This window comes from Zalophus californianus, chromosome 1 (assembly GCF_009762305.2).
Source record: "Zalophus californianus isolate mZalCal1 chromosome 1, mZalCal1.pri.v2, whole genome shotgun sequence".
Lineage (NCBI taxonomy): Eukaryota > Metazoa > Chordata > Mammalia > Carnivora > Otariidae > Zalophus > Zalophus californianus.
In genome coordinates, this window is record NC_045595.1 from 73324394 (window position 1) to 74477826 (window position 1153433).

General features: G+C 37.8%; 1 protein-coding gene and 1 pseudogene across 15 annotated transcripts; both read right to left on the reverse strand.

Moving 5' to 3' along the window:
* Positions 1-108694: 108694 nt before the first annotated feature.
* Positions 108695-939460, reverse strand: RBMS3 (RNA binding motif single stranded interacting protein 3). 15 transcript variants are annotated; one of them, XM_027584288.2, is made up of 15 exons: positions 939305-939460; positions 699467-699621; positions 638686-638744; positions 550634-550725; positions 391808-391965; positions 369953-370032; positions 266521-266627; positions 239420-239466; positions 227583-227679; positions 225180-225230; positions 173750-173860; positions 165796-165843; positions 125813-125893; positions 122991-123118; positions 108695-115176 (listed from the first exon to the last, which is right to left on the reverse strand). In XM_027584288.2, the coding sequence occupies exons 1-15, from the start codon at positions 939428-939430 to the stop codon at positions 115170-115172; spliced, it is 1347 nt and encodes a 448-aa protein (XP_027440089.1). In that variant the 5' UTR covers positions 939431-939460; the 3' UTR covers positions 108695-115169. The 15 variants fall into 15 exon arrangements, with proteins under 15 accessions (XP_027440089.1, XP_027440088.1, XP_027440096.1 ...); XM_027584287.2 differs by having other exon boundaries at positions 699467-699624; XM_027584295.2 differs by lacking the exon at positions 939305-939460 and adding an exon at positions 848851-849536.
* LOC113919147 lies at positions 805614-805714 on the reverse strand (annotated as a pseudogene).
* Positions 939461-1153433: the final 213973 nt, after the last annotated feature.

Below are 1153433 nucleotides of genomic sequence, written 5' to 3' on the forward strand. Positions count from 1 at the left end.
CATTGCTATGTGATCCTGTGATATCAAAGGAACTTCTTTTTAATCCTACACAGCAGAATTTTGAGGAGTGAATTCAGCCAGGTGTTCTCCATCTTCCTTGTTTGTCTCCAAGCATAATAAAATCCCATGCTTCATTCTAGCCAAAAAGCATCACCATAGCCCATGAAAACACCTAACTACAGTGGTCCCATAGTTGGTTATTGGTACTCACAAAAATAATAACACAGATTTATAACTGCAAAAACATTCCTAAAGCTCTAGATCCAGTCTCATCTGATTGGTTATTTATTTATTTATTTATTTATTTATTTAACAAATATTTATTTTTATGCTTGACTATGTTCAGGCTTGTGGGTCATATTAAGTGTTTTCAGCCAAAGAATAATGGAAATCTATCACAGGGTCTGAAGTAGGGATGGTTCAAGGAGTGTGAAATGGTGTAATTACGTGGGTTATAGAGAAAAGACTGGAAAAGGGAGTGGTTCTCTAAGGGTGGGTCCCCAGCTAATTGGTATTTAGATAGGGCTTTCAGTATAGTACTAAAGTCACTGGAGTGTGGCAAGAGTGGTGATTGTAGATTTCAGGTGAACATCCTTTCGTCCTTTTTTACCAACATAATTGTCTTTGTTTTGGGTTGGGAATAATGCAAAACCTTAAAATTGATCAAAGAATGCTTTCTTTCAGTTTTTTTTTTTTTTTGAATGGTAACCTCCCCCCCCCAAAAAAAAATTCCTGTGGGGGGGAAAAATCCAAAGAATTGTTCCCACCTGACACTGCATTATTATAACAAAATCAGGAAAATCTATAGTATTTAACTGAAAGATTTTATTAGGAAAAAATGTCTTTGGAAAAGTGTCTCAAAACAATCATCAGGACTATTATGAGCATATTCTTGATTTAACTTATTGCATTAAAATGTCTTCAATATGTATTGGTTTAAGAGCTACTTCAAATGCAACATAATATAGGACATGGTCATGAGCTCTGGAGGCAAATAGACTTTGGTTCAGATTGCAGATAGGCTATGTGTTGTTAGTTGGGGAACTTTGGGCAAACTACTTAACCACTCTATGCTTCCAGTTGTGATTGTGATGATAGAGAGTGTTGTAGTTTTTTAATTGTGAAATAAGCACTTGGCATAGAATATAATGATAGTTCAATAAATAGTAGTTCTCCCCCACTATTCATTTAAAAATGACCCTAAACCACATGGTACTGTTTCCTTCCATGAATGGCTTCTTAATGCTGCGTTAGTGTGGTGTCACAGGTAGGATTGCCCAAGAGCAGAACTAAGGTAGAGGTTCAGGAGCAGGGTATTTATTAAGGATCAACACCTATGAATGGCCAGGGCAGAAGGAGGATAGGGAAGAGGGTGAAATTGAACTGTAATGAAGGTGGGGTAGAGATTGAACCAGGCAAGAAACTCAACAATAAATATTACCTACCACAGTTGTCCTGTGGTCAAAATGGCTAGACCGTTTTACCCCAGTATCACTAAGTCATTGAATGTCCTAGAAATTGTGTGATCTTGGGTAAGGCAGCTATACCCCAGTATCACTAAGTCATCGAATGTCCTAGAAATTGTGTGACCTTGGGTAAGGCACCTGTACCCCAGTATCACTAAGTCTGGGAATGTTCTACAAGTTGTGTGACCTTGGGTAAGGCAGCTGTACCCCAGTATCACCAAGTCTGGGAATGTCCTAGAAATTGTGTGACCTTGGGTAAGGTGGCTCTACCCCAGTATCACTAAGTCTGGGAATGTCCTAGAAATTGTGTGACCTTGGGTAAGGCGACTGTATCCCAGTATCACCAAGTCTGGGAATGTCCTAGAAATTGTGTGACCTTGGGTAAGGCGGCTGTACCCCAGGATCACTAAGTCTGGGAATGTCCTAGAAATTGTGTGACCTTGGATAAGGCAGCTGTCTGCAACAGAGCTAGGCCCCGTAGTTTGAAATTAGCTAGAGTCTTCTGCTTAGTGTGTTCTCTTCAGTTGGAAAGCAACCTTCCTTGAAGTGAGGCATGGTCCATGCATCTCCATGTCCACCACCTGTGGTTTCAAATCATGCCTTTACTATTTGCTACTTAAGTAACTTACGATGATAATAATAATAATAGCCAATTTCTAGTAAGTTTTACTGTGTTGCAGGCAATATTTCCAAGTGTTTTAATATCTCTCACATTCACAACCCTGGGAGATAGGTACTATCAGTATTCCCATTCCCAAAATTCTGCTGTGCCTCAGAGGAAGCTGAGGCACAGAAGAGTTAAGTCACTTGCCATGAGGTCACATAAAAAATGGCAGAATCAGATTTCAAATTCATTTAATTTTACTTTATAACTTGCAATCAGTTATAGGTCTCTAAATCTAGTTGCCTTATCTGTAAAATAAAATTGATATTGAGGATTAAATAAGATGATTAATGCAAAGCATCATCTGAATTAGAAGCTTTAAGGCATGCAGTCTCAAGAGGATATTGCCACCAGAGGAGAAAAAAAATTGGTTCTTGGGGGACATTTAATCTTGTTTTTGATATTCGGTGAAAAACATTCAGTTTTTCACCATTATGTTAGTTAGCTATGTATTTTTCAGTTACGAATTCTGTATCTTTATGTTTTGTGGTCTATTCAGATATTCTCTTTCTTCTTGAGTCAGTTTTGGTAGTTTGTGTTTTTTTCTCTGAATATGGCCATTCATCTAAGCTATTTAATTTGTTAGCCTATCATTGTTTGTAGTATTCCTTTGTAATCCCTTTAACTTCTGTAAAATCAATAATAATGCTCAGGATATATTTCATTCTTAATTTTAGTAGTTTGGGTCCTTTTTTTTTTTTTTTTTTGGTCAATGTAGCTGAAGTTTTGCCAATTTGGTCCAGGTTTTTTTTTAAAAAAAACGATTTTTGGTTTCATTGAATTTGATCATTGATATCCTATTCTTTATTTCATTAAATTCCACTGTAATCCTTACTATTTCCTTCTTCTTGTTTGCTTGGGTTTCCTTTGCTCTGTTTTTATTTTAAGGTGAAAGTTTAGGTTACTAATTTGAGAGGACTGGACAACTCCTCTTCACCCCGCCCCCCAACTTCTTCTTCCTCCTCCTCTACTCCTTGTCCTTCCCTCTCCCTTTCCCTTTCCCCTTCTTCCTTTTCTCCTTCTCCTCCTCTTTTCTTCTTCTTCTTTTCTTCTTCTTCTTCTTCTTCTTCCTCTTCCTCTTCCTCTTCTTCTTCGTCTTCTTCTTCTTCTTCTTCTTCTTCTTCATCTTCTTCTTCTTCTTCCTCTTCTTCTTCATTTTTAATATAGGCGTTTTCACATATAATTATCCTTCTAAGCACTGCTTTAGCGGCATCTTATATATTTTGGTATGTTGTATTTAATTTTCATTCACCTCAAAGTATTTTCTAATTTTCCTTGTAATATTTTCTGACCCATTAGTTACTTAAGAGTATGGTTTAAAAAAAAAGTATGGTTTAATTTCCACATACTCATAAATTTCCCCAATTTTTTTCTGTTACTGATTTTTAATTTCAATCTGCTATGACTGGAAAAGAAATGCATAATTTCAAAGTCTATAAAATTATTGAGACTTCTATTATGGCCAACCGTATATTCTACACAGGAGAATGTTCATATGCATGGGAAAGAAGTAGTATTCTGCTATTGTGGGTAGAGTGTTCTACATATGTCTATTGGGTTCTAGTGTTGTCATGTCTTCTATTTCTGTATTGATCTCCCTTCAATTCTGTCAGTTTTTGTTTCATGTTTTTGGGGGCTCCCTTATTAGGTGCTTATGTGTTTCTAATTGTTGTCTTTCTAATAGAGTGACCCTTCTGGCATTATTAAATGTTCTTTCTATCTAGTAATAATTTTTGCCTTAAAGTTTATTTGCCTGATTTTATTATAGCTACTCCAATTCTCTTTTGGATATTGTTTGCATGATACATCATTTTTTCATTCTTTTATTTATTTATTTTTTTAACTTATCTGTGTCTTTGAATCCAAAGTGTGTTTCCTGTAGACAGTGCATAGCATGTTTTTTCATTGTTTTGTTTTGATTTTAATCCATTCTGCAATCTGTGCCTTTTGATTGGAGTATTTAAGGTTTACATTTGCCATTTTGCTATTTATTTTCTCTATGCTTTATATCTTTTTTCTCCCTTTTTTTTTTTTTTTCCAGTTTCTGTCTTCTGTTCAATTAAATAGCTTCATAGTTACCCTGGAGATCGCAATGAGCACCTTATAAAAATTTAGTTTGAACTAATACTAACAATTTCAATAGTATACAAAAATTTTTCTCAAATACATTTTCATTTCTTTTCCTTGTGCTATTATTGCCATACAAATAATACATTTAGGCCCATTGACACAGTTTTATAATTATTGCCTTATTTAGTTGTTTATTAAATAAAATAGGAGAATCAAAAAGTTACCATGTTGTCTTTTATATCTACCTATATATTTACCTTTACTTGTGTTCTTTTTTCACTGGTGTTGATTCAAATCACTATCTAGTGTCTTTTTATCTAAATCTGAAAATCTTCCCTTAATATTTTTTATAGGGCATGTCTACGTGATGAATACTTTGTTTTTATTGATTTGAGAATGTGTTAATTTCTTCTTTCTTTATCTGAGGGAGAGTTTTGCTGGATATAGAATTCTTGGTTGACAGCCTTTTTCTTTCAATACTTTGAATATGTCTCCCATTGCATTTTTGTGTCCTTGATTTCTGATGAAAAGTCAATTATTAATCTTATTGAAGATCCCTTGTATGCAATGCATTGCTTCTCCCTTGTTGCTTTTAAGATTCTCTCTTTCTTCCTGGCTTACAATAGTTTATTATAATCCTTCTAGATGTCAGTCTCCTTCAGTTTATCTTACTGCATATTCATTGGGCATCTTGCTTGTACAGATGAATGTTTCTCATCAAATTTGGAGATTTTCAGTCATTCTATCTCTAAATGCTCTTTCTGTTCCTTTCTTTCTCTCTTCATCTTATAGGACTCATATTTTGCACATATTGGTATGCTTGTTGGTGTCCTACATGTCTCTTAGGCTCTGTTTATTTTTATTTGTTCTTTTTTTTTCCTTATGTTCTTAAATGAGCTCTGGATATTATTTACCTTACAGATCCCTTTGTCTAGTCCAACTTTGTGGAGTTTTGCATCATACATACACATTTAGGTATTCAGCCACAGACATAAGGAAACCACTGTTGCCAACTTCTGGAGTTCTTTTTCTGCATAATTCACTCTCTTATGAACTCTGTCCCCAAAATTTTAATTGCCTTAATTTTTGTTAAACTCTGATTTCTGCCTCTTCAGTTCAGTGAGACTTGTGTGCTGTATTTGGGTTCACCGTTTCCTTCACCATTTTCCAGAAAGTATCTCTAATCACAGAGCCAAGATAATCATTGGTTTCACATTGTTTCTTTACTTTATTCAGGAATCACAGTCTGTATTGCCTATTTGCCAATATCTGAAAAACAGATTTGCCTTCTTCCCTCACCCGTGTATTTTCTAGTTATTTATGGTGACAGACAAAGTTCGGTATCAGTTAGCTCCCCAGGGCTAAAAGTGGAAGTCTAAGTCTCTTTTGGAATACTGTCTCATGCTTGCTAAGTCATTAAAGCTCATGGCCCCTTCTTTCCAATTTATAGGAAGATGGTCTCCTTCTGCTGGGGTGGGTTACTATAATAAAACAATTCTAAGAAAATTAATAATCAGCAAGTGTTAAAGTTTTATTTCAAATTTGCTGCAAAAGAATAGATTCTAAGCATACAAAGTAAAATTTCTCATTTGTACAGAAAATGAAAGAGATTGAAAAAAATGTCTAGTTAAACATTTTAAAACTTCTGACTAATAGTTTACTGTGCAGATCGGTAACTAACCCCCTAGAAGAAATCTTAATCTCATTAAACACTATCTAACTAATTATTAACTAACTGTAACTAATTATTTCCCAGAAGAAGATAGTAAATCATATTAGTTCACATACTTCTACCTACTTCAGGTTGAGAACAATTTTTCTTTCTTAATTATAACATTTAATCCTCACCTTCTTAAAACCAGTGTCCTAACTGTGGGAAAGAAAATAAAGCCTGAGGCAAACAGCTGTGATAGCTCCCATTTCCACTACTAAATCAAGTCAGTGGTCATCCCAAACCTCAAAATTTCAGGGCTTATACTCTGCTCTGCTGAATCTCAGAGAGAGGATGGCCAAATTATGCCATGTCTCCAGTTAAGACCCACTCTGGTAAATTGGAAGCAGATGAGACATGGCAATTTCAGTGCTGGCTGCCTCTGCCTTCTAGCTTCAATTAGAGAAAAAGCTCATTTCCATCTGTTGGTTCCCTACCTGTCTCAGATGCAAAGGTCCAACTCCACTTCGGGAGGGAATAGAGCATTCATGTGTTAATTCAGCTTTTTAGGTTTGAACATCATTTCCTTTCTTGCTCTTCCTTGGAGACTAGATACAGATAAAGGTGAAGGAGGAAAAGAAAAGGAAAATAACCTCAGAACACGTAAGTGATAGAAATTAAGCTTCAAGCAACTGCATAATCACTGTCTTAAAAAACCTGAGTTATTCTAACTCAGTTTTAATATTTCTTGTCACTAACTAAAGCATTTTTCAAATTGCTTCCTTGGTTAATTGGTTTAATAAATTTATGTCCATTAAGTAATGGGCAAAAAGAATGGGTCTATTTGTCCTTAATCTAAAGGGGAATACATCAGATATATGGAATTAGTTTCTGCCTTCTATGTTTTGTGAGAACAGAAATAGCAGAAATGTTTCTATTCTGCTAACTGTGAAGTGGAAAGTTCCCCAGTCTAGTCTGTTCATCACAGGTAAGGCCAACTGCCTGATGGAGATCATTAGTGAAAGCATCCTCTAGCTAACTATTCAAAGTATCTGGCACAAGATAACTAGCTGCTGCAGAACTTACTTTGCAGGCTCAACAAGCAAGAAAATAGTTAAACTCCTCATTCCCAAACCACAAATCTGTCATAAATTTGCACCATTACAAAAAGGTTTCTCACACTCAGCACTATTGACACTTCTAGCAGGATAAGTCTTTGTTACGGAGGAAGGGGACTATTCTGTGCCTCGTAGGATGTTTAGCAGCATCTGTAGCCTCTATCCACTATACAGTCAGTAGAAACCCACCCCCTTTAAATGTGACAATCAAAATGTCTCCAGAAATTGCCATTTGTCCCCTAAGGGGAGCAAAATTGCCTCCATTTGGAAAGAACGTTTCTATGCCAAGAGGATAATCAAATTTATGGGTTTAAATTATGTTTACTTTTTTTCTCCCTGTATTAGTCTGCTAGGGCTGCCGTAACAAAATACCACAGAGTAGATGGTTTCAACAAAAAATATTAATTTCTCATAGCCCTGGAGGTTAAAAGACTGAAGTGAAGGTGATGGTAGGCTTATTTCTTCTAAAGTCTCTATCCTTGGTTTGCAGGTAGACACATTTTTGCTGTGTCCTCACTTGGCCTTTGTGCACCAGTATTTCTGGTGTTTCTCTGTGTCCTAATCTCCTATTCTTATAAAGACACCAGTTATATTAGATTAGGGCCCATGCTAACCACTTTATTTTAACTAAATTATCTCTTTAAAGGTCCTACCTACAAATATAGTCACATTCTGAGATCCTGAGAGTTAGAGTTTCAACATATGAATTTGCGGAGTTGGGGGCACATTTCAGCCCACATCACACCCCTACACTGAGCAATCAAGTATTGTTTGAGTATGCCAGTAGCAAGCAATTCAATTTCTGAAAAAGAATAGGAAAATAGTTTGAGAAAGCTAGTATCATATGCTTTGCTTTCTCAGCCCACCTCCAACCCCTCTACCCCTGTGGTACTAATGAATGTTTCATTATTTCAACTCATTTTAATTATAGACCAGATTTTTCACATTGATTGTGGCAGAATCAGTGTGAGACTTGATTATCCAAAGGTATTTGCTCATGCTAAATTCTTCAAATATATTCTTTTTCTTGCAGTTCATACTGGTGAAATAGGAACATTCATTTTCACAAATATTTATAGCAGTTTTGGAATATCAATAAAAATATCAGGAGGTTGGGTTTGATTATGATGAAATTCTTGAATTTTACTTTTAGAATTTTATTTTAAAAATCCCAACCGACTCTCCTTTAGGCAAAAGACTTTCTTATGTTAATTTTTCAATACATCACAGATTATCTCTTTACTACATAGGTTAATTTAAAAAGGTATAATGCTCTTTAGATCATTTAATATTTTTCTGTGTTTTGTAGCATTTTGCAAAGCAAAGTTGCAAAGCAAAGTTAAAGGTGAAGTGTTAGGTTATGAATTCAATCGGTTGTGGAAATTTTAAAAAGTTGATGACCATTTGGTTATTGTTGTTCTGACTTCTATCTGGAGGCTCCAGGTGAACTGAAAATTGAAGGTTTTTTTTTTAAGTGACATTTTGAAATACAATATAAATTGATTGCAAAGGGGCACCCAAATCATTTTCCCATCTTAACAGAAATCCCGAAATGGCAAAGGCCTTAAAAACAACAAATAAATGTAAGATCTCTTAATGAGAAATTTTTTAAAAAACTTATACATGGAAAAATATGTTTTTGAATTGCAATTTCTGATAATTATAGAATTATGATTAATTTTATAATTTTCTAATAATTTTCTCTAATATAGTAGAGATTTAAATTTTTTCTTCTTTATACTTTTCTCTGTTTACTCTTTTCAATAATAACAATGTATTAATTTTGCAATCAGGAAAAAAATTATCCTCCAAAATGCTTGTCATAGCTCTGGTGGTTTGGCTTGCTATTTATTTATTTATAAAAGTATAATTAACATAGAGTGTTATATCAATTTCAGGTGTACAATAAAATGATTCAACGGTTCTGTACATCACCCAGTTCTCATCACAATAAGTGTACTTTAATCCCCTTTATCTATTTTTACCCATCCCTCACCCATTTCTCTCTGGCAGCCACCAGTTTGTACTCTACAGTTAACAGAGTCTTCTTTTGTCTATTTTTTTTCTTTTTTGTTGTTGTTGTTTTGTTTCTTAAATTCCTCCTATGAGCGAAATCATATGGTATTTGTCTTTCTCTGTCTGGCTTATTTCACTTAGCACTATATCCTCTAGGTCCATCCATGTTGTTGCAAATGGCAAGATTTTATGACTAGGTAATATGCCATTACATATATATATATATATATATATATATATATATATATATATATACACACATATGCCATATCTTCTTTCTTCATTTATCTATGAATGGAGACTTAGGTTGCTTCCTTTTTTTGGCTTTTGTAAATAATGTTGCAATTAATAAATGTAGGGACGCATCTATCTTTGAATTTGTGTTTTCATTTTCATTTCTAAATACCTCGTAATGGAATTACTGTACAATATGGCAAATCTATTTTTAAATTTTTCAAGAACTTCCACACTATTTTTACGATGGATTGGCTTTTAACAAGAATATTATTCTCCTTTTAGTATGCCCCAGTCTACTCCAGAGTGTGACTAGCCAATAATTACATTTCTCTGCTTTCTTCTAGCTAGAATTCCAGTCTTTAGGTTCAACCAATCAGACTCACTTCCATGGGATTTGGAACACAAAAGTAGAGCAGATACAGAGTTGAAATGATTTTTTTTTTCTGTAGCAGCATTAAGATTCAATTTCTTCATGGGTGCCAAGAGGCAAGGTATTTTTCCCAGGAGATACCTAGTAGACATGACATAGCTCTAGAGACATGGCAGGGCTTCCTGATCCCTGGGATCTGATCAAATTGCTTTGTCTTTGGAGCTCACATTTCCATTAGTGACTTCCTGATGGAGGTTAGAGTACAGTTCCTGTAGTGAAGTAATTCCACAGTGTTGCATTGAAAGGTATCCACGGCACAGCTCAAGACCCAAGCCCCTCTACCAATTTTTTATTCACCTAATCCTCTTTCTGCTTAATGTAGCTAGAGAGGCCTATGTTTTTTTCAACTGAATCCCAACATACCCAAAGTTGCAAAATACCACTTAAAACAACCAGTTTATAACTTCTTGTTAGGTTGCTATTTCATTAAATAAACTATACTGAAAAGAGAAAAAATATATATAAGTTCCTATTTTTTAACTCAAAAAGCTAATAATCTGACTGTCTTCTAAGTAGCTAAAGTGCAAATGATGATATATATTTGCAGTTAAAATAAGCCAAATTCTGACTATAGTTATCAAGAAGTCTGCACTAGCATAAGTGGTATGGAAGATCAATATTTAGGGATTTTCATGGTTGGAAGTGAGGATAGGGATCAGAAGTTAGAAAGGAAAATAACAGAATTTAGCTGATTGAATGCGTCTAAGCAGTAAAAAGTTAAGGGAGCAAAGATGAATTGAATCTTGCACTTTGAAAGACAGGGAGAATATTGATTCCATGAAGAGAATGAGAAATAGAGACATGCATCGGTGTTTGAGATGAAGATTATAAGTCTGCATTTAACATATTAATGAAAGTCCAGCTTCTGTTAAAGAGAACAGATTTTTTCATTAGGGTGGTAAAAGGAGTTGAGCCAATTAGAAATATCAACCAAAAGACTTACCATGTGGGGTGCCTGGCTGGCTAAGTCAGTGGAGCATGTGACTCTTGATCTTGGGGTTATGAGTTCAAGCCCCACATTGGGTATAGAGATAACTTAAAAATAAAATCTTAAAAAAGAAATGAAAGACTTACCATGCAACTTCTCACTTAAAGAAAAGAGATGAGACCGATAACCAGAATTCTAGGAAAAGAAAGGAGGGGAAGAAGTCACAGAGCAGCACATCAAACAAAAGCATATACTAAAGCATGGAATAGATCAAACAGAGGGCAAGCAAGTGAGGTAGGAAAGGGGGTGATCTTTTTTTTGTACAAAGATATTGGTGGTTTGGTCCAGGCTGAAGGCCTTAAGGAGGCTGGAAATGGACAAGGTGCTGGTAAAAATATCTTGGAGGAAATCCAGGCAAACTATTGACCAAGCAGGGCTGGGTTATTAGCTGTTAAGGTTACAGATTTAGCCTTTGGGGTCATTCTCATTGAAGTGATAGTTGACATCACTGATGGTGAGACACAGAGAGAGAAAAGTACACCCTCAAATTAATGGGGTATAGTAGAAAAATCAGTGAGTGAGACTTAACAGGAGGATTCTGGTAGATAAAAAGACAAACAGAAAAACACTATTGACTGCACGAAGTGAGGTAGAATGGCAAATGGCTGAAGGTGGTTGACAACATCGAATACTGTTGGAAGGTTGAAGATGAGACTGTCAAATGATGATTGGACATTGGTAACTGAAAGGTCATTGACCACTAGTGACTTTCAAAGAGAAAATTTGAAATTTTGTACAAACAATGCTTGCATAGAAGAAAAAAGCTAAGGGATTGAGGAGGTCACAGATGGTATTAAGAGAGTCTATTTTGGGCTTCCAGCTTAATCAGCAGGCAGAGATCAAAAGTCCAAGCTATTCTAGTTCATATTTTTTGGCAACTGATGCCCTGGACTCCTTCATTTTCCTGCAACACTTTTTTTTTTTTTGTATTAGAATAATTGATTTCACCTTTCTCTTAGTTGAAAGGTAAAACCAATGCATTTTAAAATAACATCTGATCTATTGAACCTGAACATGGAAGGAGATGGAAGACACAAGGAATACCATTCCTGCCAAGGTGATGAAATAGCTGGGATCTTTCAGGACTTCTAGGGCACAAGTCACGAGATACAAGAACCGAAAAGGGGAGAACATGAGGGTGTCTTCCAGGAATAGCAGAGTTAAGAGCAAGTTTAGAGTATCAGGTTGATTTTTCTCATAAAGCCTCTATTTTCCCATCCAATAGTATAAGTTTTCATGGTAGTGAGGAATTAGAAAGATGGAGTTGGCAAGAGATTGTAAATTTGGGGGTCAGGGAAGAGTTTAGTCTCCCTTATAACCATGTCTACAGTGCCCATTTGGAGGCTGGCCAAGGACATACATTATCCCAGTTTCCACAGGCTCCCTCTGGGCAACAGAAAATCAGACAATTCTAAGATGATATAAGCCAGGCTAGTCTCTGTCTTATGTTAGATTGCCAGGGAAACACAGTACCTGGGCAATGGGTAATGCAAAGGAAGTCCTTTAATAGGTAATGTTGGGAAGTGAAGGTCAAAACAAAAATTTATGTCTATTATGTATGTATAATATATGTGCATAAGCAGGTGTATGTGTCTCTGTACATGTATGTGGACATGTTCAGCTTAAAGGATTCTTCCTCTGAATCTCCACAAGACTAATACACTTCTCACCACCGCATCAGCCCAAATGTCACCTCCTCAGAACATTTATCATTTCTGAATTTTTTTATTCATTCTTATTTATTTATTTATTTATTAAAGATTTTATTTATTTATTCGAGAGAGAGAGAGAGTACTAGAGAGAGCAAGCACAAGTCGGGGGCAGAGGGAGGGGGAGAAGCAGGCTCCCCACTGCGCAGGGAGTCTGAGGTGGAGCTCAATCCCAGGACACTGGGATCATGACCTGAGCTGAAAGCAGACGCTTAACTGACTGAGCCACCCAGGTTCCCCTTCATTCTTTTTTTATTTGAAGTGTCTTTCTGGGGCACCTGGGTGGCTCAGTCTGTTGAGTGACTGACTCTTGATCTCAGCTCAGGTCTTGACCTCAGGGTCATGAGTTCAAGCCCTGTAATGGGCTCCACACTGGGTGTGGAGCTTACTTTTAAAAATTAATTAATTAAATAGTGTCTTTCTTTCTGTGTTCCCAGTGCCCCTGACAGTGTCTGGAACATAATAAGCAGTCAGTAAATGTTAAATGAGTTTGGACTATGGGATTATGCTGGGGCGAGTTAAGGAAATAGTCCTTCTATTGTGGAAGAGAATGGGATATATTATAGATGAAAAACAACACACTGAGAATGAAAGAAAGGAACCGTAGGTGCCTGATACCTGATATTTGAGGACAAGAGTGCTGGGTTAGCTTTAGAAGAAAGAAGTAAACTTATTCAGCCAGAAGAACTGATGAGGAGGCGGGTGAAAATAGAGATTAGATGAAGTCTGAGGTGGAGGGAGTGACATACTGGAGAAGTTCTAAGAAAGAGGGAAGTTGAACATTTCAAAAAATATTTTTGCTGTAACACCTTGCTTTTTCTAGTTTGTATTTCCTTCCCTCAGGAAAGAAGCTCTGTAGTAATTGGTGTTGATTTTCATAAATAAAAGTAGCAAATGCTCTTGGGTCTGCTCTCTCTTTTCCTCTCTCCTCTATGCCCAAGTAGCCCAGAAACCTGATTGCTGTCTTTGGTCCAAGCTTTGTAAAAGGGTTCTCACCAGCCACCTTCCTGGAATGGAATTAAGAAATGTCTCTGCTTGTTGGTCTGTTCCACAGCTCACTGACTGTGTAAAGACCCATTAAACACCACCAATAGCACCTGGAGGTTGGTCTTCACTTGCTTGGGGTTGCCAAACTGCAAGGGACTATGTCTACCTTGATCATGGGAAAGACTATCTCTTCATACAACCATCACCTTTAAAGAATCCTAAGTCCCTATACAAGTAAACAAAAATTTGTAGGGAATCTTACAGTTTCCCCAAACCTAGTGACAGTGGAAAACCATTATCAAAAAGGGCAAGGGAAAGAAGTTTTGAGACCACAGAAAGAGTATGGACTGAATATGTGGATCCCCTCAAATATATGTGTTGAAACCTTGTCCTTAATGTGATGGCCTTTTGAGGTGGAGCCTCATGATTAAGTCATAAGGTTAGAGATCTCATGAATGGGATTGATGTCCTTTAAAAGAGACTCTAGACAGCTTCCTACCCCCTTCAGTCATGTGAGGATGCAGTGGAAAAATGGTTGTCTATGAACCAGGAAACAGGATGGCATCAGACATGGAATCTGCCAGTGCCTTGAACTTGGAATCCCCAGCTTCCAGAGCTGTGAGAAATAAATTTCTGTTGTTTTTAGGCCACTCAGTCTATGGTGTATCGTTATAGTGGCCCTGATGGATGAAGACAGGCTGTGACCTTTAGTAGAAAACCCCAGTCACTCTACTACAACACGGAGGAATACACACCCCGACACTCCGATTTTCTGCTGTGGTCTGCATACCCAATAAGGAAACAGAAGTCAAGGGAGTTACCAGGTGCACACCATTCAGGTCAGCCTCCCTGGGCAAGTGTCAAGATGGGGAATGCTTTTGAAAAGTAATATTAAACAATGGTCTTTGTGCCTCACGTTTATTAGCAACTCTGCATGAAAATAAGAAGAAGACAGGAATATATTTTACTTTTGGAACTCCTAGTATGATAAACCATGTTTAAAATTAAGGCTAAAAATAAAACCTAAATCTTTAAAAATGGAAATTTTCTTTCTGTTTGTAAACATGAACCATGGCCATGGAAGTGATTCTCTGACTAGCAGACAATTAGTGTGGAAAATAAGTAGTCACACGCTGTGTTGAATACAGGTTTGCTCCATTCTGTCAACCTGGACCAACATCTGGTTTCTGCCATGCTTCCCTGCCTGATTTTTCCCCTTCAACAAGTCTGAGTTACTCTTTATTCCACCACTTCTCTTTTCTTGAAATTCTACTTCCCATTCAAGATTCAGCACAAATTTCTCCCATGTATTTTCACAATGACAATGTTATGAATTTTGTTTATGATCAACCAAGGAAGAATAAGATTCTGCATCTGTATATGTAAGGCATTGTTTGATGTAGTTCTCCTTGCCAGCTAAGAATCCAAGCAAATAGTCTAATCCAGTGACCTGTAGCATCTGCATCACCTGGGAGTTGGTTAGAGAGCAAATTCATAGGTTCTACTTGCAGTGATTGTAGGAAAGGTTTGATAATGATTTGCAGAGATCAGTTTTCACATCACTTAGTTCTAGAGGACATTTTCAACTGAGAGACTATTTTCTTTTCTTTCTTTCCCCACAATTTAAGATCTACTCTCAAAATTTACTGCCCAGGATGCAGTTCAGTGACTAGATCAGCGGTTTCAATACAGCTTGCCCTGGCCATGGATAAAATCAGTCTGGCTTCTTCTTGTTATTGCTTTCCAATTTGATCATAGCCCTAATAGACAAAGAGAGTACCCACAGATCCGTAGAATATTAGAGTTGGAAGGGCTAATAGAACTTCCACTGAGGATTCTGAAACATAATCATGCAAAAGGATTTTGCCAAAATTACTTAGTGTGAACACACAAAAACACTATCCATCATAATTAAGATAGTCCTCATAACAGGCCTATTATGTGAATACTATTAGTCTATGCACGTCACAGATAAACACAAAGAGGTTAAGTAACTTAACCAAAACACACAGCGAGTAAAGTGGTTTAGGTGACATATAAGCCTTGGGAGTCTACTGTAAGTTTCTAGCCTTAACCATTGTGCTCTTCCCAAGAGGCAGGTTCCAGCTTTATTTTCACTATTGCTCCTGAATTTTCTAACCACTGACGTCAAAATAATTAATAATCTATATTCACTTACTGAAGCCACCACTTTAGCTGAAGTTCTGCCCAATGCTGAGCAGAACAAAGCAACTTGTGTGGTTAATCTGAGAAAAGTCATTATGCACAGTAGCTTTCAAGGGTAAAAGAATCAAGGTGGGAAGTTCCCTAAGGAGAGAGGACTGAGAATACAATATGGTGTTTCCATACATGTTGAGTCCAAAAAATTGATAAACAGCAGACAGATGTCAAAGGTGACATTATCATGAGTGACTTTGTGAAACACTGGCTATAGATGATGCTTATGTGTTGATGTTTGATGTTCAGTTGGATGTTTAAGTGTTGACATTTGACATAAAATAGAGGAACAGTGGCATTGTCCTTCTTCTACATGGATTACTACTCAGCCTTGGCACCTCAGATGTTTTAAGATGTCATCCTCAGCAGTTTGGAGCAATCTGGAGATGGCAAACTTTGTATGGGCATCATTGGGATCCAGGGGCATCCCAGTGGGCGCTGGAAATCTTGGAAGTGATATGGTAGCCTTAAGTGAAGAGCAACATGGCAGGTACCATGTTTTTTTATGGACTCAGTTGGGATACTTGATGAGGACTCGTGGATATTTTGGGATACTACTTTCAAGTATCAGTAAGGGTTCAGTCAAGAAAATAGAGTGACTCTATGCATTCCAGACATAACAGATTTAATATAGAATCAGAGATTCATGTGGTAGTTAGGAGAGTGACAGTCAGCAAAGCTACTATGAAAGCACAGGGGAGATATCAAAGAAACTGATAGTGAAAACCTCAGGCTGAAGCACCACATTTGGTAATTCTTCAACATTTTTCTAGATGCTGCTGTAACTCTTGAGAATCACCGAGAAGTTCCCACCATTTGCTTTAGCTGAAAAACGGGTCATCTTCTGGAGCTTACCAGGAGGCTGCTGTGAAACGCATCTCCCTACACATCTGGCTATACCACCTTCCAGAAAATAATGGCTTCGGCTTTGCTTCCACTTTTCAAATCAAACAGGTGTCCCTTTTACTGGCAAATACCAACCTGGAACCATAAGTTGAAGAGAATTCTGGGAAATACAGTTCCTACCCTTAGAGAATAGTGGTGATGGTACCAAATTAATAAGAGATAATCTAATTTAGTCTTGGAATTGCAATAGCAACAAGACTTAACAAACTAATTTATTACTGTTAATACAATGCCAATTCTAAAATATCTGGAAGAAGCCAAAGATTGCATATATAGAAGAACAAACTTTAAAAAAAAAAAAAAGACAAACTGGTCTTGTTCTTACCTAGCAATGATAACAGTATAGGTGAGTAGAGTAAAAGGTTTATAAGTAGGAAAACAATCAAAGATAATTTTGAAATTGATCAGCATTTTAGAGAAAGAAACAGCATGCAAATCCAAAAAGACCACCAAGGACTAGGCATTAGGTTGATTATGCAAAACACAAATCAAAATTTAACTTTAACTTTTAAAGTGTGCATGAAATCAAAGCATACAGTTAGACTGAATAGATAACAAAGGAAATAAAAAACAAACTCTTAAATGCATTGACCAAACAATTATTTGAAAGTCACCATGTGATGAGAATAAATTACATTTCTCCGAGTTTTGGCTGGATACTGAAAAGAGCAGGTTATTTCAGGAAACAGATTCCGGGTTTAAAAACACTATTTCTCAGAACCAAGAAAGGAATACTTAATTTGGGGGCTATATGTTTTGAATTATAAGTTTTAGAAATGAATTCCGATGTGAGTGGGGGAAAATCCATATTCTAAACCACTACTATTGTTGGTATTGTTCTCATCGCAGTGCATAATTATATTATCTATATTTAATCTTTTCTCACTCTATATCTCCACTTTGATTTCTGTTGCAAACTAATTCTGCCCTCTGTACCAAGCTAAGATCTCAGATGGATGTCTATTATTTTCTTCTAATAAGCCAAATATGTTATTTCATGGGCAAAATAGCTTTGGAAACAGCTTCCCTTGGGGGAAAAAAAAAATACCGAAAGCATCCAACAATGTTGCATCACCTCCCTGTGTATGCAAGTGATCAAAGAGAAGGGTTCTTATTTCTTTCAATCAATAGATCTTTAACATGTGGGTTTGGGAAACATCCTCCTAATGAATAATGTAAGAAAATATTCAAAATTAGATATTAGAAAACAGCTAAGACTTTTAGAATTCTTTCCATGTACTGGGCAGTATTCTATAAGCCTTCATGTTGACTGACATAACCCCTTTGGCCTCCTTTTGTGATCAGGGCTGTTATTATTATTCCCATTCACAGATTAGAAAACTGAAGCACAGAAGACTTACACGCTCAGAGTTACAGAAGTGGTGTGTAGAAGAGCCATGATGCACACCCAAGTATTTGAATTCCACGGACGCAAAGTCACCCATGATTCTACTGTGCTTCTCAAAAAGAAATGAAGCAAATGTTGTCAAGAGATAGGAAAGTGACATACTTTAGTTATACAACGTAAAATAGAGGAATTATTTTAACTTTCCCAACTACTTAGAGTTTTACATTTTGCCTTTAGGTTCATGATTTTTTTAATTATTTTTTTTAATTTTTGCCTATGAATGTCTGATTGGTTGTTTCTGCACGATTTGTTGAAAAGGCTCTTCTTCCTCCAATTAAGTTTCCCATTTTCACTTAAAAATTGGTTGTACATTTTTGTTTGGGCCTATTTATGGGTTCTCTATTCTGTTCTATTGATCTATGGGTCTATTCCTACACCAATTCCACAGGTCTTGATTATGATAGCTGTACAGTAAGTCAACATGAGGTAGAGTGATTCCTCCCACTGCATTCCTCTTTGTCAAGATTCTTTTAGGTATTCTAGGGCCCATGCCTTTCTATATAAATTTTATAATAACTGTAACCAACTCTTGCTAGGATTTGGAAGGAATTATACTAAGCCTATAGGTCAGTTTGGAGAACTGACATCTTTAATATGTTGAACTTACAGTCCATGAACACAGTTTGTTCTCTTCCTTAATTTTACAGCATTTTGTAATTTTCAGCATACAGAATGTGGACTTTTTTTTAAGTGTATACCTAAGTATTAGAATGATTTTAATCATATGTTTTAATTTCAACTTCTGCATTTCATTCTTAGTATATAGAAGGATTAATTTTTGTGTGTTGATGTATTTGGCAAGTTTGATGAATGCACTTATTAGTTCTGTTTTGGGGGGTTGTAGATTTCTTGGAATTTCCTATGTAGATCAAATCATCTGCAAGTAGAGATAAATTTACTTCTTCCTTTTCAATCTTTATGCCTTTTAAAATTTTTCTTTCCTTATTGCCATGGAAAGAACTTCCAATGCTATATCTAATAAATGGTGTGAGCAGATATCATTGCCTGGTTCCTGTGCTTAGAAGAAAGCATTCAGTCTTTCACTATTAAAAATGATGTTAACTGTAGGGTTTTGTGGATACTTTCTGTCAAACTGAGGTAATTTCCTCCCTTCTTAACTTACTGAGAGTTTTTATCATGAGTGGATGTGATTTTGTCACATGCTTTTTATGCACCAATTGATATGATTATATGATTCTTCTTCTTAGCCTGTACATTGATTGATTTTCAAATGTTGAGCCAGTTTTGATGCCTGGAATAAATCCCACTTGACAATGGTGTATAATTCTTATTCATTATTGCACTTAGGGGGTATAGCTCAGGGGAAGAGCATTTGATTGCATTATTGGATTCAGTTTGTTAATTTTTTTAAAAGATTTTATTTGTTTATTTGACAGAGAGAGACACAGCGAGAGAGGATATACAAGCAGGAGGAGTGGGAGAGGGAGAAGAAGGCTTCCTGTGGAGCACGGAGCCCAATGTGGGGCTCAGTCCCAGGACCCTGGGATCATGACCTAAGCTGAAGGCAGATGCTTAACGATTGAGCCACCCAGGTGCCCCTCAGTTTGTTAACTTTTTGTTGAGAATTTTTAAAGTCTAAGTTCTTGAAATACATTAGTCTGCAATCGTCTCTGTACTTTATTTGTCTGGTTTTGGTGTTAGCATAATAATGGCCTCACAAAATGAATTGGGAAGTGTTTCCTCCTATTTTCTGGAGGAGATTTTGTAAAATTGTTATTAGTGCTCTTTAAAATGTTTTGTAGATTCTCCAATGAAACCATCTGTGTGGGTCTGGAAATTTTTGGAGAGAGAAGATTATGTATTATTTTTTTCCCAGCTTTATTGAGATAGAATTGACTATGTCTGGATTTTTAATTGAGGGATTTGATATAAATGTAAGCATGAATATAGAGTGTGATACATGATTAGCAACTTTTGCCAGTAAGTTGGGATAACACATGTCAGTGCTCCACCCCTTTTATTTTGGACCACCTTAACCATTTCTGCTTGGCAGCCTGTCTTCCAATGGCCAATACCTGCATTTTTGTTGGAGAACTGCTGAAAATCCACTTGCCTCACATGCAAGGCTGATAGGAAGGGCTGAGAATTTACATCTCCTCTCCGCCAGAAGTCCTGGACCAGTGACTGACAGGTCTAGGGATAAAAATTCACCAGATAAAACTGAAGATTGCGCTTTGTATCATTTCCAGAGTTTCTCCTCATTATTAAGCTCCAGTTGTCCGTGTGGGAGCCGGCTTTATAACATACCCTTTGCTGTCTTCTTCCCTTCTCTGTATCTCTTTTTCCCTCACCTATCCATATTACTTGTAATCCTGATAAAATGCTTATGCTCAAATCTTTGCCCCAGAGTCTGTTTTGGGGGAAGCCCTTCATAAGATATTAAAATACCATAGATGAATGTTTTATGCATATAGAACATGATGATTGCAAATTAACACTATAAATTGAGAATCCGGAATTATTATAGGGAAAAACTATGGAATTTACATTTATATCTTATATTTAGGCCTTAGTTGCTTGTGTGTGTGTGTATTATGCAAAAATGACCATTCTATGAGATGCATTAAAAGTAAATTTAGTGGAAACCGTGTGCCATTTCAAACCCCATTTAAATGGAATAGCATTCCTGGGCTCCAGCTATTCTCTTGGCTGCCTGTTGGAACTTTTGTGCAGGTCCTAGAATGGAAATTTACTGAACATTAAACTAAAATTTCTCCCTAACCTTTTCACTCCTTAAATCACATAGGAAAACCAAAAGCACTACAAAAGTACTAAGAAGGAGCACTAGCGGAAAGGCAAAGGGGACTACTGTTTAAAAAGTATGAGGTGTTTTTTGGTTTTCTTTTTGGTTTTGCAATCCCGTTACATGAATTACAGGCTGGGAATTTTGTATGCAACTTGGTTATTTCCCATTATGGAAAACAGAAAATTATATACTGTAAGTAAAAACATGGATAAAAATGAAAAATCTTTGGGTACTTCCTGCCTGAGTATCCTTATATGCAAGGCAATCATGGGGTTCTTGCTGGAATAGTGTGGATTATAAAAAGTTGGGTCAAGGAGGTGGGTGGTAGCTGCAGTTTTTGGAGCTAATGAGATCATTCTTGTGGAGATGCCCATGACTAGAATGGGTTAACATTGCAAAAAGCTGATCATCTGAAGGGTCAATGCTGAGAGGGCAAAAATAAGAATGAAAGCAAAGGAAAAGAGACTTTTGGAACAAGTTGAGAAGATGAGCAGCATAAGCAAAGGAAATATGGGGCTTGGAGCAGTGCCTGAGCCTATGCTGCAAGAGGCTATAATGGTTTTACCTAGAAATGCCTCTAGACTCGATACTGGGTGGGGATGTAGCGGTGAATGTCGATGAACTTCCGGAACACTTTGAAATGCATGGAAAACTCCATAAATACAAACCCCTTTCCTCTTACCACCCAGACCTACAGCTGATTAACTGCAAAGCTTAAACCGTATGCTTTCAGATCACTCCATCCTCTTGCAACCTGTACTTTTGTTCTCAAGAATCTTTTGGTTTCTCATCTTTTTTTTTCCCCCCTTCAAGGCAGAATTTTTATCTTCAATATAAGTACATTTTTTTATTTGTATAGAACTTAAAGTTCACAAGTGATTTTAAATGTATTAACTAAATGATCCTCACTATAGCTCTATGAAGTAAGTACAATGGATTCTCGTTACTACTATAAAACAGGTTAAAGAAAGGTAAACTGTTAAGGAAAGTCATTTAAACATGCAGATGTCCCTAGAAATCAGTAGCTATATAATACTTCAGAAAGAAAAGAATACTGGACAGATACTTATTGAAGTGCATGGGGGATAGGAAGGTGCTGGGAAGCTGATTGTGAACTTTATAATTTGCCTAGGACCATCAATTGAGTGAAATCTAGTGCCTGAAGGCAGAACCATGCTCAAAACTCCAACACTTTCATTGTGTACTGCTCAAGAATTCCCCAAACATCTCTCCAGATTCCCTGCTCATGCCATCTGAAGTTCTGAAGAAGAGGAAGGAAAAAAATGTTCTCCCCCTTAAATGTCTGTAGTATCTGGGTCAGGATGATTTGGCTTTGTGTTTAATTCAATTACTATAGAAGGTTTGTTTGCTTTCTCCACCTAGTGGCCAGGAAAAGAAGATTTTAATCTCTGTGGAGATTGAAAAATGGCAGGAAAGAAAGGGCACAGAACACAGTAACAGCAGCTGTGATTTGTTAAGTATTTGTGCAGATACTGTACCAAGTATTTTATATACATTACCAAAGCCCATATCCGGGAGACAAAAATTGTCATTCCCGTCATCCCCATCTTCCTGAGGCAAAGAGAAGCTAAGTCACATGGCTAAACTATTTAACTTGCCCAAGGTCACATAGTTTGCACTTCGCATGGTCAGACTTTTAACCCAAGGGTGTGACTCCAAAGCCAGAGCTCTACTTCATTAATGCATTTGCCTCTAGAACACATGGATGCTAGACATTCTGATTCTTTTTTGTAATCAAGTCATATGACATATGCGAGTCATCAATCTTAGCAATAAAGCCAATAGAGTAAGAAGAGGACATAAAACTGAGCACCGAGGAATTCTGACCTGTGTGTGTGTGTGTGTGTGTGTGTGTGCGCGTGTGTGTATGTGTGTTTATCTAAGGTGCGGGGTCTTGTTCTTTATTTCAAAAGTACACTTTGTCAATTTTCATGATCAATTATAGTATTTGTACCTTTTTCTTTTGTCTCCCAAACAAAACACCTTAAAATAGAGTACATTTCAAACCAGTAAAGCACATAATGGAGGCCTAACAGATTCCACAGAAACCTCAACAAATAAGGGGGTTGGGTGTGCAGAATGGAACTATAAAATATGCAGCTCATAGACTGACGAGAATGAGAGAGTACTCGTGACAGATGGGTGGCCAGTGTTCCCCACCTCAAAAGAAACAGAGTTTAAAAAAATTCTACATATCCATATCTATATATCTGATCTCTCTATCTCTACCTATTATCTCTCTATCATCTATCTATCTACCTATCTTCTGTTCCTAGATTGTTCAAGATTCATATCAGATATGCAGATACAAAGCAAAATGATAAGATTCATTTGGGGGTGGTTGCTTCAAGTACAGGAGAGAAAGATGAGATAGATTTCATCTGTTCAAATCATGGACAAAAACCTCTATTTTTTCTTAATGCAGTATGGGGCATGTAATCCATTCTGTGAGGAAGTAGGGAGATAAAGGGGAACCAGCTTTTCTCTTGATCCAGGTAACACTTTATTGATTTGTTTGATAGCTTCTGAAATGAATGAATGAATGAATGAATGAATGAATGGAATGAATGACCTAAGATATATTAAACTAAAATCCTGAAATGCACTTACTCCTTTCCTGGAAATCTTCCTGGCCTCACCTTTCTCATTTGGCTGGTGTTTGATACAGAGAAATGGGGTTTCTTGTGGCGAAGACTTTTCCTTCATGAATTAGGCAGATCTGACTTTTTCATCTTAAGGTCAATGGTCCTCAAAGTGTGGTAGATGATCAACATCAGCATCCTCTGGAATTCTGGTAGATAGGAGAATTTCTCAACCCCTTTCCCCCATCAGATCTATCAAATCAAAAACTCTGGAGGTGAAGCCCAGCAATCTGTGTTTTAACAAGCTTCCAGATGATTCTGATGCCCACTAAAGTTTAAGAATCACTGCATTTTAGGCAGTGATGTCATCTTCCAATGTGAGGGACAAAGTCTATCAACCACAGATGACATAAAGGAATGCATTACTCTCCCAGTATTTTAAGTAATCCAGACATCAGATGCAATCCTGCATACGGAAAACCACAAATGGACTGTGATTAACTTTCCACCACCATGTGCAGGGTAGAATGGGTGCTCAAATGAAAATTAAATTGAGTGGGAGAAAAATAAAATATTGCTTCTTGCACATCTAATTTTGTAGATTGAGATCGTACTTGCCACACTGTATTGCCACTCCTATTTATTGGTCATTAAATCTGCTGAGCCCCGTACTTGTCATTAAATCATGGCAAATCCTGTCTTGCTACTGCAAAACAAAACAACAAAACAATGTATGAATCTGATGGTGAGTAAGTGACCTGATCATTAGGAATGCATATCGTGCTGACATAAATGCTGATATTTCATTAAAAAAACACATCCGACCTTCAACTACAAATCTTTCCTGGGCTTTCATTTTAAATATAACAACATGTCCCCTCTTCCTAATCCTAGGTCTTACTGACGTTTTCCTTAGTCTGGAGAAGATACCATCATTTCCCTTTGTGATTTTTCCATGTCAATGCATTTAGAAAAATGCAATAAAATATTAAGATACTAATTTGATGACATGGACAGAAGTAACCTCCCTTCCCCCAAACCTCAACCATCCAAAGATATAGCCTTGGCCAAGTTTTTTGAAAACTCCCAAGGAACTCACTCATGGGAAGTGCTTCTCATCATAAAAATGACAATAACAAGTCACAATTTTTTGTTGTGTTTTGCAACACCTAAAGTTTCCCCTTATTTTTTTCCCTCAGTTAATCACACTAAAGCCCTGTATCATCATTCACATTTTACAAATGAGAAACCTGTGATTTGAAGAACTTGTTAAAGTAGCTTCTCTAAGATTGAAAAGTTAATGGGACAGAGCCAAGCAAACCCTCCTTAGAGAAACCTGGTTTCCATGACTATGTCCTATTCTTCACAGGTTGAGTACTTGGACTATCACTCTAAGTGTTCCAGTTACCTACTCCTGCATAACAAGCCACCCAAACCTAGGGAGGTAAAACAGCCACCATTACTTATTAGTATTATTTCTCATGTTTCTATAAGTGGATTGGGCTCAGATAGAAGGTTCTTACACAGGGTCTCTTGTTGGTCACACAATGACTGGTGTTGGAGTCATCTTCAGAGCTTCTTTATTTACATGTCTTCACTTCAGTTGAAAAAATACAAATAGATGGAGGCCAGAATAGCTGGAACTTCCCAGACATTTCTCTATATTTCTATAACTCTCTCTATGGTCTCCCCATGTGGTCTGTCACACATGCGGCTTCAGCAGCCAGATTTCTTCCAGAATAGTTCCATGCTCCAAATGTGCATGTCTCAGAGAGAAAGTGAGCTAGGCAGACCTAGAATCACCTTTTATAATCTAACTTCTGAAGTCACCAAGTGTCATTTCCTCTATCTTTTGTTTGTGAGAGACATGTCGATAATGCCAGCTCCTATTCAAGGGGAGGAGAATTCACTCCACTTCTTGATGGGAAGAATGTCAAATATTTTACAGACAAATAAAAGCACCATAACACATAATTGGACCAAGTAAAAGCAGCTATAAAGACTTGTCCCTCCATTAAAAAGAAAAAAAAAAAAGGAATTTGAGAGTGTATCTACTTGGATCCTAGCCTAAAGTAAAAATGTTCTCCAAATTTCTACAAGTGTTTTGAGCTAATTTGTGGTTATTCTCTTCATTTTTCCACAGATATTGGAAATCCCTCTTCCTCTTACCTCTCCTAGACCAAAATTATAAAAATGACAAGCAATTATGAGACTCTAGACCAAGATTTTCTTAAAATGGTAGCTATGGGAAAAAAGCAATTATAATATTTCCCATGTGTGAGAGTAAGCTCTGAATAAATCCATACTGCACGAAATCATTGCTTAAGACATTACATAAATCATTTATAACCTTAGATCCTTTTCTGACCCAAATCAGTCAGGTTATTACCCTCCTCCTTCCCCCAAAGAGACTCCACCTTTATTCTTTGGAGCAGTTGAAGTAGAGATGTGCTGGAGTTGAGACATGTAGGAAAACAGAGAATAGACATGGAACATAAGACTAACCACATGAGGAGTGAGTGTCTATTTGCTAGGCATATGCCACTCCAATCCCACTTAGGCAGGAGTTGGTAGTATCTTCTGGAAAAAGAGAAAGACCCCTGAGTAAAGACCTTCAGACTGACCTTTGTGTGTCTCTGAGTCAAAAGCTGGTCCAAATCAATTACCTTGTTTTAAAGACCATGTCTGCACACAGTGCTTCCAAATAGCTTTTTAGTGCCTGGCTCTTAAGTAAGAATGACTGTCAACCATTTGAAGAAAGTCTTTGACAAAGGAGAAAGAATCCCAAGCAAACAGAAATGGAGAACTATAGATAATCCTGAGCTCAGATCTGCTATGTACTAGGCAGCTTTCAAAGTGCTATCAAGGCTATGTGACTCTGACTTCTGCAGTAAGCTTGAAAGTGGCCATCATCTCAACCCCATCTATCAAGAAGGAGACTGAGGCACAGAGTGACTTTCTCACAGTCACCCAGCCAAGGTCATTAGAGAGGGGACTTACAGCCCCTTCCCCCAGTGCTCTGTGAATTTTGCTTTATGGCTCTATCCCATGTCCACCTCTCCCTTTCTAATTTTCTTGCCGTGGTTGTATTTTTGAAATAATTAATACATTATGTAGTGTCCTGTTTCCTAATTGCCTATGCAGAACAACTCAGTTCTTCATCACGTCTGCATACAATGTTGGGATTCAAGAGTGTATTTAGAGTTTAATTAGTTATTCTATCGCAATAAAATAACTTACGTCATTTTACTTCTTTAACTGATCCAGGCTGGAAAAGAAACCATTTTCTCAGCTGTCCAGGGAAATCTGGCCATGAGGTTTTATTTAATTAACCTTGCCCATTATATGCAGATTAAACCTTCCACTTTTCTAAGAGAATAACAAAAAGAGTTCTCTTGGGGATTAGTGAAGCTAGGTAAAGGTCTTTAATTGCTCCAGTGGTAAAGCAGGTGACTTTTTCTTCCCTCAAAGAAAATAGATCTTGTTCTTCACTGGTTGATGGGAAAAAAATAAAAGGAGAGAAAAAAAAAAATCTTTGTGGCTGGAAGTAGCATTTTAGTTTAGCAGCAAGCAGATGTCTCTCTTCTGAATAATCTCAGGGACCAAGAAAAGAAGGATCCCCCTGTAGGAAGTAATTAAAACTTGGCAGTAGGGATATAGGCAGACTTTTTAAACTCTAAACCAGAATTATGGGCCAAATCTCTTGGATATGACTTGAGACAGAGGTTAAGATTCCCTGTAAGTTGTAGCGGTCAATACTGCACTTGAATCTCCCTGGAATTATTGAGAAAAGATCTATGTTTGTCTTCAAGAAATGTTGATTGTTTTATTGACCCTAAGGAACAATCATTTCAGTTATGATTATTTTAAATCATATATGTAAGCTCAATTCTCTTTACCACCTTAAAGGTCAGGGAGAAGAAGCACCTTCCAGTCTAGCAGGACATGGTATATGATTGTCTCCCAACAGCACCAAGGTTGAAATAAAACCTTAGGAGTTCAACCCAGAAAAACAAAATTCTTATGTTTCTGTAGCACTTTCAAATTTGCCAAGTGTTTTGTCACTATTACCTTGATTAATCATCAAAAGAATCTCCTGAGCTCAATCTAGAACAACCCTAAATTAAGTCAGTATCAATGAAGAAAACTTTGAACTGGTTATAGCATTGCCAGTGAAATATAGGGAAAAAAAGATACTCATTTAAATTTGAATTGGTGGTTAACTAATAAGTGCTTTTTTAAATAAGTATGTCCCATGTAATATTTGGGACATATCTATAGTAAAAATGTTTTGTATTTGTTGCTGAAATTCAATTTTAATCAGGGTTTCTCTATTGATCTGGCAGCCTTAAGCTACAACAAATGAACAAATGTGATAAATATATTTTAAAAAGGAAAGAAAATATTTGCTCAGTATGCCTTTAGTAGAATGTCCCTTCTTCTTTCCTAAGTAGTGTGATTAAGATCAAAAGCTGGGCATGGTCTGGACCTAGCCAATCAAAGGGTTTCATCATCCTGGCCTGAGTGATTACTCAGTGATAAACACATGACCCAAGCTGAACCAAATGGAGAATCCCCTCTACCCCTAAGACTTTTGATGAAATTTGATGAGATGACATTTTCTTTGTCTCTCATTGGATTGCTAAATGTCAGAATAATGTGAGGTTTTGTTTTGTTTTTTTTTTTTTTGATTGATGTATAATTAATGGAAGCAGTCTGAGAGTCCATCGGTAGATGAATGGATAAAGATATGGTATGTATACATGGAATATTACTCAGCCACAAAAAAGAATGAGACGTTGCCATTTGCAACAACATGGATGGACCTAGAAGGTATTATGCTAATTGAAATAAGTCAGACAGAGAAAGACAAATATCTTATGATTTCACTGATAGGTGAGATCTAAATAACAAAACAAATGAGCAAAGAAGCCAAAAATCAGACTCCTAAATAGAGAACAAACTGGTGGTTGCCAGAGGGGACATGAGTTGGAGGAAAGGACAACATAAATTTAGAACTGCTTTGGGGGTTTCTGAAAATAAAGCCAGCTCAAAGAAAAGGAGATAAAGCAGAAAAACAGTGCTCTTGTGAAGTTATTTGAGCCTCTCGTTCCAGCTAGACTTAAACCCAAGTATACCTCCTAGGTGTTTAGGTTGGGATTTTGTCACTTGAAGCTACAAGATTTTTTTTTTTTTAAGATTTATTTATTTATTTTAGAGAGAGAGGGAGAGATCATGAGCAGGGGCGGGGTGGGGAGGAGTGTGTCAGAGGGAGAGAGTTCTCAAGCAGACTGTTTGCTGGGTGTGGAGCCCATTGCGGTGCTCAATCTCGCAACCCTGAGATTAAGACCTGAGCCGAAATCAAGAGTTCCACACTTAAACAACTGAGCACCCAGGCGCCCTACAGCCACAAGATTTCTGATTCACATTCTGAGCTATGTCAGTTCCTTCCTAAGTTGCGCATTAAATCAGACCTTCCTGACATTCAGGCTTATACATGCAGGCTTTCCTGCCTTTTTCTGACTTTTGCCTCCATCCCTCAGTCCTGGGGACAGACAGTAAACTACTCAGAATGGGATGCCCCAGAAGTGTGAGCTTTTCTGAGGCAGAAATTTGGATATGATGGATATGAGCTCTTTTCAAACCAAACTAGCTGCGTGACCTCTATACAGTTCCCAAATTATTCAGACAGGTCAACAATTTTTTTCTGTAAAGGGCCAGATAGTAAATATTCTCAGCTTTGTAGGCTGTATGATCTATGTTGTGATAAATCAACACCGTTCTTGTAGTGTGAGAGCAGCAAGGACAATAAATGTTCCAATACAAGTTTATTTACTAAAACAGGCAATGACCCGGATGTGGCAGTAGCCACAGTTTGCTGACCCCTGACTAAGAGCAGTGTCAAAGGTCAGATAGGTATACTCAGATGATCAAAAAATTCCCATTGTAATCACTCAGCCACTTCTGAGAGACAAGTGAGAGTTTTAGATTTTTCTGTTTATCTCCTGGGCCATGTACAGAGATAGGCACAGCCCCAGATAGGCCAGTTTATATATCTTCTTAGTTTTTGCTTTTGGGATGTGTGGACTTTTATCCAAGTTTATATAAGAAATATATTTTTATGTACATTTAAGTGACAAAATGCCCCATTTAAAACAATTATTTCCCAGCATGGGTCTTTGAAGATATTGCCTAGACATTGACTTTTCTAAGGCTTTCTTGTACTATTTTTATTTAATGTTTATCCTATATTGTTTATTCTTGATTGTTCTTCAAGACTGCTTATTATTTTGATTTATAACAATTTTCTGGCTATCCATTGCTTTGTAACAAACCACTCTGAACTCAATGAGTCAAAACAATAACAATCACTATTTTGCTCATCAATCTTTAATTTGGGTAGGGCAGTGTGGAGGTCTGTGCGGCATTAGGTGAAGTGTTTTGACTAGAAATTGGGGAATCCATTCCCAAGATAGCTGACAAGTTGATGCTAGCTGTCAGACTAAAGGGATGGGGTTTTAGTACTTCTCTAATTTGGCCTCCCCGTGTGGCATGGGCTTCCTCATACTATTGCAACTGAGTTCTAAATCTCACTCCAAGAAAATGGGACAGATGGAAACTCTTTCACATTCTATAAGCTATCATCTCTGCCTCATTCTATTCGTTGAGACTGACACAAAGACTCACTTAATTCAAGATAAGGGAATATAGACTCTAACCTTCTTTTGGTGAAATGGCAAAACTATGGAAGTGTGGGTAGGATCAGAAACATTACAGAAATATTTTCTAAAGGGAAAACATTAATTTTACTAGAATTTGAACAAATGTTTCATTTTAATATTTTAACAAAATAGTATGGTGGCATGGCACAAACAAAAGAGAAAACAGCCAAAAATATGTAAAATAAATATAATAAAGTGGAAGAAATGTGTATGGAAATGAAAGATCTAAACTTTAAAAACATAGATTTAAAATACGCACAACAATAAAACAAAAATTTAAAGCTTATGCTATCCTAACCATACACACATTCTTCAGCAAAACTTTAAAAGTCAGAAGTGTATTTTATAGCATTGGACATCTTCTTTCTAGCTTTTCCACAGAAATAGAGATTGCTTATGCCAGTCAATCTCACACTTGAAAAAAAAGTTTAAACACAGAGAAATAAATATTCTACTTAATTTGCAGAAAATAACATCAGTCACAAACAACAATATAAACAACAAATAGTACTGGGGGTACGAGCATCTTTAAATATATTATCCCAGGGGCGCCTGGGTGGCTCAGTCGTTAAGCGTCTGCCTTCGGCTCAGGTGATGATTCCAGGGTCCTGAGATCGAGCCCCGCATTGGGCTTCCTGCTCGGCAGGAAGCCTGCTTCTCCCTCTCCCACTCCCCCTGCTTGTGTTCTTTCTCTCACTGTCTCTCTCTCTGTCAAATAAATAAATAAAATTATAAAAAATAAATATATTATCCCATAGACAAGGGAGGTTATTTTGTGGATGAAGAAATAATTCATTCAACAACCATTTATTGTATGACTACTTTGTAATGAGTGCTAGGAGTAGAAACACAGAGGACAAGATGAGCCTCTGATGAATACAGTTCAAGAGTAAAATAGGCAAGTGGAAAACAATTACAATGCAATGTGGAAAAATATTAAAGTAGAGAGTGGTGTAAAAAATATGAAATCAAGTCCAAAGGAAACTAGGAAGGTTTCCCACAGGAAGTAGTGTCTAAATTGAGTCCCGGGGTAATGGGAGCTAGCCAGGAATGGATGGGAGAATGATACACAGAGAATAGCATGCACAAAGGTGAGAGACAAAAGATAATGTGCAACAATAAAGAGGACAAAAACAGTGTGATATAGCTCTGGTTATGTGCCAATGATGTGGGACCCATGCAAGGTTGTGACAACTGATGCAATTGATAATGTCCAGTCATGAAGGGTCTCATTTGCCGTGCTCAAAACTTTAAAAAATTGGAATCATCAAAACTATCTTTTTAAGCACTATCATGATGATATGGCCATATCTAAATTTGTGGCAGCACTGGGCCAATGAGTAGCAAAGGCCAGAAATGAGAGCCTGTAGTAAGGCAGTAATACTGGTGGCCAATTCAGTGTCATTTATGGGAAAGAGATGACCAATTTTGGTGTATGATGTGGAGAATAAAAGAGAGTGACAAAGATTTGTAAATTTTAGTCCCATGTTCTATATACCTAAATACAATGCCTCAAACAAGAGTAGGCTGGAAGTTAATTGTGGACAAAATGCTGCTGTATCTGAAATCATAACTGCAGTTTTAAAACACCCTGTAGAAAACTGTAGCCTAAAGTAACACAAAGGTTGGAATATTTTAAGAATGGTGCTTTTTTTGTCACCTGTCTAGCTACAGCCAGGGTATGAGTTTCCTAGAGCTGCTATAACAAAGTACCACAAACTGGGTTTAAACAACAGAAACTTATTCTCTCACAGTTCTGGAAGCTAGAAGTCCAATGAAATCAAATTGTCCAGAGGGTTGATTTCTTCTGGAGAGTCTGAGGGAGAATCCGTTCCAGGCCTCTATTCTGGCTTCTGGTTGCCAGCCTTGGGGTTTCTAAGTTTATAAACACATCACTTCCACTTGCCTCTGTCTACCCAGGGTGTTCTTCCCCATATTTTCTCTGTTTTCACATGGCATCCTCCTTTCTGTGTGCCTCTGTGTCCAAATTTAAAAGGACACTAGTCATTAGACACCGTAATCCACCATGATTTCATCTCAAGTTGATTACATCTGCAAAGATCCTTTTTCCAAATAAGATCATAATCATAGGTTTCTGGTGGAGACGAATTATTTGGGGGGTACACTACTCAGCCCAGTCCAGGCAAGAAAAATTGTTTTGGTATCAAGATGTCTTATCTCTGCAGAAGCTGCACAAAGATCTTTTACAACCCATTTATCCCTCTGGTGCAGACAAATGAAAGCTTCCTAGTCTATCATTGTAGTAGATGGCATTAATTACCTCACTTATTTCCTCCATGACTTTGTATTTCTTCCCACTAAAGAGGTGGTTTAGTTTTTCTCCTCAGGACTTTGGATATGGACAAACAGAATATTTGTTTTGGCTGGTAGAATATTGTGGAAGTGACAGTGTCTAAGTTTTGAGCCTAGGAGTTAAGAGTTCTTATACATTTCTGCTTGTTCCCTGTTGCTTCTGCCATCATGATAAGAGCATGCCAAGGCTTATTATTGCTTTTAGAAAGGGAGTAGAAGCATGCGATAAAGAGCTGAGATGAGCCCAACCAAGTTCTACCTAGATCTGCCCACCCACAGATGACCCCAAATGATCCACAGATCCGTAGATATAAATGGTTGTTGTTTGCGGCAGTCACTAGTTGATACAGCCCTTCTAACGATATTCATAACAATAACATATGTTTACACAATATATTTTTTCTATGAATGCCATCGATTTATAGTTGAAAGAGGATATGTAAGAAATCAGGAGGAACCCAATAATAATGCAAACATAATTAACATTTATTGAAGGTTTATCCTATGTCAGATGCTTTGCTGAGCACTTTACATGAGTCATTACAGCAAGCTTATGAAGCAGGTTGAATAGAAACAAATAAAGGAAATGTTGGATTCATGTTTTTACCTGCTTTCAACAGCTTAACAAAGAGCTCGCTCATCAAAAGAACAGAGGGTGAGTTGGGCAGGCTTCTCTTTTCTAAGAAGGTCACCTTCCTGACCAAGAGGCTCCATGTCATGCACACCCCTTTTCTGTTGATATGTGGAGCATTGTGGGGGCAGAGCCCTTGCAGTGGAGCACTCACTATGGATCGTCCAACCCAGGGTCCACACACAAAGAAATTTGTGCTCTGTTGTAACAAATGGCATGGTGTTAATGGTATGTGTGTGCCCATGCCTACTTTCTCAATAGAAGAACTGTTGCTATCCCATTTTATAGATGAGGAAATTGAGGCTCAGATAGTTTAAGTCAATATCACATCACTACATCACTACAAGGGCTGGAATTTGAACCTAGGTCTCTCTGACTCTGAAGCCTGTGCTCCCAATTACTATTCCATTCTCCTTCTCCCTGTGAATAACTGTTGGCTTTGCCTTTTATGTAAGGTTCGGTAGCCTATCGGCACTCCACCTACCAGTCCCTCAGCCATCTCCATAGCCAACCACCCATACCCCAACCTCCACCTCCAACCTCCACTCCAGCTATCCTGGCCGAATAGAGCATGTCATCTCCAGAAAGCCCTGCCAATATTGTGGTTTCATAATCAAAACAAATGATCTATACAGTTTTAAGCCATTAAGTTTCGGGGTGATTTTTTATGCATCGATAGCAAATGGAATATCAGCTTTTCCTTGTTTATTTTAGCATCACCCAACACAACTAATATTGTAGGATTAAAATTCCAGGAATAATATTGGCAATAAAAACTGAGCATTGGAAAATTTGAATTTTGTTTTCTCCAATTGTATTACTTGTTTTGTTTGTTTGTTTGTTTGTCTGTTTGATGGTTTGGTTAATTGGTTCATTTTTGTCTTGTACTTTGGGGAAAATTACAAAATAAAAATTGGTTACATTCTCCTAAACTTCTGCATTAGCTTGGGCACATTTTTCTGAGTTTTCAAAATCTACTCATTAAAATAAAGATTGTTTTTCTTGAAACTTATAAAGAGCCAAACCATTACTATTTGAAATGTCAAGAACACATGAACAATAAATAGGTCCTCTTTCTTAGCAAACATTGGAAGTCTTAATTACCTGAGTTAATTAGCAGATTTCAACTCTAAACCAAGAGAAGAAGCTAAGTAGGTTTTCATCACTGAGACACTAAAAAGGTGTGATAGACTGAGCCAGCTGTATTTTGCAAGCTGTTGCAAATAGTCACATATTTTTGATGTGGCATAGTCTCAATGCCTATTGCACAGCATTACTTCTTTTAACTGAAAATATTCCCAAATGTCTAATTTTATTTTTATAAATATTCCTATCATTCATAAAATAAATAATTCTACACACTTTCTTATTAAATTTCAGTTTTGCTGTATTATTTAAAATAGAAAAGTTGTTTCCAAACAATTCTAAAATGTAACACATGGAAACTAACCTTTATTATGTAACTATTATGCAGCAGGAAATGTACATATATCACTTCTTTCCATACCTTCCCAAATCCTATAAGAATGTGATCATAATCTTGCCTTACATAGGAGATAAAGGAAGCTCATAGATACTATCTGTTCTAGCCTCACCAAACTTATAAGTGAAGAGAGAAAAGGATTCTTACTCAGGTTTTCTTGTTTAAGATGCCACTTTCTTTTCTCAGGACCCTGTGCCCTTCAACTTGCATTCCGTCCTGAACTTTCTTCAGTGAGAAGCAAATAAATAAATATTCTTTATGCCTCTTTTTTTCTGATTTATTATCCCACTATTAAGGCTATAAAATGTTCAGATATTAAAATTTCACTACCATAATTTGTATCTTGTTCTCTCATGTAGAAATGCAAAGTTGGAAGGAATCCTAAAGGCCATCTCTTCAAATTTTTTGAGCTAAGGAAAGAGCTCTGCATCACTCTCTATAAGTGGTTGGCTCCTTCTGCTTTGAACATTCCAAATTCTATTTTCAAGGTGTCTAGTGCATTTGGAAGGCTGCTTAGAAAATGTTTCCTCATACTGGTCTGCATGTGCCTTCTGTATTTTTTTTCTCATGGTTCTTGCTTTCTGGAATTAGCTTAGACTGATATCTGCCTGATTTCTTCTATAGCACGAAATAGAAATGTAAGAACAACTCAAGACTCAGACGAAACAAATTTCATTAATTTTGCTATCATTATCTTTCTTTCCAAAATCACTGTCTTGGTTTCTCTACTTTCCATGATCTAGTCAAAGCCAACCTCCCAGGCTTATCTCTTGCTCATCTTTTGACCAATACTTGAGGTCATTCACTATTTCCCAAACATGGCTTACATATTTTGGCCTTTCTCTTACCTCTTTTAGCAGTGTGTTTTCTATTATTCCATACCCTGCCTGACAGAATTATGCCCACAAATCAAAAAATCTTTTAAAACTCCTACTTATCCATTGAGATTATCTGTGTCCCATTAAGCGAAATGATTTTTCCTCTTGTTTAAACGTCCATAGAATTTGTATTCATTTTAAGGAACATAAAATGATCAACATTTTGTAAACAACTATGTGTTCTTCACTTAAATCCACTGACAACAGACTAACAATAGAAACACTATCTCGCAATGCTTGACACGGAGCCTTGCACTTAAAAGAGTACTTGCCAGAGGGCGCCAGGGTGACTCAGTCCGTTTGAGAGTCTGACTTGATCTCAGCTCAGGTCTGAATCTCAGGGTTGTGAGTTCCAGCCCCACACTGGGCTCTATGCAGAAGTGGAGCTTACTTAAAAAAAAAAAAAAAAAAAAGAGTACTCAGCAAATATGTAATTGATGGACTTTGCTGATGTAAGTTCACTGAAATTTAAAAACAAAAACAAAAATATGCTTTAATCAAGAAGGAAAAGAGCTGTAGCAGATTATCACTCTCCAGTTAGATTTTTTGCTATTGTTAAATTAGCTGGTTGTGCTGGTTACTTTTTTTTTTTTAATTTTATTATGTTATGTTAATCACCATACATTACATCATTAGTTTTTGATGTAGTGTTCCATGATTCATTGTTGGCCTATAACACCCAGTGCTCCATTCAGTACGTGCCCTCTTTAATATCCATCACCGGGCTAACCCGTCCCCCCTCCCCCCTCCCCTCTAGCTGGTTGTGCTGGTTACTTTCTAATCATTCCCCTAATGCCTAACGCACATCCACTCTCCATCCTTCTCTGCCTTGCCCAATGGCTTCTCCACGGTGTCCACCCTCACTGGTTCTAGTAATACTGTCTTTTACCCTTTTTCCTTCAATTCTAGTGGTGACAATAGCCTTCATTAAGAGAATTACATCATTGCTTTATTTTTTTATTTTTTATACTGTAGCCCACACTTTTGAAGGTAGTCTTTTCATTAATGTTTTTTATTTGAACCATTTGAATGATGTTTGAACAATGATTGATATGTTAATTAAGTTAGTAAATTTGGGGGGGGAAGACATCTTTTCTACTACAGAGAAAAGTGCCAGAAAAATCACCCCATGTTAAGGCATGGGATTTTTTTCCCCTTACAAGAAGATACCTAAGCCCCTCAGAAGTGCTAAAGCCCCATGAAGATAATTATCTAAAGATAGGCCCAGGACATTTCCTAGGGCAAATTAATGGTCAGCAACAGGGAAGTTACAATGGTGAAATCTCCCAACCTCCATCTCAAGACAATCTATAAACAAGGTCTGTAATATGTCAAAGAGGAAGGCTTCAATTAGTGGCAATCCAATTCAATTGTTTGAGAAAGAGAGGAGCATGATTTGTGGGTATAAAAACATCGAAGGAGGAGATTCTGGAGCCTGCATTGAACAGAGGGTGGGCTGAGGGAAAACAGCAGGCAGGGACAGAAGTGAGATCTGTACCAGAATAAAGTAACCAAATCAGTAACTTACATCCTGAGTGCGTCATGTTGACATATTTTTTCCTAATGGCCCAGAAGTACCAAGGCCAGTGGGCGAAGCCAAGCATGTCCTACCATTTCCACAAGTAGTTTCTGACACCCAGAAATAGGGAAAATAGGCACATGGAGAATGGCATCCACAGCAGTGCCTGTCTTTCATACCCTTGAGCCCTTGGAGATGCCCTGCCTCAACAAGTATATTACCCTAGAGAGGACATACCTAATTCACTCCCTTATTCAATTTTATGTCCATTCAGATGACCACAGGAAGGTGTTGTTTCAGACTTTAACTCATCATCATTTCCGTGCCAGTCCCTGGAGAAGGGCACATTTGGGTCCATTATGCCAGGAACAGAAGAATAGTTCCATTTGTTGCAGAAGGAAAGTATAAACTAAAAACTGTTTATTAAGTAACTGCCATTAGAAGTAACTGAATCCAATCCCTTGCTGTGTCTACATATAGTATTTCTTAAATACCCATTTCATTAGGAGTAAGACTGGAGCGTCCCCAGATGTCTTATACTCAAAGTCTCCTCCTCTTTTTTGAACTGATTTCCTTCAGTTCCAAAATCACCATTCTGTATATCTAGATCTCTTCCTAAGGAAATTTCAGATTTGAGAAGGAAGAGTGAACTCTTAAAAAAATCATGAAATCGTAAACTTCAGCATTCCTCATAGGTCTTAAACTTATTTCATGAATCTGTTAGGTTACTCTTTTCCATATTTTCTCCTAATAATAGAGTTGGCAACATTTTTTTTTTCTGGAAGATTTGAGGGGGTTCCCATAGGAGGAACTGAGGGCATCTGGGACCCTCAAGAGAGTAGATGGGATTAACAGTTTTCGTCCTTATTCTCAAGAATTATGCCATTGTCATTGTGCCATTTTTTGAAATAGAGTCTGCATTATTTCCTGAAGGAAGTTGCATAACATCAGCAAACATCCTGCTGAAAGTCTGTTTGTACAGTACCATTTGTTTGAACTTTTTGATAAATTAGGGAAGAATATTTAAATTCAGAAAAGGAAGCTATAATTCCACTTCACTGCAGTCCCTATAATTTCTACTAGAAACAGCCTCTCCCTTTGCTGGAATGGATGACCGTAGAGATTCTGTAATCTGCTTTGGGCACCGTTGCATGGTATCTCTTTCTGATCACTGAGTGGGAAGTGCCAGCCCTGGGCTTCGGGATCACACAGAGAATTGAAGAGTTTCCTTCTTGAAACCAAGTTGGAGGGAGAGCCACTAATACCTGGATACCTCGTGAGAAATAAAAGCCAAGGGAAAAGGCTTGGACTGCCCTCTACTCTTTGTCTTCCCACAATTTCCATCTCACTGTGATTAAAGGAAACAAAGCACAGTCTGGAAGCATCCTATCTGGCAACTGCTAACTGCTACATCTTTCAGGAGAACGCGGAGAACGCTTTGTACAGGAGAAGCCATAACCTGTCTCAGTTTACAAATCCCATGAGGTTGTTAGCAGTTAGTCACTCCATGCGGAATTGAATCTTACTGCAGCGGGGTGAAGAAGCAACCACAAGCCTTATGCAGACAGTAGCAATTATCTCCAGCCCACAGGAGCTTTGGAGGTGTCCCCATCAGCTGGTGGAAGCCTCCAGGGTTGCTTTGAGGTTCTCTTCTCCACTCCAACTCTAAGACTGACATTTCCAGCTTTTTCTCCGTTTGTGTTGAACTTTCATGTCCTCTGCTCTCAAAGGGACCATAGTTGACCAAGAACTATTCATAGCAAGTGGGTTGTGCAAGAGGCACAAGCACATCACACCAGATCATTTTCAGTCCCTAAAAGAAAGACATATTCTCACGATGTAAACTGTGAACACATCTAAATCTACCTCTCATAATGAGGGCCTATTTTAAGATGTATAGTTAGCATTTACTCATTAGCATAAATAAACATAGCTCTATGTAAATCAACATGGGTTCGCATACATAAGCTCTATCAGAGCTCCTCTTTTAAAGCCTGGCTTAGAGATTTACTCATTGCAAAACCTTGCATCCCGATGAAATTCAGAATTGAGAGACTGTGCTTAAAACTCAGAAATATATTCTTTCTAATAAAAAAGGACTAGCCAGTTAATTCCAAACTTGGCGAGTGTGAACTTGTCTAGTATTTCCCAGATCCGTCTATTTTCATTAATTCTTGATATGGTATTACCTGGGCCAGGATTTAAAGAAAAAAAGCAAGTATGAAGGTATAAAATGATCTTTCTTGGTGGTTTCTAACTGCCTAATCTCTGAGATAAAGCTTTTAAGAACCCAGGTTCTTGGGTCAAGGTCAAATTTTGTAAATTCACATAGTAGGCAGCAGCCTATATGATATGATTATAGGAAACCAAAAGCCTTCCCTCTTCTCGGGATGTAAGCTATTTCCCTAACAATATTGCCACATTACTCCATTGGACATGTTTATTTCAAGCATTTTATCCTGGAAGGTTTTATATACAAGAAATTATCACTTGGGAGAAATGAGGGATGTGAAAGAATAATATATATATATTATGATATATATATCATAAATTTTCATATATATATATATATGTATATGAAAGAGATGTAAAGAAAAAATCTAAAATTTGGGGAGCAGTCAGGAAACAACCTGAGGTTAAAGAGAGATTTGGTCATGGTTTAGGTCAAAATAGAATTTAAAAATGATTCAGAGGTGCTAAAAACATAATCTGTTTCTAGTTTTGCTTAAGATTCATTCTTACTTGGGTTCTTAATTAAAACCAGCAAAGGGATAATGTTGTTATTTCTCCAGGGTCTACACTAACAAAGAGACAGTTCTGATGCTCTGCCTAGGGGAATACAAAACTTAGAGATTCTCTATGGAATTGTTTCCACGGTTCCTTCCGGGAAAGACAGAGCTGGGGTCCTGGTATCAGATAATAGGCTTACAATGTCTCATTTAGTGGTCACCCTGTGACAGAGACTCTCCTTGACCAAACTTTTGTCAGGTTCTTCTGACTCTATTTTCAACTAAGATTCATCCTGTCCTTGGCCGGTCCAGCACAAAGAATCCCCATCTTTGATATCTGATCACCCTTGATACTTGATTAAGTTCTTTATTACACCCCCAACTTCTGCCTTTGATTTCCAAATACATGGCCTGTCTTTCACAAGAATCATGTTAGGTCAGGGGCACCTGGGTGGCTCAGTTGGTTGGGTGTCTGCCTTTGACTCAGGTCACTATCCCCAAGGCCCGGCAGAGTCCCATGTCTGGCTCCCCGCTCAGGGGGGAGTCTGCTTCTCCCTTTACCCCTAACCCCACTCATGCTCTCTCTCTCTCAAATAAATAAATAAAAACTTAAAAAAAATATTAGGTCAGTTTAGCAAGAATCCTCCTAACCCTTGACATCTTCTCTTAGTAATTTTCAATCCCTTGACTGCTTATCGTACTTCTTGGCTATAAATACCCAGCTGTCTTTGTTGCATTGAGACTTGGACCCTCTTTCTCCCCTATTGCCATACCCCATCACAATGGTCTTAAATAAAATCTTCCTTACATTTTAACGAGTGTCAGTGATTTGTAACACTTGAATCAAGTATCTCAGCAAATAACAGAAATCAGCATGAAAGGTAAATAAACTAAAATTTAGGGTGACGACACAGGACTGTCAAAGTAACCCTCTTCCCCTATCAAACTCTGTGCCCTCTGTCATCCTTTAAAAAGAACAGCATTTCCCTGAGATTTACCATTTGGAGCATGTTCATCTATGCAGGAGTTTTATAGTGTACTATTTTATTTTAATAGCCAAAATTGACTATTAAAACAAAGTAGCACATTAAGATCATTGCTGCACTGCTGGGGAAAAACAAAGAAGAAAAAAGAAAAAGAAAAACATCTTCTGACCATTGGCACAAAGTAGGTCAACCTAGTAACGGAAGCCATGACAGAGCAAAAGCAGAATATCTTTGCTTACATTTAGGAATAACATGTGAAAAGGGTAGTCTTCTAAAGCAAACATCAAGAAACGGAGAGCTCTAGTTCCATCAGGTAAATTCCAACTAAGTATTCACACTTAGAACTGACATACCTAGAGCTGCTTAGAGGGAAAGAAGACATGAGGGAAAGGTTAAAAATAAGACAAACAAACATAAAACTCTCCGTTGCTTATTCTATTATTAGATCTGATTTCAGGAAAAACTTTCAGTTATCAACTTTGATTCTGTGGTCCACCATCCTGACTTGAATCCTCCAAAAGTGATTGTTCTATGAGGCACAAACCACTCAACTGAGCAGAAAAGCCAACCCCTTTTCACAAGTTTCTAAGTTTTGGTACCTGAAGACAACTAGACCTCCTTCCGTGCACTCCCAAACTCACCAGCCTTAATCTACTGGCCACTGAGCAGGACCTCCACCCCTTTCCTCACCTCACTGGTGTATTTAGAGGGCAAAGGGGAAGAGTTTGCCTTAAGAGGGTTCTCTTCCCACCCCCACGGAAATCCCAGACAAAATTCTCATTTCATCAGGGAAGAATCTATTTTTTCAAGTCTGAAATACCACTGTAAAGGAATCTGGAGCTCTAGTTCCTGACCCGAGATCTACTAATAGCTAGCTATTCCACATTTAAAGTACTTATGTACTTTGATATGCCAATTCCCCTTCTAAGAATGTATCCCTCAAATATTTTCTCACATGGACAAAATGCCATTTGGGCAAAGATATTAAATGCTACATTGTAGCAACAGCAAGAGTTTTGAAACAATACAAATTTCTGGCAATATGGGACCAGCCAAATTTATTTTGGTACACCCACATATTGAAATATTTGGCAGACAAATAATAAGTAATTCTATATACAAGAAATATTGTTAAGTGGGAAAACTAAAGTGTCAAAGAGAAAATATGTTAGAGTCTCTTATGTTTATGTTATGTAATTATCTCCTAGGGGAAAAAAAAACATAAGAAATCTATAATGGTTCTTGCTCAGGGGTTAATTTAATAACCTAATTAATAATAACCTAAAAAAAGGTTAATTTTTATGTTTCAAACTTAATATGTTTTGAAGACTCCATATTATTCATTACTTATTCAGAAATATAATAAAACATAAAACAAAGTAAAATAATTATAATATTACTTAAAAATTACTATAGGAAAAGATAACACCCCATTTGTTTTCTGAATTCTGAATAATTTTAGCCCCATGTGCACACAAAAAAATTATAGACCAATCTCATGAATGAATATATTAGATTTTATTATTTGCAGTTGCTGATATTTCACTGGTTTTGAGCTACAAAAATAGGAATTTCATGTGGTTCCACCTAATGGATTAAAAATTCTAAATAAAATTTTAGCACATAGAATTCATAAATATATAAAATAGATAATATCCTCTAGTGAAGTAGAATTTTCAATAGGACGGCAAAAATAATTCGATACTCCCAAATCTATAAATCAAATGAGAAACCCATATGATCAAATAAAAATAAATTAAAATACCTTTAATAAAATTTAACAGCCAATTTTTAAAAAACAAAAAAAGAAAATAAGGTAAGAAGAAAACTGTATTTTATAAAAGCTATTTAGGTAAAAGCAAAAAGACCAAAAAAAGTAATATCATTTAAATTAGGATCAGGAACTAGATAGGTATGTTCTTGTCTCCCATTAATATTCATCATTGTCTTAGAAGATCTAAGAAAAGAAGAATATTAAGTAGCCCGTATTAACACTGGAAAAATTATATTTTTTGTTAAAGATACCAGTATATATCAAAAACCTCAAGAGACTCCAGTAAGATAAATGACTTAGAATCAATAAGAGAATGCCTAATGTAAGGTAAATATTTAAAAACCAACTAACAAGTGTCTAGAAATTAAAATGGGAAAATATGTCATCATGATAGGAACACAAGAAAAGCAAAACATGTAGGAATAAATTTAATAAAACTGGAACAAGACATATATAATGAAAAATATAAAATATTCTCAATAAATAAATATATTTAGTTAGAAGTTAATTATAAATTTAATATATTATATTTTAATTAAATTTTATATATTATAAATATATTCCTAAAAGCAAAACATTTAGGAACAAATGTAACAAGGATGGAACAGGACATGTAATGAAAAATATAAAATATTATTATAGGATATAGAGGTTCTGAAAAATGGGAATATATTTCAGATTTTTGAAGGGCAAAAAATGTCAAAAATATGTCCTAAGAGTGTCAAACTTTCATAATTAATATACAAGCATAATACAATTGCAATTAGAATCCCAGCAGGTTATTGTTAATTAGAAAAATAATTTTTAAATTTATATAGAATGAAGGCCCAGGAATAGTGAAGGAAAGAATTCAAAATAATTGTGATAGGAAATTTGCTATGTCGACTGTCAGAATGTAGGACAAAACTACTGTAATCAAAGTAACATATTAGTAAGGTAAAACTGAATAAACTACAAAAATATAAAGTAATAGAAAAGATCAAAAAGGGATTCTAGTCATTTAATATATATTAAAAGTGGTATTCCAATTAACTGGGAAAATAATGTTTAATAATAAGTGCTGACATACCAGGCAATGCATCTAGGACAATAATAGTTGGTCCTCTATTGTATCCTATATACAAAATAAATCTCAGTTGAATTAAATAATTGAATATATAAAAAATCATGTAATCAACTTTTAGAAGAAAATCAACGTAGCAACTCTCATACAGAGGAGATCATTTTAAATAAGACAAGAAATCCAGAAGTGATATTAAAGTATATAATACATGTTATAGGCATAAAATATTTAAGTCTTTTGTGCAACGAGGGAGATATTATTTTTAAAAATCAGTAAACAAATAAAATAAATTGGGGCAAACGTGCTATATAGAAGAACATATAAATGACTCTTTAAAATGGACAAGAGTCAAATGATCCAATGGGAAAATGGGCAAAGTATGGCAACATCTATTAAAATATCACCTATGAGTTTATTTCTTAAAATAAGTAAAAGAAAATAATTAGCATTTTAATGAAACAAGTATTTGTCTCTTTTTATCCTTAATTGGCCATTTGAATCATGTTTGGTTACCATTCCTGGACTCTGATGGCTTTGAGTGGTTAAGTTACTGAGGGTGCTTTGTGTATATTAGTATTCCTTGGAAAAGTAAATATTCCAAGAGCTAAGAGTCTTTGTGAATGGCCTGCTACCCTTTCTGCCCTTCAAAATGCTTTCTTGCCATTGATACCCAGAAAAGATTGTATCAGGCAAAAACACTTGGCCCCAAATGGACTTAATTTCATGGAGAAGAATCAAGTTTTGGGGTTTCTTGATCTGTATTTATTCTAACGAATACGGTTTTCCCTCGTGTGACTGTAGAAAAGATGTTTAATCAAGTGACCAAAAATAAACTTGCCCTTCACAACATGAAGGCAAAATGGCAGACAAGGAATAAGAGATGGTTGTACTGGGTGCCTGGGTGGCTCAGTTGGTTAAGCGACTGCCTTCGGCTCAGGTCATGATCCTGGAGCCCCGGGATCGAGTCCCACATCGGGCTCCCTGTTCAGTGGGGAGTCCGCTTCTCCCTCTGACCCTCCTCCCTCTCATGCTATCTCTCATTCTCTCTCTCTCAAATAAATAAAATCTTAAAAAAAAAAAGAGAGATCGTTGTACTGAAGGAGTTACCTACTTTGGTAATAAGAGCAGAGGACTTTGGAGTTAAGAAGATTTATGTTTTAATACAACATTTACCACTTACACATCGGGTGACCTTGACAGAGTTACTTCATATCTCTAAATGTTGGTTTCTTCAATTATATAAATGAGAAGATTGCTACTCCTTCATAGGATTGTTGTAAGGATTACATGAGATAATGTATGCAAATCTCTTAGCAGGAAGATTAGCTGAAGTCAAAAGGCTGTTATTTATTGATTACTACCACCACTACTATTGGTCCAGAAGTTGTTGCTCTAGTCGTCCCTGTTGTTACTATCTAGTGTATTTTAATAAATGTGCATTTATTTTATACCATATAGTCATTTTTATGTTATATAAATCTGAATATAAATTATAAATTTTATGTATAAATTTATATATTTCTACAATTTAATAACTTTAATAGGCAAATCATATTACTATATAAACAAAATTAATTATAACAATGTACTACTTATTATAATATAAAATACATTATACACATACTATAAACACACCGAATACATGTATCTCATATTTATATGAAACACAGAGACTCCTTGCCCTAGTTTCCTTTTTGTCTGCCAGAGTCATTGTCTCGGCTCACATACTGCTGCTGGCTCTCTATTTTTCACACACACATTTGAATTAAGAAAACAAGAAAAAAGAAACAGAAAGAAAGAGAGAGAGGGAGGGGACCATTGGTATATTGATGTCATTGTCTATCCTAAAGCCGGCCTGTCCCACTCAGCCTTGACAAGCTGTCAGGGCAGGACACTGGCAGGACAAAATGTGATACGTGCAGGCTGACTGTTCCAGTATTCACGTCAGCTGGAATCCTGGGTTGGCCAGACCATTTAGGAGCTGCAGGAACCAGCGTTTGGCACCAGTGCATCCTGGGCCTGGTCAGGGCAGGAGTGAGAGAATGATGACAGTAGCATTTAGCCAACAGTTCCTATTTTGAAAAAGCAGAGGGAGGTCCTGCAGGTTTGGCTCATTTTCCAATTTGGGAAAAAAATTTTTTTTTTTTTTTTTTTTTTTTTGGTGTGGAATTGAGTGAGGTAATCTCGGTAGAACTAAATCTCCAAAAATAAAAATAGAAGAAAGATCAGGATTTCATTTTTATTCTTGGTAGCAAAACATCATTCAGGGTAATGATCTATCCACCAGATCAAACTATAGTGCTTCATAGTTCAGAACCATTTTTATGTACATCATCAACTGCCTTTATGGGACTTCCCAGCATCCTAATAATGAAAGATCACAAGAAAGTTCCTGCAATAGCCATTTATCTGTTTGGTACAACTGTCTATGCTAGAAGTTAAGCTGAGACAGAGCTGAGCCTGTGTGGATGCATAACCCAAATAATACTTGGGAGAGATAGCATAGAGAAAGTTAGTCGGATGACATTTTGTCCCAGAAGGAATCATTTTTAATATTATATTGAAGTTACATTTTAACTGGTCTAGTCAATGATCAGGACCCTGAGGATACAACTGGGAAGCAATTATTTTTATTTTGTTTTGTTTTCAAACAAACAAAACAAACAAACTGCCCCTTTCAAGCTACTCTGTGAACTCATGTTTTCCAAACCCTATAGTAGGGGGCTGGCTGAATTTCATGAGCTGTTCCAGTGATTCTCTCATATTAATTTCATTTTTAAGACATTAAAAATTCCAATGTCCCCTCATGTCCCAAAGTTGCAATTTCTTACTCAATTTAAAACTTCTCCACCCTAGTCCAAACTAGGCCTCAGACTAGAAAGTGGGTCTCAACTTCCTAGCTTGTTCCTCTGTTCTTCTTTCCCATATTATGCCACTTCTGGATCCTTCGGTGGTTGGCAGGTTGGACGAAGGCGAGATAAGGGACAGATGTATCTTACTTGTGAAGCACCCTTTACAATCTAGTGCCTTCTGAGAAAAGTCAGTGTCCTAAAACAAACCCTGTTTCTTTTGTAAAGCACTTTTGTGGGTTCTTATAAGCACTTATAACTTGCAGAACCTTCCATTTATAGTAGCCTTTTCTTTTTTTTAATATTTTATTTATTTCTTTATTTGAGAGAGCGAGAACAAGAGATGGAGAGAGAGCACATGAGAGGGGGGAGGGTCAGAGGGAGAAGCAGACTCCCCGCCGAGCAGGGAGCCCGATGTGGGACTCGATGTGGGACTCGATCCTGGGACTCCAGGACCATGACCTGAGCCGAAGGCAGTCGCTTAACCAACTGAGCCACCCAGGCGCCCCTACAGTAGCCTTTTCAACATAACTACTTAACACGGTCCCTCACCCCAGCCACTGACTTCCTGTGGCCCACATCTGGCCTTCGGGAAGCAAACACACCTCCCTGACCCATCAAACTTTGGAAGTACAAGCCCTTCCCAGGGCACTCCTGCCTCTTCATTCCACAGCTCAGGAAAACACTCTATTTGTCCTCTCAGATTGAGATATTTTAGTCATAAGGTACCAGCGGTTCTATTGCACAATTTCTAGGAAATATATGTCAGGTTATCTGAGCGGTTCTTTCAAAGTCCCTGATCACTTATGATCAGGGTGAACACCTCTCCTCTACAACATTGTCTCTCTCTAAAGAACTCTTCTACTTTCCTCAAATCTCTATTGAATTCTTAGCCTTTTCCTACTTATTGGGAGAACTAATATTGGTATATCTCTTTAAAAATACAGCTTTATTAAGGTGTATTTTATATACAGTAAAATGTGCCCATTTGAAGGGTATAGGAACCAACCCGGTAACCACCACCATAGTCAGAGGCGTAGAATATTTTCACACTTGAAAAAGTTCCTTCATGTGGCACCTGGGTGACTTGGTTAAGCATCTGCCTTCAGCTCAGGTCATGATCTCAGGGTCCTAGGATTGAGTCCCAGATTGGGCTCTCTGCTAGGTGGGGAGTGTGCGTCTCCCTCTCCCTCTGCCCCTCCCCCTGCTGGTGATTGCCATCTCTCTCTCTCTCTCTTTCACAAATAAATAAAATCTTTAAAAAAAAAAAAAAAGGAAAGAAACACAAGCTCCTTCATGACTCTTGTCAGTTAAACTCCAACACCCTTATCCCCATCCCCTAGCCCCAGGCAACCGCTAATCTGCATCTGTGTCATTATTGATTAGTTTTTACCTATTCTAGAACCATATACCTGGAATCATAAGACATATATTATTTTGTGTCTGTTTTCTTTCCCTTCACACAATGTTTCCATGAGCTTTTTGTCTTCTTGCATTTTTCAGGAGTTTGTTCATTTTTTATTATTGAGTAGTGATCCATTTATGGATATACTATCATTTGTTTATCCACTCACATGTTGACAGATATTTGAGTTATTTTCAGTTTTTAGCTATTATGAATAAAGCTATTGTAAACATTTGTATACAAGTCTTTGTATGGACATATTTTTTTTTCTTTTGGATAAATAACTAGAAGAGGAATTACTGGGCCATAGGGTAAATGTATGTTTAACTTTTAAATAAATGGCCAACTTTCCAAATACTGGCATAAATGACTTCTGACTTCCCCAGTGGACAAGTTCTACAGATATGATCTTGTACTTCACTTTATAATGTGGGGTTGCTTCACTCCTATTATTCTTAGTCTGGGGCCCTTAATGGATACTGTGAAACAACAGGAACATTCATATTTAACTAACATATAAAATACTCAATTTAACATTTTTCCCTTAAACTACCAGACTGAAATATTTGAGAGGGCAAGAATCATGCCTTATTTATTCTTTGTCCCTCCAGGTACAGTGTCTGGTCATATGGTAGTACCATAGAAAAGATCAATTGAACCAAAATTTAGTAGTTTTAAATGAACTAAATACTGCCTGAATACTACAAATAGAGTTATTTTAGTTATTCCTTTGGTTATCTAAAATTTAATGATTTAATCTTGAGGTTCACAAAATCCATAAACCCATGTGAAAAATGGCACTGCTATGTATCAACCATTTCCTCCCTGGTTGGCTGTAAGAAGTCTTTTTAGTTCCCAAGTAGAATAAAATAATAAGGCAAAGGGGAAAAAGAAGAAGAGTCATCAAATGTACATTTATTATTATTTTTTTCTATCTTCTGGACGTCTGAGGCTGCACCTTGAATTGGAACATGTATGAGAATTGGCATGCGGCCATTTTCCTCCCAGGCTATAATTTCAGAAAGCTTTGTCTGGGAAGATATGACCTTTCAGCCACTTCAAAAGCATCTCCTACCTCACAGCTGGGCTGTCGGAGCTTACTGGGACTATGGCAGTGCACTCAGTTAGAAAGAGGACTTCTAAATGGTATCTCATGGTGTCACTCCAGGCTTGTGTGGGTGACCTCTGTGGCGAGAGGGAGAATTGTGGCTACACAGGAGTCCAAAGTAAAGTCATGAGGCTGGAAATGAACAGAAAAATAAAAACGAGAATACCACTATGTTTTAATGGAGAGTGTTTTGTGAATAATAAGCAGGGAGTTCTGAATATACCTGGAAGAGTCAAGGGGCTGCAGGCTAGTCCGGGCTGTTTCTCAAGTCTTGCCTTGCAGTTCTCTGATATCCAAAGAGCACTTAAGTTTCTCAAAGATCAGGGCAGAGAAAGATGGCAGAGGAGCAGGAGACCTGGATTTCTTCTGGTCCCAGGAATTCAGCTGGATAGGGATCAAACCATTCTGAACACCCAGAACTCAACAGGAGATCAAAGAAAAGAATGGCAACAACTGAACAGAAAAGCGACCACATTCTGGAAGTCTCCACTGGACAAAATGACAAGATGGAAAAAACCACCTCAACAAAAAGAACAAGAGGTAGTACCGACTGTGAGGGACCTACTCAATATGGACATTAGTACAATGTCAGACTTAGAGTTCAGAATCATGACTTTAAAGATCCTAGCTGGGCTTGAAAAAAGCATGGAAGTTATTAGAGAAACTCTTTCTGGAGGAATAAAGAACTAAAATCCAACCAAGTTGAAATCAAAAAGGCTATTAATGAGATGCAATAAAAAATGGAGGCACTAACTGCTAGGATAAATGAGGCAGAAGAGAGAATCAGTGATATAGAAGACCAAATGATGGAAAATAAAGAAGCTGAGAAAAAGAGAGATAAACAACTACTGGATCACGAGGGCAGAATTCAAGAGATAAGCGATACCATAAGATGAAACAACATTAGAATAATTGGGATCCCAGAAGAAGAAGAAAGAGAGAGAGGGGCAGAAGGTATATTGGAGCAAATTATAGCAGAGAACTTCCTTAATGTGGGGAAGGAAACAGGCATCAAAATCCAGGAGGTACAGAGAACCCCTCTCAAAATCAATAAAAATAGGTCAAAACCCCGACATCTAATAGTAAAACTTACGAGTCTCAGAGACAAAGAGAAAATCTTGAAAGCAGTTCGGGAGAAGAGATATGTAACCTATAATGGTAGAAACATTAGATTGGCAACAGACCTATCCACAGAGACCTGGCAGGCCAGAAAGGACTGGCAAGATATCTTCAGAGCACTAAACGAGAAAAATATGCAGCCAATAATACTATATCCAGCTAGGCTGTCATTGAACAGAAGGAGAGATAAAAAGCTTCCAGGACAAACAAAAACTAAAGGAATTTGCAAACACGAAACCAGCCCTACAAGTAATATTGAAAAGGGGCCTCTAAGCAAAAAGAGAGTCTAAAAGCAGCATAGACAAGAAAGGAACACAGACAATAGACAGTCACAGTCACCTTACAGGCAATACAATGGCACTAAATTCATATCTTTCAGTAGTAACCCTGAAGGAAAATGGACTAAATGCTTCAAGGAAAAAGACACAGGCTATCAGATTGGATTAAAAAACAAGACCCATCAATATGCTGTCTGCAAGAGACTCATTTTAGACCCAAAGACACCCCCAGATTGAAAATGAGGGGGTGGAAGAAAATTTACTATGCTAATGGACACCAAAAGAAAGCTGAGGTGGCAATCCTTATATCAGACAAATTAGATTTTAAACCAAAGACTGTAATAAGAGCTGAGGAAGGACACTGTATCCTACTTAAAGGGTCTATCCAACAAGAAGATCTAACAATTGTAAATATCTATGCCCCTAACATGGGAGCAGCCAATTATATAAGGCAATTAATAACAAAAGCAAAGAAACACATTGACAACAATACCATAATAGTGGGGGACTTTAACACCCTCCTCACTGAAATGGACAGATCATCTAAGCAAAAGATCAACAAGGAAATAAACACTTTAAATGACACACTGGACCAAATGGACTTCACAGACATATTCAGAACATTCCATCCCAAAGCAACAGAATACACATTCTTCTCTAGTGCCCATGGAACATTCTCCAGAATAGATCACATCCTAGGTCGCAAATCAGGTCTTAACTGGTACCAAAAGATTGGGATCATTCCCTGCCTATTTTCAGACCACAATGCTTTGAAACTAGAACTCAATCACAAGAGGAAAGTCGGAAAGAACTTAAAAACATGGAGGCTAAAGAGCATCCTACTAAAGAATGAATGGGTCAACCAGGAAATTAAAGAAGAATTACAAAAAATCATGGAAACCAATGAAAATGAAAACACAACTGTTCAAAATCTCTGGGATGCAGGAAAGGCAGTCCTGAGAGGAAAGTATATAGCAATACAAGCCTTTCTCAAGAAACAAGAAAGGTCTCAAATACACAACCTAACCCTACACCTAAAGGAGCTGGAGAAAGAACAGCAAATAAAGCCTAAACCCAGCAGGAGAAGAGAAATAATAAAGACCAGAGCAGAAATCAATGAAATAGAAACCAAAAGAACAGTAGAACCGATCAACGAAACTAGGAGCTGGTTCTTTGAAAGAATTAACAAGATTGATAAACCCCAGGCCAGACTTATCAAAAAGAAAAGAGAAATGACCCAAATCAACAAAATCATGAATAAAAGAGGAAAGATCACAACCGACACCAAAGAAATACAAACAATGATAAGAACATGTTATGAGCAACTCTATGCCAGCAAATTAGATAACCTGGAAGAAATGGATGCATTCCTAGAGATGTATCAACTACCAAAACTGAACCAGGAAGAAATAGAAAACCTGAACAGACCTATAACCACTAAGGAAATTGGAGCAGTCATCAAAAATCTCCCAACAAACAAAAGCCCAGGGCCAGATGGCTTCCCAGGGGAATTCTACCAAACATTTAAAGAAGAATTAATACCTATTCTTCTGAAACTGTTCCAAAAAATAGAAATGGAAAGAAAACTTCCAAACTCGTTTTATGAGGCCACCATTACCTTGATCCCCAAACCAGACAAAGACCCCATCAAAAAGGAGAATTACAGACCAATATCCTTGATGAACATGGATGCAAAAATTCTCACCAAAATACTAGCCAATAGGATCCAACAGTACATTAAAAGGATTATTCACCACGACCAAGTGGGATTTATCCCTGGGCTGCAAGGTTGGTTTAACATCCACAAATCAATCAATGTGATACAATACATTAACAAAAGAAGGAACAAGAATCATATGATCCTCTCAATAGATGCAGAAAAAGCATTTGACAAAGTACAGCATCCTTTCTTAATCAAAACTCTTCAGAGTATAGGGATAGTGGGTTCATACCTCAATATCATAAAAGCCATCTATGAAAAACCTACAGCGAATATCATTCTCAATGGGGAAAAACTGAGAGCTTTCCCCCTAAGGTCAGGAACGTGGCAGGGATGTCCACTGCTATTCAACATAGTATTAGAAGTCCTAGCCACCGCAATCAGACAACAAAAAGAAATCAAAGGCATCCGAATTGGCAAAGAAGAATTCAAACTCTCACTGTTTGCAGATGATATGATACTGTATGTGGAAAACCCAAAAGACTCCACCCCAAAACTGCTAGAACTCATACAGGAATCGAGTCAAGTAGCAGGCTATAAAATCAATGCACAGAAATCAGTGGCATTCCTATACACCAACAACAAGACAGAAGAGAGAGAAATTAAGGAGTCGATCCCGTTTACAATTGCATCCAAAATCATAAGATACCTAGGAATAAATCTAACCAAAGAGGCAAAGGATCTGTACTCAGGAAACTATAAAATACTCATGAAAGAAATTGAGGAAGACACAAAGAAATAGAAAAATATTCCATGCTCATGGATTGGAAGAACAAATATTGTGAAGATGTCAGTGCTACCTACAGCAATCTACACATTCAATGCAATCCCCATCAAAATATCATCCACTTTTTCCAAAGAAATGGAGCAAATAATCTTATAATTTGTATGGAAACAGAAAAGACCCTGAATAGCCAGAGGAATGTTGAAAAAGAAAAGCAAACCTGGCGGCATCACAATTCCGGACTTCCAGCTCTGTTACAAAGCTGTCATCATCAAGACATTATGGTACTGGCACAAAAACAGACACATAGATCAATGGAACAGAATAGAGAGCCCAGAAATGGACCCTCAACTCTATGGTCAACTCATCTTTGACAAAGCAGGAAAGAATGTCCAATGGAAAAAAGACAGTCTCTTCAACAAATGGTGTTGGGAAAATTGGACAGCCACATGCAGAAGAATGAAACTGCGCCATTTCCTTACACCACACACAAAAATAGACTCCAAATGGTTGAAAGACCTAAATGGGAAACAGGAGTCCATCAAAATCCTAAAGGAGAACACAGCCGCAGCAACTTCCTAGAAACATTCCCAAAGGCAAGGGAAGCAAGGGCAAAAATGAACTATTGGGACTTCATCAAGATAAAAAGCTTTTGCACAGCAAAAGAAACAGTCCACAAAACCAAAAGACAACCAACAGAATGGGAGAAGATATTTGCAAATGACATATCAGATAAAGGGCTAGTATCCAAAATCTATAAAGAACTTAACAAACTCAGCACCCAAAGAACAAATGATCCAATCAAGAAATGTGCAGAAGACATGAACAGACATTTTTCCAAAGAAAACATCTAAATGGCTAACAGACACATGAAAAAGTGCTCAACATCACTCGGCCCAGGGAAATCCAAATCAAAACCTCAATGAGATACCACCTCACACCCGTCAGAATGGCTAAACTTAACAAATCAGGAAACTGACAGATGTTGGTGGGGATGTGGAAAAAGGGGAACCCTCCTACACTGTTGGTGGGAGTACAAGCTGGTGCAACCCCTCTGGAAAACAGTATGGAGGTTCCTCAAAAAGTTGAAAATAGAGCTACCATACGATCCAGCAATTGCACTACTGGGTATTTACCCCAAAGATACAAATGTAGGGATCCGAAGGGGTACGTGCACCCCAATGTTTATAACAGCAATGTCTACAATAGCCAAACTGTGGAAAGAGCCAAGACGTCCATTGACAGATGAATGGATAAAGAAGAGGTGGTATAAATCATGGAACACTGCACCAAAAACTAATGATGTAATATATGGTGATTAACATAACAATAAAAAATTAAAAAAAAAGAAGATGTGGTATATATATCCAATGGAATATTATGCAGCCATCAAAAGGAATAAGATCTTGCCATTTGCAACGACGTGGATGGAACTGGAGGGTGTTATGCTGAGCGAAATAAGTCAATCAGAGAAAGACATGTATCGTATGGCCTCACTGATATGAGGAATTCTTAATTTCAGGAAACAAACTGAGGGTTGCTGGAGTGGGGGGGGAAGATGGGGTAGCTGGGTGATAGACATTGGGGAGGGTATGTGGTATGGTGAGTGCTGTGAATTGTGCAAGACTGTTGAATCACAGATCTGTACCTCTAAAACAAATAATGCAATAAATGTTAAGAAAAATAAAAGAAGATAGCAGGAGGGGAAGAATGAAGGGGAGGAAATCGGAGGTGGAGATGAACCATGAGAGACGATGGACTCTGAAAAACAAACTGAGGGTTCTAGAGGGGAGGAGGGTGGGGGGATGGGTTAGCCTGGTGATGGGTATTAAAAAGGGCACGTTCTGCATGGAGCACTGGGTGTTATGCACAAACAATGAATCATGGAACACTACATCAAAACTAATGATGTAATGTATGGTGATTAACATAATAAAAATAAAATAATAATCAAACATAAATAAAAAAAATTTTCTCAAAGATCATTGGTATCCTTAGGAATACATCCTTTTTTCTTTTTAATTTTAAGAGAGAGAGAGAGAAGTACATGTGTGCATATGGGGGGGGATGGGCAGAGGGAGAGGGAGAGAGAGAATCTCAAGCCAACTCTACTCCCAGCATGGAGCCCCAAGCAGGGTTCAATCTCACAACCCTGAGATCGCGACCTGAGTTGAAATCAAGAGTGGGATGCTTAACCAACTGAGTCACCCAGGTGCCCCAGGTCTTTATTGTTTTTCCTGTTTACCTTGCCTTGTTCTTTCTTCTCTGATTATTTTCCATCCACCCTTCTACTTCATCACTTCGGCTTTAGCATGGAGTTACTGGAGAGACCGGAAGTCTTACCACAATGTGATCTGTTCAAATGAGCCATTCTTTATCTTTTTTGACAGTCCCAGTCAAATAAAGCTATTTGGCATTCTATCACATGTGACTTTGATGGGTAAAAAAACAAGGGATACCTTTATCTTACAAATGTGGATGGAGGATCCAGACCATGGATATAACTGTCTGAAGTCCCCTGGGAGAAACGCTGGGAGGTTATATTACTCTACTCAGGTTTCTGGATTTCCAGATGTATGGCCAATTTAACATATGTCCTTACAAAGATTTGTACAAATTTCATTCCGTGGGCTGCAAGGAAAATTGGCTAATATGTTAATAGGGGAAAAAAAAAAAGAAAGCTTAATTTTTTACCTTCCACCATACTCTACAGTCTAGAAGTTTAAAAGAATTAGGGGTCAAACACCTAAACTGTCTTGAAAATAATAAAATATAGGTTTATAGCTGACCTCAGGGTGGAGAGGAGGAAGTAAAATTAAAAGCAAAGGAAATAAGCACAAAGAAAAAGGCAGATTAGGTAAGACTATGAACCACTGTAAAAACTTCTCTGCCTAAAAGACTGTGAGGAATTGTAGGAAGCTGGTAAGAAAGAATATGGTAAATGTTAATGTACTAAAATGGCAGGGTATCATGTTTAATTTTAAACAGCAAGTTGCATATAGTATCATTGCTTTCTGTAAAAATTGCATGTGTGTGTGTGTGTGTGTGTGTGTGTGTGTGTGTGTGTGTGTGTGTGTGTGTTACCAGTGATATAAACCATCTATATCATGGACTTTTGTATGTTAATTCAGTCAGGTAATTGCAACTTCTTCTAATTTATATATTCATACATAAGATTCTATAATAAATTTAAATTGATAAAATGATTTTGATTGATTTAACAAAATTTTAATTTGGCCAATGTGTTTTCAGATTTTCATTACTACAGTGAAGTTCTTCAGAACATTTTCTTCACACCTATCCTGAGCACTTCCATAGGATAAATTTCTAGAAATGGAATTGCTTGTCATAAACTTAAGCACATTGTAAAAAGCTTCCCGTGTACTCCTTAAACAATCTCCACCATTACTGAACCAGATTATCCTCCCAATTACAAACTGTAATTCTCCAAGACTCTACCATTATCAATACAAGATATTTTCTCATTTTATTTTAAATTTTAATTTTCTTTTATGAAGGCAGAGATGCCTATTTTAATTTGGTGTTTTAAATGTATTTCTTTTGGGGGCGCCTGGCTGGCTCAGTCAGTAGAGTATGCGACTCTTTATCTCAGCGTTATAAGTTCGAGTCCCATGAGCCTCATGTTGGGTATAGAGATTACTTAAAAATAAAATCTTTTTAAAAAAGTATTTCTTTTTGATCTGTGTATCTGTTAAGGATTATATTTGGCTTCATTTAAAAAGACTATCCATCATACAGTGCCTTTAGTAAAAAAAAAAAATCTTTTATTTTTCTTATATAAAAAGAAGTCCACATCTAGGCTCCTTTCTTTCCATTCATCTATCCTTAGCTCAGAGCTTTTGATCTCTTGCTTACTTCCCTATTGTCACGAATGTCTGTCCCATCTCCAGCATTAGGAAAGTGCTCCAGGTATGAAGAGGGAAAAGGACAAAAGCAAAAGCTTGTGCCTGCTGAGTTTGCTCCATTTTCCTTGAGACCACTCCTCCAACCGCCCCCCTATGTACCCCCCAACCCCCCCACCACACCCCTCCAGCTTCCCCCCACCAACCTGTGACCTCCACTCATTTCCTATTGGTCAGAGCTATGGCACTTGGCAACCCTTGTCTGAAAAGGAGGATAGGAATTAAAACTAGAAGTATATTTCACCCGCAAAATAAATCAATAAGATCAAGTTTCTCATGATGAAGGACAGAACAATGGATATTGGATAGCCACCAGCAATATTGGCCACATTTTCAAAGTGTTTTTGCATATCAAAGATGGTTAACTTTTGTCTTTTGTTTTTAAATGTTATTTATTGTTTCATCAATATATATTTGTCAATATTTAGACATTTGCTTTTCATTTATTTTTACTATTGCTATCAAATTTTTAAATCTTTTCATTTACAGATTTTTCCCCCTTTCCTGCTGTGTCATTCTCTGTGTCGATATGATCCTATTGTTCACCACATTACTGGTTTTCCCCACCTCCAAGTAGGATTGTGCCTTCTGTTACTCTTGAGTGATGCCTGTGACTATTTCCGCTCAGTAAGTTGTGAGTGGAAGTGTGTTTGAATATCAAATATATGCATATCTATTTTCTCCATTGTAATCTTTACTTATGTATTCAGTCATGATCCACCTAGTTATAATAGGTTAGATTGTGTGACAATAACAAATAATCCCCAGCTTTAGGGGTTTAAATTCACAGAGGTTGGGCGCCTGGGTGGCTCAGTTGTTAAGCGTCTGCCTTCGGCTCAGGTCATGATCCCAGGGTCCTGGGATCGAGTCCCACATCCGGCTTCCTGCTCAGCGGGAGGCCTGCTTCCCCCTCTCCCACTCCCTCTGCTTGTGTTCCTGCTCTCGCTATCTCTCTCTCTCTATCAAATAAATAAATAAAATCTTAAAAAAAATAAAAAAATAAAAAAAATAAATTCACAGAGGTTTATTCTCCCTCAGAATCAATGTTTAAGGTGGGGGTTGATTGGGGCTTCTACTCCATCAGATTGTTCACTGGCTCAATCCCTTCAGCGTTCAGTGACTCAAAGCCCTTCCCTGGTCATTTCACACACCACAGCAAGTAACATGGATGTACTTACGGTCTTCGGGAGGTAGGGAAACACAGTTCTAGCATACCCTAAAGATGGAGTAGAGTTGCCAGAAGTTAGCAAGTAAAAATACAGGCCACCCAGTTGAATATTATTTTCATACAAATCAATAATTTTTAGTTTAAGTATGTCTCCATGCAATATTTCAGACATATTGATATTTTTGAAAAAATTCACTGTTTTAACTGAAATTCAAGTTTAACTGGATGTTCTTGGTTTTATCTGGAAACCCTAGCAGAGAATTAGAAACATTTAGTAAAGAGCACTAATGACTATCGCCTCCCTTTCTCGCCAGAAATTAGAGATGGGGTATTGTGCTTTTCTCCTCTGTTTCAAGTTTCTAAGCATCCCAATATGCTTTCGATTGCTATTACATGTTTTAATTTGTCAGTCATATTCTTGTAGCAATTATAACCATGAAGCTTTTTTTGAAAAGATTTTATTTGTTTATTTGACAGACAGAGACACAGCGAGAGAGGGAACATAAGCAGGGGGAGCGGGAGAGGGGGAAGCAGGCTTCCCGCTGAGCAGGGAGCCCGATGCGGGACTCGATCCCAGGATCCTGGGATCATGACCTGAGCCGAAGACAGACGCTTAACGACTGAGTCACACAGGCGCCCCAACCATGAACTTTTTTAACTCCAGTTTTTTCCTTTTTGTGTTAGGGTTTCATCAGTATAGTATCTACTGACTTTTGATGAGCATACCGATTGGAGATTTTTCTCATTTTTCTAATTTTTCTTACAGTACTTCCCTATAACAGTAATAAATTTGCTTTGACTCCTTATCTTCATTAATTAATTGTAATTAATTAAATTATGTATTAATTTAAACAGAGTTTTTTTTTTTTTAATGTTTGGCCTTTTCTTCTGTTCATTTTTACAGAAAGAGATTTTTTTCCCCAGCATTGGGATTAGAGATGAATTTTATAAAAGGTGATAGCTGATGTGGACCATTTGTTCAGTCTTTCAGTAAAGATGGAGGAAGAAAGGAAAATTTATTTTTGCTGGACTTTGCTTTGGTTCAACAGCCAGAATGCCGAGGAAGGGAGTGGGAGAGGTATTTTTGCTTTCATTTGTTTGTTTGACTTGTTTTGGCTTAGCGTAGGGAATTTGGTTTCTCTGCAGAAAACTTTTCTTTGTGTGTCGGCAGCCTGGAGGCAGGCAGGCAGGGCAACCCCCTTTTCCTGGCCTGATGCTTTTTGCTGGAGGCAGCCTTGGCACACCTCTGTTGGCATCCTATGCAAATACAGAGCATGTGCCATTCCAGGTCCCAACTTCCTCGAGCCTTGGGGCACTTGCAGCCAGTCCCCAGCAGTTGATGAGATTGAAATGTGCCTCATTCCTCCTCCTGCTCATACTAAGCACACTTGCTTTCAATTAGGGAAGACGATGTCGCTTGTGCCTAAAGAGTCTTCTGATTCCTTATCATCCGCCAGCAGCATGGTGGGACATCCATAGTTTTTTCTTTCAAATTAGTGTCCTTTGGATCAGAAGTGGATTGGGGGATCACCAATCTCCATCGTTAGCCAGAGATGCATTGTTGCAGAACAAAGATATCACTGGAAACAAGTGAGGAGGCTCAGGACAGGCTGCCCCAGAGTGCTCCACTTTGATGTGTGGATTATTTTGAGCTGAAGATGATCGGGCCCAAGGAGTTTTTTGCCTCTCCTTTAACTGCCTAAAATTTGGAGAGCCTAGTCCAGGCAGAGAACTATCACTAGAGATCACTACAGAGAGAATCCTCTAGGCGTGGTAAACTGGGGTTTGCTGGCCTGCTCAGTCTGTTCCATTTTCTCTCTGTGCCCCTTTGTCTCTGAGTGGCATGACGAGCATTTGTTTACCAAGCATTGGCTCTACCCATCTTCCTGTGAATTCTTTTCTTCCCCTTTGAACTTCTAGACCCCTGACCCCCTTCTCCTCAGCTCAGGAAAAACCTTAATTGCCTGATGGACTGTCTGGGAGTTTCCTGTCTTTGGAGTCCCCACCTCCTGTCTTTGGAGTTCCAGCACATATGAAATTAAATTTGTCTTCCCCTGGTTAATCTGTCTTATAGCAGTCTGATTAGACCAGCCAAAGAACCCAGAAGGGAAGAAAGGGAAATTTTTCCTCACCTACACGTGAAAAGGAAGAAAACTGTGTTTATCAATACTTCCCTTGGGGAGAGAATATTGGTCACCAGAAATGTGGCAAAAATACCAATATAGCTACACAGAGACAGATGGATACAGCAGGAAAGAAAAACTATATATGGTCAGGAGGAACACTTTGACAAGCTGCTTGAAGTGTGAAGCCCAAAAGGAACCTCCTAATATAACAGCAGATTTATTATTGAACAGTATCCGGCAGGGAGGAGGCTGGGGGTTATTAACTGCTGAGTGGGATGTGAGCATTGGAAGTTGGAGGAGACCAAGATGCCACTTTGGTCCTGATTAGCCCTCCCCTGCCAAGGCAACACCTCATATTAATAAATGCTTATCAGATATTAAAGAATAGGGGGTTAACGGGGCACCAAATTACCAGCCTGTCCAATGTTATCATGGATGTTGGTCTGGTCCTGATCTGTGTTTTTTTATTATAGAAATTCCTTGAGGTTTGTGCCTTGTGGCAGGGACCACTTTTCTAAATTTCAGGGCTGATAGAATACCTCCTCTCTTCCATTTTTATATTCACTTGAACTTTCCAGTGTAGATCTAGAGATTTAATCAAATGATTTTACGGGTTGCCATACTATTGGACTATTTGGATCTATCTCTCCACAAGCTTTAAAAATCTTGGCTTTCATATATAAACCTTGACATGCATTTCTGACCCCAAAATGAATTTGTCTGCCAAACTGTTTAAGTTATATATATTTTTTTATGGCATGTTGATGTAACTGAAAAGTTTCATACAGGTTGTCAGCATTGTAGGCAGAAGTTCTGAGCATAGCCTGACTTTGATGTTCCCTAGGATTTTTGTGCTTCCCCACAAAGGTTTAAAATCACCCAAACTTGTCTGTTAGAAATGTAGGGTGTAGGGGGACAAATCAAAGAATAAACAAATCAAAGAATAAACCACAATGAATCCTAGTACCAGTATTTTATTTTGTGATACTACATATAATACTTGGATAACTCCCTCATTCTTTATCAGCTCAAATTTCTAGGTTGCAAAGTTGTCACACCCATACCTACCTTACAGTATCCTTATGAGGATTACTCAGTACCTGACACAGAGTAAGTCTCTATAAGTGGAAACTATCATTCTTATCAGAATTTTCATGTGATGGTATGATTTTGGTCAGTTTTTACATCATCGGGTGCACAAAAAGCCACCAAGAAAGAACTAATGCTATATGACAATGGTGACAACAACACAAAAATTGATCGGAATGGATCAGTGACAGTGACATGATTAATACAAATGCTGGAGATTTTCCATCGGGAAGCCCCTTACACACTTCACCAATTTTCAAATCAAATAAACCAAACCATGTTCAAATTCTCCTAGATATTTGCAGATACCCAAGAATCACTCAGTTTGAATTTTTGTCAGAGCTATTACTTCTCAGAACTGCACTCAGAATAGCTTCCTCCACGATTACATCCCGCCTTTAAAATCCTGACATTCTTCTGTCATGTTGACCCTATCCGCCATTCTCCGCAGGATCATCTCTTGCCCTGTGGGGGGGCATGCTCTGCTTTGGGTGCCCTGAGGCCCAGTAGGCTCAGCCTCACCACCCCTTCCTAGGCAGCCTGTCCCCCATGGTGCTGAATGGCAGCTTCACCCTGCCTACTTCCCTGCTTGAAAGAGACGGCTGCTTCTTTCACATCTGAGGGCTCACATAATGAGAAGCACTGATTCAACCCAGTGGGAGGATTCAAAGACCAGCCTGAGAGGGAGGTCAATGAAATAGAACGCAGGAGCCTTCTGGCTTCATCTAACCTTCTTTCAAAAATCAGGGGCAAGTTTCTTCCTACTAGAAGCAGTGTGATTGAGGTGATACTTTTAGATATGATAAGTTTGTCTTTTGAATGATAACACATCAAAAGGTCATTGTTGAAGGTTTCCTAAAACAGGAAGGTTTGTGTGTGGGTGACAGAAGGATAATGAAAGAAATTCCTATTCCAGTAAAAGTTAAAAGAGAAATATGACTAATAGAGTCTTTAAGAAGTTATTCAACTGCTCTCACCAATATTTTTAACATTGAAGTTCTGAAATCATCAGATTATTAGCACCTCTTGGGAGTGAGTTATGCCTCGGGAAGTTCAATTAAGAGACAAGCCCTTTGGATATATTTAGAATTTATTACAAACACATATACATATATTAAGTGTCAAATACAAAATAAAACAAGCTCTCAGATTTAACGTATTATGAAAATGTATGCTACTTCTGGAGAAAACGAATTAAAACTCACCTACACACACACACACACACACACACACGCACGCACACACGCACGCAGCCATTTGGGAGTTTGAATCCAGTGCCTTTCATTTGACATTAAGTCTTTAATTGATGTGCTTCTTTATCATACCCTCAAACTGCTCTTTTCGCAGCATTCCTTAGCTGTGGCGGAATGCAATCACCTTATACCCAATCATAGAATCCAGAAATGTAGGAAATGGGTCCAGAGTCCAAGTCATCACTGCCTTTTCCAAACAGTCAGTCATCAGCGCCTGAACACATTACAGATTCAATCACCCTGTCCTGCCTTTGACATTGTTCAGTCTGTCTCAGCCTTTGCTTGGATGACCAATAGAACCCTAACTGACCACCTTGCTGTCAGTTTTGTTTCCTCCAAGTTCCACATCATTTACACATGACAACCAGTCACTTTTCTATTTTTTTTAAAGATTTTATTTATTTATTTGAGAAAAAGAGCAGGAGCAGGGGAGCAGAGGGAGAGGGAGAAGCAGGCCCCCTGCTGAGCAGGGAGCCCGACGTGGGGCTCGATCCCAGGACCCTAGGATCATGACCTGAGCCAAAGGCAGACGCTTAACGACTGAGTCACCCAGGTGCCCCACCAGTCACTTTTCTAAAGCAAAACGTGGTCAAGCCTTTCCTCAGCCGTAAGCACTTATATACCTTCTAGATGGTGAATAGAGATGAAAAACTGCCCAGGTTGGCACAACTCAATTTGGCCTCTCTTGGCATATTCATCTCGATTCGTATTACCACATCCTTGTACTACTTACATTACGCTCCATGTTAAATTACGTTCATGCATTTTATTCTCACATGGATCGTGCTTACCAAGATCTTAAGTTTAAGTCCAACTCATCTGACAATGTGAAGTAATGTCTTCAGCAGAAGTTCTTCTCAGATGTCTCCAGACTGGGCTAGGAGGCTTTCTAATTTCTATGTCCTCCAAGAACACTATATGCTTTGACAGAACTATCTATATATTTTCATTGCTAGACTCAAGAACAAGACTGATGTTTTGTTCCTCTTCAAATTCCTGAGTCCAATGCCTGCCTGGCACATTGAAGGACATTAGTAGCTTAGGGCTTTGTACCAGCTGGTCTCTCTGCCTTCAACAATTTCCCCCAAATAAGTGCAATGGCTAACTTGCTCACTTCCTTCGTATCTTTGCTTAAATGGTATCTCCTCAATTAGGCTAACCTTGACAGAGAGAAAGAGGAAGACTGCAAGCATAGTTGTAATTTAACCATAAAACTGACAAATATAAGCCAAAAAGAAAACTATTATGTAATCTCATTTATAAGTGTATGTATCTTTAAAAGGAGTAAACAAAATTCAACAACCGGAAAAAGAACGATTCATTCTGAACTCAGAAATGCAAGATGTATTTATTACTTAAAACTTAATAATCTGATGTATAACCACATAGTAAAATTTTAAAAATATAATTGTCTTCATAGATGTCAGAAAAGGCAGTCATTTAAATTTAACTCCAGTTCCATATAAAGATAATTAACAAACTAGGAAGAGAAGGATATTTATTAACTTGATGAAGATATTGGCAAATCAATGGGCAATATACCTGAAGTTAAAAACTGGAGATATTTCCATTAAAACCAGAATCAGGGAAGAGATGTGTAATATCATTAATATTTTCAATGTTTTTCCAGCAACTGTAACCAAAACCATATCATCAGTCTATTCACACTTTCTATTTCTCTTTGATGCAGTGTTGGTAAGTTATATGTCTCAAGGAATTTGTCATTTTCTTTAGGTTTTCCAGTTTCTTGGCATATAATTGTTCAAAATACTCTCTTCTAATCTTTTTTATTTCTGAGGCATCTGCTGTGGTGTCTCATCTTTCTCTCTTTGTTGTTGTTTGTTTTTGTTTTTATTTATTCTAGTTAAGAGTTCATTGCTTTTGTTCATTTTTCAAAAGACCAAATTTTAGTTTTATCAATATTTTCTATCACAAATTCTAAATTTCTTCTAGAAAAAAGTTTTTTTTTTTAATTAGAATGGCTATGTTTAAAAAATAAAATCATAAGGATTGGTATTAAGCAGGATTTGCCTGCTAAAGTATAACATAAAGTTTTTTTTTTTAAGACTTTATTTTGGGAAGCCATTTTTAGGTTCACAACAACATTGAAGGGAAGGCATAGACATTTCCCATATGCTTCCTGCCCCCACACATGCACAGCCTCCCCCATTATCAGCATCCCCACAGAGTGGTACATTTGTTACAACTGATGAACCTCCATTTACACATTACTATCACCCAAAGTTCACAGCCTCCATTAGGGTTCACTCTTGGTGTTGTACATTCTACGTGTTTGGGCAAATGTATGATGACATACGTCCATCATTATAGCATCATAAAGTGTTTTCACTGCTCTCTGTGCTTTAACCATTTATCCCTTCTTCTGCCCCCAACTTTTCGCAACCAACAATATTTTAGCTGTTTCCATAGTTTACCATGAAGTTTTAATAATGAAATGTCTTAAGCATTTAGAGGCAGATCCCTGAAACAAAGCATGTCACTTAGATATAGATTCTAATGCATATTAGAGTTTAATACACAGTGAGATACACAATCAGTGGGAAAGAGGAGAATTATTTAATCATTATTTTTCAGAACGTTGACTCTATGTTCATAAAAAAATAAAATAGTAGAAGTTGACAATAACGACAAAATTTAAGTTCTCATCTTGCATCAAAGTGAACTCCAAGGTAAAAAAGAGCGAAGTATTTAAATTCAATCATAAAATATATAATGCACATGTGTTATTTAATCTCCATAGGAGAAAAAATAGTCAACTTAAAGACAATATAAGAAATAAAAAATGAAATTATCTTTTGATTTGAATATTAAAAGTAAATAACTTCTACTTATCTAAGAAAACATAAAGAAAATTAAAAAAAATAAAAAGCAAATATTTATAGCAACTATGTCAAAGAAATCATTAATATCATTCATATAGGAAGAGCTCACACCAAACATGAATATATGGCAAATTAAAATAAAAACAATTTGCAAATAGCACTGTGTAACTGCCAATAAAATACAGAAACTGTTTAATCTCAGTGGTGGTCAAAAAAATCCAAATTAAAATACACTGTTTGCGGGGCGCCTGGGTGGCTATTGGTTAAGCGACTGCCTTCGGCTCAGGTCATGATCCTGGAGTCCTGGGATCGAGTCCCACATCGGGCTCCCTGCTCAGCCGGGGAGTCTGCTTCTCCATCTGACCCTCCCCCCTCTTGTGCTCTCTCTCTCATTCTCTCTCTCTCTCTCTCTCTCAAATAAATAAATAAAATCTTTTTAAAAATAAATAAATAAATAAAATACAATGTTTGCTTATTAAATTAGTAAAGACATTCTAAAATGCAGCATCAGTAGACCTTTATTGAGATATGCATTCTTATATCTAACTAGGAGTAGAAAATTGTATCCTTTTTTTGAAAATCAATTAAAATATCCCTACCCTATGACTTATTAAGTTTCTTATTAGGAATTTGCCCTTGGGAAAAAAAACTGACATAAAGAGAGATTTGTTCATTGCTTACAACATTTAGCAACAACTATGGGGAAACAGCTAAGAAAATTACGGTAGATCCATATAATGTAATACTCTATGAAAAGGTCGCAAATTCAAAATAAGCAGAGGCCACTCATGTAAATGAGTGAAGCAGGCAGATGAAAAAAACTCTACTGACAAGCCAATACCCAGTCTCAATTAGATGCTACCACTTGGCTGCAAGTATCAGTTAGAGGATGTAGGCTCCTTTTTCTAGAATTTCCTAGTTTTCTAGAACAACTGGAAAGCTAGATTATATACTGTTAAACTGCTCACTTTTAAATTATCAGGCACTCATTTAAACATGTGTCTATAAACAAAGCAAGTCCACTGACTCAATGTAATAAGTGGAAAATTGTTTTGTTCTCGATTCCATAGTCATTAAAATTAACTTTCATGAGACTCTTGTTTTCAAAACAAGAGGTAATGTCTACAATATAATGTTAAACAGGAGATCAATAAATGGAAGACTGAAAACTGCCTGTAGACAAGAATGAATAGTGTTTATTTGTGTCCATCTTGCCTGCCCAGCACCTAGCATAGTGTCTGGTACAAACTAGGAAGCCACTAAACAAACATTCAAATGGTTGTTGTCAAATGAGAACACGAAGGCAACTGTAAATTAAAAAAATGTATAAATTGAGTGATAGAATATATATCAAAATGCCAACGTTGACTGCTTCTTTTTTTCATTATCTGGTTTTGGAACCAGTACAAGAAAGGAAAAGTACAGATTCATTCTACTCATTAATGTTTCATTCATTTATTTCATAAATATTTATTGGGGTCCAGTATTTGCTAGGAACCATTTTAGATAATGGAGATATAGAAGTGGAAAAAAAAAACAACTAAAATAAATTCCTGCTTTATGGAACTTGCATTCTAATTGGGAAAGGCTTGTAATAAACAATATAAATAAGTAAACTGTATAATATATTATATGCCAAGTGATAAGAAGTAAGAAATAAGTTTTCTAAAATTTGTGTGCAAGACTTGCTTTCATCAGGTATGGTAAGACATGCAGACCCGGGAATGATTGTCATGAAGAAGTAAGTTTATACTCACACATCCCTGGAAAAGGGAGGCATAGCATGTCATTCTGGGCCACATGGGGGAGCACCAAGGGCAGTCGGGAGACCGAAGGAACCAGAAGGCAGAGGCCACAGCCTTTATAGAGGTGTCTGTGGGAAAAGCAAAGCAGGGCAGGATAGACAGTGTAAGCCTGGCTAGTCTGAATAATTCCTGTGGGTTTTGGGGCATAGATGCTTTCTCTGGTTGTCTGGGATCCGATCCAGGTTGATTCAGGGCAGGAGAAATACTAGCTTCATAAGCAAGAGTTTGATGAAGGTGATGGTTTGGAGGTGTGGGTTCTGGATCAGTTAGTTTATACATGGAAGACATGTTTGGGTGTGTGCTTTGTTTTCTCTCAGAATTGCCTGGATCCCGGAGAGGAAGTCTCACCCCTAGTCAGTGCTATCACAAATGCCAGAGCATCAAAAATACAGAAAATTTTTAAAAACGTAGTTAGTAAAGAAAAATATAGCAAAGAGAGGGAGTAGAGAACACTGAGTGGATATGTTGCAATTTTATTTATTTATTTATTTATTTATTTATTTATTTATTTATTTTCCTTTACATTTTTATTGTTATGTTAATCACCATACATTACATCATTAGTTTGTGCTGTAGTGCAATATTAGATAGGAATGGCCCGTGGGTGTCAGTGAGAAAATGAGGCATTGAGTGAATTTGAAGTTGGTGAAGGAGTGTGTGCCTGAAGGCAGACCCTTCTAAGCAGAACGGATAGCAAATGCAAAGGTGCTCGGGTGAGAATGTGGCTGATGGGTCTAGGACTAGTAGGGAGGCCAGAATGACTGGAATGAAAAAAGTGCATGAGCACAGTAAAAGAAAATGAAGTCAGAGATACTTGGGATGAGACACAGAGGGGAGGGGATGAGCTGCTCTATAGACCCTTGCAGCATTGTAAGGATTTTGACTTATAGCTAACTGAATCCAAGACTGAACTTATATGTAGTAAATAATGGCCAGGTATGACTCATCCCAAGAATACAAAGAGGGGTTAAAAATAGAAAATACATTACCTAATTTACCATATAGTAGGCTAAAAATTTTTAAAAATGAGACTCATTTGATTCAGAAAAAGCACTTGATAAATTTTAGGACTTAAGGTTTCTTTAAAAACTGTTTTTAAGATTTATTTATTTATTTGAGAGACAGAGAAAGAGTGTATGTGAGTGGGGGCGAGGAGCAGAAGGAGAGAATCTTCAAGCAGATTCCCTGCTGAGCGCAGAGCCCCACATGAGTCTCAATCCCAGGACCCACGAGATCATGGCCTGAGCTGAGACCAAGAGTCAAACGCCCAACCAACTAAGCCATGCAGGTGCCCCGAGACTTAAAAAAAAAAATCTTAACCTGTTTAAGATTAGAATGGAATCCCTTTACTTCACAAAGATCAAAGATCATGTACCAATTGTTTATAGCATACATAACTCTTAGCAGAAGACCTTAAGTACATTTAAGGTCTGAGAATGAGATCTTTAAGACTGAGAATGAGATCAGTATGCCCACCAACACTATTAATGCTTAACATGGTTCTGAAAGTCCTGGCCAATAGTACAAGGAGAGAAAAAGAAACAAGAGTGGTAAGATTTGGCACAAAAGAAATAAAGTTGTCATTATTTATAAAAATATTATCTGCCTTAAAACAAAAAAATAAGAATTCTTCTATTGTTAAATCTAATAGGAAAGTTTAGCAAGTTGTCATGTTTACACAAAATTTAAATAAAAACTAAGTAAGCAACACTTACATAGAGAAAAATTTAAACATCTAATAAAGCACATAAAACACAATTGGAGTCACTGAGGCGGACAGTCCTCAGCCTTAGATAAGAGAACTTAATATTGTAAGAACTTCAGTTATACTTATATTAACCTACAAATTCTACTCAATACCATTCAACATTTATTTCTATTTTTCAGAAACTTAATAAATTCACTCTAAAATTTACTCGTAAGAATAGATATCCACGGGTGCCTGGGTGGCTCAGTTGGTTAAGCGACTGCCTTCGGCTCAGGTCATGATCCCGGAGTCCCGGGATCGAGTCCCACATTGGGCTCCCGGCTCAGCGGGGAGCCTGCTTCTCCCTCTGACCTTCTCCCCTCTCATGCTGTTTCTCTCTCTCTCTCTCTCAAATAAATAAATAAAATCTTTAAAAAAAAAAAAGAATAGATATCCACTAATCACTAAGTTAATCTTAAATGTAAAAGAGAAAAGAGAAATAAATAGAAAGGCAGATATGTATAAATGTGGAAATTTAATATAAGATAAAGATGGCACCACCAAACCAACGAGGAAAGTGTAGATTACTTGGGAAATCTTTCTCAATGTCAGAATAAAATGAAACTTTTCCCCACATTTCATTCATTTGCCTGACTTAGCTCATTTTTTTTTTAAAGATTGTATTTATTTATCTTTTGAGAGACAGAGAGCGAGTCGGGGAGCGAGGGGCAGAGGAAGAAGCAGACTCTCCACTGAGCAGGGAGCCTAATGCGGGACTCCATCCCAGGACCCTGGGATCATGACCTGAGCCAAAGGCAGATGCTTAACAACTGAGCCACACAGGCACCTGAGGTATTTCATTTTTGATGAATGCTCTCTTCCCAATGCTGCAGTGATAACGGAACCCATATGCCAACATAGAGTCTCTATCAACCTGAATCCTTGAGTGACTACCATGAGCATAGCCCATATGCTGAGACCTAGGTTGTATCTTTAGTATGTGTGAGAAATGAATTTTTGTTATATTAAGCCACTGTTGCTGCAACGGAAGCTGGTCTATAATAATACAATATCCCAAGGAATTTTTTTATATACATTCATAAGGGGATTTATATAAGGATTTTCCTTTTAGGGTTATTGATAGTCATGGGAAGCTGGAAGAAATCTGAGTCTCCATCTTTGGGAGAATGGGAAAATGTGGTAGATACACGGCCCCCCTCCAGCCCAAGCACTAAATAGCAATGAAAAACAATGAATAATAGATATGCACAGAAACATGAATGGATGTTATTAGAGAAGTGCTGAGTTCAAAAAGAAGAAAAAAAATGAGATCTATAACCAATACACAATTTGCATAACTTAGAAATACAGTAACACAAAACTATCAATACACAGTTAGGAAGAACACATATGAACAGAAAGATATACATTTAAAGATTCGGAATCATTACCAAAGGTAGAGAAGGGAAATAGAATGAGACTGGGTTATGAGGATTAGAAAGAAAAAGTAAAAAAAAAAAAAAAAAGAAAGAAAGAAGAAAGAAAGAAAGAAAGAAAGAAAGAAAGAAAGAAAGAAAGAAAGAAAGAAAGAAACAAGAAAGGGGAAGTCCATGGACTAATGTTAACAATGTGACTCAAACTGACAATAATCACTAACTTAACTCTGAACCCAGGATTTGAAAAAGGAAAAAAACTGTGATAAGTCACATTCTTACTGTCTTTCCGCATCCACCCCCAAATACAATGAAAGACAAATCATAAAATCAGATGATCACTTGGCATGATGAATAACTTTGACTGGGCTAAGGATGCCCACATAGCTGGTAAAACATTATTTCTGGTTATATCTGCAAGGGTTTTTCTGGACTGAGTAAAGATCACCCTCACCCATGTGTGCGAGCATCATCCAGTCCATTGAGAACCCAGATAGAACAAAAAGGCAAAAGAAGGGCAAATTTACTCTCTTCCCCTGGTTTGGGACATTAGAACTCCCGGGTCTTGGGCCTTCAGACTGTGACTGGGAATTACACCATCAGCAACCCCAACACCCACACCAGTGGCTTTTCTGCGCCTCCGGCTTGCAGACAGCGGACTGTGGGATTTCTCATCCTCCATAATTGCATGAGCCAAATTTCTTGTAATAAATCTCTTTCTATATATCTGTTTATATCCTATTGGTTCCATTTCCCTGGAAAGCCCTGACTAATGAACTTGGTTAACATGAAATTAATAATAGTAGATGGAGTAGAAGTTCGGTATATAGGAAAATAAATTTTTAAAAAGAAAGCCATTGATTCCCTTTAGTGGCAAAAATATATGTTCACCACTCTTAAAAGTCAGCACTTTCTCACAATATTTTATGATTCTCATCTAGAACCACCCAGGAATGCACTTTTTCGATATACATTCTAAAGGTACTTTCGCCTATGGACTCTGGTAGATGGGATTGTTTGGAGCTATTCAATCCCCTCCCCACCCATCACCACCATTTCCATGAGAGGCATGTTCTCCACTTTTTGACTTTGGACTTGGACATGTAATTTTCTTCAGCCAATAGGATGCCAGCAAACATGACACAATCAAAAGCACAAAACTTGCTTGCATGATTGGGCCTGTTCTCTCACATCTGCACATTTATCATGAGAGATGGTTCCCCTATGTGGCTGCTATCCTCTCAGCTGGGCCCCAAAATGAATACAAATGGAGCAGGCTGAAGCAAGTGGTGGGAAGGAGCCAAGGCCAGCTACATCCTTAGCTTGAAATAGACCTGCACGGTCAAGCCCAGTGTAAATCAGCAAAACCCCCACCAACGAGCAGATGCATGTCTTGTTTTCAGCCATTGAATTAGTTTCTTATATGGCAATAAGAAACTGATACAGAAACTGACAGCAATTGGCGCTTAATGATGATACTGTATTTCCCCTGATTTGAATTCACATCTTTCGCCCTTCAGTTCAGAGTATGAGTCCCCAAACTGAATTCCTTTCAGAAAAAAAAACCAAGAGCTTCCATCCACATTTAGGAATCAACTCTTAGAATTAACTAATTTCTCTCATGGTTAAATAATCTTAGGGTCCTCCACAAGGAAAACCTTCATAATTGCACAATCCTGTATTATATCATTTTGTATCCTCTCCTAGCATCACATAATTTTCCTTTTTTGCATATTTAATGTTTTATAATTATTTAGTTAAGTAGTTATAAGATTTCTTTTTTTATCCCTCTGTAATTCAAAAGCCTAACACAGTCCATGTCTTAGTGTAGGTGCTCAATAAATAAACGTTGACTCTGGGAATGACTCCTTAGCATTGCTCACGGGCTCTTTGAGGCCAGCCCCAAACCTGTGACAATATAGAACTTCCATGTCCCTCCCAAGAAATCTTATAGATATGACAGTATCCTCTGACATACACCAAGCTTCGTGCTGCCAACCCCTAGATTAAACCACATGGTGACACCTCAGAGAAGACAAGGGGCCCAAAGACAGAAGTCCAAGCTCAAGTTCAAAGTTCTTTCACTTAAGAGCTGCACGACCTTGAACAAATCACTACCCCACTCTACATCTGTTTTCTCAACTGTAAATTACAAATGTTGAAGGACTCAATAGCATTTCTCCACAGGCATCCCTTGTTTCGTCTGCCCTGAACAGGATTCCTTCTGAGAGTAACACCGGTCTTATTCGGCAAGCTCTTCTCTCTGCTACAGCCATCTGATTCTCCCGGGAGTGGCAGCTATTCTTACTCCTCTCACTTGCCACCCCCAACTGTATCGAAGCCTTTCCTCTCCTTCTTTTTTTAAAATTAGAAATTAAAGGGGCGCCTGGGTGGTGCAGTCAGTTAAGCACCTGACTCTTGGTTTCCACTCAGGTCGTGATCTGTGGGTCATGAGATCGAGACCCACATCCATCACCTCACTCAGCGTGGAGTCTGCTTGAGATTCTTTCCCCTTCCCACTCCTTTCCTCTCTGTTCCTCCCCCTACTCACATGTGAGTGCAAGCTCTCTCCTCTCTAAAATAAATAAATAAATAAATAAACAATAAATCAAACCTTTGAAAAAATTAAAGACAACATTAGTCCACACAGCTTGAGCAGTGGCTTAAAAGGAGAGAGAATGAAACTGGAACTCAAAGAAAAGCAAAAATGAGAGGCAGAGGGGAAGTCCTGTTGGCACTCAAGTTCTTAGTTCCAGATGTTTCTGAGGTCAGTGGCATCCTTTCTCAGCCTGCAGCTTGGTTTTTAAACCAAATACATCCCTCCCTTTGAGCTTAAGCCATATAAAATTGACTTTCATTCACTTGGAATCAAAATAATACAGGTCTTAAACAAGACTTCCAGGTTTCTAGATTCCCCACCCCTAAAAACTCTATGAAAGGAACTGAGCCATAGACAATTCTCAGCATACACAAGACATTTTGAAAGAGACAAATAAGCCTATGTCTGGTAAAATTACTATTAAAAAAATGGATCTTTGGTCTCCGACTAGAACAGCAGAGAATGAAAACACTTTCTAAACCCTAAAGTACTTTATACTTTAAAGGATAATCATTCTTTGGTTTACCTAGCAGTTATAGCCAATCACCAAAATGCAATTTTTTCCTAGTGCTATTAAGTTATTCTTTATAATTGATAAGGCAGGCTGTGGTATAACCCACCTGGACATAAGAAAGGGAAAAGTCTCTCCCTAAAACAAATCTCAGTTTCTGGGTGGGAGGGTGGGTGCTGACATGATCAGGCTGAGAGCTGAGACAAAATACCAATGAAGTTTTTGTAAAGGAAGCACTCCAGACTGTTGCTTGAATGCCTGACGCTCTCTTCAGACTTTAGGTAATAGTTCTAGAAATTTGGGGGAGTCATGCTTTGAAATCAGGGGTGAAGTGTTTCTTTCTCTTCTAAATCCACAGCCATTCTTTTCTCTACCAAAGGGCAGATTTTATGTCTTCCTGAAACGCAAGAATATTCTAGGCCAGATTGACTATACTTCTGGAAACTGGCTTTTCCAGATACAAATTAGCTCATAAAGAACCTTATCATTCTCCATAGTCTCAATTCACATGACAGCCTGAGGATGCATCCTGAAAGTTCAGATTTCCAATGTGTCTTTATGTTTGTTGTACTTTTCGATTTAGACAGTGCCTTTTCCCAGCCCCACCAGTGAAACAGCTAAAATCTGCTATAGTAATAATTTGAAGTTTTTTTTTCATGCTATTTGTCATGTATAGTATTCACTGCCAACAATAATTAGGCCTCACAATTTCTTCCCCAGAATTTCAAAACTCAGGAAAAACATTCATCATCTAGCACTTAATAAGTAGATAGCACCTAATTAGTTTTAGTATCTTGAATGCTTTAGAAAAAAAGCAGCTTATTAGTCGGAATTTCTAAACATTTAATAAGCCTTACTATACCCTTGTGAGTGCTGTAAACATTTTAACATTTTACAACGTCTAGCCGAGAGATCCGGAGTTACTTACCGCACCACTAGACAGTAAGTTAGTAAGGCTAGGAGTGATTTCAAGAACTCTCATGTTCAGTCCATTGTCTTCACTGCAGAATTCCATAGAATTCCTTTTAATGGTGGACAGAGTAACAGGACACAATCCCTAGATTGTGATGGGATCAGGTGCTTGATGCCGTGCCTTTTATCTCATGTGCCTGTCCCGGTTCCCTAATCATTACAATGGAAAATATTGACAATCCAAGGTAGAGATGTGTCTATTCTCTATGTGGAAGCATCAGGACTGAATTAGAAATTCTTTTTTTTTTTTTCAAGAAATTCTGTTAATAAACATTACTGGCAGAATACCTTAGCCTAATTAGCAAGACAAACTCCTACAGCTTTAAAGTGGGTGCAGATCTGGGAAAGCTTTCAACATTTCTACACGGGTCTGCAAGGTTTGGGGTTACAGAAGGCTGAATCTTTCTGAGGGTGTTTCCCAGTTATAATGACAGACTGACATGTTCAGAGCTCACCTTTCTAGTCAGATATTTCATTGCAGTTTCATGAGCTTTCAGGCCTAAAGTTCCCTCGAGGCAAAATGAAGCTGCACCACAGCCACAGACCAAGCCAGGAGACTTAGCTTCAAACACCATCCAAACACCTCGAGTTTTGAAGACAAGTTTAGAGGGAAGGAGGAAAATCAAGTGGTTAGCCTTTTTTTTTTTTTCCTGTTTTGTCGATTAACACTTTTTGTCCTTTTCCTAGAGAATCATTCAATGGGGACCCTACAACCAAGTGAAATCAGCCAATTTCTACATACTGAAAAATCACACCAAATCTGCTCTCCAATTATTTATTTGACTTCAGGTTTTTTTTTCCATGTATTATAGAATATTTCAGATTAATAATATAATGCAGTCACTAGGTAAACCCAAAAGAAAATGCAAATGCAGTTCAAGTCCTCTGTGTATTCCTACTGCATCACCTCCCCAACACTTTTCTCAGAGGAATAATTACTGTATTGAAATTGGCATTTTATCATTTCTTGGCACTTGTTACATGAGATTCATCCATATAGATATGTACTTCATTAATTTCACAGCAGTACTGCATTCCCCTGCATGGAATGGAATTCCACACCATAATTTATTTATCCATTGTCCTAGTGATGGACATCACCACTCTTCTCATTAAGAGTCATTAAGAACAATGCTGCCAAATGCATAGGTGTACACATCTGCTCATACATAACAGGAAGAGTTACTTTAGGGTATATAACTTCTAATGGATTGTTGTCTTGTAGGTCACGCATGTCTGCAACTTCACTAGATTCTGATACACTCCCCCAAAAGTTTATATCAGTGCAACTTTTTAATAAACTGAGAATCATCAAGGTTTTTAATTTTGCCAGTACCTATGAAATGGAGCAAACTTTCACAGGTTTAATGGCCCCAGTCTTCCCTTTTTTATGAATAACTTTTCACATTTTTTTCCATGTTTCTCTTCTTTTTATTGATTTGAAGCAGTATTTAAATATTTTGGGGGGTGCCTGGGTGGCTCAGTCATTGTCTGCCTTTGGCTCAGGTCATGATCTCAGGGTCCTGGGATCGAGCCCCGCATTGGGCTCCCTGCTCCGCGGGAAGTCTTCTTCTCCCTCTCCCACTCCCCCTGCTTGAGTTCCTGCTCTCTCTCTCTCTCTCTCTCTCTGTCAAATAAATAAATAAAATCTTTAAAAAATATATTTTGGATACTAAAAATATATAGTCCAGTTTGGAACATGAATATGGAGGGCTTTAATAAGGAAAGTGCCCCCCAAGTGTACTTAACTGAATGTCTAATGTGTTTTTACGCAGTGAAAATAATAATTTATTCTTTGAGGATGTAGAGATAAGTTTGTGATAGATATATAGAAAAATGAAAAGCCAATAAATAGACACTGAAAAAGGAAAAAGGAAAAGCTTGAGGAATGCCTGGGTGGCTCAGTCAGTTAAGTGTCTGCCTTCAGCTCAGGTCATGATCTCCGGGTCCTGGGATGGAGCCCTGCGTTGGGCTCCCTGCTCACTGGGGAGCCTGCTTCTCTCTCTTTCATATAAGTAAATAAAATCTTAAAAAAAGAAAAAGGAAAAGCTTGAACAAGAAAATAAATATAATCAGTGTACCTTTTGAAGATCGATTTTGAATATTTACAGAGCAATAATAATGTCAGTACCATTACCGATTTAACAAAAAAGAATGGCAAAATTTTATGTCAGGTAGAAGGTTTGTGTGGAATATAACGGAACTTAATCTTCCTTTTCCATAGTACAGAGTGAGTAGATAACATAAAATTTTAAAAATCAAGAAAAAAATTTAAAAATAAAAAAATAACAGTACAAGCATGTCATTTATTTTTTTTTAAGATTTGCTTTATTTGAGAGAGAGAACACACGAATGGGAATAAGGGTAGAGGGAGAGGGACAAGCAGACACCCTGCTGAGCGTGGAGTTTGTGTCAATCCCAGGACCTTGAGATCATGACCTGAGGTGAAATCAGACTCTTAACTCACTGAGCCGCCCAGGTGTCCCCAAGCATATCATTTAGAAATATGAAGAAAAACAACTGAATAAATCCCCAAACTACTTGAAAAGCATTTGCTTCTTTTTATGACTTTGATAAAAATTAAAATTAACTTAAAATACTGTAAGTAATAAGCACACATAAAAATAATATAGGACGCCATGGAAATGGTGTTTGTATTGGGGCAATGAAATTATAAATGATATTTATATTCTGTTTAATGCTTTTCTGAGTTTTCCAAAGTTTCTAAAATACACATATATATTCCTTTCTTCGTGGAAAATCAGTGCTATTAATTTTTAGGACTAAAAAGACATGTGGTTGGCCTTTGAACAACGTAGGGGTTAGATATTTGACTCTGCACAGTCAAATATCTGCATAGAACTTTTGACTCCCCCAAAACTGAGCTGCTAATAGCCTACTCATAGGCTGAAAGCCTATGAAAGCCTGAAAGCCTACCTCATAAACAGCTGATTAACACATATCTAGTACATTATAAGTATTATATACTGTATTCTTACCAATGAAGTAAGATAGGGGAAAGAAAATGTATTAAAATCATAAGGAAGAGAAAATACATTTCTAGTACTGTATTATAAAAAAAAAAAAATCCACGTGTAAGTGGACCCGCCCAGTTCAAACATGTGTTATTCAAGGGTCAACTGTAATTATGAAGAACAAGCTCACCCTACAAAGGACTTCCCAACAAGACTGGGAAGGAAAGGAGAGTAGATTACAAGCAGAGAACAATCAGGAGGCCATTGGAACTGTGCATGCCAGAAGCCACAAGGGTCTGAACGAGAGAGTCTCCGTGGTTATGTTAAAGAGGTCAAATTAACATGGCTTGGTGAGAGACTGGATGTGGAAATAAGGTTGGAGGAGAAAGCTTTGAGAGTCTTGAGACAAACTGAAGGTTGCTGTAGGGGAGGGTGTTGAGGGGATGGGGTAACAGGGTGACGGACATTAAGGAGGGCACGTGATGTAATGAGCACTGGGTGTTATATGAGACTGATAAATCACTGACGTCTACCTCTGAAACCAATAATACAGTATATGTTAATTGAAGTTAAATAAAAAAATAAATAAAGTTTCTGGTTTGGGGGCATTGGGTCCCATTCACTGAGATAGGGAAGTGTGGGTGGAACAAGACGAGTTTCATTCTGGAGATATCCAATCCTTTATTACACTGTGACAATCCTGATAATCTGACTGCCGTAACCAACAACGCAGTTCTCAGTGGTCTAACACAACCTTGTTCCTCTTTCCAGAAAAACGTGGTGTGAATGTTCCAAGCTGGGGGACCTGGTGCCACTACCATCTTCCAATGGCAGAGAAGAGAAAGAGCTCAGGAAATCGCACAGGGTATCACCGGGACCAGAAATGGAAGTGACCTGTGTCAATTCTACCCAGACTCCACGGGCCATAAGTCTGTCATGTGGCCCCACATAACTGTAGGGAAGGCTCGCAGAGATGTGCCCAGTAAAATACAAAAAGGAAAGTAACCGGCCTTTTTTTTTTTTAAGATTTATTATTTATTTGACAGAGAGAGACACACAAGCAGAAGGGAGGAGCAGAGGGAGAGGGAGAAGCAGGCTTCCCGCGGAGCAGGGAGCCCGACGCGGGGTTCCATCCCAGGACCCTGGGACCATGACCTGAGCCGAAGGGAGACCCTTAAGTGACTGAGCCACCCAGAAGCCCGGAGAAAGCAAGAGTTTTGGCGGACGGGTAGCATTGTCTCCACTCTGGACACGTGGGTGGGAAAATTCAGGAGACAGAAAGATGAGGCTGCATGTCCGAAGTCTGAACCAGAGAAAAGACTACGAAATTATCATTATATAAATAGTTGTTGGAGTCGGAGCAGGAGATTTAGGGGACATATAGATTGAGAAGGAAGCACTAAGAAGGAGGAGACTCAAGAGAATGTGTAAGTGTGGGCGAGGAAGAGAGAAAATGGTCAAAGAGATGGAATTCAACAAGATGAACCACCACGGGAGGGAAGAAAGGAAGTCAATGATGCCAGACTTTATAGCTGGGCAAGTCCAACAAGGGCGGGACTGCTTCTCTTGACCTTGGTGATCAGGAAGTCAGCAGTTACTTTGCCACAAGCAGCTTCAGTAGAAGCTTGTAGACGGAAAGCCATAATTGGGGGTGGAGGAAATGGGAAGTAAGGAAGTACAGATAACAAATGTCTCTTTTGATTCCTTAAATGCTTTGAAGGGAAGGAGAGAGAAGGCAATGAGAGAAGGGATGCAGAGGGGGTGGGGAACACCATATTTTTATTCAGCAACTATTTCATTTCCTATTCTTATTAGTCAGAAATCCTTAATTGTCAAATTGATTCTGATCTATGTGACCACACTCTGTTGCTATAATTCCAATGCAAAAGAATACACTGCTTTACTCAGACCGAATGTCCATGCCAAGAGCTTTGAATGATCAACTGCAACTTATCACTCCTCCTTACTATTTAAGTGGAAGTGGAGCCCCCCGCTTTGAGAATCCATGTTTCCCATTAAGTTGCTCCGACATGTGGCAGTCATGAATTCTCATAATTAAATTCGGTAGGGGGAGGATTTAGGCTTTGTAGAGGACCTAAAATAATCCAGGATTGGGCGAGATTAGAATAAGGAAGGCATGATATTGTGGTTAAGGGACCCACAGGAAAAGTTACCTTTGCTCACAAAATAACTCATGCTGTGTGGAATGTCTATTGAGTTACATATGTAAATGACTTAGTAACTGCTATCCAGAGTCCTAGGTAAGGTGGGTGGGTAGTTTAGGCCTCTGGATGCCCACCCAGCTGTAAAGCTACATTAACTCTTAGGAGACAGTTGTTAGGGACAAGCTCACATTATTATCCCAAGTGATTGTGGAAACAATTATTAAAATTGGAGCATGGCTTAAACAGTGGAGAAGTATTGGCTTTTATCCCCATGTTAGAGTTCATCATTCTGAACACCTGAAAGGCATCCCTTGCTAAGTCTAAGAAGTCAGAGTCTGGAAACCTGATGCCTTTGTTAACTTTCAATTTTTTTCTCCCAGCATCACCACTGCAGAAGTCCTTTGTCACAAGCTGGAACACACACTTAATACTCCTCAGTAGCCTAACAAGAAGGAACAGGGGGAGGGAAATCACATTTTCACATGAGAAATTATGATCAGCTGTGATCCCTGCCAGCCCATGAATTTCAAATGGCGCTCCATTTTCAAATGCACTATTTCAGCCCTCATCAGCCAGTAGAAAGCAGCCATGGGGGTTATACTTCACACGCACTGTGGCTTATTGAACACTCACAGGAGCCTGCAAGTGAGCTTTCAGCTCATAAAATTTGCCCCTCAGAGTACAAAAAGAGTACAAGTAAATCTGTCTTTCCAGGCCTAGCATTTGAAGGAAACGAAAGGGCGGCTTGCAAGCATTCAATTGTCAGAGACTCAGGGCAAAGCCTGGATTTTCAGTAGATGGTAAATGGGGGCATCATCTTCGCTGAACAAGGCAGAGATTTCTCAGCACACCGTCAGGTTGGAAGTGAATGGATATGCATAACTGCTAAGAACTAGAGAAACATCTGGAGAGACAGGGCCTTGCTTCCTTGTAGCAGTCTTTGGAAATTAGAACCTATGACAATTCCACAGAACCCACAATTCCAAATACTTGTCCCAGTTGAATCCCAACAGGCAGGATTGTAGGTGGACTCTGTCATGGGGTTCCTGTAGCAAACAGTTTTCCATCAGCTAATTTCTAAATAAATAACCTTATGGAAGTACAGATATAAATGTAAGATTACTCCTCTGTTTTCCTATTTCTCTCCCGTCTGGAGGGTAAAATGTCAGAAAAGGATAGAGTCACATTAGTGTCTTTACTATAAATCCTACCTTATTGAAAAATCAATAATGCCCATTTGTTGATCTTAAAAACCTAGCCTTGGTACAAAAATATAAAACCTACAAGTAGCTGCCCTAGATTATTGAGTCTATGTACCCAGGCCCTCAAGCACGATTGCTGGATTGTAGTCTATGGTGCCCTCTGGTGGAAGGAAATCAATATCATGTCCCCTAATTCTTAAAAGTGTTTTAAAAGTCTACATTCAGTTCATGCAACCCTGTGCTATGATTTGAAAGACTGCCGGGAGGTGGAAAGCCAACGGTTTTTCATTTTTTTGTGTTTTTTTTTTTCCTTAATGGCCAGAAAATCTCTAACTTTTAAATAGTCTTTTCCTTTTCTATCTTAATTTGTCTAGAATTTAAGACTTTCACAGATAGACTTTTGAGATGCTCTCCCTTTTTTTTATTCTATTAAATGAATTCCCATAATTTCTAATGCCAAAATTTGAAAAGTAATCTTTGACACGTTAGTCTTATGACTTCTTTGGTGCTTGAACCAAATAATCTAAAATTTTCTATCCATGAAAGTAATGCCTACTTAAATGGAACCATAGGAAAGGATGATGTACCATCAAGCAAACAAAACAATGACAACAACAAAGAATGATCTATCAAGGTTTGCAACCATGATCTACAACACATTTACCCACTTTCACAATGATTATAGGTTAAAGCAGTGTTAATACATAGTTCTTTCTCTCTCTTCCTTCCTTCCTTCCTTCCTTCCTTCCTTCCTTCCTTCCTTCCTTCCTTCCTTCCTTCCTTCCTTCCTTTCTTCCTTCCTTCCTTCCTTTTTCCTTCCTTCCTTTCTTCTTTCTTTCTTTCTTTCTTTCTTTCTTTCTTTCTTTCTTTTTTCTTTCTTTCTTTCTTTCTTTCCTTCTTCTTTCTTTTTCTGGAAAAAAGACATAATTTAGAAAAATAGAATATTAATTTCTTCACCAAAAGTCAACCATTCCTCTTTATAGAATGACACCTCTGAAACACAGCTGAAAAAACATACTCCTTTATGCTTCCCAGCTTAAGAGAAAATTATCTACTTTCAAAAATCTTTGAACCTGATCAGAAGGGATTCAATGGAATATGACATCCTGAATTACCTCAGAAATGCAAAGTGTGCCTTTGAGAGTGTGATAATAATAAAGGAGTTTGGCCAAACACACTTGGAAACACTTGAAGTCAATAGTACAAAAAATTATTGCCTCCAAAACCAAAAGTGTTAATAAAAAAAATGCACTGATTGAGGGGAAAGTCAAAACTTGTCATAAAGCTCTGGACAAATAACTTGAGTCTCAGAGAAGGAAAGTATCTTGGGCAAGCTTTCTCTGTAGACAGTGAGCTGTGGGATACAGCACCCAGGTGTGATAATAAAGCCTGAGCACTCCCCAAGCTGCTGGCATTTCTGTCAATAAGACCACAGGTTGAGTTATCTCTGAATAGGCAGGTGGGCATGGACCTCTGCCTCAAGTGATGTGCATGCCCACAGACATGCCTCTCCACCTCCATTGCTCATTTCATGGTGCACATGCATGAAAAGACAATCATATTTCCAACCAATATGAGAGTGTTTTGCAATAGTGTAACATGATGCTGAGAAGTCTGAGGATATGGGCTCACCACTGAACAAGGTATTGATTTTACCTTGTTTATAAACCCACCCTTCCAGGTAACCAGCATGCCAATGGTCACACAAGATCTTATGCCTCTAAACTTCCCAATTTTACAACTGGTTCTGCTTTTATGCATTCTATTCTCACCCAGGAACACTTTGATTTTATTGCTGGTCTCAATTTTCTCCAGAAAAAAAAAAAAACAGTCTTATCATATGGTCATGAAAATCCAGTCTCCATAATGGATGATCAGTGTAATTTCATTCAGTAAGTTAGCCTTTGGTTTTGTATCCATTTATTCATTGACTTGCATATTCAAAAATTATTTATGGGGACACTTCCAGTTTCCCTTAGGATAATGCTGTCTTATATGACTTTTTCTACCTTACCTCTAAAATCCATAGAGATCATCCAGAAAAGGAAAAAATATATATATATACACATATATACATATCCCATGTCTACAACATCACAGGAGGTAAAAGAAAATTAGAATCTTCAATTTACATATAAGAAACTTGGGAGCCCGTGCTGGGGCAAAGAGTCGAGCAGATACTACAAAGAAAAGAAGGTGCAGTGGGGTCCTAACGGTGGTGGGGCAAGGTAACGTCCGACTCTTGGTCTCTGTCTCTCTCTCTTCCTGTTTGTCTCTCTCTCAGGTCATTCTGGGGAAGCCAGCTGCCATGCTGTGAGGACTCAAGCTGTCCAGTGAAGAAGCATACCCAGACAGGAACTGAGGCCTCCAGCTAACGTTCCAGAGGGAGAGAAATTTCCTGCCACCAGCTACCGTAATGAGCTTGGAAGAGGATCCTCCCACTGCAATGAAGCCTGCAGTTAACCCAGTTAAGCTGCTCTTGAATTCCTGACCCACAGGAACTGTAATATAATAAGTGTTTGCTGTTGTAAGCCATTGAGTTTGGCTACCTTGTTATACAGAAACAGGTAACTAATATATAGTGGATCAAATGGAAAGGATCTGAGAGTGCGTACAAATTACAAAGGGTCCGTCTGGGCAAAGCACTGCATACGGGAGAGAGCTATCTACACATAGGGAGAGACTTCTCTTGGAAGCACGATGAAGAAGGGAAAGAAGGAAACAAGGTTATAAATTAAAGGTCTTATAGAAAGAAAGGAGAATTACAAAATCTACTATTTGGTCTACAAAATTTAAATAATGTCCTTTGGCTCCCACATATTACCCATTCAGCACTCAAGACATTTATTCCATTTTCCCTTCCTTCTTTTTTGAGTGTGTTAGATCAACTTCATCAGAACAAATAACAATTATGTGCTGTTCTTCCATCCTTGTTCCCACTGTGTTTTAATTTTTTAAGAAAATTCGATTGTGGCAAAACATGCATAAAATAAAATTTACCCTCTATCCATTTTAAGTGTATAGTTCAGTAATATTAAATACATTTGTAATGTTGTACAACCATCAGCACCATTCATATCCATACTCTTTTCATTGTGTAAAACTGAAATCTACATCCATTAAGCAATAATCCTCCATTTCGCACTCTCAGCCCCTAGAAACCACAGATCTACTTTCTGTCTCTACAATTTTGACTACTCTAAGTACATTATGTAAGTGAAATCATATAATATTTGTCTTTTTGTGACTGGCTTATTTCACTTAGCATAATGCCTTAAAGTTTTATCCATGTTACAACATGTGTCAGAATTTCCTTCCTTTTCTGAATAATATTCCATTGCATGTACTGACCACATTTTGTTTCTCCATTCATTTGTTGATGGACACTTGGATTGCTTCCATGTTTTAGCTCTTGTGAATAATACTGCTATGAACATGGGTATACACCTTTGATATTCCACTTTATAATTATTTTGGGCACATACTCAGAAATGGATTTCTGGATCGGATGATAATTTTATCTCAATTTTTTGAGAAAACACCATACTGTCTTCAGAGTGGCCACACCATTTTACATCCCCACCAACAGTGCACCAGGGTTCATTTCTCTACGTCTTTGCCAACATTTGTTATTTTGTTTTTGTTTTTTTTATAGTAGTCATCCTAATGGGTGTGAGGTTATATCTCATTATAGTTTTGATTTTCATTTCCTTAATTAGTGATGTTGAATATGTTTTCACCCGCTTATTGGCCATTTGTATATCTTCTTTGGAGAAATGTCTGTTCATGTCCTTTCCATTTTTAATCACGTTTGTTTTGTTGGTGGTGAGTTTTAGAAGTTTTCTGTATATTTTAGATACTTATTCCTCACCAGATAAATAATTTGCAAATATTTTCTCCCATTCTGTGGATTACCTTTTTACTATGTTGATAGTGTCTTTGCACAAAATTAAAAAATTTTTACAATGTCAGATTTATCTATTTTATCTTTTGTTGCCCATGTGATGGCAAAAGGGAATAGCAAAATCTTGATAAAGAATGTTTTAAGAAGGGGTGCCTGGGTGGCTCAGATGGTTAAGCGTCTGCCTTCGGCTCAGGTCATGATCCCAGGATCCTGGGATCGAGCCGCACATCGGGCTCCTGGCTCAGCAAGGAGCCTGCTTCTCCCTCTCCCTCTGCCTCTCTCCCTGCTCATGCTTTCTCTTCTCTCTCTCTGTATCTCTGTGTCTCAAATGAATAAATAAAATCCTTTAAAAAGAAAAAGAATGTTTTAAGCAAACTTACCTACTATGTAAAGAAGGAAATTATGCTAAAGTCTATACACTCAAAAAGAACCCAGCCAGTGATTGCATCGGACTCTTTAATAGGTTAAATGGAACCAGAGGAATAAGTGAGATGCTCTGATTGAAGGGTGATAATTCTAAATGTAGCTGCAAATGCATAGAATAAGTTTAAATGTTCATTGAATGGAGCTATGAAGTTCATATATCAGATTCTTCTGGTATACCTCCTACCCCCATCCTCTCAACCTCACATCTGACTCCAGCTGTGTCTTTAGCATAGTTCCAAATGAAATTCAACTCTCTTGCTCTGCTAGCAACTCATCCCAAATATGTATTGCACGTATTTTGCTTTCTGCCCAAGATTTCTCTGGTTGGTATGTGTGGAGGTACAGAGGAGTTAACAACACCCTAGAACAAACTTCAACCAATGGGATATAGGAGCTGAGAAATGTTTCTCCTCAGAGGTCCTCTACTGGAAAATTATAAAAATTCTTTTAAATGCTCCTCAGAATGTCTGGTTAGATGAAGTTGCCCATGGAGATTATCAACTCAATAGCACACTCTTTATTTCCTTCTTTATTGTACTTTTACTGGGCCTTAACTCCTGATTCCTAGAATCCGGCTTCAAATAAACTACCTGTAAGAGTTTGCTACAGACTTGGTTTTGGGATGGGGGCAGGGACCTAGACTAGGATAATCATCTTTCAAAAAGTCCCACCCTTCCTTAGTATCCAAAATATATAAAGAATGTATAAAATTCAACACCCAAAAAACAAATAATCCAATTAAAAATGGGCAGAAGACATGAATAGACATTTTTCCAAAGAAGACATATGGGTGGCCAAAAGACATGAAAAGATGCTCAACATCACTTTTCATCAGGGAAATGCAAATCAAAAATATAATGAGATATCACCTCACACCTGTCAGAATGGCTAAAGTCAATAACACAGGAAACAACAGGTGTGGCCAGAATGTGGAGTAAGATGAACATTTGTGCGCTGTTGGTGGGAATGCAAACTGGTGCTGCCACTCTGAAAAACAGTATGGAAGTTCCTCAAAAAGTTATAAATAGAACTACGCTCCATCCAGTAATTGCTCTACTAGGTATTTGCCCAAAGAATACAAAAATACCAGTTCAAAGGGATACATGCACCCTGATGTTTATAGCAACATTACCTACAATAGCCAAAATATGGAAACAGCCCAAGTGTCCATCAACTGATGAATGGGTAAAGAAGATGTGATACACACACACACACACACACACACACACACACACACACATACACACACACACAAGGCTATTACTCAGCCATAAAAAAAGGATGAAATCTTGTCATTTGCAATGACATGGATGGAAGCTAGGAAGTGTTATGCTAAGTGAAATAAGTCAGTCAGAAAGAGATAAATACCATATGATTTCACTCATATGTAAAATGTAAGAAAAACAAATGAACAAAGGGGAAAAAAGAGAGAAAGAGACAAACCAAAAAACAGACCCTTAATTCTAGAGAACAAACCATAGGGGTGGTGCTTGGGGGGATGGATTAAATAGATGATGGGGATTAAGGAGTGCACTCACTGCGTTGAGCACTGGATGTTGTTGAAATTGTTGAATCACTATACTGTACACATAAAGTAATATTACACTGTATGTTAACTAATTGGAATTTAAATAAAAACTTAGAAAAAAAAGTCCCACCCTTCCTTGTAAGTGGTGGAGGAGAACTTCATTTGCTTTACTCTAGCAGTAGCTCTACCTAAAACCTCTTATGCTACTTTTTGTTTTTCTTCTTAATTATCAGCCTGTGACAAGCCATCCTGTGTCACTGAGCTTCAATACATGCAATTCCCCTTTTTGAGTAGTAACTCTTACACAAGTATGCATAAAAGAATTGTTTATGGAGATTCATAACCAATGTGTGGTCCCAGATCCCATCCCAAAATTATGGTGTTAGAATTTCCTATGGTCATCATAATGCTCATCCATGATCCATGACCATTGGTCTAGACAGCCCAATCTACTCTTCTATCTTTGCCCTCCACCGTCTCCATTCATTCTTAAATTTATTAACCTTGAGCTGCACACTAGGCATTGTGCTAGAAACTGGGGATAAGACAATGAATAGGAATAGGTCCATTTGGTGGTCCTAAACTCACCCTGATTATAACTGCTTCCAAGAAGCCCTTTCTGACTACTTCTACCAGCATCAGTTTTAACATTGCATTTCCATGCCCATAATTAAGAAAATAATTTGATTCTCCTCCAATAACTTGGACTCACATTGATGCAGAACTTACTCCACTGTACTGAAATGGTTTACAATTCTGTTTCTTCTAATCCACTATGAGCTGACCAAGGCCAGGGATTTTATTCATTATTGTGACCTCTTCAATCATGTTGCAAACAAGAGAAGGATAGGAAGGGAGGAAGGGAGCTAGAGAGGAAAGCAGATAGACCATCATGAATGTTTCAGACATCATCCTTAACCTTGGCCTCCTGCAGCATGCTTTAATTCAGATGCAAATCATATATATATGTTGGGCACTCTCGTATTTAATTCTCCCAACAGTCTTGACATTATACATATGATCGTTTCCATTTTAAAGATAAATAACCAGTGTTCAAATCGGTGAAGTATTTTGCTCAAGGTCATACTTCTAGTAAGTAGAGTATCTGGGATCTGAACCCAAAGCTCTCAATGAGAAAAAGACCCAGAGTTTTTCTGAACTCTCATCCATGACCGCCAGTGTGTGTACATATACGTATGTGTAGGCTTCCCACTCCATAGAAACTCCTCAAAGGCAGAAATAATATTTGTTTCATTACTTCAGTAAAAGAGTCAGTGTTCAACAAAGTTACCAACAGGAGAGGAATAAATTCTTCAAGAGACTGTTCATCTCTTTCTTTTGATTTTTGGCATTAAATGTCTCTGTAGTCCTGCTAGAAATTTTCCATCAAGGTTATTCTCCAAGTTCTTGTGGATGACTTTGAAATTTAAATTTTCCCATCATCTTCCAGAAGGAAGGCTGAGGTTAAAAAGGCATATTTCGTTTTTCTCCTTTTCCCCACGGCCTTCAGTGTCTCCCTTTTCTTGCCATTATCCTTCCCCTTGTCTGTGATCTATCTGAAAAAATGTTTTACTTGTATCTTCAGCTGGCTCTCTTCCTCCCATTTCTCAGTGCTTTAGGTTTCTAAAGCTGCATTTTCCCTGTGGAACTTATGCCAAATATAATTGCCCTGCACTGTTTGGGAAAGGCTTAGATTTGTTTCACAGGTTGTTTCTTTAGCCTTAATAAGTACAGACACTTATTAGCTGGCCACAATTTCATTCTCCCCTCTGTGGGTTGTATTTCCTTGCTCGTTAATGTGTAAATCATATATTTCTCTAACTACATACTGGTGCTTTTTCCTTTCTGCTCAGAGCTCGAAAATTAGTGAAGGGCTGGAACTCTGATAGAAATGTCTACAATGGTTTCTTCACACACACTTGGGGATGCTACTGGCACAGAGTAAATTTAACTTCAATGTGTGTATGTTTGTGTGCAGTTGGCTGCTTTGAATGTTCAGTTTGTCTCTGATTCGAGATTAAGAACCTGCCAGCGAGAGAGTAAGGAAAAAACATAGCTCAAGAACCTTAGACTTGCGAACTCAAAACTATAAATTCAAATGAACTAATCAAGTATTCTGTAAACCCTATAATAATTTTTCCATTTCTCGTTAATTTCACTTATCTCACGTCTCCTTATAATCTCTCTCAGATATTGCCAATCTTCGTGTTTGTAGTAAAAAGCTGGATGTAGTTTCTATTTGATCATAAATGTATTTGATTTGAATTGACTGATAGCAATTATTTGAAGCAGTTTGTGTGTAGGGAAACCTTATATATAAGGCTGATTATAATTAGGGTTATTCTGAAATTCTTCTCATGAAGGAGAACCCAAAATACATTGTGTCTTCCTGCCCTAGCGCCCCAAGGTATAGTCCTGGGATCAGCAGCATTGACATCAGTCTCAGGCCACCCCAGCCCATCCCCCCCATCTGGATGTACTGAACCATAATGGGTATATTTTGGATGTACTGAATCATAATGGGTATGTTTCACACTTATCAAGATCTCCTGGTGATTCCTGGTCTTCAGAGTCTCTCAGTCCTGGTGCTTCCCCAGCTGGAACCCAGCCAATGGGAAAGCAGAGACAAGCCTTTCTTGTTATTCACAAGTGGAATTCCTGACCCACATGACTGTGATCAATGAACATAATAAAATGGCTGTCTTAAGTTACTAATTTTAAGGTAGTTTCTCTCACAGCAGTATAATCAAGCCACTTTCTGTCATCTGTGTTTCTACCCGTTTTCCCAGAGCCCAGAGTTCTATGAAGTATATTATGCTCCAAAGTAATTGCTAAAAATACATAGAATTTTGATTCTGAGTCAGAGCTTAAATTGTACTGAGTCCAAAGTTCCCACAGTTGACTGATTTCCACAGGGTTATAGTTGCATAACATCAATACTATTCTTATTATTTTCTTTCAATTCTTTTTACTACTTAGACTTATCCTAAGTGATACTAGTCATGAGATCAGAATTTTGATACTTACTTTGTTTTTCTAATATTACAAATATTCACAAATATAAAAATAAAAACACACTTATCTGTGTATCACCAGGTAACATGTTGCTTACTACCAGTGTTCCTTGTGTCCCAGTTTGGAAAATAATGGTCTGATAGAAACCTTCTATGGGACAGACAACTCCCTATGGCCATAGTCTAATCATGTTCTTGGCTCTTCATTTCTGAGCTCAAAGAAGGGAAATGATTCCATGGTTTTGTCAGTGTCTTCTTTTTCTTTTGGACGTCTCTCAAAAAGCACTTGTTGACGTTTACACTTTGTCCAAATTTCTGCATTTTACTCATTTTATTTCTACTGACTAAATTCTATACCTTGTCCACCTGCAATTTGAGAATCCACTGGTGATGATGACTGCTCCCTGGACTCTTGTCTTTACAAAACTTGTCCCTGCCAAAACCCAGTAAGAAGTGACAAGCAGAACTCTTTTCTATATATATAAACAATGAAAGCAGTTACATAATATGTCAAAAATATAAAAAATGATGTTGCAATACAGGGCTACTCACAGTGTGGTCTGGGGACATGTATCAGGTGATGAGCTGTTGATTATGACCAGGAGATAAGTACAAAACCTGAGAATCAACATGTAAATCTTTTATAGTAATATGACAGTAATTTAGTATCAGCTGAATTTAGTAATAATTAAAAGTTTAGAATTTGCATTTTGTGTGTCATTTTTATTTTACTTTTTCAAGTTATGTCTTTCTTGTGTTTTATAAAAGTATTGGTTTGCAACAGACTAGAATTTTTTTTTTTTTAGAGAGAGAGAATGAAGGGGTGTAGGGGAGGGGCAGAGGGAGAGAATCTCAAGCACGCTCCACACCCAGCATGGAATCTGCAATGGGGCTTGATCTCACACCCCTGAGATCATGATCTGAGCAGAAATCATTGAAGGCTTAACTGACTGAGCCTCCCAGGTGCCCCTAGAATTTTTTTTAAACCAAAAAACTGGTTCTTTACCACAGATACTCTAAGGAACGCTTGCATGAAGAACTAAATAGAATAGGAAATGGTCTTTTAGGTAGAACTCAGAAAACTATAATAGATTTTTTAAAATAATATAATGTATGGATATTCTAAAACAAGTGCAAAGAAGGATATACACCATCACATATCTATATTCTAGCATTTGTTGTCGTTGAGTGGTGGGGCATGACCAAAAAATGCATATCACAGCCACAAAGTTATTACAAAAGGAAGTGGAACTATTCTTTTTCCTATTCTTGACTCTCCCCCTCTTTGCTCTCTACTCAAAACTCTGTCAGAATTTCAGCACTTCTAAATGCAAACACCACAGTCTCTCAACAACTTTTACAAATTGCTTCTGACTGAATTCATTTTATTAGGGAGCTTTCAATTAAATCCAGTGTTGCTGGAACATAATATTTTTAAACCTTTAGGCAAAGCATAATGAGGCTTAAAACAGAGCTAGAAACACGTTTTGCCATGCTTTGATACTAGATTACCTAAATTTCTGCTTAACAAATGCAATAAAAGATAGTTACTGCCAAGAGGCTCTTGTCTGCCTTCAATAATCTCCAAAGTGGTTCTCATAGATCAAATGGTCAGACATGGAAACATACTCACTCATAACTGATATTCCACTATGTAGCCATTGCCAATATGATGTAATGTAGCTGAAGGAATGATGGAATTTGGTGCCAAATTTAAAGTCTGAGTTTGAATATGAATTCATCTGCTGCTTCTACCTTCATGATTGTTTTGAGAATTAGATATTAGGTATGTAAGAGCCTGAAGACAGATTTTATTTCATTTATAGGGTTTCAAAGTAATCCATAAAATCTTGTTTAAAAAATTATAAATGGACATTAATGGGGGAAACAAATCTTCATTTTACATGCTACTCCATTAATTAGGAAACTATTTTCCAATGAATATGCTACTCCATCGTATTAAGATCAGCTTGTGGTTGAGATACATGGATAGCATTCCTAGTTTAAGGATAAATTTCTGAAAAAAATAAGATTTCCCCTCTCAAAGTTGCTAGTCAGCCCGTTTGCAATCTGGCTTCTATACCAACACACCACAGCAGTGTTCACTTGTATTGTTCTATCTCTTGAGACTCATTTCTCTCTTATTTTCTGTGATTTTTTTGTGTTTCTCCATCTAACTACAATTTCTTCTCGGCCTCTTTTATTGGTTCCTTTTACTATACTCAGATTTAAGTGTTGAGTGACCATTCTTCTTTCTTTGGCCCAGTGTGGGTTCATTATTCATTCTTTCCCTGAGCCTTATTCAATCTCATGCTATTAGATACCAACTCTAGCCTAATGACTTACTCTTTTCTATCTTCAACTCCAATATCTTCTATCAGTTTTGGGCTATGTATGGTACTGTCCACTAATTTGCTTACCTAGATGCCCCAACAAGAGTTCCAACTCAAAATCTGCTACACTGATCTCATTAACTATTGCCACAAAACCTCTTTCTCTTCCACTGATTCCTTAGTCTCAGTTTTTAGAACCATTATACCCCCAGTATCCTAATCAGAACCTGGAGAATCTTAACCAATTCTCATCCATTGAGTCACTGACTCCTTCTAACTTTATATCTTTATTCATCACTATTTTGTACAATAACAATAACAAATTAAGAAAAACACAGAAAATCTCGGTTGTCTCCCACAACAAGCATTTATTGTCATTCCTATGGGTGTGCAGAGTGACTATGGTTCTCTGATTTAGGCTGGACTTAGTGGGGAGGCTCTCCTTCAGCCTGCAAGGCAGCTGGGCCTGGCTGCAGGCCAAGAGTGAGAGTCAGGCATGCTCCACATGTTTCTCATCCACCTGGACCTAGAAGCTGCCAACAGTATGTTTCGTGGTGACAAAAGAAGCTCAAGAATGCACAGACACATTTCAAACCTCTGTTGATAACAAGTTCACTAATATCCCATTGGCCAAAGGAAATTACATGGCCAAGACCAAAGTCCAAGGGTGGGAAATATACATTGTTTCTAGTGCAAAGCACAATGTCACATGTGTAATTCCCAAACAGAGGGAGCACAAAGTTAGGAAGCAATGACCCAAGCTACCACACATGTTAAATATTTCTGCACCTCTATTCTTTGTCCTCCTTCTAAAGAGCATCCTTATTTCATTACCAACCATGCCCGCTCAGATGACCTCTTCTCTGTTCTCCCACCTACTCAAGCCCATCCTCTACAATGCAGCCAGAGAACTCAGTAGAAAACACAAATCGGACCATGTAACATCCCCTCAATACTTCAGCAGCTCCCCATTGCTTACCACATAAAATCTAAGCCCTTCAGCAATGCTCACCGTGGGGTTCTCCAGTGCACAGTCCTGCTCTCCTCTCCACTCTCCTCTCCCCCCACCCTCTCTTGACTCTACACTTGAGGGATAGCTCCCTGTGTACTGCTGTTCCACAGGTTTACATGTTCTTCTGCTATGGCTCACATCATTCATCTAAAATCTTTTTTTTTAAAGATTTTATTTATTTATCTGAGAGGGAGAGTGCAAGCATGAGTGGAGGAAGTGGGGGAAGGGAGGAGTAGGGTGGGGAGGAGCGGAGGGAAAGGGAGAAGCAGGCTCCCTGCTGAGTGCAGAGCCTGACCTGGGGCTTGATCCAAGGACCCTGAGATCATGACCTGAGCCGAAGGCAGATCCTTAACTGACTGAGCCACCCAGGTGCTCCCTCACTTGGCAAATTCTTATTTGTCCTTTAAGATATACCTCAGACATCACTTCTGTAGCAAGTGTTTGGATTCCCTCAGACTGGCTTAGTGCTCTATCATAGCCTTTACGCAAAGTTTTAGTTCAATGGGTCGATCCAAAGTCATCACTTTTTTTTCCACCAACAAGGATCCTCATCATACCCCTCAAGAAAATCTAGGGATACTATTTTGGGAGTCTGAACGTCAGTGGGAAAAACCATACTTCTTTATTTTTACTAATATCCAGCAGAAATGTAACATTTCCTTCAATTACGATTATAAGTAACAAACCACAATACTGTCAGGAGTACTGTGTCAACAACAGAAGTTATAAATAATTTCATACCCCCACACAAAAATTGTTGCAGACAATTCAAAATTCCAGGAATCATTAAACATGTCACACAATCTTATTTATGGCATTTAATGAAAGGGTTCTTACATGACTGTAGCAATTTTTTTTTCATTTAAAATTTGATAATTTTGGGGTGCCTGGGTGGCTCATTCGTTAAGTGTCTGCCTTCAGCTCAGGTCATGGTCCTGGGGTCCTGAGATCGAACCCCGCATCGGGCTCCCTGCTCGGCGGGAAGCCAGCTTCTCCCTCCCCCACTCCCCCTGCTTGTGTTCCCTCTCTCACTGTGTCTCTCTCTGTCAAATAAATAAATAAAATCTTAAAAAAATAAAATAAAATTTGATAAATTTTTTCAAGTACACCTTTCTTTTCCTTCTGAATTTTTTTGCCTCTAAAAACATTTTCTGAGAGGGCATTACCAAATGCTAAAGAGGTCCCTGGTACTCATAAAATTAAAAACACTAAATAACGTTTCTCTCTTGGCAATTTGACCATTTAATTGCAGAGGACCAGAGAATTCAAAACCTAGATGAGTATTTTTTTTTTTTTTGTCACAAATATTCAGCTCTTTCTTACTCTTTAAAATTTTTCATTAGTGGGGGGCTGGAGCAAGATTGCGGAGGAGTAGAAGACCTGGATTTCGTCTGGTCTCAGGAATTCAGCTGAATGGGGATCAAACCATTCTGAACACCTACGAACTCAACAGGAGATCGAAGAAAAGAATAGCAACAACTCTCTGAACAGAAAAGCGACAACTTTCTGGAAGGTAGGACGTGCGGAGAAGTGAATCCGAGGCGATATTCGGGAGAATAGACGGCGGGGGAGGGGGCCTTGGTCCGTTGCTTCTGGCAAGTGCTAGAGCCGCGGAGCACAAAATCGGAACTTTCAGAAGTCGGCTCCGCTGAGGGACGTCGCTCCAGTGGCTAAGCGGGGGGTGGAACCCTCGCGGGACAGTGTGGTCTCAGGACCCTTGGGGTCACAGAAAGACTGGGGGTGCCTGAATGCAGCAGAGCTCCCAGGTATCGGAGCGGGGAAGCCGGCTGCAGAGATGGAGCCAAGGCGCGGGCTCTCAGCTCGGGGTTGCCATAAACCGTGATTGGCGACACAGTCAGGCCACTGCTCATCCAGCAGGGACCCAACAAGCAGCAGATCCAGGGAGACTCCCCTTCCTCCCCCGGGAGGAGCGGCGCGGGAGCGCACCGCAGGGATCTGCTGGGTTTGGAGACTCCACACGGGGTCGGGTGCCAGAGATAGAAACACCTGGTCACAGGCCAGGTGAGCGCGGAGTGCGGCCGGAGACCGGGGAGACGGGAGTGACTGCTTTTCTCTGGGGGCACACTGAGGAGCGGGGCCTCGGGTTCTCGGCTCCTACGGGGGGAGATTGGGAGGCTGCCATTTTCACTCTCGTCCTCCAAAGCTGTACGGAAAGCTTGCAGGGAACAAAAGCTCCTGAGAGCAAACCCGAGCAGATTACATAGCCCAGACCGACAAGGGTAGGGCAATTCCGCCTCTGGCAAAGACATTTGAGAACCATGGCAACAGGCCCCTCCCCCAGAAGATCAGCAAGAACAGACAGCCAAGACCAAGTTTACCGATCAATGAGAACAGCAGAACTACAGAGCTAGGGGAATACTGCAGATAGAATTCATGGCTTTTTCCCCATGATTATTTAGTCTTTCAAAGTTAATTTTTTTAACTTTTTAAAAAAATTTTTCCTTTTTCCCTCTTTCAACCATCTTATCAAACCCTTTTTTGAAAAAACATTTTTATTTTTCATTTTTAGAGTCATATTCTATCCCTTCATAGTAGTTACCCTTATTTTTGGCATATATATATGTTGTTCTCTCTTTAAAATTTTGAGATACAGTTTCTTCTAACAGATCAAAATATACCCTAAATCACTAATGTGTGGCTTTGTTCTACTCTCCTGCCTGATCACATTCTCTCCCCCCTTTTTTTTCTTTTCTTTCTTTCTTCATTCTTTTTTAAATTCTCTTCTTTCTTTCTTCAAAAAACTTCTTATCAATTCCTTTTATAAAATTTTTTATAATTTTCATCTTTATACTCATATTCCATTCCTTCATCGTATTGACCTTTATTTTGTACATATATAAGTCTTTCTTTCTTTAAAATTTTGGGATGCACTTTCTTCTAACAGACCAAAATACACCCAAAATCTAGTGTGTGGCCCCGATCTATGCACCAGCCTGATCATATTTGATCATTTTCTGTTTTTTGTTCTGTTTTTGTTTATTTTATTCATTTTCTTTTTCTTCTTTTTCTCTTTTTTTTTTTTCTTTCTTTCCCTTTCTTTTCCCCTGGTGCCAGGTCTTTTCTGATTGGTTTAGAGTATATTTTCTGGGGACGTTGTTACCCTGTTAGCATTTTGTTCTCTCATTCATCTATTCTCCTCTGGACAAAATGACAAGACAGAAAAAATCACCTCAACAGAAAGAACAAGAGGTGGTACTGTCTGCCAGGGACCTACTCGATATGGACATTAGTACGATGTCGAACCTAGAGTTCAGAATCATGATTTTAAAGATAGTAGCTGGGCTTGAAAAAAGCATGGAAGTTATTAGAGAAACCCTTTCTGGAGAAATAAAAGAACTAAAATCTAACCAAGTCAAAATCAAAAAGGCTATTAATGAGGTGCAATAAAAAATGGGGGTACTAACTGCTAGGATAAATGAGGCAGAAGAGAGAATCAGTGATATAGAAGACCAAATGATGGAAAATAAAGAAGCTGAGAAAAAGAGAGATAAACAACTACTGGATCACGAGGGCAGAATTCAAGAGATAAGCGATACCATAAGATGAAACAACATTAGAATAATTGGGATCCCAGAAGAAGGAGAAAGAGAGAGAGGGGCAGAAGGTATATTGGAACAAATAATAGCAGAGAACTTCCCTAATGTGGGGAAGGAAACAGGCATCAAAATCCAGGAGGCACAGAGAACCCCCCCTCAAAATCAATAAAAATAGGTCAATACCCCGACATCTAAGAGTAAAACTTACGAGTCTCAGAGACAAAGAGAAAAATCCTGAAAGCAGCTCGGGAGAAGAGATATGTAACCTATAATGGTAGAAACATTACATTGGCAACAGACGTATCCACAGAGACCTGGCAGGCCAAAAAGGACTGGCATGATATCTTCAGAGCACTAAATGAGAAAAATATGCAGCCAAGAATACTATATCCAGCTAGGCTGTCATTGAAAATAGAAGGAGAGATAAAAAGCTTCCAGGACAAACAAAAACTAAAGGAATTTGCAAACATGAAACCGGCCCTCCAAGAAATATTGAAAGGGGTCCTCTAAGCAAAGAGAGAGCCTAAAAGCAGCATAGACCAAAAAGGAACACAGAAAATAGACAGTAACAGTCCACTTACAGGCAATACAATGGCACTGAATTCATATCCTTCAATAGTTACCCTGAAGGTAAATGGGCTAAATGCCCCAATCAAAAGACACAAGCTATCAGATTGGATTAAAAAACAAGACCCATCAATATGCTGTCTGCAAGAGACTCATTTTAGACCCAAGACAACCCCAGATTGAAAGTGAGGGGGTGGAAAACCATTTACCATGCTAATGGACATCAAAAGAAAGCTGGGATGGAAATCCTTATATCAGACAAATTAGATTTTAAACCAAAGACTGTAATAAGAGATGAGGAAGGAAACTATATCCTACTTAAAGGGTCTATCCCACAAGAAGATCTAACAATTGTAAATATCTATGCCCCGAACATGGGAGCAGCCAATTATATAAGGCAATTAATAACAAAAACAAAGAAATACATTGACAAGAATACAATAATAGTGGGGGACTTTAACACCCTCCTCACTGAAATGGACAGATCATCTAAGCAAAAGATCAACAAGGAAATAAAGACTATAAATGAAACGCTGGACCAAATGGACTTCACAGACATATTCAGAACATTCCATCCCAAAGCAACAGAATACACATTCTTCTCTAGTGCGCATGGAACATTCTCCAGAATAGATCACATCCTAGGTCACAATTCAGGTCTCAACCAGTACCAAAAGATTGGGATCATTCCCTGCCTATTTTCAGACCACAATGCTTTGAAACTAGAACCCAATCACAAGAGGAAAGTTGGAAAGAACTCAAATACATGGAGGCTAAAGAGCATCCTACTAAAGAACTTCTCAAAGTCAACACCCAAAGAACAAATAATCCAATCAAGAAATGGGCAGAAGACTTGAACAGACATTTTTCCAAAGAAGACATCCAAATGGCCAACAGACATATGAAAAAGTGCTCAACATCGCTCGGCATCAGGGAAATCCAAATCAATACCTCAATGAGATACCACCGCACACCAGTCAGAATGGCTAAAATTAACAAGTCAGGAAACGACAGATGTTGGCGGGGATGCGGAGAAAGGGGAACCCCCCTACACTGTTGGTGGGAATGCAAGCTGGTGCAACCACTCTGGAAAACAGTATGGAGCTTCCTCAAAAAGTTGAAAATAAAGCTATCATACGATCCAGCAATTGCACTACTGGGTATTTACCCCAAAGAGACAAATGTAGGTATCCGAAGGGATTCGTGCACCCTGATGTCTATAGCAGGAATGTCCACACTTATTATGCAGCCTTCAAAAGGAATGAGATCTTGCCTTTTGCAACAATGTGGATGGAACGGGAGGGTGTTATGCTGAGTGAAATAAGTCAATCAGAGAAAGACAGGTATCATATGACCTCAGTGATAGGAAGAATTCTTAATCTTAGGAAACAAACTGAGGGTTGCTGGAGTGGGCATGGGGTGGGAGGGATGGGGTGGCTGGGTGATTGACATTGGGGAGGGTATGTGCTATGGTGAGCGCTGTGAATTGTGCAAGACTGTTGAATCACAGATCTGTACCTCTGAAACAAATAATAGAATATATGTTAAAAAAAAAAAAAAGAAGAAGAAGAAGAAGAAGCTAGCAGGAGGGGAAGAACCAAGGGGAGAAATCGGAGGGGGAGATGAACCATGAGAGACGATGTACTCTGAAAAACAAACTGAGGGTTCTAGAGGGGAGGGGGTGGGGGGATGTGTTAGCCTGGTGATGGATACTTAGGAGGGCACATTCTGCGTGGAGCACTGGGTGTTATGCACAAACAATGAATCATGGAACACTACATCAAAAACTAATGATGTAATGTATGGTGATTAACAGAGCAATAAAAAAATTTAAAGAATTAAAAATTTTCATTAGTGTTTATTTTATGTAGGGATTTTTTTTTTTGAAGAGGTAACATATTCACAAAATAAAACTGCAGAAGATAAAAGGGTATAGGGTGAAAAATCTTTAAAAACTAGTTTTCTCCTGTAGAATAAACCAGTGATGAGTTTCTTGTGAATACTTTCAGAAGCATTCTCTCCCTGTGGGTTGGGGTGTGGCTGTGGGTGTGGGTGTGTACGAATGCAAAAGGAAAATAATAAACACATATCAAAACACATGCACATACACACAGATTTTCCTTTTTGCCACTCAACTTGTGGCATACCACACATTGCTCTGTATCTTCTTTTATTTACTAAATAATAACCATCCCTCATTAGTTTAAAATTACTGTCCTAAGTAAGATCAAAATATGAACTCCTTCACATTCAATTTTACCTGTTTGCTTTAGAGAAAATAAAATTGTCATCAAAATGAAATAAAGCAAAAAAACTAAGTATAGCTCACCATACACCATCTCGTCTTATTTTTTCCTTTTTGAACCTGAAATCTTCAATGGGAGTCTGAGTGCAATGGCCAATAAATGTAAGCAGCTTAAAGTAAATAACAGGAGGCAATGTTCTGGGTATTGCTTAGGTAAGCTGACTTATTTTTACCTAAGGAGTTTAAAATTCAGCTTCTCAAATGTAAATTGCTCATCATTGTTCAATACCATGGTTTATCATATTTTTCTGGTCTTATTAATGAAAACCATGGGTGGATTTTAGTACGACTATTTAAGGAAATTTAATTTAATGTTTAAAATGGTGCAATTGAAAATAATACAGTGAGAGTGCTCATAATAGAAGTGAAAGAAATTATACGGAATTGCCTGGTATAATCCAAAATCTTAAATTGCATATAAAAAAGTAAAGGGTCAGAAAAAATAAATTTCTCTGCTGTGAAGTGTATGGTAGGTATTTATTTTCTTCCATAAGTCAGTTTGCATTTTCTGAATTCTTTATAATAATTACAAACAATCAGAATATTTAGAAAAAAAAAACATTTAAATGAATCAACAAAAATCCAAATTGAGAATGCCAAAGATGCAAAGACAGAAAGGTAACCAACCAGAGAAAATATAAATAGGAGTTTTATGAAATAACTAAATACAGGCAGAAGTAAAAGGAAGCAAATAGAAAACTCATTCAAAAAGCAGAGGTGTTTGTAACAGCTGAGACTGGATCCAGCTCCCTAAACGAGACCGTGAGAAGTATCAACAGAGAAGACACGGTGTTTCAGCTGGGTGTGGCAGTAGGCAAGCAAGCAGCCCCTCGTAGACCCAGGTGTAACACAGGGCCAGGTGTGAGGACCACAGGGAACAGAACTCAGGACTGCTGCGGACAGATTTTTAACCAAGTAAGGTATACCTACCGCCAAGCTTCAATAAAATAACAGTATCCAATGCTTGCTGAGTACTTACCATGTACCAGTCATATTTTTAAATGGTTAACTCATTTAACCTTCATAAAACCCATATGAGATGGGTAGTATTATTTTACTCATCTTACAGATGAGAAAAGCCAGGTTTTCAAAACTTCATCATGGAGATCTGAGGTTCAAAAGTAGGTCATGTGACCTGAAAGCCTGTGCTTTCAACTGCAGGCTCTGCCTCCGTTACAGTGGTGGAGAGGGCCGTGGGGAGAGGGGATTCTCACTCACTAGACAACAGCCTGTTTTTATTACTCAGTGTTTTTAGGTCATTTCCTAGTTAGAAGGGTAGTAGCCATCTTGTTAATGAATATGGATGGCTGTGTGTGAAGATGATTAAGTAGAAGCTTATTTTAGTTGGTCACACTGTATAAGACAAATTTACAATATCAGAAAAGGGAATGCCTAAAAATGTCAAGTCTTAGAGGGGAAAATATTTCTCAAATGTCAGGTATGAGTCCTCGGTTATAGCAGGGACTAGAGTAGAGAGCTGGATAGAGTGTGCCCCAATTACAGTTGGAAAGTACCTTCAGGGGTCAATAGACTTCCGGTTTTTGCTTGACTTTCCCTGCCATGATGACTCCCAATCAGTAGTTAGATGTAGAAAGAAAATCATCTCAAGACGGGCCATTCCCATCAGAAATACTGGCCTAGGTCTTCCCACACCAGTCCTGCCCACAGGAGATGGCTGACTTCCACACCCACGCAAAACAATGGCGAACAGGACAGTATGACAGTATCTTCTTCCCTCTGTGTGTATCCCTGTGTCTAAAAGCCCCTCTTATAAAGACACCAGTCATATTGGATTTAGCATTTACCCTAACCCAGTAGGACATCATCTTAACTCGATTGTATCAAAGATGCTATTTCTCAGTAAGGTCCCATTCACACGTTCTGGGGGAGAGGACTTGAATATATCTTTTTGGGGTTGGAGTGGGGCATCATTCAACCCATTATACCACGTAAATCCTCTAATAAGATTCAGTTAAGCATTCAGAATGTGTTATTAAAGACCATGTGAGAGTGTGGCCCCCTGGAGATGCAGATATAATGGGATTCGCATCTTCTTGAACGCTTCTCCTCCTGGAACCCCACCAGGGAAGATGGAGGAGAATCTCGATAAAGTGTCTTTTGTCCTTCATGGTGCTGGCTGGGGGGACAGAAATAAAAGCCTCTGCCAAAAATTCCACCAGACCCATCTCCCCGTGGGAGAAAACAATAAAGAATAAACAAAGAAACAAACCAAAAGCTTTTTTTTTTTTTTTATCCTAGTGGGTAAAGCAAGGGAGCAGCTCCTGGAATGGGCTCCTCCATATATATATATATTTTAGGGGGGGAGGGGCTCCTCCATTTAAATGACCTCAGCCTCTGAATTCCCAGCCTTGTAGAGCAGGAAGGGCATGCTAGCCTTGTCTTGACTGCTGTTTGTGTTTGTTTTGATGCAAAGAGGCCAAATTAGGAGACTTCTGTTGGCCCAGGAGATCTTCCCAGAAGAAGTGACATGAGGCATGCTTGCTCACTCACCTTTCTTCCTTCTTTGCCCTATCCTCTGTGGTGGTGGAACCAAGATGTTACCTGTATGAAGGAAAGGTTCAGAATGATATTCTCTGGGCTGGGGCTAGAGCATAGGGCTGAACACCAAGCTTTTCGAGATGGTCCTCCTCAGTATCTTTAGACTCCTTCTTCTTTAGAGACTGGTGTTTTTTACGGAGGAGAGGGTCCAAATGGCATAGGTAAGGCAGCCCTCTATTGCTCTCCTGGCTGAAGCCCCTCCCTTACCCTGGTCAGATAGCTATTAGAACAAGCCCCTGGCAAACAGCAGAGGAAGCCACGGGTCCTAGGATGTCCCCTGTGGTACATGCTGGAGTTGTACCAGCATTCGGCTGATGTGTTGTGGGCACCCTGGAGAACTGTACAATGGGGACATCATAGTGAGCCTGGCAAGGCCCTCTGCCACACAGTAAGGTGTTTCAGAGATCTCTGGCATATACTAGCCTAAACTTTCCTGAGACTAAACCATACCAACTAGTCAGAGCCACCACAGCTTGCCACCACCAACCCCACTTAGCTTACTTTCACCTCTGTTACCATGTGGAACCCTGGCTCAAGGAGAGCCCAACCAACTACTTTCCTTCTCCATGAAGAGGTTCCTCGGAGCCTTCCCTGATTACCAAAGCTGCACAGAGATGGATATCACACAACACATGCGGCAAAGGCTCTGGAATCATACGTAATGCTGAGTTCTACAACTATCCCTCTCCACTTCATGTGTTAGCAGCCAAAAGGTAGCGAGGTTCTTGAGCTTCAGCGGCATGGCCATTCATCCTTGGACTTTGCCTTCTTATTAGTCTTTTTAAATGACACTCACAAAAGTTTCTAGAAGGCCAGACTTTCCCCAGAGGCCTGGAGGAGTTCATGGAAAGGGACGTTCCCTTTTCAGAGGATCTGGCAAGCAAGTAGTGTCATGTCTGAGGTTCCCGGCCCTTCTCTGGAACATGAAGTATCTGAAACTAACCAGTGTCCACCCACCCTTTCCAAGTCAGCTTCCACCAGCTGGGCTGCAGCCCCTTGATCGTTGCTCCCTGTCTCTAAACCCCAAACTGCTATAAGGGAGCCTACCCTCAGGTACTACATTGTGGTCTCAGTTGTCCCAATCATGTCATCATCCAGACCTGTGTCAGTGAGCATGTGGACCAGAGCAACCCTCAGCCCTCTTGTGTCCCTTGGAAATATATTCCCATTAGCATCCTTCTGATTGAGGCAAATAGGAGTATCTTATAGAAGGAGTGTGAGGAAGTGACTGCCTAGTCCTGCACATGCAGCTGACAGCTTGGTACAGCTAACTCAGGTTTCCTGAGAAACTGGAGAAGGGTTTAGCAGAAACAAACATCAACGTTAGCACCACAGTGATCCTCTACCCAATCTATGGGTTCTATTCCTTGTCTTAATTTTTGTCTTAAGTCTTTTCCCCCTATTTATGAGCTCCTCACTTTATTTATTTTTATTTTTTAAAAAAGATTTTTTGAGAGAGAGAAAGAGAGTGCAAGTGGGGAGAAGGGCAGAGGCGGAGGGAAAGAGAGAATCTCAAGCAGATTCCATGTCAAGCATGGAACCTGATGTGGGGCTCGATGGGGGGCCCTATGGGGGACTCAATGGATGGCTCGATCTCATGACCCTGAGATCAGGAACTGAGCTGAAACTAAGAGTGAGACACTCAGCCAACTGTTCCAGCCAGGCGCCCTGAGCTCTTCACTTTATAAAAACAGCTCTGATACCAAACATAAGTACCTTTGGGCCCTACTCGGAGCCCTTGATGCCTGAGTGAGAAGTTCCTTTAAAGTGGTGCCAGGGTAGCGGTTGGTTAAGTGTCCAACTCTTAGTTTCAGCTCAGGTTGTAATCTCAGGGTCGTGATATCGAGCCCAGCATTGGGCTCCAAGTTCAGCACGGAGTCTGCTTGAGATTCTTTCTCCTTCCCCTTCTACCCCTTCGGCTTGTGCTCTCTCTCTCTCAAAATAATAAATAAATCCTTTAAAAAAATGTTCCCTTAGAGATGCCTTTCTATATTCTTGTCTCTTTCACTGTGACTTTGTCAAAAATGACCAGTCCATGATAGCGGAACTTTAGGAATTGTCCCCAAGGCTTGGGGAAGATGGGATCTTCTTAGTGTCCATCCTCTGAGTCTTTCGAGAAGAGCTGATGATGAAATCAACTTGGGATTTTATACCCCTCTTCCTTGCATCCCCTATCCTCAAACCCAGTACCTAATCGGAAAGGCTGCCTGCCTCTGTGCTTCTTTGTCCTCCAAATCTAAACTAACTTTACGGGAATGGACCAGAAAACATTTTAGCAAAGATCGCCACAAAAATCTCTTGAGGGGAACAGAAGGAATGAATTTTTTTTTTTTCTAAGCCATCAGGGCTCTTCCTCTCAGCCTCTGAACCTGGGAAAGTACCTGGATTCCTTCCTATCTTAGGTGAAGACAGGAGACTTCAGTGAGGCCAACAGAGAAACAAGTATGGAGTTGAGGTGGCAATCTTTTCAAATGGCAGCATCTCTGGTAGATAGAGGAAGAGTGATCACTGCTGATCAGGATTACGTGTGTGGGTGGGGGGAGTCATTTTAAACCTTCTACAGAACAACAGCTTCCACAGAGTAATCTCTTATTTTATATGACACATAAACCCATTTTAACGGAAAGCTCCCTGGTGGCTCAGAAGCTGGGAGGTGCCTGACTGAGGGTGGAGAGGGTAGAAGGCTGCAGATGGGAAGCTTGAAGCCTGTGGCTGGCCTGTTTGTGTGTTCAGCTTGGCTCTAGGCATGGGTCTCTGAGGGTAATGGGTCTGTTGTCTTGGGAGGGATGGAGCTCTACCTTGGACTGAATGACACTTACAGGGTGACTCTTTTCTACTCCTGTCCTATTGTGAAGTGATGGAGACTGGGCTGTGCTGCAAATAAATCATTCTGTTGTTGCTGTTAAAAAACAAGCAAACACAAAACCCAGAGAAAAGGTATGCATTTTGATAGATAAAGAAGTTGAATTTTAGAGAAGGGAAAACATGTTTAGCAAAGAGTATGCCTGAATTGAGGATCCAAGATCTTTTCACTGCTTGTCCAGCACTTTCTCCAATATTTTGTGATCTACATATAAGAAGAAAATTATATCAGTCAAAGGTCAGATAATAGAAAAATTATTTTGGATCAATAATGTATCCTTTCAAGTCACATCAGTGGATCCAGCACTACATAAAAGGCAAATCTTTGGCTTCGTATTTAGCAGATTCTGAGCTTGGATCCCATCCACATCATGAAAACATGGCCAAGTCTTATAACTTTTCAAAGCCCCAGTCCCCTCATGTTTAAACTGTGACAGCACCTGCACATTCCTGCTTGGTTGTGAAAAGATCAGTGGTAATAAATAAGAGATGCTCCTAATGAAGGATAGTTGGAAGAAAGGCAGGCAGGGACAAGGGGCCCCCACCCTAAGAGGAAACCACCCTTAAAAGAATTTTACACCACTCTGGAAGGAGCCCTCCACCCTTTCCCACCTGGTAGATAGATGACAAAAACCTGAATGGGTGACAGGCTCAGGGAGGGTTAATCAGATTAAAACAGCCCACCAGCAAACCCATAAAAACCCTTAGACTTAGAAACTCCGGTGGCAACGCTCTCGGGTTCCCTCCCTGTTCGTTCAGAGCTTTGTACTATTGCTCAAAAAACTTTGCTTTTGCTTTGCTGCCCACCACTCTTCCTCCAGTCTACCTCTTTATTCTTCCAAGCAGCATGACCAAGAAGCACGGGCACCAAAGGAAATAAAATCCTTCAACACTACTAGAATTATGAACAGCTCAGGATGGCAGATTCCAGTCTCCTTGATGTCAAGTGTTAAATGGCCCAGATGATTTGGGGAAAGGGCAACAGTGAAATGTCCAGCCACTTTGCCGAGGGGCCAAATTAGGGGAGAGGCAACAGCAAGGGAGTTGGAAGACCCACCACATGTGTGGATGGGAGGAGACATGACTGCATTCAGATTAGGAAGTTTTCCATCTACTTTGCATCAAGCCATGGGAAGGTTAAACATATTGATCACAAACTTCCCTGATCTTATTTCATGCTAAAATGTTGTCATAAACCAGAGCCTACTAGAATATGACATCCCCGTAGACAAGAACCATGTCTACTCTATTTATCATTAAAATATTTATGGAATGTTCATGTGCCAGGCACTGTTAAATGAATGAGTAAATGAAAAGTTATGCCTATCTATTTTGTAGATACATCCTTTCTTTCCAGAACAAATCACAGAGATGATTGAAACAGCAAGTTATTTCTGGGATGGAAAATGTGAATTGCGTTGGGTTTCTGTGACCTAAGTGATTAGAACAAACATTGAATGCCCTCTACAGAACCGACAAAAATCTCAGGCCAAGTGAGATAAACATTTGAAAAAAACATTGAAAACAAAATTATCTCCCACATTGGCATTTCCCAAAGTCATTGCAGAAGAGGAAATCTTAGAACTCGGGGGTTGAGATTTTGGATCTCTTTTTTAATTTATTATTTATTTATTTATTTTTAGAGAGTGCATGAGCGGTGGGGTGGGCAGAGAGAGAGGTAGAGAGATCTCAAGCAGACTCTGTGCTGAGGGCAGAGCCCGATGTGGGGCTTGATCCCACAACTGTGAAATCATGACTTGAGCCGAAAACAAGAGTCCCAGTTTCAACTGACTGAGCCACCCAGGCGACCCTGGATCTGTTTTTAAAAGAACACTCTAGCGCTTCCTGGATGTAGGTCCATGGTTAAGTCTCTTAACTTTCCAACCCTCATCTGGAAAATGGAGGTAGTGGTAGCAACTACCTCAGAGCAATCTTGTGAGTGTTGTATGGCCTCAAGTATGGGGCGTGTCTGGCACAGTTTCTGGCACATAGTGAAGGCCCAGTGATGGTGACTCCTGGCTCCTAGAGCCATACCTCGTATCACGGGTTCTGTTCAGGAATGCAGAATCTGGGATGTGGGTTTGGAATCCACTGAAGACTAATTCTCCAGCGCCACCTGGTGACCACTTTATCAGGATAGTAGCCTGCAACCTCCTAAGGGCAGGAGAAAGCTCCTGACAGTAGGCTACTCCCTCTGTTGTTCAGTATTTAAATGAAAAGACAGCCTTTGATACATGGGAGACTTTTTCATTATTATTGTAAATGACACTCATTTACCAAAATTCGAAAAATAACCAAATCTTCTGAGATTATGTTTGAGCTATATTACTTTTCACTTTACTAACTTTGGAAAGCAACGAAAAGAGTTACTTTTCTCAGTATCCTTTTAAAAATAAAAGCATTATTAATTGTGAATTTTACTGGGACTGTTGAGAGTTGGAGAAGCACTCACTTCTCAGAATAAATTATGAAACAGTAAATATACATAGATATGAGGTCAAGAAATCACGGTTATTTGATATACAAGGGACACCATTATAAATGTAGCTTGTTTCTTCACTCTCTGGTCTTTTTTCTCTTATCTTTATGCCTTGAAACTAGGGATTCTTCAGCAGAAGCCTATGGATATGTTTCAGGCAGTTCCCAAGCGTCCTGCAATTTGAAGCGAAAATTTTGTGCATATGGGTAGTGGTGCTGGTATTATCTTCTTAAAAGTCTGTAATACCTGAAAAACAATCAAACAGCAAAAAAGAACCATTGCTCTAAAAAGAACTCTGATGGAACTTGAGTAAAGTTAATTTCAAGGTCTTCACTCCATTCTTATTTTCTTAAACTCTCCAATAATTCCATTTTTCTAGGTTTCTCTTCCAGCTTCTTCTGCCGAGAAGTACAACATGAACTGCTACTCATATGGGGAAAAGGGATATATACAATACATTCACAGGGCCTGACACTGGTTGGTTAGCTTTTTCTATTTCTCCTGGGTGCTTATAGTATAAAGCATGAAGATGTCACATGGGAAATGATGTCGATACAATAGTAGCCTTCATGTACGTTATCATGCAAGTTATACTACAGGTCATGGAACAGAAGGGTTCACAGGTCAAATAAAGATGCTGAAAGCAAGGACTTATTAATCTTTTAAAAACCCATAGCAAGAAAGAAGGTGAAAGCCATGGGGTAGGTTAACTCATACAGGGTAGTGTTCAAGAGGAATAGAAGGGCCACACGGCTAAAAGCTCTTCAGTGTTCATATATCCTTCATATATAGCATCCTTCTCCACTGATGGTGTGATACAGAGATCAGAGCTGAAATGTGAGCAAGACCGGCCACAGAAGGAAGAAGTGAAACATGTTCCTTCTGAGAGAAGCAAGGGCAGGTAATTGAAATTCACTGATTAGCCTGATAAGTTGCTATTGGTGCCAAAGGGTGACCAAATTAAGACCTCAAAAATATTGAGTGCCTCATATTTCTTATGTATATTTAGCATATCATGAATACATGGTGCTTCATGTATATTTAGTGCATCATAAATATATAGTGTTTTCTTCATCTTTCCATTTCTATTTTTGTTCAGACTGACATGCTCTACTTATTTTATGACTTAAAGTTTACTTTCTTTGCTATGCTTAACACATTGTATGACTTTCATTTATCTCCTTTGTTTTCCTGTCTTCTATAGAATTAAATATTGACTAACAACAGCAAATATGTATTGTAGCACAGAATACTTGTGGCCCTCGAAGAGGAGCTCCCAGTTAGTTTAGATGATCCTGCACCAGAGAAATATAGTTTCTGCTCTTTGCTTACCACGGTCCTCCATAGCTTGAGGAAGGAACCTTTCTGATTTTGGCTGACCTGGGTTTTAATCCTTACAGGGTCAAGGTGTCAAAAGAAATTTTTTACATAAAACTCTTATCTCCTGGTCTTTGCAAAAGATATGGGAAGTAGTTGGTAGATGCTAAGCATGTTTGGAGATAGGAACTGGACTATCTCTGAAGCATAAAGAGTAGGAAGCATGTGTGAGGTTAGGAAGACCTACAGGGTCTCTAATTGGGGGTTTTCTCAACCCCTTGCATGAATAGAATGCTCTCTCCTCTCCTAGTTTTTGTTACCAGGGATGGTATGCTGCTGCTATTGCTGCTGCTTCCTCTTTTTCCTCTCCTCCTGCTCCTCCTCCTCCTCCTCCTTCTTCTTTCTTCTTCTTCTTCTTCTTCTCCTATTTTGAAGCATCCTGAAGGAAGCCAGCAGTATACCCAATTAAATATAGAGACTGCTCCCTCCCACCGGTCCCTCCTTCAACCCATCTCTGGAGCAGTGAAGAAAAACACAACAGCCTACTTGACTGATTTTATTTTCATTTTTTATTGAAAGCTTCATCAAAGAAAACAGAAGTTTAAACCTAACATCCACTGATCTACAGAAAGCCCAAGGAACGGGGGAAATGGTAGCTAATTTGACTGTGGTACAGATGAAAAATTAAAAATAAAACCAGAAACACTATAGAGTTACAGAACTTTCCATGACAGAGACAGCAGTACAAAATGCTCTTAAATAAAGTTCAAATTTGAATGATGTTTCAAAGTTCCATGAAGTCAAATATGGCCTAAAACAAGGGTTTTAAAAGAAGCTGTGTCCCACTTTTTTTTAATTTAAAGAAACTAGAATTTCATAGCAAGTACACTTTTACATTTATTTTTTGAAAATTAAGATTCCAATTATATTCCTCTTCTTTTTAAATAAATAGAAGCATTAATTTCCAGAATGGAGAAAACTTTTTCAAGTGTCTCTTTGAAATAGTTTTTATAGTGCCTGAAAAGTATGAAATAACTCATTTTTTCATATATGAGGAAATAACATACTTTGGGGAAGAGGACAGAGCATCTTTCATAAGAATCTAAGACCAGAGGGTTTAAAACACAAAGCATAACACTAAAGTTACACTTTGGACACTACTTAAATTTGAAATGATCAGAAAAAATCCACTGGAGTGTCAAGGTCATTCACCCTTATTACTGTGATGCAAAATTTAAAAAAATAAATAAATAACAAAACAATGCATTTTTTTTTTTTTGCCAAAGATTTAAGATAGGGATAAGAGTATATATTTAACCAAGAGATGTTATTATATTCTCATAACTCAATTTTGAGTTGACCTTTTCTTCTGGTTAAAATTTCAATAGTGAACGAAACCAAAAGAGCTTTCTTTTGAGGGAAGCCAAATACTTTGCTGCAATTTTTTTTCGGTTTGTATTTGCAAGAATACAGCCAACTCTCAATTATTTGCAGTGAATGGGAAAGGGACGTTATGGATAGTAAAAGTCCATGGTATATAATGCACTGACTGTTTTACTAATGATTTTAAACTCCTTCGGTAAATCGAGACTTAACAAAGAAACAGACTGATTTGAATTTGATTTCCAAATGTTTCTTTTTCACCCTCAGGGTTAAATGCTAATAAAAGGAAATAGAGCCCAAGACCTAAGAGTTGAAAAAAGAAGACAAAACAAATCTACCAAGTAAATAGCCCTTCAAAACTTGAGAGTGATTGTATTTCTGCAAGACTCAGTCATTGGGGAAGTTACTAACTGCACTGAATAAAATGGAAGAAAAGTGTGACTCCGTGGCCCAGAGGTTCTTCCCTCAGACTCCAAGCTTGATCTCACCTCTGCTCCAGCTTTAAAGCTTCCTGAGTGGAAGAAGCGTTTCTTAAAATATTATTTTCCCTTTCAGAAATACAAAGAAATGAGTATTGAGAAGCGATCTGTCCTTTTTTCATGTGACAGGGAGCATATGTATTAGGGTATAAAATGAAAGAGAAAAGAAACCACCAATATGGGGTGAGCTTCCCTGCACCGGATGAGAAAAGATCTTTGGGGCCACTCAGGGATCTTATATTTAGCTTTGTATTTTCCTGAACTCTGTGCAGTCCACAAAGGACAGGCATGACCAAGAACACTCAGATTAAGGGACCAATTTCATATTTAAGAATATTGGGTAAGAAATGTTAAATTTGAGTTAGACTCAACTGTCTTCCGATGCCACGGTGGATGTCATTTGTAACAAATTGATTCATTAATGAAATCCCATTATCACTCTGTCACAGGAAGGGGGTAGTATACAGAATCAATGAGCCTGTTTAAATTCTGTCAGTCCCTCAGATTGGAGTGAGATGCTGTCAGTCTCAGTGAGCTCAAAATTTTGAAGGATGCCAGGCACAGTAACACAAAAAACCAAAATCTCATCCTTCACTCCCTACCGTGGACAAGATAATGTGAATCAAGTCTCTATGACATGTTTAAACTTTGTTATGAAGTATGATTCCTCAAATGTGCTCAACGTTGTTTATACACATACATAAATATTCCCCTTCATTAGATTTTATATCATCTAAAAACATTAATCACTGTAACCCACTTAAGAATTTCTCCCTGCTTATCAGCTCATCTGCAGTGGTTCGTGCACGCAAAGTAAGAATGAGACTTGAGTTGTCAAATGTATTTTTAGTTTCCTATTAACATTATAATCTGTCTAGACAGTCCACTGAAACTTCGGAATCATGAAGACTGCAAAAGTGCTACTCAAATCAAATCTCACTCTTCATTAATGGGGATTTCAGGCCACCATAAAAGATACATAGGTATATATTAGACATCGCAAATATTCAAATAATTTTTTTTTAGGAAAAAAAAGCTATTCTTTTTTTGTCACACATGAATTGAAATGATTTTCACACCGTTTTGCAAGGGGTCGATGTATTCTGCAGGGACAATGACCTTCCTGCTCCACCCAGGCTTTTTCTGCTCTCAGCCTTCCATCTCTAACACGAGTGCTTTTAATACCATGTAGTTTTTCACTGGAATGTGTGGAAGTGAGTCTTATATGCTATCAACTGTGGCAGATCTGTTAAAGTCACAGGAAGAAATTGATTCAAGTGAAGCATGGAGACAACATCTGAATGATTGAAATTTATCAAGGAAACAGCCAAACTGAAGTCAGGGAGAGGATTTTTTGTTGTTTTGTTGTTGTTTTGTTTTTAAGAATTTTATGTCACTTGCAACAATCAAGGCGTGCCAGTCTTCAAGGACAGTCACCAGCACCTGCTAGCATTACCTTTAGCTTACCTAGGGTCCAAGACATCTTCAGAACACATGACCATGCATTGAGTCACTATGCATAATTTGTCTTCCCTGACAAAACCTTATCATTATTAAAAGAAAACCCACTCCTCCACTGACCATGTAACTAGAGTTTGGAGAAGATAACATTTATCCCATTTGGATTGTGGCTTTGGTTTGTTTCCTGATGTTTAGAAGCCTTGGCAGTTAAAGTCAAAAGGAAAAAATGGAAATATCTGAATAAATATTTGGAAATCTGAGCCAGAATACTTAAAAAAAAAAAAAGAGCCCTAAATAGGATTAGAATCACCATAATATTAGTTGCTGATTAAATCAGGATTCTGATGTCTGCATATATTGAACACACATTTTGGTTTGTTTTATTCTTCATACAATGTAATGCTGCTTACCTGTTGATGCTTTTTGTTTATTCCCCCAGACTTGACTCTTAAAAACAATCATTAGGTAAGATGACAGATGCAAATTTGAACATGTGTCATTTTTCCTTCTTTTTTTTTTCTTTTTGGTTTGAAATAAGATATTTTCTAGAATGGCATGATATAAAAAATCCAAACACAAAACACACGTGGACACATAAAATGACAGGTAATTTCCTTGTGCCTGAAGTGGCTTAAAAAAATTGAGATCATTGAAATTTCATAGTTGAAAAAAATGTTTCTGAATGTATAAATAAAGCAGTAGTTTTGAATAGAAACAGGAAGTTACCTAGGCACATTCATCAGCCACATGGTAGCTACCTCTTAGCCTCATTGTTGATTGCGTAAATGAGACTTTCTTTGTATCACATTAAGGTTTGTTTTGTGTGTGTTTTTTTTTTTACAGAAACAAAAGAAAGCATGTTGGTTTCATAGTCAAATGAATTATGCCCAGGATAATCCTTATTTATACAAAGAGTTCAGAGACTGAAAAAGAGAAACGAAAAGCACAGTTCCTATACACGTTCCTTAAACCCCCTGAAACTCAGGGGCCTGCTTCTCAAAGATAAAACTTAAGTGCCACCCGTGAAATACATGAGAAGCTTGAAGGACGGAACAGAAGAAAGTACACATCTAGGATTCTCTCTAGAGCATGGAAAACCATTAAGGATGGGTGTCAACAGATGGAATTTCTCTGTAGCAGCACATGCTACATTTTCTTGGATCCATTTGTGCCTCTGATTTGGCTGCAAAGATAGGGAGCCACTTTCTAGACTTGAGTTTCCAATTCATGGGGTTTCAAATAAGAGAACCGGGCTCATTTCTGTTAACAGGTCACAAATCGTTGAATATTGACAATTTCAGAACAGCCAAACTCATTACTGATATTGACCTAATGGGATTATGATTTGCCTTTTAAGTTTTTTTTAGTTTTTAAAAGCCTACCTTTTTTTTTTTTTTTTTTACAGTGCACTTAATGCATTTCCCTCTTCCTTCTGGACTAAGACAGGTTCCCCCGACTTAGTTTGTGAAAAGACTTTCACCTATCTAATTCCAATGATCCCTTCAGAAAGCAACTCTGTGCATAATTCAACCAAGTTCCATCGGTCTTAATTTCAGGTAAAACTATACAGGTTGAACATGGATTCCATGAGTCAAATATGCAGAGATGTTTGTTAAGTCAATCTAATTCATTTTAGACAAAGTTTTGCATCATTCTCAATGCGAATATATCTCCTTTGGCTTTAAAGATTGAGCAAACCTAATTCTTTTGGTTCTTATCGATATAAATCATATAATTTCTTGATTGTCAACTAGCATTTTAAAAGCTTACCTAACTTCCACTAACAGAATCTTCAATCTGATTGGTCCTACTTGTCTCAGAGTTAAACTGAAACAAAAAGGTCTATTTTTGTCCTTCTTCCGACAACACCAGGGTATGAGAATACAATGACAGGAGGCAAAAGGTGGCTGTTCATGGCAGATGAACAAACACTGAGGTGAGAAGACAAAACCTAGAGGCGTTGGACTTGAGAAGGAAGACTATTGTTACAAATACAATGAGACCTTTTCAGGAGACCACTCATCACTTAACAGAATATCTAAGCCTTTTTTTGACAAGTGACCTTTCAGACCAGTTCGGGAAGGACCTTTAGTTCAAAGTTCACAGAAAGGAATTTCAACCTGTTAAGCAAGTGTCTCAACTTATTGGTGGCCATCAATACAGGTGTCACTATTCAAGAGAGCTAGTAAGGAACCAGAAAAGCTCACGGAATGAATAGAAAGCCGTTTGGCTCTGTCAGTTGGTATCCAGAACTCTTCATGCTGAAACTGCTGAACACAGCAGGTGCGAGCTATCAACAAATGCACATTAGCAAGAAAACAAAAACAGAAACAGAAACAAAAACAAAAACAAAAAACACCTTTTGTTTTGCTCTGTTTTGCAGTATATAAAACACCAGTGGAAGGTAGTTTAAACAAACAACAAAGTAAGAACTGGTCCGGCCATGTAGGTCAAATAAAATTCTTAAAAAGAAAGGAGAAGAAAAGGAAAACAACCTCTATCTTCTGGACTGCAATAGGGTGCCACTTCATCTTTGGTATAAAATAGGCCATCCATAGGCTGAATTTGATCACAACTAGGAAAGACTACAGAAATTGTCAACAATTTCTCTATCTATTGCTTTTTTTTTTTTTGCACTTTTTGACCATAAGCTCCTATCTACTTAAGTTTTTTTTTTAATGCTCTTAAGCTAGGTTTTGCAATGTGACAAGCAAAGCTGACTAAAAACTTTGTAAAGCTCATAAAAAAGACTGCAGATAAAAAGCACTAATGCTTTTGCTAGCGATCACGCTTCGTAAATAAAAAAATCTGCATTCTGCCCCCAAACACGCATTATTTCTAATGCAGTTGTTTTTAAACCAACATTAATAACTTTACCGTAAAATGTTTTAGCCTTCTAGAATGATTCAACACTTAAGACAAAGTTCATGAAAAGTCCCAGCATTTTCCCAATTCTTGCAGTTGCCATGGTTTCTTTTATCAACAAATTTTCTTCAAATGAAGAAAAAACATTTTCTTTTAAACTGTACAGTTTTTTTTTTCACCCTAAAAACTCATAGTCTTAAACTTCTGTACCAGTTAAAGCCGGCACAATATTTCAATTCTTTCTTGAATTTTTTTTAACAAGACGTTGACAGCTTGCCTCGAGAGCCTTTGACGTCCTTAAAATTAAGGCAATTAAGATTCAAGATAAACCTTACCTAAGTATTTCTAAGAAAAAAATAAAATAAAAAACAACCCACTAGATTTAAACAAAAGGGGGAAAAGAAAGAGTAGCTTAATTACTGAGGAAGACAATTTGTTTCCATTTCTGCTTTGCCCACCTCTTGACATCTGATTTTCTGTTAAAAAAAAAAAAAATCTGTCTACATCTTCTGGTAAATTCTGAAGTCAAATGTTCTTCCAAATATAATGTCAACTTTCTGTGTTTTGTTTTGTTGTTGGTTTTTGTTTGTTTGTTTCCTCTTCTGGGATTTTTTCTTTAAAAAAAAACGATGGCGAAAGTAAACTGTCAGACCACATGAAGGAACCATTTGCACAGCACATAAAAACACTTTGTTTTCACTGGGTATAGTAGAAAATTAAAAAAAAAAAAGCATTCCATCGACGCCTGTGCAAACTGGAAGCCAACTTCCTGTTCAATGAAGTTTCTTCGTTCAAGGCAAAGTTTCAGACGGACATTCTTCAGTCTTGTTTATGGTCTGTGGAAACAATCGAGTATGAGTGGTCATTATATGAAAGCAACTTTGAAATCACCTCATATGCTCTTTTCCAGTGAGGTCTCTTTAAAAGATACCAAGCTGTTTCAATATCTAGAAAATTGTACAAGTTTTAAATCCTGCCACTTTCATACAATTATATATTTGAGCCAGAGAGTTTGTTCACATTAAGTATCAAGGCTAATAGAACAAGAATATTTTTTGGTCTAAAGTAATAAATACTACAACATATTTGAGCCGGAGAGTTTGTTCACATTAAAGGTCAAGGCTAATAGATCAAGAATATCTTTCAATTTAAAGTAGTAAATATGACAAAAATACCCAGACAAGTAATACTCCCTATGTGCACGGAACCTATTTTTCAATGTCTGGCTTATGTTTTAGGTACCCCCAGAAATTCTGTCCTTTCAAAACTCCTGTGGGATTCATCACTAATTCAGTCAACAAATGTGCCCATCCCTACTATGTACCCAAGACACAGCAATGGTTGGTGTGTTACCCTGTGGTATTCACCAAGTATAATCACATAAGCCTTATTTGGCCCAATAAAGTAGTAAGAGAGTTAAGAGGGAATGGGTTTTGTTCACTTTCCCTCATCCCCTCTTCTTCCTTATTTACCCATCTCATCAAGATTTTTAATTCTTGAGAACAGGCACTATATTCTACTACTTTTTACTCTCCATGAATCTGGCAGATGGTATGCACGTAATAGGTGTTTCACTAGACAAATGCAGACAAATGACGTTTTTACTTATGCCACTTGGCCTAGCCTAGCCCAAATAATGTCTTCTCCTTCTGCCCCATCTACAATTGCTGGACTGAGCTTCTAGTGGGTTGACTTCCACGCTTAGCTCTTCCATCCACAGACTAGAATTTTGTTAAATAATTTCAGGGATGTGCTATAAAAACCGATTTTTGAAACTACAGGTCAATTTATTTATTTTAAAAGATTTTATTTATTTGAAAAGTAGGGGGAGCAGCAGGCAGAGGGATAAGCAGGCTCCCCACTGAGCAAGGAGCCAGACCCGGGACTTGACGCCAGGACCCTGGGATCATGACCTCAGCCAAAGGCAGACGCTTAACCAACTGAGCCACCTAGGCACCCCTACAGGTCAGTTTAGATGAAGCTCACTTCTCTCAGTGCTTTGCAGGTTCTTCTGACGCCCAGTTGCTTAATTTACTAAAGAGGACTCAGGGTTGCTGAGGTTGTACAGGTTGTTCACTGCACAAGATGCATGACTGAGTTTGTGGGGGCTAAATTCTCACCCAAAGTCTGGTGCAGGGCTGCATCTGCTCTGAGCAAGTGGGCTTTATTCAAATTTACAAAATGCCCTTAAGGATGTTTTAAGGTATATAACAGGTAGGCTGGGATGATCCAGAGAAGTTCTTTTTCCTAATTTGGAAACAGCACTCATACGAATTCACTATGTCTCTTAGAAGCCTGATAAACTTGTTCTTAGAATCATGTAAGAAAAGCAACTAGTTGATAGTTGATATTTCCATTTTTAACCAATAGTTTAAGTTTCTAGGAATACATAGTTTGTGTGTGTTATGTGAAAAAGTGGGGCTTCTTTTAAGAAGAGATGCAATTAAAAATTTCATACCATCAGCAACAATTAGGGAAACTTTATTAGTAGTAGTCATGGGAACCATGGTATATATGTGATCTCTATTCCTTTGCAAAATACAGATTTACTCCATGAATTTCTTAAAAATCGCCCTTGTTGTGGGAACAAAACTTTTCTCTTTGTTCGGTTTTGTGTTTTTGTTTTTTGATCTGTTCTTTGCTCCCACTCCCATCTTCCACCTGGTCTTGTTATTCATTTAGCAGAAAATGCCTAATACACCGTGAATCTCTGGAACAGCTGCTCCATGAACGGTGTCTTAGTCAATGGGCTACCCTGACATACAACACCCACACTGCTCAGGTATGTCACATGCACTGGTCTTGAGGCATCCATATTTATGAGCTAGGCTACAACTACTTTCAAGCTCTAACCTTACCAAATGTTTCCAAGGGCCCTCTCCCATCAAGTGGTCTCATTGTTACATGACAACAAGTGGGGAGCAATGAATGGCTGTCCTTTGCCTTTTCTTGGTTGCTAGCTGAAGTTGGAAGGGACAAGGTGTTGCTATTTAATAGAACTGAATTCACTCCTATCCACCTTCTCTGTCCTAGATGAGATGTGAAAGTGCACATTTACATAATGCTTCTGTATTGCCCTGAAACTTCTCATCCTCCCCTCCAGTCCCCAAAGAAAGCAGAGTGGATAGATTAGGAAGTAGCAAACCACAGGCTTAGAATTCCAGACTTTTAGAAGTGGAAAGACATCTTTGGAATCATCTAAGGATGCAATGTCCCCCAGTGTCATTCCTGACAGATTAGCTTCATGTGATGCCGTGTGAAAAGAGGGATTCTGTGGTCCAGAGTTTGGGGGAAACTGCACATTATGCTCCCACTCCTGCACTACCCATAGGTAAACTAAACATATAGGAAGGGCACCAACCAAGAAGGGTATCAATATAAAAACAAACTTATTTAAAGAACGTAATCTTTTCAATTAGTATCAAAATAATTATCCTGTTGACAGTGAACATTTTGTTACAGTTCTTTAGTAATTTAATATGTTTGAAAAAACTCTCAGAATTCCCAAGTAGGAAGTCCAGCCTACAGGACATGCTAATCTTTCAGGAAGTGAAATGTTTGATTTATCTGGCTCTCTAGGAGGTCCGGCTATTAGCATTTTAATAGCTTTGAAGAGAACTGCAATTAAGAAAGCATTTCACTTAGGTTAGAGGGTGTTTGCCTAAACTCCTTGGGACCCCCAATCCTCCACCTCAACTCCAGGGAATGGTGGTAAATCCTCCCCCAGCACTAAAACCGAGTTTACACTCTTGGGAGAACACTGATCTAATCTCTTGCTCTAAAGAAGAGGAAAAGGAGGCTCCAAAGGGCTGAGTGACAACTAGTAGGTGGCAATCAGAATTTAACTTTGCTTGAAGACTTGTACTTTTCAAGCCCTTGTCATTTTTAAGATTTTTACGATTTCTTAAATAGCACAAAGAAAAACTGCTAACTTGGGCAGGAACTGGAATTTCCACAGAACTTCTCAAAACAAACCACAGGTATCCTATCTGTCTTTGCAGATAAGAGCCCCGAAATTCCCTTTTGCATGAGTAGCCTCTTTTAACAAGGAAAAAAAATCATGAATACAAAATGTGAAGACCTGTTTTTTAGCTTGGAAAGTGGCATTTGGAATAGTAAAATATTTGCTGCTATAGATCCCAAATATAACCTTTCGATTCATATATGCACATCATTTCTACTTCTCAAACTTTGATCCTGCAACGTTCTGTTGTGATGTCTGTGATTTTCTTCAAAATATCTTTAGTATAGACATTATGGTGCTAAATCTAAGTGTGACGAGTTAAGCTCCTTTTCCAGGGCACTCAGCTACCCTCGTCCAAATTTCACGCCCCACAGGAGGTCAGCTACCATTTAATGAGAAAGGCCAGAGGTTTGCACAAGTACTTTAAATTGTCCGTATCTCAATTAGCATAATGATCATCAGAAACGGGTTGCCTAAAGAAAGTAGTGGCATGTTAATTAGCATAATGATGCTGGACATCAGCTGCCATTTGTGAAATTTGGACTATTCAAGATCACTTGGATAGGCTAAAATATTTTAGAGATCCTCTCCACTGTAGGTGAAAGACACAGTTAGAATGTATGGACGTTTGTAGCCTTATAACTTTAGGGATACTGCTTGTGGCTTGATCTCAAAACAATTTATTAATTTATTTGTGCCTGCTTTCTTATGAATGCTTCCCTGACAAATGTCTCTGTGGGAACTCTTGCGTCCCTCAAACTTTTCCCAGGGATGGTTATATAAGAACCCAGGTGTCTACATGAACCACATACTTAGCTCAGTTCCCAGGGTCTTCTTAAATGGTTCTGTAGACTCTCATGCCTTACCATGACACAGATCAGCTGCCCTTGGCTGAAACTGATAAAACCTTGGATAAAGCCACACTCATTTCTTCCTTTTAGAAAATTTCAGAATAGATTGTTATCCATCAGTGTATTTGACCTAGAATACTATTTTTGTTTTCATGCAATATATTATTGTTCTCTTTTCAAGTCAAAAAAGCTCCCGGCACTTAGGGACAACATGTCAGAGAGAGTAAGTTGAGAATATAAACAGGACCTGTTAACAATTTTCTCCAGATTTGAAGAAGTGTACACGAGGCCATGCAAGTGGTGTTCACATGGCACACGTTTGAAATGTCCCATGTTCCAATGTGCTTTCATCTCTGGCATGTTGCCACAAACTGGCCCTGTGGAACATCCTGTAACATACATTCCTGAATAAGTGCAAAGGAAAATTCCTCCCAATGAGGAAATCCCTCGCCATAATGCTTACCACTGTGGGGACACACGGGGAGCGTTTCCTTCTTTGATACCCTATCATCTGTGGAAAGGCCCAAGTTATCAGCCATAGGAATCTGAGGTTCAAGGCATGTAACCATGTGACCACGGTGGTGGTGGTGGGAGGTAGTTTTAAAATGTTTAAACACTTAAAGCTTTCTGTGGTCAGACTCAGACTTCCTAGTATAGTTCAAGGAATAAAGCTTCTTTGAATTGACTTATTAAAGGATAATTAAATCCCTTATCTTTCTCTATAGATCAGGCCCTCCCTGGTTTTATCTTATCTGCCCCTGTTAGTAGCATCAATAACTCGGGGGTTCTGTTTGGAATTGTAAAGCCCGTTTTCCTTTTTCCTCTTACTTCAATCTACCCTTCCTGCCCTTACCCCCCACCCTCTACCCCATTGCACTTTCCACCATCTTACTTCAGACCTTTGTTCCCTATTGTCTGAATTCTTGCAATCATTGGACTGTTTCCATTGCTTTCAAATCCACTGTTTACCTCAGCTGGAGGATCATTTGTAGAACAAAGGAAGTGCTGTCCAAGCACCTCACTATGACATCTGATGTTAGAATCTGGGTCCAACCTGCTTTTTTACACTATTGTGCTATTCTGAATCCCCTTCTCAGAGAAGCAGTCTGAGCTTTCCCACCCCTGGACTTTGGCCAAGCTGTTACTCCCCCTGGAACACTCCTTGACTCTGTGTAAGAGCCAGTTCCAGTTGCCACAACCTCCACCAAAGCTGACCCAGTCGAGAAAAATTAAAAGCATTCTCCTATTACTATAGTATTCTTTAAAAGAGCCCTGTTCATTTTCTCCCTTGCAGTAGACACATCATGTCTATGTGTACGTCCAAGTCCCGTACTAGATTGTAAACTCTGGAGGGCAGGGATCCTGTCTCCCAGCAGAGAAACTGGCCTGATGCTGGATGCTCTAAAGTGTGGAAGTGGGGAGGGAGGCTGTCACTGGAATCTGGGAGAGGCAGACATGTCCTCTACAGGTCAGGCAGGGCATCCTCTTTCCCAGCGCATCATACAATGGTCGTGAAAGGTAGGGACAACCTGAGAAAGAAGAGAGCATCCCATTGTGGGCTCTAAGTGGGGGCAGCTGAAGCTGATTGAATCAGGCAGGGAAAAGAGAATGTTACAGATAGTCGCAAGAAGGGGGGCATTTGTATCCTGAAAGCCATTCTTGAAACACATCCTTCCACACCCAGACTCCACTGGTTAGTGGAGTCCTTGAAATATAACCCAATTGCTGGCATACCTTCCCTTAATGCCTTCCTTTAGTGGCTCTCTTCACATAGAACTGAGAATGATTCCTGTATACAAAGCCAAGTATCCAAGGACCAAAGGCTCTATAAAAACTGCCTGTTTGACTCTGTCTCCTACATCCACACCCCCCCGCCCCCCCGCCGACTCTTTCACTACACTCTAGCCACAGGTCCCCATTCTAGACCTTTGGTCTTCCTGTTTTTTCTGCCTAGATTGGTTTTTCTCTCCAAATCTCTCCAAGATTAGCTTGTAATTATTATCTTTCAGATCCAGGCCTCTGTGAGAGGCCTTGCCTGATACCAAATCTTAGGTATTTATGCTGTCATTTTCTACCACAAGAATGTTTTTTACATATTGGCGTTGGCTTTGCAATTTCGTTTTTTTTTTTTTTTTATTGTTTGCTGATTGGTCCACTGACTGTGAGTCTACTCCTAGCAGGAAGTAAACTCCAAGAGAGTAGGAAAGGCGCCTGCCTCCTTCATTGTTCTTTTCCTGGCATCTGGAATTCTGGGGGTCACGTAGTAGGCACTATATCAATAATTGTTGACTGGGGGGATGAAAGCATCTCTTTTACTTATCCAGACATCATTGAACTGTTAGCAAGAAGGGTCTAGGATCACTCACTTCCTCATTATGCTCTGAAACAGCAAAAGCCAGCTTCACCTACTCACCAAGTGGTTCTGGCAAATACAGCAGCTCTCAATTCCCACCCGTGTCTCTCACCGTGCTTCCCACAACCAGTCTCTGCTCCTTTCTCACACATTACCCTCTGATCAGACTGAAAAAATTCTAGTATGCTGGGAACAGAGTACCAGAGACTACCATATTGTTCCGTGTGTGTGAAAGTGATTCACATAGGTGAATTAAAAATACAAACAAGAAACAAAACCAAAAACACAAAATGGTTTATTTTTATGGATCTTTCCTGAAAGCTGTTATGTGAAAGTAATAATAATAATAACATTTTTATTATTATAAAGGTTAAGTCATGTGGTCAGCACATTTAATTTGGAAGACTACCTTTAGAAGCTAAGCTACTTAGAGGAGACTCCATTACCATGATTAATCTTTCAGCAACAAACAAATCTCTAAATATGTATTGAGGTTAAAGAGGAATGATTAAGAAATGGGAGCAACACTCAGCAGACTAGGAAAGATCTCTCCGGAATTCTCTATTCACTGGGGCTTTGATTGCTACCTACAGATTAGAATAGTTTGCAGGACAAGACATCCGTATATAGACTGAATTTTTGTTAATTACCTTGGCTTCAAAACCTCACAAATTTTAGTCTACATAATTACTCAACACAAAGCCAACAGTACTTTATAAGTGATTTAAAGATTTGCAAGAGTAATTCTGATACATGATTGTCGCTTTGTCATTTAATTCCTAAATAAGACTCCACATTGTTTTAGATTTTATAGCACCCTTTTTCATGAATTACTTTACTGGGTGTTCAAGGTATCCCTGCAAAGGGAGTGATACTGTCTTCATTTAAGAATTCATGCAGGCTTACTATCCAGTTTCAAGTGGGAATACTGGAGTTTTTTCCAAAAATATGTATAGTAGTTTTTTTTTTTTTTTTTAATGCCCCCTTCTGTATTTAAGGCTTAAGTGAAATTTTACATTAACTCTGGGCATGGCCATATGACTTACTTTGGCCTCTGGGGCAGTAGTAAATGTGTCCAAGTGGACTGAAAAGTGCTTCATTTGGGCTTCTTCTCTTCCTGCTCTCTGAATTCTGGGACTTCCATGTGAATAAGCTGATGCAGGATCAGAAACACATAATCCGATTGCTTCCATCATATTCAACCAACAGACAACTAACACCCAGAAGCAGAGCCGCAAAAATGACCATCAGCTGTCCGCAGGTGCTTGAGCAATTCTAGTCAAGACCAGAAGAACCATCCACCTGAGGTCAGCTTAAGTTGCCGGCCCACGAACTAAATAAATAGACCCATGAACTAAATAAATGCTTGTCACTAAGTTTGGGATGGTCTGTACTGCAGCAAACGCTAACAGATGCAACATGAGAGAACGGTGACAAGATGGTCGATCTTGAGGAAAAGAGCTTAGTGTAGCCCGAACTTACTTAGACTGTTGGTAAGAATATGCAGGTGCATGTTCGTTGGATGTGTCCACTGCTATCTGTTGCTGCTGACCACTGGTGTCCTGGGATGAAGGTGCCACTGTCTGGGGAGAGGTATCAGCAACAACACCCTAAGGAGGCAAATAAGAACACAAAAGCCTTACTGGCTTTAGCAAAGGGCCTTCTTCCAGATGGACTATAGAGAATACCCCTCTTCTTTTTGGCTTGAGTAGAGTTGCACTCGGCCAAATGAAGCTACAGGAAGTACCCCAGGGAAAACCAGAGAGCACATTTGGATAAAGGCTGAGGAATTCACTTCAATGTGTCACCAAGAGGCCTTGCCTTCAGAAACCTCTACTGTAGTCGAATGGTCAGAAAATCACTTTCGCCAAACTTAGAACTTTTAAACCATGGTTGCGTATAGCCACACTAAATAATAATTTATTAATCAAAAGCTCATGCAGGATTCCTATAAAAACTTGTATATTCAAATATTTCCCTGGGGTAGAGTACCGTGTCGTGTCATGTCTCTTTGACTTGGCAAAACAATGGACCTAAAAAGAAAAGAAAGGAAAGAAAAGAAAAGAATACATAAAAGCTTGGAATTCTTTTAAAGGCATATTGTTAGGTAGGTTTTCCCTTCAGCAATTTCGTTTGTTTGGGTTTGTTTTGTTTTCTACAACATGAACTAGAATTCATTTCGAGGTTTCAGAAAACAGACATCTTTAATCTTGATTTGCTACTTCTCTCACCCTCTCATTTCTCACAGATACCAACAAGGATGCCAACAAGGAGTTGATCATCATTAGGGATAGATGTTTGCTTCTGAGAAAGGCACAGGTGGTGTTATCTGGCAGGTGGGAGGCCTAGAGAAGGTATCTCTCTGAATATGTTCTCTTGGTTTTACTCATAGCCTTGGACTCCTACAGTGATGTCAGGTTTCAAACATTTTGGTCAACTCTCTATCCCTAACTAAACTGTTCTTCAGAATCCAAAAATTCTCCCTATATTCTCCCTAATTCTCCCACCAGCATTTACGTGTGCGGATATTGGTGAATTTTCAATGAGTGTTTTACATAGAAAAGAGATCGGTGCTTTCTCTATACGCACAAATTCAAAGCAATCTATTAAAGTGTACCTCCATTTTTCTTAGTGAAAGACTTTTATTTATTTATTTACTTTTTGTAATCGTTATGCCCAATGTGGGGCCTGAACTCACGACCCTGAGATCAAGAGCTGCATACTCCACCTACTGAGCCAGCCAGGTGCCCCAACCCAAAGGACTTCTTTTGATCTATAGACTTCTTCTTTAACTATAATTAGACTGTTTCTAATAAGTCACAGTGTCAAATGTGCCCCATTATTTTATAGTCATCAAAACGCTCAAATTCTGTAGGTAAGCATATCCATATGTCAGTATAGACAAAGAAGAATGCAAATATGTGGTAGAGATCTATGCTAAAAGTGCCTAGAATGTCTAGATTCATTAACTGATGATCTAGATGCTTTTTGATGGTCAAATACAGCAACAAACAAACAAACAAAACCAAAAAAAAAAAAAACACATCTATTTTAAACACATAGTCTTGAAATTCTGAAAAGCCAATTCAAACCTGATTAATACTGACATATTCTCTGGGGCCCACAGGTCTAGAGCACATAAAAGATTTAAAACTGGACCTCCTTGGCTTCCTAAATTACATGATGGTATTCTCTTAAAATTCTGTTTTTCCCAAACCTTGGTACGAGCAAACATCTGGCATATACCAAAACAAACACTGTGTAGGATCCAATTTATTCTGTGAAGATTTCCCCAATCTCTGTAGTTGTAGAGATTGAGCAAGTCATGGTAGCCTTCTATGTGGAGTGGTGCCAGCACCCTAGTTGCTGGCCAACTCATGGACTAGCAATAGCATGGACTCCAGAGGAGTCCCTGCTGTTGGGAAGAAATGCACTGTGACCATAATGGCAAATGCCATCAGGAGAAGGGGAGGAGGGGCAAGAGACAACAATAGCTAGGACTAGACAGAAATATACACATCTAAGTGTTTTACCACTATCTACATAGCTCTATGCTCTCTTCCTTTCTATGTAGCTTGCTGGCTCTGTCCAGTAAAGTAATGTGTACAGGGGATGGGTTCAGCCCAATGGAAAGAGGGAAGGAAAGGAACAAAGTTTCTATTAAAGACAAAATGTCTTCATCATTTGAGGTACCCACAGCCATAAGAGGGTGCAAATAAATCGGAATCTGGGGATGGGACCCAGGCATAAATATTTTTTAAATCTCTCTAAATAATTGCAGAAAATAATATACAGAAAATTTGAGAACCAGTGCACTAATGTGATCATAGATCCCCAAGGGATCTTGTTAAAATGCAAATTCTGATTCAGTAAGTCTGGGTGGTGTCTCAGACTTTGCATTTCTAACAAGCTTCCAGTGATGCTGCTGATGACGCTGGCCCAGGGACACTCTTTTGAGTAACAAGGCACTAGCAAACTCATTTTTGCTGGTTTAGTGGCAAACATTTTTTCCTGCCCTATTCATGAGTATTTGTGGTTAACCTTTAATGGGGTAGTGATCTGGTCTCTGATCTTTTAAGTATTAAAACAATACTCCCCTCTTACCTCTACAGCAAACTGATTTATTTCGTGGGCAAAGCACAACATAGGCATGTTGGTGCACTTTCATATAGTGAACTTGCAATGTCAAATTTTAGAGTGGCACAAAACCACACATAAAGATTGCTTGGGTTATGGGGGCCCACAGTACATGCGGCTGAGATTTGTCATCCCTACCTCTTTCTATAAGACAGGGACAGACTTACTTCAATAGAAACAGCTGTCGGAGGCACAGGCGTGTACTGGGGAAGGTAGGTCCCTTGCATAGGCGCGGCAGCAGTCATATACTAGAGAGAACCAAAGAAAAATGCAGGTGAACTTGAGATTGCAATCAGCGAGGAAAGTAGGTATCACATGAAACTGCTTTAAATGTGTAGCCCACAGCCAGTGCGTTATTACACTCTATGTCCACCAACAACGGGGCAGTTCCTATCAGCAGAGAATGGGCTTGGCTTACTGAGTCAGCATGAGCAGCAGCCTACTACCTCCACTGTACCGGTGCAGTATCGTCCCCCTTCCCTCACTCTGTCTTTGTAGCCGTTCTATCTTAGATTCCCACCATGGCAGTTTCATGTCTAAAACATACATTCCATAAGGGCAGGGAGGATGTCTGTCTTTTTTTCCTTCTCATTTTATTGCTAGCACCTATCACACAGTAGGCTCTCAACGAATCATTTGTTGAATGAATGAATCATCAGATTGTTAGCGATCATTTCTTTTCTAACTAAAAAAAGAAAAAAGAAAAATACAGGAATAACGCAAGCGATGCACATGTAGCAGTATTCAGAGTTGGCGCATGTTCTCATTTTGTCATTCTCCTATCACTTTTTTAGGAGCAAAAGAAATAGTATTACAGATAATGACAAAGTCTCCTTTGTGCCCTCCCCCCCCCCCTTTCCACGCTCATGTCACTGGCAGTATTTTTCTTTTCAACTCCTTTAATTCTCTAAATGTTCTTCATCTGGATGGACAATGAAACCGTCAAACCATTTTTCACTAAGTTGTAGTTTTCAGTAAACCATGCGTTGGGAGTAATAACCTGCGGTTTTGCATTGCAGAAAGGGAGCCCCAGGAAAATTACTTGCTCACCCACATAAGCCAAATTCCATATTCCCATGTCTAATGCCTATCTCCCCACGCAAATTCAACATTCTACTCTTTGAGAATAGAATTTTCTGTGGAATCAGCTGTATTCCTGAGCTTCTAAACTTGACCAACATCACAAAATGTCAGAACCAGTATCATCTAGTGAAGACAAATTTTCCCCATTCACGAAGGTTAGAGACATGATTTTGATGGAAAACTGCAAGCCTCTGCTACTTTATTCTTCTAAATTTGCTAAGTTCAAATACAAATGCCAAGCATCAATATGCAAAACCTAAATTACTATGTTTTGTGTATCCTGGTCCTTTCAGTGTGCAAGCGACGTAATGGTTCTGAATCAAGGGGAATATCTGAATGGAGATGAGCTCATCAGTTGTTCAGTTGTTGGTGTTGTTGGTCCGTATTCATGGAGAATGACAGCAAGTAAGCAGCTCTGGAATAAATGTATTTCCATCCTAAACTAAAAACTGTCTTACTGTATCTACTTGCTAAAAATAGAGATAGGCTTAATGAAACAACCCTAAATCAAACAAACCAAACTGTTGTCTATTGTCCACATGTAGCAACTAATAACTGGGTAACACTAATGACAACTAAATTCAATTCCAATCTATATTAAAAAAAAAACAAACAAAACAAAATAAAAAAAAACAACAAAAAAACTTGTCACTTGGACTAAGAGCAACTATTTGAATGGCCTGGAGATATTACTAATTTCAGTTTACACTTAAAAATTACCAGAGATTTCTATGTATTATCTCCTGTGTTCTCACAGCAGCCATCAATTTTCTACTGAAATTGTCCAGACTGTCATCTCCTTAAAGGCACGGGCCAAACTCTTCATGTCTCTGTATCTTCCAACACACCATGCCATGCCTGATACTCAATAAATAATTGTTCAATGGCTGAAGAAAAACTTGCAAGAAGAAAGCCTTCCATTTCCAGTTACAAATCTTGCACTCCTTTAGCTGTTAATAATTCTGAGCTCACTGTAGATAGTAATTTCATCACCCCTATAGTTCATTTGTATAACCTTTAAACATATACTTTAGCCAACTCTGCTCATTATTGTCCTTGTGTCTTAAAGCAGACATAAGTACTCAGGTATCTGATTGCTATCAATTTTTCAAATAAGTATAGAACCCGGGAGTCACCTTTCAGCAAATATATTCCACATCTAGAACTCTATGGCAGGTGTCTGCCTTGCTAACAAAACTGCTCTAGGAGGTATTTTGGGGATAACAGTTCAGATAGGTGTTTTGCTTATATTATATAGGTTATTAAAATCCTTTAACTGAGCATTTTCTATAATGTATTATTTTTGAATGGTAGCTCAGCTGAGAAAAGAGCTGTGTTCTAGTGCATTCTGGCAAATGCTGCAGAATGTATCTTCTTTTGTGATATTGACATACAATAAAAACTGAGAAGTCAAGTTTTATAGCAGCCTATTTAAAGATGATTAAGGGGTGCCTGGGTGGCTCAGTCGTTAAGCGTCGGCCTTCGGCTCAGGTCATGATCCCCGGGTCCTGGGATCGAGCCCCGCATCTGGCTCCCTGCTCCACGGGAAACCTGCTTCTCCCTCTCCCACTCCCCCTGCTTGTGTTCTCTCTCTCACTGTGTCTCTGTCAAATAAATAAATAAAATCTTCAAAAAAAAAAAAGATGATTAAGCCACCATTCCTTCCTTCCCTCCTTCCTTCCTTCCCTCCTTCCTTCCTTCCTTCCTTCCTTCCTTCTGGTAGCATCTACTAATTTTGCTTAGAACTAGTTGCTGGAGGGGAGGCGGGTCGGGGGATGGGGTGGCTGGGTGATGGACACTGGGAAGGGTATGTGTTGTTGTGAGCGCTGGGTGTTGTGTGAGACTGATGAATCACAGACCGGTACCCCTGAAACAAATAATACATTATATGTTAATTAAAAAAAAAAAAGAATAGTGCTCTAAGGAACATACTATGGAAAATGCTTCTCTAATTGAATCTTGAAAGCCTTAGTAGATTTTTAGCAAGGGGGAATATATTTTTGCCAACTATGAATTTATGTAAGCCCAGAGCTGATTCTATTGGGGCTCATGTTCTACTTTCTGGTCATGGTTTTCCAAGACTTATAATGTACTAGTAAAAGAATACATTGATTTGAGTATTTTCTATTCCAAAGTTAGTAATTCCAAACTTTGCAACTGGGTCTAATAAGTGAGAGTGTATCCTTTGCCTGAGAATATGATACCACTGGTACTTACCTATAGGACACTACTTTGATCTGTCTGCATCCCTCAGGAGCCATTTCTGTGAGTTTTAAGTAGGGGCATGGCCTGGGTCACTCAGAGCAACACTCACTAGTTCTCTAGTTCACTAGTTCACCAACCTCCCTGGCCAAACTAGAGTTCTCAGACAGTGTAGTTAATGAAAAGCATTTTATGTGATTCTTAGCTAATTTTCTTCAAATAACTCTGACTTAATTCAAACCCTCATCTGTGTTTTGTCCAGTAGAACTGAATCAGCATATTTTCACAACTTCCAAGACATTCAGCCCAGACTGAACTGCTTATGGCACAAATTCATACTCCTCTTTAGAACAATGCCGTGAGCTAGGAAGGACGGCTCACCCATTTTACAGATTGAGATAAGATCCCGTGTAATAGGAATAAACTTCTGTTCTTCTGACCCATGACTGAGGATACTTTTCAGTCTACTTCTTTATCTTTGAAATTAAGTAAATAAGGTCTTAAGACTTTCCTTTAGATTGTTTCCATCTAATAAAGATGTCAAGATGGTTGTTGTTGTTGCTGTTAATGGGCTGGAAAAACTGGAGATCCATTTAAGAAACATGGAATGATATATGCCTTTGGATAATATTTTTATTGCCATTTCATTTCCATGCATTTCTTAAATTTTACTTCAATACTCACAATACCTAAATTTCTTCCAGGAAGACTACCCTATATGCTTAACTTGTTTTACAATTTAACTTACTCTTCTGCTACTCCTCTGAACAGAACCAAGAGAGATTTTATAGTATTAATGACATCAACTCAGTTTAGTGTGCTGTATCTTTTAATGAAAAAATATATATATATTTCTTTTTTTTCCCCCCTCACAGAAAAGATAATAGAGCTTGAGAACATTGAAAATTAGGGATAGGCTTATTTTAAACAAGTCAATACTGTGGAGCTTTATGCCCCATAAGACTATTATTTCTGGATAAACTTTTGCAATAAAATTCTGCAGTAGTAGACACATATATTCTAGGGTGAAGCCTCCAGAAGTGACAGCTTTGTAAAACTCGGAGCAAATGCTTACAGGAAATGGCTCCAGCTATGGATAAGATCAACTCCCAGCTTTAGGTAATTGGTGACAAATAACTCTGAACTTTCTCGGCAAGCACAGTTTGATTTCCTTAAGAGCACAGATAAACTACAGTCAGACTTAATAATCCAGGCTGCACAAACACTGTTTAGATCTGGATGCCTCAGAGACTTCTTTTATTTTATCCAGCTAACAAATGACAAAAGACTAAGAGAATGCCCTGTGATATAAAAATCTGCCCTTTCGGCTTGATAAATTCTGGTGGATTACTTATTAAAACCATATCAAGAATGGATGTATATTCTTTAAGCTAATTTCTTTTATAGGTATGTCTCAAAGGCTAGAAAATATCTGCCACCATTCTTTCATGAGTGCAAATTATTTTGCATTTTTTTGATACAACGGCTGATGAGAACCACATTGTGGTGAGATGATATGGATAAAAGGAGCGTCCATACAATATTTCCTTGTTGGTAGCAACCCAAGGTTTAGGCATGAATGGAGAACTTTTATGGTTTTGGTAAACAGCTTGATTATTTTTACATATTCTAAAAGCACTGGATTTTCACATGTAAGTTCGAAGGAGACCTGAATAGCCATTTTCAAACCCACAGAATAAATTCCAGACTCCATCACTTGTTCCAAGAAGTCTAGACGCTGCATCACCAAGATAGTTACACAAAGACAGAAAAAAAATGGTGAAATTGGAGAGGAATTGTGTTTTTGCCTATTTAAGTCAGGACAAACTGTTTCTGTTACTGTGGAATCATTGATTATTTCAGAGGAAACAAAACTCCACATTTTTACTTCTGGATTTACTTTCTCTTCCCCCACCAAAGCAAAACAAATATGTTTTATATATTTCCTGTGAGGAAATTTTCATTTAATAATTTGTAGAGCAAGGGAGTAGCAAGGAATTTCCTACATTTGAATTTTTGAAATTTCCTCAAATAATTTATCAAACTTGCTCATTTGGAGTTGTCACTATACTGCTTAGATTTTAAAATTGGTGCTTCTAGTCCTTGCTATAAAATTCTTCAAGCTGCTTAACAAATTCCAGAAAGGGGAGTTGTCCAGGTACTATCAAACCTGGTAAGTCAATAAGGATACAAGAAAGTTGCAAAAATGCACCTCAGAAAGGAAGTTGAGCAGAAGAAAGCAGCATCATGGAAGATGATGCCAACAGAATGCAGTGTGAATTACTTTCAAGGCCATCCACTGTAAAGTTTCTTCCAACAAAGGAAACTTAAGGGAACAGCCTGGGTTGGGTGAGTGGCTGAGGGAGAGGCATGGTGTTACCTCAGATAGAGGTACTTTGTGGTGTGTAGATTTGTAAAATTCTGTCATTTTAGAGATGGGGAGTAATACCTGGACCCAGGATGGCAAACTGGTATCATTTCACATGCTTGCTTTGACTAAGCAGTAATTGCTGCCTGGAATGAAATTCTAAGGTCTCTAAGTCTCCATACCACTCAATGAATGACAGACCATCCACAGAGAGGAGAAAAGCCGGAGAGATTCTCCTTGAAAGGAAAGTGTCCACTAGGCTGGACTCCTATATGGGTCCCCACTATACATTCTTCCTATAGTCTTTCTACTTCTGCCAATAGAATGTTGGAGAATGAAGTGGATCCTCATCCAGAATAATAGTAATGAATGCTTTCATGATGTTTTGTGCTAGTATTACTTTATAAAGTAGGTACTAACAGAAATAACAAAATAGACAGTTGTGAAAAAATGAAATAATTATCCCTGAAGAGTAGGTGGAGGTGAATACAGATAGTAGCATACCCTTCACTTACTAGGAGTAAAAACACTAAAGGAGGAAAGATAGCCAGTAGATGGCTTGATAAAAACTGAAGCCCAGAATTCTTAGGAGTATGTAATTATAATATTCACCCAATTCCCTAGAGTAGTACCAAACATAATCCACAGAGAGGTGTGCATTAAATTATTAAACAAAAAATACACATTTGGTCAACACTGTGTTCTGGGGTGGCACCATTTTTTGGCAACACATAGCAAGGAGAGTAACAAGGAAGAGTCTTGGAAGTTGTTCTCAGATTGGAAATTTATGAAATCTCACCCCCTGTGCAACAGGGAGAAGTAGTCATTCCCATATAATCACAGGCTAAGGAGGCCTTCAGTTTTGCAGAGAAAGGAATTTTCATGAATGTATTGGAAAAATCCAAAGCCTGCTAGGTTCAAGCTTGTGCACAGATCCCTGTGGTAGTAATAAAAATAAGATAATACCATGGGAAGGTAGCTGATTGAGAAACCTGTGTCTAAAATTTGAACTTCAAACAACTCTATATAGGCATCATGAATTCCTTCCACCCTCTCAAGTTTTCTAAAAAAATATTTGCTTGGGCACCTGGGTGGCTCAGTCATTAAGCATCTGCCTTTGGCTCAGGTCATGATCCCAGGGTCCTGGCATCGAGTCCCGCATCGGGCTCCCTGCTCGGCGGGAAGCCTGCTTCTCCCTCTCCCACTCCCCCTGCTTGTGTTCCTGCTCTCGCTATCTCTCTCTCTCTGTCAAATAAATAGATAAAATCTTTAAAAAAAATAAAAAATAAAAAAAATTTGCTTTATTTCTTGATTGACTGATTTAAAAAACAATTATTAGAATTAATAAGGGAGTTTAGCAAGGTTGCTGGATATAAAGCTAATAAAAACCTAGTTCTATATATCAACAGCAGACAATTAAAAATGAAATTTAAAATAATACTATATTGATGGCATCAAAAAAATAAAACACCTAGAAATAACTTTGAGAAAAGGCATAAAAACTTCTATACTGAAAATTAGAAAGCATTGATGACAGGAATTAAATAAGATCTAAATAATGAGGAGATATACCACATACATGGATTAAAAGACTCAATATTGTTAAAATGTTAATTCTCCTGAAAAGAATCGATAAATTCAATGTAATTCCAGTTGAATTCCAAGCACATTTTCTGGTAGAAGTCAACAAATTCACTTTAAAATTTATATGGAAAGGCAAGAGACCCAGAATAGCCAAGAAAAGTTTGGGGAAAAAAAAAGTTGAAGAATGCATACTACTAGACACCAAGATTTCCTAAAAAGTCATGGCAATTAAGATATTGTGGTATTGTTTCAAGGAGAGAAAGAGTGTCACCATAATTCAATGTAGGCAAGAATGATCTTTTAAAATAAATGATACTGGATAAGCTGGGTATCTCTCTATAGGAAAAATGATCCCAGATCCTTACCTCATACTATACAGTACCTCATAGTGTACAATATTAGAGATAGATCATAGGTATAAATATGAAAGTTATTTTAATATAGTTTTCTAAAGGAAAGAGGAGAAAGCCTTCATGAAATTGAGAATAGCAATGATTTCTTAAACATGACTGAAAAATAATAATAAAAGAAAATATCGATAGTTGGGCTTCATTAAAACTAAGAACTGCCAATTATCAGAAAACAAAGAAAAGATATTTACAGTACATATATCTGATAAAGCTTATACACAGAATGTATATTTTTTAAAAAGATCCACAGTCAGTAAGAAGACTGAACACTGAATTTTTTAAAATGAGCCTGCATGAACTATTAATACACATAATAACTTACATGAATCTCCAGGGAATTATGGTGAGCAAGAAAAAAGAATTCTAAAAGATCATATAGTGTGATTCCATGTATATAACATTTTTTTTTATGATAAAATTTTAGAAGTGGAGAAGAAATTAGTGGTTGTCAAGGATTAGACATGGGGGTAGGGGACTAATAGGGAGGCATGTATAGGTATAAAAGTGGAACAGAAGGATTCTTGTGATACTGAAACTGTTCAATATCTTAACTGTGGTGGTAGCTAAAAAAGTTATATAGGTAAAAATTGTATAGTAAATACACACACACAAACAAGTATAAGTAAAGCTGAGGACACTTGAATGAAATTTGTAGATTATATCAATGTCAATATCCTGCTTGTGATATTACACTATAGTGTTGTAAAATATTACCATTGGGGGACATTGAGGCAATTGTACAAGGGATGTCTGTCTATATGACTTCTTACAACTGCATGTGAATCTCCAAAATCTCAATAAAAAGTTCAGTTAAAAAACAAAACAACAAAAATCATGTATATATAGTCATTCAGACACTTCAGGAAAGAGAATATCTAAATTCCAAATGGCCAGTATGCACATGAACACATAACCTCACTCACGGGTCATCAAGAAAATGCAAATTAAAAATATTATGATATAACACTATAGTCTGACCAGCATGGCAAAAATGAAAAAGACTGACAATACCAAATGTTAAGAGAATGTAGACAACTAGAGCTCCCATACACTGTTAGTAGGAGTATAAATTGGTACATCCACTCTGTAAAACTGTTTGGCAGAACATTTACAGAATCCATGAATGAGCAATCCCACTCCTAGGTATGTGCACAGTAGAAATTCTTTCAAATGTACACCAAGAGATATGTGTCAAATATTTAGAGCAGCATTATTTATAATGGCTCCAAGCTAGAAATAACCTAAATGTCCCTCGACAGTAGAATAAATAAATTGTAATATATTTATATTGTATGATATAAACAATGAAAAAAGAATCCTTGCTCTACAAATATGGATGAATCTCCATATATATATATATAAACACAGATATAATGTTGAATTTTTAAAAAAGACCAACATAAAAAGCTTTATACTGTACAATTTTATTTACTTAAAACTCAAAAACAATAAAAACAAATCTGTGTTGATAGAGGTCAGGGTTGTGGGTATTTTTATGGAGATAATAAAAGGGCATGGATGCAAAAGAGGCTTCTGTAATAACAGGACCTTTTATAACTTGGTCTAGGTGATAGACACATGAGTATCCACCACCACACTTTCTAAAACTTACTGAGCTATAAACTTATGAATTGTACATTCTTCTGTACATACTTTATATTCTATAAAGGAGTTTACAGTAAAGAAAAAAGGACCAACAGAGAAAAGGAAAGGTGGACCTTAGGGGAGAGCAGGGCCAACCTATCCATTTAAACAGGCTAGATTGAATGGATTCGGACACAACCTTGGGAGATTTGTAAGGTACCTACGTTCTTTTGTCATTATTTTTATTTTTTGAGGCAAGATGTGAGGTGCAAGTGAGAGGCAGTAGGTTTGGGAGAAGGTATGACATGCATGTCTTGGAGAGTGAGAGCGAATGGACCAGGGATATGCAGTAAGCTTTCTGGGCAGTGCTGCAGGCCCATTTAAGTTGTGTGCTCATAAAATTACTGTGAAACTTGGCAGCCTGGGTGGCAGGCTTTATTCTTGCCACATTCAGCTGTTCAAAGGAATGGAGCAGACCGAGAATTGCAAGCAGGAACAAAGTTTTACCAGGAGGAAAAGTGAACAGGGGAGGTGAGGACACATGAAAGGGAGTGACTGCAGTGTTCTAGTATAGGATCTAAACTAGGCATGGATGTGAGCAAATGAAGGAGAAAACTGATACCGACAAAGTGGCAGGCAATAAGCAGGTAGGCAGGCTTAATGGTGTCAAAGAATTGTAGCAGTAAGGGTCATTAAAGTAGTTGTAGAAGGACGGAGGTGGTAGTCAGAGAATGGCCAGTTTGAATTTGAGTTATTTTTAAAATTGAGATTTGGAGTTGGTGCAGTGATTGCTATTAACAAATTCTAGGATAAGGTAGAAAAAAAAGATCAGCAGAAGTGAGGAACTCGGGAAATGAGAGACCTAGGTGCTCTTTATGAAATTCCAATGATAGATATATAGTCTTAATTCACTTACTAGCAACATCCAATACAATTTTACTGAGCCCCTTTCATGTGCCAAGTTTTAAGTGAGCATATGTGATAGTGTTGAAACATGGATTGGGCAACAGGATGTAACAGAACCTAGGAGAAACAAATTTTGCTACTGCCCCACTGGGTGTTCTGGATAGTTTATTCCTATTTTCTGATCTTAGGTATATGAAGCTATTTAATTTTATGTATTGTTCATTGTTGCCAATCTTACATTTACCACAGTACCTGGGAACAGAGAGGCAAATGAAATCCTTGCAAGTTCATCTTTTGTATTGTTACTACTTTTCTTTTGTTAGTCTTTGCATTTTGCATTTGAAGGTTTATGCCTTCTTTGTTGTTTAACATTCTCTACTGTTCTTGCATATTAGTATAATTTATTGATGGCAAAGAATTAAAAGTCTCTGTAAAGTGGTGACCTTTTCAAATGAGAGAGGCTACTGAGGTCAAATCAATCTCTGAATTAGAAAGTTTCAGAAAGAATTCACTTAACAAATGATCTGACTGACCTATTATCTAGATGTTCTTTCATAAACTTATAGGAACACATAGCCCAAACAACTAATGTCCTCAGCTTCTTCAGACTCATTTAATCTTTTCTTAAGGAAACCAGGTTTTTAAATTTTTTTAAGTATTTAATTTTTTTTTTTTTTTTTTTTTTTTTTTTTACTTTGGCAATGAAAGAACCGAAGGACTTTGTCAAGAAGGTAGACAAGTGAACTAAGAAGTCCTCAATGGAAACTCTGTTGTTTTCTGTTTAAGCCTATGACTAAAGCCTTAATTTGAGCTAAGTAAAGACACTTCAGCTGAAGGAAGGGAACTGATCCAGGGTGCCACACACACTGTAAATTCCTTTTGCACATTTCCTCTCAACCATCTCAGGCCCACACATTGTGAATGCCAGTCATCCCAGTGAACCAGAGTAGACACAACAACAGGTAATGTTGAGGGTGCCCCACAATATCCTTTGAAAGAATCCAGTCTCTACAAGAGTCAATAAACATGTTCTTTTTTGATATGTTTGTTTTTCAGTGAAAAGACCTTCAGAGAAGAAGCTTGACCTATTCGACTCATTAGAATATTCATATTAGAGTTTGAACCATACGGGTGGGGAGCAAATGAAGGAGAACAAGGAGGAAGGGGAAAGAAAGGAAAAGATGGATCAACATTCTAAATAAGGAGGAAAGAAGAGAAATCAACAAGGAACTGGGCATATAGCTATTTGAGAAAAATATTTCTAGGAACTGTTCATATTTAGGGAAAAAACAAAGATTTACATGGCACTGCTTTACCTCTATAAGCATATTTAACTTTGGTAATACAAAAACATAATGGAGGAGTTTCTGCCTGGCTATAGATGTTACCATTATTTCCTCCAGGGATCAGAAGCATTCAAAGAAAAGAACCAAATGCAAAAGATAGGAAGATTGGAGGGAAATAGACCTTCCGGTGCCAGAGTCAAGACTGCACTCCTGGCCACAGGAAATGGAGAACAGTTTGTTTGATGACAGCTGTCAAACAGTGGAGAGATGGAGACTGTTATCTTGCAGTAAATTTCAACCTACTTGCACTGAGTTCTTAGAATCCTGGTGAGCTCTAATGTCTCACTTACACTTGGCTTTACCCAATTCGGCCTGCTCACAGTGATGAGTCCTCTTTTCATAACTTCCTTCCTCTGTGCCTTTTGCTTTCCGCTGTGTTCTAACCTCTTTCCATCCACTCATGACACCCATCCTAAACCCGTTTCTCAAACCGAGTCCTGATGCTAAACTCCTATAGGAAGCCTCGTTTCCGTCCCTAATTTGGAAGTGACCACTCTCTCCTCTGACATCTGAGTGCTCTTTATCTGTACTTCTGCTACAGCTGAAAGCTCCAAGAGGCACTATGCCTGATTCATTATGGTTGGCACCTAATAGGCAATTATTGAATGAATGCATGAATGGATGGATGAATGCAAAAATGGATGAAAAATTCGGCACTCTGGGTGAAAAACTCGAACTGTACCACCCCCAGGGTTATGTACGATTGTTCAGGGAAGAGCACAGAAATCCTCGTCCTCTGTTTTCATCTTGATGCCTGTGATGATTTGTTTTATGTGTCAACTTGACTGGCCTAAGGGATGCCCCGGTAGCTGGGAAAACTGTATTTCTGAGGGTGTCTGGGAGGAGTTTCTCCAGAAACCTTTCATATTTGAATTGGTAGTCTAAGGAAGGAAGATAGCCTTCACCAGTGTGGGTGGGTATCAGTCAATTCCCTCAGGGCCTGAATAGAGTAAAAAAAAAAAAAAAAGTAGAGGAAGGGCAAATGTTCTCTTACTTTTCTTGAGCTGAGGCATCCTGCCTTCAAACATGGGAGCTTCTCGCTTCTGTGGCTTTTCAACTCAGAGACTTACACCAGTGGTCCCCTGGTTCTCAGGCCTCAGACTGGGAGTTTACACCATTGGCTCCCTGATCAGATTTGGACTGAATTATACCAGCTTTCCTGGTTCTTCAGCTTGCAGACAGGGACTTCTTGGCCTCTAAAATCATGTAAGCCAATTCTTATAATAAGTTTCCTTTTTATCTATTTATCTATGTATTCTATTTATCTGTATCTATCATCTATCTATCTATCTATCTATCTATCTATCTATCTATCTATCATCTATCATCTCTTACTAGTTCTGTTTCTGTACAGAACCCTAAGACAATGCCTATGACATAAATGAATTAGTAGATAAAATTTGCTTATAGTGTGTCTTCAAGTTTGGCATTTCTTTGTAAGTGCATTATGGCATGAAAGAAGGCTGATGAAATTTATCATAAAGGGTAGAGAGGAGACTTTTCTAAGACACACCAAAATTCTTTAATAGAAAATACCCAATATTGGGGGAGACTTGATTCGAGCCTTCCTATACTGGAAACCCCAAATTGTAAGAAAAGGCCAGATTCACTCAGGAATTTGACACTGCAAGTACGCGTCAAGCCTGAGTGAGAACATCTCACCTGATTAAGCGGGAAAACCACTGGATTTCTCAGGGAGAACACAAGAAACTCAGGGAGGATATGGTCAGCATGCTTGTGAACATAAGGGCAAATGAGTGAAATCTTTTCATTGGAATAGGCTGAAAGGTAAATATTTGAAATTAACGGTGGTAGTGAGGGTGCTGGCAAAAGAACAGGTAAAATGATACACAATGTTTTCTCGGCTGGACAGGGAAAGAAATGGAATAGGGAAAGTTGACAGATGCAGCAAAAAAGGAGATATGCAAGAATAAAATGCTGATAAACAAGTATGAGGGTTTTAAGATTTCAGAGGGGCAGCCATCATGGCTAGGTCCATAATGTGCCTTTGACATGGGAGGCTGGAATTGCATTAGGTGACGGTCACTAGATCATCAAGGAGGTGAAGGGATGTAGACACCATGGTAATAATGAGGCAGGAGTTGGAGGCAAGAGGAGACTAGTGACAAAAGACCACACTGAATGTGGGGGTTGGCAAGGAGATCAATGAATGATCGCAAAAAGAAGAGGAAAAGGGTAACATCCCGGGGCAATGTCATTAAAAGAAGGAATTGGCACACTACGTACAAGAGGCAATAGTGATGTAAAAGACTGCTGACCCCTCCTTCCAGCTCTGTTGGTCACAGGAGAAAGTGAAGTCTGTATCCAAGAGGGTGACTGAGGAAGAACATATTCTCAGGACAACAATTTTAGGTGAGACATGAAGAAGGAATAATTTTTTATGAGGAGCATGAGGATGTAGAGGAATTTATCTTTGTGTTTTACAAAGTGCTTTCAGAAAGACACAGAGGAAAAGATAGCATAGGAAGTCAGCAGTAACTGGGTGATCCATTGGGCAAGCAGTATGGAGTATCTTGACGATAAAGACTGCATGAAGGCGGAAGCCCCAGCCGATTGAATTAGGATGGTGATTCCAGAGACCAGAGAGAGAAGCCTGTTGGCATTTGCTCACCTCCCGGTTCCAGCCAGGCCAGGTGAGATCTCAGATGGTTTCACAGCCTGATACATGAATGCCTGTAAGTCATGCTAAAACTATTACTTGTTGGATACATAGTCTTTCTTCTTTTTTTCCCACCTGTTCATTACTAGAGGCCATTCACTCTAGAGAGAGAAGTTTGAATTCAAGTTCAATCTAAGCCTATGCAAATGTTCCCTGTACAGGACTGCACAAAATGAATGAATCTTGAAAATGCCTTTCAGAAACCACCATTGGGTATTATTACTCTTGACTCACAAGTGCTATCACAATTTCTTAATGGACAGGGAGAAGGGATGCCTATAATAACTCTCCTTATCATTGGTGTTGATCAGAAAAGCTTCTCTGAAAGATAGCCAAACCTTCCATCCATGAAATAATCTAGTAGCAAAACTGAAGCACTTTTCTTTGGGTTTTGTTTCTTGTTCTTTGTTTTTGCTGTTGTTATTATTTTGAGTATATTGATTACTAAGTGTTGGGGCAATATCAACACATTAATGCAGTATTTCTGGTGCTCTCTAATTTAACACATAAGAAATATCCTCATTTTATGAATGCATTGTTTTACTTCCTGGCATCTAGATGTTTGACAATAAGCCGATTTGGGGGTTGATTCATAGTTTACCATATCAGTTTGAAGAGCATCTAAAAAATAAATGACTCTAACACTAGGCCTCAAATTTAGCAAATTAAGGATAAAGATAATGATGTTTATGGTAAATACGTATGTATTCACAAAAAAAAAGTGGAAACCTCATTTTTTGGGACAGTTGTTGATACACATTGCAAAAGGATTACTCAATTTGAGCATGAGTATAAGACTACATAAAGATTATTTTTAAAAAATAATCATTACCGATTTAACAATATGGATTTAGAAATAACTTTCCATTTGATTTTCAAGCAACATGAAAGAAAGTTAAAGTCCCTGTAGAATAATAACAAACAATAAAACTAGGAAAATATGTCTACGTTGTTTAGCATGATGGTTAAGAAAGACCTAAGCTTGTATCTATAAATCTCCGTTTTCTTGTAAAATAGGCCCAAACACTTATGCTTTAAAGGTTTCTTGGAAATATTAATGAAATAATGCATACAAGACCCTTAGCACAGGCCTGGGTACCTAATAAGAACCTAATAGGTAGGAACTGTCACTATTATTGGTTTTATTTTGTTGGTATTATCATTATGACAAGACAAAACCTTCATTATCTTAATACTTCGGATCAGAAATAAGCTTAGGCAGGAAATGCTCATTTATTTTCTCATAGAAATTACATTGAGACACCTGGGGTGGGCATAGGGCCCTAAAGGCACGGGTGACAGGCATTTACCCTACATGAAAAGATAGTTATAAAGAGGCGAAATGGGAGGAACTTACATTTCGGGAGAAAATGTAAGAGAAAGAGAAAAAGGGAGAGCCAGAGGAAACACGGTGGGGGTGGCTGTGGGGATGGGGTGGTGGTGGGGAGAGATGTCCATGAGCAGAATGAGCCTAAGGATATAGAGGGGTAGAGTGGGTGAAATCCCACCATGGGGAGGTGGTGAAAGGGCATTTCAAGCACAGGGATGCATCTTTACAATCAATTTGAGATTGTTTAAATGTCCATCATGTGTCCATTATTGAGCATGCCCAAGAGTTCATTAATGTTATTCTGAGTAGGATTTTTATGTGAAAACTGGAAAGGGGATAAACTCACATCTGAATTAACACAATGAAGAATAGAGAGAGCAGAGAGAGGTGCCTATAATACCCTAGAAAAGTTTACCTATTTCAGAAAGCTGTGGACTTCCGAAGGGTATGGAATTGGGGGTTCCAGTCAATTTTATCTGGTTTCAAAATATTGGGGGACCCAGTGACATTTGGGTAACATTCTTAAACAAAGAAGATAAAATTGGGTATGGTCAACTCGGAAGGGCTGAAAAGTTACCCTAAATCTTAATATTTTTTCATCCACTGGAAAAATAAGAAATAAAGGGTTTGATCATGGACAGAAGCATGTAAGAAGCAGTTCCAACAGGGAATAAAACTAATGGATATAAAAACTAAATAAACAAAAGGACCAGAAGTAAGACAATAGAGGAAGTAAGGCAACCAAAGTCACAAAGAAAGAAAAATCAATATAGATATCACACTATTCTTAATTTTTATGTCCTGATTTTCCTTGGCTTGGTCCCACTTAGTTCATCTGTTCTTGACTTCTTTATCCTAGAAAACTTAAGTTTCTATTTAGAGCCTGGGGACATTCCTTCACTAACTCGAAGGCTACCATGGACACTATTTTCCTAGAACATTAACTACAGATGTTTCTACAGTTTGGGGGACTGTTTTCTCTTTCCTTTGACCAAAGGAATTGTGTTTCCCACATACCATTCAAAAATATTTATGAGAGGCAACTATGTTTAACCAGTGTCCTCCTTTATGAATTTCATGCCCACTTACAGAAAATAAAAATATGGGGGTCTGAATTTCTTAAAAATGACCCTTAATTCTTATCTAAAAGGATATTTACAAAACAAGAAGAGAACTTGAAAAGAGAGATCAATGAGTAAACTGTGACTCAAGATCACAAGTTATAATAAACACAGATTCTAGAGAAAGGACACGAAACAATGACATGAAGGAAGGTGTAGTCATCATTTTTTTCTTACTCAGCAGCCACCTCCCCTTCTCAATAGGAACCTGGATTTCCTTCAAGAATCCTTATGTTCCCCTTTCCCAAACATGGAGCTTGAATGCAGTTAACTCCACAGTAGTGGAGTGGATGAGGGTAAACTTTCAGAGTCAGTGAGACTACAGAAGATGTTTACTGGAGCTTCCAGGAATGAGAAACTTGTGTGTGTGTGTGTGCGTGCGTGCGTGTGTGTGTAGATTTCTAGAAATGACTTTTGCTCTTTGCTGGCAGAGGATAGTATGAGTATACGGGGTCATCACTGGGACAGCCACTCTGCTACCAGGACAGCGGAGCAGGACTGGGTATGTCAGATGTGAGGCTGTGGAATGTAGATGACGTGCAGCTATGCAGAAAGGAAATAGGTCTTTAGTGACATCATTTGAGCCATTAAATTAAACCATTGTGATCCGAATGTTTAAATATTCCTGTGGTTGGGGAGGCCATATGAGTTTAAACGAAGAAATTAGGCAAAAGAGAAAATGAGTTTAAAAAAACTCACAACATTATCAGCTTGGATAGGACTGGCCCAAACCATAGCAGGCCTGAGTAACAGGCCTCTGTGTTATGCCTGTTAGGCATTTTATCCTCTCTCATACTGTCCATAAAAGTTACTGATGGAAACTTCTCTGACATTGATAGTTGGCTGTCTCTTTTAAACATTTACCCAAATTCAGTTTGCCTAATTAAATATTTTTCATTACTATTTACAGCATCTCAAGACCATTTCCTAGATAGGAGATTCTAGTTAGCAGAATTTTCTGAGATCTCTGAGTAAACTCTTACAGAAAATGGCTGCCACTATTCCACATCTGCCTTGCAGCTTAATGTGGAAACAAGCTGTCACAGTGCCTGACATTCCAGTACTGGGGCTAAATGTTAACACATTCAGAAATTAGTACTTTACTGTATAACAGGCCCTCAGGAAGGAGGTGAGGAAATCCTGAGAAACAGGCTCAGGTCAGTTTTGACAAAAGAAAGAACTGTAAGATTACTCTAGTTGATTGAATAGGCCCCAGAGATAATAAAGTTCTGAAACAGTTCTTAGAAAAGCCAAGGAGAAGAGAATATAAAATGGAGCATGATTGTAATAAAGGATACCAAATGGTCCCAAACTATCACTTTATTTGTATCTCTGCAAATGCCATTAAATACTAGAGCTGTTATATCCTGGTACCATTTCTGCTATCCTATCACCCGGCTTTCCTACCTGACTGGATTCCTCACACCTTTCCAGTGTTACTAAAGTTTGGGTTTCTCTAGCTACCACTCATCCAACTCATTTGTTCAGTTAATCTGGGGAGACTGACTTTCCTAAACTAAATCTTATATAGTGCTTGTGACCCAGGTATCTTATTTCTATCAGATGCCTTGTATAATTTCTGAACTCTAATGTTAAACTTAACACATTATTTTTTTTTTTGTTTTTAAGTATTTATTTTAATTTCAGTTAGTTGAGTATTTATTAGTTTCAGGTGTACAGCAGAGCAACTCAGCACTTCCATACATCATCCTGTGCTCATCAGCACAAGTGCACTCCTTCATCCCCATCACCTATTTCACCAACAACTCTCCCCCCTACCCCTTTCTCGTAACCATCAGTTTATTCTCTATAGTTAAGGGTCTGTTTCTTGGTTTGCCTTTCTTTTTTTCCCCTTTGCTTATTTTTTTGTTTGTTTCTTACTTATTTCCCTCAGCATTAGCATTACTTTATAGCTCTATCCATGTCATTGGAAATGGGAGGATTTCATTCTTTTTTATGACTGAATAATATTCCATTGTATATGTATACCACATCTTCTTTATCCATTCATCAATTGATGGACACTTGGGCTGCTTCCATATCTTGGCTTTTGTAAATAATGCTGCTATAAACATCAGGGTGCATGTATCCCTTTGAATTAGCGCTTTTGTATTCTTTAGATAAATACTCAGTAGTGCAATTACTGGATCATAGGGTACTTCCATACATATTTTTGAGGCACTTCCATACAATTTTCCACAGTGGCTGCACCAGGTGCATTCCCACCAACTGTGCAACAGGGTTCCCCTTTCTCCACATCCTCACCAACACCTGTTGTTTCTTATGTTGTTGACTTTAGCCATTCTGACAGGTGTAAGGTGATAGCTCATTTCTGATTTGCATTACTTTGATGCTGAGTGATGCTGAGCATCTTTTCATGTGTCTGTTGGCCATGTCAAAAGGTTATTTTAAATATCAAATGTTACATAGGAGTGGAGCAAAGCTGGATGTAACCAGGTCTTCTTTAATAAGCACTGCAAGAAAAGCCTTCACTGTGGATTCCTTTGATTCAGGATCTTTCAAATTCTATTCCATAAAAGGAGTGTTCCAAGGATTTTTGACAGGTGTTCCACATACAAAGTTCTCTCTGAGTAAACGAGTTTCAAAAATGAGGGAATAAACCAAGCTGCGTAGTTTTGTTTATCAAGGGGGTGAGGGTCCTTTTCTCTCTTTTCCTCCTTCCTTCTTTACATCCACCCTTTCTTCCCCTGCAGGACTTCTCAGTGTTTAATGGGCAAATATTTATTCTGAATCTGTAAGCATCTCTAGGAAGACTAATGCAGTTTGCTACGTTTCCCAAATGTGCTGGACCTTAGAACTTTTCTTTTTTTTTCTTAAGTACATTAACATTTCATGAGACTGAGGTACATTCTCAAGGACCCTGTTTTTTAAGCTTGACTTTACATTGGAATCACCTGGGCAGCTTTAAACAAAATACTGGTGACCTAGGTCCCACCTACAGATAACCTGATCTAATGAGCCTGGAGCATAGCCTGGGTGGTTGGATATTTAAAGCTCCCCCGGTGATTCTAATATGCCACAAAATTTAAAATCTGTTACTCTGGGAGTTGTTTGGGAAGTTATGCTTAAATATGTTCCATAAGGAATTCTATATTTCACATAATGACTAAAAGATTAATAAAGTTTAAGTGATACATTCAAATTCTGTACTCTGTATTTCTATCATTCTTCCTTGGAGTTTTATCTTGCATTAAGAACAGGAAAGTAAAACAGAGACATAGATATGTGTGTGTGAGTGTGTGTATGTGTATGTATATACATATATGTATACGTGTGTGTGTGTGTGTGTGTGTGTGTGTGTGTGTGTGTGTGTGTGTGTGTGTGTGTGTGTGTGTGTGTATCCCCAAAGGAATTGTAAAAAAATTGTAAAGACATGGGATGTAGGTAAAAAATGTTCTTCCCAATTGTACACAGGATTCTTTCTGCAGCACTGGCAAAAAGAGGGGGTAGGGTTCATGGACACGAGGAGAGAAAAGTACAACTGTCCTCATTAGCAATGAGTCACATTGAGTCTGTAGACAACGAAGGTCATCCTGGGTGTGAAACTGGGAACTCAGCTGAAAGCTCTGTTTCTACTTTTTCATATTTTAGAAATACAAACAGTAGGGGTGCCTGGGTGGCTCAGTCGTTAAGCGTCTGCCTTCGGCTCAGGTCATGATCCCAGGGTCCTGGGATCGAGCCCCGCATCGGGCTCCCTGCTCCGCGGGAGGCCTGCTTCTCCCTCTCCCTCTCCCCCTGCTTGTGTTCCCTCTCTCGCTGTGTCTCTGTCAAATAAATAAATAAAATCTTAAAAAAAAATAAAGAAATACAAACAGTAAATAATCAGGATTAGATGCTGCCAGTTACAAAAAGAGCCTTAGTATCCAAGTACAGTGTAATCATTTTAGCTGTATTTGACACCAGTGGGAAATAAAAAGGGCCAATTTAGTCACTGTTCTAATTACTAGAGGCTCAAAGGAATGTTCTAGAGAGGCAGATGGTTGTTGACATGGTATGATTACTTCTATATATTTATATATATTGCATATGAGTCTTGGTTCTTTTAAAATAGAACTTTAACATTACTAAGACCTCCCTGAGGTAACCACATAACTAACATGGGTAACCATGCCATAGTGAATGTGCACACCATGCAAATATGCTGATTCATTTGATTTCATTTTCCAGGACTTCCTAAATCTATCATTATAGGCCATGAATCCAGATAGTTTGAGTAGACTGCATAAATTCACATAGGGATTTCTCTGATTCTCCCCAAAGAGTCACTGTACTCATATTCCAAGTCAAATTTTGTTGGTTTAAAAAAAAAATTTACGCCAAAGGAAGGAAATTGTACAAGACAACAACAATGTATAATAGAATTCTGGGAGGAAGAAAAGAGTATGAATAATGATGACAATTAACATTCTTTTTTTATTCCACCATCAGTTTTGTTCCTTCCATTGTCTTAATTAGTCCACCCTTACCCCCTTCACCTGCCTGTGATTGGCTGACTGGCTTGGAGCAGTTCTCAATCTTGAGTGAAAATCATGATCACCTGGACGACTTATAAGAGATGATGATAGTGGGCCTAAGTGTTGTGTTTCTTTTCTTTTCTTTTTTTAAGATTTTATTTATTTATTTGAGAGAGAGAATGAGAGATAGAGAGCACAAGAGGGAAGAGGGTCGGAGGGAGAAGCAGACTCCCCGCTGAGCAGGGAGCCCGATGTGGGACTCGATCCCGGGACTCCAGGATCATGACCTGAGCCGAAGGCAGTCGCTTAACCAACTGAGCCACCCAGGCGCCCTAAGTGTTGTGTTTCTAACAAGTTTTTAGGAGGTGCTGATGCTACTAGTCTAGGGCCACATCTTGAGAACCAACGGCAGAGAACCGAAAATGTGAAGTCGTAAACCTAGAATCCTAGAAAGTGAGTAAAATGAAGTCTCCATTATGACTATTCTAATTTCCCATCAAGCTCACACAGTCTCAGCTGCCTTTTCAGCTCCGGAGAGGACCCAGAAAGCGCACTGAGGGCCTGGGATCTAAATACTGATATTCCTCAAAGCTATATTCATCCCGGCACTGTGTGCTGCCTGCCCAGCATGGGCAGGGTGGGGTGGGGTACTTGTGCTGTGCTGTCAGGTTCTCATGTCTTCTCCTCCTGTGTGGCCACTGAGTGGGCTACAGTGAGAAAAAGTGGTGACAGGAGCTCACTGCAGAAGTGAACACAAAAACTGCACTTTCCATGCTTTAACAAGAACTCTTTGGTTGTATTACTTACGTTAAGACTGTTTTAAACATATAAATTAGGGGGCGCCTGGGTGGCTCAGTGGGTTAAGCGACTGCCTTCGGCTCAGGTCATGATCCTGGAGTCCCGGGATCGAGTCCCACATCAGGCTCCCTGCTCAGCGGGGAGTCTGCTTCTCCCTCTGACCCTCTTCCCCCTCGTGCTCTCTATCTCTCATTCTCTCTCTCTCAAATAAAGAAATAAAATCTTTAAAAAAAAACATATAAATTAGTGATTACAGAAAAAGTCCTATGAGGTTGATGTTCTTTGTTGTGGCTGAGTGGTTGCATTCCACTCTTGATGAGCTTCCCAAGGAAAGGTATTTTAGAAACTAGGCCTTATACACACTTATGCGCTTTAACATCGCATGGAATTAGTTCTTCAAATGAACTTGAAGCCTTAAATGGCTTGGGTGATAAGTACAAATGCCAGTGGTGGGAGTTTTAATGCAAACAGACACCTTATACTATCAGCTGGGGCAAAATAATCCAATTGAGTTTAGGGGATTAAAAAAATCCTCAAATCTTGCCTAAACTAGCCAAGTTCAAGGCCATCAATCAAACATAGTTTCCTAAAGGAACGAAAATAACAGGGGAGTTTTATCTGCATGAATGCTAAAAGAATAATAATAAAAAATAAACTCAAACAGAAAGGCTGCTTATTTTATACTTAAAGCCAGTTTCATAGCGAGAAAAATCAAGAGGAAAAACATCTCTTTGAGAGTAAGGAATTCAAGAAACTAAAATCCACAGACAGGAACAATCAAAGAGAAGTTTTCAAAAGACAAATTGATATTTTATCCCTATGAACACTGTTAATCTTCAAGAATTTTCAATGTCATTTAGAAAACATTAGTTAAGTTCCTTATGGACTGCCAGGATAAATTAGGACAAAACACAGTGAGAAAGAGAGACAGGGAGAGAGCAGCAACTTTCCTGCTAGACGAAAAGGTGCCTTGTTTGATCATGGCTGAAAATCCTATTTAAGGGAAACCAGGCTTATGTCCACTGGCTGGCTGCGTTTCTTAAGTAAGCTCTTAATATAATAGTGCATCACTAATGGATTGGGCATGGTGCTTTTCCATTGCATTAATGAAAAAGAGCTAAAGGTCATTACGTGTCCTGATTACCAGTCACAATGAATATGGGGCACCTGGATGCATGTGTTTTAAACAATATACAAAAGGTATGACACAGGCCATTGAAGAATTAACACACACACACACACACACACACACACACACACACACACACAAATTAGGCAAAGATGCTATGTCACTGGGACCACTGTGTTTGCAGTGGTGTACATGTGAAGGGCCTAGGCAACAAAAAGGGTATGAAAGTACTTCCAGAAGGTGACTCTGGGGAATCAATTATAATGATGTTAGTAAGATAAATGAATATGATGGTTATCTAGGGAAGACAATTAACAAAATGAAATCTTCGAGATAAGCAGCATTGCTGAAGGGCAGTCATATTTCTAACAGACACTTTGTGGGTTTCCACCAACATTTTTAAATTGTTTCATGAAGACTCCTTTCCCGATAATTCCATTTCCTCCAAATTTTTTCACTTTTTCTTCCACCTTCTTATTCATGAGATTTTCCTATCCCATTCAGAAAGCTCTCTGCATTTAGTTGTTCATTCAAATTTCCAAAATTCTTGGGAGTTCTGTTTTCCTTTTACTATTTTAATTTTTTTTTGAAGTTCAGGTTAGGATTATATAGGTGTGTCTACCAAATCAGCATTCTTACATGTGGGCATCATTTATTCAACCAACAAATATTTATTAAACACCTACTCAGATGGTGCTGGGTAACAGGGAAATAAGGTAAATATAAGTAGTCCCTGCTTTGAAGGAGTTTACAGTCTTCACTCTAGAGGGAAAGAAATATAATTAAATGGAAAATGATGATTCAGTGTGTTAAATGTTATGATGAAGATACTCTGAGGAACCTAAAAGAATAAGAAAAATGCCATCTCTAAGACGAGATAGAAAAATGAAGACTTCCAAGAAAAAAAAAAAAGAAAGCATCTGAGACAATCCCTGGAAAACAAGCCCAAACTAGCAAATTGAAGAGTAGAGGGAAAAACATTAGACATCTAGACAGAGCATCTAGACAGAGGGACAGCTCATAGTTATATTTCCACTTAGGCAAAGACCCTGGAAGCTTGGCCCATCCTGCAAATTGAAAGCAATTATGCCTGGAGCACAGAAAGAGTGAGAGATGAGTGTGGAGAAGTAGACATGGGGATCATGAAGGACCTTGTAGCAGGGACTAAGGACTGAGGAGGAAGTTTTGAAGGCTGTGGAAGGACTTGAAACAGTTTTAGAAAGATGACACTGGTGGTTGTTGAGAGAAGGGATTGCGGTGGGTTAAGGCTTGAATCAGCAAGACCAGTCAGATGGATGCCATGCTGATCCTGTCAAGGGATGACAGTTAATTAGAGTAACTCTCTGGGGGGGGGGGGGGAAATTGTCCTAAATTTTAGGCCTATTAGAGAAAATTCAGGCCTCTGACTAGCTTAGTATTGCCTTCACATTTGGTCTTTCAAATTTATTTGGAGTAAAAGTCAACACTGAAGTCTGTCCTTGAGGGTGAGACCTTATTTAAAGACTTTTATTTTCATCAAAAATTTGAGCTTTAGTACAACCAGGCAAAATGGGACTAGCACAGTTCTCGAACTCCAAAGCTCCAGGGACTTGCAGTCTCAAGATGGGGTGGACAGGTGGCGAGGAATATACTATACTGTCGGGGGGAGTACAACAGGTGTTAACAGAGGACTTTGAATTTTCAAACTGAAGTGACATCACATCTGGCTGTGAAAATTGGGAAGAGATTCATGGCAGAGACATTGTTAAAGACGAGTAAGATTTGACCAGCAGAAACTGCAGAGAAGAAGAAGTAGAAAGTCAGCACAGGCCAAGCAAGAAAGAGACTGCTCACAGCCAAACACATCCTACAAATAACTGTGACCAGTGAAAGAAAAGAATTATGGAGGGACACGGTAGGACAAGCAGTTGGAAGAGTAGCTTGAGGATTATACCGTGGCAGTCTCCAACACAGGGCTGATGAGTCCTTCTTAACTCTTGCACCCTTTGAGTTGTGCCTCATGACTAAGAATATTATACATACGGAGTCTCCACTCATTTATTTAATTATAGCTCAGCTTGCTCCCAAAAAGGATTTAAGGCAGCTTCCAAAATTGTACAAAATGTTGTAGTATCAAATGAGTGAGAAAAATGAGACGAAGGGAAAAAAGTAAGATGAAGTCAGCAAGGCCATTAAAATTCATCAGAGTTAGTTAGCGACGAATTACACGATACTGTGTCCATTAGGGAAGAAAATAAATCAGATGCATAGAAGAATAATTCCCAATACGGAGGTGAGAGAGACATTTCTCCCACGGGTCAGAAAAGAGCAGATACTGTGTAGTTTAAGGAGCAAAAGCTCTAAAGTAAGCAAAGTAAGTTTCCAAGGGCTATTATTATAGTGTCCTTCAAATGGAAGTGAATGGCGCTGTGCCATTGCATACTTGAGAAAAAGCTATTTTTCAGGGGTACAGTGGGACACAGAATTCCAGGTAAGACAGCTTCTTAATCCAAGGCTATAATTTAGAATAACTAAGGAGAATGGATATATGGCATATTATCCAAATATTCCTCCAAAAATCTTATTTTCCTTTAGCCAAGGTTCTGAAAGGTATGAGCATTAGTGACTCTGGCACTGTACTTCCTGACAAGGACTTGGAATGTGGCTTTCTTTGCTGTTGGTAACATACAAGTCCCAATGCTGAACTTGGCATGGGATAGACAGTGTCAAATTGAAGAAGCTAAGAAGAATTTAAGAAAACCCACTCACTCCACCCAAAATAAACCTCCCACTATTTGGAAGTTAGCTGCAGGAAAGATAAGATTCTTCTCAGAAAAAATTTAGGTTTGCACTCACACAGAGAACAGTGAGCAATCACCACTATGGTTTTACAATATGATGCAGTTTTAACACCCACGTCCCTGTAGAGTCATCTCTGTAAGCCACCCATAGCTTTGAGTAGTGTCACATTTCTGGTATGTACTGATTTGCAAGTTTGAGTGTTGCTATTAGAAAAGTTGATGTTAGATTCAGAGATCTAATCTGTACACTCTCCCTGGCAGTAAAAGAATAGAGCAGGGATAGTTATTTACTAAGTAACTCCCAATTGTTATATGAAGATCGCATCCTTACAGATCAAGTTAAAGTAAAAAAATGTTAATCTCAAAGTTTATTCAGGCATTTGTGTGAAGGCTAAATAAGAAAGGCCAGGTATTGACTTTTCAATAATAAAATTAGAAGGTAACAAGGACCCAACCTGGATTGGGGTAATAGAATGAGATGGGATTCAGATGGAGAGCAGATCCAAAGTATATTGTGAAATTAAAAAAAAAAAAAAAAAAAAGGAAAGCTGCATGTGGGGAAGAGTGAGCCAGAACGTCTCTGAACTTTGAAGCACAATATCTTGGCAAGAAAAATGACTTGACAATTTGTAAGAGATTTTCTATTCTACTCAAGCTCAGTTGAGTATTAAATCATATGGTTCTCACCCAAAAGGAAGAGCTGTATATAATCCAAGCCACTGTCAAAGAACATAACAATCCTGAACTCATAGATACACTTCATGTTGACAATCTTATCTTAGAGAAATAATACTGAAAGTGGTTTGCTTGAACCGTAGGGAAGTCTGTGGGAGAGAGCAGACTGGGAGGAAAGAGTATGAGTCTTGAATTGTGAATATGAAGTCTGGGCTTCAGTGGGCCAGCCCAGGGCGGTGGAAGGGGTAGGGGGACATTTGGGAGGTATCTAGAATCAGGGCCATGGAATTCAAGGGATGGCATGAGCAACTGAGACTTGGAGGCCGTCTGCGTGATGGTTGAAGCTGACGAAGCAGATGACTTCACTGAGGAAGAGAACAAAGGAAAGCAAAGTACCCTAAGACCAGTCCTCTGGAAAGCAAGATGGAAAGAATCTACATCTTTTGTTTTTGTTTGAGCGAGGGAAATGCCATCAATAGAGAAGTATATGTTGAAGAAGGTGTATGTGGGATCACTGCTGTAAGAACATCAGAGGTTAAGACGTGAAAACAAGAACACAGAAGGAAGGGTTAACATTGACAAAGAAAAGGCCATGACTTGACAAAATACAAAAGGCTAGGAAGAAAACATTTGTGGGAGATCAGATCAAATATGGTATTCATCTTCTTATAAAGGAGGAGGTAGCCATCTTCTGAGCATAAATGGCAAGACTTGTGTATGGAACTTGGGAAGGCTGAAAAGTTTAAAACAGCTGAGGGAGCATAAATATGAGGAGGGGATCCAGCTGATCTTGTAAAGAATCATTTTTGTAGAGGACACAGAAACTTCCTTACTGGATGGTTGTGACGATCAAATGTAACCAATCAGTCCACACAGAGTACTTAGCACAGCATCTTGAACATAAGGTATTCTTTGTGTACAGAGATTCATTTTTGCATTAGCAGTACTTTCCATACACACTCAATGCTTATGATAAATAAAACACACTTTGACCTATCTCATGTTTGTACTGACCTTTTATCAAGGCCATTGAATGTTCCGCTATATTTTTATCAGGCAACATTCTAATTGGCCTTTAGATAAGGAAAGAATTTATGGAAATCTTTCAAATGATCTTTAATTAGCTAGGAGCTATTAGCAAGGTCATAGTATTCCCAATTAAACGATTTTTAAGAATTATCAACAATTATCAGACAAGAACATTTGATGACTGGGGGATAAAGGACAGAGGGAGGCAAGGGCATTTTGCAAACCCAAAAACAATTAAACACCTCCCTTTTCTGTCTAATGTGAGTGACTACTGCATCATAACCAATGTTAACTCTAGCCTTGCTTTGTTCCTCTCACTTAGTAGACAATACTTACTAAGATACCCAAACATTCAGTTGCCCCTCCCCCCACTTCCTGGCAGCACCCAATGCAGAATAAACTATCACTTCCTGAAGCCCTTCCCAAAGTCCTACTATACAAGTTTGAATCCTGTAAGTCCCTCCCAATTCCCTCTTCTGAGATGTTCTATGGTTCACCTGCAACTTCTCCCTCATTTTTCAAGCTAGTAAATCTAATTTTATTTGACTATAGTTGGTTTCTGGTCTTCTCTGGCTAGTAGGCTTTAATCTTCCAGAACAAATGTCTCAAAAACCTCAATGATTTTTTTGTTTTTAAACCAACTCCACATATTTGACTTGCTAAAGTAACTGCTCAATTATGAATGAAATTCCCATTTCCTGAATCTGGAGTCCTGTGCTTTCCCAGATCTGAGTCTCTTGGGCAGAATGCTGGATGCAGAGCAGGCACATAAAGTAATTAAATTTATGCCTTATAGGGGCCTGCAATCCATTACCCTGAATCCAACATGATTCTGCTGCCAGCTGAAATATGTCCATTGCATGTAAATTAAAGGGCACCATTGGTTTAAAATCTTTTCCACTTTTTGTTTTTCATTTTTAAGGAAACTTGATGGGAAACTTGATTATTGTTTTTGATATGTAGTATCTAGGTCAGATAGCTGATGGTTTTGCAATCAATATTGTATCAAAGCTAAATCACAGTGAGTGCACCAAAGTGCACAGTTCAGACAAGTAAAAAAGAAGAACTGGCCTGATAAGAAGTAATATACTGTTCGTGATATATTCCACATTATCAAAATGAATAAAAGTTAGTGGTAGAAAAGAAGGATGTATAAGCAGCATTTTGGGTGGCAAGTGGACTTTGAAAAATTATCACCATGATTTTGGTAGGAATAAATATTTTGTGATCTGCAACTTGGGAAAACAGATTGTCTCCAAAAGCAGAAGATTTTATTTTAAATGTACATTTTAAAGGTGTACATATATGCACACATATATATACACATAATTGTGTGTGTGTGTATATATATATATATACACATATATAAAACTCATGGAATTAGACTTAATATCCACATGTAATTAAAGTACATTATATATGATCCTAATTTCAAACATATTTTATCAATTCCATAAACCACAAGAGACTAGAAGTCTCCCATTAAAGAAACTGAGAAGATTTTAGGCTGTTCCAAGTGCTGCATGCCAGGGACATGATATATCATTTGAAATATGATTTCAATATGGGCAATGTTAAAAGCAGTGGTCAACTGATTGTGAAGATGCACCATCTGGTAGGTGGATGATGAATTCACATAAAAAATTAAGACTGACTTGAGGCTACAGAATTGCTCAAAAATTCGGTGCCACCTTTATCAAAGAAATAGGTTTCTTTTAATTCTACCATAAACGCCATAGTGTTGAGATATAAAAATAGAAGTGGGGAAAATTTCAGAGATCACCGATGCTACCACTGCATGATCTAATCATGACAATCATCATTATTATCATCTGTATACTAATACACTCCTGTTTTCTTGGTCTATAAATATCTCTCCAATACTAGATATGTGGAAAGACTGTGCTTGTTAACATTTTAGTCAATGATACAAGCTGCAAAGCAACATTTCAAAAAGCTTAGAAAAAAATTAAAAACACATATGATAATTAGGTAATGCGCTCTCGTTTAGCTTCACACGCATATTTAGGACTCAAAATTATAACGGTGGTTCAATTTTGTCACCTTTCCCACTTTACATTATGAATATTATTTTCTCATGTTGTTAAAAAAGGTTTACATTTTATTTGTTAATTCAACTAATAATATTATCATAGTTCAGACAATAGGGAAGATATAAAGTCAACTCCTTTAATAGTTCTTCTATTGTTAGATACTGGGCTTGGGAACTCTATTTTAAAATAGCATTGGTTCAGTCAATCTCTTACGGCAAATGTAAGGTTAGTGACGCTTCAAAAAGTCCAACACACTTCCCTGAATGCAGGGAAAGGAAAAGAAAAGGAAGCCTCAGTTACTTAATATCTATTATGACTTAGGCATGTACTAAGTACTTTGGATAGGTCATCTCAGTCCTCACATAAGTACACACAGAGAGGTGCTAATGCACTCTCTGTACTTAAGGAGGGGAAAAGTAAGCTTTGGAAAATTTGAGTAAAATTTATTGGGAAATAATTATTAACTAGTTGGACCAGGAATCCCATACACCTTCTTGACTCTGAAAGCCATTTCTAATTACGATACCGTCCTTTTTCCTATTCCGAGTCGCACGTGTGTGAATAAATGAAATCTGCCTGCTGGCCAATTGTTAGAGCAGATCAACATATCATCACAATCATCTTTCATTTTATCTTGCCACAGAGACTTTATAGCACACAAACTTCCCTGAGTCTGTTAGCATTTTTTTCATTTATGCTTTTTACCATAAACATGAGAGCTTTTGTATTTCCAAGTCAAATCTGTGAAGGGTGTAAATAATTAAGCACTATATTAAAAAGCACAATTAAAAACACCTGCAAATCAATGAAGAGTCAAAAGCAATCAAGAGAGCATGCCACTGGGAACGTTTGCAATGTACTGCATCTGACTCGAACTGTCCTGATAGCCAGGGCCAAAAGGGAAATAGATTAAGTTATGTACTTTAGAATGTCAGTTAAAAAGAAAGATACCTGCTCATCTGGAGAGAGGTACTTGCCGAGGCACTGAACTCAAGCAGCAATTCCTCATCGGCTTCTTTAAGGGAACATTGGGTAAAATAATGGACAATTACTTCCACTGTAGTGTCTCTAGAAAGCTAGTGATGTGGTTTAAGTGTCTGTGTCATGTGTCACCCTTCTAAGAAAGAAGAGGTTAAAACATTACATTTTAACTCTGAGAAAGCATTTCTATGGGGATGTACAATCATACGGTTCAGGTATTTTGCTTTCTGATAAACTAATTTAACAGAGTCTAGAGAAATGTTGGCATGTCTGTCAGGCCGTGTCCCTCCAGGATCAGATGTCTCCAGGCTGCCTCTGGCAAGTGCTGCGTGATAGTCAAGTCAGGGTTGGCTTCTCTGGCAGGAACCTCCCGTGACTACTTCCTGCCGTTGATTAAAAAGGGAACCATGTGCTTTCAGGACCAGACGTGCTGATTCCCGCACATGCAGTTAGCTTCCTTTGGTATCGATCCTCGTCTTGAAAATGCTCTCTTCCTCTGCCGCCATCACTCAGGTACTGCTCTTGGGGATGGTTGGGGTACCAAGTAACACTATGTCGCTGATGCTGTGAAATGCCCTAGGCCCATTGCTGCCACTCACTGAGGAGGATTCTGCTGTAAAGAGACAGCATTTCGGATGCTGCCTCTCCACGTCTTGTGTGTGCTGCTTCACCCAGGGAAATTCGCTCTGACCCTGCCATAGAAGGGCAGTACTATCTGCAGCCCCCCCAGGCCTGCCTATTGCGGTGTTAAGTCCTTAGACGAAACCAGGAAAGCTTGCCTTCACCTGGAGTGCGAAGCACTATACAGTACTCAGACACGTGGTCACCCAGGGGGACACAGACTAGCTAGCTAGTACTGACAAATCAAGAATGACTTCAGTGGACGCCAATCAACCACAAGGGCCGTGAGACTACCAGCCTAGGTGGTGTGACAAAGACGTAAAATATGTTTTTACTACAAATCCGTTTGGATGACCTCTTACCTTTTCTATAGATCTCTAAAAGCACAGAATTCTAAAAGTCATCAAGAGGATATTAAACAGAATATATATTTAATTTTCCTGGTTGATAATCCCCCATTGCTGGTCCATACAAATAAGTCCCAGGAAACCCAGAGATGATGAGCATGTGAGAAATTAAAAAAAAAAACAAACGGTGCTCAGAGTTTTAATATTCAGTACCACAAAAAATTATGCTGTACACATTAAAATATTAAGCAATGGCTCTCTGTGTCTTTATCTCAGCCTCTCCCACCTCTGCCTTTCTGATATTCTGTATGCCTTTCATGAAATAAAAAAAAAACACAAAAATGCCAACTTTAAAATGGAATGTACTTCATGCTTATTTTGAGGTCAGTATAGTATTTAACTTGGAATACTTGTGAAATGAATTGATTAGAGCAGGGGTGGGCAACCTATATAACCCATAGGCTAAATCCAGCTTGTTGCCATTTTTATAAATAAAGCTTTATTGGGATATAGCCATACTTATCCATTTATACACGGTCTGTGGCTGTTTTCACCCCGAAGGCAGAGTTGAGTCATTATGATACACTCTATGGCCGTCAAAGCCTAAAATATTTACAGTATGGACTTTTACAGAAAAAACTTGCTGGATTAGAAGATAAGACAAAAATTCTGCATCCTTCTATCCCAACTCCCTCCATACGCACTCCCCCCCAAAATTGGGCTAAATTAGTGATGTTTATATATCAGAGCAGTCGATTGACTTAAACTCCCTTTATTTATCGGTTACTTGACTAAAGCAATAAAACATTGTGGCCCCACAGGAAAAGTGTTTAAGGCTTTATTTTTGTAATGTACTGAACAATATAAATGCACTAGCAGGAACACAATAACAGCATGCACATGCCTATTTGTCAAATGCTCAAAGTCTGTTCTGCAAACTGCTTTTATGATATCTGTCGCATGCTGTGTTATATAAGTCATTACAGTCCTGTGCTCTGTTGTTAGATTCCATGTTCTTTGAAGGAAATGGGTACATCTCTATTCTATACCATCTAGTCTTTGTTCCTTAGAGCACTCTAGGAGCTCATAAATATTAGTTGAACGAGTGAATAATAAGTAGAACAAAGTCTCCCTTATTAGAATTTATTGAAAAGAAACAATTAGTATATTTAAACAAATGCAATTTTGTATTTAAAATAGATGCACAATATTTGAGCAAAGAAATGAGACCGATTTTCATGCATGGCTTGTAGGAACACATAACTCTGTGTCAGGTCTTTTACAGCAAATGCAATTTAATGGCTAATTGTTGCTAATTGGAGGTACTAATGGACCTAATTTTTAATTAAGAGATGGAAATCATTTGTAATTAGCTCATGGTATCCATGAAAACAAATTTTATTTAGAGTTTGAAAAATGGTTTTGTTCTTTGATATAGCTCAAATACGTCCCTGTCCCCAATTATGAGCTAGGTTTATGAAGTGATTCCCATTCAAGAAGAGGCAGTATACAGGTAGGCTTCAACCAAATCTTTGGTAGAGCATGACCAATTCCAAATTAATGCAAAGCATTAATTTCTAATGCAAACTGATGTTACTGACTAGCAAAGACAATGTGCAGCAAAAACTGTACACGATTTTAGTAGTGAATTTGGTCTTAATCCAGGCAAGTACCCCTGTGAAGGACTTCATTCTTATAGCATGACTCCCTGGCTAGAAATCTGACACTTAAGTTCATATTTGAACAAACTGAGTGTAACTCTATTGTGATTTACATATGCCTTTTCTGTGAAACCTCATTGTGAAGTTGCCCTGATAACGTTGACTACTTTCAACCTATTTTAGCTGGTGTGTAGAAAAGATATGACAGAAAAATGCATATATGTTCCAGAAGTTCTACGGATTCCTATCAGTGAATTTTTTTTGGCTCCTTTTTATTTTTCTCATTTTTCCCCAAACACAGGTTCAAATTTTGAACTCTAAGGTTTTTTGAAAAGAAGAATGAATTTTGGTTCTACTTTGGTTTCCTGTCCATAGTAGTCTTTTGCCTGATTTCTTGATGATGCCCTTCAGGGAAAGTCAGTTCAGAGCTCAGAGCTGAATCTGACAACAAATTATCAGTAGTTTTCCTTTGTTCCTCATAAAATCCAACTGTGAATAGAAAAAAAAGCGCCATGTTTTTTTCATTCAGATTTGCCTAAAATGGGAGGATCTTTTTAAAAAGTTATAATTGTTAGGGAAAAGAAACACTAAAAAGAGAACAGGCTCCTGTGATTTGGCATGCAAATATATAGGGCAGTTCCAGCCTCTGTCTTCTGGCCTTGAAATAAGCTGGATGAGGTGTAGCAGAGACTTTGACAAGGAGAGATGAGTCCTGTGAAATAAATCTAGGACTACATTTCCCAAGCTGTAGCCACTTTTTTCGGACATCGCCACTCTTGCCTCACCTGTATTCTTCCTGAATTATTATTTTTTTTTAAAATGTATTCACATTTTAACTATTTACCTTAAGCCTTTCCTAAGCAAAGTATCCCTTAAGCTATGTGTTTGATGAGCTTATTCTATGTTATTCAAATTCACACTGAAGTAACTATACAGTTGCTAGAGTGAAAAAAACAAGTTTGATCCCCTCTACTCCTAAAATCATTGGAAGTATCATGGTGATACACAAATCACGCCCTGAAAAACACTGAGCTGATACAGGTTTCTGCCCTTTAATTAGATCTATATTCCAAGTGTTCTGGAAAGAACTTCATTTTTAAAAATTCTTAGAGGAAGTCTTTAGTGTCTTTGTCATATGTTCCAGAAATATGTTCTATCAGTTCTATCAGTGATTGGCTGACATTTTATTAGTGTCAAAAAACAAATAAAACAAAATCAGACTTACAAAAATACCCACTTAAGCAGCGGTCTCTTACATTCATATTGCTTGATTTCTTTAACCTCTGTCACCTTCACCTCAAGTCCACCTTTGACCACCCGCTTTCATGACTTTGACTTTGCTAAGAAATGCTTCATTATCCATAATCTTTTTTTTAAGATTTTATTTATTCATTTGAGACACAGAGATACAGAGAGAGAGAGAGCATGAGCATGGGGAGAGGCAGAGGGAGAGGGAGAAGCAGGCTCCCTGCTGAGCCAGGAGCTCGACGTGGGGCTCGATCCCAGGATCCCGCGATCATGACCAGAGCCGAAGGCAGACGTTCAACCATCTGAGCCACCTGGGCGCCCCCATTATCCATAATCTTAAACCCAAGTTTTCTCTTCTGACCACTTTGTATATCTCATCGAGACCTCTGTTCTCTGTAGTCCATGTTTCTCCCTCTCTCCCATCCCTATGGCCCGCTTTTCTCTTTCTGTTGATCTGGAAACTATGGTTTGTCACTCAATCACTCTCTTGCCAATACTGTCAGCACATATTGGCCTTTTTCTCACTCTAGTCAGTAAAACCTTAGCCCTGGGTTAATCCACCTGCCTGCCTTCTTGGCTACTGATCACTACAGCAGAAAATCAAACATCCTCACAGATTGGCATCACAAAAATCCATAATCTTTAGCTTCTAATGGACCTCCAGTACTGCCCTTCAAACTTTCTACATATTGGTAGTTGGCTTTCCTACTCCACAGTTTTCCAAATCTCTGTTCTCCTTAAATCCTTTCCCATGCCATTTCCCACCTGTTCTCAGAAGATGCTACTAAACACTTCACATAAAAACAAATAGTATTTATCTCATAAATATACTTTACTATCCTATTCCTACACTTACAGACTTATAGGCACTTATATCAAGCCTTCCTCCTATCTTCCCACATTCCCACAAGAGATGTCTGCCTTCCTCAATGACCTAGTTATATCACTCATGCCCTTCATGAGTTACATCTTCAAACTTTAGAATACTTTCCTGGCTTTTTTCTGTCATGACCAAATATTTCCCATCTAAAAACATCTAAAAAAAATCAGAACATCAATCAATTCCATTCTCCATTTGTTTTTAGTTCTACCTTGTCTACTCTTCCTCAAGGCCAAATCTGTTAGGTTTCTGGCACTTGCGGCATCTACTTCCATACAGGACATTCACTGTCTCTACACTTCCCATCAAATTGACCAGTGACCCATATGTAACTAAATCCAATGGAAGGACTCGTCTTACTGGAGACTCCTCTCTTGAAATACGTTCTTGCTTTGGCTTCATTTGAAACCTCATAATCTTGGTTTTCCTTCTATGTCTATAGTTGTCTTTCCCAATCTTTATTTTGGGCTCCTTTTTCTGCCTATATGTTCAAGGATCTGGCTACTTCTCTTCATTCTAAGAACATTCTCTGGGTGACATGACTTAATTCCATGGTGATAACGCTAAAATTCATCTCTAGCTAGTAGTTGTCTTCTAAGTTCCAGACACACACATCTGAATATTTATTGATTATTTCCATTTGGATGCCTCATAGACATCCAAAGCTCAACACGTATAATACTGAACTTGGTCTCTTTTCCACCAAACTTGATCCTCTGTCCTCTGGTTCAGATCTCAGCAAATGATGCCTCAGGCCACTGATTTGCCAGGACCTTAAGGAACTTCCTCTAACTCTTCTCTATCCTTCTATTCTGACAGCCAGTCAGTTAATACGTCCTAAGTTTGTCAATACTGTGTTCTCATTTCCATAGCTTGAACAAATGCCCACTTCACTTTGTGCTTGTGTTCTTGAGTTCTGGCCCCCTTTTCTAATTTAATGTCTCTTCAACACATTTACTACACTGTATCCAGGGTGGTCTGTCATGTCAGTCTCCAACTTAAAACCTTCTACTGTTTACTGCCATCAGGACAGACCTCAAGTAATCATATCTGTTGATTTTGCGCCAGCTTATTTCTCTGGCCTTATTTTCTCCACTCCCCATCTCTTTTTATATGTCTCTATGCCACTGGACCATTCATACTGCCCTGAATTTGCTATGTCCTGATACCCATGAGCCTTTGTATATGCTGCCATCTTGGTCTGAAACTTTCCTTCTCCAACTTATTTTTTACTTGATTAATCCCCATGTCTCCTTATGTCTCCATTTAGAGGTTTCTTCCACTTTTTCTGACTTCTCTACTGTATGTTGATTTTTTTTCTTTTTGCCATCATAGCACCTTGTAACAAGAATAGTCATATATAGACTCTATAAATAGACATATATATATACACATTTTTTATGTATATACATATATAGCTACATATATATACATATATGTATATACATGTGTGTGTATATATATGTGTGTGTGTGTGTGTGTGTATATATATATATATATATATATATATATATAGCTGTTGCTAATAACACTTGAGCACTTATTTTATGCCAGGATCTGTTCTAAGTGGGCTGTATATCTTTTTTTAAATATATTATTTATCTATTTTATTTTAGACAGAAAGAGAGAGAGTGTGGGAGCACATGTGAGTTGGGGGAGGGGCAGAGGGAGAGGGCGAGAGAGTCTTAAGCAGGTTCTACACCCAGTGCGGAGCCCAACTCTGGGCTTGATCTCACAACCCTGAGAATTTTGACCTGAGCTAAAACCAAGAGTCAGATGTTTAACCAACTGAGTCACCCAGGTGCCCCATGGGCTAATATATCTTAACACCTCTAATACTCACAACAACTTTATGAGGTAATTATTATTATTTCCTCAGATAAGTAATATAAGCTACAGAGAAATTAAGTAAATTTCCCAAGTTTCTACAACTAATGACATAAGTAGATTCTGAATTTAGGCACCTTATTGAAGAATTTACAAACTTCAACATCACATATTTGTCTACATAGAAATACTTTTGATACTGTGTCATAATCACCTGTTTGTACCTGAATTCCTAATTCAACCCTAGGTTCTTAGAAGGAAGTGGTGCCCCTAACACCAACACAGAGATGACCACATAGTATGCTTCTGATAAATATTATTTGAGTAAAAAAAAGAACAAAGTGACCTGTGACTCAAAGACGAAAGAGTCTTTGCCTAAAATCAGCTTTACCCTGACCTAGTCTCAGTGTCTGTATTGTGACATTGCATCCCAAGAATGCCAAGTGACTTGCTACCATCTAATCACCCCATATATCTTTATCTCCAAGAGTTTACAATCCTGTCCCATTCCCCTCATGTACTTTACCCAGTCTTGTCCAACTGCTAACGTCCTATTCATTCCTCCAAATCCCCCTCAGAATTCACTTTATTCCTGATCTTCTTTTTAGATTCTAGATTCTTCTTTTTAGATCCTAGATTTTAGTTCCTTCATACTTTATACATTTAAACATCACAAACAATGATGACTACAGTAATAACAACATTAAATGATACCATGATATTTTTTCACCCTTGGTCTATTTTCTATTCATCTTTGTGTCCCAAGTACTTATGTGTAGTGCCTAGCACTCAGAAGGTGTTCAATAAATGTTTGATGGGTTGATTGAATGATATTAGGTTGGGTTTGTCTCTGTAGAGTACCAAACAGACATCTTGAACTCAGGTGCATTATGGCAGTTTAGTCAGCTCTGATACTGGCGAAGAATTGATTATTATTTGAGGTGTCCAATAGGGGCATGTTGGGAAATATGAGAAGAAACTGTTATAACACTTTTGCCCATTTTACTTTCCTGATTTGATCAAGGGTTGGGCAAAGGATACACTATTTTTCAGAAGTCATTCAAGTTGTGCCCACCAGGACAGTTAACACACTTTTGGAAGGTAAGTAGTCTATTTTCATTTAGCTGTAGACCAAAGATGCCAAAGACGTCCATGCAAATTCATAATATGTCAAACCACCAATCCAGAAAGGGGGAAGGGACTGTGACACTCCCAACCTGCCTCCATCTTATTTTTTCTGTTACTTCTATATTAATCCCTTCTTTTGTACTCTACAGCTGGGATATTGGCACTTTTTTTATTCCAGTGATATCATACCTGGCTTTTCTAACTACACTATGTGATTCTTATTTTTTGTTCCTTAAGCACACACAAAATTGCTGGATTAAGTTTCTTCAAGCACTACTTTGATCAAGTCATTTCTCTGTTGAAGAACTTTCAGTGGTACCTGTCTGTCTATGGAATTAGGTGGGAGCTCCAGGCAGCGAGATGTCCTGCCTCAATTGATTTGTGTAAGAGCCTACCTCTGGCTGATATCTAGCAAATGCTCTTGATGTTTCCTTGTTGTTCTTGTTCTTTTGGTTCTTGAAAGTGAAATCATACAACCTAGTTGAAGGCAAGTTCCAGTTTGTGTCTTTCGCTATGATTAATATTGGTGAATTATCAAGAGTGGAAGCCACATATTAAACAAAGTTAAGACTGTATGCACTGAATAAAGGATCTTCCCTTCCCAGGCATCCCATATCCTAAATGAAATAGGCACATTAAGATACGACCGGTAATATACTTCGGGAAAGATAAGTGATACTTTAATTAATGACAACTTGTAGAGATCTTCAAGAGGACCAAAGTCACTTCACAGCTGAAAGCTAACTGATTGTTTCCCAACTGAACTTTTAAGATGAGTATTCAGCCATGAGCATAATTAAACAAGTCCACAAGACATGAGAAACAGATTACCCTTCAGATGCTGGGTCAGGCAAACCAGGTGGTCAAGAACACAGTGTTCTCTGCTTGAAAACCACCGTTCAGTTGCCAGACTTTACTGCCCCTTGGGCTCTTTCATTCTATTTCTGGCCTTTGTCTCTTGCTCTGTCACACCAATGCCCTTCTTGGTTTAGATTTTATGTCCTCATCATCTAACACATCAAAGGATCAAAGAGTTCAAAGCTCCTCAGGCTGCCAGTATTTTATTTAGTTTAAAAAGTCAACAAGAATGAAAAATTGTGCCCATTTTCCTCTTTGCAAGAAAACAAAATTCAAAATTAAGGTGAAAGCACAGAGGATCTGTGCCGTTCAAAATAAAAACCAACCTCTTCACATATATATACCCCTTACAAAGTGAACCACTGAATTTTATGAAACAATTTAAACATTGCTAATTAAAATCTTCATGATGCTAATGCATTCTCAAATCAATCTCTGCCACTTTGTTGTACAAATGGAACATTGGCAGCTTCTCTTTCAATATCCATAATACCATTTGTGGAACAAATTTGAACTTTTGATTCATTCAACAAACAATTATATCAAGCACCTACTATGTGTCAGACACTATGCTGGGTGCAGAGCAAGCAAAATGGAATGACTTTCTGATTTCAAAAGAATTCTGGTCTCTAAAGCAGTGCTTCTCAAACTATTTTCTTATTAATCTGTGCCCTCTTTTGATAAACATAAATATCCTTCTCCCACTTCCCAGAAATTCTGATGGATCCTTCTCACAGTGAGAATCACTGATACACAGAACATAGACTCTATTTTCTGTGTATTCTTCACAGACCAAATATCTTTGAGCTTTCACTTTTTATTTAAAAAAACAACATACTTATTTTCCATACACAAAACTGGGTTGGAATATTAAAGATACTTTTTTGAACCACATATGGTACCCCGCTGTCAATCCCAGAACTGAAATTCAAATTCCTGTACCCAGCCCTATTGAGAATCACTGCTTTAAAGAGTTTTGGAGAAAACCAGGCAACCTCCATCTTTCCCCTCCAATCAAATCTTAAAGGAATTAGAATTTTCCTACCTGACACAACAGCTGGTGGAGTATCATAATCCTGTCTTGGGACTGAATCTTTGAATGAAAAGAGCATGAGAAAGAATGCAATGAAGTACAAAAGAAAATAAAATAGAATCTTAGCTCTAAAACGTGGAAGTGCCCACTGTATGTCATATGGTTGCCTAAGCCCCCTGCCTTCAAACACTCAAGGCACTATGACCCCTAGTTGACAGTTGATACAATGGTCCCCCAGTACTGCCACATGGTACATGTTGGGAGGCCCCCGTGAGACCTGCTGGAGCAATACAGTCTATCTTAGGACGCTGGCATCTTCCTCAATCTGTCATCATTTTTGGCCCCTACATGGGGGAATCACTGTGAAATTTTTACTCTCTCTGGCTGACGCACATGTTCTAAAAGGCAGCCCATCTGGAAGCGGCCCAGAGCACAACGTGAAACGAAATTCTGGAGAACAAAAGAAAGAACTAAAATTTTAAAAGAGATAAATGAAAAATTTCCATATTCCCACACTCTATGGAGACTGATACAGTTTTGAAACTAGAATTTCATTAGTAATCACTCAGGCCTGGCTCTCGTCTCAGTGGCTGTTGGACAAGGCCAAGGAGCTTTGTGGGCTGGAATGGTGAGAGCAGAGATAAATAGAACAGAATCTACTCAACAGATGATTGCTGTCTTTTTTCAAAGTGTCACAGCCTTGAAGTGGCAAATAGTAGAGAAAGGTTAATTTTAACTACATGGCATCCATTTCCAAATTACAGGTTATGTGAAACCAAATACATCTGCTTTCTAAAAAGATGAAACTTTGGCTTAATATAATTCCTTTAGCCAAGGATCTTAAAAAGTAAAGTGGGACATGGCCTATGGCCCAAGGCCCCCCTTCTAAAAATGGAAAGTTCTCATCCAGCGCCAACTCCCCTTAGAGGGGCAAACTGTGTAAAAGGGACCAGATATTGCTCACATTCAAATAAAATGCCAAAACATGATTAAATAGATGCTCTTCTATGACCCTTATTCTAGTCACGTGACCATTGTTCATTCCATTTTAAAAACAAAACCTCAAACTTCATTTACCCACCTCCTTGATAACTGAATTTGGACTATCACAAATTTCTCCATTTAATCTCCTTGCCCCAAAAGGACGATGTTAATCCCTCTCTCATGAGCAAATGGCATGTGAGAAGACAGATTAAAACTTGGACATTGCAAGGCACTTTGACCAGCAAAACCCAACATGGATCAAAGATTCAAATGCAAATAAACCTTGGATATGAGTTATTTTGTGTCTCAAAACAGGTATGTGAATGTGAGTTAATTATAATCCCCAAATCTAGAATAAGTAGAATCAATTTTAAAGGACCTTCAAATATTTTATTAATAGTGGTAGTATTTCCTAGTACCTTTTAAAAAACTTCAATCACATATTACTACAAATCAAAAAAAAGTTGATTTTATGACCATGTCACTAGTCATTTCCCAAGAATACATTTATAACATTTAAAAATAAATCATAAAAGTAAATCATGCTCATTGTTGAATACTTGCAGAATGTAGAAAAGTATAATGATTAAAATAGAAATTATCTCTAATCTCATCATCTGGAAATAACCACACTTATTTTGTATTTCTTACAGCCTTATTTAATATTTTTTTCATAGTTGATACTATATTTCCACACGTGCAAATTTACATCCTGCTGTTTTGATTTAAGATCATAAATAATCCTTTTCCTATTTTAAACTCTTATAACTTCATGCTGCCTCACATTCTGGTTTATGAATGGATTATGATTTATTTGATCATTCTTGTTTATTAGACATTATAAAGAACACAGCGTGGGATATTTCTGAGGTCTAAAGGCTTTTCTATTATTTTAGAATATTTCTATAGAATAGCTTCTCAAAACTATAACTGTGCAGTGAGTTGGCAGAGCTGTTTTGAAGGGTCTTGACTGCCCACCTTGAAATTCAACTGACATTTTTACAAATTTAGATTTCTATCATCACACTGTCAGTGATTGAGAATGTTTATTTCCTCACACCTTCATCAGCAATATGTTTTATTTTGATGACTTCATTTAATGGGTTATGTGTGTATGTCCATATAAGTAGTTGATTAATTTGCTGTTTCCTTAATTACTTTTTTCATATGTTTTTTGGTATCCTGTTGCTCCTTTATTACCTATCTGTTCATGTTCTTCGTCATTTTATCTACTGGGGCTTTTGTACTCTGTTGCTAATGTATCTTAATTCATAATCCATTTTTTAAACCACAAAAGCTTGATATTTGCAAATAAACTTTCATAATACTAGACTTTCACTTAATGCCTACTTATTTATTGTTTATAAGACTACTATCAAAGTTCATTTATCTTACACTAAGACTAAACAAATTTTTAAAAACTATTTCCTTTTACCTATATTTTCTTTCTTGTATCTGACCATTTTTAATTAATTGATATTTTCCTGAAAGTGTACTCATTACCATGTATGAATTTATAATACTAGGTCCTAATCCTGAGTCCACTTAACATCCTACATTGCTTTTTATCACTGTCAATCTTAATACTCACATTCATAGCTAATACTTGAGGAAAGACAGTCTCTAGGCAAAATGAATAGTTCAGGATTTTCACCTGATACCGTTAGAATTTTATAGCGACAAAAATGGAATGATGTGACTGAAAAATGTAGAGAACCATGGTGAACAAATGGACTACAATTAGAAGATTATCTTTGTGCGTGGCTATGGTTACACCATGGGACTCCAATGATGTCACAAATCACCAGTGGATTCGAGAGTACAAACAGAACTGTAGATAAGGAGCCTGCAGAACAAAAACTTTTTATTTCTTTGAACAGATTCTGGTGACATTGTAAGCCACTGGTGACCACCAACTGAACAAATGAAAAGGAGATAAGAAACTTGTAAAACAAGATTGTCATGCAATTTGGAGGTTCTCATAACACAGTAAAATCCCCAGTGGTTTCTGCTAAAGCTTACAGTGGAGTGATAAGAAATTATGGATAACAGTGCTTTGGTTCTATAGAGGGAATCCTGTGACCAAAAAAAAAAAAAAAAAAAAAAAAGAAAAATGAAAAAGAAAAAAAAGAAAATAAACAAAAGCAGAAAAGCTAGAAAATTCTTCAAGGTCAGCAGAGTCCTGGGATAAAATTATACCGCTTCCTTACAATTCATTTCTCCTAAGGCCTACAGATTCTGTCCAGCTTAAAAATGGGCAAAGAATTCAACAATAAACATTTGAGGTGACAAATGGTAGACAAAGGTTAGTCAAACTACATGGTACCCATTTTAAAATTTAAGAGTTCTGGGGGATCAAATATATTTAATTTTATGACGATAAAAAAGAGGCTTTGGCTTAATATACTTCTTGATCCCAGGGATCTCAGAAAGAAAAGTGGGACATGACCTGTGGCCTCAGGTCCGCTTTCTAGAAATGGGAAATTCTAATGTGGCTCCAACCCCCATCAACCCTGATCCGTGCCTACTGGATTATTCACTGGACCTCTCTCTGGGACCTGCCCTTGGGACCTATCTGTTTCTGGCATTGAGGTTCCTGTCTTCATCTAGAGTTGTCACTGCTCACACCTTGTCTTGCAGAGTTTCTGGGAGCTTAGACATCTGAAAGCCCCTGAGAAGTTACAGGTAGGAGAGAAACATGGTCAGATAATTTTAGATTGACTGGCTGTGGCAACATGGTAGAAAATGGACTGAAGCAAGCTAAGGGCAGTTAGGAGACTATTGCAATAAATCAAATGAGGCCCGGGGTAGAGACTCTAGAAATGTGGAGGAAGGGATGTATTTGACAAATGTCTATGGGACAGAACTGGTGATCTTCAATAGTTGCATCTGGTGGTGAGGGAAAAGGAAAGAGTGGAGATTGAGTCCTAAGTGTAGCATTTGACTGCCTGGGCAAATGGTCATGGGATTAGCTGGAGAAGAAATAAGGAGCAGAAACACATAAGAGGAAGAGGGTCCGTGGAAAGGAAGTTGGGGGAAACTCATGAGGTTAATTTGGGTTGTACTGCCTTTGAAATGTTGGAAGGAGATTTACATGGAGCTATTTAGCAAGTTGTTGGTTAAGTGATTGCAAAAATCTAAGATGAGGTTAGCATTGAGGACTCAGATTTAGGGGTCTTCAGCATTTCTAGAAGGTAGAGTTCAAAACCATGAAAGTGGATGAGGTTGCTTAAAGAAATCTTATATGAATGAGAAGTTAAAAATGAAACCCTGGCTCCGCAGCCTGTAGAAGCAAAGAAGAAGCAATGGCCAGAGACATCAGAGGAGAACCAGGAAAACCTTGGGCAGGAGTCACAAACTGAGAGCACTCAGGACAAGCTGGGTCTGATATTCAAATACAGGGAGATTGCCCATTAAAATGCAAATACTTCGCTTAGCTTCAAAAATTGGAAGGTGAGGCCACCTTGGGTCAGTATGCCCAGGTAGCAATAGCTGTCTGGAGTTCAGCCAGGGCTGTCCTCCTTAGACATGGCTGCCAAAGTACCCCCTGTCCCTATGACGGATTCATCCCACACTCAGGCAGAGCTGTTACTATTATTGCATGAAAATATCTCTCATTTAAAATATAATCTCCAATATCATGTGTATTAATATTGCATGACTATGTTTGTGACATGATAAATGTAGACCAAATTTGATCTATTTCCAGGGCATTTTGCTTGACCTTTGTCAGCTTTATTCATTAATGTGACTTAGCCGGCTTCTCTGGACTTTTGGGTTGACCATCCTGCAAGAGTTAGAACTAAGGAAATAGAAACTTGAAAGAAATAAGTTATGCCAAATGAAACAGAGTGGGCCGGAGACTTGTACTATGGCCTTGATAATGTTCTACATCCTTTCTGGAGACCTGGACTGAATGGCCACATGGTGAAGCCACTTGAGGTAGAGGGATAAAGACGGCTCATTTGATAAGCACCTAGCGGGTGTCGCACACTCTTTTAGGTATGTTACATATATCATTCCATTTAACACAACACCACTGGGATGTACGTATTACTTTCCCCCTTAGTAAAAGAGGAAATCAAAGTTCAGAGAGGAGGTTAAGTAACCTAACACACATAGCTAGTAAGGGACAGAGCCCAGCTTTGAACTCAAGCTTAATTCTAACGCCCACTGTTCTTCCCATGATACCAAGCCACCGTCCCAGCAATAGATAAAGCAATGGAAAAGATTCAGTAAGGTGGAGAAATTTGATTAAAAGAATCCATTTCAACTGCATAATAGCCACTACACATGGCAATCAAAAATTCAGATAAAAGGAATCTATGATGGCACATCAAAGTGTAAGAGTGACAGTTTGAGGAAAAAAATTATAGCCATATTGTGGACACCACTAAACAGCAACAAAGTAACAGTGTTCTCTCTCTGGCTTTCCAGGACCTTATGTAATTTTAACCCTTGGCAAAACATCGATTTACACAAAGCTTATGATGTGCCTAAGCATTATTTAGTATAAATGTGAAGCAGGAAAAGAATGAAAAAAAATTAGAAGAAATTTGGTGTTAAAAATAAGCCACCTGCTTAAAACTCTCTAAGAAAGGGAGGGAGTATATATCATTATTTAGTAATTTGGCTATTATTAGCTGGGTAAAAATTATGATCTCATATAAATGTGTTCTTCTTGAAAATGCTCAAATACTAATCATAATATATGTTACTGAATCAGCAACTATTGTAATTCTGATTTTATTCTACATATTTTAGCTTATTTTTCAATTCTCTAAAGGATTCAGTCATATTCTTAATTAACTTAGCTCTTGTATTTTTTTCTAGTTGGCAAATCTGAATTTCAGCCACTTAGCTGGTTTTGCTTTTGATTCAACTAAGTAGGATTTATCAAGTGTTTCTTTCTATACTTTGTATTATAAGTCACTCTTTTCTCAGAGTCTAGATTGTTGTTCAAAACAGTAAGATTGCATTATTTCACTTGTTCAGAATTTATCATCTTTTAAGGAGAGAATGGCTGATATGAAGGGAAATCAACACTGTGGACACGAGAAACTTCAATTTCTCCCAATGAACTTGGGAACTGCTTTGTTAGTAAATGAGCAAAGTGACTAAATGTTTATGGAAATTACATGACTATGTTTGTGACATGAATAAATACAGACCAGATTTGATGATATAGTTCCAGGGTTTATTAGTCATAGTCAAGGTTGGCCCCTGACTTGTGAATGACCTGAGAATGACATATTAGCTGAAATGGGTAAGCATCTGGGAAAAGAAAACCAGGCTCAGATGTATTATGTTACAAGGTCTAGATTTAAAGGTGCATACATAAAGACACTTTTCCATACATATTCCTAAAAATTATCTCCCTGATGAAAATTAGCTGTACCACAGTGTAGAGTTAAATGTAGTCTTAGATATGACTTGAAAGTCTAGGTCAGAGACCTAAGAAATTATTTGATCCAGCCCCTGCCTTCAGACAGGTAAGGTATCATCAACTGTTTTTTTATAACTTCAGCAACTGAGGTCTTCAGGTAGGTACTTTGTGTTAATAAAACTAAATCTCTTTATTGAAACAATGTGACTCTTTCTATTAGGCAGATGGATTTTCTTCCTATTTAGAGCAGACTTTTGTGGCCTCAGTGGACATGTCAGAAACTTCTTATATTCCAAAAAGCCTATGAGTCAATACATTTATGTGGCAAGCAAGCCACTGCTTTAAGGTAAAATTTCTGATATAGAGCTAGTGTCCATAGCGTACTTAGATATTTGGAGATGATGCCAGCATACCTGTGAAGAATCACAGAAGTGCTGACTAGGAGACATATAGGCTTAAAGTCATAGAGGCGGATAGTCAAAGGGCCCCCATATAGCATCACACTCAGTACTCAACCAGACAGAGAGGGAAACAGACTGGAAGAGACTATTTTCCCAAAGACAGAGTGAAAGAACAGTGCTCTGTGCAAGATTTGAGTTTAGTACTCCCAAATCCTAGTCCAGTGCTCTTTCTGTAATAATTAAGCTGTCTCACTCAGAAAAATGATTTTTTAAAAATTTTTACATCTTTAAAAACGACAAAATTATCTGCACTAACATTTGTAAAAAAAGAAAAAAAAAAAACCTGTTACCATAGTGTCACATGAAAGACTGGCTTTGATTTTGATGTTTTTCATTGTTATCTATACTGATGATGAACAAAATCGTAGTATTCCAGGTTGTATTAGACATTTGCCCTCTTAACCATTTGGGGAATTGTCTTTGAATAGACTTTTAAAAATAAAATAAAATTCTGTTAATGATGCCAAATGGTTGCTATAAATCAATGTTGTAATAAGCATTTTTATATACTTTTGTTCCCTAAGGAAAAATAATGGCTTATCAAAAATACCTATCAAAAAACATCAAGTACACTAGATTCCTTTCTTTTTTCAACAACATCTGTCTACATATTCAAAACAAAGATGAAAAGAACTGGATTATGTCAGGTTCTCAATTACTTTTTGTTGATTTAAACATTGAAAGTAAATAACAAGCTCTATGTATTAGTCAGAGTCAAGGTTGGCCCCCGACTTGTGAATGACCTGGGAATGATACATTAGCTGAAGTGGGTAAGCATGTGGGGAAAAGAAAACCAGGCTCAGATGTATTATGTTACAAGTTCTAGATTTGCAGGTGCATACATAAAGACACCTTTCCACAAACAGATATTATACCTGGTACATTGTGTCATTTGAACAAGAAGTAACTCAAATTTAAATGCAATACAGTGGAAACTTCAGCCTTGTCAATGTGAATAAATGTGCCCCAATATGGAATATGCATGTACAATGCAGCTTATTCACACTGGAACCTGAGACATGTGTTAGTCAACGGCACAGGGCCAGCTTTGCTATTAATGCCAGTAGAAACAGAGAGCATCGCATCTTACTGAAGCAGTCCAAGAAAACAAAGCAAAACCAACTCTTCAACTCACCGTTCCTGTTGTGCCCAATGAAAGATGATTCATCTGTTGTGTCAGGGGACCCATCATGTTTGCTGGCTGCATTGACATAGGATGGTCCATTGTTGGCGTAATCACAGCACCCTATAAGCACACACAATGTCCATCTGAAAACAGGTTCCACAAGGAAGGAAACTTTTAAAAACAATAAACACAGTGAACTATTTTAACATCAAATGTGTTTATTTTTTAATGAAAAAGCTAAGTTCAACCATGTATGATTTTTTACATCCACCCATGCCATTTTGTGCTTATCTAAATAGAGAGCATTAATGACTTCCTTTTCCTCTGATGTGATTTATCTATGTTGTGTCTAAAATGCTTATCATTTATAATTCCAATATTCAATATAGAATGCATTCCAAGATATCATATATATATATATATATATCCTCTTTCATTGTTCTAAATACAAACTTCTCTAACTGAAAAATACTAACACTATGGAAATTATCTAGTTTTTCTCAATATTGAATAAGATTTTTTGGCTTATGCCTTAATCCATGATTTATATGGATAATTATTGATCATCTCAATACAATCTACCACCAGAGGAAGAATGGTGGCCCAGGTGAGTTTCTTGACTGGATCTTTTTGAAGGACAGAGTAAAATCTAATATAAATGATATAAAAATCAGATTTACTATTTTCTATGTTTTTTCCTCCTAATCTTTTGACCTACTTTCTTTCTATCTGTGCTTTTGAACAAGACAGAATACTGAACTCTGTTAAATGCTGGTCAAATGCAACACTGCTAAAATATTACCAAAAAAAAAAAAAAAGCCAAGTTTTCATCAGGTGTTAAGAAAGACCTACTTCTAGAATATGCTCTTTGATTTATTGTAACTGTTGGGAATGGAAAAAGTAATAGGCATTTTAAAAAAACTTCTGTTCATGTACAAAGTTTCACATAGCTAGTGAAGCAAAGGGCAAGCGCTTCCTTTTCCTCTCTCCTACTTATTCTACCTTAATTGAGTAGCTGAGAGAATGGAACAATTTTTTTTTAATTGAAAAGCTAGGGTTGGATAGAATCTTTGAGATTATTGAAATTTCAGTGCTTTATTGTAAAGTTGATCATACACGTAGAAGCTCATGATATCACAACTCATTTAAATACCCACTGGTAATAAAATGATGATGTATCTGAATGCTATTTTTGTCTGTAAACATTTTTCTCACTGTGTGACTTTTTCCCCATATACATGAACATTTTGAAGAAATAAAACTAGGACAGATTCATGTAGATGGCAGGATCTCAGCACCCAAACTACCCATAAGCAAATGTTTCTTGGAATGTTTTGCTCAGGATGATCGATTCCTTTGGTATTATCCAAATCTGATTTCCTGACTATCTGTTAAAAAAAAAGAAGATCAGGCTTTCATTCATCCTTCCTTGTGGGCTCCTCCTCATTAGTATGGAGGGAGAATAAAAATTGAGTCAAATATTTGGAAATGCTTGATTTTCAGAGCGAACGTTGTTTGCAAGGATATTTGTGCTTTTGGGCTAGAATCAATCAGAAAAAAAAAATATATGTTATTTTAAAGGTCTGAGGCTTATATATATACATAGCTGTGCATTTGTGTTGTTTTAATTTCTTGATGTGTCCATGAATTGTCATTCATCAGTATACTTCTTGAATCAGAAACATGATAAGCTTTTACCTAATTATAATTCAGAGACATACCACTTTCTTTTCCTGCTGCCTGAATTTCTTTAAACAAAACCACCTTAATTTTTTCCTTTAAAAAAAAAACAGCTTCTGTCCTTTATTTCTGGTATTTGTTGTACCAGACCAACAGTAAACACTTTAAAAAGAACTGGGTCCTTCTTAAAGCACTTAAGGATAAACTACAGAAAAATCTCAGAGTTAAGACGAAGTCCTGAAGCATTTTTTTTTTTTTCAACCAAGAAGTGGCACTTTCACAACATTCTAATCCTTAGCAGGTGCAAGACTTCAATACTGTTCTTGAACTTGAAACTTAGACTACCTTCTTAGAGTATTGCCCCTGGAAATCCCAACAGCTAAACTGTCACAACCCCGAAACCCTCCTATTGTAATCAACCTGCTCTAGCTACATAAAGGATTGCTCGTCATAAATCAGAGATAAAGACCAAATTGTGTTTGGTAGAAAAAACTTTCTTCTCAGTGCCCTAGAGGTGACCTCATTCTCCAGTGGTGCAAGAGGTAGACTTCAGTCTTTGTTTGGGAGGCAATATGCAAATGAGATATGTGAGCATATGACAGATGAATCAAAATCCATGCATGATAAGAATAGAAGGACTGAATGCCAGCATTTGGAATTAATTTAGGAAGGATTCTTTGGTCTCTTTACAGAATCCTTTCTCAGAAAGTGTTTGGGGACTCATTTGATTACAGATGACACAGAGGGAGTGCTGCTTCTGTGGATAAACCAGAAACTGACAATCAAAGGGAAGAGTAGGAAGGGGGTTGTCATAATTTGGAATTGTAAATAGCAGCAGTAGGCATAAAGTGGAAAACAATGAAGGGAAACATTCCTTTCTGTTCACCAGACCACTTACTGCAAATAAATGAACAATAAAATAAGGATTCTTGGGGGAAGACAGAGCCACTGTCTCTGCCTCTTCATGTTCAATGAAGAAAGAATTCCCGCAAATTATTAAGAACATAAATTCCTTAATAGTTTCAAGGCATGAGAGAAATTTACAATCAGTGAGTAAATTGGAAGTTGTAGACAGGAAACCCCCAGAGAGGCACATCTTCTTGAGGATACTTGATCGAGGACAGACAACTTAGAGAGTTTGAAGTGCAGGTTATCTACATCAAAGACTGGTGTTTGTCAGCCACCTTGCTCATCAAAGATTAATTCTCCTCTGTGTTGTGTAGGACATTAAAAAACAAAACAAAACAAAACAAGGAAGAGAGAAAAGAAAAAAAAAAGAAAAAAGGAAAAAAATAAACCTGTGATTCTTAAGGCAAAACTAGTGCCCCCAACCATAACTGTGCCTAATTAAATATACTGTCACATCTATTCCTATTCAATGCATTTAAGCCATAGATTGAAGAGTGTTTTGTGACAGATGTTGCCAACACATTAAGGGTAATTTCGTTTACTCCAAATGTATAGAATGTGCTGTCTGAAAAAGTTCACTTGGCAAATGGTAAAGCAAGAGGAAACAGATTTTTCATTTTAGCATCTCCGGATGTCTGGGTTTGTTCAATATTTAAGCTGCAGAGAAAAATACTGAAACATGCTGTAATTCCACTAAAAAACACAATGACCAAACAGCTGATGGGAATGTCTGGTCTATTTTAGCCACTGACTCTGCAAAAACAAAGCTGTTAACACTCGAGAGATATGGGGTGGATCTGGTCACCCTAGTTCTGAAATAAACAATTTCAACAGTAATTTGGACAAAATTTCCAAAGATCATTGATGTAGAGTAAACATATCTGAACTGAAGTCAAAAAAGCTCCTGTGTTGGGGCGCCTGGGTGGCTCAGTTGGTTAAGCGACTGCCTTCGGCTCAGGTCATGATCCTGGAGTCCCGGGATCGAGTCCCGCATCAGGCTCCCTGCTCAGCGGGGAGTCTGCTTCTCCTCTGACCCTCCTCCCTCTCGTGCTCTCTATCTCTCATTCTCTCTCTCTCAAATAAATAAAATAAAAAATCTTTAAAAAAAAAAAACTTTAAAAAAAAAAAAAAAAAAAAAAAAAAAAAGCTCCTGTGTTATTAGCCTCCTACCAGTATTTTAAAGAAATTTTAAGTCTTGGAGAGTTCATCAGTATTTTATTTTTCCAATTGAAATGAGGATCGTTGGCAAATCAGGGGAAACATGTAGAAGTTCTCTCCTACCAAGAGCACACATGGTGGGCTGAGAACCTATATTAAGGCCAGGACATGGACTACAATGAGAAGAATTGCCTGTACAAATATTCCTGTGAGTGTGAGTATTTTAGACCAGTGTCACTTCAAGTACTACCTGTGGACCAGCAGCAGTGGCGGACCAAGAATTGGAATTTGCGTCCCTGAGCTTTGGGTCTCGAAATCTGTGTTTCCACAAGCTCTCCACTTGATTCTGGTGTCCTCTGAAGTGTGATAAGAGTGCTTTTGCCTATAAACTGCTCTTGTATAGGCCAATGTCACAGATACAGTGCCTTAGATACAAAAACTTGGTTTTATCTTATTTATACCATGTCTCCATTATGTTTTAAACCAGGCTGGTGATGGGGCATGATTAGAGCAATAATCACATTATATCTCGTTTAAAAATTCAAAAAGGTCAAGCCTGCATTTTTGATCAGCTGAAATGGGGTGATCGTCTGAATAATTCAGGCCTAAGCCTGATGACCTGACATGCTTCCATTTGACCAGTGTGGCTTATGCTGTAGCATATTTGAGAATCCCTCCTATTTGGAATCTCAGTAAGGCTTAAATGTGAAATCATAAGAATGTAAAAGGTACGAAAATTATTTGGATAATGCAAGTGGAAAAAAAAAGAAATATCACTCTCTTTTTTCCTTTTCTCATATCTAGATGCCTCAGGTCAAAATGTTTGTGGCCCATACTAAACTCTTTTCCTACAGTGACTTATGTAGAACTACAGGACTTTTTCACAGTAATCATTCAACACAACTTAAAAAAAAAAAAAACACAGTTTAAAATCATCGATCTTTGTTCTCATCTGTATGTTTTCTGCTTCTCTGTCAGTTTTTAAGATTTCTAGAATAAATGTCTAGTTGAGCTTGTGTACACCAGACTATTTTTAGCACATGTAAAACAGGGCAAAGAATGATAGGAGCTCACAAGGAAGCTAGTTAGTGTCAATGATTTTCCCATAGCAACAATGATTTCATAATAGAAATGGCATAAAGGTGTATCGTTTAACTTGGGGAAGCGCTACCGAAACGCAATGTCCTGCAATGTTAATGTGCAACATTCCTGTAGTATACGTAGAGATGTTTAATTTTTTTCATTTGTTGATGTTGGCATGTTTTTTGTTGTTCTTTCTTTCTTTCTTTCTTTCTTTCTTTCTTTCTTTCTTTCTTTCTTTCTTCTTTCTTTCTTTCTTTCTTTCTTTCTTTCTTTCTTTCTTTCTTTCTTTCTTTCTTCTTCTTTCTTTCTCTCTCTCTCTCTCTCTCTCTCTCTCTCTTTCTTTCTTTTTGAAGGCAGCTGCTTGGCATGGTTTAAGAAAGGCTGCCATGGGGAGAGAAAAAAAAGGGAGCCAGAGAGGCCTCCATCCTTCCATATACTCATTAATCCTCAACTATCTTGATAAATTTTCAACCAACTTAGAGGAGGCAGTCTGGCTTTTTAAACAATTATGTTTGAAATCCAAAAAGCTGTGGCAAAGCTGGTAGATAAGACTTCAACTGTGAAAGCATTTGCAGATAACCTCTGACAAACATTGGAGGGAGGGAAGGATGATGAATAACCATAGTTAAGCCAGAAGTCACACTGCCCCAGGACCCCATTTTAGCACTGAATCCCTTCCTTTTCATAATTATTCTCTCTCAAGATTTTCTACCCATGAAGGCAAAGGTCATATTGACATACATGTTGTAATCCCTATAAATAGGAATTGCATACAGGAGGTACTCAAAACAGTTTTTGTGAATTAATTTTATATATCAGCACCACTAATTATTCAGTTGAGTTAAAAATGGCTAACATTTAAAAAAAATTTTAAATGGCTAACATTTACTAATATTTTTTTATATAGATTGTTCATACTAAAGGGCCTACATTATGTCTGCTGGTTCACCACTATCTACTTATCACACTACAGTATGAGGCATATAATACATGCTTCATAAATATTGGTTAGAAGAATGATAAAAGAGTAAAACTCTAAATCAAAAGGTACTTAGAAACACTACCTCGAGATTTCCAGTCAAAATGGAACAACCCAAAGATTTCAAGAAAACTTGTTCTCACAAGGGGCAACTCAGTTGTGTTTTTTTTTTCCTTGTGGAAGTGATTCTTTTTAAATGTAAATTCAGTTAATTAACATATAGTGTATTACTAGTTTCAGAGGTAGAGTTCAATGATTTATCAGTCTTACATAATACCCAGTGCCCATGTGCCCTCTTTAATGTCCATCACCCAATTATTCCATCCCCCACCCCCCCTCCAGCAACCCTCTGTTTGTTTTCTATGATTAAGAGTCTCTTATGGTTTGTCTCCCTCTCTGATTTTGTCTTATTTCTCCCTCCCTTCTCCTATGCTCCTCTGTTTTGTTTATTAAATTCCACATATGAGTGAAATCATATGATAATTGTCTTTCTCTGACTGACTTATTTCACTTAGCATAATACCCTCTAGTTCCATCCACAGCAAGATTTCATTTTTTGATGGCTGAGTAATATTTCACTACACACACACACACACACACACACACACACACACCCCACATCTTCTTTATCCATTCCTCTGTCAATGGACATCCGGGCTCTTTCCATAGTTTGGCTATTTGGACATTGCTGCTATTAACATTGGGGTGCAGGTGGGGTGGCTCAGTTTTAAAACCATGGCTTGCCTCACAGATACATGCATGTGTTAGTGTCATCAACTGCCATATCCTTAAAGATGAGATCTGAAATTTACTTGATATAGAAGTTTCTACTAATGCCATCTAAGCATATTTATGGTAATCATTAAAATAAAAAGTATTTGTGTATGTGAATATGCCAGTGGTTCTCAACCAAGGGCAAATTTGCATTGTCTGGAAAGGACATTTGGCAATGTCCAGAGACATTTTTGGTTGTCTCCTTGGGGGAGGTATGCTACTGATACTTAGTGGGTAGAGAGGCCATTGACCTTACGGAACATCCTACAACACACAGGACAGTTCCCCACAGCAAAGAATTATCCAGCCGAAAACATCATTAGTGTTGATGTTCAGAAACTCTGGTATGTATATGTGTGTATATATATAAGCGCCATTTATATAAATGAGAAGTTTTGAAACTGCAATAATTAGAAAATGATAGAGTATTCATCCACTCTCTGCTACCTACAACTAACAGGAAATTTTAGATTTTATGCTGAGACTTTACTAATGATATAAAACTATTTCTTAAAGATCAGACATCTGAATCAATTGCCCAAATCTTATAAATTACCAATGAAAGGAGGTATTCCATATTCAATGGCTATATGATTATTTTTTAGTTCAAATTTATGTTATTATTTACTTTGGAAATATGGCTAACAAGAGCTGAGTTTCTCTTTCCTACGTTAGACAGATTCAGTTCAATTGGCATAATATTTGTACTGCTATGTAGAAATGTATAGCTGTGGGCTCAGGGTATGATGTTTGGAAGTAGGGCATTTTACATTGCTCTATGGTCAATTTAAAAGAGTTGTGTACATAGTTTTCCTAATGAGAGAATGTCTGTTAGCTATAAAAAGAGAGTGAGTTTTTTCCCACTCTTAAATATTCTTAATTTTGTGTTGCTTTTTGATTCAGTTACCCTTAATTGGAAGTGTTTTTTTTTTTCTCAAATATGTAGTATTAAAAGACACCAAGAACCAAATTAGTTTTAACAATTGAGTCTCCTTTAAAGGAATCCCAATTATATACCATGCCTATTCAACTGTGAATAATGGTTTCAATTATTGGTTAAGTACCTATTTATACAATAGTGTCATTCTGAATGAGAACATAAATATGTCACATTGAAGTATTTCTTACCAAAGCAGGTATATAGATAATTAGAATTCTCAACAATGCTTTATTGAATCCTTTAGAGTTTTGTGCTTAAAACTAAAGAAATTTGTTCATCAGTGACTTTTGATGTTTTAAACGAGCTTCTTTAGAATTCTAATAGAGCAAGATGGCTTTTAAAAATGCTACATTATTGAGAGAGAGTTGAAAATTTGAAGACTTTGGGCCCCCATGTCAAGTGGTTTTGTTGGCTGAATGTGAAATAGAACAACTAGTTCTTTAATTATTGAAGATTTACACCTGGTTAAAATTATAAAAGGAATTTCATAATGCAGATGGGTTATCATATTCTTTTCCTTTCAGATGTCTACTTAAAGAGATCACAGTTGCTGAGCCAATGGAAACGTTAAGTGTTTATCAAAGGATCCCAGGGCTTCTTAGGTGAATTTCTTATAGTTTTAGCAACAAAGTGTGAATTGGCATTCATCAACCTTCCATTCCAATCATGTGATCAATGTGGGGCTCTCAGCTATGGGGCATCTACCACACACAAACATGTATGCCACACAAATCCATGGGATGTGGCATAGACGATATGACAGAATCACACTATCTTTGTGGAAAAACAAATGGCACAACCTAAGTCTTTTGTCTTCACTGTTCAGGGCTCCTGTGGTATATGCCTTCCAAAAGAGTTTAAAGAGATTTGAGAAGGGGCACCTGGGTGACACAGTCAGTTAAGTGGCTGACTCCTGGTTTCAGTTCAGGTTGTGATCTCAGGGTCGTGAGATCGAGCCCCACGTTGGGTTCTGTGCTCAGCACAAAGTCTACTTAAGACTCTCCCTCCCTCTGCCCCTCCCCCTGTGCCCTCTCCAAATAAATAAATAAATAAATCTTAAAAAAAAAGAGATTTGAGGGAAAAAAACAAAAAAAATTAAAGACCATGAAGCTATCATATTTACTAATGAGTGAGTTAATCATAATGTATGTCACCATCTTTATTACTTTTTTAAAATACAAGAAACCTCCCAATATCTACTCACCAAATATAATATATAATAGAAAATTATATTAGAGATATGGAGAACAACTCTTAGCCATTTTCCTATCTTAACAATGATAACCAAAAACATATGCATATCCCTTTAAAGATGAGAAGTGACGGGGCGCCTGGGTGACTCAGTCGTTAAGCGTCTGCCTTCGGCTCAGGTCATGATCTCAAGGTCCTGGGATCGAGCCCCGCATCGGGCTCCCTGCTCAGCGGGAAGCCTGCTTCTCCCTCTCCCACTCCCCCTGCTTATGTTCCCTCTCTCGCTGTGTCTCTCTCTGTCAAATAAATAAATAAAATCTTTAAAAAAATAAAGATGAGAAGTGATTTTCCTTATTTTTTGTTCTACAGGTGCTACAAGGGAAATCATGTTAAACCACCTTTTCTACCAAAGTACAGCCTAGATCACTTTTTAATACCTGAATTAGCATCTTAAAATATTATTTCATAGTAGAAATGTCACATGTTTAGGACATTGGTACTGCTCAGCCAATGGCTGTTATAAGTTAGTGAGAGGAGTGAAAGGGTAAATAGGACAATTCAGTGATGAGACCAGAATATTTTCCATTCCTGCTTGTGGAGGAGATAATGTGGAAACAGAGCAGCGGGAAAATTCTCATGGGTGACCCTTCGGTACAGCCATCAGGCTTGATGGCTGTATAGAAGCCATTGAGATGGAATGAACAGTAGGGTCACCCACGACAATGTGCACGCTGCTCTGTTTCCACATTATCTCAGCCCAAATGAAGGATCATATAGGTAGGTCTGAGATGACCTTTTTGCCATAGTACACATGCTCTGTAAAGATCATGGGGTTTCCAATTTCCATTTCCTGTCTAATTCCCTAAGACTCTCTCCATGAAGCCTCTCCTCCCACCACACTGAACTACTCATCCGCCCCTGACCCATCTTGCTTGTTCACCCTTGGTGTCTTTGCCAGGAGTTCTGGGCACTGACAGCAGGTTGGCAGGTGTACTCTAAGATTTTTATCTAGGGAACATCTCCTGTGTCTGACCCAGGTTGTTGGCCATTCATTCCTCTCTTCTCTCAACAATTGGCACAGGCCTTGATCATGATCATACTTTATTTCTCCTCTGGATTCTTTTTACTGTGCTATTCACGATGCTTTATTTATTTTCTAATGGTGCCAAAGCCTAGCACAGTGTCTATCATGAAACAGGTTGTGATGGTGCCGAATGATTAAAAGAGTGAATGGCGCTTGCTTATCAGCCAGGGTTCCCATGACTTTAAATGTATGCAAAACAATAAGAGCTACTCTATGCTCAGAATGGACTAGACGATTTAGTTGAAATAACCGAAGCACTCTCTTGATTGGACAACTGGATGGTCTTAAAAGTCCATCCATCCAATTGCTCTGCTTTCCTTTAAAAGTGCCCCTGTCTCTGAAAACAAACTGAGGGTTCTGGAGGGGAAGAGCGTGGGGGGATGGGTTAGCCTGGTGATGGGTATTAAAGAGGGCACATTCTGCGTGGAGCGCTGGGTGTTATGCACAAACAATGAATCATGGAACACTACATCAAAAACTAATGATGTAATGTATGGTGATTAACATAACAATAAAAAATTTTAAAAAAGAAATTAATGAAATAGGAAACAATATACAATAAAGACAGTTAACAACAACAACAACAACAACAACAACAACAAAGTGCCCCTGTCTGATTACTGCCAGCTAGACGTTCTTGTCATTTAGTATGAGAATCCCCAGGTTCTAAGAGCCATGCACTATCCAGGGAACGTTGATGTTGGGGAGTTCACCACGATTTCCATCCTATGGAAGAATTATATGCACCTGATTCAATGCTGCAAAGTTTCTTTTATATATCACAGCCAAGGCACACTGCCACAAATGCACTGTAAGCTTTTTTATTAGGATTTTCCTGTGCCACAAACTGTTTTTAATAGCCATTTATCTGCCCAAGTTCCTTGTCAGATCTTGTCATGTGATAAGACAAAAAATGTTTTGTTCACTTGTACACCAATCACTTTGTATACCTCCAAATAGATTTTTAACACACAGAGTTTAAAATGCACATCAGAAACAGTATACCAGGCCAGTGTTCTTCCAAATGATAAAGCAAATAGGGTTCCCAGCAGATGTCTGAATATTTATGGGCAGGATCTTTAGTCTGGTAAAATGTTTATCTTGTTTTAACTAGCATTCAGGACTGTGAGCTGTCATAAAGCTTCTCATTAAAATCTTCTCTGTACTGATAAATAGGCCAAAAAAACCAAAAAAAAAAAAAAAAAAAAGAAAGAAAAAGCCGATCGCAAATCATTTTCAAGGTCTTACAGGATCCTGTTGGTGAGTGGGCCCGGGGAAATCATTTCTCCAAACCACAGGAGTGATCAAGAGGAAAAGCTGCCTGTTATCCTACTTAGGGCCATTGTTTATAGTGGAAATTGCCTAAAAATGTCACAAAGCACCTTGATTCTGGCCGTTACTAGGAGAATAGCTATTCCTTGTCCTGCAATTTGCTACCACATGTACTTTATTTTGTGGTCCCTCAGAGGACATTTCTGGGCCATTTGTTTTCCCCTTTAAGACATTTTTAGGAATTTGCCTGGTTAGGGCTGGCAACACAACCAGACCTAAGGATATGAATATAAAGTCACAACCCTGTTAAGAAACTGACCCCCTTTAAAGTACCCTTGCTATTACTACTATCATCACTGATGTGTCTCCAACTCAGTATGTATCCTGCGTTTTGTAATACAGTTCTGAGACAAAATATGCCCTACTGGAATGGCCACATCTTAAGGTAAAAATTCACATATTAGCATCCAACCGAGATATAGTCTAAGGCCTGCAAGATGTTAGCTAATATACATAACGTTGTCCAGTAGAAGAGATAAAAGACAGCTCTGTCTGTTTTCTTCAGTGTCCTATTTCTTCTAGAATCTGTGCCAGGAACGTAGTTACGTCTTTTATTCCACTTAGATTTTATGGCCACTTCTCCTAAACAGTCATACCATATTTGTAATTTTGGATTTTTCTACTAGATGACTTCTGCTAATTAAAAGCACCTGCAAAATACTGGTCCTAAACTTTCTAGTACATTTTTCCTCAAAGTGTAGTCTGGGACCAGACAGTATTATCTAGGAGTTTAATGCAGACTCTCAGGTCTGGCCCCAACCCCACTGAATCAGAGTCTGCATTTCAGTAAGATCCCAGGTGAGTCATAGTCATGGGCAAGTTTGAGAAGCTTTGCTCTTTTTTTTTTTTTTTCTGTCATACCGTTAAATTTTCTATTGTGTTGCTTCTGAAGAGACTCTTGGTTTCTTAATCATTTTGTTAAATCCCTCAAATAATCTTAGCAGCCTTAATATGTCTCCTTGTTCTAACCACAAACAGCCAATAATATTTAGTTCATTTCCTCAATAGTCTCCATAGGGCTTCTCCTTTTATCCACAAAATCTCTGTACCAAAAAAAAAAAATTCTTTTCATTTCCTATGACATATTTTCATGGCAACGCTCAAATTGAAACCTCCATTCTTTCCAAATAATATCTTCTGCCTAACCAATGAGTTTGGAATGGCTATTACAGTCGAGTGTTAAAAGAGATGCTATGTGCCTTGTAAAGTATAGTCAACATCTAAATATTTTTGTTAACTCTATATACATGCCATAAATATACGGTGTTAATCAGGTGTTAGACGTAAAATTCCAAAATATTGTTACTAGCCAGGCCCTGATGGAATTGACAAAAAATGCAGGTTAGTTTAAAATCAAAGTTTTCCAAAATAGTTAATAATTAACGTTTTTAAACGCTCTTTGTTGTCTTGCCCCTTTTCCCCTAAATCCCTGAACCTGGATTTCCAACAGCTGACTAAATCTAGACTCTCAGACATCTCACTACAACCATGTACCATTCTGAATATTTTCTCTTTTTCTAGAAGAAATGTTCTTAATCCTCTGTTTGATTCTTGAAATAACCAGGTCCTCCTTGCCTTTTCCTCCCTCGTCATGCATAACAAACCAGTAGTCAAGTCTTGTCACTGCTATATCATAAATGTCTCCAAGTTGTCTGTTTCTTCCTTTCAAGCGCTCCCTGCCTGGGTTGAATGCTTCAACCATGTCTCATTGAGATTAGTCCAATGACTTCCCCGGGTATACTTCCCTCACTCATGGCTTGCTGAAGACATTTATTTTTTAATACTCTCTCCACATGTTCTTAGCTCCCCACAAAGTGAATCCTGCTTTTTCAACCTAGAATTGGGAAAAACAAAACCAAACAACAACAACAACAAAAAAAACCCTACATTTCTCAGACTCCCTTGCTGTTACATATAGACATGTGACTTCTGCTCATTAGAAGCACCTTCGAAGGACTTAGATTTGTAAGATAGTCTGGAATGAGAAGGGGGCAGAAGGCATGTGGCAGCCATTTTGCTGGCCAGGTGGTGGCAGGAGCAACATGATTCCACGGTTCATAGGAATGCTGGCCCTTTTTCTTCACCAGAGCAGAGCAGTGTGGTCTGGGGGTTAACAGAGGTAGCACCACCCCCTTTGGTCATAGAACAGGAGATCTAGAAGTTTATTGTCTGCCAATAGCCAGCATTTATTCACTATCAGATTAATCTATTGTCTAGATATCTCTCTCTCTTTTTTAAAGATTTTATTTGTCAGAGAGAGAGAGCACAAGCAGGGGGAGTGGCAGGCCGAGGGAGAAGCAGGCTCCCCACTAAGCAGGGAGCCTGAGGCTCCCAGGGTCCTAGGATCATGACCTGAGCTGAAGGCAGATACTTAACTGACTGAGCCACTCAGGCGCCCTAGATTTCTCTTTTTATAGCAATTTTAGGAGATAAAAATATATGCTAATTTCATTGTTTTAAATTTATTTTTACAGGTAGATGGGGTGAGAAACTGATCTCATTCTATTGAAAATAGTTCACTAATGATTTTATTATTTTCTTCTGCTCCTTGAAGGGAAACGAACAGGACTCTATGCCTACTAAGTGGTATTCAAATTTTGAAGTGTTTGTCATCCTATGGACTTAATGATATACCATTTTTATATTCGCTTTCAAAACTTCTGTAAAAAAGAATGTGGGGCTGCAAACACATTAAACTGTTGCAAAATGCTTTTCCTGAACTTTCAGTGACCCGCTGAAATTATACTATTGTATTCAAGTTATTCAAGTGAAAAATATTCAGAACCAGTTTCTTCTCTTTACTTTTCCCTCCCACCCTTTTCTCCTAGCCCTCCCTTGCTTTCCTCATTGGTTATATGTGCAATAGGCGGGGAAATGAATGTTCAGCAAAATCGGCCGATTTGACTAGCATCCGAGGTTTTCAACACATACTTTTTGCTTTATTTCACGCAAGAGCAAGCCTGAAGCCATCTGCCTGCCAACAACTATGTCCTTCATCCCGATTGTGGAGACAGAACCCCCACCTCATCAGTAAAAGGCAATCTTCAAAGGGACATTGTTTTTGCTTGTTCCCGTTGTGACAGATGTTTTACATCATCTACCTCCACACGCTAGCTCATCTGTAAGGGACTGCCCACTCTCTGCAGCCAGCTGTGGAAATAGATCCAGTGTCATCTGTGGCAACACTCATTCCATTCTCCTGACCTCACCGAAGACCACATCCAAGAGGAGGAAAAACAAACAACCCTGATAACTTCCTTGCAAACATTTCCAGGGCAAATTGCTTCAGACAGGAGCTCTTTACAAAGTATGTAACAAAAGAGAGGCAAGCTTATTTGAAACACTCAAATGTCACCAAGCTGGCCAGTCGGGGTAATCCCCAGATTAAGGAATCATGAAGCAATAGCATCTGTGGGCATGATTCAGCTGAAAACATCTGGTTAACTCAGAACCACTTCAATTAGCTGGAGTACGCGTTTGTCAATCATTTCGTTTCTTTTGATTGTATAAAGTTCCCACGAGGAAATGTTTACACCGCCAATTCCTCCAACTCTTTGAAATACTCTGAAGGGTCTCTAACACATTTCTTAAATGCAGTGACAGTTAACTTGAACTGCTCTGTGGTGAAATTATACCCTGATATTAGAATATATTTTAGGAATAGAAACTAAGAAGTCTATCTTGGTTTGCTTGAAACTGAAGAAGTAAAACTTTTAATGCTAAGAATTACATCACTTTCTAATACTGAGGAGGCTGCTTAAATTACAGTATATATGTCAAAGTGTCTGCAATGGGAGAGCCTTCGTAACTTTCTAAGATATTTGGTGTGTTTCGAGTTTAGGATAAGGAATATTCATTCATTCATTCATTCATTCATTCATTCATTCACTAATACTTACTAAGCACCTATTATGCTTTGCCCTGAAAGAACCTAGAGTTCAATAGTTAAATAACTTTTATGAGATATGTTTTTTTAAAAAAACTGGGCTTAAAAATATAATGTGGAAAAAGTGATCAAAGATGTTAAAATTTCCCAAAGCAGTAAACATCACTGGTGATACCACGTCAATTTCTATTTCATTTAGTGTAAAATTTTGGCTGGCAGACTGCTAACACTCAACTCCTGGAGTCCTAGGTGGGGCCCATGACTTGTAATAAGTGAAGGCATTATCTAGATTGATCAAGCGTGGATGTTTTGCGGCAGCAGGAAGTCAGTAGGCCCCCAGGGCAAGGCCTGAGATCAAGCAGTAGGTTGAAGAACAGAATGTTAAGAAGGAAATAGTTCTGAAACGTGAGGGAGAATTGAAAACTAGACACACGTTAGATTGTGTCTAAAAATGATTCAGGGCGCCTGGGTGGCTCAGTTGGTTAAGCAACTGCCTTCGGCTCAGGTCATGATCCTGGAGTTCCGGGATCGAGTCCCGCATCGGGCTCCCTGCTGAGCAGGGAGTCTGCTTCTCCCTCTGACCCTCCCCCCTCTCATGTACTCTCTCTATCTCATTCTCTCTCTCAAATAAATAAATAAAATATTTAAAAAAAATGATTCAGTTGTTACCTTAGTTATCAGGATCAAAAATCCCTTTATAGGCCCAGAGTCCTGAAGTCTCAAGGGATGGACGGTTCATGTCTGAAGAAGGGCTGGTGGTAATTACAGACGTGTTCATCTCTGTTGTCAATCCCAGCTCAGTTATGGAGAGAGCTTCTGCTCTCCTCAGCTCTTTCATTAATGCCCGTTGTCAAACCCCCTGTTAACTGGTGGTATTTTGTTATCATCCTCCCAAGAATTTTACCTGCACCCAGAAACAACCATTCCATTGATAGCTTTTAATACTTGCATGGCAATAGGATAGCAAACAGCTAAACCACGCATGTTCAGTAGCTACCTATTCTGACTATAGTGGATATTTTGTTAGATTAAAAAAAAAGAAATAGAGTTACAATTCCATGGTTTCCTCACAGGATAGACCTAACAAATATTAATATCCACTGTTCTTGGTATAAGGTCTAACTTATATGTATTTTTATTTTTTAAAGTTTATGTATTTAAGTAATCTCTACACTCAACGTGGGCCTCGAACTCTCAACGCCAGGATCAAGAGTCACATACTCTTCCGACTGAACCATCCAGGCACCCCAGGCCTAACTTTTAAAAAACTGATTTTGACAGTGCATAAAGTTCAAACTTCCTTAATAAAAACAATGAAACTTCATTAGTGTGTATAGTTTCTGTGATTTTTAAAACCATTTCTTTTACATACATTCGTTGGGGAACATTATAAATCAGGAAATCAATTATGAAAGTTAAAAATAAGAATTGGGGCACCCGGGTGGCTCGGTTGGTTAAGCGTCTGACTCTTGATTTCAGCTCAGGTCATAATCTCAGTTTCCTGGGATTGAGCCCTGCGTGGGGCTCTGTCCTCAGCATGGAGTCTGTTTGCCCCCTTCCTTTCCCTCTGCCTGCATGCACTCCCTTTCTCTCTCAAATAAATAAATAAAATCTTTTAAAAAAAATAGAACTTGTACTCCAAGAATACCGTATAAGAAATCATGACTTCACCCATACTACTTGGTATGGCTACACTGTAAACTCAGATGGATAAAATGATCTTCTAAAATATTTTTGGGATGGGGAGCCTGGGTGGCTCAGTTGGTTAAACGTCTGCTTATAGCTGTGGTCATAATCCCAGAGTCCTGGGATCAAGCCCTGCATCGGGCTCCTTGCTCAGCTGGGAGCCTGCTTCTCCCTCTGCCTACCGCTCCCCCTGTTTGTGCTCGCTCTCTCGCAAATAAATAAATAAAATTCTTAAAATATTTTTGGGACAAATGTAGTATGCAAGAAGGTAGTGTGCAAGAATTTCAGAAAGGAATTCCAGAAAAGACAGAGAACTGTTTTTGATTTGTTGAAAACAACAACAAAACAAAACAATGCATTTGGCATTCTTTTAATCCCTAAATTGTAAAGAACAGTAATCATATTTGTCAATTTACACCACAAAATTTTCTTTTTTTTTTTAAAAGATTTTATTTATTTATTTGAGAGGGAGAGAATGAGAGACAGAGAGCACAAGAGGGAAGAGGGTCAGAGGGAGAGGCAGACTCCCTGCCGAGCAGGGAGCCCGATGCGGGACTTGATCCTGGGACTCCAGGATCATGACCTGAGCCGAAGGCAGTCGCTTAACCAACTGAGCCACCCAGGCGCCCCAGCACCACAAAATTTTCAAAAGCCAACATATAAATGAGTTTCCTCAGACAGGAGTGAGAAATAAACAAGTCCTTTTCAAATGCCAAAACTTATAAGAAAAGGTAAATGACAGTCCAAAAAATTTTTTTGTCTCCTTTATCTGTTGATCTGGTTTGAGTTTAACCCAGGTGGTGGTTTATTTTTGACAGGTCAATGGGGACTTTGCTTCTTCTTATCACCATGCTTGACCTAATTCATGAATCAGACTTCCAGAGGTGGTGAACATTTTTCACATAGGTATGTCAAAAAAAAAAAAAAAAAAAAAGGAAAAATTAGAGAGGTCAATAGTGGATAATGGAATACCCAGGCTTTCTGAGGAATTCTGGGGCTAACGCTCTAAAATCCTAACAAATCAACCAAATTTAGCCATGATTTTATCCTTAGAATCTGGGAGTGGGGAGAAGCAGGGAAATCATTGAGTGGAAAATGTAGAAACAAAATTTGTGAATGTGGCAGCATTAAAGTTGATGATCTACAGAGCTTAAAGAAGCAGGTGCAGCTATCTTGAGCAATGACTCTAGCAGGGAGATGTAGCCCGGAGCTACCTAGAATTCCTGGCACCTGGACTCAGGTGGGATTCCCTGCACCTGCTTCCTAGAGGCATCCAACGTATTAAAATAAAATTGCATCAAAAATCTGCTTATTTCGATTTTAACTCCTAGGAGACAGGGAATTACAGTAACGATGTAAAGGGACAGTTGAAAAATTATAACTGGGATGAGCACCTGTCGCAATTATTAATTCCACAAGCTGCATTAAGCAGGTGTTACATTCTCCTCTGCAGGAAGTAGCTGCAGTAGTTTGCAGGAAGGAAATCAGAGATTCTGCAGTTCTGACAGCTGCACTTGTCCTGGCTGAAAGCTTCATTCCTCCTTTTTCTTCTCTGACAAATTCTGTCTTCCTCTGATCCTTTATTTTACCTACTCCTGATTTCTTGGAAGGGAGGCTGCAATCCCCCATGCAAATCCAATACTGATTGTATCTCCCAGCAGGAGTGGACTAGTACCATCTTTCTGTTTCCCTTTTAGTGAGTCAGAAGGTCAATGAAACCCATTGAATTTGTTTGCAAAATATTAAAATATCTGTGTTTGGCAAATTATTCTCAATGCTATTACATTCATGTAGGATTTTAAGCAAAACCTCCTAGGTAGTTTAAAAACTTAATTTAAAAAAAAACCTTAAGGGGCGCCTGGGTGGCTCAGTTGGTTAAACGTCTGCCTTGGGCTCAGGTCATGATCTCAGGGTCCTGGGATCGAGTCCTGCATCTGCTCCCTGCTCAGTGGGGAGTCTGCTTCTCCCTCTGCCCTTCCCCCTGCTCGTGCTCACACTCTCTCTCTCTCAAATAAAAAAAATGATATCTTTTAAAAAACCTTAAAAAAGTAGGAAATAGTCCACTTTTTTAATAATTTTTTCCGTGGATCACTGCATCAAAAACTGGTGATGTATGGTGACTAACATAACACAATAAAATAAAATTTAAAAAACACAAAATATAAAAAAATAATAATCATTTTTTTCTTATTTTTTAAAACATGAGCCTATATGAAAGAGGAAATAAGGGATTATCTTTTTTGGTTTTATTCTTTAGTGATTATTATTTTTACTAATTAGATACTATCTAATGTAAGTAAATGACAAAACATTACTTTAGAAGAAACTGCTCAATTTGGGTTTAATACAGAATCCCTTGATCTTTTTGAATTAATATGTGGTGTTTTGAATCAAGTAAGAGTCTGGTCTTCAAAACAAAATTAAATCAAAATTATTATATAATGCTCAAATTACTTGCATGCCTCAATAATAAATTATCTTATGTGTGGAAACATTATAAAGGATTTTAGCATATAGTTTCAGACAATGCTCTAGTTACCATAGGCTTCAAGAAAATACAATGACACATTTTTTTTGTATTGTGCTTTCATGGAATATTCTCATACTTATTCATTATGTGAGTAATCTAAGCTACCTGTTTTGAAATGTAAAAAGAGTCATTAAATTGATAACCTGAAATATCTCTACAATATTTATAATATTAATATGGGCCCCTTTCTAATGATTATGCAGATTAAAAAGAAGGTATATTTACCTAAGGCATATCATCCAGCATTATATCGTTTGGAGACAAAAAGAATTAAATTATGATACTATTTGGATGAATGTGCCTGTCAGAATCAAAGCTTTTAAGTGGATCATATGAACTCCTTTCCACTTAAAATATAATGATGGGGTTGCTAAAAGATTAAAAATATCTTACTTCTTACGATAATCTAATCAGCATTAATGGCCATAGATAACTTACTAATATTTGTATTCTATGTACACAAGGATACAATCATAATTTTTTTATTAATCTGTCAACTTGATTTACTCTGGGTTAAATTATGTAACCTGAAATATCAAAATTTAATGAAGAATCAAGCCAGATATAATGAAATGGAATTGGTGCTAACTGGATTAAAACATACCTGTCCCAGCTCTGCCACCAACTTGTGTGATATTAGAAAAGTCAATTAACCTCTCTGAGCCCCACTGTCCTCAACCATAAAAACATTACTGTGTAATATTCAGGTTTATCTTTTGTGAGAGCATATGTAACATTACAGAGAGCCTCATAAGAAGACAGAGCAAAGGAGGACTTCCATGTAACCTGAGCAAGCAAGGCATTATTGCAGAGATAGAAAACTATAACTCCAAAGACCAATGCACCTGCTTACTGATGCCTGGAATTCTCTAGAAAGTTAACAGACTTTTCATTACATAGTAATGAAAAAAAATGCACATACTCAACCCCACTGACAACCTCATCCACACTAAGATACTAATGACCAGAGAGACTTCTTCAGAAGAGGTTTTGAGAGAAGCATATTCTATTCTATTAGTTCAGTTGGATTGGAAAGTTCTTTTCTATTTCCCACAGTCCTTCTCCAGGCTCCCACCAAAACACACACACACACACACACACACACACATACACACACACACACACACACACACACCCTCATTCTCAGTCAGGGTCCATCGATAAATGCAACCAGATTCCTGTGAACCTTTCCTTAGTAGAATTTATGACCAGTTTATTTTCATATTCCCCTTTATATACTTAGTTGGTTTATTTCTTTCTTCCCCAATATACTATAGGTTCCATGAGCGCAACACTACACCTATTTACTCCACACTGTATGCCTGAACATGAAACACAACATACAGTGCCTGCCACAGAGAGGGTTCTCTATAAATATTGTTTAAATAAAAAAACAAAAGAGGGAAAGAATGAGCTTTTGGAGTATCTAAGCATCCTGAAGAAAGAGCATTAAGGGAAGGTGGGAGAGGATGTTGGAAATAAAGGCTGAAAATTCCCAAAGACAAGTTGTGCTTCCTGGCATAACTTTTTATCAAAATCTGGCCTGGAATATTTAACATGTTTTTTTAAACATCTTCTTCATTATTTTATTAATTTTTCCTACTCCTGGAATGTAAGTTCCATAATGGAAGGAACCTATTCTATGTTCAGTTTTGTATTCCCAGAATGGTAGCTGGCACATGGCAGGTCAGATGGCAAACATCTGATAAATGTTTGCTGAATGAATGAATAAATGAATTAATAAGTGACGCTGGTTTCATTTTTGCAATAAGTTTACTGCTAAGCAATCTGATATTTTTAGTGTTACAGAAAGGAAAGACTGGATAAGGGATATCTACTCTTTCATTGCTATCATTCTTCCAAGGTACAGGCAACAGAAGTATTCTTGATTCTACAGGAACTCTTCCAGAAGTTAATTACATACATAATAATTATAATTTAAAGCTCTTGAACTTCTCTTTGGAGGATTCTTAAATCTTTTGAGATTAATAAAATTTAAAATACCTGTTTCCCTAAGGAATCTCCTTAATATTCAAATGCACATGTATTATTATATAAATATAACCTACATGTTTCTGATTCGTTCATACCTGTAGTGTCCTATCACAATTTTGGTTAGACTTATGTGATAAAGAGAAGCCCACTTTAGGACAAACATGCTTTTCTTGAACAACCAATAAGTAAGTTTTCTAATAAAAGCCATATAAGGAATATCCAATAACTCTCAGTTCAAAATCATGATTTTTGAGAAAGTTTAATTATTCAAAATGAAAAAAAAAACCAGTATGTGTCCTTTAATGGATATTCACTGGAGTTTATTAAGTTTAACAAAATCAAGAAGAGAAGATACACCTTAAATAAAACTATGGTGAGATTTAGTAATTGTCAAATGAACCTAATCTGTATAAGACCAAAAAGTAAATGGAGAGAGAAGGAAGGAAAGAAAGATAAATCAGAGAGTAGAGGAATATAAGTAAAAAAAAAAGGACTTTTCCTCTTGCATAATTTTGACTCCGCTAGAAAATCAATGCTGTAACAATTTATTTCATTTCCTAGAACAGTTGTAAGAAGAAATTGTGCTGGCCAGAACATTTCTCATCATATGCCTGGCCATGTGTAATGGAAATGGACATGATCAAATGACTAGACCATTCTGATTTACGTGGGATTGTCTACATAACTTCGCAAGCAAGGGTGATTGCTGCTAACAGGGCAGCCTTGTTGAACCATGGCAAATCAGAATCATTAAATACTGGGAACATATTCTAGTCCATCGCAAGAGAAAAAAACTGAAGCTATGTGCTCCTGCATTAGAAGTTTGTTTCAGGTGCAGAATTAAGAGAGTCTTTTGCTTTGTTGTTATTGCTGTTGTTAGAATCACAAAAGAAAAACTTGACAAATTCTTGGGTACTGGTTCAGATGTCAGTAATTAGATGGTGTAGATCAATGGTTTATATTTGAAACATCAATCCTGTTGTATTACAGATAATATTCCCCTAAAGGGCCCTCTTGCAGATTGGCTGCCAATGCATCAAAAGCCTCATCAATTTCAATGAGCCTTATTTTTAGAAAAAGACATGAAGGAAAGTTAAATCTTTGAGCCTGCAATCCAATCTGTGAACACTTGTCTAGAATATGGACATACTGGTAGGGTTTCTTAAGAAACTTACTTTAAACTTTCTGTTCTTTTAAAACATCAAATATGAAGGGGAGAAAACCCTGAGGAACAGCATGTATAAAATCTTCAGGGCATGGGAAAACCCCACAGAAAATAATGTGTTCTTGAGTAATTTAGCTCTCAGATTCCCTCCATGTAGCCTTCTCAAGGGGGCCATTTGAGACACTGGAATCCCTGAGTCACTCTGAACTCATATTTTTATGATCAGTAAAAGTGGTTCTTATTACCTGCATCAACCATAACATTAGAGAAAAATACAGTGGAAAACCTCCAGTGCCAAGGATGGGATAATCCAGCAAAGCCTAAAATAATCTATTCTTGTCAATAAGCAAAAGAAATAAAAAGCATTGCAGGATGACCAAAAGCCCACCCTATCCAACAAATGGTGGGAACCATCTGGTGGTAATAGTTTATAGACTTCCTATATTCACAGTGACTAACAATAAGATGAAAAAAATCTAAATATACACAGGCCTCTTTGGATGTTCCTATGGGCTTGACAAAATTGCTGATTGCTTCCTTGGTTTGTACCAGGTAGGGGGGTTGCTGTTGTGCTTTTCAAATTTTGTTGCTCTTCTTCACACTGGATTGGTGGCTATAGAGGAAAGGTGATTTTGTGAAAAGAATCTTCCCTAAATGTTATGCAGAATTGAAATGAAACAGTTTTGCATGAATATATATGGACAATTTTTCAAACCTTTATATCAACCTCTAAACTTTAGTGGGAATTAGATTAAATGACCTCTATGATTTCTTTGAATTTAAAGTATCTATCTCTATTTTCCAATTTATTACTATAGTCAGTTCCCTAAATGGAAACATCAGGTGCATAGCTCTGGTTGATTCAAAAAGGCATATGTAATATAATACATAATTAGCCTTAAAATTATAGGTGTAAGCAAAAGTATAATTAGGTTGCTAAATAATCTTGCTTGCAAGGGGCATAAGCAAGCACTTGATATAGCGTACATAAGATTAGTACACTTAATATAATGTCATCTTATGCATATTATTTCCTATTCCTAAGTTTAAGAGCTATTGCATAGATCAAGCATGGTAATTACGAGTTAAAAGTAAGTGGATTGCTAGAAGCCTATTTATTCTCTCCAATGGGAATGAATGACTCTGAGGTCTATCACTGCCACTGCTGTATGCAAAACTGTATTTCAAGTTACATATTGAAAATCTATCTGGCTCCACAAATTCAACATGTGCAAAAGAAATTCCATGCACCTGATACTGAACTTATTCCTTCTCTTACACATACTAATTCAGTTTAAGGATATTACCTTCTACCCAGCCTTCGAGGCTACAATCTGTTAGAGTCAGATTTGGCCCATGCATCCTTCATAACCTTTCTCTTCCTCTTCCTCAATTTTTTCCATTTCATCTCCTTCATGCCTTTCATTCTTTCTCCTCTTATTCTAACTTATACCAGGTATCTTAACAGAGTTCAGACTTTTTTTTTTTTTTTTGGTATCGTATAAATGCAACTTTGAACATCCTCATATAAACATATATTTGTATTATATGTATAGGTCAGTGTTTTGGCTAAATAATATCTACAGTGGAGATCAGCACATGTGGACAGAAATATGTACATGGTACCCATCCATGCATATATACATACATACATGCATCAGTCCATGCAATGTAAAATATAAACTATTCCTTGAAATAAATTCCATATATGTATTTCAGAAAGTTAAAAATAATTTTGGAGAATGACATTAGAATCTAAGGATTTATACATGTACCATGTAACACAAACTTAGCATCATGATAACTTGCAGTATTGATTAAAAATACTTGAGATACAAGACTAAAGAGATAAAAAGCTTTATAGGAAAATAAGGATTGATTTTTAATACACACCATTGTTATGCAGGACTGGTTCTAATGTGCATTGATTAAAAACTCTTTAAGGATAACTCTTTGATAAAAGGTCTCTCTTCTGTAGAGACGTTTTAAGATTATTGTTCAGAACTCAAGGTGATAATTAGGCTGATTTCCTCTGTACTAAATGAGAATTAAAAAAAAAAAAACAAGAACACAATATTCTTTAGAACATGGTTAAGGATCAATCCTCTTTCTTGAAAAATGCTTTAAGGTTTCCCAGCTTGTTCCTAGGTTCCATGTTGGGCAATGAAATTATACTTATGTTAAGTGATGTAAAAAGGGACAAGCACCATGTGAATTTTTTTAAAAAGTATTATACATAAGCAGTGTGATGTCAAATGAGATCCTTGCACGTCCTCACTGCCAAATTCAGCAGGAAGGTAAAATTTCTCTTCTCTGCTGATGATATGGTTCTGCCAGCTGAATGTGTTGAGTAATTCCTGTAAGATATAATGGCTTGATATTTGCTATATCTGAAACCAAATCACCAATTTATGCGGATATTATTTAAAATTTTCATAGTCCATACCAAATGGTTCTATTTTATTGGCTCAGTTTACTAACAGTGAGTACATTTTACACCTGATTCATCTTGGCAACAGATGAGGCTCTAGCACTGCTAACAATCATGAATACTTCATGAGCCATTGAGTGATGATGGCCAGTTAGTCTCACACCTATCACCAATATTTTAGATGAAATTTGCCCCTCAAACACTCCCAAGGCACAGAATGACAGGCTTTCCATTGAGTATCTGTTCAGGCTCTTCTGAAAGACATTCTTGAGTCTTCTGGCACAAACTTCAGGCAATCTTGCAACCCCCTTCATTAAAGAGGTACAATAGCCTCTATCTGGATGATACTGTAGGTCAGATGGATAATATTCATAAAACCTTGGCTGGGACTAGGAAATTTAAAAGGCCAAATAAGCTTAATGCTAACCATTGGATTTACTAAGTGGCATTGTCATATCAAGCTAGGTCATGAGAAACTTACATATCCAAAGAATATTAACTTAGCTACACTAGACATTTCATTACAAAATTGAAAGTTAACATGTTTGTTTTTTTGCTGAGAGTTAAGAAAAGAAATCACAAGAGAAAAAATATCTCTCTGTATGTATAACTGCTATCTAAGACATTAGGAATGGAAATTTTTTTCCCCTAGGATATAGCAACAACAACAAAAATCCTCTCCTGACCATCTGCTGCTTCCTTCTATCAGAGAATGAAAAATATAACACATTTTTTTTTCTTTGTAACCATTCTGGCCTGGGCTTCTGAAAACTCAAGACAAAATTTCAATATTCCATTGTAGTAAACTACCCATTGACAGTCTAAGCTGTTAATAAATTTATCTCCTCTGCTCTGTGACATTTGTTCCTTCTTCCTTAATTTAACTGTCTTTTTGAGTATTCCATTGTAGTAAACTACCCATTGACAGTCTAAGCTTTTAATAAATTTATTTCCTCTGCTCTGTGACATTAGTTCCTTCTTCCTTAATTTAACTGTCTTTTTGAGTGTGTCTTTAGTCATAAGGAATCTCAGCTTCTTTCTAAGACTGGGCAAGGTGCAAATCCTTATTACCCATTCTCCTAGGGCCTGAAGGGGGTGTAGATCTCTTTTTTATTCAAATGAATATCAATATTAAAAAAAGAAAGAATGCTGGTAGAAAATTAGGTCACACAGGAAATAGAAGAATTGAACTTGTTCAGATCTCAAACTGTGCAAGTTTCTAAATTTGTTCTTTTATTCGATCTATGGAAAGTGTTTTCCTACATCATCGTAAAACAAGGGTTACTGCTTATCTAACAAGTAGATCTGATTTTTCATATTTTTAACAAGGAAAAGAAGACAGAGAAGAGACAGGCAAGAATAATGTTCACTACTTTTGCCTGTATTGATCAACCATGGATAATAATAGCATAAACATATTATAAGCACTGCATTCTGGAGCTTCATAAGGAATGTTCAAGAGCTTACCAACCCTTTTCAGACTTCCCAAAAAGTTGGTGAGAGCAGAGATGAGGAAACACATGTACCTGGTAAAAAACAGTTGCTTCAGCTTATTTAAGCAAATTGGCAACTAAAAAGCGATTAGAATTCTACATTATGAGTGCAAAAGAAATGTTCTTCAGTTGTTTCAACCTTACTGATTGTCAATGACAAGATTTAATGATCAAATATACAAAACCAAAATTGACGTCAGCATGACTTTCCCTTAAATGTTGTTCAAAGAAGATGCACACTTTTGCCTTCCTTAGAAACCTTTGTCGGCATCCTTGTCTAACAGCACCTGTATGCTTGCAGTGTCTCAAGGTTTGCCAATGCAGAAATAGCCTATGAATAGTAGCCTATCGACAAGTATTTATTTAGTACCTATTCTGTGCAAGGGACAAAGTAAAAAGGGAGAGATATTGTGAATTATATGTAATACAGTCTCAAATATTAAAATTATACTCTAGTTGGCAAGGAAGAATTAGTCCTATGCCTCAGGATAAGATATCTTATCTATCTATATCTATCTATTTATCTATCTATGTATTAATCATCTATTCATCTATCAGTCCACCCATACATCTATTTAACTGCTTATGTGAATATAACCTGATTAATTTGTGGGGTTTTTTTGTATGATTAACAAATTATCTCTTAAAGTTATTCCTAAAGAGGAAATTTTAAAATTTCCTCTTCTAAGATGATATTATTGGAAAATGCCTTCCAAAGTGATTCCATTGCAGTAAAAAAAAAAAAAAAAAAAAAAAAAGTGTCACATAGACATATAAGAGGGTTCTGGTATTTTTTCTTAAAGTGTCAGCTCTCTTACTTTATTGTTTGACTAGATTAACAATGAAGGATTTGATAACAGTCAAGTGATGAGACACTAAGCATTCTTGGGGCTCTCAGAGGATGGGGACCCCATTTCCAGCTGGAGTGCTCAGGGAACTGGGCTTATGTCAACCCAGTGTAGTGATTGTAATGATTCTTTTATGACACCCAAGTGATGTTAAAAACCCAGAAATGAACCCACAACGATATGGTCAATTAATCTTTGACAAAGCAGGAAAGAATATCCAGTGGAAAAAGACAGTCTCTTCAATAAATAGTGTTGAGAAAACTGGACAGCCACATGCAGAAGAATGAAACTGGACCACTTTCTTACACCAAACACAAAAATAAATTCAAAATGGATTAAAGACCTAAATGTGAGATCTGAAACCATAAAAATTCTAGAAAAGAACACGGACAGTAACCTCTTTCACATCGGCCATAGCAACTTCTTTCTAGATATGTCTCCTGAAGCAAGGGAAACAAAAGCAAAAATAAGCTATCGGCCCTTCATCAAAATAAGAAGCTTCTGCACAGCGAAGGAAACAATCAACAAAACTAAAAGGCAATCTACAAAGGGGAGAAGATATTTGCAAACGACATACCTGATAAAGGGTTGGTATCCAAAAATATATAAAGAATTTATAAAATGCAACACCCCCAGAATGAATATTCCAATTAAAAATGGACAGAAGACATGAAAACACATTTCTCTGAAGAAGACATACAGATGGCCAAAAGACACATGAAAAGATGCTCAACATAACTTATTATCAGGGAAATACAAATCAAAAGTATAATAAGATATCACCTCACACCTGTCTGAATGGCTCAAATCAACAACACAAGAAAGAACAAGTGTTGGTGAGGATGTGGAGAAAGGGGAACCCTCTTGCATTGTTGGTAGGAATGCAAACTGGTGCAGCCACACTGGAAGATATAATGGACATTCCTCAGAAAGTTAAAAATAGAGCTACCCTATGATCTAGCAACTAAACTACTAGGTATTTACCCAAAGAATACAAAAATGTGAATTCCAAGGTATATACATGCACCCTAATGCTTACAGCAGCATTATCCACAATAGCCAAATTACGGAAACAGACTTAAGTGTCCATAGAGTGATGAATGGATAAAGAAAAAAAATCTATATACAATGGACTATAGCTCAGCCATAAAAAAGAATAAAATCTTGTCATTTGCAACAACATGGATGGAGGTAGAGAGTATAATGCGAAGTGAAATAAGTCAGAGAGAGAAATACAATATGATTTCACTCATATGTGGAATTTAAGAATCAAAACAAATAAACAAAGGGAAAAAAAAGAGAAGAGAGACAGGCCAATCAAGAAACAGACTTAAATCTAGAGAACAAATTGCTGGTTACCAGAGGGAGGTGTGTGGCGGATGGGTGAAATAGGTGATGGGGATTCAGGAGTGTACTTGTTGTGCTGAGCACCAGGTGATGTATGGTATTGAATCACTATATTGTACACCTGAAACTAATATTACACTGTATGTTAATCAAGTGGAACTTAAATAAAGACCCAAAAAAGAGGGAAAAAAGTGCCCTGAATATTTCACCTCAATTCTGAGTGGAGAGATTGCGAAGGAGTACGTTGGAAGTTAGATGTGGGCAGTTCTCTAGAAGATGCCATGTTGAATGGGGGGGGTGGGCAACAGCTCTAATTCATCATTAAGTGACACCTTCTGTGTCATACTATTGAAGGGCACACAGATGCCATGCTTGTGACAGGAGCATCATTAGAGGAACCAGGTTACCTATACCTTGCCCTCTCAGATGCTCACCAGACGTAATGCATGATATATACACCAAAGACCTGGCTGAAAGCTAGTGTCTGCTTTGCTTAGAACACCCATCCCGCCTGACGTCCAACACTTGTCTGCCTGAAAAGCTCCCTTATTCTTCAAAACCAAGTTCAGGAGTTACCTCCTCTGAGAAGCCTGTCCTTATTTTCTACTCCCTGACACAAAGAATAACTCCCTCCCTTCCTTTAACTATTTCTATACTTTGCACATGCTTTCATTGCCACCCACAGCTGAATATATTACAAATATATTATCAAAATCCTATCTGACAGGATTTTGATCAAGGGGGAAGCAATTTTATTAAAACAGGGATGCAAAATGTAAATTTCAGCCCTACCTTTGGTAAAGATTCCTCTTAAGCAGGAGAAGAAAAAAAGTTTGAGGGCAATTTACTGGAATTTGTGTTAGTATTTTGAAAAATATTACTGTAAACTGTGTAATTTTTGACATTTGTTACCAAAGTAATTTTTTCCAAAGTATACCAGATTAGATCATATACATATATGTAATATATATTACCAACCCCAACTCTGGCACATTCTAATTGGTTGCCTAACAAAATCCAAGCTCATCAACACTGTTAATCATGATCCTGAATTATAAACATAGCACTGTGGTAGAAATAACTAGCTTCTTACGTTCCAGCTAAGGTTAACCTTTAAAGCAAAATAGTGTCCCAATAACATTCTGAGAGGCAAGAAATAATGATTAATATCTTTTGATATTTAAAAGTACTCTCAGTATTTTAACCCATTCATTACCATTTTTTAATGAATATCTACATATTTTACATAACTGCTAAGGTTTTAAGTATGAATGGACATTTTATTCCAATGTATTATGAAAGAACAAATAGTTCCATAGACGATCTGTGATCTTATTCTCAAACCTTCAGTGATTTTGTAAGCAGTTTCTGTTGCCCTGGCAACATTTATAAAATAAATGATTTACCCTATCTCTATATGATTGTGTTGCCCTGGTAACTTGCTGTTACCTAGTCTGACATGGATTTTATTTTAGCTGTGTGCTTGCTTTCTCTAGAAATAATCCATAGAAAATAAGCCTTCACCAAATTAGATACTTAACATTGTGTTTCCATTTAATTATACTTAATATGCTAAATAGCTAAGGATGTAACGTTGTCAGCATTCTTACAAAGGAACTGGGAAATTCTGTTTTCCTGATGATGCAGCGATGAAGAAATTCTAAGTCCTATTTAAGGACACATTGGGGTCATGCACGATTGAAACTTTTTTTCTTAGCGGCTGTGTGAGTCTCATGTTCAGAAGGCTGTGCCCGCAGTTCTAAAAAAGTAATACATTATTCCACAAACTATTCTTTCCTTTTAAAGGCCTATAGTAAAATAATAGAAAACCACATGCCAAAAGGCAGGTCACAAGCACACATTTGGATTTCAAAAGATTCTGGATTCATCAGTTATTCTAGTCACTCCTGTGCATAGGAGGCAGGGATATTGGATATCAGGCAATGTTCTCTCCAAGAAGCTTTCAGAAGCTCTACTTGAAAGATGACCATTACCTCCAAAATTATTTCTATGGATAGAAAATGACTTGATGTACAGAGGCTTTGTATAATGACATTTTCATAATGCAAAAAAATTAAAAATTTTTTCCATTCATGATTGATTCATCCATTACTTCACTGGAAATTATGACTTTTTAATATACCTCAGTGACATAATTTAGTCTTTCTCCAATGTAAACCTAAACTCTAGATAATAGCACTGGGACCATAAAGCTAATAAAAGATCTGTAGCAAAATGTGCCAGACTGACAAATAAAAAGTTGTTCTTCAATAGACTACAATTTACCTTTCCAATCAAATCTTTCCCTTATTCCCTTATACAAACCCTTCACTTAATGCAGGCTATCTGCCTCTTAGCCCTTTGGAATAACTTGAGACTCACCCCCTAATATTTTTCTGTGTTATTTTCACCTGAAATGCCCTCTTTCTTTTCCTTTAACCTTATAAACACCACCCATCCTTTAAATTTATGTCTTTGTTCCTCCCTGTCCTTACCTGTCATTTTCAGTGCTGTATAATTGCTAACCTTAATACCTTTTCTGCTGATTTTAATTTAAATTCAATTAGCCAACATATAGTACATCATTAGTTTTGATATAATGTTCAATGATTCATCTGTTACGTATAACACCCAGAACCTCCTACATTGTTGGTGGGAATGCAAGCTGGTACAGCCACTCTGGAAAACAGTATGGAGGTTCCTCAGGAAGTTAAAAATAGAGCTACCCTATGACTCTGCTGCAGATTTTTAATTATATCATCCTAAGTATATAAAACATATCCACAATTAGATTGTATGCTTTAGGATGGATTATTTCTTCTTCTCCTCCCTCATTTCCAAAAATACCTAAAAGAATATTCTGTACATGTTTAATGCTTAAGAATATTTTTTCCTACATTATATGTTAAAAAAAAAAGAGAAGACAGTAGGAAGGGAAAAATGAAGGGGGGGAAATCGGAGGGGGAGACAAACCATGAGAGACTATGGACTCTGAGAAACAAACTGAGAGTTCTAGAGGGGAGGGTGGTGAGGGGATGGGTTAGCCTGATGATGGGTATTAAAGAAGGCACGTTCTGCATGGAGCACTGGGTGTTATACGCAAACAATGAATCATGCAACTCTACAACAAAAACTAATGATGTAATGTATGGTGATTAACATAACAATAAAATTTAAGAAATGTAAAAAAAAAAGAATATTTGTTCCTATTTGTTGATTTTTTCTCATTGTATTCAGGGTTCTCAATCTCCTAAAACACAGAGTCAATGAATGGTACATCTAGGGCCCAGTAAAAGAAAAACTTAGCCAAGTGAGCATTCAGTATTCAAGTATTTCTCAAATTTCACCACAATGAGGGTCATGTAAAAACTCCATATAGTCTTAAAAATTGCAAGTTATTGATCTGCAACATGGTAATGTCTGAAAATTTATTACACCATTGGTGACTGATTATTTTTAATTTGTACAATATTTAATTTAATATATATATGTCCTAAAACATCAACAACCGGTCATGGAATAACTAACAATGTCAATTTGATTAAGACCATGCCATTTCAAAATACAATTGTTTTGATCATTTAGCAACTAAACTGTCAACTATGTAACAATCTGAAAGAGCACTTCATGATTATTCATGATGTTCATAAGCCTTAATGCAATATAGTTTTAGTCTCCTGAGAACATCTCTGATAGGAGTAATAAATTATTTTATTAACTGGTTTGGTGGAATAAATCTGTCTCTTCCCCAAATCCAAGGTATTTTCTCATTTGACTTCCTTTAAATCTTTAAAAGTAGCTATAATGATACTTAAAATTGTTCCAGAATTTAGAGAAACAGAATCCTTCCAAATTATTTTTATAAAGCCCTTATAATTCTGATATTCAAATCAGACAAAAATTTACACCTATAAGATTATAACACTTAACAATTTCATTAATAAAGACTGATGCCAAAATAATAAATAAAATGTTCATAAATAGAATTGAGAAGTATGGTTCTAAGACGGCTTCATCATGACCAAAAGGAGTTTATTGTAGAATGGTTCTACCTTAAGAAATATTTACTGAAATTAGTTAAATAAAATTAATTACAAATACATTAATAAAGTGAAATTGATAAAATAATTTTAAAAACAATATTTTCTCAAAAGAACTTTGATTAAATTCAATATTTACATTAAAAAAACAAACACTTCATAGTGGCGTTCTCATTAAGATAAAGAATCAATCAAAGAATATACTGCAATACAATTGGGTGAAAATAGGATTGTGAAATATAAATAATTGAAATGAGGTGGGAAATGAAATTATTTTGATGGCTTGGGAAACCCGAGAATCAATGAAATTGCCTACTGTAAATAACAGAAAAATTCAGAAAAATGGTTGGCTATAAAATCATTTCATATATGGGGCAGACGAACCTTCTTAAAGGTGGGAAACTCTGCAAAGCACCTTACCATAAACACAAGGGAATAAAAAACCTGCTAGATTAAAAGAGACTTAAAGGACACAATAACCAGATATAATGTGTGGTCATTAATTGTTTCCTTATTCGAGTAATCTAGTTTTAATAAAGGCATTATTTTATTGTTGAGAAAATTTAATTAGGGAAGATAAAAATTCATTGTCACGGGAAAGCGTAAATTATTAACTGAAAATTGTACTTTAAGAATAGCATGCATTGTGTGATCTCTTTTAGTGAAAGATAACACATACATGAATATGTGTGTGTATGTGTATGTATAGATTAGATGAATAAGGAGATACAAATATTGATACAGAGGTCTGAAAAGATATATTATTAAATATCAACTGGAATAATCTCTGGGTAAGAGAAAATTGGTGTTTTGATATTCTATAAAACAGAATATTTCATTCATTCATATGTTCTAAGTTTCAACAATGCTTTTGAATAACTAAAAGATGTTTTTAATTTAAAATTCTAATATTAGTATGCAAAAATGGATTATTTTTCTATACATCAAAGTGGCCAAAGAGAAAATATCATTAAAATTTTAATAAGTATAATAACAAAAATATTAAAATGCCAAATAAAACATTTGAGAAATGTACAGAGCATATATGGAGGAAAATTTACGTCTCTATTAAGGGACTCAAAAGACATAAAATAATTCTTGATTAAACAGTATGTTACTGGGCAGAGGAAGATGGCGGAGGAGTAGGAGACCTGGGTTTTTTCTGGTCTCAGGAATTCGGATGAATAGGGATCAAACCATTCTGAACACCAACAAACTCAACAGGAGATCGAAGAGAAGAGTAGCAACAACTCCCTGAACAGAGAAGCGACCACTTTCTGGAAGGTAGGACCTGCGGAGAAGTGAATCCGAGGCGATATTCGGGAGGATAGACGGCGGGGAAGGGGCCTCCGTCGGGTGCTTCTGGCACGTGCTAGAGCCGCAGAGCACAAAATCGGACCTTTTAGAAGCCGGCTCCGCTGAGGGATGTCACTCCAGTGGCTAAGCGGGGGTGGAACCCTCGCAGGACAGTGTGGTCTCAGGAGCCTCAGGGTCACAGAAAAACCGGGGGTGCCTGAGTGCGGCAGAGCTCCCGGGTATGGAGCGGGGAAGCTGGCTGCAGAGACGGAGCCGAGGCGCGGGCTCTCAGCTCGGGGTTGCCATAAACCAGGATCCGCAGCCCAGTCGGGCCACTGCTCCTCCAGCAGGGACCCAACAAGCCGCAGATCCGGGGAGACTCCCCTTCCTCCCCGGGGAGGAGTGGCGCGGGAGCGCACTGCAGGGATCTGCTGTGTTTAGAGACTCCACACGGGGTCCGGAGCCAGAGAGAAACGTTCGGTCACAGGCCGGGTAATCATGGAGTGCGGCCAGAGACCGGGGAGACGGGAGTGACTGCTTTTCTCTGGGGGCGCACTGAGGAGAGGGGCCCCGAGTTCTCAGCTCCTCCGGGTGGAGATTGGGAGGCCACCATTTTCACCCTGGTCCTCCAAAGCTGTACCAAGAGCTCGCAGGGAACAAAAGCTCCTGAGAGCAAACCCGAGGAGATTGCTTAGCCCGGACCGACAAGGGCGGGGCAATTCCACCTCCAGCAAAGATATTTGGGAACCACGTAAACAGGCCCCTCCCCCAGAATATCAGCACAAACAGCCAGCAAGCCAAGACCAACTTTACTGATCAAGGAGAACGGGAGAACTCCAGAGCTAGGGGAACACTGCACATAGAATTCATGGCTTTTTTTACCATGATTCATTAGTTTTGCAAAGTTAATTTTTTACCTGTTTTTTTTTTAATTTTTCTTTTCTCCTTTTTCAACCAACATCTTATCAATCCCTTTTTAAAAAAACATTTTTTATTTTTCATTTTTAGAGTCATATTCTATCCCTTCATAGTAGTTACCCTTATTTTTGGCATATATATGTATAAGTTGTTCTCTCTTTAAAATTTTGAGATACAGTTTCTTCTAACAGATCAAAATATACCCTAAATCACTAGTGTATGGCTTTGTTCTAGTCTCCTGCAGGATCACATTCTCTCCCTTTTTTTTCTTTTTTCTTAAATCTTCTTTCTTTTTTCAAACAACTTCTAATCTTATCAATTCTTTTATAAAATCTTTTATAATTTTCATCTTTACAATCATCTTCCATCCCTTCATTGTATCAACCCTTATTTTGTACATATATAAGTCTTTCTTCCTTTAAAATTTTAGCAGGCACTTTTTTCTAACAGACCAAAATAGGCCCCAAATCTAGTGTGTGGCACTGATCTATGCACTAGCCTGATCATATTTGATCATATTCTGTTTTTTTTGTATTGTTCTGTTTTTGTTTTTATCTTTTTCTTTTTGTTTTTTTTTTTTCTCTTTCTTTTTTCTTTCTTTCCCTTTCTTTTCCCCTGGTTTCAGGTCTTTTCTGATTTGTATAGAGTATATTTGCTGGGGACGTTGTTAACCTGTTAGCATTTTGTTCTTTCATTCATCTATTCTCCTCTGGACAAAATAACAAGACGAAAAAAATCACCTCAGCAAAAAGAACAAGAGGTAGTACCGTCAGCCAGGGACCTACTCAATACAGACATTAGTACGTTGTCGGACCTTGAGTTCAGAATCATGACTTCAAAGATACTAGCAGAGCTTGAAAAAAGCATGGAAGTTATTAGAGAAACCCTTTCTGGAGAAATAAAGAACTAAAATCTAACCAAGTCGAAATCAAAAACGCTATTAATGAGGTGCAATAAAAAATGGGGGCACTAACTGCTAGGATAAATGAGGCAGAAGAGAGAATCAGCGATATAGAAGACCAAATGATGGAAAATAAAGAGGCTGAGAAAAAGAGAGAGAAACAACTACAGGATCACGAGGGCAGAATTTGAGAGATAAGCGATACAATAAGACAAAACAACATTAGAATAATTGGGATCCGAAGAAGAAGAAAGACAGAGAGGGGCAGAAGGTATACTGGAGCAAATAATAGCAGAGAACTTCCCTAATGTGGGGAAGGAAACAGGCATCAAAATCCAGGAGGCACAGAGAACCCCACCCAAATCAATAAAAATAGGTCAACACCCCGACATCTAATAGTAAAACTTACGAGTCTCAGAGACAAAGAGAAAATCCTGAAAGCAGCTGGGGAGAAGAGACAGGTAACCTACAATGGTAGAAATATTAGAAAGGCAACAGACCTATCCACAGAGACCTGGCAGGCCAGAAAGGACTGGCATGATATCTTCGGAGCACTAAACGAGAAAAATATGCAGCCAAGAATACTATATCCAGCTAGGCTCTTATTGAAAATAGAAGGAGAGATAAAAAGTTTCCAGGACAAACAAAAACTAAAGGAATTTCCAAACACGAAACCAGCCCTCCAAGAAATATTGAAAGGGGTCCTCTAAGGAAAGAGAGAGCCTAAAAGCAGCATAGATCAGAAAGGAACACAGACAATATACAGTCAGAGTCACCTTACTGGCAATACAATGGCACTAAATTCATATCTTTCAATAGTTACCCTGAAGGAAAATGGGCTAAATGCCCCAATCAAAAGACACAGGCTATCAGATTGGATTAAAAAACAAGACCGATTAATATGCTGTCTGCTAGAGACTCATTTTAGACCAAAAGACATCCCCAGATTGAAAGTGAGGGGGTGGAAACCATTTACCATGCTAATGGCACCAAAAGAAAGCTGGGGTGGCAATCCTTATATCAGACAAATTAGATTTTAAAACAAAGAGTGTAAGAAGAGATGAAGAAGGACACTATATCCTACTTAAAGAGTCTATCCAACAAGAAGATCTCACAATTGTAAATATCTATGGCCCTAACATGGGAGCAGCCAATTATATAAGGCAATTAATAACAAAAGCAAAGAAACACATTGACAACAATACAATAATAGTGGGGGACTTTAACACCCCCCTGACTGAAATGGACAGATCATCTAAGCAAAACAGCAACAAGGAAATAAAAACTTTAAATGACACACTGGACCAAATGGATTTCACAGGTATATTCAGAACATTCCATCCCAAAGCAACGGAATACACATTCTTCTCTAGTGCCCATGGAACATTCTTCAGAATTGATCACATCCTAGGTCACAAATCAGGTCTCAACCGGTACCAAATGATTGGGATTATTTGCTGCATATTTTCAGACCATAATGCTTTGAAACTAGAACTCAGTCACAAGAGGAAAGTCGGAAAGAACTCAAATACATGGAGGCTAAAGAGCATCCTACTAAAGAAAGAATGGGTCAACCAGGAAATTAAAGAAGAATTAAAAAAATTCATGGAAACCAATGCAAATGAAAACACAACTGTTCAAAATCTTTGGAATACAGCAAAGGCAGTCCTGAGAGGAAAGTATATAGCAATACAAGCCTTTCTCAGGAAACAAGAAAGGTCTCAAATACACAACCTAACCCTCTACCTAAAGGAGCTGGAGAAAGAACAACAAATAAAGCCTAAACCCAGCAGGAGAAGAGAAATAATAAAGATCAGAAGAGAAATCAATGAAATAGAAACCAAAATAACAGTAGAACAGATCAACGAAACTAGGAGCTGGTTCTTTGAAAGAATTAACAAGATTGATAAACCCCTGGCCAGATGTATCAAAAAGAAAAGAGAAAGGACCCAAATCAACAAAATCATGAATGAAAGATGAGAGATCACAACCAACACCAAAGAAATACAAACAATTATAAGAACATATTATGAGCAACTCTATGCCAGCAAATTAGATAACCTGGAAGAAATGGGTGCATTCCTAGAGATGTATCAACTACCAAAATTGAATCAGGAAGAAATAGAAAACCTGAACAGACCTATAACCACTAAGGAAATTGAAGCAGTCATCAAGAATCTCCCAAGAAACAAAAGCCCAGGGCCAGATAGCTTCCCAGGGGAATTCTATCAGACATTTAAAGAAGAATTAATACCTCTTCTCCTGAAACTGTTCCAAAAAATAGAAATGGAAGGAAAACTTCCAAACTCATTTTATGAGGCCACCATACCATGATCCCCAAACCAGACAGAGACCCCATCAAAAAGTAGAATTACAGAACAATATCCTTGATGAACATGGATGCAAAAATTCTCACCAAAATACTAGCCAACAGGATCCAACAGTACATTAAAAGGATTATTCACCATGACCAAAGGGGATTTATCCCTGGGCTGCAATGTTGATTCAACATCTGCAAATCAATTAACGCGATACAATACATTAACAAAAGAAAGAACAAGAGCCATATGATCCTCTCAATAGATGCAGAAAAAGCATTTGACAAAGTACAGCATCCTTTCTTGATCAAAACTCTTCAGAGTATAGGGATAGAGGGTACCTACCTCAATATCATAAAAGCCATCTATGAAAAACCTACAGCGAATATCATTCTCAATGGGGAAAAGCTGAGAACTTTTTCCCTAAGTCAGGAACGGGCAGGGATGTCCACTATCACCACTGTTATTCAACATAGTATTAGAAGTCCTAGCCACAGCAATCAGGCAACAAAAAGAAATCAAAGGCATCCAAATCGGCAAAGAAGAATTCAAACTCTCACTGTTTGCAGATGATATGATACTGTATGTGGAAAACCCAAAAGACTCCACCCCAAAACTGCTAGAACTCATACAGGAATTCAGTCAAGTAGTAGGATATAAAATCAATGCACACAAATCATTGGCATTCCTATACACCAACAACGAAACAGAAGAGACAAATCAAGGAGTCGATCCCATTTACAATTGCACCCAAAACCATAAGATACATAGGAATAAATTTAACCAAAGAGGCAAAGGATCTGTACTCAGAAAACTATAAAATACTCATGAAAGAAATTGAAGGAGACACAAAGAAATGGAAAAACATTCCATGTTCATGGATTGGAAGAACAAACATTGTGAAGATGTCAATGCTACCTAGAGCAATCTACACATTCAATGCAATCCCCATCAAAATACCATCCACCTTTTTCAAAGAAATCTAACAAATAATCCTAAAATTTGTATGGAACCAGAAGAGACCCCGAATAGCCAGAGGAATGTTGAAAAAGCAAAGCAAAGCTGGCGGCATCACAATTCCGGACTTCCAGCTCTATTACAAAGCTGTCATCATCAAGACAGTATGGTACTGGCACAAAAATAGACACATCGATCAATAGAACAGAATAGAGAGTCCAGAAATGGACCCTCAACTCTCTGGTCAACTAATCTTTGCCAAAGCAGGAAAGAATGTTCAATGGAAAAAAGACAGTCTATTCAACAAATGGTGTTGGGAAAATTGGACAGCCACATGCAGAAGAATGAAACCGGACCATTTCTTTACACCGCACACAAAAATAGACTCAAAATGGTTGAAAGACCTAAACGTGAGACAGGAGTCCATCAAAATCCTAAAGGAGAACACAGGCCGCAACCTCTTCAACCTCAGCTGCAGCAATTTCTTCCTGGAAACATCGCCAAAGGCAAGGGAAGCAAGGGCAAAAATGAACTAGTGGGACTTTATCAAGATAAAAATCTTTTGCACAGCAAAGGAAACAGTCCAAAAAACCAAAAGACAGCTGACAGAATGGGAGAAGATATTTGCAAATGACATATCACATAAAGGGCTAGTATCCAAAATCTATAAAGAACTTATCAAATTCAACACCCAAAGAACACATAATCCAACCAAGAAATGGGCAGAAGACATGAACAAACATTTTTCCAAAGAAGACATCCAAATGGCCAACAGACACATGAAAAAGTGCTCAACATCGCTCGGCATCCGGGAAATCCAAATCAAAACCTCAATGAGATACCACCTCACACCCATCAGAATGGCTAAAATTAACAAGTCAGGAAACGACAGATGTTGGCGGGGATGTGGAGAAAGGGGAACCCTCCTACACTGTTGGTGGAATGCAAGCTGCTGCAACCCCTCTGTAAAACAGTATGGAGGTTCCTCAAACAGTTGAAAATAGAGCAACCATATGATCCAGCAATTGCACTACTGGGTATTTACCACAAAGATACAAATGTAGGGATCCGAAGGGGTACGTGTACCCCAATGTTTATAGCAGCAATGTCCACAATAGCGAAACTGTGGACAGAGCCAAGATGTCCATCAACAGATGAATGGATAAAGAAGGAGTGGTATATATACACAATGGAATATTATGCAGCCATCAAAAGGAATGAGATCTTGCCATTTGCAATGACATGGATGGAACTGGAGGGTGTTATGCTGAATGAAATAAGTCAATCAGAGAAAGACATGTATCATATGACCTCACTGATATGAGGAATTCTTAATCTCAGGAAACAAAATGAGTGTTGTGGAGGGGTGGGTGGTGGGAGGGATGGGCTCGCTGGGTGATAGGCATTGGGGAGGGTATGTGATATGGTGAGCGCTGTGAATTGTGCAAGACTGTTGAATCACAGATGTGTACCTCTGAAACAAATAGTGCGACATATGTTAAGAAAAAAGAAAAAGAAGAAGATAGCAGGAGGGGAAGAATGAAGGGGAGTAAGTCAGAGGGGGAGATGAACCATGAGAGACGATGGACTCTGAAAAACAAACTGAGGGTTCTAGAGGGGGGTTGGGGGGATGGGTTAGCCTGGTGATGGGTATTAAAGAGGGCACATTCTGCGTGGAGCACTGGGTGTTATGCACAAACAATGAATCATGGAATACTACATCAAAAACCAATGATGTAATGTATGGTGATTAACATAACAATAAAAAATTTAAAAAAATCACAGAAGGGAGGGGGGTGGGGGGATGGGTTAGCCGGTGATGGGTATTAAAGAGAGCACGTACTGAATGGAGCACTGGGTGTTATACGCAAACAATGAATCATGGAACACTACATCGAAAACTAATGATGTAATATATGGTGATTAACATAACATAATAAAAAATTATTAAAAAAAACTGTATGTTACTAAACAAAATGAGTCAAAGAAGAAAGTGAAAGAGAAGTAAAAAAAAATCTTGAGACCAGTGCAAATGGAAATATAGCATTCCAAAACTTAGGAAATGCAACAAAAGTAATTTAAAAGGGAAGTTCATGAAGATAAATGCCTACACTAAGAAAAAAGAAAGAGCTCAAATAAACAACTTAACCTTGAGCCACAAGGAAGTAGAAAAAGAATAAATAAAGCCCACAGTTTGTAGAAGGAAAAAAAATAAGAAAATCAGAGTAGAAATAAATGAAATAGAAACTAAAAAACAACAGAAAAGATCAATGAAGTAAGATCTGGTTTTTTGAACAGATAAGCAAAATAGACAAACCTTTAGCTAGACTAATCAAGAAAAAAAAAAACAGAGAGAGGATTCAAACAAAATTAGAAATGAAAGGGAAAGATTACAATTGATACCACACAAATACAAAGGATCATATGATCAATTACGCACACAAAAAATTGGACAACCTAAAAGAAATGATAAATTCCTAGAAACATTCAACCTATGAAGATTGAATCATCAAGAAATAGAAATTTGAATGACCAGTTACTAGTAAGGAGATTGGATCAGTAATCAAAAGCCTCCCGACAAACAAAAGTCCAGGACCACATGACTTCATCAGTGAATTCTACCACAGATTAAAGAAGAATTAATACCAATCTTTCCTAAACTCTTCCAAAAACGAGAAGATGAAAGAGTACTTCCAAACTTATTTTACAAGGCCAGTATTACCCTGATATGACAGCAGGCAAGGACACTACAAGAAAAGGAAATATAGACCATATCCTTGATGAACACAGATTCAAAAATTCCTAACAAAGTCTTAGCCAAATCTAACAATGTATTAAAAGGATCATACACCATGATCAAGTGGGATTTATTTCAGAGATGCAAATACAAGGATGGTTCAACATTTTCAAATTAATCAATGTGATACATCACATTAACAAAATAGGTATCAAAATCAGAGGATCATCTCAACAAATGCAGAAAACGTATTTGATAAAATTTATCATCCAGTCATGATAAAACCTCTCAACAAACTAGGTATAGAGGAAATGCACCTCAACGTAATAAAGGCCATATATAAGAAAGCCACAGCTAACATTATACTTAACAGTGAAAAGCTTTCAGGAATAAGAAAAGAATGCTCACTCTCATCACTTTTATTCAACATAGTACTGAAAGTCCTAGCTAGAGCAATTAGGCAATAAAAAGAAATAAAAGGCATCCAAATTAGAAAGGAAGATGTAAAACTCTCTATTTGCTGATGGCTTGATATATATATAAACTCTAAAGACTCTACCAAAAACCGTTAGGACTAATAAACAAATTCAGTAAGTTTCAGTATACAAAATCAATATATAAAAAACAGTTGCATTTCTATACACTAACAACAAACTATCAGAAAGAGAAATTAAGAAAGCAATTCCATTTACAACTTCATCAAAAATAATAATTTCACCTAGGAGTAAATTTAACCAGGGATGAAATAAATTGAAGAAGACACAAATAAATGGTATGTTATTCCATGATCATGAACTGGAAGAATTAATATTGTTAAAAGGCCCATACTACTGAAAGAAATCTACAGATTCAATGCAATCCCTATCAAAATTCCAAAAGCATTTTTTATAGAAATAGAGGGAATAATCCTAAAATTTGTACGGAACCACAAAGGACCCTGAATAGCCAAAGCAATCTTGACCAAAAAGAATAAAGCTGTAGACATATACTTCCTTATTTCAAACTATATTACAAAACTATAGTAATTAAAACAGTATGGAATTGGCATAAAAAGAGATGCACAGACCAAGAGAGCAGATTAGAGAACCCAGAAATAAACCCATCACTATATGGTCAATTAATTTACAACAAAGTTGTCAAGAATATACAACGGGGAATAGTCTTCAATAAATAATGTTACAAAAACTGGATAGCCACATGCAACAAAAATGAAACTGCATCTCTATCTTATACCATACACAAAAATCAACACAAATTAGATTAAGACTTGAACAGAAGACCTGAAACTGTAAAACTCTTAGAAAAAAACATAAGGGGTAAGCTCCCTCACCTTGGTCTTGGAAATGACTTTTTGGATTTGACACCAAAATAGAGGCACAAAAGCAAAAATAAACAGTAGGATTCCATCAAACTAAAAAGCTTCTGCACAAAAAAGGAAAACATCAACAAAATGAAAAGGCAATTTATAGAATGGGGAAAAATATTTACAAATCATATATCTGATAAAGGGTTAATATCCAAAATATGTAAAGAACTCATACAACTCAGTAGTGAAAAACCAAACAATCTGATTTTTAAAATGGGAAGAACAACTGAATGGGTATTTTTCCATGGAAGAATACAAATGCCCAGCAGGCACATGAGAAGGTGCTCAACATCTCTAATCATCAGGGAAATGAAAATCAAAACATAATGAGATATCACTTCATTCCTGTCAGAATGACCGTTATGGAAAAGACAAGAGATAACAAGTGTTAGCGAGAATGTAGTGAAAGGAAGCCCTTGTGCCCTGTTGATGGGAAAGTAAATTGATGCAGCTATTATGGAAAACAGTATGAAGATTACTCAAAAAATAAAAATTAGAACTGCATATGATCCAGGAATCCCACTTATGGTATATATTCAAGGAAATGAAAGCAGGATCCTAAAGAGATATCTGCACTCCCATGTTCATTACAGTATTGCACAACATCTTGCACAACAAGAGCCAAGATATGGAAACAACCCAAGTGTCTGTCTATGGACGAAGGGTAAAGTTGTTATATACATACAATGGAATATTATTCATCCATAAGAAGGAAGGAAATCCTGCCATTTGTGACAACATGGATGTAACTTGAGGGCATTATACTAAGTGGAATAAGGCTGGCAGTGAAAGACAAATATTGCACGGTATCACTTATGTGAAATCTAAAAGGAATAAATACAGCAATCAATCAAACAACCCAAACTCAGAAACACAGAATAGAAAAGTAGTGTTTGCCAGGGTTTGGGGGTGGGGGCGGGATTTGGGGAAAATAGGGAGAGGTTGGTAAAAGAATACAAACTTCCAGCTATAAGATGAATAAAGTCTGAGGATCTAAGTAAATCATGATGACTATAGGTAATAACACTGGAGTATATAATTGAAATTTGCTGAGAGAATGAAACTCAAATGTTCTCTCTCTAACACACACGCGCACACACACACACACACACACACACACAAAAGATAATGGATATGGTAATTACCTAGACAGTGAGAGTCCTTCCATAATGTATATATGTATCAAATCACAACAACACTCACTTTATGTGTCTCACAATTTTATTTGTCAATTTTACCTCAATAAAGCTAGGGGAGAAAGTAAAAAAATATTGAGTAAATGGAAGGACTTATTTTTTTTTTAGAAAAATTCATTGTACATGTATCATATTTTTATATTTCCCATTAGTTAATATATAAATTCAAAGTGATCTCTATCAATATTAAAGTGGACTTCTTTAACTTGACAAACTGCTACTAAAATTAATTTGGAAATATAAAATAGCTAGAAAAATTCTTGAGAAACAACAACAAAAATAATGTTGGGGATTAAGTCCTGTCAGATATATATGGTATTATGAAGTGATAATTAAAATACTAGAGTAATGGTCAAAAAGTAGATCAACAGAACAGAATTGACTCCAGAAATATACCAAAGATATAAAGAGAGTTATTGTATGATTAAAATTGAAATAAAATTTTACATCAGTGGAGAAAATATAGATGATTTATACAGCAAAAGTTGTTAGGACAATTGGTTGCCCATTTGGGGAAAACACTTGGACCAAAATCTCATACCATATTGCAAAATAAACTCCAAAAGTAACAAAACTTGAAAATAAAACTTACTATAAACACAATAATAAGATCTATGGTGATACAATGTTTTATGTCAATTTTATCTCAATTTAAAAAAAGTTATTAAACTCAAAAACACCAAAGTAACAAAAAAAAAACAGTAAACAACGACATAGGGTGTTTTATTATTTATTTTTAACCTATAGTGTTTTAAATCTTTTTTTTTTAAGATTTTATTTATTTATTTGACAGAGAGAGACACAGTGAGAGAGGGAACACAAGCAGGGGGAGTGAGAGAGGGAGAAGCAGGCTCCCTGCAGAGCATGGAGCCCAATGTGGGGCTCGATCCCAGGACCCTGGGAACATGACCTGAGCCGAAAGTAGACGCTTAACGACTGAGCCACCTAGGCGACCCTTAAATCTTTTTTTTAATAAGGTATTTCACATGGGAGTCCAGATGCTCTAAAGCAGGGGATGGCAAAACACAGCCTATAAACCAAATGTGGCCCTCACCTGTTTCTGGAAATAAAGTTTCTTGAAACTCAGCCATGCCAAGTCATTTATGTACTGTCTATGGCTGCTTTCACTCTCCAACCACAGCACTCCCTAGGTGTGAGAGAGACCATACAGCTCACAAAACTGACAATATTTATGCTTGGATCTTTACAGAAAAAGTTTGATGATCCTTGCTCTAAAGGGAAAAACTGGTAAATACTAAACACATAATACTAAATACTAAAGTCCTGCATGATGAACACCAAAACATTAAATTAAAAGGAAACAGAAAACATCTAAATTGTCTATGACAATGTTAACTAATTGCAATAACAGCTTTTAAAAAATAGGAGATCAACACCCCAAAAGAGAAATGAGCAAATCACATGTACTTGGAGCTCCGGGGGGGCGGGGGGGGGGATTAGTCAACAAACATGAAAAGCAACTCAACTCTTCTAGGACTCAGAGAAATAATAGTAAAACATCAGCAAAATACCGTTCACTATTTATCATATTAACAAAATATTTGAAACTTAAGAATGCCCAGTGTTAATTGAGGCCATGGAGAAATAGACACTCTCACTTGAAGTACAATTGACAGTAATATATATCAAATCTTAAAACACACATACTTTTTGTACCAGCAATTTATCCTACAGATATTTTCTCACAAGTGCTCAATATTACAGTCTTGACTTTATGAGCAAGTACTAGAAGCAACTTAAAGAACTGTGACTAGGAAATTTGTTAAATGCCTTTTGGTGCATTTATATAACGGCATATTGTGAAGTGTTAAAAAATATGACATAGATCTATATGTGATTCATGCAATGACATACAGTACATTCTTATTATTGAGAAAAAGTAAGTCAAGCAGCAATACAATATTTGTAGAGTGATCTTGTATAGACGTTAAAAATACATATACATTTACACACAAGTACATACAGACTTCCATATGCATAAAAAACTGACTGGATGTGACATAAAAATTTATTTACTAGGTTTATTTCTGGAGAGTAGAATTGGTAAGTGAAGGGGTCCTAAGTGGAAAGTCCCTTATGCTCTATGCAGTTAGGAATTATGAGCCTTGGGTTTCATTGTTTAATGGGTTTTTTTAGATTATTGAAAACTCATTGTAGAACTCTGAAGTTATATTTAACAATGGAAAGCCAGCACTATTTTTTTTTTTACAGTAGTCAAGGTCTAAGAGGCTTTCTGTGTAAATGGTTTTGTTCATATTCACTTTACCCCAGCAGTATATTTAAAAGGAGGTAAGGCTCTAAAGAAGATGCTCCTGTTAAGGTTATTCTCACTCATTTGAATTATCTTCCAGTAGAAATAGTATAAATATGTTAGAGTCGCTGTCATTTCGTTTTTGCTATGTAGTTAAAAAAAGATTTGGCCTGTAGATATATATTTACCAGGTTAACTCCTTTGATAGCCAAAGCATTTTGACTTTATTACTTTGCTAATGAAACTATGAGATTTGGGATTTTTGCTCAGCTCAAGTGTTGGAGTAAAAGGATAATATCTGAAAAACCTTGCTTTCTGAACAGAATTCAAATGATTTCAATATTCTTTCCACATTAGGTGATGGGTTTTTACAGAAAATACACCTATAAATTTGTAGCATACAACCTCTAAAACTAAGCCTCTAGGCCTTGTCTGTTTCCTGATAAGGAATGACCAAATCAAATGTTCTGGAGATTTCTTGAACAGCCTTGTTGTAGAGGGGGAGTTTATATTTACTCTTTAGCTATCTACTTAAAGTTTATTAATCATAAATGTCATAATTTAACCATGCATGGCAACAAACCATCCAATGATTCAATAGGGCATCTTCCATTTCTTAGACTACTGTAATTAGATAACTGATTTGTAATTAAGTAAAAATGAAAGCTGACCTTTCTCCTTGAGATAATATAATGCTAACCATATGAAAAACAGAAGATTTATGATTCAAATGAGCCTAAATTCAATTTAAGGGAATAGGACTATGCTTCTTCTTGGGAACTATCATCTTTTTGCCTTGTCAGCACAGATTTAACAAAATACCCAATGTATTGCAACACAGGAATTACAATTGTGCATTCATATAAGATCCCAGTGTAACATGATGCTATGCAGAGTAGATATTTGGTGCAATCCATCATCTATTAAAATTCTGTCAGTGTGATGGGGAATTTCAAAGTACATTACAGAAGTCTGCATTGAGAAGCTGCAATGAATAACTGATTGCACTGACAAAAGTCAGCATTTTTGCTTCCTCACAGCAAAAAGTGAGTTCCTAAAGTCATCTAACAGTGCTCTCTCCTTGGTGTCTATTCAGGGGAACAGTGACAAAGTGTGAACAGAAATGTTCTTGCTGCTCTAAGTGGGGTTTGACAACTTTCCAGGGGACCTGATAAGGTCTCACAGTCCACTAACTGACAGAGAACTGTTTTCTTGCACAAACACCAGGATGATAGTTATAATGCAGTCAAGGAGAATTTATCCCCTCTTCCTTAAAAGTGAAAAGCCTCAGGGTGCTTGGGTGGCTCAGTCGGTTAAGTGTGGGATTCTTGATTTCGGCTCAGGTCATGATCTCAGGGTGGTGAGATGGAGTGTCGTGTGGGGCTCCGTACTGGGTGTGTAGCCTGCTTAAGATTCCTCTCTCTCTCCCTCTCTCCCTCCCCCTCACCACCCTTTCTCCCTCTATTTAAAAAAAAAAAAAGAGTGAAAAGCCTCTCAGAATCTTTTTCTAAGTCTACGAAGTATAATACAACACAACTCAAAATTAAATCTCTAAAGAAACAAACTTAAATGGCACACTTCACCTTTATGCTTACTATTTCTGTTCTCTCGTCCCTTGCCTACTTCTTTTCCTTCTTCCCATCATTTCATTTCTCTCTTGCTAATCCTTACCTGTCTTCTCCCTCCACTCCCATTTTAACCATTCATCTACCCTGGAAAAGACCAGAGGCACAGTGTTCTACTTTAAGACTTTTCTGAAGTCTCTTTGGATACAAGCCCGGTTGAAATCTTGGAGTCCTTTGAGTCAGGCCTGAAAGAGAACCTGAAGGGCTTCCAGCTCCAGTGTAGGAGTCAGTGTGCATTCACAGTGATGGGGGAGAAACATGTTTACACTTTGAGCTTATACATGAGATTTTCTCAGAATGGCGGGAGAGAAAACATGAGAGAGAGAACAGTTGTAAGCAAATCAGAATTATGGGCAATGTATTCAAGATATGTAGATAGTGTACACCTTGAATTTATTTCTAAAGTAGGTTCCAGTTACTAACATAAAGAAGGTACCCAGTAGGCCTTTTTTTCCTGGCTTAGGTACTGAATGGTTTAGTAAGTAAATGAAAAATGTACCAGTCTAAGCAATTTGTCTTATTTATAGCCATAGGGCTATCTCCAAAAACTCATTAGCAAAGTAAGTTAAATAAATAGTACGAATGTGGTAGAAATAGGTGATTATTGCTTATTCTCAACTTTCTTCTATACCAACTCTCATGTTATATAATTGGGCTAATCTCAAGTATAATGTTCAGTGTACTCATATAACTAAGTAATAATAATAGTAATTTGCTGAGTGTTTGCTATTTGCCATACTAAATTTTAGGAGCTTTAATACCTTATTTCTTTTAATGAAAAAAGTGCATAATTATTTAGGCATTAGTATGTCTATATTACAGATGAGGAAACGGTGACTCAGAAAGTTTGATTGCCCAGAGTTGCATAACAGAAAGGTTTCCTATCTCAAAGAGCCTAACCAACAACTCATGCCATTAATCATCACGTCATTCATTCATTCTTCTCAGATCCAGATATTTGTTTTATCTGTCTTAGATTGCTTAAGTATTTTTGTATTTTAACATTTATTATTTATTTTGTATTTATTAATCGTACAGTGAGTAATTTAACTCCCATTTTGATGATGAAATTAAGACTGGTTGGGTAAGGTTATTTATGCAATATAGACAACTAGCAAGACTGTTTCAGGGAAAAGATTGATGGCACAAACTCTGTTTCCATGACACTGTTTAGCCTATTATTCCATGTTAAAGACAACAAAGTGGTGGGTGGCCCAGGCACTCCTTTTTCCAGGAATCTGCCCTAGCCACAAATATTGTATTTTAAACCAAGTAACCTAAACTCAAACATGATGCACTGTCTAGTCACAGGAAGTGAGTGATATCAGTGAGCAGTAGCCATAGCAAGGAATATCCAAGGGGATAAATTAAAATACACACACACACACACACACACACACACACACATACACACATGCACAGAGCTATTGCTGGAGAAAGATGTATGAGAAATAACACATCCAAAAATGGGGCTGAAGCCATGCTGGAGTGGAGGAGGAGAGGAAGAAAAATTTTGCTAATGTCCTGAGTGACAGCTGAAGTAAAGATACATAGAAACATCTTCCCTTCTGCTCGCAGTTCTAGAAGTACTGGTAGAATCTTACATATTTTGACATCTGGGAAAATATTTGGATTTTTGCAGATGTGCATTCCCTTTGGCCACAATGAGATGATCTGTCACCTCAGTGTGAGGCCTAAGCTATCATTAGTGCCCTGTATATGAAGATATTATTTTTTATAAGGTAGTTTTTCCCTTCTAGAAAGTCTCCACTTTAGAACTTGGCCGAACTTCTCTTTCCCTGTGTCAGCTCAGTCTGTGCTATATATTGGCTTGGCAGTGTATATTGTATTTTATCTCATGACTTGGATATGAAAGTGTAGCCTGGATTCATTGTATGTTGATATGATTTATAGAACATAGACCAGAGGAACTCAGGAAGCCTCCAAGTTGTGTAAATAAGAGTAAATAGAGGAATTTGAAAAATATGGTCTAAAGTTCTGCATACTAAGCTATATATATTTTATTCTTTAAATAAAAAACAATCAAAACATTAAGAGCAATGAGGAATGCTCCTTCTTTTTTTAAAAAATGGACAAAACTCAAATATGAAAACCAGGTGTTATGATCCTTTGACTCCAAGAAATGGATGCCTCTGAATTTAGTTCCCTGCTCTTTAATGTGTGCTAACTTACTGATATTTAGCTTTTAAATGGGTTAAAATGTAGCATTGCTTTTTCCCTGTACAACTAATACATTCTATTGTAAGAAGGATAATGTCAATAATAATGTATAGCATGTCATACTTTAAAAACTGTTTTCACATATGCTCTCATTTGATCCTCCCAATAGTCCCATTAATATAGTGACAGAAAAGGAAACAAAGGCACAGATGTGAGCATGCTCAGGAGAGTATTCCACAGACCTCGTCACATGACTTTCTGTCCAGTTCTCCACCCCCCCTACTTCCCATTCTCATGAATATATATTGCTATTGAAATCACTCGATCTTATACTTCTACAGAGCTAGAAAACCTGGAAAACCTAGACAAAGATAAATAGAATCATTAGCCTTCAGTCTAGATTCTAATGAAATATGTAATATTTTCCCTTGGGATTTAAATAATATTGTGCCACAAAATGGGAAATATAGCAAGTAGAAAATAGAGTTTGAATATTTTTAGAAGAGATTTTCCACTAAAGAAAAAAAAAGAATGGCTCTAGTTATTTAACCTAAAAAAAAAGTATCTAGCAACCTTGCTTTCTATCTATATATATCTTCATCTATTAGTACACAACTATCTTCATGCTTCAAATATATTGCTTTGAGTCAATGCTTGGGCATGATACTAAAAATTGCCCCCAAAGCACATCCAACTGCATCCAAAGAGAAAAGCATTACAGAAGAAGTAAAACAGACTTTCTCCCTATAAATGGATTAAATTGTCCAGAGTTCAGAATTCCTGCATGAAGTAGCAATTTCCCATTCATAACAAATGGTAGACATCAGCTTAGGAGGTTGACTGCTATTTCCTCCAAAGTTTGTTCTCTCTCTGTCTCATCGCTTTCTCTCTCATCTCTCTCTTTCTCTTTCTTTCACCTCTCTCTCTTTCTCTCTAACTTTACCATCTATCTATTGTACATGCTTTTGTAGAATTTCAGGAACAGCTTTTCGTCTGGAAAATATGGCTGCCTGAAAGAGGTATGGAATATAACAAAAGCTTTACCCCAAGCTTCTATGCATTACAAAAGCTTGCACTTGGATAATAGAAATATTTAGCCTCAGGTGACTGAGAACACTTACTGTTGGTTGCATAACGTATGGCGGATGAGGCATCCATGAAGTACTCTGGACCTATGCATCAAACAGCATTTATTAGCACAAAGCAATCACAGAGAGAACTTGGTTCTTGCGTTCAGTGGAGTCACACTAGGTCATAAGAAAGTGGAGTCCATCTGACTTTATAGCTAATTAGTGCTCAGAACTAAGGATAGAAAGGAAATTCTTGGACCTGGTTAATTTGGTCCCCGAAATATGGTAAAATGTAAGCAAATTCCTACTTCACTGGTGCTGGCTGCAGTGCCCACATGGGCCAGGCTGGGCCTTGGAGCATAATTTGAGGTTGGTGTCAGAGGCGAGAGCCTTAGGCTAGTCCTCAGGGACCTGCTACTTAGAGGTCAACTCCCAGGGTAGAAGTAAGTAACGAAGAGTTGACAGCTAAGACTTCCTCTTTTTCTGTCATTGTTTCTAATTTCAAATTCTCAAGTGATCCCATCTTGGAAATAAGTCCAAGTGGTCAAAGTTGGAGGAGAATTAAAGAGATCAATCAGAAATTTGGGGAATGATTTGGGCTAAACTCAAGTTAAGCAAGTTTTGTGATTTTTTTCTTTCATGGTAATCGGTATGGCAAATAAAAATGAGAATTTGAGCCAACCAACTGTTCAGAAATGTGCCTTGTCAGCCAAATGAGAAAGTCAGCTTGTAAGGGCTGATTTCACATAGAGAACCCTGAACACTTTTTTCAATACGCTCACACTAACAAAATCGCCAATGAACTTTAGGTTAAAAAAGAAAGCGGTGAAAGGCGAGAATCAACAACAGAGGAAATTGCTCTGATTCCTTTTTTGAAAAAAAAGGACTAGAGTTAAGTTCCACTTATTTGAAAGGCGAGAATCAACAACAGAGGAAATTGCTCTGATTCCTTTTTTGAAAAAAAAGGAGCTAGAGTTAAGTTCCACTTATGAGCCCTCCCAAGTGAAATCACTTTTCTGTGGATATTTTATTCATGTCACCAAAGTGCTCTACACTGGGGCTCACTGGGTGGTCTTGGCTGAAACATAGGCCTGGATTTTTTTAAAAATGCGTAAAACACACACACACACACACACACACACACACACACACACACCACACACACAAAAACCCCCAAACACACATTACAACCAGGCAGGCCTGCAGGAAGAACAAAAAACGGAACAGCACCTGCACATAGCCTCATGGGTCCCAAGAAAAGGCAATTAAGAAATCATCCATTCTGAGACCCTCAAATGCAATTCACATGAAATTCTATTCAGTTCACCCACCGACATGTATCAAGAACCTAAGTGCAGAAAAAGAATGAAAATGATCTGCTTCAGGGGGAATCATTTAAGGAAAAATGTATATAGTCTCAAGTTTGATGCTCTGACAGCTGGGACATCCTGAAATGAATTATGTAATGGTTGAATAAGGTGAAACTTCACTGAATTAGTAGCAGTCAGCAACATTACAGTTTTACCCATCGTAAAACACCCACCCCACCATCTGCAAAATACAGAGAAACACATGCATGCACGCACGTACACTCTCTCTCACTTTTTCTCTCACCAAAGTTGGGAAAAGTGACACTAGGCACCCTCTATATGTAGCGTCTATAGGCACTGTCTAATTAGAATTAGAAGAATTGTCTGAAGAACAATATGAGGTAGAGAGAAGCATGGAGTAATAGCACATTCGATAACTCAAAGGCATAAGACAAGGAGTATTTTTTGAGGGAGAAGTATGACTATTTTAATCCACCTGTGTACTTAGAATTGACTGGCTACAACATCTGCGTTAGGACACACATTGAGTCTTGGCTTTTTTTGTTTTTCAACATGTGGAACCCGTGAGGTCTCTTTTGACCTCTTTGGGACTGAGAATGAAGTAAGAGCAGGAAGCAGGAATAACATTTTACCACTTTGAGAGTCCTCCCTATTTCTTGGGGAAAATGATTTAACATCTGTCCATGTAACCGACATGGACACACAGGAAAACTGTGACAAAATGAGAAGACAATGATAAAATATCCTGGAGTGAGTGAGGGGAATGCCCGACGTGTGCTTGTAGAGAAGACACAACAGGGAACGTGACAACCCAAATAACCGACAACCACCAAAGTAGGTTCTCAGTGGCAAGAAGGCTGCACAAATTAATGTTGGCTGGAAAGGAGCATAATCATAAAAACTCAGCCGGAAGAATGAAGAACACAGTGGACTTTAGTACTCAGTCAAATAGATGCAAACAAGCCCTTCACAGTGTGGGCTAAAACTTGAGTATTATTACATGAAGATGTGACTGATGTGTTTGAGGATAATTAAAAAACATTCTATCGTGTCCCTTTTGCCTCAAGATAGTCTATCATTGGCCAGAAAGACCTCTCCTCAGGTGCAGGTAAATCGGACATACCTGGTATGTGGAGACAGGGGAAGCAGCAATGAATGGCGTGATAGATGTCTGTGGAATCATGCGGTTGGTTGCAATACTGTACGGTGAAGAATAAAATCTGCAAACAGAAAACAAATAAAGAAGATTCATGAAGCTGCTGCATGCCTGGCTGCTAATCAAATGCTACCAAGCACCTCTGGGAAAGACAGAGTCCACCCTCGTGTTTTTCCACCAACGGTGAACAGGAGCATCCAGGAGATTTAGCATTTGATGCCACTAAGAGAAATAAATCGTTCTGAACAAAATGACAACTTTGAGTCATCTTATAAAATTGGCTGCACAAAATCTCTTATGCCAGGTGAGTGTAATAGGATGTTTAACCAACTGGGGGAGAAAAGCCATGAGCATTATTTTTTTATTCGTTTTTCTTTTCTTTTCTTTTTTTTTTAGGCAATGCTAAAGCTCTTTGAGGGAAAGGCAAAATGATAGCACCAAGCTTTATAAAGGTGGCCAATGTTATGTGTACACAAATTGCACTTATCTCTTCATTTAAGAGAATAGGGTCAGCTCCTAGAGAGTTTCTATATGATTTGTGCTAGGCAGAAGTCCGTGGACTCATGCGGAAACCAAGCTAAATATTTTCTTCCTGAAAAGAGGAGGAAGTGGATAATTTGTGATTTGTGTCTAGCTGGGGATAAGAGTATTTTCTGGATTCAATCAAGGAGATTCTAGAGCTCTGTGATATATACTCCTGTAGACTCAGTGAAAAGCACTAAGTTTTTGAGTCTTTCAGAGCCCTTCGTCGAACAATTATAAAATGATACTGGGCAAGATCAGGGTTTCACAAATCAGATCTTTCTACAGATCTTTCAAAGGGCAGCTTCTAGGTACTTAAATCAGTGACACAGCCATCTCTGCTCACACTATACCTTATAGAGTTCACAAGCTACCTAATGCTCAAATTTGTCAGATTTTCAAATCATGTTTCTTCCTTCCTATCTCACTGGTAAGTGAAAGGCCAGAGGGGCCAGCCACAGAATGGAAAAAAAACAGGTTGCCTTTGATGAATTGCTTCACTGATGTGAGGATAGATTGGGAAAATGGGTTTCAGTGGTAACAAAATCATAATTTCACTTTGCTGTACTCTTAGCAAAAATCAACTACTACTTTTGATTTTTTTTTTTAATAGCATCACTGAAGTTGGAGTTTTGGGGTCAAAAACACCCCTCAGAGGTCACTGATATTTTGAATAGAGACTCTCATAGGTTACCATTCTAAAGAAGCATTCTACAAAGACTTCACCTGAATGTAGGAGAGCTAGATTTCAAGGTTTCCAGGATTCAATGAGGGGAATTCTTTAATCTTAGAGTCTGAAAAGTCTTCAAGCAAGGATTGGGGTCTATAGTCTTAAATTTACTTTATCTAGCTCTCAACAAGGATTATAAGGTCACACTCTTTTGGTTAAAAAATTGCAGCTGAAAGAGTTACTCTGTTACACATTACATCCTTCAGACCTCTAAGTTTACAGCTGTGCAGTTTAAAAGAAATGATATTGACTGCATACATATTAGAATGGCAAAAAAAAAGAAAAGAAAAAAAAAAAAAAGAAGACAATTCTAGTGCTGGCAAGGATTCAGAGAAAGTGGGCTTCTCATTTGTTGCTGGTGAAAATGCAGAATGGTATAGTCATTTTAGAAAACAGGTTGCCAATTCCTTATGAACTTAAACACACACATATCTTATAACGCAACAATCTCAGTGGTTGATATGAACTCAAGATAAATGAAACCTTAAGTTTATACAAAAAAACTTAAAGCAAATGTTTATAGAAGCTTGACTGATTGGACTTGCCAAAAATGGGAAACAAGCCAAATATCCTTCAACTACATTGATAAACAAACTGTGGTACATCCGTACAGAACACTACTAAGCAGTAAGGAAAGAACTACCAATACATTCAACATGATGAAACTTAAGTGAACTACGCAAAATGAAAGAAGTCAGGCTCAAAAGACTCTATATTTTATAATTCCATTTATATCACAACATGAAATATGCAAAACTATTAAGAAAGAAACTATACAGATCAGTGGAGGTTGAAGGCTGAGTTTGGGGGATGGAACCGACTATAACGATGCATGACGGAATTTTGGGAAGTGATGTAACTGTTCTGTCTTGTCTGGTGGTTCTATGACTGTGTGCTTGTCAGAACCCACAGGTTTGGACACTATAAAGAGTAAATATACTCTATGTAGATTATACCTAATAAACCCAACTTCTAAACAAAATCAATTACTGTGTAAGCAAACATCCATCTTTTCACTTAAAAAGAATTATCGATCATTTACTATGTGAACCAAAGATGGGTAAGATTTTAAAACATTACATAGTAGAGTGTCTCTCTTGAGCCACTTAAATTTTATCTTATCTGTACATTAATCAGCCTAAAATCTTCCAATGGCTTTTCATTGCAATGAAAACAAAATTTTCATTCCTGGTATTGGCTAGCACAAACAGGCTACCACCTACCTCTCTAGTATTTTCTCCTACTCCTCTAAATCAGCCAGCCAGGTTCCAGCCACATTGATCTTCTTCTGTTGCATGATTCTGTCATTCTCACTTCTGTCTTGGGCCACTAAACCTTAATTCTCTCTACCTACAATGCTTATTTCCACAAATCTCCCTAAGGCTACTTCTTTCTCATTATTGGTCTCACTCATTTATCTTTTCTTCAAAGAGGTCTGTAGCTAAAGTAGCAACCATCATCTCCACCCCATTTGCTCTCTATTCTTCTCCTGTGATTTATTTTTTTTCATCTTTCTTATCACCATCAAAAGTAGTGATTTTCAAAAATTTTTTATGTATGTTATAGACTGAATGTTCATGTCCCTCCAAAATGCGTATGTTGAACTCCTTTCAATGTGTCAGTATTTAGAGATGGAACCTCTCTGGAAGAAATTAAGGTTAAATGAGATCAACAGGGTGGGGCCCCGATCTGATAGAATTAGTGTCCTTATAAGAAGGGACACTAGAGAACTTGCTCTCCGAAAGGCTGGGTGAGGACATAGTGAGAAAGCAGTCATCTACCAGCCAGGAAGAGAGTCCTCACCAGAAACTGAGTTAGCCAGACCTTGATCTTAGACTTCTAGCCTCCAGAACTGTGAGAAAAATAACTTTTGTTGTTTAAAACCATCTGAACAATGGTATTTTGTTATGGTGGTGGAGCTGACTAATACAAGGTACTACTGACTACCTTCTCACTCTGGATGTCAGCTTTGACAAAATTGAGGACACACTGGCTTTGTTGCCTAGAATAGAGCCTAGGACATAATAGATACTTAAGAACCATAGGTTGAATGAGTGAATGAATGAATGCAAAGAAGCTTAGGGAAATAAGTAGTGATTTCATTATAGGACGGCCAATGCCAAGATGGTGGGAGCATAGAAGATGGGTTCCTGAGCCAGTAGAAAGCTGATGGGTGAGAACCCAAAGAGAGGCCAACATTACATGTTAGTAAATGTTCAGTGGAAGCTTAACCAACGCTTGCTTTCTAAGCATGCAACAGTACTAGCAACTACGGAAAAGAGTCCTTTCTACAAAAATCATGATTTGCACTTAAAAATCCCCTTTAGATCTTATCCTTGACAGATCTTATTTATGAGGAAGTGAACAAAAAGACTTATTTGGGGCTCATAATGACCCCATTCCACCACAGCTATTCCATGATCACTCCACAAACAGTCTTTCTTATTCACTACGTGGTGGTTTAACTTCTCTTAGAAATCCAGTTGCAGCCTCTCCCATCAATGGAGTGAATCATGCACTTGATTCTTGAGCATGGTTTGTTTACTTTGCAAAATGTACCAACTGAAGTATTAAAAGTGAAGGCAACGAGGACTGGATTGACAGGCAGAGTTTACAGGGAATTTTATGGGGAAAATGGAGAAGAAACATAAAGAAACCAGCCAACTAAACTGATACTTACAAAGGGAACACTTGGGGGAAAATTTAATGCATTTTTTTCTATTTGCTTTAATCCTATCCAGCACACAAGAATGATATTTCATTCTTACCAGCAAGTTCCAATACTGCCAGTCAAGTCAGAGAGTTATTTAGAATGGACAATGTACTGGGAAGAAGAGACTCAGCACACCATCTTGATCCCCTAATTCTGGTGGTCTGAAATAAGCTCTTCCCAAATCCTAACATAAACTGGATGAATTTACAGGGAAACCCTTGCTTAAACCATGACAAGAAAGGCTACTATTGCATCTGAGGCATAGAGGTACCATATCTAAAGAAAATGCATCAGGCCAGGCTCTACGAGAGAGAACTGTAGGATGAGTTTCCCAATCCCTCCAGTTCTTAGTCCCTGCCATGTATCTGTTAGGATTTAAAAACACTCCCACATGGCCATGACGTTAAAAAACAAAACAAAACAAAACAAAAACAAAAAACAAAAAAAGAACATCCAAATGGATGCTTTAGGCATAGGTATTATTGGGGAACAGGAAACAGAAAATTGACAAAACATTTTAGCCATAGTAACAAAGCTTAGGTAATCCTAAATATGTGACTTTATGTTTTTATATCTCATAATATATGTATTATGCCTTGAAAATGCTATTATAGAAAACTGGGAATGAATTCTTAAACCATTTTCCTGGGAATAGTTTATTCTTTTAAGACACACACGCATACACACACACACACACACACATATTTTTTTTTTGCTAAAATTCACATAGCATTATGTGCATGATAAGTGTTCCTTTTATAATTTGTCCAGTGGTCCTAAACTAGAAGTGATTTTGCTCCTCAGGGAACATTTGGTGACAGGATCTGGAGATATTTTCGGTCGTCACAACTGTGTGTGTGGGCTGTTACTGGCATCTAGTGGATAGAGGTCTGGGATTTTGCTAAACATTCTACAACACAGGGCAGCTCCCACACGAAAAATGATCTGGTCCAACATGTCATAGTGTTGAAGATGAGAAACCTTGCCTTAGGAATATGAACTAGTTGCTTCTGGAGAGATTTCATTTGAACAAAACACCAAATGCCACAGTGCCTAAGAGAGTTAACTTAGTATGATCTATCTATAGAACTCTAAGCTGGCCTTTGAAAAACTTAATATTTTTAAGGAATGCAAAGAGTTACTTGGTTCTCTGGCACTTAAAGCAGGTGGGCTCCAGAAGTTCAGAATATGCAAGTCTAGGTCACTAATAGGACATGACTTCTCCTGCAGGAAAGTCATCTTCAGGGGATTTGGCAGTCAGTAGTAATATGGTGAAATCTTATTTCACTGACAATAAAAATAACATGAATATATCAATAACCCCAGGGTAGAATGTTTTTTTATTGAAGATAACCACACAAAATCCTATTTGCTCACTGAAATCAACAGCCCTGGCTCGTCTTTCATGCCCACAGGCAATATTGTTAGAGACAGAACCACGAACACTATCCTCAGGGTAACACAATAGCACAAGATTAATAAGTTATTGGTCATTTTTATTGTAATACCACCATATCCTTCACATTAGATTCATTTCCTAGTGTAATAAGATAAGGTTTCTGTAACACTTAATATCAAATGCCCATATACAACAGCTGGCAAACCAGTGCTATAGAAAACATTTTTTTCCATGACCCTCCCAAGAAAATACATTTTATTCAAATAAAACAATCCAAGAGGCTTTTACACAGCAGCTCTTACTGAAAAGGGCACTGGAAAGATGAGATTTTGAATATGGGGAGTGATTATTTCCCACCTCCCACACTCATATTTGAAAGTGATAGAATTTCATATTGGACTGCTAAAAAAGCAATAGGACAGTAGTAATAACAAATTGTAGACTTATGCCAGATGGTTCTGAAAGAAGAATAGGCATTTTTATTCCTGTAAGTTAGCCTAGAGTAAAAAGTACTAAGGTTTCATTTTTCCATTGTGATCCAGACATTTCTTCACTATAAACTTCAAAGCCTTAGATAGATGTGACATTGAAATAATTTTCTTGAAAGCAATAATTTGGATAGATTCAAGCAGATGACAGAACTGACATTTTCTACCGTCTCAGTTCAAACAGGATAGATTCACCATGGTTGGTATTTATAAATGTTTGTTCTTCATTAGCTAAAGTTGAGCTCAGTTTGGGAGTATTTATTTCAATTTCATGTTGCTGTATTAATGCAGAGGTTATGGAATTCTGAACATATTTAACTTTTGACACAATTTAAGCTACTAGCTACAACCCAGCCACATACTCAGAAAACCCTGGGGCTTAGTACACTTATGGGAAACCACAGGGTCATAAAATATGTTCTTTAGCTACGATGTGGGGCATCTCTAAGAGGAAACGTTCATGTCAGTGCTCCATCAATAAGTCTTCCTAATCCCTCATTAGAACACAAATGCCTCGTCTTTGTGGTCCTGCGATATTAATTTTCTTTTCTTTTTGAAAAGAATATAAAAATATAAACAGTGAAAAATAAGTCCCCCTCTTTTCCCTACTTTGCAGTTCTTGGTTGGCCCTCCTCAGTGAACTACTGTCCTCATTTCTTTTGTATTCTTTCAGAAAGATTTTATACAAATAAAAGTTAATATATACATAGATCTCATAGTACTTTGTGCTTTTACCACAATATTATTTGCACTGTATCTCATATTAGAATTGTGTGCATGTTCATTGTCTCTGATATAATATAAAATTTTTCCTTTTCAAATTTGCAACACCAAAATGATTTTAAACAGTGCAATAGATATATATTCAAAAGAAAAAAATGTTGAATTGAACTTAGTGAGCATTAAGCAATGTTGAAGAGTATTAACTGGATTACAGTGAGTTACAACTGTATCTTTGGATACTGATTGTTCTATGTAAAATGACACCAGTTTCTTTCCTATAGCAATAAACATTTCTCACTCTGTTAGGTTATTGCTGCCTGAGTTAGGGTGCCTGCTAGATCAAATACAGCAATGTGAACAGGGAGTAGCATACTCTATTCTAGACAATCATGTTAGATCCCTTAATATGCTGAGTAAGTTTTCTAAATCAGCTTCCACACCTCCAAGATGCATGTGTTAATGCTAACCCAAGGGACAGTAAGTATGTTGAGAAAATATTTGTGGTTATCTTGACATCTTACAGGTTTATAAATTATTGTTCTAGTATTCCATATTATTAAAATGTTACTATACAAGACAATAAAACCAAAGATGAACACATTTTTAAAATCATCTATATGAAGAAGTATCAAATGATTAAGATTAATTCACTACAATCTTCCTATTCTTTCCATTTGATTATATAGAATTTCTATCTTCTTGTTACCAACAACACAATGGACAATCTGAGCCTTCTAAAACTCCATTCTTAACTCAAGATGTGATAAATTCATGGGCAGTTTGGACACTGTGGGTGAAACTGGAGGCTATATACGTAAAGAGAATCAGATTAAAGTGTTATATGGGAACAGAGTAAATTGATGCTGAGAAGAGGAATGGTTTCTCTAATGGCAATTTGTTGGGGCCAAGAAGATATCATTGGTTACATTTCCTATTTCAGATTTAACATTTATAATACTGAGTTAAACAGTCTATAAAGATGAATAAAGCATGGAACCTGCCTTCACTGAGTTAATAGCCCAGCAGGGAAATAAATATGGTGTCAATAGCTACATGGCAAATAGACTGTCAAATGTATCATGGTACCTTGAAATACAGTGCAACAATAATATCAATATTTACACTGACGATCACATTGTATTGTACAGAGTTCCTTAACTCCTTACAGAGTCTTACTCTCATTTCCATTTCCAGAGGAGCAAATTAAAGCACAAACAACTCACCCATGCCTGGTGAATAACAGAATTTGGATGTATATATTGGCAGGCTGATTCTGGAGTATGCCCTCTTAACTACTGCTTATACTGTTTCTCTTATGAATGACTGTGTAACTAGCTCTGCCTGGAATCACTTGACTGTGTCCTTTAAAGGAGAGCAGTATTTTTTAAAAAATATAGAAAGAAGGAAAGAGAGAGAGAAGAAGAAAGGAAGGAAGAAAATCACTACTCTCTTGGGGCAGAGAGAATTCCATAAGCAACAAGACACAGAAGTGTAAAGTTGCATGGGATGTTCTAAGAAGGTTCATAGAAGGTTCATATGATTTTCAGGAACCAAGTCATGAAGGGTTGTTGTTGTTGTTTATTATTATTATTATTATTAGGGTATGTGTGTGTGTGTGTGTGCATGCCATTCTTAGAAGTCTTGAGTTTTGTTCTGTAGTTAGGAAAGTCTACCTAACACTTTAAACCAGACAGGGAGATGATTACTGTGATTACATTTTATGTATGTTTATATATAGAATATATAATATAATATACATATATATATAGAATATATGTATTCAAAAAACAATGTGAAAACATTTTAGAGGAGAGCCGTATTAGAGACAGGTAAAAGGTTAGTCCAGGTAAGAGAGGTGATTGAATAAACTCAACCAGCGGCAAGGACCAAGAGCTGGGGTGAAGATGTAGTTCAGAGATAGACTGAATAAGTTTTAATGACCAATTTTATCATTAAGAATGTTATAAAAGAGAAGAACCCAGAGATCTGGAGTTTATGGCCTAAATGGCTTTAGCGTGAATTATTGAAAAAAAAAGAAGCAAATTTCATATTTGATTTTCATTTGAATTTGTTTGGTTTGTATTAGGAAACATTGATGAAGTTAAAGATCTCAGTTTGGGACAAAGATATCTAAGAGCAATACCTAATAAGCAGTTAGAAACATAGGTAAAACAAAAATAACCAACCAGCCAAAGAATAATTATTGTGCCCTGCATCTACTTATGAACTCCAAGTGTCAGCTCACGAGTCTTTACGTTCCCAAAGCAAGAGGAATGGATGAGATCAACCAGGAAAAAGACAAAACCTGAGAAAGATTAGTATAAGTGGGCGAAAGAGGAGGAATCAGAAGAAACCAAGTGAGTAGGAAGAGTACAGAGCAAGGAGGATCAGCAGGGAATGGAGTTGTGGGATCCAAGAGATGAGAAATTTCCAAAAAGGTATAAATGGCAACAATAACAACTCAAAGGAGGCAAGATGTCAAGTGGTGTAAGAACTAAAAGGGTGTCCATTATAATGGATACATTTGGAGATCACTGGGAATATTAACAAAGGAAATTCCAGTCAAGTCTGAAACCAGACTTCATAATTTAATAGGCTTCATTAGAAAAGAATATGGGAAGACTGTGTACAGACAACTGAAGTTGTTTAGCAGTGAAGAGAAGGCTAAAATAGTATAGTCACTAGAAGTGATGTCATTGGCATGAAAATTGTTTTGCTTCTACCCTCTTGACAGGTGGAAGAGACTTGAGCATTTCTATAGGCTGAAAGGAATATTCAGTGGACAAGAAGGTCTTGAAGAGAGGCACTGGTCGATGGCATACAGTTCTTTATCAGTGAGAGTAGATCAGATAAGATCAAGAAGATGGGTATCCTCAGCATCTTAACGAAAATGTGTTTCATGAGGGAACTATTCATTGTCACAAACATTTAAGTGGGCAGTGAAAAAGGATGAACCATTTTTGCAACTCTTTAGAGTATAACACTGTTAATATAAGGTGCAGATAAAGACACGTCATAGAGAGGGTGATTTAAGGTGTACAGATGGACTTGCAGCCAATCTCAATGTGGCATATGGGCAGTGAGCTGAAATGTGAGGTGAGGGCATGCAGAGGGAGAAATGTTCGCTGTGTTCCATGCGGTCCTCACAGCCTCTAACATGGCATTAACCCAAAGTTCCCTTTTGGTGGCTCAGATTAGGAACCAAAATCTCTTTTTACTTTCTCTTTAGGTTTGTGATAAATCAGGAAGAATATTTGGAAAATTATGTCTTTAGAGAAGTCAGTCAGATTTTAGATTATGCATCGGAAAGACGACTGCCTAAAGCAATGCATAAGAAGGCATCATTCTCTCACTGCAGTCCAGGCCTAGATCACTGCTGCATTTCTAATCCTTCACATAGAGTCTACCCAAGACTCTAGAAGAAGGAATTTATAATAGATATATAGATAAATATTACAGATGAATACATATATAATATACAGTATGCAAAATATTAGCACTTATTGAAGCTACTTAGTGAACATATACGTATTCATTCAATTATTACTTCTATTTTCCATTTATGTATATACATTTCCAATTGTAACTACATGTATATTTACATGTATTTGGCTCTGCTCCCAAGCACCTTAAGTTACAAATATAAAGTACTTGGTACATAGTATGTGTTCAATACATGCTATTCCCTTCCATTATAACACCTACTTTCTGTCACTATCACTTAGCATATGATGCCTTGTTTCATATCTTTTGAGTTAATTATTTTATTTCCCCAACTATACAATGTGATTCTTGAAGATTTTCTTCTCCATTTCTTTCCTTCTTTTTACCCAGCAAGATTATAGTGCCTTGTTGGAAATAGGAACATCCTTACTGGATAAATCCTTAATTTTTGCTCTTGGAGAGAAGTTTTAATCAGCAAGGGAGAAAGGACTAGACTCCTTCCCTAGCCTACCATCCATGTTTACTCTTTTATGGAAGGGTAGACTATGAGTTCCTTGAAGGCAAAGATCTTGTCTCATATAATGTTTTTTAAATCTGTAGAGCATAGCAAAGTGCTTGGCAGACTCGTTGGATGTTTTCTGAATGAATGAATAAATCACTGCCTAAATGAATAACTCTAAGAATAGGAGATATTTAAATATTTCCACTATCCCACAGATTTTCATTAGAGGCAGCTGACAAAATAGAAAATAGAGTTTGCATCTTTTTATCCTCTACATTGATCTTAAATGAGGTCTTCATTCTGATTAATTCTTTAATGAGACTGTAAGACAGAAAACTGAAAGCCATGGAGAAATCCAAGATGGAAGGCTATGAAAATAAAATAACCTGTCAATTGCAGGACAGTCGAAGCAAAGAGAAGGGATTGGAAACTGAGAAGAAAGTTTCAACCAAAGATGTTCAGAATCACAGAATTTTTGAGAGGTCAGGTCATGTAGTTTAAGTCTTGTTCCTCAAAGGAAGAATCCTAGGCTATTCTTACTTATTCTAAGGAAGAAGCTATAAATTTCCAGATGATTAGTTAAATGGAGAGTGAGGGGTGTCTGGGTGGTTCAGTCAGTTAAGCATCTGACTCTTGATTTCGATTCAGGTCATGATCTCAGGGTTGTGAGATTGAGCCCTACATTGGGCTCTGTGCTGGGCAAGGAGCATGCTTAAGATTCTCTCCTCCCCCCTCTTTGCCCCTTCCCCCCGCAAAAATAAAAATAAATAAATAAATAAAATAGTGAAGACACAATCACCAAGTTTCTAACTTGACTCTGTCCATTGCCTTCCTGATAGCCAGAAGAAAACAGCAAAAGCATTATTCATGTTGACATGAACTGAGAAAACACTAAAATCATTGAAAGCTAAACTCTAGAGTTATCAGCAGGGCAACACTCTGATCCCAGAGACACGCAGATACATCTTCCAGCCTAGCCCTATCTCCCTATGCTCCCTCTTCACATCCCATTCCTTACTCTTTCTAAGGGAGAAAGAGAGCATGAGGGAGGGAGACTTAATGCGGGTAGAAAACATGAGGGAATAGAGGACATGGAAGATGCTATGAGGTCAGAGTCATATACGGGGAGAAAAAAAATACAATGGTGAGAAATGTTTGGTTTAAAGTTTTTGTTTAAGGATTTAAAACAAAAGAAAGACATTTTTGAACATTTTTCTTCAGTACTGATTCCAGAGATCAAAGATACCTTAGCAATTAAAATAGAGAAAATGTAGTCTACTTACCCATTCTGTATGGCGGCTGTGGGGTCATAGGTCAGAGCCATGCCAGCCTGTATACAGGGAGGAAAGAGGAGAAAACAAATCTTAACACTTTTATCTTGGTGCCCAAAATATTCAGTACATACAAATACTTTTATCTTTACTTTCCATGATTTAAGTTTATTTTATCCTACACATTTTTCCACCCTTACTGCCAAGACTAGCATTTTTACTACCCACACATCAGAATCCACCAGTGAGTTAGGAGTTTATATTATATATCCAGACAAACCAAGGAACAATGCAGTTTGGATGATTTCCATTTCTACTTCATAAACCATCTGCTGTCTAATCTGGTATCCTTATAATTTCTCAATATTGTCAAGAGCACCTATTATAAGTCTTATGACTAAAAAAAAACAAGAATAAATCCTGTGGTCAGGATAAAAATAAAAGCTACTTAAAATGCATTCGACCTTTCAGAAGAAAATGTTAATAAATATTTATTTTAAAATAGATCGTATGCCTCAGGGTATGCAGATAATGAGTCACAGAGTGCTTGTCCAATATTTTGCTAGTACCTGTCCTACTAAGAGTGGTAGTAAGGCAAGGTCATTTACACATAATGGAAATTCTAGGTCTTGTAACTAATAAGGAGGTGGGTCTGTTCTGTTTCTTAAAATAAAATCATCTTTGAAAAACTAAACTTCTGTAACAGACAGTAGTTCCAGAAAAGAATAATAAACTTCATGATTGTTAATTCACAGCCTATCTTCTCCTTCATACACATCATCACATTTGATCCTCACAACAACCCTATGAAGTAGGCAGGAGAAACAGTTCCTCCATTTTGTAGATGAAGACACTGAAGCTTGGAGAGGTCAAGTGACTTGCTCAAGGTCCACATTTGGAGGCAGAATCAGATTCCAGCCCACATCTTCTGAGGCTCCCTTCCACCACCTATGACACTAACCTAGGGTCTGCATGAGACCTGATGATCATCTCCAGCAATGTGGGAGAATTTTCTCTGTGGGTGTATGGGCGTACCACCTTTTGTTTCCAACACTGTCAGTCTGGTTACTGCTTGTGAGTAGAAACAGAATGTAGAATGAAACTCAAAACTGACTAGGTTGTCATCAGGTTAGATATTTTTCTTTCTTTTTTGAAATTCAAAAGTGAATTAGACTGACGTCAATTTCCTGGCTTCGATAGTGCACTATGATTATGTTAAGATATAACAATTGGAGAAATGGGGTGAAGGGTACACAGGGCCTCCTTGTACATTTCTCTTGCAATTTCCCATGAATCAATAACTATTTCAAAAGAAAAAGAAGAAAATGAATTAGCTTTGAGGACTTTTGTAGAAGACAAGAAATATCATGAAAACTTCAGAGAAAAGAAAAAGGAGATCTTGTGTTTTGAGTTTCAGTGTAGGTGAAGGTAGTTTTCCTGTTGGGATCATTGAATTCCTCACCTTTCACACATAACTGAAATGGAAATTCTCAGGCTTTCCAAGATAGGGCCTGAAGTCCAGTATGCCCTGCTATATTCAAGCTTAGATTACATGCATTATTTTTCCCAAACAGTTTTAAAATTGTTATTAAGATTGGTATAAAGAACAAAAGTGTAGAGCCATATATGAATGGGATTGGCATACTGGGAGCATACATAAACTGGAAGGGAGTTTGCAAGCAAAGTTGAGACGACTGTCAGAAGTTAGTAGACGTACACTGAAAATACATTTAATGATAACTGCATCTCACTCGTGTTAAAGAAATATGCAACTGATAATATGACAAGCTGGGGGATTGGAAAATGAGAAGCAAATGTAGTAGTGCCAAAGCACAAAAGAGATCCTGGGGTGCCTGGTGGGCACAGTCAGTTAAGCGTCCAACTCTTGGTTTTGGCTCTGGTTATGATTGGGCCCCTGAGTGGGGCTCAGGCTCATTATGGAGTCTGCTTGAGATTCTCTCCCCTCTCCCTCTCATGCTCTCTCTCAAGTAAATAAATCTTTAAAACACAGACATACAGACACACACACACACACACACACACACACACACACACACACACACACACACACAAAGAGATTCTAAGTCTAAATTCTTCCCAAGAAGGAGCCTCTGCCATGTGACCGATGGGAGGCTGGCTCTAGGCTGAAGACTCCCCAGAATCGACCTGTCCAGGGTACGGCTCATAATCCATCGTTATGGCTGGCTACTGGAGAGGGCAGTTGTAAAAGTTGTCCATTGGGGATGAGATTTCTGTCTTACAAGATGTCACACCAGAGGCAGAAGAAAAAAGATGGGCTTTATACTCAATAGAATTATTGTTTGTTTTTGAGAGATTTAGGAAGAAGTCATACCTTCAGCCTCCTAACCACTGCAGATTGTTTAAATCCGAGAGGACTTATAGGAAGCCTTTCCTAATCAACCTTATGTTTTCTTCTTTTCCTTGCACTTATGTTTCAATAGTGCTCAGAGATCAATGCTATTTAGCCTTTCTTGAATTATCAATTGTCTTGAACATTCTCTTCTTATGCCATGTTTATTTGTTCTGGCAACTTTAAGTAAGGATTTTTTTTTCTCTCACATTTTACTTTAATTCCTTATGGATTATAGATAACAAATCACATCAGCTCTAGCTAGCAACATAATAATTATCAATAAACTCTACCTTTTTGTTGAATATGCATGTGATAATCAGAAAGCCTAAATTTGCTTCTTCCCACATCTTTTTCTTTTTAAAGATTTTTATTTATTTATTTGAGAGAGAGAATGAGATAGAGAGAACATGAGAGGGGAGAGGGTCAGAGGGAGAAGCAGACTCCCCGCTGAGCAGGGAGCCCGATGCAGGACTTGATCCCGGGACTCCAGGATCACGACCTGAGCCGAAGGCAGTCATTTAACCAACTGAGCCACCCAGGCGCCCACTTCTTCCCACATCTTAAACCTCTATTTCATCTTTCAGAAGATGGAAAAGAACTAAATAGATGGCAATATGGTTTTGTGGAAAGAATATATGTTTTGGACCTGGGTTCAAGTCTTATCGCTGTTCCATTCTAGCAGTGTGACTTTGGGCAAATTATTTAACCTGTTTGAACCTCAGTTTCCTCAACGGTTAAATGATTTAGTAATACCTACCTCATTTGATTGTTGTGAAATTTAAATGAGATTACATTTGTAAAGCGCCCAGCACAGTGCCTGGAGACAAGACACATACATAAATATTATAATACAAAGCAACGTGTGGTAAGTGCCATATGAGTAGTATAGATGAGGTGTGAAGAGAGAGGCTGGGGATGATCAGGGAAGCCATGTGGAGGACATACAGATGAGTGGAAACTTGAAAGATGATTAGGATTTCCATAGATGGAGATGAGAGATAGAGGCCAACTCAGACAAAAAGGAATAGTATGGAAAAGATATAGAAATAAAAAGGGCAAGGTGAGTGATTCACTTGCAGTAGAACATTGTGGTGAGGGGGCAGTGGGAATTAAGACTCAAAAGAAAAGGGGGCAGAACGTTTGATTGCCTGGCTCCTCTGGGGGAGCCTCTGAACATTTTTTGAGCAGGGAAATTATACAATCAAAGAGGGATTGGACAACAAGAAACAGCATGAGCCCCCTGGAAAACAGAGGGTCAATCCAGAGCGATGAGCAACTGGAGTAGGCACTTGGGGACAGGAAGGTGGAGAGAATCTAAGATGAGATTGTCACTGCAAAAGGGTAGGAAATTGAACACATGATCACCTACTTCATGATTTTTGCCTAGAGACAGTCCTGCCTCATGAGTACCTTTGGCAAGAGGAGACAAGAGATTAGTTTCAGGTCATATGCATTTGTAACATTATGGGTAACAAAACAAGGCATGTGTTTAAACAAAGAGTTGTTTGAACTTAACCCACTGGCTGAATATTGTAGCCACAATAAGTAGTACTTGCTCCACCTGGTTTTCATGTTCATGTGTAACAGCTTGTTGAGTTATAATTCTAATATAAGTCTTAATGTAGATTTTGCATTCAATTTCCTTTTGTTTCTTTCACAAAGGTAAAAAAGAAAATCAATTTTGCTGCACTGTCTAGCCACCTTTATACTAAGTGAGAACCATGAAATCATCATTATGTAATTACTAAATTTTATGGCATGTTTACAAACTCCAGAGTCACACAAAAAGTAAAATAACTTGGAACAAAACAAAAATGTCACACCACATATGTAGGAAAGTGATGTTTAATCCTGTCTCTCTCCCTTCAAAAGAGCTTATTAGATTCACAAATACTTTCCATTTTTCAAGTTTACCTTATTTGAGTATTGAAGCATTTGCAATTTAAAACAAAAGGGGGCATTTTTGTCATTTTCCTGCAGCAGCTAAGTTTTTGCTTAGTATTTCAGCCATAATAAGGTATTTCTAGTCCTCCCAGACAGAATCTATACTATAAGAGCTAAATATTTGAGAAGAAATTTAAAATACAGTTTACTGGAGTAAGTATCTAATTATTTTCATAGATACAGGGATTTCACTGAGACACATCCGTTTGTCTTAGGAGCTAGATATTTGATATTCATAAAATTAAATAATTATTAATAGGTTAAATGAAGAGGTAACAATCATGAAAGTACTGCTTAAAATGTGCTAGGTGGGGGGTAGGCATTAGGCATTAACGCTTCAGAAAGATCTTCTGGACTGGAATGCTTGGTCTTATTGGAGGAGCCGAGCATCATTGACTATAACAAAGCCAAAGAGAAGATAGGCTGATGGAATTGATTTTATCATTTTTGAAACTATTTTTGTACTGTCATGTAAATGTGGACCAAAGAGTTTGAGGCAATAAACTTTATACAGACAGATCTACACTGTAATTCCTGGGAAATTGAGACACCGATGTTTTAGTATAACATTTCTCTTTTTTCTAACTTCTGCCTTGTCAGATGATGCATCATAATTGTATGAGTAAAAATGAATAATCACAAGAATTTCCAATTTTCTACAACCAGATTTAAGGCAACACTTTAGTACATACAGAGTAAATATTATATATTTCAGTAAGTCTTGTGTACTGAATTAGCACAAGATGAGTTCAGGAAACCAAAGAAGAAAAGGATAATCTAATTTTCTGGATATTATCTTGAAAGAGTTTATTTCTTGCAACCAATTTTAACAATATTTATAACAGTTAGTAGGTTACAGTTAAAAACCCTATAAATAAAATAAGGTGACTTTAGAGGTGATATGGATAAAAGGGCTTGAAAATTATAATGTGTTATAAATGTTTAGGTCCTGCCACTGTAGCGAAAACTCACTTAACTTTGTTTATATTTATTTCCCAGTATTTCTCTTTAGAAAACATGTCCTTTAGTGAAGAAATCCTGACACAAAATTATGTGTAAGATAGGGGCCAAAAAATAAAAATTTTAAAAATTAAAAAAAAAAAATCTCTGACTAGAAATAGAACAAGAAAATAATTTCAACAATGTTAAATGTCAAAATATTAGTGTTATAACTGTAAATGATTTTTTTCCTTTCATATATTTTTCCTGACTTTCTTAAGTTGTGTATAGTTAGAATTACTTTTAAAATCCCTTTAATTTAAAGAAGCACATTATAGCTTCTATGACTTGTTTTTAATTTTTAAATTCAGGAGGAAAAACAAAAGGCATATCATTTGTAAAAGTAATAGAGATGAGAGGCCTGATTCAGGAGTAAGCTTGCAAATGTCAGGAAGCATTGAGCTTTGCTAGGTCAGTAGAGTACAGAAGATCTGGGATGGAATGAAAATTGCTACAGCCAGAAGGATCGATGTGAGAATGGGCAGGAGGTTATGAATAAATCCTGAAAATTTGGAGTTAATGATATAGTGATTCTAGTGATGGAAACTAGGAAGAATTCATAAATCCAAATGGCCATACTGGCTGAGAAACTTAGGATTTCATACGTGATAGCAGAAGTGTGGATACCAACAATAGCCAAACTGTGGGAAGAGCCAAGATGTCCATCAACAGATGAATGGTTAAAGAAGATGTGGTATATATATACAATGGAATATTATGCAGCCATCCAAAGGAATGAGATCTTGCTATTTGCAATGACGTGGATGGAACTGGAGGGTGTTGTGCTGAGCGAAATAAGTCAATCAGAGAAAGACATGTATCATATGACCTCACTGATATGAGGAATTCTTAATCTCAGGAAAAAAACTGAGGGTTGCTGGAGTGGTGAGGGGTGGGAGGGAGGGGGTGGCTGGGTGATAAACATTGGGGAGGGTATATGCTATGGTGAGCGCTGTGAATTGTGCAAGACTGTTGAATCACAGATCTGTACCTCTGAAACAAATAATACAATATATGTTAAAAAAAGAAGAAGAAGCTAGCAGGAGGGAAGAATGAAGGGGGAAAATTGGAGGGGGAGACGAACCATGAAAAGACTATGACTCTGAGAAACAAACTGAGGGTTCTAGAGGGGAGGAGGGTGGGGGGATGGGTTAGCACGGTGATGGGTATTAAAGAGGGCACGTTCTGCATGGAGCACTGGGTGTTATATACAAATAATGAATCATGGAACACTACATCAAAAACTAATGATATAATGTATGGTGATTAACATAATAATAAAAAATTAAAAAAAAAAAGTGTGGATACCCAAGATCTTCAGAGGAACCAGAAAACTTGCCAGAAAACCATAAAGTGATCAATACCAAGCAAGGTTTTTAAGAAAGGATTTTAAACTTCTTTCCTGTTTAAAAAAAGGAACTAATTCTAGGAAACAATATGTTCAGGGCAAATTTGCAGGCAGGGTATCATAGCACTTGGTGAAAGGGGATGTGAGAAAATGGGGGTATTGATAGGGTTTTGCCAGCAATGTCTCTGGTGTGGTCAGGTGATAACTGAAGGTGTGTTTCCCCAGGCAGAGGCAGTCAACTATATAAAGCAGGTGTCTGCTCTCACCTGCTCAAGGGATGTTCCCCAGGTTATGTGCAGCCAGTCCCTCTCCGAAAGAGAAGATGAGGGACAAATGAGACTGTCAATGAGGACATTGCCAAAGTCTACCAAAGGGAGATTATACTGCCTGGTCCTGGGACTAAACAGAAATGTCCTGTTAATAGTTCCGTTAAAATATGCCCACCAACCTGTGCAATAGCTCATACTACATTCCTTATTTTCATAACTTCTAAATCTAAGGAAGATATTTATTTCAAATCATATTTGATTAGTTTGCATCATTTGACAAGTGATCTTCTTCTTCTTTCAACATTCCTTTCCCTTGGGTTCCCTGTGAGCCTAGTTTTCTTCTGACCTCAGAGAGCAATTTCTCCTTTGATGTTACTTGCTCCCCCTGCCTTTGAGATGCCTGCCGGGCCCAGGTTTGCCTTCCTCTTCTCTCCTTCTGTACTGTGATGACATTCCCTTTCCAATCACAGTTATTATTTATGTCTCAGTGATTCCTGAATCTTGGTTTCAAACTCAAGTATCTATACTAGAGTCCCCACACTTACTGCGAAGTTAAATTAGTAAATTGAATGTATGGTCAGTGTCTTTTTTCAAGTTATCATTTCTGGTTTGTGTGTTTACTAATATCCTTTGGCAGAGATACCCTTCCCTGCCTCTGCTTGCAACTCTCTTCCCATCCATCAGCCACACCACTGTGCAGTGAGGATTGCTCTTGTGATATAGAAAATGTCTCAGTCCTTGCTTGGTGAGTAGAGAGGGTGGAAGGGTTGGGATTGCTGAGAGACCTTCCTGATGCAGCCCGGAAGCCAGTGTACCTGAACTAAATCAGGAGCAAGAGCCTAGGAGAAATTAGAGGTAGCCAGAAAACCTGGAGGACCCTCTTAACCAAGTTATTGACTCAGAGTGCAGAGAAGATTGTGAAAAGTCATCTTGACATCTTCAGAGGTTTGTCAGAAATCAAGAAATGGAATGCAGGGGATTTATTACTTAAAAAAATAGCAAAGACAGGCAGAGAATAGAGAAAATTTACCTCTCTGTGTTTGGGGAAACAACATCAAGGGGAGTCAGGCTCTTGTTTATAAACTATGTCATCATAGTATTTGTCCTGTTTGGCTCTTACTAAAGCATTCTAGTCAGGCAGAGAATTTCTCCCTTATATAGCAATAAAGAAGGACAAGATAAAAAGATGCAGACAGAATTAAGGCTGGATGGCCGAGAAAGCTGATGGCTGCACAAAGAAATCATTGTCAAAAGGGAAACAGAAGGAAAGGTATGATGTGGCTGGTTAAAGTTTACAAAGCTCTAGTGTGAGTTTGTCATTAAAACCAAAGTTAAATTAAACTTTGATTGATCATCATAAAAGAGGCAAGAGAACATTATCATATTTTATGTAGGCACTTCTGCTTTTTTCTCAATCTGAATGACTAACTTCAAAGACTCCAAGACATTGTGTGTGTGTGTGTGTGTGCGCGCGCGCGCACGCGTGTGTGTGTGTTTCACATCTTGCTGTCTGTGAAATTGGGGCTTGCATGATAATTGATGGCATGTGAGTTTGGAAACTTTCTCCTCTTTTCAGTGATATTTAGAATAATATTTCATCCTTAATTGATGGTATCATAGAGTCAATGATGTAGTGCATATACTATTAAACCCCACCATAACACAGTAAGTAAGGTGAAAAATATAAAATGCTGAGGTTGCTACCAGAGTGAGCCTGTGCAACTGGATAGGTGGGAGTTCCAGGTATCTGACTAAGTTGATCCATATTCTCCCAGGTCCCAGGTGCAGTTTGATGCTACGTGGAGGTTGTAAGCTGCGGCTTAATTATTGATGGGAACAATTTTGAGTCTCATGGCAGGCTGAGATTGTCAGGACAGTGCCAACAACTCGAGAAATCTCTCAGTTGGTTGATGCCCCACTTAGTTGCCAGGGAATTAGAGAACATGGAGATCAACTATCAGCCTTTCTCCTTATAATTCTTGATATAATCTTCCCATCCTTCAGCACTTCCTAAAGCCCATACCCCAGCCTCTTGCCCAAGAACATAAGTATGTTTTCCCATCCTCTTTTTTGAGAAGGGAGACTAGGCAGATGACTGGAGCTCATCATCAAATGCCACATATCCAAAATTACACCATCACAGGAATTTACAAGATTTGCTTTTTATCTTTAGTGATCATAGATTAGAAAATATGGACCCAGCAGCTTTAAAATAAGAACACTTAATTGAGTAAGAAAGTTTCCATGTTAAACTACTGAGCATTCAAGTTCTTGTGCCAGTGGGAAGACTTTTTGAGATTATGAGTGTCATTCACCTTGAGCCTGCTGTCTAAATTGCCAGTAAAGCACATGAAATAAATAAGAGTACATTTGGTGGGCTGGCGAACAAATTCAACTGCAAGTGCTGTAATGCATTGTAACAGCTCTTTTTAAGACCACATATGTAAAGACTCTTCTTCAGTTCAAGGTTAAAAGAACTATTTGCAGAACCTGGCAATGTTGTTAGAGACATCTTAATTTTTTCCAAGGTCCCATTAAAGAAAATAATTGGACAATTAAGTGCCAAGCATCGTGATATACCCAAAGGAAATTGTGAACTATATAGATGATTTTTCTACCTTTATGGAATATGTTCAAAGATAACATGAATCTACGTCCTTTTACAGCTAAGTTTTGAAATAATTCTTTAGATGTATTATTTTCCTTAAAGTATTTTTTATTTCTAATGGTTCATTGGGGCAATACTTCAATTCCATATCTCTGAAACATAAATTTTCTAATGTTCAGTATTGTAAAATTAAATTGCAGTCAATATGGCTCCAAAGCTAATAGAAATTATGTATTTCTGGGCCTTGTCAGGTTCTTCTTATACTTAATAAGAAGGATGTTGACTGGTGACTGTTCAAAGAGTTTGTGAGCTGGGTGCACTATTCCAAACAGAGCCAGTTGAAAGTAAGAGGGCCACATGGTTAAGTTGCATCTTGTCTTCCTCACTGCTAAGAATGTCTCAAAGCATGTTCTGTACAGCAACACTGGTAACAGCTAGTGATAGTGAAATGTTTTCATAAACTCAACAAAATATTCTGTTCAGAGTATTCTTTATAAATGATGACCATAGGAATAATCTCTTCTTTCCAGATTTTATGCAGCTTGTTTGCTATTACTTCCATAGCCATTTATGTGCTTTTTTTTTTAAAGATTTTATTTATTTATTTGAGAGAGAGAGAATGAGAGATAGAGAGCACGAGAGGCAAGAGGGTCAGAGGGAGAAGCAGACTCCCCGTCAAGCAGGGAGCCCAATGTGGGAATCGATCCCGGGACTCCAGGATCATGACCTGAGCTGAAGGCAGTCGCTTAACCAACCGAGCCACCCAGGTGCCCATTTATGTGCTTTTTAACATCAAATATTTACCATATAAATGGGAAACATTTGGGTTTCTAAAGTAAAGGGTCAATATAGCTTTCTCCTCATCTGGAGATAGGTGGATAAGTAAGAATGTTATAAGTGATAATAGAAATAATTCAGTGTATTAGGTTGATGACTAGGCTAAGGAAGATATTCAAATCTTTACATGGGGTCAAATGTTTAATGATCTTTACGAAGTGATTACAAGCCACTCGTTATTCATAGACGCATTAAATTCACAAAAATAGGATCAGAGCTTTTTCCAAATTCCTTAAAATTTTACACTTTTTGGTTGGGTAGAGTAAAAACTATTGTCTTTAAATCCTTAACAATTGACAACTGACTCTAACACAACTCTTCAAATAAAGACCATTAAGTAAAGACAATTGGCTGCAGTCACTTTTGACACCCATGCACATTGCTTTTTACATCAGTGGAAGAGATATAGACTTAACCAGTAACTGGCTCTCACTCAATAACAATAATCATAAAACAAGATACAATTGATTCTTGTTATTAGCAGCAATTATATTCTATAAAGTCATCATGAACACTGAATTATGAATACAACTCATTGTCTATAGAGGAAATACAGGGTTAGGTTTCTATAAGCCTCTGGTCACAAACATTTTCACCAAGTAATTAATATACTACTTTGTTTTTTTTTTTGTGTGTTTCTGTCTAAAGACACCTTATTTAATATACATTTTTGATTCATCAACAATGAACTCAAAGCCAACAGCCCTATAAGTCATGCTTGAACAAAGCTAATCTCCATTTTTTTTCATATTGTCTCTATTAGTCATATCATAGATTTCTTGCACTTAGAAACACTAGATATTACTTCAGCACTACACTTGGGGGCCATTTTAAACAGTGAAATCACCAATGAAAAGCACAAACATGCAAAAAATGTGCCCCTAACTAAAGCAAGAAAAGGACACTTGTTAACAGGGTAAGAGTTGACACAAGAAGGCACAGCTTCTCTCGTTCAACTTCATCTGGGACTGTGAATGCTTGGTGACTCAAACTTTTTTTAAGTTTATTAATTGAATTTCAGTATAGTTAATATATAGCTTTATATTAGTTTCAGGTGTAATATAGTGATTCAACAATTCTATACATTACTCAGTGCTCATCTTTAATCCCCAGTTGACTCAAACTTCTTACTGCTCTGCACAAATGACCATGAAAGCACCATGAGTATTAATTCCAGATTACAAATAAGTTTTAGCAAGTAGGTAAATTTGCAATATGAGTCCCATGAATAATGATAATCAATTGTATCTTTTTAAAAAATATATTTATTTGAGGGGGAGGAGAGTAGGGGGAGGGGAAGAGGGAGAAGGAGTGAAAGCATTTTAAGCAGGCTCCATGCCCAGTGCAGAGACCAACAAGGGGCTCAATCTCATGATCCTGAGATCATGATCTGAGCCAAAACCAAGAGTTGGATGTTCAACTGACTGAGACACCCAGGTGCCCCTCAACTGTATCTTTTTTCAAATGACAATTTCATGAGTCTGAGTCCTTCAGTAAACAAAAGGAAATTTTATAAATGGCATTAGTACTACTATTTATAAGGATTCTAAAAATTCCTTACACAAAAGAATTTGGTAACATCACTCTTGAAATAGATTAGAATATGGAAGGTTAATGATTATTGACATTCAGCACTCTGGAGCCATAGAATATACAAGAAAATTCCTATTTCCCAATTCTTTGTTAAATCCAATAAGTCACCAGTTGTGGCACTGGGACGCTTCTTCTGTCAGAGATAACTGCTTTGAAGGATACTAGAAAGTACTTGAGCATAAGGAGTACTTTTCATAGCCACAGAGTTGTACAAGCACCTTCTGTATCCAAAATTAATTGCCATTATTTGCCAGAATAGGTAGGTAAATAATTCATTTTCCTTCTCTTTAAAAACACCAGCTATGTAATTCATCAATTCTCAATAGTGGCTCAATCTTTTCCTTGGTATCTAGCAATAGTCCATGTTTTCTTTCTTTTTTTCTCCATCCAAGTCCCTCTCTCCTTGCCAGCTCTTGGCTTTGATGATTACATGACCTTCCAGAGAAAAGTGGCTAGAAATGTGAACACCACCCAACGTTTCAGTGCTACCTAATGCTTGGAATGCAGATGATGATTTGGAATGTGATCTTTTAAAAACTTTAATAAAATGTGGGTCAAAGTGAAAATAAATTAATTTCTACTTGTTTTATAGTATATTTTATTAAATCAGTCAAAAATTCAGCAGGAGAAATGATCTTGGTAGCAGATTTCCTTTCAAATAGATGTTGAATCATTAAAAATAATCCCCATTTGGAAAATAAATAGACATGACATGAAATTGGAAACCAAGGACATAAGCATTTGAGTCATAAGAAACACATAGCAAAGCTGGCTTTCAGATTAACAAACTCTGAGTTGTGTTTATGATATTATGAGAGTTGTAATAATAGTTAATACTGGAGTGATTATAGTTTTCCAGGAACTGTGCTCAGTGCTTTACCCTCACTGCCTCATTTAATCCTTCCAATCACTAAATATGCCCTTTTAGCCATTCTCATTCTACTGATGAGGAAACTGAAAAACTTGCCCAAGGTTTGTCAGTCAGCTCAAAGTCTGTGGATTTGTGATTGAAACGCTCGAGTTTGCCCCCTAACCACCAAAAGTAGACTATCTACTGATAAAATATGAAGAACAGCAAACAATACTGAGCACATCACAGATGGTGACACACCCAATTCCTTAAAATTCAAAAAGAATTATTATTCTCACTAGGTGCATTAGAGAAGGATGCAAGATTTACTCTATCACACCCAAACTCTAATTGCTCCTCTAAATATTATTCTCTCTGTGCCACTCCATGCCCAAGGGCATAGGGGCCTCTACTGGACAAGGAACGAGGTGGGGCTTTTCAACTCGGGGGTGATTTTTCTGGTTTGTAAATGCATATAAATCAGTTTCTCAGTTACCTACCCCGAAAAACAAACACACAATTAATCAAACAGTTAATGGTTAGTAACAAGACAAGTGTGCACTGACATTCTTGTGGCTGCTACTTTTGTTATTTTTATTATTTTTTTTGTTGGCTTTCATTTTCTTTCACTGTGCTATAGTAGTATGGAGATAGTCACAGTCAGTGATTGCACTTGTGCGATACTAAATTATATCCTACCCTTCATTTAATTGCCTACTTTACAGACCGAGAAGATCTTTGCCATTTTAGGTTCCCAAGGGGTGAGGGAATCTGTCTGTAGGTTTATGTCATGTCCATTATGTCCAGTCTGGCTCCTCACACATACGGTACACTCAGTAAGTGCTCATTGACTGACTGGATGCTTTTTGTTTAAACTGCTTCATAATTTTCAAAAATCTATTTCAAACAGAATTCTTCTCTTAGAAAGATTATTTCTACAAAAAGTAGTCATATATTGAGAAAGTGAGAAATCGAATAGGAAACACAAGGAGATAGAGGGGTTCTCACTGTGTCTGAACATTTCTAATATACAATCAGGGCAAGGGGCATTCCTTGCACCTCATTATGTCCTGGGGACACAGCATAAAGTTATCAGTCATGGAAGAAGCAAAGGCTTTATGACAAGAAGAGTACTGGGGATTATGGTGATGGAGACACAGTTGAAATTCAGAATTATGATGCCAATTCTGTGTGTACTCACTTTCTTTCAGAAAAATAAAAACAAAAGCAAACATAAAAATTAAGACATAGCCCTCAAAGGAAACATTTATCTTGAGTGGGAAAATAGGATGTCCTATTTTGTTATTGAGTATGGCTATCTATCTACTCAGAAATCTAAAAAGGCATCTTTGTCTCAATCAGAAATGGATTTAGTCAGAATGAATAATTACTCCTAATACCTTGAGGCACTATAAGGAGGAAGCTGGATGTTTGGAATCAAGTTTATCAACTTTGCCTGCACTTGGCTATGGACTTCGTCACAGTATGAGAAATTCCATTCTCCCACATGACCTTTGCAGGCTTTCATTCACTTACTGGCACTGAAGAGAATTTTTATTAATAGTAGCTGTGAATGGACAAGAGTTATAAAACTTTACAGCACAGGGAAAGTTTTCATCCATCACTGAAAACAAGTTCATTGCAGGTCTGAAAATAGACAACGTATTATCTGGGTTGTAGGTTGTAACAGATCACTTAGGTTAAGTTGGCTGTGATAAAACTGATAACCTTAGCTCTCAACTCACTAACAGTGGATTTTGTGGGTGCCTTAATGATACCTAATGTAAGGAAATTAAAATATATTCTGTCAGTTTATTCCACCTCTTAAAGGTTTTCAAACGCACATGTCCAGGTAGAGCTACAGCATTTCACTACAGTAAGGAAGACAATTTACATCTGGTTTGTGTGAATGGTACTAGGAAGTGCATGTACTGTATCCCTATACCCAAAGGCTTACGTCTTAGGCAAATAGAAATGCACTCAAATATATGCGCTCGTGATATAATATATCATCATGTCTCATCTAAAACTTATTCCTTACTCGGGAATAGTATTCCTTAGCCTTCCTAGAATGCATCCTAAAAAAGCTTACTGGATTTTCTCTCCAACATAAACTTGTAAACTATTCCTGGGAACCTGAGGGCTGATTGTTAACAATATTATTTTAGGACCCTTAGTTCATCTCCATATGTAGACTGTGAAGACAATCTCATTAAATGTTTTGTTTCCACAGTAAGGAAAGTATCTTCAGAGCATCGCATAGAGAGAACATATTTGTTATTGCTTATTGTTTTGAAGTTGACTTTAGCAGAGAACTGTAAATCATAAAAGCAAGAAACACCATTTTATTGCTTTTAGTTTTTATAATACAATCTTCGCATTTCTTCACTAGATGTTTGAATACTTTGTTGGGCTGCTTCTTGTTCAATTGCCCTGTCTCTTGTTTGTATCCATAGCCAAAATACTATTTCTTGGAAGTACATTTCCCGAAGCAATTGTTATCAATGACATTTACTGCCTCAATTACTATAGGGCTTGGAAAGATCTTATGGAAGCTAGACTAGAGTTTTGAAGCCAGTGAGAAATAGTTTGTTTCTGATATTTGCACTATTTAAGGATAATGTCCCAGGATGAAAACTTGGGGAAATATCACCATCGTCTCTGAATTGACACTCAGCATTTACTTATATTTGAAAATTCTGAAGGAAATCCACCGACTAGTCACAACAAATGTCAACATAAAGTAACTTCAAGGTCTGAGTGACTCTAATCATTGTAGTAGAAACATCCACCTTTTGATTTAAGCCATTCATCTTTACAACATAGTTGAATGTTTTTGATCAGCTGTGCAAAATATTTGGGTACCAAACAAATTTAGTGGCTTTTTGGTAGTCATTGGAAAAGCATTCTTTGGAAATACAGGAAGAAGTATCAGGAGTTCTTCTTCATGTTCCTGATTTATATATAGATGTGTGTGTAATTATACAAATTATTGAAATTATATATATGTGTTTATTTGTTTTTAATTTTTTCATTTAAGTAGAGTTGACATACAATGTTGTATTAGTTTCAGGTGTACAAAATAGTAATTTGACAAGTCTATATCTTATGCCACACTCACACATGTAGCTCCCATCTGTCACCATACAACCCTATTACAATACTGTTGACTACATTCTTTATGCCATAGCATTTTATTCCTGTGATTCCTGATATATTTTTGATTCCTGATTCCTGATTCTATTCCTGATTCCAGACCAGTCATTTGGGAGAGCACTAACAAGATCAACTTGGGAAACATTTTGCCTGAAGTAAAGAATATGGCTCAGCTGCAAGGGGATATCTAGCCAGTGCATTTCTTGATAAGTCATAGTGATGATAAAGTGAGACCATTTCTCAAGTAGGGGTGACGTTAAAACATTGCATCACCATTACGGCAGAAGCATTGGCCACTCAGAATGTAAATGCTGGAGTAGGATCCTGGGAAACTCCTGCTGTGCCAGCTAGCACCCCATTCTTGTGAGATCATAAGAGGTCCTGCAGGAGGCATCATAGTGGAAGGGGTGGAGGGGTTGCACTGATGGATTAGTGCCAGCAGTTATTTATGTAATGAAACAAATATGTCTTACTATTTTAACAAGCACACTGGCTTTTCTAATATATGGAAGTTGAATATGAGCCCTAAGCTTGGCTCAAATATCTCTAGGACAGTGGTTCTCAAAGTGTGGACTAAGGACACCTCCGGGTTCCTGAGATACATTTAGGAGATCCATACATCCTCCCTTTTCCAATGACATGTCTATGTGGAGTTAAGATTTTCTTCAAATGATTAAACCAAACAGAATATTGCAACAGGTTGAATGCTGATGCAGATATGCAAATCTGGTCATCTTTTATTAAGTCAGGCATTAAAGTGATTTGCAAAAATGTAAAAGAGTACTATTCTCAAAAAAAAATGTCTTTGAAAGATACAATATTTCCTATAAAAATATAAGGATTTTGTTAACATGGGATGGGTTTATTGTTTTTTGATGAACTAATAAATAATTTTTAAGAGTATACAGAGATACTGAGACCGAAGAGTTTCTGAATTGCTACATTAAGTAAAATGATGAGAACCACAGAGCACTGGGAAAGAGAGGCCTAATAGCCCCAATCTCTGATCGTTTGGCTTAGAGTTTTGGTTGTCACTTAAGAGATTAGTTAATAACTTTAAAATATCCCTGTGTATTTCACTTATGCAAAAACATGTCCAGCAGCATATATTTGTATTTCATGTAAAGAAATACATTTCACTAACTATGCTAAAACAACTGTTATCAAAATGCCCTCAGGAGAAACAAGCTTTACATAATAAATTAAATTTTATTAGCTTATCAATTGTGAATGCTTTAGGTACTTCCAAGATAGTTAAACAGTTCAGGAGAAATCCATTTCACATTATTATTTTTTTTTTTTTTACCTGATGTTAGAGGCAGAGAAAACATGAGCCTCATTCTGTGCTATTATCCCAAATGCTGAAGCATCAGAATTGAAATTATCATCTTACATTTTATCAGGCAACAGTGATTGAAATATTTACCATTATTTTATACAACAAAAAACCACCCAAAAAGCAAAAAATAAAACAAAACAAAATAAAAAACGAAAACCAACAAGCATGCAAACAAGTAAAAACACCCAAAATGATCTTCTTATAACATTGGGATGCCAAAGAGCTACAAAGAATATGGAAAACAAGCAGGAGCAAGATGGCAGGGGAGTAGGAGACCTAAATTTCGTCTGGTCCCAGGAATTCAGCTAGATAGGGAACAAACCATTCTGAATACCTACGAACTCAACAGGAGATCGAAGAAAAGAATAGCAGCAACTCTCTGAGCAGAAAAGCGACCACTTTCTGGAAGGTGGACATGCGGAGAAGTGAATCCAAGGCATTATTTGAGAAGAGAGACCTGGAGGGAGGGGGCCTCCATCAGCTGCTACTGGCATTTGATAGAGCAGCGGAGCACAAAATCGGAAATTTTAGAAGTCAGCTCCGCTGAGAGACTTCGCTCCAGTGGCTAAGGGAGGCGGGGGGGTTTGGAACCCTTGCAGGACAGTGTGGTCTCGGGACGCTCAGGGTCACAGGAAGACAGGGGGTGCCTGAGTGTGTCAGAGCTCCCAGGTATCAGAGTGGGAAAGCCGGCTGCAGAGATGGAGCCAAGGAGTGGGCTCTCAGCTCGGGGTTGCCATAATCTGTGATCCGCAGCACAGTTGGGCCACTGCTCTTCCAGCAGGGACCCAACAAGCAGCAGATCCAGGGAGACTCCCCTTCCTCCCCTGGGAGGAGTGGTGCAGGAGCGCACTGCAGGGATCTGCTGGGTTTGGAGACTCCAAACAGGGTCCTGTGCTGGAGATAGAAATGCTCAGTCATAGGCCAGGTGAGCACGGAGTGCTGCCGGAGACTGGGGAGATGTGAGTGATTGACTGCTTTTCTTTGGGGGATCACTGAGGAGTGGGGCCCCAAGTTCTCGGCTCCTCCGGGGTGGAGATTGGGAGGCCACCATTTTCACTCTCATCCTCCAAAGCCATAGGAAAGCTTTCAGGGAACAAAAGCACCGGAGAGCAAACCCAAGCAGATTACTTACCCCGGACCCGGCAAGGGCAGGGCAATTCCACCTCAGACAAAGACATTTGGCAACCACAGCAACAGGCCCCTCCCCCAGAAGATCAGCAAGAACAGCCAGCCAGACCAAGTTTACTGATCAAAAAGAATGGCAGAACTCCAGCGCTAGGGGAATACTGCACATAGAATTCATGGCTTTTTTTCCCACTACTTCCTTAATCTTTCAAAGTTAATTTTTTTAATTATTTTTGAATTTTTCTTTTTCCCTTTTACAACCAACATCTTATCAATCCCTTTTTTAAAAATCTTTCTTATTTTTCATTTTTAGAGTCATATTCTATCCCTTCATAGTAGCTGACCTTATTTTTGGTATATATATATATATATAAGTTGTACTCTCTTTAAAATTTTGGGATACAGTTTCGTCTAATAGACCAAAATATACCCTAAATCTCTAGTGTATGGCTTTGTTCTAGTCTCCTGCCTGATCACATTCTCTCCCTTTTTTTTTTTGAATTCCTCTTTTCTTTTTTCAACCAACATCTTATCAATTCCTTTTATAAAATCCTTTATATTTTTCATCTTTACAATCATATTCCATCCCTTCATAATATTTACCCTTATTTTTGTACATATATAAGATTATCTTGCTTGAAAATTTTGGGAGGCAGTTTCTTCTAACAGACTAAAATATACCCAAAATCTAGTGTGTGGCACTGATCTATTCACCAGCCTGATCATATCTGATCATATTCTGTTTTTTGTTTGTTTGTTTTTATCTTTTTTTTGACCTTTTTTTTTCCTCTTTTTTCTTTCTTTCCCTTTCTTTTCCCATCATTTCAGGTCTCTTCTGATTTGTTTAGTGAATATTTTTCTCGGGTCGTTGTTACCCTGTTAGCATTTTGTTCTCTCATTCATCTATTCTCCCCTGGACAAAATGACAAGATGGAAAAAATCACCTGAAAAAAAGAACAAGAGGCAATACCGACTGCCAGGGACCTAATCAATATGGGCTTTAGTAAGATGTCAAAATTAGAGTACAGAATGATGATTTCAAAGATACTAGCTGGGCTTAAAAAAATCTTGGAAGATATTAGAGAAACCCTCTCTGGAGAAATAAAAGAACTAAAATCTAACCAAGTCAAAATCAAAAAGGCTATTAATGAGGTGCAATAAAAAATGGAGACTCTAAATGCTAGGATAAATAAGGCAGAAGAGAGAATTAGTGATATAGAAGACCAAATGATGGAAAAAAAGAAGCTGAGAAAAAGAATGAGAAACAACTACTGGATCACGAGGGCAGAATTCGAGAGATAAGGGATACCATAAGACAAAACAATATTAGAATAATTGGGATCCCAGAAAAAGAAGAAAAAGAGAGAGGGGCAGAAGGTATATTGGAGCAAATTATAGCAGAGAACGTCCCTAATTTGGGGAGGGAAAGAGGCATCAAAATCCAGGAGGCACAGAGAACCCCCCTCAATATCAATAAAAATAGGTCACCACTCCGACTTCTAATAGTAAAACCTATGAGTCTCAGAGACAAAGAGAAAATCCTGAAAGCAGCTCGGAAGAAGAGATCTGTAACCTACCATGGTAGAAACATTAGATTGGCAACAGCCCTATCCACAGAGACCTGGCAGGCCAGAAAGGACTGGCATGATATATTCAGAGCACTAAATGAGAAAAATAAGCAGCCAAGAATACTACATCCAGCTGGCTGTCATTGAAAATAGAAGGAGAAACAAAAGCTTCCAGCACAAACAAAAACTAAAGGAATTTACAAACACAAAACCAGCCCTAAAGAAATATTGAAAGGGGTCCTCTAATCAAAGACAGAGTCTAAAAGTAACATAGACCAGACAGGAATACAGACAATATACAGTAACAGTCACCTTACAGGCAATACAATGGCACTAAATTCATATCTTTCAATAATTACCCTGAATGTAAATGGGCTAAATGCCCCAATCAAAACACACAGGGTATCAGATTGGATAAAAAAACAAGACCCATCGCTGTGCTGTCTGCAAAAGACTCATTTTAGACCAAAGACAACCCAAGATTGAAAGTGAGGGGATGGAAAATCACTTACCATGCTAATGGACACCAAAAGAAAGCTGGGGTGGCAATCCTTATATCAGACAAATTAGATTTTAAGCCAAAGACTGTAATAAGAGAGCAGGAAGGACACTATATCCTACTTAAAGGGTCTATCCAACAAGAAGATCTAACAATTGTAAATATCTATGCCCCTAACACAGGAGCAGCCAGTTATATAGGCCAATTAATAACAAAAGCAAAGAAACACATTGATAGCAATACAATAATAGTAGAGGACTTTAACACCCCCCTCATTGAAATGGACAGATCATCTAAGCAAAAGAACAACAAGGAAATAAAGACATTAAATGACACACTGGACCAAATGGACTTCACAGGTATATTCAGAATATTCCACCCCAAAACAACGGAATACACACTCTTCTCTAGTGCCCATGGAACATTCTCCAGAATAGATCACATCCTAGGTCGCAAATCAGGTCTTAACTTGTACCAAAAGACTGGGATCATTCCCAGCATATTTTCAGACCACAATGCTTTGAAACTAGAACTCAATCACAAGAGGAAAGTCAGAAAGAACTCAAATACATGGAGGCCGAAGAGCATCCTACTAAAGAATGAATGGGTCAACCAGGAAATTAAAGAAGAATTAAAAAAAATTCATGGAAACCAATGAAAATGAAAACACAACTGTTCAAAATCTTTGGGATGCAGCAAAGGCAGTCCTGAGAGGAAAGTATATAGCAATACAAGCCTTTCTCAAGAAACAAGAAAGGTCTCAAATACACAACCTAACACTACACCTAAAGGAGCAGGAGAAAGAAGAGCAAACAAAGCCTTAACCCAGCAGGAGAAGAGAAATAATAAAGATCAGAGCAGAAATCAATGAAATAGAAACCAAAAGAACAGTAGAACAGATCAATGAAACTAGGAGCTGGTTCCTGGAAAGAATTAATAAGATTGATAAACCCCTGGCCAGACTTATCAAAAAGAAAAGAGAAAGAACCCAAATAAATAAAATCATGAATGAAAGAGGAAAGATCACAACCAACACCAAAGAAATACAAACAATTATAAGAACCTATTATGAGCAACTCTATACCAGCAAATTAGATAACCTGGAAGAAATGGATGCAGTCCTAGAGATGTATAAACTACCACAACTGAAACAGGAAGAAATAGAAAACCTGAACAGACCTATAACCACTAAGGAAATTGAAGCAGTAATGAAAAATCTCCCAACAAACAAGAGCCCAGGGCCAGATGGCTTCCCAGGGGAATTCTACCAAATATTTAAAGCATTAATACCTATTCTTCTGAAACTGTTCCAAAATATAGAAATGGAAAGAAAACTTCCAAACTCATTTTATGAGGCCACCATTACCTTGATCACAAAACCAGACAAAGACTCCATCAAAAAGGAAAACTACACACCAATATCCCTGATGAACACGGATGCCAAAATTCTCACCAAAATACTAGCCAATAGGATCCAACAGTACATTAAAAGGATTATACACCACGACCAAGTGGGATTTATCCCTGGGCTGCTAGGTTGGTTCAACATCTGCGAATCGATCCACGTGATACAACACATTAATAAAAGAAAGAATAAGAACCATATGATCCTCTCAATAGATGCAGAGAAAGCATTTGACAAAGTACAGCATTCTTTCTTGATCAAAACTCTTCAGAGTATAGGCATAGAGGGTACATACCTCAATATCATAAAAGCCATCTATGAAAAACCCTCAGCGAATATCATTCTCAATGGGGAAAATCTGAGAGCTTTCCCCCTAAGGTCAGAAACACAGCAGGGATGTCCACTATCACCACTGATATTCAACATAGTATTAGAAGTCCTAGCCACAGCAATCAGACAACAAAAAGAAATCAAAGGCATCCGAATTGGCAAAGAGAAGTCAAACTCCCACTCTTTTCAGATGATATGATACTTTGTGTGGAAAACCCAAAAGACTGTACCCCAAAACTGCTAGAACTCATACAGGAATTCAGGAAAGTGGCAGGATATAAAATCAATGCACAGAAATCAGTGGCATTCCTATAGTCCAACAACAAGACAGAAGAGAGAGAAATTAAGGAGTCGATCCCATTTACAACTGCACCCAAAATCATAAGATACCTAGGAATAAATCTAACCAAAGAGGCAAAGAATCTGTACTCAGAAAACTATAAAATACTTATGAAAGATATTGAGGAAGACAATGGAGAAGAAAGAAAAGAAAGAAATGGAGAAACATTCCATGCTCATGGACTGGAAGAACAAATATTGTGAAATTGCAATGCAACCTAGAGCAATCTACACATTCAATGCAATCCCCATCAAAATACCATCCACCTTTTTCAAAGAAATGGAACAAATAATCCTAAAATTTGTATGGAACCAGAAAAGACCCCGAATAGCCAGAGGAATGTTGAAAAAGAAAAGTAAAGCTGGCGGCATCACAATTCCGGACTTCCAGCTCTATTACAAAGCTGTCATCATCAAGACAGTATGGTACTGGCACAAAAACAGAAACATAGATCAATGGAACAGAATAGAGAGCCTAGAAATGGACCCTCAACTCCATGGTCAACTAGTCTTTGACAAAGCAGGAAAGAATGTCCAATGGAAAAAAGACAGTCTCTTCAACAAATGGTGTTGGGAAAATTGGACAGCCCCATACAGAAGAATGAAACTGGACCATTTCCTTACACCACACACAAAAATAGACTCAAAATGGTTGAAAGACCTCAATGTGAAATAGGAGTCCTTCAAAATCCTAAAGGAGAACACAGGCAGCAACATCTTCGACCTCAGCTGCAGCAACTTCTTCCTAGAAAATCGCCAAAGGCAAGGGAAACAAGGGCAAAAATGAACTACTGGGAATTCATCAAGATAAAAGCTTTTGCACAGCAAAAGAAACAGTCAATGAAACCAAAAGAGAACCGACATTATGGGAGAAGATATTCCCAAATGACGTATCAGATAAAGGGCATATCCAAAATCTATAAAGAACTTATCAAACTCAACACCCAAAGAACACATGATCCAATCAAGAAATGGGCAGAAGACATGAACAGACATCTTTCCAAAGAAGACATCCAAATAGCTAACAGACAGATGAAAAAGTGCTCAAAATCTTTCGGCATCAGGGAAATCTAAATCAAAACCGCAATGAGATACCACCTCGCACCACTCAGAATTGCTAAAATTAGCAAGGCAGGAAATGACAGATGTTGGCAGGGATGCAGAGAAAGGGGAACCCTCCTAAACTGTTGGTGGGAATGCAAGCTGGTGCAGCCACTCTGGAAAACAGTACGGAGGTTCCTCAAAAAGTTGAAAATAGAGCTACCATATGACCCAGCAATTGCACTACTGGGTATTTACCCCAAAGATACAAGTGTAGGGATCCGAAGGGGTACGTGCCCCCTGATGTTTATAGCAGCAATGTCCACAATAGTCAAACTATAGAAAGAGCCAAGATGTCCATCGACAGAAGAATGAAGAAGATGTGGTATACACACACACACACACACACACACACACACACACACACACACACACACAATGGAATATTATGCAGCCATCAAAAGGAGTGCAATCTTGCCATTTGCAACGATGTGGATGGAACTGGAGGGTATTATGCTGAGCGAAATAAGTCAATCAGAGAACATGTATAATATGATATCACTGATATAAGGAATTCTTAATATCAGGAAACAAACTGAGGGTTGCTGGAGTGGTGGGGGTGGGAGGGATGGGGTGGCTGGGTGATAGACATTGGGGAGGTTATATGCTATGGTGAGCACTATGAATTGTGTAAGACTGTTGAATCACAGACCTGTACCTCTGAAACAAATAATACATTATATGTTAGAAAAGAAAAAATAAAGAAGATAGCTGGAAGGGAAGAATGAAGGGGAGGAATCGTAGGGGAAGTTGAACTATGAGAGACTATGGACTCTGAGAAACAAACTGAGGGTTCTAGAGGGGAGGGGGCGGGGGGATGGGTTAGCCTGGTGATGGGTATTAAAGAGGGCATGTACTGAATGGAGCATTGGATGTTATATGCAAAACAAGGAATCATGGAACACTACATCAAAAACTAATGATGTATTGTATAGTGATTAACATAACAAAATAAAGGTGATTTGTTTGCTTTCTAAAAAAAGAGAAAAAAAAAGAAAATGGAAAATAAGACCATCCATCAGAAATTGACTTCAAGGGAAGATCCATGTCTCAGTCTTAACACTGGATGAAAGAAGGACAGAGAGAAAATCTCTCCCAAGAATCGGACCCATAGTCCTTGCTTTGGTTAGAGTTTCAATTCATGCAGTCAGTGTGGTCAAAGACCTTAAACAGAGAATGTAGGTAGTTTACCCAGGTGACTAACAGGAGCAAATGCAAATTGTCTTGTAATAATGCCATTGATTAGAAGAGGAGAACCAATTTCAGAAGTGTTAAAATGTGGAAAAACAACAACAAAAACATGTGTCTTAGAAACAATGAAATACAGTAATTAGAATTTCCTGGTATATAAAAATTAATTAAATATTGCTTACATAGGAATAATTTGCTTTATGCCATACTTTATCAATGATGTTAACATAATTTACTCTAGCAAGCACAATGCAAGGGGAAATAGAAGCAAAAATATATATTATGATGGGCACAGAAAGTTATGCAACATTCAGAATGTCTACTCTAAGACCACAGTCAAGGTGTAAAAATTAATATGCTTATCTCAAAACCCAGATATCTGACAAGCATATTTTTAGTGCACACCACTTCTTTTCCTAGTTTCTTTCCTCTGAATGTGTCTACATACTTGGAATACATTTTTATGGGTCACAGATAAATTTGCCCTTGATTTTCACAGTTCAACAGGAAAATATAGAACTCTTAAAAAGCAATTTCTGAAAATAGAGATTAGGAATATACGTTTAAAACCTATATTTAAACTACAAGGTGCTCTGTGTACTAAACTTGACTCCACAATGCTTCTGTGGCAATAGTACACATGGTCTTTACCATGATCTCAACCTAAAGCCCTAGATTTGTATGTGGCAGCTCTAAGTCTACATTTCTCTTATGTCTATTGGTTTGGTTCCTAAGAAATGTAGATTCAAGGGCTGTGTCTTGCTCAAGCTGGCATCCCTTTTGTGGGTGTGATAATTCAGGTTCTCAAGGGGACAGGAACTGAGGTTTTGGTCTTCACTGTGAAGTCATCTAATTGACCATCAAGGTTCTTGGTGATGGTCTATGATCCAGAAATCTCTCTCACAAGCAAGCATTTGACCCAATAGAATTTTAAGATCAAATGAGTCTTTCTAGACTCCAGATGTTTGGAATGGGATGGATGTCATAATGAGTGTTCTCAGAAATCAGCTGTCTTCTGGGGGCAATGGGCCTAACTGCTGATCACTAACCCTTACCTAAAAACACAAGGGTCATTCCCTTTCCTCTTCTTTTTTTGAACATAACACAGATAGCCTTTCTAAATTGAAGTTTTCAAACTTTCCTTTTCATTAGTTTCAAGTGTTCAGTGGCGATTCTCTTTTTCATGTCTTAAAAAAATGAGTTACAGATTATACAATACTTGAACATAACTATACAATTTAAGAGGGGTTTTGGGACCTGCGTGGAAATACTCAAAACAGACAACAGTGTTAGAAACTAAAAAATGGCTAAAGGTTTTGCTGAGGAAAACCCCACCCTCTTTTCCTTCCTTACAACTGTTAATGATGCAACAAGTGGGATGCCTCTTAAATGAGAAATGGATGAAGTAGGTGCTTTGAATAGAAATAGGAAATAAAGCTCTTCTGTTGAAATTAAGGCCTTGGTACAAAATAACGTTTATTCAAGTCATTCAAGCAACTCCATTCCATTTCACAAAGAATAAAAAGACCCCTTAGAAGCCCAGACACCTTTTCCTTGCCTTCTTACAACAAAAATAACCAAAAGGAATTCATTCCCAAGTGTCATTGGATGCATAAGCTTGCTTTTCTACTCTCTTGTGTTAAGAGGGTAAATGGATAATTAACTGCTCAGTGCTTTTCTTTTTGTTGTGAAAAACGAAACCCTGTGTATGTGAACTTTTCTCCCTTTTTCTCGACCAACAGAAAATGTCATTTTTATATTGTTTTATACATATATAAAATACATATCAACACATTTATGCACAAATGGGAAAATGCATAAATACACATATTATGCGCAAGTAGAATATCTCAATGGGAGAATAAAATAAATCTAAATTTGTGTTTTTTCCCAAACACATTCAACTCTCACTATTGATTTCACTGAAAATATTTCTTGGCTACTATACAATTATGGATCAATTGTTTGTGGATAATTCTTTCAGTGAGTGGATATTGGGTTAAGGCTTGGTTAAAGACAGAGGACTTACTGTAGTACAGAACTGAGGTCAATTTTGAAGTCCTACACTCCTCCTCAAGTAATTTTATCCTGAGCACATTAATATAGGCCTACTCATTTGCCCCCTTTGAAGCCATGTGATTTTCTACAGGACCCGATTTCATCAGGGTCCCAAATGTCTGTCTTGCCACCATTCTGAGGGATATCTATATTTCTGAGCAAAAGTCAGTCAGGACTCACCTCTCCTTCCCTGGGCCAAGGCCTTCCATTCTGGGTGTATTTGCTTTGATTCTGTCGCTTCTTTTGTCCTCCATCAGCGAATTTGCACAGTAAAGGCTCACTAGGGGCTGGGAAGATAAAAAACCAGTTCTACATTAGCAAATCCCCCTTAAAAACAAGTGATTATTTGAGTCACAGTAGTGCTTTGTAATGCCTATCTTTTGAAGTCTTGCTTCTGGAGAGATATTTGGCCCCCTCTTAGTCTCAGTTATGTTGGCTGCTATTCTAACTGGACTTCAAAAAAGTACTGCCAGACCACAAAAGAGAACAAAAAATATTGTTGAAAAAATGATCACTTGAAGCAGAATGTGAACTTGCCTTAAAAGTAAAGAGGGGAATGTTGACTCCTTCCAGTTATATTAATGCTAAAAACCAGACAATGGGTCCAAAATGGAGTCACTTATGCTAAGCTCCATGTCACCAAACCAAGACATAACTTAATTACAGTTTTGGCTCTCCTAGAAATGGAATTTTAAACCAGCCAATCAGGAGTCACCTGATCAGGGGCACCTGGATGGCTCAGTCGTTAAGCGTTTGCCTTCGGCTCAGGTCATGATTCCAAGGTCCTGGGATCAAGGCCCGCATCAGGCTCCCTGCTGCACGGGAAGCCTGCTTCTCCCTCTCCCACTCCCCCTGCTTGTGTTCCCTCTCTCGCTGTCTCTCTCTCTCTGTCAAATAAATAAAAATTTTTAAAAAAATTATAAAAAAAGGAGTCACCTGATCAGCACTAGTGAGGTAATTTATCTGATGACTCCTGCCATCCCCTAAAGAAAAGTGATCTTGCCACAACCAATCCACTTTTTGCCACTATAACTTTCTTGTTCCTGCTCCCTTCTGCTATAGAAGCCTCCCATTTGCAGAGGTCCTCAGAGCTCCTCTCTACCTGCTTGAGGAGAGGCTGTCTGATTCACAAATCCTTGAATAAAGTCAGTAAGATCTTTAAAAAGTACTCTGTTGAATTTTGCTTTTTCACATTAGAAATATATTCATAACCAGTATTTGTGTGTAGATAAATATTTCCCCCTCAAATTAACTATGTTTTCACAGTAGAAACTGTAGGATTCTATTTTGGAAAGAGATCCTTAGGAGCTACCTTCTAAAAAGGGAACCATTTTGCTAATTACAACCAAATCAGTTTTTTTTTCTCATTAATCTCTGTAATTTCAAAACGGCTAGAAGCTGATTGTCCATTGAACCCCCTTCACTCCAATTTCCCAGTGAAATCTAGTCAGTATCCCAGGGAGAACAATTATTTGAATATCAAATGAGCCCACATGATAAAATATAGTCAAAGGATATGGCTCTTAACAAATGAATCCTGGACTCGGGGAAATGTGGTGGTGTGACTTATTTGATAATCTTTTAAAACACAACAGGGAGAAACTTATTCTTTGAGAATTGATGCCCCTTCCACATCCCTACAAGACTAGAAAAATTGCTGCTTGTTACTATAACAAATGTGTTTAAAAATGAATAAAAAGAAAGCCATATTGGTCTAAAAATCTTGATCAATGAATTAACATGGCTGGGAGGATTTTTTTGCTAGTTTATTTGCTTGGATAAAACAAATACTAATTTGTAAGTTTATGATCTGAAAACTAAAATGGACCCCTTCCTCCCCTACCCCCTGGGAAAATGTGTTCTTCTAAAGATTAATTGTATTAATGGTTGAAGGGGAGCAGAATATACCCCTGAAGAATATGCCTCTTTGGCATAAGGATTAATTTAGGCTCATTATTTTTAAGAAACAACAGATAGAGGAAAAGCTCTGAAAACTGACTGGAAGTTACCCTTTTGTAAGAGACATTTATATTTATAAGGGAAATCTCTATTTGTAATAGTTTCCCCCTCTTTGTATCTGGAAGAAAAGAATACTCTAAATCTCAAGAAACTCTTATCAGTGGAGAAGCAAGGACTTAAGTCTATGCAACAACCTTACCTTTGTTTACTGTGCTTTTCCTGGTAATCTCCCACAACCGGCCTCCCTGCCCCCTCCCCAGCACCTTCTTTTGTCTTTAGCTGAAGGTGGTATTTAAGATGGTGACTTCAGCCATTTCAGGGAGTTACTAGGTTTTCCTGGATATCTCCACACAAGAGGCATATATGTTATTAAACTTCTTTTTGTTTTTTTCTCCTGTTAATATGGCTTTATGGGGGGGAGGGGAGTCCCAGCCAAGAACCTAGAAAGGTAGAAGGAAAATTATTCTTCCTCCCCTGCATGATCTTAATTCTTTATTTTTTTTTTTAAAGATTTTATTTATTTATTTATTTGACAGAGAGAGACACAGCGAGAGAGGGCACACAAGCAGGGGGAGTGGGAGAGGGAGAAGCAGGCTTCCCACTGAGCAGGGAGCCCAATGCAGGGCTCGATCCCAGGACCCTGGGATCATGACCTGAGCTGAAGGCAGACGCTTAACGACTGAGCCACCCAGGCGCCCCACAATCTTAATTCTTTATCCCTCCTTGTATCTTTGCCTTTTGCCATGTAGTATTGTTGAGCCCTCTGAATCTTGGTCTGATTCCATGTGAATTGCTCTAGCCAATAAAATGTTAGCAAATGAGACACAAGCAGAAGACTAAAATGTTTTTAAGCATTGAGTTTTGCTTCTTTTGCTTCTCTGCATAACCACATGAATATGCTCAACCTGGCCTGCTGAAGGATGAGATACAAGTGTAGATGAGTTATCCCTATCATCAGAGCCAAGGCCACTACCTGGACATGTGAGTGAGCTCAACTAAAATCAGCAGAGATACACAGATAGCATGCAGTTGACCCCAGACCAGGTGAGGTCAGTAAAGATGATTCCACAAATATGTAAGCTAAGTAAATCTTTATTGTTTCATATCACTAAATTTTGCAATTGACATGCAACATCATAATCTTAATAGATAACTGATATCATTTTCCCCAACACCCATTCCTCCCCATTTCCACTCCAGCTAGCTTGTTTGCATTTACTAATCTGGATAAAGAAAAAAAAAAAGATTATGGAATTCATGAGACTTCCAGTTGCCTCCAAAATCAATAGTGGAAAAAGAAATGAGTGTGTATCCACAAATAAATATTTGAAAATCATTTGGCTTTAAGTGGCAGTAGTATTTACTCAATCCTTTTAGTTTACTCTTTATTAGCAGCAGCATTCTATTAACCAATATTGAAGGAAAACTGACTCAAACAGACAGAAGGTCAGAATTGGGCAAAATTAAAAATAAATTGTCTTGCCTGCCTATAGAGGATGCATTGCGGGGCTGGAATATGTAACTCATCCTGGCACATAACTCAACCAATGTCATTCCTCATGGAGCACAAGTGCTTCCCAACTGTCTGCTTTTGGGAGCCTCCAACTTCAGTGACTTTGGTGAAGCCACAGAAATCACACAAAGGAAAGGCTGAATCATGAAGTGTCTGCAGACAGTTGCTGCCATGACACTGAAGTAGTCTAAATTCTTTCTCCAGATGAACTGAAAGGATAAATGCAATCAAGGATCCTAAAACTCTATGCTAAAGAAAATTTCCTGTGAGACTCCAAAAGCATATATAAATATGTGCTTATAGTGAGGAATGATTATATATATCATATATATCATTATACGTGTACAATCATTCCTCACTATAGGATATTTTCTCTCTTGATATTTTAAAAATTCAAGGTATATTCACTCATTCAAATGGGATGGTCATGCTGACATGTGAGTTTATAACTGACAATAGTACAAATTTCCCACAAAAAGCAAATAAATCTAGAAATACCTTAAATTTCCTGCTTAAAAAAAATGCAGATTCTGCCTTTTATTCTTCTTGGGATAATAACTTCCATGAGTCATACTTTCTACTGTCTGAGGCAGGATTCTCTTTATTGTCTCCTAAAATGGATTCTTTTAGAGTATATAATATACTGATTCTAAGAGTCTAGAATATGATGACTTCTCTTGAGGTCATTCATGTTTCTGTAGGCTTTGTCACTTCGTTTGGGTGCATTTCAGTGTTTAGCAGTCTGTTTCCTGGCTCCCTGACTTACTAACTACAAGACATCAGACACCTTAAAAAATTTTTTTTAATATTTCTGTGACTCATTTTCCTCACGTATGAGATGAGGATAATAACGTTACCTACCTCAGGCAGCTGTTGTGAAGATTAAATAAATTCATGTGTGAAAAGGGTTTAAAACAGTGTACGGTACATAAACGATTATTAAATCCACATTAGCTACAACTATCACTATTCCTTAGTATCTTTATTAGCCACTGTCCATGTATCAGCTATGAAACCTAGATACTTAGCAGAGTCAGAGTTCAGAGTGTTTAATCAATGAGGCTTATTGTTCCTCAGCTCTGTCCCACTCTAACTCCATGGTTGGTTTGGCCACAGAACTTGCAACTGACTGCCCTCCAAGAACAGTGAAAAGATTTGCTCATTGAGAGGATCCATGTTTCCAAGATGGTTCTTGCTAACTGCAGCTTGTCAGTGGACCATCTGGCCAGCTTCCCCTCCTGAGTCCTCACCAAAGTTCGACTTCCAATATCCCCTGAGTATGATACAAGTCATGTTTTCTTATGTATGTTAACATTCCATTGCCTACACTGAATGCTCCCTGTTCCTTTATCTGCTGTGGTTTTAAAAAAATTATTCTTACTACTATTTTTTGTTACTCAGTTGCTAGAGATCTATCGGCTGTTTAAATCCATCAAATCTGTATTTTACTACTAGGATAAGTCCTGTGCTGTTTACATATTATGGGCAAGCAAAAATCGCCACCCCAAAATGTGTCTCTTTGGCATGTATATACCCACACATATATTTAAAGACCTTCTTGGTGAACCCTTGTAAACTATGGAATTAGGGGAACAGCATTGGCAGGAAAAGAAAAGGCTCTGAACAAATTATTAACCTTAGGATTTCTCCTACCTACTGGCATAGAGAAATTTTATAGAAGTCTCTTTAAAACAAATATTACCAAATAACAATATTTTAGCTTGCCAAGGATCAATTATACATAGACGATGAGAGTCTGGGTTGTAAACCTACCTTGAAATTTTTCATTATTGAAAAGAGAACTTTCAAAACAATATTTTTAACACTAAGGGAAACTTAAAAAGCCACCTCAACTGAGATGTCTTTGTGAGTTGTGTTTTATAGTGTCTTAGAGGCTTCAAATCCTACCCTGGTATTCGAAGATCTTCATAAGCTGTTAGACTATGGATGTTGGTAATGACCTATTTATATTTATTGATATTACTATGTTGAAACATCCTTATTACCTTCTTGATTTGAAGATGATTATGATGGGGCACAAATTTTTTATTAAATGAGTAAAAAAATGAAATCCCAGAAACAAATTTTCAAATTTGTTTAAATTAAAAATTAAAAAAGGATGGAATATCCATAATATTGTCCTTGAATTTAGGCATGCAATTCTGATTTTTAGTCTCCTGGGGAGGTTGGGGGATGGATTTCATTGAGAGTGTAAGAGAAAACAGTCAACTAGATGAATTAAGATTTATATAATCTTCTAGGTCTCAGGTGATTTCTAAATATCTAAAGATAAAATCCAAACTCCGCTATTAGAAGAGAAGAATTTGTTCCCTTGATCCTGTCTTTTGCCAGACTCCTCCCACCCCTGTGGCCTACAGTCTCCTCACCTCTATATGCCTTTCCCCATGCCTGGAATTTCCTCTCCCAGCTTCCCCACCCCCTCCCCCTCCCCCCGCATACACACCCTCCATCTGGCAAACTACTAATCAGCCTTCAGAAAGCAGCTCAAATGCCATGTTCTTCAGAAAGCCTTCCTTGACTCTACTTTATCTCACTTCAGAGAGAAATTACCTAGTGCTTACTTGGCAGACTTTCCTAGGTTGAATGCTGTTTCTGTTTGTGTTAAGTCTTTTAACAGTAGCAATTAATTTCCAGGCTTGAGTTTCAAAGTATTGTAGCAAAGGTCAGGGTGAAGTTTTTATATGCACATGTGCATGTGTACACATGTGTGTGTGCATATTGTTAACAGCTTTTTGCACATAGGTTTACATAATACTTGAAAGTGATGCTATTCAAAGTGTGGTCCAAGGACCAGCAGCAATAGGATCAGTACTTGGGAGCATATTAGAAATGCAGAATCTGGGCCTTTCCCTAGATCTACCCAATCAAAATCTGCATTTGAACCAGATCTTCAGGTGATTCCTGGGCACACATCAGTTTGAGAAGCACTGATTTGATTGTGCCTGGCTTTTTAACAGAGGAAGAAGGAATACATCTTAGATGTTAAACATGAATCCTCTGAATAATGAGATGATTTCAGTAGCACAGAAATATTATATTGTCTACAATTTCCTTATTGCAGTATTATGCTACCAATTAATTTTTAGTCTCTTTTCACAGTAGTTAAAATACAGACTAAATGAAGAAGAGGCCTTTGAGGAAGTGAGTTGCAGTTATAAGCCACAGATTGTAATGTGCTGGAAGACATTATGATCTATCATGAAAATGGAGAGTATTTAAAATATAATTATAAAAATGCATGGTGATAAAGTTGCACGGTAATTACGAAGGAGTAATTACTGTTTGTTTGCTTGTGGAGTATTTCTAGTCTTCCAAACTTTGTATTAAACATGAAACATCCAATGCGTGAACCGATAAGATAATCTTAGGGCTTACAGGATTTGTTATTTTAAACAAACAAAACAACACCACATATTTTACCTAGCAAAATTAATGTAAATTTTTCAAAATTTTTATTTGAAACTTAACATACCTTATTCTTCTCTTCCCTTCTAGTTTGGTGGCTTTCTTGAAAGTTGTGCTTGGATTCCTTTCTCTTTCTTTTTTGTGTATCTATTTACAGGTTTTTGATTGTGGCTACCATGAGATTCATTTATAACATCTTATGCATATAGTAGTCTATGTTAGGTTGATGGTCACTTAAGTTTGAACCCATACTAAAAGTACTAAATTTTTACTCCCCACAGCCATGTTTTAGATATATGATGTCATACTTTAAATCCTTTTATTTTGTGAATCCCTTGGCTGATTTTTGTAGATATAATTGATTTTATTGCTTTTGGGTTTTCACCACACTGGTTTTATAAGTGATTAATCTATTGCTTTTATTATATGTTTGCATTTACCTGTGAAATTCGTTCTGTTCATAATTTTCTTATTCCTGATTATGGCCTTTTTTTTTTCCACTAAATTTCTTTAAGATTTCTTGTAAGCGTGGTTTAGTGGTGAAAGGCACATGAAACATTCTCCAGAACAGACAACACATTAGGCCACAAGACAAGTCTCAATAAATTCAAAAAGACTGCAATCATATCATGCATCCTTTCCAGCCACAGCAGTGTGAAACTAGAAATCAATCACAAGAAAAAAATCTGAAAGAACACGAATATATAGAAGCTAAATAACATGCTACTAAACAATGAATGGTCAACAAAGAAATCAAAGAGGAAATTACAAAATACATAGAAACAAATGAAAATGAAAACACACTGCTCCAAGATCTTTGGGACTCAGCAAAATTGGTTCTAAGATGGGAGTATATAGCAATACAGACCTACCTCAAGAAGCAAGAAAAATCTCAAACAACCTAACCTCATACCTAAGGGAGCTAGAAAAAGAACAAACAAAGCACAAAGCCAATAGAAGGAAGGGAATAATAAAGATGAGTGCAGAAATAAATGATATCGAGACTAGAAAACCAATAGAACAAATCAGTGAAACCAAGAGCTGGGAAAACACAAACAAACAACAGAAACTTAACATGGCTTCGGTTTTATGATTCACTAAGAATGTTTACTAAACATTATATTGTACAAGTAGATATTGACATACCTTTTAGCTTCTGTATATTAATAGCAGAATTCCTGCTGTCCCTTAGAGAAGTGAACATTTTCAATTTTTAGCATTCAATTTATTTAAAATTTTCAGGTATTGGATTGTGGTGACGGTCTTTTAAAATATCTCTTATTACCATAACTTACAGGTCTGGCGATTTAAACACTAAATTTAAAAATTCCTCCCCTCAGATAGATTGTAAATTTTACTTCAAGAAACAAAAAGGGAACGGTGGGAGAAGCGTAGCAGAAAAAGATAAGCTAATGACAAGAGAAGCAGTTTACTGGAGGTGGGCTTATAAAATCTGGCACTGAGTAGAAGAATGAGATAAAATAATTAAAAAGAAAGAATTCCAAGAACTAAGTTAAAATATAAAATTTTAATCTGGAAACTACCTTTTTTTTTTCAATGTGTGGACACGGATCCATTTTCAATTAAAAAACCAAACCAAAACAAAACGGAACTATTCGTGTGGTATTCAGGGTGCCTTGTACATTGAAAAGCTGTTTCCTACTAAAGAATTAAAAAAAAAAAGATACTAAGGGGCGCCTGGGTGGCTCAGTTGGTTAAGCGTCTGCCTTCGGCTCAGGTCATGATCCCGGGGTCCTGGGATCGAGCCCCATGTCAGGCTCCCTGCTCAGGGAGGGAAGTGGTCACAGTCTAGAGGAGGAGAAAGACAAGCAAAAGGAAACCTCTAGCAGCTTGCAGTGGATACTATAATAGGAATATGGATAGGTAATTTGAAAGCATAAAATACATACCAATCTCTAGCACTATACACACAGAGTGTAAATCACATCCAATACCATAGAATTTTAAGAAAGTCACAGGTCACAGGCATGACTCCCCCCATGCCAACTGCCAGATCATGAATGAGCACATGAAGGACTAATACCAAGTGTTATCTAGTCTGGCTAAAAACAGGCTTTTATGAAATGTTTAGCAAATGAAAATATGAATGAATGAGATGGACACAATGACAGGATTTAGTTGAAATACTTTTAGAACACCTGAGGCCATATAGATCTTAAATTGAAAACTGGCAGCTTTCCAACAATAAATACGAACTTAGAGCATTTGCCTTAATTCTCCACAATCCTTCAGCTTCCTGCTGTCTTACACCTGACCGGCAACCCTCATTTCCTTCCAGATACAAACAGCATCATTAGTCTGTAATGATTTGGAATAAAGAATAATGATGTAAAAATGATAGATGTGTCTTTCGAAATAACTCTCTGTTGGGCGCCTGGGTGGCTCAGTTGGTTAAGCATCTGACTCTTGATTTCAGCTCAGGTCATGATCTCAGGGTTGTGAGATTGAGCCCCATGTCAGTTCTGAGCTGGAGCTTAAGATGCCTTCTCTCCCTCTCCCTTTGCCCCTCCCTGTGCACGCATGTTCAATCTCTCTCTCTCTCAAATAAATAAAATAAATAAATAAATAACTGTCAAAACCCATGTCCTTAATTTTCATGACTAATTTCAAAATACTTGCTGTTACATCTAGGAAAGTTTCACAGTGTCCTCTGATTAGTCTGCAAAAGATTTGTTACTTTCTCTCTCCCACATATGCTCTATACATGATAGACTTTATGTGCATATATGTATGTATGTATCTCTAACTCTGTACATATTTATATACCTCTATCTAAATCATCTTTCTGCATGTAGAGTGAGCAAATCCCAAACTTAAACTACAATTTATTTGGCAAACATTAAGTTTACAACACAGTATTATTATATTTTGGAGTTAGAAAGCCTTTTACCTATGAGAAAGTGGACTATTTGGTTATATTTCCTTTTGACTTCTAGCATCTTGTTTACCATTTAATTATGTTTTGTGGACTGTAATAAGTTAGTTGTAGTTATTTGGATAGTTCCTAGTTGCAATAGACTTCTATCCTGGAAGGCATATAGCCTCTGTCATCTGATCTTAAAATTTATTTAATCCAAACCTTTTAGTTTGCCAAAAAGGAAAATAAAAGTTTAATGAATTGTCAGCTATGTTGTGGTAGCTGGTGGCAAAGTCACACCCAGAATCATGTTCTCTGGATTTCTAACCAAACATTCTCTGACTGCTTAGTTTCTACCTTCCTTACTATCAGAGGTAAAAAAAAAGGAAATGAGTTTCAAGCAGTTCTTACGATTGGCTTTATGATTTGGGGATGGAGCAAAAAGATTGAATATTCATTAAGATATGATTACAGTGGTTCTCTACCCACAGGCTAGAGTTACAACTGAACACTAGGCAACCAATAAGATCTCCTAAGATGATTTACACTACCATTCTAATAGCAATTTGTTTTAACAGAATAAACAAATCACATGGGTTATATTTACAAGTGTCAGACACATCTTTATTCCTATCACTTAGGCCAAAATGAGCACAGAAATATAAACCAAAAAGGTAGAAATAAATAAAAAGTTAATAAAACTTAAGTGAAGTGTGATTTGCAGGTACATTCCCAATTTTATCCCTCAGTAATGGATTAATGCTTATATTTAGTTTCAAATATAATTCTCTACAATGCAGAACAGCCTTACAGAAGAGGAAAATGCCCCACAGTGATAATAAAAGCAGAGAATAGCTGTTTGCCTAGACATAAGACAGAGGAAATCATTTTTTGATAAGTTATATTATGGCCTAAGTAATTATCTCAAGTTCACCTCTCTGTTTTATGTATTAGAATACCGTCTTTTTCTGTGTTTATAACAATTCTTTGCTAATTCTTTTCATATAGGAAGCGATTATTTTTAGAAGAAAAACCAAGCCCCATAAGGGGAATAAATTAGATGAGAAAGTTAATGTTTCATGTAGATGGGACACAGAGCATATATTTGAAGGTTAAATTTGGTTCATTTTATAAGGAATATGACTAAACCATTATCTGTGCTTAATGAACACAATGGTTTGACACGAAGGAAGTGGAATGTATCAGCACTTCCAAAAAAGCATCAATTTGCTTACTTACAACTGACTTACATACCCAATTACCAACTGGGGAGACTCCTGTAGTTGGAAGACAAACCATTAAAGGGAAAGGTTTCCAAGATAAAGAGGCTTTAAAAATAAGAGAATCTTATTTATTGACCAAGAGGGGCCATATCTGGTCTTGCCTCATATTTCCATATTTCCACGGCACTGTAATTGACTCTGATAGAGCTCTTTGCATACTGTATGTAATATTATTATATACTCAATGTAACAATGCACTTTTAGAAAGAGGTACAAAGAAGAAAAAATATAGCTCTAATCTTATAGTGCAGAAACCCCTTTGATATTTAAAATGAATAAACACATTAATAGAAGAAACATAAAGTAGTAAATTCAAACTATACAAAGGTTAAAAATAAAAAAGCACAAGACTTCAACTCCCCCACTCCTTTTTTCTTTTTTTTAATAATTCCTTCCAGGAAAGCGCATAAATATATATCTACTAATCCACTTGGTCTAGCTGTTTTTGTTTTGTTTTGTTTTGTTTTCAATTCCAAACGGGGCACTATTGCTCAACATGTTGGTTTTGCTGTTTGGGTACCTTAATTATGCATGAAGAGATTTCCATATTAGCACATACCACCCTTCTGAAATGCTGCTCGGTATTATAACATAATTATCATGCACCATAATTTATAAATGTCCCATCAATAGGGGACCAGCTAAATCTCATTAAATTTCCATAATGCATTTCCATGTTCTTTCCACTATTATGAGAATTTAATTTGATTGAAGTCAGGAGCTGGGTCTATTCACCTTTGCCTATCATCCACCCCAGTGGCCTCACAAAGAGTCTGAGGATAATACACATTTCATTATCTGTTGATCAAATTATTAAATAAATGCAGACAGACAAAATAACTTCTTAAAATTCCTCACATTATGAAATTTTAAAGGATTGAACAGTGAGGACACAACATTTTCCTCTTTTAAGAGAGCACAGAGTCCCAACACTTCCATATTTAAATATAACCAGCCAGCCTACTGGAAAAAGAAAAAACAAAAACAAAAACACAAGAAAGAATTCCAAGTGTTAATCCCAGGTGTAATTCCAGTTTTGTGTGATCTCAGGTCAACTGCCCTAGGAAAAAACAAATGGAAGGAAAAAGGTAGGAAGGAATCTGATAATGAAAAAACATCAGGATTCTTCCCAGTATCCACTTACAATCCCCCACCAAGGAAGAAAACACTTATGCACCCCCAAATTGAACTCAAACTCAGGTCAAGAAAACACCTCAATTTTCTACATGCTGTTCCTAAACATATATTTTCTGTGCTACAGACGGAGAGAATTCCCAAATGCAATGAACTGCGTTAACAGAAGTAAATGTAATCCAGTTTCAAAGTAAAAGCTGTATATTACACTGTAGGTTATCAGTTAACAAGGCTAGAAGGCATCAGCTGGGGCAAAAACCTCACCTTCAGTAGGTGAAGGATTTACAGCAGAAATGGCCTGGGACTGAGCTTCTTCTAAGGAGTCAGGCAAGGTACTGAAATTGTGATAATTTCAAGAGTGCTTTCATGTAGACTGAATCACTTACTAATCAATATTAAATAAATTTAATCCAGATATAAGAAACTGAGCTTTTCAAAAAGGTGTTAAGGACCGCACGTGCTGTAAACATCTATGGATAAGTCAGTCTAGGGAGTCGTAAAAAAATAAATACATAATGTGGCAGCCCCACCTCTGGAGGAGTTTAGCGCAAAAGCAATGCCTACAAATGGCTCTATAGTAGAATATCCATTTGTCCTTGTGATAGAAACAAAGGGATAAAACTGCTTAGGATGAGACTACCCCAGGGAAAAGTGGGGGTAACTGTCCTAAAATCATTTTTCTTTGATGGGACCAATTATTTTATTGGGATTGAACATGAAAGATACTTTATATGAATTGTTTATAGATCTTTCAAAAGTGCAATCTTTACCATGTCCATTGCCCACATGTCCACCTATTGATAAAGTCCAAGCTCTCTAGCACAAAACACCATCTAACTTCATGACCTAAATATACACATCTCCATTTCCACTCACAGGACTGCTCCAAAAAATGGTTGAGACCTTTCACATATTCCCAGACTTTCTCAGTCTTCACAGATGGCTGTCTTTACCCTCCCCCCTTCCTAGATCATCTATGATCTAATCTTATTTCTTGTTAGTACTTTCCTGAAAGAGAATGCTGCTAGTCGGCCCCAAGTCCTACCAAATTTGCAGCTCTGCCTATGTATTACCTTTATCAGAACAACAAAAAAACAGATAGACAAAATATTCTCTGGGAAGCAGAGCGGGAATAAAGGCTGCAAACAGTCAGGAAGTCTTATTTTTTCTCCCCAACATAACTGGTATGTTTATTCATAACCACTCCAGTGTCTGCGCTTGCTACCTCTAGATCCTTAAATTAAATGGAATCAAGAATTTTTTTATTATTAAATAGGTGGAATTCACTGTAATTTTGGATTGTTATCACAATAGACATCAAAATGGAAATGCAGTATACTGCTTAAAATTTCATATGTATATGCACACAGGATGTTTGTTGGGTTTGTTCCTCTAATATTATTGGACCTTCCCAATTTCTTTAACAATGGCACAGTTACATATATACACATATGAATTTGAGAGAATTTGCAGCATCACCCAAATGCTCTGATAAAACAATTTCTTCATTGACCTGTTTTTCAATGTGAAACACACACATACGCATGTTCCTTTAATGGCAGGGGTAAAGTGATTCCAGGAGGTGTGTGTGTGTGCGTGCGCGTGTGTGTGTGTGCGTGCTTATATGTAAAAGATTATTTTTAAAAAGAAGAGATTGGAATATATTTCTCATCTATTTAGATCTGTGTTATTAGAGAAAAGAATATTGAATATCTCTAAAAGGCTGCAAATATATTAACCATCACAAAAATACTTCTGGGATTTTTTGATCAAATAAAAATGGTTCCAATTACACTCCCAGGAGTACATTCCATCACTCACAATTTGAAATTGAAAAATGTCCTAGAATCGTAGTATTTCTTTCCCTTAATCACCACTTAGGTTTTAGATTGTCCTCATACGTTTCTGAGCCTGACTTATCAATGACATAAAACCCTCAAAATTTGTCTAAACAAAACAAAACAAAAACCCAAACTGCTCAATCATCCCTATATGCCTATTTTCATTTATTTATTTATTTAAAAAATAATTCTCTTTATGAAAATTTTCAAACACATTCATAAGTAGAGAAAATAGTATCATGAATCCCCATATTCCCTTCACCCAGTGTCAATAATTATAATAATTATTCATAGTATACCAATATGGTTTTATCTAACATTCCTTTCCCCTTCTTCTTCTTTTCTTTTTTTTGGCAGGGGGCGCAAAGTGTTTTTAGGCAATTCACAGAATATATGAAGTCTTTTATATAAAAGCCCAAGATAATATTTTAGGTCCCGGGACTTTCCTTGGACTTCCTTGTTGGACTTTCTAAAAGTTCAATAGTCGTTTTTGGAACCTATCCCTGATCAAATCTAAAGCCAATTATAACTATATGCATAAGTTTCAAATAAAATAGATACCTCCAAGCTGTTATTAAATATGAGTTACAACAGAGTAAGGCAGCACTGGAACAATGAATGCTAAATGGCATAGTCCATAAAACATAAACATTTGAACAAAGTGATTATGGCATATTGGATGAAGATGTTGTGAATGCATTCCTGACGGCTTGTCCGTGTGCCCTGGCTATCTGCTGGGTAGACCTCACATAGCTGTCTCTGGAGGGAAGGACTTCTGTGAGATGTCCTTCTCTCTCTTCTTGAATATCATCAGCAATTGAGAAATAATACTTTTGGCCCCTTCATCACAGACATAGGGAGGCATCAAGGAAGAAGGGGAACAAAGAGTGGGTTCTGTTCTGTATAGAGAACAGGTGTCCTGGAACTCTACAAAACATGAGGGGGAAAGCCACATCCCACTGTGTGGATTTACAGTGTTTTATTTAAAACAGAAAACTGAAGTGGTCCAGATTTATCCCATTTACTGGACTTAACAGAATTACTAGTCTGACTGCTCATGAGAAAAAGAATTTTAAATGAGTCACTGATATCTCACTTTACTAGCATTATGGTACTGGTCCAAGACTTAATATAGAAAATTATAGATCCTGGCCCTGGGTAATTTTAATCTCTGCCCATAATAACAGGCCATCAGCTGCCAAAAGCAAGGGCTTTGTGTGCTGAAATTGGAACTCTGACCCTGAGATACAAAATCATAACTAGTAAGCACAAAGAAAGATTTTGAACTTGCAGGAGTTATGTATCAATAAACACAAATCAGACTATCTCTCCACACAATGTGTATCTTGTACAACATTGTATCTTAGATCAGGGAAGGTAAGACCCCTTGCTCAATATAAACTATTTTATTAGACACGATTGAAAAGATAAAAGGCAGGTTTAATTCATCATCTTAAATGGCTTCATCCATTTATCTCTCCAAAACAGGCTTTCCCCAAGATTGTGTCAGGTAAGAACTTCCCTGAAATGACAAATGTATTTCCCCTATGCTGCTTGTTATCATGCATGTCATACGATATGGCCTCTTGTATCTCTCATTTTTTCCTGGGTTCTATATCAGATGGGCATGGAAGTGGTAGACTACAAACACACTACTTAATTGACTCAAAATTCCAACCTAGGGGGAAAAAAGGACATAGTTCTTTTTAAAATAAGAAAGCTACATGAGCCTATTATAAGTAAAGGCTACTCCTTCTTCCTGACTGATCGATTCATTTGAACCCTGGAAGAATCCTCAATTGAAAATAAGTTTTCTGTTTCTGATTCTATAGTAAAATTTACTTGCCTGTATTGATAAGTCTATTTTTTATAAAGGCTATCAAATGTTTCCTTAGAGGGCATTTATGAACTTCTGAAGTAAGCTCTAAACTTTCTTATAACAGGGCACAGGAAGGGAAAGATACTGATTCATTCCATTACTGAATTGCATTCATAACAAATTCAGAAATAAATACAATCCTAAATTAATATTGTTATGTTATTTGAAAGGCCAGAAAATTTGCATATAAACGACAGCCAGTCAGACATCTAAGAGGCATACCAAACGTTACAGGTCCAGGGTGTAACCCTTGATCTCCCATAAACAACACAAGTTCTTTCCCCAGCCATCTTCATTTCAAGTACTGTATCATCCATCCAACTGTTCAAACCATAAGTCTAAGAGGCTTCCTTTCTTTACCTCCATATCCTTACATATCTTTGATTCCACTTTCAAAATATATCCCAATCTTTCCATTTCTGTCCGTCTCTCAACCAGCTAATTTGTTCAAAATTATTACATGTCTTTCTGGGACTCTGCAAATGCCACTATGGTTGATTTTCCATGAACTAGTCAATGAGCTTTCTAAAGCAAAAATCAGGTCGTGTCCCTCTCCTGCTTCTGAAAACCTCCAAGAGTTTCTCATCAAACTTAGGGGAAAAAAATTCAACTCTTTTCATAGGCAAAGGTCCCTACTTACACATTTCTAACCACTCTGTTTATTCTTCACTCTGCTCTTAATTACATGGGAAAGAGTCCAGGTAGCTCTCCCTTAGGGATTTGGATTCGCAATTCTGCCAGGAAGAGTCTTCCCCTCAAATGTTTGTGTCATTGAAACCTCAGCTGAAATGCTGCTTCTTCAGAGAGGCCACTCCTGACCATAAAAAAATGAAATATTCACCAGGTTTTACCATATCTTCCTGTTTTAGTATATCCATAGGTATTATCATATCGGAATTAGATAGTTCATTTATATTTGCTTGTTTATTGACTGTTTCCCCCTTCCCTGTCCCAGAATCCAAACGCTACCAAAGCAAAGAACTTGCCTATTTTGTTAGTTGTTTATCTACAGCCTTGAGAATACAGTGGACTCTTTTTTTTTTAATTTTTTAAAGTTTTTATTTTAATTCCAGTGAATTAACATACAGTGTAATATTAGATTCAGGTGTACAATACAGTGCTTCAACATTGCCATACAACAGCTGGTGCTCATCATAACAAGTGCCCTCCTTTTATTTTTAAAGATTTTATTTATTTATTTGACAGAGAGAGACACAGCGAGAGAGGGAACACAAGCAGGGGGAGTGGGAGAGGGAGAAGCAGGCTTCCTGCGGAGCAGGGAGCCAAATGCTGGGCTCAATCCCAGGACTCTGGGATCATGACCTGAGCTGAAGGCAGTCGCTTAACGACTGGGCCACCCAGGGCGCCCCAACAAGTGCCCTCCTTAATCCCCATCACCTATTTAACCCATCCCCCCACTCATCTCCCATCTGGTAACCAACAGTTTGTTCTCTCTAATAAAGAGTCTGTTTCTTTTTCTTTCTTTTTTTTTCTTACTATGTTATGTTAATCACCATACATTACATCACTAGTTTTTTCTCTTTATTTTTTCTTATTTTTTATTGTTATGTTAATCACCATACATTACATCATTAGTTTTTGATGTAGGGTTCCATGATTCATTGTTTGTGCATAACACCCAGTACTCCACACAGAATGTGCCCTCTTTAATACCCATCACCAGGCTAACCCATCCCCCCACCCTCCTCCCCTCTAGAGCCCTCAGTTTGTTTTTCAGAGTCCATCGTCTCTCATGGTTCCTCTCCCCCTCTGACTGACTCCCCTTCATTCTTCCCCTCCTGCTATCTTCTTCTTTTTCTTTTTTCTTAACATATGTTGCATTATTTGTTTCAGAGGTACAGATCTATGATTCAACAGTCTTGCACAATTCACAGTGCTCACCATAGCACATACCCTACCCACTGACTATCATCCAGCCACCCCATCCCACCCACCCGCCACCACTCCAGCAACCCTCAGTTTGTTTCCTGAGATTAAGAATTCCTCATATCAGCGAGGTCATATGATACATGTCTTTCTCTGATTGACTTATTTCACTCAGCATAACACCCTCCAGTTCCATCCATGTCGTTGCAAATGACAAGATCTCATTCCTTTTGATGGCTGCATAATATTCCATTGGGTATATATACCACCTCTTCTTTATCCATTCATCTGTTGATGGACATCGTGGCTCCTTCCGCACTTTCGCTATTGGGGACATTGCTGCTATAAAAGTTGGGGTGCATGTACCCCTTCGAATCCCTACATTTGTATCTTTGCGGTAAATACCCAGTAGTGCAATTGCTGGATCATACGGTAGCTCTATTTTCAACTGTTTGAGGAACCTCCATACTGTTTTCCAGAGGGGTTGCAGCAGCTTGCATTCCCACGAACAGTGTAGGAGGGTTCCCCGTTCTCCGCATCCCCGCCAACATCTGTCAGTTTCCTGACTTGTTAATTTTAGCCATTCCGACGGGTGTGAGGTGATATCTCATTGAGGTTTTGATCTGGATTTCCCTGATGCCGAGCGATGTTGGGCACTTTTTCATGTGTCTGTTGGCCATTTGGATGTCTTCTTTGGAAAAATGTCTGTTCATGTCTTCTGCCCATTTCTTGATTGGATTATTTGTTCCTTGGGTGTTGAGTTTGATAAGTTTTTTTAGATTTTGGACACTAGCCCTTTATCTGATAGGTCATTTGCAAATATTTTCTCCCATTCTGTCGATTGTCTTTTGGTTTTGTGGACTGTTTCTTTTGCTGTGCAAAAGCTTTTATCTTGATGAAATCCCACTAGTTCTTTTTTGCCCTTGCTTCCCTTGCCTTTGGCGATGTTTCTAGGAAGAAGTTGCTGCGGCCGAGGTCGAAGAGGTTGCTGCCTGTGTTCTCCTTTAGGATTTTGATGGACTCCTGGCTCATGTTTAGGTCTTTCAACCATTTGGAGTCTATTTTTGTGTGTGGTGTAAGGAAATGGTCCAGTTTCATTCTTCTGCATGTGGCTGTCCAATTTTCCCAACACCATTTGTTGAAGAGACTGTCTTTTTTCCATTGGACATTCTTTCCTGCTTTGGCAAAGATTAGTTGACCGTAGAGTTGAGGGTCCATTTCTGGACTCTCTATTCTGTTCCATTGATTGATGTGTCTGTTTTTGTGCCAGGACCATACCTTCTTGATGATGACAGCTTTGTAATAGAGCTGGAAGTCCGGAATTGTGATGCCGCCAACTTTGCTTTGCTTTTTCAACATTCCTCTGGCTATTTGGGGTCTCTTCTGGTTCCATACAAATTTTAGGATTATTTGTTAGATTTCTTTGAAAAAGGTGGATGGTATTTTGATGGGGATTGCATTGAATGTGTAGATTGCTCTAGGTAGCATTGACATCTTCACAATGTTTGTTCTTCCAATCCATGAGCGTGGACCGTTTTTCCATTTCTTTGTGTCTTCTTCAATTTCTTTCATGAGTATTTTAAAGTTTTCTGAGTACAGATTCTTTGGCTTTTTGGTTAGATTTATTTCTAGGTATCTTATGGTTTTGAGTGCAATTGTAAATGGGATCGACTCCTTGATTTGTCTCTCTTCTGGCTTGTTGGTGTATAGGAATGCCACTGATTTCTGTGCATTGATTTTATATCCTGCTACTTTACTGAATTCCTTTATGAGTTCTAGCACTTTTGGGGTGGAGTCTTTTGGGAACTCCACATACATTATCATATCTTCTGCAAAGACTGAGAGTTTGATTTCCTCTTTGCCGATTTGGATGCCTTTGATTTCTTTTTGTTGTCTGATTGCTGTGGCTCGGACTTCTAATACTATGTTGAATAGCAGTGGTGAGAGTGGACATCCCTGCCACATTCCTGACCTTAGGGGAAAACTTCTCAAGTTTTCCCCATTGAGAATGATATTCGCTGTAGGTTTTTCATAGATGGCTTTTATGATATTGAGGTATGTACCCTCTATCCCTATACTCTGAAGAGTTTTGATCAAGAAAGGATGCTGTACTTTTCAAATGCTTTCTCTGCATCTATTGAGAGGATCATATGATTCTTGTTCCTTCTTTTGTTAATGTATTCTATCACGTTGATTGATTTGCGGATGTTGAACCAACCTTGCAGCCCAGGGATAAATCCCACTTGGTCGTGGTGAATAATTCTTTTAATGTACTGTTGGATCCTGTTGGCTAGTATTTTGGTGAGAATTTTTGCATCCACGTTCATCAAGGATATTGTTCTGTAATTCTCCTTTTTGATGGGGTCTCTGTCTGGTTTGGGGATCAAGGTAATGGTGGCCTCATAAAGCTAGTTTGGAAGTTTTCCTTCCATTTCTGTTTTTTGGAACAGTTTCAGGAGAAGAGATATTAATTCCTCTTTAAATGTCTGATAGAATTCCCCTGGGAAGCCATCTGGCCCTGGGCTTTTGTTTCTTGGGAGATTTTTGATGACTGCTTCAATTTTCTTAGTGGTATAGGTCTGTTCAGGTTTTCTATTTCTTCCTGGTTCAATTTTGGTTGTTGATACATCTCTAGGAATGCACCCATTTCTTCCAGGTTATCTAATTTGCTGGCATAGAGTTGCTCATAATAGGTTCTTATAATTGTTTGTATTTCTTTGGTGTTGGTTGTGATCTCTCCTCTTTCATTCATGATTTTGTTGATTTGGGTCCTTTCTCTTTTCTTTTTGATAAGTCTGGCCAGGGGTTTATCCATCTTGTTAATTCTTTCAAAGAACCAGGTTCTAGTTTCGTTAATCTGTTCTACTGTTCTCTTGGTTTCTATTTCATTGATTTCTCTTAGGATCTTTATTATTTCTCTTCTCCTGCTGTGTTTAGGCTTTATTTGCTGTTCTTTCTCTAGCTCCTTTAGGTGTAGGGTTAGGTTGTGTATTTGAGACCATTCTTGTTTCTTGAGAATGGCTTGTATTGCTATATACTTTCCTCTCAGGACTGCCTTTGCTGCATCCCAAAGATTTTGAACAGTTGTGTTTTCATTTTCATTGGTTTCCATGAATTTTTTTAATTCTTCTTTAATTTCCTGGTTGACCCATTCATTCTTTAGTAGGATGCTCTTTAGCCTCCATGTATTTGAGTTCTTTCTGAATTTCCTCTTGTGACTGAGTTCTAGTTTCAAAGCATTGTGGTCTGAAAATATGCAAGGAATAATCCCAAACTTTTGGTACCGGTTGAGACCTGATTTGTGACCTAGGATGTGATCTATTCTGGAGAATGTTCCATGGGCACTAGAGAAGAATGTGTATTCCGTTGCTTTGGGATGCAATGTTCTGAATATGTCTGTGAAGTCCATTTGGTTCAATGTGTCATTTAAAGTCTTTATTTCCTTGTTGATCTTTTGCTTAGATGATCTGTCCATTTTAGTCGGGGGTGTTAAAGTCCCCCACTATTATGGTATTGTTGTCAATGTGTTTCTTCGCTTTTGTTATTAATTGCCTTATAAAATGGGCTGCTCCCATGTTAGGGGCATAGATATTCACAATTGTTAGATCTTCTTGTGGGATAGACCCTTTAAGTGGGATATAGTGTCCTTCTTCATCTCTTATTACAGTCTTTGTTTTAAAATCTAATTTGTCTGATATAAGGATTGCCACCCCAGCTTTCTTTTGGTGTCCATTAGCATGGTAAATGGTTTTCCACCCCCTTACTTTCAATCTGGGGGTGTCTTGGGTCTAAAATGAGTCTCTTGCAGACAGCTTATTGATGGGTCTTGTTTCTTAATCCAATCTGATAGCCTGTGTCTTTTGTTCGGGGCATTTAGCCCATTTACATTCAGGGTAACTATTGAAAGGTGTGAATTTAGTGCCATTGTATTGCCTGTAGGAGACTGTTACTGTATATTGTCTGTGCTCCTTTCTGATCTATGCTGCTTTTAGGCTCTCTCTTTGCTTAGAGGACCCCTTTCAATATTTCTTGGAGGGCTGGGTTCGTGTTTGCAAATTCCTTTAGTTTTTGTTTGTCCTGGAAGCTTTTTAACTCTCCTGCAATTTTCAATGACAGCCTAGTTGGATATAGTATTCTTGGCTGCAGATTTTTCTCGTTTAGTGCTCTGAGGATCTCACGCCAGTCCTTTCTGGCCTGCCAGGTCTCTGTGGATAGGTCTGTTGCCAATCTAATGTTTCTACCATTGTAGGTTACATATCTCTTCTCCCGAGCTGCTTTCAGGATTTTCTCTTTGTCTCTGAGACTCGTAAGTTTTACTATTAGATGTCGGGGTGTTGACCTATTTTTATTGATTTTGAGAGGGGTTCTCTGTGCCTCCTGGATTTTGATGCCTGTTTCCTTCCTCACATTAGGGAAGTTCTCTGCTATTATTTGCTCCAGTATACTTTCTGACCCTCTCTCTCTTTCTTCTTCTGGGATCCCAATTATTCTAATGTTGTTTCATCTTATCGTATCGCTTATCTCTCGAATTCTGCCCTCGTAATCCTGTAGTTGTTTCTCTCTTTTTCTCAGCCTCTTTATTTTCCATAATTTGGTCTTCTATATCGCTGATTCTCTCTTCTGCCTCATTTATCCTAGCAGTTAGTGCCCCCATTTTTGATAGCACCTCATTTTAGCCTTTTTGATTTTGACTTGGTTAGATTTTAGTTCTTTTATTTCCCCAGAAAGGGTTTCTCTAATAACTTCCACGCTTTTTTCAAGCCCAGCTCCTATCTTTAAAGTCATGATTCTGAACTGTAGGTCCGACATCATACTAATGTCCGTATTGAGTAGGTCCCTGGCAGACGGTACTACCTCTTGTTCTTTTTGCTGAGGTGATTTTTTTCATCTTGTCATTTTGTCCAGAGGAGAATAGATGAATGAGAGAACAAAATGCTAACAGGTTAACAATGTTCCCAGCAAATATACTCTATACAAATCAGAGAAGACCTGAAACCAGGGGAAAAGAAAGGGAAAGAAAGAAAAAAGAAAGAGGGAAAAAAAAACCCAGAAAAAGTAAAAGTTAAAAACAAAAACAGAACAATACAAAAAAAAACAGAATATGATCATATATGATCAGGCTAGTGCATAGATCAGTGCCACACACTAGATTTTGGGCATATTTTGGTCTGTTAGAAAAAAGTGCCTCCTAAGATTTTAAAGGAAGAAAGACATATGTGTACAAAATAAGGGTTGATACAATGTAGGGATGGAAGAGGATTGTAAAGATAAAAATTATAAAAGATTTTATAAAAGGAATTGATATGATAAGACGTTGTTTGAAAAAAGAAAGAAGAAAATTTTTAAAAAAAAGGGAAAAAAAAGGGAGAGACTGTGATCAGGCAGGAGACTAGAACAAAGCCATACACGAGTGATTTAGGGTATATTTTGATCTGTTAGAAGAAACTGTATCTCAAAATTTTAAAGAGAGAACAACTTATATATATATATGCCTAAAATAAGGGTAACTACTATGAAGGGATAAAATACGACTCTAAAAATGAAAAATAAAAAATGTTTTTTTAAAAAAGGGATTGATAAGATGTTGGTTGAAAAAGGGAAAAAGAACAATTAAAAAATACGGTTAAAAAATTAACTTTGAAAAACTAATGAATCATAGTAAAAAAAGCCATGAATTCTATGTGCAGTATTCCCCTAGCGCTGGAGTTCTCCCGTTCTCCTTGATCGGTAAACTTGGTCTTGGCTTGCTGGCTGTTCGTGCTGATCTTCTGGGGGAGGGGCCTGTTGCCGTGGTTCCCAAATGTCTTTGCCTGAGGCGGAATTGCCCCGTCCTTGTCAGTCCGGGCTAAGCAAGCTCCTCGGGTTTGCTCTCAGGAGCTTTTGTTCCCTGCAAGCTCTTGGTACAGCTTTGGAGGACCAGGGTGAAAATGGTGGCCTCCCAATCTCCACCCGGAGGAGCTGAGAACTCGGGGCCCCTCTCCTCAGTGCGCTTCCAGAGAAAAGCAGTCACTCCCGTCTCCCCGGTCTCCGGTCGCACTCCGTGCTCACCCGGCCTGTGACTGAGCGTTTCTATCTCTGGCACCCGACCCCGTGTGGAGTCTCCAAAATGAGCAGATCCCTGCAGTGCGCTCCCGCGCTGCTCCTCCTGGGGCAGGAAGGGGAGTCTCCCCGGATCTGTGGCTTGTTGGGTCCCTGCTGGAGGAGCAGTGGCCCGACTGGGCCGCGGATCACAGTTTATGGCAACCCCGAGCTGAGAGCCCACGCCTCGGCTCCATCTCTGCAGCCGGCTTCCCCGCTCCGATACCTGGGAGCTCTGCCGCACTCAGGCACCCCCGGTCTTTCTGTGACCCCGAGGGTCCTGAGACCACACTGTCCCATGAGGGTTCCACCCCCCGCTTAGCCACTGGAGCGACGTCCCTCTGCGGAGCCGACTTCTAAAAGTTCTTGATTTTGTGCTCCGCTGCTCTAGCATGTGCCAGAAGCGGCCGACGGAGACCCCTCCCCCGCCGTCTATCCTCCCGAATATCGCCTCGGATTCACTTCTCCGCACACCCTGCCTTCCAGTAAGTGGTCGCTTCACTGTTCAGAGAGTTGTTGCTACTCTCTTCTTTGATCTCCTGTTGAGTTCGTAGGTGTTCAGAATTGTTTGATCCCTATTCAGCTGAATTCCTGAGACAGACAAAATCCAGGTCTCCTACTCCTCCGCCATCTTGCTCCGCCCCCTCACATCATTAGTTTTTGATGTAGTGTTCCATGATTCATTATTTGCTTATAACACCCAGGGCTCCATACAGAACATGCCCTCTTTAATACCCATCACCAGGCTAACCTAATAAATACTTGCTGAGTGAGTGATTAATGATTGTATATATCTGCCACAAATGGAAAAATCAATATTTTATTAGCTTACAACTGCTACAATGAATCAAGAAATCTTAACACCATTACATTAAAAGCACACATATATAGGCATTTAATTGGTTAAATCAATTGATAGATAAAATAAAGAGGGGGAAAAATGTATAGTAAAAACAAAGTCAGGGTGTACTACATGGTGGTCCTTACAACATTTCATTTATTTCTTCCAACCATCTCATGAGGTGAACCCATTTTACAATGGAAGAAACAGAGGTTTAAAGACTTTTAAAAGCTTGCCTAAAGTCATAGAGTTAGTAATGGATCCTTAACTATAAACTGTACTAACTCTAACATAATCATACAATAATGAAATCAAAGGCAATCACTAACATTTGTTGAGCTTTTCTAATTATGTGCCAGGCATCTTGCTAAGCATTTTGGATGCTGTGAGAAAGACCATGCCTACAAATATTCATATTCCCAAGATTCCAACGTTACCAAGTCTCTCTGGCCTATAAACTAAGAAACATGACATGTGTCACTTCTGAGCCAAACCTCCAAGGATGGTGTGCCTTTCTCATTTCTGATCCTGTGTCATCACACCTTTGGATGTCATGTGTCATAGAGTCACTCACGCTCTCTGAGTAACTGTGTGCAACAGAGCTCTCAACAATCTAACTTTACAACATGAACAGGGCATATCCCTTTTTGGGAGTTAAGCCACTGATATTTGAAAATGTATTTAGTACCATTATATAATACATCCTATTTGGACCAATTCAGATACAATATCTCATTCCATTCCAAAAACCATTCAATGAAGTACAGTGATTTATCTTAATTTTACAGATTATATAAACAAGTCTCAGTGACAAAGAAGTCACTCAAAATCACATAATTAGTAAGTGGACAGAAATGCCAGGCTATCTGAATCCCAAGTCTGAACCTTCCAGTGAGGACTGTACTCAGACCCATTAGTGGAAATTGTTTCTTCAGAGGAAATGACTTAAAATAATTGAATAGTAATGTTAATCATATTGCCTTATACTATATAACCTCCTAGAGAAAGTTTAGGTTAAAAAATAACTAAAAGTCTTACTGTCTTACCAAGAAATATGACCAGATTACTCATTAGCTAATGGCAACATTTCTGTTCCCTATGTCCCCTACATCTTACACACAACACTCTAATAACTGATTGGGAGACTTTATTGACTAGTCCAGTCATAATTGCTTTATAATTTGTAACTCCTTCATTGCTCTCCATTTTATCTGAAATCATGGATTGTGCAAATTCCCTTGGGAACCAATTATAGGCAAAGCAATGCAAAGAGCCTTCTCAGCCTATCGCAGCAAAAATGGTCAGTTATTTTACAGTTAGGATAATATTTACATAAGCAAGGAATTTGTACCACATCTATTTTCATTCTTCCTGATATAGACAGAATTCTACCAAGTGCTACATTTTCTGCTCTTGGTAGAATGAACCAAAAGGAAGAATGAAGCCAAGTGTTTTAGCCAGTATTTTTCCCCACTCCTCAGAGGTATAAATTAACTTTCTGTGGACAGCCTAATTGAGACCAATCTTTAACATTTGGTTCTTTCTACTCTAAGATGAATAAGATAAACAATAGGAGATGCAATTCATTTTTCACTAATGAAAGAATAAAACAAAACCCTAGTCAATGTCCATGGGTTTGATAAGTTATTTTTATGTTATAGCAAAAGGATTTTAGTTATAGATTGTGAACAATGAAATATACATCAGTAACTATTGGAATAAATACATAAAAGCTAAATATATAGTTATGAATAGTATTTTAATAACTTCAATGTTTTAAGATCATACCTATGCTGGTAACATAAAAGTCACTGGAGGCCTGCACTGTTTACGTTCATGACCCTGTGTTCTTAAATTTTAAGCTAAATTTAATATTACTTTCATATAAAGAGATGGGGTTAAGTTCTACAAGTACAAAGTTCAAGAACAACTTGTTCTGAAATGGGCAGCATACTTTGTTCTGAATGTATTTACATTCATATAACAAAGACAGGGATGCCTTTGGGTTGACAGAAGTCATAGATCGTTTCTTGTACATAGCGTAGAAGCCTATCTGCTTTGGCAGAAGGGTTGAACTTAAATGTGAATTCCACGTACCATTCAATCCAAGTGCTAAGCACTACTGTGGGTGCTTGATTCTAGAGGAAATCTCTAATGGCACAGAATATAGAAAGAAATGGGAGTAAAAAGGGTGTCTTAGATTCCTGTTGCTGCTATAAAAAAATTCCCACAAACTCAGCAGTTTAAAACACTACAAAATTATTCTCTTCCATTCTGGAGTCAGACCTCTAAAATCGAGGTGTCCACAGAGCTGTGTTCTTTCTGGAGGCTTCATGGAAGCATGTTTCCTTGTCTTTTCAGCTTCTAGAAGCATCTGTATTCCTTGGCTTATAGTCCTTCCCTTACATCATTCCAATCTCTTGCTTCTATTCTCTCATTTCCTGACGCTAACTCTGAACCTCCTGTCTCCCTCTTCTAAGGACTCTTGTGATTACATTGAGCCCATGAGAAAAATCCAGGATAATCTCCCCATTTTAGATGTTTAATTTAGTCACATCTGCAAAGTCCCTTTACCATGGAAGGTAATATATTTATAGTTTCTGTGGATTGTGATAGATATGTCTGGGGTGCTTTTATTTAGCCTACCAGAGAAGGAAAGAAATGAAAAAAAAAAAAGGCAAAAAAGATGAAGGGCTTGCAAGTATTGATATGATGATTAATAATAATGATGATAATAGTAACAATTATTGTTATTTATTCATTCAGCAAGTATCTAGTTGAGCCATTAAATTATATCAAAGGTGTTCTGGTAGATGGTAGACATACTTTAAAATAGAGAACCTAAATTAGCTCCATTGGTCATATAACCAAATGCTTATGGCCTGTCTATATTTGGATGTTCAGAGTTAATATTAAGAAATAAGTCATATTCTGAACAAAACTTCAATGCCAAGTCTTAAAAGAGGTTTTGTTTATTCAGTTCCTTCAAAATGCAAAAAAAAAAAAAAAAAAAAAATTTAAATTAGATTTGGTCCCAGGATGTACTCAATGATGACCTCACATGGACAGAAAAAGACTAATTCAAAATAATCTGTTCAAAAAGTTTTAACTAAGGAATATTTTGTTACTGTGAAAAGATGCAAAATATTGCAAAGAATGAGTCAAAGGTAAAAGTACGACTGAAGGTCTAAGAACAGCCATTCTAAGAGAACATTTTCTCCTTATGGGGATCTTCACTTTCTGCATTCATTGGCAAAAATAAGAAAAGAAGACACTAAGTAGTTGGATGAAAAAGACAAGTAATTACTAAGGTCTTCTCTTCTATGCCTCAGGGAAAATTAGAGTTGGATTTCAGATTATGTCTCTTTTTCCTAACAAGAAAATGGACACACTTAAGACAGTAGAACAAATTTTGGCTCAGGACAATTTCCTGAATTATTATAATTTTGGAATTCATCTATTTTGATACATTACTCCAATTACAGAAACCATAATTTCTTGATGATTTTTTCAAAACCACAGAGTAGTCTTAAAAGATTTCTATATTGAAATGCATTATATTGGGCATTTCCAGTAACTGGAGACAGAGAAAAGGAATGCTTAGTTAACGTTACTACTAGAATAGAAGATCCCCAAATATTAAAAACTATGGGGGAGGGGCATAATCTATAAAATTTGGACAGTACTGAAATTTCAAATCCTCCAATTAAGGAAGGTCTATCAAAAATTGTGAATGCATTGAAATGCATGGAAATATATGAGGCATAAAACAAATCAAGCCTGACTCTGGTCAATATGCAGAGAGTGTTCTTATAAGAAAAGGAAACCTCAAAACAATACAAATATTCATTTGCAGAGTAGTTTCTATCAATAAAGCACATTTAGTAAAATGGAACATATACAGCTACAAAAATAAAATATGTCTATCCTCCGTTAGCAGTTCTCACAGTGTGGTCTGTAATTCAGAGATCTTTCAAAGAGTTCACAAGGTCAAAACTACCTCATAATAAAACTAAGATGTCATTAGTATCTTCCCACTTTTTCTTAATCTTCATTCTCAACAGCACAGTGCAGATGTTTTAGGGGCTACATGCTGTGTGATATGGCAGAAGCAGAAGCAGATATAAAAATTCCCCCGATGTTTATAGCAGCAATGTCCACAATAGCCAAACTATGGAAAGAGCCAAGGTGTCCATCAATAGATGAATGGATAAAGATGTGGTATATATATATATATATATATATATACATATACACACACACACACACACACACACACACACACACACACACACACACTATGGAATATTATGCAGCCATCAAAAGGAATGAAATCTTGCCATTTGCAACGACGTGGATGGAACTGGAGGGTATTATGCTGAGCGAAATAAGTCAATCAGAGAAAGACATGTATCATATGATCTCACTGATATGAGGAATTCTTAATCTCAGGAAACAAACTGAGGGTTGCTGGAGTGGTGGGGGGTGGGAGGGATGGGGTGGCTGGGTGATAGACATTGGGTAGGGTATGTACTATGGTGAGAGCTGTAAATTGTGTAAGACTGTTGAATCACAGACCTGTACCTCTGAAACAAATAATACATTATATGTTAAAAAAAAAGAAGATAGTAGGAAGGGAAGAATGAACGGGGGAAATCAGAGGGGGAGACGAACCATGAGAGACTATGGACTCTGAGAAACAAACTGAGGATTCTAGAGGGGAAGGGGGTGGGGGGATGGGTTAGCCCAGTGATGGGTATTAAAGAGTTCACGTACTGAATGGAGCACTGGGTGTTATAGGCAAACAATGAATCATGGAACACTACATCAAAAACTAATGATGTAACGTATGGTGATTAACATAACAATAAAATTTAAAAAAATGCAGCTGTGCTTTATTAGATCAAATATTAAAGAGATTTTCAAAGATGTAAAACAATTCCATCCTCACAGATTTTTTTTGTTTGAAACACTAACCTAGGCCAATACACTATTTCCCAACAGAGAACTCACACCTGTTTTTTCTCTTACAGCATCATATATAGAAATACAGTTATATAAGAGGAAGAGAAAGGGAGAAGGATATAAATAAGAGAAACCATGCGTGAATGCAAAAGAATGGAAGTTATCACAAAGAAGTGAAAGTATTCCTACATAATTTTAAAGTATATGAAATAGTAACAGATAATTGGTATAAATGTCATAGATGAAATTATTACAGTAATATTATATGGTAAAATCTTTGAAGGTATTCTTTTTATATTACTTTTCTTTGTATTCATCTATATAACAATTATTTTAGCATTTTGAATAATTTTTGGTAATTATTGATTATTTTCTAAGTAGGGTTCCATGGTGTAATAGTTAGCACTCTGGACTCTGATTATTTTCTAGTGTTTGCAAAATACAGGACACAAAGAAGAAATCTATACCTCCATTGCCAAGACCTATGATTGTTATCATTTTGTTATATTCCATCTGAGAATGATCCAATTATAATCAAATTATTTATGAAATAAAAATGAGTTTATTTTTATTATTTTTTAGGTTACATTGTATTAAAATTTTCAATGTTATTCCAATTATATCTTAAAATGTCTCCTCATTAATAATTTGGAGAAGTGTACCCCTATGAAACTTTATGAGTTTGGCATTATTTTCAGAATAATAACCTAAAAGGGGTTCTACTACTAATTGGAAGGGGGTTCCAATTTTTTTTAAGTGAAGCTGGGACAATTCAAGTGGAATATTGGCAGCAGATGTTGGTGGCTGTGGCTCTAAGACCACAGAAGCTTTCCTGACTCTGAGAGCCACTGCAGGGAGGCCTTGTAACAGAGAATAAATGATTAGGCCAAATGTCACTGCTGTCAGAAAATTCTTTGGGGAGTGACAGAAACCTCTCAGAAATTTAGAAATCTTCCCTGCACCACACAGGAAGAAAGCCATCTGTGCATTTCAGCATCAGGGGCCAGGTAAAATACTTAGTGGCTGTCACCAAATTAATGGCTACAGATGAAGAACTTGGACTACCTGGAAAGAGGTATTAACAAATCTACTCATTACACTTGACATTGTAGTGCTGGAATGAAGGATAATTATTCAATTTAGTAAGACCTTACCCTTTAATGAAGAGGACTCACAAAGGATAATTCCAATAAAAGCTGTCCCCCTGGCAGCCAATATAAGAATGTTCATTAACATAAACTAGTGAATTTCAAACACTTTTCTCATCTTTGATTATACCTATATTCTGAGAGCTACCTAGTGGGAACCCAATCTCACAGAATTTATGAACCTTGTTTTTTCAGAATGTTATACCAATCAAAAATATTCTAGTTGACAATAGAAATACAAACTTGAGACTAAAAGATAATTGTATCTGTATTCAATCCTTCTGGTTAATTGATTTAATTACTGCATAAAACCAAGAATAATAATTGTCAATTTGAACTAAGAAATAATTCACTATACCAGATGCAGCAGATATTCAGCATTTAAAATCTTCCAATGTTAAGGTGCATTAAAATGGCTTAGTTAGATAAATATATGGGTTTATGGCATAAAATAAATAAAAATGCTTCAAAAATGTTAAGCAGGAAATTTGCAACGTAATATGTTTCTTATTCTTATCAATTAGACTTCTTTTAACGTTTTCCACTTTAATACTTACGTTTGAAATATCCTGTTCAAGTGGGCCCCAAATCAATAAAATATTGAAGAATGTGTTATTACTTAAGAGTCAAGTGGGCTCAGATTGGGAATATTCCCTGCATATTTTCAGACCACAATGCTTTGAAACTAGAACTCAGTCACAAGAGGAAAGTCGGAAAGAACTCAAATACATGGAGGCTAAAGAGCATCCTACTAAAGAATGAATGGGTCAACCAGGAAATTAAAGAAGAATTAAAAAAATTCATGGAAACCAATGAAAATGAAAACACAACTGTTCAAAATCCTTGGGATGCAGCAAAGACAGTCCTGAGAAGAAAGTATATAGCAATTCAAGCCTTTCTCAGGAAACAAGAAAGGTCTCAAATACACAACCTAACCCTACACCTAAAGGAGCTAGAGAAAAAACAGCAAAGAAAGCCTAAACCCAGCAGGAGAAGAGAAATAATAAAGATCAGAGCAGAAATCAATGAAATCGAAACCAAAAGAACAGTAGAACAGATCAATGAAACTAGAAGCTGGTTCTTGGAAAGAATTAATAAGATTGATAAACCCCTGGCCAGACATCAAAAAGAAAAGAGAAAGGACCCAAATCAACAAAATCATGAATGAAAGAGGAGAGATCACAACCAACACCAAAGAAATACAAACAATTATAAGAACCTATTATGAGCAACTCTATGCCAGCAAATTAGATAACCTGGAAGAAATGGATGCATTCCTAGAGATGTATCAACTACCAAATTGAACCAGGAAGAAAAAGAAAACCTGAACAGACCTATAACCACTAAGGAAATTGAAGCAGTCATCAAAAATCTCCCAACAAACAAAAGCCCAGGGCCAGATGGCTTCCCAGGGGAATTCTACCAAACATTTAAAGAAGAATTAATACCTATTCTCCTGAAACTGTTCCAAAAAGCAGAAATGGAAGGAAAACTTCCACACTCATTTTATGAGGCCACCATTACCTTGATCCCCAAACCAGACAAAGACCCCATCAAAAAGGAGAATTAGAGACCAATACCCTTGATGAACGTGGATGCAAAAATTCTCACCAAAATACTAGCCAATAGGATCCAACAGTACATTAAAAGGATTATTCACCATGACCAAGTGGGATTTATCCCTGGGCTGCAAGGTTGGTTCAACATCCGCAAATCAATCAACGTGATAGAATACATTAACAAAAGAAGGAACAAGAATCATATGATCCTCTCAATAGATGCAGAGAAAGCATTTGACAAAGTACAGCATCCTTTCTTGATCAAAACTCTTCAGAGTATAGGGATAGAGGGTACCTACCTCAATATCATAAAAGCCATCTATGAAAAACCTACAGCGAATATCATTCTCAATGGGGAAAATCTTAGAGCTTTCCCCCTAAGGTCAGGAAAGCGGCAGGGATGTCCACTATCACCACTGCTATTCAACATAGTATTAGAAGTCCGAGCCACAGCAATCAGACAACAAAAAGAAATCAAAGGCATCCAAATCGGCAAAGAGGAAGTCTAACTCTCACTCTATGCAGATGATATGATACTTTATGTGGAAAATCCAAAAGACTCCACCCCAAAACCACTAGAACTCATACAGGAATTCAGTAAAGTGGCAGGATATAAAATCAATGCACAGAAATCAGTGGCCTTCGTATACACCAACAACAAGACAGAAGAGAGACAAATGAAGGAGTCGATCCCATTTACAATTGCACCCAAAACCATAAGATACCTAGGAATAAATCTAACCAAAGAGGCAAAGGATCTGTACTCAGAAAAGTATAAAATACTCATGAAAGAAATTGAGGAAGACGCAAAGAAATGGAAAAATGGTCCACGCTCATGGATTGGAAGAACAAACATTGTGAAGATGTCAATGCTACCTAGAGCAATCCACACATTCAATGCAATCCCCATCAAAATACCATCCACCTTTTTCAAAGAAATCTAACAAATAATCCTAAAATTTGTATGGAACCAGAAGAGACCCCAAATAGCCAGAGGAATGTTGAAAAAGAAAAGCAAAGCTGGCGGCATCACAATTCCGGACTTCCAGCTCTATTACAAAGCTGTCATCATCAAGAAGGTATGGTCCTGGCACAAAAACAGACACATCGATCAATGGAACAGAATAGAGAGCCCAGAAATGGACCCTCAACTCTACGGTCAACTCATCTTTGACAAAGCAGGAAAGAATGTCCAATGGAAAAAAGACAGTCTCTTCAACAAATGGTGTTGGGAAAATTGGACAGCCAAATGCAGAAGACTGAAACTGGACCATTTCCTTATACCACACACAAAAATAGACTCCAAATGGTTGAAAGACCTAAACATGAGCCAGGAGTCCATCAAAATCCTAAAGGAGAACACAGGCAGCAACCTCTTCGACCTCGGCCGCAGCAACTTCTTCCTAGAAACATCGCCAAAGGCAAGGGAAGCAAGGGCAAAAAAGAACTAGTGGGATTTCATCAAGATAAAAAGCTTTTGCACAGCAAAAGAAACAGTCCACAAAACCAAAAGACAACCGACAGAATGGGAGAAGATATTTGCAAATGACATATCAGATAAAGGGCTACTATCCAAAATCTATAAAGAACTTATCAAACTCAACACCCAAGGAACAAATAATCCAATCAAGAAATGGGCAGAAGACATGAACAGACATATTTCCAAACAAGACATCCAAATGGCCAACAGACACATGAAAAAGTGCTCAACATCGCTCGGCATCAGGGAAATCCAAATCAAAACCTCAATGAGTTACCACCTCACACCAGTCAGAATGGCTAGAATTAACAAGTCAGGAAACGACAGATGTTGGTGGGGATGCAGAGAAAGGGGAACCCTCCTACACTGTTGGTGGGAACGCAAGCTGGTGCAGCCCCTCTGGAAAACAGTATGGAGGTTCCTCAAACAGTTGAAAATAGAGTTACGATACGATCCAGCAATTGCACTACTGGGTACTTACCCCAAAGATACAAATGTAAGGATTCGAAGGGGTACATGCACCCCAATGTTTATAACAGCAATGTCCACAGTAGCCAAACTGTGGAAAGAGCCAAGATGTCCATCGACAGATGAATGGATAAAGAAGAGGTGGTATATATACACAATGGAATATTATGCAGCCATCAAAAGGAATGAGATCTTGCCATTTGCAATGACATGGATGGAACTGGAGGGTTTTATGCTGAGTGAAATAGGTCAACCAGAGAAAGACATGTATCATACGACCTCACTGATATGAGGAATTCTTAATCTCAGGAAACAAACTGAGGGTTGCTGGAGTGGTGGCAGGTGGGAGGGATGGGGTGGCTGGGTGATAGACATTGGGGAGGGTGTGTGCTATGGTGAGCGCTGTGAATTGTGCAAGACTGTTGAATCACAGATCTGTACCCCTGAAACAAATAATGCAATATATGTTAAGAAAAAAAAAAAGAAGATAGCAGGCAGGGAACAATGAAGGGGGTGGATATCGGAGGGGGAGATGAACCATGAGAGATGATGGACTCTGAAAAACAAACTGAGCGTTCTAGAGGGCAGGCGGTGGGGGGATGGGTTAGCCTGGTGATGGGTATTAAAGCGGGCACGTTCTGTGTGGAGAACTGGGTATTATGCACAAACAGTGAATCATGGAACACTACATTAAAAACTAATGATGTAATGTATGGTGATTAACATAACAATAAAAAATTTAAAAAATAAAAAAAATTAAAAGGGAAAAATGAGGTAAAAAAAAGATTCAAGTGGGCTCAGCATAATCAAAATGTTATTGATGGATAATGGATAAATTTGTAGTAGAAAGAATTAGTTTTCTTTTTACAGAGTAGCCATTTCAATATTCAAGTATTTAGAATGAAAGATTAGACTGAGGGCTATCAAAAGCCTACTTACATAAGCTTAGAAAATGGTAATCTGGCACCTCTCACTCATCCATGGGAAGCAATGCCTTCATCAAAGCTCTATAGCATTTTCCTGTGTTTATAACTAGAAAGACCTCTTGCAAAATGAAGGAATGCAAGAGAACATCATTTAAAGGAAAATGGCAAAAGGAAAAAGAAAAATTAAAAAAAAAAAAAAAAAAGGAAACTGGATGGTTCACCAGACAAAGCCAGCAGGAACATATGGCCATTGAGACACAAAAGCAATGAGTCACGTCACATTCCTCAGTCACAAAGATACTAATTTGTTCTTTGGGGTCTCAGGTCACTATCATCATGGCTTTAGATTTCATGCTTTCTTAAAAGTAAATGTTTGTTGTTTTGCTGGCAGAAGATCCAGAGATAATTCTGATGACAAAGAAATTAAATAGCTATTTCTATCTTGTCCTCTATCATGACCTCATAAAGTGTGGAAGCAGAACTCTACATTATACCAATTTTATTTTCCTTCTTGAAACAAAGATACCATTCATTAGTGGGATTAATTAAATGAAAGAGCAGCTACTGCTAGACCAGGGGAGGGGGTACAACTTTTCATCCAAGTTCATTCAGATATTGATTCATATCTTTATGTAAGAAGAACCCAAGGCTAAAAAGCTTGGAAAGTTTGACAAGCTTTGGTGAATAAAATAATAATCAGGGTTTAATGTTCCAAATGTATACCAATTATAATGAAAGCATGAAAAAGAAAGCAAGGAAAATAAACACAAACACCCAAGACATAATACATATAATCCTCAATAAAACCACAGTAACTACTAGGAGTTAAGATATATTAATAAACAACAATAGAAAAAGTTAATGAAAATATTACTCTATGCTCACTAGGCTATAGCTTCCATCCAACAGATTCATAATCACTATAATTGTGGAGAAGAATCATTAGATTCTTCTAATCTTCTAGAACTATCATTAGAGTGTCACGACGAAAATTTACTAAAGCTTTTGACATTAATGATGATTGGCTCAATCTTCCAGTGTAATGGAAACCATCATTTGAGGGAGGACGCCATTGTTTAAGGGTTAGGCATCAAGGCAAAGACTAGACTTGAAAGTTCATTTCTCTTGCTTCTGCACTCACTCAATGGCAAAGACATCTGAAGTTAGTGGGAAGACAAAGACCAGGCAACTTTTTGAGATCAGAACGTGTAGGCTAGTTCTTCATCTTATACGTAAGTTAATATAATTAGAGTTTAACAGATTTACTACCTGGCCATCAGTTTGGTGTAAAAGAAAGAATTTGCATTAGACAAAAATATGTCACATGTTCTCTCTCTCTCTTTCCCTCTCTCTCTCTCAACTTATTGACAGTACTTATTGAACACTTCTACATGCCAAGCATGGTGTTAAAGGCATAATGTGCCTTATATCATTTTGTCTTTACCAACATTTTATGAGGAATATTTTATTATTAGCTCCATTGTACAGCTGAGACTCCAAACTTTTAGAGACAGGTTACACAGGCTCTTGTGTTTAGCAGGAGTAAGGTCATGCTTATAACCCAGGTCTGTCTGCCTCCAGAGGCTGAGTGTTTTATCAATCTGCTAAATTTCTTTACAGTGGAGCCTATCAATAAATTTCATACCTAAGATACTACTTTGGTTGTTGTCACCAGTTTCAATTTTAACATTATTTTAAGAGTAAAGATAAATATTTCATTACTATATTCCTCCATTCTTCTATTAGTCCCTGCTTTACCATTTTGAAAAACTATATTCACTGAATTATTTTAAAGTGAGGTCTCATAAGATCATTAGTATGAGTACTAATAAAGGAAAAAAGAGTAGTGGATGAGTGGTGGAGATGGAAGACGTTTGAGGGCAATCAATTATTCTAAGTGGTATTTGCCCCATTTTACAGATAGGGAAACTAAAGATAGGAGCTATTAATTAATCTGCCTATACTTATTGGTAAATACAGAAGTAAAGATCCTAAGCTTATTTCAAATCTAGTAACGCTTGCTCTACTCCACAAAACAGATTAAATAGTGAGTCTGTAAGTCTACAAGAAAAAAAAAGATGACATTTTCATTTCACTTATTTAACATGGTACTGAATAGAGAAACAACTCCTTCAATAAATCTATGTTCGTGGATGATATTAATTTCCACCCCATAATTTCTGGTGTAGAAAGTGACAGAAAAACACACAGGAATATTACAGAAAACAAAAAGGAAAAGTGGACCATACATAAAATAAGCCATTTAAAATCATATTCAATTTATAATCACAGACCAAAATTTGAACTTAAAAAATGGATTTTTTTCCTATCAAGATACTTTACACTTCAACTGAAGAGTATTAAAAGATAACTGTTAATAACATCCCCAGATTTAGATACCAAACCATTCATTCTGTTAAAAATGTATTGAGTATCCATTAGGAATTAAAAAAAAAAAAAAAAAGCTTTCTGGATGTGTTAGGAATACACAGGTGATCACGACAGACATGGCCCCTGGCCTAGTAGAGATTATAATCTAAATGGTAAGAAACACATAGAATAATTAATTACACAAATTTTCATTTTGTTGAAATTGTGGTATGTGTCAAAAAGGGCTCCACAGTGCTAATGAAATCACGTGGTCTGAGAACCCTCAGAAAGGCTTCCATGAGGATAGGCGTTTGACCTGAGCTCTGAAGTCTGAGCAGAAATTAAGAGGACAAAGAAAAGGGAAAGAGGGTTTTAGACAGCATGTGGAAAGCTATGATGAGGAAAGAAACACTGGACGTTAGAAGGGAAGGAAAATGACCAACATGATTGAATGATGGAAAGTGAGGTAGGAAGTGGTGAGAAGAAGCTAGATTTCATAGACACTTCTAGATTCTGGTAAGGATTTTGGTGTTACAACCAAATATTTGGAAACCCTTTAAAGATTTTTAAGTATTTAAGTATTGAGGAACCAGAATGATATTTGCTTTCAAAACATTTGTCTGGCTCTAGTGGGGGAAAATAAATTAAGGGCAACTAGAGAAAAAGTTGGAGAGGAAGGAGGAAAGTAATTTCTATTTTAATTTGAGCTGGGAAGTCCCTCTGAAATATCTAAGAGGAGATATTAAATAAGCTATACACATTTGGAGCTCAAAACTGGACTAGAGATAAAAAATGTGAGAGTCCTATGTGGGCCTTACTGTAGATTCAGTTGTTTAAAGACAGAGTATATGATAAGAAAAAAGCAAGGTTTTAAGGTTTATTTTGAGGGTGTCATTATTTATAGGATGATAAAATAAGAGAAGCCACATGAGTGTGGTTACAGAAACCTAGGAATGAAGGAGGAAATGGATAACAGGTTTGGATGCCCGTAAGAAGTTAAGTAAAATGAAAACCAGAAAGTGGGCAATGAATTTAGTGGCATAAGATCATTGGTGACACTCACAGGAGATATCACAGTGGACTGATGGTGGTGGGCAGACAGACAAGATGGCTGACACATGTATAGAAGAGTCTTAACGACTCTCAAGAAGGTATGAAGGGGAGACGAACCATGAGAGACTAAGGACTCTGAGAAACAAACTGAGGGTTCTAGAGGGGAGGAGGGTGGGGGGATGGGTTAGCCTGGTGATGGGTATTAAAGAGGTCACATACTGAATGGAGCACTGGGTGTTATATGCAAACAATGAATCATGGAACACTACATCAAAAACTAATGATGAAATGTATGGTGATAAACATAACATAATAAATAAAAAAAAGAAGGTATGCTATAAGTAGATAAAGGAGAGAGAGACAAGGGATGTATTTGTATTGTTCTGCTTTTTTTTTTTTAATCTCTTTTTTCTTTTTTTTTTTGAGAGAGAGAGAGAGAGAAAGAATGCAAATAGGGGCGGGGTGGGGGAGAAGCAAAGGGAGAGGGAGGGAGACAGAATCTTAAGCAGGCTCCACGCTCAGCATGGAGCCCTACATGGGGCTTTATCTCACAACCTTGAGATTATGACGGGAGTCCAAATTGAGAGTCAGACACTTAGCTGACTGAGCCACCCAGGCACCCCTGCTTTGTATTTAATTGGAGAAAATTGGTCTTATGTGGATGTTGATCAGAAAGATCCAAAATAGAGAGAGAGATAGCATAAAGTTACAGGTGATAAAAAGGATATTCATTAATGAAATTTACAAAAAATAGGAGAAGGTAGATTCCAAGAACAAGGAAAACAGAATCAGGAGGAGAGACACCTCTTTAGTTGTAACAGGAGGGAAGGAGACAATGCTGTGTTCTGAAGATAGATTTGTAACTTGGATAGTGGCAGGTTGAGGGAGTTCCCATTGAATGACTGCCACCTGCTAAATTAAATGAAAGCAAATGTCATCTGCTGAGTGTCTGGAGAAGAATGGTGGCGGCAGTTTCAGAAGGGTGAAGGTAATTTGCAACAGCCATTCAGAATTGGAGAATGAATTGACCAGTGAACCTAGTAAGATTTTTGAGAAATCCAGAGACACAGCTGAGGTTGGTGATTGTAGTGTAGCAATCCAATTTTCTCTTGTGATTTTCTTTGTCTATGGTTTATGTGGAGACACAAAGAAAGCAGGCAGTTGAGTACATCTGAGGTCAGGATTTAATCAGATGACAAATCAAAGCTAGTGGATGGGACAAAGGAAAGGGAGGGTGGTCAATGGACTGGACATGCCCAAGAGGCTGGAGAAAGGTCATTAATTGAACAACCATGCTTGGAACGTAGAAGGTTATGGGGTAAGAGTAGGATGTTGAGTTCTTGATTTTGGAAGAACACTTTCATGAGGTTGTATGGTCTTGAGTTTAACTCTGAGAGTAAATGGTTGAAGAGAAATTGAAAAGGATGTTACTGCAGATAATGAGGTAAAGAAATTGAGAGGCCAAAAGGAAAAATTGAGAGGCCATGCTCTGAAGCAGTCATCACATCAATTCAATACAGTATGGTCCAATATGATAAATGGTTGTTGAAAACACTTAAGATGATGGCAGAAACTGGGTTAGAAATGAAAAATTATCCAGATGCCAAAAATCTTCAGTGACAGAGCAAATTATCCAGAGGCCAGTAGATGGTAAGTAGAGAGAGTTGTCTTGACAGCTTTCATGAGCCGCAAAAAAGAAGCAGTGTTTACGAATTGGAGAAGGAGCAATAATCCAGAAACCAAAAAAGAGCATGGAAGCTACTATCCCAGTGAGAACAAACTGAACTCAGTAAGGCTGGACATAAAGTAGTATCTTTGGGGGAGAGGCTGAATTTTCATAGTACCGGTAGGGTGGTAGCAGAAACTCTCTGAGTGAAGGCTGAGGATATAAAGTCTTCGGTGATTGTGAAGCAGTGGATGCAGGGATTGATATAAAATACAGAACACAGGGGCGCCTGGGTGGCTCAGTTGTTAAGCGTCTGCCTTCGGCTCAGGTCATGATCCCAGGGTCCTGAGATCGAGCCCCGCATCGGGCTCCCTGCTCCGCGGGAAGCCTGCTTCTCCCTCTCCCACTCCCCCTGCTTGTGTTCCCTCTCTCGCTGTCTCTCTCTCTGTGTCAAATAAATAAATAAAATCTTTAAAAAAAAATAAAATACAGAACACAGTCCTATAGAATAATAGATAAGAGAGGGTGTACAACATGGGAAGGGGGGCAGGAAATAAATGCTACACTTCAGGTATTGACCACTTCAAGAATAAGACTTTAGGGAAGGCCTCCAGGAAAATGGCAGCACATGGCTTAAAATCTGAAATTCCTGATCTAGTGGGCTTTTAAGTGGCACCAGAAAGTTCAGTCTTGGAATTCTGGAACAAAAGAATCTTAACTAATGAGCTAGTGGCTCACCATCCCCACCACAGCTGACTTGGGATAACGTTTATCATACACGAAATACTACCTCCTACCTTAATTTGTTAATTTGTTAACTTAGGTGAGGGTTTACTCTCAAGGTAAAAGAAAAAAATGTATTCACACTCTTTAAAAACTCTGTATCGATCTACCCCCTAGAAAAGCAAGAGGAAATAATCAAGCATCTTTGGTAATCTGGAACTTATATAAAATTTTGAAGCGAAGTAATTCCTTTAATAGATTTACTACACATTTTGTTATTTCTCAGTAAAAGTATTTGAAGGATTTAGTCTATGTTCCATGTCAGCAAGTTTTTAGTCAATTATAATTATTAATTACCAACTGTATTAACCTAAGATTATTCATATATTTAATTTATATTCCTTTTCTATGGTTTGAAATTGCCTGTGTGAAAGATCTTATTGTACATGTATCTTGAATTATGGATCATGTAAAAATACTTTTGAGATATAAATCCAGAATTTTCAGAGCTTAAAAAGAATTAGCACATTATTTTTTCCTCTACTTTCCCTTTGTATTCAAGAAAACTGAGGTACAGAGAGGTTCCATCATGAGGGATGGTGTCCAAGTAACTTTAAGAAGAAGAAAAGTGGGACTGAAATCCACACCCTTAAAAAAACAACAACAACAACAAAAGCACACCCTTAATTTCTGCTCATTGCCCATATGGAGGATTTCATCAGCATATTGTGAACAAACAGACATATCTTGCCCTCTACCATTTCATTTTTCATTCAACTTTGGCTCCATTCAACCTGTAAATAAAGATTAAAAGTAGAAAGCCTATGGTGGCCATGGTTTAGTTTCCTTCTATACGAAGGTTGTTTAAAATGCACTCAGTAAATTCTCTGGCAGTCAAAAGCTTTCACAGAAGATCTGCGTTATTTTAAGAATGGTGTTTTTTTCAACAATCTCTGAAGAACTAGATACTTAAACATTTATTGGTACAAGGTCATTGCTTTAGTGAAATAGCTTTAAGTTAACATAAATCAACTTAGCACCTCACACTGTATATCCCTACTCTAAGGAAGGACAGAGAAATCTGAAGTTGAAGGTCAATTTAACTCTTGCTTCTCTACACTTATTGAGGTAATATTCCAGTTCCCTGCACCTCTATTTTATGTTGGGTGTTTAAGATCAAATGGTGTTGCAAACATTGCTGGAAATGAATACACAAGTGGCAAAGAGACTGAAATGCAATGTGTTAGCTAAACAAGTTGCTTTTGTATTTGATGTGTTCACTAGAAATAAAAATGAAAGAGTCCAAAAGCCATAATTTTCAGTTAAGTACTAAAATTCTCATCAAGAGAAATTCTCCAGGGGGCTTTTGGGACCTGTGTGTATATTACACACACAACTACTCTATGTATTTAATTTTGTCAAAGCTTTATGAACAAAGTTGTCTATTGACCACAATCAAGAGGAATTGTGTTTTGAAGTATCTTTCTTTTGTTTTTCAGTGCTGGTAACAGCCTGCCCTGTACCTTCACTTCCATTACTTGTACTTTGTTGAGTTTATTTGTGGGTTAATTGTTAAAAGCATCTCGAATCATCAAAGAGCTGAAGATGGAATTAAAGGGGTTGTCTGCTTGATATCTGCCCTAGAAAAAAAGTTTTTCTACGCAAAAACTAAAATGCTCCATTCTTGAATTAAACCTTTGCCCTTTGTTTCATGAGCACCACTTCATTTAGTCAAATTGTTTAAACTTGAAAGTTTTAATACAGAAAAATAATCCTTTTTAAGTTGCCCCCAGCAAAACTTTCTCAAAAATGCCTCGAGAGAGAAGAAAGAAGGAGAGAAAAAAGATTGTCACCCGCTAAAAATACCTGCAGTATATAATTAGTTGATCTGCATATATAAATGTAGCCCAAAGGAAGAGCTTGGGCTTGCTAACAAAATAGATTTCTACTTAACTGAAATAAGGAGGCTTCACAAGCAGTTCAAAAATGAAGCAACATTCTTTTTTGATTAATTCCCTTAACTAAAACAGTGAAGTGGGACAAAGAGAGAGACAGGAAACCTCATGTTAATTCCGCGAGTTCTAACCAGATACACTAGTGATCTGAGCTTGGGAGAAATGGGGCTGGAATGCTGTGTGAATTGCAAATCTCTCTTAGCAGAGTCTCCTTCGTGTTTCCAGTTTGTCCTCTGCTATGAGTCCTTTGGAAACAATTCTCACACATTCTTTTTTTCTTTCTTTTTCTTCCTTCCTTCCTTTCTTCCTTTTCTTTCTTTCTCTCTCTCTCTTTCCTTTCTTTCTTTTTCTTTCTCTCTCTCTCTCTCTCTCTCTCTCTCTTTCTTTCTTTTCTTTCTTTCTTTCGAGTATAGCTGACACACAATGTTACATTAATTTCAGGTGTACAACTTAGTGATTTGACAAGTTTACACCTATGCCATGTTCACCAGAAGTGTAGTTGCCATCTGTCCTGATACATCACTATTACGGTATCATTGAAATTTTAAAGGCTGATATCGAAATGAGGGACACAATGGGATTTTTTTTTTGAAATCTGTTCTAAGTTGCTTTAAACACAGCTGCTTTGCCAAACTATAAGGTTTCATCAGCATCAACTCTAAGCAGATGATAAATATAACAAAAAAAAGTAGCAGCCTCAATGTTTGCTTAAAATGGCTTCTTTTTATTCCCTACTGTCTCCACTCCCACTCTGCTTTGGCGATCTTCACAATATTCCAAAATATAGTGAAGATAAAAAGGAGACTGTTGTGTTGGCAGCTCTGGAGAAGTGAGAAGGCAGATTTGAGTCAGATGGCAAGGGGAGAAGAAATTCCACCTGAGAGATGGGAAACATTGATTTTATCTTAGCAGGATGCTCAGCAAGTTGTGCATTAAAGAAATGCAAAGAAAAACCAAATGAGCACTGTGGACTAAGAAACTTGGTTGCTAACAGTAGGTTGATGCCAAAGACACACAGCATCTCTTGACCCTTCTTTCCACTATGTGGGTTATTACTGAACAGACAATTATGTTTAGGATGGGGAGAAAAACAAATGCTTAAGCATGTAAATTGATTGCTGAGAACGCAAATATTTCCATTCTGCTTTGCTAAGGTCATTAAACACACACACAGGGAAAAAAAAAGCTACCCTTTCATAAATTAATTTTTCTCCTCTAGACTGTGCAGTTTCCAGTCCAACATCTGTTACCTTTGTTAGTCTGTGATCTGCCAGAGATTGTTCTTTTTACAAGGCCTGTCTAGAGAAATGTGAAATTTATAACTTTAACTCTTTGTTATATAATTTTTAAGTCTATATTTCTTATTTAAGGAACGAGGTCATGTTAGGGACAATGCTGGCAATCTATTGGAAGGAAAGATGTAATTCTGTCCCCTTGTATCACGTATCACTTAGGGCTTGGGAAAGAATAATAGAAGACAATGTGCTTAATGTATTTTTTTCTGTGTTATGAGTTACTTAATGCCAAACATCTTTGAGAAGAGTAAGCATGCATGTTAACCTAGCACCACATATAAGAGGTCTCACTGAATAATGATGTCAAATGATGTTATTATGTTAAAACAAAATAAATAATAATTATAATACAAAAGGGGCAAGGGGCAAGGAAAGAACCTTCAGGAGAGAGGGGTCTATAGGATAGCAGCAAGTCAAAGCTCCTTGGGGTATGAGGACAGTGAAATTTTACATGACTGGAAAGTGATTTCTGGAAGAATATGGCTAATAGATTTGGGCTGGCAGCTGAACTGTTCAGAACTATTCAGAATTGAACTACTCCTAAAAAGTCGAGGGTAAAAGCAAGGGGAAAGGAAAGAAATGACTCACAGTTTCTGGATGCTGTGAGGTTACCATCAAGCAAAGCATTTATGATGATCCGAAAGATTCAACAGAGACACAACCTGGTTATTCCATTTCCATATGCCTTTTCCTATCATCTTTTGGGTCTGTTTCTTCCAGCCTGCCAGCTTGCTGACTAACTTATAGCTTACCTGGGGAACAAGCTGAGTTTGGATTCATTCATTATTTTTTAGGTAATACATTTTGTTCCAACTATGTGCAAGGTGCGGTTTGATATCCAAATAATGTATCACCTGTGGCTCTGGTTATAAAAAATTTACGCCAGTTATTCTAAAAGAAGTAACACAGTATGGCATTGAGAGAAAGCCTCTGAATGTAAGTCAGAATCGAGAGTCCCAGCCTGGACTCAGCCACACAGGAGACATGTGATCTGGAGAACGTTTCAACCTTCCAGGGTGTGCGCATGCAAATTTACAAAATAAAGGGGAAAGATGAGATAAAAAGGTGAAAAACCTGAAGATTCAAAACTTCTATGATTCTGGAATATTTACTCAAGAGATGTATTTGCAAGAGAAAGCAAGACATTCATTATGAAAAGAAAGCCATTGACTGCAGACTGAGAATATTCCTGACAGTCCTGTGGCCTTGAAAAAAATCACTGATTCCACAGATTACATTAGCTCTGTTGTTTTCACTGCAAATGGTTCTGCTGACCCTGACTGATGGCAGTTCAAATTAAAGTACACGTACAAGAATCTTCAAAGGGAAGCCCAGTAGACCTCCAATATTTGTGACATTATGGAAGATTCTCTAGCACTCAAGGAAGGAGAACCAGGTTCTAGCTCTCATGACCACATAACAAAAGTATGATTTGAGGTGAGACACTTAACCTATCATGAAGAAACACAATTCTTTACTTGTTGGAATACAGGTGACTATACTAGAAGTCTATTCTAATTCCAAACTCTGATTCTCACATCACTCAACTTCCCCCTTGCTTCTCTTTACAGTTTTGTTACAACCAAATGATTTGGCGAAGATGAGTAGGTTGGTTTGGTATGCCTGAAGAACATGTTGTTTCATTACACTTTAACATTTACCACTTTTCTTCCCCCAACTTCGAATCCTTACGACTGTCTCTATTGAACTGCAGAGAAAAAGAAATCTCAGTGAAGTGAAGTCATTGCATACTCAGATAAATATCAGAGTAAGTACAAGTGAGCCACACAATGGGCAACATGGAAGTGTCCCAAGGAGAAATATACCAACTTCTTCCTGTTCTATTGTAATAACTTCACACCAATATCAGGATCAGAAAATCTACCCCTGGTTGAAGTTGATAACTCTGTATCCATTACTGATGCTGAAAGCTGAAATGGGGGCAAACTTGGAAATTAGTTTACAATTTTGTATGCTTATATAACAAATTCAAAAACCCCAGCTCAGAAACAGGACAAAAGAATTCTAGTTTAAAGAAGAGAATGCTATGCTTGCTTTTATAGTTATATCTACTGATTCCTGATGAACCAAGAAAGTGAAAATTCACATCAAAGAATATGTGATTAATTTTACACAGAACATTTTTTATTATCACTTAGGCTTTTCTGAAATTCAATTATGGTAGTAAACCTAACACACTTGCATTATTTTCCATTTCCTTACCCTGTTCATTCTCGTATCAATACATTTCCACAACACCTGCTATTCTTATAATCTATTCTGAGAATAAGGTATCAGTAGAATATCTTTAAACATTCTTTTTTTTGAATGGCTGCCCATTTTGATCTGTTCTCATTGTTTGTCAGGGATGTAATTGGTAGCACTCCTCAAGCAGTGATTCAAATTAGAGATAAATGGAAAGGTCAGAATGAGATAGTTTGTTTATTTATATTATTACTTGCCAAGGAAGTAGGCCATTGAAATTTGGGTGTTTCATCCTAATGACAAGGAACAAAATGAAATACATGAAGTATAAATGAATTGAAGGCCCCTTTGAGGGCTCACATTAGAAGGTCTGGCTGTGTTTCCTCAGACCTCGCTTGCCATTAAAACTCACGGGAGTTATGCCATTGTATGTAACAATGCTACACACTCACACTCACCCTTGCCATTTCTGTTCTGACTTATCTTGTCATTACCACTTCAAAATAACTCTATGTGTGTATCTTTTTTCTACAAGACATTCCACATTAATTTAAACTGAGAGGTTTGTATATATTTTAAATATACATATATTTCAATCACATTTAGTTATCTGCCAAAAATAATCAAAGGAAGTGTGTTTATAAAGATGTACCATAATACCCTGCGTCTTTTAACTGATGTCATTTTCTTTTATATTCTAAAATTTTATCTAAATATTTTATTTTTCTTTCTTTTTAAAAAATTAACATATAATGTATTATTTGTTTCAGGGGTACAGGTCTGTGATTCATCAGTCTTACACAATTCACAGCACTCACCATAGCACATACTCTCCCCAATAAATAATTTTAATTATTTTCTTTTCAGGTCAATTTACCTTAGCAATATTTCAGAGTCAGTTGGTCTTAACATTTACTCGCCCACCTGTTGAAGGCAGCAATTCAGAAATTATAGGGTAAAAGCCCGTGGCATACCAGAGACAATTTGATAAAGCACTGGGAAATTTTAAGAATAAAACAAGAGTGGCGTAGACCTGTCTTCTAAATGTAATGATAGGGATAGTTTGTGGGGGTAAAAAAATAGAATCTATGTTCAGCATTTCCCTCCACTTGAGGTTTTCAAAGGACAATTTTCATGAACCTTCACTGGTATAAGGTTTTCTGTCAAACGCAAGGGTACACTGGTTTCACCATGAGTTTCTTCCATGTATATACTTTTACTTAGTTTAATCTTTGATTTATTTCATAATATCTCATTCAAAATTAATAAACTGTTTTAACTTCTGATTTCTTAGGTAGGCTAGTCAACTACTTCAGATATAGTGGTAAAACCTCATATACACAGTTTTTTCATTGTTCTGGCTATAAGCATACATATAAAGAAACTAACACTTTTAAATCAGACCATTTTTTAAATAAAATACATATCTCAAACATATTTCTTGGAAGCTGAAAAATCCTCCTTCTCCTACTTGCTAAATTTTCAAGATACGGTGTTTCTCAAGGAATAGAAATTTTGCCTCCGAAGGAACTGGAATAAATCACTTTATTAGAAGTTATAAGCATCTTGGGAAGAGAATGAGTCCTAGCATCGTATTTTTCTTAACAAACACCCCCGAATAATTAATATATTCTGGTATTATCATAAAAGGAAGAGAAAGAGAAAAGAGAGTAAAGAGAAAGAAATATGAGTTTGCCTCTCTCTGTGTTTTTAGGTAGATTTTAAGTAATATCTTTTTATCACTGAACAGACAAGAGCAAAGAACTTCGTTCTCAAGGATACTGTGGCAAGTTTATTTAATCACTCTTCGTCCCACTCATGCATTCATTCATCCTGCCAGTCACTCACTCCCTTATTCATCGATCCATTCTTTCAGGAGAGGAGGCTGCATCTTTTCTCTTGAAGAAAATGTCATGCTGCTACAGCATAGTTTTGATTGCAAACAATTTCAATCTCTGATTGGGGCCAGCGCTTCATGAGCAGATTTTTCTGATTCCTATAACCCTGCTCCAATAGCTTGGGGACAGTTGGGCAATACTTTTTTTTTTTTGTTTCCATAAACAATTTTACCCAGAACATCACAGCAAATCCTAATAATGATGTGCAGAGAGGCAATGAGTAAGCTGAGGAAAAAGGGCTGGCCCAGGAGTCAGGAGACCTTTGGTTCAGTCCCTCTCCATTAATTCAAAGTCTTCAGATACTCAGACGCCAAAGTAGAGTCCATAATGGTTTCTTCTGGAACCCCTTTGGTTTGTTTGCCTCTTCCCTAAAGTACTGTCTTCTTCTGGAATGAGCTATAGCTAAAGAATAGTGACATTTAGAGATATAGCAGCACACTTTCTGTAGAACAAGTGAAAGAAACAAGGTCCGTTTCAAAAATGTTTTATCTGGAAGTCATATGGGAGCATTATAGAAATGTGTCATTGATTTAGGTGGGTTTCCTAAGAGCAGAGCAAGTGGGTGCTCTTAAGTGAAACCTGTAAGGAAATGAGGAAAGCAGGATAGAGCAGGGGGAGAAGCTAAGCAAGGATGCTCTCCCAGGTGTGAGTCTAGCCTCAGCCTTATCCCTTGGGGAGCTAAGAAGCAGATATGGTACTATCAAGTGATCCCTCTTTGTAGTAAGAGGGCTGGTCTTTTGTAACTTATGTCAGTCATTCATTTGCTGTTGACTGCCCCTGGAAGAGAATAATCTCCAAGGAACTTCTAGTCAAGCTAGTTCCTTGCTGTTAAAAAGTAATTCTAGGGCATTCTAAAGTTGCTTCTTTTTAAATAAAATCAATACGGGGCGCCTGGGTGGCTCAGTTGGTTAAGCGACTGCCCTCGGCTCAGGTCATGATCCTGGAGTCCCGGGATCGAGTCCCACATCGGGCTCCCTCTCAGCAGGGAGTCTGCTTCTCCCTCTGACCCTCTTCCCTCTCATGCTCTCTGTCTCTCATTCTCTCTCTCTCAAAATAAATAAATAAAATCTTAAAAAAAAATAAATAAAATCAATACAGAAATGTTTTTAAATTTGAAAAAACCTTGATTTTGGATATGAAATGGAAGTTTCCCTTCTTTTTCCATTTCTGGCATATCTAAAATTATAGAAATGAAAGCAATGTTTTAACATCATATTCTAAAACTTTTTAAGTAACTCTCTGAACTCTCATAAATTCAAATTCAATGCGGCATACAATGACAGATACTTTCACCCATGATATATGCAGTCTCTTATAAAAGAAAAAAATACTCATTTACTGACTAAGGTAAAAGTAAAGATTAGTTGAAATAATGAATATCTTCAAAGTAAAATATATTAACAAATTGACTATTCCTTTAATTCATGAAGTCTTTTTTGAGTAAGTTAAAGTAGGAAGAATGGATTATGATGTCTCTTTTTGACGTTTTGTGCTAATTGATTTCATTAATTTTAAGAGTACTGGTCCTTATTTTAGCACAGTTTGTTAATGTCTTTACTGATGGGGTATGATACAAATCTTTGCTTAGAACTATACAATTGTGATTTATAATACCTAATATTCAGTTAATTATTAATACAATGTTAAACTTAATTTTCATTTTATTTTTTAAGATTTATTTATTTATTTTTTAGAGAGAGATCATGTGTGAGCGATGGAGGGGCAGAGGGAAAGAATCCCAAGCAGACTCCCTGCTGGGAGGGAAGCCTCACAAGGGGATAGATCTCAGGACCCTGAGATCATGACCTGAGCTGAAACTAAGAGTCAAATGCTTAACCGACTGAGCCATCCAGGGCCCCAAACTTCAATTCCTTTTTAAAAGAAATAGTTAAATTACTAATGACTTAATAATTATTTTGGATAAGGCTTTTACTATTTTTTGTTGATAGCAGAAGTCATTTGAATCAATTTTGAAAATGTAATTGCCATGTTTTATTTTCATGGTGATTCTAAATAATGCAATTATTAAAATATCATAAATATTTTAAAAATAATAGTAATTCTAGAGTAACCAACAGGCTCTATTAAGATTTCATTAGGTCCTCTTACAGTCCATTATAGGGGTAATAAAAAATATTATAGAAAAAAATTATTCCTAGCTGATATGTGAGTTCTCTAGCTTGCTTTGATAAGGATGACCCCTTAGCATCAACATCAACAAAAAACTCTTGAGGCCAATCCTGTGCCTAATTTGCACAGTAAGTCCAGCATTTAGCAGAGTGTGATGCTAAGTGGACAACCTGGGAAATGATTTTACTCCTCCAGATACCATTTCTTCTTTTATAAAATATAAAACTCCTCCTAAGCTCCCTCTAATTTATCCATTAAATCAAGTTGGCTTAAAGATCTCAAATTGGCCTCTGAGGATGAAAATTCTGATGAAGTTTGAAAACACAGAATGAACTTACAGGGTTGTAAATCTAATGCAAAATTTGGAAGTACAAATAGCAAACTTGAGAAAGGCTCCTTTGGCAAGATGATGTGAAGGTACTGGAAGCACAATCCATTTTCTCTTATCTTTTATCCTGAGCTAAATGAGGTGTCTATTTCCATTACTAAGCTTTCTCTTAAAATATAATCCAAAGAAATATAAACTTAACACTTCATTAATTTTTAGCCAATTGGAAGATAGTAAACTAAGACATTCTTCATTGCTCTAGTCTTCAAATTACTTTATTATTCTTTGTTTGTTTGTTTGTTTTTATTGAAGTAGAGTTGAACACAGTTGAAGCGAAGTTGTAATGCAATGTTACATTAGTTTCAGGTGTACAACATAGTGATTTGATAACTCTTTACATTCTGCTCTGCTCATCACAAGTGTAGCTACCATGGAGTCACCATGCTATTACACGGCTATGACTCTACTAATTGACTTTATTCCCTATGCTGTACCTTTCATCCTAGTAACCTATTTATTTTATAACTGGAAGCCTCCACCTCCCTGCCCTCTGGTAACCACTCATTTGTTCTCTGTATTTATAGGTCTGATTCTGCTTTTTTTATTTATTTGTTTTGGGGTTTTTTTTAGATCCTACATATAAGTGAAATCATATGGCATTTGTTTCTTTCTCTGACTGACTTATTTCACTTAGCATTATACCCTCTAGGTCCATCCATGTTGTTGCAAATGACAAGATTTCTCTTTTTTTTGAAGATTTTATTTATTTATTTGAGAGAGAGTGAGAGTGAGTGAACATATGCAGCAGGGGAGCATCAGAGGGAGAGGGAGAAGCAAGTTCCCCGCTGAGCAAGGAGCCCGATGCAGGGCTTGATTCCAGGACCCGGGGATCATGACCTGAGCCGAAGGCAGACACTTAACCGACTGAGCCAGCCAGGTGCCCCGCAAATAACAAGATTTCATTCTTTTTTTTTAATTTTTTAATTTATTTATTAGAGAGAGAAAGAACTAGAGAGAGCACAAGAGGGAAGGGGGTCAGAGGGAGAAGCAGACTCCCTGCTGAGCAGGGAGCCCGATGTGGGACTCGATCCCGGGACTCCAGGATCATGACCTGAGCCGAAGGCAGTCGCTTAACCAACTGAGCCACCCAGGCGCCCCGACAAGATTTCATTCTTTTCCTCATTCTTTTTTTATGGCTGGGTAATATTCCATGTTATATATATTATGTATATAATATATATTGTATAATATATGTGTGTGTGTGTGTGTGTGTGTGTGTGTGTATATATATATCTTTCACATCTTCTTTATCCTTTCATCTACCAATGGACACTGGGTTGTTCCATACCTTGGCAATTGTGAATAATGCTGCAATAGATATGGAGATGCATATATCTTTTTGAATTAGTGTTTTTGTTTGTTGTTTCTTTTTGGTAAATACCCAGCAATGGAATTACTAGATTGTATTGTATTTCTATTTCTTTTCCAAGCACTTTTTAAATTAAGCTGCATCATCACTCATTTTTGCTTTTTACATAGATATTAACTAGTTAAAAACTTACCTTCCAAAATCATATAGTATTAGTTCAAATCCCAGCTCTACCACCTACTATACCTGCAAGACATTAGGCCATGTACTTAACTGTTCTAGGATTAAGCACTATTATTAACTTATAGATAAAATTAAGAATAGCATCCATTTCAAGGAATTCTGAGGATTAAATAAAGACTGCTTAGAAGTACTATGTCTCTTGCACATAGTAAACATCAAACATTTCTTCTTTTACATGTTTTTACTCTTATATCTGTTATTATGATGCTCTTGGAATTTTTAAAAGCTAAATGCTTTTCTTGCATCTTGTTATCAGTCAGTTTGGTCATTAAAACCCCAACTGCTTGTCAGTGCTATATATTGATGGTATCAACCTCAGAGATTAGATGGCTATAAGGAATTTTAGTTATTTAGATATTTTAATTTGCAATAATATTAATTAAAATGATGGTTGTAATTTTAATCATCATAAGCCATGAGTCTACTAAAGTCATTGTTCCTCTTAACATTTCATTGGTCTTCCTGTCCAATTACTGTATATACTATATCTTTGGCTTGAAAAGTTCTTGCTATGTATCTCTACAAGGCTAAATCCAGCTCATCTTGCCATGCCACATCAAATATAATTCTTTCACGAAAACTTCTCTGCCATTCCCTCTAACAGGCTCTCTCCCTCATTTCATAAATAACTCTCATGTCATTTTTTTACTTTTAACTTTGTATAGTCTAGTTAGGTACTGTATTAATTTTCTCTTGGTATAGCAAATTCCCACAAGTATGGTAGCTTAAAACAACACAAATTTATTATCTTATAGTTCTGTAGGTTAGAAGTCTGACATGGGTCTCACTGGGTTCCAAATCAGGTTGTCAGCAGGGCTGTATTCTTTTCTGGAGGCTCTAAGAGAGAACACGACTCTGTCTGTTTTGCTTTCTAGAGACTCACATTCTTTGGCTTATATCCCCATTCCTTCATTGTCAAAACCAGCAACAGTGGGTCAAGTCCTTCTCATAGCACTCCACTCTGATCTTTTCTTTTGCCTTCCCCTTCTACCTTTAGGAACCCTTGTAATTGCTTTGAACTAATACAGATAATCCAGGATAATCCGCCTATTTAAGGTCAGCTGATTAGCAACTTTAACTTTCCTTTGTCACTTAACATAATATCTTCATAGCTTCTGGGGACATTTTTGGGGGGCCTACCAGAGTCATAAACAGAAGAGATATATCCTTATAATTATTAAATTTGTAATCTAGTTGGGTGAGAGAGAGATACAGGTAAGGTGAGTAAACAACTAGCCAAAAGAATGACTATAAGTAATGATGATACTTGTAAAAGAAATAAGCCAGATAAACTGTGAAGACGTTAAAAGTGAGGGTGTATAGATAGGCAGGGTAGCTATCACTAAAGAGGTGACATTAAAAAATGAGATAAAAAAGAGATGATTGGTGTTCATGTGAATAGCACACAAGGTAAAAACAGTAAAGGCTGAGAAATGGGAATGAAGAATAGCTTTCCAGACTATAAGCATTATACTACAAAGTTCAAAAGGCAAAAAGAGAAGTTGGCTTATTTGATGAACCACAGAGAGCCCACAGAGTTGTAGTACAATGGGCTTGGGGGAGGGCAGAAGGTGATAATCTTGGAATAGTGACCAGGGTCATATCACTTTGATAAGAACCTGGCTTTTATTGGAGAGGCCATGGAAAGTTGGTAACAGATTTAAAACAAAGAGTTATTGTTATTATTGTGTACTTTTAAGAAGATCTGACTCTTTTGTGAAGACTAGATTGGAAAGAGCCAAGAATGGGAGTGGGATGATGATGGAGACATCTATAAAAGTCAAGCCATTAATGGTTAACTTTTTTTTTTTTTAGTAGAAAATACCAAGTATTATCAAGGTTGTGGAGGAACTAGAACCCTCATACGCTACTAGGAATGTGACTAGGTCAACTGACCACTACTGGTAGAAGACTGCTTGGCAATATCTACTAAAGCTGAGCATGTGCATATTCTATGACCAAGCAATTCTACTCCTAGGTATAACAGAAATAATTTCCAGTAGAAATGAGTACATGTGTTCACCTAAAGATATGTTCTAGAACCGTGCTATCCAATATGGTAGCCACTATTCACATGGGATTATTTAAATTTAAATTAATTAAAATTAGCTAAAATTAAAAGTTTTTAGCCACATTTCAAGAGTTCAATAGCCAAAGGTAGCTAGTGGCTACTATATTAGACAGTGCAGATATAGAACATTTCTATCATTGTAGGAAGTTCTATTGGACTGTGCGGTATGCTAGAATGTTCACAGTGGCATTGTTAGTAATGGGCAAAAGTTGGAAACTACCTACATGTGTGTCAACATTAAAATGGAAAAATAAATTGTGACATGTTCACACAAAAAGATACTATGCAACAATGATAATGAATAATCTATATCTACAGGGAATAGTATGGGTGAATCTTATAAATATTTTTGGGTAAAATGTCAGACATAAAAGAGTACAGACTATAAGATCCCACTTATATAATGCACGAAAAAGATAAAGCTCATCTATTGTGTTAATTTTAGGACAGTGGTTATCATTAGTGGGTGCAAAGGTGGTGACTAGGAGAGATCATGAGGGGTCATTTGGAGGACTGGTAACATGTTGCTTCTTGCGGGTATTGCTTGCAATGCCTGTATTCAGTTTGTGAAAATTTATCAAGCTATTTATTTACAATATGCAGTTTTCTATAGATGTATTATGCTTTAAATTAACCCTAACATAATTTTAATGTGAATTAAAAATGTAAATATTAATTTCTTCTTTATTGCTAGAAAGGGTAAGGTATTTAATTTCTTGATTTAAGCAAGAAAACACAATGGATTCCTCCAGGTACCACACTTTACTAAGCTGTTCTTTTTCACTTTTTCAAATAGGGCATGAAAGGTGTCTAGGTGACACTGGAGGATTTGAGAGTATTTCTTACCACCAACCCCACCATCCCACACCAGAAGACACCTCTAGTGAAATACGGCAGCCATGACACCATCACAGATAGACAGGAAGGGTGGTATCAATGGAGGCCCACTAAGGTAGCACAGTTTGCCCAATGTCACATAGCAAATCAGTAATGGGAAATCCAATCCAATCCATATCTTTTCTATGCAGTCTCTCCAGTATATTACCTCACCTTTCTACTCTGAGTTTTTGGCCCCAAAGCCAATAATTTATGGCATAGATTGCCATTGGATACAATGAAAAATGTAGACACATCAAATAGAGAGTGGAGTGTGGAGAAACTCAATCTAAAGCCAAAATTAATCGAAGTGTCTCAGGATCTGACATTGCTAGAAGAAACATTACTGTGACTCTCAATTTATTCCACCAAGAAAGTGCAGTGTAATATGTTTTAATGCACTTTCTGTAGGTCTGCAATGCAAGTTTGATTTGTTTTTCCCAGAAGCAATTTACTTTTAAATTCCAAAGCCTAAGACGTCATTGAAGAATGTTTTGGACTACTTAATCATGGGATTAAACTGAGAAACTGGCAAGAATAGTTTGTTTAAAATTAGGCATTCACTAGTCTGAAGGAAAGGAGGAATCAAACTCTCAAATACTTGCAGTCACATACTCAGACTTAGGAAGTGGCAAATGGCACAGAATGCTCTGATGAATGACGTGTGTCTGAGCAAATGTGCAGAAGAGAAGAGCACCTACTGGCCTGATAAAATGCACACAAGAAAGCCTTAAGCCCAGTGATTTAAGGATTATCTCCCTTGTGTAGTTTGTAAAATGACAGTCATATATTTGGGTTTGAATTAATGACTCATGAATTAAAATGTAATGGGGAAATAATGTTCCCTAGAAGCCAAGTAACAGTTGAATTTTGAGAAGAACAGCCAGGCATAGTCCACTCTCAATTACTTATTCCAGGTTTCTATTTCCTAAGGACAATAAAAAGGGATACACTTTCCACCAAAAGTCCGATGTGTCCTGAAGCAAAGGGAAAGGGGAAAAAAAAGCAAGAACTTCATGATAAATGAAAACATCCCTAGTTATTTTTGATTCTCTGGTTCTGATATCAAAATCTCAGACTGAGACTTAGTTGTTAGCCTACTTTTCAGTGTCTCTAAATTATAAAATGTTCTTATTGTTCAGACTTTCTCTTGAAATCGTTCTCTACTTTCCAGAGAATAATTCTGTAGGAAGCTGTCCTGATATTCTGGCTCTACTATATATACTATATATATATATAGTATACATGTATATATATACTATATATATATAGTATACATGTATATATATACTATATATATATTAGTTGTAGTCTCTAATATGTAGTTTGCTTATCATGTAATAATGAAAACATGAGTTAGTTGAAAGCAGAAATGGTGCTTAAATTTATGTGCGTGGTTTATAAGTCTCTGTTTGTTAGCTTTGCTTTATGTACTTGGGCACTGAGTAACTGTTGTCCTGGCATGTGTTGGGGTCAATGTAAACAACACTGATTACTTTCCAATAGCTCTGCAGACCATTTCTAAGTATAGAAACAAACCCGAAAAACAGATTGAAATAACCAGAGCTTACACAAGAATTCATGGTTATGAACTAAAAATACAAATACAACATTCTAGGACAACTAAAAATAGTAAAAGTTATAGAAAATGAATCAATAAACTTTTCATAGTCTAATCAAAATTTTAGAAAAATAAGAGAAAACTCAAGTTGTGCCTAGATGCTTGTATTCCATGAAAGCTTTCTCTGAAAACACCTACCCATCTATCCATCAAAAGAAGCAATAAACTTGACTGTTTAGATAATGGATTTTATTTTGGTAGAAAAACCATAAGGGAATAGATAAACATACACTTTGCATTTGTATTTCTATAGGAAGCCAATCTATGCTAATCATAAAGCACCACGAGTCTAGGCACCGGATGTCCCTGGAAGAGGAATGAAGAATCTCATAAGAGAATTAGTTGAAGGGAGAGTTACTCTTTATTGCTTATTCTCTCATACTCTTGGAATTTTGTCGTATCACATCACATTGATTATTCTAGAAAGTCACCTTCCACTCTCTATCCAGTGGTAGGTTATCTGAATTATAGGCAGAGAACCCAAAATGATATAATCTTGCTGATCAAAACCTAATTGGTGATAGAAAGAGTCTTAGGTAAAAAGAGAAAATTTGTATTCTGTTTTTATGAATAACTAAATCTTGAATAAATGCTATCTTTTCAATTAGCTGGTTTGAACACAAGAGGAAACATAAATTTAGTTAGGCAAAAATAAAATGGGACTTGATTGAACCACTGCAAAAATTATCATGGAATTTATTAAAGTTCTATTGCAGGAAAGGCCTGTGTTCTTCAGCCAGAAAGGATTCAAATTTCTATGTTTAAAAATAAAGCTTTTGTGTTCTGATAACGCAACAAATAAATATACAAATCATAGTGTTTAAATTAGCCATTTTCATTACCTAATACTTAACATTAACCTTTACTTAAAATATGAGGAGTAGGGAAAAAGAATCTGATTCTTTGAATCTGTCCAGATTCACCCAGAGAAGTTCACTGATCTCAGCTGTCCCTGATTTTCATCTACTAGCACATGTCTTTTGAGCTGCTAACCTAGACACACAGTCTGGTAAGTATTCTGAATACCAACGCAGTACAGTTGAGAATCTTTTGCACATATACACAGGGAAAAAAGTTGAAGAATGATCATGGCAGCATTGCTGACAACAGTGGAAAACTGCAAACAAATACCCATCATTAAAAGACAAGATAAACAATTTTACATTGCATGTTAAATGAATGAATGAGATCCACATGTACAAATACAAATCTCAAAACCTTGATGTTCGATTAAAAAAAGAATGCCAAAATATATTTTGATGCTATTCAAAAATTTAAAAAAACATGCTGGCTAATACTACATATCGAGTTGACCAATTCTGGCCTGGGGCCCAAATCTGGGCTGACACCTCTTTGTGAGATAAAGTTTTATTGGAACAGGGTTACCTCCAATCGTTTACACTTTGTCTATGGGAAGAGGTGAGAAGGTACAACAGATAATTTTTAGCCCCCAAAGCCTAAAATACTTAGTATTGAGCCTTTAAATAAGAGTTTGCTAACTCCTGCTCTCCATGCCTCTAGGGATGTGGTGAAGGGAAACAATCTGTGAGGGCAGGGTACTCACTACTTCAGGAGAGAGGACAGTTGCCCCTGGAGAAGGAGACAGGGCTAGAACACTTGATGTTTGACTGAACACTGTCAATCCAGGAAGAGAGTACAAATCTCTGATATCTTTTTTATCTTGTTGGGTGACAATGGAATGCATTTTCTTTTTTATTTTACTAAAATTTCTTGCTTTGGGAAAATTATGTTTCAGATTACATAAAACAATCTTAATTTAAACTCCACTATGTCACATTCTCGTTATATAGGTTTTTGATAGTAAAATCAAAACTCATGCTTTTGAGAAAGGCAAAGGTAGCTACTATGGAGAAAATACTATTTTTTGAAAGGCTAAATTAAAAACAACTAATTGAGGCTTACTCAGCATGAGGGAAAATAAGGGAGCCTATCATGTTTTCAGAGGATGTCAAGTAAATAAAAGGCATACTGATAATTATTTTACTAATCATATCTGATGTCTGAAGAAATTAATCAATATTTATGGAATGGCTGATTGATTGCAGCATAATAAATAGTGATTTGCTTATCCCAACACAATCTTTGTAAAGAAAATCAAACAAGTTGAATTTTATTCACACTTTTCAAAACATCTATGTTTACAGATTGTCATCATCAACAACAAAACTCTTGTAAGTGCATGGTTGATATCAAAATGCAAGTCTGGATCACTGAGAAATTCTAGCAGCAGCATTTAAGTGGTATCTAAGGTCAACTAGAAAAATAAAAAAATTAGTAAGAGAAAACTCACAGAAAAAAGGCAGATGTGAACAAAAGATATGAAAAAAAACTCACAGTTAGGAAAAAATTAAAATGAGGATTATATTTTACCCATTAAGTGAGCACAACTTTTAAATTGGTAATTTAAGGAAGGGATAGAAAAATCCTACTGTATGTAGTTGGTGGAGGAGAAGATTCATATAACTTCTCTGGGAGGTAATTTAGTAGTTACTGACTTAAGTTTTTCATGAAAAATAACGGAACTTGAAACTTAAATGAGGTTTTCATTATAGGACAGTAGAACATCCAATATGAGAATGATTAATTATATATCTTTCTCACTCTTCATATCCATTTACATATCTCTATATAGGTAAACCTGAATCAGAAGGTTGCTAAAACGATGCACCTAGTATTAAGGAAAACTTTCTGTAAAAAGATCTAATCTGACACTGAGTACGACATACATCAGGTGTGCAATAAATCTTCACTACATGGACGAATAGAGGAATGGGTAGATGGGTGTGTGGGTCGTTCAATAACATATTGGCACTAAGAGCAGCACTGAAGTAGACTACTGAATCTACAATGATTCCATTTCTTTTCAAAAATTATTTCAATTAGTTTATACTCTTTCCCCATTGGCCCATATAGATATACTTCTCACCAGGAATATCATCTTCCAAATTGGAAGACGACATTGTATTAATAAACCCACTTTTCTATATTAAGTATGCTGACCAAAAGCATTTCCTGTTCCTGATGTTTTCTTTCCCAAATGCATAGTGACTTCTACTTTCAGATTCAATCAAGAGTAATATAAATTTAAGAGAACACCCAGTTGCTAAATTCAATTTGTGTCTTTCAAAATATGTCTTTTCAAAATTTAGAAATGCAACACATTTTAATTAAAAAATAAAGAGTAATAAAAGATTAACTAACAAAACAGAGATATTTGATATCTGCTTTATTTTCCATTTATCAGTTTTTTAATCTGTATATCTATTTAGGTGCCAACTGGGGCCGAACATGACTTATGTACTCTATGTCAACTATTATGGCTCATAAAAGTTTTTTGTGCATAAAAATGACTTTTTTAAATGTTCATCTTTTGGTAAAAAATAAAAAGCACTGTAAATTATGAGCATTTGTAATAATATCTTTGTATTAAATTGTTTCCAATCACTGCAAGAACCTTTGATTTCTGGGTTTGGCTGTGTTAAACTTCAACAAAGCAAACAACCGTCAAAGGAATGCTTAGAGGTTGTGCCAATTAACAAAAATATGTTGATTTTATATCCAAGTGATAATCACAGCAGAGGCTCGCTGAAATGTTCACCAACATCTGTGTTCTCTTTCTCCTGGGCATACAAACAGATTACATTTCCCTGCTCGTCTGTGTTTAAAAGATTGGGTCATATGATGGATTTCTGTCCAAAGAAATGTGTGAGGGAGGATGCACATGGCTTGCTACTCAGACAATCTTCCATGCTCTCTCTATTCCTTTGCCTGCTAACTGGAAAGAAGTGGATCCAGAGGAGGACTCAGAGGCCCTAAAAATGACCACGCTATATGATAGAAAAGGCCTGGATTCCTGAATGTGGGCACATACCCCATACCCTGACCATATGGGCCATGACATGGTTAAACATTCACTTTTACTGAGTTATGGCAGGGAACCAACAATAGCCACAGCAATGCTAATGCATGCTATCTCATTTAATGCTCTCAACTCTCTGTCTTTAATTTTAATTCTAACCCTATTATAACCAAGAACAAACTCAGGCTTTGAGGGATTAAATTAATTGCCTTCAGGTTCTCGCCAGATGTCACTTAAGTCTGTACTTGTAAACATCACAGTGTATTGTTTCCAAGGAGAAATGTGGAGGATAAGAGGAAGAAAAAGAAGATATGCTTCTGGTTTGGAGTGTTTAACACTGCAAAGAGCCTACAAATAATGGTAGTTGCAGGGTACCTGAAGCAGGTGATTTTAGGGCTTGGGTATGGGTGAGAAAGAGAATGCAAGTAGGAGGCTTTGGAACTGAGAATTACCCCATGTGACCAGACGGATGGTTGTTCCTGCATCTAAAGTAAAGTGATGTGACAATGAAATCTGCCCTAAGCTTGTGCTGCAGTCGGGGAAGGGAGAGCACAACCCTCCACCCCCCCCACCCTGCTGCCAGCAAATGGCGAGGGAGATGGGAAATGCACATGAACAGGTTTCTCATCAACTGTGACTGGATGATGTTTTACGCCAATGCAGAAGTTGACTGAGATACTACTTCTCGTGCTGTCTTTCCAAACATCAGTTCTCACAAAGAAAAAAATATATATATATATATTCTGGGAGCATGCAAATAGTAAGAGCAATGAAAAAAAAGACAAAGAGCTTTTAGGGTCATGAATAACACTGGACCAAACTCTCAAGTGCACCCAGTCCCAAGAAGTTATTTTAATCTGGTTCATTTGGGAAGCATCAAAGCTTAAGTGTTCTTTTGGAAGGAATTTCTAATGATGGGAAGATCCTGAAACGTTCATCTCTATGTTCATGTGTAAAATAAGGAATATCTCTGAAACTATTCCACTTTTAAATTTCCTATCAACTGAAGAGACAAATGAGCATATCTGTCTATATGTTAGATGCATTTACTCTATGACCCTGTAATTCAAGTCATCAAAATAGAAAAAAAATATATCATCATGTTTCTGTAAAGATATTCTTTGAAGTATTGTTTCCACTTTTAGGGGTGTTAAAGGATTCAAATGATATGATACATATAAATAACGTGGGCTTTCAATAAATGGAAGTTTTTAAAATATAAATTTTTAGGGGCGCCTGGGTGGCTGAGTCGTTAAGCATCTGCCTTCGGCTCAGGTCATGATCCCAGGGTCCTGGAATCGAGCCCGGCATCGGGCTCCCTGCTTGGCGGGAAGCCTGCTTCTCTCTCTCCCCCTCCCCCTGCTTGTGTTCCCTCTCTTGCTGTGTCTCTCTTCGTCAAATAAATAAAATCTTAAAATAAAATAAAATAAAATAAAATAAAATAAAATAAAATAAAATAAAAATTTTTATTGTTTTCATTAGGGTAAAAATAGAGATGGTTAAGTAAATTATAGTGTATCCATGCAACTGAATACTATGAAACTATTCAAAAGAATGAGTTGGATCTATATTACATATTGTCAGTCAAATTTCACATTGCCAAAAATACTTATGATGAATTTCTATTCATAGTGTTTAATTTGGCATAGAAAAATGGTTGGACATATAGTTTACTCCATATACTTTTGAGTATTTTAATTTCTTACAGTGAGAATTATATAAATGAAAGATAATTTTTAAAACTATAATGTTAAAATTTTTTAAACTATAACATTAGAACTGCCTTGTTTCCAAGACCCTAAGCTCATCTTGCCTTAACTAGGCATACCTAATTTCCAAACAGCCACTTGGGTTTTTCAAGAAATACTCATTTTGAGGCCTTATTTTCTGCACGAAGGAGCACATAACAAAGAACTGAGTATTAATATCTGTCTTCCTAAACTAACATTAGTTATTTCTAAGTTCTTATAGTTCACTAGAAGCTGCTCCACAAAATATGGAAAACAAGATATCAACTCTGAATCTCTCTATAGCACAACATGGTTTTCAGAGGGACCAATGCTTTCTAGAAAGTCCTAACTCATGCAATTTTTGGGCTGTTGTACCAAGAATCCTATAAAAATACTATTTTTAATAACATGAATAAAGTTTTTCAGAGTTAGTTGTAACATATTCACTACATTTTAAATTAGGCATCTAGTTCTCAGGCATAATATAAATATATATTAAGCTTAAAGAATGGCTTTAGTAAATTTATCCTAAGCAAATAATAGCATTATTCATAGTATTGAAAACTAGAAACACTACTAATGTCCAATAAGAGGGAATTAGTTAGATATTATGGCAAATGAAACCATCAAGTGACATATTAATATGTAAAGGAGTTCATGATATACTACCTCAAGAAAATAGCAGGTGCTACAATACATAGCATATAAAACCATTTATATATCTCTATATATGCATATGTCTGTACATATGGGAAAAACATTCATTATCAAAGAAACGAACTTGGAAAAATATACACACAAAAAATAAGTAATATGTTTCAATAGGGAGAATTTGTTTTATTACTTAGGTGTATTTGGTTTCTAAAATAAATAATTAACATGCTATAAAAATCAAAAGTAATAAAAAATAAGTCTTTGTATGTCATGAATCTGTAGTTTGGGAGGAAAAAAAGCTTTCAAGAATGGTAAGAGAAATATTGTTTTGCTTACTTTAATTTTTATTAGTCTTATCTGAGAATAAAAAGTTATAAACACACACACACATACATATATAAATGGGTGTTTTTATGTTTATCTGAAATTTCACCTGGAAGACTTGTGAAATGCCAAACAGTTGCAAACTAGTTTGAATATTTCAACCATTTACTTAAATAGAAATAACCTACTATGACATATAAATATCTAATGCTTCCTGGGAAACACAAAGAAAGTCTAGAATAAGCTTAATATTAAGTCAGGAATAAAAGAATTATAACTGAGATACAGAGAACGTTACAGCAAAAGAGATCACCTATCTCTAATTAGACCTTGCTTACCATGCCTCTTGACTTATCCATCCAAATCACCTTGCCAAGATTACTATCTTTCTAAGGAAACATTGAGTTAATTATCATCAGGATTAAAAGAATCATTTCTGTTAACTAAGTGTACACTATAATCCAGGAACTATGCTATCTCTTTACATAGCATAGTAAAGATGTAAAGAGATCTCTTTACATCTTTAACCATAATGGCTTATTGACTCTTTTAAAGAAATTTAAAATGATATTTCCTGGGTAAGAACACAAGCAAATCCCATAATACATTATGTTAATATAAAATGAAATAAAACAAAATCTGAAAATGTCTAATCAATGAAAGAAACACTGAAGAACCAACATGGAGGCGGTAACAGGGATGGAATCATTATTTTAAACAGATGTTGCCTATGCACTTTTTCTCCCTCCAAAATTCCTGAGATGAATGTTCTTTTCTTCATTTACTAGAAAGCATTTCAGCTTAGCATTGTTGTTTTCACAGGAAATAGCAGTCCATTGTATTAATCATCACAGTCATCAAACCTGAAAGAGGACTGTCCAGAAAGTGGACGCTCTCCCAATCCCTCAAAATTTGTGACAAGTTAGGAACACTCTGGGAAAAACAAAAGATGTCAGCTATGAAATAAGCTGCTTCCCATTGCCTTTTATTAAAAACAAAACAAAACAAAACAAAACCTTAATCAATCACATATGAGATAAACTTTTAACTTGAGAAGTGAAAATTGGCCATAAGTACTGACATAAAGACCCATTACTAGTAATAAATCAACGCTTTATTGTCTTATCCTAGAATAAAAAGTTATGCACACACATGCACAGACAAATGTTAAGCACCTATAACAAACACACACACACACATACACACACACACACAGTGTGTCTATGTAGATAAATGAAACAAATCTAACATCTAGGTATTTTTAAAAGTTATTCTTATTATTGATTTTTATTATTATTACTGATACAATAATAAGAAGAATGCAAAAATAGTGGCGCCTGGGTGGCTCAGGCATTAAACGTCTGCCTTCGGCTCAGGTCATGATCCCAGAGTCCTGGGATTGAGCCTGCATTGGGCTCCCTGCTCAGCAGGAAGCCTGCTTCTCCCTTTCCCACTCCCCCTGCTTGTGTTCCCTTTCTCACTGTGTCTCTCTTTGTCAAGTAAATACATAAAATCTTAAAAAAAAAAGAATGCTAAAATAACGAGAATAAATTTCTATAATGCCAAAGACCAAATCTATATTTAAAAAAAGAATTTAAATATGTAGTTCAATACTTTCTAAAACTGTACATTTAATATTGTTTTATCTACCTTTCAAACACTGATTCCTCTGCCCATTTCCAAATTGGGGAAAAGAAGAAAACTCATTATATTTAGTGTGTAGAAATGGAAATTTAAAGATTTCTGATACATCATCACCATCATCATATGCTTATCTTTTTGTGGTGAAAACAAGAAAATTATCATGTGAAAAAAATAGCTTAACTTATACCCCATGACCCAAAAATATAATGATAAAATTAAGTTAGTAAATTTCTGAATAGTAACTGAATTTTTTTAAAAAAGGATTTTTAGGGGCACCTGGGTAGTGCAGTCGGTTGAGCATCTGATTCTTGGTTTGACTCAGGTCAGCATCTCAGGGTCATGATCTTAGGGTCTTGAGATTGAGTCCTGCCCCCCAAACCCCCCCACCCCCACCTCAAGCTCCAGGCTCAGTGGGGAGTCTGCTTGAGATTCTCTCTCTCCCTCTCCCTCTGCCCCTCCCTGCCTCCCTCCCTCCCCTGTTCCTAAGCATGTGCATTCTCTCTCTCTCTCTCTTTAAAGTAAATAAAATATATATAAAAGGATTTTTAAGTAAATTTCTCATTTCTTTCATTGTTTCACCAACAAAGTTTTGGCTTTTCTTTTCATTCTTTTCTTTCTTTTTCTTTTCTTTCTTCCTTTCTTTCTTTCTTTCTTTCTTTCTTTCTTTCTTTCTTTCTTTCTTTCTTTCTTTCTTTCTTTCTTTCTTTCTTTTCTTTCTTTCTTTCTTTCTTTCTTTCTTTCTTTCTTTCTTTCTTTCTTTTCTTTCTTTCTTTCTTTCTTTCTTTCTTTCTTTCTTTCTTTCTTTCTTTCTTTCTCTCTCTTTTTCTTTCTTTCTTTCTTTCTGTATTATTCTCAACTTTTGAAGTCTGAGATAGTGACAAACAACTATTTTCTGACCCTTAAGTTTTATTTTATTTTCTCCATTGACTATTAGGAAATAAAAGTAAATCAGTAAATAAAAGTAAGTCACTAATTAGGTCTTTGAATCACTCCACAGTTAAGGAAAACTAAGAGGGAATCCAATTTAGGTTCTTTTCTCTCACTCTAACAAATCACATTTGAGATCAACATTTCCTCATGACCATTTAATTAATGTCCTTGATTGAACAGAATTCAGCAGGAATTCTTAATATACCTTTTAAATAGAGTCCTAACTTCATTAAAATAGCAGAATTGCTATTGTCATTTACCAATCCTTCCTGTTCTCAGACTTTTTATATTCTTTTCTCCCTTTACGATTTAATTCTTCTCAAAATGGCAGAACAGGGCTAAGTGACAGTCAAGCGGGTAATAGGATAAGCCACACTGTGATGTCTTATTATAAGAATTGGGGTCGATCAGATATTAACTTATTTAACCCATTCTTATAGTGATGTGGGATTAGGGGATCAGTCTTATATACTTGGGTGTTTTATTGAATAGCTGGTCGAGAGACCTGCTCTGGATATTGTGAAAAATTCTTCCCTGCAGGGGGGAAATGAATGTGTTACACCATAACTTCAGTAATGCATTCTACTTTACCGTCTGTGTTTCAAATTGCAAAATCCTTTGGCATTTTCCTTTTCATTTGTCACTTGGCTTTAGAAGGCAAGAGATTTCCTGAAGCACATTCCACTGCACGGTTGACAATATCAATTCTACATTAGATACATTAGCAGGCAAAAAGAAAAGAGAGAAGAAACCAAATTGGGTATAAATAATTAAATTTGTAAAAGGTCAGTGAGCAAGTAGCAGGAAGGAGGAAGGCTGAGGAAGTTATGGGGCTTTGATGCTCAGCCACAGAGGTATTAAAATATGAATATTATCTGCTGACATAGCTAACAAAAATAATGAACAACAAAAATGGCCCGACTTGCCACTGAAGATCCTGGAGCTTGGTGATAACCAAGTGATGACTTGTTATTTGTGTTTTAAAGGGGAAAAAAAAGTTAAGTGACACAAACCATGCATTTCTATGCTCTACAGGAAAGCCGTATTGGAACATCTAAACCATCCACAGTGTAAAATAAAATCAACGTGGTATGTGGGTTATAACAGCTTTGACTCAAATTTTAGTGGTACTAATTTGGAAAAACTGCATTTGGTTTTACATAAACAAAAACCGAATATTAGAATTAAAATGTAGGGGAGAGGAAAAAAAGGAATAGAATTTGAAAACGGGAAACTATTATTTTTCCCATTGCCAAAACTAATATATTTAGATAGCTCATGCGCACACGTTCGTGTGCGTACATTCACACAGTATTTTATTTCTACAGTGAGACTGAGCTACAGCTGGGGATCGACGACTGTTTGCTTCACATCAACAACATGCTGTGGACCATCTTTCCAAGCTGTCACATTGCCATTTCTTTCTTTCTTTTTTTTTTTTTACCTCTACTTGTCGGCATACTACTTCATTATACATTGTAAATTTTAAAAAAACATTTAAAAGTCACTTTTTTTATTGAGAGACATCTTAGCTGCATTGCCAGGTTTTTATATTGCTAACAATGTTGCAGTAATGTCTTTGTACAAATACAAATATCTGTATGCATATATGCTATTATTTCTGTGGGACAGAGCCCTATACATAAGATTGTAGGGTCAATAGGTTGTACATGTTTTAACTTTTAATACACAGTGCAAAATCACCTTCCAATAAGATTTTATGTCTGGCAGAGATCATATAAAATATTTTATTTCATTTAATTTTGTTTATTAGTGTATTAGCATCCCTGCTTCATTCTGGAAAGGATTTGGGAAAGCTTAGAAGCTAGATTTATGCAGAGTAGAAAAAGACAGTGGCTTAGTTAGTGAGGCAGTGACATTTTTGTCATGTTGCGTTATGAAAAAGTAGTCTTGATGCTGACAGTTTTATGTTTTTACTATTTTATCACAGGTGCTTGTAGGTTCCCCCCCAACACACACACACCCTTTGGACACTCTACAACACTACCCTCTTAAGGAAGTAAAACATGCCATTTATTTCTCTGCCTCTAAAGGTTTTCCTGCTTAATTGTCCAACTGCAAATTAAAGCATATATTTTCACACACACCCAATCTACAGCTTAATAATGCATATAGTCAAAATTGATGAATTTTGACATTTGAAAATTAATACAGATGTTCAAGACTCAGATATGTACAAAATTGGAAAAAAAAAAAACACTTTAATTGCATTGCAAAAGAATCCAAACACTTTATGCAAAATCAACTGCAAATACTTAACTTGTAAAAAGTAATAGGATTAAAAAGCATAGCTCCTCGATCAACATTCAGGACTTGTTATAGAATGATCAGTAAGTGCTAAAACAGACAGAATTCATGATGTACCTGAATAAAGTGAGAGAGAATACACCATGGTCCAGAAATCTGACATTACCTTGTAATAATTATTAACAACCCATGATAGACCAGGCTGGATTCTATAAACAGACCCAGTGAAGAAACTGAAGCTATTATGATTTCTCTAGTCTTTCTTGCTCCTTAAAATGTCACATTTATTTGTGGACTCTGTGTTAAGTCTTTGACTGAGGGTGAGAATTACTGAAGCAGGTTAAAAATCAGGCTGTCTTCCTTCATTATCCACGAAAGCTCTGCCAGCTGGTATGGTCAATGGGAAATGAAAAATAATCCTAAATTTGCTGGATAACTCTTCCACAAAATATCAGACATTCTAAAACAGACTTTTGGATTATCTTTCACATTAGCCTACCTGCAACTATGTTCTTTTTCATCGACTTAGATTATCAAGAAGAGAACATGTGGATGGAGGGTTTCGTCATCTGCCTGGTTTGAAACACTTGTACAGGGACAAGGTGATATCAAAATGACAGGAAATAAATGAAAAAATGAATTCTGCTCTTTTAAAATATGGTGCTCTTTCTTTCCTTGGGTTCTTTGTTAGAGGGTTCTGATTCTGTCTGTGAATTTCCAATTCTCTGTCTGAGAAGAGATATATGGCACATGGATCAAAGCTCTGGTTTTTAAAAATATATTATACTCTGGAATAAAAAAGAATGGGCTACTTCTCAAAGTCATTCCTACTCCTCATACATTTAGAAGACAAATTAGTGCTGAAAACAGGTATTGGAGGGCAGTTAAAGTGAGAGGGAGAGAACTTTCATCCAACTTTGAATACTTGTGAGGGAATAATAATCTCTTTGTATTTGCCCATTGTTAATGTACTTAGAAATCCAACAATCCAGTCACAGAACACATAGTACATAAAAAGGATTTAACACTACTAGTAGCTTCAGAATAGAGAATTAAGCTGATTCAGTATATATCCCTGGGAATTTCAGCAGAATCAGCAACACCACACACACACACACACACACACACACACGAACACCACACACCTACCCCCCACCAAACACCAGACACACAAAGACCACACACACACGCCCCACACACACATCACACATATACTACACACACAAATCACACACGCACACAACCATGCACACACCACACAAACACCACACACATAAACACCACACACACACACACACACACACACACACACACACACACACCTACCACACACAGGTACATGCACAGTGGTCTTTGCCAAGAGAGCACTGTACACTGTAGTAAGATATGTTATTAATTAGACTAGATAAAGGAACTAGCATATTAATTTGTATATTAGAAGAAGACCATCACAGATTCATTTTGTCATTTCTTTAAGGCATAAAGAAACCTGATTTTCATTCCATGGTCTGAAAGAGAACAAACTGGCTTTTTGACAGGGAAGAAATCAGAAATAGAGAACTTCCATGAAAAAAAATGGCCTATCTCTAGTTTCTAGAAATAAATGTTAAGAAAAAGAATCATTATTAAAAACATAAAACTCAGAGTGTTAGAAGTACAGCCTTTGTATCCAAAGTTTTACTGTTTCTTAAGAGTAATAAAACAGTAGAACTGAATCTCAATTATTGGCATATGGTTTATTTAATTTGGAGAGTTTCTGTGATCGATCTTAAAACACATATAGCTTTCTATTTTACCATTAACTAAGCTCTGGGTTATCTTTGAATTACTTGGCATGCATTCAAAAAACATTAACCCAAATAGAATATAAGTCTATATTCTGCAAAACTAATTATAAATCATTTGGGCCTGTTTTTCTCTGTTAATTTCCCTGATCAAGTAAAAAACAGATTCTAAGCCAATGGCTTCCAGATTGCTATCTACGTATGTATCTTTTCTGTCAGAATTCTACTCTCAATTAGTTTTACATCAAACGTGAACACCACTAAATCTTTTTGAAAAGAAAAGACACATAAAAAAGTTGTAGTCTTGGGGCGCCTGGGTGGCTCAGTCAGTTAAACATCCGACTCTTAATTTTGGCTCAGGTCATGATCTCGGGGTAGTGAGACTAAGCCCCACACAGGGCTCTGTGCTGAGCTTCTCTCTCCCTCTTCCTCCATCCCTCCCCCTGCTCCTGCATTCGAGCTCTCTCTTTAAAATAAATAAATAAATAAATAAATAAATAAATAAATAAATAAAATCTTAAAAAAAAAAAAAAACTGTAGTCTTGCTTCTCTTTGAGAGCAGTGATAAAAAGACCAAGGTTTCTCAAATCTAACATAAAGTAATTTACATGCAACCTGGTGGTCCAGGGCAAATGAATTAACCAGGCATGAATTTCCTTATCGGTGATGATAGATTTGGGTTACTTGGTCCTTCATGATTCTTATATGCTTCTGTAAAGAAAATCAGAAGTAGCTTAGAAAAAAATGCATATAAAGATAAAATAACTTACTGTTCACTCTTTATGTGTAAAAATACTGGCAAGTTAAGCAAGTTAAATGTGATTCTACTTTTAATATTACTCATTTGATAATATTACAAAAATTACCATTTCTTGAAAATATACCATGCCAGCAACTGACTCTCAAATGGCTTAAAAACATGTTCTTTGTTCTTTACTTGCAATTTCTCTGTAGTTTGAGATTGTCATATATATATATGTATGTATATGTGTCATATATATATGACAATTCTGGATCTATTTTAAGAAACACTACAGGCAATCAGTTTGCAAACCGTAAAGACTACATTAAGGTGATAGATGTTCCTATCAGTTGTAGGTTTCATCTTCAACACAATTTTGCCCACAAAATTCCTCTCAATAGAAACCATTCACATACTACCATGATGAGAAGTGGGTAGAAGCAGTGTACTCTATGCTGCCATTAAAGATAATACTTTCTATTCATCCAGTACTTTTGAGTTTTTTTTGTGAAGCATCTTCACAGCCATTATATGATTTCCATCTTAAAAACAAAATAAAACAAAAGCAACATAAAGCAAACACCCAGGAAGTTGAGATTAAGAGCCACAGTCTTTCAGTTATGGTATATACAACACAAATGAACCACAGTGGGTTCTCAAAATTATTTGGGTACTGAGCTCCATTGCTGTTTTAATGTAAAATATGTTGAAGTTTTGGTTTTTTATTTGGCTTGAAATATATAATGCTATCCTTTATTAGTGTACTTATTAGTTTATGCCATTTTTTCAATAGTAAGACTGTAACACCCCATTTATTTATTTTGGTTATAGGTGAGGTGGGGGGAAAGGATTGAACAGCTGAGCAAATAAACAGTGGGATGTTAAGTGGATAGCTCCAGAGCATTTTTCCTCTGACAAAAGGGTCCCAGGGACTGGGAAAGTTTGACAAATCCCGTATTGGATTAAAATATTGTGATGTGGAAAACATGTATGTTCCCCCAGTGTAATTTCTATAAAGTAAGTGTCAACTAGCCATCATTAAAACATTTTTTTAATCTAACTCTACTTTTACTAAAAAATAGGCAATATTGAATATACACAAATTGTTCTGGCTCCTCAGAAAATAATATTGCAGAGTCTTAAGATTGTATTATTATGATTACTTACTAATATAAAACTATGTATTATAGCATACTTGTGGTTTATAACCCTTGAGATCTGATGATCTCATGCTATAGAGACTTTTTTTTCAAATAAATAGGAATAGTGATGATTACCAAATATTGAGATAAAGTCTTCTGTAGAAAATATAAATTATTTTATTTTTTGATTCTATATTATTGAAACTTTATTTGCCACTCTTAGAGGGAGATAGGTTTTTGTATTTTGTTTTGTTTCGTTTTTAATAAAAAATATTATAGAAAGTGTTGGGGAAGAAAAGTTCTCCTAGCCTTCTTGATTCTTTGGCTGGTCTAATAATCAAATCAACATAGGATGACAATTTAACAAGAGAAAAACAAATTAATTATGTATGCATGGGCCCCTTAAGAATATGAAAACCAAAGACAAGTCTGGCATTGAGGCTTCTATGTCATCCTGAGCTAAGAAATAGGTAGGGATCTGGGGCTTCAAAGGGGATGAGGGTATTTCACAGGACAGTAAGAAAAGCAGATTATTTGGTGATTAGATGTTTGCCCTGCCATACAGGTAGGTCATTCAGGTAAAAGTTATCTCTAACAATAGTTCTCTCCTGAGTCAGGCCCCTACCTAAGTTCTTCTGTTTATTTATTCTTTTCTTTTTTTAAAGATTTATTTATTTATCTGGGGGGGTGCAGAGAGGAAGGGAGAGAAAGAATCTCAAGCAGACTCCCCATAGAGCAGAGCCCGAGGTGAGGCTGGATCTCACAACCCTGAGATCATGACCTGAGTTGAAATCAAGAGTCGGTTGCTTAACCGTATGAGCCACCCAGGCAACCCCCTTATCTAGGTTCTTTTAGGTATTTAAGGGAGAAATAAGTTTTTCTTGAATCTGCTGGGTTTTGATTGCCTTCAGTTGAAAATAATCCACATGCCAAAGTGGCATATTTGGGGATCACGTATTCTGTTCCCCCTCAAAAGCAAGTTCCTTGAAAGGGAAGCCTCAACACAGTGTCTTTAACTGCTAAACTCTGATTCTGTCCCTTCCTTTCCTTTTCTTAACATTTCTAGGCTTAACACATAACCAGATGGATAGGGAGGGAAAAAATGCTATAATGGCGAAAAATATTATCCCTTCCTCCAAAACCATTCAGATCATCAGTTAACAGAGTTCAAAAGGATAGGCAGTGACTAAAACTGGAGATTTTTTCCTGCACTGCATGGGATGAGCTCACATTGATTAATTTTTGAGAAGTCAAAACTCATTAGTATTCTCTGTGTTGGCTTTGATTCCTAGATGTCATTCAGTATACCTGGTGCCATTTATTATGTGATGTGAGCAGAGGGAGCTAAAAGGGACATGCAGTGACTACAAATCTTGTTAAAACTGTTCATGAGGAACACAGGCTGTGGGATAAAAGTATTAAACTATCCTGGATAACACTGTCCACATATTCGGTGATGTAACCAGAGCTCTCCATGGGCCCATTGGCATGGAGATGCTGTTCCACCTTCCTTGTAGAGGTAAAGGGACAGAAGCAGCTAGTTACAAACCACAGACAGTAACAAAATTCCAGGGTCAGCTTTCTAACAATTTTTATTTTGGTTTCCATCAATGTAAATTTCATATGTAAATGAGTGTAGCTCATTTTAATGAAGTGTATACTTTAAATATATTAAAATGAATTATTCAAGGACACAGCAGGAAAGCAACAGATGTACCCATCTGAGGGGGTCATGCTTAGTTTCACTTGATGAATGTTTGTTTTGTTGCTTTGAAAAATTAATGCAATGAAATATTTAAAATGAATAAGGAGGTTTTAAATTGACTTGGAGAAAAAGAGTTCTTTCCTTTTGATTTTTTTTTGATATGCCATTGGCACTAAGTAGGATAGTATTAACATAGTTTGTCTTGATTTGCTAGGAAAGTTGCAGGGAATATTTATTAAGTGTAGATGTATGAGTACCCATTGTACATTTAAAGACAAAGTTTGAAATGTGGAAAATTCAGGCATATCCTGTCACTCAAATAACTCAAAAAAGTAAGCCTTGACAGTTTGAAAACTGGTTATTTGGTTGAGAAAGATAGAGGATTATAAGATATTTGAATGGCTTCAACCATCTGTGCTTAAAATTTCTTCAGTGATCTTCTAATCTTGGAACATAGTTTAGCATTAAGTCAACTCCATTTATAGATAGTTGAAAGGCATTCACCATTATTTCCTTAATGGGGATTGGCTGCTCTCATAGGTAAATCAATGGCATTTCTTAGGGGAAAAAAATGCCTGTGAAATATTTGCAAAAGACTTAAAGAAGCTAGAGAAAAAGAAAATAACAGGGTCCCCAGCTTTAAGGATCATACCATCCAACGTGATTAAAAAAGAAAAACAAAACAGACGATACACATCATTACAATTGATGTCTTAACAAAAACCTGTGTAACAAATTATGGTTTCAAAGACCCAGATGATGAACTACTCAACTGCATAGAGGCACAAAGAATTCCACTGTTGCAGTAATATTTGGCAGTACTTATTTGACAGCTCTCAGTTAGTATAGCACAGACACCAGTTTGCATCTCTATGTCATTTGTTCTGCTTAATTTTAAATAAGCTAAGGTGAGGGCTCTATAAAACTAAGCCTTTTTAAGTTTCTCTTAATGGTTTAGTAAAAAAGTATACCATGTAGGCAGCAAGTAAATGTTAGCATATCTCAAATTTCAGGGAACTACTTCATGTTCCATGTTGGTATATGTTATGGGATTTTTGTTGGCAATGTGATAAGAGACAAAATTGATTTCTGGACAATCTTAACACCCCTTCCTTCCTTCCTTCCTTCCTTCTTCCCTCCTCTCCCCCCCCCCTTTCTTTTTCTTGTTGTACCTCCAAATGAGATGCAAAATCTAAAATACTACTTAGATTCCTCATACACCTGTCTGCACAAATAACCAGATTTATTTTGAAAATTTTCATTTGCACCAAATGTTGTCTCTCTCCCAGCAATAAACACCCTGTTTGACATCTCTCTTTTTAGAAACAAATATTCTGCCTAACACCTTGCAGAAGATTTAAGCAGCATGAACTATATAGCCCTGGAATTTTAGACTTTCTTCACCTTTTCAACAATCCATTTAGGCAACCAGTCAAATTGGATGGAGATAAAGCATGGCACAATAGAAACATTTACTTTAGGGTCAAAAGATTTTACTCATATTCTCGCTGTATGGCCTTAGCCAAGTCACTGTAACTTTTATGGATTTTCTTCCGTCAATAGTAAGGTGTTTGGTAGTATTGTACTAGATGATTGTGCCCTAAAGAATAAAATCCAAACTCGTCAATGTGCACACTTCATCACATCTGACCCCCATCCTGCCTCTCCAATTTCATCTGCAATTTTCCCACCACAGATATTCAATGCTCCAGCCTTGTTAAAATTTCCCCCACTTGCTAATTTCACATGCCATTTCATAATTTCATGTTCCCTCCTAATGGACTCATCTTCTCCAGTCTTTCCCCCTTAAGTTAAAAAAACGTTTGCTTACCATTTTAGAGCCAGTTATATGTGAAGACTTCCTAAGCTTTCCATAGTGCATTGGTAATCTTTCTCTCTTTTATTATCATGGTCTATCTGTTCATGTAAATTTCCCACCCTTGTGCAACTGACTAGCACAGGGACTGTGTTTTATTCAAATGAAGCTGGTATATAGTAGGTGCTAAATGTAATTTAATTATTTTCTATAGAACTCTATTAACTTCTATCGAATTAATTACTTGGTGACACAGTGGATCAGCCCAATATCCTTTCCTGCTAATAATACATAGAATGCAGAATTATAATGAACCTTCACAGGTCACCTCCCTGTCTCCCTGACGTCCTCCCCCCACCCTTCCAGTTTTTAAAGGAGAGAGATGAGTCCAAGAGACTTTAAGAACTATAAACAAAATTATATAACTTCCTAATGATGTATCATGGATTAGAATCTAATTCCACTACCATTTCTATATTAATTAATTCAATAAACATTCATTAAGCTTATACTGGTTATACAGTTTTAGGTTAGAGATATAACAGCAAATAAAATGAAAAGTTTTCTTGATCTCATAGAGTTGATGCTCTAGCGCAGGGAGATGGGAACTAATTAGTAACAAATCAACCAGAGATGCAATTATATGATGACAATGATAGAAGAAAAAAATAAGACTATTTTATCTTGCCTGTCAAGTATGCAGTTAGCCAGAAAAATACAACAATATATTTTAAATGAGTGCTCAGCCTTAAGGTTTACAGAGATGGAGCATGCCTCTGATGTGCTTCCAAGATAGAGTATGAATTTCATGGGGATCCAAGCTCCCACCTTCTGTGAGAGCTCACACACTCATTTATCTTCTTCTTTTTCCGCCTACCAGGAAATCCTGGATTGTTGACAAGCACTTACAATCATGGCAAAAGACAGAATACTAGCAACTGTTATTTTGTTCACTACCCTCCTTCTGCCCTTTTTTCATGCCGACCAGACAACAGCTCAAATGATGGAAGAGGCAAGGAGAGAAATATTCTCTGTGTTAACACACATGCAGTCTGGAGAATCCAATGGGGCCTAATAATAACAGAATTAAAAATGTCAACAAACCACCTACAGCCTCAAATGAATAGTATTCACGAGCTGAGAATGGGAAACATAGAGTTATGCTGGCATAACATATATGCTTTTTAAAGGGCGTCCTTTGAGAAAGCACATGAATTTAGTAGATTTTTTTTTCTTCCTCCCCTTTAGCAATGTTGTTTTGCTCTACGCCTTGCTCATTATCACATGTGGGTGGCTGCATACCAGGCACATGGCCACGTGCACACACACATAATGAATCTTCTAAACTAAAGGGTTTCAGGGCAGTCAAAGAATCGCTTTAGGAACAGGCAGTGCTTCCTGGGCTCATGACTCACTTGTAGTCTCAAATTGTTACAAAGTCTTGTGCTGCAAATCCATTTACATCTATGACTCAAGGCCCAGATCATGTGGTTTTAAGATGCTCTGCCATGGAAAGGGCCAAGGGACAGCTGAGAGGAGTTACCTAGGTAGGAGCAGTCTAACAACAACAGCCGAGGGTTCAATGGGATTCTACAGTCACTGCGAAGGATCAAAGAATGACCACCCATCTTTGACCCAGGCTGCAAGTCACATTAGTCAAGCTCAGAGAATTCAATGAGCTCATGGTTCTCAACTAATTATCGGTTGGATTGAAAAGAGTTGACTCTCTTCTTTACAAATTGGCTAAAGAGAGTTGGAGTTGACTGCCTTTTTAATGAGCCAAAATGACTTTTTTTTTTGTACTTAAAAATAGAATACATTTCTAAAGTAAGATAAGGCATCATTATCCATCTTAAATGAGAGAAGATGCAGCTTAGAGAAATGAATGCCATTTACAATTACTTTCTTAGAAACTGAACATGTGACATGCTCTTTTGTTATTCAGTCATTAATGATTAATTCAACACTTATTAAATGAACACCAGTTATTTGCCAATAATCATTCAGATTATTAGTATGCAGCAGTGAAAAAAAAAAAAAAAACAACTGACAAAGAGTCTTGCCTCTCCCCACCCCCTCCCAGCAAAAACTAACATTCTATACTAAATTAAATAACTCATGGGGTTTATTTTTTTTACTTTTGCTTCCAGGAAGCTCAGTTATAGTTCATTTCAAATTTTGACTTAAATATCATTTCCATGCTTTAAAGAAAGCTTAATATCCCTCCTTACTATTATGACTCTTTAATATGCTTTTCTTTGGTGCCATTTATCCATATATTCTATTTTCTATATTCTAAGTGAAGTCAAATATGTTTTTGTTAAATTTGGAAGTTAATGGGGTATAATGATAATTTAACTAAAGAGCAAATGGTCAAGGAGAAAATGTATTTTTGCTTCCTCTTTTCCTGTTTCATTCGGCCAAACTGATTCTGGTGTCAAATCTTAGCTGGTATCAAATCCTGGCCTGGCCACTTATTATGTGTTTGAGGCAAATGCTTTAGATTCTCTGAAATTCAGTGCTCAATTAGAAATGACAGAAATTAAGATGCAGATTTTTGCAGGGACAAAATGTAATGTTCCACAAGCATTTCAAAAAGTGCTTGGCATAATTAGTTTTTTATAGATGTTAGTTCTGTTTCCTTCAACCTTTCTCTATTTTATTTTAGTGAGCAATAGTTCCTACCAAAGGGGGATGGGAAACATGCAATGATGCTCACAGACAGGAAGCCAAAGTGGGTTTCCTACCCCAAGAGACCTATTATAGCCTTTGGGTAAGCTGAAGATAATATATGAAGATAAGATAAAATAAACTTACAATATATTGTGTCCCTATACCCACCATTTAAAGCAGTAGCTCACCTGTGCTTCTCCATAATCATGAAGACACTATTTAATTGGTCTTAAGCTAAGCGTATATTGCATATATGTTGTATTCATTGACCACTTACAATGAACCAGCAGCCATGAGTTTTACATGACTATAGCTCATTGGATTCTCAGGAAACCTCTGGAGTAGACATTATTATTCCTATGGCGCAAAGAAGCTACTTTGCCCAAGGTCACGCAGCTGGATGTGTGGTGGCACCATGATCTGAACCTGTGGTTGAATGTCAGTACCTACTTTCTTAGTCACTAACTAGTACCACATAAAACCAAGGCAACATTACTGAGACTGTGCTTGTTCAAACTCTGGACAATATGTTGCCTGTTTGGGTTGGTTTCCAATTAAAGCAGAAGAAACACCAAGTACAGATACAGCCATGTTCAAATTCATGCAAGCCTTCCTCAAAGCTCGAACCAGCCCTTCATTTGGAAGTGAGCATAAACTTCCCACAGAGGTCCATTTTGTCCCTTGTCAGGGAATCCTTGCTTAAGAGTGGGTGCCAGAGTTACAGACCAAAAGTCCGCAGATGAGGTTCTTTAGGGTTGCCAGACACATTTTGGTAAAATGGATCCTGTTTCAGATAAATGTTTAAGACACACCCATTGACAGAACACCCATAACTCTGGTCTTACCACCCTAAGGAGTAGTTGGGGAGTGTATGTACTATTTATTTATTATCAGTTTCTAGAGAGTTCTTCCACACATGGCACTTTATCATCATCCTTGGAGATGACAAATTATTGAGAGGCCATGTATTTTCCCCTTGATCACCCTTCACTCAACCAAAATAAGACAAAATAATTAGTTTCTTTAATCCTTTCACATATATTCCCCCACCGTTTAAAAATGCAAATGTTTTCTCCAGGTAATTCTTTTTCAATTTTTTAAAAGATCATCTTTAAGGGATTTAAGAAATAATCTGCCTTCCATGTGGCAGAGAAGCTTTTCTCAGAGACAATTTTGCAGGTAGCATGAGATTCCCTCGGAGAATGTCATAGATTATGACAGAGGGTTCAAGTGAGCACCTGGTGTCAGCATTGGGCTTTATTTAGCACAGTGCCTGGTGCAGACAGGGGACTCCAGAAAGCATTTGCTGGACTAGTGAGAGAAGTATATACACCCATGTGTCTGGAGAAAGGGGAAGAAAAAAGTCAGTCCTCGACATCACCGGGCCAGCTGACATTGTCCTCCCTTATTTCTGATCTACATGTGTTGTAAATCAGCAGAGCAATGAAGCCAATGCTGAAGCATAGTCACTTTTATTAACTGTGTTCCCAACAAATGAGGCACTTTCATCTCTGCCATGGAAGTAAAGTGCCTCCATGGTGGTTTGATGACCACAAAACAAACAAGCAAACAAAAACAGTGAATGAGGGGGTCTCTGATGCTAACAGGCCCTTCTCTGTATCATATCAAAGATAAGCTCCAGGCCTCAATCTTAACAGGAGATTTAAGTTTTTACTGAGCACCTGCCATATGCAGGTGTTTTACTGGTTCTTTCTATGATTCTTTTATTTAATCTCCAGCAGGTGTCTATACTAACTCCCAATCAAAAATATACATGAGACTCTTTGGCTACTTTGAAAGCATTTTCCATTTTTTTCCTTCCTTAATAGATGATAATGCCATCTATTTGCATCTATAATGTTCAATAAAACTGTAATATTACTTACCTCATTAATCAGAGAGTCACCTGAGATTCATTCTGAGCACCTTCATTTCGCCAAAAACTAATATGCAATCCCCCACCAGGTCCTGCCTCTTCTACCTCCAAAATGTAATTGTAAATGTAATTAATAATATGTAAATATAATTTGGGATATGTCTGTATCCACTGCCCCCCAGGTCACCATTAGCTCTTTCCTGTGCACAGCAGCAGCCTCTAATGGTCACCCTGTTTCCACTTGTTTGTCTAGAATCCAGTTACAACGCATGAACCAGCACAACCTTTTTAAAGATATAAATTGTACTATGTCACTCTCCTGCTTAAACTTCCCAGTGCACTTAGAATCCAATCCTGATCATTAACAAGGTTCCAAGGCTCAAAGATCTGACCCAGCCCCAAGGACATAGCCCTGTTCCCTTTCTCCCCGTGTGCCAGTGGATCAATGACCTTCAACTGCTCAAACACCTCCTGTCTGTCTCAGGGACTTTGCACATGAGTTGTTTATGCCTGTAATGCTCCCTCCCTCCCTCCCACTCTTGGCCTGTCCAAGTCCATTTGAGGTCTCAAATTAAATAATCAACTCTAGAAAGCCTTTTTTGATAACTAAAATCAATCAGCTATCTTATTCTCTCTCACTGTGTTCTGTTCTTTTCCTTTATAGAATTACTTAAATGAATAATTATACATTGGGGAGCTATTTGATTACTGACTACCTCCCATCCAGATATTGACCTTCATGAGTTCCGGGACCGTAACTATGTTGTTCACCACCATGTTTCTAGGGCCCTGAACTGCACCTGAATGAAGTCCAGCATAGACAGTGAGTTTCACTCAAGTGATTTCTCTAAATACTACCTTCCTTTTTGTTTTTTAATTGTCTTGCCTACTTTAGAAAATAATTCAGGCTGCTAAGAAGGATAGCTAGTTCCCACTCCAAAAATCTTAATGGCAGAATTTAGGATGTGCTGAAGCAAAGTGGACATAAATAAATAAAGTGACATCTATTTGTGAGGAGGAGAAGGATAAATATTATTACTATACCAAATATTTATTGAGTGCTTATTTAATAAATATGGCTCTTTATTAAGGGCTTTAGATATATATCCTCATTTAACTTAATAATCCCATGAGGTAGGTGCTATTATTGTTCTCATTTTATGGATGAGGAAACTGAGTCATGAAGAGGTTACAATTGCCCAACATCACATGGTCGTAGGTCGTAGAGCTGGGATTCTGATCCAGGCAGCCTGGTTCCAGAGTTTAGTTCATGTTGCTTTTCTTCCAGAATAGCCAAAAATATGTGCATATGGTAGCAGAAGACAAGGTTGGGAAACTTGGTTAGTGTCAGGTGCGAAGCAAAAGCATGCAGGACCCTACATTTCAAATGAAGGACTTCATATGGAGTATGAGGAACAGTAAGTCATATATGTGACTGAAGCATAGTTTGGGGTACTCATTTTTTGATAACTGGAATTGAGGCTGAGAAAATAAATGCTAATCATGGACTGAAGCTGGGAACTCAGGTTTGAATATTCAATCACTTTTCTTTTTTCTTTAATCCTCTGTCATTTTTTGAAAGACTTTATTTATTTATTTGAGAAAGAGAGAATGAGAGAGAGCATGAGAGGAAAGAGGGTCAGAGGGAGAAGCAGACTCCCTGCTGAGCAGGGAGCCCTATGTGGGACTCGATCCTGAGACTCCAGGATCATGACCTGAGCCGAAGGCATTCGCTTAACCAACTGAGCCACCCAGGCACCCATTCCTCTGTCATTTTTAAACCGAGAATACCAGGGGCCCAAAAGAGAAGTCAGAGCCTATATGATAAACAACTCTTGGATTAAAAGGTAGAGCTCATTGATGTTTCTGGTCAACTGAATACATTTAATAAACTACAATAGGATTTAAGACATATTTGAGATTAAGATTTATCATTATCTTTAAAAAAGAACATCTGGTCATTTTAGAGAAAAAAAATAAATTGGTAACGATTAAGTGTAGGCATAAACATTATATGCTAGTGCCAATTCAAGTTTCCTGTTCATGTACCCAAGGTATTGTGATATAAATACAAAATGCATTTTCCTATCTGTCACTGCTTTGTCAGTGGAAATCTTTATTGGGATACACACAAGTAAGCTTTTAGTGGGCACCACCATGGTATCTTAGGATAGGAAGAGCTTCTGTCTCTGTTCTCCTAACTGAACAGATGGAGTTTCAGACAAGAGTAGAGTTCCAGCCACTTCATGATGGGTTCAACTGTGCCATCTCTAAGGTAAGGAAATTCTCCACTCTGAATGATAAATAGTAAAATTTACTCCTTATACACTGGGCTTAGCCCAAAGCCATCTTCTAAATATTGGGTTTTCTAGGAGGAAAAAACAAAACAAAGCAAAACAAAACAAAACAAAACAACTACGAGCAGTTATTTGGATAATGATGTCAGCTAAAGTACACTGCCGTTTGTTCTTTTTTTTTTTTTAATGGCATTCTGAAACTCCAAAGATGATAGATAAGAGGCTTTTAAGCATCATTCCAACATCTTTGGTCAGTCACTTTCATTTTGTAACATGAATTTCTGTTAAAACAGCAATACATAAAAAATAGAATTGACTTCAAGGCTTTAAGATGAGAAATGGAAATGAAATTCTACTAGGGTATCATTTACATAACAGCCTTCTTTGAAAGAAATCATGTTATTCACCTATTCACCCCACTTGTGTATGAGAGGCTTTTTAAAAAATAAATAAATAAAAGGACTTCTAAAGGCAGGATTTCTTACGAGATTTCACAAACACGCTGGTACAGAGGAATAATGTGCACATTCTAACAGGGGCTGGGGTGTGAGGATTTGCTCTGATTTCCTTGCCTGTCTCCAACCAGGTCCAAGACTCAGGGCATGGGAGGAACCAAAGCAAACCAAACAGAAAGGGTCTGTGGAGGGCAAGGTTTCAGGGACATTACCAAAAAGAATTAAAAGCTTTGAAAAGTAAATGGAAATCAAATTTGTATTTCAAAGATGCAATTTGGGAAATTTCACTCAATATCAAAGTAAAAATGTTTTACTATTTAGGCTATAAAATATCTCTGTATTTTCAGCTTCAAGATCTCTGTAACTAACTCAAAAAGCAAGAAAATGGGGCAGGCATAAAAAAAACAGTCCTTTTGAAAATTAAGTAATTCTCCTGAATGCTTAATCTCTTCCTGTAGAACACTTGGTAAATCACAATACCAGAGAAACAGGGGAGGAGGGAACATCAAACCTGGGTCCTTTTGGAGAATCACCTACATCTGTGTGGGCTCATTCCCAACAGCAAACTTTGAGAGCTTTGATATTCAATGGAAAATCATCAAGGCAAGATTTTCTAATGACTATACAAGGAGCATGGGTTACGGATTACTCATGAATGAATCATGCTCTTTGGAAAGTCATAGAGCCAAAATCCACACAATACATTAATACTTCCCATGTACACTAAGGTAAACTATGTAATGGACTCCTCATGGTGGCCTACCCTACTTTACAAAGACCCTTCGTAAAATTAAGTAGCACAACGCATGTGTTTTCCTTCTTTAAATATGAGACTTAACCTTTATAGCACAAGTATGTTTTGTTTTGATACAAAGTTTCAACTTTCATATATGGCTCTTCTTCAGTCATTTTGTTTTCATAATGAATTCTTTAAATTGTACTTGAAATACTGGGCAAGAAATATTTTCTCTATAACAATTCAGAAGAGAGTTATTCATTTCAGTAAAAATGTGTTCACAAAGAAAACAGAAAACGATCTTGACATAGTTGTTTTTTCTTAGCTAGATCACCTGTAAATATTCAAAGAGTTATAAGGTATTGTAACGTCTTTTGCCTTTAAGATTTTGTGTTGGGAGAGACAGAAAACAGGTAGCCTTGGTTACCAAGGGGCAGTGACTTAGGTCCTACTTTCTAGGGTAACCAGAAGCCATTCTGGAACATGTGACTATAATTTGAAGTTGGTGCCAGATGACGTCATAGTTTTCTTCTGATAACAAGCTCTCAAAGGTGAAAGTCTCCTCTTGAAAACAGTGGGTTTGTCTCATTTAAAATTATAAATGAACAAATCATAAAATGACCATGTATTTTTGAGGAGTAGGTAAAAAATAAATTCTAAAATTAGTGTGAAAAAATAGATAAGCAAAAACAAACAAAACACATATGCACACATACCCAGGTGTATTATTAAAAAGAAGAGAAATGTTAGGGTGGTGGGGGGCGCATAGTGCTTCCATATTAAAACATCATAGAAAATACTCATTATTAACATTGTAAGTTATCATATGATTTGGCAGGTAGATGAATGAAAACAATTGAAGTAGCAAGGAAATTTAAAAATATCACATGGTAATTTAGTAGATGAAAAATGTAGCATTTGAATTCAATGAGAAAAAATGTATTATTCAATACATGGTGTTGGAACAGCTGCCTAACCATAAGGAAGTAAAGAAAAATAAAGCTGGTTTCTCCATCTTACAATTTATGTTAAAATAAATTCTAGATGATTTTAAGTTTAGAGTCTTAAAAATTAGTAGAGAAAAAAATAACATTTACTATTTTTCAGTGAGCCATTATATAAAAAACTATAAATATCTTTTTAAAAAACCTGATATGCTCCCCCCCCAAAAAAAACCATGAATGAAGGCAAAAGATAAGTGACTGACAAACACCAACTTTCTTTAATGCAATAAAGTACCTACAAGTCAAGAAAAAGGCCACTAGTCCAGTTGAAAAATGGACAAATGATATGAATGGAGTTTAAAAAAAGGAAATACTGAAGCTCTAAAGACATGAAGACATGTTCAACTTCAGTTCACATTTCTCTTATTGCTATTATGATTAAAATATGGTAAATCTTCACCTGTTATATTACCTAGGAAAAGGATTCATAGCCATTGTACTGGCCAGTGTCAGGAGATGACTTCTTATAACGTCTGGTGTAAGTGTGACTTGGGACACAAATAGGAGGAGCAATCTGACAGAATTTATCAAAATTCAATAAACAAGCATGTATTATTTTACCTAGCAAGTCCACTTGACATATTTTTCCTGTAATATGTCTGCAGGTATATGGAAATAGGCACAAACATCAATTTTCATTTTTGTGCTATTTCTAATAGAAAAGGATTGGAAACAACACAGATATCCATAAGTAAGGAACTTTGACCATTTTTATAAAAAAGTATTCCACCTCTATAAAATGGAATACTATAGAGCCATCAAAAATAGTAAGATAGTTTTCCTTGTACTGTTAAGAACGAACTCCAAGGTACATTGTTAAGTGAAAAAAATCAAGGTTTAGAAGAGAGTATATACTTGCCACCATTGGAGTAAAAACATAAATGTCTGTTTGAGATTCAGGAATTGCCTCTGGAAATACAGGAAATGCAACACACGTTCTTCTAGGGAGGAAACTAGAGGGGCTGTACCACAGATACAGGAGAGGAACTACTTTTCACTATGAAGCTTTTGCATTTTGTAACTATTCGTACATATTACCAACTCAAAGTATAAAATAAACCAAGTGTACATTAGAAGAAGAATTTGTCACAATTAAGTTTTAAATTTCTCAGGAAAATAAATGGCTTAATATTTTAAAATACTGTTACATACAAGACAGCAAGCAAGTCAAGGATCAGATGATGATTACTTGAACTATTAGATAAAATTCAGGATCCACTCCTAATTAATGGTACCACCATTTTAAAAAGACACTGATTTGACATTAAAAATTGGTACTTTGTCATATTCAGTTTCCAGAAACTCATCATAACCCAAATGCTCTTCAACTGGAGAATAAACAAAATGAAGTACAACAATTCAATGAAATACTACCTGGCAACAAAAAATAATGACTTGATGATACAATCAACAACATGTATGCATTTTAAATGCCTTATCCTCAGTGAAGGAAGGCAGATTCCGACTATACACTCCATGATTTCATTTAGGGAACATTCTGCAAAAGGCAAAACTATAGGAATAGGAAACAGAGTTGTGGTTTCCAATGATGAAGGGTAAAAGGGAGGGTTCCACAGCAAAGAGGTAGCACAAGAGAGTTTTAGGAACTATTCTAGATCTGGATAGAGTTCCTAATAATATAGCATTTACATTTTGTAGAAAGGTGGCAAAATAATTTTAAAGTAGATCTGGAAAACAGAAAAAACAATAGCTAAAAATAAAATAATAATAACTTGAAAGTAATATCTAGAGCAGGGACTAATACTGTGAGATAAAATATTTTATAATGACTGGATAAATGGTGTGACCCTTCTGTAGAGCAAGCACTCATACCACAGGTAATCAAACTAGCTAGTATAGAAAAAAGGTGATGTTAAGTAGTGTGAAAGAAATGGATTAATTTCTAAGGGCTGTTGAGATATCTGATTAAAATCAATTTAGATACTTATTTGATATCAAATATGCTAATGAGTTAAATGTAGGGAAAAAGGAAAAGATACATTAGGGAATATTAATGAAATCTCTTACATTTAAAGATAAGACACAGCAGAAGAGATTATTTCATAAAAAATATTATTTTTAAAAATGGAAGTAAAAGTTAAACAGTAAACTAGGAAAAAACTTGTGGGAGAATGTTATAGACAAATGCTTAATATCCTTAATATAGAAAGCACTTCGTTACAATAGGATTATATCAAATTCATTTTTTTTTTTAAAGCTAATTGGATAGAACTTACACCAAGTAGTTAAAATCAAACCCAACCAGACTAAAGCAGCTCCACCTAGTGCTATTCAATTCAAAGGGCTCACTGGGATCTGGTCTGGTCATCTCCACCTGATTTTAACCAGTACAACTTAGGTCTGATGAATTTAAACTCAAGCGTATTAGTTGAAATTTTTATAGTATCAAGGAATTTCTATAAGCATCAACTCGGTTTTGCTTGGAGCAGATCTTCCAATCTTATCTTTTGATCTCAATAAAGCTGGCACTCCTCTAGAATATTTCTTGATCCCTCTCTTCTAGGTAACATTGATAATTCCCTCCTTTTACTCCCAGTCCCTGGTCTCTTTATGACACCTCTTCACCTTTGTGTTTAGCCCTGAAAACATACTTCTATGTTTACTTTACACTCAAATTAAAAATACTTGCTTAATGCATGAAGAAATAAAACCCCAAATGTCTACCAGTGTAAAGGATATTGAATTACCACAAGGTAAACTAGGCTCTAAAGTATATGATCTCTTTTTTGTGCCTTCAATCATTGAACTATATGGATTTTCTACCATGCCATTAAGATTTTATTTTATTTTTTTAGTCTTAATCTAGGATTGCTGGAATTGTTTTCACCTCAGTAGATATTACTTTCTTTCATGACTGAGATTTGCAGCCCCTTTGTAACCACAGGAGGAATTCTTTTCAGTTGTTTGAATTAGGTACCTGTGATAATTGCTTTTGTAAGTGGTACTTTTCAGCCTAAAAAACAGTAGCAATAGCAACACATTTTCTCTCCAGTACCTCAGGAACACAAGGAATAAAAAACACGATCAGGTTTCACTTAGTTTCCATGGCTCCTTTGGTCCCTCCAATGAAAAGATATTACATAGAAGGAGGAATAAAAAAAGTTTGTAATTCTTCTCATTGAGGCTTTTTAGTAATGCGCCTTTTCTTCTGGACCCAGATCTCAAAATTCATATACAACTCAAAACAGAAAAAAAAAAAAAAAATTCTACAGCTTAGTTTTTGAAGAAAGATTGCTTCTCTAAGGGAAGTTTCTATAAATAGGTTACCTTTTCTTTATAACAAAAGAACCACTCATCAAACACTAATATAAAAACCAAGTGCATTGTTTGCTGAAATTGATGGCCAAATATTTCCACTCTTCTAAAAACTAGACTGAGTATTAAAGTAAGCAAGTGAATCTCAAGGAACAAGGCACTGAATAGACTAAAGGAATGAAACATTTAACCCAGTACAGAATATTAATACTCATTCTATTTTGCAAATAAGGAAGAAACTTGCTCCTCCAAGTTGGGGAATGGAGGGAAAAACATGACTAGCTAGGGGAAGAGCTACTGGATTTCTTGCTGATCTCTTCTCCTGTAATATTGCCCCCCTCCATCCAAGAAAAATAGAAAAGACATGATTTAGTATAATTAAATAAATAAATAAGTGCAACCTAAATAAATAAATTTATTTAATCCATAGGGACCTCACAACTATAGTACAGAAAGGAACTATGATTATCTCCATTTTACCAATGAGGAAATTGAACTACAGAGGCGTTAAGTAATTCACCCAAAGTCAAACATCTAGTAAGTGGCAGAACTAAATCCTGGGATCAATCAGCCCACTTACAATGTCTGAGTCTGAGCAACCTACTTGAATTCCATAAGTCTCAGCCTCCTCATCTATAAAATGTAGCAGTATATTTTCCCTAAGGGCACTTTGAGGGTGAAATAGAAAACTATGTAATATGTTAAGCACCATTTTGGCATATAATAATCTCCCCTTTTCTCTCCACACTAAAAATGTTCATTGATAAAATGTGGGGACAGGGGAGCAGAGATTTTCTGGCTCTCACTCTATCTTTTGTTCCCTCCAGCTTTATAGAAATGTATTTGACATATAATGTTGTATAAGTTTAAGGTATACAAGGTGTTGATTTGATACACATATTGAGAATTTGATACATATACATTGCAAAATGATTACCATCATAGCATTAGCTAACACCTCTTTTAACTCTATCTTTTAGGAGATTTTGGTGTCAAAAAGTGAAATTGAAGTCATCACATATAAAGAAGAACAAGAGAAATATTCTACAGGCAGACAAAAAGCAGAAAGACAAATATGCACGAAACTGGAACTGCTTAAATCCTGAAGTTAAAACAGTAAACTCAAAGACAGAATTATCTTCTCTGCAGAAGCCAAAATAGTGTGAAATAATTCTACTGAATCCAGGATGGATACTTCTTTGTGCCAAACCTGACTAAGGCAGTAAGAGATTAACAACGTAAACAAAACAGCCTGATGAAAATTTTGTGTATGAATGGATGACAAAGGTCAAGGGGAAAAGCTCTCGGTGCTATTGATAAAGGACTTCATTAAGCCCTCAGGGAAAACAGGTATAAATATTTATTTGAACAACAATTCAAATCAATGTAAAGGTTAACGAATCCATTCCTTTGATGGCACGGGCACCCAGTCCCCAAGCATGACAAGGACACAACCTGCAGGAAGCTTTAGAAAAAGATAATTTTTTTAAAAAAACTAGAACAGTTTTCTCAAATGATTTGAAGTTGAAAAAAGTATCTCATTGCTAGCGGTAGAATTAATTGTAACAACCAACAAGATGCTTGGTGTTCCAACACATTTTATATTCTTTTTGTTTCTTTTAATTTCCACAGGCCATTACTTTTTTTTGTTTTGTTTTGTTTGTTTGTTTTTAATTCTGGAGAAGGAGCAATGGAAGATAGGAGGTAGAATGGAAAGAGAATTTAATCCTTATGAGAAAGAAAAGGATTCTTGTGCTTTTGAACACTGTCTTCCATTCCAAAGAAAGCTTTTGAGATTTAAATATTTTAAAATTTACAGAAAGGAAATTATTAAAAAATATTTCTATATGGAATCATCATAGTTGACGGTTTCTGTATTCACTTTACAAGCATTTACTAATCGAATGCCTTATTAAGAGAGAATTAGGACAGTATTAAGAAATCACACTGGAATAATGAGCTCAACTTTTTTTTTTTTTAATTCAATTCAGCGTGTCTATATTAAGCATCTCCTATGTTCAAATGCCAGGCATTAGAAGAGACACAGGGATTTAAAAAAAAAAAAAAAAGCATAATTCTGCCATCCAGTGGGATAAGGTAAGTATACAGCAATTGCCATAAGAGACTACGTATCACAAATGGACACCCACTGTAGGAGAAAACAATTTAATGTGATGCCCTGAGAGTTAAGAGCAGGGGTGGGAGGGTGGGTAGGGAGATTAGAAATTAGGAAAAGCTGCATGAAAAATGTTGTATTTATTTTTGAGCAGGATTTCTTGGGGAAATGAAGGTAGAAAAGGGGAATTCTAGGCCCTATGAACTGGAGGTATAAAGATATACCAAGAAATCATTATAAGAGGTCTGTGATTATACATGTTTTTACAGTTGTTTTACCTAAAGTAAAGACCCTCTGTATCAACATGGCCATCTTGGTCCTACCAGAAGTGTGACAAGTATTTATGAATCTGGGAGTCACCAGAACAAATTTCAGGTTAAGTATTTATCTGTTGCTATACTATATTCTTTCTAATCATCCCAGAAAACGGTTGAGTTCCAACCTGGATATTTTTAGTTAATTGGACACCATTCTAGATCAAAATATGGCAGCTGTCAGCAAATGGTTTGAGATTGGAGGGTGGTCTTTACCTAGTGAAAATGGAGGTTTACCTTATTTGGTCCATGTACCAGATAATGCCCATTGATGATTGTATTTCATAGACTTCTACAGTTAAATTATATTTCCAGCCTAGAGGGTAAATGTTGATGAATTAATTCTCAGGATGCTAATAGATGCTACTAATAGTGGGGATATCTACCACTTCCAGCCAGAACTTCTGTAGAGCTGTACAGAAGTTAATTCAGGTAACACTTTTGTAAAGGAGGCACTATAAACATCAAATGGAAACATTGGGTTCCATGAGGAACCTGACTAGAGCCTAAATAACTTGCCCAAGTTCAACGGGGAAAGAGACAGAGCCAAACTCAAACTCAAACCAAGATCTATCTGCCTCCAAAGGAAAAGATGGAATTCTCGATGGTATATTTAATGCAAAGCAAGAAGAGTGTCCCAGCCATGAGGCTCTCATAGAAAGCACAGCATAAGCTGGGTGGATGTTGCTCTTTAACATTATATAAATGCAGCAAAGATGAAAAGCACTTCCCTTGAGATGAGAGAAATGAAGAGGTTGTCAAGGGATGCAAACAAATATTAAATTATGTCTTTTCAAAACAAATTACAGGATAAATTTTATCTAAATTTTTTTCATCTACTACATGGATTTGGTGGGTTAAAAATAATAATGAGTTATGAAGGATGACTAGAGAATGCTTTCCTTTTTTTTTAATTATATTTTATTTTTTAAAGATTTTATTTATTTATTTATTTATTTATTTGAGACAAAGCGAGAGCAAGCAAGCATGAGTAGGGGGAGAGGGAGCGGGAGCAGCAGAGTCCCCACTGAGCGGGGAGCCTGATGTGGGGCTTAATCCCAGGACCCCCGGATAATGACCTGAGCCAAAGGCAGACGCCTCACTGACTGAGCTACCCAGGTGCCTCAGAGGATGCTTTTCTAAGATCTTTCATATTAGGTTAAGAGAGGCAATAAGCTTAAGGAAATCATGATTTTTGGACTGCACAGAGAAATTACCATTTCTAAATAAAATTAAGATTTTATGTAAACATTAATCATAAACAGTGTTCAGTTAATTACATGTTAGTATTTACAATATTATAATAACTGTTATTATATTAGTGTTATTATTTATTACACCTAGCAAACCTGAAAACCTTTATTTGAGATGCATCCCACACTGTGACTAGAACTCTATGGTGCAGTCCAGCTATAAGATGAGTACTGTAGGAAATTAGCAGTGACCAAAGAAGTGACACAGAATTGCTCTTATTTTTATTTTTTTCCTAGAGAGCGCATGCACACATGTGCCAGAGGATAAGGAGGGGCAAAGGGAGAGGGAGAGAGAAAATCTTAAGCAGGCTCCATGCCCAGTGCTGAGCCCATGTCAGGCTCCATCTCATGACCCTGAAATCATGACCTGAGCCAAAATCAAGAGTCAGGCACTTAACTGACTGAGCCACCCAGTGCCCCCAGAATAGCTCTTATAAGAACTCCCATGTCATATCTGCGTTTAACCCTGTGGCTCATAGATCCTAGTTTTCCTAACTCTTCCTACAGGCTCACATGCCAGTCACAAATTACAGTCCCATTCCCACAATCTCACATAACACACATACTGCATATATATATATATATATATATATATATATATATATATATATATATATAAATACGGTTGCAATAAAACATTCACATGTTCTGTCAAACTATATTCTATATAGTATTTGCTAATAAAATGATAATGTAAATGTTCAGAAGAATAACCACTGTTTCTGTACTTGAAAAAACAAAACAAACATTCACTCTAGTTTAAGGTATCTGCATGCTTGTTTTCAAAAAACAGTAGCGTAACTCATATGATAGTACTTTTTTTAATCCCTCCACTTAAAATAACTTTCTAGAACACATCTAGGTTTTCAAAATAAGATCAGAAAGATGAGAGGATATTTTAAACTTCATCTTTACCCTGGTTATCTTCCTTAATTCTTCTAATTCTGAGAGGATAAAAGGGCTTGATTCTGAAATTCTGCTCTGTATCAGTGGCATTCGAAGTTATTGCGTTTGTTGGTTTGACTGTTTTTGTCCCAGAAACTTTTTACTTAAAATTACTGAAGACCCCAAAGAGCTTCTGTTTACACAGGTTATAGCTAATGATATTTACCATCTTTAAAATTTATTTTAAAATAGCAATAATAAACCTATCATATGATAAGTGACATATTTTTATTTAAAAAATTCAAAAACAAAATAAATAAAGACAAGAATGGCCTTGTTTCAGATTTTTGCAAATCCTTGAAATTTCAGGTTTAGTATGAGACAGCTGGACCCTCATTATCTGCTTCTGCATTCAATCTGCTGCCATATCACACATCATGTAGCTTCTGGGAAACTCTACTCAACATTCATGAGAGAATCAGAGTGAAAAAGGCAAATGATGTGTCAGTATTATGAAAATATTTTGATCTTGTAGACCACCGGAAAGGATCTCAGGAAGCCCATAGGTCTCTGGACCACAATTTGGCTCAAACAAACCATACCATCTTAAAGTGACTGCACATAAAATAGGTTAGTTTCAGTATTTGGCTTTAATGTATTTATATTTTAAGAACTATTGTATTAAGACGCCATTATCTTATATATTGGTACAGTTTTGATTCTTTTGAATGGACCTTTATCAAGACATATTGTGATTAGTAAAATCATGTTAACAACCGGTGGTCTACTTACTCACAGGACATACGATTGCAATTCTGTCTACCCTTGCAAATGTCTTATCAGTAGGCAAACTGTCTATGCTTTTTCCAGAGAAGTCTGTTACTTATCAATACTTCTACCTTACTTAGAGTGTGTCTAGTGTGTCTATCTTCCAGAAAGTCTGGGAAGCTTTGGAGATAGTGTAGGTCACACTCTGGTGTTCTTACCAGGAGCAAAAGAACTGGGGTGTAGATACCCCAACACCAGTCAAGCATTGTTTAAACACTGCCTAACCAGAAGACTGTAAATTCCTAGGCACTTCTGATTCTCATTGCACATAGGAAATTGGCTCCTGGAACCAGAAGGCAGTCCACCTAGAAAGAGAGGGGGGTGCTGGCTGAAGGACATTCAGTAAGCACCCTGGGAGTGCTAACACCTGCTCTAATAACAAACAACTAGAAATCAACTTAAATTGTTGACTCTATTTACTTTAAGTCATTTCAGTGATTCAATTAGTGCAACTGTTTAATAAAACTTCTGGTCCAAAATAAGTCCCCCTCTCAGTTCAAGAAAAAAAGGCTGTTTTCACATTTACAGCTTCCTAATCTTGCTGCAAGTTTGCAATACACCTTTGGGGAGAAATGCATTTTTGTTAATTCGCTGAAAGTTTTTTTTTTTTAATGGTTTAAACAATAAGAATTATCTATATATTTTTGTTAACCCATAATAAGAATCCGTTACTTCCCTGGATTTTTACTTGTGTCTCACAACTAAGTTTTCATATGGGACTCAACCATTAACAGCTTCAGGATACTTTTTATTTTGGGGGACAATGAGTTGGAGTAGAAGCACCATCTATGCTTTAGATATAATCATCTAAAACTTACAGCTGACATCAGCTATATAACCTCTATATCTCCTCTAAGCCCTAATAATCTTTCAATAACAGGAACTTTCGAAAGCAAGTATTAAGGCTGAGACCTAAGAGATACACATTTGCATGAATTTAGATTTACAACTGATATATTTTTTTCTGGCATATTTTATGGAACCAGATGGTTTGAATTAATATTTGATTTCTTTGGGTCAAAAGTAATGTGCTCTGAGATCTAAGCACCCACCCCCAAAAACTCTTTTAAGATGTCCAACAGTCTTTCATTCTAATATATCCTATGAGAAGGTAAAAAGAAACTGTAAAGTCAAAATAATTAACAAGATGTTTTTTTTTTCTGTTTAACATAAAAGCAGCCCAAATGATACAAAGAAGATTAAAAATAGGAGAAACTAAGAAAGTCCTCCATAGGCTGTTCAGCGATGTGATTTAGAAATGGTGTGGATGATACTCAGTTTAAACAAGTTCTGTATTAGTGTGGTAGCTTTCTGTTGTTGCTAACAAGTTAACAAAATCTTAGGAGGCATAAAACAAAACAAATTGATGATTTTACAGTTCTGTAGGTCGGAAGTACTACACAGATCCCACTGGACTAAAATCATGATGTCAACAAGGCTGAGTTCCTCTACGGAAGCTTTAGGGGAGAATCCAATTCCTTGCCTTTTTCAGCTTCCAGAGGCTGCCCACATTCCTCCATTTTCAAGGCCAGCAATGCCAGGCCAAGTCCTTCTCATATTGTATCACTCTGAACTCTTCTACCCCTCCCTTCCACTTTTTTTTTTAAGACTTTATTTACTTATTTGAGAGAGGGAGAGAGAGACAGAGAGAGTACAAGCAGGGGGAGGGGCAGAGGGAGTAGACTCCCCACTAAGTAGGGAGCCTGATGTGGGACTTGATCCCAGGACCCCCGCAGAAGGCAGAAGCTTAATCAACCTGAGCCACCCAGGCACCCCGCTCCCTTCCACTTTTAAGGACACTTGTAATTACATGGGGCTCACCTAGATAATCCAGAATAATTTCCCTACTTTAAGGTCAGTTTACCAGCAAGCTTAATTCCAAATGCAGCCTTAATTCTTCTTTGCCACAGAACCTAACATATTAACAGGTACTGGGGAGTAAACAGGTATTTGGGGAGAGGGAGCATTATTCTATATCCCGCAAGCAGTTATTTACTTATTTAACAAATAATTATCTGTGAGAGGCATTGGTTAGACACTTGAAACATAAACAGCAAGGTGCACTCCTTGCATTGAGAGAGTTTATAGACTAATGGTTTAAGGGTAAAGGGAAAGATAAATATCAAAGTCCTTTTTTAGAAAAATGTATAATCTAATGGGATGACTGTGCCTTTGAAATTTAAAAAGACTAAAAAGAAGATCATAAGCATACCAATTTCCCATGAAGGATTATTTTTTCTGTACCGACAAATAACTAAAATAATAGTAAACAAATTGATTCATCATTCAAAGGCTTAAAAAGGTAAGAAATCAGAGGCAACAGTTTTAAGATAAACAAATGATGGCTTGTTTAGAGCTTGCCTAATGAGTGTTTTCATTTATATTCTTCTTAAAATATTTTCTTAAATTTTGCAGACTTTTCATTCTAAAAATTAGATCATAAATAATGAGTTATGTGCATGGTAGGCTTCTTGATGGTTACTGGAACAGAGTGGCAAGTATTTAATTCAAGATACTGTCCATTTATCCAAAATTTGGTTAAAACGTGTTTTTTCCATAAATCCTATTAAATGAGATTCTAGATTTAGAAATGCACTTAATTATTCAGAGCTTGGTTTCTGTGGCTTGCATCTTAATTGGCCTTAGGCCACTCGACCCTTTTTGCTTGCTAATAAAACTCACTGGAACAGACACTAAAATGGTTTAACTACTCATTAGTGGTACTGACAGAAGGCAAAGCCCAACATCATCTTAGAAATAAAATTAAGGTTTTATAATTTATTTTGTAAGTTTTTACTGTGAAATCGTCAATGCAGAAAGTTTTGAAGACCTGAATGGATTATTTTAGAAAGAATAGATGGAGATGATCTGTGACTTTGGAGATAGATGATAGAAAACCTCTTTATCCTTCCTCTCTATTCCATGAAATTACAATTGCTTTAAAAAAAAAAAATCAGATTCTGGAGCCAGGTGGCAACTTCAGACAAATTCTGCTACTACTTATTGGTGCTTATACATAATTACAGAAAATATGTGGCCAGTAAAACATGTTGACCATATCATATTGATTAAATGCCACAGATTTTCTAAATACTATATTATAGTATTTAGAACTAGTACTTCCTCTAGGCAGGGGAAAGCAAAATTATGCCAAAGGGACAAAGGCATAGAATAAGAGCTCTTTTTCTTTTCTGTATATTCTCAAGATATATATATTTTTTTAATGTGAAGAAGAACAAAAAGAAAAAGAGTGCCAAAGGACAGCACGGTTAACAGTGCCTAACTAGATCCAGTGGCAGGAAGTTCAGACCAACACCTAACTTCAATATAAGTTAGGCAGGACCATTTGCTATGTCAGAACACAGAATTCCTCATTGCACTGTCCAAAAAATGAGTTCTTTAAAAAAATAACATTTAGAGTGCCAGGATGACACCTTGAAAAGCAGTCTTGGGGGGAAAAAAAGGCTTTTCAAGAAATAACTAGACTCTTTCTCAAAGTAAGTTTCCTTTTCTTGTGAATATTTAGTGTTCTCCCTGCATATGTAGCTATACACATGTGTTGCAGAATCTTTGCTAACTATTAAGAAAAGATCTGAAGATTTATCTCAATGTTTTCCTCCAAGTTTGTTGATGCACAGGAGTTGGGTATCAACCATATACCCTCAGGAAGTTCACTGAACAAATACAAGTAGAAGGGTTATTCAAGTCAAGGGAGGGCACATCAACTCCAAAGAACATTTGCTAAGAATCTGCACTGAGTTGAGCAATAGCTCTTGAAGCAGGAAAAATGGAAAAACAAAAACAAACCCAAAAACAAAGCCTGGTTTAGAAAACTCAGAATCGAACCAAATAAGTAAACAAAAAATTACCTCAGCACTGCTTACACTTTCCCACCTGCTCCTGCAAAGATTAGAACTTCAGAGAAAATCAAGTGAAGTATAAGATAGAGTAAGGAAATCTCCAGTGTTGCTGAAAATGTCCAACATTCTAATCCAAAGTCTCCAATTGTCCAGCTAAAGATCATCTCCATTTCTCTTAAGCCAAATGCAGCCATTCCCACTTAGGACCTCATTATCAACATCCCCCACTCCACATTCATCCAGGACCAACATCTCATAAGTCCCTTTCTCTGTGGCCCTAATTTTCTATGCTTGCATCCCACCTTCACTTTGCTGCTGGCATTATGACTATTCCCTAGTTTTCCCCTCCCTCCCCAATTTCAACGACCATCTACCTCTTTATGTCCTCAGTTGTTCCAAGGTCAGCCATGTCACTGGTGGCATGTTTGTCCTTATCTTCTTCCATACTTCTCTTGCTAAATTTAAACCCTGGCTACCATGTGTCTACTATCACTAATATTCATCTTCATCCTCCCAAATATGTGGTTCATAAGTGCGGCTGTCAAAAAAAAAGTCACAAAAACAATATATTTGGTCTATGCAATTCACTTCACCATTTTAGCTGGGTCTGTTTTCCTCTATGGTCAGAAGTCTTAAATCAAAACATAGTTCCCCATCATAATTCTGGGAACACCCATCTTAATTTGAGTTTCCCCAAATCAGAGCTTGGGACAAGGTAATTTAATTGGGAGCTGATGCCAGGAAGCAGATATTATAGAAAGGGAAAAGAAAGGCAGGGGAGAAGGAAAAGCCAATAAAAAGTGCCTCACTGAGCTTGTTTTACCACTGGACAATCCCCTAAGGAATCTTGTAGACTGTGACTCAGAATTGTCTCTCCAAAGAATGAGAGGCTCAATTTTATCCACTGAATTCAATAACCCGTTAGTTGAGGGTTGTTCCAAGAAGTGATAACTCTCCCAAAGTTTGCAGAAAACCTTTGCTGTGTTGGGTGAGCTTTTATATATTTTGCCCCGAGGTAGGAAAGTGGAGCAATTCAGTAGATGCTCCAGATGGATGCTTCCAGGATGAACAGAGATTGCCCACTTCATCTGCAGCTGTAATCAGGTAGGAGGCGGGGATGTAGCATAAGGCACACAACCCGTTCCAATCATTTCTAACCTCCTGAAGATGATCCCCTGTACCCTCCCTGTCAGGCTTCTCATTTTCCAGATTTAGAAATTTAATCATCTTTGTCTCCTTTCTCCCCCTTTCTAATCAGTAACCAACTCATACTTTCACAGTATCAACTGTGGCTCCATAGAAAGGTTGAGAAATGATTGACCTAGTTCATGTCCATAGGATTCATACAGATTCTAAGACTCTATTGACTATGAAATTGCCAGGCTACTCTGTGAAGTTCACTAATAATATCCCAACAGTGTTTCATTATGAAGAAACTATGTATTTGGTACCTTGAAATAATTAAGAAGGCATCACTAACATTAAAAATGAGAGGCTTCACAGAAAGTAGCTCCTAAATATTGCAAAAACCCTCTTATTAATGAGAAATCTAAACTGATGCTCAGTTGGGGATTGTAGTATTTACAAAGTTTCTTATGCAAACGATGTTCTAGTTTCCCAAAGATGAAAAACTCAGAGTTAGGCAATGCTTCAATCAAGTAAAACCATAAAAAAATATATTTTTGCTAAGCTGTATACCATAACACTTTTGTATTTGTCGCCTTATACTCAACTACTACATTTGTTACATTTGTGGACTTAATAGACAGCTATCGCTGAGGAAACACTGATTGTGAGGGACTGCAACAGTGTCCACTGATACAAATTTGTATACTATTGCCAAACATTCAGAATTTTGTACCATGTCTTTAATTAAATGTAAATGTCATTTAAGTACATTGTTGATATTTTACTCTGGAAAGTTTAAAGGTAAACAAACAACATTTCTTTTCATGTTCTCTAAAGAAGTACCAGACTTAAATATTTTTCCTCACATACTCACAAGAAATATGTATGTATATACCCATAATCATACACATTTTTATTTTCATAAACACACAATAGAAAGATTGTGTGTCAAAGCATCAATAAGGCACACAGTTTTATTTTATTTATTAGAAAAGTATGATTCCTCTATCACTCACTTAGTTGTCTACATTTCTGTTGATCACAGATTTGTTAAAATTAAAAACATCTCAAAATATGGTGAGGTCTCTCCCTACCCTTCCCTACTTTTTTTGAAGTTCAACTGGGATTAGATATAATTACCTCAAGAGTAAGAAAATCATACTAAAAGTGGGTTATTCCATTTTCTTCTGGAAAGACTGCTCCATTGATAGGAAAATGTGTATACAGGCACATGTCTAGTTTGAGAGCAAAACGTGATTTATTTTTCTACAAACTAGCCTGCGTGATCCGTTCATCAATAAATGTCCTTACATGTGGAAGCCTTTTCTACGTGGTGCATCACTCTGCTCCAGGGGCTCTTTGGAAGTGAACCTTTCAAGTTCATGCCCTACAGATCCCTGAAGTGTCTGGGAACTTACCCTTTGCTTTTGCCAGAGGTTTGAAAATGAAATGCTTTGGGGCTGCACAACATTGCTGTGCAATTCATTATGGGACAAAGAAATGTCTGGGGTTAGGCAGGCAAGCAACTAATGATCCTTCATTTTGTCCAGAAAACATCAAGATCGATATGTAGGACATGCAACATTTATGGAACACTGTGTTTTCTTTTCCCTCTAGGGGAGGGAGAAAATACTAGATGATTGCTTCCTGTAGATGGCTACATGATTGACGCTGGCCTCTCCTTCCCACCTGCTAGTAGTAACATAGCTGCCTGATCCCATACCATATATACCAGAATTCAAATAATTTTATTTTTTTGGCATGTATATTTAGCCTCATTGATCCAGGTAACCAAAATCTGGGGACAACGTTATAATCCAAAGTGAACAGAACTAGTTCTGGAGGCTCTAATACACATTAACGATCCATTATGTATTCATTAAAATTAGATCTTTCACGAACAAAAAGGAGGAGTCCAGAGAAAGCATGAACCAAAAGAAGAAATCTACAAAGTTTCCTTCCAACTCACATAATCTGTCAGCAGGAATCAAGATTAAATACTATCATGAATTATATTTAGTGAAAAAATTGTTGCTAGACTAACAAATCAAAATGGAAGCAGCAACATAAATGTCAATGTTACATGTCCTTGCAAATATCCTTAACTATAATGTTTTTTTTTAATTTGAAATTCAGATCAATGTCAAAGCTTTGGGTTGATTTAGATGTTTTTTCTTATTCTTATATAGAAATGACACAGTATGGGATTTGGAACCTAGATGATCATCTCAGGGAAATAATTAACTTTGCAACTCCTTTAAGAGAAATCATTTGTCAAAAGTGACAGAAACCAAAATGGCACTATATTTGCCCAGTGACACGTGCACATTTCCCCCAAGTCATCCCTAAATGGAGAAGTAAAGAATGCAAATTGGGTACTAATTGTTCTCTACTTGCTTAGCGTAAGATAAAAGCCGGGGTCTACTATAAGAAGATGATTGACTTAACATGCAATCTTTTCTACAGCTTTCTTAGGGCCTTAGAATCTCAGGTCATTATTGGATCATTGTGGGGCCATCAATCACACGACCTTAAAGCATTATATTGAAACCATCAATGTGAGTTCCAGAAAACTGCAAACTGAATTCAAAGATGCCGAATCTTGATAATGTAGAACACTGAGATTTTTATAATTTTTTTGAATCCTATTTTAGTTGTAGGGGGGTCAGATCAATTATAGTTGCTTTTAATTAGTATACCCACAAGCAAGGACAGTCTCTCTAAAGCTACATTAGGATTGAAAAAGTTAGAAAATTGGTGATTTTTTTTTGAAAATATCAGAGGAATCATTTTCAATTTGATATCAAGGCCTATAGTGACATCCCACCTGCAGTCTTCAAGTTGGAATAGAGAATTGGATTAAGATACGAGTTTTTGAAAATAACATTTCAATCATCTACAATAAAGAAGCAGTGAGGACCAATAAGGGCAAACAGCATACACTCATATTTGATCATACCCATTCTGACTTTGTTAATCAACTCAATGAGGGCATTTTACTGCTGGACTTACCAAAATACCCACATTTTGCATTACATCCTATTTTATTCCATATAAAACTTAAAGATGAAATATCTTCTGTTAACATTTGACTCTGTTTGATTTGCATTGCATAAATAAGCAAATTCAAGTAATAATGATGATCAATATCATGTATTTAGTTCTATTACATTGAGTACAAATCTCAGAAGCATAAACTTATATCTCTTAAGAGTTTATAACTGAGCATAATTATTTTGCTTCTTGGGTTCCCATGAGATAAAAGTGAGAAACTCATAACCAGGTTCTTGCTATTCACAATGTTTCCATTGGGTGTAGCTATGATATTAGACAGGTTGATATCACAGTCTGTGTATTCAGGAAGAATGCCCAGACATTTGGGGATTTGTAGTGACTTTCTTTGTCTTTAGCATTAAATTGTATTAGTCAGCTATGTTCTATGGCGAAAACCAAATAGTACAGCTTCAAATCAATCAAGTCAAGAAGGATTTCAATGTCTTATTCTGAAAATGAAGAAACCTAAAAAAAAAACCTGAGATGTATTATAACTTTAATCAACAATAATTTCTACATAATTTGCTCATTCTTAATTTTTTTTTATGTAACCATCTAATTCACACCTAGGTTGAATGCCTTCTAGATAGACAGGCATCCGTTGGATCAAATGGGACAAATAAGGGGAGAATCCTCTAATAATGCTACCCCTTTATTCAATGATAGGTCTGAGCAGAGTGTCTTAAAGCGTCTTTTATGCTAAAAGAAAAAAAAATAAGTATTTCTCCTAAAATTCAAGGGCAGCTTACATGCTGAGATGAAAACTGCTAACTCTTTTCTTAACAACACCATATGTCTCCAATTGGATCATAATGCAGTCGGTTCTCAAGGGAACGTTATGCATGGAAGCTAACCAAATCGAGACACAGGCGTCAATGTGTGTGCACTCTCTGATTAACCAGGAGATGCTACTTTGGATTTTCCAGATCATCTAAATGAGTGTCTGAAGGGCCTTTCTCCTTTCCCAACACCTCTCCAAATGAACCGAGTCCTAAAAGGACCCTGACCCTTCTACAATATTTCTCTTTTTGTTCAGATTTCCTCTTCTATGTAGCCTCAATACATTTTAAGGAACTGAAATATTTAACCCCTGAACTCTCTAACCACGTGTTTTAAATAGCAGACACATTACATAGCAAACACTATAGAAGTCCAGCTTAAAAAAATCAAAAGGAAAATGTAAGACTGAAGAAGTCATATTTGTCCCCTGAGAAGCTCCAAAAATGAAAGAGCAATCAATAAACAAATATGGATTAGTCAGACATTTCTTTATCCACTCATTATAATTCTTCCTTTTTAGCACTTCGTTCAATCTTGAGTATTTTTATGCATGAGTAAGATATATTTTTAAATCTACTCACTTAATATTAAACACTTGCCATATATACTGCTACCAGATTAATAGCAAGTTGAGGCATTGCAGCTTAAGTCCAGACACATGTGATATATTCAATTCTTTATGTTGAATGTAGTTTTTAATAGCAGAAAGTTATATCATCTTATGATGTGTATAAAAGTTTAAGGACTTTGCCTTGGGAAATGTGAAATGGGACAGTCAAGATTGGTGCTTCTCAAACTATCTCTGATGAGTGGACAGTTTACAAAAAAAAAATCAATATGTCAGTGACATATTTTTTTAAAAATACGAAATTATGCATTCAGATTTCATGGCAATGTCAAATTGCTATGAAATTTCTAAATGCAAAAACAAACAAACAAACAAACAAAAACCCAAAAAACATTTCTAAATGCTTCCTCTCATGCTCTGTCCCCTTCTTGTGATGGACTGATAAGACATGGTTGGAAACTGGCATCAATCAGTGTACTTCACTGTGACTATCACTGTTTAGATAGATACATTATAAAATAGAAACAGGAGTCATGAACTTCCTTCACTTGAAGTGCATTTTAAACTATTCTTTGTTGTTTCTCTTCCAATTCACTTCAGAAAATCAGCAGCAGAGAGTCAAAAGAAAGGCCAAAGAAGAATCACCAAGAAGCTTTTGGTAGTTTTGAGAAAGATAAGTTGCTACTTATTATTTAAAAACACACAATTACAAAAGTAACTTTTTCATTCCCAGTGACCAACCAAGGGCTTTACCGTGTACTCATTTTAATAATAGCAATCAGCTTAGACACAAATGAATGATTATTTAATGGTATTTCTTACCTGGGATGCCTGGTGGTGTTTTCAGATATTTTCCATTAAAATGTTGAATTACCACTTCACATTTTTCAGTAGACTCCATTCTGGAAAAAGAGGTAAACAGGGGATCATATACTTTCCTAAGGTTGTGTATATTCAGGAAAAGTAAATAAAAATGAAAACGAAAATAGGAAAGCCATGGAAAAGCTTGATTTGAGAATTCTACAAGACTTGTCAACTGTTGCCATGACCACCATGATCAAAATATCACAAACTCACCATTGCTTAGAGCAGGTATTTATTTACTGCATTGAAAGTTGCCTGTGTGGACGGCTCTATGCTGATTCCTCTCCTAGAAGTCATACTGAGACATTGTCTTACTTAATCCACAAAACACTGTCTAGCATTTGAAAGTGCTCCATAAATATCTGTTGCATGTCTGAATTAGCAAACCTGAAAGATAGGTCTTGTTGCCCTTTACATCGAAGGCTCTGAGGCTTACACAGACGAACGACCTTGGCAATGAGTGGCAGAGTTGAGATTTTAACTAAGGCTTGTCTAACACCAAAGCCGAACTATAACTACTAAGCTATTGTGCTGAGGGACTCCACAAAACAAGCTGAGGAGATGTGCTGTTATTTCCACTTTGTGCAGTCTAATGTGATGATTAATATAGTAGTGTTGTCACAAACACCTTGACATTTTTATTGAAAACCCACTGGGTGAAGGTACAAAAGAGAATTATTTGGGGTCCCAAATGTGAGCAGAGAACATAAACATAAACCTCAACTCCTGAACTTTCTTCACTTTGAATTTTGGAAATCCTCTCTTTTTTCATACTAGATATCCATATTCCTAAACTAGGTTTCTTGGGTCAAATTTTGGCAACTTACTTGCAAGCTAATGAATGAACATTTTGAACTATACCATCATAATGTCAACATTGGTAGTGTTGCCCTATCCTAAGTAGACTAGTATTGGCAACATTTTCTAAATAATTAACTATACCAGGGCTTTATTTTATAACATTGGATGGGGAAGATAAAAATTAAAGGGCTGATTCTGATTAAAGGAAATTAAGTCCCCCAAACAGTACACTAGAGGCAAATACAAATTTAAAAAACAGCTCACACACATATTAAAGAATGTGGATGAAATGTGTGAAGTTTGTCTAAAAGGCAAAGTATAATTTTGGATTTTCTGCTGTGTTATTAATATGAGCTTTCTTGGAATGGAGCCTTTTAACTCAAGTTATAAAACTTCCCTACACCTAAATCTTAAGTGTGTTTTCAGGAGCCTATTACATGCACAGGAAGTAAGATAAGGGAAAATATGTAAACAAACACCAAATAAGTTACACATTTATTACAGCTACAGGAATTCAAATGTGAGAGGAATTCCAGGAACCAGGGAATCACTGAGAAGTGGGCACAGGAGGCCATAAGGGCCCTTAGAGAAGTCATTAGGGCAGGGAGCTGACCAGGCCCTGTGTCCTTTTAGAGGGGCTGAGGTGAGCAGAACACTGTGCCTGTGTGGGAGATTCAAGGGGGTTTGGGGTACTCTTGAAGATAAGCTGAGAGATGCAGACAAGGGCACCTGAATTATCAGGTTAAGAAATTCTAGATGGTATCAGGAGCATGTTCCAATGGGGGAGCTGTCATTATTTTCTGAGTCAATATTTTTTTAAAAAGGGTCTTTTCTGATGTATATTCCTATGAGGCATGGGATGGAGGCACATCTTTCTGTATAAAGACACATATAAATGGCAAATCTCTACCTACCAAGCAAAATTGACTTCCCTGGCATGAGACCAGTGCAGAAGGACAGAGCCACAGACAGAATAAGTCTGTACTTGGTTCAAAACTCTGCTGGCACCATCTTGAAATTCTTAATGATTTTCTAATAAGGGTCCTGCATTTTTATCTTTCACTGGGTCCCACAAATTATATCACTGGTCCTGCTATGGCAAGAAAGTGCAGGAAACCAATAGGTTATTATTCATTTATCAAATGGCCCAGTGGATCCACATAGGTGTTATTTTGAAAAACATGTAAAGAATGAATCAATTTTATATCCAAATGTGGGGGGAAAAAACAACTAAACCTCTTTAAGCTTAATAACATACAATTTTAATAAATAAAAATAAAAACAAAGAGAGCATTTTGTTCACTGCTTAATCACAAGTCCCTCCAACTCAGAAGATATTTGGGCTAGAAAGGCAAGATGAATCTTTCTCCATTCCAAATATTTAGGAATAGCTAAGTACAATTTTCCTAACTCCTTCAAGTTTTTCTTTCCATGGAATCCTTTACAGTAAATCTTCCAACCTGTTATTATTATTATTATTATTATTATTTTGAAGTAGGAAACTTGCATTTCTAGGAACAAAAGAATTCTAATTCTGTTCTCTGTCTTCCCACAGGATCTACTATCTATTGTCTCTTAGGGACAATAACCTTCCCTCCTATCAGAGACATGAATGGGAGAGGAAATGTAAGCCCTTAATTACTACAGATGTCACTTTCTGGAATTTTTATTCCAGGAGAGCTACAGAATGAAAAGCTTATGCCCCAGAGCCCCCCTCCTTGTTCAATCTCTCTCTGGATACTCATCTAGATAAAAGGCAGTTAAGAATCTAAAGCTTGCTTGCAAGAGTCCTACAAATCAAATCCTTTCTCTTTGTCTTAAAATGACATGGAATTTTAAATGAAGACTAAAACTAGACTGGGGTGTGTGTGTGTGCGCGTGCACGTGTTTGTTGATTCTATATGTGTTTTAGGAAATACAGAAGAAGCTAAAGTAGAAAATCAAGTGGCTCACCAACTCTACCCACCTAAACTATTTTTGCTCTGGATTGAAAGCCTCAAATCTTCCCTCTTGGATTCTAAGTATGATCATCTTTTCTTAAGACTATTTTACATCCATATCAAGCTGGATGGGGGCTGTTTCTAGGAACACAAAGACAGCGGCATAGATTGTTCACTTTGGCTTCATTCAGATTTAACTAAGTGAATGTCTGCATTGAGCCTTTAGAGACTCTCCTCTCTGAAAGAATAAGTGTAATAAAAGTCTGTTTTCTGTAGCTGCCGGTGCTTAGCGTCAAACCATGTTATGCTGCACCACCCAGCAGTGACAATTTCATTTTAATACACGGGGCACATTTTAACAAGGCAAAGCAGTCCCAGCAAAGACAGTGATATAGGAGCCACCAAGGGAAAGGCTCAGGGTTCCTCATTTATTTTATGTGGAAACTGAACAAAAGTGAGACTGGAGCTCTGGTGGGGCGGGGTGGGGGGGGAGACTGCATGTGAATAGCCACCTTAGGAAGAATGTGCACATTCTCTTCTCAAGTTTCACAATTAACTGCTTTGAAATGCCAGCTCAAGCTATCTGCAATCTGGCCCACGCTTCAGTTGAAACTGATACTAGCATTATCAAATGAGTCTGAAAAGGCGGCATGCCAGACAAAGCTGCCTTTACATGTCCCTTTCAGAGGGGCCACTGAATCACTACAACCACATCTATTCTTCCAGGCGGTACCTGAACCCCCTTGAGTACCTCGGGACAGCTCGCGTGCCAGGCCAACCATTCACCCGAAGATACATTAATTAGGTTCTTACAAGGCTCCAATCATTGTATAAAGCTTCAGGGTTTTCTGTTAGGTCTGATGTTTAAATATAAATACACATTAAAGGTCCCATTTGACATTCTTTCTTGTCTCAGGGCCTAGGAACCTGGCTTCAGTCATTCAAAACAAACCACAGAATTGTGATTTAAAAATTTTTTTTTTTTTTTTTTTTTACACCAGTTACTAAGGGGAGCCGGTTTCACAGCCAATACAATTCCCACAGGCAAGTTACATCAGAGGAGAGTTTGATCCAATATTAGTAGAATGTTCTGGGTCAGACTTGACACACAGATGTGGAAAAGGATTTTGCAAAACTATCTGCAGCCCCCATCTCAGCTCAATAAAGAATCTCTCAGTTTATGATCTTAAAGGAATAAGCATTATTAACCATATATTTAAAACAAATCCACCCTGCCACTTATTTTGATTAATTAGAGGTTTCCGCTATTGTGAAATTTTTGTGGTTTTGCAATCACAGGCTCTGTACAAATTATTGGCAACTTAGAATATCCAACATTGCAAGCCAGTCTTCCACCTAAATCCAGTTAGAGTTACGCAAAGGGACAACATTAATAGATTTTTAAAAGTACTAAAATGTGCACTCCTTCTGAGATTTCAAAAATAAATTCCATCATTCACTTCTTATTCTATTGTAATGGAAAGCACAGCGGTCGAGTCCCAGGAACAAAGATGAGTAAATGAGTTGAATTTTCTTCTGAGTTTTTAACATTTGTTTTCTATCTGCCAGGTGCTTGACATTCTTAGGATATAACAAGTATCATAAAGGCCAAATAATGAAGCAGAGCTGCCTCTCTGCCACCCTCCTTTGCCAAAACCCAGACATTTGGGTGGTGTCTTACTCGGCATTACAACACATTCCTCTTTAGGAAACGAAACTGTGGACAATATTTAACCAATTAAAACCCACTCCAGAGTTTTAGAATCACATAATTTCAGGACTAGAAATAGCCCCAGATATCAACTTCTAAATTGTACAGAAGAAACTAACACTAGTTGCCTTCCCTAGAGACTAGTTAGTGGATGAACCTGGAATAGAACCTTTGTCTCTTACCTATAAGAGATGGAGTTCCATTGCTGGCCTCCCATCATACTTCCTAATTTCCTGTACTCTGTCTACTTTAATGTGTTCTGATGCTGGATGGATCATGCACCCTCCATTCTAGTTCAATCTCTGTTAACTGGAGCAGCTATTCTAAAAAATGGAGATACACCATAGCACTTATTTCACATAGCATAATACCCTCTAGTTCCATCCAAACACATTCATCTGATGTGATTAGAAGGGTACTTCACCTCTATGGTATTCTTTCCAAAAACTTTTACATCATATGAATCCTATCATGAGAAAAACATCAGACAAACCTAACTCTGGAGACATTCCCCAGGATACCTGGCTAGTGCTACTCAGGAAAAACAAGGAAAGCCTGAGAAATTGTCACAAACTATAACAGACTGATGAGACACGACAACTAAATATACAAATGGCACCCTGGTTTGGATTCCAGAGCAGAAAAAGCATATCAGCGGAAAAAACTGGTGAAATCCAAATAAAGTCTGGAGTTTAGTTAATAGTAATGTATCAATATCAGTTTCTTAATTTTGACATATACACCATCGTGATGTAAAATATTAACAAATGACGTGGTGTGTATGGGAACTCTTTATTACCTTTGTAACGTTTCCGCTAAATTAAACTTACTCCAAAATAAAATGTTTATTTAAAAATGACTGTACATTAAAATGATCAGGAAACTATTTTTAAAAATACCAATGTCTGGGCCCCAGCGCATGAGATTCTAATTTAACTACTTTGGCATGAAGTCCAGGCACATATTTTTCAAAGCTACCCAGGTGATTTCAGTGTGCAGCCAGGATTGAAAATCACTGTTTTGGAGCTATTTGTCACATGTCCCAAACTAGAAATCATGGGCTGAATCCAGCCTTCAGGTAGAAAGTTTTGTTTGGACTATAAAGAAGTTTTAGAGAATCTGAAATGGCTGTCAGCATTTAAAGACTGGGAGACTTCACATGAAAATTTGGATTCCTGATGATGTGGTCTGATCCATGTTTTCTGCATGGCAACTATGGTACAATAAAAATAAATTTAGTCTTTGTCCCTGGTTTCTGACACAGAACTCCTAAAACCCATGGTATTTCCTGAGTGAAAGGAATGTCCTTCGTTACTTATAATAAGGTCTTTTGGGCCACACCTGAGTTTATGTTAATGAGGTGGCTCAAAGGGACCCCTAGAGAGATTCAGAATGGGGCTGATCACCACAAAGACCAAATGATTGGAAGGTTGGAGGCTTCAGCTCCACCCACCACCTCTGGGGATGGGAAAGGGGCTGAAGATAGAGCTCAATCACCAATGGCCAGTAAATAAATCAACTATGCCTATGCAATAAAACCTCCATAACAACCACTAAACAAAAGAGTTCAGAGAGCTTCCAGGTTGGTGAACACACTGATTTGCAGATTTGCCAGGAGGGTGGCATGCCCAGGGAAGACAGAGAAGCTCTGAGCCACTCCTTTTACCCTATATCTTGCCCTTTACATCTCTTTTGGCCATTCCTGAGTTGTATCCTTCATAATATACTAGTAAACAAAAGTAAATTGTTTTCATGAGTTCTGTGGATTGTTCTAGTGAATCAGCAAATCAGACGGGGTCCAGGAATGGTGGGAACAGTCTTGTGGGGGGACTGAGCCCTTAAACCTGTGAGGTCTGACAATAATCCTACATAGTTAGTGTTAGAATTGAATTGAATAGTTGGACACTCAGTTGGTGTCATAACTGGAGAACTGATGTAGAAAAACAACATGTATTTATTGTTAGAAAACCTCACACATTTGGTTTTAGAAGTGATGTCATCATAGCAACCATGACCTGAAGTTGAACAGTTGCTTTCTTTAAACAGAACCAGTTTGTCATCATCCCTACCATCCTTTATCAATTGCCAATGCTAAGGTAAAGTTGCAGATACTTAGTTATCATTAACCTTGCACTATTTTTTCTTTCCTTTTTTTTTTTTTATCAGTAAAGTCAAGGGGAAGGGAAAATAAGTCAATTTACCCATGTGTTTTCTGTTTACCCCTCTATATGCTTCAAAGAAGTGATCCATCTATGAACTGTGTCCTCCTAGCTCTTTTATCTGATGGCTTTTCATTGGGTTCAGCCACTGGGGGCCTGGTAGGAGTAAAGAGAAGTCTGACCAGTTCCTCCTTCTTCTCTCTTGGCTTTGGCACCCCCTCTCTGGCTGGGATTCCATCCCTCCCTGTCTCCAGCTGTTCCAGGCAGCTGCCCCCTTCCGTGGCTCTAGGTCTCACTAGTTCTGGGAGCACTCTTCCACCTGCCTTCAGCTGTCTCAGGGCAGCAAAAGCTTCCTTCTGCTGGTCATCTCTGGGTATCTCAGCATCCTTGGTCAGTTCCCTTCACTCTACCCACACTTTTTGTAAATCCTGCTTTACTCTAGTCTCTTCAGTTAAATCGTGTGGGGTGAAATTCTGTTTGCAGCCAGAATGCTGATGGCTCTGCCATAAAACTATCAACGCTGAAGGAACAAAATTATCCTGGAGGCTGTGTGTTTGAAGAAAAAGGCAAGGAAAAAAAAAAAAAGGTTTCTTTTACACCAGTCTGGGAACTACTTGTCTCTTAGATTATCTGCCTACCACCAGTTGACATCATAACCTAAATCTGTCCTTTAACCATAGATTAACGTTTTCAAAAGGAGTTTCGGTGAAGAAATGGAAGAAAATTAAATTAAAAACATTAAAATTGAGATAAAGGAGGAATAGATAAGTATAGTATGTTCAGATCTAGAAAAATCCTACCATTAAATGCCACTGGAATTCATTATCACTTTTAATCAATCTCTTTGAGCTACAGGCACATTTGATTCCTAGATATTATTATCTGTTACATCTCTTTTCTTTCCTCTATAAAATAGAAACTTTGCCTTTTTCTGGTTCCCAAACATGCCAAACTTGGCCCCATCTTAGATCTCTGATTGCATTTTCCCCTTTGCCAGGATTCCCTATCCAACCCCACCAAGAGACTCTCTTGTTCCTTCTTAACATCTGTGTCTCAGACTAAATGCTCTCTCTTCCGAGAACTTTCCTGTCCCTGACTTCTAGCCTCTCATTCTGCCAAACTCTCTATTGTACTCCTGTTTTATTTTGCCTTTATAGCCCTTTAATTATTTTATATGGATTATCTGATATTATTTGCTATCTTCTTACTTGTTTGGTTACATTTTTTTTGTCTCCCCAGTCTAGTAGAATGTCAGATATTTTTCTCCTGCATACCCCTCTGAATTAATATCTAGAACAATTACTGGCATATTATAGTGCCCAAGACATATTTATTGGATGAAATGAATGAATGAATAAATACATTATACATATCAGAAAAAGAGGCTCAGAGAGTTTATGTACCTGTCCAAGAACACAGATAAGAGGTGCAGAAGTTAAGATGCAAGCTATGTTATTTCTGACCCAGAAAGCCATTGTTCATAACCACACAGAGTGAGTGGATGGGATGATCCAACTCACAGAAAGTTGAGAATATAGGAAAGATACCAGACTTTCTGGACAAAGATAAAAAGACTCACACTTCTGAATCCAGATGACATTTCCCAGTATTTCTTCTTTATTGGTGGGAAGCAGACAACCTACCTAACATCCTCACAACCTTCAGATGGTCCAAGAGTCCCCATCACGGTTTGTGCTTACAGCCAGTACAGGGCAAAGACATCTTATAGGCCCTGAGCCCACTTAACGGTTACCGTTTCCAACCTTGAGGTAACAAAGTTCTCCAATTTCAGTTTTTCATGAGTAAATATTCAGAACTCTCCTCTCATCCTACAGAGGATGATCCTTGGGATCCAGTCATTTCAATGTTATAATGATAAAAACAATGTTATATGTTTCCCTCCTTCTCTAAGTTTTTAAAAAGCCATGTATAGAGCAAGAATTGAGTCCAGGACATTTCAAAATTATAGATTATTTGATGCAATTTAATCCATTTGTTTGATTGGTTGACTGGTTGGTTCTTTGCTTGGTTGGTTGGTGTGGGTCTCAAAACCCTGGGCTCCAAATATATGGAAAAGAAAGTAGAATGTTCTGCCATATCTCTAGTCATGATCATGACTTACTGATGGTGGAAGAAAGGAACGCTGCGCAGAAACAGATCAAGATAAATGAAGAAACACATAAAACAAGAACAAAGATCCGGAAGCTGAAGGATGGACCAGGAGTTTACTCTCCAGTAGATCACATCTGCTGGCAATTGGCTGAGGAATTAAGATTACCAAACAGAGTAACAGCTTTTATTCTCTTCAGTCTCAGCAAAAAACTGTAACCTGTCTCTGTGCAAACATAGCTGCAATCTGGAGATGACTAATCACTAAATTTACACTTGGAGATTTTCTTTGTTCACATTTGATTTCCTAGTTCCATGTAGGTTTGAGGTAGAAATGGCAAAACATTGCCAAAACAGCAAGGTGGGGGGTGGATTTTCAACACAAATATAGACTCCATCAGATCAAGAGATATGATCGAAACACATTCCAAACAATGACAATTCGGTAAGTGTGATGATCATTTTAAAGGGGCATATATTTGCCTGCAAAGGAAGCATTGGCATTTGCCTTATAATTTTTTTTAATTCCTGTATTTTCATTATGCTGATCCTGAGTCAGAGTTTCATTATATTTCAGGAGGGGAGAAGATAGGGAGCAAGAAATATCAGGAGGTAGAAGGTAAATCAATAGTATTTTAAAGATATTCAACACTAATTAAAGAAAATACAAAAAGAGTATTTTTCACCTACTATTTATACTGATTTTTAATAATCAGGCTGATATTTATCTGCCTATAACCACAATTATTATTTTTTTACTTAGCAAAAAGAAAGAACTGAAACTCTTTAATTGTAAAACATGTTCATTTAGTAGACAGAGACAGAAGACAGGGCTGCCCATATGTTAAAAGTCATTCAAACAAAATTCCATGAGAATCAAATTAAGAGTATTGAAGAGGGGTGAAAAATACTACAAAATACAAAGGTCTCTGTGCTCAGCGGTCTCTCACGCTCTTTAGCTCACCAGGGGACAGTAAATGCATTTCTTAAAGAGGTTCTATGTTCCCAGATGTTGAAGCTGGATTAATTGTGAATGTTTACCTTCCCCATCTCTTCTGCACTTTGGGTCATTCTTTACTGGCCTCACATAACACTCTTTCAATGTGATTTTTGTTAGACAAACGGTCTCATGTTTCTGGGAATGGGAAATGGATAACATGAACACACAGTCATGTGCATCCAGCCTCAGGCTGATTTATGCTCTGATCCTCACCCTGGAAGGCAAGGTAGTCTGTTGGCACCCACTAGCTTTGCAGTAGTGGGTTTGACTTGACTAACTGTCAGCATTCCCACCATAAACTTCTGTTTTTAGAGGCTTATGACTTGGCTATAAAATGCTGCCTAGAGGGCGGTGGATCTTACAAATTGTTTTAAGTTATAAGAGAGTAAAAAAAAAACATAAAAATAAAATAAAATGTCTGTAATTTCAGACATATCTGGTGCTTCTGGAATTTGAAAAGCCGGTAATTGTGCTGTCTGTGCACCCTCCTGGCATTCAAATCTATGCTTTGAAGTTCAATGTTTTAAATATAAAATGAAGATACTACCTTTACTTTGAAGAGATGGTTATCAAAGGAGATTAATGTAAAAGCTTGCAAGTAAAATAATAATGGGGGGTGTCTTTCTAGTTAAAGAATTTTGGGATATCTTACATATGAATCAAGGACCATATCTGGTGATTAGAAGTGACCAATGGTAATATTTAAAATGAAACTTGCCAGGGTATCTGGGTGGCTCAGTTGGTAAAGTGACTGATTCTTGGTTTTGGTTCAGGTCATGATCTCATGGTCTTGAGATTGAGCCCTGTGCTCAGTGTGGAGTCTGCTTGAGATTCTCTCCTTCTCCCTCTGCCCCTCACACTGCTCATGCTCTATTTCTCTCAAATAAAATAAATAATAAAAATCTTTAAAATGAAGCCTGATAAATTTATTCAGGTTACATGAATTGAGAGAGTCATAAATTCAAGAGATAGATTCAATTTACCAGGCACAATTACAGGCCGACAGTTCTCCCAATCAAATAAACATTTTCTTTTTTTTTTTAAGATTTTTTATTTATTTATTTGACAGAGAGAGAGACAGTGAGAGAGGGAACACAAGCAGGGGGAGTGGGGGAGGGAGAAGCAGGCTTCCAGTTAAGCAGGGAGCCCCAATGCGGGGCTCGATCCCAGGACCCCGGGATCATGACCTGAGCCGAAGGCAGTAAGCATATTTTTTTTAATAATGCCTGTATCACTGTGAAGTTTTAGAGGAAGAAATAATTTGTAAATCAGTAATAGTTGAGCTGATGTGACTATAGTTTCCTCTAAAACCCCAGTTCACCCATCTCAGAATTGGCTTATCATTACCATCAAATGCTACCATCCTGCACAGTTATAGTCAAAAACAAACAAAAACAAAACACTTGAAGTGATTTCATTTGTTCATCATCAAAAATTTACTGAAGATCAATAATGTGTCAGACAACATTCTAGGTGCTAGGACAGACATGAAGAAGAACAAGACATGGTCCCTACACTTGAAGAACAGGATGGGAGATGGATTCATGACCAGTTCATTTGACAAAAGGGGTACAGTGTGATTGAGGTGTCAACAGGAATCAGCTCCAACAGGAAAAATTTCTAAGAATGGAACACAACAATTTGAAATTTTACAGGCCTTCCAGATGATTTGAGAATCAGTCCTAATGGCTCTAAGTAATGCTTTTCAGGGTTTAGAGAGATGAGAGTCACCAAAAGTGCTTGATAAAGCACAGATTGCTGCACCTCATCTACCCCCCACCATTGCTGATTCAGTAAGTCTGGGATAGGGTCCCAAAACTACATTTCTAACAATTTCCCAAACAATGCTGATGTTTCTGTCCTGGAAACTACACTTTGAGAACCACTGTCCCAAGGCATCCATTGTATGTAATCCATTAACTTTTCTCACTAGCTGCCCACTATCCTGGGAAGAAGGGAGAAAATTGTCACTCAAGTTATCTCTGTTTTGTGGTTCAGAGGGATAGCTCTAAATGAGAAAGGCTGAACAACAGGAAAAGGGTGATATCTAAAAAGAAGGAAAACTGTGTAAAAGTGAATTTGTGAATGATCGAGTTTGTTAAGGTAGTAGCCACAGTGGTTTGAGAAAATGCAGAGCAAATGTCCAAGGCTGCATTCAGAGCAGGCATAAAAGAATAATTTAAAATTCCCACTCTTCCTCAGCTCCTAAAGAAAAAAAGAACTAAAGGATTTACTCTTCCATGAAATCACATACTGTGATTATAGTGTTGCCTCTTACAATGTGCATTACTTTGTTCTGCACCAAGAAGAATATTCTTGATTTTAAGCAAACTGAAAGTGTATAGAGAAGACAGAAGTGAGAGAAATGAACAGCCCAATCTCTGTGTTATAAGCTGAATTGTGCCTCCACCACAACAAATTCCTATGTTGAAGTCCTTCATAATGTGAGCATATATGGAGACAGGGCCTCGAATGGGTGGGTCCTCATCCAATCTGACTGATGTCCTTTACTTTTCTTTTTTTAAGATTTTTATTTATTTATTTGAGACAGAGAGGGCACAAGGGTGGGGTGAAGCAGAGGGAAAGAGAGAAACAGACTCCCTGCTGAGCAGTGAGCCCAACAGCGTGGGGCTTGATCTGAAGCCCCTGGGATCGCGACCTGAGCCAAAGGCAGATGCTTAACTGACTGAGCCACCCAGGTACCCCTGATGTCCTTTAATTTTTTTTTTTAATTTAAGTATTTATTTAAATAATCTCTATACCCAATATAGGGCTCGAAATCATGACCCTGAGATCAAGAGTCACATGCTCTTCTGACTGAGCCAGCCAGGTGCCCCATGACTGATATCCTTTTAAAAAGAAGAGAATAAGACACCATATGAAGGCCATGTGAAGATACAGGGAAAACAAGGTCATCTACAAGACAAGGAGAGAAGCCTCAGAGGAAACCAAACCTACTGAGACCATGATCTTAGACTTATAGCTTCCAGAACTGTGAGAAAATAAATTTTCGTCATTTAACCCACCCAGTCTGTGGTATTCTGTTACGTCAGCCCTAGAGAATTACTATACTCTGTATCAAAAGCCCTTTGCTTGGGAAAAAAAAAAAAAAAAAAAGATCACCATAGATCTTAGAAAATGTTTTCTCTTGATAAAGTTGAAATATGTTCATTTCTAAGCAGGAATACAAATGAAGGAGAAACTCATTTGTTAGAGAGAGTTTTTTGGGGGACAAGAAGTGGGAGAAGGACCAGAAGGATGTGCATGCTGTGCCTTTCAGCGAATTCCCATACTGGCCAGACCTCCCACAGTACCTTAGACACTATCGAACAATGAGGACATTGGCAAAATTCAGAGCCCTGGGTGATGTGATTAGCTCTGTCTTGCCCGTGCAAAGGAGTAGTTACCAATCATCTGAAAAAGTGAATGCCTCAAGTATATGTTCAAGTCAGGGAAAGTTTCTTCATTCTGCTTATTTCTCTTCAACTCATCATGCATCTTGTATATGTCTACCAGTCTACTAGAAAAAGGTGGGGATATGAATTTTTTTTATTTTTTATTGTTATGTTAATCACCATACATTACATCATTAGTTTTTGATGTAGTGTTCCATGATTCATTGTTTGTGCATAACACCCAGTGCTCCACACAGAACGTGCCCTCTTTAATACCCATCAACAGGCTAACCCATCCCCCCACCCCCTCCCCTCTAGAACCCTCAGTTTGTTTTTCAGAGTCCATCGTCTCTCATGGTTCCTCGCCCCCTCCGACTTACTCCCCTTCATTCTTCCCCTCCTGCTATCTTCTTCTTTTTCTTTTTTCTTAACATATGTTGCATTATTTGTTTCAGAGGTACAGATCTATGATTCAACAGTCTTGCACAATTCACAGCGCTCACCATAGCACATACCCTACCCACTGTCTATCACCCAGCGACCCCATCCCTCCCACCCCCCACCACTCCAGCAACCCTAAGTTTGTTTCCTGAGATTAAGAATTCCTCATATCAGTGAGGTCATATGATACATGTCTTTCTCTGATTGATGTATTTCACTCAGCATAACACCCTCCAGTTCCATCCACATCGTTGCAAATGGCAAGATCTCATTCCTTTTGATGGCTGCATAATATTCCATTGGGTATATGTACCACATCTTCTTTATCCATTCATCTGTCAATGGATATCTTGGCTCTTTCTGCACTTTGGCTATTGGGGACATTGCTGCTATAAACGTTGGGGTGCATGTACCCCTTCAAAACCCTACATTTGTATCTTTGGGGTAAGTACCCAGTAGTGCAATTGCTGGATCGTATGGTAGCTCTATTTTCAACTGTTTGAGGAACGTCCATACTGTTTTTCAGAGGGGCGGCATCAGCTTGTATTCCCACCAACAGTGTAGGAGGGTTCCCCTTTATCCACATCCCTGCCAACATCTGTCAGTTTCCTGACTTGTTAATTTTAGCCGTTCTGACTGGTGTGAGGTGGTATCTCATTGAGGTTTTGATCTGGATTTCCCTGATGCCGAGCGATGTTGAGGACTTTTTCACGTGTCTGTTGGCCATTTGGATGTCTTCTTTGGAAAAATGTCTGTTCATGTCTTCTGCCCATTTCTTGATTGGATTATTTGTTCTTTGGGTGTTGAGTTTGATAAGTTCTTTATAGATTTTGGATACTAGCCCTTTATCTGATATATCATTTGCAAATATTTTCTCCAATTCTGTCGGTCGTCTTTTGGTTTTGTGGACTGTTTCTTTTGCTCTGCAAAAGCTTTTTATCTTGATGAAATCCCACTAGTTCATTTTTGCCCTTGCTTCCCTTGCCTTTGGCGATGTTTCTAGGAAGAAGTTGCTCTGGCTGAGGTCGAACAGGTTGCTGCCTGTGTGCTCCTTTAGGATTTTGATGGACTACTGTCTCACATTTAGGTCTTTCAACAATTTGGAGTCTATTTTTGTGTGTGGTGTAAAGAAATGGTCCAGTTTCATCCTTCTGCATGTGGCTGTCCAATTTTCCCAACACCATTTGTTGAGGAGACTGTCTTTTTTCCACTGGACATTCTTTCCTGCTTTGTCAAAGATTAGTTGACCATAGAGTTGAGGGTCCATTTCTGGGCTCTCTCTTCGGTTCCATTGATCAATGTGTCTGTTTTTGTGCCAGTGCCATACTGTCTTGATGATGACAGCTTTGTAATAGAGCTGGAAGTCCGGAATTGTGATGCCGCCAGCTTTGCTTTGCTTTCTCAACATTCCTCTGGCTATTCGGGGTCTCTTCTGGTTCCATACAAATTTTAGGATTATTTGTTAGATTTCTTTGAAAAAGGTGGATGGTATTTTGATGGGGATTGCATTGAATGTGCAGATTGCTCTAGGTAGCATTGACATCTTCACAATGTCTGTTCTTCCAATCCATGAGCATGGAAAGATTTTCCATTTCTTTGGGTCTTCTTCAAATTCTTTCATGAGTATTTTATAGTTTTCTGAGTACAGATCCTTTGCCTCTTTGGTTAAATTTATTCCTATGTATCTTATGGTTTGGGGTGCAATTGTAAATGGGATCGACTCCTTGATTTGTCTCTCTTCTGGCTTGTTGTTGGTGTATAGGAATGCCACTGATTTCTGTGCATTGATTTCATATCCTGCTACTTTACTGAAATCCTGTATGAGTTCTAGCAGATTTGGGGTGGAGTCTTTTGGGTTCTCCACATACAGTATCATATCATCTGCAAAGAGTGAGAGTTTGACTTCTTCTTTGCTGATTTGGATGCCTTTGATTTCTTCTTCTTGTCTGATTGCTGTGGCTAGGACTTCTCATACTATGTTGAATAGCAGTGGTGATAGTGGACATCCCTGCCGCATTCCTGACCTTAGGGGAAAAGCTCTCAGCTTTTCCCCATTGAAAATGATATTCGCTGTAGGTTTTTCATAGATGGCTTTTATGATATTGAGGTATGTACCCTCTATCCCTATACTCTGAAGAGTTTTGATCAAGAAAGGATGCTGTACTTTGTCAAATGCTTTTTCTGCATCTATTGAGAGGATCATATGTTTCTTGTGCTTTCTTTTGTTAATGTATTGTATCACTTTGATTGATTTGTGGATGTTGAACCAACCTTGCAGCCCAGGGATGAATCCCACTTGGTCATGGTGAATAATCCTTTTAATGTACTGTTGGATCCTATTGGCTAGTATTTTGGTGAGAATTTTTGCATCCATGTTCATTAAGGATATTGGTCTATAATTCTCCTTTTTGATGGGGTCTTTGTCTGGTTTGGGGATCAAGGTAATGGTGACCTCATAAAATGAGTTTGGAAGTTTTCCTTCCATTTCTATTTTTTGGAACAGTTTCAGGAGAAGAGGTATTAATTCTTCTTTAAATGTCTGATAGAATTCCCCTGGGAAGCCATCTGGCCCTGGGCTTTTGTTTCTTGGGAGATTCTTGATGACTGCTTCAATTTCCTTAGTGGTTATAGGTCTGTTCAGGTTTTCTATTTCTTCCTGGTTCAGTTTTGGTAGTTGATACATCTCTAGGAATGCACCCATTTCTTCCAGGTTATCTAATTTGCTGGCATAGAGTTGCTCATAATATGTTCTTAGAATTGTTTGTATTTCTTTGGTGTTGGTTGTGATCTCTCCTCTTTCATTCATGATTTTGTTGATTTGGGTCCTTTCTCTTTTATTTTTGATAAGTCCGGCCAGGGGATTATCCATCTTGTTAATTCTTTCAAAGAACCAGCTCCTAGTTTCATTGATCTGTTCTACTGTTATTTTGGTTTCTATTTCATTGATTTCTCTTCTGATCTTTATTATTTCTCTTCTCCTGCTGGGTTTAGGCTTTCTTTGCTGTTCTTTCTCTAGCTCCTTTAGGTAGAGGGTTAGGTTGTGTATTTGAGACCTTTCTTGTTTCTTGAGAAAGGCTTGTATTGCTATATACTTTCCTCTCAGGACTGCCTTTCCTGTATTCCAAAGATTTTGAACAGTTGTGTTTTCATTTGCATTGGTTTCCATGAATTTTTTTAATTCTTCTTTAATTTCCTGGTTGACCCATTCATTCTTTAGTAGGATGCTCTTTAGCTTCCATGTATTTGAGTTCTTTCCGACTTTCCTCTTGTGACTGAGTTCTAGTTTCAAAGCATTGTGCTCTGAGAATATGCAGGGAATAATCCCAATCTTTTGGTACTGGTTGAGACCAATTTGTGACCTAGGATGTGATCAATTCTGGAGAATGTCCCATGGGCACTAGAGAAGAATGTGTATTCCAGTGCTTTGGGATGGAATGTTCTGAATATGTCTGTGAAGTCCATTTGGTCCAGTGTTTCATTTAAAGTCTTTTTTTCCTTGTTGATCTTTTGCTTAGATGATCTGTGCATTCCAGTGAGGGGGGTGTTAAAAGTCCCCCACTATTATTGTATTGTTGTCAATGTGTTTCTTTGCTTTTGTTATTAATTGACTTATATAATTGGCTGCTCTCATGTTAAGGGCATAGATATTTACAACTGTTAGATCTTCTTGTTGGATAGACCCTTTAAGGAAGATATAGTGTCCTTCTTCATCTCTTATTACAGTCTTTGTTTTAAAATCTAATTTGACTGATATAAAGATTGCCACCCCAGCTTTCTTTTGGTGTCCATTAGCATGGTAAATCGTTTTCCACCCCCTCACTTTCAATCTGGGGGTGTCTTTGGGTCTAAAATGAGTCTCTTGCAGACAGCATATTGACGGGTCTTGTTTTTTAATCAAACCTGATAGCCTGTGTCTTTTGTTTGGGGCATTTAGCCTGTTTCCATTCAGGGTAACTACTGAAAGATATGAATTTAGTGCCATTGTATTGCCTGTAAGGTGACTGTGACTGTATATTGTCTGTGTTCCTCTCTGATCTATGCTGCTTTTAGGCTCTCTCTTTGCTTAGAGGACCCCTTTCAATATTTCTTGGAGGGCTGCTTTCGTGTTTACAAATTCCTTTAGTTTTTGTTTGTCTTGGAAGCTTTTTATCTCTCCTTCTATTTTCAATGACAGCCTAGCTGGATATAGTATTCTTGGCTGCATATTTTCCTCGTTTAGTGCTCTGAGGATCTCATGCCAGTCCTTTCTGGCCTGCCAGGTCTCTGTGGATAGGTCTGTTGCCAATCTAATGTTTCTACCATTGTAGGTTACATATCTCTTCTCCCGAGCTGCTTTCAGGATTTTCTCTTTGTCTCTGAGACTCATATGTTTTACTATTAGATGTCAGGGTGTTGACCTATTTTTATTGATTTTTGAGAGGGGTTCTCTGTGCTTCCTGGATTTTGATGTCTCTTTCCTTCCCCACATTAGGAAAGTTCTCTGCTATAATTTGCTCCAAAGTACTTTCTGCCCCTCTCTCTCTTTCTTCTTCTGGGATCCCAATTATTTTAATGTTGTTCGCCTTATCATATCGCTTATCTCTTGAATTCTGCCCTTGTGATCCTGTAGTTGTTTCTCTCTTTTTCTCAGCCCCTTTATTTTCCATCATTTGGTCTTCTATATCACTGACTCTCTCTTCTGCCTCATTTATCCTAGCAGTTAGTGCCCCCATTTTTGATTGCACCTCATGAATAGCCTTTTTGATTTCGACTTGGTTAGATTTTAGTTATTTTGTTTCCCCAGAAAGGGTTTCTCTAATAACCTCCACACTTTTTTCAAGCCCAGCTCATATCTTTAAAGTCGTGATTCTGAACTCTAGGTCCGACATCGTACTAATGTCCGTATTGAGTAGGTCCCTGGCTGACGGTACTACCTCTTGTTCTTTTTGCTGAGGTGATTTTTTTCATCGTGTCATTTTGTCCAGAGGAGAATAGATGAATGAGAGAACAAAATGCTAACAGGTTAACAACGTCCCCAGCAAATATACTCTATACAAATCAGAAAAGACCTGAAACCAGGGGAAAAGAAATGGAAAGAAAGAAAAAAGAAAGGGGGGAAAAAAAAGAAAAAGAAAAAGATAAAAACAAACAAAAACAGAACAAAACAAAACAAAACAAAAAACAGAATATGATCAAATATCATCAGGCTAGTACATAGATCAGTGCCACACACTAGATTTTGGGTGTATTTTGGTCTGTTAGAAGAAAGTGCCTCCTAAAATTTTAAAGGAAGAAAGACTTATATATGTACAAAATAAGGGTTGATACAATGGAGGGATGGAAGATGACTGTAAAGATGAAAATTATAAAAGGTTTTGTAAATGGAATTGATAAGAAGTTGTTTGAAAGATGAAAGAAGAAGATTTAAAAAAAAAGAAAAGTAAAGAAAAAAACGGGAGAGACTGTGATCAGGCAGGAGACTAGAACAAAGCCATACACTAGTGATTTAGGGTATATTTTGATCTATTAGAAGAAACTGTATCTCAAAATTTTAAAGAGAGAACAACTTATATATATATGCTAAAAATAAGGGTAACTACTATGAAGGGATAAAATATGACTCTAAAAGTGAAAAATAAAAAAATGTTTTTTTAGAAAAGGGATTGATAAGATGTTGGTTGAAAAAGGGAAAAAGAAAAATTCAAAAAAAAAACCCAAAAAACAGTTAAAAAAATTAACTTTGGAAAACTAATGAATCATGGTAAAAAAGCCATGAATTCTATGTGCAGTATTCCCGTAGCGCAGGAGTTCTCCCGTTCTCCTTGATCGGTAAAACTTGATCTTGGCTTGCTGGCTGTTCCTGCTGATCTTCTGGGGGAGGGGCCTGTTGCCATGGTTCCCAAATGTCTTTGCCTGAGGCGGATTTGTCCCGCCCTTGTCGGTCTGGGCTAAGCAAGCTGCTCGGGTTTGCTCTCAGGAGCTTTTGTTTCCTCCAAGCTCTCGGTACAGCTTTGGAGGACCAGGGTGAAAATGGTGGCCTCCCACTCTCTGCCAGGAGGAGCTGAGAACTTGGGGCCCCGCTCCTCATTGCGCCCCCAGAGAAAAGCAGTCAATCACTCCCATCTCCCTAGTCTCCGGCTGCACTCCGTACTCACCCGGCCTGTGACCGAGCGTTTCTATCTCTGGCACCTGACCCCATGTGGAGTCTCCAAACCCAGCAGATCCCTGCAGTGCGTTCCCGTGCCGCTCCACCTTGGGGAGGAAGGGGAGTCTCCCCGGCTCTGCTGCTTGTTGGGTCCCTGCTGCAGGCGCAGTGGCCTGACTGGGCCGCGGATCACGGTTTATGGCAACCCCGAGCTGAGAGCCTGCGCCTCGGCTCCGTCTCTGCAGCCGGCTTCCTCGCTCCGATACCTGGGAGTTCTGCCGCATTCAGGCACCTCCAGTCTTTCTGTGACCCCGAGGGTCCTGAGTCCACACTGTCTCGCGAGGTTTCCACCTCCCGCTTAGCCACTGCAGCGACTTCCCTCAGTGGAACTGACTTCTAAAAGTTCCAATTTTGTGCTCCGCTGCTCTAGCACTTGCCAGAAGCGGCCGATGGAGACCCCCTCCCCCGCCGTCTATCCTCCCGAATATCGCCTCGGATTCACTTCTCCGCACGTCCTATCTTCCAGTAAGTGGTCGCTTCTCTGTTCAGAGAGTTGTTGCTATTCTCTTCTTCGATCTCCTGTTGAGTTCATAGGTGTTCAGAATGATTTGATTCCTATTCAGCTGAATTCCTGAGACCAGACGAAATCCAGGTCTCCTACTCCTCCGCCATCTTGCTCCGCCCCACCCCCCCACCCCCCCGCGGATATGAATTTTAAGACATGGTCCATGACTTGTAGGAAGTCAAGTTAGAGATTGGTATGTATGTATGTATTTAGAGAGACAGAGAGAGGGAAAGTGAGCCCAGGAGGGGCAGAGGGAGACGGAGAATCCCAAGCAGGCTCCATGCTCAGCACAGAGCCCAACACGGGGCTTGATCTCAAGACCCTGAGATCATGACCCAAGCTAAAGTCAAGAGTCAGATGTCTAACTGAATGGGCCACCCAGGCGCCCCTACAATTTGCTATCTTTCTTTTTTATTTTTTAAGATTTTTTATTTATTTATTTGACAGACAGATAGAAGCCCTAGTAGGCAGAGAGGCAGGCAGAGGGAGAAGCAGGCTCCCCGCTGAGCAGGGAGCCCGATGTGGCACTCGATCCCAGGACCCTGGGACCATGACCTGAGCCAAAGGCAGCCGCTTAACTGACTGAGCCACCCAGGCGCCCCAATTTGCTGTCTTTCAAAGTGGGTTAATAAAAGTTGGTTTGGAATGGTTTCCAGGTAATGGCAGGGTTTATTATCAATGGACACACCTGTCTGCAAAGGGCTGACTTCCCAATGACTCTAGCATTCATTCACTCATCCATGTTAAGTCAGCTGGAGACACATAAACACACCAAGCCATGGAGACACGGCTTTTACTCTCGTTCTTTGTTGTTGAGCAGTTTCTTTTTCTCTGTGGTTTCTTTTGCTTTGTTTTTCATGAAAGCACAGCAGGTACAACCATTTTAACTCCGTTTCTGGCTGAGATCTTCCTTTGTAAACATCCCTTAAAGTTAAGATGAAAACTACTTTTCCTTTTCTGAGAATGAAAAAAGTGTAATTTGCTTTTTTCTGTTCTGCGTAAAACATCAAAACCACATAGCCAGGGCCTCTTAAATGCAAATACCCTCCTAATCCCCCCACTTATATTTCTGGGTTCCTTGGGACTTCCCAACAATTCTTGTTTCTCGAAATTTTTCTTCTCTTCCTTTTCTTGACTGAGAAATTCTATCGTCTCATTCTTTGGAAATCAATGCAAAAACATTTGGATGCTTTGTGCACCACATGGGCTCTTCAGCTTTGGGGTATTGGGCATTTATTACCATTAGCAGAAATTGGCAGCATCTGATTTTGCTAATCTACAGGCATAGAGAGAATTGGGAACTGGGTATGCATATCATTATGACCTGAGACACATATAACCATTCTTTGTACATACAGATTTTAGCAAGCACAACATATTTATAATTACATTGGAATTCTTTGGATTGAAGCAAAGATAGAGAGTCGGTTTGAAAAGCTACTTTTTTTGCAGGGAGAGGCTAAAATAGTCTATTGCTTTGGGCCCTAGTTCTAGAAAGGAATGGAATTAAAAGGGAATAAGGAGGAAACATAAGTAATACATGTACATGTACATAGCAAGTGTTTTACCTGGCAAAGCCAACGCCTCTGCTGACTCCATTAGCATCTCTTAGTATTCTTGTGGAAATGACGTGTCCGAAGGGTTTCAGCATATTTTCAAGTTCCTGCTCATCCATAGAAATGGGGAGATTTGAGATGTATAGGTTTGTTGGGTCTTGCTCTTGTTGCTAAGGGAAGGAAAGAAACAAATGCATTAGGTTCTGAATATTGAAAAACCTACTGCACAAATGGATAGACTTTTGCTTGAACTGCAGCATGGATTCCCAACTTCAACATACTCCTGAACATTCTTTTACTAAGGGCAATACTTCTTCTCAACGAATTCCCTTCTTGCTGAGTGTTTCTCATAGAAACAATGTAATAAATGAAAAGCAAGCTTTCTGCCCAGCCTCCTTAGGAAAGAAAAATAAACTTTTTTTAAAAAAAGGATTTTATTTATTTATTTGAGAGAGAGAGAGAGAAAAAAACAGCATGAGAGGGAAGAGGGTCAGAGGGAGAAACAGGCTCTCCGCTGAGCCGGGAACTCGATGTGGGATTCCATCCCAGGACTCTGGGATCATGACCTGAGCCGAAGGCAGTCGCTTAACCAACTGAGCCACCCAGGCACCCAGAAAAATAAACTTTTATTGCAAGTGAACTAAGGAAACATGTGTATTCTTTTCCATTACCACTAACTACTGCTTCTACTCTCACTGCTCCAATTACCATCACTACTAGTTACAAACGTTGCATTTAGTGAGCACTCATTATAGGGTTAAGCATGTTTTACACAGTTAACATGCATTATTTTATTCAATATTCCTAATAAATAGAATTGTTATCATTTTACAGAAGACAAAACTGATCCCTAACTTGTCCAAGTTATAGTGTTCATAAGTATCAAAGCCAGGGCTCAACTCTGGGGCTATCACCAAAGTCTGTGGGGTATCACATAAGTCCATAGGCTTCACTGTCCTGCTCTACTACCTTCCACTTGACAAAAAGGCTGGGGGGAGGATGGGAACCACATCGGCCTCAGCATCACTGTGGAATTTGCTAAAAATGCAAATTCTCAGGCCTTACCCCAGAACCACTGAATCAGAAACTTGAGGGTGAGACAAGCAATCTGTGTTTTGACCAGCCCTCCAGGTGATTCTGATGACTGGGCAAGTTTGGGAACTGTTATCCTATACATACATGTTGATGTTTGAGTGAGATTATGATGTCTATCATTTTCTAATCCAATAGCAATAGTGCTAAGTACATTTCCTTAATAGAATGGGAACCGAAACAATCACTAGCATTATCTCTATGTCCATGAATGTTCTCTCTTTCACACAATGAATTAGGGTTGGGACTTAGCTGTCTGTATGTATCAAGATAAAACTGCCATAAACCTGACATATTAGCCATTAAGATCAAAATATATCATATATTTAACTGCACCTTTATATTTTAACCAAAACAACAACCTTAACTTCAAGGATAATCAAGATTAGATTGGAAAAAGAAATTCTGGAATCTATAGGAAATGACATTATGGGACAGTGAAACATCTTTTGTAAAGATATCTCATATTCTGTAGAAAATTTGAGGTTTTAGGACAATGAAAAAAATACAAGCAAGATTCCAAATATTATTTCAAGACAAAAAATAATTTTGGTATGAAACTATTGTTTTTAACAGTTCTAAATACTCAGATTGGTCATAATATTTTTATTAAGCTTTGAGATTAATAAGATGTATTATTACATTAAATTTTTTAACAGTTTAGTTTAGTTTATCACCATGGAAAATGGTAAAAATAAACATATAATCATTCAGAAAAAGACAACACAGCTTTAGTGTTTAGGAACAGTGTAAGTGTAGAAACTGTGTAACTGTAGTTAGTTTCTCTCCCCCTCTCTAACACACACACACACACACACACACACACACACACACACACACACTGCTAAAAAAATGGCATGATCCTAGAGCAGAAACAGAGATAATATTATCCATTATCCTTTCCTAAGTGGTCACGTTCATGTTTTTGTTTTTGTTCTATTTGTGTGTTTGTTTGTTTGTCTTTTGCTGGGGTAATGAGAAGAAAAAAAGAAAAGAAAAAGTGGTGTTTCAGAGACATAATAAAATGAATCTTATATACATACAACTTTAAAAAAATTTTAAATATATTTTAGGGAGAGACAGAGAGAGCATGAGTGGGAGGGGCCATGGGAGAGGGAGAGAGAATTTGAGGCAGACTGAGCACAAGCTGGATGTGGGGCTCGATCTCACACCACTGAGATCAGGACCTGAGCCAACACCAAGAGTCAGACAAAATGCACTGCGCCACTGAGGAGCCCCTATATAACTATTATACTATTTTACTACCCATCATTTAATTTTAATCTTTACATCACTCCAAAAGTAGCTTGGCAAATATCAATATATTCATTGGATAATGAGGAAATGGAGCCATGAAGATGTATCATCTTGCCCAAGGACAATCAGATAATTAGTGACAGGATTGGAATTAGATTTGGTGACCATGTTTCCTATCTTCTAGCTCAGTGTGCTTCTCACCAGCCCAATGTTTCCCAAGCTTCAATCACCTGCATATCACCTGAGAAATTTTTGCCAGCCACGTACAACTTTTTGTTTACTGAAAAGCTTTCTTTAAATCAACATACCTTTGTCCTTAAATAAGTTTATTTAAAAAGTAACTTTCTGTTGCTACCAAACCAAAAAGCTGGTATTACTTGGCATAAATAGGTTACTTACCGTAAGAACAAGAAACAACAAATCAGTGTTATTAAATTATAGCTAGGTACCGTTTTGACTCTCATGGTTGACTTTTTCTCAGTTACAAACGAGATTCATAATTAAGAGAGGTGTGAGAAGCTCACTAGCACCAGATGGAGGCTTTTTTTTTCTTTCTTTTCTGGGAATAATCGGAATTGAGACAGAATTAGGAAAAGAATCATTTTCTTACAATGAATTTCTGGATCCTACACACCTAGATCTACTTAAGTTTCATGAGAGATACATGTCCCAAGGATTGGGAGTTCCTGCACTAACCCCAGACTTCTCAGAGAGGAGCGGCAACAGAAGGCAGTCCCCTGAATGGGTTGGAATTTGCCCAGCATTCTACCCCCTTTGTCCTCGATCAGGCTAACTAACCACAACCAGCCAACCCACTATCCCAGCGTACTGTACAGATCTTTTCATTTTCTCTAGGTAGTAATGAGTTAGTTTATCCTGATTCAAATCCGTTTCCAAATTCTCCAACTGTAGAATTCATTGCAGCTTCTCAAAATGATGTGTGATCAACACACAAAGCTTAGTACATAAGGGAGTGCCCAGTAAGCTATTTTCTGAATCCAAATTCAAACAAGGCCAACTCCTTAATCTGTATTCACAGACACATGATAGCACTGGATGGTGTGATTCCTTAATTTATATTCACAGAAAAAGTAAAGCATTGGGTAGTGTTATTTGTTAAGTAATTCCATCCTTTGAAATGTGGTAGCAGTCTTGAATATATCTGTTGACTTGACATAGAATGAACTTTAAAAGAATACATACATTTATTTTTTATACAATTATACATTCATATTTTTACTTTTAATGTTATCTATGTATCAGGTTTATGTAAATTGATGGCCACTTTCAAAAGGTGCTTTGGCACTATGAATCAAAGAGCACTTCCCTGTTAACTTTTCAGAAAAAAAGTCTCATGTGAGAATTGCAATCTAAAAGAACTTTAAAACTTTTTTAACTTAAATTTTCATGATGATTTAGCTCCAGAATGGACCTTAAGGGACATCTTCTTCAATCTGATCATTTAATAAATGGGGGAAAAGGCGCCTGGGTGGCTCAGTTGGTTAAACGACTGCCTTCGGCTCAGGTCATGATCCCGGAGTCCCGGGATCGAGTCCCACATCAAGCTCCCTGCTCAGCAAAGGAGCCTGCTTCTCCCTCTGACCCTCCCCCCTCTCATGTACTCTCTCTCTCTCTCTCAAATAAATAAATAAATAAATCTTTAAAAAAATGGGGGAGAAAAGAGGTTAAAGGAGTAGTTATGGCTTGCTCAAGTCCACAGGCTTGAAACAGAACTCATGTCCTTTTCACGTGGTCCAATGTCCTTACCAATTCATGACACTGCCTTTTCTCTTAAGAAACAATGAAGAGCAGACAGCAGGTTGTAGTTCAAAGGAATGTTAGCCCAGATGACAATAAATATCTCTGAATTCTTTGTTTTATTCAGTTTTGTTTATTCATCAATTAGCTTTAGCTACCGAGCTAAGGCTATGAAAAAAGAAAAAAAGAAAGAAAGAAAAAAGAAAAAAATTTCCTGGCCTTGGTCAGCATTTTACACACTCACTGAATGAATACTCTGCAATGTATACTCATTTGTAAAAGTATATGACTACAATTCATACATCACATTACATTGAATTGACCAGGTCACTGTAAGTAACTCCCCAATTTTGGTCTGTTTCTACATCTTTTTCTACAGGGATTTCTTGATCTATTATTTAGTTTTGTCACAAGATTGTGAAACAGTAAAGTGTCCTCTCCGTTATTAATGAAAGCAGAGTCCTGTTATTTCACTCAAGAATATGTAAACAACTTTTTTTCTGAACTGACTTCCATTTTCTTGGAATTTTTTGTATATGCAAATTGCCAAAATAAGACTTATTGGCACTCATTTGCTTTTTGACAGTTTAACACAACTTCAGAGTTTCAGAGCATTTCAAGGTGGCTAAGCAAATGAATCCCAGTTGGAGGACAATAATGGTTGCCTGCAAGATCCAAGGTTACGTCTGTTGGGGAACGTCACGGAGAAGAAAAGATGTGATCATTGGTTGATCCATTAGCTGCACCTGAGCAATTGGAGGCTCCTCACCTCCTCCCCTGTCCTTGGAATGTGGGCTCCCCTTGCTTTCCCCATTCCCAGAAGCTGCTGCAAGGACACAGCCTTGGGATAATGATGTGGTGATGAGACTGTCTGGATGGTATACATGACTGAACCCAGTTAAGACTTCTATAGAAACCTTTAAGATTTGGCAATGAGATCTACTCATTTCACTGCTGCCTAAGACAAGCCTTATATATAAGTTCCTTTTATTCCTTAAACCTGTCACCTACCCTGGAGTGGCGGCCTGTTTCTTCCGTCTCTCGCTGCCCTCTGAGTACTGGGGCCAGTTTCAGATTACACCTGAGAAACTCCAGAGGAGCTTGCAAAACAACAGAGTCTGGGCTGTGTTTTTTGAATATGCATTATGGCCATTATATATACATGAGTCTGAAAGAGGTAGTGGAAGGCTTCAAAACTTGATTTGGTAACACTCAGTCTTGCCAAAACTACATTTAAATATTCAGGAAATAGTTATTAGCATTAGAGACTTTAGAGCAATGTTTATCAATCTATACCTGGGGGGAGACCACTTTTATTCTCAATCTGTCATGTACAAATATTTGTAAAATACAATAAAAATAACTCAATGGAAAGTAAAATTAAGTTAAAAGATGTGCAAAATAAAGTTGCATTTTTTTTATTATTACATTTGACAGACCAAAATTATGTTTGGCTTAAATGTTATGTTGATGTGAAATTGTTATATAAAGCTTTAAATCCTTACTCTCAATTTCTGTTACTTATTTCATTGGGAACAGTACCATTGGGTGAACCAAACTTTATGTAACACTGTTTTAGGGGACTATATTCCTATTTTTTTCATCATAATATAATGTTCTATGGTTATTAGTTTTTTTCTTACTTTATATACTATCAAGTCCTTTTTTTATCACAAAATTGTGTGTAACCAATTTACAGTCATTTTTGAACTATGAGTCAAAACTGTCTGAGATGAATTATCTGAAGCAGGGGTGACAAAACATCCAGAAATATCCTGAGGAAGTCTGAAATAATTCTAAAGCAAACATGTGACTATAATATTTTAAAAACAAGTGAGAGGGATGTTCATACAGACTGAAGATAATATTATTATTACCTTACATAGAGCAGAGTTTTACAGTATTCCAATGCTTCAGCGTCATTTTATTTCAGGTGGCCCTGAAAGGGTCACCTGAGGTAGGGAAGGCAAAAGTTATTACCTCCACTCTACAAATAAGAAAACTGGTTCTGATATCTTGAAAGGGTTGCCAGGGTCACATGGCCAGTAAGCAAATGAACCACATCATAAGAGAGAGTTTTTGGCTCTCGATCTGGTCCCCTTTCTCCTATACTACACCAACTCTGGGGATGGTCTATAAATATTGCAATTCAATGGGTCTCACCTGGAAAAAGGAAAATCAATGGGGAGACAGAGGAGCAATTGTTTTTTAATGGAATAGTCCATTTTAAGTGTTGTCGCAATGTAAAAGTTAATAATAATAAAAACTGTTTTCTCTCACCCTGAAAACGGAAGCAAGGAGTCAGAGATTCTCATGTAATAATAACTGGCCTCCAGCCATCAAAGGATTTGGAACTAGTTTACAACTGACTTGGTATAAAGTTGCCCTTCCTGTCTAGTAACATTCTCAGCATGTTCAGGGCATAGCTATCCAAGTTATGACTCCGCTAGATAAGTAATACCTGGAGGAAGCCTCCCGTCCTGGCCATATTTGCTTCAGTATCAAAATGTGTCTGACGGTTATTTTCTATGCCAACCAAACTGTGCCTCGTGGGGCACAGAGGATTAATCACACATTATTCTGGATGTATCTGGGAGGGTGTTTTCTCAGAGTTTGAGATTTGAATCTGTTGATCAAGTAAAGCAGGTTGCCCTGCTAATGTGGGTGGGTATCATCCACTCAGTTGAACACCTGAATAAAACGAAAAGACTGATTGCCTCAGTTAAGAGAGTATTCCTCCCACCTGCTAGCCTTCCAACTGTGATATATATGCCTTTAGGCTCAAATGGACATTTTGGTTCTTCCTGGGTCTCAAGCCTGGTGGCCTACACACAGGAACTACACCATTAGCTCTCCAGCTTAATGACTGCAGATCTTGCGGCTTGTCAGCCTCCATCATCATGTGAGCAGATTCCAATAAATAAATACATAGGAAGGAGCAAGATGGCGGAGGAGTAGGAGCCCTAAGTTTCATATGGTCCCAGGAATTCAGCTAGATAGCTATCAAATCATTCTGAACACCTGCAAACTCAACAGGAGATCAAAGAAAAGAATAGCAGCAACTCTGAACAGAAAAGCAACCACTTTCTGGAAGGTAGGATGTGAGGAGAAGTAAATCCGAGGCGATATTCGGAGGATAGATGGCAGGAGAGGGGGTCTCCGTCGGCCGCTTCTGGCAAGTGATAGAGCCACGGAGCACAAAATCGGAACTTTTAGAAGCCGGCTCCGCTGAGGGACGTCACTCCAGTGGCTAAGCGGGGGGTGGGACCCTCATGGGACAGTGTGGTCTCAGGACCCTGGGGTCACAGAAAGACTGGGGGTGCCTGAGTGCACCAGAGCTCCCAGGTATCGGAGCGGGGAAGCCGGCTGCAGAGATGGACCCGAGGCGCGGGCTCTCAGCTCGGGGTTGCCATAAACCGTGATCCGCGGCCCAGTTGGGCCACTGCTCCTGCAGCAGGGACCCAACAAGCGGCAGATCGGGGAAGACTCCCCTTCCTCCTCTGGGAGGAGCGGCACAGGAGAGCACTGCAGGGATCTGCTGGGTTTGGAGACTCCACACGGGGTCGGGTGCCAGAGACAGAAGCGCTCAGTCACAGTCCGGGTGAGCACGGAGTGCGGCCGGAGACCAGGGAGACGGGAGTGATTGACTGCTTTTCTCTGGGGGCGCACTGAGGAGTGGGGACCCGAGTCTCGGCTCCTCCAGGGGGAGATTGGGAGGCCACCATTTTCACCCTGGTCCTCCAAAGCTGTACCGAGAGCTTGCAGGGAACAAAAGCTCCCGAGACCAAACCCGAGCAGATAACCTAGCCCAGACCGGCAAGGACGGGGCAATTCCACCTCCGGCAAAGACATTTGGGAACCAAGGAAATAGGTCCCTCCCCCAGAAGATCAGCAAGAACAGCCAGCCAAGACCAAGTTTACCGATCAATGAGAACCGGCAGAACTCCAGCACTCGGGGAGTACTGCACATAGAATTCATGGCTTTTGTCCCCCTGATTCTTTAGTCTTTCAAAGTTAGTTTTTTTAATTTTCTTTTTCTTTTCTTTGAATTTTTCTTTTTCCCTTTTTCAACCAACATCTTATCAATCCCCTTTTTATTTTATTTTATTTTATTTATTTTTTATTCCAGAATCTTTATTAAGGTAGCATGATGGTCCTGGGCAACCAGCCTGGACCTTGAATCCCCTTTTTAAAAATCTTTTTTATTTTTCATTTTTAGAGTCATATTCTATCCCTTCATATTAGTTAACCTTATTTTTGGTATATATATATGTATATATATATATATATATATATGTTGTTCTCTCTTTAAAATTTTGGGATCCAGTTTCTTCTGACAGACCAAAATATACCCTAAATCTCTTTGTTCTACTCTCCTGCAGATCACATTCTCTCCCCCACTTTTTTTAATTCCTGTTCTTTCTTTTTTGAACCAACTTCTTACCGTATCAATTCCTTTTATAAAATCTCTTATAATTTTCATCTTTACAGTCATATTCCATCCCTTCATCATATTTACCCTTATTTTTATACATATATAAGCTTTTCTTTCTTTAAAATTTTGGGAGGCTGTTTGTTCTAACACACCAAAATACACCCAAAATCTAGTGTGTGGCACTGATCTATTCACCAGCCTGATCATATTTGATCATATTCTTTTTTCTTTTATCATTTTCAATTTTTTTTCTTTCTTTTCTTTCTTTCCCTTTCTTTTCCCCCGATTTCAGGTCTCTTCTGATTTTTTAGTGTATATTTTTCTGGGGTCGTTGTTACCCTGTAAGCGTTTAGTTCTCTCATTCATCTATTTTCCTCTGGACAAAATGACAAGACAGAAAAAAATCACCTCAAAAAAAGGAACAAGAGGCAGTACCGACTGCCAGGGACCTAATCAATATGGACATTAGTAAGATGTCAGAACTAGAGTTCAGAATCATGATTTTAAAGATACTAGCTGGGCTTGAAAAAAGCAAGGAAGATATTAGAGAAAACCTTTTTGAGAAATAAAAGAACTAAAATCTAACCAAGTCGATATCAAAAAGGCTACTAATGAGGTGCAATCAAATATGGAGGCTCTAACTGCTAGGAAAAAATGAGACAGAAGACAGAATTAGTGATATAGAAGACCAAATGATGGAAAATAAAGAAGCTGAGAAAAAGAGACATAAACAACTACTGGATCATGAGGGCAAAATTCGAGAGATAAGTGATACCATAAGACAAAACAATATTATGATAATTGGAATCCCAGAAGAAGGAGAAAGAGAGAGAGGCATAGAAGGTATATTGGAGCAAATTATAGCAGAGGACTTCCCTAATGTGGGGAAGGAAACAGGCATCAAAATCCAGGAGGCACAGAGAACCGCCCTCAAAATCAATAAAAGTAGGTCAAAACCCCGACATCTAATAGTAAAACATATGAGTCTTGGAGACAAAGAGAAAATCCTGAAAGCAGCTCGGGACAAGAGATCTGTAACCTACCATGGTAGAAACATTAGATTGGCAACAGACCTATCTGCAGAGACCTGGCATGCCAGAAAGGATTGGCATGATATATTCAGAGCACTAAATGAGAAAAATATGCAGCCAAGAATACTATATCCAGCTAGGCTGTCATTGAAAATAGAAGGAGAAATAAAAAGCTTCCAGGACAAACAAAAATTAAGGAATTTGCAAACACAAAACCAGCCCTACAAGAAATATTGAAAGGGGTCCTATATGCAAAGAGAGAGCCTAAAAGTAACATAGAACAGAAAGGAACACAGACAGTATAATGTAAAGGTCACCTTAAAGGCAAAACAATGGCACTAAATTCATATCTTTCAATAGTTACCCTGAATGTAAAAGGGCTAAATGCCCCAATCAAAAGACACAGGCTATGAGAATGGATAAAAAAACAAGACCCATCGATATGCTGTCCACAAAAAACTCATTTTAGACCCAAAGACATCTCCAGATTAGAAAGTGAGGGGGTGGAAAACCATTTACCATGCTAATGGACACCAAAAGAAAGCTGGGGTGGCAATCCTTGTATCAGACAAATTAGATTTTAAACCAAAGACTATAATAAGACATGAGGAAGGACACCATATCCTACATAAAGGGTCTATCCAACAAGAAGATCCAGCAATTGTAAATATCTATGCCCCTAACATGGGAGCAGCCAATTATATAAGCCAATTAGTAACAAAAGCAAAGAAACACATTGACAACAATACAATAATAGTAGGGGACTTTAACACCCCCCTCACTGAAATGGACAGATCATCTAAGCAAAAGATCAACAAGGAAATAAAGACGTTAAATGACACACTGGACCAAAAGGACTTCACAGACATATTCAGAATATTCCATCCCAAAGCAATGGAATACACATTCTTCTCTAGTGCCCATGGAACATTCTCCAGAATTGATCACATCCTAGGTCACAAATCAGGTCTCAACCACTATCAAAGATTGGGATCATTCCCAGCATACTTTCAGATCAAAATGCTTTGAAACTAGAACTCAGTCACAAGAGGAAAGTTGGAAAGAACTCAAATACATGGAGGCTAAAGAGCATCCTACTAAAGAATGAATGGGTCAACCAGGAAATTAAAGAAGAATTAAAAAAATTCATGGAAACCAATGCAAATGAAAACACAACTGTTCAAAATCTTTGGGATGCAGCAAAGGCAGTCCTGAGAGGAAAGTATATAACAATACAAGCCTTTCTCAAGAAACAAGAAAGGTCTCAAATACACAGCCTAACCCTACACCTAAAGGAGCTCGAGAGAGAACAGCAAAAAAGCCTAAACCCAGCAGGTGAAGAGAAATAATAAAGATCAGAACAGAAATCAATGAAATAGAAACCAAAAGAACAGTAAAACAGATCAATGAAACTAGGAGCTGGTTCTTTGAAAGAATTAAGAAGATTGATAAACCCCTGGCCAGACTTATCAAAAAGAAAAGAGAAAGGACCCAAATCAACAAAATCATGAATGAAAGAGGAGAGATCACAACCAACACCAAGGAAATACAAACAATTATAGGAACATATTATGAGCAACTCTATGCCAGCAAATTAGATAATCTGGAAGAAATGGATGCATTCCTAGAGATGTATCAACTACCACAACTGAAACAGGAAGAAATAGAAAACCTGAACATACCTATAAGCACTAAGGAAATTGAAGCAGTCACCAAAAATCTCCCAACAGACAAGAGCACAGGGCCAGATGTCTTCCCAGGGGAATTCTACCAAACATTTCAAAGAGAATTAACACCTATTCTTCTGGAACTATTCCACAAAATAGAAATGGAAGGAAAACTTCCAAACTCATTTTATGAGGCCACCATTACCTTGATTCCAAAACCAGACAAAGACCCCATCAAAAGGAGAATTACAGACCAATATCCCTGATGAACACGGATGTAAAAATTCTCACCAAAATACCAGCCAATACGAGCCAACAGTGCATTAAAAGGATTATTCACCACGACCAAGTGGGATATATTCCTGGGCTGCAAGTTTGGTTCAACATCCACAAATCAATGAATGTGATATAATACATTAATAAATGAAAGAACAAGAACCATATGATCCTCTCAATAGATGCAGAAAAAGCATTTGACAAATACAGCATCCTTTCTTGATCAAAACTCTTCAGAGTATAGGGATAGAGGGTACATACCTCAATATCGTAAAAGCCATCTATGAAAAACCACAGCAAATATCATTCTCAATGGGGAAAAGCTGAGAGCTTCTCCCCTAAGGTCAGGAACTCGGCAGGGATGTCCACTATCATCACTGCTATTCAACATAGTATTAGATGTCCTAGCCACAGCAATTAGACAACAAAAAGAAATAAAAGGCATCTGAATTGGCAAAGAAGTCAAACTCTCACTCTTTGCAGATGATATGATGCTTTATGTGGAAAACCCAAAAGACTCCACCCCAAAACTGCTAGAACTCATACAGTATTCAGTAAAGTGGCAGGATATAAAATCAATGCACAGAAATCAGTGGCATTCCTATACACCAACAATAAAACAGAAGAAAGAGAAATTAAGGAGTCATCCCATTTACAATTGCACCCAAAACCATAAGATACCTAGGAATAAATCTAACCAAAGAGGCAAAGAATCTGTACTCAGAAAAGTATAAAATACTCATGAAAGAAATTGAGGAAGATACAAAGAAATAGAAAAACGTTCCATGCTCATGGATTGGAAGAACAAATATTGTGAAGATATCAATGCTACCTAGAGCAATCTACACATTCAATGCAATCCCTATCAAAATACCATCCACTTTTTTCAAAGAAATGGAATAACCCTAAAATTTGTATGGAACCAGAAAAGACCCCGAATAGCCAGAGGAATGTTGAAAAGAAAAGCAAAGCTGGCGGCATCACAATTCTGGACTTGAAGCTCTGTTACAAAGATGTCATCATCAAGACAGTATGGTACCGGCACGAAAACAGAAACATAGATCAATGGAACAGAATAGAGAGCCCAGAAATGGACCCTCAACTCTATGGTCAACTAATCTTCAACAAAGCAGGAAAAAATGTCCAATGGAAAAAAGGCAATCTCTTCAACAAATAGTGTTGGGGAAATTGGACAGCCACATGCAGAAGAATGAAATGGGACCATTTCCTTACACCACACACAAAAATAGACTCAAAATGGTTGAAAGACCTAACTGTGAGATAGGAGTCCATCAAGGGCGCCTGGGTGGCTCAGTTGGTTAAGCGACTGCCTTCGGCTCAGGTCATGATCCTGGAGTCCCAGGATCGAGTCCCACATCGGGCTCCCTGCTCAGCAGGGAGTCTGCTTCTCCCTCTGACCCTCTTCCCTCTCATGCTCTCTATCTCTCATTCTCTCTCAAATAAATAAATAAAATCTTAAAAAAAAAAAAAGGAGTCCATCAAAATCCTAAAGGAGAACATAGGCGGCAACCTCTTCGACCTCAGCCGCAGCAATTTCTTCCAGGAAACTTCGCCAAAGGCAAGGGAAGCAAGGGCAAAAATGAACTACTGGGACTTCATCAAGATTAAAAGCTTTTGCACAGCAAAAGAAACAGTCTACAAAACCAAAAGACAACTGACAGAATGGGAGAAGATATTTGCAAATGACATATCACATAAAGGGCTAGTATCCAAAGTCTATAAAGAACTTATCAAACTCAACACCTAAAGAACAAATAATCCAATCAAGAAATGGGCAGAAGACATGAGCAGACATTTTTCCAAGGAAGACATCCAAATGGCCAACAGACACATGAAAAAGTGCTCAACATCGCTTGGCATCAGGGAAATCCAAATCAAAACCTCAATGAGTTACCACCTCATATGGCTAAAATTAATAAGTCAGGAAATGACAGATGTTGGTGGGGATGTGGAGAAGGGGAACCCCCCTACACTGTTGGTGGGAATGCAAGCTGGTACTGCTACTCTGGAAAACAGTATGGAGGTTCCTCAAAAAGTTGAAAATAGAGCTACCCTATGACCCAGCATTTGCACTAGTGGGTATTTACCCCAAAGATACAAATGTAGTGATCCGAAGGGGTACGTGCACCCTGATGTTTATAGCAGCAATGTCCACAATAGCCAAACTATGGAAAGAGCCAAGATGTCCATCAACAGATGAATGGATAAAGAAGAGGTGGTATATATACACAATGGAATATTATGCAGCCATCAAAAGGAATGAGATCTTGCCATTTGCAACGATGTGGTTGGAACTGGAGGGTATTATGCTGAGCGAAGTAAGTCAATCAGAGAAAGACATGTATCATATGACCTCACTGATACGAGGAATTCTTAATCTCAGGAAACAAACTTAGGGTTGCTGGATTGGTGGGGGGTGGGAGGGATGGGGTGGCTGGGTGATAGACATCGGGGAGGGTATGGGCTATGGTGAATGCTGTGAATTGTGCAAGACTGTTGACTCACAGACCTGTACCTCTGAAACAAATAATGCATTATATGTTAAAAAAAAGAAAAGAAGATAGCAGGAAGGGAAAAATGAAGGTGGGGGAGATTGGAGGGGGAGACGAACCATGAGAGTCTATGGACTCTGAGAAACAAACTGAGGGTTCTAGAGGGGAGGGGGGTGGGGGGATGGGTTAGCCTGGTGATGGGTATTAAAGGGCACTAACTGAATGGAGCACTGGGTGTTATACGCAAACAATGAATCAGGGAACACTATATCAAAACTAATGATGTAATGTATGGTGATTAACATAACATAATAAAATTAAAATAAATAAATAAATATCTCCTATTGGTTCTATTATTTTGGGGAACTCTAATTCATACAATGTGTTAATTTTGCCAAATCGGTATTGCTATGAAAAACTCAGGACCCATGATCAGCTCCGATCTTCATACCTGGATATCCGCATTCCTTAGGCACAGAGCCATGGCCTTTGACTAGGGAAAGAGAGAGGCACTGCCTTTCCCAAAGATACATGCTCTAGAATCATACATCCGAGGTAGCAGTTATAGAGCAAAGGGAAAAGTATAGAAGGACTGCCAAGAAGGAGGCTTTCACCTCCACGTGATGCCTAAGAAATATGTCCTCTGTCCTGTTCGATAAGGACTGAAGGGGACTGCCCTATGTTTTTAATCGTCTTCTCCCTCCCCTAAGAGAAAAAGGGTGATTTCTCTTCCCCTAGTTTCACATGGTGATCAAGTGAGAGAAGGGTGATATGTATCAGTTTTTCCTCCCAAGGCACCAATAAGAACAATTTCTATAAGGAACACATTTAATTATGTGGAAGCATTTAATTATTTCACATTTAATGCAAGCAAAGTGCTGGCAATGGGAGTTCACATCCTCAAGTTCAATTAGAGGGCTTAATTCTAGATAACAAACTTGGCAGAGGCCTGAATGTGAGACTCTGCCCAGTGCTCAGGACAACCTGCACCACTGGTCATTTGAGCGATTCTTTAAGGGTTTTATTTCTAGGTCAATCGAGCAGCCTCGGAGTTGAGGTGAGCAGTGAATGATTCAATGATCCTCTCAAGGCTTTATGACTGAATTTGAATTACCTGTGTTCCTGGGACAGGTGGCCAGATTGGATTCCTGGCTTTCCTTGACTTCTCCCTCCACATGCACCTCATGAACTCGACCTCAGTATCGCCCATTATCAGCCCTGACGTGATGGTTTCTCCTGTGAGAAAATGCTAAATTAACATTTTACAATATTGAGATCTCTCTATAGTTTTATTGTAATATATTACTATATACAAATATGTATGGTTTTAGTACTCTGGGTCCTGACAATCAAAAATGAGAACAGGAAACCAAACTATAGAGAACTACTCAATATTGTAAATAAATGACTCCACAATTTCTCAGAGTCTAATCCGCCTCTCGGAAGGGGCTCTCCAGGGATGTCTATTTTATCGGCCTGTTGTGAACTCTGGGGTAGAAAGTTGTTGCCTGATTTGTTGATAATGACTATGATCCTCTTTCAAACAACTGGAAGTATGGAAATGGCATGAATATCACCATAAGTTTACTATGTTACCCTATTAATTTCTTCTAGAATATCCACCACAAAACATATAAATAGAGAGCAGCACAAAGCATTTTGTATCTTCTGCCTAGGATATGTCAGCTTAGAAATTTGTGGAGGCTCACACGCATATGTGGTATACACACAAATGTAGCTCAGAGATGTAAAGATGCTAGGGATGTAGAGTTCGACTCGAGGGCAACCATTCTCATTGTATTCCATGTAGAGGACACCCCCAGAGCGGAACACAAGTGGTACCTCTTGGAATGTGCCACAGAGCTCATGTGCCTAACACTGTGTCTTACAAAATTAGGGAAGCCTGATAAAATAAGGACACCCTGTTAAATATGAATTTCTGATAAACAACAAATAATATTTTAGTATAAGTATTCCCATATACTGCATGGGCCATACTTATACTAAAATATCCATTGCTACAAGGGATTAGCATCACTATCATATAATTTATTCGCTGTCAGATAGGATTCATATTCTTACTATTTTAAGGTATGATATTAACTAATATTTATTTTAAGCTTACTATGTGCCAAGGACTGTGCTTTCAATTCATTATGGTTTTATTCTTTGAAGCATCCCTTGGCGTAGATATGGCTCATGTCCTCACTTTACATGTGAGAAAGCTGAGGTTATAAGAAGCTATGCAATTGTCCAAGATCACAGAGCTATTAGAAAAACCAACTAGAAATCAAATTCCAGTCTATTTGAATCAGAAGCATGAGATTTCAACTTAAAAGCAGTGTATTATGGCTGACTCACCTTTCTCTGAGAGATCAAGGCAAAGGAGCCACTTTGGATGGATCCCTACAGGTGTTCACTGTGTAAACCTATTTAGCAGCTCAATTTATTTTCTAAGAATGGAAATCACTTAGTCATACTGAGGAAATGAGTAAGCAAGAGAAGACCAAAGTTAAGTCTTGCTGGCAAGTTACTAAGAAAAACTAATTAACTGGCTAGTTTCCTTCTTACCTCTATTACACAAGGATAAATTTTTAAAAATGTATGTTTAATATACAGAAAGTGAAAAACTGCATCTTTGTATACAAAATGTTGCTGTTGTGTTGTTGTTTTGCTGGAATCTACTTTTATTTTTAAATTGTCCAATGTCAGTTTCGCAGAAAACTGGCTTTGTAAAACCATGCACAATTCACATGTTATAGAGGAAGAGGAAGCTGTCAGCTCTACATGGGTCCTTTTTTTTTTTTTCTAAGGAAATTCAGCTGTACATTTAAATCTTGTCAGTCTAAGTGAAGGATGCCATATCCTAGGCTTATTTAATCATAGTCTTTTCCAAAAAGCCTGAACATTTGGTGGCCTATGATCCTTAACATCATCAACTGGGAGAAAAGCTGTGTATGCCTGTATTTCACAATAAAAAACTAATTTATCAATGCAGAAATGGGGGAGGATAAAGAGGGGTAAGGTGGGGAGGAGTTGCTGCTGTCTTGCTTCCATTCCCTATGTTAACATTGTGACCTCGGTAGCAAAGAAGAGGTGCAACAGTGGGTTGAAGGAGTCCAAATGAGATTAACCACTTGCATTCAAAAAGAGTCACTTCTATCATCATTGCCAGCACTTCTTTGGCCCATCTGTTAAGCAGAATGCTCTTAAAACTCATCAGGGAGAAAGAGTAAGTGTAGTCTTAATGTGACTCAACAATGAATTAAGCAATTTCACCAAGACTGCTTAGAAGATCAATGGAAAGCGAATGAATAGATCTCAGTTTTCTGCTCTATCTACAAGAGACCTATTGCCCAGTTGACCAGCCCACCTGAAGAACTGGAGGGACTAAGGGTCACGATACCCACTTGACTCAACATCACTTTGTTGACTCACTTATCCTGGCTCCAGGAACTTTATTAAATGGATTATCCACTTATTTTTGACATCACTGCTACTGACCATTCACTCACTCACTCATTAAACATTTAATCTTCTAGTATATGCCAGTGGCTGAGCTAAATCCTGAGGACACAGACATGAGAGGACGTGATCCTTGCCTGCCTTAGAGAGTGCAGCCCTGTGAATAGCTTACAACTAAATTTCAATAATAAAAAGCTATTTCTCATTAACTAACACATTAGTCCAGCCAAGAATGTAAACACCTGCCCTCTATACTCTTATAGCTTATAATTTGAAATTCTATTTTCCTCCAAATGGTATCAGACAATCTAAATGATTTCTAAATTGTGTCTCACCTACATGATAAACATGAAAATTCTTGAAATATAAGAACTATACACACACATTCACATACACATACATCCATCTCAACAAAAATAACTTTAGTCAGGGCGCCTGGGTGGCCCAGTCATTAAGTGTCTGTCTTCGGCTCGGATCATGGTCCCCGGGTCCTGGGATCGAGCCCCACATCGGGCTCCCTGCTCCCAGGGAAACTGCTTCTCCCTCTCTCTCTCCCCCTGCTTGTGTTCCCTCTCTTGCTGTATCTCTCTCTGTCAAATAAATAAAATCTTTAAAAAAAATAACTTTAGCCATAAACCTCCAGAAAACTGGGTAAAAATAATCTGTGGGCAGAGAGTGACATAGTGGCACTGACATTAACTACTTCTATGACAGTAACTAGTAATTGACATTTCTCAGCCAATTTCCTGAACTGTACAATGAAAATAATAATATGAATGACCCCAGAGGGTTCTTGTGATAATTTAATGACACATTCCACTAAAAATTTAGTATAGTGCCAGGTACATAGGGGAAACTCAGTAACTCATTATTCTTTCTATAATTATTATTAAATTAAAAAATAAAGAAATTTAGGACATTGCAGGAGGACAGTTACTAACTAAATGTAAATCATGTTTACAAAAGAACAATTATTGCTATTTAGAATCTGTCCCTCTGCATTCCTCACAGGTGCAAATTTACTAGACACTACATTAAATTATGTGGAGGTGGGCATATTCAACCGATGATTAGATCCTTAAAATGTGACTACTATATCAGCAAGAGAATCTAGAAATATATCATGGTGGGGGGAGGGGGAACAGAACAATGTTCCTATCATTTATGAGCTAAAAAGATTAATGATTTATTACCGGGTTCATTAATCAAAACCATACAGCTTTTTTTCTTTTTTTTTTCTTAAGGAGCAATTCCACTGTTCAAGTCAATTAGCCCACCAAAGCTATTACACCAAAGAAGCTGCAATGTTATTCAGACTTTCCTGGGAGTATTTAGAGTATAAAATAAATGCTATTATTCAGAAGATACCAAATTGCTAAGCTTCTTAAATTCATACAATTGGGAACCTGCAGTACATTAAAATACTGAAACTCATTAAGAGTCTTTTTTCCCCCAGCTTTAGAGCCATTGGCTTTCTCAGCACAGTTAAGAACAATAAAACGCTCCCAGCTTCCAAGAAAAGAGTGGCTTGCGCTCCGTCAGCCCCACTTCAATGAATCACTGAGGCAGAACTGGTGCCCAACCTTTGAGACAACAGCAGCTTCTACTGGATTACCCTAATACCCGAAGAGGACTGCAAAATTAGCTAACATGCTACCTTAAGAGGAGAGAAAAGGGTGGCTAGCTTATACCCGTCATTTATCTTTACCTTGTTAGAACTCTATTCAAAACATTTGAGCATAAATATACAAAATGTTCATAATGATTTAACTCATAAAATATAATAAGAATCAATGCCTTTATAAGTGAATGACTAAATAAATGAGGGCCCCTTTAAGTAGAATGGAAACAGATAAACGTGGAAGGAATGTTGGAATTGCAAAATCACCTCTTAGCAGCCATAGTAATGATAATTGATTTATGTAAGAATGACCAGTGTATTGACCAATGGCAGTCCAACAATGTGAGTGAAGGTTTGATGAAAAATAAGAAATGAAAAAAAAAGAGAAATAAGAAATGTACATAATCTCAAAGAGTTTCCCCCTAACCTCAAAGACTTCCCCAGCTCCCACAAATATCTATTAATATCTATCAAATATCTATTAATCAGGAGGGAAACAGTAACTTTTCCACGGAGATACCTAGTAGCCTAAATGATCAAAGTAGCATCATCAGCATGGGACAAGTTAACACCATGGGACTCCCCACCTGATGCACCAGAAGGACACCATAGCACTGTGGCATTCCTTGCAACCAGGCATACCCTGAATCTACCCATTGGAAAACATCAGACAGACCCAAGTTGAGGGACATTCTATACAATAAATGGCCTGTAATCTTCAATGATGAAGATGAAGAAAGACTGAGGAACTACTGTACATTAAAGACACTAAACAGGCAGGACAAGTAAATGTAACAATGGATCCTCAATCCCACCCCTGTAAAATGTCTGTTTATTATAAAGGACATTAGTGAGAATTGACTAAGGTCTGTTGATGAGACATTTCTAGTGTATCAATGTTAACTTCCCGATTTTGATCATTTTACTGTGTATGAATGTCCTTGTTATTAGGAAATACAACAAAGTATTTATGGATGATGGGGTCACGTCTTAACTTTCAAATATTTTTGAATAATAAGAATACTATGTACATACTTATAGAGAAAATGATAAAGTAAATGTGAGAGATGTTTAATATGTGGAAAAATTGGAATGAGAGGCATTATACTATTTCTGCAACTTTTTGTAAGCTTGAAATTACTTGCACATAGAAGTTAAAACAAATGCAAAAATAAAATAAACAAGCTATTACCCTCAATGGCTAAAATTGCCCCCCAAATAAATATTACCTTAAGTACTTCACTTTATTAAAGAAACATAAGGCAGCGCACATTCTTTGTCTTGCTCAAACTTTCCTCCCTCGAGAAAGAAAGACCAAAAACCATGGAATTCAGCATCTGTGTCTCTTAATACAATCTGATTCCCAAACTCAACACCACCTTGGACACTGCCCATTTGTTTGGCTCATTTGTATATTCTTAGCTCATGGTCTCTGCTAAGAGTTTTAGTGATATTTCTGCTCAGGTGTTTGGACAGAGAGAATAAAGGTGGAGATTCAAACTGGATCCCAGGAATCTAGAAACAATAGTACATAAAAGGAGAGTGAGATAAATTCACTCTAAATGTAGACATAATTCTTTTCCAACACTACCATGACCCCGACAGATTTTCTCCTCATTATGTAGCCTAGATATGTACTATTGGAATCATTTCCTCCTTCATATACACACAGCCAATGCTTTTGAGAGTAACTTGTAACTTCGTACACAATATGGTCAATATTTTGAATAATGCATAGATTAGTGAGGCTTAAATGAGAAATTTTGCTCCCAGGGGACACTTGGCAAAAACTGGAAACATTTTTATTTGTCACAACTGTGGTGAGGGGGCTGCTCTTGCTATCTCACAATGTACAGAAAAGCCCCCTACAAGAAAGAAATATCTGTGAAAGAAAGTATCTGTCAGACCAAGGCTGAGACCCCTGCTATTAAGTCCTTTAAACAAAAAAAGTAAAATAAACACACACACACACACACACACACACACACACACACACACACACACACACTGCTATTACATATTAATCACTCTATAATATGTTGTTATATATTATATGTTTTATATAAATACACATAATAGACTTCCACTGTTGGCTTGGTTATTTTTATTAAAAAGAACTCAAATATATGCAAATGCTTAATTAATGAGGTATAATGCCTCTGTTTATAGCTCATATGCAACTACTAAACCAAATGCACTTTAAAATTGCATAAAAGCAAAGTTGCATAACCGATACAATTTAATTAAAACATTAATTTAATATCATGGATGATGTCGTTTTGGCAAATCTAAACTCTCGCTTGCAATGTGAATATGCTATTGACTGCTGCAGCATCAAATATTTTTGAAATTCATGGGCTATATTCTTTTCGCCCTGTGACATTCTGATTCTGCCACCACTTTTCTGTATTTGAATTATTATAAAACCTTCACCCCTGGGCTTAGCTTGCCAGGCTAACTGCCTTCATATGGCTTGAAAGCATCATTTACCGATTACGTCTGCCTGGTTCCTTCCTCATTAACCCCAGACAATGACAGCGGGCCTCCTTGGCACTATGTGATTATAGACATAAATACAGACACAGGCAATGACATCAGCTGGTCAGCCAGATGATCTCCAATATGCTTTCATAACCTTTTAAACTTAGTCATAGAATGGAAATCCCCAAATTTGCAAATCCTCATAGGGAACTCATGACTCCTTAAGAATCACTTCCACAGACTCTGGTGAGAAAGACGCCAATAAAATGAAAAACCACCAGGGATTTCTGCGGCTGATCTGGTTTCAGATCCAGAAGTCATTACTTGCATATTAGCTACAGAGAAGCATATAGAGACATTTACACACACACACTGTAGTTCTGGACCAGTGAGTTCACTTCCTTAAGACTTTGCCTCCTCATCATCTCAAAGAAGGACACTACGACCACAGAGTGACGGTGAGGATTACATGGACACTTTACAGATGTTAGTATCTTTTTTAAAGATTTTATTTATTTATTTGAGAGAGAGAGAGAGAGCAGGAGCAAAGGGGAGAAGCAGACTCCCTACTGAGCAGAGAGCCTGATGTGGGGCTCGATCCCAGGACCCCGGGATCATGTCCTGAGCTGAAGCCAGACTCTTAACCCACTGAGCCATCTGGGCACCCCTACAGATGTTAGTATTATAGGTGTTAACATCTGTATCTACTCCTCCGCTGAAGCTGCTGTACACATTCACTGGGTGCCTGGCTACATTTTCTTCTCAAGCAAATGAGAAACAAAATAAAATCAAGCACTTGAGGGGACACGTTAACTGCATCAATTTGAGAGGCTTATGTTAAGGGAAGCATTAAATCAAAATATATCTATTTATAGATAAGGGTATTTATTAGCTATTCTGTGACAACTACCTTATTTAGCATAGAGCAAGTCAGAAATCAAAGAAGACAGGTAGAAAGAAATCACGGCTTCTTTTTACGTTTTTCTCCATTTCTGTTTTCTTGTGAACTTTTTAAAAAAGTGCTGGATTAAGACTTGCCAAGGTTAAACGTGGTAAAATGTACACAGAGAAAGGGTTGATGAAAAATTAACTGAAATAAAAAACAATACAAAATTCATAAACTTCAAAACATTTTCCAGGCAGGTGGAAAGGCTGAGTTCCTCAGGCAGGAAAGAGCTTTCTCTGCACAAGGTAAAGAAAACGAGCCGGTATGGGTGGGACACAGTGAGGAGGTTGTGGCATGAAATGACTTTGGAAAGGTATACAGGGGCCGGGAACTGGGATGATATTCTTCCGTGTAGTGGGAAAGCACCGAAGAAGTGAAGTGGAGAAAAACATGATCTGATTTGTTGAAAAAAATAAACCTGGAAGGGAATGGAGAGCTAAGAAATGAGGTATGGTTCCCATTAGCTGGGAAGCTGTCCCAGTAGGTCACAAGAGTGATTATGGGTACAGCAGTGGAGATAACAGTAGAGAAAAGTGGTTTCAAAAAATCTGTTTTTCAGGTCGAGTCTACATATTTTGGATGGCTGGGATGTGAGGAATTTGAGAAAGGAAGATTCAAGGATTATCTCAGAGTTTCGACATTTGCATCTTCACCTGCATGAGTACTATTTATTGTGCTGGAAGACATGGAGAACCAAATTTGAAGAGAGAAATCTAGAACTGTCTCTTGGATACCTTAAGTTTGATATATCCACTTAGTTTCAAGAGTGGTGATGACGTATAAACACTCAGAAAACATGGAATATCCTAAATTCAGTTATATAAACTAGTATGGCCAAAGACATTTATAGAACTAAGAAGACAGGAAACATACTTTCTTTGCAAGCAAAGGAATGCACACATTGGATCATAAAATACTACTTTAGAATCCAAGGCATCTGAATGATAACTATGCCCAAGATTTTCTCAGAGGACAGAGAAGATTTGCCCAAGGTCCCAAATCAAGTTTGTAGCTGGAAATTAGATTCTCCCAGCTGTTAATTCAATATGTCTGTCTTTATGAAAATTTTCTAGGCTCTTATAAGGAATACTTTCACAATGCACAGGTTCCCTTCAGGTTATTTGGCTGTAGAACTTTGCAGTCAAATTATGGCTTGTGGATCAGCAACACTTGGCAGTTAGAAATGGGGACTCTGAGGTGCTACCCCAGATCTGTTAAATCAGATCTGCATTTTAACAAGATCTGCAGGTGATTCATGTGTACAGAAGAGTTTGAGAAGCACTGTTTTAGAAGCTAAATCACTCTTGGATTTAGGGAGGATTATTTAGCAAACCTCTAGATTCACATAGTAAAATGAGGAGAAACACTGACATTGTTCTTACTCAAATGATCATCTAGCTTACTCTAATATTCAGTGAGGAAGGCCACCATTAAAAACAACAAAGTATGTGCACCTGAACTGACTTGGGAATGTATCCAAGGTACATTGCTGATTCTTTTTTTTTTTTCTTTTTCCTTTATTTAACAGAGCTAGTTGAAGAAACAGTATGCAGGGCAGGATTATAAGCGATGCTCTATGCTCATAGTTTTCCCCAGCACATCTCCTTGGTCCATCTGATTACAACACACCCAACTGGACATTCACAGGCACCACTGCCAGACCCATGCCAAGCAGGTACTGAGGGTCTCTCCACTCTGCCTTTTCCAAAGCTGCAGAAAGCCGTTCAACACACAGGCACAGCCCCAGGGACACGATTGTCAACACCCCAGGGACAAATTCCAACCAGTGGGGTATGGAAATTGAACAATAAATGTTCCAGCCCTCTCACCTGATGGGCATTCTACATGGTTCCTCAGAGGTTCCCCAGCAAAAATGAGCTCTGATCACCAAAATCTGCTTACTAGAACATGCTTTTGGGACTTTTCTCCCATCCCCATCTCATCTTCCCCACTCCTTTACTTCTATTTTCCTGGATCATTTCCCAAATAAACTAAAGGCACTCAAATCCTTGTCCCTCTCTGGGGGGAAGAAAACGAATGCTATGTTTAAAGTGCATACAAGGAGCGCCTGGGTGGCTCAGTGGGTTAAGAGTCTGGCTTCAGCTCAGGACATGATCCCGGGGTCCTGGGATTGAGCCCCGCATCGGGATCCCTGCTCGGCGGGGAGCCTGCTTCTCCCTCTCCCACTCCCCCTGCTTGTGTTCCCTCTCTCACTGTGTCTCTCTCTGTCAAATACATAAACAAAATCTTTTAAAAAATAAAGTGCATACAACATAGATATGTGTAGACACAAGTATATAGACAAATGCATGTCTGGGCTTGGGGAAAGATGGGAGACTTAAATAGAAAAATGATGATGCCTGTCTCTGTGGGCGAATTTACAAGAGGCTTTCACTCCAGACATTGCTGTATTATCGTGATTACTATTATTTTACATCAGGTGTTATTTTCATAAACTTTAAAAAAAGGGAAAAATTGAAAACATCAGGAAAGGGGATCTTTTAAACCCTGTACTAAAGACAGGGTAACAATTCCAATGCATACAAAATTATATCCTAAGAGCTGTGGTTTATGATTGTCCCTCTGTGGCTTTCTTTTCCCAAGTGTATCTAACTGATAATGATTATGGGTTCTTCCAAAAAGAGTGGTTCTTCATAATTTTTATGAATCTTATACCCTGAAAAATACAAAGTGCCTATGGCAAATTTCAAAATCAAGGATCCAGAAAAGCCACAGGGTATAATGAAGAGATCTAATCAGGTTATTATCAACTTACCATTCAGCTAAATCATTTTTCACCTCTCCTCCTTCACTCTGAAATCTGCGCTATAATGCCAATTCTCAAGGTTATTGTTCATGAGGTGAGTGAAAGAATTGTTAAGAGTTCAAGCCTCACATTTTTGTGCACTCTTAATGGGTCAACGGCCTCATTACCATATACACTCAAGAATGGTGATAACTTTTACAGAAATATGAAAAGATTTTTTAAAAAATCAGCAATTTAGGGGCACCCGGGTGGCTCAGTCAGTTGAGCATCCGACTCTTGATTTCTGCTCAGGTTGTGATCTCAGGGAACTGAGATTGAGTCCCGCCTCAGGCTCTGCACTCAGCAGGGAGTCTGTTTCTCTCCGCCCCTCCTTCCACCTGCCCCTCCCCCCTCTCTCAAATAAATAAATAAATAAATCTTTTTTAAAAAATCAGCAGTTCAGTAGTTCTAATTTAAAAGATACCAACCCACGGGGCTCCTGGGTGGCTCAGTCATTAAGCGTCTGCCTTCGCTCAGGTCATGATCCCAGGGTCCTGGGATCGAGCCCCACATCGGGCTCTCTGCTCAGCGGGAAGCCTGCTTCTCCCTCTCCCACTCCCCCTGCTTGTGTTCCCTCTCTCGCTGTGTCTCTCTCTGTCAAATAAATAAACAAAATCTTTAAAAAATAAAAAAATAAAAGACACCAACCCATACAGATACAAATAGCTGGAACTCATGATCTTGTCATAATTTTCTTTTCTTTTCTTTTTTTAATGATTTTACTTTTAAGTAATCTTTACACTGAACATGGGGCTCAAACTCACAACCCTGAGATCAAGAGTTGACTTGCTCCACTGACTGAGCCAGTCAGGTGTCCCTCCCTTTGCCATAGTTTTCATTTTAATGCCAGGAATTTAAAATTCAAACTTGAGGAATACTTAGGGTGGGGAGGAGGGCAGAAAACAAAGGAGAGGGGAGAATGTGATTATTACAGAAATGAACTCATAAGCTTCATATAATGCATGGCTAAGGAAAAGAATATTGACTGGAAGTGAAGAACAAGTGTTTGGCAAAATCGAAACAAAACTAAATCTATACTAATATCAAAAGAACAGTGTGAATAATGAGCTTTCAGTAACAATACTAAGGATGACTACACTTTATTAAGCTGTTCCTATGTGTTGAGCGCTCTGCCTTGTGTTAGCTTTCACAGTGGGTATTATTGTCATCACTATTTTGCAGATGAAAAAAATGGACACTATGAGTGGACAAAGGACTGATCTACAAGCACACAGCTACCAGAGTTAAGATTCAAACCAGGCCTGTGACTCCAGAGCCAAAGCTCCAAAAAGATGCCAGACTACCACCAATAACATAATGTGTGCCAGCCCAAAATACCCAAAAACATGGGCATTAAAATCAACTGCTATGGCGGAAATAAAAAGAAAAAAAAGAGGTACGTGTAAGATAAATACATTGATCATAACTTCTTTACTTACAACACCAGCGATAAACATGATTTACCAAGAGAGAAACAGATTAGAATATACTGATCCAGGTTCTATTAACAAAACTTGAGCAAACCAGAAGCTACTAGGACGCGTGGGACAAAGAAATTAATACAAAGGAAACGTGTCTGTCCTGTTGGCCTGCTACCATCAGATAGAGTAGTATTCAAAAGCAAAACTAGAAACAACTAAATATCCTACAAAATGAGAAAGTTTAATTTACTGTATTTCCATAAAAGGGGTCCCCCTTTTCTTGTGGTTATTAAAAGTGATTCTCACAGAAAGGTTTGAGGAAAGAAAATAGCAACATCATAAAGTCCTATGGAGAAAGCAGGCAAAAAAAAAAAAAAAAAATGTGTTAGGGTTAGGGAGAGGGAGAACCTTAAGAAGGCTCCACACATGGACCTAGAGGGTATTATGCTAAGTCAGTCAGAGAAAAACAATTATTGTATGATTTCACTCATATGTGAATTTAAGAAACAAAACAGAGGAGCATAGGGGAATTTGCACAGAAACATTTGCACAGAAAAGAACCAGAAGAAAATAACAAGTTTTTAATAATGGTTATCTCTGAGTGGTGGCATCCAGAATACACTCTGTTTTTCCTTCTTCCTTATCTATGGCTTAGAATTTTTTAATATAGAAAGGATAAGATTTGTCACATTACCAAAATAACAAACTTAATATAAATTCAGAGCTGAATTTCTCTTTTGTTTGTTTTTAGAAAGCCATGGATAAGTCGTCTGCTTTTCAATAACAGTGCAAGAAGCAAATATGTTGGCCCAGTTATCTCTGTCCAGATATCTTCATTCTAGTAGTTGTGTCAGTATATCTAGAGGCTATATTTCCAGAAGTAGAATAACTACATTTAAGGGAATACAAATTAGTATGTTTTAGGTGATCCTCCAAGTTTGTGCCAATTTATACCTCTGCCAACAGTATACAAAAGTTCCATTTCCTCATACATCTACTATAATCAGTGTGACCCATCTTTTTAATCTTTGCCAACTTATTTGCTCAATTTAGGGGCCACTTATGCCTTCTGTTCTTAGAATCATTGAAATTCAAACAATATATTTCAAGATCCTTATTTTTATGTATGTATGTATGTAATATATGTATGTATTTATTTTATTTCCTAGGAATTATAAGCCAGAACAAAAGATGAAAAAGCATCAAAGGGTAATCAGACTGGTTTGGGATTTGTGCAGGGCTAATGAGCTTGCATTGAAGAAATGTGCACAAATATGACAAGACATCTGATGCAGTAAATTGAACAATTCCTTCATCGAACACTTACAATGCCCCAGCAGGTAGCATACCTGCAAAAGAAATGATTTGTTACTAGAGAACTGAGCTCACGGTTTCACCTGTTGACCTAAAGACTGGTTTTTCACTTCTTAGTTACCAAGTCCGTGAAATGAGGCCAATGACAGAAAGAGCCACTCAATGGGCAATGATGATTAAGGTAGTTTCACACGGAACATACAAGGGAATTCTCCAAGGGAAGCCAGTGTCAACACAATTCACTATTGAAATGTGTCTTGGTCACATGATTGGAAGAGAATGAGCACTGATTTCAGGAAAGGAACAGCAGGTACGGGTATAATTTTAGGAAGACCTACTTGGCTTAGCTGTAGGTAGAAACTTTCAAAAAGTGTGGAAAGGTAGAGTTGTAAAAAGACACCGTATGGTATACAGAGAAAACAACACAGGAGTAAACTTGCAAACACTCATTTTACTACTTGACCAGTTGCTGATTCTCTCTGAATTTCATTTGTCTCAGCCATAAATGAAGCTCATTCTACCGATAGCATAGGACTGCTAGGCAAAACAGGTGAGGACGTTTATGAAATGCCCAGCAAAGTGTTTGACATATATGGGCAGCTCACCCAGCTCCTGGATTTCAGTTTCATTAAGGAAATAAATTCTTGCCTGGAGGACATGATTTTACAATTCACAAAGGACAGGGAAATCACCTGTTATTATATTATATTTTAAGAAAAACCAGAGTTTCGAACAAAACCACTAATTGGGCAGATGTGGTGGTGGCGGGGGGGGGGGGGGAGGGACACAGAAGAATGGAATAATCTTCAAGAAGTTATTACTCTTATTTTTCTTCCAAAAAATTAAAACAATTCTCTATTATCTATGTGGTGAAATGACACAAGATCCCCTTGTGCTTTGTAACACAGAAAATATACAGAGAACTACCTAAATGATCGGACTTAGGCCAAGGAAGAAAGATTTGCCTCAAGTCTGTAACTTCTGCTATATTTTTTATCACGGGCTAAGCTACAAAAAGAGCCCATTCAATGTTGCCCGTGTTTCTTCAGAGCTATTACTTGAGAGTTTGCGTGCATGTGTGCATGCAAGCACATGCTGACATATCTAAACTTACTTTCTACAACCTAATCCTACCTGACACGGTAAAAGGGAAAAAGAAATAATAAAGTAACTTACGAAATATACTTCATCTTTGTGCTTTGAGGAAGAGAGCCGAATATTCACTCTAACCTAAATCTTGTGTCCCCGCCCCTACGTGCAATCCCTATGAGGTTATCTTACCAAATCTCATGAGTTGAAATTTCAACTGTAAGTCATACCTCCAGTTCTGTCCTTTCCTTTCATCTCCAGACTCACATACCCAACTGCCTACTCAACATTTCCACTTGTATGTCTCACAGGCCTGTCCTCCCACTCCAACTCACTCCTTCCCGGCCCTTCCCATCTTATAATGAATGGTAACTCTTCAGAGGCTCAGGTCACAAAACTTCAAGTCATCCTTGACTCTTCCTCCTTTTATCTTTTTCAATCTGTCACTGAATCCTGTTAATTCTACCTTCAAAATTATTCAGAATTCAATGGCTTCTTCCTACCTCTCTGCTGCCCACTGGTCCAGTCCACTGTGGTCTCCGCGCTGGGTTACGACAATAGCCTCCTAACTGGTCTCCCTGCCTCCACCCTAGCCCACCTAGAGTCCCATCTCAACTGAGCAGATCAGAAGATTGAGCAATCCTTGCAAAACTGTACATTTGGTCATGTCACTTCCCTGCTCAAAATCTCAATGGTTTCCATCTCACTCAGAATAAAAGCCAATGTCCATAAAAAGACCTACAAGCCCAGCCTACTCTGTTTCCTCTGCGTTATGCTTACTCTGCCTTAGCCACTCAGGCTTCCCTGCTATTCCTCAAACATCCCAGGCATTTTTCTGCCTAAGGCCGTCTATACTTGATGTTTCCTCTGCTTAGAGTCATCTTTTCCCAGAATATTGCATAGTTCTCTCCCTTAGCTCCTTCAGATTTTTGTAAAAATGTCACCTTCTCAGAGAGGCCACCCCTTACTACTTTATTTAGAAATTGCGCACAGATAGCTTTACCCACTTCCTTTCCATGCCTTCTTTGTCTCTAGAACAATATCACTTACCATATTTTTTCTTATTTTGTTACATTTTTTTCCCACGAGAGCACAAGCTTCATGGAGTAGGATATTTGTTTGCTTTATTCATTCATGTGGTCCCAGCTCCTTTAAAAGATCCTGGCACACAGTAGGTGCTCCATAAATATTTTTTGAGAGAAAGAATTGATTTTTAACAAAGTTTTGGGGCTGCTTTCACTACTCTAAAGACAGTGAACGTGCTTTGAAGAAGTGAGGATACTGTATATGATATGCATTAGGTAGGGAGCCTTTTTTTACTCATGTTTGTTCTAGCACATTTAAAGAGAATGTGAAGTGGAGAGGCAGGGACTAGAGAATTTTCCTATGTCAGAAAATAAACAAGATACAAGTATGATGATATTCTCACTTTTCTGATGGTATATGTCTCTGGCAGAGTCAGCCCTTTTTGTAGAAAGGAACCAATGTAGGATGTGGCCAGCTAGGTACGTGGCATACTCATAGAATCAGGAAAAAAATAATAGTAATTTCCTCTAGGGACTAGGCTGCCTATAGGTTTCCATCAGACTTCTTTGACTCTAGGAATGATATACCAAGGAGCCTAGGAGAATAGCACATTATACCTTACATTTCTCTTCAGTGTGAAGCACCTTATTGTAACATCTTTTGAGGGTTTTAATTATCCTTATATGGGGTCAGAAGGTCGACACTCAGAACCAGGAGAGGGTGAAAAGATTCTACCAAGGCCTGGATGTGAACATTAATGAAAGGGAGAAAAGGAGAAGAAATGCCATGCAATTGATAATTTTTCTAAAGATTTTTTCTAAAGATTTTACAAGAAATATGTAACCTGTGGCACAAAGGAATTTGCTTGAATCACAATATTTAATAAAAGCTCAATACTCAATATTATCTAATAGATATTTGTAATAGCAGTCTTTCACTAGGAAGGTCATAAGTTTTACTGTTGCCAAAATCACATCCTCACGGAAGAGTTAGGGATGACTCTAAATCTCCCTTTGTAAAAACAGAAAATAGCCCTCTCTTAGATAATGAGCCACAAAAAACAAATTAAAGGGGCAGTTTCTGATCCTCTAAGCTGTAGGCTTTACCGTGAGGGGAAAAAATATTCTATCACAGTTAAGCACATACAGAGGAGAAAAGGACAGCAAAGCAACCACCCAAGGATACAGTGACTCTTATTTTCAAGCCACCCAAAGATATAGGAACTTTTAACCCTTTTAATAATTATGCTAGTATTTACTTTTACATTGGTAAATACTCTAGTTGGTTTGCCTTAATACTTTCCTTTTCTTCAGTTACTAGAGTTGAACCACACAATCACAAAAGACAAGAGTGAATCTTTATTTTAAACCTGTCCAAAATTTACAATCATCCATCCTATTTATTAGACTAAGAGTAAGGCATTCCAAAGGTTACAGCCTGTATATGGAGCCGTGGGAAAAGGGTGACCCTTGGAGGAGAGAACTGGATTCTGGCCTGGCTTTTGCCACGTGCTCATTCTGAGACCTTGGGTAAGTCATTTGACACCTTTTGGCTCTGAAGTTTCTGCATCTGCTTGAAATGGTTGGATTAGGTGGTCTCTAAGGTCCCTTCCAGTTCCAAATTCCATGACTGTATTCATCAGGCAACCTCTTGGGCCATGCTTCAGACTCCTTCAAAACCAGGAACGCAACACACTTATTCACATTCGGGCCAAATTCACAGACCCAAAACGTCAAAACTCTCTTCTCAGATATATTCAGGACAGCTCAGAGAGCCAACAAATGTGGAGAAAATCATTTCCAGGAAAGTCTAAGGGATGCCTTTGACAATCAGCCAAAATTACATGTCCAATTGTTAGAGGTGGGGGTCATGAATCTAATCCAGCTCCAATAAATAGGAAGATGACACTAAGCTTTGGACAGGGTTATAATGAGGATTAGGTCTTTTCAGAACTGGCTGCTATCCGAGCTAATATGTTGAAAAGAATGACCCAATACTTGGGAACGGTCATGGAAAAGCTTAGGGCTTAAGGTCTTTGTGTATTTAACTGTATCAATTGGGTTAAATATACTGAATACAACATTTTGGGGAAAAAGAATTGGAAATACAAAGGGGAAATAATCATTTGTATATTTTAGAATACTTTAAAAACTTTATATAAAATATATATAATAATCACTATAACAATGAAAAGTTCTTTTAGGTCATGTTAATAGGCAAATATATGCCTCAAATCCTGCTTTTTCAGATACCACTTTATGTTGACCCACGCATTTTTGAAAATAACATTTTATTATTTTCAAGGCAGAGATAAGGCAAAATATTTTCCTTAGAAGAAGTAAATCCCTTTTATTTTAGAATGTCCTCAGGTTAAGAATGTTAGCAGCTCATGGATAAATTCATTAGAGCAAATTATAATAAACCACCTGCTAGAACTCATATTGTTTGCTTCCCTTCCCACAAGAAAATAAATACCATGAAAACAGATACAATGTCTATTTTCTTTACTATTTTATATTCAATGCCTGGCACAGTGTCTAACACCTAGTAGGTTCTCAACTTTTTTTTTTGATGAAATAATGTCCCTTTGCATATATTATAATGGTTATATAAACAATCGTTCATATTGATAAATAGAGAAATTAAAGCATTCCCATAAGGCATATCACTACATTCAGTGCCAAGTAATAAAACACAGGCAAGGGGCAGCCTGATACTTCTTAGAAGGCTTCAAAGGGAATAGTAACTCCTTAAACTCAATCTGAAGTTCTAAAAAAAAAGGAGTGACACTCAGAGTCTGACAGTTAAACTGGATGAAAAGACTTCACTAAAATGAAATGGATTATGATTTTCCATCTCTGAGCTAACACACTATGTTTTCACTTTAAGCTGATTTTATTCCTTTTGGTGACGCAGAGTGGTCATCCATGACTGCTCAGTATTTTGGAAAGAGTGTGGATGCCACAGTCAGGCTATCTGACCCTAAATAGTATGTACGCTATTTTCTATTGTGTGACTTTTGGTGACCTACTTAGACTTTCTGAGCCTTAGCTTTTCACAGGTTTAATGTGAGCTTCTTCACAAGACTTGTGGAGAAATGAAGAGAAAATATATTTGAGGCACTGGTATAGTGCCCAGCCAAAAAATATATGCAGTCAAGTGCAGCTCTTATTATCATACCATTATTTATTACTGAATAGGGAAGAAAGGGCATGTTTAAATTTAGCTTTCCTAATGAATATCTCCCTTTGATGAGAAAAAAAATAAAGGCCAAATAAATTTGTAAGGTCTGAGTCCTTTTTATTCACAAGTCTGAAAAGGCAAAGAAATAAAACTTCCAATAGCAGATAGGTGAAATTTAAACATCAAAATAGCTTAAAGGGTTGATTCATTGAAAATTTTCATATATCTAACACACAACTTGGAATAGGTAATGTCAATTTCTCACATGACTCATCTCCTTCCATTTTACTTGCAATTGCTAAGGAAATTATGAATGCAATCTGAGAAATAGCAACATATTTTTCCCCAAGTGTCTTTTAACTATCCCTTCACTCAATTGACTCCACATTCATTCAACCGCCTTTTAGTCTTCTTTGTGACAGATAAAATACCAAAAATATGACTTTTATGCAAGATACTACTTTATCTTTATGATTATATACGATTTTAGCCTTTCTAGAGAAAGAATCAAATGTAAATATAGTCTTTTTTTTTCAATTATCCACAGGCAGTTTATTTAAAAGTTATATTTTTAAATGTGCATTATATAAGGCATTTGTATTCAAATGTAAGAAAAAAAGTACTTAGGAAAAACATAAATGATTCTAGATAACTCATTGTTTTAGTTTTTCTTGGCCACCACTGCCCTCCACTGCAGATAACTGAATTGGCAGCATCAGTGAATACTGATAATGAAGACAATAATTCTTTAAAATATTAAATCAAGAGGGTAGAGATTTTTCTTAAAGGCAAAAATTCACAGGACTGTGCACATAACTCAAAAACTGCAAAAAACAAAACAAACAAAAACTTGTGCATACACTAAAGCCAATATACCTGTCCCCAAACAGAATATAGTCTTTTGATTTTCTCCAATTCTATCAGGAACTGATACCTGATTGCAGAGGTAAAGATTCAGGCTCTGGGGCCCTTCCTTCAAGTCATTCACATAACCTTCCTATCATTTTAATATTAGCTGTGAAATTGCTTGAATTGCTAATAAGACTTACCAAATACAAAACAGGATTACAGTCCTATAATATCACTGGCTATTGTAACTGCAAATAATCCAGTAAAGAATTCTGAATGTGTCTGGTTGCTTGTGTACTGCAGGTTAGGTCCCTTGGGAAACCAATGCTGAGATGGAGTGCCAAGAGCATCGTGTATATTAAGGAGAGGTTCTGGGATTGTTACCTGTAAAATGGAATGCAAAGCAGCAGGAGTGGACAGAGGGAGAAATCGAGCTATGTTGCAGGCCTGACCTCTGCTGGACCCAATGGAAGCTCCAGAGCTACAATGGCCCCTAGGTGTCTGAGTTGGGCCAAGATGGCCAGGCATTAATACCACAACACTGATCAGCCCTTGGATGTGGTCCACCCCAAGAAAGGCATGGCCTTGCACCACAAGGCTCTCTGCACCTAAGTAGAACCCTGTCAGGAGCTGACACCTGAAGGCTGCCCATCAACAGCCCTCCCAGTGGTTCTTCACTGAAGGGGCATTTGGGTGGCATGTCCAGTGTCACCACATCCTCTAATACTCCCAAGGCTAGTTAACTCTCTTATTATGATTACTGAAAGATAGATTTAGAAGAAACAACTGTAGGGACCCCACCCATAAGTCTCTGCTTTCCATCAGAGGTGAGTGGCTTGGATCCATCCATGCCCCCCCATTGATAGAACAGTGGCCACTGCTAGAATCACCCCAACCCCCTAAGACTTCTCTTGACATCTCAGTGGGATATCAAATCCAGATAATGACAATGAGGAAGAAATTAAATTTGCACAGTTTTTAATATGTTAGCAAGGAAAATTATTCATTTCCCATACGATCTAACTGCAACTCTGTAGGGATTACACTATTATTTTTTTTTTCTCTAATAGCACACCTGTTGCAGTCAACAATTTGAGGAAATTCTTAATATTCTTGCCTACATTTAGAACCAAAAATAGCCATGCCTCTGAAGTGGTGGCTACTTTATTTCTCAAGACTTAGGTCAATGACTATTTAATAACATAATCAGCAGGCTTCCCAACTTTCCATTTGATATTTAAATGAAAAGTAGAGATAATCAGTACTGAAGGTCATCTTCAATCTATCCTCTCGCCTCTTGAATTCCAAAGAAAGGTCGCTTTGGAACTTGACCTCCTTCTTGTATAAAGTACCATCTAAGAGTGTCAAGTGTTAAAGAATTAAAAACAAAAGCAACATACATTGCTGTCAATCAGGAGGGGCTTTGTTCTGCTCTTTATTGCAAAAGGCATGATGCTCTCTGAATGGAAGGAGCAATCAGCCTATGTCAAGCCTGCCACCAGGAATATTTGACACTGTCACACTAGAGGGCCATCCCACAGGCTGGGCCAATCACTTGATGTTCAATGGAACTTAACAATAAAACACAGCACAATTAAAGTGTCCACTGGAAGCATCACAGTACATAACTATAAGCAGTTCTGTATTTTGTAGGCTTTCTAAAATGAAAAACCTTGACCTGTCTTTTCTCAAATGGGCTTACTGGCACTTGACAGTCTTTCCATTGCTACCCTTGTTTGGCAAGAAACACAGTAAGGAATTGTCCCAGTGCAGAGAGAAATGGCAGGGGACCAAAAAATAAAAGTGTCTTTGATTTCTGTAAACATGAATTGTGTCTAGTTTGGCCTTATGTGAGTTTGAAGAATAGACAAGGAAAAAGCAAGGCATACTTTTTCATATGGGAAAAACAGGGAAAAAAAGTCAGGTTTTTTTTTCCCAAAAGACTGATTTAGTGGTTTTTCTTGTGAGATGTTTCTTTTGTTTTTATGGTGAAGACAGTGATAATTAACCCATCGCTATACTTTGAAAAATCATTTTAACGCTGGACTGTATTTCCAAAACAAACAGGTCCAGAAAAGATGGCTCTTTGGTTAAAAAAAAAATGTGGTAATGTCATTATTAATCTCTGATACTACATCTAAATGTTTTAGCTATGAGAATGAATGTGTTTGTTGAACTCAACAAAATCTACATAGGCACAATAGTAAATTCTAGCTTATTTCACACAACTTACTTAATTTCTTGCAATAATAACCTTTAAAAGAGAAACTATACAGGTATTGTCATAATTTGTTTAAAATATCTGTGGTAAAACTTTATATTTTATGGTTATTTGGGGACAGAAATATTAATACAGAACAACATTTTCCAGATATGAAAAAGCTGCCTTTCATGAAAGACATCAGTTTCAAGCAGTTCCTTCATGTTTCCTGGATTTTTCAACAATATAAAGGCAGAGACAATTCATATACTCTGCCCCACTTGAGTTTTAAAAGTATGCAATGTATTGGGGTGCCCAGGTGGCTCAGTTGTTAAGTGTCTGCCTTCGGCTCAGGTCATGATCCCAGGGTCCTAAAATCGAGGCCCGCATCGGGCTCCCTGCTCCGCAGGAGGCCTGCTTCTCCCTCTCCCACTCCCCCTGCTTGTGGTCTCCCTCTCTGTCAAATAAATAAATAAAATCTTTAAAAAAAAAGTATGCAACATATCTCTCACCATTTGTTTGCCATCTTAAAGGGATGCAGTGGTGACTACTCTGAGATCTCAGAATTATTTCAAGAACAGATAAATAGCAAACCATCTGATCCAAGAAAATGGATACTAGGTAACTCCAGGATCTCAGTTCTCCTAACAGGGTAATTTGGAAAGGCAATAATGAAAATGTCCTATACACAGAGCTTTCAGGGAAAAATACATGAGCCACCGTGGTTTTGCTAAGGCAACCTTCTGTTAGATACAGAGCATTTAAATAATGGTGATTGACTTTGTGAGCATCCTTTCTGTTCATGGCTCCATCCCTGAAGATCTGAAAGTGTTTCAAGATCTCACTGGTTGTTCTGCATGAAGAGCTTCTTGTGGGAGAGTGTAGTGGGGTGCATGTTTTCCTGTTGTGTGAGTCCTGTCAAATCCTGAGTCTAAGCTTCACTCAGGCATCCTTGGAGATGTCTTTTGGAGACAGCTCTTCCTTTCACCAGTGCTGCTTGTGAGATAAACAATGAAGCATGGCAACTGAGCCTGCTCAGACCTGGAAGTCTTTACTATGTGTCACTCTTGGTTAATATCATGACAATATCATAGCGCTCTTTCCAGAACAGAGCAAGTCAGGATTATGGATGCTTCCATATTTTCAGAGTCCTTACTAGAGGTGGGGGAAACATAAGTATCAATGCAGAAAAAGAGAACACTGGTGTTATGCTATAGAAAGCAAGTAATTATAAATGTCGGGACCAGAACATTTCTGTGAGAGAGATTTTCATGACAGTTTTAGGCATACTGAGGATTTGTTAAGTTTATGATTTTTCTTCCTGACATCAAGTGGCAGAATTCTCACAATCAGTGGCATATGCTTCTTTTGTACCAGGGACCAATTATTCTGTCACAACAGACTGGAAGCCTTCAGCAGGTGACATCATGTCCTTGGAGCTTCAGTGGCTGACAATTGTTAGAACCAGCTTGATGTGAATGACAGTCGTGAAAGGGAAGGTAGAGCCCTTGCTGGTCCACCTGCCGCTTTGTTGAAGGATGAGGAAAATCTCAGCCAGTACCCCTTACTCTCTTGTTTTCAGGCAGTAAACAACCCTGAAATTAGCATAATTCCTTTTGTGAATAGTAACATAAACTGTGTGGAGTTAGTACCCTCCTAATTCTCAAATATGAATATCAACACCACTTCCTGAATCTCAGTCTGTCCTCACTGCAACCTTGTGATGTGATTATGCTGATAATGCTTCTCTGTGAATTAAGGTTTGCACAGGCTTGATTCAAGGTGGGTAATGACTGAAGAAAATGAAAAGAGTAAAACAAACGAACTATAATCATTCATGACAAGAAAAAATAAATTCTGGTAAACTTTTATATTAAATAAATCCCATTTTTCAATAATTATCATGTCCAATTTCATACAGTGTCACTCTGTGCTTAAGTGCTACACTTAAACACTCTCTAAGGCTCTAGAGGGACTTCTCTGACTCTGGCCCCAAAGAAAACAAAGAGCTCCTACAAGATGTGATTCTTCAGGTTACAAGAGTGAAAAGGGAGACAAAAGTGAATTTCATTTGCATAATGTACCTCTTTTAAGGACCATGTCCTGATCCAAAGGAAAAGTGGGGGGCACTTACCTCTTATACTTGTTTTCTGCATGAAAATGACTTTCTAAGCTTCATGCAAAATACTAGATTTAAATGATTTATACATGAATCCAGCTGCTAAGAAATCTTTCAACCCCTTACCCTTTAGTGTAATGGGAATGCCATTCACTCTGGACATGACTGAAGAAGCTATTTCTTCCTTTGGTGAGTCAAATGCCCTTTCTAGTTGAAACCTATTGTCTTGTAACAAACACAAGGGAACTGACACCAAGAATCATGTCCCCTTGGAAAAAAAAAAAACATGGGGTCACCTCTAAATTAAGCCAGTGGTCATGTGACAAGAGTCTTGCTAACTTTATACATTTAGAATTAAGATCAAACATGGTCAAGCAATGGCTAAAGCTAATGAACGTCATGTTGGCCTCTTTTATGAAAACAAAAATTCATCTTTATCAGTAAACACTGCTAACTCTTGGGTGGAGACAGAGTACTGGAATGTCCGTGTTTTAGTTTTATTTTTTCTTGTCAAAAATCTAAAGTCCCCACAGGGCGCCTGGGTGGCTCAGATGGTTAAGCATCTGCCTTTGGCTCAGGTCATGATCCCAGGGTCCTGGGATCGAGTCCCGAATCGGGCTCCCTGCTCCTTGGGAGCCTGTTTCTCCCTCTGCTTCTCTCTCTCTCTCTGTCTCTCATGAATAAATAAATAAAATCTTTTTAAAAAAATCTAAAGTCCCCACAGAGATCTAACATTTCTTATTAATTATTTCATTCAGAAAGCTTGCAATCAACACAGCAATTTGGAGAGTAATCTTGGAGTTTTTAAATAATGGTAACGCGGCTGTGGTGCCAAGGAAGAAAAAAAAATTACTGATCTAAAATTGGTTGAATCTTCACTAGGTGCCAGCCACTTTCCATGTGTTTTCTGAAAATAATCGTGTAAAATAGGCATTATTACTGCCATTTTATAAATATATGTACATACTATTTTAATTCGATGGGGGGAACTCAATGCAAAGGTGGGTAAAAGTGTGTAAAAACCATTGGATATAGCAAACAGCTTGAAGGGATCAGATGTCACATACTTCTTAATGGATACTATTTAAGAGGAGGCATTTGAATATAACCTGGGAAGTGTTATGGGTAGGATGTGTGCTAATATTTCTGCAGCGCCAAGAAACCAACAAGCAGCTGGTTTAAAGTTCTACCCTGGTAGTGCCATGTTATAGCAAAGTGTTCTTCATCACTCCATTTCTAACAAGTCCATCATTGGGAAATAGGTAAAAACTCACATTATTAGGTTAGATGTGGAAGATTGAGAGTCAAAAGTCCAGATGCCCAGTCTTATTCTGAAAGGTCTGTGCAAACTTTAAATGTTCACTTAATCTTTACCTCTGTTTCAATGTATAAGATAAAAAATGAAATGAAATGAAATGCATGTGTATGTCGCAGGAAAAGACTGGCACATATAGAACTTTTTATTGAATCAGTGTTCCCAGTATAGAAATACAGATGCATTGTGGCCTTGCATGGGGAAGGCAGTACAACTCGGTGAAGTAAGTGGACTTTGGGAGCAAACTACCTGAGTTCAGGCTGTGTTTCTTTAACGCCCTCGTTCTACGCTGCAGAACTGTAGTTCAACCATGCTTTTGACTTAGTGTTGTTAAATGTAAATGAGGATGATGATAATAAACATGTACAACCAAAGGGGTTGTTTTGAGAGTTAAATCTAGTCCTGACATACTTATAAACATTAGTCATAATTAACCTCCCTAGGCTCTTCATCAGTCTTTCTAGCCTTCATGTGTGCTACTCAGCAATCCATTCTCTGAGTTGCAGTGAGTGGGGTATTGTTTATTTTTTTGTTTGTTTGCTTTTAAGGGAGTAACATTCCGTACTTAAAACTTTTAACTTTGAACAGAAAACTTTTTAACTGTTCTTCATCACCTTAAGAATTAATTTCAAAAGGTTTATGTAGGTTAATAAGGCCCTTTGAGTCCTGCCCTTGACTTAGCTCTACAACTTCTTCACCCTTCTCTACAGCAAAATGGTCCCTATTCCCAGCATGCATGCGCACACACACACACATAGACACATAATCTTCCCCAGATTGCTTACAGTGTCCCAATTTGCCTTGTTTTTTTTTTTCTTCTTCCCCTTCTTTCTCTTTTGAATCTCTCAACCTTCCTGAAGAATATTCCCTCCTTCCAGAATTCCTTCTCTTTCTTCCCCTGGCTAATTACACCTTTGTTTCACTTTTCGTGGAACAAATTTCTAAAATATCAAGTTATGATTCCCTCCTCTGTGCCTACTTGTAACTTACTATAGCATTTACCATACATAAAGTTCTATAATTACCAATTATCTCCCCTGTCTAACCTCCTAAACTCTAAGATCCTTGAGAACAATTATAATTTGCTATTCATAGCTAAACTTCTAGAGCCAGCCAACCAAGTATCTGTACAATGAAAAAATTTGGGAACATGGGCCCTGTGAGGGATGTAGGAAACATGTATTCCAGAGAAATTCTGGAGCCTCACCAGGTCTTGCACATGACCTGCCTTACTGAAAGGACTTCAGACACAACACAGTTTGGTATTGATTCAACAACAATGGTATAGGATGAGAAATCAACCCTACTGTTGCTGTCCTCACTAAGAAATCACTCCCTCGCTTATCACAGCAAAAAACCTCTACATTTTGATGTTTCACTGTTAACACATCTATAATAGACCTCAGGGCAGATACTGAAAAGTTAGAAAAAAACTGTCCCTTGGATCAAAGGGCTTTGAGGGAAGAAAGGATATCCAGAGACCACACAGTCTGGTAGTGTGACTTTATTTAGGATTTGGCTAAAATAGCCTAGACTGAATTTCTATCTTAGGAGGTCTCTTAGAAAGCAGAATAAATATAAGTACTAGGGTGTCTATTCGTTTTGTCTAAGTACTCACGCCCTTGTTCAGTCTCACAGGAAGTAAGATAAAATACTGAGCCATGCTCATCCTTTATACAAGTGTTATTTGAAGTACTATACTATCCAAGGATCAGCAGCAATGGTTCACCTGGGCATTTGTTAGGAATGTAGAATCTCAGGTCCTGCCTCAGATCTATAGAATCATATATAATCAGAAGGAGGTCTTATGCACGGGTAGTGTAGATATACATGCAGTGTTGTTTGTATTATAATCGCCATACATTTCCTTATTTGCAATATAGCAATATGTATCTGAAAGTGTAATCTGTCTATACCTTATGGAGAAGTTGTTCATTATAATATGATGATATTATGAAGGCATTAAGATAACGTTTATTGAGAACTTTTTTGATATATACCTATATATACTATACATACCAATATATACCTATTTCTACTTAAACCACAGTACCAGCTGAAAAAAGACTACAGGAGTCTACATATATCTTAATCTCTGCTTTTTTTGTGGGTATGTGCAAACAGAACAAAAGCTGGAAGGACAAAGTCAATAATGATTACCTTTGGGTTATTTATAGTTATTTTCATTTTCATATTTGCACATTCTAAATGTTAGCCATTAGAATCTGCCTATGCATTGGAATCAAAAGTTACTTACAGAAAAATTCTTTGGATGTGCTAAAGGTTCTTCATTGGGGCAGTATTTTCAAAACAAACAGCTGGAAATAAGTCAATTGTCCATCTCTTTGGAACTGATTTATTAAACTATGATATATTCACAAAATGGAAATTTATGCATTTGACAAAAATGAATGGAGGATGTTTACATATGCTGTTATAAAGGGAGCACCAGGATACATTGTTATGTGAAGAAAGCTAGATGGAGAAAACTATGAATAGTATGCTATCATTTATCTTAAAAAAAAAAAATGGGGACAGAGTATAAATACACACACATGTTTTTGCTTATATTAAAAAAAGTATAAGCTGTAATTAAAACATATTTATGTGTGGAGAAGGAAGAAATGGGGTGGAGAAGAGAGGAATACAAATAAGACTTATTGGAATATACTATGTTTTATAAATTTTACTTTGGAACCATATTAATATTTTACACAATTACAATAAAAATTAAATAAGCAGTCACAAAGAATTGAAAGTAAAGCAAAACAAACAATCCCAAGGATGACACAGTTAGTATCATAAGCACACAGAGAAGAACTATCCAAAGGGCTTTTAAAAGACAATAATTTGGCTGTAAATCTCAACTGTGATATACCTTATGGGAAATAAAAAAGAACTGCAAAATTATTGTAAACTTTCAGTATCATATTGTGTGTGGTAAGACCTTATTGTTATTCTAAGATTCATTTTACAAATGACTAAGAAGCTGATAGTCTCCTTAAAAACCAAGATTTTTGTATAAAGAAAAGCGATATAGACACAAGCTCAAAGGTTAAATAAGAAACCAATGGTCCTGAATTTGAATTGGAAATGTATTTATGAAATCAAAATGTATTTTACCTTGGGGGGAAAAAAAATCCTGTTCTGTCCATTAAAAATGCCTAGAAACAATGACCAAACCAAAAGAAGTGAGCACATGCTATACCCAGATTTTGGATTTTAATCACCATTTCCCACTTAAAACAAAACAAAACAAACAAACCAAAACAAAAAACAAAAAACAAAAACAGCAAAACAGAGCTTGAAAAATTAGCGGACTCTAGTGCTGAAATAGGAAAAATGAAAAATCAGTTTGTCATATCTTGCCCAACCTGAAAGCAAAGAAGCCAAGAACACCAGGACTGTGTCAAAAAGATTGCTATGACCTGAATTGTGTCCTCTCAAAATTCATAAACTGGAGCCCCAATCCCCAATGTGAGATTGGAGATGGGGCAATTGGGAGAAAATTAGTTTCAGCTGAGGTCACGAGGGTGGGGCCTTTCGGATGAGATTAGTGTCCTTCTAAAAAAAGACACCAGAGAGCTTGTATTTCTTTCTTCTCTTCTCCGTGAGAATGTAGCAAGAAAGATGATCTTCTGCAAGTCAGGAAGAGGGCTCTGATCAGAAACCAACCTGCTAGCATCCAGATCTCAGACTTTCTGCCTCCAAAACTATGAGAAATCAGTTTGCTGTTTAAGCCACCCAATCCATGGTATTTTGTTATGGTAGCCTGAACAGACTAAAATAATAACTGAGAAGCCAAAAGAAGAGGTTTCCAATAACCTCCTCAAGGGAGACAATTTAAGTGTCATAATACTTCAATGGGTTAAAAAACGGCAAATATATTTATTTCCATGAATTCATAATGATCTTCAAAACAAGATAAAACAAAACATAACAAAAGGAACTTCAACTGGTCACCTTTCCAAAATGTTAGGGAAGCAAATTACTATATTTGACTACAAAAGGAGAGAATTAAGCATGTATCCTGCCTTTCCTACACAAACTATATTAAAGAGTCACTGACTACTTGAAAAGTGGCAATATCTTTTTATACAATTATCCCATCTAATAAATGAGAAAGGAATAACAGAATTAGATTAATTAATAACAGAAGGGATCAATGGATCTCGGCAATAATCATCAAAGGCTGTGGCATTATACACACATACAAAATGAGACAACCAGACATTACATCCCTTCTGATGGAAGTGCATGCCACTACTAATAAAGTAATCTTTCCAAACCTCAACTCTACTTATCAATTCACAAGAATCACAGGGTCTTAGGAGCACATAAAATGGACACCATGGGGATGCTATTCCAAAATTCATACCGTAGCAAACTCTACAGGACATGTAACTTGGTTTTTCATATACGTAAAAACAACAAAAACAACAAACCAAAAAACCAAAAAGTTCCAGAGTGGGGGGGTTGGGGGGAAAGAGATGAAGAGAAGACCTATAAATGAAACAAGTTTTAAGAGACATTTCATCTAATCACATGTGTAGACATTATTTGGATCCTGATTAAAAAAAAAAACAACTATTTGAAACTTTTAAGAGAAAATCTGAACATTGAACATTTAATGATATTAGTGGACAATTAATTTAAGCTTTAATGTTGGCATTAGGGCTATTTTTAAAAGGCTTTTATATTTTAAAGACACGTGCAGAAATATTTACAGATGTTATAATTACAATTTGCTTCAGAATGATCTGGAAGGAAAAGAAGTGAGTGGAATTATAAATGAAAGAAGATTGGCTATGAGTAAATACTAATTGGATGATGGGAGCAAAGGTCTCCATTACACTACACTTTCTACCTTTCTAATGTCTAACATTTTTATTAGAAAAATGGAAAACACTTAAAAACCAATAGAAAGGTGGCACATGGATCTACAACTTACAGATTTGAAATGGCTAATAGACATATTTTTAAAAGATTAATATCAGTATACAAAAAATGTGTACATTAAAATAGGAACTTATTTTTCATGTATAAGAAAAAAATAAATAAAAAAGAGAAAGTTTTGAAAATGAGATTCTGTGTTATTTGATCACTAGTCTAAGATATGAAAACAAAACCAAATCTCAGGTTTTTTATGATACACTTGCCTTAGCAAACTGCTTCTGAATGAAGATGTAAAGGCCTCATTAGGATTGGAATAATGAGTATCTGGAATACAGTTTAGAGCAAATGTCCATGCTGTCATAAACCTTAGTCCTTAAAGAATCACCTAGATCCCTCTCTAGGGTCTACTTTTTAAGTGTTACCTTATATAATTGCCAGTTTTAAATCAAATTTGTTGAAAGTGATATATTTTTCTCTTTGTCGTTTCATGAGGAGTGATGTGATTCTGAAGCCTTATAAGATAATATAATGAAGAGAAATGTGAACAATCCATACTATGGTAACAGAGAGAGGGAGAGAGAGAGAACAGAAACAGAGAGAGAGGGAGAGGTTTAAACAATTCTGAATCCTTCGTCTTTCCTCTGAGAGCTAACAGAGTAGAGACAACACAGCCACAGATCCCGTGACCAATGGAGATTCAAAGAATCACATTCATTCTTGTGAACGATGGAGCTGTTTTATTGGTTTGTTCATCTATAGGTATGTCAAGGTCATTTCATTACATTATATCAGGTTCCATCTCATTATATACTGTATCTTGAAAGTCCAACACCACCATTCTTACTATCCCTAAGCTAAATATAGCAGCATTTGTAGATAGACTTTTTATAATATTCCTTAATATGGTGATGTTAATTCTATGAATTTTTCTTGCAACAAAAATGTACAATTACATTCAAACTATCAAAACAATAATTAAGAGTAGGCTCTCCGTTTTTCATAAAATGCCCCCTCCTTAATAAATATTAGATATAGCAGAGCCCATAGGGAGTTCTTCTAAAATTTTTAATATTTTGAAAAAAGTGAATGGGAAAACTTGAGAGATGGTAATAGAAAATGATTATACTTATTTTTCCTTCATGTTTTGTAGACATACACAAATTCTCTTCATGCTCACACGAAACAGTTTTTCACTGAAGCCCACATCTTAACCAACCAACCATAAAAATAGGCACATTTGGATAAGTAAACGATGAAAAAAAAAAGAGTACTGAGGAGAAGTCACGTTTTCTCCAACTATTATAACTTTCCATTTACCAAATTCATGACAATGTCTGTTATATCCTGGCTATAGAATTTACATGAAAAAAAGTCCGGTTTACACCACTTTCAGACACAAACTGTTCCAGTTTTATTATTCCAATAAAAGCAACAGATTGTTGATTCTCTATTTTCCTCTCTCACCAGGGATTACATTTTGCCAAGGTTGCATTTGCTGTGTATGTAGAATTCTATGCATTACTCAGAACTTTCTGGACACTTATAAAACTGAAGCCCTGTGGCTATAAATAGAAAAACAGGAGTCTGAAGAAGGAACATTAATTTCCTAGGAATGTAGGCACAGCCACAAGCCTGTCCCTTCAGGGAGCCCACATAAAATGAAGCACCAGGTATGAAGAATTCTGTGTTGCTTTTCCTCCTTTTATCAAGACCAAGGTGTACATGGAACATGTCAGAGGAATAACAATTATCAGCAATATAACAAAAGGACAAAAGCTGGTAGAATCTGCAAATGAATGCACTACTGAGCAGATCAGGTAGCAGAGTAGTTCTCTAAGTTTTTGTATAATAAGTTCCATTCTTTGTGAAGCAGAATAATAGATTAAAATAAACTCTGCCCTGGCAGTTCATGGATAACATATTGATATGCAAAGTAGTTCTGATGGGTAGATAAAAGAATGCAAAGAAAGGGAACCAGGGTGAAGTTCTGGTCATGTTCCCCTCAAATTTCAGAGAGATCAACAAGCAAGGGGGGGAGGGCCGGGGGGGGGGGTGAAAGTGATAAAGATGCCTATACGGTGGGCTCAGTAAGAAGCAAATGTGCAAGGACTGATGGGGAAGATGTCTATAATTCCATAGGCACTTGATAGCTTTTCTTTACCAAAACTATGTATGTTTCTACATTAAATTTCAATATAAACCCATTATATCCTCAAGATTATATATGTAAGAAGATTCTCCCTAATAAGTCCCCAAACGCATACCATTGTTACTGTACAAGTAATTGAAACATGTGCTATTGGTGACCATTTACACGCACTTGGCCTTTCCACCACAGGGGACACAGGCACTGTATTTCTTTATGGAAAGACTTCTCTGGCTGGCCAGAGCTATCCTGCCCCCTCTAGCAATCTAGAAGTGTTGGAAAACTAACAAACCACTATGGGCGACCATGAACTAGTGACTGGCAAGGGTTAATTTATAAATACCCTAGTTCCTTTGCCCCTTGGATGTGATAACTCCGAGGTGTGTGTCCTGCTTTGGTTCGTAGAGTTGCCTTACTGGGACTGAGCTCCAATCACCTACAGTGGTAGCTGGCTTAATAAGGTACTCTTCCTTGTCATACTCCCCCACTCTGCTATTGGTATTTCCTTCATGCCCCAAATAAACTACTTGTTCTTGAATGTTTATCTCAGTATCTGCTCCTTGGGAAGCTTGAGTTAATGCAGTAAATATCGCCAACCCTCAAGTATTATAAATGAGGTGATTTTATAATCACCTACCTTCCCATCTTCTTATGGCCTCTGTTCAGGAAGGAGAGGTCAGCAGTCATGCGTGATGCAGTGTGGGTGATATAACAAAAGATCTCTCCTTCCCAGTTCTTATATAGTATGTAGCATTGCTTCTTAAGGGCCTTTTCAGCAATGAAACTTAATTGTTGAGTTGTTTAAATGGTCCTGATTAGTTAGCTTGCCATGATGATGGTAGGTATCATTCATCGAGCACTTACTATGTTCTACTCTGTTTACTAGGTGCATTTATTTTGCCTGTGAGACAGGTACTATTATAGTCCTCATTTTTTAAGATGACAAAGCTGAGAGCCTAACCCACACAAAGCCATGCAGTGAGTATGGGCCAGAGCTAGGCTGTGGAGACGGGACTCCTTGAGTTGGATGTCTGTAAGCTTCCATAACCAAGTGTCCTCATCCATCATTGCTGCACATCTAGACCCTAAGGGAGTTGTTTAACAGAGGACAGAGAGAATTTTTTAAATGTCAGTGCCTAGGGAATCTTTAAAGCAAGTAGTAGGAAAGAATATTGAAATCCTAGAGAATGGTCTTGGTTTAGGGGACACAGAGCAGCTAGTGACCCCTGGGAACTCCCATTTGTCCCATCGTCAACTTGCTGCTCAGTCTGACCAGCCCACTCAAAAGAGGGATGATGGAAAAGAAATAGAAAATCAAATTGAAAATTAGTAAAACTTTTGCTGCAAGAACTGGTTTATATTTTTGGGTAAAATTATGTTTGGGATTGTTTGTGAAACTAAATTAAGCAAGAGTTGGCAATATATACAAAGCAGAGTTTGTTCTCCAGTGCTGCCTACGTACAATTTCCTAACAATAAAAAGAAAATTCATTATCTGTCAGTAAAAGTTAGTGGTTTCATAACTTCCTGGAAAGACTTTGATATTTTGCTATTAATTTTTCACATGAAACTGTTACCTGAGGACTGCCTGAGAGTCCACTTAAAATTTTGCAGGGGGGAAGAAAGGAGAAGGCAAGAAACGGAATCCAGCAGAATAAAAACTCTTGGAGAGAGGCGCTAACATCTTGAGTCAAAATAATGATGCATAAGCTCTAAATATGAGTGAAATGTCCCCTCCTTAATAAACATTAGGATTCACATAATTTACACTGCATTCTAAGAAGTTAGGAGAGAACTTACACTTATGGAATGCCTACTATATGTCCAGCTAAGTGCCCACATTATTTCATTTAACCTGATGGAATCAAATAAAGTCATTATGACTAACTTTTTTTTTTAATAAGGTAAAGGTCACATAGCTAAGACCTGAAGCCATGCTATTTTGTCTTCTGCCAATTTGTATTATTTACTCTTCTGATATTCAACTCTTGCACAGCTAGAGTAAGAATTCATCCTGTACAAGTCATGAGATCCTAACATGAACAAATCCTACTTTGGTAGTAGGAATAGTAAAACTCAAAAAGGAAGCTGGAATCTTCAGTGTCCTTTGAGCCCAGGTATTGTTTCAAACAGAAACCACTGCCAAACTCGCTCTTCGAATGAAAGGATGTGTGACCAGGCAGTGGAAATCGCAGGGGGCACTGGGAAGTTCTCCAAGGCCTGAAATAGCAGTGATCAGCAGTAGGCACACACTTGGGTTATGATTAATCACACCAGGAAAGCTTCTCCCTATACTCTGTGCCTAACAATTGTTACATGAATATAAAGTCATCTGCTTTATTTTCTTTTCATTGTTTTGTATGCATCTTTTTCACTTTGCTAGATGTTTAATTCAGGGGGATGGGGTGGGCAGGAACAGTGGTTTCTGTTGTTTGCTTGCTTTAACACTTCCTCCTCTGTAGCCACAACATCTAGGATGGTGACTTCCATAGAGGAGTTTGAAATACAACTGAACTCTAACCTTAAGCAAATCTTGCTGGTATAACCTAGAAATTCAGAAATCACCTATTTAAAAACACAAGCAGGAAAGTACGGTGGCCACTTGACTCTATATACAGATTTCCAGATGAATTTTTAGCCTTTGTTAATTTAATTAACCCAGAACAGAGTACTTTGAGATAGTTCTGCAATAATAACTTTTTATTAAGATTAACTAAGTCAGCTCTATAAAATGATTTTAAAGCAGATTTTTTATCTCATGGATTAACAGTGGTTAACAGAGATTTCTCCTTCCATTATTCCCTTTCCTTGTCTCCCCCAAACTGCATATATACTATAATGGTATTTAAATGCAACCTAATCATAGATGAAGGACCAAGGGCTCAACCATTTGGCGTATTATAATAAAGTGACTAAAAGTTCTTTTTTGAGCTAATTACTCTACGAAATGCTTTTGAAATAAAATGTGATTAAAATTTGCTGTGAAGTCCACCTCTAATAATTTCAACATCTCATGTCAAACAGATAACATTTGTACTCATTTCTAGAGAGCGACACACAGACAGGCATCCTCCATTAAGGCGTTCCTAGGTATATGTGTACATGCAGTTAGTAAATATCATTCCCTCAGGCATCACATCACCTTAAAATATTCTTCTAAATATCCAGAGAAAGTTATAATCATGAATCTCAGATCATATATTAGTCTGAATTTACCTTATACAGCATAAAACATCACAAACATGCATTCTTAATGTATGTTTTCTGGTGAGCAGATGTCTTTAATTCATTCTAAATTTGGGGGAGAGAAAGAAAAGAAGGGCCTTGTATCTTTATGAGATACCAGAATGTTGGTTTGTCATAGAGGAAAGCATCTCATCAGAAGATCACTTTAGTCTCAAGATGATTTTGTGGAAGTGTTTTAGTCATTAAGAAGAATGAATTACAGTATGTGCCTTTGGAAATACACATGTGAATCATGATATCTAGTCAGTGACTTAAACTATATTGAATGAAGTGATCTTATAAAGCATCCTTCCATGTCAAAACACAAATGAGCACAATACACTTTTTATAAAGCAAATGTAAGTGCTGCACCTGAACACTAATCACATCCTAAAAAAGAGAGAGCATAATTACTCTCACTGTTATACTATATTGCCTTTTTTTGTAAAAGACCCATCCTTACATTCAAACTCTTTGGAGTTATCAGTATATCGGTTACTGAGATGCAGAAGCAATATAGATTACTTGCATTTGCATGTGATTTGCAATAATGTTATTGGGTGGTCTATGGAGAGGATCAGAGAAATGATACTATCATACACCACCCTCTCTCCTCTATTTCACCATTGACATGAGGCCTGAGAAAAGGCTGTGGATCACATTGAAAAATATCTAAGAAATGATAGGAGAGGAATATAAATAGTAACTGATTAGGCTACCAAATAAGTTCTCTAGAGTAGAGGTTAAAAGAATATCTTGAGATTATTCTGGTCCATTTCTCCTGTTCTGCTGTTCCATTTTTAATGTCAACAATTCAGGACACTCAAGCATATTCACATTCAACTCATTAAAGTTTTGAATGCTTACTGTTACACCTCATTGCAAATAAGGCCCCAGACAATGACTATTGGCAAATAGTCCCAAAAACTAAAAACGGTGGCTTTTAAAGTTGTGGCAAGTGAGGCTGAATGATTAGATATGCAAGATAAAGTTAAAATGGGACATATGGCATTTTAAAGAATATAATGAAGGGTCACACAATGTTTTATTGTTTTTGTTTTGTTTTGTTTTGTTTTAATTTATCTGATCACTACCAGCATTTGAGGACTATCCACAGAAACTGCTAGGAGAAAATCCACATTGCTTTATGTTGGAGAGAAAGACAGTTTCTATAGATAAAAACATGCCATTTACTTTCAACAAGTGTCTTTTCCATTAGATTTAACTCTAGGGCAGAAGTACAAGTCTCTGCAGAAAAACCAGAGCAAAAATAAAAGTTTAACCTAGCGCTTATACTGCTTCCATGACAGATGAAAAGAGATTCAATAAATCACAAGTGTCAAGAATTAAGCCATCTTGTTTGGTTTTGTTTTTTCCTTTGGGGTATTTCTGTGGGACTTCTTGACTTTTCTTCTTCAGATGAGTGGAAATGAAGAATCCACTAAACAAATGATTGTTTATCCTATCCTAAAGAGCCACTTGATTGGTATTGCCGGAAACCCACAGACAAGTCATGAAGAGAGAAGTAACAAGAGCACGTGCTATTATTTCTTAATAGAAGAGCAGACAGAGAGGTCATTTCTGAGCCATAGTTTGGGTCAGTCTCATCATGAGAAAGTTATACCTCAGATCAACGGCAGGTATTTTGGGAGGTGGTACAGAGTCTGGACCATTTGATCCATTTCCTTCTTGGTGCTTTCATGGCACAGAACACTCTATGAATACAAGAGAAAACTTCTGCTCTGCAAAATACTTAGAGGAACTTATACCTCAAGATGAATGCTTTCTTCTCCTACATTTTGATGGAAGTGTCAATATAAGACTGTGAGATCAAAATATGATTGGCATATTTGTGTAATATCTCTTCTTGCTTGCAGTTCTGTACAGGGAAGCTTGCCTTTCAAACCACAAGATAACAGAACTCCCTCTGGTAAATTAACTTTCCTGGTACAAAAACCTGCACACATATATAAGCCTTGCTAAACATTGCCAGTTGGAGAATATAAAAACCTTTTAAAATAGACGCTAATTATGAAATAAAAAGAAATTCCTATTCTTTTGGATTGAGACACAGAAGAGATTTTTAGTTTAATAAGCTATCGTGACAGAAAAAATATCTAGAAGGACGCTTTTCTAGTCAGTGTTCACACGTTAAAATGAGTCCAACTGTACAAACTAGCGAGAAGGCAGAAAAGTAAATGTAGGGATTTAAGAGCAGGGGACAAAGGTCAAACTGTTCAGAAAAACAAAAATAGAAAATTGGTACTGAGTGTTTGGGATGGCATGGAAATACTGGTATAGAAAGTACAGAACTGAAAAGAGGACTTCGGGCTTCTCAGGTTTCTTATCAGAATAGCACTAACTAATGGCAATTACTTTCAAAAGTCTATTGGTGATGTGAACACAGACATTACTTAGCACTTGAATATTCTCAAAACTAAACCACGACAATATATAACCAATTTCAAAAATAGCAAAAACAAAACAAAACAAAAAGATTCCTAGGAGGTGAAAAATTAGAATCAGTTATACAAGTAAAATTGAAACAAAACAAAACATATTTATGCCATTTTACTTTCTCTCTATCATCTTTATTGGCATCTTATAAATATTATTTATAGTATTCCATGTGTTGTAAGAGACATAAAGGATAAAATTCACCCCCCTAAAATGCACTGGAATATCAGGATCTTAAGCAACGTGCCCCACTCCCAGATGGGGGAACAGTGACTAGATTATCAAAGAAACAGTCATTTCCTAGTACTTCCCTTTCAAGAGATTCTCCTCATGATGTAAAACGTGACTGCAATGACAAAGATTGCTCTGTAATAAAAGTTATTTTCTGTCTCTTTCCTGGTTTAATAACCCAGAAACTAAAATCATTTGCCTACTACTTCCTCACAAGGTAAAAATTCAAGTTAATCAGTACATATAAACAAACCTCATTGAGGGCTCCATTTTGCCCAGTTTAGGATAAAATGCTGCTTCCCTGGTAAAATTCCCCTAATGAAATGTAAAACTTCCAAACCATCAACTCTTGTCATGTGAGTAAAATTAACCCCCTGAGAATATCTACTGCTTTGTTTTCCTATTAGCCCCATTTAAAAATATTTAAAATGTACGGGTCAAAAATTAAGCTTAAGGCTACATTTTCTCATAAGGTAATCTGCGTATTTTAAAAAACATTTTAAGGGAAAAGAATGCTAAATCATTTCCATCTAAATCCTTCTCCATAGGCCTGGAGAACACAGAAGCAATGACAGGGACAAGATGTAGAGCCTCTTAAAATTACACATTCTGTTTTATTTGAAGGCAAGAAGAATATCCAATGGGCATTCTAATAAGTAAGTTTAAATTCCTAAAAATTCCCTTAAAAAAAACCCAACACATTACTTTGACCAAATTCACAAACTGTAAGGGAGACAGGAAACCAATATAATTAAAACACAAAGATTAGCTTATGAGTTTTGGTACAGAGTTCATAGATAACATAGTTGTAAGGCTGTCCCATGCAAGGGCTGGATCATGATCTCTCCCCTTCACAAATTCTCCCACTGATTTCCCTTTTAACGGCAAATACCTCTGTAAATCTCCATCAAGAAACATCCGGTGACTTTTTGTTCCTGACTTGACCATCTCCATTTATCAAAAAGGAACACTTTTAAGATCTCAAACTAAAGTTTAACCTTAAAGTGTGGGAAACTAGACTCTTCTGGAAAGATGTCAATGGGAATGTGTGCAAGCCTTTAAAGGCATTACAATTTGGGGACAGGAAAGCACCCCCTTGTTTGTCCTCTTCTAAACTAACAAAAGACCTTTTATCCACAGGAATGTATTATGCCCTTCACCTTGCAATACGAATTTTAGGGAGCAACTGAAGAAGCAAAGGGTCCCTTTATCCTCAAGAAAATAGGGAAATGAGACTAATGCACATGAAATCATTGGAAGACTATTCATTAATTGAGAATGCGGTACTGCCCAAGTATAATAGGAAGTAGGAGAAGAGAAGAAAACAAGTGAAGGCTGAAGAATCAAAGAGAAAGATGACCCTTGCTCTGGGAAAGCGCTATACAATTAGGGTGGAGCTGAGTGAAAACAAAATCCATTTGAATATTCCATAAAACTGACATTCTATCTACTCCATAAAATTTCCTCAGGTACCATTAAATAATAATGTGATTGTTGTCTTTTCTGTCAAAAGATTAAAACACCCATAATCTGGAGTTATTCTAATATGTGGATCTATCACTCTGCATTCCGCCTACTTGACTTCAGTTCATGGGGCTAATAATCCTTTCAAAGCTAGTTGTCACCACAATTACATAGGCAGCATATCTTCTGATTCTCTCTCACAACTTATTTCTAGCAGACCACAACTGTAAAAATATTGGTGTTTTCCCAGCAGCCTACAGACTGGGAATGTAACATTTGATGGCCTCGAATGTTTTTCCTCAAATCGATGCTTTTTACATATAATGTTTTACATTTAACGAGAAGAAACATTTTCCCATGTGCGCCAACACAGCATACCTCCAAAGCTTTTGTGTCTAATTATCAGTTGTTGTTTATCATTTATTTAACAAAAAATAATTAGCTCCATGTCTGTATAATGAAGTAAAATGGGGATTACACTGAGATGTCTCATGTCAAAAATGCAACAGACATTCTTTACTGCAGTGCTGAACTAAATGTCTTTATGTTGGAGGAAAAAGAAATCCTAGAGATAACAATGTTCAAATGCCTCGATGACTTTGTCAAAACTAACTAAATAACATAATACATGTTGCCTATGACTGAACTCTTTGAAGATTCTATCCTTTTGATTATTTGCAGATGATCAGATGGCTTTAAATATCAGGTCACAAGATGGATTCTGAAGGGACCAGATTAAAGAGAAAGCTAGCTGTTCCGGGGACTTAGAAAAATCCCTTTATGTTTGGTGGCTTTTAAAATCACTTCCACTATCTGAAACTATGTTCTCAATTGACACAATTTACAAGATTCTGCATAAAGGTGTAAGTGAGACCTGAAAAGGTAAGGAAAAAAAAAACGGACTCAAAGAGCAGCCACGCATAAAGAAAATTCACAAAATACGCTGCATTTTAAAATGCATGACCTCATTCTTTCCTGGCACTAGTATGAATGCAAAACAAAACCAATGATATATATATTATATATATATATAATATATATACAATCTATATATCAGTATATATTGTGTAGACACCTCACCAGTACCTGCCATTTTTTGTCAGAGAAAGAAAGATGATGGCCCCTACTAAGGATAGCAGGCCTCTTGGCCTTAAATGAAAGAATGAATTTGTTTCCCCAATGCCCCAAAATATTGTTGCACACAGACATTGCAGGGAAAAACAATAAACAATAAACATTAAAAATTAAGTTGTTTAAAGTGACACCCTATTATTTTGGAGTTCGTGTATACTGAGAAGGCTGTGTAAAATAAAAGGAATGCATGGGTACAAAGGTAACAATCATTGGTTCTTTTTATTTTCTTTCCTTCCTTGAAAATTCATTTTTACTTAAAATATTAGAACTATTCATGATATTTGATCCAACAATGGATATACCAGCCTCTTCACAGAATCATGGAACTTGCAAAGATGGAATGAAGTAGTTCTTGATATAGAGGGAGTCCAGGAGATGATCTTTTCATTGGGAGGCACACACATAGTTAGATTAAATGTGCTTTTTCAAGGAATAGAGATATAGTCAAGACAAGTCAAGAACAAGTGAGAGCTAAGGAAAAAAAAAATCTCTTCTGTCTGCCCAAGTAGGCAGAGAAAGCCTTGGGATGGGAACCTTCCAGAATATGTACTAAATGCCAGTTTGCATTCGCTTGTCAGTTCCGCCTGTCTGAGGTCAAATGTGCTTGCTACCACCTTCAAATGAAGCTCTGGACAGTGACAGCGATGCCCTACAATTCCAAGTTGGGCCCTCCCTCTAAGCCCCTTTGGAAGGAATGTCGGTAAAGTATATTGGAGGAACACCCACATTCCAAGCCTTCCTGATCAATCCAGTGGGATGATGCTGGTGATGGTAGTGATGCAGACAGTGGCGGTGAGGTGGAGTAACTGTGAGGGAGTGCCCATTGAAGGCTTCCAGGAAAGGTCCCTGGAGTTCCTATCAAAGTGAAGCTGCAGTCAAGACCTAGGTATGTCCTGTAATTATGCATACGAGCTTTGAAAGAAAGCTCCTTAAACAAACATAAATATTTCTTGGCCATTATGCCTGCTTATTCAAAATCAAGTCCTATGGTTGATGCCCATTGTTTTTGCGAATGATTTCTTTCTTAACATATACATATATATATACCTCTTGACATATCTATTTATGAACCTGTCCATCTCCACAGCTAAGTGGGGGGGGGGGGGGTGACAGCCAGCACTTACCTACTGGTGTCAAGTAGTGGCTAAAGAACAATTGCAACTAATACGTTTTTTTTCTTTTAAAGAATAAAAAAAAAAAACCTCATTTATGCTTGAATGGATTGGAATGGGCTTAAATAGAGGTTAAGCAGTGGCCTGAGTATTTTATCGAATGTATCGTTGAAAAAAACAAAAACCCTTATCAGAAGTTTTAAAACTCCTCACTATAAAAAATGCTCATCAGAATCTGTTGTGACCACTGAAAGATATAAGAAGTTATATAGATACACACACATTCACAATAAAAGGAAAACTGATGTCTAGAAAATACAATATGCAAAATAAACCTAAGAGAATCCTATTTGGGTTTACCAAGAACAGACAGTAAGAAAATACAGAAGTGTTACTCCATAAAGTACACAAGACCAGCCTCCTCACCTTACACTGTGTGTGTGTCTGTGTGTAAAATGAACTTTGAATTTTAACTGTTTGAATTTTGGTCCACAGCTGTATGTATCTAAATAAAATTAAAAAATATATTCTGTGATATCAGAAGCAATGCAGGATAATGACATTTGAATTTGGGATAATATGTAACATTTAAAAATTGATAGCCTATGATAAAAGAAATAGAAGGGTGCAAACATATGTGAAATATATATATAATATCCCAGAACTTATGAGAAAAACTTTTGCTTAAAGTGCCTTTCTCTAGCAAACAAAAAACTAATACCACAACGCATTCCACGAAAAATAGTTATTCTATCACTCTCCAGATGTAATTCTCTTTCTTAATTTTTTTAAAAATTTGTTTAATTTTTATTTTTTTAATATTTTATTTATTTGACAGAGAGAGGGTACAAGTAGGGGGAGTAGCAGAGGGAGAGGGAGAATCAGGCTTCCTGCTGAGCAGGGAGCCCGATGCGGGGCTCCGTCCCAGGACCCTGGGATCATGACCTGATCCGAAGGCAGATGCTTAACAGACTGAGCCCCAGATATAATTCTATACAGAGTAAAATAAATCCACTAGAAGTGTGATCTTTTACCATCCACAGTTAGTTTCATTGATTCTATAAATGCTACAATCACACAGTAAAATTTCTTATATAGCTACCTAGAGAAATGCATGTATATACTTCATTTTACAGAACTGTATGTTTCTGGCTAATCTCACCTATTTTAAAACATTAAAGTGCATTATAATACGGCATTTGAAATTCTTTGGTGTCATGAGTAACAGAGAAATGCATCAAAAGTCAAAATTTAAATATTAGGACTCATCTTCTAGGAATGAGTATGGCCCTTACTTTATTTTTGAGTTTTAACTGATGGACTGACCCCCCAGCACAGCCCCATACTATTAAAATTGCTGTCCAGGATGGCAGTAAGTGTATCCTCGGATGTACTAAGAAAATTCTCTGTAATGCAGTGTTCAAAATAGAGAAAGGACCCTACTTTTAACAAGTCGTGTGACTAATTAATTGGCTTCTCATAAGAATATACGTTGTGTCTCCTGTTTATTACACTATTCACACCTTGTCTGGAACAAGCAGTTGTCTTCCCGGAGAGCCACATAAATCTAGACAGGAACAAACTGCCTCAATATACAATTGACACCCAAACTGTCAAGCCAGCAGCTCTGGTGACAGTCATTTTATAAAACTGCTTAGTCATTCCTGTCTAGCCCTGTGATGCCCAAGTATCCCCTGCTGAGAAGCCGTATCATGAAATGTTAATTTGGCTCTTAAAGATAATGTGCTTTTAAAAAGTGTTAAGAAGGAAAAGTTGAGCGGGACTCAGACTGTCTCTGTTCCCAGGTTCTGAAAATGCACTCCCAGAAATATTTTCTGTAGCCTTAGGAGCAGCAACATTCCCTGGTAATCCTGATGAAATAACAATTTTCTCCCGTTAGGGAGATGGGGCATGTGTGGGGGCGGGGGTGGGGTGTGGGGGTGGGGTGTGAGTGGGTGTGTGGGTGTGTGGGGGTGGGGGTGTGTCTCCCCCCCCCCCCGGGTATTTCTGGTTAGGAGTTAATGTGAGACTTGGTAAGAAAACATACCCTACAGGCATATGTCCTTAAACTTCACACTTCGCTAAAGTTGTTCCTTTAGCTTTGCTCGCCTCGGAGTCCTCCCCCACCACTTCTTCCCTGCTGCTCCTGTTCAATTTGGCAGCACATTTAGGGATGCCATCTTTATGAGACCTGCCATGTGAAATAAACTCACACTCTATTCTCAGCATCCTCCTTTCTCTTGTCGATCCCCCTTGGAAAAATGTGATAACCTCTGTTTTCGAAAATACTACTGACTTGTGTGTGTATTTGCTTTGAAAATTGAGTCTTTGAAAATGATCCTGAGCCAAGCAACTCACACTTGGGGAACACTGCGGTGAAGAGACGGATCACACAGTGGCTATGAGGAACAAAACAGATCGTCTTGACATCTACTGAAGTGTTATAAATACAGCTGGCTAGTAAAAAGATAAAAGCGAAGCTTGAGTCTTCACCCCACCATCCTGCCCCCACATGCTAAGAATAATCTTGACTGACCCAGTATCTCTTTGCTTCTTAGAGAAAAGCAGTAAAGTTGAACTGGGTGTTATTAGCCCACAGCAGCAGTGACTCAAATATTTAACTACTTAGACTTTTATACTTGTAAAATTTTACACTTGTAAAATTGAGTAATTCCTGGAGTGTATCAGCCTTAAGGCAAATAGTGACACATTTTCATTCTCAGAATGACAGAATACATCAGTCTCTATCTCTTCCTGTCCCTCTCTTTTTCTCTTGTCTCTTTTATTCTTTTCCCCCCGCTGCCTTGAAGTTTTAAATCCCATTTAGACATCCCTTTTGCGGGTAGGGCTGTTGCAAAGGAACACTCATCATTTTAATAAGATACAAATATGAACTAGGACAGAAACATTTCAGAGTGGTACTCAGCATCCTTCCACCCCTTTTCAGTTGCCTGGTTCAATCTAGAAGTGTTTTTGGACGACTACATGGAATAGTTCCGGAGCTCACTTAAATGTAGTATTTACAAGGATGACATGCCTGTTCTTACTCTCCAGCTCCAGCTTCTACCTGTAGCAGACATCACTAAGCAATTGTGGTACTTTCCCACTCAGTACAGACATAGCCTCGGGATCCTTCTTGACACAGCACTCCCAGCAACCATCAGCCATTATCCATGATCTAGAGCTGGTTTAAAAAATAGCCTCTAATTGTCTTCTTGCATCTGGCCATCCTTCCTTAAGATCTCTAAACATGGAGGAAGTTGCAGATCAATCAGCATGAGTCTCTTTACTTTTATTGGAGGTGGTCTTGAGGAAAGCTGGTTAACTTCCATTCCATATATCCTTGCTTTCTTCTACTAATTGTGCTGAAGCATGAGAAAATTTAGCTAAGTGCAGGGTATGGACCGTGGCAATTAGACTGAGTAGCATGTCATTTTCATTAACTAAGAGAGCAGAGAGAAGATAAATATGTCAGCCCCCATAGTTACCATGTGAAGTCCTAGGGGAATCTTATTATTAAATTAAGAAAAGTATCAGGTCTAGCAGTATGTATACATCCATTCAGACATATGTACACTCATTAATTTTAGTGTGATGGCAATGCTCTCTATTTGGATAGGGCTCTGGGTTACACAGGTGGATATATCTGACAAAGCTCATGGAATGGTATACTTAAGATTCATGTATTTCATTGCCTGGAAGTTTCATCCCAAAAGGAAAAAAAAAAAAAAAGTATTGAAGTCTCGTTAATGATATGTATGTTGAGTGTTTAGAAGTGAAACACACTGATGTCTGCAACTGATGTCTTATTAAAAAAAATATGATGAATTGATGAATGGATAAAGCAAAAGGTGTGTAATAAAGCAAGTCCAGTGAAAGATTAATGGTAGAATCTAGAGAGTGAATTCACTGTAAACTTCGTTCCATTTTCTGCACGTGTGAAAATGCTCATAATAAAGTGTTGGGGAAAACTACAATATACTCCTAATCTTGTTGTGAAATACTTTCTAATCTTTTCAATATGGTCTCTTCTCGACCTTCAGTTATGGAGTTTGTCTGCCAGTCTTTGGGTCACTTTTTGAATTATTTACACTGATGTGGGTGTTATCTAGTATCCTTGGGATGAGGTGAGCTTAGGGTCCTCCTACTCTGGCCATATTCCCAGCCTCCCACCAAATTTGCATTTCTGACAAGCTTTCAGGTGATGTTGATGCTGTATGTGATCATAGGACCATTTGGAGCAATGCTTGTCCAACCTTTCAGATACAAGCAAGCACAACTAAAAGGTTGTTGTAAGGTTCAGGAAATAACAGAAGATAACCATAAATCATCTGTCCAGCTTTTAAAGATATCCAGAAATGTGACTTCATCAGATGAAGCAATAATCAGTCAGTGGTTTATGGTTTCTACTGAGGGTTGGATCTCAATAAAATTAAGAGCTAGGCCCCCAGACTCCACATGCTGTACTCTTTTCCTGTTGAGGTAATATAAACTTCTTCCCCCTTGAGGAGCCCCATAACCTGTAGCCCTCTCCCCCAAAAAGTCAATCAAACTTTTTAAAGGAAATTATCGGCTAACTCATTCCCTTTTCATAGTTGTATTACCTCATGGGGGGCAGAATATTTTGTTTCCTCATCAAAGCAATAGCATTTTAATCATGGAAATTACGGCATCAGTCCCTGAGATAATGGGAAGCAGTTACAGAGTAGGGGAACAAGTAGCCTTTCCGAGTCCCTTGACATCACAAGTGGGTGGCCCCTCCCTACAAGGAAGCCCAACCCTGCTTTCGTCATCTGGAGATTTTTACTGATGCAACTCAAGTCAATTTTCATTTGTGCTATAATCACTGGAGACAAAGAATCTCAGCTGGTTATTTATCTCACCTGTATCACAAATGGTAGAGTACTAAATCTCCCCTCTGACTTTTCTTCTCCAAGCAAAATCCTATCAGCGTCCTTAGTGTTTGGTATAAGTCTGCTTCCTAACCCCTAATAATACTATAAATCTCCTTTAAATTCTCTCAAAATTGAGTGCACGTAAGTACTTGAAAGCCAAGTCCCTATGTGAAATATTTTTTTTAAACCTGTCTTTACCTCTCTCCCACCATCCCCAATCCAATAGAATATTTTCTATCAACCAAAGTTGCAATGAATCATGTGTTGACAGGGGTTGAAAAATGGGAAAAAAAACAAAACAAAAACCAAAACCCTTAATACCAGCCTGACCAGAACTGAGCATAGGGGAAGGATTGTTGCCAGGGTCTTGCATAGACTAATCTTAGCCCTATGGGTGCTTTTAAATAAATAAGGTGATAGTAGCTAGCATTTCTATTTATGGTTCACATATAACTTACTCATAGCTTTGGGTAGGTTATTTACTTAATTCCTGCAAAAATGTTGTAAAGAAATTGAGATTTCAGAGTTTTCGTATTCTAACTGGGGTCACAGTGCTGGTGTGTGACTGGTTTCCAGGTAGCTTTGCCATACACACGTTTACTGCAAACATTTTCACCACAGATATTTTTGTCACATAACTATTTGGCTATAAGATAATTTTGCTGTAAGTGATAAAATAACTGGTTGATAGTTTGATTTCATTTCTTCATTGACAAATCAACTACCTTTGGAAGAGTGAAGGTATTGAAGCTACTAGTTGTCAGTATGGTTTTATTTTTCCATTGAAAAAATTCCCATTTTTATATTATATAAATCTTATACAGTGACAATCATGTGTGGTGGTCTTAAAATAGTAGGTGATAACAACTATGTATATCACCTTGACAGAAAATATTGTGATAAAGCTTACTGGAAGCGTGAAATAAGAGAGTGAAAAGCTAGACTGCATACTATGCTGTATTAGATAATGACATGACAGTGACACAGTTACATTACCATGAGACCAAATGTTACAATGATACAAAGCTTAGTTACAAAGGCATTACATAATTAGCATTTCGCCCGCTGTTTCCGTAGATCTTTGGGAATATGACGATATGCCAAGAACAGTGTGGAAGGCTTTCCTAATGCAATACAAAGCTCAGTTACCAAGACTCCTCCCAGTATTTGGAAAACTGATATCTCTCTCAATGAAGGAAGGGATTAATAATTAATTTTATTAGTATTTTCTTTTATGTTTTATTATGTCCTTTTTAATGTCCTTCTTTTATTTTTCATTATTTTATCTTTGATGGCAAAATTACCTTATGGCAATTTCATTAATGTTTTTTAACATTTCATTATGTCCTTTGATAATATCCCTCTCTTATTTTTTATTATTTTATCTTTGATGACAAAATTGCCTTACAGCCAGTTAGTTATGCAGCCAAAACGCTTGAGGCAAAGATGTCTATGGCAAAGATGTTCCAGAAAACAACAACAAAACAGATGTGGTGAGACAGAGCAGTAGTTCAAGTCTGGCCCAAGCCCCACTCTGAGGCTTTTCCTATTACATTTCACTAACCCCCAAAGTATAACAACTCCTTAGATTATCCTCCGTTCTTACAGCTAGTTTTCAAGAAAACTGCCCCAGATTGCATGTGGAAAAAGTGCACGTTTTCTGGAAAACGCAATTAAATAAAGAATTTTAAAAAAATGGGAAGCTAAGGGTATCTATAAAAAAGAAACAAAACAAAACTGGGAAAACACTGTAACTCCAGACAACAGATGTTGATGCATATCTGCCAAATACAGTGAAATCTGGAATGAGAAGTAGAATACATACTCCTGAAAACAAGTCACAGATATGGTGGACAGGCTTTAGGAAAATCACACCAAACAAAAATACTCAAAGGTGTAATTGAACATTTCTAAAATAATAATAATAATAACTTTCCTAAACATAAATCAAAATGGAATACCACATTTTAGTAAAAAATTGATACAAAACAAATGATAGCAATTGGATTTCAGGGATAAGAAAAGAACTTTTGAGACATCCATCCTGAAAAAGAAATTTAGCCATCAGGTAGAAAATCAGTATTACTTCAGCAACACTAACACCAGAAAATAAAACAAAACAAAAACAAAGCAAGCAAAAACAAAACAAAACAAAACACCAAAAAACTGCAGGGCAATGAGGTTTGAAGAGGGGGAAATGACTCACAAATTTTATACCCAGTATAGTTATCAATCATGTATAATGTGAAAAAAAAAAATAGAGATTCTGAAATATGCACACATTGGACCATAACACTCATGATGGTTTCTCTATAAACTACTAGTTTATGAAATACAGAAAATGTGATATAAATACAAATGAGAATTCAAGAACTGTATAGTCATTATATAGAATGTTCGAAAATGAATACTGATTTCATTTGAATGCAGAACTAAAACTGAATACTTTTGATTATAATGACTTTATAACAAAAGGTAAATATTATGAAGTTGGATGTAAAAACAATAATATAAATAACTGAATTTGGAAACTGGAGAAGAGAGGTAATGGGAGGAAAAGTAAGTTTGCCATTTTCTTTATTTTTAATAACTGTTTAAGTTATAGATGGATCTATATTATTTAATTTTTAAAAGTAACCTGTAGAAGAACTAAAAAAAGACTAAATCCCTCTCAAATAACCAGAACAAGCAAAAATAACAACAAATACAACAGCAAAATACATAATAATATAAAATAAATAAAACAAAGTAGGCATTTAAAAACAGGATACATAAGCATAAAGACATTCATGTAAAAATTGAGATGTTCTACTGAAAAACAGCATCCTGGAGTAGGACTTCACTAAATAGTACTCAATGAAAGGAGTTCCATTTATAACAGAGGCAGGAGGAGACATGACTTCAGGCCTGAATTTTAGGGCTATCATAATGAAGTACCACACACTGTGTGACTTAATAGAAATTTATCATCTTTCGGTTATGGAGGCTAGAAGTACAAGATCAAGGTGTCAGCAGGGTTGGTTCTTTCTGGGGGCAGTGAGTGGGAATCTGTTCCCCAACTCTGCCCTAACTCTAGCAGTTTGTGGGCAATCTTTGGCATGACTTGGGGTGCAGAAGTATCACCCCAATCTCTGCCTCTCTCTTTTATTTTTTTTTTAGCCTTTTGATTTTTTTTCCAACTTGAGCAAGCTTCAATTTTTAAATTTAGTTTTCTGACTCTGTGCTTGTGCCGTCAACATTTTCACAATTTTGTGCTCCTCAATGTGGAAAGCATGCTTGATCCTGTCACAGACACACTTAGCACACATGGAACCACCAAAGGCCCTGTTGATAGAGTTTTCTTCATTTTATTTTTATATTTTAAAGATTTATTTATTTATTTTAGAGAGAGTGAGAGAGAGAGAGAGAGCGAGAACACAAGCGGGAGGGACAGACTGAAAGGGAGAGAGAAACTCAAGCAGACTCCGTGCCAATGTGGAGTCTGATACAGGGCTTGATCCCAGGACCCTGAGATCACAACCTGAGCCAAAACCAATAGTTGGGCATTCAGCTGACTGAGCCATCCAGGCGCCCCAGCTTTTTGTCATTTTAGACAACCTCAGAGGAATTTTAGGTCTCATGGCACAAACTCCTGGGCACATGCCACATGTGGATTTTGCTGCTTCCCCAGACTTTCTGGTCTAAAGGTAAACAATTCTGTCACCAGGGGTTTCCGATAACCTGGCTTTGTTAGAGGACAGCCTATTGTAGGACAGCCTATGGCCATATGTCAAATGCTGGACCATTCTGAATGCCACTAGACAATGTCCCCAGAAGAAGGAAAAGAAAACTTCTGCCTTTATTTTCATATGGTGTTTTCCCTATATGTGTGTCTGTCTCCAAATCTCCTCTTTCTATAAAGACATCAGTCATACTGGATTAGGGGGTCTATCCTATTCCAGTATGACATCACCCTAACCTAATTACATCTGATATAATCCTATTCCCAAATACGGTCACAATCTGGGGTACTGGGGAACTTAGATTTCAACAAATGAATTTTGAGGGTACACAATTCAACCCACAATAAGGTCCCTTTCTGCTTCTTATGCAGTTGGCAATATATTAAATATTATTTGCTGTGTATGAAAAGTTTTTGGTCATCACCAGAGACCAATCAACAATTACAAAGTGTGACTTCATGGTCACTCTGTGTTAAAAAGATCAGAAATTGGCACAACAAAACAAAAATACCCTGCCAAATGGCAGCTTTATGTAACACACTGTAATTTGAAGCTTGGCAAAGAACACCAAGGCAGAACGTCTTCAGAAATACAGCTAGGCATGATTCTATGAAAGGGTACTTGCCAGTGGAGTCAAAGTTCAACAATGCTATATGGATACTGATGTGTTCAGTCAGCTCCAATAAGAAGCTAGTCCTTCTTCCTTTGGATGGGTGGTTTCAAAAATAAAAACAAAGACACTAGTGCTGAGTGTGGGAAGGAAATTAAAAAGGAGGAAGAAAGTGGAATGAGAGAAGAATCTAGAATCATGCCAAAGCTTAACAAATCACCCACGGAGCCCTCATAATGGTCTGGGAGTCATTAATCTAATACTCCAGTGAGATCTCTGTTCTCAAACTGTTAATTTTTATCTACTGCCTGCTTTGGACTCCCATTTTAGTAGGTCCCAAGGGAAATTACAAAGACAGTAAAAGTGGTCCTGAATTTCTTTTATTTTGCTGAGCTTAGCAACATTGACTACTAGGGTCAGTCGCTATAGTGACTCTAGGGTGAGAACACTAGGTTTATTCCCAACAAGCAACATGAGATTGGACAAGGCACTTAGATAGATGGCTTTCTGCGACCCAATTTTGTCCACAGTACAATGAGGCAACTCATGTGAGGCTCAAAGACAAGGGGTGAAAAAAAAGGATATGGATAATGTCTTAGGTTGGTGTCGCCAGGAGCAGGGCCTAAGAGAGAGAGAGATCCAAGTGCATATGGCTTACCGAGGGGCGATTCAAGGAAAAGGGAAGCATGGGAGAGAATCATGAAGCACTGAGCAAAGATGTGGACTCAGGTGAAGTCCAGCCTTGGTCTCTTCCATGGAGGGCTCTGCAGCATATTCCCCACTGTAGGCTTGAGACAAGGGATATGGCCTTTCATACTTCCGTATCAAGCGATCACCGCAGCAGTCTCCCCCAGAATGTGTGAGACAACTCCTTTCAGCCTAAGGAAATTCTCAGGAGAACAGGGTAGTTGTAAGCCAGTAGCAACCAATACTCTAGCAACTAGGGTTGAGTGACTAACCTGGCAGAGAGGAAGCAGATGGGGCACAGCAGTACCCCAGTAGTACTCCAAACAGCGAGGGATTTAATGCCCCAACACCACTTCCTGCTACCACATTGCCTCCATTTTATAATGAACTTATTTTCTTTCCAAACTTCAGTTCCATAACTGAAGAATATTTGAAAAAAAAAAACACAGGTAGAATGCCAAGGATCACTTAGGCTCTGACATTCTGACTTCTAACTGATTGTTTTACGATGTGGCCTCATTCTTGTGCAGGTCATTTGTCCCCTTTCTTTTGGCTTCATTGCATATTCCTCTGTATCCCAGGTGCTGAGACCCTGAAAACTACATTTCCTGGATTTCCCAGCTGACTTCCGGTTGGGTCTGCCAACGCCAAGAGCAAGCGGGAGGCTGGAAGATAGGAAGAAGGAAAGCGCTTTCTGTCTTGTGGCCTCTGTAGGGGTCACCAGCATCAGTGGCCAGCTATAGTTTCCAACGACCTTCAGCAGCTCCCAGTTAGCGGCTAGCCCCGGCACTATTGCCTGAAATGGCAGGGCCAGCCTGGGCCAGCAGGTACATCTGGCTGCTCTCACAGGGGGACTGGTGGCAGTTTCAACAGTAGCAGAGTCTTGCAGCAGAGCTACAGGTAAGTGTTACCTGTTAACACCCCGTCCTCAGTCTTGTTTGGCCAGCTAGAGGGGTGATAGCAGTTTGTTGCTATTACTAATCTGTGAGTTACTTTATCCTCCTTTCTTCCCGCAGTTCTAAGTTTTGTTTTTGTTTGTTTGTTTGTTGTTTTGTTTTTAAACTAATTTTTTTGGCAAAGAATTCCTGGGTTAAAGATTCTTAGTCTGAAATACCTAGAGTAATTTTTTTTTCTGTCTGAATGTTGATTGATATGATATCAAACACTATGGTTTATAATGAGAATGACATCAGAGACACTGAATAGGTGGCTAATTGCGTAGCTCAGAAATAATAAAGGAGGTGTCTTGTGGGGCATCTGCTACCCTGATTCTGGTAGGTTACTCTTTGTCCTATTTCCCGAGTTGAAATTGATTGAATTTCCTGAGTTGAAATTTCCCGAGTTGAAATTCCCTTTCCTTGAAATACGGGACTTAAAAAGAACACTTCTTTTATTTTGTGTTACAGTTTTTCATGAATATGATTTGCTATCCTTAGTGGATTGCTGAAGGTTTTATATTTAATTTGTACATTTTCACCTTTTATCCTACAAATTTAAATGGACAAATAGAAGTGTACAGAATTCTGCAGATAAAAGCGAAACCAAAGACCAGAGAAAGACCCTGTTAAAGCTGCAGATATGCATCGATAATGGTAATGCGTGCTAGTAGAGTGTTGCTGCAGAAGAGTTTTCTTCAGAGTCTCGCCAGTTAGTATCTTCAGCATAATTTCTTCTATGACAGAAAGTGTGTATTTTGCATCTTTGCCTTACACCATAACACATAATGTATCATATAAAATATCGGCTCTATGCATATTTACTAGAATAGCATCAATCATCATTTCTCAACTATTTGCGTCAAATCACCTCGAAGCCTTGTTAAAAAAAAAATTATCTTGAGTGATTGGGCCCCACTCTCAGAGTTTCTGATTCAGAAGTCTGAATTTACATTTCAAACAAGTTCACAAGTAATACTGATGTTGGTCTAGGGACCACATGTTCAGAACCTACAGGATAGATTATAAAATCTCTGATAGTTAAATAAGACCAATTGATGGATTCTTAGCAAAGAAAAATAGGTATTTCCCAACCTATATCAGTGTCAACCTGATAATAGGTAGAGAGCTCTATTTTTTAAAAGGATACTCCATCACATACCAAAAGCCAGACCTCATTCATTCATCACCAATGTTTTCCACCTGTTACCTTTCCAATTTCTTTGGGAGTGAGGGAACAAGCACATTATTCCCCAGGTTTTTTGAGGCAGAAAAAAGATTTGGTTAAATATTAACTTACACATCCAGATAATTTCAACAACTGGCTTACTGAGTACAAAGATAGGGCAGCAAAACTTTTTTCATTCTTATTTGCCCTGTTCAGTGCCAGTGGGATAATCCCTGATTTTAGTAGATTATTAAATTGAACAGATCAGTAGGGCTTAAGTAAATGATTGAACTGCAAAGCAAAAGAATGTTTTGAGGGCTAATAATTAATATTTATGATGGTCTAATTCCTACTTGTACAATAACACTAAATACTATTTCTATACAAAGTAAATTTGAGAAAAAAATATGTTCTTTCGGCAGGTTTATATAGCTATTAATAAAAAAAGTTATGAAATGAATGCTAGTGAGGCAAATGACATATGTTCAATTATATTAATATTCAACTAATAGAGAGAATGATTAAAAGATAGTACTGGCTTTACATAATCACACTCAATTATGTGACATTCCTTTCCATGCAAGTATAAAAAAGAGTCACCTTTTTCTCTATTCCACCTATTTGCCACGCAAGATTCTAGAACCCCAAGACACACATTTCTACTGACATAGTGAAAATGTTCAAGAGACTTGTGAAAATATAAAATGCAATAAATATGCATATATTCATTCAGTAAACAAAGGCTGAACACCCCCTAGGTGCCAGGGATGATTCTGTGCCCTGGGCATATAGCCGTGACAATCCCAAAAATCCCTTCCCTTAGTGAACTTTCACTCTACTGGGTAGAAATAAACAATCAAAAAAGTGAATTACTTAATATAGTGTAAGCACTATGAGGAAAAATAATGTGGAGATGAGGACAGGAAGTACTGGGAAAAGGGTGATATAATTTTCAAGGGGGTATTCAAGGAATTCCTTTTGAGAAGGTGACATTTGAACAAACATTTTAAAGAGATAAGGAAGCAAAAATTTGGGAGAATACCAATCCAGGAAAAGGAAACGCCATGTGCACAGGCTCTGATACCTGAATATGCCTCTGGAGCTCACCAAACAGCAGAGAACCCAGAGTGAATGTAACAGAGTAAGTAAGGGAAAGGGTAGGAGAGATGAGGAGAGTGTGAACTAGAGACTAATCGACGAAGGCCTTGTCGATTAGTCTGAAGTCTGGCTTTTACTCTGAGTGAGATGTGGAGCCATTGAAGGGAATCTTATTAAACATTAGATATGAACTGGTACTTTCAGATAATGGCACTGGTATTTAATTAAGATTAGAAACTTTATCTGTACCACACAGTTGGAAACTTTCATATAGAATCCCGACCACAGTACCAGATATGAGTAAATAATTAATAATTTTTTTTTCCCTTGGGGCTCCTGGGTGGGTCAGTCGTTAAGCGTCTGCCTTTGGCTCGGGTCGTGATCCCGAGGTCCTGGGATCGAGCCCCGCATCGGGCTCCCTGCTCCGTGGGAAGCCTGCTTCTCCCTCTCCCACTCCCCCTGCTTGTGTTCCCTCTCTGGCTGTGTCTCTGTCAAATAAATAAATAAAATCTTTAAAAATAATACTTTTTTTCTTTTTGGAGCATATAAAACGTTTGAAATGAAAAAGATCAAACTGTTTTTAACCGGTGACCAACAAGTTGTCCTCAAAATGAAATGGGTTCTGAGTAAGTTATAAAACCCCAAAGAGAAACAGAGAACTTAGTGCTTACTTATTTAGAGCAACTGTTTATCCTACCATCAGTTCTGTTTGCATAGAAGAGGCTATTATCAGAATGTTTATGTTCATGATATCATTCCTGACAAACTGACTATTTTAAGCTGGGAGGGACAGGAATTGGGAAGGAGAGAAGGAAAAAGACTCCTAAATTATTGAAATATTTCTTTGGTGTAAAATGTTAGAATCATTGAATCTACCTAACGCTGAAATATGTAAACTATTTTACTTTCAAAATATAATAATGTCTTATAAGAAAAAAATGACAGAATTCAATTATGACACGAGTCACTCATATATAATGGGTTGTATTTTCCTCTGAGGCTATGTAGAATTTATTTGTTCTTCAGTGGTCTCGGGTTAATAAGATCTCAATAAAAATAGCAAAGAAAAGTTTTGATCCACCCAGCCTTCCACATGCAGAGTAACTAGGTAAATATTTATCTCCTGGCATTTATCTTACCAGAAATCTGGTAAGAACTGGTTTCTAGGAGAACAGAAATGCCTTATTCTGGTTATGAGGGTCTTCACCAGTTACTCTATGCATTTCTTTAGCTGGTATTACCCAGAGAACCAGGTTATTTTCACTAAGCATTATTCTTCACCATTACTTCTACTCCTCTTACTCATCCTTGGGCTTTAAATACTATTCCTTTCTTTTTCCTCTAGCCAGCTTAAATAAGCACTTTCCTTTCCTTCTCTCTTTTTTTCTCCCCCAACGGATTCTTGCATTATGCAGAAATCCACAATGATTGTAAATGTGGCCCCTATGAGCTCTTTCCTATTTGGTGTTCAGAAATAGACCCCATTAACCTAGAAGTGTGCGAAACTATGCTTCAATCCATATATACAACTGGGTTTCCATTAACAGGGTTAATATTCAAAGAATTTAAGTACCTTCTAACGTCTAGGGCTCCAAAGAAAGAAGCTATTTTCTTTTTATTTAAACCTATTATCAAGTTGATGTTTGGTTAAGTGAGACTTTCTTGATTCTGTCCTATTTCCCTGAATAATGCTTTATCATCCCTATTCCATTGGGTTGATCTAACATATTTAAAAAGAACCACTGTCTCAACTTTGGAGAACAATGACAAGTCATATAGATATATACAGGCTAAGAGTAACCTTGATGAACAGATGTACTTGGCATCCAATTCCCTTAAATATCACATTTCTGGATGCAAACTAGAGACATTATCCTCTTCCTGTCTTAAACGTAATGAAACTCCTTGTCGAAGTGAGTACTAGAAAATTTCACCATTTTCAAGGTGTTCATTCTCACTTATACATCAACCCAATTGCAGTATTTAGTAGAAAACTTTTAACAGATATTATTTTAAAAATTTTATCAAAATTAGGAAATTGAAGCACAGAAATTATCCAGTTGAGTAATTAATCTATTCATTCATCCAAAATATTAATTGAGCTCCTGCTCCTACAGCTACTGGAGAACTCGCACTGGTAACACCAATACTCGCACTTGTTGGGAAACCAACAAAGACTTGCTTTCAAGGAACATACGAGCTAACCAAAACTTATTAATCTTTTTATCTGATATATTTTTTTAAAAAAGAAATAACCTATGGATATCACTGATCATGACAGATTTTGAGGAGCTTCCCACTGATGCCTGGTGTGGTCAGACTATTCACTTGAGTTGTTATAGTATAGATCTCCTTTTATTTCCAAAAACTGCCTCTTGCCTCTGGTGACTAACTGACTCCTCAATGCTATTGTACTATTCCAGACTCCTTAAAAGAACTTTTTGTCCCTTTTGGCAGGAAGTCATCACATTATTAGGAAAATCAGAAAAAAAGCTTCACTAAAGGCCACAAATATGGCTTCATGGCCACTTTAATAATCAAAACTATAGAAAATTGTTCTGTCTTCATATGACCCAAAATGTCATTACTGATAATCCAGAGTAGAAGTCTTCATTATGTAAAAAACAAACAAACAAACAAAAACAACAACAAAAAAACCCACAAAAACTTACTTACAATTGTTAGATATGTTAACATTGCTACTAAGGAATTTTTAGGAGTTACTGGTCATTTGTTCATTTCAAAGGATATGACAGGAATTAAATATCTCTCTCATGAAATGTTCATGGGGGTGATTTAAAACACTAAGTCTTTTTTTGTTTATTACATTGTAAGTCACAGGGGGAAAGGGTGGAGAGACAACATTAATTCAAGACACATTTTTTGAGTTCCTACTCTATGAGAGGCATTGTATGACCTGGGCTGTTACAGAAAATGAGGCACAGCTTTTGTCTCCAAAGAACTACCCATCAGGCAGGAACCTCTGCCTCCAAGGACTTCACCGTCTTCCATCTTGGTAAATAACAAACTTATACTAATATAAACCCCAGACATTTATTAAAACTAGCTCAGATTTATATTCACAACTAAAGATATTCTCAGAAGGACCAGATGTTTTATATCATTTATATTAACAAATAAAATATAAAGATGGTGCCCTAGCAGTACAAACTTTCTATGAACAATCCATTGGTGGATTACCTCCCTCTTATTTCTGTATCTTTTATTCCTAGTTTCCCATGGAGAGAAAATTTCTGGAGGGGCAGTTAAATAGAAGGGAGATGAATCACATGGGCAGAATTCAAAGATAACAATTATTAGGAGATGGGCACAGCCAACAAATAATTAGTATGCTCAGAAAACTTTGGGGCATGAAGCATCCACTTCTGATCCCCATTTCCCCATAGTGGTGGAATTTTGTGTGTTTGCAGTTTGCATTGACAGCTTGGCTCAGTCATTAACTTTGGGCAATTTAGGAATGCCTACTTGTTTTTCACTGTCAATTTTTTACCACAAAAATCTGAGTATCCTCTACGGTATACATTTGAAATGGGCTGGTTAATACATATACAGCATTGGGTGCCTGGGTGGCTCAGATGGTTAAGCGTCTGCCTCTGGCTCAGGTCATGATCCCAGGGTCCTGGGATCGAGTCCCGCATTGGGCTCCCTGCTCCTTGGGGGCCTGCTTCTCTCTCTATCTCTCTGTCTCTCACGAATAAATAAATAAAAATCTTTAAAAAAATACATATATGGCATTGACTATTTTTCTAGAAAAAATAAAACATTTATTTATTGTCAGTTTATTTTCACATTCCCTTCTTTCCAGGGCTTAGAAATAGGTAATATAAATTGGCACTTTCACTGAAAACACTAGATGTCAAAGTGTGTAAATAGGTTCCTTCAATGCTTTCAATCCTGAAAGTGTCATGACTTCATAAATTTTCAGAGATATATATATGTATATATATAATATTTATAAATATATGACTAATTATAATCACACTCATTACATACCTTTTTTTCTCCAGTCTGAAAATATGTGCACTGAGGGTGCACAGTAGCTTTGGTACATTGTGATAAGAAGTAGGGGCTGCAATTTTGGTAAGGTGGCTGCCAAGGGTTCTAACCTATGGGAGCTTCCTCCACCACCTCTCTGACTTATAAGCATTGTACCATTCCTTATGGACATTTAGCAGAAGGACAGATGCAAGGACAACAAAGGGAAGAGTGGGACTCCAACCCTGCATCTTCAAAACCCAGCTCCAGGCCATTGGCAACCGTAGCCAAAACCTTAACTCAGCCGTAAAACTCCATTAACATAAAGATAGTTTTACTCCAAAGGAGGAGAAAAATAAAGCAATATTTAGAAGATGATCAACAAAAATTAAAGGATTCAAAATCTGAATAATATAGAATTCTTACCATGACATACATGAAGCAGGAAATGTATGTATGGGGAAAATATAGATGATATTAACGGAAACAATAGTGACCTAAATTAAGTAATCTAGCAGGAATCCCAAGACACTGCTTTGAAAAAGAGATGCAACAAGCTTTACCAGAAACACAAGCCAAAAAAAGGCTAGACAATTTAAGAGCCAATTATTGTCTTCCGTTTAAATTTCTACTTTTTTCTTCAGCATAGTAAAGAAATAATGACAGAACAATCATAGCAGATAGAAGCTCAAAGAGATCATGTTAAAAACAAACAGCAAATAAATCAGAATATCAAAAAGTCTCATTAATATTGAAGCATATCAACCTTATGTCATTAGCCCTTAAGACCACATTCCTAGGCCATAGCAATTATAGACTTAATTAACCTTTGACAAAGCTTCTGTTTAATAATTTATGAAAATACAAAGCTTCAAGATATTAAAATGTAAACACAGGACAAGAAATATTCTGTAACGGTTTTCTATCCAAAGGCAGTAGAGTGTTGTGACTAAGAGCTCAATGAACAGATGACCCAGATTTGAAACCTTGGGCACACCACACTCAGACACAAAGCATAGTACAGGACACAAAACATGACATGAATGAAATTTTGGATCATTTCTTTTGTTCCTTAGACATCTGGTTCAATATCATGTCTTGGATCATAATCACTTATGGAAGCTTTTCAGATATTTTGTATCATGAAGAACTCTTTCTCATCACCTGCCATGAATCAAATCACCACATTCAATAGATAAACAACTGATAACCCAAGACTTACATAGGGATATAACTATAAAGTTTAGCTCCTTTATATTCAAAGTATGTTCCATGGACCAGCAAAACTAATATAATCTAGAAACTTTAAGAAATGCAGAATATCAGGCTCCATGACAGACCTACAGTACCAGAATCTCCATACTAACATGATATTCAGGAGACTGCTATGCCCGCAGCATTTAAGGATTGTTTTAAACCATTTTTCTTTGTAAGAAGATGCTTGTCTTCTCTGTGACTTATCAAATGCTTTTGGCTTGCCATGAATTGTCATAAACTCTTCACAATCATCATCTGATTGATCTTCATGACATAATTAGTTCTATTTCTGTTATTGTCTTCTTTTTACAGAAGAGGAAATGGAATTTCAGAATTAACTTGCTGAGAATCACAGACAAGAGTTAGTGTGTTTCGGATTCAAGTCTGGGCAGTCTGGCTATAGAGCTCTTAGCCATTATACTCCACTGTATAGATAGAGATAACTATTATAGGGTACTTTTTGTCACCTATTTACATTTTAGTATCTTAAAGCTTTCCATTTTCATGGATTCTCTTTTAAAAGAGTTTATTTATTTGACAGAGAGAGACACAGTGAGAGAAGGAATGCAAGCAAGGGGAGTGGGAGAGGGAGAAGCAGGCTTCCTGCTGAGCAGGGAGCCTGATGTGGGGCTCGATGTGGGGCTTGATCCCAGGACCCTGGGATCATGACCTGAGCCAGAGGCAGATGCTTAATGACTGAGCCACCCAGGCGCCGCCCATTTTCATGGATTTTTGAACAGAGGTTCTGTCAAAGATTAAATAAGCCTATGTTCTTCATAGATTGCCAATTCTCATGACAAGCACAAGCTTGGGTAGATATGTATGAATCTTTTCCATTATCATTTATCAACCATTAACAGTCACACCTTATAAAATGTTGTGCTAAAAGATGTAGATCATTTGTATTGTTTTGTGTGCATTGATTAGTATTGACATCCTACACTAATCAAAGTCACTATGTAATTTCACAATACTTAATCATTTTATTTTTACATTACACATCACTCCAAAGGAAATGCTGCCCCCATAACAGTTTCAGAATCAAAAACTAAAAAAAAACATATTTTTGGATTTGTACCCAGGAATCAAAAATTTCCACCAGGAGCCATAGCTAAGGAAATCATAGACAGTAACAGGCTACGTTAGTCACTGTCAAGTCTTACAGACAACAAAGGTATTCAAACTTAAACACTCTGAACACTCAGTGGAGAAGAAATCTCCTTTCAAAGCAGTAACATGGGAATGATGTATTTAGTATATGGAAGGAACAGAAAGATTAAAAGTAAACAAAACAAAGCCTTCAAAATATTGTACAAAATGTTTACCAGAAAACCAAGAAACTAGCATGCTACCTACAGAGATGCAACAGAGTGAAGGGAATAGCAAAGTCTATCTTCAGTGTCTTAGGTTAAAGAAATCAACCATATATCTAACAGATGATAAAATGTAAGGACAAATGTATGAAACATGTCAGGCTTGGCAGTGACTACTGGCTGATCAAAATGATTTTCTCTTCCTGGGGCAAACTTGACTCCACTTCCCAGCCTGTCTTGTGTGGCAGCGTGACTGAGTTCTAGCCAAGGGAATGGGAGCCAAAATGGTGTGTGTTACTTCCACACTTGGCTCATAGTGATCCTCCATATGTAATTCACTGCATTCTTAGCCCATTTGCCAGCTAACGGGGAGGCCCAGAGCATGAGGGAGCCATAGCATGGAAGAGGCATGGTTTTCTGAATTATTATATGAAATGTCACTCACAAACTAAGAGTATCTGAGAAAGAAATGCACTGCTATTGGGTTAAGATAATAATGTCAGGTACGTTTCAATAGTTAGTCTACCCTAATGAACATACTAGGGAGGGTGAGAGGCTGGTGGTAAAAAGATAGTTTGATTAGAACATAAGAATGGGTTGTGAGCCAGGTCCTTAGGTAGATGGTTAAAAAGTTATTTCCGATCCACAACTGCTCACCCTTCTCCAACAGACAAAATTTCACAAACTCACATAGTGAGGTTTTTGCTCTCTTCCAGATTGCATTGCATACAGAGTCTATAGTATCATGCAGACAATCTCTCAGCATTCCCAATGCCCCTTCACAGTTCACCACAGGAGACAGTCATGAAGAAATAATTTCAGCTTCTTCCTCCCTCGTTCCCTCTTTATAACTCCCTGCAGACAGGGAGCTAAATGGTCCAACTCTCTTTCCATGAAAGCTCACATGATTCAAGTGCTATTAGTATTCATAAGCCATCGTTCTTCCACCCAGCAAGAAACACTTAACCAAATGACCTCATTAATCTTCACATGCACCATGATCCTTGATCTTTTGGAGGCGGAAAAACAAATGCTTTTATCCCTATTTCACAGATGAAGACACTGAGGGAGAAAGAGTGTGAGGGAAAGGCTACAGAATAAAACAAGAGGGCTGCAGTTTAAATGCCACATGAAGAAAAGTATATGGATCTAGAGGCAGCACCCTAATCTTCTGAGGCTGCAAGGTCCATGAGGCCAGGTTTTGGTGAGTACCACCTTAAAAAATAGTTGCTAATGTTCACATATCACACACACACACACACACACACACACGTGTGCACACATGCGTGCACACACACACACATAGACATACACATACACACACCCCAATCTGTGTTTTGGCTTTTCTTGAAAATCAGAAGTTGTGGTCATATGTAGCCCATGTTCCCACATCTCAGGACACCTTACAGCTGTACATAAGTAGTGGTGTTCCCCTATTCTCCAGGATACACTCTCTAATTTGCTACAGTGTCCATGTAAAAACCTTGTGGCCAATAATCATGGTGGACCCTGAAGGCATATGAGCTTGTGGCTCTATATTTACTATGTCACTAAAGAGTTAGAAAACTAGATTCTTCCATCACCAAATTCTTCCCTTACTATGCCCCAGTTTTGTCACTTTAAAAATGGGTTTAGGGTGCCTGGGTGGCTCAGTCGGTTAAGCATCTGCCTTCGGCTCAGGTCGTGATCCCAGGGTCCTGGGATTGAGTCTGGCATCTGGCTCCCTGCTCAGCGGGGAATCTGTTTCTCCCTCTCCCTCTGCCCCCTCCCCAGGTCATGCTCGTTCTCTCTCTCGCTCTCAATAAGTAAATCTTTAGGGAAAAAATGGCTTTAAAACAATCAGAATTGGGATTATACACAGTGCCTTTTCTGTCGATCTTTCCTATCCTTTCTTTTCAACCTTGTGTCTACACTGGCAGCTGTTAAAAAGTGGGGCGGGGCAGAGGTACCAGCTAAGTGGCACCTGCACACTGACACACTGCCAGTCTCCCTTCTTGCAGGAAGACAATGTGGGGAGGAAGGCCACTCAGGAGGGATGCAAAACACTATATCCCTATGAATTCTTGAGCACAGAACAGTAAATATGGCTGAATGAGTAAATTATAACAAGGTTTATGAAGACACTAAAAATGTGGCTTTACAAAGCTGACCTTGAAGTTGAGGACTGAAAAATTTCTGTCCCGTGGAAAACGTTAGACCTTCCCAAGCATGGTACTGTGGTCAAGAATCTGGACTGGTGACAAAGTCATGAAAAGGAGAACCGTGACTAAAGTAGAGATATATAATGGTGTTTGCCAACAGTGGTTTAAGATGTAGCTGTGGGGCTTTTTGGTGAAAAAGTATTCCCCCAACAGATATGGGCCAATACCACAATGAAAGTGTTACTAGCGTGAAGGATGATTCTGTTAATTAAGGTTTGTGCACAAAGACTCTTATTACCGAGAAGCCCATAAATACATATCTTCTTCCTGGTCCTGGCTTAGAATCTTTTAGCTGGATGTAAACAATATTAATCCTGAAATTACTGCGTCTCTGGCTTAGGTAGTTAAACACACTTCAGACATGGCTGCCTTCAGCTCTATATCATCCTTTAGATTTTAAACAGAATTGTGCATCTCCGATGATGATGATGATGATGATGATGATAAGGATAAAAAAGGAGAAGTCATAGTAGTTGTAACTTAATATTTTCCAGGTTTTACATTAAAATTTGCTATTCAATACCTGTAGCCCTCAAAATAACCATGCAATGTACACATACTTATCCCAATTATTCAGTCAAGTACATGCCACTCGAAAACTTTAAGTAGCTTATCTGAGATCTCATAGGTAATGGGCAAGACATCTGGAATTAAGCACTAGGTTTGTATGGACCTAAAGCTTTGCCATAACGCCATTACCACAAAGATTTCTAAGCAAACATTAACAAGTAAAGTAATTCTTTATGAGGACTTTTCTTTTTATTTTTCTGGGTACTAAATCTTTTCCAACTAGTATCTCCAAATATTTGATATCTTAATCCACTCCTTCATCTGGAATTTGACTTTAGAAGGTGATTTCTGGTCCACATGTCCGTCTACATAAATCCTGCTGCTATCCATTTCTTTGCTTCTACAAATTCTCTCTCCTTTTTTTTTTAAAGGTTTTATTTATTTGAGAGAGAGAGAAAGTGAGAGAGAGAGAGCACAAGCAAGGAGGCAGAGGGGGAGGCAGACTCCCCGCTGATCAGGGAGCCCGACGTTGGACTTGATCCCAGGACTCTGGGATCATGACCTGAGCCAAAGGCAGATGCTTAACTGACTGAGCCACCCAGGCACCCTCTCTTCTAACTTTCATGTATGTTCAGTCCAAAGAGAATAAAACAGGCTCTGAATTTTAGAGGTCAGCCTCTAGGAGCAGAAAATTAATACTATGAAGTCTGCATTTCCTTAGAGTTCACAAATTCACAAGAAAACATGTGGTTTGGTAAGGAGATTCCCTTGGAACCTCTGAGATTTAGAAGGCTTCTGTCTTAAAACAGACCTGAAAAATATTTGAGAAACAAAATTCCAAATATTGTGCCTATTCAAACACCATGAATCACCTTTTTCATGAGTTGATCCAGACGCTTCCCTAAGGGACTTTCTTTGGGAAATCTTTATTTTGTCTTTTATTCTACATATATGAGCAATAAAATTCTGCCACAGCCTCTTAATGATCTCTTCCTCAATTAAATATCAGGCATATAATTGTAAGGTTACTGGTAGGAATCCTAAAACCACTGACTTGTGATTACATATTAAATGGTTGAAGGTAGGCATAGAAATTTAAAATTTTGTTGGTTTTCTTATCTAATCCTCATTGTTTATCTGGGTTACATACATTTTGATGAGCACCCTGGTGATATCTTAAATAACTTCCATTTATATGGGTTTTTGTTTCTCTCTCTTCATCTCCCAACTCCCTACAAGAATATGAGGTTGTGGAAAAATTTAAAAGTTTCAGTAGAACATTTTTATTAACACAAGATTCCTATTTGTGAAAAACAGGATGGCATGGCAACTGAGGGAATTATGACAGCATTCATCTTTATGTGTTTCTGACATTTTAGGAAGATGTTGGGAATTTGGCAAAACATTGAAATTTCTACACTTTTCAATTGTTTGGAATCAAAGACATCTTCTGACTACTGTTATCATCAAAAAGGGGGGATTTTCTACTGTCTCCAGAATTTTATGGCCAGTGAGTATCTAAACTAAAGGAGGAGAATATAGTTACTTATTTGTGTATGTTTGGATAGGAGTGTACTAGAGTAAGATTTTTTTTAATTTTTTAATTTAAATTGAATTTAATTAACATATACTATATTATTAGCTTCAGAGGTACAGTTTAGTGATTCATCAGTTGCATACAACATCCAGTGCTCATTACTTCAAGTGCCCTCCTTAATGCCCATCACCCAGTTACCCCATCACCCTACCCACCTCCTTCCAGCAACCCTCAGTTTGTTTCCTAGAGTTAAGAATCTCTTATGATTTGCCTTCCTCTCTGTTTTTGTCTTTTTATTTTTCCTTCCCTTCCCTATTTCATCTGTTTTGTGAAATCTTGCCATTTGCAACGACATGGATGGAACTAGAGGGTATTATGCTAAGCGAAATAAGTCAGAGAAAGACAAATACCATATGATTTTACTCCTATGTGGAATTGAAGGTAAGTTTTTAAGTTGGCTTAAAAAATAGATAAAAATTATCATTTACTTTTGAAAAATCTGTAATAAGTACTCTAAGTGGAATTATACTGCTTATTTCTAGAATGTATTCAAAATCCTGATATGAGACATGGTAACTTGTATGTAGAACTGAATTGAATGAGATTTTGCTGTATTACCAGTGACCCCTCCTGTCATTACTAAGTAGTCAGTAGGCTTTATATCACTGCAGTCCCGGGTGAAAAATATGCTGAAATCCTATTTAGGATAGTGCAAAATATTACTACTTTAGGACTAACAGTGCTTAAAATTAACCAACTTTCAACCAAAATTTGTATATATCTTCGCATGTGTGCACTTGTATGTGTGTGTTTTATTACTTTTGATAGCTAATATACATCAAAGTGAATTTTTTGCTTAATTTGTTTTTTCACATAGGTGAAACTTCATCTCTATATTTATCATGACATGTGACTTTAGTAAAGTTTTCTTTAGTTGTGCCAAAATCTACTTTTTCACATTTAAAGAATAATAATCACATTCAACACCCCTAGTTCCCACCCCACAATAAAGCAAACTGTTTTCTTTAAAAAATGTATTGAGTATAGTTTGAATTTCCCCAAATTTTTAATTGCAAAAATGAAAGACTCATAATATATATGGTAGCACATCCACTGTGCCTTACGTGGATCAGTCTTCTCAAGCTAAATGGAGGCCTAAGAAAGAGCCCTATTCTGATCTCCATACCCTGGAACCAGTAGTCTCTAAAGGCAGTGGAAGCATTTGTTTTTGTGCCAAAGAGCTGGTTATTAAGTGAGTCTTATAGCTTTTCATTTGACAGCTTGATAGCCTATTGGTTTGATACTGTAATAAATTGATTTGATTTTTTAAAAGGCAATATCAAAAGAAATCAACAACTGAGGTAGTTGGGATTTATCCTGGAGTATAGAACCGTATCAAGACTTCAGGTTCTATAAAATAAATTGCATTTATACCCTGGTGAATAAACTACCATTTCTAAACACAACATGATGTTTAATAAATTTCTGAAATGAAGTTAAGACCACTAGATTTATTGAAGGATTAGAAAATCTCACAAGAGTATAGTTTTAATAAAATGGACACTTCTAGCTAACATACCTGAAAGACAACTTTTGTGCTGCCTTTTAATAACTTAAGCAGTTTCTTACTCAGTAATTAAATTGTCTTGTCTAATTCGATTCATTTGTCCACTGGGCAAATACCTTGTCAAACCCCACATATAATTGACACTTTGTCTGCCATAATGGAACTCTCATTTCAAGTAGAAAAAGCAAGGGTGTGGTTGACATACTTGGGTTGCAAGTATTGGCTAGACCTCTCATAGAAAAAATTCAAATACACTAACTTTTCTGGGTGTTTGCTCTTTGCTAAATGAGAAGATATTCTTTTTTTTTTTTTATCTTTTAGACAATGTCTTCAAAATAAAATCAGCATGCATGTAAGGATGCTAAACTAAATACAATGTAAAGCCCTCTCCTCGGAGTAATCTCTGAAATGCTTATGTGCCCGTCTTGCCTACCACAACCCCATTTCTGAGGGGAATGACCAAGGGGAATCATCTTTTCTGTCTAGGAATGCTGGTCTTGTGCCACGTGACTCTACCACCCTGATCACAGAGGTCTATGCTAGAGTTCAAGCTAGAGTCTGTGGCATCCACGGACATAATCGTGGGTTTAGTGAGAGACCACCCAGAGGATTTCCACATTGGATACTGACTGATACACTCAGAAATTTATCTTTTATTTATTTATTTATTTATTTATTTATTTTTAAGCAATTTATCTTTTAGGAGTATAGGAATACTCACAAAAAGATGGTCAAAACTTGCTTCTGGGAGGAAGAAAATATGGTGAGTAGACTTATCCATGTTTCATGAATGACAATGTGCCATTGCCACCTATCCAGTTGTTTCATAAACATTTCAGACTGGGATGTTACTTATACTTGAATTTAAAAAATAATTAAAAATAAATAAAAATGATTAGCTTCTGACATAAACAAACAGAAAAAAAACAAACCAAACCAAACCAAAAATAAATAAATAAATAAAAACACTTCAGGGGTACCCGGGTGGCTCAGTCAGTTAAGCATTTGCCTTTGGCTCAGGTCATGATCTTGGGGTCCCAGGATCCAGCCCCACATTGGGCTCCCTGCTCAGCAGGAGTCTGCTCCTCCCTCTCCCTCTGACCCTCCCCTCAACTCCTGTCCTCGCTCGATCTGCTGTCTCTCTCTTTCTCTATCAAATAAATAATCTTTCAAAAAAAAAAAAAAAGAAAGAAAGAAACCACTTCAGACTGGGAATCTCTGAGATCCATAATGACTTGCAGCTGCCAAAAATATTCATTATGCTTCCTCAGTTCCCACATACGCTTATAATAGACACTCATCACTCCTGACAATACTTTTTTTCTTATAACTTGTAAGAACCCAAGTAATATACACTTTCACAGGCCACAAATCATATATTTACTTTACTCACTTACCTTGCCCAGCTAGCTAAACTAATGCTAAGAATGTGCTTGTATGAGTTTAAATTGTCACCTGTTAGAATTTGATGATACAGTTGGTGATGTAATGATAAATTCACATGACATTTGCACAACCCTGAATGGGAGAAGCCACATGGCAAGATTTCCTAGACTTCAGGAGAGAAATTGTCTTAATGATGGTCAGGGGTGGAGGGAGACATGTCTGAACATTTACTGCCATGTGAAGAGAATGTCTATTCAAAAAGTAAATAAAATATAGGGAGCAAGATGGCGGAGTAGTAGGAGACCTGGATTTCGTCTGGTCTCAGGAATTCAGCTGGATAGGGATCAAACCATTCTGAACACCTGTGAACTCAACAGCAGATTGAAGAAAAGAATAGCAACAACTCTCTGAAGAGAAAAGCGACCACTTTCTGGAAGGTAGGACATGCAGAGAAGTGAATCCGAGGCGATATTCGGGAGGATAGACAGCGGGGGAGTGGGCCTCCTTTGGCTGCTTCTAGCAAGTGATAGAGCAGCAGAGCACAAAATTGAAACTTTTAGAAGTCGGCTCCGCTGAGGGACGTCGCTCCAGTGGCTAAGCGGGGGGTGGAAGCCTCGTGGGACATTGTGGTCTCGGGACCCTCGGGGTCACAGGAAGACCGGGGGTGCCTGAGTAAGACAGAGCTCTCAGGTATCAGAGCAGGGAAGCCGGCTGCAGAGACGGAGCCGAGGCACGGGCTCTCAGCTCGGGATTGCCATAAACTGTGATCTGCGGCCCAGTCGGGCCACGGCTCCTCCAGTAGGGACCCAACAAGCGGCAGATCCCGGGAGACTCCCCTTCCTCCCCGGGGAGGAGCGGCGCAGGAGCGCACTGCAGGGATCTGCTGGGTTTGGAGACTCCACATCTCAAACAGAGATAGAAATGCTCGGTCACAGGCAGGGTGAGCACGGAGTGCGGCCGGAGACTGGGAAGACAGGAGTCATTGACTGCTTTTCTCTGGGGGCGCACTGAGGAGTGGGGCCCCGAGTTCTCAGCACCTCTGGGGTGGAGACTGGGAGGCCGCCATTTTCACTCTCGTCCTCCACAGCTGTACGGAAATCTTGCAGGTAACAAAAGCTCCCGAGAGCAAACCTGAGCAGATTACTTAGCCCGGACCGGCAAGGGCGGGGCAATTCCGCCTCCGGCAAAGACCTTTGGGAACCACGGCAACAAGCCCCTCCCCCAGAAGGTCAGCATGAACAGCCAGCCAAGACCAAGTTTACCGATCAATGAGAATGGCAGAACACCAGCACTAGGGGAATACTGCACATAGAATTCATGGCTTTTTTACCATGATTCATTAGTTTTTCCAAATTAATTTTTTTAACTTTTTTTTAATTTTTCTTTTTCCCTTTTTCAAACATCTTATCAATCCCTTTAAAAATTTTTTTTATTTTCCATTTTAGAGTCATATTCTATCCCTTCATAGTAGTTACCCTTATTTTTGGCATATATATATCTATATATATATATATATAGATATATATATCTGTTGTTCTCTCTTTAAAATTTTGAGATACAAGTTCTTTTAACAGATCAAAATATATCCTAAATCTCTAGTGTATGCCTTTGTTCTAGTCTCCTGCCCGATCACATTCTCTCCCTTTTTTTTTCCTTTTTTTTTAAATCCTCTTCCTTCTTTTTTCAACCAACTTCTTACCTTATCAATTCCTTTTATAAAATTTCTTATAATTTTCATCTTTACAGTCATATTCCATCCCTTCATCATATCAACTCTTATTTTTGTACATATATATTTTTCTTTCTTTGAAATTTAGGAGGCACTTTCTTCTAACACACCAAAATATACCCAAAATCTAGTGTGTGGCACTGATCTATGCACCAGCCTGATCATATTTGATCATATTGTTTTTTGTTGTTGTTGTTGTTGTTTTGTTCTATTTTTGTTTGATTTTATCTTTTTCTTTTTTCTTTCTTTCCCTTTCTTTTTCCCCAGGTTCAGGTCTTTTCTGATTGGTTTAGAGTATATTTTCTGGGGACGTTGTTAACCTGTTAGCATTTTGTCCTCTCATTCATTTATTCTCCTCTGGACAAAATGACAAGATGGAAAAAATCACCAAACAGAAAGAACAAGAGGTAGTATTGACTGCCAGGGACCTACTCAGTATGGACATTAGTATGATGTCGGACCTAGAGTTCAGAATCATGATTTTAAAGACACAAGCTGGGCTTGAAAAAAGCATGGAAGTTATTAGAGAAACCCTTTCTGGAGAAATAAAAAACTAAAATCTAACCAAGTTGAAATCAAAAAGGCTACTAAAGAGGTGCAATCAAAAATGGGGGCACTAACCGCTAGGATAAATGAGGCAGAAGAGAGAATCAGTGATATAGAAGACCAAATGATAGAAAATAAAGAAGCTGAGAAAAAGAGAGATAAACAACTACTGGATCACAAGGGCAGGATTCGAGAGATAAGCAATACCATAAGATGAAACAACATTAGAATAATTGAGATCCCAGGAGAAGAAGAAAGAGAGGGTCAGAAAGTATACTGGAGTAAATTATAGCAGAGAACTTCCCTAATGTGGGGAAGGAAACAGGCATCAAAATCCAGGATGCACAGAGAACCCCCCTCAAATACAATAAAAATAGGTCAACACCCCAACATCTAATAGTAAAATTTACGAGTCTCAAGAGACAAAAAGAAAATCCTGAAAGCAGCTCGGGACAAGAGATCTGTAACCTACCATAGTAGAAATATTAGATAGGCAAAAGACCTATCCACAGAGACCTGGCAGGCCAGAAAGGACTGGCATGATATATTCAGAGCACTAAACGAGAAAAATAAGCAGCCAAGAACACTATACCCAGCTAGGCTGTCATTGAAAATAGAAGGAGAGATAAAAAGCTTCCAGGAAAAACAAAAACTAAAGGAAATGGCAAAAATGAAACCAGCCCTACAAGAAATATTGAAAGGGGTCCTCTAAGCAAAGAGAGAGCCTAAAAGCAACATAGACCAGAAAGGAACACAGACAATATACAGAAACAGTCAACTTATAGGCGATACAATGGCACTAAATTAATATCCTTCAATAGTTACCCTGAATGTAAATGGGCTAAATGCCCCAATCAAAACACACAGGGTATCAGATTGGATTAAAAAACAAGATCCATCAATATGCTGTCTGCAAGAGACTCCTTTTAGATCCAAGACACCCCCAGATTGAAAGCGAGGGGGTGGAAAACAATTTACCATGCTAATGGACACCAAAAGAAAGCTGGGGTGGCAATCCTAATATCAGACAAATTAGATTTTAAACCAAAGACTAATAAGAGAAGAGGAAGGAAACTATATCCTACTTAACAGCTCTATCAAACAAGAAGATCTAACAATTGTAAATATCTACGCCACTAACAAGGGAGCAGCCAATTATATAAGGCAATTAATAACAAAAGCAAAGAAACACATTGACAACAATACAATAATAGTGGGGGACTTTAACACCCCCCTCACTGAAATGGACAGATCATCTAAGCAAAAGATCAACAAGGAAATAAAGACTTTAAATGACACACTGGACCAAATGGACTTCACAGACATATTCAGAATATTCCATCCCAAAGCAATGGAATACACATTGTTCTCTAGTGCCCATGGAACATTCTCCAGAATAGATCACATCCTAGGTCACAAATCAGGTCTCAACCGGTACCAAAGATTGGGATCATTCCCTGCATATTTTCAGACCACAATGCTTTAAAACTAGAACTCAATCACAAGAGGAAAGTTGGAAAGAACTCAAATACATGGAGGCTAAAGAGCATCCTACTAAAGAATGAATGGGTCAAACAAGAAATTAAAGAAGAATTAAAAAAAAATCATGGAAACCAATGAAAATGAAAACACAACTGTTCAAAATCTTTGGGATGCAGGAAAGGCAGCCCTAAGAGGAAAGTATATAGCAATACAAGCCTTTCTCAAGAAACAAGAAAGGTCTCAAATACACAGCCTAACCCTACACCTAAAGGAGCTAGAGAAAAACAGCAAAAAAGCCTAAACCCAGCAGGAGAAGAGAAATAATAAAGATCAGAGCAGAAATCAATGAAATAGAAACCAAAAGAACAGTAGAACAGATCAATGAAAGTAGAAGCTGGTTCCTTGAAAGAATTAATAAGATTGATAAACGCCTGGCCAGACTTATCATAAAGAAAAAAGAAATGAGGGCGCCTGGGTGGCTCAGTTGGTTAAGCGACTGCCTTCGGCTCAGGTCATGATCCTGGAGTCCCGGGATCGAGTCCCACGTCGGGCTCCCTGCTCGGCAAGGAGTCTGCTTCTCCCTCTGACCCTCTTCCCTCTCGTGCTCTCTATCTCTCACTCCCTCTCTCAAATAAATAAATAAAATCTTAAAAAAAAAAAGAGAAATGACCCAAATCAACAAAATCATGAATGAAAGAGGAGAGATCACAACCAACACCAAGGAAATACAAACAATTATAAGTACATATTATGAGCAACTCTATGCCAGCAAATTAGATAACCTGGAAGAAATGGATGCATTCCTAAAGATGTATCAACTACCAAAACTGAACCAGGAAGAAATAAAAAACCTGAACAGACCTATAACCACTAAGGAAATTGAAGCAGTCTTCAATAATCTCCCAACAAACAAAAGCCCAGGGCCAGATGGCTTCCCAGGGGAATTCTACCAAACATTTAAGGAAGAATTAATACCTATTCTTCTAGAACTGTTCCAAAAAATAGAAATGGAAGGGAAACTTCCAAACTCATTTTATGAGGCCACCATTACCTTGATTCCAAAACCAGACAAAGACCCCATCAAAAAGGAGAATTACAGACCAATATCCTTGATAAACATGGTTGCAAAAATTCTCACCAAAATACTAGCCAATAGGATCCAACAGTACATTAAAAAGATTATTCACCACGACCAAGTGGGATTTATCCGTGGGCTGCAAGGTTGGTTCAACACCTGCAAATCAATCAACATGATACAATACATTAACAAAAGAAAGAACAAAAAAACATATGATCCTCTCAATCGATGCAGAAAAAGCATTTGACAAACTACAGCATCCTTTCTTGATCAAAACTCTTCAGAGTATAGGGGTAGAGGGTATATACCTCAATATCATAAAAGCCATCTATGAAAAACCCACAGCCTATATCATTCTGAATGGGGAAAAAGTGAGACCTTTCCCCCTAAGGTCAGGAATGCAGCAGGGATGTCCACTCTCACCACTGCTATTCAACATAGTATTAGAAGTCCTAGCCACAGCAATCAGACAACAAAAAGAAATCAATGGCATCCAAATCGGCAAAGAAGAAGTCAAACTCTCACTCTTTGCAGATGATATGATACTTTATGTGGAAAGCCCAAAAGACTCCACCCCAAAACCGCTAGAACTCATACAGGAATTCAGTAAAATGGCAGGATATAAAATCAATGCACAGAAATCAGTGGCATTCCTATACACCAACAACAAGACAGAAGAAAAAGAAATTAAGGAGTTGATCCCATTTACAATTGCACCCAAAACCATATGATACCTAGGAATAAATCTAACCAAAGAGGCAAAGGATCTGTACTCAGAAAACTATAAAATATTCATGAAAAAAATTGAGGAAGACACAAAGAAACAGAAAAACGTTCCATGCTTATGGATTGGAAGAACAAATAATGTGAAGATGTCAATGCTACCTACAGCAATCTACACATTCAATGCAATCCCTCAAAATACCATCAACTTTTTTAAAGAAATGGAACAAATAACTCTAAAATTTGTATGGAACCAGAAAAGACCCCGAATAGCCAGAGGAATGTTGAAAAGAAAAGCAAAGCTGGCAGCATCACAATTCCGGACTTCCAGCTCTTTTACAAAGCTGTCATCATTAAGACAGTATGGTACTGGCACAAAAACAGACACATAGATCAATGGAACAGAATAGAGAGCCCAGAAATGGACCCTCAACTCTATGGTCAACTACTCTTTGACAAAGCAGGAAGGAATGTCCAATGGAAAAAAGACAGTCTCTTCAACAAATAGGGAAATTTGGACAGCCACATGCAGAAGAATGAAACGGGACCATTTCCTTACACTACACACAAAAATAGACTCAAAATGGTTGAAAGACCTAAATGTGAGACAGGAGTCCATCAAAATCCTAAAGGAGAACACAGGCAGCAACCTGTTCGACCTCAGCCACAGCAACTTCTTCCTAGAAACATTGCCAAAGGCAAGGGACACAAGGGCAAAAATGAACTAGTGGGACTTCATCAAGATAAAAAGCTTTTGTACAGAAAAAGAAACAGTCCAGAAAAGGAAAAGACAACCGACAGAATGGGAGAAGATATTTGCAAATGACATATCAGATAAAGGGCTAGTATCCACAATCTATAAAGAACTTATCAAACTCAACTCCCAAAGAAGAAATGATCCAATCAAGAAATGGGCAGAAGATATGAACAGACTTTATTTCAAGGAAGACATCCAAATGGCCAACAGACACATGAAAAAGTGCTCAACATCGCTCGTCCTCAGGGAAATATAAACCAAAACTTCAATGAGATACCACCTCACACCAGTCAGAATGGCTAAAATTAACAAGTCAAGAAACGACAGATGTTGGTGGGATGTGGAGAAAGGGGAACCCCCCTACACTGTTGGTGGGAATGCAAGCCGGTACAGCCACTCTGGAACAGTATGGAGGTTCCTCAAAAAGTTGAAAATAGAGCTTCCCTATGACCCAGCAATTGCACTACTGGGTATTTTCCCCAAAGATACAAATGTAGAGACCTGAAGGGGTACGTGCACCCCAATATTTATAGCAGCAATGTCCACAATAGCCAAACTATGGAAAGAGCCAAGATGTCCATCAACAGATGAATGGATAAAGACGATGTGGTATATATATATATATATATATATATATATACAACGGAATATTATGGAGTCATCAAAAGGAATGAAATCTTGCCATGTGGATGGAACTGGAGGGTATTATGCTGAGCGAAATAAGTCAATCAGAGAAAGACATGTATCATATGACCTCACTCATATGAGGAATTCTTAATCTCTGGAAACAAACTGAGGGTTGCTGGAGTGGTGGGGGTGTGGGAGGGATGGGGTTGCTGGGTGATAGACATTGGGGAGGGTATGTGCTATGGTGAGCGCTGTGAATTGTGCAAGACTGTTGAATCACAGATCTGTACCTCTGAAACAAATAATGCAATATATGTTAAGAAAAAGAAAAGAAGAAAATAGCAGGAGGGGAAGAATGAAGGGGGTGAAGTCAGAGGGGGAGATGAACCATGAGAGACTATGGACTTGAAGAACAAACTGAGGGTTCTAGGTGGGGGGATGGGTTAGCCTGGTGATGGGTATTAAATAGGGCACGTTCTGCATGGAGCCCTGGATGTTATGCACAATGAATCATGGAACACTACATCAAAAACTAAGGATGTAACGGGTTGATTAACATAACAAAAAATTTAAAAAAATGTAAATAAAATATAAATTAAAAATTAATTAAAAGTAAAAAAAATAACATGGCAACATGTAGTGTTTATAAGAAGGGAAGGAGTGAATGAGTGTGTAACAAACTAACAGATCTTGAGAGCCTTGGACCAAAGAAGTTATGTTTATTAAAAATCACAGTTATTTCGAAGCTGGAAATGAGGACAATGTCATCATGTAAGTTCGACCAAACTGCCTTCTATATCTCAAAACAGGTGGTTAATTTGCATTGGTTCATCATAGGGGATTTTCCTAACGTTGGGAAGAATGAGACAGTTTGTTCTTTTGTATTGGGTATTTCCGTGACATGAACTAGGTCAAATGCAATTGAAAAATAAGAATGATGTAAGGATTACATTGTGGGGTTCGCTGAGATTCTTCCGACCATGTATTGAAGTGACTAGGAATAAGCTTTCTTACAAGTTTATTTCTTCAAGCTTATTTTACAAGAAAAAAAGTAGACATTTTGAGATATTTAGGGAAATGCTAAGAAAGCTACAAAATTGCTTTCCTTTACTGCAAGATGATTTAGAAGCTTCAAGAACCTACGCCAGTCAGAGGTTATAGACCTAATGGGGCTATGAGATAACAAATGTTGTTTTAAGCTACTAAGTATTGGGGTAACTTGCTATGGGGCAGTAGATTGCTAATATGGGGGTGGCAGATCTTCATTGCAAATGCAGCAAGTGGGCAAAATTGAATGATGAGTCCAAGTTCTCAAAATAATTGATAGGTAGGAGTGCATTCTAGTTATAGAGAAAGCACATGCACAGCATGCTCTGGGAATTGCAGTGGGTTAAATATTGCTGCGTGCATGGCATTTGTGGAGAGTGGTAGCAGATAGGACAGTAAAAAAGCAGCAGGACATTCACAAGAGATCTGAGGGTTTTAAAAATATATTTAACAACTCATATATTTTAAGGGTAATCAGTTAAAAAATATGGCAATAATTCAGTTTAAAAAATTATTTACCTATATCCAAGTGCTATGAAATCACCAAATCTTAACCTTTAGGTTTGTCAAAGCGTGTTTTTGAAATAGGTTACCTCCTGCTCTGAATACACAGCCTGAGAAAAGTATAATATACACCCAATCACCCGGAGTTCTTGAAAATTCTATGCTTTTAAAGGCACTAGCAAGTAACACAACTTGTTTTATTTTGTGCATTTGTGCACTAAATTATTCCAGCACATTTGGTTTTCCTGAAGTTCTTTTTCCCTGTGACTGTCTCATGGGAAAACTTTGAACCTTAGACAAGTTTTTTTTTGGAGTTTGGTGTGTGCCAGCTTTTAAGCAGAACAAGCAGGGGTATCTACAGAGAGCTAGGATACTTCTTGGCAAGGGTCAGCACAGCCTCATGGACATTCAGGTTCTAGCATTTTGATAGAAAAGAGAGGAAGGATCCTTTAGAACCTGATATTTGCCCCCCACCCCCAAATCCTACACATGTACATATACACATTCAGAAGGAGGATGATAAGTACAAAAGATAGCTCACTTGCCCCAAAGTGTCTCTACTTAACCAGAACCAAGTAGGAGATTCCAAATAGAATATCTACTTTAAAAGACACACTTAACTCTCCTCCCTTCCTTCCCTCTGACAATATCATTAAGACAGAATTGTAGGAACAGGGGAAGAGAAGGGGAAGGGAAAGGGAAGTGGAAGGGAAGGGAAGGGAAGGGAAGGGAAAGGCAAAGGAAGGGCAAGGAACGGCCAAGAGAAGGGCAAGGGAAGGTCAAGGGAAGGGCAGGGAAGGGCACAGAATTAAAAAGAAGGGAAGAGAAAGCTGTAATCGGGAAGGAAAAAGGAGGAAGAGAAATAAGCCCTTGCCTGGTATGGTGGAGATGTGGTTTTATATGAAGAGAAAACGGAATAATTGCTAAGAAACTTTAACCAGGAGTTAGAAGTGGACATATTTTTGTAGGAGTCATTAGGTGACATGTTAAGAGCAGTGAAATAAAAAGAACTGTCAAGTGGCTGTTTGCCCTGTTCCTTTTAAAGAATTTAATACAACAAACATTTGAATGATTTCATTTAATTTCAATAAGAATTCATGATGTGGTGTAATTACAAGTGTGGACCTTCCAAGAGTCAGCCACTTTCACTGACTTTGCTGGTTCTGGTATTGAGCCTGGGACTGTATGGCCACAATTGCTCTCAGCCTCTGAGTCAATGTAGATACTCTCTTTTGCAAGTTTATCAAGTATTTAAGGAAGTGCTACCCACCAGTACTTTCTGCCATGACAGAAATATTCTACACCTGCCGTGTCCAATCTGGAAGCCACTACTTCCATGTAGCTATTGAGCACCTGAAATGCAATTAGTGCAACTAAGAAACTGAATTTTAATTAATTAGTTAATTAATTAACTTAAATTTCACTTTAAACGGGTACATGTGGCAAATAGTTACTCTATTGGACAGTACCAATTTAAGGAAACCTCATTCAGGGCGTCAGGATTCTGTTACCAGTGTAGAATATCACTGCATGCCCAACAAGATTGCATAGGTAGGGCTTTGCAAGAATTTCCAAATTTTAGGCCATGACAAAGGATCATGTAAATAGACAATATAAATTTAAAAGACTATATTATGTTTAGAGGAAGGTTTGGATAATGGCCAATAATAATTCACCCAAATTGCCAATTCTTTTAATATTATCAAAGCCATTGAACAATGCCAATATGGGAGGTATGCCATCCATGTTGCAGAACCCCAAAATATCCCCCTTGGAAATTTTTAATTGTATAAGAAAGAAAAATGATCACAAGCCTAAAGTAGACTGCCTCCAAACTAAAACATGTTATGTTAATTGACTTTTTAAAAAGAGAGACCAAATCAGAGGTGATAGGAAACAAAGAGTATTAAAAATGATACACTAAAATGGAAGATCCCCTATATCGGATCAAAATTTGGAATCATTGTCTCATCGCGATTTAACTAAAGTTCAGTCGATAGAACTCTTTGTACAGAAACTAACTTGATCGAGGGCAGGCTGATAATTCACATAAGGCAATAATGGAATTTATTATTGTTATTTATATAAAGACCCTTTTGTCCTGGGACATTCCTTGGACAGTATCAGACACCCTGGCAAAGAATGAATGAGACACAAAGCTGAACTTTCACAAAGCTCAACTCATTCAGCAGGTATTAATTTGAACAGAAGAATCAACAATGAATGTATACTGATTTGCAGGTCACAATCACTTTCGTAATTCAAGATCTAGGGTTTAAAGCAGAGAAAAGAGGGCCACATTTGCAAATACCTAGAGGTTTCATTGCTCAGATAAGCTCTTAATATGCAGTCTCCTTTGTGCATCTCCTGCATCCCTGAATCATTTTAACTCGTATTGAGAAATAGCCTTGAGAAATGTAAGAACTGATGTTCTTTTTATTTCTACCAATTATCTCCTAAGAGATGCTGGAATCATTACAAGTCATCGTTATAACATAATTTTTTTCTTTTCTCATTTTGATTCTGTAGGAAGTGAGCTGTGGTTAAGCATCATTTCTGTGGGGATTAGCCTACGTGGCCATAATTTCCCATAAATGTTTTTGCATTCTCAGATGAAAGTTGTTCAATAAGGCGACATCCTACTGACATGTTTAAACATAATTTCTATTTGGTAAACATTTCAATTAGTGACCAAGAGAATACATTTCATCTGGATTGAAACACACATTCTAACCCACGGAAGAATTGATGGAAATGCCAGCATGAACTACTCTTAGGTGGTACTCTTTCTACTTTCATCTGCACTTGAGAGTCAAACAACTATAGAGGTTGCAATAAGAGGCTTATATTGGGTGATAGTCCAAAACTAGAGTCTATTTATAGTTTAACTGAACTCCTCAGATCAGCTCATATCAATAGTTTTTGCGGAATCTGAAACTAGAACAAATGAGGGGACAACATAATTAGAAGTGCAACGGTGACTCGGAAATCTGACTGCGTGCCCCGTCCCAGACTTGCCAGACTCCAGGTTCACTGACGCTAGGCCCAAATCTACCAGCAGCAGGGAGGCACACCCAGCAGGGAGATGCAAGGAGGCGGGGAGGCACACCCAGATGATGTAGCCCCTCAGGGTGTGTCACTCCCACAATCACAGGAATAAAAACAATTTTAGGTTCACAAAAAAAATTTCAGCTGAGAGAGTGCAAACTGTGGTTGAAACCTGTTCAAGATTACAACACAACCATTTAACACAGCACTCACATTTCCTCTTTTTTACAGCCTTCCAGCTAATGTGTTATGAGTGCTGGAGGCTATTTGGGAAGTCTATTTATCCCGGATAACTTTGGGCAAAATTACTATATTATAAACCGACTGGTGACTGGAACTCCCCTCTATTAGATTCAAATATTTAGATTCCAACTGACCAAGTAGTGATTATGCAAAGTTGGAGGAATTTTCCAAACATAGGACTAGAAGAAAAGAGACCCGGTGCTGGTATAATGATTTTTCAGAGACACCTCAATTTTGGCCTGTCAGAAACCAATGCACTTGAAAAACATTTTGATTTATAGAAATAATATGAAATTATCCTAAATGGAGGTTTTCAGAGAAAGAGTATGGCAGGGTATTAATTAACATGGAGGCACAAGTTCTCCTGTTCACTGGTTATACTTTTCTTTTTCCTCCTTTTTTCCCCCAGTCTTCACATTCCTTGTTAAAATTGCGATTATTGAAATAATGCATGATTGATATTGCCTAGAGCTTGACATTCAGTGCCACTGACAGACTATCTGCTGTCTTTTTTCGCTTGCTCTTTTTCTCTACAAAACCTCTTTCTAAAATTGCCTACCACAATAGAGAAATGACATGCAAAACAGTTCGCAAAAACAAAAAACAACACAAAACAAAAAACCACGAAAAACGGTGATTTCCTTGTAGAAAAATGACTTTTTCATTTACCCCACCCCACTGATGGCATAGCATTCCTTAATTTGTTCCTGCACCAGAAAATAAGCAAATCGATCCACGCATTCACCCCTCTTCTGCTGCTGCATTGTGAAAGGAAGGTCACAGGTTGTCAAACTTAGAACTTGAAGGTGAACTAAGAACATCTTAGCAATGAAGGGACAGGTAGAAAGGAGCAGGAAAAAAAAAAAAAAAAGCCTGAAGAACCTACTTTGGGGGAAGTCAACAAAGAAATCACACCACTATGAGGCTCACAAAACCCATGCAGACCAAAAACCTTGTTCCTAAAAGCTCCCCATGTGTGGCTGCTAATGTACAGGAAATGTGATTAGCTGCCTGAGAAAGGCTTAGAATTACTCTCATTCTGACTAGATTACTGGGTAATTAGATTGGTAGCACTCTTCCCTGACTGTGGCTGTCAGATTAAATCTGGCTGGTTCTCTTCAGATAACTGTCATGCCTCACAATAACAAACAGAGGCTGACACAGTGAGGGTTTTTTAAATGTTCAGAGAAGCAAAGTTTTATTCAAATTGTCATTATATTTAATTAAGAGAATGCTACCAGACGAAGCCTGGCCAGACAGGCTTAATCTGTGCTGGTAAATGGAAATCACCAGGCTTGTCCAACCACCTCTGGGATCTACTGATGGAAAAAGCAGCCTTGAATTATCCAGAGAATGAAGCCCGTGTTTCAGTTTTAATGCTCTGAGTCTCTGGTCCTTTACGGTTCAAATGAAGTTAAACAAGGTACGTTGAGCACCTTCTCGGAGCAGTGGCTGAACCTCTGAAGCTCTTCTCCTTCCCCTCCACTGACAGGAACACACACCCTTTATACTGTAAAAGTTGTCTCCCCCAGTTATGCCTCGGAACCAGACAGAAGAGAATGAGAAGGAAGAAACCAACAGGAGAAAGCACAGAGGTCCCAAGTTCTTACAGAGTTCCTTCCCTCAGTCTTATCCGGCTGTCCCTGGTGACTCCATTTTATCTGTCAGGGAAGCAAGGTTGGGAGCCATGTTTCCCCACATGGGACACTCTGCCTCTGGCAGGAGATGGAAGGAGGGGAAAAGGATGTGATGATTTTAGGGGGTACACATGAAAGCATATATTTTTATTATATTTACATGTGGTAAATATTAGTGATTTTCCATCAATAATAGAAAATTTCCTTTTAAATGAAACTTTAAAAAATAAACACAGGAGCTCAATTTAAGGAAAATTAGCATGCAGATATCGCAACAATTGCAAATGTCAAAAAGACTGAAGGTTGAGAAACACAGATGAAAATCAGGGTGAGCCTGTCACAGTTTGCAGGTCCAACAAATGAAAGCAGTTATTGTTTTTAATAAGGGAAATTGGAGTTATTTATCTCATTGAAATATGCTCAAGAAATATCAGTTCCCTTTGCCTGGGACTTGTCACATCTCCCTGTTTTTTGGGTCCATTTTACTTGGAAGAAGGGCAGCTCTAGGAGGGATCCCTTGGCTTCTAAAGTTTAATATGCATCTTCAAGGCCCCCAGAGGAACCATACAAATTTCAGTAGCCTTCATCCCTCTTAGATACCATCAACTTTAGCTTTCCTTCTCTGTATACTCCTCACCCCAGGCAACGTCCCTGACAGCAGTAGGTGCTCACTAAATGTCACTCCAGTGAATGTGACAAGTTAAGAAGTAAAAAAAATAATCTTTAGAAGATTCAAATACTCATGTAATATACAAGAAAAAAATAGCCATTTTTTTCAATCTCAATAAAATATAAGCAAAAACATTAAAAGTCACTGCCATTATTTTTGGCAAAAAGAATGTGCCTATTGTTTACAGAGTATTTAATTTACGATTAGAAGTGATAATTGGCACAAACTTTCTGGAAGGACTTTAGCAATACATAATAAACGTGTATTAAACACATAAAAATATACCATTTTGTTCAGCAATTCCAATTCTAAAAATTGATTCTAGGGGAAAATCATGAATATGCACAAATATTTAGTTAAAAGAACAAGCAGTGAAACTTTCTTAAAATATCAATGATTTCAAAACAGCTAATCCAACAATACAATATTATTTAAATGAAGTATGATGCTTCCTTATAAATGGAAAAGCATGTGACCACTGGAAATAATGTTTTGGAAGTACATTTAATAACAGAGAAAATTATTTAGTTTATATAAATTTTAGCAATTTGATTATAATGCCATACATAGAGGAGGATCCATTTTTGTATTTTTTGTTTAAACAAAGAAAAATGAAAAGTTACCAAAATGATAGTTCCTCTAGCCTTCGATGTAAGAATTTAGATGATATTTGTTTCCTTCTGAATGCTTTTATTTTTCCGGAAGTTTCTATTATGAACAAATACTAATCATAGTTAATGTAGTTTGTAAAATTGGTTACAGATTATGCTAAGCCCTTTACACGCATTAACTCGTGTAATCCTCACAAAAGTCTTATGGAATAAAAAGCATCATTATCCCTATTTACAGATGGATAAACATGCTGCAGAGAGGGAAAATAACACTCAAGGTGACACAGGGGTAAGGGGTAGAAGTGGCCTTCAAACTCACTTTATCCGACAACAGAAACTGCCAGTTTGGGGCTAAATAAAATACTGCTTTATAAGTATTTTCTTTAAATAGGGAAAAAGTTATCTTTAAAAGAAGGAAAAGAAGGCACGAATCACTGTATGATTGATAGCAACAAGAACTGTACAGATGAATATAAAATCATTAATATTTTCCCCAACTTTGAACCAGTGGACTCTATGCATCATCCAATAGTTCGGTGTAAATTATTTTATGTAGAACACGGGGATTTGGTTGTATTTATGATTGACTGACCAATAAAGTTCTTTCTAAAATGTTAACTAGTAGCATAGTTAAAATGAGTATTAGATTTGGCTTAATTTCTATCAAATTTAGAACGTTTTTGTTGAAAAACACCTGAAGATTATCTTTATTTTCCCAGAGTTTAATCACTGTTTCCCCATTGTTCTATAGGAAAACAACAAAATGAGATATGCATCCTACTTTTAATCTCAATGTGCAGAGATAAACTCCCTCCCTTTTGCCATTCATTCTTTCTTTTTTTTTTAAGATTTTATTTATTTGACAGAGAAACACAGTGACAGGCAAGGGGAGTGGGAGAGGGAGAAGCAGGCTTCCCACAGAGCGGGAAGCCCGATGTGGGGCTCAATCCCAGGACCCCGGGATCAGGACCTGAGCCAAAGCAGATGCTTAACGATTGAGCCACCCAGGCGCCCCTTACCATTCATTCTTTAGGTCTTTCTCATGTTGTGTGTGTGCACGCATGTTCGCCGCCAAAATGCCAACTACGTGGGACTACCCAAATCTTCTAGGTTTCTGGTGTCACTCTTATATTTGGGAGATAACTGAAATGGCTACATATTTGCATCTATTACGCTGTGTCATTCTGATTTGCCGATGATCTTTTCTCTCTGCTCACATCAATGTGTCTGTGGACGTACCAGTCAGTGCCTTTTCTCGTCAGTCCTCCAGAGCATGCGCACTGAAGGTTAGGGCATGGGAGGGGATTACACGGTGGTTCAGGACTGCACCCTACAGAAAAGAGTTTAACTTTTAATAGTGAACATCCCTGGCCCTCTGCGCCTTGGCTATCCTTACCATCTGTAATAGCTCATTGAAGAGTTAATCATTTGGCTCTATAGTCTGAATCTCTTGTTCAGTCTCCTTTTCTTTCCCACTTAAACATACCTATCCTTGCCCTAAGGGATACCCAGGGAACTAAAATTCCTGCCACTTTCCTGCAATCTTTTCGATTTTGCTTTGTCTCATGCTGGTCCTCCTCTCAAGCAGACACTAGGCCTTCCCAATTACATCCAGGTATTTTCCTAAACGAAAAGAGGACATCTGAGGCCAGCTTTTATAATGATACTTTTATTTCTTCTGTGATGCATTCTGATTATACTGTCTATATAGTTTTATATTCTATTTTCGTGTCATTAAATATTTTATTGTGAATATTTCCTTATTACAAATTCTTTAGAAGCAGAATATAATAAATAAAATTTGACCTTACAGATTTAATAGTGAGATGTTTCCAAAGTTTGCAGAATGATAAGAATCACCAGGGTTATTTATTCCAGAAACTTCCACATGGATATTTTTATTGGGTAGGTCTGGGATAGAATCTAGTATTCTGTACTTTCTAAAAAAGTGTCTCCAGATTATCTTGCCTGTATATGGCCATTTCCTTTCTCTTATATATGAAGGTCATTTCCAACTTTTTGAAAACTAGATAAATAATATTAAAATCTGTAGCCTCATGCAGAGGTAAGCTAAATCTCTTAGAAATTTGGCTGAGGTTCACCATCTAAGCATGTCCAAAATGCCACCCACGCCTCTTTCCCCAAGTTGGACTATTTCTTACCGTAGCATATTTGCATCTTTATAAGTCAACTGGAGTAATTAACTTGAAAGGAAATCTGCAAGGCTTCAAAATAAAAGACAATGAAGGAAGCTTTTAACTCATGTTGCGATTCATATATTTTTTTTAGCAGACACAGGAATCTGAAAGTGTTTTCAAATTTCTCAAATTAAAAAAAAGTGTCTTTTATTTTACACTGATATACATTAAGAAAATTTCTAAGTTTAAAGTAATATCTGGTAAACAACAAATTTTGGATTAATTTGCAAAATGAGACACAAACAACCAGTCTACGCCAATTTGGCTCCACTTCAACCTAATTTGGTAATGTCTAAACAACAGTACATTTTTAACCATTTCCTACCATATTTTAAGTCAAGAATTGTCTAGGACGAAATTTTAGAATAGGAGAAACTAGAATATATTGGCCTGTCTCTTTCTGTGCAGATCCTAGCAGACTTCAAATGCTTTACAAATCATTCACTTAAAAGGCAATTGAATATTTAAGGATTGATGCTATCTTTTAGTAGATCCAGGATGAGGCAAGAATTGGGAATTACACTCCAGTAGTGACTATGAGACACTCATCAACAGCTTCTGAGATGTGCTGGATAAGAAAGATGATGACAGATAAACTTTCAAGTAATTTTGCAGCTGTGAAAGAAAGTCTTATAGGCCACATGATCCAGGGAGATTAAATGAAATTCTCAGGATAATATCAGAGTATCAAAAGTTATGAGTTACAGCTTTGGTAGATTAATGATTCTAAATATATATATCCATCACCTACTATAAGATAGACTCATAATCTATTGTTGGATTGAATGGTCTTACTCATGATCTTGTCCTGGCAAGTTTTCCAAGAGAGTTACAACAGGCAGAAAATTACTACTATGAAACTCATCAGCATGTTGTTTACAGTCATATCAAACTTGTGCTTAGACTCTGATCTCTTTTTGTCTGGTGGGAGTTGAGGGCGGCTACTTTATCTTATTGTGCTTTCCAAGAACATGTCCAAACTGCTTAGCATACCCACATGTCCCAGTAAAATAAACCTAATTCTCTTAGAAAAGGTTTCCTTCCACAGCCATGATTCCTCTGAATGGTATGAACATTCAAGAAAAGACAGATAGGGGCACATGGGTGGCTCAGTCAGTTAAGAGTTTGCCTTCGGTTTACGTCATGATCCCAGGGTCCTGGGATCAAGCCCTGCATCGGGCTCCCTGCTCAGCAGGGAGTCTGCTTCTCCCTCTCCCTCTGCCTGCCGCTCCCCCTGCTTGTGTGCTCTCTCTCTCTCTGTCAAATAAATAAATAAAATCTTAAAAAAGAAAAAGAAAAGATGGATAATTGTGTTTTATGTTTTTGTTTTGCTAGTGACAAAGCACAAAGAAGATGGCCTCTAACTACCCATCAGTGGCTTCTTAGGGGCCTTTAAATACTTCTGGTATTTAAACTAAATAAATGAATGTGGTGTTGTTAGGGAAGTGTTGTTGTTGTCATTGTTATTGTTGTTGCTGTTTTTCATTGCTGTTAAAGCTATTACTTCCATTTTATGAAGAGAGAAATGGTCTGCTGCAACGCCCATGCTGTTATGAGGGCACTAAAAGTTTTTTAAGTGTATTCCAGTAATAAACACTCCATAATGAAGAAATGAGAAACGTAAAAGAGAATACTAAACTCCGTGCTTTTAGTCTAAGATCCTTTGTGCTTCCTATTTCTACAGGAGGAGCTCTTCCTCAACTTGCCTGATGATAGGAACTACCTGTCATACCTGTTAGTAGTGCAGAACCTTGGGCAACACGCAGGCCTTACTGAATAGAATCTCCGAGGGAAGAATCTTGAAGATTTACATTTTTTACTAAGCACATATCTCTTACAACCAGGCCATTTTAAAAACACTGAATTATAGAAAACACTGGAATTCTGAAAAGGTCGCATTTGAGAAAGTCATCATGAGAAAGAATCCTTTCATTTCTCCCAACCAAACATTAACAAAATTAACTTGATTGTTGTGTCTTTTGGGGGCAGTGCTGGGCAGAGGATATCAACTGAGGTTCCAGGAGGGTTTTAAGTTTCTGCCCCTGAAAACCTAAAATCACCAAGAAATCCAACAAGCACGGAGCTCCTGCTTGCCGCCTTCATTTGCACAGGAACCAACAGGAAATTGCAGTCCCCAGGGATGTCAATCTGGCATCTCTTTGGATCAGCAAATTAAGCAGAAATAAACCCACAAATGAGCAACATGAAAAAAAATCAAAAGTGCTGCTTCCTGCTGAAACAAACTTTGAGTGGCATCATTGAAATGAAAGGCCAGGATGCTCTGATGGGAGAAAGTTTCTCCAGCTTTATTAGGAGCTTCCACACTGCTAACAGCCTGGGACTGAAATTAGAAAGGGTTGCATTTCACATGTACATGACATGTTGCCTGATGATTTCTTGAAATGACCCACTTGCTACTTCACATAACTTGGACAAACAGTTGCCTGCTATTTCTATACTGATAAATCTTTTATGCTTGGTTCAGCCAGTTACTTTACTCATTAAAGAAAATAAAAGCTAATTAAAATGGGGATCCATATACCTATTCAGAAAATCACCTTCTCTGGCAGAAAGACTGAAGTAACTGTGCATTCATTTACCTCATGAGGTCCTGCTGTGCAAATACATTTAAACCAGAGGTGACACTCACATTTTAAGTATTTCCAACACAAATGCTCACACAAAATATCTTTGCAGCTAATACCCTACTTGCCAACCAGAAGCCTATTAAATGCTTCAAATTTCATTTCCGAGGGGAAAACTTGTTGGGTATTCTATAATCCAAAAGCCAAAACAAAACAAGACAAAATAACAATGAAATTCTAAACTCTGTCTCACTCCTTAACACTCCAACCCCTCACACACACAGTAATAGTTGTACTGACAGAGCATTCATTTGCTAGTCTTGGTGAGTTTGATTTCCTTTCGGAAAATTTTTATTTGCACTTTACAACTATCATTAACTTCAAAGGATACTGACAGTTCTCAAGTTATTAAGTTAAAAGGCAGCCAACTTTCAGCTGGAGTCATTGCAAATTAATTCTGTCTTACAAGGCCACACTGGGTCATTTCCTGAGCTGATGGTAATAAATAGCCCTTATTCTAATATAAAAACAAGTGAGTGTAGTAATGCTTTTCTGATTAAAATGCTCCAAAGTGGGCAGGACCTAGACTCAGTGTAAAAAACAGGTAATTTTACACCAGGCATGGTAGAAACTGCGATTTATCTATATGGTATATTCTTTCTTCTTAACTGACGGGGGGGGGGGGGGGAGGGTGGTAAGGAACACCTGATTTTTTTCATGGCAGCAATAAACCTTCCTAAACACTTGCATTTCCCAGCATCCTTTGCAGCTAGGGTGGCCAAATGACACTGTTTGACCAATGAGGACCCAACAAGTTATGAGATTTTTTTTTTTTTGGAGAGTTTTTCTTTCTAGCTATAGGCATTGTCTTTTCCTTGTTTTCTTCTTTTTCTTTTTCCTGTCTGGAGCACAGACAGGGGGCTTTGAGACACAAGATCTTGCAGACACAAGATACTGCAGAAGAAACCTGAGATGTATAGTTGATTAGAATTATACCTTAAAACAGCCACACTTTAAAAGCTACTAAACCTAAGCTTTAAGAAGATAGGAAACATATGTGTCTTATTTTATATGTATCCCTAATGCCTAGAACATGGCTGACACAAAGCCAAATGCTTAGAAATATTTGTTGAGTGAATGAACACATTAATTAATGAATACATTAATTAACTAATTAATGAATGAATGTGGCTGTAGTGAAGTGAGAGAGGGGAAAGTAAAAGATGAGGGTCAGAGTGATATGAGGAACTCTTCAAGTCAGCCCTTACAGAAGATTGCAAGGACATCAGCCTTCACCCTGAGTAAGACAGGGATCCACTGCATGGCTTTTTTCAGGAGAGGGCCATGATCTGACCCAAGAGTTTTCAGGGAGCTGTCTGTCATCTGTATTGGGGAAGAGATGGAAGAAGGCAGGACAAGAAGCAGAGGGAACAACCAAGGAAGCACACCAATCCAGGTCAAATATGATGCTGGCTCATGCCAGAATTTTCCCTGTGCAGAGAGTGAGAAGTAGTTAGATTCTTGAATATATTTTGAAGTTAGGAACATGAGGATTCCTAATGGATTGGTGTGGATTGTGGGGGCTGGGGTGGGGACAAGAGGAATCAAGCTATCTCCAGAGTTCTAGGTTCAGGCAACTAGAAGAATGTAGCTGCTATCAGTTGAGATGGAGGAGGCTACAGAAAGAGCAGGTGTGTAGAGGGAGATCAGGGGTTCTGCACTGACATTCTGAACCTGAAAATTCTAATAGGCACCCAAGTACAGATGTCAAATAGGTAGTGGTATCTAAAAGAGTGAAATTTGAGAGGAAGGATCAATATGGAAATATAATTATTGGGAATCAGGGGCATAGATATTTGAAATTGTGAACCTGGGTTAGATATCAGTACAATAGTTAGTGCAGGAACCTCGGAGGATTCTTAAATGTTAAAACCATGGAACCAACAGATGACTGGTAAATTTTGTCTGGCAGTGGTTTATAAGATTATCTAAAGAGTCTAACCCAGAAGTAGAAATTCTGGTGAGAATTCTCCTGCAGTAATCCAGGCAGGAGTGGAAGAAGACCAGAACTAAGGTGCTATAGCAAGATGGGGCTCAAGGTGCAAATATAAGTGACAAACTGAATATTGAGCAAGGGGAAGGAAATGATGATGTCTTGGGAGAATCCTTTTTTTTTTTTTTTAACCTAAATGAAGAGGTTGTATTAGAAAAGGTTATTTTCTTGGTTGGGGTTACCCCAGAAACAGACTTCAAGACAAGGATTTAAGTATAAGTCAATTATCTGTGAGGTGACACTAGGAAACACCTAGAGGAGGTAGGGGTAGTAAGTCAGGGAAGAAGAGGAAGTCAATAAAGAGTGTGTTATCAACTAAGTCACTACTGTGGGAAACTGGGAAGCTCTGAGACTTGGTGTAGAACTCATCCCCGAGAACCAGCTTACAAAGGGGCACCTATTTATTTACCTGTTCCCCATTGACAGGTGGCTGAGGGCTACTGTTTCCAGAGAAAGAGCCTGCAGATAGAGTGCCAGGTGTTTGCAGAAAGCTGTCTTCAGTGTATAGAGGCATGAATGGGGCACCAAGAGCATCTGCTGGCTTACTACACTGTAGAAAAAGAAGGGACATTTGGTTTATGAAAACAGTCAATGATCTCTTTTCTAGATGAGAAATGTGTCCATATTAACACAGGCAACTGCACATAATAAATTTCTGCATATTAAAGCAATTCCAATAGTGGACAAAGTACCATAATGCCCAAATGCCCAAAAGTAAAAATCCACCTCAAAGAGAAGCAGCATCAAGGAAAGAATACATCTTTCTCCCTCTTTAGTACACCCATCATGCCTAGTGCAAAGCTGTAATACTATTGGTGACCAATAACTCCCTATTTGATCATTTAATTTTAATTATCCTGTTGATATAAACACCTTCCTTTGTCAGAGGCAGCAATACCACAGGTATTAAAACATTGCTATAAAATTTCTTCATGAGACACTAGCAGATTAGTTGTCTCCATATTGCCCAATGCTCTCAGAAAAAGTGAAATTATTGAGATTATTTAAATGAAGGCTTTGCATACCCAGAACTATTAATATTCAGCCTATGTGGGATTTAGAAACCGTGTGTCCAATCTCGATCCAGCCAGGAAATCAGCCAAGAGTACAAGTTGGATTTTTTTTTTTTTTTTTTGGTCTGATTACAGCAATGAGGCAGGGGAGTCTGGCTGTTCATCTGTGGGATAATGTCTCTCGCCATACTCCTGGGAACTCGAGAAGATAAAGAATTCTTCCTCTGTTTGCACTCTGGATAGGGGTCTATATGGCTCAAGGATGTTTTCAGGTCAGAACCAGGTTTCTGCCATTAGCCAAACTACCAACTGCTCAAGAAAAAACAATTTGGGAAAAACACATGTCCTTCGGTCATTTACAACATGGAACAGATATAGCAAGATGGTATCCAGATGCCCAAGATAGCAAACTTGTATTTAGCACTAATTTTGATTTTGGATTCCAAAATACAACACACCAAAAAGGAAATGGCAATATTATATTACATAAAAATAATGTGGTATGCCACAATCCTTCTCCCATCTCATAATGCTCTTGTTGTACAAGGGTTAATTTAAAAGCAGATGGCGAAATACACAGTTTAAGTTGGATGAATGACAAAAACAAAACCCATCTAAATTCTAACACTGTTATCTAGAGAAGACATTGAAAATGCCTTATGCTTACTCTATGTATTTTCCTGTTATTCTGCTTTTTTCCCTTTTACAAATAACTCCCCTGATAAGGTTATCTGCAGGTTAAACAGAGAACTGGAGTCAAGGTGTATTTCTAAATCTGACCACAAGTTCCAAGTAGAAAGCTGATTTTTTTATTTATTCCATCTTGAATGTCCGAAATTTTCAGAGGCTATCCAGAAATTTCACTTTTTCCTGGGTATAGCTACATGGGGTAAAAGCAGCTGTTATGGTCTGAATGTCTGTGGCCCCTTGTCAAATGCGTCTGTTGAAACTCAATGCCTGATGTGACAGGATGAGGCGATGAGGATTTTAGGAGGTACTTCAGTCATGAAGGTGGATCTTCGTGAACAAGATTAGTGCCTTTATGATAGAGACCCCGCGGGGTTCCCAAGCAGCTTCCCCAGTGTGAGGACAGTGAGAAGGTCCTGTCTGTGACCCAGGAAGAGAACCCTCACCAGAATGGGACCATGCTGGTGCCTTGGTATTGGGCTTTCTAGCCTATAGAACTGTGAGAAATAAACGTCTATTGTTTATAAGATACTCAGTCCGTGATATTTTGTTATAGTAGTCCAAAGGGACGAAGACAATAGCTATGGATAAAAGAGTTTGAATTTGAAAAAAGAAGCAGAAGCAAAGATCATGCTTCAGCGGGAGGAGTACGGTGAAAACCTATAACTTATTTCCCTGGAACACCCTCAAATATGATTTATAGAAATACAGTACACAATTTGTTTGGGGATCTTTACAAAATTGCTTTTAGCACACAATAACTCTCATTGGAATAAAAATGAAAACAGATGCCATTTATTCAGAAGAAAATAAAAAGTGTCATTAGAAACTGTATAAGGTGTTGGGAAATAAGCAGAAAAGGAATACGCACAGCCTTGCTCTTGTACTGCCCAGAGAAAAACCTCTTAAATTCAATGTGGGGAAGAATGCACATAAACATCCATTCTTTGCTTGTTAAGTTTTATACATTCATAAATCTCATTTCAGAGAAGTTACCTTACAATGTCTTTAAAACGTGCAAAGATCCACTTAGTCATTCCCCCCCGGCTTTTGTATAGAAAAATGCTATTTACAACACTGAGCATTTTCAAAGCCACCACAAAATCCTCTTCCTAATTATCACCAAAAACACTAGCTGCACTAAACAAGGGAAGAAGAGAATTCCCAAATCCCAAGGTACTCAAGTGCCCAAGTGTTTAGCAGCTCTTAGTTTTGAAATGATAGAATTTGAAAACTTTCTAGTACATCAACTTAAAAAAAAAGAAAAAAAGAAAAAGAAAAGGAAAAAAAAACCTTGTCATTATCAACCAATAAATCTTAAATAACTATAAGCATATTCAGATGGAAAAGCTCTCTTACTATTTCTTGTAGTCTCTCTTTCCACCGAGACCATTAAAGAAGTTGGCAAATGCGGAAACAAAAACTTAATGTAGAACAAAAATAATTCCATGAAAAAAAAATTTTTTTTCTTATACTGGTTATGTAAATGGTCACTAGTTTTGGGAAAGTTGTTAATTCTTTGGATCCTCAGCGCCTATATTCGTGCAAAACTTGGTTGATGTGGAATCTCACTCTACTTTACTGGAATCGCATTGGGAAAAATCTTGTCAAAGCACATGCCCAGGCTCTGAACTGAGGTGGCTTTACAGAGATATCCAGCACACACCAGTCTACACAAGATTAAGAAAGCATCTTAACTAATTGCTATTCCTTTGCAAGGAGGTGGAATGAACAAACTTTCCTTCCCACCCATTTGCTCTTTCAGGTGGTGCGTGCATGCGCATGCATGCGTCTGTTATTCTTCTTTGTGGCTGGGAAGTTTTGGAGGGGGGCAGTGGGAATGTTGATTTGGGGAGGGAGGCGAGTCAGAGGATAATTGCTTCTTGCTTACCGTTTGCCCAGAGTAAAGAAGTTTTAAAAAAGTTAACTTTGCCTCTCCTCCCCTTTACTGTTTAATTTGCACAAATCATTAGCAAGTGAAAGGTGCTCTGTAAACAGAACAAAATAGGTTTTCAGATAGACAAATAGTGATTTACAAGGACTAGCGAAGAAAACATGCTTAGACTGGCTATTCATTGCAGAAGATCTCATTATAAATGAATCAATAATCTATTAATGATACTAGACATGTGTGATTATTTTGCTTATGGTCAATTTTTGTTCTAGTGGGATTCTGGTTTGTGACCTATGGTGTATCAACATGCCTTCCTCAAAGAAAATAGTAACATTCTAAAACTATCAAAAAAAAAAAAAAAGAATCTCTACTTGGCATTTCTACAAATGTTAATCACAATCTTACATGGGAATTGAGTCTCTTATTTCCTTTGGGACTGAGCCATCAGGTCAGTCAATAATGTTTACTATTTATGATGCTTTATCTGATGCAACCCTAATAACAAGGAGAAACAGAAGAAATGGTAGTACCAAAATTTTGTGTCTGGAGACAGAAAATGTGCACAAATAGAACTTGGCAAGGTTATTATGCATCTTTTTATCATCCTGCAATGGAAAGCTGTTAAAAAGGAGGACCTTAAGGAATGCTCTGGTTTTTACATGATCATACATGTTTATTTTAAAATAACTTATTATTTATTATCTCTACAGTAATAGGTATAGCGCAACTGGTATAGAGAGGGAAAAGTTTCTGACTTTCTGAGGCAGTCCTTCTCTCAATCAATGCCAACTTAACACTTTAAAAAATACTCAATTTTCTGAGCACTGGAGAATATTGGGTCCTGAGATCAGGATAAAACTGAATTTTTTTTTTTTCTGCCCTATGAGTAGTGTTAGGGAACTCTGGAAGAAGAGTAAAATGATAGTTTTTGGAATGAAGCCTAAACCAAGGAAACTTCCTTTCCAATCATTTTGCTGCCCAGCATTTTTGTAAAAGCACTACTGTCCTCCGGTATTTAAAAAAAAAAAAAAATTGCCTGAGCATAAGAATCATCAAGAGTGATAATTAGAAGTATAGATTTCTAAGCCTTGATCATGAGGATTTGGATTCAATGGGCCTGGGAGGGGTTCAAGAATCACATTTCTAACCATAAATGTAGGTGATGGTATACATATGATTAAGCCAGTTGCTTTGTTCTATTGGTGTGATTCAGAAAGAATTCAGTAGTATTCTCTGAATAGCTCATTTCCTCTCTCTTCCTTTTTCCCTCCTATTGTTACTAATTTCCATGACAGTCAACAAGAATTTAATGAATGCCCTATGCATGACAGGCACTGCACTAGGCACTGGGGCGACTGACAGCAAATTTGTACCCAGCTGTTCCTTCTGGACTGCTCTTGCCTGTTACTGGAATGATAAAAATTTATAACACCATAAAATGCAGCAAATCAATGGTGATAAACTCAATTTCTCTAAAACTCTCCCAATTTGAACAGTAGCTGTTAAGAACTTTAACAAGAGCATTCACCAGCTTGTCTATCCTAAGAGACAGAAGGGAAAACAAATCTAAGATGGCATTCAGTGGAAGCCCTACTCTACATTGTGTAAAAGGGGCTAGAACCTGTTTCTTGTTCCATGGGAAATGAGATGCTTTTTCCGGATGCATCAGAAGTGTGCAAGGTTAAGAGGTAACAGAAATCAAAAAGAAAAAGAAAAATACCAAGGGTCACCAGTGACCCCCAAGTTTCAGTCACCCCCTGGGAGCAGTCATATGTTGCTTTTAGCTTCTGCCTTCCTATCTCTGTTTCATAAAATGAGAAATGATGATTTCCTGTGACCCACTATGAATTTAATACAGAATTAACACCAGGAACAATAATGTTCATCCTTTGATTTGAATTTTCAAAACCTGTACTGGAGATGGAAGTCTTACTAACACTTACACTGGAAGATACATGTTAGTCTAAAATAGACAACAGCTTTAACAGGTCAACTGCATTTTAAGCCATGATTTAGTCTTTGAATTAACATTTGTTTAAAAGTTGGACTGAAAGGGGTATAGGAGAAAGAATAAAACCAATTCTTTGACTTACTACTGATTCACTATTTGACGTTAGACAAAATCCAAATTCTCGTTAGGAGGAATAAAAAAAGAGTTGACAACACAGTCATGGATGGGTTCTCTGTTAAGTAATATATTAAAAACAAAGCTATCTGAAGGTGCCCATCATATTCAAAAGTAACCCATTCATTTTTAAGATATAACGACTTTACCAATTTTAGCAGTCTCCATCTGGAAACATCACATATAAAATGTTCAAATGCAGAGAAAATACCAATTTAAACTGAGCTTTGTTTCACAAAAAAATTTAAGAAAATATATTTTTGTGCAATGATTTAGGGCAAGAAGATTTGTTTGTATTTATTATCCCCGGTAATCCTTTAAGACAAGTGTTACAGATGAGGAGACTGAGTCTCAGAGGAGTTAAATCATTTGACCTAATTAAAATAGCTAGTCAGTAGAGGAATATGAACTGAGTTCTGTCTACCTCTGTAATCTATGTACTTTCCACTCTGAATTTTTTCAAGCCTTTAAAGTAGAAAGAAGATTGCTCTCATCATTAAGGTGTGAATTACTTATTTCATCAATTCTAAAATGCACATTTTACCCACGTTTTAATGGCTCTGAAATTAGCGTGCTCCTTAAAGGAGCTGTCAGCTAGGTATAATCAGGATGAAGTCATCATTGCCTACACATGAGCCTCAAAACACTCCGTGTGGGTGACGTAAAAGAAAATATCAGAGACATCAGTAGAACATCCTTCTAGGTAATGCTACATAATCAACACTCTTGATGGCACACAGGAACCTTCTGTGTGAGTAAGACGTGGAGTATGACAATCTCAGTCATAAAGTTATTAAGAATCAGATTCTGATTGTGAAAAACTGTTTAGAATTACTGAAAGAGTTTAATTTGCTTATATTTTCCTTTTTTATGAATGTATACAAATATATTTTATTTGTTAATAAATTTTAAATATTATACTTTTAAACATTATGATTAAATAAGTCCAAAAGACCTATATGAGAATATTCTATGTTATAAGATCCTGCTGTCATCTTAAAATGTAATGTTTTTTTTCTTTCCTTGTGTTATAGACACTAATAATTTATATTAAATTAGATTAAATACATTAACTAGACCCTTCAAATCCTTTAAATACAGAAGGTTTAGGGAAAGATGTTCGTGCACTTGTTTAAGCTCTTGGTTACCTTCTGACGGTTGGGGTATGGCAAGCACCAACTCTCTAGAGAGACCACATAGCCTCTCTCAAGTTCACTGTCACCGAGATCCATCATGAAAGGTAGGTGGAGAAACTAGTCTAAGGAGAGAATCACTGACATACCCAGTTCCATGTGAGGAAAGCCTCTATTCCCTCCCTTTCTCTAGGGGAAAAAGTTCCAAATGCATTGACATTAACTGGACTTCAGCCCATTTTTCATCATTGTTTTGACAAAAACATGGACTCATGTAACAGCTGAGGCAGCCTCTCCATTTTGCTGATGAGTATTAATTAACCAACTCCAGCTGAGCTATGCTGGGAGTTCCCTCTCATAAAATATCCATTATTCCCTCAACATCCTTCTGAAGCAAGGGTTACTTCCAGGTTCTGCCCTGTTTCTGAACTCTGCTATGTGAGAACCAATGGTGAGTAAGACACAATTCCTAACCAGAGTAAACTTACAGTCTACAGGAGGATATGGATAAGTAAACAGGTAATCACGTGAATAAGTAAATGAGGGAAAGGATTATCTGGAGGTGAACATACAAGAGCGCATAGGAGAGACAATAATGGGTGCCCCAGAATGCTTTCTCTGGCTCCAGGGTTTAATCCCTTAATCTCAACACTATACCCTTGGCTCTATTTGCTGTATTACACTTGGTGATATTTACTAAACATTGGCATTTACATCCAAATCTACTGATATTGTAGATCCTTTGTGTTTTTTACTCCTCATACTGATGTTACTATTACCATGTTTATATAGTCCCACCTTATTGCTCAATGATTAGCAAAGGAGAATGGTCAAAACACCATTTACACTCAGGCAATCTGCTTGGCCACCACTCTGGATAAATATTTTCTAACGTTTTAGATGTAGGTCATCTGCAACAACTCATCCTGAAATTTTATCGTCCATGGGCTAGAACAGCTGATACTGATGTCTGGAATTAAGAGAGTTTGATCACTTTTTGTTAAAATTTATAGGCTTCTACTTTTAAGCAAAGTTTCTGACTTTTATGTATTCTTCTATGCTTTCTACACGTGCATTCTTTCTCATTGGAATCACATGTTAATTTTTGATAAGGGGGTGGACCAAATGTTAGTCTTCCCATTTTACCAATGACCTTGAAACTCAGAGAGATTATCTGACTTGTCCAAGATCCAATAACTAGCTAATGGCAGAGCTGTTCAGCCTAGTTTACAATGTAGCACATCAAGATATTCAGCTTTGTTTCCAGATCAAGAAAGTTGCCCCTGAGCCACTCTTTCCTCTTATAATCAAATATCCATATGAATAATCAAAGGTCTATGTAAGCACTCAATAAACACATGCTATTATATTTTAAAGGACTTTTTGTTATTGTTTATCACCCAAATCTGTAATTAAGTGAATATTCTGGAACTGTTCTTTTCCTAATGACTTCGGGGAGGCATAGATCCCCAAGATGACTGTCTTATATATCAACAAATGAACTGATTTGATGACCTTCTTAACACCTGGACAGCATATTTGCCATCCTGGAAGAGTTTACGCTTTGTCAGTTAAGCAGGGATTATTGGCCATAGATCACAGAAAACTGTCAAAGCTGATGAATGGTGGATCTACAGAGGCTTCAAGAAGAAAAGATGTCTTGTTGTATCAAATTGCCTTCCCCAAGGATCAAAGGTTTTGCTTACACTTGTTTTAAGTTGGTCCCATGGTTCCATGGGGTCTTGTTACACAAACTTCACAGAAATGTACACAAAACAATACAACAACAACAAAAACCAACTGTGTTTAGTAATGCCACAGTTTGTCTTAGATGCTGAGAATGTTAAATAATTTGTAGTCAATATTCAAAGCCAAGGGAAAACCTGATAGAATCAAGAAATATAACCCCTTCCCTCAAAAAATATCATACACTGAACATTCTTCAGGAATCAAAAGAATATGTTTGTATGTATTTATGCTTATATATGAGCTCTTTTTATTCTTTTAAGTTTTTTAATGAAAATAAGAAACAAAAATTAGAAAAATTATGAACAAAAATAGAGTGTCACTCTTTGGGGCTATCAGGTTCTTATATTGTCCTTTATTCTTATGCTCCTCCTCTTCCCAGTAATCAGAGAAAGAGTTCAGAAGATAATACTGAAACCCAAGAAGAGCAAAGGAAAGAAAATCTGGTTAATCAAAGGCTAATGGATGTCTATAAGCCCTACTTTCAGGATTTCAAAAGTAGGATACCCAAAAGTGAATTTTCAGTATTTTCAGGATTTCTAACCCAAATGTAAAGGGAATGGCAAAGGTCTTTAACTCTGTATAGCCTCACTTTGTACCACTAAAATTTTTAATTTTAATTTAGAGAGGACTAGATTTCTATATCAGTGACCTAGGGAATAAAACTGTGAATAAGCTCTGCTTATAGTACTATTTGAAAAGAATTTAAAAATGCTTTCTGGAAACTATTACCTGAAATGATTACTACACACATTGTGGCTGAAGTTTAATTGTAGCTCATCACACACACTTAGTTGAACATGTCTGTAAGTCACTTGGGGTATACTCTGGAAGCTTTTTTTAAAATGTGGGGTCATAGAGAACCAAGTTAGACACTCATGTATCTATTTTTTTCAGGTTCTCTTTCCCCAGAGACTAGCCCCATAAAAACAAAGACATTATCTGTCTTGTTCACCCAATCACCAATACCTACATGGTTCCTAAATCATAATAAATATTTATAGAAAGAAAAAATGAATATGTTTATTGATTTTTCCATAGACTATCAGAGCTAGAAGAGTTTAGAGGTCATCAGGTTCTTTTACATCATAAATGAAGAACTATGGTCTAATAAATGAAAAATATAAACCCAAAACTTGTTTATTTCATCTCTAGAAACTTGGCATGGTCCCTGGCACAAGATAGGTTTGTTCTATAAATGTATGTAGCTTTTACTATGGGAAAGCCAAGGCTAGATAAGGCATTCCAATTTCAAGATTTGAGCTGACTCTGTAAAGTATGTTTTCCATTTTTCACAGGTATGTGATATCTTTTCAGTCAGGATTTCCTCCACTATCTGAGAGATTTTCTTTCTTTCTTTTAAAAATGGTATCACATTTATTTTTTTACTGCCACAACAAAGTAGAATGCTCAAACCAGGCATCCAAACCAAATATGATTCCAATCCAGAACTTGATACTAAGTTGTGTGGAGACTTTTCTGATAGGTTATAATTTATTCTTCCCAACTAATGTAAGTAAAACTCTAGTCACTTTAATTGAAGAGTTTAATAAAAAATACTATAGATACATCACTTACTTTTTGTGTTTATCATTCTATTAATGACATAAGAGCCATCAAATTGCTCAGTTCATGACAGTCAAGAGAACATGGGTCCAAACCTATGCTGCCCACAGATCCCTAAGGATCCTTCTGAAATGGATACAATTGTCTAAAGTTCAACATTTATAACTACTGTATGAGTACCTACAGATTTATGTTTCTATCCCACCTTCCCCATGTTTTTGGGTTAGATAGGAGTTTAAATTTCTACTTCACCATTTATTATATCAATTACATTCAAATAAGTACAATTAGCATGTTCTCTTTCATGCAGTAGAAGCATAAAGAAGCAGTCATTTAGAACAGAGACATGAATAAATAACCCCAGAAGACTTACCAAAATAAGGAACAGAGTTTCAAGGATGCAATATTGGCTTAATTCCCATATGGGCCTGCATTTTCCAGCAGTCCATAACAGCTATGGGTCCCCTGCATATGTGTGAGGGGCATGCTTAAAAATAAGCAATATTATATTTCTTGGACTTTAATTAATATATTCAGATATTAAAATAATTGATATGTGTGTTTTACCACAGTTTAAAAAAAATAATAAAATAAATGGTTCACCACAGTATTTCAATTGTGAGTAAAGCCACCCAATTTAATTCCCTAAAATAATGACCTTTTTAAAAAGAGTAAACCAGTAATTTACTTTAAATTACTGAAAAAGGCAATCCAAATAGCCAGGGACTGGTTCTCAGGATGACTTGTTAACAAACATCTCTAAGAAAAAAGTTAATTAAGCACCCTCTCTTCCTCTAAATGAAAGTCCTTGAAAGAATGCCAAAGATAACTTAGAAATTTGTCAAAGATAAAATTTTAATTAAGCCACATTGTTTTAAATGCAGATATGGAAATCAAGTAGGCAAAGATAAGATACTTATAAATATTTTGTTGTTAATTAATTTTTCACAGCATTTAGACTGTAGAGAGTCCACCTCAGTTAAACAACAATGACCTATGTCACATGAGCTTTATCAGAAATTATTTTAGCTATGATTTAAGTTGACTGGCGAGTGATAGCTGGCCACTGAAAAGTGAGACACAAGAGGCAAATTCAAACACGTGAAAGAGATCACCAATGCAGAAGGTGAAGACTTTTTCAAAAATCATGCAAAGAAGTTATTGGAAAACAGTCAATAACATGGAATATGTAACCCAGAATGTATGAAAAAATGTGTTTTAGTACCCTAGATATATTAGTAAGGGGCATGTACATAGATGTCAATAAAAATAAGAATGATGGCATGCATATTTATCTACTACAGGGCCCAGTTTAGAAGACAAAATCTCGTGGTGGCCAAACAAGTTGTTAAATTCACTCTTGCCGGTTGTATTCTCAAATTTTTCCATTTGTTTTCTGGAACTGTTAAATTTCTCCTCACCATTAATCACCCTTATTATTACTTACAGCAAAATTTTTTCTGGGTTTAAAGCATTTGTAAGTTTGCTTTCCTAGTGCCAATTTTCATCTTCTAAGAACAAGCGTTCATGGACTTTTAGTAAATACAACTCAACATTCCACAGTTCCTTGGGAGCTTGAAATATTCAACAGCTAATACTTACGAAGGCAAGAATAAACAGCCTTGTGTGCAAAAACACTTCACTGTATCAGAACGTACCACATTCAATAATATAAGTTGGGTGTAACATAGATCCTATCCAACAGCATTTGTTACAGGTAGGATCAAAAGTTCAACTTTGCTTAATTATAATATAGTCCAGGAGCAAAAATTCCTTATTAACAAATCCTTCATCATGGAAATTTTGGACTGTTCAACTGAATTAAGTGAGTTGCATTTTATAACTGGTGGAGGTTAATTAAAGCAATGTGTCCATTGTATGGATGAAAACACTGAGGCCTGGTGAGATAAGAGACTAGCCCAAGGTCAGGAGAAAGCAGATTCCTTCTCTATCTACTGCTTTCTCCACTGCCATATTGCCCACTTGGTCTTTATAAAGATCTCCCAACTGCATACCTCTAATCATACTAGCAGAGGCACAAAAGAAATAAGCGACATGGTCCTCACCATTAAAAAGCTACAATACCATGTCTATCATTGTGATTTTAAGCAATCTACAACTATTCTTAATCCTAATAAGTACATCATAGCTTATTAAAGGACTTTCTCTTTTTTTCCTATTTTCTTTCTTTCTTTCTTTCTTTCTTTCTTTCTTTCTTTCTTTCTTTCTTTCTTTCTTTCTTTTCTTTCTTTTTTGCTGAAAACCTTTTGTTTTCAGACTTTCTCTTCCCTATCATTTTTTTAAAGATTTTTTTAAAGTAATCCCTGCACCCGATGTGGGGCTCAAACTCATAACACCAAGATCAAGAGTGACATGTTCTACTGACTGACCAGCCAGGCAGCCCTCCTTATTATTTTCTAAGTATAATGAAAAAAATTTATTTACATGTGCATTTTCCTTCTCACATACTTTCCCACACACTTTACAAGAAGATCTTAAAAAATGTTTTCTCTTCATAATTCTTTCCCTACTTAATTTTGTTTAGGCTTGAAAGTAATCACTACTCCTTCTAGCAGACACTACTTCAAGTTAATTTTTGTTGTTGTTGTCATGTTCCTGCTGGATAGAAAGGGAAAAAAAAGCAAATTAAAGCAGCATCCAGCTGCTTGTCATAGACTGCAATGGCAGGCATTTGCTAAAATTATTGTGGTATTTAAAAATGCTTGTTGAGTTACCTAACATTTCTAATAGAAATCCCTAGAAATCAAAATATTTTTGGTAATATTGTGCATTGCAGGGAAAGAAGCCTTTATTTTTCTGTCTAAAAGTTGACTATTTTGGGCACAGTATCTTGGACATCTCATCATTATGCCACCAATCCCTGGTCACCAAAGACTAGGCCTACTAAGAAATAAGAGGATGTAGAAATTTGGGTTTGACTCTGTACTATTTTCAAAAATATATTTAATTTACTAAATAGCTAATAGATTCATATGTTTCAAAACATCAAGAAGTATTAAATGTTCTGTGTAGAGCCTCCCATCCCTGTCTCCCATTTCCCATTACCAAATAGGTGACCAATGTAATTACAAACAAAAACTTGTGAAGATGTTTACAGGATCATACAAGAAAATCCAAGTATGATCTCCCGGCTTTTTATAACGTAAAAAATGGCTTGCACTATTAAAGTAATGGCTATATATGCACACATATACATACACACACACCCCCTTATGACTACCTGGGATAAGACGATAATAAAGCATTATCGGTAAACCAGAAACCTCTGTACTCTTTTCTAGTTATTACCCTCCACCTACACGTATAGCACCTATTCTGACTTTCACCACCATAGCTTAGTTTTAACAGTTTTTGAGCTTTATGTAAGCAAGATCATAGTCCACATTCTTTTTGTGTCTGACATCTTCTATAACTTAACATACATGATCTCATTTTAATGATTAAATCATCTCTGTAATATTGACAATAGCATCACCATTTTATTTATTTTTATTTTTAAGCTTTTATTTATTTATTTATTTATTTATTTATTTATTTATTTATTTATTTGAGAGAGAGAGCACGCATGCAAGTGGGAGGAGGAGTACAGGAGGAGGGAGAGGGATGGGAAGAGATTCTCAAGCAGACTCCACGCTGATCACAGAGTGGGTGCAGGGGCTCCATCTCATGACACTGAGATCATGACCCGAGCAGAAACCAAGAGTTGGACGCATAACTTAATGAGCCACCCAGGCGCCCCTATCATCCACATTTTATAAATCACAAAAACGAATTTCAACAAGGTTGAGAGATGGGCTGTTTCACTAGTGTTGGATCTGGATCTCTCTAACATTAAGCCTATGCTCTTGAGGGCAATATAGTTTTGCAGGAACATTCTTTCCATTCTAATCTTTCAATTTTTGGAATGATTACCAGTGAGTGACCTTGATGTAGTCTTCCCTGCCTTCTTATATTCCTTCTTTCAGCCACCTATCCATCTTTCTACCCATTTAGTGCCCCCACCCCCTCTGCTATGTATTGCAGTGAGAATGAAAATGACTTTTACTCTTGACAAATCTGCAGGGATCCATCCAGGAGTTAATATTTTTTAAAAAATAGTCTTCCTGAAACTTCTCCACCTGTATATTTTCTCCATTTATCATTAAGCTTGGATTTTGAATGGTAAACTTAGGTTTTTTGTTTGGGTTTGGTTTCATTTGGTCTGGTCTTTTGGCTTTACTACTGCACATTCTAAATTTTAAATATTGTCTCTTCTACATAATTGTTTCTAATTATTCTAATTATTAAATAAACTTGGCCAATTAATTATAAAATCTAATCTATTTATTTCCCCAGGAATATAAAGTACAAATATACTGATTTAAAAAATCTCAAGGGCAACAGCATATAAGCTGATTTTGGAATGGGGGAGAGGCATCATCAGGCAGAAGGCTGGAGTACGAATGCACAGCTGCAGCACATCAGGGAGGGGCCAGTTACCGAAGAGCACCAGGACACATGTTGGGGTCTAGTACCTTGATTTTGGTGGTGGCCTCACAGTTGTATACACCTGTCAGAATGACTGATTTGTATATTTTCAATGGATGCAATTTGCTGTTCATAAATTATACCTCAATAAAGTTGACTTCCAATAAGAAAACTGGAAGAGAAGAGAACTGGCTCTATTTTTCTACACCTCCTCTCCCCCTTACCACCTTTTCTCTTTGCACTGTCTTGTCTCCTTGTCATATTAACACGAGAGGAACCTCAGCTCCAACTGCTCAGTCTCCCTCTCCTCAGCCAAAGTTGCTTTGGGTCCCTACACCCTAAATCTGAAATCCATGGAGCAACTACTTAATGGCCCATTTTGAAAATTATTGTTATCTCCCATCATTCTATAGCTTTTAACATTAAAGCAAGTGCAATGTAAAGACATGAGACAGGCTTTTCATCTATATGAGGAATTGATAAAAGAAAATAAAAATTGATTGTAGTTCTATGAGCTTGCCACTTCCTGTTGACTAACTCTGGGTCACTCAGGAAATAAAATCTCAGAATGACAGGACTCTATGTTGCTAAAGATGGTAATGAGCCATATGTCATCAATATACCTGATTTACACCAATGTCTCAGGTTTTGGATAAAGTTTGTTAATACCTTCATGTGTGATCCAATATTAAACACTTGAACAATCACTCTGGGGCTCAGTTTTCTCACTTATAAATGAAGATTGGGAATAAATTATCTATCATGTCTTTTACAGTGATAAAAAAAATCTTTAAAAAATGCTGTGACCCCAAAACATAGGTTGTATGTTATACAATTCCAGGTTGTATGAGCTGACATTCTGTTCATCCAACATAATATTTGGTGCAGGAAAGTTAATATATTACATTTATTCTAAAAATGTCAATCAAATGTATTAATTTAAAGCTACTTTAATTTTATATTTTTATATTTGGACATTGTTAATCCAAATGTGTGCACACTATGTACACTTCATGACAAACCAGAAATGTATAATTTACTTAATATTTTCATTTCTGCTTCCCTTAGACATAGCAGATACATTATCAGAAACATAAAATTTGATTTAAACTATATCCTGTCCCGCTGAATTATGTCAATGATATGTATGAAAAGCCATCTATGTGACATATGATTTTTTGGTTTGGTTTAAATAGTAGTTTTTGTTGTTGTTGTTGTTGTTCACCATGGTCCAGGTCTTTCATATAGGTAACCACATTTAATCTTTAAAAAATTTCTGTGCCATACATTTTATTATTATCCTCACTTCACAGTCCAGAAAGTGAAGCTCATGGAGGCTCTTAAGGTCTCAAGATCACAGACTTCAGACTTTGAAGCAAAGTGGTTTAATTCCAGGATCTGAGCAGCTCTCATCTTCCACAGCTGTTTGAAAAATCTACCTTTAATTGCTATTGATTTCCATTATCAGGTAGGAAAATCCAGTCATGGAATATGATTGTGGCAATTGTCTCTAATCAGAACCATTTATCAAAAGGTGGAAGGAAAATCTGGACTGGGAAAGAAGGTGGCAAAACTGATTCAGTTCAAGTTCAAGTCAGTTATTAATGTACAATGTCATTGGGTACAATTATTAAATTTTCCTGAGCTTCAGTTTTGTCTTTAAATTGAGATTATCAGACAATTAGATCTCTAAAGTACACATCTTCTCACAGAATTAGCAACTTCCCATTTGACCTAATAATTTATGTGGGGAAATAATTTTGTCTGAGTATAGTGATATTCTGCCACAGTCTTATAGAATATTCATTCATATAAATGCATTTTTATTATTCAGAAAATAAGATCCCTTTGAAATGGATCTATATCAAAGCCTCATTCATAGTTATTTTCTCAGAGCTGTAGCAAAAATTTGGCTGATATACTTTTGCTGATATCCAGTATAGACATTTAAATTATTCCATCTTCTCAGAAATAAGGCATGAGCATAACCATGGGGCATTTCCCAACAGATAAACAAATAACAAATATCTTGAGGGGGTTTCAACTGACCCAGTCTAATTAACAGGGAATTTAATTATTGCTGACCAGAATTTGCTATATAATCTGAGGGGCCTGGTGCAAAATGAATTTGAGGGGCCACTTGTTCAAATATTGTTAAGTTTTTCAAGATGGAGACACAGGTAGTAATCATGCATGGGGTGCTACTGAGCATGGGGCCTTGTGTGATTACACACATCTCACACCCAGGTAGTGGGTGTTGGTGCTAACAAGGTGAGAAGCGGAGAACATGAAATTGACTTGACTCAAAATCCCTCTCAATTGCAATAACAATGTTATAAAACTAATCTGATCACTTTACTACACAATTTTATTTTTAAAGATTTATTTATTTATTTATTTATTTATTTATTTAGTATTTATTTTGGAAAGAGAGAGAGTGAGAGAAGGTGAGTGGAGGGAGGGAAGAGAGAGAATCCCAAACAGACTCCATGCTGAGTGTGGAGCCAACTCGGAGCCTGATCCCACAACCCTGAGATCATGACTCCTGCCAAAATCAAGAGTTACATGCTCAACCAACTGAGCCACCCAAGTGTCCCTTACTCTACAATTTTAAAATAATATATTAAGATTGTATAAGTTGTTTGCAATATTTATTTTAAATTTCAGTGAAGTTGTATGTTTGGAATGTAATTCTTCATGTCAGCTTTGGTGTATAATATGTGACTACTGGTCAAAAAATTAAAAGCAATCACATGCTACCCATTAAAGCAATTTTTTTGAACTCCACTGTAGCTTCTGACATTTGGGTCTCTTTCATAGTTTTTTTTTTTTTTTTCCCCTAAAGATTAGGTCCTAAAGAGTCTTCAAAACAACTCCCTTACATGATAGCTTTGGTATCTTGGTAAAAAGAAAAATGTGGCAAAAATTTTGTTGTCTATTTTGTCATTAACTACTAATATTTTTAATGCAAATGCCCATGCACCCACCTCTATGCATTTATCCTGTAGATAAAGTTTTAGAAGAGCAAAATCATATACAAATTTGCTATTATAGTATTATTATTATAGCACAGAATTAGAAAAAATACTAATATATATCAATAGAGGACTCATAGATTAATTACGGTATATCCATGATATACAGTGATTACAAACAAAATCTCCATATATACTAACATGACAATGTGTCCAAGATATATGCCAAAATAATTTGCAGACTAGTATATACAGGTATACATTTTGTAAGTATGAAAAAAATATATGCACTTATCTAATTACACACTTTTGATTTAAATAGACACCATGTTATTAGTCATAATAACAAAAAAAACCAATAGTTAATTTTACATGCTTCTTCAATAAGATAGGTGCTCTTCTAAGCTTAAAATATCTGTTAATCCTCATAGCAACACTATGACGTAGGTATTATAACCAGTCTCATATTACAAAGGAGGAAATGAGGAAGTTAAGGAGTAGACAGGGTCAGTGACATGTTTAAGGTCACACAGCTGGTATGTGAGGCCCAGGAATTAGACTCCAGACCTTGCACTCCTAACCCCTGAACTATACTATGTCTCAGGTGTGCACACTGGGGAAGGTACACCTGTGTTTGGATATACACAGAAAATGTCTGGATATATGCATGGGACCTGTCAACAGCGATTATCCCTGGGGAAGGATGAGGAATGAGGGCTTCCTTTATGTTTCATAACTAGTGGAACTTTTTTTTTATATTGAAAATACACTCCCTAAAAATATTTTTAATGTGCAGTACGTGCAAAACTTCTGGTTTTCTGCCCTGAAGCCTCAACTACAGAAATTTAAAAGTTGCCTATGAGAGTTCCTGCCCTCCAGTTTTAGCCATTGAAAGATTAACTTGAATTACAAACTGATAAAGATTCTGTGATTTACTCAATACTTGGGTTCTTCTGGTACCTAAGATTGACTTTTTACTGCTTTGTAGAGGATGCAATTTCATAAAATACACATCAAACTCATCCAAATAGCCAGTCATTTAGCTGTCTGTTTGGTGTACTTATGCATTCTGTCATGTACTGTGAGCAAAACACAGCCGAATTTGATCAGGCTCCTGTTTATAATTTAAGACAGGGACCTCTAAATGACTCCTTTTTGGTATGTTTCTGAAAAGGTCAGGCACCAACATGTTTTACCAAATAAAACTCAGGTTTGAAGAATATGCCTTCTAAACTGATTTTTACTACCTGGGCTACAATAAGTTTTACAGGCCTTCTTTGTTAAATTGCCCTGACAATTTCCATTTTCAGTGGCTTCAATCATATTAACAGAAGGTAAAGTTCACAAATAGTAAAATATGTCACTGCACTGTGTTTGGATTTTCAGAAATAGATCACAAAACTGACAAACCCACAAGACATAATGTTTGGCATTCCAATTCATGTTTGGTTGGCATATCTCATTTGGGGCAGGACAAGATGCCCTACCACAAACGGAAATATCTCATTACTCAGGAAATAAAACATGTTTGCACCAAAGACTTGACAACTCCCATTAAATATATCAAAAGAATGATGGAACTTTTTTCCTCAAGAAAAACAGAAAGGTCGAGGATGTGGGGTAGAAAATATGTATGTAGAAACATTTGTTCTTGTATAGTTTAAAAAATATATATGTAGAATTCCACCAGAATGCATGAATCTTTCACTGAATAATTTCTCCTTCCAAAATATGATGCCCTGTGCTATCCACGGCTGTGCTCAGCAAGAGTAGGGGCAGGTAACATTTTCTAGGAAATTAAAATAAGGCCAAATGTTTGGGGAAGTTCATTAGTAGACTGACAGTCTATTATTTATTTTATGAGTCACTATATATTTCTTGAGCCTTTATAGGCTAGACATGGGGCTAATACCATGGAGAGACCAGAAGAAAAGAGCCCATCATTTGACAAGATAATTATAGGAGGCTGGGAAGTCTCAAGGAAGGGACATCTAAGTGAACATGAGTGGAGACACTGTTCCTCAAAGTAGTCCTGAAAGAGGTGTTATCTCCATAGAGATCTGAAAAACAGTTGTGCATTACTTCACCAAGGAGGGTAAGCATGGGTGGGGAGAACAAATCTTATACATAAGCCTGGACTTCAAAAAGAACATGACAAATTGTGGTGACTGCTATATAAAATTTATTTCTTGTGGGCATTTAGCCTTATATTACTCTGCCCCTATTCTTTAGTTGATGTTTTATGCATTAATCTGTCATATTCACTCTAGACTGTACATGTATTAATGATAGGGTCCACATGTGGATAGGGTCCATTATCTGCTTTCATCAGTTAATATTCCATACCCACCTTGGTGGTTGTACTCAGATAAAGTAAATAAATCCTCTAGAAAATATTTAAAATAAAGTGTTAAAAATAACTTCTTTTAGAATAGGCTTTGATTCAAAGCAAATTTGAATTTTTAAAATTAACATGTCTACTTATGAGGAAAAAAAGACAAATTTTTTATAGCTGCAAACATGCAAACAGATGGTCAAGTAAAGAGAAAAGCTCCACGTGTAGCTCCAAGCAAATATGCGCTAATAATTCTTGGGCATATATATGGGTTTGAGAACAATTTGTTTACCTTTTTTGTGCTTAGGTCCTTTTATATCTGATTTGAAAAAAAGCTTTGCACATCCTGATGGTGACATACACACATCTTATTTCATTATCAGAATTACCATGGCTTAATAAAAACTTTAAAAGAGAACACTTCCTTTTATGAATCTCACTCATTCAGCCACCCATTAGCTCAACAAATACTTACTCATCATCTACTTTGTGCCAGGTTTTCACTAGGCACAGGAGCAATAGTAGGCTCCGTGTCTTCCAGGGTCTGTAAAAGTGAGATGTGAGGGGCGCCTGATTGGCTCAGTCGTAAAGCGGCTGCCTTTGGCTCAGGTCGTGATTCCGGGGTCCTGGGATGGAGCCCCGCATTGGGCTCCTTGTTCAGTGGGAAATCTGCTTCTCCTTCTGCCCCTCCTCCCCCCACTCCTGTGTGCTCTTGCTCGCTCTCTCTCTCTGATGAAAAAATAAAATCTTTAAAAAACAGTGAGATGTGAAATGTTGATGGGTACTGGTATGGTTTGCCAATGGTTATAATGGTTGTTAACATACTGAAACACTTCCAAACCTCTTGGAAGACAGTTGCAGACTGAACCACCACACCTCATCCCTGCAAAGTGTCACCCAGACTACTAAAACCTGGTACAGATAAAAGTGCATCTGGGAGTCCCTCTCTAGCTCTTTGATTGGGGTCTGGACTTACTGTGCAGTGACAATGCCATTCTTGCAATTCAATATTGTGACTGTCACCCTTGCATACAACCCTAGTCAACCATCCAGTGCAGTCTGACAACTAGGGCTACATCACAAAATGTTTACTACTGTCTGAGAAGAGATAAGAAACAAAATGCAGAGTAAACATGTAGAAAGAGCAATTTGACAGACTAGTTTTATGTCTGTTAAAACTAATAATAATAACTAATAAATAGGGCTTACATTTTATATGTTTTTGCTTTTATTTCATTTTTCAGACAATTCATTTTTCACATATATTACAAAAGCAGCAGTGCAGAGCAGATTGGAAACAAAGACAACGGGTCCTGAAACATACAGTCTGAGATGCAAGTACTCTGTTAACCCAACACTCTGTAGTGAATGCTGCATACAAAGAATATGAATGACAGTGCTTGAGTGGCTCAGTTGGTTAAGCGTCTGCCTTCTGCTCAGGTCGTGATCCCAGGGTCCTTGGATCGAGCCCCACATCGGGCTCCCTACTCACTGGGGAGCCTGCTTCTCTCTCTGCCCCCTCCACCCTCCCCCGCTCTCTCACTTTCTCTCTCAAAAATAAATAAATAAATAAAAATACTTTAAAAAAAAAGAATATGGATGAAACCTACAAAGAATACATAAAGCGAGCATTCTATTAGCATATGAGAAGACTCCTGGCTGCTTTCTAACATTCTCCCCAACCCAAGCAAGAAACCAGGAAGAGAGACATATATACACACAAAATATGCCATTAAGCACACTGAAATTCTGCTTTGACTCAGGGAACATTTGGAGCTCTTGCCCTTCAGTTCTTCCGGTTAAAGCATCAATTAAGCAGTGCTTCCTTAAGCAGCTCTGGTGAATGTATTCAGCTGCCTGTTCTTGCCTTGTTCACATTCTTCTCTTAGCCTCAGCAGCTTCAAGCAGTTTATATGTATATATACATAAAAAAGTGTACCCAACTTAGTTGAGTAATGTGCCTAAGTGGAAGAATACATTCCTACCATCCAAACAATAGCATAACAGAAGCAAAACACCAGCCCCAAAGGGATTAGCTTGGGAAGTTTTCTGCAAAATTATATAGTTCTGACTTCAAGCAGCATAAAACTCAGAGACAATGAAACTAAAAATGTAAATAGAAATGTATCCTGCCTTATTTATTTGACTGGAAAGACTGAAATTTGATTTTCAATGGGAGTACTATATTAAACTTATTAAAATATCCCCACAAAAATTAGAACAATTCCTAAAAAATACCTCTGTCTGGATGGTGGTTTCATGGGTCTATACAAATCCTTAGGTGGTAGAGGTAAATGGTGAATGATTTAGAAATAATATGATATGATGTCTAGGATATGTTCTAGTGGTGCAAGGAAATTGAGAAAGGGCTTGGATGAAACGAGATTGACAGTAAGTAAAAGCTGAACTTAGGTAATAGATGTGTGGAAGCTCCCTATGCTAGGTATACCATTTTCTCTGCTTTTGGTATGTTTTAAAATATTCTATTATAAAGGTAAAAAATGCAAATGTATATGCCTACTTTTATCAACAAAGCTTATTTTTCCATAAAATCAGTAGCAAGATATCAATATTATATATGAATAATAAACTAAAACTATAAGTAAATTATTTGAAACAATTACTGTTAAAATTTCAGTTTTCATATGATGTGATTGGTAACTTCAGGTAAAGATATAATGTGGAAAACATGAGTCAGACATGGGTTTTCTAAAAGTGAAGTAAAAAAAGGTAGAATGCTTAAATTTTCTAAATGTTTGGAAAAAAATTTCAAACTCCAGTAAATAAAAAAGGGCAATCCATTTTTGCCAATTGTAGAGCAAACAGAAGGGGACTTCAAAATTAAATTAGATTACAAATGGAATGATTTAGCATTTACATCTTTCTACTCATAAATATAGAAAATTTGTTCTTTCTTTTACTAATGTATCACATTGATTGATCTGCAGATGTTGAACCAACCTTACAGCCCAGGAATAAATCCCACTTGGTCGTGGTGAATAATTCTTTTAAGGTACTGTTGGATCCTATTGGTTAGTATTTTTGTGAGAATTTTTGCATCCATGTTCATCAAGGAGATTGGTCTGTACTACTTCTTTTCTTTATGGGATCTTTGTCTGGTTTTGGGATCAATGGTGGCCTCATAAAACGAGTTTGGAAGTTTCCTTCCATTTCTATTTTTTGGAACAGTTTCAGAAGAATAGGTATTAATTTTTCTTTAAATGTTTGATAGAATTCCCCTGGGAAGCCATCTGGCCCTGGGCTCTTGTCTGTTGGGAGATTTTTGATTACTGCTTCAATTTCCTTAGTGGTTATAGGTCTGTTCAGGTTTTCTATTTCTTCCTGGTTCAATTTTGGTAGTTGATACATCTCTAGGAATGCATCTATTTCTTCCAGGTTAACTAATTTGCTGGCATAGAGTTGCTCATAATATGTTCTTATAATTGTTTGTATTTCTTTGGTATCGGTTGTGATCTCTCCTCTTTCATTCATGATTTTATTTATTTGGGTCCTTTCTCTTTTCTTTTTGATAACTAGTTCTTTCAAAGAACCAGCTCCTAGTTTTGTTGATCTGTTCTACTGTTCTTTTGGTTTCTATTTCATTGATTTCTGTTCTGATTTTTATTATTTCTCTTCTCCTGCTGGGTTTAGGCTTTCTTTGCTGTTCTTTCTCCAGCTCCTTTAGGTGTAGGGTTAGGTTGTGTATTTGAGACCTTTCTTGTTTCTTGAGAAAGGCTTGTATTGCTATATACTTTCCTCTCAGGATTGCTTTTGCTGTATCCCAAAGATTTTGAACAGTTGTGTTTTCATTTTCATTGGTTTCCATGAATTTTTTTAATTCTTCTTTAATTTCCTGGTTGATCCATTCATTCTTTAGTAGGATGCTCTTTAGCCTCCACGTATTTGAGTTCTTTCTGACTTTCCTCTTGAGATTGAGTTCTAGTTTCAAAGCACTGTGGTCTGAAAATATGCAGGGAATAATCTCAATCTTTTGGTACTGGTTGAGACCTGATTTGTGACCTAGGATGTGATCTATTTTGGAGAATGTTCCATGGGCACTAGAGAAGAATGTGTATTCTGTTGCTTTGGGATGGAATGTTCTGAATATATCTGTGAAGTCCATTTGGTCCAGTGTGTCATTTAAAGCCTTTATTTCCTTGTTGACCTTGTGCTTAGATGATCTGTCCATTTCAGTGAGGGGGGTATTAAAGTCCCCTACTATTATTGTATTGTTGTTGATGTGTTTCTTTGCTTTTGTTATTAATTGGCTTATATAAGTGGCTGCTCCCATGTTAGGGGCATAGATATTTACAATTTTTAGATCTTCTTGTTGTATAGACCCTTTAAGTAGGATACACTGTCCTTCCTCATGGGATTGGGGAATCTGATATAAGGATTGCCACCTCAGCTTTCTTTTGGTGTCCATTAGCATGATAAATCATTTTCCACCCACTCACTTTCAATCTGGAGGTGTCTTTGGGTCTAAAATGAGTCTCTTGCAGACTAGCATATTGATGGGTATTGTTTTTTATCCAATCTGATAACCTTTGCCTTTTGATTGGGGCATTTAGCCCAAATGATCTTCTCAATAGATGCAGAAAAAGCATTTGACAAAGTACAGCATTGTTTCTTGATCAAAACTCTTCAGAGTATAGGGATAGAGGGTACATACCTCAATATCATAAAAGCCATCTATGAAAAACCCACAGCCTATATCATTCTCAATGGGGAAAAACTGAGAGCTTTCCCCCTAAGGTCAGGAACGCGGCAGGGATGGCCACTATCACCACTGCTATACAGCATAGTACTAGAAGTCCTAGCCAAAGCAATCAGACAACAAAAAGAAATCAAAGGCATCCAAATCAGCAGAGAAGAAGCCAAACTCTCACTCTTTGCAGATGATATGACACTTTATGTGGAAAACCCAAAAGACTCCACCCCAAAACTGCTAGAATTCATACAGGAATTCAGTAAAGTGGCAGGATATAAAATCAATGCACAGAAATCAGTGGCATTCCTATAGGCCAACAACAAGACAGAAGAAAGAGAAATTAAGGAGTCAATCCCATTTACAATTACACCCAAAAACATAAGATACCTAGGAATAAATCTCACCAAAGAGGCAAAGAATCTGTACTCAGAAAACTATAAAATACTCATGAAAGAAACTGAGGAAGACACAAAGAAATGGAAAAATGTTCCATGCTCATGGAATGGAAGAACAAACATTGTGAAGATGTCAATGCTACCTAGAGCAATCTACACATTCAATGCAATCCCTATCAAAATACCATCCACTTTTTTCAAAGAAATGGAAAAAATAATCCTAAAATTTGTATGGGATAGAAAAGACCCCGAATAGCCAGAGGAATGTTGAAAAAGCAAAGCAAAGCTGGTGGCATCACAATTCCGGACTTCAAGCTCCATTACAAAGCTGTCATCATCAAGACAGTATGCTACTGGCACAAAAACAGACACATAGATCAATGGAACAGAATAGAGAGCCCAGAAATGGACCCTCAACTCTTCCACAAAGCAGGAAAGAATATCCAATGGAAAAAAGACAGTCTCTTCAACAAATGCTGTTGGGAAAATTGTACAGCCACATGCAGAAGAATGAAACGGGACCATTTCCTTACACCACATACAAAAATAGACTCAAAATGGTTGAAAGACCTAACTGTGAGACAGGAGTCCATCAAAATCCTAAAGGAGAACACAGGCAGCAATCTCTTTGACTTTAGCCACAGCAACTTCTTCCTAGAAACATCACCAAAGGCAAGGGAAGCAAGGGCAAAAATGAACTATTGGGACTTCATCAAGATAAAAAGCTTTTGCACAGCCAAAGAAACAGTCCACAAAACCAAAAGACAACCAACAGAATGGGAGAAGATATTTGCAAATGACATATCAGATAAAGAGCTAGTATCCAAAATCTACAAAGAACTTATCAAACTCAACTCCCAAAGAAGAAATGATCCAATCAAGAAATGGGCAGAAGACATGAACAAACATTTTTCCAAAGAAGACATCCAAATGGCCAACAGACACATGAAAAAGTGCTCAACATCACTCGGCATCAGGGAAATCCAAATCAAAACCTCAATGAGATACCACTGCACACCACTCAGAATGGCTAAAATTAACAAGTCAGGAAATGACAGATGTTGGCAGGGACGTGGAAAAAGGGGAACCCTCCTACACTGTTGGTGGGAATGCAAGCTGGTGCAGCCATTCTGGAAAACAGTATGGAGGTTCCTTAAAAAGTTGAAAATAAAGCTTCCCTATGACCTAACAATTGCACTACTGGGTATTTACCCCAAAGATACAAATGTAGTGATCTGAAGGGGTACGTGCAGCCCAATGTTTATAGCAGCAATGTCCACAATAGCCAAACTATGGAAAGAGCCAAGATGTCCATCGTCAGATGAATGGATAAAGAAGATGTGATATATATATATACAATGGAATATTATGCAGCCATCAAAAGGAATGAAATCTTGCCATTTGCAACGATTTGGATGGAACTGGAGGGTATTACGCTAAATGAAATAAGTCAATCAGAGAAAGATATGTATCATATGATCTCACTGATATGAGGAATTCTTAATCTCAGGAAACAAACTGAGGGTTGCTGGAGTGGTGGGGGTGGGAGGGATGCAGTGGTTGGGTGCTAGACATTGGGGAGGGTATGTGCTATGGTGAGCGCTGTCAATTGTGTAGAACTATTGAATCACAGACCTGTACCTCTGAAACAAATAATACATTATATGTTAAAAAAAGAAGATAGTAGGAAGGGAAAAATGAAGGGGAGGAAATCGGAAGGGGAGATGAACCATGAGAGACTATGGACCCTGAGAAACAAACTGAGGGTTCTAGAGTGGAAGGGGTGGGGGGTAGGGGGTGGGTTAGCCTGGCGATGGGTATTAAAGAGGACACGTATTGAATGGAGCACTGGGTGTTATACACAAACAATGATTCATGGAATACTACATCAAAAACTAATGATATAATGTGATTAACATAACATAATAAAATAAAAAAATGTCAGAGAGAAAAAAAATAAATCAAAATTTTGTTGTTAAATTGACAAAATAAATTTATAGTATCTTGGAAACATATCCAATACAGCAATTCTGGAATCCCAAACAGATGTTTGCCATTTTCTAACACATCTTAGCACAAAGACTTTAGTAGTTCATTTATGTGGAGTCAAGCTGTGAAAATTTTTTCTTCTCTTTCAGATTATTTTATTAATTTATCTTGTATGATATGTCTCTTGCTTGACTTGCATGGTATAGAAAAGTTGTGTTTCCTTTGAAAGATTCTGCTCAAGTTAATACAGTGGAGATTTTTCTTCTCCAATTTAAAGAAAATATAGTACATTGACGGATATAATTTTTTCGCCTCATGTATTTTTCTTAAACATTGGAACTAGCAACATTTGTCTGCAAGTGAGCTCTAAAGATGAAAGAATGAATAAACAAATAGAAAAGGAATAGTACAGAAAAATTCAGAAACAGATGTGAATGTTTAATCTGGCTGATGGTTTTTCTCATGTCCACTTATGCCTGGTTGTGATTTTAGATTGCATACATAAAATACAGTCATATGTTCTGCTCATAAAATCAACCCTAGTTATTATAAAAAAAATTACACATGGCAGCTTTTCATAGATGCTTTGTACTTCAAGAGTCTAAAGACAGATTCCTGTGATATGAGCAAACCATGTCTAACTCCAGCCCTGATGCAAGATTCTACGTGTTACTGAAATCCCTTGGGTTCTAGGAAGATTTATGTCGATGTCCAGAAAAGTTCAACATACTTAAATGCCCTGGAGAACAAAATCTTTGGTGTGCAAATGACCCGGCCAGGATGTCTGTCAGCTTGTAAGCTACGTCCTGATCCACACCCATTTGCCTACACCTTCTTGTGAATCAGGTCCCAACAATATGGTCTTTAACCATCAACTACATGACCATCCAAGAGGAGTTAGAACACCACTGAGTTCATTTGGAACAAAAACTAGCAGTGAGAGCATCCCTGTTCTAATTTATCATTATACAACCCAAAGATGGCAGAGAAAGATAACCGTAACCTTGTAGTACTGGTGCATGATTCAGCAAAATTTCTACTCACCTAAGAAAGGCTGAACCTTATAAACTTTTCACCAGAGCTGATGTCTTAACTCCTAAGACACCAACGCACTGCCAAGCAGCAAAAAAGAAACCTGTCTTGTTTTATATATTAACAACACCAGAAAGAGGGGCAAACAGCAAGACCATATAACAAAACTAAACTGCAAAGCAGACCAGGTCCTAACTAGTTATTAAAAAATCTTTGGAACTGCAATGAGCATGTTAACAGTCTTAACATGGAAGGATGTGTATCATCAGCACCTGTACAATGGACATTGTACATTATGCCCACCCATTAACATAGAATAGGGAGAATATTGAAAAAGGGTCAGAAAGCTGCACTGTTTTTTCCCCTGTAGAATCCAAACTGTCAAGACCAAGCCTAATAGACACTCATGTGTTATTCTCACTAGTTTATCAATTTGTGAGTCCATGTTAGATTATCTCCCATTTCTACTTTCTCCAAAATCTTCTTGGATAATTCTTGTTATTTGTACCCAATCTCAACTCAATTTCCTATTCTACAAGGGTCTGCCATGACTTACATTGAAGTACACAGGTGGCTCCTCAATCCACACTATAATCTGGAATTATCGGTCTTAAGAGTAACATAGAGCTTTTATGAATTCATTTCATTTAGAATTTTGGAAAATACAAAAGAACTTCCATAAAATTACACAATATTATTCCATGGATGGAAATGTACAACAATCTAGCAATGGAGTCTTGCCTGTGTTTAAACACAGCATCCTTAAGCTAGTGCACTGACCTTTTTACAATCAGGTCAGGTTAATGTCATCAACAATTAAACATTTGTAGTACTTTTCACTTTTTTCTTCAGCTTAAAAATTTATACTCCGCACAGGTATTCCTTTTAATTTACAACTTGGTTTTCAAATAGCATTTTAAAGAAGGAAAAGTAAATGAGGATAAACAATTTATAAAAAAAAATAAGAATATAATTACACTAAAATATTTAGAGAAGAGATAGAACCATAATCTTCAATGCAAATTACAAAAACCAGCCATGGGAAAGTTGTAGTGTACGCACTGAGGGAAAGGACCTCAGATTCAAGTCATTAATGTGAAAAGAAAGTCTTTATATAAAGGTTTATATTTGCTTTATTTGGAGAGAGTATTTCAGCCTTGTCAATATGCCAAAAGATATCTGAAAGCACTTGAGTTTTAATTTATCATTATTTTCAATCCTTTTTAAAAGACATGTTGGTAAACAAATGACAATCAGATTTTGACTCTTCTAGGAGTCTACCCTTCAAGGAAAACTAATGATCTCTAACTAGTGAGACAGATCTTAAAAAATAAAGAAACAGAGGTCTTTCCTGGGAAAATTCTAACACTCATAACAAAGTATCCAGAAAGAAGCTTAATTATATATGATTTCAGGATTCTAATGGAAGAAATTTTTAGTGATCAAAATTTATTATTTGTACCCATTTGCAGGTACAGCAGCACAGTAAGTATTTTAATCAGTTAGTTTCTGCTTTTCAGCAGACTTAATTGTTCAGCTTCTGCAAGAGAATTAACTTGCTTGGAGTCATCCAACAAAAATCTGAGAGCCCACCATGAGAAGAACCTTAAGGTAAGTATGGACATGAATCAGGCCTGGACTCTGGCCCCAAGGAGAACATGGTCATAGGGCTACACTGAAAAATGAAGTGCTGAAGAGGCCTGAACTGTGATAGAAATTCAAAATAATGATAAATTATTATTGTTAAGTATGACATGTCATTAAACATATTGAATGTTAATTTGTTTTCAATACATAAACATATAATTTATTGCCACTTAATATGGTGAAATATCATAGATAGATAAATATTAGATAGGTAGATGGATAGATACTATTTTATTGCCAGCTACAATCAGAAAAATAATTGAGGACAACAAAAGCAAGTGGGATTTTAGAACTGCAGTGGTGACATCATGATGACCTGACATTATCACATTATCATTCTAAAGTAGGGTTTATCAACCTCAGCACTATTGATATTTTGAACCAAATAATTCCTTATATGTGTGTGTATGGCAGGGGAGGGGGTTTTCCATGCATTGTAGGATGCTTAGCAGACTTCCTGGCCTATACCTACTCACTAAACACTAGTAACAACCCCTACCACAGACATGACACCCAAAAATGTTTCTAGAAATTGCAGTTGAGAGCCACTGTTCTAAAGCATCTTTCAAATGTGAGTTTAGATACCACTTCCTCCAAGAAAGGATTCCTGAGCATCCCAGATAAAATATATTTTGTTTCCACTAGGTGCTCCTGAATGTATACCTCTAGATAACTGTTCTTATTTACTTATATGTACCTCTCTATATACTGTGTTTACTTTCATCTGAACTTGTGTTTTATTCACTATTGGTTCTCCACATGTAAGGTACCCTATGCATATTTGAGCAACTTAATGAAGGAAAAAAGGTACGTAGCTGAACTACCCAATGGAGGGAGGAGGGGCTGTTTCATGTATCATAGGCCGCCAGTAGATGCCAGTAGCATCCCTCCCGCCCCCAGTAATGACAGCTAAAAATGTTTACCCAGTGGTTCCTATGGGGATAAAAATTGCCTCTGGTTAAGAACGACTGCTCTAAAAGATTGTACAGAGAAAAGGCAAGTATTTAGTGAAACTCCGCTTTATTAAAGAGAAAAATAAATTTTGCAATACTTTCATTATCCTACCCAATGAAAATAATTCAGATACAGTAATGGTTTTGGAGTCAGATATGAGATGGGATCCCGACATCCAGTGGTTGTATGACTTCAATTAGGTTAAATTTTTTGAGCTTCAGTTTTTTCATTTGCAAACCTGGGAAAATGATAACCACTATAGACAGTTCTTTCAGTCAACAAATATTTATTATTACCTGCTACCTGCTGGACAGATACTGTACTTGGCTCAAAAGGAATACAATAGTGGCAAGAACTATTATAGTCTTTGCACTTACGAATTTTCTACTCTAGAGTAGGAAAGGGATAGTATCCAATCGCCTACCACATAAAATTTAAGTTACAAATTGTGAACAAAGATTCTATGAAGTTATATAAGATTCTATAAGAACGTATAGAAAAAGCAGATGACCTAGACTGGGATGTCATTAAGATTTCCCTGAGGAAATCTTGGGGACACTTGAATTGTGGCTTGAGGGATATATGAAAGCTAACTTAGTAAGGAGGGCAGGAAAAGAGTGGCAAGATTAAATGAGGGAACGTGTAAAAGCACATAGCACAAGGCTGGCCTGATGTTCAGTAGAAAATTAATGAATACAAGCAACGGATTATAAATAATAAACACCATCACTGACAAAATTAACAGGAATAGGAAATTAAGCAAAGTGGCATCTGATTTAATATCTTTCTTACAACTAAATGCTATTCCAAATTCATTTTACAGAATTCCAAACTGAGATAATGTTGTTATGATGATACTAATATTGTTAAAATAAAATGGTCTTTTTGGAGAATAGAATATTCGTGCCTTGATCATCTTCACTTTCTGGGTATACAATTTCCCATTGTATTGTATAGTATGGCTAAATTCTTCAGTTAGGAAACAACACGGATTAGCACATAGTCCAGTTAATAAAGCCCTACTATTCCACAGTGCTAACAGTCCCTTTGAGAACTCAGCCATGAGTTACACAAATCATTTGGCTGGGAATGGAGCATTTACCATATGTATGAGTTACCAATTTCCTGGACATTATCAGCCATTAGCTGGTTTCCTGTGTCCCAGCAAATGCTGAGGTAAGTCTTGATTGCCAAGACTGCACATTTCAAACATTAATCCATAGACCATTTCCTCCATCTAAGATATAATAACACTCTATCTGTAGTTTTGTCAAATACATATGAGAAAAGGCCAGAAAGTTCAAGCGAAGGGAAATGTCTGAAAAAGAAAAGCCAACAGTGTACTAGTGTAATTATGCGGATGAAACTCTTCATTAAAATTTTGGGAATTTGGTTGGCTACACCATGTAGCCATGGAACAGAACGAGTTACTAGGAAGCTCCCACACAGCATATGGGCTTCCTTACAAAATGTGTCCAGATGCATAATCATTGTCCTTCCCTTCCTTACCAGTCTACAAGTGTTGCTCTTTGACTAACTAGAATTCCCAAGATGGAGAAGGGATACACCTCATACATCTTAACACTGCTCAAAATGTCCCTGCTTATGATCACCCCCCTAAGGGACGTCGCCACTATCTCTCCCTCTATTTTATCTTGGTGACATCAAGGCTTTAAAAAAAAATTGAAAAGGGCACCACCAGACAAAAAATACTGACAGTCTGAATTAAACAAGTGACCAGAGCATTATTACTTTTCACTTAGTATTTGATTTTTTTTTAAAGATTTTATTTATTTACTTGAGAGAGAGAATGAGAGAGAGAGAGCACATGAGAAGGGGGAGGGTGAGAGGGAGAAACAGACTCCCCACTGAGCAGGGAGCCCGATGCGGGACTCCATCCTGGGACTCCAGGATCATGACCTGAGCAGAAGGCAGTCACTTAACCAACTGAGCCACCCAGGCGCCCTCACTGTTAGTATTTGAATTACTGACTTCTTTAATGTACAGGATACCACTACTAATTTATTTACAATTAGAAATTATTTGCACAGTGAAACATTTGAACACTATAATAAGGAGATAGTCTGTTTTTAATATTGCGAGCATTACTGACAACATGTTATTAAGGTAAAGAATTGTCCTTTAATTTTGAGCATACATATTTGACCTTGGCATATCATTTCATTACTCTGAATACTTTTGGAATCTCTTTATGTTCCCTTCTAGCTCAAAAATCTGTTTCCAAATAGAGACTTTCCAATGAGTTTCAAACTTTGATAAATGAATTTACCATTTATCAAATTATGTCATTCATTTAATCTTAGACACTCCTTTAGAACTTAATAGTCTACTGACTACATTACAGGGGGAGGGCCCCCAATTTCATAATTTCAAACATGTCATATATACTTTTATCATGTGGAATCACTATATAGAATTATTTGCCTTTCGTGGTTAAATTTTGTCAGCAAACATCAGAATGACATTTTCTAGGTAATATATACTTAAAAAAACATAGCATGTGCAAAACTAATCTTCATATGTTTATATACATTTACATATTTACACATATTTGTTTTATGTGATATATATAACTGTGGCAAATACATATATATGTTATATTAATTACATCATGCTATTAGGGCAAGCTCAATTGTTACAATGAGTCCCTAATTAAAGAAGATAAATTTCATTTACATTTGATCAAGAGGGTCCTCATCATTATTCATGCTCTGACAATCCATTAGCCAGGACATGTTCTCTGAATAATCAGCTAGGTGAATTTTTCACACATAACATTTGTTATATATTTTTTGTTAGATGTTGTCATTTTTTATTACAAAGTAGCCAGTGTTTATTCTAGAGAAGTGGAAAACACAGATGTGCTTACTGAAGAAAACGAAACTCACTGTACTTCTGTATATAGAAATAACTGTGGATAAGATTTTAGTTTATTTCCTTTTTTTTGTTTTTCTATGCAAAACAGCTTAAAAAGGAAAACATAGAGTAACATTAATTACCATTTTGTACCCGGCTTTCCAGTTGATACTGTACTATAACCATTTTTCTCTTAAGATTAAATATGCTTCAAAAAATATCATTTTAGTGGATGCATTGTATGGATTCACCATAACCTATCAAAGTACTACTCTATAAAACCTATGTCTACCAGGATTATTCTTTCCTATTTGATATCATTCAAATTTTTCACATTTAAAATTAATGCTTAATTGGACTTATACTGCATGTTTGATTTTTTTAAAGGTAACTTTCTAGAAAGAAATTTATAATTTAAATTCAACAAAGTAATTTCTAGAAAAGCCAAAAAAATTCACATTTCAACAATTTGTAACTTTGCCAAAATAGTATATTTTTGTTTTAATCAGTATAAATTTCATAGTAACAATGATATCTTTTGTTTATATTTCTTTACTTACTAGCAATATTTATGATGATTTATAATGTTATTGGCCATGGGTATTTCTTCATCTGTAGCTTGTCTGCTTATGTATTATCTTATGTATTATATTTGGGTTTTAGTATATTAGTATATTTACTAAGTGAGGTAATCACCATAAAATCACCATACACACGCACACACACACACACACACACACACACGAAGATCAGCCTTTTGTACTTCCAACTAGACAGTCTTTCTGTGGTTTCATTCCAAAGTCTGAATATACAATTTTATGGTCATACCTTCAAATGTCAGTAAGCATTACTCCATTGTCTTCTGATTTTTAACACTACAGTAAATATATGAAGAGAGCTGGGGAGCCTGGGTGGCTGTCAGTTGAGGGTCTGACTCTTGGTTTCGGCTCAGATCATAATCTCAGGGTCGTGAGATGGAGCCCCACTCAGTGGGGTGTCTGCTTGAGTTTCTCTCCCTCTCCCTCTGTCCCTCCCCCTGCTTTCTCTCTCTCTCTAAAATAAATAAATCTTTAAAAATATATATATATGAAGAGAGCTAATTTTTATTTTCTTTTCAGTTAACCAATTCTTTTTTTCCTGTTCCATGGATATTTATACATTTTTATTTTTAATTTTAGCTGTTTAAATTATGCCAAAATATCTGTAAATGTATGTCTTTTCTTTTTGCTTGAAATTTGGTCAAACCTTTCAATTTCCATAAAGAACATATCAGCTCTTCAAAGGTGGCTTCGGTTTATATTTTTGGTTATTGCTTCTATTTCAGCTACCCTTATTTCTCCTTCTGAATGATATATCAATTGTTATGTTGGATCTTCACCCTAGCCTCCATGTGTATCATATTCTCTCTCATCATCTTTATAATTTGACCTTTTTTAAATTCCCTGCATGTTGAAAGAGCTTCACTAATCAGTTCTCAAGACACTGATTTGATTTTCTACGGTGTCAGTTCTGCCCCTAAGTACCAACAATATGGTATTTAGTTCTGTTACTGTATTATTTTTTCTTTGTAATATTTCTTCAGTTTACTTGATTTATTTTTCTTCTTATCTTGATGTCTCTGGATTTTTTCTTGCTGAATTTGCTCAAATTGGTTCCCTCCTGTCGATTTGAGTTCTTTCCCAGCATCCTCGCATCCTCTAGAGAAGCTAATCACAAACACATGCCTATCTCAGAGATATTGCAGGTTTCATTTCAGACAACTGCAACAAAGTGAATATTGAAATAAAGCAAGTCAACTGAATTTTTTGGTTTCCCAGCACATATAAAAGGTATATTTACACTATTCTGTAATCTATTTAGTGTGCAATAGCATTGGCCTAAAAAAGTAATGTACACACCTTAGTTAGAAAGTACTTTGTTACTAGGGTGCCTGGGTAGCTAAGTTGGTTTAAGTGGCCAACTCTTGATTTCTGCTCAGGTCATCATCCCAGGGTCCTGGGACTGGGTACTGGAATTGAACCCCACATCCGGCTCCACCCTCAGCAGAGAGTCTGCTTCAGGATTCTCTTTCTCCCTCTTTCCCTCCCCCTGCTTGCTCATTCTCTCTCTTTCCCAAATAAATAAATAAATCTTTTTTTTTAAGTATTTTATTACTAAAAAATGTAACCATTATCTGAGTTTTCAGCAAGTCGTAATCTTCACTGGTGGAGGGTCTTGCCTCAATGTTGATGTCTGTGGAGTGATCGGGGTGGTGGTTGCTAAAGGTTAGGGTGGCTGTGGCAATTTCTTAAAATAACACAAAAAACAAGGTTTGCTGCATCAATTGACTCCTCCTTTCATTAACAATTTTTCTGTAGCATGTGATGCTGTTTGCCAGCATTTCACCCACAACAGAACTTGTGTCAAAATTGGAAGCAATCCTCTTGAACCCTGCCACTGCTTTATCAATTAATTCTGTGTGTTATTCTAACTCTTTTGTTGTCATTTCAAGGAACCACATTCTTTGCTCATCCATAAAAAGCAACTCTTCATCCGTTTGAGTTTGATGATGAGATTGCAGCAATGCAGTCCCATCTTCAGGCTTCACTTCTAATTCTGCTTCTCTTGCTGTTTCCACATCTGCAGTGACTTCTCCACTGAAATCTCAAGCCCTTCAAAGTTATCCGGGGGGTGGGAATCAGTAAATCAGTACTTCAGTAAATCAGTACTTTATTTTCTGGGAGTTTAGAATACGTGGAAATATTTGTATGCTGTATCTAGTCGAAAGTCTTCTCTAACGGAATAAACTCTTACCTTACTTGATATTGTATCCTTAAAAAGTGGAAATATTCCCTACATAAACATTTGATTAGGGTTGCTTCTGAAGCCAGATCCCTAGAGATAAGTATGTGAGTGTTTGCTTGTATCCCCAACAACATGCCATTCTTCTTATGGAATGTAAATTAATTTTGGAGTGATAATGATTTCAGCAATGTCTACCAGAATTTACCTTTGAATTAGAAAATATCTTAATCTAAATTTTACTTTGCATTGGGCTTATCAAGCAGTTCTGTTCATTTACCTTAAATGTGAACACCAGGGAAGACAGTTTATGTTTGACATGTGAATATTGTTCCCAAATAGATCCTAAGAATTTAAAACATTCATCAGTGCAAGAAAAAAGGCTAAAGTTATTGACTAATATAAGAAAACGAGTCTTTAGTATAGCTTCATCTAAAAGTTTATTTCCTTATTGAAACGTGCAAAATTGCCTAAGTCACTTTTCCAGAAATGTCAAAAAAAAAAAAAGAATTTCAATAGGAAAAGGAAGTCTATATTTGTTTTGAATTTGACCATTTTTCTGAAGTTCAATATTCTTTTTGTTTGGAATACTTTTTAATATGGAGAAGGGGTAGATTTGCTTGCATAGGTTGGGATGTCAGCTCCCACTGATTTGGCCAGGAGACTCTGAGTTTCATGGTGTGGTTGAATAATTCAAGTAGTGGGTAAAATGTGTGTCCTGGAAATGGTGAGAAAAGACAATCAAGCTGAATATGATGCCTAGCTCATTCACAGCACTCAGATTTCTATTTTTTTTCCTCCAGTGTATTGCATTTGTGAATAGTTCCCATAAGTGGCTAAGTGATACGAATCATAATGTAATAAATACAGAATGCACAGAAAACCAGAGGTCACAAAGGCCTACCATTCAATTTTATTATTGTTTAACTTTAGGCTCCACTTTCAAACAAAAGGCAGGCATGCTATGGAGCTATAAAATATTTTTGTACTTATGGAGTAATTGCATCAAAAAATCATGGCTCTTTGTGATAAGTAAAATATCCATTTTGTGGATGTATATATGCATATACAATGTATACCATTTATTTAAGGCTTCTAAAATGTAGGAGTTATTGATCTTCATTTTCAAATCCCTGATGTATGTTTTCTTAAGAAACAAAGATGTCCATCTTATCCCATTACCACTGCCACCACCACCACCACCACCACCACTCCCATTAATAGTTGAAATGATTATTTTGAGCCACTTTTGGTGTGCTCAGGGATTAAGTCCTCCCAGAACTGGTTAGGAGTGAGTTAAAGAAATATCCCTTAGCAAAAGTTAGTTTACAATCACAACACTTTATCAGAGTTGAATTGTTACAATAACCTATACCATTCATTCATTCAACAAAGATTTATTAAGTTCCTACTATGTAAATCAGGAACTCTAACAGATTCTGAAGCCCACTGTACAAATGATTTTGTCAATCTGCTGTTTTCATTTTCAAAATCAGGGAGAGATATCACAACATGGCCCAATATAATGCCCCTCACCCATAGAGCCTCAACAGCAATAATTTGGCACTCATCCATGGACAAAAGTGCTTTTGTGGGATCTGTGATATCCAGCACCATACACCATGGGACTCAGAAGGTGTCACATACCCAGGTATCAGGAAATAGGCATATAGACCTTGGTCCCAGCTTTGGACACTGCAGTGGCTTATGAACTTGTTCCAGGCCCCCTCAGCTGTGGTCTGGGAGCCCCTAGAGAACGCTGTCTTAGATAATCACCTATAGATGAGAGAGCCCTTGTAGAAGTCCAGTTTACCAGGGGAAATTTTCTAGCACACCACTGAAGCAAAAAAAAAAAAAAAAAAAAAAAAAAAAAAAATATATATATATATATATATATATATATATATATATATAAAATGTATTTTGGATGCACTGGAGAGGGCAAGAGCAACAGTTTGACTTTACCCATGTCACCCTTCCACCAAAGTGGGACAGTTCAGTGCTGAGAAAGACCATATTAGCTGGTGATTTCACCCAAGACAGAACGTGAGAGTGCATGAGTGAGTACCCATCTTCTCTAGCTGTGTGGGATGCCCACTTCTCTCTTGCCCCATCTAGAGTATCAAGTCACTGGAGTGTGAGACGAGGCTGGGAGAGTGGCAGATCAGATTTTCAAAGGGCATTAAAGGGACAAAGGTCCTACAAACTACACTGTGGATTCCAACAAGAAATAAGCCTATAAGGTACTGGGGATACCTCACCTGTTAACCCCTAAACTATCCCACAAGTCCTGTGCCCTAGCACTCTGAGCACCTCATTCACACACAGACACACCCCACACCCTGTGTGTGTTCCTGATGGTGGTAAGAATGAGTTTAGATAGCTAGTGAGCACACACAGAAAGCCAATCTAAATCTGTAGGCCAGGAAGATACCACAAATTGAGTTTTACCTCCACCCTTGAGAAAGCAAAAGAGAGGCTGTCAGCACCTAATTTGGTGTGTTGTAGGATCCAGAGAAGGCATACAAGCTTAAGAATTCCACCACAAGAGGGAGCAAGAAGCACGGAGCAGGCATATTTGGAGAAAGTCTAAGAAAGCCTCAGAATCCTTAGCAAGGCTAATGAAAGGTATTTCCTTTCTCAAATGAGTCAGTAAAGATTAGAGGAGATGACTACTACTTCAAATTTAAGGAACATAAAAATAATGGAAACATGACACCACAAAAGAATTGCAATAGTCTTCCAGTATTCAACTCCAAAGATATGAAGATCTGCAATTTATCTTATAATTCAAAATAGCTGTTTTAAAGAAGCTCAATGAGCTGAAACAAAACACAGAAAGACAATTCAACAAAATTAGGAAAACAATACATGAACAAAATGAGAAGTTTGACAAAGAGATAGAAATCATTAAACACAAACAAAGCAGAAATTCTGGACGTGAGAAATGCAAGGAATGAAATGAAAAAAAAAAATGGAATAGAGAACATCAAGAGCAGAATGGATCAAGTAGAAGAAAGAATATATAAAGTAGAAGATGGTACCTTTGAAATTATCCAGTCAAAAGAGAACAACAAAAATAATAAACAAATATATAAAAATAGAGGTGAGGGAGCATGGATGAATAATAGGAGACCATCAAATAAATAATCTGCAAATTATTGGAGTTCCAGAAGGAGAAGAAAGAAAGAAAGGGGCAGAGAGCTTATTTAAAGAAAACTGACTGAAACCTTCCCAAATCTGAGAGATTTGGATATGCGAGTTCACAAAGCTCATAGGTTCCCAAATAAATGTAATTTAAAGTGATCTTCTCTAGGGGTGCCTGGGTGGCTCATTTGGTTAAGTGTCCGACTCTTGATTTCAGCTCAGGACATGATCTTAGGGTTATGAGATTGAGCCCAGCATCAGGCTCCATGCTCAACACAGAGGGCTTGAGAATCTCTCTCCTTCTGCTCCTCCCCCTGCTCATGCTCCCTCTCTCTCTCTCTCTCTCAAAATAAAAAATAAAAAAATAAAGTGATCTTCTCTAACACATTATAATGAAACTGTCAAAAATCAAAGACAAAGAGAATCTTAAAACAGGTAGAAAAAAGAAGCTTGTAACTTATAGGGGAATCACCACAATTTTATCAATGGATTTCTCAGCAGAAACCTTAGAGGCCCAGAGAAAGTGAGATAATATATTTAAAACACTGCGGATGGGGAGGGGGGCAGGGACAAAAACCAAAAACAAAGAAAACAGGCCAACCAAGAATATTTTTTATGATAAAATTGTCTTTCAGAAATTAGGGAGATATAAAATCTTTCCCAGGCAACATAAGGCTGAGCCAGTTCATCACCACTAAACCTGCCTTATAAGAAATGCTAAAAGGAGTTATTCAAGCTGAAATGAAAGGACACCGATTAGTAACATAAAAGCATATGAAAATATAGAAGACACTGGTAAAGGTAAGTATACAGTCAAATTCAGAATACTCTAATATTGTAATATGGTGGTATGTTAACCACTTAACTCTAGTATAAAGTTAAAGAACAAAATAATTTAAAATAATTATAATATATATATAATAATTTGTTAGTGAATACACAGTATTAAAAGAGGTAAATTGTGACATCAAAAACATAAAAGGAGGGAAGTAAAAGAGTTTTTTTATGCAGTCAAAGTTAAGTTGTTATCAGTATAAAATAAACTGTCATATCTATAAGATGTTTTATGCACACTTCATGATAACCACAAAACAAAGAACTATAGTAGAAACACAAAAGATAAAGAGAAGGGAATCAAGGTGTACCACTAAAGATAATCATTGATTCACAAAGAAAGGCACCAAGAGGGGAAGAAAGGAACGTGGGAAATACACAACAGCCAGGAAACAATTAAGATAACTTCAGTAGGTTCTTAACTATCAATAATTACTGTAAATGTAAATGGATTAAATTCTCCAAACAAAAGGCTTAGCAGGGCTGAATGGATTAAAATCAAGACCCAGCTATTTGCTGCCTATAAGAGATTCACTTCAGTTCTAAGGACACACATAAGCTCAAAATGAAATGATGAAAAAAGATAGTCAATGCAAGTGGAAATAAAAAGTGAGCAGGGAGAGCTAATTTTATATAAGACAAAATAAAGTTTAAAACAAAAATGGTAACAAGAGACAACAAAGGTCATTGTATAATGTTAAAGGCATCAATTCATCAAGAGGATATAACAATCATGAATAGATATGTACTCAAGTTGGAGCACCTAAATATATTAAGCAAATACTAACAGATCTGAAGGGAGACTAGATACAAAACAATAATAGTAGAGGACTTCATTATCCCATTTTCAACAATGGATAGATCATCTGGATAGAAAATCAATAAAGAAACTTTGGATTTAAACTATACCTTAGATCAAATGGACCTAACAGACATATACAGAATATTCTATCCAACAGCAGCAGTGTACATATTGTTCTCAAGAATGCACAGAACATTCTCCAGGATAGATCATATGATGGGTCACAAAATACATTGAAGCAAATTTAACAAGACTGAAATCATACCAAGTACCTTTCCCAACCACAAGGTTACGAACACAAAAACCAGTAACAGGAGGAAAACTGGAAAATTCACAAGCATGTGAAAATTAAACAACATACCAAAACTTATTGGATGGAGCAAAAGCAGTTCTAAGAGACAAGTTTATAGTGATAAACGAATGTGTTAAGAAAAAGAACCTCAAATAAGCAACCTAACTTTACACCTCAGGGAACTAGAAAAAGTAAAACAAAATTATCCCAGAGTCAATACAAGTAAAGAAATAAAAAGAATAGAGCAGATAGATGAAATAGAGATCAGAAGTACAACAGAAAATATCAACAATACTATAAGCTAGGTTTTTGAAAATATAAAGAAAATTGACAAACCTTTAGCTAGACTAAGAAAAAAAGACAAGACTCAAATAATTAAAATCAGAAATGAAAGAGGGAGGGTACATCACACTTGATAACCCAAAAACACAAAAGATCATAAGATACTACTGTGAACAATTATATGCCAATAAATTGGATAACCTGGAATAAGTAGATAAATTCCTAGAAACAAACAACCTGCCAAGACTGAATACTAAAAAAATAGAAAATATGAACAGACCAATGGTAAAGGAAACTGAATCAGTAATCAAATACCTCACAACACAGAAACGCCCAGGGCCAGATGGTTCCCCTGGTGAATTCTATCAAACATTTAAAGAATTAATACCAATCTTTTTCAACTCTTCCAAAAATTTAAAGAGGAGGGGACACTTCTGAATTCATTTTACTAAAGCAGCATTACCCTGATATGAAGCCCAATAAGAATTCTGCAAGTAGAAGAAAACTATTGGCCAGTAACCCTGATAAATATGGATGCAAAAGTTCTCAATAAAATACTAGCGAATCAAATTGAACAGCACATTAAAAGAATTATACACCATAATCTGGTGTATATAAGGTGTATACACCTTACCTCTGGTATGTAAGAATTGTTCAACACACACAATCAGTAACTGTGATACACCAAATTCATGGAATGAAAGATAAAAATCACATTGTCTTTCAATAGATGCAGAGAAAGCATTTGGGAAAACACAACATCCTTTCATAATATAGTCCCTAAACAACATGGATATAGAAGGAATATTCCTCAACATAATAAAGGCCATAAATGACAAGCTCACAGTTAATATCATACTCAATGGTGAAATGCTGAAAACGTTTCCTCTAAGATCAGGAACAAGACAAGAATGCCAAGTCTCACAGCTTTTATTCAAAATAATACTGGAATTTCTGTATTATAATAATAATAATGTATAATACTACTGTAATTAGGCAAGAAAAAGAAATAAAAGGCATGTAAGGTGGAAAAGAAATAAGTAAAACTGTCTCTGTTTACAGATAATATAAAATATGATCTTATAAAGAGACAATCTTAAGACTCCACTGAAAAACTATTCAAACTAATAAACAGTTTCAGTAAAGTTGTAGGATACAAAATCAACATACAGAAATTAGCTTTTCTATACACTAACAATGAGTTTTCTGAAAAATAAATAAGGGAAACAATTTCATTCAGAGTAGCATCAAAAAGAATAAAATACTTAGTAATAAATTTAACCCAAAGATGAAAGATCTATGGACACTAAAAATTACAACTTTGATGAAAGAAATTGAAGCAAACCCAAATAAATAAAAAAGGTTTCCCATGTTCAAAAACTGACATAATTAATGTTGTTAAAATATCCATACTACCCAAAGCCACCAATAAATTCAATGCAATCCCCATCAAAATTTCAATGGTAATTTTCACAAAAATAGTAAAAAACAATCCAAGAATCATATGGAGCCACATAAGACACTGAATAGTCAAAATAATCTTGAGAAAGAAAAACAAATCTGTAGGAATCACTCTTTCTGATTTTAACTATATTACAAAGTTATGATTATCAAATAGTATAGTATTGGCATCAAAATAAATGCATAAAACAGTGAAATAGAATCTAGAGCTCACAAATAAAGCCTAGCATTTACAGTCTGATAATCTTTAACAAGGAGCCAAGAATATTCATTGGAGAAAATATCATCTCTTCAATGAATGGTGTTGGGAATGTTGGGTAATCACATGCAGAAGAATGAAATTGGGCTCCTATATTATATCACTCACAAAAACTAACTTGAAATGGATTAAAGACTTAAACATAAATCTAGAAACCATAAAACTCCTAGAAGAAAATATAAGGAAAAGCTCCTTGGCTCTGGTCTTGGCAACAATTTTTTTAATATGACACCAAAAGCACTAGGAACAAAAGCAAAAAGAAATAGGTGGGACTACATCAAACTGAAAAAGCTTCCACACCACAAAAGAAACAACAAAATGAAAAGGCAATCTATAGAATGGGATAGATGGGTTGCAAATGTCATCTATCTAAAAAGGGGTTAATATCCAAAATATATAAGCACTTCCTGTGACTCAATAGCAAAAGAAATTTAAAAAATGGATAGAAGAACTGAATAAACATGTTTGTCCAAAGAGAACATTAAAATGGCCATCAGGTACATGAAAAGATGCTTGCATCACTAATTATCAGGAAAATGTAAATCAAAACCTCCATGAAATATTACCTCACACGTTAAAATGACTATCATCAAAAAGACAAGAGATAACAAGTGTTGGCGAGGATGTGAAGAAAAGGGAGTTCTTGTGCACTGTTGGTAGGAATGTAAATTGGTACAGCCACTATAGAAAACAGTATGGAAGTTCCTCAAAATATTAAAAAAATAGAACTATGATCCTGAAATCCCACTTCTGGGTATACATCCAAAGGAAATGAAGACAGGATGGCAAAGAAATATATATATTTATATATATATATAAATATAAATGTTTATATATACAACATAATATTCTTCAGCTGTGAGAAGAAAGGAAATCCTGCCATTTGTGACAACATGGACAGAACTTGAGGGCATTTTGCTAGGTAAAATAAGTCAGATGGAGAAAAACAAACACTGTGATATCATTTATATGTGGAATATTAAAAAGCTGAATTCACAGAAACACAGTATAATGGTTTTCAGGGGCTGGAGGCTGAGGGAAATGAGGAAATGTTTGTCAAAGGATACAAAATACCAGTTATAAGATGAGTAAATTCTGGGAATCTAATGTACAACATGGTGACTATAGTTAATAATACTGCACTATATACTTGAAAATTTCTCAGAAGGTAGATCTTAAATGTTCTCACCACAAAAAAAGAAGTGGTAATTATGTGAGGTGATCGTGGTGTGAACTAATCCTACTGTGATAATCATTTTGCAATATATTAAGTGTATCAAACCATCATATTGTATACCTTAAAATGACACAATAGTTTATGTCAATTATATCTCAATAAAGCTGGGGGACAAAAAAGAAATCAAATATCCAACACCACTAAAAAGACTAGAGAGAAGCATTTGCAGTTTTACCATTTTCCTGCATAGAACAAGGCTTTGGAACCCAATCGACTTGGTTCAAATCTAGCATCACTGTTGGCTACTATTGTGAACTTAGGTCATCCCTTGTTTCTTCACCTGTAAAATGGGAATAATGATATCTACCTCACAGGTAGATCCTAATAAGGATTAAATGGTATAATAACTATAAACACTTAACTTGTTTATTAGCATGAAGCAGGTAGAGGGTATTATTCTAAGTGAAATAAATCAGGCAGAGAAAGACAAATACCATATGATTTCACTTATATGTAAAATCAAACAGACAAACAAAGAAAACAGCAGACTCAAAAAAACAAAGAATAAACTGATGACTGCCAGAGTGGAAGGGGCTAGAAGAATGGATAAAATGGGTGAAGGGCAGTGTGAGGTACAGGCTTCCAATTATGGAAAGAATAAGCCATGGGGTTGAAAGGTACAGCATGGGGAATATAGTCAATGGTATTGTAATAGTGTTGTATGGTGATAGAGGGTAGTTACATGTGGGGTGAGCATAGCATAACATAAAGAGTTGTCCAAAAAAAAAAAAAAAAAAAAGAGTTGCCAAATCACTATACTGTACACCTGAAGCTAGTATAGCATTATATGTCAACTATACTCCTATTAAAAGAAAAAGAACTGTAATTTCCTTTACCCCATATAGCCTGTTGTCTGTTTCCTTGCCTCCTTTAGAATAGATGCAGTTAAGGAACTTGAGGAGAGTCCCACAGCATACCAGTGGTAAATGCAGAAACAAGGTAGATCACATGCCTCGGTACTTAGCAGATTTCTCCATGCTAGGATGTTAAACTACTAAAAATAAATATTTAACATAATTCTAACACTACGATTCATACAATAATTTTCTTTAAGGCACACAACAAAAAGCATACAGAAAGCATTCAGAGTTGGCCCCACAATATTTTCACATGGTAGGATAATGGTAAGACACTCCTGGCCCTTTTCTTACTTGTTCACTTACATAATACTCCCAGATGAGAGGAGTAAGGATTTACCTGACTGGTGAGTTTAAGAGCAAGAACTCAGTAAGGATGACTCATTTGCTCCCTCCCTTCTTGCGATCCAGCAGACAACACATTCACTATCTTCTTCTAGGTCTAGTGATACATACAACACACCTTTAGACCTTTTCAGGGAGGCCCATACTTCTCTGGCATTTGCTGTGACTGGATGGCTAAATCTAAATTTGGCATCCAATATTTAAAGACTCATTTTCCTCATAAACCTAAGCCATATTTTCCTAATACGGTACTACCAGTAATTGAATCAATAGTTTTGTTTTGTTTTGTTGTCTTAATTTGATGTTCTTTTATTTTGTTCAATGGGATCAGAATCTACACGGGACAAAGCGATGCTTTGAATTAGGTCCCTTCAGTTCACAACAATGGTGACCGGAGACAGGATCTTTTCCTTCCAACTTTAAGAACAAATGATTAAAGCCATGAATGGAGATTGTTCATTATTACTTCTTAACAGTATATCAAGAAACGAGCCACTGATTGAGATGAGCCTGTGGACACATTCTTTTCAGAAAGGTAGATTGAAAGAGTTGGTATGTCTTGCAAATTGAAGAGAATTTGTGGTCCACAGACATCCTGCAGTAAAAAAGTATCTGGACACCTGGTAGAGACCTCGATTTACAACACAAATTAAGGTAAAATTTTTCATTGATTTGTGTTTTTGTCAAATGCTAGGAAAGCAGGAAATTCAATTAGAGCACATACTCACCATTTCACCCAAGAGAACATAGTGGAGTCCCTGCAAAAGCACAGGGTAGCATCCACAACCTGATTATGTAAATCATTTTGTAGAAGCTAATACAAATATTTAACTTCGGAGGATTCTGCTTCAAAAACTTCAAATAATTAACAAATAGGATTAAGATCAACTCTGACAATTTAAATATTGGGTTTTGTATCCCTGCATTCAGCATTAGGATTAAAAAAATAAAAAGGAGGCAAGTTGTCATAGCTAACCAAGCAGACACTCACAAATATTTTACAGACTTGTGAAAGACCAACCACTATTTCTTTTACTGACAACTTCAAAAATCTCCATCATGAGGAAACTAATACTTGGTGTTCGTGAGAGATGTTCTTCTGTTGGAAATGTCTTTCACAAGAGCATGTGGCACAAAGATTCATTTTGGAAATGACACAGAGCAAGGTTTTCATTACATGGCATCAGTCATCCAAGAGTAATGAACTGTGTTAAAACCAACATTGGACTGCCATTCTTTGGAATTACAGTTATTTAAAGAACATTTCATAACAGTGGTGTAGGATATCTTGTCATGGATGTAAAGAGATCATCTCTTTAGATCCAACAGTACAACAGAACAACACAATTTGAAGAAGTTAACTACTAGAAGAAAATATTTACTGACTCAATTAGAATTTGGTTCATATGAAAACATATCTTCTGAGAAATGCACCATTATGATAGATTGAAACCAGAGAACTCCCACAAAAAATAAAGGAGGACGTGATGGTGGTGTATCCATCTCTTCCATTATTAAGAAGAAGGTGTGGGATAGAGATGATAACAAAGCCCAGACGTGTTAGCTCACTAAAAAGTCTGCTCTATTTTGAATTACTGTAGAAAATTTTTTCATAACAATCTCTTGTTATGAGATTATACTGTAATTTACTCTCCTCATTTCTTTTTGATCTCTGTTCAAATATTATCTCATCAGAGAGACTCTCTCTGACCACTCTATCTAAATTGCATCTCAGCCCAAAATTCAACCACCATCCTCATCTCCTATATATTTAGTATCTTAACCACTTTTACTTGTCTTAGAGCCATTTCTTACTAATATATTGTATCTCTGTGTTTATTTTCTGCCTTCCACCAGAAGAATGTAATCTTCATAAAACTGGTTTAATGCTATGTCTTTAGCATGTAGAGCAATCTTGATACATAGTAGGCGTTCAACACAAATGTGTTGAAAAACTAAGAGATTTCTACCTAAATGTTAGGCTATACCCCTTATCCCTCTGAGAAACATTTTTTGATATGGACAAATGATAGTACATAGGCTTCTCTGATCCTTTGATTTTGCTGAAAACAAAACAAAACAAAAACACTCGGACATTATTTTTAGGATATTAGCATTCCCAGACAGAACTTGCCCATCATTATATTAAGTATTGATTGAGTTTCCCACCCAGTCTCAGGAGTATCACCTCTATTGCCTACTGAACTTGCCTTTGAACAATGCCTCTCTCCTTCTTACATAAGAGCCTTTGAGAAGCTTCCTTGTTTGGCTGAATTACCAGTAGGCCTGACCCCACTGTAGTGACCCATGGACATCAAGTAACCTGCTTACTCTCATATACCTAGGGATGGTAAAAGCAGAGACTATTAATAGGGCCTTAGATGATAGGAGTCTGGCTGATGAAGTCCGGCATATGCCCGTGCATTCAGAAGAGCTGCTTTGGTTGATAACAAGCCACATCATGAGACTAGTGGTTAAACTTTAAAAAATTTTTCAAGTATATTCTATAAAGTTGGCCTTCCTTCATTAACTAAAATTCTTCTACTAGACTATAAACATTAGGGTTATGTACTAACCACTAGGGTAAGGTATTTTTAAATTAAGTTTATACATATACATATTTGAATTTACAGAATTAATTTTCCTCTATTCATTGATTTTTCATTTTTTATCTCTTCTGATCTTGAGGGGAAAAAATCATTCATTTTTATTTTTTTTCCTTAAAGAGAACTACTCTTCAGATCATTGATTTATGGAAGAGAATTCCTTTCCTCTGGTCCCAATCTGGTTCTCTGCCATAGTTGTCATGGCATTTTTGTACTATCCCTGATGTGCTTGACATTCTCTTGGACACTTGGTCTCTTTTGAATTGTTTAACTTCTATTTATTCATATCCCACAGTGAGGGGAATCACCTTTGGTGATTGGAATAGCATCACTAATAGTAGACTGAAAAAGCCTTTTGTAAGGGCCCTGAAGAGCAGGTGACTTTTGTGGACTTTTCATCTAGAAAGAGATGTGCTCTTTTTACTTGTGTTTAGAATTGACAGATAGAAAATAAGAAAGAGACCTGCTAAATGTGAGATAAATCAAGGCTTGGCTATTAATAATTGCTAACATCCAATATGTAGAGCCATTCCAAAACCACCAAATTTACATTCAGGAAAACTGTTTCTAAAGCTCTACAGCCTTTCAGTGAGGCCTCAGTGAGGCCATGGGGAATAATGGGCAAGAAAGTCCTCTCTAGAAGGCAGACAGGGATTATATGACTGGTTAACCCATGAACTTACTGCACTGACAAAGCTAGAATTCTATTGCTGCCCCCAGGATTTGGTATGTACTGGCAACTGGTGATTTCTGCTTGTTTCCCATTCTCTCTGTTCCTGAACGGTGGTCTTCCTTTAGTTTCATGTATTCTATTTTTTCTCTACTGTTCTGTACTGTGGGAGTTGGGACATATAACTCATATTTTTTTTTTTTTTTGATAACTCATCTTTTAAGCTTATGAGTGCTAAGCCATGAGGAACAGCCATGTCTGAGCCTGTCGGGGATGATGGCATCACCAGATGTGATCATAGGATAAGGCTTTGAGGTAGGCCCCTTTGGGGAAGGATGAATGCATGCCACCCAAAATGTATAAATGGGAAGAATGGTGTAATGAGTGTTGGACAGCCAAACAGATTAACTATTCTTAATTTTCTTTACTGGAGGGAGCTAAATTATTCATAATCCCAGACTCTTTTGCAGCTAAGGAGGAAACCATATGACTCAGTTTGGACCATTATGATGTAAACACTTGGGTCTAAGTTAGTATTCTGGGAAAGTTTTTAAAAGGACAGAATCAGCCAGAATGATCCATCAGCTTCAGCTGCAGCTTCAAGTCCCTTTGTCCTTTTGTTTTTCCTGGCTAAGATGGCGATATCGTAACTAGGCTTTAGAAACAACATAAATGTACAGACGAAAGCCACCCATAGAAAATGGCAGAGATGCCTTGATCCTCGAGAGCATGCATGCCAAAGCATTTGCCCTTCACTGCCTATCCACAGCCTTCTTACTAATAAGAAAATAAACACCTACAAGGTGAAGCTATTCTTAGTTGTTTTTCCTCAGCTCTTTTCTTTTTATGCTTACAGAGACACATTCCTTAGCCAATGATTTTCTTCTAAATACTTTGAGGTTGGCAAGAACAATAATAACCAATATTCTTAATCCAGAGCAATCCAGTAGCAATCCCAGGAGACAGGCTAAATGTAAATATTCAGAATAAGAGAGAAGTTTTTTTCAACTTGATTCTCCAACACCTAGCACAGTAGGTAATAAAAATATTTGTTGATATCATGTATTATATTTCTCAAGAGACTGTTTCATAATGACATACCACTAAAGCAAATGTTAGAATTTATAGAAAGTTCAGTAACAAATTTGAATTTAATGAATGACAACATTCATTGAATAATTAACATTTATTGAATTCTTAGTATAATCTAAGCACCATGCTAAATTCTTTGTGTATTTTTTTTAAATTAATTCTGACAGACGCCCTTAGTCCCATAACCTGAATATTATTATTAGAGAGTTTAAGAGATATTTAAATAACTTAGCCAAGGCCACACATCCAGGTGGTATCAGAGCCAAAATTCAAGGCCAAGTTTCTCTCTCTCCAAACCTATGCTCTTAACCACTCTGTATTACTAAAATATTCTAAATCTGCTCTCCTCAAAGAAACATTTCCTTTGATCCCTAAAAATCAGATCCCTGTCTTTTTGACAGAGCAGCAAGTATACAGAAAATGTTAGTCTGTGTTAATGGTTATACATTATTAATCAATTACCACTTACTGGATGATTTATTGTTTGATTCCTTTTAGTTGACAAATCAGTTGAATTTTTCATATGCACACATTGGAATAAGTTAGCTAGAGCGATTCCCTTGGAGAGCTTCATGTTCATTTCAGGTTGCTATTGGGAACCTAGATTATTTGTCACATTTTTGCTTTAAAATCCTGGAATCTTTAAAATGTAGCGCCACAACCTGCATTGTAGGATATTGATAAGAACAAGGGTGCAGGAGGCGATTCAGTAGATACTTAAATGGTAAAAAATATAGTGCAAGTTTCACACACCCTGCAGACTGCAGGTTTATATGATAATAAATTATAGTTATTACCAGGACAAAGGGAAAAAAAGGCCACGAAATCCAATAGCTCAGTGAGAAATCTGCTAATACAGGTGGTCAAGCTTGCTCCATTTCATCGTCAAAGGGAGGCTATTTATTTGCTTCTGGGTAGTTAAATTACAGAGCCATTTACTGCTGAAAGTTTTCTAGTATGCAGATGCGGATCTAAAGCTCTGGGCTTTAGATTCAAAGTCTGTGAGGAAAAAAGAGGAATAAGAATTTACTCCACAGACAGCATAATTGATAAGGTAGAAATCTTTCAGCAACTCCAGAAATAAAATAAGTGCCTTTAAACATTTCAGTTGGAATCTGCTTACATTGTACATTGTGCAGTGTTGGGCGTGGGCTAAGGATAAAAATGCTGGCTATAATGAATAACAGTTTTTAGACGCTCTTTAAAATATATTCATTTTGGGCGCCTGGGTGGCTCAGTTGGTTAAGCGACGGCCTTCGGCTCAGGTCATGATCCTGGAGTCCCAGGATCGAGTCCCACATCGGGATCCCTGCTCAGCAGGGAGTCTGCTTCTCCCTCTGACCCTCTTCCCTCTCGTGCTATCTCTCATTCTCTCTCTCTCAAATAAATAAATAAAATCTTAAAAAAATAAATAAAATATATTCATTTTGATAGCCTCCTATTTAGGTGAGAGGTCAGTGATTGGTGCACATGTGTACGTGTGTGTGTGTGTGTGTGTGTGTGTGTGTGTGTACACGAGACAGAGTGAGATGGACAGAGTTTCCTTGTGTACCAGAACGCTCAGAAACAGAGAAAAAACAGTCATAATGGTTCCTCAGTAGTTATAAAATCAATGCCGACTTTCTTTGCCTGTTGTGCAAGATGATAGTGATTTTAACCCAACGAGTAAAACTACACATGTATTATTTTTTTCTCAGAACATTTGAAACAGTGGAGATTGCACACCCTGTGTTATTTCTAAACTGCCACAACCTAGCAATTTCTAAAACTTGTTAGTCCATCAATAAAATAAATCAAAGATATTCCAATAATAATTTTTCATAAGCATTTTTTTAAAGATTTTATTTATTTATTTGAGAGAGAGAGAGAATGAGAGAGAGAAAGCATGAGAGGGAAGAGGGTCAGACGGAGAAGCAGACTCCCTGCTGAGCAGGAAGCCCGATGTGGGACTCGATCCCGGGACTCCAGGATCATGACCTGAGCCGAAGGCAGTCGCTTAACCAACTGAGCCACCCAGGCGCCCTTCATAAGCATTTTTATGATGATTTTCTTGTCAGTTGCCTTTAAGTCCAATTTCAAGTTTTATGCTTTGCATATACTGAGCAACTATATTTTACCACTTGTTTCCTGGGTATAAGTGCTTGCTTAAGTTGCCAGGTAACTTGACTCTTTTGCCAAGTGACCTTTAAACTAAGACATGTACGTAATTAATTACAAATATTAACTTCATCCCTCTTAGTTCATGACCAAATTCGAAGCTTCCAGGCACAGTCTTGATGAGGAATACATTACACAGCTGAAAGAATTCAAATTCTAATTTATATAGCCTTGAAAAACAACTAATGTATCATAAAGGGCAATGAGTTCACCAAAGTAATCTTTGTGGGAAATGACCCACAACCAAAGAGTAACAGATACGAGTGGTATCAGCTTGCTAAAAGACATCGGAAGATGAAGAAAACCAAATGTCCCACCTCTGGTTATCTCAGGTTGAAACTGAAAAATATTATCAGGGAATGTTTGCAACCATAACAAAATCCAAAGGACTGAAAATTTGATGACTTGGTCATTATATCACTCAGTTCTTAGGGTATTCGAATAGTTAAGGGTAAAGGTATACATGAAGATGGCCCAAATACATTAGGTCTGAATTTCAAGATCTGTTCACTCCTCTATCTAACTTTTGAGACTCCAGAGACAAATAAATGCAGTGATAGTAATCATAAAATTATTTAAAAATATATTTGCAAAATGATCAACTTAAAGCAGATATGTATCAAGCATCTATATGCTGTAAATGATTTTCTTGAACTTTTTATTTTGAAATAATCATAGATTTACATCAAGTTGCCAAAAGAGTATAGAGAGATCCCATGCACCTTCACCCAGTCTCCTCAAAATTTATATCTTACATAATTAGAATAAAATATCAAAACCAGGAAGTTGATATTGATCTGCATGTATGGTTCTACACCATTTCATCACATGTGTAGATTCTTGTAATACCACTGCAATCAGAATTCAAAACTATTTAAAATGCTCTTATTTATTTTCTTGAATATAAAAATGCATTATGATTTCAGATAGAAAGCTCCAGACTACTTGTTCTACATAACAACAAATGAGTATTGAAAGTTATTAATATCAAGGTGATTATCACCTAGTAAAACTATATATAAAGGCCAAAGTGAAATTCTAGCAATACAATGTGTGCTTTGGTTAAACTCATTTCCCTGCAAAAAATCAGAAAACGTCATTATTCAGCCATCCGCTACCTCCAACATGAGAGTGAAGTTTTTTAGCACAGTTACCAATGACAACTTACTGAGAATCATACTACTCCCAAACAGTTTACTGCTGAAAGCCCTAGACACACACAGACACACACACACCTTTTTCAGGCAAAACAGAGCACTTCACAAGTGCTCTTAAAGCGTAATGAGTTCACCATAACAAAAGAGCATATTAATAAATACACACAAAGAAACAATGAAATAAACCAGCCAGGTTCTTCCAAGCCAAAGCTATTATAAGGTTTCTTGTCTTCCCTAACAAGTAAATATAATTCAAATCTTGCAAACTCCAATTCTGATTCAGCTCACAGTAATGGAGAAATATATTATCACAAAAGAAAAAAAAATCTAAACCCCAGTCTTACCTTGGCCATCTGTGCCTGCACGCCATTTGCCTTGAGAGATGCTACCGCCTTCTGTGCAGCTGCAGGGCTGTCAAAATCTACAAAACCGTAACCTGTGAAAACACAAAAGCCCTTGTTAGTACCGCATCTCCATCCGACCAGTGTAAGGTGTGTTTGCAGTCAGCCTGGCATTCATAACTCTTGGAGTAACCATGAAGGCTCTCAACCGATTGGCCTTAACATGTCAGGAAAGATACCACAGCATCATTAAACATAAAATTGTAATTCTCTTATTTTCTGGAGATGGCTTTGGAGATTGGGTATGTAGTCGGTGATCTGATTTGGATGAGTAAGGTAATACACTATTTAACCAGGTTCCTCTTTCTTCAGTAAATTTGCTGCAACCATGAGGAGAGCAAAACGCTGAAAAATATAGAAAAGTCTATGTCTATAGTGAATTTTCAAAACCACCAAAAAGTTGATGTTACTAAAAGCCTTGATAGAACTTAAACTTATCACCAGCAACCTCAGCAGGGCCTGGAACACAGTACACATCTGATATACAAATGCATGTTGACCATGTGAATGAATAAAGGTTGTGAATGAGAGTTAGGGTCTGAACCTAGTTCTCGTTGATACCTAAGCCCATGCTAATGCACCACAGGACCTTGTCTCACTCAATGATAATGTCTAAGAAAAATTATTTGAACTCTCAAGTGATATGTGATAGAGTAATTAAATAGGTAACTATTCAAAGCTTCTTTTAAAAATAACAAAAGTAGACCCATGTCACCTGTTACTTGAGTATAATCTGAAAAAGGCACACCAGGAGTTCTCTATCCTTGTGCCTGTGTGAGTGTGTATACAGCGTAAGGCTAGAAAATTGCTAGAATCCATGAAGCAGAATCGGTGGAAGGGGGATTCGGCAGGCCCATAAACTAGATGATCTTAGTCCAGGGTTTAGCCTCACTGTAATGTCAGCTGCCAAGAATATTTCAAAATAAAAAAGCTCAAGAATGAATACGAGGGCAGCTTTGTGTGGCATGTCTAAAAAGCCCATCATAGATATCCTCTCCCCATCTGTCAGGCAGGGATCTACTCTGCACTCTCATCCTTATTCCTCAGAAGTTTGGAGGCGAGCTACCAAAGCAAACCTACTAACCATGCTCTGTGACCCACCCCCTGTAACCAAAGAAGAGAGCAAGGGAATTCAATTACCAAGTTGTTTCTTTTAATTAACTTTTTAATTTTCTCCCTTCGAGTCCCTTCTTTTTCTCTCTCCCAGCATGTTATCCTAAAATGAACTTGTTACACAGCAGTGTACCATAAAATGCTCTTGAAAAGCTGGGCAGAGAAGCTGTGAGGTTTGTGTTTCTCATACAAAGGGAAGCCTCCTCTGTAAGTCCCGCTAATTCTTCTCTTCCCACAAAATTCAAACTATGTAATAGGAGTATTACCACCCACTAAGATGAGTCAGGGGAAATAAAAGCAGAAAGAGAAAGGGGGAAAAAGAACAAAATAAGTCAAGATGTAGAGTCAGAGGGAACAGAAAATAAAACTAAAATGGAGACATTATCTCCTTTGTACCACATACTGTGCTGGGTGGTTGACATGCTGATCCCTGGGGAAATGATGATGTCAGGTCTTATTGGCCTCAGGCCTGCCCCTTCATGGATATGTGAAGAAACAGAGCTTCAAGCAAGGTGGCACAACTAGCCCCTAAATTGCAAGCTGCTTAATTCACAGGTCCAGGATTTGAAGTAAAGTCCTCATAAGCCCTTTCCAAATGCACCACACAACAAACTACTTTATAACCCCACTTTGCAAACTCTTTTGAGTAGATCCTGAAGCCCACCAGGGAGAGGACACAGTTCTCGAAAATTCCTTGATTTTGAAGTAAGGACATAGAATAAAACAGTTCCACAAACGGATTCAATGCAGTTCACTCAGTCAGTACATTTATTAATGGGGTGGTTGAATTCTCAGTAGAACTGGCTAAGTGAGGTTTGCCAAGGTGTCCCCTCCCGCCTCATGCTTTGGTCAATCTTCCTCATCCATTCACACGCTCATTCTTTCATTCACTAAAGAAATTCTATTTCAGGCAACTTTGCCAGGCACATGGTATATAGGAGTTAAAAGGGATAGTCCTAGGCGGAGCAAGATGGCGGAGGAGTAGGAGACCTGGATTTCATCCAGTCTCAGGAATTCACCTAGATAGCTATCAAACCATTCTGAACACCTACGAACTCAACAGGAGATCGAAGAAAAGAATAGCAGCAACTATCTGAACAGAGAAGCGACCACTTACTGGAAGGTAGGACATGCAGAGAAGTGAATCCGAGGCGATATTCGGGAGGATAGACGGCGGGGGAGGGGGCCTCTATCCACCGCTTCTGGCAAGTGATAGAGCCGCGGAGCACAAAATCGGAACTTTTACAAGTCGGCTCCGCGGAGGGACGTCGCTCCAGTGGCTAAGCGGGGGGTGGAATCCTCGCAGGACAGTGTGGTCTCAGGACCCTCGGGGTCACAGGAAGACCGGGGGTGCCTGAGTGCAGCAGAGCTCCCAGGTATCCGAGCGGGGAAGCCGGCTGCAGAGACGGAGCCATAAACCGTGATCCGCGGCCCAGGAGGGCCACTGCACCTGCAGCAGGGACCCAACAAGCGGCAGATCCAGGGAAACACCCCCTCCTCCCCCGGGGAGGAGCGGCGCGGGAGCGCACCGCAGGGACCTGCTGGGTTTGGGGACGCCACACGGGGTCAGGTGCCAGAGATAGAAACGCTCAGTCACAGGCCGGGTGAGCACGGAGTGCGGCCAGAGACTGGGGAGATGAGAGTGACTGCATTTCTCTGGGGGCTCACTGAGGAGTGGGGCCCCGAGGTCTCGGCTCCTCCGGGGCAGAGATTGGGAGGCAGCCATTTTCACTCTCGTCCTCCAAAGCTGTACAGAAAGCTTGCAGGGAACAAAAGCTCCCGAGAGCAAACCCGAGCAGATTACATAGCCCAGACCGGCAAGGGCGGGGTAATTCCGCCTCCGGCAAAGACATTTGGGAACCATGGCAACAGGCCCCTCCCCCAGAATATCAGCAGGAAGAGCCAGCAAGCCAAGACCAAGTTTACCGATCAATGAGAATGGCAGAACTACAGAGCTAGGGGAATACTGCACATAGAATCCATGGCTTTTTTACCAAGATTCTTTAGTCTTTCAAAGTTAATTTTTTTAACTGTCTTTTTTTTGAATTTTTCTTTTTCCCTTTTTCAACCAACATCTTATCAATCCCTTTTTTAAAAAAAAATTATTTTCATTATTAGAGACATATTCTATACTGTCATAGTAGTTACACTTATTTTTGGCATAGATATATAAGTTGTTCTCTCTTTAAAATTTTGAGATACAGTTTCTTCTGACAGATCAAAATATACCCTAAATCTCTAGGTATGGCTTTGTTCTAGTCTCCTGCCTGATCACATTCTCTCCCCCTTTTTTTTCCTTTTTTTTTAAATCCTCTTCTTTCTTTTTTCAAACAACTTCTTATCAATTCCTTTTATCAATTTTTTTATAATTTTCATCTTTACATTCATAGTCCATCCCTTCATCATAACAACCCTTATTTTTGTACAAGTTTTTCTTTCTTTAAAATTTGGGGAAGCACTTTCTTCTAAAGGACCAAAATACACCCAAAATCTAGTGTGTGGCACTGATCTATGCAACAGGTTGATCATATTTGATCATACTTTGTTTTTTTTTTGTTTTGTTCTGTTTTTGTTTGTTTTTATCTTTATCTTTTTCTTTTTTTTTTCTTTTTCTTTTTTCTTTCTTTCCCTTTCTTTTCCCACTATTTTAGGTCTTTTCTGATTTGTTTAGAGTATATTTTCTAGGGACGTTGTTACCCTGTTAGCATTTTGTTCTCTCATCCATCTATTCTCCTCTGGACAAAATGACAAGATGGAAAAAGTCACCTCAACAGAAAGAACAAGAGGTACTACCGACTGCCAGGAACATACTCAATACGGACATTAGTACGATGTCGAACCTAGAGTTCAGAATCATGATTTTATTATTATTTTTTATTTTTCTTATTTTTTTATTTTTTATTTTTTCAGAATCATGATTTTAAAGATACTAGCTGGGCTTGAAAAAAGCATAGAAGTTATTAGAGAAATTCTTTCTGGAGAAATAAAAGAACTAAAATCTAACCAAGTGGAAATCAAAAAGCCTATTAATGAGGTGCTATCAAAAATGGGGGCACTAACTGCTAGGATAAATGAGGCAGAAGAGAGAATCCGCGATATAGAAGACCAAATGATGGAAAATAAAGAAGCTGAGAAAAAGAGAGATAAACAACTACTGGATTACGAGGGCAGAATTCGAGAGATAAGAGAGACCGTAAGACGAAACAACATTAGAATAATTGGGATCCCAGAAGAAGAAGAAAGAGAGAGGGGCAGAAGGTATATTGGAGCACATAATAGCATAGAACTTTCCTAATTTGGGGAAGGAAACACAGGCATCAGAATCCAGGAGGCACAGAAATCCCCTCTCAAAATCAATAAAAATAGGTCAACACCCCAACATCTAATAGTAAAACTCACGAGTCTCGGAGAAAAATCCTGAAAGAGGCTCAGGAGAAGAGATATGTAACCTATACTGGTAGAAACATTAGATTGGCAACTGACCTATCCACAGAGACCTGGCAGGCCAGAAAGGACTGGCATGATATCTTCAGAGCACTAAACAAGAAAAATCTGCAGCCAAGAATACTATATCCAGCTAGGCTGTCATTGAAAATAGGAGAGATAAAGTTTCCAGGACAAACAAAAACTAAAGGAATTTGCAAACACGAAACCAGCCCTACAAGAAATATTGAAAGGAGTCCTCTAAGCAAAGAGAGAGCCTAAAAGCAACATAGATCAGAAAGGAAAATGGACAATATGCAGTAACAGTCACCTTACGGGCAATACAATGGCACTAAATTCATATTTTTCAATAGTTACCCCGAAAGTAAATGGGCTAAATGCCCCAATCAAAAGACACAGGCTATCAGATTGGATTAAAGAACAAGACCCATCAATATGCTGTCTGAAAGAGAATCATTTTAGACCCAAAGACACACCCAGATTGAAAGCGAGGGGGTGGAAAACCATTTACCATGTTAATGGACACCAAAAGAAAGCTGGGGTGGCAATCCTTATATCAGACAAATTAGATTTTAAACCAAAGACTGTAATAAGAGATGAGGAAGAACACTATATCCTACTCAAGGGTCTATACAACAAGAAGACCTCAAAATGTAAATATCTATGCCCCTAACATGGGAGCAGCCAATTATACAAGGCAATTAATAACAAAAGCAAAGATACACATTGACAACAATACAAAAATAGTAGGGGACTTTAACACCCCCCTCACTGAAATGGACAGATCATCTAAGCAAAAGATCAACAAGGAAATAAAGACGTTAAATGACACACTGGACCAAAGGGACTTCACAGATATATTCAGAACATTCCATCCCAAAGCAACGGAATACACATTCTTCTCGAGTGCCCATGGAACATTCTCCAGAATTGATCACATCCTAGGTCACAAATCAGGTCTCAACCGCTACCAAAAGATTGAGATTATTCCCTGCATATTTTCAGACCACAATGCTTTGAAAGTAGAACTCAATCACAAGAGGAAAGTCAGAAAAAATTCAAATACATGGAGGCTAAAGAGCATCCTACTAAAGAATGAATGGGTTAACCAGGAAATTAAAGAAGAATTAAAACAAATTCATGGAAACCAATGAAAATGAAAACACAACTGTTCAAAATCTTTGGGATGCAGCAAAGGCAGTCCTGAGAGGAAAGTATATAGCAATACAAGCCTTTCTCAAGAAACAAGAAAGGTCTCAAATACACAACCTAACACTAGACCTAAAGGAGCAGGAGAAAGAAGAGCAAACAAAGCCTTAACCCAGCAGGAGAAGAGAAATAATAAAGATCAGAGCAGAAATCAAAGAAATAGAAACCAAAAGAACAGTAGAACAGATCAACGATACTAGGAGCTGGTTCTTTGAAAGAATTAACAAGATTGATAAACTCCTGGCCAGGCTTATCAAAAAGAAAAGAGAAAGGACCCAAATCAACAAAATCATGAATGAAAGAGGAGAGATCACAACCAACACCAAAGAAATACAAACAATTCTAAGAACATATTATGAGCAACTCTATGCCAGCAAATTAGATAACCTGGAAGAAATGGATGCATTCCTAGAGATGTATGAACTACCAAAACTGAACCAGGAAGAAATAGAAAACCTGAACATACCTATAAACACTAGGGAAATTGAAGCAGTCATCAATAATCTCCCAAAAAACAAAAGCCCAGGGCCAGATGGCTTCCCAGGGGAATTCTACCAAACCTTTAAAGAAGAATTAATTCCTATTCTTCTGGAACTGTTCCAAAAAACAGAAATGGAAGGAAAACTTCCAAACTCGTTTTATGAGGGCACCATTACCTTGTTCCCCAAACCAGACAAAGACCCCAACAAAAAGGAGAATTACAGACCAATATCCTTGATGAACACGGTTGCAAAAATTCTCACCAAAATACCAGCCAATAGGATCCAACAGTACATTAAAAGGATTATTCACCACAACCAAGTGGGATTTATCCGTGGGCTGCACGGTTGGTTCAACAAATGCAAAACAATCAACGTGATACAATACATTAACAAAAGAAAGAACAAGAATCATATGATTCTCTCAGTAGATGCAGAAAAAGCATTTGACAAAGTACAGCATCCTTTCTTGATCAAAACTCTTCAGAGTATAGGGATAGAGGGTACATACCTCAATATCATAAAAGCCATCTATGAAAAACCTACAGCAAATGTCATTCTCAATGGGGAAAACTGAGAGCTTTCACCCTAAGGTCAGGAATGCCATTGGGATGTCCACTATCACCACTGCTATTCAACATAGTATTAGAAGTCCTAGCCACAGCAATCAGACAACAAAAAGAAATCAAAGGCATCCAAATCAGCAGAGAAGAAGCCAAACTCTCACTCTGCAGATGATATGATACTTTATGTGGAAAACCCAAAAGACTCCACCACAAAACTGCTAAAACTCATACAGGAATTCAGTAAAGTGGCAGGATATAAAATCAATGCACAGAAATCAGTGGCATTCCTATAGGCCAACAACAAGACAGAAGAAAGAGAAATTAAGGAGTCGATCCCATTTACAATTGCACCCAAAACCATAAGATACCTAGGAATAAATCTAACCAAAGAGGCAAAGAATCTGTACTCAGAAAACTTAAAATACTTATGAAAGAAATTGAGGAAGACACAAAGAAATGGAAAAATGTTCCATGCTCATGGATTGGAAGAACAAATATTGTGAAGATGTCAATGCAACCTAGAGCAATCTACACATTCAATGCAATCCCCATCAAAATACCATCCACTTTTTTCAAAGAAATGGAACAAATAATCCTAAATTTGTATAGAACCAGAAAAGACCCCGCATAGCCAGAGGAATGTTGAAAAAGAAAAGCAAAGCTGGCAGCATCACAGTTCCAGACTTCAAGCTCTATTACAAAGCTGCTTTCATCAAGACAGTATGGTACTGGCACAAAAACAGACACATCAATCAATGGAACAGAATAGAGAGCCCAGAAATGGACCCTCAACTCTATGGTCAACTCATTTTCGACAAAGCAGGAAAGAATGTCCAGTGGAAAAAAGACAGTCTCTTCAACAAATGGTGTTGGGAAAATTGGACAACCACATGCAGAAGAATGAAATGGGACCATTGCCTAACACCACACACAAAAATAGACTCAAAATGGTTGAAAGACCTAAACGTGAGCCAGGAGTCCATCAAAATCCTAAAGGAGAACACAGGCAGCAACCTCTTCGACCTCAGCCACAGCAATTTCTTCCTAGAAACTTCGCCAAAGGTAAGGGAAGCAAGGGCAAAAATGAACTAGTGGGACTTCATCAAGATAAAAAGCTTTTGCACAGCAAAAGAAACAGTCAACAAAACCAAAAGACAACCGACAGAATGGGAGAAGATATTTGCAAATGACATATCAGATAAAGGGCTAGTATCCAAAATCTATAAAGAACTTATCAAACTCAACTCCCAAAGGAAAAATCATCCAATCAGAAATGGGCAGAAGATACGAACAGACATTTTTCCAAAGAAGACATCCAAATGGCCAACAGATATATGAAAAAGTGCTCAACCTCCCTCGGCATCATGGAAATCCAAATCAAAACCTCAATGCGATATCACCTCACACCAGTCAGAATGGCTAAACTTAACAAATCAGGAAACTGACAGATGTTGGTGGGGATGCAGAGAAAGGGAAACCCTCCTACACTGTTGGTGGGAATGTAAGGTGGTACAACCACTGTGGAAAACAGTATGGAGGTTCCTCAAAAAGTTGAAAATAGAGCTACCGTACGACCCAGCAATTGCACTACTGGTTATTTACCCCAAAGATACAAATGTAGGGATCCAAAGGGGTATGTGCACCCCGATATTTATAGCAGCAATATCCAGAATAGGCAAACTGTGGAAAGGGCCAAGATGTCCATCGACAGATGAATGGATAAAGAAGAAGTGGTATATATATACAATGGAATATTATGCAGCCATCAAAAGGAATAAAATCTTGGCTTTTGCAACGTCGTGGATGGAACTGGAGGGTGTTATGGTGAGTGAAATAAGTCAATCAGAGAAAGACATGTATCATATGACCTCACTGATATGAGGAATTCTTAAATCAGGAAACAAACTGAGGTTGCTGGAGGGGGGCAGTGGGAGGGATGGGGTGGCTGGGTGATAGACATTGGGGAGGGTATGTGCTATGGTGAGCGCTGTGAATTGTGCAAGACTGTTGAATCACAGATCTGTACCTCTGAAACAAATAATGCAATATATGTTAAGAAAAAAAAAAAAGAAGAAGGTAGCAGGAGGGGAAGAATGAAGGGGGGGAAATCGGAGGGGAAATGAACCATGGTAGATGATGGACTGTGAAGAACAAACTGAAGGTTCTAGAGGGGAGGGGGGTGGTGGGATGGGTTAGCCTGGTGATGGGTAATAAAGAGTGCACGTTCTGCATGGAGCACTGCATGTTTTGCACAAACAATGAATCATGGAACACTACATCAAAAACTAATGATGTAATGTATGGTGATTAACATAACAATATAAATTTTTAAAAAAATGAATAGTCCTGGTTCACCTGGGTGGCTCAGTCAGTTAACTGTCTGCCTTCGGCTCACGTCATGATCACAGGGTCCTGGGATCGAGCCCCACATCAGGCTCCCTGCTCTCAGGGAAACTGCTTCTCCCTCTCCTCTCTGCTTGTGCTCTCTCTTTCTCTCTCTCTCAAATAAATAAAATCCTAGAAAAGAATAGTCCCACTTCCCACACTTATGCGTTTTTAGAGTTGAGTTGAGAGATGGACATAAAACAAATAACCATATAAATGAATCTATAATTAGGTCCTTGAAAGAAAACAAAAGCATGTAATATAGAATCTAACAATGGAGTGCTCATTATTGAAAGTTAAGGAAGCAGTGGCATGAAATGATTTGAATTTCTTAAAATATCCCTCCAAATGGCTTCCGCAGAAGATTGAATGGTTGTGGAGAAGGTGGGCAGCAAGACTGGAATCAGGAGAAGATTTAGGGGCTATTACAACAATCTGGACAAATGGTGGCTGGTGATAAAATGGAGGGGATGAAGTGGATGATTTGAATTATATTTTAGAGGCAGAATTAGTAGGACTTGATGATTGATTGACTGGCTTGGGAGTAAGGGAGATACAGACAACAAGGCTTACAACTGATTTTTCAGCAGAAGCCACAGGGTGGGTGGAGATGTGATTTACTGAAGTGGGGAGCCTGAAGGAGGATCCAACATGGGAGAGGGAAAATTAAAATATCAGTTGAGTCAGAAATGCCTGTGAGACATCTAAGTAAAAATGTCAAGGAGCAGTTGGATATATTAGGCTGGTGATCAGAAAAGAGGCTAGGGTTGGAAATATAAATGAGGAGGTCAACAACATAAAGATGTGATTTACAGAGACGGAAATAGACAAAAATGCCTAGTGTAAGTAGAAACCAAGGGCCCAGGTTCGGAGCTTGAACAACTTCAGCATTTAGGTGACAGGTAATAACAGGAGATTGCAAAGGAGGCTCCAGGAGAATCAGAGAGGAAGAGGGACTAAAAAGGGAATAGGATGTCTCAAAGCCAAGGGAAGAAGGTGTTCCAAGAAAGAAAGAGAAATCAACAGTCACGTGCCATGGACAGTGTGAGCAAGATGAGAGATGCAAACGTCCAGTGTGCTTAGGAACTTGGGTGTCATGATCATGATTTGCTTCAGGCAAGTGGTGGGGATTGAAGCCTGCTTGACTAGTTGAAGAGTGAGAGAAAGAGGAGGAGATTGAGAGAGTGTTCGCAGTTCTTGCTGTTATCTGACTGGGAAGAATTAAGAGACAGGTCCGCTAGAGGGGTAATAGGAGGTCAAATGAGTTGTTTTGCTTTGTTTTAAGATAGGAGATGCCACAGTTTTTAACCTTAGCTGTACACTAGAATCACCTGGGGAGCTTAAAAAAGAAATACCAGTGTCCATTTCTCACCCCCAGGAAAGTAAATCAGTATCTTTAGTAACGTGCCCAGGTGTTTACACACACGTACATACACAACTGTGCGCATGTGTGTGTGTGTGTGTGTGTGTGAGAGAGAGAGAGTGTATACGTGTACATGTATGTTCCTCAGCTGATTTCAATGGGAAGCCAGGGAACTACAGAGGATTCATTCAAGTTATTCAACAAATGTTTATTTGTTGCACCCACTATGGGACTGTTCTTGGCAATTTCAAATAGGGATAGGAATGATCAAGCAGAAAGCAAGAGATCAAAACTTCAGGAGGGCAAGGGGATAATTTATAGAATAATGTTCCTAAAAAGTGAAGGAGTGAGAGAATCTGGAACACATATGAAGTGTTGCCCTTACTAAAAGAGGGATCATTCCCTTAGCTCATTTCAACTTGATGGCAGAAAAAGAAAAATGATCACTCTTGGTTAATGAGTGTTATTTATTTGTATGTACCCAGTTATTGGGACTGTACTTAACACATAGCCTGTGCTTAATAAATATTTGTCAAAATTAATTAAAAGTATGTTTAAAAGGTGCTACTACTTCACAGACTAGAGTGGGAATTAACTGATTAAAATGTCTATTAATATATTTTGACTATAAAGAACAATATAAATGCCAAACGGTCCCCGTCTGGCTCTGCCATGCTGCCACCCAGCCAGGCGGCCCCCGATTTCAGGACTGCCTCTGTTCCAACATGGCTTCTTCTCTGGCTCCCTCCCTTTCCTTCAACCCCCACACATTACACAGGATATTACAAAATCACAATGCTGATCTCCAGGGCTGAACTTCAGTCCAAACAGAAGAAATCTCTGTGAGGGAATGAGACACCTGAGCTTTCTCTGAATCAGGGACGGAACAGATGAACTTTGAAGAGTGTATTTCTAGAGCCATCAGGCCAGCAAGGAGAGGGGTGCCTCGGTACAAAATATCTCTTCTACAGAAGACTCCACCGCAACAGGGGTGCTCAGATCCCCTGACACAAAGTTACAAATAAAGAATAAGCCACCAGATATGAAATATTTCACCAAGCTATGTGTTTTCCATCCATATTTCACGAATTAAAATGAAAGTGCAGAGGTAAAAATGTCTCAAGCGGTCCCGAAAAACACTCTGATTGTAGAAATGCATGTTGCATTCCTGAGTTTTATGTGACGGTATACACTACATGCAACCAGGAGAACAAAACAAAACACAAAGCCACTCTGAAAGAATAATGATGCATTTATTACCGAATAAAGTGACTTCAATTTGGTTTCAATTTGCTTTCCTTAATGAGAGAGAATCAAGTCTGGGTACAGGAACCTCTGTACCTACATCTGGAGAGGGGCAGGGTAGGGAGATTAATTAGTTCAGCTCCAGCTAATAATGCTTTATGGTCACTGCTAAAATCCTCCTTAAAACACTGGTGAAGGGAAACCGTCGCAAACATGAGCCCAAGTGGCTGGACGCACACCAGTCTCACTCCCTCAATTACATAATTAAGCTTGGCAGCAGGTTCAAATGAATTAAACCTGAATGTCACTGTTTTCTCCACACACCCCTGTCCTTGTTTTTCTTCCTTGTCAGGGGGAGAAAGCCAGCGGTTCTGCAATTAGCGGGAAGCAGAGCAGTGAGAAAGAACCAACTCCACGCTAATTAGGTCATTCGCCAAATGCACTCACTCCATTGGCAGATATAATCAATGCTTTCCTGAAATGCCTTAAACTTGGTGTGTTAATTTAAAGTTTTGTTATTTTTATTGCACCACAAGCATGGTGACTTTATAGAAAAAATACACACACACACACACACACACACACACACACTTAGAAATTGTAACCAAGTTCTACAAACAATGGATTGGCCCAGAGGGTTGCATTTGTAGGCAACTTTTCTGCGACCTTGGCCATTCAACTGGACCACTGTGTGACAATCCATTTGCATTTTGTTAAAAGTCTCTTTGCCACCTTCACCAGCCTATTTTGTACTTCTCTGTTGCTGCTCGCTTTTCAAATTTTCTATTTAAACTGCTTACCCGTTTACCAACATTGGGATTTCTACGGGGGGCAGCAGGGAGATATTAAAACCAGAACTCCTAGTTCGGATTTGTGGTGGCATCTACTCAGTGGGGGGAGACTTGCTCTCAGAGTGAACTGTACACTAAATCTCATAACATTTACATTGCTCTTCTTCTTCAGAATGGCTGTCATAAGCCCACTTGAAACACAGGTGGCTTGATGTAACACCCAACTTCTTTCAAAGACGATCCAGCTGTGAGTCAAATGCGATTTTTAAACAGAATAAGTGAACACTTTGTCTGGGAATTACACGTTCAACTGAAATTCTACTCATATTGAATCGTTGAAGATGTTTAAGAATTGCCCTCCCATCAATCCCTCCTCCTTCTGTTTCATTTTAATGATATTCTGTGGCTCTCATCTGAGCACAGAGCAGAAAACCAGAGCTTGAGGGAGGGAAGGTGACCTGGCAGAAGGGAGGAGTGGTTTGCAGGCTTCCTACAGGTATGGTGGAGTCCAGGCTGCCTCCTTGCTTGCATTTCGGCTAATTTCTCTCGCATCCCGAAAACGTTGAGTGATTGCTGATTGTCTTTTTCTTATTATTGCATTTGCTAATTCTCCACATTATGTGATCAAAGAAGGTGGTTGCAGGTAGCACCGATAAATTCTTCACTACTTGTATATTTATAAAACCAAACTAACCAGAAACCCCAGTCATTACTTCAGGATCTTCTTTGCGGTGATTAGTATAATGAAGCAAGGGTACTACAGAGAAACCAGAATAGCCATACAGCCCAACTTAGATGTGTGAAAAATAAAGGCAAAAGATAAATCCTGCTAGAATGCAAAAGCTAGCACAAGAATGCTTATTTTGAGTGAAAGAAAATTTAAGCCATTAAAATCTGAAATCACCTATGCTTTGAAACATCTTCAGAAAGTATTTTGGAATGATTTTATCCAGAAAAAAAAAAAAAAAAGACAAGCATGTGTACTTTCTCTGCAAAGGGCTACGCCCTCAGATGCTTAGCAAATAGAGGTAAATAAGAAGGGTAACAACGTCCTATATACAGTAAACAGAGTATTTCACTAGATTCCCCTGATGTTTAAACTTAATTACCCAAACAATCTGATATTCTGGTGCCAGAAACACTAAAATGAGACATCAGTTTTTGGAGTAGGATTTACCCATTAGGAGGAATGCTTTTAAATCATGATGTGGCTTTCCTATTATTTCATTTACTGAACATCTACTATGTGCAAGAAAGATAGCTCACTAGATGCTGCAGGGAAAACTAAGACTCTAATATAGTCCCTCCTGTCAGGCAATTTAATGGTCTAGTAGGGTAGATAAGGAAATTTAAATACAATAGAGTCTTTTTTTAAATATTTTATTTATTTATGTGAGAGAGAGAGAGCATGGGACACAGTGAGAAAGAGAGAGAGAGCACAAGCAAGGGGAGAGGCAGTGAGAGAAGCAGACTCCCCATCAAGCAGACAGCCTGACTCGGGACTCCATCCCAGGACCCTGGGAGCATGACCTGAGCCGCAGGCAGACACTTAACCGACTGAGCCACCCAGGAGCCCAATAGAGAGTCTTCTAACACATAGGGGGTTACATTAGGTGAGCATATGCAAAAGGCCATGTTTTCCTTTGGTATAGTACACATGGTTTTGTGTATACAGTTCTGCTAATCAGAGATGAACGCCTGATTCAACATGCACAAACCCTTTCGATGTGTGGCATGATGGTAAAATTATTCATGTTTTAAATTTATGTTTGTATGTATTCTTCTGTCTCTCTGTTTACCAGTTTTTGTGCACAGCAGAAATGAATTAAGTTATATACAAAGTATGGAGAGGAATCAGCGCCACATAAAAAAGTGAAAGGAAAATGCTAGTATTTCAACATGGCAAATATTTCTTCCAGGCGGGGGCAAAGTCAATACATTTTGTACAAACGACAAAAGGAAGCACTAGGAAAAGAAATTAGGTCCCATATGGCATTTCCCGGCAGAACAGAACAATTACAAAGACAGACAAATTTAGGGAGCAAAGTACTTAGTAGTATGCCACTTGAAAATGGGACACTATCTCATTCCATTTATGTTGCACAGAAAGTCTTATTAAACCAAACACAAATTCAAATCCCCAAACTCACTTCCTTACTCACCCCGTTCAATTGATTTTTAAATGAGAGAAATTGCTTCTTTATACTGAGTAAAGTCAAAATTAAGATCAGGATCATCATTTATGGGCTTAGAGAGATCACTATGCTTTATTAAGATTAAAGAAACTCACTGATTTGCCAAGGTCTTTGACGAGACCAACCATTATTTTATTATAATATTGCAGAGATTAAGGGAGCAGTCTGCTTGGCTGTAAATGGGCAGATTAACCTCTGTGAATCATCGCGCAAAGCCTTCCTTTGCTAACAGGCAGTGTTCAAGAATACAAAAAAATGTATGTCTTGTGTGAACATTTGGTCCTATGTGTCTCTGCCATCAACAGCAGAGGGAGGTACAAACATGAAATGCTGTGTGGCTCCAGGAGCCAGCCAGGATACTGATAAAATAATTCCATTGAGTTTGTAACTATGATGGAAGCAAGCTGTAACTGAACACTCTAATTATATCTCTACAATCGCAGTGCACAGTAGGGTAGGAAGAACTAGCTATGATTTCATTCCGGAGTGCCCATCCTGCCCTCCCTCTCCTTGCTCTGGTCTTATAGACTTGGGGAATTGTAGATGATTCATCCCTTAGAAGAGCAGAGATGATGGTCTCAGTGTGTGAGAATGCATGGAAGGAGAGTCCCATGCCTCCACCCCCAGCCCCCAGGTGCTTTAATGCACAGTGACACTCAATGGCTCTAGCTAATGGCCTAGGAAGCATGTGTGTAGTCTTTCACATCCTTCTAGAGCAGAGACATCCCCTGGCCCATGGCCATTCATCTTTAGAGGATGGATATTGTAGCAGAACAAGGCAACCACCCAGAGGGATGCATTAAGTAGCTCAGTGCAAAAAGGAAGGAAGAGGAGGTGAATCCTACGTAAGGTCGACTCTTTTTAAGAAGGCTGTATTATCTGTGAGTCTCTGTTTTTGCTATACTCTACATTCTAGATCTTCCCTCCACTGTCTTGTCACTTCAACTCAATTTCTGCCCAAAGCCCGGTATTCCTTTAAACTTTTAAATTTCCTGGGAAAGGCTCCATGCATGATTTCCTCCTTCTAAACCTTTGACAAAACTCACTTTGAAACCCTCAGGAAGCTTCTGTTTAATAAAAGTCACACGTTTTCTATTTTAAACCCATATTTTACTGGATGCAGTCTTCAGTCATGTGTTTGTAGGCCTTATTCCAAGTATTTTAAATAAATGTCCAAAAGTACTGTCCCTAGCACTATGAAAAATGGTGTCTTTTACATCCTATTAGATCCCAAATTACTTCTTTTCATCCCACCTGATATAACAAATATGATTCTAGTTCTGTATTCAAATTTTAAAAATAAAGAAAATTATGTGTACATATAGGTAATTGAGAGTAACAGAATGCGTGGGGTAAAAAAATAAAAAATAAAAATCAAGCCAAACAAAACAGTATTCACTGAAATAAATGTAAGTTCCTTTCTACTTAGACCTTAGCACTGTGGTTCACTTTCCCAAGAAACTCTCCTATGATTCCTTCTGATGTTCTAACTTAAAAAAGCAACCAAAAGTTAATCTTGAGCTCTACTGTTGCATGCATTAGAAGCACTTAGGGACTTACAGAGTGATAAAAATTATTCCTGCTATCAGGGGTGCCTGGGGGGTTCAGTCGGTTAAGCGTCTGCCTTTGGCTCAGGTCATGATCCCAGGGTCCTGGGATCAAGCCCTGTGGCAGGCTCCCTGCTCAGTGGGGAGTCTGCTTCTCCCTCTTCCTCTGCCCCTCCCCCTGCTTGTGCTCTCTCGCAAATAAATAAATAAAATCTTAAAAAAATTATTCCTGCTATCAAAAAACATGAAATGAAAAACATTGTATTTAAGATTTTATAAATGGCTCCCCAACTGTCCATTTTCCCCCTAAAAATAAATTGTAGTGTTGTTTTCTTCTAATTTTAAAAGTTATACAATTTTATTAAGGAAATTTCAGTCAATATGGAGGGAAATTAACCAAGGCGCCATGGCTCAAAAATAAACTGTTCATTTTTTGTTTTTTATTTTTAACCCAAATAGTATCAGATTATGCAGTTTTATAATCTGCCTTTTTCTCTTAATAAGGCATGTGGCTACCTTTCCTGATCAATAAATATGGATTGCTATAATCTTGTTAATCTACTATTTTCAACATCCAATTGCCTAGCTTTTTTTTTTTTTGATGTAGTGTTCCATGATTCATTGTTTGCGTATAACACCCAGTGCTCCATTCAGTACGTGCCCTCTTTAATACCCATCACCAGGGTAACCCATCCCCCCACCCCCTCCCTTCTAGAACCCTCCGTTTGTTTCTCAGGGTCCATAGTCTCTCATGGTTCGTCTCCCCCTCTGATTTCCCCCCCTTCATTTTTCCCTTCGTGCTTTTTTTTTTTTAACATATAATGTATTATTTGTTTCAGAGATACAGGTCTGTGATTCAACAGTCTTACACAATTCACAGCGCTCACCATAGCACATACCCTCCTCAATGTCTATCACCCAGCCACCCCATCCCTCCCACCCCCCACCACTCCAGCAACCCTCAGTTTGTTTCCTGAGATTAAGAATTCCTCATATCAGTGAGATCATATGATACATGTATTTCTCTGATTGACTTATTTTGCTCAGCATAATGCCTTGTTTTTTCTTAAAGATTTCTGAGCTCTACGTTTTGCCTTAGCCAATTGATTTGCAAGACTGATCTTATTCCAACATTTTGAAAGATTTTTAAAATTAATAAAATAGGAATAAGCAATACTCTTAAAGTCTCCTAGACTTTAGAGAGTGATTTTTTTTTTCTGAGGTTTTGTTTCTTTGAAAGATACTTCAAAGACCCTAACGCATGCAAACCAAAGATCTCGGAAGCCAGTTAAATCAAATTCAAATAATGCCCTCCTGAAATACAGGAGTTTGGAGGCCCATTTTCCTTCTCATTGCAATTAGGTTGGACCCATCTCAGAGGAATTTTGGAAACATATTGGGACCTTGAGACACAATTTCAGATCTGTGATTCAGAAAGAATGCCAAGAATTTCAATAGTCATGTCATTATACTCATGATTGCACATTTATTTTGAAGTTGAAAGTGAGATATTTTTCCTCAACAATGAAAGACACGTTTTCTCCAAGGAAATTTTACTATAGTATGGAAATTGGTATGCGAGCTGATGGTACCAACTCTTCTGTGTCCCTTTAATAGCTGGTGATCCATGGCTTGCAACTTAGGTCTTCTCTCTAATAGGCAGAACTTGTTTGATGAGTCTTGGTTGCCTAAAGACAATGGGATTTCAATGATCCTAGGATATGCTAGTTAAGATGTCGTTTAGAGAACTGTGACCTGGGTGGTTAAGTACAATGTCCTAACTAAGGTCAGGACCTGGATCACTAGAGAAATGGCTCTGTAAGCAGAGATCAGAGGGGCCTCCTCAGAGAGGTTTTCTACTTTCTTACTCTCTGGTCCGTGGACCAGCAGCAATGGCATCACTTGAGAATTTGCAGAAATTCAGAGTTTCTTGCCCACTGTGGGGTACCTGGGTGGCTCAGTTGGTTGAGCAGCTGACTCTTGATTTCAGGTCAGGTCATAATCTCAGGGTCGTGAGATGGAGCCCCACATGGGCTCTGCACTCAGCAGGGAGTTTGCTTGAGATTCTCTCCCTCTTCCTCTACCCCTCCCCCTGCTCGTGCTCTCCCTCCTACTCCTCCTCTCTCTCTCAAATAAGTAAATAAATCTTAAAAAAAAAAAAAAAAGAATCTCTTGCCCATCGTGGATCTACTCAGTCACGCTCTACACTTTGACAAGATCTCCAGATGATTGTACGCACATTAAAGACTGAGACACTCTGGTCTGCAACAAGCCACTCATCAGGTCTGGACTGCACCTACTATCCTTATAAAATTGCAGGGGAAATGGGGATCTTCAACGTCATCTCATGCAACCTCTATCAGGGCCCCGAATAGTCCCTGTGCCAAGTGCTCTTCAGGCTCCACTGGAGAGTGCTGATGTTGAGAAATACACAGTCCCCAAAGTGGCTCACACTAGACAAGTGTATTTAATGGAAAACTGTTCGGTGTGGTTGAAGGACAAAGATGCTGGCCTCATATACAGTCTGGATTCAAGTCTTTGCTCTGCTGTTTGATAGCAATGACTCCAAAGGCACAGAACACTAAACCAAAATTGAGGGTAATAATAATATTACCTTAATTATATTTTGGCTCTGGGCACTGAATGAATTAAAATGCCTTCAAAGCTCCTGGCCTAGTGCCTACGGCACCCTCTCTCTCCAACTCCCTCACCTTCTTAGACTGTGCTAAAATCTGGCATCCTGATGGAATCCACTTGCCTAAACTGCATTTTAAGCGACAAGCCAGGCAAGTGTATTCCTTCTCCATCTCTGTGTTTTTAAAGACAGCAATCTTTCCCCTGCTGCTGTTTGCAAAATTAATACTTGGAAATGCAGGATCGGGGCTATTTTTATATAATAGCCAATTTCAGAATAAGTACCTGTCCTCCCTCTCTCTCTCCTTTATGTTTGTCCTTCAGAGATATACCTAATTCTGTTTAGTTACAAAGTTCAAATTGGCCCTACATTAATATATCCCCTTAAAAAAGGCAATGTTCATTTGAGGAAGCAGGTAACTAATGTGAAGAGTGATTATACAATAAATGTATTATGCAAATTCCAGTGAACGTTTTATGCACACAGGATAAAGAATCAAATTAAAGTCTCATAACCCTTGGAAAATTAGAGTTAGCAAGCACAGAGGTTGGTTTGTCCTTGAACACAAAAACTGCTAAGAGCAGACATCCCCCCATCATTTCCACAAGACTGAACCATTTCTGAAGGTTTCAGATTAAAATAAGAAATCCCCTAGGAGTCATAAAAATCAGCTATTTTTACAGAAATAATTTAGAGTTGCAATTTTAAAGTGTTATGAGTTGGAAGGAATTGGTGAACTTCTGTGTCATATTTTGAAAAGCTAATATTCCAGGAAATCGGCCAGTTGAGAACACGAAAAATTGCATAGGGAGAGGGTATGTGGGAAGGGGGAGAAAAGTCTTCTCAAGAATCAGCACAGGAGGGCTGATTTACAGAGCTTTCCCCCATAAAAACCCGAGAGTGGCATTATGCAATAGACCGCTATGCTCCTTCGATTTCCCTTCACTCAAGGTAATAATGGGACATAATAGCTGCCTTCCTATTACACTGTCGTGTCCACTTCTTTGTGGTATGCCAACACAGATTCTACCAGCGGCCTCTCTACAGAGAAATAATGGACCATTAAGAAGGAAAATGCAGAAGGTCTGTATAGCATTTCCCTACTAGAGAACAGAGAAACCATCGCAAGCATTTCACTCAATCAATAAGCAAGTACAGGTGTGAAGAAGGTAGGTCGAAAACCCATTTTGCCCCCAATTTTTACACATGGAGCCAGGATGGGGGCTCCAGTGCCAAGAACATTCCATTCATTCATCAACCCCTGGAAATCAATGCTGTTTCCTGTTCATCCTTTTTGGGAACCAGGCAGGATGTAAATATGAAAATAGTGCTATTGATTTAACAAGTGCTCAGTGAGGTCCTTTTATGAGTTCTGAGGTAGGTGCTTCGGGGGGGGGGAGAAAAAGACAAATGAGACGCAGATTCTCTCCTAAGGGAATATGCAAGCTGCAAGGAGAAACAGTCAGCTTAACACCCAGATGCTCATTAAAGGCTGTATCTGCTATGCTTGTCACAAGTACAAAAACCCAGAGCACATAAAACAATGGTGGAAGGAAAGCTTATGTCTGACTAGGGAAGAGATGATGGAGAAGGGAAATTTGAGCTTTTTTTTTTTAAATGTTCTTTTCTTTTTTTTCTTATTTTATAACTTTTTAATCAACTTTATTGAAATATAATTTATACATAATAAATGCCCATTACAGTGTTTACTGTTTGATGAATTTTGCAAATATAGTTACTCAATCAAGATATGGAATACTTTCATCATAACAATCAAGATATGGAATACTTTCATCTCCCCCTCCCCCAACCCCGCCTAGAGCCCCTCATTGCCCCTTTAGAGTCATCACCCTTCCCTGCAGCCTCTAGGCCCTGGACACCACTGATCTGCTTCCTGATGAATTTTATGGATGAATCCATCTTTTCTAGAATCTCACACAAATGGAATCATTTTTTTCTCTTTTTTCCTCTATTTTTGTTTTTGCTTAGCGTGATGATGAGGGGGAAATGGCATCCTAGTTTCAGCAATGATTTAGGGACAAGTAAATAAACTGTGAGTTCAAGAACTTAACAAGGGCATCTAATAAGAGACTAAAGAGGAGCAATTTATAAGGAGTTGCATGAAACAATACAAGACAGATAACATGACCTGACCATATGTTATGAAGAACTTTTGAACAATTTTACATCAAAGCTCGTGATATCCCCCTGCTCCCTCCCTGCACTTTGGCTACATTGCCTCAGGACTGTTGCACCTGCTGTTCCCTCATACTGAGATAACTGATCATCTCCCAGACTATACGGAAGCTGGATTCTTTCTTCCCTCTGTTAGCCTCTATCATCACATGCTGTTAATGTCTTCCATTGTACCAGGCACAATCTGTAGGTTACTTCATTTGCTTATAAGATGATTGTGTTTTCTCCCAACAGACTTTCAGGGCCAAGATAATAGAGAACAGAATGATTTTGCTCATAACTGGACAGTACAGCAGGACTTGTGACACTTTATGGCTCATATTAGCCACTGGAAGACTGAGTGAATAAATGAGTGAATGAATGAGTGAATGAATGGATGAGTATATGCAAAACAAAAACCTCTGCTTTTATTCAGTCCCATGCAAAACTTTAGGCATCAGAAGTCACAAAAAGAACTCTTTTGACAAACAATTTTTCACCTCTCTTCTAAAATGCCCTTTTATTATAAAATTACATAATTTAAGGAGCAACAAGGACTCTTGTCAATTTGCCATACCAACCGTAAAATCGAGACATTGACGTGATCTGTGTTCATGCACTTTTGGGGGACAACAAGACAAAGTATTTAACTTCCAGAGAGACCTGGAAGATGCTGGATGTCAAGGTTACCATAACTAAAAACTAGTAATTGTTATTTTAATAAGGCAGGATTCTGTTTTCTAAATATGTCAGATGTGTACCGAAAACAAGGATGGCAAGTGTTTGGGTGTTAACGCTTCGGCTGTTTTTAAGGAATTGGAGTTTTATGCTACAGGATTTTAAGGTGAGGTTAGCACACAATGGTTTTCAGATCAGTAAGTGACTTTGTGTCAAGGGCCTGCTGGTTGCTTGTCTAGTTTATTGTGACTTAACAAAAGGGCCCAGGAACAATATTGCTCAGCAGAAGAAAAAAAAAATAGGTGAGCTGATGGCTCATCCAGAAGGGACAGAAAAATACCAAGATCAACAATGTTCACAAAGAAGTGCCCTCTAGAGAATGCCAGAACTCCGCAGAGCAACAGGATAATTGTAAAAGTAGCAAAATCACTGTTTTCAAGTCATACTTTTAGAAACTTAACCTTGGAAGTTTTTCAAACACACAAAGATTCACAAGCTGTGGCACAAGACAGTATTTTTTTTTCTTTCTGACACAGTAATACCACACTAATAACTCATTTTCTACACACTCCTGAAAGCACTCCTTTCACTTTGCCCTAGGGTCTCTTAGCCATTTAACAAATACTGCATACAAGAAAATAAATGTTTTGGAACGTAATTTAACTTTCCTTCCCCAAACAGCTGGTGAGAGGAGAATAAATTTCCCTCTTCTTCACTTTTTATATTAGTTTCTTCTGCTGATGAACAGGAAGCTTGGAATTCCTTCTGGGGTTGAAATACACATAAAAAAAAGAAGAAAGAAAAGAAAAGAAAAGAAAAAAAAGAAAGAAAGAAAGAAAGAAAGAAAGAAAGAAAGAAAGAAAGAAAGGGAAAGAAAGAAAGAAAGAAAGAAAGAAAGAAAGAAAGAAAGAAAGAAAGAAAGAAAGAAAGAAAGAAAGAAAAAGAAAGAAAGAAAGAGAAAGAAAGAAAAAGAAAGAAAGGAAGGAAAGAAGGAAGGAAGGAAGGAAGGAAGGAAGAAAGGAAGGAAGAAAGAAAGAAGAAAGAAAGAAAGAAAGAAAGAAAGAAAGAAAGAAAGAAAAGAAAGAAAGAAAGAAAGAAAGAAAGAAAGAAAGAAAGAAAGAAAGAAAGAAAGAAAGAAAGAAAGAAAGAAAGAAAGAAAGAAAGAAAGAAAGAAAGATTGGCCTAAGAGTTTGCTTTCTGTCCTCATGAAGAAGGAAGGGATGAAAATAATAATAACAACAACAACAATAATAATAATGACTCAGGGAAAATCCTGCTATCCAAAGCATCCTCTTCTAAGGAGAGGATGAAAAGCAGCATAGTTTCAGTAACATCAGACATTTTGAGATTGATTTTTTTAAAGATATTCTTTTCTTGGAAATGATAAAGGTGACTTGTATTTAGACCCAGACTGATGGCATTGTCTTTCCAGAAGCTGACTGTCTTAAGCTGACACATCATTACAACAGGATGATCTCCATCCCTAAAAAATAAGGTGGGGCTGGAGAGTAGTATTCCAGCATTTTTCCTGACAACTTTCTGCAAGGTGCTTTAAACATTCTGGTTTAAAGTACACAAAACACTCTATTGTCCAAAATATCAACATAAAAATTTACATAATCCTAGAAACCAAAGCAACATATTCTGTGCTATGCACTGTTTTTTGTGGTTTTTTTTTACATTTTATCTCATTGAGATCTCATAATATCTTTTTTTTAAAGATTTATTTATTTACTTATTTGAGAGAGCGAGCATGAGAGAGAGAGAGAGAGTACATGAGACAGGGGAGGGTCAGAGGGAGAAGCAGGCTTCTCGCTGAGCAGGGAGCCCAATGCAGAAGTTGATCCCGGGACTCCAGGATCATGACCTGAGCCGAAGGCTGTCGCTTAACCAACTGAGCCACCTAGGCGCCCCACGATCTCATAATATCTTAATAAGTTAGGGACTATTACTCCAATTTGGAATATGAGGCAGCCTAGTCTCAGCTGAAATTTTCTCAGTGTAACATAGCATGAACTGTGTAAGCAATCTGAAGTTATGCAGCTGGGCTTCAGTGTTATATATTATATTATATATATGTATGTATATATGTATATGTATATATGTATATATATTATATATATATTAAAAAACAACAACCACACAGTCAGGCAATTTCTAAGAAAAGTGCTCCACTTGTATACATAACATAGAAAAGGAATCTTTTAAAATATCTATTGGTCCCAGAGTCTAAAAGAGAAAGTGGAGTAGTATTATCCCTCAATAAATATTAATTGAATAAATGAGTGAAAATACGATATTAAAACATTCTGTTGTGTAATCAGGGCTGGAGGTTCCGCTTGTGTTAATGAGGAGCAAGATATAAGAATTTCTATACTGCTCTATCCTGGCTGAGGGTTCAGATAGGCATTGGTTTGCTCCTGGGTTCTCACCCCCTACAAGACTGTCTGGGATGTAACAGATGCTCAAGAAATATTGGTTGAATAAACAAATTAATGAATGGCCTTTAAAAGGGTAAAAGAAAGACCCAGGATTGTTACCAGTCGAGGAATGCTCTTAGGAACAGGAGAGAGGAGAGATTATGAACAGAAAAGGCAGTCCTCTACAATGATCTGCTTCTCTAGAGGTTTCTCTATCATCTCAAAGGTCAGGATCACAAGAGACCTGGTCCTGCACTATCTCTCTTGGATCAAACCATGAAATCAACAACCGTATAAACCCTTTGACTTTGTTTCTCCTGTCTCTTTCCCCCCCCTCCCCCAAAGGGTATGGTTATGTTTATTAAAGGAAGATAGTAATGTTTTTAAAGTGTTCTGATTTTTTAAAACATAGCATTCCATATGAAAATACTTGTTTTTCATCATCTCATTATGAAGGAAATGTTTGCCCTCATCAAGACATTTCAAAAACGTAGTTTAGGGGCGCCTGGTGGCTTAGTTGGTTAGCATCTGCCTTTGGCTCAGGTCATGATCCCAGGGTCCAGAGATTGAGCCCCGCATCGGGCTCCCTTGCTCGGCAGGGAGTCTGCTTCTCCCTCTCCCACTCCCCCTGCTTGTGTTCCTGCTCTCTCTGTGTCTCTCTCTGTCAAATAAAAAAAAAAAAATCTTAAAAAGAAAAGTAGTTTATATAATAAAATGATCATCTTTAATTCCAGCCACCCTTTGGTGTCCTTCTCTTTCAAAATCACAACATCTTTTAATTCTATTATATGTTCCTGAACACACTATTTTGGGGCACTTGTTACACATGCAGTGTTGGAGGACAGAATTTTGTAATCCTCACATGAAAGTAACAGATTTAAATTCTATTAATGATTTTTCCCTTGTTTCAGAGACTTTTGTTTCCACTTTTCGTCTTTGGTGACGTATGTATGTACGTGTGCTGGGAAGCTTGCTGTTTGTATATGAAAACATCCCATACTATTGTCATTGTGAAGTTACCAAGTATTTCCAAATATTTTTGCATATTTTTATATAGCTCATACAGTTGTAAAGTAAGTGGTCATAAGAAATCCTATGATCTAAGGTAGAAATGGGATGGAAGGTGGCCATTACAGTAGGAAAAAAAAAAGAATCTTTGGCAGAGAAAATAATTAATTACAAAATTCCAGATGGGCTCTTATTTTTGGCATACAATATTTGTTTGGAAATACAGTGTCATCAACTTTCAGAAAGCAGGAAACTCCATCTGGTATTTGTATATTTCTGTGAGAGGGTGCTTGGATTCTTTCTTTGTCAGTTTTCACCCATATTGAACGAAATTCTCACTCTTGGTTAAATGTGAATAATGATCATGTAGATATACAGTCATCTATGGAAAGTGATTTAAGTTTTTTTGAAGGCTGAAATAAACAAGAAACTGGTGAATTAATACTGGGCTGAGCTCTGACCATGTAAAATAAAATACTTTTATACATCACCGAGTACCTTGCTCCCAGTAGGCACTTTTAAAGTATGTTGAGTTGGATGCTTAGGGAATGGAAGTTTAAGTACATATAAATAAAGATGCTAATGGCTAGGGTGCTTGGGTGGCTCAGTCATTAAGCATCTGCTTTCGGCTCAGGTCATGATCCCGGGGTCCTGGGATTGAGCCCCGCATCGGGCTCCCTGCTCCACGGGAAGCCTGCTTCTCCCTCTCCCACTCCCACTGCTTGTGTTCCCTCTTTCGCTGTGTCTCTCTCTGTCAAATAAAAAAATAAAATCTTTAAAAAAAAAAGATGTTAATGGCTTTAGTGAAGGAAACCCTTAGTTTATGTTCATGACAGGGAAATATAAATAAATAAGTATTCAATACGTGTGATTCATTGATTCATTGGTTTCATTCATTCATTCAGTAAATGTCAAAGAGTAGCTGATGCAACTGTGTGGACTATTTATTCTGTAGAATAGTGATGCATGTTCTGCACTGTTCCGCGGACAAATAAGTTTGGAAAATACTGGAATAAGTAATATTTAAAATGCAAATGTAAATCATCAATTTTTAATGAATGATAGAAAATGTAGTTAAAGCTTCCATGGTATGATGACAGAAGAATTCACAGATGGCCCTTGGCTCAATAGAATGGGGACTTTGTAGGAGCTACACCAAGGATACAACATTTGAATGAGGTCTTCTGGGGAAACTATTTTCCTTTTTCTCACTATAAGATGAATGTTGGGACGCCTGGGTGGCTCAGTCAGTTAAGCATCAGCCTTCGGCTCAAGTCATGATCCCAGGGTCCTGGGATTGAGTCCTGCCTCGGGCTCCCTGCTCTGCGGGGAACCTGCTTCTCTCTCTGCCTCTGCCTCTCTCTCTCTCTGTCTCTCATGAATAAATAAATAAAATCTTTAAAAAAATATATAAGATGAATGCATGTTTGTATGGAAAATACAGAAAATTATACAGATGAAAATTTAAAAAAATGATTAAGGACATAGTTTAGAGATAATCAGTATAACTATTTTGGGATTTCCTGATTGCCTTTATTTGACATCTCTCTCTTTTTAACTGAATTTCTTTATATAGTTAAAGAACATGGTACATAAAATTTTACGTGGTGACTAATCTGTGCAGCATTACAATATTAGGATTTTTCTATAGCATTATATAATCTTCAAAAATATTATTTCAGTGACTACAACTATGTAATCATTCCAGTGCAGTTGAGCATTTCTGGTATTTTCCTTCCCAAATTTTAGTTATTATAAAACAGTGGTTCTGATTGTGTGGTTCCCAGACTAGCTACATCACCAGTATCACTTAGGGACTTCTTAGACGTGAAAATTATCGGGACCTACCCCAGACCTCCTGAATCAAAAACTCCATGAGAAGAGCCCAGCAAATAAATAATTTTGTTGGTTATACTTTTACATCGGTCTTTGCATGTAGTTGGCATGATCAATTATTTTTAATTCCATACACAGTTCATTTCAGTTTGTAAAAATTTACACTATTGTACTCTCAGAATCTAACATGTTAGACACACGGTAGGAGCTTATATTTGTTAAACAAATGAATTAAATGGCAGTTCCTCTAAATTTGCTTCACCATCCTTTGGAATTTTGAGATGTCAACAATTCTATGGTGCCAAATTAATACCAATCCCTTTAGAGATAACCTGGATCTTTCTTCCTAGATGCTTGTCAGTCTTTTCCTTTATAATTAAAAAAATATATTATCAGGATATGTGTCTCATTCTCCTTTAAATGATTTTTGCCTCGATCATGGCGGACTCCTGCCATTTGCATTTCTAGTTTCCCTCCCTCCTTTTCTGTCAAACCCCCAGATTTGGACAAAGGTTCTTCACTTGTGTCTTTAATTATCACTTTTGTTCCACATTATCAAGTTTCCTTCCAGAACACTTATAATTCTTAATTGTATCTCTTTCATTTGTCCTGGATATCTTTCATTTCCTTTAATATCACTTTTTTGTGTTCTTCTTTGTGCTGGTAGGAGCTGTGTGTGTGTGTGTGTGTGTGTGTGTGTGTGTGTGTGTGTGTGTGTGGAGTGTGTGTTTGTGTGAAGGGCTTGACTCCAATGTGATTTTAGTGTTTTTAATTATTGTTCTTGCCTCCATGCAGTCATCCTTTATCTCGCCGAGCTCCCATTTCATCCCAGCTTGCTGCCTTGGCCTCACATCCTGTCTTCTTCATCTCATCCTGTCCCTTCATCTCAGCTTATTCTATTTTGTGGCTTTCTTTTCCTGTTTACCAAAGGCCATGTCTTCTTAAATCAGATTAAGTATGACAAATAGTCTTCTAAATTTTTTCTGGTTCCTGTTACAAATAAGTGTTCCAAGATCTGCTCTTCCTCTTGCCTTCACGATATTATTCCCTTTCATCCTGCCATGGGTTGGCCTTTGTAGGTTACATTTTTTTCCCTACTTACCCAAAACAAGGAGAAAATGACCCAGATCTTGCATTTATAAAGAGAGTTAGTGAATTTCCCATGGCTCACAATTATTCTTAAAATGACTGGGTTAAAATCCCAATCAGATCTCTAAGGCAGATCTCTAAAGACAGCTGGACAATCCCAGTGTCTAAAAGTTTGTGTGGATGTTCTGGGCAGAGGTCAGCACTTTCCACCTTTCTGCTGTTCATGGAGTCTCTGAACCGAGCAAACACAGTAAAATCTGCAGTTTCCTGCAACTTTTCTCCTATGTCTTCCTTTCAATCTTCCTATAGATAGTATCTTCCTTATGGGAACTAGACCTCCAGCCAGAGCTCGGGCTCAGTAGCCTTTCCTACATCTTTGAATTGTGATTGTTGCTTGTGTATAGAAAGAATAAGGTTGGCAGAAATGGTCACCATGCCTTGGGTACCTTCAAAAGCAATAGCCATACAGGTAGCCTGGTTTTGGTCTTCCTATAAATCCCATTTGTTGGATCTGTATGCCATTTCAGGTTCTTGGGAATGTTCTGTTTCATTATGCTGATCCCTCTCAGTGTATATTTGCACAGATAGAAGATTTATTAACCCAGAACATATCTCTAAAAGGTTGACTATAGGAGACACTTTATGCAACAGCACTATTTTCGGCTTTCCTAGAAGTATACTTCAGGACAAGTATTTATATGAAAGCCATTTATTAAGGAAATGCTCCTAGAACAACCTGTTTTGGAGTTACAGAAGTGGACAGCAGAGAAAAACCCAAGCGAGGGTATGATTTTAGACAAAGTTTCATGAAGGATAGCTTTAGCCTAAACTTTGCAGTGGAACAGTGAATGTAAATCACACCTCAGAGTTGTCCCAACCCAAGCAAGTGAATGGGGCTTTCATATTCTGGCAGCAGAGGGTCATTGGGTAAGAGTCACTGGTGGGCAAAGGCGTGGCACTTGCTCTCTGTACTATAAGCAAAGTAGCACTAGCAGCCTGAGGGCCATCCCAGGAAAAAAAGTCACAGATACTAGCAGTTGGGAATACCATCCCTCTGGGGAGAGATGTGGGAACAGATGAAAGCCAAGGGAGGTGCCTGGGTGGCTCAGTCAGTTGAGCATCCGCCTTCGGCTCAGTTCATGATCCCAGCATCCTGGGATCTAGCCCCATATCAGGCTCCTGCTCAGTGGGGAGCCTGCTCTGCCCCTTCCCCCTGCTCATGCCCCTGTGTGTGTGTGTTGTGTGTGTGTGTGTGTGTGTGTGTGTGTTTAAAATTAAAAAAAAAAAAAAAAGGCCAAGGGGACCTGACAGTGTCCTGCCTAAACACCTTCCTTATTTCTGTTTGCTCCCTTACCTACACCCCACTCCACACCTCCAGGGGCATGGAACGCTAATTATACCAAAGCAAAGGTTATTAAGTCTTGCCTCAAACCATCAACTAACAGTGCACTGATTGAAGGATGGTTCTGAGGTATAATTTTGTCCTTTGAAAGCAGAAGACCTATTTACCTGGTTGTAAGCTTATTCTTTATTTAAGTTTATGGTAGCTGACAGACTACTGATTGTGGCAGAATAATGAAACTCACACTTCGAAATCCCTAAAGTAACTAATCACTTTCAATATGTCTTCAAATTAAAACATGTTTTCACAAATGATACATTTCAAATGGAATCTGGCTTAATGTTCTTATTTTTTATCAAGCACGTGATTTAGCTATAATAGCTAGTGTGTAAGAATTAGTATACTACATTAGTTCTGAGAAAGATTTTAGAAAATATGTCTTGTCCTTTTAAACAGAGCATATTTTTAGAGTAGTGACTCATCCATAAGTATGACATTTAAGTGATACAGTAACAGCAGCCTGGTGTCCTGCCATATGCCTGAATGAAGACAAGGACTAAATGCAACGCAAGAAAGGAGGAGTGGAGGAGAGGGAGGTAATCCCTCCCTAGACTGGGAATAACAGTGTTAAAAATGCAGAGTGGCATCCCAAAGCCCTTGATTTCTCATAGAAATGGGAATGTTCCAATTAGCTCAGTAAATGAATGCAAAATATTTCAAAGTATTTTAGTTCCTCCTGATCGCTAAATAACCAGACAACTTGGCCTGTGTATTGTTCCATTTGGGTTTGCAATTCCGGGTTTGGATTTTGCTTCTCTGTTTGTAGATAGAGGGAGAAAAAAAAAAAAAAAAACATAAGAAGACAGAGCTGATCCACTGTCTTTTTAAGAACTGAGATGAAAAGTCATTTAGAGAGTCTATCCAGTCTCCTTTGTGGAATGTCACTTGGTGAAGAACTTAATTGTTTTATACATAGTGTTGATGCATTGACCTGTAATCACCAAATGCTATACCCTATTCACAACCAGACTGGGAAGTCAGGACCAAGGATTGGTAGGAATTCAGCTCTGATTCATCCGTCTTGACCAAAGTAGGCTCTCAATTCATATTTGTTGGATAGATGGATAATTTTAAATAGATCATGATCCTTAATAGACCCAGACCTAACACCTTGCTACGTGATTACATATTCATGAATTATGAAGAAACGAAGGAAAGAACAAAAAATGAAAGACTAGCTTAATAAATTTTCCTTGAACTAGTGTAGTATCTTTCTAACTAGATGCGAGTCTCCTATCTCTCCAACCAATCTCTTCATGGTAATGCAATGACTTTTTCTGAAGTACTAACCTAATTATGGTATTCTTCTGCTCAAAACTACCTTTAACTTACAGATGAATCCAAACTCTTTAATATGGAGGCCAAGTTCCCAGAATACCTGACTGGAAATTATCTTTTCCATCACCTCTTTATCTCCTATAAGCCACCATACCAGATGACTCATGGTTCCTTATATCTGTAATTACTTCTACATCCCCTTTTCTTTGCTGTTACTTTTCTTTTGGCTCAAAATTCCCCGATCATCTTTTTCCCTTGTATAAATTTTACTCACCTTGCAAAGCCTAGCCTAAAACCCTCCTCCTCTCTGATTCTTTCCCTCCTACACAGTTAGAAATGATGATTCCTGTCTCGGCTCTACCACACCACTAAAGCCACGTTTTATTATGTGGCCACTCATTTATAGGACTGTGCCTCATGTCCACTGAGGCAGAGATTGAGTAGTATCATTGTTATGCCTGCTCCTTACTTTGATATGAGCCAGTACTGACTGCTACTATTTACTGGATTGATTTACTGAGTTCAGAATTTTAAAATTTATACTATGATTTGATAATGATTTCCAGGAAAACCTGGAAACAAGCCAAAAGCCATTGGTGAAGCAATTTATAGTACAGCGACTCACTGGAATCTTGTGTTCCTATTTTTCTTTAAGATTTTATTTATTTGACAGAGAGAGAGAGATTGAGAGCAGAAGCAGGGGGAGCAGCAGAGAGAGGGAGAGGGAGAAGCAGACTCCCCACTGAGCAGGGAGTCTTTTACGGGGCTCGATCCCAGGACCCTGGGATCCTGACCTCAGCCTAAGGCAGCCGCTTAACCAACTGAGCCACCAAGGCACCCCTCTTGTGTTTCTATTAAAATTATAATTGTGAAAGTTCCTAGCCACATGAAGATGTTTATGATGTAACACTAAGTTAAACAAAAGAGATAATGAAAAACATATACCTACCACAAATATGCCTATGGAAAACACACTGGCACATTAAGAAGGATGATAAAGCAATTAAAAAAAAAATACAGCTGATATCTTAGCATGGAATAATGACATGTATATTTAAAATCTCCTTTGTTTTTCCTATAATGCTATTTATGTCATAGAAATGAAAACAAAAATCTTACAATGAGCTAGGCTTGGAAGAAGGTTACAATAATTATAAAACGTTCAAACATTACTAACTCACCAACTCAAGAGATTGTGTGTACACTGTAATGGGATGACAAGCTGAAACATCAAAATTCACATGGTGGATTTTTCAGGCGATATGGAGGCAAGTGCCTGGAGGGAATGCTATTTTTCATTGTGACCAGTTAATTTGATATTATAAGAAAATTGCTTTACATTGTTTTCCATCTGAGCATGGAAGATCTATATTGAAGCAAATTAAAACACTGGTGACAAATGAAATACTAATTTATATATGTACACATGATAGTTGTAGTAGAGGGTCACTAGATGACCCCTTCAGAACTGAGAGGCTTATTCTCCTGACCGTTGATGGTGTTGGTGGCTGTCAGCTGCCAGATGAGTCACTTTCTGGGCAGTACCCTTGGCCCAAAAGAATCACCTGGCCCAAGGTCATGCACTCCCCCCCCAACCACCCCCCTTCCTGCCACCAAGAGCTACAGCTTACATTTAAAGACCCCTCTGTGTGAAGGGATGTAGAAAGGCCTGGTCCCCTCTCCCCAAACTGAGACAATCTGGAAAAGCCATTCCAACTCTAGAACTTCCCATGAGATCAAGGCGTTGGCAAGGTCTCAGGAAAACCCAACTACTTCTGCTTGTTTCTCCTTCCTTCACTCCCTACTACTGTTGATCCCAAGGGCACTTCCCAGTGAACTTCTGCCTACAAATCTCCACCTAATTGCCTCTTTCCAGAAAACTGTACCTAAGACAGCTTTTATAATTCTGCCTAAAATCTAAAACATTGGAAATAATCAGATATAGGAAAAAATGGGTTCCGGGAGATATTCTTTGGTAATCTGTAAATAAAAGCAATGTTGTGGGGTTTTTTATTATTTTTTTTTACATTTCCTAAGAACTTATGTGTGAAGGCACAGTGAGTGCCCAGCATTTTACAGATATCAATGTATTCAATATTCCTAATAACCCTATGAGGCTGAGACTGTTCCCTCATTAGTCTTATTTGCAGGAAAAACCTGAGCCCTAGAGCAGTGAGTTCACCTGCCTAAGGTTACACAGCTAGCTAGTGGTAGAACAAGGCTGGGAACTCGGGGACATGGAATTGCATTGAGCTTCTATCCCATGCCGTCCCTCCATAGAGGGTAGTGCCCTAAGAAACAACAAGCAAAGAGAACACATAAATTTCACGTTCCCATTTGGTATCATGGCCACCTAGCAATAAACAAGCCTCTTCAGTTCTGAGGTATTGAGCATTAGTGATTTTTTTTTTCCTTTCCTTTTCTTCAGACCCTATCCAGTAAAAATTGTGAGGAAGAAATGATTCAAAGAGAAACCATTAGAATAACACTACTGCTATTCACTTTTTGCTTAGAGATGGCGATTCTTGCCTCTCATCACCAACTAACTTCTTTCTCATCGTGCTTTAAAGAGAAAATGATTCCTGTGCACGCTTCAGGGATTGCAAAAATCAGGTGAAAAGAAGACGAGGCCATTCTCAAAGTCACACTGCAGGGAAGACTCTAGAATACAAAGACTTTTTTAAAAATATGTCCCTTTTTTGTAGATGCATGCTCTGACTATGGAGGCCTAGTCAAAAAGGGCGAGTGTAGCAATTTAGATCTTAAAACAAACCTCTTGAGACTTTGGAATAATAACTACAGCTTCCAAAAAGGGCAGGAATGTGAAACATTGAGATAACACGGTCCCAAGGACAGAAGTATGTTTTCCTTGTGATGTTCTGACCAGACTTGTCCGCTAACCCTAGCAAGAGTAAACATTCCTTTCCCCCCTCAAAGCCATGTTGTGCTGTGTCACGATTTTCGTTTTCAATTTCAATATTGAGAATGCCATCAATTAGCCCCTGAAATACAATTACAATCTGGCATCCAAGGATAGCAGCAAATTTGTCATGTAGTGTTTCGGTTTCTTTTAAGCATTTATGGGCTTGGACTTTTTTTTTTTTTTAATTTGGAGGTATTGCAAATATATCTTTTTTAAAACAAATAACATTTGGGTCAGCAGGTACTGAGTCTATAGTAGTGAATCGGAACCAAAAGTTTTCTTTCTTTTCCAGGAGCAAGGAGCTTATTTTCAATTATGTATATCTTTCCAGATGTCTGGGATGAGAATTCCCTATTTCCTATTCATATTTACTAAATGTTTCTAAGAACGAGGTCTGTATACTTCTTCAGATTTAAATTGTTGGATTATTTTTTTAGTTTTTCACAAAGTAAAAGGTGTTTTTCTTTCTCTTCCAACTTGTCTCATGTTAGCCCTGTCACGATTCAACCGGGTATATCCTCTGCAAAGAAAACACACCACTTCTGAATTATTGAATTCACAACAAACGTGCAAGGTAAAAACTTAAATACGATTAAGCCTGGTTATTTTCTTTCTCTGTATAGTATCTTGATAATTTTTTTATCAACTTCCCCGCTGACAACTACCAGTTTGTTCTCGTATTTAAGAGTATTTTTGTCTTGTCCGTTTGTCTTGCCAATTCTTTTTTAGATCCCACATATAAGTGAAATCATATGATATTTCCCTTTCTCTGTCTTATTTCATTTAATACCCTTTAGGTCCATCTACCTTGTTGCAAATTGCAGGATGTCACTCTTTTTATGGTTGAGTCATATTCTCTTTACCCATATCTATGTCTGTCGATATATATCACATCTTTATTCATCTACCAATGGACACTTGAGCTGCTTCCATATCTTGTCTATTGCAAATGATGATGCAATAAACACCACAGGGGTGCATATATCTTTTCAAATTAAAGTTTCGTTTTCCTTGGGTAGTGGAATTATGGGTCATATGGTATTCCTATTTTTAATTTTTTTGAGGAACCTCCATACTGCTTTCCACAATGGCTGCACCAGTTTGCATTCCCACCAACAGTGCACGAGGGTTCCATTTTCTCCACATCCTTGTCAACACTTGTTGTTTCTTGTGGTTTTGATACTAGCCATTCTGCCTGGCATGAGGTGATATGACCATTGTGGTTTTGATTTGCATCTCCCAGACGACTAGTGATATCTTCATGGTTTTTAAGGTATCTATCCAAAATTTCCAGAAGCTTCAGATTTATTAATCTGACAAGATCTCCCATTCTTATAGTTGGAAGTATAAGCTCATGAATATATTATGGGGAATTTGCCATCTACTTTTATTGGGCATATATTATCACTCTCTTGACAAATTTACCTACAATCCACAACCCTCATTCTTCTAAGTTTTCTGATCATCTTCATAGCATATCATGTGTCAATCTAAAATTAAGTCGTTTTTTTAATAAGGTAAGATTAGAGATGATGGACAAACCTTGAGAGATTTACGTTCCAACCAAAGTGTGATCAGCAGGATGATGTCAGTTTCAACTCTATTCTCCGGCTTTCTTATCTCCAATGTAATATTTACACTTTTTGCCCCTGATGTACCCTTTTACTTTCCCTATGCCTGCCCATTCCAAGTTTAGTTCAGATTCCATCTCCCACATGCCACTCCCAGGTAGGAGAGCTTGTTCCTTCTTTAAATGCACATAGCACTTCCAGACCTCTCTACTGCCAGGTAATCACTCTCCTCCCTTTACTGATGTACAAGTACCATAGGGTGAATGAAACGAAGACCTTTAGTGATCACCTATCATCCATGAGCTATCCTCAAGTCCGTTCCCCTGCAGTCAGACTGACGCCATGTGACCTGTTCTGGCCAATAGGCTATGAGCAGCAGTGATATATATATATATTGCTTTTAGGCCAAAGAAGATAAAGTGCCAGTGAAACCTTCCTATTTTTTTCCCACCTTGGCTGCTGTCACCTTGGAAGACATTTGCTGAAATGTGTAGGGTTTCCACACAAAATATAAGGCTCCTGTTTAAACTCAAATTTCAGAAAAATAGCAAACAACTCTCAATATAAGCATGTCCCAAATATTGTATGGGATATGCTTATACTAAAAATTAGTATTATACAAAATTATTATGCTATTATACTATACTACTACTTACTGTACACCAGTATTGTAGTATAATGCTATATAAAAATGTTATACATTATATGCTAAATTACTATATTACTATGCTATTTGCATATTGAAAATAATATGATTATTATTATACTATTTTTTTAAAATACTGAACTTCAGATGGAAATCAAATACTTTTTTAGTATAAATACATGCCAAGTATTTCATGGATATACTTATACTAAAAAGAGTATCTACCTGAAATTTAAATTTATTTTTTAATTTTTTTAAAGATTTTATTTATTTATTTGAGAGAGAGAGAGAGAGAGTGATAGAGCACAAGCAGGGGAAGCAGCAGAGGGAGAAGGAGGCTCCCCATGTAGGGCTCAATCCCAGGACCCTGGGACCATGAACCTAGCCAAAGGCAGACACTCAACTGACTGAGCCACCCAGGCGCCCCTGAAATTTAAATTTAACTGAGCATTCTCTATTTTATATGTTAACTCTGGCAACCTGATGAAATGTAACATCACAAAGTGGAGGGAACCTCAATCTCTGACTTACTAGGTGAAAGAGGTCTGCTGATCTGCCTCAGACCATGTTGGTGAAAAATACATGTTCCCTGAGCCCAATTTCACTGAGATTAGGGATTTAAATGTTACTGCTACAAAGGCTAGACTCTTCTGACTAATACAGCACTAGGGAACATAAAGTTTGAAAGGGGGTGTGAGACTAGATGTTTGAGAGCTCAATCGGCAGGGTAGATGTTTTGATTTTACACTGATGGGACTGGGAAGCAGTAGATATTGAGGGTGTTGGAACCACCAGAGCTGATAGATTCTTTTTACATTTGATTGCTATCTGCACGTGGGAAGGTGGTGGGTGTATGTGGGGGGTGTGTGTGTGTGTGAATAAGACAGACCAAACAAGCACAAGGTAAGCAATACTAGATGGCTACTTTGGAAGCTGACAGATGACACTTGACAATGAGTTTGTAGATGCCTGGTGGGTCTTCTGGTTTGATACAATTTCCTTTTTCTTATAGAAGAAAGAACTTTATAAGAACTCCTCTTTTTTTCCTTCATTAACTTTTTATGGCTGGATTTTTTTTGAGAAAAAATTCAATCCACAAACAAGCTTATCTAGCAACCATGAGTAAAGTGGGACCTGGTTCTACTTCTAGCAGATCTGTATGAACTGTTCTCTGCAAGGGTTCAGACTCAAACCCATGGCAAGTGGTTTCTTAAAAATATCTGGTAGTTTTGGGGCGTCTGGGTGGCTCAGTCATTAAGCGTCTGCCGTCGGCACAGGTCATGATCCCAGGGTCCTGGGATCGAGCCCCACATTGGGCTCCCTGCTCCGTGGGAAGCCTGCTTCTCCCTCTCCCACTCCCCCTGCTTGTGTTCCCTCTCTTGCTGTGTCTCTCTCTGTCAAATAAATAAATAAAATCTTAAAAAAAAATCTGGTAGTTTTTATTCTTGTTTTTAATTTGGTCATTTTGTGTCTTGCATTTGTGGCCACTGAAACTCTGCATTAAGAAGAAAAACTCAACTATAATTATACTTTTGATCAGCTCTATATTTTTCTCTTTCTTTGCTAATGGAATTTATACTATGAAGGGATGGTACTGTTTATGTTCCAAATGTTGTTGCAAATGACTCATGGGAGAGGAATGACAGACCAGCTGCTAAGAATCTTGTTGAAAATGAGCAGCAAGTTATTACCTATATTGCGCTGATCAATAATGAAACAAAAACTGTCACCCATGGTAACTGAATGGTTTTCTGAATGGTATTTACGATGAAGAGGGGCAAATTCTGTGCAAAATTTAAAGGGGGCAGGACATTAATAAAGATAAAACTTCATAAAGCATTGACATCTAAACAAAGGACAATTTGTTGTTACTGGAAGATATTTTCTAAGATTTTTAGATATAGGCAGCACCTCCGGAAATTATAAACTTTTTAAAAAGATTTTATTTATTTATTTGAGACAGAGAAAGAGTGCATGAGTGGGGGGACGGGCAAAGGGAGAGGGAGAAGCAGACTCCCCGCTGAGCAGAGATTCCCAATGCGGGGCTCCATCCCAGGACCCTGGGATCATGACCTGAGCTGAAGGCAGACGCTTAATTGACTGAGCCACCCAAGCACTCCCAAAATTATAAACGTGTTGTCATCAATTAGCTCCGATTCAGGTAGGAAAGAGGTGTCAAAGCCTCCTAGGACACCCTCAGTTCCATGGTTCAAAGAGTCTACTGCAGTGAAAGAAACATCTATTTCTTGTTACCTAAGCAGAGCCTTGCCTGTATCCCCGCCTGATGCATTTCTGAACTAGCAAACAACATCCGCCTGGAAGTGAGAGCCATTGTGCTACTGTGCCCAGATACATGTTTACATTTTGTTAAAAAGTTAGTTCAGGTTCTCACAAAACCACTTTCTCTTCCGGTACCAGAATAAAATTCCAGTTTCTTGTAAAGTAAGCACATCAGGTTATTTGTTTGAGTGACTGATTGAGATATACATGAGAAGTTGTACAGGGCGAACTGTTTTTCGTTTATTGCCTCTTTACCATTTTGGGGGCACGTTTATCTTCTAACTTAGTATCAGACAGCCGTGGAGACTATACAGCAGGTGCAGTGAGGCAGCGAGGTGAGCTGATCAGTTCACAACCTACATGGGTTCAAATCCTAGCTCTCTCACGTACTAGCAATGCACCCTCTGGCAGCATACTTGACCTTTCTGTGCCTCGTCCTCTTCTGTAAAATGAATGATAGTGAATAATAAGAGTACTTTTCAGGATTGACATGAGATCAGATGAGCTTCTATAATCATGTATATGTCACCAAAGGGTTCCAGCAACATGCTAAGCACTAAATAAAGCCTTTTCTAAAAGTTGCTACTGTTTTTTTGCCAGTGTGTTTTATTCTGGTAGCATTTGTTGCTAAGTATGGGACAAAGCTTTCCTTAGGAAAACTGACATTTTAGGACAGACAGAATAGAATGATAAAAAAGTGTTCATAATGAGAATATAATTTTACAGTTTAAATAGAAAAACAAGAGAGGGCCACGGATCTAGGGATTTGGACAGCCTTCTAAGCTTGCTCTCTATTCCTGAAAAACTTAACTCATAAGCTATTTTACAGTATTTGTGAAATACATCCTTTTCCAAGGAAGACACAAAACATCTTCATTGGCAGTGGTCATAATGGTGTCCAGAGACAAGAAGAAGTTTTCGTTGGTGGTGGTATTTTTTCAGACAAGCTAAGAGAAGCCTAGGTTATAATGTTAAATATAGCAAGCTACTCATTTATACTCATTTATAAGCGCATAGTTATGGATATGTTGAAACCAGAGCTGCAACGCCTATTTCTTTGAGGTTCTGAGAGTTTGAATCTCCCGTGTAAAAACTAAATTGATGGCATTAGTGTATTGACAAGGATACACAATATTTTAAAATTCTATTGGAAGTATCTGCTCCATTGTAATTGCATAAACTTTTTAGTATTACACATTTTTTTCCAAAGTGAAACACTTTTGCTGCTTTTTAATCTGATCACGAAAGCAACACACTATATGAAAAACATCAGAGTATTAAGAAAATGAAATTACTTCTTTTTTTTGAAAATGAAATTACTCCTAATCTTATAATTTAAAGATAGCATCAAATCCAGAATCATATCATACTTAATGTTTTATAGTTTCTTTCTTTTCCAATTAACAAGGTATTATGGATATTATACCATGTCAGTACATAGAGACACATGGTATCATTTTGGTGGTTATGTAGTATCTCATTGTATGAACAAACCATAACAAAGGAATTTTTAGGGCAAATTTCTCCATTTATTTCCTATTGGAAGGCTTTTTAATGTGTTGCCCCTTTGTTGCTATCATTAAATATCCTGGTAGACAATATCATCTTTATAGATTTTTTCCAAATATTCCCTTAGGATAAATTACCAGAAGTGAGAACTTAGTGTCAAAGGCCAGACACGTTCACAAAGTCTTTTGATATGGCCTCAAAATCGCCCACCCAAACAGTCGTATCAGTTGACAAACCTTCCCCAGCGTGTATAATCAGAGGCCGGCAAACTACAGCCATGGGTCAAATACCACCCACTGCCTGTTTCTGTAAATAAAATTTTACTGGAATACAGTCATACCCATCAGTATAGACCACAACTTGGGCCCTTTATAGAAAACGTTTGCCAACCACTGATATAAACCCTTGTCTTTTCATGATGGGCTATCATGAAACACACACAGATACATACACACACACTCATATATACAGAGTTTTCCTCCTTTTTTGAATACAAAAATTATCTCTTCAGCGAGATTTCTAGTAACTGGAGAGCACTGTAAATCTTACACAAAATCAGAAAAACTTGCCTTAATCTCTTTGTTTTCTAGACAGATGACTGAAATTCAGGGAGTATGACTGAGGTAAGTAATGTGATATAATTACTGCTGTAATCGTATCAGGTGCTTGGACTCTCACTCAGTGATCTTTCTACTACATCCAAATGGTTCAAAAAGAAAGGAAGGAAGGAAGGAAGGAAGGAAAGAGAAGAGAAAAAAGGGGGGAAAAAACCTTATGAAATAAAAACTATCCAAGGGAGTTTTTCTACTAAAAAGCCAAATTTATCAGATTTTTCAAGAGAGCATGGACCAACTCTATTTCATAATTAGTGAAAGAAAATTCTAAAAAATTTCCAGTGAATTAATAAATGATCTCTAAGATCTTATTGTTTCTCTATTTCTCTCTATTTTCTTTCCAGTACTTTCTCTACTTTCCATGACCTTATGTGATTTTAAGCTCTGGCAAAAATAATACTGAATTAATGATCTTTAACCTCCTGCCTTTTACAATCTGGTTGGAATATTAAGTTACAGTGTAAGACAGCATTTCATTGATTTTTTTTTTCTTCCTCCCTGGTACAATGTGTTAGGGCCACAATGGTACCTTGGCTGATAATTCTCTTTGCATATAAAAAATATATTACTTATAAAAAGTATTTGCTGTTTCCATAATGATCATCAAAAATAAGCTATTAAATATCAATAGGATGATGAACGGTTATTTGATATTTTTTACTCTTATAAAAGTTATTTGATATCTTTCCAGTCCCTTTAAAAGTTATCTCAATAATTATAACTCACTTGTTTTAATGATTATGTATATTTTCTATTTTAAAAGAGTATTATGACTTTTCTAGAGCATAGAGAAGAGTCTGAAAAATCATGAAGTGTATCTTACAGCTTCTTTAAAACTCAGATTATAGAAAACATCCTAAGTAGTGCATTGGAACATTTACTGTGACAAGGCAGAGAATTAACTAAGTGATTTGGGGTCCCTTTACTTATATGGTAAATATAAAGTGTCATATCACCTGTGAGTTTTTTCCATTTTTCCAAAAAAAAAATCTAAACTATGCAAATATTGTGGTTTTTGTTAGACGCCTTTTCTTCAGATTTTATTTTCTGGTGTTACCTCCAGTTAAGTTGAGAAAATGTAAGCCTTTGTCCAGTATGTGTAGCAGGATTTGGGTTTATCTTTGAATAGTAACACTCACCTCTAATCCAGAACCTGACAAACAGGTCTCTCAGAGATCAAGGAGAAATATGATTTCCAATCTGTTTATTGCCCTCCCCCCATGTAGCTGGCTCTCCCCTCTGCCCACATTCAGGAGACTCTCCCTCATTCAAAGAGGGGACACTGTCCAGAGGATTCTTTCACACAGTGAACATACTGAAGCATTATCATTTCCCTTAAACTTAAATCATTTTAAAATATTTTTATTGCTTTTGAAAACTTTTATGGACTATTAAATTTTATCTCTACCAAGGATAGTGAACAGTATTTTATAGATTACTTAAGAGATTCTCTGATCTTTTACAAAAAGCAAGAAAAGAAGCTAGTCTTTGACATAAATGCCCCTGGGGGAATGCTAAAATAAGAGGAATGGAGAATTATTCAAACTTTACAAACTGTCAGACAACCTAGAAATGGCTCAACACTTATTAGAGGGAACCGGGTAGTTAACAGGGAGAAAACTGTCATTCCTCTTGCCATTTAAAAACTGGAGGTGTTAATTCCTGATTTGGGGCAAAGAATACCACCTACTTGTTAGAATAAGTGACAGGCAGTTTGGTACATGAGACTGCTCTTTTGGAGAGAGATCTGAGCTTTGAATACATTTTCGGGAGTTTTTCACATAGAATTGGTACTTAGAGCCATATTTTATATTCATTTATATTCATTTAGTGCTTAACAGTGTGCAATTTAGGCCCATCCACCTAAGGCAGTTAGAGGTGACACCGAGGGTAAACTTAGTTAGGCCATGTTCATGTCCCTGAAAGCCACACAATGGCTATGCAGTTTTCTGTCTATTTCTCAGCTCATTTCCCTGAGATCATGTGCAAGCACAGGCAACTGAGTGAAGATGAGTTGCAAGCATTTGCATGAGAGTAATGCAATTTGGCAGCGTAGGGAAATACGTCTGCGAAACTTCACAGATTGTGAAGAAATTGATCCCTATGTCAAATGGAGATGAGCCTAGGGCTACATCTCTGCTTCTTCTGAAAGAAATATTATGGGTATGCACCGAAGTTTTCTGCTCCCGGGCATCAGCCCAGACCCGTGGCCACATATCAGTAGCACCACTCAGAGTATTGGCATGAAGAGGTAAATCCACCCTGCCAGAGTACAATTCCGGGTCACAGTTCTGCTTGCTAATTTAGGCCAGTAACTTAACTTCTCTGGCCTTAGTTTTCTCAGTGGGTAATTACTTTATCGGTGTTATAAATCTGGGTCAGAACTACACTGAAATCATGCATAGAAAACCTTGCTCCCAGAGTGCAACACAGACTAAGAGCACAGGTAAATGTTAGCTAGGAGAACTGAGGGGAGCATTCTAGATACAACTCAGTATGTCACAAAAACAGAAAGACTAGGTGCCGCTACTGACTGGTGACAAACAAATGTTGTAGTCTTATACAGTGAAGTCAAATGACAAGAAGTAAATTACCTGCCTAATGGAAGCTTCAATAAGCTTAACCAAACTAAAGAAAAAGAATTCTGTAGTCATAGATTCCAGGGAAAGTATAAGATTTAGGTTTTCTTTCCAATTTGTATACAGGAAGCACTTATTCTGGTTTCAAGTCACTTTATCTTTAAGGAATAGATGGAATATAAAACTAGCCCCTTTACAATATAAATGTCTGTGGACAAAGCAAGATGTAAGCGTGATTTAGTGGAGATGAAAACTAAAACCTAAAGGTAGCTAATTGTTCATTTAAACCACTTTAGGGGCAGTTTTAAAGTGTCTTTCATTTTCACCGTGAATGAAACCTAAAGAAAGGGGTAGATTATTTAGTAGTGGCATCTAGCTGAGACCCACAGAAGAATGTGTGAATGATGAGTGTTGCTAAGCCTTTGAGCAACCCTACAGGGAAGATGATGAAAGTTTCCTTCCCTAAAACTCTTTGAAGGAATAAACAATTACTTCTTGTGAATAATTCCTAAGTAAACTTGGAGGGAAAGAAAGCTGTGATTTTCTTTTAGTGACTTAACTGAATATTCAAAGATTTGAGAATTTTAATGACTTTGAACTTTGTGCACGTGAGGCACTCCCAATGTCTTGTCAGTCTTTAATAACTCTCGGAGAAAATAGAAAAACATTTCACCCTTTCAGAACACAGTGAAAACCAGCAATTAAGTCAAATGGAGCTCCAAGGAACTAAAGACAAGGCACAGAGTTCATGTATAAAAACCAACCCAGGTACTTGATACCTAGACGACCAGATTCTATTTATTCTTATTTTACTCACAGTTAAAATTAGCTTGGTTATCTGATTTTCAAATTCCTGAGCACATTAGACGTAACAAATTAAAAGGGGTCTAAGGAAGTCACTGGGCTGGTACAAGGAACAGTGTGACTCACAATTCCAAATGCACAGGAGGTTGAGGCTACTTGTGTAGGACAAACGTCCTCAGGGCCACAAAGAGCTCCAGAGTTAACATTGCTTTAAAGCAGAATAAAGTTTAATACTCTAAATTGCTAAAAGAGTTATTTTTATGTGGCATGTTTACCTTCAAAAGGCAAGAAAGGGTATAATCCAATCTGAGAAAGATTTTCCTTATGAATAGGTACTTTTATTTTTTGGAAACAATAGTATGTTTTGTTTCAAAAGGGTAAATCCTCAGCTTTGAAAACCCACATATCCATTATAACTCATTTCTCCAAGTCCCACGTAACTGTGGTATTGGCTGCCAAGTAGAACTACCTGAATCCAGACTTCAGTTATAATTTCTGTGATTATTCCATTCATTCATTTGTGTATCTTTTTTTTTTTAAGATTTACTTATTTATCTGAGAGAGAGAGAGAGAGAGAGAGAGAGAGAGAAAGCGCAAGTGTGCCAGGTGGGGAAGGGGCAGAGGGAGAGAATCTTTGAGCAGACTCCCTGCTGAGCAGGAAGCCTCACGCAGTGCTCCATCCCACAACCCATGAGATCATGACCTGAGCCAAAACCAAGAGTCGGACGCCCAACCAACTGAGCCACCCAGGTGCTCCATTTATTTGTATATCTATTCCTCTAGTATATAATCAAAAATTTCCCAGTGGGAAAGTAAGCATAAAATATGAAGGAAACATTATCTTCATCTTTAGCATCAATGTCTGAAACAGTACTGTGATGATCTTAGGTATTTTAAATTATTTTCTCATGCAATCTCAATAATCATGCAATTTAGCATTCTAATGTTATAGAAAACAAACAAACAAAAACCTTGATAGGTCACAGAGGTCACAGAACCTAACCAAGGATACACACCTGGGTATGAATCCAGGTTGGCTTGACATAGCACTGCCTGCCTCCCAGACAGCATATGCCTTCACTGACCACAAGGACTAAGTCAACCCAAGTGAACCACTTGCTGTTTTATAATAAGACAGCATTTATAAAGTTAATTCTGAAAAAAATCCAAAGCCTGCAATTTGGAAACATGAATCTACCCATAGTACTGTTTTTAAGGACCAGACAAATCCAAACTCACTAGCTTCTAAGCAACTCTTACTAAATAAATTAAGAACATATCTTTTAGAATTTTCTGCCAGGAAAAACTTTGGCCTCTCCTGAGGAACTTCCTCAGGTATAATAAAGATAAAGATGTTTCTTATTGGTGTCCCCCCCTTTTTTGGGGGGTGATCAGGAAGCTGAGCATTCAATAACAGTATATATTTCCTTCAACTTTCTGTCAGGGTCTTGGTTTTCTATTTCTAGTTCCAGTTTTATTGTATTTATTGTAAAGCCTATGCTTTTGTAAGTCACCTCAAGTCTTCTGTGGGAAAATCCAGGTCTAATAAGTCATGCAAAGACTAATACAATTTATAATGTGTTTATGTGTGTGATGGCAACATAAATGCTTCAGTATTTAGTTGATTATCTGTACATCACATTTATCTTTATTCATGTTCCTGGAGTAAAATCCAATGTAAGCCTATAGTACCTTTTTTATGATATGTGACAAACTGCCCAACACGAATCATGAATTACATTTAGGGCTAAACATTTACATTAGGTTAACATGATGGGTACAGGACTATTTTTCTATGTATCACGGAGTTATCTGCTCTCTGATATCAAATGTTATAAAACATGGGTGCACACATACACAAACACACACATGCACACAGACATGCAGACACACACACCAAATAGAAAGACTGAAAACCTTGCCAGTGTGATGTATTAATGTCAGCCATGACTTAAAATGTGAGGACGACATGAAAAAGGATTCAAACATTGTATAACAGGCAGAATTTGTTTTCATGAGGGCTCCTAAGTGATTCTCATGAAGATGGCACAAGAGTTTCTTGAAACAACTTTTATCAAGCAGTTTCAATTAAGGCATTTGGGTGACTTCTTAGAGTTCATGTATTTGCCAGCATATATGGATTTTACATTGCTGTTGCCAAGGGGGCAGGTTTGGAAATTAGAATGTCCTTCTATTAAAAATAAAAAGAGTATTTCATTTAGTAAAGAGACTTTGGAGCCAAAGTTAGGACCCTAACAAACCATTTCAAATTTCACTCTAAAAACAGATCAGTGGTCATTCTGCTAATACAATAGGTTTTCAAATTGGGAAAAAGAGAAATCATTTGCAAAGGTTATAAATGGAGCAGCAATTCAGTGATAAATAACTTAGATGCTTCATCTTTTTACTAGAAAAGCTGTCTTTTAGCTACATTCTCCATGTGCTAGTTTTATCTTTCTTACCTCTTATCCCATTCCCCCTCAGCAAAAGATCTAGAAATACCTCTTCTTATTAATACACCAATCAAAATCTATCTGGAAAAATATATTTGGAAATTTAGGAAAGCTACCATTCCTTTGTGTTTCCAAGACAGGAAGGACACATTATAGCAAGTATGAAATAATAATTATTATTTTCCCTTTCCCCACCTTATAATAAATAGTATTACAGACAACATGTTTGGGTTCCCCTAAAATTCATATGTCAAATCCCTAACTCCCAATGGGATGGTTTTAGGAAGTAGGGCCTTTGGGAGGTAATTAGTGTTATGTGCGGGCATGAGGGTGGAGCCCCATGACGGGAGTTAGTGTCCTTACAAGAAGAGAAAGAGATGAGCTAGGTCTCTCTGTCACGTGAGGATGAACCAGAAGACAGCTGCCTAACAAACCAGGAGGAGAGCCCTCCCCAGACAACAAAACTGCCTGCACCCTGATCTCAGGTTTCCCGGCTTCCAGACACATGAGAAAGAAATGTTTGTTGTTTAAACCACCCAGTCTATGGTATTTTTGTTATAGCAACCCAAACTGACAAGGACAAATACCCTCTCCAGAACCTACAGGTGGTGAAAGTATTAGTACACTATCTTGAACGTCATTTTAAACTGCATCTCTGAGCTACACTGACCAACATTTTAGGTCCAGCCCAACCCTCCCATGTTCTGGTTATCACCTGCATTCAGGGGAGAAACTGCCTTTGTCATCCTAAGTGGTAAGAGAGACAGGCACAGAATGTGACAATTCATTTTCTCTATTTACAATTTAGGGTGGCGTCACCATGAAATAATTAATTGAGCTGCCCAGAGAACAAATAAATCACACACTCAATATGCTGCTTGGAATTTGCAGCTCATTTCTGCAATGCTACTGTGCAGCACAGCTAATGTATGAGGTTGGAAAGCTCTTCTGACATGTCCCCAAGTCTTCTGAAGCTCTCATAAGGGTATGGTGGTAAAATATGACAGAGATCGTGGCCCAGTTACAATAGCATATGTTCCAAATCCATAGCCATCAGAGGAGAACACATAACTACAACGAAACCAATACAAGTGCTGCCCATGATGAGGAAGATAAAGAGGAACAATCTTGAGAATCACTCAGCAATACCGTAAATGAGTGCTTGGCTCCTACTGGGTGTGTGTGGACCATGCATGCCTCCCAAGAGATTCTTGGCATTGCCTTTATCAGATATTCTCTCTTTGGGAAAGTAACACAAATCGGAAAGACATTTGAGACTACCTATACCATGCTAACTTTCCAGGTCTTTCTATTTCCCCTTGTTTACAAGTGCAGACATCATTCCTTGGCAGGGTTATATATGTCTAGCTAATTCTGTAAAGATTCAAAGCTTCAGATGAGAATTAAAGAGGCATAAGATTAGTATACTTCAGGGACTCTTTGTTACTATTTGTAATGCCTATTTGTTACTTATATAATCAAATATTACTGTCACATAAAACCAACAGACTATGTATAGACCATAAGTAGATCAAGTCCCTAGTAAGAGTGAAATAACTCCAATAGAATCCTTGCTTGAATTTTAAATCAGCCCATGACATGAGTCATGCCATCGAAACCCAATGTACTGAAATACTTCTTGATCAGTTGCAATTCAACTGCTATTTATTAGCAATAAAAAGAGCAATGACATCAACCATTGATCTCATACTTAAATGCCTTATTGACAGGCATCTATTTCACGGGTCTCACAAATTCCTTATGATAGAGTATCAAGGGCAAGTTTGTGGAAGGGACTATGATGTAGACTAGGTTTTGTCACACCCCAGCTCTGAGGACTTCAGATCTGAGGAAACTCCGCTATCCTAAACCTTCAGAGATCTCCAGAGAGTAGAAAAAGTTAGTCAGAAGAACTGCATACCCAAAGGGCAAAATAAACTTAACTGGAGATGACAATTAGCTCCTTTTTAACCATAGTCAAAGAATTTTAACAGTGGCATGTAATGAAAAACTTGTTTTTTAAAGATTTTATTTATTTATTTGACAGAGAGAGAGACAGCGAGAGAGGGAACACAAGTAGGGGGAGAGGGAGAGGGAGAAGCAGGCTCCCCGCCAAGCAGGGAGCCCGATGCGGGGCTCGATCCCGGGACCCTGGGATCATGACCTGAGCCGAAGGCAGATACTTAACGACTGAGCCACCCAGGCGTCCCTGTAATGAAAAACTTTTAATGCAAGTGACCTTATGATTCATCAAATGAGATTACAGAAGGACACCCTTTCAATCTCACACAAATTGTCAAGATCAAAACAATCATTAAGTGGCATTTGTAAAATCACCATCTCTAACACACAAATATCTTTGCTATATAAAGATGATGTGTTTTATCGCTTTAATTCAGAATTGCTCTGAAAAACCCTATGGAAAGTCATCAAAAACATATGAACCCCTTTGTCTGACAATGGAATGTCCTTAATAGAGAACCACTAGGTAAATTATCTTATAAGTTGTGTGTTAAGTTACCTCATTATTTGCAGCCAGTTTCATTCATAGGCATAAAATTCATCTTTGATATTTAGTTTGGTGGTTACCATAAAAGCAGCTGCTAACATAAATGATCATATTGACTGGAGTTTTATTTTCTCAATTTGTACTGGGCTTCCTTTTCTTCAAATACTTTTATTTAATCAGTAATCCCTCTCATCAAAGAACTTTTAACTAATTATTGTTTTACAGTTATAATTCTTCACCAAGTTTGCTTGATGACATATACTATGAGTGGATAATATATCAGCTATGCTGTCAAAAGCTGTGGAACCATACTCAAAGGTTGATGGATAATCAAGGTTTATTTAAAGTATAATTAATTTGTCACCATCTAGAAGATTTGAAATACATTCTTCTCAATTCCCACTGCTAAATATCTTCATGATCCTAGAGGTTAAACTAATTCCAGCAAAATCTATAAATCTGAAATTGGTCATTTTAAATCTCTTAATGCTAACTTGAGGTGCAGAGAATCTCTACAAAAACTTTTCTCACATTCAGCATATGTGGTTTATCTCCCACCTATGACATGTCTATGAGAAAGACATTTTTGTCTTTCCCTATTAGAGAATATGCATTTGTATATAATTACAGAATGAAATACTTCTTTAAAGAATGAAGTAAACTTGTGGCCTCATTTCACTTAACCAAGGCAAATGTGAAAGAAAAGCTATTTCTTAGTTTTGGAGGCACAGGTATCCAGTCAGATTTTCCTGTCTGCAAAAACTTCAGATGTCTTTTATTTATTTACGTATTTAAGAGGGGGAGGGGTAGAGAGAAAGGAGGAGAATCTTTCTTCCTTTTTTCTTTTTTTAAATTCTATCTATTCACCTGACACAGAGAGAGAGAGAGCATAAGCTGGGGGAGCAGCAGACAGAGGGAAAAGCGGGCTCCTTGCGGAACAGGGAGCCTGATGCGGGACTCAATCCCAGGACCCTGAGATCATGACCTGAGCCGAAGGCAGACACCCAACTGACTGAGCCACCCAGGCACCTGGAGGGAGAGAATCTTAAGCAGACTCCCCACTGAGCTTAGAGCCCCATCTCAGAACCCTGAGATTATGGCCATAGCCGAAGTCAAGAGCCGAAACTTAACTGACGGAGCCACCCAGGCGTCCCAGATTTCTTGTTTAAGGATAACTGACTGAGTTTCAAAGTCAAATGCGCTTGGTGGTGAAGGCGTGCTTAGGATGTTGCTGGAACATAACCTTTGTCCTAAAACTACTGAAAAGAAAGAAAACTATGCCTTTCAGAAACATTTGCTGCATCTACAGGTGGCGGGTGATATTAAGTGAAGATGAAGCATAACATAGTAGGATAAATAGGGAACTAAACTCTAAACACGAAGTTCGAAGAACATCAGCCTGACCTCATTTCTTAATTCGAGCCCTGGTGTTTAATTACTCTTGCATTTACATTTCCATAAGTAAAATGAACATAAAAATATAACACATTTAGGAGCGATTTAAGGAATGACCCACAATGTTGATCAAGAAACACTTGGTTAAAAACTTGCTAGGCTTTTTAATCTCAGGACATTTAATGCTCGGCAAAACGAATAGATTAGAAACAGATTTTCTTAATCTCCATAGCAAGAACTGAGCAGATGTATAAACTCCAAAAGGGGCATTTAATATATAATAGTAGTTAAAAATAACTGTATTAAAATGAAACTGACATGAGGATATCTGATCTAACCATATGGGCCGAAATGCTTCTGGCTTGTGATGACTTGATGATTGATTGGCATAAAACACAACCATTTAAAAACTCAAAATAAGAAAAAGGCACCTGAGAGAAAGTAATCACCAGAAGCCTTTGAGGTAGTGAGTTTTTTTTAATGAAACCTAAATAGAAATCCTAAAATTCAGAGAGTAAACTTGTATAGGTATCCAGTGGCATAATTCATGCAATTATTTTATAGGATCCATGTTACCCTGATTTCATCACTGCACAGTGAGGACTAGAGGCCATGCACATATATGTTTTATGCTTTTCCTGTGAAAGTGATTTTGATGTGCTTTGCAGTATCAATTTATATTAATTTCTTAGAGAATCAGGCCTCATACTTATTTCCTAACAGCTGGGAACTTTCTCATTCAAATTTGATGAAAATAGGTACAAGAAGTTGAAGGGGCTCCAATGTTGGGAAGCAGGAAGTCTAGACCCTCATTCATTCAGTTCCCTCTGACTTAGGATGGCAGCTAAGGCATCTCTATTGGACCCTGGTAGTTTAAGGGATTTTTGTCCTAAAAGAACCTGGATAATAATAGATCCATGGAACCAGATGTTTGTGATACACACACACACACACACACACACACACACACACACACACGGTCTTTCAGTCTAATTCTCATTTTGTAGATAAGGAAAATGAAAGCTAAAAGTTAGCACTTCAAAGCCATAAATCCAATTATCACTAATGAGAGATGAGAGAGAGGGAAAGAACTAACATTTTATTGAGTACCTGCGGTAACAGAAGGTACCGTGCTAATTCCAGCCTCCTAAGACTCAGAATGGCGTTCTTTCCGTTCTTCCCAAGAACAGAGTAAACAGATTGAAGACCAAAATAGTTAGTGACCAGGCTTCCAGAAGAATGTACAAGTAATGGAAAAAGAGGGAAAATACTGGGGAATTGCTACGTGACCAAAACCAGTTGAATGGGCTCTCCGAATGAGCTAGCCAAGTGTAGTTCAGACTCTAGTGCTCTAAATTCTATTTTTGTTCTTCAAGTTTGTGTTCACATTAGATAAATGTTGAGAGGGTGGAGGATTAGCATCATATTCATTACCAGGACAACATCCTGCACTGGCAACCGAACTGCCTTTCCTTGCTGCCTCAGCAAGAACACCTGAGATGCTAAACACCAAGGGAAGGCGCTTATTAGCAACAAAAACATCAGAGAGCCACTCCGGAGGACATGTGGAACATCAGCTGTCTTATTCTATAAATATCCTCGCTACAAAATTCCACTCTGAAACAGATCACAAGGTTTTCTTTTCAAATTACATTGTTTATGTCTCTTCATAAATGAAGTGGAAAATAGAACAAATGAGGAACAAAGACGTCTCCCTTTGTGCAAGCACAAAGGTGGGCAGTGGTCACTGTGCAACTCTGTAGTTGAAATAAACTGAAATGAACACAATCCGGGCAAAGCTCATGCTGGAAGCCAGTCTTGTGCAGTATTAGAACAGCTGAGAGCTTCTCCAATTTTAATGTGTATACAATCACCTAGGGATCTTGTTAAAATGCAGATTCTGACTCTGCAGATTAGGTTTGGGACTGAGATTTTGTATTTCTGGAAGCCCCAGGTGATGCTGATGTTGCTGTTTTGTAGACAATGCTTTGAGTAATGAGAGAGGGGACAAGGTAATGGCCACAAAATATGTAATACCCCCAATGGGATGGCGTGGTTAAATTTTCTTAATTTTTTAATTCTCAAAATTTAAACTTCGAGTTCTACAAGCAGTAAGTAACCCTAGGAAAAGTAAACTATTAAGCTTCAGAGAGTAAAAAACATTCTGATCCAACCATTTAGACTCATTTTTGGACCAACAAGACATTTTTATTTCAGGATTATGGACACACTCATTTACATCAGATCATTAGAGAATTTCATAAAGTATTTTCCAAAATCATCTGTGTTTAGCCAAACTATATCCATTATCAATTTTCTATGCATAGCATCAACATATTTTAATTTTAACTTTACTGAAATTATTTTCTCGATTCAGTTATTTTCCATGCAAATTTTATAAATTATATTTTTTTATTCCATAACAAGTTTTATTACTGTGAATTCTCTTTTGTAGTTATTACTTCAACACAGCCAACTTTTAGGGGTGAAAATTTATAATTTTGAATTTGTTCTACATTATTTGATTCTTCTGGAAAGATTATGATGTGCTGTTTTAGCTTTTGTCAGAATCATTTGTGTTGATTAATGTCTACACAAATATTTATTATAAATTGTATAAAAGAGAGCTTGCATTTATTTTGCAGAACAAATGGCTTAAGAAGGGAAAGGCACCGGATCTGGGTACACAGTTGGGTTATCTTGGAATTTATGAACTCTGAAGAAAGGAGGATCTTGAGATTAAAAAAAAAAAAGGAAAGAAAAGAAAATATGTTTCAAGAGTATATAAGGCAAGGGAAGCTTTTCAGAGGGTAAGGAAATATCAGATGCAAATAAAATACGTTGTAATGAAAAAGAATTTTACTTACACTCCAACAAACAAATCATCTGCCCTACCTAGAGTGTCAGGAACTGAAATCAATCCTCCACCCATCTAGTAGATTATGTAATGGTTCTTTTCAGATGTGTCCTTTTCTTTCCCAATAATTACCCATCTGCATTTGTGAAGGGTTCATGGAATTCTATAAACACTGCCATGGATCCCATTTTCTCACAAAATCTCATAACTTCACACTGACATTATTTGTCATTGTGCTTCTAGTCCATAAAAATCAAATAAATAAATAAATAAATCTATTTAAATTTCCTTTTTTTTTTCTTTGATGAAATGCATTTAGGGCACCTGGGTGGCTCAGTTGGTTAAGCGACTGCCTTCGGCTCAGGTCATGATCCTAGAGTCTCGGGATCAAGTCTCACATCGGGGCTCCCTGCTCAGCGGGGAGTCTGCTTCTCCCTCTCACCCTCTTCCCTCTCGTGCTCTCTATCTCTCATTCTCTCTCTTGCAAATAAATAATAAATAAAATCTTAAAAAAAAAAGAAATGCATTTAGGGAATTCATCTTTAGACCTTACCGAGACAGCCACACATGTAGTGATCATGATGTTTAACTAATGTCTCCCATTAAAATGGCTTATATGAGCGCTTGGAAAATGGATCAGTATATGTTGTATTTTAAATTAAAAAAATGAAAATGTCTATGGAATGTGTACTACACTCTGTATATATTCCTGACTCCTGTTTATGCTCTCTTCATAACAGAAAGTTCTTTCTTGGATTCACATTAATAAGGCAGTTAAAATGATCAAATGATCAAATGCACTTTCATGGCTTCTTGGCATTTTCAAAAAAAATTAAATTTGTGAGTTAATAAAAGATTACATATATGCAAATTAGTGGTCATCTGTTTCCTCCTTTCTTCCTAAAATTTCACATCTCTCCATTCCTTTTCACTTACACAGTCATAACTTACATTTGAGTTATTTCTAGCAGTTAACAGTCATTATTTGGAAGACTAGATCCTTGTCAGAGAAAGGGATAAGTCATGATATGGCTTCAGAGTTTTCTATCACAGAGCACACATATACTGGTCTAAGGAAGTGGGTTAGATCAATCAATAAAGTCTCATGAACTTACGTTTTTCCACTGTCATCGTCAATTCTAAAATATGGGTAGCAGATTAATGCCAGATTCTATTTTGTATTTTCTCAAAACCCATATGAGGGCAAATGACTACTCTACCACCAAAACTCTTTCTACAGAGCAATCTCCAAAGTTGTCAGACATTTTCAGTATGATATTCTATCATAGGGTGGTTTTGCATCTCTAAACCACAAAATCGCTTGAACTGGAAAACAAATTCTGGAGTGAGCACAAATGCTTATGAAAATTAAAAGTATAAGATGATAATGAAAATGCCACTGATAATGTTCCTTGAGGTCTGGGGAAGTCTAAGTGACCAACCTCTTAATATCATAAATACTTGAATAATGTGTGTTCCTGTTGGTATAAATTTTTGTAAGTTTTTGGAGATAGACTACCATATCTGCCACTTAAAAGAAAGATATATGTGAAATTTATTTGCATTTTTGAAAGTTTCAGAAATGGTTAATATTTCTTACTTATCCTGATTTGTTTATACTTCTTTGCAGTAATGATGGTGAGACAAACACCAGTGCCTGAACATTTGAGAAAAGAAAGAAGAAAAGAAAGAAAGAAAAGAAGAAAGAAAGAAAGAAAGAAAGAAAGAAAGAAAGAAAGAAGAAAGAAGAAAGAAAGAAAGAAAGAAAGAAAGAAAGAAAGAAAGAAAGAAAGAAAGAAAGAAAGAAAGAAAGAAAAAGAAAGAAAGAAAGAAAGAAAGAAGAAAGAAAGAAAAAGAAAAACACAGAAAATGTAACAGGAAGATCATACTTGATATTTTTACGTGGGAGTTCTAGTTATAAATCAGAGAATGTTTTTATATTAAATCAAAATAATGTCAACAATTGTTATTTCTTTGAGTGACATTTTGCCAAATAAGACCCAATAGTTAAGAAAGGTAGTAAAAGCCTAGGATTTCTGGTTGGATGGGTTTATGCAATGAAAAATGTAGAGCAGACTTTTAACTGAAACTGTGATATTCCTCATACTGAACACCAATCCCCAAGTTACTTGGGTGGTATGGACTGGATGGGCAAAATTTCAGACCTAAATTTTCAGACCTAAATTTTCAGACCTGCAAATATCTGAGTGCAGGCCAAGTGTTCCCTGAGTCTGCCACTTAATTTACCCATGTCAGCACAAGGCACTAGAGCTGAAAACAGTGCTCTAAATCCTACTTTAGGACTTGTTTAAACGGCCTTCAATAGTTTTGTACCAACCACAGTAACACATGATTCAAGTGTCAATAATAGGGAGAAGGTTGATTGCTTCGACCCTCCCTGAGCTCAAGGAACATTATCAAATGGCATTTTCATGATCATTTTACAATTTTAATTTTCACCAGCATTTTATACTTACTCCAGAATTTCTTTCCCACTCAAATTAGGAGTGCGGTTAATGGAAGTAGAGAGTGTGATTGTGCCTTTTAGTACTGCAGCTTTGGTGTTACTCAGCAGAGTGTCCACTGAAGTAGCTGCTCTCCATCTTTTTTACTCTCCTACCAATACCATATGAGGAACAATGATGTCACTCACTGGATCACCCAGCATTTAAATCCTCCAGGTCATCAGCGACAGCTCTCCCTCTGCTCCACAGGTCAAAAAAATCCCCTGCACTTCTCTACAAATGTGGATCTTAAAATATACTAACCAATACATTAAATGAGTAACACACACACACACACACACACACACACACACACACACACACACACACACACACTATTCCATGTCAGACATCACATGTTAAGAGGCACCTGACAACATAGAGCCCGTTAGTAAAATAGTAATCATCACTGTTGAAAAACCTGGAAACCAGGCAAGGGGAGGAATGGTAGAAAAACCTACTTAGCATGAACAGAGATAAGAGAGAGGAATAAAGGGAGGAGACAGCTAGGAGGGAATGGAAGAGAGAGAATGAGAGAGAGAGAAAAGGAGAAGGGAGGAATGGAATGGGACAGGGAAGATGTTAGCTACCTTCGAACATCAGAAAGGTCATTTTAGATGTATTCAGTTTGCTCTAAAGAAAAAAAAAAAGTGGGCGCCTGGGTGGCTCAGTTGGTTAAGCGACTGCCTTCGGCTCAGGTCATGATCCTGGAGTCCCGGGATCGAGTCCCACATCGGGCTCCCTGCTCGGCAGGGAGTCTGCTTCTCCCTCTGACCCCTCTTCCCTCTCGTGCTTTCTATCTCTCATTCTCTCTCTCTCTCTCAAATAAATAAATAAAATCTTTAAAAAAAAAAAAAAAAAAAAAAAAAAGAAAAAAAAAAGATCTAAGAGTGGAAATTATGAGAAGGCAAAGTTCAGCTATCTAACCAGTCTCGCCAAAGTGACATTGCTACTGTTAAAAGTATTTAAAAAGAGACTGGAAAACCTGTCTCAAGACTGGTTAGAAGATGCCTTTGTACTTGTGGATCTGGACCAGATCACTGTTTTTCAAACTTTAATTTGCACATGAAATACACATGAAACCTGCAGAGTCCTTCCAAAAGGTCTGGGGTGTAGCCTAAGATTGAGTATTTCTAACAAGCTCCCAGGTGATGCCCACGCCACTCTTCTGTGGAACATTCTCTGAGTAGTGAGGGACCAGATGATCCTTGAGGTGCCTTCCCACTGTAAATATGAGCATTTCCTCAGCCAGGTAGTAAAATAGAGAAAATCCAAAGTCAAGAGTTAGCTACACTGCATGCTCAAATTTCATTGATAAAATAACTAAACCATCTGTCTTTTAGCGGTGGAAAATAGCTGGAAAACAACACTTGAGAGATAATAGCATAAGCACTGGGATAATGATACTAAAATGCCCTCAAAGAAAATTGGCAGCAGTTCCTGATTCGTACCCAGCATAGACAAGTGTGAGGAGCTTGCAACCGAACGTAACAGCTAATACTGAAATTGGACCCTGCCAGCTAATAGCATGTTCACACAAGCCAGCGTTTAGGGGACAAAGATTGAAGATTGAAGAACTCCTCGATGAGACAAGGATCAGGATATGTTGTATCACTGAGCCATAGTGAGAGTGGAATTACACACCAATACACTGAGCTGTTCTGTCTTCCTTTTGACCTTTGGACTCAAGCAAACCCAAGAAGGAAAGAGAATTAGCATTTTGGTTGCATCTCATGCTACTTTTAATCAGCTGCAAGATTTTGCTGCCCTTGAGAACACTGTTCCCTATTCTGTGCGAACAGCTTGAGCAGAGGCCAGCTGAAAGGCTCTCACTCGGTCAACAGGAAGTGGACGCGGACAAAAGGTCCAAGTTTAGGAATGCCTCTCTGGATTTTATTTTGATATAGAGCCTAAACTCAGTACTTGTGGCCAGAGCCAGAATAAAAATGTGCTCACAGGGTAACTGGGGCCTTTTAAAAAATATTTTTTAAAGTCACAGTCTCCATAACACATACACAGAAACCCAACTACAGAATGCGAGAGAGGAATATGAATTTGTTAATGAAAGGTCCTTGTTAGTTACATTTAAAATACGTTTATTACTGTTTTACTCACTGAAAGAAATTCATTCTTCAGATACTTCCTTCTACTCTGTGTGGTCAAAAGAGGTCATCCTGAAGAATTTAAAGGGAACCACTCACATCTTGTAGTCCCAGATGTTTTGTGAAATCAGTGTCCAGCATGTACATTTTAAAGGAGCGTCACCACTCCTTAGACATTTTAAGAGCAGGTGCATTTCCTTCATCTCTGCTTGTCGTTGTAATGTACTGAGGTTCATGTTGTAAGGTACTGAGCTTCACTGAAACCTTCGCAAGTTTTGTAGCTAGACAGACACACGTTCAAATCCTCTTTCTGCCACTTCTTGGGTGTGGCACCCTAGCCTGAGTTCCTGGGTTTTGGAACTGGACATGTAACAGTTGAAAAAGAATAGGTAACAAAAAAGGATACGAAATAAATGCATTGGAGAATTTTATCAGAATACTCTTAAGGTTGTTGTGGGCGTTAAAGGGGATCATGTGATTCAAACTTCTTAAATACAGTAAGCTGCCAATGGTAGATGGATCATAGAAAGTCACTGTTTTAAGATTATCTGCCTCATTAAAGCTGACTTTCTAGGAATGAAACTGATTCTGTTCCCAAGAATGTGGGATGGTTTTATTACAATGTCATTTCCCTCAGCAACACTGGAGTTGTTAAAAAAGATATCTCTGGGTGTTTAGCCCTATGAATATCACCTTCCCAAAAAGCCCCCCAAAACACTGTGATGGAAATGAAAAAGTATAGAATTGGACCGTCAGACTATGGGAAATGAGACTGTTGAAACACGAAAAGAGAAAAGGAAGGAAAACAGTTTGGAAAAACAAACAAAACCAAGTGGCTATAAAAGTTGAAGAATCTAAGTGACTGCTAGATAATACTAAAATCAGGAAATCCATCTCTTCATGTGAGTATTTAATGAGCACCCTGCACTAGATGCTCAGGGCAAGGACCTCAAGAGGCAGCAGAGCACGGTGGTTAAGAGAATGGACATTGGGGCTGGACAGACTAGATCTGAATATAGGCTCTGCCACTTACTTCTTATGCGATGTTGGGGAAGTTACTTGCCTCAGTTTCTCCAACAAAAAAGTGGGGATATTAGTTTTGCTTACTTTTCGGGGCTTTTGTGAGGATTAAAAAAAATTACTTCACGAATGATACACACAACAGTTCTGGTACATAATAGGTGCTATGAGCAGGGACTACATACACCCAGCACTATTCTAACATCCCTAATGCCACAAAAGAGGAGAGGCACTAAGGCAGGGCACAGGAGTTATGAATTCAGACGACACCTCATGTTACGCTGGTCCATTATCTGTTGGCCTACAGAACCATTCATCTGCTCCAGTGCATTTCCCAGGCTCCAGTGCCAAATGGATTCCAGGAGGCTTAGTCAATGGGAGGCACTGAAAGAAGAGTAAAGGCCTGAAGAAGAAAAGACAATATATTTCTTTCTCCTACAGTGTCTCCCCGTGATCCCAGCTCCCACCAGACAGCCCGTCTGTGGTTCCTGCTTTCACTGGATGGCCCTAGCTTCTGGGTGATGGAAACCCTACCTCCTTCAGCCTCCCCTAGACCTAAGATGCTAGCAGCTATCTATAACCCTGCCTCCTCCCTCCATCCTTCCAGACCTCCATGTGCTAGCAGTTCCCTGCTGTCCTAACCTCTGGGTTGCCAGTCTAGGCTGTGTTTAGCTTCTTGGCTGTTCCATCTCTATGCAAATAATCCTTCTGTAGGTACTGCCTAGAGGCATTTATGTTTTCCTAACTGGACCTTGATTTTATAGCATGTCAAGTCTTGTGAAATGGGTAAGACTGGGTTATGCTAAATGGAGATAAAGACATTCCAAACTGACTACTTGCCCAAACTAGATTAAATAACTCATGATCTTAAGATTTCAACAAAGAGGTCAACAGGAGTTATATTTTGGTAGATATATAAGAAGGCAGGAGCCTTCTGTCTGCAGGTTGTTAAAAGATTCTGGAGCTAGCCTCTCTGGACTCAAATTCTGATTCTGTCACTTCCGATTGTAGCTTCTCTTATGTGGATTCTGGCTCTGTGTTTTACTGACTGTGTGCCTCTCCTGGACTCAGTTTCCTCATCTGAAAAATGGGAATAATGATAGCATTAATGTTACAGGGTGGATACATGAATTAATATACATCAAGAGCTCGGCACAAAGCAAGTGTTCCACATTTTATTGATTCCATCAAAAGATAGCAAAGAAATTTGTCAACACAAATTTACATAACACGAACTCAATTTTCTGGCACCTCAGTTCAATAAGGAAGCTTCAAACCATTAAGAGTGAGATTGTTCAGAGGGATGCAAACTTGATGAAGGCTGGAGCTCTGACTATACAGATTTCTGTTGTATTCCCAGCACCCAGCATATGCAAGGCTCAGGGTAGGAGCCCACTAGGAGGAAGTAAATGAGCAGATATCCAGGAGTTATGTTTTACTAACTTCCAAATTGGGAAAGACCAATTAAAACTTGAATTTTGAGATACAAACAAATTGTTAAGTAACAAGAAACAATAAGAAGGAAATATACTAAGAAATATCAGAAAAGCATAGGTTCACAATACCTATGAACTAAGCACTATTTAGTTTCTGAGGCTACTGCAGTGAACAATTTGGGCATCATGAAGCTTTATGCTAGTTGCAAAGACAAAAAAAATTGATATATGCTATTTAAAACAATTTTAAATATTTAGTACAAGAAAGGATGAAATAAAATAAAATAGAACGTCAATGTTACAAAAACAATAATATAGTGGGGTAAGAGTGAGAAAGTGACAGGGTGTTATTTTAGATCATACTGTCATGGGAGGGCCTCTTAAAGAAATGACACTCAAGCAGAGACCTGAACACAGTCAGGAGTGACCCCATAGCCTCTCTGGGGAAAGTACATTACAGGCAGATGAAACAGTTAATATTAGTTTTGCTATGAACCTTGACCTTAGCAGGTAATACATTGTGATTCCTTCTAAATTTAGGTGTCTATGACATAAGAGTCTTTAACTTCACTAAATAGAATTAAATACCAATGAGTTATAATGCAAATCCATAAGGTAATGGTACATGTATCTTTGAAATCACAAAGAAATCAGCACTTTTAGTGTTTTGCTGAGAAATAGCAATAAAGCATAATACACCCTTTATATTAATCCGTGCATAGTACATATGCATTCTCTGATCTGGAAGAACTAACCCTCCCAAAAGTATTCGCCAAATGAAACTACTTCCACCAACATAAAGATAAACTCTCATTTTTCTCAGTTTAGGTTAGCTACGTTTGTTTTGTATAAATCTTGTACAACTTTTATTCAGCCTTCTGTGCTGATTGTATTTATTTGCCTTCTTGGAAATACCTTCTGCAAGATAAAACAGACAAAATTCAGAATTTCCCTAAGTCTAGAAAATCAGTACTGTCCAATGGAAATATAGTACATGCCACAAACGTAATTTAAAATTTTCTATGGGGCGCCTGGGTGGCTCAGTTGGTTAAGTGTCTGCCTTCAGCTCAGGTCATGATCCCAGAGTCCCAGGATCCAGCCCCACTTCAGGCTCCCCCCTCAGCAGGGACTCTGCTTCTCCTTCTGCGCCCCCCCCAACTCGTGCGCGCACTCTCTCTCTCTCTCAAGTAAATAAATAAAATCTGAAAATAAATAAAGAAATAATAAATAAATAAATAAATAAATAAAAGTTTCTAGCAGCCACATTAAGAACTGTAAAAGAGGTGAAATTAGTTTTAATATATTTTGTTTAACCCACCTATCCAAAATGTCATCATTTTAACATGTAGTTAATATTAAAATTGTTAATGAGATGGCTTACATAATTTTTTAGTACTAGGTCTTCAAAACCTGGTGTGTATTTTTACACTCACATTCCAATTGGACTAAGCGCATCTCAAGTGCACAGTAGCTACACGTGGTTGTGGCTACTTCACTAGGTCTAGATCATTAGAATCAAAGTACCTAATATTGGGACTAAGGAGGCTAAATGTAGCAAATTAAAAAAAAACAGGTTGGTTAAGTTTAAAGTTCAGGTAAACAATAAATAATAGTTATATGGGACACATTTATAATAAAAAACTCTTATATTAAGCATACTTATACTAAAAATGTGTTTGTTCATTTGAAGTTCAAATTTAATTGGAGCTCCTATGATTTATCTAGAAACTCTAATCAGAAGCAAAAGGTAAAAGTTTTTGGCCACACACTCACTAAATCACAGAAAAAGTTACCATGAAATACCAAATAATGACAATACCTTACAATGTCAGTGTAAAACTTTTAAAATATCAATACAGCAGTGTAAATGTATTGTGGGGGGGGGGATGAGGTGCAAGTTTGAGATTTCAGCAGTAAAAGCTACCCCCCTAAAGCCACCCTAACTGATCTAGTTGACAGAAAGTGTGAAAGCAAAGGAAGACATTTGCAGATAGAAATCAAAGAGCCACAAAACAATCAGCCTGACAAACCATATTTGAGCTCTGGTGGACCTCTGAGATTCACAGTCTCATCTGAGGAGAATGACATAGTTGTGGGTGGTTTTCAAACTGTGGCCCACACCAAAGGGGTGACAGAAGGGTTTGAGGGGCTGGAAAGAAAGAGGCATATAGACTCTTCATCAAAACTTCAAATAATGGTGCTTCACTTGTTATTTGTTTCAGATATATGTTCATCTAATAGGTTATTTTATTAAACGGAAAGGTTTAAAAATCCATAACTTTTTTTTAAAGATTTTATTTATTTACTTATTTGACAGAGACAGCGAGAGAGGGAACAGAAGCAGGGAGAGAGGGAGAGGGAGAAGCAGGCTTCCCGCTGAGCAGGGAGCCCGATGCGGGGCTCGATCCCAGGACCCTGGGATCATGACCTGAGCCGAAAGCAGAAGCTTAACAACTGAGCCACTCAGGTGCCCCTAAAAATCCATAACTTCTAAGAACATCCCTACTTTCATAATTCTAAAGCAGCACATAGGTTAAGCACGTATATATGCTCTCAAAGTATTTATGTGGCACAAACATAGTAACAATAGTGTTAATAGCAAATTAAAGAAAAAAATTCTCATCATTCTACTACCCACTCAAATTACAATATTTTCATTTTTGTTGTCGCCTTCCAGCCATTTTCCTTGTGCATAGAAAGTATAATCATTGCAGAAATGCATTTATTCTCATTTTTTTCCTTAATATTATGAGAATTTTCCCAAGATGCAACATAGTCCTTGCTGTGATTACTGCGTACTAGTATTCCGTTCAATAAAAATATTTTTAAATTTCCTTTTGGGGTGGTTGCTGGCCGGTATCCACTTTTGACTTTCAAATCTATGTTTCCAACCTGGATATATTCTAATCCCAGATGTGTATTTTTGTCGAGTTGCCACCTTCACTGTGTCACCAGACCTCTCAAATGCAACAGTTCTAAATGCAAACCCGTGGTGCCTTTCTAGTATCATTTTTCTCTTTGCCCGTTCTATTTCTAAATGAATGTGCCAAGACAGTTGTCCAGGCCAGAAGCCTGGAAGTTATTCTAGGCTCTCTGTTCCCTACCTTTCTATCCTCCACCCATCCTCGTCATCACCTGACTCTGTCAATCTGACCTCACACTTAGTGAATCTCTTAAATCTTCTTCATTCACATAGCCCCTCCCCAATTCTGCCCTCATAATTTCTCCTGTATAGTTCTACCGGTGACTTTCTTCTCTTGGATTAGGTTCCAAGCCTAGATTAGTTCCCAGGAGTGTAAAGGCCAAGGTAAAATATCTATGGGCCTTGAAACACATGAACAAATTGCTTTTCAGAAGAGCTGTAACAACTGACATTGCAACTATCAATGGAAGGTATGACAATTTTCTTGCAATGCTGCCAGTTCAGCCTACTATTTTTTCTGGGGCGGGGGGAGACACAGAAATATATGTAATGCATATGTAAGGCAATTACTCCCTTCCCATCTCTCTGCCTTGGTCCCCCAGCAGCCTTGCTCACATAGGTATCCCTATCATTTTCAGTTTGTTGTGTTTTTTTGTTTGTTTTGGTTGTTGTGTGTGTGTGTGTGTGTGTGTGTGTGTGTGTGTGTGTGTGTGTGTGTGAACATCACCATAAAATCTTTATGGGGGAACTGAATACCTTATTTGTTAAGACACAATTAAAACGTCATCGTTCTCACCTTGTAACACACAGTGCATAAGTGGACCCCTGCCTTCAGCAAATTACAAACTGTGAATAAACTTGCCAAATCTTACCAATTTTGAAAGACGAACAAAAAAGTGGTGAAGTGTGTTGACAAGATGAAAATGGTCACTTAAACTTCAGACATTTCCTGCCAAGGTGAAGGGAGAGCTGCTAATTTACCCTGAAAACTATAAATGTTTTCATATTCCCTTCTGTTACAGGATGCATCTTTAATAATGGCCTTCTTTTACTATGGAAGAGGTCAGGAAGAAATATCCACACACATTTATTAACAATGGAAACTTTCTATATTTTTCCTAAGGCATTTTCATTATTTGTATGTGTTCATGCATGGAATTGGCTACTTCATAGCCTAAAACAAGAAATGGACACAGCAGTTTGATATCTAGGAGATCATGACATCATCCCAATACTATCATGACAACTTGTAAAATAGTTGTTCTATTTTGAAAATTCAAGAGACAACTCATTTCTTTTTTTTTTTAAGATTTTATTTATTTATTTGGAGAGAGAGAGAGCACAAGAGGGGGGAGGGTCAGATGGAGAAGCAGACTCCCCGCTGAGCAGGGAGCCCGATGTGGGACTCGATCTTGGGACTCCAGGATCATGACCTGAGCCGAAGGCAGTTGCTCAACCAACTGAGCCACCCAGGCGCCCAAGAGACAACTCATTTCTAAGTGGCTATGGGACTGCATAGGAAAACTGGATATTGGTTTAGTATTGCTCCAAAATGAACTGTGATCAATCAGAGTCCTTGAAAATGATGGTGGTGTCAGTTACACCCAATGGTCTGTGCCCAGTATGGTGTCAGATGCATAATAGTCATCAGATATACACTTGTGGATGCATTAATGAAAGCCCTGCATTCAGAAAGAGTAAAGAGGCAAGGACTATTTTTTTAAAAATGTAGACACTGCAATGTACTCTTACTAATGTACAACAGGCTTTTTACCTGCCCTTTTAGTTAGTCCCAGATGTTCTACAATTCACAGTTTTGTAAAAGCTACAAGATTGGATCTTTATTTAAAAAAAAACTAGGGCATGTAGTGTAAGATTCAATGTTTTCACTTAGAACTTTGCTCATTGTATGTGTCAATATCCCCTTGACATTTCTTATTCCATTTTTGTCTTTTAGTAGATTTTGGAACTGTGTTGACTTCTGTGTAACCTCTTCTCTTAATACAACTAGTCTCTGCAAGAATATGAAATCAATATATAAATTTAAGAAGTACATGTGTCAGTAAATTGGGTTTTTTTTTTTCAATATCTACTGAACACTAATAATGACCAAATTGCTAACCCAATGTCTTCCCTGCAGTCTTGAATCTTTAAGGTATTGATACCATTAACTATTCCTTTTTAGAAATGCTACTGTTTTAGCTTTAATGACATTGCACCCTGTCCATTCCTCTGGGTTTTTCTGCTTGCCCTTAAACACTTCCTCTCCTTAGTCTTCTGCTATGTGCCATCCCATATCCCCTCCTTCAGGGATTTAATCAGCTGCTGTGGTTTAGATGACCCTGACCCTCATATCATCATCTCCTAACCGTTAGGTCCATTTATACCAACTTACCAATTTTTTTTTACAGGATGTCCCAGTGGTATACCAAAGTCAGTATAATCTGAGTCAAATGTACTGTTTTGTCCATAAAACTGATTTGCCTTTGTTCCCCATCTCAGTTAGAACCACCATCAGTGACCCAGTTGCGGAAGTCAGAAACTATAGTCTTCCGTGATCCCTCCCCTCCCCCAGCCTGCCTCATCTTATTGGTCCCCAGGTCTTCCCGAATCTCATCTTTAACCATGTGTCTCCACTTTACTTTTTCTGCTCCAAAGCCCTTTGTCCATGTCCTCTTAAATTCTCACACAGACAACTGTGATATCCACTTTGACAGAACTTTCTTCCTACCAGCGCTCTATTTTATTAATGGTTGGCAATGTGCCCAGCTGTGAAAACTACAATTTCCAGCCTCACCTGAGTATCATGAACCCATGATCATGTTACAGTTTAGGGCCAATGACATTTAAGTGGAAAACTCTTGAACAAGAACACACTCAACTGCCACTTGTCTTCCTCCCCTTAGCCTCCTTGAATTCTTCCTGTCTGAAATGAAAATGTAATGTTAAGGGGGGTGGGGGGCAGCCATCTGCAACCACAGGTGGAAGAAGGCATGAAGATAAAAGGCACACACCAAGGATAGGTGAGTTCTAAGTCTCTAAATGACGGGGCTGTCATATTGGCTCTGGATTAACCACCTCCCTTCCGTCTCTGTATGCTACAGGGAAAAATAGTTCAAGTCACTGTTCAGCCATTTTTAGTTGTTATACTAGCAGAGGAATGCAGGGTAAAGGATCCACCTGCATCTAGCTTTCTTCTTCCTCTGGCATTCCCAATTTACTTCGCTAGAACTGACTTTTCAAAACGTGGCTCTGATCACATTATTCTCATCTGCCTGTGAATCTCTCCTTGGTTCCCATGGGCTTTGTAATATGCTCTTTACTCTAGATTTTATTCAAGAAACCTCACAATAAGACCTGAGCTTGCATTTCAGGTTATATCAATTACCGTTCCCATACAAGCAAGCCCTGTACTTTATAGCCATCAGAAAATGCCATGCAAGTCTGTCTACAGCTTCCTGCCACTGCCATGCCCTTTCCTCTTCTAGATGGACCTTTCTTCGCCACCTCTGCTACATAAAGTTCCATTCATCCTTTCGAGTTCAGTTCAAATATCACCTCCTCCCTGAAACATGCCACTGGGCATCCTCCAAACTTAACAGTTCAGAGCATACATTTTGGAACCACATGGATGGAGGCTTTGTGGGTTAGAGACTGAATGATCTTGAGAACTGCCTGGGTATCCTCAGCTGTGAAATGCTAATGACATTAACACCTATCTCACATACTTGTTGGAAGGATTAAATGAGTTAAGACATGTCGAGTCATTAGAAGAAAATCTGACATGCATAAAGTGCTCACTGGTCATTAGGTAATAATATTAACTACAAAGCTCATATTATCTTTTGTTATATATATATATATATGTGAAAATATAGTTTTAGTTTATATATATAGTTTAGTTTATATATGTAAATCTATATAGTACTATATATAAAAGCAATAGTATATATTAAAGCAAATATATATTTATATATAACATTATATATGTTGACCCCATCATTTAGAGACTTAGGACTCACCTATCCTTGCTGTGTGCCTATTCCCTATTTCTTATCCCAGTGCCAAGCATGGAGTCTATCAAAGGTAGATATCTGACAAATGTTAGATCAAATCAAAATTAGACTGAACAAGTAGTATGTGTAAATTCCATTCAATGGTAAATGTCAGGTGACTAAAGTTCATTTTAATGTGTTGTATATGTTAAATTAGAGGACAATTACTAACCCCTATCAAATCCAAAGACTTCTTAGAAAGAAAATCACTGAGATAGTGGAGCAACCACCTCTACAAAAATCTGAGTGGCTTTAGGTTGGTGTAGAATAATATTAATCACAGCAACAAAGCCCCAGCTTGCATGACTTCCCATGAAGTAGATAAGATATACGGAAAACATTTTTAGAGGAACACAGAATTGCGTCTATTGCTACTCTCTCAAACACAGTTTCTAATTCAAAGAACAATCCTGACTTTTAAAAGTGTGTAATAATCGCTTCCTCCCTATTGTGTGCGTTCCAATGCTATCACGTGCTGCCCATTCTTGCCTGTTTCATTTATTCATTTAGCACCTCCCAACATGGCAGGCACCATGCTAGGCATCAGAAATACATAGACGAATGAGATCCTACAGGCTGGGGAAGATAGCTGAGGACATGTAATACCTTAGAGCAATGACTACATTCTCTCTCTCCAGGTAAAGAGCAGGATGGTGTCAAAGAAAGTTATTTGTGTTGAATTTTGACGCCATGTCCAGCATTTTATTCTTCTCAGATATGGAAAAACCAGGCAAGAAGAAAGTGTGGAATGAAATTAGGAAAGGAAGAAAGCATTTTTATATGCTTGACTGTGACCCAGCAATATTTTATTCAAAATAGAAGGCAACAGAAAGGATAAAATGTGTGGTGTCTCACAAAGAGAAGTTTTATAGAAACCCTGCATACTTCTCTCACAAACTCTGCCTCCTCCCCTCAAAAGAAATTTAAAATATATATATATATTTTTTACTAAATAATATATATTACTAAATATATATATTTACTTATATATATATAAAAGAACTAAAGAAATCCTGGCAGAGTAATTAATGAATGACAGGTCAGTCACCCATGTGAAAAAAATAAAATGTGGCAAGAAATCATGGCTTTGTCGAGAATTTTGAGGTTTTTAGACTGGAAGCAATTTGTACAATGACTATTTTGACCATACAACTTCCTAATCTCAGTTCCCATAAAGTCTGGGTGGGGGCCAACTGGAATGGTTCGTCTCAGCCGCACAGATATCATCCACAAAGGAAATAAAAGGATTTTAAACACTGGAGTCATTTCCTTTGGTTCTCAGCTCTTTGAGGGGGGAAAAAAAATCCTTTCGGTCAGTGATATCTCCAGCTCAATTCCTGCAGTCTCGCTTAGAAAAATAACAAAATCTGTTCCCTGAAACACTTTCCAATCAGACAAGTACAGGTTTCAACTCAAAGCATTTAAGTCCAATAAAAGACTTTGCTTTGCCAGAGGGTTCTAGGAAGACTAACACCTTTTAAGGTTCAGACTGCTCTCTAATGAGTTACATAAAAATCTGCAACCAGTGTAAATGTCAAATGTGAAAGGATGTGTTCAGGAGAGAGACCTGTATAATCAAATCTCGAGCCACTCCTTTGGAACTGCTGCTAAGGGGTCTCGCTGAAAATAATGGGGCCCATTTATGACACGCAGCACAAATGGTAATAGCAAGTTACCTCTCAAGTGGAACCTTAGCAGCTTTGGAATGGTTACCTGAATGTGTTGAGAGCAGAAAAGCAGCACTTTCCAAATATATCCTCCAGCTAAGGACTTTTGGAACTGCTGCAAAGATTATAAAGAAAAGATGGATTGTCAGAATACTCCTCTGCATATATATATATATATATATATATATATATATATATATACACACATATATACATATTCTAAATGCTAAAGTTGGAAGCCCAGCACACAGTATTGTTGACATGCCACAGAATTTGAAATACTAGACAGTCTTTGTCCAAGATTGATCTACAAGGAACAGGAAGGATTCTAGCTCTCCCCACCACTGCTTTTGTCTTGTTTACTTTGTTCTCATTTTTATTTTTCCCTGCAAGTTCCTCGGTATTAATTCTCAAGCCTTCGGTCAGTTTCTTAGTGAAAAGGGAACTCAAAAGCAGCCCGGATCAAGTATCAAGAGGAAAAAGTAAATAAATGGAATTATATTTACATCTTGAGATCAAATCTTAAAGTTTCAAGACGATTTAGGTTACTTAGTCCAGGACTATTTGTGGAGAGTCTTACAGATTTCATTTATTACACTGAAGAAGGATTCATGCAGTATTCACAGTCTCCAAATAATAATTTAATTCACACTGCAATGTCAGGTGAATCAAAATTCTCTTATTGCACTCACCACATACTACATCTAAAGAGTAAGTTCCTTTTTTGAAACCATTTTCAAATGCTCATATCCAAAACTTAGAAATATGTGATATATTTCTTTACTATCCAACATAGTATAATAATAGTAGAGCAATTCTCTAATTCTTAAATAATACTAAGGATTATCTGTGGAGAGACAGAGAAGACGACCTTTCCATGGTACAGATTTTCCCATTTTCTTCTCTCTCTTGCCTTTTATTTTTAATAAAACCGAATGAATCATTAGAAATTAAAGGAAAAGGGAGGCCTTTGCTAAATGTATCAGAAACATTTAGGAATGCTTCTGAAACCCAAAAATGAAAAATATTACTACCATAACATAAGAATTTTAATTGCAGATAAATTTAAACCAAATGTTACTGGAAAAGCTTGCCTTTTACCTTCCAACTTTTGCTCTCTAAGGAATTCCAAACTCAGGGGCACAGTGTCAGCAAAGTGACTCTGAACATGAACAGACACGAAATTTCTGTTTTCAGTTAGTCTTGTTACACATGTGTTTTTAGTCTTTCCTAAGACACAGTGGGACCCCTCAACTTTTAAGTCATAATATGAAAATCCCATTTTGTTATTATTCTTATAAATGGTGAATGATTGAGCAATATTCTCCAAGTAAAGGCAAACTGGGTGTTATTCTTTATAGATGATGGTCCTATGAGGAGGGCCCATAATTTCCATTATTTATGCTTACCAATTCAAACTCTTTTTCCAGGTTTCCCTTTATAACCAGCAGTGGACATGGGCAAAGTGTTGGGCTAAATATAGGGGTGAAGTCTTGACATGGGATAGTCTGTAGACCAAACACAGGGACTCACAGAGGCACAACTCTCAGTAAAAACTGTTCTCCACAAACGCTATTAACTTAATATTAAAGTCATACAAAACACCCAAGCACAAAACTAGTTTTGCTGTCATCTGTTCACACACAACAATGAATTATTTGAATCACTGTTACATTTGAGAGTGAAACTTATTTTTAGAAACCAACTTTTGACTTGAATCAAGTCCCTCCATCTCCATTGAAAGATTTTCTCCTTTGTCATTAACCAAAAGGAAACTCAATTTTTTTTCCTGATAAAATGTTTATAAAATAAATCCTGGCACAACATGGGAGCTCAGTGCCTTGTGGTTTTAAACAACACCAAGAGAAATGCATGGTGTCTGCTAATAATTTTGCAGGAAAGAAGAATACGGAGCATATTCTGGGGTGAAGGAGGATGAATTGAGTAAAAACCCAAAGGTGGTATAAGCATGGTGTGTTAGGAGAGTAAAGTGCCTGGCCTGCTTAGGTTAAAGGTGAATGTTGAAACAGAATGAACATACTGTGAGTTGATCCGTATTATGCAGGTCCTTTAAACCCATACTGAGGAATTCAGACTCGATAAAGAATGGAATAACAAGTCACAGGTTTTCAGCAGGTAAGGGACATGATTAAAGCACTGTTTAAAAAAGGCAAATGAATCTGCCCAAGTACCGAGTCCAGATGTTCTTAACAAGAACTTGTGCTTACTGCAGCTACATGACAAATGGCTACAATTTTGTCCCAGTTTCTAATCACAACCAAAATCATACACATGATAACTTCTTGGTACTACATCCATGTATTGAGAACCTAAGATGTGGTTAAGCCATTTGTTTTATTCTCCCAGACATTCACTGGATAACTATTTCACATTTCAAGCATGTGCTAAGGACAAGTGAATGAGAAATGAACAAGATACAGTCTTTATTAATTTATTTTTTTTCTGAAGAAGTATATAACTCTTGTTCTTGATAGGCCCATGGTCAAAGAAAAATTACTGATTATACCCAGTTTGTTAAGTGCTGGCTGGACTTTTCGGAGAGCAAAGAGTTTTCTTAAGGGATACAGAGAAAGCATCTTTGAGTCAGCTTGGGCAGGGGTGAGTGGGGAAAGGAAAGCTTTGAAGACTTAGTGCTCATCAGCTGAGTCTTGCAAGTCAAGGAAGAGTAGAGAAACAGCATAGGAGAGGGATGACGTATGAAAGGTCAAGCGGCCAGGCTTCAGGACAAAGCAAACCTGAATTTCTATTCTGTATTTGCTATTTTCTAGTTGTGGGGACTTGGACAACTTCCTTGCCTCTCACCTCTATAAAATGGAGACATAATTATAACAATTTGAAAAACACTGCCATAATGTTTATAAAGCTCCTAGCATAACTTCTGTACATAGTAAGTGCTCAATAAATACCAGACTTTATTATTAAATGGGGGGGGGGCATGGTGGGTGACGTTTCAAGCAAAGGGAATAGGTACCTCGATGCTTTTACACATGGCGTGTAAACAGGTATGGCTGGACATGTAGTAAGAGATGAGAACTGACCAGGGCCATGAGTGTGGCCATGTGAGTTGCTCATTGTACAATTCCAGTTGTGCTAGTCACAGGGACTACAATGTGAATGTTCCAGCAGTCCCAGAATGGCACAGGGCTCACATTATCCAAGACGCGCTATAGCCTTTGTGTTAGAGAGTAGAGGACAAGCCAGATCATAAAAGGCCTTATATTCTGTGATGAGTAATTCAAAATTTATCATTTCTGACATCTCATTCCAAATGATAGAGACCCCCAAATTTACACATATAATTGGATTTTAATGAAGATATACATCTTTAAATTTTCTCATTATTGAATAAATGAGTGTTTTCTTCTTTTGCATTTCAGTACAGTTAAATTATGCTGACACTGCTCATTATCACTGTTTTTCCAGACAGTACAATTATTTCTTTAAATATAATGGAAATTCAAAAATCAATATATCACCATACAAAGAATCCTTGTAGTCTATAATCACCGTCTCATGATTCCTTCAAGTCCTTAGCCTTCTGAATGCAGTTTTTATAGAATTGTGTTCAGATATTAAATACAATTTTGTAATTTGCTTTCTTTTTTCCATCTTTTAATGGGTTAACCAAGAAATACTGACTAGCCCTTATTATGTGCTAGGTATTGGTTTTGCAGATATAATAAAATATGTTTACTCTTTCAAGAAAGTCACAGTCCAGAGGAGAAGACATAAATGTCAACCAATAATAACACCTCTCAAGCAAGAATATCTTCAGTAATCATCATACATCATGTTTTGACCTAGTTATTAGCAAAACATACATAGATTTTCCATTTTTCTTTTTCCCAATTAACATCATACTAGTTTTTCATGCTGTTTCAAAGTCTTAATAATTATCTTTCTAAATTGTTGTAAAACACTCCATTGCTCTAACCAGAGTTCTGTCATTCCCCATTTTTGCATATTTAGGTTATTTCTGAGCTTCAGTGATATAATGCAAAGACTGCATTAATGTCTCTAGCTTTTCTACACTTAAAATATCATTTATTTGAAAAAAATATGATTAAGTTTATTTGCTCAAAGGGTCGGGAAGTTTAGTGACTCTTGAAATGTAGTCATAAAAAAATACTTCTGCTTTTAAACAAATCTCATTAAAAAAAGGCATCTCCACTGCCCCTCTAAATTAATTCTTTTTCCTGCTTGACTTCTCATGGACAAACGATCAATAATTTCACCAATTATCAATAATTTCCTCTTTGTTCGGGTTGATGTTTTATGGATTAAAAAATCCTAAGTTTCTGTGCGCTCTAAGTGAGCTTCTGCTTCCTGGACCAAGGACACGGTTAAGTCTTAATGACGCACACATTACCCGGGAGGTCATTTTTTTCCCTGCTGGCTGGGATAGCTCCGACGTATGTGTGACCTGGACAAAACATCAGTCTGGTTTCTGGCTAAAGAGAGGGAAGCATTTCCTCTCTAGACTTAAGAGACCAAGTTTGTATTTCTGGAGTGGATCTGAAGGTTATATCCTCTGTGTTTCCACATGTGTGCAGTTAGCTAATGAGGGCTGGGAATTCTGAACACAACCATCTACAAATTGTTTAGAGAACAAAGCCCAAATGAAACCATTTGCCGCACAGAGCTTCAGGTAATGCTTTACCTCTTGAGTTAAATCTAAATGAGAAAGCCTTTACATGCCTTTCCCATTGTTTGTCCAAAAAATTCAAGGAACTGGCAACGTCAAAGTGAGCTGGTTACTATGTAGCAACACGGATGCCAAGCCATATAGGATGTTATAGTTTCCGATGCATAAGGAATTCATAGATGCCTACTGGTAATAATCTTCACATTGACAAGAAACCCAACAAAACACACCCATTCCCTGCCTAACAATCACTTAATTTTGATTATAAATATAAAATGGCTACCTTGCTGTTATACTATACTTCCCACAAAAATTCCATCAACAAAAACAGACTACATGCAAATGATGGTGTTGGAGAAGTAAAATAATTCTCTCAATGGTCCCATTAATGGGGACCTAGTTAGAAGATCAGTATCTGGAAGTAGAACATTGGGCCTGAGACACATAACTCTCAAGAATCAGGCAAGGAAGAAGTGGAGTTACAGTCCAAACATTCTAACAATTCAGACTCCAAACGTGGGCAAGGGATTCTAGAGTGAAGTCAAGGGAATAAAGCATGGGCCTAAATAGAGTTGTTCACCAAACTAAACACAGATGCTTAAAGTTTCTTTAAAACATAAGGGAATGAGAGACCAGGCAGCCTTTGGGTTGGAATTAGAAGCGGTAAGGCAACTTGAGACAATAGGAAACTCTGTGGCTGGGGGAAGATCCTTTTGAGAAAAACCAGATTGAAAAAGGAAAAACTGACACAGGCATTTATGTGTTTTGAGGCAAGGATTGGTTTATGGATAAATTCAAAACATTCAAAGTTTTTTGATCAAACTTATCAAATAAGAAATTAGTTGTTTGTCCCTGGGTTCATCCATCAAGGAGATAATGACATCAAACCACTGTCCACAGCTAAGTGCATACTATTTAAAGGAAACAGGGGAGCCTGGGCAAGTAATTGGGATAGAGTGGCCTCTTCAGAGGTCTTAATCTTATCCTCATAAGCAAACACGGGAGGCAAGCCAAACAGAACTTAAATAAGATGAAAGAGAGCATTTGCTGTGAAATTCTACCACACAGGCCCTTTAAGAAAGCACATGCCTCATTCTGAATCTGAGAGGAAGGGAAATTATCAACCGCACTTTGTCCTCTTACCGCCATCCATAATCCTATGATATTTTCCCACTTAAAAATGATTAAACTGTCGCTCACTTTAAAGTTAACCCAGGTAGAAGGCTAGACGTTTGTCAATAGAACTTAAGTGCAAAATTGCAGTGAACAGAAAACCATTCTCAAAAAAAACAATATATGGAATGAACTAAAATGATCAAATATTTTCAAAAGGTGCCTATGCTTTCAAGGCACTATCTGCACGCTCTTTTATAGCCACAGTTAGTGAGTGACAGGACAGAGCGAGAACCCCCAGTCAATGCTGTTTACCGTGGTATGGAACAGGGTGGCTAAAAGCTGCTGCAAGTTTTTTGTTTTTTTTTTTCAAACCATCCGCCTTCACACAAAATGAAAACATTGTCCTTGTGTCTGCCTGTCATTAATAACATCCAGGACCATTTACTGCTAGTCTTACTTATGGGGATTATTTTAAGGAAGGAAGAGCAAATAACAGAGGGTTAGGCTTTGACCAACTTCTCCAGGTTTGCTTCCTCATCAGTTAAACAGGGATAGAGAATAATTCTTGGAGTTACTTGATAGCCGTTCAACAAGGTGTAGGCTACTGGAAGTTGAAGGCGTGCATGCCTTCAGGGGCCAAGCAGGTAGGCAAGTGAGTGAAGTGGGCTGGTTTTAAGAAAATTAACGGTGATTTAGCCTCCACTAAAAAGGAATCACATCTAAATACTTTGCTTGCAGTGTTGTAGCCAAAACAACATTCCTTTGTTAGACAAATTTTCCCTTTTGATGAATGACAGGAATGTTCTAAGAGATTACAGACTCCAATGTGCTCAACCACTATTTGAACCAAGGCTGAGTTGCACAGCATATTAGTATAAATATATCTCCTGCCCCCATAACCACTGCTTACCATGTTTCTGAGGACTCTCCAGCTCCTCATCAACTCATTCCCCAACTCAATGTGTTAAGCGGGTCTTCTCTTCTGGGCAAACAAACCGAAGACACCATTCCTGACCCTTACTATTGGGATTCACTTCTTTGTTTTTTTCTTTTTTTTCTTTTTTTTCTTTTGTCCTTATCCTTTAGTGTGTTTCTTTGGTTCACTGGTTGATTGGTTGGGCACTAGGTTAATGGAAAATAGGTTGAAGAGTTTACTTCCTACGCTTAAGGGAATTCAGATGGGAAAGATTAAACTGGTGGCAAATGCTGATAGGCCTGATAGCCTTTGATGCTACCAAAGACTTCAGTCTAACAGAGGTACTAAAAGTCTTCCTGCCCAAACAGATAAACCATCCTCTGGTTTGCCATGTGCCTGATGCTTCTACCAGTTCATGTACCATGCCATGCCGGCTTTTTCTTATTGTCTACCGAAGTTCCCTTGTAAACTGAAATCATCTTCTCTGGAAAGTTATACTCTATACACCTTTTAAAAAAAATGTCCTTAACAAGAACAGAGTCAAAGGATCGGCTCTAGACTAGTAACTGGGGGAAGACAGAGAGAGAGAAAAGATAGGCTGAACTGGACAACATAGGAAATGAATAGGATATTTGGTTGTATTAATAGTCCATATTATTAGGACATAAGTGGTGGAAATACAATGATGCAAAGTAGAAATGTTAAATTCTTAGCCAGATTTCAAACATATACACAGTTTATCAATGCTTGAACAAACTTTTATTTGATAATTCATGTGCAACGTTGACTCATTATGACTTGTCTTATATTATCCTCTCACAATAGAGAAAAAGACACAAAGAACCTGACCACTACCTAAGGCAGAACAACTTCCCCAGGACTTCTTTGGTTTATGTAACACAGCGATGCTTAGTTACACACAACCATAGGGATTTCACTTCAAGCATCTTTTAATAAAATTACATTTTATTAAACTCAAACTTTAAGGGAAATCTTTAGATAATGATTTTTAAAATTCTCTTAGGATATAAGTATTTCATATATAGTTTGCCTGTCTCCCTCTCTCTCACACACACACAGACATACTGACATATGCATGTACTTATATGTAACATACCCATGTACTTATATTTGTATAACAAATACAAATTAAATATATTAATATATAATAACTTATGAATGTACATCTATTTCACCTGGAGTTATTCTAATTTGGTTCAAAAACAATGGTTGGAAATTGAGATAGACTGGGGAAAATTCCACTTTTCATATGGGAATTTTTGGCTTCTTTTGTTTGTTTGTTCTTATTGTTAGAGAGGGAGAGGGGGAAAGAGAGAGAGAGAGGAGGAGCAAAGGGAGAGAGAGAATCCCAAGCAGGCTCCACACCCAGTGCAGAGCCCAACACCGGGCTCAATTTCCTGACCCTGAGATCATGACCTGAGCCGAAATTATGAGATGGGCACTTAACCAAATGAGTCACCCACGTACCCCGGGAATTTTTGGCTTCTTAAGTTTTTATTTAGTCATGAGAATATATTTGCAAACCATGTACCTGATAAAAAGTTAATATCCCTAATATATAACAAACTCATATAGTTCAATAGCAGAAACAAATAAACAAACAACCCTATTAAAAATGGGCAGAGGATCTGAATAGACATTTTTCCAAAGAAGACATACAAATGGTCAAAGGTATATGAAAAGATGCTCAGCATTACTAACCGTTACAGAAATACCAGTCAAAACCACAGTGAGATATCACCTCACACCCGTCAAAACGGTTATATTAAAAAGGTAAGATATAACAAATGCTGGTGATGATATGGGGAAAAAAAGGAACCCCTATATGTTGTTGGTGGGAATTTAATTAATATAGCCATTATGAAAAATAGTGCAAAGTTTTTTCAAAAACTAAAAATAGAACTATTGTATGATCCAGCAATCCCTCTTCTGGGTATACATCCAAAGGTAATGAAATCAATACATCAAAAAGACACATGCTCCCCCATGTTTTCTGCAGCATTATTCACAGTAGCCAAAACGTGAAAAATACTTAAGTATATGTTGACAGATGAATAAAGAAATTGCAGTATATGTATATAATGGAATATTATTCAGCTTTAAAAAAGAAGAGATCTTGCCATTCATAACAACATGGATGAATCTGGAGGACATTATGCTGAATGAAATAGGCCAGCCACACAAAGAAAAAAACAAAACAAAGCAAAAACAACAAACAACAAACAACTGCATGATCTAACTTATATGTGGAATCTAAAAAAGCTAAATATTTAGGAGCAGAGAGCAGAAAGGTGATTATCAGGGACAAAACGCTGGGGAAAATGGGAAGATGTTTATCTAGTACAAAGTGGCTCCTATGTAGAAGGAATGTGTCTAGGGATCTAGTCTACAGCAGGATGATTATTGTTGATACAGCACTGAATACTGGCAATTTTCTAAGAGTAGTTTTCAGGTGATCTCACCACACATACACAAAATTACTTTGTGGGGAGATGATATGTTAATTAGCTTGACACAGTAATTGGTTAACTATGTATATGTATGTCAAATCATCATAATGTCAAATGAATATACACAAATTTTATTAAAAAATAAAATTTAAAAAGAAGGTTTCCTCTAGTCAAATCAGTCTCAAATTCATCACCTGCTTCTCTATGAAAATATATAGTATTAGTCATAATTTCTTTAAATCGTATATATGAAATTAAAGATTTTCTGATCCTTTACCCCTTCTTATTCAAAAATACCTCATGAAATCCCTTGAGAAACTTTTTAACCATAGTGTTTTAATAGTATTTTTTTTAAATGAGCCTCTAACTTCACCTCACATAATTCTCTTTTTCAGAAAAATATTTTTTCTTTCATTCATTCCTTCAATGATACAGCATACTTCCTTCCCACTTCAATTATCTATTGTAACAGAAGTACCCCAAAGACATAAATTCCAAGGTACCTTAGAGTATATTTCTCTCGGAATTTTACCACGTGATTTCAGTACAGTCTCAAATGTGGTTATTTTCCACATCATCCTTATACTCAAAGCCCAGTGTGTTCTTTAACACTGCTTCCCTAAAATCTTTTGTTTTAGCTCCTGTTTTTTCCATAGTAGACAAGCCCTGAGAATGTGAACAGCTGTGATTTCTGCATCATCTTATTATTTCTTCTTGAGAGAAGTTGTATCTTTATAAGTGTCATAGAGAAGGTGCTCCAAAGATGCTTTATGAACACAGGTTTCTTCCAACTCAAGGCTGATGTAAACTGAATGATCAATAGGTCTGTCTGGATGTCTACTAATTAAAATGAGCTGCCCTTTTCTTAAGAGAAATAATACAAATTAAATGCAGACCTTAGTATTTCTCTCTTATTCCACAAAACAGGGATGAAATCAGACCAATATTTAAAATGATCATATGAAATAAAGACCTTGTATCACCAACATTTTATGGACATTCGAGCTAACTTAGAGTCACTTGCAGAACCATAATAAATGATACATTCATCTCTCAAATTCAATTTATGTTCTTATAGTTTTGGGAGCTTTTAGCCATATGCACAAGTTTTCCTCTTTCATACTCCAGGGGTCTCATTTCTTTACTAAAGGACAGAAAAAAAAATAACTATTTTAATAGCAACATGCATAACCAATGAGTCAATAAGAACAACGACAAATATCAAATCAAATGACTTTAAACTAAAATAACCATACTTTAAACTAAATATACCTTCACTGTGATTTCAAAACTAAGGAAACAAGAATCTTTAGCCCTTCTTTTTATTTTTTTTTTCTTTTTACCTTTGAACTTGTAAAGCATTATGGAGTGAAAAACATAACAAAGGGTGAACAAAGAAGCATTTTTTTTTTCCAGAAGCTATTCGACTCAATTAGAATGAATTCCACCCCCTGCTACTGTGAAAGAACATGTTTGTCCTCAAAGACATAAGGTTTATAGGCCTTGAAAAATCCTGAGGGCTATCAAATAGCCAACACCAAAATGTATGAAAAAAACATCCTTTAAGTACTCACACTTTTTGCTATTAACAAACCAGGCTCAATAAATATGGGTCAATTCATAAAATACACATTCCGTGAACACTTAAAATATACTCAGAATTGCATTAAACTATGTAAGATATGTAGGAGCTCTAGACAATCTGGTTCCTATGAGAAAAAAAATCCAAGTCCAAGGCCATAGAAAAATTTACCTGATGTATATACCAGATACATTACAAACATGGTTCCATGTAATTCTGAAAACACTTTTTTCATCGTAGATATAAATAACCTCATTTGACAACTGAGGAAATGGATGTTTAGAAATGTTATGTAACTTGTCCAAGAGAACTAAAATTATTACTTAGCGATTTTCTTGGTATAGACTTCACTTGGAAAATCCCTCAAGAACTAAATGGGGTTTCTTTAGAAAAATCTACATGTTTTAAAATCCTATATTTGAAAGGATATTTATTTATATGGTATTACAAGTTTACTTTTTTTTAACAAACTGGACACAAACGTATATCATATCTGTCCACTACATATTATTATAATTTGCATGTTATTTAAAATATATTACCATATTGGATTTTCCATATATTTATGAAATTACTGATGAGTGAAAATAGGTAACTTCACACAAGTAAAAGGGATAATTCCACTCTCATAAAATATTCTCAGTTAAAATGTTTACTTTTAAAGAATAACTCTAAGAAGCATGTGTATATGTATGTCTTTGGTACCCCTGGTGTTTTTACAGACCTGTAGAACATACACCTGGCCATGTTCCTTCCTTCCATTGATGTGGCATCAAAAGCTCCCAGAGAGAAAGATAAAGCCTCTGGAATCTAAGTAACCACCCTGAACTGTCCTAGTTCTTCATAGCAATAGAAGATAAGTCCCATCAGAATCCTGAGGAGTTTTATAAACTAGATTATAATCACAAAAGCAAGAGTGATAAGATAGCATAAGATCTTTGACTCCAGATGATGGTCAAAGGTGGTAGTTATTGTAAAATGTTTTTTGTTTTTGTTTTTTGAGAGAGAGAGGGAGAGGAGTCAGAGGGGAGGGGTAGAGGGAGAGAGAAAATTTTAAGCAGGCTCCACACCCAGTGTGGAGCCCAACATGGGTTTTAATCCCACAACCCTGAGATCATGACCTGAGCAGAAATCAAGAGTCAGATGCTCAGCTGACTGAGTCACCCAGGGGCCCCTGTAAAGTGTTTAAGTAGGATGGGAAAAGTCTGGTGAAAACTTCTTGAGAAGGTGAATTTAGGAAGAAATAATTGACATAGACTAGTAGAGATAAGAAGAGAGAGCATTTTATGTATATTAACAAAAGCCAAATTTTAAAAATAGGGAATTGAAACACAGAAGCAGGAAAGCAAGCAGAATATCTGAATAAAAGGATTTCTGTTAAGTTAGAAAATATGATTAGTAAAAGTCATGTTCAGATTATGGGAGGAGACAATATTACTGTACCATTTTATTTTTAAGCCATTTTAAACTCCACAAAAATTATTTAAAAATTTTTTCCAGTAAAATAATTTCTGCATGGGGCACCTGGCTGGCTCAGTTGTTAAGCGTCTGCCTTCGGCTCAGGTCATGATCCCAGGGTCCTGGGATCGAGCCCCGCATCGGGCTCCCTGCTCGGCGGGAAGCCTGCTTCTCCCTCCCCCACTCCCCCTGCTTGTGCTCCTGTTCTTGCTATCTCTCTCTCTCTGTCAAATAATTAATTAATTAATTAATTAATAATTTCTGCATGTGCAAAGAGAAAGGTGGGTTATAGTATTAAATGATGCCAAATATAATTTTATACTTAAAACAGCAGTGTTACCTACTATATTTAATATCTATGGATAGTTCTACTTTTCCCTAGTCGGTATATATTGAAAATGATCACAAGCAAACGCTGAGTAAATATATAGCTATAAAAGAGTTTTAAAGAAACCTGTGTAGTTGTATGACTACCAAAACATGTTATAAGTACATATTTTGCTTTACATTATTTCAAAGACTTCTCAAAGTTAACAAAGAATAATAATAAAAATAAAAATAAAATAATAATAGGGACTCTTGGGTGGCTCAGTTAAGTGTCGGACTCTTGATTTTGGCTCAGGTCATGGTCTCAGGGTCCTCAGATCGAGCTCCACACTGGCCATGGAGGCTGCTTAAGATTCTTTCACTCCCTCTCCCTTTACCCTCCACCTGCTTGTGCTCAATCTCTCTCTCAAAACAAAAACAAAAACAAAAAAAAACTTTAAAACAATTATTATTTTTAAAGAACCCTCTAAGATATTTAATATGCTGGATTGGAAATAACAGGATTGGAAGGATTATTTTTAACAGGAGAAAACATGCTTAGTTGTAGTTGTCTACACAAGCTAGAGATAACAAATGGAGACCATTTACCTTTAAAGAATTTATTCTTTCTGAACTCTGGCTGTAACACTGTAAAAACTGGTGTTTTTTTCAAAAGATGTCCAGGATGAAAATGCTATGTAAAAGGCACCTAGAGGATAATTCTAAGTAAGTTTATATACTGACTGAAGTTAGCAAAGTTCCTATTCAAACTAACCTCTTCTGAAATGAAAACAAAAGTCAATATCGATACCAAATGAAGCAAATATATGTTTATATATTGACTACCTGTGATTAGTGGTAAAATTAACACTGGAATAGATTAAACTTCACAAAAGAAGTTCAGGGGAATATCACACACTTCATTTTCCAAAGGGAAATGCGGTTGTCCAAATAGAGATGTTTTGGGCTTTTTTTTTAAACCTAATCCCATTATTTGAAAATTGAATAAATGTGTTTTTCAAGTCATTTTGCTTCATGGGCTTCTTGCTCAATAGACTGTGAGCCCACCTGGGGGAGGTGCCTATTCCCCTCAAAATGTAATTCCTCAGACTCATAAATTTCACAGAACATTTATTTTAGTTTGCACTGATTTGGGGAAGTAACAGGTACTAGAAATGAGGCTTTCCATGGTGTTTCGTTTCCTTACCTACTTTGTTTCTATGTGGACAAGCCCAGGGTAGGTATGTTATTTTCTGGAATCCAAATAGTTCCATTTACACATATACACTCCACCCAGGTAGGGGCTACCTCATACCCTACAATGATTTTACATAAAAATATGGCAACATATAATATCTACCCCTTCCTCTATGTTTCATTGGATTTAATATAGAAATCCATACATCCCTCATTTGCTATATAAATACTCCCTGTCAGTAAGGAAGAAAATTAAATGGTAAAGAAATTGAACACTTCCAAAGCTGTCCAAGTATATGGCCTCATATCTAGTTACCTAAAATACTTCAAAAAAAAAATGTGTGGGGTGCCTGGGTTGGTTCAGTCTGTTGGGCCTGATTCTTGATTTGGGCTCAGGTCATGATCTCGGAGTTGTGGGGTCGAGTCCCTCATTGGGCTCTGCACTCAGCAGATTTGGGATTCTTTCCCTCTACCCCTACCTCAACCTGTGCACTCTCTCTCTCTAAAAATGAATAAATAAATCTTTTAAAAAATGTGTGACATGGCCATGAATCTAGAACTGCCAAATGGATTCATTCACACCCCACCTTGAAACAATCTAGGAGGGTTCTATCCCCCTCTATAAAATTAGTAGAGCATGCAGAATTATTTTTCTTACAGAAGAAATAACAATTTGTGACTTCATTTAATAAAGAATGAATGATATCCTCCATGGATGATTTCAGATCTTTTGAGATACTTGTCTTCAACTTTGATTTTAAGGGCCCAATGAAATGTTAAAGGCAACATAAGCTTCCATAAGTATAATTCAACCAGCTTGTGACAACAAAGGCAAAAGGAAGTATTTCAAACTCTTAGAAGTTGGTATGCTTGGCACACGCTAACTATGCTTATATCCTATGGCTATTAGGCATGGAAACTTTCTATGGAATATCCATTACTCATTCCCTCTGCTCTAAACACATAGCCTGTCGGAAAAATGGTGTGGGGAGGGGTACAGAGGAAGCCAAACTTAAAAAGCAGGAAAAGGCAGAGACAAGTAAATTCATTGAAGATTTACACCACGTTTTCAATGGCTTCTTTCATTTAATTTTCCCTGACTTTTTAAATTAGTAAATATACTGGACCCAGAGGGAAACATATGGAGAAAAGCAGGAAAACAAACAAACAAAAAAACAAAGCAGTGCAAATCTCTGTGTCTTGTACAATAGCCCTTATTTGGTCTTTGCATTTGCGTATCTGAATGAACTGTGGTCTGCTTTTCATTAATCTCCATCTGGAGCTGTTGCCTGCTTTGTTCAGCAATTTCTGGTCATTTTGGCCTGACGGTGACTGTTTTGTTTTATGTTGCCATATTTTACAGAATGAAAACTGCCACAGCCACCACCCAAGAAAGAACAATCTTGAAGACGAGAGGTTATGTTGAAGGAGCTCTCCATGACCCCTTCCAGAACAGAGAGTGAGTGTGTTTCTCTGGGCCTGCCTACTGTGGAGAACTTCAGGGTGTGAGTGGGATACAAGGAGGGAACAAAAGCCTTTCTTTCAGATGCTAAGTTAGGGTAAGAGCCTAAGGTTGGGCTAATATATCAAGGTTCATTTTGAGGCTTTTTCTTTTCATCTTCAAGGAGACTAGTGAATGTACTTCCTCACACCCCACTAAATACAAACTTGCATGTAATATACTGCATGTGCAACAGCTCATGAAAAATTGAATTCATATCATATCCTTAAAAACAAAAATAAATAAATCCTGTCTTCCTAAGATTTGGTTTTAATTGCACAGCCGGAGTCTGGAGGCGAAGTTGCAAATGGTTCAGAAGCAAGTGTCTCAGAGAAGACCAAATCCAATTTGCATTCTCTAATGACAAGCTCGTGATTTTGTTTGAAAAAGCCACGTCACCCTTTCCATTCCCTTCCTTAAGAAATCCACGGTCAAGAAGAACTCAATTTCTGCCGATTATTTAAAAAAGCAAAACATAATATTCTCTCCCAATTGATTACCATTTTCATCTGACATTATTTTACAAGAAACAAAGAAATGTATAGTCATAGGCTCCTCATAGTTCATAAAAAGAACCACCAAAACATAAATATAATAAATATAAGTGAAACCAGATCATTTTTCCAAGAACTGGTTTTGTTTTTGTTTTTGTTTTGTTTTGTTTGTTTGTTTTGTCTGAAAAGACAACAGATTTGGAGAAATGTAAAGTTAATAATAATCTAGCACCCATATTCTCACCCCCTTGACATATTTTTTTGTTTAATATTGCCAGTATTTTATACCACAGCTGACACCAGGTGTTGTTGAATGTTATCCATGCAGAACTCACTTACTCATCAAATCAGGCCATATTATTACTATTATTATTATTATTTTACAGATGGGGAAACTGAGGCACCCAGGAATGTTGAGTCATTTACCACAGATCACACAGCTTACTTAGTGGAGAGGCAGTGTTCAAACCAGGCAGTCTGGCTTTACCACAGATATAACTGTAAGCCATACTTACTCTCAAATATTTACCTAGTTCTGTATTTATTTTACACATGATTTTATATTCCTCTATATTCATTTAACTTCCTATAATAAACATGTTCATCATCTGACATAGTTTAGTATTCTTTCCTGTCATTGCAATGGCCGTGTCAGTTGTATATGCTCCATAAGCTAGAATTGGGAGGTTGCCTATACTTGTGTCCAATACAGAGAATGAAAGAGTGCTCAGCGTGTGCCTATTTACACATCCTTTAAACATTTGTTTGAATAAAATATTTGGGACAACGTTCTCAGTGTGATTACTAGAGTCAATAATATGCCTTTTATTGCTCTCTCCACACTGACTTTATAAGAAGTCTCTACTAATTTAGGATGATGCCAACAAAGATGGGTGACCAGATAGACAGGAACCAGCATTGGATGGCCTGCGTGAAATAATGTTTGCTACCTGAGTGGATATAAACTATCACTGCAAATTACTTTAATACGCATGTTTCCAGTTGTTTCTTGACTCACCCGGAAGACACTGCTCCTTCGCAGTCCTTTTAAGTGTTTGTTGGTTTTTGTATTTTGTTTTTCCTTTCTAACATCTCTCCCAATGGATCTATAAGTGCGGAGTTCTCCTTGCTCCTAAATCCATCTGGTTTTGCTCCTACTTAAAATCTCCAATTTAGAATCTTTCATCATAAAATCTTACAACCAGTGAATCTTCATTTTCACTATTGTCTATAGACCCCCAGGTATCATTGCTCTTAGCTCTCTACAAATACCTTCTGGATCAGTTACTTTCCCCAATACTATTCTGCTTCAGTTCCTGGCTATTTCAATAAATACTTAGATGGTTGTTTCAATGTCTTATTTTATCAGTTCCTTGAACTCCTCAATGATGTCACATCTTCCTTCCAACCTTAGAAACGCACTCCCCTGGTTATCATTGACAACTATAAACAATTTTCCATAAATATAATTGCTGCCTCTTCCCAACTGCATGTCATTTGTACTGGTAACCATTTCAAGGGCCATTTTTTTCTGAAAAGAATATTCTATATAGGATTCAGAATATCATTAAAATAATATTTTCCCTCAAACATGAAAGTGACAGTAATACCTTTCTGATCATGAGTGCTTACTTTCCTAAAAGGATACCCACCTCCATGTATTTGAGGAAGATTATGATTCAGAATCACTACTGTTAATCCACAGGCTCCAAATGTTGAAAAGGTGGAGGCTTTTATTTGTGTGTGTAGGATGACCACATGTTCACTCCACCTTCTTTATACTGCCCTCAAGGCAAAAGGTCTAATAGCCCTCGGGCTTCCCATAAGGTCATCTTTAGCTACTCTTCTATTAAATGCTTTCCCCAGGAGGTTCCAGGGTCCCTTTCTTCCTCCCTTCCTTCCTCTCTCCCTTTCCTCCATCTTTCCCTCCCTCTTTCATCTCCTTCTGTATTTATCAGTGCTTATTACGAGACTAGTAGTCTCCAAACCACTTTTTAAATCCATATTACAATGAATAAAAATATTTTGTATTAGCAAACCCAAAATTCATTTGTATGTTTAAAACATACGCATTTGTAAAATTACACTAATATGTTCTAAAATCACACACAGGAGGTTGATATAAAAACAGAGATATGTTCTAATATTTTCTTCTAGCATCCCCAACAGATAGTCAAGCATTCCCCTGCAATACCTCACTTCGAAGGCAGTCTTTCTAGGTTACATAGGTCCTGTCTTCATTGAGTTTAAGTCTTTTTGGAGAGAGAGAGAGAATTAAATAAACTATCACAAGAAAATGTGGATAGGAGTGTTAGGAGTTTCTTCTATTCTAGCTACGTGGATCTGCTCAATTACATCCTAAAATTCTTTCTCCCAGACCTTTCCCAAGCTCATCCATTCTGACTTGCCTTTATAAACTTCATTCCCCCAAAAGAAATCTTCATCTTCTCCTCTCACAGTGTTTTGTGCGTATCTCTATTATGGATATCTATGTTACACTTTCACATGTATTAGGCCAATAACACTGATCCCAGTAAACATGTTAGGATTAGTTTCTTGGTTTTCTCTTTGGTTTTCTTTTCAAAATGAACAATTAAATGACAGGAACCTGTCTTCTTATTTTTTGGCTTGTAGTACCTAAATACCTAGTGCATTTGTGAGATTTTAGGAGACGTGCAATGTTTTGTTTTGTTTTGTTTTGTTTTTTATTGCTGAATAGAACCTGACTACCATTACCCAAGTAGGCTACGATATATTTTCAGTATATGAGTGTCTGTTCCTAAAACATATGCACATTATATCTGTATGTGAAATAGGAGCAGTATTTAGAATGATGTTGGCTCTACCATACTTCTTGATGTCAGTATTACAAAAAAGGCTGGATTACAGGAACAACAAATAACATATGTTACAAGAAGCATTCCAATTTTCTAGTAAGAACTGAGTCATGCAAGAGAGACCATACAGATTTCACAAATAATATATAACGCAACCCTTAAAAGAGTATGGGATTCCCAGACATGAAGAAACATGAGTCACAGATATAGTCACATAACTTCAGAAATGTTTCCAGGGGGAAGCAAACAAACAAAAAAAAAAGACTTAATAAGATACCAACTCAGATCCCGAGAGATGCTAACAGCAGAAGCTTAGACAGAATGGGCCCATCCATAAATTAATTCCTAGTCAACCCATGTTGCAAAAGCTTTAAAGAACAGATAAATTAAAACGTGCTTTGCATGGGGAACTTTTCCCCAGAGTTCCTCATTTTTATATAGGAAATCAATTTGCATCACTGATGATATCATTCAAATCAGACAACCCAAAGTTGTTAAGAGGTAATTTAGTTTTACGCTGAAGCAATTTGATACTTGTTCTGATTTGTGATTTTCATTTTGTTTGTTAATGAAAAAAATTAATGAACAATGTTACTAGAAATACAACTCATCAAAGCCTCAGCATTATTAAAGAGGTTTGCCATATACTGTACATCGTGATCATTGTGCAGTTGGTGCCTGGACCTCTGCCTTGGAGGAGCCATCAATCCAGCAAGAATCCATGGTACAGATGCCCTTACACATACCTTTGCACTGATTTGTGTTTTTGTCCAGAATTGCCTTTGTGGATACAATTTTTCCATACCTGAAAGAGAGAGAGAGAGGGAAAAATCCATGTTATTATAGCCCAATGAAGACGCTTAAAATATCTTAATGAACATTGGTACACACACAGTTGAGCAGGAATAAACCAAGAAAATAAGCTCTGCACTCCCATTTCACACCTGGATGATCACTTTTCACCAGTTCTTCTTTATAACTCGAGAATGAGCTTCCCTACATAATCACTGGGTTGAGCCTTCAAAAATAGACCTGTCAGGCTGTCATAGGTGGCTGAAAGGGGGTTGCGTGTGATTGTGATCAAAGTAAATCATACTGTGGATTGCTGGAGAAAAGCACAGACCTTGGCGCCAGGGATAAACAGGGCTTACATCCAGCTCTGGCGCTGACCTAGTGTTGCAATGCTGAGCAGTTTAACACAACTTCTCCAAAACTATTTTTTTCATCTGTAAAAAATGAGAATTGTAGTAATTCCCTTTCAGCATTTGGGAGAGGGTTAAATTGAAATATTAAGATTTCCTAGCAGTGCTCCTAAGATAAATAGGATTTTTTTTTTGCTATTAAATACATACTGTAAGTTAATTGAGGATAAGGACTGAGTTTTGTATTCTCAGTGCCTGCCACCATATGTAATAGGAACCCAATAAATGTTTGCTATAAATAAATGAACGATACAAGTAATCCAATGGTACTTCATCTACATTAAAGTTTCTACCATAAACACATATAAGTTATATTCATTATTTTATCATCTCTTGCAAAAGACCTAGTCTAGGTTTTGTTTTTTAAAAGATGGGTAATATGGAGAATGAAAATCTCTTTAAGCCTGTTTCCTAAGGTATAAATGATAGGACTGAAGAAGATAATTTCTAAAACCCTGTCCTTCTTTAGGATTCCATGAAGGATGCTCCTGAATCATCATAACATGGAGAAATTATAATGCAAATTTAAGTGCCAAGTTTACTAAGAACTCATACTTATGTTCGAGATTTCAGCCATGTTACAACATGTTTGGCAAGTTTTCTTTTAATTCTGTGTTCCTAACCAAGTGTGAGTATATATGACAAATAGTAAATATTCCATGTCAGAATAAACTAGGTTCCCTATCACCACTGTTTCTTTTGCATTTACAATACCCTCTTATTATATCTTCAATTCTTTGGAGCATTTTGGTGATCATTTATTAATATTCTAGTGTTGATAATGTCATTGTGCTAGAAATGCCTTCGCCTCTTTTCTTCCCCCCCCCCAGATGTTTATGGCTTGTTTTTGTTTTTTGGCAAAATTCATGATAAAGATTCTCAGTAAAATAAAAATTAAGATTGCCACTGTAGATTTTTTGTAAGTGTACTTCATTGGGTTGACAATCTTAATTTGTTTTTTTTGTTTGTTTGTTTGTTTGTTTTTGAGAGAGAGAGAGAGCACCCCTGGGCCAGGGTGGGGAGGGGCAGAGGGAGAGGGAGAAAGAAAATCTCAAGTAGACTTCATGCCCAGCACAGAGCCCCAACAACAAGCTTGATCTCATGACCCTAAGATCATGAACTTGAGCCAAAATCAAGAGTCAGACACTCAACTGACTGAGCCATCCAGGTACCTCTTAGATGGTTTGACCAAGGATGGACTGAGGGTCCTCTAGAAATTCATGGAATTAATGTCATTATGAAAATAATAGCACCAATAGCTATGAAAATCATTATGAGTTGACCTATCAATAGATCACAATAGGAACTAGAATATTTGTATCTACTTAGATGAAGGGGTCTGAGATAATTCCCACGAGTCACCTACATGCCCCTTACTAAAGTCAGCCAGAACTGAGATGAAGCTATCCAAAACTGAATTGAGTAGATTTTGCCAGCATAATCCTGACATTTCAGCTGCTTGCATGCCTGGTACCACTGCATTTTCCACACCTTTATAACTATAACTCTATAGTTAAATAAATCAGAGAGAGCTAGGGCTGAAAGTGTCTACTATCATTTTGCAAATGTAGAAAATGTAATCTAAGAGATCACTAACTTGATCAAAATCACATAATTTGTGAAAGTTACAGGAGGGACTGGAATATGGGATTTTTAAGACTGGTACAGTGCTTAACCATTATACCAACTGCCTCCAAAACAGAGAAGCTACACATATTAACTCTTCTACTTTAAAGATTTATTTATTTATTTATTTGAGAAAGCGAGAATGAGAGAGAGAAAGAGTACATGAGATGGGGGAGGGTTAGAGGGAGAAGCAGGCTCCTCGCTGAGCAGGGAGCCCAATGTGGGACTCAATCCCGGGACTCCAGGATCATGACCTGAGTCAAAGGCAGTCACTTAACCAACTGAGCCACCCAGATGCCTGTCAACTCTTCCACTTTAATCAATCTTCATGTCTTTGGGAATTCAGGTATTCAACTCCAGGGCAATATAGTATAGTGGTGAAAAGAATACGCTATGACAAAAACTGTCATGACTCAAATCTTGATTCAGCCTGGGTATATTTGATTGGCTAAGTAAGCCTTATGTGTCTTTTGTATCATCTCACCATCTATAATTACATAAATCCATTTATTTAAATATTCATTTAGACTATTATCTATTTAAAATTATATACATCTACGTACAAATATATAAAATGATAATAATCTCTACCTCATAAGGTTGTTTTGAGGGTTAAGTGGGGTTTACTGCGATGATAACAGTGGCCGGCATAGAATAAGTGCTCATTAAATATTAGCTCTTTTTGTGATTATTTCCTTCCTGTTATCTGCTATATAAAAATGTCTCTAGTCCTTGGCATTCTCTGAGGTGGTTAAGAAGTGGAAGGGGGTAAAGTCCTGTCCCAAAGGACAGTTTAAAACATTAATACTTAGACTGTCTAAATCTTCCACTAAGAAATTTGGAAGGATAATTTACATTTACCATTTATATTGTTATTTTTAATGGTAGGGATTAGATTAACTATGTTGTCACTGTACTTAACCATACAAATACCCATAGGTTCAAAGCTTTTGTTTGTTTGTTTGTTAGGTACTACTGAAATGTCTATTACCTCATGCCTATTTTTAAACAAGCCCACTTCCTCCAAAATTTGTCACCCCCCAATGTCCCCGTTCCAACAAACACATACAGACTCTCCTTCAAGCTTTATTTCATCCCAAGAGTTTCTCTTTTATGGAAAGAACCAGTAAAATACTATCATATTTGCACAGTCTCTTCAGTCTACAGTGGTTTAAAGTATCTGTAACTGTACCTTTTTTTTAAGATTTATTTATTTTAGAGAGAGAGAGAAAACGTGAGCATAGGGAAGGGCAGAGGAAGAGGGAGAGAGAGAGAATCTCAAGGAGACTCCACACTGAGTGCAGATTTCCCCACACAGGGCTGGATCATGCAACCCTGAGATCATGACCTGAGCCAAAATCAAGAGTTGGTCGCCCAACTGACTGAGCCACCCAGCCGCCCCTCTAAAATTGTACCTATTAATGACAGTAATGTTTGCTAGATTTGGGCTATTCAGGCAAGTAAACATTTGCAAGACTATATGTATCTTAGTGTAGAAAACAAAAAGGGAGAAGAAAGGGAACATTTGCTGAAATTTTTTTTTCCACACAAAGCACTATTCAATACAGTGTGGGAGAAGTAAAAACTAGAGGAAGAAAAAGAATTTAGAACATTTATAACCATCTAACATCAGGCACACAAACCCTTAAGACAAAAATCCTTCTTAATTGCTTTCTAAAGCTACTCTTGAAAATTTTATATATAAGTACCTTCCAAATTAAAATTTAGCTCTCTTTTAAAGAGGAAACTAAAAATTACTGTATCTCATAGTGAATTACATCTCCCAATGGGACTTTTAGCCTATGATGTGCCAATATTACTAGGATGTCTTTCTTTTCCTTCACTGAATGTAGTATATGTAAAAAAAGAAATAGCTGTCATTTTATTACGGCCAAAAAAAAAAAAAAAAAAAGGAAAGGAAGGAAATGCTTTCTTATGGAAAGCATTTGTAAATATTTTGGCAAGCAACTTTATTCTAAAACGAAATATTATGTCCCAGGAAGCATTATAATGCTACTATGAGTGGAAAATCACTCATCACATACACACACACACACCAAAAAGTAAATTATGCTATTTCTTGATTTCCCTATTCCTAATTACACTCAGGGAGGGCTTTCCAATAGTGCCCAATCACGAAACAATGGAACACAACTGAGAGTACCTGACGTAGCCACTAGTGTGACTAGAGTTAAAAAAATTTAATTCTTTGGCTCAGTTACAGTATTTTGCACTAACAATTATTTCACAAAGCTGTGATATGCTTTAAACAACAAGAGAAGGTATTTAATGGGCCATTGGTTCCAGTTCATGTTTGAACTCTCCCAGTGACAAACAGGTACTTTCTGCATGACTGGTGCTGTATTCTCCATGCTCTGCAAAGTCAACATCTGATGGAGGTAAATAAAGGTTAGGCTTTTTTTTTTTTTTTTTTTTAAAGATCCAAACCACCATAAACAGAAAAGCCACCTACGTCATCTACCTGTGAAGAATTATATCAAATCTTTCTTCCTGATGTTTTGTCAAAGTATCCTAATGGACTAGAGTAAAAACTACTATACAGGCTAACGACACATTTTTATACATTCTGAAGAAAAAATACTTCTGAGGCAAAGGTATTTCCAAACATAAGTTATCTCACTTCTTCACTCTTCCTTTCTTTGGGTTTAGAGCAAGACTGTAAGTATTCATAAAGTTTTTCTTTATGACACCCATGAGTAGAAAGCAAAATCTGAAAATGGTCGCAAAATATGCGATCAGATTATTTCAGGATGATGCCTGGAAACAGACACCTGAGCACTCGTGCCATGTGCTTCTGGCTCCAGAAGCTTCCAGACAAATCCAATTCACTTTTCCATGCTTTCATTTCATACAGCCAGAAGAGATACAGGATTATCCACAGTCAACTTCCTCCAGGATGGGTTCAACTTCTCAGGGGAAACAAATAAATGAAGTGAACACATTTAGTATCCTGATTCTTACATTCAGCACCTTCTCTAAGCCAATGTGAGAAACCCCTAATTCACATTGCTAAGATGGTTTTAGGCATAAAAATATGCGACTCCACATAATACCTGCATATTCACCAGCTATCCAGAGGGCCAGTGCATTCTCCAAATGCGGCCAGGTCCCAAATAACATTTTCTTTCCACTCTAAGAGCACTCTGTAAAACAGTAGCCAATCTGTAATAACTACCCAATTATTATATTTTATGTTTTAATAACTGAGTTTTATATAGTTATGTGTTGTCTATTAACTGACTTTTACCCTAGCTTGTCAGCTCAAGTTTTACATTTAATTTTTTAAAGAACAGCCAATTCTTTCTGGCATTTATTCTTATTCTTTAACAGCATCTGGGTCAAACTGTTTGTTGATACACTTGATTATTCCACATACAAGCTTAATTTGAACAAATGGCATCTTTTATTTTCCAAAGTTGAAAAGAAAATAGAACTATTATGGGTCTACTCATCATGCATTATGAAGACATCAAATTGGTGGGATCTTTCTATAAAGAATTTATTTTTAAATCCTTTTGCTGAATCACCCACTGTGTATATTAATTCAAAAAATACAGGCAAAGACTGAAAATAGAGTCTCCGCAGTCAATTAACTCCCAGCTAACTCATTTTTCACATGCCTTCTGTATTGATACCAGACTCAAAAAAGGTACTGCATTTATTTAACGAGTGAAACATTATCCTTTCAGCAAATGTGGCTGTTTGCCTACTTCTAGATGGCTCATTCATTCTTTGGCATTTTAGGATGTTAATGGAATATAGCTATGGCTTTAGGGATCCAGTAGGAATGTGGTGGGGCCATTCCTTCGATTGGCCACATCAGCCAGGTTTCATCTACAAGTCCACAGCTCAGTAATATCCTGAAGCATTAACAAGTTTAATCTACCACTGAGTGGCCAAAGCCAGCAATAACTGGTGGGCTGAACTATGTCCCCTCAAAATTCATGTGTTGAAGTCTTAACCACCAGTACCTCAGAATGTAATCCATATTCAGAAAGACAGCCTTTAGATAATTAAGGCAAAACAAGGTCAGATGGGAGGGCCTAATTCTAACATGACTGGTGTCCTTATAGATTAGGACAAAGATAGGCACAAAGGAGAGACCACGTGAGGACACTGAGGTAAGACAGCCATTTGTGAGCCAAGGAGAGAGGCCTCAAAAGAAACACCAACATCTGGATCTCATACTTCTCACCTCCAGAACTGTGAGAAAATAAATTTTGTCATTTAAGCCACCCAGTGTGTAATATTTTGTGATGGCAGCCCTAGCAAACTAATACAATAACATCTATCCAAGACCTGGTAAGCTTTGGAAAAAGGAAGAGAAGTGAGACTATCCAGACCACTGTCCTCCTTTTAATGCTTTGCTCAATGATTTCACAGTTGGTACCTCCAAGCCCTAACCTATCACCCCCAAACTCTTTGTCATCCAACACCTGTGTGGATGACAGAAGCCAAGAAGTATCCCAGCATCACCCAGAAGAGGCAACTAATAATCTAGAACCTGGTTCTTAGCCTTGTGGTCTGGACATTCTTTCCCTCCCTTGCCCACCCCAGAGATAGTCAAACTCTTGAATCATGGATCCACACCAAGTTAATTTCACAAGTCCATTGCACAAACTAAAATGCCATTTATTAACTTACAACTTGAGAATAACACATTACAAAGAACACAAAATAAGAGTTTCCAGTTGGGAGAATTGAAGAAAACTTCTCAGAAGAGGAAGTGTTTGAAGAAAGGGCAACATTTTGGCAATCAGAAGCTTTTTATTCTTCTGAGGAATAATAAAAACAATTCCTCCAAAAAAGTTTATTTTTTACACCAGTGTGTTATTTAGCAAATTACTATTTTCACAAATAGTCTCACCAAAATTCTACGGCTATAACATTACATTTACAATCTGACCAACCCTCAGACAATGGTCCTCAAAGGCTAATGTGCACCAGAGTCTCTCGGAGGAGCTTATTAACACACAAATCGCGGGGCCCTACTTCCAGAAATACTGATTCAGTAGGTAGAAGGTGGGTCTGAAGAATTTGCATTTCTAACAAGATCCCAGGTAACACCACTACAGCTAGATAGTGTTTTGAGAACCACCACTTCAAGAGAATAACACACCAACAGCAAAGCACATGTGGTTAGATATTTGCAAGACTCCAGAGACTAAGGGAGCTTTCTGCAGACATGGAAAACTACTTTCAAAACTGCAAACAATATTTGCCTTTGATCAAATGATATTCCATGTTGAAAAGGCAGACTATAATTTTTTGTCAGAGTTTTTGCTTAATATAGCCAATATAATGACTACTTAAAACCCAAGTAGATCTGGTTTGGAATTTTTTCAGGTACTTTTTAGAAAGAAAGTCCAGTGAAAACACATGGGCCATGTCTATGTTAACTCTCTTCCTTCACTTAAAATAACTGGTGGTTAATTAGTGGTTTGATTGAATTAGAGTGCTAATACAGTGAGAAAACTGGCAAGCAGATGATTAGAACCGGTTAGTGCTTTTGTTGGTCCTTTAATTAGAAATGGGTATAAACCTGGAGCAGATATACCAGACCAAAGATGAATACTTTCAAATTCTAAAATAAAACAAAACAAAATCATTAAGCCGCTGGTTCTTGGAGTTGGTAACCCGTGGACTATACTTTAGATTATATATTTTGGTTACATAGTTAAGGTACATACCCTACCTTCTTAGTGAAAGCTTGTGAGAAAGGGGTTTCCATGCAAACACGATTGAAATCACATCTTTTGTGTACTTTCTGCAACTGATCATAGCACATTTCAGCTTGTTTAACATTCTTTAACATTTGGTCTGCTAATGTGGAAAGAAAATGGCTTTTGTTCAATTAATATGGACTTGAATCCCAATTCCACCATCCCTATGATGTGGGACAAATTACTCAATGCCTCGGCACCCCAGTTTTCCTGATCTGTAGGATCTGCTTTTAGAAATGGCTGTAGGATGAAATAAAACAGTGTGTGTTAAAACTCCTACTATGATGTGTGGCATGTTGAAATTCCTTCTGTTCTCTTACTAAATCCTGCCTTATGCTTTGTTGCCTATATATTTAATTTATGGTATAAAAATGATTACTTGGATAAAATTTCTCTTGTTTTGTTTTTAAGTAAACTACACCACATGTGGGGCTCGAACTCAGGACCCTGTGATCAAAAGTCGAATACTCTACTGACTAAGCCAGCCAGCTGCCCTTGACTTTGATAGAGCCAGCAAAACCCACTTAGGAAGTACGTGCCTTAGCACTCATATGGCTTCTCATTTATACTCCGAGTCAATTCACAATTTCTTCTTCACTTGCTCAGTCTCCTCCTGGCAATCCCTAATGACTTGTTCAGCCTGTTCTCCAGACTCAGCCATGTCAATGCTGCCCGCGCCCCCACCCCCCGCCATCTTCCCAAAGACTTTTACCTTCTAACTTTGCACCAGCATCTACTGGTTTAGTTCAGAACCCCAGACCTACCCATTTTCTAGTTTCTCCTTCCCGGGCCATCAGCTAATGAGTCATTGTACTTAGTCTACTACCCCTTGACCTGGCATTCCTTGGTTTTCACTGCTGTCAGTTCCTGGTTTACTCATGCATACTTGACTGTGAACAGTACTCTACTTCCTGTGCCATTTTGTTTTCAAGAACCCAATCCTGTACTACCAAGTCTCAAGGTCTTTTCTGTAAGTGGTTTTTAGATTCGAGAGATTTTAAATACCTCTTTTATCAGAAGCAAAGTCATCTTGTCAAGAATTCATGGGTCTCCCCTTTAAAACCGCTCTAATCACCATTCCGATGTGTTTTATTTAGTTGACACTTTTATAGCACTTTCTATGGGCCAGAACTTGTTCTCAGCTTTCTAAATACATCCACTCTTGTCAATCATCACAATAACCCCGTGTGTTAGGCTCTATCACTAGCTATAGTCTACAAATAAGGACACTGAGAGACTTAAGTAACTTCCCCCAGCTCACATGACCAGGAAGTAGCAAAAGCAGAATCCAGTCCCAGGCAGGCTGACCTCAGAGCACATGGTCTGCCAAAACTTCAGTATGCTGTCTCTCAGCCCTAGCTCCTCCTGCCACTGTCCTCTCTCAAAAAGAGAGTCACCACTCCTCCTTTTCTCTCCTTCAAGTCCCATTCATCGCTGCCACAACTGTCTCTCCCCTTGTTTCCCTATATATCACCTATGTTTTTCTGAAACTTAACCTTTTTCCTGGTGCCAGGGCTCCTTCCCCTCTGCCTGCCCTTGCACACCTGCAGACCCTCTCCTTCTACACACTATCATCTCTTTGCATTCCCTGCCAGTCTTTTCTGAAATGATTGCTCTGCCCAGGCTACTTCTTTATTTTCATTATCTATTTTTTACTTAACTCCTAAATACTGGCTTTTATCTATTGGAATAGAACTTTGAAAATTAACTAGTAACTTCTTAAGAAATAAAATAATCTGTTATCAACATCCTTGACTTCTCACTATCATTTAACCCTCTTTTTTGGGGGGGGGTGATCAGTTAGCCCTCTTACAAACCTTCCTCTTGAAACATTCTTTTCTAGGGTCCCATGCATTACACTGACCTGGTTCTTATCTTCCTACATTGCAGACAAATATTCCTTTATCTCCTTCACTCACCCCTTCTCCTCCTCCAGGTTCCTAAAAGTGGGTGTACCTCAAGTTTAATCTTCAACCCACTTGTGTTTGGGTGCTACAGTATCCACTCCACTGGTAATTCTCAAAAATAGCATGCATCAGAATCATCCATACGGCTTCTTATAACTCTAAGCCCCAGCCTCAGAGTTTCCTATTCAGCTTGTCTGGAATTGTCTGGGATTAGGCACAAGAATTTGAATGTCTAACGAGTTCATGGGTGAGGCTGAATTGCTGGTCCAAGGGCTACATTATGAGAACCATTACATTAGAAATATCTTTTGTTACCATGCTTTGAACTCCCATTTTTTTGTGTGTCACACTGACATTTCCCTCTCTGGATCTCCCTTTACCCTGAAACCTCAGTCCAGAATCTCCAATTAGAATTATTTGATATTTCCCCTTGGGTGTTGAATGGTCCTCTCATATGGCACAGCAAAGCTGAACTCATATATTCTGTTTTCTTCCTTCTCTGAAAACATTTCTAGGGAAGAAGAAAGTAGCAAAATGTTCACAGGGTGGAGATTACAGTGAACTGGAGAGCTCCAGCCCCAGTTGAAGGGGCATCTGCTTTTCATCTGCAGCCATTGTTATCATGAAGGAATATGATCCCAATGATGCCAAGATTTCTGATTTTTTTGAAAAGAAATCTTTATTTTTTAGCAAAATTTCCTGATTTTTCAAAGTTTAAGGCTTAGGGTTTTGTAAAACAATGTGAAAACTAAATAAAACAGCTCTTGGACATAGAGTGAACCTGAGGACTATCACTTTGTGATGTTGGCACTGATGTCTTCCAGCCTCTGATTCTCTGTCTAAATAACATAGGCCCTTCAGGGGCACCTGGGTGGCTCAGTCGGTTAAGCGTCTGCCTTTAGCTCAGGTTTGATCCCAGAGTTCTGGGATCGAGCCTCATGTCGGGTTCTCTGCTCATCTGGAAACCTGCTTTTCTGCCTGCCACTCCACCTACTTGTGTACTTTCTCTCTCTGTGTGTCAAATAAATAAATAAATCTTTAAAAAAACAAACAAACAAACAAACATAGGCCCTTCAAGGGTAAACTACCTTTTCTGACTTTCTTGTCCACCAGCTATTTCTCCCAAATCTGAATAGTTGTGCTCACAGCCTGCATAAAATCACCTGGTATTAATATTATTATTATCATGGATGCCTGGGTGGCTCAGTTGGTTAAGCGACTGCCTTCGGCTCAGGTCATGATCCTGGAGTCCCCGGATCGAGTCCCACATCGGGCTCCCTGCTCAGCAGGGAGTCTACTTCTCCCTCTGACCCTCTTCCCTCTCGTGCTCTCTATCTCTCACTCTCTCTCTCTCAAATAAACAAATAAAATCTTTAAAAATATATTATTATTATCATTGTTATTGTTTTATTGTTTTGTGATATTATCTGCTTATTCTCTAGGGGATTGTCTCTTCAACCAGACCTGGATTTTTCAGAGGTCCAGATAATGTTCTATGCTTCTCTGATCATCCTCCAAAATATCTAGTATAGACCTTGGTGAATAATCATCCTCTCTGAAAATCTGTTGATTTTTAAGTTACCTTTATGGACCTGCCAATGTTTTCTATATCAGAAACACTGGACTACATTTATATACAAACACATATATACATGCTATAAACTGAACACTTGCTACATGCCAGTCACTACACAGAGTAAATTAGATATTTTATTCCAAATTATAACTCCTTAAGAAGTTGATATTATTATTCTCATTTTTTAAAGATGAAAAAAAGAAGTTAGCTGTATTGTTATTTGTCCAAGTTGACAGCTATTGAATTATACTGATTACATTCAAACTCAGGTGTATTTGGCTACAAAATCCTTACTCTTTCTTTGATACCACACTGTCATCAATACATAATGAACAAGCCTGGATAAAAGTCAGTCCTCTGGCCCACCAAAGGGCCACAAAAACACTTAAGTCTTTTGCAGATGTTGGACATAATTAAGCCCCTAAAAGGCAGAGGAATGACCAACCTTCACTGGAAATAGTATAGCCAGACATTCATCCTTGATTGTTAGAACTCACTTCTAAAGAAACTTATTTCTTAAAGAAGCTTGTGACTTCACAACATATAGCACATTCTAGTAGAACTGTAAATCTAACATCAACTGAATGGATAATGAAAAACGTAGCTTTGCAGCAGAATTTGCATTTGCTATTTGGGGGAAGATATCAAACCTCAGATTCTGAAAATCCTGACATCATCTATGGCCTCAATAGTATTAAGAAAAAACTATATCAAATGTATAGTATATGTAACCATTTCGAGGGCCATATTTCAGAAGCAGTGGCATTGAGCTGAGGAGTGCACACTCTTGGTTTCCACCGTATCCCCTGTTACCAAAGTGCATAATCAGGTTCTCAGAAAAGTTTTGTGATGGTGCTGATTGCTGTTAAAATAGTAATTCACAGAGCGCCTGGGTAGCTCAGTTGATTAAGCATTTTTGGCTCAGTTCGTGATCTCACGGGGTATGAGATCAAGCCCTGCCTCGGGCTTCATGTGCAGCACGGTGTCTGCTTGAGATTCTCTCTCTCTCCTTCTCCCTCTGCCTCTACCCCAGCTCATGCTCATGTGCTCTCTCTCTAAATAAATAAATAAAATCTTTAAAATAGTAATCCCCAATCCTGCCATGGTCACTTAGCTTCATACGAATTTCCTCCTAGATTTTCTGTGCCGCTACCCTCATCCTCCTCATCTTAGCTCATATGACATCTTTCTTATGCCTTTTCTCTCTTCCCCAAGCAGCTAATTTCAATGTTGGTTATAATCCAACAGACGTTGAGTTTATCTCTATTAGCCAGGGCATAGTATCATCAATGGTATCAATGACAAAAATGCAATATGCATTGTATAGTTCTGTATTATAACTTTTCCTGTCCTTATGTTGAGGATGAGTTATTCAAGGGTAGGGATTAGGTCTTATTCATTTTATATCCCTGGCCTTACATACAGAACTCACTCAATAAGTGTTTAGTAGATGGATGAATAAATGAGTTGATACTCTATATCTTACCCCTAACATCAGACAAGACAATCACATGGCAATGAGGGTCAAGTGTATCTAGGCAGAGATATATCTCCCACTTTGCAACACAGCAAAGTGTATATCCTACGGATGATGGTACATCCCTTTTTATATCTTATATTCGGCACATTCACTGCATCTCATTCAAAAAGAGAGTGAGCTATAACATCACTCAGGAGCCAAACTAAGACATAGCTTTAAAATCTTTACTGTAAAGTGTTTTATGGCATTATATTATTTTAAATCTACAAAGAGACTCAAGGAAGAAAGTGAGGTAAAATACCGAAAGACAAATTTCATATAGGATTGGAGCTGCTCTAAGCTTTTTAATGGATACACAGTTTTTACTATTGGTATGAGGAAGAGCCTAATGCAAGGAACTCAATGACATTTCCCAGGGAGGTTTGTCTGTAAAAGAATGATAGTCTTGAGCTGTCTGTGGAATCTTTCTGAGCTTCATCACATTTAAAAATGCATCTCTGTGATTAAGTAATACAAGACTGGCACTGCTTCATTAAAAAAAAAAAAAGATCAGAACTCACAATGGGAAATAATAGACTAAACCATATAATGTAGAAAGAAGCAGTCCCATGAAGGGAATTTTTTTTTTTTAAAGCTCACACAGACAAAAAGCAGAAAAGATGAGAATCAAGCCCAACTTTAATTTAAAGTAATTCTCTTATCCTTGATTGTAAACACTTACAAAACAAAGTGGATAAGAACACATTTTTTTTTTTTTTTGTCAACACATCAATCTCTACATTAAATTGTGAGAGGTATACTGGATAAAGCTGCTCTGTGTCACCCCAAAGGATCCAGTCCTTGGATCAATAGCAGGATGCCCACTGTCCAGTGGATATTCAAATAATTTATAATAACATAAATCAATGGTGAAGTCCAATTACCTATGTGATGATTATTTGCTTTATATATTCTCGGTATTATCCATAGTACTTTTTAAAGTATGTGTAAAATACATACAACTATCACACCAGGTGGGTGGGAAGACAATAAAAGAAGGCACGTTAAGCACTCTGGCTTAATGAAAAGCTTATAGTAGATACTCAAACAGTAGTTGCTGGGGAAATGATCAACCTTTCAATTATTTAATGGTCAGAAAATTCAGGTTGAGTTTATAATGACATTCCAAAAAGCATAATTAATAAATTGCACAGATTACAAAATTTGTTTAACTTGGTGACTTCTGGTTCATTTGCCTTAACCCTGCCCACTATTACTGCAGGTACACACAGACATACATTCCTGAGTGCATTCCTTTCATTCCACTGGGGAAAAGTTTTGCATGAAAAAGAACACACCTATGACACTTGAGAAGGTCATGGGCTAAAAGGAAAATGTAAGAAAAATTCAGCTGTTCCCCACAAGTGCTATGGTTACAGATGTGCATTACACAGCAGGAATTCACCTAGATGCATCTATACAGACAAGATAGAACATATTCTGCTCAGGAGGAGGCGTCTTGTTCACTTGTCTTAAAAGTTAACCACTGGTAAGCCAAAGTAAAAGTTGATACGTTTAGATGGCATATATTTTTCATATGCATGAGAGCATAATTGGTTCTGCTTTTCTTAACACTAAATGTAATGAAAAACTACATTTCATGCCCATAAAATTAAAATTCTATTAATAGTCTTTAGCCCACTCCTCACCTGAGTACTGACATTTTAATAAGTTGATTATTTTCTCCATTATAGAGGTAATATATCTCATAAAGTCAGATTTGGAAAATGTAGGAAAAAATAGGAAGATGAAATTATTCATATCACCACCACACAAACACTTACTATGTTGGTTAATTTCCTTTTCTACATATGTTTGTTCTTATTTATGTGTTTCAGATAGTCATACCACGTACATAATCTTGTATCCAGTACTAAGGCTTTTAAGGACTTTCTATATGACTTTTAAGAATAAGCAATGCCAAAATCAATGTATTTAACACAAAAATCCTTTCACTACTGTTAGAAAATGTTAACAGTGTAAGCCACACACAGATAAGCAGGTATGAAAAAAGTAGTGATCCTCACTGGGTGGTTTGTAAAGTACATACTTAAAAGGGAATCTTTATTATCACTAACTCAGCAATTAATTAACTCATTAGCTTATTTCTTAATTAGTTAAGAAATTATTAAGAATAAGTTATTGGGTGCCTGGGTGGCTCAGATGGTTAAGCGTCTGCCTTCGGCTCAGGTCATGATCCCAGGGTCCTGGGATCGGGTCCCGCATCGGGCTCCCTGCTCCTTGGGAGCCTGCTTCTCCCTCTGCCTCTCTCTCTCTCTCTCTCTCTGTCTGTCTCTCATGAATAAATAAATCAAATCTTTAAAAAAAAAAAAAAAGAATAAGTTATTAAGTACCAAAGACTATCCTCAGGAATGTAAAGGTGACAGCTCATGTACTGCATTTCTATTCTCGTTTTTGTTTCAAGTATATATATATCATCAGTCCACTATATGTTGGCATAACAAGCAACTTTCAAAGACTAAAGGTGGGGGCAGCTGACACCTACCAATGTATGTGTCTGTTGCCTGTTTTAGAATTAATATTGCTACAAGTATCTTTGGAGCTAACATTCATTGTTTCCTCTTAGAAATTACATGGTTCTCAAAAAACAACATGAGAAAGCATTGAGATCTGTATGTTTGTGTGTCTCTGTGTATGTGTGCTTGTAGAGAGGTCTCTTCCTACAGCCTCAACAGTGGGGTCACTAAAAAAGATTTAATCTTATTTGGGAAATAAGTAGTATTTCTATTTAAGGTTGTTGATACACTGAGATAATTCATTCACTGTACATAGGTGACGTTTCTTCGAAATACTCGGAGGAATCTTTGACACTATGAAACTTCAACTTCCTATTATATGGCAGTATAATAGGATTTTAAAGAATTTGCCACCAAATTGCATTTTAAAAAACAAACAGACATTTTAAAAACTTAAGATATGCATCACTATCATTTATCATATTGTACTCAAAAAGTAAAAGCGGTGGTTAGTCATGGATTTTTTTATTTTTAGATTTTAGTGTATATATCCAAACCCTGTCTTGTTTTATTTGCATCATAATTTATTATAATTCAGGATACTGAATTTATTAGAACTCAAATTAAAAATAATGGATATGTTTATTTTAATTGCAATTACATATTATATAAAATTGTATATATCATTAAATTATATATGAATTTAGGTAAATATATTAATAAGTATACAAATGAATATTGAATATGGGAAAGATTATTTATTACACATGTAAAAGATGTAAAACTTTAGATGAATACACATCATATGCTTAAGAAATTAATTATTAGTTTTAATTGTGAAATATCTTGCTTGCCTCTCTCTAACCCCATTTCCTACACTTCTCTCCATAGATAATCATTACCCTATTTTCTGTAATAAAATATCCCTTGCTTTTCTCTATTGTTTTATCATACATATATGATAGATATTGTTTAGGTTTGTTCAGGTTAGAACTTTACTTGAATGAATCGTAGTTTACATAGTTTACTGCAACTTGCTTGTTTTCACTTAATATTTTATTTTATTTTATTTTTCTCATTTTAAATCATGAATTCAACCATGTTGATGCAAGGGACTGCAATTCTTTTATTTTCACTGTGTTATGGTATTCCTTTGAATAAATAATTCATCATTTCTTTACAGTGGTCCTTTTTTCACTTAGTTTGATCCACACACATCTCTTTATTTTTCCCATTATAAACGTTGTTATTACTAGTTTCATATCTATTTACTAGTGCAAATGTGCAAGAGTTTTGCGAGGCTCTATGTTCAGGAGGGCAGTGGAGGAGGCATGCAGAACATGTGTTGTTTCTCAAAGTGGTGGATCACCAGCAGAATACTAGGTTCTTCACAACCTTTCCAACGTTTAATGTTGCAGACTTCTATAACATTTCCTAAACAACTGAGAATAAAATACCATCATCCTTTGTAAGATTTCCAAGTTTTACAGGTTAGTAAACAATGCGTTAATGAAACTTGATGGGTAAATGTAAATTAGGCAAAGTCACCAGGCATACCTTTCTGCTATTTCTGAGAATCAATACACTGTAACTTCATTGAGTTGAGAGCTAGTTCCAATATATGGTCTGATTTTTTAGAAAAGGTAAATGTTGGTAATATTATGTCCTGTTATGTCTCTATAATTTACCATGCTTTGAAGCAAAATGTTGAAACTGTATATGTATGTGTAACTTTAAATATATACAGGCAAGAATAGCAGCTGAAAAATAACATTATCTAGAGAACACCCATGTTTCCAAATACTTGTTCCTTACAAGGTTCTGTCTCCACAAGATTTCAGTCAACTTGAGGCAATTTACATTAGGTCTGGAGAAGACTCTTCTAGCCCAGAAAACTGACTCCATACAAAATAAACTAGTTAAATAAATAATTATTGAAATAATTCAAATAATCAGCCTTTAACAGTCAAAATGAAACTATGATTCCTGCTGTTGCCATAGAGACAAAATTAAGAGCTAAAATAAATGTTTCTCTTAATTCGAGTCATTTCTGATATACGACATAAGAAATCATAGTACTGTCTATACTGGAAAGCCCAAAAACCCAAGTCCTACAGAGTTACTGTATTGTACTGAGTCCTCAGGATCAGCCACTTAACTTATTCCAGATTAGGATACATCCCATGATGTTTTCCCAAGTGTAATGTCTATATAAAAAGTTGAGGCTTTAGGGAGGTAACATATGGGTATTGTGTATGGTTATCTAAACAAGCTTAAGTTCTATCAAGCCACAAGCCTTCTGGGGGATCTGCCACCACAAAATTCGGAGAACGTGAAGATCTTCTGGTTTACCCTTCCTTGACAAAGGATGGAAAATTTCAAGAACATCAACAATGTAGCATGTGGACGGCTGGCAGACTCATAAATTCATTGTAAAACCACAAAAGCAACCCAATTTATGGAATCTATCATGACCCTGAGATCACTGCCACTGTTGTATATACTTCTGTATTATACATATATGACACCACATTAACGTGGAGAAAAAAAAACAGCTGAAAGGACTAATAGCATTCTTTGAGAGGTTAAAGTTTACTTAAAAGGCAAAGAAGTTAAACTTTATTTATCCTCTACCCTGATAAAAGTCCTAATAAACTGTCAGTTCCTTAAGTTAATAGTAGCCTATCTGTACATGTTTTCTGAAGCCCAATTCTTCCACCTACAAAAGATGTTACATGTTTACTTCTCATGTTTTCTGAACTTGCTCTTCAAAGTGCAGTCTACAGAGCCACAGAAGAGTCATCACCTTGAGCTTCCTACAAATGCAGAATTTGAAGCCCTACCACAGACCTCCTGATTTAGAATCTACTTTTTAGCAAATCCGCAGGAATTTCATATGCACACTGCTGCCATAAACCCACTGTTTTATGACACATAGACACACAGAAGGCATGCAATTCCGTGCATTTTTGCTGAACCTAAGAGCTAGAAGAAATTAACTTTGTATTAAGAGTCAAGATAGGGGCGCCTGGGTGGCGCAGTGGTTAAGCATCTGCCTTCTGCTCAGGTCATGATCCCGGGGTCCTGGGATCGAGCCCCGCATTGGGCTCCCTGCTCAGTGGGAAGCCTGCTTCTCCCTCTCCCACTCCCCCTGCTTGTGTTCCTGCTCTCACTATCACTCTCTCTCTCTGTCAAATAAACAAATAAAATCTTAAAAAAAAAAAAGAGTCAAGATAACTTTCAAGTTAATAAGACTCTGTATTTGCCAAAGTTGATTAGCTGAAAGATAGGTTGGAACTTTACGGGAGGCTCCTATTTTCTTCTCCTCTTGCAAGAATTTGTTTAGCTTTCAGCTAATACGTTCTCATGGTCTATCATTAATACATGCAGACAGTGCACAGTATGCCAGAATTTGAGTAAAAGGCACTTTGGTCTCATCTAGGGAATTCTGTAAAATATGCAAGAGAAAGAAAAGCCTGGCTTAGAGAATGTGAGAACTCTTCAGAAATTTAATTATACGTTTTCACTTGGCCTAAAATGTCCCTATAGCCTTTGGTCAAACAATTTCAGAGTTATCTAGTGGAAATGGGATATGTGTTATCGAGTCTAAATCAATGCCAGTCTTATGTAAATAAAGATTCTGGGACACAGAGCCAAATTTCCCTGGCACCCTGTATTAGTACCAGTAAATACAATGGTAATAAAACAATTAAGCGAATATTCAAACTGCACAGAGAGTTAAAATTACAGTGCAATTATTACCTAAATCACAGATTAAGAAAAAAAAATAAGACCAACCGTGTCTACATATAAACAGAGCTTAATTTGTTATTGTGTTGCGCTCCATGTGTGTGCCTTATGCCTGACAAGCCGTTCAGCCTCCTGCTTTCTTAAGTAGGTTTTACTGTTAAATTATGGCTAGAATTAACCAACATGCCAGTACACCATGATATTAATCTCCCAAGTATTCAATCACTTAACAATAGCATCATTATTCTAGAAAACTCTGCTTATTCACTGTTTGTTCATGTTTTCAGATGTTTCATTAAGAGCAATTTTATTTCAGTAGAATTCAAAAGCTGTGCAAATGCATAATCTAAAAAAAATAGTCTTAAATATTTAATCTTCCAAAAGGAGGCCAAAAAAAAAAAAAAAAGATAAAACAATGACTAGGTCAATGAAATCAAAACAATTATCTAAAATTAAAGTATTCTGAAGAGTTCATGGAAGGGGCACTTGAAAGGAGAATGTGAAGTGTAGGAGGCTGACCTCTGCTTTTCAAGAGAAATCACCAACTTGCAGGTATGTGTTCTGTCAGCTGCCATAATTCAGCTGTAGTTGCAATAATAGTGTTGTGTCTCCTTCTTGTGACATATCTGTAGTCCTTAATTGGCATTGGTGTGCAGAAATGAGTATAATCGCTGTATCAGAAATGGCCTTCTCTTCAGACTACTGATTTTTATAGTTCATTAAAAGTATTTCTCAAGAGGCATTCATATTGAATTCTGACTTCCAGAATGACCACAAAGGAACAGTAAGAGGCAGTGAGTGAGGTCCTGTGGTGAAGTCACGCTGATTCTTGAATTATATCCAAAAGTCGTGAGCCCAGTGTTTCCAGGACCTGCTGCTTACACAGCTGTTTAGATGGCCCAGGGCAAACCAAAATGACCAAATCTTTTTCTCCTAGGCAATTCCACCATAATATGCCCAGACCCAAATTGATACGGAATTTAAGAAATAAAACAAAGCATATATGTAAACCACCCTTCAAGTGATTTCAAAATCTGAATGGCTGAAAGAATTCTTAGGGAAACTTAACTTTAAAGAGTCAGTAATATGAACTAGTTGCTTTGGAATAAATACTCTGAATAGCAATGACTTCTGTCTTTGAAAATGTATTTTTTTAGGACCTTACATAAAATATTTCAGTTAAAGAGATTTTTTTTTTGGTCATATAGATACCTGAGCCTATAAATACAAAGTGTATGTTTCTGAAAGGCCTTCAGGCTCAGGGGGCTCACTAAATATGCGAGGAAAAACAAAGTTTCCGAGGAAATGCACATTCCCCTCTATTTTGATTCCAAATCATCAAGCTGTTTAAAAAGATAAATGGAGACCACCCAATAGGCCAAAAATAATAGAAGCCATTTCTCTGGTGGAACATGTTAATTATTTATTATTAATTATTTAAGTGTTACAGTGTTCCCGTCTCTAAGTATACACTTGTACATTAGAAACAGTCATTACAATGTATTGCCTAACTACTAATGCTCAAGCTTTATACCAAGAAGCCGGCGTGGTTAACACCAACAAATCCCTTTGCTGACATTTATGTCTTTTCTTCACGTGACCTTGGCTGTGGCTTTTCAGAAGGTAGGAAAAAGAAATAGCCAGATTTACATTTTTCACTCCCTATCTTTAAAACCCTTTGTGTTATCTTCATTGATCTTGTAGAGAAATGAAATGGCACTAGATAGGTAAATGAAAGTGTTTATCATCATCGTATTAATCTATGTATTTTATAACTACATATCTGGCTTCTTCTATTATTGTCCTGGGAATACAGAGATGAATCAGATGTGAATTCTGTCCCCGAAGTGCTTACTGGCTAAAGCAGGATCACAGACATGAAAATAAATCAGTCCAATATGGTGTTGGTGGTACCACGTGGCTAAGACCAAAGTACACAAAATGATGTATCATAAGGCAACAAGGCAGACATGGGTACCTCTATTCTGGGAGTTAGGGATGGGTTGGGGATGAACTGAGGGAGATGAGTGTCTTAGGCTTTCCAGAGGAAGTGGCACTTAAGCTGAATCTGAGATGTGTATATTCATTTTTTTACCTGATGAACAACATTCCACCTGTGATGTTCATCAAGAGCCTGTGGATCAGTCATAAAGAACTGGTGGTACCCATTAAGGGTGCCATAGAAGATACACACACACACAATAAAGTCTCAGGCCAGGGTCCTGGCATTTAAATTGCTTCTAGTTCTGCTGAGGGGTAACCATGGCTTCAACAATTCATTGGAAAGCCTAGTCAAGCTGATAATCTGGTCTCCTTCAAACTCAAGAGAGGCTGGCGGTGCTGGGACACAGAGGAGAGTGACCTTCAGCGTGAACTCTACCATCTTGAGCAAATACTACTTCTGACAGTCTTGAACCCAAACAAACACCCTGCAGTTGCCCATTCACCCACCTTAGAAGGGCATTTAGAGACCATCCATTGTTTCTCACCCCCTCAGGGCTTCACCTCTTACCTCCCATCCTCTCTGGCTATAACCACAGACTTACTCAGTTTTCTTCATCTTTTTATATTTCTTTATATTTTAGAAACCCTTAGAGCCCTGGGTAGTGGTTAGGCTGATCTCCTCCTCAACTGTGGTCCATTTTCACACAAGTTATTTAAGAGCTGTAAGTGTCCAAGAAGCAATAAGATCACTACAGATTTTGAGGGCCTCAAAGACTCAATTATACATTATGTAGAAAATGTTTCACTGGTCAATGAGGAGATCAGGCTGGCTGTCAATTCTGAAATGTACTTGGACATGTGGAATGTAAAGTGGGGCAGCATCCTGTCACCTAAGAATACATAAGGCAACAGGAAACACTCTATTTACTTTGTTTGTCTTATGGTTCAAAACATGGTGTAAGGCAGTGTGTAAATAAAAGACCATTTTGGGGGATAGGTTAGGGAACAAAAGAGGATGAACTACATAGAGTCCTCAGTGCCAACCACAGGATTTCTAAGTAACGAGGGTGCCCACTCTACCCACATTGCCCTGGACTACCACTAAGTGTTCCAGTCCTTGTGACCTAGAGCCCTTGTGTGAATGAAGAACATTTCTACTTCCACATTGGTGTTTAACTAACCATGGACATATGATCTTGGAATTCTGCTATTTTGACAAGTGGGTGTGTAATCTTTTTTTTTTAATATTTTATTCATTTATTTGTCAGAGAGAGAGCACAAACAGGGGGAGTGGCAGGCAGAGGCAGAGGAAGAAGCAGGCTCCCTGCTGAGCAAGGAGCCTGATATGGGACTGGATCCCAGGACCCTGGGATCACGACCTGAGCTGAAGGCAGCAGGTTAACCGACTGAGCCACCCAGGCATCCCGTGGGTGTGTAATCTTTGGATAACCAAAGGACCCCAAGAGAATCATGCTAACAAGACTAGGCACTGCTGGAAAGGGTGCAATGGTGAGATTCTAGGCCTGGCAAGAAACAGAACCTGTCTATGAACAGTGGTTGAAGAACCACACCTGTGGCTCTGAATTTCAGCATATTAACCCCAACCATCTCAAAAGCTAGATTCATGCACATTTAAGCTCAATGTGTGAAAGGCTTTCCCAGCAGGGCAGGGCTGTGGAGAAGTGGCATATTCACCAGTTTGCTTTGCCAGTCTCAAGTTATATTGATACAGGTACATAGGCTAGATGGCTTTTTATCTGAACATGGATAATGCCCAAACATTTACCTAAAAGCAGGTTAAATAGTAACACATGTGCGCTTGGTACCACATAGACACTCTGTAGACACATATCACCTAAATATCACTCTGTCATGGAGGCCCTTCTCTGAGGTTACTCCCTTCTCCAGCTTAAATCAAATCCTTGAACATGAACTCTCAGAATACTCTGTGTTTTTCTTCCCATTCTCAACAACTTAGCTGTGGTAGCAATCTCTGATTATACATTTTGGCACAGCATCACCAACAGCTTTATTGCTACTGCTAAAAGAGGAGAAGCAGGGGTGAAGTAGGTGTTGTATCCATTCTTTTTATTTTATTTTTATACTTTTTTATTGTTATGTTAATCACCATACATTACATCATTAGTTTTGGATGTAGTGTTCCATGATTCATTGTTTGTGCATAACACCCAGTGCTCCACGCAGAATGTGCCCTCTTTAATACCCATCACCAGGCTAACCCATCCCCCCACCCCCCTCCCCTCTAGAACTCTGTTTGTTTTTCAGAGTCCATCGTCTCTCATGGCTTTTCTCCCCCTCCGATTTACTCCCCTTCATTCTTCCCCTCCTGCTATCTTCTTCCTTTTTTTTTTTTTTAACATATAATGTATTATTTGTTTCAGAGGTACAGGTCTGTGATCAACAGTCTTGCACAATTCACAGCACTCACCACAGCACATACCCTCCCCAAAGTCCATCACCCAGCCACCCCATCCCTCCCACCCCCCACCACTCCAGCAACCCTCTGTTTCCTGAGATTAAGAAGTCCTCATATCAGTGAGGTCATATGATACATGTCTTTCTCTGATTGACTTACTTCACTCAGCATAGGTGTTGTATCCATTCTAAGGGCCGGGTGACATTGGGAAAAGCAGAACAAGAGGCATTATTCCAGCAATGTCATCGAAGAAGCAATCCAGAAAAGTGAGCTACAGCAGATATATGGCTGAAGCCAGGCAAGTGCCAAAAACTGGGTATAGGCTGCCCAGAAAGCTTAATGAATGGGCAACAGAAATGAATGAGAATAGGATATGCCATCCAATTAGGAGGCGAGGTATGATAGTGTAAGAGCACAAAAGTAGCCAGAGTTTTATTTGAAATTAACAACAAGATTAAAGGAATAAATAGCATCGTTTGAAGACAACCTCTCTCAAAAGGAGGCACACAACCGGAAGTTGCTGTTAAAATACCACTGAGAAAGGATCTGTAGAGAAATAGGATTTAACTGAACAAATGAAGCTGTACTTCAGAAATCAGATTAACAGTGGTAATTAGGACAGAATCTTCCTTGAGTGTAATTCTTTACATTTTATCATGCCCTTTAGTCACCCAGTCTCATCATGCGTTATTACTCCATTTTCAAGAGAAAGAAAGAGAGACTCGGAATATTAATTTGCCCAAACTTCACAAGGCTAATACATGGCAGATTTGAACTACAAAGTGTAGACTCTAGTTTTATATTTAAGCTTCCTGTTGTTGCAACCCCAAATACTAAGGTTCCACAAATATTTCACAGAGTAGAGCACCATTTCCTACTTCTATATACATATCTCAAAAGCTCCTCCTACACATATAACAGAGATGTATGCCTTCCAAATCCTTGTGTACCAAAGCTTCTTTTTGTAATTGTTAGAGCTTGCTAACACTTTTGGAATTGTGTGAAACTAGGGACCCATTTTGTTGTTATTCTTATTGCTGTTACTGTGTGCATAACAGAAGTGTCCCGGAGAGAGGAACTATGGCATGGGAAGGCTGCCGAAGATCTGGAAAGGTAAAGCCAAGTGACGTTTTGGATTTCAGGAAGGAAGATGAGAAGACAGTAAAGAGAAAGGAATGGGTGTGTTGTGAAGCCTACCTCTCCGAAGGCAGAGACAGCTTTCGAGGGTAGGGGCATCCCAGAAAACCGCAAGCATACTATACATGAAAGTGTTCTCAAAAGGGACCTTCAGCTAATTCTCAGGTAAAACAAGGAGCCCATGAAAGGAAGAAGAGAGACCTGAATGTTACAGAGAAACAACAGCAACACAATGAGGAAATCAAGGCAGGAAATCTGCTTGAAACTTCAGGTGTCCATTGGAAATGGTCAATATTTTACACAATTTCTGGTCTAGTTTGCATTCGGGTTCTCTGTTAGGGAAACAACTTTGGACTGGAGAAGTTAGAAAAACTGATGCTGAGATCATAAAAGAAAACTGAGAACACTGAGGATAAGTTCTCTCTCTCAGATGAATTAAGGACTTGACAGCACAGAGAATAAAATGGAATAACCACGGTTAAGAGAGATATTTAAAGTGAAGCCAGGAGGAAATTGAGGAGGTGGGGTTTATGCACATCTTCTATCTCAAATTCTTGGAATTTTTGCTGAACTCAGCTAAAAGCCAAGGCATCTGCTATATGGACATAAACGGATTTTCTGCCTAACATTACCCTTGCAAACAATCACATACAGATTAATGGAACTGTAGCTATACCAGCACCAATCACCTTTTCAAGCAACTTACGCAAATTTCCTCTTTCCGCTATAAAAATTCTAACCTCCTTTGTCTCTCTGGACCACACTTTTGATTATTGTCAAATCTGTGTCTCCCGGAGTGCAATCCCTAGAATCCCAAATAAACGCACATGTTTTATTTTGCAGCTTGCAGTTTTGTCTTTCACTGGTTGACAGGACCATGCAGGGACCACGTGTTCGGAAACTAAGGTGTGGGTCAGGCGCTCTCAGAGATTAACCAGTATAAATGAGTTAACTCCTAGGAATCAGATACTGCTTCTGTAATTCCTTCTAGAGTTTATGTCTCTAACCCTGACTTCCCCTTCAAGCACTATTCCCAATTCACCAACTGTCTCCAATGTGGGGTGTGAGTAGAAATTATTAAAACTTTCTATTTGTATGTAATTTGACTTAAAAATATAAAAGAAATTAAGCATTACTAACTAAATTAATCATCATCAAACATTTACCATGTAGATGGACACCCAGGTCCTCACTCTGCTTTTATGTAAGTTAGTCACGTGTCACCTAGGGCAGTGGTGACCTCAGATTGGGCTCCACAGATCAGCAGTGGCAGAACCCAGGGGCTTATTAAAAAAGCAATTCATATTAAAATTGTGATGTAGTTTACCCCACACCAGATGCTCTGAATCAGAATCTGGACAAGGGGTAGGAAGGAAATGGGAATATAACCATCTTTTTAACAAACCATCCAGGTGATTATAAAGCATACATTCAAAAAACATTTATTTAAGGCATACGAAGTCTCCTGTGGGGATATATCGGTGGTATTTTATTTATTGTGATTCACATTAGGAAATCATTTTAATCTGGGATTCAGTATTTACACAAACACATATCTGTAGATGCAGATACACAGATATGTACACACACCTGCAAATAAAACTTTCATGAAACAATACTTATGGTTACTATGTGTAAAAGACCCTGACATGTTGTATTTTATTCTATTCTAATTTTTACCCACCAGACTGATCTCAGCACCCCCTGATTCTAATTGACAATTGAAAAATCCTATTCTCTTGTGTATATTCAGAAAAGACTTTGGGACAGTAAACCGTCTTCTACCAATAGTATATTGATTTTATTTAGCCTGGAGAAAAGACCCAAAGGCTCTGACAATTACCTTGTTACATTTGCAAGGCTGTTATCCTAAAGAAGAATTAGTTTTGCTCTGTATAGCAAAATGTATTTTGACTTGTTATAAGAAAATACCTCGTAAACAATTAGAGTTTATCAACAGTGACATGACATCTATCAAGACACAGCGAGATCATCTCATTAGAAATGCTCAAGCTAAGCTTGTGGACCACTTGACCCTTTGGTTTCAGATGGAATTCAAGCTTTAGAAAATCCTTTTCACTTAATGCGTTTTAATGCCCACTCGAACCCTGTGATTCCATGGTTCTTTCAATTCTGGATTCTTGCTTCGCGTTAGCACATTTCTGATCTAAATTTTCTATTGCACTTACTCAAAGGGCCTGTATGACAGAAACACACCTAAAGCAGAAATGGCTGAAGTTAGAAATGGTGCACTTAGCCGTTAGCACACTGCTATGATTATTTCCTTCCCTTTGTCTCCCCATTCAGCTCTACGGTCCTCATGGCCTGGATCTTTGCTCTAATCACTTTTTATTCCCAGCACCTATCACAGCAGCTTAAACATAGCTAGCAATTAGTAGAAATTTGCTGAATTAGTTAAATACTGAATGAATGAACCTCTTTCATGATAAGCACCTGTGCCCAGGAAGTAGCGGGCAGTTTATAAGAATATAATTTGCCTTTATGGCATCCTAAACAGGTGGATAACAAATAATGCTATTCTTTACTTTTTTTAGATGAATGTTGTATGCTCATGTAATTGTTCAACTGGTAGTAGGACAAAAAGAGAATACAAATCAAGTCTTCAAATTTTAGACAAGCTCTGCCCAACGGCACTCCTGATGAGAAGCCCTCTCCTCGCTAATAGTATTGCATGATATGGTATGCTATTAAACTGTACAAGCATGTGGGCAGGGATGGTGGTGAAGTTTAAGCCAAGCAAGCCAGCCTTGTCAACTTACTTCCTAAAGATAATGAAGAAAAGATGATGTGTGGTTCTCAATGGACCTTGGGAAATGCCCTGCACATAACAGGCTATGAATAACTCACTGACCAGAGGGAACACATGACTTGTGAGTTCTAGCTACACATCCCAGCAGCCTCTTCGACAGAGTCACAATAACCTAGCCAAGGTAACAGCCTCAGAACATGGTGCTTAGATCACTGTCACATCATTTACTTCACCACCCAGGCTCTCTCACTTCCTGATGTCGTTGAGAGATTAATTAATTGCAGAGAAAACTCTTAGGGAAATTGAATAAAAGAAGACATAGTCCTAACTCTTTGTAAAAAGTTATAAAATATGCTATGCTTCTCTTGAGAGTATGGTCCTAGTATTCATCCTATGGAAACTTTTTCTATCCAAGTACTCAAAAAAGATAGATAGTCTGCAATACTAAATGCATATGTTTTTTGAAAAACAACTTAAGGGGCATCTGGATGGCTCAGTCAGTTGAGCGTCCAACTCTTGATTTCGGCTCAGGGTCATGAGATCTGTGCACTTCGCGGCCCACCTCAGCAGAGAGTCTATTTGAAAGACTCTCTCCCTCTCTCCCTCTCCCTGCTCACTCTCTCTCTCTCTCTTGCTCTCTCTCTCTCTCTCAAATAAATAAATTATTATTAAAAAAAAAAAGTAAAACAACTTAAATAACAGGTCTTTTTCTCTTTGTCCTGCCAAAATTCTTAGTGGGTCTCTTATTATTTCTACATAATTATTTCTATATAATTTAAAGGCTTAACCATGAATAACCATGAACCATATGTGTATAGATATTCAATACAGAGATAAACAGTTTATCTCTAGCTATGTACTGATTTCAGCACTATCTTTCCTTCAAAAATCTTCCCCACCTTGTGTGACTGTTCTTGTACCCATTCAATTTATGTGGCAAATATAGTGGTAAATACAATATAGTCCTTGTTTGCAAGGAGTTCACAGTCTAGTTGGAGGGGAGGACAACAATTTAAAGATGTAATTGTGGGGGCCTGGGTGGCTCAGTCGGTTAAGCGTCTACCTGCAGCTCACGTCATGATCCTGGGGTCTTGGGGTTGACTCCTGCATTGGGCTCCCTGCTCAGTGGGCTGCCTGCTTCTCCCTCTGCCTCTGCCCTTCACCCCACTTGCATTCTCTCTCACTTGCTCTGCTCTCTCTCAAATAAATAAATAAATAAATAAATAAATAAATAAATAAATAAACATCTTTAATAAAAAAAGATGTAATACATTGTGGATTGATTATATAAGGACTAAGTATAGGATCCTATTTGAAAAATTCAGAAAGCCCTCTGGTCTAATGTGTAAGGAATCAGGAAGGGCTTCCTAGACAAACTGGCATGTAGACTGGTGCCTGACCAGGTGTATAGGGGTTACCTAGGTAGGAGAGTGATGGGGAGGGGAGAGTATTCCAGGCAGATGTGGCAGCAGGTATAAAAGCCTGGAGGCAAAAGATGACAGGGCAATTGTAGTGACGTGAGGTAAGTTTACTGATGCTGAAATAGTGCAAAGTGAGAGATGCTAAGAGGTAAGGTTGGAGAAGGAAATGGAGAACCTGGTTGATCCTGAGTGGTCTTTATGACATGCAAGGACTGTGGGACTACGGGAAGGGCTCTGGGCTTAGAGGTGACATTGTCTGGATCACATAATTTGAAGCTGATTCTAGTTGCAATGTGGAGTACAGATTGAAGAGCCTTTGTTAAAGGCACAGGGAACAATCAAGGGGTCTGTTCAGTAAAAGACAGCAGGATCCTAGTGAAGGCATTAGTCGGGAGGATGAAGGGCAGAGGATGGACAGAGGAGAAATCCAGGAGGTAGACAGAACAGGGTTTGGCAACTGATCAGATGTGGAGGTGGAGAAAGACAAAGAGTTAAGCATGGTTCCCAGATTACTGATTTGAGTGAGTCAAATCTACCTCTATGCCAACCCATGCCATATGCTGTACACATTAGTGAACCTGGCTGCAATGTGGCTCTGTGTGTGCACTGTGATGGCCCATTCGTAATGCTGTTCAGGCTTTTCTTTCTGCCTCATCATAACGCAAAGATATTATGCATTATGATACTATGATCTCTAAAGATACTTTCTAGGTCTACTCATGCTGACTACATTTTTATCACACTATTTTATGTCGACCACTCTCATAAGAAAGTTGTTTATATACTTGTATTCTTTTTTCTTGTAATAACTTTTAAGATCTACTCTCTTAGCAAGTTTCAAATATGCAACACAGTATTAGTAACTTTAGTCAACATGCTGCATATTACATCCCTGTGATTTATTTATTTTATAGCTGGAAGTTTGTGCCTTTTGGCCCCCTTCATCCATTTCACCAATATAGACTAGTTTAATTCCTGTGCTATGCCTTCCTTCACCCCTGTATTTTTAGGGCTATGGCAGGACGTATGCCTTGCCATGTATTTCTCAGATCACTTTCCACACACAAACACTTGGTTCTTTAATTGAAAATATCCATTTAGAGATGCAAGAGTTTAAATTTTTTTCTGAGTGTTTTCAAATACTTATGCACGCACACATACTTGAATAATGTCTTGGAAGTACAATACCCATTTTTTTCTATTAGAAAAAATTCTATTACTGTGAAAATGGTCATTACTTTCCTATGAATCTTAATGAATGCATCCTTCTGGTACTGTTCATAATCCCACATAAGATGAATAAAAAGATGCATGTACTATATCCAGTGGTACATAGTGGATTGGATAAATTGCACAGGGAAGTTCCCCAGAGTGAATTAGCATCAATAATACATGCATATCTATATTCTATTCTGAGTCAAGCTCATTGCTGCTACTGAAAATCCATTGTGCTGATATTTGTGCTCAGGATGTGCCTTTATGCATTCAATACTTTACTTTTAGTTAATATTGCATTAACTTCTATATTAGAGTAAATTACATGGGGTGTGGAGTACCTTCTGGAAAACGCATTTTTTTAAAAATTGTCTCATTTTTCTTTTCTGAATTAAACACTCAAGATAAATAAGAAGTGCTTTGGATGTCACATAATTTTAAAATAAGATCTACTTCAAATACAAATTTCCTACTCACTACTTCTAAAATACTCTACAGAAACTAATTTTTCTAATTCTACACCCCACCACACTCCCAATTTGGACTAAACAAAATGGTGACTATCATATTAAACATTAGTGATATGTATATAGCCGATCCTCATTATTTACAGATTCTGTATTTGTGACTGTGCCTACTCACTAAAATTTATTTGGGACCTCCAAATCAATTCTCACAGTGGTTTTGTGGTCATTTGTGGATATGTGCCATGAGGTGAAAATTCTGAGTTGCCTGATATGCATGTTCTCAGCTGAAGATGAACAAAGCAATGCTCTGCCTTCTTGTTTCAGCTATCATACCAGAAACAAGTGTCCTTTTGGCAGTCTATTTAGTATCACATTTTTCACTTTTTTGGTTTGTTTTTTTTTTTTTTTTTTTTTTGAATAGCACTGAAGTGCTCTCTAGTGTTCCTAAGTGCAAGAAGGTTACAATGTGCTGCTAAAATAAAATTGGAAACCAGGCTTGAAAATCCCCCCATGCAGACAAAACCATTTGAGCCATGTAAGCAAAACTAAAACTAGCTTATTTCATGAAAATAAGTATAACGTAGGTTATTTCTTGTAAATGCCTCTGACAATCATAAAAGAAACTTAAGTCATCTCCCTAAAATGGTGTAAGATAATCCCTTTCAACCAATCTCCTACCATCTGGAAATCCCCACTGTAAGAACCAATCATTGTAAAGGTTAAACAACTTCCTCATTTTCACTTTATAAGCCATCCTATAATGTCATGCTTCTGAGCTTCATGTCAGTTTTGAATTTGCAAGCTCCCAGTTCGTGAACTGTTCTTATATGCACAATCAACTCTTACTGATTTGGTGGTTTAATTTTGCTATTTCCAGATTCTTGGCAATGTCTCATAGAGAGAATGTGTGTTGAATAACCTTTGTTCAGGCATGAGTTAGAAGGTTGTTGGCCATGAGTTCAATGTTAATGAATTATATTATATATTAAATAGGTGTCTTTTTTAAGATTTTATTTATTTATTTGAGAGAGAGAGAGAGCACAAGATGGGGTAGGGTCAGAGGGAGAAGCATACTCCCCGCTGAGTAGGGAGCCCGATGCGGGACTCGGTCCTGGAACTCCAGGATCATGACCTGAGCTGAAGGCAGTTGCTTAACCAACTGAGCCACCCCGGAGCCCTAAATAGGTGTCTTTAAACAGAAGCACACATAAACCAAGGTTATGTATCGATAGGTTGATGAATATGTTGTGATCAGAGTTTCACAGAAACCTAACTCTATTAGGCACAATGGTTCAATTTTTGCTAATTCAGACTTTATGGAAATAACAACTACAAATAACAAGAATCAACAGAACTTTCATATTTGGAAACTAAAAAAAAATTCTTGCTGTAAATGGTGATAATTTCATTTCACAGTATAATTTTGTTACTGAAATTTTAAAAAAATACCTACAAATAGAGAAAAGAAAGAGCTCTCCCTTCAGAATGCTCCCTTCAGAATCTAGCAGAAGAGATGAATAGGTACACATGAACTAGAACACAGGGTGGTAAATGTGATAATCAACATAGAAATAAGGTAAAGTGGGAATATAGATGCATGTTGTGGCAAATGATTTTGTGATACTTGGAGAAAGAATATGGAATGGATGATGCAATGTATATGAGCCGGTTTCTTAGGGATGAGTGGGAGTTGAACAGATAGATTAGGAAGGCGATGGAGTAAATGAAGGCTCAAACACAAATTATCCAACTATGACTTCACGAACAAAAATGCCAAATGCCAATGCGCTATTTTGACAACTGAAATGGCTCTCTAAATAAGAAATGCAATCCTATCTACTAATATGAAATTCTTTTTGAGTGAAATATTTATTCATTAAACTAGTAACAGATTTCTCCTTTATATGATATACATGAGCTTGCTTTGTCTGTGAACCACACAGTCCTGAGGGCTGTGGTGCCTGGTGAATTTCAACAATAAATGTTTCTTGAATAAAAGGCCAAATAGTAAAAGAATGTCAGTGGACCTGATCAAAAACAAAAACAGGGGACGCCTGGGTGGCTCAGTCCATTAAGCGTCTGCCTTCGGCTCAGGTCATGATCCCAGGGTCCTGGGATCGAGTCCCACATCGGGCTCCCTGCTCAGCAGGGAGGCTGCTTCTCCCTCTCCGTCTCTCTCTTTCTCTCTCTCTCTCTCTCTCTGACAAATAAATAAATAAAATCTTAAAAAGAAGAGAAAAAGAAAAAAATATTTCACAGTTGCAGTATAACCTTGGAACTACGTCCTATTCTATTGACTTCATCTACATTAAGTGATAGACATATGCCTCATATGCCTCATTCCAGAAAGTGATCAAATATTAGGAATAAAAGACAGGTTTCATAGAAAGTATCCTGTTGGTACTTGTCCTCTGTGGTGAGGCGGGAATCCCAGCAATTAAACACAATGGAGTCCTTGTTCCTCTGTGCCAATATTTTTAATAGATCCACCATTGTAGTATACTTCAACTTTCCCCGGGAGAAATTACAGGCATCCTTTGAAAGATGCTGAGAATTACCCGATGGCTATGTTCAAATCGCCAGACTTCGTTTTGAACCATTCTGAATAGCTCTCCATGTTCCAGGGAATCAACATGGAGGGCGCAGTGCTGAAAACTGCATTCTGGTGTCTGTTAGAGAACAGTGGGAAAATGATCTTGCCAGAGTCCCTTCTCCCCACTCCCACTGCAACAAAAGAAGAAGGATGAGTGCTTTCCAAAGATGCTGTGCCCAACTCCTGCTAACTCAGTTTAAATTCATCAGCAGCTGCAGCGAACTTGCAGATGGTGCCAGACCCCAGTAGGGGAACACCTACAGGGAGACGGGGCCTCTTGAAAAGCTGTGCTGTCTCCTGTCCAATAGCCTAACATCAAACTATTCTCAAGGTCCAGAAGTTCTGGCAGAAGTATAGAGTTAAAAAGCCTAAGGAAAGGATTTTTTTTTTTCCACTTTGGTTAACACAGAGAATATTTAGTAAGACCCCGCTCACCCATTGCTAATGTTATTATACTCATTGATTATGATTGTATCTCTCAGGCCAGTTTCTCTTCCCTCCTACCTCCCCACCTCCCCACCCCAGTTTCCTCTTGACAAGTTTGCTCACCAGGCCCCTCAGTCTTACCAATTTTCACAAAGGACAGCACCAAATAGATGCCAGCAGGGCCAAAGGCAGATGCCAGGAGGCTGTCACTTCTTTGCCCCTGGCTTGTGTGGAAGGCCAACAGCTCCTGTTGATTCTGCTCTCTTCCAGCCAGCCCCCAGTGAAAGCATGCTCTGGCCAGTGACCCCACCGAGACAGCCCCTGCTGCCAAGGGTTCTTTCAGCTTTCAGTGGTCTAGAAGCATCCTGCTCCAGCCATACACCAGAGCTCAGGACCCAGGCAGGACAACCTGCTGGAGACCACCCTTGCCAGACCAAAGCCCATCATGAGGCGAGAAGGGAACAGAGCCAGAAAGAGCCTCAAGGGTTCAGTTGCTAACTGGGTTGGAGGATCTGGCACCAGAGTCATGGCCCCAGGCATGCTGCTCAGATTCGCTGCAATAACCAGCTGCTTGTCTGGCTGCTTGTTGCCAAATAGCAATCTTGGCGTCTAGCCATTGAGCTGGCACTGTGATGGAAATGCTACAGCTCAACAGTTTTCACCAGGCTGTGCCAGCCTAGAGATACAGAGTACTTCCCTGCCTAAAATCCATTCCAATGGTATCTACTTCCCGTGGAAGACTTCCATCTGAGTTTTCCTTGCCTGAGTGGAGGAATAGCATTCCAGAAAAAAATGGCTGAAAAGTAAATGCTACATACTAAAATTTTTCTCCCAAATGGGTTCACACAGCAAAACATTTGCGATTAGGTAAATGTGGTGTCCCTGAAACAGTTGCCCTTATCCCTGAGGCTTCTGTCTTAGTGAGCAAGAGAAGCAGTAGGGATTCAAAGAGCTTTCAGTGTAAACTCCATGAATACATAGATTTTCTCCCATTTATAAACATATTAATAGCAGATTATATGTATTGAGTTGCTGTCTATCCAGGAATCCTTAAAAATGTATACAGGCATACCCTGGAGACATTGCAGGTTTGGTCCCAGACCACTGCAATAAAGTGACTATCACAAGAAAGTGAGTCAAGTGGAGTTTTTGGTGTCCCAGTGCATATAAAAGTTATGTTTGTACCATACGGTAGTGTATTAAGTGTGCAATAGCATTATGTCTAAAAAACAATGTACATACCTTAAGTAAAAAATACTTGATTGCTAAAAAATGCTACCCATCAACTGAACTTTTAGCAAGACATAATCTTTTTGCTGGTGGAGTTTCTTGCCTTGATGTTGACGGCTGCAGACTGATCAGGGTGGTGGTTGCTGAAGGCTGGGGTGGCTGTGGCAATTTCTTAAAATAAGGCAACAATGAAGTTTGCTGCAACAGTTGACTCTTCCTTTCATGAACAATTTTTCTGTAGCACATGGTGCCGTTTGATAGCATTTTACCCACAGTAGAACTCCTTTCAAAATTGGGAGTCACTGGTCTCAAACTATGCTGCTGTATGCTGAATGTATGTACTATTCTAAATCCCTTATTGTCATTTCAACAATCTTCACAGCATCTTCATCAGTAGATTCCAACTCAAGAAACCACTTTTTTGTTCATTTATAAGAAGCAACCTCTCATCCACCCAAGTTTTATCATGAGAATTGCAGCCACTCATCCCATCTTCAAGCCCCACTTCTAATTCTAATTCCCTTGCTATTTCCACCACATCTGCAGGTACTTCCCCCACTGAAGTCTTGAACGCTCAAAGTCATCCATGAGGGTTGGAATCAATTTCTTCCAAACTCCTGTTAATACTGATATCTTTGCCTCTTCCCATGAATCACAAATGTTCTTAATGACACTGAGAATGGTGAATCCTTTACAGAAGGTTTTCAATTTACTTTGCCCAGATCTTTCAGAGGAATTGCTATCTATGGCACCTATTGTCTTACAAAATATATTTCTTGAATAATAACACTTGAACATCAAAATTCCTCCTTGATCCACAGGCTGCAGAATGGATGTCATGTTAGCAGGCATTTTTTTTTTTTTTAAGATTTATTTATTTATTTCAGAGGGAGAAAGAGAGAGTGGGGAGAGGGGCTACAGGAGGGGAAGAGAGAAACTCTAAGCAGACTCCATGCTGAGCATGGAGCCCAATCCAGGGCTCAATTCCACAACCCCAAAATCATGACTTGAGCTGAAACCAAGAGTCAGATGCCTAACTGTGTCACCCAGGCAACCCATTGTATTTAAACAACATTATCTCACTGTACATCTCCATCAGAGCTCTTTGGTGACCAATGAATTGTCAATGAGCAGTGTTCTTTTGAAAGAAATTTTTTTTTTCTGAGCAGTAGATCTCAACAGTGGGCTTAAAATATTCAGCAAACCATGTTGTAAACAGATGTGCTGTCATCCAGGCTTTGTTGTTCCATTTACAGGCAGAGTAGATTTAGTGTCATTCTTAAAGGCACTAGGATTTTCACAATGGTCAATGAGCACTAGTTTTAACTTAAAGTCAGTCATTAGCCCCTAAGAGAGTCAGCCTGTCCTTTCAAAGTTTGAAGCTAGTCATTGACTTCTCTCCAGCTATAAAAGTCTTAGATGCCATCTTCTTCCAAAAGAAAGCTCTGTCATCGACACTGGAAATCTATTATCTAATGTAGCCACCTTCATGAATTATCTTAGCTAGATCTTCTGGATAACTTGCTGTGACTTCTATATCAGCACTTGCTGCTTCACCTTGCACATTTATGTTGTGGAGATGGCTTATTTCCTTACACCTCATAAAACAATCTCTGCTAGCCTCAAATTTTTCTTCTACAGCTTCCTCACCTCTCTCAGCCTTCACAGAATTGAAGAGAGTGAGGGTCTTGCTCTAGATTAGGCTTTGGCTTAAGGGACAGTGCTGTGGCTGGTTTGATCTTCTATCTAGACCACTAAGGCTTTCTCCAGGTCAGCAATAGGCTATTTTGCTTTCTTGTCATTTGTGTGTTCACTGGAGTAGCACTTTTAATTTTCTTCTAGAACTTTCCTTTGCATTCACAAGTTGGCTAACGATTTGGTGCAAGAGACCTACCTCAGCTTTCAAGCTGCTTTCCTCACTAAGCTGAAGCTGAATCACTGCTAGCTTTGGTTTAAAGTGAGAGACAAGTGATTCTTCCTCTCACTTGAGCACTTGCAGGCCATTGTAGGGTTATCAACTACACTAATTTCAATATCGATGTGTCTCAGGGATTGGAGAGGCTCAAGGAAAGGGAAAGAAAGAGGGGAATGACCAGTGGGTGGAGCAGTCAGAACACATACAACGTTTAACCACTAAATTCGATGCCTTATATGGGTGTGGTTTGGGTACCCCAAAAGAATTACAAAAGTAACATCAAAGATTACCAATCACAGATCGCCAGGGGTGCCTGGGTGGCTCAGTCATTAAGTGTCTGCCTTCAGCTCAGGTCATCATCCCAGGGTCCTGGAATTTAGCCCCACATCCAGCTCCCAGCTCAGTGGGGAGCCTGCTTCTCCTTCTGCCTGCTGCTCCCTCCGCCCCCACACTTGTGCTGTCTCACTCTCTTAACTAATAAATACATAAATAAAATCTTTAAAAAAAAATCACAGATCGCCAAACAAATATAATAATGAAAGAGTTTGAAATGTTTCAAAACTACCAGAATGTGACACAGAGACACAAAATGAGCAAATGCTGTTGGAAAAATGATGCTGATAGATTTGCTTGATGCCGGGTTGCCACAAACCTGCAATTTGCAAAAAACACAGTATCTGGAAAGCACAATAAAGTGAAGCACAATAAAACGAGGTGAACCTGTACCAATGTTTAAAAACATTTTCATGCCATGTAAACTTCATCCAGAAAAAAAGTGCATTCAAGCATACTTTCAATATTTTACATACATTTTGGCAGCTCCTTAGAACCTTATAAGAACCCAGCTTTAACTTTAGATTTCTTCTGTTTAATATAAAATACTTGATTTGAGCTACTCACTCAAGAAGGGCCAATATATTTTTCTCTCCACTTCACTGCATGATTACTACCTGTTTTTGTACACTATAATCTAGATCCTCATTTGAAAAATCAAGCAAACAAAGGTCAAGTAATTTGGTGGGACATAAATGATGACTAATTCTTTTGGCTCAATAGCTGAAACTGTTTCTTCTCTACAGCTCTCCTGGACTGATTTCAATTTTTGCTCAAAATATATGCAACAACACTTGAAGTTTACTCAACCATCGTGTTACTAATACTGGCTGATGGGCACTCTCAGTGTCAGAAAAACTTAATTGTTCATTATGTTGATATTTGGAATCACAGAGCTCCCTTTTTCCAGTTGTTTTAAGAAATCTTATCTCTGGTATAGAATTTATAGAAATTGTTGATTCCAGAGCACAGAGTAAACCATATGATGATGTCCATAATTAGAGCCATGTCAAGGGCTCTAAAAGTAGGAGGCAGCTATTAAGCCACTGGCCTATCTAATGTTACTTTCCTTCCATTGCTCCAGATTGCAAGAAAGCACATCTATGCTTTGTTTAAGACTGACCCACATACCCTCGAGGGTTGTTGTCCATGACATATACAACAGAGAGGTAAATAAGTTGAGATTCACCTAGGAGGGACACTTCCCATTAGGGAGATAAATATTGTGCGTATCACAGTCAACAGCTATTAGCACCTTACAGAGGAAAATCCATGCATCTGTCTGATGCCATGTATAAATGTATAATTTGACATCCTGTAAACATAAACACACCTGGATACAGAAAACATCTCCTCTGAAAAGCTCATGGTCCGATTGGTCTTTGTTGGCCCAAAATATCTCTCATAACACTCACTATGCAGTTAATGGTTTTATTTGTTTTTTTTTTTTTTCCTTTCTCAGGGTAAACAAAGGGGATCAAGCAAATTGTACTATTGACTTAGGAGTTACACCTTGATTTGGTCACACCATTCATGTAGGATGTGCTGCAACAACATGACTAGTCTTTTGTCTGTTCACTCTTTCCTGATGTCCTTTACTGTTTGTGGGTTTTTCGGGTTTTTTTCTTTTGGCTTTTTTTTGTTGTTGTTTTAAGTCCAAAGAGGGGAGCTGCCACTGATTTTTGAAAGTACCTAAGACAATATGCTATAAGAATGTCTTTCTTGTTTCACCTTCTTCACCATCTACACCTCTCCAACTGTCTGGCTCAGCATTTTGCAGTTACAAAAAGTTTGGTCTTATAGTTTTAATATTCAAAGGGGTATTAAAACAAATTAGTTATTCCGAAGTTTGATTTCTATAGGATGCAGTTTCTTCCCATTCTGTCTTAAGGAGTGAAAATTAGAAGAGTTTGAGATGGAAGAAGTATTCACAGGGCCTCTGGAAATTTGTTCCAACACTTAACAATTCATGCCACAAATTCTTACTGGGCATCTGACATGTGTCAGGCATCGAGCTAAATGTTGGGGAAACAATGGTGAAGACACCATTCGTGCTCTCAAGGAAATTACAGTCTCCTAATATAAAATGTTAATAAGCATATAGACACTTGTCTATATGCTTATAAGGTGTGTGTTTGTGTGTGGTATGTGGTGATGTCTACTAGCTATAGAACTTGCTTTGGAAAACTAGACACTTTTCCAATTTGCCCCACTATTTTTGGTATATTTTGGTATATTAAGTACATGTTTTCCTTATCCCTTCTTAATTTGATTATTTTTTTTTGCATTTGTTTTCTATTTATCACCATGGTTTAGGCATAGGGCATCTATCTTTCATCAGGTTCTAAAATACCTCTATGAACAAAGCATCAGGAACAAAAGATGAGTAATATATTTGCAGCAACTTCACTGTTTTAATAATTAGTATTAACACCAAGCAGTTCTTTGCACAAAGGCAACATAGGATTCTGAATTTAGGTGAAACCACTGTCACTAAAATCCAGGTAAAATTGAATGTCATACTTGAAAAGACAAATCTACTTACTCAGTAAAGACCGATTAATGCTTTGGTGCATAGTGTTCATTAGCAGAAAGCAGGGCTCTCAGAAAAATGGAAATCAAACACTTGTATGTTTTGTAACAGAAGGAGTCTGGAAGGTCATAAAGCCAGAGGGGCAACTGAGGCTCAGGCAGATAAAGGGACTTGTCATGCCATGGAGCTCTTGGGTGACAGAACTACAAAGAGACTTCAGGTCTCCCAATTCCCAGCCACTGCACTAGTGGCCAATTCTTAGCAGTGTTTACCTGGACCACATGCATTCCCAACCATTCCTTATTGGCCAGTTGGGAGCTCTGAGTAGGGGGTAAGCACCCATGAGCTGAGAATCCCCTGCCTTGGGTATTCTAGGCAGACTAAGCTTGTTACAGCTGGTTTCCTTCTTGGTCCTACCTTAGAGGCTGGAGTTCTTCAGCTTCTCTCACTTTGCCCAGAAACCCTCAAATGAGTGAAATAACATGAACTATGCTGCTAGCATTTCTGTCAACACAGGGATGTGGAACTGGAATTCTATAATGACTGTGGTAAAAATGAAACGGGGCAAGTCAGAAACCCGAGTCCTGTGTGGTATTGCACTGACTGTGGCATCTCAAACTGACCCACTGGTGCCAAAAAACAAGCGAGTGTGATGTAAGAGTATAGTCAAAAGAAATTTTTGCCATAAAACACTATTTCTGAGCTATGTTGAGATAAAGTTTAACTTTCTTTATTTTTTAAGATTTTATTTGAGAGAGAGACAGAGAGAAAGAAAGAGAGAGCACGAGCAGTGGGAGAGACAGAGGGAGAAGCAGGCTTCCCGCTGAGCAGGGAGACCAACGCAGGACTCGATCGCAGGACTCGATCCCAGGACCCTGGGATCATGACCTGAGCCGAAGGCAGACGCTTAACTGACTGAGCCACCAGGCGCCCCAAAGCTTAACTTTCTTGCCTTACACTAAGACGATGGCCCTTTTAGTATTAAAATGAACTTTTGGGAAAAAAAAATGTGCTAGGGACAATAAATTTATGCTATTAGATCTATGTGCTAGTAAATAATGGGAAATAAGCATTTTGTTTAGTATCATTCATTGCTTAATAAAATTAAAAGTTAGTAATACCTTGTTGGACATCCTTTTCTTGTTATGTAACTGCCTTCCTAAATCTGAAAGTCTGGGAATTATTATACGATTCTACTTGGAACGCTTGGCATTTACACAGACAGTGAGCAATGGGAGGGATAAAACTATATCAAAGGGCATTTATATCACACTGATAATCAGGAAATAGTGACTTCCATCTAAAACACAGTTTCATACTTTCAGACATTTTATCATAATTTGTCTGAAGAGTTGTTCATGCTTTCTTTAAAAAAGGAGAAAGTTCATTAACGCAAATAAAACACATTTTGCCGAGGCGTTTCCCTCCAAACTAGACGCTCAACATTACTGAAGTAGCTATTAAGCAAAGTGCTACACCAGCTGAATATTATAGGTATCTTGTTTTGGCAGAAGTTTCCAAGTCATTAATTGATTTTTCTGTAGTGGCTCAGGAAGTCATTCCTCCATGCCCACAGACAGGCATTTCTGAGACTGGAGTTTGCAATATGGTTTGGTGTCACCAAGAAATGGCAGTGGAAGTAATTCCACCCCCCCACCCCCCACCCACTTGCTCTCTACATCCCTAGGGATTGATGTACTGAAGTTCTAGGCCAAGTTTTGATAAAATGGGTCTGGTTCTACAACACATGTGTTTATTCCAATAGAGAACCAAGTAAAGAGGGAGAAAGTAGGCTCTACTGCCTGGATCCGAGTTACCCATCCAGCCACTTGTAGGATAGGCCCGTAGTTACACATAGCTTCAGATGACCTTACCTCTCTGTGCTTTACTTGCCTTTGCTGCAGAAGAGAATAAGAGTAGCTCATTGGAAATGGAAGGGGCTGATCATTAAATGAAATACCTACAGAGAGGATTTTGCCTTGCCTGGAACTGAGGGGTTCCCAGGATGTGGGACTTCCGTGCTGAAGCTGCGAAAGTCCTGGAAAAGCCACAAACAGCTGGTCACGCTACCTGACAGGTGCTTGCAACAATATCTGGTACAGAACACCCACAAAAATGTCCGCTGTCACTATAAATGTTGCTCTTTTCACTGGAATTCAAATACGCCATGAATATGAATGCATTCATCTTCCCCAGAATTAGCCTGAAGTTGTAACCTAATAAATACAATCCTTTTGCTTTAGAGTTAGAGAAAACAGAGCCACATACAGAAGCAGAGAAGCAAGAGCTGACTATTTATGTCAAGGCCCACAGCAAATCACTTTCCGCTCACACTAAATGATCCTGACATGAAAGCATTCCCAGGAAATATGCTTCCTTTCTCTCTCTCAGAGGTGTTGTTCATTATTAGTGCAAGATGACCCCCCCTTTCAGATTTTGAAATTGGGGAAGCCTTTTATCATTCTCTGATAACCTCATTTCTAGTTCTTACTTGAACTGCTTACGGCCTCTGTCTGGTTTGTGGTCATGAAAGTATCATAAGGACACTTTATCCAACAAAGCATGCAGGTAATTGTAGCGATCACAGAGTTCACTGTGTGACTATGGCATGGTTCTGTGTTGAGACATGCAGATCATCTATAGATTACGCCTCTGGCTCGCTCTGTAATGCCGAAGCATGAATCAGTGACACAGGTCAGTTCTTTATCTTAAACTTGTTTGCTTTCCCAAGATTCCTGTACAAGAATCGGCAAGGCTCAATTTTGCAGGTAACGAATCAATGTCAGGCTCAATGCCTTTGAAAACTCTGGTGCAGAGGGCAGCTATTAACCAACCGCCAAGGTCTGGGTCCTGGGCAATGAAGACAATTGTGTTTACATAGATAAAAGTCTAGAAGTAAGGAATCTCAAGAACACCAGAACTAGGGGGGGAGAAAAACCACACTTGGGATAGTATGTTTGATATACAAAATTTTAGTACAGAGCTAGAAACTGTTTGAACAAAACGACCACCAGCTTCACACAGAATGTCCACATTGGGAGCAAATTAATTTCAGTTTATATTGGGGAAAATTCTCCCATGCATAGTACTCACTGGGTGCTTATTCCATACCAGGCTTTATTTTAATGCTTTCTGGGTATTAACTCAAATTTCTTAGCAACCCTAAAAGGGAGGTTACCATTGTTATACCCATTTTACAGAAAGAGAAACTGAGGAACAGAGGAATATTATAACTTGTCCAAAGACACATACCTGATAAATGACAGATCTGAGGGACACCTGGGTGGCTCAGTCAGTTAAGCATCCACCTTCGGCTCAGGTCATGATCCCAGGGTCCTAGGATCGAGTCCCGTATCAGGTTTATTATAACTTGTCCAAAGACACATACCTAATAAATGACAGATCTGAGGGACACCTGGGTGGCTCAGTCAGTTAAGCATCTGCCTTCGGCTCAGGTCATGATCCCAGGGTCCTAGGATTGAGTCCCGTATCAGGTTCCTTGCTCAGCAGGGAGCCTACTTCTCCCTCTGCCTGCCTCTTCCCCTGCTTCTGCGTTCTCTCTCTCTCTGGCAAATAAATAAATAAAATCTTTAAAAAAAATGACAGATTTGAGATTTGAAGCTTGAGTGGTCCTTATTATGATATAAAGAGAATAAGGCTACTTATACAGAGAACCAAAATAACAGGTTTTCTGTATTTCCTGAGAAAGAAGTCAACCTACATCAAGTTTGACATGAAAGAATATTTATGAGAAGAAGGTTTCAGTAATTGATATTATTTAAGCATCTGTCTCCCTGATTCGAAATTTAGTGTAGCTATTTAAATAAATAGAGGTTGCCAGTAAATAAAAAAGAATGTCTAAAATTTAATGGAAGCACTGAGGAAATACTTTCTAAATATATACTTTGTAAGAAAATTTAGTTGATAAGAACTGATTCAAGCTAAGCCAAATTCAACTTGGTGATTCAGCAATAAAGTGTAAGTGATATCAGAATACCATTAACATATACACATTGATCGAGACTGTCAAATATGTTTTAAACCACTTTATTATATTCAAGAGCTAAAATGCCTGGCATCAATTTGATTTGAAAACTTCCATTTTATTTTTTTAAAGCATACCATTAGGCCATATTTATGCACTAAAACTCTAAGTGTTTTAAAATTTGTTTTGAACTATATTTTAATTTTCCTCTTTTAAATAGAGCCTAAATGGTTTATATTTATCCTGATGTTGTGAATTTTTATAGGATAAATGCATCACTAAACAATGAATAGCAATGATAATACAAAATATTATAAGATAACACAAGGGTTCACTGTTACATAGAGACAGTAAGAGGGATAATATAAAAACTGAAATATGTGTTTTGTTTATATAGACTCTAAAATTACAGGTGAGCTCCACTTAATTTAGTCCTTATACAAATTTAGTCCTTATACATATAAATGTGAATGACAATAAGGATTTTTTCCATTGTATAAGTGAATAATAATAACTAGCATTTATTAAGTATCAGTCACTCATAGGCTCAGATGGGCTAAATGACTTGACCACACTTTCACAACTAGTAAGAGATTAAATAGAACTCACAACTGACTCAAAATTCTCTGTTACTCTCATGGTATGATGCTGCCTCCTTGCCTTCTTAAGTAGGGTGATTTCAAATTGTGAATTTCGCAGCACATGATTATATTTTTTAAAACCTTTTGGGATGATGAAAATATTTTACATTTTGATTGTCATGGTACATAGGTACACGTATTTGTCAACACTCATCAAATCCTACACTTAAAATTAATGTATTTAGGGCGCCTGGGTGGCTCAGTCGGTTAAGCGACTGCCTTCGGCTCAGGTCATGCTCCTGGAGTCCCGGGATCGAGTCCCGCATCGGGCTCCCTGCTCGGTGAGGAGCCTGCTTCTCCCTGTGACCCTCTTCCCTCTCGTGCTATCTCTCATTCTCGCTCCCTCAAATAAATAAATCTTAAAAAAAAAAATTAATGTATTTAGTGTTACTTCTCAATAATGTTTATTGAAAAACTAAAAACACAATTCTATTTAGAAAAATTTTAGGGGCATGTTTATTGTGTAAGATACTTGTTCATTAAGAGACACCATGGTGTTAGAGATATAATGAATATGATAACAGATAAAAAGTAGAGCAGAAAGGTTTTTTTCCGTTCAAATTTTCTAAGAATAAATTGTAACGATTACTTATTTGCAATCATATGATTATATTATGATTAAATTACATATACAGATCATACTCTTGTCAATTTTCGGATGACAAGCTGTCATTTTTAAAATGTGACAAATACACAGATATGCTTTGTGTGTTTTTTCAAGAGTCTCCAATTTTGTGCCCCCAGAAGTCATTGGCTGCAAAGAGAAATCTGCAGAAGGACTCCAGAGCCAAAAAGAATTTCCGCAAACACCATTCAGTGAGCCCAGATTACTTTGCATTAGGTATGGAATTAGCAGTTAGTGCACACTGTGGTCTGTTTGACAGCTGAAACCTGGTGGCTGAGGCAAGAATAAATGGTTATTTCCTGTCTCAGCAGCACTACTGAGTGAGTAAGCAAAGTATTGATCCTTATTTGGTTCCTGAAATGAATGGGACTCAAGCTATCCCAAGGCTTCCCTCCAAAACCCTCCTTGGGATCCAGACAATAAGAGTTTGTAATTTGAAACCTTTCTTCTTTCACTCTGGTGGAACAATTTGGAATGCAGGGTCTGAGGGAAACCCTGCTTCCTATGTCTCCCACCATGAACTTAAAGTCTACCCCAGAACAAGTTTCGTGATATAAATCCAGTATAGTCATTTTTATATTACTGATGAATTCAGGATTTCTTCTGTTACTAAATAGTTATCATTTCCACTTAAATACCTGGAACTGTGCTAGGCACAGGGGGTACAAAAATGAACAAGATAAATGTACTGTCCTCAAAAGCTTGTAGTTAAGGAAAATGGGAGGGAGGGGAGAGAAAGAGAGAGACAGACAGAATAAACCAGAAAATCAGTGAAAAATAGTGTTAGGAAAGATAGACTATTTAGGTATGGTTTGGGCACAAAGGAGAGACAGGCATTTGCACTTGGAAGGATTATCAGGTAATGACCCTGAAGAAATGCCTACCAAATAGATTTCAGTTTTCACTCCCCTACAAAGCCCACCCTGGTCAACCTTGCCAATGACCTTGATGTTGCCAAACCCAAATGTCATTTCTCTGTTTGTACATTTTTTAACTTCTCAATAGTATGTAATCAACATCCTTGATCATTCTGCCTTCCTGAGATACTTTCTTCCCCCAGCTTCTTTCCCCCCCGCCCACCCCCACCCCCCCGACCTCTCCTTTCCTGGTTTTCCTTGGTCTCATTGCTTGTTCCTTTATAAACTCTTTTCTTGGCTTCTGTCCTTCTCAGAATCTCAGAACATTGAGTTGTGAGACCACTTCTCTTACTGTGTACATACCCTATATATGAATCATGTTTAAGAGGGGAACTATTAAACCAAATTCCTTAATTTAAACCCTGGACTTGCCAATTACCAGCTGTGTAACACTGAGAAAGTCACTTAAGTTCTTCGTGTCATTGGTTTTTCACCTATAAAACAGGGGTTGCCCATGAGGTACAAATGAGTTAACACATGTAATATTAAATGAGTTAACACGTGTAATATTTACAGGTAACCTACTTAGAATAATGTTCAGCACATATTGGGCACTATATTGTTAACATTGGTGTATGTTTTAATGGCACTTATAATGCTTATGACTCCCAGTCTATATTTTTTACTCTAACCTCTGCTTTGGAAACTAGTCATATATCAAACTGCCAACTAGTATCTCATTTTTGATGTCTAATGGAATCTCAAAAATAAGACTGAGAAGAACTCTTCATTTTCATCCACCCAAAATTGCTCCTTCCACAATCCTCCCCACTTTATGAAATGGTCCTATACTTTTTCTAGATGCTAAAGCCAAAAACTGACAAATGATTAGGAATTATTCTTAATTTCTCTTTCCCTAAACATCCTGCCACATCAGTAACTTCTAGCATCAGTAACTTCCATCAAAATCATCTCCAAAATATATCCTGAATCCATCACATCTAATCTCCACCACGATGATCCTACTCCAAGTCATCATCGTTTCCTGCTTGGACTTCCACAATGACCTCCTTGCTCATTTGCTTGTCTCTTCTCTCATATGTCCCTAAAATCCATTCTTTATAGAGTAGCCAGAATAAATTTTCTAAGTGAAATTAATAAATTAGGATAAAAATCCAACCTCCATACTCTGGCTCATAAAACCTTACTGGTTTGGCCCTGGTGCACCTTTTTTGCTTCATCTCTTCCTACCCCTACCTCCCCTTACTCATTGTTCTGTTGCTATCGTGACCTTTATGTTCCTTGAATACACCAAGCTCATTTCCACCTTTGGACTTTTGTACAAGCTTACATCTGCCTGTGATCCCCTTCCTTCTGAATATCATATGCCTGGCTCCTTCTTGAAATTGAGATCTCATCTCAAAGAGGTCACCCAGTCTATAATAATCTGCCAGTCATTACTTACAACCTCCTTTTCATGGTATTTCAACCTTCTTTTCATGGCATATTCTGATGTTTTCTTTAACTATTCATTTATTGATGTATTATGTCTCTCCATGAGAATGTAAGCTCTATGCCAAGACTTAACCAGTCCTTAAGGTATCTGCAGTGCTTGGCACATAGATGACATTCAACAAATACCTTTGAATAAATGAGTGCTTGGCACATAGATGACATTCAACAAATACCTTTGAATAAATGAGTAAATAAACAATGCCAGTAGTGAAGCAGAAGAGGTGTTGGATATCATAAATACCAAGCAATTGAAATCTATGTACTTTGGCAACTATTTCTTAGTTGGGGAAAGGAGTGACTCCAAGGGTTTTTTGTTTGTTTGTTTTCATATTTAATCTGGATGACTGGGTGAATGGTGGTGCCATTCACAGAGAAAGAGAACACTGAAGAAGGAACAAGTCTAAGAATGATCCCTTTGTGGACAATGAGTCTGATAGTTCTTGGGATACAAATTTGGAATCTTTCAGTAATAATGAGAATGGGATCTAGGTCTAAGAGAAGACTCCATGGGCTGCAGATGTAGATTTAATAATTATCAGAATAGCTGAGGTTATTTAAGTAGACTTTGTGAAGCAGGAAGAGAGGAGGTCCAAACTCTGAAAAACAGCAAAATATTCAAGAGGAAGACAGATAAAGAGAAGTTGGAAAGAAGAATCTCCAAATGGTAAGAGGAGACCCAACGAAGAAGAGTATGATAGCCCAGGAAGAACATTTCAAGAATAAAAGAGGTAAGCAGGGTTAAGTAACACAGAGATCAAATAAGATAAGGACTAAAAAATCAGCCATATTTGGCAATTAGAATATCACTGAGCAAACCGAAAACCAAGATGCTGTCTAAGCTTGCAAAGAGTCCTGCCCTTGAGCCTCAAGTCCCTCATAACTTCAGAAACTCAGCAAGATACCTGCCTGGAATTCTACTTCTCTCTGAGCTCCAGGCCATTAGTTGGCACATTCAGAGAGAGTTAATCACACCCTTCCCCATCCCCAGCTTTTTTGTGCGACTACCAACACTGTAACTTATGTTAACTTGTGCTCTCAATGGTTTCATTTTTATTTTTCTCTTCTCTGTTTCTAGGAAGAAGTATTAGATATCAGCAATTTAAATAAATAGGTTTTGGAAAAATCATGGACATTCAACAGAATCTTCTTCATCCAAAGGAATAAAAACAATAATAAAAGAATGGTCAATGAATCAGTAGGACAATAATTTCCAGGATGCCCCCCGAACACTGGAGGATTATTTTTTTTATGATTCACTAGATATGTTCACTAGACCATAGTCAGCAAGAAAAATATAAGTATATAGAAGCTTAATAACATGAATCAAAATAGGAAGAGTTCCTTGCTCAATCATTAATTAAATGCAAATGTTATCAAAAATGGAATGTTAAAGAAATGTTTGACTTAATAAAAATTGTGTGAAAAAGGAAAGCGCGTTCCCTCCAAGGACATTCTTTAAAGTGCTTTAAGAGCCCTGTTTCGAGGGCTTGATTTTCCATGCATAAATCTAAAAAATCCCATTTTTAAATGGAAAATCCAATTCACCCCAAAATTATCTTAATAAAATTTATTTTTAAGCCTTCTGCTTAACTGAAAACAAATTGGTAGCTCCTAAGAAGTTTCTAGATTCTATGCAAGTAAGAGTAAAGGAAGTTAAAACAGATGATTAAATTATATTTTTATTAGCATGAGCATGATTCACTTGAGGAGTTCCCAAATTTTGCTACATATTAGAATTACCTGAGCAGACTTTTAAAAATCTTAGTATCTAAGCTGACCCCACATGTGTTAAATCAGAATCCCTGGGGATCCAGACATTAATATTTTTTAAATTTCCTCAAGGGATTCTCATGGGCATCCATGAATGTGAGAACTCTTGCGACTTATTCCACCCTCATTCTCATTAAATGAATGTTTTAGTGGTTATGCATAAGAGCTTTGAAGTCAGAGCTGGGTTTGAATGCTGGTGGCTGTGTAAACTTGGACAACAAGGCCCCTAACCTTTCTGAGCCTCAGTTTATTCAACTATTACTCACTAATTATTGTTCTCACTTCATAAGGCTATTTTTTAAAAGATTTATTTATTTATTTAAAAGAGAAAGAGAAAGTACATGCACATGTGAGGTGGGGGTAAGGAGAGGGAGAGAATCTCAAGCAAGTTCAATGGCAGATGTGGGGCTCAGTCTCACAACCCATGAGATCATAACCTGAGCCAAAACCAAGAGTTGGATGCTTAACTGACTGAGCCAACCCCGTGTCCCCATAAGGCCATTTTAAGCATTAAATGAGGTAATATAAAAACTTAGAATATGTGTTATGTAATACACAATAAACGTTGCTAATATATATAAACATAATGATTCATTTTTAATGATAATTATCAATAATTACAAACCAAATACTATGTCTGGTCTATAATTCATAGTTGGCAAATATAATTGTACATAAATCTGACTACATGTAATCAAGTGTCAGATCTATGCTGACTCAATGAATTCAGACATCTAGTTTGGACCATAAAGGCACTCTCTCATTTAAATTACACAAAGGAGGGTTCAAAGATCCTCAAATTCACTTCCTATTCACACCTGCCTCTGTACAGATTTATGACACCTCAAAAGCAGCTGTGTAATTTGAGTCTGACTTTCAGGAGAAAGCTACTAATAAATTTCCTTGGGTCTTATTAGAGGGAACTTTTAAATCTTCATTGACACGGTAGGAAAGAACTAAAAAAAAAATTTCCAGTCACATTTTTCTTTTTTTTTCATTTGCTCCGTTACTCTGGAGTGCATGATGACTTGTTTTCCTTTAGTTGTATCTGAACAGTTTGACAGATTACTGTGACAAGGTTACTTTTAAATTGATAAAAGGTTTGATTGTGTCTGTGCATTTGTCAAAACTGTCTGACACCATGTATAATGGACTCTGCACTCAGAGCCCAGATGACACTTGAGTCTGTTCTAACTATTCAGCGTTCTGCACACACCGTCAGGAGACATCCAACAGGGTTGGGCGAAAGTCAGGGACATTAGCTTGGGCAGACCCTCAGCTCTGGAGCTCAAACATTCCTACTTTGTTCTGGCTTTTCATTCGGGGCATTTCTCCTCCCTTGTTAAATGCTAAAGTGACATTCACAGCTTCATTTTAAAGGGAGCAATGCTAGGGTATTATAGCTTAGCAAAGAGAACATTTACAGAGAAAAATGGAGGGCAGGACAGCAGACTGGTGATGATTGGAAATATGTGTGCACCTAGCCAAGAGTTTCCCTCCTTTCCCTTCATTCTGCTTCAGGTAGCCTTAGCAGTAACTGCACGCTCATTTTGTAACAGAAGAACAATTCACTCTGTACCTGCACAGTGTTGTCATCAATGCCCGATTAATCATATGGAAGTGGGGCAATATAAGGCCAGAGCTTTCTCAGAGCAATGTATTAGTTAAAATTAGTAGAAATTCTTGAGGTTGGTTAGATAAAAGTTATTGTAGATGTAGAAAATATAAATACATCATGATTTTTGTTTTCAATTTTAAATTCTATTATGTTAAATATGTGGTTTTATTTTTTAGAGCAATTTCAGTGTGTTTCAAGGGCATGTTTACAATCATATGAGAGAAGTTACCAATTTTTTTTGAGAGAGGAAATATAGTTTTACATGTAAAAAATGATTACACCACCCAAATTTTATTTGGTCCAAAAGTTGCAATGTTCTCTCTTTCTCTCCTCAAGTCGAATCTGTCTTTCCCCACATTGATCTCCTCCTCCTGAGATAAGCATAAAGAGTATATAATCCAAGCATTCCACCCATGATCTCCAACAGATAACCCATCCCATGAATATAACTGTAAAATTAATAGAATTTTCACTATATTTGCCTTTAGTGCTCTTAATAACGCAGTTCTTGAATGTTTAATAGTATACTGATGACCCATCCATGAGTATATAAGAAAAAGAGATTAATTAAAAATCACTGATTTGGGTCTTCTGTGCTACTTCACTGTTTCCTTCAGAGTTCATTTGATTAATTGTCTCTCAAGTCTTTGTTTTTTAAAGGAAAAATAGATGCATATTAAAAAAAAGACATCTTTCATCACACATAACTGTTCTACCAACACAATTATTAATGCTTACACCTTCTTCTCGAAATTATTCTTCTTTTAGCTTGCTTTTCAACTATTCCTACCCTGATTGTCCCCTGATCTTACAAGATGCCTTCTTTCCACTCCGCAGTTGGAATTTTTTGAAACAAAAATCTGACTAGTTCACCTTCCTGTTTGGGACAAGCCAATGTTTTCCTCCATTGCTCTTAATATAAAACACATTTCCCAACATGATCCACAAGGAAATCACCTTATCCCATATTTCCAGCTCATTTTGCCCCATACTCTACCTCTCTGTCTCTCCTATAACCACACTGGCTTTCCTTCAGCCCCATGTTCTTGCCATGCTCCCTCCAGTCATTTGTTCTACACACATGCAGCTCTTTCTGCCTGGAATGCTTTTACCTTCCTTCCCCATTTAGTAAAACCTATTCTTCCTTCTGACCTTACCTCACTTGTCACTTCCTCAGAGATTCCTTTGCTCATTGCCCTAACTAGAACAGATCCCATGTGATAAACACTCTTGGTTCCATGTTCCTCTCTTTTTTGAATTTATAGTTGTATTGTTTTTGTTTTGTTTTGTTTTTTTAGAGAGGGGGAGGGGCCAAAGGAGAGGGAGACAGGGAGGGAGAGAAGCAAACTCCCCGCTGAGCATGGAGCCCAATGCAGGGCTCTATCCTACAACCCTGAGATCATGACCTGAGCCAAAATCAAGAGTCAGATGCTTAACCGACTGAGCCACCCCAGGTGCCCCTAGTTGCAATTTCACATCAAATTATGAGATTATTTCATTAATGTCTATTTTCCCTAGTAAAATATAAGCTCTGCTAAAGCAAGGCCTTTGTCTAAATTTACTCACCACTGAATCTTCAGCACTATATCTGGCATGTAGCATAGGTGCTCTGTACATATTTCTTGATTGAGACAATAAAATTCCTTGAGCTTTCTGAAGATAAAGACATTACAAAGTCTTTAACTATAGTATCTCCATAAGACAGACAATGTGATGTACTCATTCAAAACATGACTGGAGAGGTTTCCCATAGAGTGAAATCATTTTTTTAGTCCCATCTTCTTTTGATTTTACTTGTGATCTGTACACAGAAGTTCTGATGATGAATGTGAATGGAATCCCTTAATTAGAATCTGCTCTCAGATTATACATTGAGAAATAATGTAATTTCTTTTCTTTAATAATACCATTTTCTTGCTGTTCATTAGTATTAATATGGATTACTGTACTCTAATACCAGATAATTCAATATATCTATGCTTATCTTTGGTATATCTCTGTTTTTTCTATTATTTTATTAGTATGGATATTAGCAAATACTGCATTTCCTATGATTTAAGGAAATACTAACTCTAAAATACCTATAATCTCATTGAAATAAACATGAAAAATCAATCTTGATGGCAACATCATTTAAACCTACAAATATTACATTTGTAGGTAAGATGATTTTAAAGTGTTGGATGACTAATAGGAATATAAAATGATTTAAATCCTTATTAATTGTAATGACCAATACAAGAGACCAACTCTATAAGAGAGGAAGCATGGGTTTAAAAGTGCCCCGCATCGGTCTCTTACCACAGGAATCACCATACATCAGGACTTACCGATAGAGCTGAACCAACTCAGGCTGTGGCCCTGACAACACTGGGAAAGGGGGTTGGGGAAAGATAAAAAAGTATCCAAAAGCGGGTTTTACCACTAAATAATAAGGAGGGTCTCAATGAAATATTAGAATTTTGGGGTAAAAGAGGCTTAAAGGATTATCAAGTTAAACCCATTATTTCATACATGGGGGAAACCAAGGTTAGGGTGAAAACAAGTCATTGGTCTAAGGCCACACACCCAGTTGATGACAGAGCCAGGACCCAAAACCAGATATCTTAGTGCACAGCTACTCCCACTGCATTATGTGGCTTGATCACAGCGGTACTCCAAAATTCTCTAAGAAACATAATCTGAGCAATAAACCTAAGATCCAGACCACTTCAGTAACTGAAGAACCCACAAAAATGTTTATAATAACAATAGCATGGGCCCGATCTTATTAGCGAGCAAAAACTAATATGAACAAGTAACCAGTACCCTCTAAATTTCTCAGATGCACGCAAGGAACATTAACAGAACTTCTTCCCTCAAAAATAATGTCTCTGATACACTCTGGTCTCCCACCCACACAGACCTACTTTCCAGGAGGAGGAGCAAGATGGCAGAGGAGTAGGAGACCTGGATTTCGTCTGGTCCCAGGAATTCAGCAAATAGGGATCAAACCATTCTGAACACCCACGAACTCAACAGGAGATCGAAGAAAAGAATAGCAGCAACTCTCTGAACAGAAAAGCAACCACTTTCTGGAAGGTAGGACGTGTGGAGAAGTGAATCCGAGGGGATATTCGGGAAGATAGAGGGCGGGAGGAGGGGGCCTCCGTCGGCCGATTCTGGCAAGTGATAGAGCTGCGGAGCACAAAATCGGAACTTTTAGAAGCCGGCTCCGCTGAGGGACATCACTCCAGTGGCTAAGCTGGGGGTGGAAGCCTCACGGGACAGTGTGGTCTCAGGACCCTTGGGGTCACAGAAAGACCGGGGGTGCCTGAGTGCGCCAGAGCTCCCAGGTATCGGAGCGGGGAAGCCGGCTGCAGAGACGGAGCCGAGGCGCGGGCTCTCAGCTCGGGGTTGCCATAAACCATGATCTGCAGCACAGTTGGGCCACTGCTCCTCCAGCAGGGACCCAACAAGCGGCAGATCCAGGGAGACTCCCCTTCCTCCCCCGGGAGGAGCTGAACGGGAGCGCACCGCAGGGACCTGCTTGGTTCGGAGACTCCACATGGGGTCGGGTGCCAGAGATAGAAACTCTCGGTCACAGGCCACGTGAGCATGGAGTATGGCCAGAGACTGGGGACACGGCAGTGACTAACTGCTTTTCTCTGGGGGCTCACTGAGGAGCGGTGCCCCGAGTTCTCGGCTCCTCCAGGGCAGAGATTTGGGGGGTCGCCATCTTCACTCTCGTCCTCCAAAGCTGTACGGAAAGCTTGCAGGGAACAAAAGCTCCTGAGAGCAAACCCGAGCAGATTACATAGCCCAGACCGGCAAGGGCGGGGCAAATCCGCCTCCGGCAAAGACACTTGGGAACCATGGCAACAGGCCCCTCCCCCAGAAGATCAGCAAGAACAGCCAGCCAAGACCAAGTTTACCGATCAATGAGAACAGGAGAACTCCAGCGCTAGAGGAATACTGCACATAGAATTCGTGGCTTTTTTCCCATGATTCTTTAGTCTTTCAAAGTTAATTTTTAAATTTTTTTTTTACTTTTTCCCTTTTTCAACCAACATCTTATCAATCCCTTTTTAAAAAATCTTTTTTATTTTTCATTTTTAGAGTCATATTCTATCCCTTCCTAGTAGTAAACCTTATTTTTGATATGTATATATATAAGTTGTTCTCTCTTTAAAATTTGGGGATACAGTTTCTTTTAACAGACCAAAATATACCCTAAATCTCTAGTGTATGGCTTTGTTCTAGTCTGCCTGATCACATTCTCTCCTTTTTTTTTTCATTCCTCTTCTTTCTTTTTTCAACCAACTTCTTATCAATTCCTTTTATAAAATCTTTTATAATTTTCATCTTTATACTCATATTCCATCCCTTCATTATATTTACCCTTATTTTTGTACATATATAAGTTTTGATTTCTTTAAAATTTTGGGAGGCACTTTCTTCTGACAGACCAAAATATGCCCAAAATCTAGTGTGTGGCACTGATCTATGCACCAGCCTGATCATATTCTTTTTTTTTTTAATCTTTTTTATAGATCTTTAAGAAGATATAGAAAATATCTTTTTCTTTCTTTCCCTTTCCCCCACCCCCCTGGTTTCAGGGCTCTTCAAATTTGTTTAGTGTATATTTTTCTGGGGTCGTTTTTACCCTGTTACCATTTTGTTCTCTTATTCATCTATTGTCCTCTGGACAAAATGACAGGACGGAAAAAAATCACCTCAAAAAAAAAGAACAAGGGGCAGTACCGACCACCAGGGATGTCGGAATTAGAGTTCAGAATGACGATTTCAAAGGTAGTAGCTGGGCTTGAAAAAAGGATGGAAGATATTAGAGAAACCCTCTCTGGAGAAATAAAAGAATTAAAATCTAACCAAGTGAAAATCAAAAAGGGTATTAATGAGGTGCAATAAAAAATGGAGGCTCTAACTACTATGATAAATGAGGCAGAGGAGAGAATTAGTGATATAGAAGACCAAATGATGGAAAATAAAGAAGCTGAGAAAAAGAGAGATAAACAACTACTGGATCATGAGGGCAGAATTCGAGAAATAAGCGATACCATAAACGAAACAACATTAGAATAATTGGGATCCCAGAAGAAGTAAGAGAGAGAGGGGCAGAAGGTATATTGGAGCAAATTATAACAGAGAACTTCCCTAATGTGGGGAAGGAAACAGGCATCAAAATCCAGGAGGCACAGAGAACCCCTCTCAAAATCAATAAAAATAGGTCAACACCCCGACATCTAATAGTAAAATTTACGAATCTCAGAGACAAAAAGAAGATCCTGAAAGCAGCTTGGGAGAAGAGATCTGTAACGAACAACAGTAGAAATATTAGATTGGCAACAGACCTATCCACAGAGACCTGGCAGGCCAGAAAGGACTGGCATGATATATTCAGGGCACTAAATGAGAAAAATATGCAGCCAAGAATACTATATCCAGCTAGGCTGTCATTGAAAATAGAAGGAGAGATAAAAAGCATCCAGGACAAACAAAAACTAAAGGAATTTGCAAACACAAAACCAGCCCTCCAAGAAATTGAAAGGGGTCCTCTAAGCAAACAGAGAGCCTAAAAGCAGCATAGATCAGAAAGGAACACAGACAATATACAGTAACAGTCACCTTACAAGCAAAACAATGGCACTAAATTCATATCTTTCAGTAGTTACTCTGAATGTAAATGGGCTAAATGCCCCAATCAAAAGACACAGGCTATCAGATTGGATTAAAAAACAAGACCCAAGGATATGCTGTCTGCCAGAGATTCATTTTAGACCCAAAGACACCCCCAGATTGAAAGTGAGGGGGTGGAAAACATTTTACCATGCTAATGGACACCAAAAGAAAGCTGGGGTGGCAATCCTTATATCAGACAAATTAGATTTTAAAACAAAGACTGTAATAAGAGATGAGGAAGGACACTATATCCTACTTAAAGGGTCTATCCAACAAGAAGATCTAACAATTGTAAATATCTATGCCCCTAACATGGGAGCTGCCAATTAATAACAAAAGCAAAGAAACACATCGACAACAATATAATAATAGTGGGGGACTTTAACACCCCCCTGACTGAAATGGACAGATCATCTAAGCAAAAGATCAACAAGGAAATAAAGACTTTAAGTGACACACTGGACCAGATGGACTTCACAGATATATTCAGAACATTCCATCCCAAAGCAAGAAAACACATTCTTCTCTAGTGCCCATGAAACATTCTCCAGAAGAGATCACATCCTAGGTCACAAATCAGGTCTCAACTGGTACCAAAAGATTGGGATCATTCCCTGCATATTTTCAGACCACAGTGCTTTGAAACTAGAACTCAATCACAAGAGGAAAGTCAGAAAGAACTCAAATACATGGAGGCTAAAGAGCATTCTACTAATGAATGAATGGGTCAATCAGGAAATTAAAGAAGAATTTTAAAAAATTCATGGAAACTAATGAAAATGAAAACACAACTGTTCAAAATCTTTGAGATACAGCAAAGGCAGTCCTAAGAGGAAAGTATATAGCAATAGAAGCCTTTCTCAAGAAACAAGAAAGGACTCAAATACACAACCTCACCCTACACTTGAAGGAGCTGGAGAAAGAACAGCAAATAAAGCCTAAACCTAGCAGGAGAAGAGAAATAATAAAGATCAGAGCAGAAATCAATGAACTAGAAACCAAAAGAACAGTAGAACAGATCAACGAAACTAGGAGCTGGTTCTTTGAAAGAATTAACAAGATTGATAAACCCCTGGCCAGACTTATCAAAAAGAAAAGAGAAAGGACCCAAATCAACAAAATCATGAATGAAAGAGGAGAGATCACAACCAACACCAAAGAAATACAAACAATTCTAAGAACATATTATGAGCAACTCTATGTCAGCAAATTAGATAACCTGGAAGAAATGGATGCATTCCTAGAGATGTATCAACTACCAAAACTGAACCAGGAAGAAATAGAAAACCTGAACAGACCTATAACCACTAAGGAAATTGAAGCAGTCATCAAAAATCTCCCAACAAAAAAGAGCCCAGGGCCAGACGGCTTCTTCTACCAAACATTTAAAGAAGAATTAATACCTGTTCTTCTGAAACTGTTCCAAAAAATAGAAATGGGAGGAAAACTTCCAAACTCGTTTTATGAGGGCACCATTACCTTGTTCCCAAAACCAGACAAAGACCCCAACAAAAAGGAGAATTACAGACCAATATCCTTGATGAAATTCTCACCAAAATACTAGCCAACAGGATCCAACAGTACATTAAAAGGATTATTCACCATGACCAAGTGGGATTTATCCTTGGGCTGCAAGGCTGGTTCAACATCTGCAAATCAATCAACGTGATACAATACATTAATAAAAGAAAGAACAAGAATCATATGATCCTCTCAATCGATGCAGAAAAAGCATTTGACAAACTACAGCATCCTTTCTTGATCAAAACTCTTCAGAGTATACGGATAGAGGGTACATACCTCAATATCATAAAAGCCATCTATGAAAACCCCACAGTCTATATCATTCTCAATGGGGAAAAGCTGAGAGCTTCCCCCTAAGGTCAGGAACGCGGCAGGGATGTCCACTATCACCACTGCTATTCAACATAGTATTAGAAGTCCTAGCCACAGCAGTCAGACAACAGAAAGAAATAAAAGGCATCTGAATTGGCAAAGAAGAAATCAAACTCTCACTCTTTTAGATGATATGATACTTTATGTGGAAAACCAGAAAGACTCCACCCCAAAACTGCTAGAACTCTTACAGGAATTCAGTAAAGTGGCAGGATATAAAATCAATGCACAGAAATCAGTCACATTCCTATAGGCCAACAACAAGACAGAAGAAAGAGAAATTAAGGAGTCGATCCCATTTACAATGGCACCCAAAACCATAAGGTACCTAGGAATAAATCTAACCAAAGAGGCAAAGAATCTGTACTCAGAAAACTATAGAATACTCATGAAAGAAATTGAGGAAGGCACAAAGAAATGGAAAAACGTTCCATGCTCATGGATTGGAAGAAGAAATACTGTGAAGATGTCAATGCTACCTAGAGCAATCTACACATTCAATGCAATCCCAATCAAAATACCAACCACTTTTTTCAAAGAAATGGAACAAATAATCCTAAAATTTGTATGGAACCAGAAAAGACCCCAAATAGCCAGAGGAATGTTGATAAAAGCAAAGCTGGTGGCATCACAATTCCGGACTTCAAGCTCTATTACAAAGCTGTAATCCTAAGATAAAATTTAAAATGCCCTTACTTCTAGAGCTTGCTGGGTCCTGTAATGGAAATACTCCCACCATGGCTGATTTCAAGCCACTGAGTCTAGAACACACCACAGATGGAATTCTTGAATATTTAACAGTTGATCCTAATACACCAGTCAGAGGCAGCTCTCACACCACTGGTAGTACAGGGACACCTAGAAATGATCAAAGTCAACTCACTCTTTTAGAAGAGGAAACTGAGGCTCAAAGAGAGTAAATTATTTGCCTCAAAATCACACACAGTGGCTGAGTGGGTTTTAATGCACAAGATTCTACCTCAACTACCTTTATAAACTATCTTCATAAATTTTATGAAGTAAAATTCACAAACTTTAGAAATAGTCAGTGGTTTCCGTATTATTGAAGAGAGAAGTGCTCCTTCTCCAAAACCAGCAGCAACTATACCAGAGACCCTGTTAGAAATGAATATTCATGGTCTCCACCCCAGGCCTGGTGAATCATTATCTCTTGGGTCCAGAAATCTGTGCTTCAACAAGGTCTCTGAGTGTTATAGAGCAAAGAGAAAATATCTTCCTTAAGACAATCAATATTTTTTATAAGTGAGATTCTAATATGAGTCAGAGACAATAGCTACCCTTTTTCCTATCAGCATCCATTAAGAGATACTTCTCCTGAAGCTTTTAACATAAAGTCCACAATCTTTCACATTTTTAAAAGTCCTTACTTTTCAAAATAGTTTAGGTTTTTCTAACAACAACAGGAAAAAGTTGAGTTATTTACTTTCCAAGTCCAACCCCAACCTTTCCCGACCAAAACCTAACATATTTATATGTCTTAGCCCTGGCACATTCCTTTTGTTTAAATAACTGCTTTTAAGTAAATATTTATTTTTCCAAGTCTTGCCCTAACTCCTTCACAAATCAAGTAGTCAATGGCAACAGCCCCCCTCCCCAACCACTGTAATCCACATATAATCACATATATTGCTTTGTCAATTGATTATAGAGTTATGCATTTGGGTTTTGGTTTATCAGTCACTTCCTGGTGTTTTGATATTTGTTCCCAATCTTAAAATCCAGAACAAAGACAAATAAATACTCTTCACTTTGTTTTCCTCTTTCAATATTTTAGAGGTTGGAAAATTTACAAAATAAATATCCTTTCAACCTTCTTGTGAAAGCATTGCAAAAGAGAAGAAGAAAAATTGAGTAATTGTTTCCCCAAATTTAAAAATACCCAGCTAAGGCATAATTCAAATGACAAATAGCTGTACTGATATTACTTTAAAAATAATCAGACAGCAATCTAAGAATACAGGTCCATGGGTCTTAATTCATTATCCATTATTAATTTCATTTGGAGGGCAAAGCTAAATATGTTTATTCTATTTGCACAGAAATAAGAGAGTCAATAACCTAAGTGTTGGTAGATAAGAGATTAACAAAAACATTTCCGAAGGGTGTTTCATCACTACCACATTTCCTCACAAATCCAAAATACTTGCTGAGTATGGTTCTTGGCCTTGGTGGGAAATAGCTTCACTGGAGGTGGAAGGAGATGTTTTCAAGGAAAGCAGATTATTAGTTTTATAATTCCCCAATTACCTGGTCCTGGATGAACTTCTATTTACCAAGAACTGGCCAGAAAAACTTGGCAACACGGGAGGTCACCATCCTGAAACCTACCACTTCGAAGTTTTTGAGATTCCCTTCGCTAACACTTCTCCAAAAAAAGCAGCTATCTTTATGAGATTCATCACTGATTCTGCCAGCCACATTGGGTTTGAAGACCCAACTAATGTTTGCTCATCGTCCTTCTGGTCAATACCTGCATATCTGCCCGTAGTCCCAGGTAGGCCCCCCAAACAAAAAGTCCACAAACCCCATTCGCTAACTTAAGCTGGACTTAGATCTCAAACTTGAGTCCCATTTAGCAGAGTTTTTCTCACAAGGCACCAATAAAGGGGTATACCGAGGGCAAACCCAAGTCCTGTGTGGCTGGAGTGCACAGAGGGCAACGTGGGGGTGAGGAACGGGGGAGCAGAGGGGCACTTACGGTTGGCACAGCTTGATTAGGTCCTGGTCAGTGGTGCCTGGTGGAAGGCCTCGGATGTACAGGTTGGTTTTACTCAACTGTTCCCCGCTGCTGTTGCTGGTGCTGTTTGTGCTGGGGCTGGGAGGAGCCATGGGGTGGGGAGCTGGTGCATAGGACTGCTGGAAACAGAAAAGGCTGTTACTGCAAAAACAAAGCCAGCACGCATTCACAGGCCAGCAGCGCAACGCACCTCGAAAGCAAGGCAAGCTTCCCGGCCTCTCTGAACCACACATGCACACACATCTTTATATCCCCACCCTGCGTACTTCTGAGAACATCACTTGCTCCCCCTACCCCGGACCTGCATTTGGATTGGTGTACACTGGCCGTAAGTGGGACAAAAAGAAGTTTGCAGGTGCTCCCAGCAGTGGTGTATGGCTTCTGAGCTAGTCCGCTGGGATTTTCCATAGGCCTGTAAAGTAGCACGGTACCTCCCTCCCTGTTAGAACCATAGTTCATTCACTCTTAGCACCAAAGCCCTGCTCCTAGTTCGCTTCAGCAGCCACACATCTTTGCCTTTGTCTCTACTCCTTGTTCCCTCGTTCTCTCCAGCAAAACAAAACACGGAATGACACACTTCCTCCTATTATTGTCTTCACCATCACTCTCCAACATAATTCCTGATGCACAGAAATCACTGTATAAATAGTGAACCTATGAATGATTGACTGGATGGATGAATCTATCTTACCTCTTTCTCCCACTCCCAAATCTGCTTCTTCATGGTGAATGCCCTTTGTTTGTAATACAGAGCCACAAATCTCTCACTACAGTCAAGATTCCCTTTCAATTATTCTAGGGTCTCCATCTAGGTAGCACTCCAACTTGGAGGGGATAATTCTTTGTTGTGGGGCCCTTCATGATCATTCCATTGTACATCCTCCATTGTTCATTGCAGGATGGTAACAGCATTCTTGTCCTTTACCCATCAGATTCTAGTAGCACCCATCGTCCAGCTGTGACAACCAAAAATGTCTCTGCACACTGTCAAGTGTCCCCTGAAGGGGGAGTGGGGATCTCCCCCAGTAGAGAACTACTGCTCTAACCTGTCAAACTATTTTATAAGAAAATAAAAAGATAGAATGACCCCCAGCAACTTGAGGGTCTTTATAACTATATATGCCAGAATTAGTAGATATATTACTCATTATACATTATTTCTTTGTCCCATAGGCAAATCTTCAGAAGTTCTAAAATTACACTATCTGGGTTTGCGTCCTGCTGTGCTCTTACCGGCTGTGTGACCTTTGGATGGTGTCTTAACCTCTCGGAGACTCAACATTCTCATTAATATGAGGAGGATAAAAATAGTACTCTCAATAGTATGTCACAGGGTGTCTATGAAAACTCAATGAGCTAATGTAAACAAAATGATTCCTGGAAATTAGTAAGTTAATAAATGTTAGCAATAACAAAAATGTAAGAATAATATCAATATTAATGATAATGATGATAATATTTGTAGTTCTTACTTGTCTTGCCAGTGATATTAGTCTATATAACTATCCCAGATATACTCAATCATAACCTACAATGTTACCTAAAGGCACAATGAACACATTTATCAAAATTCCAGTGGGGAAAGTTTTAGCCATGTTTTAACCTGAAGACACGTTAGCTGTTTTATCAGGAGTGGGAGATATGAACTTACCAAACAGCAAGTAGGTGCTTAATAAATACTTAGGCTATACTGTGTACAATAAATAACTGAATGAATGCAACACTTAGCCCACAGCAAGAAGAGGCCAAGTTTTAGCAGTATCCAGCCTTGTTTCTTGTTATAATAGTCTATTTTATACCTTCCAGAATTATCAGATTTGCCCCAGTCAATATTTCCAAACGGCTATAGGACAATGCCTCTTAGACACAGTATGCCAAATGAAACTCATAATCTCTGCTTTCTCATCTCCCAATTCTCCACCCCAGCCACCCAGCACAACGACCCCATTTCTTTTCGTGTTGCTGACATTCATCAACCCCTGTGCTAGAAGCCTCGGTATTAGCTTCATCTCTTCCTTAATTCTAAATCTCAAAATAAAGTCAGCTACCAAAATCTCTGAGGGGTTGATAGAAGCTTCCATGTCTCTGAATTCCCACTGCTTCCAAGGTCAGGGTCTGGTCCACCTTGCAGATGCACCAGATCTACCATCTGAAACCTTTTTCCTCTTGCTCTCCTCTTAGGGAGGAAAGTGAGGGAGAGCATAAGACAGAGTGACCACATGCAAACACAAACTAGTCAAGACTGTCCTGGGCAGTTTCTTTAAGGAATGGGGAGGGGGAGGACAACAGACATGACAGGAGCAAAACCCAGAGCCTCCTCCTTTGAAATAAACATTTCCTCAACCATTTCTTAGGTATTACCTCATTTGTTACCAACATTTATAATGTGGAATTTTACGACAAATTACACAGGAGAATACTTTCTGTCCCCAATGTTTGAACAAAATGAAATACATCCATTGCCTTTTGGAATTTAATATCTGCATAAAGCAGCATGAAGTTCTTGGGCTTGCATGAAAAACTATTCCTCCTTGATCTACGAATTCTGTTTCAGGGCGCCTGAGTGGCTCAGTCAGTTAAGCATCCGACTCTTGATTTCTGCTCAGGTCATGATCTCAGGGTTGTGAGATTGAGCCCCAGGTAGTACTCCATGCTTAGCCCAGAGTCTGCTTGTCCTTCCCCTCTGCTTCATCCCCCTCCCCTGCCCCACGTGTGCATGCTCTCTCTCTCTCAAATAAATAAAATCTTAAAAAAAGAAAAAATTCTGTTTTGCTCCTTGCACGCCCCATGACACTTAAGCTCTATCTCTTTACAAGTCCTGAACTTAGTAGGTGTTCAACACATCCTTGCTAAAGTAGCATCCTGGTCTCTGTATCTCCCAATGGGACAGATTATTTCTTTTATTTCCATTAGGTACTTTATTTTTTTTAAATTTCCCAGGGCTTTGTAAAAGCTGTTTGTTACTACTTTCACCTCCCCTCTCTCCAAATTCTTTGAATTCCATTCTGTACTCAGGCTTCTTTGAAAATGAGGCTTTGTTTAAAACAGTTTTTCCTACTGCATAACTTTTAAAACTACCAGGAAGCCAAAAAAAAAAAAAAGTCTTCAGCTTTATGTATCATAGATCTGATGGACCAGCACAGACTGAGTCCTTGATTGATCAAATAAGAAAGCATCCTCTACAGGATGTTCAATGTGTGTTTACTTACTTCTCCCCCACCACCCTCCAAGGGTCTTTGCAAGCATTTCCACAGCCAGAATACCATTTAGTAAATTGCATGGTGCCTAAATATGCCCTCCAAAGTGCCCGATGTATTCACTAGGATAAAATAAATAAATAAACAAAACAGTCAAAAGCACGTCGAAGTTGTGAGAACCATAGGGAAATTGTATGCATGGAAATGCAGTATGTAATTTATAAATAGAGATAATAGCACCAGGCTGTTGTGGAGAAATGATGTATTTCAAAAGCCGGTTGAAAAAAAATACACAGTCAAAAGTGGTTTTCCATATCATATTCTTGTTTGTGAGTTCTAGAAGTTCTGCGGAAAGAGGTAGACTTTTCCAGTGTTACTAAGCCAAATCAACACACAGATTTTAAGACCCAGTGCCCATCTCTCCCTAAATTACATTTATCCTTTGATGATATACTGAATGATTCGGGTAGCGGTCTGCATTGTAAATCATTCTTTGGTGTTAAGAATTATAAATCCCCCCCCCCAACTTTCCAAACATATATCCTTTCATCAACAAAACATTGGCAGAAGGTTCCCGGAATGTCTGACAAATGCAAAGGCCTAAATGAATTAATTGGTGAAAAGCAAAAAGCAATGTTGTATGCCCTGGTGCCAAAGACAAATGACCAAACTACAGCATCTCAAAAAAAAAAAAAAAAAAAAAGGAGCAATCATCTTTAGAGGTTAATGGGTCACAGCAACCACTTTCCTAATTAAAAGTGGCTCTGATTCCTTTCTCAATTCTTTTGTCTTTAGATGGAGTTGGGATTTTATCATCGATTAGCTTTTAAAGCATTTTGAGGCACTAAGGAAGACATTTTAAAATGTTAGTAAAAAAAAGAATTTATTTTCCCTCAGATAAAACTGACTTTGCTATATTGCTCAAAGTCACATTTTATAAATCGTATTTAGGAGCAGTGACTTACAGAGGGGGTTACTGAGCATTGTAATGCTGCACTATGGCAGGGCAGGGAGTTGCTATGAATTTGCAGTGTCAGCTTGGCTAAAACCAGTCAAAAGGGCACATTTTCAGAAGAGGGTCTTCAGATCGCACTCAACTGAAGGAGCGAGATCGCATTTCTCCTGAACCTGCACATGCTTGGCAAGTACGCAGATTTCCCTCAAATGTTTATTCAGAGTGGCGTGGCTGGGAGGGTCTGTTAGGTGTCACAGGATGGGGGTGAAAGCCCTCCGAACCACATGTTGGGGCTGCCCCATTAGTGGATCAGTACCAGTGTCCTCTTTGGGAAATTAAATAAAATGTCTTGACATGCATTTTGGAAGATAATGATTCTAATAATCACAGGTAGCATTGGTGGTGTGCTTCCTAAGCATTTTATGTAACAGCCCAATGAGGCAAATAATACTCTTCTCATTCACAAATGGGAAAACGGAAGGGCAAAACGGGCAGATGACCTTCTGAAGGTCACGCAGCCGGAGCCCCAACTTGTACCTAGGAAGGTGGACTCCAGAAGACACGCAGTCCCCCCTCCACACTCTAGAACGTCATGTACTAATGACATGGGCACCAAAAACATAAACGGCTTTCCGACCGTGAACTCTGGAGGATGACACTGAGGCTCTGGTGCATCCAAGTACAAGGAGGAGACAAAGTAGGGTGAGGATAAACAGCAGACAGCCAAAATGGGGGTTAATAATAAGCCTTTTCCTCTATCGGAATTTAAATGAAGTCCATTTTAAAACTTAATTTCAAAGGGCAAGTGACCATCAGAAGCAAACTTGTTATGAGCTTTTCCAAATAATGTCAAACAAGTGGGTTCATTTGTCAAGATTCATGGTGTGTTATTTGATAACAGGAAAATGAACTGGCTTGTAGATCATCCTAAACAGCTGATTCATTTAGTGTGCTTTGTTAATATGCCTCATTTTTCAAGTTTGAAAAGTGAATCACCTGGGTCCTCCTACATTCTTATAAAATGTTTGATTTGTGTGTGTAGGTCTGGAGGGAGGTTCATTGTGTTTTTAACCCCTAAGTATTTTGGAGGATTTACCAATTTATAGATATGAAAGATATGACTTATAGTTTTGTTTGTTTTTCCTCTTTTTGCGTTTTAGCAGAAAGCAGTTGATATATCCAATAAGTGCTGCTCACATATCAATAGGGTAGAGCAAATCATTAAAAACCATCTTTCGTACAGTATCAAACCTATTAGATGAAAAAAAAAGCAGGGCTGTAATACACACCTACTAGCTAGCTCCTTTTAAACCGGAGTTCTCAAACTTGTCACTATTGATATTTTGGACAAGATAATCCTTTGTTGTGGGCGGCTGCCCTGTGCACTGAAGGACAGCACCCCTGTCCTTTACTACTAGATGACAGGTGCACTACCCTCCCCCCAAGTTGTGGTCAGCAAAAATATTTCCAGATATTTTCAAATGCTCCTACTTGATAATCACTGCCTTTAACAGATCCAACCCCTCTCCTTGAAGAACTAATACCAATACAGTACCCCTCATGGAATAATAATAGTAACTCAATGGCCAAAAACCCATTTCATTGAAAACCCCCCCCACCCACCAAAGTTCAACTTCTTACCCCCAAGTAGATATGGTATTCACCTCCCTGTGCCTCTACACTCCGTAACTAAGACGTTGGTATGCCAAATATCATCTGCAGCAGACTAGGTTTGAAACATACTTCTTCCTCTTATTGAAAACATAACTCTTTTACAAAGAGAATTTTAAATATTTTTTGCATGCAATTCCCCTTGGCTGGGAATCACACGGCTTCGATGCCAAAGTGCAGTCAATTCTATTCCCGGCATCTGGTTGCTGGCAGGATCCTGAAGCAGTTGGTCTGGTGGTTTTTTGGAGTAGCCTTGGACTCCATCACACAGCAGTCTGTTCTGCTGATGGTCTCCCCAATTTGTTTTTATTCATCTCCAGTGCAATAGAATTTGTACTCTTTTATCCACTCAAGGGTAAAGCCCTGGATAAAGTCTCCCATGGGACTGACATGCCAAGTCTTTTACTATCCAAAAATGAATACAAATCACATTCCTGTCTTAAATCATACATTATTTAGCCTGCACGTACACATGCAATCCATTGCTCGGTGGATAACACTGCTGCAAGCTATTGAATTCCTTTCCCAGACAGTATAATTTCCACATAACCTTGCTTCTGCAGACCACTCCTCTAGTGTGAACACAACATGAACAAGTAGACATGGCAAGAACTGTAGCAGTCACTGGAGTGCCTATAATAGCTTCGAATGAGGGTGTGTACAAATATTGTCCATGCAAGCAAGAATAAATGCAGCTAAATGAATGTCTAAGGCAAGATGTGCGATTTTAGCCATGGTTGCATGAACCACATATATGCTAGCTTTGCAATTTTATGCTAGGCAATTGTCTCTCCATTATCTAGAATACGACTGTAGAAAACAATTGTTTCAATTACACCTTTTATAATAGAGTTTGGTGAAAACCTGCACCACTTCTCTTTTCCTACCCACAGATCAGATACGGAAATGAGCAATAAAGGATAAGACTCCTCACAAAAGGCAATCACTTGCACATTCTCTGTCAATGGTCTTGGTAACAGCCACTGTCAACAGTGGTAACCTGGTGTTTAAGAGCTCCACATTGCCCTCTGGGAATCCTGCTCGACCACTAACTAGGCACTTAAACCTCTAGTCACGAGTAAAATAGGAATTGCGATGATCTCACCTCATAAGACTGCTGTGAGGCTTTAGTATAAAAATTACATATAAAGTATTTAGCACAGTTCCTGGCAGAGTCAATACTCAATAAATACTTGTTGATCTTATTATTTTCGTCAGCATCATCGTGATGCAGATCCTTAAAAGAAACACTACTCTCTCAATCCCAGTTGGAGTATGTACCTTTAAAGGAGAGCCACAAGAGTCAATTGTTTATTTTTTTAAGCATGGGAGCCACTATTCTTGGGATGAAACTCTGTCACTAGAACTGTGGTTTGTCATTTTCATCAAGAATCAAAAAGTAATAACTGAGCACTGATGAAACAATCATTGTGGATTGAATGACTAATTAGTTTCAAGGTACTTACAAATCACTAGTGAGGTTTTATTAAAATTCTGTTAGGATGAGATTCACTTTTTCAGTAAATATTAGTTTTTAAAAACCTCAGCAGATTGCATAATCACACATTGCTCTGTGCTATTTACAAATAGGATTAATCTAAAGTCATTGAATTCCATTCAGAGGTTTGGATATTAAATGACATTTTAAAATTCATGGTACTTGGAAACACAAATAAACTAGTTATTGTTCCTTTCAAGGACCTATAATAAACTATTTCCTTTAACAAATTTACAAGCTAGAGAAGAGCGTCTGCTATAAGTGATGGCAATGGCCTTTTATAAAGATTGCTCAGTTCTCCAAATGCCGATGACATCTGGCCTTTGCTCCCATCCATCTTTCAATTTGGCCAACTCTTGATCTCTTTAAGGAAAAATAAGCAAAATTAAAATACATTTCAAAATTTGAGGAACTTAGGGCTTTCATTTAAAGTTCAAGTCTACACTTACAAAATAACCCCAACAGCTCATGATTCCAATATTAATAAGGATTGAGTCCTCATGCAAAGAAAAAAAAAAAAAGAGCCATGATTGGTACCCAAGGTAGAGATTACAATGTCATCTATGCTACAAACAGTAATTGTTAGAATTCCCCAGAAATATCAAAAGTGACTATAATCCCAGGATGGGACCTCTGTTCTATTTGTCCCGGGTATATCTCAGAGATCAACTCAAATACTTGCTTTTGTAGTGGGCTAGAATCTCTGGGAAAGACTGAAAACCCAGAACAGGTCACCATAACTGCTCTGGGAGAGCCAACGGTCAGCATCTCAATTCCAAATGCAATCAGAGATAAAGATGAGATCTTACAAAGAGTCAAACAATTACACTTGAGTCACATTCTTATACCTTATAAGATATGTTTATTTTATTATTTTTAGTTTTTTCCCCATAATCTCTATTTTGACTCTTTTCCTATTTTTTTAATATTCTATGTTTCCTAATCCAATAATCTGTTTCCCTAAAACTACAATCAGTAATATTATCAACAATTAGTTACCCTAGCTTTATTATGTATGCCATCCTAAATAGAATGAAGACCAGTAGATGCAGCTTACAGGGTACCACTATAAGATATGTTGCCCTAGTACCCTATTGCAACTAAATGAACACTTTCAAAGTTTTCTTCTTTAGCCATGAAAACAAATTTAATGAGCCATTTCCACTGCACTGACTAATTTCCACATTAACCAATCATATTCCTGACTTGGTTACTAGTAGCTAACGGGTGATAGAAATGAAGCATTTTGGGGGCACCTGGGTGGCTCAGATGGTTAAGCATCTGCCTTCGGCTCGGGTCATGATCCCAGGGTTCTGGGATCGAGTCCCGCATCGGGCTCCCTGCTAGGCGGAGGGCCTGCTTCTCCCTCTGCCTCTGCCTCTCTCTCTCTCTCTGACTCTCATGAATAAATAAATAAAAACATTAAAAAAAAACTTTAAAAAAAAAGAAATGAAGCATTTTGTTTCAAGTCGTGTATAACAAAAATTACTACCAATAATAGAAGGCAAATCAGAACACCAAATGGTTTTAAGACTTTTTTGATACACTAAATGATTCAGTCCAATTAGATAAGAATTTACTTTTTCTGAAAGTAAATCTATGTTGACTTAGGAGCAATGCAATAATAATAATAGCATGAAGAACAAGTGCAGTAAAATGTGATTTTTTTTATCGAGGCTTTCATTCCACATCCATAATGTCTCTCCAGCCCCTATCTAACCCTGACTTGCTCTATTTCCCAGTGCTTGTCCACCTCTCTTGCCACACCACGGTGACATCTGAATTTATACCTTATTTTGTCTTCCTTCCTTTACTTAGAATGTCTGTGCTGCATTCTTATGTCTTTTTCTAGGGTGACTCTAAAGTGTATCTTACAAACTGGGGTACTTTTAAGAGCAAAAGAGGGAGTCATTGATAATTATATCGGGACACAAGGTATAAATGGAGACTGTCCAAAGAAACTTGGAACATATGGCATCCTATGATTATTTTCTATTTGTCTAAATCTCGCGCATTCCTCTAGAGTCACCTAAAGTTTCACCCCATATCATAGCATTATCCTTTTATTACTTTAGACCTATTTCATTTATCCCTCTTTTTTGGTTTCTAGTAATTAAATATTCACAAAAGGTTATAAAATAATTAATAAGAGTAGCAATGATTAATATTCATTGAACATACACTATATGCCAGGCATTGTTCTAAGAATTTTATATTGATTTATTTAGATGATCTCAGGACTTTGGGAGGTAGCTATTATTACTACCCCCATAACGAAGATGAGAATACAGAGATTTGAAGAGTTTAAATGACTCTTTGAGGCTGTTCAGTTACTCTGTGACAAATTCAGAACCTGAAGTGAGGTAGTTTTCACTCCAGTTAATTCCAGATTTAATTCTAAATATGTGCAGTCCAAGATGGTAGCCACTAGTTATATGTAGCTATTTAAATTTAAATATAATTGATGTAAATAATTAATTAAAATTAAAAAGTTCAGTTCCTCAGTCACACTAGCCCTGTTTCAAATGTTCAAAACCACATGCCTACTAACTGCTACATTGGACGGGAAGACATAGAACATTTGCACCATCACATAAAGTTCTACTGAACAGAACTGATGTAGACCATTCTTACAGATACAAGGTATCATCTCTCCAGATTATACTACACAACTGCAGTACCTAATGTGCTGAGCAAAATAATGGTCACAATCTCTATGCTGTTACCCATAGGGTTTTTTTAAGCGCAATTAATCTCCTTTCAGTAGAGACCATATTTAAGTTTTTTTCTCCTTCAGGAGTGGGTCTAGATTTTGGCATATAAAATCTCTCTTCCAACTGATACCTCCCTTAGCCAAAAGTGGAAATTATTAAAAGCTATATCCAGAGAGTAAAATATAATCTGTAAGAAACACAAGATGTATTTTATTTGTTTTTAACCAAAACCAAAGTTTCATCTGTATTTTAAAATTTCTTAATATCAAGAAAAAAGAGCAACAGAGATAAACTGCTGGTACAGAATAAATGTCTCTGTCTTTGGCAGGCAAGCTTCTGGGCCAAGGAAGCTCTGCATTTTCAGTACATCATCTACTTTACCTGCATATCCCAAAAGAAGGGCACCCTTACTCCCCACCTATTATATGCTATTCTACCAATCTTACTTCCCTCTAAACTGAACCAAGGAAAGAAAGGAGAATGCTTTCTTACAGTGAACTACAGAGGCAAGTCAGCAAATTCATAATAACCTATATTCCATGACATAAAATAGTTATGTTGTTTTATTAGCCAATTCATTCATATTTTATTGATGTAGCAAAATTAAATGCAAACAGAACCTATGCTTCAAAAGTGCTAAATCTAAGAAATTTGGACTATAAAACACAATAATTTCCTCAAGAAGACAATGTTGGAACACAGATCAAAAATGCAACAGCAATTAATACATGCAAAATAATTGCTTCATTATAAAAACTGGAAGGAGCACTTGCGCAGATAATTTTCTATGAATGTATTTTCAACATTTATTGTGTTTTGGGCCATGAGATGATAACTATGAGAATAAATTAATGCTCAAGTTCAACAAAAAGTGATCTGATAATAAAATTTTGTATTATTAACATCTTTATTAAATTTTTTAAATCAGAAACTTATATTTTTACCTTGAAACTTTTATTTCTCATATTTGTAAACCTGTATGAAGTCTCCTATTTTCAGTATACTTTAAGTCAATCTGCCTTGTAACTTAAAGAATATTCAAAATAGTATAGACACATCTAATTTGTTCTAAGATTACTGGATATACTTTTTGCCCAGTGATATTCTCCATAATCAAGGCAACAAACTATCTCTAATATGACAGTACTGCTTTTCCTTTTCCAAATTATTCCTGTTCTTTTTAAACAAGAGACTGACACTTCAGAGACTGGCAAATAAAGGGCATTTGCTTCTGATTGGTAGACTCTCCAAAGGCTCAAGAAGAAGGATATATTATTATTATCATTGTTATTATTATTGCATAGTACTAAGAGCATAAATGCTGAAGCCACACCACCCAAGTTCAAATTCTGCTTTACCACTTATTGTCTGTATGGCCTTGGGCAAATTACCTAAATTCTTCTGCCTCAGTCTCCTCATCTGTGAAACTGGGGATAATAACTACCTTCAAAGATTGTTAGACATTTCAAATGAATGATTATGTATAAAGCAATGAGAATAAAGCCAGGAACACAATAAACCCTCTATGGGTGCTTGCTATTATTATTACATAAATCCTAAAGCATTTTACAATACCCATTGTTATCATGAGCAATAATGTTCCTTTGAGTAAGAGGAATATTGGTTGGTCTATTGAATGATCTAACAAACTCTGGTTTGCCTAGTGTAAAATCTTACAATCCAAAGTCCACTGATGCTTATTCAACTGAAATTCTCTAGATTAGAAATCAAGATATGTCATTCTTCAATAGACTTTAGGCTCAGTTAGTGCTATTTTAGCTACTAATACTGATTGCCTTCAGATAAACTGATGAGAAGACTGTTAGAAGAATTTTTTAAGATAAATATAAACTTTCACAAGGGAAGTCATTCTTAGAATACATAAATTCTAGGAAAATATCTACAAATTGTGGAAGTACTCATTAAAATAAGATATATCTTATTGCCAGTGGAAAAAGCTTAGATCAGTTAAATAACACACTAACTACCAAATGTCCATGCACTTAACTGAAAGGACTTTTATATGCAGAAAATACGCTGTATTAATTCCATAGCTTCTAACTCTAAAAATAATTAGGTTTTTAAAAATTGTTGCCCTGCAAGGATATTTTGTAGGTAAACAATTACTTAAACTATTTATTTCAGTTTAATTATCTCCCTAATTTCTAGTAAGTTGTAGGATATGTGCCCTAGGGTAACTGTAACAGTCTATAGTATAAAAATTGAATAGTCATACATTTATACATTTCAAAGTGCTTATGACACATCTCCAATATTCCAGAAAATTATTTTATTTCACTTTTTTTCAGTTTGGAGGAGTCTATGTCTACTTCAGCAAACAGAGATAAAAGCTTTTTCAAAGGTATAATTACTAAAAGAGTTTTCCAAGAGTGACCATTCCCTTGCCTCCTCAAGAGAAGCCTCAGAGTTTGCTCTATTCAGTAGAAAGCAAATTGGTTGGAGAGGGGGATCAAAACAGAAAACTGAGAATTACTGCTACTATTCCAGTTCTGTGAGGAAACCACAAAAACAAAAGTTCCGATATGTAACTTTGCTGATTTCTGAAATGTAAATACTCCTACAGGGTGGGTTTTAACCTACTAAGAGTCAAACAACTAGCTCACAAAATTTCTGAGAATTTAGTAACCAGCTCTCACATGCAGTACCAGCCACTTCTGGCACCCCATTATATCGGAAAATGGAAGTGACCATAGTTGAAATGCTATTTAATGGCCCAATATCCTAGAAGACATAAACAAAGGAAAGAGTTTATATGCCTGAGTAGGAAGGAACCTAGGAATACCCTATGAAAACTGAATATGAATTTCTTGGTATCTCTGTCTCAGCTGCTAGGCCCAGAGGACACCATGAGAGAGTACGTGGGTGGAATGTGCAAACCGATTTAGGAAATCTCCATGATCTAGTGGAGGAACGGTACAGGAAACAGAAGAACTTCCTGAAGAAAGATGGGACTCAAAGAGAACCTTTGTGTCCATTAGCCAACAGAAAAAGAAAAGTCACCCAAAAGAAAGTAACTCTATGTTGTCATTCCTTGAGGACAAACACTTAGGGTCTACTTTAAACTCTTTGAGGGCAGAACATTAACACCATGGATTTGATCACATCTTAAGTAGAATCAAAACAGAGGCAACCAAACATAAAAAACTAAACTATGACAGCATCCATCATTAAAGCAAAAAGTATAGCATGAACTACTAGAGTGATAAGAAAAGCTGCCTCCTTGAAATCATAGTATCAATAGTTTTATAAGCATTGTTTAATTTAGGAAATGGGTTAATTAACCACTTGAGGAGTTAAATATTTTACCAAGCTAACTTTACATATTAAATTTTACATATATCTGTGACAAAACACATATGTATCCCATCACCCTTTCTACTTATAGCCAATATCAGACAGAACCCCAAATTTTGGCTGATAATGGGTAAACAACTTGTTCAAGTTTACAAAATCTGTACAGTGTAGCAAAGGCTAGACTTATAGCTCCTTATCGATTTGCAAATGGAGCAAATGTTTTTTTTTTGTTTGTTTGTTTCTATACATAGACTTCCTAAACCTGCTGGCTTTAAGAATTTCCATCCAGAATTTTGACTTGAAGGAGGGATCTAATTAAAGGAGAGCTATATTATACCAAAGAAAGATGAAAACCTTCTAATTTTCAGATAACCAATACAAATTTAATCCATACTACAACATGTGTAAAACAGAACTTAGAATTCATCATGTAAATTCGACAGTAACATAAAACTAAATATCATTATGAGAAAATATTTTAAAAGATAAAATATCCAGTGACAATTACTCCTTAAAGTCCTAAAGAAACAAAATTAGAGAAACAGCGGAGGCAGTTGACAGTAGCAGAGAGTTCTCAGTACGTATAACTGCAGGATAGGAAACAAAGGAAAGAGAAATAGAGAAATTTGATATGCACCAAAATGTGGTCTATATTTACATCTATTAAAGTATAAGAGAACAGGGGTGCCTGGGTGGCTCAGTCAGTTAAGCATGTGACTCTCGACTTCGGCTCAGGTCATGATTTCAGGGCCGTGAGACCAAGCCCCACGTCAGACTCTTCACACAGTGGAGATTCTCTCTCACTTCTCCTCTACCCCTCCCCACTGCTCTCTTTTTCTCTCTCAAACAAACAAACAATAAAGTACAAGAGAACACAATGCCTCTGTTCAATGCTAATTCTTAAGAGATGTCTGTCTCTTTTATTGTAACCTATGCTCTTCATAATAAGTAAAGAACAACATAGTTTACTACTCAGAGTGATTATTTTAAGTATAGGAATAGAGAGAGTTGCAAAATGGTCAGATTTTATAATCAGTGTTCTCAGAGGTAATAAATGAAATTAATTTGCTTTCTTTTTCTTGTGGTTTCCAGAAATCAGTAATACTAGAGATAAAAACAAAATGAGAAAAGAGACTAATAACATAGAACTTTCTTTACCAGAGTGGTGACTTTTACTCAAATGAATTATGGCCTATCAGTAAACTCATATTTAAGACATTGTTTTTGGCATGGGGATATTATTTATCCAGTGAAAACAGGCATCTGCTGGTGTTATGCTCTGATTGCAACCGAGGAAGGTAAAGATTCCCAAGACATAGACTATATCACAGTGGCAGAACTCCTTCTTAATAGCCAATATTCCAATGTAGGCACAAAGAAGCATGAGATTCTAGCACAGCTACTTCTGCACGAAGCACTGTTTGGAGGATTATAATATTCTAAAACGTTGACTGTCCACACACTCTGAGGTTGGCTAAGCTATGTGCAAAGGCACATTTCCTTTTATTTATTGGATTCCACTAGCCATTAATTTCAATCAGCACCAAGTCTTCTGGCAAAGCCAGTTAACGTCATATATTAGCAATTTGAGACAGACAAACATACATCTTTAATCTCGGTCACTGTTTCTATTGTGGACACAACTTTCAATCCTATGTGAAGACAAAGATAATGACCCCCTCCCCCCCAAAAAAACACATGTTTTGCACTTGCTTTCTCTTGATTAGAAGGATGAAAATGGCACAAGTCAATGCGTTCCATTTACTTTGAGCTACTTACCTCACCCTGGCAGGTCATATAAAGACATCACTTGTTTATGAACTGAATGAAAATAAAGATTATGTTTGTAGCTGATATGTCAAATTCTTGTGACCAATCAATATCCCTATATCTTATCCCTACCTGATCTTACAGATTATTTGTTATTGAAGACACAGAGAAATTGGGAAAATTAAAAATTATCCCTGACCTTCCAAGTTTATTCATGATACACACTTAAATTTCGGTGGTTGGTCTTCCTGTGAACTAGAACACATCTTATTATATATTCTCTTATAAAACTGAAAAAAATATTTAGCATTTGTTTTGCTGGCAATGGAGTATTGATAGCTGACAGTCAATTCCTCTCCATTGGCAGTAATTCAAGATCCTTTGTGTACTTCTGAAAATAGCTTTCTGAATGAAACTAGTTATAATTCCTGAAACTCTCCAAATAGAACAATGTTACATATCTACATTTTCCTGACTTTGGTATATAGTCTACTGTGATTTGGATTTGAACCATACATCTCTGACTTAAACCAGTTTCCAAGTTCTACTTGTATTTCTCAAATTTGATGCTATGCAGAAAATGTAACATTTTTATTTTTAATCAATTAATTAACTAACTAATTAGTTAATTTTTAGAGTGGGGAGGGGCAGAGGGAGAGAGAGAATCTTAAGCAGGCTCCATGCCCAGCGCAGAGCCTGACTTGGAGCTCAGTCTCACGACCTTGAGATCATGACCTGAGCTGAAATTAAGAGTCGGACGCTTAACCGACTGAGCCATCTAGGCGTCCCATATTTTTCAACTGAAGTATAATTGATACCATGTTACATTAGTTTTTGGGTATAAGAATCATTCTTTTTGGCTGGAATTTGTGTGTAGGATATTAGGGAATACGGATGTATTCCACTAATATATAAGCCACTAATATACATTCCTTCATTATAATACTTAGAGAATTAGAATATTATAAAGTAGAGCCAAATGATTGAAGATAAAAAGTCTGAACACCATGAAAGTTGAAAGCAACCAGATGCTTTCTTAGTCTGTTGGGGCTGCAGTAACAAAGTATACCACAGACTGGGTGGCTTATAAACAACAGATCTTTATTTAGCACAGTTTTGAAGGCTGGAAGTCTGAGACTAGGGGGCCAGCATGGTCAGGTAAGGGTATTCTCTTCCAGCTCCCAGATTTCTCATTGTATCTTCACATGATGGAAGGGACAAGGGAACCCTGTGGGGTCTCTTTTATAACAACACTGATCTTCTTCATAAGGGCTCCACTCTTATGATCTGAGCATCTCCCAAAGCACCCCCTCCCAATACTATCACGTTGGGCATTAGGATTTCAACACACGCTCAGGGAACACAAACATTCAGACTGCATCAGATGCCGAAGTCCAAAATGATTAGCATGGGGCCATACATGGCTGAAGGTTAAGATTATGTACTTTGTGAAAATTAACATCTGCCCCCCCCAACATAGGGACAGATCCAGGTTTTGCAGTGCCTAAAACTTATACAGTTTGAGAGACTCATTAAAAAAAAGAATAAAATTTATAAATATAAAATTAGTTACAAAAGCGAATATTTACTTAGAATGAAAAAAGAAGTTGTGAGAAGTCACCAATTTTAAAAGCTGATAACAGAAACATCAAAAAATGCTAGAAATAACAATATTAACTCCCTGACACACTTCAAAATAATTTTCCCTCTTTTTTTTTGTCTGCATACTCTCTGATTGTCTCATCATATGGCAGTAGTTTCATAATATTTTCTATAAAGAGAATAAAAAGATAATTCTGTGGTCCTCTAACGCTTGATAGAAATGCATTTTTTTTTTTATTGATAGCTTAGAACAGTTTTCTTTTCAGCTTTACAGCTCATTAATGGTAATGGTTTCCAAATTGTTAGAATGGTAAATTTGGGGACTAAATATTGGGAAGAATTTTGCTTAGACCTGTCCTTTGGCTTCAGATCTTACAAATTTTTTTCCGTTCTACTTCCCATATACTTCCAGTGTTGGGCACCAGAGGCCACACACCTATCACAATAGGACCTAGTGGCAGCATGTCCCTGCCACAATGCCCAGGACATCAGTAGTGTGGGCAGTCTAGAAACCATTCTTATCACAGAACAGCTAGTGATGACCAAATGCGTATCTCGTCAAATCCAGGCTAAATGCCTCTCCCATCACCACCTGACAAAGGGGAAAGTGCAATGGGGAAGCTGGAGTGGAGAAAGACGAGGGTCTTAAAATATCTTTCTTTTGCAAAATTTCCAAACCCATATCACCATGTGAACACATTGCTAGGCAATGGAGGAATGTGGTTTTGGTCGGGGGTAAAGTTATACCACTTGGATGATGCATCATTGGCCGTTTTTAAGGAGAAGGATACAAAATTAAGACACAAGATTAGATAGAGAGTCACTGAAAAGCTGGGGAAATGGTGGGGTCTTAAAGCTTAAATTTCATCAGCTTCTAGACAACCCTGTGGCCACTGACTCCTCAGCCAACCTTTCCAGCCACCCGTCCGTCTCTGCCAATAGGTGATCTCCCATATTCACAGGTAAGTACCTTGTGTGATCATTTGCACCTATGCCTTCCCACTTGCTCTTCTTTCTGCCTCCTTTTAGCCCATGTCCTCTGATGTCTTTTTCTGGGCACTTTTCCTGATGGCTCACTGTGCTGAAGAGCACCATCAAGTGTTGCCCCAGGTCATGGCATGAACATGTCACAGTACATTATGCCTTGAATGTTCAACTTGAATTTAGCAGTCATTATTCACAGATCAACTGTGTATTGGTGACTTAACATCTGGATACATCTGTTTTTTATTTTCATGGCTCTGTCTCATTCAGGCACCAAGTTCTGCTTATGCTTCCTTCTCAGTGTCTCACACATCTGTGTTTTCCATTCATTTCGCTGTTACTATTCTTGTCTGGGAGCACTTCACTTCACATATGGATTAATGTAACCGTCTCCAAATTGTGTTTCCTGTTCCCAAGCTCCAAATACTCTAGTCTATCCTGCATGCAGCCTTAGATTTATCTTCCTAAAACAAAAATTAATTTTCACACTTCATCCCCATTTAAAAAAAAAAAAAAGGAAAATCTTGAAATGCTCTTCATAGTCTAAAGATCACCTTCCTTAGACTGACACTCAAGGGCTCTGGAGCATTTTCACAAAATCTCCTTGAACATTAGCACACAAAAATATAAATTCTTATCTCCAAATGTTCATAACTTTTACTGTTTTATGTTTGCAAACTATTCAAATTTATTTCTGCAAATTTAAAATAATGTGATGCTTTTTGCTAAAAAGGAAAATTATTGTTCTGTGCACATGTGAGTACCTATTAAATATCATTTCCAAATTGCCAGTTTCTACAGTTTGCTTGCTTTTCACCAAAAATTCCAGCACAACTGGGCACTTATGAGGGCCCTGTTGAGTAATACCATCTCAAAGGGCAGAAATATATTTGCATAATTTACATTTACAAAAGATGAGAGTTATGCACATCTTCATTAAGCAGGAGAATGCTCCGGTGTGACGCTTACATCTAAATGGTCTGGGGATTGTTCTTCTCAGCATTCATCAGCCATCCCCTCATTTTATTCTATTAGGAGGGAAGGAAGAACAATGCAGACTGATCAATGTGCCAGTGAGTTTTATGGCTGTATTTTAGAATGACCTATATTAAAGGAGTTAGGCAAACGTAAGAGAAATTTACTACTCACAGGATAATGGCTCTCTGCAGCGGAAGGGTGTACCAAACATGGCATATTCTTGCTTTATTTACACCCCAATGCTTGACTGATCATCTTTCTCATATTTTGCTTTACTTTTGAAAGCACGGATTCTCTTGCCTTATTGATCTCTTTATACCCTTATCATTTTTCCCCTGAGTTATTTGGCATGATGACATGGTGCGTCGCCAAGGCTGATTTAACATCATCTCCCAAGTATGCAGCACTGAACTCAGAGTCGAATATTTTAAAGCTGAAACATGTAACACATCTGTCAGGCAATGGTACAGATACAGTCACTTGTCAGAACTAATGAATGAGGTAATCCAGAGTACGGATAAATAGCAGGAAGATGGAAGATGCTAGAAACGATGTTTCGCCAAAAAAGCATTTCTGAGTAATTAAATTATCTGAGGAAGAATGAGGTTTCTTTGTTTTTAGTTCTAACTCGTTTTTTTCTCCCACAAAAAGACCTTGGTGGTAATACCTAGAGAATAAAAAGTGCAGTGAGAAGCAGATTCAGCTACTCACACGTCAGTGGAAAGAGTGGGTGGTCCTTCGACTGTGGTCTTCTCTCATGGGAAGGATATATTTTTCTCTAATATTTTGTAAGACTTGCTTAACCAGGTAGTTCCTCTTTACTTGATTACAGTCCAATCTTTGTTTATTTTTGCAAAAACCTCATTATCGGATATGACCAGTCACAGGATAAATCCAGAAAGCGCAGAGATGGTTCAATGATTAGGAATGGACACAGGTTGCCAGTCAAAAGTACCTCATCTTAAAATTTTAAAAGAATTCTCTACAAAGAGAAAAGAATATCCCAAAATTGGTTCTTTATACAGGGTGCATATAAGTACATTTCCAAAGAGAGAAAGGCATGAAAGTATAGTTGTGTCGAGGTGTGCATAATTACAGAAGAGAGGTTACAGCAACAGCCTAGAAAGAGAAAAGTTAGGTGAAGGGAAGGAAGTTGGAAAAGGACCATGTCCCTGATGCAGACATTGATTATTTTCATGGGAAGGAAGTACCTGACTTTACACAGGATCTCCTCAGTAATTTATAACTTGGGATGCAGCACTTTCAACACTGATTTAAGTTCTGTGGATGCCCCTTGCACACTCAATTCTCTTCATCTGGAAGCAGAGTTGAAAATCCAACACTGAGGATCCAAGGTAAAGATAACCTGGAAATCCTACTAAGTACCATCTCAATAAAAGTTATCACTAATGTCATTGAATTCTGCATTTATCTAGAATCCCATTGTACTGCTATTCCTACTACCACTTTTGATATCGCAAATGATACCAGTATGACTATATATAACTCAAACTCTACTTATAAATATTTGAGTTTGTAAATCTTTATTAAGATATGAACACAGGGGTGGTGCCTGGGTAACGCATTCGGTTAAGCATCTGCCTTTGGCTCAGGTCATGATCCCAGGGTCCTGGGATCGTGCCCCACGTGGGGTTCTACACTCAGTGGGGAGTCCGCTTCTCCCCCTGCCCCTCCCCCCACTTGTGCTCTCTTTCTCTCTCTCTCTCTCCCTCTCTCAAATAAATAAAATCTTTAAAAAGAAAATATGAACACACTTTTTAGTCTGCTACTCTTTTTAAGACTCTACTGGATTTCTCCCGATTTTTCAGCTGCAACTCATTCTCCAACAAGGGGAGAGAAATTCTGTCAATGTTCCAATAGGGCCACCGATCCTTTTTCGTGCAATCTAACCTAATAGTGGTATTTGAGAATGTTCTAATAAAGGCATTTGGCAAAAAAGGACTCTACTGCATCCTGATGCATGCTGTTGCACTATATGGTATGCCCTCCTCCTGGTTCCCCAGTAGCAAAACCTATTTATTCTGACTCAAATTTCACCTCCTCTGAGAAACCTTTATCACAGGCAGATTTATCTCCTCCCTGCTCAAGGCTCTAGGGGACATTTTCCTCATGCCTCTGCTGATGATAAATATTTTGTGCAATATTTCATCCTTCAGTAGCTATTTCCACCCTGGCATGCTGGAGAGCTGAGGACAGGGTGTGCAAAGAGGCACCCCCTCTGACCCTCGGCACTTACATATATACTTAGGATAAATCTTTCAGTTGGTACTTAATCATTCTCTGGATGTTGAGTTTTGCCATAAACATCTTGTCAACAATGATTATTCTCGGGAGATCCAGGGATAATCCAGAAATCTAACCCCTAATTATATTCTTAGTTTTATTAGGTAAATGTATGTTGCATTACGTGCTTGGGAAAACATGGCAACTTGAGGAGAGGTTATACTTGCCTTTCTGCTCATGAGGTCCTGTAGTAAGAACAGAGAAAGGGAGCTATGGAAAATACATCTCATTTCCTCTTCTTCTGTAGCTCTCTGACAAATACCTGCTAGCCTGCTGCTTATAGACACAACCATAGCATTTTGGGCAACTCCAAAAGAAGAAAGCATAATGGCTTATGGAGATACATTTGCTCATCACTGGCTAAGGAGTATATACTCAATTTTTTTCAAACATAGGGCACTCATATATGTCTATCAAAACTAAGGCAAGTGAATTTCATATTTTAGGTCTCCAATATATGCATAAAGTGAATTTTGCCTATTACAGAAAGACAGAAGTAAAGAGTGATCATAAGATTTTTGCAAATGCATGTAAATAAAGGCCTTTTCTGTTGCAAACTAAATTTATATATATTTGAATTAAAGATTTATTTGCCTATCAACTTTGAGACTTACATTTTTTAAATCTTGATGTTGATAATGGTATTGAATAATTGGTACAATGTAGTTTTCCAACTATGGTACATAATTTATTTCTTACTATCACTTTCTTTGATGGATATGGAGCATGCAGATGCACTTCTTTTTGCTTCAGATCAGATTTGTGTGTGTGTTTGAAACAATAAAAATTCCAATCAATTCAGTTGCTATTTGCGAATGGTGGTGGAAAAGATCCATTCTTTGCTGGAAAAGAAATGTATTTGCAGCAAATAGCCACCAACTTTAGTAGAGAAAATTATTTGCACACTGAACAGGGAAACTGCCAAAGAGAAGAACAGAGCATCTGCTGTGGACAAGGGTATAATTATCTTGCTCATCCAAACACCGTTGGGCATAAAAGTTTTACTCTCTCTCTGGCAAGATGCTCTGCTCAGACTTTTAACAAAACACTATTAGCAAATAATAACCAGTTTGGAAGTCCTGTCAATAACAACAGTACGTCTTCTGGACCTTTTCCTGAAAAATGGAAAACAGGTTCTGATCTGATAGAATGATGAACCATTTACATGCCAAAATGATCAAAAGCCTCAGTCTCATCCTGTTGTAAACCTCTGACATACCTGCATACATTGTTTGCCTCAGACCTGAGAATTTTTCAAAAGAAGAAATTCTCTTTCCTTCTGGTTCTAGAAAATAATTTATTGTACATTCCTATGAACTACTTTCTGACCCTTAGTGTTTTCTTTCTATGTATGTTGAGGTAATCATTACTTTTATGTCACCTTATCTTCATTTAGTAAGAACTATGAGTGGATCTTTCTGGTAGACCAGATGGATGAAAGAAGTCTGTTTCTGATGAACAGATATCATTATCAAAGGACAGCTGCTCCTCAAATGCTGTTGTTGCCACTTCCAACTTTCCCCTGGGGATTTCAACATGAGATGCGCAAGAGACTTGAATCTACTCCTACCACCATCAAAGAAATGGAGGTTGGACTTCCACTTCCAATTGCTTACATGAACTTGTTGTGTTGTCTTCTTTTAAAAAAGAAGGAGGGGATAGGAATCATGAAGCTATTTCCAATAAATGCCCTTAATAGGCAGGCCTGCTAAAACAGCACCATGCCACTGTCTTTTCAAAACCTTCCAGCAGCTATCAGCAACAGCTGATAAGCTCCAGCTAATTTGAAATCGTGTGTTCTCTCCTGAGAAGACCAGACCACACACACAGAATGGAAAAACACGCAGTGAATACCACAATTTCCCAAACGGTGGGCTGGTCATGTTCTGTCTTCTGTGCTTAAAAAATAATGTATCATTTTATTGAGAATAAAAGTTTTACCCCCTATTTGAACTTTAGTCTTAACATTTTACTCTTTGGGAGCAGAGGGGAGTAGATATCAAATATTGAAGTCAAGAGAAGAAGCAGAAGTGACAACTTCCTCCAAGTTTGGTGGTACCAGACAGTGGCATAAATTCATCCACCTGGGTGTTTTGAGGACATATTCCCACATGAGACTCCAAGAAGGAAAGTGTCACAGAACTGACAGATGGGCTTCCTGAGCCTAATGGAGCTTTTAGGCAATTTGCATACTAGCTGTCAGTGACACAGGTGTGTGTCAAGGACTTAAGAGAGGCCAAGAGAAACCTTATAGAGGATATAGATTCATGACCAATCCATGCTTGCATCTGTTTGTTCATGCTGATAGGTGATATTTGTCAGGAAGTCTGCAGTTTAATGGCAGCACTGTTTTTATGGTTTGTCGTCTGAGTTACAGTCTGCAGCAGTTCAGTGTAGGTTCAAGCTAGAACAATTTTCATCCCAATAAAAGATTAATACTGAAGTCTTGCTCTTTCTGTTGGTGAATCACACCCAAAATAGCTTTCACATGCATTCAATTTGTACTACATATACATTAAAAATATTGGCTCGTTTCTGGACTTATGGCTAAAGATTTAAATATTGAAATGTTGAGAGTTGCCTGGCTCTATCACAATCTCACTATCTGAAATAAAGAAACAGGGGCTGCCAAAGCCAATGTAAACATTCCTCCTGCTCATCTTATTCTGGAAAGTTCCACCTGTCCCCTAGTTCTACAGCCCACCTATGGCTGCGCACTGAATATTGAACCTAATTAATTAATTGAAGTAGCATCACATTATGTGTCAAATGTATCATGTCCTTGCAACTTGCTTTTTTGACCTTGAACACATAAATTATCTGCCACTTTGGGAGGCAGCCACATTGGTAGCTCCAAATAAACCACAGCTTCTATAATCTACCCTCTATTGCAGTGTCTTCCCACATTAGCTCTAAGCTTGGCCCAAAGACTTGTTTTGACTGACAGATATACACAAGTAAGCAACAAGCAGATGTTGATGAGCACTTGCACATTGGGGTTTATTCTCTTGAGATATTCCTTTTTGGAACCCAGCCACCATGCTGTAAGGAAATAATCCCAACAGAATAATATTTATCCAGATAAGCTTTAGGACAATCATTTGTACCCAATGTAAGGTTGTGCTAAGGATTAGGGCTGAAACATGTGCTATTTCATCACAGAAATATCCTGTAGGACAGAGAGGCCACATGGATAGACTCTAGTGGATGAGACCCCATAGGGAGAAAGAGGCCATGAGGAGAACTGAGCTGCCCCCACAGAGCTCTCAGATAAATGGAGCTGGACAAGTGACCCCACCCAGTACCATGCAGAGCAGATGGTCTGAGAAATCAATTCAGAGAACCATGACGTTATTCAATAAGCCAATAGTTTAATAAGTAAACAACAAATCATGATTATTTTAGCCACTATGTTATCTATTGCTACTTGTTATACAGAAATAGGTGAAGTAATCACTTTAAAAAATCCAACCATTTGGGGCACCTGGACGGCCCAGTCGGTTAAGGGTCCGACTCTTGATTTCGGCTCAGGTCATGATTTCAGGGTTGTGAGATCAAGCCCTGTGTCAGGCTCTGCTGGACGTGGAGCCTGCTTGAGATTCTCTCTCTCTCTCCCTCTGCCTCTGCTCCTCCCTCAACCCCACATTCTCTCTGTCTCCCTTTCTAAAAATTAAATAAATAAATAAATAAATGCAACTATTTTCTGAGATACTGATGGACAGCTAACTAACTTGTGTGACATTTAATCTGTCAAAGGCTGTTTTCTCATTTATAATATGAGCAAGTTGAACCAGATGACCTTGAGGTTCCTTCCAATTCTGAGATTCTATTTCATTCTGTACCGGGATTAGAATAAAGGTTGGTAGTGATCTGACTGCAACAATAAACTAATTATGTGACATTACAACCTTAAAAGAAAGGGATTTTAGTTGGCATCCATGTTCTAATATAAACCTACTGGATTAAAAAAACAAAAACAAAAATACTTTCTTTGTAGAAAAGGCTTCTAGCTCAGCCTCATCATAGCTGAGCATTTTGATGGAGATTTTTCAACTCTGTATTGTGTATATTCTGAAGAAGAATAAGAAAAAACCCACAATTGTTTAGTATACTGATTACACAATATAATGAGAAGGCTGCTTTTCAAAAGAGCTAGGATCTGCTGCTATAAGTTCATTCCATGATTCAGAAAGAAAAGAAATAAAAATGTAATGTATTATGATGACATCAGAGAGCCAGACATCTGTACCTATTTATACATATAATACTGTTAAGGTTACAGGGTAATTTAAATACCATTATCAAATGTTTATTCTGTAAATTAAGTACCAAGAATAAAGTTATGCTTGCTTCTTAAGCCTGAGAGATTTTTTTTCCCTAAACCATCACTTTTACAGTACTTATGGTATGGCACACACTGTTCCAAACATTTTAGAGATGAGAAAACAGAGGTATAGAGAGATTAAACGCATAATTGGTGTGTAGCTGTTCTTACAATACAGGCAAGCTGGCTCCAGACTCTGTATTCTTTATCATAACCACACCATTTTGAACTGATATGGGAAATAAATCCAGGATCTTCTTGTTATTTGAACCAAATTCTGACCAGGTGAGCTAATTACTATGATGGTTATATTTAAAACAGTTAAGGAACATCTGGGTGGCTCAGTCAGTTAAAGCATCCAACACTTGGTTTCGGCTCAGGTCATGATTGTTGTGGGATCAAGCCCTGCTTTGGACTCCACACTCAGCATGGAGTCTGTTTGTCTCTCTCCCTCTGTTCCTCACCCCACCCACTGTTCTCTCTCTCTTTCTCTCTCTCAAATAAATAAATAAATAAAGAAATAAATAAATAAATAAATATCTTCTTAAAAAAAAGAGTTGAAAAATTATATCAGAAACTCTGTAGGGGGGCACCTGGGCGGCTCAGCCAGTTAAGCGGCTGCCTTTGGCTCAGGTCTTGATTCCAGCGTCCTGGGATCGAGCCCCGCATTGGGCTCCCTGCTCATTGGGAAGCCTGCTTCTCCCTCTGCCTGCCACTTCCCCTGCTTGTGCTCTTTCTCCCTCTGTCAAATAAATAAATAAAATATCTTACAAAAAGAAACTGTAGGGATAGGAAGGTTATCACTAAGAGAAAAATCAAAGACCAACTTAAGTCAAAACAGATCTGTAACTGCAATACTCACTAAACAGAAATATTTCATTTACTCAGCTTTCAAAAAGTCACCTAGAAGAACTGCTTTCCTTTAAGTCCTGCAGTGTTTCTTCTTTCCATTACTAATGTGAATTATCCTATTATTACCCAAGTCAGAATATTTACACACATACACACACAATCCCAAAAACCTAACTGCATGATGTTGATTTGTCCAGATTGGCTTTGGGTAACACTGATCTATATTCACTGCAAGGAAGGCTATGCTGAGAGTTGGGACCGAAATGAGTCATTTTAAACACAGAAGTCAGTGAGATGCTCAAGTCTAACTCAAGCATCTCTTAGGGTAAAGAGGGAGAAGTTGTAGGAATGTTTATGTGCCTGGCTGAATGGTTGGACCCTAAAAGCATCTTCTTAGATTCATTGACTCTACATAACTTAATCATATTCAGATAAGTATATTGTATCCACCTACATTAAGATTCTTCAACTCTGCATATTTCAATCAAATTATAAGTATACTGTATCTGTCTATCCTAAGATCCTTTGACTATGCAGATTTTAATCAAATTAGGATGAATATATTGATAAGCAAAATTGCCCCTAACATTCAGCCACAGAATACAGTGACAAAAGATCCTGGAAACTGCTGAGGTTTGCAAACATGCTTCCTCAAGGTCATGTGAGGAACTTGGGCAGAAGTTATTTAACATCTCTGAGCCTCAGTTTTTAAGCATGAAAACTGAGGGTAACTATTGTACTAACCTTCCTAGCACTGTTGCAATGATTGAGTGAATTGAGTGGCTGCAAACCACTTAAAAAGGTTCCTAGTATCAAGCAAGCAGACCATAATTGTCAGTCACTGTTCTCATTCGTACTGTACTTGTCTATAAATTTATTATTGAACTGCATTAAAATCTATGTTGGTCCTACAAAGTGTACCAGACAGCTTCTGCATGTGAGAGCTTCAAGACCCTGTGCATAAGATCAGCATGTGTTTACGTTTCATCAATATGATTTTGAATGGTGGTCAAACTCAGAACATTAAGTCCTTTCTTTCTTGGCAATAGAAACCTGGCTACAGATAAAGGACTATAATATGGACAGCAAATATGATTTTTATATTAAAAAATTCTGCCCATTTTAGCTATAGCTCCCCTACTTAAATGAAAAGAAGTGGAGTTTCAAAGGACTAGAATGACATTTTGCTATTTCTAACTGAAAGTACACAGTCAACAAAAAGTTATGATGTTGACTAAAACAAAATTATTAAACTATAAAAGTGTGTGTGGGTGTGTGTGTACACACAGATAGGATTTTTCTCAACACAGTTAAGGATTCAGTTAAGTGCTAAAAACAATAGTTTCGAATGCCAAGCCCAGTTTTGGCTCATGATATGTGTACTATAAATATTTGCCGAAATATTGAATGACAAGGCAAAGGGGTAGAATTTAACAAATCATGTGTAAGGAATGTTTGGCTTGACTACTCTGGGGGAATTGTGATGTGATTTAATGAGCCAGACCACCTTTCATTAGGACACAGAAAGGGGCTTGGACCGTCATTTAAGGAGTATAGTTGTTTGAAAAGAATACATTGCTCTGTGTCAGTTTTAAAGATTACAATCACAGCTTTTAGTGCAGATTTCATTTTTAATAATCTCCTTAAAAATCACTAAAAATATCACCCCATCATGTAATTTGTTTCTTTCTCACTGATGGCACTCCTACTGTTTAAAACTAATTGCTTTTTTTTTTAATTTTTTTATTGTTATGTTAATCACCATATATTACATAATTTGTTTTGGTGTAGTGTTCCATGATTCATTGTTTGTTCATAACACCCAGTGCTCCATGCAGAATGTGCCCTCTTTAATACCCATCACCAGGCTAACCCATCCCCCTACCCTCCTCCCCTCTAGAAACCTCAGTTTGTTTTTCAGAGTCCATCATCTCTCCTGGTTTGTCTTCCCCTCTGACTTACTCCCCTTCATTGCTTTTTTACATTATCTTAAGGTCAGGCTCAACAGAATGAATTTGAAGATAGCATAACTGTGATGCACAACTGTTTAACACACCAAGAGCAGATCACAATGCTGAATGATGGTCCCCTTCAGAAAGGCACCTAAGATATCTGCTTTAATTTGCCTTGAGGCAAACATCAGAATGACTGACAGTGTAACTTGAAGGTTTGTTTAAACATAGTCTGGGTGGTTTTTGCATCTCTCTGGAAGACAGTCTAGAAATTATTTTTTTTATTTTTTTCTCAACAACTAGGATATACAACGGGAGAAAATTTGTGTGTGTTCAGTTGGAGTTTTTGTGGTGATATTCAAAGACTATTTTAATCTATCTAATACAACTCTTTCAAGATGGCCAATAAGTTCAAAAGTTCGTTGGGCAATATCTTCATCTTTTCCCAACAGAGGCAAGTCAGAAAGTCAAAACAACAGTCTATTATCCAAATAAATCACTAGATCACCAGGTACACCTTGAATGATTGCAAATAGAGCCAAAATGGCTGAATTTTCCCCACTATTGCAGGTGACAAATGAAGAAAACACTTGAACAAGAGCCATACAATTTACAGGTCGAGTTAAGCAAGATGTGTTTCAGCAAGTGTGTGTGTGTGTGTGTGTGTGTGTGACTCATTCCTCAAATGAGTACATACTCCCTCTGTTCCCACTTTACCCAAGAAACATTATGACCACATGTGTGGCAAAAGGTACTTACAATATATCATAGAACAATGATGCTTACTACAAAAATAATGTATCCTGCCTGATTTGCCATAAAATTAATTTTACAAAGTAGACAAGAATATTTATGGATTTGGAAGTGTGGGTTGGAAAAACTTTTCTTTTCTTAAAGTCATTCAAGAATGAGGAATTCTTAAAAGCATGACCTGGCTAATAAATTTTCTGTGATTTTTTTCTTTTTTAACATAGGCACAGGACCATGCATGGAGTCCAGAAGTTAACATCCAAGGGCATAAACAATGCTTTGGCTCTCTGCAGTATCCGTCTTCTCTCAGAAAGTTTTGACAATCTTTAATTCTTAGAAACAGCATGGAGTCTTCCAAATAACTTATTCATGAAGAACGCTGACTTTCCCATAAGATCTAACTTCCTTTTGAGAATAACTTTCTAAAATCCATGAAAACTTGCATTTTGGTTCTAGAATTTAAAACACATTCTCAAAACATAAACCACAGGCACAAAATGACTAAGCACAATCATTTACCCATGGTTATTGTAACTTGTAACTCTAGATAAATGTTCCTTCCATTTCTATTTTTATTATCATTCATTAACATTCAGAGTGGGTATGGGAACTGTCTAGCATTATAACCATCCCACAGTCAAACACCTACCCAAGACCCAATATTTAACAACTTGTACAGTTACATTTTTGTTGCCAACTTTTGGGCATATTTTTTTTTTTCACTACAGGTACTGGGACAGAAGAGGAAGCTAAGGTATCCATTTTCCAGGTACTTTGTCATCTTCAGAACAGATCTATTTGTAACTCAATACACATACTCTGTTAGCAAAGCAAATTGCAGATTTATCATTCAGGGTTGGCCTGACAACTCATCATCACTATACCACCCAGAGCACTTGGGACTTTTTTTTTTTTTTTTTTTTTTGGTGCAAACTCCTCACCTCTAGCTCTCTGCTTCCCTGGAAGCCCAAGGGAGAAGGAGAACCTCAGCCTTGCATTTAGAAACTGCCTTAGCCACGGGAGATCACCTTGAGGCTGGGAATCATTGGAGGCAAGAGACTCGCCCCCCACCTTCCTCCATTTCCAAATCAGATCCCGTCCAAAGTGCCTCCCACTCCTACTGCCAACCCCTCCCACCCCTTCAAAACAAGCTAACACACCATCCTAGGGGAGCCTGGGATGTGTCACCTCCACTGGATTTCCCTGGGAGTCACCTCTGCCCCCATCTCTCCAGGGCTGGGCGAGACACACTGGTCTCCCACCTCTCCCCAGTCAAGTGCCTTCACCCAGTGCTGGTTTTATAACCAAATGGGGACATTTTTCCTTATAAATAAAGGTAGTTTGCACCAAAAAAAAAGGGAGGCACAGGGGTGGAGGGATCACTGAAAGTCCAGAGCTACCCAAGCAGTGATGTCCTTCCTTACAGTAGCTATTTAAAAAATGTCACTACTCTGAAAATGGTGCTGCAATTAAGTAACAGCTCTGCAAAAATATACCCTATAAACCCTCAGCTAAAATATGCTCTTCACTCATTTATATAAGTGGGGCCTAATGGAGACCACTTTATTTTATTTTAAAGATTAATTGAATGATTTTTAGAGAGAGAGAGTGCGTGCGAGTGGGAGGAAGGGCAGAGGGAGAGAGAGAATCCTCAAGCAGATGCCCCACTGAGCACGGAGCCCGATGCAGGACTCAAATTGTGAAATCATGACCTGAGCCAAAACCAAGAGCTGGATGCCCAACAGACTGAGCCATTCAGGAGCCCGTAACGGGGCCCCTTTTAGATGGTAGGGTGTACATGTGACAACTGTCTACTAAATAGTAAAAAGAAAATACTATCGAAGTAACAATAGAAGCACAGAATTTCAGCAAATATCTAATATGTTCCCACTTTATTTTATAAACGGGGAAAAGAATGTCCAAGAGGTAAAATCACCATCCCCAAAACAAATAACAAAGCACTCAAAATCAGTGCTACTCAAAGTACCGTCTGTGCCCTGGTGTCGATGTGACGAGTCCGCAACAAGGTCAATTGCAGAAATTGGGAATAAGAATTTAAACATGTTCAGTCCAGTCTGACGTTGTTGCAACATCCAACTGTCTGGTTTTATACTATACAAAAGTTATCGGTCTGTGATGGATTGGAAATAAACAAAAACTTGATCTTCGTCTTGGATTGGTTGAGAAGCACCACTGGAAATCGGCCCTCCAACCCCAGGGTACTGGTCTCCTAGCTATACCTTCATGTCCTTCACCCTGATCCAATCTGTGATGCTATTGTGTGATCCAGTTAGGGAGAATGTTACATCAGACACAGATTTTTGTCAGTAGCAAAGGGACATAAGATTTCAAATTTCTATTACCAAGAAGTTTCATATGGAAGGGAGAAATGACTGAGCAGTTTGGGAAATACACAGCACTATCTCTGGGACAAATTTATAGACCTTAACATTTCTTGATTATTATTTTCCCAGATTAAAAGCAGGGGTAAGAATTTGTTTCTCTGCTAATAAAGGTCTCTCGTTTCATATCTGGGATCAGATTTTAACACTGATGGGAAAGGGGAAAACTAAAAATGACTGTGTTTCCTCAATTTCAGTTGTAATTCCTTGTTGCATCTACTTCCTCCCCTTTCCCAAGAATTTACACTGACCCTCCCACTGCCTTAAACCAGAATTTTCAACAACTCTGAAATATCCTTCCAGAAATCCCATTGCTTCTTCAAGTCTGCCCTTCCCTTTGAGCCCCACAATGACTTGGGCCTAAGGTTGGAGGTGCAGTCCTTACACATCCTAGCTCAGGTAACCAGGGCATTGGGAAAATGGTAAAGTTGGCATGGCCAGACATCTTCCTGCCAAAATAAGGAAATATATCCAAATACAGCTGTAATTCTTAGAACTATACGAAAGTAGGAAATATATTCCTGTTTCTTTTTATCTCTGACTTGGCAATCTTTTACTCAACTTGAGAACAGGTCATATCTGAATGACTTGTGACTAACAGCTCAACCCCCTCTCCCTTTTATTCTCCTGGCTTTTAAGCTATCCTCTTACACTTTTCTTCATTGCTCCAGGGCCTTGTACAAATTAAATGCTCAGTAAATAAACAGCATTTGGCTCTTGTATGATCTCATAGTGTCTTTTGTCTCCCTGTGTTTGGACCCGCTGAGTTACTTTGTGCAAATAAACTCTGGTTTATCACCATAGCCCTCCGTCTGAACTCTTTATGGACCCAGCTTGAATATTCTCTGGTGTAAAGTTCTGGGCCACAAACTGAAAACTGTATACAGAGGTCTGTCCCTCCTCTTGGGAAAAAAAAAAAAATCTGGGCGCCTGGGTGGCTCAGTCGTTAAGCGTCTGTCTTCGGCTCAGGTCGTGATCTCAGGGTCCTGGGATCGAGCCTCGCATTGGGCTCCCCGCTCAGCAGGAAGCCTGCTTCTCTCTCTCCCCCTGCTTGTGTTCCCTCTCTCACTGTGTCTCTCTCTGTCAAATAAATAAATAAAATCTTTTAAAAAAATGTTAAAAAAAAAACTAATCCCAGTCCTAAATCTGTAAAGAGGCTACATGTTGGAGTCAGTACAAGGTATATAGGGGGTCTCTCCAAAACCTTCTGCTCTCTTACTAATTGTAATTCTATGCGAGAATACTTTGAAATCAAAGTGAAAATCATTTACAAGATCTCTCTGAGAAGATCAATTATTGCTAACTCACTGCCATCACCATTAGAAAACAAAAAAAGATAGTCGGAGCGCATCTCAAAACTACTATATAAAGTTACTCACATTTTTGGTTGTGTTGTAAAAACCTACAGCACTGCTTAATGTGTTCATTCAAGGAACATTTACTGAACACAAACTCTCCGCAGGGAATATAAAAACAAGACACAATCTCTTGAAAAATTCTGACTGATTTCAAGGATGGGTGATTGAGCTGTTTGTATTTGGCTTAAGACATGGTTCTGTGGAGTCTTCGGTATGACCTTGAATTCTCCCTTAGCTCTTACATATAAGCTCCCTCTTTATTCATTAGAGTAGTTTTTCCTACATCCCTGACTCTTATGACCCAAGGGCCATAGTGTTTACTATTTTTTTTCACATATACACCCATATATATCAATATATTACTAAGGGCTTCTATTTTTTTAATTTATTTTTTTTCTTTTTTTGCCATTATCAGTGTAAAAGTCAGCACTGTAAACAACAGTGGAAGTAGCAATTGTCCACACATCTCAACAACCAACACGCAGCAGCAGTGTCTGTGTTGTTATCTAAATTACAGGATCGGCAGCTTTGCTAACATTCTTGATGTTTAAAATGTTTACTTTGGGCTAACTTGTTCAAAGCCATCTTTCTTTAATTTGAGGCAAATTCCCTTTTCCAATTTTAAAAAATTAAACATCATACCAAGACCACAAGATAGAAAAGAGGTGTAGCAGCTGTGTGAACACTGACATGGATACATCCTCAGCACTGAGGTTTTTCGCTGAAGAAAGCGTCTCTGTTTAATGAGGTTTAAGGAAAATTAAATCAAAGTTCATTTGATGTATAAGCAGCATTTGAAAGGAAGGCAGACTTCTATCCCTAATCTTCATTTAGAACTTCCCACTGATGTCATTCTACACATCTATGCTTCCTTAAGATACTAAAGTCATTATCACTATTTAAATTAAAAGCCACATAGTCTTGCCATACCTTTTCCTCTTAAAACATGCTCGGGCTTGGGGGTGAGGAGCAATATGGCAGAGGAGTAGGAGACCTAAATTTCATCTGGTCCCAGGAATTCAGCAAATAGGGATCAAACCATTCTGAACACCTATGAACTCAACAGGAGATCGAAGAAAAGAATAGCAACAACTCTCTGAACAGAAAAGCGACCACTTTCCGGAAGGTAGGACGTGTGAAGAAGGGAATCTGAGGTGATATTTGGGAAGATAGATGGCGGGGGAGGGGGCCTCCATCAGCCACTACTGGCAAGTGATAGAGCAGCAGAGCACAAAATCAGAAATTTTAGAAGTCGGCTCGGCTGAGGGACATCGCTCCAGCACAACAACAGACACATAGATCACTGGAACAGAATAGAGAGCCCAGAAATGGACCCTCAACTCTATGGTCAACTAATCTTTGACAAAGCAGGAAAGAATGTCCAGTGGGAAAAAAGACAGCCTCTTCAACAAATGGTGTTGGCAAAATTGGACAGCCCCATGCAGAAGAATGAAACGGGACCATTTCCTTACACCACACACAAAAATAGACTCAAAATGGTTGAAAGACCTAAATGGGAGATAGGAGTCCTTCAAAATCCTAAAGGAGAACACAGGCAGCAACCTCTTCGACCTCAGCTGCAGCAATTTCTTCCTAGAAACATCGCCAAAGGCAAGGGAAGCAAGGGCAAAAATGAACTACTGGGACTTCATCAAGATTAAAAGCTTTTGCACAGCAAAAGAAACAGTCAACAAAACCAAAAGACAACTGACAGAATGGGAGAAGATACTTGCAAATGACATATCAGATAAAGGGCTAGTATCCAAAATCTATAAAGAACTTACCAAACTCAACACCCAAAGAACAAATGATCCAATCAAGAAATGGGCAGAAGACATGAACAAACATTTTTCCAAAGAAGACATCCAAATGGCCAACAGACACATGAAAAAGTGCTCAACATCATTTGGCATCAGGGAAATCCAAATCCAAACCTCAATGAGATACCACCTCACACCCGTCAGAATGGCTAAATTTAACAAGTCAGGAAACGACAGATGTTGGCGAGGATGCGGAGAAAGGGAAACCCTCCTACACTGTTGGTGGGAAGGCAAGCTGGTGCAGCCACTCTGGAAAACAGTATGGAGGTTCCTCAAAAAGTTGAAAATAGAGCTACCGTATGACCCAGCAATTGCACTACTGGGTATTTACCCCAAAGATACAAATGTAGTGATCTGAAGGGGTACGTGCACCCTGATGTTTATAGCAGCAATGTCCACAATAGCTGAACTATGGAAAGAGCCAAGATGTCCATCGACAGATGAATGGATAAAGAAGATGTGGTGTGTGTGTGTGTGTGTGTGTGTGTGTGTGTGTGTGTGTGTGTGTATAATGGAATATTATGCAGCCATCAAAAGGAATGAAATCTTGCCATTTGCAATGATGTGGTTGGAACTGGAGGGTATTATGCTGAGCGAAGTAAGTCAATCAGAGAAAGACATGTATCATATGACCTCACTGATATGAGGAATTCTTAATCTCAGGAAACAAACTGAAGGTTGCTGGAGTGGTGGGGGGTGGTAGGGATGGGATGGCTGGGTGATAGACTTTGGAGAGGGTATGTGCTATGGTGAGCACTGTGAATTGTGTAAGACTGTTGAATCACAGAACCTGTACCTCTGAAACAAATAATACATTATATGCTAAAAATGAAAGAAGAAGAAGATAGCAGTAAGGGAAAAATGAAGGGGGGCAGGAATCAGAGGGGGAGACGAACCATGAGAGACTATGGACTCTGAAAAACAAACTGAGGGTTCTAGAGGGGAGGGGTGTGGGGGGATGGGTTAGCCTGGTGATGGGTATTAAAGACGGCACGTACTGAATGGAGCACTGGGTGTTATATGCAAACAATGAATCATGGAACACTACATCAAAAACTAATGATGTAATGTATGGTGATTAACATAACATAAAAAAAATGCTCGGGGTTTAAATATGCAGTAAGTAGTAAACAAAACGATACTCCTTCCTGAAGCTCTGCACAAATGAGGGTATCAAATATCTCCTTAGGGATGAAAAGGCGCATTGTTCTGAAACTCTCCACCCTTCTGACAAATTTTAGACTGAATATGCAAAGACTATCAACATAAGAGGCCCTAGGTAGATTTCATGCTTCTTTCGGAGAGATACACATAATAGTTTATACCTTCATTTTATCAATGATTTGATGGGATCTTACCAAAGTATATTTGTATCATGTTAAATGATGGAACATAGCATTCTTAATAATTCTAATTAATTGGGCTGTTTTTGACAACGAGTGATAGCTGTTTCTGGAAGCTTTTATTTATTTATATCCAATACAGTCTATTTATAATAGACTTTATTTTTAGAGCATTTTGGTTCACAGCAAAACTGAGCAGAAAGTACAGATAATTCCCACATACCTCCTGCTCCTACACACCCACAGTCTCCGCCACTATCAGCATCCTGCACCACAGTGGTACATTTCTTACAATCAATGAACTGACACTGACATGTCATTGTGTCCTAAAGCCCATAGTCTACATTTGAGTTCACTCTTGGTGTTCTATGTTTGGATTTTGACAAATGTATAATGATGTATATCTACTAGTGTAGCATCATACAGAATAGTTTCACTGCCCTAAGGCTCTGCTGTATTCCACCTACGTCCCTGTGTTCCATCTGTGTTCACCCCTTCCTCCTTACTGGAAACCACTGATCTTTTTACTGTCTTCTTAGTTTTCCGTTTCCAAAATGTCATATAGTTGGAATCATATAATATAACTGGCTTATCAGCTTGGCTTCTTTCACTTGTTAATATGCATTGACTTTTCCTCCATGTGTTTTCATGGCTTGATAACTAATGTCTTCTTAACACTGAATAATATTCCATTGTCTGGATGTATCACAGTGTATTTATTCATTCACCTACCAAAAGACATCTTCATTGCTTCCAAGCTTTGGAAATTATGAATAAAGCTGCTACAAACATTTGTGTATTTCATTTGTTCACTTACTTGTTTGTTTAGCTTTATTTTTTTTTTAATTAGCCTTCCATTATAGATCCTGTCATTTTTCTTGGCAGTGCCTTATTGAGATTTCAGTTTCCTTAACTGTAATTCATGAAGTGCTTAAAACACGGGGAACATTTACCTTCCACCGCATTTAAAGAAATGGCAAACTGTTAGAACTAATGAACAAATTAACATACAAAAAGCTGTTGCATTTCTATATACTCACAAGGAAATACCTGAAAGAGGAATAAAGAAAACAGTTCAATTTACAATCACATTGAAAACAATAAAATACTTAGGGATGAATTTAACCAAGGACATGAAAGACCTGTACACTAAATTTAACCAAGGAGGTGAAAGAGCTGTACACTGAAAGCTATGATATTGATGACAAAAACTAAAGACAAAAAATGGAAAGATATTCCATGTTCATGGGTTGGAAGAAATAATATTCTTAAAATGTCCATGCTACCCCAAAAGATCTGCAGATTCATTACAATCCCTATTAAAATTACAAAGGTGTGTTTAACAGGAATAAAAAAAAAATCATATAATTTGTGTGTAACCATGAAAGACCCTGAATAGCCAAGGCAATCTTGAGAAAGAACAAAGCTGAAGGCATCACTTTCATGATTTCAAACTATACTTTAAGCTATAGTAATCAAAACAGTATGGTACCAAAATCAAAACAGAGACACAGACAATGAAACAAAATAGAATCAAGATCCCAGAAATAAACCCATCCATGTACAGTCAATTAATATTTGACAAGGGAGCCAAGAGTAATCAATGGGGAAAAGATAGTCTTTTCAAGAAATGGTGCTAGGCTACTGGGTATTTACCACAAAGATACAAATGTAGGGATCCGAAGGGGTACGTGCACCCCAATGTTTATAGCAGCAATGTCCACAATAGCCAAACTGTGGAAAGAGCCAAGACGTCCATCAACAGATGAATGGAGAAGATGTGGTATATATACACAATGGAATATTATGCAGCCATCAAAAGGAATGAGATCTTGCCATTTGCAATGACGTGGATGGAACTGGAGGGTGTTATGCTGAGTGAAATAAGTCAATCAGAGAAAGACATGTATCATATGACCTCACTGATATGAGGAATTCTTAATCTCAGGGAACAAACTGAGTGTTGCTGGAATGGTGGAGGGTGGGAGGGATGGGGTGGCTGGGTGATAGACACTGGGGAGGGTATGTGCTATGGTGAGCGCTGTGAATTGTGCAAGACTGTTGAATCACAGATCTGTACTTCTGAAACAAATAATGCAACATATGTTAAGAAAAAAGAAAAAGAAGAAGAAGATAGCAGGAGGGGAAGAATGAAGGGGAATAAGTCGGAGGGGGAGACGAACCATGAGAGACGACGGACTCTGAAAAACAAACTGAGGGTTCTAGAGGGGAGGGGGGTGGGGGGATGGGTTGGCCTGGTGATGGGTATTAAAGAGGGCACGTTCTGCGTGGAGTACTGGGTGTTATTCACAAACAATGAATCATGGAACACTACATCAAAAACTAATGATGTAATGTATGGTGATTAACATAACAATAAAAAATTAAAAAATTAAAAAAAAGAAATGGTGCTAGGAAACTAATCAAATGAAAAAGAATGAAATCAGCCTGTATCTTGCACCATGCACAAAAAATTAACCCAAAATGGATTTAAGACTTAAACGTAAGACCTAAAACCCTAAAACTTCTAGAAGAAAACATGGGGAAAATGTTCCTTGATTTTGGTCTTGGAAACAATTTTTTGGATATGACACCAGAACAAGCAACAAAAGGAAAAATAAACAAGTGGACCAGTTCAAACTAAAAAGTTTCTACAGAGAAAAGGAAAGGAAAAAAGTCAACAAAATGAAGATGAAGAAACAACCTAAGGAATGGGAGAAAATATTTTTAAATCACATATCAGAAAAGGGTTAATAACCAAAATATATAAGGAACTCATATAACTCAATAGAAAAAAATAAATAACCTGATTAAAAATGGGTAAAGAACCTGACTGCACATTTTTTCCAAGGACATGCAAATGGCTCTCAAGAACATGAAAAGGTACTTAACATCACTAATCATCAAAAGATTACAAATCAAAACTACACGGACGCCTGGGTGGCTCAGTCAGTTAAGCCTCTGCCTTCTGCTCAGGTCATGATCCCGGAGTCCTGGGATCGAGTTCCACATCGGGCTCCCTGCTCAGTGGGGCGTCTGCTTCTCCCTCTCCCTCTGCTCCTTCCCAGCTCATGCTCGCTCTGTCTCGCTCACTCTCTCAAATAAATAAATAAAATATTAAAAAAAAATCAAAACTACAATGAAATATCACCTCACACCTGTTAGAATAATTATCATCAAAAAAAATAAGAAAACTGGGGCTCCTGCGTGGCTCAGTCAGTTAAGCATCTGACTCTTGATTTTGGCTCAGGTCATGATCTCAGGATTGTGAGATCAAGCCCCATATCACCTCAGGCTCTGCAGTCAGCAGGGAGTCTGCTCATGCTCCCTCTCTCTCAAATAAATAAATAAATCTTTTTTTAAAAAAAGAAGAAGAAATAACAAGTGTTGGTGAGGATGTGGAGAAAAGGGAACTCTTTGCACTGCTCGTGGGAATGTAAATTGTTGTAACCACTATGGAAAACATTATGGAGATTCCTCATAAAATTGAAAACAAAACTACCATATGATCCAGCGATTCCACTTCTGAGTATATATATCTGAAGGAAATTAAATCAAACTATATCACAAATCACTATATCAAAGAGATGTCTACATTTCTATAATCATTGTAGCATTATTCACAATAAAAAGATATGGAGGGGCGCCTGGGTGGCTCAGTTGGTTAAGCGACTGCCTTTGGCTTGGGTCATGATCCTGGAGTCCCGGGATCGAGTTCCGCATTGGGCTCCCTGCTCAGCGGGGAGTCTGCTTCTCCCTCTGACCCTACCCCCTCTCATGTGCTCTCTCTCTCTCATTCTCTCTCTCAAATAAATAAATAAAACCTTAAAAAAAAAAGACATGGATACAACCTGAGTGTTCATCAGCAAATGTATAAAGAAAATACATATATACATACATATATATATACACATATACTTATACATGATGGGATATACTTAAATATAATGCAACAACATGGATGAATCTTGAAGTCATCATGTTAAGGAAAGTAAGTCAGGCAGAGAAAGACAAACACTATATGATCTCACTTATCTGAGGAATCTTTAAAAAGCCAAACTCGCAGAAATAGCACAGAATGCCAGGGACTAGGGGGTCACGGGAATGAGGAGATATTTGTCAAAGAGTACCAACTTCCAGTCTTAAAATGAATAAGTTCTGGGGATCTAATATTCAGCATGGTAACTATAGTCAAAGATAATGTATTATATGCCCAAAACTTGCTAGGAAAGAACTTAAGTGCTCTCACAATATATACTCCCCCAATAATTATGTGAGGTGATGTTAACCAACCTTATTGTGGTAAAGACATCACAATATATGTGTATCAAATCATCACATTGTGCACCTTAAAGCTCCACTATATTAAATGTCATTTATATCTCAATAAAGCTGGGGGAGACAGAGAGAGAGAGAGCATGCAGAAACCTTTTACACAAGTATTGGAAAGCTGGATAAGGAAATTTACCCTGCCTTGTATTATCCTCTATTTCTTCTAGGATCCCTTCTTGGTTTTGATGATGATGATGATGATGATGATGATGATGATGATGTTAGTCACCACAGAGTACATCATTAGTTTTTGATGTAGTGTTCCATGATTCATTGTTTGCGTATAACACCCAGTGCTCCATGCAATATGTGCCCTCAATACCCATCACCGGGCTAGTTTGTTTTTACTCTGGTGTCTTCACCCAGGTTCTCTACCAATCTCTATTCAGCTGTTATGGTAATTCCTTACACCTGGAACTGATTCCCTTCTAACTCTTCCTCTAATTTTCTGCGGTCCCTTCCAGCATGGGTGATTGTAGGGCCATAGAAGCTCCTCCTCCCATCCTCCCCATCTGCTCCTGCTCCTCTGACTACCCTCTCTTGTATTTTTAAATCTCTCCCTTTTCCTTCATTAGCTCCTGGCAACATGCTTGGGTATCTCCAGGGTGCAACACCCTTCAGTGGTTCCTGCTTTCCTCCCAAGGTTCTGTTCTCATCTTCTCTTCCCTTGGCTATTGAGTTTTGTTGAAGAGTCATCCATATGTGTTTCTTCCACTCCCTCAACTTCCCTCTCCCTCCTCAAACTCCTCTCATCTGAGTTGTGCCATAACCATTCTAGGAACCCTTACAGGACCTTTGAGGTCTCTAATCAACCAATCCAATGGAATGCCATCTTCCCCAAATTGAGGAAGCAGTTGCACTCTATCATTTGACATTCTTAAACTACATTCCAGGCTTTGAGCATTCCTTTCTCCTGCCTTCCAAACACAATGTGTTCGACTGCCCAGCCCTGCCCTTTTGGGATGCCACTTCCTCTGCTCCCCCACCTCCAAACAGTCCAGAAGGCATACCTCAGAGGCTCCAAACTCAGTTTTCTTTAATAGTTCTCTCCCTCCCTTTGGTAAAGTTTTAGCCACTGTGCTTAACAGAATGATTCCCAATATCAAATCCAGAGCACAGCCATATGTCCTGGTACTTGTTAGTTGTGCTACTGAAATAAACAGAAGTTAACTCATTATCTTCCTCAGGAATGCCTAGAGGGGGAAATGAGACCACTCCCAGTCAACTGAACTCAAATCTGAGTTTGCTCTGTTCTACCCTGCATTACTACAGCAGTTAAGATCAAGAGGTGTAACTGTATCTCGCTTTCATTCCCTCCTTTTATTTGCACTGCTTCTTCTCTGAGAGCAATACTGATGAAATCAATACCTCATCCAAAACCTTCAGTGGTCTCTGACTACACAACAAATTGCATAGGTCTTCTTTACTATAGTATTCACTTACTCTCTGAACTTTCTAGTACACTACTCTTCTATTTCTAGTCCATACTCCATGCAAAGGAATCTACTTATTCTCCCTTAGAAATGTCATGATCATCCTCATATTTCTCACCATCATCCCCACTATTTCCTCCCCCCCCGTTAAGCTTGCACATATTCACCAAGATCCATCTTAAATGAGAAAATGCCATATGAATGGAGAAAAGTTCCCTTGTTTGGCTGAGCAAATATGGTCTCTCAACCTGTTGAGCCCTACACACACTCATTCCATTTAGGGCTGTTTATCACGTTCCACCTTGTCTAAAATTAAGTAACGTACTTCTCCCACTTGCCATTCAATCATAAACTCTTTTATGGCAAGTATTTCGCTTTGGGTTGCTTTTTTCTGATTTTCTTTCTTAATTTTTGGTGGCTAAATATACATAACATAAAACTTGCCATTTTAACCATTTTTAAGCGTACAACTTATTAGCCTTAAGTACACTCACATTGTAATGCAACCATTAGCAAACACCATTCATCCCAGAACTTTTTCATCATTGCAAGTAGGTGCTCCATACCCATTATACAATAAATCCTCATTCCCCTTCCTGCCAGCCCCTGGTAAGCAGTATCCTACTTTCTGTCTCTATAAATTTGATTACTGTAGTTACCTTATATAAATAGAATCATATGATATTTGTTTATGTCTGTTTTATTTCACTGACCATAATATCTTCAAGATTCATCAATGTTGTAGCTTGTATCAGAATTCCTGTGGCATTAAGCACAGTGCTTTGAGCTTAGTTGATAGCACATAAGTATTCCTTGAATTGAATTCAACTATTTGTCTCAGAATTAAATAAAGACATCATTTGATTGTCTTAGTAGGTTTATCAAGCTTTTCTCCATAGAAGGGATGGAAAATAGACATGAAAAATTTTTATTTATTGCTGTAGCTGAATGTTCTGCTTGGTGCAACAACATTTCTGCTGCTGAATTCACAAAACTTCTGCTATACTTTTGCTCTATTTCTTTGAAACCTGAATATAACAACCTACATAGGGTTCAACCCCACAGACTCTTTCATAACCTATCCAACCGGACCAAATATATATATTTCTTCACTCTCCTCTTGGGTCATGTGGCAAACACCAAAACACAATTGGTTAGCTGACTCAGCCACCATTCTTCATTCTACTTCTCTCCCTGCCTAGCAGCCTTGTAGCTAGGAGCGGCTTTGGGACCGTTCTGGCCAAAACAGCATAATTGGAAATTGGCTGTCTGAGTATTTAGGAAAAACTTAACTTTTCTAATCAAGGTAATAGACGCAGCTGGCACACATATTTGGATTTTGTTCCTTTCCCTCTGGCTTTAGTGAGGCTTTGACCATGGGCAGGATGCAGGATATTGATGTAATCAGGGAACGATGCCTGGAGTTTCTGCAGCTATTTTGTGATCATGTGGCTAAGGCCAACATACTATGGGTGTCTGAAACTTTTGAGCAGCTACTCACTCCTAGAGTGCTTCTCTTAGCCTTCTTTTTATAAAAGATAAATAAGCCTGAATTTGTAAAGCCTCTGATAGATAGATTTTCTTTTACTTGCATCTAAGAGCATTTATTTCTTAGTCAAGATGCTCAGTTAAATTGTACGCAAGCACACAAATGCAAGGAATTGATTTTTGTTAAAACCACCTTCAAATTCAAGTGCTTTAGCACCAAACTATTACTGATCTGAGCCTATGAGATGGAAACATATGTAAATGTGTGTGCGCATATTTATATGTATACCTAAATGTATACCTAATTCGTGTGTGTGTGTGTGTGTGTGTGTGTGTGTGTGTGTGTGTGTATAACATGCATATATACCTATAAATATGTGGGTATAGAGAGAGAGAAGGTAGGACTACAGCTGTTTGAGATTTGGGCTTTGTCTCTTTATTTGTTCCAAGTGATTATGGCCCTGTAATTTAAGAAAGGAAGTTAATATTTTTGAGGACAAAGAAAGAGCCTGATATAGGAAGAAATGATTTTCCAACACTGGCGTTCAGCCAAGGAACACTGCCCGGCACTGGCAGCCTGGGAGCACAGGGAACGGAAACGCCTTTCTGAAGAGTGCTACAAAGTGATTCACACTCTTCAACAAACATTTCCCAGATGTACAGCAGAAAGTCGTCACAAAAACACCAAAACCCTCCTCTTCAAAGCTGAGTTTCAAGGGCCTAAATCACACTCTCTCCTTTATAAGTGTCCTCCTGCGTGTCGACACACCATAAAAAATAGACTGGTTCAGAGTCACAGTTCTTGGTTTTATTTGTGCCACATAAACATTCCTCAGGTCACTTGACACTTGCAGTACATGGCATTCTTGGGAGACGGGGGTCTTTTAAACACCTATTTTACCACATACCTGTCTTGACAGCATTTCCAGAAGTCCTACTCACAAACTGTCATGATGGGCAACGGCCATGTGTTCCAGCTGGAATTCTGCCAATGGGGAAGATCTGAGAAAGATCTTTTCGTCTCTAATTCAGAAGACTTTTCAAATTAAAAATAATAATAAATAATAATAATAATAATTCTAGCTTTTGCCAACCCAAGATCTGGTTATTATCAGTTTAAAGCTTATTTTATTTACTCTGATAGCTGGTACATGGTTCTAGGGAGTGCAGTTGATGAGGCAGTGCTCACTGGACCTCACTGGGCTACTTCTTGAGGACTAGCAAGGTGAAGGAGAGGGATTTGCCTCACTCGTTCGTGAACTCCTACACACAAATTGTGTCCATTCTGCTTCCTAACCAGAAAGAGCTCGTGGAAGACCATATTGGGGTTGAAGAGTAAACCCCCCAAAACTGAAATTAAGGAAATAACATTTCTGATTAAAATAACAACACTAATAGCAAATTGGACAGCATGCCAGTCATTGTAGGGGTTGTTTTTCCCGTGTAATCTCATTCCATCCCAAGAATCCTCTGAGTCGGTATTGTCATTACCCCCATTTGATGGATGAGGAGTCTTTGGTTCCGGGAGGTTGGCTTCCGATGCTTACCCTGCTAGTAAGTGGTAGACAAGGGATTTAAACTCAGGTCCATTTGTGTCTAAAGACTTTCTACTCTCACTAACAGTGCTCAGAGTAGCTAGGTATATAATTTCCCCCAAGGCCAAGGGGAAATTTAAAAACAGTCTCTCCCACATCCTTCCTTCCTCACCGCAGTTTGAGCACTTGGTCATCATGGAAGCATTTTGACTATTTATTCTGTCACTGATCCCACAGCAAGACCCTGTAGCTATGGGATCGCCTGCTTCCAGCTCTCATGTGGCAAAAGTGGAGAAAAGCTTGGAAGAAAAGATCTGTAAGAGGTGGTTGAGAGCAGAAGGAGGGTAGTGGATGTGGAGGAAGGAGAGGAAAAGGGGGACAAGTAAGGAGAAGAGCTTGGAGTGTGGCCATGTTAGGTGATCTCTTGTTTCTCTTGAAGACTAAAGTCAGCACTACTCCCTCATTCCAAACTAGCCAAGGGCAACAATTGCACTGCACATAGAGAGTATAAATGGAAAAAGTTGGGGAGAACCATTCAACCCAGTTACCATTTAAGACCAAGGCCAATATTTTGGTAGCATCCCCACAAATTGAAATTTGCTCCAATTTACTCTTAGTGACATACTAAGAAAAGATATAATCAGTCTTTTAAAATGAATACATTCAACTGTAGACCTTGGGAAATGTTACTGAAGAGCGCTATACTATGAGCACTTAAGTAGACGTTTGGGACCATATAACCAAAAGCTCAGTAAGTGGGTACTGTGCATACAACACACAAACTCATAACATGCCAAGTCATTCCAGCAACTGTGTATATAAACATGCAGTTAAAAAGCATCAGTTAGTTAACTCTGTAGTCCTCCCCTTATGAAGTGATTTGAAGTGCATATTGAATTTGTGTTCCTAACACATATGGGGCACAGACATTTGAAAATGAACTTTGCACAATTTCATTATTAAACACTCAGCAGGCTTCAAAGACAACTGCATTTCATTAATAATAAATAATAAAAAATGAAAACGCAGTAAAATATTAACATATCAAACACCTCTGTAATGCTATTTTTATGCACAAAACATCTTACCTTCCCAAGAGACTAAGTCCCTGCCTGATTGTAAGTTAGGCATTTAGTAAAGAAAATAAACTCAGAAGAGTCAAGAAGTCTCAACTGTTACACTAAATGGTAACCTAGTGCTCCCTTATTTTTTTTTTAATGTCTTATTTGGAACTACAGTAATTCCAAACACACACAAAAAAATTGCAAAAATAGTACAAAGAATATCCAAAAATACCCCTACCCTTTCCTCAGATTTATCTGTTACATTTTTTCCCTATTTGCTTTTAATTTGTTGTTCTGTCTCTATCTGTCCATCCATTTATCTATCTTAAAACATTTGGGGGGGGGGGAGCGCTAATAGCATTTTCCTTACAGTATAGGAGCCCATAACAGTACATTTCATTGTCATCTTTAGTCTCCTTTAACATGGGACATTTCTTCAGTCTTTTACTTTCTTTTTTTTTCTTTTTTCATAACATTGACAATTTCGAAAGAGTTGTTTTGTTTTGTTTTAAAAATGATCTTTATCTTAGCTTCTTTTGATGTCTCCTTGTGATTAAATACAGGTTATAGTTTACTCCTGGCTGGAACATATGTGATATACTTTCCTCTTCAGGATACCACATCCACAGGTACCTGATGTCCACTTCCCCCTCATTGGTGATACTGATCATCCAGTCAAAGTGTTGGCTGATTTTTCATTGTATAGTGACTATTTTTTTTAGCTTCCGAGTAATGATCTATGAAAAATCATAGTCACTCATCAAAATTTCCTCCCTAGATTTAGCATCTATTGATGCTTCTTTACTTTGATCTCAGTATGATGGTTTTCTCATTCCAGCTTCCCTTCATATTGACCCCATTACTTGTCTCATTATTTATGTAGAGAAAACAACAACAACAACAGTCAAGGAATCATTTAGCAGGAATTTGATCATAGACAAGTCACTGATCTCTGAATCTAGGTTTTAACGTTAAAATAATTTCAATGATATTTTTTTAGAAAGTGCAAATAATGGCACACGAATGTACATTTGAAAGAAGTATGTTTTATAAAAGTATAAGGTGTTATTAAATATAAGCATGCACTTAAGTGTTCATACTTGTCACAACAGTAATGGGAAATGTCCCAGTGCTTTCCAGTTTTAAGAGAACTTTAACATAAATTAAGTTATTTTCACCTAATGAGAAGGCTGAGAATTAGGTAAAATGGATAATACCCCATTTTACAGATGAGGATTTGATCCTAGTGTTCCTTGTTCTTTCTGACTCAATGTTTTTCCAATATCCTACGTGCCTTTATATAAATACATATCACACACACACACACACTCTCTCTCTCTCTCTCTCTCTCTCTCTCTCTCTCTCTCTCTCTCACCCCACTTAGGTGAGCATTCATGTATTTATTGCCAATATTTAAGCTAATAACTAACTCCAGAAGGTTGGCATGGCCCAGTTCCAATGGTGGCTAGGGAAAATTATTGGAGAATGTGATAGCAATAGAGAGGAGTGTGGTCCCATGATAACTGGCTCCTCTTGCTTTTCACATTTGGATTAGAAAATGGCATTCAGGATTTGAAAGTATTGTGCATTCTTCTTTACAGATGGACGCCCAGCCAAACATACAACTGAACAGAGTAATATTAGAAGATGGGAGGTGGGACTGAGGGAAGAGGTAGGAGGCACAGTGTGTAAATTTAAAAAGGGTGATCTGAAGAGACTTCATTAAAAAGGTAACATCTGAACAAAACCTTAAAGGGGGTGCAGTTCTCCAGGGGAAGAGTCTTTCAGACAGAAGGAATAGATGGTGCAAAAGAACTGAAGCAAGGCCATGTCTGAGGATCAGCACGGAGCCCCCTGTGTCTGGAGCAAGGTGGACCAACCAGAAAAGTAACAGATGCTGTCAAAGAGACAAGGGGTGGGGACCTGATCATGGAGGGCCATGGGGCCATGTAGGCAATCATTAAAGGGCTTGGGCCATGGAAGTCACATGATCTGACTTATCCTTTAATAGAATCAGTAGCATTGATGTTTTTGTTCTATGTGGTAAGCCTGGTTTTGCTAAATATGATAATATTAACTGAGTTTCTAGGTAACTCATCATCCATCAGTCCTTCTTATTTTCTCCTTATCCTGATGTTTTTCTATTCCATAATTAATTTAATCACTTTGTGTGTGTGTGTCCATGCATGTGTTTGTATGCATGTGTAAAATTTGAAATATATACTTCTTAAGTCATCTCTACCTGAATTCTTCAATTCTTCAACTTTCTCTATTATTTCAACCTTAATAATTTCAAAATACCATTCCTTTTCCTTACTACATTATACTGTATTTATTTATACATTGGTGTTATATCCTGGATCATGAGTTCCTTGAGGGTAGTCCCATGCACCTTTTAATTCTCAGAATCCAATATTTCTGGGTCACAGACTAGGTCTTTAAAATGTTGAGTGAGTAACTACACATAGACATAAGATATACCTGTACATATGTTCACACAGTATATCGTATTATAAGCCATGGAAAAGATTCTGTTCTGCCAGAAGTTAAATAAAAATATATCAACATTACAAAAAAAAATTCAACCAGATTGTTTTGAGAATTGTCACAGAAAAGTGCTAAATATTAAATCAAGTTTCAGGTTTTATAAAAAGGAAGGAAATTTTTCAATGAAATATTTTGAAAGGTTCACCTCTTCTGAGGCAGTATTAGAATGCAAAGCGACAGAGAGCTTAATATATCCCCTTGTACATATTCTCACATAAATATATATACTGGAAGTTTACAATTCAGTCTCATGATAAAAAAAAAATGGCTCATATCCTTGGGGTTCTGTGACATCATTTTATGCCCATCTGAATACTGACTTTCAAAGATGTAGCTTCACCTTTGTGGTGTCATTTTCACACATCAACCAGTAAAAGTCTACGCATTGTCAAAGAAATCTGTGGAAATAATGGCTCCTTCAGAAAAGGGCAGTTGGTTGGGTGTGGGTGGGGTGGGGTAGTCAGCAGGGTGAATTAGACCCTTCGCTTTGGAACAACAATTATAGTCTGGAATAAGAGAAAGCTCCTTTATGGTTTCTCAGCAGACACTGTGCCATTTTGCAACGGTGTGAGAGTCAACTGTAGTCGAGTGATGCCTGGCATAACCTCTTTCCACCTGAGTAAAGGTCAAGGCAGATTCTCTTCTGTGACCTTCGCCATCACAGAGGTGCAATAGAGACTGATCAATCACATTGAGGAAACTAACATCTCTATGTAACTTTACCCTCACCGTGGTGTCATGGTTTGTTGTTTGCAATATTTTGTTATCTGTAATTTTAATAAATAACTCAGAAGAATATCATCTACTAGGCAAGATTTAAAAGCTTTAAGGAGGATACATTATTAAATACCATGAGTAGTAAATATGATTGACTAAATCACATATAACTTATTCATAAATTTACTTTACAAATAGTTTGTAAATATTTATTGACTGACTCCTATAATCCAGGCACTGACATCAGAGCTGGAATACAATGATGAATGAGACAAAATCTACTTTCATGACTGATACTTTCCAAGTACATGAAATAGAGAATTAACCAAAACAAGGTAATTTCAGGTATGGTAATTCACATTTCCATTTGATTATGTTTTATAGACCACCTAATCTTTTATTTTTTTTCTATATTTTCTTAATTGAATCCCATTTATAACAGTTGTAACTCACTTATTATGCTAAACATTAGTCTCATAGCTACTCTTCTCATTTAATCGTCAGTGAGTTACAGCATGCTGTTACTTTATATTTCTGTAGATAGTTTTTATAAAAAAATAATTTTCAAGATGTATATATATATTATACCTATATAGCCTATATTACATATAAAATATATTATATACTTGATATATATTTCTCCTCTTTTCTTCATATTATTCCCTTATTTCAAATAGGTCTTTCACAAAACAAAATTTCATAAAGGAGGGTCTCTCTTTCACAATTCCAGAAACAACAGACTCTGACAGTCTGAGACTCATCAGTCCCTGAACATTTCTTCTCTAAGGGTCCTCGAGCACCCAATCTTGTCCATCCCCCTTTACAGCTAAGGAGGCAGTGACTGCAAAGTTGAAGTGACCATCTTTTACCAAGGACCTGATCCATACCACTCCCTCCCGCAACCTTTCCCATAGAACATCCCCAGATACAACTTGGGTCACCCACCAACATCAGAGTTAAACAGCATTCCCAGAGCAGTCCTATGGCCGTAGTGAAGAAGGTAGCAATGGCAACTAGCTTTTGTGATTGTGTCTCTCCCCATCAACTCTCATCAATCACAACCTCAGACCACCGTTCTCTCCACCCTTGTTCTAGTTCAATTCCTTTTAGTTAAGTCACAGGCAGGTTTTGCCCAAATTTTGCTTGCTCAGAATATTTTCTTTGACTTTTTTTTCCATATTCTTTACAGTTGTCCAAGCTGAGTAGTTGCATCCCTTTTCTTTCAAGGCCATCTTTCATTTATTCTCTTCTTTTTCTCATGATTTCTTCCAATCTTTCAGTAGATCACCTGTCTTTGCCATGCTTGTATTGGATAATAATATTCCATCATTTATCCCCAAAGAAGTTTTAATAAATATTATGAGGCTGGGTGGTGTGATAGAAGCTCAGATGGTTAATCAGGAGGTTTAGGAGATTCTGATTTAAAAGAATTTCAACAGAGATTTTTACTGTAGTAACTTTCAGAACCTACGCCATACTAATGTACTCTGTGACTCTCCAAAAAGGTTGCATACACTGTATTTTATACATTCAAATGCAGGCCTTTTTTTTCCTACGAAAACATCTTTGATATGGAGATGCTTACATTAATTGAAGCATAGTTTAACTGGCGGCAATTTTTCTTGGCGGTACATTAAAAAATGGTCTATATTACAATCAATAGTATCTTAGATTTAATAAAATACATTACCAGACAGTGTCTGCCAAAGCTTATTTGACTGTAAGACTTTTTTTCATCATAAAATATTTCTTTAAATATGTGGCAATAGAACATATTTTGGGAAATATTGTGCAAAAACCGTATTTCCCAAATCTATTTATTTTAGAAGAGTGACATTCCATCCTGAATTTGGAAATCCCCAAGTTATCAACCAAGGCAGGGGAGGTGGGGTCAAAGGGATTTTTGCAACCTTCAATTTTTAAAAGAAGTTTTAAAGTTTCCATAGCTTTATTACTCATTCAGAACAGAATCTGATGTAAAGCCATGCAAACATCAATCCAAACTTTAGTTTTCAGCAGGGGTGGTACCAAGTGACCTTTTTTTGGTAGGATTCCTTTAAAATCTTTCAATCTCTAAGAACACTCCCAGTGCCCAATAAGACCTACCAAAGCGGGCGCCTGGGTGGTTCAGCTGGTTGGGCGACTGCCTTTGGCTCAGGTCGTGATCCCGGAGTCCCGGGATCGAGTCCCGCATCCTGCTGAGCAGGGAGCCCGCTTCTCCCTCTGACCCTCCCTCCTCTCATGTGCTCTCTCTCATTCTCTCTCTCAAATAAATAAATAAAAGCTTAAAAAAAAAAAAAAAAAGACCTACCAAAGCCATCACAAGCACACCACCTCAGTAAAGAGAGTGTGACGGGCATTTTCTATAGCAATTCTCTACTCCCTTCTTCCATGACTAGCAGCTTCCAACTCCCATCCTCACCTCCATGAGGCAGTTCTGGAGGCCTTCATGGTAAGGACTCAACCTTCCCATGGCGTGGCCCCCAAACAGCAGGAAACCAAACCAAACCCCAACCTTCATTCAGTGGACAGGAGTGGAGGCTGCAACCATGCAAAAAGGTGGGGAATTATTGCTCTTGTTTTATTCAGAGCCCACTTTTCCAGTCCTAGCCAGTGTCTGTCACTGTAGAGAATTTTAGAACCAAGAAAGACACATTTGCTAAGCCTCTTTAACACCACCCAATCGATGCAAAATTCAGATATTGACTAGACTAAAGATGTTGAATCAGATGGTGAGGGGGACCTGCAATGCCTGGTAATCCGACCATGGAGGCAGAATGCACTTAAAGAGTGCCCAGTCCATAAATGAATTATGCCTGAGGATGTTTGGAGGACTGTGCACATCCCTCAGCAGTGCAGTCAAGAGGACAAAGCACTCATTCAGGGACTTAAACACAGTGCACAGACAGCAAATGCAGAGCCAAGTGCAGCTCTGTAGCTGAAGAGTCACCTTACCCCCATTATTTGTTTCTTATTAAATGTGTAAACTTATCAGAGATTGGAATCACTTACAGCAACCTCAAAAGTAGGCTGTTTTAACACAAAAATTAAAAAGCCAAGCTAATGGCAAAGAAGGGAAATGAGAACCCATGGCTAGGGAATATATCTGGGAAATCAGAGGAGAATGACAGACCGTGAAAGCTGGATCTTTTTGCACATTTTAATTTTTTTTCTCATCTAGAGGGAGAGTCAAAGTGATTCCGCTGTTATCACTTCACTATTTTTCCTGAGGTAGGAGAGTTCTCCCAAAGGATTCAATTAAATGACACTTTTAAGTTAATAATAATAATAACAATCAAGAGAGGACTTCACTTTTAGTTAAGTGCTATCTTCTCTACCCAAACCCTCTCAAATGCTCAGAACAGCACAGCGGGGAAACTGCCTCCTGGCGAGTCTGCATTAAAGAGAGGGAGACATGGGGCGCCTGGGTGGCTCAGTTGGTTAAGCGACTGCCTTCAGCTCAGGTCATGATCCTGGAGTCCCAGGATCGAGTCCCACATCGGGCTCCCTGCTCGGCGGGGGGTCTGCTTCTCCCTCTGACCCTCTTCCCTTTCATGCTCTCTGTCTCTCATTCTCTCTCTCTCAAATAAATAAATAAATAAAAATCTTAAAAAAAAGAAATTTAAAAAAAGAAATAAAAATAAAGAGAGGGAGACATCCAGTCGGCAAGCTCTTTCTGTACCAACAAAGTGATATCTTGTTGCAGCAGAAAACTGTTGCCACCCCACAGATTGGGGAGGGGCAGGGGACACAAAATGGTGAATTCTCTAGTTACAGTATTTCTTTAACTGGCCTTCCTGGAAAGTAAACCAGGGTTAAATACTGCAGTAATGAAAAAGACAAATAATCAAATCTAAGCTCAAATATTTGTTACTAATTCGACAAATATTTATTGTGCACCTGCCAGGTGCCATGCACTCTTCTAGGTGCTAGAAATCCAGGAATGAACAAAGCACGTGAGTTTGTTCCTTCTTGAAGCTTACAGTCTACTGTTAAGAGTCAGATAATAAGCTATCTGCCTACCTACCTAACAGAATAAGGCATATGGAAAGCTAGGAGTAGAAAGAAAGGTGATAAATGTGTATTAAGAATATATATATATTCTTATATATTCTTTATACACATATGTATACATATATACATGATATGTATATATGTATGCAAATACTGTATAGTTTGGTTATAGAAGTCCTCTCCAATGGGATGACATTCCATTAGAGGCCTGAAGGAATAAGCAACAAGTCACTAGGGGTGTGGTGGCAAGAGAGTGGGGCTGGGGTCCTTTTAGCGCAAGGAGTAAGTAAGAAGATGGTGTGGCCAGGGTATATTAATTAAGAAAGAAGAAGGCAAAGCAGAAAAGTAGGAGGATATCATAGATGTTTATTTTGTTTAGATTTTATTTATTTATTTGAGAGAGAGAGAGAGAGAGCAGGAGTAGGGGGAGGAGCAAGAGGGAGAGGAAGAAGCAGATTCCCCACTGAACAGGGAATCTGAGACAGGGTGCTCGAACCCAGGACCCTGGGATCACGACCTGAGCCGAAGGCAGAAAGTGAACCAACTGAGCCACCCAGGCGCCCTGACCTCATAGATGTTTATAAAAATTTCTGCTTTTACTTTGAAAGAGATGAGAAACTTTAAGAAGGTTTAAAGCAGAAAAATGACATGAACCGATATATAGCTTTAAAGGTTTACTCTGGTTGCAGGGTAGAGAGCGGGCCACAGGGAAATAGGGATATAAACAGAGTTATTAGTTTAAAAGGTATTATAATATAGGCAAGGGATTACGTTGGTTTCAACTGGGGTTACAGAAGTAGAAGTGGTGAGGTGAGGAATGGTTAAGGAGAGCCACTGATATTTGCTGATTAATTCTGTATGATAAGTGAGGGGGTAAAAAAGGAGGAATCAACGTTCTACCTGAGTCAACTAGAAAGAGTTTCTCTTCGTTGAGATTGCAAGGACTAAAGGCAAAGGAAGTCTGAGGGGGAAATAATGACTTGTTCTGCACATTTTAACTTTGGAACACCTATTTAGTATCTAAAATGAAAATGATGGTTTTTAGTTTCCTTACAAAGTCTGGCGTTTAGTTGAGAGGTCAAGCTTAGCAATATAAATTTGGGAATGAGCAAGATACAGCTGATATTTAAAGATGTGAATTTTGATGAGTTCAATAAGGAAGTGAGTAGGGGTAAATACCCCCAAAGATTCCAGAATTGAGCTCTGGAGTCCGCCAAGATTGAAATAAGGGAAACCAGCCAGGGCAATCAAGGAGAGGTAGCCAGAAAGAACCGCACCTCACAATCCTAATTTTAAGAAAGAAAAGTTGACCGAGTGTGTCAAATGTTGCCAAGAATTAAAAAAATGAGAAATGGGAATGGTCCTTCAGTCCAGGCAACAGGAGATCATTGGTGGCACTGACAAGAAGGGTTTTACTGGAGTGTTAGAGATGGAAACATGATGCGGGTCTCTTCAAGAGAGCAGACAGAGGGCAAATGGCAACAGTGAGTAGAGGCTTATCTGGTAGGCAGTTTTGCTTTTAAATGGGGCAGAGATTAGGCAGTCCCTGAAAAGGAAATGGAGTCAAGAGCCTTCCTTCTTTTTTTTCCACTTAGGATGAGAAACATTACAGCATGTTTGTACGCTGACCGGACTAACTCCATTGGAAGATATTGTGGTGGCAGCATTTTTAAAGTTTTCTTGTGTTGGCTTCAGTTTTCAGTGAAAGAGCAAGCAAAGTTATCAGCTGGGTAAATACTGAGGAGGAGAGAGGAGAGACAATGCACAAACTGGTCCTCCAGGGGAGCGGGAGAAGGAATAGCCCAGGGATATCAAATCAGTTCTGTGGTGGCACTAAAGGCTCGTGTGAGGGGAATGGTCATGTGTGTAAAGTGAGACCAGTCAGCATGGTAGAGTACCTTTTCTCCAGCCAGTTTCAGGTGTGTGCATGCAGGTCGTGAGAGAGAGAGAGACGGATAAAACCAGGATTAAGATTTTACTAGAGTAGTTCAAAGGAAGGAAAGTGGGACAAGGAAGTTTATGTAAGTATGCAAAAGACTAGGAATAGTTTTCCATGAAAGCAAAGCGGAGCGTGGATGGATGTGGGGGACATGAGGAGAATGAACAACAAAGAAAAGATGAAAAACGCCAATGACTCATAGGTCCTAATGAGATTAAAAAAAAAAAAAAAAAAGTGTTGGAATCAGAATACCCAAGTTGTGAGCTGGAAAACAAGAAGAAGGGATCCAAGAGAAGGACCCCTGAAATTGGGATTGGAGGGTTTTAGTAACTGGTGATGACAAGGTCCAGGATAAGGCCATGGGATGAGTGGCTGAGGTAGAATAAAGCATTTTGGAAAAGAGGGCAAGGGACTGAGAGGCCAGGTACTAAAATCATCAAGACGGGCGCCTGGGTGGCTCAGTCAGTTAAGCGTCTGCCTTCGGCTCAGGTCGTGATCCCAGGGTCCTGGGATGGAGCCCCATGTTGGGCTCAGCAGGGGAGCCTGCTTCTCCTTCTCCTGCTCCCCCTGCTTATGCTTTCTCTCTCTGTCAAATAAATAAATAAAATCATAAAATCATAAAATAAAATCAAATCAAGACTATGGTAGGTTTCATAAGGGATCCAGTGAATGACCAGGAAATGAAGGGCAGTAACTGAAGTATGGGGAGGTAGTGGGGGATAATGGTTTGAAGACCTGTGAGACTCAAAAATGGGGTTTCCACAGAGGAAGAAGAGAGAGTGATCTGAAAATGACAGCAAGGAAACCCTCACCCCTCCCCCAGCACCATTTGGGTGTGCTCCCCAATTTGAAGTGGTTTTAGTGGAAGCAATGTCTTCTGGGATATTCAAGTTTGAATTTGAGTGAGAAAGTGAAAGAAAGAGTTCAAGAAAAGTTTGAGGATAAAAGCGATATTGTATATGACTCTGTGAGCTCCAAAGGACACCACTAGCTAGGGTCTGAGTGTTAACCCGTCTTGGGTGGCGGCTTGTGGTAATGGGATTAGCCCTGAAGTTCTGCCGGGCATTGAAAACAACTGTGGTCATTTTAACATGTGTTCAGGGATAGCATACCACAAAAAAAAAAAAAAAAAAAAGAAGAAGAAGAATCCAGTTTATTTTTCTCCATAAAGAGCATGTCTTCCGATTACAGTCTTTCTGGTTGGCAAACACTATATACCATCAGTCCAATGCTGATCTAACCACTCACTTAAGAGTATTTATTATTTAGACTTTAACGCTTTCCCTTCCTGTCACACGCAAGAGGCAGGAAGCAGAGTGTCAGAGCTGGGAAGTTTGTTCTGCAACACATTTCTTTTCTTTTTCTTTCTTTCTTTTTTTTTTAACCTCAGGAGTTGTAAGATCATTTTTCTCTGCTTCAAGAGCACCGACTTGGACAGCTGGAATTGTGGTGACAAGGAACGTACGCTAATACTTTTTCATTTAACCAGAACAAGGTAATGTGAGCCAACTAGAAAGCGTTTCTCTCCTCCCTGCATACAACACGGAGGAATGTCAGAGGCCCCTAGGAGTAAGGACGCTTCTGCCGAGTGGCCGAGGGAGGAAGGAAACTGCCTATTGGTTTTCCAGCTCTAAACCTCTGGAATGCTCAAATATCTTTTCAGACTTTCTCATTTAGACTCCAGACACCAACACAGACTCGCACTTGCTATATTCATAGGGTGAAAGCATCAAATTATCATCACTGGTCGCAAAAGTTCTCTCCCCATTTCATGACACAGGTAGTTCAATAAAAAGTTCTGGACCAGAAAGCAGTAGCTGTGAGCTTCTTTCTCTTCCCTACCCTCCTTCAAATCCTCTCAGATCTTATTTAATATGTCTGGAATCTTTCTGGCTTATCTATTTTGGTGGATGTGTTTTTACTTTTCAAGCAAAGTTAGAATTCCATCTTCACATGTAGATTCTTATCCATTATAATTTCATAGTCACCAACCACCTCTAGGTAACAGTTTACTTCAAAATTTCGTAGGTATAATAATCTTTATTATGTAGTTAACATGTATTAGTTGTTCACTGTGGGCTAAGTAACGTGCATTGTCTTATTCAATCTTTACAGTAAGTCTGAAAGGTAAGTAGTAACATTGCCCACATTTTACAGTTGAAGAAAATGAAACATTAAAAACTTACGTCCCCAGGATCATATGGTTAGTAAGTAGCACAGCCAAGATTTGAACTTGGGTGGTCTTGATTGCTGATCACACGTACTCTTAGCCACTACAGTACACTGCCAGATACTGGGTTAGGCACTAGATAGTAAAGTTGAGTAAGACAACTAACCTAAAGGAGCACATAGTGCAGTATGGAATTAGATATTTTATCCTAACAATATCACCCTACCCTTGACTCTTAAGTGCATACCTCCACATAACAGTTTGAGTCTGAATCACAATAAATTTAACTAGTCGTCTGCATTGATTTTTAAAACATGCTTGTAGGCTGAGAGGAACCCTTCTTGGCAAATCAATTTATACATGTCATAGAAGAAAGATTGTGTTACAGAAATAACTTTCTACAGCTTTTTCCCCATCTTCAAGGGGTAAGTAGCATCAGCCAACATTGATAGCCAAAGATGTGCATCCAGAATCAGAAGCAAAATAGAGCAGGACAGTGGACGCATTGTAGCTCTTTCCACACAGAACCGCAAGCTGTGAGGTGAGCCTGAGCTTTTCTCAGAAAAGGAATACTTGCACCTTTCAAACCTTATTGAGACACAAAAAACTAAAACTAAAACACAAATTTACTTTATTCTGGAACAAAAATGTTAACAACTATCTTGGCAAAGGTTACCATCCCATTATAAGTAGCATCCTAAAAATAAAACACATTGTTATTTTGAAAGAATATATCATTTATGACATTTTAGCCCTGGAGACTGCTCATGAAAGGTGTGGGTATAAGTGAAGATACGCTTCACTAAGCCATTCCTTTGGACAATTACAGCTTATAACCCTACATAAGAGGACAGATTTTCTCATTTTGTTTTGTTTTCTCATCAGCTGGGTCACTAAATGATGTGTTGGGTGAGTATGTATGTATAGGTTTTTTTGTTGTTGTTGTTAATCAATCACAGATTTTTTTAGCCTAATTAAATAGGGTTAGTAAAAGACATAGTAGAAAAATAACAAAAAAATTCAGAATTCTTTCTATCTAGACTATTAAAATTGTACAAATATTTTTATGGTAGTTTGTTTAAATGGTGGTAGTACAGAAAGGGGGTATAGATGGGGAAAAAAATCCTAAATTACCACACTATATAGAGTCTACAGTAAAATTAGAGAGGTATGTTAGTAGATCACACTGTAATTTAAGTATTACCCTCTCAAGTCAAAACAATGTTTTGTCTCCAGAACCTCGATGAATACAATAGTCATCCAATAAATGCTGTTTGAATTTTAGCGCTCCCAAGAGTTAATAGGAGAAATTTTAACACTGCAGAGAATTCCTTTTCATATAACTTCTCTTCCACCGTAAGCAATGGGTGAACTTCTTAAGTGAGGTAATTTATATAAAAACGCAAATGACAGTTTGCAACCTTGAAGATGCAGGAAGTAGTGTTAAGGAAGAAATCAATAAAATACAAATTCACACTTTTACACATACATGACTATATGTGAGACGATTCATGTCATTGTGTGCCACAGAGCAATTGCTTCTGTATTTCCATCTACTGACCACGGCACAAACGTCTCAAGGCAAATGTCTGTCTTCTATCAGAATAAGTTGGTGGTTTATTTGAAAAGAAATTTTTAATGTTTTGACTAAGACAACATGAAAACTAAATGCCTTCCAAAAATTCCACATTTTCCTTCTGTGTGTGTGTTGTTTGTGGAAGCATCTGGACTTTGTGTGTATCATAAGCCTTCAGAATATCTTTATCAGGGCTCCAATTTCATTCAAAACTGCAAGGAAATACTCATGTAGTAGCAATATTCACTTACGAGTTTTTATCCAAAAATTTTTTTTCTGATTCTCCAAAAGGAAGAAAGAAAGAAAAAGAAAGAAATCTTTTTCTCCATTAGGCTATGGACACTGTTTTGTTTTTTTCAAAAAAGGGAGAGGAATCTGGTCTCACAGCCAACACAGAATACCAAACACATGAGATGACTTAATAACAACAACTAAGACAAAAATGGACACATCACTCCCACCCAGGTACCACATGTCTGATATGCGGCCCAAAGACCATCAACTGCTGAGGAACAAGATACATCTTTCCAGTTAGAACAAGTAGGGGGATATAATTTAAGGGTTACCATACTGGATGAAAAGATAAAGATTTCGGGGCACCTGGGTAGCACAGTCAGTTAAGTGTCCGACTCCTGGCTTCGGCTCAGGTCATGATCTCAGGGTCCTGGGATTGAGCCCTGCATTAGGCTCCGCACTCAGCATGGAGTCTGCTTGAGATTCTCTCTCTCCCTCTCCCTCTGCTGGGCCCCACTGGTGCTCTCTCTCCCTCTCAAATAAATAAATAAATAAATCTTTAAAAAAAAAAAAAAGATGAAAATTTCTGGACAATGTGCTGCTGGCATTGATTTTCTACATAAAGTTAAGAACAACATTTTATACTATTTTCAAAATAGCTCACATCCCTGTCCCCAACCCCATGGAGGTGATCTTGTAGGAATCCGACCAAACCTTGTAATCAATCCCATTTCTCCAGACTGGTAGGTTGTGGCTAGAAGGCTCAGTTATTGTCTTCATCGAGAGAAAGGCAGCATATACCACTGGTCCGATGCATACCATGTTCAAATCATCTAGACCACTTGACCAGAGATAAAGTTGTTAAGTATTTACACTTAAACAAACTTGCTCTTCTCGCAGGCTCACAATGTCCAGAGGTGTCGCAGGATGGTTGCAGGAAGGTGACAATCATACTATGGAACCCAAACTACTCCTTAGCATGTCAAGAGAGAGCAGGAGGTCATATGACCTCTTCCCCTTATGGACCTTTCTCTCACATTTCCTTCCTTACAAACCCAAGAAGCAAGAAAGACATAAAACAAGCTTCCACAAGGCAAATTACAAACGACACTGGTGCACATGATGTATCATGTGGAATATCAAGAGACACAGGAAAGGAGATTTGCTACCTTATTTCTTCTCTTGCAGCCCAGCATATGGTTCAGAGCTGTGCTTTTTGAACGATCTGAGGTGAAGGACCATCTTTCTCCCAATTCATCATGGACTGGTGTGTGGTCCTACAGTTCATGGCTCATACACAGTTCATGTCCCATGCAATTCCACCCGACTTTCACAACGCTCAAACTGGCCTCCAGTTTGTTCAACAAGACATGACCACTGACATGACACACTTGTTCTCCATTTCTGTATTTACTCCATACCGGTGAGAAGCAATTTACAAACTGGCATCACGCTGTGTCGAGGGTGGGATTTGGATCCCACTACCCCAACTTAATCTTAGCTCCATTGTGTGTGACATGGGCAATTTACTTCAGCCTTCTGTGCCTCAGTTTCCTCATCTCTGAAATGGTGCCAACTCATTCAATGGTGCCAACTCATTAAAATGAGTTAAAATATGCAAAGCAACTATAACAACTAGAACAATACTAAGCACAGAATAACTACTATATATTAAATTTTATTTTTCTTATGCCACTTTAAGCCATAACCCAGCTATCTTTGCAACCTATATACCGCAAACTGTGTAGGGCAACCCGTAACAGAGAGAAAATATCAGCATTCCTTGCCACTTGTCAGAATAAACCACATTTATGATGAACTAGCATGTTTTCTAAAGTGTAGGTACAAGATACTGTTAAAAATCAATTGTACATACACACACACACACACAGGTTTCTTTCCCCTACTAAAAACCCAGTTGATTACCACTATTCCTCATTCTGAGACCTGGCTGAAAGGCCCTGAGTGATATTATATTCACTACTCATTTGAGGCCTCTTTCCAAGTATGTACAGTCCCAGCCCTTGGCTCTTCTTTCAGGTCCTCAGACCTTTTTGCTCTTTCTCTTTAAGGGAAATACCCTCCTCTGGGTCTCTGTAAAACTAATTCCTTCTATGTCTCCTGGTCTCAGATGAAAACTCATCTCTTCAGAGCATCCTCTCTCGACTTTACACTATGGTAAGTCTCTCTCATTTTGAAATTATTTGTTTATGTGTGGTTTGGCTACCTCAATATAGATCAAACAATGCCAATGATCTCTACTACTAAATTGTATATTCAGCATGATACCTGGCACGTAGTAAATATTCAATAAATACTTGTTGAATCAACTTGTTTTCAATGAATACTTATTGAATGAAGTACATTTCTCTATAACCCAAAATAAAATCTAATAAAGTCCTTTTGAACATTTTTCCATGCTACTCTTTTCTCCACCTTCAAAAACTTCATTCTCTGATTCAGCCATTCGTTCAGCATTTACTGGATTACAGGTGCCTATCGGTACACTTAGGTGCAAGGGGATAGAATGAGACACTGTGTCACAGCTTTTAAGGACTGTACAAAGAAATGATGAACACATACCCTTATAAAATATGCTGTATGCTATTGTGAGGGCCCATGTCTGTGTAGGTGTGTGTGTGTGATATTCAGGAAAAACAGAGGAAAACACACAGAACAGCATAAGGAATTTTAGCATGGTGGATTCAAAGAGGGCTATAAATTTGAGATTGGCCTTGAAGGGAAGTCTCTAGGCACACAAGATAGTGGTGATACTCTGGAGGTAAGAAATAGCTGAGACAACAAAGCTGTTTTAAAGAAATTGTAAAATCAAATGAGAGATCTTATTCTAAATCCCAACTGAGCTAATTTGGAAAATAAATTTTACATATTCCTACATGAATCTATTTTGATTTTGCACATTTTCTCTTTTTGTTTTAATTTTGATGTCATACTTAAGGGTTAAAAATGAGATTAGAAAAAATCATTTTAAGAGTTTCAATTAAATTCTGTCTTTGCAAAGACAGAATCTGCAACCAAATCAGATCTGCAAGTAAATAGAATGTATAGTGGGAGAAAACTTACTTATGTTCAAAATAATCATCTGAACATATGCATTTGCATGTTTATTGTCTTTACTTGTAACAGCGAACACTTCTTGCCTAACCAGTAAAGTATAAATAGTACTTTACAGCTGAGGATTGATACACTTTTCAAAATGTGGTATATATACACAATGGAATATTATGCAGCCATCAAAAGGAATGAGATCTTGCCATTTGCAACGACGTGGATGGAACTGGAGGGTGTTATGCTGAGTGAAATAAGTCAATCAGAGAAAGACATGTATCACATGACCTCACTGATATGAGGAATTCTTAATCTCAGGAAACAAACTGAGTGTTACTGGAGTGGTGGGGGGTGGGAGGGATGGGGTGGCTGGGTGATAGACATTGGGGAGGGTATGTGCTACGGTGAGCGCTGTGAATTGTGCAAGACTGTTGAATCACAGATCTGTACTTCTGAAACAAATAATGCAACATATTTTAAGAAAAAAGAAAAAGAAGAAGATAACAGGAGAGGAAGAAAAGGGGAGTATGTCAGAGGGGGAGACGAACCATGAGAGATGATGGACTCTGAAAAACAAACTGAGGGTTCTAGAGGGGAGGCGGGTAGGGGGATGGGTTAGCCTGGTGATGGGTATTGAGGAGGGCACGTTCTGCATGGAGCACTGGGTGTTATGAACAAACAATGAATCATGGAACACTGCATCAAAAACTAATGATGTAATATATGGTGATTAACATAACAATAAAAAAATTAAAAAAAAATTATCTCATCAACATTATCTCATTTAATCCTCACAATACCCCTGTGAGAAAAATAGACAGGTATTTTAATCTCTATTTCATAGACATGTCAGCTAAGAGAGAAATGTTAAGGGGCTTGTCTAAGGCTGCAAAGCTAGTTAGAGGCAGATCAGAGTTGAAATCTCAGTGTTCTTTCCTTTACAACTTTTGGCTTTCTCTGGCAACCAATGCCCCAAAAGGAAAATCAGGACTTCTGTGTACTGAGGTTATAATACTTGAAATGCAATCACTCTGTAAAACACTGATCAAAAATACATATAACAAGAGTCAATTTTAATGTAGTAAGTTACTTGCTGAAAGACCAGACTTTAAATAATCTGATACCACATTTAGGACTACCTCCACTCTTTTGCTGATGATTAGAGTGAAGCCTTTAACACATATGATCCTGAAACGAACACCTAACTCAGTGGAGGGGACGTACATCAGTTTGCCCAGTACTTGTCTTGGTGGAGTTGACTGTGGTATGGGCAGGGGGATGACCACCCTGGCTACAGAGATTAGTCGTAAGGTGAACACACATGCTCCAAGCCAGGTCAGTTAAATTTCTCCCTGGGGCCTTTACTGGAATACTGGGAAAGAGTCCCTCTCCAGTTGGGCTATGAGCACTTCCGACGATTATACAATCCTGAAGCTGGGCGGTCAACATGGCGGTGAGGGAAAGAATCGCTAAGAAAGTAAATACAGGTGAGCCATGTAGGAAGCCGTGTAACAGGAGGAAAAGGGTACCCACAGAAAGATGGAAAGCAAAAATAAATCGTAGTTTTGCCTAGCCACATAGTTTTCAACTTTGCATCCATATTAGTATCACTGGAGAGTCTTAAAAACTCCCAGTGTCCAGGCTTCAGCCCAGACCAGTGAAATCATAACCTTTGGTTCTATTCATGTTCACATTCACGGCATGTTCAGCACATCTGACCAGCAGCGGTGCCCTGAGGTCCTTTGGCTTTGGCAGAGGTCTGCTGCTAGAGCAGGAGCTGTTCATTAACCACCAAGAAATGAAGGCACTGAGAGAGAAGTCAGTGGAGAATTGGTAAACAGACTGATTTTAGCAAATAGGGTGTAGTGTGTAGCAATAGGGCGTCCATCTGCATTTAACACATTGTGCCTTTTTAACTGCTCCTGTGAAACCTTCAAAATTACCACGCTGCTGCAGTTTTATGTGTGGGTGGGAGTAAGGGCAACTGAAGTGGTGAGTGGGAAGCCAGTTTCAAGCTGCCAATACCCCATCACAGATGCAGAGTGAGGAAGAAATGTGCACATGACTGTATAGTATTTTTGCCATACAGATCTAATACATATAGGTAACTTCAAGAGCATAGATAATAGCAAAACAGTACAATGAAGTGGTGAATCGTGAGTATTGCCTTTTTTTACGTAATTCATTTAATTACAGGTTTCTACGATGCAATTTTTAATAATGACTGTGTTTAAAAACCAGCTTGCGAAATTCCTGGAAAATTTTAAAATCTGCTTCTCACAAGCAGGTTGGAGTTATCTGTAGGATACCACCTTCTACAACTTAACAGATGTATTCTCATTAGAAAACAAGTCACCTTTACCAAAGGGCTATTTTTGCAGACTGTGAATGACCCACCTTCACAATTAGGTATCTGTTCTTGCTAACCTCTGCTATTTTGGATTGGTTGTTACACTCAGAGGGAGGGAAATCAAATTGGTTAGAGTTCTGGGACTCATACATTCTCCCTTCCCTGCAAACCCACGGTGTCCCACTCCGCCACAGCAGTAGACACCATTTCCCAGCAAATGTGCGCAGCATTCTTGGTTTCTTTGCCTCAGTGCCTTGCGTCCAACGCTCTAATGCTGACCACCCACCCATACGCAGAATTTTTAAGGCTTCCACATTCACTAGGCAAGAAACTAATATGCCATTTGATTTGCATCATTGTGCCTCCAGCGCCAAACATTCCACAGTCATTTTTAATGCTAAAAAGGCTTTGATTACTTCTGAGAACACTGCCCACCCCTATTCTACCCTTTTCAAACAGCAAAGCCTAGAATTTCATTTCCTGCAAACAGGCACTCAGAAACCAGCTAGATGAATATCAGAAGTGCATTCCCCTAAATGACGAGCCCGCTTTCCAAAAGGATCCCTCAAGGCTCAATTACTTGCCACTTCTTTGCTTGGTTTCATATGTTAGCATTCCTTCCCAGTCTCTAGCGCAAATCATAAGGACCTCAACCACTGATAACAGTCTGCAAAGAGAGAAAGTGATCATTACCATTTCTTTAACCAACACCAAGGGTTTCCTTCCCACAAGTTCTGGGGGCCAAGTCTGACTCTTGTTTCCCTTTTACATCTTTTAGTTAATTGCTTCAATTTGTTCCATTTCCATTCACTTTCTTTGAGTAAATCACAATTATTCATCACATATGTGCAGCCAGGAGGTTAGGGAGAACACCCAGCTGGTATTATTGGGAAGCCAGAATTTCTTTTAGGGGGAGGATTATTCTTGGCATTACCCAACATTATCCCCCTTCTGTTTACCCACCAGTTTCAGAAGCTGCTTCTACCCAGAGTAAGTGTGCTGAGAACTCATTGGATTGCATATGATCAGTGGGTTCTGGAAGCAAACTGCCAGAAGGAATTCAAGATTAACACACAAGGGGGCCATGACATCACCAGCACATGCATGTGGCTTCCAGATAGGAGTTCTCATATGAGAAACCCCATGCACCAATCCAGAAAGTAATTCCAAGCATACTGCGCTATGAAATTAAAAATTCAGAGACAGTTTTGCATGCCAATGCATTAGTATTGTTCCCGCTAATTTTTAAAATTTATATTTAGGTTTACTAACGTATAAACATGAAATAGGAAGAGCTACCATAGTTGAGCACCTACTATATTCCAGGCACTGTTCTAATGGCTTCAAGTGCATTCTTTTTTTTCCTCATTGCGACATCACAATAAAGCTGTGAGGTAGGTCCTGTAATCATTTCTATTTCATAGATGGGTAAACTCGAAGACAAATCTGTTTTGTCTTTGGTGGTTTTTTGTTTTGTTTTTGTTTTTGTTTTTGTTTTTTGCAATGGTAATTCTGGGTAAACATCTCAACTAATGGTTTCTGTTTTCCATCCCAGAAGAAAGATGGGCTTGGTCTCTCAGAATCATTGAGTATTAGAGGAACAACAGTAAAACTGAGAGTGAGACACAGAAATCCCATACTTGAAAAACACTGCAATTAAAGAAAAAAGCAAACAGAATTATTTCATTGCTTATCAGTTCATGGAGACATCAGGAATTTGGGCTCCCAACAAAGACATTTTTAATTTTATTTTCTTACAATAGTTTCCAACTTAAATTTCTGAAATGTTCCTATTTGATTGTCCATGAGATATTGTCTTCTTTGTCAGAAGGAGGAAATAATGCTACTTTAGCTAATTTATCTTATTACAAACAAATGCAACCAAGAATTAACAACGTTCTTTCAAAAAGAAATATATTTAATCTTTTCTCTCAAAATGAAGGCAATGTTTTGGTAAACTTTCACAATTAACTATTTAATACATTTGCATTTGCATGCTAGTGGTAGTCATTGGAAGGTTATATGTGCTTCAATGCCCCCCCCTGTTGCCTTACTGTATAATTTTTGGCAATGTTTTTAATTTTATGATCTAGAATAGTGATCTTTGAATCCCTAGCACGTAAGAGAACACTGACACGTTTGTTACTTACAACCAGTTCAAAGGATTAATAAATGAGGAAGAAGGAATCTTTTAAAGGTGATGAGGCTATGAAAAAGTAATTCAAAATGACCTTTTTGTACTTAGAACTGATCTAAACATCGCCTGGTTCTGCAAGCTCTGGATTAGTCAAATTTGCTGGTCTGATGGCCTCTCCCTTCCAGAGTATTACCTTCATCTTCATTCTAGACCTTTCCTACAAGAACTAGATTAAATGTAAAGCCTACCTTGAATCCACCATGACAAAATTATTTGTGCCACCCCCTTTCACACTCACACACACACACATACAACATACTCTCAGATGCACTCACACACATTTGCGTGCACACTCACATGAACAGCTAATAATATCACTGTCATGATATTATTTGTGCATGCTATCACTCAGTTCCCTGAAAGCACGTATTTGCTCACTCGATAAAGCGTGTGTGTGTGTGTGTGTGTCGCCAGTGTAATTTTACAGATAGAGATTTAAATCTCATGTTGATGAATAAACTTGCCTGGCCCATCACATACGTACACATTTCTGCTCTCTCAACACCAGGGATTGCCCCAACCCTTTGGAAAAAACAATCCAATATCTGTTTCCATTTCAAAGATGAACTATTGAAACTACTCACCTGTACCTGCCTTTCCTCCCCGCCCACAACTCCAAGTAAAGCCTCCCAATCCTCAAATACTAAGTATGTTGAAAAGATTCTTAGGTTGGTTGACAGGAACACAGGCAGAGGTGAACCATTGTATCAGAGAAGAGCGTTCCCACTCCACATACAAAACACTGGCATTTTCTCAAAGAACTCTAAGGACACAGCGTCAGGGGAATGCCGACCTAGCTCATTGCCGGAGCTCTGAGCAGAAAAACAAAAACACAAAAATGGTATCAGCAATCATGGCATTCAGACATTTTTATACCTCTCTTTTAAAATGTCAGCTTCCCCTGACAGCTGGATCCAGCCACTGGAGGTAAGAAATGTTTCTATTTGTGAATCCCTCCAGCCTCTGCCATGTAGGATGGCTTCAAACAGTCATCAGTAAACAGCATTCTCATCACTCTAGCCCAGACTGAATTCTAATCAAGGTCTTTTAAATGCCATTGAACAAATCTATATACTATGGATTGTTTCTTGTATGCCTCTGGCCAAATGCTATTCACTGGGTCATTTATTATTTTTAGAAAACCAAACAATCCACACTAATAGTATAAATTATAGCACATCTAGAAGCAGGGTCCAGGCATCCTTGGTGATTTAATAATAGAACTGAAAGACGCTTTTAATTATTCCTCCTCTGGTGATTTATTAGACAGTCTGAATCTAGGACTCGCATGAGTGGAAGAGTCAGGTTTATATCACCATTAACCAATAGGAAGGATCTGATCTGAATATGCTTAAAAGCCAAGTACTAAAATTCAAGGGGCATGCCTAGTTGAGTCCAAAGAGAACTGAAATATGTAAGTTAAAAGTCCAATAGATTATCAAAAGCAACATATCTACTAAAAGACAGGACTCGTAAAATCGGTTATCAAACCTGAAAATGAACGTCCAATAGGAACAGCACTTTTGATAAGTGTTCATGTAAATTTTAACTTAAGACATGAGTTGCAGGGTCAATTATGACTGTACACAAAACAGGTGCATAGGCTCAACGAAACCCAGTTGAAATCCACAAGTGATATCATAATCTACTTGCCCTCTCTTGAGAAAAGTCCACCAGGAAGGCAATAGAGGAAAGAGCAGACTAGTTTGGCTTCTCAAGTTCTTTATATCTGTAGACAAGTCAATTTTAAAAAGACTTCCCAGAACCACATGTCATGAGGCTTGTCTATCCATCATCCCTGAATGTATGAAAGGAAAACCACAGAGTCGTTTCTCTGGGCTATTTGTTAGAGAGACATAATTTTAGGCTTCAAGAAAATGACATCTGAAAGAAAAGCTGGTGCCTGCATTGTATCTGCAGATTAATTAAGCCAGAGCCTTGGAGGTTTGGAATTGAAATTTCAGACAGAGCTGCTTTTTTATTGAGAAAAGTTATCTCTATAAATCAGGGTTGAAATTGGGAAGTGTGCTAGGAAGGACTGACTTTATGATCCTCACTGTCACCATTTGGGGATTGTTTTACTGGACAGAAAGAAGAACTTCAGCTACATTTGTTCTCAGGTCCAATAATCCATTCCATACTACTTCCCCATATTTGTCTCTCTTTCTTGCCACTGAGCTCCGGACTTGGGGGCTCTCTTCCACCAACTGTCCTTAGTTTCCCTCTTTCCTTGATGTTCCCCAGCCATCACCAAGGAAATTTCAACAGTTCCCTTAATTAACCCAACTTTATTTTCTTTATTGCTCCCTCTCCCCTCCCCACCTTCAATGGGTACGTGTATATGTGCACATATAGGTCTGTGTGTGTGTGCACGGGTGTGTGCTTGTGAGTGTCTATTAAGGAGAGATGATAAGGGTTAGGGACAGTGGCTTAGAACATTTGTGAGATTGAAAAAAAAAAAAAAACTAATCCAAATTGGAGATGTCACAGATTCAAGAAATTTAAAACAGTTTTTGCACTTTTCCCTGCTGTATTTACACTTAAAATGAAGCTTTTGCATTTATGAACAACATCTCTTAAACTTCCATTTTTCAGTAGTGATGTGGAAGGATAGCTGAGACTGAACCTTTCAGAATTCAGGAATTCATTCCACAAATATTTATTAAGCACCTATGAAGTGACAGGCAATGTACTAGTCATTGAGGATAAAGTGATAACACATTTGCTCCCCAGTCATAACTCCAAAGAAGATAGATCAACCTGCTCTACTGTTTGCTTTCCATATTTCAGTAATGACAGTTCCATCCCTCTGGGTGATCAGTCCAAGTACCAATAAAACAATTTGCTAGTCCACAGAGTTGAACCAATGTCACTGCACCCCCTCCATACATGGACCTTGGTGGTCTTTTTCACCAAACGATACAGTGTTAGACTCCTTTCGAGCTTTTAATGGCAAGGTAGTTCAATCTGAAACTTCTCTCTCTCAATTGAAAGTTAACTAAATTGATGGCACATAAACATCCTAAATCTATATAGAAAGAGACATTTTGAGGTGAAACAGGTGAAGAGGATTAGGAGTGCACTTATTTTAATGAGCGCCAAGTAACGTATGGAGGTGTTGGATCATTATATGGTACACCGGAAATGAACATAGCACTGTATGTTAATTACACTGGAATTAAAATTTAAAAAAAATAAATTAAGTTTAAAAAGAGACATTTTGCAATTCTCTGACTAATACAGAGTTTAAGGAGCTAGTTATAGTTTCAAAGAATTGCATGCACAAAGTAGTGTCTGTGTCCAAAAGATGTAACACTGAGTCCCTTATTTTCATCAAACTTGACATCTTGATCATTATTTTATGGATTTTCAAACATATCATCCTCAATATTTCCTTTCAGTTCTTGACTTAGAACAGAGGAAGAAAGCATTATAAAATAAAGTACACTATTATCCTTCCTGATGAGTAATAATCTAGTAGAGAAAGTGCATGACTTTTTTTTTTCTCACTTCACCAAAACATTTGATTAAGAATGGAGGACTATTGTTTGCCTTTAAAAGAAAAATAACCATATCTGTTCTTCTAAGAGCAATATACATTCTTTATAAGTAAAAAAAAAAAAAAGAAAAACATAGGAATTCAGAAAGAAACAAAAGGCAATTATATTCCTATCAAGCAATTTTTTTAAGTTTTTTTAAAAAATTGTGTACACTTTAAGTTTTCCCATGCTTTGTTTGTTGGTAAATTAAATGGCATTTTTTCTGGAGTACAAAAATAACATGTGTTAATAAGAGAAGATTTGCAATATAGGAAATTTTATAATAAAATAAATAAATTGGGGCACCTGGGTGGCTCAGTCTGTTAAGTATCTAAGTCTTGGTTTCAGCTCAGGTCATGATCTCTAGGTCATGGGCTTGAGCCCTGCGCTGGGCTCCTTGCTCAGAGCGGAGTCTGCTTGAGATTCTCTCCCTCTGCCCCTCCCCCACTAGAGCTCGCTCTCTCTCTCTCTCAAATAGATGAAATCTTTTTAAAAAATTAATTATCTCATTCTAGCTGCGCTAATATTTTGATGCGCTGCCCTTCCACATCACTTTAAATGTTGCTCTCTTGTCTTTGTTTCTGTCCCTCCCTGTCTCTCTCTCTTACACACACACATACACACACATACATGTTGTATATTGCTTTCTTAACATATCACAATTGTTTCTCAGATTATTAAATGGTTTTCTTGAACCTAAATTTTAGTGGAGATATAATATTTCATCATATAGATGTAAAATAAGAGAATGCTTATATATTATTAAAATTATTTTTCTATTGTAATTATTGATCAGATGAATATTGGTTTTTCTTTAAATTTATATTATAAGTTTATTCATAAAATGAAATACCACATCAAATTTTTTAAGCATGATGAAGACTCCCCATAAGGATCATACATTCAACTCAGGAAAAATTTTTATACAATTTTCACCACAGAATATATACAAATGTATAGTCTTTATCTCTTTTAGATTTTTCATGTGCTCCCAAGTACCATTTTGTTTTCTATATAACATTTCCTCCGCTATTAAATATCCAGGTTGCCAATTAACCTTTACAGCTGTTTTGATTACTTGACCAGGGATCAAAATGCTTTTCTACTAAAGACTTTCATTTTTATTTTTAAAGTTGTAGATAAAAAAAATAATGGTAAAGATATCATCAAAAAGTGACACAGCTCAGCTACATAAAAGATAGCAGAATGCAGGGGGATGAGTCTAATTTTATTTGTTAAAATACTTGGTTTCCTATGGGGTGTTTAGAAAATTTTTGTCCCCCAAAATACCAAATTTCCTCTAGTTTGGTTCAGAAAAAATCTGGAGGCATCTTTCATTACAACCCTAAGGGTTTTTTTTTTTTTGTCTGTTTTTTTTAGTATGTCTCAAATAGATCAATATAGATCTATGTGGTCAGGTAATGTCTTCATGGCACTGATAAATAAAATTGTCACCTAGGTAACCTTATTTTTAAATGATTTTTTATATTAAAATAAATAAACCTAACTTCCTACATTTTTACAGAGTGAGTTCTTTATCTGTCCCAAATTTAGACACAGACTACAATGCAGAATATTCTTAAGGTTGAACCAGCTGGTTCACCTCTTATTTCATATCTTTTTTACTAAAATTACAATCTGATAAGAACACATCCACGGCTTACAAAAATTAAGGAGATAACTTTCAAGAACTGGAGAAAAGTCTATGGAAATGATGGGTTCAAGAAGTTTAGAAATAAAATACAGGGAACTAGTGAGTAGGAAAAGGAGCAGCTAACTCTGGTGCTGTTTTTGTTTGTCTTGGGCTCCCATTCAGGAACAGACAAAAACAGTAGATAGTCCATATATTTAAAGACAGACATGAAGAAGCAAGTTTTGAAAGGAAGTCCATGGCATTAGACATGACATCCTGTGGAGAAATGAAGGAATGGCGGAGAGAGATAGGCAGGAAATACAATATCTTTTCTAAGAGTATGGGAAGAGCATATAAAGAGACTTAACACAAAGAAATACTATGACTTTTTGTTTCTTTCTTTTTTTTTTTTTTGCTTTAGGTATAATATTATTTCTCTAATTTTAGCCCAGAATTATTTTTGAAGATCTAGATGTTTATCACCACTTGTAAGTATTGTGTTTTTTTTCTTTTGACACAGAAAAGGCGATTAACCCATTCTAATAATATTTGAATGGTGGGAAAATGCTCTATTATGTTAAATTTCTAAACTGAATGCCAATTTCTTAAAATTTTTAAAGCAACATATATAACAATATACCTTTCCTAAAGCTTTTTGATGTTTTTTAAAAAAATACAAAACAAAACAGAGCTTAATAGTAGGTTTACATGTTACTGTTTTCTGAAGCCTCCTCACAAATATTGTTCCATTTGGTGTGGCCAAAGCCTTTTCCAAAATCTCTCTGCTTGAAAATTGTAATTTAATGCAATTATTTCCATACATATAAATAGGCTCCATTAGATGATCTTGATATTGGTATTAATGGAAGCTGGAGTCAGATTCTAATACAAAATATCAAAAAGTATTTTATGTGATCTTCCATTTTAGCCCTTGTGAAGTCTATTTTCATTAATTAGGTCTTATCTTTTCACTGAGCTCTTAGAAATTGAGAATAAGTAGGACCATGTAGAGCTATTGCAATCTAAACTCCACAAATTATTTTAGGCATCAGTGACTCCATGAACTCATTATGCTGGCAAAACTTTGGCGGAAGGAATAGGTCGACAATCCCAATACTTCAAGCTACAGGAAAATGGAAAAAGCATAAAAGGAATATGCACCTGAAGCTTAGAAAGCCTGCGTACAGAGAAGTTTAATTTATTATTCTAATGACTTTCACAGCATGAGACTCTCACCAGGAGACACACGTCTGTGCATATAATAAGGCTGCAGAGATTGGGCTATTCCTGAAGGACTCTCATGGCTGTTTCCAAAGCATCCTTTTGGAGATGGGAAAATATAAAGTATGTGAAAAAGGCTCAGGATAGATACTATCCATGCTGTTTTGCTGCTAGCTACCTTCACATATATTCCCCAGAAATGAAGCCAATTTTAGCCAGCCAGCTCCACTTAAAATATTTAGGTTGTTTTCAGTAAATGCTTATTCATATTTTGCTCTTGCAGCATGAGAAATCCTAGAAATGACTGAAAGGGCTGCTGAGTTACAATATATAACTAGGTCTGCAGCAAACAGGTCCCTCAGAGTTTGCCCTTGTCTATTTCTTCATGCTTTTCCGTATCCTACTTCTTCTCCAGATTATTGCCAATGTTTCTATGAGACTGAAAATGTTTATGGACAAATACGCATCAATCTATTTTTAATATAATAACGTGATCAATATATATGCCTTGTTTTTCGGGGTTTTTTTTCATTCAATGATATATCTGAGATTTTTCACTGCCATATACGCAGCTGCATCACATTTAACCAGTCCCCTCCACTTTGGACATTCAGTGGTTTCCAGCATGTCTGCAATCCCTGCATGTACATCATTTTGTACATGTGCACATAAATCCTAGAAGAAATGCTGGGCCTAAGATACAAAAATTTAAGTTTTTGATGGATATTTCCAAATGATAATCCAAAAAAGTTTTTCTGATTAAGATTTAATAGTATGTGAGAGTAACCATGTCTACCCATCATTGCCCACATTACGTGATATAGATCTTAAATTTTTTATCCAATTGATAACAATGAAAAAAGATTTCTCACTGTCATTTTTAATTGGAACTTAAATTAACTTTGTGGTAGTATGTGAATAGTTTCATTAAATAGTAGCCTCCATCATTCTCCTTACATTTTGATGTTTTATAATCCCCGGGTTAGAGAACTTCTATAGAGATTATATTTCATTGTTATCAGGTCTTATTAATGTCTTGTGATTATTTGGAATGGAGTGGTCTACAAAGCAGGCAAACCCACATAAATTACAGTCTATTTCTAATTCTTCCCAGGCTTATTTCTGAACCAATGCATTATAAATTAAATGTACTGTATCCCACTCCTTCTGAATTAAGTAGTAAATTGTCTCAGGGATTATAATGAAGCACTCCCCAGATTAAGGCCAGACCATGAGGACAGGTCAAGTTCGACCAGAAGGGGCAAGGGGGTAAGGACATAAATCATAATTGGATGCAGAAGTCATTATCAGATTTTTGGAACAGACTTGTATCCAGGCCAGGACAGCTTTAAGAGCAGGTGAGAGAGAGGGCAAGTTCTATGTGACTCAAAATGTAAAAGCAAAGAAACCATTTATTTATGGCTTTGCACATAGTAGGATCTCAAAAAATATTGATGATGGGATTGACACCCCAAACAGGGCTCTACCCAAAGGGCTAAAGATATAATAGAGTTGCTCCTTAACTGGGAGTAGATTCTAAAGTCAGTATTATAGCTCAGGTAGAATCAAAATTACATTTAAAAATACCTTAGCCCATTTGGGCAGTACAGTGTACATGGTTTAATATAGAAAGTAAGCGGCAGCATTTTGGAAGTAACCATACAGGTTAAAATTATGACTATACACACTGTATTTTTTTCCCTTTTGAAACATGGAATTTATATGTAAACACTCATGTATAAGATCTTGTAAATCCTACACTCAATGTAAAACCAGCTTTTTAAATAAATTTTCAAACCAAATAACACTCAACATTTCTTAAATATATTCTCATCTGGTCTTCCCAGCAGCGTGATACAGTAAGTGCTATGATTAGCTCCCTATTTACAGGAGATAAAGATGGAGTCTCTTGTCACATTGGAGGTCTTAGGTGTCTAAACACATGTATACACACACACACACACACACACACACACACACATCTTTCCTAATAAACATTATTCATTATGTAAACTTCAGACAGATCAACGTGAGTATAAACAGCTTACCAAGTTTTTAAAGAGTCATCATCTTTGAGAAAAGTTGAATCACTTAACAATTACAGGGGCCATGTTATTTTCATATGTACATGAAGCAACCATAGTCAGGACAACCCTGCATACTTATTTAGTAGAATAAAAGTCACAATGGTCACATTTTGACTGGTCTTGACAGGTAGAAGAAGGTTAACCAAGCTTTCTGAAACTAAAAGATACTATTATTTCTTCAGAGGGTTCACAGGCCCAATATACTGCCTTAAGAAAATATTCTCTTGAAGGATTATTATGATCTAGTTGCTTGACAGCTGGGTGCCACAGAATTTGCCACTAGGACAATAAATTCTAGAGTAAAAGTACGTTGCCATCACTACTTAATGGAGAGGGTTATGAAACCATAGCACATGGCAGTCATTCAAAAGAAAGAGACAATGCAACAGAGCTGAGAGAAACTGTCAGTGTGAGACCTATTTCTCAAGAATAATCTTGAAACACCGTTACATGTCTGTATTCAACAGTCCTTCTCTTGTGAATTCAACTTTCACTGGTCTTACTGCATCAGGACTTTTCTCTGCATGATAGACCTACCATGTAGCCAACTAGTGGACCTTACTAAAGCAAAATTATGATCACAGTTCTTTCTAGTGACTTCTGCCTTTATGAGGTTCACATGCAGTTTGAGAACAGTAAAATTAACTTATCATGATAGAAATTGTCTCAGGGCTTGTTGAAGGGTAAGAGTGGGGATCATTAGTGGGAAGGGTGGAAATGGGAAATTTGTGGAAGTTTAGAACTGTTCTATGTCTTGATTGGAGTGGTAGTTATGAGTATCTTTGGAGAGTTATTTATCAAAAGTCACTGAACTATAGACTTAAGATCTGTGCTTTCTGTTTAATATAAATTATCCTTCAATATCATTTCCATCAAGCTTTTTTTCTTTGGGGAAAAAAAAAGGGAATTGCCATTTATCTAAAGCCTCCCCCTTGATTTTAGAAACAAGACCAAATGTTGCTATAATGAGTAATGATTTTTTTCTGGGATATGACAAATAGGCAACCAAGTTTGCTAATTAGACAAGTGCGATCAGTGATGGCCAGAGCGTCTTTCTTTTTTGTTTTTGCTTTATGTTTTTTTTCCCTGTGCAAATTTTCCCATAAGAGTTACCTTGTTGGCTAAAAGAGTGAGTGGGGTGTTAGGAAGCTCCAAGTTAGTAAGAAATTCTAAAATGCATTGATGACAAATGTGAATGAAGCAGTAGGCCTAATGAAATCTGTGTTAGAAAAACAGAGAGTTATTTTTCTGTTTTGCCTTTCCTTAACCAAACTTCATCTTTTTGAAGTTTATTATGAAGGTTGTGTATTAGGGAGGCATAAAAAAGAGCTCTTATGGAGGCAAAATTTTACTTTAATTCAATTAAGAAAAAAACAAACAATGATTATGTATACCCCTATTACATGCTAGGGATTGTTATGTCACTGGGTATAAAAAAGTAGGCAAGATCAGCATGGCTCTTTATTCAGAAAACGTGCAGTCTGGCAGTAGCCCATGCCATTAAGTGAATAATGACAACACAGTCGAAGAACGAGATAGAGCCCTTGTGGATGACAGTATAGGCTCTGGAACCAAACTGCCTGGTTCAAATCCTGGTTTGCACTCACCAGTTGTATAATTTTGGACAAGTTGCTTAAAATGCCTTGTACCTCCAGTATCTATCTGAAACTGGAATGGATAGAAAGAGTCTACTTCATAAAGTTTTGTAAGTTAAGTAAGGTAATATATTTAAAGTTCTTAGAATGCAGTCTGACATAGAGTGAGTGCTTTGTAAGTAACAGGGAGACATGTGGCTGCCAAAGGAAAGTGTAATTGGCCAACACTGGCATTGACTAAATAAGCACCATCTAGACAAGTGTACTTCCTCTTGGTCAGTGTCCCCTCTGCCAGGTATCCTGACATTGGCAATGATTGCATCATAACTGCAGAGCCAGATGCTGTCAAGTGTAGCATTATCTACCTCTTTTTGTGTTAACTCTATAGAAGTCTCTGACAACTTGACTCTCTGTGTAGTTGGTATATGTATCAACTAGATACATACATACATACATACATACATATATACATACAAATACAGAGACAGAGACAAAGCAGAGACAGAGAGACAAAGACAAAGAGACAAAGATTGTGTGATCATGAAAAACAAGGATATAAATAGTCTGCTTGAGAGTCATATTTCATACCATAAATGAACAAAATTTTATTATGGCATGAATATTTGTGGGCATAAAATACTGTGGAAATTAACATAGATGTGTTACAGTCTACACACCTATGTAGAATGAAATAGAACAAGCAAATGTTCAAATGTGTGGGTGTTTCCTAATTCTTTTTTTTCCTAATTCTACAGTCTGATTAATAACATCAAGAAAACTGGAAAATGACAATGATTAATCAATAAATTGTAAGAGTAATTTTAAGAAGAATCCTATAAGAAAATTTGCCACTAAGTAAAAATCAGTAACACAAACAAAACAAAGAAACAAAAAGCAAATGAAACTCCCACTCACTTTTACTGGAGACTAGAATTGCTGGCAATGCATCTGGATCTAAGATTAATTAGTGTCAGGTAATGTGATTTCAAATGCCAGAGTCCAGATGAAGAAATCATCTATTTCTAAAGGATTTTGGTTCACACCTAAAATAATATTGCATGTATCTATCAATTAGATTTTGCTAATAAGAAACTGCATATGTATTAAATTTTAAGTGTTGATCTCTCTTTTTTCTGGTTTATAATTTTATCCCACAGAAGTCTACGTGCCCTTTGGTAGAAACTTCCAAGCAATAATTAATTATGTTTTCTTAAAACACTACTGGCTGCTTTGAGTTTCTTAAATTGTGATATATTAGAATCCCATTAGCAAAATAATCAAGAGAAAAATACATAACTCTATTTGATTTGCTATACAGAAATTCCATGATGAATAATTAAAACATTCCCACCAGGACTTCTGGTTTCAGATGGCAGAATGAAGCATGATTTCAAAATCTCCCTTCCCTCAAACCTAATTATAGTAAGCAAAGCAAAACAGAAATGCCCAGCTGCATTCAAGCAAAGAGAGAAGCTGATGGCCATTTAAGAAATAAATGCTTCTATATTTCTATACTTCTTAGTATATAAGAAGGTACATAGTTTAATTCCAATATTGATATTAAAATAATCTCAATAATAGAAATACCTACTTCCTTTATACCAATACACACACACACACACACACACACACACACACACACACAGAGTCAGATGCCATCATCACTGTTAATAGGAAAACAGGAATCAGTCACATTTTAATCAAGAATATAACAATAATGTACTATAATTTTATACTGCTTTCTAGGTACTAGATCATATAATCAGATAACAGAAAGATAAAGTTATAAAAACAATATCAGGGATATCAGGGAACAGATTTATCATTAATCTTAGGAGATGTGATTATGCCTCAAGCAAACCTAAGACTATCAATTTTTAAAATATATTAGGAACACTAAGATAATTCTGTAAGGGGGTAATACATAAAATTCTTATTTAAATGTAGAAAATATATACATATATATTTTAAAGATTTTATTTATTTACTTGACAAAGTAAGAGAGAGCACAAGCAGGGGGAGCAGGAGCAGGAGAAGTAGGCTCGCCCCCAAGCAGGGAGCCTGATGTGGAGCTCGATCCCAGGACCCTGGGATCATGACCTGAGCTAAAGACAGATGCTTAACCGACTGAGCCACCCAGGCACCCCTAAATGTAGAAAATATAGAAAATATATTAAGAAAGAAAACAATTTCCAAAACTAAGCAAAAATATAAAATATTTGGTATGAATCTGAAAAAAATTCATATCACTTATATGCAGAAAATTTAAAACTCTATTATATACCATAGCATATTTTGATGAATGAATAGATATGCCAAGCACTATAAAAGTGAAAACATGACAGTATTGAAAGGTCAAATTGTCCAAAGTTAAATCTATAAGTACAATGTAGTCTCAGTTAAAATATCCATAAAATAATGTGTATATGTGTGTGAAAATGAACAAAATGTGCATCTAAAAAAAGACAAAAAGGCTTGAAGAAAATTTTTGAAAATGAAGATTAAAGACAGAAGAATAACCCTCAAGGTACATAACTACTTACAAAATTATAATTATTAAAATTGTTTTTGAAGCAAGAAGAAATGGATTTATATGGAATAAAATTAGAAAAATTCAGAAATACAACCAAAACATAGGGAAATTAAATCCATGATACAATTACATTTCAAATCACTGAAGAAACAAGAATTATGCAATCATTAGTGCTGGGACTTCAAGCCCAGCTGATTGGATTTTTTATATTATATATATTTTTCAAAATTACATATTTGCACAAGTATATGTATACATATTATACATATTGATGTGTGTGTACCTATATGTGTGTGTATTTTCTCTCTTACCCTTAAATATAAAAGTACCTGCAAAAAGTCTTGAAGGAAATCTAGCTAAATTTATTTACAATCTTTTAGTGGGAGAGCTCTTTTAAGTAGATCTAAAAACCTAAAAGGCTCAAAAGAAAAAAAAAAAAAAACATTAGATTTTACTACACAAACATTATGAACTTCTGTTTGGCAAAAATGTCACAAAATCAGAATGTATAAAACAAATCGGAAGAGTATATACAATGCTATACAGATACAGATGTTATTTCCTTAATTTACAAAGAACTCAAGAAGGTCAGTAAAAAGACATATATTCGAAAATTTTTAAAAAATATATAAAGAGGGGCGCCTGGGTGGCTCAGTCGTTAAGCGTCTGCCTTCGGCTCAGGTCATGATCCCGGGGTCCTGGGATCGAGTCCCACATCGGGCTCCCTGCTCCGCGGGAAGCCTGCTTCTCCCTCTCCCACTCCACCTGCTTGCGTTCCCTCTCTCGCTATGTCTCTCTGTCAAATAAATAAATAAAATCTTAAAAAAAGAAAAAAAAAATATATATAAAGAACAGTAAGTTTCTGGAAAAAAATACACACATGATGGATAACTGTAATTTGATCTTCTTCATAACGAAAGAAATATATAACAAGAAAAATGAGATCACATATTTCATAGTTCAGATTTGTAAAATATCTGGAAGTTCAGCAGTCAAAGTTCTAGAGAGGTTATGAGAAAACACAGACTCAAATACTAGTTAAACTATAAATGTGTACATCATTTCTTATGAGCAAGTTGGCTATATCTCCAAATATCACAGAAAACTCAGGGTTCTTTTGATCCTGGATTAAAACTCTTAGTTATTTATCTTAGGTTCACAGTGGATTATGGACCATCTTTTGTTCCTCTTTATATTTCATAATATTAAACAGAAAACACACTAGTTAATATGATGTTTGAAGTTCTTTTTCCAAATAATCAATTATCATCCAGAAGAAACTAAACCACTCCACATGTGTGATATTCAGGTTCATCTTAGACAACCACTTTGTCCTAGAGCAGACCATAAGCTTTGTCCCAGAATGGGAGCATTTTAGTTCTACCCATCTTTATGGTCCCTGGACCATCTACTACAGGGCCTTGCATCTATAAGATGCTCAGGGCAGTTTTGTCAAATGAAGACATTTTAAGATTGAATTAACTTTTCATTTATTTTATATGGGATAAATTAATTGAAATTTACCTATAGAATTTTCTGTTGCGTGTACATGAATCCAGACCTAGAAACATTTGTAAATAACTTTGTCATCTCTAAAATGAACCAATTCTAACTCAATTGATGGTTCAACTTGCAAAAGTAAAACAAATAATCAACTGTGTTAACTGATAAGAATAGTCATCTCTAATTCTTACCACAGTTTTATAATGACATTTATTTTTAAATCCCTTTACTTTTAAAAATGTTTAAAATGGGGGCACCTGGGTTGCTCAGTGGGTTAAGTGTCTGCCTTCGGCTCAGGTCATGATCCCAGGGTCCTGGGATCGAGCCCCGCATCAGGCTCTCTGCTCAGTGGGGAGCCTACTTCTCCCTCTCCTGCTTCCCCTGCTTGTGCTCTCTCTCTCTCTCTCTGTCAAATAAATAAAATCTTTTTTAAAATGTTTAAAATGAACAGCTAGACTCATAGAAATAAATAGGTATTAACTGGGTAGATTCACAAAAAGAAAATGGAATATTAAGAAGTAATGAAGGCTATCAGAATTTGAATCATTTAACAGTATGTTAAATTTGATTCCTTTAACTGAAGTACCAAGATAAAATGTATAGCAGAGAGCTAAGTAAGTTGTAAGGCACAACAGGCAATAGCATTTGCAAAATGTGAGAGTAGGATGAGAGAAAGCTGGCCAGCTGGTCTTAATTATACATTGAAGGTTACAAAATAGTGCAGGCCAGGGAAACAGACATGGAAGAAGAACCTGTGGAAAAGATGGGTTTGGACAAAGTTGTTCTGTGCTTCCCCTAAACTTAAGTGAAGAGAGAGTAGCTTTGGGGGGTGCCTGGGTGGCTCAGATGGTTAAGCGTCTGCCTTCGGCTCAGGTCATGATCCCAGGGTCCTGGGATCGAGTCCCGCATTGGGCTCCCTGCTCGGCGGGAAGCCTGCTTCTCCCTCTGCCTCTGCCTCTCTCTCTCTCTCTCTCTCTCTGACTCTCATGAATAAATAAATAAATAAAACATTAAAAAAAGAGAGAGAGAGAGTAGCTTTGGAAGTACTCCTCATGAGCTTGGTGTTCTCCCTTTGAGATAGGAGGGCCAAATGGACTGTGTTTGGTCCCTATTCAGGAAATGTAGAGGACCAAATGTGCAGCTGATGAGCTACTTTGGACATAAAGTGAGAGCGTGGGTACACTGAGATTGACCCATACACTGACTTTGTTGGGATCCAAAAGTGAGTGTCTTCCATGGACAAGATGGGGGTTACAGAGGAGATGGAACCAGAGCCAGGCTGAAGCCTATGTATCTCCTGACCAGGAGAACCGCTGGGAGGCTAATGAGACTCCTACAAAGAGAATTTACAGACTGCACCTCCTGGGGGCAAAGGACAGAAAAGACAGCTGGAGAAAAATGTATATTCAATGTCACAGTGATGCTTTTAAACATTCACAGTAGAGGCCTCTGAAGATGCTGAGAAAGTTCCGACATAAGAAAGAGAGTTGGTAAGAGTATGCAAGGCCATCTCAAGACAGAGGTCAAGTGAGAATGCCCCTGCCTTTCTCACCTCTCCTCTTCCCCATCCCTCACTTTGACAGGAGAGCAGGGTCAGTCAGAAATGAGAGTCCAGGGGCACCTGGGTGGCTCAGTCGGTTAAGCGTCTGCCTTCAGCTCAGGTCATGATCCCAGGGTCCTGGGATCGAGTCCCACAGCAGGCTCCCTTCTCAGCAGAAGCCTGCTTCTCTCTCTCTCTCTCTCTCTCTCCACACCCCCTCGGTCCCTCCCCACTGCTCGTTCTCTCTCTCTCAAATAAATAAAATCTTAAAAAAAGAAAGAAAGAAATGAGCGTCCATAGGCTGAGGGAGGAGATAAACTGCTGGAGGGGAAAAAGACAGAAAGGACCGCCATGTTTCCCTCTCTATTGTCAGGAGTGCATTCTTTTGTAGACTTGAGCTGGAGGAAGGGACACAATTGAATGTTAATGTACATTTTGATTAAAGATGGATTATTGGATGAGAACTGCACATTCTCATTTCTGAAGCCAGCCTCAGTTTGCTATTTAAAGTTGACCCTGAATCCCTGTGACCTCAATTAGGAGGAAATTGGAGCTCAGAGAGTTTAAAATTTTTGGTTTTTGCCAACTGCTACTTAACTTATTAATGAAAAGCCAAGACTATAAGCTATATGTCCTTTATGATATTGTACCCCTTTTTAAAAATAAAGAGTGATTTGATTTGACATTTTTTTTTCTAGAGGAGTGGAGTCAAGAGTGAAAAGTTCCCACGGCCTTAGGTCTACCACAAATATGCAGTGCTATAATAAAGCCTGTTGATGAACTGCATAAATTAACTTTCATTTTCTGGAGACAGTAAATGCAGTGTTTTGTCTGACTATATGCACCAGGAACAATGTTGCATTTTATAGTATTCCTTTTATGCATAACCCCACTTGCATATTATTAATATTTCTTGACTAGATTGAAAGTCTTGGAAATGATTTTGCCTGAAATGTTCAATATTCCCTTTGGGAAATTAGTTTCAGCCTTAATTAGCCTAACTGACAAGGCAACCAAAAGACTTTAAATGAGAGGAAAACAAGAAAACTGTAGGAAAAACTGTATTTACAAAGAGACTCAGTGTATTGCAATTATGGACAAATCTGGAACTCTCACATATTACTCTTTACTTCATTACACTGCATGTATATAGTCAACCTTATTCAGTACAGTTGTTTTTTCCTAAAATGTTTTGAGTAAGTTATTGTTATGATTGTTAACCTAAACGTTTTCAAGGCCAGCATCATCTTAAATAAATGCTTCTTTGCTTCACATGGCTAGAAATGTATCATAAAAGTTTGCATTTCTCTCCTTCTTGAGGGTGGCTATCACAATGGGTTTTGTTTGGAGAAATAAACAGAAAATTTAATTCTGTTCCCTGTACTCCTCCCAAAGTAAACCGTTTGAATTGTAATTCCATCCATGCTCCCTTCAGACTTGGTTCATGAATTTCAGAGGTAAAATCTTTGTCATAACCTTGGGAACTGTGTGGAATCCACGTAATTTACTATTTCCTGCGATTCGTCAAAATGCCATTCTTCCCAAGAGGCCATTTTTTCCCTATCATGAACACACACACACACACACCCCACACACACATACATCCTATAGATAATAACTTTAATTATCAAGAATATACAAAATAGACTATAATTTAAAAGAATTACAAGTCTGTTTAGTTTTATTAAATTAAAACAAACAGGTTCCTAACCTACCCATTCTCCTATCAGTTTTAGTTTGCATCCTGCATGCAACAAATGGAACCTATGTATTAAGTATCTAAAATTTACAGGCCTAGAATGAATGCAGTTACATACCCATATCTGTCACTTGAAGGGCATTAACTTGCATTAAACTTGAAAGTGCTAGAAAGTTAACTTATGCTTCATAAAAAAGAAAAAAATTCTCAAAGAATTTCAGATCTCATTTTTAAAAAGAAAATGAAGGAAATTGCAGGAATTGGCATGATGTTTCTGGCTTTCCCATTTTCCATCTCTCTCATCAGCCTCCAGAGTCCTCATATTTCCTTTTGGGCACCAAAAGAATTCCCAACATTCTTGATGAAACTCCTTTTTCATGTAGCTGGAGGCTTTAACTGAAAAATCCACCACTAGGCTTTATAGAACACAAAGAGAAGGAAAGCCTGAAATATGGCAAGAACTTTTATTTCTCATATATTCTTAGTTAGAATGTTACAGTCAACAGCTTTTGAGATGTTATGTTTGCAGGCCAAAGGAATGCTTTTATGTAATATTTTCTTTATGCACTAAGAGCACCAACTCTACAATATCAAACATTAGCTTTTCTAGAAGCTAAGGAAAATTTTAACTAAGTTGTTTATACAGAAAGACCTGAAAATATGTTCCTGCCAATGCTCATTAATAATCCTCAAACTGACCTATCCAAGGTAATTCAGATGTTCTACAAGATTTAATTGCCTTCACTAGAGTTCACAAGACATCAGAAACGGTCAACAAAACCAAAGCATAAACTGGAAACAAAACGTCACGGTCTTATCTTTTTGCCATATTCAAAAGCATCATTTGGATGCTTCAGCACACACACAAATATTGAGCCCTACTATGTTGTAGGTCCTCTGCTGGTGTTTTTTTATGTTGCGTTCCCTTAAAGTAGCAGCAAGCAAGTAAATGCACGGTCCTTTGGACTGAGAGTTCATTTATATTAATATGGGCAAATCCAGGTATGCACACATTTCTTTTTCTTAAATATGGCTGCACCCATAATCCCAGTCAGCAAATTTGCAAAATCAACCTAGATACGAGGCTGAAAGACTCACAGAAAAACCATCAATATAAATGTAACTCGTAGTTTTTAACTGTGTACTATCCTTCTGATAAAAGAATGACACAATCTTAACCTATCTTCACTTTTCCAGCCTCTGTTTCAAAAAGCTGGCTTCCCCTGGCTAGATATACAGTCTGGGGCTATGACCAACCCATTTTTCTAATTAGTCTGAAACATTTTTCTTACTCCAAATTAATCATTTTAACTATGCCATCAACATCTGTGTCAGGACTTCAATCAAACCTCTTTCCTTAATGGTCTCCCCTGTCCACGAATTGTCAGCCTGTCCCTTAAAACATCAGACTCACACAGAAGTCTGACAACATGCATTTTCAAGGAGACTCTAGTAGGTTGAATTAGAGCATGATGAGCTTTACATTTGGACGAGAAAACCACATGCAAGTCAAGTAAAACACACAGATGAAAAGAGCTGTGTCCTGTGAAAAGGCTTCCTATGGAGGGAGGCATTTGATGTCTTTCAGAGGAATCCCCATAAAAGCAATAGGAGAAATCAAGGTTTTAGGTAAAGCAGAACCAAAGACCAAGGGGAAAAAAAAAAGCAAAAAAGAAATAGTGGGAGAAGAAAATATCCCTCTTCCTTCAAAAATGTTAGAATATAAGATTTTCTGTTACCAAACCTTCCTTCACTCAAGAAAATTTAAATTTATCGCATTTCTGTGACAGAAGTAGATAAAACCATGAGTTTTCAAGAGACAATTTATTCATTCTCAGTCTTTCTGTTCCTCTCACAAGGAAAATCATAGACAGGACTGTCAGGTAGAATTCATTGAACAAAGCATGCAAATTGCAGCCCCTTGGTTCATGGGATCATTTAAAATAATAAAGGAAGTCCAGATGAATGAGGAGACCCCAGGCAATAGCTCACTTCCACCATAACTACAAGTTGGCCTTGAAGGAAAATAGTAGAGCAGTAATTTAACTTCAGGGTCTTTAACAAGACAAATATTGCTGCCATCACAGTTGGCTAAGTGGTGTTTGCAGGATGGTTGAAATTCGACATTTGATAATTAACAATCATACTGCCCTTTGAGAGAAGACTTGCCGGAGTTAAAGCTCCTGCAGACAAATCTGCAGGTGCTGAGCCAGGAGGTAAGAGAAAACAGCCACTGGGGTGTCTGTGTTTTCTGGAGAAGTCCTTCAAGGACAGATTGGAAAATAACCTATTTTATTTATTTCCTCTGTGATTGAATGTTGACAAATTTAAATTATCCTTTTTGGGAGGAGAGAAAGGGAAACACATACATGAAAATCGTTGGTTTAAGCTACTTCCAGAAAAGCAACAATCACCATCTCAATTCCATACCCTGTGGTTTAGGTGCCAAATACTGGCAGCATGCACAAAAGAGAAACGTTACCTTTCTAATGTGTAGCCTGGTTGCACATAATAGCTAATTGATTTTGGACTGCATTTAAGACATTAGCCTCAACAAAGGGAATACCATTTATAGACACAATAGTCTTTATGAAACTAAAAATAGTAGCTATGATTGGGAACCTGCTCTCTACCAGCAATTCCCAAAAGGAAATTCAGAACTGCTGAACTGAAACAGAACCAAGGACAATTTTAATTTGCCCCTGTTTAGTTAAGGGAAATGTAAGTTTTTAGGACCCGGTGTCTTATATTTTCTAGGAATCAAACGATTGCTATTGTGTGAGAAAGCTCTACAGACCACAGTGTACTGTGATAGTATTCAAAACTATTTAGCACTCCATGGGGCCTAACACAGTACCTGGTCTCCAGCATGCCTTCAGAAATAATGGATGGATAAAAATGATAAGAAAAGGCTTATCCAAGAAACTAAACACAAGGGTGTTTGGTTTCTTTGCTTGAATGGAAGGACACAAGAAAGGAAAGAAGAAAGAGAAGGAAGGGGGAAAAGAAGGGAAAGAGGGAAGGACAGAAAGAAGAGGCACAGAAAGAGAGGAAGGAAGAGAGAAAATGTGATTTCTTCCAACTGAGATCAGTATTGGCAATGATAGACTTGGGAGAGACCTGGGTTCAAATCCCAGCTTTGCCACCCATCATTGTATGACCTTAGGCAAGTACCTTAACTGCACACTTCCCCATGCCCTAAGCTGTGAAATGGGAGCACAGCCTATGTATGGTTGCAGCCAGTTCTGAGTAAGCACATCATTGTAGTAAAGAACAACAATGATGGAGGGCGCCTGGGTGGCTCAGTTGGTTGGGAGACTGCCTTCGGCTCAGGTCATGATCCTGAAATCATAACCTCTATTGGACTCATGCATATTCTCTCTTAAGTTGTTTTTACATGTTGCTTTATCAGATTAAAAAAATGGATTCCAGCATATTAATGAATCTAGTTACATCTACAGATACAAACTTCTCACCATTTCAGAAACTGTTCTCCTACTGAACAGGAACTACATGAGAAACCAGTTCCCTAATAGCCCAACTTTTAAAATAGCTCAAACATAATACATAACATTTATCTGATTAAAATTTTAGTCTCCCCTTTAACGCAAGCCAGTAAATCAATTTTTCCATCAGTAAATTAGCCCAACAAAACGTGTTGCTGGCTTTTCCATACTTTCTTCATCTTACAAACTTAGCTTATTACATTAGAATTTTACAGTGAAAGGGGCTTAAGGGGACCTTCTCCAACTCATCCTCAAATGCATAAATTATTTCTACAATGTATGAAAACTGCATGATTAAATCACAATTTACAAATCTTAACATACACTTATATTTGCAATTGGTCAAAATAAGAGTAAAGCATAAGGTTCAAGGTTATCATATTTTTGACAACTATGGAAATAGATTCCTCACACACTTGGTAATATCCCAGGCATACAGCTAATCAATCCCTTGTGTTTTTGTGATATAAGTCATAAGTTAGCCAATTATTTTGCTGTGATCTGAAGATACACTTTATAAGATACTTTGTTTTTTTTTCAATGACTCCCAACTTTCAAATAGAAATGAGACAGAAACACAGGTTAACACACAACAATGGGTAAGGCACAAGGAAATTAATTTTTTTTGCATATTCCAAATCCAAAAATAAATCATCTAAAAACATACTAACACCAGTAAAAGATTCACCACTTTCCATCCATTGGAAACTGCTTCCAAAGTTGATTTTATAATGGTCAGCTTCTTACTATACTTATAAGTGGTAGAGAGAACTAAGTCTCAAATCCCCATGGATAAGCCACTAAGTCAGCTGGTGAAAAAACCAAGTATCTGGGCGCCTGGGTGGCTCAGTTGGTTAAGCGACTGCCTTCGGCTCAGGTCATGATCCTGGAGTCCAGGGATCGAGTCCCGCATCGGGCTCCCTGCTCAGCGGGGAGTCTGCTTCTCCTTCTGACCCTCTTCCCTCTCGTGCTATCTCTCATTCTCTCTCTCTCAAATAAATAAATAAAATTAAAAAAAAAAAGAAAAAACCAAGTATCTATTTTCTGTACACATTTGAAGCCCCCATTCTTAGAAATGACTCACAATTCAGTACGGTCTATTCTCAATTTATTACTGTGAGAACGCATCTCCCTATCCCAATCAAAAATTGCTACTACTTTCAGACTTCCTGAGAGTCACCAGCTATCCCAATTACAGTCCCCAAAATGCTGTCTTGCCAAACACATGATGTTTTATGAAGATTAAACAAGAAGGGTGAAGTTACACAGACAAGAGAGGGAAAAAAAAATGCCTCTTTGGTTTTAATCCAATTAAACGAAATCCAATTAGCAGTGTTTGGCGTGGTCCCTAAAATGAAGACCTGAGTTCTACATTCTCAGAATGAAAATGGCTATAGTTTACTTCCTTCTTTGAGGGTAATAATTATTTTAGATGGTGGGAGTTGGAAAACAATAATTCTATATACACTAAATAGGTAGGGGCCCATACAGAATTATAAACTACTTAAGATGAATGTATTCTGCTAGTTAGTTAAGGGTAGTAACAGGAGGGGAAGCCAGGCAAAGCTTGCATGGTCTAGGGCCATAACAGAGGTGGGGTCATTTCTGCAACATGCTAGTGTCTGATGGATTCCTAAAGAACTGAGCAAGCTCGGGCAAGTCACCCCACTTCCCTGAACTTGGCCAAACCGGGTATTTATTACATGGCTTACTAAATATAAAAGAGTGGGGATAAAGAGGGATAATAGAATAGAAATACTTAGAAAAAAGTAAAAATGTTTTACTTGAGATTGTAGGGTGGTATGGAAAAAGAGTATGGATTTTAGAATTAATATAGACCTGCATTCAAACACTCCAATGAGTGAAAATGGGCAACATAACTTAATTTCCTTGAATCTCTTTCTCTGTAAAAAGGGTAATAATATCTACTTCAAACAACTGTTGAGGGGCACCTGGGTGGCTCAGTCATTAAGCGTCTGTCTTCAGCTCAGGTCATGATCCCAGGGTCCTGGGATCAAGCCTGGCATCGGGGTCCCTGCTCAGAAGGAAGCCTGCTTCTCCCTCTCCCACTCCCCCGGCTTGTGTTCCCTCTCTCGCTGTGTCTCTCTCCGTCAAATAAATAAATAAAATCTTAAAAAAAAAAGAACTCTTGAAAACTAAATGAGAGAACATATGAAACATTTTGATTCTTCGATTTTTTTTTTAAGATTTTATTTCTTTATTTGACACAAGACAGCGAGGGAGGGAACACAAGCAGGGGGAGTGGGAAAGGGAGAAGCAGGTTTCCCGCTGAGCAGGGAGCCCGATGTGGGGCTCGACCCCAGGACCCTGAGATCATGACCTGAGCCAAAGGCAGTCGCTTAACCAACTGAGGCACCCAGGCGCCCCTCTTCGATATTTCTTAACATCACTTTTATGAACTTACTAGTTCTAAACTTAATTACATATATCATAAATGGAATATTTTACTGCTTATTTACTTCATACATGCCTGTGTATAAAAGCACTATTTATTTATTTATTTCCCTCTAATGAGCCAAAGGACTATTGCCATTGGTTAGCTCTTCTATTCACTGAAAGGGTCGCATGGTGCTTATGGCAATGATATCTCACAGGTGGCAAACTAAGAAGACATAGAAGAATATGATTAAATTTTTAAAAATATGATTAAAAACATCAAAGAAAGATAGCTTTTTATCTGTTCAAAAAGGATTCATCTTATTCTATTTCTTAAAAAGATATATATATATATGAGATGATCAAAAACACAAAATGTATTTTATTTGCTATTATTTCTGTTATGCCACTAAAACACTGATACAATTTTGTTAAACCAAAAAACAAAGCAAAGCAAGGTGAAAAACAGAACACATGGAGGAAATAGAGACATATGACCATCTCCTAAAAAGGAGACTTGGTGTTAGGAGATTTTGTGACAAGACCAGCTTTGACTTTGATATGATGGGTTTGGGCGAAAAGTACTCCTGTCTTCTAAGGACGCTTGACTTTTGAACAGAAGAAAAGAATTGGCATTTCGCCAAACCTCACTAATATGAACTTGGAATTAATGCTATGAAGAATATGAAGAAGAGGCAGATTTTGAGACACAGTAAACTTTCAATTGATTTGGGCCACGAGAGAAGGTATTCCCTCCATTCTCAAAATTGCCCTTTAAGTCAAGAGAGAATTTTAATACATGATGTTGAAAAAAGACTTGAACAAATCTCATTCTGTCATAAGACAGCATTCCAGTGGTGATGCACCGCAATCAAAAAAAAAAAAAAAAAAAAAAGGAAAATACTTTAGAAAAATTAGTGAAGGGAAAACAGTCTTCATGGGCTTGAGGCTTGTACATGAGGCTCCTTAGTTAAAACAATGCCACCTTTGGTTTCATTATCTGCTTCTGCTGTCTAGAAATTCTTAGCAATTTTTTTAAATGTTCTTTTTAAGATTTTATTTATTTATTTGAGGGAGAGAGAATGAGAGATAGAGAGCACGAGAGGGAAGAGGGTCAAAGGGAGAAGCAGACTCCCTGCTGAGCAGGGAGCCCGATCTGGGACTCGATCCAGGACTCCAGGATCATGACCTGAGCCGAAGGCAGTCGCTTAACCAACTGAGCCACCCAGGCGCCCAATTCTTAGCAATTTTTGAACAAGACTCCTCACATTATCATTTTGCACTGCACCTTCAAATTATGTAACCAGTCCCCGGGGAAGACAGACAAACTTGGTTAAATCTGTCCCTACATGTGGTTGATGTTCCTCTGAGGATTGGGCCCATCACTTGGAGAATGTTGCTTTGACAGAAGGAAATCTGTGAGTAGATTTTTCCTTAGTGAAAATGCAAGATATAATGTTTATGTCCATCTCTGTCTCATCTTTCTGCACCATCTCTTGCCTTGATGGTCATTTTCTTGGGTGCTCTAATTTTCTTTTTCCCTGCAAGCAACAAAAGGTACTCTCCCCTTCCCAGAGCGTCATCTGAAACCAGAGCTCTGTACTATTTTGTGACTCTAAGTCAACAGTTCATCTCTTCTCAAGGCATTTTTACTTCAGGACTTCCTCTAATTTATTCATTTTTCTCCCTCTCTGTAAAAGGAATTTCTGGCATCTCTGATTTGTCATGAACATATTATCTTAGATAGAGGCTCTTGCTAGAATTCTTAGAACTGCAGTTGGGAGGCAACTGTTTATTTAATACCACTGCCCCACCACCACCACCACTAGAAAGATGTGACTTTCCTGACAACATTACCCTGTTCTTAAAAAAAAAAAAAAAAGATAAGGTTTACTTGAGGCCTATCTATTTCATAGGGCTGCTAGTAGGAGTTAAATAACAGCCATGAGGCTCTCTCCTCTCCCACTGCTTAATAATCATGATTAATGACTATGCAGCATAGTCCTCTCCAGCCATTTTTGGACAACCAAAAATCAGAAATGCAAATCAGAAATTCTGCATCTGTCAGGACCTGCAGCCACTTCCAGGCACTCACATCACACAGGAAACACTGACAGAGAGAACAAGTGGTCTCTTATTAGGCACACTCCAAAGCGCTTGCCCCCAAGATTTTTCCATTTGCAAATGCCATTTGTCTTAGTCTTTCTTCAGCCAGACAAGGATAACGACATGAATTTAGTGTCGGTGAAAAGGGACCCTAGCTCTAGAGCTTGAGGGACGATGTCTCCCTACTTATCTCCGGAGGAATTATGGCAGGGGGTCTAGAGAAAGCAGGCTGCCCCAACTAACTCATCCCTTTCCACATTCCTGCCTGGGAGGGATCGTAGGCAGGGAGAGAAGAGGAGTGAAAGGATTGCAAGGAGCCCTCCAGCCTACAATGGCTGACCCCTCAGTGGGGCGTGTCAACAAAGATGCCAATTAGTAATAAGTGTGGCAGAGACAAACAGGGGAGGCAACCGTTTGAAATTAGCAAGGAAAACACCCTCCAAGAGTCATATCAAAATCGATGATGCTAGTCTACTGATCCACAAAGGCGTGACAAAGTTGGCTCTGAACTACCCTGGATGTGCAGACTCACGGCTGATATAGTGGTTATTTAATAACTATGTATTTAAAAGGCATTAACTCTGCAAAAAACAAAAAAATCTAAGGTACATATGTTTTAGGGAGGGAGGGAGGGAGGAAGGAAGGAAAAAAAGAAGGAAGGAAGGAGGGGAGGAAGGATATATATTGGACCAGTATAAGCTACATAAATAGACCAGCAACTTTTAAATATTAATGTGCATCAGAAGTAGCTTGTGAGCTTTAAAAACACGGGCGGCCAGGCCCCACCCACAGAGTTTCTGATTCTGTAGGTCCAAGGAGGAGTCTGAGAATTTGCTTTTCTAACAAGTTCCAGATAATGCTGAACCTACTGGTCCGGGTATTACACTCGAACAAACACTACCTTAAACCTTTCTCAGAGAGACTCTACTCTACGGTGCACTGAGGACACAGTGTTGGGCTGATAGCAAGCCCATGACTTTTTTTGTGCCTCAGTTGACATCAATCTGTAAAGTACGAAACATTTTATTTGCTTTTATATAATTCGCAGACGAGGTATAGAATGTATTCTGAGACTCATGATATTTAAGATGTTGGATTGATATTCCATATTTTATCTGGCACATAAAAAGGAATGCAAATCGAAGACAAAACAGATGTGAAGCTTATTCAAAAAAGCTTGAAGAAGGCCAAACATTAGTGAGAGGTAAGAGCACAGACCAAAGCAGGTGGGTTTTTTGTTTGTTTGTTTGTTTGTTCCCAGCTCCTTCCATCGTTAACTGTCCTTAGGTCTTAGGCCTATTCCTGAATAGTGTGGGGACTCAGTTTTCTCATCTCAAAAATGGGGAGGCCAGAATAAAAGACCTCATTCTAATCTAGGTTATCAGGTAATCAGTGGATTTGTTCGTTTTTCAAATAGCTAATTCTTTCCTAAAACACAATGATCAGATACTATGTTTTTTTAAAGACTTTATTTATTTATTTGACAGAGAGAGATACAGTGAGAGAGGGAACACAAGCAGGGGGAGTGGGAGAGGGAGAAGCAGGCTTCCCGCAGAGCAGGGAGCCCGATGCGGGGCTCGATCCCAGGACCCTGGGACCATGACCTGAGCCGAAGGCAGACGCTTAACGACTGAGCCACCCAGGCACCCCGATCAGATACTATGTTGTACCATAAATGTAATTTAGAAAAGATCAAGCTTGCAAAATGTGTCCCTTCAATATGATCCTGGGAACACTAAGCACTGGTAGAGATTAGCGGTGTTGTGAGGTTGCTTTGCACTTGTGCCTTAGGTTTTAAGGTGGTTTTACCATTACATCAGCCCTCGGTTCTGTGCAGCTACATCTAACATCAGAACACACAGAAATCTACAACATAATTTTCTCTGGCATAGTCCTAAGACTGTGGATCACTCAGGCCACACAGCGACCACTTCTCTAATAGGAAAAACAGTTTTGATCGGCTGGGAGAATTTTTCCACATTTTTTATGAGCTATTTCTAGGACGATATGCTAGACTGCTAGACGTTAAAACTGTGATAGCAATGTTTTCATTAAGTTATACACATCTCTGTAAATGTCCATCCACTTTAGAATTGTAAGCATGTTACAATAAAAGTATAACCATAGCACTTCTCAAAAACACAGTTTCAGATTTTCCAAAGCTATGCTTTAACACAACAAATAGTATTAGAAAGCTAGGAAAAGGAAGAAGGTACGTGGATCCTGATCTTAATTTCTTTCTAATTATTTAAATCTGGATTTGGCCAAAAGGATCATGATCGTGCCACTTTTTCCTCTCCTAAGCGTGAACACAGAGGCAAAGTAGACAGCCTCAGGCCTGGGTTTGAATATCTTTGCTAGTATTTATCGGCCTGCCAGTATCGATCTGAGCTTACCTTTGGAAATCTGCTAAGCTTTCTGAGCTTCAGTTTCCTCATCATAGAGGGACTAATAACTTCCTTACAGGATTCAATGGGAGGATGTATATAAAGTCACTTCCGTGATGTCCGACGCATGGCAGTTGATTAATAAATTATGAGAGTGGTTATATTTCTAAGACTGGCTCAGCCTTCCTAGAAGGCAGTCCTCTGGTCTGGTACTAAAGTCCCCGCCATCCAGGATGGCTCATCCTTCGGGCTGTGCACACAACCTCACAGCCTGGCTTGCCTTTCCTCGTGTAAAACTACGTAAGAAAAATCAGTATTGGTGTGTGTCAGCAGACCATGATGGCCCATTTCATTTGGATACTTGTATTAGAGCTTTATATGAAGGTTGACTTTTGATAAGTACGGTGCCTTGCTAACAAACCCAAGTGCTATATTGTATTTTGGATCAGAACGCATCCTTGAGCAGAATAGATTGTACGTGCACACAAACGTATATCGACTCCGAAGCCTGGGAAAATTAACAGAAAGCCCGTTTCAAACTGTGCTTACCACACAAAACATGAAGAAAATGTCAAAATATTTTTTCTTACTTGTTTGAGCACTATTTTTAGTTGGTTTTTGAATAGAGAACGCATATTTGTTAAAGACGCTGAATTCATTCCAGATGGAGGCTTCACTATGAAGTTATGGGATGCAAAAGATCTGGTTTTCCTTTGTTAAGAAAAACCAGAAAGGCCGATCAGCTGAAAAATCAAGGTTAGCCAAGTCCAGGCCTAAGAACCTCCGTGAATATTTTACAATAAGTTTTAATACATTTAGAACAGAGCTCCCTTCAAAAATAAAACAGAATAAAAAAAAAAAAAACCAAAGGGAAGGCAAGAGGAGGCCAGGAGGCAGGGAGGGATGCGTTGAGAGTTAAGGAGGGAAGAGGGGTAGGGAGAGGGAGGAAGACAGAGAGGGGGTGAAGAGGAGAGGGGGGGAAGGAAGGTTAGGAAGGAGTGAGGGGGCAGGAGGGAGAAAGGGAGAAGGGAAGGAGGGAGAGGGAGAGGTCTTCACAAATTTCACAAATGTAGTTTTTGGTCTCTTTTTACTCCATTTAAACCCTTCCCCGTGAAAATGCATCTCCCTGGGGAGCCCTCGGTTGGGTGGCTGCACGGCTCTGGCTTTGGAATGCTCACACTTCAGACGTGACAGACGTTGTACAATGAATGGGCAGTCCCAGAGTTACGAGTTTCTCCCACATACCAAATACATTAAGTAGCGGTGGAGTGCTTGGAAGAGCTTTGGCACGGGGCCACTCTGTAACAGGAACTTGCTTGGCAAAGAGCTGCTTTAAGTACATTTGCTGTGTGCATATTTGTAGCGATTTCATTCCCTTTTAGCCCCTTGAAACTGACATGGGTGGGCTGGTGTTTTGAGGATGTCCACCACTGAACAAAATGCAAAAGCCAGACCTTCTAGAATTTGCCACAGGGGGTCTGTCCACAATAGTTGCTAATTCTCCCCCTGCTCATGCCAACACGCATTATATGGGTCTATACCACATGCGCTTCTCCTCTGTGGTGAGCTGAGACTTAAAATATCTTAGCATTATCACTGGAGATTAAATCAAAACCAGGGAGGAGGTAAATATCGTCTGCTCTATCACAAAACTGGCAGAATCAGGTATGTTAGGCTTTTGCAGGACGAATGGAAGCACCTACAACACTGATCAGGTAGTCTAATTGTAGCAGTTAACCATTAAAAAAATGTCAAATATAACTGAGAAGCAGATTTATTTTCCAGTTTGTTAACAGCAGAAAAGGCAGACCTACAGTCAGGAGGATAATGCTTGCTATTAAAACGTAACTGATGAATGCTACAAAAAGAGTATTTGTCATCAAACAATACTTGCATTGTAAAACAATTCCAACCTATGCATGAAAGATTCCCAACGCTAGTACAGCATTCAATTTGATACTGGAGTTTTATCATATTATTTCATGCGAAGAAGAATTATATACTCAATCTGTCTGACAGCTTTGCATATAAAGAACAGTTTCTGCATGACAAATGTGGTGAGCTTATTGAGTTACCAATATACTGCCAAGCCATATTGTCTCAGCGACAGCAGACTCAAAATGTTTTCAAATGATTTTTTAAAAGGGCAATGCGGGAAAGCTCGAACAACCACATGTTCTGACTTTAATAAAAGTCACAACTGCAGGAACATTTACCTTATATCTAATTAGAACAAATCATCCCTAAGCCTCATTGAGCCCATATTTAGTCTGTCACAGACTTTTATTTTTTGAGGTAGTTGGAAATATTAGTTTTTGATTTATCATCTGCTTCCTCACAGCTGCAGAAAACAACAACAAAAGCAAAACACAATTAACGTGGATTTAAAAACAGACCACTTTTTCTTTCTTAAAAATATAGACACATGAGCGTCCTTACAAACTTTCTTTTATGATGGGTAGAAACAAAGTGCTAAATAAGGCAAAAGGTTACTTTAAGAAAATATTTAATCAAAACTAGGAATAGAAAATAATTCCAAGCAGACTAGCCTCCTAATTTTCTCATATGCTTGAAGACATCATTACTTCCAATCATGGAATGAATGAGAACGACTAAATTATATTTGCATTGCAAACAGGAACTGTGAAAGGCTTGGTTCATATCATGCTAATAAAAACAAGAAGATATGCAACAACTAGAATTCTCCTATCCGTATTATTAATGAGGACACTGGGAAGGAGTACATGCTAGGCGTCCGTTTTTGACATATTTGTTCTTATTTTCATTCCCACAATAACTCTCTAATATAGTCCCATTGCACAGATGAGGAAAATAAGACACAGAAGTGTGCAACTTGCTCAAGGTCATGGGGCTAGATACAAATCCAGGTCTTTCTGATGAAGCACTAAGCTCTTGACTGCCCTTTTATCATATTTCCTTGCTCCACTGGATTGGGGGTGGTTTTCCTCACATAAATTAAAACTAAATAAGGTTGTCAGGCTATCCTATGAAGAGCTGTCAGTTATGGCAAAGATCATAGCCTAGTTTCACCAAAATAACAAAGGCCACTGAGCCCCTCTGTTCTTATTCGACAGCTATGCAATGGAGACACGACTTAGGTGCATCACTCTTGGTTGAATATTTCAAGACTCATGCACCCCATTTACAGGGGAAAGTGCCAACAGAGGACAGGGGACTATTGCTAAATTGCCTTAAATGTAGCTTCATTACAAATTTAAGAGTTAAATTTTCCAATGGATTCAAAGTAGTTTTCTTTTGTTTTGATTGCCCTCTCTCCAATATGGTCGGTCTAGAGTTAAAAAAGCATGAGTGCATGAGAGCATGGAGCATAATTTTTTTTTAATGTATATTTTCTATGGAGCCCCATGACTTCTTTAGGTCATTAACCCCACACTGAATGTTACAGGTGCTGACACTGTGTTCTATCGCCATAGCTTCCTAATTGGGCAGACAACCTTAAGAGAGTCCTGAATGCCCATGGCCACTGACTATCTCACCTTCGGTCATAAGACTAAAGGAAATAATCTACCAGGTAGTGTCATTCCGTGACAGGGGCACACAACTGATTTAAAGATACACTAAATAACAGTTTGGGAGTTTGCCAAGACTGTTTTCCTTCTTTTCTCTCAGACACAAAAGTAGTATATGCAAATATTACTATACACATAGATTATATCCTCACATACATAAACACATCTTTTAAAGATTTTATTTATTTATTTTGAGAGAGAGAGAGAGCATGTGAGCATGAGTGGGGGTAGGGGCAGAGAGAGAAGGAGAGAGACTCTCAAGCGGACTCCAGGCTGAGCATGGAGCCCAATGTGGGGCTCAATTCCACAACGCTGAGATCATGGCCCAGCCCAAAATTAAGAACTGGACATTTAACCAACTGAGCCACCCAGACACTGCCACGTATACTAATTTAAGAGGATAACAACCAAATGGGGAAAAAAAAAAAAAGCACATGGTCACTGAGTAAAAAGTTATGTTCTCCTATTACTAAAATGTTTCAATATTTATTTCTTGTTACTGAAAATTTTCCATGTTTTAGAGAGTAGTTGAGAAAATAATAGTAAGTAAAATCATATGCTAGTCTACAAGGGTATGAAGTCATTGTAAAACAATGTCTTTATTTAATTATACTTTGAATTCTCATTTCAAAATCAGCCTGCTAATGATTGCAGAGACATGCAACATAAATACAACATCCTTATTTATTTTTCAGTGTTATCAATTATGTATTTGGAAAATAGGATTTTGTACTCACAAGAAATAGGGTATCAGATTTGTCTCATCATTGTTTTATTTATTCAATATTAATTGGAAAAAAACATTTATGGAGAATCAATTGTGTGCAGGGCATATGTACAAAGAGAGCACATAACTGGATGTTTCAGATATTCACTTAAAACATTTAGAACTGAAGAAGACATTGCCACCACAATGAGTGTGCTTTTAATTTCAGTCATAGCTTCTGGAACATTCAGGACCAGGCAAGTTGTCCTTGGTGCCCCTAGGCTAATTAGACATTACTTTCAGGTCAGCTTTCATTCTTGGAAAGATATTCACCTCTAAAATAAAGTATGTTTCTCAGTTAAGATGCCTAAGTATTTGAGAAATATTCCTAAATACTTGAGAAGCACACACACAGAACAGACTAGAAAACATGTTTCATTTGTGGATAAAGACCAAAGGGAAAGAGCAAAAGGAGTTGCGAGGATGATCATGACTGGTTCTTGTTTTGTCCCCAAATGTATCACTTCCTTTCTACCTTGCCATTGGTCCTTGCTTATTCTGATACTTACTGCTATGGGATAAAAATTTTATTGAACTTAAAAGAGACAAATCAGACAATGTTTTGGGAGCTGAGTTGAATAAACTGAAACAAAAGTGGCTAATCAAAGCGAACTGACCATAAGTACTTTACCACAAACATAGATGTGCGTAAGTCCTTTTATCAGTAAGAAGGCAGCAAGCAAACCACTGGACAGCTCTGGAAAAGAAGACACCACACAAGTTGCTTGTCAGGGGCTCTGATAACCAGGTATCCCCCCAAAGAATTCACAGTCCAGTTTGAGAAACAGACAAATTCTGTGATTGGAGGCAAGAGGCAATACATAACAGATGCTCTAATGGATGAACAAGCTGATTTCAGAAGGAACACAAGAGAGATGTAGCACTTGAGGAAAACACCAAAAAAAAAAAAAAAAAAAGAGACATTTGGGGTTTGACTACCAAGTAAACTTTGCCGTTTCAAGTGACTCAAAGCAGTATTTTGGAAAAGCCCCTTACAGTCTTGGAACAAAACTTGTGATTTCCAAGAGCGGATGAGATGTTTATCCTGGGAAAAGTTCTATGGAAAGAGGTTAGTTAACCACATGAGGCTAAGGAGTCTGACTGCCACATTCGAGGCAGATCACAGAACAAGCACTGGTGTCTTGAGTTTGGCTCCCTACAAGCGAAGTCCTAGATGAGGATGGGCAAGATTTATTAAAGAAGAGTTCCTGGGATAAACTGGTAAGGACCTTGGTTGGGGTGGTGGAGGGCGGGGGGGGGGGGGGCGGGGTGGAAGGAGCAGCATAACAGGAATGGGGTAAAAGCCAAGCAGGAGTAGTTTTTCTAGTGAAGTGCTATAGAGGGTAGCTTCAGTTTGATCCCACTAGGGAACTAGAGGCTGCAAGCTGCACGTTAGAGTTTATCCCAACCTAAGACAAAAGAGCTGGGCTTTCATACACACCAGAGAGGACATGAACTCTTAGGGACCTCAGCTTTCCAGCAGCCCAAGAGCAATCCTCTGAAGAAAGTCCCAAGTTCTTTGCCAGCACAAGCAAAGAATCCAGAGGCTGGGTATTAGGAGCTCAGAAATGGTCAAAGAAAGTCAAGGAGGTAACAGTGCCAACAATGGGTAGTGCACAGACTGATGAAAAATGGGTGAGGATGCTCCTCATCTAATCACCATCCCCCATTTTTTTTCTGGGTCAATTCTTGGACCACACTCTCCTAGGACAGGTCCAGCCAATGCCCTCATCCCCACACTAGCAAAAACATGCCAAGATAGCCCTCAAATCAAAGCATTAATCTAATGCTACAATTAGAGCACGTAGGAAGGGAAGAACACCACTGGCGGTGAAATCCATATGTCTGCAAAGCAATTTTATCCCAGTGGCACAAGCAATTCAATCACCACCCTGGTGCTGCAGATTTAATAGCTTAATTTTCTATGGACTGACAACGTCCATCCTAACAAGCCCCTTGCAGAATGCCTCAGGACAAGGCTGCACAACACATCATTTGGTGCTGTGTGCTTACATAATTATTCCTCCTCTAGAAGCATTTCACGGGGTGGTCAGGGAAGAATGAGTTAGCATGGGGAACTTAGGCACTGCTTCAATATTTAGAGAACATAAGGTATTATTATAGGATTAATAAGCAAGGCTAGTTCAGCAATAGGGAAGGCTGCCAAGGGAGGCTGTGGAATTGCTATCACTGGAGATAATGAAGGCTGAGAATAGATACCCACCCAGAATGGATTTTATAGACAATAAAAATCCATCCCACTATTCTAGAACAGGGGATGCACTAGCTGTTTCACTGTAGGACTCTTCCAGCCCAAATGATTTCATAAATTAGATGAAGCAGTTTAGCTTAAAATATTACTTATTAAGTATTACTTATTCCAAAGTGTATCCAGTACATGGGTGGTTGAATGCAGAAGCTATTGAGTGACAAACATAATTGGAATTACAAACCACACTGGCACCTATAAACAAACGCCCACTCTGAAAACAGGACAATGAGAATCCAGGAAGGCAGATTTTTACAGTGGAGAAATAGGGACCAAAATACCACATAGCGGTATACTTGAACTTCAGGTATTCAGGGCCCAAATAAGCAACAGTTCTAAGTGTTGAGTTGGTGCTTTGTTCAGACGCTGCTTAATGTCTATGGTGTGGAGACTTTGAGCGCTGAATGCCTAGTCTATTAGACGTCACTGAGGATGATGTGAATGTCACAAAGATTAGAATAGTTGCATAGGATGAATCGTTCTAGAAGTTGGAGGAATGAATACATTTTTAAAGTATCCTGTGAATGTGACAAAGGGTTCAAATTTTCTGATTCAATCATGATTTCTTTAGGTCAAGAACAACATTTTGAAATTTCCATGAGGGAGTAGAGGACCAGTTCATCAATCAGATGCTGGGTCTGTGCTTAATTAAGCATTATGCTTGCTCAAGGAATGGCACACTGAAACACTTAATTTTCTTTGGATTAGTGAATTGAGACAATGATAAATCTGCCTAGTCAATACTGTGCAGTGGCCTATGCACATACGCAGGGCAGAGGATAAGAGATTTCTCTAAACCTTGTCCAGTTTTCTACGATGCTAGTCTATGAATCAACTCTTAATATATTATTTCTTTTGGTTTCTTTTTTTTCTTTTCATTTCATTCTAAGTCTTTTTATAAATTCGTGGGGAATTAATTCATGGCTTTCACTGGATATACATTGGACACATACTGACTATAGAATCAGCCATGATTTTTAAATTTCAGATTCTGATATTAGAACAACACCAATTAAATTACTGGGACCTCTGAGGCACCTGCCCATCCAAATTTTAATTATACCATGAGCTCGGGAGAATTGTATATACATCTTAAAGCCCTTATGCTTACATTTGTATGTGGTTCATGAAGATGTGGGTATGCCAAAGACCTAAAACCAGAAAGGGTTCTTTTCTCTTAAAAATCTGGAGAAATTTTAATTGAATTATATATAGAAAATATATATAATATGTTGTGGAATTAGAAACCAAAAACACCTGGGGTGCCTGTGTGGCTCCATCCTTAAGCATCTGCCTTCGGCTCAGGTCATGATACCGGGGTCCTGGGATCGAGCCCCGCATCAGGCTCCCTGCTCCGTGGGAAGCCTGCTTCTCCCTCTCCCACTCCCCCTGCTTGTGTTCCCTCTCTCGCTGTGTCTCTCTCTGTCAAATAAATAAAATCTAAAAAAAAAAAAGAAAGAAAGAAAGAAGAAAGAAAGAAAGAAAGAAAGAAAGAAAGAAAGAAAGAAAGAAAGAAAGAAAGAAAGAAAGAAAGAAAGAGAAAGAAAGAAAGGAAGAAAGGAAGAAAGAGAAAAAACCAAAAACACCCATGTTACCTATATACTGGCAGTGAATTTACTTTTCTGAATAATGTAATAACATTGATTTGAATTTCAGAAAATTGATAAAATCATAATCTAGTATACATTTAATAAAGATACCCAGAATGCTCACCTCTAGCTGAAAATTAGTATTTTGTGATCTAAACGGTCGTACATTTTTAAAAAAACATTTATTAAGTGTCTATTACATGCAAAACCCTATATTAGGAACTAATGACACAGTAGTGAGTTGAAGACTATCCTCAGCTTGATGGGGCTTTTGTATTAGTGAGGAATGAAGACTAATGAAATAATCATATAAAGAAATGTGAACTTGAAATTGTGACAAGGAAGCAGTGCTTTGAGCACCTACACAGGAGGATCTGACCCAGGCAAGGAGGCCAGGGAAGGGGTGGGTGAAGAAAGGAGGGCTGAATTGAGATTAGAAAGATAAACAGAAGCTAATGTAGTGAGGAAAGGAGAGAGTACTTTTTAGGCCATGGGGCATTAGCTGCCAACAAACTTACCCAGAGGCTGGGGAAAATAAGGACATATTCCAGAGTTTTTAAGTCATTAACTATTATTATGTGATCTGTGGAAAGCAACAGATCAACACTAATTCTGGGATGAATTGGGTGGTGGGGAATGGTACAATTTAAAAGGAATTATATAATACTAAATATACATATATTTATATTTAGTAACTACATATATATATATGTTGTTTAACCTTGTGTAAGCTTTATTTTTTCACTTTAGCTTATACACATTTATGATGAACAGAGATCTAGCACTTCTAACAAATAATCACTACTTCATGGTTCTTAAAGACTTCATTTCAACCTTCAGTCATGCCCACTGTCACATACTCCTAGTTTCGGTGGAAAATTTGCTCATTTCTTAAATCCAATGGACAATAGCCAAAGATTTTATAGTAGGACTAAACCATTTGAATGTGCTGCATTGTTTGAATGGAGGGGCACTCTTTGAAAAGAGTTGAAGGGCACTGCATTGTATAGGGCCATTAGCAAGACATACTGATGTTATAATAGACTAAACCAGAGTAGGTCCCACTAAGTTAGCACACTGCTAAATGATACCATTTTCTTCTCTTCTTTGGTCATGAATAATCATTTATTGATAAAAGAAGAAGGAAAACACTCAACAAGTAAGATGCAGGGACTGATATTGCATTCTCTTATCCTCTAAAAAGCACTCCAAAGTGATGAATAACAGTTCCCTAGTGCTAATTGGTTCTGCTTCTCTGGAGAACCCTGGCTAATACAGGATGAATTCACTCAGGAGTAACATGACCCAAACTGCCTTGTAGAAAGATAAATTTGGTGTCAATGAGGACGTTAGACCCAAAAGGAAAGCCTGGAATTCAGAGTGACTTCTTGGAAGAATACTATAATCTCAGTAATAGATCATGAGGGCTTAATCTACAGCTATGTGCAAAATTAATAAAGTTGGGATGGAAAGGTAATTCAGGAATAGAATTGTCACATCTCATGGTACTACCCAGGTGGCCCAGGTAAATGAATAAAAGCAGACTCCACGGGTTTCAAGAGCACAGAAGAGAAATGTAGTAATACTTAAGGGCATAAGAGCTCAGGCAAACCCGTAATGGAGTTTTGATGCCTTAATGAAGGTAAACATTCTATTAAAATATATGAAGTTGCCAATATCCAAGGGTTTTGTTGTTGTTGTTGTTGTTGTTCATGAAAATGATAATTTTACATGGTTCAAACCATAAGCAACTATGTGTTGTGTGTATATGTGAGAAGGACACCCATGGGTTTGGACCAATATACCCAGTTGTGCGAATTCTTTGTACATTTTTTAACACTTAATATGTCAGTAGTTTTCTTTCACCTGAAACTTACTTTGACTTCTGAGGATGACATTACTATATTTAATTTTTTGGATAAATAATATATTAACATGTTTTTTAAATTTAGTAAATACAAAAAGATATGGCAATGAAATCTCTTCTCACTATTCCTCAGTCTACCCGTCCCCTGACACCCATGAGCAACTCCCTGTGTTTCCTATACAAATTTCTTTGTGTGTTTACTAGTTATAATAAACAAGCAAAAAATAGAATCTTATTCACCCACCCTCCATGCACACACCACTTTTTTTTTTTCCACGAACGGAAATATAAAGTACAAATTGTTCTGCCCTTTGCTTTTTTCTACCTAATAAAATGTCTTGGAGATGTTTCCAAATTAATACATAGTGTGCTTCCCAATTATTGTCTATAGCTGCATAGTGTTCCGTTATATGGACATGCCATAGTTTAGTCAACATGTCCCTACTGATGAACATTTGAGTTGTTCACAAACTGCTGTTATTAAAAGCAATGCTGCAATCCATAATTATTGGCACATATCCTTTCAACTGTGTGCAAAGGATCTGCATGTGTGGGATAAATCCTCATAAGTTGGGATCCAGTTTTCATAACAGAAAAGAAATAAAAGTAGAAGAAAAATAATAACAGAGACTTTTCAAAAAAAAAAGGAAAGGAAAAGAAGGAAATAATGTGAAAAAGGCAGGCAGGCAGACTAGGAAAGGGTAAAAGAAGGAAGGAATGAGAAGTGAGGAAAAGGGGAGGAGAAAAGAATTAAGAGAGGGAAAAGCTCTTGACCTCTGCAAGATGGTGTGAGGGAAGTGATTAACCCGTAGTGCAGGGGTGGGAGGCATCAGGAGAGGGCACGTGGGAAAGGCAGGGAGCTCCACAATGCTGGCAGAACATCACAAGGAAGTGACTCTTCCTGTCCAAACAATCCTACCCACTACAGCAACACAGGAGAGATAAGTTCCGAGGCTAAAAATACAGCACATGGAGGCAGACATCTCTGAACAGAGCCCAGGATGTGGCCATTCCAGGTTATCTAGCAAGTGAGCCACAGAGGGAAGCCATGAGTCTTGAAAAAGAACCAACTACGTATAAAGACCTGGTGCTTGAGGCAAACGTAAACCTTATCAGTCAAAACCATGCATCATCTATGAATAGTTGTAAGGCCTTAACTATAAGAAGCTCACAAGAGCCCTGCAAATTGAAAAGGGACAGACAAGGGATCCAAGAAAGAAGAATCCAGACCAGATCAAAATGCTGTGCCTCCCTGCTGTGCCACAGTGACTGATGGTTCCAACGCGGTCCCTCCTGAGGGAAACGAAAGGTGGAAGTCAGTGTTCATAAAGTTCATTTAAGTCCACCACATAGTAGAATCCATGTTACTCCCACTCCAGTGAGTTTCTTTGCCCTCTTAATAAAGTCCAGAGTTGAAAATAAAAACAAAAATAAAAAAAAATAAAATCTCTGAGTCTTGTGAAAGATAGTGATTTATCTTGCAGTGAATTTATTCCCACATGGAGTGGGCGAATCCAAGGAAACAGACCCCATTTCAGAGCCCTGTTTGAACAAGGGTAATACCTGACTGGGTGTGCCATTTTACTGGCTTCACTAGTGCTTTCCAAAAAATGCCTACAACTGCATAATGTCTGAAGAAGCTTCTTTTATGCCTGAAATTGTTGCTATGCTTAAATGCAAGTCATGGGGGAAATGATAAAAAGGGTGTGAAAGTCATTAAGAGATATTAAATAGGTGATTTTAAAAATTTCATCTAGAACGTATACACCTGAGAAGAACACATTTCAGAAGAGGAGAGAGAAAGAAAGGAGCCAAGAACACAACAGACATGTTACATATGGCCTCTGACTTTTGTTTCTTTCAACTGTTAATTTCACCCGATCTACTGGAGCTAAACATGAATTTTAGGTCATGTTTATGTAGATCAGATACTACACTTGATCTGAGCCAAAAGGCCAAGAAGTGATTAGGTCATATAAAGATGAGGATCATGTAAATAATGCAGAAGACTGAAATCTCAGCATTTCCCACCTTCCACTTACCCTAGTCACAAGTTGACAGTTATCAACACTGCTTTGTCCCCAAATTCAAAAGATTAAAGGAAAAATATGAGCTAGTGGATAGCTTTGGTTTTTGGTCTGTTTTTTGGTTTGTTTTGTTTTTTACTACGATAGAGATAATTCAGCAAGTGTAAATTCTATTGTGTTATGTGCTCCTGTTACAAAAATCAACTTTATATGAGAAAAATAGACTGAAGTATATTTCAATTTTCATTTGGAAAAAATAATTTAGATACAAACGAGACTTCTATACTCATGGTAATCACTGATGGATGTAGGACATCTGATATCAGGGCAGCACCCTCAGATTCTACAAGTGACATTCTGTCTGAGCCTCGTTCTTTCTTGACTTGCTCTTGACATTAACAGCACCAACTTCTGCTCAGTTCCAAAGGATGAGCCTAGAATATGATGTTCTCCATGGCGATGCCAAGTCCAGTTCTTGTCACACTGTATGCACTCAGCTAACATCTATTAGGCAAATAAATGACTTCTAGCAAGAAGCATCAGAAACATAATTTTCAAACAATGGGCTGCTCCAGAGTTCTAAGCATCCCCACAAATTCTCTACACTATCCATTTAATGGCAAAGGGGTGCTACTGTATTGAAGTAAGTGGCTAAAGAGCTTATGGCAATCATTTATAAACCCTCTCTGTGGTTTGGGGTTTAAGTACCTTCTAATGCTCACAGAAATTAACCCCAAGGAGCTATCTACAAATCTTTTGCATATAGTGGGGTTTCCTTACATGACATATTTCCTAAAATAGAAAAACCAGTAGCTGGAGTGTGGCCATTGTTTCTTCCACATATGAAAAATGATTAGCATGGCAACTGACTTGATCTAAACTAGGTAGTTTAAGAGAACTGTAGTCAAGAATAGCAAGACTAAGATTTTCTATTCATAAAGTGAACTCCTTCTATTCACCAGTTCTACTTGAATGTTAAAGAATGAACCTTTTAATCATGTCTATGCCATGTGGAGTCTTACATTGGGTAATAAAGGTTCCAGAATATTACTGCTTTTTAAAGCATCCAATGTGATTATAGCTTAATTAGAATTCATATATTTTTATGTAAATAAAGAAAACTTCTGAGTAAATTAAAAGCAAAGAAATAGAAAACATTTCCACTAGATTAGAAACATTTTAACTTCTCGTATCCTTAGTGCTTTGTATGATGTCTGGTTCTTGGTACGGATACAGTAAATGCTGGTTGACCCAAAAAAGGAAAGAGGTAGGAAAAAAGGAAAGGAAGGAAGTAGAAAAGAAGAGAAAAGAACTCTTTACAGGGGGGGTATCCTGCAGAAAATTCTAGAAAACTCTAACCATAGTGCCTGGAGATACCACTGTTAATTATTTTTCCACTTTCTTATCATGTGTTCCTGGGCTGTCTTGTCATTATAGCCACTATTGGAATCTTTTATAATGTCTAATTTCTAAAAATCCCTAAAATGCAAATAAAATAATGTAGTAAGCAGTTTTTCTTCTTAAAAGGAAAACACTTAGAACCACTACATGCTACTGAGTAAAGGGGCATAGCAGTCAGAAGAGAAGGGACAAATGACAGGCTCCAGTTCCTAAGCTGAACACCTCTAGCCAGCTTGGTGGCTTTAACCTTCGTAAGTGTATAAATGGCTTTCATTTTGAGTCATGTAACTGATTATTTATATCCACGATGGAGCGCCAGTTAAAAGGCAGGAAGCATATGGAGCACTGATGTTGAAATACAATTTGCGTTCATCTTACATAATACATCAAGATGACTCTAGCATTTCATAGTCAACTGTAAGAAGAAAAAAACATGCACGTTGACATATTTCCAATTTGGGTCTTCACATATAAGGGATAAAAAGCTGTATTCACCAGCAACATGCAACAATTAGAGAAAGCTCACAACCTGAAATTCATACCTTATTTCATCACTTAGAAACAACTTCTAGAAATTATAAAATTCAGCCACACAAAACACACTGTAATCAGAAATCTTCCTGTGGTCAAATTATTATTATATCTTTTATATTTTTCCATATACATTTCTCAAAAATTTAACTTTGAGGTAAATTACAGGTTTATCATTTGTTAAAAGGGAAAGAGTAAAAATTTGTCTTGCTATTTCATTTTATTATACACCAGATAATAATGTAAAAATAATTATTTTAATCCCTAAGGAAGTTCTTAGGATCATATATTTCAATGAAAAAGGGCTACTATATTATAAAAAATTGGGGAACATTTGTCTGGTACAATAAAATACTTGATGCAAAGGGAGTATTTGGAGGCTATTTAGGTTGTAAATGAAGGAAAAACTCTAGAGAATTCTGTCTTCAGATTCCTGCCCCATGACATGAATAGGAGATCATTTGTTTCCTAAATTGGCTAAGTCTTTTAAATCTTAACTCAATCATTTCCTTAAAACTTTCTGTTACTGCAGCTCAGAAGACAAAGCTCAAAGACTTTCCCAAGATCTTGGAAATAAAAACAATGGAGACAAGATCCATATCCCATCCTCTCTGACTTCAAAGTCTATTCCTTTCAATATGCCACATTCTATTTACCTCACCTTTCTGGGAAAGGGTATTTTAATCTGGCATTTCAGTATCTCTTAGTAGCTTTCCATTAAAAAAAAAACTGTATTTATTCAAACTCTTAATTCATAACTAAAAACAATATCCTTTCTCCAATGCATTTCCGACAACTCCCAAGTTGCCTGAATAGCAAAGCCATGACATTGCTAATAAGTAGCTAACATAAAATAGAAAATCAACCTGCTTGCAAATGCTTCTTGTAAAAATATTTGTCTGTAAGTGAATAAAATTCCCTCTGATTATTATCTCCAGGGATCAAGCATCTCCAAGTGATGCATGGTCTATCTGCAAATTTTTCTCTGTGATAGCATAAATGTCTCCATTTATGCACCTTAGAATGTTTCTAAGGAAGATTATCCAGTTTATTAAACAATGAACGGCTCCTTTCACCTTTGGAGAGAACTTTTTTTTTTTTTTATGAAATTCCCTGAGACCATTTGCAAGGAGTTTGGTTTTTAAGAGTTAAAATAAAACCAGGCATTCTGAACCTCTCAGAGAATTCAATTTATAAAATCCTCCTATTTTGTAGAACCTCTGCCCCTTCCCATCCAGTCAATTGTGTTCTCACCGAAAAGTAACCCTGCATCTTATGTAAAGGTGATCTAGATAGACGACTGGCTGTCTCACATGAGGAAGCACAATCCATGGACTTAGAGGAAAGGTCTTGATGAAATAAGTCAGTTGCTTCCTTTTACATAGTAGGGACAGAAAGTTCAGAAAGCTCAGAGAGGCTGACTGACTTGAGTAAAATCTCAAAGACTATTCTGGTCAATACCAGGTTTAAAACCTGAAATCTGAGGCTCCAGAATCTCAAAACAGATTCTTTTTTTAATTTTTACCATGTGCTTGCCAGAATATTCGTGCAGGAAGGTCAAGCAGAAAGGGTTTTATGGGGAGAGGGCGTTAACTGGCCGAGTCATCACCTGCCCTACCTCCCTGACAGCACCTCTGCCTCTTCATACATAGTGGAAAACTAGTATAAGTCAAAGGAAAATTGGTCATAAGAACTAGTAAGCAGGGCTGAGCAGGCTCCCAGAACTCAAGAGGGAAAATACAATTGAAATGAGACAAAGAAGAAGATATTCTCTTAGCGGTTGGTATATGAATTCCATTCAGGGAGACAGGCCTGCCTTTACTTTGAAGGTCATTCCCCAAACCCACATCGAATGCTCCCAACGAAGCAAGGGAAGGGTTTTGTGGCTGTGTCATGGAGTCACCATAATGCCCGAATGCTAGGGATGGGCAGGGTGAATCCTCCCTTAACCTACACCCCTTTGTTTCAAATTATAGTGTCATATGCTCAGCTTAGCTTCTTTTGGGATCTGGCCTCTGGCTTTACCCTTAACTTCCATACCTACAACCTACACCTCAGCTCCCTTCAAGCTATGCTGAAATATTTGTCATGACTCAAATACCTGGTGCTGGTTCATGTCTCCTTGACTTTTTACAGGTTACAATGCTGTCTCATTGCTTCTTTAACTAGCAATCCCACCTGTTCTTCAAAATTCAGTCTAAATATGGGTTCCTCCAGGGGATTTTCCCTGAATCTGATTTTTGATGCCCTTATGCTCTCCCAGCATTCTGTTCATGCTTCTATTATAGCACTGATAAAAATGTAATGTAATCATTGATTTGCATATTTATTACTTACTATAAGCCTCTGGAGGTCTGGGATCTTGTCTCACTCAACTTTGTATCCCTGGCACGTAGCACACTACCTGGCCCACAGTTCACACTCGATAAATGATAAATATGTGAATAAAATAATGACATGCCAATAGACAGAAGTTATCCTATGCTTGCCTACATTGGTTGTGACTTTGGGCAAATCACAAATGCTATCTGATCACCCAAAGGTAATCGCTCAGAAGTAATTGTTAATCAGTGTCAGGGGACAACATATTTCATGGAAAGGAGCTCCTGGATTTGATGAGTTAAAACAATGAGGACCTTGCAGTTTGAGGGCTTTAAAAAAGTGAGATATCAGCCGGCTGATACATAAGGTCATCCACTTTTCTTATGCAATATGTGTCTACTACGAATGCTTACAGTACCCAGGGTAGGACCTGTGGCACTTCTGTGTGACATCATTTCAACTCACAACTGATGCCCAAGGGAGCTTAGTTCTTATATTCCTAGTTCACAAGATTCCTGACCACCTATTTTAAAAACCTAAGAAAAAGCTCAATTAAGCCATGAGTGATCATTTTAAGCTGGGTACTGCATAAAATGCAAACTTTTCTCTGAAACATAGTAAAGATACCAAATTGTTATGAATGTCACCAATGCCTGGTTTTTCTAGTTGGATTGACAGGAACAGAAGAAAAAAACAGGAAATTAATACCAAAGACTTTCAGGACAATACTAAAGTGTTTAACAGGATCCCACATGGGGTAATTTGATCTCTCCCATTATTATCTTGTATGAACCTACAAATCAGAACAGGAAGAGGAATTCTTGAAAAAAAATAACTAAGATGAAATTAGATATTGTATTCATCACTGTAATTCAACTATAAAGAAGTTAAACCTGCCCTGTAAACTCCAGATAAAAGGCTCATAACTCATTTCCACTGGAGGGTAATAAGACAAGCTGTTCTTTCCATAAGTGGATGGAACAAGTGTAGTCTTGTAAGAAGAAAACTGAAGGTGAGTAAAACATTCTTCTGTTACCTCTGGAAGATGAACTATGTAGTTTAAGTGATGTGACATCACTGTATTCTTTGACCTTTTATAGTCAGGAGGGAGAAGTATTCCTTCTCAAATCTTCAGACTGCAAATATATAATCCCTTTCGCATTGTATAATTTGTTACATTTCTTAATTATCATGTCTAGTTACCTTTATTTTCATGTATCTGTGTGTGTATTTTAGATATTTATTGATTCTTGTCTTTTCTTTGCAAATAATAATAGCTTATATATGTTTTGCCTCTGTGGCTTCTGAATGGTTGTAAATTCATTATCCATTCCTTAGCCTGTCACGCTAAGGATAGATTGAGTGAGACTTTCACTATAGAAGAGTTAAAGCTCATTGGTTCAGATAAAGACTAAAACCAGAGAAAGATACCAAACAAAACTCATCATGCTACTACAGATCTCCTAAAGAATATCCCATTCAGGGCACATAATGAAATATAAGGATAAAAAATTTTTAAATTTCTTTCATCAGATTGTGCTTGCTTTCTGAATATGTCATTGTTCAGACCTATCATAGCTTAGTTTTGTTAAGCTGAAAACAAATTAGCAACCCACATAAACCTTTTAGACAAGAATAAATGTCACAGTACTCAAACTCGATAGGTTTTCCTTTAGATCTATCATATTTTGATCTAGGACTTTTTCGTATTGGACTGAGTTTCTTCTGAACTCTTTTTACCTCTAAAAAACATCTGGGGAAAAAAAAGAGTGAATTTCAAAGAATAAACTAAATCTGGTCATGAGTAAGGGAATGATAAAAGTGTAAAACTGCACACCAAATTAGTCTTAGACAAATTTTATTTTGGTATGTCAATATATCCAGTATTTATTATTCATATTCGGATCACTAAAATTTCTACGGATGAGTAATAATGGTATTAGTATTTTTCACTCATTCAACATATGTCTCTTGAGTCCATAGAAATTAAAGTTTAAACCACATGGCCACTTACGCAAGCCTCATTTCCAAGAAGCAGATGGTTCAGAATAGAAGATTTTAAAAGTTCACCATAACTGTTAAATAGTGTAGCTCAAAATACAGTGGTCAGTAAAATACAGCCCAGAGGCTGGCTACCTATTTTTATAAATGTAATTTTATCAGGATACAGCTGTGGCCATTTGTTTAGGCATTATCTATGGCTGCTTTTACATTACAAGAGCAGAGTTGAGAGCAGTAGAAAGTCTACATCCATCACATCCAAAATTTTATCTAGTCCTTTACAGAAAAGTTGACCCCTGGTGAAGGTGATTATAACGACCACAACAAGTTCAGATGAAATGACAAGACAGTGCATAAGAGGATTACCTCCTTCTTTACCAGGGAGGTATCATTTGAGATGAGCCTTGAATTAGGGTGAGGATTTTGACCAACAGAATCACTGCAAGTAGCAATCTCAATAAAAGAGTCAGGTGAAAGACATACACAAAAGATACATAGTTAAAATATCAATATATAATGCAAGCAAAAAAAATCAATATATAGTTGTACAGTTTGGTTAGATGAGGAGCTACAGGTAGTAAATTCTAATGGAAGTCATCTTTCTGTATCCAGCTCATTCACACGAGCGCAGACATACCAGGCGTTTATGGCTAAAGTCAGTGGTCATGGCACCTTTCCTGAGGGGAGGTCACCAGTTCTTAAATAGTGTGAATATCACTCCTGGTTGTACATATCAAAACCTATAAGATGCAGGGAGCAGAGTATTCAAAGAAAAATCTATAGTTCAAAATCAATGTGTGATAAATAACATAAAAGATACAGCGTTCAGCTCAATAAGCTAGAAAAAGAACATCAAAACAAACCCAAAGGACCCTCATACATTGTGGGAAAGTAAACTGATAGAAATTTATCAATGATGGTGCCAGAGGTTGGGGGGAGGGGAGTGCATTTACGCTGATCCATAGGAACGTAAGTGTCCCTTTGACTCAGCAATTCTACTCTCAAAATTGGATTCCATGGACATGCTCCTACACGTGGAGCAAAATATAGTGACCAGTGTGTTCACTGCAATGTTTGTATAATCAAAATTGGAAACAATCTTTTTGTTCACCAAGTTCAATGCCTAACAGTACCTCATGATTCTAATATACTGTAAAGTTGAGGAAATAATTATGTAGATCCACATGCTCTTACAAAAGAAACAGATACTGATAATTTCGTAGGGAAATTAAGTTATTGAGCAATATCTATAGCCTTACCACAATTTTCTTAAAAATTATACTTTTGGGGCACCTGGGTGGCTCAGTTGGTTAAGTGGCCAAGTCTTGATTTCAGCTCAGGTCATAATCTCAGGGTCATGAGATCGAGCCCAGCATCAGGCTCTGAGCTGGGTGTGGAGACTGCTTGGGATTCTCTCTCTCCCTCTCCCTCTACCCCTCCTACCCCCTGCTCATGCTTTCTCTCTCTTTAAAAAAAATACACACACACACACACACACACACACACACGCTTTTGGGGGAACCTGGGTGGCTCAATCAGTTAAGCATCAGACTTTTGGTTTCAGCTCAGGTAATGATCTCAGGGTCATGAGATCAAGCCTCATATGGAGCTCCACTCAGCTTTGGAGTCTGCTCGTCTGTCTCCCTCCCCCTCTGCCCCTCCCCTGCTCTCTCTCAAATAAATAAATAAAATCTCTTAAAAATTATATTTTTGTATATATGTGTAACTAAATGTGTGTGTGTGCATATGAAAGGAAGAAAGAAATATGATGATGAAGTTTAGAAGTATATAACAAAGTGTTAAGAATGGTTGACCATAAACAATGCAAAATAGCGAAAGCAATCTTGAGTGAAAAGAAGAAAGCTGGAGGCATCACAGTACCTGATTTCAAAATATACTGCAAAGCTATGGTAACTAAAACACCATTGTTCTGTCATAAAAGCAGACATATAGATGGATGGCACAAAATTGAAAGCCCAGAAATAAATTTACCCATTTATGGTCAACTGATCTTTGACAAAAGTACCAAGAACACACAATGGAGAAAGGATAGTCTCTTCAATAAATGGTGCTGGGGAAAATGTAAAATAGATCCTTATACCTCACAAGATATACACAAATCAAAAATGGACTGAAAACTTAAATTTAAGTTCTGAAAATTATGCTACTAGTAGAAAATATAGGGAAAAACTTCTTGACATTGTTCTGGGAAAAGATTTGTTTTGGATATAATCCCAAAAGCATATGCACAAACACAAAAGTAGAAAAGTGGATTGCATCAAACTTTTAACTTTTGCACAGCAAAGAAAGCAACAGAGTGAAGGGGCAACTTACAGAATGGGAGAAACTGTTTGCAAATCACATATCTGATAAGGGGTTAATATCCAAAATATATAAGAAACTCGAGTAGCTCAAATAGCAAGTAACTTTATTAAAAAATAGGCAAAGCACCTGAATAGATATTTATCAAAAGAAGACATGCATATGACCAAAAGATATATGAAAAATACTCAACATTATTAATCATCAGAGAAAGGCAAATCAAAACCACAGTGAGATATCACCTCAAGATAACCAGTAGTGGTGAGGATGTGGATAAGAGGGAACTCTTGTACATTGTTGGTAGGAATGCAAATTAGTATAGCCTTTATTGAAAACATATAGAGGTTCCTGAAAAAATTAAAAATAGAACTCCCCTATGATCCAGCAATCCCATTTCTGGGTATATATCCAATCAATCAATCAATCAATCAATTTGGTATTTTTTTATAATTTTTCTATTTGAGTATAGTTGACACATAATGTTGCATTAGTTTCAGGTGTACAACATAGGGATTTCACATCTCTATACATATAAGCTATGCTTTGCTCACCACGAGTGCAGATATCATCTGTCACCATACAACACTATCACAATATTGCCAATTATATTCCCTATGCTGTACCTTTTATTCTCATGACTTATTCATTCCATGTGCACTCCCATGTCCATTGCAGAATTATTCACAATAACCATGATACGACTAAGTGACCATAGACAGATGAATGGACAAAGAAAATATGGTATATGTATATATACATATGTATATATACATATATGTATATATACATATGTGTATATACATATATGTATATATACATACATACAATAAAATATTATTCAGACTTACAAAAGAAGGGAATTCTGTCATTTGCAACAACATGGATGAAGCTGGAGGACATTATGCCAAGTGAAATAAGCCAAATACTTATTTGAAAGATAAGAAAGATCATTATATGATCTCACCTATATGTGGAACCTAAAAAAGTCAAATTCCTAGAAGCAAAAGTAGAATGGTGGTTTCCAGGGCTGGGAAGGGGCGGGAGGGGGGAGTGGAATAAGAAAATACTGGTCAAAGAGTATAAAGTTTTGATTATGCAGGATGGATAAATTCTGGAGATCTCATGTACAGCATGGTGATGACAGTTAATACTGTATTGTATACTTAAAATTTGTTGGGAATAAATATTAAACTGTTCTCACCACACACACACACACACACACACACACACACACACACACAATTATAACTATGTGAGGTGGTGGATATGTTAATTAGCTTGATTGTGGTAATCATTTCATAATGTATATGTGTATCAAAATATCATTTTGTACACTGCAAATAAAAACTTTTGTCAATTATAGTTCAACAGGCTGGGGGTAAAAAGAGTGGTTGAACTTTGGGTAGTAGAATTGGAGTGAGGAGCATTTTGACATTTTATTCTATATATTTCTTTTTTTTTAATTTCATTTTATTATGTTACGTTAATCACCATACATTACATCATTAGTTTTTGATGTAGTGTTCCATGATTCATTGTTTGCGTATAACACCCAGTGCTCCATTCAATACGTGCCCTCTTTAATACCCATCACCAGGCTAACCCCTCCTCCCACCCCCCTCCCCTCTAGAACCCTCATTATATATTTCTGTTTGATTTCTTTTCAACCAGGATATTACTCTTAAGTAAGACAGACAAACAACACTATGAAGAACATCCGTGAACATAAACCTCTCTAGATAGAGGATAATTAGATGAAAGCTTATGAACCCTTTAAGGTTATCAGTAAATAATGCCTTATTGTTTTTCAATAGTATCAACAGAGTCTAATTTATATGTTTTCTTGTTCAAGTCAAATTTCAAGTTCCATTCCAGCAAGAGCTATGATTAGATCAGGAATGGCCATGCTCCTCGGCCTCAAACCTTCGGACTATAAATATCCAAGCTTTCTCTTTGTGATTGCAGGCATTCAGAATTTTTCCTAATCCTGGATTCCCCAAAGTCCAATGAGATAAATGAGGATTTATCTCAAATGAGGATCCAGTGAATGCTCTTTTGGCATATTCCTTACTGATTTCATATGCTAGCTATTAGCATCACTTTACCACGCAAAGCATATGCCTTTTATTTTCAGTGGCACTTTAGGAAAGAGCAACTCTAATTCAGAAAAATTCATGTTTGATACATGAAGTTAGGTATAAAATAATTCCTCCAGTTCATAAAAATCATTTTGAGATAAAGCTTGAGATGTGAATTCAAAGTTGAGGTCCCTGACAAGCAGCTCCCCGGCAGTCTTTGAAGATACCGAGTCTGGTTCCCCCCACCCCTATGAAGCTTGGGGAGAAAGCAGAATACAGTGCTGAAACACAAGGTGGCTATAACTAAACCAGGGTCCAGACTCTGCTCTCCTGACTCTTAAGTAACAACAGCTTTCTCCTCCCGATACCTTTCATGAACCTCATCCTGTACCATAGTGCTGGAAATCATGGACCCCGGAGCCCCATTAACTCCGTAAGTCTCCTCCCTTCTGGCTCTGTGATCTTAAAAAAGCTACTTAAACACTCTGTATCTCAATCTCCTCATTTGTAAAATGAGGATATTAAAAGGATAGTAAACCCTTGTCATATCTTTTTAAATAGGATCTAAATACTCAATCCCATAAAATATGAGAATGGATTATTATGAGATTAATGAAATGACCAGAGTCAGCTGGCTGGCTGAGAATTCCAAGGATCCCAGAGACAACTGCCACTTATACTATATCTGAATCTGCAGGGTACAGGGTCATGGGATTTTGCCACAAAGTTACTATGAGGACTCAGTTAATATGTAAAATATCTAGAACAGAGTCTGGCATAAAGTCGACCATCTATATAATGGTGGCTGTTATCACTCTGACTGCTTCTGTCTCTACTGCGACCACAACACGCCACTGTTGCACCACTACAAAATGGTTAAAGCCAAAGGTAGAGAATTTGCCAATGACCAAGCAGCTAGAGGATAATAAGAAGTAACAGCAAGGCGATTTCCACATATTTGTTCGAGGGTAATCCCTTTAGGTTGTACTGACTACTCTCTACTCATTGTGAATTTTCCCTTTGCCAGAAGCTGTCAACAAATAAACCCTGGGAGGGAACAGGCCCAAAACGTGAGGCTGGCATTCAAAAGAGGTTGGACTTATATTAAGCATGCTGTCCATCTCTAAATCTATCACCTGCTTGGGACACACTGCTCACTCTAAAGGCAAAAGCTTTGTCCAGCAGGCATCATGCCATTTTAGCAAAATATCATCAACCTGAAGTTTATGTACCATAAGCTATAGAATATTATTCCTATGAAGGAGCTTTAGGATTCCTGAGGGGAGAAAAGTATTGCATGTGGCTAGCAAATTTGAGCAGTGGCAGTGGTTCACTTCATCCTTATTAATGCCATGACATTTAACGTGACACTGTTGAAAGTAAATCATGTCATCCCAGACACCCGTGACCTGTTCCTCAACCTTTCTTGTTCAAGGCAGGAGTCCCAGACTGGAATTTGGAAAAGCCGGCCACCCAGAGCTTTCATGCCCATGGACATGAAAATGAGTCTTGGCAAATCTAGCTGTTGTGGAATTAACTTCATTTCTCTACTGGACGTGGTAGCTTCATAATACAATGGCAGAAAGAGAAAGACATCAGGGCTGAGGGCAGTAAGGGTTTATACGTGTTTCCTACTTCTGTCTTGTTGTGCACTAAACAAGACCAGATGTTTCAACAAAGAAATGAAACCAAAGTCACACTGTGTTTGATTTGTGGGACCACCCTTACTTGAAATGCCAGCTCATCATTCCAAGGTTTGAAAACTGATGTGCATGACAAGCGAGATAAGAAATGTTGAACATTCCTTCAAAAAAGTAATTAATTATACGACCCACAGATGGTAAGAAAATGCCTTCCAGGTCGGCATTGAGAAATGCAGAGATTATTTGCCAAAGGGTTAGAACCAGGGCAGATTCTCGCATCCCTCCCATGCCTCTGTCCTGAAACCATGGGGAGGGTGAGAATGGCACTGAAGGAACGGTGAGGTTAAGGGGAAAAGCAGAACCAAACCCACGAGAGCCAAGAGACAGAGTGAACAGATCAAAGGCAAGGGATTTGGGGATTATCTGGAGTGTCCATGGTTCCCAGGGAATAGCAGTTCGGCAAAAGGTCAATACAGGGAGTCACAGCAATGCACGTTTAATTTATGGGAATTCAACTCTGTGCTTGTAGATGTGCTGACTTGGGGGAAAGATAAAGAGAGGGAAGGGAAAGGGAGAAGAGGGAGAGAAAAGGGGGAAAGAGAGAGAGAGAGACGGAGGGACAGAAATAGAGACATGCTGATACACAGGGAAAGAGATGGAAAAGACAGACACACACAAACGCAGACAGAGTTAGAGAAGAAGAAAAAGAAAACAATGAGAAAAACTAGTGATTTAAATTTGTAGTCACTTACTATGGTCATCATTATTCCACTGATGAATTTATAACAGAGGGTGAGCTCTAGTCAATTCTAGATTTTCAAACTGTTGAAATCCAAATTTGCCTTTCCCTGCTCATTCCTAGTTAATTTATGTCTCTGTGTCCGTGAACCTCTTGCTAAGCTCAGAGTAGTTCAAGTGCTTAAAAATAAAGCACATATTCCAAAAAAAAAAAAAAGTAGTTTGTTGTGGGTTTTTCTTTTTTCTCTCTTTTGACTCCTAAATACAAGTTAATTATCTTATGTTCAACCAAGGAAATAGCATGCTGGAGAGGAAAAAAAATAATAATAACTGGTTTGGATTTTAAATTCCTGATAATCGCTTTATAATTAAGAATGTTAACGGTGGAGGTATTATTTTGCAGAAGACTATATGGTCACAAAGTTTGGGAAGTGGTGGGTTCATTAAATTTAAACAAGTTTCCTACCTTCAGATTTTCTTAAACCTGTAAATGTTTAACATAGGCATTGGGTTATCTACAATGTAGACACACAATGCAGCTTTTCCCAAACTGACTTGATCAGAGAGTCATTCCTTTCTCAAAATACACCTCACAGCACAATGCATCCTAGAACTTTAGAAATCTTGCAACCAATTCAAGCCCTCCCATTTCTCCTATTCATGTCTTCTGCTAGCCAAGTGTATATGCCATCAGCAAGCAAATCTCCCAAATGTAGGTTTTATTGCAGTCTGTCCATGCTTATTACTCTATAGTGGTTTCCTGTTGTCTACAACTGTGATACTCAAACTTTCCCCAAACATTTGGATTAAATGGCCACCCCAGGCATGCATGCCATATTTATTTTCTGGCTTCACATATCTCCTGGCACGATACCGAATTCCTTTGGTGGTTTGTCTATCATGATAGGAGACACACATTTGGAATATCAAGTACTTCTTCCCCAATCAATCTGGCAGTCGGTGCCCATTACAATCAGATCTCAGCCCATTTTTCTGTCCTGTGTCCTTCCCTTCTTGATGCCTACAGAAACTGTTATTATATTCTTCAGACCCAGACTGATCAGAGATCTCAATTTCAATTAGGAGAAGAGACATATTAGAGAACTGGAGAATGATATTCTCCTGCCACAGATCTCTAGACATAATAAGAAAACCTAACAAACACACCTCGAATTAGTTTGCACATAAAAGATAATGTCTAGCTTTGCTTATTAGCTCTGTTTATCAACCAGCACCATACCCAGCAGCCCCATTAACCTACAAATCAGGGATATGATGTGAAAGGGAATGACTATGTCTTGGACCACAGAAAAGGCAGCACTCAGGAGTGATAACACAGTGGCAGGACTGGATATATAATATCAGACACAGATTTGGACTCATTGGGAGTTGCCTCCTGTAAACTGAAAGGTTTTGTGTTTTGTTTTGGTTTGTTTTGCCGTACTCTTATCTAACAACAAAAACTTAATAGAGATAAAACACTAGTTAATCTGCACAAGAAAGACAGAATAACACATGACGAGCAGAGCCAAAAACATGAATAAATATGGCAGATGCTGCCCCCCAAAGTGCCACGCAACTTAAGTTTTCATTCCATCAGTTTACCCCCTGGAGTCCATCCTAAGTGACTTTTCCCTCCAGCTTTAGCCTAATAACAATGAGGGAAGGTGGGGCTGGAAGGAATGACTCCTGTGCTTTCCTTTGTTTCATGTTCCCAGGAAGAGAAAATCTTCCCGTAAAACCAACCAAACAAATAAATCTTAATGTTAGAATGTTTACACGCAAATATGGTTTATAGGCCTCTCATTCTCCACCGTGGTCTTTAGAATTTCACTAAAAATCAAAGCTTTTGAAAAAAAATACATTTGAGAATTTCAGTGGAAAGCATCCAATCCCACGGCGTGCATTTCCTGTGCATTTAATAATAGTTTCCTCGGTTCCAAAATTCCTTAATTATTGGAACTATAAAGCATGAAGTTCTACTAGGAAGAAAAATTTGCCTTTGCCTCTCCAGATTTGACCTCTCCCAGGCCCCCCCTGGCTCACTAACAGAAGAAGACCTACTTTATTGAGATTAAAGCGTGCAGACATGATCCATTTCTACTTCATCTCAACGCAAAGTTGATCTTTGCCCTCATCGGCCCTTTTTTTCCTCCTTTCTTGTAGGAAGAAGTGGTTATGGATTAGGGTTTCCAAGGCCAATTGTCTCACCTGTACCCATGATCTGTTCAATATCTGCCGCATGGATTCAGGATATATGTTTTATAGCTTCCCTTGCCTGCTACCTGACAACTCGGAGCCTTCACTGCCACCTTGTCCATGGACTGAGACCACAGACACACCCAACCCTCCCTACTTCAAAAACACCCTCCCTTAGTTATGTTATTCCACATTAGTATCTGCCCATCTCCTAATTTTCAAACTCAAACTTCTAGAAAGAGTGGGCTACACCAATGTCTCCAGGTCCTCACACCCCCACTAAATTTTCATAGCCTGCTTCACCTGTCCTCCAGCCGAAACTATTTTCCTGAAGGTCAACAGTGACCTCGAGTTACTAAAAGCAATGCATTTTGTTCTCAGTCTTCAAATACCTTAAACTCTTTCCAATGCATGAAATCACTAAATACTTCTCTTATTATGGTATTTCATATTCCCTTTGCTATCACAATACTCATTTCTGTTTCTTCCATATCTCTGACCAACTCTTGCTCCTTCACTGACTGCATCCTTACTATTCCTTAGGATTCTGTCCTTGATTTTTTTTCTATTTCTACAATTTCCATTTTCATCTTGTTTCTACTAAAAGCTATGCTGATCACTCCCAAATATCAGCAAAATAATGATAACCACAGTGCCTACCTCATAGGTTGTTGTAGGGATTTAATGAGGCAGTACAATACGAGACCCTCAAAAAAGTTGTTGCTGTTTTTGATATCATTAAATCTGAATCTTCATTCCAGATCTTTCTGTACCTATTAGAGGACTAAACAGATCCTATATCGAACACTAAGTATGAATGCCCCAGTCTTAAATCCCTTCCTAAATTGTATACTGATGTCTTATTTAGTAATTCATCTCCCTTATTCGTTCAGTGTTGACTAAGTGCTTTCTATGTACCAGACATCACGATAGACTCTTGAAATACAATGTGAAAATAACTCTTGTCTCCCTCCAATAAACCATCCCTTTCAAATTAGCAGAGTGCCTGGTACATGGCAAGTACAGAATACATATGTATAAAATGGAATTGTCCCTAACATCACAGGTGAAATAAAGGCACCATGAATTCAATCACTTCTCCAATTCTCTATGAAAAGCTAAAACTCTATGAGGAGTTGAACTCAACATTTATCAGTTTTAAATATTCATTCCAATTGCTAGAACATACCATCCCATAACTATTAAAAAAATAACAGTTTTATATGACTTTACAGGTTTACAAAAGTGCTTTCACACAAAACCTTGGATTTCCTGCATATAGGTTTACATTTTTTAAGCCGTAAAGAATCTGGTATGTTTTGAGGAAATTGCAGTCAAAGGCAAAGTGTGAGTTGTAATTTTCTTGATTCACATAATTTACCTACTTATGCATTTAATGACTTATCCATTCACTTACTGATTTAGTCATTTAACAAAATGTATTTAATCTATAACAGTAAATATACTATGTGAATAACAAAAGTGTTCATCAACCAGTAGTGATTTATACTCTTTTTCTACACCCCCTGAAATTACAGATGAGCAATAAATTTATAAAAGTTTTTATTCTCCACACTGCTAGAATTAAACTACTGGATGATTATAATATTCTTCTGCCCCATAGATGGCATGTTCCTCTGTTCTCTTGAAATCCCAAAACCAAAGACAAGACACCGTCTTCTTGTTTAGCACACTACATGGGATTTCTTATCTGTTCTTCTCAGGCTTCAACTTCACACCGAACAATATCACAGTCCCAAGGAATCACAAATAATGCACTGTGATGAGTCACCTAAATCCTCTTGGGTTTTTCTGCTCATTCCCAGCACAATCCCGACCTCCAGAAAACCCTTCTCCCAATATAGACCACCACCATCCTAGCATGGAAAGCATGTAGGACCTACTTTATAAATAGAGAATCACATGCCTACTCATTGCCATACCAGCTATAAATGAATTACTCAAAATATGACTAACACATAATAATAACTGCTTCTACATGATGCAATTTACGTTGAAGAGAACTTGACCTTCCTCCAATCCTCCCCTTCTGATTTCCTCAGATAAAGCACAAGGCATTGATTCGTTGTCTGACCAGTTGTGGAAAGGATACTAATGCAGCTGGGGGCATCTGGTAAGGGGAAGGGAGTGAAGATAGAAAGGTGCAGATGTTTCAAGGCTGCCTGTCTGATGAATGAAATGCAAAGAGAGACAGCAGAACTAGCAGGCATTTTAAACAAGGTTTACAAATGCAACTGTAAATATGTTTTGTTTTGTTTTTTTTTTTCCCAGTGAGTGTACTGATAGCTCTGCGGGGTTTTTTCCCCCTTAATTTAACAAATTAAACCAAAATGTGGCTTTTTGCCTTTCCCCTTGGCTTTTTGCCTTTCCCCTTGACTACGTACTATAAAGGCAACAAAATGAATAAGACTCCATGATGGACAGGAGAAAGAGATTAATGTAATCTCTGAAACTATAGTTCTAAGAAGTAGGATGTGAGTAGGACGTGAGTAGGGCGTGGAAGATGAAGATGGGGCAGGAAGATCTGAGAGAGAGTTCAAATGAAGGGGGCAGTACAAGCAAATCAAGCATATAGAGCCTCAAGTGGATCAGCTGAATGGAGACCACATTCTCTGTAAGTAACAAATGCTTCTTTCTTATGTATGCATGCCCACCACATAGCTCTAATTATGGCAGAAATGTAGAAGGAAGGGAGGGGAAAATCTGACCTTCTGCTGTATTTCTCCCAAATACTAAGTATCAATTCTTTGTCTTATTATTACTCAACATTTCAAAACACTTACTCTGCAGGAGTTAGGGTCCCACGGTTGCAAGTAACAGTAGTTGAATCTTATTAACCAAAGCAAAAGCATCCGACTATCTAAGCCAAGGCAAATGAAGAAACAGGCATCTGAGAAGGTAGGAACCAGAGAAGCTCTGGGGATCTAAGCTGAAGGAGCTAATAGACTGTCTTTTTTAAATGCTAAATGGATAAATCAAGATCCATCTTCTTAGGAAAGACCAGATACTTTTCTTAGGGTGGGTTAAGAATCACTCTGGTGTCCAGGTGCCTTGTCTCTTGATAAGCAACTGAACCAAAACCATACCCAATAGGAGATTAGATTTCCAATAAGAACACTGGGATGAAATTATGAATGCAGGGGAGAATGGATGCTGGACTGGCAAAATCAGATATCCACACCACGCAAATTTCAAAACAGAACTTTCTAAATGTCTCAGGGAAGAGACAGGAAATAAGTGTCAAACAATAGATGGGCATGGGAGAGTGTGCACACGTGTGTGTCATTGCTGCTTTGTGTGTCTTTAGAACCACAACTGATGAATGCTCCCTGGTTGGCTGAGGTTCATGCTTCCTTCTGTCCACTCTGACTACTAAGCTCTAGTGGGACCCAAACTCTGGATCTCTACATGTTACTATTTTGATAAATTCCTTCAGGTGTTTTTTTTCTTTAAATGAAGAACAGACCTTCCCCCAATTTCTTTTGAAAAACCACTTTATTTAAAGAGAATATAGTTGGGGTGCCTGGTGGCTCAGTCGTTAAGTGCCTGCCTTCGGCTCAGGTCATGGTCCCAGGGTCCTGGGATCGAGACCCACATCGGGCTCCCTGCTCAGCAGGAAGCCTGCTTCTCTCTCTCCCACTGCCCCTGCTTGTATTCCCTCTCTTACTGTGTCTCTCTCTGACAAATAAATAAATAAAATCTTTAAAAAAAAAAGTGAAAATTAAAAAAATAAAGAGACTATAGATAATTTATTGCAGGTACCGTCAATCTAGTTTTGGTGGAATGGAAATTCAGAAGCAACTTTAAGGATCCACAATGAACACACTGTTTGACCTCATGCTCAGGTAAACCGATGGTGTCTCCTGTAAAACTATGAGGACTGCAAGGCTGTGGCAGGTACAGCTAGCAATTATCAATGTCTTCTTGGCTAAGAAAAGTGGGTGAAGCTGGCCAATGTATGTGAGGTAATGGTACATTATTGTTATCAGAGACAAAGGAACCATGATCCTGGCATTGATCTGCAACAGGAACCTGGGGATCAGAGCGAGAGACAAAAATAATCCTGAGGGGGCGCCTGAGTGGCTCAGTTGGTTAAGCAACTGCCTTCAGCTCAGGTCATGATCCTGGAGTCCTGGGATCGAGTCCCACATCGGGCTCCCTGCTCAGCGGGGAGTCCGCTTCTCCCTCTCCTGCTCTCCCCTCTTATGTACTCTCTCTCTCTCATATTCTCTCTCTCAAATAAATACATAAAAATCTTTAAAAATAATAATAATCCTGAGAAGCAGCTTGGTATTCACTCAACAAACATTTATTGAGTACCTACTACATGCCAACCATTGTTCTGGGCTCTGGGGATACAGCAGTGAACAAGATAGACCAGATCACTCTTCTTATACAGTTACACTTTAATAGGGAAGGCAGATAGTAAACAAAGAAGAAAAAGAAGAAAATAAACAAGAAAAAATATCCAGTAATGATAAGAGCTGTGTGCATTGCAGGGAATTAAAATATGGTGAAGCAATGGAGCTTCACAGAGGGAGAGGGGCTGCTTTTAAACTGAGCGGTCAGTGAAAACATTTAAGCTGGAATCTGATAAGTAAGAAGAAACCATTCATGTTAAGATTGGACAGGATGAGGGAGGGGGGGTCGAGGCAAAGGGAACAGCTCTTGCCAAGGTCTTGGCATGTTGGAACAATAGAAAGAAGACCACTGTGGCTAGAATATGAGAGGGTAAGAAGGAGAGTGGTAGGAGATGAGGTCATAGCATTGGGCAGGGGCCAGGTGGGTGGTGTGTAGTAAGGACAGTTTGTAAAGGGTAAGCTCAGATGCTGTTGCAAGAAGCAGCCACTGAGGATGTGCATTAGGATGGTAGAGAAACCAAAAAGACAGACAAGTCGGTGAAGAGGCAGATGTGGGAACTTGAGGAGTGAGGTAAGGGAGGGTTCGGGTCACTGGGCTATAAGAAAAGATTAGATTTCAGTTAGGAGGAAGAGGATGGATGTGCACATTGCTGGGGATCCAGGACCTTACCATGAAACAGCAGAGAGCAGAGGACAGTAATGTCAGGCAGGGGTAACTGACTCATTAGTGAGCTGGGGTAAGGGGTAAGTTCTACAAAGCCTTGGGAGCAACGTGGCTGTATAGAGGGGGTCTTGTGGGGAGTCCCAGGGCATTGCCAGTACCCAGGAGCAGACTTCCACAACTCGTACTTGGTGGGTAATTTGTTTCTGGGACCTTCCAAGTAGTGAGGCTACAGCTGCCATAGCCCTCTTTCATTATTCAAGACTGGGGTTGGGGTAGACCTCTGTCTGCAGGATTGTGATCTCAGAGCCTCTGACTGCACAAAGCTGAGGAAGGCAGAGGCAGAGCTAAAAAGTGGGGAATCCAGTTACATTCTCCCAGTGCTTTTTTTAAGATTTTTAAAAATTTTAATTCCAGTACACTTAACATACAGTGTTATATTAGTTTTGGTATACAAAAGAGTGATTCAGTGATTCTACACATTACTCAGTGCTTATCCAGATAAGTGCACTCCTTAATCCCCATCGCCCATTTCACCCATCCCCCCACCCACCTCCCCTCTGGTAACCATCGGTTTCTTTTAAATCCACCTTTGCTTAGAGTCCTTCCACTCATTCTAAATATCAGTTTAATTTACAATATACTCCCTTAAGAATAACTACCAAAACTCAAGTATAAACTAAGTACCATATATCGGGCAAGTTGTATATATTTCCCTAACCCTTGCAACCAACTCTTTTAAATAAGAAAGAACTGAAACCCAAAAATGATAGTAAATTATTAGAATCAAGTTTTCATGATCACTTTTTCCCATTATATCAGACAATACTAAAAGCAAACAAATACTAAGAGTTCCCTATGAAAAGGGGGAAAAAAAGTTTCTTGATTCCCCTTTTTTAACTAAAGAGTATCTGAATGTATGTTTTCAAATGTATGGTCCCGGTGCAATAGGTCCACAATCCATTCAACCTTACTTGGGGCTCTGATACATGTTTTCCTTCCAATATGCTCTTAAGAATATACTCATGTCAACAGGATTTATTCTTTGAGGTTGTTATCACAAGGTGTCATCCTGTGCTACAAAGGTTAAAAAGAGAAATTCAATGAAAGGGAAGTTCACTTTTAAAGTTAAGCAAAACAGACAGGTTTTATAATGCAGATATACATTTCTTAAATTGAACTAAGAAAGGGTTCTAGAGGTTAAGGTTTGATGGATTCTCACTCTAACATTAGCACCTGAACCACACTTCAGACTAAGATCACAAAGGAGAAATCCCCCACCAGGCTGTGAAATATTTCCGAACAGTGAACCTAGCCTTTTGAATCATGTCAATTGCCAGGTTCAAGAGACAGTCTGATTCCAATGGAAGGTTATGGCCTCAACTTCACAATAAAAGGTCTGGCCTTGATGACTTCAAAGTTCCTTTCAGTTTTATAAAATTCTCTACTGTTTCCCAGTGAATGAACAAATGAACAGCAGGTAAGGTGCTCAGAAAAGCATATGAGTCTCCATTTAGGCAGGACTGTTGGCTGTTTAGAGGACCCACCATCTGACTCTTGTGGCAGATTTATGGCAGCCCATAGTTGTTCCCCCGGCTCTGCAGATTCAAGAACTGGGCTTTCTCAACACACGGTGAGATGATCAGAATCCTGAAGAGAGACTCAACCTAAATCAATTCATATGAGGGCTGATGTATAAATAAGAAGACTAACTTATCAATACACAACAGATATTCTTATGATTAGCATATTTACATTTTACAGAAATAAAAGCACAAAAAGTTTGCTCAAAAAATGCAATTAAAAAACCGGGAAACGGACAGACAAAACGATTCCCCAGACCAGTATGAGGCATGATGAAGCACCCCAAGCACATAGCAGAGATGCCTTCTCTACTGGCAACAAGATTTGGTTTTCAGGATTCAAAGTTCCTCTCCCTTGGACATGGCAGCCATCCGACTCTTTCTCTCTTTTCTTTTTTCCTTTCCTTTCCCTTTCTTTCTCTTTTTCTTTCTTTCTTTCTCTTTCTTTCTTTCTTTCTTTCTTCACACTCTTTCTTTAGATCACTTGAAAAACCACCGATTAAACTAGATATTCATTTACTCAGGAATATATTGTTTTACAGCATGGACTGTTAAGATCAGTTAATTACCTTGTCTCCTAAGGCAAACTACTTTTTCTTTTTGCAAGAACCTGGGACAGTGCACTCTGCTGTTCTTGAGGTCTCTTCCCAACATTATCATGAAAGTCTCACACTCTTATCAAGAGGGTAATCCATTTAAAACAATTTTAATTATTTAAATGACAGGCAAATTAAAATCTGGATAAATGGCTATGTAGTAGATAGCAATAATCAGAAAAAGCCTCCATCACTAAATTTCACTAGTAGTGGGTGATATAGTTGGATGTGTCTTTGTGAAAAGAGGCTAATGGTAAGTGATAATGGCCTTCAAAGTCATGTTTTCTAGAACAGTGTTATTCAAACTGTGGTTTGGAGACTGGTAGCACTAGCACCCCTTTGGAGATCATAAGATGTATTTCTTGGGCCCCACCCCAAACCTTTTCAGTCAGAACCTCGAAAAACAAACAAACAAAAAATCAAACAAACAAAAAACAAAACATGAATCAGTGTCTCAACAAGTCTTCCTGAGGATTCTTCAGTCTAACGCTCTCCCAACTGAGCTATTTCGGCTGGGCACCTCCTGAGGATTCTTATGCATGTTAGCATTTGAGAACCAGTTGAGAATCTAAAATACAACTCAAGAAAGAAATCTCATATGAAATAATCAATTGGTCAAACAAATTAAATAGATAAACAGATAAATAAATAAATAAATGAAAATAAATCATAGAAACAAGCACACAAAAAATGAAACATATCCACCTGTCTCATACTTTCTAAATAAAACTCTGCAAGGACACCTGGGTGGCTCAGTCAGTTAAGCGTTTGCCTTCGGCTCAGGTCATGATCCCAGGGTCCTGGGATCGAGGCCCTCATCGGGCTCCCTGCTCAATGGGAAGCCTGCTTCTCCCTCTCCCACTCCCCCTGCTTGTGTTCCCTCTCTCGCTGTGTCTCTCTCTGTCAAATAAATAAAATCAAAAAAAAAAAAAAAAACTTCAAAAATGGGTCCACAAAAGGATCACTTGGGCAAAATAGGAAGTACACAGCACAGGACAATTGCATGTAAAGATAAAATTGCACCTGGAAAAGGAAAGTTCAGACTTTAAGATAGGTTAAGCTTCTTCAAGCCCAGTTCTCTAAACTCTCTGAGGTTTGTCACTCAAATACTCTTGCCAGTAACTAATTCTTTTCTTGACGTTTGAAAGAGCCCCATTACGCTGAGGACGATCTTAAACCGTAAGTAAAGAAATGCACAGCACAGATAGGATGGGAGAATACAGCTTTCTTGGTCATCCCCCTTCTCCATGGCTGCTCCATCCTCCCTCTAGGTGACCTCATCCACACTGACCCCTTGAAATGTCACCTCCATGTAGATGACACTTCAATCTCTTTTTGCCATTGGATTCAGATCTTGCTTTAATTCTCTTTCTCCTTACCTAAAGCCCATCTTCACGTGGGTGTCCCATTATCACCTCAAAATTACCATGATTGAAACAAACTCATTATCTTTATCATCAGATGATTGTCAGGCACCTTTCTCCAGTCTTACTGGCCTTTCTCTGGCCCCTGATGTTCTGTGCTTTCCTATCTATGCCTACTCAGGTTTAGCTCAACTTCCTAAATGCAACCTTTCTGCTCCACGGCATCTTGCAAAATACTGGTAATCAATTCAAAGCATTCCTTTCTCCTGTACGTTACTTCTCTCTCAATTAAATGGCTTTCAATGGCTTTCTTCTACAAACTGCGTCAAGATCCTCACTTGTTTGCTTGGCTTCCTCTTAATTTGTTATTATTTCTTGGAAACAAGTTCCAATGTTAATTACTTGTAATGATCATCAGTTCATATTCAAAAGCATTTAAAAAGGCCTGTAACTCCAAAAACCCAGACAAAACCTTTCCTTTGTTTTTCCAGGAATAAATAAACACAGACATAAGCCTACACATGAACGCACATGCATACACAGATTTTAAGGATAGGTTTGGAACTATATTATAACACTGTTTTATACCTTGTTTTAAAACCTAACAATACGTCATTTCCTCTAGTCAATATATCCATATTCATTGATTCCATGGCTGCATAGTGGTTCTTTTGAAAGATATAACATCATTTATTAAATGCACTCCCTACTGATGGACATTTAGGTTGTTTACAACCTTTTCTATTAAAAGCAGTGCTGTAATAAGCACCGCTGTGCATACATACTTTAACCTTAGCCGGTACTTCTGGAACTGGACTTGCTATGCAAGAGGGCATGTACCTATTTAAAGCATTTGATACCTGATTTCAAATTGAGGCTTAAAATCTCCTTATCTGTTAAAATTACCCTGATTGTGACCAGTGTGTGGGAGTGGCTATCTCCCTATACTGCAATCTACCCTAGTCATTAGAAAATATTTAACTTTTCAAAAAATCTAGCTGGTAATAATATCTCTCTGTAATTTTAGTCATCATTTCTTTGATCATTAGTGACATACTTTTGAATGCCTGATAGCTACTTCTATTTCTTCATTTATGAATTTTTGTCCCTTTTATTATTGGAGTACTTTCCTTTTCTTTTTTGTTCCTATTAAGTATTAGGAACATATTTTATATCTAATGTATTAAACCTTTGCGAGAGTATGCTGCAAACTTTTTACTTTTTTACAAGAGTGTTTATTTGCTTGTTATTGTACATTATGGTAGAGTTTTGCTGATTGAAAATCTAGAAATATTTCTCTGGTCAACATGCAGGAATTTCCTAAAAATAATGAAGAATTTTAAATTTATCATTATTTTCACTTATGGTCTATGCTTTTGTGATGAAGCTTATGAAACCAATACCTGTATAAAGATTAAACAATATTCACTTTTTTTTTTTTTTCCCTTTCCTGACCTCCTTAAGGCCTTTCAGTAATTGCTACCCTCTGGCTATCCAAACTGTTCCCTCTCTGACTTTCTGTTCCAGCTAAGTCTGTTTTCTCTTCTCCTGTCTCCCCCCAGTTCCAACAACATGCCTATGTTAGGTTTCTTTCTGATTCTAGCAGGAACACCCTCCGCTCCTTCCCCAGCTTTACCCAATATGCCAAAGGTCCAATTCCTTTGTGTACCTCAAGACTGACCCAAGACTCTCTTCCTCTGTGTCTCTTCTTGCCCAAACAGCCCTCATCCTTTTCTCTTCAAGTCACTGTGACACAGTTTAGCATTTAATGACTCCCTCTGTGCATTGTGTCTCCTCTGTTTCCTTAAAACAAATTACCAACTTCTGAAGAATAGGAATAACATCATAACCTCCTCTGTCTTGTCCAAACCACACTATACAGTGCCGACCTAAGAAAGAGCTCCAGGAACATGCACTGAGTGATACATTTTATTTCACATTCTGAAATTCCAAGTTCCAAATCCCTTCTTAATAACTATAGGATATGAAATAAATGAACACAGTGCTTGACTGCAAGATATTGTAATTCAACAGTGCATAAACACTGAAAAATCTTATTTCCCTCTTTTCCAAAACTCCTTCAGATGAAAAATATACAAAAGTATAGGAGAAGGCAGATGTACTCAGTCACCTGGTTTTTTGGTTGAGTAAATGTTGACCGTGAAAGTAAACATGTGAATAAGTAAGAAGCAAGCAAATACTTTACAGGAAAAAAAAAAAAAAATGCCAAACACCTTGAGGAGAATTTCACCTTTATGTTTTTTCCTAGTTTTATGTCAGTATCTTTGGAATTGAAAGTGAAATATTATTTTGAAATTAAAAAAGTTTTTAAAAAAGAAGAGAAACACAGATAAGTATGAAGGAGGTTGTATTATACTTTCCTGAAAAGAATAAAGTCAATTAAAGGATGTTTAGAGAGTGAGGCAATCCATTCTTTACTCAGTAAATATTGACTAGCACTGACTATGTGCAAGTCAATGCAGTAGGACCAGAAGGCAACACAGAGAAGACACAGACAAGGAAGGACTCTTTTCTCTGGCAGCTAGTGGGATATACTGAAGGGAAGAAAAAAAAAATGATTCAGCATCCAAAAAGTGTCTATCAGTGTTATTAGAGTTCAGGATATGGAATGGCAACTCCTGTGTAGTCTGCTGATATTTACTGAGCACCTCTTATGTGCCAGGCAAGGGTTGAAGGTCACACAGCTTGAAGACCTTTGAAATGGCCTTTGGTTTTCGAGCATGAAGAGCTTGGTGACTGTAGCCATTACAGCTGGTAGAAGATTAACAAAGAGCTCAGATAAAAATTTAGTAATGCTACATGTGAATCAGTTTGAAAGATACTTGAAAACTCAATGTCAGCAGGAGAAACTAAAACAAAACTCAATCCTTTCATTCCCCAATGAATAGTCTGGAAAGTTATCTAGTTAGAACCCAATACCACACCCAGAGCCAGTGCTGGCCTCACTGAAAGCATTTTTAGACATGAGCTGACACTCTATAAGCTGGCTGTAAGAAAATAACACCCCATTCCCTCCCCTAATTTAGTCACTTTAGGGGACAAAAGGCATCCTGGGAACTTAAATAAGGAAAGTGCAAGTATTGTGAAATATGGCAATGTAAAAACCAGACAATTTCCCAATAGATTCATCTCAGACTGCCGGGTGAGTTTTCTATGGAGCGCTGAGACAGACTTGCATTGCTTTCCAAAATAAAACTACAATAAAAAAGAAAAATTCATGTAAGAAGTATGAGAAATATTGAAAGTAGATCTCTCTACATGGTTTCAATCCAGCTGATTGCAGAGATGGATGCCACAGAAACATAATGGAAGTGCAAAGAAACGTTTCAATGAATGGCATTGATCGGTGCTATCACAAGGATTCGTACTCCATTATACTCAGGCATTAAGTCAATTCTTGGGCCTTTCAGTCACCCTCTCCTTACCATTATCACTAATAACAATCTCTTGGAGTTAATGGTTCTTATTTATATTTTATCATCTTCATAATATGTTAATATATTGGCATTCTTTACAGAACATTGAAACACATTACTACTAGTCTATATTGATCATCAAGACATCTTATCAAATAACTAAATATTCCTGTGATGGGAAGCAATGGCAGGAAACTGAAGTATGAAAAAAGGTAAGAAACCCTGCGGAGATGGCATTAAAACAAGTTCTTTTCTTTTTCTTTTTTTTAATATTTTATTTATTTATTTATTTGAGAGAGAGAATGAGATAGAGAGAGTACATGAGAGGGGGGAGGGTCAGAGGGAGAAGCAGACTCCCTGCTCAGCAGGGAGCCCGATGTGGGACTCGATCCCGGGACTCCAGGATCATGACCTGAGCCGAAGGCAGTCGCTTAACCAACTGAGCCACCCAGGCACCCGCATAAAAACAAGTTCTAAAACAGAAGCACTGGAACCAGAACCATGCTTAGCACACTGAGTCTTTTCACCTAACCGAAGTGCTGTTGTCATTTCTGATTATTAAGTTCCTTTCCCAGACTTTGTTAAAATGCTTCTACTTGCCCTAAAATCTATATGAAGTATGGTACACTGTTGATTTTTAAGCATGGGTAAAAAATGGTGAGATTTCTAGTTGTAAAATAGGAAAATGCTAAATTGACCCTAGTATATTGAACTAAGCTCCCTATCCCACCTCACATACATCAAAGTAGGAGAAAAAAAATATCATCCTGGCAGGTTCATGTTTAGGAAAATTCCCCAAGTTTCCAAAGTAGCATACGAAACTTGGCCATCAAACTTTGAAAGCTTATGATTAGTTCCGTGAAATGTGAGTATGTGAGAGAAAATTAAGTGTTATTGGAAATACGTGTCCTCGGCCTAACGTTTCTTAAATGAAGAATAAACTGTTGAAGCTTTAGGGTCTACTGGCTTTTAGACAGATCTTAGTAAATATTTCTAGATAAAGCCAGCATAGCGTCTTCTATGGGTAAACTTTTGCTTTATTCTTTATTTTGCCATATTTTGTCTTTAATTAAAATGTATATTAGGAGTAAGAAACAGGACAACTATGGGGGAAAATAAAATAAAGTCAGATTTTACCTAGGTTCATTAGATTTTCACAGTCACTTGCTCCAGCTCGATGAAGGTACCATGACATTTCCCCTAAGGTCAAGCAGCACCAAGTAAGTCTAACAGATAAGGGAAATGCAAAATACAGTGCACAATATTCCCAAGATAATAATGTAAAAAGAAATCTCCTGATGCCCAAACACTTGGGACAAAATATTTGCTCTAGGATAAAAATGCCTCAGTGGGATTCCAATCAGTTGGGAAGATTTGGGCTGCTGGAGGCTCTCCTTGCCCCGCTGTTGTTCCTTCCACTTGGACTATGCCGTGGCAGACAAAGGAAATCAACCTGAAACAGTGCAGCCCACGTAAAATGGCTGACTAGCACGGAAATGGTGGCACCATGGACCCCAGGCACCTGTTGCGATCCCAACAATGGTGTCACGAAGAAAAGAAGACATTTCTGCTTCTGCCAAATGTGAGACATTCCCTTTCAGCTCAAGCTTCAGCCAGGAATTTCACCTTCTCACCAAAAGGAGCAGACAATAACCCTTATCACCAAAACACAAAGGGGCAGGCGGATCCTGCAGGAGGCAGGGTCTTAAGTTTAGGAATCCAAGTGTAGAGGTCAATCCTCGTGTATGAGGAAACTAACTCATCAAGGCATTTCTCAGTGTTTTAAGAAAGTCTTTAAAGGGAGTAACACCTGCTTAGAAAATCACTGATTCTAACTTATATTTAAATGAGTACCTTGTACATATAATGGCAAAACAGTGGCAAAAAGAAATTAATGCCCGTCAATGGGTATCACCTGCATAATATGTGGTGCAAATGCCCTAGGAACAATTATCCTGAAAATAAAAAAGCTATATGTCTAACGACTTGGTGACAATGTCACAAAGTATGCTTTTCAATGAGAAAAGGAGTAAAATAACCCATTCAGTAGGATCTCATATACCATAGATCTGATAGTATGTTAGCACACACATCAAGAGTGCTATAGGGTGCCTGGGTGGCTCAGTTGGTTAAGCGACTGCCTTCGGCTCAGGTCATGATCCTGAAGTCCCGGGATCGAGTCCTACATCGGGCTCCCTGCTGAGCAGGGAGTCTGCTTCTCCCTCTGACCCTCTTCCCTCTCATGCTCTCTATCTCTCATTCTCTCTCTCAAATAAATAAATAAAATCTTAAAAAAAAGTGCTATAGAAGGACACGTATGATTTTACTATTAAATTTGGCATTGTCCAAGAGTTCTGACAGGACAATGTGTTTTCCTGAAGGAGATTACTAATATTCTTTATGCATCTTGAATTGTTTCACTAGATGCAATGAGTAGGATTACCTTGCAATAGAAAAATTTACTAAGTGCTGAGGAATTGCATACATAGAAACTATATTTTGTGAAAATGGTAATAAGAACCTTTATGCAAAAAAAGAACATGATAGAGGGAAAAAAAATGCAGAACAAACATACGAGAATCGTGCAACTTGGAAAAATCAAGAGACGTCCAAACCAAAAATACAGTTCCCTTAGCCACAACTAGGTTACTGTTTTCATACATTCCTTAGCTAGAAAGCCTTTGAAGTTCACATCAGAATCCTATCTCGTATCATCTATCATTACTTTAGACATGTCTTTATACCTGCTTCGTTAATTGTATAGGGAAGGTGAATAGACTTCTCTTTCCGAAATAGGAATTCTGTCATTCTTGCCTGATCTTCAAAGGGGTCTTTTCAAATTTTGAGTTAAAAAAAAAATCCATGTCAGTATTGTTGTGGACAATTATGTGGCATGGGTAGATGATATATGGCTAATAGACTCAAGATCCTCTGTGAGCAAAGTAGACAATGGGAAGGAACTAACTAACGTTCAGCCCGTCTCCTAGCTCTGTAAGCAAAGTTCACCTCCTGATATGTCCAACTCCCTGCCAACCCAAGAAAGGAAGCCACATATACAAGCTGATATTTTTGGCAATTGCTCAGGAATGGCCTCTCTCATTCCCTCCAAACCACCATCACTACCATTTAGTCCTGACCTACTTGCTTACTCTCATCCCCAAGTTCCAAATACTGGCTACTTAGAGTCTTTGAAATCCACTCTGCCCCTCCCTGAGTTGGCACATGTTCTGATGCTCTTGCCAGCATCTTGGAATGCAGTGTGTGGTAGTTTTGCTTTGCTTTGCCTTTTTTTTTTTCCTTCTTCTCCTCTCCACTCCCCTCTCATTCCATTTTTTCTTCTTTTCTCTTCTTTCTCTATTGCCGTTTCTGACTTAGCTCGCCTCTGCCATCATAGCATGTCCCATTAGCTAGTGATCTAAACCAACTCCAGCCAACCGTCCTAGGCTACCTAGTGCAGTGGCCCCCATGTTTCAGGGGGGAAAAGGTGAGGCAGGGAGAGATTGTATCAATCTGTATATATTAAGAAAGATACCTCGGTAAGACTTCCTTCTGGCATACAAAATGCCCTTTGACATAAAGCATCACAGAGATGAAAACGATGTTAGGCAAGTCTGGTTTAAAAAAAAAAAATCACTGCTTTCCAAAAAATATATAATAAAACTAAAATAAAATAAATAAAATAAATAAAATACAAAATCACTGCTTTCCGCAATGGACTAATGCACAAGACACAGAACAACACAGATTAATGCATTCTGAAAACCTTTCCTTATGCACTCAGTCTGCATTGGGCACTCTACTGGCTACTGCAGGATACTCATAGATGAAGACCCCACGGTCCTAGTTCACAAGGGGTTCACAGACGAATTCTGACACAAATACGATGCTGAGGAGTAAAGGTATGTTCAAAAAGCCAAAAATAAATTTATGACAAAGCACGAAAAGTAGAAAGTCAGAACCCAATCCCACCCTACCTTGGAAAGAAATGGAAAAAAAAATAACTAAAAAGATAAGAGGGGACTGGAAACTAAGAGAATAAGAAGGAGGATACAGAAGTTTAGGACCTGAAGGCAAGGAGGCAAAGAAGGCAAATCCATAGCTGAAAACTTGAGGACAGGAGCAGGGGGGTGGGGGGTGAGCAGGCAAGGGCAAGTGAAGAAGCTGTGGTACGGAAATAAAAGAATTTGTCCTCCCCAGGAAGGACAGTGTGGGAAAGGCTGGAAGATGTAGATGATTTAATGTACAAGCAAGGTCACTTCGGACAGCCATCCTAAATGCAGTAAGGATGGGGAAGTGAGGAAAACTAACTTGGCAGAAAAGATGGACCATGACTAATAATAATAGCTAACATTTCTTGGACCTCTATTGACCTAAATTCTTCAAGGACCATGTTGAAACCCAGATTCTCTTTTCACCAGGACCCACCCTCTAAAGTACACATGTGCTGGGAGTCCAGAGCATGGAAGCGCAATTGCACACATATCCCCAATTCAGCTGCTCCGCGGATCCCTGGGCACATTCATAGCCTGCAAACAGCACAATTCTCTGGTGAGCACTCTGCACTGTGTGATTCTCATGCCAATACAGGTTTGCTAGTTTTATTATGGGGTGCTGTTGTTTTCCCCCTCCTGAAGCCAGATCCTTTCTCCACCGAACAATATAGAACTCATGATTATATTTTTAAGCATGTTATGGATTTTATATGAACATTTTATATACAGAAATTCCAAAATATGTGTTAAAATGTGATTCCAAAGACTTTCTGAAAAACATTCCTGTTTCCAATCAAAAGCATCAATAAAGCTTTTATCCAGATTCTCCCGAAGAACTACTGATGGAAGTCAGAACAAAAAAGCCAGTGCTGGGGGTTACTAAGTGCTTCAACATATGAAAAACCCCAACAAAGCACTAAGTTTGTCCTCACAGGCATTGATTTTTTTTTTTCCCACAAGACAGAAAAAGCCCCAACTATATGACTCCTCCATATCAAGTTCTATATTGACATTAAAGTTTTCCCCAAAGATGGTTCTTCGATTTGTAAATTTTATTTTCCTTACCATATAGCTCTTATCGTTTGCCTTTGAAAAGGAAAACACATGGCCAAATTCCAGAAATTTGAAAAATGGAGTAAGATCTTGGCCTTTCTATTTCGTTTCTTCTCTTTGTTTTATCTTTCTTGGTGTTTCTCATAAATCACTTGTTAAATTAAAATTGTAGAACTGCCATTTTTTTTCTACCACACCATCGACAGCCTCATCACTAAAAGCTTTGAAGATCATTAGAATTTCTGCTGTATAAACAATTATTATGAAATTATATGAGAAAAAAATTAGAATTGATTGATCAATAAGATTTCTAAAAGATACTATCAAAAATAGGGAAAAGAAAATAGGTATCTAACTTGATACATTGTCAATATATCTCAGATTATGGGAAGATACTACACTTTTGAAAAAAAGGGAAATTATTACTTACTCTATTTCAGCGAGACTTGTCTTTTTTTGCTACCAACTAGCAGAAGAAAAAAAAAAAACCTGGAGAGAACAGGTATATGTCACCTTGAGACCACTTTGTCCCCTTCATATTCCCCTTGGTCATTTAGACTCAGCCAAAATCAGAACCACTGAAATAATCCTTAAAGTTTCCAGAAGTGTGTGAGTGTGTTGTATATGAAACAGATAAATCAAAGCTGATTCATTGAATCTGCTGATGAAATTCAGTGAGATCTGGCTAGAGAGCTGGGAAGAAAAATTGAGTAATTAGGTAGAGAATCAAAACATTGGATGATTATGAGAATTCTCCCTGGAAGCCTGGGGGAGGGAGTGATTTTTTAGGTACAAGTGTATGCGTGAAGTTGGAGAAAGAAAAAAAAAGAAAAGGCAAAACAAAACAAAAAGCCTCCTTCTCAAGATTCAGTTGGGAGGAAATGATCATGCCCTGAGCCTGGGATCCTGATTGTCTTGTATCACTGGTACAAGAATGAATACCAAGGAAGCCCTCACACAAGGCTCAGGGCTGGAGAAGCAGTATCTTCAGGGTGCTCAACACTTGTGCAAGTAATGGTAGATCTGATTGGAGTGTGCATACGTGTAGATACATGGGTTCTTTGAGAGGCACATGGATTCAAGAGAAGTCATTCTAAGTGAACAACCATGGACCCTGAGGAACAGGGGGAGGTGGCCATTTTAATACATGCAACAAACCCATGACCCAATTTACAGACAGAAGTATTTAGAAAGATTATGCCATCAAGTGCATACCATGCCATTGTTTGCTTCCTGTCTGTACCCCGAGCTGGAAGTCCAGGGAAACACCTGTTACATTCAAGCTCTTTTTTCTTTCCAATTGGTAAACAATTCCACCAATTGCACAATGAAAATATTCTCTGAGCCTGGCACCCAGATCTGGACCTCTCAGTTGCTCTTGCTGCCAAAGGTCAATCCAATGTGTCTGCCTTTGACATATTTTAGCCAAAGAATGTTAATGACATTTTCCGAAACGCTGTGCTGTTCCACCAAGTGTCCTGCCCCGGAAATTTGGGATTACTAAAATACAGAGATATCTTAAATGCCAAAAGGCCACAATAGGTAGAGATAGGGCCAGCTTCTCAGGCTTTCTGACCACGTTAGGGACCCACAGAAACACTAACAAGATGAAAAAAACGCATTGCCTCCAACCTGAAAAGAAAACAGTGAAACCAAAAGTGATAAACATTTGTTTGCATATCAACAAAACATAACTCACTATCAACTTTATTTATTTTTCTACTTTAGTCCCTTGATAATCTTTGTACCTCAAGAAATTCTGTATGTTAGAATTTTTTCATATTGTAAGAATACTCTCGTACGCAAGATAATGGCCCAAAATTCATCGGCATAGATAAATGAATTTACTTGCACTCAAAGAGTTTTGGCAGCAAAATTATAAAAGCTCTTTATTTTATTGCAAAAAAAATTCTAATTTGATGTGCAATATGAATGCATTTTAATATCTCTTGTTAGTTTGTAGGATGGGGGCTTCCAAGACTGGCCAGAAAATATGGAGGTTTTTAAAATGACCCTTCAATTCTCCCACTGTTTAAGGAAGTCACTAAACTTGTAGAGAAATTCTTCCACGTTAATTGACCTATCTCTTCTGATTTTTTTTTTCCTTATCTTTTTCCAGCTTATTAACAAAGTTAAACACAGGAACAAGAACAAGCCAGGAAGGGAAAACTTGCCATTGTTAACAAGAAGTCTAGTTGTCCTAACAGATAAATGATAAATTTTAAAGGCAGTGGCTAATTTTTTTTTGGAATAAATTTTAAAAAGAACATCAAAATTTTCTTCTTTTTCAGAGTTCCCTGCCTTAAATTGAAACACAACATCCTATTTCTGATGGTTCAGTCTGAATTGATATGCACAAGGATGGACAAGAGTCCTAGGGGCCAAAAGCCAAGACCAAGGGTAATTAGGAGCTGTCACCACCCTTCAAGGGACTAGCACCAAGTCAAACAACAACAACACAGAAAACTGTTTTGTTTTTTTTTATCTCTTGAGGAGATACTAAACATCATAGGTATGTCGTATGTTATTTTTTGTATGATACACTAGAAAAGAATCTCTGAAACTTTATTCCAAGCTTTGTACACACTCCTTCAAGTACTTTATCTACTCGAAACTACTTGGGAGCTTAAAAGTATATTTGCTTGAATGTTAAGTTACCTTAGCATAAGTTATAGTCAGGGTACCACCGTCCAATTTGTGTGAGTGATAAGTTTTAAAAGGGGCAACATGAGAGTTTACAGACATCGATAATAGCTTCAAATATGACTCACATGTGTAAGGAAAGCTTTTAAGGTATCTTAACCAGTTCCAGAAACCCAGATAGTTAGCATTCTGTTTTCCATTTTCGTTTTCATTAAATCGTCATCAATCAGCAATATGACTAAGATAAATAGACAGCGGTACACGAGATAAAAATAGGAAGACTTCTCGAAAATCCTTCTGAAATTCTATGCATGATCCATACTCAGCTTGAAAACTATCAGCTAAGAATGAAATAACCAAAGATTCTAGCATACGGAGTGCGATGTATACCAATTTCTTAAGCCTATAATACAATGATAGGAAAGCTAATTCTGAAACAAATTAAATATCAGTACCTAAAACAATTACTACCAATATTTAGAATATAGTAAGATTTATTTTTCTTCCATTGTCTCTTACTTTCCACACAATAAGACAGGACACTATCAGGACTGCCTTGACTATGTATATAGTCAAGTCTATTTTTTCTATCTGGCTATCATTCATAAAAACAAAATTCAAGGTTCCACATACTTTCATTAATTCAGCTAACAGGAGCTTTTGGGGGAATACGAAGGGTATCTAGCAAGAAAAAGAAAGATAATGGTCTTGCTTATGTGTCCTGGAGAAGTTATTCTCTGCCTCGTATTACTCCATATACTATAGTTACTATAGTATTCCTTTCCCATGTTTTAAAGGCTACTAATCAGAAATTTAGGGATTTGAAGGATTTGCAAACTCCAGTCAAAATAGTATTTCATCCATCGATTATCATTCCCATATTGACACTAGCTTCTAGTTTCATTCACCAAACTAGTGTTGTCAGGGCCTTAATGAGGCAATCCTTCTGCCTTCATCACCCTGACTGGTTAGGCCAAATATGCGCCTAACAATTCAGGTCTTATACCACCTGCAGAGAGGAAGTTAAATGAGGAAAAGTAAAGCATCACACTGTCACCATCAAGTCTTTAGATAAGTTCTAATTTTACCCAAAGGAGAAAACTTTAACCACAACAACAAAGCTGGCAAGGACCATGATTAAATGATGCCTGTCATTCTGTCCCACCCCTGGGAACTGCTCTCCACCCACTCCCAGGTGATGGATGTGTTTCACTTGGTGCACAGGGTTTAGATGTGGCAAAGGAAGCAGACAGCTAAATTCATCAAATCACCAGAGTCGGCAAAGCAACATTTGATCTTCTCTGGAGAAAGCAATGGGGACCCGAACAAAAACTCATCGATGGCACAAAACCAAGGTCATCTCCCAGTCCCACGAATACATCAAAGCAGGCTCATTTATCTCAAAGTGAGAGTCACAAATGCTAAGCCTTGAAGAGATCTTAGAGAACCTGACCTAGAAACCAATCCATTGACACACAAATCAGAGAATTCCCTCCCTCAGAAAAACACAAAATAAAACAAAACCAGAATCCATGTCTCAGGACTTACTTTCCATAGTCTTTGTTATCTATTAGATGTCAATGTTCTGAATTACAAACTTTATCCAGATATCTGATTCCACATGGTATACACTTCCTGACCAATAAATCTACACGACAAAAAAAAAAAACAACAATTAAATTTGAACAAATTTGCTGCCTATATCAACATGAAAAACAAAACAAAACCAATCCAACTTACCTCTGGCAACCCCTCTTATTTCCCCCCCCTTTTCCAAATTGCTTTTCAGTGTCTGAAATCTGAAAACCAATGGCCACCTCTCTAGGCTTTTTCAAGGCCCTGAAAACAATGACTTCCTAATAAATCTCTTATTAGTATTAGTATCCTATAGATTCATAATCTCAAGAAAACTTGAGATTATAGGTGTCATTTGTTTTCAAAAACTTTATAGTTTAATCATCCCATAAAAAACAGAAATCCCTTTACTATGACATCTTGCTAAGAGATAGACCCACAAGTTGTGTCTCTTTGTACAAGTATGTACGTTTTAACACTGGCCACCAAGGAATAATATGAATACAAAAGCAAGTATCGTATTTTCAAGTATCTTAAGAAATAATCATCCTACCACCTATTTTGCTCTCCCTATGTTACTGATCCTTACTACCTATCACTCTTCTTGAGGGATGAATGGCCTGAAGATTTTCTTACAAAAGTTCCACAGATCAAAGTAGAAAAAAAGGAGAAAAAAGTTATGATTTCAAAGCAGAAAGGAGAAATTCACTTTTGTTATTTGAATGTGTGCCGCATGGGAGTCATGATGATCTTTCCATTTGCATTGGTTTCGGACCCTTCCGCAAATGTGTGTTTTCTAATTAAATGGCACTCTATATTTAAAATAAAAATTGGTCTTAAAGGTCCATCTCCATTTTCAGAAAGCGTATTTTTCAATCACATCCAAGAGAGTTCAGCATTTTTCCCACTACTGCAAAAAATAGCACCGCGTATCCTCAACGCAGGTATCACAGCGCATAAATACCCTGTTGCCCTTGTTCTCCCTCCGGTTTCATCTGCTCCCTTGCTGTGTAACAGCCATAGTATAAAAAAGTCTATTCTCACATGCTTTTGATATTACACGATTTAATCACATACAGCTGTGGCTTATGAGACTGTTACAAAACACAATTTTAATGCAGTACTCGAAGCCAATTTTGGATAAACATCAACCATTTACTCTGAATAAGAAGTCCGACACTAAAAAGATTTTCTTTTAAAGGAAAAGACTGGTTTTCTTAGAAATTGGTCTGGGCATCATTGTGACTGAGTCCTCTCTCTGCCAAAAAGGCTGATAATGTCAAAAAGGATTGTGTAAAATCATATTAGTGCAAAAATGAAGCCTTCCAGAATTCCTGAAGCCAGGAAGACCTGAGATGAACTTACAGCCTCCTTGTCTTCTTTTGCCTCTCCCTCCCTGTAAATCACCCCTGCCTCTACCAGCCCTCTAACAGATTTAATGACTTCATAGAAATAATTTCGAGTTGTAATTCTATTGTTCTTTTCCCAAATTGAGAGAAAGCGAAAGGAAACTGCATTAGAAAGATACTGTTAGAATACATTTACATGAGGTTTCCTTTGAATTGGAATGATTCTGGAGAGAAAAGAAAAAAACATGAACTTTTTACATATCTCCTCCTTCTAAGTGGGCACTAAACTTAGTGCTGCGAAAACAATGACTGTATTATAGAAAAGACAGTCCCAGTGATAATAAATAATGCGGGGAGGAAAGCAAACAAGACAACTAGAAAGGGAGAGTGGTCCCCTTGTTACGATATTTCTCTGATTTAAAGACAATTAAAATTGCATACATTCTAAAATGAGACAAACAAGACTGGTCATGGTTTCATGCTATCATATGACCCCCCCCCCCCCCGGAAGCAAAAGAAATAGTTGGAGTTGTACCTAAAAGTTCTGTTGCTGGAAGATTTTTAGAAAACCAGTTTTGTATGTTTCAGCCTTTCAAAGGAAAAACAGAACTTGGGAGTTTTCAAGGCTGTTTTAAAACTGGCAAGTTACCAACTCTGGCTATCAGTGCAAATCTGAGCAGGAAGTACTAAGGAAATTCTAAACTCATTCCCTCCCTCTGCAAGATTTTCTACATTTTCATGTGCAAGAAGTATGTTAAGGGGTTGTTCTGTTTTGCTTTTGAAGGATCTGTACATTCACATCTTTGGAAATATCCTTTGCCCCATAGGAGCCTCTCTCTTCCTCTGCCTACTCCTTAGTCCTTTGTGTTTCAAGTGTTTGCTCTTTCGATGGCACAATCAACTGGGCTCTAGCTAGACTTTGAGAGATGGGTGGTTTTCCAGGCTGCAGATGGTTGGAAACTCAGCCTGAAATCAGTGTGCAGTTGATGAATAACTCCCTACACCTGACCCCAACTTCCCACCAGGCTCTGAATACAATCTGAGTCCCACCAGCCAGAAAAACCCTGTTGGGTCCCACAGGCTAAACCCCTTTCTGCAAGATCTTCAGGGGAAGTGGATGGCCAAAGAAGGGAAAGCAGGAGGCTGATGGGAAAGCAGCATGAGTAGAAACCGTGCCCTGGATTGGTAAATAGTCTTGACCTGGTCAGGGTAAGGAGACGGAAGGAAGGACAAGCTTGCTGTGTGTGCTTGGATGAATGCTAAACTTTTGGGAAGATGACTAAAGTTTTCCAAATATCACATATGAGAGAAATACCTATTTTTCAGCAGCAAAATGTCAGTTCACTGGGCTGTGACCGTGTTTTACTCTTTCTAGCTTTCCTAGTTTGACTAAGTTGCTTTTTCAAGAACCTCCCCCCTACAAAGTACCTCAAATTCAGATTGAAATCCACCCTGGCTTTCACAATGCAACAGCAACAGGTTGGTTGCTTTGAATGGGCTATCACAAAATTACTGAGAAATATTAGGTTACAACTCAATCAAACATGATTATGGATATCATCATTAAGCTAATGAACTATTTTTTTGGATCCCCGTTTTCTGGTGCCTGGGTGGCTCAGTCGTTAAGCATCTGCCTTCGGCTCAGGTCATGATCCCAGGGTTCTGGGATCGAGTCCCACACCGGGCTCCCAGACGGCGGGAAGCCTGCTTCTCCCTCTCCCACTCCCCCTGCTTGGGTTCCCTCTCTCACTGTGTCTCTCTCTGTCAAATAAATAAATAAGTAAATAAAATCTCAAAAATTTGCTGATTATCCTGGGTGGCCTTCAAATAACAAATTCGTTTTGATGAAGAGTTTTTTAATCCAGCTATGTCTCTTATGTAAATATTATAACACATCACCAAGATTTCTTCTTTTCTGCCTAATCACAAATGTTTCTTTTTGAAAGTGCTTCTTTTAATAGAGGGGAAAAAATGACCAAAGGAAAACTGACATATGACAACTTTTAATGCAGAGTCTTGGAGAGTGAGCATACTAGAACAACACTGCTACAGTATAACTACCAGTTAGCCACTGGGTTTCCATTTTACTTACATGTACACTTGTCTTACTATACTATTTTAAGCATTTGGAAAATGATTCAAAGGGAGAAAAGTATAAATAACTTATTTCTAACTTCTTTTTCTTTTTAAGCAACAAAATTAATGGATTAGTTCTCATGTAATGGGTAGTAAGAGGAGCAGAGAAGGCAGGGAAGTGTCCCAAGTTTTTCTAAAACTTTAGTTGCATTTGAGGAAATGGAAACATTTCCATTTATTTAGAAATCCTACTTTCATTTTGTTTTATCATAAGAAAATAGCAGCTGTATCTAACACATATATTTAAGTAGAACGAGAAGGTTCAGTATTTTGTACTTCCTGAATGAATACAATAATAAATCTTTGAGTTCTTTAAAAACTCCATAAAGATTTTCACCCCAAATTCATGTCAGTAAATGGCTTTTTGTTGATTAGTTAAAAACACCTGAATTTGCAGGACAGCTTAAGTTATGTCCCAAGAATATTTTATTGTCAACCACAGAACTCTATTTTTATCAACCATAAGTATTCTTTATATATCAGGCATCATTTTAAATAGCTATGAGTTTAAAAATGGACTATAACTATAAGCCAAGGCTAGAAGGACAGTAAATTTTATGAATTCCACCAAGGCTTACCAAATAAACATGAGCAGCATGTATTGCCTTCAAAAAATAGTATAGATTATATTTTAAGATATAAGTATAAAAGGAGCAAAAACATGATACTGAAATAACCTAGCTGTTTTCATGCTATCCGGGGTCATGATAGTACTTTCTTACAGAGTATTCATGCTGTCAGAAAGTCCCCACATTTTAGAGTATGATTGACCCTTCTTCTTCCCATTCCCTGTGTGCCCAAGTTTCAAACCAGGGCATGTTTTCACATCTTCAGCTTCCAGGAATGTTATTAATGTCTGTCATTTCGTAACTACTGTAACAGTATTCGACAATGTCACAGCACTGTCCCGAAATTTTACAACATAATAATCTCAATATGAACTACCACAATAGCCAAAGTAGCCGATCTTATATTCCCTACCACCCTGATCTGATTACCTGAATATCAGCTTAGGTCACCTAATGGACCTAGCTTCTTTAAAAATGTTCCAGAAGTTGATGGCTTTGACTAGCTTGAAAGTAACAAGATCCAGATGCCGCCTGTCTACACAACACTAAACAACATAGGACCCCAAAACAGATTTTTTTTTAAATTCCCTCTATATTTTTCAGGCTCTCCTCTTTTCCCTCACCACTCCACTTTCTCTCTTTACCCCAAACTCTCTCTCTCTCTCTCTCATAAACACACACACACACACACACACACACACACACACACACACGCACACGCACACTTCCCATCAGTGTAGCTCATCCAGCATCCTGTCCTTAATATAATGTGCACGACATTATTTCCTGCTAGTAATAAGTTAAAAGAAATCTCGAGCAGGAAAGCAATTAATCCATTATTCCGTTCATTTTAATCTAAAGTTTCCTCTCTGAATATACTTCATAGTAAAAAACAAGGACCAAAAAGAAAGCGTGAATTTTGAAACATTTGGAAAAATTTAGCCAAATGAGTAAAAGGGATGGAATGTCCGATATTTTTCATCGAACCCTTGGGCTTGTTTTTGTTTCTTTGGGGGATGAGAAGTGACTATAAATTTCCTCTTTTTAACTTGTCCTTGCTTTGCCATTTCCTTGACGAAGGCAGGCAGCACTCTCGACCCAATCCCCCAAAGAGTTAAAACTCAAGGCACTGGAACAGGAAGGCTGGTCTACTTAAGCAGCAGCCGCACAAACTAAATGCTCGCAAAGGCAAAAAGCAACGCAGGAGTCGACCTTGGAGGGGCAGGGCGAGTCATAGAGCGATTGAAAAAGAAAGGAAAAACAGCAACAATTTTAAATATAATTCTGAAAGTCTGCTGCTTGGTCTGGTTTACAAATAGGCATTGTTTGATGAGACAGAATAAGTAAGAGCTAACTACAGCATGAATTACCAAACGCTAATCACATCAACGAGTCCCGGTGACAGCACAGATCACTCAGGCACGCCTTGTTCACTCTGGGCATATTTATTTATTAAGAAGACAGTGGAGTCTGGCTAATGTGATACAAAATAATATCATCTGTAAAGAAATACAATCCATGCGAAATCAATCCATCCGATCAAAGTGGTAACCCTACCAACAACCCCACCCCCCCACCCCCCTGAATCAGGTCCAATGTAATGGACAAATTGGAGCAGTGATTTCACACCTGAGAGTCTTTCATGTCTGAACTGCAGGATAAAGTTCATGGTTGGCACTGCCCACTGCTTAGTTGTGTGGGCTTGCCGCTGGCCCTGTAGTGATCATTTGAGCACACACAGAAAGACTCAAGTATTTAACCAATTCACGTCCAATTATCATCAGTTACATTTCATCCTGTTTCAAGACCCAGGCCTCCGGATGGCAGCCAGCACAGAAAAACAGAGCTTCTAAAAGTAAAGAACATCACTGGAAAAGCTCTAAAATGCAGTCTCTAGCGTTTCAATCGTCCTCAATATAAAATCAAATATGTAAGGCAAATAAAAAAAAAAAAAAAAAAACACAAAAACACACCCAAACAAACTCTAAGGGACTTTAGTTAGCTGGACTATACCTTCCCACATCCTTCTTTCATCCTATACTCAGCGATTAAAAGTTTGAGTTGCTCCCACCCTGGTGTGTCCTATCCAGTGGGAAAAAACCTTGTAGAGCCGCAAACAAAGAACAGCTCACCAGAAAAGCCCCTGAAATTGTATTCTTGTGCCTGATCATCACTGTTACGATCTCCTTTCTAACAACCCTGTCCATCTGCAAAGCACTTTACTACGGATATCAGGAACAATTTTATGTTGCCAAATAACAACAAAGGGACCCGAGCGAAACTATCATCTCTCGGAAAAGAGAAAACCACCCTCCCAGGGCTTGCTTTCTTCTTAGAGTCTCCTCTGCCTCATTAACTCCACTGGTATGTTACTAATTTCAAAGAACCAGGAAGAGGTGATGGGGAAGGGGAGGCAAATAGTAATTCACATGCCTGTCTGTTTCCCATTCCCAGTGCAGAAGGATACCACACTGCTTGCCAGACTGTGGGTCGAGCCATACCTTGGTTTGGAGATAGTGAGGATAGTAGTAAGTGTACTGGGGGTACATTTGTGGCTGATCCAGGCGTTTGCCCATGTAGCTGGAATCTTTATCTCCGAGGCAGGGAACTGGATGACAGGGTATAGTGCCCCAGGCCGAGCTTCCTCTTAAACCACTATTCCTGACAGTCCCGATGACTGATGAGGCTTCAGAGATCCCTCGTCTTCCACCACTCACTAGTTCCAACACGGCAAGAATTTAAAAAAGAAACACACCAAAAAAAAAAAAAAAAAAAAAAAGAAAGAAAAAAGAAAAAAGGAGGGGTATCGGTAGGAAAAAAAAAAAAACAAAAAAACACACACACAGCCTCCCAGATCGTGCTTTTCTTCCCCCAGCTGCTAGGGTCCACTTGGGATGAGGCAGTTTGTTCTCTACCGGGCTGTCTGGAGTGATGTCAATTGCCAGCGTTTGTAAAGAGAGAGAGAGAGAGAGAGAGAGAGAGAAAAATCAAAGTCCTTTTAGCACAACTCCGAATCCTTGCAGATCAGCTTCCTGTCTCCTGTTTGTCTCTTTCCCCACCTTAAAGAAAAAGAAGAAAAAAAAAGAAGAAGAAGAAAGAAGGAGAAAGGAAGAAGAAACAGGGGGAAAAAAAAGAAAGAAAGAAAAAGAAGGGGGGAAAGAAAAAGAAAGAAAAAAAAAAAAAAGCCTCGCACAGCTTAGCTGCTGCTGTCTCCCTCCCAGAGTGACATGGTGTTCGGGGCTTGTTCTGTCCTTTCATTCACTTCCCCTCCTTCCAGCCGGTGGGTGGAACCGAGAGAGCCTCTCCAGGGAGCCGCGGACGCAGTCCAGAAGGCTGCAGTATTTCCTCCAAGAAAAAAAAAAAAAAAGCCTGCTTCAACCCCTGCTGCAAGCAAAGTTCCGATTCCCTCTGCTGGCTATCTCGAATAGCAAAGCAATTTTTGCAGCAAAGCTGCTGCCGCTGGAACTGAACCCGGGCAACTCAAATGCGGGCGGTGGATTATTTCTTATCCTTCCTTCCATCTACCCCACCCCAAGAGCTGCCTTCTTTTTTTTTTTTTTTTTTTTTTTTCTCGCCAAGTTGCAAGGTAAGCCACACTGCTAAACAAAACACAGAAGACCACGGGAGGGAAGAGAGGACGAAGAGAGGGGAAGGAAGAGAGAGACAAAAATAAAAGCAGAGGGACAACCCTTGCTGGTTAAAATGGAAAAAGTGTGTCCCGGATGCTTTCAAAACCTGTTCAAATACGAAAGCCAGATGAATCCAAGACCTGGTTCAGAAACTAACCTTATACTTCTCGGAAGACACAGAGGATGCTAAGTATTGGAAGAAATTTGAAAGGCTACTCCAGGACTACTGTGGGCAAGCAAGCCATGCATCATCAGCTCACAATGGCCAACTTCCCATAGCAGAAATGATCATTCTTATCCTTACATCCATTTTGTAAACAGCAAAGGAGGAATCCCATTAGTTTTACGGGTGTCTTTACAAATAAAATCAGGGGTTCTCTAGCTGTCTGCCTCTTTATGATTATTTTGATTCATGGATGCTTTAATCACTTTATTGATATCATCACAAAAAATAATCATAATTACTTGGCAGAGTTTTCCCCCACCAATAGTAAGTAACATCCGGACATGTCTATAAGCTCTTACACTATGGTACACATTGTTTCAGAGAAAATATATTTCCTTTAAGGGTCCCTTTTCAAGGCAGTCCAGGCTAAAATTAGACATGCCAGCCATGTTTTGCTGTGAGTGCTCACTCATGCCCAAAGTGTGGGCAGACCAATACTGAGCACCTCTCCACTTTGTCAAACCAGCTCTGTTCTCCCCAGCCCGGAGTTGCCTTCTCAGATAAGAGGTTCCTGATACAAATCCAGCTTCCTAGTGAAGAAGAACAGAGATTTCCAGCCCAGTGTACAATATGGTGTCCATCCACATTCCAGCCCTGCCACCCCTGAAGTCACTGGCTTCTCCTAGGGGTCTGATTATTGGAAGCTGTGTAAGTGCATGGTTGTTTCTTGGAGAAAGATAACGATGGTGGGTAAACAGTTTTATGCTTGACTTTTGACAAGAACAACAACCAGAAAGAAGGAAGGAGAGAGGGTGGGAAGGTATGAGTTAGAAGCCCTGATATCACTGTCCTTAAGAGAATTAAATCAATTCCACCAACATTGAAATGTGTTCTTCTGGGCCTCACTTGTCCCATGCAGAAAGTGGAAATGCTGTCAATTTATCTGGCTGAAGGTGGTAAACTGAATCAGATACTAAATCAAAACTATATTGTTTTAAAAATCATCCAGTGACATCTCATTGCTCAGACAATAAAGTCCTGACTCCTTAGAATAGTTTTTAAGACACTGGAAAACCCAACTTCATCCTCCAGACTCAGACAGTAAACTCTGCCCCTCACAGTCTATTACCTGAGTCACAGTGAAATGCTTTTGAACCGGAATACGCTCTCTCAGGGCGTTCCGTCATCTGCTCTGCCCCAGAGTGGTCTCGCATCCCCATTCAGCCCATCCTTCAGCTCTCAGTATGGATACCACCCCTCGCTCAGAGGAGCTTTCCCCGAACCCTCACTTCCCTGCTGCACCTTATATTTGCCCTAATAGATTGCTTATCCTGGGCAACTGCCTGTTAATAGCATTTTCGTTTCTTCTATGATGCCCTAAAAGCATCAGGAAAAGCAGGAAAGTAGGAGGTCCCATCATTCCCATTCACCTTCATATTTCCAAAAACTGTCATGGAATCTGGCCCAAAATGGGTGCTCTGCAAATTTTAAAGAACAAGGTATCTTACAAATGATAAGAATTCCAACCCAACTCATATCTTTCTCTCACTATATTTTAGTACATTTCCAGATGCAGGGGCTAGAGTGATAACACAGATCAGAACAATGTCCATCCCTCATAGAATATGTATTCTAGTGAAGGAGATAGGCAAGTAAACAGGCCATATAAATCAGGGTATATGTAGTACTGTTCAGAAATATAAAGCTAAGTAAAGAGAAACAGAGTCACAGGGATTCCACTTTCAATAGGATAGTCAGGAAACGCTCACCAGGAAAGAGCTGGGGGGTTAAAGGAAGACTGGGAACCACACCCTGGGTATTGGGTATTATGAGAGCACTTCTCGTGAGAGCCTTGGCTCCCGCCCAAACTGCCTTCGTTCCAATTCTGCCTCTGCCAGATCACTCTGCCTCCTTTCCCCATCCGTCCAATGTCACTACACACTTCATACCGTTACCATGAGAATTCACCAAGACTAACATGCAAAGCATTTATAACCCCTTGGAACATACCAGATCTGCTCAATAAATGTCAGCTTGTATCTGGGGGGAGATCATCCCAGACAGAGAGAACAGTAAGTAAAGAAGGCCTGGCAGCAAGAACATGTCTTTGACGTGTACAAGAAATGGCACAGGGGCTGAAATGGAGCAAAGAGGAGTAAAGACTATCAAACGAGACTGGAGAGGTACCCTGGGCCAGATCATATAAGCCTTAGCGGGAACTTGATGAGGAAAGCTAAATTAATGACAGTTAATAGTACAGCCAGGACTCTATCCAAGTATTCTGACTGCAGATCTAGTCATCTTCAACTATAGAATGCGGTCTTCCAAAATGACTTACTGAGGTTCCTCCAAAAAGCAAGACTTACAAGATCAGGATCCTTGGTTGCTGCTGGCAGTTTTGCCACTATGAACAAAGGATACCAGTATTCTTTTATTAACAACTGGCCTAGCTACTCCTTGGAAGGAAAGGAACAGTGTCTTATTTACAAATGAAAGACCAAATAAATAACTCCTCAACCCAAGCTATAGCTCACTTATATGTAAAGTCCCAGCATGCGTTGATGCTTTCTGCAATTTCTACACAAATTGCCACTTTCCAAAATGCTATTCTATTTCGTTGGATTATTGCTATCTTCTTGGCATCAACTGTCATTAGCCTAAGCACACTCACTGAACATTTAAAGCTTTTCTTAAATAATGCAAAGACAGTTTACCACTTGTGAGAATTGTAAAACCTGTGTTTTATTTATTTTTTTTTTCCTTCAGAGATACCAGTAGCCATCACAATTGAGGAGGCAAGATACTCATGTCAGAAATGGTTCTTATATCATGTCTGTCTGCTCTGTTGGAGAAGTAGCACTTTCCATTTAAATGATCAAGTTAAGGTAGGCGGTAACTAATTTAAGGCACTCTCTAAATCAGAAGCCAGCTGTGTCCCATTTGCCAACTAACAAATAAATTTTGTACAAATCCAAGAGCAGCAAACTGCATCAAAGAGCATGGACTCTTACAGATTCACGGGATTCACAGCAGAGACGGGAGAGGCACTCATTTAAGACAAGTCCTTGGTTACTAGGGTAGAGACAACATCTCAGACATACCATCCAGAGATAGAGAAAGTAATGGTACTGAAACGAGGGTCAACTGGGTAGAGATGGAGATTCTCTTCTGGTTTGCTCTTGACCTATCCACTCAAAGAATAACTGGGTCCTCTCTTTGGGTGATTTATCTCTTAAATGACAAAGGCATAGTCAATAGCAAAAGAAAAGAACAGTAGAGAGAAAAGCAAAATAATAATAAGAAGAAGAATTGTGCTATCTTTAAAAGCAAGTATACTATTCTATCTTCAAGACATTCATGACCTTGAATAAATTAGAACAAACAAACAAAACCACAATTTGGTATTTGTTGCCCTTTTCATTCAAATTTGTGAAATCCCTTTCCAACACAGCAGTTGCCAAAGGGGTATTAAAGATAAGACGTAGTTAAAAAAAAAAAGACAAGATGGTAGATCACAAACTCTGATAGTAAAGTAGTGTTACAAATGTCTTTTCTCCTACTGGATACTTATCCAGGGCTTAGAAACATACCTGAGACAAACTAGGAGAAAGAGACCACTAATGATGGTCCAAATTTGAACTATAATTAAATGTAAAATTTTAATGTAGATAAAGACAATAAAAAATGGCCTTGGAAGATAATTTCAAGCTTCAGAGCAAAATTATAATGCACTATATCTCAAGATAGTCAATCAAATAGAAGAGCAAGAATAATTTAAAACAATGAACATTATTAATTTCAACAAAGTTTTACTGAGCATTTACTATGTGCCTAAATAAGCAAGAATACCAATATAAAAATTATCACCCTTGTCCTCAAGTAGACTTAGCATCTCAGTATCTATCAAATATCAGTCATTCATAAATGACCTAAATGCCTTTCCTCTTAGCTGAATACCAAATTTTAATAATAGATATTAAATAATTTTCTTTAAGTTGACCCAATTTTTGAAATACCATACTTCATTATAAATCTAAGCCATGATATACATGAGAACCCATATTTATTTTGCTTTTATTATCTTTTTAAAAGATACTTAACTATCCTTTTCCTCTTTACATACATTTTTTCATAGTACTTAATACTGTGGTAGTCACATACATTTCTCCTTTACCACTAGGATTACCAGGACTCACATTTCTCCACTTCACTGGAATTAGACATGACCATGTGACTTGCTATGGCCAATAAAATATAAAGCAGAAGTGACGTACGTACAAACTTTTAACTGCTGCTATTTGATTCACCAGCCCACTCTTCCTTGATGGAAGCATGTGCTTATATGGAGGCGGCATCTTGAAAGGCTTAGAACAAATAGTCACCTGGACCAGCCATTGACTTGTGATGAGTAAGAAATAAACCTTTGTTGTAATTACGCTAATGAGATTTGGTGACTTACCACAGCTTCACTTAGCCTGCCCTGACTAATAAGACATTACTCATGGTTTGATTTTATACTTGTTGATTTCCTTCTTTGAGCATCTTCCCTACTAATACCTAAGCTCAGGAGGGCAAGGAATTTATCTGTCACCTCCACTGTCATCCTCAGCACCCAGAACAGTCCTTGGGATTTAATACACATTTAATAAATGTTTGTTAGATAAAGGAGTAAAATATTCATCTAAAATCATCTTTTTTATCTATCAGTGGTTAAAATGCAATACTTCATGAAGTAGAAGGGAAGTGAGGCATGTACTCAAAATGTACATTATTCTGGGAGAAGAACTGCTATAAAGTGTAACTACTAAATGCTCAGAGGAGGGGAAGGCTTTTCTGTACTGACTCTAAGGAGCGGGTACTAGGTTAAGAAAGATAACTTAAGAGAAAAAGAAGCTCAAGGAGAAAATGATCTAAAGTATAGATGGCCTACTATATACTAGGCACTGTACTAGAAGTTCATAAAGGTTTCCTCAGTTAAAACTTGTAAGTTCCCGGAAAGTAGGTATGATTCTCCATACTTTACAGTTGAGAAAATTAAGAAGGAAAGGGTTTAGCTATCCTATCCAAGTTCATTCAGTTATAACATGGTAGAGGAATATTCCTAACTCATGTCTGCATAAAGCCCAAACCCAGATTTTTTTCTCAGCATCATTTGATGGAGATCTTAAATGTTTTATTCCAAAATTGGATTAAGATAATCTTTGTGTTTACAACAGAAAACTCACAGTGTACATAAAAGTCCTAAATAAGTCAGTGTGTCTTCACAGAAACAGATGGTACTGAACAGGGAGAAAACCGGAAAAAAAGAACATGGCCCTCTATCAAATAGCATGAACTCTATTTGGACCACAGATGTGATGGTTAATTGTATGTGTCAACTTGGCTAGGCTATAGTGCCCAGTCTTTTGGTCAAACACCAGTCTAGATGTTGCTGTGAGGTATTTTTTGATGTGATTAACATTTAAATCAGTAGACTCCGAGTAAAGCACATTATTCTCCATAATGGGGGTGAACCTCATCCAAAAAGGTAAAGGCTTTAAGAACGAAGACTGAGATCCTTTAAGAAGAAAGAAATTCTGTCTCTAGACTGCCTTTGGACTCTAGACTCAACATCAACTCTTCCTGGGTCGCCAGCCTTGACAACCTGACCTGAAGTTTTGGGATCCGCCAGGCCCCACAATCACATAAGCCAATTCCTTAAGACTCTCTCTGCATATAAACACATCTTACAGGTTATGTTTCTCTGGAGAACCCTGACAAATACAACAGGTTAATAAAATGAAAGGAATGGCAGCAAATAAGTTCAGTGATATGGGCACTCTTATAAATTCCTAATAAATGTCTATAATGTTTTTTTAATAGAGCTTAACAAAATGTATAGCCTTAAAAATCTTCATCCTTGTCACCCAGTAATTTCGGTTCTAGGAATCTAAAACAGATCATCATTAGACATTTAGGAATAAGTAACTGGAGAACCCTGAGTGTCCAACTCTAGTTTGGTTAAATAAATCACAGTATAGAGTATGATTCAACCATGAAAATGATACTTAGGGAACATTTTAACATATAGGAAATGCATAAATCAAATAGCTAATGGAAAAATCAGAATACAACCTTGTATACACAGTAGGTTTTCAACTATGAAATAAAAACACATAGACAAGAGAATAGAAGAAGCACATCAAAGTAACAACAGTGGAAACATTTCCTCCGTGGTGGTGCTATTAGTGACTTTACTTTCTTCTTTCCCCCCAAAAATTTTGGTACTTTTCCAATTTGTCTTAAAATGAGTACATATTTCATCATTTAAAATAAACATTATTTTCGAAAGAATTTTTAGGTAAGTATATTCCTAAGTATGTTTTTTTCATTTTTAGCTTACAGAACATTTTTAAACACCCAGATATGACATTATTACATGTGTATTTTAAATAGCCCTTTCCTTCTTACCTGAAACAGATGTCACTTTAAGAAAAGTTCATCTTTCTTTAAAGTCTAGGAGCATAGGATGCCTGGGTGGCTCAGTCGTTAAGCATCTGCCTTCGGCTCAGGTCATGATCCTGGAGTCCCAGGATCAAGTCCCACATTGGGCTCCCTGCTCGGCAGGGAGTCTGCTTCTCCCTCTGACCCTCAACCCACTTGTGCTCTCTCTCTCAAGTAAATAAATAAAATCTTAAAAAAAAAAAATAAAGTCTAGGAGCATAGATTCTATATCCAAAAAATGTCAAAACTCTGATTTAAGGCCTAAAACCAAATATCCTCATTTAATGAAAGAAAAACAGCTACCCATCGCGAAGGACATATCTTCACAAGCATTACAGTAAACCTACATGAGTATCCAAAACACTATTTTTTTTAACATCCACTAATTCTGCTTTTGCATTTCTAAGTTTCTCATGAGTTTATTTGTAAAAGTGTCAGTTTGCTTATAATCTGCTGTAGGAACAGGGATTTTTTTTTGGCGGGGGCGGGGGGGGTGGTCTGTCACTATGCCTCCCTGTATATGTCCCTACAAAGAATTCCACTATTTGCAGCCCATTGAGCCAACTTTGTCCTGACGTAGCTGGCAGACTCTTGTGGCCTTCTTTCAAGCACATCTTCTGCCATGACTTATGCCAACAATGAACCTACTTTTAGGTGGAAAACACCACCTAAATGTAGGGAGAGATGAGTAGCTGCTTTGTCACATGAGAAACATTTTTCTAAAAGGAATATCATTACTTTGTATTGACCATTCAGCCTCCAGCTGCCAGTAGCTAAGCAAGTCAGGTCAATATGGCCAGATTTGATTGGCAGGGCTGATTCTTCTCTCTAGAAACATCTGCAGAAACCCAGGCCAAAAGGCTATTCCTAATTAGAATCACTATGCTGTACACCTGAAACTAATATAATATTGTATATCAACTACACTTCAATTAAAATTTTTTAAAAATAAAAAATAAATTAAAAAAGAAGAATCACTGGATAAAATACAAGATACCCACTTAAACTTGAATTTCAGACAAATGATGAATATATTTTTAATACAATTTATGTCCCAAATATTGCACATGGCATATACCATGAAATCTTTGGGCCATACTTATAAAAAGTACTCGATGCTTGTCTGAGATTTAAATTACCTAGGTGTTATGTATTTTTTATTTCCTAAAGCTAGCAAACTTAATTGATGCACTGAGAAGGGTTAGAGGCCTTTCAGAGGATACAAGAATTGGTAGAAAGTTCAAATTTAATGACAACTGGCAAAGCTTAATATTTCCATTCCTCTTTACACTCAAACCAGGTAAACCAAAAATGTCCTTGTATTGTCTCTTCTTAAGAGAGTTGTACCACAGTGTGTCCCTGAAATGAATCCATACAGTGTTCCAGAATCTCTGATTTTGTTATAATTGTAAACTTGTTTTTTTTTCTTTTTACATGAGGAAACATTTAAACTTTTTTCTTAAGTTGTTACTCAGCACAATAAAGTACCTGTCAAGAATGACAGATGCCCAGATCCCATTCCTGATATCAGAAAGTTCCACCTTAAGAGAACCAGACAAATGAGCAAAATACAAAAGAAAAGGAGACCAAGACAGTTCTCCTGTGTCTGCGACCAACGTGTACAGGGATTGAGAATAAGTGCCCAACAACTTTATAATAATTTGTCAGAAGAATTTTATGTCTCTTGTCTCCAAGAAATAAAAGTTTGGACTTGTATTTTGAAAGTCTTCCCTTCATCTTTCCAGTAGTTGCTACTGTACATTACAGAAATATCAGCTAAGGTCAATTAGAAATAAACAAAAACCTGTCTTTCATGACAGATAGTTTGAAAAGTGCTGATCTAGAAAATATACAATTGTCTTATTTCCTTTCATTTCCATTTGCACATTTCTGGTGGTGGAAAAGTTGTACTGATGTGTTTTCTGATTGTGATACAAGGAATAATGAAACTCACATGAACTACAAAGGAAAAATGTAATTCCCTCACATTTACTTGTCTTGTCTTCCTAATTCACTCTCTTTTCTTCATCTATTCCTTACCCTCTAACCTGTGCCCCCTTCTTGACCCAAAGGACAATACTGAAGAGTACCAAACCCAAAGCCAGGAGATGTAAAACTTGCTGGTTGGAGACTGATGCTGGCCAGATGGATTCCCTAGCCGGAGCCTCACATGTAACATGCAGGTTGTAATGAGGTCATCTGAGGTCCCTTCCTGATTTCGATATTCCATGAGGCCGGGATGCACTGGTTGAACTAAGATGAGACTGTGTCTTTTTGGACACAGGGATACAATGGCTGGCCCCTGGGGTGGATGGCGAGGCTCAGGCCAAGAGTACAAGCTTGACACACTTGAGCCAGGGGCTTTGTGTGACTCCCAGCGATTCCCAGCAGCTGCAGGCTGGGAGGCCCCGATTCCAAAAATAGCCCCACAAATTATGATTTGCCTTCTAGAGATGACATCTCTGTGAACAGCACTAAATCACGGCCATACGTTTAGCTTGACATTTTTGCCCGTGCCTCGAAAACAGTTCCATCCCTGGAAGTCTAGATGCACCATCCATCCCACCGAGAGGCTTTCAGTATTCTGAATGCTTATGCTCATTATGCAGTCAGGAAACATAATTATTCGTTTTTCTTTAAGGAAGTTTATGACCGAAGGTAATGGGGGGAACATAAATGTACTGACTGTTTACTGAGACTCATAAATGCTAAGAACACAGACAAATAATTGTCTCTTGGAGATTTGTTCCTGTAGTGTAGAATCTTCATTTTTAGCAATTTAACTAGTGAAAGTTTACCCACCTTGAGGAGAATTATTTAGCGGGAAATAAAACTTAGCATCTATCTCATTCCCTGCTCCAACAACTTTCACCCTTTCAGAAAACCGGCTTTCACATAAAATGTGCAGAAGGTAGCCTGTTATATAGGGCTAGTAAAACTAAGAGGTAATTAGTACAAGCTACACCTCTAAATAATGTCAAGTTTTAACATTTGCAGAGCTCTGGATCAACATTAACTAATAACTTCTCTGTTTTCCTCTGTGAGAGATAAACTTTGTTACTCACAAATTATCAAGAAAGAAAAAAAAAGAAGTAAAGAAATCGGTTCTGTCAATTAGTAAAAAAAAAAAAAAAATGGTAAAGCTCAGGTCAGAATCTAGCAAGTACAAGCAAACGCTTACACCTATTCAGAGTTAAGAAAAATGGTCACTTATGACTAGGACGGGCCATTGGTCACACTGAGCTCATCTCAGGAGACCTTCCAGGAAGGTCTGGCATGGCAGGGCGGGAGACACCAGTGTAAAGTCCCTGGACTTTTGGACTCCTGATCTCCTACCTTAACTGCCACAATGACAGATACATGTGTGTATGCCGGGGGGAGGGGGCGGGGGGGGGGCAGAGAGGCTGCAAGTAACTCAGGGTGTACATGGCCTGCCTGTAGCTTCCTCCCTCCCCCCACAATGGACAGCTGCGCTCAATTTGTCAGTTAACTCCGTCTTCCCCCCTCCAGCAGTGGCCCTACTGTCAGGTTCCCCAAGGCAAGGTTCAGGTTCTTGGCAAGCGAAGAGAGTTAAAAGTGAACCACTCCCACAAAGGAAAAAAAAAATAATAATAATGCTGAATAAGACCCCTTACCAGCTCATCTCTTTTCCTTCCTCTCCACATCCAGTGGGAAAGAGAACTGAGAGCTTGTCAGGATTGGCTGCATGGAATCAAATAGTCCCTTGCATGGACTCCCATCCAACCATGATCTGGGGTCAGACGCCCATTCTTCATCTCTCTCTGACAAGTGGGTGGGGAGCTTGTGCCAATACTTCCGTTCACACCGGTTTGAAGATTAGGACAGAGTCTTCTCTTCCCTCTTGGGAGAATGGTACACACGTTACCAGGGAGAGGGAAACAGGCAGGGACCACCGTGTTAATGTGGACCTGGGGATCCCATGGTTCAGACAATGGTAAAGGCCGCTGTCCAGATCCAGCTTATTTATTTTTGCTGAAAACTTTAAAAATTAGTTTCCTGGTAAAGAAACATCGTTGTGTCAGGGTCCCTAGAAAAATCATACAGCGCTTTTCCATAAGGTCTTAATGGGAGGATCTATCCATTCTGACCAGGGATAAATGTATTCGATTCAATATGTTTGGTTTGGGAAATCTCTTTTTGTCAAATCCAGGATAACCAATTGTCCATTATACCATGTCCTCGCTAAGAGAAGCTGACGTAGACATACTTAACCCCCCCATCCATAAACATTTCTTTCCTCCCAGAGCAGAAAAGGCTGATCCTCTCAAGGCCTAATGTTATTTATTTTCCAGTGAACAGATATGATTTTTACACCGGGTCCAGTTTTCCTTTCACATTTTTTAAGTGCCTGCCTTTTGAACGACTCCTAGAACTAAGATCCTGACCACTTGCCCTTGTTAAATATTTGGTGATCCTTTTCCCCAACAGATGGGAAGGGCCTCCTGATATGCCCCTGGCCTAATTTCAATTTGGGTAATTGCATTCTGTCGACTTGAAATTTCCCCACCAGTTTAATCTGCCTGGGATATGATGCCTCATTCTCCGTCCTGAACTGCCTGGCGTGCCGTTGGAGGCTGGGGAACAGCTGGTGCATTCCACCCCAGAAGTGGATGCGCTTTAGTGGCAGGTGCAAAGGTTTTCTTTGGCCGAATACAAATTCTAACCTAGGAATAAGCCTCATGGATGCTTTTTTTATATTTTTTTTTCAATGAACATAGCTTCCACAAAACCAAAAATATAAAAGCATCCAAAGCATAAATATGAATGGAGAAGAAAATACACTTTCACTAAAACCAATCTATTGTGTGATCATTTTGTACTCCATGAATCTTATAATGCTTCTAGATTTGAATGTTGACAATAAGGATAAATAATTCACATAAAGCAGACAACCATGCCTCTTCTGAAAGATTTTGCACACACATACACGTACACACGGGGGCACACGGATATGTGCACACATCTGTACATGTATGTATATGAGTGTGTGTGTGTGTGCGCACATGTGCGTGCGTCCCAACCCTTACCGCCCCCTGGAGAGGCCTTTTTAGTTGGGAATAAAAACAGCTTTCCCCACACAACTACCATGTTAGGCATTCTATGCATATCTCATTTGAGTAGGTGAGACATTTGATTTTAAAGAGCTTATCTCCTGTAACAAACTGGAGTCTTAAAAGGTATGCTATCCATTTCTGTTTCCCTAGCACCTAGAACATAATAGGTACTTAACAGATAAATTAAAATATAGACCTACGTAGGGCAAAACTAATGAGTCTTAAGCCCTAAGCCCCCAAATGCTCTTTAAGGACTGCAAGTCAAGGTGTATTTTTTTAAGGTATACCCAGACAAAACCCCAGGAACGCTGGTGGCCCGAAGTCACATCCCTTTGGCCACCTAAGCTCTAGGGGACAGTTCCATGCAAGAACAGGCTCACCTTGCAACTGCCCAGTGCCATCTCTCAGAAGTGGCTGCCAGAGGTGGTGGGCTGCAGGCTCAGGGTGAGGGCACCAAGCCAACACCAAACCAGTGGAGAACAGGAGCTAGTAGAGAAATGCTCCTGCCTCCCAGCCTTCAGGCAGACAATTCTAGAAGTCCTCCCATACCTTCTCAGGATCTCTCCATAAAACTGAGCCCCACTGACCAACCTCAGCTTTTCTTTTCTTTTTCTGCAATCTTTTTGGCGGTGACCTTGATAACACACCATTACATTGAACTTTTCTCCTTCCCCTCTCCCCACTCCCTCACTCCTGCTTCAGGGGATCACATCTCAAATGGACTATCTGCCCCCTTGCCTCAGGGGATACCCAAACTCTAATGACTTAGGACATCACCACCACGACGCTGACAGTCACACCAGCAGACTACCCACATGAGGACATACTATTCCCCCACCCTTCATTTTCTTTCCCTGTCATAGGACAGATAAGCAATACACCAAGTCCACCCTGATATATATAGGCTGGCAGATTATACGCTCTGTTTATGCCAAGAAAATGGAGGAGAACTAAGACTGTGCCTTGACGTGTATTCAAATATGTTAATATTAAACATTGCAGCCTTAAATATCCTACCTTACCAATGACTCAGGAGTCATTCCCAGAGTCTCATAATTAGTAGGACAGTCCAGATTTTGCCTCATGTTAGCCTCTGCAGGTCACCATAAATTACCTTAGAGGCCCCAAGCTTCTGTATGACTCAAGCTGACTTGAATCCTAATTTGTATGATGCAGCAATCTTGGCAGTGCATTTGCATGCTTAAGTCTTATGCTGTTCTGGCCCTTGGAAGAAACATATTTGCAGCAGCACCCGTCTCTGCCATCCTTGTTTAGTGTAGATCATCAATGGGTAGTGTCCTAAGAGTAGATCCTCCAACAGCCTCTTTTTCCTCTGGTATCTTTTAAAAATGTAAGAAACCTTACTAGAAGCCCCAGCCCCCAACGATCTGTTCCTCATGTTTCACTGGACAAAATGGATCACACGCAATTTCCTAACACATTCCCTGATGAGGGAGATGGAGCTGTAACAACCGGCTCAGACTACATATGACACACCTCCCTCTGAGCCTAGGGGAAAGGTCATTGGCTCCAAGCCAATGGTGGCAATGGCTGGAGAATGGCTGGAGAATGGAGTGTAGACCAGACCTGGAGTCCTCCTGAAAAGAAAGGGGGACTTGAAAAGGGAATTAAAATCAGGCAGGCAAGATGCAATTTTCTTCAACATAAATTAAACTTGTTTTGTTATTTTCTTACCTACATTAATTATCACACTCTTTTCTCTGATAACATTGTCCTTCCTTAATTCACCACCTAGACACTCCTTTTCAATCAAATTTTTGCTGGCTATCCATGAATCTCCAAAAGTTAACTGAAAAAATTAACATCACAATGATAATGAGCTTAAGGTCTTGCTCTCCTTGGGGGCATTTCTGTGCTAAAAGGGAGTTCTAGAAGATATAAACATCTTCAAGATCTATAAGAACAAAGTAATAATGATAGTACGGCAGGCAAGAAAGGACTCAAAACCCAGTGTGATCCTCCTACCATCTTGCTCAATCCCACCATGCTCTGCTGCTCACTGTTACCACCCACACTGGCCTCCCTATTGTCCCTCCAAGAGGCCAGCATCCTCACACCTGGGAGCCTTTGCACTTGACTTCCCTCTGCCTGAAACAAGCTTTCTCTAGATAGCCATAGGACTTAATTCCTTGCTTCCTATAGCTCTCTTGCACGTATGACACCTTATTAAAAAGGTTTTCCTTGATCCCCTTATATAACAGTACCTTCACTTCATTCTTTATCCTATTACCCTACTTTCTACATATTTGGCACTTACAACCACCTGACATGGTATGTATATGTTTACTATCTTTCTCCTAAGTAGAGAGCAAATTCCATGAGACTAGAATTTATATTTTATTCACTGTTGGTTCCTCTGAGCCTAGAACAGTGCCTAAAAAACATAGGCATTCCACTGCTAAACACTGCTTAACCTGGATCACAGCAGAAGTCAAGTGGGACCTAATGCTGTGTAGGCATCGTTCTCTGTCATAACCCTTGATGCCCATAGTAAGTCTAAGAAGGTCATATTTTCCCTCTTTTACCTACTTTCCTCTAGGCAAGGCTTTCATTTTCCAGGATGAGCTGTGTATGTCTTAAAATCTGAACAGTATCTATCTTTCTAATATGAAATAAGAGGCAAGTCCCAACTTAAGACACATCGTACAACTTGCAATACTATCTAATTAATAAAATGTGTTTCAATTCTGATTAAAATTCATTTTGCATGCCAAAAATAATCATAAAAACATATCTCAAAGCCACAAGGAAATAAGGTAATATAATTATTCAACAGTAACTTCAGAAGTAAATTACCATATGACTTGGAGCTTCCATCTGATGCTGTAGTTGAGACAGACAGACTGACACACACACACACACACACACACACACACACACGTGCACATTGTTTCAGAAACTTCCAGGCAAAATGGTGATATGAATACATGGTCATAATCACCCACAGGAAACTATGAAAAAGTCTATATTGAATTCAGAAAAGGACGCACTAGGAACCATACATTTGCACCAGAGAGCAGGCGTGATTTCTGGTCATTGTGGTATAAATATGCCAAATTGAAAGGAAGGCAACCATACCACAGCCACAGGGAAGTGAAAGAACAACCTATCTGAGATAAATATGAAAGAGATTCCAGCAGAACCTAGTTAACACTCACTGTCTGTGTGGAGACAGCAGTGGTAGGGCATGTCTGGACCCTAGCAGCATCTCTAGGAAGCCTAAGAGAACAGACACCTTCATGAGGAGCCTGCCTAGGCCTTATGTTACGTGAGCATAGCCCAGTCAGTGTAGGAGGGGAATCAGGGTACTCTGACCTCAGATTTTGACCTCAGAACAAAGGTAACCTTGCCTGGCAAAGAGCAGAGCTCTGAGCAGATAACTCTTGGCTTCCTCACCAAACTTGGGGCATAAACTCTTCAGCAAGTCTCCCGGGCTTGCTGTGGCAAGATGACAGTATAGCAGACAAAGCAGGTCCCTTTTCGGAAAGACTTCTGCAGGCCACCCCCCCCAATCTCTGATAGCACCCAACCCAATTCTTAATTGTAGGTATTGGGTAATATATTCTTTTCATGGAATGCTACATCACTTTCATTTTAAATATCATATTCTCAACTAATATTTAAGGATGTAGAATATCCTTATGTCATGACATATGTTGTATTAAGTGAAAAAATGCATACACTAGTCGGTGGTATCTGATTACAACTTCAAAATATTTTATCCATATAGCATACACATAAATCCATACAAAAGTACTAGAAAGATAGACTCCATTATGGTTACAACAACAACAACAACAACTTGAAGTTATTTTTATTCTTCTTTCCATTTTATATGTTATGGAGAAAGAAATTTAATTGGCTCTTCATTCCAAATATATCCAGAACCTAAACACTGTTCACCACTGCTAACACCCTAGTCAGAAGCACCATCATTTTTCACCTGGATTAGTGCCTTAGCCTCTAATAGGCCTCCTGGCCTCCATTCTCATAGTATATTCTCTACACGGCAGCTAGAGTAAGCTTTTAAAAATGTGAGTCAGATTCCTCTGCTCAAAGCTCTCTGGTGGCTGCATAACACACTCATTTCATAAGCCTCTCTATCACTTTACAGATTTCTCCTGCTATTGTCCTTGTACCGAGTCCAGGAAGATGAGACTGGCCTTCTTTCCAGTCCTCAGATTTACCAAACATTCTCTTCTCTTTGCACAGGCTGTTCTTGCAGTCTAGAACACTCTTTCTTTCAATAGCACCATCTTCAAGTCTTTAATGCCTCTTTCCCAAGCAGCCCAGCCATTGCCCCAAACACCCCATTCCTCCCTCCGTGGTCACCAAGACTCCCTTCCTGGGGCCACACTGCACAGTTGGGGGAATAAGACTCTCATAAAATAGAATGGGAATCGTGCCCACTGACATCGTGTGCGATGTGAAGACCCCACTTGATCTTACTATCTCTCTCCCCCTGTGAGGCTGTCAGCTGCATGAGGGTGAAAATGTCTATGGAAGTCATGGCTCTCACCCCAGTGCCGAGAACAATGGTGGCACACAGCACCTGCTATTGGATGAATGAATCACAGGGTAGTAGAAATAGAAGTGATTTTTATTTTCTTCTGTAAAGGATCTCTATTTTCCCTATTATTTCTAAAACCAGAAAAAAAATTACTAAAAAGAAAAATGTATAATTTCTCATTTCATTTCTCTTGTTCTTTGCCTAGAAAATAAATTTCTTCTGACTCAAATTGAAGAACAACTAAAGAAGGAGATCTGTTTAAACTATTGTTGAATCAAACACCCACTAAAACATCTCTAAACTCTGCAGTTATTTCCATGGGTTTTCCCCACTCCCACTGATTTTGGTGTAGTTTCTGATCAGTCACGATGGCAGGAGATGACCCAATTTCATAACATCTGAAGCTATTCCATTTTTCTATGATACGATTCCATCATGGGCCATGTTGAATGGTCCAGCAGAGAGATGCTCTCACATTCTCTTAAAAGGTTATCCTTTGGGCTTTCTTTTAAGATATTGTTTCTTAGGAGAAAAATTGAAGCTTATATCTAAGGACAAACTATACTATGAAACTTTTTCTGTTACCAGTCCTCCTACCCTCACACATGGAAGAAACCATTCTGAAGACTCAGACGTTTAGCTCTAAAAATGTTAATGACTGCAAGTGAATTTGAACTTATCCTTAAATCTGCTTTTAAATATTTTTAAAATAGGTTAAGGTATTAACCAATTGAAAATTTTGATATTTTGTAAAATATCTCAGAGCTGACTCTCTGACAGCAGTAGATAAAACCAGGCCAACAGAAAAAAAAACATAAAGGAGATTCATCCTTTGCCTCCCTCCGCTTTATTTAACATTGCAGCAATTTCCTCTGGAATAAACAATTCAAAATCGAGTGAAGACATACCAGCCATAGAGGAGAAAATGAGTCTGGTCAACAGAGATTTGGGACCTACCTTTAATCCTTTAATAATGGTCCAGAAAATAATTTATCTCTTGCTGTTATTTTATATCTGGCAATTCAACCAAAGACATTCTGTCCTCAGCAGGGACAGTGATTTTTACCCTAGCCTCTGCGGATAGCTTTATATAATTTATGTAGTTTTTAATTTTGGTAATAGCAACTAGCTAAGGCAATAAGCCCTTTTTAACACAGACTAAATAAAGAAATCTCTCATATTTCAATTAACTAACTGAACCAAATCGTAACGAGTATGATTGTTTCATTTCATTTGGCTGTTACTCAAAGAATATTCACTTAAAAAAATGTTTCATTGTTAATATTTATAATGTTCACACTAATATTGTAATACTTTAATGTTCATTCTAATATTGGAAAACTAGAAAAACACCAATCTGTGACGGAATGGCCATTACACCAACCAAAAACCTTGTTTTTATTGAATTAATGGTGTTGTCCTTGGCTTTTTACCTCTAGAAATGTAGCAGGTGCCAGGGAAGCAATGGGTAGGGATGAAAGATGGTATGTCATACGAAAGTATGTACGCGTGGCGCCATTTATTTAAAAATCTTTTGAAATTTTCAATAGTCTCACTTGTTTTATGCTTTATGCTGCGGATTTTTTTTAAAGATTTTATCTATTTATTTGACAGAGACATAGCGAGAGAGGGAACACAAGTGAGGGAGAGGGAGAAGCAGGCTTCCCGCTGAGCAGAGAGCCCGATGTGGGACTCAATCCCAGGACCCCGGGATCATGACCTGAGCTGAAGGCAGAAGCTTAATGACTGAGCCACCCAGGCGCCGCTATGCTGAGGATTTTTAAAAATATGCAGGTGATAACACTATTTCCAATATCACATATGCCATCCTGGCAAATCATAGTAGTCATTGAGTAACTACTGATAAATGTAATTAATCTTTTCTTAGTACACATAATGATTGTGTATGAGAACATCATATAGTTGACCTCGATTAGATGTAAGTTTCAAAAAAGTATGTAAATTCTGTCAAAAGTCCATCCTTATGATCAACTTACAAGTATACACAATTCTTACAAACACTTGCATGTACTATATTAAAGTTAATAATAATCATTTTAAATAACCCATTATAGAATTAATTTCCAAGAGATTAAACTTATTAATAATCTAATATTGTGAACTTCTAAATATAAACTTCTTCCTACTTGTCATTTGGCTGTCAGTACTCATAAATTTCCAAATTTCATGCACACTTTTTTTTTTTAATTTTCATTTCCACATCTCTGAGAGTAGGTTGTGTCATCTAACGGACGATATGGAAGTTCTGCATTCTAGTTTAATAGGAAGCATTTCATTCTCCTTCCTAGTTAGAGCGATAGAACATAAAATGATGATGTGTCTTATAATCACTGCTTCTTGAATTCTTTGAAATATAGGAAGAGACATAGTTTCCCTGGCTCACTAACTAGATTTGTTGTATGATATTACACCTGGCTGAAAGTTGGTTAAATATACTCCAGGACAGACCACTGAAGGGCCCATGCTCACACACATGAGGTACTTAGCACTTTGCTTGGCAAAAAGCAAGCTCTCAACAAATGAGAACGACTGCCTTCTTTGATATGAAATATCTGACTATGTGTAGCAGATGCTGATCCTGCCCCTGCTGATCTCCTTTACTGAGCTCCTGTTCCCATGCCCTTCTCTTTTCTGGAGGCAGGCCTTTAGCCTAAAGGACCCACCCCACCCAGCGTAGCCTGGGAGGTTACAACTATCTGCTTCCCTCGGGGGGTGGCTCATGACCAGAGGTAGAAAAGCCCAGCTCCTTTGCCTAAAAGCAGGCAATGCTCCTGTTCCAGAGCTTCCCCTGGGATGAAGCTAAGCGGGGCTTCTGAAACCATGCCCTTGCCTAACTCCTCCCTCACCCTGCTCTGCTTCCCTGACTCAAAGTGTTTTCATGAGAGCACTCCTTCAAATAAATCACTTACACAAGAATCACAAGTTCTTCTTGTAGACAACGCTACCTAAGAGTATGTTTCCTCAAGTTTCGGCTGGGTGTGGTATTTCTACTGGTTTCTACAAGGTGTTGGGCCAGCATCATCATATGGAAAACAACCAGCTGAACCTTGGGGAACCAAGGATTTACATGTCTGCCCTCAGGGGTCTCGGAGGGGAAACAGATATGTAAATAAACCATCACAAATTAGTAAAATGCACATATATGAAAGGTGCTATAGAAATACAGAAAAAAGAGTGAATAACACTGCCTGGGAATTCATTGAAAGCTACATTGAGAGGGTGAGATTTGGGTTCAATCATGAAGTTGCTCAGGCAGACAAGGGGGCAAGGCTGAACCAGAGAGAAAATGCCCTGTGTTAACAGAGGTTTGAGGAAGCATGTTGTATTCACAAATCTGCAAGTAGGGCGGTGAGCAGGGAATCAGCTGCAAACTGGCACAAGACTAATGTGTGTATGTTCATATATACATACACACACAGAGAATTACATGCAATTCATGATCAATTACATGATGGAGAACCAGAGGAACGTAAGTAGGAAAATGACATCATTAGATTTCTTTAGACTTTCCAAATCAATTATTTGTTTGCGTGAAATATGCATAAGAAAAAAACTCAAAAGGTACAATAAGATATAAACATTGAGTTTAATAAAGAAGATTCTAGCAGCAATACAGAGAATGTATGGGAATGGAGTGGATCTGTGGGAAGGAACACCAGTTGAAAGATGGGAAGAGGAAAGGTACCAGAAACTCCAGAGGCTGGGAGGATGCAGGCGCTAGAGGGACTGATCTGTAATTAAGTCGAGTCATACACTCAGATGTATGTTGGGGTCATTCCGTTTCTTGCACTTAGTAGGTAAGCAAGCACACAGCCAGACCCCCTACATCATTCAGGATAGGACAGAGAGTATGGAACTGCATGTGAGAAAGACAAGATAAATTCTCAGTCATCTGTCAGGCCCTATTATCAGCAACAGGGTCCCTCTGTGAAAAAAAGACATTTGTCCCTCCAATGGGGTGAATGTTTCTGAATCTCCAGCTCTGTCAAAACCATTCCCATGCCGTTGATATCCTGCATCTATTCCTTATATTAAAGGGACTTGTATTCTTTGATTTCTATGTAAATCACTATTACGCTTTTGACAAGCGTACACAGCAATCCATTACAATATCCCAGGGAAGAAGTGATAGAGGTCTAAACTAAGACAATGATCTAGGGAAGGAGAAAGGGGTGGAAAGATAGGGGTTGGGCACTGAAAGATTTATTTGGTAAAAATAAAATAAATGGAAACTGGCTATCCTTTGGAAGTAAGATAGGCTAAAGTAGAAAATACCTATTTATGCCACCTTAAAAATCCTCATGCTTAGAGATGCCTCAACGTTAGCACACTAAAATAATATTAAATAGCCTGTTGTTTGTTAAACCACAAAAGTGTATCAGTTCACAAAACCCAATTCAAGAGAGGCAGATAAGGAAAAAGGAAATAGAGACATAAACAAAAGCTATCTACCTAAACCATAAAAGTAAGATATGAACGTTTAGCTAGATCTGTAAGCTAAGAAAACAAACAAAAAAGGTGTCATTTCTCCCTTACGAGATTTCATCATTAAACTACGGGTGTGTTAACTACAGACATGAATCAGAGGTGCGTGGCATTGATGCCACTCTCCTCTTCTCTAGCAGAGGCCGCTATGCCATTGCAGTTATGAAAGCAGGTCCATGCCCAGCCAAGGGCTAAGCAGGGTCTTAGGTATCCAGTGACCCATGCCCTCAAGCCAAAAATCAGCAGGCTCAGCTGTGAGTTGCATCTTCCTGTTAGAAAGTGTTGTCAGTAACTTTTTTTAAAAAATATTTATTTATTTATTTGACACAGAGAGAGCACAAGCAGGGGGATCGGCAGGCAGAGGGAGAAGCAAACTCCCCACTGAGCAGGGAGCCCAAGGCGGGACTCGATCCCAGAACTCTGGGATCATGACCTGAGCCGAAGGCGACCGCTTACCCGACTGAGCCACCCAGGCGCCCATCAGTAACTTTTCTTATAAGGAGGGAGGGAAAAGGAAGTGAAGATATCCTTCCTTCTGGCGCAGGGATGTGCCTGACAAGGCTTCCACTCCTGAATGACGTAAGAGTAGACAGAGTCCCCTTTATAGAGCCGGCACACCCGGTCTCTAGCTCCTGTGCCTGTGGGGATCACCTGCTAGAGGCTCACAGTTGCCCCGCCTCCGGATAATTACCCATAGTCCCCACTTTCCAGAGAGCCGGCACACCCGGTCTCTAGCTCCTGTGCCTGTGGGGATCACCTGCTAGAGGCTCACAGTTGCCCCGCCTCCGGATAATTACCCATAGTCCCCACTTTCCAGAGAGAAGTATTTTCTAATAGGACTCAGGCTCCAGAGTCCTCAAAGATCGGGACAGAACTGATTGTTTTCACCTGAGAGCACATCCTTGCTTGACTCTTCTCCCTTCCCTATTCTGCTTCCCTCACTTCCTTTATTTATTTATATTTTCCCCATTTGTTTCCTGAAAAGCACTCTCACAGTAAATCACTTAAACCCAAATCTCTCCCCCAAGGTCTGCTTTTAGGAAACTTGACCTAAAATAAAAAGGTTAAAAACAATATGGCTGGTTTAAAATTAAAAGAGAAAAAAAAATGGCAACTGAGATTCTTAGCAAAAAAAAAAAAAAAAAAAAAAAGAGGAAGAACACTATCCAGTGATAATACTTGTAATCCTAACAATACTAGCAAAAAAGAAGAGATGCTTATATTTTATTAGGTCTTGAGACAATATGATGGTCCAACAGAGAGGAGTTATGTAGTAATTATCCACGACAACGGCAACATCGTATCAGCAAGGCAGACTAACAATTACGTGTGGTTTTCCTCTGCAAGTGTATTGACAGTAATAGAATACTTGTGCCACATCGTTCTATTTGTATGCCACTAAGTACGTGACCTTGAGAAATAGTTGCTTAATCGTCCTGATCCTCAGTTTCCCTATCAGCAAGATAAGTTTAAAATGCCTTCCTCCTATAATCATCATGAATATTAAATGAGAGGCTCCTGCAAAGCAATTAGCATAACACTTGGCTCTCTCCAAATATTAATTTCCTTCCACTTTCCTACCGTGTCACCATCAATTAGTATTTCCTCTTTTTTTTTTTTAAATTTAATTTCTTTATTTGAGAGAGAGAGAATGAGAGAGAGAGAGCACGAGAGGGAAGAGGGTCAGAGGGCGGGGAGCCCGATGCGGGACTCGATCCCGCGACTCCGGGATCATGACTCGAGCCGAAGGCAGCCGCTTAACCAACTGAGCCACCCAGGCGCCCAATTAATATTTCTTCTTAACGGACCTGCTATATTGTACCCTAATCAACACTAAGATTTAATCTAAGTTTATTCTTTTATCATTGTTCAAGGTGATATGATTAGTATGAGGGACTCTTTCCCATGCTTCTGAAAAAATATGGGAAACTGAGGGGATTAGCTCATTTACTGTAGAGGATATTAGTGTTTTTGCTTGCCCAGCATCCATCTCTCTCTCTCTCTCTCTCTCTCTCTCTCTCTCATTTATTTATTTATTTATTTATTTATTTATTTATTTATTTATTTATTTATTTATGTGGTGGTGGTGGTATGCTAATTTTTCCCTGGGGAAGTCCCTCTGTATTTCTAAATTTTTATTAAAGACGGTCTCCTACCCATAAGAGGGCTGGGCATCTGGCTCAACTGAACCAGTCAGACTCATTTCCCAAAACTGTCTTGCGTGACCTCAGGATGGAAAATGGTTGGCATTTCTTCCTCATCACAGCGATGACCTAAAGAGAGTCCTCATCAGTTCCTGCTCCATGATCTCTCAAATTCAGCTCTTCTTGGAGAGGGCTTCGATTTCACAATCTACTTATCATTTCAATAAATTGCTTTTACTGCTGTTAGCCAGAGATATCCTCTGTTGCCTGCCACCAAATGAACCCTATAAACAGTGGTGCTTACAATGGAATATTATGCAGCCACCAGAAAGGATGAATACCCAACTTTTACATCAACATGGATGGGACTGGAGGAGATTATGCTAAGCCAAATAAGTCAAGCAGAGAAAGTCAATTATCATATGGTTTCACTAATTTGCGGAACATAATAGCATGGAGGACATTAGGAGAAGGAAGGGAAAAATGAAGGGGGGAATCAGAGGGAGAGACGAACCATGAGAGACCATGGACTCTGAGAAACAAACTGAGGGTTTTAGAGGGGAGGGTGGTAGGGGGATGGGTTAGCCTGGTGATGGGTATTAAGGAGGGCACGTACTGCATGGAGCACTGGGTGTTATACGAAAACAATGAATCGTGGATCACTACATCAAAAACTAATGATGTATGGTGACTAACATAACATAATAAAATAAAATAAAAATAAAAAGCTAAACAGTGAAATTGTCATCAGAAAATAAGCGAATCAGACTGAATCAGTATTGGCAAATTTAGATTTTAAAATATGACCAAGACACTCAGTGTAAGGGGTACAATAAAATTAAATAAAGGCAAGGAAGTGTCTAAGCAGAAAGGGAGAAAAGAAGAGAAAGTGGACTGATTTTTTTCCTTTACCAAAAAATAAAAGAAAGAACTTATCTTGAACAACCAAAAAAAAAAAAAAAAGAAATGCAATAATTTCAAATAAATCTTTTTAAAATGGACTTAAGACTTTATATTCTAAAGTGGAATGTTCTAAAGTAAAGGAAAATGAAAAGAATAAAACTCTCAATTTTATTTGAAGAGATCAATATCATGGTTATTCATAAAAATATGTTTTATATATAGGATCATTTGCCATTTCTGATACAATGGATGATATATCTTATTAAATATTTTTTACATTAGAAATATATTACACGTCAATAAATTTCAGATAACTCTTGATGCCACTTTCATATTTCATTTATGTATTTTATAACACCTGCCCCTTCTCAAGCTAAAAATTAATATAGTAGCAGATTTTAGTATCCCTTCCTTTCAAGTTGAAAGTATAAATACTAATGATATTATCAAATCATAACGAAATTATGGTAGAACAGAAGAATATCCCAGAACTTCTGATTACAGATGAAGCCCTACAAGATTAACAATGCACTATCCCATAGAGTATGTTCTGATATCTATTATTAATCTGCCAAATGGGAATGAATAGGGTGGCAGCAGACCCTGAGTCACACCAGGATGATTCTCACAGTTCTGAGGAGCATCCCTTCTAGACATACCCACTATCCAACCCACACATATCACCAACTTGCCATGCCACCACTAGACTCCATGCAAGTATGCTTAGACTAGGTAGGCAAAGAAAAGATCAGGATCTCTATGGAACTCTCAGCAAGGCACCTCCCGGTCCAAGGAAATGTAGGCCCACGGTATTCTGGAGATGGAGTGCAGGTTCCCGAGATGCTGGGACATTCCCAGGACAGCTCACTTTGGTGTTTAGCCACTTAGAGCTCCAAGTTCCCTATATTACTCTGTCTCTCTCAGGGACGCTGCTTCAGGTCAAGTTTGTGCCACTGCAAACTTACGCACTCATTGAACAGACATTTATTGCTTGGTGGCAATGTGTAAGGCTCCCAGGTAGACTCAAAAAAAAAACAGTGGTGAACAGAACTGATGAAATCCCCACTTTTATATTTGGGTGTGAGTGACTGGGATGGGCAAGAAGCAGGTAAAGAGGTGAGCGCTGTGAATTGTGTAAGACTGTTGAATCACAGACCTGTACCTCTGAAAAAAAATAATACATTATATGTTAAAGAAAAAAAAGAAGAAGATAGTAGGAAGGGAAAAATGAAGAGGGGAATCGGAGGGAGAGATGAACCATGAGAGACAATGGACTCTGAGAAACAAACTGAGGGTTCTAGAGGGGAGGGAGGTGGGGGGATGGGTTAGCCTGGTGATGGGTATTAAAGAGGGCACGTACTGAATGGAGCACTGGGTGTTATATGCAAACAATGAATCATGGAACACTACATCAAAAACTAATGATGTAATGTATGGTGATTAACATAACATAATAAAATTAAAAAAAAAATACAATAACAACAAAAAGTGGATGAACTAGACAATTCCAGAGAGCCATAAGCACTATGAAGAAAATAAGTGAGTTGATTGAGAGGGACCATTTGGTAGTGACAGAGGACGGTTAAATTTAGTTTTGGTGAGGGGCGCCTGGGTGGTTCAGTCAGTTAAGCGGCTGCCTTCGGCTCAGGTCATGATCCCAGGGTCCTGGGATAGAGCCCCACATTGGGCTCCCTGCTCAGCAGAGAGCCTGCTTCTCCCTTTCCCTCTGCCTGCCGCTCTGCCTACTTGGGCTCTCGTATCTCTCTGTCAAATAAAAAAATAAAAAATATCTTTAAAAAAAAATTTAGTTTTGGTGATTAGGAAGGGCCTTTCAGGGGAGGTGACCTTCTTGTCCTATGTGTCAAAGAATATTGAAATGGACTTAAATTTTGTGAGAAGAGCAGAGACCACCAAAATACATACACAATGGACTGGTTATTATGGTGCATGGGTCCCATGGGCCTGTATCCATCCGAAACATACAACACCCAGGATATCTTAGTTTAAAAAAAAAAGAGCTCAAATGTTCTTGAATGCCACACATTTTATCTCACTTGTGGTGCGCTTTGTAAACACAAAAGATAAAATGACTTGGCTACCTGAATGCCTTGTTCCTTGAGAAGAAATCATTCTCTTCCCCCCCCCCCCCCCCCGCCTTTGGCATATTGATTACTCATTAATCCAGCAAAACAAAGGATTAATTAATCTCCATGGTTCAATGAAGAATAAATTAGCACAGTTTAAAGTGGGTCTGATTCAATATTACAAATTGGAGGAAATGTTCCACACACTCTCTCTCCATTCACTTCTCCAAACCTAATCTCCAGAGAATGGCATTGGAAGACTGAATTTAGTTTGCATGGTATTTCGTACTCTGGCTCCTTTAAAATTCAGTCCCTTGAAATACTCATTGCTTTCCCCAAACCCCACTTTAAGTATTTCCAAACACAGAAACAGTACCATTTTTTTAAAAGTGTTTTAGACATATCACTTATCTGAAACAACCTTTTCCTTTGTAGAAAACAATCTGAATAGCCAGTTTTTCAAAACTGAAAATAATACAGCAGCCACATACATTCAGGCATTTACATAATTGTCCGATTATTTCTCCTGGCACATGAAAAAGATTCATACATATCATCATATTCAGTCAGAATGCTTCCGTAAACTACAAAACATGTGTAGGTGCCGTCTCTCTGAGCATCCTCAGAAGAAAAAAAAGAAAAAAGAATGGTGTGTTTTTTAAAGTCATTTTTTTGGTTCTAAACTGAGTTTTTTTCAGAGCTATAAAAGAAATCCAATGTCGGATTCTCAGAATGCATTAAGGGATAGGATCTACACTTGTAAAGAAAATACTGCTATTTGAAATGTCAATATCTAGGATATGATATCCTCCTCACTGCCCACTCCCCATTTTTTTGTTGCAATTAGATTAGCTTAAAGGAACTGTGTATCGAGATTTAGCCTCCAGATTCTTAGCCAAAATTCCTACAAAGAAGTAACATTTGAAAGAGTAGAGAAAGAAAAACATAAGTCTTGGTCTCCTATAAGCTTATCTTTATTGTTAAATATTCTAAGGCAATGATTTCATTTTCTGTTTCTCTCTTTGATGAGGAACGATCAACAATTTTCAAGTATGGATTTTAAAATAATAAATGAAAAGCCAGCTCTTTCCTGTAAAAATTAAAAAAACAAAATCGTATCATGTACTAAATCCCAGCTATTTAGTATTTATTTCTATAGCGTAGTATCAACATAGCATAATATATAGTGTCAAGAGGAAACTATTACTGCCAAGGTAAAGTACATGGCGTGTGCTAATACCACATGGTTGAAAGAGTTCATGACCGGGGATGAATGTATGTGGTTTCTCATTCAGACAGTCCCTCCCTCCTTGTTTGGCTTAGGCAAATTCCTCCATTCCCTAGAGACCAGCCTCATCACCTGGAGAAGGAGAGGTTATATCAGATGGACTATAATGTCATGTCCAACTCAACAATTGTATATGACTCAGAAACTCAGCTGACTATTCCTGAAGACATAGTTAAAATGACATTGGCTCTCGGGGTGCCTGGGTGGCTCAGTTGGTTAAGCGACTGTCTTCGGCTCAGGTCATGATCCTGGAGTCCCGGGATCGAGTCCCACATCGGGCTCCCTGCTCAGCAGGGAGTCTGCTTCTCCCTCTGACCCTCTTCCCTCTCATGCTCTCTATCTCTCATTCTCTCTCTCTCAAATAAAAAATAAATAAAATCTTTAAAAAAAAAAAATGACATTGGCTCTCGATCCTGTATTTAAAGACCAGGTACCTTTGGCAAGATAAAGCTTTCAAGGAGCCCAGCTGGCAATGAGAATTGAGAAAGGCAAGTGGAAGGAATGCTGTTGCTGGCAAAGAGCCATGTACGGTTCTCCATCCAAGAGACCCCAAATCAACCCAGACCAAGCGCACAGTTGCAGTGACCTGGGAGACCCATATCGACTTAGGAGAATTCTTTAAAAAGAAGAAAAGCACTTCACTAACATGCGACCCTACCTGCGGCTTTGTTCTCAGATGGACCTGGGATCAGAACAGGTGTAGAGTCTGGCCCAGATCTTAGGAAGGCCTCAATCTCTACATCCATAAAATGCACAGTGAAAACCGTACTTCCCTCTTCGAGTTTTTGTGAAGAATAAATAAAATCGTGATTGCAAAGCACTTAGTATAATAGCTCTTACTATTTTTCACAGTTTTTATAAACCTCTCTGACCTTCAGACAGAAAAGAATCTGCATGGAGGCTCACCTACACCATGTTTTAGAAACACTAAAATCATTCCAACAGCAAGTCAAAAGAATTTCTCAGTAGGCAACAATTTACTTCCTTAAAGTTTAAGTCAAGTGTTTTGTTTTATTAAAACAAGCAAAACAAAGGTAATAAGGTTCTATTTCTGCTTTTAGCAGAACATTTGTATGAATGTAATTATAGGTGTGCTCCATAAATCTGACAGCCATTTTCAAACTCGATTGGTAGATTTTATGCAAGTGTATGCACTGCACATTATGTCACACTGTTTCAGTTACAAATGATATATAAATACGGCAGCATGGAAATTTAGAGAACCGCTTGGAGACCCACAGAACACCAAAAACAACTTCAATATACAGACTACAAGCCTGGAATACCCACAACCTTGATGTTTGTCATTGGTCATGCTGGGCAGGCAAGCCTTTGCTTTCTGATCCAATCAACTTCAGAATGATTGTGAGGCCAACAGCTGTGTCAGAGCAATTGGAAAAATAGATTCAGAACAAAGGGGAAGACCCATCTCTCTAGGACATCTCCCTCCGGAACACACGCTAAGCTTCAATGGAATGTATAAATATTTCATTCACTATTTTGTACTACATTCCTCCCATGATTTATATGTCCAACCCATTACTTTTAAAAGTACATTAATGTACCCTTTTAAAGGTGCCTCCTCTCACTGCCCTCGTCCCCCTTACTTAATGAGCTTAGGGGGATTAGGACCCTACGTAGCCTCTGCCTGTTCAGGGTAACATCACAGGGTACCAAAATATAAGCCCATTTATTTTCATTTTGTAGAAGTGTACCTTCCCTCCAGACAGCTGCTATCTGGGATGTTTTCTGTTTTGTGTCTTCTTTCATGTATGATATTCGAGAAGGATAAGGGTGGCCTCTGAAAAAACGGCATGAGGAGGTACTGAGATATTGTCCTTCTTATTCCTATGGCATCTGAATGGGAAAGGGAGAGAAATAGCTAGGCACGCAGAGGAAGAATGGGAGGAGAACGGGTGTGATGCTACTAGAAAGAGCTGGAGGTTCACCAGCTGGCTCACTAATCCTTTCACAATCTCACAGTTGGGCCAGTGGCTTCAAGGACATAGAATTAACAGGATCAACATGGCCTCCTTCAATTGCTGACTTCTGTCTCTGCAACGTATAAGAAATTCCAGAGTTCAAGTGGATTGGGAGTCAATGCCATTTATGACTAAGCTTGATTTGGTGATTTTCACTTTCTAATAGTGACCACACTTAAACATTGAAAAAGATGTGGGCCAGAACACTACTTGGTATCTTCCAAGTCAGGAAACACAGGATTTAAAATATATTATTTACATGTTTTAATACTAAGGTATCCATGATTTTTGCTAACCCCCAGACAGTTGAAATAGCTAAAAAATTAAAACAAGGGGTCAACTGTTCATCCAGAAAAAGCACAATAAATACACATTTTTTTTCTGTTACCAAATATTTTGCATACTCTCAAGTGTTCCTGATCCCCTAAATATAACCAGAGCTTCATTGATAAAGGACAAATGCTTTCAAATAGGTTTTTATTTTTGTCATTCAATGACAGGTCCATGCTCAGGTAGGGATGGCTCAGTTTGCCTTCATTCCAACATTGCCCCACCTCCCAACCCCACCCCCTGCCCACCCCTACCCCCATTAGAGAAAGGGGACCTGGTGCACAGATTGTGTTGCCCCAGTTCCTGGGTCTGCTAGCTTCTGCCTGGGCTCCATCTGGCTAGAGACTAGACAGCAAGGAGAAGGAAACATAGGTTATTCCCTCTTTCTTCTTTGTCTTTGGAGGCTTCTCTATCAGTAAGTAGCTTCTTGGTAGTTTCAGCTTCTAGAAGTTGACACTCTTCTGGGGCTCTGGCTGCATAACTTTTTCTATTCACCCCCAGTCTAGGGGTGATGGTTGCTAATAATCTCACAGAGACCTCTTTGGCTTCTCAGTTCTTTTGTTAGCCCTGTACATGATTCGTTGCAACACGTTCCTTTTTGTTTTAATAATTAGCATGGATTCTATATTTCTGGCTGGCCCCTCCCTGATATAGCTCCATGGTAATCTATAGACTATTGATTTTTCTTTAGTTCATCCAACATTTATAGAGTACCTAAATGTAGCAGGTACCACTTGAATCGCTAAATGTACAGCAGCAAACAAGGCAAACAGTGTATCTGTTCTCCTGAAGCTCTGTAAATTTCAAGAAGATGGACAAGAGGGGCACCTGGGTGGCTCAGTTGCTAAGTGACTGCCTTTGGCTCAGGTCATGATCTCAGGGTCCTGGGATTGAGCCCCATGTTGGGCTCCCCGCTTGGTGGGGAGCCTGCCTCTCCCTCTCCCCTGCCTGCCGCTCCCCCTGTTTGTGCTCTCTCCCTCTCTCTGTCAAATAAATAAATAAAATCTTTAAAAAAAAAAAAGAAGATGGATAATAAACAAAAACGTAAAATAACAGATGATAACAAGTGAAATGCAGAGAAGGAAGGTTAGGTGATATGAGGGTGAGAGACGGAGCACTACTTTACTTTGGAGAGTTACAGAAAGCATCACAGAGGAGGTGCCATTTGAACTGAGATGTGAAGGACAGACAACAAGGAAACAGCTATGTCACAAAGAAGAGAAAGGGCACTCCAGGTAGAGACAGAGGAACGTGGACAGGAAGGAGTTTAGAATAGTTGAGCGACAGAGAGGCAAGAAAGGAAAAACTCAGGAGAATAAGTAGAGGTCAGGGATGGAGACAGCAGGCTGGTGATGGAGGCAGGAATTTGAATTTTATTTTTCTAAGTGGGTTTAGAAGCCGTCAGAGAGTTACAAGCAGGGCTAGGGAGCATGATTTAATTTATAGCTTTAGAAAATTACTGTGACTGCTTTTTGGGGAGTGGATTATGGGAGGGCAGGGGTGGGAGCTTCCAGACGAGTCACCTCTATTGCCAGGGCACCTATGATGGTGGGGGTCAGGCTAGGGTGGTAGCAGTAAAGAGGGAGGCAGCGTAACAGCTATCAGAAGGGAGAGTGTACGGCATTGCTGATGAACAGAATGTCAGGGTAAGGATAAGAAAGGAGAATGAAGGGTAACTGTGATTTTTTTGGGGGGTTGAGCAACTAGCTGGATACTTAGACCAAAAATCATTCCCGATCATATTTCTGTCATCTTACTCGAGTTAACGTTCTTCTCTTGAGAAGTATTCATACATAAATATAAAGCTGATATTTGTTTCATTCCCCAACATTTTATTTTGAAAACTTTCAAGCCTTTGAAAATATTACAAGGACAGCACTGTAAACACCCACAGGTTCCTTTACCTATATTTGCCAGTGTCAATATTCTGCGACATCTACTTACATCACTTTCTTTCTCTGTACCGCCCCCCCACACACACACACAGAGTTTTGCTGAAACATTTAAAAGAAGGTGGCAGACGTGACACTTCTCCTCTTGATTATTCAGCACATATCTTCAAAGAACAAGGACATTCTCCTGTAGAGCTGTTCTATTTTCACTCCCAAGAATTTTTACTTTAATGTGACACTATTATCTAACATACAAACCCTCTTCATATTTCCCCAACTGTTCTCCACAAAATTGTTTCTTATGGCCCTTATAGCACCCCTCTGCCTCAAAAAAAAAAAAAAAAAAAAAAAAAAAAAAAAAAATTCTGGTATCTGATAAAGAATCATTCATTCCTCATGTCACTGTCATCTCAATCTAAAATAGACCTGGCCGTTTTTGTTTTTGTTTTTTTAATTTCATGATCTTGACGTCTTTTGAACAGTCCAAACCAGCTATAATGTTCCTCGATGGAAATTTGTCTGATTGTTTCCTCAATATTAAAGACAGACTTTATTTGGTGGGATTACTGACGAAGGATAGTTGGAAGGCAGGCAAGCAGGGACAAGGGGCCCCTACCCTAAGAGGAAACCACCTTTAAAAGGATTTTACACCACCCTGAAAGGAGACCTCTACCCTTTCCCATGTGATAGATAGATGACAAAAACCTGATTAGTTGACAGGCACAGGGAGGGTTAATCAGATTAAAACATCCCGCCCACAAGCCCATAAAATCCCTAGACTTAGAAACTCCAGGGGCAACCCTCTAAGGTCCCCTCCCTCCTTGGAAGCATTATACTATCACTTTGCTGTTGCTCCATAAATCCTGCTCTGAGCCCACCACTCTTCATTCTTTGAAGCAGCATAACCATGAACCACGGGCACCACTGGAGAAAAAAATCTTATAACATTACTACAAAGATGATACTGTGCCCCTCTTAGTGTGTCAGCCAGGAGGCACATGCTATTACTTGGATCCAATTATGGGTCAGATAAGTTTGATCACTTGGTTAAGATGGTGTCCTTTTGGTCTTAATCAATGCAATCTCAATAGCCCTTGCCACCTGCTACAATTCTTAACCAACTCATGAAATCAGAGAAATTTCTCTTTGCTATTTAAAACATGAGAGCAGCCAATGTACAGAATGTGCATAAAAATGCCCACTCCCCTGAAGGCGGGTAGCTCTCTGGAAATACAAGGGAAGTAGTAACAGTGAAATAGTGAAAGCAGACCATGTATGCGTCCCTCATCTTAAACAAGCAGCCGTTGCTAGCTTCTATTATCAATAACTCTGGAGAAGAGTTAGAACATAGTATGAATAGAAAATGAGACGCAGAACTATATTTAAATGATCACAGAAAGTGGGTTCCTCCAAGCAAATGCTTGCAGGAAGTGCTACAGGCTAATTCCATAAAAGAAAAGTTACATGTGAATATTTATGCCAAAACAATACGTTGGATATTCTTTCACTTGTTCTCACAAGCAATCCTCAGGAAAAACCCTGTTCTTTCATACATGTAATGAAGATTCAGAAAGGTTCTCTGAGTTTCAATGGCTCAAATTCTCAAATTCAAGTCTCAAAATTAATTCTCAATTCTCAAAGTTAACATGTGCCAATTTACCATTTGAATCTATATACCAACATTACTCTAAAATACATGTACTATCCAGCCAGGCTTTGAAGCTTCATACTTTTCATGCTTTTAGAGTCATCATACTTTTCCTTGATTATAATCATGAAAGGGAATGGGAACAAATAAGAAATAAATTAGAATACATAAACACTTTGTTTTCATCTCATCCTTTAAGGAAAAATGGGAAAAGAAGTAGATATTTCTTCCTTTTTTCCTTTCAACTATAATACCTTATGGAAAAATAATTTAAAAATAATAAAAATAAATAATAAACACCTTATGGAAAATAATAAATAACAAACAAATTAAAAAATAAATACCTGAAAAATGAATAAAATCACAAACCATAATACCTTACGGGAAAAAAAAAATCCAATGAGAACTGGAAATATAACACGGTGGTTAAAAAATCTCAATGTAAGTTAAAATGAAGTTATATAATGAATGCAAGTGTTCTTTTTTTCTTTTTTGAGATTTTATTTATTTATTTGAGAGACAGAGAGCACACAAGCAGGACGGAGGGGCAAAGGGAGAGGGAGAAGCAGACTCCCCACTGAGCAGGAAGCCCAACACGGAGCTCGATCCCAGGACCGCAGGATCATGACCTGAGCCGAAGGCAGCTGCTTAACCGACTGTCCCCAAAACAAGTGTTACTTTTAAAGATTTTTTCATAGTACTCTCTGAAAAATTCTTCCATATAATTTTTAACTCATGGAAGCAATCTTTGATGGCTGGTTGGTATCATTAAGCTCATTTAAAGGCTCAGTAGTGTATACTTAAATCCAAAGATATCGATTGATGTAGGGTGAATATGGTCTACAGAAAATTGGTCCATATGACTGAGGGCAATGGAAAAATTGGCAGGAATAGCAGATATGCATTCTTTGCAATTACTACAACAGAACTATAGGTCACTTACAGTGGAGGGTAAGAGTTACTGTTGAGAGGTCAATATAAAAACACTGAGAGGAAGCGGGATTGAATCAGATTTGGCTCCTATCCTTAAGTGGCCTATAATCTATTTAGCCCTTATCTTTTTTGATCTGGGAATAATAGCAGGAAATATTTCAACCAAGTTTCTTTCAGCACATTATGTTCAGCCTGAAAGTTCCCTCAATTTGTCATGTCACTTCATTTCTTTAATCATCCTCCACTTTTGTAGAAACTATGCCTTTTAAACAAATTTTTAAGCAACTGGTAAAAGAAAAAGCCTTGGAATAAATAAACGAGATGAATAAATATTTGGTGAAATCAGTTTGTTGTTTTTTTATATCACTTTCCAACACGTCGAGAATATTATGACCTCATGATTAATGCAACAATAACCAGCTTTAGGCAAAGAAAAAAAAATTGACCCTCATTCTTCAAGTTTCCTCACCTTTCAACTTTAGAAAATTATCTGCTTGACAGTCCTTTGATTTTGCTTACTTTGTTTATCTTCCTTAAAGCGTTAAGATCAGTGAATAAATGAAATGTTTATAAAATATTAAGTTTTTAATTTTAAAATACAGGAATTTTCCCTCAAGGATCTCTAATTCTTTAAAATATTGGCTCTCCAGTTATCATAATATCTCATTTGATAAGCAAAAGGCCAGAGGTTCTGATATTCAAGAAGGATAAAACTCAGGTATGCAGAACATTTGAATAAAACTCCCCAGAGTGACATAATAGGAATGACAGCATGAGAGAGTAAGGGACAAAGACAGAAAAAGGAATGCATTCCTGAATTTTCCTTCATTCTGAACTATCAGTTACTGAAATGCCACTCTTCCTATCCTTATAAATATTAATACCTATTGAAAAAAATAAATAAATACAAGGACATTGAGTGGACATCTTTCAAGAAGAGATATTTGGATTCTAATTTGGCTCTGAAATTACCCAGCTCTATGAATTTGGAAAAACCTCAGGTACCCTATATGCCTCTATAAATGAGAGGATTGAACTAACCCCTTCCCAGCTCAAGATTTCACATCCCCATGATTGGAAGTTCACAGAATTGTTTTTCTAATAGCCCATTGCACAAGGGCCTGGGTAGAGAGTATCTCAATGATCTGAGAGAGAATGTAAGATTTCCTGACACAGCTTTAATTTTCAAAAAAATAGATTGCTTTTCTATATGTTCATTTCTTAACCTCTGTGTGTGTACCTTTATATGGAAAACAGTAAAACCCTTCCATCTCATATCCTGCAATAAAGTTAATTTGGGCATAAGATTATTGGCAAATGACTCTTAGACCCTAAAATTCCCAGTCAACTGGCTGAGCTCGTTCACCTCAATTATCCCATTAAGCTGTCAATAATATGAAGAAACAGTTTGTACATTTGGATTTTTGGTCCCCACTTACAGTGCTGTGTTGGGATTTTACTGATATGTCTAAGGCTGTGTGTGTATATTTATCTCAGCAAAAATAAAGTCAAAGAGGGTTGTTTCCTACCTTGTGGTTTACAATGTGTTCTGGGCTAAGTATATAAAGATTTTGAGTTGTCAGTGGAGAGAACTAGAGACGGGTTGCTATTTCAATGATTCCATCGGACTTTCCGAATGCCTCCACATCCTTTCCACTGCAGGAATATTTCCTGATCGATGGTTTCATGCCTACAGGACACTGGCCCCAGAGTCCAAGAGAGCCATCCCTGAAAAGCCACTCAAGAATGAAGCACATTCAGATGGCAGGAGTCAATTCTAACACCGAATCATTGGAAATTCTCACAGACACAATGCCAACGGGCCCTCTAAAACAATTCTCCATCCTAGTTCCTTTCTCAGCATTTTTACAGACAGGATTTTTTCTCTCCCCAGTTGAACAAGAAAGAATAAAAGTAGATTCCCCAAAGGAGGAATCATTCGTACTAAGTTGCTTTATGTAGGTCACCTCTGATGTGTTCTTGGTTGCATTTCAACTGCTAAATTTCACATGTCAGGCTCTCAGTTCTGATGGTTCTGCACATAAATTCTATCGCTTTCAAAAACAATAATTGTTTCAATTCCCTGTTTAAATATTGAGGAATAGACACTATATGTTTGGCAGATGTTCAATACAGTATCAGTTACGTTAGCATGGTACAAAATGCTAGATTTTTTACTCTGAGGTATCTCTGTGTATGTACATTTTAATATGGGAAGAGGAAGAAAACGTTTCCCACTAAACAAGTGTCTAATTCACAGAGAGTGACTACACCTTTTTTCAAGGAGATTATAAATGCATGTCCTTGGTGGTTACCGGCCTCTCAGATGTGAGGCCAGTGTTCCTAACTTTTTCCCTGCCCCAGATTTCAGTCTTACAAATATTGCCTGACAAGAGCTCTTGCCCTCCTCCCTATACCAACTGTCACTGTTTTGGTTCAAGCCTTTGGCAAGCCATTCTTTACCTCCAACCCTGGAAGCCATCTCTACGATCAGGTGTTTCTTAAAAAATAGATCTCGCCAATCCGCCTCTGCTTAAGAACCTTTTCTGTTTCCTCACTACCTATGGAAAAAAAAAAAAATTCAGACACCCTAATATGGCCTTCAAAATCTCTGATAATCTGTTGCTAATTTATTTACTCAGTCTCATTAATTCGTGTGTTTATTTAATCATCCAGAAATAGAATGAAGGTGTCCTGCTAAAATATTAGATGCCCCACTCAAATGTAAGCTCCACAAGGGGATGGGTTCTGTTGTTGTATTCACTAATGTTTATTAAACATCTAGAACAGGCATTAGGTAGATGCTGAACAATTTCTTTTTAATTATAAATTCAGCAATACTTGCTGAGTACTTTTTATGTGCCACATAGAGGCCTGGTATTGGGAATCCAGCAGTGAAAGTTATCATGTCTATTTTTAAGGAATTGGCCAGGTAAATTGACATTTATAATGAATTCAGTGTGTATCCATGAAAATGAATCTGATTTGTGTAGTGAGTAGTACTTAGGCAGCAGAGGCATAGTTCACTAATCTCTGCATCTTTCTTTTGCAAACTGAGGGTTTATTTAATGTTTACTAAATAAATGAAACTGGGAACGAACTTAGGGCAGAATGTCTGAAGGTTGTGGTAGGCAAATAATGGCCCCCCAAAGATGTCCAGATACTAACTCTAGGAACCTGTGACTATGTTGCACTACATGACAAAGGCAATACATCTGCAGATGTGATTAAGGTTAAGCCCCGGGAGATGGGGAGAGTATACTAGATTATCCAGGTGGGCCCAATCTAATCACATGAACCTTTAAAAGTGGAAGAAGAAGAAAAAAAGAGTCAGAGACAAAAACACTGAGAACAAGTCAATGGGGCATTGCTGGCTTTGAAGATGGAGCAAGAGAAAACAAGAGCCAAGCAACATGAAGGTCTCTAAAAGCAGGAACAGCTCCCAGCTGATGACCAATAAGAAAAGAGGGACGTTGGTCCTACAACTGCAAGGAACTAAATCTTCAGTGATGAAATGGAGCCTCCAGGAAAGAATGCAGCAATTCTTTTATTTTAAACTGGTTAGATGCTTATCAGACTTCTGAGCTCACAAAACTGTAAGATGATAATAAATTTGTGTTGTTTTAAGCCATTAAGTTTGTGACAGTTTGTTATGGTAGCAAATAGAAAACTCATACAGTACTTACTATATTCTTTTTTTTTTTTATGCTTTATCAATTTTATTAAACTTCTCAAAGAACAATTTTTTTATTTTGATTTTCTCAATTGCTTGTCCATTATCTATTTTATTGATTTCCACACATATTTTATTAAAGACTTTCTTCCGTTTACTTCGAATTTAATTAGCTTTCCTTTTCCTAGCTTCTTTTTTTTTTTTCTTTTTTTTATTGTTCTGTTAATCACCATATATTACATAATTTGTTTTGGTGTACTGTTCCATGATTCATTGTTTGTTCATAACACCCAGTGCTCCATGCAGAATGTGCCCTCCTCAATACCCATCACCAGGCTAACCCATCCCCCCACCCTCCTCCCCAGTACTTACTATATTCTTAAAAGACTGGCCAAAGTGAACCTCTGGGCCACAGGTTCCCATGACCAAAAGAAAATGATTATCCTCAAAATTACAACAGGACAATCTCAACATATTCTTACAAAGGACATGTACAGATAGAAAATGGGCTACATTTCCAGATAAAACAAAAGGATTTTTTTCAGAAGCAGAATTTAGGTAAAAATCCTTTTGCAAAATGATGATGGCTAACTGGATCATCAGAATTAGTTTTAGGACTTCACACTGTATTATGAAAGAGCTATACACATATAGTCTTTGGAATACGTCTTCAAATTTCATGCCCTTGAAAACTAACTTTGACATCAGGGAGAGTTTTGAGTTACAGTCTTCCTCTCAGTCCAGAAAGCCCCAGGAAGAAACCACCGAACAATGGTCCTTTGAAAGTAAGGAAGCATAAGGGTATAAATTGAAAAGGAAATTCTCCTTAGCCATGAAAGAACAAGTTGGCACAAGGATGTCACTTACATCCATGTAGATCGCCCACCACAGAGTGGGCAGGTTGTGGCTAACACTCAGGTCACACTCTGCTCACAGAACCCTGCACTCTGGTGTGGGGCAGTGACCTCTCAGAGCAAGGGCCGCTTGGGGGCAACACCTTAACACTAAACTGATGATGTTCGGCACAACCCTGGAAGGTATCCTTCACAAAGCCTACCATGAGAACAGCATCCCCTGGTGTTGTCCTGTGCAGACCCTGAACATCATTCTGTAGTTTGCCTGCCAGGAATTCCTCCAAAATGGGTAGTGGTCTCTAATTCTTACAATGCTGTCACGTGTGTGAACAGTGGCTCTGGCTCAGCCTAATACTGGGAATGTGTGTCCACTTTTCATGTTATTGTGGCCAGATTAAAAAAAAGAAAATTAAAAAGAGGCAAAGATCTGGGTTTGCAAGCAACTGAGAGTGATGTGTGTGTGCCACTCTCACAAAAACCTATGGAGGTTATAAGCCCCTGTCCCCAAAAGAAACAAAAGATAATTTGGGGAGTTTTAGACACCCACCCTGGTGCCTACAGCTTATGCTCCAACTAGAAGGTGTGAAAAAAAAAAAAAAAAATTCACCCAGAGCCATTCCCGTCCTCTAACTGTGGACTCCCTTCCACAACCTCCCTGCTTTGATCTTTCCATTCAACACTTTCAGCGAGTTGTTCTTTATATTTTGCCTCGAGTTTTTATTTGTTATCTATAGAAAGCTTGGTCTAATCTGCGTCACTCTGTTGTACTGGAAGCAAAACTCGGCACTAGTACTTTTGTCAAATGGGTCCAGATGTCACTGGTTTGCCCCAGAAATGTTGATCATAAACTGTACTACCATATACTCCAGTTTTCCTCAGAGGGTCCAGATTTAAGACTTTGTCCTGTCATACCATCTACGTTAGCATTTGTACTGAACTAAAGTATTCTGGCTTCAACAACATAAAAAATGTAGTCACCCTACACATGAGACATATTAGCAAGAACATCGTATCTTCCGGAAGACAAATCAAGACTAAGACGGACTCCTGAGATAGCTAGAAAAGTTTGCTTCCATACTTATCTACCTTTTACCCAAGGAGAGAACATTCTGTTTGAAGGCACCCTGGGGACAGTAACCTATTTCTATGTTAATTATGATAATACTCTGCCTAAGCACTCTTTTGTTGAAATTTAATCCCATTTTCTCTCACCTTGTACTTTGTATAAATTGATAGCGTGTTCCTTTCTTCCTTAAAATTACCCTTTATATACTTCAGGAAAATTAGGAAATCACCTCTTAGCCAAATCTTCCAGGCTGAGCACCCCCAGTTCCTCATTCTCCAATCACAAGTACTATTTACCTTCCTTTCAATCATTTGATTTGCCATCCTTCATTCTGAACAGCATTCCAAACTGCTTTTTGAAAACAGAAGCCGGGCCTCATGACTCAACAATCCCATTCATAGGTACATACTCAAGAAAAAATAAGCGCCTGTGTCCATACAAAGATTGTGACAAGAATGCTCTTAGGAGCCTTAATCCCAGGATCTGTCAACAGAAGAAAAACGGATCGACAGTTTGGAAGATATCCAGGCAATGAATCCTACTGCAAAGTTAAGAAAATGAAAAACAAATACTAAATGAAAAAAGAACATGGATGAACGTCAGAAACATGCTGAGTGAAAGTGAGACTCCAAAGAACACATTCCACGTGACTCTACTTCCGTGAAGTTTAAGAACAAGAGAAAACTAATCTATGGGTAGAAGGAGGACACGTGATTACCCCTAAATGTGCATATGTATATGTGAGGGGTTCTGTTTTGGACTAGAAAAGGGATTTTGAAACTTCTCTGGGAAGATGGAAATGTTCCGTATCTTGGTACGGGAGGTGGTAACATGGGTACACATTTAAAAGTTCATCAAGTTGGGGTGCCTGGGTGGCTCAGTTGATTAAACATCTGCCTTCAGCTCAGGTCATGATCTCAGGGTCCTGGGATCGAGCCCTGCTTTGGGCTCCCTGCTCAGCAGGGGAGTCTGCTTCTCCCTCTCCCTCTGCCCCCACTCATGCTTTCTCTCTCGTTCACTTTCTCAAATAAATTAATAAAATCTTAAAAAACAAATAAATAAAAGTTCATCAAGTTACGTACATATATATATAAAATCATGCTTATATATACATAAAATGAAATACATATGAAAGGGAGCAGAATATGCCACCCCAAAATCTGCTACTTTGGCATGTGGCTTATTTTGAGCTGAAGGTAATCAGGACCCAGCCGACTGAGGAACAAATTTTACCTCTTCCTTAACTCCCTAAAAGAATTTAGATAGGGGCCAAGAAAAAGAGCTATTACCAGAGATAAGTTTTTTATCTGAAGGACCTATCTGCATGGCAGGGCCAACTTGTAATTACCAAATAGCTGCTCTTCTTATTGTCCTGTGAATTACCCTCCTCCCTGTTGAAGCTCGCCCCTACCCCTTCCCTTAGCTCATGGTCTATAAGCCCCAAGTGCCCAACTTGCCCTAGGGTCTCCTATCTTTGGGCCCCCCCATGTGTGAAATTAAATTTGTTTTTCTGCTATGAAACTGCCTTATGTCAATTCAATTAGCAGAACAGCCAAAGGACCCAGAAGAAAAGGGAAAGTTTTTTGGCCCTTACACATACATACACACCTGTGTATAGGCACAGGTACGTGTGTGTGTGCGCGCGCACACGTGGGTGTGCGCATGGGTGTGTGTTTGTGGGTGTGCGTGTGTGTGTGTGTGTGTGTGTGTGTGTGTAAGAATCAAAGCCAAATACTGTTTCACAAAGAAAGTCCTCAGTGATAAACAGCACCAAAAATCTGCCAAACATACTGAACAGACTGACTTCCTAACAGAATGGACATAGAAAGAAAAAGCCTTGGGGAATTCTTATAAAAATAAGGACTGTTGTATAGCAGATACAGGAAAACACCAGCAAGAAACCTCCAGGTGGGACCGTCCATCTGATGGGAGAATGCTGTCCACAGATGCTTCATGTTCTATCTGTTAGTAACTTAATGGGCATCAAAAAACAGGAATTAAATGTTCTAATTTGATGGAGTTTAATATCTCTGGGCCCTTGACTTGAAATACCAGGTTGTAGGGGTTGTTAAAAACACTGTAAAAAGAGCAAGGGCTTTGAGGTAGGAGAGCACGGAAGTGTGTCAATCCCATTTCTCTGCCCAGCTATGACCCTATGAACTGCTGTTAACCTCTGAGGTGTCCAGTTGCCTCATCAGGAAAATGGGACCATCAGCAGAACGTCATAGCATTCTGTGAGAAGTCGGTGAAATAATATGTAGGAAGGGCTTGGTAAAATATTTGTAAAAAAGAAAAATTGGTAATACCTTAAAACTTTTCATCTGTATAGATTCTATGAAAGGATCGTAGCGTTTATTATCTCTTACCAATTTGATAAGCACTTTTATGGAACATCCTGATTCCACAACAATCATTGCTATCCCAGCACTGCATGCTTGCTGCTGGTGAGAACATCATTCTGACAGGAATATGGAGGCTTGATGGCACCTCACAGGAGTCAGTCAATTTCAATTTGGGCCATGGTCAGTGGCCAAATCTTTAGCTCAAGCCAACCCTCTGTTAATTCCAGTATCTGGCCACAAGTAATAACAGATGTTGGCACATGAAAGGACCACTACAAATTTATCAATCAAGACCAGAGAAATGATTCAAGCTATGACCTGTTCGCCATGGGTCAGTTATATTGCCATTCATAAAGAACAGAATTTCTGGTGCCCAGGGAAATCTCAGGAGATTCTAGAAAGGGCTGGTGGGAAAACTTTGAAAAGGAAAGAAATAGCTCAGGACACTATCTGGAGGGCACAACAGAGCTGCTGCTTTTCATTCTCTCCTACCTCTCACTACCTCCCAAAACTGAGGCATCTGGCCAGTGACCAATAAGAGAACTGCTTATAATTGCTGATAATACAAAACTCATTTGCATAGTTTGCCATCTGTCAGAGACAGTATTACTGTGGCTTTGTATCCTACATGCATCTGTAACAGAAAGGAATAATGAGAAAATTGGTGTATCTACTGAGCAACTATGTATTTCCTCTACGGTGAGTCCATGATTTCTATCTACTGCCCATGCTCCCTGAGACAGAGACCTCTGGTCTTTTTTTTCCAAGAATAACAATATCTTTTCCCAATATTTTTGAGGTAATATTTTTTAATCCAAAAGTTTTCACGAAGCATCCACTCAGGGCCTTGATACATTCTTCCATAAAACCCTCGATGGGAAAAATACTTCAAGAGAAAAAACCCTGGACAAGGAAGTTGGGAAAATGAAGCATACACTACTTTTAATATCTATACCACATGTGATAGGACTGAGTCCTGTGGCTGTAAATAACATCTATAAGTTGATGTCTTCTAAATTTTTCATCTATAGCCCAGACCACCCCCAAATTCCAGACTTAAATGATAATGGTGATAACAGCAGAAGGTATGTAGTGATTAGTTTTATGTGTGTGTGTGTGTGTGTGTGTATGAGATGTGTGTGTGTGTGTGTGTGTGTGTGTGTGTATTCATCTAATAATTTTAACAACCCTATAAAGTAGATACGATTATCATCATTTTAAGGACGGGAATTAGAGGCACAAAGAGAACAGCATTTTCAAAGTAACGCAGCCAGCCAGAATGTTGAACCCAGACAGGCTGGTTCAAGATCTTCCAGTCTTAGCCACACCACCTCTCATATTCACCTGTGTTTTTGGTAACTCCACTCAGATGTCTAATAGGCATCTCCAGCTTAATATGTCTAACACTGAACTCCTAGTGTTTCCTCCAAAACTTGCTCCATGCCCAGTCTTCCCCATTACTGTAAATGATGACTCCATCTTTCCAACTGCTTAGGTCATATACTTTGAAGTCATCTTCAACAATTTCTTCCACTTACCACATCCAATCTAGCAAGAAATTGTTCCAGCTCTATCATCAAAAATATCCAACATCTGAGCACCTGCCACCACCTGTACCGTTGCTGCTTTAGATGGAGCCAACTTTCTCTCCACCTAGATTGCTACAGGACCCTCAAATAGTCTCCCTGTTTCTACCCTTGCTCCCTAAAATCCGTTCTCCAAAGAGCAGCCACAAGGGCCTTTCTAAAATAGTTACATTATACAACTTTTTGTTTAAAATCTCTACTGTTGGGGCTCCTGGGTGGCTCAGTCGGTTAGGCATCTGTCTTTGGCTAGGCCATGATCCCAGGGTCCTGGGATCGAGCCCCATATTGGGTTCCCTGCTCAGAGGGGAGTCCGCTTCTCCCTCTCCCTCTGTCTGCTGCTCTGCCTACTTGTGCTATCTCTCTGTCAAATAAATAAATAAAATCTCCACTGTTTTTATTACATTCAAAGTAAAGCTGGAGTCCTCCCAGTGGCATATAGTGTCCCACCCAGTGACCTCTCTGACCATTACCACCTCTCTTTGCCTCATTCCCTCTTTCCATCACCTTCACACTCCCTTCAGCTACAAGGTCCTCCTGTTACTTTTCAAATACTTCTCATACTCTTAGCTCAGTGCCTTTGCACTGGCTGTTTCTGCCCAGGATGTTCTTCCCCTCTGTTCTCATGGTCCTGACCTCCCCTAAACCCTCATCAGTTGTCACATTTTCAAAGAGCCCCATCCTCACAGAGGGCGTATAAGTCAACACCTACCCTCCTTCATCCTCCATTCTTGCCCAGTCTCCTTTCCCTACTCTACTTTTCTTTTTTGCTAAGCACCTATTACTTTCTGAGTCAACAGATATTTTACTTCTTACTTTATTTTTTTGAAGTCTGTCTCCCCCAACTGGAGTATAAACACCATGACGTCAGAAACCACTCTGGTACTGCCATAGCCCAAGTCCCTATGCGCATGCAGCCTGTTAAACCTTTGGACAGTTAAAGGTTCTGAAAAAGCCCTCTGTAAAGATTCGCTGTTTTCTGTTTTATCTATTTTTTTCAAATTTAATTGATCACAGACCCATGTTTTCCATAAAAATCCTATGAAAATCTCATGACATCTGTGTTTCAAGGGAAGGAGTTTGGTGATGGCTGTTGTGGAGGATAAAGGAAGAGCATACATAAGATGTGTAGGCAGCTTTCCAAGAAGAGTCCAAAACACTCAGGATATAAATCACTAGAATTTAAATTGTTGCATATATAGCCACCAAATAACTATCTCTGATGTTATGATATTGTTTGCAGGAGGCTACCGAATGGGCATATAACATATTTGCTGTCATGTCCTACTGTCATGTTGGTAAGCTCTTCTGAATGATTCCAATAGTATGTTCCAATAGTATACCCTATGTGAACTGTGTTTTATATCAAAATTTTACAGTAGCCCCCCAAAAGAAGCAGTTAAACTGAGGGATCATTGGCAAGAAGTAGCAGGCAAGGAAAAGTCAAAAGACTGCTGATACAGGTGGATTACACAATGCATTTAATTCATTCTTAATTAGGAAATTAGGTTTAATTCTCAAAGACAATGTACTTACATTCACGGAATATTTAAGGGAGAGAACTCTGAACCAAGAGACATGAATTTTAGTTATGATTCTGCTAACTAGTTGCAGGTCTTTGGGCAAGTTATTTCACCCAGGCTTTAATTTCTTCCTCTGTGCAATGAGGGAACTGTAATAAGTCTCGGATTGGTTTTAGGTATAAGTCCCTTTACATTTTTTTTGTAATTGAAATCTGGTAAGAGGTAATAGTCACAAATAATTTTTGTAAAAGAGGATTACAATGATTATTTGCAATGTCTTCTCACTGGATTCTTTGCTAAGTATTTGTTACGATTTCAGTTGTTAAGATATAACAGTGTAAGAATGGGTGAATTTGAATCTGCATAGGAGCTGTGATAAGACATGTCAAGCCTTGCGTGTTTAACCTTAAAAAGTGTGGGTTTGTTGCTGCAGCATGCTATAGGTTAGTTTAGGTACTAGGTAACTAATTATTTCTCCTCAGATGGAGGAAGGAAGTAAATTGTATAATAAGTCACTGAGCATACTTCAGAATTGAAATAAAGCATATCAGATTCATTTTTAATGAAATATATCATTTTCAGATGACTCTTCAAGCTCATGTTTAATTTGGTATTTGAGAAGAATTTCATGACAACAAATGGAAATGTAAATTCTCTGGTTTTGAATCCACTGCTAAATGAAATGGGAAAAAATAAGTATAGAATAGTGGATTTCCAAATTAACTTTTGGAAAGCAAAAAGGTTTACTTCTTTGACCTCAAGGGCACTCCCTTGAAATATGCACATGTCAATAACTAAATCAGGCCTCTGGAATACATGAAAGGTTATTAAAGAAGATATGAATATATACTTATGAATATATACTTACACTTATATATTCTTATGCTCCTTGGAAATATAATGGAATCTTTTCTTTTTTCATAAAAGGACTAACTGGGATTCTTTCAAATGAAACGCCTGAGAGGAAGAATCCATTGGATTTCACACCACAACTTTTCCCAGACCTTACTTCCTATATACTTGGAATATGATATGAGATTCACTCAGATCACTTTCTATATCAGAGCATACTATCGATTAGTGAATTTTCTGGAAACTGAAACATTTTACATATTAAACACTAGAAAAGGATAAGAGGGTGAAAGCACTGTTAGTAGGCTCAAAAAGCTCAATATCTACTGAATTCTCAAAAAACTGATCCACATTATCCACCGTTATTTAATCTTAGAAAACCATATATAGTTTCTGTGATGTTGGTATTCCAAAAATTTAATGTAGAAACAAGAAAAATGGTAAGTTACAAAACACTAATAAAATAAAATCAAAGATAACCGAAATGAATGGAATGATACCATGTTTGTGGATTATCAGACTCAATATTATGAAGATGACATTTTTTATTCCATAATGATCTATAGTCCAATACAAATTTAATTAAAATTCCAGCCAGATTTTAAAGTAGAATCAACAAGCTGAATCTAAAATGCACACGGAAATGCAAAGGAACTAAAAATTAATAATAATAATAATAATGATTTTGAAAAAAAGAAGAAAGTTGGATGACTCAGGCTACCAGATTTTAAGACTTACTTATACAGTTCCAACAATCAAGACAATGTAGTATTAGATAAAGGAAAAACATATAGATAAATAGAGCATAATAAAGAGTCCAGAAATAAACCCACATATATATGGTCAATTGGTTTTTGACTAATGTAAAAAGGCAAATAAATGGAGGAAAAAAATAGTCTTTTCAACAAATGGTACATACTGAAGCAGGAAATGGACCTTGACCTTTATCTTGGACTCTGTACAAAAATTACCTGCAAATGTAAAACCTAAATCTACAAAGCTAGTATATGTATAATAAATGATCAAATTGTATACCTTAAATATTTATAATTTTTAATTGTCAAATATACTTCAGTAAAACAATAAAAACAAAAACAAATACATGAGAGAAAATTCTTGTGACAAAATTTCTGAGCTACAACACCAAAAGCATAACACATAAAAGAAAAAAAATCATGGGGCACCTGGGTGGCTCAGTTGGTTAAGTGTTTGCCTTCAGGACACCAGGGTCCTGGGATCGAGTCCCACATCGGGCTCCCTGCTCGGCGGGGAGTCTGCTTCTCTCTCTGCCTGCAGCTGCCCCTGCTTGTGCTCTCTCACTCTCACTCTCGCTCTCTCTCTCTCGCTGACAAATAAATAAATAAAATATTAAAAAAAGAAAAAAATCATAATTGATCTTCACCAAAATTAAGAACTACTTTTTTTTTTCTTTTAAAGAACTACTTTCTGAAAGACACGGTTAAAAGAATAGAAAGACAAGTCATTTGTCCATCTAAGAGAAAATATTCTTAAATCATGTATCTGCTAAAGGACTTTTATTCAGAATACGTAAAGAATTCTAAAAGCTACAATATATAAATAATAGGAAAACAATTTGGACAGACACTTCATCAGAGAAGATAGATGGATGGCAAATAAGCAAATGAATAGCCTTTCAACATCATTAGTCATTAGGGAAACAGTAATTTGAAAAACCCCACAATACTCCTATTACACATCTGTCAGAGAGGAAAGAAAAGAAAGAAAAAAGAAAGAGAGAAAGAGAGGGAGGGAGAGAGGAAGGAAAAAGGAAGAAAGGAAGACAGGCAACAATATTAATTGGTGAGGATGCAGAACACATTGCTGGTGACAGTGCAGAATGGTACAGTTACTATGGAAAACTGGCAGTTTCTTATAAAGTCAAATATACTCTTAACCATAGAATCTAGCAATTCTATTCCTCGGCATTTACACAAGGAAAATAAAACATTAGGTTTACATTAAAAAAAAAAAAAAACCTGTAGAAACATGTTTCTAGCAGCCTTATTCATAATTGTAAGAAACTGGCAACAACCCAATTGTCCCAATTGTATGGAAACTGGTGTTTCCATACAAAATAGAATATTACTCAGCAACGAGAAGAAATGAACTACTGATATATGCAATAACATGGATAAATTTCAAATACATTATAATAAATGAAAAAAGTTAGACTTAAAATGCTACATATTGTATGATTTCACTTATATAATCTTCTGTAAAAGACAAAACTATAGAGACAAAAGAATCAGTTGTTGCCAGGAACTAGAAGTGGGAAGAGGGTTTGAGCACAAAGAAACATGGAGAATTTGGAGGTGGTTATGATTACAGGACTGTGTATATTTGTCAAAACTCACAGAACTATACAATAAAAAGATGATTCTTCCTATACGTAGATTGCCTGAGTAAAAAAAAAAAATGATTCATCTTTTAAGTCTTAGCCTCTCCATGAATGTGTTCAACATAGGAACACGACAAATCTACTAGGAAAATTATTTTCCTAAAAACAAAAGTACCGGGGCGCCTGGGTGGTTCAGTTGTTAAGTGTCTGCCTTCGGCTCAGGTCATGATCCCAGGGTCCTGGGATCGAGCCCCGCATCTGGCTCCCTGCTCAGCGGGAAGCCTGCTTCTTCCTCTCCCACTCCCCCTGCTTGTGTTCCCTCTCTCTCTATCTCTCTCTCTCTGTCAAATAAATAAATAAAATCTTTAAAAAAAAGTACTGTTATTAAAATAATTGAGCAATTCTAGGAGTACAATTGAGGAAGCAAATGCCAGGGAGTTTGGAAAAATGAAAAAGAGGCTATAAATGCAGAGTGTAGTAAGAGCTAGACTTTGAACATCAAGTAAAATAAGATAATGAAGGCAAGTGTCCTTACAAATCAATTTATTCTAAATCTTGGAATTGTATTTAGATAATTCAGTGAAAACTGTTCTCTGCTCTTTAATCCATGGATTACACATTGAACTGATAATAAACTAATGTCTGTGAACCCTGCTGTTAAAATATATTATTGCCATGTAAGAGCTACGTAGTTATGTATTGGTTTTGAAAACCAGAGAAGGTGTAGGTAGAGAAGTGCAGTAGGAGAAGATAAGGGTAATGGAGAGAAATACTGTGTGTTAGACAAGAACTATCTGATCCTGCTCTTTCCCTTATCTGGGCCCCTCTCTGACACCGTGCCTGCCATACCTCATTATACACAGGATCACTGCAAACAGAAGATGAGGCACAAGGATAAAGGACAAAGTATTCTTAAATAGAGAAAGGCAACACTGTGTAATCAAAAAGCTTCATCTCTGCTTTAAAGGTAACCATTATCCTGCAATCCTCTCCTATTTTTATTGGATTTTCCAAGTCATTTATAAGCATGGATTATTCAGTTTTCAAAGGAATAATGCAGAAAAAAAAAAAAACTACACTCCACGTGTAATATAAATGCTAGATCCATAAATAAGCAAAAACTAAGATCCAGGAATATATTTGCTTCTCATAACAGGAAATCAGGATGTAGTATTTAATATATTAAGAACTCACTGGAGAAAGAAAAGAAACTAAGGAAAAAGTATCAAGAGGCTCTTCTTTCTAAGCCACACTATTTATAATGCTCCTAGAGAGTCTTGCCTACTGTGTAACCATGATGACTAAAATGACAATTTGCCATGAGTTCCATATTTAAAGAAAAAACTCTGGTGTTTTCTCAGCTTATACTTAATTAATGGAAAAATTATCTACACAGCTGTTGGAGTCTTTTTCTCCCAAATTCTTTTACTTGAAGACATTTCCAACAAAGTGTCACCCTATACTCTGATCAAGCAAAACATAACATCCTTTATGATATGCCACTGTGTTCATTGGTACCAGCTCATAAAATAGACATCTTATATAACCAAAAGCTGTTCATGTCCTCTGACATGTGGTCCGCTGCACCACACATCTTAGATCTACTTCCTGGATCTCCTCAAAGAGATCCTCTGTGCAGGTGACTTAAAAATATTAAATTTTCACACATCATTTCAGTCAAATGTTTTCCTGAAAGAATAGAATTTATTATATGGTAAAAGTGCAATTTAGACATTAATTCATCATTCACTCATTTGACTAATGTTTATTGAACACCTAATAATATAATCCAGGGATTATTCTAGGAACTGAAGCAAAACAAACACAGGCCATGCTCTCTAAAGGATAGACGGACAGTAAGAAACACAAACAAAATAAGGAAGAATCAAAAGGAAAGAGAAATCCATCCACTGGCAAGCCTGGTGCATGTAACAACAGTCCAGTTTAAGCTCTGTACCTATGCACAGCTCAAGAGTGTTATTTTTCACATCGCCAGTAAAATGCACACAGAGCTAACCGAAGATATTCTGCTTACACCTCTTCTTATGATCGCTGTTGAATTCAAATGAGATTCAAATGTGCTGACCTGTCGCAGAGTTTGCAACAAATCACTCTGAATTATTTTAATCTTTCATCCAGGACTACTAAAAATTCTGTTCTCTTCCATGCTTTCACATTCATATAGATAATAAATTAGATGATTTCCATTGTGTTATTTTCGTTGTTTGAATTCAGCTGTGTATATTTGCTCTCCCACTCCCTCCAACTCCTCTTCAGTAAACAAGAGAACCCCTGGCTAAACAGCTTGCTCTTGGAGACTCACAGTCTCATTGTATTAGAATAACAGAATTACAAGAGGATTAAGTAACCAAAACTCATCAATATACATCCTGGTTCTGGCAACATCAAATGACCTCGATGTGTTCACCCTCTTCCACCTTTCCTGTGTCCAATTCCACAACCCAACCTCATGAAAGACGAGGAGGGGAGAGGAAAGGAATCATGCCTTCTTTAAATCAGACATCCAATTTGTGGCAGCTTCTGAAAGCTATCACAGAAACCCTCGATTTGACCAGGTCAAATTTCATTTGTTGTGTACTTTTATCACTCTCAAAGCTGGTGCAACGTGTTTGCAATAGAAATAAGGAAAACAAAAATGAACTGCCCCGTCGGCTTGTCAGATTAAAAAAGTGGATTGATTTTACACCTTTGAAATAAGCCGCTGGCTTGAAGGCTCTCTCTTCTACTTTCTCTGTTTAAAGATTCGTGTACTCTTTGGACTCAAAGAGAAGCATTAGGTTGGATAAATGGAGAACACAATTCTATTCATGATGATGACAGCAGCTAACATATACTGAGCACTAACTATGTGCTGGGGGTGGTGTTAAGTGATTTCTATTTGTTATCTTATTTAATACTGAAAATAATTATTATTACCATTTCTCCTTCCTATTTGCTTAATAAACTACTGCCATCCTACTGAACCCTATACTTTTTCCCAATCCGTTGCTTTCTTCACTTCATTTTTCTATTCAGCTCTATCTCATGGTTCATTATTTTAAAAATGCATATGGTGAGCTATAACCCCCCAACCCCCACCCTTGCTTGCTGCTTACCTAGAAAACCAAGCAAGAAAAAATTATATATATAAATATTTATATATATGCAAGATATATAAATAATATAATATAGTATATATACATATACTTTTTCTTCACCTGAATAGCTGAGCTCAGCTGAAGTCCCACAAAAAGATAGCTGGGTTCCACTATAAATTTATGATGACTGAACTCAAATGGGAGCCCAGCATTGGCAGGCAATCAGAGTCCATTTCTTTGGTCAACTCAACTTCCCATTACCTACAACCACAACTTCAACCTTTTCTACTCTTCTCAATGTTCCAACTTCTAACCCTCATACTCCTCCTTTCCCCCCTTAATCTGAGAAGATGATTTTGCTTTCTATTTTAGTGGAAAAAGTCAGTGATAAAGGAAAGGGCCCTCAGCTTCCTTAAATGTTACAGCTTTCCTTTTCTTTGGCCTTCAAGATCCCTCGTGTTACTATAGAAGGGTGGCCTTCCTGTCATTTAAGCCCAGTGAGCCCATTTATTTATTTTTCCATTCCTATCTTCGCCTTGCTTCCTGGTAACTTCTGTGTTTCCTGTCTCCTGTATGTTCAACTAGTTTTTCTCAACAGATCATGCCCATCAAAGTTTGCCCCTTCATTCATTATCCCAAACTCTTTACATCCTTTCATTTAATAGACATACTTGCCGAAACAGTTGGCTTCACATTCAATATCTATATCCTCAATCCATTCAATGATATTGGATTTTAATCCCATGTGAATGGAAACAGCTCCAGCTAGGGCACTGTGAGGTAGATGGACTGCTCATTTTACACAGGTAGCAGTGGTGAAACTGGGATTTGAACCCATGTCAGTTTGGTTCTAGAACCCAAGGTCTTAGTAAATAAATTAGACCACATTAAAAAAAATTAACTGACTTTCATCCAAATTACAAAAGCATTAACTGTTTGATCTAACAATTTCAGTCTTGGACAGTTAACCTTAGAGGTACACTTATCACCTCAAGAGGGCATATGTATGAGGTTATTCCTTACTCAGAGCAAATATTTGGAAACAAATATGATGTCCATAAGCAAAGGACTGGGCAAGTAGGTCATGCTATATAGATAAAATGGAATACTATACAGTTATTAAAAGAAGGAAGAAGCTCTCTAATTGATAATATATAAAGATTTTATTTTTTTTAACTTTTTTAAAGTATTTATTTGAGAGAGAGAGAGAGAAAACACATGAGTGGGGGACGGGCAGAGGAAGAAGGAGAGAATCCTCCAGCAGACTCCATGCTGAGCGTGGAGTCTGATGCGGGACTCAACCCCAGGACCCTGAGAACATCAAGAGTCAGGTGTATAACCAACCGAGCCACCCAGGTACTCCTAAAGGTTTTAAAGATAAGTTTTTAAAAGTAAGGTGAAATTTTATGCATAGTTTGCATAAAAGTGAGGGAAAATGAAAATATTCTTATTTGCCTATTTTTGCATAAAAGACGTAAGTATGCGCAAATAACAAAAAATGATCACCTCATGTTGGATGTTGGAAAGTGGACAATAGGAGAAAAGCACCTGAGTATGACATCACAATCTACCTTTATATACTTTTTTGATTTTTGAAACATGATATTGTGATAACTCTTTAAAAGTTAAACTTTAAATTAAACATGGATTTATGATGAAGAATTTATGAATAAAAATATCTTAAAAATATTCAGATATGATGTAAAACATTAATAATATGATGGCTTTGACTTAGGTACTCACTCTATCACATCACTCCCTGTGGCTTTTCTGACAGCTCCCTCCTACAACGAAAACACACTCAAATTCTTTATCAGGGCCTACAAGGCTCTACCTAGAGAGAAATTTATCAAAATATATTCAAGAACTTTCCCAGAATGAAAATATGATTTTCTCAATTAAAAAAAAAAGAAAAAGCTTACTGAGTTCCTAGATAAATGGATGAAAAACACCCCTACCAAGGCTCATCATCGTAGAATTTCAGAAGTGTATGCAGCATTGGGAATGACGACGTCATCTGATTTCTGAACATCAACATCCAAAGCCAGGAGACAATGGACAAAGGCACTCAATATTCTAAGAAAAATGATTTCCAACTCAGAATTCTATATCAAAGCAAACTATCAATCAGATGTGAACCAAAAATGAAGCAAGATTAACCTTTCACATAGCCCTTTATGGGGAACTACTGGAAAATATATACCACCAAAATGAGGGATTAAGCAAACAGAAAGGAAAACTGGGTCCAGTGCAAAAGAGGGAAGACAAGGAAGATCAGAGGAAGCCAGCTCTGTACTGGGCTAGAGAGCCATCATCCCAATCAGAATAGAAGAACTATCCAAACAGCAACAGAAGCTTTGTTACTAACTTCAGTGTACATAAAAAATCATACAAAAAAAGAAGGTATAATTTTAGGACAAAAAATTGCTCAGATGTGCTATAATAATATGAACACCGAATAATCACCTAACTAAATATTAACACATTGCTGTGTGACATGGATATGAATGGGAATGTGAGAAAGAGAGCTGAGGCATCAATGTCTATAATGTAAAAACGTAGATAATACCCAAAATCAAAAATACCAAGAAATAGAAGGACAGACATATTATTGATAGCTGTTGAGATACATAATCAAGGAAACCACAGGAAGATTTCCAAGTAGTGTCTCTGAAAGCAGAAAGCAAGGGCAGAGCAGGCAACTGCTGTTTTCCCTCATTTTCCTTTTAGAAGTATGAGCTTAAGAACATGAATAACTATAATAAAAATCGGAAGTTAAAGAAGGGAAGGAAGAAAAATATCCTCAACATCTAAACTTGAAGTTAAAAATATTAGTCAACAGCTAAGTTTCTGTCATAGTTAAAGAGAGAGAAAGGAGAAATTCAAAGACTTATGTCTTTGGCATTCTAAGAATGATATAAAATTAATAAACTATCTGCTCAGTTGTACAATTAATATTCTTAAGGGGGAAAGATCAAGAGTTTGTTCATTCTTCACAGCTGTTTTCCCATTCATTTTCCATTCTTAGCAGAAACTCTCACTAAAATTAATAGTAGTTATTTGAGTGTAAGTAAAGGATAATGTATTCTTCCACAGGCCAGGAAGTATAATAATGTGGGAAGGGATTATTGCTGAATTAAAAACAATTCTTAATGGCCACAAAGCATTATTAAAAATGAAATAGCATTAAAGATCTCATTATTTTACAACATTTTACTAACTTTGATAAGTAAAATGACACTTTCAGAAATTTAAGTTCACAAGCATTTCTGTGCTACTAAATTTTAATTTTACTGGTAGTACATACTACCATTATTTTATCTATTTATATATTATTAGCGATCAGGGAGAATTTATCACCTCTAGGTTTATTCAAATCAACAAACTCAACATTTTGGCTACAATATTACAGTACTATATGGTTTTTAAAAATTGCTACTAAATTTCTTGACTTTCTCGCCCAATGATGAAATAAAAGGACTGCAGTTATTGTAAAAAAGAAAGAATTTTTCTTCTAAGTTAACATGTGTTAAATAACTTCCTTTCTTCCTTAGATGTTGTGCGAGATCTTGGTTTGGTTTTTTTCATTTGGTTTGGCTTGGTTTGGTTTGGGTCACAGTTTACTATACTTGAGGCTTCTTTCTTTTCTTTCTTTTCTTTCTTTTCTTCCTTCCTTCCTCCCTCCCTCCCTTCTTCCTTCCTTCCTTCCTTCCTTCCTTCTTTCCTTTCTTTCTTTCTCAGAGAGAGAGAGAGCACAAGCAGGGGGAGCGGCAGACAGAGGGAGAAGCAGGCTCCCCATTGAGCAGGGAGCCCAATGGGTGACTCAATCCCAGGACCCTGAGATCATGACCTGAGCCTAAGGCAGATGCTTAACCGACTGAGCCACCCAGGCATCCCAATTGAGGCTTTTCTCTTTTTAAAATAAGATTATTTCATTTTTACTTATAAACATTTGCTAAAATGTTTACTTTTGGAAAATAGGGAAATATTGAAAGAAGAAAAAAATCACCAGAGCTGTCTCTCCTGTTGCTCTGAATACCGATGCCACATGTTGCAATGGCAGAAACTTAACTATTAGCTTAATTCCCTGAGATACTATTTAGAACAGAGTTCACTGCCAATTAAGAAAAGTAGGATTAGCAACAAATAAATCTTTTTTTGCATTAAGCCACTGAGATTTCAGGAATATTTGTTAGTATAGGAAAAATTCAGCTTATCCAAATATTACCCCCACCCTACTCCCATCAACCCCACCAAAAGGGCAAAAAAAGAAAGAAGGAGCCATCTGGATCCATTTGCTTGGTAAGATAAGATCTTGATGCTAACCTAACAAGGCCACATAGGCTAAAGCATGAGAAACCTTAAAGACTATTGTAATTGTGGAGCTCCAAGAATAACCCAAAATCTAAAACCTCTGAGAGAATGTGGCAGACTCTACTAAAGTTATCAATGATTATAATTAAAATAGTCAACACTGACTGAGAGGGTATCTTCTGCCAGATCCAGTTCTAAGCATTTTGCACATGGGAACATATATAATTTGCACAACAGCCAAGAGACAGGTACTGATATGATCTCTTCCCCACCCCCCAGATGAAAAAGCTGAGGCAGAGTGGCATATAATTTTTTTTAATTTTTTTATTGTTATGTTAATCACCATATATTACATCATTAGTTTTGGATGTAGTGTTCCATGATTCATTGTTTGTGCATAACACCCAGTGCTCCATGCAGAATGTGCCCTCTTTAATACCCATCACCAGGCTAACCCATCCCCCTACCCTCCTCCCCTCTAGAATCCTCAGTTTGTTTTTCACAGTCCATCGTCTCTCATGGTTTGTCTCCCCCTCTGACTTACTCCCCTTCATTCTTCCCCTCCTGCTATCTTCTTCTTTTTCTTAACATATGTTGCATTATTTGTTTCAGAAGTACAGATCTGTGATTCAACAGTCTTGCACAATTCACAGCGCTCACTGTAGCACATACCCTCCCCAATGTCTATCACCCAGCCACCCCATCCCTCCCACCCCCCACCACTCCAGCAACCCTCAGTTTGCTTCCTGAGATTAAGAATTCCTCATATCAGTGAGGTCATATGATACATGTCTTTCTCTGATTGACTTATTTCACTCAGCATAACACCCTCCAGTTCCATCCATGTCGTTGCAAATGGCAAGATCTCATTCCTTTTGATGGTTGCATAATATTCCATTGTGTATATATACCACATCTTTTTTATCCATTCATCTGTCGATGGACATCTTGGCTCTTTCCACAGTTTGGCTATTGTGGACATAGAGTGGCATATAATTTTGTCAAGGTCATAGAGCTAGTAAATAACAGAGCTGGGATTTACGTCTAAGAAGCCTGAGACTTAACCTGAAAAAAATGTGTTTTTATCCACCAGGCTATGTTGTCGTACCAGTGACTGGAAGAATTCACTTCTTCATATGAGAAAATGGCATATTAATGGGGTCAGCTCTAAAGTAGATACAGATACAGGATATAATAATTTATAGGTTGCCCAATTCCATTACATTGCTTACAGCTTTATATTCTAGACCCCACCAGGGAATAGTGTGGTGTCCAAGGCAAAGAAGTAAGTGGCAGAGACTGAACAAGATGGAGGAAAAAGCAAGGACCTTTGTCCCTCCTGCCATGCCACCTTCCCTTTGGGAGAGAGGAAAGGATAGATGTTTCAAGTTTTAAAAGCTTAAAGGCCTAAATTTGAATCCTGGATGCTGCTGGGCAACTTGTTTTTTATATGAAGAAACAGAGGCTCTACGATACTATTTCACCTTGGTTTCTTCATTTGTAAAATAATAATTGTAAAGCCCTCAGAGGTTTCCTGTGGCATGAAATCAAAGTATTATAGGAGGTGCTCGTGACAATGACCAGCCCAAATAGTGGTGAATAAATTGCTAGTAAGAGACCATGCAACTGAAACTGGCTGGGCAAAAGGGGACCATTGGATCTTATGACTGTGACATTAAATAGGAGTTGAAACAAAGTCATCATGATCTCTTACGATCTTTCAGCTCTGCTTCCTTCCGAAGCATCTCCCTCTGAGACAGGTTCAACTCTCACAGAGGCAAGATGTCTGCCAAGGCTCCTGGACCACATTCTACTTTATCAGCCTCCCGGAGCAAAAAATGTCTCTTTGTCAAGGGCTCAAGGAAAAGTCCTGAAAAGGCCCATGCTTAAGAATGACTGGTTCAGTTTGTGGGATGGGCCGACTTCTGCAGTGTGCTGTGCTCTGATTGGCCTGACCTGGATGGCCTGCCACCCTTGAGAACAAGGACTGGGATCAGTTCTACCTGAAATACACACCTGAAAGTAAAGAAGGGTGGTTGTCCAAAGTGTGCGAAGAGTGGGGGGGATGAGGGGGAGGAATGGATGCAGCAGGCAAAGGACACCTAACATCCACAGAAAGTGGACATTTCTCTTACATTCTAATTCATAAATAAACAAGGGAGACATTCTGGAATTAGTCAAGTTCTTCTTGTCAAGATGATTTTACGTTCACCGGTTAGACCTTAGAATACTGCCAAGACAATGCTGAGATGTAGTTCTCAAAAATATGAATGTTAGCAATGGTATGATTTACAGGAATGTAATTTTATAATATGAAAATACTTAATTATGACCAGGTTAAGCAAACTAAGCATTTTAGGAGTATTTATTTCCACATAAAAATAAATAAATAAAAATCCTGGGGGGGATATTTATATGTATGGTATGGGACATTTTCTCCCAGTTAAATGCCCCAGTTAATCTGGGAGTAAGCCTCCTCCTTTTTATAATGAGATATCTTTTTAAAGGAACTGCCTTCTTCCTAACCCTATTTTAATGAGCCAAGCAACTTAAGTATACACAGAAAAGCCAACAATTCACGAGGCTAATTGGGTTCGTTGGATGGCTAAACACGTTATGCCAAAACATGTCGGGAAACCATGTTGTGCAGCTCTTTTCTGTTGAATATTGGATGGTTTGAATGTAAGAACCACTGGCATATAAATATGTTTTTATTTTTCAAATTTATGTAAAACAGTGATTGGCATATGACAACATGCAGCTCAAATATGGCTTTCCACCTGTTTCTGTAAGTGAAGTTTTACTGGAATATATACCCATGGCTGTTTTTGCACTGCAATAGTAGAATGGAATCCTTATGGCAGAGACCATACTGCCCACGAGCCTAAAATATTTACTATCTGTCCCTTTACAAAAAAAGTTTGCCCATCCCTGATGTCAAGAATATAGGTAAACTAAAAAAAAAAAAAAAAAAGAGAGAGAGAGAGAGAGAATATAGGTAAACTATATATATGACTCGAGGTCAAAAATGTCTGATTCTATAATATAGAAAAGCAACACGTCTCTTTTCCTGACTTGATAATGTTACAGCAGTTGTCCCTACAAGCCATCCAAGGCATCTGTGTTTTTAAATGATTTGGTATTTGTTTCCTAAATCAGGAAATGTACATTGTTATTTTAAAATTGCACAGAGGCTTCTCTGGGTCCTGAGACAATTTGTAACCTAACAATAAAAATATTTGGTTCTAAAACAACAGTGAAGTTTGAGGACGGAATGACAGGAAGCACCAATATGATGTTCTGATGAATATTTATGAGCACTTCCACCTGGCCTTCAAGTTTTCCATGCTTCAGTGCTAATGTATTTGTGTCTGCACGGTGTGTGTTTGTGTGTGTGTGTGTGTGTGTGTGTGTGTGTGTGTGTGTGTGTCCACGCATGCGTGTGAAGAAGGCTGAGAAAACGGAGAACCATTTTGAGTCCACCTCTCAAAGAATAACCAAATACACTAAGTCCAAACTCTTACCCCCTTCCTTCCCTTTTATGAGTCCTGACTGCAGATCATCTTTGGATCCTAACTATAGAACCCTCTTCTAATTCTTGCTTAGGATTCACTGTCTGTATTCACGTCATTTTTTCCCCCTCTTTCCTGAAACATATGTTTTGTTTCCATTCCTCTTAGATCATTTCCATTAGCACACAAACATGCTGTATTAACTACCTCCGGTTTACACTAGTTTCTTTCATTATCTTTACAATAACACCCATTGAAAGATATTTCTACATTTGCCCTCTTTAAGTCCTCTCTTCCATTCTCTCTTGAATCCATTCCCTTCAGGCTTTATGGCTCCTGCTCCCCACTCCACTGAAACCACTCTTTTCAAGTCACTAAAGACCCTCACATTGCTCATTCTACATTCAATTCTCAAGCCTTACTTTCCCCAACCTTTCAGTAAAATTTATGGATATCTATCAATACCTTTCTTTAAAAAAAAAAAAAAAGATTTTGTTTGAGAGAGAGAATGAGAGAGAGAGAGTATGAGACGGGGGAGGGTCAGAGGGAGAAGCAGACTCCCTGCTGAGCAGGGAGCCCGATGTGGGACTCGATCTCAGGACTCCAGGATCATGACCTGAGCCAAAGGCAGTAGCTTAACCAACTGAGCCACCCAGGCACCCCTATCAATACCTTTCTTTACCTGAATTCTGGGTTACCATTCTCTTCCTGGTTTTCCTCCTAGTCCTTGGACATGGCTTCCTTGGTTGCTCTGACTGGTCCAGCCTCATTTCTCTGGCTTCTAACATTAGAGCAACCCTAAGTTCATTCAGCAGACCTCATCTCTTTTTCTGCACTCACTTCTCAGTGAACTCATCCAGTCTCATGATTTTAAATACCATTGTTATCCTGATTAACTGTTTAACTCCTACACTGGTTATTAAGTTCTCAATGGGCAGGGAGCACAGCATGCCTTCACTGTCTTACATCGGAGCTATGACAGCTCTGCCTCCCTCTGTCACAATCTAGTCCATAGGGACATATCTAGTTTGTCTGGACAGTCTACAGGTCACCTCACTGGTCCACTACACTGATGGCAGCATACTGACCGGACCTGGAGAACAGAAAGTAGCATGAAGCTTAGAAACCTTGCTAAGACACATGAATAAAGGTCAGAGCATAAGCAAAAAAAAAAAATGTTAGAGGACCACTACCTCTGTGAGCTTTCTGGGACTCCAGTGGTCTGAGATACTTGCTCCAAAGTGGAAGACAAAGTATGGCAATTAACACTACCTGGAATTAAGACAGAAGCATAATGCTACTTCGGTATCTGTGTTTTCTTGGCAAAATATATCCCATTTCAGTGTATTGCTCCCAAACCATTTAAAGGGTAACTTTAAGGTCTCTGGTTTTAAGGGGGGCCCAGAGCAAGGGAAGTTCTGCTGCAGATTCAGGCACCAGTTCAAGCTTCTCTGCCACTTTGGATTTATATCCCAGCAGGTCCAGTGGGATTCAAAGTGTTTGTTGTAAATATTTGTGTTTCATAGATCTGCTAATGACCTTAATAGGACAATTACAGGGTAGACTTTTACTTTAAGGTTTCAGAGCAAAGGCTTATCCTATTCTACAGATAACTATTCTCTTTCTGAGAAACAACTCCCAGATTGCCATTGGGCTCTCATACCTATCATACATTTGACTGCGAGACATCAAGAGACCATGCTGCCCCCTGTGATATTTGACCTATCAAATCAGAAGTTGGGGCATGTGCACCAGCAATCCACCAAGTGGAAATGGGATACAAGACATGGATCTGGAACTGATCCTGAAGGAAGAAACAAGCCAGGTGATCAAGTAACTCATGGAGCACCAACTCCTGTTGCATTGCTTCTTGCCCCTCAATCTAGATTGAAGGCTTCAAGGAAAGTTCTTAGGAACAGTTTAACTGAGGATAAAAACTTGGGCTTGGTTTATGGCATGATAGACTGAAAGCAACTGGAAATAGATTGCTGAAGAATCACTGCCCCGATCTAGCTCAGTTCTTAAAGATGGAAGTTACAGAAATCCACAACAGCCCTGCCCTAAATAAAATGCAAAGTCTTCACCTTGGCTTGCTGGTTTCTATAAGATCTACTTCCCAGACACACAGCAGACCTCATTCTTACCCCTCCCCCTCAGGCTCACTCTGCTGTCATCAGACTGTGCTCAATGTTCCCAGAATACCTGAGCACTGTCCCAGAGCAAAGCCACTGCACCTGGTGTGATCTCTGCTTACCTACTCTTGCATTCCAGTGTAGTCTCCACTTAAGAATCCCCTCACAAGAGGGCCTTTCCTGACCACTCACTCCAAACGCCACCTGTCATTTCTCTGGAACCCTTACCTTATTGTATTTTTCTTCTTAGCACACACCACTACCACATGACAAATCTTTATGACCTTTTGGTTGTTAATATTATTTTAAAAATACTTTTATTTAAAATATTATTTAATATTTATTAAATCTATTATTATAATATTTAATTTTATTCACTTATTATGTATGTAAATATGTATGCATTCATTTATGTATTTTTTTTTCTCCCCTATCCAGAAGGTAAGATCTGCAGGGGCAGAAATGTTATTTTTGTTCATGACTGTATGCCAAATGCCTAATACAATGTCTGGAATATAGTACCACACTAAGATGCTTTCTTATCTACCACCACCCGCCTATTTGTTTTTGAAGCAATTAAGGTATCCACTATTGTCATATGTTCAGCTCCTCAATATATTTGACCATGGTAAATAAACACAGTATCAATACAACTCTGGAATCATCATTTAATTAGTGACACATGTACAACTTTATCAAGGCAATGCCTCTCCCCCCATGCCAAATATAACCCTTGATGATTTTTTTTTTACCCTTTTCAGAGTATTTATTTACTTACTAACTCTTGGATCAGAACCCAATGCAAAGGGATGAACTATTAGTGCCCCATTGGTATTTGAAAGGCCAATGACTTCCTGTCAGTTTTATCAGGTTGTTAAGCCTCTAGTCTATGGTTTTACCTCCCTCAGAAAACCTGCTGTCCTGCACTTCTATTCCTGACTTGAACAAAATCACAGGCTAGTCTTTGTCACAGAACGAGGTTATATGTGTAAGCACTGTGGGTGCATCTGTCCTCTTGTGATATTGTTTTCAATAAAAAAGATGCCCACACATCATTAAAGATTCTGCCCTAATGATTCTACTTGAGCATGTTCTGCAGAGGCTTAACAAGGCTGCACCTGTTACATCCGACAACTATCAAAGTTCCGTTTTAACTCCAGCCTAATGTAAAACAATTTAGAGAAAGAATGGACCTTGAAAGAATTTGAGGATAAACACAAGAAGTTAATACACTCAGCACAGGTTGCTGGTTGTCCCTAATATCTTCTCTTTTTACATAGCATTAGAGTTTTGTTGGTGCATCAGTATAAAAACTTGATTTTTCAGCCTCTCTTTTGCAGGAAAGTGTTGCCATGTGATTAAATTCTAGCCAATGGATATGAGATGTGATGTGTCAACTTCTGAGTTATTCTTAGACTTCTTACATGACAGAATATATTCATAAATTGCTTAAATTGCTATCATTTTCGGTGTCTCTTACAACTTTACAACTTCTATCCCATGCACCTAGAGTGCTCTGACAGACTCAACACTTCATTCAGTGCCTACCTCTGTGTAATGCAGTAGAATCTTTAGGAGCACAGACTTGAGTCAATCTGTGGGTTTAAGTCTTAGTTCACTGTTTGTTGCCTGTGGAAGTCTGGTCAAGTGACTTTAGCTCTCTGCACTTTATCTCTGCTTTCAGTGAAATCAGAACAGTACTAGTGCTACCACTCAGATTTGTGGCTAAATGCAACAAGTTACCATCCTTAACACGTTTAAAACAGACCTGACACTCCATAAGCAGCATCTGATCTTCTTTGTTTAGAAATGGCCTAAGGTCATGATTCATTCAGCCAACTTCTCATCAACTCAGTGAAGCTTTCTTTGTGTCCCACATGTTCCATTCTCTTAGCACATGGTATGACAATTCCTGCTTGAGTGAGAACTGCCTTTGCTAAGAAAATTTTCTGACAAGCCCAGTTGGGTCATGAGAGTCTGTTGAGGTGGAATGAATGGAGGTCACTGCCAGATTAAAAATATATATATATATTTGATTACTCTGAAGAGAGCCAGGAGAGATATTTCTCTGATGCCAGGGGTGGGAGAAAGAAAGAATGAGAGATGGTGCAAGCTAGGAAGATGGTGGGAGACTGTGCAAAATCTGTTATCCCCTCTCTAGAGTCATGAAATTCTCAGTGAACTTACTCAAGGTCAGAGAAACAGTGCAATTAAACATTTTTTAGGAAATTGATGGAGCAGAGGTTCTCCTATGAGGTGAAACATATGGTGAAACAAGATAGGGAGTAAAATAAAAACATGGCATGGGATGAAACAGAATCTGTGCAAGAATGTAATTATGTATAAGGATGCAGAATATTAGATATTTGTTAAAAAATCATTTAAGGTAACTCTTTAGGTCCTCTCAATGCTTTGACCTGGGCAACCGAGTCAAGTTCAAGTAGATCTTTGCTTGCAGATGTCCATCCCCTTCCCACCATCTCCATCCCAGAAACACTGACCACATTCTCCCTGGAGTTTCCATTGTACCATGTACATAAACCTCTTTTCTATTAGTTATCACAGTGTACTGAGTATTGCTATTTTTTTAATATACTAATTTTTTGCTAATTTTTTTTAATATACTTTGCTCCAATATTAGAATGTGAATTCCCAGTAGTGGAAATTGTGTTTTATTTATTTCTATAACCCAATATCTTATAAAGAATGCAAGTGTTTATTGAATGAATGAAATAAATTAATGGTTTGTTATCCACTTTTCTACTCATGAATAAAGAGGAGCGGATGGTAGATACAGCTACCTATGGTGAGTGATGATATTTGGAAGACAGAAAACTGCAACTATTCCATCATGTGCCTATTGTGACAATCACAATAGTTCGCCTACATTCTGTCAATCAAAATTGCCAATGGCTAATCACTTCTTAAAAGGCAGGCTTAGTTTAGTGAGAAGGGCATAGAATTTATGCGAAATATCTCCTATTTATGTAGTTAACAGTAGCATCTTTTATTGCATGGATCAATAAGAACAGGTTAAATATCTTAGAACCTCAAATGGGGGAAATCTTTAATTTCAATATTATATCATCTCCTACATAGATCATGACCTTTGTAGTTCCATGAGCTTTCCAGGTTCTCTTATTTTTTCAGTATTTTGAGATAAATGGAAATCTTGCTTTAAAAAAATGCAGTCAAATATACTAGTCATCTGAGAGTAGGGAAGGTGAGAAATTTGTGGGAAACATTCAAAGGATGGGTAGATGATGAGAACAACCATCTCTCAGCAATACTGACACTGTACCCTTTTTCAAGGAATCAGAATATTGGGACAAATTAGCATTTGGTTAATGTTCTGTGTTTCCAACTTTAACCATTCTGTGTAATTACACGCAGATTAATCCAGTACTTTACATGTGGGTAGTGGGAATGTTTACAAGGAAGAAAACAATCGGAAGACTAAAACAGATTTCCAGGGCGGTGAGCTATTCTGTGAATGAAGCTGGATTTCTTCTGACTTGCTGTGCCCCTGTCCCTGCCAACTCCAAATGAAACCAGTGGAGATTGTTAATTCAATAATTATCAAATGCATTAAACATGATTTTTTTCATTATTCTCATTTGAAATATTGCATTTTATTTTTTTGAGTTTTAATATACTTTACACAGGGAGTCCATTTGGGGCTTTTGATTTTAAAATCTGATAGAGTTCATCTGTGGCAGAGTGAATGCAAATAAAATTCAACTCAACTTGGAAAGGACAGTACGTGTGGCTTATGAGCAACTTATGGTGGAAAAAGAAAGCCCCGGTGTATTATACACAGAAAAATCTCATTAGTTTCTATTGATGGATGGCATTTCTTTGCAAAGCTGTTCTGCTCCTTAATAAAATGAGCAGAGGTACTGAAAATCCAAAATTTAAAGGTGGCGGAGAGTCTTAGATGTGTGCCCAGCAAATGTATGTAAGATGTAAGCAGGCACCAAGGACAAAGGAGGCTGACAAAGCTGTGTGAAGAATACAGACATCTGATCACTTAGCATATATTGATTTAGTTTTAATCTTTTCATTTATAACACCTCACTCACCACTGCCACTGAATTACAGCATTTCTTAAGTTGGTTTTAAAATTCTTACTGACTCCATAGACTCTGCCCCAATCACATATCAGTTGCATTTGGAATTGTTAAAGAGGTGCAACGCTTTTTAGGGACAATGAGCAGATGGAAAAGGAAAGAACAGAAGCTGGTGGTGAGCAGGACAGGAGGGATTGATAGGAACAAGGTGGGGAAACATGGAGGAAAATTAGCCCATGACATGGTAAAAGGACATCTGCAAACCCACTGGCACCAGGAAGACATGAGATTGGCCACGATCCATATACAAAAGTCAGATTTTTTTGTTTGTTACTTTGGTAGATATCCAATTACCAAATCAGAACTACTAATTCGCTTGATTTGTGAAACCCCACATTTTTTTTTAACAGCTCTGTGCTTATAACAATACCAAAACTCAAAAGGATTAAATTATAACATAGGATCTTAATCTGATGAGTTACTTTTGAAGCTTAATTATATTTGTCCAACAGTAATTTAAAGAATTAGAACAGGGCTTTTACAATATCCTGATTAATGATGGCATTTGCTCTGGTTTTCCTGTTCAGCCAAATTATTCTCCTGAAAAGCGTAACATCTGATCTTGCCTGTAGTATCTATCAGTTTTCCTGACACTGGCTCAGTTTCTAGTCTTTAAACCTAAGTTCCCTCCTCTACAAAACGGTAACAACAGCCTCTGTTTCATAGGTAATTAACAGAATTAAATGAAGTAATGTTGAAAGAGTTTTGTTCACTGCCAAACATAATTAGCACTCAGTAAATGTTAGCTGTCCTCCTGCTAGTATCATCAGGTTCACCTCAGACACAATGTGTCCAAGGAGAGAATGCATTTGGAAATATACAATATAGGGGGCACCTGGGTGTCTCCGTCATTAAGTGTCTGCCTTCGGCTCAGGTCATGATCCCAGGGTCCTGGGATCGAGTCCCAAGTCAGGCTCCCTGCTCAGCGGAGAGCCTGCTTCTCCCTCTCCCACTCCCCCTGCTTGTGTTCCCTCTCTTGCTGTCTCTCTCTCTCTGTCAAATAAATAAAATCTTTAAAAAAATAAATAAAATTTAAAAAAAGAAACATACAATAATGAGGCGATCTTTTCAAGTGCATACCTCAGAAGACAGAAGGGTTCACACACACACACACACACACACACACACACACACACACACACACGCAATGCACTAATATTTACTTAATTCCCTCCCCTCAAAACCTGGGTCACCTCAGGTCAGCCACTTCAGCCTCCTGTATCTTTGTATCTGTCACATGTAAAGAACATAACACTGTGTACTTCATGGTAGTGTTTTGATAATTATGAAGTAATGACTTTAAATGGTTTAGGAAATACCAAGTATTTATGCCAGATGAAATGATATTGACCTAGAAACATATTTAGCAATTATGAATAGCTTAGATAAAATAGGGAAAGAATTATTTAAATCTTTACCATATTGCTGAAGATCTTCAGATTATAGCCCACTTATTTTGATTAATTTTATTATCTCTATCTAAACATGACAAACAGATAAAACAATATGCTTGGGAAGCTTATACTGACACTAACAAAATATGTGAAATAAACAGTACAATAAATGCCAAGCACCGGTTTTAATATAATAGCTTTTCATGTGATTTTTCTTAAAATCACCTGGCTTTCTATGGCTCTTTGGGAATTGTTCTTATCAGGAGGACATGAATTCTAATGTATGTTAACAACAGATACTACTAAACTGCACTTCTTTTTGAAATATACACAAATAAAAAAAATGTAAAGGCATAGCAATAGTTTAAGTGTGATTTTTAGGAAAAGCTAATACCTACTCTCTAACCATCAAAGAAAAAGAACTCCAGAGAAGCCAAAAGGAAATCCATTTTTCAGCCTCAAACAAGGGAGAAACCATCTGTGTTAAATCATAAAACAAATGCACTGAGAGTTTATATCAATATACACATGGGAAGGAGGTTATTTACTCTGTGGAGGAAAAAATCCTCGTTATATTTAATCATGTGAATTTCATGGGCAAGTAGATGCCTAGACCGTTTTTAACATTTTCAAAAAACGCTTAAAATTCTCATCTTAAAGAAATATAATCTATTCACTATCAGTTAAACTCCTCAAATAGGGACAAGCTCAGGAACCTCCTTATCTCTATCCCATAATGTTCAGGATAAGTTCTGGAAAGGAATATTGAAAATGAGTTATTCAGTTAGTCACATCTTTTCTTGTTAATTCTTTCTCTCTAGTAATCATTCCCATTACAGGTGGTCCCTGTCTTATGATGGTTCAAATTACGAGTTTTGTTTGTTTGTTTGTTTGTTTTTTTATGTTGTACAAACATGTGATACCACTCGGTAGAAACCATAGACCAGATTTTGAATTTGGATCTTTCCCAGGCTGGAGCCATGTAGTGGACCCTCACTTGCGCTGCTGGGCAGCAATATCAGCCACACCTCCCAGTCAGCCACGCCTTCAAGAGGGTAAACAACTGATATACCTACAACCCTTCTGTACCCATACGGTCATTCTGTTTTTCACTTTCTGTATATTATCAATTACATGAGATATTTAACACTTTATTATAAAATAGGCTTTGTGTTAGATGATTTTACCCAACTGTAGGCAAGTGTTTTGAGCATGTTTAAGGTAGTCTGGACTAAGCTATGGTGTTTGGGAGGTTAGATGTATTCAATGCAGTTTCGACTACAACATTTTCAACTTACAGTGGGTTCATTGAGATGTAACCTCAGCAAAGTCGAGGATGATCTGTACTCTTTTTGTAAATTAACGCATTCTGCCTTGAACTCTCAAAGGTCCAACACCAGATTAGCTAAAGAAAAATATGCAAAACACTGAAGAAGGTATTCTGGAAGATGTAATCATTGTTTTTTAATCAGGTTACTGATAAAATTTTGTCTAATAGATAGGTTTGGGTATCTGAACAATACTCAAATAACAAAAACCATTTCTACCTTTGAGCTCAGAATGAGGCCAACCTTGAACTCACCCAAAGGTGTTCATGCCTAGAAGTGATAAAGGGCCCTCATTATAAATCCATCACATAGCGGGACATCCAAGGAGAGCTTCCTTACAAAGTCACAAATTGTGTTTCTCTGAAATACTAGACTTGTGATAGAGGGGAAAAAAATGAGAGATAATCTTCTGAAAAGCAATTGTAATAGGATTCAAACTAATTTGCTATAGCTCGTAGATGAAGTGACTGACTTTATAACTAATATAAGCACTCAAATTGAAGGTTCCACATTCACAGGAATTTTTGTGATCAATACTTTAATCTATAGTGTTAGCATAAGTGGGAGTTTTGTTGCATTGGCAAGGGCAGAAATGGTTGTCTAAAAGATTATGAGGTTTAGCCGGAAGGAAGTACTTCCTAGAATTGAAACATTTCTCTAAACAATTTAATGAATAACGAAATTGCTCTCAAAGTTACACCCAACACTAGGAGTAGCCTGTCTTGTATAAAAAGACTAAGAGAAAAATGGAAAGACAGACACACAAAGGAAAATTATAAATTTGGGGAGATTTTATTAAACATGAACTAAATGTATTTCAAGAATTCTAAACGGGCTGTGTCCTAAGATTCTACATAAATGAATTCTATACCCATGGTCTACATTGTATTCATCAAACTCTGTTACATGCTGATATAAGACTATAAAATATATTCATTCTTTGCATTTAAAACTTCACTCCATCAGAATAACTTTATATTTCTCTACTGGTCTTTATGAATACTTTAATATTCATTTCCATTGTGTAAATGAAAAGCCAGCTTGTCATTTGGTTATATGCAAGATTCATAAAGTTTTATTTCTGAAATAACATCACTTCTAAATTCCGTTCCTCAATGCACTGTTGGCTTCTGTTGAATATCTGACATTCTCTCACATCTTGTTTATGATCTGCAGATGCGAACTTTCTTTTTCTTTACCCACCTTGACAGACAAAAAGTTACACAAACTATCCCAGGGAACTTTTCCTTTTTCAGTCAACACTCAGGCAGCTGCTGCATATTGAGCATCTTCTGTGTAGCTGCTGAGGATACGGGGCTCAACGTACCGACCCTGCGGCTCCCGCCCGTACAGTAGATACTCAAATGAGGGAGACACATCGAAGGGCTGTTGTAATGGACAGCAGGCAGTGAGGAGAACATGTGAAATCGAATTCATCCAAGGCAGTTTAAGCTGAGCTTCCCCTTTGCATCCTCCAAATGCAAAGCCACTTTTATTGTCTACAGACATTGAATTAGTGGTTGAAAGAACCAACCATTAAAGTTGAGGCTTTTGTCCTTCATGATGTGAATATCTGTTAGATGGCACTCCGATTTGGGGGGAATTTTCTTTTTTAAATGCATTTCTTCAATTTTTTATTTTAGTAAGGTTTGGGGTAATTCACTAAATGTAACCTCTAAGACTAAAACAAAGGGATGCACACACCTCTCCTCCATTCTCGTCATTGGAACAGACATCAGTAATTGATCTCAGCTTTTGCTATCATAAATCTAAATGTGAAATAATAAGAATGGATTGCCTGGAAGAAGGAAACAGAGGGGGTGAACAGGACTGGGGAGAATGGAAGAGTAGTGGTAGAGATGGAGGAAGGAGGGATGAGAGTAGCTGCATGATTCAAGAATGCGTGAATGAATGTATCCGTGATTCTGTCTACAGTGTAAGATGCTTCCTTGATTCTAGAAGAATTACAGGGAAAACTTTGAATAAAGCAAAATGAGAGACAGCTTAAAAGCTAGGATGGCCCAGCCATGATGAAGAGCTCAGAATAGAAAGGGATTTTACAAAGAGACTGAGAGAAACTTCATAGTCAGGATACTAGATTGAATCATAATAATTCAATTCTACTGGTATTAACATTTTCCCACTGATAGAACATTAAATATTCACTAAGTGATTTTACCTACTTTATCATACTTTGTAGACAAGGATACCAAGTCAACATTTACAAATGATTTGCCCAGAGTCAACAAACAAATAAATGACAAGGTACAGACACAAATTTAGGTCTTTTGACACTATATTCTCTGCCCATTGTATAGTGTCAAACTTACAAGAGATAATAAGAAGGGAGAATGACAGAGAGGGGACAGTGGTGTGTCAGTAGAGATTACCTGGTCTTAATGCCTTTAGTTTTCTTCTTAAAATATTACTCAACTTCTTTCAGCCATATGGAGTATGCATATCTGTTTAATCTCCCATGAAAATAATTACAGTTTTCCCTATCCTTAAAGAAAAAATAAATAAACATTTCTGTTAATCTTTTGAATTTTCCATGCATTAGTAGAATAAGGGGGAATAAAAGGAAGACTCTCTATCCTGAGATGTACATGTCATATGACATTTTCAAAACTTTTACCAATTAAGTTTCCAAAGTAGAAATTTTCCACACACAGCAACACACTGCAGGGTTCCTTGTTCTCTGGTAATCCCACATCATTTATGGAAAATAAATCAGTGCACAACTCTTCCCCATAGCACATGCCCCATGTGGAATGACTTTTATACCACAGGGTTCAAGAGCGAGCTTATCTCTGTCCTTTTTAGACAGACGAAAGATGCTATGAGTAAAAAGAAAATGAAAGGAAAAGGAAGGCATTGAAGGAAAATTGAATGATAGGGTTAGAATAGGATTCTATGCTATCTTTCATCCCTAATTGGTTGAGGATTTTCAGCGGTCTAGGTTTTCAGGGTAACACAGACTGACAGTGATTTCATCTATTAATCAGTGCTTCAGAATAAGTTCCAAATGACATAGCTAAACTTAAGGAAAGTAAGATGGTAAAAAAGAAAAAAAAAAGCAGAGATGGGAATGAAGGTAGGGGCACTTTGAACAAATATAAACTCTAAAAACAGAAGTCTAGATGGTAGGAGAAAAAAAAGGCATCGGTTACCAATAGGTGCATTGGACAACCCCACACCTTAAATTTGGAATAAGGTTGCTATCCATTTCAGAAGAGTGGAGGATTGGAGAGCAGTATTTCTGTAGAAAACGATTTGCATTAATTTTCACAAGTTTCCTTATATCACACTAATTTCACAATTGACAATGATAACCATGACAAATTCTTAATATAAGAGTAAAGCATGTTTATTGTAGAAAACGGGACAAATATTTAAATGTCTCTTTGTTGAAATACACATTGGCTTTGCGACAGTCTCAGTGGTTTTGAGTTGTCAGAAATTTTAAGATGGCAGAGCACATCCTTTTGCCATATTTCATGCATGTAGTAGTAAGTTCTTATCAACTAAGAACTTGGTTAAAAGCATGGATTTGGAGTCAGACTCAGGGGTAAATCTGACTCTTCTTCAACAGCTACATGATGATCCTGCAGAAGTTCGTTGAACTCCGTGAGACTTCATTTCCTCATTTCTTTTAGGAAGAACAACTGCATCCATTTCCCGGATTTGTTAAAAGGTTAAATGAGATAATGTACCCAAAATGCCTAGCTCAAACCTCTGCACATTGAATCAGGGAAGATTTCCAGGATCTGCCTGAGGTGTTCACCTATTTCTCCTCTCTTCACCCATCCCACTCCCAATCTCAGTCAATAAGCTTCAGCCAGACTTATCATCATCTTCTTCTTCTCCTCCTTCTTCTTTTTAAGATTTTATTTTAATTTAGTTGTCAGAGAGTACAAGCAGGGGGAGCAGCAAGTAGAGGGAGAAGTCGGTTGCCCCCTGAGTAGGGAGCCCAATGCAGGACTCGATCCCAGGACCCTGGGATCATGACCTGAGCTGAAGGCAGACACTTAACCGACTGAGCCACCCAGGCTGTACCCAGACTCATCTTTCTGAGTTTTTCTGACGCTGGTTTTTTGCCCTCTTTCTGGAAATCTTGTTTTCTGGATCTTTGCATAGCTGGCTCTTTTCCTTCATTCAGGTCTCAGATGGAATTGCACCTCAAAAGAGATTCTTTCTCCCATCCTGCTCCTTAGAAGAGCTCTCGTCCCTCTGCTGTCCATCCTGAATCACAGTGACCTGTGCTGTTTTGCCTACTGCACCCATCATTATCCCTAATTTTTATGTATCTATCCATTTTCATGCCTACTGTCTATCATTCTATAGCATAATATATGCCCCATACAAGTGGCAACCTCATCTGTCTTGCTTAATATTGTAGCACACTTGGCAGAGACTGGCTTCATGCTCACAGAACATGTTTTCTCTTTTCCAAGAAACATGGCCACGTTTCCTAGCATTCCTTGCAACCAGCAAGACAACATGGCTGAGTCCCAGAGAATGGAATGAGGTGGCAGTGATGTGTGCCCCTTCAAGGCTGGATCTGCAAAGACTTGCCAGTTGCAATTCTCTAGTCTCTCTCCTGTCTTTGCAAGTTGGATGAAGAGGGTCCTGGAGATGACTCCAAGACTCTAGGGGATTGCAAAGTTGGGAGGTATAACAAAACTAGCACCCTAATCAGCGTGGAAGATCTTCACAGGAATAAGAAATAAGTTTCTCTGTTGTTCATGAGATTTGGTTATTTCTTTGTTACAGTAACCAGCCATATGAATACCTGAGCAAACATAGTCCAGGACCTGGAATACTGCCTGACACATAGTAGGTGTTATGAGCTGAACGTCCGTCCCCTCAAAAATTCCTATGTTAAATCCCTAGCGCCCAAAGTGATGGTATTCAGAGATGGGGAGTTAGGGAAATAATTAGATAATAAAATCATGAGGGTAGGACCCTTATGATGGAATCCATCATTCCTTATAAAAAGAGGAAGAGAGGTGTCTCCCCCCACCCCACCCCACCTCTCTCTCTCTCTCCCTGAGCAGGCACTGAGGAAAGGCCGTATGAGCACACAGAGTTTGGCTGTCTGCAAGCCAGGAAGGAGGCTCTCACTAGAACCCTACCGTGCTGGCACCCTGGTCTCAGACTTCCAGCCTCCTGAACTGTGAGAAATAAATTTCTGTTGTTTAAATCAGTCTATGGTATTTTTTTATAGCTGCCTAAGCTAAGGCTGTACATACTCAATAAATATGTAATAAGTATTGGTTAAATAAGAAAAATAACTAAGTCGGTGGCATTATGTCCCATCCTATATCAAGTCTCTGTCCCTAAACTATATTCGTTCAAGGTGGGTCAAAGAAGAAATCACTCTCTGCAAGGAAGCAATTCTATTCAGATGATGCTGGAAGCTCTCTGAGGGGTACACATTGGTAGAGGTTAGGGAAACTACACCTCCTGGGCTTAGGGGTTTAGTGAATATTAACATAAAAAGAAAATAAAGAGATTTTGGTGTACAGTGTTACTCATTCCCTGCACTGACATTTCCTGTTTGGGATCATAAAGGGAATATGAAGGACTCATAAAACCCTAAATGAATTGTGCCATAAATGTTAACCACCACCGATAGCATGCCGAACGCTACGCTAATGCAGTGCTGCTAAGGGTACCCCTCTGCTCTGATACCTGAGAGTGAAAGCAAAGCCAGTGTCAGGTCCCAGCGAGCGCCGTTAAAAAGGAACCTCTCCCCCACAACACGGTTACCTTTTTATGCATGTCTGTCAGGAAAAACTCTGCCAACAAAAAGTTATATCTGCTTAAACAAGATAAGCACTCCCCATCCTGAAGAGAATGCTTCACAAAATATTCCTATGCATCATAATTATTAAATCCCAAAATGGACAATTATTAGCCTTCAATATATTACCTTTTTTTTAAAGGTTTTATTTATTTATTTGAGAGAGAGAGAGAGAGCACAGAGGGAGAGTGAGAGGGAGAAGCAGACTCCCCGCTGAGCAGGGAGCCCGACATGAGGCTCAATCCCAGGACCATGACCCGAGCCAAAGGCAGACACATAAACCCACTGAGCCACCCAGGCGCCCCAGTATGTTACCTTTCAAGTTGAGCCAAATGTCCAAATATGTGACCACATGAAGTTCATCCTACTTACCCTTAGGCCTTGATAACAACACCTTTTGGGAGATTTAAGGGACTCAACATCTCGATTTAAGAAGAAGTGGAAGGTTGTGAGCTCTAGGTCTATATTATAATACATGCAAACTAATAATCAAGGAGAACAGTTGATTCCATTAAAAAAGAGTGGTTTTGGGATGTCTGGGTGGCTCAGTCGGTTAAGCGCCTGCCTTCAGCTCAGGTCATGATCTCAGGGTCTTGGGATGGAGCCCTGCGTCAGGCTTCTTGCTCAGTGGGGAGCCTGCTTCTCCCTCTCCCTCTGCCGCTCCCTCTGCTTGTGCTCTCTCTCTCTGACAAATAAATAAATAAAATCTTTAAAAAGAGTGTTTTTTTACAGGAGTGGTTTTGAGTCGATTTGTTAAGTTATGTACCATCTTTGTTTTTTAGCCTTTTCTACTGATGCCTTTAAGAACGTGTATTATTTGTAGTCCCATATGAACTAAAAGAACCCTAGTAATTGTGATCAGTGGAGTGTTTGCCTCTGCAGATTGAGTATAGGCATCCAGGCTATTCCGAGTTGGCAAACTGGCTCCACAATCCCTGTGCTGAATTACTGCCAAATATCCTGTCATTTGAACCCCTCAGATGCGATCATTAAGCTTTAGAGTAGTCATCCTTTTTTATGTGCCACTGTAGAATTGGAAAAAGGCAAGTACCAAGGTTTTAATTTTTAAGGAATATTCTATGATGAGAAAGTATAAAACATATATGCCAATGCCTGTGTCCCCATCAGCCAGGGTCAGAAATGGAATCCTACGGGGAACGTTGAGGTACCCATCTACCATCCCAAATGTCCCCTCTTACTCTGAACTTGGTAACTTGCTTGGGTTTCACTTATGCTTTTGTTATATTCTGTCACTAACATTTAAAAATATTTTTACTAAAAGCTTATGCTATGGACTCGGGAATAGTATTCTGAATGTATGACACCTGTGAAAAGAGCTTTTGCAGTCATAAACTAATCAGCATTTTCTAGTGTTTTATTTTGCTTAGTTTACGTCTGTTGATTTGAAAGTGATAACATGTAATGGATCAGAAAATAGAACACTGGGGAAAGTGTTTTGGAAATCTCTTCTGACTTTAAAACACCAAAACTAAAAAGATTTCAAGCAACAAACCCAGACAAATCTGTTCATTTTTAGCATGGTTATGTTTGTGATTTTTTAGATTAAATACAAATAGACACAAAAACACCAATTTGCAGTGATATGAATATAATTCTATTGCTTTTATGATGAAATGCAATGCAGTAAATGGCAAACCCTTCTTCAGGTACACTGCTTTATCTTTTCATTCTACTTTTGTTCATGGAAGGAGCTAAATTATTTTTAAAAAATATAAATGGTTGATGAACACTTGAAAAGATTGTTGGCTTCTGCAGTGATGACAGAAATACAAATTGAAACAACAGCATATCATTTTGACCCAGGTTAACAAAAGTCTAATTGACTGATAGTATCCAATACAGACTAGACTATGGTAAAACATATCTTTATCAACATTGGCAGGAAGGCAACCTTGCAACTACTGTAAAAATTTTAAATGAAAATATCATTAGTCAAAGCAATTGTATTTCTCTGAACAGTACTAAAAAAAACACCTCACAAATATATAAGGATATACATATGCATACACACACACACATATATATGTACACATATTTACTCTATCATTGTGATAATAAAGAACAACTGGAGACCATCCAAATGGCCCCCAATAAGGGAAGATTTACATTATTCGTTATAAGGCCACATTATTATATTTTATGTAACAATTAAAAGGAAGATAGATTTCTATGTTTCTAGCAAGGAAAGGATGCTTGGGATATATTGCTAAGTGAAAAAAAAGGAAGTTCCAGACTAGTGAGCATAATGGGCCTCCATCTCTGTTAAGCCCTATTTTGGCCTAGACTGAATTATTTCAAGGTAACATTGTATTTCTTCCAAAGAAATTCCTTGATACATTTGTCTGGGGTGGATTCTGAGGTCCCAAAGGGACCTGAGTTAATGTGGCATTATTCTTTCCCAGAAAACTCCTCGGTGGCTCCATAGGTGTTACAGAGAAAGAAGAGAGAAAGAAGGAGATAGAGTAGGATTTATGGCAATACCCTGCACTGAATGTATAACCCCTCTTAATCATCCCTCAAATTTCCAATACAAAAATCTTAAAAGGATTATTGAGGGTAAGTTTCTTATAAAAAGGAAAAAAAAATGTCTTCTTTGTTCTGGTTGTCCAAGAGAGGCATAGAGAGAGGAGACTCAGCCATCATCCTTCTGGTAAAGCCACAGGCTTGTGGTAGAAAAAAGAACTTCTCAACACACAAAAAGCATTACCCATTAAAAAAATTGATTAATTTTGCTACATCCAATTAAGATATTGTTCATCCAGACATTTCTCCAAAGAAGACATAGAGGTGGCCAACAGACACAGGCAAAAATGCTCAACATCGCTAGTAATCAGGGAAATGCAAATCAAAACCACAAAGAGATATCACCTTGTACCTGTCAGAATGGCTAAAATCAAAAATACAAGAAATAACAAGTGTTGGTGAGGATGTAGAGAAAAAGGAACCCTCATGCACTGTTGATGGGAAAACTAACTGGTATAGCCACTGTGGAACAGTATGGAGGTTCCCCCAAAAATTAAAAATAGAGTTAACATACGATCCAGTATTTCCACTAATGGGTATTTACAAAAAATATTAAAAACACTAATTTGAGGGGTGCCTGGGTGGCTCAGTCGGTTAAACGTCTGCCTTCGGCTCATGTCATGATCCCTGGGTCCTGGGATCGAGCCCCGCATCGGGCTCCCTGCTCCGTGGGAAGCCTGCTTCTCCCTCTCCCACTCCCCCTGCTTGTGTTCCCTCTCTCGCTGTGCTCTCTCTATCAAATAAATAAATAAAATCTTTTAAAAAACCCACTAATTTGAAAAGATATATGTATCCCTATGTTTATTGCAGCATGATTTACAATAGCCAAATTATAGAAACAACCAAAGTGTCCATCAATAAATGAATGGATAAAGAAGATGTAGTGTGCACACACACACACACACACACACAATGGAATCTTACTCAGCCATAAAAAAAGAATGAAAGGTTGCCCTTTGCAGCAACATGGGTGGACCTAGAGGGTACTATGCTAAGTGAAATAAGTCAGTCAGAGGAAGATAAATACTATATGATTTCACTCGTATGTGGAATTTAAGAAACAAAACAAATGAAGAAAAAAAAAGACAAAAATAAACAGACTAAAGAGAACACCAAACATAAAGAACAAAATGGTGGTTACCAGAGGGGAGGTGGGGGGGGTGAAATAGGTGAAGGGGATTAAGAGCATACATTTATTGTGATAAGCACTGAATTATATGTAGAATTGTTGAATCATTATATTGTACACCTAAAACTAAATAACACTGTATGTTAATTATACTGGAAGTTAAAAAAATAAAAAAGAATATTGTTCATCAAAAGAAAACATAAAAAATGAAATAAAATTGAGGGGCACCTGGGTGACTCAGTAGGTTAAATGTCTGCCTTTGGCTCAGGTCATGATCTCAGGGTTCTGGGATGGAGCCCTATGTCAGGCTCCCTGCTCGGTGGGGAGTCTGCTTCTCCCTCTCCCTCTGCCCCTTTCCTCTGCTCCCACCCCCCCCCAGAGTGTCACTCTCTCTCTCTCTCTCTCAAATAAATAAATAAAATCTTAAAAAAAAACTGACAGAAGATATTTGCTATATACAGAGCTGTCAAAGATTATTATCCAGCTGTATAAAGCAACTCTACAAATAAGAAGGAAAAAGAAATGAAGAGAAGATAGTGCAGGCATTTCACAGAAGAAATACGAGGGACATATGCTTAACCGTAAGTTGTGGTACAGCCACAATCTGGCATTGCCTAAGCAATTTGAATACACCACACCCTACCACCCAGCAATTCCACTCCTGGGCATAAGCAACATGTACCAGGCGTCAGGAACTCAGCTGCATTGCTCATTGTAATAAAAACAAGAAACAGCCCACATGGCAACATTAAAATGGATAAATCAACTGTGGTACATTCAAACAATTTCATAATACGACAGTAAAACTGGATGAACTATAGCTAATCACATTATAATGGATGCATCTCAAAAACATAGCATTGAACAAAAACAAAATACAGATTTGCAAAATATATATAGTATGTTTTCATTTTGATGATGTTTAAGTAGCCTGTATATAGTAAAGCTATGAAGAAAGGCAAGGAAATGCTTAAAATGAAAGGGTGGATTATAGTTCTCTCAGGGAGTTAGGAAGGAGATGCATTCAAAGGACATGTGGGAGTTGCAAAAGTACGTGTAAAGTTCCGTTTCTGAAGCCACCTGTTGGATTTAAAGGTGCATATTCTGTTATATTTTTGTTATTATTTCTCTATTATTTGTATTTAAATGCACATCTAAGTTTGAAGAGCTCCTGAAAGAGAATAGGCATCCGCAACCAAAAAGCATCTGGAAAGATAAACGACTATCCTCTGAGGCTAAGAAAGGGGGACCCTGGAATTTTCACTTTAATGTATATTCGACAAGTTTGAATGTTAATCCCAAAAGAAAGTGCATTAATTTTCTAATTGAAAAGAAAAGACCCAGCCTTAACGGGTCTTTGCGCAGTAACAATTATAAAGCCCCTCCAGTGAGCCTGGCGGGTACACTGATGTCATTCTAGTTCACTGCTTGCAGTCCCTGCAAAGCTTGGCCTTAAGAGGCAGTCATCAAAAGTTTCTTCGTACAATTGATTGATAAAACCTGCCTTCCTGGGGCACCTGGGAGGCTCCTGTCAGTTAAGCCTCTGACTTTTTTTTTTTTTTTTTTTGAGATTTTATTTATTTGTTTGACAGAGAGAGACACAGCGAGAGAGGGAACACAAGCAGGGGGAGTGAGAGAGGGAGAAGCAGGCTTCCCGCCGAGCAGGGAGCCTGATGTGGGCTCGATCCCAGGATCCTAGGATCATGACCTGAGCCTAAGGCAGATGCTTAATGACTGAGCCACTCAGGTGCCCCAAGCCTGTGAATCTTGGTTTCAACTCAGTTCGTGATCTCAGGGTCGTGAGATCAAGCCCCATGTCAGGCTCCCCTGTCAGCGTCAGTGGGAAATCTGCTTGAGATTCTCTCCCTCTCCCTCCCCCAACCCCATCACCCACTACAGCTCTTGCATTCTCTCTCTCTCTCAAATAAATAAATAAACTTTAAAAAATATCCACCTTCCCTAACAGGGTGAGAGGAGCTCATTGGAAGCATTTTTGTTTTTCAGCTTAAAATTATTTATTTTTTCTTTTCAAAAGGGATTCATTACAATGGAAGCATATTTTGCCTATTTTTTTCCTCCCGGAGGATCAACAAGTTTATGTTTAGGAGGCTTCACTCACATAGGTAACAGATAACAGACAAATCTGGTAATTTATATCAGCCTTAGCATTTAGAACAGCACCAATGGTAAACCAAAACCTTTCCTTCTTGTGTGCCTTTTGTAACAATGATGCCACTTCCCCCCCCCCCCCCGCCTTATCATCTTTAAATTCTTCTCATGTATCAGATTCCTTATTTAAAGGAAGTTTAATCTCACCCCAGTGGTCATAACCAAATTGTGCAAGATGTCATGTGACCCACTAAAGTCTCTGAAAATAGTTTTATTTCTATAAGGTAATATTTTTTGATGATTTTAAAATTTATTGATGATTTTAAAATTAAATGGTATAGGGCATTTGATCAATTTTAATGTTAATTTTTAAAAATTATCAAGGGATTTTTAAAAATCAAACATACAAAACCAAGAACTGTCAGAGTTAGGACTGAGCAGCAGGAGATCCTGCCTAGAGTTCCAAGGAGGTCTTAGAAAATCCAAGCTTCCCAGCACAGAAGATGTGGACTAAGCTGGATGGGTGGCTGAATCTATTTCCCAAAACATCTGCTTTGGACACTCAGAATTAAGTAGTTTCAAGCCATGCATTATTGAGATGAGACAAAGGACTATCAGAAAACAGGAAAGGGGTGTGCGTGGGTGGCTCAGTCAGTTAAGCGTCTGCCTTTGGCTCAGGTCATGATGCCAGGGTCCTGGGATGGAGTCCCACATGGGGTTCCCTGCTTGCTCAGTGGGGAGTCTGCTTCTCCCTCTCCTTCTGCCCCTCCCCCAGCTTGTTCTCTTTCTCTCTGTCAAGTAAATAAATAAAATCTGAAAGAAAGAAAGAAAGAAAGAAAGAAAGAAAGAAAGAAAGAAAGAAAGAAAGAAAGAAAGAAAGAAAGAAAGAAAGAAAGAAAAAGAAAGAAAAATAAAAAGAAAGAAAGAAAGAAAACAGGAAAGGAGACCATTGTGGCTAGGAATCAAATAAAGGGCATGAAATGGGCCAGAAGAAACTCCAGCTCTTCAAACCATGTGAGAAAAATAAAGGTGAGAAGACAGAAACAGAACAGTATTCTCATTTTTATATGGAAACGTTGTCTTTGGGGAGAAAACCACGTGAAACAAATATAGTGATCTTAGGCCTCACCTAGAAATGACCAACTGTGGGCAAACTTATAATGCTTTCTAGTCTTGGTCTACTAAAGCAAGGATGTCGACAGCAACATATAGAGAAAAGTTGCAATTTCCAGGCAGACACAAATGTCTCCATGTACCTGAGGGGCTCTCAATAATTTGAATCTTGAGTCCCAAGGTCTTAAAAAAAGGTGCCATCCAAATACTGCAAATTGGAAGTCTGTAAGCCTTCTCTAATGATCCAAATTAAAATTGATTTCTTTCCTAATATAGCTTCTATCTCTTAAGTGATTTATAAAGGATAAACTTGTGTTAAACAGCTTTATGTGTATTATCTCATTAACTTTTCACAATGACCTCAGGAAGTAGCTTATTATTTTCCTACTTTACAGAGAGGAAAGACAGAAAGAGCCTATCTCCTTGAGAATGCTGATCCACAGCAGCACCAAACTTGGAAATATCTGTTGTTCTAGTTATCATTGCTGAGTAAGAAACTATCCCAGGTTTAGTGATAACACCACAACCATTTTCTAGGCTCATGGTTCTGAGGGTCAGGAATTTGGAGCGAACACAGTGGGAACAGTTTGCTTCTGTTCTCCCATGTCCCAGGCATTAACTGGGGAGACACAAATATCTTGAAGTAACTCAAGCAGCTAGAGAGTGGCGTCATCTGGAGGCTCCTTCACTCACAAATCAGGAATGTGGGCTGAGAAGACTCGAAAGTTGGGCTCTGCTGAAACTATTGACCAGAGCACCTGCACAAGGCCTCTCCACTCCACGTGGTTGGCCTTCCTCACCACATGGCAGCTGGGTTCAGAAAGGGAGTGTCCTGACAGCAGTCAGAAACTAAGCTTTTCAAGAGAGCCAGAGAGAAGCTACATGACATTTTCTGACCTTGATCCAGAAGTCATGCAGCATCACTTCCACCAGACAGTATGGGGTTGAAGTGAGTCCCAAAGGCTAGGCAGTCTGAAGAGGAGGGTGGAAGAATGGCAAAGTCACACTGCAGAAACGCATGGGTCGAATGGGTGGTATTATTGTGGCCACACTGGCAAATGTAAATGGGTACCTCTACACTTAGACTTTTTATTAAGAGGGTTAATATTCATCTATCTTTTTGAAGCCATTGTTAGTGGTTAGAGATTATGTTTCCTGCAGCAAAAGAAACCCAAGTGATAATGTTCCTTACCCCAACTTCAATAATGGTAATGTCATTATCTGCTTTGTATATTTAGCTAATCTTGTAGGAGAGATTGTGTGTGTGTGTATGCGTGTGTGTGTGTGGTGGGGTGGAAGGGGGTGATAGCCTTAGAATTGATATAATCTGAAAGAGATACAGATGCACAGAGATATACAATCTCTCGGCCTTTGGAGAATCTAGGCAAGAATTGGAGCAGCCAGAGTTCTGAGCTGCGAGCAGCTTCTTTCACTGTAAGCAGTCTCCACGGTATGTAAAAACAAAGTTTGGAAAAAAATTACCATTGAGTAGTGGTCTTCAAACTCTGTTCACATGTTCCTAGAATAATTTTGAAAAATTACATACCCTCTTTCCCATTTCTAGGTTATCTAAAAATTTGGTTATGAGTTCAAATAATTGCAAAGGATATAAGTTCCAGACCAGGATACACTATTCTTCTGCCTATGTACAGCTGGGAAAGCCTGGAAGCCCCATGGTTTATGGTGCCTGATTAATCATTACATGAGGAGTCTCCTTTGTTGGTGCCCCTCTGGGAAGTTTTCATACCCTGAGGCAATAGACCAAAGTAAGATTTATGTGCAAGGAATATGATTTCCTTTGTAAGAAGCTGTGGTAGGGAAACCATATATTTTCTAATCCTGAACATTTTTTTGACAATAAAAAGGGACACTATTAACTACTCTAAGAAATAAGCATAAACCAGGAAAACCAGGATATATGGCAACCCCTAGCTATTAGAACCCTAGGAAGCAAATCAGTTTACAAAAGAGAATTCATGGAAGCTGAAGATCTGGTCATTATTTCACTGAAAATTGCCCATTTTCAGTACTCCTTGAAAAATTTTCCATAGCCCCCAAAAGTTTGAATAGCTCTATTATTAAGCTAGCGTCCAGCCATACCAGTTGCCAAAGTATTGAAACATCACCATAAGTGTTAGGAAACAGAGTAAGAACAATTGGAATAGCCAATTAAAATAATCAATAACCTAAATCCCAGCATTTGTGTTTCATTTCAGAAACCACAAGCAGGCAAACTGTGATTCCAAGGCATCCTTGTGGAATGGATATTGGGCACAGAGCTTGGGAATCTGTTACAGGGGACTTGCTATTTATTTCCAAAGCTGGTGGGTAGTATTGAAGCATAAATATCCTTATATAACAGAAATGAGACTTGCCACTTCTTCAAATGTCTTCTTCAAGCTTCCAAAAGAAATGCCTGTCCTTCCCCGTGGGGGAGAAGTAGGGTCTGGGTTTTGGAAGCAGATAGTAAGGTGACTGGGTGCCATGGACACAGCTGTCATGGACATAGACAGCAAATGCCTTCATTGTGGGATAATGTCCCCTCTGATAGGTTTTTGAGAGCTTTGTTTTATTTGACAACTTAACTCCTAAAGGAAGGCAGCTGGCCCTGTGCTTTATAAACACGTTTCCAGAGAGGGAATCTCCCAGAAACCTATTCAAGGATGAACACCGAGAGTCCTCTAGCAAGACAGTGCTGTGTCTCTACCCTGTCTTGCACCAAGCTGCACACTCTTTCTCCTCTACCTGATTGCTCTCTTCTTGAAAGAGAGCCAGGGTCTAGAAGCTTCCACTACCTCCAGGCAGTATCAACCTCTGAGCACACTCCTATTATTTTTTTATGCTCTTTCTCTTCTTTTCTTCAGTTCTTTCTTCTTTGTCTCCGTTAGTAACTGGGCTCTCCCTGCTCACTGCTTCGTGGTTGGCACAAGTGGTCTCCTAATTAGCTTCAATGGGGCCACAAAAGCATAGTGTGCTTCCTCATCAGAGAAAAAGAAAACAATACGCAGGCTCCTGGCCTCAATAGTGAAGATCAGATCATTGCCATCTACTTTTCATCCTTTCCCACTTCCCCACCTCCCTCTCTGCATCTCCCTGGTATCACCCAAATGATAACATCATTTCAGGTGAGAAGAAAAAGTGCAAGTGAGGAGCAGACGCAGGGAGAATAGAGAGCAAGTACAAAGGGCAGCCCAATGAATCCCCTTCTTTTATGATTAATGTGATTGCTTAATGGTTATCAACTCATAGGAAGTTGTGGGCAATGTGATGTAATTCCCCACACCGAGTCAGGAAGCAAACGGATATATCATTTAATAATAATGCTGATGAAAGTATTGAATGGAAGATCAAAACTAGCATACCAGTCAATATACTATTTGGAAATTATTAGAATGATTTTATGAATGAAATGTATTACAAATAATATGATTAGGTAAGAAATTTACATGATATATCATTAACTGCCTTAGACAATAAAAAGTGTATGGTCTATTCAATATTTGACTTATATTATCAGTTATATGACTGCACTACTTGAATATTTTGAACATTGCATTTTACCATTTTATATCCAACGTTAAAGAAACCATTCTAGATGCCTGGACATGGTTTCTTCATTTGCATGGTTTCTTCATTTACTAGTGCAGTGGATTAAACATTAGTAGAGTTTTAATAACCTTGTATTCACATTTTCTTTTAACATATGTATTGGAGTGATTATCAAGGGGATAGTTATCACCTCATTTTAGAAGGAGAAAAACAGTGGGTTTCAGAAAAATCAAACATGTTAGTGAACGTGAATAATTCTGAATTGCCATAGGGTACCCATTTCAGTCTCTGTCACTCTAAGAACCCCTCTCACATTATCTCTCTCAGTGAGAAGGTTCATCCATTTCAGGAAGCTCTAAATAATTACCTAATGGCTCAGAAGGTAGCCGTTAGTCACTGGATATTATGATTGCGGTAGGCTGAATAATAAATAATCCACCCAGATGTCCACAACCTAATCCCAGGAACCTATGAGTGTTACTTTATAAGGAAAAAGGAACTTTGCAGATGTCATCAAGTTAAGGATCTTCAGATGTGGAAATTATCCTGGATTTTGTGGGTGGGTCCTTAAATGTAACCACAAGTGTCCTTGTAAGAGAAAGGCAGAGAAAGAGGTGACTATGGAGAAGACAGTGTGAAGCTAGAGCAGAAATAGAGTTGAAGATGCTTTGCTGCTGGGCTTGAAGATGAAAAAAGGGCCCATGAGCCAAAGTATTCAAGGAAAGTAGCTCTAGAAACTATAAAAGGCAAGAAACAGACTCTCCACTGGACGCTCCTTCGACACCTTGATCTCAGTTCAGTGAAACCCATTTCAGATTTCCAACCTCAAGAACTGGAAAAGATCAAATGTGTATTGTTTTAAGCCCACAAGTTTGTGGTCATTTTTTATAGCAGCCACAGGAAACTAATACACTGATGTACAACAGACTCTGAGAAAATCCTTCCTTGATCAGGAAGAAACAGAACTCTTCTGAAATTCTATTAGCTCCTAACTTCAAGTTAACCAACCAGACACTCGTGGGGTATCAGGATTCCTCCGTAGCAAGGGAATGGAAGAGAAGTGAGCTACGTGAGTCACATCTACTAACTACACAAACATCACATTGGCTGACACCCTTTAACCCCAGGAAATCAGCTAGAGACCGGGAAATCTTCAATTAAACTAGTCACTCAGAGGAAAGGGCCGGCATTTCACCAGGCAAGCTGAGCATTTATAGCTTCATTAAAGGCTACTAAATTATATGACTCAAGAAAATCACTGGCAATTTATTCGGACAAGCAATGTTTCTGTGGTTTTTACCACAAAAACCTCAGTGGATCTTACACTGCATGACTACAGAATCTGCTCTCACTTTTTGGAAGCCAAAATATCTTTCTAGTTCTTTGGCTTGCAATATGGACCTAAGTAAAAATTATGAGGTAGTCAGCATTTCTGGATGTTGTCAATATAAGCTCTCAGTGACCCTGTACAGAACCTCTGGTTCATTTTCAGATGATACAACTCCTTTTTCAAGATGGTAGAAGAGATGGGGCGCCTGGGTGGCTCAGTCGGTTAAGCTGCTGCCTTCGGCTCTGTTCATGATCTCAGGGTCCTGGGATCAAGTCCCACATTGGGCTCCCTGCTCAGTAGGGAGTCTGCTTCTCCCTCTCCCTCTGCCTGCCACTCCCCCTTCTTGTGCTCTCTGCTCTCTCTCGCTGACAAATTAATTAATTAATTAAATCTTAAAAAAACAAAAGATGGTAGAAGAGCTAAATGGTCCCTGTTCTTGGAGTCAAGATTTTAATGCCATCTGATCAGGCATGGGAAGAAAATCTGAAAGAAAAGTTTAAATACTGGAATAATGAAAGAATGTCAAGTAGGCCTTAACATTGATCCTTAGAGGATCTTTCAAATCAGAAGTACAACACACACAACAAATTTTTTTAAAGAATTTTCTACTTTCCACACTTGACTCACTTTCCTCACAGTGGTGTGACAAAATAAAGTATCAGTTTCTGGATTTTATTTTATTTTTTTTAAGATTTTATATATTTATTTGAGAGAGAGAAAGAGAAAGAGAGCATGAGCTGGGTGAGAGGCTGAGGGAAAAGCAGACTCCCCGCTGAGCAGGGAGCCCCATGCGGGGCTCGATCCCAGGACCCCAAGATCATGACCTGAGCCGAAGGCAGACACTCAACTGATTGAGCCACCCAGGCGCCCCTCAGTTTCTGGATTTTAAAGCACAGAAATTAGGTAGACATGCTGCAATGATCCCAGTGGTTTCTAAGATGAGGACACACCTATTCTTCATTCATTAGTCCCCCCAGAACTAAAATGGAGTATTTTATACATACAAGTACTTCTCTGAAGAGTAACATGTACATTTAAAGTAAATGATTGCCAAGAGTTCTATCAGGGGTATAATCACTGTCCTCAGCATGTAAATAAAGACACGGGACTCAATGGCAAGGAACAATACACTACAGTGGATGAGAATACTGCTTGGAGGCTAAACAGCCAACGTTTGACTCTCAGGTCCCACTACTAGCTGTGTAACTCTGGGCAAGATTCTCAATTTCCCTGAGCTTCACTTCACTAACCTTTGCAATGATGATAATCATAGTACCTACTACCTAGGGCTATTTTGAACATATACCCCTATATAATACCTATAAAGGTGCTCAGTGCAGAACTTAAAAAATATTCAGTACTCAATAAATATCAACTACCTTTACATGACCTTGAGACCAATAAAAATATGATTTGAAGTATTTCATTAAATTGTAATTTGTCATAATCTGGCTTGACAAATAATGACTGAAGGAAAAAGATAATGAGACATTTTAAATATGGAACTGGTTACTGAAGGAAATTTTATTGCCAAACACATGCAACTTGTTTTTTATTATGAAAACAAGTTGCATATATTTTGAACATCAAATGGATCAAAGGATGTACAAGAAAAAGTTAATCTTCCTCTTACTGCAGAACTTTGGTTACATTCTACAGAAGTAACCACAGATCTATGCATGCACGTGCATGTGCATTTGTATGTGTGTGTGTGTGTAAAATACTCTCCTAATTTGACTCCCAGATTTCCTTCTTGTTCTTCTACCAGGACTTTTTCACCCAGCAGCCTGAGTGAATCCTAAACAATTAAATCATGTCATATAATTTTCCTTGCTTAAAATACTCCAATGGCCCACTCTATTTAAATAAAATAAAAACTCCTTACTCTGGATTGCAAAGTGCTACCTACTTGGGTCCCTGGCTTTCTATCTCCCTCTGTTTGCTTCTAACTAAGCTCCAGAAACACTGGCTTTCCCTCTGTGTATATGATGAACATTTGGGCTCATTCCCGCCTCAGGACCTTCACACTCTCTCCTCTACTTGGAACGCTCTTCATCTTGAACTATACGTAGTTATGTCTCTTTTTTATTCAGATCTCAGATAAAACCTGTCCTCCCAATTCAGGACATGGCTGATTCTGTAACTCAAGTAGCCACTCGTTATTCTTTATCATTTCAACCTATTTTGAGTCTTTGTGTAACATCTAACACCACTCTATATTTTTGTTTGCTTATTTTTATTTATTCATATTTTTAGTTAGGTAATTGCTAGCTTCTCTCTTTCCTAGAATGGAAGCTCCATGACAGCAAGACTTGGGCCTGTTCACTCCTGGGCCTCTTTGCCTAGAAGGATGCTGAAAAATAATACGTGTTTAATAATGTTTCATACAATTTTGTTGAAACTTAATGAGGGCTATTTAGGTTCCTTTTCCAAGTAGTTTCAAAAATCTGGCTACATTGTCCTAGCGCAACCATCTTTGTACATGTCCAATCAAATGCCAAAAGTTTACTTATTGATTCAAACGTATATGCAATTTAAATTTTGATTGTTATTTCCAAATCACCTTCTAACAAAGTTATGCCAATTTACATTTTGAGTGGATTTCTTGAATCTTCTTTTAAGTGACTTTATGACATGATATTTGAGATACGTTCTCTCAATTTAGAAGCTCAGGACACTTTATAATTTTATAACTTTGAAATGCAAACAGGAGAGCCCAAGTGCAGATGTCCATAGCGGACCTTTGGAATGGCTAGAGAACCCGCATCTATAGTTACTGACAATTAGACAAGTTACTATGAGAAGCATGCATAACTCCCTTTCAAAAGTCTCTCATTACCCAGGAGTCTTATGTCTGAATTTTTAGCAGTAAACAGAGGTTTACTAATCAACATGCATCATAATCTTTTCCAAGTATACAAGTATAATTTATGATAACAAAAATCTTAGTTTATGAGGATTGGATGGAGACACAGAAAACCATAATGGCAAAAACAGGTACCTTATTCTAAAAGGTTCTCAAATTCCATGAGTTTATTTCTCCCCACCAAAGGCTTGTTTATCTTACCCTTTGAGTCATCTGTACCAACAAGTTCAGATTCTGTGTAGTAGTAACTGGAAAATACCCTACTGATGCGTGTATATCTGTATGTTCACATTTGTTTAAACTACATCAACAAGGCCATTGACAGATGTGGGGACATACAGATGCCATTGACTCCTCCCTGACTTTTTGAAAGACACCCTCTCCCAGTGCAAAATCAACCAACTAAAGCCATAAGCAACAGCCAGAAGGGAGCCAGAAAACAAAACCATAGACATACAGACATTCAGCCTCCACACGAACGCCATCCCAAAAATTCTGCCAACCTATTTTGCCCAGAAATATCTTTAAATGAAACATCAATTTTCAGCAAAGATCATCCAAACACCTGTCATTTAAGCCCGTAAGATGTTCTCTATCGCTCATCTCTTTTACTCAACTGCAGCATATTCTCTCCTTAAAAGAGTTAGAGCATCGGAAAAAATTGCCCAGTTAATTGAGAGGTACCAACTCGTGGTTCAGAAGGTACCTGCATCAAGTATCCAATTTACTATATACAGAAAAATGGGGGTACTCACAGTAGGGTGTCCGGTACAGTAGGTGTAGCTGGCGTGGGACTGATAGTGCAAGCTTGCTCTTGGAAAGGAGTATGTAGTCCAGGCTGGTTGGCCACTGTTCCACTGAGAGCTGAAGCCAGGGCTCATGGTCACTCGTGACTTACTAGTCTGATAGGCTCTCACTGTGGAGCTAGACTATCAAGAAGAAAGAAATGCAATGTAAAGACAGCTCTGCATAAAACCCAAGTCAGCTATATACAGCAGCAGGCACTCTCTCGTAGGACTGTGGCACAGGTCTCGGCTGGTTAAGGTAAATGGCTGATTCCTTAAGAGGACGCGTTAAATATTGTTCTAACTGGGATAAAAGTATTTTCTCATTGTGAGAATTTTAACTGGATCACAAAGCACAAAGGCTCATTGAAATGGATCTTACTGAAAAGAGTTTTTTTTTTTTTTCCAGATTCCATGGATCTTACTGAAAACAGTTTTTTTTTTCCCCCCAGTTGCGACATGCAACTCCATCCTTCAGAAATGAGATAGGTTTTAGTGGTGACAGCAGTGGCGATACTGTCAATTACATAAATGTTCTTTCATCACAGCATTTACCTTAGAAATTCACCGTCAGTCTCATCCAAAGGCAGTAAACAAAAATGTTAGTTTATGAGGATTGGACTGAGGCACAGATTGGTCCCTGACTCTAAACGGTCTTCAAATTCCATGAATCTATTGCTCTCCTGTGGGAGGCATCAGCAGAAATCTGGATATATTCCAACATTTCACCATTCCACTACCTAAAGGCAGCAAAATGATGAAGGATTTGAAGTCGTCACTTACCCCCAACCCTCCAGACCAATGTAATTAAAAATAGAGAAATAGGAAAATATCTATTAACTTGCCAAATGTTAAATATATGTGGTTGTTCATAATTGTATACAGGGTGGAATGAACTGAAAACAAAACTCACTTGTATCTTCTGTCTTTCTTTGTCCTCAGATGGCCATGGCATATAAGGCATATAATAGTTTCTTTTCAGAGAACACTTTCTATCATCAAATTGCAATAGCTACTTACCCAAGTAGTACAGTAACTTCCACAATAAATTCTATTTATAAATCCATGGGCACATGCCAACTCAATCACTGGGAAAATGTGCTAATCTCATTGCCATTATATTCAGGAAACCTAGTGGGGAAAACTTCTATCTGAGATTGTGTTTCCCATTAGGCCGGATTTTGATACCATTAGATACTCAGAGAAATGACTTTTCTGAAGACAAGTTTGGGCATCTTGGAGTAACTAAAAGAAAGCAAGGGCCTCAGCAATTGGAAGGTACTAAGCAGGGCTATTTCTCTCACAATATCCTCAAGATATTTGGAAAGGGAAAAGAAAATTTAAACCAGTGATTCGCTGGGAAAAAATTTAAAATATTTACACCCAAAACTAGAGAACATAGCCTTGTTGAGGTAGACAAGTTTTTTTGACCATCTGTCTCTACTCTCATCCCCACCCTAACTAACCATGTGTACGTTAATAGCTCAATGAGATGTGCAGGTACAGCAAGGCAAAGGTACATACTGCTGCACACCTCCTTAGGACAAACCTGTGTTGGAGAAGCAATAGTGGACTTTTATAAAATCAGGATTTCTGCGGGGTGCCTACGTGGCTCAGTCGGTTAAGCATCTGCCTGCGGCTCAGGCCATGATCCCGGGGTCCTGGGATAGAGCCCCATGTCGGGCTCCCTGCTCAGTGGGGGAGTCGGCTTCTCCCTTTTCCTCTGCCCCTCCCCTGCTCATGCTTTCTCTCTCTCTCAAATAAATAAATAAAACTAAAAAAAAAATTAGGATATTTGCGTATGGTCCTAAGTATGGAAGCTCCGTATTTATATTAAAAAACATGTTATATGTGATACATGCTATCACTTCAAAGACTAAACTAGTCCACCCACAAAACTACCATTGGCCCTGAAAGTATCTTGGTTTTCTGCTCTGCATCTATAGTCACTAACATTAATCACTCTCACTAGTTCAGTAGATTCTATGGGTAGCTCCTTCAAGACTAAGGTTAGTTCCTTTATCTGTTTTCACATTTAGATCAGCTCCAGGACCTTAAAATTCTTGGAAACTGTGTATTCACAAGTAAGTTTGTAAATACTCTTGTCTCTTGGTTTAATTTACGTTTCCACACAGCATCAGTCTCTCCTCAATGATTTTATTCATGGTGGTCTTCCTCCTGCAAATTCTTTTCCGTCCCTCCTTTACAAAACTCACATTCAAGTTACACTTCATACTTGGTCCCATTCCCCATGCCTCTAGCTCACTGCCCTTGCCTTCCTACTCTCACACAGCCCTCCCAGTGTGGCTCAAACACTTTAGCAATATGATTGCATTGTTTTGTATTGTAAGGGCTATATGTAAATTTCAGCTCCCCAACCTGGCTGAGAGTCGAATGAGGTCAAGATCGAGTATTGCGTTTTTTGCAGCTCAAGGAGTCTATATCTTCGTTGCCCTTGGAAGGCTCTGAAAGTGTTTATCTCCTTATCACTGCAATCATCTTTCCCTCTGACTCCTTGACCTTCCTGTCTCAACTGCTTCCTTATCTTTCTATTTGCTCTCCTCAAATGAGGTCTTTTGCCAGGGCTTAATTTTCAGTTCTGTGCTATTCATTCTCTTCACTTTCCTCCTTTGTGATCTTATTCATGGTCAAAGCTTTAAGTATTACTTCTAAGAAGATGACTCTCCGATGTAATTTAACAGTATGTACTCTCTCCTAAATTCCAGTCCCAAATCTTAAAATATCTGCTGGATATGGATGTATAACTATCAATCACCACAAATGGAAGCAAAGTTTAAGTTACTGTGTATAAAATTAAATGAGTGTAATGTTTTACTGTAAAATTTCACCTCCCCACAATTTCTGTATTTCTGTTAATATTATGGCATTATTTTGAAACCAACTGCTTTGGCCCTTTAGAATGCTTGTGACTCATTTATTTGTCCTCCAACCTGTTATCTGGTGCCACCAAATTCTATTGACTCTCTTCAGTAGGTCTTGAACTGATGTTGTCCTTTCCATTCCCATTACGACTACCCAGTTCTAGGATTTTATCAGTTTATATCCAAGTCACTAAAACTACATCAACAACCTTCTATCTTAAGCCTTAATTCACCCTCCACAATGAGATTAGTTTTCCTAGAAACCTGCTTTTATGGTGTTACTCCCTGATGAAAATATCCAGTGGTTCTCCATTCCCTCTGAGACAAAATCCAAAATTCCTAGTCTCATTGAACATTCTAATTTTACCTTAACCATAACGCAAGGCTTATTTTTTTATTCCTTTCTATATCATCTCAAGCTCCAGAGAGATTGTTACTCTGAACAAGATTTGTGTCTGTCACACCTTTCTACTTCCTAGAATGTCTTCCCCTGTTCTCAGTTCAGTTGACCCTACCAGACTCTATCTTTTCTGGAAAACCTATTTCAACCCTCAGCCACCAACCCAAAGGGACTTTTGCTTCTACTAGGCACTGACATTACAGATTTTCTGCCATATTCATCTGGCTCTTTCATTTGTGTGGTACCCAGAAAATCAATATCATGACTTGATCAGTAGAACTCATCAAAACCCCTAATTAGTCTGCCATACAACAGTTCATATTCATAGGTGTCTCAACTGTGTTTCTTCAGAAGGAGATCACAATGTAAGAACTTGAGTATAAGTAGTTCATTTTGGTAGTGATTCTAGAGAAAATCAGTAGGAGATTAGGAAATGTGACAAAGAAAGGATGAGACAATCCATCTGCATCACTGAATAAGTTATTACTGTGGAGAACCACCTCCACTGGGAGACTCTGGGAGATGGTGTTTCGGAGTCACCTTATCGGAAGTGCAAGGAAGCTGAGATATTTAACCTCTGATTCCCATTCATCATTGGCTGAGGGCTGCTCCTGGGAGCATTATTCTCTGACACAGGCATAGCTGGCCTACCCCACACATAGTCCAAAAGAAAGTTCTCATGTAGAGAGTCCCATGAGATTGTTAAAATGCTCTGAGAAAGTAAGTGCCAAGAAAGTATGGGCAGAGCATTGACATCATCAATGTTAGGTGGATGATTCCCTAAACTTTTTTTTTTTTAAGATTTTATTTATTTATTTGAGAGAGAGTGAGAGACTGAGAACACAAACAGGTGGAGGGGCAGAAGCAGAGGGAGAGGGACAAGCAGCCTCCCCACTGAGCAGGGAGACTGATGTGGGGCTCGATCCCAGGACCCCAGGATGATGACCCGAGCTTAATTGAGCCACCCAGGCACCCCTCCCTGAAATTCTTTATATCTGTCATAGAACCCCAGACACTTGATTTTTCCTTTGGCATGATTGAGAGCAAGGGGCTCAAAAATATTTGTCAAATTGGCTTGATTACACTACTATTAAGGACCTGAAAGGACAATGCACAAAAGAAAATATTGGAATGGCCAGTAAGCACAGGGAAGAGGTGCTCAAAATCAGTAGTCATCAGGAAAATATAAAATAAAGCTACAATAAGATACCAGTTTATATCCAGGCAAGTGGCTAAAACTAAAACCATTGACAACTTAAATGTTGGTGAGGTTATTGAGGACCTGGAACCCTCATACATTGTCAGGGTAAAACAGTATGGTCTCTGTTTGGTTGTTTCTTATAAAATTAAGCCTATTTCTACTTATGACCCTGCAATTCTATCCCTGTTCACCCAGAAGAAAATAGATTTACACAAAAATATTGTATAAGAATGTGCATAGCTGCCTTATTCATAATAGTCCCAACCTAGAACTTATTCAAATGTCTATCAAGAAGTTGGGGTGCCTGGGTGGCTCAGTCGGTTAAGCTTCTGCCTTCAGCGCAGGTCATGATCTCAGGGTCCTGGGATCGAGTCTGCTTCTCCCTCTCACTCTCCCTCTGTACTCTCCCTCTCTCTCAAATGAATAAATAAAATCTTTTAAAAAAATGTCTATCAAGAGGAGAATGGTTAAAAAAAAAGTGCATTCATATAATGGGATACTATTCAGCAATAAAATAGAACTTCTGACATATGCAACTACATGGATGAGTCTCAAGATACTGCCAAATAAAAAAAGACCAGGAATAGAAGACTAGATATGGGTGATTTCGTTTACATTAAGTTCAGGTGAGGAAAACAGAACAACAGAAATCAGAAAGTGGTTGCTGGGGGTGGGGATGAAGGAGAATTGATTAGAAAGGGGAATGAGGTCATTTTCTGGGGTAATGGAAATGCAAGCCGTCTTATTTTGGGTGGTCATTACATGAATGCATATATTTGCCAGAACTCATCAGAGTGAACACTCGAGATCTGTGCATTTTATGTCTTACTTGTATTTCAATCAAAGTGAAATATGCTGTGGCTACAAAAGGCTGATTCTGAACTTTCCATGGATGTAGAGGATAGAAATGTCTCATAAAACTGAAGTCCAATGATCTAAAAGTCCTAATTTTCTAGACCCCCATAATTGGCTAGTCTGAGTTCTGCTATCTTTTCCCTTCTTGGTCTATCCTCTGAGAGCAATGCCAGGGAGCATCCAACGGCCAAAAGGCAGGCAGCCAGAGAGAAGAGCAAAGAGTCTGGATAAAGAGCCTCTGAATAACCAAGAGCTGGCAGCATCATCTGGTGTCTGCCAACAGATCAGGGGTCAGGGCTGTTGAAGCAAGAAAAAATGGAGCACAGCACAAAAGAAGGGCCCTCTTACATGCTTCCAGAAATTACAAAGCTCCAGGGAACACTTGCTGTTCGCTCTACTCAGTCAGCACTAGCAAACAAAAGAAAGATAAAGGAGGGGCAGAAGGAAGCTGCCCAAGAAAAAAATGCAATAGGGAGGAAGGGAATAACACTAAGACTTCCAGACACAATTGAATGCGTTCTACAAGGGGATACTAAGATGTAGCATTGACATGCAACTTACTACTTCTCAGACACTGTTCTAAATGTTTTATATGTACACTGTGATAACTCATGTATTGCTCATAACAACACTGTAAGGTAGTTACTATTATTATCTGCATTTATAGGCAAGGAACCTGATGCAGAAAAAAAAATGAGATAACTTAAAAATGTAAGGATGTAGAACTACTAAGCAGTTGAGTGGATTCAAATCCAGACAGGGTACTCTGTAATACATCCTACTCTTACACTGTCTTAGTTTGGATTCTCTCTAAAACAGATTCTAAGGCAAAGACTGGTTTGGTGTTTTTTTGTTTTGTTTTGTTTTGTTTTGGGGAGGGGGTTAATTACAAAAATCAGGAGAAAAGGAACAGTGAGACTGGCTCAGAAAATGAGGATAAACTATCGGTGTATGCTATTGGGATCTATGCTATAAAGCAACAATCAGTGAAGTCTCCTGAGACATCTGAGAAGCGTTCAAAATGCCACCCAGAATTGTCCATGGAAAGTCAATGATCCAAAAGAGCACACAATGGTTGTGAGATGCAGGCATGAGCACCATTCACTCTTATGGAATAATATCACCTTTCCCTGATGGTAATATCATTATCACATGGTAATGCTCTCAAGTTAACTCAAGTGCAATGATCAGTGATGACACAATAATGAACTCAAACCGCCCACATACATCTTCTTTAAAAGTTTCTTAGTCTCCACAAGTAAATGTCCTCCTCAGCAGGAAGAAATTACAAGGTAACTCTAGAAACACAGTCAATAAATTTAAACTGAAATTTCTTTAAGTATATTCCAGTGGTAGCCTAAAAATTCTGCTGTAGTTGTCTTAAGGAGAATTTACATTCTTTATAATAAATACTTTTGAAATATATAGAATGTACTTGTATGTACTAATAGAGCAGAGCCCTGTAATAATTGTAGTAGACGTGTTTCACTAGTTCAGCAGCCCAGCCAGTCTTCCCACAGCTCCTGCAGAACACAGCATATGCCTATATAAACATGGTTATTCCAGGTGAACCCCCCCCCCCACCCTCCTGCCCAACCTGAGTCTGGTTGAACCAGGTAGTCACCAGATCCACCCTGGGCCAGTCAGATGACTTCGCCTGGAAATATGGAATTGTCATTCGATGACTCATAAATTTCCACTGGGCCCTTGAACGAGGAAGTGATGTAAAGGTAGAAATGGGGTTTGGTTGTATGAATGTAGAAACAAACAAAGCCTTTTCCAGGGCTAGTGAGGGGCGGGAAGAGGAGAAAAACAACCTATGGATAACAACAGAGACAAGAGAGGTAAGAGATACTCTTGCTTCAAGGAAATAAAAGGAACATTTCAGTTCTGGACGACTTTTACAGTTTTTGGCTCTGGTCTCTTGCAACATTTGGCTGTACTCCTGATCCCAAGTTCCATAACATATTACTGTATCCAGATATTAAATCCTTCTTTCCTGCTTTGGAGATCTTGAGTAGAAATTGCAATTAAATGACCACTGGCTGTGCAAAGTGAAAGGAACAGATGTGCAGAAAGAAGCAGGGTGGAGACCACGTGACCCAGAAGGAGAGAGAAACCAAGGGCTTTCTGGTTCCCACAAGGCCTGTAACATGTTTCATGGGAATCCTGTGAACTATTCCGGTGATTCCCCCATTTGCCTTCACTGGAGTGGGTTTCCCTTCCTAACAGCCAAATGGTTGCTTTTGGGACATGGGTATTCTCTCTCTTCGTCCGTGTACCTTCATTTTCACCTGTAAAATGTACTATTTATCGTTCTTCTCTTTTGGCTTTTTAAATCAGCATTTCCAGCTGACATTAGGGATTTGGTGACCCTTCTCTGAAGATTTTAAAGTTGTTTCCATTCTAAAGCAAGCATGATATAAGTGAAGATAAAAGTCGTGAACCAAACATTACACCTAAAAAGACATTTTGGGTCAACCAGTGAGCAGAAAACGTGACAAAATATTCATGAGAGATGGCAATCAGCAGATGGCTAAAAATTCAGAACTATAACGTCTATCTAGCTTCGGCTCCTAAAACACAGTCTTATAAACGGGATCCACACCTATATTTTTTGTGTCATTCGTTTTTCCCAATTGTTCATTTTATTTTTAGTATCACATTACCGATATTGTACTAAGGGAGAATTAGTAAATACTTATATACACATACACATATATGTGCATACATACACACATACACACATATATAGCCACACACATGCATAAATTTCTTAAGGACCCACGATGAACTTTTTTAGTAAGCAAATGTCAACATGAAGTTCACGGAGAGGCTAAATGACTTCCTGTGTGTGTTTATTTCCCTGTACTGCCCCTGAGGAAGTCTAAAAAGAACAGCTTCTACCCAAGGGCTCTGAGAGTTTCAATAGGTTTTTCAGAGTTCCCTCCCCACCCGTGCCCCAAGCAAAGGATTCCTGCTGTGAGGTTTCTAAAGATTTCACTTATAACCAGCCGAAAACAGAGCCTGAATGGACAGTAAAACCCACACCAAGCCTCTCTCTGCACCCTGTGTGGGACAAGTGGTTACTTTGTTCATTTACAAAGGCTGGGAGAGCGAGGGAGAAAGAGACAAACTGCCCCTATGGTATAAGAAACTTCTTTCAAATAAATCCTTTTAAATGGATCTAAATCATGACACTCAAAAGGAAGGAGGCTGCACAAGGAAATGGGGAGCGACTTCTAAGTTCTTCTCACACCCCATCGCCCCAGAGGAACAGAAAAAAAGTTTTCTCTTCTCTGACGTATTATCTTTTGTAACATTCCTCAAAGATGAGTCTCTTGCTTGGTCTCCACAGATTTGCTTCTCTGAGGAAAATGAGGCCTTTTTGTTATCGTTATTGTCGCTTCCCTGACATAGGGACTGTCTTGATTTTTTTCCAACATTGCTTCTTTCATGACTTGTAAATATAAAGGAGCTGAGTGATTTGCTTTGCTTATCAGAGGCCCTTTTAATAAAATGATCATAAAACATGGTGGTGCTTTCTGGCACTTCATGCTATTGTTATTGTCTCACTTCAAAACTTCAAAGGGTGGAATGTGATAGAACATTCTGTATGCTCTGATGCAGACACATCTGAGGGCTCTTGGCAGCCACCCTGGTGGGATCCCAGCCGCAACTGAAGACTATCCCTAGACCAGCAGGTCATACCAGGTGACTCCTCCACTCACTCGCATCTGATCGGACCAGGTAGTCACCAGCCCATCCTGACTAATCAGAGGCTCTCTAGACACTGGGAACTGCCACATAGTACTAGTAAACCCCTGTTAGGCTAGATGAAGAGAAAGCTCTGACCACAAGGGGCACAAATTAAAAGAATGACTGAGAGTACTTTGGAGACTGGAAAGAGGGTTTCTGGCACGAATGTAAATGGAGAGGAAATTTCACATTCTCTCAGCTGCTCTAATGAGCTTATCTGGGAAAGGAATCAGGTAAGTCAAAGTCAGGTGCTATTTTCTCCTAGCTTTTTCACTTTTCACTTTCACTTTTCCCATACCCTTAGGATACTGGTATGACTGTAGTTCTTGCTAAGAGATTGCTAGTATAATGATTACACTTTTTTTTTTCTTTCTTCCCCATATCACCTCAACTTTTATGTCCACCCCCGCCACACACCCCCACCCCCCACCTGATGGAACGGTCAAAGGACCTGGGATTGCAGGTCTAAGTGCTGGAGACAGGGTTGGTTCCTAAGCGAGCAATTGTCACTACGTTTTTAAACACTTGTCAGAATTTCTCAGAGCCTGACAAAGCAGGATGTGCCTTTGTCCCCACCCAGCTTACCTGGGGCTAACAGTGAATGTAGGTGAATTGGCTGGCGATGACAAATAGCCCTCTACTTCTGCACCTGTGCTACCTTACCCTCTCTGAGCAGGAGTGGATAGCTGCTAGACGAGCTGCCAGACTGGCATCACTGCCCGCAACCTAGACCTAGCACAGTGGCCAAACTTAATGTGCCTCCCTAAGGTAGAAGAGTTTTGGTAAAAATGCACAGTAGAAGAAATAGCAGCTACAGTAAAAGAATGAATAAATGGTTATGCAAAGAGGGAAATCCACTATTACATTAACACCTTGAAAGAGGCTGAGAGCAAGGGATGGTTATTGTCTCAGCTCAATTTTAACAGATGCCTGAATGGGTGAAGACAGGTGTTTGCTGAGACCGCTTCTGCTTTTTGGAACCTGACAAGATCAGATGGAAGCCTGCAACCTTCAGTGGCCTTGCCCAGGGAGACATTCTTCATATAATGTGATGATGAACTGGACTAATTATGAATGGCTAAATGGGATTCTAACACCATGCCAGTATCTTTTAAGTTGTATGTCATTTTGCTCTGAGGGGGTCTGTGGCCAGAGATTGGGGCTGGGATATGAAATAATGGAAAATCTATACATTGGTTTCTGTCCCTGGTTCCTGGCCCAGAGCTCATAAAGTCCTTGTAATTTCATAAGTGATAAGAGTGCCAAGAGCATCTTTTGTTCTAATATTTGGTCTTTGACCCTGGTTCCTGGGACACAACTCCTAAATCCCTTGGGATTTCCTTGGCGATGGCTGGATCTTTTGTTCTAAGGAGGCAGCTCTTGGAGGGCCTCTGGATGGGAGCTGGTCACCAGAAAGACCGAGCCATGATTCGAAGTTTGGACCTTTCAGCCCCAACCCCATTCTCCAGAGAGGGGCATGGGTGGAAATGGAGTTAATGAGTGTCATGCCAGTGTGGTGAAGCCTCCATAAAATCCTGAAAGTGAGGGGTTCGAGTGATGGAGCTTCAGGCTGGTGACCACATGGGGCTGTTGGCCAGCCAGAGCATGGCAGCTCGGCAACCCCTCCTATATACGCTGCCCTATACGTCTGCCATCTGCATGTTCATCTCTAATCCTTTATCATATCATCTTATATTTAAAAAATTGGTAATGTAGTAAGTAAACCGTTTTCCTGAGCTGCTCTAGCAAATTAATCAAACCTGAGGAGAGGGGCATGAGAACATCTGATCAGAAGCACAGGTGATAGCCCTAGACTTGCAACTGGCATCTGAAGGGTGTGCGTATGGTGCGGGAGTGCGGGCGGCAGTCTGGTGGGATCTGATGTTAGGTCCAGGAAGACAGTGTCAGAACTGAGTTAAATTGTGGGACACCCAGCTTGTGGCACAGATTTGCTTGGTTTGGGGAAAAGCCTCCACACATTCGGTGATCGGAAGTAGCAGAAGTAATGTGTTTTGTGTGAGTAGTAAAGTAAACTCCCAGGACAAGTATGTTTTTCCCACTCACCCTTCCTGTGCCTCAGTTTCCTTTTCTACGATGCTGGACTGATAACAGAACCTACCTCATAAGATTGGCATTGGGATTAAATAAATTAATAAAACACTCAATGGAGTGTCTCGTATTCATTAGATGTTACTACTGATTATTATTGAATTAAAATGCTACTACTTTTTATTTTTAAAACAATACAAATACATAACTTTAGGTACTAGAATTTATGAAAGCCTTCTTCCCTTCCCTCTCTTCCTTTTTCCTTCCCCTTTCCCTTCTTTCCTCCCTCCCTCCTTTCCTTTTAGGCTTCCTCTCTTTCCTCCTAAATGAAAAAAAAATCAACTTAGTGAAGGCTAATTTCTTTATATCTGAATAATTGATTCTAATATGTATTTTTCTTTTCCACACTAAAAGTCACTTTACAGCTAATTCCTGGCTCAGTGCACATTCAATGAGCCCAACCACACTATTGCTTCTGCCTGAGTGTGTTGGAAGTTAAAGTCACATAGAACATCCCTGGGGGACAGTCTCACAAGCCTCAGAGTGACTGAGACTGGAATGGGCTGATTCCCCAAAATGAAATTAGCCTATAAAAATGACAATAAGATAAATGGAAAACGATTCTTACAAGTCTTTTAATGGCTTAACGTCAAAAGGTAAGCTAGTTCATCTGTTTTAAGAGGAATTTCAGTGCTAGACCATGAGTGATGCTAGGGCAGGAGTTAATAATCTTCTTATCTCTACCATGTCTAGCACCCTGCAGATGTTCCACATGAATCATCCATCCATTCACTCATTAAACACTTATTTAATGAAGGCCTACAATGGGCCAAGTATTGTGTAAAGGCTGGGACTACAACTATGAGAAATTAATAGAGATGAATAATTAGCAAGGGAGACAAACATTTGCATAAACACATAAATAGCGAAATAATTGTTTTAATGGGGAAGTATGTAGTAAAACGGGAATATACAGCAGGGGGCCCTACCGTAATGTGGCAGCAGAGGAGGAAGTTTACACTGCTGGGTATAAACTGTAAGGAGTGGTATTTAAAATAGTATCTGAAAGAGGAGCACCTGGGGGGCTCAGTTCATTGAGCGTCTGGCTCTTGGTTTGGGCTCAGGTCATGATCTCAGGGTCCTGGGCTGGAGCCTGGTGTGGGGGTGTGGGGCTCTGTGTTCAGCAGGGAATCTGCTTGAGATTTCTCTCCCTCTGCCCCTCCCCCCACTGAGGCATGCCCACACTTGCTCTCTCTCGCTCTCTCTCTCTCTTTCTCTCAAATAAATAGATCTTTAAGACAGTATCTGAAAGACATAGGAGTGTTCCAGATGAAGAGAAGATGAAGGTACTGAAAGAATGGTCCCAACTGTGTGAAGGTTCAGGGGCAAGAGAGAGCAGGGTTAATGTGAGAAGTTCAGTGGGTCCAGAGTTAAAAGAGCAGTGTGCCCTGAGGCTGTTCTGGGGAAAGGCTCCAGAACTGGAAAAAGAAAAAAAAAAAAAAAAAAAAAGCCTGGAGAGAGAGGGAGGGCACAAGTCCAGAAGGATTTTAGGAGTTTAAGGTTTTGTTTTTTTTTTAAGATTTTATTTATTTATTTGTCAGAGAGAGAGAGCGCACGAGCCAGGGGAGAGGCAGACTCTCTGCTGAGCAAGGACCCCCAGTATGGGACTGGATCCCAGGACCCTGGGATCATGACCTGAGCCGAAGGCGGACGCTTAACCAACTGAGCCATCCAGGCATCCCAGGAGTTTAAGTTTTTACCCAAGGGCAAAGGGTAACTAAGGTGGGTGAATGACTGGATTTCCATTTTAAGAGCAAACTCTTGTTTGGAAATCTCTGGAAAATGGATGGGGGCAGGGTAAGACCAAAGGGTGGGGTTTGATTAGGAAGGGCATTCAGCAGGTGCGGAATAGAGGTGATAGTAATGTGAATCAGAGTATAGATTTGAGATATATTTAGTAGAGGCTGTCATTAGGACTTTTGGAAATGAGGAATGGGCAGAAAGGTGTAAAGAATCACAGGTGATTCCCAGGTGATGCATGACACAGTCGTCAGTTAATTTAGGGAGCAAACAAAGGTGATCATCTTCGGGAAGTAGGGTGGTGTCCCAGCTAATTCTCAAAGATAATAAACTCGATTTTGAACCTATTGATGTTGAGATGTCTATGTGTCTACAATGTAGAAAACCATGGGTCTAGAGTTCACCAGAAAGCTCTGGGCTAGAGAATTGGAAGTCTATCAGTAACTACAACCATGAAAATGAAATGAATTGAGAAGGCAGAAACCTTAAGGCTATCACCAAAGTTATAATAAGCTTCAGGTGATGAGCTAATCAATTAGGCCCAGTATCTAAAAAATTAATTCCCATTGGCCAAAGATGTAAGGAGTGGCTTATTAGTGGAAAGTTCTGTAAGATTACTGTTTCCATGCTGCAAAGTATGGCAAAGTACCAGGAGCAGTTTGCCCTTGGCATCAAGCTCATTCTAATATTAGTACCACTTACTGAGTCTTCATTCTAAAGCAAACAATGTATTCCATAAAAATCATCACAGATTGAAAAAAACAAAACAAAACAAAACAAAACTGGACTAAGTGTCAGAGAATTAAGGCTAGAGTCACAAATGAATCTTAATTTTTTTGTATGTATGTATGTATTTATTTATTTTGAGAGAGAAGGCACAGACACACATGTGTTCATGCACACGTGGGCACAAGGAGGGGGAGAGGAGAGGGGCAGAGGGAGAGGCAGAAAGAGAATCTCAAACCGGCTCCACACCCAGCTCAGAGCCCAAAGCAGGGCTCAGTCTCACAACCTTGAGATAAGGACCTGAGCCAAAATCAAAGAGTGAGACGCTTAACTGGCTGAGACACCCAGGTGCCCCTGTTTTTATTACCTTAAATTGTAGTCATTACTCAAGAACTATCCTACCCATCACATAACTTTGGTTACAATACCCCTTGAATGCATCCTCTCCAAGAAATACTGCCAGAACTTCTGTCTCCTTAATATTGTTACAGTTGATATAGGATGTTATCATGTATTTGTTACAGCTATTTCCTCAGCTAATTAAATAACAGGTATTTATTGTCAACATGTGCAAGGCACTGTGCCAAGTCCTGTAGAAGGCACAAAGAAGTGACAGATTGTCACCCTGAGTAAACTTTCCATGCATTGGAATATATCAATAGATACTCAGTAAATGTTTATTGAAAGAACTGGCCCTACTCACCTGTTGCTATCAAAATTATTTTCAAATGTTCTACTAAAATTAGCTAGTCTGTTAAGTCTTACCCAATTTGTAGTCCTTTAACTAATTTTTCCTTCATCTTTATTATCACAATATTTTGGAACTTATATCGTGTTTGTGTGTGTGACAGGTATACCTAAATTTAAAAGTGTTAAGGGGTGCCTGGGTGGTTCAGTCCACTAAGTGTCCAACTCTTGATTTCGGCTCAGGTTAGGATCTCAGGTTCATGAGATTGAGCCCCGCATTGGGCTCCAAGCTGGGTGTGGAGCCTGCTTGAGATTTTCTCTCTGCCGCTCCCTCTGCCCTCCCCCTGCTCTCTCTCTATCTCAAATAAATAAATCTTTAAAAGTGCTAGAATATGTGTTTATGCATACATTTATAGCTTGTACTATCTCTCACACACACATGCACACACACATACATGTGCACACACACATTTCACAGTCTTTTAGATCAGGGGTTGGCAAACTTTTTCTGTAAAGGGCCAGATAGTAAATATTTTAGTCTTTGTGGGCCATAAAATTTTGGTAGCAATTATTAAAACCTTTGCATTGTAGGGTGAAAGCAGCCATAGATAGTCTGTAAAAGAATGGGTATGACTGAGTGACAATAAAATTTCATTTGTAAAAATAAGCAGGAAGCTAGATTTGTCTTGATATAGTTTACTGTTGTTGTTTTAATCTTTGTACTTTCCCCAAAAACTAGCATAATGCTATGAAAATAAGCATTGAAAGGAAAGGCTTTGAATCAATTTCTATATGTCTTTATATGCTGAAAGAAAACAACCAATTTTGAAATTCCAAGGGAGGAAAACCTCACCAAGATGGTGAATGTGTAAAACAGTGGTATTGATGAGATTCATAAGGAAGAAGAAAAGAAGAAAAACGTGTTTGAAAAATTAATGTATCTATCAGTATTTTGTTCCAAATACCTACAGAATATTCCAGTTGGAAATATCCTACAGAAACAAAGATGAATAGGTCTAAGTACAAAGTCAGAGAATTGTAGGCTAGAGAAGCATATTTTTGACCATGCACCAAGACAAAAGCAAAATAGCTAAGATTATTTTAAAAGATGGGTTTCTGAGGACCCAAGTAAAAAAATAAATAAATAATAAATAAAAAGAATCAGAAGGCTAAGAACAAAGGCCTGGGGTCATCTACAGGGAAAAGTCTATTTTCAAGTATGGGACTGCTATGGATTAAATTATTTTCCCCCCAGGGCGCCTGGGTGGCTCAGATGGTTAAGCGTCTGCCTTCGGCTCAGGTCATGATCCCAGAGTCCTGGGATCGAGTCCCGCATCGGGCTCCCTGCTCAGCAGGGAGCCTGCCTCTCCCTCTGCTTCTCTCTCTCTCTCTCTCTCTGTCTCTCATGAATAAATAAATAAATAAATAATAAAAAAAATTATTTTCCCCCCAAATTCAAAATTTTGAAGCCCTAATCCCCAGTGTGATCATATTTGGAGATGAGGTCTTTGGCAGGTAATTTAGACAGATGAGGTCATGAGGTGGGCCTTCATGATGGTATTAGCCTCCTTATAAGAAGAGACACCAGGGAGCTTACTTCTTCCCCTCTCTCTCTCTCCACCATGTAAGGACACAGCCAGACAACCATCTGAAAGCCAGAAAGAGAGGCCTCCCCAGGGAACTGAATTGGCCTGCACCTTGATCTTGGACTTCCCAGCCGCCAAGACTGTGGGAAATAAATTTCCTGTTGTTTTGACTCACCCAGTCTATGATATTTTGTTGTGGTAGCCTGAGCGGACTAATGCAGGAACAAAGGAGAAAGTTGGTTAGTTAATACTAACTAGCAAATTCCCCTTTAAGGGAATATCACCAATGGAGTATAATTACCATTTTACAAAGGTTTGGCAACTGTATCTCACCCTACAGTCCTAAACAAAAATAAGACCTTTCTAAATTTCTTCCTTTCTTTTTCTCCAGTGCTGCCACTAATCCAGTTCACTCTAGAAATAACATTGGCAGATATGGGAAATGTGTTTTAAAGGGTTTAAGTGTATACATGTAAATTCATATCCTGTGTACATACATAATATACTGTATATGTGCACATAGACATTTATATTTTTGTGAAAATAAAATAGGTATAATTCACCTAGAGCTGTGCAAAATGGCAGTTTTCTTCATCTCTTCTCTTCCTTTAGATATAATCTAGTGAGAGTGTGCTCAGTAGTCTATGTAGCTTCCATAGAATGAGGGAGAAGTAAATAGGCTCTGGGAAGAGCATCAGGGAAGGAGTCAAGTAAACTTGCAGAGAAGCGCAGTTTACTTGATGAATGTGTTTGTGTGTGTGTTACATACATACACCACGTACATACACACAGAATGAATGACAAAGAGAGATTCAGAACAGCCTTATCATTGTCCAGCTCTTTGTGCATATTATTTAATTCATCACCACCACAACAATGTGTGAAGTCATCACTAAGAACTCTGGGGCTGGAGCAAGTAAATGGTGAAACGAAGTTTCAAAAATAAATATCTCCAACCCCAAAACACATGTTCTTCATCATCTTTGCTACATTGCCCTCTACTCAATGGATAAATCTCAGAAGCAGAAGTAATCAGAAGGGTCCGCCCCTAAACAAAATACTTGAAATAAATGAGAGAGATAAAAGAGAATTTATGGGAAAGGTCCCTAGAGAGCCATGTTTCCCTTTGAGGATTTACCGTGTGGGGGAACTAGCTGCTGTCTGTGATGTAACAGGGAAGACACTGAGAAGCCTGTTGAGGAGCTATTGTTTTCTAAGAATTCTTTTGGTCTCTCACTGATACATTCTTTTTCCCAATCTCCATAATTTCTACTGACATAATGAGGAAGGTATCTGGCCTGAAGGTCATTCACTCTGCAAGCACACTAATGGCCAGTGTAAGGCAAGTCCATGAAAGGCTGCTTCTAGAGTATCTGTCTCGAGGTTGCAGATATTAACACTATTAACAGGAGGGAAGATGGGAGCTTAAATGAGGAGCTTCAGCAGTGGGAAACTGCTTCAGAAATAAATTAGCTATTGTTTGGATGTTGGAATAAAACCAACAGAGGAGTTTCAGGGATGTCTCAGTCACTGCGCATGGAGCAGATGGCGTCTCCGTCGGCAGGGAGGGGAGTTAGCAGAAAAGAAGCTCTAAGAGAAAGAGGAATTGTCAGATCTTTGAGCAGCACTGAGACATCCAGGTAAGTGTCTGAGAAATGCCTGGATATTCAGCACATTACTTTTAAAGTTGCTACGGGGAGTAGGAAAGATGGATGAGGACTATCTGTATCTCCATAGTCAGAAACTGCCAACATCGCAAAATGGCTTGCACATTACCCCTCAGTAACCCTTTCAGGCAGAAGCCTTGATTTGCTGAGCCGATTTTGAAGATTTTTCTTTTTTTCTTTGTCTTTGGGATGCCGAACTAGATACAAGAGATTGGGTTTGGCAGTCGTAAAAGGAAACATATGTGGCCCCATTAAAGAAGCTAATCTCACATTTCCTGTCACATCGGAAGTCCCAACTTTGTAGGAATAAATCCATAAACTAATATATATATATTCAGTAAATCATGGTTAAGATTAGGCAAGGCATGCATGTTTGTTTGTATAAGTTGCAACTGAAACAGTCTTTACATTAAGCGGCATATTTTTAGTCTAACTGAAAATATCACTATGTGTGTATTACAGTGTGTGTGTGTGTGTGTGTGTGTGTGTGTGTGTGTCCAGACATTTTTATTCCCTCTAGAAGCTTCACACAGAAAAATACACACTTTTTGTTAATACTTTTAAAACTCTGAACTTGTATACTTCCTCATTCCCCACCCTCATCCCATCTCTACTCCCACCAACAACGGTGAGCTCAGTCATTCCAATCCAGCAACCAGGACTCAGGTTTGGTGTTCACATATTTTTCTAAATGCCTTTCAACTTCATATTTTTTTTCAAAGTTAGAATTTTAAGTTATGATTTTACACAAAGAAACAACACTTTGGAGTAACCACCACAGTTGTTATGATGGCTTTTAAGGTCCTACCTGGACCTGAACCTCCCCCACTGATCTCTCCTCCCACTCTCCTCCTTAATCACCCTTTTCCTTACTGGCCTCCCTGTTGTCTCTTAACACACACTCAGCATACTCTTTCCCCAGACTTGGCACTTGCTATTCCTTCATTCTGGAAAATACCTCCTCCCCCCCTTAATCTCATAGCTGTGTTTAAATGCCACTTGCCAGAGAGGCTACTCCATCCATCCTAATAAAATGGCACCATGTTCATCCCACCCTTCAACTATATATCCCCTTACTCTGTGTGGTAAGCAGAATTCTAAGGTGGTCTTCAAAACCTCCACCTCCTTATTTACTCACCTTATGTAATCCCCAGGACTGTGAAAAGGGATTTTACTTCCCTGACCAGGTTATGTTATATGGCACAGTTGATTTTACCAAAGGAAGGTTATCTGGATAGGCCTGACCTAATCACATAAGTCTTTTAAATCTGGGTCTGCAGGGCCCAGATAGAGGAAGTCAGAGCTTCACAGCAGCAAAGAAATTCTCCTGCTGATCTTGAAGAAGCAACTGCCATGTTGTGAACGGGACCACTTGGCAGGAAATGGTGGATGGCTTCTAGGAGCTGAGGACAGCTTGCTGTTAGACATTAGATTAAAACAGGGACCTCAGTCCTATAAATGGAAGGAGCTGAATTCATTCAATAATCTGAATGGGCATGGAAGAAGACCCCACAACTTAGATGTGGTAGCAGCCCTGGAAGACATCTTGATTTCAGCCACGTGAGAGCCTGAGCAGAGAAGCCAGGTATGCCATGTTAGCCTCCTGACCAAAGGAAACTGTGAGATAAATTTGTCTTATTTCAAGCTTTAGATTAGTAGTGATTTGCTACATAGAAATGGAGAACAAATACTACTACCATTTTATTGTCTCCAAAGATTGATCTCTAACATTCATATTTTATATTTACTTTTTTCTTTATTTATTATCTGTCTTCCCTCACCAGAATATAGGCTCCATGAAGCCATGGACTTTATCAATTTTGTTCACTGTGGTATCATTACCTCCTAAAACAGTGTCTACAACATAACAGGCTCTTACTGAATATTTATTGACTGGATGAAATAAACATTGTATTTGAAGAGGGTGGATGCTTGCTTCAAAAAAAGGCAAGTAGAACCTAGTGTCTAATGACACTCAGAAAAAGTGGAAGGGTCCCTTCCCAGGAAACTGGCTATTGTCCCATTATGCTCTTTAGCACCGCCCCCCTCCTCTCCCACTGTCCTTGGAAATAAGCTGAAGTGGACCCTTCTCAGCAATGAGACTCGCCTATATCTCTAAAGCAGGTGCTAGGAAGCAAATGCAGCACTCACTGAAGGACTCATAGGAAATCTCAAGAACGAAAAGGAACCCCCAACTGAAATACAAATCAAAACTATGAGAAGATAACTACTTCATACCCATTAGGATGATTATTATCAAAAAAAAAAAAGAACAGAAAATAACAAGTGTTGCTGAGGATATAAAGAAATTGAAAGGCTTGTACACTAAGGTGGGAGTGTAAAATAGTATAGTGCTCTGAAAGACAGTACGGTGGTTCCTCAAAAAATTAGAAATAGAATCACCATATGATCCAGCAATTCCACATTTGGGTACATACTCAAAATAACTGAAAGCAGGGTCTCAAAGGAATACATGCACATCCATGTTCATAGCCACCTTATTCATAATAGCTAAAATGTGGAAGCAGCCCAAGCCCAATAAATGGGTGAATAAGCAAAATGCGGTTTATACAGACAATGGAAGATTATTCAGCCTTAAAAAGTAAGGGAAGTCTGACATATGCTACAAAATGTATGTACATTGATGACCTTATGCTAAAAGAAATAAGCTAATCACAATAATATAATATATTATGAATATACTTAATACCACTAAACTTAAAGATGGTTAAAATGGTAAATGTTATATGTATTTTGCCACAATTAAAAAAAAAGGAAAAAAAAACTCCATAAAGGGGAGCATTTTTGAAAAGACAGCAGCTAGAGTGATGCTTAAAATTAAGGGAAAAAAAAAAAAACCCAAAATAAATAAAAAAAAAGAACATATACCCAGGGACCAGCGCAGATAGGGAATTCAAAGCTAACACCAATAAAAGAGGAAAAGTGGATATTTCATATATATCAGAGAATAATCCACCCCAAAGATGAAACTTTAAAAACCTGAAGCAGGGAACTAAAATGAATTTTTTAAAAGCAAAAAGAAGTAGGATGCAAGTGAAAGCAGACAAATGTACAGCTGGCACAGAAAATTTAACTTGCTTCTCTCTCTGACAGATCAAAGAGGTCAAAAAAACTGTAATGCTATAGAAGATTTAAATATAATAAGAAACTAGACTACCAAACACATATATACACACATCTATAATACTTTGTGTTCTAAAACCAGAATATACATTTTCTCATAAGTCATAAAACTAATTGACTACAATGGACTATGTCTTGACACACACACACACACACACACACACACACACACACACACACACACACATACACACACACATCCTATAAATCATTCCCAGGGACCACAATGGAAAGAAAGTGGAAATTAACACAAAAGATCTCACCACTCGCCTCCAAAAATCAAGGAAATTAAATTAAATTAAATAGAGTGAAAGAATTAATGAAATAAAAACTATGAATCACACACCCGATAAAAAGTAGAATTTGATGAAAGTCAGTTTCTATAAAGCTCAGTAAAACAGAGTAGGAAAAACAAACTTTGAAATTAAGATCTTTCAAAAAAAGAAAGTGGAAAGAAATCAACTTGTAAGAAAGGCACAAAGAAGCCAATTTTAGGGGGAGAAGGGGGTAAATAACACTAGATACGGAGGATTATTTGAATAGGAAATAAAAGGAAGGTAAGAAAAGGAAGCAAATAAAATTATGTTTCACTTTAAGCCAACATACTAAACAGATAATATGCTTTGGGAAATATATATTATGTATACTATTATTGGCTCACAAAGAAAATGAAAGGAAGATAATCTCAAACTTTAAAAGTGTCATCAGTCCCAAACAGACTTAGGTGTGGGTATTGTCAAACTTTTAATAAATATATCATCGATTTCACACACATATAATTATATTCAGAGATATATATAATCTTACAAAAGATAGAAGAAGAAAGAAAACTACCCAGAACATTACATAGGTTGCTTGGATAGGCAGCTAAAATCTAACTCACTTACAAACATGAATTCAAAATTACTAAATTAAATATTAACAAATTAACCCAGCTGTATTCTTTCTGTTCTATATTGAACACATCAAGACAAAATAGGGGTTTCAGAATAACTGAATCTACCTATCACAATCTATTTACTGCTACTTACCAACTGTGTGACCCTAGGCAAGTCATATGACCATCTTGTGCTCTAGTTTCTCCACAAGTAAAATGGTTGAGAAATGAATGAGATAATTTAGAGCACCTGGAACACTACTGACATAAAGAACTCAATGAATGTTCGTCTTTTTATTGCTGTTTGTTAGTAGCATTTCATCAAGAGCTGAATGAGAAAAATTTGTGGCATTTTTACCAGGGAGAAACTCTCAGCAAATTACATAGGAAACTTACTTAACAGTGTATCTATCTACTAGAAAACTAAAAGAAATGCCACATATTATGGCTAAGTATTAGAAATGATCTCTTTTCGTTCAGGAACTAGATAAGGATTCTGCTACTTGTTCATTACTGAATTGGATATGCTAACCAACCCACTAAGACACGAATAAAAAAGTCACAAATTAAAACAATAAGTAACTGTCTTTATGTCAAGATAACATGCCCATCTCTGGAGGGGTTAACTTTAAATTTATAGATATATGAAAATAAATAAATAAAAATAAAATAAAATTATAGACATATGAAGAGATTTCAGCAAGGGGAGTATAGATTCAGAATCAAATTACACAATTTAACAGTTTTCATATATATTCACCATATCTGATTAGAAAACTTAATAAGAAAAAGAATCTATTCACCATACCTGCCCCCCCAAAAAAGGAAAGAAAATCCCAAGGAATAAATCCATCAGGAACATCAGGAAGTATGCAATGACTTTATAAGACAAAACCAAGATACTTTACTTTTACTAGATCTTAACAAACTGATTGTAATAGTCATATGGAAGAGAAAAAACATGAGAACATTCAAACAATATTGAAAAAAACAAAACAAAACAATTTATGGCAACTTCTACCTGATGTAACATGATAGTAAAAAGGTGACCAATTTTAAAAATTTATGTGATATAGGTAAAAAAGTAGCTAAAATAGATTATAGGAACAGAGGAATTTTAAAAAGCCTATGTGTGCATGAGAACTGAGATTTTGACAAAGATTGTATTTCATATCCTAATGAAAATAATTTAGTATTGAATAGTATAAAGACAACTGTCTATCTTTCTTGTGAAAAAAATTAAAATAGGATTATACTTCATCATTGAAACCCACACATACACACCAAAAACTTGATGGATTAAAGAACTAAATTTTGTGTAAACACAAAAACTCAACAACAACAACAACAACAAAAAGTTGAAGAACTGGCTTCTCTCCTTCCAAGGAAAGAACAATCCTCAGATGTGGTCTGCTAGCACTCAGCCTCCATGACTCTCAAAATTCTTTTTGAGTTCCGGTCCAAGATGGTGATATAGAAGCCTCCTGAATTTACCTCCTGCCATGGAAACACCAAATCTGCAGCTACCCACAGAGCAATTCACTCTGATAGAAACTAGTGAGTGACTCCTACACATTGGACAAACAAGAAAATACCTACACTTAGAGTCTCAGCCCATCCTCAACTACTGGAAGCCACTAAGAACAAAGAAGGGGACTTGAACAATCACTTAGTAAGTCTAGTTTGGTATGGGAAACAGATAGTGCCATATACTGCTGGGAGGAGCATAAAATGCTACATCCATTTCAGAGAGCAGTTTGGCAGTTTAAATTAAAATTAAAATATTTCATATTCTATGGCATCAATTCCTTTTCACTATATTTCCATGAGAGAAATAAGCCCACAAATGAACAGGAAGCATGTACAATAATTCTGACTGCAGAACTATTTTTAATGGCAAAGATTAGATATCATCTAAATGTTAATGAACATGGAAAATTAAATAATTACATTCTACAGCAGACTGTGTTAGCTGCCCATCTATCAGCCAACCCTTTCTTCTTCCTTATAACCAGAACAGCTTTATTTGCAGTGATATGTGAAGTCTGAATGATAGATCATTATGAATCTAAGCTGTGATAACCATCCAGCTCCCCTTTGCTGGACACTCATGTTCCCATCCTCCCTTGCTGCTGATACAGAAGTGACCTAGCACTGGTAAGATGTAGTAGGATGTATACTGAGGGTATGGGGCTTCCTGATTAAAGGAAAGCTATTTTGCCCTAGCTCTCTGACTCTTACTCTTTTTTTTTTTTTAAGATTTAAGAATTTTCTGTAATTTAAGAATTTTTCCATAATTTCCAGAAAAAGCTAGAACATATTATAATTGTAGCCATTAGAGAACCATAAATAAGAGCACTGGCTTTCTGTAAAAATTTCTAAAGTAGTTCAACACACCGAAGAGCCCAAGAGATGTTTAGCAATGCCTTGCTACATCTAAGACAAAGATAGTGAATACAACATTTGGCTAATGTAGATTAAAAAAAATCTTAGCTTATATATGGACTTCCACTGATTCACCAGTCCACCTTTTTTATGTAAAACTGAAAAATTTAACTGTCAAGTTTTTGAAGTAAGCCTCTTTAAAAGAAATAATAACTTATAAGGATACGTTGTACCTAAGACTCTGAATGGGATTTACTTCTATTTAACACATTACGTATCACTTCCTCAACGTACTAAGACTCCTAATGGAACCAAACTAAAAGACATTTTCAGGGATGGGTACAATGTAGAAAATTCAGAAGGTAAACCATATCTAAATTTATGAACAACATGATTGATGCTGGAACAGAATAGAGAACCCAGAAATGGACCCTCAACTCTATGGTCATGTAATCTTCAACAAAGCAGGAAAGAATGTCCAATGGAAAAAAGACAGTCTCTTCAACAAATGGTGTTGGGAAAATTGGACAGCCACATGCAGAAGAATGAAACTGGACCATTTCCTTATACCATACACAAAAATAAACTCAAAATGGATGAAAGACCTAAATATGAGACAGGAATCCATCAAAATCCTTGAGGAGAACACAGGCAGCACCTTCTGTGACTTCAGCGGCAGCAACTTCTTACCAGAAATGTCTCCAAAGGCAAGGGAAGCAAAGGCAAAAATGAACTATTGGGACTTCAGCAAAGGAAACAGTCAACAAAACCAAAAGACAACCGACAGAATGGGAGAAGATATTTGCAAATGACCTATCAGATAAAGGGCTAGAATTATCAAACTCAACACCCGAAGAACCAATAATCCAGTCAAGAAATGGGCAGAAGACATGAACAGACATTTCTACAAAGAAGACTCTTACGTTTTTAAATGCAGTATGAACAGATGCTTAGGCAGAAGTAAACAAAAAGCATGAGGAAAAAGGCTACATGTAAGGATGGTTAAGAAAGATAAAAAGAACGTGGGTTCCTGGATAATACTGCTGAACTATCAGTCCATTCCTAGGAACACCTACCTTCAGTTTTTCTTATAAGTGAAAGAGCAGATGTCTATATTATCAAAGCCACAGACAGAGGAGTTCTGGTCACTCTCAGTCAGAGGTCTCCATTAAACATACTATGGAATACTATACAGTACTTTTTAAGGGAATCATATAATTCTGTATTTTCTTATATATTAATTGATAAAAGCAAGCTATAAAATTATATATATATACACACACGCATATATATGTATATATTTTGAAAACACTTATGAGTGTGTGTATACCTATATATTTATATCAATATAAATGCTTAGAAAAAGGTCTTGAAAGCATACACACCAAAGTGATAAATGACGCTGGTGGTATCTGGGGAGGTGGACCAAGGTGGAGATGAAGGTACATGTGAGGATCTAGTGATTGTAATTTGTGCACAACTAAAAGTAAACAAATAAAAAGTTAAATGAAATAAAGTACTTTAAAATATAAATAGTAAAGAGGTGAAATATGCATTTTATTGATCTCAAGCTCCCAACAAAATGCAGCAAATGGTCATAAACTTGAAATGTCATGGATGCCGAGTGTTTCTGGTATCTATTCATATTTAAAGCATGTGGGGAGTGTTGGATATATATGGTATATCCATATATCTTCAACTGTCCTATGAAAAATAGATTTATTTGTGGTAAACAAACAAAGATACTGGGAAATGCATGTCCTAACCATTTAGAGATATATGTGAAACAGATGCTTCCACAACACAAAAGGATTTCTTTCTCTACAGATGTTGCCATGGAAGATTTTATGTGGTCCTCTTGTGTGGCAAGTACATTATGAAAGAGAAGTACAGCTTTGCTTTCATCCGTAAAAACTCTCCCACAAATGGCAACCCACAATATTTTCCAGAATCCACCACCATAAGATAGCAGATAGTGATGGCACAAACTGCAGAAAATTGTTAAGACATCATATGTTGAATACATTACAACATTTATTCAGAAGATTAATAATGGAGCTAGACAGACATTAGTGGATAGACAAGAGAAAAGTACATGCTCAAAATGAGATTAAAATGAAATAGAAAGCCAACCAGCATGACAGATCAGCAAAACCAGGCATGGCTTTGTGAAAACATAGGAAACTTTACTTTATAAGGAACGTAGCCTCTTTCTCAAACTTTGCACCTCAGCGTGGAGGGCTGCATAGTTCTGCAATATTCACTGTATACCTGCTATGTGCCAGAGATTGTACTGGGCACTTGAAATTCAAAAAGGAAAAGGCACATGCTTCTCTCTTATGGAATTACCATCTAGTTGTTGCAACTAAATAACACCAGTGTGTGATGAATAGAATATTACCAAATAAGGTCAAGAAAGTGGCCTAGATTGGGAATAATTAACTCTGTCGGGGAAAGGAGGAAATAAAGTAAGAGGTGCTATATATAGCCTTGGGTGAGTGTGTGGGGAGCAATCAGGGGTATGTAGGACGCTGAGACAAACCAGGCTTTCCTGATCCACAAGGAAAAGGGAGTCATAGGGACCTGAGGCTGTATGTGGTTGGAGCCAAGCTTGAAAGGGTTGGTAATGCTAATGAAAAGCACTCACCCTGTGTCCTCAGATGCTGGCAAGCAACTGGGGTGACACAGTGGGACTTGCATTTAACGTTCTCTGGTCTGGGTGGAGTAGGAGGATGGAAGAGGTGCCAGCTGAAGTTGGGAGAGCCCAGCCATGAAGCTGCTGCAATAGTCAAAGCAAGCAACAGATTAAGGCCTGAGTTCATGCACCTACTAGGTCTCAAAAATATTTGGCGAATACAGTCATCTGAAGGATATTTCTACCATGTGCATTTCAAAATAAGGAAAGGAGAGAAGAAGGGAGAGCAGGAAGGAGAAAAAAGGCAAAAAAAAAAAAAAAAAGGAGAAAGCCTGTCTGTGGCATAGCAATGTCAATGTCAACAAAGGGTTAAATTTAGGATTGCCAAAACCCCATTTTTCCTCCATATATACCATCTTTTTTTCCTGGTTTCCATATGTTCTTTGCATAGTTCTTTTCCTTAATGACTCTCCCGGAAATATCTCCTTTCTCCTTTTCTAGCAGCCTGATTTCTATATGAGTGACCCACTTCAGATTCTCCTTTTTCCATCAGTTGTTCCCACATTCACAGTGACCTGTCTCTTCCAAAAACAAAATTAGTCATTCTTGATTATATGAAGTATTTTATTTTTCCTATTTTATTTGTTCCTGTTGCCTAATTAATGGTATGCTTCCTAGAGGTCAGGGAGTTCTAAAAATTTATAGGCATTTCAGTACCTAGCAAAGCATTGAGCCCAAAAAGCATCAAATTTAAGAGCCACAAGGGACCTAAAATCACCCTAGAAAAATCTCTTGTCCTTAAATGAGGAAACACTCAGAAAGATTCAGAGTTACTTATGGTTAGAGAAAGAACTAGGATTAAAACCTTGGAGTTGATTTGATCAAGCATTTTTGCAAGCCTACTACCTACTAGGGCATTGTTCTACTATTTCTATATCAAAGGACAAAAGGAAATCATCTGGATTTTCAAGCCATACCATCCTTCTAATAAGCCGCTCATTTGGTTGGAAAGGTAACCAGGTGAAATCTGTAGCAGAGACTGCTAGTCCATTGAGCAAGCCTGACTCCCTGGGTCACTAACAGAAGATGTAAGAGATATCGTACCTGAAAACTCCATCTCTTTCCTAAAGGCTGAGAGAAGACATGTGCTAGATGTACCCAATAAAGGAATGGATTCTGAACATCTTATAAAAGTGGTCCCGCCCCACCGCATGGAAAGTTCCAAATTAAAGAAAACAAAGAGGGCACTGTGAATCCTAAAACACTCAAACGATATACTCTCTTGAAAGCAACAGTTAAACTAATTGCAAAGAACTTCGGGTCTTGCACTCAAATTAAATATTCATAGAACTCCATTTATGTGCTGCATTTAGAAGTTAAGAGACTTTAAAAACCCTTCTGCATTCCCAGTAGTCAGCTAATCCATTAGAAATGTGATACCCACTCTAACCCAGAGTAACAGAGTGCCAGCCCAGGTGGCCAGCTGAGCTTGGAAGCTTTCTCAAAAAGAGCTTCAGGCAGGGGCTTGAGGAGGCTAAGTCATTCTGGCAGTAAATCTCTGGCCCTTCTCACCGGTGAGGTTTATCACCAAGCAGTTAAGTAAAAGAGAGGGATATGCTAAGGGCAATAATGTGAAGGGTGGGGAGGGCAGTGTTTCCTGGTGACAAAGACATTATTTTCTTATTTGGTAATGACAACTGATTCATATGTTGCCTGGGGGAATAAAAAAGATCTAGTGCTCAAGGAATTTAAATATTTCTTTAAGCTGAACTTGCTTATAAATGTGTTTACACAAAGATGGCTGGCTGCCGTATAGACAGGTGGCTTCTTTCCCATATTATCCGCTATGCGTTTTGTTGGACTAGGCATCAGTAAACTGCCGGTCGGAGGGCCACATTCAGCCTGCCATCTGTTTTTGTAAATAAAGGTTTATTGGAACAGACCATGTCTGTTTGTTTTCATATTATGGAGTAGCTGCAACAGAGATGGTATGGCACACAGCCAAAGAGATTCCCCATTTGACTCTTTACAGACAAAACTGCTGACCCCTGCTTTAGAAAGATATCAGTGTTATAAACAAAGTTCAATTGTTTACTTGAATTAAAATACGTGTGGCTTCACTGTACTTTAATATATTAATTAAACACACACATACATACATAGTATTAAGGAGGTGAAATGGATAAATCAAAATGTACGAAAATTCAGAACTCAGTGGAGTGAAATGTTTCACAGTCCGCTTCATCTGAAAAGGCACAAATGGAAGAAAGTTTTTAAGCATTACAATGCAACCATTACTGAGTAATAGTGTTTTTGATCCTGTCTCCTTGAATTTCCTGCCATTTGTCAGCATTTTCTGAACCTACTGGTAGAAATCACATTTTACTCTCATGATTCCTCCCACCCACAGGGGGTGGGGAAGAACAGTTCTTGGTGACAAAAGAAATTGCTTGGGTGAAATCTGTTATAGACCAGATGGGCTGGAAAGCTTGATGGAAACAATCCTTCATAACCTCTCGCTATCCTCTGAATGCTTTCTTATTTACTCAGAGTAAGCCTTCCATGGCACATAAGAAATGCATATGTTGCCTCATTTATTATTTACCTGACATGTTGTTAGCAACTAGAGTTGGAAACCAGCTCAGAATATGATTTCTTAAGAAAAGACCAGGCAAGAGGACCAGCAGACTCAGGCCGGCATGGTCACTAGGTACAGAATTCTTACTGGAGTTTTTCCAACTCCTATCCCTTTGGAGATAAGATCAGGTAGAAATAAAAAAATAAATAAATAAATAGGAACACTGGGGTTCTCTGTATATATGGATATTTTCTTGCATGCCAGAATGAAAGATGAATGGGCAAGCCAACCACATTCTCTCCAGGCACAAGGAAAAAAAAAGTGTTCAAGGGAATAAAATGGTATTTGTTCCTTTACATTTCTAGAAAACGAACTTCTTAGGTAATCTGACAAGAGCCACGCTGGTCACTTCTTGGGCAGTAGGGATGTGACTTTTTATAAACAGTAAACTTATTTAACCTGACCCCACTTTCTTTAATCACAAGCAGATATCATGCATTCCACTGATCTTAGACTCACGCATCACATTTCTAAGCCTGGCTCAGTTTGGCCTTTGCTGAGTTCCTACCATACATGAGGACATGATGGTTCCAAAAGTGAGTAAAACATCTACCCTGCCCTTGATAAGTTAAGAGAAGAGATTCCAATATGCTGAAAATATATTCAACAGATCATTTCAATATATTGAACATAATTTTCTCAGGTCATTTCAAAAGGATATATTAAGACCTAAGGAAAGGTTTATAAATTGTAATCCTGTCTTTAGTAATTTCCTCGCTAACTAGGAAGCAGGTGCACAAAATAAATGAATTAAATGTATGCATCAAAATAATGTTTCTTTGTCATTCCTTTTTCTCTGCCTGAACATTAGCAAGACCAAAAGCTCCAAATGCAAAGAGAAATAAATATTCACTGATGCCTCCTGAACACAGCTTTCAAGAAAAGACAACTCTTTATTGACTTTTTATACCAGAGAGATGAATGGATTAAAAGCTCCTAAAGGACAGGGATTACGACTTGAGCATCCTTATATTTCCCCACCGCATTTATACAGCATCAAGTCAACAAAAAGAGATGCCCAAGGTCTCAGAGTTAACGAATGATAAAATATGAGTCTGCTTCTCAAGACCTGTGACTTTTCACTGTATTATCCTTAGGGCCAGTTCTGATGATTTAGAAGAGGAATCAAATTCCGAGCAACGGGTGCCATGTGCCCACACACTGGATAGCTCATACCGTAGACCAGCTAACCTTGGTTTTGTCCAGCTTCCCCTGCAAGAGGAAAAACAGTTTCCATGCTGCTGCCACCCAAGCCTGCAAGGAACAAAGCTTCTCACCACCCATCATTCCAAAGTCTGGCTTCATCAGGGGCAGTGGACTCTAGTGTCTTGCAACTTCTCTCATTAAAGCTTCATGTTTTTTCCTTTTTATTATGTTTTAATGGATTACACTGTAAAAAGGTTGTACTGTAAGACATATTTGCAGTTGCAAATACTTTCAGCAATTCCTTAAAGGACACTTTTTTCTGTCCCTTCCCTTCTTTCTCTTTATTTTCTGTGTGCACGAGCACACATTTGTGTGAAAAAACAATCAGTGCTTACCCAGTATAGTTATTTGTGAATAGTTCCATTCTCTTAGTGTGTTGACCTGAATAAGATAAAGTTGAAAGGGGGAAATAACCAGGAGAGGAAAAGAGTGAAATGTCCAAATTGGAGCAAAGCTAATTTCAATACTATATACATTGTTATTAATATAAGAGGAATTTGATCAACTTTTTAAAATCTCACTGAAGGAAGGCCTTGCAAGCAATTTGGGCATATACACACGATATCTTCAAGTTCAGAGATTCACAACATTAACTTTATAACTTGTTCCAGCTAGTCTACATTTTTTTATTTTTTTTTTTAATTATCTGAATGCCTTTCAGTAAAAATAAAGATGTGGGCCCAAGAATCTGGGGTGAAAAGTTCAGGGTTAAAAATATCTTATTTGTCACTGCTCTCTGTGTGCTTAGAGACTCGTTTTCCTTAGTCTGACCAAGAATTAGCTGTACGAAAAAAGTGAATTCTATTTATGTTTCTTTTCACCCAAATAAATATTCACTTAGAAAAATCACATATTTAAACAAAGAATTCAGACACTTCTCAAAAATGCTTTTCATATTTCATCCTAGTGGTCTTCTCCCTCTAAAATTCTAGAAGACATTTTCCGACAATTGAGTTACTCTATTAGGAGTGATGGCACCTCAGTTGTTCTTATTTCAAGCTCTACCCCAGGACTAGCAGAAACTGAGGCTTTATACATAAGTTGGATTTTATAAGAATGAAAAAGGTCTCTACCAAATACGAATTTATTTATTTTTTTTTAAGATTTTATTTATTTATTTGAGAGAAAGAATGAGAGAGAGAGAGCACATGAGAGGGGAGAGGGTCAGAGGGAGAAGCAGACTCCCTGCCGAGCAGGGAGCCCGACGCAGGACTCGATCCCGGTACTCCAGGATCATGACCCGAGCCGAAGGCAGTGGCCCAACCAACTGAGCCACCCAGGCGCCCTACGAATTTATTTTTAAAAGAATGTCATAATAACATGAGCAGGAAGCTCATAACTAAAAAGTCATCTTTGCAGTTTATTTCCAGATGAATCAATCAGGTGCTCTGAGAGAATTTAAGGCCCAGCTCATAAAGCCTGTAGAAATAAAAATGCAGCCAGGTAGCAACCTAACAGAGGGGCCCACAGCAGAGCTGCCAGCCAGTGGTTCTCAACTGGGGATGGCTTTGTCTCCAAGAGGACATTTGGCAATGCCTAAAGACATTTGTGACGGTCATTCCTGGAGGGGGGGAAATGCTGCTGGCATTTAGTAGACCGAAACCAGGGATGCTGCTAAACACCCTACTATGCCCAGGACAACCCTCCACAACAAAAGACCGTCTGTCCTAAAATGTCAGTGGTGCTGAGGTTGAGAAACCCGGTGCTAGTCCCATGATCTATAATCTTTTAAGAGTTGCCATACCCAATTATTTTAAAACACACTTTTTTGCCGTGTGGCATGCATTCATCCTATAAATGGAAGCAAACAAAAATTAATTTTCTTTCTACTATTTCTGCAATACCCCTTAATATAACCAGAGTTCCCATTGGGTGTTGCATAACTAAGACCAGGGATTCATGATCCTGAGTCAGAGCTGACCCAGTTAAATGCAGACCTTTTGGCACTTCTCAAAAAATGTGGAGGGATAGTATTTTATTTCTCCTTCCACTGCCAGTTCCTCAAAAGCCTTAAAAAAAGTTCAAGTTTAGAATATGCAAGATCATAGTCACTTAAAATCAGAAATAATATAGTTTTTCATCTCTAAGGAGAGAAAGAGTATTTAATAAAGGTAAAAAATTCTTTAACTTTGATCTTATCTTCTCGGGGAATTGTCCACATCTGAAAGTCTGGGGGTTAAAAAACATATTAGGTCAACACAGTGCCACTTCTTCTTTCCACTTTATAAAGTGTAGCACAGTGGACAGCAAAGGACCAGCAAACATATTCCCAATGTCATCTATCTCCTGCAGGACTGCTAGAGCCTCTAATATGTTAACGGGTCCTATGAATCTCCCGTGGTTCACTACATCTCATAGGGTTTCCTAAGCTGCTTCCACCATAAAACCCTTCATTTGGTTACATTTCATGAAATTAGAATTCCAAAGAGCGTATTTTAAAAGTGCTGGAATGGTAAACCCGGCCTCTTCCCAGTGAAATCTCCCTCCATATGGAAAGCAGTGGTCTTAACTGGCTTACTTGATGGACAGCTACCTTATCTCTCGTTTAACTGGACCAAGTTAAGCCCTTGGAAATGCAGTTCATTAGGTTCTCATGGATATGGACTGGATTTTTCTCTCACTCTTTAAGAGCCAACTGGTCACATTCTATAGAATGCAAAACACCCTAGGCATCGCTGAGCTGGTGAATTTTTTATTTTCTCTCTTGCTTAAAGAAATATTTCCAAAGTATTGCTCAATATGTACTTAAAGGAGGAAAGCCACAGAAAGCACAAGGATACATACATCTTATCCTGGCTTTCAAAACAGCATTGTTCTTCCAAAGTCAAACAGATCAGGGAAGTTTATATCAATATCTATACACGTAGAGAAGTATACATTTAGGTGCAAAGATACAGATTTGCAGTGTTCAAAAAAGATTAATTCATAAGAAAGGGGATTTTTTATTGACTAGGATGGATTTTATATCCCATATTAGACTGAATAAATCATGAGTATTTTTTCCAAATGGGCTGTCCTTCACTTATTTGACAGTAATACTTACCCACAAACAAGGATATATGCCATGAGGCACGTTTTCAGTCATAGGGAAAGATTTATTTTGATTCACCCATGTTCTCTTCCTTAGATCTTATTAAGAGTAAGCATTTGCAAGGCTGCTGTTCACATTTTGATATTAGTTCTATTGCTGTTGAAGCAGTTTGTCCATGGTAAATTTGAACCAATATCCTCATGTTATTTAACGTAAGATTCTTATTGACTGCGTGAATCAGCCACATAAAAGAATATAACCTCATTATACTGGATACACACACACACACATATATATATACACTTATATATATATATTTACACATATATATATATATTTTTAATAGCATAGGTGTTTGTATTCTAATATGGCCACAAAATTAAAATTTACCTACAAATCTGGGGCAGTACCAAAGGAAAAAGAGGGGTGCAACAGAATTATACTCAATTTGATATTTTTTTTTCTTTCTTCAAAATATAGAAGTACTGAGACGGGGGCAAATAGATGATCCCTTCTTTCAAAGAGCTTACTTGTATTTATTTTTCCTCTTTACCAATTATAAAACTGTCTCTCTTTTAGGCACTTTCTTTCTTTCTTTCTTTCTTTCTTTTCTTTCTTTCCTTTCTTCCTTTCTTCCTTCCTTCCTTCCTTCCTTCCTTCCTTCTTTTTTTCTCTTTCTCTCTCTTTCTTTCTTTCTTTCTTTCTTTCTTTCTTTCTTTCTCTCTCTCTCTCTCTTTCTTTCTTTCTTTCTTTCTTTCTTTCTTCCTTTCTTTCTTTCCCCCCACCTCCTTTCTCATTCATTCATTCATTCATTTATTCACTCACTCAACATTCATTGATCACCTTCCGGGTGTTGTACCAGGAGGAAGGTAGTGTAGTGACATTAAACTCAGGCCAGAAAAAAACATTAGAAAATAGTGGAAACTAATCTGATTCAAAAAAGATTGCAACAGCAAATATAAATGAGAGGGACCAAAACAACTACTCTAGGACAAAGAGATATGTTGCAGTTTAATAAATATTTTTGGTACTTCATTAAAACTCCTTTTCAGCAAACTACATTGAGCTTGAGTACCAAATCCCGCCTTCTGCCTGTTTTTGCACTGCCTACAAGCTAACAATGTGTTTTGTAATTTTTTTTAAATGTTGGGGAAAAAATTAAAAAGTGGTAATATTTTGTGACATAAAAATGATATGAATTCAAATATCACTGTTGTTCATACTAAAGTTTTATTAGAATGCCACCATGACCATTCACTTATATTGTCTATGGCTACTTTCATGCTGTAACAGCAGAGCTGAATAGTTGTAACAGAAACCTTATGGCCCACAAAGACGAAATTTTTTACTATCGGGCCCTTTAAAGAAAAGATGTATCAACCTCAGATATGACTGGCCTGAGAAAAGCATTATTTGTTGACACTGTAACTTCAAATTCTGTACCGTTAAAAACAACCAATAACAGGGTTTTCCATTTGTCTGCCAACATATAAAATAGGTCAGAAAGGGGCGCCTGGGTAGCTCAGTTGGTTAAGCGACTGCCTTTGGCTCAGGTCATGATCCTGGAGTCCCAGGATCAAGTCCCACATCGGGCTCCCTGCTCAGCAGGGAGTCTGCTTCTCCCTCTGACCCTCTTCCCTCTCGTGCTCTCTATCTCTCATTCTCTCTCTCTCTCAAATAAGCAAATAAAATCTTTAAAAAGAAATAAAATAAAATAGGTTGGAAAAAGAGAGACTGTATATCTAAATCTACATGCAAGTACATATGAAGAAGGAATAAAGGCATCACAGTATTCTATGATTTTATAGTATGACTCCAGGTTATGGGAATAAAAATATATCCAAGAATCATTAGATAATCCATCTATCCACTCAGGTCAGCATTGCCTTGATCCTACTAAAATACTAAGTGTGGTTTCAGTGACTGAGTTTAGAAAGAATTAAGAGAGAAATAAGAGAAATGTAGAAAGCTAGAAGCTAAATGGGAAAAAAAAGAAATTGGGATAATTCAATGAAAAGAGAAGAAAGCCAAGGGGCGATTTACTACTGAAATTTCAACTATAGTTGAAGGCATTGAGCTTATGCATTAAGGAGAATTTTATGACAAAGTATGTTGTTCATCATGGACCTGAGTTACCTAGAGAGACAACTGGTTCTTCAAGTCTGCAAGTCCTGGAAAAAAACAAAAAAAGACATTCATCCATGCTACCCTGTAGGAAAAAACTGACTTGGGACACCTGGTTGGTTCAGTTGGAGAAGCATGAGACTCTTGATCTTGGGGTCATGAGTTTGGGCCCCACGCTGGGTGTAGAGATTACTTAAATGACTAAATAAAAACTTGTAAAAAATTAATGTAAGTAAATAAGCTATATTAAGTGACCTGTTGGATGCTCGGACTTCTGAGTATTCTAAGACTATTTCTGTAAATCTAAAAATATTAATAATTTTCATTATCAGTTGGGAGAAGGAACGCAGAGCAATGAGTACACACATGAAGATTACTGTGTCTGCCAGTTGTCCCTATACAATGGGGGTGGGATGGGGTAAAAGCCTCCCTAAGTAACTTTGCTGCATGAGCTCTTAACAACTCAGATCAAGATTCTTCTTGCCAGAAGCAGAGTTTTCCAAGCAGTACTGATATTTTTGGCCTTGATTTATACCGATCAACAAGCATATGTCTGTAGGGATTAAATTAATTAGAGGAGATTTGCTGGATAATGTTCAAAGACAATAAAATTCCTCAAGGTTTACAGGCCATACAAGTTGGAGCACAAAATGGTACACCTTGGGGGAGGATTAAGAGAAACTAATTTTGTACCCAAAGGACTGTCAGTTTCTATCCCCATGCAAAAGGGAGACTTTGCTTCAACACGTTTCCAGTTGGAGAACTAGGTTAATGCCTATAGAGCTATACATGTTGGAAAATAAATTCTGAAAGAATAAACTGAGAAAAAATGGATTACATGAAGAAGCATGAAGTGTAAAAGGCAAATAGCCTCTTTAAAAAACATTTTTCAAATGTCCAAAGGCAAGGAGAGGATATTAAGCTGTTATTTCCCATTTTTTATGTTCTAAAAATAGGATAAGAGAATGGTTTCACTTAATTATGCCATAGGATACATTTCCAGATGAAGAGGGCTATTAAATCTTGAGTAAATTATCTCAAAAGCTGTAGACTCTTTGAAAATAGGGTTATCTACAACTAGATGGCTCCATGGGCATACAGCCCTTCCATACCAGGCAAGAGACAGAGACTACTTAAGATTTCTTCTAATCCCAGACAACCTGCTGAATAGATGAAACAGATGGCAACCTGTGCTTTACTACTTATGGGTTACTCAAGTCCCACCTGTATGAAGACATCGTCAAGCTCCTGTTCCTCTCCCATTAAAATCAAGCAGGGAAGGGTCCCCGAATTTGCATTTCTACCATGTTCCCAGGTGATGCTCCTGCTGCTGGTCCAGGGACCATACTATGAGAATCACTGGTCTATAGCCATCTCTGGTGCCCTTTCATACAATATAGTGGGAAGGCACAAAAGACCCAATTCACTAAGCTAACTCTTAGCCTGCCATTTCTGAACATGAACATTTTTATATTATGCTTAAGCAGCACCTTCTGTAAGACATATCTAATTAGCTACCGACTATACAATAAAGTTTTGTTGTGGCCTCGTCCATTCAAAAAAGATAAAAGTACCCAGTTTGTCCAAATCCTGAGAAACAAAATTACAGGGGGAGGAATATTTATTTGGCCAAGGGCTAAAAGCTAAGATTCTACCTAGGTCCCCCGATTCTTACTGCCACAAATGCGATGAAAAAACAAACAAATAAAGCTATTTCAGATCACAGCTGCATTTCAGAGCCTTCCACAGGCAATGCAAAGAAGCAGGGATATAATGACACAAACAATTTAGGAAGCTTGATTCTGAGATTATAATTTTGAGAATGTGAAATGCAACAAGCTCATCAAGACCCTGAATGTACCAAAACATTATGCCAACATGTAACTATTTCAAATACTATTTTCCCTAGGGTTCAGATACACCCAGTGAGAAATATCCCTAATTTTATTTTATGTTAATAATTATTTACAGTGTTGTTAAGCCCGTACAAAGTACCATCTCTAAGGATGATTCCTTTATCCAGTCAATATATGAAGACTAGTTAAGAAGCATAGTCTTATAGAAAAGATACATCCTAAAAGCATTTTTTGTTAATTGTGTATAGATCAGTTGAATCATTTCACATGTAGTAAGGGTCGTAGCCAAAAGAAACATATAATGAGTCATTTAATTAAGCTAAATAATTTTCAGTTAAATCATTTACCTCCTTATTTAACCTTGGTAACCTTAGGTTTGATGTAGCAAACTCAGCATGTGAAAAACTGAGACAACAATTTTATGCTCTTTGGTGAAATCAACCTTTACTTTCGTGAAATTTGGCCCCTTTATTTATATCACTTGAGTTGGGGGGGGAACAAAAAAAATGGGGGGGGGGAGAAGAAAGGAAAAGAGAAAGGGACAGGGAAATGAAGGGAGGGAGGAAGGGAGAGAAAGAATATTCATTTTTCTCTTTAAATAGGAGGCGATTTTAAACTCTATGCTCTGAGATAGCTCTGTGAATGTTAGCATAAATAACTACACACCCAAAAGCTGAGAAATTCAGGAAAACCAGCTAAGACTGGGAAACATGCACAATATCTACACTACCCTACACGTACAACCAACTACTTCTCATTCAGTGAATTTTTGCCAGCTACAGGGGAATGGGAAATTTTAAAACTTAAATGAATTATGTTATCTTGATATTTTCAAAGCATTTGACTTCAAGTTCTTGTAGACTTAGGAATATTAATACCTTGTGACCAAAATGCTACTGAGTCCATTGTGTAAAACATATTTAAATGGTTACACTTTCCAAAGGTATTAAGAATTACCTTTAGAAGGTAATTAAAGGGCGTAACTCGGTCTGAGTTTCCCTAAATTCTGTAACTGTACAGCACATCCATTTCAAAAGACTGGATACCCACAGAAGTGCAGTAACTCTGCTAACTAGAGAGTAGACATCTCACATAAAGTGAAAACAGACTGGCAGACAGTAACACATGTCCCGGTTGTGAAATGCAGTTGAGTTTAGAGCTCCATCTGTTCCCAGACTTGAGAAGTCTGGGGTTTTCTCAAAACCACCACAAAAGATTTGTGTGTTGTACCAACAGAATGCAGACATTTTATAAGCACTGGGCCAAATAATCATTTATAAATAAATCCCTATCTTTATAACCACAAAAACTGAAAACACTCAGTAAGAATGTGCCAACCTTGAACGAAATACCATTGGCCCCTCATATATTGTCACTATTTCTCTTTTTAGACGCATCATTCATCTCATGAAAATAGAGTAACAAGCAAATAGCCACTTTTCCCAATCTGCAAGGATATTTTCAGGACTTTGCCCTTGAAAAAGGTAGCTTCCTCACCGAAATCATTTCAATCGCTTTCAGGCAAGAAAACTGCATGGCAAACATCAGTGATCTAACATCAGGCAAGTTTTCCTCCTTGATAATAAATATGTTAGTTTGGAGCAGGCTCACAAAGAATCCAGACAGCTCTGATCTGGCCCTATTCCAGCAGTGAAGCGTCTGGCGTCGGAGGAAAACCATCAGATGTCTTTCAGATGTGTACTTCTATCTACCCCTACTGTCTGCAGCTTGAAACAGAAGTGGTGACCATTAAAGGCCTGTCTTTTGGGCATTGGTGTCAAAGATCTTTGCTAACTACAATGTACAGTCAACTGAGAACATCATGTATTTATTGAGGAGGGATCTTTTGAAAATGTACGGTATCTGTGAGGTTAGATACTAGAAAATTAACAAGACTTATAGGCCACTCTTGGTCAGGATTCCCAGCCAAAATTATAGTATAGTGTAGAGCTCCTGTTTCTTTTTGGAATTTACATATATTCCCCAGGATATGTGAAGATGTGAGTCTCGTGCTGGACTAGCAGCTTCTTTTGTATAAGTTGCATGTGTTAGGGCTCAGCCAAAGCCCCAGCATGGGGCATTTGGCCAGCTTCCCCATATATGTAGTAAACTGACTTAAGGAAAAAAACAATGGTGCTTCTACTAAAATACCCTAAGTCACACTCTGGAAGTAACAGGAATTAATTTAATGCTTAAGAGGGAGTGTTCATATGACATACTCTAAAGCACAAAGAGAGAGCAACACTTAGTAGGGGATTTTCGATGATTTTGCTGGTGTAGATCCTGAAGACAGACTCAAATGTCCCAAAAATCGGATGAGGCAGAAAAGGAGGCACCGTCCCTCGGGAGCTAGAATTACAGAAATTGAGTAGAGTCCAAAGAGTGGAAAGGCAAGGCAAAAGCAAAGTTAGAAACAAGGGAAGGGGCAGGAAGTATGACTGAAACTCAGTTACCTCTGGGTATCTAGAAATCAAAGGCAGAAATATTCATCATAAACTCAGGTGATTGCAGGGCCAGGGTGGAACCTGTAGGAAGAATCTGGTGGCAGAGAGCAAACAAAAAGGAAGTTGGGGGGCGGGGAGGGGCTCTGGCCAACCCTAGAGAGACAGAGATTCTCATTCCATTTGTCAAAACATATCTGACATACACTCTAGCAGCTGAATTTGCCCACGTTCCAAAATGGGCACTGGGGTAACTGAATGAGGGTAGGAAGGCTAGTGTCCAGCAGCAGGCAGGGCTGAGTACAGTTACCTGCCTTCAGAATCAAGCCGCGGAACGTTTCACAGTAAATTAGGTCATTTATTTATCAGCTGAGAGTATAACTGTGTGTATGTATGTATGTATGTATTTAAAGGATTTATTTATTTGAGAGAGAGAGAGTGCGCCTGTGTGGGGGTGGGGGGAGGGGCAGAGGGAGAGGGAGAGAAAGTCCCAAGCAGACCCCCAGCTGAGCATGCAGTCCAATGCAGGGCTCAATCTCAGGACCCTGAGATCATGACCTGAAGGAAACCAAGAGTCATCACTTAACCGATTGTGCCCCGAGGCATCCCCAAAATAGGACATTTAAAACAAAACACAAATTTGCTTATATTTCATGTGGGATGTTGCATGGAAGTTTGTGGAGCTCCCCCATCTTAACTATTGTGAAATAATCATACTGTCAGTGCCTTGATTTTTTTTTAAAGATTTTATTTAATTTGTCAGAGAGAGAGAGAGCGAGAGAGGGCACAAGCAGGGAGAACGGCAGGCAGAGGGAGAAGCAGGCTCCCCACTAAGCAGGGAGCCCGATGTGGGACTCCATCCCAGGACCCTGAGACCATGACCTGAGCTGAAGGCAGGCACTTAACCAATTGAGCCACCCAAGCATCCCAATGCCTTGATATTTTTTTTCAAAATGTAAGCAACTCCAAGTGAGGCATTAGAATAAAAAAAGAGAGAGAGAGAGAGAGAGAAAGCCATGGAAATGTTTTTGTTTTTCAATAATCATGAAAAACCAAGGTTCAGATTTGCTTGTGTAGGCAAACAGACTGTGCATAGCCCTAATATCACATATGGAAATCCCAAGTTCTGGCATGCATGCATGATGGACCAGACTCTGGAAAAATCTCATGCCAGGGAAAACTGTGGACTGTCAGCCATTCATGCTGAGCTTGGAATGTTACTGTCCCATTAAAGTTTCCAAGGCTTTTCCCCTAAGAAACTAAATAGGCACCCTGGGCAAGCCTTGCTCTGAGCCTCAGGACTCAGAAGACATTCAGAAACTGAAGGCTTCTAAAGAGGGAAGCTAGAAGTAAGTACATGGAGAAAGAAGTTAGGAGAGGAGAGGGATTCTAGAAAACTGTTTGGAGGTAAGCTTGAGCAGCCTCCTTAAAACCAAGGAGGACAGAATGAGAGAAACAGATAAGAGAGGAAGATGGAAACTTTCAACACACAGCTGTGACAGGAGAGCAAAGGAGGAAGATCATTAACTACGGGATTAAATGTCATACAGTGAAGTCTTCAGTGTGTGCAGACGATGGTACTTTTGGGAGGAAATTCTCCATACCTCCTACTCCAAGGAGGAAAGCCCTTTAAAGCATGGAGGAAGAATGGGAGGGAGAGAGGACGGGGAAGGCCTACAGTAATTCATCCGTTAGGGCCTCTGCTTCCCTCTCCTCACCCTGCTCCACTGCTTTTGGGTTTCTTCCCAGCACCCAGTGCAGAGGAAATAAACAAAAACGCAGGAGCCTTGCTGAAGCACTCTTCCCAGAGTTCAAGCAATCCACAAGTTGCTCAAACATCTGCTCTTGCCCAAGTGTCTAAAGTGGGACATAAATGGAAAAGCAAGAATACAAGGGAAGAAAGCCAAAACCAAGACCTCCTCCGTGCTTCTCTATTTCCAGTACCTTTTAGTTTTCACCTTTCTTCATAACCTAAAGCCACACCAAGGAAATGCAATGATGATCCCAGCACAGGACAGCACCTCTCCAAGGGTCCAGATTCTCTTGGGCTTTGCTCCAAGAATACACAGGGACAAGGTTTCCGCCCTCCCACCCCCCCGCCCCCGCCACAACACGCAGGACCAAGGGAAAGAGGAAAGAGATGGTCTTACGTGTTGCTCATCAGGGTTTATCCCTACTGCCTCAAGCAAGAGCTCCCGAGCTGGATCTGACACTGAAACTGCTTTCTGAAGATGTTTTCTGGTTGCTGTACCATGTAGGAGTAGTGCTGCCCCTATCCCCTTGCTCTGACTTCAAAGCCTGCCTATTTGTGACATTAGCAAGTGCTGAGATGAAAGCAGGGAGGAAATCAGTCTGCAGTGAGTGGACTGGGGCTGGCAGTTATATGTGTCGCTTTTATCCTGAATGAGGAGACTACTGAGAGATACAAATGATTTATTGTACACTGAGCCAGACAATCCTAACTTCGAAAGGAAAAAAAAAAAAAAAAAGCCCAACAAGTGTACGTTTTCCTCCTCTCAGAAGATTCTATTTTGATGAAATGGAGAGATTCCACCAGATTCCTCTTATGTTTGATATATACATATCTATATGTATAGTGCAATACAAGGACTTTTGGCTAAAGTTTCTATTGCATAAAAGATATAAAATTATTTCTCAATGCCAAAGAAGTGCTGTGTTGACCTCCAGCATGTTTTAGCTTATTAGTTCTCAAACCCTGTTAGATAGCATGAAATTTAATTTTTTTGTCCCATCATGGGAACTGGGAAGAATTAAGATCCTAACCATGACCTCACATTCCATGAAAATAAAACTACTGAACCAAGTGTATGTAATAGCCAGCTCTATTTTAGTTGCAAATGACAGAAAACCCCAAGTCTAACTGAAACTGAAAAGAGAAATTATTGTCTCTTGTATAAAGTAGAGTCCAAGAGGAATCCTAACTTCAGGCCTAGTTTGATCCAGGGTGTCAAGGAAGTGACACAAGCTGGTTTATCTCTCTCCATCTCTCAACTCAGTTCACTGAAGCCCATCTCCATATTGGATTCTCTACCAAGCAACGTCATAATGGCAAGATAGCCACCAGTAGGTTCAGGATTTTACCTGTATAAACCTAAATCCAAAGGGGGGGGAAGTGAACTCTTAGCAAAAGCTCCATAAAACTTCAGGTTTCACTCTGATTGGACTGATCTGGGTCACACCACCCCTGAACTAATCATTGAGGTTAGGGCAGTCCTGGGCTCTGAACAGGCAGGACTGAATTACAAATCCCCTTCTTTGAGGTCCATGTAAACCTCATAAACCGAAAAATGATGTTTTTCAGGGGGAAATTGTGCTAATTCTACCCCCAAAATAGTATATGGAATCTGGACAGACACAACAAAAGACACACACTAAGGCCCATAATAGAATATTTTAGAGATGTGTTGCTAACATATGAGTGGTATTCTTCTTCTAGTACTCAAAGGCAAATAGGAGAAATATCTATTATTTTATTTTCCTAGCTGAATACCTCTATCCAATTTGTTAAATATTAAGAATATTGTTCAATACCTGCAATACTGGCTTGTCATTGTGCTGCCCCCACCAATTGGGCCAATGTCAAATAAAATAGGGTATGACACATAGTCACTATTTATTCTCCTTGAGTCATTCCTTAGTAGTGACCAGTTACCAAGTTCCGACCATGTACTAGGTCTGTGCTAAGTATTTTCAACACAAAGTCTCTAACCCTCAGACTACGTTGCTTGTCCAAAGTAATACAGCTGATAAATGGTGGAACTACAATTTAAACCAAAATTGGTCAAAAGGTCCTCTAGGCTTTTTCTCTTGTATTAAGCTACCTTGCAGTCACTGAACATGATTTTACCAGGTACATCTTCTTTTGTACTTTGATTTTAAACTTGTTCCCATTTTAATAGTATCAATCTTAAACCTACTTGCAGATTTCCAGTATGTTATTCCTGAAGGTCTGTTGTTCAGGGCTGCCTTCTCTAACAGTTCTGGTGCATCTTAATACTGGGGCTTTCCAACACTATGAGTAGGAATGGATAATTCCACCCTGTTACTAATTCTATTAAGGTCAAGTTAGATTAGTTATCCATTGCTGAATGCAACATGTGCCTTTTCAGTTCCATTCCCTTTTCATAGTGCTCACTGGGAAGTCTTTCCAAATTCCCCATCTATGAATAGTACATCCATCTCCATATATGAAGATCTTATACATTAAAGGTTTGCTTTATTACATTGCTAGGTCTTTGGGAAGATAATTTTTCACTATACATCAAGACTCTTGAACATAAACATATCTTTTGACCCAAGGACCCCATTTCTTGGGATTAATCTTAAGAAAATAAAGAGGTACGCATGGAGCTAAATTAATAAACAAGCACACACACATATTGTTGCATTAATTTTAACAGTGAAAGAATTGGAAATATCTGAATTTTCAATGTCACAGGAGTGTGCTTAATAACATATTAATGTACATATCAATAATAACCAGAATGTGCAGGTTATAAAACAGTATGTACAGATTGATCCAGTTTTAGAAGATAACGCTGATTGGGCCTTCCAGATTTACTCACGATCCTCGCTACACTGCTCTCTGCCCCAGAAAACTGGTTTGTAAGCACTATTCAGTAGGCTCTTTTGATCTCTGCTTTCAGTTGGGTTCAGCCAATGGGAAGCCCCAGCACAGTATCTGAGACAAGGGGGAGAGAAAGACATCAGGGTATTTATTCTCTTGATTCTCTCTCTGTGAAGTTACTTGAGCTGGCTAAGTCTCTTCAAGGAAGGACAGTGCCTCTCTCAAGGTAGAAGGTTCTTCTCTACTCTCTCCTTCCAGGTTCCAGTAATCACAGCCTCCCCTTATCCCTTCATTAATAGGCCTGGAGTTAGTAACAGCTCCTTTACTATTACTAGCCCTGGGTTACTGCACCACCCTGTGCTTCCCCTATGTTTACCCACCCATATAATTTGACTATGCCATCTGTTTCCGATCCTGACCTTGACTAACACAACACAAATATAAACACACTCACTCATAAAAGGGGAAAGAAATCTTACAACAATATACCACAAAAAAACAACAATGGATATCTCACTAGGGGTAGTATTATGAGTAATTTTGATTTTTTCTCCTTATGCTTTTCTGTACTTCCCAAATTTATATAATCAATATGTAATACTTTCAGAATTTGAAATAACCATAGGTATTATGTTCTTACAAATGTAACTTACGACAAATGTCAGCTCTTCGATAAATTTTCCCCTGATCACATACCCTCTAAACTTGCCACTCTCTAAACTGAATTTTTCCACCACTTATTTTCTACGCTATCTATACAACATTCATAACTTCCTGGCAGTGAGGCTCTTTTTAAATGTGTATGTATTTATTTATACCAGCCTTACTCAAAGAGGGATTTAAGAGAACACAATTTGTATCTAGCACTTCTCTTTTCTGAGATTAAAATCTCAAAATCTTGGAGGGCAGGGGCCATGTTTTATGCTCTCTCTATTCCCTACTGTACCTATTACACAGTAGACAATCAATAAACATGGATAGAATAAATGAAATCTATAGAAGAGATTTAAAATCTCATTTCTGTCATTTCAACCTCCTTCCTATCAACTCTCCTCTATAAGCAATAAAAATGATTCATTTGAATTCAATTTCTCTACAGATCCATCTTCTAGTGAAAGTGCAAATCAGGAATGAAATAGCTTGAGGCAAGCAGTCTGAGGGACTGGGGAAAAACAGAGGGTTGGGAAAAGCCACTAAGAGAGTGCAATAATGAGTTCTTGGATAATCAAGAGGTGGCTAGGTTTTACGACTAAGCTTTCTCACTAATAACAAATCTTGAGACCTCTAAAATGTATCATAGGAGGAAGAAATCTGAATAGCAGTATTTGGATTAATTGAGTCATAATTATTCATTGTGGAAAAGAAAGCAGCTAGACTAGGATCAGCCTTACAGAAGATCAAACTGTGACCTGATTCCTCAAAGCACCATTTCGTACTTGCTATTTCTATTTTCCTCAACCTCCTACTATAAATAGAGGCAGTGAGTCTAATTAGGTATTTGAATAGTCACCAAATGCAATCTTCTAAGTTCAGTTTCAGCAACTGTTGAGCAATGTACTCCTGAGAGAGTAAAACGACACCCTTGGACCCTACAGGGGTAGCTGGCCAAAGTGACAGAAAGTTACCACTATCCTTCTGGAGAAATCTTTGTTGTGGTCTTCACTTCTGAAAATCCTAACCCTATTGGGTGTGTCACCACTTCCATGGTGGTTGCAAGTAAATGGGAAGGAGATATTGACACAAGTTGCAACATGGCCAAAAAAACAAACCTGGTATCTTAAGCCCCCCAAGACACCAGGAGAAGGAGCTCTGTGTCTACCTCTTCAGGGATTCTGAGCAGTGCCTCTAGTAGAGCAGGTAAAGCACAGTGGAGACACAGTACATCTGACTTCTTTTCATTGACTCTGACAGTAAAAAAAAAGGGGGGGGGCAACTTGTCTGCAACATCCCCCAAAAGTTCTGGATCTTGCTGTCTCATAAAAATTTATTTTATTACAATCTGGATTCACATACTGCTGGTCTCACCCTTTGCCTATAATACGATTGCCTTTCAATGTTTCCCAGACCACATGTTGTTTAGCCGCCCAATATGTGCTTCCATGTGGTTCTTATTATTAAAATAACATTATCAAAAGGGAGCCCCAGGACCAATGACAAGAATTGAACCTGTCCAGATGCCACCAGTACCTCTGATTCATTATCTGGAGCTCCAGTGGTATTCCTACCTCACCCCAGTTATCTTGTCTGTTTTCACATAATATCTATTCTAAAATCAGTGATTTAAAGAACACATTTCATCCCTACCAACTGAATGCATGATGTACATTTTTCTCTGTAAGCCATTTACTAAATACATTCACTGTATTCAGCTCTTAACTGACAGATTCTCTATTCCAATACAGTAAGTTTCCTTCCTAACTATTCTTACACATTGCTAGCTACGGTTTGTCACTTTTCAGAGCCAGGGATACCCCAATATATAATTCTCCACTGCCCCCCTCAGGCATGTAGAGTTCTCAAGTTTCTCATTATTAAAATCTGCACTCAAAATGTGATTGACTAATTCACAATGAAGTATAATAGTTTATACTTATTTCTAGATTTTTCTAGCTCTTTCTATTCTAAAATATAAAATGCTTCAGTTAAGAGGGCATATCTCTTCAGGTAGATTTCAGGTACTAATGGCAGGTGCTGAGTTGTTGGGGTGCGAGTAGGGGTGTTTTTAGAGGAATAACTTCATAGAGCTTTCCCACCCCTGGCATGTAGATTCACAAAGGTCACATGCCCGGCTGCCCTGCATAAGAATAACAGCAGTCATAGCACATCAATAACAATTTTTGCTATTTCTCATACTACCATTTATTAAGTGCCTTTTCTCTTCAGAGTTGGGATATGAATTTTAAAATTTTATTTCATTTTCACTGCGATCCTATGAAATTGTGCTGTTATTCTCATTTTATGGTGAAGAAACATAATTTGATCAAAACCATTCAGCTAAATAAATGACAGAGCTGGGATTTCAACTCTCAACTACAGGATTCTTAAACCCATGGTCTTAGCCATTATGGCCTGCTTTTTGGTGATCTCAAATGAATCGAACTTTTAAGATACTTACTGGATAGACTCATTTTTGCCTTCATAATTTCTTGTTTGTTTTTCTCAGTACTCTCTCATCAATATCATGAGGGTAAGGTGATCAATTGCATTTGAAACTCTCAAGTTTTTCAGTAACCCCATTGTTGATCTAGTCATTTTTATACTCCATGGAAGGCTTTCTTGGGATAGATTTTTTCCATTAAAGTTATTTTTTTTCCTCCCCAGCCTTCCGAACTATGTATATATATATATATATATATATATATATATATATATATATATATATATATATATTTAAGGGGAAACTAAAGCTTGCATTTACTACAACCTTATTATTAATCAAAAAGAAAGAAGGAAAATAAATCAATAAGATGCAATTTGTCTGTCCTAAGTTGATGATGCTTTGGGAGGATGAGTGCTTTTAAACGATACTAGGAGGATATAAGTTAAGAAAAGTTTTGTGCAGAACAATTAAATAATATGACCCAGGAATTCCACTTCTTTAAACTTTTTTTTTAAGATTTTATTTATTTGTCAGAGAGAGAGAAAGATAGCAAGACAGAGCACAAGCGGGGGTGGGCGGCAGGTAGAGAGAGAAATGGGACTCGATCCCAGAACCCTGGGATCATGACCTGAGCTGAAGGCAGACGCTTAACGACTGAGCCACCCAGGTGCCCCTAAACTTTTTTTTTTTTTAAGAATTATTTATTTGAGAGAGAGAGAAAGAGCACATACACATGATTTGGGGGAGAGGCAGAGGGACAGAATCTTCAAGCAGACTCCCCACGGAGTGCAGAGCCTGATGTGGGACTCATCTCAGGACCCATGTGATCATGACCTAAGCCGAAACCAAGAGTCCGATGCTTAACTGTCTGAGCCACCCAGGCGCCCCTGAACTTGTTTTAATTAAATAATCAGAGGCACATCCAATAATTTGTGAGGATATCTGTCTTTGTATGAGAAAAAAATAAGAAAATAACCTAAATGTATAATAATATGTGACAGCTATATAAAGATTGGTACATTTATATGAAAGAGTAATATGCAGTAACTAGAATGTTTTCTAATAATTCTTAAGTAAATGAGAATTTGCTAAAAATAGAACAGTAAGTGGGAAAAGCAGACACAAAACATATGTTTTAAATACATTTAAATTTCTGAAAATAACAGATATTATACCAAAAGATTCATTGTTGTTAGAGCTAAGCAATGGGATTGTGGCTAATGTGTTGTGTGCATTATTATGCATTTTTTTAACTTCCCTCAAATTTTCCAACAAATAAATATTACTTAGAAGAAAAATCATTTCTCTTTTTTAAATATTTTATTTATTTATTTGTCAGAGAGAGACAGAGAGAGAGAGAGACTGAGCAAGCATGGGGAGGGGCGGGTAGAAGGAGAAGCAGGCTCCTTGCTGAACAAGGAGCCTGATGCAGGGCTCGATTCCAGGACCCTGGGATCATGACCTGAGCCGAAGGTAGACGCTAACAGACTGAGCCACCCAGGCGTCCCAGAAAAATAATTTCTAAAATAGAACTCAAAATAGAACGTTTTGCTGATATAAAGTAGGAAATGATCGAGTCCTTTTTTAATTTTCAATCTATTTCTACATTTCATAATTTGCGGTTGAGTCCTTTCAACAGATGACTTAGATTTTAATATATAGTTGTAATATCTCTATTCTGGCCCCCACCGACTCACACCAAACTTATCTACTCATTATTAGCTAACAATCCAAGGTATAGCAAGATTAGTAAAATATAATTAAACCACTCAAGGCCAATTTTATGATCCTGGGATACATAATGTAAATGAATGCAGGTGTCACTCATCACTTTCTTGTTAAAAATTCCCTCTAGTAAAATGCAATGTGATGATTAAATTGTGTGGAATGGTGACCAGGGTGTGGTTAGTATTCTTCAAAACTGCTGGCAAAAATACCAGAAAGAAGAAACAATGGGAGGGGGGAATTGTTATTACATGATGAAGGAATTATTTCATATCTGCTTTGCTATATATAGTGATGATACAAAGACTTAATGTTCACAGGAAAGAGAAAGTACTAAATCTCAGGAATTCAGTACTAATCAATCAGGAATAACCATGTGTGATATATAGGCCCCATGAAACCAAGCACAGCCTCTTAAAAACAAATAGATCTCTACTTCCATATCTACAAATAGTAAAAAGTGAACATTTATAAATCATGAATTGAGGGTAGAGTATAGACTCACAGAAGATGACATACAGTCACTTGCTCACCGATTGATTCTTGAGCTCATTTATTCATTTGAGAATTTATTGAGGAGCTGCTATGTGTGAAATCCAAAACAAGGTTCTAAATTGGTCTCTAATTTATAGTAACCAATGTATGACTGGTGGTACCCCTGGGGTGCTCATTGCCAATAAGATTGTTGAACCACACTACATACCCATGAAATCGGAACTTCTGGGGGTAGGGCCAAAAAACTAAAAATTGTTACCAAGCTCCTCGGGTGATTCTTACGACCATTACTTTTGAAAATAGTACATTCTTTTGTCTTATACAGACACAATTTGTGCATCAAACATATTAAGCCACAATGGGAAAATGTAGTTTACAATATATCAAGGGAGTAGACCCATGGTTATTAGCAAAAGTGAAGCAGTTAAGGATATTAATACAGTGACTTTAGTGCTTTTGTCAATTTAACTTTACTATGATAGTGTATTTTTGGATAAACAACTATAAAATGTTACGTATGGTCCATCAGAAAAGTCATGAATCATCAGTCTTTGGTTAAACTAGCACTAGCTTTGCTAGATCAATGGCTGACTCAGAATACACTAAAATAAAAATGTTTATGCATGTTAGTATGAAAGAAATGAGATATTTTGAAGCATAATTTCTGGAGCCACAATTTGTGAAGCCATGGAAAGGAGTATGACTTCTCCAGAAAATGAAATATGTAATGCTACATTTAATTTCTGGGGAGATAGCCTGCAGGCTCTGAAAAGCAAGTAATCAATATTGAGTTTAGAAAAGAAAGAGGAACTATCATTTACTGAGAACTTACCATGTGACAAGTGGTATAGTAAGAACCTTATTAAATTATCCCAATTACCTACCAAATCTAAGACATAGATAATATCATTGCATTATCCCCACTTAAAAGATGAGTAAACAAAGGCACATGGAGATTATCGTTTAAGGCCACAAATCAATAATCCACAGCTTGTGTACAAGCTATTGTTTAAAAACTAAAAAAAAAAAAAAAAAGTCTGTAAGGAAGCAAAAACCAACAACAAATCTCATAGCTTAGTAAATTAAAGAACAACAATGAAAAGAATTAAAAAATGATACTGACAGATAACAATCATCCAAGGCTTTTAATTGAATACCATTGATCAAGGATCACAGAACCACAGAGTACTAATGGAGAAAGAAAATTTCATTTTGTCCAACTGTCTCTCCTATAAATGAGGCATCTGAGGTCCCAAGAGCTAAAGTGATTGGTGAGAGGTAAGCTCTGAATCCAGATGCCCAAGCAGTCATGAATCAAGTGTCACACCTCGCCCTCCACCCCATGGGCCCTAGAGTTCTTCCTTCAAATCAATATGTTACCCAGATGAGCCTTACAAAGTCAGAACATTGGAAAGTAGATAAATTTTTAGTTTAATATATAATTTTCCCACTATAGAACCATAGTGGGAAATGTTTGAAATGTGAAGTATATAATAGGACTCATTTATTTGGCTTGCCATTTTTGGAATCAAACCCAAGCTCATGTTCTGTTCATCCCTTCTTCTCTACTCCAGATTGTTCTTACTTCTGTACATTATCAACACTTCCATCATTATTATCTTTATGATTCTCATTTGATGCTTCAACCTCACAAACTCTTTACCTGTCGTCCAACTCTCTGTCGTGTCCTCTGTTTGGAGTAATAGACTTGAGTTCCCAGTTCATTAAGGCTACTTATAAACTGTAACACCTAGGATGAGCTATGTAACTATTTGAGTGTAAGTTTCCCCACTTGGAAAAATGAACAAAATAATGTCTAGTTCATAAAGTGGTTGTGGGAATTACACCTAGGTTAAAATATCTACTTTATTGACTAGTACAACAGGTGTTCAAAATATAAGTGGTTCTTCCCTACTTCCTTCACCTGCATGTTTCATTTTAGTGGCTGCCATCATTCTGCTATAACCCCATTCTGTTACCATCCCCCCCATTTGCCCTTTTTCTCACCTCAGAAAACCTCCTCTTCAGTTTTGACTTCCTAAATTTCACATTTGAGTGTTTTTCCATAGTTCTCTGAGTCTTTAAAGAGGAAAAGGGACAGAGAGGGAAATAATGAAAGTGAGCAATCTGGCGGTCAATGAGTTTTTCTCATTTTTTTCCTTTTGTTTCAATCCTGTCTCTTTTCAATTGTTGCTTAAGATAAATCCTGTTTACTCTGTTCTCATAATGCATGTTGGTATCTGAGGTATCCATTGAAAAGAGGGGATGCGTTTTTCCCTGGCAGTGATCTACAGAAACATCTGTTAGAATAACTGACTTGAGTCATGTTATTGACAGGAGATTGCCACCCAGAGATGACTGCAAAGAGTTATTTCTTTAGAAGCCTCAAGTTTTGTTATTTTACACAGCCGGGCTCCATGGAAGTGCTTAATTTTCCAAGCCCTTTCTTTCTTAAAATAAGCAGCTCCCCAAACCTTTGGAATATAACTCATTTTAAAATTCACACTGTTGAGCTATCGGGATGAAAGAAAGATCTTAGGGCTTGAAAAGAGAGAAAAACATGTGCAAAAGGCAGGGGGTAGGTCATGGAACCCCATATAAAAGAGACAAAATTATAGAAGTACAAGAGTGCAGAGTCAGGGGCTGAAGTTTTAAAAATAAATTTTACCCTCTATAAAATAACATCCTGCTCCAAGTGAAGAGAGCCGTGTCTCTGATACCATTGATATCATGGAGACACAATTTATATTCAGCTCTGGACCTCATAATTCTAGGTAGAATTTAAGCTACATTAATCTGTAGGCAGAAACATGGTTGTAAATAGCAATTGTGAAATGTGTAGTCAGACTTAAGGATATGAATACCCAACAACAACAACAAAAAAAAAGTGCTTTTCGTTTCATAATGTCGGGAATCTTAACTTCAAGAGTGGACTCGTTCGGAGAGAAAATATCATTAAACGTTGAATTAGAGCCTTTTTAATGATATGTATATAAATACTCATTGAAGTCAAATGAACCTTCTTGGCAGACCTACTGAAAACCTGATTGTCCTAGGCCTGCAGGTGGCTGGGAGTCAGTGGGAGCAGGGTCAGGGAGGCATGCCTTCCTTCCTGCAGCTGAGCAGGACAGGAGGGCTTTGAAGGGAGGAATGTCTGTGATGGGAAGGGTGACTTGGCAGTTTCTCAAAGGTCAGGTGCACAAATGCACCTACAATTGTTTCTCTTCTATGCTGTCATTTGCTTCAAAATTGCTCATAATTTCGGAGAAAGTTCAATAATCTTTTTCCCCCTCACTAATTTGTTAACTTAAGATATTTACTAGGCACCTGCTGGACAAAACCAAACCAAAACAAGGCAGGTTATGTCCTTAACCTCATATAGCTTATATTCACTATACTTTATTGAGCACTTACAATCAGCCATGAGCTGGACAAGGCACTAGGTACTATGGATTTACAGATGGAACAAGAGATCCCTGTGGCCAAAAAGTGCATGATTAGGTTCGGTCAGTAGCCTTGCATGCAAATAATAACTCTGTGGGGAGACAGATGCCAGGAGTTGTCAGTACAAAATGAAAACAGTGCTGGTATCCCACCCACATTTCTAATATCTTAAAGAAAAACTGCATTTGTTAGTTCTCAGTCAGCTGCTGAATTTATGAGCTAGGGAAAAGAGATACTCTGGTAAACTAAAATCAGTAATTTTACACAGAGAAAGCATTAGATGGATTACAGAGGGGCCTAATATTTACATTTTCTTTCTCTATTCTGATGGAATACATTTTAAAATGCATATAATAAATGATCATCCCAAGACTTTCATCAAAAAGTATTACTTCCCATTGCTGGTTTAAATAACAAAAAGGTTTATGGGAATGAAATGTTAAGGTAATAAGACTTAGATATTAGATATCACCTATTGATCTCCACTAAATTGTTTTTCTCGGGTCCATGAATTTCCTGCAAATTGCTAAAGCAGATCACAAGAATATTAGGTCCAATATGGTCAGTGGGAGGTCTCTGAGTTTATGAAACATAAGTATTTAGCAAAAATAACAAAATTCTGATTAAAATAAAAGTTATATAAATGAAGATTTTTGCATTACTTGAGTTTTCCCCTGCAACTAAATGTCAGCCCCCTCCCCAAAATAATGCTAATATCAGGGATGTAAAAAGAAACATTTTTTGCCTTAATGTTGCTTTATACACAGACATATATTCTGTATTTGTACCTTAATAGGCAGTATGCACAGCCAGAATTGACCTTTATAGAGATGATCCCACAAAAAACTAATTAAAAAAAAACAAAGTTTTCATAATATCTGTTCTACTTATGATGGAAAAGAAATCAATTACAGCCTTCCATCAGTTCTAAGGTGCCATCAATTGCATCATACACCGTTATTTTATATATTATATGAAAGAATTAAAAAGCTGCCAATTAAAAATAGCACAGGTTTTATTATCACTTACAATCTTTATTTTATACTTGTTGAAAGAGGTCTGTTAGATTTACTAAGATATTATTTTAACTCTATCCCTCTTGGGCGATCATAAAAAGGAAAATATAAGTGAAATAAAAGTACTCATCATATTCTATCACATTCTGAGTCTGAATTTTCTGTATTACTTTTCAACTCAGAGATGTCACTACCCATGTTTCTGTACAGATTTCATTCTCAAAACTGACAAGGCGGCGTTACTGATGCAGGTTTTCTTCAGAGGGTGTTCCACTAGGGTCTCTGAGCTTCCTGTCCAAGCTTCTAACACTGAGTCTGCCAGTCTTGATGTTGACTCTTTATAAATCTTAACAGAAGGTGTTATTAGAAGGTTTTAAGGCAATAAGCGTAATTCAGATACTCAATTAGTCCTCCTCAGACAGTGTGTGTGGAATCAAATACTGAGAGTTGAAGTAGTATGGATATGTCAGCACGGATCCCAACCAAATCTGCTCATGAGCAGGCAGTGACCATTATGGCCGAGAGGGAGCCTGACCAGGAGAGATTGTGAGATGTCATGGTTTGTAAGGCTCATCGCGATTTCAGAAAGGTTAGAATATAAAGACATCCCCCTAGAATCAGTGAGATAAAGCAACCCCCAAATTAAGCTATTCAGAATAGCACGTCTCTGACATTCTTATGAATCATATATTAACATATAATATATACTATATAAAATATATATATATTAAATTACATATCAATCATAGCACAATAATGTAGCACTAGACACTTCATACAATGTTAGCAAAACTAATTTCTAGGCTTTGTTATTATGGACAAAAGAGCAATAATGGTGTCCTCTCTAAGGGATCAAAAGAGTAATTACTAATAATATAAAGAATATTTAGCTTGAGCAAAATATAATTATGTATTATTAAAGGCACATAAAATAGAAACCAGGAAAAAGGGAAAGACTCTCTCCCCCACCCTTGACCTATAAAAACATTGAAAAATGTGGAATTGGGAAGAGCTAATAAAAATGGCATAAGCAAGGGCTTTAGGGTGGAGAAGAGGTTTTGCTTTTTTTTTTTTTTTTGCAAAATTCCTATGAAAAAGATACTTCCCTCCTGTTCAACTTTCTACAAAGAAATGCTAGTTCCTGAGCAACACCATACAGAATTTATAAAAGGAGGAATATCCATTTGGAACAACAGGGCAATTTAAATGATACACAGATTGGTGGTCTGTTGTCCAAAATGAGCTTACATTAGGGACTTGTCTTGTGTTTAGATTTCAAGGCACATGCTAGATGTGGGCCAGAAGTATTCTAGTAAGTTTATTTGCCCATTAGCAATACTATTGTAACATATGTACTAAATAGATCATAGAATACAGAAGTTTTCACCTGTTTAAAACCTCTAAACGATCTCAAGGGCAGCATCTCTAGCACCTTTAAATTTCTACATCGCTGATAATACATGCCACATAATTAACACTTAATGATATAGTCCATCATATTAATTTTGCAGGACCATAATGGGTATGTGCAAGAATAAATGAAGGATGAGGTCAGAAAGATGAATTTAAATTGGGAGCCCTGTTATCAGTTCTCCTTACTAAATGTTAGTGAACGTGCCTAATTAATAACCCAAATCCTCATTAGAAATTCATTCAAGTGTTTTCTGAACTGATAGGGATTTTGTGGAACTTCAATTTTTGCTCCAGCAAACAATGCTGTAGAATTTCATAAGATTTTCAAATGTGTAAATGCAAGACATCTAACAAGTAAAAGGAGTTGACCAATGTAATTACATGTGGAAATACAGATATAATTCAACATATGCAAATATATTAAATTTTCTTAAGTCAATATGGGTAATACTACATATCATTTTATTTATGTAATATAGAACATATAGTCATATCTTTTCATCTACGTACCCATATCCATCTATTCATCTCCCTGTCTTTATCAGCCTATCTAGTAAATCATGAAGCGGTGTAAATGGTTCCACATGGTGTGACCCAATCCTGCCTACTTCTTCAGGCATATATATATATATATATATATATATATATATATATATATATATATATATATATATATATATGTGTATATATATATATGACAATAGCTTCCTGTACCCTAGGCTCCAGCCAAAGAGCAGTCTAGTTTCTAGCATTTGGAACCATCGGCTTTCAGACCTTGAAGCCTTTATTTGTGCCACTGTCTCTTTGAACTCCTCCTCACCAGCTGCCAAGCACTTTATCATGCTTCAGACGTCCTTTACCACATTACCAGTTGTAAAAGGGAAAATGGTCAGTGCTTTATACTGGGCCATGGTGACATGAAAGCTATAATGTGAGAAAAAGTTTTCAACAGTGTTTGTTCCAGGCATTAAAGTGGTTACTGCATTTGAGAACAAAACTAACCATGAATACGATGAAATTTTGAATGCATTTTCTGAAGACTGGGGCTAGAGATTTACCATTCTGATATGCATATTTCATTTTAGCATGGGATCCTCATGACAACACATTAAGCAAAAATCCTGAAATAGCTTCTCATATTTATCTTTCAGGCCAATAATTCATAGTGAAAGTATATTATGAAAAAAAGGGAGGTGTTAAAGAAAAATTTAAGTCTCCTCAAGATCATAAATAAAATCACTAAAATATTTAATTGAGAAAACTAATTATCTTCGAGACTACTAAAGTAGTTATTGCCAACTACTATGACAGAAATAAACTTTTCTCTGAAATGTGTTATTTGGTCATTTATTTGTAACAAATCCTGCATGTGTCTACAGAAGAAAGCTCTTGCTCTGAATTAAAATTAATTTAAACGTATTCAAAGAACAAATCTGGGATATAATATTTAATAGATTTAGCCCTAATAGAACATAAATTCCAGCAGCTAAAATGATGGAAGTCACAAAATGTACTGATGATTCAAACAATGCCAAATCAAGGTGAAGAACAGACTACATTATATATATATCGAAGGAGTATTATTTGATTTAATAGAGTTTCCTTAACTTTTAGATTTTTAACTCATAAAATTATTTTTATAGAAGCTTTTTTAAATAGAAGCTTTCTGCTTCAGCAAAAACTTTTTAATTAATAAATAAAGATATCTGGGGGTATCTGGGTCAGTCAGTCAGTTAAGCATCTGATTCTTGATTTCAGCTAGGCTCATGATCTCAGGACCCTGAGATTGAGCCCTGGGTCTGTTCTGTGCTGAACGTGGAGCCTGTTTAAGATTCCCTCTCCTCCTATTCCTCTGCCCCTTGCCCCGCTTCTGTGATCAATAAATAAATCTTTAAAATAAATAAATAAATAAAGATGACAATAGGTATCACAAAATAAATGCTATTATATTCAGAAGATTAAATTCATTCATATAAAGAATGTATTAGCAATTAGGCTATCTTCTATCTAGATTCCTAAATATTTTATTGAATATTTAATACATGAAAGTTTACTTCCTAAAAATGTAAATATTTTTATGTAAACATTTCAGAAGGCTATAGATTAACCAGCAAAATTCCTTTTTCAATTCCCAGTTCCACCAATGACCCCACAGTCCTCTCTTCAAGTAGTTGCTAGTAACCAGTTGAATGCATCCCTGCAGAATTATTTAAGGTATTTACATTATACATTACATTATATATATATGTGTGTGTGTGTGTGTGTCTATATGTATTATCTCACTCATATTATTCTGCTTTTGTCTCAAAATGCAAAATAATTTTACATTTCAGCACACGTAGATACTAATAAATTCTCTTTGAAAAACTGTTGAGTATCTTATGTGCCAGAATGGAGGTCTTAGAATTGGCCTATTTGTTTCATCGTCTGTTGGCTGAAATTTAGATTATTTCCTAACTTCAATTGTTATGAACCATTTTATTTTATTGTTATGCATTCCATCTCCCAATATTGGTGTACAAAGCACCCCCCCGGGAAAACAATTAAATACATTTGATAACACGTTTGTCAATATATTCTTGAATGCACCAATGATCTGCCAATATAGTAAGTAATACCACACTGAGGCCAGAAGGAAAGTTTAATCTGGTGTCATGGACTTGATGTGTGTGTCCTCCCAGAATTCATATACTGAAACTCCATCCTCAGTGAGATGGTATTTGGAGATGGAGTCTTTTGGAAGTAATTAGGTCATGAGAGTGAAGCCCTCATGAATAGGATTCGTGTTCTTATAAGAAGTAACCTCAAAGAGATGATCTCTCTTAGCCATGTTGGGATACAAAAAGAAGGTTCCATCTGCAAGCCAGGAAGAGGGCTTTCACCTGGAACTGAACTGGTCAGATCTTGATCCTGGTCTTCCATGCCTCCAGAACTATGAAAAGTGAATTTCTGTTCTTTTGGCCATCTAGTTTATGGTATTTTTGTTGTAGCAACCCGGACTAAGACAGTTGATTTGTACTTTATGATAATTTTTCCAAACTATGAATTTGAGCTTCTACAGAAGAATAATCCAGGGCCTTCTTCCAGTGAGACATCTAATAGGAGATACTATATAAACTTTGGAACCTAAAAGGTATGGCCTTGTTCATAACATTTAACTGGTCAGAAAATGTCAGTGCTTCCAGGAAAATGACAGAAACAAAATTCCTTTCTGGAGAAATTTTTTTTTCATCCTGAAATTTTAAAAAATTCCATAATAAAAATTAAAGAGAGATGAGCATTTTGACTTCCAGTTTCCAATTCCACATTTAAGGAAACTGGAAATCACCCTTCTACCCTAAGAAATAAACAGAAGATTAAAAATCAACTTTTCTTGCAAAAATCCAGAGCAGCAATAAACAATTAGGAAACAAAATTATATACATATAAATAAGTATACATATGTATATACATACATATATATATATATATATAGAGAGAGAGAGAGAGAGAGAGAGAGAGAAACTGGCAATGCAGTGGGAATGCAGACTTCCTGCAAATGACAGAAGAAACAGCTTGCACATTAGCAATGGCAGCCTCAGTAGATGCTCTAGCCGGCTCCACAGATTCCAGGGACCACCATTTTCCTTTTTCTCTTCCACAAATAAGGGTATTTATCAGTTGCTTTAGTAATTTAACTCCAAGATACTTCCCCTCCCTGTCTTTGCTCCTTAGCACTTCCCCCTCTTTTATAACCAATACCTGTATTATATTTCTTTAGTTTGAAAATACCTGAGTAGTTTCTGGAGACACGGACAGGTTCCTTATACTTAGAAAAACCAAGATATTTACTGAATCAATGAGGGCACTGTTCTTCTAGTATACTTTAGCAAGTCTCTTTCATGGTTATCCTTGACCTGAAATCATGTAAGAATAAGTTGTTTTAGTGTTAAGCATGTCTGTCTCATATTCAACACCAATCTGATCTTCTTATATCAAAAAGATAGGTCTAGACAAAGATAATTTGAAGACCAATGATCTACTGTCTTGGAGAAACAAAGACTCACCAGATATATTCTAGATTTATTAAAGTCAAATTTATTACAATGTGGACCTAAGTAATTTATGTGTATGTTTAACTATATTTTTAAATGTATTTATATATATGTAGATTTTTCATGTGCATGCATTTATCCATGTTATCTGTACATGAGTATATATTTAGCACCTATTCTTTAAATATTTTAAGTTATATTCAAGTAAATTTTCACATGAACTTTCCTTAAGAAGATAATACTATTTGACTCTAAGCGAAATGCCTATATTGTCTTTCCTTTCTTGAATTTCTTTCTTGAATAAGCCTAAAAGTTATGATTTTTTTTAGAAAACTGGCAGACTAGATTATTTCAACATTTCTATGTTGAATCATTCAAATATATACATCAGGCCATTTTAGCTTCCTATTCAAACCCCCAATTTTTAATTCTCTATGAGAATAATTTCAGCTCGAAGGCCAAATAAAGATGTAAAACAGTCCTTTGTGAAGAATAAAAAGATTACCTCATAACTACCTATGAAATAACAGAACTAATTTAACTCAGATAATGGGGACAGTTTTTGGAACAAGGTGGTAATGAACTTACAAAACTGTAGAAAGTATAATATAAAAAAATTGTCACAGAAGTAGAGGTTGATGAAAAGAAATGCATCAATTTTTATTTTTTAATTGCTTTTTACTCTCTGCCAAAGCCTTCACCTCCCAAAGGGGTATGAGTGAGGGTCAGTGACTTTCTCAATTTTTGCTACTGTAGTGACATTTTCAACTAAGTTGATACATTTGGAAACAATCATGTATTTAAAGCATAGATTTAACAATGTAAAATTAAATTATAAGCATTGAATATAAATTTCCATTTTTTATATAGCTTAATTTTTAAAAGATTTTATTTATTTATTTGAGAGACAGAGAGAGCACACACAAGAAGGGGGAGAAAGAGGGAGAGAATCTCAAGCAAATTCCATGCAGATTGAACCTAGGCTCAGTCTCACAACCCTGAGATCATGACCTAAGCCAAAACCAAGAGTCATGCTTAACCGACTGAGCCACCCAGGCACCCCATGACTTAATTTTTTTAGACCAGTATTAGGTTCACAGCAAAACTGCAGGGAAGGTAAGAGCTCTCCCATGTATCCCCTGCCCCTACACATGCATAGTCTCCCTCATTATCAACATCTCCCACCAGTATAGTATATTTGTTACAATTGATGAACCCACAGAAACACATCATAATCACCCAAAGTCCATAGTTTACACTAGGGTTTATTCTTGGTGTTGTACATTCTATGGGTTTGGACAAATGTATAATGGCATGTATCTGTCATTATAGTATCATAAAGAGTATTTTCACTGCCTTAAAAATCCTCTGTGTTCTTCCTATCAATTCCTCTGCTATACCCAGCCCTGGCAACCACTGATCCTTTAATGTCTCTATAGTCTTTCCTTTTCCAGAATGTCATATATTCGGAATCATACAATATGTAGTCTTCTCAGACTAACTTCTTTTATTTAGTAATATGCATTTCAATTTCTTTCATGTCTTTCCATGACTTGATAGCTCATTTCTTTTTAGTGCTGAATAATATTCCACTGTCTGGATGTACTGTGGCTTATTTATCCACTCACCTACTGAGGACACATTCATTACTTCCAAGTTTTGACAATTATAAACAAAGCTGCTATAAACACCTATGTGTAGGTTTTCACATGTATATACATTTACAAATCCTTTAGGTAATATCAAGGAATGTGATTTCTGAATGCATTGTAAAAGTTTGTTTTGTTTCATAAGAAACTGTCTTCTAAAGTTGTTGTACCATTTTGACTTCCACCAGCAAAGAAATCAGAGTTCTTGTTGCTCTGCATCCTCCTTAACATTTGGTGCTGTCAGTATTCCGGACATTTCCCATTCTAAAAGGTGTGTAGTGATATCTCATTGTTATTTTAATTTTCACTTACCTCATGATATATGATGTGGAAAATGTTTACATATGCTTATTTGCCATCTGTATATCTTCTCTGGTGAGGTGTCCGTTAAGGTCTCTGGCCAAACAGAATTGGTTTTTTTTCTTATTTAATTTTAAGAGTTCTTTTTTTAAAGATTTTATTTATTTATTTGACAGAGAGAGACAGCTGGAGAGGGTACACAAGCAGAGGGAGTGGGAGAGGGAGAGAGAAGCAGGCTCCCCGCTGAGCAGGGAGCCCAATATGGGACTCGATCCCAGGACCCTGGGATCATGACCTGAGCTGAAGGCAGACACTTAACAACTAAGCCATCCAGGCGCCCCTAATTTTAAGAGCTCTTTGTTTATTTTAGATAATGGTCCTTTTATCAGATGTGTTTTATGCAAATACTTTCTTCCAGTCTGTGGCTTGTCTTATTCTCTTGACATTATCTTTTTCAGAGCAGAAGTATTAATTATAATAAAATCCAGTTTATCAATTCTTTATTTCACAGAAATGCTTTTTGTATGTCAAAAGGCATTGCCACAACCAAGGTCATTCAGTTTTTCTCTTACGTTGTTCCTAGAAAGGTTACAGTCTTGCATTTTACATGTAGGTCTATGATCCATTTTGAGTTAATTTTTGTGAAGGGTATAGAGTCTGGGTCTAAATTCTTTTTTTTTTTTTTTTTTTTTGCATGTCAGTGTCCAGTTGTTCCAACACCAACTATTGAAAACACTAACTTTGGTAGGGGGCGGAGCAAGATGGCAGAGGAGTAGGAGACCTGGATTTCATCTGGTCTCAGGAATTCAGCTGAATAGGGATCAAACCATTCTGAACACCTATGAACTCAACAGGAGATCGAAGATAAGAATAGTAACAACACTCTGAACAGAAAAGCGACCACTTTCTCGAAGGTAGGACATGCGGAGAAGTGAATCCTACTCAAGATATTCGGGAGGCTAGACGGCGGGGGAGGGGGCCTCCGTCGGCCGCTTCTGGCAAGTGATAGAGCCGCGGAGCACAAAATCGGAACTTTTACAAGTGGGCTCCACTGAGGGTCGTCGCTCCAGTGGCTAAGCTGTGGGTGGAACCCTCGCGGGACAGTGTGGTCTCAAGACCCTCGGGATCACAGAAAGACCAGGGGTGCCTGAGTGCGGCAGAGCTCCCAGGTATCGGAGCGGGGAAGCCAGCTGCAGAGACGGAGCCGAGGCGCGGGCTCTCAGCTCGGGGTTGCCATAAACTGTGATCCGCGGCCCAGTCGGGCCACTGCTCCTGCAGCAGGGACCCAACAAGTGGCAGATCCGGGGAGACTCCCCTTCCTCCCCGGGGAGGAGCGGCGTGGGAGCACACCGCAGGGATCTGCTGGGTTTGGAGACTCCACACGGGGTTGGGAGCCAGAGATAGAAACACTCGGTCACAGGCCGAGTGAGCACGGAGTGCAGCCGTAGACCGGGGAGATGGAAGTGACTGCTTTTCTCTGGGGGCGCACTGAGGAGTGGGACCCCGAGTTCTCTGCTCCTCTGGGCGGAGATTGGGAGGCCAGCATTTTCACTCTCATCCTCCAAAACTGTATGGAAAGCTTGCAGGGAACAAAAGCTCCTGAGAGCAAACCAGAGCAGATTGCTTAGCCCAGACCAGCAAGGGCGGAGCACTTGCACCTGGGGCAAAGACATTTGGGAACCATGGCAACAGGCCCCTCCCCCAGAAGATCAGCAGGAACAGCCAGCAAGCCAAGACCAAGTTTACCGATCAAGGAGAATGGGAGAACTCCAGCACTAGGGTAATACTGCAAATAGAATTCATGGCTTTTTTACCATGATTCATTAGTTTTTCAAAGTTACTTTTTTAACTGTTTTTTTTTTTTGAATTTTTCTTTTTCCCTTTTTCAACCAACATCTTATCAATCCCTTTTTAAAAAAAACATTTTTTATTTTTCATTTTTAGAGTCATATTTTATCCCATCATAGTACTTACCCTTATTTTCGGCATATACATATAAGTTGTTCTCTCTTTAAAATTTTGAGATACAGTTTCTTCTAACAGATCAAAATATACCCTAAATCACTAGTATATGGCTTTGTTCTAGTCTCCTGCCTGATCACATTCTCCCCCCCTTTTTTTTTTTAAATCTTCTTCTTTCTTTTTTCAAACAACTTCTTATCTTATCAATTCCTTTTATAAAATCTTTTATAATTTTCATCTTTACACTCATCTTCCATCCCTTCACTCTATCAACCATTATTTTGTACATATATAAGTCCTTCTTCCTTTAAAATTTTAGGAGGCACTTTCTTCTAACAGACCAAAATACACAGAAAATCTAGTGTGTGGCACTGATCTATGCACTAGCCAGATCATATTTGATCATATTCTGTTTTTTTTTGTTTTGTCCTGTTTTTGTTTTTATCTTTTTGTTTTTATTTTTTCTCTTTCTTTTTTCTTTCTTTCCCTTTCTTTTCCCCTGGTTTCAGGTCTTTTCTGATTTGTATAGAGTATATTTGCCGGGGACGTTGTTAACCTGTTAGCATTTTGTTCTCTCATTCATCTATTCTCCTCTGGACAAAATGACAAGACGAAAAAAATCACCTCAGCAAAAAGAACAAGAGGTAGTACCGTCTGCCAGGGACCTACTCAATACGGACATTAGTACGACATCCGACCTAGAGTTCAGAATCATGACTTTAAAGATACTAGCTGGGCTTGAAAAAAGCGTGGAAGTTATTAGAGAAACCCTTTCTGGAGAAATAAAAGAACTAAAATCTAACCAAGTCGAAATCAAAAAGGCTATTAATGAGGTGCAATAAAAAATGGGGGCACTAACTGCTAGGATAAATGAGGCAGAAGAGGGAATCAGTGATATAGAAGACCAAATGATGGAAAATAAAGAGGCTGAGAAAAAGAGAAACAACTACAGGATCACAAGGGCAGAATTCGAGAGATAAGCGATACGATAAAACGAAACAACATTAGAATAATTGGGATCCCAGAAGAAGAAGAAAGAGAGAGGGGCGCAGAAGGTATATTGGAGCAAATTATAGCAGAGAACTTCCCTAATGTGAGGAAGGAAACAGGCATCAAAATCAAGGAGGCACAGAGAACCCCTCTCAAAATCACTAAAAATAGGTCAACACCCCGACATCTAATAGTAAAACTTATGAGTCTCAGAGACAAAGAGAAAATCCTGAAAGGAGCTCGGGAGAAGAGATATGTAACCTACAATGGTAGAAATATTATATTGGCAACAGACCTATCCACAGAGACCTGGTAGGCCAGAAGGGACTGACATGGTATCTTCAGAGCACTAAACGAGAAAAATATGCAGCCAAGAATACTATATCCAGCTAGGCTGTCATTGAAAATAGAAGGAGAGATGAAAAGCTTCCAGGACAAACAAAAACTAAAGGAATTTGCAAACACGAAACCAGCCCTCCAAGAAATATTGAAAGGGGTCCTTTAAGCAAAGAGAGAGCCTAAAAGCAGCACAGATCAGAAAGGAACACAGACAATATACAGTAACAGTCACCTTACAGGCAATACAATGGCACTAAATTCATATCTTTCAATAGTAACCCTGAATGTAAATGGGCTAAATGCCCCAATCAAAAGACACAGGCTATCAGATTGGATTAAAAAACAAGACCCATCAATATGCTGTCTGCAAGAGATGCATTTTAGACCCAAAGACACCCCCAGATTGAAAGTGAGGGGGTGGAAAACCATTTACCATGCTAATGGACACCAAAAGAAAGGTGGGGTGGCAATCCTTATATCAGACAAATTAGATTTTAAAACAAAGACTGTAATAAGAGATGAAGAAGGACACTATATCCTACTTAAAGGGTCTATCCCACAAGAAGATCTAACAGTTGTAAATATCTACGCCCCTAACATGGGAGCAGCCAATTATATAAGGCAATTAATAACAAAATCAAAGAAACACATTGACAATACAATAATAGTGGGGGACTTTAACAACACCCTGACTGAAATGGACAGATCATCTAAGCAAAAGATCAACAAGGAAATAAAGACTTTAAATGAAACACTGGACCAAATGGACTTCACAGACATATTCAGAACATTCCATCCCAAAGCAACGGAATACACATTCTTCTCTAGTGCCCATGGAACATTCTCCAGAACTGATCACATCCTAGGTCACAAATCAGGTCTCAACTGGTACCAAAAGATTGGGATTATTACCTGCATATTTTCAGAACACATTGCTTTGAAACTAGAACTCAATCACAAAAGGAAAGTCGGAAAGAACTCAAATACATGGAGGATAAAGAGCATCCTACGAAAGAATGAATGGATCAACCAGGAAATTAAAGAAGAATTAAAAAAATGCATGGAAACCAATGAAAATGAAAACACAACTGTCCAAAATCTTTGGGATACAGCAAAAGCAGTCCTGAGAGGAAAGTATATAGCAATACAAGCCTTTCTCAAGAAACAAGAAAGGTCTCAAATACACAACCCTAACCCTACACCTAAAGGAGCTAGAGAAAAAACAGCAAATAAAGCCTAAACCCAGCAGGAGAAGAGAAATAAAAAAGATCAGAGCAGAAATCAATGAAATAGAAACCAAAAGAACAGTAGAACAGATCAACGAAACTAGGAGCTGGTTCTTTGAAAGAATTAACAAGATTGATAAACCCCTGGCCAGACTTATCAAAAAGAAAAGAGAAAGGACCCAAATCAACAAAATCATGAATGAAAGAGGAGAGATCACAACCAACACCAAAGAAATACAAACAAGTATAAGAACCTATTATGAGCAACTCTATGCCAGCAAATTAGATAACCTGGAAGAAATGGGTGCATTCCTAGAGATGTATCAACTACCGAAATTCAACCAGGAAGAAACAGAAAACCTGAACAGACCTATAACCACCAAGGAAATTGAAGCAGTCATCAAAAATCTCCCAACAAACAAAAGCCCAGGGCCAGATGGCTTCCCAGGGGAATTCTACCAAACATTTCAAGAAGAATTAATACCTATTCTCCTGAAACTGTTCCAAAAAACAGAAATGGAAGGAAAACTTCCAAACTCATTTTATGAGGCCACCATTACCTTATCCCCAAACCAGACAAAGACCCCATCAAAAAGGAGAATTACAGACCAATATCCTTGATGAACATGGATGCAAAAATTCTCACCAAAATACTAGCCAATAGGATCCAACAGTATATTAAAAAGGATTATTCACCATGACCAAGTGGTGGGGGGTGGGAGGGACGGGGTGGCTGGGTTATTGGGGAGGGTAGGTGCTATGGTGAGCACTGTGAATTGTTCAGACTGTTGAATCACAGATCTGTACTTCAACAAATAATGCAATATATGTTAAGAAAAAAAGAAAAGAAGAAGATAGCAGGAGGGGAAGAATGAAGGGGAGTAAGTCGGAGGGGGAGACGAACCATGAGAGACGATGGACTCTGAAAAACAAACTGAGGGTTCTAGAGGGGAGGGGGGTGGGGGGATGGGTTAGCCTCGTGATGGCTATTAAAGAGGGCACATTCTGTGTGGAGCACTGGGTGTTATGCACAAACAATGAATCATGGAACACTACATCAAAAACTAATGATGTAATGTATGGTGATTAATATAACAATAAAAAAATAAAAAATAAAAAAAGAAGTGGAAAAAAAAAGAAAACACTAACTTTGTTCAATTGCGTTGTCTTTCCTCCTTTGTTGAAGATCCACTTGACTATATTTATGCAGGTCTATTTCTGGGTTCTCTATCCTGTTCCATTGATTTATTTTCGTTTAGTTTGCCAATACACTATCCTGTTTACTGTAGCCTCATAGTAAGTCTTGAAGTCAGGTGGTATCTGTCCTCCAAGATTTTTTTTTTTTCCTTCAATAGTGTGCTGGATATTCTTGGTCTTCTGCCTCTCCACATAATCTTCAGAATCAGTTTGTCGATATCTACATAATAACTTGCTGGATTTTGATTGAGACTGTATTGACTACATAGACAAGTTGGGAAGAACTGACACTGTGACAATATTAAGTCTTCCTACCCATGAACTTGGAATATCGCTCCCTTTATTTAGTTCTTCAATTTCTTTGGTTAGAGTTTTGTGGTTTTCCTCATATAGGTCTTGTGCATATTTTGTTAGATTTATACCTAAGTATTTCATTTTGGGGGATGCTAATGTAAATGGTAATGTCTGTTTAACTTCAAATCCCACTTATTAATTGATGGTATGCAGAAAAGTGTTTGACTTTTGTATAATAACCTTGTATTCTGTAACCTTGCTATCACTGCTTGTTAACTTCCCGTTCTTGTTGTTGCGGGTTCTTTCAGATTTTCTATATGGATGATCATGCCATCTGTGAAATAGACATTTTTCCCTTCTCAATCTATATTCTTTTTATTTTCTTTTCTTATTGAATTAGCTAGAATTTTCAATACAATATTGAAAAAGAGAGGTGAGAGAAGATCCTTGCCTTATATCTGATCTTAGGGGGAAAACATTAATTTTCTCACCATTAAGTGATGTTAGATGTACGTTTTTTTTTTTGGAAACATACTTTATCAAGTTCAAAGCTCCATTTTTGATCTCCTTAAAAGTAAGATAATGGTCCACTTTATATGTAAGTGGTTTTTATTTTGTTTGGCTTTTAACATTTTTCAAAAATTTAAGAGTCCAGAATTCACATCGTTTAAATTTTTATTTAATTTAATAACTTCTTTAGTTTAGAACTCTACTAACCTCACATTATCTTAATTTTAGATTAAGATTAAGCCCTAAACAATATTAAAATTAAGAAAGTAACAGAAGGCATGATTTAATATGGAAAGCAATGGAATTATAATGAATATCTTTTATAGACCCTGTACTCCCACAGAATCTTTATCATAAGCATATCTTCAGGTCAGGGAAAAAAATACTTCCCTTCACTCTTCGGTCAAGGACATTTACTATTGTAGTTAGGATGGACCTGAATTATCTTAGGAATTAAGGTGGTGGTGGGGTGTGATGCTGAAAGGCTAGCTCTGGAGACGGTGGGCATGGTTTCAGACCCTCGCCCTACTACTCACCAGCTATGTGACTAGGAAAGTTATTTAATTCTCTAGTGCCTCATTTTGTTATTAGTTAAGTGGGATAATATTTACTTCAAAAGGTATTTGTGAGGATTAAATTAGTTAATATGCATAGTTCTCAAAACAATGTCTGCAATACAGCAGATATTATAGGAGTATTACTGTTACTATCAAATGATAAGAAATACAGAAAGGTACCTGCATAAATAATTCAGGTAAACCACCAAATCACATAACTTTTCAGACTTTACAACCTCACGTATATGTTAGTATGACCAATATAAAAATTACATCATTTCAAGGTGCTACAATGATTGGCCAAAAAAGTCACCTTGTGTGGCTATGGGAGAGGAGAGAAACTGTACATGAATTTAACCAGCTATGAGCTCAGTTATTTTTTCTGCCTTTGGTGGACACAAAGACATGACAATTTTAAAGGTTAATTGATTTGCCTTAACCCGTTACCAGCAGTAAATAAACAAACTAGACCAGGATCGTTTCATTTATGGGGATAATCTACAATCTCCTTTCAGGAAAGTTAATTAACTATTTAGGAAAGAAAAAGAGGATAAAAGAAGCATTGACCTCTGTTCCCAAAGCAAAGTGCGCATCAAACATATCTTCCCTTGCTTAGTTCTACAGTGTATCTGCTTCTATAGCTGGACATTTCTTTTATAGAGGTACAATAGGAGGTTAATGGATCAAATGAGCAGATGGTACTATTCTGGAAAATAATGATAATACTTACACCACTGCCAGGGCCCCAACCCTGCTGAGTGATGTGGTAACTCAGCAGTGGGGAATTGTTCCTGGGGGTACACAGACAATCTGTAGTGCTGCTTCCATTGAGTGACTGAATGATCTGCTGCTAAACGCATACACACACACACACACACACACACACACACACACACACCCCTCACGCAAGAATGCATTGCTAAAATACACTATTAAAAACAATTATTCTAAAGAATGCCCAGGGACAGTTAATTCTTTAAGTCAACAAATGTTTAAGAAGTGTCAACTCCATGCTGAGTAATACTGCATAGTACTTCTCAAAATATGTCATGCTTAAAATGAAAAGTTCATTAAATAATCTTGGGCATTGTGTGGATAATTAAAAACATGGTGTATGCTTACTTGCGGTGCGTAAGAAAAATGTAACTGCTCAGAAAAACCATAATTTCATAAATATTTCTTAAGATAAAATGAAAGTAGGAACATAAGTTTTGGGGAAAAAAATGCCTTAGGAGAGGATCAGACAAGTTCACTTAGATGTACTCCTTCCCAAAACTCCAGTAAAATGATGGTAAACAGGTGGTTTGAAAGAACAAACCTAAAAGGACAAAGGAAGGGAAGAGAGCGCAATAGCACTGTAACTCTGATGGTCTGAAATCAGAAAGACTAGGGAAAAAGCATGTGTACTCAGGCTTGGAAAAGCTGAGTTTGGAGGCAGCACAGAGGAAGCTAAAACACAACTCATTCTTCAGCGCAGAATTCACACAGATCTCACACAGATCAGGAGTCGGTAGTATGGAAACGTCTAGAAGAGGGAGTGACATTGGAAATAAAGTTGAGGATTGCATTCCAATTTTGTCAAGAAGAACTTTGATGTCCAGATTCTTTCTTATACTTTGCATAGCCGGGCAATTGCTAAGGCCCCCAACTCTGCAAAAGACAGAAGGATTCACGTCTGAAAAGAATAAGTATGTCGATGAGCAATGAGGCAGAGCTAAGAGCAGAGATACTTTAGTAAACAGGGAATAAGTAAAAGCTTACATATGAAAGATTACAAAAGACTGGAAAATTCTTCTGTGGTGACTCTGACCAACCTGACTAAAGGTAATGGTCTTGGGATTCCCTAATAAAATAGCCCAACCAACTGACATTTGAAATTATCATCTGTATAGAAGCATTTCCAACCACCTCTGGTACCATACCCTTAAGTTTGAATAGACAGAAAAGGATAGTCAGATAGTTTAGGAAAAAAAATACTAATATGCAAAACAAAAATGAAAACACGCAGAAAAAAAATTGGGGCAAAACAGAGATGCGTGGAGAAGAACACTTCAAAAATGTTAACATCCTCAGAGAGAGAATAGGAAATATTTCATTTATGAATCAACAACTGGATGATATAAAAAGAATATTTGGAGAACTAAGAGTGACAATAATAATAAAGATGGTAAGAGATATGTCAAGAATCATGAATGACTAAAGTGGGGTAACATGTAACGGACCATTATACAATTAGATGTGGGCCATAAAAAAGGTACCACGTGCAGTATTATTGGTGTTGGAGAATCTACATCATTGGGGCACACTGGAAAGTTCCTTGAGGGAGGAGGGGTTTGGGGTGAGCCATCAAGAGAATGTACTGCTATGACAGTACATAAGATGGGCTTAGGACTTCCCTTTTAGAGAAAATGGCAATCACAAAAGAAATAAATAAAAATGTGGGAGTGCCATAAAGAGAAATAGAAAGCATAGATGAGTCACAGATTTGGAAAAAGAGGGATGGAAGGGGAAAATTGGTACTAGCATTCAGTAAGTTTTATAAGGACTAAATTAAAGAAGCCTAGGGCACTTCCAGATGGAGGCATCTAGCAGAGTCAGTGGTGTGGCAGTGGAATTCTAGAGAGTAGTCAGATCTGATTGTTCCCACTGGGTTGTTCACATGGAATATTATTCTACCTTTCTTCCTTCCCTCCTTTGTTCCCCTTTTTTTCCCAACAAATATTTATAGGATGCATAGATATAATAAGACAAATCAAACCTCTGCACTTACAAAATTTTCATTCTTGAGGATGATGGTAAGGATGTGCAAGAGATTAAGAGAGACAGGAGAGGGAGAGAATGTTTCAAAGAAAGAGGAAGATGGTGTGGAAGACAATGATGATGTCAACAGTTCTATAGTGCCAGACTTGGTTTTAAGCACTTCTCCTTACTACTCATCTGTGTCTGCAAACCAGCAACATCGTATCACCTGGCAGATTGTCAGAAATACAAAATCTCTGGCCCCATCTGAAATGACTGAATCAGAATCTACGTTTTATCAAGATTCCTATTAGATTGTATGCACATTACCATACTGGAAACCCTGCATTACACAGTTTTACCCAGTAAATCTTCATAAATCCAGTGAGGTAAATATTATCACTGGCCCCATTCTAAAGGTGAAAAAAACGGAGGCCGAGGAGGGTCAAGGGACTGGCCCGAGGTCATTAGCTAGTAAGTGCCCAAGTTGGGATTTGAAGCCACACCATCTCACTCAGACATCAATGCACAGAATCACTATGCAATACTCTCTCTCAGTGTGCACTGAATTTGCAGGAAAACCTCTTATATTTAAAGGACAGCAGCAGAGGAAACATATTCTAAATTTTCTAGTAAGGAGAGATGTAGGAAGAAAACAAGAAACAGAAGGGTGTAAGAATCAAAGATGTATGTTTATAAAGGAAAATATCACAAGCCACATGGTCAGCAAAAAAAGGTAAAGTCCAGTTCAACGGAATCGCCGGTTAGGAAGTTAGTGATGTTCGAGAGAGGGGAGGAGGTAAAGACCCCTCTGCAAAGCAAGGGGCTGGGGTGGCTGTGGAAGTGATGAGCGCAGACTTCTCATTCAAAAGCAGCCCCAAAGAGCGCCATCAGTTTCCACAGCAATAGAAGCAACTGACAAAGCAAGAGAATCCGTTCTGCTGAACAGGAATGTTTTCCCTCACTTGCAGGATTAACGCCCTACCCCGGAAGGTTCACTACGCTTTCTGAGCCAACCTTAGAGCTGAATTTTCTCTCTCTGGTTTGCATATACAAATGTCAAGCTGAACATCTGAGTTAAAGGGATTTTTATTGCTGTTGAAGTATGGCATGGATTAAATGAAAGAGGGAAATATAATCTGCTTCTGTCACAAATCCACCTTAGTTATAAAGTGTGGGGAAAATAGGTTTTCAGCAACTTTCTGATCCATTTAAACTTCAAAACACTTTATAGCTGCTCTCCACTTTTCTGCCCTTCTCCTGCCTCCACATTTTAATAGGTTTCCCACTGAAGGGAAAACTCAGATGAAAATGATTGTGAGTTGCTGTGCCTCCTCATATGCTAATTTCCCAACAACACTATGGTGCTGGACTCCTAATGCTTATTTGGGGGATTCTACCATTCTTCTCCTTCACATGGAAACATGTTAATTTCTGAGGAAACTATCTCTGATATCAGGGGGGCTACACACTAAAAAGGTCTTTTTAGAAAGTGCTGCTTTCCTATTGCAAAGAGCAAAGTCCCCAAAAAAGCCCTCTAGCAATTATTTCATTCACTGGCACCAGAAGAAAACAGTAAAAAAAAAAAAAAAAAAAAAAAAAAAAAATGCTTTGTGTGCAGGATGGTATATATATATATTTTTTTAGATTTTATTTATTTATTTGAGAGAGAGAGATCACGAGCAGAGGGGAAGGGGCAGAAGGAGAGGTCGAAGCAGGATCTCTGCTAAACGGGGAGTCAGACTTGAGTCTCCATCCCAGCACCCCAGAATCCTGACCTGAGCTAAAGGCAGACACTTAACCGACTGAACCACCTAGGAGCCCCAGGATGGTATATTCTTAAACCTACATTTTTTTCCAGTTAACATATTTTTAATTTCTACGGATGATGAGAAATTGAGATTTTAAACAATTAACTGGCTTAACTGTATTAATCCAGTATGAAAGATAGATACATCCTCAAATACTCCATTTCTTGTCTAATGCTGAAACTGTCAGTATATTCTCCCTCAGGACCTTTCATGTGGAAGAAGGGTGGAGAAACTGTGGTCTGTTGGCCAAATCCAGCCTGCCCTCTGTTTTTAAATATAAAGTTTGGTTGGCATATAACTGTGCCTATTTCTTATGTTTTGTCTACGGCTGCAGTTCCACTATAATGGCAGATTTGAGAAGTTGCACCATAGACCACAGGGCCAATAATGTCTGAAATTATTCACGACTGGCCCCTTATAGAAGTCTACCAACCTGGAGGCAATCTGGAGGGAAGCATGGGACAGAGGTCAGAGAAGGGGACTGGCTATGAGATTTTGTTTTTCCTTTTTCTAAAATATGGAGTAAACTTTGTAACAAAATAGTGTCTCAGTCCCTACATTTATCTCCAAATCCTTCCAGAGTCCTAGTGAAATGACAGTACAGATATGCAAAACGAATCCATCCACAATAGCAGAGAAAAAGGAAGTATGCAATCAGCAAACCAGGAGTTTTGACAAATTCCTGGAGGATAGCAGTTAGATGGGTCTTACTGATGCCTAAGTTAGATGGGAGAAAATAGTCAAAAGAGGCTGCAGTGGAGGTAGGCACAGTGCTTCCTCGTGGAACCCCCCAGAGGCCCAACAGATGGAGGGAGTGCAAGCAAACTTGGGGCAGGAATTAGGATAATTAAAGGACTTACTGTGCACAGCCGGGGCTGGTCAGCCCCTTCAATTTCCTCTTCTGTTCAGTTGGATGGAGCAGTGAATCCCATCTTAAGCCTCAAGTAGGGCTTTCTAATGAGAAAGATTCCTCTGTCAAGGGTCCATTAGTGTGTATGTTAGAACTAGAGAGAGGTATAAAACAAGTACAATGCTGGGGCAACCCGGGTGGCTCAGTCAGTTAAGCATCTGCCTTCAGCTCAGGTCATGATCCCAGGGTCCTGGCGATTGAGCCCCACGGGGGACTCCCTGCTCAGAGGGGAGCTGTTTCTCCCTCTCCCTCTGCCCAACCCCCCTCTCATGAGTGTGCTCTTTTATTTTTTTTTTAATTTTTTTATTGTTATGTTAATCACAATACATTACATCATTAGTTTTTGATGGAGTGTGCTCTTTTAAATAAATAAATAAAATCTTAAAAGAAAAATGTACAATGCCCCTGGACCAGTGGGGTGAAAAAGGATAGGAAGCATGACCAGGAGATGGAAATAAACTCAAGTACACTTCCCCATGTAGGGGATATTGAACATTTATGACTGCTCTGAATCTGTAGAGCACTGTCTCTATTTTTCATGGCCCCGAATACTGTGAATATTGCTTCCTGAGATACAATTTTGAAAGCCTTTATTTTCTAGCCGACATTGCAAATAGAATGCAAATATATGACTAGTTCTCCAATCAGTTGTGTCCATACAAGACTCTGATTTGGGCATGACCTACAAGAAGCAGGTTGGGCACAGGGCATCCACTTGGGCTCGAGGGTGCAAGTGGCAACTGTTCTCCAATTAGGCCAGTTCTTCAGTGAGGTTCTCACCATTGTTTTTTGTTAGTTTGTTTCTTTCTAGTAGTTTGTCCTAGAAGCTGAACCTCCAACTTGCTCAACAATTAGGTGAGTTATTTAATATCTCTTAATAAATTCCTTCTTGATAAAACTAACTGAAATGGATTCTGTGTTCCGCACCTACAAATTTAGCAAATAAAACCTCAAAACGAAATGTCCTTTAGCTTGGTGACAGGGGTAGCCCTGGGCCTGTCTATACACTTCCTCTCCACATACCCTAAAGCAAAATCTGTACGAGAACAGGTCCTTATCCTTACACAGAATCAGTCTTCTCTTTCAGAGTGTGTCTTTGGGGACAACAGCCCGCAACTCCTAAAGAAAGGCAGGCTGCATATTACACAATCAACGTTCTTCATTGGTAAAAACGAATAGTAGACCAAGGTTCATTTGTTATTTGAGGAAAATTCACAACTTCAAAGAGAAAGATCAAAGTGGACAATGGAAACATGGACCCAGAGTGTACAGAAATAATGTGCTTTCTAATGCTTTTTTTTAAAGTGTTATTTATTTTCCTCTTAGAAATTTGAAACAGTCATCCATAATAAGAGAAGCAACTGTAAAAAAGGATCAATTAGCAAGAAAGAGATCTTGGAGAGGAATAAAATGATTGCAAAATAAAATGTAGACTAACTAGACTAAATAACAGAATGGGAACAGATACAGGACGTATTTATAATAAGTAATATAAATTCAAGGAATCCCTAGAACATGGCCCAAAGGATAAATTAAATGGGAAATACTAGAAGAATGTTAAGAGACATGGAGGGTAGATTCAGAATGTCCAAACCTAATCTAAAAATCTTTTAAAGGTAAAAGAGCAAGGACAATGACGGGAAAAGATAATCAAATAGAAGAAAATTTATCTCAAGTCTTCAGAACCAATGAAAAAAGTTTCAGGCATACACAATTTGTTGATATTTCAGCACTCCACTGACAGAGTATCTTATATCTTCCCCAAAAGAAAAGCATGTCGGGGCGCCTGGGTGGCTCGGTCGGTTAAGCATCTGCCTTCAGCTCAGGTCATGATCCTGGAGTTCCGGGATTGAGTCATGCACCGGGCTCCCTGCTCAGCGGGGAGTCTGCTTCTCCATCTGCCCCTCCCCCCTCTCATGCTCTCTAGCTCATTCCTTCTCTCTCAAATAAATAAATAAAATCTTAAGAAAAAAAAAAAGAAAAGCATGTCATCTGCAAAAGAGTAAGAACCAAAATGGCATCATCATTCTTTCTCATCATCAGCATTTCATGTTAAGAAACAAATAGAACAATAATAACAAGTATCAATTAAGAGTGACATGAAAGAATTCTGAAAATTTACTTTCCACCTCCTCTTTCTAAAAACAAAAACAAAGTAAACTTAAAAATCTATTCCAGCTAACTGAGAGAGGAATCCAAGAGAGAGAAATCATAGCATCTTAGAAACAATGGGACAATTTTAGAAATAAAATGAAAAATAACAACAACAATAAATAATCTAAGAATGGAAGTCAGGCGGCATGTGGAGGCATGTGCAAAGAATGTCTTCAAGAAGAGTCTCCATTCCATGGATGTGATAATAAGATGAAGGTATGTGTTCTCCAAGAATTATAACAGCAAGACTATCAGAAACTGGGCAAAAAACCTTTAAAGGCAAGTCAGGTTTTAAATATGAAGCAAACAGGGACACCTGGGTGGCTCAGGTGGTTAAGCATCTGTGCATTCGACACAGGTCATGATCCCAGGGTCCAGGGATCAAGCCCTGCGGTGGACCCCCTGCTCAGCAGTGAGTCTTCTTCTCCCTCTCCCTCTGTCCCTCCACACTGCTCATGCTATCTCTCTCTCTCTCACACACACTCTCTCTCTCTCAAAAAGAGAAATGAAATCTTTTAAAAAATATATGAAGAAAACAAATATGGGGTCTCATTTTGAGTAACCAATAAAGTATAAAATAAAGAATACACATTTAACAAATCTTTGAGATCAATTTTTTTTTCCATTTTGATTCTAAAATGAATAATAGTAATACAATCAGAATGTTATAAATTCTATTTATAAAATTTTCAAAGTTTGATATCAACATATGGGTAAAGCATTGAACAATCAATCATGATCGTAGAACAAGATATAAAAGATGTAGTTTTGACCTGTTAAGAAGGGTAGGAAGAGGAGGAGGAGAGAAGAAAGGGCAGGGAGACACAGAACTTCCTTATATTACTTAGTAGGACAGTCCAAAGTTTAGGATAAAGAAATAGAGGGTTATGTGTGTTAACTGAAATTGTTAAAAACAACATTATTAATATAAAAAGGAGATAGAGGGAGTGAAGGAGGGTATCAGAATTATAACTGCTAAATTCCTAATTGGTCTTATCAGGAAGTCAACAGAAACTATATGTCTTCATCATGGTATATGTCAATCTATGACAAAATATCATCTACTGGTGGTTTAAACAACAGAAATTTCTCACAACCCTGGAGGCTGGGAAATTCAAGATCAAGGTGCCAGCAGATTCAGTGCTTGGTCTTTATTCCTGGCCCACAGAAGGCTGCCTCTCGCATAATAGAGAGAGGATGCTCTAGTGTCTTTTCCTCTTCTTACCAGGCACTAATCCCGTCATGGAGACTCCACCGTCATGGCTTCATCCAAACTAAATTACCTCCCAAAGGCCCCACCTCTACCTTCAACATAGGAATTTTGGGAAGACACAAACATTCAGTCTGTAACACTATATAGAGATGATAAGTCATATCAATTATACTTCATTAAAAAAACAAAAGGTCAAAAACATAAATTAATATATTTATTTTAAATTACCACATTAACAAAAAGGCTCTGGAAATATTCAAAGACAATTGTCTCACAGCGTTATTTACAATAGCCAAGATATGGAAGAATTCCAAGTGTCCATCAGTAGATGAATGGATCAAGAAGATGTGGTTTACTCAGCCATAACAAAGAATGAAGGCTTGCCATTTACAACATGGTTGGACTCAGAGGGTATAATGCTAGTGAAAAAAGGTCAGTTGGAGAAAGACAAATACCATATGATTTCACTCATATGTGGAATTTAAAAAATGAACAAAGAAAAAATAAGACAAACAAAAAAATAGGCTCTTAAATACAGAGAACAAACTGATGGTTACCAGAGGAGAGGTGTGTGGGGGGGTGGAATGTGGGTGAGACAGATAAAGAGGATCAAGAGTACACTTGACCTTGCCTGAGAAAGGTATACAATTACTGAATTGTTATACTGTACACCTGAAACTAATATAACCCTGTATGCTAATTACCTTGGAATTAAAAAATAAAATTAAAGACCATTGTCTCTAAGGAGTGGCACTGGAAGCGGAAAAGTCAAAAAAGGGAAACTTTTTGGCTTTTAATTTTTTTAAACTTTCTGTGTTGTTGAAATATTTTTACACTATGGACATACCTTATTTTATAATTTAAATTAAAATCTGAAGTAAAATAAACACCATATTTGTGAGGACAGCCAGAACAAGATTTGGATATTCCAAATCATAAAGATCAAAAATAACATGATTAGGATATGTCATGAAGATGTAAAAAATTTTAATTTTGTTATGTTTGGGCAGCTAACAATACAGTTGACCCTTGATCAATGCAGGGGTTAGGAGTGCCAACCTCCTACCCTGAGTCAAAAATTCATCTATAACTTTTGATTTCTCCAAAACTTAACTACTAATAGCCTATTGCTGCCCAGAAGCCTTATCGATAACATAGTCAATTAACACATATTTTGTCTGTTATATGCATTATATACTGTATTGTTAAAACAAAGCTAGAGAAATGAAAATGTGATTAATAAAATTATAAGAAAGTAAAAATACATTTAGAGTACTGTACTGTATTTATAAAAAAAAAATAATGTGTAAGTGGACCAGTGCAGTTCAAATCTGTGTTGTTCAAGGGTCCACTGTACTTATTAACAGAGATGACAAAAAAAAAATCTTGAAAATAATGTTTTGTTATACATTTATTTCTTAGAAAAATATTCTGAAAGTTACAAGCTCAGGTTGTACTAACATCAAGAAAATAATTATTGGGGTGTCTTGCTGGATAACAATCATATCCCATTTCTTCACAATAAAAACTAAGCTTCTTTATAAGAGATGGCAGCTTCCTATTTCCATTTTATTTTCCTATTTATTTTCTAAATCATTTGATCTAATATCCCCACCTTATCAATATCCTCAATCCATTGATACAACATCCTTCTTTGCAACTATGAGGCCATTCCTACTTTTACTTGCATCCTTACTCAGTTTAGAGTCCATACATGATTGTTATATTCATTAACTTGTAATTGCTCCCAATCCCCCCGGGCCTTTCTACTCTCTTCATGGTTTCTCCTTTGTTCCTTAAAGATTTGGGTCCTGGGTTCTCATTTTTTCTTTATGCCTCCAATTCTGCCATCCATCTAGATATCAGAGTCCCTGTGCATGACCCATCTAATATGGCTCCTTTGATCTTTGACTTCCTTATCTCCAGTGACTTGTTTTCATATCACCTCAGCTACCATATCCTCACAGTGAGATCCTGGACTGCCAACACTTGAAACTGCTCAGAATCCAACGTCATTAGTTCAATCATCCCACTCTCTAACAACAAACTTAAAGGGGGAATGGATGTAGCCTTTTTGTCCCTTTCCCCTCCCTGCTGGTTGGAATGAAACACCATCTTGGACCAGGAAATGGAAGTCAAATGATGGAGAAGATGGCATACCAAACAGAAGGGGTCTGTAGAAACACTCCATCAGTCTCAACTTAAGACCAAGTAATATGAGAGAGAAAGTTTATGTAAACTTTTATCATTTTGTGTCTAGGCCCACTGAAAATAGATTCTAACTTGCTGGTATCACTGTATTTCCTTGGTCACCAATTCAAATGGCTACTCAACACTGCCTGGCATTCTTAACAGCATTTTCCTAAGAAGCAGTCTCTCTCACACTCCACAACCACTATTCACTCAAATACCTGAACTTTCTTCTTCCCCATCTCCAACTAATTTCTTGCTTCATACTTCTTTTTTTTTTTTTTTTTAACGATTTTATTTATTTATTGGACAGAGAGAGACAGCGAGAGCAGGAACACAAGCAGGGGGAGTGGGAGAGGGAGAAGCAGGCTTCCTGCTGAGCAGGGAGCCCGATGTGGGACTCGATCCCAGGACCCTGGGATCATGACCTGAGCCGAAGGCAGACGCTTAACGACTGAGGCACCCAGGCGCCCTCTTGCTTCATACTTCTTAAATATTATTAATATTGCTATCAAATCTAAAAAAATATTGCTGTCAAATCTACTGACCAAAACCTTACTCATCTTTTCCTTTTTCCTTCCAGTAACTTTGAAGGAAGTGAGGCTTCTAGCAAAGGCCAGTCCCTCTGGGTGCCCAGATTCCACCTTGCTGCCACCTCAATTTTCCCCTCCTAATTGCATTTTCAGCTTCTCCCTCCCCCTACCCACTGCCCTCTCTCCTAGTTCTCTGAAATCAACATTTTAACGTGCTCCAATTAGTGTCAAACTAAAAAACCAACTCCCTCCATGCTACCTCCCCTTCTAGCTACTGTTCTGTCTTCCTCTATACATGCTGCTCATCAGCACTATCTGTACACACATTACTACTTTCTCACCTTCCATTAATTAAGCAACTTACTTCAAAGACAGTACTGTACCTTAAACCTGAGGCATTGCTCTTAATAAGAAAACATGCACTTGAAATTTTTTTAAATCATTTAAAATAACCCTTTTGTTATTGCTGATATAAAAAAATGGAACGTAACAAACAGCCTCCAATCAATGGAGTTTGTCGTTTTTTGTTTTGTTTTGTTTTGTTTTTAATCTTAAACTCCGTTGACCTTACATAACCATACTTTCTTTTTTTTTTAAAGATTTTATTTATTTATTTGAGAGAGAGAGAATGAGAGATAGAGAGCACAAGAGAGAAGAAGGTCAGAGGGAGAAACAGACTCCTTGCCGAGGAAGGAGCCCGATGTGGGACTCGATCCTGGGACTCCAGGATCATGACCTGAGCCAAAGGCAGTCATTTAACCAACTGAGCCACCCAGGCACCCACATAACCATACTTTCTCTTGACTACTTTGACAACAAAGTCTCCTGGCTTTTCTCCTATCTCTCTGGCCAGTCATTTTCCATTTCCTTTACTGACCCAGCTCCTTTATATTTGAAAGCTCCAAATTCTTTGCCTTCTCAGTAACTGTGCATTTCAATCCCCTTCTCTCGCCCTCTCTTCTTCTCTTCAAGGGTAACTTTTATTCACCCTTCAGGTGTTATTTTAATATTATGGCCTTACACAGGACTTGTATAAATTCCCAATCAAGAATTGTGTGCCACATTTTCTTTTTAAGTCTCTGTCTTTATAAAAAGTCTGTCTTTTATAATTCTATACTCATTTTTGATATTATTTATGTCAAGACTCACACTCTACCATAAACACCATAAGGGCAGGGAACATGTCAGTCTATTCATCACTCTACTTGAGCACCATAATATATGGAAGAGGTTCTATAATTATCTCTTGAAAGAATACATGAATAATTTAGGACCAGGAAATTTTTCAATTACCTCTATTGTGACACAAGTACAGAGAAAGGAGAGGGACATGCATTAGGTACACTATTGTTTGATTCATTTTCCATCGTTTTCTGCATCAAAAATCAACAAACATTTTTTGGCAGGGGTGGTGGGAGAATATGTTGGAACTCTCTCTATATTTTTTGCTCAATTTCATCTGTAAACCTAAAATTGCTGTAAATACTAAATCTATTAATTTAATTTTTTAAGTCTATTAATTTAAAGAAATAAGAAGGCATTAAAACTTAATAGTATGGGCTGTAAGTCAGACTGCCTAATTCAAATCTCAGCACTGCCATTTAGGAACTGCATGGCTTCAGGCAAGCTCCTTGAACTCTCCCTCAAGAGAGTTTGTTTTAAGGGTGTCTGGGTGGCTCAGTGGGTGAAGAGTCCAACTCTTGATTCAGGCTCAGGTCATGATCTCAGAGTCATGAGATCGAGCCCCACGTCAGGCTCCACACCAGGGATGGAGCCTGCTTGGGATTCTCTCTCTCCTTCTCCCTCTGCCCTCCCTCTCAATACTCTCACCATCCTTCTCTCTCTCTCTTAAAAAGAAGAGAGAAAGAGTTTGTTTTATTTTGTTTTAATGTTTTAGTCACTGCTATATCTGCGGCACCTAGAACAATGCCTGGCATATAGTTTGAACTTAATAAATACTGAATAAACGAACGAATGAATGAATGAATGAATGCACTTTTTTAGAAAACCAAGAAACAAGTCTCAAACTTTGCACAACTTTGTAACCAAATTGAAAGTTCTCTGTTTATACAGTCCACATCATTTCTTCATTTGCCACATGGATGGCCAGAGACATCAGTACCAAATGTTTATATGCTAAGATTTTCTCCAATTCATGTTTTTCAGTGTTTCAAATATTTTTCTTCCTAAAACCAACGATACAAGTTTCCTCATTCACCTAGTTTCAATCAAGACAGCACATCTTGTGAATAAAAATGGAAAGGCATATTTCATGTCTTCATGGACAAAATAAGCACTTCAGTCTACTTGTTTGCTATGTTGGTAAAACCACAAACTTTGATAAATACCAGCTGAGTGTTAACCACTTTGACCAGTCTTCAACTTGCAGAAATCCATGGTACCACCTCAACTTAAAATGTCTAGGCAAAACAATCTACTTACTGCTGTTATCTAGTAATATCATGTGTATGACTCCCAGGAGTACAGAGAAAAATAATTAATGTCTCTCTCTGGAACTCAGAAGGAATAGAATAACTAAAATTCAGGGAATTGCCAAGACCAAAAGCATGTTCCACAAAACTTGGCAAAGGAATCAAAACATTCTTACTATGCAGGTTCGGATCATGTTGAATTCATGTCAACAAATCATAGTTCTCTAAGACCCAGCTCAGCAAATTTATGTTGTTTAAGAAAGAAAAGCAATGTGCTATGGACAGTACAGTTATATTAAATGCCTTAAACTTTGTGCAGCACATGGTGAACATTTGTTCTGGTATTTCAAAGTTGAACAAAGTTTTTTCAAGATTCTACTTCTAAAATAGACATAAATCAAACTCCCAGAAGAGGATACAATTCATTCTATTTAAAAAATTTAACTCTTCTTGTGGAAGGAAAAAACAGTCATTCAATATGATCATAGTTATACACCATTAACTGTTAGCCTTGTCATCAACCTCAGCGTCAACAAATATTTATTGAGTATACACTATGTGCTTTACATTATGCTAATCTATGAAGACAAATGTTATTATCAATAGATAAAATATGGTTGAAAGGAATGCAGTTAGCACTTGCCTCTTTATTCCTTCATTTAGTCAGTCAGTCATGCAGTCATTCAGTCTTTTGTTCACTCACTCTGTAGTCCCTCCTATTTGCCAAACACTCTGCCCAGAGACTGGTGTATAGAAGTAAACAAAACAGATAATGGTCTCAGCCCTCATGAAGCCAGATATTCTACCAGGCATTTTCCAAATGTTATCTCACTTAATTTAAACCTCAAAATTATGACTACCAAAAAAGTCTTTCCTCTGCGACAAAGACAATTTGGTGCTCATGAAAGATCCATACTTTCCTTTATTTGCTGTCCCCCTTGCAGGTGTGTTGGGCCATGTGAAAATTTACAACTGATGGAGATAAGAAGTAACAAATGTCACTTCCAGGCAAAGACCATTAAAGCTGATGTGTCTCCTCCATCTCCAATCACCTATTTACTTGAGCCGCTGAAGGCCACATGCTTAAATGGCTCTACCACAAAAAGAAAGCTGCCTGGAGCACTGGTTACTAAATGGAAGAAAGCTTACTTGGGGAAATCACTGGATCTGAACAGTAATATACAAAAAAACATGTATTGGGTTAAGCCACTGAGATTTGAATTTATTTGTTACTACAGCAAAGCCTGACTCATACACCTTCACCCTTCATGATAATGATTCCTAAGATTCTGAAGTGCAAATTAAGATGGGTGCTGTTTGTCTCATGAATCTTCAGGAATTTTATTTGGTAATTTGTCATCTCAAATGTCAAAGAAGTCCAGAAATGTCAACTGACCAAAACGTGGGCAGTGTTGAAAAAAAGTTTACCAGGGAAAACAGCTGCTTATCTGAGGAGTTTCTGATTTATCATGTCCCACAATTTTTTTAAAGATTTTATTTATTTATTTGACAGAGAGAGACACAGCAAGAGAGGGAACACAAGCAAGGGGAGTGGGAGAGGGAGAAGCAGGCCTCCCGCTGAGCAGGGAGCCCGATGCGGGGCTTGATCCCAGGACCCTGGGATCATGACCTGAGTCGAAGGCAGACGCTTAACGACTGAGCCACCCAGGCGCCCCTATCATGTTCCACATTCTTATCTCATAATTTAACATTCCAAAATGTCCATAACCATAACGCTTATCTCTTCATGCCATAGCTCAAATTCCTAAATTTACATACCAACCGGGATAAAACAACTATTCTTCACTTTTTCCATCTCTAAACTATTTTTTACAGAAACTCAGAACAAATTCAGGATCTAGAGTCAAATTTGCCTATCAGAGATATTTGACTCTAATTAATATGAAGGCAAGATGAAATGAAAGCCAATATGTACCTGCTTGATCATCCAAAACCATATTGCCTTATGAATCAGAAAATCAGCCAATAGAAAATTAACCTACATTTCAGACCTACTTATAATGAGTATCATATCTCTATATGATTATCCATATTATAATTCAATATTCAAAATACATTTTTGATGTATGCAACATCGTTTCACATTTTAAAGATAAGGAAAATCAGGCTCAAAGAGGTATTACTTAACTGGTAAATAGCTACAAACCAGATTTATCTGGTCCCTTTACTAACATTTGATGTAATACTGAGGAAGATAAAAGCAATGTGAGGAGAAAGGAAATATATCTGACTCTGTTGGCTGGCTAACACAGCAGCCATTCCTAAACCTATTTCTCTGCATCTACTAATGGGGCTTAAGAAGCTAAATATCCACTTCCCCAGACATCCTAGCAGCTATCCGTGGCCAGACGATGCATTCCTGTCTAATGAAACATAGAATTCTGATAGGGATGTTGGAGAAAGTTCTCTTTCCTAATGAGTGAGAGCAGTTGGTGAAGCCATTATCCCTTCTTCCTGCCCTGACCATGGATGTGATGCCTGAAGATAGACCAGCCATCTTGCCATGAGCAGCAAGCCAAGGCACTAAAGATAGAAAGCCCCTCGATGACATCATCAGTCCCCTATGCCTGCTCTGGACTACCTACCCTCAAACTTACAGCTATGTCAGATTTAACAAAGGAAGAGAGAGAGAAAGAGGAAAAGAGAGAGAGAAAGAAGGAGGGAAAGAACTTTTAGAAAATCCATCTGCATTTACTAGATCAGTAATCTACTGTTATGCCACAAATCATCCCAAAACTTAGTGCTTTCAAACAACTACCATTTATTAATTCATGACCAGCAACTTGGGCTTGGTTCAGCTGACAGTTCTGCGTATCTTGTCTTGGTTCATTCATGTGGCTGTCAACTGGCAGCTCAACTGGGGCTGGATGGTATGAAATGATCTTACCTTGCCTGAAGGTTGGTGGTGGCAGCCGGGTCATGTGTCTCCAGCAATTTAGTCCAGGCTTCTTCATGTGGTAGCAGTGTTAAGAAAGTTGGTCTCAGTGTACCAGTTCTATTTGAGCCTCTGCCTGTGTCACATTTGCTAATGTCTAATTGGCCAAAACAAGTCACATGACTAAGCTTAGAGTCAGTGTGGGAGTGGACTATACAAATGTATGCACACAGGAAGGAGTGATCCATTGGGAGCCATTACTCTAATAATCTACCAATTCTATTTATGTTATTCGCATCCTTAGCATTAACAGATCTTATAGCCTAGGTGACAATGGAGTGTACCATCCTAAATCACCCAATCTTATGTAATACGAACTATCATCAGTATTTCAAATTTTATTTTCTCATATATCTCTATGGAACGGATCCTTATCCATCTCTTCTAATGTTGGAAAATGTGGCTAAGATATACAAAATCAAGAGCAAACTCTGCTGGTTAGTGGAGCTACTTATCACCAAAGACCTCTTGGTTCTGTAAGCAGTCTTTGCTTATTTTTTTCTTAGAAAACTTTTTCTCCCTCAGCTTTTATTGAGGTATGATTGACAAAAAGTATATACTTAAGGTTAGAAAATTAATATATATATATATATATATGTATACACATAGATGTGTATACATATATATACACACATATACGTGTATACATATATATACACATATATATACATTATGAAATAATCACCACAATCAAACTAAGTAACATTATCACCTCACATAGTCATTATTGTTTTGTATGTGGTAACAACACTTAAGATCTAGTCTTTTAGCAAATTTCAAGTATATTATATAGTATTGTTAATTACAGGCTCATTGTTGTATATTAGATCTCCAGAACTTATCCATCTTGTGTAACTAAAACTTTATACACTTTAACCAACATCTCCCCATTTCTCTCTTATCCTAGTTCCTGGCAAGCAGCATTCCACTCTATGCTTGTATGAGTTTGACTATTTTAGATTCTGCATATAAGTGAAATCATGCAGTATTTGTCTTCCTGTATCTGGCTTAATTCACTTAGCATAATATACTCCAGGTTCATCAATGTTGTTGGAAATGATTTCTTTCTTTTTTGAGACTGAATAATACTCTGATGCTCATTATGGCATTATTCACAATAACCAAGATATGGAAACAATCTAAATGTCTGTTGATGGGTGACTAGATAAGAAAATGTGGTGGGCGCCTGGGTGGCTCAGATGGTTAAGCGTCTGCCTTCGGCTCAGGTCATGATCCCAGGGTCCTGGGATCGAGTCCCGCATCAGGCTCCCTGCTCCTTGGGAGCCTGCTTCTCCCTCTGCTTCTCTCTCTCTCTCTCTCCCTCTGTCTCTCATGAATGGATAAATAAAATCTTTAAAAAAAAAAAAAAAAAAAAAAAAAGAAAATGTGGTACACACACAAGGAAATCTGTAAGCAGGGTTGAGCTGCCAGCAGATAGCTCATTACAGATAGTGGAGGTAGGATAACAATGTGACAATGGAAGATGAAACTTCCCAAGGATGGGAGGTCAGGTACAAACTGCAGTAAATGGGTCAGAAAATGGAGTAATTATTGAACAGCTTTGTCTCTATCACACTGGTAATTAGCAGAAATTATTCCTGCTACCTAAATAAAAACATAATATTATAGTGTCATGAATTAATTTCGAACTTAAAAAGAGATGGGTGGAACCTCGTATGTACATTTCACTAATAGAAATTCTATATTTTGGGACAAAAAATTAAAAGTAGCAGTGACTTTTTCACTCAATCACCCATTCAGTAAGTATAGGACTCAGAATTAAGTGAGATAAAAGACACGAATCCTCTGGCTCAGCTCACACTATGGTGCATCATTCAGAACATGGAAGTCTTGAGGAAATTTATTGGCGTGAGATTTCTCTCTTTAGTTTTTTTTTTTCTTATGCACAGTCTGTGCAAGATGTAATTCCAATGTGAAAACAAGCTCCGGAATATAGTTACCACCAAAGTGTTCAAAAATTCCACTTGACTTTACTTAGAATAAAAACTTTTTTTTTTTCTTCAAAATATGCCACATGATGCTCTCTGTGGAGATATTTTAGTAGCCAGGATATTGTCAATGCCACTGCTACCACTAACTTCACTTTCCAACCCAAACATTTATTTTAGGAGAGGAAGAAGGCAATATAGATGAACATGGAGAAAGTGTCTTGCTGCTAACCCTCTTCTCATAGTTAGATTAAACACACTGAAAAGACAGGGAAAGATCACATGCAAATCTTTCATCATGTAAAAAAAAATGGAATATCCCACATTTGTCTAACACAAATGCTAATTTTTAGTCCCTGTGGCAGGGTCTGTGATTGGCTCCGTGTTTCCACAATCAGAGACATTGTGAGATGTCTTACAATGGAGCTGCTAGCTCCTTTTCTTTCACCCACCTTATCTTCCTCCCTATCACTAGCTTCCAGTCTTCTAAATTTTCAGACATAGCCAAGGAATAAGAATAAAAAATTTTCCAAATGCCCTTTCCTTCTTTTCTCTCTGAAATCAATACCACTGTTAGCTCTCCGGACATTGTGGGGTAAGGAGGGACCTTAAATTTGTTCCGAGAGTATTTAAATTAACTGGAAAGAAATATTTGAATGTGTGGTAACTTTCATACTGACTTTCTACAGAACTTCCTTTCATTGTCTGACAAGGGGATATTAATGGTTGCCTCACAACTTCTAAGCTAATACTTTTGATATTTAGGAATTCATATGGAATCACAATAAACTCAACCAAAAATGTTTAGGAAGCCAACCAACAGAAAATGTTTTTTTCAAAATGGCTGTAATTTTCATCATAGGGTAGAAAACTGGTCAGATGGAAAATCACTTCCTAACACAAGATATTGGAAAATATCATTTTTTTTTTAATTTTTCAGAACAACCACTTCTCCTAGTACAGTTTACCAAAAAGCTATGGAAATTCAGGCATGTGCCTACTGAACATTATGGAAAAATCATCTCTTGTTTAATGTTATATGTAAACAGGATACAGTTTGAACAATGAAAGAGAAAAAGCAAAAGACTCAAAAAAATCTGTCATAGGAATGACCTATTTCATGGTTCTCAATTCTATTTACAAAGTATTTTAGGAGGGAAGTAGATGTTGCTGGAAGCGCTGCATGCTTTTCAAAAGGAAACATAAGGAATAACATGGAGGACATTAGGAGAAGGAAGGGAAAAATGAAGGGGGAGGAATCGGAGGGGGAGACAAACCATGAGAGACCATGGACTCTGAGAAACAAACCGAGGGTTCTAGAGGGGAGGAGGGTGGGGGGATGGGTTAGCCTGGTGATGGGTATTAAAGAGGGCACGTACTGCATGGAGCACTGGGTGTTCTACGAAAACAATGAAGCATGGATCACCACATCAAAAACTAATGATGTATTGTATGGTGACTAACATAACATTAAAAAATAAATTAAAAAATAATAATAAAATAAAAATAAAAAGGGAGCACTAAAATAACGTCATAGAGCTGTTCTCAAAACAAGAAAATTATCTTCTCATGAAGAAAAAGAGCCCAAATAGTCTTTTCCATTTTTCATCTGCTAGCGTGTCATTGAATGAACTGAAAATTCAGATTGAGAGTGCAGATGCTCCTGCTTGAAAAGTGAGTAGTTGGTAAATAAATCTAATGGGGACTACAGAAAACCTTTGCCAGAGATAAGCTCAATTTACCTAGGACTATGCAGAGACAAATTTTTTTAAATGCTCAGCACGTTGCAATGACCTGAGGAGATGAGGAAGCTGTCTACTCTACTCTTTGGATGAAACGCAAAAGCAAAGAAGAAAGAACCATCCACTCCCACTCAGTTACAGAACACACAACGACTTTCCTCTTAACTCATCCATTTGTTTCTCGTAGAGTGATGAAAAGTGCAAAGTTTTGCTTAGGTTTGGTGTGACAGCCAAATCAATGTGAACCATTCCCTGTGTTTAAATCCCATAAAAAATGGTTATAGCTCCTGACCATAAACCTGTGCAGGGACTGGCAGGATAATTTTTTCATTAAGACAGAAAATGTTCCTTTCCCTTTTCAAGAAAGACAATTTTAAAGAATATTTCATAGCTACAAATGATAAATGTGGATAATGGGGAAAATAATACACACTCATGATATTCTCCAATTTATTACTTCAATGTGTATTATGAAATATTATTATGATTATGAAAATTATATACATGGTTTAGTTTGCCTGTATATAACCAACAAATATCTCTCTCCCTCAAATGCATATTAACAACCACACACACACACACACACATATATATATATCAACATAAAATAGACATTTCTTCCTACTACTCTGAAATAACATAGGCCTTCTTGCCTAATTTCCCTTGATTCCCCTATTTTAAGCATGCAAAACATGACACTAGCACAGGAGACCAACAGGTTCACCTGCCAACTCTCATTGTTAGTGTCTATCAAGAGCAAGGAGTTGAGAAGGATATTGTAATCAACTGGTCCTGACCTCTTTGGCATGGGGTTACCTACTCCACTTTAGATGATATCTCCTAAATGTTCTTTGCTTTAAGAGACATGGCAATACAGCCATCAGAAGAAAAACCATCAAATAACCCAAACTGGCAGGTGTTGGATCTGTGGGTGTATTGGGTATATGATGGTAAGAAGCGAAGTGATGTGGAAAAGCAGGTACAACCTGTTAAGACAATGCACTCTGTAGCTACATCATTCAATTAAATATGTGGTAGCTCAATCAATCACAATTAAACCCTTTAGGCAGGGCACAGATATTTAGGCACTGGCAACCCCACTGGGATCACTGGACAAGTGTCGTTTACAGGGTCAGTATTCACAAAGAAGTTACACGTTCCTTCCTACAGATAATGAATCCAGGAACTATCTCCCAGACTGACAGGCATTTTAATATCCCAAAGAAGCAACTCTAACAAGGGGTCAGGCATGGCCAGCAGAACTCTTTATATTCCCTACAGAGCCAACACTCTCATTAAAGAGCACAACTTCACCGGTATAGACTTTTCACAATCAAGAGACTGTGTTGCATGAAACACAGGGGGACGGAGCCCCTCCACTGCCTTGTTTTTTCTCTTTAATGCTCCAGAGAGTCCTCCACATAGAAGAGCGACCACCTTTTATGACTTCCTCTGGAGGCCACCCATGTTCAGAAACTCTTAAATAAGGTTAACTCTCTTCACTGGACCCTGGAAGGGAGTGAAGGACAGCTAGGAGGGGAAGGTACAAAAAAAAAAAAAAAAAAAAATCTCAAATTTTCTAATGTGATGATGCTATACTTTAAAATCATCAGCCGTCAACAAGTTCTAAGTTTGATTGTTGACATTCAGGAGATTTACAGACTCTTAATTTTATTTTGAATCATAAAACCATTGAATATTATCATATCAAAAAACTAAGTAGTAACAGGAGGGAGGGAATTCCCTAGGTCTGCAGCTCTAATCCCCATAATAAAGATAACCCAGACAGAGTAAAGACAGTTTGGCATTCAAACTCCATTTACCATTCCTTACATTTTTTACAGGAGGGTTTCTATAGTGGTGGCATGCCTCACTGTACTTAGCTTGAAAACCAATAAAATATCGTATGTTTTGAGAGGAGAGTGATTATACGGCCACCAACTTCCGCATTTGGTTAAATCAGTGACAGTCACTATTATTTTACTAACTTTTGTGCAAGGGCAGAAGGTAAGCTGGGTAATCTAGAGCTGCCTGAGACCTACCCCAATGAGTTATTCACTTCCTTAACCAGGTTTTGTTGTCATACAAATTCCTGCCAGAAATTAAGTTCAGTCCCTTTGACATAATCTAACTTTTCTAGATTTTGTTTTTAAGGTCCTGTCATTCTTCTTCTTCCTTCTGCATCGAGAATAACTCACTTCGCTTGGGGAACTTCTACTTATCTACCACCCAGGACTCCACTGAGGTCCCACTTCTCTCCTTGCCCCACTCTTTTCATCACTCAGGTTTGGCATTGTTTTTTTCTCATATCATCTTGGCCATATCTTTACCATAATACCCCACAGTTGTATTGTGTTATCATTCTTTGTCTTATGGTTTTCTCCCTATACCGAAGGCAGGGACCTCCAGTTTATATCTATAGTGCCAGACATGCAATGAGTGTTACATAAACGTATACTGAGTGAATAAATGTCAGTGTCCTTTTAAACAATATAATCACATTCCTATTCAAGTTGGAACTTTCCTGAACATTTGCCTAACATCTTCATCAAGATAAAGAATAAAGGATGAAATCTACTGAGCGTTTAATACCTGCCAAGCACCATGCTAAATAATGTATTTATAAGGATTTCATTAATTCCTCTAAAAAACCCTATAGAGAAGGTTCCATCATGATGACTATTTTAAAGGAGGAGAAATTGAGCCTTGGAAAGCACAGGTAACTTGTCCAAGAAGGTAAATTAGTTGGGAGAATCATGATTTACACCTATGTATTCTGACCCATAGTTCTATATTTAGCCACTATGTCATACTGCCTCCTATAAAATACCCCAGTTTGTAATTCAAATCCTATTTAAAGTCAACCACAGCATGTCTTAAAATACATGCCTACACAGGCTCACACACACACATGCCAACAAAATGCTCGAAAATAAAAGAATACCTAATGATAGGACTACAGATTTCAGCATAAAAAGCCTCAGAGGCACCCCTGTTCAGGACTAGTTTCAGGACTCATGACTTCTGTAGGCATCTCAAAATCTGCAGCAAGGGGGCAGATGGGAACTGGGAAGGTTTCTGATGATGCTAACTTGCCTTGATTTGGTGGGAGGGGGAAACCCACACACACGATCTAAAGGAACTCCGGATGGACTCCAGTGTTTTGGGTGAGGAGGCAGACTGCTGGCAGATGAAAAGTAACTCCGGAAAGGGAGAAATAATATGTGTCAGCAAAGCCTCAAATCAACTTTCAGGTGCAGCATTCTGGATTTTTTTGTAGCCTAAATTTAAAAAGCCCATCTACAGCATTCCACTGTCACAAGAGCATAACACGCGAAAGCAAGGAAGTAAATATCATGGAACGGTAACTTTTCCCTTGTAACTTGCATCTGTCAACAGCTGGGCTCTAAACTGCCCAAATGTTCTATGGAGAAAATAGTTTGGAGATATTTTGGAGTTACTTTGATGATGTTCTCCACCGTGAAAAACCAATTTTCAAAAAGCAAACAGGATGCTGGCCAGAATGTGAAAAGGGAGAGAACCTAACACCGTGCTGGAGAATTACATTTGAGTTCACTGCCTGCACCTTAGACCTAGAAGTGAAACAGTCCTAGACTGGAAGTTAATAATCTTTTTCTATATAAAAAGCACTATTTGCACCAGAATCCAGGGACCTTCAAAGAAGTACAGTGAGAGAGGTGGTAATACATTTAAATTGCATGAGGTGACAAAAACAATATTTTTATTTTTGGTAATGGAAGACACTGAGAAGTCCTATTTTAATACTACCATGGGCAGGGGAGAGGGTGAGCCTCTTTTCTGTGCAATTTTCTTCTGTCTTCTTATGCAGTTTTACAAAGCAAGAGCTAGGGTCACAGGGAGGTAATGGCAAGTAAACAAAATATATTAAAGGAAATTTTTTCTTCTCTGTGGATATAATCGGCTTGTGGCATTCAATGTCGCTGAAGGTCAGAGTGGCAAAGACTGTGGCTGGAGTTCAAAGAAGCTGCATATTTGAAAATCAACAGTGGCAACTGGGTAGCTTAGTGAGCAGCGATCATACCCTAAGCCAAAATATGGACCAATGACCTTAGAAGTCTTGAAAGGTTTCATTTAGTCTTGATGCACTGGCCCTAAACTGCAAGTCTGACTGACTGTTGGATAGTAGAGACCCAGGACTGCTCCCCTGCCTTCGTTAGCAGCTTTTCTGGCAGACCATCACCTCCAGCATCAGAGAAGTGACAGGGGCACTTGGGTGGCTCAGTCAGTTAAGCGTCTGCCTTTAGCTCGGGTCATGATCCCAGGGTCCTGGGATTGAGTCCCACATCGGGCTCCCTGCTCAGTGGGGAGTCTGCTTCTCCCTCTCCCTCGGCTGCTCCCCCTGCTTGTTCTCTGTCTCTCATTCTCTCAACTAAATAAATAAAATCTTAAAAAAAAAAGAGAGAGAAGTGACAGGGCACTGGGCATTTCCATCTTCCTACTAATTCAAAGATGTTCTTTGTTTACTGTTGACAGACTTGTATGAATATGAAGAGTGGTCTTTCTTACTAGTAAAAATATAATACTACTTACAACTATTTAAACCATGCATTGTTCAGGAGTAGCTTAGAATTCAAAGGGATGAGTTTTTTTTTTTCCATTTTTTTATTTAAATTCAATTCATTAACATATAATGTATTATTAGATTCAGAGGTGGAGGTCAGTGATTCATCAGTCTTATATAAGGCCCAGTGCTCATTACATCATGTGCCCTCCTTAATGTTAAAGAGATGTTTTTCTAAGGAAATATGTGGGACTTCTTTTACTTTTCACGTATATCAATTTCTGATAGATAGAGTTTATCCTTACTTGTTTAGAAAGACATTTTTGATATGTACATCCCATTTTTTTAAAGATTTTATTTATTTATTTGTCAGACAGAGAGAGAGAGCACAAGCAGGGGGAGGGGCAGGCAGAACCTAGGGATCCTGGTAGGACCCTAGGATCATGACCTGAGCTGAAGGCAGAAGCTTAGGCAACTGAGCCACTGAGGCATCCCAGTACATCCCATTTTTAACATTCATGAAAGAGTACTATTTGCTATAGACTTGGGGGTTTTTTTGTTTTTGTTTTTGTTTTTTAAGTTGGATTTTATTCTGTTTGCATTTTTAAAAAGATTTTATTTATTTATTTGAGAGAGAGAGAGAGAGAGAGAGAGTGAGAGACAGCACAAGAGTGGGGTGAGGGACAGAGGGAGAAGCAGACTCCCCCTTGAGCAGGGAGCCCGATGTGAGGCTTGATCCCAGCACTCCAGGATCATGACCTAAGCCAAAGGCAGATGCTTAACTGACTGAGCCACCCAGATACCCCAAGACTTGGGTTTTAATATTAAAAGAAAACTACTTAGACAGGTGGTTGTGGCAGGAAGAATGATCCCCCCTCAACCCCCGGCAAAGATGTCCATATCCTAATTCTTAAAATTTGTGAATATATTACCTCAAGTGGGAAAGGGAACTTAGCAGATACAGTTAAGGATCTCAAGATAGGAAGGTCATCCTAGATAATTTAGGAGAGCCTATGTAACCACGGGTGTCCTTAAAAGAGGGAGGCAGGAGTGTCAGAATCAGAGAAGAACATGTGATGGCAGAAGTGGAGATGAGAGGGAGAAGGTGGGGAAGGAGGGAGGGGAAAATGAGGTCTGAAGAATCTATGCTGCTAACTTTGCTGACAGAGGAAGGGGTCACACATCAAGGAATGTAGGTGCCCTCTAGAAGCTGGAAAAGGCAAGGAAATGGATTCTCCCCAAGAGGTTCCAGAAGGAATGGAGCCTTGCCAACATGTTGACGTTGCAACTTCAATCCTCCAGAAATGTAAGATAATACACTTAGGTTGTTTTTAAACCACTACAATTGTGCTAATTTGTTACAGCAGCAATCGGAAACAAATACAGACTCTGGCACCAAAAGTGGGCTGCCACTCTAAAAATAACAAAAATGTGAAAGTGGCTTGGGAATTGGGCAATGGACAGAGGCTAGAAAAATGCTGATGACCGTGACAGAAAGAGCCTAGATTGCCTTAAACAGACCGTAGGTAGAAATGTGGATATTGATGACTCTGCTAGTGAGGACTCAGATGAAAGTGGGGAGCACAGTGGAGAAGTCTTATGTTTTCTTAAAGAACATTTAAATCTTCATAAACAGACTGTTGATAGAAGCATGCACTTAAAGGCAGGGTTAGCAAGGGCTCAGAAAGAAATGAGAAATATGTTATTAGAAACCAGAGGAAAAAGGTTTCACACTCTATAGAGGCAAAAAGCTTAGCTGGAGTGTGTCCTGCAAATGGAAAGCAGAACTTGTAAGTGATCATTTCTAAGTGATAATTTAGCTGCAGAAATTTCCACACAAAGTGGTGAAGATATGGCCTTGTTTGTGTTTGTTGTTTATAGTAAAATCTAAGAGGAAAGAAAAAAAATTAAGGAAATAACTCTTAGCAACAAAACAAAACAAAACCCCAGGACTTGATGAGTTTAGAAATCCAATTCAGATTTCAGAAATGTGTGATTTTAGGACTATAAGACAGTAAATTTGTGTTGTTTTAAGGCACTAAATTTGTGTTAATTTGTTACATCAGCAAAAGGAAATTAATACAGTGGTCAAAATGAGAAGTCCCAGATGTATTCAGAATATGTTTATTTGGGGAGGAGAGCCTCTGAGACATAGGATTCAGTTGAGGAATCTCCTTGAGACTGACACACACCATGGCCCCATTCCTTCACTTAGACATGGAAAGTTTCAATATGCCTACGGTACACATACAAGTGCAGCATCAACAAACCACCCCAAACTTGGTGACTTAAACATCACTGTGTATTATTTCTCATAAGTCTAAGGGTCATCTTGGCGTTCTGATGGGCTTAGCCCTGGGTCCCGTCAGCTAGAAGGTCCATTGAATTCTAGCTGGTCTAGAATGTCCTTGGCTCAAATGACTTGGCTCTTTTCTACACAGTATGTCATCCCCCAGCAGGCTAGCCTGCTTTGTTCTTATAGTAGTGGCAAGGTTCCAGAAGAAGAAACAGAAGCATGCAAGGCCTCTTGAGGCCAAGGCTCTGAACTGACATACCATCACTTCTGCTGACCAAAGCAAGTCTCCCAGCCAGCCTGGATTAAAGGGGCAGGGATATACTACACTCCTTACAGGGAAGGTGGCAAAGCCCTCTTTTTTTTTTTTTAAGATTTTATTTGTTTATTTGTCAGAGAGAGAGAGAACAAGCAGAGGGAGTGGCAGGCAGAGGGGGAGCAGGCTCCCCGATAAGGGACTCAATCCCAGGACCCGAGTATCATGACCTGGGCCAAAGGCAGACACTTAACCGACTGAGCCACCCAGGCATCCCACTGGCAAAGCCCTCTTAAGACAGGTTGTAGGAAGGGGTAAAAAATGGAAATATTTTTGCATCAATACACCACAATGCTCATGACAAAAACAATAACAATATACACCTGCAAAACATCCATTTTCTAAATCATTCAACCAATAGCAGGGTTCAGAGTCTCAAGAGGGACAGTGGGAATGAGTCACTGACACATGCTTTACTACTGCTGAAATGGCTTTTTCCTTGTCACAAATTCAAAATTGTTCTAATCATCAATAGCATCTGCTATTTGCAGAAATAATTTTCTGGCATATCAATTATCATTATTAGGTTTAGTTGAAGTCTTTTGAGTAATCTTGTTTTTAAAGGATTAACCTATACGAGAGAGGAGGTAGGTGGGGGGATGGGTGAAATAGGTGATGGGGATTAAGGAGGGCACTTATGATGAGCACCGGGTGATGTATGGAGTTGCTGAATCACTATACTGTACACCTGAAGCTAGTATAAGGCTGTATGTTAACTAACTGAAATTAAAACAAAAACTAAAAAAAATTAAAAAGAATTAACCTACACAATCAACCCTTAAACAGAAAAGTAGATATATGTAATTAGCCTGAAAGTCAGGTGAAATTGAACAGGGATTTGAAATAAGATCCATCATTTCACAGGTTTAATTTCCTAAAACCTATATTATATGCAGTAATGTAGGAAAATAAAGACCTGAGTGGCACAGCAAAAATGCTTTGATGGAAATTTATGAAAGACTAGAAACATTTCTTCCCAAAGAAAAAAGCTTGATAACTCATATCTTCCCACTTTCACCATGATTTCATAAAGAATAATTCAAGATGTATTGGCTAGTTCAACGGCAACAGACAACATTGTAAAGATGCTTGAGGATCTCTTGTAGTTTGATAGTTGTGTTCTACCTAAATTGATTTCAATATTATTTAGACCCTTCTAGATGAAAACAAGATTTTTTCAAACTATTACAGCCTACTAGTAAATACTGTCATTGGCCTGCATTTAATAAGCAATATGCAAGACATTTTAATAAAAGTTACCAATTTACTCATCAAAACCCGTGAGGTGGACATCATTGTTCCATTTCAAAGTGATTAAATGATTTATGTGTGGTTATACCACAACTAAGTTGAGGGTTAGGATTCTATCTGAAATCAAAATAATAATATTTTTTCTTCCCTATACTACCTCCTATGCCTAAGTAAAAGTGGAAGGGACACATTGAAAAGAACCCAGGGCTATGTTACAAGCAAAGGTTTATGCTTAACAGTAATGCCTAGGCATTTCTGTGTCAGAGCCTTTAATGGGGTTTACCAAATCTCTCTGGGTCCCTACTTCCTGGGCATATGTTGATTTGCGCCCCTTTTCTCTTGTAGTTGGATGGGGTCAAGGGACTAGATCTGGCCACTGAGGGGAGAGAAGTAACACACGAGTCACTTCCAAGGCATAATTTTTAATTACCCAATGAAAGAGCAACCAAAGACTCCCTTTGTCTCTGGATAGTGATCAGGAATGTTAAACATGGTGGATGCTCCATCAGCCTGGGTTCCTGTGTGACTACAGTGAGAGGTCCCTGCTTTCCATGATAGGCTGGTACTGCGATCCAGAAATAAACCTTTGCTGAGTTAAGCCTCTGAGATCTGGAGGCTGTTGATTATAGCAGCATAATGTAACCTTAATTATACACATGATGCTCATTTCTCTCCAAGAGAAGACCCTCTCTAGGTTGCACCAAATGCATACACTATTCTGCCCGGGAAGGGTACCTGACTAACCTCAACATCACAATAACACACAAGGGTAGCTTAACCAGACACATGCATATAAGTAGAACTAACCTATGCATGAATAAAATAAGAAGGCATTTCCAGGTTTAAAAAAAAATAGTGAATGTGATGTTGTTTCTTACATTATCAGTGTTTGGCTGTTTTTTTTTTTTCTTTTTTTTAATTTCCAATTTGTCACAGACGAATGTGTGACCTTGCCATGTGAGTTCATATGATCCCACTGAGTACTTATTTCATAGTTAGTGACCCCTATGACTCAATATGCAAATTCAACAATACCCAACCATTGGATGAAATGCACATTAAATCCCTATAAAAGTTTCTCAGAGATGACTTTGAGTATCTATATCTAAATTGTTGCATGAGCACCTGGGTGGCTCAGGTGGTTAAGCATCTGACTTCAGCTCAGGTCATGATCCCAGAGTCCTGGGATCGAGTCCCACATCGTGCTCCCTGCTCAGTGGGGAGTCTGCTCCTCCCTCTCCCACTGCCCCTCCCTTGGCTTGTGCTCTCTCTCACTCACTCTCTCTCACAAATAAGTAAATAAAACCTTTAAAAAAATAAAAAAAATAATAAATTGTTGCAGACCAGTAATCAAATGTTTGTAGTCCTTTACCAGCTCAAGTAACTACACTTTGAGTAGCACTGCTTAACACAACAAAACTTCCTTGGTTTGTCTTTAAAGTGAGCTTTGCATTTGTGCAACAAGAAACTCAGAATTTTCCACAATCGGTTAAAAAAAAACCGACATAAGGGAAACTGTGAACAGTACTGGATAGAAACAAGATGAGCACCCCGGAGAGCATTAGCAGAACTTTGGTGATGAAATGAGCAATCTGGATGCTGCAGATCATGAATATTTCCCTTAGCCATACTTACTAAGCATTTTACTAATTCCTAATGGGAAAGAATTAATAGTTGATGTCAAAACATTTTGTATATTATTTATAGTTCATTGCATAGAAATCATTCTCAGAGACGAAATAAACTATACGTAGTTTTCACTCCCTAGGGTAGGTCTGGCATGGTCAGGTAATTTTTTGGGGTCTTAAAAAAACAAATGCAGTTACAGGAATGCCAAACAAATTATACAGATAAATCTGAACAGTGGACCCAAGACTGACATTGTTATTAGAATTCTAGTTCCCACTCTGGACAGAGCAAAAACAACTTAGATAGAAAAGTGCCTTAGCATAGTTTGTTGCTATCTGAACATGCTACACATTAGGGACTTTTTTTAAAAATCAGTGTGTATGTATACACATACACATTCACACAACACACAACATACACTCATTACATCTAAGTATACATACAAGGTTTTCTCAACTTTGGCACTACTGGCATTTTGGGGCCAGTAATCCTTTGTTTTGGGAGCTCCTCTGTGCATTGTAGAATATTTACAAGTATTCCCAACTCTACCCACTAGATGCCAGTAGTATGGCCCCCATTTCAAACCAAAAATGTTTCCAGATATTGCCAAGTGTCCCAAGGGGGAAAAAGTGTCTGTGGTTGAGAATTAATGATATAAACTACGTATACATCTGTCTCAATCCATTTGGTCTGTTATAACAAAATACCATACACAGAATAGCTTATAAGCAACAGAAATTTATTTCTCACAGTTCTAGAGGTCAGAGGTCCAAGGCCAATGTGCCAAAATGATCATGTTCTGTGATGAGCACTCTCTTCCTGTTTCATAGCCAGCACCTTCTCACTATGTCCATGGAGAAAGGGGCTAGGAAGCTTTCAGGGACCTTTTTCACAAGAGCACTAATCCTGTTCATGAGGGTTCCACCTTTATGACCTAAGCACTCCCCAAAGGTCCCACCTACTAATACCATTACTTTATGAGGGTTAGGATTTCAACCTATGAATTTGGGGAGGACACATTCAGTCCATAGCAATATCTTTTAACAAATAATTGTATTAATTTCTTGGGAAAACTTGAATAAGTGCATTATAATTTATTAAAAAGCAAACAAATTATTTTCACAAAAGCAGGATGGGACAGGGGCACTTGGGTGGCTCAGTCAGTTAGGTGGCTGCCTTTAGCTCAGGTAATGATCCCAGGGTCCTGGGATTGAGCCCCACATTGGGGTTCTCTGCTCAGCGGGGAGTCTGCTTCTCCCTCTCACTCTCCCTTTGTGCTCTCTCTCTTTCTTTCTCAAATAAATAAAATCTTTAAAAAAAAAAAGCAGGATGGGACAAAATTTTAAAGCATTACTTAGTTGACATGTTATGCAAGTGATTTAAAGGTACATAAATCATGTCCTGGTGGGGTTTTCAGCACACTGTATCAGGCAATGGTTTCTGCGAAGCAAAGTTCCAACTATCACTCAAAAGTAAGTACTAGGTATAAAATACTTAAGTTATTCAAAGCGATGGGAAGGGAAAAATAATGTCGAGACATGTGGGTTGTGCATCTACATTCCAATCAACATGTGGGAAGGCATTCTTTAACTTTCCTCCCAGGACTGGAGGCGCTGTACCTTTAAATGGAGCCAGCTGCAGTAACCTGCATAACTCTCATGGAATGTGGAGTGTTCTGGGATTCTGTCTAGTCAGGTCTCTGGCAGGGCTGGGGCAGCTTTGTTTGTGGGCAGGCGGCCTCCTCACATTTCTGTTACTTATCCTTAAGAAAGTTGCCATGGAGACTGGCAGGGAGATGGCAATCAGCCCGCAGAGAGAGTTTTAAGTTGAAAAAGTGCATGTGCGTGCGTGCACGCGCACACATACACACACACTCTCAAGCTTTTACTCATACATATTTCTAAAATAAACACATTTTTGGGTGTACATAATCAACTTTTTAAAAACACATTTAATGTCATTGCCTATTTGCGTAAAGGGCTGAAGCATTGTTTCTTTTCTAACTTGCCCAAAGAAACACCACCAGATAAAGAGCAGTTAATGGAGTAGGAAAATAGCACCTATTAAAAGTAATCCATCACAGCTCGTGAACACCCAGCTAGTAGGCATCTGACTGCAAAATCTGTTTGCTTGGAAAAAGAGTCACGGAGAGAAAAGTAAAATGATATAGTAAATGAAGAATTTATTCTTCATTTGGTGAAAACAAATGTGATTTAGTTAAATACTATGAAAAATGGTCCAACACTCTATTTTATTTGCACCTACAGTATGTAAAAATAACATAAGGCTTTGCAGAGTTGGTTTTTAATTTTAGAAAGGTGGCTAAATTAGGATTTTCTTTAGCAATCTGAACAGCCTCAGATTTTATCCAATATTTGGCATTTGGAGCACTTTTTACTATAACCTTCAACTCAAGGTATTTTGTCAAAAGCAATGATAAAATCCTGAAGTATGTCTAAGTTGGTACGAGAGAAATGTGGGAAAAGTCATAAATCCTTCAGAATTCCCCAAAACAGCATCAGAAGCTTATATTCTATTAGTGCATAAATCACTTAGTGTTTATTTGGAAAGTAAATCTCTGTATGCAGGGTGCACTTAATAAAATCAAAGTTTCTATATGCTTTTATCCCAGCATAGACAATATGCAGGAAAGCATCTCTGTAATTTAGATTATTGGGGTGAGGACCATGCAAATAAGTCTTCAAATAGGAAGAAAAAATGAGAGAAAAAGTTTGCATGATGAAAGTTTCCTTTCTGTTGTTTATGAAAGTACTGTTGACTATTCAAAGACTGTCAGCTTTTTTTTTTTAAGATTTTATTTATTTATTTAAGAGAGAGAGAGCATGAGCATGAGCAGGGGTAAGGGGCAGAGGCAGAGGAAGAAGCAGACTCACTGCTCAGCAGGGACTGAGTCCCAGGACCCTGGGATCATGACCTGAGCTGAAGACAGATGCCTAACTGACTGAGCCACCCAGGAACCCAGACTGTCAGCTTCGTGAACTTTATGGTGTATTTTTGTCTCTTTCCCCGAAGAGCAAACTCCCTTGGAGATACTGCTACCTGTGCTTGTGTGTGCCCCTGTTAGGCTGACCCAAAGCAGTTCACACAGCTTTGTTTTTGAGGTTTGGGGAACACTGCACATAGTCACTGCATGGGTAACAAGCCCTGTGTCTTATAGTCCTCCTGATGACCAACTGGATTTTACATGGTCCTTTTGTTGCTATATAAACACAACTGCTGAGATTGCAAAGAAATTACAGGGTTAGTAGAGTTGCTACACACCATGTCAATACTATTCAGATCAGCTTGCCGTTGACGTGTGAGCAACATCACAATCGTTCCTCTCCGTTTGATTCCCTATTCTCTTTGCCTGATAAATGACACAACATAAGGTAGTAGTCTGTCTAGACTGAAGTAATTTATCTAAACCATCTCTTCCTACAACCCACAGAAAGAGATACCAAGCATTTTCCCCCACATATGTGACCATAACATGAAATCCTTCTTTCTTTTTTTCAAGATTTTATTTATTTATTTATTTAAGAGAGAGCGAGGCAGAAAGCATGAGCAGGGTGGAGGCAGAGGAAGAAGCAGGCTTTCTGCTGAGCAGGGAGCCCGATGCAGAACTCGATCCCAGGACTCTGGGATCATGACCTGAACCAAAGGCAGAGGCTTAGCTGACCGCGCCACCCAGGCGCCCCCAGACATGAAATTTTATCATCGTGTCAATGATGACCCAAAATACTGAAAGAAAAGCAATTAAAATCAATTTCTAAAAATGTTTCTGGTAAAGGGGGTTGTTTTGAAATAGAGGGGAGTTTTGTTTTTATTCTAGGGTTCAGAATAAAAAGTCTTCATTCTGTGAGAAGACAATTCTGACTGTATTCACCTATAGTATGTTGACATGTGTATCCATCTCAGCTCAATTTTCACAGGGTCCTCAAAGACATCTTGGTAAACCTGTTCAAGGATGAATTAAAATACCCCTGCCCCCAGCCCCCAACTCTGCTAATGTTTGGCATTACTTTCAGCAGGATTGAAGGTAAGAATGTTCAACAAGGGCTGACTTTTAACTTTTCACAGATGAAGTGAGCACAGAGATTGCAAGTCTCCAATGACACATGAGGCTTTGACGTTCGTCAATTAAAAGACTTGCAAGTATAAAGCTTATGAAGTTAGTTAAAAGGTATGCTGGGAAAAATACAGAAAGGCAAAAAGAGTAATTTTCTTTGAGCGTTGCAAGTGCATAGAGGATAATTTTCCTCCATTGAGATAAGGCAAAAACCAAATGGATAGACACTTTATCACAAATCATCTGGTTTATACAAATAAAAGCAATTTCTTCCAGAAGAGCTATTAAGACTGGAGTCATTTCCAACATATATGGTTCTGCTGATAACCTGGGAGATCACTGGGATCAGGGTTTTGATTTTGTGTTTCACTGTTCTGCTCATTCTCCCACCTGCCCCATTTTTAACCTTTCTCTGGATCCTTGGGACCTCTACTCTTGTCATTTTATCGGCATCTCTAGAACCCAGACTGCAGTCTTCTCTTTCTAAGCCACATTCTATCACCTTTCTCTTTGTATCAAAACACACCGGCCCTACATTTCAATCCCCCAGAGCTTCATCCTGTGTTATCTAAGATGGTGTCTGATGGTGTGATAATCTAAACACCTTCTAATGGCTGAGAGTGAGTGGGTGACTTGCTGTCCGGGGCTCATCTACCTACCAGGCATAGCAGGCACACTGCCAAGGGTCCATAATACTTTTTAGAGGACCTACCAAAATGCATTGTTGGTGTTTTTTTAATTAGAAGAAAAACATCAACTTTCAGGTCACAAAAAATTTGTATCATACATTACTCTATTTGTCTTTTCACCAACAGAGTCCTAAAATATAATTTTTAACAAGGTTTCATGGGTGAAGGGGCCCATAAGAGTCATAACGTGGAACTACTGCTATCCAGTGATTTATGCTCTGGACTGATTAGCAATCCCCCTTTAATAGTTTCCCTGTGTTCTGGCCCCCATTTCTAACTCTTTTTAAACAACATTTATGTGATGTGACCTTCTGCAGAAAGGAAACCAACAAAAACATGATGAAGCAAAGATCTTAAGAGATGATTTCTAATAACAACCTGAGGGGCACCTGGGTGGCTCAGTTGGTTCAGCGTCTGACTCTTGATTTCAGCTCAGGTCATGATATCAGGATCCAGCCCCGTGTCAGGCTCCATGCTCAGGGGGGGAGTCGGCTTGAGGATTCTCTCTCTCCTTCTCCCTCTGTCCCTCCCCCTGCTCGCACTCTCTCTCTCTCTCTCTCAAATAAATGTATCTTTAAAAATAAATAAATAAAAATAAAATAGTACCCATCTGAGAATAACTAAACCAAAAACTCTAATCCTCACATAATCTGAGGGATTATCGTCCAGTCTACAATATACCCCTTATTCATGATAACAATGATGCTGATAAGACACATTTGCAATACTAGGTACCTTCATAATCTTTATTGCACATACTATGAGAAAATATATCTTTTTTAAATATCTCCCCCAATAGTAGTGTGGCTCCCTGCACCTTTATGACCAATTTCCTATAGTTACCTGTATAATTATATATTTTTTATTATTATTTTTGGATGGTGAGTAATGAGACTGCATGAGGGTGACCTCATGTTTAAATATTTTTGGAAACCATGTTATATAAGAATGCTAAAGAAATTTGGAAATTCAGCTCATCAATCTTTCCTTTATGTGACAAATGATATACAGTTCTGAATACAAAGCAAAATAATAATAAAAAGGCAAAGGGAAATCAGGGACACAGGCAAATATGAATACTTAACTTTCATCAATAAGCACAACTCATGAATCACTGCAAGCACCAGAAAGCCAACTTCCCACATAAAAGAAGAGAATTATCAGCTCATGGTTTCTAAGGAAGGGCTCAATAACCCCAGGAGGGAAGACATACAAATGGCTTGGCAGGCCACTGCAAACAAGGACCAGAATGCCTCCATGATTTATTATCTTTGTTTATTTTCCCTGCTTTTCCAAATGTAAGAGGAACTTAAATTCACAAAGAAAGTAAATCATGGGGCTGAGATTTTTAAGTAGGTCTTTTAATCACTCTGCTACACAGAATGTTGGTTACAGTGGAAATGGTGAGTGAATTCAGGGAATCACAAAAAAAAAAATTAGACATTCGAGAAAATGCATACCCCATTAATTTTCTGAGACCAAACAGAAATATGTGATTGAAAACAGTCAATGGAGCATTAGGTGTCATATAGTTTGAGACAAGGATATATATTCCCTCTTTTTGCAGTGTAGCTTTATTTTTCATGTTTATGTGGTCAGTACTTAGTATTTGCCAACAGGGATTGGCCTGTGATCAGAAGATGGAGCCTTGAAAATACATGGGATTTGAAAACTACTGGAAAGCCTATGTTTATATGAATAGGAAATTAAAGTACAAAGATGTAGAATGTGATATCCCCGAAGTTATTATTTTAGTATACACGTTTTCTAGAAATGGTCCTTCTCTGAGCTCCTAGACCTGGGTCTGTATTTGATGAGAATATAAAACCTTTAGTAATGAATTTGTTAATCAATGCCCAAACAAATGTCTTCATCCCAGACTAAAATAGCATCTACTATTAACTTAATTCTCTTTATATTTTGTGGAGCAATAAAGATATGCCAACCATATGAACAGGTTTCAATTTAAAGAAACTTAAGTTGGTTTATTTTTAAAGGTATGTGACCAATCATGTCTTAAACACCAATTAAGATTTTTAATTTTTAAAAATCAACTCTTGCATCCTGTTAACATAACCTAGTGTAAGCTTCTTATCAGTCAGTCTCCAAAACATTGGCAAAGTCATAAGGACCCATGTTGTATTGTATTAAGCACTGGGAGCAAGAGAAATCCTCAGTTACTATGCCAGATGGAGCAAAACTACAGGCTCTCAGTTACTATATATACACTTCTGAGGGTCTTTTGCATGTTCATTTAGTTGATTGGTTGGTTGGTTTTGTAGTGAAATTTAAAAAAAAAAAATGAATGCCATAGAGCTCAGTGAGTAACATGGGGGGAAAAAAGTATTTCTTACTGGCTAGTAGCAGAGGCTCAAAGAAATAAACTGATAAAAACCATTCTAGTAAATGTTGAAGCCAAAACCTGATTTTAAGTTTAGCATCCTTAATACCATATTAAGTATGCTTTTATATTTATCAAAGTAAAACACAATAGCTTCCATATCTGATCTGTTATCATACTATAGAAGTATTTTTATACAGAAGGATGGAAATTTCTTTCTTTTTTTTTTTTTAAATCAGTTTCCTTCCATGATAGCAAGGCTATAATTTAGATTACATAAGTAATGATTTTGCTTGATGTTAAATTACTAAGCATAAACCAGGACTAATTTTTTTTCTAAATTGATGTACTTGGGCAAGAAAGCCGCCCTTTTACTTTTCCCTTTTGCAAAGGCAGGAAGGGTTAAAAGTTAATGGCTGCAAAGAAGTGAAGACTGTAGCCCAGTTTCTACTGAGTAGGTGTTATTTCAGTAACTACTGTGGATCCTTCTCAAAACACACTCACTATGGGACGAGACCTTTGAGGTCAATTCTCCCTCACTTCAGTGTGGATGGGTGCACAATGAACTGTATATTCAGAGACAGCCTAATGGTGGAACAATCTGGAGCAAATAATAAGGACCACAAATCAAAACAGGAGCAAGAGAAAAAGAGAATGGTCACTGGAGCACTTGGCTTGGGGCCAGACCTCATTAAGTTTGACTTAAGTCTGCTCAAGAAATATTGCACATTCCACATCTTCATTTACAAAGTAGAGAAGGAACGGCCATTATGAGATAGTGAAATGGGGAATGGGTTGGTGGTCAGAAAGTAGTTGTCAAGGTGCCTCTGACAGGGGCACCTGGGTACCCCAGTCGGTTAAGCATCAGACTCTTGATTTCGGCTCAGGTCATGATCTCAGGGTTGAGAGATCGAGCCCCATGTTGGGTTCTGCACTCAGTGCAGAGTCCACTTGAGATTCTTTTCCCTTCCCTCTCCCTCCTTCTTTGTTCCTCCCCACATTTGTGTGCACGTGCCCGCTCTCTCTAAATTTAAATTTTTATTTAAATTTTAAATATTGTCAAAGTGCCTCTGACATAGACTCTTCTGGGGTGGGGTACTACATGGGACCAAAAGCCCAGAGGAAGGAATAAATGTGAGGAGTTCCTTCACATATCTGAAGTACTTCGGTCCAAAAGGCTAATAGCAAAGCTTATATTGTAAAGGACAGTTCAGAGCTCCTAACCACATGATAGGTGTGACATCAAAAGACTATCAACTAAATGAACATTTGAAAAGGTGATTAGCCCATGAGTCACTAGGAAAAGGCAAATTACAACCATGGTGATATATCTAAACACATAAACCAAGGTGCTAAAATTAAAAAGACTAACAATACCAAGTGCTGTCAAGGTTGCTGAAGAAATGGAATCCTCATATACTGCTGGTGTAAAATGAGTTTGAATATTGTTTGGCAAAACTCATCACATCTAAGTATACACACATCCATATAATCCAGCAAGTCCAGTCCTAGATGTGTAACCAACAGACATGCATAGGTATGAATATCAAATGACTTGTTCAAGAATGTTAAGAACAGCATTACTGGTAATAGCCTTAAACTGGAAAAAAACAAATGTCCCTCAAAAGTAAAAACATAAACATTGCATACCATGGAATATCACCCAGTAACGAAAATGAATGGGCTGATGCTTAATGGGAAAACCTGCATGAATTTCACAAACAAAATGGAGAACAAAAGCCATTCTCTATGATTCTATTTAGCTAAATATCAAAAACAGATAAAACTAATCTATGTTGTTAGAAGTCAGGATAGTGATTACCTTTGGGGTTACTTCCAGGAAAGCGGCATGAGGAAAATACGGGAGCTTCTGGTGCTAATAATGCTCTAGAGCTAGATCTGGAGTGTGACCTAATATTGGTATGTTCACTTTGTGAAAATTTATCAAGTTATACAGTTATTTATACTCTTTTCTATATTATCTTCCACTAAATAAAATTTTTAAAGCTATCAATATGTGTTATAGGCAGATGGAGGAAAGTGGACATTGAAATGAAAGATACTGGGAGGGAGATGCCCATAAAAGAAGGGATCTGAGCAGGAAAGCAGAGGTGCTTTCTGGACCAGTTCTACAAATCCTGACCTGACCCAAGAGCTGCCTTCCACTAGAGAATTAGCAGCCCTTGTTTTTCCCTGGGCTCTCTTTGTCATTTTCTCTGTGATCTTGGGCTAGTGATTTGAACTCCCTAATACCTGACTTTCTCATCTGTAACAGGGAAATATCTTGTAGCTTTATTAGAAAGCTTAAATGAAAGAGGAAAAATGTCCAGTGAAGCACTTAGAACAATCCTTGGTACACAGTTGACAGTCAACAAATATAGGTTCCTTTGTGACTTCCTTCTCTTTTCCAGTTAGCTCTCATGAAAGGCTGTTTGAAAATAGAAAAATAAAAAATCTCATTTTCTCCATTTATTAACATTATAGAAAATTATTTTTCATATCCATATCTGTGAACAAGGAGATCTTTCACTGCAATAGGGGAAGAAACATGGCTCGGGTTTGGCCTCAGTTTCTTACACTAACCAGATAATAGAGAAGGATGGCCAACATTCAAAACATGGTGTCCTAAGACCAATGTTGAAAATAAAGAATTGCATCTAAGGATTGGAAAGGTAGGATCAGATTCAAAGAGAGAAATATAGGTTATAGCACAGGTGATAAATTTATTTTCCCTAGCATAATCTTCTCAACCATCACCAGGGAGAAGATCTCTGTTGCACACTGTTGATTTTGAAAAGAAAAAAAAAATATGAAGGAAAGTCTATAACACTAAATCATTTTGGAAAAGCATATAGTTAATCAACAATGAATTTATGGATTGCAAAATGGATCTTATTCTGATATAACCTGCTCTAGAAAATGGTGTGGTATCCTTGGCTCTATTCACAACTTTTTTTTTTTTTCTACATAGAGCAGAAGTTTTTGAGTGAAAGAAAATGCTAAACTATAGCATTCTGACTTGTGGGAAAGTAGCTAACTAGAAATGGAGGGGAAAGTCAATTCCTTGAAAGAGAATGCTCTGACCATCTACATATCTGGGGTGCCAGCGGGCTGTCAAGTCTCCCCTACCTAGAAGGACTATAAAGGAATACATGAAATTGCCAACATGCTTGCATATAGCCCCACAGTTCAACACTCTGGGAGACAGTACTTCTATGGAGTAAGAAAGGACAATTGAAATGTTCTTAGCTTGGGTGATATTAGAAGGTGAGGTAATCCCCTGGCTCAGACATGTTCTCTGCATGTGAGAAAGTGGTCCTAGAATCCAGAAAAGCACAAATGAAGGTCATAACAATCACAGCCACCATGATACAGTGGTATGGCTATAGGGAACAGGCATCTAGATTTGATGACAGCTAGATCATAAGACTGCTTAGTATGTCAAAGGTGATAGTTTACAATACTTGCCTTTGAGTTTTCAGTAAAAACTGGGACAGAGCTAGAATTCTAGCAAATGCATTGACAACATTCAGCTAAAGAGTAACATCTTAATCACCTTGCACCACTCCAATTACACACAGTTCTGATTCCTTGCTTTCTGGCTCCCCCTCAGTGTCCAGGTAACAAATCAATAATTTCCATAACTGATTTGACTGGTTTTCCTCAACTTCTTCCTCCTTGGGTTGGTCTTTAAGTACAGAGAAACACAGCTGTGTGTTCCTAGCTCATGGGCCAAACAGAGTATACTGCTTTTTTCTCTTCATTCACTAACTCAGTGATTCAACTGGAAAAGTGTGACCAAACCTGTCCAGCCCAATTTGTGCTTTATAAACCAGGTTGTTTATTGCTAATGTTCTGTTGCTCCCTGGATATGTACAGATTTTTCCTCTTAATTTTTGTCCCATTACTTTAATTGAATTGAAACTAGATTTAGTGGTTGTAACTGCCAAGACCACAGGTATGGCTTTTTGTTATTATTGATTTTTTTTTCCCTCCTTATTCCTCTGTATAAATAAGGGGCAGGGGGAGAGTGTTATAACATTTTCTCAGATAGATTTTCATTTACAACTGAATGGTGACAACTATAAGGGCATTTATATTTCAATTAGTAAAACAGAAACAAAACATGGGTGGCACATGGAAAATTAGATACCCTATCTCTTAATGAGATGTACCTTCTTCCTACCTCCTTTCATCCTTCTCTCCCTCCCTCTCTCCTCTCTCCCTCCCTCTCTGTTCCTGTCTCTAACATATGGGATAAGAATTGGCATCACTGTGATGAGATCCCAGAAGTCAGAGGTAGAAAAAATACAATCCATGGAAGAAGTCCTCCCAAGTCTTTATTTCCATTAGCAAACATTTACTTGCACAGTGATCCTACGGTATAATGGAGAAAATATAGAATTCGAAGCCAGAGAACCCATGTAGCTACCCCAGGCTGGGTTTACTTAACCTTTCTTAATTGTTGTACCCTCTGTGGTAATTTTAAGTAAGAGGTCATGGACCAAAGTGGCCGTGAAAGAGGGCTCTGGAAGTCAGGTTCTCTGAGTTATAAGTCACTCATGACCTTATACTTTCAATTTGACCTCAGGAAGTTACTGGTATCAGTTTCATCCTCTGGAAAATAGGGATGATAACAGGGCCTACTGTATGGGGTTATGGAAATTAAATGAGTCAGGTTATATAAAGCACACAGTGCTTCATGTAAAGAAAGAGCCCAACGAATGATATTATCAGAAATAGAGTACCCATAAAAATAATTTAGAAAATGAAAAGTGTTTGTTATCAAAATTGTAATTCTTTTAAAGTTATTTCATGGGAGACATGGAATAACCAAAGGCTGGATTTATAAAAAGATAAAGAACATACTATACTCATGTACCAGCGCTAAAATAATGATTAAGCTGATGACAAGACAGGATATTTTCATATAAAAGTAATTATCAAGATCCAAGTGCAGGCTATGGGCAAAATCTGTCCTTCTGGCAAGTCCATGTCACAGGACATGAGATGAGTGTGAGGTAGGAATACACATAGCAAGTTCTGAGGCTTGTATATAAATAAGCATTGGACCACAGGGAACATTATTACAATAGAACAGTAGAAAGTGGGCTCAGGGAGTTAGAAGGGAGCAGATTTTAAGTTCAGAGGCTCTTACAGGGCAAAAATGTAATGAAGAAGAAGGATTAATTCAGTATGCTACATTAGAACTACTAAATGGGCAAAGGTATACAGAGAATCGATAGGTCCCAGAAACCATGGGAGCAAGGGAACATTTATGAAACAATCCCAGTGCTCCAAATTGCTTGGGTTCCAAGGATTATCCCGTACAAATATGATGTAAATCAATTGATGTGTATGTGCGCATGCATGTAGGTACACGTGGATGTCTTCATGTATTCCTTGTTTTGTGCACCAAATCTCTCCTAGACAATGTAAAATTAATATGCAGTAGGCTCATATTTGCATGGTTGAAAAAAGACACAATCTTAGCAATCTTGACTTAAATACAAGTAAGTTAGGTATTTCCATACCATACGAATTCTAGTGAGTGAAAATACAAATGAAAAAAAATCAATTAAAGTTCTCTTTTTTAGCTATTATGATCACACCGTACATTTAATAAGAATAGCTAATATTTATCAATTGTTAAGAAGGTGTTAAGTACTACTGCATGTACCTTTTATCTATTCACTTATTTGTTTAATTTTCAAAACAATCCTCTAAGGTATAACCGATTTTACTCTATTAAGGAAACTGAGACAACCAGTGAGTAGCATGACACAGCTAAGAGGTAGAGCTGGATTTGGCAATGAGGTTCTGGAGCCCAAAGAATTCCTAACCTCCTCGCCAAAAGTATATATAATAATCATCTGTGGATCCTGGGAATGGTTAAAAACACAGACTCCTGAACCACAGATCCAGAAATGTTAAGTCTACGGTAGGGCCCAAGAATTTGTATTTCTAACAAGTTCCCAGGGATGCTGATGCTGTGTTCTATGGATTACATTTTGAGTAGCATTATTTCAAATGTTAGATAACAGAAAGTGAAATATCATAATATGAAAAGATGATCTCTCACTTTCAAAAGCTTTAAAGTTCATGTCAAGGCAATATTCCAAAGCATTGATATGAAAATTATAGATTTAGTCCAAAAGTATAAACTTGTTCATTGAGCATGATGATAGAACTGTTGAACTTATACCAGTATTTAGGATTCATGCTGTTTTATTCTTTCTCTAAATTATCCCAGTATTTTCTCCGTATATTCTTTTCTGTATTGAATAATAACTTATGGGCTTAGCATACTAACTGAAACATACCAATATTGTAAAGCACTTAATTTAAATTACAGAAGACAATCCACTTGGAAAAGTATTGAAAACCTCTTTACTTTATTGCAAGAATCCAACATGATAAACAACAAAAAATCGACACAAATCATACCATCGTTAGTACGTTCTTTCTATCCAAAGAACCAGGAAAGTGACAGCCTAGGAGGACAAAGCCTTTTAGATACTACCACTCTACATCAAATGGAGAACTATGGGTCTACCACTAACATCAGCAGCAAAGGCTGAGCAGGAGACCTACACTTCGACACTCTCCAGGCTGTAATGAGGCACTTTGACCAGGGTTGTATCAGAGAAGACTGACTAGGAAGCTGAGGCTTTCACTCTAGCCAGTTGGCAGTGAGATCACACCTACAGGATCAGTGGAGATGATATGGATTATGGACTTTTAGTCCCAACAGCAGTAATAAGGTGTTCCAACTCCTTGCTGGGGCAATGTCACTGGGGGCCACGTGGAATCAGGACTTTCACCACCACCCAGGGGTAAAGGCCACTCTCCTCTTGCTCTGGTGTCACTGGAAGCCACATCAGAAGCAGTAACAAAGCACTCTTATCCCCCACAGCCAGGGTGGTAGCGGCAGAAGCCTAGTGAGCATTTAGAACTCCTGTCTGATCCAGCAGTAATGAGGAGCCTCTCATCTCGCAGGGTATAAACAGAGGCTGAGGAAGGAACCAGGATTTCTAGCCCCACCTGGAAGTATTTAAGCCACACATCCCTTCTCCTGTTGGAGCAGTGTTAGAGGAAACTAGCTAAAACAAAAGGTATAAATCAGATCCTAAGTCTTATCACAAACCATAAAAAATGGCCAGGTTTCAACTGAAAAAACACTTGTCTTAACCAAAGTCTTTCAAACTTCTACTTAATTGAAAAAACAAACAGTAGACACCAATGCTAAGATGATAGGAATGTTAAAATTATCTGACAAAAATTTTAAAGCCACCACCATAAAAATGAGTCTAATGAGCAATTATGAACATACTTGAAACACATTTTTAATATCTCACCTAAGAAATAGAGAATATGAAAAAGAACCAAATGGAAACATTGGAATCAAAACATGCAATAACTGAAATAAAAACCTCAATGGATAGACTCAACAACAGAATGAGAAAGACTGTGAGAAAACTCAGTGAATTGAAAAACAGAACAATAGAAATTATTCAGTTTGAATAACTGAGAGAAAATAGACAGGAAAACAAAATGAGTAAGCCTCAAGGAAATGTGGTATTATAAAAAAGAAGAGCTACCATTCATGCCACCAGAGTCATGAAAGGAGAGGAGAAAAATGATGGAACTTAAAAAGTAGTAAAAAAAAAAATAACAACTAGAAACCTCCCAAATTTGGCATAAAAAACACAAATATGTAGATTGAAGAAGATGAGCAAACTCCAAACAGGATAAATCCAGGCCAAAACAAATCACAGTCAAAATTCTGAAAAATTAAAACAAAGAGGGGCGCCTGGGTGGCTCAGTTGGTTAAGCGTCTGCCTTCGGCTCAGGTCATGATCCCAGGGTTCTGGGATGGAGCTCCACGGGAAGCCTGCTTCTCCCTCTCCCTCTGCCTGCAGCTCCCCCTGCTTGTGTTCACTCTCTCTCTCTCTCTCTCTCTCCCTGTCAAATAAATAAATAAAATCTTTAAAAAGAAATGAAAACAAAGAAATCTTGAAAGAAACGAAAGAGAAATGACACCTATCTGATAGCCCAAACAACTAGCATGACAGTGGATTTCTTATCAGTAACCATGGAGACCTAAAGGAAGGGCATAATATTTTTTAAGTGTTTAAAGAAAAGAACTGCCAACCTGTAATTCTATAGTCAGTGAAACTATCCTTCAGGAATGCAAAGGAAATCAAGACATTCACAAATGTAAATTAATCAGCAGACCTAATCTAAAAGAATTGTTAATAGAATTTCTTTAAACAGAAGGGGAACAAAGGAAGAATAAAAGATGGAATCTTGGAACATGAAGAACAATAAAAGAATAGGAACAGTAAAAATATGAGTAGATAAAACACATATTTCTTCTGAGTTTTGTAAATTATGTTTGATGGTTCAAACAAAAATTATAACACTCTCTGATGTAGCTCTATATGTATAGAGAAAATATTTAGGAAAATTATATGATAAACTGGGGAGGATAAAGGGATGTAAAAACATGTAGGTAAGGTTTCTGTAACTCACTCAAGCTGGTGATTTATTGATACCGGTGGACCAATTATGTATATATAATGTAATACACAGAGTAACCACTGAAAAAGCTATACAAAACAATGCACTCAGAATCACTACAAATAAATCAAAATTTTATTCCAAAAAGTTTTCAAGTAGCCCACAGGAAGTCAGGGAAAAGAAACTGAGAAATAAAAAAACAAAGAGAACAAACAGAAGACAAAAAATAAAGTAAAATGGCAGATTTAAGCCCCAACATATCTATAATTACATTTAATCTAAGTACTCGAGGTATGCCAAATACAGAGATTGGCAAAGTGTATTCAAAAACATGACCCAGCTATAGGCTGTCGATAAGAAAGGTTGAAAGATGAAAAAAAGATATGTTATGCAAAAAATAATCAAAAGGAAGAAAATGGCTATTTTAGTATCAGATAAATTAGACTTCAGAGCATAGAAAATTACAAGAGATGCAGAATGACACTGTATACTTCATAAAAGGGTCAATCCATCAAGAAGACATAGCAACTCTAAAGTGTATTCACCAAATAATTGAGGTGCATGATATGTGAAGCACAGTGATGTAACTGAAAAGACAGATCCAGATGTATGGAGTTTTCAATACTACTCTTGCAGAGATTGATACAACTAGATGGAGAATCAGCAAGAATACAGAAAAATTCAAAGGTAGCATTACCAAAAAAAAGAAAAAACAACCAACAAGGATCTAATCACATTTATAGGGAAGCTTTTCAAGTTTCTATGGAACACATACTAAGACAGACTATATCCAAGGACATAAAATAAACCTCAACAAATCTAAAAGAACTGAAATATTACAAAGTGTATTCTCTGACCCTAATTGAGTCAAACTAAACATCAATAACAGAAAAGTAAAAGGAAAATCTCCAAATACTTAGAAGCTAAACAACACACTTCTAAAGAACGCTTCTGTCAAGCCTCAAGGGAAATTAAAAAAAAAAATGAACTTAATGAAAATGAAAATATGACAACAATATTCATGGGATATAGCTGAAGTAGTGGTAAAAAAGAAATTTATAGCACTAAAATCATACATTAGAAGAGAGGAAGTGACTCAAATCAATAATCAAGGCTCCCACTTCAAGACTCTGGAAAAAGAAGGCAAAATAAACTCAAAGCAAACAGAGGAAGGAAATCATAAAGAGCAGAAATCAATGAAATTAAAAACAAAAAAAGAAAAGTTAATGAAACAAAAAGCTGGTTCTTTGAAATTATAATATAAAACTGACAAATCTCTAGCAAGACTGACAAGGAAAAAGGAGAAAAGAAATAAATTTCTTTTTTATGTTAATTTTATTATGTTATGTTAGTCACCACACAATACATCATTAGTTTTTGATGTGGTGATCCACGATGCATTGTTTTCGTACAACCCCCACTCCTCCATGCAGTACATGCCTTCCTTAATACCCATCACTGGGCTAACCCATCCCCCCACTCCCCTCCCCTCTAGAACCCTCAGTTTGTTTCTTGGAGTCTGTAGTCTCTCATGGTTCATCTCCCCCTCCGATTCCCCCCCCTTTCATTTTTTCCTTCCTTCTCCTAATGTCCTCCACGCTATTCCTTATGTTCCACAAGTAAGTGGAACCATATGATAATTGTCTTTCTCTGCTTGACTTATTTCACTTAGCATCATCTCCTCCAGTCCCATCCATGTGGATGTAAAAGTTGGGTATTCATCCTTTCTGATGGCTGAGTAATATTCTATTGTATATACGGACCACATCTTCTTTATCCATTCATCTGTTGAAGGGCATCTCGGCTCTTTCCACAGTTTGGCTATTGCGGACATTGCTGCTTTGAACATTGGGGTGCATATGGCCCTTCTTTTCACTACATCTGTGTCTTTGGGGTAAATGCCCAGTAGTACAATGGCTGGGTCATAGGGTAGCTCTATTTTTAATTTTTTGAGGAACCTCCACACTGTTTTCTAAAGTGGCTGTACCAACTTGCATTCCCACCAACAGTATAAGAGGGTTCCCCTTTCTCCACAACCTCTCCAACATTTGTTGTTTCTTTCCCTGTCCATTTTTGCCATTCTAACTGGTGTAAGGTGGTATCTCAATGTGGTTTTGATTTGAATTTCCCTGATGGCTAGTGATGATGAACATTTTTTCATGTGTCTGTTAGCCATTTGTATGTCTTCCTCAGAGAACTGTCTTTTCATATCTTCTGCCCACTGTTTGACTTGATTATTTGTTTTTTGGGTGTTGAGTTTGAGAAGTTCTTTATAGATCTTGGATACCAGCCCTTTATCTGTAGTGTCATTTGCAAATATCTTCTCCCATTCTGTGGGTTGCCTCTTTGTTTTGTTGACTGTTTCCTTTGCTGTGCAGAAGGTTTTTATCTTGATGAAGTCCCAAAAGTTCATTTTTGCTTTTGTTTTGCTAGCTTTTGGAGAGAAACAAATTTCTAACATCAGGAATGAATTAGGGGATATCACTATAGAGCCTATAGATATCAAAGGATAATAAGGGAATACTACAAACAACTCTACACATATACATTTTAGACCTTATGTGACATGAAATAAATCCTCAAAAAACACAAACTACCACAACTTACCAAGTACAAAAGAGACAATTCAGATAACCCTATACCTGTAAAGAAAATAAATTCATAATTTAAAAACTCTTCCTCTCCCAAATCTCCAGGCTGGGTAGTTTCACTGGAGAATTCTACAAAGCTTTTAAAGAAGAATGAACCAATAATTCTTCACAATCTCCTCCATAAAATAGAAGAGGAGGGAACAATTTCCAATTGATTTTATGAAGCCAGAATTGCCCTAATGCAAAAACTAGACAAAGACAGTACAAAATCAAAACAAAAAAGAGAGAGGATGTAATAATATCCCTCACTAGTATAGAGTCAAAAATCCTCAACAAAATGTTGGCAAATAGAATTCAGCAATGTGTAAATAGAATTATACAACATTACCAAGTGGGGTTTATTCCAGGGATGTACAGTTGGTTTGATACTTGAAAATAAATCACTATAATCCACCATATTAATAGGCTAAAAAAGAAAAATCATATGATCAAATCAAACAATGCAGGAAAAACTTTTGATAAAATTCAACATACGTTTATGATTAAAACTCTCAGAAAAAGAAGAATAGAAGGAAACTTCCTTAACTTGCTAAAGAGCATACACAAAAAACCTACAGCTAACATTATGCTTAAATGGTGACAGATCAAGTTCCCTATAAGACCAAAAACAAGGCAGTCTTCTATATAGCATTTAGGAGGGAACTGCCACTGGTGATTTCCTATCAAAGAAGCATAATCCCAAACAGTAACTTGCTTCATGTGATCATTGAGCCAGACTCTTCCAGAGAACCACAAATGGCTCTTGAAAACCCTTGGAACTACTTGGAGCTATCTGTATACCTAACAAATGTTTTCATTACTTTATATTATATGTCTAGAGTTTTATTTCAGTTAAAGCTGACTAATGGATAAGTAATTCTATACTGAAAAGTTCACATTCTGTCCTTGGCTAATAAATATATTATCAATAAAAAAAATAAGGCAAGCTTATCTTATTCATCATTCTTATTCAATATAGTCCTAGAAGTTCTAGCCAGTGCAAGAAGGCGAGAAAAGGAAATAAAAAGCATACAGATCAGAAATGAAAATGGGGCAACTATGTGGCTCAGTCAGTTGAGCTTCCAACACTTGGTTTTAGCTCAGGTCATGATCTCATGGGTCTTGAGATGGAGCCCTGTGTCAGGCACTATGCTCAACGGGGAGTATGCTTGCAGATTCTCTCCCTCTGCCCCTCCCCCCCACTTGCTCGCTCTCTCACTCTCTCTCAAATAAATAAATCTTTACAAAAAAAGAAATGAAATAATAAAACCATCTTCATTTCCCTATAACATGATTGTTTACATAGAAAATCCCAAGGAATCTACGAAAAACTTCTAGAACAAGTGTATTCAGCAAAATCTCAGGATATAAGAAAAAAACATAAATCAATTGTACTTCCATATGCTAGCAATGAACACACAGACATTGGACTTAAAATATATTATCATTTACAATCACTCAAAAAATAGGATTCTAACAAAATATATACAGGGCTTGTATACTAAAAACTACACAATGCTGATGAAAGAAATTTTAAGGCTCTAAGTAATTAGAGTCACACCATGTTAATGGACAGGAAGATTCAACAGAGTATATATATCAACTCTCCTCAAGCTGATGTACAGACTTACTGAACTGCTGGAGTTATTATACTTAGATTTCGAGGACCATAAACCAGGTTTTTGTCTTCACGTCTAGATATATCTGGAAATATACAACATATTCTTCTTTTGATTGAAATATTTACTCATCCTTTCCTCCATACATTTATTCAAATTCAAAACAAAACAAAGCATACTGAAAGCCTTTTAATGTATATGCCAGGGAATGTTCTAAGTACAGAGAACACCCATGGGAAAATAGGCAAATTCCCCACCATCATAGCCTCCCTCTCCCTCTCTTATCTGCTTATATGTGACTTTTAAGACGTGTTTCCTTTGTTGTTGTTTTTTTTAAGATTTTATTTATTTATTTTACAGAGAGAGAGAGACAGTAAGAGAGGGAACACAGCAGAGGGAGTGGGAGAGGGAGAAGCAGGCCTCCCGCCGAGCAGGGAGCCCGATGCGGGGCTCAATCCCAGGACCCTGGGATCATGACCTGAGCCGAAGGCAGACGCTTAATGGCTGAGCCACCCAGGCGCCCCAAGACTTGCTTCCTTTGGGTACAAGTGAATTCATTGAGATATTTCAGCTTTATTATCTAACTAATTTTGAAAGGCATTGGAGCTCAGTGGAGTTGAAGAGAGAGTAGTAGGGCAATATCCACAGTCCATTTATATATTAGAAAAAGTAGATTAATAGAGGCACTTCCAAGGGCACCACATCTCTGAATATTTAAATACTCCCTCACCAGGGATTTGTGTTGCTGTCTCAGATGTCAACTAAAGAAGAATCCAAGAGCTTTCTAACACTGGAATATTAGCTAATCAAACGTATTTTGGTGGCTACTACAATGGGAGTATCATAGGTTTGGCATCTAGAATATGCTGCTCGACTCATACCCCTTATTCTGATGATATCTTAAATTTATCTCTCTTTCCTATTGTTCATATTGGCACTTTTTCTAGAAGTCTGAAATGATGTTCACAAATGGAAACACAACGGTGCCTCAGAACTAGCCTAAAATTTACCTTTCCTCTCTTTTACCCAATAATCGTGTTTTAAAGAGCTTCTATATAAATTATCTACATACTAGGCATTATTCTAAGCACTTTATAGTCATTAACTCATTTAGTCCTCATGGTAAGTCAACAAGATAATCCTCATGATAAATCCAAGCTTGCTGTCATTTTACAGTAGGGAAAGTGAGGCTGAGGGGGATGGAGATTGAGGGACTCGCCCAGCATCACACGGCAAGTGACTGGTGGACCCAGGATTCATGGCCGGGCAGCCTGGCCTCACAGTCCATGCTCTGAATGCTATTCTAACTCATGGTCCATTCAGTACATGAACCTCATTCTGGCTCCCTATAATGACTAATTTTTCTTCACTCAAATTTTACTTAGATCTCCATTTGATCTCAGGCCATGTATAACTGCATTTATATTTTTTCCTAACTTGGTCAATAAAGAAAATTTAGTCACTTTGTCTCTAATCAGAAATATGGCAAATGAAGTCTTGGGACTGGAACTGGGTTTATTTGGATGAAACAGTTTTAGAATATCAATTTGGCCACTATTTCTAAATGGGTAGCAGAAGCTGGGGTCCTTAACATTTTCCTTTGAAACTTGCTGATAATGTTTCTTGTTTCAATTGTACAACTGAATGCATATCAACATAAGGTCACTATCCCCCTTTGCAGTATTTTCATCCTCATTATGGTTCCCTTCATCTGTGCTGTCTTAAATGCTAATGGAATTTAGTTGGTCAGTGATAATAAGAAGACAATAATTGCTAACATGTTCATGGTAAAGAAGTCATAATTCTAAGTCTGTATCTTCCTGATTTCATTAAAGAATGCATCCCAGTGTTAAAAGCAATTTGTTTTGCTATCAGAAAAAAAATAAAGATGAACATTTGTTAATAATTTTCTTGAAAAAAGAGTTAAGAATAATCCAATGCTGTTCCAGTGTCATTTTCCCTTACTTCTTGAGTGGCAGGGAAGGATTAAATTGGAGGTCCTACTTAACCAAAAGCCTATTTCATCTATGCTGCAGTCCATAAGGAGTACCCTATAAAAATTATGAATCATTGCAGTGTTTGTCGGTTGTGATTCTAGAGTTAGTTTTGCTTTCTTTTTAATTTTCCACATGGGTAATTTTTTAATAAGGAAGAAGGCAAGGACAGATGAAGAAAGCTGGAGAAGTGCACCCACATCTACATTTACATCTGATATGAAAAGGATGGTGTGAAAATTCATCAGTAATGACACAATCACTGTGATTGTCAAAGTGAGGGCGGACAGAGGTGATGGAATAAACCTGGCATTTAGTTGGACTGAGGAGGAAGACAGTGTTTTTGTGTGTGGGTTGTTTTGTTGAATCAATTCAGTTGTTCTCTAGGAGATCTTCAGATGTCGACTGTATTAAGAAGTAACCCATTTTGAAAATAATAATGATTCTTTATATTAATAAACTCTTGAATTGATGCCATCTAGTCCTGATGAATCAATAATGTCTAACTTGTCAATTAGGTTTAAAACATCTATGGAAACATTTAACCTACTTACATCTTATTTACCAATTTCAAAGGAAAAATGTCCATTTCAGAGGAAGTGGTTATTCATCCACTGTTTATTCAAAAAGTCATTCCATAAATAGCTATTGAGCACCCACTCTAGGCATCAGATATTTGGTTCAGTAGGAGAACCAAGGGGCAGGAGACAGAAAAGGGGAAGGCATAGCAAAAAAAAAAGGTTGAATTTTGAAAAATATTCTTCAGGAACTTAAATTCTAGGCATGGAGAGTAAAATAAAATTAGGCCTTGTATGATTAAATGTCAGATGAATGCCACACAGTGAATCAGATAATTATCATAGGAGCAGAGGTAAACTTAGCATAAAGGTAACAAAGCTCCAACTTTAGGATCCCTCACTTGTAAGGATATTTACTCCTTTAATTTAACTTGTATATATAATTTTAAAATGCTTTTTTCTGAAAGTGGGTCCCTTAAGTGGTATAAGCTTCAGTCCCCACCGAATCTAGATCCACCTCTGTATAGGGATTCAGAAAGGCAGAACAATTTTCTCAGATCTTTCTCAATGAAAATGCCTTCTTTGCATCTCTGTAAATACTATTTTGGTCATGACTAGTGGTTATCTGTATTCTGCCCAGTTGCTAGTCTTTAGGATCCTTAAAGAACTAATCTGATTTTATTTACAAAAAAAAATATTCTCTAATTTTTGGCAGGAGAACCATGGGGCTGTTCTTCAAATCTGAACATGAAGAGAGATCTCAAGGCACATCTCTTTCACAAAACATAAGAAGCATCTACTAAAGAACAGGCATTGGTCACCATATTCAGAGCCGAACTCTTCCTGGAACCAGCAAATGCATTCAATACAGAACCAAAAGTCTTGCTTGGTGTACAGTGATACCCTTATATGCCCTCAAATAAGTCAGGAGTAGTCCCAAAACCGAAGGCAGGGATGAAGAAGGGAGATGACATTTCTGATGCTTATTTCAAAGCTGAAAGGGATATAGGCACAAAGAATCTAACCGATCATTACAAGACATTAATGTAAATTTCATATAGAAATATAAATATATATTAATCCTACTACATTTATTCTTTTGTTTTATGGCTTCTTGACTTTGTGTCTTTCTTAGAAGAATCTCACCTACATTGATAGCATTTTTTATTCTAGAATTTTAGTTTAATTTATACATTAGATGCTCATCCCAAAATTATTTTAGCATAGGTTTTATATAGATGTTCAGTTTCATTCTTTCTCCAGGTGTCTATTAAATTTTATCAAAAGAATTCATTTAAAATTTGTTTCCCAGTGATCTGAAATGCAACCTTAATGTATACTAAATTCCCAGAAATATTTGGATCTATTCCTAGAAATTCTATTCTAGTCCATCCATAACACTGCATCATTTATCCATGCATGAGTATAAATTATTTTAAGTATTATAGTTTTAAAGTATGTTTTAATATTTGTTAGGATTATTCACTCACTGCCCTTTATTCTTTACAATTTTTTTCTTTAATTTTCTTTGCTTTCTTGGATGCTTCTATTTTATTTGAAGTTCTGATATGTGATGCTTTGTTTTTATGGAACTAAATTTACAGATATGTTAGATATTTCTTTGTTCTTTAATCATTAATTCAAATCAGATATTTGCTTTCAAAACCATTACCCATCTCTGACTTTTCTTTCAGGTTTTTAATAAAAAAATCATCTGTCTAAATTGCTTAGAGAATCTTTATGATGCACTTTGCTATGATGTAGGTCTGGTTATAAAATGCCTGCCAGTCAAATCCATCTCCCATGATGAAGGGCGGCTCTCTCTTACTTAATGCGGAAAGCTTAAAACGAAGGTGTCATCCTTGTCCCTCAAGACCACTTTAATAATGGTCTCCTACTGTTACAGAACTCGACCAGTTTATTGAAGTCAGCTGTTTTCTTGAGAGTTCCATTTACTGTGGCTGTTTTCATTCACACACATAATTAAACAACAACAAGCAAAAGCAAAATTCTCTAAATTCAACCAAAGCAAATCCTTCAGTAAGTCAAAAAGAAGTATTGTGATTTAAAAATAAAAAGAATTGCATTTCCTTATATTTTACAAGGGTTCTAAAAATTAACTTGCCACTAGTTATATCTTATATTTGCTTAGAACAAATGATTAATATTAATAAGGTATTGTGGTGTTTTCCTGATCTTAAAAAATAAGTAGCTTATCTATTAATATTATGTTTACATCTATTCTTGACCCAAAAAGGATTTGATGCAAATGTACTTTTATTGAAGGTTAACTTAAAAAAAAGTAAATTAATGAAACAAAGGAAAATTTGTCATTATTACTTGCTGAGAAGCTTCCTTCTTATCTTTTGTTCAATTCTGGGCAACATATGAAAATTAAATTTCCTGGCTCACTTGAGCTGTAGCAGAATCAAAAAGTAGTATGCTCAACATAGGGTTAAAATATGCTATTTGTTTACCCTTCTCATTAATTTCTTAACTAACTCTCCCACAAACATCAAAAAGATCCATTTGAAAACTGCGACTTGACATATAATAAACCCAATTAAAAAACACTCACACACAGAGATACATACACACACACTTACACATTTGTGCAGCTCCTAATGGTGCCAATAAATCAACTCAAAACTATAAAAAAGTAATTAGGAACAAAGAAATGACCTGTCTTGATGTTGCTTTTTTTCTCAATATGATTCTAACTCGATTATACATGCATATCTAATTACTACATCTGATGACCTATGGTCATAGCTTGATTTCTGTATTACAAATGGCCTGACATTTAATTAGTTTGTGTGATTAAATTATGTAAATATCTACATGGTGACCAAATGATTAAAACTTTTTTATACCTCCAGTTTCTCAGCACTGGAGTTAATTATATCTGCCCACATATACAGTATATGAACAGACTCACACAGAAATCCTTCCAAGTGAACAGAAAGCTACAGTTATTCAAATTAAGATTGAAAGATATATCATTGAGTACATCTTACAAGAGGTGCAGTGGGATGGTTTGGGACTTCAATCATTGCAAAAACTTCAAATCTAAATTATTATAACAAGGACAGATCTGGTAAACCCATTTCTCCATTTCTCATTCATTCTCTTAGGAATTGATAGCCCCTGATTTTTGGTGTGGATGTGTGCTTACTATAAGAAATGATTAATTCCTGGGGGGTGCCTGGGTGGCTCAGTTGGTTAAGCGACTGCCTTCTGCTCAGGTCATGATCCTGGAGTTCCGGGATCGAGTCCCACATCGGGCTCCCTGCTCAGCAGGGAGTCTGCTTCTCCCTCTGACTCTCCCCCCTCTCATGTGCTCTCTCTCTCTCATATAAGAAATGATTAATTCCTATAAATTTTAGATCAAATTTCAGTGATTGCTGTAATGATATCAAGCTCATTTCTGGTTTTTATGCATCCCAAGTCAACCACGGATTCTTCATAGCTTGGCACCTGAATTGCAACAATTCTACTCTCAGAGCTCTGGTACAAGCATCAGTGAATTCAGTAGTTCTGAATCTCTACAAAATGTGGATTTGTTGTGAGTCCCAACCAGACCCGAAGAACAGTGAGAAAAGGATCCCCACTCCCATTTATATATCCAAATTGAATGCAGCAGGGAACAAAGGCTTTCTCTTAAAACATGTCTATGTTAACAGAGGACATTCTCTTGCCATCCTAGAAGCATGTTATATATACATGTCTCATTCATCTTTACTCCATCCATATGAAGGTAGTGAATCCAAAGGCTCCTAATTATCCAGGGATAGTAATGAAAGACAAAGAAGTTACACTGAAATCTACCACCAATCCTGAAATCTCTTTTAGCCAATGCATTCAATGACTGTCCCACCAGAGACTGTTTTTTTTCCATAAGAGATTAGAACAAAGTTAACCGATACATGACTCTCATACATACAAAACTACTTGGTCAGAAAAAGAAAACTTCACAAATTTGACTTTGTTCCAATAGCAGATTATTTCCTAAGCTGCTAGCTATATGATTATTTATTAGACTTAAATAATTTATCTTAAAAACAGTAAGTTACTTGATGAAACCTCCATGTCCCCCAGAAGGTAAAAGCAGATATAAAGGTACAAGCAGACTGAATTTCTTTTCTCCAAATTTTATAGCAAAAGTGCTAGAATGCTTCAAATAGCCAGTATTGAAAACAATGGATGTAAAGCAATCCAGAAGCTAATTAATTAATCTGTAATTGGGGAAAGTCATGGCTTTAAAGGAGAGAATGATGGTAAAAAAGTAGGTATTAGTAAAAGCAGAGAGAGAGAGAAAATAAGACCAACAACTTTGAAGAATAACAGAAATAAGAAGAGAGAAAAAAGATATGATCCAATTAAAGGTTATAGAATCAGAGGGTAAAAATCATTAAAAATAATGGACTCAGTGTGAACTCAGTGAATTTAAAATGAAAGAAAACAGGCCTCAAGCTCAAGATGGAAGAATGAAGACCTAAATACACACCACATCCCTCATGAAATTCACTGAGATAAAAGTATGAATACATAAGAAAAAACAAACATAATATAAAAAGAATGGGAATGGGAATCATCATTCATCAAGAGATGTTAACAAACTTCAGAAAATTACAAAATACATGATGCAGTAAAGTAGGGACCAGCTGGTAACCCTTCTCTATAAAGGATCAGGGAGTAAATATTTTAGGCTTGAAGGACCATACACTGTCATAAATATTCAATTCTGCTGTTGTGGCTCAAAACACCCATCAACCATACCTAAAAGGATGAATGTAGTAGTTTTCCAGTAAAACTTCACCAAAAGAGACAGCTGGCCCATGGCTGTAGTTTGCCAACCCCTACAATTAAAAACACTTCTGCAGTCAAGGTATCGGTCACTCTGCTGATCAAAGATCCATAGCTTCCGAGCTTAAAGATAAAAGAAAAATCAAAGGAAAATGTGAAAATAAAGAGAAGAAAATTCAAAAAGTCCTCACTATGGAATAACAGTGCCAGTTACTCCTTCTTTAATCTTCAGTACACATAAAAGTAGGCAACTCAGCTCTAATGCCTAAGGAGAAAAAGGTGAAGGTTCTTCTCTAAATAAATTGTGTGATTTCTGTCAGTGGGTGTGGATATCTTAAATAAAGCCCTCTTCTTCCAGCATTTGGATCATGCTTATCCCGAATTAAAGTCTGACCTCTTAGGTACACTGTGCATCAGACTGCCCACACATGAAAATGCCCGTTGTGAAACGGATGAAATTATTCGATACTGAACAAAACTCACAACACCTACACTGTGTTGAATGTGAAAAAGTAAGCAGGGATCATCAGATGTGAGAAAATCTAACAGAACAAATGAGAAAGACCAAATTGACCCCAAAGTAAACAAATAATAAAAGAAATTAAAAATAATTTATAAAAAAAAAGATTCAGTATGCTCCTTGAAATTTGAGAAGACATTATACATCCAAGAAAACGCAAATCAAAAAGAAAACAAAAACCATAGACCCTGAAAGAGTTCTCCAAGATTAAAAAAATAATTTTAAAACATTCAATAGAATGGCAGAAGATAATATCAAATAGCTACATCAGAAAATAAATAGAAGTAATATGGAGGGGGCGTCTGGGTGACTCAGTCGGTTAAGTGTCCAACTCTTGATTTCAGCTCACGTCATTATCTCAGGGTCGTGAGATCGAGCCCTACATCAGGCTCCACGCTGGGTGTGGAGCCTGCTTAAAATTCTCCCTCTACCTCTCCCTCTGCCCACCCCACCCCTGCTCACATGCCTTCTCTCCCTCTAAAAATAAGCAGCGTGGAGGGAAAAATAAGGGCTGACACATTGGTAAATGCTTGCATGTGCCAGGCATTATTGTAAACAGGCTGCATGTATCAACTCACTTAACCCTCTGCATTACTAAAAGGTAGATTCTATTATTTTCAATTTACAGATAAGAAAACAACCCCCTATAGGTTTAAGATATAAAAAGGTATATATATACCACATCTTTATCTATTCATGAGTCATTGAACATTTGGGCTACTTCCATAGTTCGGTTATTGTTGATAGTACTGCTATAAACATTGGGGTGCATGTACCCCTTCAAATCTGTATTTTTATATTCTTTGGGTAAATACCCTAATAGTGCAATTGCTGGATCATAAGGTAATTCTATTTTTAACTTTTTGAGGAACCTCCATACCGTTTTCCAGAGTGGCTGCACCAGTTTGCATTCCCACCAGCAGTGCAAGACAGACTCTTATTTTTTAATCGATTTGTTTATTGATTTTTTTTTTTTTTGGTACAGACTAATGATAGAGAACAAACTGAGGGTTGATGGAGGGAGGTGGATGGGGATGGGCTAGATGGGTGATGGGTATTAAAGAGGGCACCGGTTATGAGGAGCACTGGGTGTTGTATGTCAGTGATGAACCACTGAATTTTTTTACTCCTGAAATCAGTATTGCACTGCATGTTAACTAAATAGAATTTAAGTAAAATCTGGAAAAAAGATACAAAGAAAGTATAAAAGATATAAAGATAAAAAAAAGATAAAAAGATATAAAAAAGGTATCCGATTCAAAGAGTCTGTCTACTTCAAACCCCTGCTCATAACTATCATATTCAGAAGATGAAATACATGAGATATGGACAAATAATTAGAAGCCTAATATTAAACCACCAGAAAATTATTCAAGGATAGAACAGAAAAACAAAACATGAACAAGATGAAATTATCACAAAGAAAATTTCTTTGAAGTGTAGAAGGAAATGTATTTTCAGATTTGAAGGGTCTAAGAATTGCTTAGAGGATGATAAAAAAATGTTTTAGACTTGGAAAAATTCTCATTAACTTGAAACATCAAGGGTAACAAGGAAATCCTAAAAATGTCTATTAAAAAAGAAATTGCAAGTAAAAGGTCTAACCCAGTAGGACAATCAAGGAAATTCTCAAGATGACAGCTATGCAAAAGGCTTAGAGAACACAGAGTTCCGAATGAAGGAGGAGGACCCAGTATTTTTAAAGCAATTCTCTGGGGAGAAAAGGGAAATTCAGTAATGTAAAACATGATTGAGGTTCCAGATTAACTTGAGGGTAGGCTAAAAGCACAGCATTCTTTTTTATCAACATCAACAAAAACCAAAGGCAATTAGAAATTCTGGGGGAAAAAAGAATGGGAAGGAAAAGAAAAAAGTGTAAAATCATAATACAAACATGATTTTTTTTTAAATTTTCAAACGTGGATTTTCTTGTAATTTTTCATGCTATTGATTTCAAGCAAAATGTCATTGTCATTAGAGAATATACTCTGAATGACTATTGTAATTTGATATTTGATGAGACTTGCTTTTTGATCCATTTATGGTCACTTTTCATAAAAGTTCCATGTGTGCACGGACTGCTTACTCTGTACTTGTTGGATATAATATTGTTTTTATATTCATTAGGTCAAAATCGATCATTGTTACTTAAATCTCTATTGATTTCTAAAAGTCGTTAAAATCTCCCACTATGATTATAAATTTGTCTATATTCACTTTTTTGTCAAAAATATGTAATATACTTTGAGACCCTATAATATAGCTCACTGCATGAGCATTACTCATTTCTCTGGGACTCCAAATAAAAGTATGACATATCAGATCATTCTTTTAATGCTCTTGTCCACATTTTCTATCATTTGTCTTTCTAAGCTTAAAGAATCTTAACTTTTTCTGATCTGTTTTTTCATTCACTACTTTTCTACGCCCTATCTAATGTAATGTACACACTGAATTATTTCAAATTTTTATTGGTACCTATTCAAATCTTCTATTTTATTTTCTACAGTTCCAATTTCCTGTTTTATTTATAACTTTGGCTTTTGTTCTATGAGCATAGTAAGCAGTCTGAGCCTGACAGTCTCAAATACCTAAAGTCTTTGTGAATCTTTCCATTCTCTGCAGTTTCTGCTGGTTATTATTCATGGTGTCTTATTCCTTTGAGTGTTTCATTACCTTTGACTGTGTCTTGGACATTTTATTGCAAAAATTATTCATAGGAATAATTTGAGGCATGAGATGTTGACAAATCCCTCCAAATGGGGTCTATTTTGTTTCGCTTTGGCAAGGTGTTAAGAGTTCCACTAGTCTGGGATGACTTTAATCAACAGAGATTCCCTGGATCACCTAGATAATGTAAACCCAGGCTGCAAATTTACTTCCAAAGTCTACCCAGATTGTAGGATACAACTTTTGGGGTCTCTGCTTGAAGTGGAAGTGGCTTTACAGGTGTCTCTACCCTTGATGGGCCATAGGCATTTACCTTTGATCCCTCCTAGCCACATGAGGTTGCCAAAGTAGTTTAGCTTGAGAGGTCATTTTTGGATTTAAAACAAAACAAAAAACCCATAGGCCAAAGCAGCTTTATGTGCTAAGCTAATCCATCTGGGTTCTTGTCTTCTCCGAGATTTTGATCTCAAATGTCCTTACTGTATTCTTAATTCCTTAATGCTTTTAGGAATGTTTAAATGTATTTTATCTAACATTTTGGTTGTCCTGAGCAGGATGATTGGTCCAAATTGCTCTGACAACCCTTCCCTAAATCTTAAAATATTAGTATTTCATTGCCGATATTTCCTGTTAACCAGTAACTTTCCCTGAATAAAGAATAAAAAAGTCAAATTATTTTCTTTTGAATTTTAATAGACTTGATCAGGACAAATATGCATCAGTTTCAGTAGATGACACATTTAAGATCACAATTATTCACTCACAATCTGGGCAAAGGTAGTTCAAGTGAGCTGAGGAAGTGAGTCAATGGAAAAGCTACAAAGTGAGATACCAGTCAATGTGCCCTCAAGAAGAGCCTGTTCCCTAAAACCTGCAAAACCTCCCCATTGGCTTGGTCAAGTACCCAAATTCCAAGAACAAGAAGGTGGTATAAAGGATCTAGGAAACTCATATAGGTTTATAAGCAAGTGGAAACCAAGAAAGCTGTTAAGACTATAGAGTCCCACCCCTAAACACAAAGTCTCATCCCTTGTGACAAAGTGATAGAGTAAAAATGTCCAGGTAATGAGCCTAGGCAAAAGCCTGAAACTGTCCCAGAGCACCCACGTGCCCAAGGTTGGCCCCTTGGCAGTTAAATGATGCCCATACATGTTCATATTTTAAAGAGGTAGTGAAGGATTTTGGATAGGCCTAATCAATAGCCCATAACCCCAAGTGGACTGAAAAAATATTAATTATTCCTTACAACCCAAAGGGGAGAGAAAGTTGCTGGCAGGGATCGGGACTTGTACAAGTCTTGTTAGAATAAGAGTATAGGGCTGTGAGTGGTCTGCTGGGATTGAGGACCAAGTGCCAGATGGGATAGTGTTCATCTCCACCAGGAGCAAAATGGACAGATGCTAGCCTAAAATAAGATTCACTCCTTCCTCTAAGTCTCTAGCATATTAAATGATCCCTTTAAATTGGGAAATATACTCAGTAGTCCTGTCAAATGTAAAATCATAATCTTTTAAAATTGTAGTGAATGGTATATAACAACATATATCCTTGGCTCATATATTATCTTTGATCTCTCTCTCATTCCACACTCCTGTGTTGTATTAGTTTCCTGAGGCTGCTATAACAAAGCACCACAAATTAAACAACAGAAATTATTGTCACCCAGTTCTGCAGGCTAGAAGTCCCAGATCAAGGTGTTGGTAGGTATTAGTGTTCCTTCTGAGGGTTTGGAGGGAGAATCGGTGCCATGCCTCCAGTAGCTTCTAGGTTGGCTGGCAATCACTGGCATTCTTTGGCTTATAGATTTATCATCCCAGTCTGATCTCTGTCTTCATTTTCACATGGCATTCACCCTGTGTCTCTTCACACAGTCTTCCCTTTATGCAGGTCCAAATTTCCCCTTTTTGTAAAGGTACCAGTCAAATTGGATTAGGTCCCACCTTAATGATCTTATTTTTATTTATTTTTTTAAATTTTTTTATTATTATGTTAATCACCATACATTACACCATTAGTTTTTGATGTAGTGTTCCATGATTCACTGTTTGCATATAACACCCAGTGCTCCATTCAGTACGTGCCCTCTTTAATACCCATCACCAGGCTAACCCATACCCCTACCCCCCTCCCCTCTAGAACCCTCAGTTTGTTTCTCAGAGTCCATAGTCTCTCATGGTTCGTCTCCCCCATCCGATTTCCCCCTCGCTTCATTCTTCCCTTCCTGCTTTCTTCTTCTGTTTTTTTGTTTTGTTTTGTTTTGTTTTTTTTAGCATATAATGTATTATTTGTTTCAGAGGGACAGGTCTGTGATTCAACAGTCTTACACAATTCACAGCACTCACCATAGCACATACCCTCCTCAATGTCTATCACCCAGCCACCCCATCCCTCCTACCCCCCCCACCATCTCATTTTAAACTGATCACCTCTGCAAGGAGCCCGTTTCCAAATAAGGCCACATTCTGAAGCACTGGGGGTTAGAACTTCAGCGCATCATTTTTAGGGAACACAATTCAAACCATAACATATACCATCACTCACTTTCACCCCAACCCCAACTAGCACCCACATCTTGTCTCTGGTCCTCACATCAGAACTGGGTTAGAGACATAAATTTGACACATTCTGTGAAAATGAAAAAGGCAGAAAGTTTATGTTTGAAGTTTTTATCTCTTCAAAGCCATACATGAAGAACCCATGACAAGTGACTATCATCCTTCCATCATACCCATTCTCTGACTCCTGATGAATATTTAAAAGTAAAAAACAGGTAGATTTGGAGTCTGCATACTGTTAAGATTGTCAAATAGCTTATTTAAGTTGAATAGAATCAACTCACTACTCCACTTCCCCCACCAAAAACACCTAATAAGCTATAGAAGACCAACAAATTTCCATTGGTCTTGATTCCCACTGCTCCTTGTTTGGGTGAGAAAAATAAAATAAAACATAAAATGAACAAGACTGAGTGTATGAGTGTATGGCTGAACTGTAGCAGAATTGTGTTGGCTATTAAAGACGGTGGGGGAGAACGGGGAGAAAGAGAATTTCAGTAAGTGCAATATTCACTAACAGGTTTCACTGGAATTAGAAAAGAAGCTCATTTCTCACGTATTTCCTGAAAAATCTGGCTTGGCTAAATTATTTTAGTCTAAACTCCCCTAGGCCAACAGATGAAATGCCCAGCATTTATATGAAAAAAAACTAAGTCTTTGAAATGTTGTTTTACACCTATCAGTTTCAACTATAAGCAATGCAGTTGTGTCTGTTTTCCCTGTTAAAGGAAAGAATCCTGACTTATTTCTGTATTTCATAAGCCCTTTCCAGTGGCTATCACATAATCTAGCACACAGTAGGGCTTTAATAAATCATTTAAATAAATGTAAATGGGCACATATACATTTTTCATCATTTAAAATTTTGCCCCTTAGGCAGTTCCACATTCTACCTCTTCTGCATTGATTTTTTTTTTTAAAGATTTTATTTATTTATTTGTCAGAGAGAGAGAGCACAAGCAGGGGGAGCGGCAGGCAGAGCAGACAGAGGGAGAAGCAGACTCCCTGCTGAGCAAGGAGCCTGATGTGGGACTCAGTCCCAGGACCCTGGGATCATGATCTAAGCTGAAGGCAGATGCTTAACCAACTGAGCCACCCAGGCATCCCTGCATTGAACTTCTTGATTAGTTCTACTTTTGAGACAATTTATTTTCTCTCCTTCCCAATTCAGTTTTCATTGTGTCTTTTAATGAATGTAAAAGATTTTTTATGAAGAGGAAAAATGAAAAGCACATTTTAGGATTTGAGAGCTGAAAATAACAAGAAACAAGCGAAGGATGTATTGTTTTTAATGTGAAATTAATTCAAAAACATATCTGTATACCTTGGGAAAAGTGCACAGCATTAAGCACTTCGGTTTTTTAAAAGTACAGGGCTAAAGATTTCTACGATCTGAAGAGAAACCAGAGTATAAAGGCCTAGTATCCAAAAATCTATAAAGAACTTACCAAACTCAACACCCAAAGAACAAATAATCCAATCAAGAAATGGGCAGAAGACATGAACAAACATTCTTCCAAAGAAGACATCCAAAGGGCCAACAGACACATGAAAAAGTGCCCAACATCGCTCAGCATCAGGGAAATCCAAATCAAAACCTCAACAAGATACCACCTCACACCAGTCAGAATGGCTAAAATTAACAAGTCAGGAAACGGCAGATGTTGGCGGGGAGGCGGAGAAAGGGGAACCATCCCACACTGTTGGTGGGAATGCAAGCTGGTGCAGCCACTCTGGAAAACAGTATGGAGGTTCCTCAAAAAGTTGAAAATAGAGCTACCCTATGACCCAGCAATTGCACTGCTGGGTATTTACCACAAAGATACAAATGTAGGGATCCAAAGGGGTACATGCACCCCGATGTTTATAGCAGCAATGTCCACAACAGCCAAACTGTGGGAAGAGCCAAGATGTCCATCAACAGATGAATGGATAAAGATGTGGTATATATATATATATATAATGGAATATTATATATATGTGTGTGTATATATATATATATATATATATATACACACACACACACAATGGAATATTATGCAGCCATCAAAAAATGAAATCTTGCCATTTGCAACGACTTAGACAGAACTAGAGGATATTATGCTAAACAAATAAGTCAATCAGAGAAAGACATGTATCATATGATCTCACTGATATGAGGAATTTTTAATCTCAGGAAACAAACTGAGAGTTGCTGGAGTGGTGGGGGGTGGGAGGGATGGGGTTTTTGGGTGATAGACATTGGGGAGGGTATGTGCTATGGTGAGCGCTGTGAATTGTGCAAGACTGTTGAATCACAGATCTGTACTTCTGAAACAAATAAGGCAACATATGTTAAGAAAAAAGAAAAGAAGAAGACAGCAGGAGGGGAAGAATGAAGGGGAGTAAGTCGGAGGGGGAGACGAACCATGAGAGACGATGGACTCTGAAAAACAAACTGAGGGTTCTAGAGGGGAGGAGGTTGGGGGGATGGGTTAGCCTGGTGATGGGTATTAAAGAAGGCACGTACTGAATGGAGCACTGGGTGTTATACGCAAACAATGAATCATGGAACACTACATCAAAAAATAATGATGTAATGTATGGTGATTGATATAACACTAAAAAAATAAAAAAAAAGCTGTAATCTTCCAGTGATAAAATAAATTAAGTCCCAGGGGTATAAAGTACAGAGTAGGGAATATAATGAATACTACTGTAATAACTTTGCATGGTGACAAATGGTAGGTATACTTACTGTGATGAGCATTTCCTAATGTATGTAATGTTGAATCACTATTTGTGCATTGGAAACCGATATAATACTGTATATCAATTATACTTGAATTACAAATAAATAAATACAAGCAACCATTTGTGCACAGGAAGACCAATTTAAAAGATACACAGCAAACAGAAGAAAAATGATGAGCTACTTGGCAAATGATAAAAAAAAAAAGAAGATGTGGTCCATATATACAATGGAATATTACTCAGCCATCAGAAAGGATGAATACCCAACTTTTACATAAACATGGATGGGACTGGAGGAGATGATGCTAAGTGAAATAAGTCAAGCAGAGAAAGTCAATTATCATATGGTTTCACTTATTTGTGGAACATAAGGAATAGCCTGGAGGACATTAGGAGAAGGAAGGGAAAAGTGAAGGGGGGGAAATCGGAGGGGGAGATGAACCATGAGAGACTGTGGACTCTGAGAAACAAACTGAGGGTTCTAGAGGGGAGGGGGGGTGGGGGGATTGGTTAGCCTGGTGATGGGTATTAAAGGGGGCACATATTGCATGGAGCACTGGGTGTTATATGAAAACAATGAATCATGGTTCACTACATCAAAAACTAATGATGTATTGTATGGTGACAAACATAACATAATAAAATTAAATTAAATTTTAAAAAAAGATAGTAGGAAGGGAAAAATAAAAGGGGGAAATCGGAGGGGGAGAGGAACCATGAGAGACTATGGACTCAAGAGAAACAAACTGAGGGTTCTAGATGGGGAGGGGGGTGGGGGGATGGGTTAGCCTGGTGATGGGTATTAAAGAGGGCACGTTCTGCATGGAGCACTGGGTGTTATACACAAACAATGAATCATGGAACACTACATCAAAAACTAATGATGTAATATATGGTGATTAACATAACATAATAAAATTAAATTAAAAAAAAAGTACAGGGCTAGATAAGGCATTTGCAATCCTAAAGAACTATTCTTGTTTACAGGCATATAGGTAAATAGATCATATAATATCCCTTTTTACAAATGTTAATTCACCAGCAACGTATAGTTCCTGAGCTTCTGAACCTATGTCTTTGTCATAGCATCCCTGGTAAACTGCTTCCAGAGCAATACCCATCAGCCAATCTCCCAGGCTCCAGGACATTTTAGGCCAGATGTTGGCAAACTACAGTCCATGGGCCAAATCCAACGGTTGCTTGTTTTTGTCAATAGTTTGACTGGAGGGCCCCTGGGTGGCTCTGTCGGTTAAAGGTCTGCCATCGGCTCAGGTCATGGTCCCAGGGCCCTGGGATTGAGTCCCCCATCAGGCTCCCTGCTCAGCCGGGAGCCTGCTTCTCCCTCTGTCCCTCCTCTCTGCTCATGATCTCTCTCTCTCTCTCACCCTCTCTCCCTCAAATAAATAAAATCTTTAAAAAAAAATAGTTTGACTGGAAAACAGCCACACCTTTCTCTTTATGGATTTTTCTAGGCCGCTTTTGGGCTACAATGGCATAGTCACTGTGACAGAAACTCTGTGGCCAGCAAAGGCTGAAGTCTATACTACTGGCCGTTGGCAGAAAAGGCTCACTGACAGCGACTTCTGCTATAGACAACAGCAGATGCACTGAACTGATTCTTTTTTTCTCTTTGTAGACAAGTCCAGTCACCAAATGATTTTGCTTAAACACTTGTTTTTGCTTAACTATATATGGACATGTGAAAAAATCCATTTTGATGAAACTGGTTAGTGTGAAGTTATACCTTCATTGGATGAAGATTCTCTTAGCTGCCTTCTGAAACAAAGGAATAAGTTTCTACCAAGGCAAAAGTACTTTATTAGAAGTCTCCAAGTCCATTCAAAAGAATCCTTCTTAGAAACATCTTTGCTTTCCCCACCTCAAGTGGAAAATCTTATGCCTACGCTTTCCTCTTCCCTCTCTTTTTTAGCTTGCTCTTTATCACTTGCTACCTGTCAATACCAAACGTCCTCATTTTTCTTATAAAGTACTCTCATATATCCACTTCAGAATTAAAATTAATTTAGTCTCTCAGGCTCTTGTTAATGAGTATGGCTTTCTCCTGCCTGTCTTTCCTCTTACATGTTGACAGGAAAAGATTTGTTTTTACATTTTTTTTTTTGAACTAGAAAGTTAAAAATCAATCCAAATACTGCTCTTAATAATAATCCTTCCTTTTAGGCTCCACGTATAAGCTCATGTTGTGTTTGTCCCCTGGATCACTGCAAAATGGGTTGTCTTCTTTTTATAGAACTGTAACCAGTTTTGTTAGTGGAGGATTTCAGACAGCTTCCATATTATATAGTTTCTTTACCCTCCCAAACTTTGGTTGGAAAATTCTGTATGTAAGCATACTAAGAAAGAAAAAGTTGCTAGGATTTCCTTTCTCCACTCTCACCCCAGCAAAGATAGACCCACCAAGGCCCATGTGTGAGGCTCCACTTGCAGAGGAGGTGGTTGTGGAGAGAGACACAGTGAATGGTGCAGGGGAAGCAGCTCGGCCTGGGGACATGCATGAGTCTGGGAAAAGAGGGACAAGGGTCTCCTTGAACCTAGGACAGAGAGGGCAGAAATGGCTCCAGACTCTGAGCTGCAGACTGTGGAGAGTGCAATGTGAGAGGGACCTCTGGGCTCACTGGAGCAGCAGAACTCAGTAAACAGGTGACAGAGACTTCCAAGAGACTTCTATGATAAATCTGCTAAACACCGCTCACAAAAGACCTAGCCCCTTCCCAACTTTCACAGCACTCCAGAGGCCAGAAGTCTGGGAGGAGTCCCCCCAAATGGCTAAGACTGACTTTCCTACCAGATTGGCAGGGGGTACCTTGGAGCAAAGTAAGTATGATTTAGGAAAGAAAAAAAGGAGGGAAATGTTTGGAGCTCGAACTACTCCTGTGTACACTCTGAACCCCAAATGAGTTAAATTTCAAGGACCCATTGTACCAACAATGTAGTAATCTAATCTCATTTGGCAACAAAAACTATACAATCTAATAGATTTTAAGCATAGCCATCTAGAGATTCAGATTCAAATACAGTACTCAATAAAAGTAATTACTTTTTTCAGATTTGTGGTGCTTCTTGTACTCAATCTCTTTGTTTCCATTACACATTTACTTGCTTTTTATCCTGAATTGTACTATTTTGTGGATTTTGTTCAATTTATATTGCCTCAAATCCTGCTTAAAAGCTGAATGTGAATGCTAAATGAGGGATTGATTCAAGTTCCTTAGTGTCACATTTTTTTAGAATTAATTTTGTTCTAACTATTCTAATCCCATTATAATATAGAAAAAAATGTTATACTCCCAAGGTGATTCATGTAGCTCTAGTTGAAATGCTTTTTCATTGCAATTATTTCATGTAGTAGAAATAAGATAAAATTTGTTTTTAGACATAACATAAATGGCATCTTAATGTATATGGTGTGCATTAAAACTCAAAACAATTTTTGAAGACTATCAATGCATTATTTTAAGATTTAGATTCTGTATAAAGCATTTTATTGAGTTAGATGCTATATATATATATATATATATATATATGTATATTTAATTCTGCTTATAGCTTGGAGGTAATTGAAAATTCACTTACACTTACACAAATAATACACAGAGATCCCTGTCCTATCACCATGAGGATCCTTTGTGTTGCCCTTTAATAACCGCATCCCCTCTCTCCACACTGATATTCTCATTTCTAAACCCTGGAATTATTCATCTGTTCTTCATCTCTATAGCTTAAGCATTTCAAGAATGTTATATAAATAGAATCACAGAATATATAACCATTGGGATTGAAGAGGTTTTTTGCACTCAGCTTGCCTTCATGTGGGTCTCTTGAACATTCATTCATTCACTTATTCATTCATAGTGTCATTGGACATATCACTTTATACAGTTTCTTAGTGGTTTCTCTGGAATATACATACATACATGCATGCATGCACATATGCATACATATAAAAATCACAATCTACTGTCAACATTTTTTTAAAGATTTATTCATTTATTTTAGAAAGAGAGAGCACGCACGTGATTGGGGAAGTGGCAGAGGGAGAGGGGAAGGATCTTCAAGCAAGACTCCCTGCTGAGGGCAGAGACCAAAGCAGGGCAAGATCCCAGGACCCTAAAATCATGGCCTGAGCCAAAATCAAGAGTCAGAGGCTTTGCCGACTGAACCACCCAGACACCCCCGTCATTCTCGAAGGGTAGGTCTGCTAGTGAAAACTTCTCTTAATTTTCTTTCATCTTAGAATATCCCTATCTCCCCCTTCTTCCCAAAGGATAGTTTCACTGGCTATAGAATTTGCAGATGACAGTTCATTACTTTCAGCACTTGAAAAACGTTGTGTCACATTCTTCCAATCTCTGTGATTTCAAACGAAAACCCTGCTGTAATGTTTCTCTCTCACTGCTCTCAAGATTTTTCTTTGTATTTAGAAGTTTCATAATCATGTGTCTTGGCATGAATTTCTCTGGGTTCACCTACCCTACTGGGTTTGTGCAACTTCTTCAATCTATATGCTTATGTGCAAATATGGAAAGTTTTTAGCCCTCATTTCTTCAAATACCCTTTCAGCATCACCCTCTTTCTCCTCTCCTTCTGGGACATTATCATGAAGGTTGAATCTGTTTTTAATCACCCCCACAGTTTCCTAAAACTCTGTTCATTTCTCTCTATTGCTCAGACTGAGTAAATTTTATCAATTTGTTCAAGGTGACTCACTCATTTGTCATCTCTTATCTACTAATGAGCCCATATTTTGAGTTTTTAATCTGTTACATTTTTTTCAGCTCTTTAAATTCCATTTGGTCATTTTTTTTACAACCTCTATTTCTAGATGGGATTTTCTATGTTTGTGTGTGTGTGTGTGTTTGTTTTTCTATCATTTGTTTCAAGAACATTTGTAATTCCTGGTTGAAGCATTTTGTGATGGCTGTTCTCAAAACCTTGTTAGATAATGCCAACATCTAATTCATATTGGTATTCCATGAATTGTCTTTTCTTATTTATGCTGACATCACTATATGCCAGGTTATTTTCTATTACATCCTGAATATTTTGGCTTTAATGTAGACAGACTCTAAGTCTATTTAATTTTTGTTTTATTTTAGTAGGCAGTCACTCTGTTTAGGATTAGCATACAGGTCCAGGCCTATTTTTGTGGACTGTGAATCCAAAGACGATATCATCTTATGAGGCTTTGTGATTCTCTTTTAGTCTGATTGGACACTGCTGGGGCTCTCAGTGACCCCTGATGATAACAACCTGAGGGGCTGAAAGTTGCTTCCTCAGGCCAGAAATCCTATAGGTGGTGAAACAGAGTATAGAACCTATCCCAGGCTGGGCATCCATGGTGGGATCCCTATCAGTGTCAGCTCTCTGTCCAATGTCTCTAGGCAGAGGGAGGAATTTTCCAGCCCAGAAAGGACTGAGAATGATTCCCAAGGTAGATACTTGCTGTAATAGGTGTCCCCCAGCAGTGCAACCTGGCTGCCCAGTGTCTCTAGGTTGGGGAAGGCATTTTCCAGCTCTGGAGAAGAAGAGGATTCTTGGGCTGGGCACTGGTCATGGCATGATCTGCTCTGTTGAAACCAGCCAGCTGTTCTTGTCTGTAGGTAGGGGAAGTCTCAGGCCCAGTAAGAAAACAAAGTACTTCCCCCTGACTGCTTAATGTCAGAGGGACTACCAATAGACCCTGAGCTTGCCTGGTGCTGTCATTGGGTCTCCTTTGCAACCCAGAGTAGGAATGAGACAACTGGACCACCTTCTGTTGCTAGGTTGTGGATGGGAAAACATAAAACCTGGGTTGTCGTCTGTTGTTGAGTGAATGACAATAAAATGTCCTGCTGCTATATTATTCTTCTAACCCTGGAGTTCCTAATCAGTTTGCCTTCTTTCTACTTTTCAGACTCTCTTTTGGCTACGTCTTGCATTATTTCCACAGTTGACAGTTATATTTCATGAGGACCAGGAGCCATGTTATCCAGAGGAGAAGTCAGGTTTGCTTTTTACACTGTAAAAGCTAATCTCCTGATCATATTCTATCAAGGGAAGAGTTTTGAGAATTTTACTTTATTTTTGGGGGGAATTTTATTCTTTAAATGGCAACTATTTCATAATGATATGATAAAGGCTGAAATTTATAAAACATTTCTTACTAAAACATTATTTCAAAATAGGTATTCTCATAATTTCCTAGGTAAAATCAATGAAAAACTTTTTAATATCTGGAAGTTGTTCTGTTAACAATGCCTTTTATGTAATAACTATAGGAGCCAACTGCGCTCATCGCAGCCTAATGCACTAGAGCTTTTCATTGTGTATACAATCATTTATCATAACAAATAAATAAAAGGAAAGCCTCTACTAAATTTACAGAATATACTGCCAGTATGATGTCTACTTTGTAAAAAGATTAGATACTCAGTCTCAGGACTATAGAGAAACATGGAAAAGCTTTACAACTTTTCTGTATATCTAAAGCTATTTTAAATAAAAGATTTTTTTAAATGTGCCTTTGGCTATAAGAGTAAACCTGAATGATTTGGGGGAGTAGCAGTTACCTGTTCCTTTGGTCAGAGCCAACAGACGGATTCAAGCTAATGTAAAACTGTTTTTCAATTAGAATTGAGAACACAAGGTTGATGCTTTTCTTATTGTTGTTAAGGAAACAAAGGCCATTTACCCGCCTTTGTCTTCTTTTGAAGATATGGGTAATGTTAAAAATTGACTTTTTGTTTACTAAGGCAGGAAAAAATCATGTGAGAAATCTTGAATCTTAAAGAGTTAATTGTGACTTGAATAGTCTTGTAATAGAGATGACCCTAGCATATACCCAAAAATGTCACCAGGAAACAGACGAAATTGAGATTTCTACCTTAATGGAAAGACCTGATAAGAAGGGCCTTTTCTTTATGTAAGCTTAATGATAAAGGAATCCCATCACCACTGCTTCGCTCACAGGGAAAACATAAAGTAAAAACTACTAAGAAAGCAAAGAAAAACCTATCTTGGTAGCCAGGTGACAGGTGTTAGTTTAAGGCAAGCACAGAAAACTGGCTACAAGGACCCAATATTTGCACTCATCCAAGATCAGGCTTTTCCATGGTGAGTCAATGAACTGTGCCAGAACCAGCCTTCTACACTGATGAACAAATTCTTCTTGCTAGATTATTTGGTAGCCTAGGATACAGGAAGAGCCACTTAGCACTAAGACGCAAACCACAACCTAGACAGGTTTCCAAGAGTCGATGCTCCATCTATACTTAGCTATAAATCCCTACCTATTGTTGTGAATTATCTACCAACTATTAAGTTCCCTATGGAACATTCTTGAATGCCAAGACAAAGTTTGCTTATTTTCATCTGTGTTTATATTAAGAACAGTGATTTTTTTTCCCCATTAATGTAGCAATGGTGATTCTTGAAACACAAAGTTATTATAAAAGAAGTTGCTGGACTGGAAACTACCATGAGAACTTTTAGAGTGATTCATGGGATAATGATATCCTAGCTCTGTGAATGACAATCTGGTTCAGAACTGGACAATCCTTAGAGATTTCTCTGCAATCAACTGACTTCCCCTGTTTCTACAAACCTTACACACTTTTCTTTTTTCTTCTACCCAGTCTGAACCTGATGTGTAAACATGTGATAATTAGGCATTCTTAATATACACCTTATAGTGGTTCCTGATACAGGGGGCTGATCACTTACTAAATTATAAAGATGAAGTTCATCTCTGGGAGGTTATCAATGAAGTGACAATGTCGAACATAACAACAGGATTTGAGAATCCAGATTTCACTTGAAAGCTTTAAAAATTCATTTCACATTATAGGGTAACCCAATGTACATATTCATTCTTTCCATTTTCCCTTCCTTCCTTCCTTTTCTTCTTTCTTTCTCCATTAATTGTTTCTTCCCTCCCTCTTTCTATCTCCTTCTTTCTTTTCTTTTTTCTATGTTGTCTTAAGGAATATTTTTGTGGCTTCCTTATGTATGCTTTAGAAAGTACATTTTGCTCAGAACCTTCTGCTTATACATGGAGGCTAATAATTTATCCTACTAAGAATAACGTTAACAAAATTACAACATGCTAAATGGTTTTAATATATTATGATGAAAAATGGTAAGATAGGAAGAAGGAAAATTTCAGCTATGAATGAATAAACAGATTACAGAGCTTGGAATAGAGACTCTTATTTTTCTATAACAGAAGAATATTTGATTTGAGAATCCACAAGGGCCAACCCATTTGCAATGTAAGGTCAAGTTACTTTAAAGGAAATTATTCTTGCATCTATAATCTAGGCTTACTTAATATATTCAGTCAGAAAATTAGAATGTTCCTATAGTTGGTTCTCTGCAATAGGATAGCCTTAATCTGTGCAGAACACTGTAATATGCACTTGTATGAAGGAAAAAAGTCCATTCCTTGCCTTCCTAGAGATAGGAAATAATAAATCTATCAGCATTTTCCAATGCCTGAAGGTGGTAAGTTAGTTCTTTTAAATCAGACTTCCAAACACCAGTTGGGCTGTTAGGAAAACAATGCTACATTTCAGCACTGAAAAACCATCTGCTACTCCTCTGGGTAATATACTTTCTACTGTCCAAGCTTCAAAATGAAGCTTTTTTTCTCATCTCAAGCCTTCTTCCAACCACACAGTTAATTCTGAGGCACTGGAAGAGACACAATGTCCAGCATTGTTAGCACTGGATACAGTATCGTGCAGAACATGCTCACCACTTGCCTTTCAATATGTCTGAGATTATGAGGCTCAGGGCAATGGAGAACACTCAGCTATTGTGACTTTTGTGGAAGTGTTGGATGTACATTTATGTGAGTACAATGTGATTGTCTTCTTGAAGATTCAGTGAGTTTCCTAACGAAGAGAGCAAAAAAGAAAAAAAGAAAAAACTGCTTGAAAGTCATTCATTAGAAATGACTTCCCAAACAAAATGTCTGGTGGAAAGATACAACCACAATTCATTTGTTCAATGTTTGGTTCCTGTGTCAAAGGAAAATGGAAAAAGTATATAAATCATCTATAAAGATCAGATCAGCCCTAGAAAATGAGCTAAGAATTAGATGCCTGGAGCCTACTCCCAATTCAATATGACAAACTCCAGAAATGTTCACAATTGCCACAGTTTGTTAATTGCTACACAAGAGTTATCACATTAATGCAACTCAGATGCCAAGAAGGGTTTAAATGAAGTTAAATGAGTAAAGCACACAGAATGCTTTTCGTTGTTCAGGCTTATGGGTAGTCAGTGAGTTGTATAATTGGGATCTCTAATGTTTCCAGCTCATTTAGTCTTTTACTGTATTGTGTGAAGTCAACAAACATCTGCCAAAAAAAAAAAAAAAAAAAAGTTCAATAGCCCAAATTCAAAGACCCTCAATGCAAAGATCAAATAATTTTTCCTCCTGGAGTTTACTTTCTTAGAAATAAGACTTTTTAAAATGATATTTGTTTGTGTTTATTCCTTTTATCTGATTGCCAAAATAGCTAGATCTTTGCTAGTCAAAAGATATTCCATAGAACAGTGCGACCACCTAAGAGCTTGTTAGAAATGCAAAATATCAGGCCCATCCCATACTTACAGAACAGAATCTGCATTTAACAAGATCCCTAGATGATCTGTATGCACAATAAACTCTGAGAAGCACTGAGCTAAAGGACAATCCACATAATATCAGTAAAAGAAAAAATATGATGTAAAAATCTTATTTTTGAGTAGGGAGCCTGAGTCTTTTTCTCTAACAAACATTCATCCTGAGTTTATAAGCTCCTAGAAGCTCTCTTGCTTTATCATCTTTTAGGGTTGCTAATTAAATGTAAACAAACTGACTACAGACATATTTGACATTAACATACTTACACAACTGTAAAAAAAAAAGAAAATAGGTAATTCATGTACCAAGGCTCTTTTGCCACCTTTTGCTGTTAAGTGTGATCTTTTATTGATAGGGTGCCTAAAACTTGATCTAGTGGTGTGCTGGTATATGATTAACAACCAAATAACTGTCCAGTACAGGGGATAGCTCAGCTTTGAAGCACTTGGTGATTTTTTTTTTTTTTTTTTTTTTTTTTTTGCATCTAAACACCCAGTGCTCCTTTAATACGTGCCTTCCTTAAGCCCTTGGTGATTTCCGGTGTGAATAGTCCAACTATGGCCAATTTAAAGCCACTAACACGAGGTCACAGAACCTAGACTGAGGAAGAAATACGCACAAGCAGCTCTTACCAGCGAATATGAGGTAGATCTGGCATTATGCTACACTTACACATAGAGTTGACCCCCTAGCTCTCCCTAAAACCTCAAGCCCTCAGGACCCAGTTGGAAAACCACTTCAGGAAGAAAACTGGAGGAAAATCAAGGCAACCAAGCATAAAACAGCTTTTGTCTCCTTCTTGCAATTCCTTTCCTTGGTTCCAACACCTGGTCTGCTTGCCCCAGCTGGCTTCTCCTTGAATCCTCTACTTTGATTCCCATCCCATTACTGGCAACCTTCTGATGTACTCAATTCTCTACCATGGCTCTGAACTGTGCCAGTGTGACCTACTGCTCAGGATCAGAATCTAAAGTGTTATGGCTTGTAAATTTTTAACTAATGGTAAAGTGTACAAGTTCACCAATGATTTCTTTTTCTGTATATATTAAAGGATTTCAAACTTCTATTCAAAATCCATTCTACAAATATTTTTTTATTTTAAATTTTATTTTATCATGTTAGTCACCATACAGTACATCATTAGTTTTTGATGTAGTGTTCCATGATTCATTGTTTGTGTATAACACCCAGTGCTCCATGCTGTACGTGCCCTCCTTAATACCCATCACCAGGCTAACCCATTCCCCACCCCCCTCCCCTCTAGAAACCTCAGTTTGTTTCTCAGAGTCCACAGTCTCTCATGGTTCGTCTCTCCTTCCGATTCCCCCCCCCTTCATTTTCCCTTCCTTCCCCTACTGTCCTCCACGCTATTCCGTATGTTCCACAAATAAGTGAAACCATATGATAATTTCCTTTCTCTGCTTGACTCATTTCACTTAGCATCATCTCCTCAAATATTTAGTGAACCTTTTCTATTGCCACCACTGTAGTACATTCTTGAAAAGGAGAAAGGAGACTGAGTAACAGTTGGGATGCTGAAGGCTCCAGTGTGTTTTACTCATTAAGTGAGGCGCAGGTAGGAGAGCAGGACTCTCCGCTCAGCATCCTGGGTGCCCTGCTCTCCATTCTCCTATGTGAAAGGAAAGACGCTCCCCATCCCAGTGTAGGACACTCAAGCCCAGTCATCCGTTACTGTCCCTCTTCCAGGGGACAAAATACCTAAAGCAGACCCTCAATTTTAGTTTCTTTAGGAATTCCTCCTTTACAATGATGGAGCTAACCAAAGACAAATGGGCTTTGTGATAAATTTTTTAGGGTGGCCAGGGGAAGGTCGATGTAGCCTGGAGGGGCAGATCTTCACAAAGGTGCTCACATGAGCTGCCTGAACCTTATTACCACTCTTGCCTCCCACCAGTGCTCTTTAAAAGTGACACATTCTCGGGGCGCCTGGGTGGCTCAGTCAGTCAGCATCTGCCTTTGACTCGGGTCATGATCCCAGGGTCCTGGGATCTAGCCTGGCATTGGGCTCCCTGTTCAGCAGGGGGCCTGCTTCTCCCTCTCCCTCAGTCTGCTGCTCCTCCAGCTTGTGCTCTCACTCTCCCTCTTTCTCTGTCAAATAAATAAATAAAATCCTTTAAAAAAAAGTGGCGCATTCTGACATCAAGCAACCTATGGATTTCATCTGTATGCACGGAAGACATTAAGCAGTGAAGAGCTGTTGGCTACAAGAGAAAGATGAAATTAGATATAATAGAGGAGACCTATGCACAGCTGATTATGCCCCCCTCAATTCTGGAGTTCTGCGTCTTAACATGTTAGTTACTATTTCACTTTTTAATTTGCTTTGTAACCCTCAATTTTTTTTCTGAGGATCAGCCTATTCTATACAGCAGCCACAATACATTTTCATGTTTTAATTACATATTGATGCTGTCTTCTGCTTATAGTTTTTGTCGGTTTACAAAAAAATAAGAAAATGTTAATGTCAGATTCTGCAAGATTTAGCAATTTTGTTTATTTTGTAAAAATAAGAACACACAGCTAGCAGATTTGTATTTTATCTGAATAAAATATACTTTTAACTCCCAAATGCCAATCAAATAACTTCATATAGAAAAGTTATCTAAACACATATTAATATTCAAAAAGTAATTTGTGTGAGAGCATAAATTTCAAGACATCCCCACAGATTCAAAATCCCTGTAAAACTACAATTGTATAATTGTACTTGTGATCTCACACGAAAAAATAATTATCTTAATAACATAATCATGTACATAGAGGTAGCTCAAAAATATCTGCTGAATAAACAGTGACCCTTGCATTTATAATAAGAATGTCATGGTTTTGCTGGTGATGACTAATGAACAATCAGCACAGGTTAATGACATGGCTCAGTATGCTATTCTGTATTAGTAATTTTAATTTATCTTAGTGGAAATAGGGATGAAAAGTACCTACCAACATTTCTACCTGGAATCTTACCTCTCAGAATCTTAAATGCTCTCTTATGTTGCCAGTATCTCTTCTTTAGACTTATGTACTACTGAATTTTTAATTATGCTATGATACAACTAAAACAACTTGTAGATTTGTCAGAATTTAGTTAATATATTTTGAAGAACACTTGGGCAAGGTCCAGATAGGCACTTAAATTTCAAAGCTTATAATTACCCTCAGAGCTGAGGAATCTATTTTCATTCTAAAATATTGAGGTTTAATAACCTAATTACTGGACAAAACCCAAAACAAACACCTAGAAAAATATACAACAGCAAATTATATTTTTATGTATGGCTAATTTATTTTGAAAGAACTTTTTAAAAACCTCATTAAGTTGTTTTAATTTGAATGTCTAAAATTAACCTTAGGAGAAAAGAATATATTTTATTTATAAATATGAAGAAGAATGAATATTGTAGCTGCTGGAGTAAAAGCAAGTTAGAGGTCTACAGAAAGTATAAGAAACCATTAATTATGGTCTCAAAAGAATGTGACTTAATTTAATTTACCTAAATATTGTATATTTTACACTTGCACTCCAGGGAGACTTTTAACATTAAAAGAGTAATTTTATAAATAGCAGAAGAAACTGGGGTGGTACTTACAAAAACATTAAGGTAGCATTGTTATTTTTAATTTTTTTATTAGCATTACTTAAAGAATTCATTACCATGATTTGTGTTAGCAGAATTTTACAATCATTTGCTCCCCCTCATAGCTTTGTAAATCTCAGTCTTTTATGACCAACATAGCAGAGGAATGTGTTAGAGCCAAAGGGAACCAATGTAGGAATTCGAGGCACCATCCCCTAACCATTTAACTACACAAGAGACTAAACGAAAGATGAATTTTTCAGATTATTTATTCTAGAGAGGGTTCTAGAACCCTCTCTTCACATTAAACCATCTACAAAGTAATGATTAATGGTATCACCAATAGACACAGAGAAGGGGCAACCACTGCATGCTCTCCAACACTCCTAACTGCTCTGTCTTCTTCCAACATCTAAGTTCTCCCAGGGCGGCAGTATCCCAGCCAGCCACAGAAGCTCTCAGACACGGAGACTTCAGCACCAAACCCTAGCTGCTCACTGTTCCTGCAGTGATATGTTCACACTGGAAGCAAGTTAACCAGTGGCAGCTTCTCATAAACTCTGAAAAATGCTCCGTTTCACCAGGCACAGTGTAAAGAGGTTGTGGGTTAAATATGACCCTGGGATAAAGCAATGAGACAGCAAATCCAGCACTATAGAAACCAGAATTTGCCAACATCAGAATAAAGGCCAGGTCTCTAGAGTCAACAACAGCATGTGGAGATGGGTTTATATTTTCTCCCTTCCCAGTTGAAGGAGAATAAAGAGTAAACTTTGAACTTTGAAGGTATTCCATTTCTTACACTTTAAAACATTTGCTTCCTTTGTCTTAATTCCTATAATTTCCCCCCATATTTTATTATACCATTTTTCTTTCTGTAACTTTCGTCTAGATCTTGGGTCTCAGAAGCACTTTACATTTTTAAAAAATCACTGTGGTTAAGAATGTAAAATGATACAACCACCCTAGAAAAAGAGTTGGCAGTTTCTTAAAAAAAATTCAAAATGTACCTACCAAAGGATATGGCTATCCTGCCCCTAGGTCTTTTTTTTTAAGATTTTATTTATTTATTTGAGAGAGAGAGAGAGAGCACAAGCAGCGGGAGGGGCAGGGGAAGAGGGAGAAGCAGCCTTCCCACTGAGCAGGGAGCCTGACATGGGGCTCAATCCCAGGACCTTGGGACCATGACCCAAGCCAAAGGTAGGCACTTAACTGACTGAGCCACCCAGGTGCCCCTCCTAGGTCTTTATGTAAGAAAGATGAAAGCATATGTCACTACAGAATTTGAACATGAAAATTATAGCACCTTTATTTGTAACAGTCAAAACTGGAAATAACCAAATGTCCATTAACAAACACATTGATAAGTAAATTATGGTATATCCATACACTGGATATACCACTCCACATTAAAAATGAATGAACTATTGATACATACAACTACATGGTTGAGGTTCAGAATAACTTTGCTCAGTGAAAGAAGCCAGTCAAAAATAGTACATTAAGAGAATGAAAAGCCAAATCAGAGACTATGATAAAATCTTTGCAAAATGCAGTTCAAATAAAGAATCTGTAACCAAAATCTTAATTACAATAAGGAAAAAGTACAACTCAGTTTTACAAATGGGCAAAAGATATGAACAACTCACCAAAGAAGATATAGATGGAAAATAAGCATATGAAAATATGCTCAATGTCATATGTCATTAGGGAATCACAAATTAAAATGATAATGAGATACTACTCTATACTTATTAGAATGGCCAAAATCCAAAACACCAACACCACCAAATACTGGAGAGGACATGGAGCAATAGAGAGTATTATTCATTGCTGGTAGGAAAGCAAAATGGTATAGCTGTTCCTTATGAAACTAAACATACTATTACCATATGATCTAGCTATCAGGCTCCCTGGCATTTACTCAAAGGAGGTGAAAACTTATGTCCACACAAACACCTGCACATGAATGTTTATAGCAGCTTTATTCATAATCAATAAGACATGGAAGCAATCAAGATGATCTTAAGTAGGTAAATGAATAATAAAGCTGTGTGGTATATCCATACACAGTGATAACAAGAGATGAGCTATCAAGCCATGAAAAAACATGGAGGAACCTTAAGTGCATATTGCTAAGCGAAAGAAGCCAATCTGAAAAGGCTACAGAATGTATAATGCCAACTATATGACATTCTGGGAAAGGCAAAACCATGGAGACAGTTAAAGTATCAGTGGTTGTCAGGGGAAGGGAGGGAGCATGGGAGGTGGAGCACTGGGGATTTTTAGGGCACTAAAACTATTACTCTGTATGATACTGTAATGGTGGATACATGTCATTATACATTTGTCAAAACCCATATAATGTACAACACAAAGAGTAAACCTTAATGTAAACTATGGTATTTTGTTAATAATAATGTCTCAATATTGGCTCATTAATTGTAACAAGTGTTCCCACCAATGCAACATGGCAAAAATAGGGGAAATTGGGTGGGGCAGGGTGGGGGCTGAGTGGGTATATGGAAACTCTGTACATTTTTGCTCATTTCTTCCTTAAACCTAAAACTTCTCAAAAAGTATTAACTGTTTAAAAGTAAGTATTATATGATTCCACTTACATAAAGTTCTAGAATATGAAAAATAATATACGTGGCAGAAAATGGAGCAGTGGTTGCCTAGAGTTGAAGAGGAAGAAAGGTAGGGTTTACCAAAGGGTGCAAGGAAATCTTTGAGGGTAATGGATATGTTCATTATTTTGACTCTGATGATGATTTCTTGGGGAAGCAGATATGCCAAATGTCTCAGATTTTATACTTTGAATATATATATAGCCTATTTATGTTAACTTGCTGTTCTAACCATTTCCCAGATGCTGCTAATGCTGCTGGTCGGGACCACACTTTGAGCACCACTCAGAGACAATGACACAGAGATTAAAGAGAGGGCAATTGTTTCCACCTTGGGCTGTACTTTGGAATCACCTGGAGAGGTTAGAAAACAGAGATTCTGATGTCAGTTTGAGGTGAAGCCAGCCTTGGGGATTTTTTAAAAGCTTCATGAGTGATTCTCACTTACTTAAGATGGAAAGCAATTAGGATAAAGATACCTCAAAAAAAAAAAAAAATCGAGTTCACATCTGGCCTACTTGTAACAGCAACCTCCCAAGAATAACTAAAAACTAAGGGCTATTATGACTCAACCAATAGTGCACACTTGGAAATTCCATTAGCTTTATTTGTATCACATATAGAATTTTTGGTACATCTACTAAAAGGTATAAGGTATAAGTTGTTAATTTATTGTGTATTGGGAGAAAAAGATGGGATTTATTTTGTTGGCTGGAAATAGCTACAGTTTAATGTTTAAACCCATCATTAAAACATAATCTCCAAAAAAATAAATAATCTAATGTCCTCTCCTTTCTGGGAGTTGCTAAGTCATATGAGGTCACCAAAAATAATACAAGATGACTGCTGATCTATTTATGATTTAGTTATTTGAGGGATGGGCTGAGTAATTTTATAGTTCGTTTGTAAATGAATAAATTTCTTCCCTTCCCACAAAACTTTAAAATTCAGTTCTATCACATCTCTTTTATGATCCATCTATTATTGGATTTTTCTAGTGTCCAATCTCCCATCGATAGATAAGAACCTGTGCAGAGAGACACACAGGGCTTAGGAAAAGGGACTGTACCCCGAACCCTAGAAGAACTCATTTATGCTTCTATCTCCCATCCATAAGCACAAACTGAGCACAGGAATAAGGAGAGCAAGCTGTGGTATTTACTATTGTAGTCAGCCTCAAAACCTCTCTACCACATAACCCATTTTTAGTTCTGTAAGTATTATTCCTCACTTGCTGTTCTGAAAGGTAGTTCAGGCCACATCTTATAGAGAAGACCATCAGATCTTCTACCAGTGGCCTTAATTAACATGGCTATAGGGACTTCCCCAGATAAACTTTTGGTTGGCTAATAATATCACTTTTGATATACTAAACAGAATTTTATCAGCTATCTGAATCCTAATCATTTGCGGTTCACACTAACCAAGAGTTATTGTTGCACCTAGCTAAATTCCTCAATTAATGCAATCCAGGTCTTTTTAAGTCAAGCCTAAAGGCAAGGGTAATGTTATAAAATAGTGTGTGTATAACTGATTAAACAAATATGTCACCAGTCCGACAAACAACGGGAAGCTCGGTACATGAGTATTTCAAGGCATTTGTTATTTTAATGTGATTCTAAATTTAGATGCAGAAAAATTGAAATTATATGAAATTCATATCAGCATTTATATTCTGGCATCAAGGACCTGTATTATTTTGTATAAAGAAATTACTGGAGTCAATTTTCAATGAAACACAAAGTTCCTTTCATGACCATTGAATTGATGTCTTTATAAAAAATAAAATTTAATGATCTCAACAGCCAACTTTGGCAATCCTAGAACTACATGCTTAAGTTCCAATGAGGCTCTAACTCATCCATTCTACTTTTTAAAGTTGTTCCAACTAAATGCCACAGTGATGAGGCAGACAGTGTATGGAAGGGGCCTCCATGAACACAAGCCAAAATTTCACGCTGAGCTGGTATATATTCTGGTATATATGCCACCCAGAGCTGGTATTATATTCAAGCATATTCTTGATCTCATCTTCTCATGAGTATGGCATTTTTTTCTATCAGAGAGCTTTGTTCCTACTTCTCCTCTACATCACACATTTCACACTTTTAATTTGTATAGCAGTTCCCCCAACCAGGGCTGCAAAGTGATAGGGTTCAGATGAGCTATGACCTACAACTGGCTATACAGAGCATAAGTGGTAAAGATGAGAAAAAGGACATAGTTAAGGGAATCCAGATTCTGGTCTATGCCTACCCTTTGGAACTAATTCCACCTCATCACCAAATAAAGATGATAGTGTCAGCTTCAATTCACTTCCCATGTTCATTACCCTGACCTTTTCTGAGGGACAGACATTAAAAAGCAGTATGGACTTCCATGTCTGACAAGAATAGAAAGTCACAAGACAAATTTGCCCCCACTCTAACAAAACAAGGAGCCAGATGAAATACAAAAACAATGATTTTTGGGGCGCCTGGGTGGCTTAGTTGTTAAGCATCTGCCTTCGGCTCAGGTCATGATCCCAGGGTCCTGGGATCGAGCCGCGCATAGGGCTCCCTGCTCCACGGGAAGCCTGCTTCTCCCTCTCCCGCTCCCCCTGCTTGTGTTCCCTCTCTTGCTGTCTCTCCCTGTCAAATAAATAAATAAAATCTTAAAAAAAAATGATTTTTCCCCTAAAGCTTATAAAAGAAGTGAAGTCACAAATAATAATGATTAAAAAAAATCTCTATTGAACTAAGTTCAAAATGTGACATGCCTTTCCCAGAAGAGAAGGGAATCATGTCTGCTTTCTTCCGTAGTTGAGTAGAAGAAGAAAGAAGCCATCTTCAGTGTAGGTAAAAGCAAAGTGCTAAACTTTCTGCAAATTTAAAGGCTATCTGTAGACTGGCATGACTCGTTAGCTTGGGAGCCTCAGATGAAAGGGGAGACTTGACAGCCCTGCCAATTCTTTTCTGTAGGCCTTTCTGAGTATTCATGACAGAGGCTGGGGGCAGGGCAGGAGAACTGAGAGAATGAGAGTGAAGTCTTAGTGCGGTCCAGGAGAAGGGAGGGAAATGTTCCAGGCAAACTGGGCCTCACAACTGAGTGCCACAGCTGTCTACCACTAGAACAGAAACTGGAGAGCTGAGAGACCCTTTCCAGGCTCTCTCAGTCCACTAGGACAGCTTAAATATGAGGGCATATGCAGGAGGACTTAAAGGCACTCCATGCTGACAATGGACCTTCTATAAATAACAGGCAGTGGCTGTCTGCTGTTGAAAGAAACTAAAAGAGAATAACTTGAGGTAAAGATGCACTGGGGCCTGGTGAAATATGAAAGTAGTGGAGAAAACGGAGAAAACCCGAAAACTACAGTCAGTTTTAGCCATATATTACTAAGGATCTGGGGGGACACAATTGGTGAGAGAGACCCTCAAAAACACACACACACAAAGTATACTTACACGTGACTTGCTAAAATTCTGACAGAACAGAACTGAGACAAAGTTATGGTGAATAACGAAGCCCAGACACAGCTCAACCGGTGATAAAATAGACTCATCCCATCACTTCACCCCCACACGCACATGTACACACCACAACTTGACAGAAGACGAGGCATGGGGCTCTTTCTGGGCTTAAGTATTTTCCTCAGTTTCTACTTTTCTATACAATGTTCAGAATACAGTAACAGTTACGAGAGTCATGAAAAGGCAAGAAACTGTAAACCAGCAACAAGAGAAAAAAACATTTAATGGAACCAGACTACAAATAGCTCATATGCTGGAATTGTCAAATAAGAACTTTAAAAGAACTGTGATACGAATGTTAAAGTATGCAGAGGGAAAGGGAGGACAACATACACACACAGATGGGAAAATTAAAAGATGAAAACTATAAAAACGAACCTATTAGAAATGAAAAATATAAAACTTGAAAAATTATTTAGATGGGATTAGCAGCAGACTGGACATAGCAGAGGAAAAAAAAAATCTGTGAACTTGAAAACTGTTCAAGAGAAATTGCCAAATATAAAGAGAAAAAAAGAGTAAAAACTAAAAACAGAGTATTTGAGACCTGTGAGACAATATCAAACAATTTAACATATGTGTAACTGGAGTCTCAGAGGGAGAAAGGTGAAGCAATGAAACAAAAAATATATTTTAAAATATAATAGTGAAGAATTTTCCAAAACTAATGAAAGATATCAAAACCCACAGATACAAGAAGTTCAGTGATCCCAGGCAGAATAAATACAAAGTAAATCACACAGAGGGAAAGTATACTCCGATGAAAGTCAACATTAAGGAAAAATCTAGAAAGTGGTCAGAAAAGCAAAGACATACTAAATATAGACAACAATGATAAAAGTAACAGCTACTGAGGCAAGAAGATAATGAAAAGACATCTTTTAAATACTGAAAGAAAAAAATGTTAATCCAGAACTCTTTAACCAGTGAAAATACCTTTCAGGGGCGCCTGGGTAGCTCAGTCGGTTAAGCACCCAACTCTTCATTTCAGCTCAGGTCATGATATCAGAGTTGTGAGATCAAGCCCCATGTGGGGCTCTGCACTGGGCATGCAGCATGCTTCAGATTCTCCCTCCCCCTCTCCCTCTGCCCTCCCCTCCACCCCCACTCACACACACGTTCTCTCTCTCAAAAAAAAAAAAAAAAAATCTCAAAAATGGAGGAGACGGGAATGGAAACTGGTGCAGCCACTATGGAAAGTGGTGTGAAGGTTCCTCGAAAAATTAAAAATAGAAATGCCAAACAATCCAGTATTCCATTTCTGAGTATTTATCTGATGAAAACAAAAATGCTAACTCAAAAAGATTTGTGTACCCCCATGTACATTATAGCATTATTTACAGTAGCCAAGACAGGGAACCTAATTGTCATCAATGGATGAACGGAAAAAGGGATTATTTTTTAGCTATATATTATTATTTAGCTATAAAAAGAAGGAAATCTTGTTGTGTGCAACAACATGGGTGGACCTTAAGGGCATATACTAACTGAAATAGGTCATACAGAGAAAGATAAATACCATATGATCTCATTTATGTATAGAATTAAAAAAAAAAGTCAACTCATGAATACGGAGAACAGATTGGTAGTTGCTAGAGGCACGGAGGTGTGGGTGAGGGACAAAATGGGTGAAGGTGATCAAAAGGTACAAACTTTCAGTTATAAAATAAGTCCTGAGGATGCAATGTACAGTATGATAACTATAGTTAATAATACCGTGTTGTATTGTTGAAAGTTGCTAAGAGAGTAGATCTTAAGTTCTTATCACAAGAAAAAAATCTGTAACTATGTGTGGTGATGAATGTTAACTAAACTTATTGTAGCTATTGTTTCATAATATATACATATATAAAGTCATTATATTTTAAACCTGAAACTAATAGGTCAATGATATCTCAATAAAAAAAAATAAACCAATGTTTACCAACAAAAGCAAACAATCTACTCAAGCACCATCCTTCCTACCAAGTTCTAACTTAAATATTCTATTATAGTTTTTCCCATGTCATCAATAATACCTTTAAAAAATGCAGGAGAAATATATATCTACCAGGTAAAATCTGAAGGAATTCATCTCTAGCAGCTTGCACTATAAGATTAAATCTTAAAAAACAAAAAAACTATGGGCTATATAAAGTAAAATTATGAAAATTATTATAGGGTATATAGCATGTGTGACTACAAGAACACAAAGTATAGGAGTGTGGTAATTGGGAAGCTACTATCCTAAGTTCTTATATTGTTTGTGGAGTTAGACTGTGATAAGTTCAAGATACATACTTTTTCATCTCTAGAGCAGGAACTGGCAAACTTTACCTGTCAAGGGCCAAAGAGTAAATATTTTAGTCTTTGCAGGCCATATAATCTCTGTTATAACTACTAAATTCTACTATTGCAAAAGCAGCCATATTTAATAAGTAAATGAATGAACATGACAATGATCCAATAATACTTTATTTACAAAAACAATCCTGGATTTGGCCTATAAGATGTGGCATGCTGACCGTTGCTCCAGGACGTCCACCCAAAAAAAGAGATCATAACAAAAATCAATAAAGAAAATAAAATGGAGTACAAAAAAATTACTTGATTCATTCCAGAAGAGCAGGGAAGTGGTAAAAAGCAAATGGGACAGGTGTAATTCCCATACCAAGACGGCAGACTTAAACCAAAACCTATTGACTACACTGAATTGAAGTGGAATAAATACTCCAATTAAAGCAGAGACTGTCATATTGGATTATAAAGCAAGACCCATATAATACCTTGTTCTTTAGAACACACTTTAAATATAAAGATACAAACAGGTTTCAAAATGAAATGAAAAGATATACTACAAAAGGACTATATGAACAACAGTTTATAAGAAGAGTAGATAAAATAGACATCAAGTAGAGAATTGGGTGCCTAGGTGGCTCAGTTGGCTAAGCGACTGCCTTCGGCTCAGGTCATGATCCTGGAGTCCCGGGATCGAGTCCCACATCAGGCTCCTTGCTCAACAGGGAGTCTGCTTCTCCCTCTGACCCTCTTCCCTCTCGTGCTCTCTATCTCTCATTCTCTCCCTCTCAAATAAATAAAATCTTTAAAAAAAAAAAGAAGTAGAGAATTATTAGTATAGGCATTTCTTAAAAAGTTAAATCTATATCTTTTCTATAGATGTATATAATACATATAGTTTTTCAAAATATACTTTTATAATTGTATTTCTATGATGTTGGTTGTGATGTCTCCTCTCTCATTTCCAAATGTATTGTATTTGGGTCCTTTCTCTTTTCTTTTTGTTATGTCTGGCTAGATAGAGGTTTATCAATTTTATTAATTTTTCAAAGAACCACCTCCTGGTTTCATTGATCTGTTCTACTGGACTTTTTTTTTAGTTTCTATGTCATTTATTTCCACTCTAATCTTTATTATTTTCTTTCTTCTGCTGCCTTTAGGCTTCATTTGTTGTTCTTTTTCTAGCTGCTTTAGAAAGTAAGGTTAAGTTGTTTGAGATTATTCTTGCTTCTTGAGGTAGGCTTGTATTGCTATATACTTCCCTCTTAGGATGGCTTTCAGTTCATCCCAAAGTTTTTTTTTTTTTTTTAATGATCCTTTTATTTTTTATTTTTTTAAATTTTATTTTATTATGTTATGTTAGTCACCATACAATAAATACATCATTAGTTTTTGATGTAGGGATCCACGATCCATTGTTTTCGTATAACACCCAGTGCTCCATGCAGTACGTGCCCTCCTTAATACTCATCACCCGGCTAACCCATCCCCCCAACCCCCTCTCCTCTAAAACCCTCAGATTGTTTCTCAGAGCCCATAGTCTCTCATGGTTCATCTCTCCCTCCAATTCCCCCCCCTTCATTTTTCCCTTCCTTCTCCTAATGCCTCCAAAGTTATTCCTTATATTCGACAAACAAGTGAAACCATATAATTGACTTTCTCTGCTTGACTTATTTCACTTAGCATCATCTCCTCCAGTCCCATCCATGTTGATGTAAAAGTTGGGTATTCATCCTTTTTGATGGCTGAGTAATATTCCACTGTATATATGGACCACATCTTCTTTATCAAATCATCCGTTGAAAGGCATCTCGGCTCTTTCCACAGTTCGGCTATTGTGGACATTGCTGCTATGAACACGGGGGTGCATATGGCCCTTCTTTTCACTACATCTGTGTCTTTGGGGTAAATGCCCAGTAGTGCAATGGCTGGGTCATAGGGTAGCTCTATCTTTAATTTTTTGAGTACACTCCACACTGTTTTCCAAAGTGGCTGCACCAGTTTGCATTCCCACCAACAGTGTAAGAGGGTTCCCCTTTCTCCACAACCTCTCCAACATTTGTTGTTTCTTTCCCTGTCCATTTTTGCCATTCTAACTGGTGTAAGGTGGTATCTCAATGTGGTTTTGATTTGAATTTCCCTGATGGCTAATGATGATGAATATTTTTTCATGTGTCTGTTAGCCATTTGTATGTCTTCTTCAGAGAAGTGTCTGTTCATGTCTTCTGCCATTTTTTGACTTGATTATTTGTTTTTTCGGTATTGAGTTTGAGAAGTTTATAGATCTTGGATACCAGCCCTTTATCTATAGTATCATTTGCAAATATCTCCTCCCATTCTGTGGGTTGCCTCTTTGTTTTGTTGACCGTTTCCTTTGCTGTGCAGAAGCTTTTTATCTTGATGAAGTCCCAAAAGTTCATTTTTGCTTTTGTTTCACTAGCCTTTGGAGATGTATCTTGAAAGAAGTTGCTGTGGCCAATGTCAAAGAGGTTACGGCCTATGTACTCCTCTAGGATTTTGATGGATTCCTGTCTCACATTGAGGTCTTTCATCCACTTTGAGTTTATCTTTGTGTATGGTATTAGAGAATGGTCGAGTTTCATTCTTCTGTATACAGTTGTCCAATTTTCCCAACACCATTTACTGAAGAGACTGTCTTTTTTCCATTGCATAATTTTTCCTGCTTTGTTGAAGATTATTTGACCATAGAGTTGAGGGTTCATATCTGGGCTCTCTATTCGGTTCCATTGGTATATATGTCTGTTTTTGTGTCAGTACCATGCTATCTTGATGATCACTGCTTTGTAATATAGCTTGAAATCAGGCAACGTGATGCCCCCAGCTTTGTTTTTCTTTCTCAACATTTCCTTGGCGATTCGGGGTCTTTTCTAATTCCATACAAATTTTAGGATTGTTTATTCCAGCACTTTGAAAAATGTCATTGGAATTTTGATTGGGATGACAATGAAGGTATAGATTGCTCTGGGTAGGATAGACATTTTAACAATGTTTATTCTTCCGATCCATGAGCACGGAATGTTTGTCCACCTTTTTGTGTCTTCTTCAATTTCTTTCATGAGTGTTCTGTAGTTCCTAGAGTACAGACCCTTTACCTCTTTCGTTAGGTTTATTCCAAGGTATCTTATGGTTTTCGGTGCTATTATAAGTGGAATCGTTTCTCTAATTTCTCTTTCTACAGTTGCATTGTTAGTGTATAAGAAAGCAACTGATTTCTGTGCATTGATTTTGTATCTGCCACGTTACTGAATTGCTCTTTGAGTTCTAGTAATTTGGGGGTGGAGTCTTATGCAGCCAAGAATACTTTATCTGGCAAGGCTGTCATTTAGAATGGATGGAGAGATGTAGAACTTCCAAGGCAAGCAGAAACTGAAAGAATATGTGACCACTAATCTGGTCCTGCAAGAAATATTAAGGGGGGTTCTATAAAAGGAGAAAGACCCCAAGAGTGATATACAACAGAAATTTACAGGGACAATCTATAAAAACAACGTCTTCACAGGCAACATGATGACAATTAATTCATATCTTTCAATAATAACTCTCAATATGAATGGCTTAAATTCTCCCATAAAATGGCACAGGTTTGCAGACTGGATAAGAAGACAGGATCCAGCCATAGGCTGTCTACAAGAGACTCATTTTGAACATAAAGATACATCCAGACTGAAAGTGAAGGGATGGAGAGCCATCTTCCATGCCAAAGGACCTCAAAAGAAAGCTGGGGTAGCAATTCTTCTATCAGACAAATTAGATTTTAAACTAAAGACTGTAGTTAGAGACACAGAAGGACACTATTTCATTTTTAAAGGGTCTATCCAAAACGAAGATCTAACAATTTTAAATATCTACACCCGCAACATGGGAGCAGCCATCTACATAAGCCAACTGTTAACCAAAATAAAGAGTCATATTGATAACAATACATTAATTGTAGGAGACCTCAATACTCCACTCTCAGCAATAGACATATCATCTAAGCAGAAAATCAACAAAGAAACAAGAGCTTTGAATGACACACTGGACCAGATGGACCTCATAGATCTATACAGAACATTCCACCCTAAAACAACAGAATACTCATTCTCTCAAGAGTACATGTAACTTTCTCCAGAATAGACCACATACTGGGTCACAAATCAGGTCTCAACCGATACCAAAAGACTGAGGTTATGCCCTGCCTATTCTCAGACCATAATGCTTTAGAACTGGAACTCAATCACAAGAAAAAATTTGGAAGAAATTCAAACACTTGGAAGCTAAAGACCACTCTGCTCAAGAATGTTTGGGTCGACCAGGAAATCAAAGAAGAACTTAAACAAGTCATGGAAACCAATGAGAATGAAAACACATCAGTCCAAAACCTATGGGATACTGCAAAGGAAGTCCTAAGGGGGAAATGTATAGCCATCCAAGCCTCACTCAAAAAAAATAGAAAAATCCCGAATTCACCAACTAACTCTACACATTAAAGAACTAGAGAAAAAGCAACAAATGATTCCTAAGCCATGCATTAGAAGAGATTTAAATAATTAAGATTAGAGCAGAGATCAATGAATTAGAAACCGGAAACACAGTCGATCAGATCAATGAAACTAGAAGCTGGTTCTTTGAAAGAATTAATAAGATCGATAAACCACTGGCCAGAATTATCCAAAAGAAAAGAGAAAGGACCCAAATTAATAAATGAATGAAAGGGGAAAGATCATGACTAACACCAAGAAAATAGAAGCAATTATTACAAATTATTAACAACAACTGTATGCCAATAAATTGAGCAACCTGGAAGAAATGGAGGCCTTCCTGGAAACCTATAACTTCCCAAGACTGAAACAGGAAGAAATTGACAATCTGAAGAGACCAATAACCAGTAACGAGATTGAAGCAATGATCAAAAGCCTCCCAAAAAACAAGAGTCCAGGGCCTGATGGATTCCCTGGGTAAAACTACCAAACATTCAAAGAAGAAATAATACCTATTCTACTGAAGCTGTTTCAAAAAATAGAAACAGAAGGAAAGCTTCCAGACTCATTCTATGAGGCCAGCATTACCTTAATCCCCAAACCAGGCAAAGACCCCATCAAAAAGGAGAATTTCAGACTGATATCCCTGATGAATATGGATTCCAAAATTCTCAACAAAATCCTAGCTAATGGGATCCAATAATACATTAAAAGGATCATCCACCATGACCAAGTGGGATTTATCCCCGGGATGCAAGGGTGGTTCAACATTTGCAAATCAATCAATGTGATAGAACACATTAATAAGAGGAGAGAGAAGAACCATATGGTCCTCTCAATTGATGCAGAAAAAGCATTTGACAAAATACAGCATCCTTTCCTGATTAAAACTCTTCAGAGTACAGGGATAGAGGGAATATTCCTCAAGTTCATAAAATCCATCTATGAAAAACCCACAGTGACTATCATCCTCAATGGGGAAAATCTGAGAACCTTTCCCTTAAGATCAGGAACACGACAAGGATGCCCACGCTCGCCAGTATTGTTCAACATAGTACTAGAATTCCTGGCAACAGCAATAAGACAATAAAAAGAAATAAAAGGTATTCAAATTGGCAAAGAAGAAGTCAAACTCTCTCTCTTCACAGATGACATGATACTTTATGTGGAACATCCCAAAGGTTTTGGACCACTGTGTTTTCATTTTCATTTGTTTCCATGTATTTTTTTCTTTCTCCTTTAATTTCCTGCTTTACCCATTCACTGTTTCGTAGCATGTTATTTGCTGCTCCTGTATTTGAGGTCCTTCCAGGTTTTTTCTTGTGGTTCACTTCTCGTTCCATAGGGTTGTGCTCAGAAAAAGTGCATGGTATGACTTCAATCTTTTTTGTGTTTGTTGAGGCCTGTTTTGTGAGCTAATATGTGATCTATTCTGGAGAATGTTCCATGTGCCTTTGAAAAGAATGTGCATTCTGCTGTTTTACGATGGAATGTTCTGAATATATCTGTTAAGTCCATGTGGTCCAGGGTATCATTCAAAGCCATTGTTTCCTTGTTGATTTTCTTTTTAGATGATTGGTCCATTGATGTAAGTAGGGTGTTAAAGTCCCCTACTATTATTGTGTTATTATCAATTAGTTCCTTTATATTTGTTATTGTTTCATACATTTGGGTGCTCCCATGTTGGGTGCATAAATATTTACAGTGGTTACATCTTCTTTTATATCTTCTTGTTGGATTGTCCCCTTTATGATTATATAATGCCCTTCTTTGTTTCTTTTTAGAGTTTTGGTTTCTAAAGTCTAGTTTGTCCGATATAAGTATTGTTACTCTGGCTTTCTTTTGACATCCATCGGTGTAATAAATGTTTCCCCACCCCCTCACTTTCAATCCGCAGGTATCTTTAGGTCTAAAATGAGTCTCTTGTAGGCAGCATATAGATGGGTCTTATTTTTTTTAATCCATTCTGACACCCTATGTGTTTTGATTAGAACATTTAGTCCATTCACATTCAAAGTAATTATTGATAGATATGTACTTACTGTCATTTTATTATTTGTTTTGTCATTGTTTCTGGAGATTTCCTCTGGTCCTTTTCTGTCTTTGTCATTTGTGGTCTCTCCTTTGCACTCAAGGAATCCCCCTTAGTATTTCTTGCAGGGCTGGTTTAGTGGTCATGGACTCCTTTAGTTTTGGTCTGGGACAATCTTCTTTCTTCTTCTATTCTGAATGATAGCCTTGTTGTATAGAGTATTTTTGGCTGCAGATTTTTCCCAATCAGTAATTTGAATATATCGTCCTACTACTGTCTGGCTTGCCAAGTTTCTGTTGAGAAGTCTCCAGTTAGCCTTCTGGGCTTTCCCTTGTAAGTTAAGGACCTTTGGCTTGCTGCTTTTAAGATTTGTTTTCTTAATCACTAGATTTTGACAATTTAATTACCATATGTCTTGTTGTTGGCCTGCTTTTGTTGATTTTGATGGGAGTCCTCTGTGTCTCCTGGATCTGGATGTCTGTTTCCTTCCCCAGATTAGGGAACTTTTCTGCTATTATTTCTTGAAATAAATTTTCTGTCCCCTTTTGTCTCTCTTCTTCTTCTAGGGCTCCTACAATATGAATGCAACCCAGGGATCTTACTCTTAGGTAGAAAAATGAGAACTTATGTCCACAAAAAGTCTCATATATAAATCTTTATCAAAGATTTATTCATAAAAGCTCAAATATGGAAAAGCTCAAGTACCCACTAACAGGTGAACAGGCAATTAAGAGTATATTCATATTGTGGAATACTACTTAGTAATAATAAAGAATTAAAACTACTTGTATCTATGACAACATGATCTCAACATTATTCTGAGAGAAAGACTCTGGAAACAAAATAGTATATACTGTACAAGTATATTTATATAAAGTTGTAGAATAGACAAAACTAACTTATTATGATAGAAATAAGATCAGTGTTTGTTTTGACAGGGTACTTGACTCAAGGAGCACAAAGAAACATTCTGGGGTGATGTAAGTGTTTTCCATCTTGACAGAGAATGGGTTACATGGGTGTATTCATTTGTCAAAATTAACCAGCCTGCATACTTAGTATCTGTGCATATCCTAATGTAAATTATACCTCAATAAACTTGACATTTGGTTATAAAAAGCATTTAAACATGACCATGAAAATCAGTAGGCATTTATGTAAATCAACTATAGTAATATAAATATTCATTTGCTATTAAACTGTTATCAGGTCCAAGCCAAGAAGAATATTTGTTAATTAGGGTTTCTGCTGATATGATATCAAATATCCTTGGATATTCCATTACCTGAAAGCAGTGAGATAAAATATATAGAAACAAGCAGCATATAATAGAGAGGCAACACAACATTTTCCTTCCTCCTTTCCTTAGATGGGATCTAAAGGGAACATCTCTTATGCAAAATTTCACATGAGTATAATGCGTACAGTCCCTTTCATATTTGAGTCACATATGGCCATTAGCTCTTCTAACCCTCTTTCAGCAACCAAGGTAGCCACACCTCCAATGGATCTGACTTAGCAACATGTTGAAACTTGTGTGTGACCTACATCAAACTATGAAATGCAGTTCTCAAAAGCTCAAGCTCGGCTATGGCGGAATAAGATAGTTCTAGTCAAAGCCAGACTGGACTAGACAACCTAGTGGAGCAATATGGGGAGAATCCTGTGATAAGTCAAAAATGATATCCTAACCTGGCCAGGCAGCATGGCAAAATGCAGCGACAATGAGGGGTGAGAATAGAATAGCATCAGACAACAAAGTTGAGTTCAGTGACAAGGAATTAGGCCAATTCAGAGATTAGAGGTAATAGTTAGGGTGAATCAGCCTCAGGGCTTTAAAACCTAATCCGGGTTAGTGGGCCCAGGTAGAAAGGGAAGCCTGTATATAAGAGAAGGCATCAGAGAGTCAAGCCAAATGACACGACTTACCCTAGAACACAGCATTAGTTTCTAGAAATGCTTGCATTGGAAATTGGTTTCTATTATACATTACAGTGTACTCTTTCAATAGTTATTGTTGGGCTGATGGCCCTGGGCAAGAGGGGAGTTTCCTATTCATATTTCAAAGCATATAATTTAGGGGTTTCGGTGAAGGAAAGAAGAGAATATGATGTTTGTGATTGAAATTAAATTTTAATAAAACTGTCTCTGTGAGTTCTGCTTAAGATGTTAACTTGCAACTTCTGCTTTTGATGAACTAGAGTGAAGAACAAAGCTCCCAATGAAAAGTAGGAAAGGCAGATAACAAATCAAAACATCTGTTTGAAGGTAATAGGACCTGCCAAGGAAAGCCAGGACTGCAGAAGCCAAGATAATGGAAAGAAAGATCATTGAGCTGAGCCCAACTTTCTGCACACTGTTTCTCCCCCTAGGTCATTTGCCAATTCCTGGTACAGAATGAGAAGCTAATAAGGCTAGCAGATGTCAGCCACTAAATGGTAGAGAAGCCAGCAGAGCTTTTGACAATCTCATGGTGCTGCCGAGACAAAAGTGACATTTGGAGCTGCCAAATTAGAAGAGGTTGAGAGGCCAAGTGTCTAAGGCAAAGTGATCCCAACTCTCAGCACAAGGTTTGCTCTGGAGGTAAAGATTGACTTTACAAATTACCAAAGGGAAAAGACCCTAAATATCTCGGGTTCTCAGGTGGAATATCTGAAGATGAGAGGGTTTGAAGCAAAGGTAGACTGAGTCAAATAAAAACTACAACCCAGTCTTGAGCCCGTTCAGCCCCTAGCTGAGGTAATATCCCTGCACCCACATCAAAGTGTCACCTGAGGAAAAGGATAATAAATAGCATGCTGAGCCTCCACAGTATTTCAAACATGTGCTAAATAGTCAACAAACCATTAACAACCATTAAAATAATAAGACCAGGAGAAAAGCAAAAAGACAACAGACAGAGAAACAGATATGAACACCAGAAGACACAGACAGGATGCTAAAATAGCTAACTAATTGTCAAGAAAATCAATGTTAAGGTCAAAAATTTCCCTGGAGAACTGGACTCTGTGAAAAAAACAACAGAAATTGTAAACATGGAAAATAAAATAGCAATGCACCTACACGTCAAGGAACACCAAAGATTTCCAACAACCATCAGAAGCTAGGAAACATTTTTTATTACAAGCCTCCAAAATCGAAAACGTATTTTACATGTAAAGCACCTCTCAATTCAAGTAAAAATTCATTTTTTCCAACTACACTAGACATACTTCAATTATCCAATGACCACATGTCGCTATGAACTACTGTATAACAGATAGTACAACTCTATATCACACACACACAAAAAAAGCACAGGTACATGCAGAAACATGCACAGCCTCATAGACATATTCTTGAACAAAAAGTCAGATTCAAAAAAGGGCATGCTGAGGATTCCTCTTATATATCTCAAGAAAAGGCAAAGCTGACCGATGGTCCTAGAAGTCAAAATAGTGATTCTCTTATGTGGGAATGGTTTTGACAGGAAAGGGCAGGAGGGTATATTTTTGGAGTAATACTCTGTATCTTGATCTGGGTAGTGCTGTATGCATAAGTAAAAATCCAAAAATATGTATATTTAAGAGGAGTGTGCCATCTGCAATTCAGAGTAATGTATATTATATCCTGTAGTGCGCTGGCAAGCTGGACTTCAGGGCAGTGGGGAGGGAGAGGGAGCGAGGAGGAGGGGAGGAGATGGAAGAATCTGTGGTTTATAGAATCTGCTAGTTTCTGTTGTGCACATATTCTGATCAGGTCCAATTTTAAGCCTCCAACATGACATCACTGAATATGAACTTGGGAGAGATATGCTATGCAATATCAGCTCTTACAAGCTGGTACAAGTCAGCTCCCGCACATGTACCTTAATACAAAAGTACAACAAATAAATATGTGAAGAACTTGGAATTTGAGCAAAAGCAGTCAGCAGAGAGCCCACTCTTTTGATGACTACCCCTACCCTATAGAAATAATCATGAGGAGGAGGAGGAGGGAATCTTCTTCACCAGACTTCCAAGATGATCAGAGAGAACACTGGTAAAGACGTTACTGAGACAAGGCACAGGCTCCCTTGGCCTCCATTCCTGGCCCCCCCATGGGCCCTCCCACCCTGCGGTGCTTGCTTTCCGCACCCCCAAAAGAGCTGAAGGACGACAACTGCATACACTCCGAATGGAGCTTTCTCCTCTTACACACTATACAGTGCCAAATATGCTGTCAAACTCAGGAAATAATGCACGATAAGATAATGAAGTGTATTAGACAATAATACCAAAGGCAATCTTGAAGTGTCAAATAAAAAATGTACAACAGTAAAATAAGGCAGATGCTTCCTGGAGCCTGGCTTGTTCATGGGGGAATATATATTAGAGCAAAAATAAACAGTGTGTGCTTCACTGGGTCTCTAAATTTTTACATGTTTGCTGTGCAAGAAAATTCATGCTGAGAGTCACCGTTTGCATTTCCTAACCTTTGTTAGGACTCTATGGCCTCAGTGACATAGTGCTGCAACCATGTGAAATTAATTTCCTGGTTGCATTAGCTCAAAGAGATGCTGTCCTTTAAAGGTTATCAATTAATGAAAATTCTAATTCAATGTAAACATGGGGCCATAAAAGGCCTGGATTCTGTACAAGGTGGCCTATTCTGGAGGGCAGTATGACATTTGCCCCAAGGCCTAGTATGACATACAAGAAAGTGAAAACAGTGGTAACAAGGCCTTTTACAATTATCTAATGCCATAAAACAGTGCCACTCAGGAGAAAAAAAATAATTCTGATTCCGTATAGTGGTTAAAAGGCAAGACCCCGGCATGATCAACCTGAGGTTGCATTTCCCCTTGTGACAACGACGAGCTGTGCAAACTTAAGCAAGTTTCTTAACTTCTTTGTGCCTCAGTTTTGTCATTTAAAATGGGGATTGTAAGTGTAATTATCATACACACACATCTATATAATCTCAAAAGTAAATTATTATGTAAAAGTATTTTGATACACATTTCCAAAACTCATTCTAGAAGATTATAAATATATACATTTCCAGTCCCTCAAGTAAGCTATCATAAGAACTCATCTAAATACTTACTTTTAATTGTGGATTTTTATCCATCCTTATTACAAAAGAATTTCAGGTAGCTTTTTAAGGTATAAACAAGATAAAAAACATAAGTAAGCATAAAAATATGATCAAATGAAACTACGAATAAGAAAAATAAGATGAGGACAGGTGGGATATTAACATATAAATACTGTGAGGTTCTTTACAGCTGAGCATTTTTACTGTGTAAGAAGCCATATTCAAGCTTTATAAATATCCAGACAAATACTTGATTAAGCAAACTGATGACATGAATGAATCATCTCCAATTCCTTTTGAAAGCTGGTGTAGTATGCATAATAAATGAGTGAGTTAATGACAGCAATGAAAAGTCATGTCGATAATCCATGACATGGACGTGAATAATTAGATGATGATTGTATTAGTAAAATGGGAATAATTTTCACTCAGATGGACATAAAACTATAAAGTCAATGAGTCTTCAACCCAAAAAGGAGAATTACTATTCAAATAAATATTACAATCTCTATTCCTTTGCTTTTTCCTGTCAGAAAATTTTTATTAATATCTGTGTCCTCTTGTACTCCAAATATTCATTATACATTTTCTTACTCTATATACTTCTAAAATTAGTAGTTTAGCCCATTTGCAGGGCATGATTCCATTTCTAAAAAATTAAGTGGGCTTTTAAACAATGCTTGTTTACAAGAAGGAGGTGGTAACCTCTAGAACCAGTCACTTAACAATGGTGAAACAGACCAACAAAACCAACAACCTTTCAGTGTCTCTGGAGATATCTCTCCAATATGGTAGCCAGTTGTCATAAATGGCTTAAATTTAAATGTAAATTAATGAAAATGAAATAAAATTGAAAACAGTTCCTCAGTTGGACTAGCCATATTTCAAGTGCTCAATAGCTGTGGCTACCACATTGGACAGTGCAGATATGGAACATTCCAACACCACAGAAAGCTCTATTGGACAGTGTGACTTGTAGAATGTAAGCTTTCTTTTACCAATGAAAAGATAACACATTTGCAAGTATATATGTAAGCTGATGGACTAGAGATCAAAATGTATTTTCCAATAAAATCATAAGCACAAATGATTTCTAGGTGAGTTCATGACATTCTATTTACCCTTCAATTAACTGAAATCCTGCAAACTCACAGTACAACACAGTTGCAAAACATTCTAGTATACACCTATAAGTAAACAAACCTGGAAAATAATAGCATTGCCTGAGAAATAGTGCTTCATTTCCTATGAATGCTGTCGTTGAGGAATAACAAGTTTCATTAGATAAGGTGAAGTCCATCTAAACAGGGAATTCTGTGACAATTTGGTAAACATATTCTCAACTTCCCATCAATATTAGAGGTGGCTAACAAATCATTCTATGTTACAATTTGTTTTTGAATCACAACAGAGAGCTTCGTTTCCTTGATATGAGGATATCACTGCCACTAAACTTACATTTATTAGTTTAGGTATTTGTGGTTTGCCTTCAGAAATTGAATTTTAAAAGAAGAAGAAGTGTGGGGGGACAAACAACCTTTCATCAATTAAATAAGTAAGGGTAGAGAAGGGAAGGTTAAAGAGGCCGTGGCTAGCATTTGTTTGTGCTAAACACTTTACATACACACATTATCTCATTAAAAGTGCCTGTGAGGAAAAGTGAGAAAATAAAAGAGATAAAGAACAAACTGAACTTTACACAGAAAATGACAGAAGAAATAAATTAAAGGATGAGATTAGGGAGAAGAAAAAAGGTGTGAGAGACCAGATGCATTATAAAACTTTGGTACTCAAAGTGTGGCCCATGGTCCGGCAGCATTGACATCACCTGAGAGCTTGATGGGAATGCAAATTCTCAGGCCCCACCTTAGACCTACTGTGTTATAACTTGTGTTTCAGCAAAATCTCTAAATGATCCATATGCACACTAATGTTTGACATGTGGACAATGCATAGGAAACCTCTGAAATAAGCCAATTTTATTGCTTTGTAGGATGGTGTGAGACACTCTCAGCAACCCATCCATCAACTATTCCCAAAACCCCTCTCTCTTGCCTGCCTTCTCCTAATGAAACTAAAAAAGCCAGATTACCTTCCTGTCTTCCTTGCAGCAAAAAGTATCAATGACCACCAGGTAGACAATGAGGCACGATAAAATGTTTACTGAATGGCATCTGGTAAAGATTTTCCTACCTGATAAAAGCAGAGATAGTAACATGAGATCTTTTGGCAACCTGCTAACTTTCTTCAACTAAGATTGCTACTGTGAAGATATGGTGCTTAGAACTGGGATGCATATTTCATGATTAATAAAAGACATCATCAACTTACTAGGAACAGCTAAGTGGAGTTAGAAAGAGCCTGGGTCCTTGATGACATCACTGAGCCACTGCTCCAACCAAACTGGCCACCTTTGGACTTCTTGTGTTTTGTGGGATAATTCAATATCCTTTTCTCTAAGTCACTGTTCCATAACTTGCATCTGTGGCCCCTGGTCACAGCAGTGTTTGAGGAAGAAAGAGAAAGGGAAGGAACTAGTTATTCTATATATAGAAAGTTCATACATCAGGTATTCAAAACTCTAGAAGGACTCAGATATTTTTAGTCATATTGTAGATCTGATTAAACCAGTGATTTCAAATCTCAAAAGGTTTTGGGTGTGTATGTGTGTCTTTTCTCCCATAAGGAAGTAAACACGATAGTTGGTAAGTCTGTAATTGACTTTCTGTTTTATAGACACAATTGAATGTGAATCACACTTGAATTTTAGTCTTGTATTTAAAAAACTGTTTATCTAAGACAATGATTAAAAATGACAAGCTCTCCTACTTTTTTGTTAAGCAGGTTACTTTCAAACTTTATCTCAGATTGTGTGCTGTTGTTACACATTCACTGTACCTCTCAAAACCTGCTAAAATACAGAATTTTGGTCCACAGGGAGTAGATATCAAAGTGATGCATGAAGTAAACAGGTTATATTTTTGCACAACTTCTCATGATGAAAAAAGTTAATCAAAGAGCATTTCCTCCCATTCTCTTTCCTTTCCTCCAAATCAACAGTCTCATTTGCAAAAGGAATGGAAATTTTGGCATCTATTTCTGTTTGGAATTGAAATTTTCCATGACACTTCAATCCTATCCTACCAGTATAAGACAGTGCTGCTGCAGTCACTGTTGCAACAAAGAGAAAGTACAATTAAAGGCATGAATTACCAGAATGTGCAAGAATTAAGGTTTAAATCTTCTAGTTATTGAGTATAATGAAAGAATATATTGCAACACTTGTGGATGAAAATCTCTTGTGAATGTAACAATGCATTTCCTTCTTTACCATCATACTAGCAATATAAAAAAATCTTTTGATTGTGGTAAACTTTCACGGACATCACACTAATCGATGATGTTCATGCTACAGAAAGGTTAAAATAAAAGGTGGATTGTTTATACTTACTGTTTATGGATCCTACGACATGCCTGGCAGAGATGTGTGGGTATTGTTTCTGGATTTTTAGATTTTTTTTAAATTGTTTTTAGTTCAGACTATTTTTTTTCTTTTGCATGAGGTCGGTCTGTCATTAATCTCTTCTCTCCAAAGATTGTAAGGTTATATGCAACAAATAGTTTAGATTTTCAAAGTTTTACTCTTTGGAATAATAGTTTTTACAATACACTCAATATATACACAGCAAAGTAGTTCTGAAATTATAATGTGCACATAAGTCACCTGGGGATCTTACTGAGGTGCAGATTCTAATTCAGTAGATCTGGGGTTGGGCCTGAGATTCTGTACTTCTCATGGGCTCCCAGGTGATGCCAGGGCTGCTGGTCCACACAACATTCTATGAGAAGCAGGGTCTAATATCTTACAGTTCACAAAGTGCTTTAACTTACATAATCTCATATAATTCTCACCCATCCCCACCATATCAGTGAGTAAGAGAAAGTAAGTTTCTGGGAGTTTCACGGTCTTGTTCAAGACCATAAGTAATAAAGTCGATACTTCAACCTATACAATCTGGCAAAATCTAATGTCCTTTCTACTTTGAAATAGGGCCTCCCCCTCTACCTCTTTCAGATGAGACATCTAGTCCTTTGGAACAAATAAGAACAAATTCTGCAGTCCATTAGTTCATTCAGACTAATTACATCAACCAATTTCACAGAATACTATAGAAGGATTAATCTAGCTTTACTTACATATCAAAATACAGTGTAATTTGGATTTTAATTAGACATTAGAATGTTATACAGAAAGAAATGTCCATTTAAATATACTCTGTGCCATTAGCATGCCAGCTTTCTATAAAGCAGAAGTTAATCTGTCTTCAGATAGGGGAGAAGAAGGAATGGTAAACAGATTGTTTCTAATTCAGAAGACGCTTCTTCTCGTCTAGGGAAAAATAGCATTAGGGTTTCATTTTCTTCCCTCTGCTGTCCTCCCTTCCTTTCTCTTCATTTCCGCCCTCCTTCCTTCTCCCACTGCCTACCATCTATAAAACACTTTAGGATCTGATTTCATTTTTATGATTCAACTAAATGAAAAAGCTAAAATCCCTATGAGAGTCTGAGAGCAGCAAAAAATCTGATTATTTGGAGTGCTGTTGGCTAGCTCATGGCATCCATATTTAAGGAAGCATCCTGAAACAATCATCCAGAATGAGCATATGGCAGACCTCTGTATGCAGCCATTATTATTCAGTCATTGTTCATTATGTTTGAATTAACAGTGACAGCACACGTCATACTTATTAGATGATGTTTCTATTTAATTCCCTATTATCTATTAAAATCTCTCTGCTCTTGCAGAGAGAAAACACAAAAAAAGTCATGCACAGAGAATCATGGACCATCCACAATTACTTTTCCCATCCTTTCCAAAATACGGTTCTAAGGAGTTTACTTTCAAAAGCAACACCACCAAATTAGTACAGTAACACCATACTTCTTGTTCTAATCAGAGTGTTGGTAGGAGAAAATCGATTGATGCTTTTTTACTGATCTGTGAGCCAAATTACATTCATTCTTGGAGAGTGGAGAAGTACGAATGACCCTCAAGTGCAGAGTGGCCCGGTGGAAAGATGGCTTCAATATACTCTTGGATGATATTAATATATAAGCTAGACAAATACAACCACTTCCTGATCCTACAGAGCTGCCATTTTGTTGATCATTCTAGCATCCAGGAGACTGGAAAGAAGGGCCAACATAGAACAGCTTAAAGACTATTGCCTCTGTGCCATATACTTCAAATATTGTTCAACTGATATGATGTAGGAAGGTGGTGAAAAATTAACTACAAGATGACCATTCAACAGTTATCTGAGGTAAGGTCTCAGTCCTGTGTGTTAATTCAAACCAGGAATATAAAGGACTTTCTAATGGGGTTTTCTGAGTTCTTAAGCCTTAATACCACCTACTAATCTTTCACCCTAAGTGACTACCATGTTGTTGGGAAGCAACCAGCATGGGGATCACCAAAAGTTGGCTCCAGTGTCCTTTTTTTTTTTTTTTTTTTGCTTTGCTTTTAAAAGTCTCAGTGTTCTTCTAACATTGTAACTCATCTGCTGATGCAACCACAGCTGTAACCACTGCTAGGAATTTCATTCCCATTTGGAGACTTCTCCCCCTCCCCCACTTTGATTTGATTAGGGAAAAACCATGCTTGTGCTCATCATGTTACAGAATGAGAATCAAGAACTATAATCTTCAGGGCTTTCTAAAGTTCTATTTGAAACTATCATAACAAAATAAGATTAAGATATTCATTTTTGTCATTTTTCTGATTTCTAGAGTTTATGAGAGAATGGTCATCTCTTTATGAAGATGGGCAAAATAATACAATGAATCACACTGGGGACTGGGACAGAACATGTAGATATACCCCTAACTTAACAGTGGCAAAATGAGCTCATTCCATTTAGATTTCATTAACTCTAAGTGAATCCTGTTTTCAGGACTGATTATTCTTTATTGAAAACAAAATTACAAAACTTTTCCTCAGTAGAAAAACTGAGGCAAAGATTTAATAGTAGCCTAAAGACTAAAGATTCATTTACTGAGTGCATTTTATTTAAATTAAGGTAGTATATAATCTATTCAATGTTCAGGTTCACTTGTAAACAAATGACTACCCCCCTTCTAACAATGATAACGTAACAATAACACCCTGCATGTGTTAAAATCTTGTATATTTTTCAAATACTTTCCATATGGATTAAGCCACTTCAGATCCAATAAGCACCCATAAAACTTACATTTGATTTAATAGTGAATGTTCCCCCAAAAAGATATGGTGAAATCCTAACCCCCAACACTTCAGAATGTGACCTTATTTGGAAATAGGGTATTCCCAGAGAAAATCAAGTTGAAATAGGGTCATTAAGGTAGGTCCTAATCCAACATGACAGTATCCTTATTAAAAAGGGGAAATTTAGATACAGACAGGCACTGAGAAAAGACGATATGAAGAAACACAGTGAAAAGATAGCCATCTACAGGCTAAAGATAACCTGAGGCTACCAGAAGGTAGGTTTCTTCTGCTCACTTGAAGTCAATCATTTCCACTTTTTTTTTTTTCCTTTAATGATGCTCTCTTGGAGTGTTTGACATGGAAGTTGATTGTTCTGCTTCCTAGATGATGAGCTATGGTTACAAGAATGCTGAATTTCTAAATTTACGTAATGAGTATTCAGGTAATATGACTGTATACCAGGGGAAAATTGTTTCAGAAGCAAGTTCCTTCTTTCTAAGTCGGTATAAATGTGCTAGTTCAATCAGCATACAGCTAGTACATACTTGTTATGTGTCTAGTACAGTACAAGATGGGAGGATCTTACACAACACACACAATTAAACTGAGATATTCATTATAACCAGATCTGGCAAAAGAAAAACAACAGTGTCCTTCCTACTCCCTCTGCGTAGAGCCAGGAAAAGGAAGAGTCTCCACCCTCACCCCTGAAAGCTTGGGCTAAGATTTATACTGCAGCGTAAGAACTTAGCATATTCTCCATAAAAACATAGATGTTTCTATTGGGTTTAACAAATAATAATATTAACTAAGCTAGCATTGTGCAATTATTGATAATTGAATCAAATGATATTATTAATCATTATCATGATAATAATACCTAACTTTTGTGTACCAGAATTACTATGTTAAGAACTTGTCAAGCACTTTCTCCTTTGCTCATTATGACTATCTACTGGATAGATACTACAATAATCCCATGTTACCGATGAAGAAACTAATGCCCAAAGAGGCAAGTCATTTATTTTAAGAGGTCACAGAAGGAATAATATGTGGAATCCAATTCCAAAACCACAAATGTCTCTTCACAAAACTCACAACAGAAACAGAGAACACTCACGTATCCACTAACTAGGTTAAACTTCAGGTAAATATCTGCCTTCCCATTTCATGGAATGATACCTTTGATTCATACTTATACAATAGCCACACACACCCTTTATTTTACAAACAAACTCTAAGTCCAAAAGAGTAACCGTGAGCAAGAAAAGGAAAAAAGCAATAAAAACAAAAACAGCGTATGTAGATCCCTCAAAATGTGAATTTCATCTTTTGATAAGTTACTCCAAAATACAAATTAGTATTTCAATAAGAGGAAAAAATATGTATATATGATCACTGTTGTATAGAAAATAACAGATGGCAAATGGAATCTTTAAAAATCCAATGCTGGTGAATAAGACACATGAGATTGAAAACCAGTTTTTTGTTTCAACTCTCAACAATTTTCATCCTGAATAAAAATTCTCTCATCAACTACAGGGTTTATATCAAATTTAGCATTAAAATGTCAAAAAAAAAAAAAAAGAAAGAAAGAAAAGGAAAACGATGGCACCGTTGAATGACAGAAGTGGAAATGACCTTAGAGGCTATGTTAAACCCTGACACAGAGACTAAAACTTCAGCTCAGAGAGTCTAAAGTTAGTAATAATAGTAGATAGAAATTCTATGGCAAAAATACATTAGTTGTTAATATGAGGATATTAATAGTCCAAATTATTCTTTTTTTCTTCATGTATCCTTCTCTATGTGAGGTCTGAGATGTTCATGAGTTCATGTAGTCCATAATTCTACTAAGAACATCAAGTGCTAAAATATTTTTAAAGTTGAACTATCTGCCTCCCATCACCAATAAGATTCTTCTTCATTTTGGCAATGAAGCCTTTCCAGGGCCTTTCACATATGCACCAAATGCTAATACAGCATTTTTCCCTCATAATCTTAAAAACTGAGGCAGAGATAATGACTCCATGTCTTCTTCCAGAGCACATGGGCAGACTACTGACCACTATTAGTTAGGCTGGGACCACCTCACTGACTTCTGGTCCATGATATGTAACTTGAAGAAAGAAAGATTATTTTAAATCATGATTCATGTTCCCCCAGCCTCTCTTCTCCTTCAGTGGTTATATTGGGAGTCCTTTGTTCCGACTGACATAGCCTCTCTGCAAACATTTTAGGTCGCTGAGCCACCACCTGAAAGAGCTACTGAGGAGAGCAGTCATATTTTACTATGTGGAGCCACAGATATTTCAGGGTTTGTTACCATAGCCTAGCCTAACCTATCCTGACTAATGTGGAGAACAACTTTCTGCATTATGACCATTCATAAAGCTATGCTTTTTTTTAGAACTCTGTGTGTCTTACACTCACATGAAATATCCCATGTAATGAGGGTTTTGATATCAAATAAAGTATCTCAACAAGGAGTTAAGATAACTGGCTTTATTTTTTCTTTCTCTGGGTGTCTCACTTCTGTGTTTCTTATTTCCCACCTACCCTAGCAACCAATCTGTATCTCTCTAAGACATCAGCACCATGTTTACCAGCTACTACGTACTTGGTCATCCCTCGCCTCCATTTCAATACTCTACCAATTACAGGGTCCATTCCTTTGATGTCTTATTCCTTTTTTTCAGTGGTCTCATGCTTACATTACTGACTTGATCCATTTGACACCTAGAGTTAAGTAACTCTAGCTTACCACGATGTCTTACAAACATAGATTGTAACTAGAATACATAACCCTGAATATATGATAAGATACAGAATCAAATATTCTTTAGTTAGTATATCTTTCCACATCTTCTCCAGGTGTGGGCACCATTATAGTCAATAAACATCCTTCACATTTTTTGGTTAAATAGCACCACTGGAAAATAGAGTTTTATTTTACCTTCACCTTTTCCCTTGATAGGTAGGTTTTATATAAGTGTGATATTCATTGACATGGGAGATTCCATTAATTCCAAAACATCAAAAGTAATAAATCCACCTAAAACTTTTACCTGTGTATAGAAAATGTCAAGATCTCATGAGACTTTAAGGAGAGAATTCCCTTAAATTGGAATTGAATATTGGATCAGGGACTCATTTTTCCTATTTCATTTACAATGTCCTTGCTGTGTGGTATGAAACAGAGTTCTTAATGGTGATAGGGAAGGAGAGGGGCTGACCTAGGAGGAGTTCTTAACTGAGAATAGATGGATTTGAGAATAGCCTGCTACCTGGCAGCCAACAGGAATCACAAACTCAATAAACCTCCCAACATTTGGAGACAAATATTTATATTCTCTATATTTTCCTATTCTAAAATGGTACAGTCACTACGTGGGAAAAGGGGGTGAGAACATTTGTAGCAAGAAGGCACCAAGAAACAGCCCAATGCAAGAGAGAAACATGTGAAAAGAACATCTGCTTCCTCATAAGAAATATAGGATAGAAATTATCTTTGATGATATGCAAAGAATTGACTGAAGGACTAGAAGCCTTTATCCAGAGAAAGAGGAGAGGAGAAGGCAAACCTGAAAGAATTCTCACAAAAATAAAACAGTATGCCCAAAAATTATGTATGAAAAGGAGCATGGTCATGAAAGGAAACTGCAGTGGCTCATTACAGCAACAGCAAAGAGCACAGCAGATGACCTCCTTCATTTACAACTTATTGGATCTTAGTCAACAGTTTTAACCCATCATCATAAGTCAATAATCACCTACACTGTCTCTTGAATCTTTCCTTTAAATTCTGATGAAGAACTTTTCTTCTCCAAAAAACCTTCTCTGGTGGATATTTATCATGCCTTGTGGATGGCGAGAAGCTTTGAATACCCTTGCTGGTTTGGGAAATTCCTCATTTTGTCAATCCTGGTCTAAAATCACAGGTCACCTTTTTGTATTAAAATCTCACTTTCACAGCCTTCCTCAAAGATGAACTAAGAGCATGCCTATCAAAGCCAAACACTGATTTAGAAGCTGGTAGCACAAAGAAGGAGGCCTTGATCCAAATTCCTACTGGCTTAAGTTACTCCCGGTTTCTAGGGACAGCGGTGAACAGAAGTTCTATGCAGGTGTCTAATATCCAGAAGTAAAGTGTCTACCATGGTATCTCCACTTGACCAGTTCTGATTGGTGATTTGAGATACTGGTCATTGCTATGTGATCCTGGCACCTCCTTCTCTAGCTTCCTAAAAATTATGACTTAATTAATATACTATACTTACTTTTTGCTTAAAACACTAAGAATTGATTTCTCTTGTTTATAACCAAAACCCTATGGTAGACACTGTCCATGCTCTGCTCAGATTCCATTCATCTTTGCTGTGATTCCTTCTCCTAGCTTCTGTGTACTTTTATTTCTAAAGGCAACTCTTGCAACTTTCTTTGGAAGGACTGCCCTCTGACTATAAAGCTGCTTTGTACAGAAGTAAAAAGAGCTGGTAGTGCCTGGAAACTGATGCTCCATAGGCAATATTTGGCAAATGACTGACAGGTGTAGGAGTATGAAAACTACAGTCTTAGTTTGCTAGGGCTGTCATAACAAAGCATCACAGACTAAATGGCTTCAAGAGCAAAATTTATCTTCTCACAATTCTGGAAGCTAAGAGTCTAAAGTCAAGGTGTCCATAGGGTTGGTTCTTCTGAGTTGATGTCCTTGGCTTGTCTCCTCCCTGCGTCTTCACATAATTTTCCCTGTGCATGTTTCTGTGTCCTAATCTCATTTTATAAGGACACCAGTCATACTGGATCAGGACCTGCCCATACGACCTCACTTTAACTTAATTACCTCTTTAAAGACACTATCTCCAACACAGTCACTTTCTGAGGTAAAGGTTAGGACTTCAACATATAAATTTTCAGGGTGACACAATTGAGCCCATAACAATGACCACACTTGTCTCAAGGAGATACAAACAAGGAGATATGACTTACATTGCAGAGACCCTCTGCAGGATAGGGCTGAGGCTGGAACTTGGTCTAAAATCACACTTTCTTGGGCTTCTTTCCCTTGTCTGGCCTGCTTCACTCGCTCTTTAGTGGTTTCTCCAGGGAGCCTTTCCTTAATAAATTACTAGCATAGGGATTCTCATCTCAGGCTCTGCTTCTTGGGAAACTGATCTATTATATAATCCCAATTAATACTCCTTCTTTTGCTCAGACAATATCCCACCTGAAAAGGCTTCAGGAGGATATGCAAGGCCTCTTTAAAGCATCAGGAGGTGATATCGATAGGAATGGAGAAGTAAAGACGTCCCAAAACTCTCTTTTTTATAAAAGCAATGAGAGCACTGGGAAAAAAAATTGTAAAAACATCACCTTTTTCAGAACTCTGGAAATCAAAAACTTGTAACAGAGGTGCCTGGGTGGCTCAGTCAGTTAAGCATCTGCCTTTGGCTGAGGTCATGATCTCAGGGTCCTGGGATTGAGCCCCACATTGCTTTGTCCTCTCCCTCTGCTGCTCCCCAGTTTGTGCTCTCTCTGTCAAATAAATAAATGAAATCTTTAAAAGGAAAAAGCTTGCAACAATCTAGGGAACATAAATTCAAGAAAAATGGCTGAATCTTAGGAAGAGAGAAGCTGTAGCATTTTAACATGGTCTGTTTCTATCCCCATCTCCCAACTCTACGATAGCTTTGAACATCAACAGCCTTTCAATCCCAGTGAAACTAGTATCTTAACAGCCCCTGGAAGTAACAGAACAGAGTTGGAGATGCTCCAAAGCCCAATCCCAGAGAATTGTCACTATTTGATGTGTCTGTCCGTTCCGTGGAAAGCCACTCTCATTTGACCTACCTCAGAGTTCACCCAGTGCAAACAACTTTTCAAAACATCATAATAAAACTATCAAATCTGAAGACAAAAAGAGAATCGTGAAAAAGCAAGAGAGAACTCAACACATAGAAGAGATCCTCAATAAGACTAATAACTGATTTCTCACAAAAAATCATGGGGGCCATAAGACAGTGAGATAATTTATTCAAAGTGCTGAAAGAAAGACTGTCAACCAAGAATTGAACCAGCAGTTCTATAGATCCAAGAATTCTATATCCAGCAAATTATCTTTCAAAAATAAAGGAGAAATTAAGACATTCCAAGGTAAACAACAATAAAGAAAACTGGTCATTAGTAGATCTGCCCCTCATACTAAAGCGAGTCCTTCTCAGTGAAATGAAAGAACACAAGATGGTAACTTAGGTACACATGAAGAAATAAAGAGCACCAGTAAAGGTAATTACTATATAAAGGAAGCTATAAAGGTATTTATTTGTATTATTTTCCCCTATATAATGAAAACTGCATAGAATGATTATAAATCTACACAATGTAAAAAGATATAATTTGTATGACAGTAATAACACCAGGAATGATGAAGTGTGTGGAGCTACATAGGAACAAAGATTTTTATATGACTGAACTTAAGTTTGTGTTAATCTGACTAGATTGTTGTAAATTAATGTTAATTGTAATTTCTAGGGCAACAATTAAGAAAATAAATACATAAAAAAATGACAAGGGAATTAAATTGGTACAATAGAAAAAGCTAACACAATAAAACATTAAAAGAGAAAATGCAGAACAATAACAAGAAAGACATGAGACATATAAAACAAATATCAAAATGGATAATAAAATCTCACCTCATTATTAATGTCATTAAATGTAAATGAAATAAACATTCTAATTAAAAGGCACAGCTGGGTGGAATGGATTTTTTTTTTAAAAAAGGAAAAAATATCATCTAACTATATGCAAATCAGAGATGAACCATGAGAGACTATGGACGCTGAGAAACAAACAGGGTTTTGGGGGGGGTAGGGGAATGGGTTAGCCTGGTGATGGGTATTAAGGAGGGCACATACTGCATGGAGCACTGGGTGTTATACGAAAACAATGGATCGTGGATCACCACATCAAAAACTAATGATGTATTATATGGTGATTAACATAACATAATTAAACAAATAAATAAATAAATAAACAAACAAACAAACCACAGTGAAATACCATTTCACACTCACTCGGATGGCTATAACAGAAAATACTAATAATAACAAGTATTGTCAATGATGTGGAGAAATTGGAATACTTATACAACCCTGGTAGTAATGTTAAAGTGGGATAGCTGCTTTGAAAAACAGTTTAGCAGTTCCTCAAAAAGTTAAACGTAGAGTTACTATTTGACCCAGGATTCCATTTCTAGGTATGTATCCAAGAAAATTAAAACCATAAGTGCAATTAAAACTCAACAATAAGAAAATAAACAATCCAATTAAAAACTGGCCAAAAGATTTGAACAGACACCTCACCAAAGATTTACAAGTGGTAAATAACCATATAGAAAGAAGTTCAACATCACATAGCATTAGGGAATTGCAAACTAAAATATTAATGAGATTCTATCCCATACCTATTAGAACAGCTAAAATCAAAATATGGGCAGCAATGCTTGTGAGGATATGGAGCAACAGGAACTATCATTCTTTGCTGACAGGAATACAAAATGATACAGCTACTTTGGAAGAGCATTTGGCAGTTTCTTACAAAGCTAAATTGAGTCTTACTATATGATCTAGGAATCACACTCCTAGGTATTTACCCAAATGAGTTGAAACCTAAGTCTACATAAAAACCCACACCTGAATGGTGATAGCAGCTTATTCCTAATTGCCCAAAATTAGAAGTAACCAAGATGTTCTTCAATAAGTGAATAAACTGTGGTAGAGCTCTACAAAGAAATAGTATTCAGTGATAAAAGGAAATGAGCTATCAAACCATGAAAAGACATGGAGGAAACTTAAATGCATATCACTAAGTGAAAGAAGCCAGTCTGAAAAGGCTAAAGACTGTATGGTTCCAACTATATGACATTCTAGAGAAGGCAAAACTATGAAGAGACCAGCCAGGGGCTTAGGGGACATGAAGGAGAGAAAGAAGAGGGGAAGGTGAGGGAGGGAAGGAGATGGAGCACAGATTTTTAGGGCAGTAAACTATTTTGTATGATATTGTAAAAGTGGACACATGGCATTATGCATTTAACAAAACCTATAGAATGTACAACAAAAAGAATAAACCCTAACATAAATTAGGAACTATAGTTAATAATCTATTGGGGTGTCTGGATGGTGCAAGTCCATTAAGCGTCAAACTCTTGTTTTTGGCTCAGGTCATGATCTTAGGGTCATGGGATCAAGCCCAGGGTAGGGCTTTGTGCTCAGTGAGGAGTCTGTTCATCTCTCTTCCTCCTCCCTTGCCTCTCCCCTTGCTTTCTCTCTCTCTAAAAATGAATAAAAATCTTTAAAAAATAATTACCTACCAACGTTGGTTCATCACTTGTAACCAATGTACCATACCAATGTAAAATGGCAATAATAAGGAAAACTGTGAGTGGTGGTGAGTGGTGGGGGTGGGGGAGAGGGAGTATGCAGGAACTCTCTGTACTTTCAGCTCAAGTTTTCTGTAAACTTTAAACTGCTCTAAAAAAATAAGGTCTATTAATTTTAAAAATATTCACACAAAAACTTGTAGATGTTTCCACAGCAGCATTATTCATAATAGCCACAAAGTGAAAACAACTCAAATGTCCATCAACTGATGAATAAACAAAGAGTGGTATATCCATATATTAGAATACTATTCAGCCGTAAGATGGAATGACGTAGTGATATATGTTATACTTAAATGAACTTGGAAAACATCATGTTGAAAGAAGCTGGACACAAAAGGGCACATATTTTATAATCCATTTACATGAAATTTTTAGAATAGGCAAATCCTTAGAGATAAAAAGGATATTAGTGGTTGCCAAGGACTAGGGGTAAGGGTAATGAGAGTGACTGCCAATGCTTAGGGTTTCTTTGGGGATTATGAAAAGAAATTAGGTCGTATTGATAGTTGTGCAAATATGTGAATATATTGAGATTCATTGAATTGTATACTTTAAAGAGTCCATTTCATAGCAAGTGAATAATAGAGCAATTAAAAAATATAAAGCATTAAGTCACTTTGTCCTCAACAGGAAGAAAGTACATGTAGAAAACATTATTGTTCAAAGGTCTAAAATACCATTGTGCTAAAACATGCATCCACATAATCAAAAGTGTTTTCAACCTGACAAGTAAGACCATTGTGTTTTCTTATTATCAGTGATTACATTATCCCCCTAACCCCCCACCACCACCACCCTTAACTCTAACCCATTCATTTTGGGAACTTAAGAAGAACTTGAAACATCTTCAATTAATCATGAGTGGGCCTACAGCACTGTCTTCTTACATGAATGACATCCACAATATTCTAAGGTATTATTTGTTCTTCATTGTCTCTTCAAGTTAAGCTGTCTTTATTGAGGGCTATTGTTTTGAGCTTTGAGTGTTTTTGGGAGACACTGAATTATACCTCCCCTCTGCCAAGATACACACATGCGCACGCCTCTAGCGTCTTCTTATTTCTTAGTTCTATGTGCTAAAATGTAGGAAACTCAACAAATGAAAGCAAGGCCTGGTATTCATTGAACTTAATGGCATGTCAACAATTGCCCACATCTATCCGCATAGTATTCCCAAAAGTTTTAGAAACAAAATTCCATTTTGCAAAATATGCCACATCAGAGCAAAGTGGGCCAGAGAGCCTTGATATATCGGAAAGGACCTATTTGCATTTTTCTCATTTTATCACTATTTCAACTCTGTGATGTAAATTTGACAGGTATTTTAATCTCCACTTAAAAAATAAAGACCTAGGGGCTCCTGGGTGGATCAGTCAGTTAAGCATCCAATTCTTTTTTTTTTTTTTAATATTTTATTTATTTGTTTGACAGAGAGAGACACACAGCGAGAGAGAGAACACAAGCAGGGGGAGTGGGAGAGGGAGAAGCAGGCTTCCTGTGGAGCAGGGAGCCCGATGCGGGGCTCGATCCCAGGACCCTGGGATCATGACCTGAGCTGAAGGCAGATGCTTAATGACTGAGCCATCCAGGCGCCCCAGCATCCAATTCTTGATTTCAGCTCAGGTTCCTGAGAGAGAGCGATCTGTGTTGAGTTCCATGCTGGGCATGGAGCCTGCTTGAGATTCTCTCTCTCCTCTCCCTTTGTCCCCCCTTTTTGCCCCCTACTAGCATATATGCCTGTGCTCTCTCTCAAAAAAAAAAAAAAAATAAGACTTAGACATCAAGAGGGCACATGATTTGCAGAGGTGGCATTGTTAATTTGCGGCAGCCAAGAAAGTATTAAAACATATCCTGCTTCTCTCATATGTTTATTGAAAAGAGCATACCTTCTTTCCTCACATTGTGCTAGCAGCCCATTGAAGAAGCAAGGAAAATTGTTCTTTGTAGTTAAAATGCCTGAGAGAAATTTTAAAAACAGGTGATTGGGTTTTGCTATTCTATAACTTAATCTGGAAAGAGGAATGAAAGAAGTTGTACAGAGAATGGGATGTAAGCCTTTAATGGCATATTTGTTTAAAATATTGTAGAGGGAATTACCCATGAGTTGCTTCCTGAAATCAAATAAATTTCTTTAAATCACTCTCTTTTTCTTTTCATTAGCAAATTCTGTATTGGGAATGATTTTGCAATCTCTACAAAGAAATAAAACGCAGTCTATCATTCTGTCTATGTGAAGTCAATAGCACCCTAAACTAAGCCCTCCTCCCTGCGGCATGCATACGCATAGGCATTGGTGCACACACGCACTCACACAATGTCCTTATTTTATGGCCTGAAGTATTTTCTCTTCCACCATATGCTTTGCAAAAAAAAAAAAAAAAAAAAGTGGCAATGCCTCAGTAGCATTAAGGAGGACTCTTGAGGCACTTTTGCAATAAATTCAATATCTACTCCTGTTAAGAGAAAATTGCCATAAACTACCAGGTATCATATTTTGGCTAGGCCATCAGTCAGTTACCTTTTATGGAGGTGTCTTTACTATCTAGTACATTTATTGAAATCACCCTGGTTGCTTATAAATGTCAAACAAGGTTCACATGCTTACCTGTGTTTCTTTTTAGCAACTGACAGCAAAATGCCCTCTCAGTGGGGTGGTGTACATGTAATTTAGTCAAGAAAGTAAAACCAAGAACCAAGATATCTTTTACCCCACTGCAGTAGTATTGCTGAGCAAGGAAATCTCCACTTGCTGTCCCTTGAAAACAGCACCAAAAGAGAGCATGGAACACATCTATATGATGCAACCAGCTGCTCATGGAATCAACCCTTAATTAAACATTACTTAAGAGTAATAAAACTAGGGTCACCACTGCCATTTTAATTTCAGTGGAATTGAAAGGTAATCTCTGCCAACCTTTAAGCCATTTTGTTTTGTTTTCATCAAATGTTCTCCTTCTCTAAGATTATACAGCTAAGGCAGCATAAGTTCCCATTGCTATGAGAAGAGGAGATTAGGTAGGAAAGCAATCAAGAACGGCTTTAAGGCACAGAAGAGTACCCATAAAACTTTTTATATTGTTCCCCCTTCTTACAAAAAAGAATTGGATTTGGCCCTTTGTTTACTCATCTGTAAAATACTAAGAGGAATGCCCAACCCATAGAACTGTTGTAAGGACTGGATGAACAACATATACAAAGCGCCTAACAACATCTTCTAAGACGGCGCCAAAAGCCTACATGGAAACAACACCTCAACTCATCTCTATAATCTGTAAAGTGAGAAAGATGAGTTTCTAAGAGGTCTCACAGTTGCATCACTCAAGAACTCCATAAATTTGTAACAGAAAGGAAATATTGCTTGATTTTTTCCCCCAACATCTCTCACGTATGCTATGTTTTGCCTTTCCTTCTTGCTTGCTTTGGCAATCCACACTACCTTAGCCTACCCCCATCGTCACCACTAAAAAAAGAGGAAGCAAAAGGAAAGTTTTAAAATGACAAGTACCTTTAGTCTTGGTTAAGTTTAACATGCACTTAGTCATCTGCTGTGGGTTATGTTGGCTTTTTATTCTATTTATTCTGTCAGTCAATAAAAAAGGTACCACTCACCACACCACCAACTACAGCATATGTGAGTGGACTCTCACATGGAAACAGAGGACTCCTTTTGTGGAATTTTAGAAAAAGCCACTAGCTATATAGGATTTCACTAATATTTTTGGCATTTCAACATAGAATTCCAAATCTTAGGCATATGGAATCTCTAAGAGTTGTATTAAATTTCAGTGAACTGAAATATTTTGTTAAAGGGCCATTTTCCTTAGATACACTGAAAAGAAAATTAAAAAAAAAAAAAGTGATGAAAAATGCTGAGTCATTGTAGAAGACAGAAGCAAAAAGAGAAAAATGCAGAGACCTTGACAGAGATGTATACCTCCTATTCTGGCTAGATTTAAGGGGCAGAAATGAATTGTAAAACCAACATAGGTGATTCAGTTCCCTGAGACCTCCTTTTCACTACCAGCAAAGGAAAACCAGCATTCATGTGAGTATGTTCGACCATGTAGGTGAGCTGGGATCAAATCTATGGGGGGCCAGAGACTCAACCTTTCGGAGAGTGGTGTCCCAGACCCAGTTCTGAGTGCTGTGTAACTTTGGAGAAATTCTTTAACCTCTCTGAATCAGAGCAACATACAGCAAAATACAGGATGCCCAGTTACATCTGAATTTCAGATAAGCAACAAAAATTTTACATGTGCAAAATTAAGTTTTGAGATTTTTTTTTTTTTTAACAGTCATTTGGGAGAAGAATGGAGAATGGAAAAAAAGAGGTTTTAGGTCATACTGAATTCTTCCTTTCTTTCTTTTCCTTCCTTCCTTCCTTCCTTCCTTCCTCCCTCCCTCCCTCCCTCCCTTCCTTTCTTTTTCTTTCTTTCAATTCTCAAGTCTATATTATATGCTTACTTGGTACAAGGCATTAAGCATCTCATGCTGAATAAAAGCAGAGATGAAGCTATAAAAAAAGAAATACACCAATAAAATTAAAGGTGCAATTCTGATGAGGGCAGTGGGAAGATGTGTGAGCACTCCTAATTGAACTGTCTATGTGATGAAGTACAGGTGGGAGAATATGGAAGAGAAGGTGCCCAGGCTTGGTCTTGAGGAATCACAAACCCTAATTATCTAATCAAAGAAGACAAACCTCCAAGGAAGATAAAGGCTGGAGAAGAGGGAGGGATCCAGGATATTCATATTGTTGAGAGCAGAATAGGGTCTTTCAAACAGGCAGCCATGGTTAACACTGAGGAATGCTGCTGAGAGGTCAACTAATACCAGCACTGAATGATGTTGCTCCACTCCATGACAAGGATGCCACTGGCACCTGAATGAGGTTGTAACAACAGGTGGGGTGTGGGGTGGGCAGGGGCATATTGACCTCTATTAGCTTTGCAACTGTGAACCAGTCTTGAGGCTAATTTGAGCCTCAGTTTCTCTAGCTGTAAAAATGGGAGCTAACCACATCTACTTCAGAGAGAATACCACAGTCTTTAGCAGGGTATATGTCCACTAAATATTTCCCTGCATGTTCAAGTTTCAGCCGAGAAAACTGTGTTTTCACGGCACTAATTCAGATTTAACTTGCCCTCAAATTTTTCTTGGTGAGGTTAATCTGAATAACAACCATGAAATTTACTCTTAGAGTCAATTACACTCTAACAGCTTTTCGGTAATAATCTACATAAAAATGTAGATATGCAAGCAAATAAAATCAAAATAAAATACCATTGAGTAGGTAATTCAGAAGAATTACATAATAGACTTCATGAACCTGTCTTGGTATTAACAGCAGAGTTGTCATCATTTAAATTTTTTTTCTTCCCCATCACGGTATGAATCAAACTTGCAACTCCCAAGATGAAACCTCACTACCCTCATCCTTTTGCAAGAATTAAAACAAAAACCTCACTTAGATTCCTACCCATAGTCATTCTCCAACAAATAAACACCATCTACCAAGCTACGAGGGATTCCTCTCTTGCTCCTGCTTTATCTGCGGGAACAGGAATCAGCAATACTTTTGACCCCAGGCCTGTTATCACCTAATCACAGAGTTATAGGCTTTACATACATCACCTTACCTAAGCATCCAGCAATTCTGCCACATAATTATGACTGGTCCCAGTAGACAGAACTAAAGCTCACTGAGGTTAAATAACTTACAAGTACAAAGCTGGTACATGGTGGAGTCAGGCTTTGAAATCAGATCTCTCTGATTCTAATACCCTAAGACTTTTCATTACATTATTTTTTTCCAAACTCAATGGTGTAGCAATATTTGGGAGGGGGAGGGAAGTAGGGGGAGTCCAACAATAATAATCACAGTAAAGGAGATAACATCCTCCTTTGTTATCTGTAGATAGTGTTGCCAGATTTGGTAAATAAAAACACAGGACACCCAGTTAAATTTGAATTTGAGATGAATAACCTTTTTTTATTTTTATTTTTTGAATAAGTTTTTGGCAAAATAAGTATGTCCCATGCAATATTCGGGAAACATCTACACTAAAATATTTCTCTGAAATTCAAATGTAACTGGGAAACCTATATTTTATCTGGCAATCCCATCTGTAGAGAGTTTTAAAATAATAATAAAATTATCTACAACTCGGTATGCTTTTTATTATCACCACACACCAGCAATTCCAAACAATGTCAGTGACAGAATACTTCTCTGATGAGTGGACTTCTTCCCTAACACCCTCACCCTACACAGGTTGATTCATCACTACCCAAACTGGTCTACAGAATGTCAACACCCCATGAGATATTAAAAAGTCTGGTGGATAATCTGTAAAGATGGCCACCATTCATTCATCCCCTCCTCCTAAACTCATGTAGCTCCATCAAGAGGTTAGGTCTAATTTCCCTCTCCTTGAGTCTGGGTTGGTCTTCAGCCTTGTTTGACCAAAAACTGTGGCAGAAGTAATATTCTAGAACCTCCATGTCTAAAATACTAGAAGCCTCGCAGCTTTCCCCTGGTTCTCTTGGAACGTCTCCTCTATAGATGCTCCCTCTGAGAATTCTCCCTCACAGAAATCCTAGGAAAAACCAAAGCCATGGAGAAAGGACATAGGTAAGTATTCTTATTAACAGTCACACTTTAGCTCTCAGATTAACTGCCCATCATATAAATGTCCAGGCTAGTGAAATCTTCAGATAACTCCAGGCCCAGCCTCTGTTTGATGACAACTACAAAAGAGACCCCAAGCAAGAACAACCCAACTGAACCTAGTCAAGTCTGAACTGTGAAGGACCATCATAGATTGTTTTAAATCGGGGGTTTCTGAGCTATAAAGCAATAGACAACTAGATGAAGAGAATTCTTGTTGGATTAAAAAAAATTCCCACGTAAAAATTTGGAAAACACTGAAATCGTATTTTTCTCCTAGAAATATGCAACTAATGAATCAGTGAACACCACATCAAAAACTAATGATGTACTATATGTTGGCTAACGGAACATAATAAAAAAAGAAAAAACAACAACAACAACAACAAAGAAATTCACAGTGTGTAAGTCCATAGCAACAGTTCTGAGAATTTCTGCAGAAAAATAACTGTTTAATTTTTGTTTAACCCAATATTTCCTAAATGTATCCAGTTACATAATACATTTTCTATAAAGTTCTCATTAACATTTTGGAAAAAAGTGTCCTGGAAGCTCAGTTTAGGAAAATCTATACTATTCCATGCTATTTTCCGTCAAAGGTAGTTATGTGAAGGAACTTTTGTTTCAAAACTAATGAAATGATAAATCTTGCTAACAGCATGGGCTCTGAAAGAGAACTAAGATGTAGAAATATTTTGATTATATAATGTGTATGGTAGTTCCATTTGCTGAACAACCAATAAGGATATGCATTCTAATCACGAAGCATATACATACAGGAAGAACGGGAGGGAATATCTGAAATTAAGATAGTCTACTCCAGGAAACCTGGAATGCAAAACAGCTGAAGCAAAGGGTTGCCTTTATTTTTAGTAGGAAGGTCTCAATATAGAAGCCTTCTATCTTAACAAAAGCTGGAGATTTCAACTCAAAGTTTTACTTTCCAGTCTGAATTGCTTGGCTTGGCCACAGCTGACAATCCAATTCAATTTCTAACTTTAAAGTGTGCTGCATAGATAGAGCTTTACTTGTAAAATAAATCACAGTTAAAGTACAGGGAATATTTGTCTCCACCCATTTGTCTGAAATAGATCTTGAGTAATAAAACTATAATTCTCCAGCATTTTTGACATATATACCAGTTGACATATTTTCTCTCTTTAGTTCATGATAGTAAGCTGAAAGGTATCTCTTTAACTCCTCATTTATCTTCTTTTAATAAATCATAAAGATAGCATATTCCTTTGCAGTTTTTCTTAAATATGAGTGTTCTTAGAGTCAACTGTTTGAAGGAGACATTTTTATTTATGGATTCAACTGAGATGAAAGAAAGTAAAAAGCTGTATAAATAAATTGCTACAAACATTGCCTTCATTTTAATGTAGTTATCAAAGTACAACAGGTATTTACAATGAAACACTGCACAGAGAAAAGGTAAACACATGAAAGGAACCAAGAGAGATGTCGGTAAGATGAATCTGTGGCCTTGCTATTATATTTGGGAAGCTTATGAATATCACTGAATGGAAAGGAGTCAGTAAAGGCCATCAACGGAGAATGAGTTGTTCTTCACAAAATGCTTATCTGGTTTCATCCTCTCCAGTTCATTTTATAGATGAAGAAACTTGGGCTTAGATAAAAAGTCAGAAGCACCCTTGGGGGTGGGCAGTAGCACATTCACCAGAAGTAGTGCCTTTTCAAAAATGTTCACATGCCCCTTGTTAAGACAGTTAAAAAAAAAAAAAAAAAAAAAGACAAAATTGTTAGATGGACTTCCAGAGCCTGAGCCCAAAGACTCCAGAGCAAGTTGGTATCCCAGCCACACTGTTCCTGTCAAAGGGGTCTTGGGAAAGAAACAAAGAAGCAGCAATGACAACACCCACCCCACGGGGGTCCTGAGTTTTACATGAGTGAATGTATGTAAAAAGCTGATAGCAGTATCTAGAAAGAACACTGTAGGCCATGATAAAGTTAATTCATTTATCAGGGCCCCAAGATCCCTCAGGAAGAGTACTCTGCTGCTTGTGAGGCATTGTACTCCCCCAGTCCTTGGACTGTTTTCCTTTGAATGAAGGACAAACTCAGAAAGAAAGAAAAAAGATGAAACAGGGTGAAACATACTACAGAATCATCAATAATCAAATTCTAGGAAGGCAGGGTAGTCAAAGGGTTTTTGGTGAGTGTGTTTTTGTTTCTGAATGTGTTTTCTCCCCTCTACCAACAGCAAAACAGGCCCCATCTCCAGAGAAACCACACTGTCCTGTTCTGGGGTTCCATTCACGTTGAAAGATGAGTGGCATCCCTGAAAATGTGCCATGCACACATGTGGCCTTAAGGAGAGGCCCTGCCCATCCCCCTTTCCATCCTGGGCCTTACTGCCAAGGTTGCTGAACTTGGCCTGAACTTTGCCTAAATAGCGAATCAATTATTCAAGTTCATGTATCTTTCCAATACAACAGTGGCATACTCAGAATGTAGAAGCTAGCCTCTCTGATTTTTGAGTCCCATTATGGCTTTTAGTTACATGTGGCCAAGAGGGACATGGTAAACAGATCTAGGTTGTCATCAAGTAAGCAAGAATAAGGTAGATGTAGGTATGTAAGAGTAGAAGACAAGTAATCAAAACAGTCCAAATGGCTTGTACAATACTTAAATTCTTAAAATCTTAACTTACAATGTCTCTCCAAATTTTTGTTAGAGACACCAACAAGAAATCTAACAAGACCAAGACCTTCAAGAGATCCCTTAGGTTAACTTGGAAATATAAATATTAATATATGTATACACACACACACAATCATGTGTGTGCACATGCACATAGCCATGGAGAAAAGAAAATACTCTGGTCACTAGAGTCAGGTCTATCCTTTGGTTTAAACTTTGGAGAACCATAAATAAGCCGGTTCTATGACATCATAACTTCACATCCTTGACCTGACTCCTCCTTGCCAGAAGTTTTGAATTTACCTTTTTTCATGTAATAATTGTACTTGAAAGCCTATTATAACATTTCTATTCCCATGTTCTTTTCCCAATTCAATTCACATGACAATCCAGAGAAACTGGACCCCACTGTAAATAAAAGAAAACGAAGGCCAGTGGGATTTCTGTGACTTGCTAAGTGACGCAGCTACTTATAGGTACGCAAGCCAGGGATTTGACATTGTTTTTTCACTATTAGTCAGCTACTTTTCTTTAACATTTCTTGTTTTATGTTTTTCTCATTTCCTTGCACCATTTCTGTATTCAATTTTATGCTGATAACATAGGGTAACTCTCAGAGCTATTTGAGATCTTCACAGGAAGGTAAAAGGAAAAATCTGAGCTTCTGAGACATAACTGAGACCAAGAAAAAAGAATCTACCTATTTGGCAAGTGTGTGACAACTGCACTGAAGTAGGAAGGGGAAAACAGAATGTTCTAGAACATTCTGGAACTGAGTGAAGGCTATGGGGTTAAAGATAAAGGGAACTGTATCTAGGCAGAGTACTGTAGTTGATAAAGTTTCTTCTCATGGAAGTAGGGGTTACCAATTCTGAAACCACTGTACACGTATATTGGAGCTAAACACACAAACAAATGGATGGTGGGCAGTAAGAGCAGGTTTCCCATTGTTAGAGGGGAAGGTTACAGATAAGCCAGGGGAAAAGAGGCCAGAATGAATCCTGTGGTGCTGGATTAGAGGTAGACATCAGTATGAACTCCTGTTTAGCTTAATACAGATGAATAAATATAAAAATAGTTATTAATGGGTGTGTATACACAGGTTAGTAAAAATATGTATATTTCCAAGTTCTTTCTTGCCGAGGGGGCCTTAAAGCAGTGACACTCAGTAGCAGCAAGCACATCTAGTGCCCAGATCTTAGTTTCTGACACCATTCTCCGAAACAAGGAATCAGGACTCCTTGGAGAAATGGCTGATTCTAGGGCTAGTGCAGGGAAATATACTACATGAACTTGGAGTATCCTCAAGTGTTAGCAAGTAGGGAAGTGCTTATGAAACAAAATGATGGCAGTATGTCACTGGGGCACAGGATCCAAGTGAAAGTCCCCTCAATGGCCAAGGCTGGAACAATTGGAGTAACAGAATAAAAAACACAGTATTGGGTTATAGCCCAATTTATAAATACCCACGAGTCCATGCTGATATAAATAAATGATTAAATAAATAAGGAAGTGTAAGCAAATCTACGCAGAAGAAGCCCAAATAATTTATGTAGATACTCCCTTTCAAGGTAGCGGAGCTTAACACCCTTCTCCCCCGGGCCCCAAGTGTGGGCTGCCCTTAGTGATTTCCTTCCAAAGACTGCGATATGAAAAGGGAGGGAGGGATAACATTATAATGAACTTATTTCAGCCAGGTGAACAAGCTTAACATCATCAGTAAAGCATATACTGTTGATATGATGAGAATACTCTGTGGTCTTCTTCCCAAGAACCCATAATCTCCAACTAATCAGGAAAAAAAACCCCAATGAAGAACATTCTACAAAATCTCTACCAGTACTCCTCAAAACTGTCAAGCCCATCAAAAACAAAGGAAGTCTGGGAAACCACCACAGTTTAAAGCCTAAGGATACACGACAACCAAATGTGGTATTCTAAATGGGATCCTGGGAAAAAACAAACAGGTAAAAATTGACGACATCTAAACGAAGTATGGACTCTAGTTAGTAAGAGTCTAAAAATACTAGTTTATTAACTGTGAAAATGTACCATACTAATATATAAGATGTTAATATTAAAAGTTATTTTAAAAACCACACACACGGAGCTTCCAAATGGGTTGTTTTTTTTTTTTAAATCTTGGTTTCTCTGATGAATCATTAACTCACAAAAGGCCATACAGCATTTACAACCAACTCTTAAAAACATGTACTAATGAACGAAAGAAGTAATGGCATGGATATTCTAAAACCTAAGATCTTTAACATTGCCTTTATATTTGTTGAGGAAGATACTGAGGCATTCTTTCTCCTGTCTTACCTGCTTTCCCTTCTTTCTTACATTTTGCTTGACCTTATGCTAAAATGACTTGGCACACTGAGTAGTCACCAGTTTGTGGTGGGAAGCAGTGGTTAAGACACCGTGGATGGGAGTGTCTGGGATTTAAATATTGACGGACGATAGGCCTGCAAAGTAAACAAGCCACACATGGATAAGGAGGAGTTAGTCATATGCTCAAAAGCTTCCGTTAATTCTAGATTCAAGAATCCAAGGTTAAAGTTGTCTTTCAAATAGCACACATTAATTGCAGATTCAGGCACTAATTAGCGGCTTTCCTCAACTTGGTCAAAAATTCATAGGGCATGGGAAGCATTTTTTCTACTTCAATTCCAAGCAGCACAGTGAATGAATATAATAAAAGAACTTAACCCAGCGTGATGCAAAATGAAAGAGTCTCTCTGAATGAATGGCATGAGGAGTTGGAGGGGGATGGAGGTGCCACAGCAGTAGGTAAGGAGGAGACTGGAAAATTATGCTTTATATTCCAATCACTTTGAGAATCGTGGCAGGTTCTGATCTCCTCACTATCCAATTTTTCTTATTCCTAAAGACAGCAAACAAAGCAAAAGAAAACAGCCTTAGGCCCCAAAATAGCAGGTCTCAAACACTTGAGAACTATGATGCATATAACATCTTACACCAACCCACTGTGCATGATTTCTGAGCATCAGCAATAAGAAGCAAGGGGATACAGGCAAAGGAATCATTCCAGGGTCACCAGTTAGAAGTTATTCACCAGTCCCAGTTCAGTGAGGCTGTTCAGGAGCCTTAAGAAGTTGCAAACTCTACATACTAATGAAAATCCAAACTAAGTGCTCCTGATTTCCATCCAAGAGGCCCTGAGCAAATATATAAAAGGCTCTCCCTTCTGCTTTTCCTGGCTGACTGTGATGCTCTAGTCTTGGACCCCCACAGCCGTTTCAATGGGAAGGTTTCTCTAAGTGAAATGCACCCATAGAATCTTGCTGCTGGTTCCAAATTCATTACAGTTTCTGGCTAAGTCACCCAGATCCCAGGTCCACTTCCCCAGGAAATTCCTAGAAATTAGGATCTCTCCACTGGGGGACAGCCTGAAGCCAATGACCAACTGTTTCAGGGAGATAAAAGTTGGTCCCCCAGTCTCAGAGTAGGACAGCTTTTGGTGTGATTTATCCTCCAGAGCTCCCCATGGGATCAGGCTGAGTTTAGGCCTCAGCTAAAACCATATCTTTGCCTAGATTCTTCCTTGTCCTATCCGAATTTTCTCACTTCCTTGCAGATTTCACCTGAGAGTGGTCCCTCAATAAATACTTGCCCCAGAATCCCTCTCTCAGGCTCTGCTTCTAGAGAACCTGACCTAAGTTATCACCAATAAAAACTTCAAATAATAATAACGGTGATACCATCAACAACCACAAGCACAACAGTGCAATAGCAGCTTACGTTTATTGAGCGTTGATTATTGCCAGACACTGTTCTAAGGGTTTTATAATAATCACCTCTCTTAAACCCCACAAAAACCCATGAGGTAGGTGCTATTATTATCATCCCCATTTTAAGAAGAGAAAATAGAGGCTCAGAGAGGTTAAAAAAAAAAAAAAATACTTGCCTAAGGTCACACACCTTGTAAAAGGTAAAACAAGAATCCCAGGCAGTCCGACTATAGAGTCTGGGCTCTTAACCTCGAGGCTACTCCAATTCAAGTCCTAATATATTTTACAACCACATAATTCTTAAAATGAATCTATTTGTTGTAAAGTTTCTCATCTTAAGGACCCCAAAATGCATCCATAAATAGCTAGTCTAGATTTGGCCATGGGAGCTAAAGAAAGTGTGAAGAATTATGACCAAAAATACACTTCGGGCCATCTGCTGATTTATAGGGTGCTGGGGACACTATAGACAGTAAGGGGCCCTCCATCTCCCCTTCAGTACAGTTTGGACTGCAGGAAGTCATAATCCATGGACGGACTTTAGAGTACATCTGTTTCATAAACAAACTTAAGGGAAATTAGGTGGATATTCCTGAGTTGCCAGGCACCCTGTTCTTTGAGTTCATGACCCCTGTCTTAAGAACCCAAAAGAACGCAAACTTCTCATTTTAAAAAGTTGGCCAGGAAAGACATAGAATATTCCCCCTTCTCTCCCCTCTCCCTCTCCTCTTGCTGATGAGTGCAGCAGTGCAGGGCACCTCAAGGGGAGAATCTAGAGGGCTGTTTTTGCTTACAACAGCCAATTTAGAAAGCAAAAGGCCAGCAAAGGCCTGCCAGAGACTCGCTGTGCCCTGGACAACTTCCCACACAAACAAAGTGGGGACTCCTTTAAAGAAAAAATGCCCTTGGCTTTTTTGAGGGTGAGAGTGATCTTCCTTACAAAACCACAACCTTTCCCTGGACTTGAGTTCCCCTTATGCAAAACTCAAGTGTATGTGGTTTTACTTCTGTATAACCTTTCTCAACAAGCCCACAAGAATTTGGGTTCCAGTATAAGTGATTTGCCAATTACTCCAGTTGGGGATAATTAGAAAAAATAGAAACCAGGGTTTACAGAGGAAGAAGGAGGTAACTCAGAAGGCAGAATCAGGGTAGAAATTTTGGCAATAAAACTTGGAAAGAGAGAAGAGAGGAAGATGAGTTTAAATCAGGGCCAGATAAAGACTTAAGGACTGATACTTAGTGAAAAGGTCACCGTAAGCTCCTCACTCTATATGTAATTCTAATCAAAAACTTTATGCTTTAAACATTGGATATAACGTATGCCATAATGAAATTAGTTTCTCCTTAGTTTGGTTGTTTTAATTTTTATTTTATTTTGTTTTATTTTATTTTTATATTTTATTTTATTTTATTTTATTTTATTTATTTTATTTTATTTTATTTTATATTTTATTTTATTTTATTTTTTTTATTATTTTATTTTATTTTATTTTATTTTATTTTATATTTTATTTTATTTTATTATTTATTTTTAATTGTAATGGTCTGGAGAAGTCCATAGCAGCCGAATTCCCCCTATCTTTTTGTAACCTTTGCTTGCCAGCCCCCTAAAATGCTTGCTGACTCTTGTACAAAGCAGCATGAGGTAAAGTGAAATCTATGTCTTAAAGCTAAATCTCTGTGCCTATTGGGAGGAGGGAAACAATGGTATGTGCAATAGTTGCTGATGTCTCTATTTGGCATAAATTGATATCAGACAAATCTGAGCATTCACATTATTCTAGATTTAAGAGGCCAAGGAAAGGTGCTAGAGTTAGGACATAGAAAGAGGAGACAGGTTTTGTGCTATAAAATTCTAACAACATCTCAATGACATTGACTATCGAGGAGAAATCCTAGACACAGAAGGGAGAAAACATCTTGATGTGCGCTCACTATTGGCAACAAAATAAAGCAACTCCATAAGCATAACCGATAGTCACCTGGAACACTGTACTTCCATCAGACTCATTATTAAAATATCCACAAATAGGCCTGTACTGATTGTGAACCAGGTGATGCCCTCAGCAACCTCTACTCCCCAAATCTTCCTCAGGAACTCCAGGAACCACAGGCATTGCCACGAGCCAGGGACAAACACCTGGACGAGATCAGATCAGTGTCCACTCTGAATGGTCAGTACTCCCCACTCATGGCACACCTACCTATGAACATGACATTGAAAACATAAGTTGGGGAGATCAAGACATTTTCTCAGCAAAGAAGAGCTGAAGAATGGAAATGAAGAGGATAATGGCTTTTGTAACTCATTTATAACAAATACAACATATTTTAAGGAAAATTCTGACTTCCTTTTAATGTAAAGTTTCTCAACTATACTTTTCGCACTATGAGGTTTTCAGGACTTTAATCTTCAGAGTTGGAAAGACAAGTCTCTACTTCTAAAACTTGGTGTAGGTAAGTAAAGACACCTGAGGACTCATTAACCTTTACTCATGTAAACCACTCAAACATGGGACAAGACATTGTCCATAATTTCATTCAGCACAAACCTAACGAGGCCCCTCTATGTTTCATGCATCCTCCTCCCTGGTGCTGAGAATGCACCTACCAGAAAGACCCACTTAGAATTCTCCAGAATTTGCTGTCCAGGAATCCTACCACATTGCTCCCTCTTTAGAATGATTTCATCTTTACAAACTCCCGTGGGAGAGTGTTTTCTGGAGCACAGAACCTTTCCCCTCCTTTTTTTTCCTGGAATGAGCATATTTAGCTTGTTAAGCTAAATCAGGACCGTTAGGCCTCAAACAAATGGTGTATACTGAGTAAGACCGAGGACATGTGCTGCATGAACTACAGGCCAGAGCAAAAGAGCAACAAAAACTTAGCTGCACTCCCAGACGGGATTTTTTCTAATATGTGTTTTGTTCCCTCCTTTCTTTTTCTTCCTTCCTTCCTAACTGCCTTCCTTCTTTTTTCTCTCTTTCCTTCCTTTTTTCCTTTCTGCTCTCCCTCCCTTTTTCTTTCTTAAACTTCTACCTCTTATTGTAGTCTTCCTATTCTGAAAGAGATCAAGAGAAAAAGAAATGAGGAAGGGAGAGAGGGACTGAGGGAGGGAGGAGCACTAAGGCCTTAGCTTGAAATTCTAGTTGCCACAGCCCAGGGAGGCATGATACTGTTGGATAACCTCTCTGCTTCAAGCTGAGGAATTCAACTCCCTTTTCCAGATATCTCCTTTTATGGAGGACCGTTCCTCTTACAAACTTTCAGTATCTGCAGTAAAACCCCTCCACATATCCCACTGTCAGTGCCCCATCTCCCCAATAAACGGCCTTCTGCTTGGTAATACCTTGCTTAGTTTTTATTTACCAGAACTACACTTTGGAGAGGAGACAGTGGAATTTTAAGAGATATTACAAAATTAAAATTTCTGCCTGTTGCAGTTTCTAGGAACTAAAGCTGATCCTCATCAAATTATGCTAATTTACTGTATAGTGTTTAATTAAATCTTACCCCAGGCAATCTACTTCCAGGGTTTATTTTCTACAGCTTAGAACTTTCAAACATGAAAATGCCTTTCAATTTAAATTAAAAGGAAAGAAAGAAAGAAACTATTCACTGAAGTTCATTAGGAAAAAAATTTTACTTTACATCCTGGGCTTCCTCCAGCCTCTCTCCCTTTCTCATTCTTACCCTTTGTCTCTTTCTCTTTTCACGAAAACAAAAAATGCTTCTTAGAAATTGCCTCCTTCTATTCTGAATAGTAGATGGGTACGTATCTCTCTGAAATGGCAACTTCTTTTAAGTGGCCCATTTCCCGGGCAAGATTGTGTTCGGCTAATGTTTGGAGACATACGTGACTGGGGATAAGATAGGATCTCTTTCCTCAGGAAGTGACAAGGACTGCGTCGCTGCCACTGAACACGTGCACCTCAGTGCCACCTGCTCCTCGGGTTCACTTACACGTGAAAAACAAGCTGACGTTCAACAGGCGGCCTCAGCTCTTACACACACACACACACACACACACACACACACACACACACACACACGTGTGCGCGTGGATGAAGTTACTCTCCTTTCATCCTGACCCCATCGCATGGCCCTGACTCCATCATCTTCCAGCTGCCGATAAAGAATCTTGTTCTCGGCATCTTTCCTTGTAGAAAACCCCTACGCAGCCAAGAGCTGCCCGAGGCTTACAGGGCCTCTGCTAAGCCATCATGCAAGATTCCTGGTTCGTGGGAAAATGGAACCAGCCACCCTGAAAGCTTGTAAGTTTTGTTCCAACCAGACATTTCTTTTGTCCTTGTGGAGAAAATATTACATCTGAATGTTATGACATTGCCCCAAATCTTGATTTTAAGTACACCAAATGCTTTCAAATTGTCTTCCAGAGCAAGTACTATATTACCTTTATAATTTTCCATCATTTCCTAGATTTGAATTAAAACAGTGAGCCCTGGCCTCTGACATCTGAATGGCACATACAATTCAAAATTGACATAGCATCACTGAGGGGTTGACCTTTTCCCATCAAAGTCCTCTAAGCCAAGACATTCTTTTACCCTTTGTTATGTGGACTTCTGCCCTTTCTGCTTTAAGTCCCAGAGAGGAGGAACAATCTCCTATACATCAAATCTATTCAACCTCTCTGGAGCACTTCTGGTAGGCAGGTTCCAAGATGGCTTCTAATGATCTCAGTCTCCTGGCTTCCCATCCTGTGTACTTCTACACTGCACTAGGGTTGGTCTGTGAGGTCAGTGAAATACTGTAGAAATGATGGTATGCCACTTCCAAATTTAAGTTATAAAAGATGACATCTTCCATCCTGGATACTCTTTCTGATCATTTGCTCCAGAAGAAGCCAGTGCCATTCCATGCAACACTCAGTCTATGGAGAAGCCCGGGTGGCAAGGAGTTCCAGTCAATAGCCAGCAAGGAACTGAGGCCTGCCATTACTATATAAGTGAGACTGGAAGCAAATCCTCCCCCACTTAAGCCTTCAGATGAGACTTCAGCTCCTGCCAATATTTGGACTGCAATTTTGTGAGAGATTAAGTCAGAACCACTCAGCTACCTAGATTCTTGACTCATAGACACTGGGATATGATAAACGTTCATTATTTTAAGCTGCTTGTTTAAGGGCAATTTGTTACATAATAATGGGTAGCTAATATAGGAATGTCGACTATCCCATCCTTTCCTCTTCTGGTAGTTCAATCAACGTCTGATTAGGAAAGAAATAACTTGGTTATTTATAACAGAGGGACTCAATGCAGGGTATTGGTTATACAGGTAATAGAAATGTTGCAAACTTACAGAACAGTGAGAAAACCCAGAGACTAGCAACATCAAGCTGCCATGCCCGCCCTTGGACTAGAATGGCAAAAAGAGGAGGTGGTGTTATCAGAGCCTGTGGGCCACATTACTATTACTCTACTCACTGTCCAACAGGACTTTCTGAGATAATGGAAATTATCTATATCTGCATCTTCCAATATGGTAGCCATTAGCAACAGTGGCTACTTAGCACTTTAAATGTGGCTAGTGCAACTAAAGAAATGAAATTTTGCTTTTAAGTTCAATTAATTTAAATTTAAATAGCTGCATACAGCTATTTATGGTAATGGCCACAATATTGCACCTTGAAGCTCTAGAAGCTAAAGCCACAGTAGGCCATTCCCTTGGAAGCAGGAGCACTGCAGGACATGTAGCTGCTGTGTAAGGTGCCAGCAAAGTTAGAGAAGGACCAGGAGAGAGTGAGCCCTTGACATCTCTCATCCCTCTCCAATTTCCTCCCAGTGCTCCCCACTGGTGATAGCTCATAGGAAGCAGATTCCAGGAGCCACCTCCCTGTGGGATACAGAAGTCACTGGGGAGAAGTTATCAACTTCAAGGTAGCATATGCCCAAAAGTGAAGGACTCAAAATCTTGATGAGCTTTAGAATATCTATAGGCATATACCTTTCTCTTCATAAAGAAAACACCACTATCTTCTTTTGGATTGCACAGTAGCCTTGGATGCAGCCTTGGGACTTAGCCAATCAAATCTTTTCTTCCAAACAAGTACAGCCTTCTCCCTAAAGGAATTCAAGCAAGTATACGTCTCTTCATCTTGTTCTATGTGTTGAATGGGTTATTGTGTTTTGCATGGTAAGCTGTAAACTGCTATATTAGACTTCTGCTATATAATAAATCAATATATATTTTAGTTGCTTAAAAGAACATATGTATTACCTCACAGTTTTCATAAAACAGGAATCCAGGCAGAACTTAGCTAGTTCCTCTGTTCAGGATCTCACAGGCTGTAATCAAAGTGTTGTCTCTTCTGGAGGCTCGACTAGGGAAAAATCCACTTTCAAGTTCACTCAGAACACTGAAAGAAATCATTTATTTGCAGCTGTAGGACTAGGGAGCCCCTCTTCTGGAGGCTACTCACAGTTCCCTATCATATGACCTTCCTGTAGGCAGCTGACAAAATGGATATTTGATTCTTCAAGACCAGAAGGAGATTTCCTTGCTCCAGTCTGCTAAGAGGGACTCTTACATATAACAAAATGCAATCATGGGCATGACACTCCATCACCTTCGCCATATAACACAACCTACTCAAGAAATTGACATCCCATCACCTTTGCTATACTTTATTGGTAGAAGCCAGTCACAGGTTCTGCCTGCACTCAAAGGGAGGGGATTATACAAGAATGCTACCCATTGGAGGTTCACCTTAGGTTGGGTCCTCTGTGCTGCTGGAGAACAAAGTCTATGTCTTATTAATATTTGATGTTTATATTCTTGACAAACTTCATAGTCCTTAGCACACTAGGGCTGCTTAATAGTTTCTCGGATTAGAAAATCGTATTTCCAAAGAAATGCTCCATGAGGATATGCTGATGCTCAACATGCAGCAAGACGGGAAATGCATGAGCAGCAGGGTGGTACTAGAGATGAAGCATCGGCTTGACTAGAAAACCTAGTGAGATGCCCAAGCCTTGACAGCACAGGCTTAGACACCTAGACAAAAGCACAGACACAGTAGTTACTGCCTAATTCAGGAACATGGTATAAGATAGAAGTCATGCATATATGGCTGCGTCACAGGTCAGGATACAGATGGAGTTCATTTGGTTGATATGTCATTGTTTAAAAAAAATGAATTAGTATCAACATTTTCTAATCAGGAGATTTCACACCAGAATTCAGATTCTTTCTTTTATCGAAATTGCCATGATCGGTGGGATATGACTTGGGGTTACTCCCTTTTAAATGAGGTGTGTATTTTCCAGTCCGATCAATCCTCACCCAGCCCCTTCATTCAGAAGTCATGTGAGTTTGCAACCTGTGATTTAAGGTAATATAACAAGGGTTCCCAGAAGGCGAACCAGTCTCAACCCCCAGAAACAGAGGAAATGATTAAACTTCAGAAGTAAAGACAGGCTGCTGAGATTTGGGGGGTGTCTAGATATGAAGAACATTGACCAGAGAGAGACACTCTACTAAGAGCAAAGCCAGAATAAAGTTATAAGGAGACTCTGCAGACCACAGCCTTTACAGAGGAACTCGGGACAGGGACAGGAAAGGCAGCCACGTCGATGGAGGCTAGCTAAAAAAGTACCTTTGTGCCGCAGAATCCTATGATCCGAACCGGGGCATTGAAACACATAGGACTCAGGGATTCCGCCTCGGTGCCCTCATTCACAAAGCAGTACACTTGGAAAGGGGGCTTAATGCTCCTTTCCCACCAGAGTGGAAAGGCAAAGAACAGAGCTCCAATCCCTAAAAGAGGACCGGCTCAGAAACTAGAGATAGGACCTAAGTCAACATCTAGAAATTCAAGTAAATTCCATGAAGAGATGGAGTAAGCAGCTGGGGCTGATAAAGAGATTTCATTCCACTTAATTCTTCAAGTATAAGAATCCAAATTTGTTTCAAGAAATGTTTCTCTGGTTTTCTTCAGAATTAAGGTGCTAAATAGTCTGCCTCGTCCTTCCCTTAAAAACATTAAAATCGTTGAATCTCAGACATATTTAAAATCATGAATGCAGAGCTTTGGGAACAATGAGCAAAGAGTTTCTACTCCAAAGGAGAAATTGTTATTTTTGTGAATTTTCCCAAAGTGGTGGATAAACAGATTATTCTTTTCTGAAATTTTTTTTGTTTCTGTCCTTTTCTTCTTCTACCACCTTCCCTATTTCTTAGTCATCCCCTATTTAGATGTAGGGAAGGATCAACTTCCTGCTAGTAAATTTCTGAATACTTAAACTTCCTGTCAGTGAATTTCTAATGCTTGGTACAGTCCCTCGTGATGATTAGTTGCAAGTAATTACGATCCACTTTCACCACTGGATGCTCACAGAGAGATGTGGTTTGTTCTTGACTGGCAAACTTCTCAACCATGCTTAGCAGTCATTCCTGTTCTTAGTTTATAAAGGGCCTATGTAGTGATGAAAGGGAGGGGTGTCAGGATCAAGCACGATGATGGTGGGGTTTGTTGGACAATTGCACAAAGCAGCAGCAACCAGGTAGGTTTCAATAGAGGAGAGCCCCATCTCAATGCTGCCCATACCATGGTTAGTTTCATATGCCAAGAGCGGCATGTATTTAACCCCTGGTGCTTAGGCATGCCACAAACCACAAAGAGCAAAATAAAACTTACCCTGAGAAAAATATAACCTGGAATTATGATGGAGGTGAGAGCAGTCGAGAGGAGGAGGAAAAGAAATTCAGCAGTTGGAGACCTATAAACATAGTTTGTGGCATGGAAGAAGATGCAGATCACAGTTTTGGGGTCCTCAATCTCGCTCTCATCTGATGCTTTTTTAGTGCATCTGGGAAAATGAATCACATGGAATAGGAATGATTTATTCTTCCTTCCAATCCTAACCTCTGCTGGTCTACTTACTATCTGGTTATTCAAAGCTATTAAATAAGGAGAAAACATATATGTTGTGGGTGTGGTGTGTGTGTGTGTGTGTGTGTCTGTGTGTGTAAGACATCAAATCTGAAGATGACAAATTGAGGCTTAGAGCCATGCAAAATTCCAGTTCTCATTGGATAGTCTGGTTATATACTGCTGAGTAACAAACTTCCCCAGCAACACTCATTTATTTAGCTCATGAAATTATAAATTACAGATGAAATATTGACTTAGACTTATAGATACGACATGACTCTCTAGATTTATTAAGTAAAAAATAATAAAAATAAATGAAGAAGTTGCAAAACAATACATACTGTATAGTCCAATTTCCAGAATTACAAAACTCAAAGACACAAAATAGAACCATGAGAACCATATATGTATATATGGTTTTGAAATATATACAAAGTGGTTACTCCTAAGGAGGGAAGTGAGTAAACAGAGACCTATCTATTTTATTCTAAATACTTCTGTATTATCTCTGAATTTGTGAATACAGATGTAGTTATTACTTATATATTAATTAAATAGACCTTACAAAGCCACTCTGGAATCAATTTTATTGGTATATCAATGACTACAACCCATCATCCAATAATTGATCAGTGTCACTTAAACTGGCCACCAATATTTCCCCTTACTCTTCTTTTAAAAGATTTATTTATTTATTTGAGAGACAGAGAGAGGGAGCCAGGGAAAGGGCAAGAAGGAAAGCGCGAGAGAGAATCCTCAAGCAGACTCCCTGCTGAGCATGGAGCCCAATGTGGGGCTCCATCTCAGGACCCTGAAATCATGACCTGAGCTGAAATCAAGAGTGAGATGCTCAACTGACTGAGCCACCCAGGCACCCCTACTTGTGCTTACTCTTATACTCAATAGATTTTATTATCCATTTAAGACACTCAACACTTATTCTTAAGTTTGAAAACGACAGGCCTTTGCTTCCCAATGAAGCCAGTAAGTACGTGAAAGCAAGAATCTTGTCTCATATTTTATTTCCTGTCCTCCCACCATCTGGTTCATTGTTAATGTATGTAATAAATATTTGATAAATATCAAGTAAATTTAACTCACGCTAAGTCTCCCTTATAGGCTAAAGATTTAATTGTTGTAAATGTTTAAAAGGATAGAGACTACATACATATAGGAATACAAACATCTCCCTAAAATTTACACCTTTTAGTGAATATTCTCCATAGTCATCAGTTTGAATTATGCAGAGGCAGAAGAGGGCAGGGAAGGAAGTGCCCTTTCAACAGACTGGTTATCTCTGTTTTCTGTGTCCTGTGTCACTTTAAAAGCTGTCTTAAAATAATGTATTAGTGTGTTTTTTAAAACTAAGAAGGAACTGATACAAGACAGAGAAAACTTTTGAGATCTGTGGATAAAATTATAAATATAAAATGTTACAGCGTTATTGATAAGGCAAAATTTAGAAACGAGCTAAATGTTAAAAATAGAAATATTTAAATAAATTAAGATCTCTACTTCAGAAAATGTTGCATAGACATGTTTCTGAGATCTAGTTCAACATAGTAAATGGAACCCATATTTTTACGTCTCCTCTACCCCTAATTCCTATTGAAATGAATAGCTGAGGTTGAAAATAGGGAAAATGTTATGCTAGCCCTGGAAATCAGGTAAGGACGTTATTTACAAGCCAGACATTTTATTTATATTCTTTCTTTTTTTATTATGTTATGTTAATCAACATACATTACATCATCAGTTTTTGATGTAGTGTTCCATGAGTCATTGTTTGTGCATAACACCCAGTGCTCCACGCAGAACGTGCCCTCTTTAATACCCATCACCAGGCTAACCCATCCCCCCACCCCCCGCCCCTCTAGAACCCTGTTTGTTTTTCAGAGTCCATTGTCTCTCATGGTTCATCTCCCCCTCCCATTCCCCCCCTTCATTCTTCTCCGCCTGCTATCTTCTTCTTCTTTTTTTTAACATATAATTTATTTTTAAAAGACTTATTTATTTATTTGAGAGAAAGAGAGCGCACAAGTGAGCGGGAGGAAGGGCAGAGGAAGACAGAGAAGCCTGAAACAGACTCCCCCTGAGCATGAGCCTGAAGCAGGGCTTGATCTCAGGACCCTGAGATCATGACCTGAGCCAAAACCAAGACTTTGCTGCTTAACTGACTGAGCCACCCAGGTGCCCATACAAGCCAGATCTTTTAAGTAACTAAGTAAAAATCAGACTAGATAAAGAAATAGAAAAATAAAATACCACCTGAGAAATTAATGAAAGGGACTCCCATCCAAGGTGAAAAAAAATTCTTTAAAAAATGGCAAAGAAACATTTACAAATACCAAATAATTTGTGAAAGTATATGAATAAATTGTTATGATCTAGATTGAAAGTCACAGATCATTCTAAACAAAACTGGGAGTTTGTCCTCTTCTATGTTCTCCTCCAGGAAGATAATATAAAAAAAAATAATCTTTCTCAACTTACCACTTTACAAGAGAGGCAGCGATATTTTTTTTCATTCTTAATTTAAACTTTTTTTTTTAATTTAAAGATAGTTATTAGCGTTTTCTGGATAGTCAGCCTTGCAGTTAGAGGAATCAAGAGCTAAAAGAAAGTGTTCTCACCATCTTTAACCTAAATATGAAAGGCAATTAAATTAAACATTCAAGGCCAAGTCCTTGAAAAAGAACAAAGTCTTAGGTACTGTGTATGGCCAAAACAGAGGAGAGAAGTGGCACCTCGTAATCTCAGACTTCTAGTCACTGAGCCAAAAATTCTCATAGACCTACATCTGTCATGAGGATGAGCTGGTGACAGATGTAGCACTAGTGACCCTTTTGGACCATGAGGTTTGGCTCTCCAAAAGTGCTTATTCCCAGAAAAGCCACAAGATCAAGTCAGTCTTCAAAACATCCTCAGAACTTTAGAGATTTCCATTGCATGCCCAGGGCTCAAGCTTCACACGGGACCCTCAAGTCTTATTCATTAGCAGGTGTTCATCCCTCAGCAATCCATGTCTTCTGAGGTCCTCCCCCATCATATTGCATACTGATTTATGTTGGCTTAAAAGCTCTATTACTGGGGCACCTGGGTGGCTCAGTTGGTTAAGCAGCTGCCTTCAGCTCAGGTCATGATCTGGAGGTCCTGGGACTGAGCCCCTGTTCAGCAGGGAGTCTGCTTCTCCCTCTCCCTCTGCCCCTCCCTACAGCTTATGCTCTCTCTCACTCTCTCAAATAAATAAAACCTTTAAAAAAAAACCCTCTATTATTTGTATCACTACTGTATCTTGTTTAACAAGGCAAAGTGTATAACATTATTAACTGAAGTTTTCTTTTGTTAAAAGCTATAACTTGTTCTTTCCTGTCATAGTAGTAATTAATAAAATTACTAGATTTTATTAGTATTATAGTAACATTTATTAGTAGTAATAAAAACATAGTTTGAACAATTCAATGAAGATAGAGGTAAAGGGAAGAATGAAAATCGTTTGAATTGATATAAAGCAAATTTAAAAATCATGTTATCAAAGACTGTGGGAAATTCTAACAATACTCTTAATATACTCTAAGTAAAGAATGTTAAAAAGAAAACTACAGGCCCAAAATGGTATCACTTTGGTTAGGGCCCCAAGTCAGTAAACTGGGGCTAAATACCTAAACTGACTAAAGTTTCAACCTCTCCCAGAAATGTAGTTTTAACAAGTCAGTCAGAAATTTTCTGAAGAGTGCCAAGAGTCTGCCATGGGAGCCCTTCTCATTCCCCAAAGGAAGGTGAGGCAATCTGCATTAAGACCCCCTTGTTGTACCCTCCAAGGGAAAACTACCTTTTCTGGAACAATCGTCGCTTTTTTTTTTTTTTTTTTTTTTTGCTTATAACTTTCTTGCCCCACCCTCCTTCCTACAAAAACCCTCCATTTTGTACAACTCCTTGGAGCTCCCCTCTACTTGCTAAATGGGATGCTGCCTGATTCATGAGTCATTTAATAAAGCCAATTAGAACTTCACATTTATTTGGCTGAATTTTGTTTTTTAACAAGAGTGTATACTCTCAATTTTGTTTAAAAAAAAGTTTGTATATATTTCTATTTAAGTATGTATGTATACCTGTGTTCATGTATAGATACATATATACACTTATATATGTATACATATTTACAGGTTGACAAAAGATATCTCCAGTATTTGTCATCTCTAGATGCTAAAATTATCTATAATTCATTTTCTTTCAAGTATTCAAAATTTCCTATAATCAACACATCTGAAACTGATAAAAAGCAATCATTTTAAATTTAAAAAGCTTAATATAAGCAACAAAGATGAACAAAGTTCTTTTCCTTATAATAGATTAGAATTATAAATTCAAAAGCAGGGTAAAACAGAACCTAAAGGCAAGCCAATGTTCAATACAAAATGAACAAATTTTTAGTACTTTTTGTAGTCGATTTCATTTACCTAGTGATGCTTTAAGTATATACATCTGCAATATTCTGAATTCAAGTCAATATTTTTGATAAATAACAATACTCAGTAAGGTTAAATCAGTCAATATCCTACTATAAAGGTTCTCTTGATTTTTCATTTTTGTTTCTATTTTGGTATACACTGAAAAGAGTCCCGAACTTACGGTCAGAGCCTGAAATTCAAGAATGTATCTGACATTTTCTAACTGTGTAAATTTGGCTGTCACTTAACATCTCTGAATCTCTCAGTGTCCACAAAGTACAAAACTTTGTTACACATTTTCACTTCTTCACAGGATTACTGTGATGAACTGATGTAATTTTGGAACTTTGTGTAAAATTATATAAAGAGAATTGTATTAGTTTGGTGTTCTAGATTCTTTGGTTTTGGTACAGCCACGTGTAAATGCTAATGGCAAACCATTAGTAAAAAAAATTTTAAAAAAGCTTTAAATTTAATAAAGGAATAGAAAACATTTCCTAGTATATCACCCAAAAATACCAAATAAATGATAGAAGGAGGGCACAAAGCGAAAGATAAATGTAATTCAGCTGCATTACTCACATACCACCAAACAGAGAAATGAGTTCTGTGCATAAGTTTATAATTCAGGTCATGACCAATATACATTAGATCATGAAAAAATGCTTGCCTTTAAGTCATTATTATTTTTGAAAGTCAAAGAACTAATCATCAGAAAATCTGTCACTAAGATAAAGATTTCAAATGTGGCTGCAAAAAGAGTCATACAGTATCTATCTAGCCAAGACTATATAGCTCAAATTGTAATTGATGGTAGTTCATTTTTATGAGACTTTAAATTTTGTAAATAGTCTTTGATTGAAAATAAGATGATTGCAATGTAGTATAACAGAATACACTCACTGATGATAGTACATGAAATCTGACAACAAATTGAAATACTTGGACAAATAACAGAGAAACACTCAAATACCTTGGTAATAGACATAATTATGATAATAAAATTATGTATCAAACTAATTTTTAAAGGGCAAGTACGTATTCGTATATAGGAAGGCTATATAATACGCATATATATAAGTCTAAGAACATTAAAAAATTCTAAGAGCTGCATAAGGCACTAGAATCAAACATAGACAGTTACCAATTAATGAGGGCAAATATTTAATCATACATATGCATAATGCATCAGAGCTTAGTCATGTAGAAATTTTACACAGTACAAAAATGATTAAAGATGAAAGCAGAAAAAAAATATGTAGGTAACGGCAATTGTCCAATTACTGGAATTTCTGCTCATAAACTATCATTACACTTTTATTATACCCAGTTATCTGGGGTCCTATCATATTTTGATGACAGTTTGATGACTTCATTATTATAACTGATTCTTTCAATAAAAAATGGCCATCCCAGTAATTGAGAATTAAAATGTATTTAACATAAAAACATAATACAGATTTTCTTATTTTGCTTCATTTTGTTTCTTAGTAGCTCCCTCAGATTAACATTATCACCACCTTACAAGGAATTTAGGTGAGATTTGTTTCATTGAGTCTTGACTTTTGCTTGACTTTTTGTATTAATTAGAACATATTTCCCCAACTGTAACTAGGATTGATACCGTAGTAAGAAGTAACCGAATCTAATGGAAGAGAAAGCCAAGAGAGATACAAAATATATAAGGACTTATATGCAGAAAAATGGCATTTCAAACTCTTAGGGAAAAACAGAATTCATTGGTACTATGCTCAGTGCACAAGCTCTATCTTAGGTCTATGGTACCTTATTTAGCAGAGTGCCTGGCACATACTCAACAACCAGTAAAAAACATTATTGAGTAACTCAGTGAAGAAAAAAAGTTCAAGAAAAATATTTGTTAGTTTTCAACCACATAGAGATTTAAGGCTATAAAGAAAAAAATCAAAATAACAGTTTTTTAAAATGGCAATGGTTATTCCTCATTCAGCTTTGTGTAAGATTTATTAAGCAAAACAAATAACCAAAAAACAAAAGAAGAAGAAACAAGATATCATGGAAAATTTGGGTAGATCCAAATACATAAAAATGAAAAAGTCTGTAAGAAAGAAAAAAGACAATTAAAAGAAAAAATATAAAATAGGAAAATACATGTCATATGTTATGAAAAGAGTTAGTTAGAATCTGATAAATCAGAAAAAAAATTCTAAGATAAATTAGCCAAGGATATCAATAGGTAAATCACAAAATACATATAAATGGTCAATAATCCTGAAAAACAAGCTTACTAGTAATGAAATAAATGCAAATGAACACCATAATGAAATGCCATTTTTTTAAAGATTTTATTTATCTATTTGAGAGAGAGAGTGAGCGAGAGAGAGAGAGAGAACAAGAGGGAGAGCATGAGCAGGGGGAGAGGCAGAGGGATAAGGGGGCTCTCCACTGAGCAAGGAACCCAATGCAGGGCTCTATCCCAGGACCCTGGGATCATGATCTGAGTCTAAGACAGAAGTTTAACCCACTGAGCTACCTAGGCACTCCCAAAATGCCATTTTTTTTTAAGATTTTTTTTATTTATTTGACAGAGAGAGAGAGAGAAAGAGCACAAGCAGGTAGAGTGGCAGGCAGAGGGAGCCAGAGAGGCAGACTCCCCCACTGAGCAGAGAGCCCAACCTGGGGCTGTATCCCAGGACCCTGGGATCATGACCTGATCTGAAGGCAGATGCTTAACTGACTGAGCCACACAGGCACCCCTGAAATGCCATTTTACGCTAAAGAATTGCCAAAAACTAAAATAAAAGATAATATCGAAGTAGAATCTTCCCAAAAGGCAATCAGAAAGCATAGATCAAAAGCTGCAAAAGCATACTATAATGTTACCTATTATTCCATATTTACTTCAAATCAGTTATCAAATGTACACATTAACACTGATACACAAGATAGTTCTATATAATATTTACAATAGAAAAATCTAGATGCCTATAGCAGATATAATTAATTGCTCCCTTTCTTTATTTTGTAATAACACCACCACTCTCCTCCCCAGGTTTTATAAGATGACATTTTTATAAGGAAGTAACTTGCCCTTCACATAAAGGGCAAGGACATGGTGCTCGTGAAATAATTCCAACTACAAAAAAAGGGCAAAACCCTTGAAGATGGAAGAGAAATAATACAGAAGAAATCTGGATTTCTAGGGGACCTCACAGAGCAGAGCCACTCATCACAGCCAGGCCACCTGCTTATCTCTGTGCTCTATCAAGAGAGAAATAAACTTCTGCTGTATTTGAATGACTAAAGGTCTCTTTGTTCCAGCTGCTTAGTCTCTACCCTAATTAATACAATGTCCGACAATACAGGACTAACTAAATAACTTCATTCATTTCATAAAACACTAGTCAGCTATTGAAAATCGTATTTCTGAAAAAAAAATGTAAGAAATGGGAAATGTTCATGGTGTGATTACTTACTTATCTGGAAAAAGCTGATTAGTAAATAACAGATATAATAAATATATTAATATCCCAATTTAGAGATAGAAAAAAATATATGGGTTAAAAGAGAGAAGAGCAAAATGTAACAATGGTTCTAGATTTTGGGGAATACAGATCATTTATTTTCCTAATTTGCCATGATGACTTTGTATTCTTTTAATAGAATATAATAAAACTGGGGGAAATGTTAAAAAAATAAAATTTCTGATAGAGGAATTAAAATTCTACAATTGAATGAAGACATGCTTATACCTGGATATTTAAAGAGTGGATCCAGAAGCATGAAAGCGTTACATTGAAAAGTAAAGTGCTTTCCTCATAGTGGGAGTTTAATACATGTTTATTAAATTGAACCCAAGCAAATATATTTTCCATGAGACTATGTGGTAGCATTTTAATGAACTCTTATTAAAATAGCAGGTTAGGGGCGCCTGGGTGGCTCAGTCGTTAAGCGTCTGCCTTCGGCTCAGGTCATGATCCCAGGGTCCTGGGATCGAGCCCCGCATCGGGCTCCCTGCTAGGCGGGAAGCCTGCTTCTCCCTCTCCCCCTGCTTTGTTCCCTCTCTAGCTCTCTCTCTGTGTCAAATCTTTAAAAAAAAAAAAATAGCAAGTTAAAGTTTAGCTGTAGTTTTAAAATTTGCCACTATTTACAACATATTCAGCAATAGTTCTAGGACTTTGCTGTGGATCTATTAATTTTTTTCACATTAAATAATTCCAGTAAGTACTTATTTACCTTTTTGTGTGGCTTAAAAGCTGATGTGATATTCAACACCTAAAGTGCTGTGAGTCATTCAGCTTGCTTGGGCAGAAGATTGGAACTTATTGAAGATACCCCTGAAATGGCATCATGGAAAGCTGAACAAGTGAATACAAATGTAAAATGGCAATTCACGCAATTTTGTAGGTGATACAGAATTACAAATTCAAAAACATAGGATGATCTTCTTTTTCATGCTGATTTCTTTACTGCTACGCAATATTTTTCTATTGAGTTATATTTTTTTGAGTTATTTCAAATACAGGCAAAGGATAGGAAATAGTAGACATTTTCAGAATTTATGTTTCCATCTAAACTTCCCAACCCAACTGAGCCTAAACACTTTAAAATATATTTTAAATGTGTCAACCAATGACAGGTAAAATTCTTCT

What these genes read in the sequence shown, in the direction of transcription:
- RBMS3 (XM_027584287.2), bottom strand. Translation starts at nt 939,430, where the DNA reads ATGAGCCCTGGCTTCAGCTCTCAGTGGAACAGTGGCCAACCAGCCTGG. An exon ending in AAACACAAATCAGTGCAAAG is followed by an intron (nt 550,726 to 638,685) that starts GTATGTGTAAGG and finishes GTGTTTTCACAG; the next exon opens with GTTACGGTTTTGTAGATTTT. An exon ending in CGACAGCTGTTTCTATTGAA is followed by an intron (nt 123,119 to 125,812) that starts GTAAGTCTGTCC and finishes TTGCCTCCTTAG; the next exon opens with GGTGTTGTTGCTGATACCTC.